The 1,023,672-nt window shown below is 40.3% G+C and overlaps 23 protein-coding genes and 5 long non-coding RNA genes across 38 annotated transcripts; 9 read left to right on the forward strand and 19 right to left on the reverse strand.

Annotated features, from left to right (window-relative positions):
- Positions 1 to 6,122: 6,122 nt before the first annotated feature.
- Positions 6,123 to 7,804, reverse strand: LOC122844093 (macrophage mannose receptor 1-like). The gene is made up of 4 exons (XM_044139286.1): positions 7,768 to 7,804; positions 7,288 to 7,668; positions 6,341 to 6,771; positions 6,123 to 6,250 (listed from the first exon to the last, which is right to left on the reverse strand). The coding sequence occupies exons 1-4, from the start codon at positions 7,802 to 7,804 to the stop codon at positions 6,149 to 6,151; spliced, it is 951 nt and encodes a 316-aa protein (XP_043995221.1). The 3' UTR covers positions 6,123 to 6,148.
- A 2,132-nt stretch (positions 7,805 to 9,936) lies between these two features.
- On the reverse strand, positions 9,937 to 11,594 carry LOC122843489 (C-type mannose receptor 2-like). The gene is made up of 2 exons (XM_044138272.1): positions 11,190 to 11,594; positions 9,937 to 10,363 (listed from the first exon to the last, which is right to left on the reverse strand). The coding sequence occupies exons 1-2, from the start codon at positions 11,580 to 11,582 to the stop codon at positions 10,262 to 10,264; spliced, it is 495 nt and encodes a 164-aa protein (XP_043994207.1). The 5' UTR covers positions 11,583 to 11,594; the 3' UTR covers positions 9,937 to 10,261.
- Positions 11,595 to 92,764: 81,170 nt separating this feature from the next.
- Positions 92,765 to 95,632, forward strand: marcksl1b (MARCKS-like 1b). The gene is made up of 2 exons (XM_044137985.1): positions 92,765 to 93,080; positions 94,106 to 95,632. The coding sequence occupies exons 1-2, from the start codon at positions 93,009 to 93,011 to the stop codon at positions 94,676 to 94,678; spliced, it is 645 nt and encodes a 214-aa protein (XP_043993920.1). The 5' UTR covers positions 92,765 to 93,008; the 3' UTR covers positions 94,679 to 95,632.
- Positions 95,633 to 100,600: 4,968 nt separating this feature from the next.
- On the forward strand, positions 100,601 to 108,756 carry LOC122843322 (probable histone deacetylase 1-B). Its single transcript, XM_044137986.1, has 12 exons — positions 100,601 to 100,705; positions 102,564 to 102,676; positions 104,050 to 104,167; positions 104,260 to 104,334; positions 104,472 to 104,610; positions 105,956 to 106,097; positions 106,184 to 106,276; positions 106,356 to 106,464; positions 106,543 to 106,923; positions 106,998 to 107,153; positions 107,605 to 107,650; positions 107,970 to 108,756. The coding sequence occupies exons 1-12, from the start codon at positions 100,657 to 100,659 to the stop codon at positions 107,995 to 107,997; spliced, it is 1,449 nt and encodes a 482-aa protein (XP_043993921.1). The 5' UTR covers positions 100,601 to 100,656; the 3' UTR covers positions 107,998 to 108,756.
- A 658-nt stretch (positions 108,757 to 109,414) lies between these two features.
- eif3i (eukaryotic translation initiation factor 3, subunit I) lies at positions 109,415 to 112,240 on the reverse strand. The gene is made up of 11 exons (XM_044137987.1): positions 112,098 to 112,240; positions 111,729 to 111,821; positions 111,556 to 111,643; positions 111,376 to 111,441; positions 111,063 to 111,212; positions 110,572 to 110,699; positions 110,267 to 110,377; positions 110,102 to 110,191; positions 109,951 to 110,024; positions 109,753 to 109,845; positions 109,415 to 109,670 (listed from the first exon to the last, which is right to left on the reverse strand). Exons 1-11 carry the CDS (start codon positions 112,098 to 112,100, stop codon positions 109,589 to 109,591), a joined length of 978 nt encoding a protein of 325 aa, XP_043993922.1. The 5' UTR covers positions 112,101 to 112,240; the 3' UTR covers positions 109,415 to 109,588.
- Positions 112,241 to 112,839: 599 nt separating this feature from the next.
- On the reverse strand, positions 112,840 to 124,846 carry txlna (taxilin alpha). 2 transcript variants are annotated; one of them, XM_044137988.1, is made up of 11 exons: positions 124,498 to 124,846; positions 123,881 to 124,081; positions 123,541 to 123,783; positions 123,360 to 123,451; positions 122,511 to 122,681; positions 121,459 to 121,653; positions 121,221 to 121,340; positions 121,060 to 121,134; positions 120,023 to 120,115; positions 119,846 to 119,941; positions 112,840 to 115,242 (listed from the first exon to the last, which is right to left on the reverse strand). In XM_044137988.1, exons 2-11 carry the CDS (start codon positions 124,077 to 124,079, stop codon positions 114,931 to 114,933), a joined length of 1,596 nt encoding a protein of 531 aa, XP_043993923.1. In that variant the 5' UTR covers positions 124,080 to 124,081; positions 124,498 to 124,846; the 3' UTR covers positions 112,840 to 114,930. The 2 variants fall into 2 exon arrangements, with proteins under 2 accessions (XP_043993923.1, XP_043993924.1); XM_044137989.1 differs by lacking the exon at positions 124,498 to 124,846 and adding an exon at positions 124,358 to 124,409.
- A 1,699-nt stretch (positions 124,847 to 126,545) lies between these two features.
- Positions 126,546 to 141,145, reverse strand: kpna6 (karyopherin alpha 6 (importin alpha 7)). Its single transcript, XM_044137990.1, has 14 exons — positions 141,011 to 141,145; positions 138,441 to 138,574; positions 138,268 to 138,360; positions 138,020 to 138,119; positions 137,551 to 137,645; positions 137,305 to 137,436; positions 137,121 to 137,209; positions 136,881 to 136,980; positions 136,237 to 136,400; positions 136,057 to 136,135; positions 135,414 to 135,539; positions 132,885 to 133,012; positions 132,621 to 132,805; positions 126,546 to 131,697 (listed from the first exon to the last, which is right to left on the reverse strand). Exons 1-14 carry the CDS (start codon positions 141,012 to 141,014, stop codon positions 131,510 to 131,512), a joined length of 1,617 nt encoding a protein of 538 aa, XP_043993925.1. The 5' UTR covers positions 141,015 to 141,145; the 3' UTR covers positions 126,546 to 131,509.
- Positions 141,146 to 188,697: 47,552 nt separating this feature from the next.
- Positions 188,698 to 189,673, reverse strand: LOC122843343. Its single transcript, XR_006372691.1, has 3 exons — positions 189,524 to 189,673; positions 188,985 to 189,069; positions 188,698 to 188,895 (listed from the first exon to the last, which is right to left on the reverse strand). It is a non-coding gene; the product is annotated as an uncharacterized LOC122843343 (long non-coding RNA).
- Positions 189,674 to 189,858: 185 nt separating this feature from the next.
- On the reverse strand, positions 189,859 to 894,860 carry LOC122843333. The gene is made up of 2 exons (XM_044138001.1): positions 894,562 to 894,860; positions 189,859 to 191,118 (listed from the first exon to the last, which is right to left on the reverse strand). The coding sequence occupies exons 1-2, from the start codon at positions 894,605 to 894,607 to the stop codon at positions 189,872 to 189,874; spliced, it is 1,293 nt and encodes a 430-aa protein (XP_043993936.1). The 5' UTR covers positions 894,608 to 894,860; the 3' UTR covers positions 189,859 to 189,871.
- On the reverse strand, positions 277,238 to 280,712 carry LOC122843346. Its single transcript, XR_006372694.1, has 3 exons — positions 280,624 to 280,712; positions 279,524 to 279,612; positions 277,238 to 277,325 (listed from the first exon to the last, which is right to left on the reverse strand). It is a non-coding gene; the product is annotated as an uncharacterized LOC122843346 (long non-coding RNA).
- LOC122843345 lies at positions 364,236 to 443,491 on the reverse strand. The gene is made up of 3 exons (XR_006372693.1): positions 443,111 to 443,491; positions 442,210 to 442,424; positions 364,236 to 365,082 (listed from the first exon to the last, which is right to left on the reverse strand). It is a non-coding gene; the product is annotated as an uncharacterized LOC122843345 (long non-coding RNA).
- Positions 444,903 to 466,712, reverse strand: khdrbs1b (KH domain containing, RNA binding, signal transduction associated 1b). Of its 4 annotated transcripts, XR_006372688.1 has the most exons (12): positions 466,284 to 466,622; positions 462,684 to 462,805; positions 460,355 to 460,471; positions 459,914 to 460,060; positions 456,424 to 456,557; positions 455,171 to 455,399; positions 454,901 to 454,968; positions 454,560 to 454,618; positions 454,249 to 454,278; positions 452,697 to 452,890; positions 450,429 to 450,490; positions 444,903 to 446,745 (listed from the first exon to the last, which is right to left on the reverse strand). XR_006372688.1 is itself a non-coding variant. In XM_044138003.1 (10 exons), exons 1-10 carry the CDS (start codon positions 466,375 to 466,377, stop codon positions 452,784 to 452,786), a joined length of 1,107 nt encoding a protein of 368 aa, XP_043993938.1. In that variant the 5' UTR covers positions 466,378 to 466,622; the 3' UTR covers positions 451,509 to 452,783. The 4 variants fall into 4 exon arrangements, 2 of the variants coding, with proteins under 2 accessions (XP_043993938.1, XP_043993939.1); XR_006372689.1 differs by lacking the exon at positions 454,249 to 454,278 and having other exon boundaries at positions 466,284 to 466,621; XM_044138003.1 differs by lacking the exons at positions 444,903 to 446,745; positions 450,429 to 450,490 and having other exon boundaries at positions 451,509 to 452,890.
- zgc:91944 (uncharacterized protein LOC436941 homolog) lies at positions 490,339 to 509,086 on the reverse strand. 2 transcript variants are annotated; one of them, XM_044137999.1, is made up of 10 exons: positions 508,307 to 509,086; positions 505,961 to 506,408; positions 505,683 to 505,768; positions 502,450 to 502,560; positions 501,052 to 501,282; positions 500,274 to 500,430; positions 497,839 to 497,921; positions 495,630 to 495,725; positions 494,460 to 494,578; positions 490,339 to 493,475 (listed from the first exon to the last, which is right to left on the reverse strand). In XM_044137999.1, exons 1-10 carry the CDS (start codon positions 508,386 to 508,388, stop codon positions 493,323 to 493,325), a joined length of 1,566 nt encoding a protein of 521 aa, XP_043993934.1. In that variant the 5' UTR covers positions 508,389 to 509,086; the 3' UTR covers positions 490,339 to 493,322. The 2 variants fall into 2 exon arrangements, with proteins under 2 accessions (XP_043993934.1, XP_043993935.1); XM_044138000.1 differs by lacking the exon at positions 501,052 to 501,282 and having other exon boundaries at positions 508,307 to 509,085.
- On the forward strand, positions 510,890 to 523,023 carry LOC122843336 (keratinocyte-associated protein 3-like). 2 transcript variants are annotated; one of them, XM_044138005.1, is made up of 6 exons: positions 510,890 to 511,115; positions 512,713 to 512,909; positions 513,184 to 513,243; positions 515,089 to 515,280; positions 520,202 to 520,351; positions 520,458 to 523,023. In XM_044138005.1, the coding sequence occupies exons 1-6, from the start codon at positions 511,103 to 511,105 to the stop codon at positions 520,920 to 520,922; spliced, it is 1,077 nt and encodes a 358-aa protein (XP_043993940.1). In that variant the 5' UTR covers positions 510,890 to 511,102; the 3' UTR covers positions 520,923 to 523,023. The 2 variants fall into 2 exon arrangements, with proteins under 2 accessions (XP_043993940.1, XP_043993941.1); XM_044138006.1 differs by lacking the exon at positions 513,184 to 513,243.
- Positions 523,272 to 577,631, reverse strand: LOC122843340 (hippocalcin-like protein 1). Of its 2 annotated transcripts, none has more exons than XM_044138012.1 (5): positions 577,075 to 577,631; positions 541,758 to 541,931; positions 531,675 to 531,956; positions 527,932 to 528,037; positions 523,272 to 526,725 (listed from the first exon to the last, which is right to left on the reverse strand). In XM_044138012.1, the coding sequence occupies exons 2-5, from the start codon at positions 541,851 to 541,853 to the stop codon at positions 526,628 to 526,630; spliced, it is 582 nt and encodes a 193-aa protein (XP_043993947.1). In that variant the 5' UTR covers positions 541,854 to 541,931; positions 577,075 to 577,631; the 3' UTR covers positions 523,272 to 526,627. The 2 variants fall into 2 exon arrangements, with proteins under 2 accessions (XP_043993947.1, XP_043993946.1); XM_044138011.1 differs by having other exon boundaries at positions 577,307 to 577,447.
- On the forward strand, positions 547,530 to 553,588 carry LOC122843342. The gene is made up of 3 exons (XR_006372690.1): positions 547,530 to 547,791; positions 547,952 to 548,071; positions 549,522 to 553,588. It is a non-coding gene; the product is annotated as an uncharacterized LOC122843342 (long non-coding RNA).
- LOC122843344 lies at positions 564,222 to 572,027 on the forward strand. The gene is made up of 3 exons (XR_006372692.1): positions 564,222 to 564,626; positions 570,483 to 570,617; positions 571,750 to 572,027. It is a non-coding gene; the product is annotated as an uncharacterized LOC122843344 (long non-coding RNA).
- Positions 565,343 to 568,157, forward strand: LOC122843338. The gene is made up of 2 exons (XM_044138007.1): positions 565,343 to 565,600; positions 565,974 to 568,157. Exons 1-2 carry the CDS (start codon positions 565,544 to 565,546, stop codon positions 566,895 to 566,897), a joined length of 981 nt encoding a protein of 326 aa, XP_043993942.1. The 5' UTR covers positions 565,343 to 565,543; the 3' UTR covers positions 566,898 to 568,157.
- Positions 622,188 to 643,542, reverse strand: nt5c1aa (5'-nucleotidase, cytosolic IAa). The gene is made up of 7 exons (XM_044138002.1): positions 642,922 to 643,542; positions 638,462 to 638,506; positions 634,359 to 634,526; positions 634,142 to 634,271; positions 629,057 to 629,179; positions 626,729 to 626,913; positions 622,188 to 625,676 (listed from the first exon to the last, which is right to left on the reverse strand). The coding sequence occupies exons 1-7, from the start codon at positions 643,075 to 643,077 to the stop codon at positions 625,320 to 625,322; spliced, it is 1,164 nt and encodes a 387-aa protein (XP_043993937.1). The 5' UTR covers positions 643,078 to 643,542; the 3' UTR covers positions 622,188 to 625,319.
- Positions 646,841 to 669,963, reverse strand: LOC122843341 (visinin-like protein 1). Its single transcript, XM_044138013.1, has 4 exons — positions 669,791 to 669,963; positions 653,652 to 653,827; positions 652,508 to 652,723; positions 646,841 to 652,420 (listed from the first exon to the last, which is right to left on the reverse strand). The coding sequence occupies exons 2-4, from the start codon at positions 653,811 to 653,813 to the stop codon at positions 652,223 to 652,225; spliced, it is 576 nt and encodes a 191-aa protein (XP_043993948.1). The 5' UTR covers positions 653,814 to 653,827; positions 669,791 to 669,963; the 3' UTR covers positions 646,841 to 652,222.
- LOC122843339 (solute carrier family 66 member 2) lies at positions 688,742 to 721,313 on the forward strand. 2 transcript variants are annotated; one of them, XM_044138008.1, is made up of 5 exons: positions 688,742 to 689,725; positions 690,657 to 690,790; positions 694,026 to 694,076; positions 701,907 to 702,123; positions 715,287 to 721,313. In XM_044138008.1, the coding sequence occupies exons 1-5, from the start codon at positions 689,523 to 689,525 to the stop codon at positions 715,495 to 715,497; spliced, it is 816 nt and encodes a 271-aa protein (XP_043993943.1). In that variant the 5' UTR covers positions 688,742 to 689,522; the 3' UTR covers positions 715,498 to 721,313. The 2 variants fall into 2 exon arrangements, with proteins under 2 accessions (XP_043993943.1, XP_043993945.1); XM_044138010.1 differs by lacking the exon at positions 694,026 to 694,076 and having other exon boundaries at positions 688,901 to 689,725; positions 715,287 to 721,312.
- On the reverse strand, positions 721,657 to 779,992 carry kcng2 (potassium voltage-gated channel, subfamily G, member 2). Of its 3 annotated transcripts, none has more exons than XM_044137997.1 (3): positions 779,855 to 779,992; positions 750,368 to 751,245; positions 721,657 to 727,733 (listed from the first exon to the last, which is right to left on the reverse strand). In XM_044137997.1, exons 2-3 carry the CDS (start codon positions 751,148 to 751,150, stop codon positions 726,906 to 726,908), a joined length of 1,611 nt encoding a protein of 536 aa, XP_043993932.1. In that variant the 5' UTR covers positions 751,151 to 751,245; positions 779,855 to 779,992; the 3' UTR covers positions 721,657 to 726,905. The 3 variants fall into 3 exon arrangements, with proteins under 3 accessions (XP_043993932.1, XP_043993931.1, XP_043993930.1); XM_044137996.1 differs by lacking the exon at positions 779,855 to 779,992 and adding an exon at positions 762,196 to 762,489; XM_044137995.1 differs by lacking the exon at positions 779,855 to 779,992 and adding an exon at positions 753,027 to 753,103.
- ctdp1 (CTD (carboxy-terminal domain, RNA polymerase II, polypeptide A) phosphatase, subunit 1) lies at positions 781,917 to 846,940 on the reverse strand. The gene is made up of 13 exons (XM_044137993.1): positions 846,356 to 846,940; positions 843,763 to 843,846; positions 842,557 to 842,650; positions 842,221 to 842,349; positions 841,991 to 842,141; positions 840,442 to 840,532; positions 839,741 to 839,907; positions 836,306 to 837,364; positions 834,843 to 834,984; positions 834,524 to 834,748; positions 831,828 to 831,981; positions 817,474 to 817,697; positions 781,917 to 784,462 (listed from the first exon to the last, which is right to left on the reverse strand). The coding sequence occupies exons 1-13, from the start codon at positions 846,652 to 846,654 to the stop codon at positions 784,276 to 784,278; spliced, it is 3,006 nt and encodes a 1,001-aa protein (XP_043993928.1). The 5' UTR covers positions 846,655 to 846,940; the 3' UTR covers positions 781,917 to 784,275.
- adck5 (aarF domain containing kinase 5) lies at positions 848,709 to 856,827 on the forward strand. The gene is made up of 15 exons (XM_044137994.1): positions 848,709 to 849,034; positions 849,998 to 850,080; positions 850,167 to 850,316; positions 850,872 to 850,947; positions 852,659 to 852,859; positions 852,929 to 853,069; positions 853,151 to 853,264; positions 853,339 to 853,470; positions 853,557 to 853,640; positions 853,720 to 853,801; positions 854,202 to 854,280; positions 854,348 to 854,439; positions 854,514 to 854,766; positions 854,890 to 855,006; positions 855,982 to 856,827. Exons 1-15 carry the CDS (start codon positions 849,011 to 849,013, stop codon positions 856,082 to 856,084), a joined length of 1,731 nt encoding a protein of 576 aa, XP_043993929.1. The 5' UTR covers positions 848,709 to 849,010; the 3' UTR covers positions 856,085 to 856,827.
- Positions 856,875 to 871,329, reverse strand: cpsf1 (cleavage and polyadenylation specific factor 1). Its single transcript, XM_044137991.1, has 38 exons — positions 871,166 to 871,329; positions 870,681 to 870,846; positions 870,561 to 870,588; positions 870,330 to 870,463; positions 870,168 to 870,248; positions 869,205 to 869,356; positions 868,973 to 869,119; positions 868,749 to 868,888; positions 868,496 to 868,606; positions 867,380 to 867,473; positions 867,220 to 867,307; positions 866,974 to 867,123; positions 866,843 to 866,894; positions 866,680 to 866,753; positions 866,108 to 866,182; positions 865,945 to 866,025; positions 865,594 to 865,689; positions 865,325 to 865,501; positions 864,879 to 865,020; positions 864,576 to 864,754; positions 864,292 to 864,431; positions 863,497 to 863,677; positions 863,186 to 863,392; positions 863,010 to 863,099; positions 862,789 to 862,935; positions 862,552 to 862,704; positions 860,904 to 861,020; positions 860,548 to 860,638; positions 860,299 to 860,383; positions 858,953 to 859,094; positions 858,720 to 858,872; positions 858,465 to 858,641; positions 857,959 to 858,025; positions 857,810 to 857,857; positions 857,578 to 857,733; positions 857,371 to 857,500; positions 857,150 to 857,288; positions 856,875 to 857,059 (listed from the first exon to the last, which is right to left on the reverse strand). The coding sequence occupies exons 2-38, from the start codon at positions 870,822 to 870,824 to the stop codon at positions 857,012 to 857,014; spliced, it is 4,416 nt and encodes a 1,471-aa protein (XP_043993926.1). The 5' UTR covers positions 870,825 to 870,846; positions 871,166 to 871,329; the 3' UTR covers positions 856,875 to 857,011.
- Positions 873,233 to 883,926, reverse strand: parp10 (poly(ADP-ribose) polymerase family member 10). The gene is made up of 11 exons (XM_044137992.1): positions 883,812 to 883,926; positions 881,977 to 882,152; positions 880,203 to 880,445; positions 879,816 to 880,046; positions 878,251 to 879,263; positions 877,954 to 878,166; positions 876,900 to 877,026; positions 875,830 to 876,828; positions 874,317 to 874,450; positions 874,068 to 874,242; positions 873,233 to 873,974 (listed from the first exon to the last, which is right to left on the reverse strand). The coding sequence occupies exons 2-11, from the start codon at positions 882,149 to 882,151 to the stop codon at positions 873,676 to 873,678; spliced, it is 3,609 nt and encodes a 1,202-aa protein (XP_043993927.1). The 5' UTR covers position 882,152; positions 883,812 to 883,926; the 3' UTR covers positions 873,233 to 873,675.
- Positions 894,861 to 895,615: 755 nt separating the features above from the next.
- On the reverse strand, positions 895,616 to 974,935 carry LOC122843348 (CMP-N-acetylneuraminate-beta-galactosamide-alpha-2,3-sialyltransferase 1-like). Its single transcript, XM_044138014.1, has 7 exons — positions 974,266 to 974,935; positions 922,943 to 923,538; positions 920,549 to 920,742; positions 902,580 to 902,759; positions 901,309 to 901,354; positions 901,088 to 901,207; positions 895,616 to 899,858 (listed from the first exon to the last, which is right to left on the reverse strand). The coding sequence occupies exons 2-7, from the start codon at positions 923,228 to 923,230 to the stop codon at positions 899,685 to 899,687; spliced, it is 1,002 nt and encodes a 333-aa protein (XP_043993949.1). The 5' UTR covers positions 923,231 to 923,538; positions 974,266 to 974,935; the 3' UTR covers positions 895,616 to 899,684.
- A 39,635-nt stretch (positions 974,936 to 1,014,570) lies between these two features.
- Positions 1,014,571 to 1,019,828, forward strand: LOC122843768 (CMP-N-acetylneuraminate-beta-galactosamide-alpha-2,3-sialyltransferase 1-like). Its single transcript, XM_044138801.1, has 7 exons — positions 1,014,571 to 1,014,632; positions 1,014,831 to 1,015,065; positions 1,015,143 to 1,015,339; positions 1,015,420 to 1,015,599; positions 1,017,114 to 1,017,159; positions 1,017,238 to 1,017,357; positions 1,018,459 to 1,019,828. The coding sequence occupies exons 1-7, from the start codon at positions 1,014,610 to 1,014,612 to the stop codon at positions 1,018,624 to 1,018,626; spliced, it is 969 nt and encodes a 322-aa protein (XP_043994736.1). The 5' UTR covers positions 1,014,571 to 1,014,609; the 3' UTR covers positions 1,018,627 to 1,019,828.
- Positions 1,019,829 to 1,023,672: the final 3,844 nt, after the last annotated feature.

Below are 1,023,672 nucleotides of genomic sequence, written 5' to 3' on the forward strand. Positions count from 1 at the left end.
GGTACAACATTATTATCTTTGGTGGCACTGATGGTTTTTCTCGAAAAGTGCAGTATCTTCTATAAATACATAAATGCAGAATTTTATAGGCGATGAAATTTACTGTTAAATTTTTCCTGTGTGTACAGATACTTGGTACAGCTCCCAACAATCTGGCATCTACCACACTGGCTTTCTTGGATGATCCGGATACTTTCCGCAGTGGCTGGGACAATCACCCACTTCGGACTGAAAGCAACATGACTCCTAACCAGCTCTTGGTTCTTAGTCATACACATTATCCAATTCCTAAATCCCACCGTGCCTTAACAGAGGTACATTTTAATTGGACAATTTAATGTGTAGCATGTATGCTAATATTCACTTAATTTGTAAAATAGTAATCTACAATGTCTTACTAAGTAAGTTTATAGTTCTCTTGATCACTTCTTTGTGTTTTCCAGGGTGTACAGATTCCCGAAATTGAATGGGAGGACAGCAGGCTTCCTATTCACGAAGAGTCCAAAATCACAGTACCAGCAATAGCAGCCTTAAGAAATGTATTAAACCCAAAAGCTACATCACTGTCTTCTGGATGTGACGTTTATATTGCTGCAGTTCAGTTATAAAATGCTGCCAAATGTCCCATTATAAATGCTGCCATTGCGTTCGCCTCCATGGTCGCCAGCCTCGGTGATGCTAGTATTTCTTCAATATGACGGTTGTGTCATGTGATTAGCTGGGTGTTGGAATCTGATATCCATTGCTAATGTCTGTGACCTGAAGTATCCTTGGCCAATATTACAAATTTTTAGACGTTGAATTTGAGCAAGTTGAATTGTAGGACACCGAAAATATTGCATATGAATTTTGAAAAGTTTAATTTTTTTTTATATGCTGAATTTTTTAACAATGAAAATTTAAACTGAAAAAATATATATATTGAAAATTTGATCATTTTGAAATAGAAATGTAAATTTTTTTAACAAATGAATATTGAAAGCATGTACAAATAATGACACTGAATTTATTTTCATTTACAAATAATGACACTGAATATTTTTAGGTTAAAAATATATTTTGAACTTATTTAACACTGAAAAAGTAAGCCTTAATATACAACATTCAAATTTCAGAGGCATTTATTATTCAAATCCTGATGGCACATATTTACTTCCAACAATACGTAGCATCAACATCTAACAAAATGACACTTTTGAGTAACCTGGTTGATTCACTTTGAACCAGTAGATGAAAACGCACTTAATTTGCATTTTTTTGTTTTTTTACTTTTTGAGAAATTTCTAAAGTTTGCTTGAAATTTGTGTGACAATTGAGTGAAAATATAACTAATGACGTCTTTCTTGCTGCTTCTGCATAAAGGCCAGAGTTGTATTGAAAGATTCGCCCAATGGAGCTATGGATCTCTGTTGCTGTGGTCTTCCTTGCAATCTAAGTTAGAACTCATGTTCTTCCTTGGCCTATTGATTGTGCCTAAATACCACACATTAGTAGGTTTGGAGTTGTCCTTTTGGCAGTTTTTGGACTGAGAAGTTCGCCATTAAATGCTCCAATCTTGGAATATTGTTTTAAAACTTTCTCTCTGACCTGTACGATCTTCCTCTTGGTCTTCTTGATGCTATTTGTTCACTAATATTCTCTAACAAACCTCTGAGGCATTAGTCATCTAAATTACGTACAGGTGAATGGTATAATAATTGGGTTGACGGACCTTTTCAGATTTACACTTCCAGATTTTTATTGTAAGAACTACTGAAATCCACGTATCATTCGCCTTCCACTTCACTATGCACTAGGACGAGTTATTCTGTCACATAGAGAGAAACGCTTAAAGAAGTTCAGAAAAAGACTTTTCATATCGATTTATTTCTGTTTTTTGGAAAATGTTAGCGAACGCCAGTCTATCTCTTAATCTAGTAAGTGTTTGGAATAACTTTGTCCCTTCACTCACATTATCTTGATCTTTTTCCTTTCCCAGTGTTTTTCAGATGAATGTACCTTTTAAATCTTCTCTAGACTCAAAGTGCAGAGAGTGCATTCGTTTGGCCGTTATTTTGTTCCACCGTTTTTATTTTTAGAGTGCATTTCCTCATGCAGCTCCTTTGTTTCATCATTATTTCACAATCGCCGACATTAACAGAGTTTGAGACGAGCAGTCTGAGTAACTGAGCCGTAAAATACAAATGTTTATGGATTTATTGATTTTGAAAAGAAACACTATGTCACGCTCCACTGAGTTCTATAAAATTTACTTGCATATGAAGCCATTTTCCAAATTTGTGCGCTTGGGTATAAGTAATGAGGATGTTTTTATTTTCTTTATTAGAACCACATAAGTAAGTGAGTCAAAGGGAAAAGATCTTTATTTCAGATTTCAGAAGAAAGGACACAAGGTGAAGTATCCTGTTATAGCCACACAATTATCACACATGTATCATAGCAACAAAGAACGTTGATCACTCAGCTGAAAGTACATTTGCCATAATTATCCTGTATAAAGATAAAACTCAAGACAAATTAAACAGGAAAAGCGTAAGATGTATATGATTTGATTTCTAAATGTTAGATATTCCACCAGTTTTCTGTTCCAAAGGCAGTTTGTGTTTTTTTTTTTTTTGAACCACCAGTGTAGTGTATCTTATGTATTTTGTCTATCTATGTCAAATTAATAGTAATATGCTGGGCATTGAAGAATTATTTCAGCAGGGCACTTTTTTTGTCTGGAGGAAAAATGGCATGTACTCTAGCGCCTCCTAGTGTCTATCTGTGAACGTCTCAGAAAAGGCGTGCAGACTTCAAGATTATGTCATGTAAAATAAAATGAACAAACATGGACAGACAACTCAATGTCCTTAAATTAATTACAGAATTATTTGTGACAGTATGACAACATCTCTTTATTTAAAATAACGTTTATTTGTTCATTTCTTCCCACATGGACATAATGTTCCCACATGTTTTTTTTTGCGAAATAAACCAATTTGTCAAATTTGGTATATTTCGCAAAACTGCGATGGAAACACTTTTGTCGCATCGCAAGTCACATGATCAACAACTGGATGTGGCTACTGGCGCAAACCATGAAGAAGATGATGACAGGAAGTAGTTTGAGAACGATGGCGTCATTTATTTAATGGACGTGCTTTAATTGCGTTATTTATTTAATGGACCATTTTTAACATTAGCTTAAATTGACACAGTCTTGCGCACCTTCGTAATGGAAACGCAGTTCATGTTGTTGCTAAGAGCCCTGTCTCTGAACAACTCTGCAGTTTACCGTAAGCGCGAAAGCTTTAATAATGAAGGAGAAGCTGAAGCTCACAAAAATGTGCATTTGGCTTTGTAGTTGACCTTAGTATTCAGCTAAGAGTACCTAGATATTGAAACAATAGTGTGTTACTTGCTTCCCATTGTTCTGACATCACATGTCTACAGTAAGTAACTACCACACCATAGGGGGTTTTCTCTTCCTTTGTTTCTAAAATCACCAGCATCTTTTCCATCAATGTATACATTTCTGTGAGAAGGTTGTTGTTTTTTTTGTCTTACAGATTTCTTCTGTTTTTGATTTATTTGTCACACTTAAATGTTTCACATCATCAGATGAAAAGGGGGAGAAAATCAATGCAAAGCACCCTGGCTCTGTGTGGAGAAAGTCATTGTTCACCTTCTTAACTCAAGAAACCCAAATCTTTCAGTTCAGTTTCATTACCAACAGTCAGGCCTTATTGCTGCCAGACTATTCCTGATAGATTCACCTGAAATAAAGTAGACTGAAAGGGATTAAAAAGCAACTTTCAAAGGGCTTTGAAACCAGTATCTATTGTTCACAGTGGGAACCTCCACTATTGGACAAATCCTAGAACACAAAAGCCCAGTTCTTTGTGGTAGCAGAAATGTATCATCAGCTGATGTATTGTTTTAGATGTTGTGGATAAAATCTGAGCCTTGAGCAACCCCACATTTATACTCAGTAAAAACTTTTTAAACTGTTTAATTTTTTTGAATAAATGACATTTTATGGACATAAGTCAAACTTGTATCTCTAAACTTCCCATAAGTCAAATTTATACATTATGTTTATGCAAGTTTAACATGTTTCTAAGTTATATTGTAGCTCGGTTTGTGAAAGAAACTTTCCTGGAAAAAAGAGAGCTCCATCTTAAAGAATATAGTTCAATTAAGTGAATCAAACCTAAATTATTTACATTTGTTTAACCTGACAACTTAATAAACGTAATATATTCGCTTGGATAAACTTAATTTGATTACTCGCAACAAATGAGCTCAGTGTTTTGATTTGAAGTTGAATCACCTGTTTTTGTTTTTTCAGTGCAAGGTTTTTTTTAATGAAATGGATTCATGGCTTTTGTAGGACCAGAACCAGCTCAGTTCTTCATCCTAAATCAACAAAGGGTAAAAAAATCGTTTTACATGAATTTGTCACAAATGTTTTACGAGCTCGTTAGTTAATCTGTAAAATGTGACGAGCAACTTTAGGTCGACATCTTACAGAAAGCACACGCCGACACAGGATGGGTTCACACTTATGTCTTCTTCTGCTCCATGTGAAAAGTGACTCCGTCTTTCTCGATCCAGCGCCGTTTAAACTCTGCCATCCCATCAGAGTTCAATTTTGCATGCAGCTAAAACAATGACAACACACAATGTCTAGTATGTTCATCTTTGGTTAAATACTCGAGACAAAATGACAGTGTTGTTGCGAGATGGGCGAGCTACGTTCAGAGGAAACGGATCCAGGCTTCATATACCTGCTGTGAAATCTGGTGCTGGGTGTCTGGGTCGGTCAGACAAATTTAAACAAATTTGTACTTGAAAAATGATTCATTATTAGAATGGAAATTGAGCTTGTGTTAAGCTATAATGTGATTAATTAATTATTTGCTTATCCCTATACTGATTATCTCTGAGTAAGCTAACCTAAGCAAAAATAGCAGTATATTAAGGATGGCACAATATGCTTACTAGCTTTAGCTTGAAAACGGCTCCAGATATCGTCACTGCCCTGACGGAAAATAAACCTCAGACCTACAGGAATGGCATTTGCCTGCCTTTTTTTTCTGTCACTCCACCTTCTTTTCTGCAGTTATGCAAACACGGTGAAGTAATTTGTCGCTGTCATTAGAACAGCATGCAAACACATACAATGAATCAAGTGAAATTAGGTGGCGTCCTTTAAAAAAAAAAAGTATCATTTTGAAAACATGCAATAGTAGTCGACAGTGTTGTTAGTCTGAATAAATTTATTGTTTTCTAGTTTTAAATCCAGCCGATAAAACATTTTAAACGTTTCTGACACAGAAATTTTAAACATTTCTCACACAGAAGTCTTTATACTACAATCACCTGAGACTCACTGCACCGGAGTGCAATGACTTAAATACATTACACTTAGTATTTGTATTAAAAACTCCTAAAAGTCTCGCAATTAACATTTTGCTGAAAAAATGACAAATTATGGCACTAACACACACCCATTTAATTACACGGTTTATTGCCAGTTTAAAATAATTTAATATAGTTTTACACTGACTAAATGAACAAAGTCACAAACATTTCCAATGATTTTAAAAGGCAAGTTTTCCGTTATTTTTTTATACGTTCAAACCACCCTTGCATTGTACAGCTGCACAGACGGATTTAAAAAAAATCCTTTTAACAACCAACAAATGAAAAAAGAAGTAATAATTGGGTATAAAAGTGAAGAAAAAGATCAGGTATAAAGTTTAAATGGTCCATAGAACATATAATGCCATGTACAGCACAAAAAATCATAAAAAGAGAGAAGCAAATAATTTGCACACTTCAAGTTTAGGAAACGCATATGGTATTACAGGTAGTCGTGTCATGTTTTTACCTTATTGAACAGTCAAATTGGACCTTACAAAATATTACCTGCATACAATGTGTACCTAGACATACAGTGTATATATATATATATATATATATATGGATCGACTTATTCCAGAAAGGATTACATAAGTTTAATAGTGTATTTATAAAGTAAATGGCTGTTAGGTTAGCAAAAAAATAGAAGTACTGAAAATGTCGTTGACTTACTAGACTATGGATGTGAATTTCTGTAGGTTATGCTTATGAATGGTGCATGAAAAAGGCTGAATGTTTCTCATGTTTTTTTCTTTGGTTCTTTGTGAAAAATTTGCCCATCCCTCTCCATCCAGCGAAGCTTGAAGTCTGTTAATCCATCAGCCTCCATTTTAGCATGCAGCTAAATGTCAGATAAAAACAAAACGTGTGTCGGGGTATTAAGAACTTTTGGAGGATTGATTGTTCTTAAAGAGACATTTGCAGTATTTACCTGCTGTAAAATCTGCTGCTGGGCGTCTGGGTCGGTCAGGTCGGCCTCAGACTGGAAGCGCAGCTCCAACCTCCTACTGGATGGAATCAGAGTCTGACAGATGAACTCGTGCTCTTCACTACAGTCAACATCCCACCACGTTCTGGTGCTCGTATCCACGGCAGCACAGGAAGTCATGTTGGTGCTGCCTTTGTTGTCGGGCTGGCCCGTCTCCCAGTTAGTGAAGGTCAGTGGGCTGTGGTCAGACCAGTTAGCCCACAGGTCTCTGTATAGGCCGATCCAGTGGTTCCTCTCAATGAGTGGGTGTATTTCATTGTTCTGAGACACGTTCCACACTCTGACCAGGTCCGTGTATTTGGAGCGACAGTAGTTCTTCGCATCTTCCCAAAACATGAATGTACTCACTACAACATATTTAGAAGGGCCGTGTTCTACAAGAAAAGAGATAGACAGCAAAAAATTAAACTTCACTTATATTCTCTTTTTTAACGCTCCTACAGTCGTAGAACGACGCTCAGGAGGAGCACCGAAAATGTTACGGTCAGACAGTGGGAAAGTGGGGGCTCGTCCGGTCACACTGTCAATTTCTGAAACCGCACAGAAAAAAAAACCTCATGAAAGCGAGGACCGATGTTGTTCTCCGATTTTTCTTGACCTCTGTCTGGCTTGGTAATCTTTTTTTTAAAAATGGTTTACGGCACTGTTGGCCTTTTTCACACAATAATTTGACAGGAACAGAGCAGAGAGAAGGGGGTATAGACAAGCAGCAGAGGAACTGAGGACAGGAGTCGAATTTGGGATAGATATGTCCAGGTCTCTAGCCTGTGAATGCAAAGCGCCTGCTTTAACCACTGCAGCATACAGCGCTGCAAAAATATTAACCTTTGATGGTTTGATTGATAGTAGATTTGTGAAGTGAATACTTGAGTTGTTTTTAAATTACTTACCATCAAAGCAGATAAAAGGGCGCTCTGTGTTGCAGATTTCATCCCGCCAACCTCCAGTTAAATTCATCACTATGCAGCTCTCCTTGCCGCCATAGTTATCAGGCTGATTTGGTTGCCAAGGCAGGAAACTGTTTTTGCCGACAAAGTCATCTTCTCCCATTGTCCACTTCCAGCCTGTTGTGTTGTCGTAAAGCCCGATCCAGGCAAACTGTCCGGATCCCTGCAGTTCAGGGAGCAGTCTGTCATTTTCCTCTGGGCTGTCCACGGTGGCCAGGTCGGCGTACGTCTCTCTGCAGTACCGCTGAGCTTCAGCCCACGTCTTGGGGCTGTTCACGTAGTGGTACTCACGAAACAAGTTGGTAGACAGAACATAAACCCCCGCTGGGTAAGGATGATAATAAAATAACTATGAGGCTTTTTTTTTCTTTTTTTAAGAAAATGGAAACATTGTTTTATTTTACCACCTGAAAGAAAACTCACCTGACAAGGTGAGAACAAGTAGCAGTGTCTTCCTCATCCTGTCAATTTAAACATTTTAAATGTTACAGTTTTTTAATAATGGGTAAAAAAAAATCATCCATATCACATCTCCTATTTTATATGATGAGAAAAGGCAAAAATCAAAACTTTATGAACATTTAGGATTGATCAATTGGTAAAATTTTGGACAATTTACATTTGAGATATCTTCTTCAAGTTTAAGACTCAATGAATGGTTTATGTCTACTTTGTTAATAAAAACAAAAAAGCATAATCAAATAAGGAATACACAATAGCCTTACTTGGATTTGAAGACAGCTCTGGTATCCAGCTTGGATCTTTGCTTTGATGAAAAGAATCTGCTTACCTTTATTCTACGTCTCCTCCTTTTATTCATTACTTAAACCCAATCTGAGTAATTTGCTGCTTTCATTAGAACAGGATGTAAAACAAATACAAATGAACTGTGTGAAATGAGGCGGCTAACCTGCGCCACTGTGCAGCCAGCACAAGGCATTATTTAAATATAAAAAGGAAGAAGTTTGACTCCTAGCAATGTACCGTATCTCTGTGTTTTTAAGCTGTTCACACCAAATTTAGCTAAATCCAACAGTTAGTTTCTGCTCTGTTTTGAATTCATTTTTAGTCATCAAAATACAATGTAATGTCAAAGACAAGCAGGAGTAGTACAACAAGCAGTTTTCAATATATTTTATTTATTTAAGGACAAAAGCTCTATACACCAAAAAGTAATTTTCCTTTTAAGCTAATAATCACGGTAGCAATGTCTACTAATCAGTGTTTTTCAATGCTATTGGGGTATTTTTATTTTATCTTGTGGCTCGTCTTTCTTCAGCCTCTTTGGAGGAATTTTGAGCCTTAAATCTGCCGTATGAAAAAAATAAATATTTTTCATATTTACTAAAACTATCACCATGTAGAGATAAGATCAGATGGTGAGATCAAGCTTCTCCACCTCCTCCTGCCGTCTGAAGGATTGCACCTCCCCCTGTCAGAAACAACCAATCAGAGCCAAGAGGAGGATCTTAGCGCTGTCAGTTAACCTCGTGAACGCGCTGCTAAATGTGTTAAAGGCAGAGAAACAACCAAAGGGCTTGTCTGTCGTCATACGTGGCCATGCTAACTAGCCTTAGCGTTCACTTCAGGCTCTGCTGATGGGGAGAAGTTGTATCGTAGCAGACAGAAAGGAGACTACGGGAACCAGAGCGCACGCGAGCATGATTGTCAACGCTAAGACCCTCCTCCTGGCTCTGATTGGTTGTCTCCAGTTACCACTGGGAGAAAACAGAGAAGCTTTCTATTTTTTTCCCAGAATACTTGTCTGGACATAATGACAGCTTCAACAAATATAACTTTTTTTTCTCTCTTTGTGAGAAGAATTGATTACATGAAATCCACATGCAAGTCTGTGTTGAAATGACAGAAATATACATTTCCCCCCCAGTGGTTCTTTAAATACCAGAAACCAGCAGATAAAACTAAAGAGGCTGGTCATGGTTGTAAGGCAACCCTAGTTTCATTACATTCTACATTATGCTACATAATATTTCTTTATATTATACACCTCTAATGCATTTAGTTGGCTTCCATTAAAATATATCTTTTCCTACTTTAATTCACAGTAAATTTAAACCTTACTTTTTAATCTGTGGTTGATTTTGGTAAAAACGCACAAGGTACCCTAATCGAAATTTATGAACATAGAATTCCTTGTCTTTTAAGGTCAAATTGATATTTTTTCATCCCAATAAGACTGAGAAAAGTATGTCATCTTGCATATTTTACTCCAAGTCTGCAATTAAATTTCTATTTCTTTTTTATCTTCTTTTGAAATAAATTAATCTGTTAGCAGCCTGTATTAACCTCACACAAAGGGTATTTGTGTAAAACAAAAACAAACTTAGTAAAAATCTCAATGTTAATGTTTTGCACCACAAATAACAAATAGTGATGTTAAATTCACACAGTTTATTGTTGGTTTAATCTGATTTATTACTCAAACATTTAGTGATCAAAGACAAACCGTAATTCAGACCACGCAAGTATGCCATATTTATTTCATTTTAAACTACAGACAAACTTTAGAAATGAATAAAATAAAATAAAATAAAATAAATTACAGGTAGCAAATCAGATCAATTAGTATAACAATATATATTCAGTTAAAGAATAAAGCAAACTATATGTATGATGTAACCCAATGTAAGAAAGACTATAGTACCAGTAATTATTCACAAAAAATTTTTCAAGACTTTTGAACCACAGTCTGTCAATTTTCCTACCTCATAAAACAAAGCAGAGCAAAAGAAACAACGTTACATGTTCACATAATGCATAGATAGAAAAAGTCTTCTGCTTCTTCCGTCTGAAACCCAAATAGATAACTGAATCAAAAAACATTTATATATCTTTTACTGACTGTTACAAATGATGCTGAAATAATAAGACTAAATTTTAAAGTGCTGAATTTTTCTTATGTTTTTTTCTTTGTGTCCTTGTGAAAGTTCTGCCCGTCTTTCTCAATCCAGCGGAGCTTGAAGTCTGTCAGTCCATCAGTCTCCAGTTTAGCATGGAGCTAAATGAAAGATAAAATTGATTAGTTTTATGGTAGATTGTTTAAGTGCTGTCCAGTTGACTTACTGACTTAATTTTCTGTAAATACATACATGATGGCTTATAGTTACATAATACGATCTTTATATCTACATGTAGTCAAACAAAGCAAAGGAGATATTCTAATTCCTAGTCTTTATAAATATTAAGTATCCATTTTGGCCTTTTCTGTGTATGATAAATCGTAATGTTGTACAATCTGTCATGTGAGTTTTTTGTACAATTAAGTAATTTTTCATTTGGTATAGAGCTGATTTCCTATAAGTTATTGTGCTAAAAATGGTTTACTTTTATTGATGAGTTTCTGCAGTGTCCAAGATATTATCTACAGTCTTACAATAGTCAACAAATAAGAATGTCATTGAAAAGTGTAACACATGAATTAATTACATAATAGATATGATAGTTTCCAAGCCTTTTGTTTCAGTTAATTGTGGTGAATTTCTGCTAACAGCTGATGGAAACGCAGAGGTAACTGAGATTTTACCTTTGAACAATAAAAACTATTATTGTATTATTGTTATGTGAATAATTGTTGTGTGAATTGGCTCACACAAATGTGAGCCAATTCAGAATGCATAGTCCAAATTATTGAGTAGTAGTAACTCTGTACATGCCAAAAATGATTCTTTGGAAACAAAGTTTGTTTTTCTTTGAATAAGCTGAGATACTTACTGCACAAACCTTTGCACCAGAAGCCTAAATTAACAAATTCTGCACTTTCCCTTCAGATTGGGTAATGTTATAGATTAAGTTATCAAAATAGAGAGGGAAGAGGCTTCCTGTACCTGCTGTAAAATCTGCTGCTGGGCGTCTGGGTCGGTCAGGTCGGCCTCAGACTGGAAGCGCAGCTCCAACCTCCTACTGGATGGAATCAGAGTCTGACAGATGAACTCGTGCTCTTCACTACAGTCAACATCCCACCACGTTCTGGTGCTCGTATCCACGGCAGCACAGGAAGTCATGTTGGTGCTGCCTTTGTTGTCGGGCTGGCCCGTCTCCCAGTTAGTGAAGGTCAGTGGGCTGTGGTCAGACCAGTTAGCCCACAGGTCTCTGTATAGGCCGATCCAGTGGTTCCTCTCAATGAGTGGGTGTATTTCATTGTTCTGAGACACGTTCCACACTCTGACCAGGTCCGTGTATTTGGAGCGACAGTAGTTCTTCGCATCTTCCCAAAACATGAATGTACTCACTACAACATATTTAGAAGGGCCGTGTTCTACAAGAAAAGAGATAGACAGCAAAAAAATAAACTTCACTTATATTCTCTTTTTAACGCTCCTACAGTCGTAGAACGACGCTCAGGAGGAGCACCGAAAATGTTACGGTCAGACAGTGGGAAAGTGGGGGCTCGTCCGGTCAGAAACTGCACAGAAAAAACAGACAAACCTCACTCATTCTCTTCTTTGAAATTACTGTAGATGTTTTTCTTCTACTGGTTTTAATCCGTACTATTGTCGGACCTAAATATATTCACTTATGATCGTTTTATTGTCTTATTTTTCATCTTTACCTCTAGATATAGAAAATGAAAAGTGGAGTTACCTACCATCAAAACAGATAAAAGGGCGATCTGTTTTGCAGATTTCATCCCGCCAGCCTCCTACCCAGTTCATCACTATGCAGCTCTGCTTGCCGTCATTGTTGTCAGGCTGATTTACTTCCCAAGGTGGGAAATTGTTGTTGCCGACAAAGTCATCTTCTCCCATTGTCCACTTCCAGCCTGTTATGTTGTCGTAAAGCCCGATCCAGGCAAACTGTCCGGATCCCTGCAGTTCAAGGAGCAGTCTGTCGTTTTCCTCTGGGCTGTCCACGGTGGCCAGGTCGGCGTATGTCTCTCTGCAGTACCGCTGAGCTTCAGCCCACGTCTTGGGGCTGCTCACATAGTGGTACTCACGAAACAAGTTGGTAGACAGAACATAAACCCCCGCTGGACAAGATCATTTAAAAAAAAATTACCTCATCTTATAACACATCTTCTGTAAACAATCAATATTCTATAAATGTAATCTAGATTTAAAGTATATGCTGTGAAACCCACAGTGGGAAATGAGCTCAAACATCAAAATGGACTATCCTTATCATACTGTTAGTTGCTGTAGTCCAGCAAATGCCACCAGTTAGCGTTTAATACTTTTTTTCAAAAGAACAATTTACAATATAACTGTCCATGTAAACAACAACTACAGCATTCATGGTAAGATTATAGTGGTCTGACAAGGTCGGAATCTCTTCACTTTCTACAAAATCTCTGCTGTATGACATCTGTCCACTGGAGGTACTGAAAATAACTTCAGAGAACTTATATCTGTATAAACATCAGACCTGTCCCTTTGAGTTTCACTCTTCTGCACAACTGACAGACTGACCTGAGAAGGCGAGGACGAGCAGGAGTGTCCGCTTCATCCTGAAAAATAAAGAAAGTGTGAAACACTGGAATAGCTGTACAAAATATTTTTGAAGAAATACAAATAAGCTGGATCAAAGATGGCACCAAATGATAATATCAGGCTTTTACTTTCCCAACTAAAAGAACAAGCAGTTATAAACAGGTGAATTTAAGCTCAAGTCGTTGAAAGTACTCCTGATTTCCCACGTCTGTGGTTCAAACAATAAAAATAAAATGTACAGATGAATCAGTGAACGTGTAAACGCACACATTAAATAATTTTATCTTCCAACAGGAAAAGAAGCTCCAGTTCTTGTGCCCTGCTGCTTGCTTGCTTTCTTTGGATTAGAAAACCCTCCTACCATTAAGAAGACTTTTCTTAGCTATGTTCCAGTTCTCCCCTCCTTTTCTTGGTTGCTATGCAAAGCCATTTTCCTTAATTGGATACTGCCAATAACATGCAAATCTAGTTGGTGAAATTGAGCTTTTGACTTTGACCAATAGCATAATCAAAGTTTGATAGATTGTCTTATCCATCATGGAGGCTAGCATACCCTTCAATGCTGAATTGCTTTAATTCAGCTGTATTGGTTGGTTTTCAAGCACGTAAAGTCTATTTAAGGTCATGCCAGAGCATCTCAGTCAGATTTGAATCTGTGCTCTGGGACTTTAACTTTAGGCCACAAACTGGTGGCTAAGCATACTATGTCTCCATCCAGTTGATGAAATTCATGGTTTCATCAACTACAGCAGGGCAGTCTGGTTCTGGAGCAGCCAGCAAAGCAACGCCAGGCCGTCCAACTAACAGCATCCTGTTTGACTGTATGTATCATGTAGTTGTTATTATGAAATTATGCTTCTTAAGTATCAAGATGTTTTTAGGTAGTGTGAGATTGGCATCTTTGTTGTTTTTGGTCATCGGTTGTTTTCACCTGGGAACTCTCCCATGAATGCAATTTCTGCTTGTTTCCTATTCATGTAGAATTTTGAACACTAATTTTAACTAAGGCAAGTTAGACCTGAAGAAATGGGAGGACTTCTCTACTCCCTTTTAGGGGAATTTGGTGGTTTGGTAACTACCAAGAAGGTTTACCAGTCCTTCATGTTTTCACTATTTATAGATAATGGGTCAAGATGAAGTTCACTGAAGTCCGAAAACCTTACAAATTGCTCCAGACTGATAAATGAGAATGACCTCATTGTTTCAGCTCACTTTATGTTGTCATGCATGTTGTAATTCTTCTTACAGGTCTGACAGCATTCAGTACTGAGAAATATAAATATGGACAGTTTCTATACATTTCATAAACGCGCCGTCTTCCCCCGAAATGAACCAATATGCTTTCAGAGTTCGGCTGATCGCTATAGATTAGAAATCTGAGATGAAACCACAACTTTGGTTGCTAGCATTTGAAGTATAATTAACAAGTATCGCTGATTTTCTGACTTGGAAGTGGGCAAAAGGTGATTTGAAATTAAAATTTAAAATTTGAGTCAAGTAACCCACATGCAGTAAGCATGTTTCAATAGTAAGGTGAAAAACTGGTGGAACTAGCTAGTTGTTGTACTTTGCTATGTTAGCTAATCAGCAGTCCTATATAACCATGTTTCCATCAATGTTTTATTCTGCTAGCATTTAGAAGTATTGCATTTGAAATGGTGATGAAAACAGGAAATGATTTCATCATCACATAAAGCTTAATTATGAATATGGCATTTTGGAAGTCACGTAGGATTTACCACCAGGACAGTTATCAGTAATACAATGGGATCACTTCACATTTTGCATTTAGGTGGACTTTATCCACCTCTTTCTATGTGACACAACATGACAGAAGTGTAAATAAATAATTTACTGCTGCAACTTGAAGTACTTTTTAATGTGCTCCAGATGACTTTTTTTCCCACTTAAAACTTGGAAAATCCTGGCTTCTGCGTTCAAATGACAACACCCAAGAGCGCGTCGTTTTTCATAAGGTAACCTGGATCTCATTTGTTTTTTGCCCGGCCTACGACTGCCCGTGATTTACGCGCGCTGTAATTATGTAAAATTCAGCTCCACCGCCTCATTGCTTGTGTGAAGAGAGCCCAGACTCTTATTTCCCTGCATCCATAAGGTGGTGAAATGAGGCGTGTGACCTTCCGCTCCAGGGTTGTTCAGGCCATTTGGTAAGCAAACTAAGGGTGGCAGACAGTTCACAACCGGAATTAGAGATTATTATCATTTAAATGGAGATGAGCAAAAAAAAAAAAAAGATTTTTATAAAAAAAATATTGTCTTTGAGCAGGACGGCGGATGAATCACACGTATGACTTTGAGTTGAACTGAACATCACTCAAGCAAAAGTTCTCCCAAAACATCCGACCACTGAGCGCTGCACGGCTCATTGCCTGGCACAGATTGTATCGACAGCGCTGACCTTCAATATTTGCACCTGAGCCAACAGAGATGGAGGTCTTTGCCGTGTGACCTTTGACCCTTTTGAGTCAGAGGCACCAGTTAAAGACAGTTTCGGTCTCAGTGCTGCACAGATGGACACAGATTGTCTCTCAGACATAGTTGGAATCTGACTGGAGGTGTAACAATGTTTTGTTCAAGGTGCCCTCTTGTGGCCATTTGTTGAATTTGCTCCCATCTTGTTCAGATATTTTAATGGCAACCAGTCGAGTTCATTTGTATCACACATTTCAGCAACAAGGCAACTCAAAGTGCTTTACATCATAAAAACATAAACATCAAAACCATCATGCGGTCAGTAAGAAACCAGTAACAAACATTACAATTTGTCAAGTGTCATCACCAAAATCTTCATTTCCAGACTCAAAAACATCATCTGAATTTTATGAGCCTTTGCATCAGATGATTATGTTGAAACCGTAGAACGGTTTTAGAAGTGATTGTATGCTTAGTTTACACATCAGGTTTGCTCTGGTTTTATTTAGATTGTCTCTCCAGGGAAATATCTTGTTGGAGCGGGGATTATGGGTTTCACGGCTGATCTTTCTCATGAAAACAGAGCTTTCTTCTGTGACTTAACCCATGAGGATGATGAAAGCTGGGGGAAAGAATCAAAAGGGCCAGAACTTTGACATGAAAACTGAGAGACGGCGATACACGTCCATTAAACGGAAGCTGCGGATATATATTTAATAAGTGTAAGTAATTGTTCTGAGCTGATTAGGAAAAAAAATACACATCAAATTTATTTTCCATTCCTTGGCAATCATTGAAACTGCCTTTTCTACGCCAAACATAGGAGCTAAAACAAGCTCAAACACCTGCTGAAAAGTTACTTGTAAGTTGGTTTTGTCTTACGTAAAATGTTTTGAGATATTTGTAGTAGAAACTAAACCAGAAGTACTTAATATTTTGTGTTTTTGCAGCAAAGAAAACCTAAGAACCAAACGCTTTGTTATTGCTAAAAATGAATCAAACCCATGAGTGGCATTTTGCCATGCTTTTTGCGTTTAAATCCACAAACTACACTACTTAGCATCATTAATCACTTTAGGGTTACTAATAACTTTTTTTCCCCTAATACTTTCAGTTCCGGCAGTTCAGCTTATCGTCTTATTTCTACAAGTAAAAGGCTGTAATTCTTTTCTTCTGACTCAGCTGCTTGAAATTCTGGGCAAGTTCTTGTTTTTGTGGGGGGGGGGGTTCTTTAAAACTTGAATTTTCATGCAGATTTCTGGTTTCAGACTGTGCCAAATTGTAAATGACAGCATAATGTCATTAAAAACAAGAGGAAAACATAGACGGCGTGTGTGATTAATGGAGAAAGATGGGTGTGTGTCTACCCTGAATTGTTGCCTCCGTCTGCTTGGTGACTCGCGCTCAGGTTGTCCGCCTCAATCTCGCGTGTGACCATCTGAAAGCAAAGCGCAGCTTAATGAGTTGCTAATCACATATTTTAAGTGGGGTGGATTTGTTCAGCAGAAGCGCCGTGTTTCTTCCCGACAGCAGATGGCGATGTTGCCTTCAAGTTTAGTGGAATTCCCAGTCGTCCTCTTCCTCCAGTTCGTCGCGGATCGCAACAGGATCTTTTTGCCATGCCGGTCACGCCCCGCGCAGATATCAGCCTGTTTCTCCGACACATGCAGTGTCACATCCCTAATAAAACGCACGTGCAGAAGCATCCAGGCTCGCTCACCGTCTGATGTTCTTTTTTTTTTTTTTTTTTTTTTTTTTTTTATTTATTTATTTTTTATTTTTTGAGACCCTCCACATCCCCACAAACTAAAATTCCACCTTCATCCCAGCTGTAATTCCTATACATGCTATTTTTAAACGAGCCTTTACAAATTAAACACCAAAATCTGCACCTCACGCAATTTGAACTCTTAATTACATTAATCAGCGCGTGAGAAAAGTGTGATGGCGGGAAACACAGGTGGAAAAACCGACTCGCGCACTGAAATTGATCTGGCGTTCCTGCAGTCCGGAGCGAGCTGGTTGGAATTAGTGGTTGTCTGGCTCTGGCAGCTGTGGCTGCGCCAACAGATTCTTATCTGTATTAATATTATTTTTAATTTCAAGGCAAAGATAAAAGATTCTTAATGGAACCCAGCAGCCACAGTTGTGGCATTGTTGCCATTTACACTTTAACTTAACGCTTCAAACAACAGGACTGGTAAAGAAAAGACACTTTTTTTTTTCTTTTTTTTTTAAACCAGTCGGCTTGTGTTGAATCACGATTCTGAAATCTGTGTTGACTGCAAACGCTGGAAGCATTTCAGGGTGCAGATTGGCACGGCTCATAGCTCTAGTTTTACCCTTTTAGCAATAAAATGGCCACCAAACAAACAAACAAACAAACAAACAGGTTTTTTTTTTCTTTTTTGAAAAAACAAACAAACCATTGCACACACAGATACACACACAGAGATACACACACACACATATTAAAGCACCATCTCCCTACATGTGGGAGACAGAGAGACCATCACCATGGAAACAAACGTCATGCAGCCCAGTCTCCCACCATCCGCCAGTACTACCACCGCCACCGCCCCTTCCCCAATATGAACTCACCCCCCCACTGCTCTCTCTGTTGCTGCATCCATTTCCTATTCTGAGCAACATCCATCTTCCCAAAAACAGCCACCCCTCTACTGACTCCACCCCTTCTTCCCTTTACCCCCCCACCCCCACTTTTTCCTACCTACATTGTTCCTCACTTAGATTGCAATAAATATTTCTACACCGTGTACACAACCCCCGACTGCTGTCGGACAAATTTATCTCTTCCCACCATAGCTGCCTGTGAATTTGGCTTGATGCACGTAGAAATGTGCTGAAGATGAGAGACATCAAGTAGGAGTCTGTGAGGTAGGATCGGTATGGGGGAAGGGGTACCAAGATGGGCCAATAGGATTGCACCAACTGGTGTAGAGAAGCCTCCTCTGCAGCTCTATAATCAACCTCCTCCTTTCTGTATCCATTTGCTATATCTGGATGAAGCAGTTTGACGATTCTGTATTTTTAGCAGGAATTAGCAGAAATATTGTATTTATTCTTGGGTGTATTGAATCAGTAGTTTTTGGGGTTTTTTGGGTTTTTTTCCCCAAACATCTCCTCCATCGCCTCATCCCAGTGTGACCATAGCATGCTGGGAGATGCAGTCATGCCACTGCCCTGCCCTCCGGTGACTCCTACTGAGAAGAGAATTACAGCTGAACCTCTCAAGTTCTCTCCTCTTTTGTTCAGATCTATTCTGTTCAGATGTGCTTCTCTCGCTGGCCCACTTTACATGAAATAAATGGAATCGATTTATTGGCAGAAACCCTGCTGGTGGAAATAAGTGGCGCCTGTCACAGATGTTAAAAATCACAATGACGCAAACATAGAAACGAGAAAAAACTTTAAGATAAATGAGTTTAAAAGCCTGTCGACATAAAAGTGTCTTTAACTGCTGCTTGGGGTGTTTTTACGCCGGTAGACTCGCTTCAATTGGAGACCAAAATTGTAATTTTCGTTACATTTTCAGCTGGTGAGGGTGAGTTTCATTCTGTCAAATGAACCAAACCCTTTGAAAAACCAGTTCTCCTCCTCGCCTGCGGTGGCGCTATGCCAAAAAAAAAATCACTGAAGGAAATTGCTTGAAATTGCACCTGAGAAGAACCATGAGCGCAACTTAATTCTTCACGTAATGCAAACAAAAATGAAGTAGCATCCTGTTTTAGCGGTTGTAGGATTTCTCTTTTGTCTTTGGTAAAAGACCACAACTCATTCCTCCTGCCCTCGTTTGACTCGCACGTTTGTTTTGCTTGTACTTACCAAGAATACTTTGCGCTGTAGTCCACTTCCTGCTTTTGGAGCGGTCTCTCTGGCCCTCTTGGCGTCCACATACGCATTCGAACCGCGGCAGAGTTTACTTCAACCGAACTGAGACCGAGGTTTGTAGCTGGACCAGAGTTAGTGTTTTGGTCGTCATCAGAGTTCGGCTGCCATTCACGAATGGAACAAGTTTGTTTAGAGGAACACATTTTCAAGATTTAAATAGTCTTAAGATGGAAAAAGTTGGGTTCAATATAATGTCCACATCTAATAATGAGATATTGAGTCCAGAGGTCGCGTTAGCAGAATATTTTCCGGGATGTGCTGTGGTGTCGCAGGGGTTAAGCACAACCCACATAAGGAGGCCCTAGTCCTCGACGTGGCCGTCGCAGGTTCGATTCCCGGCCTGGCGATCTTTGCTGCATGTCTTCCCCCTTCTCTCATTACCCACTTTCCTGTCAATTAACTATCAAATAAAGGCCACTAGAGCCAATAAAACCTTTAAAATAAACCAGAATATATTCCGTATTTGATCAGTTATTTTTTTAAAGGAGTTAAGGTCATTGAATGTTAATGACCTTAACGACATTAACATTCAAACCAAACCAGTTCTGTGATCACAATCATCCATGCTCCAACAATTGATCAGTAGGCCCATGAGGACGCTCGGCTAGACAGCAACAATAAGGAGTACGGGACAGAAAATGTTGTGGGGTAAATGGCGGAGCCCTTGACGGGTTGTAAAACTCTGCACACAACACCTGGGATGCATATTTTTCTTCTACCCAGCGCTGCACAACCAATGAGGACGCGGCTCCGCCTCTGCGAAGAATTAAACTTAACTCATCCAGCAGTTTTAACAAATGGAGCTGGAAGACGTTACCCTCCCGGCCCAGAAGGAGAGCTGCGCTCAGAGGCGCGGCAGACGTAACATCTGTCTGTTTCAGGGAAGCGAAACCACGCAAAAAAATCCCAGTCCCTCTGCTCGGACTGCACAGGGTAAAAAAAAAAAAGTTCAATTGATCGGGTTGGATCAGGCAGATCCAACTGACTGAGGAACCAGCGCAGATTTCTCTGCAGATGCGACCAGCAGGAATTAGTGAGGCTGTGTGTTCAGACCGCAGCGGGTGAAGTTCTGGTAATTTAAGTGGAGTTGTTTAATTAAATTTTCTATAAATTATTGGGGCCACAGTCAGTGGTTTGTGTCACTGTGGAGAAAAAGTTAGATGCGTTCATCTGCTTTATGTGTGACGGGATCTGGATTCACAGTTCAACTAGGTGAATATTAACTAAACCGCATAAAAATTGAGTTTGAGTACTTGGCGGAAATTTTACTACTCCCTTTTTCCATCTACCATGGCTGTAATTGTATGTTTGCATCCAAAACCGAATTCTTAGTTTTTATTTTTCCGGAAGTCTCCCCGTCTCCTCCTGACTTGCATCCAGCCCGGCTTTCTTTCTGTCCTGCGTTCCCTCACTTGCGCAGCCAAACCGTCATCGGTCTTCGCCAAACTTCCTGCAACCATTTCAACCAAGAATCCAAACCTTTCAGTCAACAGTCACACATATGGCTACACTGACTGTGCTGTATTTATTCAAATTCATAGGCAGTCAAAACAACACATAAAAGGTAGGGTCATGTGTGTGGAGATTGTTGCTGGTGGTACATGTGATCATTTTTCCCCCTGAGCATGCTAAATGGATTAGTTCATTAGGAATGCACCAGAGGACACACAAATGAACCAGAGATGGATTGATCCTGTCTGCATAGTGTAGCCTCAAGTCTTACACTTCATCTCTTTTCCAACTCTGGTTCTTTTGGTTCCCTGAAAATTGTTTTGATTTTTAGTTCATTGAAAAGTTTGATTGTGGAGAGTTCAGATGGCCAGAGAATCCTTAGACAGCAAAACAAGACGGATCGTTTCCAAATATACACATATGGTGCCTCGCAAAAGTGTTAATGTAATTTAAATGTAGTTCTTGCCGTATGGTTTTTGTGTCATTCTCATTTTTCCCTGACGTTCACCATGGACTAGTTCTAATTTATCTAGATCTCATTTAAAGGGCCAGTATTATGCGTTTTCCAGGGATATAATAACATTTTATAGCACAATCAAATAACCATCTTACCTTCACGTGTTCTGAAAATGTTACATACCAAGAATGACTTAAAAAAAATTTTGCTTTGTAATTTAACACCTTGAAATTGGCCCTCTGTTCTTTTTTAAAATCCCTTCTCTTTCTGAATCTCCACCTTCAGGACATCATCACGTCATATCATGGCTCCTTTATTAACCCTGTATCAGTGTTTCTTGTTTCTACCAGTGTAGCACTCAGAAGCAGCTCCTATAATGAGCTTGGCTAATGTGCAGTCACACCAGGTGTTGGCTAATTGCTGCTGGCTAGTCTGAAGGAGCTGAGTGGGAGAGTTAAAGGGGAGGTCTGAAGCTCGGAGGCTTGAAAACTGCAGCTCTGAGGAGGAGCTGTGCCACGAAGGCGGAGCTAGGTCCAACCAGGTGTTTTGCTCAGCTGAATGGTTGCCACTGGAGATTAAAGTATTATTCAAAAATGCATGAAAGAATCAAGGCAACTCCTGGTATGTTTTTGATGTAAAACTAAACAGAGTTGATTTTACATAATACTGCCCTTTTAAAGAAATGTCTAAACACCAGATTTGTCAACACCAGCTAATGACAGTATTGTATGTTACTAATAAACAATATAAATAAATGAAAGCTTAGAACTGGATTTTAATTTATTACTTGCTCTTGTCGGTTTCACCCAAGTAAGGTTTTAAATCTTGACACCTTAATATCTTGTGCGTACAGGGTTTGCTATATTGTGAGATGTTTTTTTCGTCGTTGTAATTTAGAGTGACTTTGGCGCTGGTCCAGTGACAACACATGACACGCTCTGGCACATTTACTTTAGTTGTTCTTCAGCATTGTTGCTCTAAAGGTGATGTTCTGCGTAGACGGTGATACTAAGCATTGAAGCGTTTTGCAGGTCCCGTTAATTCTGACAAGTTTTTCCCTTCCTGTTGAAGAATAACATCCCCACAGCATGATGCAGTCGGAACCATGTTTTATTGTGGCGATGATCTTTTCAGGGTTCCACGCATAGCATACTGCATGTAGGCAAAACAAAACATTCAATTCCTTTACCGTTTGACCAGGGATCATTCTTCCACATGTTTGCTGTGTGAAAGAAGAAAAAGATGCACAGATTCCTAACATATTCCATGGCAGGATTTTTCCAACATCAGTACGTTTCTCATTGAGTTTAATTCACTGCATTGCCATCACAAAACCGAACACAGGCAAGTCTTTTGGGGGTTTGGTTTGGAAAAGAAAAGGCTTTTAGGGCATAACAGAGGAGTGGATTTTCTACAGAAGCCATCATCAGCATCATATTGACCAACCGCTGGCCTAACAAACAAGCTAGTATAAATTTTCCAAAGCATGTTGGGACTAAAATTCATATGCTCATTGATCTGCTCTTCAGCTGACCTGTTGATTGCCAGCAGCCCGTCGCTGAGCAAGGAACATGACTGGGTCGCCAGTGGGGACGGTAGCTGTGTGTGTGTGTGTGTGAATGTGTGTGTGTGTGTATCGGGGGTAGGGGTCCGACTGTGGGAAATGTGACGTAACGTGAGTTTCGAGCTGATTTGGGTCAGCGAAAGAGCAAATGTGCATCGAATGTGGATCAGAGAGAGAGCGTTGTATACTTGTGTGTGTTTGTGTGTGCGAACCATCTGTCCTGACAAGATTACTGGAGTGAGACAAGAAGTCAGACCCAACTAGATTAGAGTATGAATATAGGGCAGGAGAAAGGGGGGAAAAAAAAGAAGGGGAGGAAAAACTGACAAATAAGTGGAGGAGATGAAGGATTACGAGCTGGAGTACAGCAGCAGACACGACGACTTTAGATTTTTATTTTTTCGACGCTCAGACGGTGTGTTGACTCTTGGACGGTCTGTGTTTATCGTCCAGGTAGCATTTGATGCCGATCGCGCCCAGGAGAGAAGAGCTCCTGATTGAAAGCCCATCGCGTCCCCATAGCAACCGGGCCCTACTTTGTCTTCCCCTCATTCAGTTCACGTCACTTTGACTGGCAGTGGGTTTTATGTGCAAAGCGCTCTTGCATACACATACAGTGATTCACGACTCTTGTTATGTTCATGCAATCATACATGGTCAGAAACACTCATTTGTGTTTCTGACCATGTCAGTACGTTTTTACTGACTGGTTTAAGTAACTCCATCTAAATGTTACTCTGACACAAAACCACGCCTAACCCTAATTCAAAACATAGCTCTAACTCTAAAAACTGGATTTAACACAATAGGACTGGGCTTTGGTTCCCTTCAGTCCGTTTGAAAATGTCTTAAATAGGCGACATAAGAAAGTACACATGTACGGATTGACTTTTAGGACAACATCTCAAGAAAGACATGCATGTGTGTTTGTAGTTTTCATTTATTTAAATATCTGCACTTGTTCTGCCTTCACTTCTTATTCACAAACTTATCCACTTGTTCCAGTCACCCACACTCTTCTTGCAGCACGCAGAGACATTTATGCAGCAAAAAATAAATATATTAATGATAATAATAATAATAATAATAATAGTAATAATAATAAAAAGCAAAAACAAACATACACTCATCATCCCTCATCCACTATTTTCTCCTGAGACGAGTGACGGGCTGGCAAAGAGTTCCCCAAGCTGTTGCCTTGGCAACTCCAAATCCTAGTCCTCAGTGGCCATGACAACCAGTGATGCACATCCGGTTGCGGTCCGTTGATTTTTATTTAGACTCCTGGCAGGAGGGCCGTCGCCTGTGTGTTGGCATTTCTCTCCTGATGGGTTTGTATGTTTAAATACATGTGGCTGTGTTCAACAGGTGAACAGTGAGGTGGTGTCGTGCGCGCGGGTGTGTGTGTGTGCGTGTGTGTGTGTGTGTGTAACTGTGTGTTGTGTTTTGTAAATATCATAAGAAATTTGGAAAAGGAGAAAGTGTTTTATTTTTCACAATGAAACATGAAGAGAAATTACTGAAGTTATTCTCTGGAGAAGAAATTGGTGCAAAACATTTGGTCTTGAAGACAGTCAGACACAGGGCCAGTCTGAGCAGTACAGGCAAATGCTCAGGGTGCTAGAGTCTAGGGGCGCCATGAAAAGGTCAAGAAAAACCCTTCTTTACCCTTCACATTTTTATTTAAAGCTAATAAGTAATCATACAACTTCTCAGGTAAGCCGCATCGCAAAAAAAGATACTAGTCCTAAAAATAATCATATTTTGCTTTGCTTGCCCCCCCCCCCTCTATTATTTGTTTGAGCAGGATCCTATGTTACTTTGTAGCACAAGTAACTTCAGAAAGTATTATGCCAAATGTCCTAAATTGTCTGGTGTCAAAAGAAAAAAGAAGACACAAAATCGTGACATAAACGGAGGTAAATGGAGTAAAACTAATGTAACAAATTTATTCGTTGTCTTAGTTCTTTAGCACAGTGTAAGTGTAGCAGCTAGGCTAGCTAGCCAAAAATGGAGCTAATCAATATGTACCCTAGCCAATTTTTCATGGTTGCTTGGTAGCTGCACTCATGGTCAGTGACACATTTTGTTAGCATTTGTTTGTAAATGTGCTAAAATCATTAAAATATGAATATGAGCGTAGACTACATTTTCATTAAACTCCTCTGAGTCGATTGTTTGTAGAACTAGATCTGCACAATTATAGACTGAAATGTTTGCTCATTCCTATTATGGGTTTGGGTCAGTTAATAATAACAACATATACATGAAAGTTTCTTCCACCATCATTATCGGTCATACTGTTTAGGGAACAGCACAGAGTCGTGCATTCTGTTATTTAGTTAGCTGAAAGAAAGATGTCGTTTTATTTGTGGACGTTAGCTAAACTAAACCATGAACGTGTAGAAACTGAAGGAGTTTAACCTTAATTTTCCAACAATAGACCATTTTACGTTTCTATTTTAAATCTTCATATTTATATTATGGATTGGTTTATCTTCCAATGAGACTGTCATATGGACCGTTGCGTAAACATTAGTAAATCAACACTGCGACAGAGAAACCTATGCCTGATCACTTTAAACAGGCTCATAAAATTAGCTCATGTTTCTGCACAGAATCCATGGGAATGAAAACACATCGCCGCGGCTTTTACTGAGGACCAAATTATATCAGTAAATCATTCTGCCCCTGTTAATTGTTCCAGCAGGACACCATGAGAGGCTGTTTATGTGAGAAAAAATCCATAGTGGCCTTTAGGGACGTAGACGCAGGTCAGTAACGGCTAACGGAAGAACGCGGGGCTAAATGAAAACCCCCAAATGACACTGTATCAGGCATGAGAAGTGGTAGCTTTAGGGGGAAGGAAGAAAGTGCTTCAGGGTGGAGAAGGTTGAGCTTCGAACCAACTCCAGAGTGTCTGAAGACCACAAGCCTCAACGGTGTAGAAATCCCTCAATGCTGATCGATGATCTGATCTTTAGAAAGTGTTGGCTTCAGGCGAAGGTATAGATTCCTGCTCAATTGCCCCTTCACCATGTCCCTCCATCTTTCCCCTCCAGCCGTCCATGTGAATCTCATGCTCTCTCACACATACACCCCCCACGTCCCTTTTCCTCCCACCTTCACCCGCCGCCTCGCAGTGTGTGACGCTGAGAGTCCCTGACAGCCATATAAATAATCAATAAGTCCAGACTCCCACTGATGCGCAGTTTCTTTTTCGCCAAAGACTCCTTTAATCGACCTTACGGGTGTCGAGCCGAAGCGTGTTTACGTCACACCCGGACACGTGTGTGTGTGTGTGTGTTCAGAGGACGTCAGACGAACATGAGGGGAAAGTAAGAAAGGTGTGTGAGTGAGGGAAGAGGAGCAGGGTCGCTTTTTTATATAAAAGTATAAATTCGGTGTATGAAGAAACGACAAAAACAACAAACCTCAACGGTAAAATTCTAGCTTACGGGAGTATGCTGCAAGAATATAGAATCAGAATCAGCATTTAAAACAAATGACATTTTACAGAAAGCACCATGAAATTTGTTTCAGTACATCCCATCCAAAGAACAAAAAAAAAAAAAAAAAAGAAAAAAGATAAAGCTAAGGCGACAGTAATCATGGGAGGTGCTGGCCTATAAAAAGACTGGATGAAATTATGGAAATCAAACGACGTAGAAAGCTTTTTAAAAAATGGTCGATGTGAGTTGACTGGGGTAGAAATGTTACCTGAAACGATCCCTCTGTCATTTAAATACGCTTTGCAGTTGTTCACCTGTTGATAACGTACTTTGCGTATGAAGGACACTTTAAATCTCACACCTTTTTGGCCTTCTTGGTGTCCCATACTCGAGGAAATCTTTTGTTTACAAAGATTCATATGCGATCACATCTGTGTCAATGCACACCAATTACTGACACAAAACTGCACGAAAAGTGTGGGTGTTAAAACACCTACATCCCCCACTGAAACGACGGCAACAAGTCAAAGATATTCAAACATCGATCTATTATGCTTTTATTTGTCTTCCTTATTTATTGTTGTAATATCTTTCCTATCTAGTGGCAATGCAATAAGGTTATATTGCCTGTCAGACTCTACTATCGACCACTGTGTAGCAGATCAATCCCCCTATCAATGCAAATGCTTTTTGTTGATTCCTGCTTTGCTTAAACCAGTTTGGTTGGTGGTAAGTGACGGGTTCTGAATTGCTTTAGCCCCCGCACTGCTTAGTTTTAAAATTTCCTGACATACCAGTGGGCAGCCTTTTACTGCCTTTAAGGTGTTCAGAAAAGGTCTTACAGTGGTTTTGCATTTGGAAAAAAAGAAAAATAAATAAATAAGCCTATCAGAAATTTCTGTGTGCAGTCACTAGGCAGAGTTTGTCTGCTTGGAGTGGAGTGGGAGAGTTCTGCTTCCTCCTCTGAATACCTTCCGCTTTACATTTGAATGCCTCGTGGATGCGATGTCTCCTTCGCAGGATTCTTTCTGCATGGCATGTTTATGTGTTTCTTCTACCTTCACTGCACAAATTAAATCAACTATGTTTGGTTAATTGGCCATTTCTGTCGCCCTTAGGTGTGACAGTGCTTATGTCCCTTTATTGGCCAGCTAACGAAATAGTGGCCTTTCCGAGATTTGCCTCAACACTCGTCTGTTCTGTTCAACATGTGAAAGATGTGGGCTTTGCACTTCGACTATGTTGTTTTCCCGTTGGACTAGACTAGATTTTCAGAGTTACAACTCAGGAAATACCAAGTAGAAAAATCCGACCCCCTGATATCGGATCTCGCCCAGCAGCCCAGAGCATGTAAACCAGCGGTGTCCAAAGTTGGTCCTGGAGGGCCGGCATCCTGCATGTTTTAGTTCTCTCCCTGGTTTAACTCACCTGGATCCAATGATGGCTCGTTAGAAAGCCTAAGAAGAACATTGACAAGTTGAGAAGGTTGTTGCTACCACGAGGGAGAGAACTAACACATGCAGGATGCCGGCTACTCCTGGTCCGACTTTGGGCACCCGTGATTTTTCCAACACTTCTCATGGTTTATTTGATATTAACCTGTTATCCATGACAGTTTGAACAAAACAGGAAGCAGAGCAGCTGCTCCCCTCACAGACGGTTTGATCCAGCTCCTCGCATGAGAGCGGCTTCTTCTCCACGTGAGCATTACAGCCACACAAAGATCACAGGTTACAACCACGTAGAGGAGAGGGAAAATGAACATCATCTCAATCAGCCTTGTAAATGTTGTAAAACTGCTGTTCACTTGCTATGAGTGAAAGGAAATATGCTAGGAATATGCAGGCAGCGCAAATCTGTGACCAATCTGCAACCAACAACACAGGCAGGTACAGGTCTCTGTTGCATCTCATAGAAACAGCATCCCAGACTGATTTCTTACTAAATCAGTGTGGACTATTACAGGAATCAATGTAATACACTTACACATCAGACAGAGTATTGTTTTCCTTTTGTTTAATGGGGGAAAACCATGTAGTTGTGAGTTGGGTGTGGAGCGATGGCCTGCTGGCCATTGGGAGTACCGGGACTTTTTCCGATGGGCCGGTGCGGCCGAAAAAAGAAAAAAACCTATGTAGTTGGACTCCATAGCAGTCAGTGGCACCACTGACTGGTTTTCGGGTAGCGGCTGCTTTTTATTTTACTTTTTATTTTCTCCCTCACTTCACGACACGATCTGATGCTCATGCTGATGTCCCCCATAATAATGTGTGTGTCACTTCTTTGTGTGAGCATTTCCCTTTTCTATTTGAAAGTAGTTGATGGTGTTTAGTGGCAAAACAAGCTATATACTAACCCAAAAATGAACTCCTAATAACGTGAGAAAGTCCTAAACCTCTAATCTGTTGGGAAGATTTATGCCCAAAAAACCAGTTCAGATACCCTGCAAACATCTCTCCCTACAAACCTTTTATTTAATTTTTTTTCCCTGACCTTTGCTGGCGCCTTTTCTCCAGGTCAAGTGAATTAATTGCAAGAGCGTTAATTGAGCCCGGTTGTTGAATTCTAATGTTTTCCTCTTCTGAGCCACTCTGAATGTACAAGAAGCAGTTTGCCGAGTGAGAATCTGGCCTTCTCTGTGGGAGAGTGGCTGCTGTGAGAACCTTTCAATTACAGCAGCTCGAAGGCCGGCGCCAAGTTTGTGCTCTTTCGCCGTGGAAAACCGTACGATCAGGGCAAGGCAGCGCAGATGAAGACGAAGGACGAAGGAAAAAAAGTCAGATCGAGTGAACGCTTGGCGCTCTGATTTCAATTGAAGATGGAGAGCTGTGGCGCTCGGAAGACACAAGTGTAGAAGGAGAGTCGGATAGATGGAGTGGCTCTCCGCTCGAGCAAGCGATCTATCGTTGCCATGGCAGCACCGTCTCTCCCGTCTCCGTGGGAACGACTGAATCCTGTTGCAGCTTGACTATGGCTCCAGGCAAAACGGGAGAGAGCGGGAGAATGAGAGGAAGAGTGGGGGGGGGGGGGAGAGGGAAGTAGAAAACAGCAACAGCACGGCGAGTTCAGCCCAGAGCGTTTAAGCTGACCTGGAAAAATGTTGGACTTGTGCTTATTCTCTCTCTATCTTTTATTCCCACTGCACATCCCGCCCGCCCCCCACCCTCCCATCCACCCTGTTCAGTAAATCCTCAGCAGCTTTATTTAACTTTTTTTTTTTTTTTTTTTTTTTTTCAGGTTGCTTCCCTTTAGTCGTGGCATTGCATTTCCAGCTACATGCTGCGGCACGTGACCACAGCAGCGCGCTTGTTTGTGTGTTTCTCAGTCCAGTAGTTTGTGACCCGGCTCCGGCCCATTCACACAGCATAAGTAGCCCTATTAGCGGGCCAACTAGCCAAGAAAACAGATGATCCCCTCTGACACAGCTCCTATTGTTAGGATCGGCCGCGAACAATGCAGCCCTGTCTACCGCAGCACAGTGGTCGATTCACGCCGGTGTTCAGCCGCCGGTCGCCACTCCATCAGCCGCGGCCTTGGGCGAGGCGGAGGACGCTCAGAAGCTTTATTGTAACGCGGTGGACGTGCGGAACGCCTTTCATTTCTGACAATGTTATTGCGTTGGGTTGCAGCACGTTCAAAGGCCGGCTTTCCTGGTGACTTATTAGTTCTTGTTCTTGTTATTGCGAAACTAAATATTACAATGGCTGTCATTTGTTTATTTTTTGTGGGGGTTTTTTTTTACTTCAAAAAATTAATAATGTGATATGCCTCCTCCAGGAAGTAAAATTTGTGCATTTTAATAGATGTGCATTTACCTAAAGAACATGGAAGACGGTAAAGATTTGACTGCAGATTCTTGAATATTTTCCTCGTTCGGATGCTCTAACAGCACCTGGTAGTGTGGCCTAGGGGCCATTTGTGGCCCTTGGAACAATTTTGCAAGGCCCCTGGCTGCAGTTCAAGAATGCAACTAATTCGGCACTTTTGTCTTTTTTTTTCACATAAGAATTTCAATTGAATTCTCCTTTTATCAAAATGTGTTGGGCACAAAGGATTTTCCTTTAATAGTGCTTTAATTTTAATTACATTTTTACTCAGAAAACAAAACCAAACAAACTAAATTATAGTAATAGAAGAGTTCTTTTTTTTCTTTTACAAAGAAATTCTCATTTTTTGTCACTGGAAATAGACTAAAGGATTTTCTAGATCAAATCATCTAAAAAAAAAACATTACATAAAAGTAGGAAATTGTTTCCCTGTTAAGACAAAACATGAGACTTTGTTTCATTAAAATATTGCATATTAATTTGTTAATGAGAAGAAAAATTTTAGCGTTGTTTGTTTATTTATTTCAGGTTTATATATATATATATATATATATATATATATATATATATATATATATATATATATATATATATATATATATATATATATATATATATATATATGGCGTTTTTATAGTTGGTGTTTAGGTATTGTTGATAATGTCTTCCAATAATACATAATTACTGATATTTTCAAATTTCCTGTCAACTTTAATGTTTTTTTTAAACTCAGAAACAGTAGGCTGCTGGATGTCTGCCCTTGTGCCCCTGCCACTGGGCTTGGCAAGGTTCCTGGGTTAAACCCTGCTACACCTGTTGATGGTTGGTTCCAGGGGGGCAATAGGCAGAAGACAACCAACCAATCACAGCTGTACAACTAAGGGCAACTCAGGATCTCCAATGAATCTGACTGATGTGTTTTTATCTTGTGGAAGGACATCTGAATACCAGAAGAGGAGGGAGAACATGTTAACTCCACATAGCAGAAGCCCCATAATTAAAAGGCAATCTTTATCTTAATTGTGTTAGTTCCAGCTGGGACTGGCGATGCTCAGCTCTGCTTGTAAACCATTCAGTAAGACAGAACCATTCCATACTCTTTTAATTACCACTGGAGTACTTACAGCCGGCCACACTAAAAACGCCGATGCTTTCCTGGCCAACCTCAGCTACCGCACTCCACACTACTCAGCAACCAGCCAACTGGAGCATTTCATGCTTTGTGGAACAAAAACAGCTACACCCCTTTTTCCACGTCGGGTTTCCCAACTGATCATAACAGCACATTGATCAGAAGAGTCCCCTTTGAGTTTCAAAACCACGTTGGCTTTAAATTAGTAGTATTTTCCAAGTCCTTCAACAATAGCAATAGTACTGACCTCTTCCTCTCTGAGCGACCTTCCAGCCCATGGACTTTCCAGTGTTGTTTATACTTGCCTGTAATTGTTTGAACAGATGAACGTAGCAACTTCTGAAAATTTAACACAAGGAGGAACCAGATTTCTGAATGTTACAGTCATCTTCCTGATACCCTGGCTGATTTCCTGTTGGTTTAATATGATGCTTCTTTATTTATTTATGGAATGCCCATAAGTTTCCACCGAAGTGATTACTGATCTTCCTGGGCTCTAGCTGATAAAACACAAAAATATTCATACAGCGGGCATTTGATGCCACACCAGCAAGCAATGTGTTCTCTATTTAATTGTTTGGGCACTTCACCAGCAGAAATAATTCAGGCTTTCTTGTCTAATGTGAAAAAGGGAAATTAGTGTTTCAGACGCAGGATGAAAATGTTACTTGGGATTTCTGTTTTTGAACTAAAAGAACAAATTGCTAACTCAAGCCTCCATGCAACACATTTATAGAAAAGAGACACGTAAGTCAATGTAAGTCCTACAAATGTACATTGAAAATTTGAGTAAAAGTCAATTTGATTCTCATTGGGTTGGTGAAATATGTTCACGCCACCACACTGAAGTGGCTGTGGATCGATGGGAAGAGAAGTTCTCTTGTAATTGGAAAGTCGCTGGTTTGGTTCCAGCTTTCTCGCGTGCCCTCTCGGGTCGGCCCGTTCCAAGTTGGATGTGGTCTTGTTTTGTGAAGACCGCTGCATTCTGAGCGCATCGGGGCCGACGTGACCTCCGCGTACAAGTTCCTTGAGTGATCGGCAGAAGCGAAGGAAACTCTAACGGATCCAAAAGGTTTCAAGAACGACTGCCAAGTTCTGTGTTTGAATAAGTAGGAACACCAAATCCAGGTTACCAAAAAAAAAAAAAAAAAAAAATAACCCACCCACGGAACCACCCACTGCTTCTACAATCCACCTCTATCCTGCTTTCAGCAAGTGTTCATTTGTACGGACACGGTCATGTGTGACAGTGGGTGCTGCACACATTCGTTGTAATCTGTTTGCTCTTCTGCTCCGGACACGTATGTCTCGTGTGCTGTAATGGTGAAGTCACAGGCATGAGTTCAGAGCCTGAGATCATCTGTTCAGGACGCCTCTGTGTGTAAACACACGTCACGTCAAATATTCATCCGCTGCTTCACACCTGTAGGAGAGTACTAAGGAGGCTATTTTTCAGTCCAAGGAATCCGAGGCTGTTTTCTACGTAGGAGAGAAAAACCAAGGAATAAAGCAGCTTTGTTTAATTTAGAAAGCAGAAAGTAATGGCTTACTGTAATAGGAGTGGCTACTAATGCATTCCCACTATGTAATAATTTCAGTTTATTTTACAATTATTGGATGAAGGTGAGTGTAACAGAACAAAATGTGAAAAGAGTTATTTCATTTCACACTTCCTTAACTCTAAAGATGCAAACATGGAAGTTTACATTTGCTAAATTTCTTCCAAATGTTTATTGCCACACAAACATTTTGTCTTTAAAGCGCCATTGTATAACTTTTATAAAAGAAATTTTTTTTTTTTACATCTTTAAACCAAACATGATGAACATCATGACAGTATAATACGAGACAGATAACCTGTGAAAAGATCAAACTCCTCTGCCTCCTCTCTGAACTACTGTTGGCGTCTGAAGAAACCCACAACCAAAAAAAACCCCAATCAGAGCCCGGAGGAGGGCCTTAGGGCTGTCAATCAACCTCCTGTACTCGCTGCTCAAAGTGCTAATGGCGGAGAAACAACTAACAGGAAATATTAATATTAATATTAAAAAATATTCTTTATAAAAGTCACATGCTGCAGCTGTAAGTGACACAGCTTGACTTGTGGGACTTAAAATGGACCAACTTTGCCAAAAAGAACTACAGCAGGTTGGAAACAAGACACTGAATAGCATTCCCTATTAAAAATAAGAGTTGCTATGCATGAGCTAGCATGTTGTGCTGCAATCTTCGCTGCATTGCACATGCTAATTGCAAAATACCTCAGGGCTCCTGTTCCTGTTCCTGCTGTGATGTGACTATAAGAATAGAAGAAGAGAAATGTTAGAAATAGAGTTTATCTAGATTCTAGAAATATATCGCCATACTTTTTTTTTTTACACAAAGAGAAGGGAATAAGAGAAAGCTACGGGCAGCAAGAACGAGAAAAATTACAGGCAGGAATTGGATAAGAAGTAAAACATATAGAGTCTGACAGCGAGCGACTTGCAAAATAGGCACAGACCGTCTACATGTGAACAAAGTTTAGGAGATAATGGAAAAACCAGAACAGAAATTAGTACAAGTTTCTCATTTTGTCACTAACTAACTCCGTCCCAATCTTGCAGATTCTCTGGGGAGCATTTATCTACGGCGTCTCTCTGTTCTGCTTACAATCCAGAAAAAAAATAAAATTAAATTAAACACTAATCTTGGTCACTTGTGAAAAGACGTAGAAGCAGTCGAACACTTGGCTTGACATCTGTGGACTAAAAAAAAAAAAAAAAAACCTCAACAAAACATCCTCAAAGCTTCGTGTGTATTGAAGAGACCACTTCAGCATCCGTTTTAAGGGCTGGAATCTGAATGTTTAATCATTTCCAGCTCTCTGCTGAGAAGACGCATGAATTTTTCACGTCGTTCGTCCGGCAGGGCGACGGGACGCCTGAGCCAAAACAACTCTCTACTCATGCTGTGAGCATGACACGCAGAAAACTAAAGAAATACACTGGAATGTACCGCCATAGGATAGCTGTCATAAGTAGATTTATGGGGATTTTTTTTAAAAATGTATACTTTAAAAAAAAAAATGTGTGGAAAACGGATCAGGTTTTATGTAATGTCATGTTATTTGTATCATATTTTGTTTAAATGTAAAATCAACATCTGTTGGGATGTCATTAATACTCCATAATTTCAGTATCTGCACTATAAGCTCTTATTTTGCTCTTGACTTTGTTTCTTTGAGTTTAAAACGTGACTGCGTACCTGAAAAATACAGTAACATCCCTGTCATGGTCATCGCTTGAAAAAAATTAGTTTTTTAAGCAAGTTTGTGCAAATAAACAAGAGATCTGACCTTGACTCCGTTTTTCTCTGAATATAGAAATGTTTCAAATATAAATGTATAAAGATTTGATGTTAAGTCATTAGAAGTGGTGTAAATATGCCTGGCATCTATCCAGGTGACATGGGATTGTTAAATGTTCATCAGAGTGTCAGCGGCTGCTTTTCCATTACAAATGTGCTCAAATTTTTGTGTAGTGTCGAAAAAAACACAATTATGCAATTTTCTTTAAATAAGAAATAAAAGCAAAATCACACGTGAGTAAGCTTGTTCACGCGAAAGGTCATTTAAAAACATGGCAGTGTCTGATGTAAACAGTTAAATGAGGTTTTCGTAATCCAGACGTAGCGTTATCGCTATCGCTCATCATTTATCAGCCATCAGAGTTCACGTGTCCATCTTATCTTATGTAAAAGCTATGGATTCATCACATTTCAATGACGCAACTTTGAATGAATTGTGCAACACGGTCAGAGTGAACATTGTCCAAAACGACTAAAAGACAAACCGTCGTCCTCCCACCACTTCCTGTCGTCTTCTTCGTCCTTTTTGCCAGTTATAATGTCCAATTGTTAATCACGTGACTTGTGATGTGAACAAAAGTGTTTCCATTAAGCAAATTTATTGCTGCTATTTCAATTTGCACATTTTTATGACTAATGGAAACGCAGCTACAATGAGGGAAGAAACTCTCTGTGGCAGCTCGTTTTTTTTTGTTTTTTTTTGTCTAAACAATGTGTGTCCGGAATATGTGGGGTCTGCAGAGAGGGTCATTTCCTAACACAAGTCCTGGATGGAAGGAAGTTCAGGTCTGATAATCAAGTTGCGAAACTGCAACTTGGTGGTTGCATTTTCTTCCAATTACTTTTAATCAAAACTAAAAAGCGGCAAATATTCCTACTAGAGCTAAATAAGATAAGTAGAAACCGATGCAGCGAAGTGTTATCTCTAATATTTCTTTATTGTTATTGTCATCTATGAAATTGTAGAAGAGAGACTTGAGAATTAGTTGCTGGCTTCAAGAATTTACGGAGCAGGAAATCACACGTTGCTAGAAGGCTCCAGTCAGCTCTACCCTTTTTTTTCTTTCTTTTTTTTAAAAGTGCATCTCAGATGTATCCACTCTTGTATACATATTAACAACTTTCATACAGTCAAGATGTTATCCTGTGAGAAATAATTGGCCATATCGATCATATCTTCACTGGGATATTAGAGAACAAACAAAGCACCCTCATAAATACACTCTGATTTTGAGTGACCTTTGTACCTTTGCTTATCTTTCTGCTCTGTATTCATTTGACCACATTAAATCCACAACTCTGTGCTAAAGACAGCAGCAGACAGCCAGAAGTGAAATGCTTTCATAGCAACAAAAAAACGTAAACCAAAATTACATTTTGTTAACAGCGGGGATCAACGACAGGCTTGGTTGCACAGAGATGCGTTGGTTAGTTTCTCTTCAGCCAGTTGACGGCAGAGTTTGCATTCTGACAGACTTCCTTCCTGGTTCATCTTATGCCCTGAACCCAGCCTGTGAACGAGGGTCCAACACACACAGCGTGTGTGCTTAGGCAAATGTAAGGCAAATGAAAAGCGCCATTTTTACATCCTAATGCGTAACCTAAAGGGAACTGTGAGAAGCTTAGGTTGATGCCTGCATCAAATCAACATCACAGTGTGTTTTATCAACTCATGGGCTTCACTGCGTGACTCAAGGTGACTTAAAGATTAAAATTTATATTTTATTGGGATGTCCAAATAGCTGTTTTTCTTTCCAATCTCGACTTTACTCATTTAAGACATTTGTCCATAGCAAATGTCCAACAAAATTATCCTCCAATACGTCATTAAAATTAATGCTGTGTTTCTTGTTAGTAGCTTTTAGAAGCTACTAAGAAATGTGCAGTAAAAAAAACACATTTCATTTTATCAGTCTAAATTATCGTCCTCATTTGGACGTGAGATGAAGTTGGAGGAGCAGCATGTTAACAAGAGAACATTTTATTTACAAAATTAAATAAATACCTCATTAAGTCATTAATTATATCTTGAAATAATTAAACATTTAATTAAAAGTTTATATATATTTTTTTACTGAAAAAGCTTATGAAAATATTTCTCTACAAGGGCCATAATTTTCAAAGAAAACAGATGAGATGTATCTCTCTCCAAAACATTCACCTTAAAATGTGCTTGACGTTTCAGTTAACTCAGTTTCTAATTAGTCTTCTGAGTTTTGTTTAATCAGTTTCATATTTCATATGTCAAGAGCATTTTTACAAAATGTCAAAACGTGGAACATGGGTCCACGCTCTTCTGTTTTCTCACCAGCAGCTGATGGAAAGCTTTGCAGATCTAAATAGGAGCGCTACACACTGACGCCCGAGCCGCAGTCTCCTCTTAAGTTTAGATGTTAATTAGTGACAAGCACGAGTAACACAGCAATCACACCCCTGCTGAGTGAGAACTCCATTACTGAAAATTGTGAAACATCTGCAGTGTAATAAGACAAGGCAATCATGAGCGGGAAAGTGGAAAAAAATGCTTTTATTTGCAATTTTTTTTCCTCATGTCTGACAACATTTTCAAAAGAAGGCCTTCAGAGATCTTTTGTATTTGTGTTTTACCGTCTTACTTGACACACTGAGACGCTGAGTAAACTAAAAAAGTGTCATCAGTTAGCATTTACTCATGTGTGTCATTAGGAGGATGTGTTCTTGATACAGATCCAGCAATTAGCTTTGCAAAGGTTTGGCTCCTAAGCAACAGGGGTTCTTACCTAATTTGTGCAAATCCTTTGTCAGCAGTGACGCCTCAAAATCCTCAATGACCCGATCAGCGTGGAAGTCAAACAGTCGACCCACGGTCACGGAAATAATGATTGAACAAGTTTGTGATGTCAGACACTGCAGATGGACAAGAAGGGTCTTCCTCCACACCCAATGTGACTCGTTTTTGTCTTTTTGGACCTTATGTTGTGTACTCTGTGTGTGCACTGCAGACATATTGGAGCAGTAAGACGCCACTGTCAAACTGTTCCTACAAGGATGGGAGAATGAAATTGTCCAAAAATGTTTTGCTATCTACCAAAGCACTGCCCCAGTCCAACTCTTGGGCAGTGCTTTCAGGCAACCATTGTCCTGGCAACTGGCAAACCCAGATTCCTCTACTGGAGTACCAGAAAGAGAGGCAATACTTATTATTCCAGAGAACTTGTCTCTACTGGCCTAGCGTCCAGTGGCAGTGGACTGTCCAGCACTGCAGACGACGCGTTGCATGGCACTTGACGCAAGACCTGGAAGCAGTTGCTTGGCAATGGAAACCATTCCATGGCGTACTCCATGAACGTTTCTTGAGTTAATCTAAAATCCACAAGACGATTGCAGAGCTGTAACTATTGACTCTACATCCCCAAACACAGGGATTAGATGTTTTTTTCTTCTTCACTACACCTGGCTCCAACAGCAGTTTTCTAGCAGAACTCTGAGATTTTCAGTGCATACTAGTGAGACAGTTTCCCCGTTTAATTCAAGTGTGGAGGACAAGGGTGGCATCTAAAAGTTGCAGGCCTCTGGTCCTTGAGGAATCCAGTTTGAGAGAACTCTCAAATCTCTCTCGGATGTTTTCATTCCTAATCAGTTCGTCTTTGTTTTGATGCCACTAAGAATTGACTTTGGAAAATTAGAATAATGTTGATGAAATGTAGCAACCATACATCATATCTGGGTACCAATCTGGAATTCACTGATACCTTTGAAGTGACTCATTCTTTAACAAATGTTTGTAAAGGCAGTCTGCATGTTTCAGTGGTACATTTTATACACTTGTGGTTTCAGCACCAAAATTAAGACTAATGTGAACCCAGATGTGGCAACGTCCTTGTCGCGGGAGGCTACATTCTTTCTGAAGCTAGCTACTGATCTGATCAGCGATATGCCGGCACCAGTAACAGTTTGGCTGGTGTTGGAAAATGAGAAAGAGACTACCTGCTTGTGTTAGCTTTGGAGAGGCTGGTGAGTGGCATACCTAGGCTGGACACCCACTGGATTGCCTTCACCTTCTGCTTGCCATTAGCATGGATAGGCTAGCATTAGCCTGTCCGTTACCAGCATGCATAGGCTGGTCACTTGTTACTCTATATTCTTCTTTCACGAAAACTTTACAAAGAAACTGTTTGGCATACAATATCTGTTAGCGATATACATTAGAGTCATTCGACAGATTCTACCATAATCCAACGTGACACCAAGCATCAATACGTTTAGCAGGCTGACAAGTGAGTTGGACAAAAACATTTTAGCTAGCACGTTTGTGTGTTTCTGTTTTCTCTTTGAGCTGCTCTTCTCCCCCTTCCCCGTTCATCCACACGCCCGTATACGCTTCACCTCTCACCTTGGCGAACAGCGTGCGAGAGAGATAGCGGGTCCTGCAGTTTCATTTGGTCGTATCTTGTTGACTTCTACCCTTCAGACTGCCCTCCTTCCTCCCTCTGGCTGTGTCACTCCCTCGTTCCCTCGTCTAATCTCGGTGGGAAGCCCTGGACTTAACCGCCACTTTCAATCAAGTCCAGCTAGATTCCCACTCCGCTGTGGCCAGTGACCTGCGTATTACGCGCACACACACGTCCACACACACACAAACTTAGCATGCCTCACTGTCGCTTAGTCAGAGAAGTGGGCATCGCTGTGTGACAACATTGGCCATGTCACACACTTTTCCATGACTAATGATGGGAGCAATTAGATTGTAGTCCCATGTTTGTCTGTCTGTCTGTACTTGTGTGCGTGTTAGCGTGCAGAAGATGTGTGTTTGTGTGCTTACTGGTGTGGCTGTTTAGCGACTATCTTTCTCCGCTGGAGATCAATTAAATGATAGACACGCTCACAGTTGGTCGTTTTACAGCCAACAGAGAGATGTATATCGCAAGCAGCTAAAGGGCAGATCAGATACAAGAACGGAGGCCCTTGGGATTAGCATTTATAATAAAGCTGTATTTATATTTTAACATTTTCTCAATTATTTTTTTCCCAAAATGGCTTTCGGAGGCTTGACTGATTTTATTTTTTTTCTTCTTCAAGGAAAAGTCAAATGAGTTCCAGACATAAATATTTGACCATGCCTCCTGGTGCATTGCTCTGCTACAGCGCTGATTAAAAGGAGACCCGTCAAAACGGATTCGACAGAAACTCTTAATACTCCAGCTTTCAGTCTGAAATACAGTTATATTCAATAAATTTATTTCCTGCCACGTGTCCTTCCTTCGCTCCGGGTTTCCTCCTTTTATCCTTTCTCGTGTCCTTTCCTGTGACCCATGATCCTTCCTTCGTCTTATCATTTTTTCCAATCTTCTATATTTGAAGCGCAAAGGGCTGTCAAACTAAACTTTACTGTTTTATATTTCTAAAATGAACAAATCTTGATCATTTCTCCTGGAATCTGGACATTTGATCATCTCTGTACATCATATATATTTTCATAGAATTCCATGTATTTCAATACATATCCTGTAAAACACATGACTCTCGTGTAAAACTGATTTTTTTTCTATTTCTTAATATCTGTAATGAGTAATTTAATAAAAACAAACAACCTCAGCAGCGCTGCTCATGAATACAACCATTGTCTTACCATAAACGGCGTTTCTGTCATGTACCCATAAACCAAGTTAATACATGACCACATCTAACTCAAGCTTGTCACAGTCGCTGTTATCCACTATTTAACTGTAGATTAGATAACCATAATTACGCCCCCAGGATTCAGCTTTTATGACTTCACCCCTCTGTTCACTATTGCACAGTAAACATGTCTCCGTGGCAGAGAGAGGCCTTAAAATGATCCCTCTCTCCCCAAAAATAAAGCTGTATTCCTTTATTCCCAGCACTCATTTGTAAATTGATCTGCGATCCTAATAGGATGACGACGGTGTGTTTTATTATCCAGCCGGGACGCTGCATGATGTTTTCCTGCTTATGACGGCGATTATACCGAGATGAGGAGGTGATAGCTCTGTCAACATGAGGGTTGCCATGGAGACGGTGGGGTTTCCACAGCCATGCTTTCTTTTCCCTGTGACCCAATTTCATCATCATGTCATTGAAGGCCTCCAACAGCACTTCAGTTCTCTGCTGTTTTGTTTTTTTTGTGTTTTTTTTTTTCATTAAGAGCTTGCCACTGAAATAAAGCTGATCAATGTATGATTTGACTAAGAAGCTTGAGCAAACAATGAAGCGAAGGAGCTTTGCAAGGAAAACAAGGACATTCTGCCAGCACCGTTTGGTTGGGCGCATTTGTGCTCCTTCTTATTTCAGGGTATCTGCAGTTTTCAGAAAGTTAAATGTAAGACTTCTTAAGATCTTTTTAAGGCCACTTTGAATCAAATTTAAGATAAAAAAAAAAAAAAAAAACTTGATTTGGGGATCCTGTTGCTCTTCAATCAAGCATGGTAAAAAAAAAAAAAAACAAAAAAAAAAAAAGCCAGTAGTGCCAAGCTTATTTTATTTATTTTTTTTTTATTTCACCTAGCCTCGTATCAGAAGTGAGCAGAAAGCAAACGTTATCCAGCCAATTGGCTGTAACTTTTCACTTACCATGATAGCTACCTTGCTAACTAGGTAGCTAGTTAGCAAGAGTATAATTATGCCTCCAGGTATAATTAGTTAGCAGCTAGTTAGCGGTAGCCTTGAGTCAGCGAAAGTGATGAACACGTCTGCGTGTGACTCAAACTTTTTCCAGACAGAACAGTCCTGCAAAGACAAAAACATATTAAATATAAATTACAGAAATCCTAAGGCTTTCATTTTAGATACATGAATTTAAGACTTTTTCAGGATGTGCGGACATGCTGTCTTAACTCAAGACTGACTGACTGACTGACTTATTTATTTAATCCAGTGATGGAGAAATTCATATCACAGCAGCAAAGAATATTAATAATCACAATAGGAAAGTAAAAATGTGGTTCTGAACAAATTCTGAGCTATAATTACCCTTTAAGAAAATATTGATTTTGATTTTTTATTTTTTTTTTCCTGTGTTCAACTAAATCAAATCCCATTGAGGTTTGACCAATTTAAATATGTAAGATTCTGAGCTAGAGAAGAAGCAGACTTCTTGGGGGAGGAGGCGGGAATTGTCTTAAATGGCATGTTCAGTGTCATCAGGCATGCATGAACTGATCTACACAAGAGGGAGGTAATTAAGCCATTTCATTCCAGTGTTTTGTACCTGTAGCACATCTAAAAACTGCAGGACTGCGGCCCTCGAGGACTGGAGTTTGAGACCCCTGCCATAAAGTTTAACTCTGCAACCGGTGGCTCTTATGAAACTAAATCGGATGTTTTTAACCATAAAGGCAACAACAGTGGATGATTTATGGAGTTAAATTTTTACGTGTTTTCACTTCATTTAATGCCCGCTTTGATCTGACATGTCCTGCTTTTCTTTTTCTTCTGGCATTTAAGGGGAATTCTTGACATTTTTCTCTTACGGTCAGCTTCCCCCAACAGTGGCCAGTGGTTTACTCTAAAAATGCAAAGTTACCAAAATCACATTCTTCACCGTATCTTGTCTGTCACTCCCTGTAACCTTCACACCAACACACACACAGTGTGCTGTCTGGGCTGCAGCAGGAGCGCTGTGGCTGCAGGTTTTGGCAGAACAAACCACTGGACAGACTCTGTTTTTGTTTGTTTTCATGCAACATCCCTACGGTGCGTGTGTGCGTGCGTGTGTGTGCGCGTGTGTGTGTGTGTGTGTGTGGCCTTCTCCTGAAAGGAAGTGGTGGGCGTAGGAGGGGAGAAAAAAAAAGCATAATTTAGATTCTTGCTCGCTGAAAATCTTCATAGTAGGGAGCATATTTTGTTTTTGTGCAGCTGTGATCTGCACGAGAGTGGGATCACGGTCGGCTACTGAATGAGGACACTCAGCTGCCACTCAGCTTCGCACGTCTGTGTCGGAACACAATTACTGCTATAATTGCGGCGGGCTTTTGCTAGTTGTGACATTTACACGTACTCACTGCTGTCCTCTTAAAGCTATTTTCATCTCTCTTAGCGGCACTGCGGCTGTCGGAATATTAGGACCGTAAGCATGAGAATAGAATGAAACAACACAAACAAACAAACAAAAAAAATCGTAGGATTAAAAACAAATTCATAGAATCGCAAACTCCCGAGGCGTCTTTCCTCTCGCAGATGGTGCTCACAACCTTCAGCTAGTATTTGCTTCAGGGACTTTCCACTGTCATCTGCCCCCTTCCTCTACATTCCTCCTCTAAAGGCATTTGAAAATAACTTCTTATCACAATAAATGTCACTGTGATTCAAATATGAACCGTGCTCACTGTTGCAGACTCAACAGGCCTTTTTTTTTTTTTTTTTTTTTTTTTTCCGGCATCCTCGTGTTCAAATAGAAGAAACTCTGTCGGCGCAGACTGGTTTGTTCTGAACATTGGTTAAAATGATTTCATAATGCAAAAGAACTATTAAAAAAAAAAAATCTAGATGATGCGTTGCCTAATGGCACAAAAATATTTTAGACAAAATTGCTCTCCGCGCACTGAATGAAACATGATGTAGCACTCCGCTGTAGCACTCAGCTGAGCTCTACATACATAAAAACACATCTACTCCTTAACTGATGATATCAACATATTTATCTTCCATGATATCAGTTATAAATAATAACCAAGGTTTTCAAACCAGCACTCAAAACAATATAGGAGTCATGATGATTTGACCGCAGCTAATGCTAGCATTACACAGAATGTCCTACTGTTGTTTATCTAGAACTTAAGAGGGAGCTAACTGCTAAGCTAGCAGCTAATGGCAGTTAGCTTCACATTTGATTTCCCTTCCCTTACAAAAAAATCCCACGAAAATCACGTGGATCACATGTGACTTTCACATGTGATCCACATGTGGTTCACACAAATTTTACATGTGAATCATGTGAATCACATGTGAAAGCACATGAATATGTGTGATTTTGGAACGTTTCGTGGTAAAATCACATGTGATTCACATGTGAATCACACATTTCCACATGTGATTCACACATTTCCACATGTGATCACATGTGAAAACATGTAATTTTCACATGTGAAAATCACATGTTTTCACATGTAATTTTCATGTGATCACATGTGGAAATGTGTGATTCACATGTGAATCACATGTGATTCACATGTGATTTTACCACGAAACGTTCCAAAATCACACGTATTCATGTGCTTTCACATGATTCACATGATTCACATGTAAAATTTGTGTGAACCACATGTGATTTTCGTGGGATTTTTTTGTAAGGGTTAACATGTTAACATCACTCTTCCTGTCATATTAGATGGGAAATACCTAACATTTTATATAATGCTACCTCATGCTAGCATTACACCTTTGTTTCTGTTACTCAAGAGGGAGCTAGCTGCTAAATCAGCAGCTAGTGCTGGTTAGCTTCACATTTAATTTCTCTTAAATGTTAGCATCACTTTCATGGTCATATTAGACGAGCAAAGAAAATGGCTCCAAGATTAAGAGAAACCTTTTGTCCCAGACGGGATTTTGTTTTACTGCCAGTACAGAACAAATGCAAAGAAAAGTACAGATATAATCTACAGAAAAATAAGCTTTCATGATACGAGTATAACAGAGGCTACCACAGTCTCAGTTTAGACCTACCAGGTCAAATGACAGACCCTTGTGTTTGTTGAAAAGGAAGTGCAATGAATAAAAAAAAAAAAGAGCAACAGATGGCTATGACTAAAAACAATTACCGTGATCTAAATTACACAGCAAATACATAACTAAGGATTATCCCCATTTTGCCCCAACTAATCAAATAATGAGTTGGTCCAGGCCCGGTGGGATGGGCGGGCATGCCACCGCCCTGATATAGGCTCCAGTCAGCCGTGGCCCCTATATCAATCTGATACAGTAGAGGCTTCCCCACTTCCCATTTCTGTGTCCTCTGTCAGTGTTTTCAGAAGTTAAAACAGTTTAATCCGCTGTTGTTAACACGTCGTTACCTGTTCTTCAGACCCGCCTTTAAACGCAACATGAGCGCTACGACACCCGTGCTGGGGGTACACCAGTGCTGCTCCCCAAACTGACCGACTGAGTCGAGTAATGCGGTTGGATGCAGGTAATGTTAGCTAAAAAATGACTAGCTAATAACAATACAGCACCTTAAGCTTGTTAACTAGTAGCCTGTAGACTACTGATGTTGTTGACTACGTTCAGCTACATAGATTCATTTTGCTCCCTCTGTTAAACTCGTCTGGAGCCGGAGCTGAGTTGGTCCAGAGTTATGGCTGTCTTTCTGAAATGTTTTTTTTTTATATATATATATCCTCTCATAATAATATCTACAAATTAAAGTTATTATGGCTTTTTTCCCCCCAAAATCTGCTAGAAATCTCAGGAATGTTTATCCAGCCTGAACAGGCACCAGAAAATAGTGCCAGTCCCCTTGTTCGCTGATCCCTGATCCTCATTGTTCCGACTCTCACCAGGCTTTCTAAGAGCAACTACACAGAAAACACAATAGAGGTTTTTCTGTGCTCTGCAGGACTAACTTGACAGAAAGAGACATAAACAAGTGCAGAGGGCCATAAACACGTAGATATGCTACTGGCCCACTGGCTTCTGTGCATTGCTGCACGCATGCGAATATTTACAAGTCTAAAATTAAAATTACGCGAGAAATTACATTCCTAAACAAGAGCCATGTGCACGTATTTTACAGTTATTTTGTTATCTCAGTCAGTTCTCTGACAGACTTTCGTTCTTGTTCTGCAAACGAGAACGAACCAGTTTTTTTTTTTCCTCTTTAAAAAAAACAACAACTGGATATTTTCTATCTACTCTTTCATGCAACATTCTTAAAGTGTTTGTTTCCTCCCATTTCTCCTGCGAGAGCCTTCCCGGGACGAATTCCACGAATTCCACCTTCGCTGTCTTGAAAACAAAAATAATTGTCTGTTTCCCCGATGAGGTTTGTTGACTTCTGCCCATGAAAAGTACACACTGGGCATTCCAGAGAAAGGGACCAGGAGGGAAATGCACCAATCATCCCACAAAATGGAACAAAAGAAACGCCTAAAACAGCCCTGGTATATAAAAAAATAAGAACAGTGCAAAAGTACTCACATTTTCTCTCTTTACAAACACAAACCTGAATGTATTTTGCTGTAATTTCAATGTGATTATAAGGCAACAGTCTAATGTAGTAGAACAATGACTAAATGTTTCAGTTTTGAGATGTGCAAAGCTAATAAAGGCGCAACCCAAAAGATACAGAGATATAAATACCCAGACAGTGAAGCGTGAATCTACAAATCCATGTTTCAGGGAGTCTGAATCCAGTTTCAAGCCGCATGTTTTTATCTTTATTGGTAAAAATGTAAACTAAAACTAAAAAAACCATATCATGTCATCTTCTACTTCACAAATAAGCACTCCTCTTACCCTTAAAATCACAATAACACGTTCGTAAAAATCAAATGAATACACATTAAGAAAAATTCATTCATCGCATTTATGTAATCAGGTTTACCCCACGCTGACTGGCTAAAATTAGCTGACTGCTTGCATTTTGACTGTTTCTATATTTCATTTTGATTTTTTTTTTTTCTAGGCTTGCAGCTTAGCTAGACAAAGCTGTGGCACAAACAGGTATGAAGGCTCCCGAGACGCCTGTTTCAAAACCCCAATTCTATTTTCTGGTGTGGCTCAGCAGGCAGCAGGGCTGTTCAATAACACTGAAAAGCAACAAAGAAGAAGAAAAAAGTCTTGGCTACAAATCTTGAGACCTGTGTGTGTGTGTGACACAGTTTCCTCTGCTGGACGGGGAGCGCGCTGACGAACACAGAATTTTGTGTTTCGTCTGAAATGTTCTTTAACGCAGCAATGCTTCGTCTTCCCCCCCCCCTCCCGTTTCTTTAGCTGCAATATCTTTGTAACACATCGAGTGTAAATTAATGTATTGTAACCTCTTAACCTATTATACTGTCACTGGGATAATAGGCCTCGCCATCGTTTATCATTTTCAGACTTTTTCTTTGCTTCCAGTGCTCCATTATTAACTCTTATTAGAGCAGACAGGCAGAATAAGAGCAAGCTTCTACCTGTTAATGTGGTGACAACATGATAGGCCTTCCTCAAACTGCCTCTGGACATTCGTGGATCACCGAGTGAAGCAAAGATGTGAGCCCTCATGAATGAATGCATCAAAGCGTTGGTGAATCGGATGTCTCCATTATGCCATTCTTATCATAATAACCGGCGCCGATTAACTCAGTGTTGTGATCTCGCGTGGTTCTTCTGAAATAATTTGCGACGACTGTTCTCTTTCGATGTCTGGCGTTTGGAAAGTCAGTCGTCACGACTTTGTCGCCATCTTCCTTAGAGGAACAGAGGAGTTGATTTTACAGATCCGTGGTTTGAAGACGTTTGAAATCTCACCTATAGGATTGGTTAACCAGAAACTAAAGAAGATCAGGTGTTCCTCAGAAGGGTTCACTTATTTTCCACAAGGAGTACTTGTAGTGCCAACAGGAAGCAACTACAAACACTTCAAAAAAACAAGACTTTTTGCTCTTGTTAACTTGGTGTGATTGGTCCTCAAACCATTGGCAAGAAATTAACAAAAGCACATCGGCCTACAGGGTTCCTACATATTTTAATATCACAATTTAATAAGTTTTCTACATCATATTTCAAAATGACACTCTCCTCCCTGCTTTTGAATGGACTATATATTAGGGAGGAATGCCGGAAAATTAATCTTTCTTTGATATTTTTCTCTGATGAAACTCAAGGAATCAGATTAAACATACCGATGGACGTGCCTCGTAATGCGTCTTAAGTTGTGATCTAATCTCAAAAAGCCATGACATGGGAGACAATCCAATTACATTGGTTAAAAAGTCTTGTTCGTGGTGCCATTAGTTTGCTGTTTGATTACATACTATCAGTATGGCAGGACGGTGGCAGCGTGGGGCTCACGCCGCTCACTCAGCTCGGGGATCTCCAGCAGGGGGCCCTTGGTGGGGTGGAACTCCGAGAGGGGAACCCGGCAGGGGACCTGCGGATAGCCCTGGAGGTCAACCCCCGGGTGGCCGACGCCCTGCTCCTAACCCGTTTAGACAAGAACATGGACCCGATCCTGAGTTTTGAGGAAGGTCAACAGGAATTTCCTGAAGACTTAGGGGGTGAGGGACCCGAGTACGACACAGACGGGAATGGTTTCTCATATACCTATGAGGAGTACCCGGGGGAGGAGGATGGAGGCGCCAACACCCGCACAGGTCCAGAGGACCATGCACCCGTACGTCGGTGGGGCCAGGCCGACAACGCCGAAGTCTTTGCTGCTCTTGTGCAAGGCGGTGGAGTGCTTCCGTGTATGTTCCCAAACCTTAACATGGAGCCGTTCACCTTAGAGGTAATGGGCGGCCAGGGTTTTGCGGTGGAGCATCTCGCCATGATAGGCGTGCTATGTGCCCTGAGAGTAGACAGAGACCAGCCAGCGTTGGTGCGACAACAAATCATCGCGGAAGCGATAGCGCCCAACCTCCCCGTGCGGCAGTTCCTGCCTGAACCCGAAGCTCGGGCAGAGCTAGAGAGGGTCCTGCAGGACACGCAACGGCTGCGCGACGCTGGCTGGTTCTCAGACGGCATAGCCAGGATGGCCGACCAGGACCTCGCGGGGATTTATGATAAAGCGGCCGGGGCATGGGACGCAAAGGCCACCCTAGAGGAGAAGCTCCAGCTCATCCGTCGCCTCATTTTACATCCAGAATGCCGGGAGCGCCAGCGGTGCTTGTATGGCATCTTCATTATGCTGATCGCCTTCGCCACACGAGGAACGATCAGTAACCGCAAAGCGGATCGAATGATGGGGGAGCTGCGCCAACTCATGCCAACAGTGGTTCAGATGTTCCAATTTTCTGATGTGGCCTTAACATATCAGAATTTTGGACATCTGATCCACGAGGAGAATGCGCACCTTATCATGGCCCGCTGGCTCCGCGAGGTCCCACAGGCGGCCATCCGGCTGCGAGTCCTGCTGGCCCAGGCGGCAGGGTCAGGGATTACAGCCCTTGACCTGGTGGCCCGCGCCATCCACGTCCACCCGAACTTTGAGTGGGTGGCAATCAGGCGCCTGTACCCTGACCAATGGGACAATGTCCAACAGGCATTTCGTGAAGTCGACGGTCGTATATACTACGGCTTCCGAAATGATCTTGGTGCGGTACGGGCGACTCGGTTCAGATCCATCACGTGGGTGGCGCACAGGCTGCTAGTCCAGCTTGGAGACCGGGACCTGGGTGGGTACCGGGGGATAACACCCGACTCTCGCCGAGAGGGACTTATCGATCGCTTGATTGCAGCCTATATAGCTGTAATGGAAAACGACGGTCATATTCATGGACCGATGACAGAGGAGGAGGAAGCCGCCTTCACTGAATTCCGAACAGCCGTAGCGAACCATCCAAGCATAGCGATTGAGGTCGCATCCTTGGAAGGGCATCAAGAGTCCCGGGTACCCGGATACAGTGCTGGGTTGTGAGCTCCAGCGGAGTAAACTGGAAGTTGTGTGTGGGGATGGGGGTGTGTATTGCTGCGTGTGTATTCTCAGTGTTGTTGATTGCCTGTTGTAAGGCTGTTGGTCCGCCTCAAGGATGGCGAGATGATGTTGCACTTTTGCACTGTGTGGTTTGGCCGCATGTTTGCACAGGTCTATCCAGCGAGAGCCGTGGGTCCAGGGCTGGAATGTTCGGCTGTGTTGTCGCCGTTGATCCCATTGTTTAAAAAAAAAAAAAAAAAAAAAAAAAAAAAAAAGCCATGACATCATCATCTACGCCTTCCCAGATTGTTGAAAGACACTGTGAAGCTCGAAGTAAAGAAATCTTCTTAAATTGGTGAAATTTTATAATCTCTTTCTCTCTTTCTACATTCTGATAAATAGAAATGATGACACAAAACGACCTAAAACAGGACAGGTTTAGTCTGACGTCAGAAATAGTGAGAAATGACGGCTACGTGTACACATCTTCTTTCAACTGCATGTCCGTTCGCGTGAGTCGTGACAAAATCCCGTGACTCTCGTTCCCAAACGAGTTTCAGAATTTCTCTGATTCCTTAAGAGCTGCTTTTGTAACTTTTCAGAACCTTCCAAAAGGTTCAAAATAAGAGCAGAGCCATGAACAAAAACAACAATGACGCAGCTATAAAATGATGATTGCTAGCCTCAAGCCAACAAGTTTAATGACAAAGATTGAACCTGGGGAGGGGGGAGAGGGAAGAATGAAATTACGTGCCGGCGAAGGTAATCTTTCTCTACCTTGTCGGGACCCTTCTAAGTTTAGATCTGCGAACGCTTTTCCCTCCAGCTCCTAAAAACACGTTCCATTTTAGTGTAGCAGTTGCTCACGAGGTCATTTGTCACTTGGTAATGACAAAGCAAACCCTGAGGTATTACGCTGACAAGTGTGTGTAGTTGTGTGTGCATGTGTGAGAAAACAAAAAAAAAAGAAAAAGGTGAGAGTGTAGTCACTGCATCCTTCTGAGTTTGTTTGTAGACGCGATTAACTGGTTATGTTACTGGACTTAAATAGGTTATAGCACTCTACTGCTTTGTGGAAAATTTTACATGTACACAGATATTAAAGAGGGTAGAATAATAACACGTGCTACTGTAATAACTTTCAGCTACTAAGGAAACAGAGACCTAAGACGGGGGCAGAAAAATAGCCAAAGAGCACAGTGATGCATTGAAATGGCGCATTTAAGTCTAAGCAAAAAAAATCTTCTAGGTACTGAGAGAGTTACACATCTCTTGTTGATGGATGTGATGACTCAAAGTTTTAAAATCGTCTCAAAATGTTTTGAAATGATCAATCTTCTATCGTTGTTACCCGCCACTCCCCAAAGCAATCTTCCTAACAGCTTGCATAACAACGGTGAGGAAGGAGAAAGCATATATTTAGAACGTAGGGCCTCCAACCTTCAAACTGGATCCCTTTGATTCCTTGAGCGCCCGATGTGGCTAAACAGCGTGTGAATTTGTGTGGGCGGGTGTTTGTGTACGACTATGAGTGAGCCTGTGAAAACAGCCGTGTACGAATCTCTGGAGTACGGATGAAAGGATCTTGAATGTGCCGAGGAGAGGGGGAAAAAAAGACATTTTGTGCACGCGTTTGTGCGAGTCTTTGAATGCTAATCCGCGCCAGACCTATTTGTTGACCTCGCTGGTAAGAAGGGGCATGTGGACAGTCGTTGGCAGGACTGGTACCGGGACAGATTACAGTAAAGCGGTGCGATTGCCACACGGTCTGAGCCGCTCTGAATATGGCCGCTGCTGGTAGGGAGAGTCCTACCTTGCCATATTCTTCTGCTCAGACCTCATCAGTTGCCGTCTTCCTTTCCCTTTTTATCTGGTCTCGGTTGAGTTTATTTCTCTGCTGCTTCTGGCCTTGACTGGCTTGCGGCTGGGTGGTGTGACTTTCACATCCTCCTCCTTCTTTCTTTCTGAAGTATCTACAACTGCTTCCTCTAAAGGCACCTGATTAAGATGGAAAGGTCTAAAGGCGTTAGAACACCTCACTCTGGGTGACTCACAACACAAAATTAAACCGCCACTTCAAATGTGTTTCCATTTTTACGTTATTAATCAGAAAGCCTTCATGCTAAAAATACAGCTGAAACTAGATGCTGTGGTGTATTTGCACACTATTTATTGTAAAACTGCTTCATCGATTTTTACACTGAAGCCCAAACGCTGATTTTGTGGCTGCGTAAACTTCAAAGAATTCAAAATGGAGGCACACGCGCAGATGTATTTTAAGGCAACATTGCCCCATTGCGTGACATCACGGGGGAAATCAAGAACAAAATGGGTTCTGTGTGTTTTGGTGCAAAATATCCTCATCAACCTAAAGCCAAAGACTGAAGACTGTAATGAATCTGTCCAAGTAATCTTGTCCCCCAACCTCCCTGAGCAGGATGCATCAACTTTGAAACGCTGTTTTTGTGCAACAAATAACTTTCTGTCAAGTCAAAAGAAAAAAAAACATTTTGGTGGTAGTTGTTTTTCTGTGATGCACTTCCTCATCTATCTGTAAACTGAATAAAGTAGGGAGGCACAATATTGGATTTTTGGTCGATATCTGGTATGCCGATATACCAACACTCACTTGGCCGATAATCGATATCAATACCGATATACTTTTTCTTATAGCTACACTATATGGCTTTCTCTACTGTAGAATTAAAATACTGCATTATCTTAGTCAGTTTAGCCTGCTACCAAATGCAAATGCTGAAAGGCTGAAAATGATGTAACTCTTTCAACTTGCATCATGTCAAGTTTACTCATGACATCTCCTCTCTCCAAGACGATGACGACCCTTAAACGATGCGTATTTCTAAATCTTCGCAAAACTAAACTCAACCTGTTCACAAGCAACAAGTGGAAACGCGTCACACATCAGTCGTGCATTAATACTTAACAGTTTGTTATGACGACGTGCTGTGCTGCAGGCATCATTGTCACTTGTTTGTCATATAAAAACGCCTTTTATATCTGTGAGTAATTTTGACGGAATGTCCGATATTAAATTTCACAGCTAATATCGGCCAATACCGATACCATGCCGATAATATTGTGCATCCCTTGAATAAAGCTCCATTGAACTTTACACCCACCACTTAAAACTTTTCTTTGTTGTCATCAGGCATCTCTAGCTACCCAAACTTTAACGCTCTCTGCATCTACTGACAGGAGAGTCTGTCTAGTGCCATATCATCTGAAACGTATCTCTGGGGTCTGAGGCAGACTTTCGACGACAAGGACATCGGTGGAGCACATCAGATGGCAGAGCCTCTATCTGTATCAGTTGTAGCAACAGGGATGTAGGAGTGTAAATGGTGGCAACTCCTACGATGTAGAGGAGCTGACAAATGCGAACAATGAGATGGGCACTGAGCTCTTCTTCGCAAGCTAGCAATCACAGGAAGACGTGCAACCGATTTAACAGAGGAGAATTTGAAGAGAAGCTGAAACAATTTCTATTTTAAGTCGTGGGAAGAGGTGGAATCTTATTTTTCCCTCTCAGAAGATTATTTTCAGTCAACATGAGATGCTTCAACCAACTTTAAGCCATAAAAGGAAACTGAATTTGTATTCTGCTGTTTCCCATTAGAAATCTATCAGACTTTAGTCTTTAGATACTTATCTTAAATATTGTACATTATATAATATTATCCTAGATATCAGATAATATTTTACAGTGCTGTGAAAAAGTATATGCTCTCTCGCAGATTTCTTCCGTTTCTATTTTCTTGTCCTATTGTACAGTTTCCGGTCATCCAACAGGTCTCGACATCAGAAAAGTAGAACATAGTTTTCGACATCTTTCACGTAAAATAAACAATTTCTCCCCCATGTTGACTAATGAGATAACCATGATTTACCATGAAAAGAAAATAAAGACTTGCCTCATTTTTACCATAAAACCTCTCAACAAACCTCAGGACTTTGGGCTAAGTGTTCTTTGGACTGACGAGAGAGAAGTTGAACATTTTGGAAGCTATGAAGGTTTGTGTAAAACCAATACAACATTTCGAATATGGTGGCCTGGGAGTGCTTTGGAACCTGAACAACTTGCTATTGTTGATGGAACCATGACTTTTGCTGTTGACAAGAAAATCCTAAAGGAGAATGATGAAGATGAAGGTTCTTAAAGCCTACATCTTAACAACACTGATTATGCACTAAAACGATAATCCATAGCACACCTTCAAGTCCACTTCCAAAGTTTAAATAAAATCTAATGAAGTTAATGCAGTGACCTATAGCCTGGTAGAAGAAAAAACAAACTAGCCTCTTGTTCTACGCTTTGCTTTGTCCAGAAGGTCTGAACCCTCGGCTATTGAGAAACGATTGATTGCTGGAGGGGTGGACTCTGCTGAAGTTTCAAACTCTTGGATCTGACTTTAGCCAATTGCTCATGTTTGACTGTGATGCATAATTTCTGCTCAGTGAACCTCAGCAGAAATTGCACGGGCTCCAAAAGTACACCTCCTCCTATGCCATTACTAAACTACAATTTGCAGACTACAAAACAAAGCAGGTGTAGGTTCCTAAATAATGAAGCCATAAGCTTGACGCTCTTTGTCTTTCTCTTTAGTCCACTTGATGACGACGACAAAACAACCAAAAAAAAAAGACTCGATCCTCTTAATATAGTTGAACGGTTTTTACTCCAGAAATAAAAAACGGTACAAAGGTTATCCTTTGTACCGTTCATATCCATGTAGCTTGCTCTTGAATTTTTTGCAAACTGTGAGGTTGTGGTGCTCTTCGCCACAATAAACACACGGTTTGGTGGTACTCTCCGCTCTTGTAGGTGGTGTTTTTGAAGATTCTTGTTTGTTATCTTCTGTCCTTTGGGGTACAACAGTTGTGGTAAACACCTTCTTTGGTTTGTATGTTTCCATGTATTGTTTTGGTTTTGGTTTAGTAGGTTCTTTCGTGGTTATGGTTGTGTCCTTTAAGTTTCCATATAGAGGGTGTAAAAGGTACTTAACCTGCTGATTCAAAAAGTTAACAAAGTCCTTAAACTTAGCTCTTTTCTTTGTCCTTTCTTGCAGGTCACAGGCAGATTTTCTCCATGATTCTTTGAGTTTGTATGGCAGTTTATTTGCTAAAGACTTTATATTAGCTGTATTGTCCAAGTCTTCCAGATAGCTAATATCCATCATTGTGTTGGAGCAGCCAGTGAGGAAAAGTGCAAAGGACTGAAGAGCATATCCATCTTCTGGTTTAATTGCTGGCCAATCCAAAGCCTCTTTAATGTAGGCCTCTGAGATCTTGAAGTCATCTCCAAAGAACTCCTTTAGCATCTGTTTAGCTTTAGTATATCCTGCTGAAGATTCCATATGAATGCAGCTCTTAACCAACTCATGTGGTTGTCCACTTGTGTATTGCAGCAAAAACTGAAGTCGATCACGATCGTTATCGGTACGACTCTCGATTCCATGTTCGATGGCCCCAATAAAAGACTTATATTCCAATGGTTCCCCATTAAATATTGGTATGGTGAGATCTGGAAGTAATGATGCCTTATGGTTTTTCACCAGGTACTCTGTTACATGGGCTTGTTGTGAGATAGCTTGACAAAGACCGTCCAGCACTGGCCCATGCTGATCTCTGGGTTCAACTTCTGATGCAGATGTAGCCATTTGAAGATGTGCATCTGGAGCAGCGTGCTTAAAGTTGGCTGATTTTAATGTGTTCTGTGATGGTAACTGCAATGTAGGTTTTATGTCTTCTTCACTGTCTTTTTGTTCAGCTTGAACAATGCTGTTGTCTTCTTGAACATTTTCATATTTCTGTAAAATCTCCATTTTAGCATTAGATTCTGCCAACGCTGTTTGCATTGCATGCATTTCTTTCCTTGCTCTTAAAGCAGTTTCAAAAATCTTTTGCTGAGCTTCAAACTCTGCTTCGTCCTTTTCAAGTTCTAGTTTTTCCTGTAAAGCAGCAGCCTTTGCCTTTAAAGCAGCCCGCTCTAATTCTGCTTTTAACCTCACTGATGAAGATGATGAGACTGAGCTTCCACATTGTGACGAGGAACTACTTTTAGATCTGCTTGTCCGCCTAGATGTCGTAGACCTACTATCTGCAGCTGTTATCTGTTTGTCACACTCCTCAGCCTGCTCAGCTCGATTCAAAACGTCTTTCATCCAGCCTTCACAACGCCAAAAGAAGTCATTCATAGCATCATGCTTCGGTTTGAACCAGTCTTTTTGATCTTTCGTGTATTCTCCTTCATCCATAACTTTCTGCAGACCATTGTTGAGCTCTTTAAACTCTTCTTGCAAGCCACTAAAATCCACACGAAGCTTATTTTTTACAGCATCCACATTTGCATCATTTTCCATTAACTGTTCAATTTGGGTTTTCAGGCTTGAAGCCTGGGCTAGCTTAGACCTGCGTGCCTGGATTAGCTTGGATTTATGTTCTTCTGCAGCTTTCTCGGTCATTTTTACCGTTCGTTTTTCACTGTCTCGTCTGTCCATAACGAGCAAACTTCTACGTCTTCTGAATAATAATGTCAATGGCAGATACGTTTCACTTCGTATTTCCACCGAGTCACAAAAAGCTTGCCTTTTTTTACTCACGTACTTCAGCTACCGCTGTCCACTTTCCACCGAATCTATTAACGAGCCGTCTCCTACTCGACGTGTCGCTCGTTATCCAATTTACTCCTTTTCCAAAGTCTCCGTGATAATTCCTTGTGAGTTGGGTTATTCCAAGTAGATATGGTCCACGTAGAGCGAGTTTTTTGACTAATGTAGGTTCCTAAATAATGAAGCCATAAGCTTGACGCTCTTCGTCTTTCTCTTTAGTCCACTTGATGACGACGACAAAACAACCAAAAAAAAAAGACTCGATCCTCTTAATATAGTTGAACGGTTTTTACTCCAGAAATAAAAAACGGTACAAAGGTTATCCTTCCACAAAAAATAAAGAAACAAGAAAATCTAAAAAGAAAGAGTGAGAAAGAGAGGTCAAAAAACTGTGTGGCTCCACTCCAACTGCCCAACTGCTTCTGGCTAGCCACACCCTAAAAATCCTTAACTCCAATTAGTTATGCAAATCTACAAAACTTTAGTGTAGTCAAATACAACAAATTACTATGCAATACAGATTTAACTAGTTATCATTTTTATCCAAATAAACAAATTATAATAAGAAATATGAACATAACTTATCCTAAAGTCTGAATGAACAAAAAACTGAATTTAGGCTTCTACAGCAGGTAATCGATGTCATTGTTCATAGTCCCTCCTTCTGTTTGCTGACTGGTCCAGTTGAAATTCAGCCAGAGAAATTGAACTCAGTGGGACAAATCCCAGGCAGAGCACTGAGGGGAAAGGAGAATCGAGTGGAACTGTGTAGGAAGACAATGGCCAGGCTAGCTGTGGCCTAGCTGATGTCCAAACTTACAGCTAATTCCGATGCTGTGGCGTGACCTAAAGACCCTCCAATGTAAAAATTTGTCAATGAAATGTAAATTTGACTAAGTCTATGATGTAAAAGACTCCTAAGTTAGAGGAAAAACTTGTTGCAACCATAATAAAGGGTCAAGTCAGTGTGGATAGCTTTTATGTGAGAGATTATCATTTGAAAGCTACATTTTATGTTTACTCATATTACCATTGTCTGATCTTAAAATACATAAAATACCAGCGTGTGACCAAAAAACAAAAGCATCAAAAATCTGTGGGGAGCTCTTGATCCATGATTAATATAACCGTTGATAGGGTGGCAACATTTATACGTCACATGCTTGTGGGAAAAAAAAATGGTCTTCCTGCTTTTGCACACAATGAAAACTGTTGACACGTCTCTCTGATCTGATCATAAATGGTTGTACAGACAAGCCTGCAAACACACACACAAAAAAAAAACACACTCCCCATTTGCACAAAGTGTATTAAAATGAAAAAATAAATAAATAAAAAAAGAAGGAAGTGTCTAAATCTATACCCAACTCCCCTCGAGAGTTTCATTCTCTGGATACATGAGCGCCATTTGAAGCGCTCTGCATCCACACAGGCTCACATCCGCCTGGCTACGTGAGCGCCATGTCGAATTCATGACGGTTGTCATGGCACCCACATAGCAACCGGCTATACATGTACCGACCGCTGCCTTCGGTCGACTCAGCAACAGAGGGGAAGAGGGGGGAGCAGAGAGACAGAGAGAGAGAGGAGACAAGAGGGGGGATAGAAGGGCAGAGTAGATGTGAGAGGTTGGGGAGCGGAGGGCTGGGAAACTGGCAGTGGTGGCGCATGTCAGGGTGTGTTTGCGCACATCTGTGTTGACGTGTGTTTTGCAAGTCAGTAAAGAAGAGGTTTAGAGACGAGAGAAAAAAAGTCTAGAGATAGATGAAGAAAAGGGCGTCAGCTGTTCAACGAACCTCAGAGATTGCAGGGATAAGAAAGTGAAGAAGAGCTTGAATTTACGGTTGACAGCTCTATGAAAGAGGCAGGGGACTCTTCACTGTGCTTTACGCACTATTGTTTTTGTCAAAAGACTGAATAAACGTGGTCGATTTGACTGTTTAAATATGTGCATTGAAAGTCTGAGACGACTTGAGACTGAATTTTCCTGAGGCTCATAATCTCTCCAACTCGCTGGCTCTCCGATGCAGATTCAGACCTAGTGAATACGAGACCATAAATGGATATTCTTTGGCTGCAGAATGCATCATATATCATTATGTTAAACAGCAGGCATGTTCTGCTAATTCCACCTTAGGTCGACCGTGAGAGCGTGTTCAGAGCGTTTCATGGGTAATTGATGTACCGGGTCTTATTTTAGGGAGCTGGAGTAAATGACAGAGCTCTTATGCATCACCTGGCACAAAAAAGGAAACTCAGCACATGTGCGGTAACTCGCCGAGCTGCACATTCCAACGTATAGCTCCGACGGCGCCGCTCCGTTTGATGTCACAAACGTGAATGGACGCGAGTACTGTAGTCAAACGGAGCAAGAAGTGGTACACGTGAAGTTGCCCGCGCACAGAGAAGCAGGCACATATACATGAATATTTCACCGGCTTCGAAACGTGCAAAACCAGCCATCGCCCATCCCCCTCCCCAACTACGACCAACCAACCATTCTCTGAAGCCTGAGCAGCAACTCAGGAACAGGCCGTGGATGATGGAGGAAGAGAGAGAAGCGGTTTTTATAGACTGGCATCACATATGGTGGAATGAGGAGAGAAGGGGGAAGAAGACACTGAGGAAATGTAGAGATCCAAAGGACTGACCCTGCTAGTTATTTCCTAAGAGCTTTGGGGAAAATAACACGTCCTGATTTCTTTTGCTGCCTCGGTTGTTGCAAAAATACAACCTTCCTTTGATGGAAGGTATCTTCTCATTTGTAGAAATTTTGCTTCTTCTTGACCATGCTGGGCTTATTTTCCTGCCAATCAAATTGTTTCTTTTTCTTCCCATTCAGTTGTTATATCCGCTTAAGGTGAGTCCCTGTTTGGGACAAAAGTCACATGTCAAGTTGACGATGTCGTGCACAGTGTGTTTCATAAATGAGGTGAGTTTTGGAGAACAACAGGAGCTGTGGAAGTCAACTGGGTCCATATGAATGATAATTGTGTCAGACATCTCGCATGACAAAAAGGGTTAAATATATTGGAAGTGTGCGACTCACATCAAAAGTGATGCAAATACTCAACCACGGGTACCGTGACCAACTTTTATCAAGTGCAGTACAGGAACCTTGCAGAACATAAACAGTCACAAGTCTGCATGAGAGCATCATAAGCAACTTTCACAAGTGTGCGTTCTGTACAAAAACACCTCCGTGCTCTGAACCCTAAATGAAACAGCACATGTTAATTTGGTGTTTATGCTAGCTCAACTGATTAGTAATTATTTGGTAACGCTTTATTTGAAGGGGTGTGCATAAACATGACATGACAGTGCCATAAACATGACATAAGCCCTGTCATGAACATGAAGGAGTCCTAATGAATGTCTATAACTGTTGTCATGAAGTGTCATTCGGTAAATAATGACACTTTTAATGCAAAGTTGTACTAAAAGTTGCACTAGACGTCCATTAAAATGGCCAACTTTTCATTTTTTGGTAAACAATACTTGTAATGTAAAGTTGTACTAAAAGTTGCATTAAAAGTCTATTAAAAGTGTCAAATATTTTGTTATTTGTTGACACTTCATGACATAGACATTCACAAAGACTCCTTCATGTCCATGACAGTGGTTATGTCGTGTTTATGACAGTAAACCCCTTCAAATAAAATGTTCCCAATTAGTCTTTGGAGATTAGATAAGCCATGGATAGATTAGATGTAGGTATATAATTAGATCAAATGATGAATGAAGAAGGTTTTTCTAAGCTTACTTCAGAAACCTCTTGATTTTAAATACAGTTATTTCACAGCTGAACAAACACCTTCCCTATACACAAATTCTTATTAGTAAAAACAACAAACCTGTTTTACAGTACCACAGACGGCAGTGGATAAACGCAGTAAATAAATGTGAACAAATGTGAGACTATGTTGAACATGTAATTTAGCAGGTATGACCTGAAAAGTCATGCATGAGGTCTGCAGTTAAACAGCAGCAGTAATGACTTAAACTGATTCCCAAACCTAAACTGAGCAAGTCAACAACCATGCAGCCAGGGCACAAACAACACACTTCTGGAAGGACTCCGTAGTCTGCAGCCTCTTTTAACTGGAATGTTTTGGATAATCAGGCTTTTACATTTCCTTCTTTTGAGGTGTAGAAGTGAAACATTCAGGCTAACGGGACGAGTCACTGAACTGAGCAGATTCAGAGAGACTTGTTGCGATCCAGGAAGGGTTGTGTGTATTTCCTGTGTTTTCTACTGCTGAGGTTGCTCTGCTGTGCTGCTGAATCATCCGAGTTCAGTCATCGTGTCAAGCCTCTTCTTAAGGGGACGTGCAGGACTCTCACTCCATGTCTGATTGTCAACATTAGCTGCAGTAATCGATGTCTCTTTTTGAACAGCTCCCAGTGCTTCCTCAGTGCTTATTGTATGTTCCAGAATGAAGTGAGAACTCCTCTGATCCTTTATCCGCTGTCAGTTCAGATCGACACATCCTACCTGGATGAATCACCTCAGTCCCCGAGAGTCCGCCTTCTTCACACTAGCCACGTTTCCAGTTTTTTATGCACGTTTTGAAGCACTGCGTTCGAAGAAGTTGATGAAAACGGCAAAATTCAAAATGCCTTCCTCAACTTTTCAGAGACGTTTCTACACTTGCTTCAGGTGTTTTTTTGTCTTTCCCAAGAAAGCGTTAATGCGCTAAAGGGGAGATGGAAACACAATTTGCCCAATACTTTCCGACATGGCGAATATTTTCCACGCATAACTGATCAGCTGTATCTGTTGTCGTTGTGCATTCGAATTGCATTTCTTTCTCCAATTCTCGTTGAGATTAAGGAACAATTACAACTTGTCCAGTAGCAACAAATTCCTGAAAACCTCTCCGTTTTTTTCTGAAATGTGTGATCTATGCTTGCAACCTCCACTTCCTGTTTATTTCAGCCATGCGTGACATCAACTACTGACAAACTTACACTTTGCATAGCATGTTTGATTCACTCCAAACCAGTAGATGGAAACACTTCTAATTCACATTTTCTTTACTTGTTTTTTCTTTCTTCGTGGCATTTTAAAGAGTTCCTCATAATTTGCCTGAGAATTGGATGGAAACATAGGTACTTTTTATTCTTCTCATAACTTACCCTGGCACCTACCCTAGTCGCCTTGGTTACGTCAACTCCTTCTGCCAACCTCCAGAAAATTGGATGGTAAAATTCAAATATTTGCCATTCTTCAAACGGAGATCTGAACGCACAACACTTGTGTGTCTAACAGACAAACAGCACTGCAAAGCACACCACTCAAACATTCATTATTCTCGCCACTCTTGTAATTAAGTCTTTCTAGCAACCTATATATTCTAAAAACCTGCCACTTAATGTCACAGTGGCATTGATATCGCTGTATATTTCTGGCATTGCGACAGGTTAAAAGGGCCTGGAGTGAAAGTGAACTTCTGGAAGGATTTGGGTGCTTGATTATAGATGCATTAGGACACATTAGTGAGAAACGCCTAATTTAATTTACCGGAATCCCGACGGTGTTATGTCGGAGACGAGCGTCTTCGCTTTCCTTCCCTGTTCCCAGCGAATTTTGACGTGTCTCTTTGAGACACAGCTCTGGCATGTGAGATGCTGCTGCGTTGGAAGAGGAGTGAGTGTGTAGGCTCACAGTGTGTGGGCGTTCATGATGCAAGCCTGTGAAAGAAACGTGGCTCTACGGGCTAAATGTTCAAACCGAGGAGGCTCTTCAGCCAGAAAAAGCTGCTGTAGTGGCGATTCAATGGCACAACTTCAAGTGAAACCGACCTAAGCGAGTCGGAGGCATGAATGGTGTGAGCGCTGATCAGATCACAACTGAGATTCAGAGAGAGCAAAACGTAAGGGGCGTGCAGAGTTAAGAAAGCAGGAAGTGCGAGTGCGCATACAAACACATGCACGCACTCATCCGCTCCCCCCGAGGGGGTCAGCGTGTCTTCCTGTGGGACGCTCAGCAGGCAGAGGAGGAGGTCAAAGGCCGAGGGGAAGTAGAGTTGCATACACAAACTAAGCCCTCTGTCTTTTCCTTACAGTACGGCTAGCAGACACCAAAACACAACTCATCCACATGTGCCGGTGAGCCTACAACACCTCATTCCCTGTCGCACCGTTGTTAATCTCTCGCTCCATTTGCACTCGTCAGGAGATAACAGCATCATTAGCACACATTAACATGTCTCTATTATCGTTCCCGGTGTCCCACAATCCCCATACTTGTGCGTGCGGGTGTGTGCAGATCTGTGGGGGTGTTTGCGTGTACATGTGGGAAAAGAAAAGAAGGAGCCGTGAATGAGGACGGGGTGTGATTTTTTTTTTTCCGACATCTCCCGTCTGTCACAGTCTGTAACAGAAAAGCTCAAGTGTAAGCCAACACATCCAATTACACATCAGCCAAGATATTCCACTGTAAGAACTGCTGGCTCATTATTTGAATTATGCCTGAGAAGCTCTTTGTTCCTATTTTACAATGTTGTTGTGGCACATACAGTTTTTTTTTTAATATCTAATGTGTTAAACAGTGGCGTACTAAAGTACTTACCCTACTGATTTACCCTCCATGGTTCTGTCATTTTGTCACTCTTAATTGAATCAGGTCAGCAAATGCGTAACCTGTAAAAGGTTGCAGAGTTGGTAGCACCGTTGTCTTGCATGAAGGTCCTGGGTTCCTGGAGTTGCACATGTTCTCCCTGTATATGTGCAGGTTCTCTTCAGGTCCAAAAACAAGACCGGTGATCTGTCCAGAACATACACCCAATGACCGATGGAGCTCCTAAGAACCCTGCAAAGGTTTAGTGGGTGGATGGATGGATGGATGGATGACATGAATAAATTCAAGATGCAGGTTTCAAGTGATGATTTCTTGTACTAAGGGAAATCCAAACCAACTTTAGACCTACATAGAAAACATGCTCACACAGCAGGTCTTGTTTCTCATTTTCAATTTTTTGCTAAAATTGACATTTTTTTTCATGGTCATTTATACTACTAATTAAACTTGAGTGCAGTGAGACTTTGGGGACATAAACCCTTCAGACAAAGTGACCCACATGCACAGAGGAAGAACATTGATGTTACACGTCAGCACACTGTTTACAGAAGTAATAATTTCAGTTTTTTGGGTGAAAAGACCGAAGTTTGACGGCTGAGACTGTGGTGAGAGTTGGATAATTTGGGTAGCTTTTGCCTGCTGTGTGAACGTGGATGATAATAACTAGCATTGAGTCAGTGTGGATGAATTTTTGACAACTCATTTGGTTATTTTCTGTGTTTTGTTTCTGTCTGTAATTGGTGAATTTAAAAAATATCTAAATTTGTCAGGGATGTGGCTAATTTTATGGTTATTTCTTCTCATGCAATAGTTCTGGCATGGTGGTCTAATATACGTGTAGCGAGACATTTGGAGGGAAGGATTGTTACTTGAATGAATTAAGAGAACCCGTAGTCTGCCTGGTTTTGCTTTGAGGCACACATCATAAAAACAAAAAGAATAAAATAAAAAATCTCAATTGGAATGTCAAAAGCATTAAGATGATAATCCCACCAGAAAGCAAGAACCTGAAGCCAGAATCTCTCAGCTGAACTAACTGGATCTTTAGTTCTCTACTTCCTGTCTCTTGAGATCTTAAGCTTTTCATGAAGCATCTGGGGCTAAGTCCACTGACAGGGAAACAAATAGATAAAAACACCCACATCCGGAAATCCAGCCGGATTACGTGCCCGGTCCAAAAGTAGTGTGTAGAGGAAAAAAGAGAGAGAATAACCACATGCCAGATAAAAGCTCAAACTAATTTATAGTAGGCGATAACTTTTAAAGTCTAGTACAGTCAGAGTCCCAAAAAGGGAAAAGTTTGTGCATTTCTCCTCTTTGCTTTCTTTACATTTTAAAGACAGGTAGTTAGCTAAAACAGAAACGGAGGGAGCATTTGCGTCGACTGAAATTAATTAAAACGGTCATTAATGAGGGAAAACTATAAGTAACTGGAGGTGTAACATGTTCTTGTAAAACTAAAACATTCACACCTTGCATGGTAAAACTCTATTTGAAAGGGTGTGAGTAAGACTGACATAAACATGACATAACAGCTGTCATGAACATGAAGAAGTCTTTGTGAATGTCTTTGATCTGCCAGTAAATAATGACACATTTAATGCAAAGTTGTACCAAAACTTACCTTAAACGTCCATTAAAAGTGTCAACTTTGCACTAAAAGTGTCATTATTTGCTGACTGGCAGTTCATGAGTCCAGTCAGACGTTCGTAAAGACTCCTTCATGTTCATAGCAGGTGTTGTGACATGTTTATGACTGCGTTGTCAGTCTTATGCACACCCCTTCGTAGAAAGGGTTACCAATAATAAAATATTCATCCAAAATGTACCTGATTCAAGATATGATCCACAGCTATTAGTGAGTGTGCATACAACTCTATCAAAACTATCAAATCTATCAAATTATCATGTAATTTGATTGATTTTCAAAGTGCTGGTAGAGTTCCTAGGGAGTATGAATGTTATGTATGAAACAATTGGAGTTTGTTTTTGTTTTTGTTTTTTGCCAGCTTTTGTCTGGAGTGGATTCATTGTAAACCCTAAACCTGCTGCGGGTTTTGTTCTGCCGGTGTGTCAGTCATTTTGATACATTTCTCACTTTCAACACCCACATGTGTCTTCCTGCAGTGAAATTCATGGGAAATCCATGTCGCAACAATAAAATACAAAAAATGGCATGAAAAAAACAAAACAAAACATGTTTTTATACTGTATAGGTGACTTATCTAAAAACAAAAAGTGAAAAACAAATTAAAACTTACAATTCAGTTCAATAAAACATGCAAAAAGTGATTTGCTTTCACATCATGAATGTATTTGGTTTCCTTGTGGGTTTTTTTAAAATGGTATTTCAGTGTGTGTGACGGGGTTAAGAATGCATGTGAAACATCAGGCATTCCTTTAGGTAAACAGTGGCCGCTTACTCTGTAACTACCGCGGCTCCCAAATGCCACTCAAAGGCAGCAATGTCAACATGTCGGCGGTCGGAGCCTCGTATTTTTTTAAGACGCCTCAGAGGATACGATGTCCATCCAGAACAGAGGCAGCAAACACAAGGCGACGTGGGTTTGCATTCCGAATAATCCGGGGTGTTTTTTATTTTCTAAATGCTGTTTTCTCTGTCCGTCCGCATATTTTCGCCGCGGCCCGGACGTTCCCGCAGTCGGGGTCACGTGCCCTGTCCTGGACGTCTGGTGAACCGCCATGAATAAGATCCATCTGGAGGCGTCGGGCGTGCGGTTTATGTTCTGGCGGTGCGTTGTCAATCTTCTGCGTCGGGATTCCAAATGAAAGCAGAGCCTCCTACAACAACACCTGTGATCCTGGACGACAAACGCGCTCGCAGGGAGGGGTCAGTGAACGGAGAAACGGAGGGGTTGAAATGTCAACGTGTTCTCTTCAAAGGGTACAAATGAAAAGCAGATGGCTGGCTTTCGTCATGATTTAAAATGTAAAATATATCGCTCAGAGAAAACTCAGTCTTTTTTTGTTGCTTTTGCTCAGCAAATATTTTCAGATGCCTTATGCCTCAACAGAAGATGTTTGCGACTGACGAAACCAGTAAGAAAAACATTACATTTTGTCAAGCGCCATCATCAAAAATCAACACATATGACATTTTCTTCTTTTTTCCTTTTCTAATTTAGTCAATCTTTTTTCTCCCTTGTATTTCATTAGTTTAATCTTGTCTCATTTCCGCCCGCGTTTGTAATGGCTGCTTCTTGATATGTCTGCGAAAGCGCTTGGAATCGTCTTGTACACAAAATGTGCTATACAAATACATTTCCCTTGCCTTATTGCGTTGTTTAACAAATCTGCTGACTTACATTTAAACAAATTACCACTTTGACGTACGAGAACGAGATCCAAATTCGTTTAAAAACCGCTTACACAAGGGACGTGGGATTGTTTTATGATGGCTACATTTGTTAATATCCCCTCTACATCCTGGGCATTTTGCAACACATTCCTCAAAAACCTCCGCCCTTGCTTCCTGGTGACCTTCCCAAGCCCACTGGGGTTTAAGTGTCCAAGCTCCCTCTCTCTGTCTGACCTCGCTCTCCCTGCCTGGCCAGGCCGTAATCCTGATCAAGCATGTCTAGACCTCTCATTACCAGCATGTAATCAAAAAGTTGGGCATGGGGAAATGGGCCAGGGTGGGGGTGGCAGAGCTGCAGGACCGGAGGGAAGTAAGTGGACCATAGGAGGAGCAAGGATGAAGAGACAGTGACCCTGACAGTGACCCTGACAGTGACCCGCACATTCATTTCACTGTTTGCCCTCTCTGTAAACAAGATGGGCTCCACAACGAGTCAATACGCAGAACGGAACAAGGACGGGGAGGAAGATATGAGGCAGATGGGGGAGAGAGTTGAAACTGGGGGGAAAAGGGTGGAAGGTTCCAGAAAGATTTGGAATCTTAAAGATATTCTGTCAGCTTCAAAGGCCAATAAACAACTTGCCCATGTTGCTGAAATAATGTATACAATGACACAATGTAAATTTTTTTTACATCGATTAATAAAAAAAATTTGCATCCAGATGACTGCAAAGCGCTGTAGTAGGTCCACCAGGCCAATCGATGGCGCTGTAACACCGCCAGGGAGCGACACACAAAACACAGAATGCCGGATGGAGCAATTAGGGTCATACCTACAAAAATAAAAGAATAAAATTATGAGAACAAACTCATAAAACTGCCTGAATAAAATCACATTATGAAAATAAAGTCGTATGAGATAACCTACTAGATGCCGTAGTTTCAAACTATGTTGAAGACAAAAAAGTTACTTTCTTCTTCCTTCTCTTCCATTGAGACTAACAGTTATCGAGTCAACAGATTTCCCCCAACGAAGCAGTCAGAGCTATTAGTTGCTTCTCTGAGCTTCCTATTCAATTGTGCTATATGGCCATGTCTTCGTTTGCTGAATTTGGGCCATACCTCTTTTCTATATTGGTTGCTGGGTTGAGCAGTGGTTTGTGTCGTGTTGAGGTGTATCTCGGGGTATTGTTTATTAACGTGCTTTGAAAATTTCTGCAGTTTTATCCCCCACCTAACTGCAGGTTTCCTTGGAGTTCATTGCCCAGTATTATGCAATTATTATGTAAAAGTAAACCCACTTGGTAGATTTGGCTGCACTTGATTTTATTTAAGGATGTCAGAATACATGTGGCTGAACGCAAATATATTTACATTTGGGAACCAAAAATAAAAATGGATTTTTCCACTTTCTTCTCAGTTCTGTGTCAGTCTGCCACATAAAATGCTTGTAAAATAAATTGAAGTTTGATTGTGGAAAGAGTCCAAAAGGTTCTCAGATATTGGTGTCGGACCAGGTCAAACGTTTAATTCTGGTTTTACTCGTGAGTTTCTGACCTTGCTCTGATTTTAATCTCCCAGGCAGATTGATTTGACCAAGAGACAGATGCAGATATACAACTCCATGCTCAAATTCTGTGAATTTCTACAGGCCGAAAACCTCATTGACTCCAATTAGCCCCCTTATCCTCGTCCACTTGAGTGTGTGATTTTCGGGATTTCGTCTCGCTCTCCTCCGAAAGGTAAAGGAGCAACAGAATCCCCGACTATCTGAAATATGACAAGGTCCTAATAAAAAGGACAAAGATGTTGTTCTGACCTGAATACAGCGGCGCTGGCAGCAGTAACATCCTCTCTGCAGGGTGCAAAGAGAGACACTTGAATCCACTAGTAGCCTCTTATCCACGGATCATGTCCATTGTCGAAATGGTCATATGCTCACAAACACCCCGAACCTCACGCTTGAAGGGAGCCTACGGTAATGAGGCTGACATTTCACAACACATCGCACAGCAAATGGAGCTCAGGCTAGCATTCATCATTCAGTTATAAAAAGATTTATATATAAATATATAAGGGCACCTACCTACGACGGAGTACAAGGGCGTGGCAGATAAAAGAAGTTATGTGGCCGTGGAAGAGTAGAAACCTCAAATCTTTAGATAAATTTCATACAGTTGCACAAAAAACAGGGGTACTCTCTGGTTCCTGAAATTTATAAGAAAAAATAATAATCTTCCATAATTAAAGGCATAAATGTGCTATGTTAGAACTAAGATATCCTCTGAAATTGTAAAGTCAGAAAACGTATAGTCAGACAAAAATGACAGGAACCATCCAAGATTGAAGTGGTAAATTGGATATCTGGATTTTTATCCTCAAAAACATCAGTAATTGTCAGTTTCTGGACTTCTCGTGCAGTCAGGAAGTAACACTATTCCCACAGTGCTTACGAATCTCCTACACCTTGTCCATCACTCTGCCACCAGCTCCTTTTTGTATTGTACAGATTACCATAAAAAAGAGCCATGACAATCACTTTTTTCGTTGCTTTTGTAGCTACGTTTGGTTGGCCGACCCAACAAGATGTGTTCCTTAGGGGGAACGCACAGCGACAGAGATCCAAAACAAGCCCATTTTGACCAATTATCCTGCAACAGGCTGGGTCGGCTGATGGAAAATTAAACATGGGGAAATATAATCAATGTGACTGGATTTACCACTGTGAACTCCATCCCATTACCACATGTTCTCAGTTTTATTGTAAGTCAAAGCTCCAGGCAAGTGTGACATGTTGAGATTACTGAACATGAGTAGATGTGATGAAGGGATAAACTGGTGAACTAATGCCATGATGGGCGTGACCAGCTGTTTGGGTATGGAATTGTCCAAACAGATGGGGAATCTTGCTGCAAGTGCTGAGGCATTCCATGGTTCAATCCTTGAGTCTGTGACACATGGATGAAAGTCTTAGAATCAGGGTCGGATTTACGAGGATGTGAGTTTGGTGTCCTATTCATTGAAGGAAAATTATTTTGCTAATGTTTAGTCGTAGTGGTATACATCGGTATGTAACTGTAGGATTGGTGCGTCGTCTAGCCATGTGGTAACTTCGTGTTGTTCCCAAAAAAAATCTATGGTAACTTTGCGATTTTTGAAATACGTGAATATTGTTTATATTAACAAAAATCTTAAAACAGTACAACTAATTAATTGGTCCTATGAGTTTTATACAAACTACATTGTTTGCAAAACATGTATTCATTAAAAAAGAGAAAAGAAAGAAAAAAATTTGCACCCATCCCCTAAAAAGTGTAGCCCTGGGCTACTGCCCTCATAAGCCGTTTCTAAAGTCTGGCCCAGGGTGTAGTACACCTCATCTTGTCCTTCTCTCTCTGCTTTCCCAGCATTAAAAGTCTATTTTCTTTTTCTTTATTTGCCATCTCTAACAGTCCTTGAGTGTTTTTGTTGTTGTTGTTTTTTTTTGTTGTTTTTTTGCGAATTCCTACTCTCATTTCCATACATTGGCTTAACAATGTAATAATTAATAATTGGCTGTCTAGTCTGTATTCAGAGTGCTAATAGCTTGTCTGTGAAAGTGTCCATGCATGGGATATCATCATGGAACTCGTTGTCAATCATTGCCATAGTCAAAAACAGCAATATGTTGTTAGAATAGAGCAGAAAATTGAACTTTGATTAGCTGCACGATGAGGCAGTTGCTAGTGCTGTTGCCTCACATCCAATAGGTTCTTGGTTCAAATCCCATCCTGAGGTCTTTCACCATAGAGTTTGCTTCTCTCCAGGTGCTCTGGCTTCAGCCCACAGTCTAAAACCATGATTGCTAGGTCTAGTTGGTTTCTCCGAATTGCCCTTTGGTGTGTGTGTTGTCTGTCCTGTCTGTCTCTGTGTTGCCCAGAGATGCATGTAACCAGCCTCTCACCCAATGACCACCGAAGACAGGCCAGGAGAAGAAGGTAAAGACAATGGATGGATGATCTCTGTTGATCCCTCAACAGTTAGTGTGATGTCACGGACATCTTCTTAGCCCCCGTTTCTACATAGCTCCTCTGCTTTGCTGTCACTTTTTTTTGTGATCTAGCCTCTCGTTTACACGACACCAGTGACCGACCGGCATCCTGTCACACGGGAAATTTTTGAAACCAGGTCTCAGAGTGAAACTTTTCTGTAACACGTCCTATGGAGTGGTGAAGTACTCTGCAAGTGTGAAAGTGCACATGCGCAGAACGTGCGGCAGATGACAAAAACAATGGCAGATATCATGGTGCTACACTGTGCTAACCTGAACATGTTTGCACAATTTCTGATAAGGAACATATGTGCTACATGATTATTTGGTTCATGGTAGGCAGAGATGGATTACTGCTACGATGAGGTGGAATCTAAGGCTCAAAAGCGCACGCATGTTTGATGACGTCTTAAAATCACAGCACCATCTAGTGGCTTGGCATGACATGCAAAGCTGAGTCAAGGAGTCTCGGCAGTCCCATCTGAACATGGAACTTGTGCTTCCCCCCCCAAGAGCTGCACTTCATGAACTGGTTATAAGATAAATCCATCCATCCATTTTCTGTTCACCCTTTGTCCCTAATGGGGTCGGGAGGGTTGCTGGTTCCTCTCCAGCTACGTTCCGGGCGAGAGGCGGGTTCACCCTGGACAGGTTGCCAGTCTGTCGCAGGGCAGCACAGAGACATACAACCATTCACACACACACTCACACCTAGGGAGAATTTAGAGAAACCAATTAACCTGACAGTCATGTTTTTGGACTGTGGGAGGAAACCAGAGAACCCAGAGAGAACCCACCATGCACACGGAGAACATGCAAACTCCATGCAGAAAGACCCCGGGCCGGGAATCGAACCCAGGACCTTCTTGCTGCAAGGCAACAGCTCTACCAACTGCGCCACTGTGCAGCCCTAAAAGATAAATAAAAAGATTATTTATTTATTTAATAAAATAAATAGAGAAATTTATTATATTAAATTTGGTTCCTCCAGACCAAGTAACCAAACTTTTCTAATAAGTAGAACCATGTTTAATCAAAGACCAAATCATCTTCTATATATATCCAAACCAGGAACAACTTTTTATTTCTATAGAGTAAATGTGCAACATCCTCTTTTAGTTTTGGAGCTACGATGAACATCACAAAAAACAATATAAAAGAAGGGGGAAAAGAAAATCGGACTACTTTATTTGCTTGATTTCAGTTTCATTTTTACTTTCTCGGCCCGCGTCTACTTCTGACTGGACAATTTTGGCCCACGTGACAAAAAGTTTGCGGGGGGTGGAATCATGCGCATCCTTTACTTGCATCCTCTTGCCTCGAAACCGTTGCCATCTTTTTCCGTAAAGCCCGGGCTGCGATTCCAGGAATGTTGATTCACAGCAGCCGCTCTGTGTGTGTGCGCTGCGATAATGGGGCTGAATCTATGCTGGGAGGCAAATTGTCCTGGTGAGCTGTTTACCTTGCAGTCCCCGACTCGAGGAAAAAATAAAAAAATAAAAAGGAGAGAGAGAAGCAAATCATTAAAATTCTCCTCATTGTTGATGAGAGTCGCTTCTCAGACGCGGTGCTGCATCTCAATTGCCTTTTCCTTTAGACAGTCAGTGAGTCAATTAGCTTATCTAGCTGTTGGCAATATCTGCTGCTGTTTCCCCCTCAGCCCCTGCACAAGGCGAGGAAAGGGCTTTTGTTCGGATGAATTCAGACCGGTCAGTTCACGTAGAGCCATGTTCATGTAGCAGCATGTCAAGAGATGATATCAATGTCTGCAATGCAACAGGACTTGGTAGTCCCGCCACCCCCACCGAACCTCTCCACTTCCCAACATAAATTCTCCTGGACGGTCAGCTAATAAACAAGGCGTATTGATACAGTGAAATTTGACGCTGCCACAGCTGTAAAGTGTTTGTGTGTAGGCAGGCAAGTTTGTCCGCTTCGTATAGTGAATGATGACACATTCACTACTATTCAGCCGTGCCAGGGGACTTTTAGCTGACTGGAAAGCAACACAACTCAGTGAGAGTCGAATGGTATCATAAAGAAACGGAAAGCGAAAGAGTGGGCCCTTAAAGTGCGGTGGTGAATGAGAAGGGGGAATGCGTTTGCGCTGGCTACTGTGAAAGGAGAAGTAAAAAACTGAGTAGCTCTTGTGTGTGTTTCTCCCGTAAATCCCGGCTCTCTGTGTAAAACTGCCAGGCGGTCAATGAACCATCAGAACTGCGCTTTACGACGGCTGATCAAAAGCGGGAATGGCGACTGGAAGAGGGGCAAAGTCGGTGACGTCTGGAGACGAATTCTTCTCATTCCGGAGTTTGACTGCAGATTAGATAACTAATCAAAAAATCAGCCGTCTGTCGATCGCAGACAGCAGATCAGATTCTGACGTTTGACTCTGACTTGGATGCTTTGAGGTTTTCAGAAGCAGCTGATGGTTTCGGCTTGACAGCGACGATGATCTTGACCAATGAGGAGCAGCTGTTGTGTACTGATATTTTGCATAACTTCATGTGACATCTGCAAATCTGACTCAGATATTACTAAAATCAGGACTATGGTTGAAACAAATAACCTGATTAGTTGTGACCAATCGATTATTGAAATAATCAACTAATTTAGTAACCGATTAATCATTAATTGGGCTATACGGACTCAAAAAATCTCTGTTACTGCATTTTGGGCAATAAAATCTTTATTTGCGTCTTTCGATGAATTTCTACTACTGCATAAAATAGACTTAAATAAAAACTCTGCAGAAAGTGCCTATTTTTTTATTTGGTCAATGGTCAAAATGACAGATTAATCGATATCTAAAATAATCGAGACAGAGAGGCCCACATAAAGATACTGGCACCTTTATACTAGTAATAAACCAACTTTATTGTTGCTTTCATGGAATCTAGCTAAAACATTGACCAATGCTGAAATCACCCAACAACGTTTTATTAGCAACACTTTATCAAGTTCAGCACTTTGAACGTTTTAGCATTTCATCACATTGCAACGATAAACGGCAATGTATTTGATCCGATTTTTAGTGCATTTGTGTTCAACCCCGGTTTATTTTTAACAAGTCAAGTCAGTGCAACAGGTTTCCATCAGAAACGATGCAACTGTTAAATATAACATACACACTTCATGGCAACTGCAGAAATCATCACTACATAAGTGGTAGTGGGAGATGAATTATGGAGTGGGAATCATGTTTGGGGATGCAGGCGGGGGTTCATCTTCTAAGAATGGTTCACATTAAAAGCATGTTTGTGTATTAGAATGTCCCAGTCAAAGTCTAGGTCTAAATCCAACTGAGAATCTGTAGGGGAAAATAAAAAAAACCCTTAAAAATTCCTATTGGTAAATGTTCTCACTTTAATCTGACTGAGCTGTTTTCCAAAGTAGAACAGAGCGCCGTTTCTGTCTCACCTCATTCTAGAGGTTACTTCAGGTCAAGTTGGTGTTTAGTTTTCACGATGCCGTCAGTTGAGTCAGCAGGTAGGGAGGTAGTCCTTCCTCATTAAGAGGCTTGCCATGTTAACTCTGAAACAAACAAAAAAACACAAAAAAAATCTGTCCAATATCTGATTTTTAACGTGAAAGTTTGCAAAATTTTACCAGCACCTACACCAGGTTTAAGACCATTTTATGCTTTTTTTTCTTATTAGACGTAGTTCTCTCACAATTATTATCTTTACAGACCAAAAGCAACCTTTGGTAACAGGAGGTATTATAAATGACATTACAAAGTCACTATCAAAGTCTGTAGGTGGGTAGGAATAGTTACATTTACTTGAGTAATATTTGCAAGAAGTAGAGCTAAACTTACTTGAATAAAACTTCTGTGAGTAACTTTACCGAATGAAGAAAGAAGTATATCTTTAAAAAAATAAATAAAGAATAATGCACACCCACAGTTTAAGTCAAAGTGAGACCTCTTGTTTGAGCAAAAGCTTTGTTGTTCTGTTACTTTCTATGCCAGCTGGTCCTGATGTGACATTTGGCATTAAAAGTACTTCCTACGGTGTTACCATCATTTTATGTACATGACCTACTGTAAGTATTAATTATATAGGTTTTGGGGATTTATTTATTTATTGAGTTTTAAGTAAATGTGTGAAAGAGGTGGGGCTCTTTTTCCAACAATCTTCAAGACTTCCATAAAATCTAAAATTCCTTCCCCCGAAAGGCCAAAATGTCCAGATGTTTGGTCCTCGACAGGCCGTCTAAGCCATTTAAAATAAAATAAAAAATACACGTCAAGAATGTCCTACAACACAAGAAGAGACGGGCTCTGAGGTCGGAGGCTCTGTCCCCCCAGTGGGGCTCAAAGAGCTGCTCTCCTGTCGTTTGACTCCGCTCTGCTCAACCTGGCAGGGTGAGACCGTGGTAATTGGTGCCACGTAGGATTCTGTCAACTATGACAGCAAGTAGCAGGAGAAGGAGGAAGACGAAGAGACGCGCAGACGGATGTGTACCAAAGATCTGCTCTGCGCAAGGCCACTCTGGTTGACTAAAACTACCAGAATAACCACTGAAATTGACTCAACATTTTCGTTGACTGAAATAAATAAAAACGGTAATTAATGGGGGAAAAACTGCGCATTTATAAAGCTAACAAACATATTGAAATTATTGTTTTCATGTTCAAACTGATGTGACTTTGATTTTTGTTGTTGTTGTTGTTTACGCCATCTATCAGCAAATTACTTCACTCCATAATCCTCCTGGTGGCATTTACAACGCAAAATGGCGTCGCTAGAGTCAGTTATTGTTCAATAATAATTGAATACATTTTTGGAAAATTGCATCTTCTGTTGCGTATTCATTACGCATATTCACAATGCAATACTTTGACGTTTTTTTTTTATTCGGCACCTAAAAATGAAAAGTGTGGACAAAAACGAAACTACTACTTCAACTAAAACCAGAGAAAATTCCACTAATAATAACTAATGAAGACTAGCGAACACACTCTAAAAACAGCTACAGCTAACACGTCACAAAGAAACTTCACCAAACTAAAATGACGTCTTTGTGGAAGGAAAAAAACAGATCTCCACGGTAACGTAAACAATTTTTTGTCTATATTAAAAATGTCCCATTAGTGTCCATTTTCTGCTTGTTATTAATATGTTTTTCAGCTTCTAAAGGGCTTTTTTTTTTTACCACTTCCTTTATTGTATAGCTTTCCTCCCATGAATCCATTTTTCCCCTTTATTCCACGATGCAGGACTGCCTCTCCTCCCCCATCAAGCAGAGCCGCGCATATTAAACAGCACGAGTTGAAAAAGAAAGAAAACATGTATAGATCCTGAACAGTATATTATATTTGTACACCGGGGCAAATTGCACGCTAGATTATGTTTACTCTACAAGCCCGTTTCAACCCGAGTCTCAGGCATCACAGTTTATGGCACCAACAATTGGACGCGGGCAGCCATTTGAGCAGAATTAGGTCAACACTTCTCCACACAACACCCCTCCTTCTCATCCTCTGTGTCTTTCCCTGATTACTAACGCATTTCTTCTTGAACCGTGTTATCGGCTCCGTGCACTGTGTCATTTAGAGCGGGGGTTAAAGTGCAACGACATGTAACGTAACGCTTATTGGAGTGTTTCAAACAGACTTCCAGTAATAATAGTAATCATCATCGAGAGCTTTTCCACTGAATTCCTCTACTGTAATTTATTTATTTATTATTTTACCTTTTTTGTTTTTTTGTAATGGAGTTTTCATAAAATGAAAACTGAGAATCCATGATTTGTGACGGAAGCGTTGGTTTTCCGTTGCACGGTAGTGATTGCAACAGGAACGCGGCAGGCAGAGTCGTGCAGCCATCTTACCATCCTTTGATCGCTCTGTGTTTTCAGTCTCATCCTTGGGCATGCTGCCTTCCCTCCCCCCACTGCTCCATGTGCCAGCCTGGAGGCTGTGCTGGGAGCGCAATGCCTGGATGTGTGTGTGTGTGTGTGTGTGCACTGATGCCAAAAGCTACTCGTCTACTGTAGCTCTTTAGGCTCTGCTGCATTATGTCAGAGCCGCTGACCTTTTCCTGTATATGCCGACCCTTTAATGTTCTGAATGTACTGTTATGCGGACTCTGCAATAAACGGTTCTGTAAGAATGACTGATGACACGACACTCCATACTGGTTCCATGAGACCGAGACAAACGAGATTTTAGCCACATTCCTGGGGAAATTAGGAATCTAATTTTTTTGCTTTCATACATAAAGGTTCCCCAATTTAGAATCTGTTTTTAAAAGATCAATCATCAGGTTTGACCTGCTTGTCTGATTAAAAAGTATAATAATATAATGTGTGTTGACGGATTGATGGCAGTTAGTAAAACGTAATGACTGCTGCTGGTTTTCAGCTGTTGACTGTGTGATGCGTTTGAGATGTTTTTCTGTTTTCATAATGGAAACCAGTTTGAATGGCCTGCTTGCTGAAATTTTCAATACAAATAAACTTGATTGATTAATTAAGAGAAAACGAACAACTAAATAATTGAACAAATAATTGTTTTCACAAACTAAATAAAAGCCGTTTTAACGCCAACATCTTTTTTGACATACAACGGTATGTAACATTTTTTACATTAAAGTTTTTACATTCTGGTTGGAACCTTCATATTTGTGTGTTTCTGGTACGCCAGTAAATGCGACGCACAACAACGATGGACGACAGAGTCGCTTTTCTTGGCCCACTGGGGATTACTTGTTTTGTTTACAAGAAGATCTGGAATAGACCGTCGTTGTGTGCTAGTTGTGCTAAAAGTAGCTAGCCTGTCACCAAAGCTTTAGCCTAAGGTAGTATCTCTGTGCTAAACATGTAGCAGCACCACAGACGTCCCCAACGCTAAGGAGGAGGGTCTTAGCGTTGTCAATCACTCTCATGCTAACACCCTCCCACTTGCTCTTTGCTAAGATACAGCAAGATGGCCATAGCATAGCCTGCCAACAATGCTAAGGCTAGCTAGCATAGCCACCACAAACGGTTTTCCCGTAACGGTAAGTTGTTTTTCCACCGTTAGCACACTGAGCAGCGAACAGGAGGATGATTGACAGCCCTAAAACCCTCCTCCTGGCTCTGATTGGTTGTGTTTGACCGGAAGCGGTGCATTTTTGCAGATAGCAGTGGTGGCTCTGGAAGAAGGTGGATGAACTGGATTTTTTATCTGTCTCATACTGGTGTGGTGACAGTTTTAATAAATATGAAAAAAACAACAACATCTTTTTGTAAAAGTTACAAACTGCATCTTTAATGCTGTAGACTTTATGTTTCCCTCTCCCTTGGGATATTGTTTTTCTATATTCTTTCATATTCTCTATATTTATCTGTTTATTTTCTAACCATCCATCCATGTAAAGGAGAAAGATTTTTACAAAATACAAAGTGTACAAGTACCGATCAGAAAATCAGATCATGACTGAGTTCAGTCCAATTTCTTTCGTTAAGAGATAATAAAATTAACGTTTTACATCCATCCGTTCATTTTCTTCACCTGCTTATACCTTGTTCAGCTACCACCAGAAGAAAGGTGCACCCTGGAGAACTAACCATGTCCATAACAAGGTTAACCAAGAGACACACAGGATGGACACCACACACACACACACACACACACACCTACACCAAAGCCCAATTTAGAGTGAACAGCTCATCAAATATGCATGTTTTGGAACTGTGGGGGGAAACTGCAATACCTGGAAAAAACATGCATGGGTGGGGAAAGTAGGAGAGCAGCAGAAAGAAAAGTTGACTTCACCGTTGCTCTGCAATCAGTTTTAGGTAAACAGGTGTTGTCAGACGCTATGTTGTAAAAATCTGACTATTGCCAACTCTGATCATGGAGGCAGGGTGTTGTTTAAAGATAACATTCATATTGATATTAAGGACAGGGCATAGGTCCTAAGATAAATCTCTAAACAAACCATTCCCCTGCATATAAAAGTCAAATATGCCCGGTGGAAGCACCGTCACCACGTCTCAACCATATTCAGACATCGATGGACATCCTTTATATGTCTTTATATGTCATCTTTTCTTTGTCGTTTCAGTATGACTTCTCTACGGAGGGTCATTTTCACAAACCTCCACTTTGGTCGCCGTTTTTAGACATGATCATTTTTAGCAATATTAAACAGTGTTTGCGTGGATGAAAGGCCAAAATAATTTACACTTTTAAAAAAATCTGTTTTCCCAAATATTCGGCTGCATTTGGACTAGGCCTAAGTTTTCTGTGCAAGACAGCCATCTTGGATTTTAAGTCTTTACCATTTGAAACCAGAAACTGTCAACTTCTGATTGAAAACAGAACAAAACAGAGATTAGACTGTTGGCTCCATGCAGGCTTGTTACTCGGGGCATCTTTAACACACTCACTGTGTGGTTTCTTGGATTTCTAACTGTTACCGTCATCCTAGGTCACAAAACGTGACTGAGGTTTGATGTTGAATGGGAATCAAAGTACAGAAAATGATTCCAGATCAGTTTCTTTTTTGTCTTTTTTTTAGTATCAGTGCTATGTGTTTAGGTCTACTTCTTATTATTTTATTATGAACATTTGAATTACTCATTTTCTCCTTTTACAGGCTTACAATTAAAAGTAAATCAGCTTACAACTGTGGGAACTCAATTTATTTCCATTTTTAATCAGAGTATTGAGTTGAGTTTTTTTGTTTTTTAAGCATTTTGTTACACAAGTGCATAAAACGTTCTCATTTAGAGCCTTGAAAATACAATGAAAGAATACAATGCAATTTTTATGTTAGAACAGCAATTATTTTTACTCTCAAACCTTAGCTGTTTGAAAAAGTCCCGTTATTGTCATTTTAGAAATGGCATTTTTGATGATTCTTCTGACCCACATCAGGTTTTTTTTCTGATGCTCGAGCTTTCCAGTCCCAACATGTACACAACACCTAATTTCGAAAGCAAGTGGGAGCAAAGGTTGTGAAACCTGGTATTTATGCACTGGCATTACGTCGCTTCCTCCACTGTAACGACCTTTACCAACACGCAGGAAATTAGAATAAAGAAGTGTGACAAAGTGTGGTTTCCAGGCTCCCCGACTGACTAAGAATGAAAATCATGTAATGTGTAAGTAACTCTTGCCTGTAAAAGGTCTCTCTATGTAGTGTAAGGCAGAAGTAAGTCCGGTGAGTAAAAGGAGGATGTATTAATTTGCATGTGTCAGTGTGAGAGGGCGTGTGTGTGGGTGTGTGTGTGTGTGTGTTTCAGTGGGCCCGTCAGAGCCACTGGCAGTATAGCTGCAACATTAGTGGGTCAGTGTGCCATCAGCCCATTCATCAGCACTTCTCCCTCTTTTCTCTCCGCCTGAGTCTCCCCTCTGACTCACCACACATCCATCCATCCATCCTTCACTACCTACAACTCCTTCCCTCCGTCCCTACCTCCCTCGCTCACTTGAGAGTTCAAAGTGTCCACAAGCGGAGTGTTTGAAAAGTTCTGAATGAATTCCTTCAAATTGCCGTCACCAAATGAGGTGAGGTAAATGCAAATGTTAGCGGCTTCCCCAGAAGGAGCTGATAAACATACAATAGCATCACCCAAGTCTTGAAGTTCTTCATTTACCATATCGTTCTATTCAGGAGGCTCTTGAAAGTGTCTTGCGCCACAACGCAGGGTTCTCCTGGGCACAAACATGGCTTTTGATGATGTATGATGTGTGGTTTCATGGAGACGTTAGAGTGGGCAACCGAGCTGAACCACTCCATCACTGCCTTCTGTTGCTAATTTGGTCTCTTGGACGAAAAGATGGATTACTTACCTCAGCTCTAACACAGGCCCAGATGTTTGAGTCCAGGTGGACGGACCAGCGCGTAGCTGGCAGCTTCACATCTTTCTGTTGAACAGATTCACCCAATGCCTTCGGTAAACCTACCCCCGCTTTTTGCCCGTGCTAAAGCTGGTTACCATGGAGACTGCACACAGACTGGTGGACGGACATTACTGCTGAGCAAGGAATTAGATTGACTTCTTAGCTTAACAACTCCTTGGTCCTTGGGTGTCATAATGGGTGATGTTCGCAAGTGTTTGTTGAAATCCTTCTCGTAAAAAAAAACTCTTTCAAACAACTGAAATACAGTTTATTGTGATTTTATACATATTATTGAAATAAAATGACAGTAAGTTATTTGCTGCTCATGTGACTACATAGAAAGATTTTGTGATTCTGGTTATAAAATTCAGGGACTTCAATAAGCTTTGAAAAACAGACGAGGCCAGAAGTTGGTCACTCTTAAGGAACGATCCCATCTGGTGCAGTTACTGATTTACAATAGGAACCATAAGAGATTTAGAGTTAAAGAATTGCCACATGTACAACCAGACACAATAAGCAGTGTGGATGATGTGCTGTCATCAGGGACCGTAGTCTGTAGTCATCTGGCAGGGTTGTATTTTGGTGGAACCGCTTCAGAGGTGTAAAGTCTGAATCTTAAATTCATCCTTTGCCTATTAATGTACCTATATCATCCATTCTTAGTTGCATTTTTAAGGGTAAACAAACAGTTTGTTCTTTTTTTGCATGAAACTAGTTACTAGTTTGCATTTTTTACTTGAAGTATCCGAGTAAGAAACAACCAAAACTGTGAAAGTATGAGATGGCAAAGTGGACAACATGAACAACTTCTCTCTTTTCTTTCATGAGGTGGAACCAAATAAGTATACAGGCCTGCAACAGCCAAAGCTCATTTCCAATCAAGATCTTCCTTTAAAAACACATTATTAACGACCTGTAGGGTGTTACATGGAGGCTTTGAATCAGTTTTATTTCCTCAGTTTTACTTGCTTCTAATAGTCCAAGTCTGGGCTTAATGTCCACGCTTTGATGAAAAATTAATAAACTTGCCTAATCATCCCAGAAACTCAAGCTTATCAAGAGCGTGCAGGGTAATGTAGTTAAAATCTCTCATGTTGGTGTAGCTAACAGACTTGTCCCCTGCGATTTGAGTTGTGTGGCGCTCTTGGGATGCTATAATACATTCTGAGAACAATTTGGCTTCAGTAGCTTTGTATGGGGCCCTCTGGACTCCAAATTACATCAATAAGTCCCTACAGTTTTTCACAAATCTGCAAGATTCCCACGTTTTTTGATTTTATTGAATTAGTCAAACATTGAGTTTAATTGACTGCCTCAACCTTCCTTGATGTCAAGTTACAGTCTGTGATCAATACATTTAGCATCACATTTAGCATCATACTTTAGTGCAAATATCATAAAAATTCCTTAGAAATTTTTCCAACTTCGCACCACAAAGTATGTGATTTTTGATTACAGAAAAAATAAAAAAATTCCTGGAGGGAATGCTTTTTATTAATATCTTAACAGCTTAATTGGTTTTATCAATACATTCTGGCTCAACCGGCCCTTTAAGAGCATTCAGATTTTTTTTATATGGCCTAAAATGAAACTGTGTTTGACACCCCGGTTTGCGTGATTGACAGCCAAGTGTTACTACTGCTAGAGACCGCGAAGAAGACGACGGAAACGGTCGGAGTATGATGACATGGCGTGTTTTTTAATGACTTTTCCTGTGAACAAATTTATTCATGGACGATTTTAGCTACGCTTTTTTTTTTTTTTTTTTATCTAATGGAAACATCGCGATTGCAAAATTGTTTCTTTTTCATTTTTAAATTTTTTATTTCATTTTTTTTTACATTAGCGCACATTAGCGCTAATTTCATTACATTACATTTGCAATGAAAACACAGCTTAACCCTGCGAAGATAAACCGGTTCAGACAGCGGATGGAAGATGTGCTACTGTTGTTCCAAAATGAGTGAAAATGGCATCCAAAAGAACCGGACACCTCGGCTGACCACTCACTCTCGTTTCCCTGTGGTTCTGATTCTGATGTGTCTCCTGCAGGATGGGCGCGGGAACGTGTGGCAGAGGGGAGCAGGAAGAGGAGGGGGAAAAAAATGGAGGGGGTGGATATGTTGTTCAGCTCCACTGAATGTGCTCACACGTATGAAAGAAGAAGCATTTATTTTAAGACTCTCGTGTGGGTGTACACAGATTTGAAACACACACGCACACACACACACACACACACACACACACACACGCACTCACACTGCAGAAGTGAGAGCTCACAAGCCCAGAGGTAGACCTGACCTACCTTCATATCAATCTTGTTTTGAAAGCTGCTGAAATGATGCTTTTCCTTCCAGCTCCAGGATTCTTTTTTTTTGTTTTGTTTTGTTTTGTTTTGTTTTTTTTCTCCATACCTTAGTTCGACAAAAGCACTACACATTTCCCAACACACACAAACAACCAGACAGATACAGGGAGAAAAGAAAAGAGGCTAACCACAAGAGGCAGGCAAAGGTAGGTTAAAAAAAAAAAAAGAAAATGTGAGAGATTCACTTCTGAGCATCACATCACACAATAAAAGTCTACTTTGTTGTGTCAGCAGTGCCACAGTTATTATCTGGTAGAAACTGTTGTCATGGTAATAAGGTCAACGCCGTGCTCATATGTCAAAAAGGATTTATACTGGCTGACACCATTTCCAGTGCTCCATGTGCCAGGAGTGTGTGTGGGCGTGTGTGTGTGTAAATGACATTAGGCAAAGAAAGTTTGAATGTTTTAGTTGATTTTGCTTAAATCTAAATTGCAACCCAAATGGAATTTTTACATTTAATAGTAATAACACATCAAATTAATATAACGCTTTTTAGGACACCCAGACGCTTTTCCAAAGGAAAAGATAAATCATTTCCATGTTGTTCAGCTCTGGAAATGTCAAAATACCGTTTCATTTAATGCAAAATCCTCTAAATTTCCTACCCTTCAAAAGTTTCATTTCAAAATAAAGGCATTTGTTTCAAAATAAAAGAAAAAAGAACTGGGAAGTTTCACTTCTTCTCTCATACTTTTTTGTGATGTTTACACTCTGATTAATGTGTACGGTACTATCAGGAAATCCCCCGAGAGCTAACCGCTGACCAGAAATCACCGCTGACCAGAAATCACCGCTGACCAGAAATCACCGCTGACCAGAAATCAGCGGTGACAGAGAAACGTGAGTGTACAGAAAGTGAAACTAAAAAAAATAATAATAATTTGCTGTGCCATGTGGAGCAATATTTGAAATGTTAGCGGAAAACCCCAAACACCACCCCTTCTGCTATACACTAAATGACATGTTAATGTGACCTACTTACATTTAGCGCAGCACCACACTCCACCTCCCCTGTTTCCTTATTTCTTTGTTGTTAGCCCCCTTCTCCCCCTACTCCCCTACTCCTGACCCCTCCGACACCCGGTCACAGAGAAAGCTCAGAACTACTCATGATTTTATTTTTACTTTCCACTCCTCTCTATTTGCTCAGCTTTGACGTCTGTCGGCTCAAATGGTAAACCATATGTTACCTATTGTCCACAAATCGGCGCAAGCAAGCAGTTTGGGATTCTTTCCGAAATGAAGGCTGGCTGTGATTAGACGTAAATGACAACAATCCAGAAAAGCTGTCTGTGTAAATTATTCGTTCTAAAAATTGACAATTTTAGAAAGTGATGCTTGCAAAAAGAAGTCTTTTATGGAAAGCTAGCTCCGCTTCTGCCTCCTCTTCTCCTTCCTCCACTGTCGCTATACCCACCAGTTCTGCTTCTTTCGTCCCTCCAGCCCGACTTGTGATGCTCATCCATAGGCAGAAAAATCTGAAAACAATGGAGCCTTTGGCAGACGGAGCTCAACCACGGCTCGGCATTCAACGCCACATAAAGCTTCATTGACTCTGGTTAGACAAAACGTGTAGTAGTGGTGAAACGGGAAAGGGGGGTGGGGTTGGTATCAAGCATAGCTGAGGAGAAGTAGCTGATGTGGAGAAAAAAAAAAGTATCAGCTACTACAGGACTGATGGCGTTGGTGACCTGGAGATCACCCGATCAAAGGGTGTTAGTGGGTCAGGTCAAAGGTCGGAGAGAACCTGGAGGATACCCAGAGGCAGAAATGTTTCTGTAGATGTGACTAGGAGAGAGCAGACAATGGAGACAGTAACACCATTCACAAAACACTTCAAGCCAGGATGGATATGTCTTCTGGACTCTGTTCCGGCTCTGATCCGCCACCTTGAGTAGAGACAAACGTTCAAGGCCTCTGCACACTGAGACCTACTACCCTTTGATTAGCTCCACGCATACGCAACAAGTCTGCGCAGAGGTACATGTTTACGACCGCGTACGCGTACTTGTGTTGCCCAGTAGACGGTGTTCACATCCAACTGTTTTTTAAGTAACACCAAGGTGATAAAACATGGCATGAGAGTTGGCTCAACCAGTCGCAAGAGTGCACATTAAAAGGATCCCAGTTGCTGCCCTGGTGGAGACGAAACGCGGTTAGGCCCCCAACTAGCTCGTCAAAGTTCCTAGTGTCCATTCAGACAATGCGTGGGACTCACAGAAGTATGGGGGAGCCTTCAGCCTGCTGTGGTGATGTGATCAGTATTGGCTGTCAGATTTAAGATGGAAACATATCCACGATGGCCATAATCAAGTCTGTCATTCAACCCTCCGTTGAGACGCATTTGACAGGCTGTAGTGAAACAGAACCAATCCCCAATGGTTTGTTTCTTCAGTCGGTGTAAAGCTTTAAAATCCAAGAAGGCCAGTGATGTTTAGAACGTGTGATGTTCCCAACAAATTTTATTCCCCGCTTTCATCATTGCCTCTTTTTTTTGTTGTTTTTGTTTTTCACGGGGGGGGGGGGTAAGGTTTTTTTAATGGCTCTAGTGGCCTTTATTTGATAGTGGTCAGACAGGAAAGTGGGTTGTGAGAGAGTTGGAAGGTTCACGGGCCGGGACTCGAACCTGTGATGTCCACGTCAAGGAAATGGGTCCTCCTGTGCCATCGCCACTCCCTTCATTGCATCTTTTAAGTTCAGTTTCACTCCAAGCGGACGTCAGGTATGAAAATCTGGCCAGTTTTGACTGCTGATCAAACGAACCAATTTTTTACATGAGCTGTCTTGTGAAATGAGTCTCTATCTTTTATTAGGAATCAAATAGTCTTTCATTGTAAACTCAAGCTGCCTACTTTACTCTAACATTTAATCGAAATGTTATTGTCACTTTTCAGTCTTAATTACAAATTATTGTATGCGCCCGAATGCAAAACAAGAGACCTAAGGAATTGGCAGGCAAATGAGTTTTTGTTGTTGTGGTGATTGCTTGCCTGTGTGAATGGAACGTCATAGTTTCACTTTCTCTACCTTCTTAATCATCGCATCACTGCTGGCTGGCTGGAAACTACCTTTCTGACATCACCACACCAGACCAATAAAAAAAAAATTAACAAATAAAGGCAGTGGCGAGTTAGGTGATTTCCCCTGAAAGGTCTGAGTGTGTCTGAATGTCCACGGGAAAACAAGGTGCATTACTGATGGCATCAGGAATCCCCCTTTTTCTGTTTCTGTTCTGGTTTAATCATTCCAGGTTGGACTGATTCCTACCTGCTTGACTTCATATGTCAAAGACCTTCAAGTGAACAAAGCAATACTCTTGTGTTGTTTTTTTTGTTCTATAAGGTTTGAAACAAATGTATGAACCTCAGCTGGGATTAACTTCACTTTAGCTGAGGTTTATGGTTTGGGGTCAGTTTGCCATTTCACTAATTTGTACATCAATTTTGATCCATCAGTTGATGTTTGCCCATTCTATCAACAAACCATTTACCTGATACTTGTGTACTTACACAGCATGCAAGTTTATCTCCTTGGTGAGTAGGCACGTTTAAGAAATTTGGACATAAAATCCTATACATTCTCAAATCTCAGCGTTTTTGTGAGTTCTATTGTCAAAAGACTACTGGTTGTGCTTCTGATCCCTGCTATCAACCCTGATCAAGCTAACATAAATCAGAGTGACCTCTCGTCAGTAAATAATGTTTACTTAAGTCGCATAACCTCTTTTTTTTTGTTTGTTTTTTAAAACAAACCATGCAGATTTTAGAAAATGATCTTAAATAATCCTGTGTAAAAGTCTCCCAACTATTGGTACAAACTCACACAAGGTCAGTGTCGCCATTGTGACCTTTAAAGGCTCTCCTGGGCGGTTGCACATGTCACCCATTTCAAAAAAACTACCACTGGAAGTACGTGAGATTTTGTGCTTATTTTCATAATTATTCATCCCCATGGTTGATGACAACACTGATCAGAAATGAAAAACAAAAATGCACTCCAGTGCAACAATTTTACTAGACTGGCTAGAAATGATTTGCTCATGCGTATGAAAAGGAAGTAGCACGTAATGAAATGAGGCCCTTCTTACACCAGATTATGAGTAGATTATTGAAACTGACTTTTACATCATCGCTCGTCAAAGAAGGTACAAAACCTCCACAGCAGCAATCGATTAAGTTAAGATCGGTTTGAAACTCAAGTAATCGGGGGCTGCATTCACAAATCTAAACCTCTGACTCAGAACTCTTTGCTTCTCATCCTGACCCATTTGTAACTTCTTTTTTTTCTTTTTTAGCCTTGCTATATGAATCGGAGAACCGTTACCCCCTAGAGTTAGAGTTGCTGCTATGTGGCAGGGAGAGGAGCTTAATGATAAGTCCAACCACACCTATTACTATTATTCACATGCCATCCTGAAACTCCCTCCACGTCTCCGACTCCATCGTCTATTCCTTTCTGTCTCAAGGGCTGTGGCTCTTTTAAACAATCGACCCCCTCCCTCCTGTCTCACTCCACTGCAAAAACACAAACGCTTACCAAGTAAATTCTAGTGCAAACCTCTCAGTACACTTGGAATAAGACGAAACTAACTTGCAAGTAACTTTTCAGCCAGATGTAGCACATCGATTTAAGTCATGAATCGAGCTCCTACACCTTGCTGAAAGTTTACTTGTAAGTTAGTTTTGTCTCATTTCAGGAGATGGGAGATGTTTGCACAAGAATCTAGACCAAAAACACACACACACATATATATATATATATATATATTTTTTTTGTAGTGCACCCTTCCTTTCCTGCATCTATATGAACTCTGGCACAGCTGACGCCCTTCAGCTTTGTGCAGGTTTGTGCCTCTGAATGATGTGTGACTATATATGAAGGAGTTCTTCTTTGTGCCTTTCACCCGCTCCAACTGCCCCCCCACCCTCTCACACTTACTGGTCCCATGACAATGCTTCCCTTAAGCACACAGACGCACATTACACTGAAGAAAAGTGTCAAGTGTGATGACAGGAGAAGAGAAGACGACGAGCCCCGCGCCCCGTCACCGTCCTCCGCACCGTCGTCATTAGCATCACACAGAGGCTCAAAGTTTCAGGGAAAAAGAAGAAAGGAGCACTTGATCCAAGTGTAAAAAAAAAATTACATAAAAAAAGAAGAAGAAGAAGTTAATCCTGATGGTGTCTCTCTAGCTGCTCCATAACGCCCCGCCCCCCTCAGGCCTGGGTTACCTCAGGCGTTGTGAAGAAGCCCATTCACCAGCAGAAGATGGCTTGAGGAGACGGGAGGGCACTGCGTGCCTGGCATTCCTGAGCGCACAGAAGACACATTATTATGACATTTACACGGCCAGCTCGATAGATACAGCGTGATTTCTGACTGAGCAAAGACGGTGTCTGCCATGTGACTGCAATGAGGTGAGGGTAAACCACAAGGAATCAGAGGAGGAGGAGAGATTAGAGGAAGACCATGTTTGAAGAACCCTGCATGCAACAACACTATCCCCCCACATGCACCCCAACATACGCTCATTAGCTAATGCGGGTGATTAGGAGGAGACTTTAGTAACTCTTCTTTTTTCGTCTTCTGTATCATCACATGACGGTGGCTCCTAAAGTGACTCATAACCCTCAAGTTCTTCTGGAGTTTGTCATTTGGAACCATGAACTTCTATGCATTCTTTTGAGGACTTTATGTAACACGAAAACACAAAGTAGTAGGTAATTGGGATGACATAAGTTTTCATTTTTATGCCACAGATTTTCTTTTGGATATAAATTCAGTTCTTGGTCTTGCCTGGCTAGTTCCGTCCTGCGCAATTCCGCTCGATTCTTATGCCCCTTCAGAGTTACACCTGGGATTTGTCCAATTGAGCTGGATTTCACCTGGGCCAATCAGTGAACAGAAGGAGGAGTTGTGAACAGTAATATTGAGTTTCTGAGCTGTTTTACAATTGTAATTATAGAGTTGACAGCGAAGGAAGTGAACGGAGCTATTCAGTCCGTGTTGGCCACACTTCCAAATATTTGCCAATTAAAGTCGAAACTAGGAGGATGCTTAAGATGTTTTAATCTACATAGTATTATTTATAGCATACACAATTTCCGGTTAGCTTCATAGCGTAGCTTCCTAAACAATCAAGCTAACGCGCCACATACATCACAACCAAATGTTAGCGGTTTGGTAAAATCATATCCAATTGATTAAAACTTTCACGGCTCCAGGAAGCAATCGTTTCTCCGGACCGTCTGTACGAAGCAAAGTGTAGAAAAAAGAACTGATTTTTTTTTTCCAAGCTAGTTTTGATCTGATTTCAACAGAGCACCTTGTTCAAGGTGTTGAACAAGGTGCTCTGTCGGACAGTAAGTTAATCTCTTACTTTGAGTAAGTAAGACAGTAAGTTACTCAAAGTTACTGTCATCTGCATTAACTTTGAAGAAAAACCGCAGGGTTTCTTTCAGCCTTAGCTTCTTCTCGGCTAATATTTAGCCTGTCAAGCATAGCTTCCACCTGAGCTACAGGTTTCTTGAGCTCCCCCAGAGTCACAATAGGCCTGATCTGACTGGTTCTCTTTTGCCCTGTCTGTCATCTGCATTAACACTGAAGTTTATAAATTACACACAGGTGGATTCCGTTTACTGGTTAGCCTGCAGGTGAAGGCAGTTTGGTCCAATGGTTTTTATCTAAGGCTAGCAGAGTAAAAGGGGTCAAACACAAACGCTAACCTCTCGCACAGAAGTTGAATTTTGTGCGCTGAAATGACAGAATGCACCAAAAGTTGACGCGGACGACAACTTCCCCTCGGAGTTCTGTCATCTGCCGCTTAATCACCAGAAACTGGAAGTCAGAAACTGAACCCAACCGAGAAATCCGTCCATTTATAGCCTGATGACCTCGATGATGATGTTACTCAGAGAAATCCCGGGGTTATGGGTTATGTTAGGTTGGTTCCAGTGTTATGCGACCAGGTGTGACCATAATCCTTTTTCTATTTTTCAAACAGCAGTAAGCATGACGGGGGAGTCTGGTGTGCTCAAATTCCAAAGTACCTACAGAATCTACATTTTGGTTTGTGACTTTGTGTGTGTCTGCGTATGCCATCATAGAACAGATTTGGAAAATGTATCAGTTCTACAACAAATCAATTTTTTTTTTCTTTGTAATGTTTTGGATATGCATGTCCACACTGGTCTGTGCACATTAACAAAGGTACCAAACAAATAAACTCTTACACAGAAAAGAGTTTTCTGATTGCAGAAGTCAGCTATGGTCACATGAACTTTTGCAATAATCTTGTACATACAGCAGTTCTAAAAGTGTGACTTGCCCTGCCTTGCATTTTTGACCTAACCACACTACAACCCAAATTTTTCTTTTTCTTTCCATTTTTTTTCATAATTGAGCTAAAGAACGGCACCTTTGTCTGTAATCTGCGTCGCATCAAGCTTGGGTTGCCACCTGGAAGCCGAGCGTTGGGACCGGCTGCTGAAACGGCACATTACTCCTCCACGGTCTCGCAAAATCAATTAGGCTGATTGGTTGCAGTGAAGATCAATTTGTGGCACTGAAACACTAAGGTCTTCTCCTGCAGTGAACGAAGGGGGGCTTTGGCGCCTTGGCGGGACGCGTTGAACGACATGTTTGGAAGAAAATGATCAGATGGAATGTGCGTGATCATCACATTGACATATTTTGCTGCTGGTATGTTGTTGACAAGCAGGAGACAAACAACACATCCAGTCATGGAGACACGGGGAGACAGTGTGACACGCTCTCGGCCCCAACGCGCAGCCTGAGCCTCCGTCGGACCTCGGACGTGTTCCCATACCCAGAGTCTGGACACAATACCGGACAATAGATGAGACTCTGTTCAGTTCCACCCTTTATTTAGAGTTCAACTCACAACAGGTAATCTAAAGAAGAAATAAAAATGTCATTTAAATCCTATCATACTTACATTCCAATTTGACCAAACAGTGCGTTACGTTCAGTTTTCAAATTAGGTTAAAAGGTTTTCTGTCTAAGACAGGGGTTTCCAAAGTGCAGTCAGGGGCCATTTGGGGCCCTCTGCGGGACGTTGGGCGGCTCCTCGACCTCATTTCTTGTTCTAGCATACTTTGTTGACAGAGATGTTCACTTTTTCCTCTATTAGGGCAAATTTTCTTCTTTTTTTTAATAGATGAACATTGTAGATAACAAACCTCCTCACTACTTCAGTCTTTTTCTCTCCACGGACGAAAGGAGGAAATAAACGACTTGCTCCGAAGTTTCAGCATATCCACTCGTCTGACAGCTTCAACTGGTTTTTTTTCTAAGAGACTTCGGTGAGTCTTTAAGTGCTGTACATGATGCGAGCTATGATGCTAGGGGGTTTAGATGTGTATGGTTGATTTATAAACATATATATATGTATATATATATATGTGAGTTTATTAGTGAATTTCATCTTAATTTTGGAAGCAACAATTATTGACCTGTTTTTGCTCAAAAGCAACTCTTGCAGCCCAAATAGCAAAATAATTAATTGCAAAAACATTAGAAACTGTGAGAATTACTTGTAATAATAATAATAATAAATTGTAATGAGAATTATATTAAAATATCACGAGAATAAAGTTGTTATAATGAGAATAAGGTCATAATATTTGGAGAATAAAGTCTTGCAACAATAAAATCTAAATTTTAACAGAATATAAAAGTCCTAATAATATGTCCTAATATGAATTTACTGAAAAAAAATGTTTTATGTAAAAATCTTTTTTTTTTTTATTATTACATTTTAGTTCATTATTGAACAGATACAATTTTAAAGGGTACAAAAAGTTTGTTTTCTAGGTGTTGTAAAACAATTTTTGTTGTGGTCCCATGTGCTTCCAACTTAACAATTTTGGTCCTCGCGGCAAAAACTTTGGACACCCCTGGCCTAAGCCAACCCAGCAACCCGCATTAGCTCGCTGACTTGTAGCATGTAGCATGTAGCATGTCCTGAATGAGTATGTAGCAACAGTGGACAATCTATCCACTGTACTGTTAGACAAACGGAGGTCAGTCTTGCAGTTTCATCTTGTCCTTCTGGTGGAGACAGAAACTCTGGTGGAGACAGTGTACTCCATTACCAAGTGTTTGGAGAGAAAATCCCTCTCTTCCAGTTGAACCTTTCACCTGAACACACAATTACAATCCATGTCATATGTCAGATGTTTCGCCCTCTGGTCTTATGGTGGATTTTCTTCACTTACAGTCGATGATCTCCATGCCATGCGATCTCGCTCTTTGCTCATGGTCATTCTGACTTGGTGTCGGACGCCTCGTGAGTCGTTGTTTGGCTGTCGTTGACTCTGACTGTAAGCGATTCAGCCTGGTGATGCTTCCGGAAACGCTTCGAGAGAGGATTTACTGAAATCCTCACAATCTGCTGAGTCAAACTGAAATTAAAGACGCGATCACGTTCAGTGATACCAAAACCAAAAGAGACAAAAACAGTTTCTTGCTTCTGGGTTAATGAAAAGAGAAACAGTTAAAGGGCTGTGTATTATGTAATACCTTTGAAAAAGAAAAAAGAAAGTCAGAAAGAAACTCATCACAGTGCAAGGAAGAAAAAAAAAAGTGTATTTAAAGGAATAGTTCATGGTTTTCTCACCTCATTAACTTAGCAGCTATTGGCTGCTAAGTTTACTGTTTCCTTCTCAAATATCTCCGTCTTAAAACATGTTATAGTACTCCGTTACAAAGTCACTTTGTGATCCTTTAACTCATTTTCAAGTTAGCATTGGGCAGTTAATTACACAGACACTGAAAATTGTTTATAGGAGAAATGGAGGTTTGAAGGTGGTGCACCACTAATTATATTCCTGTGTGGAACACTGAATGTGTCAAACGATTCCAGTCAGAATAACTATGGAAGGCGATGTGAAAAACATAGTGTTGACCTAAGCTACCTTTGAATTTTGCTGTTTCACTTTCTTTAAAATTAGGCAATTATTTTGATTGACAAAAAAATGTACATTTGCATTTTTAAGTGCATGTTTCACACAGTACGATCATTGGTGCCGCAACACCTCCAGCCTCTGTTTTTACTGTCAGTGATGAATAGCATTTGTGAAAATTACTTTATAAGGCAAATATGACAACAATTTAAAGGTTCAAACAGTTATTTCTGTATTCAAGGCACTTTTAAGAGTAACAATTATAGAAGTGCTAGTCCCTCTTGAAATAACTGTTGGCCTTAGCCCACGTGACCAACTGAAGTGGGTATAAATCAAGACAGAAATAAGTTATTTATTGCGAACAAGCTCATAGGTCATAATGACCTTTGAGCAGAAGCACTCTCAGTTAACCAGCGATGCAACCTCAACCAAAAATTTTAACTTAGACTACTCCCTTATGAAAAGTGCTGAATTTGCCTCCACTGACAGTAAATTGGTTATTTTTAGTTTTTTTGCTCACTGTGCACACACCAATTCTTTTTCTGTATGCTGTGTTTATTATACTGGTGGAGTGGAAAGCTTTGATATATGCATTAACATATTATAAACAACAATGATGATCAAGAAAAAAGAAAGTGAATCATGAAAGCCAAAGAAGGCAAGGGTAGCTTATTTATGTACCACCAGTCACATAAAGGGTTATTCAGTGTTTTACAGAAAAAATAACTGTTGGAAGGTGAAGAAAATTACATAAAAAACAACAAATAATTTAAAATACAGAAAAAAGTCAGATTCCTGTAAGAAAATCAAACAGCTGCTATCTAAAATGTAAGAAAACTAAAATTATGACAGTCATACAGCTTTCAGCATGTTATTTTTATTACATTTGTTTATTATTATTATTATTATTATTATTATTATTATTATTATTATTATTATTATTATTATTACTACTACTTGAGTAATAGTAATAATCAAAAAACACTAATTGATTTCATTGCTGGGGGTCCTGTAGCGGAGTGGGTAAAAAAAAATTAAACTAGTCTTCACTGATTGGTCAGGCTCTCTTGACGTCCCTCCTCACTAGAGCAGCGATTGGCTCGACTGGCGTTAAGCCTCGCCAAGGGCGGGGCGTGGTGCCTGTTGTATGTTGAACCGTCGCGTTCGGCGAGCTGTGAATTTAGAGGGTCTCTCTCCACCGGGGTGATAAGATAGCACTCTTCAACGACGGACGCTGATATTAAAAGAAGAAAGAAAAAAACAACCAACACTTTTCATCAACTAACCGCTGGATACATAAACTCGCCCTGGGGCTGGATTAATATTAAGTCGACTTTTTTAGTTTTTCTTTTTAATTTGCTTTAGAAGACACCCGAACTCATCGAAGACAATGGGATCCCAGACATCCACGGCCGCGGAGGCGAACGCTGCTGATGCTGCAGCTGTCAAAACCAACGGACAGGTAGCCACTCAGCTTACTACTATTCACTTCTCTTGCCTTTTTTCCCCAACGGGAAACATCTCTGCGCGTGGAAAGAAGTTTAATTTCTCTCATAAAATCACCTGTTTGTTATTTTTTTGTTTTGGTTTGTTGTTGTTTTTTTTTGTTTTGTTTTTTTATGGTCGAAGTTCTGTCGTTTTGGGCTGGACAGGTTGGGGGCGGGGAGCTTTTTGCTGTCTGGCACCTTCACCCCCAAAACTACCAAATTATTGTAAAATGTTTGCTCTTATGCTAGCAATAGCGTAGAGTTGACTGTTCGGGTTTTGAGGTTAGTCTGTGTTTATTTGTAAATGAAGAAAAATGCGACCCCCTATCTCCATTAACGTTTTGGATATAGTCAGTCAGGCTTAAAGGGGAGGGGGTGGGGGAGCCTGGGTGCACGTACACAGTCTACTACTCCTCCTTGGTAAAACCGAGCCGTCTATTTATTTGAATGGGACTTTCCTTGATATATTCAACCTATGAGTCACATTCGGTGTATCCTTTAACACTTCACTATAGTTATGACTTTATTATGAATGTTAATTAGACAGGTTCACCTGCTTAAATATTTTTTTTATTTTTTATTTTTATTGAGGCCACCAACGGTTCGGCCGACGTTTGGTTGGTTCTTTTATTTTTTTTAATTATTAATTTGATTTTATATACGATGAAATTATTTTTTTTTCTGGATAAAAATGAGCATAAAAGCGGTACATGTGTTTTCATATTTTCTCTGAGGAGACGCAGCCTTGTCTTTGTTGAGCCACTGTCTGTCTGTCTGGTACAGTCGACGATCTGGTTTGTGATGCGTTGCCGCCGCCTGTCGTCAGATTGGAGTACTGCAAGGCGTCGCCTCGCAGCCAGGCATGGTGGTTTATTAATGAGAGCAAAAAATATGACAAAGAGATAGTTTTTTTTAATTTTATTGTTTTCTTTCAAATTGAAAAGATATCAAAAAAAACATTTTCTGATTCCCCCCCTCTTTATCATCTTGTGATCGTTAGGAGAATGGACACGTGAAAACCAACGGTGATGTCTCCACTAAGCCTGACGGGGACGCCGCCGCCACTAACGGTTCGGCCGAGGCAGCCAAGGAGCCCGAAGCCGGGGCGGGAGGTGACGCCATCGAACCGGCGCCCGCCGCAGACGGGGAGGCCGCCAAGCCTCAAGGCGAGGCCGCCGCCAAGGAGACCCCCAAGAAGAAGAAGAAGAAGTTCTCCCTGAAGAAGTCCTTCCACATCAAGCTGAACCTGAAGAAGAGCAAGAAGAGCGAGGCTGTGAAGGAGGAGGCCGCAACCACCGACACCGCCGCCGCCGCTGCTCCGGCCGCCACCTCTGAGGAGAAGCCGGCTGAAAACGGAGCTGCTGCTGCCGCCGCTGCTCCTGCAGAGGAAAAGAAGGAGGAGGCGAAGGAGGAAGCTCCTGCTGCGGCCGAGGCTCCGAAGGCAGAGGAGGGGGCGGCCAAGGAGGAGGCACCCAAGGAGGAGGCCAAGGAGGCGGCCGCTCCGGCCCCTGAAGCCGCCAAACCCACGGAGGAGAGCAACTCGACCCCCGCCCCCTCTGAAAAGAAAGAGTGATTGTACATTGAGCTCACGATGAACTGGGTGAACTGTTTTTCCAAGAGAGAGAAAGAAAAATTTAAGAGTATATATATATATATATTTATATATATGTGTATATGTACACATATGTATATGGATATATGTATATGTAAATATATACACATGTATGTGAAAGACTCCTTCGACGTGCCACTTTTCGTCATGATAACAAGACGACAGACTAGATTCACTAGATCACCTCCCTGGTTACAGCTCGACATCTGGACGTTGGACTGGGTTGTTTCTGTTTTTTTAGGCAGCGGGTCGGTCACCGTGCGGAGAACTGGATTTAACCGGGCCGGAACGCGAAGCGGAGCCCCGATTGGGTGAATGAAGGACGGACGGACGGATGAATGAAGAAAGATGGAGCCGAGGCGTCTTTTCCTCAAATCAACCACAGCTGAAGATGCCTCCCAAGCTGAAGGAATGAAGCTAAATACGATACTAGGACACCACCACCACTTGAAATGACTGTTAAATAGAAGATAAGAAAAAAAACAAAACAAAAGGAAAAAAAAAAAAAGTGAAATCAGAAAATTAAAGAGACTCGTCAACTTTTTACATTCCTATATTTTAACCCAAATTTGAAGTATTTTGTGGTGTATTATAGAGAACCATCTTAAAGATTCAGAGAAGCTATGTCTCGTTTGTTAAAAAGAAAAGTAAATAGACAGTTTTGATTTTTACCGTACTATGAAAGAAGAAGAAGAAGAAAAAAAAAAAAAAAAAGAACACTTAAGCTTGCTATGTTCACTGTTGCGGTTTGATATGATGCAGAGTTGTTTATCTGTCGTGTGTGAGCCTGAATCTGCTTTGTCTCTGTAAATACGTTGGATTGATTTCTGTTCTTTATTTTGCTAATGTTGACAGATGTTACTGGTTTTATTGTAAAGTTGATAATGGTAAATAAATGTTGGGTACCTGCCTGTTCATGTGTCTGTACAGTTATTTTCACTATGCACTATGGTTCATATAGTCCCCACAATCTGACAGGATTGGGTTGCTGTCGATGTAGGATGTTCTAATTTCCCATCTTCTCTTTACCAGCATCATTTTCTACGATGAAGTTGAGACCAATTTGCTTGGAAGAAGTAGTATATAGTCATCTTTAGGACTGAAACGATGAATCTGATTAAGAATGATTAATCAGATGAATTGTGATTAATCGATTATCGAAATAATCGTCAACTACTTTAGTAATCCATCGATCATTAACAAAACAAAAGAGTCTCAAAAGAATGCCAGTTGCTGACCAAACAACGTCCTCACAGCAGTAATTGAACTGTGCAAAAACGTAAAAATGTTTAATTTAAGATTAAAACATACCATTCTTTGTATGTAAATATGTATGTAAATACATTCTAAACAGAACTCCTCAAGTGACACTGTTATAACTTCACCTGATTCACGTTCTGTCAAAACAAAATCTCCTACTAAGCAATCCTATTGGCATTGTTAAAGTCTGCAGAATTGGACATTTTTCATCCAATTAGTCAATTACTGGAATAATTGTTAATTCCAGCTCTAATTGTCTTGAAGCTCCTATCTAGAAACATGACCTCAACTTGGCTAAATTTGACCTCGGTTGCATGCTTTGACCAAAATTTAGCATTGAATATAGAGGCTACATTTATTGGAACCACTGAAAAAGATGTGTAAAAAAAAAAATCTTAAAATAAGTATATCTTGAGTGTAATCTCACACTGATATCCAAAAAAAAATCTTTTGTTTTTGGTGACATTTACTCAGTGTTGGAAGAAAAATCTCACTTCTTGAAATAATTGTTTTTCACAACAACACCAGTGCCAAGGTTTATAACTGAACTTTTTGTTGCCATATCTTTTTTTATTTTTATTTTTTATTGCTTTAATCTTGCTGAAAGACCAAATAATAACGTATATTTGAGTTTTACGGCTCTAGACCATATTTTCATTTCAAATGTTTTGAAATTTCAACCAAAACTTCAGAAGAGAAACAAGCCCACATCACCACAGATCCTCTACTGTGCATGGGGTTTGTTATCTATCTTTTGTTTTACACTGAACTGATCTTGAGCGTTTGTTGCCAAGATTAATCTCAATATTTGTCTTATTTTGTAATAGTAGGACAGAGTTTTTGGTTTTGTTTTGCTTGTATCCTATCATTGATATGGAGATTCGGTGGCCCCAACATGCCATTCTTTAAAGAGATTGTTAGGGCTGCCAACAGATTAGTCACCAGTGAGTTTAACAAAAACAAATATTTCTTAACATTTTTGACCAATAAATACTATTCTTGTCCCCCAAATAAAGGTTGGAGATTTTGAACATTTTCAGCACAGGTTTCTGTTTTGTTCTTGCCGCTAAGATGAACTTTCAGCAATCAGAGCAATATCTGACTTGTCCCCTTTGGTTTGGTTGGCAATAGGTCATTTTGCGTGTTTAAGCGAGTAACGCATGAACACAGCATATCTCCAAATGCACTTACAATCACGTGTTTTCATGTAGTTCTGTGTTTTTGATGCTAACAACAAAACCGTGCAGATCTAAATCTGCTTGCCAGTGGTGACTATGTATAAAAATAGCGTCCTGAAAGCAAAAGTTCTGCAACTCATCCCAAGAAACTGAAAAACATTTCTGCTCACATTAGTTTCTCCCATCATAGTCAGTCCTGGCATTGTTTTCTTATCTATTGAAGAACACAGTTGGGTAAATGATTCCTGAATGTGTTTTCATTTGATTTGGTTCGTCGGAACCAAATCCGAGGTAGCGACGAACATCTGAAGCACAGAATGGTTTACATCTGTGTGATTTCTGTGGTGTGAAAAATGTTTGACAGAGAACATAGAAATGGGATCTGACAAGAGATGCCTCACTTTGGGTCAGAGGAAGCTCTGTATTGTATTGTATTGTATTGTATTGTATTGTATTGTATTGTATTGTATTGTATTGTGTTGTGTTGTATTGTATTGTATTGTATGTAATTTGACAACTCAGACAATGTCTTGGTCTTACTGTATGTAAACAGATACTCTGTATGCATATGCTTTTTTTCCCTTTTTACCTACTAATGAGCATAATACGCCTTTTTTTATGACATGAAACAAAGTTAATAAGAAAAAAAGGGAAATGTTTGTCTAATTCTGTTATTCTCAAACAAGTACTTACTATTTAGGTAGCCTTTTTAGGAAATACTTTTTTTTTACTCTTCATGGCTACTTTTTACTTTTATTTGAGTAAAAACATGATGAAGTAAACTTATCCATCCGATCTTTGGTGACCTGTATAGGTCTCACAGGTCACATGTTGTGATGTCTCACAGGCTGAACAGACAAATAATGATGTGAATTTTGTGTTGCTTTAACATATTTGGTTCCATTTAACTTGCATTTATCTTTTTTCAAAGTGCATTTATTTGCTTGCAGTGAATAGTGAAGGCTTCACCACTGATGCTGTTAGCTCCACTGACCTCCTGACCCCCCTGTGTTTGTCCTCCCCTGCTCTGCGTTCAGCATCGCCTCCCTCCCCCCCACCGCCACGCCCCCCTCTTCACGTCGATGGTTTTCGGCCAGCAGCCTCCTGAAAACGGATAGCTGAGCGCGGCGCTCCGACTCCGGCTCAACTGACCTATTTCATGTTATATGATGTGCTGAGATCGCAGCCGCATTCAAATTCAGCCTCCATAATGAATGAAAGGAGGAATTTTAGAAGCTGGAGCTTCCTGTGTTTCTCACACTCAGATGAAAGAAAGTCTTTTTTTTTTCCTTTTTTTTTTATTAAAATCTTCAGGCAAATAACCGGCTGACTTAACCATCCATCTCTCTCTCTCTCTCTCTCTCTCTCTCTCTCTCTCTCTTTCTTCCTGCCTATCTCTCTCTTTCTCTCTCTCTCTCTCTCTCTCTCTGTAGGAGGCAGTGTGCTGTAAATAATTCATAGCTGCTCCAATCTGAGCCCGTTTACTGTGCTTTGTCTCATCTGCGCATAACTGTTTAATTTGCAGAGAGTGATCTGTGTGAGGCCATCACTTTGTCCGTGCTTTTTATTTCTCAGACAGCAGGGACGGTGTCGGCACACGTTTGGAAGTTGGGTCGTACACGCATGGGCCTGTACTGCCACCTATCGTCTGGAATATGTATCTGTACAAGGTTCTGTAACACAAGTTGGATTGGTTGTCATTTTCTTTTAAGGAATATACAGAAATATGATTAAGTCATCTCAATTGGATGGGAATTTTATGGGTAGAGGTGGCGTCTCCTGTTCCGGTTTTTGCCTCACCAAGCTGCCATTTTGATTTTTTGCTCAAGTTCTGCACCGGTGGCAACATGAGTCTGTTTGTGGTGACGTGGTTTCTGTTCCATACGACAGCGTGTTAGGGCCTTTCTAAATATTAAAAAAAAATCTCAAAAGTTTCCTCCAAAAATCAAAAAAATTTCTGAGTTTGAGAAGTCAAAATATCCCAGAAAGCAACTCCAAAAGTTTGCAAAAAAAAAAAAAACTCAAACTTTTTTCCCAGAAAATTTTTACTTTTCTGACTTAAGTTTTTTCTGGAAATCTTCTGAGATTTTTTGGCAGACATTTGCTCATCCTTTTTTTTTCGTTTTCTCTACCAAAAATGAGCCTAAGAGTACACTACCATAGTTCCAAGACTTTAGGCTGTACAGTTGACCTTTGTTTGTTAGCACTTCCCCTGTTTCATCTGAAAAGTCTGGTCTCTTTCAAAAATCCCTCTGAAAACTCTTCTGACTGAGGTGGAAAAGTGCAATTGTGCATAATTCTATTCGGACAAGATTTTGGGAACTTAAATAAGGCAAATTGAGCCTCCAATTTTTTAATTGAAATGAATCTTCTTTTCTCCCACAATATGCTTGAATAGTTTATTTAATTTTAAGGCCAAACAAGGATTCAAAGAAAAAAAAGTCTAAAAATTGTGTCATTCAACACCATTTGAATATGAAATTACTGTATTAGTTTAGTCGCTTTTTCTTTATTTTACTTTTTCTTTTTGTTTTATTTTGTCTTTGGCATTGCGTTTTTATTTCTGTTTTTTACTTGTGTACGGAAAGGTTAAAAATGACTATATATATATATATTCCACTAGTGTGAGAAGATGTAATCTGGGCTGGACTAACCTTCCAGGTTTTCAGGATCCTGACTATGTAACGATGTGTGGCTCCATTTAATAACTTAGATGCAGTTTTTCCATAAATTTTGCATTTGTAGTATACAAAAAACAAAAAAACAATGTTCAGAAATATTAGTCAAACTCTAAACCATGGGTGCCCAAAGTCAGTCCTCGAGGGCCGGCATCCTGCTTGTTTTAGTTCTCTCCCTGGTGGAAGTAACAACCTTTTCTTCTTTTTAGGCCATCTAAGGAGCCATCATTTGGTCCAGATGTGTTAAACCAGGGAGAGAACTAAAACATGCAGGAGTCAGCCCTCGAGGACCGACTTTGGGCACCACTGCTCTAAACATTTGACCTCTTTCTTGCAGGATTTCAGTCCTGGAAAAAAGGCCCTTGATGGACACCGGCAATTTAAAAACAACAGATTACTTCTGAAGGGAATTTGTTGCAGAAACAACAATGCACACTAAAGGTTTCTGATTTTTCTTTTTTTGCAAACTATTGCATTGCTCAGTGTTGGTCTGTAAAATAAAACCCTGATATAAAACCCTTATATCAAAGTTTGAAAAGGCTTAATAGGCATAAATATTTTTTCAAAATGACTGAGAACTGTAAAATGATATCAGTAAAAGATGGCTTACAGAATGCGTTTTGGAGAAATATTCAAGATCATTAAATGTGGAGACCCATTGTTTAGTCTGGAGCTGATTCCTCGGTGGTCCTCGGTTTGTATTCCGGCTCCGCCCAGTGAGGCGGGTGAGCTGCTGTGATTGGCTGAGAGGAGCTCCGCGCGACCTCCCCCCTGTAACTGAGAACCCGGCAAGCGGGCGAACCAGTGGGGTAACTGGTGTAAAATGGCGCTGTCTCAAGGAACAAAGAAAAAAGTTTGCTATTATTATGACGGTAAATACTTCACTTGGACCGTTTACTCGCTCTCATTTTCAAATGTCCTTTACGGCGTGTGAAACTTCGGGGTTTTATTTTTCCTGTGTCAGGTTTTTACGTGTTGCAGCGCGGTCCAGCTCCGATGCCGGTGTTGGGGAGCTAACGTTAGCTTGCTAACTAGCTTGTTTTAGCCGTGCTAGCTATTAGCCCGAATTCCGGACCCAGTACATTGTTGTCTCTTCGGCTTCATTTTTGGTCACTCAATATTAAAACAACTTTTCATAAATTATTAAAGCCTCTTATGAGAGTCGTATTCGTGCATTAGAACTATAATGATAAATGGGGACATGAAGCTATGCGGGGATAATCACACAGTGTTCCTCCAACTCGCTAACAACTTCCGAGAAGTGAGGAAGGATGCACTCTGCTGCTTTAATTCGCTTCATCTTCCGAAAGGATTTGGGGGAGGATTAAACCATATATTATATACTTTTACGTGGAATAAGTATCGTTTAAACACTGCCTGTCATTGTGCTATTGCGTATGCGCTATTTTAAACTGTAAACGAACCCCGCCAGCGTTACATTTGCGCTGACGACTGCATTTTTGTCCTGTTTATGATTGATCGTTTGAAGCCAGTTCTTTTTAAAAAAAAAAATTTAAAACAAGCGGAAAAGCCCTGTTTGTACCGAAACATCTGATCGTTACTTCCGTCTTCCCTTTGTGTCGCGTGAACTCATAATTCGGGACGCTCATGAATAATTAAAATGGATCTAATTTGAATGCGCATGTTAATACTCCTGTGCACGTAAGATACCCATTTCCTGTGTTATTCCAGATCTGCACGGTAAATCGAATCAGGATTGCGATATCGGTGTGTACAGTAGCCAGAATCCTCTTGGATTTGTTTCAAGAGGCGACATGCATTCATTATGCTTAGCTCGAAGGAATTTTGGACATCACAGAAATTTCACTAATGCAGGCAGCTTTGGTTTCCATACCTTTATTTTATGTTTTTTTTTGTGACTTGTAAAGAGTTATCTTTTTCAGCCAGCTGACTGAAGAAAGGTCAGCTGGCTGGCTTTTGGATTACTTTTATTCACAGCCTCAAAACAAAAAACAACAACAAAAGCAAACAAACCTGTTGTTCTATGTATTTTGGTATGTAATAAGGATTGTAATCACCAAAAGTGTGATGTAAAACTTTAGCTGGTTTGAAATCCTAAAACTTGGTATACGTTGATTTGGATACTTCGTGATGTTCAGTATCTAAGTTTCTTTAGAGTACAGTGAGTAGAATATAACATAAAACACCAACTCATTAAAGGTTATACAAAATGTCCATTAGGCAGATATGAATTGATTGATGGGTTTGTCTCTAACAAATTTTGCTAGACGATAAATTGTCCCCGGAATCATTGTGATAAACAATAATATTGTTGTTTTTGAGACCATTTTCAAGTAATATAATGGTAATAGCATAATGATGCAAAGATCAATAAACTTTAAATTCTAATGAACATTTAAAACTGGAACTGGAAGACATTTAAAATATCCAAAATAAATAAACACAACCTCAGAATCAACAAATAAAATGACTAATGAAACAATGTTTCATTAGTCATTTTCTCTGCAAGCAAAATTGTCCTTAAAAATGAAGCTATTGGTGAACAAAGAACTGGACTGAAGACTTTTTGTCATCCAGTTATTGGTAGAAACAGAGAAAGAAAGGAGAAAATGATAATTCAGTTTAATTTATCATTATTAGATTTATTGCGACAGGCTTAGTTGCCAAAAAAAAATAAAATGTGTGAAGCTTTTCTCTTAGCTTCAGAACATTGGATGCTGACCGACCTACCTGGTTTATCTCCTGCAGGTGACGTGGGGAACTATTACTACGGTCAAGGTCATCCCATGAAGCCCCACAGGATCCGCATGACTCACAACCTCCTCCTCAACTATGGACTCTACAGGAAAATGGAGATCTATGTGAGTCAAACAGAACAGAATCACCCCCAGTTTCATCACTCATCTGTACTGTACAACTAAAACTTGAAAGTTTTGATCAGAAAAATCTTTCTAAGATGCCTCTTCAGCAGCCATATTGGATTTGAGGAATTTCTTTTTTTTATTTTAGAGTACAAATGTAACGCTCCAGTAGGGCATACTTTCTTTTTCCTGCCAACTAGACATTTAACATAATTAATTAACTTATGCAATTAATTTGGTTTCTTAAAGCTCTTTACGAAGAGAAACGGCTGCTGGCGTCGTCCCCATTTTAGTTTTGGATCTATTACATTTGTCTTTTCTTTTACTAATTTGTTTTAGATTTATTTTGACACTTGATTAGCTGTCAATGTCCAATAAAAGGAATGCTTGGATGGAATATTTGGTTAAATAAAACATTGATATCTTTTTTTTTATTAAGACATAATAAAAAAAAAGATTTTATTTATTATAAAATAAATGATAAATATTTATTATTTATTATAATAAATATTTAATATATATATATAATAAATCTATATATTAAATTAATGTATAATTTAATATATTAAATAAAAATTTATTTAATATATTTTTAAATATTTTAAAAACTATTTAAAAATATTTTTTTTTAAATAGTTAAAAAACTATTTTTAACTAGTTTTCTTTTTTTATTATTTTTGGAGTCTTGCAACAAAATTTAGTCAATACATATACACTTTAAGTGTGCAGTTGAAAGACAACAAAGTTGATTTTCTCCATATTACGATTAAACACTGCCATCAATAATTTATTTGACTATTCTGTTAATTTTTTATTTCTTTTGTGCCCATTTCTGATACAGATTTAAGCTACTAAATGAAGGTGATATATGTTAAAGCTAAAGGAGGTAGTTGAGGTCTTTGATTTGATGGAAAAGTGAGGAGGATTGAAGTTAATTGGATTCTGTATCGTCAGTGTAATGTTAAATAAATACTACAGCCAGTAGTTTTTCACTGCTGATGAAAGAAGCAGGACTTGATTAACAAAGAACAGAAAACAATATTTGTTGTCATTGTAACTATGAAGTTTGGGCACAATTCCTTAGATACTTAAAAACTGATTTTAAAATAATCACTTACATTGCACTTGTCCCTTGATAAAAGTTAACATAAAGCTGTGCTAAATTATAGACATAAAACTAAGTCACTGCTTCAGGCTGCTCAAACATTTTCTGATACTAACTTAAGTCACAACCAAAACGTTCTGTGGTTTCTATCCGTCATGGTACTTACTTTATTTTTTATTTTTTTCCAACAGATACCTTCCATACATTTTCAGGACTGTATGTATCTTTACCTCAGTCCTAATTAAATCAGTTTTTATTTGTCTTTCAGAGGCCACACAAAGCCAGCGCTGAAGAGATGACCAAGTACCACAGCGACGACTACATCAAGTTCCTGAGGTCCATCCGTCCAGACAACATGTCTGAGTACAGCAAACAGATGCAGAGATGTGCGTCCGGTTTTCTTCTCCCCCGTCTCTTGCTGCTCGCCTCACGTTCACTCACAGCCAGATTCTCTGTTTTCTTCTTCTTGTTCGTACAGTTAATGTCGGAGAGGACTGTCCAGTTTTTGACGGTCTGTTTGAGTTTTGCCAGCTCTCGACAGGCGGCTCAGTCGGTAAGTTATCTATCTGACATGATCCATCTTCTGTAAAGCACAGAATAGTCTTAAGTATCATTTCTAGCTTGATTTGCAGATCACTATGCTGAGCGGAGGGAGGTTTTTACCTTAGATCTGGATCCAATTTGTTTCAGCTGGAGCAGTGAAGCTGAACAAGCAGCAGACGGACATCGCCATCAACTGGGCTGGCGGACTCCACCATGCCAAGAAGTCTGAGGCGTCCGGCTTCTGCTACGTCAACGACATCGTCCTCGCCATCCTGGAGCTGCTGAAGTAAGCCCAACACCGCACCGCAGCTTCTAGCCGCTCCTGTTTTTCATATTGTGTAGGACACCAGTCCAGAAACACAGCTGAATTAACTTACATTTATTTTCTTTTTTTTTTCTTCGAAGAGATTTTGCGGCGCTAGTGGCTTGTATTTTTGCGACAGTAGGCAGACAGGAATACTTTTCTTTTTTTAAATAAATGGACTGAATTACAAATTGATTTGATTACTCTGCACCAGCACAGCACTTAAATACACCAGTAACTTCACAACTTTGGTTAAACATGTATAAACAACTTTAATTAGTTCAGTCAGTTCAGTTAGGAGTAGAGCAGCCAGTGTAAACAAGTGTTCAGGTTCCTATTTGTGGTAGAAACCTGAAAACTTAAACACATAATGGTGGTGGCAGCATCATGACCATCATGATGGAAAGCAATGAGTTTTGACAAGAAGAAGCATGGAGCTAAAAACAATCCTGGAATAAAAACTGCTAGTTGCTGCAAAAAAAGTATTGAGACTATAATGGTTTGGGTCAAAGCATGTACATGTGTTAATGGCCCAGTCAAAGTCCAGACGTAAGTCCAATTGGGACTCTTTGGCAAGAGTTGAAGACTAAGGTTAAAAGTCATCAATTTGAGCTGCTTTGCAAACATAAATGTCAGTTTTGTGGCACTGCTGGTTTGTCAAACTCATGAAATCCCAATAAAATAAAGTTATTAGAGTTTCTGTCAGATTTGCGTTGTAATCTGACACTGTGAAACATTTGATTACTTGTTTTGGTGAGAAATGGAGGCCTGCAAGGACAATTCTACCTGGTGTTTGAAATTTCTTGAATTTAATTGAGATGTTTTCAAGGTTGGGAACGTCCTTGATTTCTGTATAAAGTCAGAGAAAGTGCTTGATATCTAAACTACACCGTTTTATCATAAAGTACAATCTAATGTTTAATTAAAAGAAGAAATTTGGAAAAGGTTATTTACAGTTGAAACTAATAAAAAGACAAAAAATGTTCTCACTATCTGGTGTTAAATCAGGCTAAACTTTTATTTTTTTAAGTCGGTTAAAATCACCAAAATTTTTTCTTATTGCTAAATGCCACTTTCTTTCTATATTGTGTTGAGTATAAAGGTAAATTACCTAAAAAGATTTTTTTGGATTATTTAAATATATCGAATAGTATTCATAATGGCTCAGTGCCTCACTGATAATCTTAGATTAAGACTTAAAAACTGTTTACACTCACCTCAAACCTACAAGCAGCAGGAAGGGTTTGAACTTTTACAAAGCTCCAGATTAGTCACTTCTTTGTGTGAAGTTGGAGCAGCATTTACCTGAACCCTGTACTCCCTCCAGATACCACCAGAGGGTGCTCTACATCGATATCGACATCCACCATGGCGACGGCGTGGAGGAGGCCTTCTACACCACAGACAGGGTCATGACCGTTTCCTTCCACAAATACGGGGAATATTTCCCCGGCACTGGAGATCTGAGGGTGAGTCTCAGAGTGTTTCTCCTGGAAAACATTTCAACACGTTAAAGACGTCATGAATATTAATCCAACCATTTCAACGTGTGCAGGACATCGGAGCAGGAAAAGGCAAGTACTACGCTGTAAACTACCCTCTAAGAGACGGCATCGACGATGAGTCTTACGAAGCCATCTTCAAACCTGTGAGTTGTTTTGTGTTTAATGCCTCTTAATTCCTCAAATCAAGTTCACATGTTTGATTAAACGTTGTTTTTGTGTTAGATTATGGCTAAAGTCATGGAGATGTACCAGCCCAGTGCTGTGGTTCTGCAGTGTGGCGCAGATTCTCTTTCTGGAGACCGACTGGGCTGCTTCAACCTCACCATCAAAGGTAAGACAACGTCTCAAAATCACGCTGACTTCCTTTAACACGTTAGAAATTCAACTATGTGTGCATCTCCTCTTGAAGGCCATGCCAAGTGTGTGGAGTACATCAAAAGCTTCAACCTACCTCTGCTGATGCTGGGCGGAGGCGGCTACACCATCCGCAACGTCGCCCGCTGCTGGACCTTCGAGACGGCCGTGGCCCTGGATTCGTCCATCCCCAACGAGTTGCCCTACAACGATTACTTTGAATACTTTGGGCCCGACTTCAAGCTGCACATCAGCCCCTCCAACATGACTAACCAGAACACCAACGAGTATCTGGAGAAGATCAAGCAGCGGCTCTTCGAGAACCTGCGCATGCTGCCTCACGCCCCCGGAGTCCAGATGCAGGCCATCCCCGAGGACGCCCCACACGCCGACAGCGGAGACGAGGACGAGGAGGACCCCGACAAACGCGTCTCCAGTAAGATATTTCACACACACACACACGCGTTGGATTAGTTCGTTAGGGGGCGCTGATGAGGATCTGTGTTGCAGTCCGGGCCCACGACAAGAGGATAGCCTGTGAGGAAGAGTTCTCAGACTCTGAGGACGAGGCCGAGGGGCAAGGCGGCGGCCGCAGGAACGCAGCCAATCACAAAAAGGCAAAGAGAGTGAAGAAGGAGGAAGAGAAGGAAGGAGAGGAAAAGAAAGGTAAGAGCAGTCCTGTTATCTTTCTGGTAATGCACGATATAAACAGTAGAACCAATAGAAATTTGTCCTGAAATAAAGACCTGTAGTTTAGCAGCTAACTGCAGCAATGATTGATGGTGATGTAACCGTGTGGAGAGTCAGACTGATGTGCTTTAAAGAACAGCAATGAACGTTTGGATAAAAACAAGCTAGTATGTAGGCTGCTTATTACAGTGATGAATATATATCACTATAGTAACTGGATAATGTTCGTCTTCACCACTGGCTTCTGTTTCCAATCCATATGATTCATTTATTTCCCATTTTCTTTAGTACATTTCTGTCATGATACAGATGTTAAACTCCATTGTCAATGGAGTTTAACATCTTAAATTTGAGTTGGTGAAACCTGCAGAAACTCTGGCAGTGGTTTTGGTCTGTCTTCTGAGATAACATTCTGTTTGTTTCCCAGAAGTGAAAGAGGAAGAGAAAGAGGAGGAGAAGATGGACACATCTGGGTAAGAACCAGAGTTAAAGTTTCTCCATATGGATGGCTTTACATGTTCCTGACAGAGACTTCATAATCCATTTCATTTATGATTTCAGTTGTGCGTGCTTTTTGTTTTCCTCTTATCATTTTTGGTTGAGTTTTATTTTAGATGTTATCTGATCATGTGCTGACATGGATGTATTTTTCAGTAGGTCACATTTCTGCAAAAAAAAAAAAAATTATTGCTTTCTTTGAACTAGCTGTAAGCCACAATTATGAAACTGAACCAAAGATAAACACATAACTATATCCCAATATGTGATGTCTGATCAATGTTTGTGTTTCAGACCAAAAGAGGAGATTAAGACAACTTGAAGTGATCCTGAAGGAGAAGTGTCCGTCCTGTTGTCCTCAGCCCAGATTCCTGTTTTCCTCCTGCAACCAGAGGATCTTTTTGTATTCCTGTTTCCCTTCGTTCCTGCAGTCAAACCTGCTTTCCATTGTTTACATGAGTTGAGCAGCAGGTGGATGGGATGGAGGTCAACCCCACCCACCTGCCACCCACTGTGTGAGATGTAAAATTCCCTCCAACCCCTGTGAGCTCTTTGTGGACATCAGGTTTGCTGTGATAAGAAAACTGTTTCCATGCTGGGATTTCTGATTAAAGCCTGTCTGTGGGGCCTTCCTGTTTGGTTTTTTTATTTGTAAGTATTTATGAAGCATCAAAAGCCCGCCCCAGGTAAGCAGTTCCACCTTACCATATACTCATCAGTGAATGCATGCATCATCTCACCTTCAGCATGTACATATTTCTTAGTCTCTGCCCTCCACCAGTCCTGACTCTCTGCTCATTAAGTTATTTTAAATCATGAATCCGGTCGGCTCATCCTCCCAGGAATATCTGCTCTGTGAACCCGTTTCCTTCCTGTGCTGTTTTTATGTTTGCGAGTGAGTGGGGTCCTCTCCAGAGGCTGATGTTGCTGAGCAAATGACTTTAGAGATTTTGTATCATTTTACAGAAACGTAGAGAAAGCCAGTGAGGGGCTTTCAAAGTGTGGCTGGTTGGGAGTTGTATCCTTGTGAAATGTGCATTATCATATCTTTGTCATACAAAAATAAAGAAAACTGATTCAATTGTTGTCTTGTGTATATGCTTACAATTACAAATATAGTAATAGTTTCCTAAGACTGTAAGAATACAGTGCCATGTGATGTCATGAAAGGCAGAAAATGTTATTTTTAGGAGTAAATGAAACCGAATGGGTGTAAACATCGGCTATATGCTACAAAAATTATTTCTGTATTTATTAGTTTTGCCACAAATTCAAACATCCTTTCTGGTTTCTCTCTTCAGTCCTTCAAACATTTACAGTTTTCATTTGCTTTGGTATTGTGCTGTGATTGTTATACTGGTCCCTGTAACAGCAATTTCCTGTTTCACAAGTGTCTTTTGCTCTGGGAGCTAAAAATGTTGACAAATTTTAAGAGTTGGGGCTTCAGTTACATTCGAGATAAAATCTTGTTCCATGTTTACTGTTTCCCCCTGACATGCTTCCCTAACTACTGGTTGTTAGGTTTAATTCTAATGCTGCCACATCCTAACAAACATGGCTCCTAGACCAGCTAATAGCTAAATAACCTCACAGGATTGGGGGGAAAAAACTGGATTACTAAACTGATTTACATTCTAATTTAATCTTCAGTTTTAAAGAAACCAAAATGGATGTTTATACATGTACCACTGGTGATGACAAAAACTGACACAAAACATTAAAAATCAACCAAACCATCCTTTCCTTGACCTTACTTTATTGAGAAGATTTGGAGTTTACAAGTTAAATGTGATTATCGCTGGTAAATGTTAAAAAGTTTATAATTATAGTTCAGTACAAAGCACCGGAGACGAGTGATGTTTTCCTTTGATGGATCTGGATTGAGTCTGATGTTAGCTGAATGGGTTGCTTGGTTACGCCTCCAGCTCAAAGTCAAAGTAGTGTGGGTCAAAGTAATGAATTCGTACGTATCCGTCTTCTCCTCCACTGCTGTAACTGTAGCAACAGGAACATCAAGCAGTTTGTTACTGGGTTGACTCTTCTTCTGTATTTTTAGAAAGAATTAGTCAAGTTGTACCTCTTGCCGTCCGGATGGAACGCCACACAATTGATGGGGCCAAAATGACCTTTGACCCTCCCAAACTCCTCCTCGTATGCAGCATGGAAAAACCTAAGTGCAGGAAATTACACATATAACCAATAACTCCTTCAAAAAAAACATTTTTTTTCCCCTTCTATCAACTTTAAACATGAAAACAACTCCAGACTCTCTCACCTCGCCTCAAACTTGCCGATCCTGGTGGAGGTTGTGGTGACGTCCATGGCTTCCTGCCCTCCTCCCATCACCACCTTCACAAAATGCTTAGTCAGACACATCGCCATGACAACAAGGAGATTGACGGTAGTCCATTAGAGTCATGTCTTACATGGTCCATTATAGGAGAGATGGCAGCAGAGTTTACAGGCCTGTCTGTCCTGAATGTCTTGATGTGATCCAGAGAATTGCAGTCAAACAGCTAACAGGACAACAGAGACTTAGTGTTTAAATGTACACTTATTAACGTGTTTAAACGTATTATTGAGAGTCTCACTTTAGAGGTGTTGTCCTTGGAGGCAGTGATCACCATGGTGAGATCGACGGATGTCTGGATGTCATTGATCTGCCTGGTGTGCTCCTTCGCCTTCTTCAGAATTTCACCAGACTGGAAAAGATCACAGCCCAGTCAGGACAAACCACATCTACACTAGTTATGTTTCCCCTTCTTTTATCTCTCTATTGTAAGTTTTATACCCTAAAACATATTGTGGTATACATCATTACTGCCACACATCACAGTAGATATTATGATATGACTTTTATGGCGCAGAGCCTGATGTAGCTGTAAAGGCGTCGGACCTTCGCACTGAACTGATTGATCTCTCCGTTCTCGTGGCCTGCGATGACGAACTCCCCCAGAGGCCCCCACACCGCGCTAGTTATCTTGCACTCACTGCAGGGAACGGACAGGTACGGATTGTTGTCCTCTGCAGACACACAAGTACAAATTGTGAATTATTTAAATGTTTATTAAAAGTCTGAATTCTTTCCCAACAGTAAATATGGGACAAAAACTTTTTTTTATTTTAAGCAACATCAGTCTGGGGGCTTGGTATAAAGCATTGATGCTCCGACAGGTTGTTTTTTGTTTTTGCTGGAAGAAACATAACAATGGAAAAACTGGCAAGGACTGAAAAACCTATCAGTTACAATATTTGACAAATTGAAAACAGCAAGGTTGAAATTACACAGAAAATTAAAAATCTCACAATGCTGTCTGCATCAAATAATTTCAGGAAAATAAGAAACAAAGTCAGGTAGCATTTAAATAAGACAAAATAAACATGTACCCATCTGCTGTGGATCTCTCAGGTCAAAGAAGTTCAGGAAGCACTGGTAGCCCATCTGCTTGTCTGTGGAGAACATGATGATGTTGCCGCTGAAGTCGAAGCCGCACGTCCTGACGGCGGAGTTGGTGTTGAGCAGAGCCAACTGTTTACCTGTGAGGAAACAGGCAGGGTGTTACAAAACCAAAAGTTACCACACTTTTACTTTTCCCTCATTTTTGGGGGGAGGAAAACCCAGAGAAGACGTCACACTCCTCTAGGGTTTCCTTGTGTTAGCTTTTAGCAGCCGGGAGGAAACCTAGCCTCGCTAGCTTACCGGTCTCACAATCCCACAGGCGACAACTGTTGTCTGCTGATCCCGTCAACACATTCTTGGTGTCCCCTGATGAAAGGTTAAGAAAGCAACACTAAACGTCACATCCTGCATACAGCCATAACATGATCCGTCTGAGCCCATATAGAGGCGTAGAAGTAGGTCCAGATGATGGAAGGATACAGTCGCAGTCAACACACCACACCGCTCCAGTGTGTCCATTATAGGTGCCGAGCCTTTCTCCGTTCACAGAGTACCAAACGTTGGCTACCTGGAGTGGAAAGTCACGTGAGATGAAGCAGCTGTATCCCAAAAGTTACGGAGGTTACACGAACTCAACACAGGTCTGGACTCACCGTGTCTTTGGCTACGGAGAACAGTAGGTCTCCTTCTCTGTTGTACTTTATCTGAGTGATGGACCTCTCATGGCCCTGCAGTAGAATGGGTTTCTGGGAACAGAGAACTCTCGGTTTAGCATAAGAGACAGCCTTTTACCACAGGGTGTTCAATTAAGCTAGATAAAGTTAATTTAGGTCAACAAAACCGCTAAGCTACAGCGCGATCTCCTATTGCCCAACTATAATTACTCCTACTAGCAGCTAATATCCTACGCAGCTAGCGTCAAAGCTAAGCTAATGCTAGGCGAACCAACGCTGGAAGATACAGAATGAGAAAATAAATAAGACACCAAGTGTCGGAATATGTTTCCTGGTAAACATACTCACCATTTTTGCCAGCTAAACGCTGTCAGTCTACTCGGTTTATTCACTACGCGTCACGTCAACAGAGAAAAGATGAACACTCGTGTTTGAGGCGCCGGAGCCGCGGCGGAAAAGGAAATAGACGTCACTCTTGTGTCAAAAAGCAACGTGGTGCGCCCCCTACCGTTAACACGTGTTAGCGCAACCCGGGGCACTAGGTGGATCACAGGGGGAGCAAGTGAACCAAACTCAGGCTTTAGACCTCGACGTAGCTGTCGCGGGTTCAGTTCCCATTTGCTCCATGTCCTTCCTATCAAGTTGGACGAATAAAGGCCAAAAAAAAATAGTGGCAAGAAAAATCTTTTTATATGTTGCACTGTTGTGTACTACTGCCATACATATTAATTATTGTGTGGAGATCTGGGGAATTTTTTACAAACCTGTCTACATGCTTCAGAGGAAAGCTGTAGGAATAAATGCATCCGATTACTGTCAAAACAAATGAAATGTTTGTTACATTCCATAGTTTAACATTTTATCATTTACTAGGGCTCAGAACTGCACTGTCAATTTACTGCTCTTACAATAAACTCCTTCCATATTGTGCACAAAAGCGGACAACAGGAAACTGATGGGGGTGTCCCGTCAGATTGTCAGTACCCAGAACCACAAAAAACAAACAAACAAACAAAAGAAGCTTGTAAAACTGAACGCAGGATTGGGAATTCCAATTCAGTCAGTTTTCAAAACATCAACCAGGCATTGATTAACTCAAACATACACTGCTCTTTTATTGAACAAGAAAAATATACAGGGTCAGATAAAAGTACTGCAAAAAAGACAAAAGGAAACATCTTTGGTTCCTTCTTATGCCCAAATGAAGTGGATAACAATGAACACGTCCTTGTGGGATGACGGTAGAAAGGAAGCTTAAACATTTCTGGTTTAGTTGTCACCACTTTACCGTAGCTACATATTCCTAATCATTAGTCATACAGATGAGAAATTGAGAAATGTTAGTGAGTGAACCATTTCAGAAGTAAAAATGAAAAAAAAAAACATTACTCCATTTTCCCCCATTTGCCTCAGTCAGTGCACCTTTCAAAAGCATCAGAAAGATGCGACGAATAACTCAAACCCAGGCGACGAGAGCAGCTCTATGTTAAGGGAGTAAATCTAGCTCTACCCCACAAGAAGGCCTTCTGCTATGAAGCATTTAGTCGAGTTTTAAAGAATATACATACATAAATGAATATACATTCAAGCTAAGTCCTCATCAGTTGAGACTGCCTTAGAATAAAACCAAGATGCAAGCGTTGCATAGAGGTACTTGAACATTCAACATCTGGATTGAAACCTGATTACAAGCTACTGTCATCATCAGAGTGTGGAACAGACAAACAGAACATGCATCCAAGACGCAGGACTGGCAAATTTAGTTAAATGGAGTCTAAAGGGATTTTCACATATTCAAAACGAACCTAAATAAAACTGACTTAAATCAGGAGAGAAGAGGGGGAGGGGATCATTGGGGATCACTTCAAAAAAATTAAGGAGTGGAAAATCAGATTTTTAAATTTAATGGGGCTAGAGAGAGAGAGAGAGAGAGAGAGAGAGAGAAAAAAAGAAATTATGTATAGTGTCATACAAAAAAATAAAATAAATACAAATCCACGGAGCCAGAAACAAAAGTAAAGATGCAGCAGCCAGGACAAAGGAAATGAGAAAAGAGCAAACAAAAAAAAAAGTAAAATGAAATCAAAACAAAAATAAAAAGTAAAATGAAGTCAGGAAAAAAGTGAAAATTAAATGGAAAAAGAACAAGCACAGATCTCTGGCACTAGCAAAATCTTAAATAATAAAAAATAGGAATGTGACAAAATTGGAAAACAGGGCGCAAGAAAAAAACCCAAGAGGAAGAAAAAGCAAAAGCAGGATTTAGCCATTAAGAAATATGAAAATTAAATAAAAAAATATGTAATAAAACAAAAAAATAAAAGGAATCCAATCAGAAAATTACAATGGAGTATTAGGGCCATACTAATGACAGAATAAAGTCATAATAATATGAGAATAAAGTTTAAAACATATCACAAAGTCATATTACAATTATATTCTCATAATTTGATTTATTATTATTTTTAAATTTTCTTAACGTGGCCCTAATACTCCGTCGTAAAAAAGAAAAGGGCCAGGGTAAAAAAAAGAAAAAAGAGAAAAAAAAAAGGAAAAGGAAAAATATGGCAGAAAACGAAATAAAAGTAAAGGAACAAAAAGTAAATGCAGCATTCAGAACTTTCCAGGAAGAAAAGTCAAAACAAAAAATATAAAATGTAAGTGGCCAGAAAGACAAAGAACCCCCCAAATTTCCCTTATTAATTCTATAGAACCTTCAGAATGTTCCAGAATGTTTTTGTGTTGTGGCGCACAAAAAAAAAAAAAAAAAAACAGCAAGTCAATGTGGCAACTGTCTTTTAGAACGAAACCCTTTCCATTGCACCATCACCAAGACAAAACCCTGAACACACACTCCACACAGCCTAACAACCTCTTCTCTCCAACAACCAGTTTGACTTGTGTCGACCCAAACGGCTCCTTAAGCCCTGCTCTAGTTGACCTATTAACACTAGCTGCACATGTTCACACCCTAAAGTTTGAAGTGAATCACGAGTTTCTACTGTCAAACCTCTCAGAGGAACTGCTGAGTCTAGAGAGTCGACACATCAGAGTGGAATGACACAAGCTAACCGCGCTGTTAGAAGCTAACTGTTGTCGTTCCAGGAGAGGAGCAGCTGCTTGCAGGCTGGTGGTTTGAACGTGGAGGGGGGAAGGAGGAAGCGGCGGGTGGCCCCGTGCTTCATTCCAGCACAGGAAGAGGCGGTGGGGGCCCCGCCTCTTCCTGCGGGGCGTCTGTGTCCGGCCGCGGGCCGCAGTGACAGGAAGTGGAGTCTGCGACGGGACAGCTGCTGGGCTCCGGCAGAAAATCTGTGGGTGGGGGGGAGGGTGAGTCGGCCCCGGGGTCAGGGGCCCCTACGGCGCCGCTGTCCCCATTCAGGTTCTGGACCTTCTTCTTCAGCTCGTTTCGTTCCACTTTGAGCGCCCGCCGCAGCTTGTCGAGCCGCTGGACTTTACCCTGAAGCGCCTCGAAGTCCCGGTCCCGCACGGCTTTCTGGAGACATTCACAGAACAATATCCGTCAACCGGGCAACAGTTAATGGCAACTTCTGGGTCTTCATTTTCACACAGATATTTTTGGAATCTGTCAAAATCAGGATTTTCATACATAAATTTTCTTGATGTAAATACTATTTCTGTAGCGCTGACTGTGTATTTTGGGTCATTATAGTGCTGAAAAATGATAATCAATTCAAATCTAACTGTGTTTTCACACCTGATAGTCTGGTACACTCTGTTCGCTTGGGGGAATAATACTGCAACATTTGTCACATTTTCAGCTGCACTGTGCTAAATGAACGAAACCCTTTGAAAAACCTGTTCCCCTCCTCGCCTGTGAGGGCGCTGCAACAATAAGCATTGAAGGAAATGACACAAAAACCCAGAAGACGACAATGAGCACCACTTCCTTCTTTACAAAATATAAATTTAAAAAAAATAGAGTGGCTTCAAGCATTAGCGGTTGTAGGATTTCTCTTTCATTGTTGGTAAAAGACCACAAGCCATTTCTCCTGCTAGCGCTAGACTTTCAGGTTTGTTTTGGTTGTATTTACCCAGAATGCCTTGCGCTATAGTTCGCTTCCTGCTTTTGGAGCGGTTTCCGGTCTGCTTGGCAGTCACATATGCATTCGAACCAGACCAGAGTTCACTTCAACCGAATCCAGATCTGTGTTTTTAGGTTTACCAGAGATGACTTTATTAGTCTGCGTCATTCAAATACCCATTCATGCCTCACCAAACCAACCAGACTTTCTACAGACTAGTTTGATTAAAACGGACTAAACAGGGCTGGTGTGAATGCGCCCTCAGTACCACCAACAATTTTCTGTATTGGGCTCCAATCAGACATTTTGGGATCACTGGCTTTCCATACAAACTCCCTCAAATCAGCATAAATTCAGAATTACAATTTAAGGGAGATCAATTCCAAAGACTTAGAGCTGCTTGTGCGTGAGCTTCATGATGCCCTAAAGTTATCCAGCTACACAGATAGCTTAGAATTTTTAAAAACTTCAAAAATGTGTTCCTATTTTCTTTACACTTTGTCATGATGTCATACTCTATCTCAATAAAATACAATAAAGTTTGTGTTTTTAACATGAGAGGATACATTTTATGTAGATAATCTAAACCAGGGGTCTCAAACTCAATTTCCCCGGGGGCCGCTGGAGGTAGAGTCTGGGTGAGGCTGGGCCGCATCGGGTTCTCCACAAGAAAAGCTCTTACAAAAACATTCCAATGTTATCAAATGTCTTTTTTATTTTTTAAACACAAAATAAGATGAAAAAATAAATAAATTAACAATTCAAAAGAAAAAAAATCAGTAATAAATAAATAAAATAATAATAACACAGCAGCTATAGAAGACTAGAGAAATGTAATTATTATAATTTAGATTCAAATGGCTGTATTAACAGTTCTTTAACCTTTAACTTTCTGAACATCAATGGAACATTGAACATAAGAGTTTATAAACTGTTTCTTCTGCCTACTTCTTACTGCTAGAGGTCTGGCAGCGTTTCCTCTCACATAGCCGAGCTACATTTGGCTTAAGGGAGGAGGCAGTTGAGAGCCTAAGTATAGCTTGAAGATGCTCGTCAGTAAGTCTGGACCTGTACTTGGACTTATTGAAGTTCAAAGTAGAGAAGAGCTTTTCGCACAAGTATGTGCTCCCAAAAAGACACATGGTCCGCTTGAACATTTGGGAAAGCTCAGGGAAGCTGGGTGGCAATTCTCTCAAAAATTGCCCAAGCTTGTCTGCTTTTCCACTCACCTCCCTGAACTTGGCTTTGAGTTCAGAGTTGCACTGCAGGTCAATGAGCTCCATTTGAAGCACAGGAGGGGCATCTTGCACATCAAAGGAGAAGGGGTCCGCAAAAATTTGAAATGTGGCTCTGTGCGTCTTGAAGTCTGCAAATCTGTGATCAAATTCATCCTGTAGCTTCAAAATGACATCCACATACTTCTCACCACTGAATGGTGTGCCTGCATCTATGAGTGCCTTGCATGCTGGGAAATGGCAAAGGTTTGTCTGAGAAAGCTGGGCTTTCCATAACATAAGTTTCGCAGAGAATGCTCTCACGTTGTCATAGGCAGCACTGACAAGTTGCCCCTGGCCTTGTAACTTCTTATTCAATACATTAAGCTCATGTGTAATATCAACAAGAAATGCTAAGTCCATGAGCCATTTGGGATCACTTAGCTCAGGAACAGCAACCCCATCTTTTTCCATGAAGGCTTTCACTTCCACTCTCAACTCAAAAAATCTCTTCAATATGTTTCCTCTACTGAGCCAACGTACCTCAGTGAAGTAGAGCACATCCCCATATTCTGACTCCATTTCCTCTAAAAAAGCACGGAACCTTCTGTGCTTTAAGCTTCTGGATCTGATTTGGTTGATGCATTTCACAACGACAGACATCACATTGTCAAACTTCAGGCATTTGCTGCAAAGGGCCTGCTGATGGATAATGCAGTGCAGAGCAATGGCCTCCTCCACACTCTCCTCTTCCATTTTTTTTTTAACAAGTGCCACCAGTCCATTTTTCCTCCCTGTCATTGATGGCGCTCCATCGGTTGTTATGCCAACAAACCTCTTCCATGGCAAACCGGCATTTTCAATGGCATCACACAGCTGGTGAAATATCTCCTGACCGGTGGTCTGGCCATGCATTGGAATTACTTTGAGCAACTCCTCTGTGACTTCAAAATTGTCATCAACACCACGGACATAGATTGCGAGCTGGGCAGTGTCGGTGATGTCTGTGGTCTCATCAAGAGCAACTGAGTACACACTGAAACACTTTGCTTTCTCAAACAGTTGATCATAAATGTCACTTGACAGGTCAGAAATACGCTCTGCCACAGTGTTGGCAGAAAGGCTGATGTTGCTAAACTGATCTTTCTTTTCTGGACAGACAATACTTGCAGCCTGTAATATGCACTTTTTAACAAATTCACCTTCTGTGAATGGCTTTCCTGCTTTAGCAATCATCTCACTAACCACGTAGCTAGCTTCGACTGCTGCATCACTCTCTTTGGTTGCTTTCTTAAAGAAATCTTGTTGCCTCAGTAGACATGTTTTAAGATTAACAGCCCGGTTGGCTCTCTCATCTCCCTGGTATTTTGCATACTCCTCAGCATGTCTAGTTGTGTAATGACGTTTCAAATTGTATTCTTTGTGCACTGCAACTTTCTCTGTGCAGATAAGACACGTCGGGATCCCCCTGTGCTCAACAAAGAAATATTGCACTTCCCACTTTTTCTGAAATTGTCTGTGCTCATCCTCAACCTTTCTCTTCACTGCAGGCTTTGAAAAAGACATGTTTGGGGCTGTAGTTAAAGTTTCAGTTTCAGTGTTTAGCCGATGCGTCTTTTCCGCTTCTTTTTCTGTCCCGCTGATGTAACCTACACAAAATAATCAACACGTATTTTATTTTGGCGGGTAAAACTGACGGCACACTTTGAGTTCCGGGTCAGAGGTGAACTCTGATCTCCTCCATTGCTGTTGCTGCTTTCGCTGTGGCTAGCTGCTTGTGTTGGCGTTTTCCTAAATCGATGAAGAACATTGCTGAATTGACCCAAATTAACATAGACGAAGGATTATTTTGGGTGTTTTTTGGTAACCACTCGATGATGAGTCGTTTATTTTATGTCCTTTGTTTTTTTTATACATATATAACAGAAGTGCGATTGTGACACGCCACTTAAAATCTATGTATTGGCGTCTTAAAATGGTCTTGTAGACTAAAAGATCACTCTCTTTTTGTTAATTTTGTAGCCGAATTGCAGATATGTCAGTTTAACCCTGTTTAAATGCAAATTTTTGTTTTTATTTATGACATTGTTTGGGTCAGGGCTTTTTTCCACCCCATTTCAACCCATGATGGCGAGCTACCGGATCACCGCAGCTTCGCGGTGCGACTTCGCGGTGAACCAAACTGCTTAATTTTTTTCGGACCTATTGCCCTGGATCGATCATGGACTAAAAACAGTCAGAATATTGATTGATGAAACATTAATCACCCTGCATAAAAAAGAACGGACTTGAAGAAGAGTACAAAAACTCTTGGGTGTTATCAAGGTTTACTTATTGTTTTGTTGTTGTCTTCCTGTTGTGTTTATTGTTTATACTTATAGGAAAATATAAATATTATTATTATTAAGTACCTTCCTAAATATATGCAAAAATATACATCTGAATACAATAACTTAAACTTACTGCCTGTCTGTTGGTGTTTTATTCACACACACGGGCTCCTCAGCCGAACCTTTCTGATTGCCTATTACCATATTTGGCCTAGTCAGGCGCCTACCCTTAAAAAGAAAATGCAAATACGCCTGGCCGATGTCCCGAGAGCAATATACTTCACTGTGATTGGTAAGTTTGTTCAGCTCCCCTCACAACACTGAAAAGTGCCAATCATATCAAACTCGCGGGCCACACTAACATTAAACTTTCATATTAAGGTGGGGGCCACAAACTATCGTCCCGCGGGCCGCAGTTGGCCCGCGGGCCGCGAGTCTGAGACCCCTGATCTAAACTAACAGCTGAGACATTTCTGAAAGGCAGCTTCCAGGGCAGCCAGTAGTTGTACCTCCTCAGCCATCTCCAGCAGAGCCTTGTTGCTGCTCTCCCATCTGGAGCGGTACATGGCCGTCTCCTTCTCCAGCTTTTTGATCTTTTTAGTCATCTGTGTGCAAGACAAACACAAAGAGTGATGTTAGAGAATAGTGAAAATAACTCCAGTAACATCTCTGCTGAGGTTCCACACCTTTTCCATCTCTTGCTTAAAGGTGGTGAAGACTTCGTTGCTCTTAGACAAGGTGGTCTGGAACTCCTCGAATTTTTCCGTATACAGCGACAGCTAAGAAGACACAGCAGCCATAGTTATAGAGCTGAATTCGGGGTTCGTACAGTTTTCCCACAGCAAAATTTAAGCGATTTTCAAAGTAAGTTCTAAAGTATGACGAAATACTTTATACACCTGACTGTTTGACAAAACATTAATTTTACACAAAAAAACCTCCCAATTTTAATACCATCATCACAACATCAGCTCGAATGATGAGCTCAGCCGATGAGCAGTTCCACCAGGTGTTTGCTAATTACTGCTGGCTAGTCTGAAGGAGCTGAGAAGGGGGATCACAGAAGCTCAGAAGATTGGAAATGGCAGCTCTGAGGAGGAGCTGCGTCTCGAAGGCGGAGCTAGGTTCACTCATACATTATGCACATCTGAATGGTTGCCATGAGAGAGTAAAGGATTTCTCAACGATGCACGAAATAATCGCACCAACACTACATGTATGTTTTTGATGAGGGAATAACATTATGATATGATGTGAAGCTCAAAGTTGGTTTTACACAATACTGTCTCACAAAGAAAAACAACAAAAAATGTATTGGTGTCAGCAATACAGGCCCTGTATTTACTTGGTATCTGAACGATATCTTTACTGTTTACAGCACATATGTCAGAGTCAAGGCCCGCGGGCCACATCCGGCCCGCGAGAAGATTTTCTACGGCCCCTGGGATGATCTTGATTTATTATTAGAACCGGCCCCCCGTTCGATCCTCCGCGTTCGATCCTCACAACGGCACCACCACCGGTCCGCAGTAAATTTACGAAGGCTTGGGCCGGTCCGCTGCACTAGACGAAATGCGTCATTTAAAAAAATCTCAATGAACATTCGATCAGTCCGGCCCTCGGCTTGTAGCTAAATTTTTAATTTGGCCCTCCGTCCATTTGACTTTGACACCCCTGGTTTACAGCAACCAGACAAGTTGGAGGTAGAAAGTTGAGGTCAAACCTGCTGTTTGAGGTGAACCTCTTGCTGCTTCATCAACTCGCATATCCTCTGAGACTCCACGGCTTCCTTCAGCAGCTGCACATGTAAAACAAATCGTCAACGCCGAGTTCTTTCAACACCATGAACAGACGCATATTTAGTCTTTCCAAAGCGGCGCTCACAAAGTCTTTCTCCCGGTCGTGGTGTTCCTCCGACTCCTTCAGCATCTCCTGCGCCTGGTGCAGCTTGGCGTCCACCAGCTGCTGCTGCAGGTCTTTGTGCTTCACCACTTTGTCTATGTGCTGTTTGTCAGGTCACAGACGTGTACACACACACACGCACACACACCCACACAGTTCTCCATTAATAAAGGGCGGTTTAAAAAAGCGGAACGCAGACGTGAAGAGTAGAGGTCCTCACTTCTTCCCGCAGCTTGTACTGCTCATAGAGCTTCTTGAGTTTCTCGGCCAGCTCGGCGTTCTCCTGCCGCAGGCTGGCGTTCCTCTCGTTGTGTTGCTCCATCTGAGCCTGGATGTCGTTCAGCGTCGCCTGGAAGTGGGACGTCACCTCCTTCCTCTTCTCCTCCTCCAGTCGGGTCCTCTGGATCCCTTCCTCCTGTGGGGGGAAAGAGAGTCGAAATTCATCAAATAATGAATTAAAATGAGCTTGATAAATTCTGTCCTCGTGATTTTTTTTCTTCATGATCCATTTTTGGTTTTGGTTCTGTGTGGGGTTTTTGTATTTCTGTTTTATTTATCATGTTGTTTTATTTTGGATATTTAAAATCTCTTCCAGGTCCAGTGTTAAAATGTTTTTCACAAAATTAGAGTATTTGATTTTATCAGTCTATAAAAAGGCAAACTTACCAAAAAAAACTCCAGCTCTCTGCGCCTACAAGGCAGAGCTAGGTCCACTCCGCCTGAGTTAATGGCAACCATTAATCAGCTGAATGGTTGCCATGGAGATTAAAGGATTTCTCAAACATGCATGAAGGAATCAAAGCAACACTCCACATATGTTTTTGATGAGGGAATAACATTATAAGATGATGCAAAGCTCAAAACAGTTGATATTAAATAACATTGCCTTTAAGGTTATGTTTAAAAAATATCGTTTTTAGGACACATGCAATTTTGTAAACATTTTAAAAGACACCATCACCTCAACATAGGCCTCTTACATTTTTATTTTTACTGTATTTCTTATTTTTTATTTACAAAATTGTGTTTGTTATTTTTGTATCTTCTTTGTTTTGTGGGACTACGGATGAAAATGAGCATTTTGACACCGTTGTGCGTTCATTAACAAGAACACACTGCCATTTAAATACAATTCTGCCATTATCAATATACTACTTGAAAATGGTCTCAAAACACCAATACTATCATTTATCACAATCATTTCAGGGGCAAGGTATTGTCACAGGTCTGGAATTATTCCTGCTGAGCTGATTTAAAGCGGTGGTTTGGCACCTTGAGCGTGCGGTTGTGCCTCTGCAGTTCCCTGCAGAGGCTCTCCAGTTTGCTGCGGGCCAGGATGGCCTTGCTGTGCTCATTCCTCAGGTTGTCCTTCTCCTGCACCAGCTGGCTCTGCTTCTTCTGCAGCGCCCTCATCTGTTTCTGGGTGGTACGATGCTCTTCCACCTAATAAGAGGGATTGAAATATATATATATAGTGTTACTTTATGTGGCAAATGTTTAAAAATATTGATAATATTTAATCAATTCCTCCAGGATATTCCGATTGTTTTTCTGATTTTACTTAAAGTCAAAATGACTGATTTTGTGGAGCTGCTTTAGAAATACTTGCTTGTCCAAGGAGGCCAGTGCCTACAAACAAGAGCATTGCTTGCTGTATGTAAACTGGTGTGAGGCGAAAAAGTGATTCACTAACATCGAAACCTCATCCTAGTGGACAAAAAGTTTGATTGAAACATGTGAGGTTTTTTGATATTGAGTGAATTTGTTTTTGTAATTCCAATCGGCGCAACATCACGTTCAACGGGAACACAGCTAGTACTGCCAAAGTACTGAGAAAAGGCTGTCAATGCTCTGTATACATGTGGTTGCTAATACAGATATTTTTATTCATTTTAAATATATTTGCAACAACCAAAAATAAACATTATTGGGAAAGTTTGTACACATTTTCAGGGAAAAGGTGATTTAACGTATTATAGAAAAAGGCAGACAGTGAAGTTCTCTCTGGATGTACTGTGTTAACAGCAGATTACACATCTACAAACAGAACCTGATGTTTATGTACATTTTTTTTTTAGTTTTAATATCAGGAGAGCACAGTTAAACAGTAGAGTCACTCACCAGGTCGGCATACTTTTTGCAGAGGCCTGCCAGTTTTTCATCCGGTGTGCTCAGAGTGTTCAGAGTCTGCATGAGGAGCGTGATCTCTTTGCCTGCATCACGCGAACATCAATTCAATTGAAACAAAAAATATTGACAAATCAAAGCTGAAAGAACTTTGTTTAAGCAGTCTGTCTCCTACCGAGACCCTTCACTTTCTTCTTCTCCTGAGTCTTCTTCTGCTCCTTCTCTGCTCCGTTGACCTTGCCCTCCTCTGATTTGTCATCTTCCTTCTCTCCAGTCAACCCGTTGAGCACCAGGCTGTGTGACTGGCCGTTGAGCAAGGCACCAGCGTCGTCCTGAAGGCTCTCCCGGCAGTAGGTGCTGAGGATGTCCTCCAGCTGCCGACTCAGCTCCTCTGCCATGTCGCACTGAGACTCGGCAACTGGACACAGCAAAGGGGGATTAAAAAAAAAGAAGCGTTTTTTAGTCAACCGGTAACTATGGCGACCTTTAACAATTTCTACATTAAAATTACTGACCTTCATTCCCACCCTCGTTGGTTTGTGGAGGGGCTTTTGCGCGTGGGCTCTGTGATTCGGCCCGGTTGGGGCTGTTGCTGTCCGAGCCGTCTGTAGTCGCGTGAGCCGCAGGTGGAGCAGCCTCGGAGACTTCACCTGTAGGTGGAGAATCCTCACTACCAGGACTGCTGGGAGACTCTTCCGTGTCTTGTTTTTTCATGTCTAAACCAAGAAAACAAAGCTGTAACAAAAAAAACCCCAAAAAACCCCGCAAACTTTTGAAGTACAGTCAGACTTATCGGTTAGAACATTTTGCCTCAAAGCTCGACTGCTTTGAAGCGAATAAATACAATTAACCGTTAAAAATGTCACATTTAACTTTGCATAAACTGTTAAGCATACATATTTTTTAACCAAGCTAAGAGAAATGTCCAACTAGGATTATTCCTCAGTAATTCCAAGCAAGAGCTTTCAGTTTCCATTTCAGCACAGGCTAACCCTGGTTAGCAGCTACATGAAGCTCAAACTGCAACCAGAGCAGCGTTAGCTTGAGACAGGAGCCAGAAACGTTTTAGAAACAACCACCATAAACATGGAGGACTTTATATACGTCTGCACTGTCATACACCGTGGCTTACTTGAAGACTCCAGAGAGAAACTGCTGTTATCTGTGAAGAACCAGGCTTCGTTACCAACGTGAGGTTTGTTGAAAAATCTAACTTCCGGTCATAACTTTGGATTTCTGTTCTTCGTCGTACAATAACAACGTGGTTCAAGGTTCAACGGGCTGCTTGGCGCCCTCTGCAGGGTTCATTGAGTTATGCTCTGAATAATTAATACCGTTAAAGAAGGTTAAAAAAATCCTCACTTACTCACTTGTTTATTTGAAAACAAGTTTCTGTAGTTTATGAAAATTAAATTTACAAAACCACCCCTCAATGATCAGAAACGTTTATTTAATGAAAGCAAAACTCTATAGTGAAGTACAGAAGTGTTAGTATCATGCTGAAAGAGTAGTTGTCATTAACAATGGTTCAAGGTTCTTATCTTTTCACAGTAGCTGTTCACAGCTTTGGTTGGATACGTTAAAGAACTGAGAAATGTTTTTAAATACAAAAGGTCAAGTTGTTACATGTTTCCAATGTTATATTTGCAGAAATAGCATACCATAAATTTTGCACCTTTTACTGAAGAAAATTGCTTCTTGTTCTAAAGCCTTAAAATTACATATAATTAAATTTAAAAATTTCTTATCAAGCCCGAAGGGAAGCTAAATGTTTTTGTAACTCACAGTTCTTCAAGGTTCTTCAAAAAGCCTATGGGAAGGAAAGATCTCCTGTAGCTGTCTGTACTTCAGCAAAAGATCTACTTGATGAATGAAAACAATGCCAATATCCGTGCCATAGGGCAGTGGTCCCCAACCTCCTGGCCGCGGACCGGTACCGGGCTGCACAAGAAATAATTAAATATTTCCGTTTTATGTATTATTTGAGTCTGGAGGATCTTTTATTTCTTAAAATCCTTTAGCCGGATTCTATCGGTTGTCTTGGCGCCAACATTGAGCCCACAAGCAGCAAAATGAGTCAGAAAGAGATCAGATGTTTTTTGGAAAGTTTCATTGCGAAGGGGAAAAAGCCCAGAGAAGAGACAGGAGAATGGCTGATTCCCACATTCCTCTGCATGATATGGTGACCGGCTCGTTAATGAGGCAATGAAGCTTCAAACTGCTTCCCCACATAGAGACCAAGTACCCTGAGCATCAGCAACATTTCTGGTGTCATCGTCTCTCATCTCTCCCAGATGGGACCGTCTGGTTGCAGAGAAACAAGCTCAGGGCTCTCATTAGTCGTTATCGTGAGATAAAATTTTCACGAAAGTAAAATGTTCGTTTTTGTGGCGCATCTATCTTATTTTGAAGGGATATGTAAACGTTACCATAGCGACCAGAGTCAGAGAGCATTAGAGCAGTGGTCCAGAGGAGTGGAGCTTGTGAGTTTTAGTTCTGGTTCACATCGGCGGGATTTAAGGATTGTCGGCCGATTTTCCAAACCTCTGTGACCACAGAGCCGATAAAAGTCCAACAGGTTCGAGTGTCCAGCTACACGGCAGGAGCAACACACCACATGAACCGATTCCACTCACAAACATCCCGATTCCAGAAGAAAATCCAGTAAAACCCCAAACATACCATAAATTAATTTAGAATAAACAAACAGTAGTGATAGTTTGTGGACTCAGACGAAACAAAAAGAAAAGGCGTTTGATAAAACATGGCGGGAGCAGCCGCTCTATTTGCTGCACTATGATTTGGAGGCGAGTTATTTTTTTGTAGTTAACATTTTTAACTGAGTAAACATCTATGTTTATTAAGCACATGACAGTTTCCACATATCTTCTGGGTTGCGCCATATCAGCTGTTTGGGATTCCTCTCCGTGCTTACGTCACCGCGTTTTCTGATTGGCTACCTGTCACACTCAACATTCAACAGGCTGCGTTAGGGAAACCAGGGGAAAAAATGTAAATTTGTGCCATGTGAACTAGGCTTTAGCTCACACACAAACATGTAGAAGCATTAGCTGACGATTCACAAAGGTTCTACTTGTCCAAAATGTAGTAGTAAGTCTCTCCGTGGATCCAGTTTCCCTTTCTGTCACAACTCGCACACAAGAACAAATTACATCCATGAAAGGGTTGAAACATAACTTTATTTGTTTTGTACAGTATTTCCTCTGAACAATGTTAAATTCAATACAGTTTCTTTACATTTCTAATATTGTTGCAGATTCCTGTATGCGCTGTTCGTTTTTTATTTATTCTTTTTCTCTGTCATGTTTATGTTTGTGTATCATGTTCAGCTGAAGTGTGGTTAGGTTCTCGTCACTCATTCATACCGTCGGTAAAGTCCAGTCGAGTCACAGTATACAACATGGTTAATTTGGAGCAAAAAAAGAAAAGTACTGACCGGAAAAAAAAAGAGGAAAATAAATAGAGACAGAAATGAGGGGACCGGAGCAGAGGATGCATCAGGACTGGTTAGTGATGGCATACAAATAGGATTTTACAAACGAGGAGTATTGTAAACATTTGTAGCATAGACGTCGAGCCGAGCCGCGGCGTTAGATTTTCATAAAGACACCAAAAGCGTCCAGGACGGAAGACAAGTTAAGATGTAAATTTTTTTTTTTTCAAAGAGGTTTTTCTATTATTTTAAACTCACTCCCATATTAAGTAACAGGTTTTGTGGTCGTGCAGCCCGACTGAAACAATCAAATATCCCAAAAATTGATAGAAATCACCACATCTAGACCAGGAAAAGAAGAGAAGCAGAAAGGCTTTTGGATACTCACCTCCTCTTCTTCTTCGTCTTTTTTTTATTTATTTATACTACGCTTAATTCATCCTGTTACAAGTTCTACTGAGGCTTTTTTTTCTCCACTTCTCAGAAGTGATCAGAATTGTATTTGAATCCCTGTCAATGTATCAGAACATACATAGTTTAAATTATAACACTTTAATGTAAATCGCTGCACTTAAATTTTTTTTCCTTAATCTCCACATTTTAATACTCAAGGAAAAAAAAAAACAACAAAACAACTAAACATCCAGAGTTTCCCTCTGACCTCAAGTCACATGAGATCAGGTTTGTATCTCGTCTCTGAGATTTAAATGCAGTCTTCGGAATTAGATTCAACTGAGCTTAAATTTGGGAGAAAAAAAGAAGAAAAGTAGAGCCTTTTCTCTCAGGGAGGGACTGAAAATGCCACGATGAGGATGACAAAACTTTGGTAAACTAACTGGCAGTGAGATTGGTGCCTGCATCAGTCTGCTATGACGGTCATTTCTCGGTACGAGTTTGCATCTAGTGCAGCTATTTTCTACTTTTCGTACGATGAACGGGGGCCTCGGCTTGAGCTAAATGCTAAAGGCTAAAGACCGGTCTCAACAGAAACTGGTGGTGCAATACCAAACAGCCGTGCAGCAGCTGAGCTTTGCGCAGCGAAAACCACAACAAGAGTCATAGAGAACATCCCGTCAATGAAAAACATCAGTTTTATAGTCAAGTCAGTCCCCCACCCAACCACCCACTCCCAAAACCCAACCTAGATAATTAGACATCATTGTTAAAGAACGCCACCTTAAGAAACAATGGCAAATAATGTAACTTGAAAGATAAGGAAAATAGAGCAGCAATGGTTTGCACAAAAAACATGTGCACATTCAAGTAAATAAAGATATAAAGAAATAATCTACAAGTCAAAGACAGAAACGCAGGATCCTCCAGTCTTTGTTGGTCGGATTGGCACTTTAGTGAGCAGGAGTGCATTTTGATTTTTAAGAAATATAAACTTTTTTTTTTTCCCTCTCTCTCACCTCTCTCCTTGATGCAATGATTTTTTCTTTAATATATTTATATATATTTATTTATATATATTGCAATTCTGGCATTATATTTGTAGGCCAAGCACAGAATTGGCCAGGAAACCAAAGACTCCAGGGTCTAAATGCTGCTCTACACTTCTGTCGGGTAGAGGTAAGATGTTGTTGCTTAATTCATGATTCGACTTCTCGCGTCGACCGGGAGCACTCGTATTCTTCGGATAAAACTCGGCGGAGTCATCCGTCAGATCATGTTTAACACATCTTGCAGAATGGTGCTTAATGTGCTAAGATGTGGCAGATGAGAAACGCCAGTCAGAGGTTTACTTTTAATAATTATGCACACAAACGTCACATTAATTTTGGGGTTTTAATGCCTTTGAAGGGATTGCTTGTCCAGGCTGGGATGATGATACAAACAACTTGGATTCATTTTAAGTTGGAATCGATTGTGGATTTTCTGTCCCGGCAGGTTCATAATTATACGTACCCCTTCCCAACGTTATACCTCTTTAAAAAGACCTCTGAACAAGATGAAAGTCAGATGACTCGTCTGGGCAGGGATAGTCGTTTTCAATGGCCGATGCTAATGTTTACACTGGCTAACCAAGAAAGATGCCAACCAAGAATGTTCCATCTAGCTTGAATTCCATCTTCAGTCTAGATGGAATTAGCTCACCTGGATGAGCAAATTCAGTGCCAGGAAAGCAGAGAAATTGGATAAAAAAGGGACCTTCAAATATTCTGTCAGTTATGCCAGAAGGTTGTTAATGGCAACAAAAGGCATGTAGTTTTTCTGCAGCTTGCTAAAGCCAAGTTAGCCAAGTCCAAAGGGGAGCAAAGGCAGAGAGGTATATGTATACATTTGAGCCTCCAGGTAAAATTCAGACTGCTTTGCTTACACAAGAACTTACAGTCGTTCCACAACTCAAAAGCATTAAAAAGCCCCAAATTAATATAACACATCCACAGTGAATGGATGAAAACCTCCAATTGCAACTATAGATGATACAAAAATTGTTTACTACTTTGGGGTTCCAAGAAAAGTCAGAATAATCCTCAGAAGATTGTTTTATTTGGTTACTTTAAAGAAACCTGATTGTGTTCATCTTCCATACATTTGAGTGCTTCAGTAATCCACAGAACAGCAGCGGTTCCCCTTTCCCGACTCTGATTAGGACATATTCTTGAGAGTCAATAGACCTACTCCCTCACACAGCGCCTGTCAGTCAAAACTCACACGAGCACACTTCTACTTCATCTACAGCGCCACAACACTGACCAGAGACCGGCCTGAACAGAAACACAGCCAATCCCTGGTCAGCGTCAACTCAGCTAATCTCAACCATCAGAAGTCCTGTGGCTAGAAACAACGACAAGTTTCCATAGCAATAAGCAACTCTGCATTTCACCAATTCCTTCAACAAAATATTTACTACAGTAGAACTGGGAGCTAAAGGAAATTTGTGCTCAAACGTGAACATTTTACTACTCCTTTTTTTGGAAGCTAGTTTTTGTTTCTAGTCACTCATCTGTGTTTCAGCTGGTGTTGTATGCAAGTGTGCATGAAGTGTACGCAAAGATATATTAATGCAAATACATCAAAATCCAAATATACTTCTATTTAGATACTTGAACTTTTGTTGCAGTTAGGCTTGTCACTTATCTTCAGAGCTATCTTCCAACCCTCCAGCTGTTATTAAACCCACACAGAAGCAGCAGAATTGTCCTGGCTGGGCAGAGGAAGAGGCTATTTACATGAACAAAACACCCACACGTAAGCACAACTGTCCCATGCAAAAAGTCGTTAGCGGTTGTCATCTCCATTCCTCAAAGATATAGTGATATCGAACGCCAGAGGCTATTAATCAACTCTACCACTAAAGAAAACACCACCGTGGTCACTAAACTATCACTATTCACACCACCTAAAGTTATCGTGTTAGAGTCCAGCTTCTTCTTTGAGCCCTGCGTGTTGTTTTACAAGGTACGTTTTGCCTCTACGTACCAACAGGTTTGCGCTTGGCGAGGAATCCTCCGTGGCTGCAGGCAGGGTGGTAGGATACCATGCAGAGACCCCCACCATAGGGCCCGACTGCAAAGCAGAAACCCATTTTACACAGCAGGGGGCCGGGAGGTGGGGTTCAGTTGAACCACTAAACTATGAAATTTTCTCTACTGCAGAAGGTTTTTCCACCTTCTTTCTAAATACAGCCAGACAGAAAAAGACGTTGAGTTTGCTGCCAGCGCAGCAGGCTCTGCTCCACCTTGACCCCCCTAAACTACGCCTTGTTTAATAGATCACTTCATAATTCAAATGTTATTAACACAGCAAACAATGAATATAAGGATATTTAAATATCCCGCCCTCGAAAACAAACCGAAAAAAAAAGTGGATTTTTTTTTTCATGGTTAAAATAAAAAACTCTTAACCTTCACCAAAATCCCAATCACAGTCCTTCCTAGTTTCAATTTACTCTGTTACATCTCATCTATTCCCTCCCACTACATCGTAAAAGTCGTCCCTTCGCTTGGGCGGCAGGTTTAGGCCAGCCCTAAGCCTAACAATTAGGGTATTTCTTTATAGAAAAGAAAACACAAAAGACTTTCCATTTACAGAAAAAGAAAAAACCTTTAAAGGAGAAGATAAATAAGGGTTAGAGGTAAATAATAAAAGCTAAAAAAGGAGGGGGAACAAAAAAAAGGTACGCCTATGTCGCATTGCACAAAATCAAACTGATGTCACAAACTGGACGCCCCCCTGTTTGTGGACTGCGAGGGGATGCATGGGTAATCCACAAAACAGGAATGTCCCCCTGGTGAAGAAATTTCGATAAAGGTCCTAACTGGTTGCTGCTGGCGACCGGAGCTAAGAGCTACAAAACGGCAGGAAGAACTCCTTGTGCACGTTTCGAACCGCTTCGGGTTTTCAGGTGATCAGTTCCCCCCAACTTGGTTACTAGTTTGTAAGAAATGCTCCCAATGGCCAAGAAAACAAACAAACAAAAAAAAAAAACAGGTCTGCCCTGTGAGCCATTTGTCCAACTGGTGGAAGAGCAGGTTGGAGAGGGAAGTTTTAGGGCTTAAGAGGGCGACAGTTTAAGCTTTCCTCCAAAGGGCGGGTTTGTGTGTGTGTGTGGGCGTGTGTGTGTGTGCTTGGAGAGATCAGGCGAGAGCACAGTGGCATGACTCAGGCATCATGGGGCCTTTCAAAGGGGGTGGAGGGTGAGTATACAGATGGGACAGTGGGTGAGTGGTGTACTTAAGAAATCTTAAAGCTGGAAGCCCTCCATTGGAGCTTCTTGCTGAGGGAATAGGAACTGCTGGTTGGCCTGGTCCACCTGCGGAGCTAGACTGCTGTCTTCATCCTCCACGCCAAAGTAGCGCTCGATCAGGTCAAATGCCTTCTGGTAGATCTCCTGGTTGTCATGGCTCTGGAGGAACTCGATCTTGTCTAGTCCTGCAAATGAATAAATATAAGGTAATTTTATTTATATGGTACATTTTCAGCTACTAGGAAATTCAAAGTGCCTAGTTGCTGATAAAAAGTCTCAGCAACTAGTGAAGTCCTCTGGATCTTTTTGCTCTAACTAATAGGTTTGATTCCTGTTCTGGGCTGATTGTCTAAAGTAATAAGTAAAAATAGGCAAATAATAATAGCGAAAAGCAGAAACTTTGCATTTAGTAAGAATTTAGGTAATTCTTAATTGGTTGAGATTTTAACTTAAAAATAAATAAAAAAAAAATCATAAAATCCTACAGATAAATTGAGAAATTATCTGCTTTTTAATATTGGGCAATTTTACAAAAGATCAACTCTGAGCAGGCAGAAAGATCTGACCATTCACAGATCTGATCTGAATGAATCATTCAGGACTTCTAACATTTTCAAGAGTTCACACGCCGACATTTTAATGTCAATTTCTGTCCTGATTTTCCCCTTCCAACAATCTTCAGTGCATTTCCTCAGGTCACATTGATATGTGGCAGGAGAAAATTACACCCTAATTTCCAGATCACAAGATAACAGCTAGTGCTCTATAAACAAGACTCTGAAATGCTCTCAAAATAGTATAGAGATTAGAAAAAATGATTTAAATCTGATCCATTTACTCAGACAACAACAGGATCTATAATTTCAGTCTACAGTTGCTTCTACAGGTTAATGTCTTATTGGTAATTGTCTATAACATTTAAGTGGAATATCTCTTAACTTTAGTCTGAAATCACTCTTATTGAAGCCAGTTGCTCTTTCATAACATGCCAGCAGACATTATGATATTCAGAGTTCAAAAAAAAAAAAGTAGCCATTAGCGAATGTCAGATTGCATAATAAACCTCCATTGTACAGATTCTGTGTGTTCGTGTGAGAGAGCGGCGTACCGTAGGCTTCTTCGATGAGGCTGCAGTAGGGATTGACGCCGGTGCCGTTGTTCTCCTGCTTGGCCTCCTGCTCGCCCAGCCTCAGGATGTTTTCCAGCCCGTTAAGCGCCACCTGAACAATCTTGGAGTCCATTACGGTGAGGAGATCACACAGGGGCTTGATGCAGCCCAGGTTCACCAGATACCTGAAAACAAACACAAATGGTTCGTATGTTGACATGGAGCAAGAATCCCATCACAGGGGAAACGGAAACTACAATGCACCTGATCTGCTCCGGTGTTCCTCCAGATGTAGCGTTGGTGATGGCCCAGGCTGCTTCTTTTCTGGTTCTGAACTCCGCTTTCTGCAAAATTTCAATTAGGACTGGAAAGATGTTGGCATCAATCACCGTCTGGAGAGAAACAGAAAATGAGAGCATCGTTATGAGGGATGGAGAAGAGCTGCAGCGTCTCAGACCAAGCACACTTCTTACAGCGATTGGTTATTTCCTGAAGTATATGATTGAGTAATATGATAATATTTGAGATTAATATATTAAATATTTATGGAGGCGTCGTATTACTGCTGTAACAGTAACAGGGATTTCCTTCGCAGTGAATAAAGCAGACCTGTCAATCACTGTGAGCTGGAGCTTAATGTGCTTGGAATGCAACGCTGCATTACAATTTATCTGCATAATAAACCCTTTTACATAATCATAATAATAATGGTAATGATAATCCAGAAGGGTTTGCATAATTCAAAGAAGGAAAAATGGGGGAAAACACCAAACCTTAAGCTTCAGAAAGGTTTTTACACCCGTTAAACATTTTACCATTTGCTCATGTCCCAGTCACATAATTCAATACATTTGGGGGGATTTTATGTGATTATTAACTCAAAACTGGGTATAATTATGAAGTAAAGAAACAAAAACTTGGTGTTTTCAGAATTATTTTCTAACCCTCCTCTGAAGGAAAGCTCAGCATGGTGCTGCCAACACAATCTTGCACAGTGGGTGTTGTTTTGTTCAGTATGAATTATGTTAGTTACTCTTATCGCATGTATAAAAATGTATATTTTTATATTATCTTATGTTTACGATTAGAAGACGGATTAGAGAGCCAAATACCAAACACATTTTCCAGATGGTTTTTTTGTAAAAACATAATAAAAGTTAAAACCAAATATTTTCCTTCCACTTCACATATTTGCACTACTTTGCGCTGTGTCTAAATAAAGCACATTTAAATCCATTATGATTTTAATTTCAAGTACGTGCAAAAGTAAAACGACAAAAACACAAAATCTTATTTTAAACTAAACCAAGTATTTTTGGTTTAGTTTCGACTACAAATATCTTTATACACTTGACATAAAACAGAAGTAACTTAAGCAACATACAAGAGCTTGATTTAAATTTCTTAACACTGATTTAAAAAAAAAGAAGCATTAGATCCACTGGCAGATTGTTTCACTTATGGCCAGACAGTTTCACCATAAGAGTAATAATCTCCCAGTGGATCTGGTACTTTTTCCATCATTAAGAAATTATTTACTTAAAACAAGCTTCTACACATTCCTGAAAAGTTACCTGTAAATTAGATTTGTCTTATTTCAAGAGTACCAAGATACTTTCAGTAGAAATTCTAAAAACATTCCTGGTAGGATTTTGTGTTTTTGCAGTGAAGGCAGAAACACAAAACTCCTTTTTTCTCAGCTCGTTTCTGTGTCAGTAATGTTGTAAAGGAATATTTTAGCAATCTATCGATTATTCCCTACGAGTAATCGGATAATAAAAGAAGATCAAGTAAAATATTGGTAAATCTGGCATAACACCAGTGTTACTATCACATATCAATATCAGTCCAATTTTTCATTTTTGAGCTTCTCTAACAGTTACTTTTCTGTAGTTTAGAAAACAAACCTGTAACAATAACAGCTCACTTTCTAAGTTAACCTGAAGGAAAATTATACAAAGATCTGAAATTCTATTCAATTTCATAATAAAGAAGCAGACTCAGAAATACGATTATAAAAAATGTCTTTGCTCCAGCTTTTGGTTTATGTATTCATCTTCAGTCAGTTTAATAGATGAACTCTCACCTTGCCCCATACCTGATCACGCTTTGGGTTTGAGAATACAGGAAATGTCTCTGGGTTGGGGGGCAGGCCAACGTAAGATGGGGGTGGAGGGGAGGAAACAGACCAGACCAGGGGACGAAAGTAAGAACGGGGGGAGCAGTGAGGGATATTTACAGCACCTTCGTTCATCACACTCAGAAACTCATCGACCAGCTATAAACCGCCACGATGTTCTCCACCACCCATGTGACATAAAATGTATTGTGCGGTTCGTCCATAAAGCTACACTTGCACTGTAACCATCAACTACTCAGCCGCCCGCCATGTTCAGTCTATCCGCTCACTTGTATAAATACTCCTGCAGCTCTCTTCCTGCCGTTCACTCTGAACCAGCAGCTCCCGGAGGAGAAAGGCTGCCGTACTCCAGGCATCGCGCCAGTCATTTTAAGGATGTCTATTGGTCCCCCAAAAGCGATGAAAACCCAGGCATTATCATCAAACAATAAAATCCCCACGGGCCGAACTTAATTTTCGTCAACAACTCAGAGGCGGAAGTCAGAGCTCCGCGCAACGCAAGTAACGTCCCGGCTGGAACGTGGTGCGCTAAATAATAAAACATAAATTAACGAAGCTTCGAGGCAGGTAAATTTTCCCCGAGGAATTTTAATAATCGAGGTAATCAAATAATTCGAGGAATCGTTTCAGCCCTAGTAATGTGTAAAGGTCACCTGTATTTGTGCTCGGTTTCCAGCTGTGATGTTGGAGATGGTCCAACAGGCTTCCTTACGAATCGACTCTTTAGGACTGCTGAGGAGGTGCAGCAGGCAAGGTAAAGCCGAGCAGTTCAACACCACCTAAACACAACAAATAACCAGACGAGTACATGTGGGTTATTGACCTCGTTAAGACCTCCTGGCTCTGATTGGCTGGTATTTTTTTCTCTCTCCACCAGGGGCTCTGGTGTCCCTTATAAGACAGTAGGCTGACAGGAAAGGGGGAAGAAGAGGGGAGAAGACATGCGGCAAATGTCGCTGGGTCTGGGAATCGAACCCACGACGGCTGCGTCAAGGACTCAAGGACTCCAAACGTGGGTCGTGCTACCCCCTACGCCACCACAGCACACCCCGGCTGGTTTTGTATTTCTTCAGACAACAACATTAGCTCAAGGAGGAGGTGGAGATCGATCTTTCCACAGATAATCTCTCATATTAGTCACAAAATAGTGACTTTTAAAACACATGTATAAAAATAAATAGTTTTTTTTAATTATTTAATAAGTTACATATTAGAGCCTTTTCATAAATGAATCATTAACACTACAAGTAAAACTCCATATTAATGTATTTCTCTGAGCTGATTTCTGAAACAAACCTGTGTCTGAATGTCGTCTCCAGTGACGATGTTTCCAACGGCCCTCAGAGCAGGAGAGGCCACCTTGTAGTCTGTGTGCCTGCAGAGAGGAGCGATAAGTAACAGCGATCATCAGGACCACGTTTTCACAGCTGTGATTTCAGCGTGACGGAACGGGTAAGGCGAGAAACCCAAACATACATGAGCAGCTCCACCAGCCTCCTGCAGACGCCTGAGTCGATGACAGCCTGGATCTTGTCGTTGGGGCCATCGGAGAGGTAGGAAAGAGCCCAGCAGGCGTCTGCCAGCAAGTCTGGGTCGCTGCTGAATAAGAGCCTGGACAGCACGGGCAGACAGGGAGACACCTGGACAGGACGAGTTTAAGGTTGGGATTATCATTAGGGGCAAATCTAACGGGAGACTGAACGTTTTACTGACGCAGCAAAAGATTATTTTAAATCTCTTCTAAAGTGTCTGGACACTGAGATCAAGCCTGATGGAAAGGCAACCAGACCGGCTTAAAGCGACAGCACTGGAGGACGACGACATGTGACTACTTTTAAAAACAAGTAACTGTTTGCCAACTGATTTTGCATGTCAAATAAAAAAACTTCTTCAACCACAAATTTTAGGATTACTCAAGAAAATTTTAAAACATTTTGGACATTTGAGGAACTTTTAAAGAATTGGGTTTGATGATCTCTATGTTCCACAAATAATCAAACGCCACAATGTCATATATTCAGCTCCCAATTCTGGGACATTTCCTTGCTTCTTTGGCCAAAGGACTGAGATCAACTCCAGGTCAGAATTCAGCAACAAGTGTGTTTATGTGTAAGTGTCACCTTTTCAAAAGCAGGTGGAGGATTTTTGCCTCTGCAGAGATTAGACAGAGCCCATACTGCATTCCTAGTCATCGTCAGTCTAGTAGATTTTGTCAAAAGCCTGAGAAAAACAAAAACAAAACACAAACTCAGACGATAACATCATGACAGAAATATGTCTCAGGCAGAGACTTGTTTGGGCTTGGTCATGGTGCAACAACACTGTAAAAAAACAACAAAAAAACCAACGTAAGAACTTACAACAGCAGCGGTGTTAGGATGTTGCAGTTCAGCACATAATCCCTGCATACCGCGCTGTCCCCGGCGATATTACCCAACGCCCACACTGCCTGGAGAACACACACAAACACGAGGGCCGCTTTATCGCACCGGGCAGCAAAACAACAACATCCTGTCTTAGAACTGAAACTGAAAAATGTGTTACTTGTTCTTGGACGTCCTCAAAGTCTGAGTTGAGGAGTTCGATGAAGATGGGCACGGCTCCGGCCTCGATGACTGTCTTCGTCTGCTGGGACGTTCCCGACGCGATGTTGGTCAGGGCCCAGGCAGCTTCGAACTGCAGCCGCGCACAAAAACAAGCAAACAAACAAACAAAAAAAAAAACAACTATTATGGTACAGATCAAGCTCTATATTTAAAATCTTAACATTCAGAGTTTTAATGAGCAGACCTGTAGTGTGCAGTTGGTGCTCTTCTGCAGAAACTCCACAAACCGCTCCACGACGCCGGCTGTGTTTATGACCTCATCGATCGGTGGGTTGGGCTCTGGAAATAAATATTAAAGTCAAAAATAATTATTAGAACAAAAGCAACAATTATTAGTTGCTTTTTCACATATATATAAAATGGCTCTGTGTGTCTGAAAAACACCTAATACTGCCCCTTTAAGAAGGTAGGGGCCTGCTTTGGTCTTGGTTCCACTAGAAGGTGCCATATGCTGGAGGTGAGGACCAACTAATCTGGATTTTTATACTTAATGAGGCCAAGAAAGTTACATACATTAGGCAAGAGTCACTGTTTACAGCTTTTTACCAGAATCTCACTTCAGTAGTCCTCAACTGTCTGCTTTATTCATGGTTCCATGCCAAGACGCAATACATTTCTGCTTGTACCACAAACACACTACGTTCTGTACAAACCTTTGGAAAGTAGTTTTCTGAACTTTTGTGTCGTTGCAAGCTGAAGCTCTGGGTCTTCTGAAAAAAGCATGTCCACCATGTCTCTGGTGATGACTCCCTCCTAGACGTGAACGAGCACAAAAACTCTGAGTGGCTGAGGCCCTCAGCATCGAAATCACTTCTAACATCAACACCAAATCGAACATTTTATGAAAAGCCTCAAATTGTTTCCGCTGCTCAAGGATCATTACGGAAAATGAGCCACTCACTGTTGCTGGAGAGTTGAGGTACGAGTCCACCAGCGGACTCTCGAACATGACCTCCTCCTCGTTGAGAACGTCCACGTTTCTCCTCTTGAAAAGCTGCAAACAACCATAGAGTCACAGAGTCATCCTGCTGAAGAAAGGTTAAACCAAAATAAAATCTGACGAGGGAGACACACCTGCTGTTCTCGTTTTTGTTTCCTGAGCTGGATGCCCTCCTCTTCCCTCCTGCGCCTCATCTCCTCTGGATTCAGTGCTTTGTTCTTGTAGCGGTTCATCCTGTAGTTGTCCTTGGCCGGACTGGCTGACGGTTCTGACGGCCCGGAAAGACACAGAAACGTGGTCAAGACGCCAGCTCGGAACTAGTATTGATCGCTCATCATTTATTGTGATACCTTTAATTTTGACAAGAATTTTGGTTTATCTTCGTCACAATAAACTCAAATTAATGATTTTTTTTAAAAACTGTCTTTGTTATCTGGTTTGATAGTTTAGCTATTTTCTCCAGTATTTGGTCAAAAGCGTCAATAAATATAAATAAATTTGGTTAGTTTAGTGATACAAATCACACCTATTTATGTCACTGCTGTCCTAGAGAAGAGCATTACATATGGGCTGCATTTGTGTTTTTAAACACAGTTACGGTCACATAGTTACCTAAAATAAATGTAAGAAATGGTTCTTATAATAATAATAACACTCACTTTAACTGTCATCACAATAGTACCGCAAAATATTGTGATAAAAGTCCACTGCCAAACTCCTAAAGAAAATAGATATTTTTTCCACAACATTTTTTTTTCTTTCGGTTTCCCCTTTTTTATTCGACTAGTGTTCAGAATGTACCTAGACTCTACAAATATGTATTCCCTGTCAAAAAAAGACATTTTTGAGAAACGTGCCAAAAAAGTCTCAAAAAGACCCGTCTCCCCGGCTACCAGCAGGGGGTCCTAAGGTTAAATATTCCAACAAGCTCTGTAAATTGAGGTCAAGTAGCCTTGTAAAAGGTGTGTAATGTGGGAAGCAGATGGTGGAGCCGCTGGGATTGACAAACACGTGTAACAGCTGGTTGCTCTCTTTTTTTTTTTTCTTCTTTTTTCTACAAAAAAGGTAGCTGGATTATATTCTTTGTGACAACTGCTTGGCCCACTTGGCTGTCAGGGCAAGGTGGAATAAAAATAGCCCTCTGGGAGTTGCTTGTCTGCACTGGAAATTCCCCGAGACCCCCACTGGCAAACAGGGACCCCTCTTGGGTACGCAAAGCAGAAAAGGGGAGGGGAACTGTTGTGCGTTTGTTTGCTTATAGCATCATCTAGCTAAACCGAGAAGGAAATGACGACCAAGAAGCTAGCAAAATCTCTGAAATGAATCAGAAGACGTACACATTGCAACAGAAAAGTTGACTCTCAGCTTGGGTGAAGCACTCTGTTGTAACTTTCTGGACTCAAATTTCCACAATATATGTACACTTGCATACTTTTTATGCAAGTGTACATGTACATTTTAAATTAATATGAATGTCTCCTGTGAATTCATAGCTGATCTGGAAGGCTTTAAATAGAGAAAAAAAAACATGAAAGGGGGTTAGGGGGTTGGACAAGTGGATAACTTGAAGGATGACAAAGGACAAAGAAAAATAAAAATATCTGGAAGCCTGAAAATACTAATATTTACGTTTACTAATACTTTTCAGATTGTGCGGGAATCCTGGCTGTTGTATAATTTAATGATGACATCATCAAATATTTATGTTAGATTACAATTGAAACACATCACGTCTTCAGATTACATTTAAACACCGACAAACTGAACCAGGCAGTTTTATCATCCTTATTAAGTATTTACCAGGAATTGTGCCCTGAGGTAAAAACACAAGCCGACGTTAGCTCTAGCCTTAACAAAGTACAACACAAAAATATGCCAGCAGCGTATTTCTGTGGGATTAAACATGATTATCTGAAGACGACTGAAAATCTTCCAGAAAGCACACGGTCTTATTATAACCCGACCCCCAATGTTGTGCAACTGTGCGGGGTCTCTAGAAAGAGGCTGCATGACAGAACTAAGGCACAGAAGCTAGCACACATGCTAACACAAATTTATACATTATTGTCCGAACTGTTGTACTACGCCAATTTATTTAAGAACGACGAGACATTTGGTGACTTTATTAGACTTAGTTGCTTAGTTAGCGCGGTGCATTCACGGGTTAAATAGCTTGTTTAAGTTGTAGATAACAGACTAAACAAATACATGTAAATAACTCGAAGCTTGCTTGTATATAAACATGGGAAAGTAGGACTCAGAAAATGTAGCTACAAAATTGGCGATAAGAAGAAAATATCTTCACGAAAATGGTAAGACCTTTGGTTAAAACCTACGTGGGTCATTGTAATGGTAAAGCGCGGTGCTAAAGTTGTTAGCACCTGGCCAAGTTTTCTCAAGTTAGCTTCTCAAGCTAGCACTCCCTTTTCGTCGTTGTTTAAATGAAACGTTTACAACTTGACTAATGCATCTTAACAAGTTTAAAAGTGTCACCGAACCGATAAATGGTCATTCACTTAACCCCAGGTTAAAACGCCAAAAACAATTTCCAACTGCGTGCTTACGCTACATTATTAGCTACAACAGCTAACGTGTTACCTAAGTAGCTACACTAAAGTCACAGAATTATTTTCTAATTACTACCTTCGACTACACAGAAAACGCTTCAGTCACCTGAACACTTTTAGATATAAAGACGACTTACCCATTATGGTGTTTATGTTTTAAGTATAGTAAGCCGTGAAGATGTATAACCAAGTTCAAATCCTTTTCCCCACTGCTAGCTTTCCAGAATTTGCTCCAGTAAGCAATATGTCCGCCGGAGACGGAAACACTAAAATATAGAGCGACTTCCTGCCACCAGAGGTCACCCTGGTACCACAGTACCACAAACGTGTTTGTCTCCAAAGTATGGTAACTATAAATGTAACCACCAAGTGACAAGCTTAAATGATAATTTCTTTAATTAAATAGGCACTTTAGTTGTCAGAAACACAATACACTAGCATTACATTGTTGTTATAAAATAAATAAATAAATAATGTTAAATAGATCTAAATTCTTTTATGTGTTTCAAATACATTTGCAATACAGCTAATTAAAAATGCAGTAAAATAAAATAAATGACCAAAAATAATGTGATTAAAATCAATAACATAAAAATATAAACAACATTTCTGAAGCAGATGATTTTTGTTAGGAAGTAGATACCTTAATGGACAGAGAGACAGATATTTTCACAATGAGAACTGGAATAGAGTCAGGAAATAGAAACACTTCCTCAAACAATCATTTATTTTTCATACCTGTCTAGATCTGTATACATAAATAAAATTCATAAACATTTCCAAACTTTTCTGAACTGCACAGGAACCCTGATGTTCCATCAACTCTTTGAGGTACAGTTGTTCAGCAAAAACATACTTACCATAAAACAAAAAAATGTATTTGAAAAAGTAAGGGTTACCATTAGATATAGCTCTTGAAATCAACCCCCATGCAGACATTTAATTTAGCAGGATGGACTGTCATAACAACGGTATCCTTTAAGGGACTTCATAGCATTCTGGTGACATCAAAACATTTTGGAGTCTCTAATTACTCTGAAATAGCTTTAGACAAGCAGAGATTGACAAGCTGTTTGCTAAATGTGTCCAACGTCTTGATGCAATATACAAATAACCATATTGGATATGTGGGGCCATACACTCCCCATTGTTTCTTTGTTGATGCAAATCCTGACATTTCTTAAAATTATTCATTGTTTTCTTGACTTTTTCTTTTGCCACTTCAAAGCACTTAAGTGTTAGAGAATAAGCGGTAGCTGAGGGGTTCAATTGTGGTCAAGGTTCCTATCATATCAGTGTTGGGAAAATGACAGACACATCCAGACCAAAATGGGCTCAGTCAGTGATGCTTACAGGCTTTTTGGCAGCACTTGCACAATCAGCAGACAGACTAAAGACGTATAATGTCCAACTACAGTAGCAGTGCCAAAATCCTGCTATAGGTCACCTTTCGCATTTTGGTTTGACAAACTTTAGCTGTCAGTTCCTCTGGGCTTGGTTTTTTCCAAGGCTGACAATAAGAAATGTTGCCTACTTACGTGACATCTTGTCCTTTTTGTGAAAACTGGCTTAGTGTTCAATAATGCTGACCGAGACTAGAAAGCGGGCCCACATCACATCTATTTAAAGTCTGCACACCGGGTGTCCGTGAGCTGCTGCTGAGGAAGAAAGCAGGTTCTGTGTAAGCAATTCAAGAACGAAAGAGAAAGATGTTGAGGAATGCTGGAGTGCTGGAAAAGCTGTTATAACAATGTCCCCATTCTCAGTAACATGATATCTGTATCGATATGGGCTGAAAGGGCACTCAGAGAGGAATAAGATAACACGCAAAAAGAGACATGCGAAGCAAAATTACAGTTTGTAAATGCTTTCAGGAACAAACACGTTGATTTTTATTTGATCTTATGCAAGTACAGTTGAAGTGTTTGACCATTACATGTGGAGGGGAGCTTGAATGAAAAGTGCAAGGGTGGCAACAGACTGTTGTGGGGTGTTATGAAGCTGGAGGGACTAGTGCACTTAACAAAAAAGATGGCATAGAAAAGAACAACGGAAAAGCCCTGGTTTCAGTCAAATGGTACAGCTGAAAAAGTGTCTGCAAGCCTGGCATCGTACAAACCTGATTCTGTAGGTTCAGAAAGCTAGTCATCATTTTCTTTCCATCTCATAATTATGCACTACTTTGTGTTGGTCTGTAACATAAAATTCTATTGAAACACATTGACGTTGGTGGTTGTAATGGGGGGGAAAAAGTACAAAGAACGTGAATATTTTTGCATCACATTTCATCAACAAAGTAAACCAAAACCACGACACTGCAATATGCATTTCTCTTTCTAATGCACAAGTTCCCAGAGGCATTATCATAATCAGTCAAACAATAACTGCTCTAAATGTTGCAACATTCTTAGAAGAGTCAAGATTCCTCACACCCTCCGTCCTGCTTCAGATGCCTCCGTTTCTGCTGTATCTCTATATTTCCTTTTGATTTCAAGATGCACTGTGAACAGCCACGGGTCCCCAGTGTTTGTTTTGTGTTTGTATTTTGTTTTTTTTTTCTTCTCAAATTGAAAGTGACAGAGTAATACAGGTGAGGTGCATCTATGGTCGATTTGCTGGGAGCAGGAGGTGGCAAATTAGCGCGCTACATTGTGATGCAGCAATGTCCTGTGACACGGGTCCCCAAGGAAGCCGGATGTGCGCCCGGAGAAAACTTTAGGGGGCAATGTTGCACAAATGAAAGAGAGAACGACTCGTGTCGGGCCGGATCTCTCCGACACTCCAAAGGGTGTGTGAGGTCAGATCAACTGTAGCATAAACTGAGATAGTTTCTTTGCAGCCTATCAAATAACTGATACACACCGGACCAATTTGTCCTCTGGAGTCAGCATTCAAATGCTTCTCAGATCCAGACCGTGGAGCCACAGCCGGGGCTTATCACCTCTGATTTCACCGGCTCTTTTAGGAGGCCCTATACCGTTTTTTTTTTAATTTAATTTTATTTCTAGGCCTGCTGAAGCACATCACACAACAGCCGACACTCTGCACGGAGATGCAAGGGCTCCCCCATTAGTCAATGCCACAGAGGAAAGGGTGCCTTTGTAATGAGATCACTGTAACAAAGCAGTGTGTATAACTGAAGGGTTTTAAACTGAAGCTCAGAGGGAAATGGTTTCTCTGGCAGCCAGTTACCGCTCATCATCATTCCTTAATGTACAGTAGATGTAATGAACAATACAATCAGTACCTTCTGTTTCCTTGGAAATTTAAAATACTGTAAATTAAACAATAATGATAAATTTTTAAAAAATCTACTGCAAGACTTCTCCTGCCATACTCATTAGTAGACATTAGCTGTTCAAGCTGAGCCCGCTATATTGATAAACTGCATTTTCATTCACTTCAAGCTGGTGCATATCGCTGCAACAGCACAAAAAGTTTAACAATGAAGTGTCAGTCAACGAAGGTTTAGTTACATACAAATGTGTATGTGTCTGGAAAGAAAATCTCAAGATGAGACAATTGTATTCAGTCCACAGTGGAGGGTGGAGAGGTGGTTAAATCTCGTGTTCAATGAGGCTTTGAGATATGTGTGGGGGGGGGGGGATAATGTGTGGCGGTGGTCTCCAAATAGATCAACACACTCATGTTCTTCTATCCACCCAACCAAAAATAGGTTGCACATCAGGTGCAGGAATTAAACGCAGGTAGCTCAGCTAGAGACACTATGCAGATCATTTTATGGGGTTTCCAAACTGTTCTCAGGTCAGAAATGATTCAATGAGTCCCTCCAGCAAACTGTGGATTTACCCTTGGAAAAGCTCTGACGGGAGGCGCCGTGATGACTTCCAGGTCACAAGTCAGAACTTTATCAACTGACTACTTTGTAAATAGAGAAGTGGAAGCTCTGCTTCCTGCTTCGCCCAAATGACCAATAGCCACCTGAGAGACGAAACTTATTTCAGTTTATTAAATTCAGAATCTTGTCATATTACCTGGTACCATCGACCTTTGCATAGATGCTGAAACTGAGTTGCTTTAAATCAGGGATAATAATCCACTTATTTAGAGCTTCCTGTGATTCCTAGTAACCGGATCACTGATCAACATTTCTGATGTGTGTTGGGCTGATGATGGCATTTGACAAAAATTTCATAGTTGGCAATGGGACGTTTTTATGATTTAAAGCATTTTGATCTGCCTCGTTGCTGAAATGTGTTATACAAATAAACTTCACTTGACTTACATACCCAAAGCAAGAGCTGTGTCTGCGCTGTGCGACTGGGACGAAGTTAAGATTGTTTCCAATCCCAGCTGGACTCAGCCACATATCTTGTTTGTGGTGTTCATGGCCAGAATGCTAAGATGTAGTCATAGAAATAGGTTGTCCGGTTTAAAAACATTTGCTCTTTGCTAATTATTGGGTCCCATTGGCATCTTCAAGCAATGATCTTCAGCATTTCAATCGGAACAAAGTGGACTTCTCTCTCCACTCAGTTTTCGCCTCAAGTGAAGCTTGGTTTCATCATTGGTTATTATATTTTTATAGTGTAAAGCACCTTGAACTGGCTTATTGTTGAAATGTGCTATACAAAGCAAGAGCCATGTCTGCATTGTACGACTGGTACAAAGTGAAGATTGTTTCCAGCCTCAGCTGAACTCTCCCACAGATGACTCTTGCCACATATCCTGTTTGTGGTGTTCATGGCCAGAAGGCTGAGACGTAGCCATGGAAATAGATTGTCTGCTATTAGCTTTTTGCAAATGATTGGATTCCATTGGCCTTTCCAAAGAACCTGGACTACTCTTTCCAGTCACCCTTTGCCCAAAGTGAGGATTAGCTACCTTGATTTCCTGTTTGTGAGTCATGGTAGGATGGATAGATGAGTTAGGGTCTTATCTACAGCAATGTAGTATACGCCTGTCCATCATTTTGAAGAAAGACCATTTTGAAACTCTTGTTTTGCCATCTTAGCTTGACTTGTCATGTAAGTTCACAAGATATGGAGACTCAACAGTAGAGACAATTTAGAGTAACCAATTTACCCATAATGCATGTCTTTTGATAACTGAGGGAAAAAAAATAAACCCAAGCATCCACAGGATGGACAGACCTGGACAGGTCAGTCACACAAGAAAAGATAACCTTGCACTCAGACACATATATACGTAAGGGCAATTTAATCTGACACTCACATGTTTGCATACTTGTTGAGGCAGCAGCTCCACCAGTGAGCAGCTCACATTTTAATCCCTACAGACAAATAAAAAAGTGATTGCACACTCACAGACTACGAATATTTGGCACAAAAAAAGAGAAGCTAATCACATCAAGGACTCCAAATTCAATTACGAGGCATCAAAAGCAGTTTACTTTTGATTGTGCTTATCTTGCAGCGCAAACATAGCCGATGTGACTGCTGCTTAATTCAATTACACCAAATATGATAATAAGGCCAGTCTGCTGAAATGTGAGAGAGTGGCTTTGGCCACCTCTCGGAGTGAGACAGCGAGAGAGAGAGAAAGAACATCTGCAAGGCTCTGTGCCGAACGCTGTGTGCGAGCGCAATAAAGAGTGAGAGAGATAACGCCGTGGGGAGGATAACGTGTGGAGACAGCAGTGTGTCAGTGCTTGTGGGGTGTGAATGGAAAAGAGGAGATATGTCTTCATAATATAGTGTTGAAAATCAATTCAGCCTCGTCTGTCCTATACTTTTTTTTTTTAATCTGGCGACTTGGGGAAGGGTGAGCAGGGGTCTTCTACCTTTCCCGTCTCTCGCTCACTTTCTGACATCTAGCAGGTGGCGGGGCCGATAAAGTAAGATGCTGAGTAGGTGAGTTTTGGACTATTCCTGCGGATCATTCCTTTTGTGCAAAGGGGGAGATTTGTGGAGAACTACTTGAATTCTAATGCATTATTTCCACCCAGCAGGATAAAAGACTCAAAAAGATAAATGTGTGCCTAACATAAGACAGGCAGATTCTGTAGGATATCTTAGCACATCTAAGCCTAACCCACTGTCTCCTGGTACAATAATCTATTTCTCTTAAACTTCAATCCACTTTCATCATTGCAGGTGCTTTTTCTTTTCTTTTTCTTTTTTTTTTTAAAAAAAAGCTCAGTGGAATCTTTTAGCAATATTTCATTCACACTGTGAAATACAATAAGAGACATACAATGCTTGGAATAAGTTAGAAAGACCTTCATGCCATGGACCTCAAAGGTATTTAACTATCATGTAGATAGTTAAATTTCTTAACTATCTAATTAAGAAATTTAACTACCATGTAGAGCTTCTTACCTTTTTACTTGGTCCCTAGCTTGTGATTTGATAGGAAGTCATCCTCACACCCAGTATGCTGCTATGTGGAGTTGAAAGTCAGATGCTCCAACTAATACGGCTCTCATGTTTTAGTGTCACAAGCTATGCTTCCGTCCTGTTGTCATACGGATTTTGAATTGTTGCAAAAAAGAAAAGAAAAAAAGAAGAAGAAAATTAGGCTTGGTTATATCTACAGGTATCAAGTGATGCATGGTTGAAACAAGCAGGAGGATGGAGGTTGCAGGCAGGCATGGAGAGACGTTTTTGGGCAAGTTGTGATTGTTCTGTCATGTCAATTGTGTCATTGTGTGTCATTCTCCGTTCTCGAAGGGACAGTATCAAGTTCAATCATGTTTTAATGTCATTCCCTAATCAAAAATATACCTAAAGTGTTGCTTTGATTCCTTCACGCATGTTTGAGAAATCCTTTATTCTCCAGTGGCAACCATTCAGCTGTGCAAAGCATCTTGGTGGACCTAGCTCCGCCTTTGTGGACGCAGCTCCTCCTCAGAGATGCTGTTTCCAAGCTTCCGCCTCACAGAGCAGCACTCCCCCTCTCAGATCCTTCAGACTAGCCAGCAGTAATTAAATTCAAACGTTTGGTGGAACTGAGCAGCTGCTGAGCTCATCAGAGGAGATAGTAAAGACGGCATTAAAGGGTTAACAGAGGAGTGATATTCTGATGATTTCCTGAAGGTGGGACGTCAGAAAGAGCAGGACTTTTTAAAGACACAGAGACCCAATTTCAAGGTGTTACAAAGTCAAGTTTCTTTTGAGTCACATAGGATTGAAGATAACATGGTTTAAAAGACATCATTTATCTTCTTTTGCTTTTATTCTTCTTATTTCAGATTCACACAAATGATATTAATATGGCAAGAACAGTTTCACCATGCTACAGATAAAGTGTAACCTTTGTAAGAGCTGGCCCTTGTCACCTGCCTGCTTGACTCTTTCTCAGCCTGAAATTCATACAAACGTTTGTGTGCTAATCCTGCCCCTTCAACGCAGACAGCAGAGCCTTGCACCAGGTGAAACCAACAGCGCTGTTGAATTAAAGAGATCGATACGCTACAATTATTGCACACGCGGTGTAATTGATGAGCATGTGGGCTGGGAGGACTTTCTCCCATCCTGACAAGCCAATTCCAAGCCGATCGAAGTGGCTCAATACGGCCTATTAACTCAAAGTGCCTTTATTTACCTGTGGTGCAGCTCGGCGTTGCTTTATTTCTCTTTATTTCTTTATTTCTAGGTGATCTAACACACCCACACACCAGCACCAGCAGCAGCCGAGAACTTTCAAAGGCCATGACAATCATCATGTCTGCTTATATTTTACTTTTTCCCGTTAATACAACACTTTCAGTGGATTCGTACAAAAGCGGAAGATGTGAATAAGCCTTGAAATTTCTGCCACTGTCAAAATAGAGCTTAAATTAGCCATTTACTGCGACCTGGTGAGGGATTCTCTGTTTGAACTTGATTGATGCGTGTTCTAAAAGAGTCACAACTGTACAAAGGCGTATCAGGATCATTGTAGATTATAAAAAAGGGAGGAAATATCAGCTGAAAAAATTTTCTAGAAAAAATAAGGAAATTTCTGAGCTCCAAAAGATGAAAATTTGTGGGGGGAAAAAACACAACTCAGAAATATTTGAAAAAGCTAAAAAAACAAAAAAAAAAACAAAAAAAAAAACTAAACATGGAAACTACTCAGTTCCAAAAGTAGACGATTTTCAATTTTTTCAACATTTTCTGAGTTTTCAAACAGGAATATTTTTCTTTACTTTTGATACTTAGTTTTCCTATTAAATTTCTGGGATTAATCTCAAAATTTTTGAATTTCTTGGCTGAAATTTACTCCCTTTTTTTCTCATCCACATTGACCTTATTTTACCGTTCAGTCGGGGCTCTTCTAGAACACACATCTAGATGAGCCCCAATTAGGGACTCAGAAATTTCCAAGTTTTTCTAGAACATTTCTGACATTGATCTCAAAATTTCTGAGTTTCTTGGCAGGAATTTACTCCTCCCTTTTTTATATCAAAGGCCCTAATACGGTCGGATGTGTGAGCATGTGAGGAAAGTAGTGACCATAAAGGTGACGTGTATAGATGTGGGTGTGCTGGAGCGCCAAACTACCACACAAAAGGGCTTTTACAGCCTCCACCCCTATGGCAGCAATAAATTCAGCCTGTGATTGGAGGGTGCCGAAGTAACGAGGGCCCGCCTGCGAGCTCTGTGACCACACACCATCAAGATGTCCCAGCACTCGGCCTCACGTCTCTTTAAATAACAACACGCGCGACCCTGACAGCCGTCTGATCATATCTGCGTGCCACCGTCACCTTCTCGCTGTAAATCTGTCCAATTAACTCCGCCTGCCGCAACCGACGAGCTTCTCCCCGAGTCCGGTCACTCGTGTCCGCGGCCGCACTAATGGCTTCTGACAGGACGCACATTTTAGAAGGTAAAATTAAAAGTCTCCTTGGTCTTTTTCGTGGTTATCAAAAAAAAAAAAAAAATGTTTTGGACGTACCGTATTGACGGCGGCGGAACGCAATTTTGGGTAAAGATGAACAAATGACTTTTGAGTTAGCTTCAAAAACAAGGGAATGCCCTTTGACAGCCCGTCACTTAACTGGACGCATTCCTGCGCGCCGCCATCGTGCCTCACTGCCTCCGCTTGGTTTTTTTCGAGCCGTCTATTATTGATGTTACAGGCAGATTGAGTGGAAAATGGGAAAAACACAGAGGAGTGATGATAAGTGGATTAGAAAATTGCCTCCGTGCCCTTTAGCGAGCCTTAAAAGAACCTTTCTGGTTCTTTACTTTTGACTCCGACCACAACAAGCTGAAACCCCCCTCCCCAGCTGACCTTTCGTGTGTAGCGTCTGAGTAATTGAACGAGAACCTGGATAAAGTTAATTGGCTGTTTTCTTATACTCTGAGAGCCGCTGATAATTAATCAGAGAGAACAAAAGCCACTACATCACCACCTAATTATGGGCAAGCTCTTGGCAGGCTCAACACCCAGCATCCTCATTGCCGTCATTTTCTCTTTTATCTCCGAGCAAGTCAGTGCGTGCGGGTTCTTGCTCGTGCATATCATGCAAGCGTTTATTACCTGCTGTTCCGCCTCATTACATTCTTAACAATGTGATATGATTACAGGAAGCCCAACACTCCTCTAGCACATTCCACATATTTGGAAGCATTTCTCAAAAACATAATTTACCTAGTAGTATTAATAGAGCATCGAGGAAACGAGCGGCGCAGCCTTTGCTTGGATTGAAAGCTTAATGGCTAGAATTTTCTGATTAGAGCGACAAGACAGTTAAAGGGCAAGACTTATCTCTCCCACAATGCAGGATTATGTGAACTACGTGAATTTAAGCCGTAGTCCAATGGGTGCCTCATTAGGTTGAAGAACCCTACAAATGCTATCACACACCATGAGCTTTTTCCACATTTTCTTTCTTCGTGTGAGTCGAAAACGGTAGTGCATTTTACTGGGATTTCAATAAAAACATTAGTGCACATTTTTGTAGCGGCAATTTCTGATGAAAGTTGGTAAATAGACTACTCAATATAGCTGTTCTGTGGAGACCTAAGAGGTCTGAGAATGTTAAAGGACAACCAAGGAACTCAGAAGAGAAGTTAGGTAGGTATGTTGTGGGAGAGCCCAGGTGAAAGAATCAGCCTGTTGAACAATTATTAGGTTTGGAATCCACAGCAAGAAGAAAAGCTAGAAGTACCATTTGCAGTTTGTCACGATGTAGAAAACAACATAGCAAGTATGAGGAAGAAGGTGATCTGGTCAGATGAGACCAAAATGTACGTCTTTGACCAACAGGTAAAATTCTGAGTAGCAAACAACTAACACGGCACATCATGCTGCACATAACAGACCCAAAACGCAGAGCTCAATCCAGAAGAGACGAAATGAGATTTTATTTACAGACAAACAAATGTGTAAGATGTACAGCAACTTTCTCTTTCAGGAAATCTGGAAAAGTGAGTGACTGGCTAGTCAACTTGGAAGTCTATTGAAAACATGAAGTAGTGGCTTTCCTTGAAAGTCCTCTTTGAAGACAGATTATTAGCATTATTATTAGCCTATTCTACCCTCAACAGATTTGAATCCCCTGGATTCCGTTCTCCAACATAGTAAAGAGAAAACTGAAACCCTTGTTTGCGACCAAGACAGATTGTTTCCTCAGGTGATGGAGTCTCTTGGTCTTCTTGATTCATACCTTTTCAGTTTGTTGTTCTGTATCACAAAAAGGGGAAAACAAAAGGAAATTTCTAAGTTTCAAGTAGGAAACTTCTTCTCTAAACCCAGTTTGAACTTTAAATATGAATTGCTAATTAACTTGCTAAATCCAGGAGTGGCATTTATTGTCCTTGGAACTAATTGGCTGTAACCCCAAAGAAGACAGTTGATGTTAGCTTCTGCTGGACCGCTAAAATGGCTTCCACTGTGTGTATTAATTCATAATTGCATTTGGTGATTGAACCATTAAAATAAGCAGTTCTAAGCATCTTTAGAGGGAATTTGGAGTATTTTGAAGATTTCAGCAATTTCCCGTATACCGAGGGTCCACTCAGTGTTCACCATAAACTCAGTTTGTCAGTCACAGTCCCTGATAGGAGGAATCAAATCTAACACTAAAGTTTACAATGCAATCTTTTTAATTAGGAACGCTTCAACCATAATCAGTTATTTAATCCCTCTCACCATCCGAGAGTTAATTTGAAGGTCACATGCTGTCATAAGATTGTTTTTGACTGTTAAATTAATTATAATAGATCTTCTCTATTATGTAGCTGATAGCAAAGTCATTTTAATAGCAGAAGAAATTTTCAGAGCGTAGCTGTTCCCCTCTCCTTTTTCCTTTTTTTTCATTCCCTGCCCAGACCTTGTCTGCCCGTGGCATCAGCCTTTTATTAAGGGATGCAATATCTACCACACCACAGGGCCAATATTCCTCAGAGTCTTCCTCTCCCCCATTCTCCGTTCCCCCTCTCCAGATTCCCCCCTCGGTCCCCCCACATCTCCCACAATCAAGTTGACATACCAACACACACATAGCATAGCGGGGAGCTCCATCTTTGAGAAAATGAGGGAAGCAGGGGAGCAATTAAATTCAGCAGGAGACATTTAATGTGAATCCCTTTTGAATGCAGTGCTGCTACTCTCTGGAGAAATCTTAAAGTCAAATATAGGATCTTTGATCATTTACTGCCATATGGTGAGGTGCGCGTTTTGGACCAACAAGGTGTGTGTGTGTGTGTGTGTGTCTGTGTGTATAACTGCAAGGTCAAATGATGCAAAATTAATTTGAGACAACACTTACTCCAGGATACACAGAGAAACATCATAAGTTAGGTCTAACTGTGAGGCAGACTGCTAAAATATTTGCAAAATAAACCACAATGGAGGTGAGGTACATAATTATGGTGAAAAATTATTTTGACCTGATGACCTTACAGCATGAAGGTCTAATCCCTGCCTGAACTGTTCCACTAAGTAGTCAGCATGTTCTCCCTGTGCATGCGTGGGTTCTCTTTGGGTACGTCGGCTTCCTCCCACAGTCCAAAAACATAAACGTTTGGCTAATTAGCTCTTCTAACATCACGTTTAGGTATGGCTGCGCATGGTTTTTTGTTATGTGTGTTTCTGGGGTGGCCTGTGATGGATTTGCGACCTGAACAGGGCTCTCAACCTGCAAGGATAAACATGTATGACCAATGGATTGGTAGATGGAGGTCAGCAAGGTTTGATTACGCAAGATGTGTTTAGAAAGTAAAACAAAGCAAATATAATGGTTAGCCGTTTGGCTAGCAGTTGGAGGAGCTCAGCAGTGGCAGAGTAACGTGTGACGGGGATCCTCTCCGATCCTGGAACAGGTGTCTTCTTGGGTGGGACATCTGACCAGCATGGGCGGAGCTGTAGGCCTTCTCCCTGGAAAGAATGACAACAGATTTGGTTTAGCAATGGCAAAATTCACAACGCAAGAAAGACAACATCTCTTTTGACGTTTGGGGAACGTGTAATTCAAATATTCCTTCTGCAGAATTGAGAAAGACGGGCTGAAGGCTTGTTCCACCAGCCAGAATGCAGACACTGATGTCAATAACAGTAGACTGAAGTTCATTTGGATCCATGGCTTGTTGGAGGACTAAGAAATTACTTATGGTCTTTCACCAAAGACAAAAGAGAAATGCTACAACCACTAAAATCTGATACCACTCCAGTTTTGGTTATATCTCGTGAAATAGGAAGTTGCGCTTATGTCTTCCTCAGATGTTTTTGAGTTGCTTTCTTTAGTGATTTTTGGTCCAGCGCCACCACAGGCGAGGGGAGGAACAGGTTTTTCAAAGGGTCTGGGTCATTTGACATAGTGCAGTTTGAAAGCAAACCACACCAACTGAAAATGTAACAAATGTTGTAATTTTGCTCCCAAATTGAACAAAGTCTACCAGACTGTCAGGTGTGAAAACCTAATAGTCCTAAAAGAGGGTTAATGCAGTGAATTGTGGGGTCCTTCATGCCTTTAGGCCCAACATGAGTTACTGAGTTGAATGAACTTGTCAATAATATTCTAATATGACTGCATATGCAATGGGTGAAAATCTTAGCTGCTAAATGTACTGCAGTTGTGCCTCCAACAATGTCCCACCCTAAATGCGACACCGTTACATTACAGCAGGCTCACAACTTTATGTCGCATTGTACTCCCGTTTAATAACCACAAGAGCAGCTAAGTAAAATAAATGAACTTTGCCTTTAAATGTTAATTACACTTATAATGTTCAGTGTTGCATACCTTTTTAATTGACCTGAAACAAGAGAGTGGTAGTTCATGAATTAAATTTCACCTCTCTTGACTTTATTTTAAATATGTGAGGAAACCAATTATTTTTTTTTCCACCTCTTTGACCCCAGCCGACCCACTGTTGCCAATGGCGACTTCAGACTTCTCTTCTGAGAGGGATGGTTGCGAGATGCTTTAGTGGCCCTTTTGTTATTAAGGTGGAACTTATTTTCTCTACATATATATAACTTTCTCGATCATTGCTTCCTTTAACTTCTGTGTACATTTTTCTAACAAACCCTGCAGAGACTGTAAAGGGTTTTGACGTGGTAATGGGTTATGTGACACTTGACAGGCCAGTTCGCAAAGTCATTTCTGGGCGCTACCAGTGTGCGAACCTCACTTCCTAATTGTTCTATTACACACAAAAAGGAAAATCTCAGTCAAATAGCCTCTCTCTGCACGGAAACTGTTTGTCTAAATTAAAAGTAAGGCATTATGTATGAATCCTACCCCTATTAATTTATGCTTATGACAAACTGACGAGTAGACAAAAGACAATTCAGCTCCATTCTGACAATTAAATTATGTATGTCCAGATCATAACAATAAGGATTAGTGAAACTTAATTTTTCTTCGGAAAACATCTTAAAACTTTGTTCGTCAAAGCCAGCCATTTAATTTTTCCGAAGGAAGATTATAAAGTAAATGAAAATAATGAAATAAAATAATCTTTTGTTTGAAGAAGACTCAATTTATCTGGTAGCCATTTCTATCTTTTACCCAGAGTGAAGATAACGTTAAATACATTTTAATTTAATTAGTTTTTTTTAAACTTTTTTTTCAAAAAAATATGTCATTTTAACCTTACCCAATTTCTTTGCAGGTTCACGGTTAAGCTGACTTAATTTGGTTAGTCAGATGAGAGTGACTGCGATGCAGGCAGTTTTTTTTCCTTTTAAAAACTCTTATATTAAAAAAGTGTAACATTTTTATATATGTACATTGTGCTATTAATTATTCATTTCTATTAAAATCTACGTTTGTGAACTTCTATCCTTTTGGTTTAACTACACTTTCTAAGTACTCCAAATAATGACCTTTGTTCTCAAAGACAAGGTTGCAAGTTTGAATTTCAGCAAAGATGTTATTTTATTTTGATTTTTTGGTGAATATTAATGTTGTCTTTGTTTGTGGACTGGAGATTTCTGAGGTGACCAAACTCTAGTGTGAACTAAAGCTATTAACATAACCCACAATTAATGTACAGGGACATTTTATTCTCTCGCCAATTCTTATTTCATCTTGTGCTCCTTTGCTGACCCAACAAACCGGGTCACCGTTTTTGACCCAATGCGAGGTCGAAACCTTCCAACCTCTGTCCTAACAGTACCAACCCGGTGTCTGGATCTAAAGAAACAAAAAGTGTGTTTTGGATTATGCGGTACGTTGACATCGGGTGCAGCATTTATTCACAATCTTACGAATAAATTGAACTTGATAAAAGAATCATATGCTCCCAAGAAAGACTTTGCTTTTTCGCTCCTGTATAAATTTTACCCGAGGTCTTGGCTGATCCCTTAACGGTGTAGCTTTGTTATTCCAGGCGAGTGCCGTAAAGGACTGGTGCTCTAAGAAAACTGCTGACTTGGTAGAATTTAAAGCACTGAAGAAAACAAGAAAGATCTTTGAAAAATACTCCACTCCACAGACTCTTAAATTAAATTTACTAACTCCAGATACACTGCTCCCTCAGGGAGAGAGGAAGACGGGAAAAGGAAGAGTGGGAAGAGAAACAAAGACATTGTAATCCTTCATGAAGGATAGCTCTATGTTACCATGGTTGTCAGTTGGGGTGTGTAGACTGAGTCTGCATAGCTCAGTGTAAAGATGGATCCATAAGATCATGTTTAAACCTCAGTCAAGTAGTTTGGTTTTCTTCTGACTGTTGAACTGAGAGTCAACACCATTATCAAAAGAGCTGAGCGAAACGTTTAAAAGGAAGATTGCAACAGCTTATGAGTCTGGTAAGCAATTTATAAGAGATCAATTCCACTGTCTGGAAAACATTCAAATTGACAGCAAGCGTGCCCAGGTCTGGCTATCTAAGCAAGTCTTCCTCAAGGCCTCCAAAACCTCCACAATGTTGTAAAGAGGTAAAGAGTCATTCACACCAGCTCTGTTTAGTCTGCTTTAATCAAAGCCTGGTTCATTTGCCTAGAAAGTGCGGGTCATTTGGGGGGATGCAAACTTTAATGTGGCGTTGTCGCCCATAAACATAAGTTTCGGTTTGGATGAAGTGAACCCTGGAGCGGTTTGAATGCATATTTGAACGCCAAGCGGACTGGAGACCGTTCCAAAGGCAGGAAGCGGACTATGGCGCAGGACATTCTGGGTCAATGCAACCAAAACAAACGTGCGTGTCTAGAGTTTTGGAAGAAATGTCTTGTGGTCTTTTTTCAAAGACAAATGAAAAATCCTACAACCGCTGAAATCTGACACCACTCCATTTTTGTTAACATTTTGTGAAGAAGGAAGATGTACTCCTGTCTTCTTCTGAGGTTTTTGTGTTGTTTCCTTCAGTAGTTCTGGGTGCAGCGCCCCCATGAACATATTGCTCAAAGGGTTTTGGTTGGTTTACAGCACACCAGCTAAAAATGTAACAAATACTGACATAGCTGTCCTACTGCTAAGCCTTAGCAACCAAAACGACAGCTATGTGCTCTCTGAAAAATACATACATTCAATCAGTATCAGGGATAATTATCCTTAAGACTGCACTGAAAAAAAGAGAATGGAAGCTTCGACTTAAAAAATATACTTCATTTGTTACATGTAGTCAAATTAAGGTTGCCAGACTTTATTTATTTATGCTTGTTTGCCAGGACAACTCAAACTTAACACATTTACTTGGATGAACATAATTTTATTATTTTATAAGAAATCAACGATTGTTTTTAAAAATTAGATCACGTGATTCTATTTTCAGTGTGTATGTTACATTCTTTTTTTTAGTTGTTGTAAGTAAATATCTGGTTCCAACTACATGCATAAGATGATGAGATAAAAGTGAATCAGACTACAAAGGACGTCCTTCTGAAAATTTATTCAATATTTTATGTTCCAAAGCTGTTAAAGTTTACTTCTGTAAAAAAAAAAAAAAACCCAAACAAACAGGTTTTACCTTCTAAAAAAAAAAGAAAAAAGAACATGAAACACCTGAATAACAATTTTTTTTAAACGTTTTCTACGTTGGGTCAATGACAAACTAGTATGCGGGGTAACATGAAATAAATCATGTGAGTAATGAGTAATTAGCTGCAGAGTGATTATTAATTAATTTTTTTAATTAGTCAGGTGTGGCTGGTAATTACATTCAAAGTAGATCATATTTGCATGCTCACCCACACACATACACAGAGACTTTGTATCTCTGAGCTGCAGGGCAAACTACGCCACTGGGAGACACGCGATGAACTTAAAGCACGGCAGCCTCTAGAAACAGTCGCTGCTGGAAAGCACTGAGACAAAAGCACAATAAATAAATAAATAACCCTGAGCCATTTCCCTGGAAACTCCACTGTTATTATCCCCACATTTTCTCCGAAATAGACGGCCATTTCTGCAGGGAAGGACCTCACAGAGAGGATGGAGGAGCCTCCACCCCCCACCACCACCTCACCCACCCAGTCGAAGGCTGGAAGGCCCACTCTGGTAAATCAAAGCACTGCAGAGGCCACACACATCAACACACACCGAAATAGTCTGCAGGTGAACGGCTTCATGCATGAGCTCCTCTCGCCCCTCTTACAGTAAAATATTGCTGAATGCTTCCCAGGAGGAAATAATCTGCTTTCTGGAGTTTATCGCCCAAATGGAGCTCACCCCACTTTTCTTTAGGCTTCCAAAGATTTCGCCAACACCCTCATCGTGAGACAACCAGGGAGTTCTAGGAGATTGGAGGCCTCAAAAAACTGGAGGGAAGATGAGGGGAAAAAAAAAAGGTAAAAATGTAATCTAAAACTTGATTAAATAAATTTTGTAAAATCTTATTTGTTTTTAAGAAAATACAAATTCAAACATTTTTTTAGAAGTTATTTGCCATGTCCACTCATCATTCATCTTTCAGATTAGCTGCGAGTCAAATTTATCAAGCTAGCATAGCATGGCTAACAAAAATAAGAAGAAATGAGGTCACATTTATGCTAAAGGAATCTAATAGTTACTAAGGAATAAAAGCTAAAAGAAACATTCTCAAAGTTTACTTTACATATTTTGTAGCATTGTGTGTGGGTTTGCTAATGGGGTTTCCACCTAAAAACTAATTCTGTTCGGTGAGGCATAGCATGGAAAACTCCTAGCTTAGGGCACAGGCTAACTTTTCTAGCCACATGATTAGCCTGTTTAGCTTAGCCTAGCTTAACCGCATAAACTTTACTTTTAGTACAGGTTTGCTAACTCTATTCAAATTATCAACTTAAAAGTCAAATTGATATCGTTATATCAATAATCGTTAACCGTTATTGAACCGTTAAAGGCTACAAATTGAAAATAACTGCTTGCTTACCCTCTTTTGTCCTTTATGAAGTAGTAGTAGTTATGCAGTAGTCTAAAGCTACTTTTTCTTCTTTTTTCATCATCTATATCATCCTACCACTGGGATTACAGATGGAAATTAGCCACTTGTCTATAACCTCATGTATTTACATTAAGTGTTAATCTGTAATGTCCCATTTTTAAAGAATAAACTTGAAATAATCAACAACAAAAAATTATTGATGGGTCGCGGGGCCATGCTAAGATAATAAAAATAATAAAGTTGTACGCGCATAAAGTTAATATGACAAGGAAGTCTTAGCACTACGAGGATAAAGTCGAAATAATATGAGGATAAAGTCATAGTTTTACGAGAATAAAGTCAGAATATTATTAGGATAAAATCATAGTATTACAAGAATTGAGATAAATTACAAGAATAGGATGATAGTATCACAAGAATAACGTCATAAGAGAATAAAGTTTAAATACAAGAAAAGTCAGTTTTACGAGAATAAAGTCATGATATTCTCATAACGCTGACTTTATTCTCGTAACATGGCTTTATTCGTTATTTTATTTATTATTATTATTTATTATACATGGAGTGTAGAAAAAACTAAGTACAATATGACATGAACAAACTGACCAACAGCTCTTGTGGGTGTTGACCAGACAGCGTAGCTCCTGACGATTACAGATTGGAGAGTTTCAACCTTTTCTCATATCATTATATCAATCCCTCCCGTTAAACCGCCTGACCCCGTCAACATCCCTGCCTTCTCACATCTTAATCCCACCTCACCCTAGTCTGACCCTCTTCCAGTTTTTCCCCTCCTTAAATTTTCCTCCATTCGCCTCCCCGGGTCCTCTTTGGCATTGCCCAATCTGATCGCTCCAAATCTCGTCCATCCGTTCGTCCGTGTGTGTGTGTGTGCGTGTGTGATCCAGGTGGCATTTCAACAGTCACGCCTGACACCTTTCTGGCAACATGGAGTTCGGATTGCCCTCGAGTGAAGATAAGTCCCAAAAACAGGTTGGGCTTTTAACGCTCATACAAATGGAGGGGGACTTCTCATTAACGTACAGACTTTTTTCTTCTTTCTTTGTTTTTGGTATTTGGACAGCACAGAGCAAGTGTGTGTTTCATTGAATATGCAGGAGCAGACTAGACAGAGAGAAAACGAGAATGAAAGAGCATCTAATTACATGACAGACTTGCCCTCTGAATCCCGGTGATTGAATAAAACGCCCTTTGCCGATATTACTTTCAGATTATTATTTTTTTTTTAAACCCTTCATATTCTGCTTGTGAAGCATGTGTGTGTATGTGTCCTTTGGGCCACTTTGGCCCCATCAGGACTGCCAACTCGGGGACACGCTCCTCTCTCTGGTCCCCAGCGTTCATCGGCCGCCTTGCTTGGGTTCAATTACTCCCAGATATATTGAACCGGTTTGTGCGAGTCCTCCGGGGAGATAACTAGGACGTTACACGCCCGCTGCTGTTCGTGCGCCGGTGGATCTTGCTCCTTTTTTCTTTTTTTGTATTCGGCCACTGGATAACAAGGTGGACTCCTCTTGCCGCAGGAAGTGCGAGCTTTCTGCTCCGTCTAACTAAACAGACAGCGGCTGCCTGGGCTGCGCCAGACTCCGTGGGTGTTCGGCTCCACTCCGCTGCTTCTCTCTAGAGAAATCCTTCAACGTGTCAGTGGATGGCCTGGTGGGTGTGAGCAACAAAAAAAAAAAAAAAAAAAAAAAAAAAGAAGAAAAACGGGCGTTTGCATACATATGCATGCAAGACTTCTTGGCCTCTAAGACGGTTATTAAAGTTCTAGCTTCAGGGATAGAGGGATTTTATATGGAGACAACGTTTGCCTGCGTAAAGTCATTATGTACTTTTATTGTTAACTTTCTCAAGCGATTCACTGGTGTAAAGGTATTTGCCACCTTATTTAGGCTAGGTTTTAGAAAGGGCTTGAAAGGGATTTTACTGCAAAAATGCAAAACCTTGCCAAGTATTTTTGGTTAAATTCAAAGGGAAATATCTTAGCACACTTGAAATAAGACTAAACTGACTTAAAAGTAGCTTCAGGAAAATATAGAAGCTTGTTTTAAGTTATTAATGTCTGAATATTGATGAGACAGTGCTAGTTCCATTGGCAGATTATTTCACCTATAATAAAACATTTTTCCCATAAGTGATATAACCTGCCAGTGGAACTGGTACTTTCTCCACAGGGGACGACGCGGTTCACGCTGAAAGACCAGCTATTCTGTAGGGCCCGAAGTTGACGGTGTGGAAACCGGACTTAATTTAATTTATTTGACTAGGACAATGCACATTCATCAACGTTGCCACAATTTATGGCAGCGTAAACACACAAGAATTAACACAATTGCTAAATGTAATCTTTTGTCCTGAGACAAGTAAGCACAAAAAACAAAAACCCCTCACAATAGTGCAACAGCTAACAAGGCTAAGATGTCTAAATAGCATCACAATAACACTTGTTGATGCCACATGAGCTGGTTAGTACCCTGTTTATTCCCTTGAATTTATAAATACCTTTTAGGTTTATTTCTTTAGCGTTGTTGGTCCTCTCCAGGGGTTAATACAGCTTGCTCTAATACCTGTTTACCTGTATTAGAGCACACGTTTCCAGGGATACTGGGATGAATGCATTTTCTTCAGTACAATTATTGACAAAAACAGAATAAAACCGGGGGATGGTGCAAAATAAAATGAGCCGAATTAGATGTTCATTTTATGTGGGTTTTACAAAACTGGATAAAAATTGATTTTAACACCAAACATGGTTAAGAACTGAAACCTCTTTGGTGGGAAAACCCTAATTATCCACAAACGCAATCTTCAAAGAACTCTAAACCCGGTAAAATCGATATTTGGGCTACTTCGCTTTCTGATGCCCAAACAGGCCATTGGAAGCCAAATTTAGCTAATTTTTTAGGTGAAACTGGTTCTTTTAAATGCTGACATATTTGCTGGGTAGGTTCACTCTCACGTATGCGTAGCATCAGAGTTCTATATAAACGCTGCTGAAATTTGACATTACAACGGGAACTTCTCGTTGTTGGCGATTCATCAGCCTTCATCCATCCATTTTCTAACACCCTTGTCCCTAATGGGGTCAGGAGGGTTGCTGGTTCCTCTCCAGCTGCGTTCCGGGCGAGAGGCGGGTTCACCCTGGACAGGTCGCCAGTCTGTCGCAGGGCAACACAGAAAACATACAGGACACACAACCATTCACACACACACTCACACCTAGGGAGAATTTAGAGAGACCAATTAACCTGACAGTCATGTTTTTGGACTGTGGGAGGAAACCAGAGAACCCGGAGAGAACCCACCATGCACAGGGAGAACATGCAAACTCCATGCAGAAAGAACCCGGACCGGGAATCGAACCCAGGACCTTCTTGCTACAAGGCAACAGCTCTACCAACTGCGCCACTGTGCAGCCCTCGTCAGCCTTCAACGTTAACGTTATCGTTCGTTTCTCTTCCTCTGCCGAAAAGCCGTGGTGTTTTCCAAACAGACAGACACATCATTTTCCGAACAGATTTTCATAAAACCTTGTGTGTCAGTCGCTGAGTGTGAAAGGCTGGAAACTGGCTAACCTTGTTGGCATGTTGCGGGATGTGACAACTGTCTCCAAGAGAGGACCTTCATATTCACGCCTAAGTACAAAGTTTTGCATATCACAAAGATCTCCGCACTGCATGGCCTCCCTGTGTTTTTCCTTTTCCTCTCTTTGGCTACCATTCCGTTTATTTATATTCCACTCCTTTTGACAGCCTTTTAATATGCTTGTCAAAGCAAACACAACAGGTCAGAGATGAACATGCATCTGCGATGCTTATGCGACAGCGACAAAACAAAAGTCTACTTTCGTCCTGAGAGGAGACGTCAGTTTTCCCTGGTATACTTACCGCTGCCGGATCCACGTGGAATGATGGCCAATCTGAAGCACGTCACACACACACACACACACCCACACACACACACTGTGAAGAGAAAAAAATTACAGTCTGTGTATTCATGCTCTGTTTTTCAATTCCAATACCTCTTATGGTGCAGGTGACAAAAACGTCACGCCCTGGAAGACGCCGTAATAGAGTTTTCCACATGGAGTTGAAAATACAGTAAAGATAGAGAATCATTTATATCAATAAAATTGCAAAATGCTGGAATTGCCTCTGCAAAGTATTTCTCTATCTGTATCCCTTGAACTTTTTTTTTACAAAAAAATGATTTCATTTTAAAAAAGGTTCTGATCTGGGCTGCACAGTGGAGTTAGTAGGACTGTTTCTTTGCAGCAAAAACAAGACAGTAAAGTAGGAGGAATAGGAGGGAATTTGTACATAACAGCGGACTACAACAAGCAAGTGACCAAGAGCCCTTGAGATATGATCCTTGTGGGTATGAAAGCTGGACAGATGCAGAAAACTGTGCCTCAGATTTGCTCTGTTCATAGGACTTTAGTGATAAAAACACATGCAATGCCTGATGAGAGATTTTCTTCTTGGCTTGTCAAGGCACAACTCTTTACTGAAGTCTTGAAGGCCAGCTCCAGGTGACGAGTCATGCAGTGGATCCCCAGGACATTACTGCCGTACTCTGACCACACCTCTCCGCTGGCCAGTAGCACATGCGACCAGTTTGTCCTGCCACTTATGATCTCTAAAGACTCATCAAAAACGAGCCGGTCAGAACTCGCCACCGTCCATTTTTCATACAAAAACATTTAAATTTCAGTTCTTCCCTCAAATCCTCTTGAGAAATATTTCTCTTGTCTACCACCCACTTAGATCCTGAAATGTACCGCCATTTCGTAGTAGTAACTCAGGCACATTGCTTCCCCCTACATGTCAGGAGTACAAACTGAAGGCATTTTTTTTCTGCTCAAATTTCCAACCTGCCACAGTGTTGGGATGCCAATTTCCACCTCAGTTCCTGACAGTATAGCCTGTTATGAATGCTGAGGCTAATTAGCATAGCCACCGTTTTGGTACGTTTGCCCACATGTTTGCTGTTCCTCCTACATGGCTTGTAGTAAACTTTAAATGGGACTTCTTTCAACAATGGCTTTCTTCTTGGTGCTCTATTAATGTGTTCTTCTATCAGTCATCCTGTGAACATTTAATCTCAACTAAGCAATGATTCGATTGAAAACATTTTCCTTCTGTTGCATAAATGTTCATAAATAAACGATTGGATTTTTCAACATTTTAAGGATTTTTACACACCATTAGTATCATAAATGTGCATTTACTTGTATGGAAATTGTTTGTGTCCGTACATCTGTATTTCTTTGTGTTTTACTTGTTTGAAAAGGAAGAAGAAAACACATTTGTCCTTGATGAGGCAAACGTTAGAAATATTTGTCAAATAAAAACCAGCGTTTTCATCCAGAAAATAATGAGTTTGAGACAACAGAGAGAGGGTGTAGCGATGTTTGTGTGCTTTTTGATGTGCACCTCTCATCATATTTTTTGATTGCAACAATCTGGATGATCTTTTATCATTCGTCATTTGACCCAGACAAAATAAAATCCGTGATGGAAGGCGATACCAACCGTCTCCTAATCCTTGGTCAGAAGAAGAAAAAAAAAGAAGAAAAAAGCACTTCAAATAGCAAGACCTAAACCTCTAAACCTTTCCCTGCAATTTCATCTGCATTGATTTCAGGCAGCGTGCAGATCTAATGTAGATAAAGGGTTATTGGGTGATTCGTTCGGTGTCTGATACGAAAACGTGCCGGGCTTTTTGGATGCTAACCTGCCCTTTCACATGACCGTGATGAGAACGGCAGATTTTATTTCAGCAAATGACCGAGTTGACCAGGACGTGCCAGGCGTAGGCTTAACAGATCTGGAACGAATGAGAGAAATGTCAAGTACAAACTGAGAATAGCAATGAGACTCCGAGTTCCTTTCACTCCAGACGCACACAGGCGGAGATGATGTAGGACGTTTCTTAGAAAACAAAGCTTTTACCTACTTTTGATGCTCATCACGGAGTTTAGTCATTATGTCAAGCCTTTTTTTTTTTTACAGTGTATTGCAAAAGTGCAACTGTTTTTTTCATGACCCACAGAATTGCGCAACATGAAATTACAAATATGGCAATTTTAAAAATAAAAAAAAGTTTTTTGATCAAAATGTGAGGTGGTTTTTCAAAATTCTTAGACGTATTTCGCAAAACTGCATGAATTTTTTTTTTTCACAACACACGAGTGAAGTGATCTAGAACCAAATGTTACCACTGGCGGAAATGAAGAATAAGACGGCAGGAAATAGTAAGAGAATGATGGTTTGTTTATGCCGATACCTTCACATTTAAGTTTGATATTTCATCAAAAGTCTGATCTTTATGTGTTTTTTTTTCTTCAATCATTTTGTTCAAACGTTGGACAGAATTTGGACAAAATAAAGTGTCTCCAAAATGCTTTAACAAGATATCAACAAAGGGTTGCCAACAAAACTAATTTGTGTTTTTTTTTCTCTCCCTAAAATAAAGCGCTAAGAAAAATATTAGAGAGCCATTCAAAAATAAAATATTTTTAGAGGTAGAGTTGAGAAACTAGGATACAAAAATAAAATTTCAAAAGGGAAGCTTTTGAAATCTATACCACACTAGTATAGATTTGATATTAATAGCGATTCAGTATCAATGTCAATATTTTAGATTGATCTGCCCATCGCTAATATTTATCTCTATTCTAAATCACGCAGACGTGCTTCTCTTTTACAAAAACATTATTAATGAAACGTTAATGCTTATGAATCATCGAGACGTTGTTCATGTTACCCCTTTTTGAGATAAGTCCAATCCAATGGATTTATCTTCCTTTTCTAAATGTTTTCAAAACTTCTTAAAATCACATAATGGTGAAATGACAGCTAATTATTATGCAGAATATCCAGTTATATAAAGTCACACGTTTCTTTCCCTTTCAGATCATAATCATGTGCTACTTTGTTCAGAGTTCTTACAAAATTTCATCAAAATACATTGAAGCTTGTGTTTGCAGTGTAATTTATTTAACGTCCATGAGGTGAATCGTATCACTTAACTCCACCCTAATGCTGTAGCCCAAGGACGGTGTGTTAGCGCGTCACTCGCAGTTCAACGGACCATTTATGGGAACGGCAACACTTAGAGAGCGTACGTTAGGAGACCAAACCGGTCGTCACACGAGCACTTGAGCGATGCGTTGTTTAAGGATCTGAGTGGAGAACAGGTAGAGAAGGGAAAAAGGAGACGCTCTTTGGTTTACTTCCTGTTTAGATGAGCACATGGGGGAAGGGCGGAGTTGGCGGTGAAATGTGCAGATGACGAGCCATCAGCGATGAGATACCGCAGATCAAAGGCGCTCGGCTTGCCGTGAGGTTTCGGAGAGCGTCCGTCGTCTCATTATGTTCACAACTTTCATGTGTGAGGTTGATGAAACGGAATGAGATAACCGAGCCTTTCCGTCAAGCACAGGGTACGGTTATTATAATTTGGCCTTTGAGTAACGATTCAGGTGGTCAGGAACGGCGCTCTGCAAGTACAGCTGTATCAATAACCTGAGTGACGTTGGCCTCCCCAACTTCTTCAAATCAGACAAAAATGGTGTCAAACGTTTGTGCAGCAACATTTTTAGTTTGTGCTGCTGTCATTTTAAAGATATTAATAAATGTTTCCAGAGGTCATTAAAGGTCAACCGCCCCTACCCCACCTTCTGCAAATCAGATAGAATTGGTGTCAATCAACTTGACTACATTTGTGCAGCAAAATTTTTTGTTTGTGCTGCTTTGGCTTTGAAGGTATAAATGAAAGTTTAAAGGTCAAAAGGTCAACCAGCCCCACCACTTTTACAAAATCAAAACAACCTTTATTATGTATTAGGCTGGCTGCAGCGCTCAGTTCACACTCACTGTCTGCCGTCCCTCAGTCAGCTGATGGAAACCTTTTCCCCCACCAGTCAATCCGTCCTCCCTTCTGTCACCCTGGATTCCTCTCCTCTGTCCAAACCTTTTAACATCCAAGTGACCACGACTTTGGACTCCCAGCTCCTGAACATCTTTAATTCACCAACTTTAAACTTGTTACCAATCGACTCCTCTGTCGTTACGCCTATGAGCTACTTGGGTTTTCTCATGTGAAGACAGAAATGGACTTCAAGGTAAATGACATAAACTATGAGGCAGAGTCTTTGAACTGAACTTCATTCGCTGTGGTTTTGTTTAGTTTCTTTTGAGAGTTTCCTCACCTGGAGTTGACTGAGCAGAAAAGACTTCTCTGAAGCTAGATTTCCAACAAAGGCCGCGTTTGTCCAGGCCTTGTTCCAATGGGAATGATTTTGGACGTAAGAGAGGTCACCTCTGCAGAGCCTCGGGGAAATTCAGCAGCTTCAGTAAATGGATCTAGCACCTCTTTCTTTGATGCTCTCCCCTTCTCTCTGACATGGATACTGTATTGACAATTAACACCCAACCTACCTTTTCCACGCCTTTAGAGAAGATAAAGACTTTCTTCTTTCCTTTTGTTTCATTTCAGTTAGTCGCCAGTCGGACTGTGAGTTCAGGACGCCGTTCTGAGCACAGATGAAAGGGAATATTGAAATGCAGTTTTCCACTTACAGACAGACGGATTCAGATGCGATCTGGATAAAAACCAAAAGTCTTTGATGGGATTTACGAAGCACCGCACATCTTGTTTACATCCAGCCCCCTCCAAAAATGTTTTTTTTTTTATTTTAGCGTTAGGCTAATTACAGCGCTTTGTCATGTTTAAAGCTCATATAATGTCTGAGAGTTTACAATATGGCCACTGAAGCTGGCTGGCACTGCATTCGTTTCTTTCTGCGGTGCATAATAGCGTGTCAGCAATCCCTTGTGTACCAAGGCCTCTCCCATACCATCATGACCAGGGTGTTTGAGTCCTGAGCTGTTAGCATGCCAGATGGTGCTGTTTATAAAAACAGTGCCACATGATGGCCTATGATCACTTCTGCTCTGCCCTGGTTTTCACCCTTTCCCTGCAGAGCTAAAGACAAACAATATCATAAACACACACACAGTTGGTTCACAGTTGCAAACTCAGATATATTTTGCTAAGGTTCATATGGATTCTTCTTTGAAAAGTTTTTAGTTTTTTTTTATTATTCTCCTCCCATGTTTGCTTTCCTGGCACAGGTGTTAGCACTGTTGCCTTGGTTGCCTAGGTCATAGGTTCAATTGAGAGAAAGTATGAAATTCAAATGTATAAGTACTGGTCTAAAGGACAAAAAAAAAAAAGTCCAAAGAAATGTAGTTATTTGCTAAATTGCAAACTTCTAAAAAGGTAGTGACAAACTCAGAAATGATGGGAATTAGAATTTTTGGGGATGAGGTTAAATGTATATGATATGATAAATGCCCACCCCTATTATATAGTAAAAGAATAACAGCAATATTTTTCATGTATGTTTGTCAGAAGGGAAACAAATTGAGTTATATATATATAATTTACCGCAGCTGCACAGTGGTGCAGTTGGTAGAGCTGTTGCCTTGTAGCAAGAAGGTCCTGGGTTCGATTCCCGGCCCGGGGATCTTTCTGCATGGAGTTTGCATGTTCTCCCTGTGCATGGTGGGTTCTCTCCGGGTTCTCCGGCTTCCTCCCACAGTCCAAAAACATGACTGTCAGGTTAATTGGTCTCTCTAAATTCTCCCTAGGTGTGAGTGTGTGAATGGTTGTGTGTCCTGTATGTCTTTGTGTTGCCCTGCGACAGACTGGCAACCTGTCCAGGGTGAACCCCGCCTCTCGCCTGGAACATAGCTGTAGAGGAACCAGCAACCCTCCCGACCCCATTAGGGACAAAGGGTGAACAGAAAATGGATGGATGGATGGATGGATATTTTTACCATGTTATTCATGCATTTTGTGATGGAGACCATGGGTTTCGTCACAAACAAAGTAGGATTCCTGGCATTATGTTGCGTTTAATTGATTCTTGCTTCAGTTGTGTTTTGACATTTGGTTGAATATTCTCGCAGGCTGGTGGGACTGGCCATCCTGCCTCTACAGGGAGAATGTGGGTTAAAAAAGAGTTTCTTAGAATTTTTGTTGGTTTAATTAGAGTGAGCGCCGGTGGGTCTCGTCAGCAGGGTGGAGGAAAAAGGCTCCAGGTGCTGCTTAACGCTCACGGAGCATATCGTGTCAACTAGGAGGGGTAAAGCTCTGAAGAGTTAAATTTATTCCTTTATTGATCTTAGATTAGTTTAGTTGTAATGATATGTATGTATAAATATTTATTGTCACCATTGTTTTGGTGTTAAGTTTGTATAAATAATGTTTTTTTCTTTTTCTTACATTACCTCTTTTCTTGATATGTCTGATGACATTTCTCCAGGTATAAAAGCTTCTCTCTGGTTCTGTGTAAGGATGTTGGTGCAGATGTGATCTGCAGCTCTTGATTGAATTCACCTCAACTTTATTTTGTTGTCACGTCTCGCCTTGAACAGTGAGCCTCTGCCTGGTAAAGTGAAACATTTATATATCATAGTTCCAAACTAAATGTTTGATTCACCAGCTAAATATGAATAAAAATGTTTATGTTTGAGCTATATACTTAATTTTAATCATAGCAGTGCATCTTTTCTTAAGTCAATTCAAAAACCACTAAATTCATAGTGGAATGAACACTAAGGGCGATAAAACAAGCTAACAGCAAGTGACTTTTTTTTTTTAAGAATGCGTTTAATAATTGTTAATATTCAGGAACCAACAGAAGAGACAAAGAGAGGGACGAACCTATAGCGTGAATCCCTATTATAACTGCCAGTTCAGTGTTTCATTTTGTCATTTAAATACAGGTAAACAGAAGGATTTTTTTTTTCTTTACTAATCTTACCATCAATGCACCTGCAGTAATCATGTTTGCATAGAAACACTCTTCTGTAGGGGCTAAAACTGACCTTGTTTTAATACTTAAAATTAAATGTGTTTTTTTTCCTCTTCTATGGGCCAGAGTGGTGAATGTTAAGAGATCAAAAAGTATTATTTTTTTCCCCCTAGTTTTTCCATTATTAAACGAAAAGAAACGCAATTTGAGATCACTCCACTCTCGACTCTATTCTAACAGCTGCGGAGTCCAAGGTAAGGCCACTGAACATCACCCCTCAGTGTTGATAATAAAAACACCTACAGAGAATCTCTCTCTCTCTCTCATTTTTTTTCTTTTTTCCATGTGTACCCAAGGTTCTTCTCTTCCAGATTTCACATTCAGCCATCCAGCCAGCCATCTATCTGCACGACCTCCGGTGAGGCCTGACCCTGTGGAAGGAATTACAGAGAAACTCTTCTGAGTGGTGATGAAAGGCGAAGCTGTATTTGAGGACGGCACATTAACGACGTGACGGGCACTAATTCATATGCGTCCATAGCGTCGAGGCTCCTGGGAGCGATGAATCTTGATTAGAAGTGTGTTGGGAGGGGCAAGGCAAAGTATAAGCATGCGGAGCAGAAGACAGAGTCGCTTAACCTGAATTTATCCGCCTGCTTTGAAAATTGCACTTTGCGGAACAAAGATCCTTCCACCCCCGCCCAGCATCGCCCTGGTTAATAGTTTGTAGAACCACCTTTTGCTGTAACTGTCCGTGTAAGGGTATGTCTAGACACGCCCCCCAGCTTCCTGCTGAAGGGCAAAAATTGCTCGCTGATGATGACTACCGTGACTTTTAGCTGTTAGCATAACGTGTTAAGTCTTAAGTGTACATGTGACGTATAAAAGGAAAAGGGACACAGTGCTTTGCTATTAACCGTCAACATTACAAAAACTAGATTTTACATTTCACAGGAAAAGAGTTTTCATAAAGTAGAAAGGGGGAGGGAAGTAGGTCAGTTACGCTAGCTTGACTTTGACCATCTCAACATGTAGACGTGCTGCTGAATTTAGTGAGCTTCAAACACTAACTCTCTGACAGATCACCAGAAGATCGGGTGTTCAAACTAGTTTATCTACCATCACAGTGTTCAGACCATTATTAATAATGATTGCAAAATAAACATCGAGCCTGAGAATGGTCTCTTGTCTGGCCTGTTAGTAGATAAATGGTGCATCTTCCTAGCTTTGATTTCGTGCCATACTTCCATTAGTGAGTAGACCAGAGCTCTGAGACATTCCAAGCTCAGGATATGGCTTTATGACATTACCCTCATTCAGGAGTTTCAGTAGATAATTACTTTTTCCTTTCGAGAATTAAGGCATCGTTGTATGTCACACACCATAACGAGAATAATGTCAGTTGTGAAAATAGACAATAATACAAGTAAGAATGAAGTGATATTCTTGTATTGCGACTGCATCGTTTTAATAGTCATAATAAAATGATTATTTTACGGCACTCTTCCAGTCTGTTTACTCTACTGTGGTCATGACTTTTTTGTTATAGAATTATTATTTATTATTCTCGTAATAAAAATAAGTCTTAGTAGTACCCTAATGGGACGTAAATGCCACAGGTTTCCAATATTTATTTCTTCAATGATTGAAAAATCTTTTGTTCTTAGCCTTTAACTTCACAATCCTGCTCTACGCTGCATTGGTCTACCACGTGAAAATCCATTGAAAAACACTCGAGTTTGCAGTTGTAACCTGACAAAATGTGAAAAACATCAAGGGGTATTCAAAATTTTGCAAACCACTGGAAGAGCGGGTACATTCGACTCCCTTCGCGCAAATCGTACTCAAGCAGACTACAAACTGAACATAATGATGGGTGCTGAGCCGAGTTTTGTCTCTTGCAACATCCCTCCCTCCTGCCTCCCAGTCTATTTCTGATCCCCACTTCATGGACTGACCTTGGACTGAGGAGAATGCTATATTTTTTCTTTTTTCTTTTTAAGTTTCATTTTGGCAACTGTCAGCATGTGTGCGTGCAGACAGGTGCCTGTGTGAGCATCCCCAGCTCCCACTTACGAAAGCCTGTTGTGGTTTCTGAGGGGGCGGAGGGTGGGGGGAGGAAAAAAAGGAAGAAAAAAGAAGAGAAGAAATAGAAACCCCTTAGAGCTTGGCTTTTTCGTGCACAGCGTTGGAAGCTCTCGCGCTTTGTCCTGTGACGCGCTCGGAGTCTGTCAATCAATAGCCTCCAATTACAAATATAATACACCCAATTGACTCGACGGGCGAGCAGCTAGATTGCAGCGTGGAAAGCTATTAAAGGCGCGCGGCGTGCCGTGCAGAGAGCTGAGCCCTTAGAGTTTAGTGTGTGTGTGTTGGTGTGAGTATGGGAAGAGCGGGTGGGGTGCAGACAGGGCTGAATGGAGGATGCTGTCAGGAACTAATAGCTTTGGGATGCAGTGCTGGGTTGTGTGTGTGCAGCAATCTCACCCTGTCTTTCACAGGAAGTGAGGTGGGCAGGAAGGGGAGGTGATGCTACACACGGGATGGCCTGGGATTTAAAACGAAAGATCGCCGAGTGTCATATGCATGTGTGTCTCATCACGTTTGTGAACGATCCAGCGTACGCCCACCACAACGGTACAGCTGGAGCACGCCGGCCTCGCAAAAGCAGCTGATATCCGCAGACGATCACTACATGATGCAGTGACTTTGTGGAGATTGAGAGCCACCTTTGCCGCAATACACCTCTGTCAGGTGGAAAACAGGTTGAGACGAGAAAAAAACGACTGGAGCAAGAATAGTGATAGACAGTGAGGGTGTCTGGGAGGAGGATAAAGAGGACTCTGGAGATAACAAAAGCATTTGAGAGACAGGTGCAATATACAGGAGGAAGAAGAGGGAACGAGGAGCGAGGAAGCAACGCACGGGGAACGATAGAAATGAAGGAAGACGGGATGAGGAAATGACAGAGAATGTGATGTAGAAACGGGGTATTGGGTAGCTATTTATTCTCGTATAAATATCCGCCAGCTTCTGGAGAATGATGTGAAGCCTTCCAAAACGGAGAAGGGTGGCTGGGGGGCGAGGGGGCTCGAGTACCCGCAAAGGAGGGGAAAACGGCGAGGCGCAGATGAAAGATAATGAGCCAAAAGTTGTTTGCGTTTCTGAAATTATTGGATTCTGCCTGTGTTTATTTTCTGTTAATATCCCAGGAGCCCTCACAATCTGAGGAATCGAGCGAAGAACGCACCGAGATGAATCCCCTCCTGGTTTAAATGCAATATTTGATATTGACAGATTTTTGTTTGAGTCTGGGATTTACAGCTGCAGTAGTGGGGCACCACTACAGCAGTCAAGTCATGCTCTGCCAAAATCAAGACCTGCTGTCGAGAGGCTTTACAGTCCTTAAGATGCAGAGCAGGTTCACTTCAATTAAAGATTGGTCAGCCTGAGAAAAATACCTTTGAGTGATGCTTAAAATGAACAATTTTTCTTAAATACGATAACGGAATATTTTCTGTATTTGACTGGTGATTTTTGTTGAATGACGGGAAAAGTTGAAGCCCGTCAGTCATTTGACAGGTTATGATATAATTCACACCCTTGACTGGTGCACACAGGCAAACATTATAGACTTTACGCAAAAGTTAATCGCAGAATCAATCAATAAAAAAAATCAGAGAAAACTAAAGAGGATGCAATGTTGAGCTGATCCATTTACAGTCTAAACGGAGGAGCCGGCAGTTTATCTTGAGGAAATAAATAAAGGTGCAGAAGATAATTAGATTGTAACATATGCAGTGCGCTGCGGCTGCACAACCCATGTGGGCGCGGCTCCACCTCTGCGAAGAATTAAACTTAACTCATCCAGCGCTTTTAACAAATGGAGCTGGATTTGACGGGTGAGAATAGTACATGACCGACTTTTTAAAATGCTGTCGGTCAAAACGACGGAGAACAAAAAAGTCTAGCGCGACCTCTGAACTGGATAGAAGTTTAACCAAAAACGTAAAAGACATTTCTAGTCACTGTATCCCTAAGACAAGACCAGTGTTGGTGTTTTCAGTTCTAGCTTGGATTTGACCAACGCAAAGGGCCGTTCACCAACAATCCTGTTTATGATGTTTGCAGGATCTCAATGTGTAATAGTAGAAAGGGGACCAAGGGGATCGGAAACTTGAGGTTCCAGCCCTCATGAGGCAGGAAACTGACGTGAAATATTGACCACTCAAAGCGCCTTACACTAGAGCCACATTCACCCATTCGGACACATTTTTACACGTCAATGTGCAGATCGGTACACAACTCGAGGTCGAGTGCCTTGCCAAGGGGCAAATTGACACTCGAATGCAGAATCAATCCCAGAAGCTTCAGACTGCAAGACGACTAAAATTCAGTGAATGTTCAAAAAGCAGTGATGCATTGAGAATCAAGAAGCGATAATGACGTGAGAACGCCTTTCTTTTGCAGGGGCAGGGAAGCTGATCAGTGGCGAATCTTTAAGGCCGTCCTTAAACACAGCCAGACCTTCCATTGGACAAATAACCCTAAACATACAGCCAGAGCTCCTGTGTAGCGGTTTAGCTCAAAGTGTACTTGTGTATTGTAATCCTCTGCTAAAGGCCCAGGCCAGAAAACTTAATTGGTATTTAAAAACTGATGTCGACGACACAGTTGACAGATGATCTCCACCCAGTCAGACTGAGCTTGATTTATTTGGTTAAGAATTGTATAGCACATTCATAAATGTGTAAAGTTGTTGGAGACATATCTCCAAAGAGTTGCAGCTGTAATTGCATGAAAAGGTGGCTTTACAAAGTGTTGACTCAGAGGAGCTCGACTCCAAATGAACGTCACACTTTTCAGATTTTTATGAAGAAGAAAAAAATAGGAAAACGTGTTCTTTCCTGACACTTTAAAATCATAACATGAAATCCAGATAAAATCCAAGAAATGTGACAAAAGGTAATAAAGTTTTTCCTTGAAACTTTATTATATCGTTACTTTTGCAAGCAGCGATACTGGTTTTCAATCAGATATGAGAATATTTGTCTGATAATGAAAACTAATATCAGCTGAAGGGAAATTCTAGATTGAACTAAAGGAGTTAAACTCTCTAAACACCTTTTATGGAGTGATAACAATGACCCCTGAAAGCTCCAGTGTTTTTCTGGATCTTATTGTTGTCTGAATTATGGGTCTTAAGACTTTTGACAAAGCATTTCAAGACTACTTCTTGTTTCATCAGAGATTGTATTTCATTCTTAAGAGAAAAAAAAATGCAAGAACTGACAATAAAACTCATTTAGCTAAACTACATAGACTTTATGCACATTTTGGTCTTCCCAACAAGCTCTCTTTTCATTCACCGAATTAAAAACATTGATCAGATAACCTGAACACACATTCATTAGTGTAGGGTTGTATGACAGACGTCAGGCTGCAGCACACACCAGAGACCTCCAGTAAACGTCAGTGGTGAACACACCGGGGCCCCTACAGTATAACCTCTTATATCGGATTTATTGTTCTGTGACAGCAGAACCAGAACATTTCCTCATATTTATCTTCAGTTGGTTCCCATCCCCATCACAGTATTATCTGCACTGTGCTTCAATTATGTAAGAAGATACACTACATTATGTAAACAGCACTCCAGCAGTGCCCTATGCATCTGATACTGTAGCACACACCATTTGATCTCCAGCTCAGCGAGGCTGTCACAGATTTTCTGGATATGTGCAAAAACTTCTGCCACTTGAGCGCAACAACTCTGTGACGGATCCCCTAAAGGTCACGTAACAAACTTTGCTTGCTGTCAGGGACTATTGCCTCAACACAACTTTTTGAAGTATCTGTTGAATAATAAGTTGTAGATGTAAGTTTTACCGTCTTCTGCAATAGCAGACATTGCTATGGAACCTGCTGAAAATGTGTAACTGTATGACGTAAAATGTTGGGGGTTTCATTGCCTTTACTTCTGTCCGGCTTTTAAACATTATCATTAAAATGTTATGCATCGACTTCTTGTTTTCCATTCTATGAATGTCATTATTAGCGTCAATCAGGGTTTCCTCCAGTGTATTATAAGCCTGGCGGGCCACCAGGCTTTGCCTTCCCACCAGTGTCGTTTGTTTATTTTAAATAGTTTTTTTTATATATACTAGAAACAATGACAGTAAAGACACTTGTAAGGTGTAAGGTTTACATTTGACACAATGAAATGGGTGCAAGGGTGTGCAGACCCTGCACCTCACACGCTGTTATTTACAAATTACAATTTCTGCTCATGCTCCTCCGATTTCTTGTAACTTTTTTCATTTCTTAACACAAAAACACAATGGGTCACTGGTGGACTGCCCTACTACTGGGCTTAGTAGGTTTTCTGGGGGAAACCCTGGTCCATCTTCACCACACATAAGTTTATCATTGTTATTTAGAACCCCTTACGTGCCACTTTGGGCAACTGAATTCTGTTTGGGGTTTTTTTGCTGTTGTTTTATCCCACCACATACGTTAAAAATATATTTTAGGGGTGTCCAATGTCTCAGAAAGTCATTACATTAGAAAAACATCCAGTGGCCCGAAGGTTCTTTACAAAACACACCTTTCAAAGAAGTTTCCACAAGAAATGTTTTGAAACACATTGGCGCAGAGCCTGCAGTGATGCAAGCGTTACACCGGTCTATTGTGGTAAAGAGCAAACTGAGCCAAAAGACAAACCTTTTGATTTACCTGTTCCCACCCTCGTCTATGGTCACGAGCTCTTGGTAGAGACCAAAAAAATGAGATTACGGATACAAGTGCTCGAAGCGAGTTTCATGCAATCAAATTTTATTTGTATAGCACACTTCAGCATCAAGGCATTTCAAAATGCTTCACATCAGGGGTGTCAAACTCCAGTGCTCAAGGGCCGCTGTCCTGCAACTGTTAGATGTGCCTCTGCTGCACCACACCTGAATACAATAATTAGGTCATTAAGGCTCTGGAGAACTGATCTACACAAGGAGGAGGTGATTAAGCCTTTTCATTCCAGTGTTTTGTACTTGTAGCACATCTAAAAACTGCAGGACGCCGGCCCTTGAAGACTGGAGTTTGACACCTGTGGTTTACATCACATCAAACACAGAAACACAATTCAACATAGAATCAACACTCAAAACTCGACATTAAGTCAAGTTCCGCCAATAAATTTGTGACTGATTACGTTTCAAATACAATCCTAAACAGGTTGGTTTTTAGTCGAGTTTGCATCCATGAAAGGTTTACCTGTTACACTCCTACTGTGTTATATGGAACAAAATACCTATTGGTGTTTTTATTCCCACTCACGCTCACAATCACGCAGTTTAAAACAATGTAAACAGCCCTTCAAAGGGCTTCCAGCACCAGGCTCCGAACACCTCTTTCACAGAATTTTCTCTCTGGGACTCCGTCGTCCCTCATGGATTTTTGTGCAATTCTATGGTACCTGTTAGTGTCTAGTGTCTTTCCTCCGCAGGGTGAGAATCTTGGTCGGCTGGGAGGGATCTGGTTAAGATGCCTTCTGGACACCTCCTTGGTGAGGTGTTCCGGGCACGTTCCACCTGGGGAAGGCCCAGGACTCACCCTCAGGACTATGTCTCCCTGCTGGTCTGGGAACACCTTGGGATTCCCCTGGCGATGTATTCCAAGTGGCTGGTGAGAGGAGAAGTCTGAAACCTCTCTACTTCGGCTGCTGTCCTTCAAACCGATCCTGGACTAAGCCGGAAGACAATGGATGGAAGGACAAAATATGCAGCTTGAAGACGCGTAGCGTTGTTCACGATCAATAAAACATTAATCGAGCACCACATCTTCTCTGATCTGGGGCATTTCATTTGTATTCTGAAAATGCAGCATGCTTCCAAGAGGAAACCTGTAAAAGTCAGCGTCTGTGCGCCTATCGACTCAAAGGGTCATGCTGAGTTTTGTGCTCCAGCATCCGTGCGCTGGACTGTGTGTGTGTTTATGTCTAGTCGAGTCAAGCCCTGTGGGGAAGAGATATACTCTGCGAGTGGATAGTGGGGGTATTGACAGAGGACTGCGTGAAACCCATGTAAAAGTCATTCCCTGCGTAGCCCTTACAAAAGAACCCTTGAGTGGTTACCGGCGAAAGACGGTGCTGATGCAATTATTGGAAAGCTCCCTGAAAAACAACGCTTGATGTTGAAGAAGAAAAAGAAGAGGAGCAAAGAAAAGGTTTTCCGAAATATTGATATTTTTCACTCCCCATCTTCTCTGAAAAGCAAAACACACCCATGCTGAGATGTACACTTTCCCATGGTGAGCTCGTCCACAGTTCTTGGCTGTAAAGAAAACACACACACAGTAGTTTTCACAGATCTGTTTCACTTTTCTATCAAGGTGAATGTAATTAGGAAAGGTGGTGATGGCTGCCAGAAACGGTAGATTAGAATATTCTGACAGACGCAGCCCAACAATTTCCAACAGAAATAAAATTTATGCTCCGTTTTTCTTGTTCGTACACGCACATCAGCAAAAATCTTTCATTTGTCTGTTTAATTTTAGTTTCATTTACTGAAGAAGGACATTGTGCCTCTTCAGTACATTTCGAATAACACAAATGTAACAGGATCCAATTACAGCCAGGGCTGATTTCCACTGCTTGTCATCCTGCCAGATGGTACAGCGTGAACATCCTAAAATTAATAAATTACACACAGAACCCCCATGAAAAACATGCACATCAAGACAAAAATGTATCATTTAAAAGTACACTATGAATAAAAGTCCAAATTCCATCTATAAACTTCATACACAACATCAAATTTATGGATAAAAGCCACACGTCTCTTAAGAAGACACATTGACACAGGTGCGCATCAATGCACATGTCCAGACACTTAGTCATATTGGAGAAATTAGAAAATGCATTCCAGTGCAGCTTGCTAGTTAGATTAAAAATACCTTCTAGCAGGGATTAAAAGAACCTTTCATTACGTCCACAAAGGATTTGTATAGAGCTGAAGTAAGATTTTAATCATAAATGCTGTGTTTTCATTAGATGAAAGCACACAAATCTTTATAACTAACAGGAATAAAGGTCTTAAAACAGAATGTGTGTTTACATAATCTATGTGAGGAGCCTTAGTGGGCGGCATGCAGAGGTGAAGGTTTCAAATCCAGACCAGTGACCATGTTCTCCCTATGCATATGGAAGTTCTCTTCAGGTATTATTATTGTGCTTCATGTAACATTAAGACTTCAGAAAAAAAAAAGGCTTCTTCACTGTTTTTACCTTTTGATGTGATGGTCAAATTAAAAACAAAACAAACAAACAAAAACAAACACAAGGTCACCAAAACTATACCAGTGTCCATGAATGTCTGGAGTTCTAAGTAGGGTCATAAATATTGTTTACTATTACTGCCTTTCTAATTGAATTGTTTGCAATTTAAATAATTTATGTTTAATTAAGCGGTTTTCCCAGCGGAACCGGATAATGAGTGGAACAGGAAAGTTCGGACACAGATCTACTCCGTTCACTTAATGGCACCGTACGGCTCCTCTGGGAGAATCAGACCAAATGCCACATCAACCTTAATTAGACCTCAGTGTGTCTATACACTGATGGTAAAGCTGTGAAGTGTCAGGTACATGATAACCGTGTCGCACCTTCTTGTTTTTTTTTTATTTTTACAAAAACTGAAAATCAAAGCAAATCAGAACTTTTTAAGAGGTTAAAATAATTTCCAAGTGTCAAACTCTCCACTGTAGTTCTGCCATCAACTTCACGCCCGCTAATAAGAAGACCACCAGCTACGTTGCCCTTACTTCTTGACCCTGAGAGGAGTTTTCCGACAGACTTGGCACAGACTCGGAGGGGCGATGACTCTGTCATATCATTAACTAAAAAGGCTAGTTTTGTCCCCCGTGGGGCTCATTTGATCGCGCCGCAAGTTGGAGACTTTTCAAATGAGATAACCTACCACGACTGCACCATGGAATTAAAAAGTGAAGGGAGAAGTCGAGGAAAAGCTTGGAAACAGCGCAATTAGGGAATCTTGCATCGGCTCGAAATTCACATGCTGTACCCGACTGTATGCACGCAAAATCAATGGAGCGATACCACTGCCACGGAACGTGCATCAAACAAATGTAATATAGGCTTCTCCATATTACTGACTCAGAGGGAGTGTGATTTTATTTATTAATACACAATGCATAAAAATGGAGAGAAAAAATATGGTCAAATTAAGTTCAAAATGATTTGCGGAGCATTACGGACTGAGCAAAACAACAATGTGATCGCATTACAATCCAATGCTACAACATTTTAGTCTACATTTTATGAAGCAGGAAGTTAGGCTGAATGTCTTCTTCAGATGTTTTTTTGTTGTTGTTTCCATCACTGGTTCTTGGTGCAGCACCACCACCAAGGCTTGTTTGACACGGCACAGCTGAAAACCAAACAAATGTTGCCGTTTTCGGACTTTCGGGTGTAAAACCTCCCTAAGGGGAGAGAGAGGTGACGTTAATAAGTCAGCCACGGTTCTACGTCGTAATGCACCCAACATGCTAATTCACCGGACCTCTTCCTTCTAAAGACTTTACCTTTTTGTAGCCTGTCTGATTGATACAGTACGAAAGTGAACTAGATGCTAGAACATGACTTTAGGTTTCTTTTTAAAGTGACCAGCGAACACCATGTGATCAATGTAATCTGACTTTACAACAACTCAGAACTTGTGAAGTGTGAACAAACAACAGCCCGCAAAGCAGCAAAAAATTTGATTAGAGTAGCAGCTCGTAAATAAGCCACCAAAATAAGAAGAGGGTGGGAGAGTTAATTCAGCCTGGGCCACTCTCCATCAATCACGCTATGCATTTTCTTAATTTAAGCAGTCTTTTCAATATTGCTAATTATAATTTATTGCACAGCCGGCGAAGAAATGGTAAAGGATGACAGCAAATACCATAAAATGGTTTGGATTTTTCTTAAATGGACGCTGTCAGCTCCTGATAGCAATTTTGTGAGTAATAAAGCCGGGAAGCAACATTTGCCAACTAGACTTCGTTCTCCGTCGCTGTGTATGTGTGAAAGACTTCACGACCAGCACAGCTTGTTGACCAATAAAGTAAAACAGTAAGTGAGAGAGAGAGAGAAGAAAGATGTATTGCTGTTGTCATAGCAAAATAGAGGATGAGACAAGAAAGTACAACTTTGTTAATTTTACGTGCTTATTGTAGCACAGGAGACTTTTCATTGCATAATATATTTTATAAACATTTTCATATTCCCAAATGGGTATTTTTCATAGGAGAAGCTCAAATAATGCTAAACTGCTGAATTAAAAAATGCTAAACAGAAAAGACAACAATGTTGTCATTATAATGCAAAACTATGCGAGGTTAAAGCAGGCTGTGAACTCTTCTATTCAACTATGAAGCAATAGAAACTAGAAAATGAAAGCTTTACTTCTCTTAGAACAAAAAAACTAATGTGAACTTATTCAAAAGAAGACCAAAATACAGCTCTTAAGAAAGAATTTAAAGAATATATTCTTATAAGCATGAAGAAAACAGAAAACGAGAAGCAGCGAGAGCCAACAACCACACATGCTATGACAGGGGAGTAGCAGCAGGTGGGTTAGTAAGAAGCATAAGGGGGTGAGATAACATCCTGAAAGATCAGGGAAGCTGAGACCAATAAAGAATCACCGCAGAGAGAATCTAATCCTACAAGAACAAAAAACAGAAAACATAGAAAACAAAACTTGCACGAAACAAAATAGAAAGCCTAATCCGACAATAAGAGAACTTAGAATCTCATACAGCTGGTCATTTTACTTTTCCACCGTTTTGTACCTTAGTAGTTTTGTCGGTTTCAAACCAGGGTTAAGAATGATAACCCTGGCTTGAAACCAGGGTTATCTGTTCATCTTTACCTTGGATATGTTTCTTATTCTTTGACAATCCGAAACTAGAAGAAGTACTGTATAATATGTGGATAGTCTATAAAAGGAAATATGACTTTCTTACTCTGATGAATATCGACAATTGGGAGTTTGCTCCAAGTAATTTTGATTTGACAAATGCAAATAGTAAGACTGATGTATTTTTCAGCCATTACAGATATAGCTTCGAACTTCTGAAAGATGGCAATTCATTGTTTTCCGCAAAATCCTGTCTTGTTAGACTCTTCCAGGTGTGTCGTCTCATCATCAGGCCCCTACCAGGAAGTCTTTGGTAGAATTTGCTGTCAGTGCCCAATAATGAGTCCGTTGATGCATCACAGGCTGTTCATAAAGAAAAAAACCCCCAACAAAATAAAATCTGCATAACTTAGAAGTGACTGTCTCAGTAGGGGGAGCGAGAGAGAGGATATGTTCCTCATAACATTTTCTGTTTGGCAATATTTCAAAACATTAGAATAGCCTGACAGTGAATGAAAGCGCAGCCGTTAAATTTTCTTCTCTCCGTGATTTTGGACGATGTTGTCATCCAAACTCACTCGGGATACAGCCTTTTCTTTATTTTTCAGCGTTACATTTTCAAAATGTGTCGTGGGATAATCCTTGTTAGGAAGTAGAGGGGTTTTTTTTCTGCTGTGTCAGCATATTTTGCCCTGATTTCACGGCTTTGTGCAGGAGAGATAGATTGAAGCTGTGGCAAAGTGTGAGTTCTGCTGATGTTTCTGATTCCCATCGATGCACTGGGGCACAGTGTTTAATTTAAAGCCTTGCAGTTTCTCGGATTTTTATTTTTGTTCAAAGTATGGGCCCACTTCCTGCACCAGGATCATTTCAGTAATTTGGTCCATTTCAACAGAGGGGAAGTCATTTCTCCATTGGGGAAATTACTTCCCCAATGGCTTTAATTCACCGGGATGAATTAAAGCCGGTGAGCTAGACTTTTCATCCTATAGCTTTAGACTTGAAAAACTCAGTCTCGCAATGACATTTCTAACTTTCCCAGCTGAGCCTTCCATATCCACACTTTGTTTTTTAATATTTAGAATTAAAATCAGCCTTCATTGTCATTTTACACAAGGACAATGAAATTTGTTCCACTGCAACTCATTCAAAGACCAAAAAAAAGACAAACTACATAAGATGTGGCTGGACGGGAGTCGGAGGCTGCAGCGATCACTGTTGTAATTAGAAACTTGGACAAAATAACCCAAATACAAAAGCATATCTTTTTGTATTAAAGTGCCAAATAAACACCAAAATTATTTATCTGATGTGCTGATGAATTTTATGTCACACCAATAAAAAGCAGTAACATAATCTCATTGTAAAAAATGTTGAAATCCAGCCTTTGAGTTGTGTATATTTGTTCAAGAGGGAAGGAATTACGTTAAGAAATAAGTAAATAAGTGTTTATTAATGAATCAATAGTGTCAAACTTACTTCTCCCTCGAACAAATGTTTACATATATTTTAACAATTTTTAAAAATTTCTGTTTTCAGTTTTAATTTCAGTTTTTTTGGAATGCATTTAACAATCTACAACTTCCTATTTCCCTGTAATAAAATATGACATTAGACAAAGGCCTGTTTTGTTTTTTTTCTTTTTAAATGTTTTTTTTTGCGACTAAAACAGTACCCTTGTTTTATATTTCCATTATTCATAGTGAGCGTCTGCGAAAGAAGATCACGTCTAGTTTTAAAGGCAGGGGGCAAAAGTAAACGAAGGAAGATTTGATGACAATTATCTGCGATTTATGGTGGCTTTTAAAGTACGCAGGACAAGCTAAAACACATACAATAAGTGTTTCATTGTGCCAGCGTACAAACTCTTCACGTGAATAACAATGTTCTGGTAACTGGCAGAGTAAGTATATGTAGTAACATACATGTAGGCTACATGTCTGTCATTAGCTAGAAGCTACATTACCTATGCTAATTTTGCTAGTTCTAAAGTAAATAGCAATATTTATCTTAGAATCTTACCAGAGATGGGTAGAGTTATATATATATATATATATATATATATATATATATATATATATATATATATATATATATATATATATATATATATATATATATATATATATATATATATATATATATATATATATATATATATATATATATTTATTTATATAGTTTACAGGGATATAAAGTAATCGGAGAAGATTCTTGACGTTTGTAATCAAGAAAACGTCCAGAATCTGATGTTTCCAAGCCAGACTGCGCTTTGCCGAACCGTCTGCATGTTTAGAACATCAGTCTGCCCGACATGAAATAACCATAAAAAATGTAATAAATATTCCTTGAAAGTCACATTCTACCGTGATTCTGACCTTCCAAGAGGGCCTTCAGCTTCAAAGTTGTGGAAGTGTTAAACTATGTACAAAAAGAAACACAATGCAAAGGTTCCAGGTGGAACTTATGTGTAGAAAAAAAGAAAATGCCATTAATCGTGCTAAAGATTTATTTAACAAATCTATGTAGTTAATCTAACACGTTTAAGTCCCGTCTTTTTTCCCCTACTACATCTAACCCCTGAACCATGAGTGCAACGACAACAGAAAAATGTTAAATACTTTAAAATGAGGACATGAAGTCAACACGTTTGCTCCTCCATTCCAATTTCATTTCCTACCTCCACCTCCCAGCGTGACTGTCCATCCCAGAAGAGCAGGAACGTGTGAAATGTGCGGCGAATGTAGATGGGCTGAGGAAACGAAGTGTTTCCCTGCCAGTCTGTGTGGCCTTGTCAGTCGGTGGCTGTGCCGAGCGGCTCTGACATGTCCTCTGGCCCGGCCCATCAATTATAGAGGAAAGCAGGTGCCGAAAGAGCGGAGCGGAGCCCCCGGCGAGCATCTAACAGCGCGTGGTGCTGGAGTTTGAATAAACAACGACCTCAACTTTTCGGAGCCGCTGGATGTTTCATGTTGACGTCATCGGTTAGGAAATCGGTCAGATGAAGAGTCGTCAGTGTCGTCATTTTCGTCAACGGCCCTTTACTCAGGGCTCTGCTGTTCCGGAAACCAAACCCGTCTTGAAAGTGGAATAAGAAGTTTGAGTGATATAGAGTGGGGAGAGTGGGGAGAAGAGCGCTGGCAATTGTCAAAGCATCAGTCAAATGCTTTCAAAACTGCGCGCAATTGTTCAGAGAGACTCATTAATCACAGAAGAGACTGCCTCGTGTCAGTTTTTTTTTTTTTTTTTTTAAACAGGCCCGTGGCGACGATGGGAAGCGTAAAACTTTTTCCTTTCCCTTGAGTTTGAGCTGTGAACAGAATGAAGGTGATTAACCTTCAGCGTGAGTGTTTGTGCGTCCGCGCGCCATTAAAGGAACGACTCCGTCGTAATAAACATCACATTAGCTTTAAAAGCCTCCTTCTCGCTCATCAGCATCGTTTTTATGGAGATGTGAACATTAGACACACCCAGGGAACTCACTGCAGCTGTGCATGTTTTGTTTTCCTCCTTTTATCCCCCAGCTGACAGTATATCGATCTGCCTCTTGTTATATTATAACATTTCTCACTGTGTTATTCACACCATTAGACAGAAAATAGCACCATTGTGAGTTCTGCATCATTTCTGAGCCTGGAGCGATAACAGCTGTCCAGATTTAGTTCTTAAAATGAACATTTTCAGCGGTTTCGTCGCATCAGTTTGTGGCGAAGACGACAGAGCGACAACCTGAACAACATAACTTTTAATTATTGTTTTAATAGTCGTCATACCAGAAGGTAGGCAGCGGGATCACAAAAGATAAAGCATTAAAAGCATTAGAGGCTTTATCCTCTTTAAAGGTCAAATTTGCTCAATTTTTCTGCACATTATATTCACACGTTAGCTGCTCCTTCTTTAGCAAACTAATAGAACAAACTGCAATTGTTTAAATCGTAATTTAAACTCCTTTTCAGAGTTCCAGAATGCATAAACCAAGCTCAGAGAAAGAGGGACGATTACGTCCTCTTCTCCTCACATGGACATGCAAGAAGACCTCACTGTTACAGTAAAAATGCAAGGTCAGCATGGCATTTTTAAATCAATAAGATGTATTTGATGCACAACTGCTCTATAAACGACACTGGAGTAATTAATCTCCTTAAATGTTTGAATTCAAACGGCAGTGACAGTTTTTCTTTTTTTTTGTGCTGCTTTGAGAATTTGTGCAGATTTCAGAAACCTTCTGCCTCAATGCTAAGGTTCGCATAATTAATACTTCACAAACAATAAATAAAAAAAAAGTATTCCACGACTTGCCTGATCTGTAGTTGGAAAGGTTATTCTATGTTCTACCTTTCACTTGTATTGAGGTCAGTGATGATGTGTTTAGATATTAAGTGGTAAATTAAATTATTTTCTAATACTTTTGATAATTTTATACCTTTAATTTATTAACGGGAGATTTTACACATGTATTTTATGATATGCTTGTCTATTTAATTTTGTCCCCCAAAACCATTCATACTCCCACAGGAGCTGTGAAATAAATACACTATGAAACAATTAAATATCTTTTTAAATAAGTTTTCTTTAAAAAGCACATCTTGTTATTTAAATTCATCAATCAAAGGTAGATTTAATTATTTCACGGGACATTTAATTATTTAATTGCATAATTTAGAATTTCATGACGTATTTAATTATTTAGGGGTAAATTAATTTTTTTAAACAATTTTTTTGATACATTTAAATAATTAATTGGCAGTTTACACATATGTATTTCATGGCATATATCAAATTTCTCATTTCCACAATAGAGAATGTATTGAGCAACATAACCTTTTCTGTATGTTGCTCAGATATTGCAACTCGGTTATGAACATAATACATTAAATCACTTGCAGGTTAAGAACCCAATGAGTGAGTGCACAATGCAATTAGTCTTTCACTGCGTTGGAAATAAAGGTCAATTTCTTGCCACGTCCTGCGAGATAAATGTGATCTCAACATTCAGCAGCTGGCTTTTTTTAAATACATTTTTTCATCAGGATAATAAACGGCGGAGACCACTCCCATCCAATGTTTTCTTCAGAACTTCTCTATTTTCTCAACTGCTTCAAGTATTTGCACAGTAATATTAAGAATTCGTGTACGTATACGGGATGGTCTAGGTATAAATGAACTCAGAAGTGTGCAAACCTTTCGCCAGGATGGCCAAAACTGTCCAGTTGAAAGTTCTGGAAGGCCACAAAAAATGCATACTTCCCCCCGTCCATCTTACATAAACTAAACAAGTAATATTTACACGAAATTAAAAGTTGGCCTGCCAAAGAAACGGGAGCTTTAAATCACGTTTACCTGAATATGCACATACAGTTTCCTAAATTTTAGGGATGGTTGTTTTCTACTATTGTCCAGGAAAAATGAATCTTGAAAATATATCAGGAACTGTATACAAGTCGCTCTTCATATGTACCTGTTGTTTTCAGCCAAGTTTAATTAATTGTTGTGTCTGTTCATGACATCGCTGAATGTTTGTGGTCCGATGTATTACAAAAGTAAAGCGGAAGAAAAATATGTGGTTAATTTAAGGAGAAATTTTTCGGATTTAAAGTTTGCTGATCTATAAGAATGTGTTCTGGCATTATTATTTTTGCCATTACCGTTATTTTACTTAAATATGGTCTCAAAACAGCAATATCATCGTTTATCGCAATAACTTCTGGAACAATTTATCGCCCAGCAAAATCTGTTATTGTGAGAGGGCTACTTACAGTAGTAGTTTTAGTATTTTCATACGTTGGTTAGGTGCAAAAACAGTGAAAAGTATTGTAATTATGTGTGCATCGATTGCTTAATGAATAATTAGCAGAAGATACCATTACAGAAAATTGATTCAATTATTGTTTAACAATTAACTGACTGGTATTTTATCCCAATCTTTGCTGTCGCCATTTCGTGAACTGGCGTAAGCGAACAGGAAGAGTGTGGCGTCCCGTAATTTGCTGACAGCTGACGTAAACTGCTTGTCTGTGTTTTTCCCCTTTAGTTTCTGTTTTTAATTCTTTCAGTTAACAGAAATGTTTTCTGAACTTCATTCTCATTCGTTTCGTCCGTTTTAGTTAACTCTAATAACCTTGCTTAGTGGTCATAACGTTACGCCTGGTTGATGCAAATTCTAATATTTCTTCCACTCATAAATAATGCCTGCTTTACATTTCCACTAGAGCTCATTATGCCATTTTAAGTCCACAAAGGTTGTTACAAGACCTGGAGAGTTCAGACTGTATTCAGAGAAAAAACAGCAACTTGTGATTCATCTTCTAACCGAGTCTGCATTAACGTGATTTTACTCTCACTGCATTATTTGTGCTTTGTGCTAGGCTTTCCGCTGCCGGTGTTATTGCAGCAGTAAGTGAAGGCTGGACGATAATTGTTGTGGACACGATGAAATGGACAACAGAGTGCTGAGTGGCTCTGAGCTTGTATAGACCTAAGTGGCTGTGGTGGCTCAGCGAAGTGCTTGTGGAAGCACAGGGGAACCGTACCCATCTCCAGTTTCCCCACCCGCCCCGCTCCTCGAACGCAGCACGGTTACTCTCCTTCATTAATTCACACAGACCGTCCGTCTCCCTCCCTCCACAAGCAATTTCCATTTACCATAAATTTCCCTTTTTGCCACATTCATTCCTTCTGCCTTTTATTTCCCTGCCTCCATTTTGCCACCGAAGGCATGCCTTTTTTTCCCCCGTAGAGACCTGATTCATTTTCTCCTCGTCCTTTTCGTGATCCGTCTTGGCCTCTTCACGACAAAGTGAAAGCAGCCCGCTGCTGCACCTTCTCCGCTCTTATCTCCTCGTTGTCCTATCAGTCTCCATCAGGGCCGACTGCTGCCACTTCAGACTCTTCTGTCCATGCCTCTCCTTTCTTCTTCTCCTTCCTGGACACAGTTCGCTCAGCCTTTCTTCCTATGCCTCTGTTCTGGTGAACAGGCTACGACGACAGAGGGGTCGGGGGTAAACACAGGTGAAGTGTGTGGCCCCCTGGAGTATTTTATTAGCCACGTATCAAAATTCAGTTTCCGAAGCTGGAGCGTTCAGCACCCTCTGCTGAAACCTCAATTTCTACCATTTTTTATAAAATATATTTACAAAAACATTAATTCAAACAATTTTATTTAAACAATTCATCTGTAGTATACATTAATGAGAAAAAGAGAAACAAACAACAATGATAATTAATTTCTCCAATTATGGTTGATGAAGTCATTTCAGAAATGTACACAGGAATAATGAGGGAATATGTTGATTTTAAAACACTGTAGAACAAAAGGACACCCAGTCCTGATGCATCAGATTTAAAAGTTCTTACTTTTTTCGTCAACTGGGTTCTCTTATCTTCCTCCACCTGACTGGTGGTGCTGAAGGTGGAGGATTCCAGGCTGATGAGGATCCACTTCACAAGATCTCTGTCTCTTTATTCTGCGTCCATCTTCAGCTGTTCCCCCTGATGCAGCAGGAAACTTCTCTTGATGATCAGCAGGATTTCTTGCAGAAAGTAGGAATCAGATTTGAGTATTGACCTGAACTTTATGCATATTGAAAACATTTTGTTGTGTAAAAGTAAATGTTCTTACTTTTTTCGTCAACTGGGTTCTCTTATCTTCCTCCACCTGACTGGTGGTGCTGAAGGTGGAGGATTGCAGGTTCAGGAGATCCAACCTGGGATGATCAGAACATCAGAGATCTGAGAAGTCTGGACCTGGGATCAGAGACTAGTGTCTGCATTTTTTAATGTCGATTCTCTTTTTGTGATCTTTCTGTGTTGCAACACATAAATATGGCCATATAAAATCAGATTAAAAGTTCATCTTTACTCCACATACTCTCCTGTTCTGTACTTTCCCTCTGGATAAAAGCTCTTAATTAAATCCCTCAATCATAAATTTTGTCTATGTTCTCCTCTGTCTTCTGATTTCTTAAATGCTTTAATTTGGTCTCTAATACTAAATTTTATCCGGTAAACTTTCCATACTTAATGTAAATTTTAACTCTATATAGATTAACACTTTCTACTAATAGTGAATTTCTTTCTATGTTTATTTAGCAAAGCTGATGGTCCCCAATGCCAGGAGGAGGCCAGCAGTATTATGTGTTGTGGAATACAAAAACTTACAAGCAGGAATCACGAGGACAGGAACCACATGGAGAACCAGGAAAGAATCCAGCGATGAGCAGCTAAAACCTGAAAGATTAAATCTGGGAGAGTGGATTAATGGAGGAACAGGCGGTGCTCTCTAATTACTATATTAGAGAGCACCGCGTGGGGAAGCACCGCGATTAGAATCCTGAACATCTAAAATGAAAAATCTAGCAGTGGGTAAAAGAAAAACCCCGGTCCAAGACGCTACTTCAGGATTCCTCAGTCCTGCTAGAAACCATTGGCTTTAACAAAACCAACAGAGAAATGATGATATCTTAAAAGGACTTTTCAGGAAGGTCTTCAGCGTTTCAAGATCCCAGTCTAATCAGAGTCACTTGACAAGTCGTAGTGAGGTCTAAACCACTCTTGTCTGGAAGTCACTCTTTCTCCAATTCTGTCAGATCCAATTCCAGATGTTGAAGGCCTTGGTTCCTCTTCTTTGTCCATTTGAGACTTCATCCACACACATATGCAAGGGAAGGACACACTTGGAATTTTGCAGTATGTGGATGGTGAAGGACTAACGACAGGGGAAGACACAATGGGATCTTCACACTCTGTGCTTCGTGGACGACTGAAGACAGGGGATGACAAAACAGAATCTTCACTGACTGGGGGACTGATGGCATGAACTGACACAATGGGACCTTCACGTGTCAATCTTGGTAAGGGACTAAAGACAGGGGAGGACAGAATGGGATCCTCAGATGTATTCTCAGGTGAAATGCTGAAGGGTGAATAAAAGTGATTCAGCCAGAATGTCATGGGCGAGGGATTGGAGACAGGAGATAACTGAAAAGAATCCTCGTGTACCGTCCCTTGTGAGGGACAGAGGACAGGTTCCTCTTCATCATCACAAGTCCAGGTCCTCTTGGAGGGGGACTCCTCTTCAGCATCTTCACTCTCTCTGGTCCTCTTGGCTGGGGGCTCCTCTTCAGCACCATCACTCTCCCTGGTCCTCTTGGAGGAGAGCTCCTCTTCAGCCACGGTGTCCCTGGTCTTCTTCGCAGGAGGCTCCTCTTCAGAGTCGCTGTCCTTTGTCCTCTTTCGGTTTAAGCTGGTCACAGATGTCACGTGAGTCACATCCCCTACCAAACCTACCTGATGACGTTGTGAGACACCAATAGGTCTTGAGTCATCTGGACTCGAAATGGGCTCTTCCTGCTTGTCAAGGCCATGCGTGGATTCAAGTGATGCCAATTGAGAAATGCCCTCTTGACACTTCTGAGCCACCTCAATGTCCCGTAGGTCTTCAAAATTTGGAGGAAGAACCTCAAGCAGCGGTGATGCAGCGTAAGTATGGTCCACTGTCGGACAGGAACTGGTAGTAGAATCATTACCTACCTCGTCCTCACTGGAGCTGCTGGTACACTTATTACCAACCTTATTTTGTCTGGAGCTACCACTGGAGCTGGAACTACACCTAGACTCCTCTCCATGACCTCCAGAAACCATGGTGTCAGACATCTGAGGGAAAACATCTGACCACACCTTACCAAAATCCTTACCGTCGTCTCGATGTTCCTCCAACGTTGGGGATCCATCTGCTGGGGGCGCTACACTATGAGCTGTGAAGTAAAACAAGAAAAAATCTATAGCTCAGTATGAAGACCTTTAGAAAAATCCAAAGCAATGTTTAAAGAGAACAATGAAATACCAAAATACATTAACCCAGGTTTGAAAATGTCTAAATATAAATGAAAGAAGTATGTGCTGTGTTGAGGACTTTTTAATAGCTAATAAAATACCTTTAATCTTACATTGTACCATTAGTGTGAATAAAAAAACACTGCAACAAGTTACTCAGTTTACCCTCCTATAACTCTCACAAATCTTTGACGCTGCTGAACAGGTACGTTTTATCTTCATAGCCAAAACAAGATACATGAGCCATTCATTACTATTAAACTTAGATTACTGCTTACATAAATTCAATACTACACAACAATTGAAAAATATTAATATATTTCCATTAGCAGTTTTAAATTACTAGATTGTTAACTGTAGTTAATTAAATTAAATTCCTCTGAGCTCCACAAAGTTTTAGAATCACAATCACAGCTACTCTGAGTTTACTCTATTTATTAATACAGTAAATCCTACAGTATTAATAAATACCCATATAACCCCACATATAACCAACAGCAGAAATGTACATCTGTAAAAATCAGAGTCTAAAGACTGAGGATCTAAATAATCAGAACAACACAAGTGGCCTTTACTCCAAATATGTTTGGGCATTTTTCAAAAAATATGGACAAAGAACCATCCAGTTTGCCAAGAATTGGACACCAAAGCCATAAAAGAGGATTTTCACAAAGGAATCATTATTTTCTATTTGAAAATCAGCTTTGATTGATGATCACTAAGACACACACACACACACACGATGCTTATAACTGGGGCGACAGTGGTAGAAGTTTGCCCTGCAATGGCCAGCCTCTGTCGTTGTGTCCTTGGTCAAGACTCTTCTCCCACCTTTCCTGCTGGTGTTGGTCAGAAGGGCCAATGACTTGATAACAGCTGTGGCTACAATCCATTAGCTTATCATCATCATCAGTGTGGGAACGTGAGTGTCTTAATAAACTTCTACAAGTATGATGTCATTGCCATGGAAACCAAATATGTTTTGGTAGGGCATTTTAAAAACAAACAACGGTCAAGAACAGTTTTCCGTTTCCGTTAGTTTTCCCGTTTTGTTTATTTTTAAAATCAGCATAACAATTTTTCTCAAACACTAGTGCTTTATCCACAAATTTCAATAAGCTAACACATAAGTCACAAAAAATCATTTAAATTAACTCACAAATTAGTTTCATCCCACATACGCAAAAGAAACCTATTAAAGTCATATATTTCAAAGAAGTCAACAAAATTCCAAAGTATTGGACTACAAAGTCATCAAACCTGATACTGTTAGATTAAATAGCACCGTTTTAGCTTTTTCCAATCAATTCAACCATGTTAGCATTCCTGGCTATGTTAAAAAACCAGATCAACATGTCCCTATCTTGAAAAACATAATCAAACTAAACTATTAAATCATAGACTGTCATAGGGAAAATACATTTTTAAAAAATGCTTTTAAAACTAATATTAAATATTCGATGCGTTTCATTCGGCGTATCCATGGATACCAAGTTTGTATCAAGGCATTTTTCAAAAGCCTAACAAGCTGTCTGAGCATCCTATGTGAAAAAATATTACATAATTAACAGACCTATTCTACCTCACATTCAGTGCTGACCTTACTAAACACCGGACTTTACAACAATTGCGTTGCGTGATAGATATCTAACTTATGGGTCCACTCACTGTACTTACAGCCGAGGTAGCGAAATAACTTCTAATGTCTGTCATCCTTTTCTTTTTTGGTGGCGACATGGTCTCGGAGACTCATAATGAATATCAAACTCAGAAGGAGACGCGTTCACTTTCAGCACCATGGACCAAGCTTCCGTTCCGCGTGTGGCCAGCTGGCCGCCGTCTGTTGCAGCCAATCAAAGAACGTAGATCCACGTTCTTTGAGCCAATAGCGGCATGGGTCGTCATAGTTCATAACAGCGAATTTTAAAATTAATGCTACCACTGCGTAGTATATTGAAATATTAAACTAATCAATGTAGATTTTCGTTTATTTATTCTGTTTTTGTTAAAAAATACATGTTTTTTTTATTTATTAATATGGCAAAAAATTGGTCTGGACTGTTTTATATCCCTTGAATATTGGTCGTGACATGTCACGACTGTCCATACCCAAACCTACGCCCATGCCTCAAATCAATTTGTCAAGACACATATTCAAAACTAAGGAAGAACTTTGTGTTTCCTGTAATTGAAAAAGCACGGACCCTGGAACAGAGTGAATTATTGACCACCAAAAAAATCTGAAAAATCTGAGGTAGTTCTTTGTGGAGACAGTGTGTGTACAGCCAAATACCATACACACACCTTTTTTATTGACTTTAAGGTAATTAACCGGACACAAGTTTCAAGCTTCAACGTAATGGAGATGAAAGGCTTTAAGGAGGCTCTCAACAACATAGAGGCAAATGGAGTGAAGGTCACGACTGTTTGCACAGACAGACCGACAGATAGACGGACAGACAACAAATTATTAAAGAAATGAGAATCAAAAATCATGAGACATGCCATAAATTTCATCCTTGACATGTGGCAAAAGGGGTGTCCAAAAACTGGCTGCTGCAGCAAAATGGAAGCCATGTGAAGACCTTGCAGAGTGGATTCATCCATCATAAACCATTTATGATGGAGTACACAGAGAAATGGCTGTCGATGATACACCACGTAACCAATCGACACGACTGGCCAGGGAACAAACACCATCATGAGTATGCTCTTTCTCTGGGTTGGCATCTCCAAGCAGCAGCCACACAAACACCATCATCATCCAACTCCGTCCTCTTCCTCCGTTACGTCCTCTTCATCTTCATTACCATACGAGTGGTACATTGACACCAATTTTAACGCGCTCCGGTTCAAACTGAGAAGGAGTAACGTTATTCGTAGCTGTTTTGGGGCTGGATAGACATAGAGCGATTCAATCGTCACACGTCGTTTACCCAGGATGCATTGCAGCGTAAGAAAAATGGTGATGTCTGTGTGATATTTTATTTAAATTTATAAAACCTAAACAGCCTACAATATTTCTAGTGTATTTTTTTTTTTTACGTGTAAAATAAATATTTCTCTTAACCCTCTATGGCATGAATTTTTATTTTATGAGGAAAAAAATATTTCACCCTAGTTTTGGGAGTTTGAGGGGGTCTTTATAAAATATCAATCAGAAAATGTGCTCCACCCTGCCCCCCCCACCAGATTTTGGTTTGTTGTCTCAGGGCAACAACATGCTATGAGGGTACTAAAACGCCAAGGTTTTCTTTAAGTGGAATGATGAACAAACAAGCAATAAACACATTAGAAGAAGTTTAATTTCAACAACAACAATTTCAACAAGTTTCCTTTCAACAAACAGCCACAAATGGTTTATCAATTAGTGCATTAGAAATTAGCTGCCTGTTGACTGATAGACTTTATTTCTCTTAAAGTCTACTGTTAGAACTAATCGTAGTTCCCTTTAATGAGGCTGCAGGATCAATACATTTGATACGGTAACATACGTAATTCAATCTGCACCATAGCCGAGCTGCAAAGTCTTTCTAGTGCAAAAAAAAAAGAAAATCCATTAAAAAAAAAATCACAAATGAAACTGATATCTTTGATAGTGATCTTTATAGTTTCAGTCGTTACATAATTAGCTTTGAGCTTTACAGCTGTCTACTTTCACGCAAAGTCGTTTATCTGCTTCCGATGATAATGCAAAGAACGTTGGGTACTTGTTGCATACATTGTATGATAAAATCTCCATTTGATGTAATGTTTTGGATGATGTATCATCCTTTGATTATTTATCTGAAGGGATTATGCGAGATGAAACTGAAAAATAAAAAGCATCTGGCTGCCATTTGTAAGGAGTAATTTAACGTAGAACATGTGTCCGATTTCTTAAGAATTACGTGTATAAAGTAGGTAAAGTACTTTATAACTTATGGGTCCATTTCCTTAATCACAAAACATGACAAGTCTAATCATTTCAAAGATCATGTAGTTTTGGACCTTCTGTTTCCAGAACGTAGCGTGCAAGCAAAGGATTTTCAAACAAGAGAGGAGAACAAAAGTTAAGCAGGAGAAATTCTTTTATATTTTTATCTCACCTACACTAGTAAGGTTTAATACTGAGGCTACAGTGCAAACGTGGTGAAGCACCTAGCAAAAAAAAATAAAAAATCTGTTCAAACTGGACTCAACCCCTGAACTTGTGTTCTGGAGAGAAACATCAAACTGAGTTTTTCAGGCTGTGAAAGTCCAGCTGGTTCCTAGAGGCCTTTTGAACTTAAAGTCATAAAGATCTTATTTTTTCTTTCAGATGTTAGCAAGTTTAACCAGTTTAACTAGTGACATTGAAAGGCCTAAAACCAAATTTTATTGGTTCAATGCTTCTTTTTTACACCAACCACTCCACTATTGTCCAATCTTTACCTCTTTAGTTTGTCTTTATATTTTTACTTTTATTCCCAAACAAATGTTTGCTAATTCAAAATTGTAATTAATCACGTTTCCCTCATTTGCATTGTTTTGTTTGAAGGAATTGTTTTAAAAATCAGCGTTATTCTGTTAAACCACACAGACGTATATAGTTTTTACACTTAAAATTGGCAAGACAATCTTTACACTTTTTCATAATTAGATCATTTAACTTGTACATTTGTCCCCCCATCACTGTAAATGGACACAAATACTGCTTCTCTGATTTATTGTCATCAGTTTTTTTTTCTGTTTTTTTTAATGAGACTTTGTTTTATCTGGTAACTGGGCTGCTGTGTTGACTCATATTCGCCAATACAAACATCCCAATGCACCTGTGCACATAAGCACATCCATATGCATGCAATGCAAATAGCTAATAAGTTATCTACATGTATATACATTAAACATGAGAATTATTAATTTGCATAGACATCTGTTAAGTTGTGAGTACAGATGTATTTCTGCATAATACTTTATTTTTCCCGGCCCAGTCTGAAGTGTGCGGTTGGATCCTTCTCCAGTCACTGATTCATTGATTTGTTTACATTATTATTTTTATTAAATAAGGGGCCTTTCTTGAATAAGTAATGGAAAATGGATTAGATTTATATTGAAATTGTTTAGCCTCACATTCAGTTTGTACACTGGTAGAATACACAAGTCTGATGTTGTGAGACACATTTTTGAAGTGACTTTTAGAAAATATAACTTAAAATAATTAAATGTAAAATTAAGCACTGGGGAAACTGCTTTTGTGTGCAAAAATGTAGATTTTTATTTTTATTTTTTTGGAGAAAACAGGCTTTACAAGCTCAAACTGTATTTTAACGAATCTTTTAACATTTGTAGAAATCATCCACTCCAGGTTTGATCTGTCTGTGTGTGTTTGTTTTGATACTTTTCACTATTCTAAGTTTGTCTTAAGTGATTCAGTTTGAAGTCTGGATGAATAAACTCAGATCAAAGTTTTTTTTTATTGATAAAAAAAAAAAAGCAGACTAAACTGTGAAATGACCCTTTGATTTAGCGTTGATTCCCAATTAATCAAGTCCCAACTTCAGCCTCTTTAGCTAGCGAAGGGTGTTTTCTGACCTAATGGAATTAGTTTGATTGGAGACTAGAACATTTGTCCCATTTTCTGCCACTGCGGTTTGCTTTTCCCACTGCGCTGTTGAACAAAACAAACCCTTCAAAAGACACGTTCCCCTCATCTCCTGTGGCGGCGCTGCACCAAGCTACCGCTGAACGACAACACAAAAACCTCCGAAAAAGACACTCATGAAGTGAAAACATTCCACACTTTAACGGTTGTAGGGTTTCTCTTCTGTCGCTGGCAAGAAACCATGAGCCAGGTTTTGTCTCTTGAGTAAAATCTTGTTCTAACATTTTTTGTTCCGTTTCTGCCCATACAATGACAGAAACTAAGAATTCAAACTACAGTGTTAATATAATATTTCTGTCAAGCATGTATGCACAGAATAATAAAAAAAAATTATGTAATGGGAAACAGGTGAGTGAAAAATACTAATCAAGGAAACGCCTAAAGAGGACATTATTCGTCATGAGGTAAAACACATTTGGCATGCAGGCGCAGGCGGACACGAGAGGGGAGGAATCGGTGAAATATGGAGCGTCAAGCTTTTGCTGCAGAGAGCTCATGGTATAAATCATGAATCATTTACAGTCTCTTTCCCTCAGGAGCCTGCGTTTAAATATTAATGCTCTCCATTCAGATCACAGCCACCCTGACCTGCATAGCTGGGTCTGTTCCCCAAGGACGGCAGGCGCGCATCCTTCCAAACTCTCACGCATTTCCATGGAGCGTCTGTGGGAGCTGACAGAAGATACCGGAGTGCCAAAACGGCGTACGGTTCCGTTTTGTGCTGCGCTCTTATGTGTGAACTCCCTCAACACGTTTGGTGTTGCACAAATTTGAGCAAACTCCAGAAATATTGTATTGTTGGGGGGGGGGAAGTGGTCCAAGTCAGTCCCTTTTTTTTGTCCAGTGGTGGTCTTTATTTAAAGGGACAGTTTTATGTATTTTCCAGTTACATAGTGGCATTTTATAATCCAACCGAGTAAGTGTGTAATCCTCAGTTGTTATACAAAAATACCAACTATGACTTAAAAGAAATTTCACTTTGCAATTCAATGCCTTGAAATTGGGTCTCTGTTTCTTTAAGAAACTCTTGTTCTTTCTGAAACTCCGCCTTGAGGAAGTCATCACAACATTAGTGTGTAGTAACTTTTTTCCCAGCTTTTCAGAGAAGTATAAATAAACTGAATTGAACCTTTATGAACTATATATTTTAATTAGCATCTCTGCATATGAAAACAGTTTTTTTTAAAAGAAGGACCATCCAAAGCACATCAAGAGTTTGCTAGTGAAGCTACTACCAGTCCTTTGAAAAGGATTTTAGTAACTAATAATAATAATTAAACATTTTAAAAAATCTAGGATGCCTGGGATCTGGGATACTGTCTTCAATTTAAGAAGTTACAACAGATATCAGAAAAATAAAACTAATGGTATTTAAAAAATAATAGCCAATTTTTACATATTTATTGCGACCGCATGAACCTTTTTTTTTTTAAGCTAGCTGTTTGGTTTCTTGATCTCCCCATATTAAGGTTAATATGTGGAGATTTAATTTATTCCAAATGAATCCTTTTCCAAGTGTAGAATTACCATCCCTCATAGATTAACATTCCTAGAAAGTTCTTCACAATTGTTTAAGAAAATTAAACAATTTCTAGTTCTTGACTTGCAAGTTAATCAATTGAGAAATGATTGTCTTTTATAAAAACTCATACAGATGGGTAATAAAAGCTGTCACCAGAGCAAGAGAGCAAGAAGCTTGTTCCCCTTCATGAAGAACCTTTCAAAAACCTGGCAGCAGGTTTGGGAAACGGGGCGTTAACTTGTGCATTCAAAGATTCCAGCCAGCACATGCCTAGAAATAATCAAAGTGCATGGCACAATGTCTCTTTTGGAGACAGGACCACTTCTGCTCCAGCAAAAAGCGCCTGTTTCATCAGTTCACACCTCTACGAAAAATCCATCTCCGGATATTCTTTGCTGAACCGCGACATGTCGCTTTCTCCACCTACTCAGTGCAGCTTAGAATTTCATCTCACATTAGTATTTCCACGTCTCAAAGGACATGAAGCACAGTTGTTAAAGGCAACCTCAGGTTTGACGGCATCCCTCAAACATAGCGGTTCTAGAGCATAACAGAACTTCTGTAGCTTCCCTTTGCAGGGGACGTATTATGAAAAATTCACATTTTGCACTGTTTTCTACTTTCATTTGTCTTTCTACTGCTTATAAAAACAATTCAAGTGCTTCAAATGTGCTAGGCGGTATGTTAACGTTTTATTAGTGTCTGGAAAGTGAGCCGTTTCAAAAACCTCCTGAATGTAAAGTCAAACATAAGCAGACACTGCCTGTCACCTCGCACCCCCAGCCTGGTCTAGCCTCCCCGTTACCTAGCAACCCAAGCGGAGCTCCAGCAAATTTGGTCAGCTGGTTTTACGACTGTACTCTCGGCACAATGGCTACTGGAAAGGAGAAGTGTTTTGTTGTTGACTTACCATCCAGTAACCATATATATATATATATATATATATATATATATATATATATATATATATATATATATATAGCCAAATGTGCTCAATCTGGGAACACTGATTCTTGTTGACTGTGCAGGAGGCTCCACTTCTGCTTTTCAAAGATGTATGGTTGTACAATTGCACATCTTTCAACATTGAGTTGGGATGAATTGTCTAAGAATGATTTCATGCTAAAACTGTAATGAACCTGTTTTGTACAGCATATAGATGTATCCTAACCTGTTCAAGGAAGCATAGCAGAGGAAATCTTCAATGTTTTCTTCAGTTTTCATTGGACATGCGAATGACGTGTAGGAATAAAAACTAAGGTATTGTAATAAAATTGGTCCAACTTCTCTTCATCTTCATTAAGGTACTACAAGATTTTAGGCGGGTTGCTAAACGGTTGCATTGAGCTAACAGCTGAACTTGTGTTCTAAATAAACTGTGAAGTCGGCCAGGTTGACAGGTAAAAGGAGGGCTGACTGGCAGACAGATAAGACGGGCTCACTGAGTTGACTGATTGGTGACAGACAGACAGGGCAGACAGATAAGTAAAGATGAATTTCCTGAAAATAGGAAGAGCAGGTTTAGTCAGACAGGACAAAGTCTGAAGTCTAGAGAAGCCATTCCTCCTTAGGATGAGGCCACATCCCACAAAAGCGTCACTAAACTGGCATTGACAAGATTCTGGGGTAAAAAAAAGAAAAAAAGACACAGATAAGCAGCAGGTTAATAAGCTAATGGAACTCAGCTGAGAAGGTGCACCTGCTACACAGCCGCTCACGAAGACAGTATGACAGGAAATCAGCACGTAATTGCATTTCAAGACCTCAGAGGTCGAACAAACAGCCTCATGAAGACCAAGGAAGACACCACGCAGGTCGGGGAGGAAGTTGTGGATTAGCTCAAGGTAAATATTTGTTCCAAAATAATATCATTGCAAGCTATGAATGTCTTGAAAATCTTATAAAAATATGTAAAAATGGAATGAGATAGATATTGATTCAAAAAAATGAAGCTCCTCTGCCTTCTCCCAGTGTTGATGAGAAACAAGCAGTCAGAGCCAGGAGGAGTGTCTAAGTGCTGTCAATCAAGCACGTGTACATGTTGTGTAAGTCATGCTATGACGGCAGATAAACAGTTTTCCTGGGCAACGTGTACATGATGCTTATTGACAACACTAAGACCTTCCTTCTGTCTGATTGGTTGTTTATTAAAACCAGGAACGATGTATTTTGACAAAACAGCAACAGTAGGCCTGCAGAGATTAATTTTCTGCAGATTATCGGTCTCATATTACACTGTCACAACAGTTTTGACAAATATTCTTATTTTTTAAGTAGTTTAAAGTACAATAAATGCAATCTGCCATTACTCTCAAGTTATACACAAACAGACTGAAATCACAAAGTGGTTGACTTCTGAATGAAATTGGTTGCTCTAAATTTTATTTACGGGTGTAAGAGTCACGTAGGATGAACACAACAGTGCCCCACGTTTGTATTCAGCTCATTTATCCTTCATATCCCACAATTATAAAAAAAAAAAAGGATCTGCAAAATACAAGTTAAAGATTGTAACAAGACGAAATGCGAGGAGGTTGGAGGTGTGTGAAAACATTCTGGAAAGGGAACGGGTCTGAAGAGGATATCTGCCAAGCTCTCACTTCGTCTCCTCACTCCACCTCTTCATCCATCTTCCTTTTGCGAACACTGAGAGCCGCGCGAAGAGAGCGAAGGTCCGACACCGAAACAAACACTCCTGACATCTCCCTGCCACAACAACGTGAACGTTTCCCCGATCCAGCGTCGCAGACGTCTACGGGAATCCACGTTGAGCTCCCCACCAGCAGCAGCACACCTTCCAATTAGTGTCACCCTGAGCGTGAAGCATCCCTCTCTCTCTGCCTCATGCTATCCTTCCACTTCTTTTGGTCTTCCTCTTTAATTCTCATCTTTCTTTTTTTCTAGCCCCAGGCACATTCCAGGTATCTGCTGTTGATCCCATTTTCTCCCCCCCCCCCCACCTCATCTTCAGCGTAGCTCTTTTTCTGTTTTTTAAGACTACGTGCTTCACTGGTTCACTTTCAGTGTTCTTTTAATATGGCTGCTGTTTAGATCAATCTTACCAAATCAATACTTAATATCAGACAGAGGCGCTGGCCTTTTATTGTATGTACTCTGGCGTATCGTCAAGACGCACTGACCATCGTCTCCATTCAACCTACTCACACCTAAAGTAATGAGATATTGAATTGGACTTGCGTGCACACACACACACTAATACTGTACCAACCGGAGCAGGAGCATTTTCTTTAAAAAATAAAAAACTTGTCTGGCAGTAAAGCATCTGATAATATCTGACATAAGAGCCTCATTTTTCTTCGTTTGTTCTTCTTTGAACAATTTCATGAGAAGACCCTACCAATTCTCCAGGAGTGTTGGGGGTCTGGGGAGAGAACGGTAAATTGACATTTTTCCGACATGATAAATGAATCCTGGGCTGCTGACCTCTACGAGCGAAAAGACACGACTTTTTTATTTATTTATTTTTAACCGCAAGTGCTTATTTTTCAGTTGCCTCTCCTTTCTCTCGCACTATTCCCAGTCGTCCCATTAACCATACATTACTGGCCTAAGTGTGTTGGCCGCGATGAGCGGGCAAGCCAGCTGAATGTAAGTATGTCTTCCAAGCCTTGTATAATTTATCATATTCGAGGACTTGGAGCTTTTTAATGGTCTCTGCTCTCATTATGCGCTCTTGTTGTTTCTTGCCGTGCCTTTTGAGAGATGTACCCCTCTACCCACCCTCCTAATGGAGGGACAAATAGATTCATATGAGATCATAATTACAGCGTTTTTTTTTGTAAGCAGTAAACACAACAATCAGATGCAGGTAAAGAGAAGGGAGAAGATACAGCCGTAACCGACGGAGGAAAAACCAGGAGGGCATCAGATTTCCCAATAGCCTCGTCTTGTCGTTCGCCTCCGCTTCCTGTTTCTGCTTCCTGTCGCCGTGGCGACTGACTGAGTCTTGGGAGGAGCCGAGCGTCACGTCGGAGTTGTCTGATTCTTTCGACGGCATTTCGCCTCGACTGAACGGGAACTGACAGGCATCCAGAGAGACCCTAATTGAACAGAGACCTTGAAACGGTCTTAAAACGATTTAACGTCGGCAAATCACGTAACTCCATGCTCCTTCTGGCCCACGCCTGCTAGCAACAAAATGACGACAGCTAAAGAGTCAGTTATTGTTCATCAATAATTGAGTACATTTTTTGAAAATGGTATCTTCTGTTGAGTACTGACTACCCAATTGATGTACACATAAACGCAATACAATACTTTGACCTTTTGGAATTCTGCACCTAAAAATATATCAAAGTATGAAAAAGCAAAAACTACTGTAGCTAATTAAAACTGAACTAAACTAAATGTAATTAATAGCTAATAAAAACTAGCAAACACACAACAAACTGACTAACTGTACTGGACACACCACATACTTCACACCAATAAAGAAAAATGTGGAAAATTACCATGGAAACCCTTTTTCCACATCGCGAGTTGTGATCAGCAACCGGATGTTACTACAGGCAGAAAACACGAAGACAACAACAGGAAGTGAGAGACGGATGATGTTTTTTAATGACTTATCACGTGAACAAATGTATTCACGTGTGATTTTAGAACCGCTGCAATTGCAAGATTGTGTTGTTTCTTTTTTAGACAGCAGAATATCAACAAAGTGTTGTTGTGCACATTTGTAATGGAAATTGAAAACTCAAAAACTTGAATGCTATCATACTTTCCATATAAGTATCTGGTTTGAACTGTATATCATGTACAAAGAGCCAGAGACTGAATGAGAGAAATTAGGAACAGAAGACCCCAGTGGTGAAGCAGAGCGATGCCATGTTTTGGCAGCATTTCTAAGAAGGGAAAGAAAAAAAACAACAATTTTTTTTCCCTCTCTCCACTCATACATGGTATGACATTATAGGAGACAGATCAACTGTCCCAGAAATGCAGCCGAGGACTGAGGGAAAAGCAGAGATGAGCAGGACACCAAACAACAATTTGGAGACTGACAGCTTCATACAGACAGATAGCTCACGTCAAAACTGATCTGGAAATAGCCCAGGTGTTGTCGAAGCTCTAGCGTTGCACATTCACTTCCCCTGTCCAAAAGGCAGGAGAGCTCATGCATAAACAATGCTGTCATATTTATACAGGAATTCCCGTGGAGTCCCGACCAGGACTGTGCTGTAATACTAACTACCGCCTCCCAGGGAACATGACAGCGTTGCAGCAACACATGTTGGGAAGTGATTAGGATTCATCCTCCCCTTGTGGGCCCTCTCTTATCAGTGAGTATTATTTTTTTTTTTTTGCGTTTCTCCGCCAAAGAGGGGGTCAATAGGGGCAGCTGTAAGAGGGAGATAAAAATTGTATTTTTCATTCCCATTGAATTGACAGTCTCGCGCCATTGGGAACGTTGCTGAGCCCGTCCTCTGGAGCGCTGCATAGATAACAACAGATTCCCTCTGTAGCACTTGAGTATTATTCTTTCTTCCTGCCCCCCCTCCTATCTGAGGCTTATTGTTGGAACACTGGGCGGGTATTGGGTTTTGTCTAAACAGACGAGGGATAAAATGAGAGATTGAGACAAGCTTCATGCCCCTGTTCTCTGCTCTGGTGTTGTGGAGCCAAGCTAACCGGTATACCGTGTCTTTCCGGAAAGTTCTCACTCCGTGTTCGGTGACGTTATAAGGATAATTGTGAAGTGGAAGGAAAACAAATACATGGTTTAAAGTTTTTGTTTTTTTTACGGCTCTAAATCTGAACACATCGTAGTATTTCGTCACCTTCCTGAAAAAATGGCCCAAGCCATTTTATTTTTTTTGCCTTTTTTTTTTTTTTCTTTTTTCGCTAAAACATCGTTTGGCAAAAATCACATCAACCATTATTTTAGGAAGGTGACAATTTACATTACCTCTTTACTCTGACAACCAAAATAAAATTTATTGAAACTAGGTGACTTCAGAGGTCAGCTACAATTTTAAAAGAGAAGCAGCCAATATCAACATCTCAGGGGTCAGAGTCCCTTGGCACAACCAGTGTACACTTTGCCACAAAACTATGATGTAGAATAAGTTCCCCTTCTTGGTCTTGTGAGACCAAATCAAACCTGTTGGTCTATCGAAATCAAATTAAAGTTTATTGTACTGTAAGTATATTGTTTGAGCAATTTTGGAAAACGTTCATTTCCCAAATGTGCAAAGCTGGCAGAGACGCACACCAAAACACTCTCAGCTGAACTGGCAGTGAAATGTAGATCTACAAAGTGAGAATTACATTTTTAGAGAATTAAAATTTTTTACCAGTAAAAATCTAGATTTCTACTAATGTAAAAAGGTTTTTAGTAGTGTAAAAAAAAAAAAAAACCTAATTCTGAAACCTGATAACTGAGGTAATTTCAAATATGGGTCTTGCATGACTGTTTGATACACTGAAATTGCAAAATCATTTAGATTCTCCCATTAGTGGAAAGATCATTGATGGAAAAGGTTTTAGCACCAGCAAAATTAAAAATGTGGTTGGTCCCATGCAATAAAATATATGGGAGAAAGAAACATCCTGTCCTGGAACAAATTAATGAACATAAAAGTTCTATTGTGAGGAAAGATTTAACCACTTCTGAGCGTTTTAAATGAGGAACATTGTGGCTCACCTTTACTCTGCATCACTTATTAAAACCATTAAGCCCCCATAAAGAGGTGTAACACAGAGAAGATGCATTGTGGGTATTTTATCTTATTTAAAAAGTTTATTTCCTACATGCATGGATGAGGACCAATCGGTTAACAAGCTCCTGTTTTGTTTTTGTGTTTTTAATTTGATTTTATAGCTACATCTTTTACATCGTTAAGTGATTTTCTCTAATTCCAGTTTTTTATTGTAGCATTCATGTGATTGCTACGAGCAATTTCAGCTACTTGTTGATACGGGAAATTTGCATATTTGTGCTAGAAGTGCAGAACAAAATTATTTCTTTATTATTATTTCAAAGAGAATTACAATTCCTAGTGCTGAATGTTCTGAATCGACTTTGCCGCTCCATTTTGCAGGTACATACCGCATTATGTGTCCACTCGCCCACTGTGTGTATTTAGAGTAATTATTCAATGCTTCTAATGTCAGAAAAGTCCAGGCAGCTAAGCTAAGATAATACTGGACAGATAATCTAAGTTATAAAAATTTTGCACAAATATAAACTGTTGGAATTTCATCACTTTCCTAAAATAATGTCTTACCTCTTTTTTTTTTTTTTTTTTTTTTTGTTGCCTAAAACATCTTCTGGAAACAAAGACATTGTGATTTTTGAATCACTTTTGTCAAAAAAAAAGAAACTTCTCTCATTATTTTAAGAAGGTGTGATGATTTGATACAGTATGGAAACGTATTATTTCAAATAAATGTTTAGTCTACAGTGTTTTCCTCTTGTCAGTCAAATAATTCAAACCGAATCTCTCGACTGTATGAAAAGAATACTTGGTTTGTGAAATAATAACAGTTTCTGAATCGAATTGTGATCCTAAAAAGAAATCTAATCGAACTGCTTGTCGCTGAAAGATTTGCATCTGTAATTTGTGGTGTGGTTGAACCGTTTGAATACGGATTGATGAGCCTGTTTCTGTGTGAATATAATGTATTATACTTTTCAAATTAAACACAAACTGTTCAGTGGTTCATGATGACCCATGAACCAAAACGCTTCAGCCTACAAATAAAGTTTTTTTCTCAGGTCTTCACCTCACCAGATCTTTGTCTCTCTCCGTAGAACCTCGAGGTTGGTGAAGTTGTGCCAGAAACTTTTGGATTTCAATAAAATAAAATAAAAAACATTTGCCATACAGAGCCTCTGTGAAAAACAACTTTGCGTTAACCGTTGAAGAAAGGTTGACGATTATGCAAGGCTCTCAAAGAAAGACTGCGTGGGTTGTTCTTAGTTCAGAATTTGAAAGACTATCATAGTTCAGATTTACTTTTCCCTCCGACTCACTTAAAGGTCAGATATTGATTTCAGACCACGCACTTTCAGATTTTATACGTTTCTCCGGAGACATTCCACAGATGATGCTTTCAAGAGAGACCGAGATCATTTGAAATTCATACGCCCGGCGATGGCGGTCGACCTTGTAAACTTCTCCAGCTCGAGCCGAGTAAAGTTTCACTTTTGCACCCCGCCTCGGCGATCTAATGAGGGTTTGCGGGAAGGGAGAGAGGGAGGGAGATGCGTCTGCTATCTGCGGGGCCTTGTTGTGAAATTAAAGGTCATTCTCACTGGATGAACAACCCTGATACCTCCTATCTCTCCCCTCACTGGCCAACGGGGAAATCAAACACTATTAGACTGGAGAAGCATCCTTTATCACCGCGGTCATTATCGTCAGAATCATCACCCCGGCCACGGAGCGTCATTTAGCCTACCCATTTAACTTCTCACCAGCCATGTGTCATAGATACCCACTGGTGACAATGTGTCCGGCAATATTGCTAGCTGGCGGGGAATTATTCAGAAAGGAAGGCAATTAACAGGCCACTAAAGGTTGGCGATCCACAGGCGGAGTACAGTGATAGAACATGGCGAGAAGGAAGGAAAAGGTAGAGAGCTGGATTACTTATTAATACCACTAATGAGGGCAAATGCAATGGGCTTAAGAGGGATCTGTGTAATGTGGCTGCTGCTGTATAATGGAGGTAAACGGTCCATGGTACGTACTCATGTAAGAGTACGCCCAGGAATGCAAAAACGGAGAGGCCTGAGCGCCTTACAGAAGATTTGAAAGTGCTACTTACTGCAAATTAAGGGATGGCAAAATAAAAGAGTTGAGCTGAAAGGTGGTTTGTTTGCTTGAAACCTGTGAGAATCTCTTGTAATGTTTTGCAGTTTGATTTCAAAGTTTGCTTAGTAAGACGGCACGCGGCAGGATGTATGGATGAGAACAGATCAATTCAACAAAACAGTAACAGTGGTTTTGATCAAAATGTCCAGTAGCGTCTCAGTGTTGGTGTGGATGTCAAAAATTTAATTATTTATCCAATCTCCAGACATGAGATTGTAGATGATCATATTTTGCATACCTTCTTTTGTCTTTGTCTGTGTGCGTAGCGGCGTTAAACATAGAGGAACTAAACCCCAATTCAGTGGGGGATTTTTGTAGATAAACTGTCTAAATTGGTTCTTCAAGGTGCTATCTTTTTGTTTCTGTGCAAATTTTTGAGTAAATTTGTTTAATTCCACAATAATTTGCCTAAATCCGTATCAGTCTTTGCCTCTCTGGGTGAAATGGCGACTAATGCAGTTGATTTTTCCCGTTGCCCACGATGGCACAGCTTGGTTGCTTTAATGTCACACGGCTTCCACTTTGGTGGAGTTTTTCAAAGAAATTGATGCAACATCAATTTAGTATTAGGGCTATGCTAAGAACAAATTCAAAATAAAAAGTAATTACAAGAATAAAGTTATCATATTGCTAGAATAGTTTTGCGAGAAAAAAGTCAAAATAATAAGGTCGATATTTTGACTTCTCATGTTATTACGAGAAGTCACGTGAAAATAAAATCGTACAAGAATAAAGCTGTATTATTACACCTTGATTGTTGCTTGATCTCTTGTATCTGTAAAAAAACCCACAAATTTTGGGTTTTCATTATCCATGAACCATTATCACAATTACAAGAAATAAAAGCTTAAAATATTTTTGCTGTACATGTAATTAATCTGTACATTTCACCGTCTAAAATGAGGAACAAAAAAAATATACAACTTTAGCACAATATTCAAATTTTTTAAGCTGTTCTTGTGTATTATTTATATGCCTGCACAACATCAAAAAGCAATTTTAAGCCCAAGCTGTCTTAATAAAAATATGAATAATTCATAAACACCACTTCCAAACTAAACTTAAATACAATATTCAATAAAAGTTTAGAGCATTCTCACATTCTAACTACGCAACTGGTGAATATGTAGATTTATTTTCTTAGGTTTTTTTTTTTTTTTTCTGTTCTTTGAACAAAAAATGACGGCTGGAGGTCTGGAAGACGAGAGCGAAGTCAACAGCGAGGAGCTTCTCTGCAGTTCAAGTGCGTCTTCCCCTCATTTATAAAGTAGCTTTGCCAAAGAGATTTGTGACACGTCTCATCTTTTTTCTTTTTTAATCGGTAGCTTAAAAAAAAAGAAGAGAAAAAAGCCTTGTGCTTTCTTCACAGCACGGCTGGCGCTAATTAGTTTTTGCACACATATTACTCGCGAGGTTCGCAAAACCCCTGCCTCTCTCCAACCCAGAGTTGACAAAAGATGAAACAAAAATGAATAAACCTTTATATATGTTGGAAGTGGAAGCAAAGGAAAAGATAGAAATAGCTACATCTAAGAAAATCACAATGCTTAGTAGAAACAGGTGCAAGAACTTTTCAGCTTGTTCGCATTTGTCTTGTGAAGAACTGCATCTACATTAGATTGTTGAAAATTTTAGCCCTATTGTTTGTTTATAGTTCAGATGAAAAAACTGAAATTTGCATCTTAGAAGCCAGAACCTTCCCTTACTTACCTACATTACAAATATGCACAAAACTTTGTCAATGTTCCACTAACATAGAAAAAACAATTTTGCAATTATGGTGTCTCCATTACACAATTAAAATTACATGTAAAAAAGTTTTCTCACGTGAGAAGTCCTTAAAAAACATGAGACTCCAACTACTCCATCGTCTTTTTCAGGGTCCTATGGCAACGTCCGGTTGTGTATGGAGGCTTTTACTGCCTTAAGTCGAGAGCACACATTTTCAGCTCGAAGCAGGACTTTGTGTTTTTGTTTTCAAAACTTGTAATGCTTGCACTCAAAACTGCTGCTCTCTTTAAAATATTCTCTGTGTTCTCTCAAATCTTTCTCCTCGCGTTCAAAACGTCTTTCGGCTCGGATAAAATGTCAGCTCGCAAATCTCCCTGCTTGCTTGCGAATTCTTTCCTGCTCTCTCTCTATGGTGGAAATTTTCAACCATAATCTAAGAGCACACCTTTTAAGTCCGAAAACAGGATTTCATATCTTTCTTCTCAAAACTTGTAATGCTTGAGCTCAAAACTTCTTGCGCTCAGACGTAGTTTCTGCTCGGATTCTGTGCCCGTTTATGAAACATTTTCTACTTGCTTCGTACGGAGAAACAACGGGAGCAGCTTTCTGCTCCTTCTGATATTAGGCAGGATTTTGTTCACCCAACTAACTCCCTACATCCAGTGGGTGGCGCAGGTTGCTACAATCAACAGTAGCCATACAGGCACATCCGCTAGAAGGAAGCAAACACACCCAGTAGAACACTTTCATTCTATTGGCTGAGAGGTTGCCAGGCGACTGTGTCAAAATGCAGTTCCAGAATGTTTCGTAAGCGAGCAGAGCGCTGCAAGGAGAAAGTTTTGAGTACAAACATTACAAGTTTTGAAAAGCAAGACATGATGTCCTGCTTGCAAAATTAAAATGTAAGGAAATATATTAAAAGTTTTGAGAACAATAGACATGTAATCCTGCTTTCAGATTGAAAATGTGTGCTCTCAATTTATGGCAGTAAAATTCCCCCAGAGTTGTTCATCATGTGATCGGCGTGATGCATTGCAGTTTTGTGAAATAAACAATTTTCAATATGGAAAAAAAAATGCCTCATCCTACCAGCAAATGTTTTTGCATACTTTTTTTTTTTTTTTTGATTACCATTAAGCAAACTTAATTGCTCAACGTCAGATTTTGCAATTGTACAGCCCATGGAAGTGCAACTATCTAAGCCAATTTTCTGTTTTTGACATGTAATGTTATCCTGAACATTTCAACGCTGACGCTTCTAAGGAGAAGAGACATCCTGGAGTCCATCTGATCTTCATCTTAAGTTCTAGCTGCCAGCTCCAATCGTCCAGGTTGGTATACACTAACATTCCTAACTTCTTTCTCAAATAAACATCAATTGCAATTTACCTTAGAGAAAATATGCCAACAGTGGTGGTGGGAGTTTGGACATGGAGGCAAATACAAAACAACTCCCTCTGAAATGCCAGAATCAATTAGAGTGTGCCCTGGATGTGAGTTAACAAGCTATCAAACATCAGACACCCTCAGCTGCTTGTGAAGCTGAGCTTAATAAAAACGATGGATGGAAAAGCAAAGGGTAGGGGTAGCTCAGGCGTTTTCAGGTCAGCTGGAGGAACAAGGCAGAGATGTAAGGGTCCGTTCGCAGCGGGAGGTTACTTCGTAATTGGGATAGAGAAATAGTTAAAGTGATGGGTCTCTTCGAACAGGGCGGCAGGGAAGAGAACGAAATTCACATTGAGGAGGGAGGGAAGAGGGAGGATTGTGGCACAGAGATGTGTGGGGATTGACCTGATAGAAAAATGAAGGTAAAAGGAGGTATGAGATTGTCCGCAAGAGGGGGAAGTTAAAGTGGAATGAGTCTGGAGGAGCAATTTCAATCCGGTGCCCTGTGATGAGAGAGCGGATAGCAGTTTTCCTCAAACTAAAGGCTTGTTGAGATGGGGATTGGGAATGATACCGGTGAAGGGAGATCTTCGAAGAGGTCAGGTATTTGAATAGTTAGGTTAGACAAAAATACCTGTTAGGCCATGGTTCAGGAAATAGGAGAAGGTAAGGAAGAGATCGATTGCAGAGGAGAAGAAAATTGCAGATTTCTGATGCAGGAAAGGCTGAGGCGGTGGCAAAAGGGATGCTGGATGAAGTGGAAGAGAGCTGATGGGAGACACTCAGAATGGTGTAAGATACTGGCAAGAGATGGATGTAGGTGTGAGAAATTTGGTTGCAAATGCAGAAATGATTAAAGGGGCGCCTAGAATTTGAAGTCTAAGTGTTTGAATTTTTCAGTATACGGCTGCGGTTGACATCAAGTACATCTTATATTACCATGTTCCATGTACTTTCCAATGATTTTCTAACTAAAAGTTCTTGTTTGTTGTGGTTAATTGGTTTTTTCTCTTTTTCAGCAGGTTTAGAGGCAGACTTGTGTCCTCTAGACTTCTTTCGCTCCTCTACTTCTATCTCCTTTTCCCACTTTTCTCCTTTCTTTGTCTCCATGTTCATTACGTTTGAGATAAACCCAAAGAAATATCTAATAAAGTTAGTATCATTGTGAAAGACATAATGCTCCGCTTGTGAGTGAATGTGTTTAGCACAACGGCTTACTGCCGCTGTTGTAGGCAGGAATAAGAAAAGAGTACATTTCCACCTAACAAAACTTTGAAATTTTGAGATTAACTTCAGAAATTTTGTAGACAAAAACTTGTACATTTATTAGCTTGAAAAATCGACAATCTTTGACCTTGGAAACTTTATAAGCTCAGAAAATCTTATAGTACTTTCTACTGTAGAAAGTATGTGAAATTAATCAAAAAATAAATGTCGCAAATAAACCTCAAAAAGTTTCTGACCTCAACTTTTTGAATCTGTAAGATTTATCTAAACATTTTTGAGTCTTTTGGCAGAAATATACTAACTTTTTTTGAATCATCAATGCCCCTAATATGCCGTCATAATTAGGCCTCACCTTGAAACTACCCTGACAGCAATTTTGAGTGCCACACTGCCAGAAAAAATGAATTAAAAAAATGTATGTTTCAGTGAGACAGAAATAATTTTTTTGACTAAGTAAGGAACAGATTAATGAGAGAAGAAAGGTACTTTTCTGGAGAATTGTTTTATTTATGCAAGCCAATGGAGGGAATGAAAAACTGGGAGTGAAAACAGGAAGTGGACAGGTGTTTGCAAAGGAATAGTTAGATTGGAAGGGATTTCCTGCTTGGCTGAAGTACAAGAAGTAAAGAAAGGAAAGAAGGACATGGATGAAGATTTTTGATTTCGGACAATGGAAAAGCGGATGCGGTTGTGAAAAGAATCCTTCTTGAATTGGATTCTAGTTGACGAGGGTATTTCCAGAATAGTGGAGGACAAGGGCAACAAATGACAGCTAGGTGGAGGTGGAAGAAAATTATACAGAAGGTTATACAAGCAGAAAAGGATTCAGGGACACTTGGAGACTTCAGATAAAAGCTGAGGAGGCAACACTCTTCCATCATTCATCATAAATCACAGGTGGATTTACATTTAAATAAGACATTCTTAAGAATGTCAGACGTCCTTGATCAGGGGGAACAATAATGTAAAGCACAGGCTTGTTAATTACGCCACGATTATCCGTTTAACAACACCTGCGGGTCACAGTGAGAACGCCGCCAGCACCACCTCCCCATTACGCCCTCACAAACCCAGCTGTTGATACTGTCCTCGCAAAGCCTATTACCTCTCCTTCACCAGAAGCTTATCCCTCAGTCATAGCAGGGAAGAACTTGGCAGAGCAAACTCTAATGCGTTCTTTGCTCTGGAAGACGAGTGACGCTAAAGCCGCAAAACCATAACCCAGTTCTTGCCTATTACACAATGGAAAGCCTCGGAGGAGATGCCTCTTAGCAGCTCGAGGAAGTTCCAACATCCCCCCACATCCCTCCTGCAGAAACTAATACTCTTGTGAGAGTATTTGCCTGACACGACAACAGCTAACACAGGTGATGGAAGGCGCATGGTTAGAGGGAGTTTCAACAGCTTTGACGGGAGATAATATTTTCATTTCTTGTACAAGAAAGGAGACAGATGTCTTTAGTTTTGTTTTGTTTTTATCTGCATGTAAAGCGAAAAAAGAAACTGAGCTCCAGAATAGCTGCTTTGTCAGTTTCAGAGGTGAACAGCGTGTCTGGTTTTGTATGTGTCTGTCTTTTTTTCTTTTCTTTTTTTTTTTTTTGTAATTCCTCCATGTCAGAGTTAGGATAGATGAGCTGCAGAAGCAAACATGCAAAATTCATCCACACAATGTCGCTGTAATAAGGATCAAAAACAGGAACCTGGTATGAACCAGAGCACTAAATAGCTTCATGTTTATCCCAAAAGAAGTCAAACCATTGTTGTTAAAAAACATTTTTAATACCATTGAAAGCAGTGAAATTTGAAATAAACTAATATATTTAATTTAAACGCAGTCAGAATAAGAAAACTCCTAACGAAGGAATTTCTCAGTCTGAACAAAATTATTCCCAGATGAGCAGCTACAAGCAGAGGCATTAGCAGATGGACACCAGGAGGCGCTGGAGGACCTGTCTTTTGTCCTCTGGACAAAAACAGTGCCATTCTGAAATATTTTGATTTTTTTTTTAAAGTGTAATGCCCAAGACAGCATTTCTGTCAATAAAACACCTTCAAGGTCGTTGGAGCAAATTGAATGACCAAACGGGGAAAACAACATGCATGCAGATGGAGGGTTTGAGAAAGACCTGGACCTCATAATGGAAACTCTTAACAATTACTTGCTTCAAGCCTAACCAAGTAGTTTTATTGACCAAAAAAAGCAACTGGAAGAGAAACTGACGAGTTTAAGCTGAGCTGAAGGTCTTTTGAGGAGAACTTGAGATTCTAAACCTTTTTTTAAAGTTGTCACTCCAAACATGATACCCCTGATTCTGATCCTTTCCACCCTGTCACATTACCCTACCTTAGGTAAGTAATACTGCAGGGTCACCTTCCTGTGCATCAAATACAGTGGCAGACAGAATTTGATCACCAGTTTTAGTTGGACATGTCAAAAAGAAATTCAGTATTTGAGAGCTGCAAATCAGACATTTCCCAGAAATACGGGAAATTTGCGTAACAAAATGAAAGTGATATTTAAACTTTGCAACAATGATGTAGTACAATTATTACTTAGGTTCTTGTTATTCAATCCAGGTTCTGCACCCACAAATGAAAATGAATTTGCAAAGTTTGCTGAACTCTTGGAGTGACTCCAGCTAACAGCAGCCTGACCTACTTTATGACACAATTAACCTGAACTATACTGAACAAGGAAGCATAAAATGTAGAGATGTACTGAGCTGCTATAAATATCCATGTTGGTCACAATATTGAAATAAATTATAGGTCAGGTGTCCCTGTCAATGTGAACAGATCTATTAAGTCTAATTTTATGCTTTCACTTCTGAGCAACGTCATTATTTACTATTTATTTTACATTATGTTTAAAATTTCTAAATGCACTTTCTGAACCATTTGAAAGGTTTGTTGCAGTTTATTTTTTACATGTTTGACCAAGACAGTCAAGGTATTGCTTTTGTCAGTCTGAATTTATTTATTATTTACTTCACATTGACAAAATACATACTCCGAATTGCACTGACTGAACAAATTAAAGTTGTGTTCTTACATGTTTGACCAAACTTGTGAATCTATTGGGATATTTAAGTATGCTGTACTGGTGCAAAGTTATTGGTTAAATTTGTAATTCAGTAGATTTATGTCTGTGTTTAAAAAAAGAAAGAAACACTAAGTAAAATCAGCGGCGATTTTCTGTATCAGATCGGTATTGGTTGATAATAAACCTTGAATATCTGTATCGCTATTGGAAGTTTTAAAAAGTGGATCGGTGCGTCCATAATAAAAAGCAAAGAAATCTTACAGGACTTGGGGCTTATGCAAAGATGTGCTTCACTTGCTCATGTTTAGACTCGCGTACAGTACAGCCATTGCTTGATACAACATAAATGCTAAGGCAGGAAACTGTTGGACTTCAGTTTCAGGGAACAAAATATGAAGTTGACAACTTTTGGAGCATGTAACTAGGACAGAAAAGTTGCTTTTCATGCAATTAAAATAGAGAAAACTAGTCGCTGGCACTAAAACCAAACTTTGCTCATCCCATCAGCATCACCGCGGAGGACAGAGGCTGTGAACAGAGTCATACTCCTTGATCTCCGCATGAGCCAAAACCCGGCTCCGTGAACACGACAGAGGCGGCCAAGAGACGGTCCTTGGAGGCTTAATTTCCTGAGGAGCCCGAAGAAAGCACAGCCCCTCGCAACAGCTGCCGAGCCCGTTTTACAGCTGTGCCGCGGAGCGCGTCGTCACTAACTGGCTCTGTGCCACTCTGGCTTCACCTCTGAGAGCAGGAAGGCTCTCCAGCGCATCATTAAAACGACTCAGAGGATGATGGGCTCGCAGCTGCAAAGTCACAAACATCTGCAAGAGTCGCATCCCACCCTGCACCCCCCGAAGCTTCAGTGTGTTCATCCTTCTGCTTCGTCTCGGCGAGAAGCGGCTTTCGCGCCACAGAAATCGCCACGGTGACTCGACCTGAGACGCAGCGCGGTAAATACACACTTAATACATGCTGACCTTTGGACTTCTCGTTGGCGGCTGCCCGCATTATATTTTAACCATTATGACTGGTTTTTATTACATGGCCTGGCCCACCTCAAGTGCAATAATTACATATCTGACACAGTGTGTGGTCCCTTTATTTATTATTCCCACCTCTCGAGTGCAATCATTTATAATTTATCTCTTGCCCTGAGCGCAATAATCTGTTTGTGCAATATCCCTCTTGTTCCCAGTAGACCGACAGTGCACTGAAAAACCAAAAATTCATATATCTATATTTTTTGTCCCGGATAGTTTTTTATGTTTATTTTGAGATATGAAATTTTAATGTGAACGTCCGCTCTGCTGTTCTGTATTTATTATTAAAAAAAACTCCACCTCTGGAGTAAATGCAGTTATTTTTCATTTTGATACACAGTGGGCATCCCCGTTTTCCCAACTTCTTAACAAAAAACAGAAAGGTTAGATAATTCAGCAAAAAAAGAGTTTGGTTGTAGCATTTAGTTGAGTGACTAAGGCCAAAATGTAATTTTGTGGTATTACCATTACTACAACTGGGATATAGTGTTTGGGTTTTTTTCCACGATATTCCCTCATGCAAATAGTTATAAATTTAGCTTCTTTTTCCATCCATTTTTTTTTTTTTTTTACTCATCTTGAGAAATAATAATAATGCAATAAAACAAAGCACATCAGCAGCATACATCAAGTGAGATTTTAGAATGGTAGTGTTAATACAAAATTTGTACTTGATAAATATGGCCCAATTAAAGCTAATTAACATGTTAATGATAGTAGTTTGCTTCATTTCATTTATTTCATTCAGTAATAATAAACCTGAATATTAAACAACTGAAATAAATCATGAATGAAAAGGAGCATAAAGAATTATAAAGTTACAATATCTGACACCTATTCACATTTTAAAATGTAGTCAACTCAGAAGACTATTACAGACATATTTCACAAAAAGTACACACAGAAAATTTGCTTATTCAATGCATCTGTTACTTTTAATACTTAGATAATTTAACCTCCAGCTACGTCAGGTTTCTAGATACAAACAATGCTAACACCAGCCTGTCCGCGCTAAAGGCCAGCAGAAGAATAGGCTCTCATGAGCGACCGGCCTAGGCTTGCTAATCATTAGCCTCTCCAAAGCTAACATAATTGAGTAGCCTCCTTCTCATTTGCTAGCACCAGTTGCTAAGTTACAGCTTTCAGGCAGTAGTTATTCAAATCTATAGCTAGCTTCAGAACTGAAGTAGCCACCACTGGTTGCGCAATAGCCTTTATTTTGGCACTGAAAACACACCTTAGACAATACAAATTAGTTGAAGTAGCAGTAAAATAAAATAGCGCAACGAACTTCCCTGTACCAAGCCGTACTGCTTTGTGTACACAAGTACAGAGAAGACTTGCACAGAAAATGTTACACCTGTCATCTCATGCCCTACGTAACAGAGGCGCAAAATGGGATTTATGCTAGCCCAGATTTCTTATTGTGAACATTTGAAAAGGCAGCATTAAGTAAAATCAACCTTTCTTAGCTTTAATATCATGTTATGTTATTCCCTGATCAAAAACATACCTGGAGTGTTGCCTTGATTCACTGTTGAGAAATCCTTTCATCTCCTGCAGCAACCATTCAGCTGTGCCAATTAGCAAACAGCTGGTCGACCGCCAGTCTGCTGAGCTCATTATAAGAGCTACTTCTCAGTGCAATGCTGGTTTATTCGCTCCCGTCACTTAAAGGGTTAACAGAGGAACCATGTTGTGATGACTTGCTGAAGGCGGTGTTTCAGAAAGAGCCATTTTTAAAGCGACAGATGTCCAACTTCAGGTCACTAAATTACAGAATAAAATTCCTTTTATGTTATATTTGATATATATAGCATTAAGTTCTAGTTACATAATTGTGCTATAACATGGCACTATATGCCTGATGTATACATAACACTGCTCAGTTAAACTGTACGATGGGAGGGGTGAATTAAAAATTAATAAAACAATCTTTATCCTACGTCAACAATCGTGAAAGACATGTATAGGTAATGTACTTAGTTTAATTGCCAATAGACAGTTTTAGTCTATGTACATTATGACCCGTTAAGAAATACTGAGTTAAAAATAACATATTTCAACTTCTTAACACGTGAACATCGAATGTAGCCATACTTATACCTGACATGCTTATACAGCTAAGTCAGGTTTACTTTTCAGCAAGAAAAAAAAAAAAAGCCGTGCTTTGGTTTCTCTTCCTCCTTGAAAACAGAATAACGTTCATCATCACGTCAAGGTTCTGTGCTCGTTCTAGCCTATTTCAGAGGGAGTAATTTTGGTTGCATCTATTTTTAAAGCAGCTGGCACCTTCTCAAACTCCCAAGGAAATCCTTAAAACATATCGAATCAAAGTGCTTCACAGGGAATGATGCGTGCAGTCATCTCCTCAGGCAGGCTCGTGTTGTTGTTGTTTGTCCCAGAAACCGAAATTCCCCCGCTCTCCCCCCCCCAAAAAAAAAAAAACAGCCTCCGCGCTAATAAACGTGTCGACGTGACTTACTTGGTCCTACATCCGGACAACTTCGTGAAGCACAGAAATAGCAGGTTTACTTGTGGGTTTGACAGCGTACAGTTGCATGCCTGTACGTTTGCCTGTTGCTGGATTGTGTTTGTTTTTCTCTTCCTCGTGAGTGAATTTCGCTTTCATTGTGTGTGTGTGTGTGTGTGTGTGTGTGTGTGTGTGTGTGTGTGTGTGTGTGTGTGTGTGTGTGTGTGCTCAGCTGAATGACTATGCATCTGTTCAGAAAGTAGCAGGGGGTGGTGGGCTGGTTTGGCTTTCATTCGGGGGCTTTTGCTTTGCGTTTGTGTTGAGGGAGAGAGTCTGGAAGGGATGTAGATGTGTGCTCGACTCGACAAACATCAATTATTAAGAATCGGCTCAGAATGCTGATTTACACAAGAGCGGTCAGCGCGTGTACGTGTGTGTACATTTGTGCTCGGATGCTGTGCCTTCGCTTTGAAGTTGTCTTATAAAGATGTGACGGTTCCCAGCTGGATTTATTCGCTCCCATCACTTAAAACTTAATTTCGCCGCTCACTGTCAGTCTTGTCAGTTTGTCAGCTCTCAGAACCGCTTTTATTTCCAATCGCATCAGCGCTGGAATTAACTCTAGGGAGCCAGCAGCCATAATCAATTCTTTGTTATAAATAATTAATCTGACGCGCGCTAAAGTATTCCGTATCAAGTGCAGAAGTCAAATGTAGTTTTCTAACAGAATCAAGGAAATCGAACTATATTTTTCTGTTTATTCTGCCCGTGGTTTGTCTTGAAAGCGTTGCGGCGGAGCCCCGTCCGCGTTGCAGGAGGCAGGAGAGGGGTCCAGGCTCGCTGTGTGCTCTGCGGGATTATGATCAATACCTTGTAAAGATTAAAAATAAGAATGCAGACAGAGCTGGAGAGGAGAAATGGGAGATTAAAAACGGTGGGGGAGATTGACCCAAGCACACACCTTCAGGCCAATAATCGTTTCACCGCATCGCTATGGACACGGGGGCTGCTTCTTAGCTTTGTACATGGCAAATTAACCTTTCACATATGGAATTTTGATGAATTTAGCTTTCTCCTTTATTGCCTTCAGTCATCTATACGCATAAGGAAAAAAAACTTTTCTTTACATGCATTTTTCAGTCTGTCTCCTCTCCTCATAGGTGGACAACTTGTGTTAGGACTTTAAAATAAGTAGGTGACAAATTAATGTAATACGGCTGCAATGTGACATTTATATCAAATGAAACATAACCTTTATTTTAATCTGCTGTCTGACGTTGAGATAGAAAGGTTGTAAGTCAAAAGGTACAGGAAATTAGTCATTTGCGTTAGCTTTGGAGAAACTAGTGACTAGCACGCCTGGGCTGCTCACCACTAGGTTGCCAAAAGGCCAAAGCTTAGACAGATATGCTAGCGTTAGCATTGGATTTACTGGAATTAGCCTTTGATAGGCTAACAACTAGCATGTCTAGGCTGGTCACCTGTTGGATTGCCCTCTTGTTCTGCTTTCCATTAGCATATATAGGTTTGTGTTAGCATTGGATTTGCTGGCTTTAGTCCTTGATAGGCTATCACCTAGCATGTCCAGCCTGGTCATGACCTCTGCTTTCCTCTTTAAAGAAAACTTTATCAAGAAAAATAGCTGCCATTCAGTATGTAAGTGACATACATTAGATGCACTGGCATGTGTTCATTTGACAGAGTTTACTGTAATCCAACGTGACACCAAGCATAGACATACTGTATTATAGGGAGCTGAAGTTGGCTTCTGTCTAGACTCATACTTTGGATCTCTGGTTGCAAGAGAACCATACTGACAACTGTGCAAAAATAAGGTATAATTTGACTTATCAAATTATACCTTATAAAGAAACATGTTTCTTATATTCATAAGAAAAAATTTTGTTGTATTAACCTGGATCTGTCATCTAAAACACAGATTCATATGCATGATGTCCATATGAATAGACATATCAATAATGGCAATTTTCTTCCGACATAAAAATATTATCTCAACATTTTAACAATCATGTTAGTCCATATTAATTAGCTCTTGTTAATATTCATTTTTTACTTGACTGGGCCTTATATGTCTCATATGTAGAAGGACTGGGAACATAATCACAAAATCGAAGAAATCTTTGTGACGTACCGTACATTGTTTGACCAGTAGGGGGTAGTATACAGCATGAGACACCGGATTCCCATGAACTGGCTTATTATGCATACATAATATCAACTCCCATGCATATAAGCTTTTAGGGCTTTTAAATAGCTGACCATTGCAGGGACCACTGTCACATTACAGGGCTGACAGTGACAAAGCAAGACTCTAGATTCATTTCCATCACTGAGAGAGCAACACTCAGAGAGAAGTGGCTGACCTTTTTTCTTCTTTCCCCAAAGTGTCTCTCTGATCGATGGCAGAAACAGAGGTGGGAGGGGGTTTTGAGGAGGGGTCTGAGACAGACGGGATCACCTTCATCAGGACAGCACACAGTGTCCACCTCCCGTAACCGGCCTCAAGGTTAAGACAGCTCGTTACCTTTTATGGTCCTCGTTAAAGACTCTCGGCGCTCTTGGGGCCAACGGGAATTTCAACGTTTTTCTTTCTTTCTTTCTGTCTTTCTTTGACCCAGAAAAAAAAGGGACCCTTTAAAGATCCCACATGGTCTTGTGATCAAACACACACACACTCTGCTCAAGGTGACTTCATTGAAAAATAATAATAAAAAACCCAACTTGTGAATTCACTCATTTTCTGCAAATGCTTAAGGAAAATAAATTATTTTCTATCTATTCCACCAAAAGAGAGTCTGTTGTAAATACAGGTCTGTTATTCTGTGTGATTCGTCTTTTCATGACTATTTCTCAAAATATTGTTAAGACTTGAATCCCCACCAGTGAATGACACTGAAATATAACCTCCCGAATGTGTTTTTGTTTACCTTTTCCTCGCTGAAGTGGATACGGCGCCGATTACTGTTATTGCGTGCAGGAAGATAGCGGCTCGAGTGTTCTCGCTCAATTTATTTTGCCTCCTCTTCTGGGTATTATTCATTACCACAGAGTGGTTCTTATTCAAGAGCGTTATTCAGAGATGAAAAGTTGCATGGATTTTATGCCAATTTGGACCTGCCAACAAAGGCTGACAATCACAGCAGCCAGTCACGGACTAGTTGCCGTCCTGTATTTGAAATGTAAACTTCTGTCCCACTTCACAAGACAGATAATTAAATGGGACTTTGCATTCATGCTTTATTGATGAAGACGGGTGCCAAAACAAAGCAACGTTTCAAATTACTAGAGGAATGCCGTATTAGGATGGATTCTGCTACTTTTGTTTGAAATAAATTTGAATAAACATCCACCTATAGTCTACTGACTGGTATTGAAGTGGAAGCCATCTGACACGAGACCAAATCAAGACTAGAGTATGATGAGACTGAAAAAAGACGGAGACTTGGTCTCACAAGACCAAGACACGTAGGGACCAAGACCAAATCAAGATCAAGACTTTTAGGATACAAGATTGAGACAAGACCAAGAGTTTTAGGATTAGAGACTTGAGTCAAAACCAAGACCAGTTCCCCAGACTACGTGACACAATGAAATGTGAAACGTGATCAAACTTGCTCCTTAAAAGGACCTGAAAGAGCCACACCGGATCATTGAACACTGTGAGCAGAATAAACGTAACCATCTTCATTTAATAATTCTGTATAACGTTCATCATTTATCACAGAATATAAAACAATTATTCATAGTTCATCATAATAATCTGTACTTTTCTCTGCCTTTCTTAAACAATGTGTAACGTTTTGTCGTTTTTAAACCAACGGCAATCTTTGTAAAAGATCCATGCCATTTCAAAACCACATCGCTGAATGTGTAAAACAGAAAAAGGCGCTGAACATCTTGCAGGGAATCTTTGTATTCCAATTAACGCAGCAAGTAGTACACTCAAAACCAATCATAAAGCAGTAGATACACACCTCTAAAGTTACACCGATGTAAATCCACTTAAGGTTTGGGTGCACTTTAGAAACATGAGCGACTGCAACATCCTGTCACCTAAACGTTGATAAATCCTCCTCTGATGAAAATTCTCTCCACTGGTGCAGACGAGGCCTGGAGTGGCTGCACATTCAATGCCAAACTGTGGAGTTGTGGAAATCTGAAATGGTTTTGGGCCTAAACGACAAGCGCGTTGTCAGTATCAGAGTCACGGAGAGCATCAAAGTATTTGCTTAGCTGTGTTGCAGTCCCAGCCTGGTAAAAATAAAAACAAACTCTAACAGCAAGAATGATCTCAAAAGATCTTTTAATGGATCCTGCTAGATTTATCTTAGGGCTATATCCCAGTGGTCCTAGATGCAACCAGAATGAACATATTTTAATAGATGTGCGTCTCTTGCATGCCAAAAAAAATCTATTGCACTCTTTTGGAAAAGAATGGAGAGCCCGAGTGTCCCATTTTGAATTAGACAAATGTTAGACACTTTCCCTTTGGAAAGAATAACATATACACAAAAAGGGAAGCAAGAAGAATTTGAGGTTTTATTGTCATTTTATTCTTTTGTTAAAAATGTAAAACTCGTAGATGAAGAAAATCAATATATGTAAAACCCTGGTAAATAAGATTAAAGAAAATAGTTGGTGTGTGGAAGTGTAATTGGATTCTATTGTATCTGTCTGACAGCCTTTATGTGTGTGTGTGCGTGTGTGTGTGCGTGGGTGTGTGTGTGTGTGTGTGTGTGTGTGTTTTCCTCAAGGTTGATTGTTTGTCTGGTTGGTCATTTGTTCCTGATCTAAATGTTTAAATTATATGTTTATTCATATACAAATACACATGTTACAGGAACCCATGCAGACTTGGACTACATATGTGTGAATTATATCTCTATGGTTATTGAGAATATAACAAATGTATGATTGGTTCCTATAAAAATTCAAATAAAAATAAAGTAAAAAAAAAACACAAACAAACAAACATTCTCCTGGTTGGGGATCACCAACTCTGGAGCCGCATGCGGCTCTTTAGCGCCTCCCTAGTGGCTCTCTGGAGCTTTTTCAAAAATGTTTGAAAATGGAAAAAGTTGGGGGAGGAAAATATATTGTTTTGTTTTAATATGGCTTCTGTAGAAGGACAAACATGACACAATCATTCTTAATGTTTTCCAATGCTATAGAAATGTGTAGAATAATTATTAAATTTCAACATTTCTGTTACGAAGATTTGCGGTATAGCCTGTGACGTTTCTTCCAGCTGGGGCAGGTGGCTGTTGTAAACAAACCGACGGTTTGTGGTGGTGAGCCACAGAGAGCAAAGAGGAAAATAACCGAGGAGAGATTCTACAATTCTTGGACCGAATCATTTGCATTCGTTGCCAATGTGGAAGAATTACCTGAATTTGCTCTGTAGCGAGAAGTTGTCAAATAACAAACCGTACTTTCCGGACTATAGAGCGCACCTTACTGTAAGCCGCACCTACAAAAAGAAAAAAGAAAAAAAAAAAGAAACTGGGAATGTATACATAAAAGCCACACCGGGCTATAAGCTGCATGGTTCAAAGAGTGGGGACAAAGTAGAGCCTGTGTGTATTCCTAGTCCAGGACAGATCACCATACCAACCGGTGACTGATTTCTCTCCTTCTCTCAGGTCTTTTTGCCTCAAAAAATGGGGCAAGAACTGCATTCAGTTCCTTCAGCTGGTTCCACTCGTGGGCTCAAACGCCACATCCCCATAAATCCTTGCTGCACATTTCGTTCAGGGCTTTGTGGTCCAGAGCAGGGAAGGCCTGTACATGTTGAAATGAGTCGTGTTTGCAGCTGGAACAATCCACCTAGTGCCAAACATTGCCTCAAAGTTCATCTGAGTTGTCAGCCGCTAACACAATAGAGTTGTGAACTGTGATGTTTTGGCTACGGTGTGGGAATTGTTCCTAAATTTCTTCAATCCGTCATTCCCAGCCTACCTGCAGAGAGTGTGAAAAGCAATAAAATTACAGCTGTAAGCTTTAAGTAATACTTGAAATGATGAAATAAGATATCTTGGTGGGCAGCTATATTAACATCCCTCAAGTGATGTGGGACTCTGTTGATATCTTATTAAAAGTTTGAGAGTCTTCGGTCTGAAGAATTTTTAATGGCACTGCGTTTGCATTTTCAGAAATAATTTTTCCCTTCATTATTAATGCTGACATGATATTGCTTTATCCACTTTCTCTCATTTATTTGAATTGATGAATAATTGTGTTTCCTCGCTAATTTCTTTGTACTGAACTCACTGTAAACCATTCTCTTACATAATACATAAGAACTGCTATAACACTGCGGGGATATTAATGATATTGCTTATCTACAACCATTTGCTCAACAGGTTTAGTTTTAGCAGCTCTGTGACCTAGATAAACAAAACAAAAATCAATAAATTAAATATTAAAATAAAGATGAACTATTTATGTAGTGTCATCATCTTTTATAAGATTATTAGTATTCCATCACATTCTGCACACATCTAGGATTTATTTATCAGAATGTAAGTTTGAAGGGAAAGATTTAGTGTAAAACTAAACATTTTAAAAGTACTATCAGCCTCTTGATAAAAAAAAATAGCAGCAAATAATTAATATATTGCCAAATTATCTGTTGCTTATTCACACTACGCTGTCATAAATTTTGAGTCCAAATGGAGTGATGTGAAAAAGTGTTTGTCCCCTTTACAGATGTCTAGTTTTTTCCACATTTAAACGTTTCAGATCATAAAACCGATTCGAAATTTCACAAATACAAAAAGCAGTTCTGAAATAATGATTTCATTTGGTAAGGTAACAAAGCCATCCAAAGTAACCTGACTCTAAACAAAAACTGAACTCCTGAATCCCAACAGTTGATTGTGCCTGTGGAGGCATTTCAAAATAGCCTGACATTTCTCTCTTCGCAGTGGAGGACAGCTGCTTCAAGGTCAGCTTCATATACACGTCACGACCAAACATTAGCAGTTGGGTAAAATGTAAAGCTGCAACAGAAGCCACGCCTCCAGGAAGTAATTGTTTTTCAATAGTGGAGAATCCAGACTGTTTGTATGAAGTGAAGCGTAGAACAAGGGACTTGTTTTTACCGGGCTAATTTGGACCCAAGTTCTTTTGGAGAACTGTTTAAATTCAGCCACGTTTGCTTCATTTTATGAAGTACAAAAGCTGTAGGTAAAGAAAACTGAATATAAGACTTGTATGATCCTGATAAATAAGTTTAAATAAAATTGTGATTGGTTTCTATCGTATGTGTCTCAGAGCTTTTTCTTTTCTTTTGGTCTCCCTGTGGTATGTTCCTTAAACTGTTTGGCCATTTGATCCAGAACTAAATGTTCAGATTATATGTTTATCGTGAATATATATGTGTAAATGGAATCCATACAAACTTTGTATTTCTACTATTACTGAGAACAAAATCTATGTATTAATGGTTTCTATGACAAATTCAAATAAAAATAATTGCATTTTGTATCTCTGCTTATTTTATCTTGGTCTGATATTAAAGTTAGCTTGACGATGTGAAACATTTAGAGGGAATAAAAGCCGTAAACATACGGTGCTACCAGAAAGCCACGGTAAACGTTCGGCGGCAGGATGAACAGGCAGAGTGATAAAGATGACAGCCATATGTTACTCAGTGCTTTTTGTGCAGCTGCATCTCTCTGAAGTAATACAGCAATTTTGTTAAAGGTAAACTAGCATCTGCACAGCGTTCCGAAAAGGATTACTCCAGTTGAGCAAATCTCCTCCAGTCTGTGCATTACCAATTGAAACAAAAAAAAAAAAAGGAAGGAACTGTAGATGGAAGACGGGTTTTCTGTTCTTGACTCGTTTGTCATTTTAAACCCTTTTCCATCTCCCTTATCTCCCTCCGGCTTTCAGCTGTTTGTCGGAGGGCTGGAGTCGTGCCAACCCCATTACTCCAGCGAGACTGTAAGTCGCAGCCTCATTGACAAGGATGTGACAACAAGCGTTTAGACAGAGGAGATCATTCATCATTAACCACGCAGCCATGGAGGAGGCAAACACGTCTGGTCTGACGACGAGGCTTAGCCGGTGCCCCGCTGCACCTGTTTCACATGAGTTCCTCACCTCTGCGTTGGGTTTGTGCTGGAGAATGTTAATTAGCAAGCGTCCTTGACAAAACCTTGCTTGGAATCTCCCCGGTGATCCGACAAAAAAGGGAGACATGCAGAGAGAAGAAGCACAAAGTGCTACAAAGAGGAGGGCACTGGTAAGACTTTTACAAAGAGCACTTAGATATTGCCCGATGTTTTGTATAAAACCTTCTTTCAAGAGCTTTCTCGAGAGATACTCTAAAAGCTTCCAGTAATCCTCCCCCCATCCCTCTGTCTGGGCCTGAATCAGCATCAGTCCTGCACTGGTAAGATGAGATAATCTCCTTGCACGTCTCTCTACCCCATCCCATTCTCTCAGAGACTTTACTTCAAAATACTCTCTAGATCCTCATTGCAGCAGGCGGACAAAACATTTGCATTCCTTTTGATTCCATCCATTGACACTTGCACTGCTAGCTGCCACTGCCTCAGGCCATTGATGGTATTAGCCCAGAATTGATGTCCATCAGTGGGGTGGCAGGGGGCCAAGGACTGCCTCATTCTAAGAGAAGAGACAGGAGTTTCTTATTGATCAAGAGGCTGAGATTGGCCAATCGTTAACGCATCAATCTTTGCTAAAAGCACAAAGACATGGTAATATTGTTATACTGAGAAACTTAATTTCACAGCATACAGATAAGAACCTCTCGCTGCATGACAGCAATGCCAATATCAGTGATACAAACATATATCGCTGTCTTTAGTCAGGATCCCATTTTACTAATTGAATCATTCTTTAGTCCATGCCTGAATAAGCACTTCTTGAAGAACTGTGAACTTGACAGTTTTGTTTTAACATGGCAGACTTGAACTGATCACAGCGCTATGGAATGACCCATAAAATGTAAATTGGTTTATTTCCAGGACAAACTATTGCTGCTTTGTGAAGATGTGATGTTTTTCCTTAAAGCAGTGTTTCCCAAACCTTTTCAGGTTGAGGGCCTCTTATTCCAATTAACAAGTACTCACAGACACCTTACTTCAAATTGCCCCCACGCAATAACACAACATCTTAATATATACAACCTGAATCAAAAAGATTAGCTTTTTTGTTTCATTGTCTTTGTTCCTCCTAATGTGAAGGGTGGCACGGTTTTGTAATGTGACTGGCCACAATAAAACCATGGAGAAGTCTGCTAGGGACATTTTGTTTCTATTTATGATTGAAAATACATCTAAAATGTTCTTTACTATAAGTGTTGCGTGCTCTCATAACATTTTAGGGCTAGTTGTAATTTATAAGCATAATAAAAATAAAGTAGACTTGAGATGCATTGGCAAAAACATTTTCTTTGAGTCAAGAGATAGCCCAGCGTAAATAATGTTATTTTATGTGTTAAGATGCAGTTAGTCAGCGTGGGGCGCAGCTCAGTTCACCGTCATATCACGTTCAGTACTGCTGTACACCTAGATCTGCACGAGCGTGGCGTGCTATGTATCTAATAGTGTTGAAAGACAAAAGTTCAACAACTCATCCTGAGAAACCTTCCACTTGTACCTTCAGACTCATTTTTTAGTGACCCGGTCTTAAACCACTTCTCCATTATTTTTGAACACAATTGTTTGGTAAGCTAACTGTTGTATCTCACTTTGAACTATAAATGGTTGTTTGCATGCAGTACCTCGCGGACCGCTAGGGGGCGGACGTGGACCACCAGTGTGAGAAAGACCGCTTTTAAGGTAAGAATGTGGTGTATGAGTGTCCGGGCGGGTTTCACGCTGTTGTGCATATCTGCTCATGTGGAAGTTTCTATTGATAACATACTTTTCCCTTCACTCTAAACTGTATGACAACACCTCCCTCTTCGCTTTAAGACGTAACATACAGTAAAGCCCAGAAGTTTACATACACCAAATAAAGAACCATACATCTCTTTTTCAATATGTGAAGATAAATCAGAGCACACATCCATTGTTGTAGGTCAGTTAGAATTACCACAAGTATCTCTATTTACTAAATGCCACAACATTGAAAAGAATTTATGTATTAATGTCTTCAAAATCAGAAGTTTACATACAGAATAACAGTGAACCCTCGCTATAACGCGGTTCACCTTTCACAGCCTCGCTGCTTTACGGAGGTTTTTTGTGCAGTTTTTTTTTTTTTTTTCACTGTGCCTTGTGTTCTGCGTCCTGATTGGCTGAACAGTCTCCGCGCTTCTTCTCTACCCCTGTGCCAATAAAGTTACGGTATTTAAATATACGTAATACAGCTTGGCAAATATCTTTGCCCAGAAGGAAAAAAGAACGACAACAGCTTCCGATAACAATGTTCTTCTCTCACAAAAACACACCTGCACCACAGGCTTCAGAAGCAAAAGACACTAGAGAGCGGAGTGAGGCTGCAGCGTCACAGTCAGAGGAACAGTGAAATACGCCAGTCACAATTTGTCCTACTGTACTTTGTATTGATGATTAAAATGATAATTTTACTGTAGCTATTTGTAAGAAAGTGTTATATTTGTTTTTAAAAAAAATTGCTTAGGCCTGAAAACATGTTTTTGTTCTTTGGTTTCAATGTAGAGTATTTAATTATGCTGTATAATAATTGTAAAAAGTAAAGCTAACTCCTTCACGGATTTCACCTATCAGGGGCTCCTTTCGGAACCTAACCCCCGCGAAAAACGAGGGTTCGCTGTGTTACTATTTCTTTAAACAATGCCGTGAAGTCCAGATGATGATGTCATGCTGTTAGAAACTTCTAATAGGTTAACACACGTTTGAGTTGAGGCAAATCTGTGGATGTATTTTAAGGCCACGCTTTAAACACATCACTTTGCTGAATGCTGAATCTTTTGTCTTTTGGGAACGGTTTCCAGATTCTTGAAGGTACTGTCATGTTCTTGATCTGCTTATCTGCATTGTGTATAAAACTTCATTTATAAAGTTTGAAACATGTCAAACTGGGTACGTGAGGTGAGTTTAGGTTCCTTACGAACTGAATTATGAACACAAATTGTTTCAGTTTCAACTCTATGAACTGAACTTAGAATTAGTAATATTGGATTTCCAAAAGTAAAGACGGAATCATAAACATTTTCTAAAATAGAAAGCTTTAAGTCTTTCTCACATGCACATTTTCCCGAAGAGGGATTTGGCTGCTCAACATAACTTATTGAAAGTAAAAGAGATTAAAACATTCCCCGATCACTGGAAGATGCAAATGAAGGAAATGTCTGAGCTGCCAGAACCTACAAAGCAAGTTTTTGGAAGAGTGTACTCTGCTGAGTTCTGCTCAAAGGACGCTAGTTTGCTCTATATAGAAAACAATCTTTAAAGTGGATATGGCAAACTTTAAAAAAGATTTAACCTCAGGCGAAATATGGGATTAAGTGGTTAGATATTCTTTCAGAAAAACAATATAAATAATAAACAATGAAATATTTCCTGACCAGAGCCTGTACCTGGAGGGAGTTTAACTGTGGGTTTCTTGATAGGTGGGGGTGGGGGGAGAAGAACCCAGTAAGGTGGTGAGAAAAACGTCCTGGACTCAAACCAGCTCCAGTGTCAGCCAAGAATCAAGACAGAAATCCCATATGAATTGTCATCAGCAGCTTAAAGGAAAATTTCTTAGGAATTTAATTTGTAAGCAAAACTGTACAGGTGAATCACAGTATTTGTGAACAGTACATTTTATGTTTAAGGTCATTTAGAATGATGAAAATAGTTTTTATTAGTTACTTCTAGAATAAAGACAGGTAAAAATGTTTTCTACATACACTGAACCTTACATACACAACAGTAGTCATTTACAACCTCTGAAGTAAACTGAGGCACACCTGATTTCACCTGAACTAAGCTGGTCGAGATTTTAATGCTATTGTTGAACTTAGCTTGGATTAACTCGGGCTAACTGTTTAGCAATTACAGTCGACCTTGATTAAGCAAACTCATTATCTAGTGTGAAGTAAAATCTGCGATAATGCCATTATACGCTTACAGTGTCAGTGTTTATTCCATCCTGTGGAAGAGGCTCATAAAGTTGTAGCCGAGTACAAAATGAGGTCCTATGGAAGCATGACGGGGTTCCTTCTTGTCCCTTCTTCAAACCAACAATTTCTGACCCAATGTTGGGATTACTTCCCAACCTCTGTCAGAGCAACCCAGACTCAGCTTCTTTTTTTTTTTTTTTTTTTTAAATAGTTTGTATGTGTTGTCTTCATATTTAATACAGACTACTTTGTGGAGATACGGTTGTAGCTTATACTCTCACAAAGGTGCCGACAGACTGTATTAACTTAGATTTATGCCACCAGAATCTTAATGCCTCGCCCTCCCTTGTCACTGGGTTTTATTCCATTGCCAATTTCTCAAACCACCTGCATGTATTTTTTTTTTTTTTTACATATCCAGTGAAATAAGCAGGCAGTGATTTGATCCCGTATATCCCTGTGAAGATTAGGCCAGTGTCAGTACAGGATTACTTTAGTAATTCATGTAATGCTGCTTCGACACAGTTAATTTCCCTGTGGATGAGTGGAGGGAGTTGAGTAATAGACCAGTGCCAGCTCCCCGAAATACAGCTTATCATTCTTCCACTGTTATCCATCTCCTCAATGCATTTGGTATGCAAAAGACATAGCTCCGTTTTTTTTTTTTTTTTTTTTGTCTTAATGGCCTTCTAAGGTAATTATTATGGGCATACGGCTTCAGTGATTGAGGTGTGGATCCTTATTTCCATTGAGTAACAAGTTGCAGAATACAAATAGGATATATAATCATTTGGGATTCATCGCGCAGACCGACTTCCAATCATCATTACTGGGCTGCGGTCTTACTTATGATGTTAGAAAGGGAAACGACAATGGACAGAGATTTATTGTTGTTTACTTTAGATAATTACAAAGGCAATTGAGGGTGAGACATAGACAGTTACACCTCTATGTCGCAGTGGAACTCAAGTTTCTTCTGTAAAGTCCAAAATTGGCTTTGTTCCTTCTCACTTAAAACTAAGTCTAGTCTGCGATAATGAAAGTTAACCAGAACATGGATGGTCTTTGCAGAGTCTTTGGAAGGTCCTCTGGGCTACATCAAGAGCATAGCATAGTGCAGCCCACATAATCGACAAAGCAGAAGACTTCCATGCTGCTTTGGGGATTCATTTGTGTGGTGAGATTGTGTCGGTCTTTCATCCTGGCGTTGGTATTGCTGGGTTCTGAGTGCTGCATGAACAGAGTGTAGAGTTTATGAAGACGATGAAAAGAACCTCTCTGTGACCTGCCAGACTGGTTAGCGATATACACAGTGTTAGTTTATTCGTGCACGATCCATTTTCTTTCTCTGAAGCTGGTCGGCTGGTAAAAATATTCACAGTGCTTCCTTCTCCACAGTAAGGCTGAAACTGGTGGTTGAGGTGCAGAAACCTACAGTTTGGGTTTTCCAAAGTTTCCACAATACAAAGTTCAGATGCTAATTAGAAAAAGATGGAATAAATGGTAATAGCTTCTCCCTCTTACGTCAGACTTTTGAGTTAAAACACAAAAACAATCAGGAGGGGCAGAACAAGCCACTCGCATATTTACCTGCTTTACAAGCAGTACTACGTCTTATTTTAGGAAAATACATGACATGAGAGGGTACAATAAGAGGTTCTCCTCAGAGACTAGCATTTCTCAGCTGTAAGTGAGAAAAACGACATGAAGAGGTGTGAGAAGTGTCTATAAAAGTAAATCTGATAAACCGCACATAAAAAGAATAATAAAAAAATGACCAATCTTGGCTGGAGAAACACCTTAATATAAACAATTGCCACTTTAACACTAGCCGCCCATGCACTTTGTCTGTGGTGTCTGGGTGAGGTGTTTTTCAGATAATGGCTTGAAAAGCTGGAGCAGCCCCATTAGTCCGAGAGTATTTTAATTGGCCTAAGCAAAGTGCTATTTTAAGAGGACTCAGCTCAAGTCCACTCTGTGGAAAAATGAAATCCTAATTTGGAGAAAGTGCTCCTTTTTTTCCAAGCAATGCACACACACACACACGCACACCCGCACACACACAGATACTGCGCACATTTAAATGCAACAAACCGACACAAGTGCACGCGAACACACACAACACACCCACATTTATATACTTACACAAACCTAGAAAAGGCTTACAGAGAATTCTTGCCCCAAGCACACATGATTCTCTGCTGATTACGCTGACTGTGGTTTAATGGAAGCCCCAATAACCCAGACTGCAGAACACCCCACCATCTCGCACTTGTACGCACACACACGCCATCACGCGCACACACAGTGAGAAGCTCGGGAGCACTGCTGTCAGAGAGAGACAGAAAGAGGACGGAGAGATTAAATTCTGCCAGGAGTTTTTTGTCTGTGAGATTGGTTCTTAACGTCCTCAGCACCCTTCACACTCCCTATTAGTGCAGTGAAGAAGCGAGAGGACAGAGGCAGGCCTGGTAAAAATAGGGAACGTCAGCAGAGACAATACTCTGAGGATACTTAACAATGTTATTAATCCATTAATCCTTGTTTGACATTTGCCAATGTATCACCCCCTGATTGCTCTTTCTTTTGGCGCTGCGGGCTTCCGTAGCTGCTCTGTATATGTGTCCCTTTGTTCGTTTTCTTTTTTTTCTCTCCTTGTTTTGTTTTTTTCTCCATTACTAGCTTTTCTTGTGTCCCCACAGGATGCTTGTTTAAGGCAGAGGCAGCAGCGCACTGAGAATTATGCCAACAAAAGGCTGCAAATTACACGTGGAAAAAAACCTGCATCTACAGCAGGTGACGCAAAATTTTATGTTTATTCTTTGAGGATAAATAATGAAGACAAAATTACCGTATATAGGTTTCCAGTCTCAACCCAGTTCTGGGTGGAATATGGATTGATAATGTGCATAATGTGAAATGAAACTTAATAAAGTCAGTAGATACATATATCTATTGTGTACTTTTCCATATTCCTCAAGAATGCATAGGAATATTTTAGTAGTTTATTTCTTCCATTACTTGTCCAACAAAAGGCACATAAATAATGCTATGATACATGTACCATAGCATTATTGTTATATTAGACTGCCCTCCCTTAGTAAGTTGGTAAGGTTTCTATTTACTTTCCAAATTAAAGTTGCTGTAACAGGTTGTGTAAATATTTGAGCACAAATGAAAAAAATAAAAAATGACTTCCCACAATTTTTGATTACTTTAAGTTATGCTAACAGTGCATTAGCGTGCTCCTGTTAAAGCGCACAAATCTTCTAAAAACACACCATAAGGCTACACTTGGAGTTGTGTCATTGGCCGCAAAAGTATTTTAAGTCCATTATTCACTCTCTTGAACTTCTTTTTATAGTTTCCATTGATTCCTGGGGGAAATGTCAGGTTCTTAAGAAGATAAATGCTGCTCCGCCGCTAAAAGTAGCTAACTTTGTCAATGTGACATTTGCTTCTGGTCAGGCAGCACAATGTAGGTTCAGCTTGGGGTTCTTTTTTTTTTTTCTGGCTGAAAACAGAAGGTCACTGGGAGCCGTCAATGTGAAGCAAGTCTAAAAGTATAGTGCTGCATGCGCTATAGCAGATTGTTTGCTGACATTTCTCCATTGAATGTTACGTCTTATTAATGCTCGGTGTTTGTTGCACACTGCTGTTGTAGCAGAGGTACAATAATATTCCATGTCAATTCATTGTACACAGTTAAATCTTATGCTTTTTGGTTAAATGTGTTGCTTTTTTAAGAAAAATGGCCCAAAAATTGTTTTGTTTAATCTAGATGAGATGAATATTCAAACAAAAAAACACATGTATGCTGGAAACATAGGCCAATCACCACCATGTTAATGTAGGTGATCAGGTTTGGCTTAGACATGAGGAAATGAAGCAGAATCAGTGAAACATCAAGTTCTGTGTTGACTTCTAAGTATGTGTTGCTCCTGATGAGCTTCCAAGTTGAATAGTGTACTGGGATCAAGGGTGTGGAATTCATAATATTCAAGTGGCATCATGACAGTAATATCACCAGCCATATTTAGGGATCAACTAACCATCTGGGAGCTACATGTCAATGGACCGTGAGTGAAGCCTACATGGTCAGACAGGCTTGTTTCAAGCTTCTGGCATGCCGATGTGAGAGAACCATGATCACATTACCAGACAGTGCACATACCCAAACAACATATTCTGAGGTTTTTTGGGTTAAAGTTTGTGTATTTTTGATTACTTTCTGGGTTGTTTTGTCTTTTAGATCAATCTTAGTTTCTTATTATTTTTACCACAAGCTATTTATTTAGGGAATATTTATTTGTCTTTATTTATTGTATTTCAGTATTCTTTATTATAGTTGGAATTATAATTTGCCAGTTCCCCTGTTAGGATTTCTGCACCTGCCTGGTAACATTTTGGCCCAAGTGGTCACAAAATTATTAGCCTTATTATTCAGAATGAAGGTCAGGTTGACAGTTTTGCTTTCTATTTCAAGCTTCTGGCATGCCGATGTGAGAGAACCATAATCACATCATTAGATCATTAGGCCGTGCTTTTGCATAATGTGAGGTGTGATTCAGACAGTAATGTTAATACTACTGTGTGTGGTGTCACTGAATGGAGTTATATATTTGTACAGTCATATTAAATAACATACAATGACATTGAAAAGTTCAGTTGTTTAAGTAATACAATTTGCAAATTGAAATACATTATGAAAGTTAATTCCTCATATATTGATGTTTTCTGCTAATAAATACACAATATTTAAGATAAGAACATCTTATCTTAAATATACAAAACAACAAAAAAAAAAAACATTTTAATACAGAAATTTTGATTTAGTGAAAACTTGAAGGAAATCTCAAGAAACAAAGTTTTTGGTGTTAGCTATTCATGTTACTGTTATACACACAAGAACTGCAGTTATTAAGTTTACATGAAAACCAACCTGACATTGATTGGGTGACTGTGAAAGAAAAAACTGTAAAATATCTAATGTCTAAACAACTTTATAATGTTGTTAAGACACATAATGTTGTCCAGGGTTTTCTTAGAAAAAAAGGATGGTTTAAATATTTTAGGATAATTTATATTTAAGCAAGAACAAGAGTTTCCTTCTACACTACAACTGAACCACGCAGGGGAAAACATACAAAGAGCTCCAAGTGAGACGCCTGAACATATACTTAGCGTTCTCTGTAAATACTTCCAGGGTTAGTTCTCAAAACTCCCAGCATGTCTGAGTAATTCGGCTAGACAACAGAAGCTATCAGTCGTTAGCATGTGGTCACAGTGCATTTCCCGTCTGTGTTTTCCCAGAATCCTGCAGGCATGCGGGATTGCACATTTGTTCGACATGTTTTTGTGTTGTTTTTTTTTTCTTCCTTGAAGCCCAGCATAATTTGTTTATCACTGTCACACAATGACTGTCACAGTCTGCAGTATTTTTAAAAAAATCACATCTCAAAAAATAAAACATACACAAAAAAAAACCCTAAAAAAAAAGAAATAATAAAGCCTCGCTGAATGAGAAAATATGAAATGCTGCTCTTCGAGGGCAAAGCATCATGTCTCATTGGTTGAGGGGTGTGTGTGTGCGTGTGTGTGTGTGTGTGTCTGCTTCTGTAGTGTACGCTCTGCATGAGCACAACTCTCACTTTGTTACAGTGGAAAATAATTGGCACTGTGTTGGTGGTGGTGATGCTGGATGTGTCGGGACCGGTGCTCCTTTGAAGAATTGAGGGAAAAAAAAGAAGAAGGAGAAGAAAAAAAAAAATCCCGGAAGCTTCGTTGTAGTTTCAAACCTCTCTATCCATGTCGAACTCCCCAACCACCACGCGCGCATGTTCTGACATACGCATCCGCAGCTCGGAGTTCACAACTCGCCTCGTTTCTCTCACTCGCCGCTCCCTAAATCCCCGCACTGTCATCGCGGAGCAACCGGTGCCAGCTCTAGCGATGGCGTTGGGTTTACTCGTCTGCGTCGTCTCTACAGCGGGATGAAAGTTCACGGGGGTTTGAATTCAAAAAGGCGGCGGTTCATTAGGAAGCCGAGTGCGCAGGGACTCGCCTGCGCTTGATCTTTGAGATTCCTCGTGTTCTGTGTTTGCGAAGCCCAGAGGCATCGGAGGAGAACAAACTGGGAGAGCAATGATTGTCATAGAAATAATTAACTTGTATGTTTAAGTGATAAGAAAAGGGCTTGGTTGAGGTTAAATCCATGGCTAGACAATGTGTGGATGCTGTTCCACAACCTTGAGCTGAAAAAGCTCAATCTCCTTAGAAAGGGCAGCGATATATATTTCCTGGGCACTTTTCCAGGTCATTATAAAGCACAAGCAAATAACTAGGTTAATCTCAAATATTATAAAATTAAATAAAACATGTAAAACATATTAAAAATGTATCATCACAACATTGCTTTTCTATTAACCCTTTAAATTCAATGTCCACCGCACAGCTTTCTGGGGGATGTAGGCAGAGAAAAGGTCTTTGCTGCTCATCCTTTCATGGCCAGCTATTCAAAGTTGGTGGCGTCAACTAACTCACTAGCTCTCTGGTTACCTAGCAACAACCTGTTTAGCAACTCACGCAGCAGCAGTTTCACGTTTCGCCGCCGTTCCTCAAAACTGATTAAAAATGAAAAGAACGACCTGGAGAGAAAGAAAAAGCTCAACAAACTGTGAGAAAAGCAGGAAAGGTTATGTCGACAGTCTGGCAGTATTTCAGATATCTCAACCCAACAAAAAGAAAAATCAATGGTTATCAATATCGGCTGATATGAAACCCTTATATCAGGATACTTTATTCAGCCATATGGTCCAGACCCAGATATACTAGGAATGCTTTTCTTCTGGGGTGATTCTTCGATGACCTACGCATGCAGAGACTGGTTTAGATCAAAGCACAGTACGTGTTAGAATGGCCTACTCAAAGTCCAGGCCAAATCCCAGTTGTTAAAACTCTTTGGCTGCCACCTCTTCAGGTGTAGACAGTGGACATATGTACCGTTTCTTTCATAGAATATAATTAACATACCTCTAGGTGTGCGGTTACGTGACAAACTTCCAAGTGCATGAATAATTCTGCGAGGTGTTTTATCAGTATTTTTATTGTATTCACAAATCTCTCTGTCGCACGCTCATTTAAAGGTCCCCCGTCTCCCACTCGGCTTTTGTTTGTTTATGATTTATTTAACTGCAATCAGCTTTTAAGGGGCAGGCACTGGTGGGCTTTTGACTCGCTTTGATCTCCACCATTAAAATCAGCCCATGCATTATGTAGAGCCTGCTTGGTGTGTAAACGATGTTTAAGAAAAGCTAATAATTGCTCTGTCTGTCTCATATTTCATCATTTATTCATTTCAGATCTGAGAATTCCAACTCCGACACAGGGGGCCCCTTTAGCTCCCCCCCCCTCTCTTTTGATTTATTAATCACCTAGATGAACCTAATTAGGGGAACTTTCTGGAAGAGTTGCGCGGCAAAACACAATTTCGACTTCTTGACTCCCGTTTCTGACGCTCGCACGCAGCTGGATTGAGCTCATTTGCGCCAATATCAGTCGGCGCGTCGTTGTGATCGGATGACGAGCTGTCGACCCGCAACGAGGCGAGGAGAAGCAAACAGCGACCCTGACTGTACGATGCTCGTCCAATTAGTTCCGATTATCACGCGGCGTCGAGCGTTTGTCTTCACCTCCGGGTTTCGATTCTGGGGGAAGCCGTTAAAAACGCCGGTGGACCGGTTGGAGATGTCGGAGCCTCGGCCTGGAGGTTTGGCCCGATGTGGCATTCCTGTTCTCAACATTTAAAATATGCACATTATGTTTCCAGCTGTTGGATGAAAACTGTTCAAAATCAGCACATTATTATGGCTTATATTTTATTTTGACTTTTAAAAAAAATAATAATTCAAACTTAATATGTTCAGCAAACTTACAAAATTACATTAAGCTTTATTTCATTTTTTTTTTAGATATTTGATTTTGAAGGTAAACAGTGAAATAATACGCTAGCTAATGAGTTAGTTTTTGTTTTTTACTTATGTTGCTCATGTCTGCTGTCTCCTGGGTGCAGGGTAACGTGCACACACACGCGCACACACACCATGCACATATTAACAAAAGGTAATGTGCTCAGTGGGGTACTCCACACATTACCCTTCAGCCGAAAAAATAACATTTTTATGCAAAACCTAAATACTTTTATTGCATTAGCATAATTTCACACTGAAAAATCTGCTTTGCCTCCATTACCATCCCCCTCACTGTATGTGAGTTAAACGTAGATCTTCGCGTGACCTTGTTTGTCACAGTTGTTTTGAGCTGTTGAGTTATTCCTCTGACCAGATTTGGACAAATTTAAGTAACTATTTATTCAGTTACTTAAGCTGAGCAGTTTTTTTCAGCTACACGGCAGTTGGAAAAAAAACATTACATTGCTGTGGTTAAAGTGTGTGCTGTGGTGGCGTAGGGGACAGCGTGACCCATGTTTGGAGGCCTTGAGTCCTCGACGCGGCTGTCGCGGGTTCGACTCCCGGACCTGACGATATTTGCCGCATGTCTTCCCCCCTTCCCCCCTCAGCCTACTTTTATATAAGGGACATTAGAGCCCACAAAAGACCCCCTGGAGGGGTTAAAAGAAAAAAAAAGTGCTAATAATTTCAGCTTTTATTTATTTAAATATTTTTAATGGCACCCAGGGCTCAAGCCTCCATGGGGCCCTGTAGTTCTGCTAACAATGTGGACTGGCTGCAGTCAGCAGTCCGATCATTTGATCATTCACACACCTGCTATAAACGTAATGCATCTCTGACAGTGCTGTTTACATTATATACATGTACAATATAGGACACATTTATGGGCCAACTGATTTATTGACCAGTTGATTTCTGGGCACCAATCTTCTTAAGTTTGGGAGATCGTGATTGGCCGATACTTACATATGAAGCCCATCTTATCCCCTAATCTTATCTTTGTCAGCAAAGGTTTATGAATCAGTCTCTGTCCTCTTCTGCTCTACAGTGAGAGGTTTGACTGACAGACTGACCCATCAAGTCAGGTCTGAACATTTACATTTAACGATATTCACCCCACTGTTGCCAACTCAGTGACTTTCTTGCTATATTTAGCAACATTTCAGACAAAAACTATTCTTATCAGCCAAAATCAAAATTGGCAGGTCAGGCTCTTTAAAGATCGGTAACCAGGGATCGGCCAAAAACTGCAATCAGTGCAGCTCTACACACATATTCATGACATTCTTTGAATAAATAAATGTCTCTTCAGCGTTTCTCCAATAGCTAAAAAAAAGTAATTTATACCAGGTGAGTCTTTCTCCCCTGAGGATGTGGACCGGTACCGGTACAGAACTGATTCTATGCATTCAAATGATTTTTAACAGAAGTTTCACATAACTTAGAAGTTGATGTAAAATAATGTTTGTTTTAGCCACAAATGATTCAGCAGCAAACAACATATCCCGCTATGTAGCCTGACGTAAAAACATTTTGCTAGACAATGTCAAACATTGAGAAGTTTAAATTATCGTCATCAAACAGCGTTTTGAAGCCAAAATACCACAGAAATATCCAGAGCCAACCATGAGAATCAACTCATTTAAAGTTTAAACTCAGTTTCACACAAACACAAAGACCCTAGCACAAATCTTTGGCTGTTGAACTGGAGCGTTCCAGGTCCCCATCAAGCTAATCTTCTATTAGCATCTTTACAAATCTTTTACATTACATTACATTACCAAGACACATTAAAACAAACCTTTATCTTTTTTTCTTGGCTTTTCTTCTATTCTTCCTCTTTCTTTTCTCCCTCCCTGAAGGGTAGGTCCGTTTTTGGAGACATTGTTTTGCTTATTTATCTTCTGACCAGAGCTTTGGACGTTTGGATGCTCTGCACGGCAGCTCATGTTACCGGGAAACCGTGCGCTACCTACCGTGACCACCATGGGGCCCCCAAGAGCAATTTTTTTTCCTTTTTTATCAATAAAATAATAATTTCTACATACATTATCAAATATATATTAAATGTAAAAACAAAAAACTTCATAGTGAAATTGTGTATTTTTAATATAATTATAATATAATTATTACTTAAAAAAATAAATAAATCAGCTCCACTGAGGGCGCCTCTTAGTGGCCTTGGGGCCCTAAGCGGCTGCTTAGTTTGCTTATCCCCTGGGCCGGCCCTGATGGCACCAGTGACATGAGATTCATAACAGATGTCTATAACAACCTAGTAACCACCACGTACATCAAGCTCTCTGCAAATTGTCACCAGATGAAGTTACGGGCATGACACATTGACCATATAATTGTACAATTCGACATAACTTTGCTCAATGGATACACGGCAGTTGAAAAAGACATTACATTTTTTAATTCCAAATTTTGGTGCTAGGAGGAGGTGTGTTTTTTTTTTTTTTTTTGGCGATATTGAAATTGGTTTATTACACAGAACTGCAATGGGAACACTTTTTTCACACAACACAAGTCACATGATCAACAGTCGGATGTGGCTACTGCCAAAACAACCAACACGGGTCACGTGACGAGCAACTGGATGTTGCCACTGGCACGAACCGTGAAGAAGAAATGATGTAGTTGGAGGAAGATGGTGCAGCGTGTTTTTGAATGAGTTATCACGTGAACGAACTTATTCATGTGTGATTTTAATCGCATTTCTTATTTAATGGAAGCACCGCAATCGTGTTTTTTTTTTTCAGAATCAGCGGAATACAAATAGAGTTTTGCGCACATTTGTAATGAAAATGCAGCTACTGACAAAAATGTAAGAAATGCTTTGTGGAAAAGCCTTTTTTCAAGACATCTTTTTTATGGAAATACAAGTTGCAAACGTTCCTGTGTATTGTAGCAACCTAAGCTAGTCTACATTTAGAAGTCCAAACTTTAAGTCCCTATCATTAATGTCCCAATGAATTTATATATATCTTTTTTTTTTTCAGTTTTTTGCTAGCTCATTTCGCAAGCTAGCTGTTTTTTGCCCTCCATCAGGGAGCTGTGGGCAACGTGTGTATAGAGTAAGACCTCCACAGCCATTTAATGTATTTTATCCCAGTTATTGCAAAAATCTGATGGCTTGTTGTGGATAAAAGCGGCACAAGCTGTTAAGTTTAAGAGGTAGTAACTTCTTCACGTATAGAGCAAGGTTGTTTTTTCCCCCCCTTAATAGATAAAAACATTATTGGATAAACGTCAAGCAATCTCAGGTTGTCTTTCTATGATTGCACCATTTATTTATAACTTCAAACATTGTGACAAAGAAGCAAGAACAGAAAAAAGAATCCCACAGCAAACTTTTCATGTACGTATTAAGCACATAGCAGAATCTATTTTGTTTAGAAAAAAAAAATCTGTTTCTCTTCAGCTTGAATTGCGCAAATTAATCTCGAAGGACACTTTACTTATTGTTGTTAGACGCACATTCAAAGAAAATTAACAGGTTTTCATGTTCCGACGGTCCGCGCTCCCCGCCGCCACCACACGCCGTTTTGACCTTGTCCTCCCTGCGAGCGTCTTCTCTGTAACGAGAGATTCTCCTTTTTTGGCAAATGCCAGTAATTACATGCGTGCACACACACTGCCTGCACGCGTGCGCGCCGTCAAAGTCGCCTCTTTAATTATTCAGAAGAAAATAACCAAAATAGCTTCGAGGATCAGGTGTCTATTTTTACTCAAAAGAAGGTTGATCTCTCTCCCTCTCTGAGCAATTTCAGACGCCGTGCAGAAATCTGTCATCATCCGCCGTCATTAAAGGGGCTGCTTCGGAGAGGCGGGTTTTTTGTTTTATGTCAGCGGATGTAAACATACCGCACACTGAGGGATTTATCTGATAACAATGTCAGAGTGTGTTGACAGAGCTTTTTGTTTCTCTCTGTCCCAACACGAAGCCTTTCGAAGCGGCGCTTCGGCGTGGGCACCGGTTCACGTTGCAGCCGCTGTTAGGCGCAACTTGTAGGCCTTTGTTTTCCGACAGCTGCAGCGGATGAAGAGGATCACTATCTGATTATATTGACAACCCAGAGGCGTCATTAAAGAGGGTGTCCTTTGTGTTGTAAATAAACACCTGGGAGAGAGACTGATCTCTGAGAACAGGATAAAGAGACAGGAAGCGTGGAGTTGACAGCTAAATGGTGGTAGAAAGCCGTCCGTTTCTTTTCTTTTTTTTTTTGTGGTGTGGCGTTTTCACCTGAGCAGAAATTTTGAGAGAAAAACCAATGATTAAAGGGGCCGTATTGGGTAAAATGTACTTTTTTGAGCTTTACATCATGTTGTAATACTATTCCCTCATATCTGGAGTGTTGCCTTGATTCTTTCATGCATGTGTGAGAAATCCTCTAATCACCCGTGGCAACCATAAAGGTAACACCTGGGCGGACCTAGTCCCGCCTTTGAGGACGAAGCTCCTCAGAACCGCAGATTCCAACTTTCTGACCTCATTATTCGACCTACGTTTCAGTGAAATGCTGGTAAAAATGTTGGCAAAAGGTTAATGTTGTGATGACTTCCTGAAGTCAGAGTTTCAGGAAGAGCAGGTTTTATAGCGACACAGGCCAAATTTCAAGGTGTTAAATTACAAAGTCAATTTTCTCTTTAACTTATATTATATGTAAAGGATTTTTATAACAACTTAAGGTAGGAGTTGCTTGACTGTGCTATAAAATGGCTCTGGAAAACACATATTACTGCCCCTTTAAAAGCCAGTGTTGTGGATGGAGGCTCCGTTCAGATCTGTGATTGTGCTTCATGCCGCTGTGGCATTAAGGCTTATGGAAACTCATCTCTGTGATTACAATCAAGAGCGGCCAGAATGCTCACATCCCTCCGACTGCCATGTTTCATACTGATAATGAACCATTCATTTACCCTAATTTGCTGTGGGACTCTAGTAATCTTCCCCTTGAGTTAAGATGGAAAATGAGCCGTCGTAATCTTCCCATTGTCTCCTCCGTGTTTGCCTGGGTGTTTGAGTTTGTGTGTGTGCAGAAAAATGGCAGGCAACACATTTGTCTCTCAGCTCAAGCTGCATTCCAGGCCTTGATCGTGTTTGTTTTTACCTGAAGAGGTTCTCTAGGGGATACAGCATTTGAATGTTTAATAAAAGGCTGCCACAAGCCTCAACCCCTCCCACCCCCAGACACTTCTGGTGCTTTGCTTAAGGTTGTTGAAGACAAACCTGTGGCTGGATGCAGAGAACTGCAGAACTGGACTGAAATAAAGGTGGAGTTGTATGTGTTTTCCAGCAACAGAGTGGCATTTTGTAGCACAACCAAGTAAAAATGCTGTTGCATTGTTGTAAAAATGCTGTATATATCAAATATCAATCACAGAGGAAGAGCTTCGTCGTCGAAGACGGCGCTAGGTCCAACCAGACGTTTTGCACAGTGGAATGGTTGCCACGGGAGATTAAAGGACTTCCCTAAACATGCAACACTCCTTTGTTGGGGACTTCAGGACCATGAGGTACCAGGTCCCTTCCCCGGATACGGGTCAGGGCTTACCGTCCCATATCAAGGATCGTTTCTGGTGAGAATTGGACTCTGATAAGGCAAGGGAGCCCTTTGTTACCAATTCTGTTCGTAATCTTTACAGACAGAATGTTTAAGTATAGTTAGGATTGAGGGGATTCGCTTTGGTGTCTGCCCTCTGCAGATGACGTGGTCCTGCTGTCTTCATCACACAGCGACCTCCAACTTTCACCAGAGCAAAAAATCAGCACTGTCATGGTTTGAGTTGGAAAAGGATAGAATGCACTCTTTGGATCCAGGGCAAGGTTTTGCCTCAAGTGGAGGAGTTTCAGTACCTTGGGATCTTCTTGACGATTGAGGGAAAAGTGGAGTGTGAGATCGATAAGCCGATTCAAGTGTTGTCTGGTCTGTTGTGATGAACCAAACAGCGAAAGCTCTGTACTGTAAGAATGAGATCTCACATACCAGCGACCAAAATGAGTTGCCCTGATTTTTTGGTAAAATTTTGCAGTGCTGGTGCTTGGTTATTTTCTACTTTTGACCAACCGTGAGTGCTTCTCAAGTTGCCCCCTTTGCAGACCTTGCAAAAGTCTTAAATTCATGTATCTACATGTAAAACCCATAAAACATGTTAAATTACTATTATTATTTAAAGTAAGTTGGCCTTAAATACAATAAAGCCGAATAGTCCCGCCTTGTTGTGGCAGGACTATTTAATTGCGTATATTTGTATATTTTCTCACAAAGCACGACTGTTAAAAACCAACAAAGTGCTAATATAGTTGCTGAAAGGTCTAAGCAGGGTTACGTGTTTTTCCTTCCACAAGCTGTAAAATTTGAAAATAGAACAGTGGCAAGAAGTGTCGGCTGAGCATCGGGGCTGTGGATTGATGCTGCGCATCCAACCACCAAAGGTGTGGGGCCATGCAATGCAAAAATGAAATTGAAGCCATACGTCATTGTAAGGGTAAAACACACCAACATCGGGCGTTTGCAATGTCAATGACAGCGAACAGTCTGATCATTCAGCATATATTTGTTGGTACAACAGCATTTGACATTATTTTGTAGTTCATACATACATTAGAGAACAATTGTTACCAAATTTCGTCATAAGTCTTCGGCTTGATTGACTTAAATGTACTTATTACTAGAGCTGAGACGGTGGGTGGTGATTTATACCCAGAAGTTTAAGGTTAGTTTGCAATCAGGTCAGAATCTTGGCGGATAAACAACGTCAACTGAATCCTGTACTCCTAAAAACCTATTATGGAGGTTGTATGTAACAAGAGAACACAATTAAGGATATTTTTCTAACCAGTAAGGGGCGTGGCAACAGGGGCAGCTGGGGGAGGGGCACAGGCTGCCCTTGAAATCTGATTGGCCAACCCCACCAGAGCTGTCAATCAGTTTGCTCACATCATACCAAATTGATGTTTTCCAGACTCCATCAGTAGATGACAAAAATATTCCCGAATAATTTCTTTTTTGTTCTAAGTTTATTCTTTAAAAATGGGAAACATACATATCTACATGGAAATACATGGGGTTATAGCGGAGTGCCTAATTTTCATCCCTAGTCTCACTGATAGGTTGATATATTATGTTTATTAATAATAACAATGAAAAAAATCATTAGATTATTTTACAAAAAAATCACAAAGAAGAAAGGGTGATAAGTGAATAGTTTTTCAATTTGTAATCTATAATTGTTCGATAATTTTCACTTTAATTTGACAAGGCGAATCGGGTTAGCATGACAGCGCTAACAATAGAGTTGAGCTTCGCTAAGCTAAACAGGCTAATTGTGTGACTAGAAAAGTTAGCGTGTTCCATAGGCTGCTGTGACAAACAAATGTACTGCATAGTTTTCCCACGCTAAACACATCCGTGTGTTTTACTTGGGTAAATGCATATTTGAGTTATTCAAGTTTTGGCTCCACTGTCGGAAGGTGGGTTGAGTTGTTCACTTCACAAGTGGACAAAATAAAACCGAAATCTGAGCTGAAGAGTTTGTTTATGCCCTTCAGGATAAAGACGGGCTGTTTAAGATGTGAAGCTGCTTAACAGGAACATGGATCATCATCATTAGTGGTTAGTTCAAAGCACCATCGTGCCAATTATGGCCTGAGATATCTGTCTGTGTGGCTTTAGACTCTTACACTTGTTTATTTTGGTTCCTTTTTCATTTTCTCTGAAGATTTTCAAACGTGAACTCGTTGTTCGTGTCATTGATTATCCATAATTAGGCTCAACTAAGGATCTCCAACTATTAATTTGATAAACAGGTTTTGGGTTATAAATAAGCTGTTTCAAGAATCAAAAGACTGAGAAAATGTGACTAATAACAAAAAAGATGTTGGGCTAAATTAAGCAAATTCTAACAAAAATGGAAGACTTATGGGGCTAAGATGAACTCATTTAGTTGTAATTGTCTCCGCCTAATGAATGCGTCAAATTTCACTTTGAAGTTTGGTTCTGATCATTAACCAACCGCGGCACCGAGAGCTGACAGCTTCGCCTCGCTGCTGAGCGTTATGAAACATGCAGAGCTCTTATGACACGCATCAATCATAATCCTGTCCAGCTTCCTCAAAGCCAACGCTTTGAGTCGCCTCTCATAGCTCACTACCTGTGCAAATCCAGATTCCCCCCAAATCTTCTGAGCTGTTCTTAGGTAGCATATGTTTGTTTTTGACAAGTGTGTTTTCTATCTTCATAAGCCGCTTTAACGCTGACCCTGTGAAACTTTTCAAACTCCATACTAGGATTTTTGGGAATATTTCGGGGGAAAATTGGAGCAAAGCGTCCACTGTGTTATGGGGAGTCTGTAATCAGAACAAGCATCAAGTTCAGGTTTGATTAGAATATATACTGAGTACAGTCATAAAAAAAAAAGACAAAATGAAAACACCTAATTTAATATTAAATTCTTTAAGAAGAAAGGTTGACATGTCAATGAAAAGTAAATAGAACAAAATAACAGAAATTGACATGGTTTTACTTAAGAAACAAAAGTTTGCAACTGCACAGTGGCGCAGTTGGTAGAGCTGTTGCCTTGCAGCAAGAAGGTCCTGGGTTCGATTCCCGGGGTCTTTCTGCATGGAGTTTGCATGTTCTCCCTGTGCATGGTGGGTTCTCTCCAGGTTCTCCGGCTTCCTCCCACAGTCCAAAAACATGACTGTCAGGTTAATTGGTCTCTCTAAATTCTCCCTAGGTGTGAGTGTGTGTGTGAATGGTTGTGTGTCCTGTATGTCTCTGTGTTGCCCTGCGACAAACTGGTGACCTGTCCAGGGTGAACCCGCCTCTCACCCAGAACGTAGCTGGAGATAGACACCAGCAACCCTCCTGACCCCATTAAACACAAAGGGTGAACAGAAAATGGATGGATGTTCGCAAAGTCTCTGCTTCATTAGTTAAGATTTGAGTTCTAAAAAAGTGTTTCTTATATATTTCTTAAAATTGTTTTGTGAGGCAGAAACTAATCCTCATAACACATTAGTGTTATGAGGATTAACATAACATAACATAACACATTATTGTATTGCCATGGTAATGAAGCGCACCTGATCCAAAACAACCAATCAGAGCCTGGAGGCTGTAAAGTGAGTTAATGACGGAGGATCGGCTCACATTGGCAGATTAGTTCACTTATAACAAGACATTTTCCCCATAAGTAAAATAATCTGATAATCTTTTTACTGACTTAATGCAAATTTGTATATCTTGGTGAAAAGTTACTTCTAAGTTACTTTTTGTCATATTTCAAGTTTACTAAGACGTTTGCTCTAGAAACTAGATAAAAAATTCTTGGTAGGATTTCAGATTTTTTGCAGTGTATAATTTATTGAGCTCTACTTGTGAACACAGTACGGCACCACGACTAATAACATCATTTACAGATATGATAGGAGTTGCTGTGTCATGAAAATGCATTTCTTTTCTTCATGCTAAAGCCCCATTAAAACACATTTTTAGATACATAAAAATGCATAAACTAAAAAAGTACACACTATAAAACGTAATACAATGACTGAAACACTTACTCTGTATGTTAACCCTAACTCTAAACGTTTGATGTGACTGTAGTCCTCTATAGTGTTTTGTTCCTAAACTCTTGCTGTCAGATTAAAACAATTTGGGCTTTTTGTTTTCCCTGCTGAAGTTTTTTAAAACCTCCCTTGCTTGTTTGTACACTGATGACTTTTCTTTCAGCGTTGCCAATGAACAGGACACATACATGTGTCTGGGTGTGTTCTCTCTCTCTCTCTCTCTCTCTCTCTCTTCTTTTTTTTTTTCCTGGCACTCAGTCGATTCAAGGTGTAAAACAAGAGATAATGGCAGCGTTTCATAAATAATGCAAAAGACAAATCTGCTTCCTGCGTGTAGTGTTTGTGTGTCCGCATCATGCAAGAGTGAGACCGCCCTGTCAGCACTCTGGCTTCTCTCCACTCCAGCACCTCCCTGACATCCAAGAGAGACCTCCCTCCCACCCACTCCTCTTACGCCACCCTGTAGGTGGAGGTTTAATCCGCTGCCTTCTCGCTCCCTTCTCGCTGTCTCCAAACAAACGCGGAACACACACTCCCGGTGTTCAGACACCCTCCATCAGGTTTTAATCTCAGAACGCAACGCTCCCCGCACCTTGCTCCTCCTTCCCCACGGGCTGACTAAGACGGAAAAATAAATAAATAAAAAATACAGAGAAGACAAATGACTCATTTTATGGTGCAAGAAAATTACTGCCTGGGAGATATTACAAGGTGTATGTATATATTTATTGTAGGAGGAGATGAGATTTAAGGCCTATTTTTCGCGAGAATTACAAATAATGGAGCAGGCTGGAGGAAATTGTGCATGTGCGGCCGGTTTGCAAATGAGAGCCTTGTCTGAGGAAGCGAGTTCTAATCGTACGCCGTGACATTCAGCGTATAGCCTGCTGTATATGCTACGCTATGCCTCTGGGATGAGTTCTAGCTCGAATCGATGATGGATAAAAGATTGTGGAGAGGAAAAAAAAGTCCACTGCAGTGCTCAGGATGTTTTCTCGTCCTATAAGAAAAATGCACTTTAGCAGATTTTTGTTTGTTTGCTGGATAGTTACCAGAATGTGTGGTGTTGTGGGTGGAGGGCATGTTAACCTGTAAAAGTGGCGCCTTGTATTCCGGCTGGATGATTGTTTGTGTTGCGCAACGCTCTCGTCTCAACGCCAATGAGTTGTTGTTGACGAACGCTAAGCGATATTGGCCTAACACAGGATGACCGAACGGCATCTTTTTCCTGGACATTTCCATTGTTCACATTCTGTCCGGCGGTTGTGACGTAACTTCAGTTTTGTTTCTGTTCAGCTGCACTAAGTGAAGGAACATCCAGGCATTGATTTGTTCCCAGCATCTGTTCAGAGTCACCTGGTGACATCGTGATGTAGGCCTGTGCATCATCAGTACAGTTACGATCGTTAGTGATTTGTTGTTATAACCTGAGGCAGTGGAAATAGTAGGACTGAACCTCAGGTTCCCCTCATGTGATGTTTCGTCCACTCTGATGAGAAGTTACTGATTGACACAAAGAAGTCCCTGTGATCAAACTCTAGTCCAGGGTTCCCTCTTATGAGCCTGGCAAGCCAACAGGCTTTACTTTCTCCCCCACCAGGCTAAGCAGTATTTGTTTACTTTAAATAAGATTTTTTTTTTAATACACCAATGATATCTACATTGAAGGTAGATAAGCTAGGTTGATAGCTGACTCTTTGAATTCTTCACCTGCTCATTGGCCTCACATGCTATTATTTTAAATTAAAGATTATTTCATTTATATTATATTATTTATAATATCTTATTTAAATATTATTCCAAATTATGATCCCTGCTTGTCCACCTCTGAATTTCTTTGTAGCTTCACATTTTAACACAAAAACATGGCAAAGGGCTTAGCAGGTTTTCTGGGGGAAATCCTGTCCGTCTGTTTGCCTAGAAAGTCCAGTTCATTTGGGGAGTGAACGGCTCCATCAAACGCTAATGCTCTGGTTCGTCCACAAACCCATGTTTTGGTTTTTTGGAGTCAACTCTGTTGCGGTTTGAAAGCCCACGTAGTTCCCTGTTTTTGTTCACTGTTGTTCTGGGTAAAAACAAGCAAAAACCGACGTGAGAAATTACGGCGAGGGTCTAACACCGCAGGCAGAAATTGTTTGTGATATTTTACCAAAGACAAAAGAGAAATCCCAGAACCGCTAAAATCTAACGCGACTCCATTTTTGTTTTGCCTTTTGTGAAGAAGGAAGATGGAGTCATGTCCTCTTTTTTTGTAAATTTATTTAGTTCTTCTTGGAAGGGAGCCCCTGCAGGTGAGGATGTGAAGAGGTTCTTTTTTTTTTTTTTTACTAGTTTGGATCGTTTGACACAGAGCGGTGTGAAAGGGAACCGCACCAGCTGAACATGCAACAAATGTTGCACTTTTGTTCCCCGATAAAACCGAGTCTACCAGACTATCAGGTGTGCAAACACCCTGACATGTCACGTTGGACTCGTAAAAAACAACAGCGTGGGGTGAAGTGCCCGCTTGACGGATGGGTCAATCTGTACATCTGAACGACAGGAACGCTGCTTATCATGTCCCTAATCGTCAGGCGACTGACATCTGTCACCTTCGGTCTCCCTTCTTCCAGAGTCTCTTCCCGGCCTCTGAACACACACCGATGGCGTCTCGCAAGCAGCTAAAAAAACACAAACACACACACACACTATTCTGCCGTAGTGCAGAGTCCCCGCTTTCCAAAGCATCTCTGCCACTTATCTCTGTCATCACTCAAACTGTTTGGCGTAGCACTCCTCCTTCCTCTGCGGCGCGCCGAAAAAGGAACAAGACGGACGGAAAGGGACAGGGGGAAGACAGAGCAGACGATTCATTCATTCGGGAGCGCTCATACGTTCTGAAAGGTGCTGCTTTGGCAGCGAAAACCTTCCTCTGACACGTGTCCGATTGATACGTCGAAGTGGCTGCCCACTCAGCAGAAGTGATGGAACAATTCCTCTCGTCTGCAGATTGGAAGATGAGAAACTAATGTTTGGGGCGGAGGGGGTAGAGAGAGAGAGAAATTGAAGTGCCACAACCGGCTGAGGATTCCAGCTATCACCTCCGGCACTCGCTGGGTCTTGTCTTATCGATTTTATTTATGTCCCGCACATCATTGCTTCCAACTCTTTTTATCGTCATCAGCTCCAAGAGCAGCGGTCATTACATCTAGTGGCTTTATGTCACTTCAGTCCATCCAACGGCGTAACAAGCAAACACTGTAATTATAACAGTCTTCTTGCAAGTATGAAGTAAGTATTTCACGTGTCGGACACTTTCACAGAAATAATAGCAGAGGCTATTATATGTAAAATGGCTAACATGTGAATGCAAAACGTGTAATTCAAGACACGCAATGACAGTTGGCGTAATAATGTACGTCAAATGTGGGCAAATACGTTTAGGAAAAATAATTACCCATTGAGTACATGACAGTGACAGCTATTCTGACGAGTTACATCTGTTTTCTTTACCTCCAGATTTGGAATTAAAACATTACAAGGTACAGTATCGGAGATGTAGAGAGGAAATGTGATTCATGGGATTAATACACATGGTGAAAATTGAGACGGTTATCATCAGTAGTTTGACTGGAGGCCCCAAATCTTCCCTAAAAACTCTCACTCAAGTATTACCCCACTTGACACAGAGATGTGCATGAAAAGAAATACACTCAAACTTTACTTGTATTTCTTTGAATACACTTTCAAATATTTTGTCAGTTGTGGATATTTGTGTCCATTCCTGCAATGTTTAGCAAAAACTGCAACCTACATTTTAACACAAAGTATGACATTGTTGTGAAGTACAAGGAAATCAAAACAAGAGCAAAGTTCAAGCTTATTAAATATGGTCAAATTCATAGGGTGCATTCACACCAGTCCCAGAAGGTCTAGAGTCTGGTTCGTCTGGGGATGTGTGAACGCAAACTCTGGTTTGCCTAAAAACCAATTTTTTTCTATTTTGTCAAAGTGAATTTTCATGTGGCTTGAATGCATAAATGTGAAGTGAATAGGAAAGCCACTCCAAAAGCAGGGAGTAGAGTATAGTGCAGTGCATTCTGGGTAAATACAACCAAAACAAATGCGAAAGTCTAAAGCTAGCGCGTATTTTTGGTTGCATTTTGTGAATGCAACCATCATGTCTTCTTCAGAGGGTTTTGTGTTATTTTCTCCATTAGTTCTTGCTGCGGCGCCACCACAGGCGAGGAGGTGGACGGGTTTTCCCAAATGGTTTGGTTCCTTTGACAAAGTACGGTGAGAAAGTGAACCGCAGCAGCTGAAATTGGAACAAATGTTGCAAGTTTGGTCCCCAATTAACCCACGTCAACTGGACTATCAGCTTTTTAAAACACCCTGCCAGGCAAAGACAGGATTACTCAGAGAAGCAGGAGAAATCTCCTCAGTAACTCTGGAGGAGCTACAGAGATCAACAGCCAAGTTATGGAACACGTCAAAAGATTAAAATCTGAGATGCCGTGGTGTGACTTTACACAGGCTGTTCATGCTCAAACTACGGTAGTTGTAGAAGAATCTATTTTCAATCGTTGTTTACGGAGCATAACCAGAACTTGCTGGAGATCCTTACTGGAGCCGGTTCTGCTCTGCTGGAGACAGCCACGCAGTCCTTTTCTCCAGCTTTAGGGTTTTAGCTGCCATCCTGTTTGTTGTTGGTTTTCCGTTCCTGCTGGAGAGCTTCAACATTTCTCTTTCCTCACGCTGTTTGTCTGTGCTCGGCAGGCGCCATGCGGCAGCCAGCTCTTCTTAGCACATGAAATAATGTTGCTGTTTTTCTCATGTTTATATCCACACAGCAGGCTGAAGTGATTTTTCTGCTGGAAACCTTTTTCCCCTCTGTAAGCAACGGAAGATTATGTGTTTTCTACTGTAAGTAGAAGAGATCTCACTTCCATTAGCACTTTGAGCTGCCTTATTGCTGAAAAGTCCTATATAAATGAAACTTCTTCCTGATTAAAGGGGCAGGCTTTTGTAAAATCAACCTTTTTTTTGACCTATACGTCATGTTATAAAGTCATTCCCTCATCAAAAAGATGCCAGGAATGTTGCTTTCATTCTTTATGCATGTTTGAGAAATCCTCTAATCTCCCGTAGCAACCAGTCAGCTGTCCAAAATGCCTGGTTCGACCTTCAAGGACGAAGCTGCAGTTTCCAGGCTTCTGCATTACAGAGCGACTTCCTAACTTAGCTCCTTCAGACTAGTCAGCAGCAATTAGCAAACACCTTATGGAACTGCACATCTGCTGAGCTCGTTATAGGAGCCACTTCTCAGTGAAACTCTGGTGAAAAGGTTGTTAAAGGGTTAATAAAAGAGCGAAGTTGTGATGACTTCCTGCAGGTGGAGTTTCAGAAAGAGCAGGAGTTTCTTAAAGAGACAGAGGCACAATTTCGAGGAGCTAAATTGCAAAGTCAAATATCTCATGTCTGTTACAAATGTGCGCAAAACTGTGTTGATATTCCGCTATTGTTGAAAAAACACAATTTTGCAAATGCAGTGTTTCAATTAAGTAAGAACCGCAATTGAAATGAGACATGAAGAAGTTTGTTCACGTGATAAGTAATTTTTAAAAAAACATGCTGTACCATCATCCTCTTACTACTTCCTGTCATCTTCTTTGTGTTTTCCGTCTGTAGTAACATCCAGTCGTCGATCACTTGTCTCGTGACACGACAAAGGATTTCCATTGCAGTTCTGTAAAAATGCGCTACTTTTGATCCGACTGGAAAACTACCTCATCGTAGTGCAAAAACCTGATCAAAAAACTTCAGGTTTTTTTTGGTTGTTTTTTTTTTTTTTTTTTTTTTGCCGTGTTTCCATTAAATGAAATTATATTTGTAATTCCAATTTTCACAATTATCTGGTCAATGTGAGGTATAAAATGCTACTTCGTGCCTGAAGAATTCATAATACTGCCCTTTTAAAGTCCAGCCAGGGGTTCTGCTGGGACTCTTAATTTATTTTTACTATAATAATAATTAATATCTCTGGCTCTGTCCATCCGTAGATAAATGACTTATCACTGGATAATGTACAGCATGTACATACAGGAGGGTTGCTCCCCGACTCTTTCACATCTGCACTCCCTTTGAATTGGCTCTCAGCGGCTCGGACCAACAAAAGCAATTCACTGTGAAGCTCGGCTCGCTGATTCACTTTCTGCTGGCGCCGTTGCTGAAAGTGGAATGCTGATATTACCAGTCAGAAAGGATTGCCTCCTGAGAATGTGCCCGACGCTGTTGCCTTTTCTCTGAGGAGAGCTTATAATGGCCTAGCCAACAGTGACATGTCATATGAGGAATTCTATAACGTCTCCGCCGTATACAGGAGGAGAGGGGGGTTTATTTTGGCTTACTACTGACTGAACGGCAGTGATGCTCCCACCGGCTTCCGGATGAGAAAACACAATGCATCTGAGCCAGACTTGCGCTCGTTACGTTCAAGACAAGAAACTGTCCATAATGATGCACTGAGCGCGTCTAGTTTCTGAGTGCCATCATTTCATTTGTTTCGGCTAAGCCTTTGCATGCGTTGCAGTGCAACCTGCCCTGATCACATCCGTAAACGCGGCTCAGTCTACAGCGCCCTGCAGAGAGAGCGATTTGATTTTGAGACTTCGGGTGAAGTATATTGGAGCCTTTAAACTCAAGACCGTGGTCCCGGATTTGGAGCTGCTTATGTTCATGCTGGCCACTTTAGAGTTAGCAGTAAACATCGTCTGCAGAAGTGGGAGACCCTAACCTGAGGTCCCCTGAAAAACTTTGCTGTGCTCAGAAATTCTGTACATGAAGATTACAAATAGAATCAGTGAAAAAGGTTAGCCTTGGCAGAGTCCAACCTTTAGCAGAAACCAGTTCGACTTAATGTGGGCAATGCAGACAAAGCTCCGACACTAGCGGTACATAGATCCAAAGACCAGTATGAATCTGAAGTACTCTCCATAGGACCCCCAGAGGGACACTGCAAAACCCATGTAGACTGGTTGGTTCAACATCCACCCTTCAAGGCTCTGCTAAGAGTTTAGAGCTGGTCCAGTGTTCCACAGCCAGGGAGAAAAACCACACTGTTCCTCCTGAATCTGAGACTCAACTACCCAATGGACCCTCCTCTCCAGAACACCTGTTAAGACTTTACCTGGGGAGCTTAGGATTGTGATCCCCCTGCAACCTCCCCGTTTAATAAGGGCGTCCACCATCCTGGTCTCTCAGCCGAGACGGACTCCCCCCGATGTCTACACAACGCTGCAGAGGGACGTCAACCAACACAACCCTACAACATGCAGAACCTCAAGGACCTCTGGATGCATCTCATCTACCAGTGAGGAGCTTTTTACTTTTATTCTCCAAAGTAAAAACAAGTGCAACCCATTGCCTTCTGAAGTCACCTCATTTGTAAATTCATCTTTATATGTGTAGGTAGTAATTTTAGTATTCATCTAGCTAGGATTGTTGTGAAGTTGGATGGTGGAACTAAATGCAGGGAAATCCTGAACTGAGGCACTGGAGGAAGTAGAGGTTCATCCTCATCTGTCTTTGTCACTACTCCTTTGTGTCCTTTTGGTGAGATCTGTTATTGGAAGTACAGGCCATTTGCCATTTTTATTTACCATGGAAGAAAACCTGATAGGAACTGCAGTTTGAGACCAAAGCATATTTATCTCTTAGAATGGCCTCCATTCATTCTGACAGAATGTGAGTGTTTTGCAAAGACAAATGGACAAAATGTTAGCGTCTCCATGTTGAAAAGTATTCTGGACAAACTGAATGCAAATGCTACAGTTTTGGGATTTTTGTAAAAATGGAAAACAAGTCATGTTTCATTTTCCTTTTGCTTAGTGTTGGCTTATAACACAAACCCCTTTAAAGCTTGTTGTTGTAGGATCATAAAATGTGAAACGGTTCAAGAGTTACAGACTCTGAAAAGTGTGGATTTACACCAAATTCTAGCTGCTCATTTAAATAAAAAATTTTCTAACAGGAGTCTAAGTGCTAAATAATACTTATTTAGCACTTAGGGAGCACAGGGGAGCAAGCATGCTCCCCTGTGCCACACAACAAATTCATTCCTTAGCATGTTATGATTTAGAGGTGGTGTTAATGCCTTGACTGCAGCGTGAAAACAGGAGGCTGACGCCACGGAGACGGGACTGAGCGCCAAGCTGCAACAACGGTGAGGTTTTGAGACCAGTCGGGAACAAAATGAGACACATTCACAATAAATGACTGCCGCTTAATCCGTTTACTGTCTCACACCAGAGTTATTGAACCTGTATTCCCCAGGCATTCAACTTATCACCACGGCTACAGTCACTGTTTTGCCCCACGAAGCCATCATTTACACAGCTTTGGAATATTTTGATCATTTTTGCTGCACCTCTTTTTTTTCCCACCCAATAACCTTTTCTAAATTTTTATGCTTTAGGTCATATTTATCCATTAAAAAGTTTGATTTGCAACAGTTGCATGACTTGACTTTAGCTTGAAAACGGGCGTGCAGCAGCGGTTTTTGATACTGGTGATATGGGAAAACTTGTGTTTTCACACAGCTCTTTTTCTGCACATAAGAGACTTAATTGTTATAAAGGTAAACTGTCCACAGCTGGTTATGTTCCACCAATGTGCCTCTGGTTTAGAAAAAGACACCTGGCCTAATCTAATTGAGACTGCAGCAGCAAAAGGACGCGCCAGAGTTGGTCGCCTGCCAAGGCAGAGAGGTTTTTATTCCTGGCCTGGAGATTCGTCATCCACTGTTAGCCGTCCCAGTTAGTTGTTGGGTTAGACTCCAGCTAACTGTATTATTTCCCACCACCTGTTAGTCACACATTTATCACTGTAAGCCAGCTGCCTTGGGAGATGTTCAAATGTCAGCGGCTTTAATCTTGTCCCCCCCCACCCCCTTTTTTTTTTAAGACTGGAAGTTTACAAGGTTTTTTTTCAGCAATGAGAATCCCCAGACATTATTTTCATCATTTTAATGCATGGAGAAATTTCCGTTTTGCTAAACCAACAGCATCATTAAACCTGATACCTGCCATTCCGAAACAGACTGAAGGTTTGCGTGTTGTTGTTTTTTTGCAGTTTTGTGAAATACGCTAATTTCAATATGGCCGAAACACCGTCTCATGCTAGCGCTAAAAACATTTTTAATTGAAAAATGTGACTATTTTTTTGAAATTGCCACGTTTCCTTTGAGCAAATTTATTTTCATAATTCCAATTCACATAATTATATGGTTAATGGAATACCTTTTTCAGTTTAACTTCCCCCAGCAGGCTTACTCTCTGCTCTTCTGCTAGCTAAATACCTAGCTTATCATAACTTGGCAAAAACAACAGTTGTTAAACAGAAATCCCACTGGCCCAAGGCATGTGTTCAGCTAAGTAAGCTACGGCGCTAACGGTGGCAGTTTGTAGCTGACGATCAAGCCTCCAGGGACTGATGAGACAGGCGAATGTCTCAGATTAAAGTCTGGAACAAAGACAAGAAGTGAAATTCACTGAAAAAGGATCGCTAATGTGGTGAATGTTTGAACCTTGTGGAAGTAGAACGCAGCGTCCAGCGGAGAAAAACACCCGGCGGAAAATGTCATCCTCATTTTGTGTCAGTGTGGAGAAACCCAGAGACTAAACGAGAGACACGGGAGCCAAAGAGATGCAGGAAGGAACAGGGGGGGGAAAAGTCTTCACAAGGTCAATCATGCACTTGGGGGACGCTCGACCTCTCGTCTATTTTCCCAAAAAACGACAAAGCGAGCTCGCCCTGGGACACACGAACGCCGCGGAGTGTTTGTGTCCGGTTAAATCTGAGCGTGCAGAGCTCCTTGGAAAAAAAATAAAAATAAAATCATAATAACAAACAGGATAAAATGGCTACGACTACAAAACTACTGTGTTCCAGAAGCACAAATACCACAGAGGTCTGTGACACCATCAGAGAAAAATATTGCGACATCCAGAAAGCACAGCAGAAAGGTCAGAATCCGCTTCCAGGTCCTGCTGCTGTCTGCAGAAACCTGTGAGCCATCTCATCAGGAAAACAGACTGCACGAATACAACACACCAGCTAAAAACAATACATATATATACATATATGTATATATACACGAGTGAATGAATCTATGTGGTGTGCTGAACCTTGTGGAAGTAGAATCTTGTGTGCTGATGTATTTGCCTTCTGTCAGTTGCATCCTCTCTCTCTCTCCCATCAGTTTGTCTAAAAATGTATCATCAGTAGCAGGAGTTGTGTTTAATATTGACTCCACGGTGGCATTTTACCAAACCATACCAACTTTATTTATGAAGCGCTTTATACACCAACAGGACCAAAGTGCTGCACACAATCATAAATACAATGCAATTATAAAAAGATCTAATAGAAACCTCTCAGATTGTGCCAAAAGCCAAAGAAAAAACATGACTGTAAATTTTGAGTCGTTAAGTTATGTAATCGAAAATTTTACTTTTTATAGTTATAAATAATAGAATAGAATAAGAATTTGTAACCAGAAACACCAGCAAGACAATCTGAATGTGTAAGAAATGACAACAATCAGGGGTGACGAAGCTTCTCACTGCATTCAGTCTTTCAATAATATTATTGAAAAGTCAATTTAGTTCAGGAACTTCAGCACTACATCAAACACATTATGCATTTTAATCACTCACAGATAAAAGTCTTTATTTCTGTCAGTTATGATTATTTTCCACTTGCAGTTAATAAAAACATGACATTTAAGTTTTAAATTTAAAAAAGTAATTTTGAATTTTTAAATTTGACTCATCCGGATGTATATGCTAACTCAGCAAATAACACTGCTGGTAAATAGACACAATAATGAACAGGTGGGTCAATAAATACAATAAAAATAAATTTTAGGGGCGTGCTCCGGTGGCGTAGAGGCTAGCGCGCCCCATGCCTGGAGGCCCTCAGTCCTCGACGCAGCAGTCGCGGGTTCGATTCCCGGACCCAACGACATTTGCCGCATGTCTTCCTCCCTCTCATTCCCCCTTTCCTGTCAGCCTACTATGAAAAAAGGGACACTAGAGCCCACAAAAAGGACCCCCTGGTGGGGAAAAAAAAATAATATATTATTTTTAAAATCTCCATTTTAAACAAATTTGAATTTAAAAGTCAAAACTAATTTCATTGGATTTTTATTTTATTTTTTTACGTGAAATTCCAATGAAAAACATTTATGTTAGTGGTTGTAATTGTGACAAAGTATGGAGAAGTTCCAGGGTTATGAATACATTTGCAAGTATTTGTAAAGGAAAACACAAAAGGGTTCAGTTTCATGTCGTCTGTTCCAGAGTTATTGAAGTCGAACTATTGAACTATCGAACTATTGAACAGTGTCGATATCCGACCCCGAAGCCTACAGATCCGACTGTCATCTCGTGACGGCGTCTGCGCTCAGGTCGCCGCGCCGGAGCGTGAACACTCGGCCGTCACAGAGACAATTCGCCGGGGCGCGCCGCCTTTTTCTCACAAACTCCTTCCGAAACGTCACGGGGAGTTGGGACTGTCAGCTCAGGTTCTGCCTGGAAACGGGAAGCTGCAAGCCACCTGCACTGACTGAAAGGAGCATCGGCACACAGTGAGTGTGGGCGTGTGTAGGTGTGTGTGTGTGTCCTCCTAACACAAACATGATGGGATCCGTTTGGCCATGGATCACTCAAGGTGACGGAATACCAATGACCCGACCTAACCTAACACGCACACTCCCAATCATCCAGAGGCGCCTTCCGTTTTAAACGGCACCAACACTTTGCACGCACGAGGTTCAAACGATGTTTTTTGGGAAAAGTGCATAAGTGTAGTACACACACACAAACACACAGAGGCTCCCGTATTGATTAATAGCATGTGAAGGCTCTCTCAAACACACTTTGCATGTAAGCTAAAAGGGTCATGGTGGACCCTGGAGAATCATCAGTCGTGCAGTCCTTTAACTCCTATCGACAAGTTCTCTAAACCCCCAGAAGGCTAACACTAGCATTAGCGCTAGCGGACACACCGGCTAGCTAACACACAAACAAAAAGGCAACTTTCACGCCACAAACATGGAACACAAAGCTTCTCTCTCTCTTCCTCCCTTCCTGTCGGAGCGGAGTCATTCCTCTTAAAGTGGAGCTTTTGTGACTGCGAAGAATTCATCTAAAGCCCCCATTTTGAAACGAGGAGAGCGCTAATACGAGACGCTGTGAATGACACAATTACACTTATCGCGCGGCTCTCGCACATTGCGTGGCACCGACAGCCTGATTAACACCGGCTCCCCGGTTCAGACCCGTCAGAGCGACGACTCCCACCATGCAACACTTCATCGCCAAAACAAGCTCAAAGTGAATGAGAATCGCAAAGGGTTGAAGAAACGGGGATCGTTTTGTAGCACAATTGCCCCACATGAGGTTTGTAGAACACATTAGGGGAGGGGGGAGCAACAAACTAAAAAGACACGCACACATGCACACACACAAGCAGGACAAGATTTATGTAAAATTGTGACAAACTCTTGATGCAAAACATCCACTTGGAAGTTTGTTTTCACGTGTATTCCCTGAAGTATCTTAATAATTTATTACCTTTTTATCATCAAAGAGATAAATCAGCTATGGGAGATAAACAGTAGAAGTGCTGATCCAAACATTTTTTAATTGACGCAAAATAAATGAAGAAAAGCACCTTTTTTTTGTGCCGGCTGTGCGTTTCTTTTTATAGAGCTGGGTTATTTTTTTGAACCAATAGAACAGAAAATACTTTGTTTTGAAAACAGTAAAGGAATGAGAGCAGACAGTCAGGTCTGAGGGGAGGATCATCGGGGCGGACCTCCCCCCCTATGCAGGACTTAAAGGGAAAACAGCAGATAACACGTCTGCAGACCCCACACAACCTGGACACAAGCGGTTTAAACGTGAGGTCAACGCTACGGGAAGTTTGTCACACAAACGAGCCATTAGAGGCAGTTTCTTCCCCCAGACTCTCTCTGTGATGAACCTTAACAGTCAAAGTGCTCAGATCGATACCAGACATATCAGGAGTATGGAACTTTTAAGAAAAATAGGTTTTTCACATATATGTTGAAACTATGATTATGTCGTAAAAGTACAGTAAGAGACAGAAAACCTATGGGGAAAAGAAATCTAGCTCCTCTGCCTGCTCCCAGTGCCAACTAGAAACAACCAATCAGAGCCAGGAGGCGGATCATAGCGCTGTCAATCACCCTTGATTATGCAGTTTCTCCCTGCTATGCTCCAGCTGGTTCGCCACACTTAAATGTGTCAGGAATGCTAATGCTAATTAGCATTGCCAACAGTGACGTTGGTTAAACAGTTTTTCTGGAATGGTAAGTTCTCTCTCCGCCATTAATGCATTTAGCAGCGCGTACATGTGGTTGATTCCTTGTCAATCTGCACAAACTTGGTGACTAAACCTGATTCTGTTATTATATTGTGTTTTTTGGACCACAAAGAGTACCAAGCTATTTTTTTGCACATTTTGCAACAGTTTTGAGTCTGATAAATAAATGATCAAAAGTATCCGTCCTAAAAGTTAGTCAGAAATTACCAAAAGGATTTGAAATATGTAAATCATTTTCGATGTCCCAGTGCTGTTAAAATAGAGATGAAAGAAGATAAATTATTTTCTTCAAAAGTGACTCCTCTTGAATGTTGCTTCGTTATCCTTTGGGAGACGTTTCTGTCATTTCAACCAAGACTCAGATTTCTTGGTTGAGTAAAAATAACTTGCATTAAATCTGCTAAAGAGAGCGTTACAGAGTGAAATCTGGAACTTGTGAACATTTCCCAATTCCGGTCATTTTTGACCCCAGACCTTCAGCCAGACCTCTGAAAATGAAGTGGGGGGTTTTATTTTTCTCCTGAACTCAGTCCAGGCATACGTTCGAAACGTATTGAAATTCCGGTGCATCGATCCTCAGAGCGATATGAATAATCTGCCACGCCGCAGATGTGTTTATCAGCCTTTCAGTAACTCTGCAGTAGGCAGGGAAACGCATTTTCTAGATTACGAATAATGAAAAATACGTTAGTCTTTTCCAAGAGGGGTGGATAAAGCAGCTCATGAATTCGGAAAGCATAAACCCGGCAACATTTACTGTGTGCAATAGCTAGTTCAGTTGTTTGAATATAATTCATAACATTAGAGTAGCTCAGCTGTGGGGGAGGGGGGTAGAGACAAAACGAAGGCAAAATATTATTTCTTCAGGAATATTATCTGATCCACATCATCAAACTGTACTATGGGGTCATAGAGGCTATATCAGTGTTTATTTTGTCTCCTTCTCACAATTTTCTTCCAAACTAATAAAAGTAAATACTGAAAAAAAAAAATATATATATATATATATTAGTGGTCTACGGCAGGAATGGGAACAGATGAATAAAGCACAGAGGAGCTTTTGCCTGAAAATTACTTAATTCTACATTAAATGAACTTGTGTAATTTTATTGAGCGTAACATAACTTAATAAACATCATTACTTAAACTGCACCCAAGCTTTATTTTTTTCTATAAAGATGTAAATAAACTCCAAGATTTTCTGAAGGCACTTCCCTTCTTTCCTTCCTTTTCAAACTTGAAACTACTTGAATAAAAATGACTTGATTGAAACGGTTCCTGGCTCCTGTTTTTTATTTGTTTCTCTACTCAAACTTTAACAGAAAATACAGACAGCGGTGATATTTTACCTTTTATGTCTTATTGGTAAAACACAATAATTTGCAAGACTTATTTTTAAAACGTTTTTATCTCAAATGCCCTCAACCTATTCAAATCAAGTGCTTAATTATAACTACATGAAAAAGGAGCCTTAAAAGGGCATTATTATGTGTTTTCCAGCCACATAATGCTATTTTATGGCACAATCAAGCAACCATCTCATCTTCAGTTGTTATAAAAAAAATGCTATGTCATATAATGACTTAAAAGGAATTTGAGTTTGTAATTTCACACCTTGAAATTGGACTTCTGTCGCTTTAAGCAGCTCTTGTTCTTTCTGAAACTCCGCCCCCAGGTAGTCATCACAAAATTGACCCTCTATTAATCCTTTCAAAAAAAATTTTCACTAAAACGTTTCCCCTATCATGAGCTCCGTATGCACAGTTCTACCAGGTGTTTGCTAATTGCTGCTAGCTAGTCTGAAGGAGCAGAGTGGGGGTGGAGAGTGTGCTCTGTGAGGCGGAACCTCAGAAACATGGGAGGAGCTTCGTCGCTGGCGGCGGAGCTCGGCCCCTGAAACGTTTTGCATGGATAAATGGTTGCCAAGAGAGATTTACAGATTTCTCCAACATGCAAGAAGGCAAGGTAAGTTTTTTGATGAGGGAATGACAATAAAACACGACGTAAAGCGCAGAAACGCAAATTTTATATAATACCGCCCACTTAAATTTACTTGTGAAATATTTCGGTGTGACAAAATGACAAAAACTAAAATCTTTACGGGGCAAACACACTAGAAAGTGTTTTGATGAACTTCATGAAGTGTTCGTGTGTATGCGTTTACTTCATTCATAAAAAAAACACAAAACATTCTGCTTGACTTCATTTGTCTTTACCACTGCATTACTAGACCCAGACGAGAGCGGCGCATAGATGTGATTACATCTGATAGCTTATGTAAATAGATCCACTGTTGCACTTGCATGGAGAAGACAAAGACGGATCTAGTCCAGACAAGCCTTCCGACATCTGAACACACACACACACACACGTTGACAGTTCCTCCAAAGGGACGGGATAATTAGCCGCTGATGGAGAGCCCCCTTCAGCTCCTCATTAGCAGCTGGATTTGTGTGCGCACGTTCGACCCCTCTTCATAGTGATGCGTTTGATCAAATTGTACGTCAAGTCGCACGAACGCACAACGATGAATCGTTGTCTTTGATGCTCTCCTACAGAACCGTGTTTTGCTGTAGCCTCTCTAATGCAAGAGTACAACTCTACAGGCACTGCAGTGTGTGTACGTCTCATTAACATTGCAGCAGACTTTTATCTGTCTAAGGCACAGGTGTCAAACTCCAGGCCTCAAGGGCCGCTGTACTGCAGTTTTTAGATGTGTCACAGGTACAAAACACTGGAATGAAATGGTTTAATTACCTCCTCCTTGTGTAGGTCAGTTCTCCAGAGCCTTGCTAATGACCTAGTTATTCTATTCAGGTGTGGTGCAGCAGAGGCACATCCTGCTTTAAGGGGAGATGATGCGAGGTGATGTTTACGTACTTCTGTTTAGAATATTTGACCAATCACTTGGCTTTGTTTGTTTTCTTAAACTCCTTTAAAAAAAAACCAAAACAGCTCCTCAACATACACAAATTCATCTTCCTCGCACCCATGCTGGACGAGAGGAAGCATGCTGGAACGCTGAAAGAAAAAGAAACTTGAAATCCTTGGGGGTTTTTTCTTCTTTTCAAAAAGTTAAGTACCAGGCAGATGGTGAGTTAATGTCAAGCGATCCGTCTTCCGCGTTCATTTTCCCCCCTATCTTCAGTTTCAAGAACAAAGCCGAGCTGAGCATAAATATTTAGCATTTAATACATTTGAACGCTTGAAAACAGTAGGAAGGAAAAGAATGGAGAAGAAGATAATGACCTTTGGGGGGAGCCATAAGCTGCTGATGCTGAAGCGGTGCCACTCTTGGGAGCGGCAGGGTTACCAGAAGCGGCAGGCTTTGTGCCAACAGCTATGGCAGATTGAATGGAGCCAAGGTGATGGCTCCATTCAATCTGCTCATTGATTCCTTGGCTTGGTTCTCCATCAAAGGCACCACGGGAGTTGTTAGTTATGTGTCAGACTGCATGCTGGATACGATTTATGAACTGGCGCCTCAGAATCACATACCGACACAAACGGCTGAATAAGGACAAAGATGTCCATGTAGAACCTGCAAGGGCGAAAAGCTTGGGATCAATCAGAGACGCATTGTAGGTTCTGTTTTATTAAGCACCGATAAATTTTGTTCAAACTTTCGCACCTTTCTGTGCTCTTAATAAAACAATTAAAAACAAGCATCTAAAGGGAACGTATTGCATTAAATTTACATTTTGCACATTTGTTGTGCTTCTATTTAGGTTTCTACTGCCTCTAAAAGTAGCCTAAGTGCTTGGGGAAAAAAAACCAAAACACCCAGACATTTTCTTTTGTTGCCTTTAAAAAAGCCTCCTAAATCAACAGCAGGAACTTCTCCTCGCCTACCAACCCCAGTGGAGCTCCAGTACATTTTGTCAGCAGATTTTACCACCTTGTGGGCTCTGCAACGGTTGTTGTCATCCAGAAACTACTTGCTGCATTGTTGTTGATTGTGCAGGAGGCTCCACTTCTGCTTTTCAAAGAAGTGGAGCCTCTTCTGTGAGGCAGAATGCACATCTGTTTTGCAGTCATTTTCATGTGCAAGTATAAATGCTGATTTGTGAAGCTAACTTGGATTTAAAGTGATGGAGCCCTAAAACAGCTCAATCTAAAAGGAGCTCAAATCAAGCAGAACTGACATGTCATTATCTATAAATGATTTTGTGTAAATAATAATAATAATAATATATATATATAATGAGAAAGCATAATAGGTCACCTTTAAAGTACTTAACTTCTTCTCTACATCATCTTCTAAGTAAATAAAAACTGTAACCTGTTGTGCCTTTTAATCTAGGAAACTACTCTGCAATAAAATGATAAAAGAAAAACATTTTCCTGCAATGTCATTTCAGTTGAATGAAAACATAAATGAAGCAGCAGGATTTTATTTTCTAAAACTAGCAGGATTTCCTTGATTTCACGGTGCTGTGCTGATCGTGTCATAGTTTAGTCACTACGTTTGGCAAGACACCAGCTAAGATCAAAAATTGTGCAGTGGAGTTGTCACAGCTGTGCTCAGTGAGGAACAGGTTGTTGCCTGGTATTCTTAACCCGCTTCACATCGTCGGAAGGCCTGCTCAGTTTCTTGTGGCATAAAAGAGAGAAAAAAGATGCGGAAAAGACAAAGGTGGTTGGATTTTGGTTGTGTAGTAGACTCAGACTACTACACAACCGTGTCTTCTTAATCTGATCACCACGTCCTGCGTCATGGTATAAAAGTTATATGACTGGAGAAAGGCGAGTCTATATCCATGACAGAGGTTGCTGTCCATCAAGGTGAAAGGTGAAAGTTTTGGACATTGAAGGGGAATATGTGGTTGACACACCTGTTAGGTTTCAAATAGGAGGCAGTGAGGAGACTTGTTCATTTGCAGGTGTTCCTGATTTACAGGAAAGATCATCCAGAGTATGTCTTCCAACTGTACAAAGCGTCACATCTGACCTTTTATAGAGAGAATATTGTCTGAGGTGCTGGATAGTGAGTTTCAATTGGTTGTTGAACCTCTGATTCATTGATAGTGGTGTGGCTTTCATCCTGGTCATGGATTAGTGGACGACGTCTTTGCCAAATTGCTAAGGAAATCCTGGGCTTTTGGTTGTATGGTGAACCATGTCCCCAAAAGCATCTACAAACCTAGATCTGTATTTGGTTCAAGTGAACTCTGGGGCAGTTCGAATGCATATGTGAACACCAACCAGATGAGAGAAGCAAGCTATAGCACAAGGCATTCTGGGTAAGTACAACCAGACTCATATGCTTAGCACCACTGGGAGAAATGCCTTGTGGTCTTTTACCAAAGACAAAAGAGAAATCTTACCATCCCTAAAATCCAATGCTACTCCATTTTTGTTTACATTTTGAGAAGAAGTAACGTCTTCAGATGTTTCCATGTCGTTTCGTTCAGTTGTCATGTCGTTTTGTTCAGATACGGGCCTGAACAACGTTTGACACAGTGGAATGAGAAAGTGAACCACACCAGCTGAAAATATTACAAATGTTGCAATTTTGGTCCCAAGTCAAACCCAGTCTATTGGACAAAATACCTCAAGTTTTCTCTGTAATTTTGCACTCTTTCATCCCAATGGGATCAGTTTATAAAACTCGATCATGTTAATCCTATTTAGTGAATGCTAATTATACGTTTACATTTATTAGAGCAAAAATGCATAAATATCCAATTAGCAAATTTTCTGACAGCAGAACAATTGCCCTTTACGGTTCATTTGCAAAATGCTGATGAGTTAAATAAGCTAAAAACCCAACTGCATAGCATTTATTTTGATAGAACTAGGCCGGGAAAAAGTGCTCTGAAGGTGCAATAAAGCTAAGAGGCATATTAAAGAGATATATTTTCAATACTAGACTAATATGTAAATAATGCATATGCACAAATACATCAAAAAATGAAAACAGGTGCTGTTTGTGATGGACAGCAGTAACGCAAGAGACGTGTTCAAATGAGGAACAAACTTCATGAAGATTTCAAGATTTCATTGTTGCACAGTGCAGTCATCTGAGGGATTGAGGTAAAGCAGTGAATTGTTTTTGTAAAATATTAATTAAAGTTGAGCTTAATTCTCATGCTGATGGAAAACTCCCATATTACATTTACATATTATCCATTAGCCAGATGTTTGCCTTTTTCCCAGGTGGAGTGATTCAGCATTAAAGGCTTCACAACAGTAAAGAAAGCCTGGCGTTTTGCAAAATAATAGTAGAGAAGGGAATAGTGAACGATAAGATAAATTTAATAAGGGAAGTTTTGATAATGGATAAATTCTTGGTGGTGTTTTCATTTTCCTCATCTTATTGTGATGAATTATAGTCAGTAAGCTAACATAGTGGAACATTTTGAGGCAGTTTTGTTTGGAAATTATTTTTTTTTAAAGAGTAAGCAGTAAAAAGCAATATATTCTTACTGCTTCACTCTCTTCTTTCAGAAGATTAGATATAGTTTACAGCAGACAGACGAGACAAGAAATCTTGGTAAACGAGCGTTGGTAAACATCTATCTTGCTTGTCTTTGGTGCTTGTAACGCACCATCAGCTGTAATGGACCTCGTCATTATTATCTCATATTTATACTGTCACAACATGTTCTACATTTTTTGATATGTAAAAAACTATATACATTGTTTTTGTTTTTAAGTTACATACTGTAGCGTTACAGAAAATGAAAATCCAGTTGAGTGACGAGAGCTAGAAGCTAAAGCTAGCTAGGTATTAGCACAATAATTAAAAGCTTAACAGCTACGAAACACATTTCTTGTGATTCTATTCTAACTTTTCATTAAATAGTAAGTGAATTTCATTTCAGAAGCAGACTTATTTTTGTAATACTTTTTTTTTTAAATCAGCATTTAAAAGAAAAAGAAAAAAGAAAAAAAGCCTAAAGCTGCTTTAGCGTCTCCAGACAACAAGGCTGCACTCACAAAAAGTCCCAATACAAAGAGCAGCCAGAGTCCTGCAGAACCCGAGCTGCTCTTCAGTGACCTGTTAGATTTATTTTAGCTCCAGCCTTTGACCAGAAAGGAACAGACAGTTTGTGCAGACACATCTCGCCGCAGCTCTTTTAGCCAACAAAAGGATAGAAAAGAGGCAGGGGTTAGTGTCTCTGTCAGATGTGACCCTGTACGCTGAGCTCCTCTAACACTCCATGACAAATGACAGTGTTTAGCGCTGGGCAAGACAGTCCCAGACAAGCAAGCAACACAAAAGGTACATTCACTGACGGTAAATATGATTTATGGCACTGTCCCATGACCAGATTATGAGGATATCCCTCGTATGCAGTTGTGCAACCTTCTCCTAGGGTAAACATTCTTTCGCATTCCTTCGCTGGCACTTACAAACCCTTAGAGGTCACATAGGTACGTCTGAAGCCACTTGGGTTCCACATTTTTTGTTTTTACCTCGCAAGATAACTACCCTTGACTCTGCAACAAAGCTCATTAGTATTCCCTGTGTGCGCCGCTAAAGATGCAGAGACACAATGTTTGCTGTTGTTAGGGGGAGTTAATCCTTGGCAGATATTTCTAAACCCGAATGACAAGGGGATATTAACGTATGCGCACTGAATCCCAAACACCAGGCACAAGATCTTTCCGCAGTGTGACTATTATTAGGCTTTCAAGCTCTGAATGTTTCACTCTGCCGACGTTGAGCGCTTTGCTAGCTGTAAGTCGACAACCGTAGAAAAGAAAAAGGAAATATTTGAAGTCACGTAACGCGAGAAGTTAAATGTTTTAGAGTTGCCAGGCAGTGCCTCTTGGTGTTTCCAGCCTAAGTACGATGAAAAAGGTATAAAGTTTGTGAAATGGACGCAGCACTCTGTAGTGTGTTGAGGAAGACTATTACTAAGTTAGCTTAATTTGGAAAAAGCTTGGCTCTCTTCCTTATGGTCCCGGTTACCTGGCTCTTCCGGCAGGGCAGCGTGTGGCAGCAAGAACAACGATGCGTGATGACGTCACAGAATTACAAAGTTTAATCTCACAACAAGCAACGTATGAGTTAACAAGAAAACTGCAGAGTTACAGAGACATACATTCTTTACCTGAGACAAAAGAATTAAAAGAATAATGGACAAAGAGGGACAAAGAGGGACAAAGACGGACAAAGACGCGTCTTTGGAGAAGGCTGATGCAAAACAGGACAGCTTTCTAAATTATTAACATTGTGGACTAACTTTTATAATGAAGGCGTTTCTCTCCTTGTTAATGTATTCATTAAGGCGTACCCCTGGTTCGACCAACCAGGAGCTCCCCTGGACACTCAGAGGAACTTAAACCTTCCCTTAATTTCACGCCAGAGATCAAAGGCCATTTGGTCTCTGGAAGAACAATGGAGCAAGCAGCTGCATCCTAGTCTTCTGGCTCTAACAGATACCTGTGAAATTCGGAGTGCCTCCCGGCCAAATCAAGTAATTTAGTTTAAGGAAAGATTATCTTCACAAACCTAATTCTGGTCTACTGCATTCAGCATTTTCCAAGATTTAAGTCCTTGCTTTATCACATAAAATCCTGAACAGTTTTCTAATACTAAACAACACATTTTCATTGAAACAATTTCCATTTGGTTCAGATATTATCATAGACAGTACAATTTTCAAATACATTCAGCATTCACCCTTCTAAACTTAGATAATGCACTTTCATTATAAACTTGCTATTAATACTTAGAAAACTGTTAGTGATCTCAACATTCTATGTTGCATTTTAGTTTAAACCCTGCCAGATGTGGTTCTAAAAAACCTTTGATGCTCTGTGAGCCATACAGGCTTCTGCCCTGCAATAGATGCTAATTTCGTGGCTTCCTGAGCCCTGATAACAATCCTAAAAGATCTCCTTTGATCTGCATCTAGTTCCTGACCTTTGACATTTACTCTGGTGGATAATTTAACTGTAAATTCTTCACACAATATCTGTTTAAAACAAATAAATTCATACAACATAGAATGTTCAAGATACCTTTTACACATGACATAAAATTAACTGTTTAAAGCATTAGAAATAATCATTTTTCTTAACAAGTGCCACAAATATCCCTGCCGAGAGCGTTATACTGCTGTTGTGAGCCCTGCAAAGGAGAAATAACTGTCACCAGCACCGGCTTTGATTCTTCCCCAGTGAAGTTTGTAACTCAAAAGGTGAAAGCGTTTATTGGCGCTGTGCGTTTAGCCTTCGGAATAAACCCAGTTCTACACATTGGTTTTATTGTCCCAGTGTATGAGAGAGTAACAGGAAAGCAGTCATGTAAAGGAAATATGGACACCCCTTTAAAGATCCTGCTCTTTAAAAAGAAAAGTTCATATTGATGGGATTTTTTTTTATTTTATTCTGTGATTTAGTCACAGGTAAACATGAAAGGAAAAATTAGGGGACCCTACTTCATATCCTATCCTAGAATACAGTCTGAAGCTGCGTTTCTATTGACCATATAATTGCGTAATTCAATGCTGCAATAATAAAATCAATTAAAGGAAAGACACTAATTTAAATTTTTTTTTGATAAAAAGTCTTGCCGCTATGATGAGGTGGGTTTCTTCTTTTTTTGGCTCTATTGAAATTGGTTTATCTGGCAAAACTGCAACGGAAACACTTTTTTCATGTCACACAAATTACGTGATCATCAACAGGAAGTTGCCACTGGTGCAAACCACAAAGACGATGACGACAGGAAGTAGTACGAGCTGACATGTTTTCTTTTAAAGACTTATCGTGTGAACAGACTTTTTCATGGGCGATTTTAATTGCATTTCTTATTTAACAGACACAGCAAATTGTGTTTTTTTTCTATACTAGTGAAAATATAGAAAAGTTTTTTAATGGAAACGCAGCATGAAAAATGTTTGTCCCTTTCCTCACGTTCAGCAGTGGGAAGTTTGACGAATTTCTTTGGCTGTACAACCCATTTCAAGTCACCTCACTGCATTTCAATAAAATCAAGGTCTGACTTTGGACCAGGAATTTCCATTTGTTTGTCTCTTGGTTTCCAGGAGATTTACTGGTGTATTTTTGGGTCATTTTCTGTTCCAGATAAATGTTTTCTTCACAGATGGCTGACTTTTCCTCACTTTCTCAAGCACCTTCCAATTAATAATTGGTAAAATTCACTTTGCGTTCCATGACGGCGAGCCAGCCAGGTGCTGCCATGACACTTCCAGTTCTATGCTTCATAGTTGCAACACAGTTCTTTTCCTGGCCACGTTTGGTTTATGCCTCGTCTGTTTGCTCTGATAAACCCATCGTGAATGGCTGTCTTTACCCACTAATCAATGTGTTTATGAAGATTTTTATTCACTCTCACCCACAATGAAATATTTACACAATATTTTAGTTGATGTTTATTCAGCCAAATGAGCAGAATGTGGTGTGGTAATGTGATCAAATTTAATGGTGTAGGCGGTCCAGTCAAGGTCAAGATGATCTTTATTACTCCTAAGGGTGTAATCTGCTACACAGAACAGCAGCAGTAAAATAATCCAGAATCAATGCAGAAACAATTCACACTAACAAACACGAAAAAAAAGAGAAGAAGAGATAATTGCAGTCTTACCGGTAAAGCTGCTTTACTAATTATGTTTATTTTATATTCAGATGCCGGGAAATACTTTTATACACATTTATCTTGAAAACAAAATGAGCTTCTCGACTGCTTTGCATTCCGGGAGAGCTACCATCAATGCTCATCTGTGAAATAAATCAGGAAAAATGCAAGGGTCAGCGTTTTTCAAATCAGATTAAAAGTTGCATATTGCCTGTTTAAATTAGCATATTTCACCTACAGAAAGGCTTCACAGTGAGCGAGCTACGAAAAAACCCTGAGAAGTTGCACAGCTGAACCTCCGAGGAAAAACGTATTTGCTGTATTTTATTATGCCATGTATGTTTGTGCATCAAAAATACTTATAATAAAAATAAAAAGGAAAGAAACAAACTGCTTTTTATGTGCCACCCATGTGACGTATAAAATCCAGCCCGTTGTCCTACGTTGTTTGCTTCGTGGGCTCTCGGCTGTTGAGAAACGATTGCTTCCTGGAGGCGTGGACTCTGCTGAAGTTTAATATTTTACCCTAACATCATAAGTTCAACGTTATGTAGCGTACCGTAAATTTCCAGCGCTGTAAACAACCGTCCTCCACTGCAAAGAGAGAAGTGGAGGTTCTTTGTTTGGTGGCCAACACGGATTGAACGGCTTCGTTCACTTCTCCTGCTGTCATTGCTAAAACTACAGGCAGACTACAATTCGAAATCGACGCATAAAAATTGAGATCATTATTCACAACTTCTCCTTCCCAGCAAAGGTGAAAAAAGCCCAGCCTGAGCAGAAAGGGAGACTTTTTTCGAGCGCAGTCGCAGAGGAAGAAAATGGCCAAGCTTCTTTTAGACCTAAAAGTAGAAATAAAAGGACTGTTCTTTAAAAATAACACATTTATTACATTAGATATTTATTAAAGATTATTATAATTCTTTTTTTTAAAAAAGGTCCTGTATCATTAGCAGCTCTGACCGAGTTTTAATAGCCGGACTCGTTGGATCATGAAGCCTCCCGGTAATATTTCCACTGAGTGATACGGCACTGGTAGGTGTGATTTGCTACGCTGTTTTATCTGTTTCTGATGTAAAAGTGGGTTATTCAACCAAATCCCAAGAAAAAACCCCAATTATAGCAAAATCTAGACTTACTTTATGTGACTGAGGTCAAACTATTGTACCGCACCATAACAGAGCCTCCTTCATAAAACGTTCACAAAACTTTGTTGATATTCCACTAATGTGAGTTTATTATGCTTATTAAACATAAACTCCTCACTTGTCCTCTAAGGCGTAGAGCAAACAGACAGAAATCAAATAGCACATCGTTAGACACACATTCGCACACAGTGGTCTCAGAGCCGTTTTATATTGATACCGACCTGTGAGCCCTCTCGCTGTACATTTATACGCTCACACACACGCTCACGCTGACACACAAGGACACGCAGATGCAGCAATTTGTCGTGACAAACTGCTGAGCGAAACTCTGGCGTGACTTCTGTTCACCTTTTCACATCTGAAGGCGCTATCTATTAGAACGGGGCTATCAAGGCATGCTGGGTAACTCGTACGCTTATTCAGAGCGCGCTCGCTCTCTCTCTGTACACACACACACACACACGCGCCCACACACACTGTTCAGTCAGATGAGAAGCTGCCCTGTTAGCGGCTTGAAATTCTGCCCGTTTTCTGACAGCAGTTAAATACCTGAAAGAGATTTTAACAATTACGCTCGACAGGAACCTCTCTCAGTCATTCAACAGGAGGTAGATTCATCCAGTATTGAATATTATACTGCATAAAAAAAACAGCGTGCCTTAATCAATCAATCAAGCAAACATTAATGATAGGGCGCTTTACATGCAGCAAGGTGTAACACAAAGTACTTTATGGAGGTGAAAAACGGAAGGTTTGACAGAATCATTAGAGACACTCAGTAAAATTATCCAAGTTCAGAAACAGGAAAGAGTGAAGACACAATAACCAAAGAGCATACAACGTAAACTTGCAAAAGCACAAAGAAGTAAACAGTAAAACCTAGACAATAACATAAAAAGAGATGACAGTGCCAGGCACGTCTCATTGTTTTGGAGCGTTTTTGTTCGGCCCATACAACCGACCCGTAACGAAGTGGGTGTGCTCATTTCATCTCTGGTCACTTGGCTACATCAATTCATCTACGTCTTAATACTTAAAGCTACAATATGCAACAGGAATAAACTTCTAGCCCAACCAGATTCAGGACGGGAAGCCATCTTCCCCGAATAACTGGAAACAGAGATGACAGGAAAGAGACTCTGGCCAAGTTTCCATTACAAGTTTTCAAAAAACTTTGGCAATGTCGAGAAAACACAATTTCAGCGTCTCCTTTAATTAGGGAACGTAAATAAAACCACACGATAAGTCATTACAAACACATGAGGTGTCATCATCCTCCACCCACTTCCTCCTGGCGTCTTCGGTTGTTGATGATCACATGACTCGTGTGACACGAAAAAAAAGTTGTCTCCATTGTAGTTGTGTGAAATAAACCAATTTTGACACAACCGGAAAAAAATTACGTGAAGCAAATTTACTTTTGAAACGTCAAATTGTGCAACTATATGATCAATGTGGACGCAGCTACAGAAACAAACACTGCAGAAAGTATTCCCTGTCATTGAAAAACAGAAATTTTACGTAACCTTATTTAACCAAAAAAAGAGAGAAAGTTAAGCAACACTAGCTGCAGATTGCCACCCAATTAGTCCACCCCACTTCTTATTCATCACGCAGAACCTATTTGATGTTCTTTTATTTTTCTTCTTCTTTTTTACGTTCCCACTCTGAATCTGAGTCATCTCCTTTCACACAGAAAGCAGCTCCTGCGGCGTGAAGCTGGCTGCTGGTGTCAGAGCGAGGGTGTGTTTGTTTAAAGCCTTGCATGGCGGGCTGAGAGGCTGTCGAGTCGACGCGGAGCAGAACACGGGACCGCAGAAGGCTGCAGCTGGAGGCGGCTCGCAGGTGTAAAATGATGCCGGACGCACTAATTATTTTAATTGTGCCCCTCGGCTATGGATTTTCTGAAAATACATAGGACTGAGTCAACAGCTGCAAAGCTAAATGCTTGCCATGAAGTGTTTAGGCGAGCGTGTATTCAGCGAATGTAAACCTCGCCATGAAATGGAAAGCATAAACTTAACTAAGTTTAAACAGAACGTATTGCTGTTTATTTGCAGCTTGGTTGCTCTATTCATGTTACAGAGTTAGACCACAAGCTACAGGAAGTCGTTATTTGCTTCACTTATGTATTTAGTGTTGTATGTTGACACCAGTTGCACGAAAGGAGAAGAACAAGCAGCTGATTTAAAACTGAGGAAGACAGATTAGGATAAGACTACTTTCTGGGAAATGACTTTCAGAGTTTGAGCTTCTAACGCAGAGGTGGAGGAGCACTAATCAGAATTTTGTTGCTAATTTTGTAAATGCTTTGACCTTCTCCTACTGACTTTAGGTCATTTTGATTGCCATCTGAGAAAATACAAGCAAATTATTCAAAATATTTTCCTTCCAGTATTCAGTAAGCACTTTAACGACGATTTAAGCCTTTCATGTGGGGGAGAAATAACGGCAAAACATGGTAATTTCATATTTTAAAACACTCTAAATCGGCGGTTTTCAAAGTGTGAGGCGCGCCTCCCTGGGGGGGCGCCAGAGCACTTTAGGGGAGGCGCGGTGCGAGGGAAAAAAATAAACCGGAAAAGCTATCTGCTTGCTGTCTACTGATGTGAGAGAAACGTCTTTTACGCACACAATCAACTCTGTGGATTTAGGAAAAAGTTGGTACTGTGGGGTGCGCGTGTGGAGCGGGGATCAGTGGAAATGTTTCCCACCTTAGAGGATGTTTTGGCCAGTGATGTCAGTAACGTTACTGACGTCGACCACTTTTTTCAGTAACAGTAATCTAACGCGTTGCTATTTCAAATCCAGTAGTCAGACTACAGTTACTTATAAAAAAATTTTTTGCGTTACTATCTTCTTTTGTTATTTAATCGTATTTCCTCTACTCGTCTTGTCGAGTGACCCGACGTCTCTATGAGACAGAAATGTAAACAATGGAGGGAGATGCGCGTTTTGTTGGTGGAAAAACTGGAACTATTTTCAGTTTCTGTCGCCAAGTCCGATTATTATAAGCGGCTTTGGGCTTCATTTTTTAAAAGTCGCTTGCAAATTTAATGAGCGACGGGTTGCGCATTTTTGGGCTCGTTTTTGAACGTGAAGTTGCTCATTTGGGCTTGGAAATAAGCAGAGACTCATAATAAATCCCAGAATTTGTCCGTCATTAAGGTAGTTTTACTCAGTCTCTCCCTGTTCATCATTTCTCGGATGATCCGTCCCGCTGTGTCTTTGTTAATGTCAACTTAATTTATTACCTCTGAATGACGTCGAGCTTCACGTTGCGCTCCAGAAAACTGCAAACATCGAGACCAATATGAACAGCGCAATAAACGTGAAAACAGCCACGAATAAACGTGTCCGTAGTTGGCAATAGTTATAATGGCAAGTTAGCACCGTTATAATTATTAATATTACGGTAAGTGTCGCAGCCATCGGAGCTGTGGAGCTGCAGGAGGAGCTCTGTGCGCTGCGACATCAAACTCAGGGGCGTAACGCAGAATCTGGAGGCTGGGGGGAGGGGGGCTTTAAAATTCTTCTTAGAGTTTTCCAGACAACAGTGGACCACACAAATTACTCATGTTTTTTATTTTTGTACAATCTCCTCTTCAGTTCAACCTTATCAGTGGAGACACATTGTTGATGTTACCATTATAAAATAACTTACAATTACATATTGGCAAAGCTCAATGTGATTTTCACAGGAGGCGGAGCGTTGTTGTTAGCAGCTGCTGAAAGTAACTAAAAAGTTACTTTTAATGTAACTTAGTTACTTTCCAAGTCAAGTAGTCAGTAATCTAACTAAGTTACTTTTTCAAGGAGTAATCAGTAGTCCGATTAAAGTTACTTTTCAAAGTAACTATGCCATCACTGGTTTTGGCCAGAGCGGGGCTGAAGGTGGAGTTTTTAGAACTCTGCCCCCCTCCGCGGGGGGGGGGGGGGGGCAGCAGGCATTGTGCTCCTTGGAGGGGGGCTCACCCTTTCATACTTTGAAAACCCCTGCTCTAAATGATTAAGAAGTTGGCATTTCAAATTAGCTTCTTGGCATCTTGTCTTAGGAGTATGACGCTAATGCTAATCTTAATTACTTATTGCAAAGGGAACTCTTAGATTTACGAAACGTCGCCAACAAATCCACTCTGTTTCATAAGAAAAACAAGTTGAAAACTTTCTGTTATCCGCGAAAAGTCTTGCTCTCTCTTGGTCTCAATGTATCGGAAAAATACGACTCCAATTCAAAATGTTTCCCGGCGTCTTCGTTTCTTCTGACTTTGTGTGAAATGGCTTACTTATCAGTATCACTCTTTAGTGTGAACTGTGTTGACCGTTTCACACTAAAGAGTGAAGCCGTGAACTTAGAATGATTGATTCATTGATTAGAAACATATCTGATTTTGTTTTGCCATTTAATCAAGACGGTCTCAGAAAACATTGCATAAAGTTGAGCTCTACATTTTTGTTTTTACACATCAACTTTTCTTTGTTCTCCTCTCTGTAAATCAGAAGATGCCTGGAGAAGAGGAAGAAGAACACATTAAATTTCAGCAGGATTTTAGAAGTGAAATGTTGTATAAGTCAGCCTATGAATAATATATGAACAACCTCCTCTGTAAGCAAATAACTACGGAATATAGATGGGAAATCAAACCGAAACGTCTGACGCGTGAAAGTGTCACGAAATGAGACGGAGTATGAGAGAATCATCAGACGTTCAAAGTGGAAACTATTATTTGCAGGTTATTTAACCCACATTTGGTTAGCAGTCATGTTTTATGAGCTTACTTAAGAATTCAGCGGCTTCTTGCGCCCACAAACAAATCAGTAAATAAACTTCTGCGACTTTAGCCAGTAGTTATATAACAATATAAATGAAGCCATGATTATAAACCAATTTGAATTTATCCAATACAAATGAGACCCTTTTATTACCAAAACACAAAAAAAAGTCACACTGGCTAAACTGTAAAACCCTTAACAAGGCACATCTTTGAATAGTGACTGGTTACAACACCGTATGTTTAACACCTGGTGATTTTTGATTGGGTGAAATCCCTTTTATGTTCTCCAGATTTGAAGGGTCACTTTGACCCCTCATTTAAAGTCACACGGCGCACATGCTGAGCCGTAGAAACAAAACCAATTCCTTTTGATTTCCTTTCTGTGGGAAAGACAAAAGGTGCTCTTACTCTGGCTAGATGTCGCACAGCAAACTTGAGAAACTTGGTTGCAAGGTCAATGCATAAATATTTATTAAAATGATGTTACTTTGTCCACAATACCCGTAGCAGTTTTGTTGTTTTCCAATACTCAATCTGGTCTTGGTTGTCTTACAGAACAATACGTATCGCTGTCATCCTTTTTCTTCTTATCAAAAACTTTTTTCCCCTGAAGAACGCTAGAAACATGTTGAATTTGATGTACTTTACCTCCTCAACCAACAAACTTTGTTTGTGTTGGATGAGCAAAGTAGCCTTCGTTGTCCTACTTGCACAAGAAAAAAAAGTTCTATTATTTCTAATATATTTTTGGATTTGTTTTTTCTTTTTTTATATATATACTACATGTACAAAATGCAACACAAATGTATACAAGCGTCGCAAAATAAAATTGCACACACGTTCTAATCATTGCAACCATCATCCAAAACAAGTTGAAATGATATTTTGCTTATTTACGTTTTGATTAATCTTGCTCAGTCAGCGTTTCTCAAAGGATTTCAGCTCTAATTGGTGTGAAAAAAAGAGGTGTTGTAATAAGAGTAATAGTAATAATAATAAAACACAGGGTTAAAAAAATAAATAATACATTTTCCAATTAATCTATTTTGCCAGTGTTAATGAGTGGGCGTGTCATTGTTGACAAAAGACAAACACTTTGTCTTGAATCTAATATTTCCCATTCAGGAGAGATTTTAATTTGTGCCACCACACACACACACACACACACAAAAAAAAGTGCATCTGCATTATTATTTGTCAGAGATTGTGGGCCAGATTTCAGCCAGTATTAAATTGCAGTTGCGAGACCTGAAATCTCAAGTCATAAAAATATGGCCTTATCCTAATTATCCTAATTATCTTTTAAGAGAAGTCAGTAATGACACCAGATAAAGGACCTTGGAGTAGAATGAAATGGGATACAACTGTTGCTGGAAATAGGATTTTTTTTTTTTTTTCTTTATATTCAGAAAGAGAGTCTAGCTCGTATCGCAACGATTCGGGACACGCCTACCTTTCTAGTAAAACGCAGGGGGAAAGGTCAGGTAGCAGCATAGTAACCTCAAAACCTAAATATTACAGATTAATAAATGAAACACTTTCTTAACTGGAGCACATTTTAACAGGAAGTAATGATGCATTTCTCAGTTAACCATCATCGACCACAGATGTACCCAAAAACGCCACCATTAGCATTAGCATTAGCAGCAGCTTCAGGTGGCCCGGGATCCTGCCGGCAGGACGCAAATCAACACGAGCGGCGCAACAGCTGACACACACATCATTAATGTTATCGGTGCCTGAAATAAACGAGTCAATACCTCGGCCTGTGGAATTGTTAGCATTCGTTACAGCAGGATAATGTCGAAAATCCAAATAAACGTAAATTATGCCTTTAATGAATGGTGTTTGTGTGGGGTTTTATGTGTGTATTGATTAATCCATAAGAGCATAAGTAAGCTTTGGAGCGGTCTGCCTGTCACGCACTTACTTGCATTGTGGGAGTGGAGCAGAGCGATGAGACGCTGCAGGCAGTGTGGGTGACGCAGGCAGTAGGCAGTGCTGCAGCTGCTTTCTCTGCTGGAAGACAGACAAATACAAACAAATTAATATCTCTGTAGGAAGAAAGGTGCATTGCAGAAAAAACATTTGTTTTGGGTATTTAAAACTCATTTGAACAGGTTTCGTCACAATTATTTCACAGTTTCAGATTGTCATCTTGTCAAGATGTTTGCCTCTGCAACATAAATGATATATTTCTGTTTTTGTTCATTCTTTAATTTTGTTTTTGTAAGTCCTGAGATAATTCCTGCAGCTGCAATGTGTGTCGTGTGCAGCTGTGTTATTAGGGCCTGTGCCGATAGGAAGAGAAGGAGTACATTTCTGCCAAAAATGCAGAAATTTTCTAAAACAATTTACATATCTCTTGAGTTTGAAAACTCAAAAAGTTTGCTAGAAATAAAATCAAAATTTGAAATCATTTTCTAGAATAAACTTGGACATTTCTGAGATTGAAAAGTCAAAAACATTTGAGAATAATCAGAAATTTTCTACAAGAAAATGTTGACTTTTGAAACACGGAAAATTTCTAAAAGCTGAAGTTTCAAAATTTTGCTAGAAAAACACTTGAAACTTTTGTAACACCTGAGTTTCAAAAGTTATACATTTTCAACTTTTGAGACTCAGAAATTGAGACTAATCAGACATTTTTGACTTTTAGAAATTTTCTGAGTGCCAAAAGTGAAATATCTTTGATTTTCCAAGCTAAAATTTTGGGATTTATCTCAAAATTTGAGATAATTTCTAGATAAAACTTTCAGAGTTTATAAAGTTGACCATTTTCTCACTTTGAGTTTCAAAACAAGAAGAAAAAAAAAAAAGACTCTTCAAATGCAGAAATTTCATTTTTTTCTCAAAAGTTTCTGTGATTATTCTCAAAATGTAGTTTTATTTGGTGTGAGTTTTATTTCCCCAATGCGCTCACCAGGTCGCGTGGTTGTGCACCATAAACTTGAGTAAAGGGTCTTTCTTTTCTGAAATCAGCTCTAGTTGCCTTTATTTGAGAGGGAAGACACGCGGCGGGACTCAAACCTGTGACGGCGGCGTCGAGGACCGAAGCCTCCAGGTATTTGTTGTGCGTCCGACCCGTACACCACTGCTGCGCCCATGAAGCGTCTTTCTATGCTTGATCGTCTTCGTTCCGTGTCAGAATCGCGTCGGTTGTGTCAGCAGAACTAATCCGTGTGGTCCACCAAACCTCTGGCGCTCTGACAATCCGTCACAGAGGCGTAGCTTAGCACTTCTCATTTCACCCCCGTGGTTTTAATATCCACCCAGGAGAATATGGCCTGACCAGTGAGGTTATTAAGATATGAACCATCAGCAGGTAATGTGTTGGGGAAATGGCTCATGACCTCCACCTTAGTGTTTAACATTTAAATGTACTTTATGACTTATGACAGCCATTTACAGAGAGAGAGAAATGGGGGGAATGAATGAAGGAAATGGGAGCCAAATGTCTTTTTGAATTACGGGTCGGATGGAGGTGAGTCAGGAGTTTCTTGGGCGAAATTAATTTTTAAAGCAGCGGCAGATTCGTCAGTTCATCGAGCAGAGTTACTTATTCAGGCTTTCATCTTCTTCAAATTGCTGTCAGGTGATTTCTAAGCAGGCAGCAAAACGTTGGCATGTTGAAAAATACGCTACGGAAGCGCAAGCTTGAGAAAATGAAGCGCACGTCGTGAAATATCAAGTTTAAGGGTTCTGGAATTTGTATTGCGTAACCATAGCAACAGGGTTTCATTTCCTTCCTTGAGTTGCTTTCGAACCAAAATAAATGAAACGCTGACCAAGAGATTTGATGTGTATCGATGATTTTGGTTGCAACACTCATCAAAATGTCACGTTTGTCTCTGGATGGTTTTTGTTTTTATGACGGTGTATTTTAGTGTTTTTATGATGTGAAACACTTTGAGCTGCCTCGTTGCTGTAATGTGCCACACAAATAAACTCGATTGATTGTTAAATTTTTTTTATTGATTTTCCATCTCAGTCTTACCAGATTGAATAGAGGATGAAATAATTACCTCTCTCCCTTATCTTAAAAGATAAGACGAATATTAAATATTTGTTTTAGTTTTCCATGACGTGATAATGTGATCCCCCCGTCCAAAATCCACTCATGATTCGGGTTCAAAGGGCTCAACTGAGTTAACCAGGTCTAACCTAAAATCAGCTGCCCTTCCAACTTCTTTACGCTCTAAAATGATCATAAACCAACATTTTTATCCAATGCAGATGCGTCGACGGTTAAAACAAATGCAATCATTTTTACCCACACATCTCACTTAGGTCTGCTTGAGCTCTTTGTGCTGCGCTACTTTGAGCAAAGTGACTGTACGTCGTTGCCGCTGCAAGCGGCTTTTAATAGATTGCTGGAGACTGCGAGGCTGTGATTTCAAAGACAAAGATGCTGTGGGAAGAGATATTCACAGCTCTTGATTGTTGCAAAAACATCTGTGGCTTTCGCCTTCTTTTTTTTCTTAAGAACAAAACGGCTCTATGAATAGTCGCACGGGCAAGAGGACTTCAAACGAGATTTAAAACGTGAGAACGATTCGAGCTTCTTAATGTATTCGGCATTTCAGCAAACAGTCTGCGTTTAGGGCGCTCTGTAGCTTCTTTGATGATGTTATTGACTGTTTTTCAGTCCTTAGAGGCTTCAAGTTGTTTTTTAGGGTATCTCCAAGTAAGTTGGGAGTGATTGGAGTAGACGCTCATTGGGAATTAAAATAAAAAAAAAGAAAATCCAGTTTTCCCTCCAGAACTACCTTAATTCTTACGACAGATTCAAGAAGGTGCTAGAACCGTTCCTCTGACATTTCTGGTCTGTCATGGCACAAGGGTGTCACGCTGTTTGTGTGGATTTGTCATTTGGACGTTTAGGAGGAGAAGATGAAGAGCTGGAGTTGTTGTCGGTCAGAGTGGTGACAGGAAGGTGAGTGAAAACTTTCAGACTTCATTACTTTCGTGTCAATTTACAACCTAATTTTGAGAAACAGAGTTTTGAAAGCATGTAGGTTTAAGAGCCGGGAGGCGTGGATTCTGTTGAAGGTTTACATTTTATCCAATAGCTAAGGTTTGGCTGTGATGTGAACGAAATCATGATATTACAAAGTCACAATAATATGAGAATAAAGTTGTAGTATTAAAAGACTAACGTCAAACTATTATGGCTTTATTCTGGTAGGACTTTATTAGCTTAACAAAATTGAAATAACATGAGAATAAATGATAAATTAATCGTATTACAAGATTAAAGTCATAGTGTTATGACTTTATTCCTGAAAAAGTGTTATTATATTATTATGACCATTCTTGATTTATTACACTTTTATTCCAGTATGACTTTATTTTTGTAATTTTATTACTTTGTCCTCTTAATATTATGTTTCACTTTTTCATTAGCATGGCTCTAATAATCGTAATCTCCAAAAACTGAAGGAGGCTCGGAGCAGAAAATTTGCACGTTGGTTCATTTCTTCCGATTCTTCTCTGAGCTTAATGTGATTTCTAATGATGGAGGAGCCGGGACGTTCTCCGTCAGGCCTGACCGGGAACAACGGCGCCTCCGGTCACAACTGTTTACCTTCCTGCTCAGCCGACGGACCTCTGAAGCGCCATTCCAACAACTAGCCCGAGCCCAGCTGCCTGTGTGTCTGTCTCAAACGCGTGAGAGAAATTTCTGAATGAGGAAACGCAAAGCTACGCCTCGATACGCAGCAAGAAAACTCCCTGCTGAATGCTGGAAGGCCACAGCTTTGCCTATCGCAGACACAAACACGCCTGTTGTACCAGCAGCGACAGACAGAACCGGAACATCGTCTTACCACAAAGCAGCCACAGAAGAGTTAAAGCTGTTACAGTAGTTTTATCTGAGAGACATTCAATTCAGATGTAAAAACAGTACAGAGAAAATACCGCCAGCTGTTACGTTAAAAAGTTAAAAGAAAACATTGTGGCCATGTTGTTTACGCTGCGATTCACTCTGGGTAGACAACATGAAAGACAGTGGAGAAATGGGAAAGGAAATGAAGATGAGGAGGACCAAATGGATGAAGAGGAGAGATTCGTCCAAAAAAAAAAAAAAAAAGCTGATTTTTGCATTAAACAGTTTCTAACTCTCAAACTGTTTACGGTTTTCACAATTGTTGACTACGATGTGTTTATGATGTTAAGCACTTTGCTGCTGGAATGACCTCTGCAAATTTTGTGGACTAATTTGGTGTGATTTCTTCCTATGTGTGGATAACCTGGGTTGTCAGAAACATTTAGTTTGAATTGCCTGAATTTTTTACAAACATATTTACAGAGAAAAATGTTCAATACCCAGTGCAAGTATCGGGGTCCAAACTGCCTCCACTGTCACTCGCAAACACACGTGCACTTTTTTTCCATTACTCTCCACCAGACAGAGGAGTAAAAACAAAGAGGAGGGAATCAGGAGGGAGAGGCCAGACAGGAAGTGTCCAACCGCACGCCGCCATCTACTGCTAAAATCCTCCCACTTTGCCAAAATATGAGTTTTCAGGCACTGGATTAATCCGTGATCTCCTTTCTGTCTCTCTCCCGAGATGCTAAGTGCTCATTATGGAGACGTGTCGGCGTCTCTGAGATCCAGAGATCACCCGTCAATCACGCAGCGTGCTCCCGCGTCTGATAAGAAAGTTTGGCTTTCCGTAGGCGGTGCTGCATTCTGTGTCTTCTTCTCATTCGTAGTGAGGGGGGGCTGCTGTCACCGCTCCTGTTAACTACCTGCTGCAGAAGCTGTGCAACTTTCACAACAATCTTGAGAGAAAACTGCATCAGGATTTCTGGGATATATATATATATATATATATATTTAAAAAAAAGAAACAAAAGAGCACATGCTGGGAGAAAGTTTTCTCCATATGAGCCAGATTTATATCACACAGTTGTGATTAGTTTCCTAGAAGTTTGCCAATAACTTTCCATCTCTCTATCCCTCTCAGGTGTCATTGCAGTCTACACTCGCTCCATTTCGTTTTCGTTCGGCCGACGTTTCGTCTCTCGGTCTGTACTCTGATCAAATGCGAAGCAGTAACTGAAGCTCGCAGTGGGCTTGTTGTCTTGGTTCCACTCAATCGGTTCTCCAGTTCCAAGCCAGGTGAAAGAAATATTTCATCTTTAAATTGTAGGGGATTTTGTTTTTTTTCATTTGACAATCTCTCACCCCACACTGCCAAGAAATCTGGTGGGAAAAAAAAACCCCATCAATGTTTGTATTTTTCTCAGCTTTTGCTACTGGCAGGTTATAAACAGTATGAAAAACTGAAACAATGTACATTTTTCTCTGCTCCACATTAAATATTCTGATGCCTTTAGGACACAAGTTGGTTTACATTTTACCCACAAACATACTTTGATAAATGCTTACAGAGTAATAATATTAAAATAAAGATACTCCCTCATTTACATAAACTAGAGTTCGACAGATCATTCATAAAAATAATAATAATACGTTTTAATTATAACCCATTTGACAGAAATCTCAATAAAAAAAAGTTAAATCTGAATTTTTGTATTTTTTAACCTGTTTATTATAGGTGAGCTTGTGGCATCATATTAAAAAAATAAATAACAATCAAGGCTGGAATTGTAAATAAATTCAGCTGTACCAAAAGTGGATCAACAGAGTTGGCTAACTTAGAAATTAAATATAAATATTCTTAATTTTTCTAAAAGTGGTGACATTCTGGAAGCATAAATCGGAATAAATGGAAGCATGTGGATTCAGGTTAAAGTAAGAAAAAAAACCATCAAAACAAAAAGTTAACAAGAGACTGGTAAGAGCAAATGTCCAACATTCGAAAAACAAGACATGGCATTTAGTAAAAACAGCATACTGTTTAAAAGAAATGTGCAACTGAGTAGGGAAATTTAAATGCCCTGCATATATTTTTGTGGGTGTTCTTTTTTTACACGAACCCTGTAAATACTGAGACAGCAGGGATGTCAACACTTATTCAGTGTGAGTTTGTTGAGAGCAGTCATGGTTCTGAAGGCTTGACAGCTGCTGGGAGGGAGGAAGGATCTGTGATGAGGTTCCACTGAGCACATCGGACGCAGCAGCTCCTAATTCACTGCGTCTCCAGTTAACTGTGTGGAGCCGTTAGTTACAGTAACAATGTTCACAAAATGAAACACTAAAACGTGTCAACAACCTAAATAAACCACTTCTATAATGCAGCAGAAGTGTTTTATTATGTGATGTTGTGTTATTGCCACACTAAGATGGAAAAAAAAAACTATAACAAGAACATAAACATTATATTACGACTTCATTCTTGTATCTCGACGACTTTATTCCTGTAATATTGACTTTATTCTAGTAATACTAATAAATATTTCAGTCTCATAATTCCCCTTTTTTCAGTGTGGCCCTAAGGCACATAAACATTGCTGTCGTGAAAAAAAAATTTAAACGAGACGCTTGTGCTGTTATTTTCTATTGCAGTACAACAGTGCTATTTTATTTTATTTTGCTGCTAAGAAATCTTCCTCGGTTAAGTAATGGAAATAAAATGGTGTTCTTCCAGACATGGGGGTCCTGTAGATTAAATGAACTGACTCCAGATGCCACAGCCATCCTAAAACTTTCTCCCCGGGGCCCCTAACGTTTGGTGGATAAAAATATTACTCCTGCCAAGCAGCGAGTATACTTTTTTATTTGGACTTTGTAGTCAATATCCAGCCCGCCCGTGTCTCTGACTTTCTGCAGACTCAGTGTTGAATGTGAGGCAACATCAATACCCCTCTTCTTCTTCGGCGCGGTGGAAGTCAGCAGGAAGTGGGTGAGCGGAGGCAGAGGTGGTGTCGGGCATATTCCGCAGGATTCTGCACTTGGATTTACTGCTAAAAATGTCCCCCGGGCAGAAATATGAGTTTTCAGGCACTGGATTATTGTGTTGCTTGTTTACTCCGGTGTCACAGTAGATTCCAGTCTCTCTGCTTTCTCTAAATCTCAGAAAATCTATTAGATCAGGGTCTAAATACAGTCGTATTTTTCTTCTTATGTTTTTTTTTTTTTTTAACCAATACATTTAGAGCCACAGCTAGCTCTGGACTGTCTCTGTTTCCCCATTTCAAACATTGACGTTAAGACAATGAAATCTGTAGGAGCCACTTTTTCACTGCAGGAAACACTTAGAACCTCGATATGGTGAACTGAAAGCCAAAGGTGCCAAGAGGGCCAACAGGGGGGATATACCAGCTTATCATTGGCAATTTATCTGGAAATAGATGAGCTTTTTAGTAAAGATCAATAGCACTCAGTGGAATAAATGGGGCCAGTAGAAAGCAATGTGTGAGGTGATGGAGCCCGGAGTTTGTAGCGGTAACAGGTGTTACGTCAAAGTCCATTCCTGGAACACATTTCTAGGGTTATGAAATGATTAAAGTTGGAATTTCTTTACAGTGAGGTTCAATAAAGTAATCCCCTGTCAGACTCTAACCATTACACAGCCAAAGAGGCATATCTGTACAACTAATGCCTGATGATGCATATTCTCCACATACCATGGGTCACACAGGAAGCACTAACATTGCTAATTTACATAGGAAATACCAAAAATGGGTCTCTATCGCAAATCTTTCCAACAGCAAAACTATATATTTTTTTATAGATTTGTAGCTGAATTCAGAGGTTTGTTGGGGGTTAGTAGCAGTGTTACTTAAAGTTAGTCTGCAATGTAGAAAGATTTCGTGTTGTTGCAAATCTGTAGAAAACAAGAAATGTTAGAGGTGAAAAGTTAGCTGCAGTCAAGTATGAGAGCCATACTAAGAAAACAAAAAAAAGAATTATGCTTTATGATAATAAAGTCATAGTATTATGAGAATAAAGTCATAGTATTATGAGAATAAAGTCATAGTATTATGAGAATAAAGTAAAAATAAAGAGACTAGAGTCATATTTCTAGAATTAAAACTATTTTACAAGAATAAAGTCAGATTACAAATATGAAGTCAAGTTAATGTGACAGTCCATATGAGAGTAAAGTCATAAAGTTGTAATATCAGGACTTTATTCTTGCAATATTTTCAGATTATTCTCAGTTCAGCTCAAGCTGAAAATACTTTTACGAGTTGGATGCTGTGAGCTACTTTCATTTCTGCTTTCGCTCCCAAACAAATTCCCTATCAACTAAAAATAAATTAAAGCTACCTGATTTTGTTGGGAGATATCTGTTACTTTCCAAGTGTGGCTGATTTACATTTACATTTACAAGGATGCAATTGTTAGTATTTGAGAGAAATTATTTTACTATTTCTCTTTAGATCGTTAGACAGTTTAGGACTCAGTTTATTTATTTTATTTTTATTCCAGAACGGGATAAAGGCGAAGTTTTGGGTTTTAAATCAAAACTGAGTTTCTCTAAATCGTGCTGGTATATTAGTCCTCTAAGCCTGGAAATGTTCTTCGGGCGGTAGAAGGCCAACTTTGTGACTATCTTTATATGACACTGAAAGTTCAGGTCTGATTTCATCAAAAGACAACGCGACTTATCACAGAATAGAAGTCCATTTCAGATTGTGTTTCAAACCTTGATCACGGTCACAGATCCTTATTCCTGATCAAAGTAATCATCAAGTCTGGTGAAGCCTTGGGATTAGATGAATCCACGTCTTACCAGTATAAAGACCAGTTTCTATCTGTTTCACTACCAATCCCACCATCATCCAGTTTACTCTGCTCTGCTTCCTGTGGAGATTTTCCTTTGTTGACCTCCATCATGATGATTATCTGCTGCCTGACTCCATTTCCTTCATATTTCATCCCCATTGTGTGCAGTTAGTTCTTGCTTAAATGTTTCATTCATGGCCCTGTCAACCAGTCACAGTTTATTTAAACAGATTAGCCTCACCGGTGGTGAGGCCAACAACCCAGATAGTTCTTTGGGGTTTTCTTCCTGTTGTAAAAATCTGGCTGACAAAATACTTTATGTTCGTGTCAAACATGCAGAGGAGCGAACAAAAGGGCCGCGTAGAGCCGGCCGCACGCAGCTGAGAAACTGCCCTTTAATACGCCCCGTGTCCTTCCCGGCAAACTCCCGACATGAGTGATCACTTACACATTACAGTTCAGGCCAAACTATTCATCACCGAGTCTCGGTGATGGATAAACCGGCCGAGGATCCGACGGTACGACGCTGCATTTGGGTCAGGATGAAATAAAGGCTCCCAGCCTCTGAGCGTTGCCTCCTGGTCTTTCTGCTTTTCATCAAGAAAATGTTGCAACTCAAACGCCGTCGCCTCCTGCTTTGGTCAGCCTTAATTCACGTTGCCACAACAGCGGCTTCCCAACAGGCAGAGCTCACTTTCGTTTATTAACGTGATAATATAAGTTACCCCCTAATCCTTTGAAAATTGCTTCTCAGGCTTGAGCAGCAATTGTCAATTCTCCCCTATAATAGCACATTTGCAGCTGATTAAATTTCACAATGGGCCAAGGAGCAGCGGATTTGGTCACACCGCGTAGGGGTTCTGGAGCAAATGGGTGGGGTGGGGGTTCTTGTCAAGGACTCAATAAAGAAAACTAATCAAAGGGGTGACGCAAAGATGTAGCTATTTATCCAAACGGCGGAGACGTTTCTAGACGGAAATTAAAAGCTGAAAATATTCTCTGAAGTCGGCACTAAACTCTTAACTCAATCAAGCAGCTGCCGCTTTCTGCTGCGGGGAGGAGACAGATTAAAACGGGGATGACAGGCAACACTGTGCTGTGGGCCTCAGAGGTACAAAGACAACTAAATCATTTAGCAGATTAAAAATGGAAAGTAGTCTTTAAACAATCGCAGCTAGTTTTTCTTTGTTTTGTTTTCCGACTGGAAATTGCTTCAGGAAGGAAAGTCGTTTATTAGGAAATAAAACATACAAAAAAGACGGGATGCTGCAGAAAGTGATGCTGCTTTAAGTGAATGATAGTTATTCGTTGTTGTTGTTGTTGTACCGTGACTCAGACTGATCATGTTTAAATAACCAAACAAGTAAACACAAGTTTTGTAAAACTATGAATTTGAAAACAAAAAACCAAGAACTGCCAGAAAACATCAAATCCGGGGTTGAGACTTTGTAACCTTTTAAATATGAAGTGTGGAGGCCTTAGTCCTCGACGCAGACGTCGGGGGTTCGATTCCCGGTCCCAACGACCCTTGCCGCATGTCTTCCCCCCTCTCCTCACCCTCCTTCCTGTCTGCCTACTGTCACAAAAATATGAGCCACTAGCGCCGCAAAAACTCTTCAAAAAAAAACTGTGTGTGTATCTGTCAGGGCCTTGGGTTGGTTTTGGTTTGTTTCTGGTTTAATAGTTTTAATTATTTGATTCCTGTATTTCGCCTTATAGTGCGTTCACACCAAGCGCATTGTGAGCGTCAGGCGCATCTGGTTTACATTCAAAATCTATGTGGGGGCGCGTAGAGGATCCCGGCGCAGCACGATTTGAGGCGCGTCCGACAAATCGGCCGGCAGCGATAAACAACGGCTGGAGTGATTTTGACGTGTCTAATATGCCCTTGATGCACCCCCACGTAGACTTTGAACGTAAACCAGACGCACCGGACGTGCTAAACATTAGGTGTGGAGCAAAAAAATCCAAGCGGCTGCATTCAAAGTGCACAAACCTCGAACTTGAAGAGTCGGGCGCATTTCTGAAGCGTGTTGGAGCCTCTTAAGAATTAGACTAATTTCTTTTTTGCTAAATTAATGTTACAGATCTAAGTTTATGTGAATGGTAGATCTGTTGTTGTTTATTCATTTATCTGTTTGTTTTGCTCAGACCCTCCTCCTTGTCAGTCTGCCTCCTGCTGTGATTAACAAGCAGAAGCAGCTGCTGTGGTTGATCTGATTGTTTGGTGAAGGAGTGAAGCGCTTTTTCTACCACCAATTAATGTGTACATTTAAACAAATGAAGAAAATCAAACGAAATTGATAGAATTTAATTGCGCTACGTTTGTGCAGCTACAACTTCAGTAGCACAGTTGATTGACACCAAGTTTGTTTGATGTTGTAAATGTGGGTACTAGTTGACCTTTGATGATCTCTAAAGGCATCTGGAAAAACGTATGAATGTCTTTAAAGTGCCAGCGGTATAAAATGAAAAATCTCTGCTGCACAAATGGAGCACCAAACGTTTGAAGCCAATTGCACTGAACTTGAAGAATCAGGTGGTCTAGACAATGGAGACTTAAAATCCCATCTCTTCGTGATCCCCTAACTCTACGAGGAGACCAAGGCGGCGGGATGACGGAAATCAGTTGAGACGGCTGAGACATATGGCACACCGTTACCATGGCATCGCACGCCACCATTTCTGATGGGCGGCAGCTAGCATGATGCGCACTTCAAAGGAGACAATAGAGAGTCAAAGAAGAGAAAGGAACGAGAAACGAAGTAAAAGTCTTGTTAAAGAATGTGGCACAGGATGGATAAGAAGGACAATGTTTTAGTTCAGAGTGCAGAGAGTCGGACTAGTTTTCTTGTAGATAACTGATTCAGTTCAGCATTTTTATGTTGGTGGTACATTTTTATTCTTTCGCGTGTCAAAATAAGAATCAACTTTGCTGGCCGGGATTCCATGGACAAACAATTTTTCTCACCATCTTTATTTGGGAGTGGTGCGTCTTTTCTTGGGGTTATTGTTGACTCTTGGTCGTGACACAAAAGAGAATGTTGGATTGTTTTTATGTTGATAATTGAAGATTTTTAGACATGGTTAAGTCAGAATTGCCTGTTTTTCCCCGTCTTATGAATTACACAATATAAAAATGTTCCAGCCTAAATATTTAGAATTTCCTTCTCACAATGTTGTTGAAGTCATGTCAGTAAACCATTTCCAACAGAAAGCTAAAATGAGAATCAGTAGTTTTTATCCAATTAATGCCACTAATTTATTTAGACCAGGTCTCAAATTGCAACACTGACAAAAATTCTTCAGAAGTTTTAAACCTAAGAAAACAAAGTCACGATTTAAATGATTCTACTCTATAGTTCACTTTCTTTTTTTTTTTTTACAGATTTGGACCGATCTAGTTTTATTACTTCAAGGTTTTGTGGCCTAAATGGAGCGGAGTTAGATTGAAGAGAGGCTAGAACAGCTTGTTCGACCCTTTGGCCTCAGTTCATCTGAAACTGACAAAGCAGAACTTCATCAGCTGGAAGAAACACACGAGGTTCATTTTAATTATCATTTTTAGTCTGTACAATGGGAAGTCTGCACAGCTGTCACCGACAACCATGGCAACCGTTAAAAAGGGGTTACTGCTTGAGCTTTTTTATTTTATTTTTACACGTTTCTGATAATACGACGTCAAACTTCATGGTGTTTTTTTCTTTCCCTTTTTGTTAGGACTTTGTGTGATAAACAAAAATTTTAGCATGATTTCTTATTATTTTCCCACCATGTGATGTGCTTTTTGGAGGCCTTAACATAATTTGAAACTCACCCAAAATTGCCCCCCGTGTGAACTTTTCGGGAAGAGACTTTTCCACTTTGTTAAAAAATTTACATTTACTTGCGTACTGTAACCAAGTCCATTTTTTGAATACCTTTACTTTAGGTGACTATTTAAGTTTTTGGGGAACTTATGACTTTCGACTCCACTACATATTTATGAACGTTGTCGTTACTCGTTCCTTTTGGCTCAGCAGAACTTTGTGGTCTGCTGTCCCAGTTTTCTCTACTATAATGCAATTGGCCACTTGGTATGCTCCACACTACAAGGGGAACCAATCACAGTCGCTCCTCAACACATGGGGATTTAGAGCGACGTCATCGTAAACGTCAAAGTAAACTTTGAGTTTACTCAGATAAACTGTGAGGAAACCAAGTTTTAATGGGTAATCTCAGGTTACCTTGACTCAAGTTAACTTGAACAAACTGTTGACTGAGTAACTTTTACTTGTATCTAATGAAAATTTGACCACCACTGGCTACGAGATCCAGAGGATCCAGAGATCTCCGATTTCAGTTTGTGTCGCAACACGATGAAGGAGGTGAAGAGGGAGAAAAAGAGGAGGTGACAGGAGGAAGAGATGGATGGCTCAGTGTGACGTCTCTCAGGGGCTGAAGGAAAGTGAGAACCAGAAAGAGGGGAAAAAACGACTGGGAAAAGGAGCGGGGGGAGGCTGCTTCAATGTCAGCTGCTGCTTGGAAGCAGAGAAAGGCCAGGCACATTTTGGCAATGAAGGCACCTGAAATCCATTCAAATTAAAACGTAGAGCTGACACAAACAACGGCGCGGGAATACAAAGGGTGACTTAGCGGTGTGTGTGTTTGCTAAGCCTGAGGAGGAAAGGAAAGAGGGGAGAGTTTCCTTTTGTAAGGCGCGGCCTGAGGATGCGAGTGTTTGTCTGGCAGTTTGCCTGCTGGTTGGAATAAAAGTCCTCCTGCTCAGCTGGGTGTGTGTGTGTGTGTTTGTACGGATGTCTGCGCCCAGACATTTGCTTTGCCCGCGTGTGAGAGCATGAGGCTGGAGGTAAGCGAGCATCAGGGAGCTGGGAGCTAAGAGAGTTTTGGGAAAGGTCGTGAGGCGCAGCGGCTTGGCATTGTGGCATATTTCATTTATAAGCTCGCTGGGGCAAAGCTGCGCTGCAGGCGAAATGAAGCCGTAGCTCCTCGGTTTGCACAAAAATGGCGCCGCGTGTTCCATTAGCGAGGTGAATCAAGGCCTCCCTCGGCCTGAGTGTTTAAAAAGTTGTGTTGTTCGGTGAGATTTTCACCAGGAAACACTTTGTTCCGCTTGTTTAACTCGTGTTTATAAGCTGGTTTGGAGGGGGGGACGAGATGAGGTTAAGAAAAAATAAAGGATAAGCAGAAAATGTAATGACAGCAGTGGCATGCTTTTGATTTTTACAGCTCAGTATTTGCCAAATATTGGGCTACACATACACATTTAATGAAGAAGTACAAATATACACTTGAAACATGTTAGCACTCACGCTAAACATAAAAACAACCATAAAATCACGTAAATTGGAATTATGGAAATAAATCTGCTTAGTGGAAACAGGGCAATTTATGTTTTTTGATAAAAAGTTTTACAGCTCTAGGAAGAGGGGGATTTTCCACTGTATCGAAGTCATTGCATTCCACCAAACTGCGACGGAAACAACAACATGGGTCACATGATCAACAGCTGGGCGTTACTACTGGCAGGAACGACAAAGAAGACGACAGGAAGTAGTTGTAGGATGATGATGTGGCATGTTTTCTGAAAGACTTACCGCGCAAACAAACTCGTTCATGTGTGATTTGAATTGCGTTTCTTGTTTAATGGACACAAGCAATTGGTTAACTGTGTGTGTGTGTTTAACATTAGCAGAATATCAACAACGTTTTGTGAACATTTGTAATGGAAGGAGAATATCATTAACATTCCCAAAACTAGAACACAGAGAACACAACTTAATTGTCTACCCATATTCCAATACAAACTGTAGCTCCATATAATATATCTTAAGGTTCTGTTAATCGTAACAGAACCTTAAGATTGTCTTCTAACAATCTTACAAGATCAACATTTGCAACATGTTGCATTTCTCTGGTAAACATAACCATGTTGTTCTTTTGGAACTTGGACTTTGTTCATACTGCGGTCACATGGGACACCAAATCAGATTTCCTTCTCTTTTCTTGCCCATACGTAACCCATGTTTAATTATCTGTAAAAAAAAATCAAAACCACACACACAAATGCATTTTTTACATATCTACAATAAAGCAAATTCACCATGAGCTAAGTCCTTAAGATAAGGTTAAAGATAAGTGATGAGGTAGGGTACAACCGTAGGAAATGGGATTCAAGTTTTAGTCTAATTTACTTCCTGTTCATCTGTTAGATATATTTTTACATAAACCTTGTTGTATAAATACTGTTGTTTTTTGTTTTTTTATCTTTTCAGTATGCACATCTTGCAGCATGCGAACAAACTCTCCCAGAGTCTTGCCTGCAAAACGTGGCTGCTTCTTCAGCGTGACCTTTGACCCCCTAAATTACTGCTCATTAATTGAGTTTTTCTGTGTGTCCATGGGATTGGGTCTCTGGCCTATCTTGGCACATGTGATGCAGTGCCTTGACCTTTGCATTTTCTAGGAACAGTGAACAGAGAATTACTCGCAGCGGCTCTTGGGACGTTCTGTCAAAAGAGATTTGGTGAAAGTTCCTCCATCCTTCCTTAAGTTTTAAAAAGAGGAGTAGCAGCAGGGTGCTGCACTCGATCATCATTAACATACTTGTAACCGCCTCTGGAAAACAAAATCAGACACTTTGGTGGTTTGTTGGTTGGGCAGTGTGTGTCGGAAGGAAAAGCCATTTGGATTGCACTCAGTGTAAATTTGGTAGCAGCCAGGGATGGCTCAGTGAAGGAACCTGGATCCATTCACTTCAAAGAGCCACACAAAGAATAAATGTTTGAAAATGAACATTTTTCTAATGACATTTTATCCGTGACCTAGTTTTATTTTGATTGTTTTTGTGGTTGAAGTTATTCTTACAGAAAGAAAACTCTGTAGGTTTCCATGAAACCTAAGATTTCAAAATATAAATGTCAAATTTATTTATATAGCACTTTTGTAAACCGATTTTAAAAAAACACTGACGTGCGCTACAAAAACGATAAGACAATGAAACAAGCTGATGAACGTCAGATACCCATGCGGTGTCGAAAACAGCGAGCACACGTCCAGGCCTTTCTTCCATTTTATTCAGCTGCCGAATAACTAAGTGTATTTTTAAATAAGTGGAATAACGGGAGCTACTGCAGTGTCCGCGGAGCATTGTTGTAAAAACAAAGAATGGCCACCACTACCCGACTCAGGGCCTACCGTTCATGGTAAAGTACGACAGGACTTTACCCACAGCTAAAGTCCTGTCACGTAGAACTAAAAAAACAGGTTTTCATAATTTTTAAATGTTTTTGGTTTTTTTACGCTTTACAAATCTGTTCTCCGTAAAAAATTAACAAATAAAGAACGGCTCTTACTAGCTTAGACTGAAGTCGTATCATTCAGGGTAAAACGAGTCCCATCGTTCGTAAACGTCACATCTCCAGAAGCAGTGTGTATCCTGGTCTGTGTGGTGTCCCGTTGTGTATAACAGAGCTAAAATAAACACCTGCAAGGATGGAGAATGATGACATGCATATAAAGATGGAGTTTAAATCTCAATGAAATGAAACGGTGGGGAAAAATGTTGGGACAGCTTATTTGAGAGACTGACAAAGTCGTAGAGAAAACAGCTGAAGATGGTTCTGTATTGAGTCATGGTGCGTCCTTTGACGCTTTTTCACCAATGTCATGACAGATGTGGGAACCTTTTCCCCCATGTCTGTATGTCTGGATTATTATTATTATTTAAATAAAGTTCTGAAACCATTCGGCTTTTGCTAAGGCATGATGCAAAAACAATAAAAATATTCCTCCTCTTCTTCTCCAACGGATCGGCTCTCCAAACTTTTCAATAAAGTTGTGGTGTCATCACCTTTACCCAGACAGGGTAGGCTGACAGAAATGTAAAAATGAGCATGACTTTCACCCCCACCCCCCACACCGTCGCACAGTCTGGGGAGGCAGAAGCTTGTCACTCTCTGAGACTCTGACACACCATCTCAACCCATTATCCACCTCCAGCGTGCAGCGCGCTGTCATTTGGCGCTCATTTCCCGTATTTCTGTCAGGCCGGCCGGTTGTGTGACAATAATGGCCCCAACACCTGAACAGTATACATGTCATTGCTTGTTAACCAGGTATGAGGAGCATTAATGAGATCTCACCCCGAGTCTTATTTCCGCCGGCTCCCAGACATCAGCAGAAAAGTTCATCTCGCTCAGCCTGAGCTCGGATGACAGAGGAACAGGACGCGCTCTCGTTTAACATATCTCACATTTCTTTCACCTTTAGCGCTGCTCAATACCGGTTGATGGCTGACCTTTAGCAGGAGAATGAGGAAGGCCTGCGACTGTAAGCACCACCCACACTCACACTCAAGCCGGGTGAAGCACACACACGCGCGCTTTTTCCTCTCAGGTTGTAGCCCGAGGAAGTCAATAAGAGCAGTGAGCTTTTGTGTTTGTCAATACTCCTCGGCAAACGCTTCCCGGTTGCTAGAGACAAACACGAGGAGGAGCCTCTCAAGCAAACTGGTGGCGCAGGAGCACACACACACACGCACGCACGCCTAGGACCGGACGGTGTCAGTTTTGACTTTAACATGAAAATATGCAGTGTTGCCTTTCCGCAGCCTCTGAGCGGAATGCTAGCATGATTTAGCGGGAGGCCTCTGACACAGAGCCGTTGTTGCGGCAGGTTAAACATTGAGTTTCGCCGGCGGGTAAACAAAGGGGAAAGCAGTCGCATCAACACACACACACACACACCCGCATATGGAGGGAGGAAAAAAATGCTCTCAGGGGCGCGTGCCACCCCAAAATCCTGCAGAGACGAACATTAAGTCATACAAACACCTTGAGTGTCAGCCTTGGCTGCAAAAGGCCGGGGAAGATGGATGGTCTCCAGCCCCGGCTGCTCAGGCAGTGATGAATGACCAGATAATTTCCAGGCCACACACACCCACACAAACCTGCACACGCACCTACATGGCATCACACACTCAGACATATCTATATGAACACCGACCTGATTGCAAAAAATAAAGAAAATACAATTGTAGTCAAGAAAAAGAATCTATATTTTCCACCTGTGGCCCTGCTGCGCCATACGGACGGAAAGGTATGCAACGTTTGAAATCATTTACAAATTCAAATTCCAAAATGCTTTATTGAACCCAAAGGGAAATTAAATGTTTTTGAAACTCATTTAATTAAAAGGGTTGTTGTAGGTGATGATGAAAAGGAAAGACCTCCAGCGCCCGTAGCCCAACGCTCAAGAGGAGCAAGGGAGACGTACCGTCAGACTGTCAGATCCCAAAACCACACACACACAAAAATTTTGTTAAAGCAAGCATGGGGTCAATGTGACCGTCTAACAAACCCTTTATGTTTCTTAGAAGAGCAGTGAACAGAGAAAAGGGTTAAGGTAAAGAAGCTGAAGGGAACTCTGGAGAAGCTGGAAATAGGCACAGCTTTGAGACTGGACCCCTGTTGGGGAAAAGAAGCCATTAAGAAAAACTGGCCACAGTTCAAAATTTACCAAAAAATATTTTAGGTGATACAGCAGAAAGTGGTGTAGTAAAAAAAAAAAAGAAGGAAACGCCTAAACTCAAACTTATTTAAAAAAACAATGTGTGTAGGAAAATAATAAATGTGCATCAGCCTTCATAAACCATCCCCACTGGAAAACATGGTGCTGCCAGCATCATGTTTTCTTTAGCAGATAATGGGAAGATGGATGAGGAAGAAAACCTCAGATTAGAGGCTGTGACAGCCAAACCACACAACCAGAAATGGTTAGAGACCTAACTATTTCTAGATAAATTCTTCACCTACAGTGTCGTATTGTCACCTTCATAAAACAATGGCCTCAGTCATTTTTTTGCCTAAGACGTCTACTGGGGAAAAAAAGAGGTGGAGCTAACATACATGGCTTCTCTCCGGATATCCCGTCCTTCACACACACACACACACACACACACACCCACTGGACCCATTAAATTACCTTCAAGTATGAATGTATTTAAATGTCTACTTCTCCCGAGGCTCTGGGTTTGCCTGTGGGGGCAAATACTTTGTATATGCACTGAAAAAATACACACACACATAAAGACAAGCATCAAATTCCTTCCCTGAGGAACGTTTGGGTTTTCAAAACATCCCAGCCAAGAAATAAATCTAAAACTTGTGGCTAATAACAATTTTAAAAAAAACTAACTGTATTGATAACCTACAAACTGTCACCTCCACAAATCATTCAAACACAATCAACATTTAAGCACACAACATAGAACCGCTGCCTTATCTGAGGTAATCACACTCTATGAGATGAAACCTTTGGCTGAGTCTTCAGGCAGCTGCGATTACCCATTCTGGGGTTATTTTATTTCCTGCTTCCTGTCTCCCTCGGCGTTATGGAATGACTTCTGATAAACGACATAATTAAAGCTCATGGTGTGCTGCTCCTTCACGTTTCCAATCATCCTGAGAAGTCACTTCTTCAGAGGGCCAGTGGGACTCCCCAGCTGTGCCAGATTGACAAATTTGGTCGCTCTAATCCGGACCCCCCTGGATGCTATGGCAACCAGTGACACCTGTGGGTGCTCTGCCCTTTGACTACAAATCCTTAAAGGGACAGCATTATGTAAAATTGACTCTTTTGAGCTTTTCATCATGTTATAGTTTTTACTCCCTCATCAAAGGCATACCTGGAGTTTTGTTATGATTATTTCAGGCATGTTAGACAAAATCTTTAATCTCCCATGGCAACCATTCAGGGGAGTGCCTAAACGCTTGCTTTTACCAAGCGCCATCTTCTCCACGTAGCTCCTCCTCTATTTCTAAGTCAAGTTTCCACCTCACAGAGCACCAATTCTTGACTCCTTCAGACTAGCCAGAAGCAATTAGCAAACAACTGTAGAACTGCTCATCTCATGAGCTCCTTACAAGAGCTACTTCTCGGTGAAAACGTTGATGAAAACGTTGGTAAAGGGTTAACAGAGGAGCCATGTTGTGATGACTTCCAGAGGCCGGAGTTTCAGAAAGAGCAGGAGCTTCTTAAAGAGACAAAGGCCCAATTTCAAGGCATTAAACTATGAAGTCAAAACTATTTTAAGCTATATTTGCATTTTGTAACAACTGAAGGCAACATAGTTGACTTGATTGTGGTATAAAATGAAACAATGTGTCGGGAAAATACACAGCACTGCCCCATTTAAAGATATCTCAAACTCTAGGAGGTTTAAGTATTTTCTCAATTTAGTTGAAACATTTTTAAAAAGCAGCTTCTGATGAACATTATGAATCTGTGTAATAATATATAAACCAGTTTCAGCCAGTAAGTCCTGCATTATTGGAAATCTTCATTTAGTGCACATACATATCCTCCTATGTCCTCTGCTCGCCGACTGCCAGCAACAACTACTAGATGAATTCGTCTTCAGTGGGAGTTAAAGGCAGGAACGCTCACCCTAACCAGACGGAACGGCTCGAAAAGTGAGCGCCAATCCTAAACGCTCTCGCTTTTCAGCAGTTTAATTGCAGAAAAAGAAGAATAGGAAGGAAAAAAAAAAAAAGGTGCGTTGCCATGGAAACTAAGACCTAGCACTCGTCCAGAGAGCAGAGCGAGGGGGGGGGGTAAAAAAATAATAAGAAAATAAAGATGCAGATAAAGTCAGAGGAAACGAGAGATGGGCAAGAAAAGCAGAAAGGAGAACGAAGCAAAACAAATGACAGAGCGACGCGTTTAATCAGGTCAAACTGGAAGTTGAAAGTCTAGATGGAGGCGTGAGACCTTCCTTTTACAAAAAAAATAAAAAATCTGCCTTTTTTATGATCATTTCTTGCTTCATCAAAATTCCTTTTTTCTCCCCTTCCTCTCCGTCTCAGATGAGGTTCTTTCAACGTGCAAAACAAAATTCACAGCAGCCGCAGCCTCAGCCTGTTCCCGGAGCACATGGAGGACTTAGCAGGATACTTGTGATTCTTTAATGAACCATCTGTCTCATCAGCTCAACATCACATTTTTTTTATTTTTTTTTTATTTTCTGAAGAGGTTTGACACTGACAGAGCTGGATATCTCCATATGTTAACACACGGGCTTTTTTCTTTCTTTCTTTTTTTTTTTTTTTTAAGTAGTGAGCGTACGTGTGACTTAAAAGTTTCTTTCAGTGAGATATGTGAGATATCAGGGAAGGGAAATAACAGGATGCACGATTATGGAATCATACGTGGAACATGAAAAAGACAAATTTGTTTCCATATGGAGGGAAGAACAATACAACCTGCAGTGTAATCCCATATGACTGTTGGATACAGAGGAGCACGACGATTTCTTTGACCCTTTGGACAAAAGGAAAAACGTTACCTCTAGTTCCTGTTTTTCTGTTGCCACTTCTGACATTGGATAAGTTTCCATTGACCATGAAATTGTTCAAATCGGAATTACAGAAATAATTGCTTATTGGAAACTATTTTGTTTTGTTTTTTGGCAAAATGTTTTAACGCTAGAATGAGGTGGTTTTTCGACCGCAACGAAATCACTATATTATGCAAAACACTTTCTTTCGCATCACACGAGTCATGCGATCCACAACCAGATGATACTACTGGGGGAAGTGACAAAGAGTACTACAGGAAGTGGATGGAGGATAATGTCGCGACATGTTGCTTAGTGACTTATCACTAAGCAACGTGATTTTAATTGCATTTCCTATTTAATAGAAAGGTGGTAATTGCAATTTTTTTTTCTTCCACTAGCGGAAAACCAACAATGTTTTGCGCTTATTTGTAACAGAAACACAGCTAGTGTTTGCCTAATTTTTGTTTCGAAGCTTGGGAAAACAGTTCTGTTTGCACAGTTATGGTCAAACAGCGATAAACCCGTAATGGACTTGTCCAAAATCTGAACTTCCTGTTTTGTTGCTTGTCACATTTAAACGATCCAGATTATAAGACCAATTTTAATATCAAAGGAAACTTGAGTAAATACAAAATGGAGAATAATTGTTTTAACTCAAAATGGAGGTTATAAGAGCAAGGATAGCTGTGTTACCACCAAAAATATATACAGTAGTTGTGCAAATTGGAATTACGGAAATAAAAAGTTTTTTTTTCCCAGCTGCATCGGAATTTGTGTATTTCATAAATCTGCAATGGAAACACTTTTTTTGCTTCACACATGTCATATAATCAACACTCAGCTGTTACTACTGGCAGAAACATCGAAGAAAATTACAGGAAGTGGTCGGAGTGGCCGCATGCTTTTTTATTGTGACTTACTGCATGAACAAACTTATTCCCACGTAGTTTTAATTGAGTTTCTTATTTAATGAAGTAGAAAAAATTGTGTGCTTTCGACATTAGCGGAACATCAAAGTTTTGAGCTGAATTTAAGTGAAGCTGCTCGTCATGCTACAGGATCTCATTTCGATTTATGTCTAGACTTCCGCATTGGATGACGCTCCAACAAGCCTGCATCCTAAATTCAAGGTATTAAATCCAGTTTAAATCATATATATATATATATATATATATATATATATATATAGTATTTTAATAAAAACTGAAAGTAACAGGTACATAATAGTGCCACAAAATGGCACTTTGTGCATGGAAAATACTGCCCTGTTAATTGAAGCGTTTTTACGTTTTCTGCAGAGATGGGAGAAAGAGCAACAAGAGTTCACTTTGGACAGAAAATTCCTGAAGCAATGCTTCATTTTCGCCAGCTGTTCAAGACGAGATCAAGGACAGACTCATGGCATCCAGAGGTTGTGGTTTGAGGAAAAACAGCCTCACTCACGTCCCTGTCACCGATCACCTGCCCTTGACCTCTCCGCATAAACAAGACCAAATAGCTGGGTCGGCTGCGCGACCCCACTGACCCCGACAGACAGCTCTTCGCCTACCAAACATGCAAATAAGCCCGGTGGCGCTGCCAGCATGTGTTTAGGTGGAAAATTCCAGTGACACCTCCATCTGTTTAGAACGGAGCGGCAGGAGAGCAGAGGGAGGTGTAAGGAGACCGAGGCTGGGGGCTGGAGAGGAAACAGGTGAAAGTTAGCCAGTGATGGGCGTCAGATCAGCTGTTGTACATGGAAAGAAAGAAAATGGCTTCAGAATGTAAAGGACGCACAGGTGGAGACGCAAGACATGTCGTGGTTTGGGAATCGAAAGCCCTATTCGCACAAGGCGCAACATTTTGCATCAACTTAACGTTAAAACTGCTTTTCACCAAAAGTAGTTTTAACTTTTGCTTGAGTTACTGCCAGCGCTAGCTAGCTGTATAACAAGGCTACGAACGGAGTGAAATGAGTTGTATCGCACGGTGGAACCCGTGAGGTGAGCCACCATTTGTATGTGATTTTGCTCAGTCTCTTCAGCCTTTATTTTCTGATGCTGTGCGTTGCGGGTCGATAGGGCTTGACCGGCCCGTAACCCAAAAGGTTTTCAATGCGCTCCAATGCAGACAAAAACAAATAAAAAAGAAATAACAAAAAAAAACCCCACCTAATTACATTTCTGATCCCACCTATTTCTGTCCAAATCACAGAGATGCCTATTGACATTGGATTAGTTTTTTCAAAGGACCTCGGAGTTCTGCTAAATACATTATTGTAGGTAATTTTCGCTTTACAAATTATTGACTTGGCTGATTTGCACAAGATTAACAACACAAACAATCTCCACAGTTATTACAAATAGCATGTGGTCGCAAGCTAAAACTAAGCTCCTGCGAATAGGGCTGTAGGAAGGAGGAAAAAGTATTTTAGTACATCAGAGGCCTCGTTATTGGTAGATGGGCTAAAATTAGACTTTCCTAGCTATACTAACCACTGACGCATCGGAGTCTTATTCTCTCAGTCACATTAGAAACACAAACAATTACATACACAGAAGGAAACCTGCAGTTGACTGCCTTGCACAGGGGCACGTGCAATATGTTAGGAGTTGCACACACTAGTCGACTAGTCCATTCTTTGCTCTGCTAGACTAGTAAAACAGATTATTCCAAGAAGGTGAAAGAAGAGGAGCTAGGTGGAATTGACTGATTGTAAAAAATATATACAGTAATATAGCTTGTGTAACGCCGCCGCAGTTAGGAGGCTGTAGACATAGATGCCGCTGTCCCGACTTCCACTCGTGTTCTTGGTTCCTTTTCACCCAACGGATCAGCGACACGCTGCATATGTTGAAGCTTCAGCAGAAAAGAAGATTCTGGAGTGGCCTAGTAGAAGTCTGAATCTAAAGACTTGATATGCTGCCCTTAAATGGGTCGTTTTGTTGCCACCAAGGGTGGCGCGGTCAGCTTTAGGATCCTTCACGAATTACTGTTACTGAATGAATGAGTTCATCATTTGAAAACCACCTTGTGCACTTAGTCACCTTTTCTTTATCCAATTTTATTCTGGAATGATTTGAAGCCATTTTGGTGGGACAAAAGCAAGGAAATCAGATCTCTGGAAGGGAACAAATACTGTTTCAGTTGTTTTTGCATTGCAAGTCTTGTTTTCTTTTTCGTATATATATATAAATATATATATATATATTTTAAACACTGTTTTTGGGCAATAATTTTACACCACTACCATAGCACTTGTATAAACTGGTTTGCAAAACTCATTATAAGGTGACAGTTGAACAGGTTTTTATGACATGAGAGCTTTTCCAACTCAACGCCACCTCTTTTTTTTCTTTTAAATGAACAACTTTCTGTTTTTAGGTGTGAAATCTAATTGAAAATGTAACTAAGATCCATGTACCAAGGAACCTGTCAGCTTTGGTTGTTACTGCAGCAAGTTCAATAAAGCAAAGACAATTTATTTCCTTCAACGTCAGATTCAGTGCAATTAGCTTTCCCGCTAATACAACCATACCAACGGACCTTATCGACACGCTGTAATGTGACGTCACGTTTGCAAGATCACGCAAAAAACTGCTCACCGAGTTTTGCGTGAGCAGAAAATTGGTGTGTCTTGACAGTAAAGTCAATGGTCAGTAGCCGACCATTGACTTTACTGTCAAGTTGTCAGGATAAATCAGCTAAATCTTAAATGAGCATCTGATATCTGAAAGAAAAAGGGACAAAGTGCTTTGCTACCAATTGTCAAGACTACAACGTCAGTGAAACATTTTAATTTTGAAAAATAGCAACAGAGACAGTAGGTCAATTAGGCTAGCCTGACTTTGACAACCTTAACATGTAGATGTGCTGCAGAATTTGATGCGTTTAAAAAGAAAATAAGGCGACCTACACATCAACTTAGCTAATCTACCACTGATGTGTGCAGATGATTATTTATTAATAATTGCAAAATAAACCTCAAGCCTGAAAACACATAATATTGTAACAGACTGAATGTTCTGTACTTTGTGTGGGAAATGTTTCTTGGTGTTAAATCCTGGCGTTAGTGCAGCTGTTGTCAGCCAGTTGCTATGGCAAAGGGTCTGTGTGTAGCCGACACAAAAATTGATAAAAAGGTGGGTTTGAGTTGTTCTTCCATGGTTTTCCGAATTATTTTCTCTTCGCTGTTATCCAATTTGTAAATTGAAAAAAACTAAATTGATAAAACTTACAACTTCGAGTTTCATTTTGCTGACCTGTCCTACCGCGGCAGCGCGGCTACGGATGGTACGTAAAAAAATTTTCTTTTTGCCCTCAAACGTTGAGAGAATATGCAAAGTTTCCGGACATAAACAATAACATGAAACAGCAGGAGAGACTTCAAAAAAAGGCCGAAAAGTTCCTGCTGTGTCACTGGAAACACTTTGACCCCATCGAATCAAGCATCTCTGCTGATCAGACAATCAGCCTCTCGGTTTCTCTGGGAAAGTTTCAGAGAGGAATCAGAGCACTTCCTGCTCCTGTGTCATTAATGATTGAAATCCAGAAATGGCTTTTTTCCAGCTCTCATGAATAACGATGAAAAACCTATCTCTGTGGCTTCAGTCTGAACATTCAGCCTAACAAGGCTCCCCTTTTGGATCTTATCTCAATGTGCAGATCTGCAGCTCAAACATGGCTGCTCTCTCCCTCGGTGATTTTTTTTTTCTTCTTATTTCTGGCCGATGTTCGCCTCCATCTAGGTCAGCAGCACCCCACTCTGTACAATCTGACAACCTGATAACGCGATCAGCCCATTAGCGCCGTGGGCTCGCGGCCCGGGGCGCAGCCAGCTCAGGCGTACCTGCTCCAGCCGCGGGGCCCCGAGTGCTCGTCTCTGGGAGATTAATGATCCACGCAGCCGCACGGAGCGGGCCACTCCTTGAGTGTGAAATACACCTCATGTGCCTGGCTGGAGCTCTGATTTATTCCTGCCTGCGTGCTTGTCCTCGATGTCTGCGGGGGGTGTGTGGAGTCTGGGGTTTGGCTTGTCTTTGTTTTATCGGCGGCGTGTAAATGAGCTCTCATTGTGCTTCGCTTGATTTTTTTATTTGTCCTGTTAATCGGAACAAAATCAAACCGATGTCGTGGTAAATTATGGAAATGCATTGCCGGCTTAATCAGGCGAGAGAGAGCGCATGCAGAATTATTTGCATCTGACGGGAAATATGAATAAACGAGCGGCAATGTCACGTTGATGCGGCTTTACACGTTTGTGTTAATTTCCTTGTCGTCGTAGCGATGTGTGAGAGTTGACCATTAGAATCTATTTGTTTGATTTCTTTTAACTATAGCCAATCACAGTTCAGCTTTGCAGGTGTTTGTTATGTGAAATAGACTTTTGCAAACTTCACGTCATTTATATTTTGTCATCCAAAACAAAGGAGCCATGTTGTGATGGCTTCCTGAAGGCGGAGTCTCAGAAAGAGCAGGAGTTTCTTAAAGAGACAGGGTCCCAATTTCAAGGCGCTAAATTACGACATATATTGACATAAACAGGATTTCTATAACAACTGAAGGAAAACTGCCTGGAAAATACATAATCCTGCACCACGCAAGTGTTGTTACAATTGTGAGTATTGCTTCCTGGTTTATATTCTTTATTTGAAGAACAGTTTTGTTCAATTGGAGCCGGTGATGGCGTTTTGGCATTTGAGTTTTTGGATTTCGGTGCCCCGTCTGCTGGGTGGGAGGGGGCTTTCAGTCGGTGTTGGTGGGGTGTGTGGTGTTTTGTGGAGTGGGGGTGTGTGGCCATGCTTGGGCACCTCCTGGTTTGCAGTGTGGGGTTGGTGGGGTTCCCAGTCATTGGGGCTCTCTATGTTGACCTTTCCTGCTTTTTCCTGAGGCTCCAGCCTCCGGCCTGCAGGGCGGTGGAGTGTTAGCTGCACATAACTGGATCGCTTTATACACAGGATTGTGAATGTCTGAAAAGCTGATTGTGCTTCTGTATATGAATGTTATCTGTTTGTATCGAGAAGTGCATATAGATGAGTTTTGTTGAGAATCATAGAGAAATAAATCTGACTAAAATGAAAGGAAAGGGGAAAAATACCAGTTAGTGGGATTAAAGGGTACAGGAGAGAAAATAAAGGAATGTAAATTAACTGGTTCTAAGTGTGAATTCAGGTAAAATGTCTACTAGTTGAGGAACTATGAATATCACTTTCATCCTGAGGGAAGTGACCTCAGTGCTACTTCCTGTTAAGAATAAGACTTCACAAGACAGATTGAAGTCTGACTGAAATCCTCCAGCTCCTTTTTGGAAGTGGTGACATGGTCTTTTAAGATTTCTCTATTCATATATTACTGGTGGGGGGGAAAAAAAAAAAAACTAACAAAACAAAAACACAGCATTCCTAAAAATGGAAGCCCATGAGGGGCGATTAGATGACAAAACGGGCCTCATTAACAAATTACTTTAGGCTGTTCTACATATCCACAAAATATGCAGCGTTCTTCAGGAACATCGCTTGAATTAAACATTATATTATCTTAAAAAGAATCATTGCTGGAAGACAATAAAGAGCTGAGGTGTCAGTTGCCAACTCCCTAATGTACATATTGACACATTTCAGCCTAAAACTTCATTCTGTTTGATTTGAATGGTGTGACAGACCAACAGTGTAAAGTAAAAGTGAGAATCTGTGTTCCTTGTGTTTAAATTCAACTCTTTATTGGGATGCCCATAAAAAGAAATCCTGTGTGACCAAAGAATGTCACCAGTATGAAACCAGCTGTTTTGTGAAGGCCCTCTATGTATGTCTCTGAATATTTTTGAGCAAACACCATCAAGAAGGCAAAGAGGCCCCGTCAATGCGAGGTTAGGACATCAAAAAATGTCAAAGTGTGCAAAGCTGGTAGGTTGATTGACAACCAGTTCAGACTTGTTTGTAACTGCAGTTTTGCAGAACTAGAGGGAGGGTACTTTTCTTTAATAAGACCTTGATTCTGTTTAAGAACATCAGCTAGCCAAATCTTGAATTATGTAAAATTGAAGAAAACATTTGTGTTATTTTGGCAACTTCTCAAAAAAAGTTCTCAAAAAGTGAGTTCCACTACTGAATGCCTTCATTTTTGGAGCAGTCCCTTATTCGCTTGCCGTTCACATATGCATTTGAACTTCGCTGGAGTTCCCTTCAACTAATTCGAGACCCTGGTTTGTAGGCAAACCAAAGTTCACACTTCCCCGGACGATCTAGAGTTCAATTAAAGCCGACTACAAAGGGCATGTGTACAACACAGCTTAAAGACCTCACCTCCATACATTCATAATGACAACTTGGAGGAATTTCAACAGACACAGTCACATACATCGGATTCACTTGGACCAGAAACATCTTACCGTTTCAACATCACACAATCTCTCGTACCATCTTCCTCCGCACCACATCTTTCCATCTTTGCTGTTATGCTTTTAATACAGCTGACCTCTTCTAAAAGGCAATGCAACAATCTTTACAGTTGCACTCTACAGCCATCACCCCCAGAGTGTCCTCTACAACTGCTTAGCACCCGTTTAAATCAATGGGCAGCAGCAACGCCTAGAAAGATGGATAGCGTTGCTTATCGGGGCTCTGTTGGCAGCTTGTCTGGGTTACAGGAAAGCAAAAAGGATAGCTGCTGCTAATGACCTTGGATGTACAAAAAAAAAAAACACAACAAAAAACCCAGTGTGATCTTGTACATCATTAGTTAGGGAGACATGCTTAACCGCACACGACTCCACCTGTGGTGGTGTGTGATGGCCGTACAGGAAGGCGGAGTGTGCAGTTCTCCGGACCCGGCTGCATGCAGGATGTAGCCGACCTCATCTTGTTCTCTCCCGCTCCGGATAAATGATGGGGAATCTGCAGGCAGGCCAACCACGCTGAGGTGATGCATGGAGCTGCCTTCACGACCTTTTGTTCAGGTACACAGCTGGACCCAATTAGGGGACGGGTCCATTCGTTCCCGTGATTTAACGCTAGACCTTTACTGCGTGTTTCTGTCAGTGTGAGGCAAATGTACAGATTCTCTAAAGACTTTCTAGTAGACATACTCTGTTTTTACCAGTTAAAGGTAGATTTTATAGTGTGGAGCAAATGCATACTTACACCAATTTTCCACATGGTGACCACCTCACACACAGTTCTGATTTTTTATTTCTGCATGGTCTTCCATGCTAGTAATTAAATGTGACCACAGTCAGACGTCTCTCAACGGTTTTTGACCCCAAAGTGTCCTGCATGCGCAGAAGAACAACAGCAGCTCTTTGTTTACAGTAACAATGGATAAAACGCCATGGATGGATGAATTTTAACGTTTATTCAGCAATGGTAGCCGACAGTATCGTCACATAATCATAACAAGATGAAGGAAGTTAATAGAAAGAAAGCACTTTTTTTTTAAATCTCCACCAGGAGGTCTTTTTGTGGGCTCTAGTGTCCCTTATACCACAGTAGGCTGACAGAAAAGGAGGAAGGAGAGGGGGGAAGACATGCGGCAAATGTCGGTCGGATCCGGGAATCGAACCTGCGACGGGGAACCTGCGTCGAGGACTCAAGGCCTCAAAATATGGGTTGCACTATCCCCTACGCCACCACAGCACACCCAGAAAGCACATTGACCTTTTGTTTTGAATGCATCTTCTGTGGAGAAGTGTGTTTGGACTTGTAGTCAGAGGTAAGAGTGGTGGGACAGTGATGTGATGCGCTTCAGTTGATTTCTTTCATAAGCTCATAGTTATAATTTTCAGACATGTTCTACATTAAAGTTTACAGCGTCTGAGTCTCCCGGTGCAGAATTACGACGCAGGTTTTCACGTCAATGAGATAAAAGTCGGATAAAACGAGATGTGTCCGTTCAGACTGCAGCCGCTTTGAGAACATTCAGACCAGATACGGAAGTGGCGAAAATCGGAAATGTTATTGTTATAAATGTTTTATTTCCCATGAGCATCAATTCATATCAGTATATTTGAATGATTGATTACTGACTGCATACAGTTACTGTGTAAATCACGCTGCTTTAAGTGAGTGTCGTCCTTAAGAAGCCAATTTCAAATGGGAATGTTTTTCAAGAGCAGCATTTGTGTCCATACAGTAACATTTACCCACAATCTTAATAGTTTTCCATCATCATTTTTAACGTTATCACAATAGTGTCACAAGACTTCCGGTGACGCCATGAAAGGAGAAGCAGCCTGATTACCTTACTCCGAGGAAAATCTCCTAAAAACTAGCCTATTTGACGATACAACATAAAATTTATAACAACTCGACGAATTACAAGAATGTCTACTCTCAGGAAAGAAGCGGATAAGAAAAATAAAACGACTGCGCGAAAAGAAACCTGCCAACTTCCAGAAACTACGATGGCCGTAAGTGAACAGAAAGACAACATGGAGACTGTGCTTGCAGAGCTAATACAACTGAGGAAGGAACACACGGATGCTTCGCACGATACTAAAGTCACTTTATCAAGGGTTGAAGCATCACTGAAAGACGTGCTTGAGCGAACGACAAAACTGGAGCAGCAAATTACAGACACCAACCAAAGAATGAGCGACGCTGAGGACCAGCTGCTCCGCCATGACCGCGTGCTACGCTACATGCTACAAAGAGAAGCTAATCTCTCAGCTAAGTGTGAAGACCTCGAGTCAAGAGAGAGACGCAATAATCTACGCATCTATGGGATACCTGAAGGAGAAGAAAAGAACGACATGATCTCCTTCGTGACTGATTTGATGCACACTTCACTCAAATTACCACAAGATATGAATCTTAATATAGAGAGGGCCCACCGGTCGCTTGTAAACCTATGGGCTCCGCTCCTCCACGATCAATCATCGCCAGGTTTTCTAACTACAGAGTGAAAGAAAAGTAATACAGACGGCATGGAGTAGACGTGATGTCACCCACCATGGCAAAAAGATATACTTCACCAAGATTACACCGCAAACATACAGAAAAAGCGCAAACAGGTCCGAGAAGTTATCAAGCAACTTAAAAATAAAAACGTGAGAGCGGTGTCACCTTTTCCTGCTCAGCTGAAAATACACTTGGATTCCGGTGTGAAGACCTTCGCTACACTTGCAAGAGCAGCCTCAACACTGGAGAAGATGGGAATTCATGTCAAGATAGATGAGCGTGAGAGATACCGAGAGGAACTGCTGGGTGGATCCTGGACCACAGTGCCCGGAAAAGCAGGAGAGGAGATGCTGAGGGTGGCGGACATGCGGGCGCTTTTACAAGGTGATAATTAAATCAAGGATTTGAGAGTGATATATGGACGATTAAATTTGATCTCAAAATTTCATATTTGAGATAAAATGACTTGAAAGAAGGCTAGTTTAGTGAAATATGATACTGTTCTGAATACCAGGGATTTTCCTCACCACGGAACGGTAGGATGATTTATTTGTTTTATTTTATTTTATGCACACTTGTTTTTGGAAAGGCAAGCCCGGGATCAGACTTTTGTTGTCGGACTGCTATAACACGGAGTGTCCAGACGAAGGGACGCTGTCACATTCCCTTCGTTGCCATGGAGACCGGTTTTAAGGTCGTATCGATATTTAGTTCAACGTTTGGAAGTCTGTTCACTATAAAGTTCGATTTTGTTCTAATGTTTGTAAACTTTATTTTGACAAATTTAACAAATGTGCAATCACATCGTATAAAATACATATTTCACAATAACATCGACACTTACAGGAATAGTAATATAAAAAAGATGCTCATAATTAAAAGGTACTTATGGAAAAATTAACAATCGTATCATATAATGTCCATGGCCTAAACCACCCAATAAAGAGGAAGAAAATTCTTAGTCAACTAAAAAAGATGCAATGTTCCATTGCCCTACTACAAGAAACCCATTTAAACGAGTTAGAACATAAAAAACTAAGACGGGACTGGGTAAATCAAACATATAGTGCGTCATATGGAAGCAGGAGAGGAGTCTCTATTTTATTTAACAGATCATTGGCCTTTTCCGCAGAAAAAGTCATTCAGGACAGGATGGGGAGATATGTCTTGGTGCGGGGTCAGATGTGGGAGGAGGAGATATCCGTTTTAAATCTTTATGCTCCTAATGAATGAATAATCCTTCTTTAAAGAAATTGCTAATATAATTGCAGAGAACGCTAAAGGTATAGTAATAGTTGGAGGAGACTTTAACGCAGTACAGGATGGCAAAATGGATAGGATACCAGCAGAAACGGGGGGACAAAGCAGGAAAACAAAAATACTCAAAAATATGATAACTGAACTGGGACTAGGGGATCCATGGAGATCTAAAAATCCAAGCAAAAAGGACTTTACTTTCTTCTCAAAAATTCATAATAGCTATTCAAGGATAGACTTCTTCTGCATACCTCAAAAATACTTTTATAAAGTAATTGACTGTAGTATTGAATCAATTACTCTGAGTGACCATGCTCCAGTTACCCTACAATTAAACTTAAGTAAAGATACCCCCTTTAGATACTGGAGACTAAATGTTTCATTGCTCACTAACACATCAGTGATTCAGGAACTGAAACAACATTTTATTGAATATTTAGAAATAAATGATAATGGATCAGTAACTCCACCTATGATGTGGAGTGGAGCTAAGGCAGTATTAAGAGGAAAAATGATACAGATATCTTCCAGACTTAAGAAACAACGCATGGAAGAGCAAACAAGACTTGAAAATAGAATAAAACAACTAGAAATTGAACATAAACATAAAGGAGGAGATGACATTCTAAAGGAACTAAAAGAGACTAGAAAAGAGCTTGATAAAATTCTTACATACAAAGCGGAGGGAGCATTGAGGTTCTCCAAACAAAAGTTCTATGAGATGGGAAATAGAGCCAGCAGATTGTTATCCTTCCAGCTTCAAAAAGTACAATCAGACAGAACAATACACAAAATAATGGATCCCTTACTTAAAACAACCTTATCACGCCCGATAGAAATTGCCAACGCCTTTGCATCCTTCTATAAAAACTTATACCAGGAACCAAACCAATTCAACAATGAAGTAGAACATCAAATTGTGATATATCTTACTAAGCTAACTCTTCCTGCTCTATCTGAAGAGGAAGCGGCTGATATGATTTCAGATATAAGAGAAACAGAAGTACAAGAAGCAATTAACAAATTGAAAAATAATAAATCTCCAGGGACTGATGGACTCCCGGGGGAATTCTATAAATGCTTCAAAAACATCCTATCACCAATACTAACAAAAATTTTTAACTATGCACTTAAAAAAGGTGAAATCCCAAATTCCTGGTCTGAGGCCATCATCTCAGTTATTCATAAGGAAGGGAAAGACGCAACAATTTGTGAGGGTTACAGACCAATTAGCCTGTTATGCACAGATCTAAAACTACTAACTAGTATTCTAAGTAAAAGGATACAGAAATATATTAAAAAACTAATCCACCCAGATCAGACGGGTTTCATTCCAAACCGACATAATGTTAATAACATAAGAAGAACCCTGAATATTATAACACAAACCAAAGAAACCAACCAAGAATCCATGCTAATTAGCTTTGATGCACAAAAAGCATTTGATACAGTTAACTGGCAATTCCTATATAACACATTGTTAATTATGGGTTTTCACCCACAATTCGTGGACTGGATTAAAATACTTTATACAAATCCTAAATCACGTGTTAGAGTTAATGGATTTTGTTCTGATTTTTTTATGCTTGAAAGAGGAGTTCGTCAAGGAGATTGCCTTAGTCCCCTACTCTTTGCACTAAATATTGAACCCCTGGCGGCAGCGATTAGAAGGAACAAGCTTATTAAAGGCATTAGAGATAAAAATAATACAGAACACAAGATTTCACTTTTTGCAGATGATATTTTGACCTACATAAGCGATCCGGCGAACTCTATACCCCCACTCATGGAGGTCATAGAAGAATATGGTAAACTTTCGGGTTACCAAATCAATCAATCCAAATCTGAAGCGATGGTATTACACGGTCAACTACCCGCAAATTTAACTGAGAGATTTAAACCTAAAATATCTAATCAGGGATTTAGATACTTAGGAATTTTCATAACTCCTCAAACTTCACAACTTTTTAAAACTAACTATGGTAAACTAATGGATGAGATCAAGACAGACCTTATGAGGTGGAACATTCTACCCCTTTCACTAGTAGGAAGGGTTGAAACCATTAGAATGAACATCCTCCCAAGACTCCTCTTCCTGTTTCAAACATTACCTATAAAAATACCCATGTCCATATTTAATACTCTGAATAAATGGCTCTCTAAATTTATCTGGCAAAACAAACGCCCCAGAATTAGATTGAAAACTCTTATGTGCTCTAAAGAACTCGGGGGACTAAACGTACCAAACCTTAAAAAATACTACTGACAAACTAGATCAATAATAACCTGGATATGCCAAGATGAAGATTCAATTTGGTATAAGATGGAACAAGGTGACTCCCAGGACTTGCTTCTTGATACTGTTCCATTTGTTAATCAAAACACATGGTCAAAAAATAAAATTAATAACGAATGGGTTAAGTTTACTCTATTGACATGGGCAAAGATTAAAAAGATACTAAATCTACCCAATTCCTTGTGTAGACTTATAAGGCTCGACCATAATTCTGAATTTCTTCCTACATCTGGACTACAAAATTGGGTTGAAAAAGGATTGATTCTAATTGTTACGACCCAGCTCAGCCAGGGGGAAGGAGAAGTAACATTAAAGAAACCTAGATGTTAAGGTTTTTCAGTTTAGGATTTATTGTTTGGGTTTAACAAAATAATAAGGTAGAAAAGAAACCTTTACAATCAAAAGTTTAGGTGTAATGACCAAAAACAAAACATTGAATAAAACAATGTCCACAAAACAACCAGAGTTGGAAACCTAAAGATCTTAACCAAACAAAACAGGACCAAAACCTAAGGTTAACAAACAACAAAACTCTAGTAGGCTACTATAAGCTTACATACAAAGTTCCTCACAGGGACTATCACAGGTAACAAGGATTTACAAAAGTTCACACAAAGACAATGCAGTATACCACAATCAAACACCCAGCAAAGTGGCAAGCTGTCTCAATAATGAATCAGCCGCGCCTTCTCCCAGGAAGTCTTGGGCTTAAAAAGGGAGGCCTCATCAAGGATTGGTGGAGCCGACAATTGGTGAGCCAATCAGCTCCGCTGTAGACCTCAGGGAGTGGCACAGGAGGATTAGGGCTGCAGCCAGTTCCCAATAGAGTTAATTTCATTAGAAAGCTGCAGATATACAAAAAAGAAAGAGACAAAAGAAACATACAAGGCCACCGGCCGTAACACCTCCCCCCTTAAGACCTAAACCAAAAGGTTAGGAATTAACCCAACCAACAAGGTGACTATACAAGATATAGTCTAGACAAAACATCTGCTCTAAAGTTGACTACACCCTTAGGTTTGATGGTAACACAAGAATCAAATCCTAGGTAGACCTCAAAGTGCTGAAGTGCTAGAAGCAAAGCCAGTGTTTCTCAGTGATAAAGTACCTGAGCTGATTCTTAGTAAATTTACAAGAAAGTAACAGACGGGATGATCAGCTCCGTTATCACCTTCCTGTAACATAGCTCCAGGTCCCAGAACATCCTCCACCTCAAGTTTGAATGCCCTAGACATGTCTGGAGAAGAAAGAATGGGTGGATGAGACAAAAGAGACCCAACAGAATGCTGACACTCAGGAGTCCAGTTAAGGGTGACTTTTAAGTTCAGCAGAGTAGTGAAAAGGAGGACTATAATTAAGAAGGTTCTACACAAGTTCCTGTAAGCACAATCAATCCCAAGGAAATGATGAAAGGCTTTTCTTTTGACTTCCCAGTCACATGCCTTATACATTTCTGGGTTTGGCTGCTGTTGACTTTGGTAATAAATGGTATGGTGAAGAACAGGAGGAATAACCTTGTCAGGCTTACCAGTTATCTGAGAGGTGCCATAGTTGTGGCAGTACAGAGCATAAAATGACACTGGTTCAACTCTGGCTTTGTCAGCACTTACCCCACTTGAGAAACACCTTTTTACAGCTGGATCCACCTTCTGGGTTGCACAAAACTGAGATTGTGTGACAGAGGAGGCGGGACCAACAGCGGTTTGCAACACATCTGGTTTCACCTGGTTGGCTGCAGGCACCTGTGAATTAACCTGCATTTTCTGAGAAGAAGTAGTGGCATTAGGTGGTGTGGGCTCTTCCTCCTTGGAAAGAGAGCAGGGGACATCCAACACTTCCAGTGCTGGAGTTACCTTACCACCAGCAATATCATTACCTAGCAGAAAGGAAATGCCCTTAATTGGTAATGCAGAACAAATAGCCACGGGAAAAGTGCCAGAAATCAGTTTTGATTGCAAGTGTACCAGATGTACAGGTCGGGGTACACAACCCATTTCAACTCCTTGCAGAGCAACATTGTAGCCACAAGAAGACAGCTCAGAGAAGGGTAAGGAGTCTACCAAGATAACAGATTGTGAGGCACCAGTATCACGCAAAATACGAACTGGATGTTGATCGGCAGGCTTTCCAGATAATGAAACAGATCCATCCAACAAAAAAGGTTCAAAACATGGATCAGGGGTGCAGTCAAGTTGAGCTTTTCCTAGACTATAAGTTTTGTTCTTAATTAAACCCACACCGTTTGGTTTGGTCTGCAAAGTGTTCTGTTCTTTTCGTTTCAAAGCTAAACAGTTTGCAATAAGATGACCTGTTTTGTGACAATAGAAACATTCTCTGTCATCTTTTTGTGGAGGTGACCTGGATTGTTCTGTAATTGTTTCAGCAGGCACACTTTCAATGAACACAGACTGAAAGGTAGACTTGTGTGTAAGAACATACTCATCTACTAACACAGCAGCAGAAGACAACGAGTTTACCTTTTGCTCATTTAAATGTACAACAACACACTCAGGTAGACAATTTTTGAACTCCTCTAATAGAACCATTTCTCTCAAAGAGCTCAAATTTGTCACCTCACTTGAAGCACACCATCGGTCAAAGAGACTTCCCTTCTCCCTGGCAAACTCTACATAGGTCTGAGTGGGGTTTTTCTTAAATGACCTAAATTTTTGCCGGTAAGCCTCAGGAACAAGCTCATAAGCTTTCAAGATGGCAGCTTTAACCACCTCATACTTAAGCGTGTCATGAAGAGGGAGGGCAGCTACAACTTTTTGAGCCTTACCATGAATTTTGCACTGTAATAATATTGACCAAACATCAGGTGGCCACTGTAAAGCCTGCGCTATCCGCTCAAAAGCAGAGAAATAAGAGTCAATTTCTGTCTCTCGAAACTCAGGTACTAAAGCCACATTTTTAGTAACATCAAAGGATCTAACTGAAAAGGCCCCCCCAAAACTACTACCAGGACTCTCACTGGTTGTTTGAACTGTGGACCTTGCTTGATACTCAAGCTCCAGCCTTCGAAGCTTTATAGCTTTTTCAGCCTCAATTTCCAACCGTTTAACTTCAAGCTGATATTGCCTGAGCTGTGCCTTCTCTTCAGCCTCAAATTGCAGTCTAGCAAGACGAACCTTCAAGCGAGCATCAACTTTGGACCCAACAGATCCAGGGGAAACTGAGAGGGGGTCAAACCGAGGAAGTGTGACAGGAGTAGCAATCCCACCAACAACCTCCATGTCCACCTCTGGGGTTAGCTCCTGAGGTTTCTTTGCAATATTAGAAGGGCCAGCAGATTCTGACTCTGCAGCAGGCACAGCACTGGTTGGCAGAGCACATGAGACAGAAATCTCAGAGGGCAAAGTCAACAAGTTCAGCTCAACCAGTTTGTTCACAATTAGATCCCGTAACTCCTTCTTAACCAGTTGCTTAGAATAAGAAATGGAAAAGCAACTAGCAATTTTAGCTAAGTCATCTTTACGACAACATGCAAGTTGCTCAAGAGAAGGCTGTTCCAAGAACTGGTCAATATTAAACTGAGCCATTTTGGACTAACAGCGCAAACTTTACAAAGGCACCTTCAAAACATGAAACCAAACAAATTTTCCTAAACTGTAGTCACAGGATTATTAAATAGATCCCGGACGAGCCCCCACTTAATGTTACGACCCAGCTCAGCCAGGGGGAAGGAGAAGTAACATTAAAGAAACCTAGATGTTAAGGTTTTTCAGTTTAGGATTTATTGTTTGGGTTTAACAAAATAATAAGGTAGAAAAGAAACCTTTACAATCAAAAGTTTAGGTGTAATGACCAAAAACAAAACATTGAATAAAACAATGTCCACAAAACAACCAGAGTTGGAAACCTAAAGATCTTAACCAAACAAAACAGGACCAAAACCTAAGGTTAACAAACAACAAAACTCTAGTAGGCTACTATAAGCTTACATACAAAGTTCCTCACAGGGACTATCACAGGTAACAAGGATTTACAAAAGTTCACACAAAGACAATGCAGTATACCACAATCAAACACCCAGCAAAGTGGCAAGCTGTCTCAATAATGAATCAGCCGCGCCTTCTCCCAGGAAGTCTTGGGCTTAAAAAGGGAGGCCTCATCAAGGATTGGTGGAGCCGACAATTGGTGAGCCAATCAGCTCCGCTGTAGACCTCAGGGAGTGGCACAGGAGGATTAGGGCTGCAGCCAGTTCCCAATAGAGTTAATTTCATTAGAAAGCTGCAGATATACAAAAAAGAAAGAGACAAAAGAAACATACAAGGCCACCGGCCGTAACACTAATAAATCAAATGTTCGAAGGTGGAAGTCTATTGTCCTTTCAGCAACTTCAACAAAAATATGATCTTCCAACCCATGACTTGTATAAATATTTACAAATGAGACACTACTTGCAAAAACATAAGGAATGGGAAAACATACAAATGCCCCCTTCAAATATAGAAAGTTTCTTTCTTTCTGTAATAAAAGGAAATATAACCACCAAATTCATATCCTATATTTATAAAATATTGCAAGAGGAAGTAATAACAGATACAAAAGATATCAAAGGGAAATGGGAACTGGAAATGAATACCATAATTAATGATGAGGATTGGGAAAAAATGTTTAAGGAAGGTCATAGAATATCAAATAGCCCAACGTTAAGAGAATTTGAATGGAAAATCAAAATGAGATTTTTTAGGACTCCTCTTCTTATATCTAGATTTAACAACACCTCTGATAAATGTTGGAGAGGTTGTGGACTAGTTGGAGACTTCACTCATATATTTTGGGACTGTCCAAAATTATCAACATATTGGAAAGGAATACAAAAGGAAATTAACAACTGCCTGGGCATTACAATCCCCCTAGAACCATCCTTTATAATACTAGGTATTTTCCAGAATAAAATCCAAGATCACAGTAAGATTTACATTCTAAAGATCTTACTTGTCCTCGCAAAGAAGATGATTACGGTCTCATGGCTGAAGCCTCAACCCCCAACGATTTCCCAATGGAAGAATAGAGTGAGGGAGGTGTACCATATGGAACAAATTACGGCAAAACTTCAGATGAAAAGTGACATCTTTATAGAAAAATGGTCTTCAATTCAAGCATTCATTTCAAACCCAACTGATGGAAATTACGATTAATGAATGGGAGATTCCTCTGTATTTTCATTTTATTTATTTTTTTTATTTACTTATTTTTTCTTTTCTCATATATTTATTTATTTATTTATTTTTTTGTTTTTTTTCTCTTGTTTTTTCTTTAAGACCCTGGACAAACAAAACCTTTTTAAAAAAAGATAACATGTATTTGTACATGTAACCTGTAAGACGTGTGAGATGTGACATGCACTGGAAAATCTGAATAAAAAAGTTCAAAAAAAAAAAACAAAAAAAAACAATAGTGTCACAAAACATTGTGATAAAACTTAAAGCCCACATCGTCCACCGCTACCTTTAGCTCAAAGCGTCATGATAAGTCATAGTGGCTCAGTCACTGTCACTGAGTCACTATGATGTTTCTGATTTGTATTTTTTAGAAAATGAAAACCACATATTCACCATTGTTGTGTTTTTCTCAGTAAATGCTGATAAAATACATAGTTTCTTGTAGCAATAATGCAAAAATGTGAAAAAAGGTTCGATGAAAGGTTTTTGTTATTTTTCCAAGGCAACATAAAGGTCAAACAGAACCCAAAAGTGAGTAAAGCGATCAGCGGCTCTGAAATCATGCTGATGTGTGACGAGACGCCCCTGCCTGGGGAGCCAGCTGTTTTCTCACCGCAGACCTGCTGGTCTTCTCCGCTTCCTGATTTATCCTTTAGGTGCCGAAGCAGAAAATATAGAAGCTCCAAAACTGCTGCTGGTTTCATAAACGGCAGCAATTAAAGTCAAAAAGGCAGGTGGCGTTTCAGCGAACAGGACTACGGTGCGGGGGAGCAGAAAGTGAGACCGACTGGGAAAATTAACCTCGGGACTCGAGGTTAAAAAAGCAAAAACAAAACTAAACACAGACGCATGATCAACAAAGAATAAGAAACTAACGAAGAAAGTGCAACGGTTTTGCAGCACAAACTCTTTCTGCCCCTAATCACACCAGGACATTTTCAGCACTCCTCTCTGCGACATTGATGTTTTCCTTCTGTCTTTCCAGCTTTTAGAAAATGGTGTCACTTTATTTCAAACGGCTGCACGGGGTTCTGGGATGAGCTTCAAAACTCATTAAGCAACCCAACAGCAGAATCAGTGGTGCAACCTGGGCAACGTTACTGAAGGTGAAGAGGCTTTCCCACTTTTTAAAATGAAGTTTAAAAAAAGAAAACAACACTGGAAATTACACATTTATTCTCGTTGCTGTTTTTTTTTTAAGTAGCAGACGAATATTTAATATTGGGAACAATCACTGAATTCCAAACTTGTCTTCCCTTTACCAGAATGGGAAAACGTAAATGTGTAAACATCCTAAAATGACGAATTGTTTTAGTCTAACCTTTAAAGGGGCAGTATTCAGGACTGTCATGGTAACAAATTTTGCTGGATGATAAATTGTCCCAGAAGTTATCGCGATAAACGATAATATTGTTGCTTTGAGATCTTTTTCAAGTACTTTATTTGCAATGACATAATAATCCAAGAAAACATTCTCAAATATCAATAAACTGTAAATGCTACTGAACATTTAACACAAGACATGGAAGACGTTTTAATGTCCAAAAATAAATAAATAACAGAAAACAACAAACAAAAATGAATTATGAAGTCTGCATAAACAAAATTGACCAAAGCAACAGACTGAAGACTTCTGTCATGCAATTTTTGGTAGAAAAACTGAGAGAAAAGAGAAAAATGACAAATTATGCAAATGGCAATGATTGAGTTTGTTGAGTTTCATGCGATTAATTGATTCATTGCTTATTGTGACAGGAAAAGTGATATGTATTTTCTAGACATAGACATATTGTGGTGTACTAATGGCACAATCAAGTAACTATGTTACCTTCAGTTGTTAAAAAAGTATTATAGCTATAAAATACAGCTCCTAGTCTTTCTTAAACTCAGGAAGTCATCACAACAAGACTCCCCTATTAACCCTTGAACAAAATTTTTACCAGCGTTTTCACTGAGAAGTAGCTTTGCTAACTGTTGCTAGCTGGATTGAAGGAGCCATGTTGTGACGCCTTCCTGAAGGCGGGGTTTCGGAAAAAGCAGAAGCTTTTTAAAGAGACAGAGGCAAATTGTCAAGGCGTTAAATTACCACGTCAAATTTCTTTTACGTCATATTTGATATGTAAATGACAACTGAAGTTTACAATGATCAAGCTATAAAATAAATATAAAATGTGGCTGTGAAACTTATAATATTGCCCCTTTAAAAACCTGTGAGTGACAGAAAAAGAAAAGCAAAAGAAATCTGTGATAGGGGGGCAAGTGTTTTTACATTGCACTGTAAATGATGACTAATCCTCCTCGTTTTTTATGCTGGTCTGATATTCCAGCCATTAGTAGCTTTCTCATTTCTGACCGCCCTGCCAGCTCAGTGTAACCTCTGCGAACCCCCCGCCTCTCCTTGCTCTCTTTATCCTCCTCCGCCCCCCGCGTGGAGCACAGCTGCCCTCCATCGCCTTTCCTGAGGCCAAGTCCACTCAGCGTCTCGTTCTCTCCATTATTCACTAATCCCGACCACGCTGTGCAGAGGCCACTGTACATTCTGATAAAAGCTCCCGCTGCCTGGAAACGACTAATCAATGGAAATATTCTGTCAAAAAGAAAGGGCCCTCCGCGGTGTGAGCAAACACTCTGAACGACCGTGTAAAGCAAACACACAAACAACACCTTCAATAAACACGTCTAAGGACTCCATCGTAATCGATATAATTATGCCTTGATTTGTTGTTGTCACGTTTTTCTCTCCCTCTCTGTTTGGGGTACAAAGCTGAATGCTTTGAGCTGATGCTGCCCCGGTTCAACAGGAAAACTTGCAAAGGGCAGAAATAAAATAGATAAATATAAAAGAGGTAAATTCACTCTGACATAATGGCGAGAATCAATATGACTTTTCCCTGCTAAATGGAAGATAATGGTATCACAATGGAGGCGTGTGGAGCTCGTCTGCTCGGCCGGCCCTGATTGATCTGTTACTGCAAGAGTCACTTTGGGACCCCGATGGTGTCTGGACACATTCGATACATGCCATGTGTTAGCTGGCACGTACACGCATGAACACTTTGGTTTCATTGTCTGTCTTAAAAAAATAATAATAATAATTGATGTCATTCTGTAGCTCACCTACATACCTGGGTATTCAGGTCTGTGAAAGCCAGCACTTAAAGGGGCAGCATTATGGGAAATCAACTTTTTTTAGCCTTACATCATGTTGTAATTATATTCCCTCATCTAAAGCATACCTGGAGTTGTGCTTTGATTCTTCCTTCCTTTCCTCGAATCTCCCATGGCAACCATTCAGCTGTACAAAATGCCTGGGTGGACATAGCTCCGCCTTCAATGACAAAGCTCCTCCCAATACTTGCAGTTTTGAAGCCTGGCTTCCGCTTTACAGTTTGCTAAATGTTGTGTCTCCCCCACTCAGCTCCTTCAGACTAGCCAGCAGCAATTAGCAACCACTTGGTGTAACTGGGCATCTGCTGATCTCATCATAGGAGCTACTGCTCAGTCCAGGGCTCCGACAAACGTTTGTAAATGCAAGTCCACCCTTTTTATCTTAAAGCTGCTGAAATGAACTTTAATCAAGTTCAGTTCAGTTTATCTGTACAGCTAATTCGAGCAAAAAAAGGTAGTTTAAAATACTTGACATCATGAAAACAGAAAGAGCTTTATGAAAAACATCAGCGTAACAAACGTTACATTTTATCAAGTACCATCATCAAAATCACCAATACACACTGAGGGTTCCATTTATTATGGTTCAAATGCAACTCTGTGGGGTTTCAGCTTTGATTTTGGAGGAACTCAGTGTTTGAGCTGTTTGTTCTAAATCTGTGACAAACATCCAGAAAACTTCCAAACTTCATATTAATAAACACGAGGAAAATGGATTTTGTGGAACATCAGCTCTACTTACATCTTGAAAGTGAGGATCACTTTCTCTGAATAGTGAATGTACACAGAGACCAATAGTGTCGCGTTCACAGTGTCCTGCATGCATCAGGTCCGGGCGTGGAACTGTATGGTTTCATTTTTCTGGAAACGAAATGAAGACGCAGGGCAGTGTGATGGCGGTCCTGGAAAGCATTGCTACCTTCTAGAAAACATACAGAGTTAAGCTAAGGGTCAGGGTGCTAACATTACACCGCCATCCAGTGGCGTGACTGTTACACTCGAAGTATGTTGGCGGTGCAGTCTAAACGTGGAACGTTTTCCCATCGAACATCTGAAGAAAAAAAATGTCAGTATCCAGGCAGCAGTCATGTGTAAATGTAGCCACATTTTCGGATTCTACATCATAGCCATTCCACTTTCTGTGTCACTTATCAATCTGTTGATTCTGCCAAGGTTGGCTAATGGAGAGCTCTGGAGAAAAAGCTGCAAGTGGGGAAAACAGAAGGGATGGACTGGGACCAAAAACATGGCCTTTTCCTCGTGGCCACCATGATTTTATATATATAAATATATTGTATATGTAAATATATTTATACATGATATGTAAAAGGAACATGACGCACCAGAGAATATATGTGCACCAGATGGTGAATGTAATTGCTAAAATGGTCAAAGGAAAAAAGTAAACTCATCACTGCAGTAAAAACGAGGCCTTGACATTTTTTCTCTGTTTATGGCCACATACCGTCAGCTGACTGCTTATAAGATTTGTTATTATTGTCACTAGGTAAGGTACCAAAGTACCTCATGACGACTCCGTGCTGAACAGTGAGTCGGCTTCAGGCAGTCTGTGCGTTTCCCTCTACGTGTCACCAAACTACCGAGGCCCCTGAGTTCATCGCAGTTGTCGCCCGCCCACGTTGTTTCTGGGAGCTTACAGGGATTCTTGCTTTGCGCGCGCTGACAAGTTGCTCTCATTAGAGGCAGAAATCCAATCAAGTGCGCATTCAGAGGCGCGCTCAGTCGCAGCGGCGTGTGTTCTCAGCGGTAAATTGTGCTTTATGACAAAAAAAAAAAAAAAGGTCTGCACTTTGCTTTTCTGCCTCAATGAAGTTACCATTAATAAAAGGCCATTTTCCCCCGTTCTGCTCATTCTTCAGCTTGATTGACACTTTTATTCTCTTTGCGGCTCGCCTTCGTAACGAATTGGGGGGACGTATTTATAGCTTCACAGGAGCTTGAATTTCTAGGTGGATTTTGATGTGAGGAGCCCGCTTGATATCACGCTGCGTAGAGGTAGAAACCTAATTAAAAAGTCGGGGAGGGGAAAAAAGTGGTACATGAATCCGACTTCAGACAGCCGGAGATATTAAGCGCCGGAGCGGAAGCGCGGCGGGTTTTCCTGAACCGGTTTTCCATCAACGAGACGCCGGTACTGTAGAGCCTGGATCACACGTCGACTTCTGTTACCTAACCAGAACGTTGTGTAAGCAAGATTCAGAGTCCCGAGTCCGAATCACAGCCACAAACTCCTGCAGGTTTTAATTGGACTATATGTGACAAACCAGCACAAAATGGTGCACAAATGTGAATTCAACAGGAAAATTATTCTAGTTTTTTTTTTTTTACATAAAAAATCTGAAGTGTCATGTGGATTTGTATTTACCCACCCATGGTTTTCTAAAACTATTTTTTTTACAGCTTAAAGAGATGATTGATGCTCCATTCTTTAATATTCTCTCCTTTCTTAGTGTTTTCCTCCTTAGAAACATAATAATGCCCATATATAACTAGGTTATTTATTATATTGTTTTATTTGATCATTTGATGTGATGAACAAAAACATTTTATGAATTTTTAACATATTATGGCACTGTTGGCTTTCCATACATGCTACTTGCTCTACATATTAGCTTACTACTACTAGAGACACAACATTTATTTAGATTAGCAGCTCCAAACATCATGGGCTGAGCCTGCCTTTAGCAGTTAAACTTCTATAGCAGTTCATAAATTTTAGATTATTTATAACCACGTATCCTTAAAGTTTGTGGTCGTAACTTGACAAGGTATGAAAACTTTTACAAAACACTGTAAAAACAAACAAACAAACAAACAAACAAAGGAGTCTCTAAAGATTGGGATCAAAATGTATATTTTCATTGAAAAGATTTTTAGAGCTTTCAGGGAAACGTGATTTTTTTTTTTGGAAACGTCCTTGTCTCCTGCGCGATAAACACACCCCGGGATAGTAAAGTCCTTTGCTATTTATTCATGCATTTGTCTCATTTCAAACGTGACCTGAACTGCGCTTCTGAGATCCAGAGGCAAAAAAAAAAGGTGGAGGACGACGTAATAACGGAAACAAAAAGTAGCGGCCTCGTCTCGGGTTACGGGACGGGCTTTGAAAAAGTCCCTCTCTTTTGTCTTCACCTTCATTAATTCACCAGCGCCGATAAGTGAAGGAAGGAGCAAAAACGAGAGAGGAAGGACATTGCTCAGAGAGAACAAAGGGGAGAAGCCCGTCGTCCGTCGCAAGAATAGGAGGTAAACAACTTTTCGACACATAAATATTTAAATGTTTCATTAGCGGCTGCCTCATGAGGAGGCTAAGGCGAGCTCGGGGATTTAGCTTCGGCAGCCGGCACAAAGTCAAACCCAGTCAAAGACAAATCCATTCTGTCAATAAGAACAAGCAGTCTGTGGAGCTGGTGAATAATAGATACGGATGTGTGAATAAATGATTCATGTTGAACTTAGAATAAAGGCGTCACGTCTTTTAGAATATGCTTGATTAACCCATTGAGGTCTGGAGTTCTGGGAAGTTCTAATGGAGTCCATTGACCGAACGTTTTGAGTCATGTACATGTTCTGGACATGTGGGGAAGTCTAGCATCTTTTAAACAGCGGAGTTGAACACGCATCACATCAACACGACAGTGTTATTCTAATATTTCTATTTCCATCGTGGCTTCTGATGAACGGATTAAAACCTCGACTTTTGTCGTGATGGCTACATGAGTGAGCAAGATTGCGAATTTTACAACTGAAATATGTGAAGCATACATAAAGTGCCATGAAAACGTATCCAAACTAAACTGAATGTAAACACATAATTATGTCTTTGAGAAGATAGTAATGCTATAACTAGCATAACTAGTGTTGCTTATCTAGGTTTTATCCAGGTTTGCACTTATACTCATGCACACTCATAAGTTTTCACACACATAGCATGTTTCATTTTTACACAGAGAGCTTTTTTGAGGGAAGAAGCTTGTGCTTGTATGTTTCATTTTCAAACAAAGAGCTGACGTCAGATATCAGGTGACTGCTGGGCATTGCTTAGGTGACGTAGCTTATCCAACGACCAATAAGGCATGTCTTGGGTGTAAGGAATGGATCATCCTGTTTTTTTAATCAGATGCTGTGTAGAACCCGGAGAGATTTCACATCACACATATTAGCCTGTGAGGGCAAGGCCTCTCTTTTAGCGCTAAAAAAGAAATAAAAAAAGTAAAGTCTATTTACTTTGTGTCTGACTGACTTCCTGCTCGTGTGCTCCCTCGGTTTTGGTCCGTTCCGGTTTGGAATATATACACTTTTCACAGCACTAGTTATTAGTTTCGGGGTATAATTAGTGTTTATGACCAGGGTTTGGATGTTTTTTTTCCCCCATTCAGTAAATGACTGGAGCTGAAGACCCACGACGCAGGAAAACGTTTCAAATGTGGAAAATTATAGAATACTGGGTTGTGTGCAGAGTTGGGTTGCAACTACTCACATTTACTTGAGGAACTTTTTTGAAAAAATATACTACGTTGTAGTAACTTTTGCTTAATAGTAATTTTATCATGACGTATGGCTGCTCTTATTTGAGTCAAATTTCTGCATTCTCTCCCCACTAAGTGACCAACAACAGACGTAAACAAGAGTTAACCAAACATTCACCAGACACAGACACACTCCTGCAGTTTGTGTTAAAGTTTCATATTGAAAACAACTGATTTGGAAAAAGTTTATGTTGCCCGATTTGATCATTTATATGGATTACTGTCATTTTCACTTTTACTTGAGTAAAAATATGTGGACGCAGTGCTACTCTTACACCTTAAAATTCAGTTTTGGTTTCCACAAGTGAAACACCAGAAGAGAAATCTGTTTGTTTTTTTGTGTTTCAGATCTAGGAACTTAGTTGTGCAACTTGTCAAACTCTCCCCCGAGGTAAAACATGTTTTTCACATGTTGCATATTCTAATATAATTAATTACTCCGGTGTTGTCATCTCATGTGCAACATTTAACAAAGAGTCTTTCCCATCTCGCTTCGTCTCCACATGTGATTTATTTTTCCACGAGTCGGAAATCCAATGACGTTAGAACCATCCGGTCCACATTTTGTGTTTGATAAGACTGAAATTTCTTTTTCTCATCAGTCCTTCATAATGAGAAATCAAAAAAAAAAAAAAAAAGTTGTGTGGCGACTTTCATAAATGACTTTAAATTAAAAATAGGGAAAGCTTTTTGGCGTTTGAATAGGCCTTCAGAGCTTTTTGTGGTGACACGCAGTGTTGAGCTCCGCTGAATCCTTCATCAATCAGTAGCCCTTGAACTGCTTCTGCAACTTGATTAGAGTCCGCATGTGCTGCACTGAATTAATTAGACGTAATTATGGAAGGCACAGGCTTGCCTTCGGAAGTTCTCGCTCATTATAGCGAGTGTCTGAATGACGGGCAAACGGGTGGAGAGAGGAACGTCTGAGACTTCGAGGTGGACTTTTGTTGAGTCCTGGATTTTGGATTGGAAAACCTGAGCCTGACGGATAATAAACACCCAAAAATGTGTTGGTCTGTATCGTTATCGTTCAACGACAGAAGAAGACTCAAACCTTTAAAGAATGGTTCGGTCAGACTGTGTGTCGTATTTTTAACGCTGTCAGGTTACACCGAGGGTTATGTTCTTTTGCTCTGTTTGTTTTATGGATTGGAAATGAGGATAAGCTGCGACGTCAGTAGTTGATTGTTACGTCAGTTGATGACTGTAGATTGCCCTTTAGGTGTAAGTCAGTGTGTGTGTGTGGTTGTTTATCATGTGTGTCTCTGTCTTACTCTGTGATGGACTGGCGACCTCCCCAGGGTGTATTCAGCCTCTCGCCCCGTTATCAGCCCCGTCCACCACCCTGCAAGGACAAGCAGGTACAGACAATGGATGGATCAATGGATCTTAAACAGAATCAGGGTTAAAGAGGAGCTCATGACCAGGATAATCCACAGGCGACCTGTGTTTATTTTGAGTTTGTGGTTGTAGAATCAAAAAAAAAAAATGTGTATGTGTAATTTTACCCAAGTTTTCGATTGTTCTGTAACATCTTAAAAATGGGGGCAAATCCCTTCGGCACTGACTTCTTTTTAAAATCTGGGTTAAAAGTGACCTTCATGGTAGTTTTCGGTCAATATCTCCATTTCTTTTGATTGAATTGTTGAGAACATTCCCATAGACGTCATTTTTTCCAAGTAAGAGTTTTTATTGTAGAATACTGAACAGTGATGAACCGTGTCCTTAACTGAGGCGAGTGTTGACGATGCTGTTCTGTTTTGATGTCTGGTTTGTTGAAGGAGTATAGGAGGGTTTACCACATCCTAGAAAGGCTCACCACAATTCAGGGTTTTCTCTGTTTGTGAATAATGCCTCTCACTGTGGTTCACTAGAGTCCCAAAATCTCTAGTGAGATTCACATCAGATAGTCCGGTAGACTCTGTTTCATTGGGGAACAAAATGGCAACATTTGTTACATTTCCAGCCAGTGCAGCTGGCTTTCACACTGCAGTCAAATGGACCAAATCCTTTGAAAAACATGTTCTCCTCCTCGCCTGAGGTGGCGCTGCAGCATTTGTAGTCCTGAGTACTGCAGGACTACTTCCTACAGTAGTCTACTTCCTGCTTTTGAAGCGGCCTTTTTTCATTCAGACACGTATTTGAACCGCACCAGAGTTCAATTCAACCAAAATAAAACCTAGGTTTGTAGACCTCATTGGTCTGCATCAGAGTGTGATTGCATGTTTACATCTCCCCAAACAAACCGGACTTTCTAGGCAAACAAACTAGAACGTGAACTAAACTGGGCTGGTGTGAACACACACTCAGAAATGTCTTTACAACCCTCTCAGCTCTGGTTGATGCCATTGCCGCAGCATGATGTCTTTGTCGGGATCATAATGGAAGCTTGATCCCCTAACGTGGAGTCAATCAGAAACTCGGGTATAAAATAAAAACCAGATGACAGTCGTGGCTTTGAAGGAGATTCAGAATAAGTAACTATAGCTCTCTACATAATCAGAACATAATTCTGTGGCAACATTTAGACCAGGGGTCTCAAACTCCAGTCCTCGAGGGCCGCAGTCCTGCAACTTTTAGATGTGCCTCTGCTGCACCACACCTGAATAGAATAATTAAGGCTCTGGAGAACTGGTCTACACAAGGTGGAGGTAATTAAGCCATTTCATTCCAGTGTTTTGTACCTGTGGCACATCTGAAAACTGCAGGACTGCGGCCCTCGAGGCCTGGAGTTTGAGACCCCTGATTTAGACCAAAGCCTAAATGTTGCCACGGTAATCAAACGACGCAACATTTGAGCTGTCATTCGGTGGCTTCTTTAAAAATGCAGCATACCATCACTGCCTTCCTCACGCGTTCACTAAGACGGAACGGCGCTGAGTGTCCCTCGCTGCTAATTCGCATGCAGATTAAACAGCGCTATCCAGAGTGATGAAACGGATCTTGACAACTTCACCGGCAACATAACAAGTCAATGCAGTCGGACCGACGGCGACGATGTGAGAGATGCAGATGCAGTGGTCATGAAAGATCCAAACACCGACTCACAAAGTGTTTGGAAATACAAAAGCTGTAAATCAGAGCGATTGAATGAAACTGACTATGTGAAGGTTTGCATTATACCAAGAACAAACATTACTGATCTAAGCTCATCTGCCAACAAATGAGTTCCTGCTTCATTCCTTTAAAGGGATCCCTGTTTTGTTCTCCAAATGAGATCGAACACAGTCGCTGCTGCGTCAGGACGTTGCTGCATAAATTTGAAATGAATCGGCTCAAAGTGCAGGATTTGCTGCTGCATATTGAATGCTAAAGATTATGGATCAGCCTCCCTGTCCGCAACATCCACAGCAGCCGGTTCGCCTGGACTGATCGCTCCTCTTGTTTCAAGGCTTCCGTCACAGTTTCTCAGAGTAAACAACGCATGTTGAAAGTGTCTCATTATCTGGTTGTTTGGCAGGAGAAGCGGTGCTAAAAACTAAAACCTCAAATTTGCGAGACGTTGCAGGACTGGAAGGCAAAGTTGTGAAATGAAATTTTCCTGCACTGTTTTCTTGTAAACGTCGACAAAAGGAAGGTTGGGACCAAAGCGCAGGTGGCTTATCTCACTAATTGGATTTCACAGCCAAAACTTTTATGATTGAAAGTCACTCAGAGACTCGCTGGGTTTAATGAAAAGAGAAAATTTTTATATAATTATTCATATTCAATAGAACAGAATATGCTTTTTGATTAGGCTCATTTGTCAGATTCAAAGTACGTTTTGAAAATTACAACCTTTCAGCTGATGTTGAGCATAATTTTCATTTCACCCGTGTTTCTGTATTAAAAAAAATAATTTTTTATTGGTCTGATGTTATATTGTAAAAGTGGAAAATTATAATCAACGGAAGTAAAAGGTCTAAAACGCCAGTCGGTGAGTAATAATCTATATGATGCCTCTCATTAAGCAATAAATATTCAAATTAAATTATGTATTTACCAGACCCATTAGTGTCATTTTATAGTACAATCAAGTAACCATGTTAACTTAAGTTGTTTTAAAATATACTACACATATTAAAGATGACTTAAAAGAAATCCGACTTTGTAATTTAACGCCTTGACACTCGGCCTCTGTCACAACATGACTCCTCTATTTACCCTTTAACAACGTTTTTACCAGCGTTTCGCTGAGAAACAGTGGTAAAGTAGATGCTCAGTTCCATCAGGTGTTTACTAATTACTGCTGGCTAGTCTGAAGGAGCTGAGTGGGGAAATCACAGGGGAGGACGCAAAACCGAAAGCTTGGAAACTTGGAAAGTGTAGCTCAGAGGAGGAGCTTCGTTCTCAAAGTCAGAGCTAGGTCGACCCAGATGTTTTGCACAGCTGACTGGTTGCCACGGGAGATGAAAGGATTTATCAAACACGCATGGGGAAAAAACCCCAAGGCAACAAACCAGGTTTGTTTTTGATGAGGGAATAACATAACATGATTTGAAGCTCAAAAAAGTCCCCTTTAGTATTCAAAATCAAAATAAAACAACCCCACCAACTTCTAATCAAATTATTACTTTCATTTTTTGCCAAATATACAAGTTCAAGTCATGAAGAAACCATCATCTGGTTTAAGTATCAGTTTCAGAGGTTCACAAAGTTTCACAAAGGAAAACTTTGTGTTTGAATTCAGCTTGTGTACAGACAGAATCTGAGCTTGTTTCAGGATGTGGGGGGGAAAAAAAGATAATTTGGAGAAGACAACATCCACCAGAAATTCACTGGTGAAAAGAAAACGACGCCAGGACTCCTTCAGTGATCGAAGGAATTTGTGTCTGCAGGAATACTTCTCAGTTTAGTGAATGTGAGAGGCTTGCAGTTCTGGGTGCAACAACATGGTTACCCAGCAGCACTGTGCACCGCACAGAGGAACTGCATCTAGTAGCTGTAGCACCCAAAGTAAAATAATTATAAACGTCGAATTTGTTTTCAGGCTGAAAGGAAACTTTGTCTAACATGTTATATTCATCACCATCGTCTGCTTGTCCGGGGGAATCCTGAGCCGTTTCCCGACCAGAAGCAAAGCCCCTACAGTGGTTCAATTCCACTAAAGTTCAGAGGTCACGTACATCTCCGTGACAGAAGCTCAGACAAGCCAAACAAAAGCTCACTCCCAGTTGTTCATGCCGTCGGATGGAGTTGCTATTCTCCCGCCACCAGCCTGGATGGACGATGAACTCTGCAGCATCAGAGACGCACTGAGAAGTGATGGTGAACCATTTACTGAGGGCTGTGTACTGTCATAGAGATGTAGATAAAAAAAAACACAAAAAAACCCAGCGTTCCAGAATAACTACTATCTCTGAGTTTTGTTCAAATTTGCCAGATGAGGATTTGAATTTCCAACCTCCATTATTCCATCGTTGGATTTTACTTTTTATTTCTGTACGGGGATGTCTGATTTTGTATTTAAACTTTGGAGGGCACTGCAATAAAAGTGACTGTGTATATGAACGGTAAGAAGAAGAAAAACAAATCAGAAGCCAAACTAATGCTGAGGTGGGACTGGAGCATCGTTAGCTGCCATTTAAAGCAAAGCGAACAGGAAAATTTTCCCTTCCTGAAAGGAAACTACCAGACTCTGTTGGCTCACAGTTTTCAGTGCGTCAGTTTCTCTCCCATCGTTCTTGGTTGCTAACGCTTCTCTCAGAGTAAATTACAGAATCAACCCGTCTATATGATAAATGATTGATCACGGTCATTAGCTAAGCTCTCCGCTGCACTCCAAGCTGATTGTGGCCTCCAGCTTCTCAGTGATTCAGGTGATCGTGCCGCACTTTCACTTTTCCTGCCGACTCTCAGAGCCGCTTGCTGAAATGACCCCGGCGTTCCAGGCTTCCCCCACGCCTCTAATAACAATCATTTGTTATCCTCCCCGAGCGAGACGAGAGGAGAGGAGAGATCGTCTCCGTCGGACATGAGTCGCCGCCGCGGCAATCACGATCCGGTCTTAATCCGAGTTCAAACACATGGAAGGAATCTAATTTACGGGGACAAAACGTCTTCGGATTGCTGGGACTATGGCTGAAAGCGTTTTGGCGGTGTTGTGTTGGGAGCGCGCTAATGTTCGCTGTTTTAGAGAAAATACAGAATCGCTAACATTTTACCTTCGTGTTGCTCCCAACATCCACTGTCGGCTTCGTTTAGTTTGGTTTACAGGAAATAAACCAATTTAGCTTTTTGTTTTCCAATTACTCTGTCATTTTTGTGTGTGTGTGTGTGAATGGAATTGAAAGATTATTGTGCCGTGAATAAAAAGCCGCAGTTTGATGTCATAAATGATGCTGAAGTTAAAGTCTGATCACACCAGCTCTGGAAAGGTGTCCTTAACTCGTGTTTTATGGTTTTTATTTCCTCCTTGACTTTATTTCTGAATGTTCCTAATAGGTCTGTCGCAATAAACGATAAATCAATTAATCGCACTATGAGTTAAAAGGAACTCAATAAAGTCCATTTCCATGACTTCACTTTTTTTTTTCCTTCTCTCTCGCTGGTGTTTTGGTCTCAACTAGCTCTTTCTTTTTTCTTTCTTTTGAAGGACAATTTTGTTTACAGAGACTTCATAATTCATCTTATTTGTCATTTCTATTGTTTTGTTTATTAATTTATTGGGTATTTAAAATGTCTTCCAGTACCAGTGGTTAAATGTTTGTTAGATTTCAACGCTTATTGATTGTTGAGAATATCGTCTTGTGTCATTACAGTGGTAGTATTATCGTTTATCACGATAACTTCCGGGGTAATTTATCGTTATCGTGACAGAACTAGAACTAAAAAGCTTAGATATAAGGTTTTAATAAGCTTTGATTAAATTTACATTTTACTGGGAAGAGCAGAAATGACTGTGAATCTATTTCTGCACTTCCCGAAATAAAACCCTAGCGAACAGTAGTCATGGTTTTATTAGACTCATAAAGCACATTTTGAAGGCCTGGTGTCAGAATACGATCTGTTTTTCTTCACACCATTTCCCTCCTGAAGGTTTCCGTGGTGACAGACGGCGGCACCATTGCAGATTTCATCTTCTGCTGTGTCCACTCTGATACGCTGCAGCTTCAGCATCACACCCTCGCAGGCGATGAAATGATTTGAAGTCGTCTTTCAGATCGGTGGTTTCCAGGCCTGTTCTCAGTCTTTTTTTTTTTTTGTTTGTTTGTTTTTGGTTGAGAGGGTCAGAGGTTCAGTCAAAAGATTAAATATCCACTGAAACTCTTCAGTCATGACTCAGGCTGCTGTACCATAAACAAGCCTTTTATATTCACTCTAAAATGTTAATTTGCCAAATTCAATAATCTAAATCTTTTATTCAAGTTGGAGTTTGAAACAAAGCAAAGATTTTATAATATTGTGATGTTACTGGTGCTCATATTCTACTTTTCTTATCAAGCTGTGTGTCAAAAGGACCAGCAGGAGTCTGAACTGGTCAGATCCAGCTCTCAGTGTCATAACTCTCCTCTTTCTATTATCCCTGTGACTCCGACTTATTATTCTTATGGGTCCTCACCAGGATTTTATTTAAGAATTTCTTCCAGTTTTTTTTTCTTGTTGCACTTAAAGGTTTCTATTGTCAAAAAGAAAAAGTTTTTTTTATATATTTTTTGGGAGTGTTTCTTTTTCTGAAATTTGAGAAAAGATGAGAAACAAAGTCACTGGCTGCGTTTTCTTTGACCATGTATTTGCACAATTTGACATTTCGAAAACACGGCGATTTGGAACAAAACCTTTTGTTCTTGACAAAACGTTTTGGCGCCACGTTGATTTTTAGGCCGAAATTGGTTAGTTTAGCAAAAACTTCAATGTAAACACTTTTTTCACATCAAATGAGTCACATGATCAACAGCTTGATGTTACTACTGGCAGAACTAGGAAGTAGTATGAGGATGACGACACGGCATGTTTTTTGACTTTTCACGTGAACAAATTAATTCACGTGTGACTTTAGTTGCGTTTCTTATTTAATGGAAACGCCACAAGGGCAAAATCACCAGTCTGGAAAGGTTAAAAAGCTCATTTTAAAGACGTGATTATCCCCCCAAGACTTTAAACAGTTCTATACCTGTGATACCATTGACCATAAAATTGCGGAAATTGAAATTACAAAAATACTTTTGCTAAATGGAAACACGGCAATTTCTAAAATCAAATTTTCTGACAAGCTTGGCATTAGCATGAGGTGCTTTTTCAGACGTACCTAATTTAGCATTTTATGAAAAACTGTAATGGAAACACTTTTTTTTCCATCACACAAGTCACATGATCAATAACAGGATGTCCCTACTGGTGCAAACCATAAAGAAGAAAACAACAGGAAGTAGAACATACACCAAGACAGCCTTTGCTTATTAGGTGTGGGCATTCACAGTGCCATAAACCTGTGTGTCGTATCAGTCCAGTGAACTGTACACACCTTTTTCTCTCCGGTCCTCGGGGGAAACCGTTGTGAAAGTTTTAAACGTGTTCCTGCTCCAACACACCTGAACGCAACAGCTGAATTACCTTCTCGGCCCTTCATCGAGTTATTGACCGATCCGTTTAAACCGGCTCTGCATTTAAAGTTTGGACAAACGCGGCTCCCAGAGGAACGGACTCGAGGACGGCCAGCAGCATGAAGAACGAGCTGAAACTCCGCCGTTCCAAAGCCGGCACAGGAACTCCACAAGGCCGCTCAGAACGGGGGCAGACACTCTGCAGGAGAAACGGATGTACGCCTCGTCTCATTGTCCAGCCACAGTACTGACCCCAAACTTTTCTGATTGCAGGGTTTTGCTGGGGTAATTGACATGACTTGTAGTTTTTTTTTGTTTTTTTTGGTTGGCCGATTCTCAGTTAGCGATCTTTAAAAAGCCCTGACATGCTGAATCTGACTTTGGTCTATAGCAGTTTCTTTTTTGTCTGAAACGTTGCTAAATATAACAAGAAAGTTGAGTTGGCATGAGTGATGTGACTATTGTTAACTGAAAATGTGCAGACGTGACCAGGTGGGTCGGTCTGTCAGTCAAACCGAGGAACAGAAGACAGCGGTTGAGTTTTATTATCGGGGGAGAAGATAGACTTTTACATGCAAGTATCGGCCGACCATCGATCTCACAAAATTATGGAAATCGTCGCTGATAAATCACATGTACAACTGACCCCAATCAACTTATTTTATTTTCAGAACCTCAAACTGGAGGGTATTTTATTAAGATTCTTGCAGTTGAACAACAGAAAGCAAAGTAAAGTTGCAATAAAGCATCAATTAATTGGTTGCTCAATAATAATTATAAATTGTATCGTTTCAATCAATGTTTCACAATGCAATACTTTCACCTATTTGAATTCTACACCTAAAAATGAACCAAAATGTGAACAAACTAGAGCTGCTGTAACTAATAAAAACTAAAACTAAATGATATCAAACTAATAATAGCAAATAAACACAAACGGAAGGAGACAAAGGAAAAGTTACTATGAAATAAAACTAAATTATAAAATGAAAACCTCAAAACTATTACCACCCTGAAGAGTACACACAAGCTAGGTAATGTAGCAAAATGAGAAAACGTTCAAGGCGTCTGGATATTTGCAAGGCGCCAGAATTAGATCTACTTGCTCAGGCACGCTTCCGTCAGAGAACAACGCGAGCAGCAAAAAAGTCGGAGAGAGAAACGTGCAAATGTGAAGATTAGGGCGCATAAAACGTGTTAATAGCCTCATTTGCAGCTGTTTGTATTCATGTAACCGATGAAACAAAAGCAGCCTTGTTTCCCCCAACAGGACAGGCATCTGAAATTCGCTGGCTGTCATGTGCGACCGTCAGTCGCCTGCCTCTTCCCCAGTGAGACGCGTCGCAAACGGGAGGAGACTTCTTCCCACTCTCTCATTCACAAAAACACAAAAAGTATTTTCGGTCCAGCTTCTAGTGCAAAGTACCTCAGCAAACATGAAACAAGAGGAAATAGCATCACTTCACAATAAGGCTCCCCTTATGGGTGGCTAATAAGTAGTTCATAAATGTTATTAACTCGTCTCTAAACACTTTCTAAGTCATTAATTAATGTTTATTTCGCATTAATTAAGGGTGAGAAGGAGACAAAATCTACTGGTTTCATGTAAAATGGTGTGTCAAATCTTTTCGCCAATGCATTTTGTCTACAGTTGTTATTCTAAGCATTTCATTTCAGACCACCATGTTCCACTGGGAAAAAAAACACTAAATTGAGTATTTTGGTCTAGATTCGACTGTAAAAGACCTTACACTTGAAATAAGACAAAAATAACTTACAATGTACTTTTCGGCAAAACACAAGTCAGTAATTCCTTGACTTTGATGAAAAAAGTACTAGATCAATTAGCAGGTAATTTCACTTATGGGAAAAATGTTTAGTTATAAGTGAGATAATCTGCCAATGGAACTAGCACTTCTTTTTCATCTATATCAAGGAATTATATACTTAAAACGATCTCCTGTATCTTGCTGAAAAGTTTTCTATGAGTTAGTTTTGTCTTATTTCAGTGTAATAAGATATTTGCACGGCAAACTAGACTGAAACTACTTGGTAAGACTTTGTGCTTTTGCAGTGTAAACACAATTAGCATTTGAAAGCTTAATTTGTTAGCATATTATTGCCTTCTCAGTCCTAATTAGTGTGTAACAAACAGTTATTAATGATTAAACATGTTTATGGATGACATACAGCATGTCTGTTGCTCCACTGGCAGATTATTTCACTTATAACGAGACATTTTCCAGATGCTGTAAGCAAAATAATCTACCAGGTGATCTGGTACTTTCTCATCAATGTTGAGCAGAGATGATTTGGTAAGATTTTTTAATTTTTTTTTTTTTCTTGGAGTGTGTCCCATGGAAACTCGACTGTGTCCACCGTTAGCAGAAACGCGCTCATGGCGGCGCGCCCACTTGCTAAAGATTGAAAACCCTTGATCGCTCAGGACCCCGTGGAGAGCTCTCAGCGCGGCGGATCTGCATACAGACGGTTCCCTTGCCAACCGTGACAAGCGCACACGCACACAAGCAAACATAGAGTGGTACCTAATAAATTGTGTTCAGCCACTGCCCTGCTGTGCCCTGTGGGTCAGTGTGTGGAGTAAAGAGCCATTAATCATATTGATGGGATGTGTGCGGCGCATTAGCGCGGTGAATGTGTGTGTAAATTTTGAAGTATTTGGGTAGGTGTGAGGTTTAGCGCGTCGTTAATGTGGGACATTAAGGTGCGGTATCTCCTGCTGTCTGTGTGTCTCTCCTCTGCGGTGGGTTTCATGTCTGTGGTAAACGCTGATGGACCTCTGCCTGCCCTCAGGCCTGCTGTGGCTCTTCACTACGGCTTTATTACTTTTTCCTCTCCAGCTTGGTTTCGACTTTTCTTTCTACTTTTATGACACTTTTTGTTCAAGTAATTCATTTCCCTCACTGATTCCCTCCCCGTAACCACTCCCCACTGGGTAGGTTTTTTTTTGTTTTTTTGTATTTTCATTTCCCCCGCCCGTTAATCTGGCTCTTCCTCCCCTCGTGTCATCTATGGGCTTGCGGCTCATCGGGTCGCCCGGCTCCTGAAACGGGAGACGGGCGGGCCGGATTGCACGGCGTCACGTTAATTTGCTGCGGCTAACTGTTGGCGCATCCGAGAAGAAATCGATACGCCGGCCTTGACCTCTGTCTCCACGGCGTTGTCTAAAAAAAAAGAAAAAAAGAAACACTGGTTGCCCTTTCATGGTTTCTTACGTCGACTTGGACATTTATGTCAGCTGAGGTATTTTGGGGTTTTTTCTTTCTTCCATCCATATAGAATTCAGCTTTAGAAAAAAAAAATTTAAAAGGATGAGCTTTGAATATTCAAAAACGTCCAGGTGGATGTCTGTGATCCTACTGCCATCTGCAGAAATGCACCACTGGTCAGGAACAATCAGAGCCATGAGGAGGCTGTTAGCGCCGTCAGTCATGCTCACGTACACCCAGTTCACAGTGTTAGCTCTTTGCTACGCTTCCCCGCGACAGAGCCTGCCTTCAGTGCTAGTTAGCTAGTTAGCATGGCCACTGAAGATGGCTGGCATACAGTATTTTCTCTATGACTGACTTTGTTTTAGCACGGCCAAAGCAAACCGGCATTCTTGAGCAGCGCATACATGGGTTTCATTGACAGCAGTAAGACTGCAAAGACACTAGACCCTCTAGTTTTTATTTAAAAATATCTTGAAATAATACAAAACCAACTTACAAGTAACTTTTCAGTAAGATATATTGATATTGATGAAAAATGACTGGATCCGCTGCCAGATTGCTTCATTTATCTCAAGACATTTTTTCCCAGGTTATTGGGAAAAGATGTCTAACAGGTTATTGTTTACTTCTCAAAATTCTGCCATGACAGAACACTGGAGGGCAAAAATTTGGTTCCTATATTGTCCATCCACAGCCGCGCTGCTACTGTGGAACAATTAAACTAGCAAAATGAAACCTTTCATCAGATGTAATTTAGTGAATGTCACAACAGAAGGAAAATAGTGCAGAGAATGTGTGGAAGAACAACTCAAAACCACTCGTATTCAAATTTTTTTCTCTCTGTCTGTGTTGGCTATGTTACACACAGATCAGTTGCCAAACAACTGACTGACAACCGCTCCACTAGTGGATCAGGATTCAACACCACAAAATACTCAAAAACATTTCCCACACATACAACAGAACATTTAGCTCATTACAGTTTTACGTTTTCAGGCTTGATGTTTATTTTGTGATTATTAATAAATGATCGCTGTGATAGATTAGCTACCGCTGTAGGGCTAATCTACCACAGCCGTGGCTGATTAGCTAATTTAAACGCCTGCTCTACTGATGATCTGTCAGTTGGTGTGTAGGTCAACTTTTTGGTTGTTTTTATGTTTTTATCTGAACCAAAACACAGAATTCTGGAGCACATCTACATGTGAAGGTTGTCAAAGTCAAGCTAGCATAGCTACTTCCCTCTACCTCACAATTTGTTTTGGAGTAAAACTTTTTCCTGACCTTGTTATGTAGTTGTTGTAGCCTTGACAATGTGTGACAACAACAAAACAGTGTGTCCATTTTTCTTTTATATATATCCCACGTAAATTAAAGATTTAGCTCGTGACATAGCGCCGTTTGCATCCAGCAGGGAGCTGTTGGGCATAATCTTGTGCACATTGCAAGGTGTCTATAAGTGCAATAATCTGCCAAAGGAATTACTACTTTTTCATTAAAATGAAAGAATTACTGACTTAAAACAAGCTCCTATATATTGTTGAAAAGTTACTTGTAAGTTAGCTTTGTCTTACTTAAAGTGTACTGAGATATCTGCTGTAGAAACTAGATCCAAAATATTCAGTAAAATTCATGTTTTGTGGTGTACAACCTACTGCAAGCTAGGTAGCACAAACACTAACCGGCTGCAGTCCCTGCTGTTGTTACCGCGTCCTTTATTTTTTATTTTTTAGACTACAAGGTTCCTCTGTTACACTGCAGCCTTTCTCTTATCAACATTTTTCCGCTCCATCTGAGATTTTTTTTTTCGCTCTCTCTCTTTCATTACGTGAAATCGTCAGACGCCGTCGCACCTTGGAGGACGGGAAAATGTAGTTTTCCTGCCCACGAATGATCAAGGGGAACCAAACGACGCCGACGTCCGACTTCCCTCTCATCTCGTCCCCATCGGTCGGAATCAAAGCGGCGAAACGCTCGCGCTGACAGACACTCATTATGCGGGGAAGAAAACCAGGAGAACCAGCCTCCATTGTGATCCTGACGGAGGAGTTTCTAAGCAGAATTGGGGGGGAAACGAGGGGGATAAAACTAATTATGATCCGAGATGAGGAACAAAAAAAAAAAAAAAAGAAGTATGATTTTGTCCCTGAGTCGATCTGTCACTGTGGGCTTTGTATCAGGAATCTTTGTCCTTCAGCAGAGGTCGCAAGTAGAAATGTTTTGATGAAGTAAGCGTCAAACGGCAACGCTGCCCTCATCAAGCGAGGCTCTTTGCCGAGCGTTTCCTCAGCGAGGCGTGGAGCTGGATGACAGGCCGGCGTGGCTTTTTGTTTGGTTTATCCCCCCATGTGGACGGAAGCGGAATGGAGGCAGATGCCAGCTGAGGACTTGAGCTCGCTTCCTAATGCCATTCTGTTTGAAGCAAATTAAAGCATTTCTTTTCAACATTTTTCATTTTAATGAAATATTTAAGGCAAACAAGACTGTGAGGAGAGTAATTAAAACGGAGCCTGGCACGCGGAATGGTTTTTTTTTTCTTCTTCTTCTTCTTCTATAACATCGCCTTTCGTCTCATTGTCTGATTAGGAATGTTCTCTTGCACTTCAAGAACTCGGGGAATGTTTTCGTCAGACTGGAAACTTGCAGAGGTGGATGCAGACATCCCGACTAATTAAAATATTGATTGGCATCAAAGCAGCTGGTGTTTGCTCAAAATCAGAATCGGGACAATTAGCACACACAGCCTCTGATTTGCCTTCTCAAGACGACATGAAGGGTGGCGAAGGTTTCTGAGTCCTGATCTATTTCTGTTACTGGATACATTTTACCACCACATTCCTGTTCACCTGAGTAGATAGTTTGACTGATGGTTTTAGTAATAATTTGTTTAAGTGCCAATGGTGGAAAAAGAAGGTACGTGTCTAACTGATGGTAACCATGGAAAAATATCCTACCATCTATTAGCCTAGCATGTACGAAAAGAACCAGTTAGCCTCTAGACTTTCATAAAACTTTTAAGTCTGCTTTGGTGTAAGTGGAAACTCTGTTTATGACATATGATATAAATCACGTGGTGTGAATTCAGGCAAAGTCGGCAATTTGATCAAGCAAACAGGATGGAGAACGTATGAGTCGGTCTCTAAGCTGGCCGTTTTAAACTTTTGTAAATATAGTAATTATTTAGCTGTCAGACTGGACCGCGCTGGCCCAGTCTAACTGGGTGTTAGACTGGGACATCTATGAGCAACAACTAGGTTTGCTACTTCCACAGACAGCTTAGCTCGACTTGGACAAGTAGATGGCTAAACTGGCGAAAACAATCTCAGTGGCTCCATTCAACACTCCCGTTGCTCATTTCTGGTGTCTGTCATGGCGCCTTGCATAATTAAGTGATTGCAGAATGCAGTTGCAAAAGATCAATACTTAAATTTCATAGCGTCTTGTGGTAAAGCTAATTATAGAGCCGCATGCCGTTAGCATGAAGTGGGGAAAATTCAGACAGATTAAGAAACGACTGTCTGCGTGAAGACTCAATGCTGCAGCGTAATGAGGCTTCCCTTCATATCGACGCTCTTCTTCAGTCTGGCTAGCGCACGTAAACACACACAAGCACACACACCCCTACACTCATGCATCAGCATGAAAAACAACAAGGTGTCGTCGTCTTACCGGGCGGGGGAGAAACAGAAGGGGGGCATTTGTAATTTCTTATCAGCCACTAATTACAGCAGTAACAAGACCCAGGAGAAGTGACGGCTCCTGGTTTAGACGTCTGCCAGCCTGACAGCAGGGTTAATTAACAGCCTTCCACTAAGATTAAGACGGGACAAGAACTAAATACATCAAGCTACATATACATGGTTTGCTGGGGCGTTCACTGAACAGACCTTCCATTAGGCGCTCAAATCAAGATAGCTGCACTGCCCCATCTATGTCAGCAGAAAATTAACCTCCTGTTCTGTCAGATGGTTTCAGCCAACCCACAGACATTTGCCTCACCTAATGTATTTATTTATACGGCGCCGTGACTTATTGATACTGGCATATTCGCAGGAGAACAATTTTGTATTTTTTTTTGCAGATGCTCCAAACACAGTTTAAAGCAGAGAAAGTCGATGGCAATAAGAGGTTTGCCTGGAAACCCTTCGGCACTTCATATTGTAATCCCTGCTGAGCGCGCACAATGCTCCCATCCATCTTCTTTTTGTGTAATGTCATCACTTGAGGATCTGGGTCTAAAAGATTTGTGTAAGGCCTGCTCTAATATGCCCCCCTCTTCTTCCTTACCCTGCCAGTTGGTGGGTGCATTTGTGGAGACATGGAGGCTTTCGCTGCCAGGTTAATGTGGCACCTCATCCATCGAGCCGCGCTGCCTCCCTCGCCAGCTGTCCACATGCAACCCCTTTTAGAGGCGCTGCGTACCAGCAGAGTGCTCGTATGAATAAAAGAAGGCGCCGTCCCGAATGTTTTCTCTCGTATACCCGACCTCCGCCCCCGTTTGCTTTCTTTGGGCCCCTCGGGGCGAGCGCGTGGCGGCGTGGAGATGTGCCAAAATGGGGGAAACGACGGCTGTTTGAATTAGTCAAAACAGATCAACATTTAAAGCTCCAATGTGTAACTTCAAACTAGTTTTTTTTTAATACTATGTCGTGACAGTATAGCATGAGACAGGTAATCTGTGAAAAAGAAAAAAAGAAAAGAAATCCAGCTCCTCTGCCTTCCTGTCATGGACCTGTCATCTCCAGAATACACCGCTGCATCAGAAGCAGCCAATCAAAGCCAGGAGGTGGGTCTTAGTGCTGTCAATCACCTCAAGTACAAGTTGATCATTCTCTCACCCTGTCTGTCTGCTACGCTACAGCTAGTTCACCACTGCTAACTGGACTTAGCATTCGCCACAAACGCTGAGGCTAGTTAGCGAAGCCACAGACGACAGCGGATAAACAGTTTTCCTAGAACAGTAAGTTGTTTCTCTGCCATTAGAACGTTTACAAGTGCGTACACAAGGTTGATTGACAGCGCTAAGACCCTCCTCCTGGCTCTGATTGGTTGGTTGTGAACAGGAGTGGGGTATTTTTTTCAAATGGAAATTGCGGCACTGTGAGGCGGTTGAATTTTTCACAGATTATCTCTCATATTATACTGTTATGACATGGTGACACTTTGAACAAATATGTGAAAACATATTTTTGTAAAAAATGACCCACTGCAGTTTTAAGGTTTTTCTTTGCTGTAGGATATCCATGTACCACCCATGTTGTTGACGGAGTAAGTGATAAAATGACAATATTCTCACACATGTGGTTTGTCACCCAAAGTATGTTCATTTTGATCCTTTTATGAGTCAACTGGTGAAAGCGGGGTCATTACTCCGGTAATGAAAACATTAATAATTCATGCGCACTGATTGATAACAGTGATTAAAAGTTGGAAATTGAGGTGTCTTCTTAAGTAACTTTAGACCAGGAAATGAAAGTACCTTTTTGAAAGCGGCTGTAATCTTACCTTGGCCGGCATTAAGCCTGAACGTCTCCACGTGAATCGATAACGTTTTCAGTGTGAGAGGGGTGGAGTGGTCTGGAGGGTTCTGTTCAACACCGACGGAGGTCAGAAGCGTCGGGTTCTTTGCCGTCATGTAGAGCAGTGGTTCTCCAAGTGTTGTACATGTCACCCTGCTTGTGGTAATTGGTCTACCTTTAGAGGTACTTAGCAGAGGTTTTTGTAACGCTTGTTTGCAAGGTAAGTGCAACCAACACAACAGTGGAGAAAAAAAACTAATAAACACAAAACAGCCAAAAAAAAATAAAAATAACCTGTTCAAGCTCATAATTCTTTGTTTCATCATAAACCTCTGATCTGAAAAGTGGAGCACTGTGAACCACATGAAAGAGCTGTTGGTTACTCATGCCTTGTCATTTACTGCAGAAGTTGGAATTTGGATTTGGGAATAGTATTACACCTAGCTTCATTATTTTCCTCATCCAAGTTTAGAAAACATTTGGATTTGCCGGTCAGTGTGCTCAGTGGCCTGTTGCATTCCTGTCTAAAATCTATCATAAGATTTAGTGGGACAACTGCAGGCTCTTGCCATGTATCTATTTGGGCGTAAATGTGTAGAAATGAGGGACCATCATGCCCTGTCATGTTTAATAACTAAAAATGTCACCAATTTATCCAAAAATATGTCAGTGCGTCTTTCCAGCCACTTCAAGCATTTCTTGATCCGGGGTAAATGAAACTTCTTTAGAGCAGACAGAGTGTCGGCATGGTTTAGCATGAGATTAAGTAGTGCAAATTTAAATATTATTATTATTATTATTATTATTATTATTATTATTATTATTATTATTGAGTCATCGTTGTTTAAAGTTTAAGCAGAAGATAAGTTCAGTAGAAGGGCTGAACTTCTACTGACAACTTTGATGCTTGTGCAGTTTTATGACATAAATAGAAAACATGCAACAGCCTGGATGGGCTGTTGATCAAATTGTGAATGCTATTACAAATTGCTAGATTGGGATCTAGCAGCTTTTGGATGCAGCTTTGCCCCAACACGCCTTAAACAAATGAAGGGTTAATGACCAAGCATTTGCAAAATTTGTTGACAAGTTAGGCAATGAGGTTAGCCGTCTGATTCAGGTGTATTGGAGTTTGGTTGTATCCAAAAGTTGCAAGGCATTGGTACTTAAGGACAGGAGTCGCAGGAAGGGGCTGGAAAGGGATTTACTTAAAGCTGGATGTCTTCAAACATCATTGAAACTCAAGAAAGGTATGGAGTAGTGGGACAGGTGTATTAGTATTCACCAATATTTACCCTTCATACAAAGACGGCTTGTCAAAGTGTGTCTACGGGGAAACAGAGGGAGGGAAGAAGGGATGTAGAGCAAAACTCAGCTAGGAAATAAGTGCAGTCACGTGTGTTTGGCATTGTACAGTAATTCCCATGTAGTGTGAAAACTTTCACAAAACGAATGTCCATGAGGGTGGAAGAATCCTACTGATTTGGGACCAGGAACCACGGAGAACAACAGTAAAAACCGGCAAGGAGCAGTTTGAAAAATGTGATAAATATTAATAAATGAAATAAATACAGAGGAGCAACGATTGGTAGAGCAAAGGACCATTGAGTCTTATTAGCAGAACAAGCAACAGAGGAGCTTGTTTAGAAAGAATAATTTCTTGAATGGTAAAAGTACAATTATAAGTGTAATATTCTACCAGTGGAGCTAGTACTTTTTCATCAATATTAAGGAATTATTGCCTTAAAACAAGCTCCAAATTTCTTGTGGAGAAGTGACTTCTAAGTTAGTTTTGCCTTATTTCAGTGTACTAAGATGTTTGAGCTAAAAACAAGAGCAAAAATACTTGGTAAGATTTTGTGTTTTTGCAGTCACTAACCGAAGAGGCTAACAAAACGTACAAAAACACATTAAATATGTGCAAGCACTGGGAATAAACAGAAATACAACTGAAAAAAGAGAGAACAGTTAAAGTCAATATCAGGTTGCATGTGGGGTAGGGTGACCAGATTTGGGTTTCTGAAAAGGAGGACACTTCTTTTTTTGTTAGGCGGGGTGGGGGTAGAATCGGCGGACACACATGTGCTACCGATTTCTTTGCCATACAAAGAAACCTGGAATGGAGTAGTGGAACGGAGTGGCAATGTAATCACAATGCACTGTAAGCTATGTAATGTGTTTCGAGGCAGTTGACCAAAATCCCGGACGATTTTTAAATTCCCCCGGACATTTTTTTAGGTCTGAAAAGTAGGACATGTCCGGGAAAAAGAGGACGTCTGGTCACCCTAATGTGGGGCCATGTTATTTTCTTTCGCCCCTACTGCGACCTTTTTGAGTGTTGAAAGGTATGGCAACTTTTTCTTAATGTTCAAAGGTAGTTGCTCTGAAGAGAAACCACAAATAGGGATCTCCGTATTTTCCATCACAACTGCAACATTGGGACCAGCTCTGTTGCTTTTCCCTGGCAACAAAACTTCCAGAAAAGGGGTCCACTAATGTCCCGCCATTTAGCCAATGATCCCAAACAGATTAGGCCTTTATCTCCACCGGAGACGCCTCGCGTCGGACAGAAACTGCAGAAGTTCTCTCCTGATTCATCGCCGCATAAATGATACTTTCTGCAATCTATAATGCAAACCCAGGGTTCATGCACAAAAGGGAAGAGACTGCCGGCCCCATTAGAGTGGGAAAAAAAGTTGCAGTGGCATGGCTGCAAACAGTTCCTCGCCCCCTAGAGAGTCGTGACTTAGCGAGAGTACTGTGCTCAGAAAAAGAATCCAGGGAAAGGAATCAGAGATGGAGGGAAGTAGAAGGATGGAACAGAAAGAAAGAGTGAGAGAGAGAGAGAGATGTCTGACCTTAATGTGAGAGGGGAAAAAATAGTGCAGAGGAAAAAGGAGCCTGAGGGAAGGAAGGGTGGTTAAATTAAAGAAGACGAGTTTGGGTGTTGGGAGCTGGTGAAGGGAACATGGACACTGCAGAAGAGACAAGAAAGAGCTAGTGGTAAGTAAAAGAGGAGAGCAGAAGGGGGGAAGAAGTTTTATAACGGCATCACAATGGGGGCACCACATCTCCCCTCCCGCCATCTGCGAAAGAGGAAATTCCTCTGGGGCAGCTGATGCAAGGCTTGTGTGCATTGGTGTGCAATGGGAGTTGGTGCGTTGTGGGGGACTGGAGGACAGGAAGTCTGTCTGGTCGGCCAGCTTGTTCTCAGTAATTCACATATCAACAGTGAATTCAGCGGGGAGACAGGAATGGAAGAAAAGCAGACAGAATGAGAAATAACCCATGTATCGCAGCTTTTACAGCATAATTCATGTCCCTAAGCTCTGCAATACATTTCGCCCTCTGAAAACTCTTTTCTTACTGCATGCTGTTATGAAGCAATCGCCTTGGTTCCCTTTGGTGTCCATCTTTATTTGCAGTCCTGCGCAGAAGTATTTACACCCCTTAGCTACCCTTTAGCAGTTTGCCACTCTGTAAGCACAAAAGGTGTGTTTTTACACCGGCTAATCCACCAACATTTGTTACAGTTTCATCTGGCAAGGTTCGATTTCATCCTGCACTGTCAAACAATCCAAACTAACCCAAAAACCTGTTCACATACTCGTCTGTATGTGATGCACCAAGAATTACTGAAGGAAACGACACAAAAACAACCGAAGAAGAGCAATGCAACTTCCTTCTTCACAAAATGTAAACAAAAATGGACTAGCATCAGATTTTAGTGATTGTATAAGTTCTACAATCACTCTGGTAAAAAACAATGAGCCATTTTTCCCTGTAGCTAGACTCGTTTACCCAGAATGCCCTGTTCTGTAGTCCACTGCCTGCTTTCGGATCAGTCTCCGGTCCACTTGGCGTTCACATATGCATTCAAACTGCACTAGAGTTCACTTCAACTGAACTGACACTAAGGTTTGTAGGCGGACCAGAGTTTAGACACCAATCAGAGTTTGATTGCGCATTCACACCTCCCCAACCGAACCGGACTTTCTAGGCTAATGAGTTAGAGTTTAATTAAAGTGGACAAAACTTGGCTGGTGTGAATGCACTTTAAATCTGGGGTTTTGGTACTAGATCACCACAAAGTAGGTGATCTAGTACCAAAGCTTGAATATAAAAAATCCCTACTTTAAGGTAGACGTGGTTTGCAGTGACTTTTATTTCTATAATCAAATCCATTTGCCAATTTGATTCCATAATTGGCAAATGGAATCAAAATAACTTTTTCTTATGTTTTCACATTTCAATTAGGCACTACTCTATATTGGTCTGTTATAGAAAATAATAATAATAAAAATGGGTCAGCGTTTCCCCTTAGACAAAAACAATTGTTGGTGGTAACACTTTGGTAAGACGAGTTATTTGTTTCCGCAATAAATTCAGTTGGGTTTTTTTTCCGGTTCTATTTAAACTGCGGGAAAGCCGAACAAGTAATGCCTGTGGTCTATTTGTTATTAATTGGCATGCTGCTGCCATAGATTACCGAACATGACAGTGTCTTTTTCTGAGAAATCTATCAGCTGTGACCTCTCCGCCGCGATTACAGCAAGGTCAGGAAACGCACAGGGAAACTAATCAATACAGTATTGAGTGCGAGAACGGCCCCCGAGTCTGATGCCGGGGTGGGGTGGGGGACTCAGGGGAGTGGGCGGACAGGAAGAGCGAAAAGAAAATAGGAAGCTTAGACACAAAGGAGTGCAGCGGGTGGGTCGTATGTGACGAAAAATGAACGACCGAGAAAGCAAAAGGGGGGTAAACATGTCAGAGACGGCGAGGCGTGGATGAAGAAGTGGGGAAAGAAAAGGTGGAAATGGAAGAGACTGGAGGAAGGCCCTGAAGGTGGCTTCAATCTTGCGGGTGGCAGCGGCATCAGTCTACAGTGGAGCCACAGGCACAAACACACACCGGTGGTTGACTGCAGCATTTAAGATGTGGTCAGTCGGGGAATATTATTCTACTGCCACGGGCAGAAACGCACGCTAACCGAGGGAGGTGTTTGATAACACAGCGCACTAACCATATGTATGAGTTATGGTTTACCACGCTGATTTACTGAGCGATTGGCGAAAGACTGGAAACTCACAGTTACTACAGCAGGAAAATACCAAGATGTCAGGCTAAAAACAGACAATTTGTGTAATTTGGGTCACCATACTGGATTCATATTTCAGCCTTAGATTCAATTTGTGCTTTGTGTTCCAATGGTACACAGACAAGCGACTTCAAAGAGGCTGTACCACATGTTTTGCAGGCATATAGTGATATTTTACAGCATAATCAAGTAATTATGTTGGCTTCAGTTGATTTAAAAATGTTCAAACATTCATCCAGTCTGAAAAGAAATCATCTGAAAAGCAGAGGGGGAAAATAATCATAGGTTTCCAGGCGATAAGCACAACCCACACAGAGGCCTCAGTCAGTCCTCAACTCGGCCGTCGCAGGTTCGACTCCCGGCCCGTTGACCTTTTCCGCATGGTTATTTTGCAGCCAAAAAAAATCCTTATAAAAACAGAACTATTTTCTTCAGAAGTCATAATTTTCCACATGCAAGGTAGCCATATTGGATTTGAAGGGCCATATTTTTTTAATTTTTCTTTTAAACATCCAGCAGTTCTAAATGTGGATTTTTTCCCCAACGTGAATGAAATTCCAGCTTGAATATAAAAAAATCCCTACTTTAAGGTAGAGCTGGTTTGCAGTGACTTTTATTTCTATAAACAAGGACGTTAGCCGCAGTTTTCCCACAACTTTGTGCAACCAGGTGTTAAAATCAGGCAGCCAGATGCGGGAGACGCAGCGTTTTGGCACTCTGACTCTGTCCTCCATTTTCTGGCTGACTGGAACCTGTTGTCACATGGCTGAGTGCTATATGTACCATGCAGTGGGTCTGTGCATGAATCTGTCTGCGGCGCACAGTGCAATCCCTTATATGCAAACAAGTGAAGCGCTTTGAGTCCATGTGTGCGTCGCCTCTGTCCTATTTTTTCATTTTTAGCAAAATCAAATCGAAAGCCAAGTGTTTATCATGTACACAAACGCTCCTCTGCCTTTATTCTGCTGCTTTACACTTTGAATCATCCCGATCTAGCTTGCACACGCACGATATGCGACCCCCACCCCGACTTCCCCTCCGTCAAAAACTCCCTGTTAACTAAAGCGGCGCTTCGGTTTCATTCGTCGCCGTTTTTGGCTTCTTTGCCGTTCGGAGGTCAGAAAACAGCTGTGGCTTTTCTCTGCGACTGCCTGTTCTCCCTTCGTGAAGCGATGAAGAGGAGCAAACAGAGAGGATCTGAATTTGGAACAAAGCAAACGGCGCACAGAGAGGAAGTTTGACCGGGGTTAGCAGGGACATTTGGAAGTGTGGAAGTTTTCAAGCAGCTGACAGACGAAGCAGAAATCGGATAAAAGCAGGAATAAAGACACTTGGAAGATTAAAAACCAGAAAGAAGAGAGAAGAGAACAAGATGATAAGAGAGGTTTGACATTTTAGGCTACAAAACAAAAAAAGAAGACAATGCTGGGGGTGTAATGGTACATCTAGACTACAAGATAAGATTACGAACATTTTGTCTAAAAGAATGAGAAGAAAAACAATTAATCTGCTATTAAGAAGTTTATATTCTGTGGTTGTAATGTATAATTTTAAGGTGACCTCATCCAAAGAGCCATTAGGGCCATTTCTGTTCACAAATACAGTTTTAATAAAGTTTTAAAGCCAGCCTGAAGGTTTGATCACGCTAAATATTTTACATTTTCTGTTAGAGATGGATAAATGGGGTCCTGCCTGCAGAAAAAGCTAAAACAGGACCTCAGTTTGCTACTGCTGACAAGTCACAAAGCTATATGCCGACTGTAGCGCTGCTAGCAGCTAACAGTTAGCCAGTCAGAAACTTCTGTTAGACTGGTTTCACAAGAAAAAAAAAATGCAAGAAAGGGTTGTAGTATTTTGAAGTCGCTCATATTTATAGATGACAGTGACTGCTATAACTTCATTTGGATGAAAATAGATAATTATGAGTATTTTGAAACTAGCTATTGTGTTGTTGTTCTCCTTGTCCTTGTGGCAGAGAAAATACATTTTCTGCAAGTGTTTACCTACAGCCCTCCTAAAAGGTTGAAGTTAGCCTTTAATCCGAAGCCTTCAGTTTAGTAGCTAAATAACGTAGATAACCTTTGAACGTTAGAGAAGCTACAAATTGAACACCAACTTCAGTTTCAGTTTGCTAATAGGATTTTTCTATCTGTATTTTAGGCTACAAATTCACTCTGTTTACAATCAGGTAAAGCTCTTCGAACTGCCTTGCTGCTGAAATGTGCTATGCAAAATAAATTCCCCTTGCCTCGCCTCAAACTCTTTGTAGTACATAATTAAAACGCAGAACAGAAAACATATAAAATTGAATAATTTAAACGTTTATGTATTTTGGGTTGGGTGAGTTTGGTGTTTCAGTTCATCACTTTAGGGGATCTGAAAACCTAATGAAATCTTCTTCTACAGAGCTCTGTGAGTGTTTGCCCCTTTGGATATTTTTGTTTGTTTGTTTTTGCTTTATTTGTGACATGGAGATGTTCAATAAGCAAATGTTATAATCATAGATAACCTAAGTAATACAAGAAGCAATTTTCACTGATGAGTTCATTTATTGAGGAGAAAAACCCTATAGATACCAACTAGACTGTATGTATGTCCTAATATCCTTGAAGTTTTCTTGTTAAGTCATGAATTGTGTATCTGTTCAGTTTCACAGGTTTGGTTGTGGCCAGATCTGAAGAAATCACTTAAGTAGAACCTGCCTGACAATATGAAGTAAGCTTGAAATAAAGCTGGCTTGTTTGGGATGCTATTTTCTCCACCATAAATGAAGTTTCCTAATGTTGCAACAATATTCATCCAGCTCTCTCTACACTCCAGGATACACTTTAAGAGCTCGGTTCTCACTAACAGGGCTTTGAATGATTAAGCACCAACATGCATCTCAGATATTTAGCATCTGTATGTCCTTAGCAAATCATTAAGGTCACATGATCATGGTCCAATGGTTGTGCCATTCAAGATAAGGTGATTGTTTCCACACTGTGCAACAAAGTGGTTCACCAGCTCTCTACTCAGCTTCTTGTCCATCTCTGATATCCCTGACAATTGCAGAGTCACCTGAGTATGAGTGAAAGGTAAGTGGTGCTCCTGTGCTGCCCACCACCTTGTTAGACACACAGTCCTTCAGTCTTACAAACTGTGGACTGTTTGTTAGCAGAACAATGATCCAGGCGATTGTTGAGGCCTGCAATAAAATTGAGTTTGTGGAGCTGAAATACCAAGATGCAATGACAGTCCTAAGAGCGCCTTTCGTATTCCTTGGCACTGATTGGCTGTAGTGCCAAGAGTAAAGCTAAGAAAAACTGTAGATACTAGCTTCTATGGTAAAGCTAAGATAGTTTCCAGTGTGCATTGATGCATATTAAGGTGTATTTGATGGTTCAACTACTAAAGACAGAAAGTTATAAGATTTCTGGTACTCAAGGATTTTGATTTTAGCTCTTTGCAGATAATTGTGGATCCTAACCCAGGGGCTGTGCAGCCCACTTTGTAATAATTTCAGTTGTAATTTCCATCACGGTTGAAGGTTTCTAAATGGTTATGTAACCTCGTCGAGATTTCTGGCCAGCCTGATGATTCCTTTACATCCACAAAACAAGGCAACAACTAAAGAACCCTTTCATTTTCTGCTTCAGAGTCATTCTTAAGCATAGACACAGGGTCAACTTCTCCAAACAAAGTTATATAATTACAACAACTAGATGATTCTACATGGAAAAGAGAAACTGGTACTGAAATATTATCCAGTTTTTATATCACGAGATCTCGTCACATCGCTAGAGAAGACAGGTCAGCGGAAGACTGAATACGAGCGTGTGCAGTACGTGAGTGGTGTGTGTTTGTTCTCATTAACTATCAATGCTATCAAGCAGCTATTCTGGTTTTGATCATGCCCTCCGCTCCTCCAGCGGATCAGTCAGTCGTGGTGTCACGAGCGGCAGAAATTGGTTCAGTTTCCCGGAATGAACCGAGGCTTTCGCCCGTCCGGCTGGGAGAGCTTTCCCTGATTATGATTCTGCACTCATTTCATTCTGTTCCATCCACTTTCTCCTCCACCCATGGCTTTTTCACCCTCATCCAACCAAAACACACACACGCCTACACACGCCCACACACAAACCAACCCCAATCCACACACCTATGTACACATGCACCTCTGGTCCGATGTTGAATATGTAAATCGACATCTGCTCCAGCACCCAATCTCCTGCTCTCACCATGTGTCTGATATGCTAATGCAGCCAACAGAGGGATTTTTTCTTCCTCTCTCTCTTTCTCTCCACATCTCCCCGTCCTCTCGCCTTCCCTCTTGCTTCCTCTCCTCAGCCCTGACATACCCCGGCCTGCCAACACGAGCAGATGAGGCAGAGGAGGGGCGGAGGGAGAGAGGAGAGGAGAAGAGGAGCTTCACACAAAACCTGATAATGATGTTGTTATGGATGGATGTTACACACACAAACAGGCATGTGAGCAACGGCGAGGAGCCGGGCTTATTAGAGAACAATGGTGTGGGAATCCAGCAGAGGGAGGCTGAGTGTGGGAGGAAGGACAAAGCTCCATCCTCTGGCGCCACTCAACCGCCGTCACCGTCCTCCGTCGTAATGAGCAAGAGGCGCGTTTTGCCGCCACCACGGGAGCACGCGCGCGCACGCTCAACTCGTATGTTTAAAGGCCCCGAACAAACACGGCTGCGGCGACGTGATGGATGGCGGCCCATTCCAGGGGAACATTGTACTCGTTCCAAGGCCTGGAGTGTGCTTTGATTTATAAAGGATGAAATGGGATGGGACCCGTTTCCTGAAGATCCCCACTTGGCCGCGCTCGCGGCTTTTTGCCGCTGTTGACAGGAGTTCTGAGCGAATACATGAATGCTAAAAGACGCTAGCGGTTGGCGGTGCGGTTTTTGCCGGCTCCTTGTGAGGTCAGAGACTCCCCGTGACTCGGAGTGGTACGGAACGATGGGGGCGGAGGGGAGAATCAGGGCGCGCGGCTCACACGCCAAATTGGTGTCACGCCATTTGGCTTTGTTTGTTTTCTCCCGATGAAAGCAGAAGAGGGCCACGCTTTAATGTTCTTATGAAACGGTTCAACATATTTTCATGTATATTCACAGGGAAGGCCATGTTTAATCTGTCAGCCAAAGCAGAAATGACAGAAAATCCATTTAACCGATTTCCTTCAGAAGTCGAGTCAGTATTAGCTAGAGTGTCATTTCACATCAGTATAAAGGAGAGAAGACCTTTAATCAGAGGCACACAGTCACTCTGGAGGAGATGCAGAGATCAACAGCTCAGGTAACTGGACAACTATTAGCTGTCTAAGTTGGTCCCCCCACCTTCTTCTAGTCAGTCAAAAATGTAGAGTGTAAATATGAACTCTCCTGCTGTGAAGACTGATTCACTTCAGGTGTTGCTCATGGTGCCTCACCGATGTTTATTTTCCTCTCGACATGTACGACATGTTAGCCTAAAACATAGAAGGAGCCATTTTAATGGCAACAGAAACATTTACCAATGATGGTGTCAACTCACCAGCAGGAGTTTTTATTTAGGTTCACAAGACCTGGCTTTTATTTTGACAGTCCGGTTATCGACATGTGAACTTGCCTATTAGCTAAAAACCAAATTCTGAGCTAAATATTTTGAATAGATCTAAATATTTAGCTTGCTAACTTCCAAGTAGTGTGCAGCTAAATATTTAGCTTGCTAGCTAAAAATGTAGCTTGGGGCTAAACATTTGTTTTGTAAGTTATTGCAAGCCATCTAGCTTTCTAATATTTAGTTTTGGACTGAGACATTTACAAATGAATGAATAAGATGGTTAAAATATGACTTTGAAAAATGAACCCCTGTTTTATTAACCCACTAAATGACCTCAACTATTGCTGCTCATTTTTGACTGTGCGACTTTAGAAGCAGCATAACTGAACTCCACTAATCCAGCCTTTATGGAAGAGTGGCAAAAAGAAAGTTCCTGCTGAAAGAAACTCCTGTTGTACTCCGACATAAAGAATGCAGAAGATCTGAAGCTCGGTTGGAACTGGGTCATGACTGAAAACACACACCGGCAAATGGACAGCAGAATCACTGGAAGAAGAGAAGAATCAATGAGTTTAATGGCCAAACGATGCCAAGATTTTATCTGAACTAAGATACTGATGGGACCAAAATTAAACTGGGTATAATTAAGTGCCGCAGACTTCAATTAACTGAAGCAACATTGAATAAGAGAGCCGCACAAAGCAGACAAAGTCAAATGAACGATTCCATCAAGGTAGGAATGCTAATGCTGGTTCAACTGGTAGCAGAAACATGAAGTTATTCTTTTTTTTTTACGGTAAAGTTCAGACAAGTTTTTGACAAATTAATAAGTATTTAGTTTGGAGAGTTCCTCTGCTGTAGCCGATGTGAGATTGCATTCGCCGCATTTAATTCTACAACTTTTATCTTGTCGTATAAAACTTTAAAAGCCTAAAAGAATTCAGTTCAGTCTCTTTTTTTTAGGTCAGCATTCCCAGAGAAAAAAAAAAAGAAGAAGAAAAAACAAGGCGGAGAATTTACCAGGCAAGATCTCGTTTAACAAGGACCAGCAAGAAGCATCTGGCTTGCAGAATGAAGCCAGATAATCCCCCCGTATATTCATCTATTTCATGTTTGCCGCATTTCAAGAACGAAATCTTACGCCAGATCGAAAGTTGTCACCAGGCGCGTCTGCAGCAACCAGCGGCGGAACGCTCCGTAAGCCACACGATGAAATCCGACTCTAAGACGTTCATTCAAACCGAATCTTCAGCTGTGACGGGTGCACTATTAAAAATAAATAAATAGATGTTTCCTTTAACTCATCCATGCTCGCATGTGTTTCCCCGAAGTCAAGTTCCGAAAGCATACCAGCTGACATCATTAACGGACAAAAGAAATCCGAGAAGATTCGAAGCATCAAATTAGTTCTGGTCAAAGCTAGACTGTCTTTGAATCACTGTGTGCTTCAAGCAATGGACAGAATAATAGGAACACTTCAAGAAAGACAAAAAAAAAAAAAAGAGGGGGCCAACTTTGATCTAAGCACATCACAGAGGAAACGCAAAACCAACTGAGCAGCAAGTTGCACGACTTCCAGAAACATCCATTTATTTGAATCTCCTGATTTTGGTGAAAACGGGACGAATGTTTGTTCTGTGTTGTTTGAAGAAGGCAGACATGCTCCCCCCCATTTTCTAATCTTTTGTTGTTTTTTTATTTTTTTTTTTGCCTTGATGCTCACGTCAACTTCTAGCCAGATCGCTGCACTGATCAGACGTTCGGTTACATTATTTAGGATGTTTATCTCTACTGTGCTCCCTGTGAAGGAACAACAACAAAAAAAAGTTAAAAAAAATATTCTTTTTTTTATTACTAATCATGTCACGTATTGAAACTGAATGGGATTAAATCAGACAGGGTTTCTGATGGATTGTATTTTTTGGCGATAGATGAAAGTTGACAGTTTGTTACACCCATGTGATGAGGACATCTCAACAAATTGACTTTTTTTTTCCCCATTTCGGATGCAATTTTGTCAAAATTTTGACCCGTAAAAAAACGTTATATTTCAGAAGAAAGTGGTTTTACTGGGAACTCGGTGATATTAAGTACACAGTGCTTGCTGAAGTGTTTCGACCCTTTGACTAACATTTATTCAAGCTTTTGTTTTTGTTAGCTTTTCATATTTTTTGAAGGGATTTTGCAACATAGTTGAGAAGAGTTGCAACTATGCATAGTTGCATAGTTGAATTTTGTCAAAACACATTTTATTTGAAGGGGTGTGCATAAGACTGACATGACACTGTCATAAACATAATGTAACACCTGTTATGAACATGAAGGAGTGTTTATGAATGGTTATGACTGTTGCCATGAAGTGTCAATTGGTAAATAATAACACTTTTAGTGCAAAGTTGGACATTTTAATGGACTTTTAATGCAAGTTTCAGTATAACTTTGCATTAAAGTGTCATTATTTACTGACAGTTGTAAACATTCGTGAACATTCATTTATGTTCATAATGGGTGTTATGTCCTATTTATGACAGTGTCATGTCAGTCTTATGCACAACCCTTCAAATGAAGTGTTATCACACATGCAGGTGCAGCTGCAGGGTGTTATTTAGTGAATCCATCGTGGATTTCCTTCGGCGGTTCTTGGTGCAGCACCACCACAGGTGAGGAGGGGAACAGGTCTTTTGTTTAGTTTTGACTCAGATTGTGAGAGCGAATATGCAGCAGCTGGAAACGTAACAAACGTTCCCAATCAGACCGAGTCTACCGGACTACTTAAGCTGACCTCACTCTGCTTTTCTTTCAGCTGTTTTCTTCTCATTAATCTTCTGAAAAGGCCAAATTTAGCATGCCTGACTAACGTCGCTCCAACTCTGACAATCAAAAGCGATCCAAAGCTTTTCGCCGTTTGTGTAACATTTTGAAAACCATCCATAATTTTTCTTCCACTTTTGTTCCAACATTGTTCTCATCGACTTCTCATTTACGCGTAAAATGGTTTCATAATTGTAAGTTCGCATTAATTAGTCCTTTCTTTCAGTGAATGAGTGAATGACATTTTGAAATCTATTAATTTAAAGAACCCTGGACATGAAGCTCAAGTGCTGTGGAAAAAAAACACCATGTTGAACACTGTTGCATTTTTATTAAGGTTTTCAGTAAAACATTATTGATTAGGTCTACAAAGCTAATGTGATTTTTCAATTGTAATTTTTTTGTCAACATTAGTCAATGAAACCATATTTTTTTCTAATCCGTAGACCATAGACCTGACTGGAGCACCACCCTTCTTACATTACAGCAACTTTATCCCTCTGAGCATTATGTGGAAGTCAACACAAGTAACGGGGTTTGTTCTAGTGAAAAAAAATAAAAAATTGACTTATAATGAGTAACAAACTAATCATGGAACAATAGACTGAACACACGTTTTGGTTTGAGTTTATGCTTTGCAATTTATTCTCTAATTTGTTCAAAGTCGCCTGTTGAAATTTGCGCCGCTTTTGCTTACAAGCAGTAAATATTTAGCTGCATTATGTATCAGTTGATTCTTTTTTAGGCAATGAGATAAAAATCAAAACATATCGTAAGCCTCTTCATGTCCTAACACAGAGGTTCGCAAACGTTCCCACGCCACGGCCCCCAAGCAGCATCAGCTCCTGGGTGGGGGCCACGTTTTCAAACTCAGACAATGCTATTATGTAAAAAACAAAAAACAAAAAAAAAAAACAGGCTTTTTTCAATCACTGGTTGATCATTGTCAAAACTGTTTAGCATAAAGGTTTCATCCATCATACTTTCTGATTTTAGTTGGCCATGAGTTCTCCAGTTTGTTCTTGTCAGAATTTCGTCCATTTGGTTCCTTTCATGTTCGCTACGCTAACTTGAGCAGCTAACCAGCTTGATAAATTTGACTGACAACCAATCAGAAAAGTGAGCAAGGCTAATTATTTTACCTAGCATTTTACAATAGTGAAAAAAACAGATTAGATTTTCTGATCAAATATGAATAAAAATGTGTAAATAATTTTTGTAGATATTTTTCTTGTCTTTCCTCCAGCTTTCTGAGCCCCTCCACTGTCCTCTGGTGGCCCTTCAGGGGGCCGCGCCCCCCACCTTGAAAACAAACGCTGACTGTATAAACTGATGATTGAACTAAAAGGTCCAGATCATGGAGTGGATCTGGACCTAAAGACACTCTAACCTTTGTCTATTACGACCATCATGTTGGTTGTTTATAGCAGTAAAAGTTTTTAAAATCAGTTTATTGAAATCCCTTGCTTTAGTTCAGGTTCTGTCCTTACTTTTTCCCCATTTTGATCATGTATATATATATATATATATATATATATATATATATATATATATATATATATATATATATATATATATATATATATATAGAGAGAGAGAGAGAGAGAGAGATATTCCTAAGTTGTATATAAATATACACACACACACACACGCACGCACACAGAGAGATACGTTTTTCTTGGTTCAAATCCTTGTTCTGATAAATTATAAATGTCAGCCTTAATGAGGCGCCGTGGCGTCCGAGCAGCACTGGGAGCTCCGACGTGAAGTAAAGCAGAGAATGGTGTGTGTGTGTGTGTAAATCCATGGCTTAAGGCAGCGCTAGAATTATTAAAACCAATATGTGCTTCGTAGGAAGCTAAAAGTGTAAAATGCTTTGGGTAAAACTGAGGATTTTTATCCAATATCAGATCATATGACATAGTGCCTGCAGTGAACTTTATGAAGGAAATACAGCAGAAACCCAACATTTACGCTGCACTGAAAAGAAAATGTAATTTACTGTTTTCGGTCATTTTGTGTTTACCAAGATTATTTTTGTTTGCTAAATTATGAGAGAGAGAGAATTTGTTAGAGAATCTTTTCTAACCTTTCCAATTCGAAGCTTTGACTGCATTTCAGGAATGATTTCTGCCTCAATTACGTCCGTTTCAGCTCTGGTCACACGGAGATCAGCTCGTTTTCAAAGCAAAGACCTTCTTTCCTTTAAGCTAGTTTTGATCTAATTTTAGGAGGTATGGGTCAAAGGGTCAAGACCCATCTTGACCCTTTGCTTCTGTCTTGAGTTTTTGCTTCAGTATTTGCAGCGTTCTTTCGCAATGATGCCAAGTGGGTCTATCTTCCTCTCAAATTCATCGAGACACGATAATTTTTTTTTTTCCTTTCCCCACCAGGGGGTCTCCTGTGGGCTCTAGTGTCCCTTATAAGACAGTAGGCTGACAGGAAAGGGGGATGGAGAGGGGGAGAGACATGTGGCAAATGTCGCCGGGTCCGGGAATCGAACGTCGAGGACTGAAGGCCTCCATATGTGGGTCGCGCTATCCCCTACGCCACCACAGCACACCCAAGACACGATAATTTTTTAATAAATGTTTAACAGAATCGTTTCCTGCGGCGATGCATCCCATCACGCGGATGCACACTTGTCTTAATTGTTCACAAAAAACATACCGTACTCGTCTCTGTATGTACAGAGACGAGTACGGTATGGAAATTTCCAAATGTGAAAAGAGCACTTAAAAAAAAAAAAAACAATCTCTCCCTTGTTACTGTGGCATTTAGCAAATAGAAATCATTTTGGTGATTCAAAGTGACCTAAACAAGGGAACTTTGAGTCTGGTTTAAGTGAGAAAGACAGTGAAACAATATCTGCTCTCATGGATGTGGGACGTCAAACGTTCACACATTCAAGAGGAGAAAGACATCACTGTGTACCATCTTGTTTCTGTTTAGTAAAGTATTTCCACCTTATCTGAACAGATATCTTGGGGAACAAAGGCAACCAAACAATCCTAAAGGGAAAAACACACCGTGCCTGTCATTGTTTGAGAGGAAGCAAGTGTCCCTCGGGGCTTTATACAGATGTAAAGAACTGGAACCTTTTGTAGTGATAGAAAATATGCTTAGCTTGTTCGATGCTGGCAGCTCCGAAACACAAGAAAAATGAAAATAAATAAATAAAGATCGTCTGTCACAAAGAAAGCCTACTTCTAACCCTGGCAGAACCTCACACTGGTAAGCTCACACTCTGTCCATCCAGTTATTGACCTTTTACACGTAAGGTCACGGCTCACTCCGCCATGATGGACAACAAAACATCTTACGCCCAACTCCTGTGAGAAAAACAGACATTGCTGGCCTAATATAGCTTTTATTTAGTTGATTTTACTTTAAAAATGGTCATAGGGTTCTTCGTTCCCAGGACCCAAACCAAACGTGTCATTTTACTGTGAAGCTGATACTGTAGCAATCATAACACCTGGCAGCGCTTGGTGCATTCGCAGATTTGCAGCAAATTTTTCTAAGGTAGGAAGATTAACGTTCATATACACTTTGTAAGTACATATAATCAGTAATACGCAGTGAAATATCAAATTGTGGAGACGGTATATGTCTAATCAGTCGTAGCCATGGAGAAAACGCCCCACAATCATGTAGCCTAGCATGTCCAGAAAACAAAAGTAAAAAACAAGTTAACATCTAGACTTTGTTACGATTTTATGTCTGTTCTAAGAGTAAACACCGTTTATGATATTGTGTTATAAATCACGTGGTGTGATTTCAGCTAAAGTCGATCATCTGCAACAGGAGGGAAAGGTATGTGTCGCTTTCTAAGTTAGCTATTTCCACCTTTTGGAAATCCCGCCATCTTTGAGCCCCAACTGGGTTTACTACTGCCACAGACAAATGAGCTCGACTTGAACAAGCCATATTAGCATGGCTAATATTGTTCAATTAGAACAATATTCAACATTAGCTACGCTATACTAGCATGGCTAATATAGCTTTGGAAAACATTTTGAAAATCTTTTTTTTTTTTTATCTCTTTTACTACACTATTTACTGGTGGCAAAATAAACTGAGTTTTCACACCTATAACCGATAGATATGAAAGGTGCTGCATGTGTGCTGGTCAAAATTTGAAACTGACAAAAATAAATAGATTCTATGCATGAATGTTGCATCCACCGGCTCATTTAAAATAAACACCTATTTAGTCTCTTTATTGTGTTTTAGCAGTGTGTGTACAAGGCTGTGCTGTTATTTACTCAGTGTCTGCTCAGGGCCTCATTTCTCTGAAGAAGGTCTATAAATCTTAAGCACTTCCATTCTAGTCACATGAAGTTTCTCATTTACCCTCAGAAAGTGACTTTACTGGAAGTTTTGTCTTTTTGTTTTTTTCTCTCTGCTGCACTGTTGCAAGGTTATTCATGAGAATCCATCTTTTATTTATTTATTTTTTATGACCTGAAAAATGGATTCTGCATAACATGGTGTATCAAATGCAGGTTCACACTCCCACTGTTGTTCCACGAGGAAATCTTTGAGATGCCATCTGAAAACCAGAAAGATCAACAAATCTGTGGTAAATGTTTGTAGAAAGCACAACGCGCTGCCTAAACCTAATGGTTACTTTAGCCTTTTTTTTTTCTTTTTTTTTTTTTACTGTTCATTTCATAATTTGTACTTAACTTTTAGAAAAATTTAATTTTTTTACAGATTTGCTAAAACTGTTAGTGCAAAAAGAGGTAAATGATTTGAGAAAAACTGAAGCTCCTCTTTGTGGTCCCACTGCTATCTGCAGAAATTAACTGCTCCCGGTCAGAAACAACCAATCAGAGCCTGGAGGAGGGTCTTAACGCTGTCAGTCATGTTTGTGTATGTGCTGCTCACACCCCCACCCTTGTTTGCTCTCTGATATGCTACAGCTTCATTCACAGCCACTGCCACGACCTGAGCAGTGGGACCCGCCAATGTAATATAGTTAGGATGAGGAAGGATTCCATCATTCAAGAGTGATTGACAGCGCTAAGACCCTCCTCCTGGCTCTGATTGGTTGTATTTCTGCAGGAGAGATTGATTTTTCACAGATTATCTGATGAACTGTCACAACATCAAGATAGTTTTAAGAAAAAAGTAAAAAACAAAACATTAAACTGTTTTATAAAAGTTATCTTCTGCAGCTTTAGATGGGATTTATTCTAATCTTCAGTTGTAGTTGGGCTCGTAGCTCATGAAAGGTGCATTCATTTCCATCCAACATAAAATATAGTTTGACTTTTTTTTTTTTTTTTTTTTTAAAGGAGAGAAACAGAGCCCAGAATGTATCTGAATGTTGCTGTAGAGTGAAACATCAAGTCCAGAAAATTAATAAATATTCAGTTTTTCCTAGAACCCAAAACAAAGTCCGACATCGTGACAGAAAAGCAGACAATTAAAATAAATCTCTAAATCCCGTTTCGTAGATATGAATAAAATCCTAATTTTAGTTGAGAAAAATGACATCTGCTTGCAAATTACAGACAAAACATTTGTGTTATTTGGCAATATTTACGTATGTGATAATGAGAAAGAATGGCTACAAGAAAGAGTGTTACGGAGTGAGGCTCAGAATCAGGTGACAGAAAAAACACCCAGAATCTATTTGCAGGCCTGGATGTGATGTTTTTTCCCATAACCTGTTTAAACAGCACAGTTGTTTTGCACTAAGAAGAAACCTGATGTCTCACCACTGGCAGGACAAGAAACTACAGGAAAACAAGCCCAGCAAACACTGCAGATCCAGACGACGTCACCATCCATTTATTCACGTCTCGCTTTTAACCGCAAAGTTTTCTTTTCTTTTTTTTTTTTTTTTTTTTATCTCGTCAGAAAACGCTTTCAAAATGACAAATCTCCCTTGAAATCAACGGAACGGTTATGGTTTTATTCAGTCAAATATTCAGCGTCTGTAGGTTTCATTCTTCCAAACATTTAACAGATCATCCTTCATCAATTGCTTCAGCATTCGCCAGGCTGGCTCTGTCACAATCTGCACTCACTCCCACTGAAAACCAGCGCAGCCATTGACTGTGTACAAGACTGTGCTGATAATATGAATACAAATAAGCACACAGCATGCCAAACCAAAGAAAGACACACACACACACATGCACACGCCTGCAATTGAAATGAAAAAAAAAAAATAATACTTTTAAAAGTGACTTCTGTTAAGATCCTCACTGGCAGCAAATGGATGGAAGCTGATATATTATACAGTTTATAGAGTATAGAAAACGTCGACCTCATGCCTACAGGCGTGTAAAGGTCGGCTACATTATGCATGTTGGTCACACATGGAAGGTTTTAGATACTCCATACGTTTTACTTCCTGTAAAAAGTTTGAAAAAAAAAAAACAAAAACGCCGCAGAAAGTTTAAACATTTCAATTATTTTTCTTTAAAGCCTTACAGCTCAGAATATGAGATCTGAAGGTATTTTAACAACGTGTGTTTTCATCTAGTGATGCTGGCGTCTGTGTCGTAATCTAAGGAGAGGTTTAGGTCTTACAGGACGGGACGTTTTGTGTCAGCCTGAGTTTGTATCGTCTAGTTTCTTTAGGTTGTGAGATGCCTCAGGGACGTATTCTAGGACTCTTTCTTTTTATCTTTATTTGCTGCTTTAGGGCTCAAGTTTAACTTCATTTAATTATGTTAATGACTATCCAGTCTACATCCCTTTGGAAAAAAACAAAACACAAAGCTCAAAGAATTTCAATGAATATGATGCATATTTTGGGTTTCAGTAACAAGAAGATTGAGATCATATTTTTCCACCCAGGTAGTCTTGGCGGGTTTTAATATCAAACTCAGTTTGTCTTGAAATTTCAGATCCGTTGTCACCAGTCACGGGGTAAAGATTAGATGATGAACTTAGATCTGGAGAAATCTAGACAACTGTGTGCATGTTGGAGTCTGGACAGATCATTCAAGCCTTTACTGCCACGCACCTTGAGCAGTGGGACCCGCTGTAATATAGGATGAGGAAGGATTCCTGCTGTCACCACGTCCCTCCTGATCCGGAGCTGAACTTCTTTTGCTGTTAAACGTCTTAATGACCTCGTTCCACCTTCACGGAGTCTAAGGTCTAAGCCGCTCTTATTCGTTCCAGAGACGACCTCTGCAGCGCACTGTGAAGGATTTTTGAAGAAAAAAAAAAGCGTGTGCGCGTGTCACACTTGAAGTGTTCAAGTGTGAACACGGGCAAATGTCACCACTTGAACATCTGCTTGTTTTGTCTGCTGCTGTGAGCTGCAGATGTGCTGCTCTCCTGGAGGACTGGCCCCCAGGGTCCGGCCGGCCCACTGGTCAGATGCCTGAACACCAAGCTTCTGTTTCCATAAAGAAACTCCCATTCAGAGTTTCTTTCTCCTGCCTCCTTTCTCTGAGTCGGTGTTCCAAATCCTCGTCAGGACTTCCCATCAACACCCTGTGGAGTAAGGAGGATTTGCCAGAATTAGCAATAAATGTAGATGGAAGAGGTTTGATCAAACAATATGCCAACAATTGCATTCAAAATTAATAAGAAAAATAAAACAGATTTTTTTTCTGGCATAAAAAGTGTATAGCTGACTCTAGTGAATTGCAGAGGGAACATCAAACGTCCAGTATAAAACCACCTGGAGTAAAGTCCAGGAGTAAAACCATCATGTGAGTAAAGCCGGACATTTGCAGTGAAGGAGAAGGATTGTCCAATCAAAATGGTTTGAGGGTGGAGTTGGAGCTCCACCTAAATCTGACAGGGGTATGAATAATTGCAGACTCAACTGCAAATGGTAAAACAGCTATAAATATATAAATATAAATATAAATATATATATATATATATATATATATATATATATATATATATAAATATAAATATAAATAAAACAGCAATTTATCACATATAAAAGTGTGAGAAAGCAGAATGTGAAAATATGGCTCACTTCACATGTGATCCTGCAGAAAGTAGACCCAAGTGACCTTTAGATAACAAATCTCTCAGAACATGACCCTAACCATGGCAACATAAACAGCATCATCAGGGCAACTTAACTGGTGGGGTTGGTATGTATAGAGCTGGAAATGACGGGTTCTTCCTTGCATTGTGTGGACATATGTCTTAATTTCATTATCTCATTAGATGCCGCAGGGGTTTTCACAGCTTTTCGTGACTCACACAGATGAAGCCAACTCCCTCATGACAGACGCCTCGGAGAGAAAGTACATGGCAAACCGAGTAACGCTCTGCGTCTGGAGGTGTATGGACGTAATTAGACTTTGAAAGGGAGGAGACGTCGGCAAGCCGTAGGAGAACGAGGTGTTGGCATGAATTAATAATCACGCCGTGCTCCGTACTGTCCACACTGGAATATGAATAGAATGTCTTACATTCAACTCATGAAAAAAAAAAAAACACAATGGCCGGCCGTCTTTTTCTGAATTGCGTCGAGTCGAGGCTTTGACGGATTGCTGTCTGTGAAAACTTTAACTAACGGCCGTGCTGCTGGGGTTCGCCTCTTTAAGCAGTTCTTGTTCTGGTGCTCTTCCTGTCCAAACTTAATGTCATCCACAGTGGAAAAATGCCTGGTTCCCCCCGCAGCCTCCCCATCGTCCGAATTAACACCTCTGAAGCTTTTTAGACAAAAACATTTGAACTTTTAATCCAAAGTTTTTCATATTTTCAGAGGCTTTTTGTCTGAAAGCGACTAGTTTCTAGTGGTAGATGTTGAGTAAAAAGATTACTAATGACTGCAGGATAATTACTATATTGTTTCTCATGTGGCTAATTGTGCAGTCTGCAGTTAATCCCTCTTGCTGTGAAATACCAGCACTGGCTCTTTACATATTTCAACACTGTCTGTAATATGTGTGAATTTCTGGGTTTTTATAACAACACCTAGTCTGGCTCCATCGTAGGTGGACAGCTCGTTGTCAAGCTCGGCATGCTATGCGAGCACACGCACACACACACACACACACACACACACACACACACACATTAGAGGCAGCCACACGGACAGCGCCATCGTTAGAGTTTGGAGAACAGGAACAGACGCATTGAGGGGCGGCGGAGTAGAAACGGACAGGAAAAGGTCGAGGCGAACGGAGATGGATTTAAGGAGGGTGATTTTAAGAGGGGAGAGCTCAAAGGAAAAGAAATCGACTAGATAAATCAGATAATTGTAGATTAACATAAAGGTCATTTCTACAGAACATGGTTTTGAAGGAGCTTACCATCTCTGTAAAGAGTAATGCTTAACAGGTAGAAGTGGATATTTTTAGGCACTTCACAATTCAATTACGATTCAGTAGGCTATGATGTGAATATAAACCCAGTGAGGTGACATCATCATCATCATAGTAATAATAATAATTAATAATAATAATAATAGTGGCTGACCAGTGGTGCATTTGCCCAATGTGACTCTTATTCACTGCTGCTTGTCAAAGTATCCAACGCATCAGATGCCACACATCTAGAAAGACAAAGTTACATGATTTTGATGATCCAAACACTTTGTCTGGTCTTGTGTTGCTGGTCCTATGAACTCCATAGCACCAAACCCTTGCTACCAAGGCTTGGCAGTACAAATTTCTCCGCCTTTTTCATAGTTAGAGGGGAACGGCAACATCACTCGCTCGATGTTCCTTTGGCTGACCATCCGCAGAAACAACCAGCTGTTTCCGTTGCTCATCAAGCCACTTGTTCCTCTATGAAGCATTCACCATAAACTGTCTGGTGGTCTCACTTTGGGAGATTCTTAGTGTTTGTTGTTGGATTTAGAATCTTGACGCATTGAAAAATGGTCGACTTAAAATCGGAAATGTACCCAACCAAAGGGAAAAGACTCCAACCGCATCGACTCTGACAGCTTAGTGAGCTCACTGACTAAAATCCACTTCCTTCCACACACACAGAGGAGCACTAACGTGTTCAGGACGTCAAAAACAGTCAATGGATTTGATGTTGAAGGCCATCACTTCAACATCAAGTCCAGACTGAAATCCTACAGGAAGTAGAAGGTTGGATTGCGTAGGTTCTTCCTTAGAATGTGCCGTCCAGTTATTTGGTGCATATGAGAAAATCTTTGTCTGTAGAACAACAGGAACGTGGCGTTATGAATCAGCAGGGAAGCATTTGTTTGGACTTGGTTATACCCAAGTAAAAAGGTTTAATCACATTTCTGCTTATGAACCACGACTAAAACGTAACAGGCTTGGTGATGATCTCTGTATTTTCAAGCATTTTGGAGCATGGCGTTACAAGGCAAAAGTATCAGCGCTTATATTACAAATGTGAGCAAAACCTTGTCCATGTTCCAATGTAAAAAAAACCGCAATTTCAGTGTTTCCATTAAATAAGAAATGTAATCAAAACTCACGTGAATAAGTTTACGTCATTTAAAAACATGCTGCACCATTTTCCTCCTACCACTTCCTGTCATTTTTCATGTTTTCCGCATGTAGTCACGTCTTTGTAAGTCTGAAACATTCGCAAATAAAGTCTTTGAGACAATATTTTTGCATATTTTTGAGTCAGAAATAACATAAGAACCTCCAATTATATATATATATAAAAAAATAATAATAATAATTATGTTTGCTCATTAAGCTTAAATGTCCGGATTACAACGGAGGTTTGAAATCACAGGCAGGAATAAAGGTGGAGTGTTCGGCGAGCACGAAGGGGAGTGTAGATGAAAAGAGCTTTATTCAAACATCAAAACTGAAAATAATACTGTCTTTGCCAAACAAAATCAAAGCCCAAAAGATGAGGAAAAACAACGAGGGACTGACAGAGAATAAAAGAAACCGAGTATTTATGGAGACTGACATGGTGCTGGTGATGTAATCCGAAACCAGGCGAGATCAGAAAGCAAGACTGACTGAAACAAACCAGGGAACAGAACGAAGCACAAAAGAAGAGAGGATGTGAATCAGAAGCAATAAAACTAAATCAATGTGAGCTTAACAGAACCAGACACAGGAGGACAACTCATTAAATCATTAAACCAGAGAGAAAATAGAACCAAAGGGCTGAAAAGTCATAAATCTACATCCGTAAATTCATTAAACCCAACATATTCTTCATCTCTATGCCGTTAATGGATGAACTAGAAGGTTCATTTTGGTCCAGCACATCACTCTCCCTTAAGATTTTCCTTTTTTTTCCCCCTGCTGGCCTTAAATAGCAGCAGTGCTCTGAGTGTGATTATCATTAATTCAGTTTAATTTCCTCTGCCATAATGAAACATTCATATCTGCACATGAATTATTGGGCTTGGGCATATCACAGGCCGCATCGCCAGAAAAGAAGCAGAAAATGGAGCTGAAGATTGAAGTGGTGCTCAATATTTGAATGGTGAGTTCCAGGAAGCCGGAGAGAAGTTGTATTGACTTCTGTCGATTGTGTTTCACTTTGTCTCTCAGAGAACATCGAGCACATTGGAGCTTCTCCGAGCTGTAAAGATGGTGCATGGAAAACAAAACGGGCAAACAAGACTGGAAATGATGAGAACACAAGAAAAAACCAAGGCTGCACCAGAGAAGAGCATTTTTAGGGGGCATGATACGGCTAAAGTCATCCTCTCTGTTGTTTCTCTGTGGTGTCTTCAAATGAATCTATTAGTTTTCTATGGTTTCTTGGGAGCTGTAATAGCTTTTTTTTTTTTTTTTTTTTGCCACACCAGTACTCAGAGTTCAAGTTTGCCGGCGCAAACCACAAAGAAAAAGAAGACAACAGGAAGTGGCCGGAGGATGATGGCGCAGCCTGTCTTATCGCGTGAACAAACGTATTCACGTGTGATTTTGAGTGCGTTTAATGGAAACGCTGCCACTTTTGAGTGATTGTTTTTATTGTGAACGGAGGGTGTGGTGCAACTGTTGCAGTTTGCTTTTAATTTTAGAATCAAAATCTCTGGATTTGATCTTTTTATTGGCATTCAGTTAGCTAGGTTACCATGTTTTTTTCTCTCAAAATTAAAAAAGTTCCATCTCCTTCCTAAATTTCAATTTACAAAATAATTTAAAATTGTCATTTTAACTTGACTCTCGTTCAGTCAGTCGTTGCCGTTTCTTCCTCAGTGATTACTTCCCAGCTTTGTTTTCATAATAACGGATTAAACTCACATCTGTGTATCACTTGTCCTTCATTTTACCTGACGTTAGTTCATAGAGGTAACAGGTTCGTACCAGAATAAGGAAAACCCATAAACGTCTCCTCTGAAGCTTTGGTTATATCTTTAGGCACCAAATGTATCAAGATGTGGAAAAACCGCATTTTAACTCTCATGTCTTTATTTAAAGGCCTTCTCTGTAGTTCTGATTTTACTGGTGGTTCTCGCTGCAGATCAAATCTGCCTCTACATCAGTAGAAAGTACAGGACTAATCAATAAAGTTGTAGCAATCCTGCTACAACTTTAACTAAAAATATTGACCTTACAAGCAGTGATCAATAAAGTTATGTTAACTTTCTATAAAACCTGTGATTACTAAAAACTGGCAGCGCAGATCATAGTGTGTTGCTGGTGACTTAAATTGTAAAAGCTTGTATCTGTTTTTTTGTTCTTTTAAATCTGTACAATATTCTGTAGTTTGCCTCATTGCTAAGCTTTCAAAATAAATCGTTCTCTCCCAATATTCTGCCCCCTGGTGGCAACCTGGGGTAAACCTACCATTTCATGTTCTGTGAAAACTAGAGCATTAGCTAGACTCAAAATGGGTTTCGTTGTTCAAAAATACACAAAATACTTCAAGGAATTTATGCTGGTGGAATTAGACAATTAACACACAGCTAACGTATTAATATAAGTACGACAGCTTAATGTACGATACACATGTAGAGCATTTCGAAGCCATAAGAAGTGGGAACGGGTAAAAGAACGGGAGAAGAAAAGAGGCCAAGGTGGGTAATTATATCCCAGAATTAACTGCTGCAACTGGAGAGAAAATTCTCTTTCAAAGCACTAAAATTGTTAAAAGTGTGTGTGTGTGTGTGTGTGTGTAAGGAAGCTGTCAACTTCTCCAGGCAAGAGAGTTCCAGCAGTGTGTCAACCTAATGGGCAGAAACTGGGGCATAGTGAATTATTCAGTAGCTTTTTTCAGGGGAAAGGAGATGCTTCCAGTATCTTCCCTTTGGAAAAAAAAAAAAAAAAAGAAAAAGAAAAAAAATAGAACCCTCAAACACAAATTTGAGCTGAACAACTATGTGATCAAATCAGTTCCAGCAAAACCAGCAGCACCAGGATGAACATTCCTGGATGGAAAGACGGACAGAGCCCAGCTGGCTCTAACCCACGGGGAAAAGATTTCAGGTTAGTTAACGGAGAATCATTATTACGTTTTATCCACTGGATAACTAATGTAACAGTACATCTGTCTAAAAGTGATAGTTTCCTCAACTGTAATTTAGTCTGAGAGGCAAGAGTGTTGACCTAGAGACGCACCGATCCGATATTAATATCTGTATCGGTCCCAATTTTGAAAAACAATTCCTGATCGGGTATCAGTGACGATGTGCCTGATAGATAAGGGCAGATCTATTCAGTTTAATTCTATGCTTTGTGCTCTGAGTAGCGTCATGCTTTGTTTATTTTACATTATATTTAGAATTCTTAAATTTACTTTCTGAACCATTTGAAAGGATAATGTCCAAAAAAACACAACAATTTTGCGATTGCAGGGTTTCCATCATTTGATCATGTGATAAGTCATTAAAAAATGTCTGTAAGTGGCAACATCCGGTTGTTGACCTTGTGACTCGTGTGAGGCAAAAAAAGTGTTTCCATCACGATTTTGTGAAATTGACCAATTTCAATACGGCCAAAAAAAACGACCACATCCTAGCACCAAAACTGCTTATCAAAAGTTGATTTTTTTCAAAAATGGGTGTGTTTCCATTAGGCAGGTTTATTTTCAAAATCTCAAGTTGTGCAATCACACGGTAAAAGGAAACGCAGGTAGTGCCAAGACCTCAAAATCGATGTTCCGTTCAGTGTAGCACAGCTTGATCAAAGAGGAATTCATTTGTATATCTTTTCGTCTCAAAGGTATCCAACGACATGCTTTCACACAAGTGCAACAGAAAAAGCAACAGGCCAAAGGAAGCTAACAGAACCTGAACAAATCATATGTCTCTAAAAGTTTCTTTCCTTTTAGTTCCTGCTTTCTAAGCTGCCAACAAGTCAGACCTTATGTAACACATGACATTTACAGCAAGGTCCATTCCCCGTCTACTTGTCTGTCTCGCTCACACTTTTTTTTTTTCCTTGTCTTTACCTCAGACTCTCTCCTCCCCTCTGCTTCTCCTTTTTTTTTTTGTTCAGACTGACTCGCTGACATTTAATTAGCCGCTGAGTGGAGGATGCCTCGCCGCATCAGCCCTGTAGTGTGGGTGACCTTTTCCGAGTGGGTCACTCATCTACCTTTAGCGCGCCGCCCTAGCATCGCCGATCGCACACGCACGGTCATTACTTGCTCGGCGTCAAAGAGCAAGCAACGCGGCGAGTTGAAACGAGCCGCCAAGCAAACGGCCGTTTGGCAGGAAGTTGGAGACGTCTTGTACAAAGTCCAGCTGACGCGAGAGGAAGTGTTTGACGGTCCGCGTGTTCCGACATCGCGATTCATTAACAGAGGTCTGATTTGTTGTTGTGACGACACTCTTTCAGTAGGTTGCATCACTTTCATCAGCCACCTGAAGAGGAGACCAACAACAGATATCCTTTCATCTTAAAATGCACATGAAAGCGCATACACCTGCATGTAAAGTCAAAGCCAATCAGAAGTGAACCCCCTCGCTGACCGTCAACGGCCCTCCCCCCCCGTGTCTGCCTCGGCTCCGGAGCAACTGTGTAAACCACAACCCAGTAACGTCAGCTGCCAGACACCTCCTATCAGGAGCGGTTTGGATGCTTTTTAATCCCTTCTCTAAAGAAGTCTTTTCTGTCAAAGCAGAGGAACGTGACCCCAATACTAAAAGTAGGAAAAAAACAGTAGTGTGAAAGCTACGGTGGACGGATCCAGCACGAGGGTCTGGCAGAGAGAGACAACCCAACTGGCCCCCGATGTCTGTGTTGGGCTGCAGCCCAGGCGGTCTGGGTTTTTTTCTCTCTCTGGACTTAGAGTTTGGAGGTGTGGCCTGCATAGAGACACATAATGGAGGATGAAAGGATTCGGATCGTTGATGTAACCATGGATCAGCACAAGCAGAAACATGGGACTGTTGTCTACTTACGAAAATGATGGCAACAAAAATGAAAATAGGCAACAAATTAACAAATGGATAGGTTATAAGAACTTCATCTTTAGGTAAAAATTTGTGATATAATTATGTTTGTGTTGCCAGTACAATCAAGGAGTTCCTTACTGACAGAATATAATCAAATTCTACTCAGTGACTTTGAGTTGATGGTATTTAAGATGCAGCTAATAAATACTCATAGTTTTATAAAATGAACATAACAATATATAATATACACAAAGTGTAATATTTATTTTGTAAATATTAATTTAGCTCAGTTAGACTTTTCAATGAGGATGAGTGGGTGAGATTCTCAGAGTGTATTGGCCTGAGATAATAAGGCCATTATTAACTTGTTATAATAATGGCCTTATAATTTTATAAAGCCATTATGACATAATGGCTTTATATAGGTTCGTGTCATGCCATTATATATATATGTACATATATATTTAAAATAAAAGGACAACAGTAATACATTTACATGTGGGTAAATGTATTAGTGGGTACAACATGTACTTATTTTAAATGAATGCATTTTAAATTCAGCTAGATTAAATTATTTTCACCTTCTCTAGATGGCAAGAAATACTGAGCTGCCGAAATGTGATTGGCTATATTGCTATTTGTTCAGGTGTATCTTATTGACTTCTCCACGAACCTCCATCAACCCTTTGACCAAAGTAGCTTTTAGAATACTTTCTTGGCAGAATATTTGGGTTGAAAGCCAAAAGCTAGTGTACGTCCTAACTCAGGCGTTAATTCAACAAATTCATGTCAATTCTACAAAGTTTTCCACAACAGAAAAGATAAGAGAGCTGGTCAAAGATGTCAAATTGATTAGAGCGGCTTTAAGCTCAACAACAAAGGCCACCGGTCTGATTGATTGTCTCGCATCAGCCACACAAACCAACAAGTGTCTCATCGGAAAACGCTGCCAGACATGTTCCTCTGTGGCCTCATGGCCCTGAAATGGAGAACAGAGTGCTGAGAGCCATCATTATTGTCCCTTCATCATTATGCCACCGGCATCATGAGGACCATATGTCATTTCACTCCTTAACTCTTCCAGGAGCCAGTGGAGCTCAGCCCAGAGCACTCCATCATCTTCTCTGATTCAGAATTGAATCCATTTTTCTAAAAACTCATCTGTGCGGCAGTAATCGTATCCAGCTTTGTTCAGTAGATGGTCTACACATCCTTATGCTACCAGTCAGAGAGTGGGATTAATCCAAGCCATCATTACTTCATTACCCATATAACCTTTCTCAATAGTGCAGCATGTCACTGTAAAAATATTTCAGGTGTGGATATAAGCTTAAAACTTAGCGTGCTCACCCCTCAGGTTGTTAGGATGACACATTTTCCAAGATGGCTGCCGTTTTTTGAGCGTTTTAAACCGGTTATTGCAGACTTTCATGACATGGATGAACTTCGTGTCACGTCACGTGTTTTCATCTTTGGTCCTTCTGGTCAGACAACAGACATCAAACTAATAATATGTAGCAAAATCAGAAACTGAGGACTTTGCTGTTCATGAGTCTCGCATCCGTTGTCAACTGGAAGGAAATGAGGCAAACTGAGACAGTCGTCTAAATGGTTAGCATTAGCTTTCACAAATATTTTGCGATTAATGGTTTAGAGTTAGCTTGCACTAATTTGTTGTGTGTTCAGAGTTAGCTTCTGCACATTTTATGTTTAACAGTTTAGGATTCATTTCTGCTAATTTTCTATGTGTTTAGTGGTTTAGTCTTAGCTTCTGCAGATGTTGTATATTTAGGGATTTAGTGTTAGGTTGATTTGACACCAAAAATTATTTTCCATGAACAAACAAAATCAAAAACCTCTCAGTAAATATGATTTCTATGGTAACAATTATGTATGAATTGATATCAAAGGTATTGAAATTTAGTAAAACAAACCAAAAAAAAGAATTTTTAAAAAAAAATGACTATGCCATCTTGATTCCTTTTCAGTGGCTAACAATTTTGTTGTTTTTTGTGTTTGTTTGTTTTTTACAAAAACGATCTTCCGACAACATCTGTACCAGGTTATGTTCTGGTATCCGCATATGAAAAGATTTTGCTGAAATATTCATTTATTGGCTACACTTCGAGTTTAACCCTCAGCCAGAAAACTGCAGTGAAGCCTGTATTTAAACACTCGAGACACTGTTGCTGCAGCCAAGCTGCCAGCTAATGATTGTAAACAGCTGCAGCAGCGAGGGCCATCACTGGCTTGTACTAGACTGTCTGCATCTCCTGTGGCGTCCGAAGCAGAAAAATGTGACCAGGGCAGCCGTGGACAACAGCTCAGCCATTTCTTTTTTCACAACAGATGACACCATTAGGTCAGAACAGATTGTCTTTCCATCACTTCTCCACTCGTCTTGGTTCAGTCGGTATCAGACCAGGCTGTTACACAGACGTGCCGCGGCCCCTCGGTGCCTCATTTAGCAGCTCGATTGAGGAGAGAGCTGGGTAAATGAACAATCTGTCACCATGGTAAATATACCATCATGTAAGGAAAAAAGGAACCGTTTACATTTAATTATTGAAACGCCACAGCGGTGGAAGACTTTTCCATTTTTGCAGCGAATACAGCGAGATGGGGAAGAAGCCGACATTACCGGAGTGCTGCTCTGGCAACTCTGAGGTGAATGAATATAACACGGTCAAATATAATTTACGCACTTTGCCCTACCAGTCATTCATTCATCAACCTATCTTTTTCACAGATTCTGACCAGATAGCCAACAATCTGCAGCCCCGAAACATGAACTGGAGACTTCAAGAGGCCAATTGTTTTTGTTTTGGCTCTAGAGGTGCACCGATCTGATTAATATCTGTATCGGTCCCGATATTGAAAAACATCCTAGATCGGATATCGGTGACAATGTGCCTGATCCGTCAGGGCGGATCTATTCAGTTTAATTCTACATTTTGTGCTCTGGGCGACATCATAACTTTATTATTAATTTTATATTATAGTTAGAATTCCTAACAATTCCAAACCATTTGAAGGAAGTTTTATTACATTTTATTTTTTTGTTTCAGTTTCTTTATTATAAATAATAAATATAAAATAAATAAATATGAATGTAATATAAATTTACATTACATTGGCTTATTATACCATCTAACTGTATTGAATGAAAAAATTAAAGTTGTTTTGTTTTTACATGTTGACCAGGCTTGTGAAGCTATTGGCGTATTTAAGTGTGCTGTACCGGTGCAGTTACAAAATATGTTTGAAATCCAGTACATTTGTGTTTTTGTTCAATAAAAGAAACATTTTAAGTCAATTCAGCTGGTTTTTTTGTATCGGATCGGTATCGGCCTCCGGTATATCGGTATCAGTATTGGCAGTGAAAAAAGTGAATCGATGCATCAATAGTCCTTTCTGAAGTGTACGCCATCTCTCACCTGCTCTGCTAATCTACTGCATCAACAGAGAGGAAATATGAACGCTAACGTTGCTTCATCTTTCAGATTCCTAAATATTCCCCTACGCATTTGCCTGTTCGTGTTCGTAGCCTCGTAAACACCACGCCTTCACGTTTAAAAGACGAACAGGGACAGCGCTGTAATGTGATGGTGCATTCCCTCGGCTGTTTTTCACGTCGAGCAATAACTGCGGTGACAGCAAACTGAGGGGAAGTATTCTCCCTTTTCCATCTAAAAGGACAGTTAGGCGTCCTGGTTAACGACACCGGGCGATCCCTTCGAGCTGAAGAGTTTCACTAACATCTCACAGGTCTGCACTCCTCAGGTGTCCTTGAGCCATTCAAGGAGATTTTGTGGGCTCCAGGGACCCTCCTATAAAGCAGACTCTGACCTCTAATCTCCAAGAGGTGGGAGGGAAACTGAAATTTCCCCAGGGATCAACAAAGAATTACATCCTCATTATTATTTCATCCAAAAAAAGAAAAAAAAACAAAATTGTGGATGAAGCCTGACATCGGAGGAAGTTTTAAACATTTCCCTATTTACCTTTAGCCAAATGCAAAAACAGCACAGCCTGAGGCATGACACAAACCTATTAAGAATTTAAAACCCTTGGAAATAATAATAGAGTAGGACAAAATTATAATCTGGTTCAAGATATTTTTCTCTTAGGAAAAAAAAAAGCACAACTGTCCTTGCGGACATGTTTTAATCTGCTTTGCTTCTGAATAAATAAGCACATATCACAAACGTTCTCTTACGTTTTCCTTTACTGCCAAAAAAAACTTTATATCTTAAGGTATATTGGCATATTATGCTTTGCTGTGTTTTTTTTTTCTTAGTACACAGGATTTCTCTGTGCTGTCCAAAACAACCCCTAAAAAACAAAGTGCTGCTCTTCTAAAACGAAGCTCAAGCCTCTCGCTATTGAAACAGCGGCCAAGTGGAGTCCATTGCAACTCAATTAGCATCAAGTTTGAACTGTCCATGGCAAACACAAATATGGTAACAGAAAATGGTGACTGCAGAGAAAACCAGTGACAACGCATCTCATTAAAAATGTTGGCTCTTAAATCAAATCTTTTTTTTTTTTTTTTTTGCTCTTGTTCACTCCATCGATTGTCCAAAAGAGTTTCAGCAGCTTTGTGCTTTTCTTTTCTTTTTCTTTTTAAATTTCTGGCGCTGGTTTTCGTTGCTGCATTAATTTAATCTTATTTAGCTTGTGTCTGCAAAGCTGCAGATTTGCTTTTGTGGCTATAAGTGAAAAAGAAAATTAATCACCCAATTTGGAGTTGTGCTTTGGATCTTATGCTCTGTGTTTTGGAATGTGCCAGCTCTCTCTATTCCAGCCACAAACGTCTCATGAAGCTTACTAGAGTTTTTTTTTTTTTTTCTGCTTCTTAATGCACTCTGCTGAAGGCTCTAGAAGTATGTGGTTACATCGAAATAAATGTTTTTATGGCTTAGTTTTACGCCCTGACATCTTCCAACATCAAATCAAATCTCTCTTCCACTGTGTGTTAGAACAAGATTTTGTCTGGTACATTTCAGTTTTTAATGAGTCCTGGACATGATGGCCAGTGCTTTAAAATTAATGTCCCATACATGTATTTTTAATGGTTTTATTTTGAAATAAGAAAGTTTTCGGTTTCTCTAGGTCTGTTAATAGCCAGACTCCTTAAGACAGATTCTGATGAATTTAATCTTGGTTAATCTGGATACTGACAACTTTCAGAGTGTCTTGAGCCATTTATTGTGATTTGGCTAGGGACCTCCAAACAGCAAAAGAATGAATTAATATAAACTGAAATTTCCCTCAGGGATTACATTTTGTTCTGAATTAAGTCCTCATTTTATATAAAGGTCCAAAATTCTTCTAGAACACAATTCATGTGCCCCAAAATGAAGCTGGAGTCTTAAAGGAACTGATTTCCAGTTTTCTTTAATGTTCACAATGCAATCAACACAGCTGGAAAAAGAATTTTTGCAGAATTAACAGATGTTAATATTGTAACAATGTGCAAAAGCAGAGTATCTAAACCTGGGTGAATACTTGGCAGTTCACCCTTAGCCATTTTTACGGGTTCAGATGTTTTACAGTAATGGCTCTACCAGCTTTGCATCTCAATAGGAACATTTATGCCTGTTCCTTTGGAGAGTAGTTGAAGCTCAGGCTAACTTGACGTAGAGCATTTGCGAACATCAACTTTCAACACATGAATTTCCTTTGATCCCAACCATGACATTGGAGTTGTGGCTTCACGTTTAGGGTTGTTGTTCTTCAAGAAGAAACATTCTCACTCCACCCCATTTATAAGTCTTTTATGCCTCTAACAGGGTTTTCCCGATGAATCCCCAAAATCCCCGCAGCATGATTCGGCCACTACCTTGTTTAATAGTGGGCATTCACCTCACAAGCTCACCTTCTATCACGTTTCTTGAGTTCCTACGCTGCAGTCCTGATTTGTCTCATTTGTGTAATTAACACTGTTGAGTGTTTATTTATTTCAGGTCAGATCATAAAACTACTCGTCTCCATTGTGAATTTAATGAGGACTCTGGGATTGGTAACACGTCGTCTCACCACAGTTCAGCTCACAGTGACACCAAGGCACCTGCAAGCGTCCGGAAGGGGAAGCAACAGTCAGGCAATGCAAACATGTTTTCTGTCTCTGACTGGTGTTTTCATTGTTTAGCTATTCTGGTAGTTTGTTGCCGTAATAAGGCATTGATATTCAACTCTAAACACTTTTAAAATCTTAACGGGACTCAGGTGTTTTTTGTCAGATGCACTCAGTTGGACTCAGTTACTAAATGCGTCATGTATTTCCATGTACCATGTGCTTTCCAATGATCTTACACCTGTTTTTATCATATATACATGTGTTGTTTCTTGTGGTTTCTCTGTTTTTCAGGCAGTCTTCCAGGGTGTCGACTTGTTTCCTCTCTATGCTTCTTCCTCTCCTCTGCTCCTCTCTTGTTCGTTCCCTCTAAGCATTTCCCGCCACCAGTTTCATATGAAAATATCCAGTAGAGCACAAAGTTGCAATGCTCCTCTTGTGAAAGTCAATCTGTTGACTTTCACCTTGGCACTCTGACAACAACTGAGAGAGCTGCGCTGCCGGACACGACGCGCCAAGAGAAAATGGATAAATATGTCTGGTCTAGGAATGCTCAGTAACAAAGACGCTGTGCTTCCCGTCTGGCCCAGATGGGTCGCTAAAGCTTCTGCTGGGTGTTTACGGGAAAAGCTGCCGAGCTCCCACAGCGTTTGGCCTTGGGGGCGATGGGGTCTGGGTCAGAGAACTCTCCCTCACAATGCAACTGGCTGCTGTTTTGGCCTTTTAAAACACCTCACTACAAGTTCCTGCACAACCTTCTGCCCCTTGTTAAAAGGCTTCCTTCCACCTATTCAATGCAAAACCACAAACTCTTACCAAACACTTTGCTCTAGTTTCTAGTGCAAATATCTTAGTACACTTGAAATGAGAAAGAAAAGAGAAAAAAAACAACAACTATCTGACAAGCAACTTTTCTGCAAGAAATCGAAGCATGTTTTAAGTCAATAATTCCTTAATATTGATTTAAAAAGGAACTAGTTCCACTGGCAGATTATTTCACTAATAACATGACCAACATGTCTTCTTCTAAGTGAAAATCTGGCAGTGGAACTATTGCCAGATTCCTACTATTATTACTAAAAGAAAAACTGCTACTTTTTCACCAGTATTGAATAAATATTGATTTAAAACAAGCTCAATATACTGTATGTTGCTGAAAGGTTCCCTGTAAGTTAGCACATTTGAAATGAGACGAAACTAAGATATTTGCACTAGAAACTAGAGCAAAACTACTTAAGATTTTGTGGTTATGCAGAGTGGGATGTGCTGTATTCAAATCAGAATATTTTTGTGCAACAAAAGCACAAATAATTTCGTTAAGTGTTTATTGAAATGGAGACACAAGATGAGACCAAACTCATGTTTCCCTCCTTTCGTACTCCAGACCTGGGAATCGCTTCAACCGAACTCCGTGCTTTAAGAACCCTGCAGGAGTCAGAGCTCTGACTATATGTGTTGCAGCTAGTCATGTCAGCTGCAGCGCTTCTGCTTGAAGGACATAAATTAGGTTCAAGAGTGAAAGACGAAGTCTGTTACAACTTTCGTCCCCATTACCAAACCCGACTACAGCTGCAGTATGGAACCCAGAGAGAAAGAGCTTAATTAGGCCGGAGCAGAAGTAGAAAGTGAACTAACCTCATGCAGGTATGTGCGTATGAGCAATTTCCCCCCGATCCCTCCTTACGCTCTCCAAGGAACACTCTCTGGTGATTCGCTGTTCCAAAGGAAGCCTCCAAAATGGTGGCTCAGGAGTCGCAGTTTCTCCCCCCCCCCTCCCCACACACACACACCCCCAGAGATCCGAGGTTCTCTCTAGACGGCATCGCCGAAAACAAGAGGAAGTTGTGTGTGTGGCGCCGCGCTCCCTTTATTTTCCTAGTTTTTTTTCCCCTCTCTGATCTGATCTGATGTGAAATCACAAATTGGCCCCTAGCCGCTGCCCCCAGAGTACATAACAGAACTCATTAAAGAAAGGAGGGTTATTAAAAAGTGATGGAGCGAGGGAGGACTCTGACAACAACAAAAAATAAATAAATAAAAAAATAAAACGGATTCGAGTTTATAAAAGGAGGCTGAGGAAGCTCCAGAGAGGAACTCACATCCGGGGGGAAAACAAAAAAAAAAAAAAAAAGTCGTTGAGAGAGCTGGTGACAAGAGGAGCTATTCCCTCTCAGGGAAACGACTTCTGCAGGCACACGAGAGTCGTACAGGTCTTACACGTGGGCCGATATTTACTTTTCCAACAGATTACAACATGGAATAGAACATCTTTCCCACCGGCTATGTTTACGTGCCCTACATATGAGGCTGTAGCACAGACAATACACCAAATGCACAGGAAGACAGTTGGGTGCAGAGTGAACTCCACGTCCTCCTTAAATCCCAACAATCTGCAGAGAGCCCCCTTAAGGTCTTGGCTAAAAATACAACATGCATTACTGCTCACTTTAGATAAAAGCATTTGTTAAATGACCGCACCATAATGACTCCACTCCTCAGGGGGAAGTCTCTTTGTGTGAAGCGGCAGCAGGAGATGGTTGGTACTCTGCTTCGACTCTGTTTATTTATAATTAATCTGCTGCGACTCCAAACGCATGAATAAAAATCGAGCGTCTCTCAGAGGGTTGAGAGCAAATGTCAACGTCAGAGGGGACGAGCGGAGGCTGAAGGAACGTCAGAGGGGACGAGCGGAGGCTGAAGGAATCCCACCGAGGTGCGAAGAATGGAGGCGTCTCGATCCTTCTTGACCGGGCAGAGACTTTTGTCCACACAGGTTTGAATATAAACCCTCTCCTTCCAGATTTATTCCAATTATTTCATTTATATTCTATTCTATTCTATTTTTTTTATCCAAGCCAACTTTACAATGACGAAAAATAATCGCAAACCACAGAGAAGACGACAACAGGAAGTAGTTGGAAGATGATGGGGCAGCTTCTTTGCTAATGACTGAACAAACATTTGCATGTGTGGTTTTTGGAAACGCATTGATGGCAAAATTGTCCTTTTTTTACATTAGCAGAATATTGACAACATTTTGTATACATTTGTAATATTTCTTTGTTCACCGTTCGTATGGCATACCACTGATTGGTGTGTCTTGTTAGTGTTGCCATATCTTTCTGTTGTCATTTCTGTATTATTGGAAAATTTGACAATAAAATGTTTAATAAAAGACTCCAAAATAATTGGAATACATCTGTAAGGAGACACAAACTCTGACTGTGGCTCAAAAAGTGAAGAATGCATAATTTGGACTGGCCTAATCAAAGACTTGACAAATCTCACTGGTGTGATGTGGCATGGCCTGAAACAGGCTGGTCATTAAGGTACAACAGTTTAGCAAAGAGTGGAGCAAACAAAGATCTGAAACACCATTTATCAGATGTTATCTGAAAACTACTTTTTGTACTCGATGGAGTTGTCTTTTATTTTTGTAACAGTCTGAAAGATTCATGTGTGACCCAATAAATCTGTAGGAAGCCGGATCCTTTTTCCTTCACCGCACTGCATCCACAAACAGACGAGATCAGCAACATGGCTGTGGGGTCGTCCGTGTAGGAAAAGGTGTGGCTGTCTGACACTTTATAGCTGGGTGTAAAAATGGAGCCAGTGACCTGAGGCAGCTGCAGACAAAAGAGGAGAAGAGGGGCCCTTCTTCCTCACTCCGTCTCCACGGACAAGTGAAATGGAGAAAATCACGACAGAGGGAGGATGGATGAGTCAGTGATGCCTGTTGGCATTTCTGTTCTCGAGCGAGTCATTGCGGAGAGCAACAGACAATATCTGGGGAGACAATAACCTGTGGCCCGCAGCAGCCCACCTGTGCGCCACAGCAGACACCGAACCACCACCTCTACTCCGCCGCTTCTTTATGAGCACCACATGCAAACTAAAAGCGGAAGCAAGGAAAACTCGGAAAACAAGAAAAAGAAGTCTAGCTCAGAAAAAGAAGGAAAACAACAGAAAAGTAGAGCTCTGCAGAAACTATTCATCAATCCAGCTGGAGCGTTTTAAATCATTAAAATGTATGGCACTTTAGGTGCTAAATTAGCCTGCTAAAAACCAGCCCCTTGTTCTACGCTTCACTACATACACAGGGTCTGGAACTTCGGCCATCGAGAAACAATTGCTTCCTGGAGGCGTTGAAGTTTTAAACTTTACCCAATAACTAATGTTGGTCCATTAGAAATTGAACAAACGTCTGATTGCAAGCGCTATGAAGCTTAGCAGAAATTTCCTGCGCTGTAAACAATCATCCTCCAGTGTGAAGAGAGAAGAGCTGATCTGAACAAGATGGTTGTTGATCTTAACTCCATATTTGGAGGCGTGGCCAACGCGGCCTGAACGACTCTGATCACTTCCTCCGCCTGTTAAGCCTACAGGCCAAACCTGAGGAACATTTTCTTCTACAAAGCAAAGCAATCTGCAAGCATCTTCCCTCTCATCTCTTTGCATAAAATAATATTATATATGACCTTTGATGGAAAGTACAACATCTGGCTCTCAACAAAAGCATTAGCTTGAATGCTATCATAACAAAATAACAGCAGAATTTCACACAAGGTGGGACTAGATTATAATGCATCGTCTCTCCCAGTGATGGAGGCCCAACGGTGTGGCAGATGATTTCTCATCAACATTGTGTCTATGATGCTTCTGTTACAGTTCTCTATTCAAGTCACAAACAAAATGACTGAGAAGCATTTATGACATACATCACCGTACATCCATAAATGAATAAAATGAGTCAAGTGAACTAAACCTATTGTCATGATGCAGTCTGGTTGGGTTGCAGTGTGAACCCTTTCCGTATAAGTTAGAAATTGGTACAAGAAAGAAGATATTTGCAAAAGAAAAGAATAAAATAACATGTATTATTTCTATTTTATTGTTTATCTGAGTCCAAACAATCTTTATGTTGAAAAATGACCAGATTCTTTCTGCCACGTCCATCTAAAACTAAATCCTGACTTATGTCAAGATGCTCATTTCTGTTGCTTTACCTTTTGATATTTTACTGCTTAAAAACTCCTCAGAAGGCAACAATGTGAGTAAAATGCAAGTGTCTCTCAAAAGTTCACTGGGAAAAGGGAAAAGACGGAAGGAGAGCCCACGGCTTCCAAGAAAAAGAAAAACGCATTAAACAGACAATATGAGGTGCCCTACAGAAAATATGGATTTAAAGCAACAGGTGATTTCAATACGCCAAGCCTGCGCTGAAAAATATGTTGCGACCGGCTTTCTAATGATGCAACGAAGCTTTCAAAACTGTTTGGTCACTCAAAGACCAATCACCCTGCCCTGAGAAAAAAGCCTTTTGAGTATTTGGAAAAAAAATTAAATAAAAAAGGCCGTGCTGAGGTGGCGTAGGGGGCCTTGAGTCCTCGATGTGGCCGTCGCGGGTTCGATTCCCGGACCCGACCGACATTTGCTGCATGTCTTCCCCCCTCTCCTTCCTGTCAGCCTACTGTCATATAAGGGACACTAGAGCCCACAGAAGACGCCCTGGTGGGGAGAAAATAAATAAAATAAAATAAATAAAAAAACAAAAAAAAAAATGTGTGAACAAGAAGGACAGAAGCAATTACTTCTGGAGAAGACATGACAGAAAACTCTGAGAATGCCACAGCAGCACTGAAAACATTTCTGACATGGTGTCTGTGTGAAGCGAGGTTGTCTGCAGTGACAGCAACTACGACAAAATCGCCGAGCAGACTGGACACGAGCAACACACTTCGGGTGTCAATGTCTCCCATTAGCCCCGGATGGGACAGTCTCGTTACACGACACAGGACTCCCACCGAACCACCGTTGTTATAGGGAGTTGTATTTGTCATGATGTAACTAACTTTAAAGTTCGGCTTAAACATCACAACATTTAACCAGATGCCTTTAGGGGGAAGAGAGTAGGTCACTCATGTTACGTTGTTGGCGCAATGTTACGAAGACGCCGATAGTAAAGTAATGAGTTCAGATCCGATTTACATTCGTTATTGCTGGTTGTGTAATTTTTGTTGTTGTTTTTTGGCCTTTCAACAGATTTGCACATTTCTTGGATACTCATCCATCCACCCATCCATCGTCTATATCTGCCTTTCCTTTATGTGTCACGGAAAAGCGGGTGACTATCTCCAACGATCATTGGAGTTCTCCTACAACTTATTGAGAGGCGGTTACGGGTTGCACCGTAGCAGCTGGTCTGTGAAAATATTGTCTCTTGGCAGAAGGTAAAGAGCATTTCATTAGTTTTTCATGTTACAACATACATCAAGTCTAAACTGCACTGATTTTGTCAGGAACGGATGTGGCTGTGTCTCACTACAGATAATTCAGAGACCAAATGTCAACACCTATCACACATTCAACAGCAACACGGAGAACTTGGCAAGAAAGTCGCTGATTCCCTGATAGCTACGTTTGGTAGCTATCTAGGTCAGTGTTCAGTCTCCATGGCAACCAACTGCTTTTCTGGCCTATGGGTGGTGGTAGTCTACACTGCTTCCATCACCAGTTTTAACTCAGCTGTCCACCAGAGCGTCAGGATATAAGTTTCACCCAACAGTGTCAAGTGGACAGAAGGACGCCATCGCTCATGCTAGCATCGCACGTCTCATGTCAGTCTGTATACACGGACCATGCTGTTGTTCAGGGGGATAAATATTCGAATAACAGGATCAATCAGCTCTTTTTTTTCTTTTTGGTTCCAACAGACTCCGCAGTAAGGCTTTGCCCCTGCACTCTGTTGATAGCAAAACAAAGAGCAAAGTCTTGTCATTTTTCACACCGCAAAACCCATAATTTCTCACTCTCACAAATGAGTGCCATGTAACTAGTTCATTAAAGCCAACCCTGTCTTAATCATCACTCCCTGTTCCCTGCCATGCTGAGCTCGGCGTCTCCACGGAGTGAAAAGCTCACTGCATAGACACCCGCATCAACACCAGACTAATTAACGAGCTGGCTAAGCAGACTGAATTAATGAAGATCTTGACACAGGGACTCCTCAAGACACACTCAGTATCAGGTAATAAAGCAGGACTAAAGAAAGTGCTCCGCTGTTATTCTGGAGCTGGTGCTCTCACTACTGGTAGGCCAGAGCTGATTTGTCTTTCTTAAATTTGTCTGTTAAACTTTTAGCAAGTGTAAATAAAAACACTGAAGGGTTTTGCTTTCCGTACATAGACAAAATATATTTTAACGTTTAATGAAGCAATGGGCGTCTGACGGATCTCTTCGTGGACGAGGATTTAAATGACCGTTTAAATGCCGCGTTTCCCCTCAGACGTGACTTCGCTGTTTGACAGCATTTAACAGCCTTTACAAATGTGTGCAAAACTTTGTCCATATTCTGCTGATGTCCAAAAAAACATGATTTCGCAATTGCGGTGTTTCCATTAAGTGAGAAGCGCAATTAAGGTGAATAAGTCACTAAAAAACATGCTGCACCATGGTTCTCCTACAACTTACCGGTATTGTGTTCTTCTTCGTGGTTTATGTCAGTGGCAACATCGTTGATCGTGCGACTCTTGTGATGCAACAAAGGTTTCCCTGTTGCAGTTTTGCTAATTAAACCAATGTTGATACAGCCAAAAAAGAAACAAAAAAAAACCTGATCCTAGCTCCAAAACTTTTACTTTTAAAATGTCAAATTCTGAAATTATGTGGCCAATGGAAATGCAACAATATTTTTGCCAGTGGTAGAGTTTCTTAACATTGGTTCTTTGGTTTTTAACAGCTACTGTTTTTATTTCCTTGCGCCAAATGAAAAAAAAACTTGCTGCTCCGTAAATATCCAAAGGAAATAGTTTAGTCTTCACAGTCCCTGCTGCAAATTTACAATAATGAGAAATTTAGGAGTGTCCGCTGCAAGTACTGCCAGTTTCAGACCCAGGTCACATCGGCTCAGAGCGCTTTGACTTGGTCAGTCCTCATAATCTTAAAAGCACCCTGGCTTAAACTTTACCTTTTAAACATTTACCCACATATTTCAGCAAATCTTTCAGATCTACCTCCATTTCTCCCAGAAATGTATGCGTAGCTGTGGGGGGCTTGGAACCCGCTGATAACTGCTGGCTGTTCTAGTCTGTAATATTTTTACACATGACAGACAGAGAACAACAGATACGGCAAGAGCTGCTGAACATACCGAACAAAGTTTCCAGATGTTCGATGTCACAAATAAACTCGTTCTTTTTCATTATTTTCCACTATTAGAGTGTTAATTTTTTGTTTATCATTGGGAAAGGATATAAACTAGTAGTAAAAAATAAATAAATTGAACTATATTGATCACTCTGCCCCTTTCTATATCATGATGTTGCAGCTTTCATCTGTTTGTACATTCTCAGGTAAAGGAGCGGTATGTCCATTTTTACCTGCCTTGAGGAGATTCGTATTCAACAAATGGTGATTGTAGATGATTGTCTGTCCTCTGTCTTGCACTAGTAGTAAATGTTACTTTGAACAGCCTTCTCCACACAAACTTCTTGCCTTCTCTGAGTGTTTTCTAAAAGGATGGAGTCAACACTATTGGCTATAGTGGACTCCCAGGCTTGATGCCACCATGTCAGCTGTCACAACCCACATGACAGCTGACTTCTATAATGGAATAGTAAAGCCCAAAATCATTGATACCGTCGGGAGATTTAGATTTAAAGTAAGTTTTCCGAGACTCAATAAAGAGTCCACAGATGGGTTTATATCATTATTTAATGGAATCAGGTCAATTTCAAAAATGAATTTTTTGAGAAAGTTTTGGCATTAGGATACGGTGGGGGTTTTGTTGGCCGTAATGAAATTGACTTATTTCACAAAACTCCAACAGGAGATGCTAATTTTTGCATCACTCGAGTCACATGGTCAGCAACCGGATGCTGCCACAAAGAAGAAGGAAGTAGATGGCGAGGAATGACATCATGTAGACAAACGTATTCACCCGTGATTTTAATTGCGCCTCTTATTTAATGGAAACACTGACCAAACTATTGACCACATTTTGAGCACATTTGTAATGGAAACGCAGCTCATGGCTCCTTTGGTTCCACTTAGCTTTCTGAAAGCTCACAGGCCAGGCGACATCCTCAACTTGACTTGTAATTCACTAACAACCATAGCAGACTTTTAGCAGGGCTTGTCTTTGCTGCTTCAAGGTAAGAATGTGTTGTGAAACTAACTACTATCTTCCTAATTTCTTCTGGCTTTATCAGGATTGGAGGATATGGTATTTTAGACTCATGCCTGGTCAACATGGCAAGATTTTAAAAATTTCAGCCGATTGTCAAAACCTGTGAGATCACAGGCAAAGATAAAGAATAATGAAATTATTGATACAGGTTTGATTTAAAGTAAGCAGGAGCAACCACAGGTTGGGAATTTAGAAATTCATTTCATTTATCATTTTTGAGACAAATTTTGCGTTAGAATTCTGATCTTTGTTGACTATAAAGTCCAGCGTTCACAAAACTCCAACAAGATGCTAATTTTGCATCACTTGTTAATGTTTGTTTGTTCAACGAGGACATCAATAAACACCAATAAATTTGAAAGCATGATTAAAATTATTGTCCAGTTTAGTGATAGAGATCACACTTCGTCACTTTTATCGATACCACAATAGCGCCACAAAATATTGATTAAAAGTTTAAGTCCATATCGCTCAAACCACACACCAACTGATTTCATCCACCAACACTGAAGGAAGGAATCTAGATGGCAAATGACATCTCGATGAGCGTGACTTCAGATTCACAAACATGATTTTACATGGGACATCTCAAAATGACAAGGACCAGCCCAAACTAGCAGGAACTAGCACATTTGTGTTTTCATTACAAAGCTTTGCTGGTGACCACTGACTGACTATCTGCTGATAAAAAAAGACTCAAGCAGGGATTGAGGAAATTCAAGCAGAATACTCATAAATTAATATGTAGGCTAATGTATTCTGGTCATCACACATGAATTAACAGTAATGAGCTAAATTCAGTTTTATTGCTGATTACAGTTTATGTTTCATCAGGGATGCTCAGAATATCCTGCCTACAGATACAGTGCCTTGCTATATATATATATATATATATATATATATATATATATATATATATATATATATATACTATCTTCCTAATTTCTTCTGGCTTTATCAGGATTGGAGGAGCCTAAACAGACCCAAAATTAATGTAAAAAGGATATGGTATTTTAGACTCATGCCTGGTCAACATGGCAAGATTTTAAAAATTTCAGCCGATTGTCAAAACCTGTGAGATCACAGGCAATGATAAAGAATAATAGGTATAACAGGTTTGGTTGCACGGCAGGAGCAACTACGGTTGGGAATTTAGCGTATCGTTTATCATTTATCATGATAAATTTCGTATAAGAATTCTGATCTACCATTACGACTATAAAGTCCAGCGTTTAAAATATCGCTCAAACCACACACCAACTGATTTCATCCACCAACACTGAAGGGGGAATCTCGCAAAATCTCTCGATGCCAAACGTGACTTCAGAGGAGACAAACATGGCCGACATGGGACATCTCAAAATGACAAAGGACCAGCCCAACTAGCAGGAACTAGCATAGTTGTGTTTTCATTGCAAAGCTTTGCTTGAGTGACCAGCTGACTGACTATCTGCTGATAGGGGGTAAAAAAAGACTACAAGCAGGGATTGAGGGAAATTCAAGCAGAATACTCTTCACATAAATTAATATGTAGGCTAATGTATTCTGGTCATCACACATGAATTAACAGTAATGAGCTAAATTCAGTTTTATTGCTGATTACAGTTTATGTTTCCCCATCAGGGATGCTCAGAATATCCTCCGCCTACAGATACAGTGCCTTGCGCTATATATATATATATATATATATATATATATATATATATATATATATATATATATATATATATATATATATATATATATATATATATGCTCTGTGATGGAGCAAAAACGGTAACTGCACACAACTAAAAGGAAAGAAAAATTAATGTTTTTTTTTTATGTTTTATAAATAAAAATGCATGGCATGCATTTGTCAGTATTTTGAAGGCGATAGTGTGATTTCCCTAAATGTTAAAATGTTGGCTACAATAGAAAGTGTGTGTCTTATAACAGACTCATATCATACCATCAGTTTTCCTGACAAATCAATTAAAAAGATTTTGATCCTTTTTATGTCTTAGATAATAAACAGTTACTTTTCTACCAAAATCAGATTACTTGGGGAAAGTAAATGTTGGAATAAAATAATGTTTTAGGTGAAGAAAAAGAAAAATAGAAGAAAAAAAAAAAGAAAGTCATGGTTCACATTTTTCGTTAGAAAGACAATTTCTAACTAGTTTAACCATCCTTACATCCTTCAATTGGCATTTCTGACTTTCCTTCAACAATTCTCCTATAATGGACATTTTCAGTGTACAACTCAGTTTTCTTATCAAGAAAAGTTTACAGCTTAGATACAGATCTCTTGGTCTACTTAGTGGCTCTGCTGTTATATCATATTTTCTTATCAGAACCTCCCTAAAGTGGTCATAATCATGATGGTAGTTCAGTAAAATAAAGCAAACACTAAAAGACTTTGAATACTTAAGCACACAACTAATTACTGATTTTTGCTTATAAAAGGAGATGTTCCGTTCTCTGATTCATGTTCTTTTTCTTGGATAATCCCCTTTTTTTCTCCCTAAAATTGAGCTACAAAATCTTTTCTTTTCTTTTCTGAAAGGAGAAAAAAAAGGTGTCATTTAATATCTGTTTTTCTTTAAAACATGCACTCCTGGTAGAAGTGTTTGGTCCCGTTCGGTGGATCCGGAGGGAAGAAGAGCTGCTTAGTCAGGCGTCGCCCTAAACAGGCATTGACAGAAGGACCCTGTGGACCGGGAAGCGATAGCGAGCTCTGACCGGGGAATGAACTTGGTCGCAGGTGCTCAACCGTTAACATCGACAGTCAATGAGCCACAGCGGGACAGCCGTCAAATAAATACAATTACTGCAAATTTGCAGTTGACAATTAGCAACCGCTACCTCAGCTAACCCTTGTGGATTCACGCCGTTTTGCTCCTACTTAGCGAAAATCTATTTTCCTCCCCTCTCCTTCTGTTCCTGATGGTTGTATTCCGTACACTTATCTTCAAAGCTTATGTCAGCTTGAGCCCGGGGTAAATATGACAGCAGAGGTTAAGTTGAGCACATGACAGGAGGGCAACGAGGAGAAACAAGACGAGAGGATTTGGGTTATCTTCCGGCCGCAGAAGACACCTCTGAGTCGGTCGATTTCCTGCTGTGTCCGTCCTCAGCTCACCTGCTACAGTTCACCTTAAGGAAGGCCTGCCTACTCGCATGTCAAGGACGACTTGATGTCTTTGTCCTGAGCTGGAGGAGGCTTCTGGGTAGGAGAGAATAGAAGCACTCGTTGGTTTAAGAGTGCGTCCTACGAAGACTAAGGCTATTTCCAGTTCTGTTCACCAAACTGGACCAGCATCAATTTTACAACTAGCAGCAAGCCGGGCTTTCAGCTTTGGAGTAGCTTTTAGCTTCCAGCTAAATGGTAATCCCTCCCTTTGAAGGCTGGCCAGCCCCAATCCCACAGCTGACATAGCCACAGAAAATAAGGGTTTTTCTTTTGTGACCTTTATGGTGCTCTGACTAATCTGTCCTCCGCAAGAGAGGGAAACTGGCAGGGCCTTTTATGACGGGCTTACCGCTCTACCTTCCTGCCCGTCCCTCTGGTGTCTCTTTCAGAAACCCTCGCAGTCCTTTTTCCACCCAAACACTATAACGCCGTTGTTACTTCCTTCAGAACAACAAGCACAAAGTCACGCTGCCATTTCAGTCGTTTGACATTTAGCAGATGCTCTTGTTTCTGCCTCCGGCCCCGTGTTCTCGGTGAGAAGGAGGGTCGCTCTCGCTCCCCCGGCGGCGTTTGGCACATTTACAAACGAGGCATCATTTAAGGCCGTTTCACACCTAGCTGGATCAAATCACTTACATCACTGGCTTCAGCTCTGATTTGGCTGCACGGGCCACTAAACATGCGAACTGGACTGCCTGGGGGGTTTTGAAGGGTCGTAGCATAGTTTGGATTGTGAAATTAATTAATGAATCATTTTCAGAACAGATAGGGAACTAAACAGAAAAGGTTCATCGCATTTAGCTATCACTCTCACAGTGACAGTAAAGCTGTTTTTTTCCATAGAGGATGGTAGAATGAATATCTGCTAATTCTACAAATACTTTTCAAGTATGCAGAGTGTTTGAAACGCATGTCGTTCTACTCTTCATCGAGTAAAAAAAAAAAAGAAACAGTAAACTGATATTATTAACAGCTGTTAAATGCTGGGCCATCTGCACATGTAACCATCTTGTCGTTGCCTGTTTAACAGACATGTGACTCTTGTACTTCTTCAGTTTGTGTTTTAAAACAGAAGCTTTACTGGGAGATAGTTACTAGCACTGTTGACCAGGTGTTGGTCGTGTTGACCAGGTGTTGGTCGTGTTGACCAGGTGTTGGTCGTGTTGACCAGGTGTTGGTCGTGTTGACCAGGTGTTGGTCGTGTTGATCAGCTGTTGGTCGTGTTGACCAGGTGTTGGTCGTGTTGACCAGGTGTTGGTCGTGTTGATCAGCTGTTGGTCGTGTTGACCAGGTGTTGGTCGTGTTGAACAGCTGTGTGTTGTTGACGTTGTTGTTGATCAGCTGTTGGTCGTGTTGATCAGGTGTTGGTCGTGTTGATCAGCTGTTGGTCGTGTTGATCAGCTGTTGGTCGTGTTGATCAGCTGTTGGTCGTGTTGATCAGCTGTTGGTCGTGTTGATCAGCTGTTGGTCGTGTTGATCAGCTGTTGGTCGTGTTGATCAGCTGTTGGTCGTGTTGATCAGCTGTTGGTCGTGTTGACCAGGTGTTGGTCGTGTTGACCAGGTGTTGGTCGTGTTGACCAGGTGTTGGTCGTGTTGATCAGTGTTGTGTTGATCAGCTGTTGGTCGTGTTGATCAGCTGTTGGTCGTGTTGACCAGGTGTTGGTCGTGTTGACCAGGTGTTGGTCGTGTTGACCAGGTGTTGGTCGTGTTGACCAGGTGTTGGTCGTGTTGATCAGCTGTTGGTCGTGTTGATCAGGTGTTGGTCGTGTTGATCAGCTGTTGGTCGTGTTGATCAGGTGTTGGTCGTGTTGATCAGGTGTTGGTCGTGTTGATCAGGTGTTGGTCGTGTTGATCAGGTGTTGGTCGTGTTGATCAGGTGTTGGTCGTGTTGATCAGCTGTTGGTCGTGTTGATCAGCTGTTGGTCGTGTTGACCAGCTGTTGGTCGTGTTGACCAGGTGTTGGTCGTGTTGACCAGCTGTTGGTCGTGTTGACCAGGTGTTGGTCGTGTTGACCAGGTGTTGGTCGTGTTGATCAGCTGTTGGTCGTGTTGATCAGCTGTTGGTCGTGTTGATCAGCTGTTGGTCGTGTTGATCAGGTGTTGGTCGTGTTGATCAGCTGTTGGTCGTGTTGATCAGCTGTTGGTCGTGTTGATCAGCTGTTGGTCGTGTTGACCAGCTGTTGGTCGTGTTGATCAGCTGTTGGTCGTGTTGATCAGGTGTTGGTCGTGTTGATCAGGTGTTGGTCGTGTTGATCAGCTGTTGGTCGTGTTGACCAGCTGTTGGTCGTGTTGACCAGCTGTTGGTCGTGTTGATCAGCTGTTGGTCGTGTTGATCAGCTGTTGGTCGTGTTGATCAGCTGTTGGTCGTGTTGATCAGCTGTTGGTCGTGTTGATCAGGTGTTGGTCGTGTTGATCAGGTGTTGGTCGTGTTGATCAGCTGTTGGTCGTGTTGATCAGCTGTTGGTCGTGTTGATCAGCTGTTGGTCGTGTTGATCAGCTGTTGGTCGTGTTGACCAGCTGTTGGTCGTGTTGATCAGCTGTTGGTCGTGTTGATCAGCTGTTGGTCGTGTTGATCAGCTGTTGGTCGTGTTGATCAGCTGTTGGTCGTGTTGATCAGCTGTTGGTCGTGTTGATCAGGTGTTGGTCGTGTTGATCAGCTGTTGGTCGTGTTGATCAGCTGTTGGTCGTGTTGATCAGCTGTTGGTCGTGTTGACCAGGTGTTGGTCGTGTTGACCAGGTGTTGGTCGTGTTGACCAGGTGTTGGTCGTGTTGACCAGGTGTTGGTCGTGTTGACCAGGTGTTGGTCGTGTTGATCAGCTGTTGGTCGTGTTGATCAGGTGTTGGTCGTGTTGATCAGGTGTTGGTCGTGTTGATCAGCTGTTGGTCGTGTTGATCAGGTGTTGGTCGTGTTGATCAGCTGTTGGTCGTGTTGATCAGGTGTTGGTCGTGTTGATCAGGTGTTGGTCGTGTTGATCAGCTGTTGGTCGTGTTGATCAGCTGTTGGTCGTGTTGATCAGGTGTTGGTCGTGTTGATCAGGTGTTGGTCGTGTTGACCAGCTGTTGGTCGTGTTGACCAGGTGTTGGTCGTGTTGACCAGGTGTTGGTCGTGTTGATCAGCTGTTGGTCGTGTTGATCAGCTGTTGGTCGTGTTGATCAGCTGTTGGTCGTGTTGATCAGGTGTTGGTCGTGTTGATCAGCTGTTGGTCGTGTTGATCAGCTGTTGGTCGTGTTGATCAGCTGTTGGTCGTGTTGACCAGCTGTTGGTCGTGTTGATCAGCTGTTGGTCGTGTTGATCAGCTGTTGGTCGTGTTGATCAGCTGTTGGTCGTGTTGATCAGCTGTTGGTCGTGTTGATCAGCTGTTGGTCGTGTTGATCAGGTGTTGGTCGTGTTGATCAGGTGTTGGTCGTGTTGACCAGGTGTTGGTCGTGTTGATCAGCTGTTGGTCGTGTTGATCAGCTGTTGGTCGTGTTGATCAGGTGTTGGTCGTGTTGACCAGGTGTTGGTCGTGTTGACCAGGTGTTGGTCGTGTTGATCAGGTGTTGGTCGTGTTGATCAGCTGTTGGTCGTGTTGACCAGGTGTTGGTCGTGTTGATCAGCTGTTGGTCGTGTTGATCAGCTGTTGGTCGTGTTGACCAGGTGTTGGTCGTGTTGACCAGGTGTTGGTCGTGTTGACCAGGTGTTGGTCGTGTTGACCAGGTGTTGGTCGTGTTGATCAGGTGTTGGTCGTGTTGATCAGGTGTTGGTCGTGTTGATCAGGTGTTGGTCGTGTTGATCAGCTGTTGGTCGTGTTGATCAGGTGTTGGTCGTGTTGATCAGCTGTTGGTCGTGTTGATCAGGTGTTGGTCGTGTTGATCAGGTGTTGGTCGTGTTGATCAGGTGTTGGTCGTGTTGATCAGCTGTTGGTCGTGTTGATCAGCTGTTGGTCGTGTTGAACAGGTGTTGGTCGTGTTGATCAGCTGTTGGTCGTGTTGACCAGCTGTTGGTCGTGTTGATCAGGTGTTGGTCGTGTTGACCAGCTGTTGGTCGTGTTGATCAGCTGTTGGTCGTGTTGATCAGCTGTTGGTCGTGTTGATCAGCTGTTGGTCGTGTTGACCAGGTGTTGGTCGTGTTGATCAGGTGTTGGTCGTGTGACTCGTGTGATGTGAAGAAATTGTTTTTCCATTGCAATTTTGTGAATTAAACCAACTTTGATATGACTAAAAAAACAAAAACACCTCATTCTGGAGGCAAAACTTTTCATCAACAAACCTGACCGTTTTTTTGTTTTTTTTAATTGGCCCATGTCCACTAAGCAAATTTATATTCCAAATGTCAAATTGTGCAACTATGTATAACATCAGCTGGAAAAGTTATTTGTGTTCCGAAATCTGAAATCATCCCTATTAGTGGACAAACCATTATTAAGGGTAATCTTGAAATGGCTGCTCTGCTGGACGGCATTTTTCTCGATTTATCAATTTTCGGTCGTCCAACCCGTTGTTATCTCTTCATCTCTTTTGCTCCTTCCACATCCGACCGAAACTCGGTGCAGCCTCGACATGAGCTCCAATTGACAGGTTGCCTCCGATCTCCAGCCGTTTTCCAGCATGCTACCAATCAACACTTTACTCCCACCCTGGAGAGATGGAATGCATGTGAGAAAAAGAGAAAGAAAAAAAGCCAGGGGCTGAGGAGGGGATGTGGTGTTCGGAAACAGAAATGGGGACAAGAGTAACAAGAAAGCAAGAAGGCAGCTTGTTGTCGAGCATCCCAATTTTACCCCAGATCTGAGATGCCTCGTCGTCTCCTGCTGTGCCTGCGTAAAAAGATCTGCGATTCAGCCGAGGCCTGACGTACGCGAGCGGTACAACCTCAACCGATCCACAACCACCACCAACCACTCATATTTAAACAGAAGCATGGAACCTAAGGGGAGAGATTTTCCCAGGCCTTTGCTGATATTTAAAAATAATGTGCTTGCTCTGAATATGAAAGAATCAGTCAAATCACACTGCTGCAGATATTAATCTTTCGTTTTCCCCAATAAGACCTTCTGTGCTTTCACATATTTCTGCAATTTATCATAGCGTGGCCTTGCTGCCTAACCCCTCGCCTCACAAGCGTACTATTGATCCGAGCTATTGCAAAGATAAATGCAGTCTTTTACCCAATGACCAGATTTTACAAATGAGAATATAAATGGCTTTGCACACATAGCCTTTATCTGCGGCTCGAGTCCGGAGACCTCGCCGGTATACCGTTTAGTTCCGATGTAAATTCACTTTGATGCGCGTTCGACACAAACCGATTGAGGCAGCGGCAGAAACGAAAATTATAAAGCTAATTACCGATCTGACCGTGAAGAAAGTGAAGAACAAGAAGGAAAAATAAAAAAAAGAATCAAGGTATAGTGGGATTGCTGATTGGACTGATTAGTGACAGATTGGTAGATTTTATTTTCAGACACTGGTAACATGATGAGATGAAGAATGCTCCCTGAGATTAAGCGCCCCCTACTAAAATATATTGTCTAGCAAAAAAATATATATGAACAACCCTTTAACATTTTTACATCTTCTCACTTTTTGACGTCATTGGGATTTTGCAACCAGCACAAAAGTCTGAAATGTTTGTCGAGCTTTTGTATTCAACCCGCTTTACTCTTATATCCTTAACAGCTGCCTTTAGAAGTCACCTAATTATTAAATGGTTTCAGTTATGATGGATCATCCAGACATGTCAGGACCTCTGCATTGTTGCCCAAAAACTGGGCAAGACTAACAGTGGACCAAGTATCAAGCCCTGTGGTGTTCCCAAAGTGGTTTCCAAAAACTATATCCATTTTATTCCTCCTCTTCAAAAGACACTTTGAAGGTATGATGCAAGCTAATCAATTGGTTGTTTTGAGTAATTAATAACAGGCTACGTAGACAGGAGAATGCTGTGGTTGATCGCATTCTCAGATCGAGGTCATCAACACTCACAGGCAGATCAGGCAACTGAAACCAGACAATCTATACGGCCGCACGAGAACCATCCATCCATCCATCCATCCATTTTCTATACACCCTTTGTCCCTAATGGGGTCGGGAGGGTTGCTGATTCCTATCCCAGCTAACGTTCCGGGCGAGAGGCGGGGTTCACCCTGGACAGGTCGCCAGTCTGTTGCAGGCACGAGAACCAAAGAACCCAATCAAACCATTAAACCCAACGCCCAGTCTCAGCCCACACCCCAACCAGACGACCCACCTCACCACCCCAAATGGAAAACACACAACAGTGATGGAGGGAGACCCCAATCCTCCCTCCACCTGCTAAAATGTGGTGTTGATATGTGTTGTTATAGAGTGCATTTAAAATAAGAAAGTGAATGGCATAACTTAGTCTAAAGTCATTGTTTTTAAACAAGGCCAATCATTTGTTACATTTCTCTCAACTACCTTTGAAAGGTAAAAGTACAATGGAAATAGGACAAAAGGCTGAAAGTTCTTTAATGAATATGCAAGAACAAAGTTGAATTAGAACAAGAATAAGTTCTCATAATAAATCATAGTGTTACGGCTTTATTCTGGTAATTTTAATGACTTTATTTTCATAATGTATATAGTATTTTTTTTTTTTTTTTTTTAGTATGACCCTAATACTCTGTCGCACACATGATTAAACTTAGTCTGCTTTGGGTTTTTAATGCTTTTACAAGGTACAGCAACTGCTTTCCATAAACAGAAACCTGCATAGAAGTGAATGCAGGCAGTTTTTGTTTAGCTGTGACAAAACGCAGAAATTAACTAAGACAAGTGCAATTAGTAAGTGAAGCAGACAGGAGGAAAAATAGACTTGCTGAGGTTAGCATTAAGTGAAAAAGTAGACACAGGAGGAGTGAAAAATAGAGAGAGGTGGCAAAACGGGCTGGGGCTAGTCGAACGTGAGGAGGGAGAGGAAGAGCTCAGGAGACACGGAACAAGAAAAGGCAGAGTGAAAAAAGCAGATATAAACCGCGGGCTGTTTGTGGCCGGGTCAAGAGCAGCGGTGGCCGGCGGTGACGGTACAGGAAATCCAAATGGGAGGCCAAGGAAGCGTTTGGTGATTTCACAGAGCGCCGTGGCCCGAGCAAAACAATGTTGAAGCAATCGGAGGGTAATTGCTCGCTAATGGGTCCCTTCCCTCTTGGCTTTTCTAATTGGCTGGAGCGCCATCTGCCCGCACTTGCGCGCCCAGCGTACACAAGCCGGCCGGCAAATAACACAAAGGTCTGGCAAATGAGGAAATAAGGCCTTATGAATCAGACAAGTGGAGCACAAAAGATTTTTCTTCCAGTAGTGGGTGACCCAGGGGGAGCGTTTACAGTTTATACTGCCGTTGAAACCTTCAGCAGGTTTGCATTGATTTCTTTTTTTTTTTTTTGCCCTTGCAGCAGAGTGGATTAAATAACTGTACAGACGTTTCCTTTAATAAATGGATCCTGGTTAACATGTCGAACGAGTTTGTGAATCCAACCACCAAGAGCCGCTGATGGAAGCGCCCTGCGACATCGGACGGAGTTTGGTGCACACTCACACCTTCTCTGCCAATCAACAGGCATCTCTGCAAGCACTCTGTGGAAATCTGTTTTGTCTGTGCGGAGCAAAGCATCCTGGCAAGGCACAGGCACAGGTGAAATGTCGTACGACTGGGAAAAGTGTTTTAGAGAGTAGCAGTTGCCACGGAAACCACCTTTACCCAGGCCCCCTCCCTCCTTTTTGTTTGTTATCCTTGCAGGATCTTACCTAATTGACAGATGCAGAAACTCTGATAAAGATGCTTCTGGAATTGACTAAATTCCCAGCCCAACTGGGGTTTTTTTTTGTTTTGTTTTGTTTTTTTGCACACTGGCTCTGTTCACCCCGTTTCCTATTTACTGAGACATTCTTCCACACTGCCATATGTTTGTTTTTCCTGTGTGGTGCATCATGCTTTCCAGAATACGAGCTAACAAGAATGTTCATCAGTTTTTCATATTGCACCTCGTTCCAACTACAAGTGTAAACGTACAATGCCCATAAACAGTATGTTTTGCCCTTTCATTGTTGTTACAAATCAATAGCTGCATTTCTATTACAAATATACAAAAATGTTCAGCTAATGTCAAAAAACACAATTTCGCAACTGTCTAAATAAATAAGAAATCCATTAAAAATTACATGTGAATAAGCGTGATAAGCCATTAAAAAGAACGCCATGCCATCATCCTCCAACTACTTCCTGTTTTCTTTGTGGTTTACGCCAGTGGTAACATCCGGTTGTTGGCCATGTGAATTGTGTTTTTCTAAATAAACCAATATTGATACGGCCAAAAATACATTTCATGCTTCAGAACATTTTCAAAATCAGCTTATTTCCATTGAGCGAATTTCTTTTCGAAATGTCAAATTGTGAAATGATGTGGTCGATGGAAACTAAGTACCAACAAAATGTGACCTTACCTAAAAATTTGCAAAACTCCCCTCACTACAAAAAAGACATTTAACGTCAAAGTGAAAACGAACTTTCACTAAGAAAAATTTACAATTAATAAAAGCAAACTGCTTAAATATTCACCTTCTTTAAAGTGACTGACCTAATTCAACGGAGGTCCAGCTGGTCGGTGCTGAATGGAATGAAGGTCACCAGAGATCAGTTAGTGTAACGGTTGCCATGACTACCGACGAGCCAGTGAACGGGCGATCCACTTGAAAAAGAGTCTACATCAGAACTCCAAATTAAATACAAATGCCATTCAATTACAGTTCTGGAGAAAAGGCATACATTTTAGATCCCTGTGAGGATTTCTAAAAAAAGATATTTTTTCAGCATTAAATGTATTTGGAGCTTCAAAAAAAACATACACTGCATTGAAATTGAACAAAACTGTTTTTTATGACTCAGATGACTTTACTGAGAGTGAGCTCTTTGTTTCATTAAAATATTGCATAATTAATTTAATGTTAAGCAGGTAAAATTAGTTTTTTTTTTTTTACTTGATTAGAAATATTGGCCCAAGTGGCAAAAAGTCTGGACACCAATTATTTAAATTTAAGGATATCTGTGCTCTTGTATGAGGATTCATATTTCATTTTCCAAAATAATTTTCCCATCATGCACTACTTTCAGTTATACAATGAAGGTTGGGTTCAAAGCATGACTATATATTACAAAGTATAAGACAGAAGGCGGAAGACATTTTGTCTCAATCATCCTCTTCACACAGCAGTTGTATGAACATTATGGGTTCACCGGGCTGAAACAGAGGAGTCAAGATACCGGCTCGGACAGCCAAGGACAGCTACACCTGGCTGAGATAAAAAAAAATAAATAAAAAAAAAGTGATTATATTCATCATACATAATAGATTTCGTTTTCTTTCATTACTCCGCTGCTCCTACAGTGATTGAGCTGGCCGCGGGTCTGTCTGAACGCTCGCCTTTCTTTGAATTCCTGCCTCCGTCCTTTTCGAGTCCGTCGCCACAGACACCACATTCATCTGAGCTGATGCAAACACGCGCAAGATAACCGAATTGGAATCGCTCCGTTGTTGTCAGCTCGGTAAAAACAAAGTCTTCAAACATCGGCTTGAAGAAACAAGCTCTTAGTGCTGAGCTTTTAATGTTGAGCTCTGTTGAGAGCGCCGCATTAAAAGGTGATGTGCTCTCATACGGAAAAGATCAGAGGCAAAAGCTTTTTTAATTTCAATCTGTCCGCCCCTGCTGGACGTTTTTCCAACCCAGGGCAACGTGAAGTTTGCTTTTATTATACATTTGTGTGATGCAATGGCTTTTTTCAGCCATGCTTTGAGACAGCTTCATTGGTTCTGCTGTTCTCAGATAATGGCTCTCAGATTTAGCTTTTATTCTGCCTTACGGTCTTTTTCAAACTTTGTATCTTCAGGTTTAGCTCTGGCTTTTCACATCATTGTTAGAATATTGTGCAGAGCGATCAGATTCGATTCAGTTTAGCTATGTGGCACTAATTCACATGACGCAACCTCTCAATCAATCCACGGGGTTTGTTAGCAACTGACTAATCGGCGGTTGTGATCTGTAAAATTCCAGTTACCTGGAGGAACTGAAGCTGCCTAACCTCCGACAAGGTGTCGGGGTCAAGAGAAGAGAACTGTACTGTACTGAGCACCGAACCCTGTGGTACTCCAAAAGTAACGCTGGAGTGTAAAGAGATGTCATTTACGAGAACAAACTGGAATCTGTCAAACAAAACAGCCTAGTGCTGGTCCTTTCATCCATAAGGACTCTTTGTTCCTTGACCAGTGCAAATGGAGACCAGAGGCCATGGGAATATCCCTAGTGACTTTCAGCGCTATGATGAACTCTGACTTGGCTGAAACTGTTAACTGGTCACTACTGTGCAAATGCTCATACATTATAGGTATCAAAGTAGCATCCATTAGGACAGAAGAATCCAATGTTTCCCAGCATAATATCTGAAAACATCATTCACCAAAGTTCAGTTCTGATACTCATGTCCATCGTTGGTGCTTTCAGCAGTGGACAGACCATATGAACCCAATGGATTGGTTGAGGCCCTGACAGATAAGTTGCAATGGACAATGTGTCCAGACATGTTGCTGTGAGAAGCAACAGACACTTCTTCAGAAAATTAAGCCACATGGAAAATTTAAGCTAGCTGCATTTGGAGTGAATCAACCAGGCTGCACAAAGTGTAACTTACTCAGATATTGATCCTAATAAACAGGAAGTAAAGGCTGCAAACTAGCATGGAGCACAAGCGTCAGAAAAAAAACAGAGGCTTTCAAGAATGCGATGCAATTCTGTCACGTCAACTAGTATTGGCAATGTTGCATACTGTCCAGAGACAGGAAAGCTAATGCACACAAGAAGCGGGAACAGCTGAAAACAGCTGGATGTTCACTACGTCAGAACTCATTCGGTAAATGCGCTTCCGTCTTTTTCGGACAAGCCAAAAATCCCCTCAAGCAAACTGAGAAAGTTATTTCAAATTTTGCCATTCCAATCAACCTTTTAAAATGGACAAAGACACACATCAAACGAAGCCCAACCCAAACCAACCCCAGACACAAACATATGAAGCGTGTACGGTAGAAGTTGTTTTCCCTCTCTCACCATGACTGTACTCGTGTGTGTGTGTGTGTGTGTGTGTGTGTGCTGTGAGTTGCAGCCCAGCACGCCACGGCGCTCTGCCACTCGTCCCCGAGTGTGACAGGAGCAGATGTTGAACTCGGCGCCAGCCACAGGGCTTTGAACACAACTCCCATCAAACAAAACCGACTCCCCCCGCCTTGTGGACAGTGGCTCTGCAGGCCACTTCAGCTCTTCACCCACCGTTCGCTCGTTTTTGTGTGTGTTCATCATCTGCTGATGATGCCTGAAGGAAATATATATATATAAATATATAATGAGGCAAATGTCATCCCACAAACCGAGACAGAAAGTTCCACTTAAATTAAAGCCCAGGCAAGTGTTTCGGAAATCTGTTTTCATTTTCCAACCTTGTGGCACTGATGTCACTGCGTTTAGACTGACTGAGATGTCAGAGTCTTTAAGTTACTGTATGAGGTTTGATGGACGGGGAAGTGCAGGGGATGATGGGTAAATCGAGCAGCACGGCGTGTAAAAAGGTCAGACAGGCTTGCTACGTGAGCAAATTAAAAGGGCTGAAACGATTAATTGGGTAAATGGCGATGAATTGATTCTTGAAATAACCAAAGTTAGCAATTGATTAATGGTTAAGTAGAGCATACAGACTCAAAAAAGGCCAATTGCTGAAAGAACAATATGCTAAGTAATTAAGCCAAAACTGTACAAAAAATATATAAACATTTTACCTTTAAGATAAACAAAACCTTTGTCTGTAACCCAGAGTTCCTAAAGTGGCATAGTTTCAGCTTCACCTTGTTTAAATTTTGTAAAAATAATTAAAAAAAACTCCTTAAGCACATTTTACAATCCAGCTCATAGCTTTATCCAAACAATAATCAACAGATCATCCCTACACTGAACTGATGTTAAGTTTAGCAGATGTTTTAGCTCTAGATTCATTCTTTGCAACAAATAATCAAGTGTCCAATAAAGAAATGCCATGTTATTGCACTTTGGGCAATAACATGTTTATTTTCTCATTTAAAAAAGGAACTGAATTGTCTTAGCATCTTTTAAAGATGGTTAAATGGAAAATCAGCAGAATGAGATTATTGTTTTCAACCAATTAATTGATTAATTGTCTGAATAATCAATAGAATAATCACTAGCTGGAGCCCTAAAAAGAACTAAAAGAGGAACAACGGGTGTTTGCACTTGTTTGCGTTTGGCTCCTGGGTGTTTCCAGCTCCTACTCTGTTACATCCTAACTTCTTCCTGGCGGTTCGCGGCAGACAGCAGGTCGGGGTTCTGAACTAGCAACCTGGTGGCCACTTTGAGTGGGAGCCGGTTCCCCTCAGAGGCGTGCCGGTTCACAGCTCCTGGCAGAGCCTTCTGACAGGGAGCAAACACATGTGGGAGTCGGCCCATCTGTCCCGGCTTCACCTGCAGCGGTTCACGTCTGCACACACTCGCGTACGCAACTCGGCCGGACAGCGAGACGCCAGAGCGTGTTGGCAGTGACAAACGATGTGAGCGGCGAGGGAGAACCAGCCAGGAGCTGAAGCGATCAGTGCATCAGGCAGACCAGACTTTACTCTTTTTTTTTCCTCCCCCCAAAACTTGTTCTTCTGATTTTTCTTCTTTTGCTCAACAAGATTCAGTTTGACGGATATAATACTGTTGATTTCCATTTGAAATGTGTGGGTTTTGCCAACTATATCGTTTGAGATAAGCAACACAAAGTCTGACTTTTTAAGAAATTAGATATGGGCTTTGACTGGGCCATTGTAACACCTGAATACGTTTTGATCGAAACCGTTCCATTGAGGCTTTGGTTGGGTTGTTAGGGTTGTTTCTTGCTGGATGGTGACCTCAACCACAGCGTCAAGCCTTTTGCAGCCTTTCTTCTAGAATTGCTCTGCATTCAACAGTAGCTGGGTTTCCAGTAAGTTGTCATCCGAATTTTGAGACAACTTTCAAAATGTCGCAAAAAAGGAAAAGAAGATGTGAATTTAAGCGCGTTCCCATTTACTGGTTTGGGGAGAATCAGACGTCGACGCGACGCATGGTTGTAATAAACACGATTTAGAGGTTCCAAAACAATAGAAAAACGGGGAGTCTACGCTCCAAAACTGTTTTTTCATGGATGCGAGTGTTCGCTACTTCAGAACTTATTTGGCGAATGTGTTTCCATCGCACCTTTACTGCTTTAGCTCTTTTGTTGTGAAAGCCAAAAACCACCTGAAACGAGAGTTAAAACCTTTTCTTTTGCTAAGCTGACAAAGTTGTTTTGAATTTTGATGTTTCTATCCACTGCTTTTAACCCGCATAAAAGAGGAGTTGAAGTAGGCGAAGGGTCATGTGGTTTATTAAATTTAGGGGTGACATAGCACAAGATAAACGAAAAAAAATCTCAAAAGACAAAACCGTTCATCACATGAACTCCCAATAAAACACATGGAATTTTGTGCTTGGACAAAACTAGGATTCAATTAAGGGACTTGAATACTTTTTATATTTTTTTTTATATTTATATTATAATTTTGTGAATGTATAATATATCTGAAACATATTTATTGATTAAATCTACCGTATTTTCTAGATTAAAAAAGTCACGTCAATCAAAAAATACGTCATGAAGAGAAAAGAAAAACAACAAACATAAATCACTTGATGAGCCAAACTAAGAAAAAAGTGACTTATATACTAACAATATACATCATAATAGACAGTTGATTAATATCAGTAGATAACACAGCTGGTAGAATTTTCATAAAGTCGCCAAACTCTGATCCAGAATTGCAAAGCACTCTGGGAGATGTAGGCAGAGGAAATGCTTTAGCTGCTCAATCCCTCACTGCCAGCTAAACTAGGATGATGGCATCAACTAACATTCACTTTTTGGTTACCTAGCAACAACCTGTTGAGCAACTTGCGCAGCAGCAGTTTCATGCTTCGTCACCCGTGAATGTTTAAGCATAACTGCTTAAACACTCTTAGAAAAAAAGGCAGCATGGAGTCAGAGCTGTGGATGAAACATTCGAGGTCATGTCACCAGTTTGTCAGTACTTCACATATTTAAAACAAAACAGAAAATTATCAACATTGATCGACACGATACGCTTACATTGTATTAGCCGTATTCTCCAGCCCTAGGGATTTTATAGTTTGGGAAATGTGGTGCAATTTGTTGTGAAGAATAATTTTGAGTAAGCATTTGTTGTCATGGTAATAAGGAGATGGAGGAATAACCAAAACATTTACCTAAATTTGACACAAATAAGCTGTTTACAGCAACTTTATGGTTTTTGTTTTGTTTTGTTTTTTTGCTGCTTAGTTTCTATTTGAACAACACAATTAGGACTTCATACATTTTATTATTGTTCATGTTTTTGCCATCCTGATTCCGGTTGAAGTAAGAGACTAATTTCTCTGACAACGGTCTGGGCTCTTTAATTCCTGTGGCGTTCGGCGGAGGGGACGGAGAGGTGGAAAGGTGTGTGACAACGAGAGAGGAGGGGTGAAGAAAGCAAGATAAAAAGAGAGAAGGACAGATTGTGAACGTGCAAAGGAAAGGTGGTGGCGGGTTCCACCTAAAGCGGGGATTCATTACCATGCATCTGTCAAAGCGCCGACAGAGGTCTTGTTGCCAATGGCAATGTGGAAAGGAGTTAAAGAGCACGAGCAACCCCCTCCCACCCGTTTTCTTTCTTTCTTTCATTCCCTCCTTCCCCTCTCTCTGAATGTCTCGCCTGTCTCACCGGCTCTCTCGCTCTGAGCCGGAGCGGTTAAACACATCAGCATGTCTGTCATTGCTCCGGCTTCGCCATCTGCAGAAGCCGACACTGTGCAGACAAGAAAAGTCCATTATCGCTTCCCTCACTGTGACTATTTATCTCTCTCACCATCTTTCCCTGTCACTTTCAAGCCCACCCACCTACCCCACCCTGCCTGCTCTGCTACCACCCACCCACGCGCGCACACATACACACACACGCCCACGCACGCACACACACACGACATTGACTGGGATTGTCACGGGCAAAACATTGCATCACTTGTCTTTCCATCTCTCTTCAGTGAAAGTGGCACCTAGCACACCTTTTTCTCCAAAAGGGAGGTGGATGTAAACAATGTGTTTGTTGGGAAGAATCTTTTATGATGTGTGCGTGCGTGTGTGTGTGTGCGAGTGTGTGTAGACTAACTGAATAATTCCCCAAACACCTATCGTCCATGTGTTCCCTCCACAAGACATTTAACCTCCAACTGCTCCTGTGGGGAGGCTCAAAGCCAACCCACTGGATCAGAACGTTTGGTTTTTCTAAAGCCGCCTGGGACCGAAGTCAAGGCTGGAAAAATTCACAGGAGGAAAACAAAGAATTTTCGAGAAGCTCCGATCTGATAATATCTGCATCGGTCCTGATATTGAAAAGAATTCTAGATCGAGTATCGTGACAATGTGCCAACTGACCAAAAGGTCAGATCTATTCAGTCAAATTCTATACTTTGTGCTCTGAGTGACATCAAGCTTTATTATTCACAGCTCTGGGAAAAATTACAAGACCACTTAAAATGATCAATTTCTCTGACTTTACTCTTTATAGGTATATGTTTGAAAATGAACATTATTCTTTTATTCTATCAACTACTGACATCATGTCTCCAACATTCCAAGCAGAAATTTTGTATTTTATTTGCAGAAAGTGAGAAATGGTCAAAAAAAAAAAAAAAAAAAGATGCAGTGCTTTCAGACCTCAAATAATGCAACAAAAACAAGTTTATATTCATTTAGAAACAACAACATGAATGTTTTAACTCAGGAAGAGATCCTAAATCAACATTTGGTGAAATTAACATGAGGTTTTCAGTGGGGAACAGTGCAGTGGTCTCTTATTTTTTCCAGAGCTGCATTTGACATTATATTTACAATTCCTAACTGCACTTTCTGAAACATTTGAAAGGTTTGTTGCAGTTTACATTGACATGTCTGACCAGGGTAGTAAACTTGTTGTTTTTATAAGTTTCAGTTTCAGTTTATTATTTGTTTTTACATTGGCTGTTCTACTCCTAATTACACTGACTGAACAAATAACATTTGCATGTTTACATGTTTGACCAAGCTTATGATGCTATTGGTGTATTTAAGTGTGCTGTGCTAATGCAGAGTTAGCAAAAGCTTGTGTAATTCTTTATATTTATGTCTGTCTTGAAGTCAATTCAACTGTTCTTCTTTATCGGTTTGCATCAACCAATACTAAACCTCAGATATCGGTATCGGAAACGCTTTCTGTGCATCGCTAACGAATTACTGCAACTGAATAAAGGTGATCTACCTTTAATAATAAAGCTAGCTGAACTGGGGTTAAGACATTTGTGGACCTTTAGGTCATTCGTGTAGTCCGCTTGATGCCCTTAGAAACTGCGTATCAAACTCCCCTCTTTCAACTCCTAATACAGAATACCTTAGAAAAACCCAGCACCAATCCGTTTTGCTTTCCCTGGACAATTTGGCATTTTGTGCTATCTGCGGAATTGCATTCGGGCAATGCGCTCCCCCACTGTGACCTTCATTTAAACTACAAAAACCCCCGATGAGTAACAAAGCGAGCCCTATTTCAGCTCACTGAAATCCCTGCCCACACACCCTCTGAGCACTCGCTATCTGAGCTGGGGGCGGCCAGTGTCTAGGTGAGAGAGGGATGGTCGGGGATGGAGAAGTGTCACGCGTGGCCTAACTGAATAGATAGGATCTCTATCAGCACTACAGAGACCTCATACCTTTCAAGCCTCCATGCACGCTAACAGAAAGCCGGGTGAGAGTCCTTCCATGTCCCGGATATCTTTGAAAGGAGAGATCAGCACAAGCTCACAAGTTATGACTCTGATGGGTCCCATGAGTTCTGGCAGAAGGTAAATGCTACTGATGTTCTGGTTCTTTGTATGTTTCAGACAAGGGACAAATGCTAAGGCTAACTAGCACATGCTGGCAAAGGAAAGGCTTCCCTCCTCTCTCCATTATACCTGTGATTGTACAAAGAGGCTCTTCCCATCGTGCATCTGTACACATTTTTGACGACTTTACTGGTTTATATCAAGTGTTTGACTTCAAAGTTCACAAGCGTCCAACTTGACGTATTGGGCGACCTTTTGACGCAAGAAAGGTGTGCAGTCTGAACACAGACTCTTTTAGCAAGATACTGACAGACAACAAAGAAGTCCTCAAGGTTTGACTACATTGAGTCATGATAAATGACTCAGTGACTCAACATTTACATTCAGTCATCTTAAACTGGGGATGCTGTCAAGGCTAAAGTGTGAAAACAAGACTCGTCTAACTTCTTGTTCTGTCTTAGCTTTTCTATTCTCCACACAAGGCCCTGCTAAACCAGCAGGCGCCGATGAGTCTGAAAGCTCTGCTTCATCCCCAGTAAATACATCGGATTCCAGTATGCTGGAGGAAAAGCGGTGACGACATCCCCGCCAATCCAGGCAACCGGTGATCCTTCTGTTGTTCTCTTCAACCAGCATTTACTCCCGTGTTTATCTACATCACCAGGCCCAGCTGCCGTCCGCTGATTGGTTTTGCCTGAGTAATGAGCGCGATCGACAGAGAGTACAATTTAATTAGGAGCCTCAAACAGCAACGCAGAGATGGAAGATACCGGAAAGGGACGGGCACGACGATTAATGAAACGACGCCTTCCCAACGTTCCATCATTCCGATCTGATTTATTAATTATCCGTGGCGGTATTCTTTTTGGTTTTTATCTTGCTTGTCATGCAAATTGGCAAAAGAGATGCACTAAAACGAGAACACACACAGACACAGACACACAGACAGAGGAATGCAACAACCGATATCATGGGGAGGCCTTCATTCGAGCCGCGTGATGCCGAGCTGAGCCTCACAGCAGGTGGATTTGAAGTTGTACATGAAATTTGGTTTGACTGGCAGTTTAGTAAAGTCACTACATGCAAACATGGCGAAACTTGGCTGAGCTCATCTATGCACCCATTATTTGATTTTTCTTCACAGGCACTGGGGTGGCATTTTGATTAAATGCTGCATGTTTGCTGCTGCTAAGACGATAGGTAGTGGAAAATAATAAGGAAAAAAAAACAAAAAAATGAAATCCCACTTTAATTTCCAGCTGCTGGCTGCCTCTGGCACGGATTAGGACCAGATTACGCTCGAGTGGGCTTTACGTCCTCTGTGGTGCCCTGTTGTTAACCAAACGCGATCAGACAGACGGTAATACAGAAAGTGCAGAATGGCAGACAGACGCAGTGTGAGTGTAAACAAGCAGGCTCTTGGTCTTTAAAAAAGCAAAGCTATGCTGTGATAAAGAGATGGGAATCTCAAACAGGAGAGCTCTGATTTTAACTTCAGTTTAAATTATTTTAAAATCTCTCTTAGTTTAAATTTACATGGTTTATCCTACATGCATGCAAACTAGCTAAAAAAAATCCACAATTATTTTGAACGAGGGTAGGATGTTGTTTTCCTGACACATTTTTGCGTTTCGTGTTTACATACCCTCATCACTGGGATGAATATCATAATTTATCACTTTAAAGACATTTCCGTCATTATTTCTAGGCTGGAAAGATACTACAACATACAACTTCAATAAACGAAGGAAAGAACACTTTTTCTCTCAAAGGTACGTCCAAATCTTTTGGCACAGAATTTGCCTATTTGTGGACTTTTTATTTTATTTTTGTTTGTCTATTTTGTGGACCACAGCTAAAATACCTGGGGAAAAAACATAGTTTGGTAGCTGAAATACTTTGGCCCAATGCTGCCTGTTGTGCTATTGACTGGAGTTTACAAACCAGTCAGTCCAGGAGTGCCATTCTTTATCCTTGGTACTGATTGACTGTATGACCAAAAGCGGAGACAAGGAAGACTGTAGATATTAGCTTAGTAGTAGAACGGTTTGTATGGCTTAATGGATATTAAGATATATTTGGTTTTTGAACTATTAAAATAGGCAGTTCTTGGCGTTTTTAGAGGGGATCTCAAGTTGAGGGCATTTGTGGGTGCTAACCCCTTTAAGTCCCCTGAAGGCTACGGTATTATGATTTTTCTCTAATTCACACAAGATCTTACTTCACATACAAGCACAACTATACAGATACACTTTCACTTGCAGCTGGATAAATGTCCTGTAGCAACACCCTTTCATAAGCACTCTTCTTATCATAAGAAGGTAGAGCTCATTAAAACCGATTGTCTTCCACAGATCTTGCTTTTAGGCCCAGTTCCTCCTTTTCAATAGAACTATTTCAGAAGACTAATGTTCATAATTGCACTGTATTTCCACAACCGAATGACACTGGACTGGATATTTTTTTCTTATTATAAACTGTTTTTATCATCATTTTCCACAAATATTCAATAGAAGATAATGTGTGCGTCCTCCTTAGCAAAGGTGTTATGTTTCCTTTTAAGAAAAGTTAGAAACTACAATAAAAATGAGGTTCTTTAAGAAGAAATGAGGTCAAACTTTCTGTAGTTGATATTTATCAAACTGTAAACCTTGTCGTTTTTCAGAAGGTCATGTAACATTAGCGGCTCTATGAGTTTTATTCTGGTGGACTTAGGGCAAAAAAGGCTTTTTGGATTGCAAAGGTCGCAGCTAAATGCTGCAACGTTTTGAGCAATGAGAAAGTTTACTTAAACTACAAAGTAATTTAGCAAGTGTTAATTCAAGATGTTTGCTCAAGTGTATATATAAACAACATATGCTTTTCTGTTTTAAGGGAAAAACATTTTATCAAGATATACATTTTTGATTAAAACATTTGAGTTAGCACAGCAGTATTTTTACTGAACGTTGATAAACCACTGGAATTACATGCATGCTTATGTATAGGAATAACATTAAAGTCCCTGACAGGCAAAGTGGATGGCATAAGACCATCTAGTGTTCTGCTGTTTTCAGGAGAGCAACTTTGCCTTTTGTGGGACTCTTCACGCCCTTCAACATGTAATTGGACGGTTCCCAACAGAGTGTAAAGTGACCAGGATGAGACATAGAACATCACCAAACGACACGATCCCGGATACTATAAAAGTGCCGTAATCGAGTTCAAAAGACGACAGCCAGAAGCTTTTGCATCCAGGGGAAAACTTGGAGTAGAGCAGCGTTTCTCAATTCCGGTCCTCAGGCCCCCCTGCCCTGCATGTTTTAGGTGTTTCCCTTCTGTCACACACCTGGATTTAATCTACAGGTGATTAACAGGCTTCTACAGCACTTGATGGTCATCCAATGATTAGAATCAGCTTTTCTGGAATAGAAACGCATCTAAAACATGCAGAGCAGGGTGGCCTGAGGACTGGAATTGAGAAGCGCTGGAGTAGAGAAACTGCTCGTATACATCAGAAGGAGTCACTTTGAGTAGTTTGAGCATCTGATCAGGATGCCTTTCTGGTCCCTCCTTTTGGAGGCTATTCTTGGCCCGTCCAACCAGGAGGAGTCTCAGGGGAAGATCCAAAACAAGCTGGCGGGAATTTGGAATATAATCTTTCAGGGATGGTAATACCTAGGAAAGTCTCATTGGGGATGACTAGGATATCGTTCCTGGATTTGTTACCCTCATAACCCGATCTTGGATATGAGGAAAATGCTGGATGAACAGAAAGTAAAATCCATTGGATTCCATTGAATGCTTCCTTGTGAAAATACTGACTGGGATGCCTCTTGGGCAACTCCCATTGGAGGCTATTCTTGGCACATCCCACGGAGAGGAAACTCTGGGGCAGATCCCAAAAAAGCAGGACAAACTGCGGAATGGAATTGTTTATGTCTTGGAAAGTGTCATTAGTGATGTCTAGGATATTGTTTCTGGACCTCTTACCCCCCCTAACCTGATCATTCATTCATTCATTCATGGATTGATGGATGGTGGAATGAATGGTAAAACCCAATGGATTCCAGTGGATGTTTTCTTGTGCAACCACTTCCACAAGACTTGATCAAACACACACCTTTTCTCTCTGAAAACAGCCTTCTGTGCCATTCCTCCTCCACATCTCAGCAAAAGACCTTGATATTGCTTTGAGTGTTTGCCACGGCACATTTCCACGGCAAATCTACCGTGATGTGCTTGTGCCAGTGTTGCCAAGTCCTCATCACTCATCGTGATGACTCACCAAGCAAGCCCGTAACACAGATGTATCTCAGCCATGGAACCCCAGGGAGTATTTTTGAAAATCCTCGTGCATTTGCATCAAACAAGTGTCCCATTTAACTCACGTGTGACGAGCAAACTAATTTCGATACCCTGGGAAATTAATTATCCTCCCTAGTTACTCATCAGCCTCCCTGTGGGTCATCCTCCCTGCTAAATCAGGCAAAACAAATTGAATCCTGAGTCAAATTGCACGGAAACATAATGTGATATGCGATACCAACCAACTTTCTTGCAAACTATAATCCTTCAAATTTTTAAATTCCCCCCTCAAGGTTAGTAGAATTAAAACGCGGCTCGTGCAAAATCAATGATCATTCGAGTTCACGGTACAAAAGGAGTCGGCTCTCATACTCAAACAGAACAGCAACAAGTCCTTGAGGCATGCCATCTTCCACCCACATGAAAAAGTGCTCTGTGGTCCCACATATGTAAGCATGGGCACCCGAACTTTTGCAAAGCAGCTAAAAAGAAAAAACCCCTCATCAAAATAGGAGGGAATGAATATGGAGTAACGCAAAATTCTAATCCTTTGACAGCAACTCAGTGGGGTCCCAGTGGCAGTGCAGCATCCGCCGGAGGGCACTGGTAAACGAATCTGTCTGCCGTCACGAAGGCAAATGAACACAGGGAGCTAAGTAAGGGAGCAGGCGGATGCGGCAGTTAATTTGTGAAATATATTAGGATTTATGAGGCAATGAAGTGTAAAGATGTTTTATTACTCTCCCACTGCCATCAGTCCACCAGGATGGCAGAAATGACACTCGGAGTGTTTCGGCTCCTTTTTTATTCGCTCCTCTCTGCTGGCAGGAAACAGGCATAATGTAGGAGAAAAAAGGGCGAACCGATTTTAAAAACATCTCATTTTTGTCACATTCCAGATATTTTTCCTCCTCTTAAACTAGAAAGCGTCATATTTTCTGGTTCGAGACGAGGCTCTTCTCCGGGTCAACCCGTCAGCCAGCCTGACAAAATACACCTGACGCTGTATTTGCAGAAACTTGTTTCCAATATATGCTCCACGAGTTGAAGCCACCATCAATATGCTACTCTGTGACCCCCGGCTGAACCAATCCATGGACCAAATGCTGCTGATCTCCACAAGCTATCTGGAACACAGCATAAAGGGGGGATCTGATGGGTGTGTGTGACTGTGGGGGTGCGCGCACGTCTGTGTGCGTGTGCCAGGGGACTGGAATGCGAAGAGAGGTTTTACTGGTTCAGTGCATCCTGGTAGAGATCAAAATCATCTTGAAGTTGTGTGAATGAGGTCACCAAGGAGGGTAATGAAGAAAATAAGTCATCTTGGTGGTTTGAGGGGGTATATGTGTATATGTCTCTGTGTGACTCCATCTTTAAAAAAAATGGTTATATTTCTATATAAATGGTTATATAGCTAGATTTGATCATTAGTTTGGTCAGTAATGGCTGACTTGGTCCCTCAGTGTGAATATTTTGGTGATGGATGAGTTGTTGTTTTTTTGCAAAATGCAGTAATATGTTTGGCAAGAGAAGCCAAATTTGTGGAAGACGGTTAACAGGAAGGACATAAAGTGCATCAGAACATGTCTAATTGTCTCATTAATCTGTTGGTTAGCCATGGGATTTACTGATGGAGCTCAGAAGGGTGTATGGTTATCCAGATGCTGTCTCTCAAGACTGCACTCTGATGGCCATATGTTTAATACTCACTAACCATCGTTCATATGTTTGAGACTTTTACTTAGTTATTGACACTTCTCTTTTTCAGGTTTTACACTCAAATATAAAAACTACATTCACATCCCATTCTTAATCTATTAGGTTTATCCAGTTATTGGCCCAAAGTTTACAGCTTTAAGAGCGTCAGCAGTTCTGGACAGGGTTTCCAAAAGGTTTAGGAGTGTGTTCATGAGAGTTTTATATCTTTCTTCCAGGTGTGCACTTGAGAGGTCAGACACGGCTGTTGGACAAGTTGGATTTTCTCAAGGTTAACACTAAGAGTGTTTTCACATCTGATAGTCCGGTAGACTAGGTTTGGCTGGGGACCAAAAACTACAACATTTGTTTAATTTTTTAGTTGGTGCGGTTCACTTTCACTCCATTGTGTGAAACAGACCAAACCCTTAGAAAAACCTGTTTACTCCCGCGCACGTGGTCGCACCAAGAACCACTGAGGAGAATGATGTGAAAACTTCAGAAGACACTGAACTCAACGGCCTTCTTTGCAAAACATAAACAAAAAGGTAGTGACAACAGACTTTAACAGTTGTAGCTATTATCTTAGACAAAAGATCATAAACCATTTCTCTCGCTAGTGCTAGACTAGCGCGTTTGTTTTGGTTGTATTTACGCAGAATGCCATGCGCTATAGTTCGCTTCCTACCTTTGGACTAGTCTCTAGGTTGCATATGCATTCGAACCGTGCCAGAGTTGCCTTCAACCAAACCAATTCCTAGCTTTTAAGGCGGACCAGAGTTCACATTTTTGGTTCGCATCAGAGTTTGATGCAAACGAACTAGAGTTTGATTATAGCGAAATAGTCGGGGCTGGTGTGAACGCAACCAACATCATTCCACAGGTATTCTACTGGAAATACTTTTTTGGATGACTGTTGATCAGTGGTAGTTGTTTTGCAATTGGAGGGTTATAGGTTCAATTCCACCTTATCCTCTGTCACATGTTTATGTTTTCCTCACCAAAGTGCTCAACCCAAAGTTGCCCATTTATCAGTGTATTTGTGAGTGTGAATGGGTGACTATGACTTTGAGTGGTTGGTAAGACTAGAAAAGTCCTTTTACTATAGTCCTATTACTGAGGGCCTGAGCCCAACTCCTAAACAAAAACCATAATCATCTCTTGACTCTTGACACAGAGCAGTCAGGTTCCTAGCAACTGCCAAATTAAAACTCACTTACGCTTGATGATGTAAAGTTTCTATTCAAGCTGTAGGGCCATTCTATGCGGTGTTCTTTAGCTAATCTGAAACCTGCTTTAAGCTAGGAGGCTATTCCAATTAACTCCACAGAAACTAGGTGATCTCTACCTGACCTCAATCGGGGATTTCAAGAGCCCTTCCAATCTGAGGCCAAGTTGATGCCATTCCCAATCGTTTCCACACAGTGAGCATTTTCTCTTCTTGTTGAGTGTAAGTCTAAACAATGCCTGAATGGCTCACAGGCATCCAGACTGTATTTGATAGGTATTTGATTCAAAAGTGAATGTTTTTTTTTTTTTTCATATCCTAGATGTTTATTAGAAGTCTAAATATAGACTTGTTTTTGTGAAGATTGACTAGCATGGAAGAAGAAAGAGGGGAACAATTCCCAGCCTAGAACTCCTGACAGCTACGTTACAGATCCTGAGTTTTTCCTAACAAAGATACCTGACAAGCTATGCGCCTCTGTACAAATAATAGCTTTCACAAAGGTGCAATTATTGTTATAATGTTTTGTAACAATTTTGCTTTTGTTGTGATGCATTAGTATTCACATTATCAGTTGCAAACGTTTTTACACAATGGTGGATATTTCTCTCGAGGCAAAAAACTGAAGCTTGTCTCATGATATTGTTCAAGTGTCTGTCATTGAACACCAATTAATTGTTTACCACCCTTTTTAAATTGAAATGAATGTTTCTGGGCTAGTGTCCGATGAAGCAGTCATTTTCTCACCCATAAATAAGAAAAACAATGTAGAGTATTAATATTACTACAGCAACATCACTGAAAAACAAATGAATTTAGCTAGGTATATTAAATGAAGCTGCTTACTTTCAACTTGGAATTAGAAATGCTACAAAGATAGTTAATGGAGGTAAGATACAGATTGTAAGATACGGATTGTTTATTATATCTCAATGGAATCTCATCTAAAAAAAAAAATAAATAATTTAATTAAATTTTAAAAAGTCCAAGCTATATCTTTGAGGTGCTGCCAGAACATTTCTCAACATTTCATTCTTTTCTTTTGATGAATAACTTTAGTTTAATGTATGAAATATTTTTTGTATGTGTAGCTAATTAGCATAGGTAGAAAAAACTACCTATGATGACATTTCTTCATGTTCTCTAATGTAAAAGCCAACAATGCATCTTTTAACCTCAACTGCAGGTGTTTGAAAGAGCAATATCTCTTAACTTTCAACTAATGCACTAGAAGTATGGTTATAAACTTACTGATCTAAGCTATGGCGAACAGAAAACCTAAAGAAAAATCAGCTTTGTAAATATTTTACATCCAGAGCATTTGCCAACCCCTGCAGCGCACATCTTTTTTCTTAGGAGAGCAACATTTAATATCAACCAAAACATTTTGCTTACAAGAAAAGTTAATGTGTTACCTTTGCATTTCCTGATATATGATACTAACTGTATACAGCAAAACTGAGCAAAAACAAGGATTTATGTTCCTCCCCTGCTGTGGCTCTTCCTTCCTTCCTCATACATTTCCCGTGGTCCCAAGATAGTTAGGAAGAACTTTTTCTGAGTTCACAACCAAGCAAACTTTAAGCAGTTCCTCCACTGTCTCACACTCAGGGCCTCACTGATCCTAACTGGATCACGAACTGAAAAAGGCATATATATATATATATATATATATATATATATATATATATATATATATATATATATATATATATATATATATATATATGTATATATATATATGTATATATATATATATGTATATATATACACACTACATCATGTTCCAAATTATTATGCACAGCAGATTTTCTAAACATTTTATGGATTATAAAGAACTGAAGACGGCCATTCTTTGAATGTGCAGCATTAAGTGTTCACATGTGCTAAAATCAAAAGCTATTTCAATCAAAAACATCTAAACAGAGCGAGTTACATGTTAACACAGAACCTTCTTTGATATCACCTGGTCAATTCTTGATCCATTGAACTTGTGAGTTTGTGGAAAGTTTCTGTTTGAATTTCTTTGCAGGATGTCAGAATATCTTCCCAGAGCTGCTGGTTTGATATGAACTGCATTAGACCCTCAGATCTTCTGCTTGAGGAAACTGCAAAGGTTCTCAATAGGGTTGAGGTCAGAGGAGGATGGTGACCACACCATGAGTTTCTCCCCTTTCATGCCCATAGCAGCCAATGACACAGTGGTATTCCTTGCAGCATGAGATGGTTCATTGTCATGCATGAATATGATTTTGCTACTGAAGGTTCAGCTCTTCTTGTTGAACCATGACAGAAAGTGATCAGTCAGAAAGTCCATCTACTTCACTGAGGTCATTTTCACACCTTCATGGACTCTGAAGGGGTCGACCAATGATTCTCTCCTTGTGATTTCAGCCCAAAGCATGACTCCACCTCCTCCTTGCTGACGTCACAGCCATGTTGGGACGTGGTGGCCGTCCACCAACAATCCACTACTGAGTCCATCTGGACCATCCAGGGTTGCACAGCAGTCATCAGCAAACAAGTCTGTTTGAAAATTAATCTTCATGTACGCCCCGGCCCACTGCCACTGTGAGCTCTGGTTAATGGTGGCCAAATAGCAGGTTGATGCACTACAAGCCTCTGGAGGATCCTCCACCTTGAGGCTCCAGAGGCACCAGCAGCTTCAAATAACTGTTTGCTGCTTTGTAAGAGCATTTTAACAGCTGCTCTCTTAATCCAATGAATTTGTCTAACGGAAACCTTCCTCATTATGCTTTTATCTGTACAAACCCATCTTTGTTCTGAATCAGCCACAAATCTCTTCACAGTACCATAACCCTTCAGTTTTCGCTAAATATCTAATGTTTTCATACCTTGTCATACAGCACTACACTATCTGATGATTTTCATCAGCAGAGATTCTTTCTCTTTCCCATTTGCTTGAATCCTGTGGCGTGCTTAATAATGTGGAACATCCTTCTTAAGTAGATTTACTTTAATTGAGCTCACCAAACAAACTAACCAACCAGCTCTCTGACATTAATTATAGTGATTCAAAGAGCCTTGACACACAATACCATCTACCAATTTAATAGCACAAGAAAACATTTTATCTTTATGACTCTTAAATCCAATTTGCATAATAATTTGGAACACAGTGTATTCTGCTTATTTCATTTTGGTTTTAAAGACAAAAACAGATACTTCTCTGTAGCAGGACGACTTTAATGTGAGCTTAGTTTGTGTTTTCTTGCACTGCTGACAGTTTATCTTCAATCTGTTAGTTTACAGGATGATGCTGTGTTTTGAGGTTTGAAGATTTGTGAAGAAATAACTCAATCCTATTTTTCATTGACCATAAAACTTGTCTTGTGTGGACATAATGAGGATAACAACAACTCTCTCAACAGGAATTCTGATGTTTCAGTAGTTCCCAGTTCAAGGGAACTGGATCCTAGATTGGTTAGGATCCTTCCCTAACCAATTTTCTCTCACTTGAAAGGTATTCAGCAGAAAAAAAAGAGATCCCAGATTCACATCACAAGCTGTTGGAATAATAAAAACAGACTATTTTTGAGCTTTCTGAATGACCTTCCTGAGCCCTGATTTCCACCCTGCTTAAAAATTCGTGGACTCCGCTTAAAAGCCGGGTCGATTGACAAGCAGATGAGTCAACTGTTAAGTCAGTGCGTAGACACGAGTGTCAGGGGTGATTCATGACAGCGGAAGGCAGCAGAAGCAAAAGTTTAACAAGATGCTAGTGAGACGTGCCGGTGCCAGGATCCGCGGTGCGAAGAAAGAGGCTCCGATTGGAGGTACAGCTGAAGGTGTCAGAGCCGAAGTTTGGGAAGATTTTTATAGAAAAGACCAAAATGGACAGAAATGAGTTTACTGACTGGCAGCTCAGGTTGACATGGAGTTAAAAAGACGAGGCTGGGATGGTTTGGACATGCGCTACCAGAGACAGTGGATATTTAGGATAAAGGGTGATGAATATGGAGCTGACAGGAAATGGAAAACCACAGGGAACGTTGCTGCCTAAGCTACATCAAGAGTGTTAGTGGAGGAAAATGTTTGGGGTGCATAAGGAGGGAGGAAATTGTAGAAGTAAATAAAACATAAACTTCATTTGTTTGCTAAACTGGCCTCATTTTCCAAATACCTCAAAATAAACCTGCTGGTTTCTCAACTTCCAGGTCATTTTTATTGGTTATTGATTCTATTCTTATTTCTTGAACGTTACCCATTTTACTTTTTTGGCAGTTTACTCTATTACATTTTCATTTTTCACTTAGGAATTTATTTCAGTGTTGGTAGCTTAGTGAGTTTGTGGATTAAGGAATTTTTAACAGGAAGGCTGAAACATTTAGTTGATAAATTTTTCTATTTTAAAGTGAGTTGTGTTTGTTCTATATTTATGCAGAACTATGCTGTTTGAGAATATCAGTGGTGAATTTAATCTTTCATCTATGATTATCTAACATCTGAGATTTATTAGGCACGTATTCATGACTAACAACAATTTGCTTTTATTTCCTGATAATCCACAACTTGGCTATTTTAATCTAAAAGTCATTCTCTTTGGCATGGATTATTGTTCATACCAAACTCATTGTTACATCGAACTTCTTGAGCTTTACATCACATTATAATGTTATTCTCTCATCGAAAACATATCTGTAGTGTTGCTTTGATTCTTTCATGCATGTTTAAGAAATCCATTACCGTGGCAACCATTCAGCTGTGCAAAACGGCTGGTTGTTCCTAGCCCCATCTTCGAGGTGCAGCTTCTCCTTAGAGCTCCTTCAGACTAGCCAGCAGCAATTAGCAAACACCTACTGGAACTGTGCATCGGTTGCATCTCATTTTACGAGCTACTTCTCAGAGCAACGCCTATTGAAAAATGTTTAGGCTGCATAATGAGCACCTAAAGGGTTAATAGAGGATTCATGTTGTGATGACTTCCTGAAGGTGGAGTTAGGAGTTTCTTAAGTAGACCGCGGACCAATTTCAAGGTGTTAAATTAAAAATACAAATTTCTTTTAAGTCATTTTCAGGTAGCAGGTTTTTAATTGTCCTATAAAATGGCATTCTGTGGCTGGAAAACACATAATACTGCCTCTTTAAAGGAAAATCTAAATCGATCAATATTTGTTAGTCATAAAAATCTAACATGTATACAACACATGTACCGTGCATATCTTTTCTGCTTGTGCAATGAGTGTTTACCAGATGTGTGCGTGTGGGTGTGTGTGTGTGTGTGTTCTCTACTGCCTTATAACTGCCGGCCCATCAGGCCTGCAAACTTCCCACCCAGTTCAGAGTATTTCATTAGCGGCCAGCGGGAGACGAAGGAGGGAAGGAACTGTACCTGACCCGAGGAAACGTCGCATCGACGATCATCCTCACCAGTCGGCTGGGCTGCTGTTGTTGCTCTCCAACACACCAGCGGTTCCAAGGAAGACGGAGCGGGGATGATTGTTCTCTTCGTTTATTAGGCCACCACTTAAAAACCGCACCTCTTCGACACGCTTGATCATCTAATGACACCTAATTATGAGGCTGGCTAATGACGGGTTCTTGGAGGTCAAGGCGTTGGCTGGCCGCCGTGCTGAGAAGGATTTTTTAGAAATACAGAGGTAATTATTGGCAAGAGCTCCCCTCTCATTAGAAACGGTCTGTATCTGAGCAGTGCACAGAGAGTGAGAGGAGAATCTAATTATCGTCCTCTTCTCACCAACCCCTCCGCGACATCAATACTCCATTACAGCACCTTGTCCCCGGAGCGCAGACAAACTCCCGACTCCCACGCACGCGCGGCGACCGTGTGCACGTGTAGCATGAAAGTCATTAAAATTACACGCTTTGCGGTATTTGCCGCATGTCGGCTCTGAGCGTTAGAATCTGAAAGTTGAAGCGACGTCTTCTCGACTTCACATGATGACAAATTTTTTGTGAGAATAAAAAAAAAAAAAAAAAAAAAAAAAACTTTGTTGAACTTGAAGACGTTCCCCAGAGACGAATTCCGTGGGAGTTTCCGTTTGGATTTGGATTATAACGAGGTGTTCTGCTGAAAACAAACGAAAGAGCCCTGACAGGATTTCATGCAGCTTCACTGGGCCAGATGGAGCTCGACGTGGAACAGCAGCTCTTCATAATTGTTGCCCCCCCCGAAATGACAAAAACAGACGTGCCTGATTTCAGGCCGAGTCTCCTGCAGAGTTCCAGAAAATCTACATTATCGCAAACATCTTTTAGGAGGATTGAGGAAGGTGTACTGCACTGTACAGGGAAATAAGTTTTAAAATGTTCACAAATTTCTATCTGCAAAAGAAGGACGTGCATTTGCACTCACACTACCTGAGTCGATGCTTTTCAGAGCCAGTTTCAATCAGAGCTGGAAGATTTTTGGGGGAATATCTCAAGTTTTGCACTTGTAATTTTGCTTCCCAGTCAGCTTTACAGAGTATCTCTGCCTCAGTCGGATTGGATGAAGAACACCAGTGAACATGAACTCAGTGGGAATGGTGTGTTTAGGGTGATGTGAGGTGTTAAAGTTGTGAATGTATGTCAAAACGCTCCTGTGTCTCCTTCATGACATTTTTCAGGATTTGGGGGCCCACCAATTCATGGGTTTTCCTATTAAATGAAACTTCTAGTTATTCACAGAAAATCTGTGTATTTGCAAATTTATTCGTAGATTATATCAAATATTCAAAAGCAAACGAAGCTCGGGAAAGTGGAACTAGGAGCTACATTTAGTTTCACGGTGTACGGTGATTGGCCGTACCTCCAAGAGCAGAAATAAGAAACAAAAAGATGTTAGCTTCTGCAGTGAAAGCCCCGTGAACACCATGGGCGCGCTGCACTTGGACCTTTTCTTCTTTTTCAAACTCAGTTTTATTAGTTTTGTGTTTTCACAATACGTTACGTCACACTGCACAAGTGGAAGAGAAGAAGGAGAAAAATAAAAAGTAAAATTGCCGCCGAACTGTGTCGCATCAGTCTGATGACTTACCTACTAAGTCATAATGGTCTCCAAACATTTACACACAAATTTGAAGCCAAACAACAAGACAAGCAAAGCTAGCAAGTATAGTGATAATAAAATGCATATTGACACAGGAGGAGGATGTTCTTTAGCTAGGACCTGGTGGAGATGGATCCCTTTGTTAGACTCTGTCAACTCATCACAAGTTGAATCAGTTCTTTAGGTAAATAGCTGAGTACATGATGAAATATTGCTAAATATCCCTAAGAACGTACATGGAGGAGGACCCTAAATAACCATTATATAGTGGTTTGTTTTCATCAAAATGCATTTCCTAGCCAATAATAATTTGTCACACAGTTTGAAGTGTGATTGAGTTAGAGCGATGAAGACCAAGGAGGAAGGAGTCCTGAGCCACTCCTTATCTCGATACAAAACACAATGTCCAACTTTTTAGAATTCGCATCCCAAAATCTTTTGATCCGTTTGCATTGTCAAAAATAGTGGTGAGAATAGGTTCTAATCTCTCTTCCACATTTACTGCATAGGGAAGAGGACTGACGATCCATCTTACTCAATATGAAAGGGGTTGTGTGCAGATGGTGTAATATTTTCTCTTGTCTCTTCAAAAGTCCAAGTAGTGAGAAGACTTTTTGCAAGGTACTATAATTCCCACCCAGCTGACCAAAGCACCTTTTCAACCCTCGGCCGTCTCAACATGAAGAATTTGCCACGCTCCATCTCTTGCAACATAATAGCTGACTGACTTGTAACAAGCATCCCTTAAAAAGCAGACATGGCTACAGAGGGTTGCATCAGTCTGTGTGAAGTTGACCTGCTGACTTGCAGCTGGCGGGCACGGATCTCTGCGATGGTTCAGCTTTGACGTAATTACTCGTGATCTTACAGAACGGTCTGGGAACAGCTAAAGCCAGGCTTTGTTGTGGACAAAAGTCAACTCTTGGACCAGCAGTCCAAAACTGTTGAGATAAATGACATATCTGTTGTTTCAGAGTCAGGACAGTGCATTTTACAGGACTCTACTTTTTGCTTGGAGGGGTGAGAATACGTTACGTTGTGTTGATGTTAGTACCTCACCACTCCAACCGATCAGCCATAAACTCAAATCAAGTGCAATACCATTTAGATATCCATAGTAGTCTTCAACAAAGGTTCAGACCAAACCTTAACTGCCTCCTAAATTTCTGTGAACATCGCTAAACTAGCATTTCCGTCACCCTGGCAGAAAGGTCGAGGCTAAGAATAATTTGAATCGTCTTAATTACAAGAGTAAAGTAATATTACGAGAAAAAAAGTTACGTGAGAATGAGGTCATAATAATATGACAAGTCTCAATAATCTGAGAATAAAGTCATAAGACAACAAAGTCAAAATGATACGAGAATAGTTGTGATAATCCAAGAATAAAGTCATGTTATGAGAAAAACAGTCGTTCCATTACGAGATACATCTACAACTGTTTTTTATCGTACGACAAAAAACAGTTGTAATATTACAAGGATAAAATCATAGTAATATGAGAATAAAGTCATAATGTTACCAGAATAAAAATCATTGTATTTGGGGAATGGAGTATTAACTTTATGGGAATATAACACAAAAAATTATTCAAAATAAAATGAGTAATGTTGAGCATCTTATGAATTTAGCTTTGAAGCGTTTTGTCTCATTAAAACAACTTTTTTCTAGTAATTGTGACCTTTTTTTTCCCTATTTTGCTAATGTTATGACTTTATTCTCATAATACTTTACTCCTATAATTAAATAAGGATAATTCCAAAATTAAAACACTGGTGGAAATTACAAGAAACGACCTGTGTTGCTTCCACAAGCGGGTGGTTATTGTGTATGTGCAATTCAAAAGGAACATTATTAGCTTCGCCCCGTTCCATCATGCAGCAGTGATAGAGACTCCAATCACTAGACAAATCAGGCAGAAGAAAGACTTGAAGGCTGAAAAATACCAAGACCTCAATCAGGAGGACGCTGTGAAACTGAGAAACCTCAGTGGAGCCTGCGGTCTCCTTCGCCACATGAGCAAACTTGAGATTGTGAAAATAATGAAACATTGACTTCTGCAGATTCCAGGAACAATCTCAGATTTCTCTCCAGTGGGAAACAGTACTAGGAACAGCGAAGGCACTGCGGAGGACCTTCAGTCGTCAGAAATTAATAACATTGTGAATTATAAGTTGTTAGATTCAATTTTTAACTATCAACAGCAGCGTTATTGGGTCTAGCTGTAACAATTCTGGCCGGGCATTCCGAGTTACGGACCCATACTACAAGAAGCTGGAATACACTGCAAAAACAGAACCAACTGAGGATGAAAAAGAAAAAACAGAGAGAGCAGCAAGAGCAGCTTTGACTAAACAAATAGCCATAATTCCTTATCTTTTTGTCTTTCTTTTGGCTTGTTGTTTCGTTTGCATTTCCTTCTAATTTATGTAAAGCACTGTGGACTGCATTGTTGCAGATACTGATCCCCACAAGCATCAGTATCATAAAGCAGCATTAGAACCTTTACCCAAAATAATGACATTAACAGCAAAGAGCCCAAGTCACAGGTGGGACGGAAAAACCAAATATCAGTCTACAGATTTTTTTTTTTTTTCATAATATTGGTTTTAATTGTGGGAGTTGAAAGCGACAAGCTATGTTGCTGTCATAAGCAGGCAATTATTGTCTACGTGTAACTCAAACATGAGCAAAAACAAGTTTATTTTACAAAAGCTTAGCCTGGCATGAGTCAGTAAACGGTAAACGTTCAGTGCAAGTTGCCTTGGGAACCTCCAGAGTCTGGATCCGGTCTCGTCTTTAAAGTTTCAAGCCTGCAGGTCAGAGTTCAGGAGGCCACGGAGGAGCTGAGATGCGTCTGCAGATGCACTTTGAGACCCCGTGCTTATTGTTTCACCACGGGCGCTTTGCCGCCACTCTAATATCCAACGTTGAACTTGGACGTCTGTAGGCGAAGGGCAAAGGCTTTCGGGAGGAATTGAGATAAGTTGGAGCGGAGTTTGTTTGGACTCTCCCACTCAGCACTCAAGCAGAACCATAGTAAGTGGGTGTTTTTTGTCTCCCTTCTTCTTCTTCTTTTCTCTGACAAAGAGATGGAAGGAGATGGAGCGCAGGTAAATGAGAGGGAGGGGTGACTGTGTGTTCCAGACAGCGTGTGGAGTGGAGAGAAAGGTTTGCGTAGGGAGGACATATCGCCTGCGGCTCCATCAGTGTGTGTAATGGGGTTGAAAGACTGCGCCCTGTGCTGCTGACCACCGTGATAGTAGAAGTTGAATTAAACGGTCCCTGCCGGGGAGCGCCAGTGTCATACGGAGATATCAAAAAAATGAGAAAAAAAAACCAAACAGTTCTTTTCATAGTCCGCCTGTCAGCACACATCAAACCGAGCCTTCTGGTTTGCTGCTCAACGCGAGATGAACTCGGTAATGAAGACTCTTCGTTAATTACCTTCTGTAGAGCGAATGAATTCGTGCTCGGCGCCGTGTGGGCCCAGGTAATTGAACGACACGTTACCAGAGGAGGGATAGTGGTAGTATGATAACTGTGAGATAATTGTGGAGTAGCAAAAAGGGGTTAAAAAGACATGTGAAGTGCCTTTTAAGTGAAAGATTATAGCTTTCAAAAACTCTAATCAGAGGTTTGTTTTTTTCCGCCAAACTAGTTCTAATGACTATGTCCAATTAAAACTAGTTTTTTTCTTTTTCTATTTTTTGTTGATAGCACCGACTCTTTTGTCAGTCAGATATCCACTTCAGCTGGTGTTTGAGGCCAGCAGCCATGTTCAAACTCCCACCACTTAGTAGGAAGATTTATTCCTGATTTATTCTTTCACATCTCACATTACAACACCAAACCTCAAGATATCTATCGGGAGTTCTTGTATCTGGACACTTAAAAAAAGCTTTCAAAAATTTTCGCAAACAAAAATCTGGAAATTGTGGCGTGCATTTCTATGCAACCCCTCTAATCGGATCCCCTTAAATAAAATTTTGTACAGCCAATACAGAAGCAAATAAAATCCTCTTGTGGATACTTAAACTTCTTCTTTCTTTTTTTTTTGAGAACATTAATGAGCAAACTGCACCATTAAGACTTAGAGAGACAAAATTGAACAGGTCAACACTCTCCTAAGTTCAATATTCAATTCCAAATGGGGCCATGAGAAGGAAATTCACACGAGACGTCGGAAACACCACAAGTAATCCACACGTGTAAAGAATCCATAATAATGGTCTGATCTGAATGCTAAGTTATAAATTTAGAGAACAAGTATTGAACACATTAAAAACACATGGAGAGCCAATAAACTGGTGGATGAAACCTGCATCAGAAAGCATTTCTACTGCTTTGTATGTATCACTATAGGCTGGCTGTACACATTTAACAAGCACACTTTTTAAATGAAAATAATTTTACCGTAAACCAGCCTTGCACATCGGCCCCTTGGAAAATTTCCTGCAGAAGGACAATGAAAAATACTGAAATGTATAAGGACCTTCAAAACCCCTAAAGACTGCCTGGATCATTAGCTTAATGCTTTAAGATTGATAGCAAAATAATTTCCAACACTGGAGAAGAAACAGCTGCATACATAAACTTCAAGTAAGTCTTATTATAAGACATAAAACCCCGTAATGATATGTCTGTAGAAAGGTATTTAAAACTATTACAATGTTGTCAAAGGAGTTGTCAAACCCAGGAGCACTCACAGAGCGCTTCAGACAGACCTGGACATAACAGATGCAGCATTTTCCATGAAAACAATAAGTAATCCACTGAATGGCAATGGCCTCTTTAACAAGTTGCCACACAAGACTCCACTGCGGAAGAAAAACCATGTTAAAACCTGCATAAAATTTGGACAGATATAGTATAGTCAGAGAAGTTCAAAGCTGAACTCTTTGGGTGTCATCTTTTGTTACAAAAGATGTCATGTGATATTTGGAAAATATGATAAACATCACGCCAAAAGTGCAAAACGTACAGTTGAGAACATGGTGGGGTGGGCTGTCTTGGAGCATTTAGTGCTGGCAAACTTCAACTAATCGAAGAGAGGTAACCAATCAGAAAGATTTACCAGGAATCTGAAGACAAAACAAGTGTGGAGTAAGACAATAAATAAATAAAAAATAAATAAATGCCAAACCAGGAAATTCTTAGCTACTTCCAGAGAAAGAAAGTTAAAAAGAAAGTCAGAAAGTCACATTAAATTACCTAGTGTAAAATCTAAAATAAAGAAAATAGTACTGGAAATAGTATAGTTATGTATTTCACAGTGACTCCCTTACCATGGAAAACTAAAATTGGAATTTTGTGTATTCCTTTTGGTGGAACCGTTTCAGCAGATGCCATTTAAAGTCATTAGCAGGGTGTCAAATCAAGAAGTGGCGTTTAGGCATTTATTGTAAAATAGTCCATGTTGCACGTCAGCACAAAACATTTTAGGTTTTGCACAAACAAAATGTGACGTAAAAAAAAAAAAAGTCCTTCATTTGGTGTCATGAGATATTGTGACAATACGGTATCAAGTCGTGTTAGATGCGATGCTGGATCATTTCCTGTCCCTGCATGTCAAACCAAGGACATCTGAGTTGGGATAAAATATAGACAAACACTAAACCCATACTTTGTTTTCTTAGCTGTTAAATTTGTACCAAATCCAGATTTTTTTTTTTTTCTTGCCTTCGCTGTCCAAACCTTAGTTACTGCACAGACCCTACGGCTGTCTAGGGTCATAGTGAATTATGGAAACCAAGAAGGCACACGGATCAATACAAGTTTTAAGTGCCGTAAGTCCAACCTGCACAGCATATTGATTAAACAGCAGGCCTTGTTGGTGGTGCATGAAATTCACTGTTACAGCAGGCCCTGTTTTTCCCAATAGCAGGGTCTTAAACTTTCCAGTTACTTTCCCTCTGTTTACCTTTAACCGAGGCAACTGAGGACACACAAGATCCGTCAAATTTCTATTGATCAGGTTAAGATTTAAGATTCTGGTGAAAGAACAAGAGAAGAAATAAAAGCGCTCCTCCTCCAGTTCACAGAGTGCAGGGGAATCTGAACAAGCATCAACACTGTGGTCGTCATGACCCAAATAAGTGACAGGAAACATCAAGGTGAGGGGTGTTAAGATGATTAGAATTTCATTTCAAAAGTGAATAACATAGATTTGCTATCAATCTTACAAAAGATTGAAAGTCTTGGTCATGAATTAATTACAAAGTAAAGAAATGGGTTGTGTTGACTATATATCCTTGGTTTATTGACTTCTGTCCAAGGTTTGCACACAGCAGATAGTGATCCTTAGCTTATCTGTTATTTTGTGCTGCAAACTTCACAAACTACTGCAATTATTTGCCAAACTGTAAACAAAATAAAAATAAAAAGAAAGACAGACGACCCCAACAAGCTGAAAGAAATGCAGCGGACCCTCTGGTCACGGTTCTGTAGTCGCAGATTTTTCTGTGCCTCTAAATGTTTTGCCGAAAACGTACCTACTGGTGGGAGCTTCTTCGGAGCAGATATCCAAAATATATGACAGAAAATTAAGGATCGGAAGCTGAAAAAGCGAGGCTCAGTGCCTCTTGTGAAGTTTATTGACTGACATTTTCAAAGAGGCCAATTCTGAAGCACCATTCATACTGTGCCAAGAAAATATCCATTACACCACCACATGTCAATACAAGGCATTATGGGTCCATTTGTTTTCACCAGATTCTGACACTACCACTAAGCAAACCATGCTACATTTTTCTAATCTCATATTGGTTTGATTAGGTCCAGACAACTGCAACCCTTCCGTTTTTTTAAATTTTATTGGACCGTCCTCTGTAATTCCGTGAGATTGTTGTTTGTGAGATATAGTAGATCAGCATCGTCTGAAATACTCTGACTAGCACATCTGGCGCTAACAACTGTGTCATATTCAGCATCACTTAAATCCCTTTTCTTTGCCATTTTGATGCTTGTTTTAAATTTCAGAAAGTTGGCTTAGCTAATTTTGGAAATACCTGAGACAACATCGACGAGCTGGCACTGCAGGGCATCAAGTTCTGGTCCAATGAATACTAAGGATTATGGTGGTATAGCAGACAGATCATTGTTTTGATTTTTCACTTTCATTGCCCTAATAGTTTGTGATAAACTTGAGATCCATTAAGTTTGAATCTCACCTCACACCTTGAGGTAGGCCATGTCTCCCAAATCCCTGGGAAGATTCTCCCTAACCTAGGGAAACTTTAAATTTATAATACATTTTAGAGCTGTAGTTGTAATACCGTGATATTTTTACCTAAGATTATCATCCTGGCATAATTTCATACCAGCCCATGCCTAGCTTCCTTGTACACGGTAACATACAGTACAGACCAAAAGTTTGAACACACAGTTGTGTCCAAACCTTTGGTCTGCACTGTATTTCCTTTACATATTATTATTAAAAAAATATTCCACTTAGAGAACTTTAGAGAGCAAACGAATGCAGAAAGTTCTGGTGAAAAGCTTTTGAGCAAGTTCCGTTTTCCAGCCCCCTAATGTATTCCAGCTCCAGATGGCTGCGTTGACATTTCCTCCACAGGCTTTTACAGGAGTTGTAAACAATTGATTTTTCCACCGGCTTTCTTCCAGCCCGGCAGGAATCTCTGAATGCAAAGTTGAGCAGAGGCGCAAACTTCCAGGCACATTAATTATTAAGCATTTAATTAGCGTAAGCATCCCCAAAACAATGCCCAATTATAATGACAAACATAATGGAATGTTTGCTCCATTTCAGCAGTGGACAATAAGCTCAGACTCGTGAGAGTTTGGACAAACGCGCAGACAAACGGAGGGAAAATACAAATGGAAGCAAAGAGGAAGATTTGGGGTGAAATGGAAGATCAGATGGGGGTAAAAAAAAAAAAAAAAAAAAAAAAAGGTAAATAGCGTGCCACTAAGTTGTCTTTGGCCTTGGCTTTTAATTTCCTCTCTCAATGTCTTCTCCCTTTCATACATCTGTCTTCTGAAGCCTGATTCCCTGCCTCCCCCCCCCACACACTTCCCCGGTTCTCAATGTCTTCCTCTTGTACTTCTTAACGCTGCACTGCTTGGTGAAGTGGGTATTATTTATTTATGGTCAGGCATTGTCTGTGTGCGTGGGCTTAAGTAATATTCTTCTAAGCTGTGCCACTATAATACAAAGCCTCGTTCCTTCTTATGTGCAAGGGATGAAAGACGGGCCTCGGAGCTTGCTACGGTCCCCAAGTCTGAATGGCGCCGATTCCAAGGCGGGAATGGAGGGAGGAAGAAGAGCAGGGAAGCTTTGCAGAGCAGCGTGCTTTCTTACAATCTACAAAGAGGACAAACTCACACTGTCTCTCTTTTACATCCATGGCTTTTTTATACATATAGAGCAGGGGGTGTGGGGTTGTTTTGTTTATCCCACCTCCTCATCTTTGCTTGTATGGCCCAGTTCTCTTTTCTAGTCCAGTACTGCAGGAAGGGTTTGCTGCTGAAAAAGTTTTGGTGCAGCGAAGCAGAAATAATTCATTCAATACAAGGTGTCTTACCTTATTAAATCTGGCTGGTGTTTCCACCTTTCAGAGAATAACTTGAGTTGGGGTTTTTTTTCTCTTCCACAGAAGGCATTTTTCCACCTAAAGTCGTTTTTTTGAAGCAAGTAACATTGTTTTGTACAAGAAGAAAAAGAGGAATTTTAAATTTTGCTAATTTGTTGTCATGCAAGTGCTGTTTGCTCTGCAACAGACTGGCGACCTGTCCAGGGTGAACCTGCCTCTCGCCCGGAACGTAGCTGGAGAGGCACCAGCAACCCTCCCGACCCCATTAGGGACAAGGGTGAACAGAAAATGGATGGATGGATGGATGGATGGATGGATGGCAAGTGCTGTTGTCAAATCAGAAGTTCAGTTTGAAAACGGAACCTGCTTCAGCCCATTAGTTAGTTTTCCATTGGCCACATAATTGAGCATATTGGAGTTACAAAAAGAAATTTGCTTAATGAGAACACCAATTAAAAAAAAAAAAAAGAAAACTTACCTTTAATGATAAAAGGTTGTGGTGCTAGGAATGAGTTGTTTAATGGATGTATCAAAACTGGTGTACTTCAAAAACTGTGTTGGAAATCCTTTGCTCACATCACACGAGTCACATGATCAAGAACCGGATGTGCGGATCCGGTCGTTGATCATGATCCTGTTGGTGGAAACAACAAAGACGACGGTAGGAGGATGATGAGGCAATGTGTTTTTAATAAATTATCGCATGATCTTACCTGAATTTCTAATTTAATGGAAACACCGCAATTGCGAAATTGAGTTTTTTAACATTAGCGTAACATCCACAAAGTTTTGCATACATTTGTAATAGAATACCTTTGACCTTGGCTTGCAGTGCCTTGAAAAATGATTCATACACCTTTGACTTTTTCTATATTTTGTCGCATTAGGAAAAAAACTTTTTCTTTAAATTTCCAGCAGAAACACCAAATTTTGGAGCCTCAAAGGTTTTTTTTTTCAGGATTTCCCTCTTTGTAGTTCTGTCCTTCTTTCCATAATCTCAAACTGACTTCCTCGTCCTTGCTAATAAAACGCGCGTCACCACACGTGATCTGAACTGAGAACCTTCTTTTATGTTTGCTGCGTCCAAATCTTTGAGGTGTCTTCAAGATTTGTTGGTCTACCAAATAAAAATCCAACAGAAGACACTGCGGTTCGTAGTTGTGACGTGACAAAGAAGGAAAAAAATCCTCAACTCGGATGAAAGCTTCTTCCAGGCTCTGTCTGACAGTAACGTTGTAAATAATAGCTGACTTCAGACAGCTTCTACAGTATTGATCTGTAGTTCTGACAACGCTGACATCGGCCGACCACTTACTCAATCATCCCAAACTTGACAGTTGGGACATTTCTCATCAAACATCTGTCAACCATCACCTCTCCATCAACTGTTTGGACCACTGAAGAACACGCCTTTTTTTTTTTTTTTGGGCTATTTTACAAAAACAAACAGAAACCAATCTCTAATGACTCAGGAATAAAAAAAAGAACGCAAGAAACAAATTATTTGAGGGATTTATGTATATGTATTTAACCTCTATTGCTCATTTCACTGCATTGTCCATCAGCTTCTCCTGAAACAAATAATAGGATGATGAGACAGACCAATGCATCAATAAATGCGGTCAACAAAACTCTCAAAAGACATTCCCAAATAGAACAAATGTACCATTGTCTTATTTAAACTTTATTAGAGTTGAACACACTTTTTCAATTGGTCTGAGTATTGGTGAATGCGATGATTGCCAACCAACCAACCTACCGGTCTTTGTCTCTTCTCAGTGAGACATGCCTAGAAAACCTTCAGGTGTGTTGGACCAACGTCTAAATGTTGCAGAACATCTGTTCAGACCTGTCCTCAAGAGAAAATGAAGGAGTGTTGTATCCAGGGTCTTATTTTTTTGGTTATCACACACATATATAGCTGAGGGTTGGATCATAGACAGACCAGTAACTCAACTGCTTCAGGTTTTGACTTGTGCCTTTCTTTTACCACGACAGACAGTAGCAGTGCCTCAAGAACTCCAGACCAGGTCTCCATCTGACCTGGTCTGGAGTCAGATGGACCTCCATCCTACTCTCCCCTCAGGAACTGGTTACAAAGGTATTTTAACTGTCCCAGTTGCAACTGAGACTGACCCAACAGATCCCTTATTCACATCTGCAAGAAACAAAGTTAAGACCCTCAGGCAGGCATGTCCAAAGTGTGGCCCGGGAACCATTTGTGACCCTCGGAGTAATTTCATGTGGCCCCTGGCCGCAGTTAAAGAATGGTAAAAAGCAAAGGGCTTTTTCAGTAGCAATTCACAAAATGAAACACAGACCATTAGACACAGATTGATGTTTTTAGCATTTAGCATTTATAATTGTTAATTCTGTTAGTGTTTTTCACTTACAACTAAAATATGACATTTAAGATTATAATGTCACATTTCGTTTGTTATTTTTGTATTCTAAATTTCGGCATGGAGTTGTACCCAATTAATCTACCTGTTGATGACCATTTGAATTTGAAGTTGGGGGTGATTATAATGAAACTTTCACATTCTATTCCAGTTTTTTCCATACTTGTTATTGTTGCTCTGTATAATTAGCAGGGGAACATTAAGTTCCAGTCTTCTTTAGGTGCATCCAATTGGCCCAAACTGGCATTTTGTTCCAACAAAAATGTGAGCTGTGGAACGTAGTTAGGAGCCCACAATCTGTTGCTAGAGCAATAGCAAGGCTGTGTGGGTGTGAGAGCAGAACAGAGCAGGGGAAGGAAAACTAAACTACCTAAACTTCCACTCTCATAATCAACCCCTCACTCTGAAAGCACAAGCTTCTCCTCGGAATTGCCTGAAATTTCCGTCTCTCCCCAAGCTTACGTCTTCATCCCGGTTTCTGCCACGCTAGGCCTAATGACTTCCCATGTGACAAGCGCCGCTTAACCAGTCGCCATTGACACTCGCAGGCGCGCAACACACACGCACACACAATGGACTACCCCTGTGTACAAACTGTACGTTCTCTTACATTGGTGGCCAGCAGCTGGCAGCTTTGCCAACTGTGTCCCCCTGAATTGAAGGAGATAGGGGCGGAGGGGAGCAGATGTGACTATTCTGCCTGACAGGTCTGCAGGAAGAAAACAAAAGCCAGCAGGCTGTTGAGGGTTTATGAAAAGGATAGAAGTGGCAAAACAAGTGGCTGACTCCAGCCTTTCCTCCAAGGAATCACATGGATTTATTTTTTGCCTGGCACGGCTGTGGTCACATTTTTAGCACATACTGAGCAGGTTGCATTCCATTACCTCAACAATGCCTCACCGATCCCCTCACTGCTACCTCTCCTCTTCTCTGCAGGCGTGGCCCCTGCCGTCAAGCCACAGGAGGAACTGCAGTGAGCTGCTTCTTTATACTCTTTGTTGGAGAAACAATGGAATTACCCTTTCTGGGAGCACATGCGATAGAACAACATAAAGGACTTCTTACTGTGAAGTAGAAGAAAAATTGATGGCTTGTTAAGTGCGGGGTACTTTTGTTTCCCTTTGAGCTACTGATACTTTGTGGAACTTAGAGGGATGCACGGTGATGCAATTGCTGGCAACATTGCTTTGATGCAAGAAGGTCCTAGGTTCAAGTCTCAGCCAGTCTTTCATCCCCCGTTTCATTATTGGGTTTCTTTACATCCAACGGTCCAATAAAAGAGGATGTTAGGTTGATTTGTCTCCTTTAATTGCCTTTAAGAGTCTTGTTTATCCTGTGGTTTATGGAATGGTAATATATACAGGGTGTACCTTGCCTCTCTCCTGATGATCACTGGATAAGCACAACTTCACTCCCAGGCCCTAAAAGCTGCAAACCTTAGGAGCTTCAATTTCTGCCTATTCCAATTGCAAAATTGCTTAAGGCCAGGCAGATATCATTTCAACTCTTGCCAATCTATATTTAAGACTTTAAGTCTTTGACTTGGCGCCCAAATTCATGAATGTGCCCTGATCTATAAAGCATTCCATTGTATCTCTGAATGTATGTGTTTTATTGATGTCCTGTTGGACGGGAAACTTTTGTCCATTTTCAAGTTTCAAGTTTCCTGCAGCATGTAGAGTGTTGTCTTCGAAAGCATTGACTTCTGTTATTTGACCATCACCTCTCACCAGTTTCCCTATCCTTGTCCACCACAATGGCCAGAATGAAACTGAGCTTCGGATCTCTGCAGCTCCCACAAAACTACCATCCATTTATTGTCTTCTTTGAATAATTCCTTTCCTTTTTGAAAGGTAATTTTGTCTACAACACAACAATTAAGCATATTTACAACGTTGTACTCTCATTAATATACACTGTCCCATTTAAATAAAACGCAAACTGAAATATGCCGTTATCAATACATTACTTGGAAATCGTCTCAAAACAACATTATCGTTTATTGCCGTAACTACTGGGAGAATTTATAGTCCAGCAAAATGTGTTAACTTGAAAGGCCTACAATTTCATACTACTTTGTGCTGAATACTGCCATTAATATCAGAGGCCTATATGCTAAGCCTATAAAATCCTGGATATTATTTAGCTTCAACAGTGCATTTCGCTGATGTTGGCGTTGATTTAAACAATAATACAAACCGAGCTCGTGGGAACTCTGCAACGCCTTGCAATACTCCCAGTTTGTTATGGAACTCATCCAATATATTACATTTTAACGGCATGTACCAGGAGGCAAAGTGTGCTGTAAAGCTTCATGATCCTTTGTCTTCCCCCGCCACTCATTTACAGCATCGCTGATCACGGATCGGGCTCCACGCCCGACAATACGCGACTCGTGCATCTCCTCGACGAGGCGGGCGCACAGATAAAGAGGCCTGGGTTTAAATTAAAGATGCGACTGTTTGTGCCTGCTCAGCTTGTGAATATTAAGCGTTCGAATCCAGTGCTGTGCGCGAGACATGGTGTGAGGGCACAAGTTTAGCTGAGCTACAGCGGTTTATAATGAATTCCCCCCAGGAGGCATGACGGCCAATAAACACACTGTACATGTAAATGCTAAATGATCAAGTGAGGGTATCTCTTAGTCCTTGTCATCATCCATCAATTCCTGTCACTGCGTTTTGTGTGTGTGTGTGTTTTTATAGCAGGGTAACACCAGAGTTTCCTCACCGTTTCATTAATCTTTAGGTGATGGTCTTATCTGCAAGCAGGCTCATTTCCTTTATATGGAGATTAAGGCAGAGTCATTAATCTCTTATCTCATCAGATGCGCTGCTCCGACTGCAATCCGACGCCGCACTGAAGTTGCAGCTACCATCCACAAAGCCACGCATGCACAAAGACGCTGACACACACGCGTATACTTGGCCGATTAATGGGTAATTTGCATTGTGTATGTGCTAATCTGCAACAAGGCTGTAATTACATCAAGTTGCAATGGCACAGCATAGTTATTAGACTACTCTTTACAAGAGAAAGCTTGAGGGGCTGTCAGCATCTGTAAATGGAGGAAAAATACTGATTTCTGCAGCAGTTTAAAGGGCCTTTTTTCGCTCATTATAACACAAGCTAACAGCTTATATTGGACTCCATGAGCAAAATCTGACTGCAGAAGTCATACATTACCCAACATCCACCAGCTCATTAATACCACAGCTTTTACAGTCTTCACGTTTAACTGTGTTGTACATGTAACACTTCTGAATTTCATAGTTTCCAGCTAAGCCATTAAAGTCACTACAAAGTGCCGTTATTTGCCCTGAAATTATTTGATGAAACATTATTTATCACAAAAGTGTCAGAAAATAAAATTTGATAACTTTATTTTCCTGACTTACTCATATGATGTTACGATAATGACCGGACAACAGAATGTCGATATGGACTCATGAGAGTCGGGGACAAGTTATTCAATTGTGTGTAAAGTTTTTTTTTTTGGCTTTTACAGGTTCATTAATTTGCTGCTACAGTGTGCATGAAATGTGACTACGGCAAGAAAAAAAGATACATAAAGAAAATTAAGTGGCAACTTTAAGTTATGATTAACATACAGTATTTTTAAAAGTACTAACCCTCTTTGATATTTTACCCTTTTATTGATGCTGCAAATCAGTCAGGATGACCTAAATTTGACTTTTTATGACAAAACATTTTTGACAAAGACAGCTAATTTCTAAAAAAATAATGAAAATGAATTACAATAATTAAAAAAACATATAACTGATTGCATAAATATTCACCCTATCTTATTATGCATTACTACACAGAGTGGAAAGCGTCCTAGTTCTACCACAGAAGAAGCCTTCCTGTGCAGTTTCGCATGATACACATACCTCTTTACTGCTCCCACACTGCTGCTATTGAATTAACATTAACAGTCTGGTTTGGTTGTTTACGGCGCAGGCAATTTCCAGTTAGCTTCGTAACGTTGAACTGGCACACAACATACGCCACGGCCAAACATTAGAGATTGGGTGAAATTTAAAACTTCAACACAGTCCGCGCTTCGAGGGAGCAATCGCTTCTCAGTAGCCGAGAGACCAGACCCTGTGGACAAAGCAAACACCATAGAACAAGGAGCTGGGTTTTACCACGCTACCACAGAAGCTAACATCTGCAGTCTTCTTTACTCATCACCAACGAAATGGATGTAGCTCGTATATTAGCTGCTTTGCAGATGCTAGCTAATACCAAGTCAACTGGCATTGCTCTCAGGTATTCCAGTTTCCCGAGCTGTTTAGAGTACTTTAGGTATGGGTTGATGATTATCTTCAGCAGTGGTTTGACGAAAGCAAGGGTATACCATATATCGGTCGTCAGTTTATCGCAGAGCTACACAAGCTGTGTTTTCACAGACTACATAATTACCATCAATTTCATATTTGCTTAATGGAAACACGGCAATTAAAAAAAAAAAGAAAAAAAAAAGTTCTTGCTCTTTGATAGAAAATTCTGAACCAAGGATGATGTTTTCTTTTTTTTTTTTTTTTTGACCGTTTTGAAATAGGTTTATGTGACAACACACAACTCGTGATCAACAACAGGATGTTGCCACTGGGGCAAAAAATAACAAAAGATGAAGACGACAGGAAGTGGTAGGAGGACGATGGCGCCGCATGTTTTTAATAAAATAGTAGGCAAACAAACTTATTCACATACGATTTTAATTACGTTTAATTAATGGAAACACCGCAATTTCAAAATTGTGTTTTATGACGTTAGCGGAATATTGACAAAGTTTTGCCTACATTTCAAATGGAAACGGCTAAACAGACACTGGACAACCAACCATCCACAGAGACAATTTAGACAGACCAGTTAACCAAACAATGTTTTTGGACTGCGGGAGGAAGCTGGAGTACCTCCCAACTCAGTCCCCTGGGCAGGATTCAAACTCAAGACTTTCTTGCTGCAAAGCAACAACTACTCCACTGTATAGCTGCCTGTAGCCTCAGTAAAAAATTTAATTAAATTCCTGATAAACAGACTGTTTAATATGCAGAAAGCAAACATCTTAACCACGACTGCACTGGTTTTCACCTCCTCTCTATAAAACACAACACTAACATTTATGCTCACACCTAATTCTGCCACAGTGAGCCCTTAATGTTATCTGAGGTCACCCTGGTTTTCTATTTTGGCACTATAATAGTTTAGTTTCAACCATCTAAATGACAGTTAATGACAGCAGATAGTTTGTGGCCTTACATCTTAAAAGAAAAGTAACAGACTTCCATTAAGATCCCATGGTTTCGCAGGAACAGGTTTTATAACACAGAGACTACATTTGAAGCAATACATCAGCTCCTAGCTAAAGGGCCAAACACACACACACACACATGCAAACAAATGCACACACACCACCTTGTCACAAGCCTTTTTAGAGCTCTAATCTGAAATGAGAACATGCCCTGGGTCACACTGGGGGAATGGAAGTCAAAATACAGAATAAAAAAAAAAAGAGGAAAGATGGAGAGGGGAATGAAATGAAAGAGAAAAGCCAAAGGGGAGAACACGGAGAGATAAAAGGCTGAACCAGCAGAGAGGGGGAGAGGGGAGACGGGGCGGAGGGGCAGTGGCAGCCAGAACAAAGCCGACAGGGACCGTGGATCACCCTGGAGGGTCAGAGGTGTGAAAGAGTTGTGGTTGGGTGTAATGCCTCACCCTAACCGAAGCAACCCCCTCCACCCACCTTCACTTTCCCTCCTGTCCCTCCCAGCAGCTATTTAACATAGAAATTGATTTAAACAGAGGGTGAGATATCCGCTGTGGGACCGGAGGACAGGTGCCTCCAGTCAGCAGAGGAGAAGCTAATGAGAGGTGAACGAACTGAGCGGCGCTAACAAGAACAGCAGAGGGAACAACGAGACGGGGCTGTGAGGGTGGAGGGGAAGAAGTAGGGCGCTGGAATTTTTAAAGTTTGTAGTTTTTGGAGAGTATTTATCAAAGAGTCGTCGAGTGGTCGGATGATGATGTAGACTGTGGGAATGGATGTTGGGTAGCAGTCAGCCTCTTGACCAAAGACAAGAGGTTGTATGACAATCATGACATGCTAACAGCTCAATATCCTGGCAGCAGAGAGAATATTTTATCATTGAAGTCAATGTAAGTTGTTGGTAAGCGCTGCTACTCCATCTAATTTGCTTTTGCTAAACTACTTTCTGGTCGAATGTCTAGAGGGCAAAGACGGAGTAGGGGATGCGATCATTGTCCGTTAGGATTGATGAAAGAGATAGTGCGAACATTTCTCCTCTCTGGTCTTTGTTGTAGCCCTTCAACTCTGGTAGACCAACATCTATCATGCTATATATGATAAGACATATATACCATGATATATCTTAAATCATGGTATAACATATATCATGATAGTGTCTATAACATATGCTATAGGCACTTCATGTCAGTCGATGCCAATGATTATTGATTAGTTTTTTTTTTTGTTTTAAATATCTGGCACACTGCCACACCACTCCTGTTTGAGAAGGAAGTGTGCGAACAACGACGTTCATTATCTGTGCCATTTTAGAATTGTATTCTGCCCAGATAGGGTTGAAGTTCAGCATCGGCAGCAGAGGAAGGGAACAAAGTCATTCAGTCGGTGTTGGCCGCTCTTTCAAATATTGAGCAATTAAGGTCGGACTAAGAGGAAGTTTTAAGACATTTCATTGTTGTTGTCGTAAAGATGTCATTCAGCTCAGCACTTTTTTTCTTCGCGGTGGAGGACGGTCCCCTACTGCGACCGTTTAAAGTGCACACAATTTTTGGTCAGGTTTATCAAGCTAGCATATTACAACACAGCCAAATGTTAGCGATTGGGTAAAATCAGATTCAATCGTTTACAACTTCAACTGAGTCCCTGCCTTCAGCCTTCCCTGCTGTTTCCCAACAGCCTCTGTATCACACAAAAATTACAAGGATTTGGTTTTTACCAGGCTATGATAAATGAAGAACAATAAACAATAAATCAGTGACTAAAATTTCTTGATTCGGATTAAAAATCAAGAACCCCAAAAGCACTAACTAGGTCTAATTTGCCTCCATATTTAGCAGTAGGAGGTTCCATAAAAACCCCCCAGCAAAATCTCCAGTGTGTATCAATGTTAGAATCACTCTGAACTCTTTTCCTGAACCATCGGTTCTTTGCCACCACGTATCTGCACACTCAGTGCCGCCGCGGCTGACATTAGAGTCAGCACCGTCAATATTTTTGACAGGTGAGACGCTGCAGAGGCACGAGGAGGATGAGCAGAGCCGGCTGGAGCGCCTCTCCTTGTTTCGACCGTCGCTCTGAAGCCGAGCCGTACGTTCATTAAGGGGAAGCTGGACTTCAGAAAAGGCGTGTGTCCTCATTGATCCCCTGCCTGTCACTCGAAGGACGGGAGAATTCGACACGCCGAGTTGACTCCCGTACGTGCCCGTTTGTGAATATCAACGGGATTAGTGAAAGGTCTGGCTGTCAGGAGAAGTCAGACTGGAACCTGCACCGAAGAACGGGCCGGGTTGCTCTTTAGGACTAATCTCACATTTTGATAAATGTTACTTAGGAAACACGACAGGTATGGCATTTTCTGGTTGGGTTTTCTAAGATCAAAAATCCTCCCCCAACCTCTCTGAATCCGATGCGTTTATGCATTTAGACTCTTTAGTTGCATCTTCTAACAACCCAAGATGGTCACACACATTACATACACGCTCCACAGTGTCCAGTGTTGCACTGCAGCATCTTGTACATACTCCATGGCAACCGTTTCAAAATGAAGATTCATCCACTTTATATAGTTGGCCTAGTTTGTGTACCGCAGCCCCCGCTGAGCACTGCCATCCAGGATGACGACTGGGCCCTTTGCAGACTACACTGAGAAGGTGTGTGTGTGTGTGTGTGCGTGTGTGTGTACGTCTGGTGGAGTGAAGGGGAGCAGGGGGGAGGGGAGTGGTGCAAAATCCCAATGCAAATGCCAACGTTTAGTCTTAAAAGTTATGTGTTCTACTTTGCGAAGCTTTCAAGAGACCCACATAAGAATTCATAGAGGCCTGATTTTAAGCTCTGGAGTTGCAGACTTCAACAGTAGATGAGGAAACAACTGAACATGCTACATTGCTCTAGTGAAACAGAATAATCGTGGTCCTTTTCTTTCCCAAAACCCCCATTTCTATATATAGGGAAACGGTTTAATTTCTCCTGAAAAGTGACTCGGATAATAACAGTTGTCCAATATATACTTGTATCCCTTTAGAACAGAACAAACATAGTTGTTCCATTATGGATGTAATTTTTAAAGGTGATATTTGTGGTAAATCTTTTTACGCCTAATTGATTTGGATCAAGACATTTTTACAATTAGCCACACCCCCTGCCTCATAGCTATATAAATAAATGCATAAATAAATGAGCCGGAAAATGGTAGAGTGCCTTCTCCCGGTTGGGTGGAATGTCCTGGCGCAAGTGGAGGAGTTTAACTATCTGGGGATCTTGCTCACAAATGAGGGAAAAATGGAGCGGGAGATCGACAGATGGATTGGCGCAGCGTCTGCAGTGAAGCGGGCGCTGTACCGGTTTGTCGTGGTGAGGAGAGAATTTAGTCACAAAGCAAAGCTCTCGATTTACGGGTCGATCTACCTGCCCTCATCTATGATCGTGAGCTTTGGGTCATGTCCGAAAGAAAGAGGTCATGGATACAAGAGACCTAAATTAGTGTTCCATACCGTGTCTGGGCTCTCCTTTAGAGAGAGAAGCTCAGTCATCCGGGAGGGACTAAGAGTAGAGCCGCTGCTCCTTCACGTCGAGAGGAGCCAGTTGAGGTGGCTTGGGAATCTGGTCAGGAGGCCCCAGGGAAGACCCAGGGCACGCTGGAGGGATGATGTTTCTTGACTGGCCTGGGAATGCCCTGTGGTTCCCACAGAGGAGCTGGCCCAAGCGGCTGGGCAGAGGGAAGTAACACTCACTCATGGAAGACTGCATTGTAAGTCGCTCATGCACCAACTTTTTACTGTTGACAGTAGTAACTTGACAGCTTATATTCCAAAAGATATATAGCTTACAAAGGTTTTTGATCCAAAATTTGCAACAATATTGCTTATATTTCTGCTTGTCAGAAGAGATGAAAAGTAAAGCGTCACAGTAAATAGGCGCCGTCTATTTCCTGGCCCTTTTCTGCGCGCTAGTTACTTGCTCGCAGCGGAGTGACAGGGCCAGACCAATAAGTTTTGTTTGTTTTTAATACGAGAATAAAGTCAGAATTTTATAAGAACTATACACCGAACTGCGTTACAATGAGAAATACTGAGCATCTTGTGGAGATCTGGCAGCTATCTTCCTTACAAATAAGGAGACGCTTAAAAACACATTAGCATCAAATTATCATCAGAGTAAGACTTTGTCTAGTTCAATGACATAACCACGGACTTACTGAGCAGGTCATGTCAGCTCTTAATAACTGCACTGAAGCCTTTTTTCCCCTTTAAAACAACTTTTTTCTCATAATTTTACACTTTGTTCCATCTTTAGTCTGTCAACTGTACAACTATTCTCATGATATGACTTGTCCTTGTATTTAAGAAAAATATATAAAGATTCTCGTATCTGCATGATACTTTCAATACTAACCTCTGCGGCCATTTTTCTTTTCTCTGTCACAATCTTTTCCAGCTCTCTTCTCTGGAGGTGGCTATGTTTCAAATAATTCGCGCTTGTGTCTTCCTTCGTCAGCTGTTTACGGCATTGTGTTGGTTGGTTCAGGCTACTCTTTCTGCTGGCATCAACAGGCAGCCTGTTGATTCATTCGAATACTGCTGCCACCTAGTGACCGGAGGTCTGTTTATCAGTCAAGCATGAATAGAGACAATAATAAAGTCCTGATTCTCGTGCCTCCTTACACTTCACCTATTGACTGTCATAACCCAAGCGCGCTTGAGCTTATGCCCAAACATTCTAATTTTTAAGGATGTTTTTTTTCAAAACGCTTGGTGACCTAGTCCTGGACGAGTCAACAATGCCTTCTTGGAGCAATTTTGATAGGCCAAGACTTTCTGGAAAGGTTCACCAGTTTCGTGTTTTCTCAATTTGTAGGCTGATATACGATTGACTGATAGGAGCCAGTGAGTTTGATTCTCATCTGTTCTTGAATTTGGATGCCTTGTGTGGTAGAGGAAATGCAATTCCAGGTTGATTAGCAACCCGGAGACTCAGTAGTGTTCTACTGTTGACAAGCCCCCCAAAAAGGGAGCATTTCCTTTGAACTGATAAGAGAAAACTTTTTTCCCAGTCCAGATAATTTCAGATTGTTTTGTTTACTTTGTTATTGGGGAAAGCTACTATTTGTATCTTGTATGTATATTAATAGAAGTGAACCAAGTTCTTCACAGTGAAAAGTGAGACTACCTGTTTTACCAATGAACAGCTATATGGTTCTAAATGTTGGATATCTTAAGGGATTATGGGAAAACGGACAACGGATGAAGCAACTGCTGTTGAACTTGGCTAAATATTAATTTAGTGCATATTGTCTTTGCAATTTTATATTTGTTTTTGAGGTGTATCCCAAATGTTTTATCATATTGTAGTACTGATTTTGCAATTTCCTTGCACATAACAGCTCAAAAAGCTGGAATAGGTTGTAAGAGTCAGCTAGCATGAAACGTTAGCAGATGTAAAATATTACACCCTAAACAATGGGGATCAAGCAAATTTTTATTTCAGACAGACTTCTTAAATACAAAATGAAAATCAGTCATTTACGTTACATCTTAGTCAGATTTAGGTCTGGACTTTTACTAGACCATTCCAATTAGCATGTATTGTGTGTTGCATACCTTATTGCAATTTCTTGTTTTACCTCATAAAGGTCTTTGAGGTAAAAGACCTGAGGATGGGATAATTTGGGGATATTAATTTTAGAATATTGAGCATAATTTGGATTAGAACTGGTCTTTGAGTTGGCCATTCTAACGCATGAATAATCATCTTTATTGTCCACAGATATGGAAATTTGCCTTTGGCTTTATATTGCGAGTTAAAAAGTTCTCACAATACACAAAAAAAATAAATAAAAATTACAAAGTCACAATCTTTCAAACCTACAGGTAAAACTTTACATCTGAGCAATGGTCAAGTTATTACACTTGGGATAAATAATTTCTTATAAATTTTCTCAGCTGTTCTATATCACTTTCTATAATTCTCCCAGCATCCTTTGCTTTGTGCTGACATCTTAAACTTCATCACTTCCTCTCCAACTTTTGTGCTGTGCTCTTTAGTTTCCATTTATTCTCTGATGTTCTCAAACAAACCTCTGAAATCAAACTGAAAAATACTCCTCCTGTAGAAGTCTGTATCACAAATAATCCAAAGAAGCCTCTGACTGATGTAAACAGCTGGATTAATGATTGGACTCCTGAAAGCTGCTTCAGAGCACCTTTATTTAGGTACATCACCAAACACAAAGCACTTTTGAGAGTTTTATTTGTAAAAGTATACAATTTTCATTCCTCTTAGTTTTACACTTTGTGTTTATTACATAAAATACAGACATTTGCCGCTGGAATTGGAAGAAAAAAAAAAAAAAACATAAGATTGCTATCCCAAATTGCAGGTTTGAATCTTGGTAGCACATTAAGACATGAAAATAAAATAACCTTATTTTTATTTATTAGAATTCACAATTAATAAAGCTGCTGACCTCCACCTTGTATCTTTGAGACTAGCATCCCCCCCCATACCTGGTGTAAACAGCGCGCGCGCATACACACACACACAGTATTTATTAATAGAATCCATCCATATAAATCTTCAGAGGTTTTCCTGCCGTTCCCCTGGACCATCAAGGACACCAGCCATGAGGCGGGCATACATTAAGTCCCCCTCCTACCTCCAGATTACCGCCCGTCCTGCTGCGTCTGAAAGAGAGCTTCTCTGTCACCTTTTTTTTTATTTTTTATATTTAACAGGCATCAGCATGCGATGTTCTTCTGATGGTGTGAATCCGTCAAGGCCAGGGGGAAGCGATCCAGCTGTCCACTCTGCATTTTAACACATCCCACCCTCAGCGAGGCGCCGCCGACCCGTCGGACGTGAACAGAGAGGAAAAGCGACGGATCCGCGGCCCGGCTCATATTCAAAAGTCTACCTTTCATTGATTGGCGCCCCGGTAACGTTTACTTTCCTCTCCGCCTTTATGCTTCCTGACAGTTTGTCGATTCCCAAACGAGACTGCTTCCACACCATCACTTATCTGGCATTAGATTATAGGAGACGTGGGGATCATTACTCGAGACGTAATAGCGAATAAAGACTGAAAAATGGTGTGTTTTGAATATGGCTCCATTGACGTTTCATCTCCAGTGATGTTTCTTTTCCCCCCCCATCTCTCCCAGTCCTGACGTCTATCGTTCAGCAGAGGCTTTTTCCAATAAGCCGAAAGGAGCTAATGCTGCCTCTGACCAGCGGCTCAGCGCCGGGAAATTTGTTTTTAATATGGGAAAGTAGAGTTTTGACCTCTGAGTGTAATTCGGCACCACGGGCTGCTGTAATGTCATGAGTGATAATGGCTGAAAACGGCAGATCGAATCAACAGAAACATGATGGAAGGATGGATGGATGGATGGATGGATGAGAGGAGGATGTTGGTGATGACTGTCTTTGTCTCCCCTCCCCACCTCCTCTTTCCCTCCCGCTCGGTCGTCTCGCTGAATTCTAACGATCTGGATGTGAAAGTGCTGAGAACAGGACAGCGTCTGGATGCGAAACATGCTTCTGCGTTGGCGTGGGACATCTCTGGATTCACGCGCTCCCTGTCTCAAACTGTTGAGTATCATTTCCTGCAACGATGAGGCATGAAATAAAAAAAAAAACGATTCCCCGATATTATTAAAGAAAAAAAAAAAAAAAAAAGCCAGTCAAAGCCAAAAGGGAAGCGTTTCAGGTCGGATACAGAGGGGTTAATGAAAATTAAAAACAATTTCACGGCGTTCTATATAAAGGAGCGCTCATTTTCTGCTGCATTAGGCGCCAGAGGAGGGAAATGTGAACGGAAGCATTCGAAAGTCTTCGAAGATAAGAAAATCATTAGACTAATTCACCAGTACGACTCAACAGTTCACAGAAGGTTCTTTGTGTTTCTGAGGGACAGCTTCTGCCTTTAGCCCCCGACTCGGCAGCCATCTTTGCGCTCTTCCCTCCCCGTCAGGATGCCCCAGACTTTCATCTGACCACCTTCTTCACGGCGACCTGCTCCACTTTCTCTGCTGAAAAGGAAAAAAAAAAAAAAAAAATGAAATAAAAAACAGGCGATTTAGAGATGGGAGGTACGAGATGCCAAGGAGAAGAAGGGAAAAAAAACAAACTTCCTTATAAGCTGCATTAATTAGAGGCGTTTTTCCTGCCAACCTGCACAGCTTTTCTACAGTAGCTAAGCAACATTTTTCTTAAGCAAGTTGTGATTATACGCAGGTCTTGGGAACGTCAAATAAACTACATTACTTTTTCAATTAACAGTAAATGTGTTTGCGATTCTTGGCTTTCGGAACGGCGGAGAGACAGAGTGCAAAACGCCAGACGTCGTCTAGTAAATCAAGGTTGTTGGACATATAGAACGCAAGACGGCTAACCCACCTGATATAATTTATTAACAACAAATAATTTTCTTAAAACATTAACCTGGTAGTCTCATTTTTGTGGCTTTTTTGCCACCAAAACAGTATTTAGAGCTACATCTCTCTGACAGGAAGACATCTATTGTTGATGTAACACATCAACTCAGGTACTTTACAAAAATAAAAAAAATAGTTGATTTGACCCAGTCTTACATTTTCCAATTGATTCTAGTAATAAAGCAGTGCACAGAGTCCAGTGCATACATTTGTTCAAGTTTTTAATCTAATGAAACCCAGCAGACTGCACTCGGCCGCTGAATTTGCAGCAATCCCCTCATAGGAAGCCTGAATGTAGCGACAGTAGCCATGTTACTATCATTTCCTGTGCATTTTGAAATATTGCATTAGAAAAGTATGATGGAAATGGCAAAATTCAAAATAACTTCTTCAATTTGGAAAAAAAAAAAAGCTTTTACGCTCGCAGGAAGTGGTTTTTTCTTTTCTGAAAATGTTAATGAACTCAAAGGGGGGGATGGAAACGCATTTGTCGAATAAGTTTTGACGTAGCAAACTTTCCCATCCACTGGTGGGTCTGCACCATGCAAAAGGCACGAAACTCAGAAAACTTCCAAAGTCCGGACCTCCAGCATGTAGGAGAGGACTCCATTTTTCTGCTAGCTTGCAACCTCTGCTTCCTGTTATTAGAGTAGCATTTACTCTGGGCAAAATTGCATTTTGCATAACCTGTTAGCTCAAAATCCTTATGACAACTAGATGAAAACATAGTTACTGTGAAGGAAAAATTCCCCTTTAACAGGAAGAAACCTCCAGCAGAAGCAATACCGGGCTCAGTGTGAGCGTCGTCCTGCTAAGACTTAATACAACGCATACAGTTGCACTAAAAAAAAAACAAAAAAAGCCAGATGAACTGATCCAGCCATATTTGAGGAAGTTAATGGCAGCCTGGTTAATATCAATAACAGCAACTTATTTATCTTCATAGTCTGAGCCAAGTCATTCTCAACCTGTAGGTCAAAATTTTAACATCTTTTCAAAGTGTAGCTGATGCTACACTAAGCATTAGCTTCAAGATTCAAGATGTTAGAAACAAACTACAAACACATTAATGTGCTTAGACTGCATCCTCAGATGAAGGCATCAATCGCCTTGTTACTGTGATGTCATGATGAGTAGGACATTGAACAACTATAAGAAGTGAGACTTTAGGCTTCTTCCATTCATTTCTACTAGGATTTAATGAGAGATATTCTGGTGGGATGTTTGTTGAAAAAAAAAAATGGAATTGATAAAGTCTGAACGCAGAACAGATAAAAATTTCAAGTATCCTCACCAAACACAATTTCATGTTTTGACCGAGCCATTGGCTACAGTGGAGTATAACTGGTAGTGTACTAGGCTGTTGAAGGGCAATGATTTCTTTTTTTTTTTTTTTTTTCCTGCCATATTTCTTATATCGGCCATTTTTGACAGAAATCATAACATTCCTGTGTTACAAGCCCAAACACAACTAAAAGCGAACACTGTAAAAACAATTCCAATTTACCCTTAAAGAAAACAAAACAAAAAAACAAAGGCATTCAATAACAAATCAAACTGTGAACATTGCTGCTGATGTCTCATCTTTACGCTCCGTTCAAGGTCCAGTCTGGACATCATGAGAAATCCCATTCCCTTTCTGGACTCAGTCCCCCCGTTCCTCCGTTTTCCCTGTGTTGACAAGCCTACATCTCCCACTCCTCTCATTAGTCACCTCCCCTCATGCCATGGTGACGCCGGCGTCGTGCTGCCCCCGCCTCGCTCAGGCTGGCTGAGGGGAGGAGAGCGCCCCGGCCACACAACGATTCACAGCCACTGTCAGAAGCAAGGCCACTTCCAGAAAGCTGGGCAATCATCGGAATCAGCCGAGCTTTGAAATGCTGTGAACGTGGGAGATGTGGAGTAACGTTACAGCGGCTAAAAAGCCTGCGGGCGTCGGGAGTACACTCTTTTACACGAGTCTTTAGGGGAAATGGAGATGTTAAAGGACTGCACTGGCGGTTCTGAATTATTTAAACCCTTAAATTGCAAATATTATGCTTTAGAGATTTAGATGGCCGACAGAAATAGGGGTTTTGGATCCACAAGGCTATTTCAAAAATGAATTTGCTATTTTAGCTGAGTGAGAGACGTAACAGAAGGCTAGTTCCTCCAGGGGATGAAGAGTAGATAGGACTGATTTTGTCATGTTTCAACTGAGGGTGATGCCTTTACTGCATCCTTTCTCATTTATTGTGAAAAACGTCTCGCTGTGTGAAGAAGTTTGACTGATTGTTGCCATTAACTTTAGATACTGAGAAAATCTGACTGAAATGTTAGTCTTACCATTTTCTGCCATGAAAAAGTGGGGTATAATGTCACAAAAAATTGACTGATGAACACAAAATCCCCCCCCCTTTTTTTTTTTACTTAAAAAAACAACTAACAAAAAAACATGCATCATTTCACTTAATATTTCACAACAACGCAATTTATGTGACTGCCATGTAAAATCCCCCCAAAAAATAGATTGAAGTTTGTGGTTGTGTGACAAAGTGGTGTAAATAAATCTGAAGGCCTGTGAATATATTTGCATGGCAGTCAATTTCTTGAGTGGGACCAGCGGAAATGATGAGGCTAAACATGCTAGCATGTGCTAAAACGTCAAACAGGCCCATGGGACATTTCACATACTCTGAAGGATATGGTGCTAATTTTATTAAAATGAGAAGAAGAAAAAAAAGGTTTCTCGTTTATCTACATTTACTTTAGATCAGTAGTACATATAGCCACATCTTTTCAGCTACGTTTGCTCAAAAGTGCACTTTGGTACTCTAACAGCAGGAAAACGTGACCTATGACCTATTCTTCTTTTCTGAATGATGCTAATGATATTGTTGTGGGCATTTTTAATACTCAGTGTTTAAATGCATTATTCTCAGGACACTCTTGTACAACAGACATTTAATCTCAAGTCGTTTAATCCTGGCTAAATAAAGGTTGAATGAATGCAGAGCAAAAACTACAAAAACAAAAAAAAAAAAATCAAGAAAATCTACACCATAAAAATAAATAAATTGTAGCCCTGTCTCATAATAATGCAATAAACGTTTTTTTCGTTATGATTTACATGTCCCTATACTTACAAACATCTGACTATTTTGCTCATTTCAATAAAATCTTCCATCTTTATGCTATTGATACATTTAAAAAACATGCATATACAAATACATATATACACACATATATATATTTATATATATTTTTTAACAGACAGAATGCGGTGGCAGCAGACTGACCTGAGGGCTCTTTGGTCTCCAGCAGACCGTCTCTCTGGATGCTCAGTGATCAGTAGCCGTCCCTGAAGGAAGGACAAAGCGCTAATCAGTACCTCGTCTAAAAATCGCTGGGAGAGAAATAATAACTTGAAACATATCATGCAATGTCTACAGGAAAAAATTAAATCATGCAACTCACTTCTTTTTTTTTGTTAAAGTTAACTCTACAGGTGAAACATTGTCAAAAAATTCCTACAGTAAACAACCTTTACGCAGCAAAGAAAAAGTAAACGGCAGAAGATCTGGACACAGATTTGGCTCTGTTCATTTTTAACACTACCCTGACATATTTTGATAGAAAAATTAAAAAATAAACAAATTATTTTTGTCCATTAAAAAAAGTGTATGATGTCGGAAGTTACTTTTTTTTTTCTCCTCTTTACTTTTGAACTGAATTTTTTTTTGTACTCATGATTGGAAGAATATTTTTTTTATGTCAAAAGGTTTATGTCAAAGGATAAAACACACTAAGAAATTAATAATTAAACATTTAGGGTTAGGTTACCTTTACAGTGGAGTTGTCTAGGTTATAAGCATCCTCTCCATTGCACTGCCATTACTCTCTACTAAAGTAGCCATCGCGCCAGCATCGTTCATGACAACGAGGCCTAGACCTGAATGGTGGTTTGAATTCAGTTAATTTTCAAGCGGCTATAAAAGCAAATTCTCATTGACGATTACGACCACAGGTATAAGGATTGAAAAAGTCTTATACATACCCAGGCATTCAATGCTTTAGAACTCTATACACATTAGGAAGCTATCCAGGTTATTTTAGAGGTCTTACCTCTGGCTCCTTTTTAAAAAGTATAGAAAGAGAGAGAGAGAATAAGTTGTGCTCTTTTGATAATCAGTCAAGACATCATTTAGTACGGTTAAAGCCTCCAGACGTCAATACATTCATTTAGATTTAAAAAGCGCTTTTGAAGAAGGAAACAAAAGGGGAAAACCAGCTACATCTGATTGCTCGTTTAAAACCATGTTGTTGTTGTTGTTGTTGTTTTTTTTTACAGGACAGGAGACAAATAAAGCCAGTTAAGGTTTCATAAAAAACAAAAAACTAAGCTTTATTGACAAACTGCTGCAAAAAACATCTTTTGGACAGATTTAGTAACCTATTTAGCCAAGCTTACACATGGAGCATAATGCATTTTTAATGGAGAGGGTACAGATACTAGTGGCAGAGTAAGTACAATTAGGATATTTTTAAAATATGTACAAGAGTTCGGATTGAGCTGCAGGATCCCTTCTCTACAGGAAGAGAAGACCCATGTGGAGATTTTTGTCCCAATCCTTTTTTTTTTTTTCTTCCCTTGTTTTTGGACTCTGTGCATGCAGTTTGTATAGAATCAAATCACAATGAAGACCTGAACTGTGTTTAAATTACCATTTACCAGCCAGATTCTCATTAAAAACAATTATTTTATGTATCTTTTTTAGATTTAAAAAAAAAAAAAAAAATGAGGATATGAGGACAGTCCATCTCAACAGTGTCTATTAGGGCTATATTTCAAAACTCTACGCACAATAACAAATATTGCTGCCTAAGGCTAATTGAACAATTGTTTTAGAACTATTTAAAAACAAACCATTATAGAGAATGAATTGCACCGATTCCATTAACTTTCTTTAGCCTTAAACTTAATTTAGGATATATATTTTTTTGGTTTTGGTTTAGATATTACAGGATTTAAAAGAAAGAAAGGGTTAAAAGGTCATTTAATAATGGGCTATATTTACAGAATTTTGAAATGTAGCCTAAGTGGGAATCTGCAACTGACCCTTAACAGGTGCTTTATATTTAAAACAATTAAAACTGATTCTTTAGACAATTAGTTCTTGAGCCACTAACTCTACGAGAACTAACTATTCCCAAACATTGAGAAACAGAAACAATGCAAAAAAGCCAAAGAGGGGGGAGAAAAAATATACAGCAGGAAGGAAAAAAAAAAAAAAAAGGAAAATAATCAAAATGGAAGCTTGACAAGGTGCCCACGAATCCTCTCTGACCAATCGAAAAGCCACTTTGGTTGGCTGGACAGGAAGTATGACAAAAAGAGGGTGGAGAGTAAAGGATGGGGTGGCGTTTGTGGTCAAATCTGGAAAAAAAAACAGTTCCAATTTCCAGTTCCCAATTGGCTCTGTCGGGTAGAAGTCCAGTGAAAGGGGGAAACCAAAAACAAAAAAACAAAAATAAAAAGACCAACCCAAAGACAAACGGACAATTACTTTTGTCAGGCTTGTTAAAGCGAGAGCTGCCGTGGTAACGGGCGATTTATCGGGGCAACACTAAGGGTGGAGAGGGTCCATTTCACTTCAGTACTGTCGGTAGGGGTGCTCCCGGTAAGCCGTGCTGCCGCCTCTAGAGGGGGGAGGCGCTTTCCCTGTAGCCGTCCGCTGGGTGCCATTCCAGTCGTCCTGGGCTGGACAAGGAAGTAGATGGAAAAGAAAGTCAACATCAAATGGTTCAAACACACAAATGGCCCTTTAACACCAGCGCAGCTCCACTCTACACGGCTACAAAGGGGTTTCTACTAGCAACAGCTACATGGTAACAGCTACTTTTTATGAATCCGAGAGTGCAGAGTTAGACATAAAACATCAGAGGACTATTGGTCAGTGGTTGGTAGTGGGTGGAGTCACTGTGGGTGATGCAACCAGTGAGTGATTCCCAAACAATTTCCAAAATCTAACTACTGAGCAAATCTGGAGTTTTTCAGCAGACTGAGCAGAACACCCGACAGTCATAACCCCCGCATGGTTCGTTATTGGGTTTTTCTATTTCAAAACAAAATCGCAAAAAGGAAGTAAGAGTTTTGTTAAGTTTCTTTTGTGTTTTTAAACCTAAATGAAAAAAATGTCCAGCTATCAAATATCTAAATCCAGCTATTCAAATCCAGCTGTGCTGTTTTAATATGTAGCGATCTTGGAAATGGCACAAGTACCAGAAGAAGAGTTTGTTCATGGTAAGATCATCAGATCTCAAAGACATAAAGTCTCTAAATAAGACACACATGTCAGTGGTGAGACTTGGGCCGTTTCTAAAGTGCCAAGTGAATACGTAACGCGCCCAGAGTTTGTGCCATAATTTCCAGTTCCAAAAGGTGCACTAACAAAACCTAAAGCAGGTCTTTGCTTGAACCATTAAATATACATAACGGGTAGTCTTTTTTTTTTTTTTTTTTGTAATATGTGCATTAATTTAGCTTAAGAAAAAAAAAAAAAGAACTACCTAATTTGTTTTTGTCAAATTAGGTAGTATGAACCATCCGTGTATGAACCATACCCGGATTCTCCAAGTCAATTGTTGTGCTGCGTTTGTCATTGCGCTACTTTTCAGATTCTGGTGGTTGCCCACAACAACAACCTCACTGACCAAAGCTGCTTGGTGGTCAACAGTAATGAAAAACCACCTGATCTGGGTGGAGTAGAGCCAAGTTGAGAAGGGCCAGAACAGGGAAAAAAAAACAACAACCCACCACCAAGTCAAGATTTACAGCATCAAATTTGTCCCACAAGAATTTTAGGTAAAGTTCAGAAGGAAGTTATGGAAGATTTTTATATAATGGGCAAATTTTCAAAGTTAAGTATTCAAACATTAACTGGAAGGAGGGCAAGGAATCCAGGAAAAAGACAAATGGATTGATGGACGGTTGCTTCTTTTATACTAATCCAGTCAAGAAAAATAGACACAAAATTCCAACCTGACACCAGACATTATTCACCATAATTCAAACAACAAGTCACCCACATATACAGCATTTTGTAAAAGTTTTCATACCCCAGGGGCTTTGCCACATTTCCTCATGTTCTATCCAAATACAAAGTAAACTAGAGTTAGAAGCTGCTGTGTTCACAAAAGACCAACATTAAACTCTTTGTATGGCAAAAATCAAACATCAACATGATACAGGATCTGCATTCTAGCATGCCACATTTCCATTTCTTAAAAACAAAACTGAGGATTTTCTTCCTACACTACTAGCACTATTGTTATGGTCTATTACATAAATTCCAAAATAAACCAGCTTAGATTTTTTCACTGGAACTAAATGACTAAAGCGATCTCAGCTCATAGAAGTCTGTTCTTACCGTAAGGCTCGTACGACTCGGTCGTCTCTCCGTGTCCGTAGTCGTAATATTCTGGTTCTCTGGTAGTTGCAAAAAGAGAAATGAAACAGTTGAGAAATGAATGTTTCATCTCTGCATAACATCACTAGCTGCTGACTGCAATAACCAGGGAGAAGATATTTGTCTTTTACAAATGAGCTCTAATCTCAGTGCTCCATTAGACAACATCTGAGCTCAATCAGATCTTCCTAAATTCCACATGAAGAACTGAAACTGTACTTCTGATGGTTCCCGGTGTGATGCAGAGCGAACGTGGTTGATGTGAAAAGCAGGTGAAAACCAGAGTCGTCTGATTCACTTACGCCTGCGGCTGGCTGTAATAGCTGTCGTAAGACTCGTAGGCTGTGTCTGTGTAGCTCTCGTCGTAACCCTGGAGACCAGAAGAAACAGAGAGAGATTTAAAGGGGACTTGTTCACCCATCCTGAATGTCAAGATGTCCCCTGGAAAACATCCTGACAGCAAAGCTGACACGATCCCTTATGCTCACATCTAGAACTGCTCACTAGCACGCCATTAACTTAAAGCCAGCTGTTGGAAAAAATTAGGAGTAGAAGGATTAGAAACAACTTACATATTCGTCGTAGTTCTCTGCGCCGGCTGTGTGCTGGTGAGCAGGGGCCATCCTCTGAGGCGGGCCGCCAGCCGGGGGTCTGGCGCGTGGTGCCACAGCCCCTCTGGCGGGGGCAGCAGGAGGTCCTCCTCTGCCTGCCGGGGCGCCCCTCACTGCTCCGCCCCTGGCTGGCCCTCCTCGAGTCACACCTCCTCTGGCCGCAGCACCGTGAGGAGGCATCCCTCTCCCCCTGGAGGGAAACGAGGGCAGAGTGAACACACATGGCTTTCTGCATGAGGGGAGAGCAACGGTTCAATCCAGCCAACATGTCACTCGGTTATCTGTTTAGAACCTTTAAAACTGACTACTTCATTTACTTCATAGAGAAAGCACGTTGTATAAAGTAGCATTATTGTTCACATGGTTTGGATTTTTAAACATCGGGGTAGCAGGATACAGATTAAAATCACAAATATTACTTCACATCAACTTTGCAATTCTAAGCGTTTTAAAGTATTAAAGTATTAAAGTATTAAGTACGTGGAGGAAGGAACTAGTAGCTTACTTGCTACTGTTAGCCACAGGTAAAATTAGCATACAAGCTAACATGAGCATTTACCATATTTCAGCTTTTATGCTGGAATCACAATCATATTTTTAACTTTGCAATAGACTGCTGTTTAGTTATTATTAGCCAACTTACTACTGTTAGCCACTATAACAAAAATTAACATTTTAGCAAATTTGTTTTTGCATTTTGAACAGAGTATATTGCGATCAAAACAATCAACATTTTTACCATGCTATCTTTGCAGAGTAGAGCTGCTTAAAGCATATATGGAGCAAGTTGTTGTTAGCCACCGTTGGTTTAAATTAGCATTTAAACTAACATTAGATTTAAAGCTTTTATGTTGTTTTTTTCATGGTGAGAGTGTATTACAGTATATACTGATTATATTACAATAACAATAATCAACTATTTATGTCACCTTTCCAATATAAAGTTGTTTAATGCTTTATACAGAGAGCAAATCCTTACTAGCTAACATGCTACTGATAGCCACTATAGTAAAATTAGCATTTAAGCTAACGTTGGCATTTCAGTGGATTTTAGCTTGTATAACGGCTTTTTCATAGTGAATGGAGTATACTACATTCAATCATAGTTTTATCATGTTAACTTTGCAATATAAAGCTACAGAGATGAGGGAAAATGCTGCTGTCCATATGCCCTGAACCTCATAATGAGTGTGTAAACATGGCTGCCCCTCTACCTGTGTGCTCCAGCAGGGGGGACACCACGGCCCCTGACAGGCATGCCCCCTCGGCCTCTGCCTCCGTGCTCCTGGCCCCCGTTCAGGTAGCTCATCTCCATGAACTGGCCCTGGCAGATATCATCCATCATATCCTGCAACAACACACACGCAGCAGAAAAACACAGAAAGAAACTGTTAGAGGCATCAGTACCGCACGTTGGAATGTGACTGTGCAAAAATCAGGAGGGGGGAAGAAAGGGGACTTAAAGCAAAACAAGAGGGAAAAAAAAATAGGATATACAAGAGCTTAGAGCAAGTGGGGGAAAAAAAGCCTCTGTGCTAGTGACTCAGACTGTTAAGGAGAGGAAGAACAGGGAGGTGGGGTGGGCTGGAAAGCTTCCATCCACACTCCATCCCTTCATTCCATCATGCAGAAAATGTAAATCTCATCTCTCTACGCTGCCTTGACAAGTCTAGTGTGACTGGATCAGCAGCTACCTTATTTTATCTGCAAAACAATAAGTTGGGCTGAATTAGTGAAACGGCGTGCCTGAGCAGCGATCCAGCGATGCGAGCTGCTGGGTTTTTTTCTCTCACTCTCTCTCTCTGTGACCCAATCAATTCTTGTTCATTCATCAACCCCAATGCAGCCTTGTTAAAGACGGATCTGTAGACATGTAGCGCTGTGGACAGGAACACTGCGGCAGTGATTGCTGTGGCATTTACAGCAGTAAAATATGAGGCTGCACAGATGCTAGAAGGATGTCAAATCCTCAGAATACCTGAACACAAATAATGGAAGTAAAGGACAAATTTTCTCCAACAACACAGCCTCACGTTTTCTATAACCGTTTCTCAAACTCCAGCTTTGTTCCACATGACAGCCCGACAGATTACAGGCTTTAATTGTTGTGACAGGTGCTGCCGGGGACAGCTCTTTACATGACAGCAATACTAACGCTGCAACTAGTTCTCTCGCTTATTCATCTTGGTTTTCTTCAGAATGAGTCTGTTGTGGCGCCCTCCACAATAAGAGCCGCCTTGTACAACGCCGGGGGCCCGTCAGCCCGACTCGCCCTCATTGGATTGTTACGATCCAGAGCCGAGCCCGACATGCAGACCCTCCCTGGCTCGACTGCAGCAGATAGAAACCAATAAAGCTGGTGTCAGCTCTGTGTGTGTGTCTGAGTTGGACATTTTCAGGCAGGGACTTTGTTGAACGTGCAGTGATGGACAGACATGCGGGCACCGTGCTGACACGCCGAACGCAGCCCCGGTTCCTCCTTTTGAAGCCGATTGCTTCACGCGTCTGGACTGTGCCGTGGATTGTGTTTGCTCAAGGTAAACACCCACTCCATTTCCCCCAGCCTGTCTTTTCTGGGCTCCCACCTAGAGCTCTTTCCATCTATAATGCAGCAAGTCGCCCTGGTGAGGCGCCGAAGCCCTGTACGAATCAGGTTTGCATTATATGAACAGCTTTTTCATATAATAAAAAGAAAATGTACATAATTCAATTGCTTTTAGTTCTATTAGAGAATCAGCAATTATTCCTACTGCTGATTATTAAAAAAAATGGCTGAATTTCCACATTTATAGCAACTGAAAATATTCGCCATCAGCTGAAGAATTACACTCTTCTTCCTGCCTATTAACAGGCAGTGCAGAGAGGCAGCAGGTGGGGGAGGGGCAGTATTCTGTAAAAATAGAAATAAAAACCTCCAGCTATTCTGTAATCTTCTCTGGCCCGTGATTAAACACGATACCTGCGGATTTCTGGACCTCATATTTAAGACTTAAGATATTCTTAATACCACCTTGAATCAAATTTATGACTGGAAAGAAAAAACTATAAATGTAGGGGATGTTTTAGAGGGACTCTTGATGCATTATAATCAAGCATAGCAAAACCTAAGAACCCAGCTTTGTGCCCATGATGAAGCCAAAAAAGCTTGCTAGCTAGTCACTGGTAGCCTCAACCGCCTCGAGTGACAGGATGCATTCAAGATGTTTACATGCGAGTCAAACTTTTGCCTGCCAGAAAACCCAATGAGAAAAACAAAAAACTACATCGAATACTCTAGATTACATGGTAATGCAACAACAAAATATAAGACCTCTGACATATTTAAGGTCAACTAGATTTTTATGAATTCACTCATCCTTAATTTTAGACAAGTTTAATACTTTAAAGGATGTGCAGATTAAAAATACCTCACGCAGTAGAAGCTGTGTTAGAACTGAGCAAAATATTGAACTGCAACACCATTGTGTCCAAAAACAAAAATTGCATATTAACAGCTAGGCCATTATTTATCAAGTGTGACACAATTAAGCTCTGCAAGGCAATTCTATCTGCAGCCAGTTGGATGAACTAACTTGGCTTGATGCCCATAACTTATACAGGACTTGGAGGCCAGGATGCTGGAGCTCGTTGAGAGTCTTAGGGACACTGAGATAGTGGCAAAGAGTGAGGAAAATGTGGGTTAATCACATCTGGCTATATTGCAACCACAACATTTTTGTATGCATTAATAGATTCTTAATTTCTAAAACTTCAAAACTGTAATCACTTGGGTCATATGCTTTGAATTTCAATGTCAATCTGGCCAGACATGTTGACTTCTTGATCTTTTTTGTGTCCATTGTCTACCAAATAATTTTAGACGCTGCAGTTTAAAAAAAAAAACAGTCCTGTTGATTGAGGAGCCCAGGTTGGTTACCAGTGCTAGCTTATTTAATACAGGTTAACTACAGAATAACCTGTGGTTTTGACATTCTTTAATGTCAAAACCATACAAATAGCAAGAGTGGCTTTCCTCCGCTGAATGAAGTAGTAACTCTACACCTCCAATAGGTTTTGAGCTACTACACTTTTCCTCCCCTCACAAAGACAAATTCTGGGATTTTGGACGCATCAAGAAGGACCAGCAAGATACGACTGGAATCTCTTGCTACATTTATGGTGTTTAATCTAAACATTTTGGTTTAGATGGAGCAGGAAGACGAAGAACATCAACCCAGACTTAAAGTCCTGTAGCTCAGAGAATAAACTTTAAAAACTTAGTTTATAAATCACTGAACAGCTTAGCACCACAATATGTTAAAGATCTGCTGTTGTATCAACCTTCCAGACTTCTCAGGTCTCCTGGTTCCGCTGTGCATCCCCAGAACCAAACAAGGAGAAGCAGCATTCAGCTTCTATGCACCACAATCTGGAACAAACTTCCAGAAAACTGGAAAACGATCAAAACACCAAGTTCCTTTAAATCAAGACTAAAACCCACCCGTTTAAAGCTGCCTTTAAGTCGAACTAACAGGAACATCAATCAACGTGTTTGATGTACATTTTCTAGATTGACAAAATGTAACATTTATTGGTTATTTTATTACTGCATGATGTTTTTAATGATGTAAAGCACTCTGAACTGCCTTGATGATAAATAAAATAAAATAAAAAGTCAGAGGACCGGTTAATGGAACGTTTGTAGTTTGGCAGGGAGAAACTTACAGGAAACAGGAACTTCTTGACCTCCTCCATGGCGTGCGCCATGCGCAGGTAACCATCCGGCACGGGGGCGAACACCTCAATAAAGACGTGCAGCTCCATGGACAGGTGGGCGTACTTGGGCTCGCCGCCTTTCCGCAGTTCCTCCTCCTGAGACGAGCAACATTAGAGCAGTGTCAGCGAGCCAGAGGGGGCGCAGCCTTACTCAAATATTACATGAATTATGCAAGCCGTTATCACATTTCATCCACCTCGGAGGCGGGAGAAGAGGTGTGATATTGCTGCTTTTAGAGAGCCTAATAATCACACCGAAGTAAACCAGATGTGCAGCATTCTCCTTTCCTCTGCCTTATATTTGGACTTCCTGCAGGTTAGCAACATCTGGCCTCCTCCTCGTGGGAAATCCAGATGTGTTGCCACGTCAGCTACGAGTGTGTGACGTACCTTGGCTTTGTCTCTCATGGACCCCTTGCCCAGCACAGAGATCTTGGCTCCGGTCTCCTCCTGCAGACGCTTGATCGTGTTGCCCTGCGGTCCCAGGATCTTCCCCACGAAATTGAACTAAACAGAGCAACAAAGCGGAGCAAAATTAGCCTGACAATCAAAGTGGGGGCCCCAGTTAAATACCAAGAGATTGAGGGAGCAATCACTGTCAGGGGGCTCTTTGCTAAGACACACACACACACACACTGCAGACAGAGTCGACATGATCCCCTGAGGGCTGGAGCGCTGTCAGCTGCTATCATCCATGCACTGAGCCAGACCCTGCTCCTGATCAAAAGCTGCAATCTTGGTCTGCTTGGGTCTGAACCGAGTCACGACTGTGGATTACAATTAGCTGTCGACCACAATCGTGCTTAGAGGTAACAGAAATGTATTTATTTATTTTTTTTAAAAGCAGCGCTGAAAGAAGGAAGCAGTCTCTGCTTTGATTTCTGAAGCAATTTTGGCAAATGAGCTCCGTCATCTTCAACAGTGGTACATTATGTACCGAATCGAACCATGTCTGGAAGATCAGACGGCCGACACTCCCACACAAGACACGCACAGGCTTCATGTTGATCCAACATCCAATGGAACAAATAAGGACAATAATATTGTTTCAAGGGCTGAAACAATTAATCGGATTTAATGTGATGAGTCGATTATTTGAATAATTGTCAACTATCGATTAATCTAGTCGATTAATCGTTATCTAAACTATAAAGACCAAAACAAGGGAATTTTGATGAAGCAGTCAGAACAGAAATTAAGCCAGAGCTGTACAAAAATACGTACATTTTTCATTTAAACAAAAATAGTTTCTAAGCTTTACCCTGAACTTCTTAAGAGGCACCGTTTTAGCTTCACATGGTTTAAATTCCATTAAAAAAAAACAAACAAAAAACACACACACAAAAAAACCCACTCCCAATAAGCAAAATCTGCAGAATGCACCATTTCTTCCCCAACTAATCATCTGAATAATCATCACCAGAAAAACGATCCTAATAATTTGATTACTAAAATAATTTAGTTGCAGCCCCAAATGTTTCTGCTGTCCTGTTTAAGGGTTAAGGCTAATAGCAATATTACTAACATTTCTGAAACAAAATCAGTACAGCCAACATTTAAACCATCCTTAGCATCTCATAATATAATATTACTAAATCATTCTGTTTTCTCTGGAGAATATAGATACTGAGCTGATCTCAGATTTTCAAAAGGCTAACACTGAAAGCTCAAAGAAATAACTAGAGCAGCTTTGCTGTAATATGTTCAGCCTTCCTGTTACTTCCTCTAAAGATCAGCTCTTGCTCAGTTTGATTTCTTTTGAAAAATTGAGACGTCTATTCATTCAGATTCTGAAAAAAAAAAAGAAAACCGTCTGAACTTATTTAACCACCTTATAAATACAAAACAATGCCGACCTTGAAGTCATTCTTCAGTACTTCTATTAACGTAAAGAGTTCTCATCCAATTCTGGCCAACAGTAAGAAATTTACTAACTAAAAAATGAGTTCTATCCAATGTTAAAAGAAATATTTACTTTTAGTGCTTAAAACTACATCAGAAATTTTTTTCCTGATGTAAAAAGAAATTTATCATCCAACTCTTGCTGGATGACAAATTGTCCCAGTAAGTGTTGCAATAAACGATAATATCGTTGTATTGAGATTTTCATGCAATATGTTGTTAATGGCATAATAATGAAAGTTTGCTTAAATATGAACAAACTTTAACTTTGTAAAAACTTAACACTGGAACCAGAAGACATTTAAAATAGTCAAAAACACAACTAAAAAAAAACAACAATAAAATGAAAATAAAAATCCCTCTTACAACCAAAACCATAATTATGACGTCTGAACAAAACTGCCCTTAAAAAAACTTGAATTAATTGTTTATTGAGACAGGCTTCTCCACAAGTAAAAATTTCACATCTGCTGAGGAGTTTCTGTACCTTTAGAGGGGAAGATGCTACACTTATGAGCCTCTTATTCTGAATCAGTGCAACAGTTTAAACACACCCACTGAACTGATAGACTAATCCACATGCAAGGCTCAACTTTCAAGGAATAGCAAGATCTGAACATGGAGCGAATCAAAATTAACCTTTTGGTCCATTTGTTGTTTGCTGTTATAGTCAGGAGTTTAGAAAGCGAAGATCCGCACCAAACTGGGAAGCTACTGAGTAACACATGACTTTGTGAAATTGAAGAATACAAAGCCACGGTGGTCAGCTGGTGAACGATCATTTGGAGGCAGTTCAAACAAGAGCAAAGTGTCTCACCTTTGGGTACTGTTTGACAGGTATGAGCACTCGCTCCTTGAGTTTGATGTTCTTTGTTGTGAAAAGGTCCAGGTAGGTCTCAGTCTCCTTCTTTGGCTCTCCTTTCTGCACTCTATCGATTTCTGGAGAGGGGAGGAAAACTTTTTTATGCAACCAAACCGTACTGTTTGTATCGAGAGGGAATTATGGACATAGAAAAAAAATTAAATAAGAGAGACATAAATTAGTTTAAAGATCAAACTTGAACCAGATAGTTGATAGTTTTACAAACTTTGGTCTAGAAATGTGTGAGAAATGAAGGCCATATTCAGAAATAAAAGCACTACTGGGGGATTTTGTAATATTCAGCCTTGTTTTAATAAAGAAATAAAATCCTGGGTTAATTTGCTGAGGCTTATAGAATAAGAAACATGCAATTATTTTATTGTTTAATGTTGTCATGACAACCCACATTTTTCTCATTACAGTGAAGCCCCTGTATTTGCATGGTTCAGGGACCAAGACCGCTTGCAAATAGCTAAACCTTTAAAAACTAATAACTGATTTTAATAGTTCAAACACTGAATAGAACTTAATATGCATTAATAAGCACAGTGGAAACCGTCTTAGTCTTCCTCATCACCACTCTTAGGGCTACAGCCAATCAACAACATGGATAGGCAAATGGCGCTTTGCAAACACTGGCCAATAGTGTGTCCAGTAGCATTGACTGGGTATTTCAGGTCCCAGAAGCATTTTTCTTTTGAATGTTTTAGAGAAAAATCCACAAATAGGTTAATTTTTCACAAATAGTTTGAAGTTCTACAAATAGGCGGACGTCCACTCTGTCTTTTGATGTTGTTGCTATGGTGCATTGGGACGTTTGCATGAAAGACAGTCAAAGTTCTTCCAAGTGATGTGGTACACATTTCTACACATTACTGACTTAAAAACCACCAACAAAATATTGCACCCAAGCAGTCCTTACACAAATTCATATTGCAGATTAATATATTGTTCCCGAGCCATTTGTTAATTTTATAGATAATTTAAAAACTTTAGCAGTGGGTCAGCAAAATTTTAAGAGCATTAGAGTATTTTTTACAGATTCTTCATCGAAGAGAAATGATACTTTTCTCTGAAAATGGCTTTTGGTCTGCTGGCATGGTGAAATACTTAAAAACAAACACTTAAAGATGTTTAAATAGTTTATGGACTCCTCATCCCACTTTTAAAGGAAATAAAGTAAATATTTAAAAAGTAAGATTTGAAAAAAAACCTCAAAGTAAATCACAACTAGCTTACTTTCCTTTCTTGACCCTCTTTCCTGCAACTAGTCTGGTCACCAAAACAACTTTAGCTGAAAGGTCAACCAATGCAAAATGTCTACCTATACAAGGACAATTAAAAAATATAGATTTTTAGACTTTAACTAAATAATTTCAAATATCCAAAATAAAAAACTTTAATTAAAATAGATTATAAAGTCTCTGTAAGAAAAATTGCATTTTAAAGAAATGCAATTTCTTTAAAATTGTATTTCAATTGTTGCACTGGCAAAAGTGGCAGATAGTGCATACTGTCAAATGTCTTTTCAACAATATTACAGGGGAGCATCTCCTTAACAACTGTTGTTCAAATGATTGCACTCAGTCTAATGTATGGTTCCCTTAATTGACTTAATGCTTACTGTGACAGACTTGCCTGCAACACAGCAAGAACAAAAAGTACCTCAAACCCCCATCCAATGCCTGCCACCCACCGGTATCACTTTCCCAGAACAGAGAAGAAGGGTGGATATTTTTCCTCCCTAATGTCGTTGGACAAAAGTGTCCCAACTAAATCATGTCCCATCTATACCCATCCCACTGTTGCCAATTCAGCAACTTTGTCGCTATGTTTAGCACTTTTCAGACAAAAAGAATCGCTATCAGCTAAAATTGGAAACGGCAGTCCAGGCTCTTTTAAAGAACGTGATCGGACAGAAACGTTGAAAGTTCAAAAGTAAGATTTAATTTTTTCCCACTTATCAAACATGACCAGATTTTTGTCTCAAGATTCCTTAATTAACAGAATGTACTTTAATAAACGTCTTTGATTCATTGATAGTCTCTCTTTGGGATATTCACTTGGATACAATAAGGATAATCCCATTATATTTTACATTCCTGACAGATTCAAAACTTATCATTTTTTCTGTGTCCTACCACTTTTATGGTCACTTGTAAAACCATCAGTAGTAAGCATATTTAAGTGATGTTTAGTAAAATAAGTGAGGTAGTGTAACAGGATAACTCACCCCTTCATTCCCACAAACCACCTCATGTCTGTGTAGTGAAATCATCCCTTATTAGTTTATTTCGCAATAACTGCTTTAACAAATCATAAGAGATAAGTGCTTGTTTGTATGTTATCTACATACAAGGTTTTCCTACAATCTATTCATTTAGTTCTGCTCCCGGTTTGGGCTGACTGACAGAAAACAGCCCTTACCAAAACACTGCTCAAATTTATATGCATCATAATCACATTTACTTAAAGTTAACTACAAGTAAATTAGAGAAAATATGAACTAAATATTCCACCTGGCACAGATCAGTTTGACACCCAAAAAAGTAAGGTGGAAAACGAAAGTAGTACAAAGAAACATAATGGGGAATATATATGGATTTATGTGAAAATATTTTTTATTTGATTAGAACTGCCTCTATCAAAGAACTTGCACACAAAAAAACATTCAGTGTCAAAGTTTGCGTGATCCAATTAATATAAAATTTGACCAGTGCATCTCTATTGAGATTAATATTTTTATTTTTAACAGTGTCACTGCTATGACCCTGCAGAACTTTATCATATTATATAATAATTTCAATGTACTAAGTTATGTTAGGGTACTAAGAGTTCATTTTCTTCACTTGAACAGAAGTTCAAACATTAAAAAGATATATATTTTTTCAAATACCACAACAAAATGAAGTTGCATAGAGACCAAAGTGAAATGGGCAGAGGGGGTGTTTCCACAACGCAGGAACGAGAACAGCAGTCCAGATCCGCCATGGCTGCCGTCTCTATACAGAACCGCGGCTCACACCGGGACCTCGAGCTCATCCACACCTTAAGAGAGGGCCGAATTTCGGATTTCAGATGTTGGGTTTAGCGCTATCCTGGATACTTCACTTATATCTGTACACTGCTATTCAACAAATCTGGCAGACACGTAGTGAAACCAACAGAAACACGACGACGAAGACAAAGGACGGTTTGTCCGGGAGCCATTAAAGTTTACAAGTTTAAACAGCACGAGCCTCCACTGTGACCGACATCAGTGACTACATGTCGCAGCTCCGCGAGGAGGAAACGGAAATCCTTCAGCTGACTACATGGAAGTGTGCGACGCTGCCCGAGGTCTAGGTTATTTTCTGTTTGAGTCATAAGTCATTAACCGCCATTTATCTTCACCACAGAGCTACAGGAGCCCTCCGCGTTAGCGCTGCAGTTTTTTGGGGGCATTCTAGGTCTTGTGCCAAAGCACACTGCGCTACAAGAGTGCAACTGTGTTCCTCTGCCCGCTCGCGCTGCTAGTCAAAGCACACGATAAAACACAATTTAGTAGTAGTCTACCTGCGCTTAAAAGTTTCGTGGCGTGCGTAAATGACGAGTCCAAGCTGTCCTTCTCCGCCAGCAGTTCGGGGAGATATTTATCGTCGTTCTCCATCTTGTTGAGTTCGCAGAGGCAGTCGGTATGGATGGTGGAAGATGAAAAAGCGTGGGAAAACTCCAACAAGAAGACAAAAAAGTAGTCCGTTTATGTTGCTATGTCGTGCCGAGTATCCAAAGAGTAGACGGGGCTTCGCATGTGGCTTACAGTCGGACGGCTCCGCGCTTTGCCTCGTATTGGTTCCCTTCGCAGACTGACCAACCTCTTCTCGGAAGCGCGGACTCGTTGGAAATGGGAGAACAAAAGCAGTGAAGGGTATACGGCTCCAAAAAGCGGAAGTGAGCTCAGAGGGACGTGGCTCTCTGGTCTGACACCGCCTACCGCGCGTTCACTGGATTACAAGAAAGTTGAATATGAAAACTGTCCAAGATGCTCTTAAGGCGGTAAAATCTACAAATACTTGATTCAGAGAGAAATGAATTATGAAAATCTGTATATAGATTCATATAGAAGTGGCCAATAGGGGCGCTTTCATAAAGCTTTGTACGGGTGGCCATAATCATGGAGGTAGGGAAGATTTTTAACTGTGTATTAATTTTCACTGGATTATTCAAAAATGCTTTATAGAAAAATAAACAGACTCATTAACTGGTTAATAATATTGGCTATAGTGAGTGTAAAGGACTACAGACATTCTGTGGCATAGAATTAAAAAGTTGTGTATCAGCATGTAGGGGTAAGGAATATTTTTAATATTCTACAGAGAAGCATCTACCTTGTAAATAGATCGGCGCCTTCAGTAGCTTCATATATGATTGATCTGACGTAAGAAAACAAATGCCACACCAAAAACCAAATTACAATTTTTGCAATTCTATTTAGGTATTTTGCTTTGGTAAAACTTCTAACCTTTGGCACAACAAAAAATGTGATGCAACATTTCTTTGTTGCTGTTTTTCAAACAACCTAACTGCGTTTTAAGAATTATATTTCAAAAATCAGTTTGCATATGCGTTTCTAACCCCCACAAACGTTTACATTGTTAGCTTTAAAATAGTGTAACTCTCTTAGCTTTTGACCTAGATTTTCATCATGCTGTCACTTCACATCTGATACAAGCTCTTCCAGATAACAAAATTTGTTCGGACATAAAACTGTTATGCTTTAAGGTACATTTTATGTGAAATATGATACAACCATATAAACAAAACAAAAACAACTGACATTCCAAAGCTCGTATTTTATCATGTGTCTTAAGTGTTGAACATATTTTTTTGGAAATTAATCTTTAAAAAAAGAGTTTAAGTTCATTCATAATTTTTACCCTTGACCAGCTTTGTTTTCACAATGAGCCATTTTCAGTATATGTCTTATAGCACAATAAAACAGTGTGAATCAACACATCAACGAAGTATAGATCAAAAAGTAGTTTTTTTCTTAGTATCTTTATTGATATGTGTTCCATAAATAAAATTACTTGAAAATATCATTGCAAGAAAAATATTTTCTAGTGTGATTAGTCGAAATAGATTTTCATACTCATTGAAGAACATGTATTGTTGTATGTGGCCTTTATAGGATTAAAGAAGTGTGAAAAACATGTCAAACACGCTATCGATTACTGAGTTTAACTCCAGATAACAGAATATATGGAATGTGCAGCACTTTTGACTGAGGCTCTCTACTGCCCCTTAGTGGTCGTCAGTGAGCACGACAAACAAAAAGGATGCAACCGAAGGTTCTCCCCCTAAGCAGAGGCAGTTCTTTTCTTAACCTAATCATCCATTTTCCTCTCCTCTCACCGTATTGATTAAAATATGCTTACCTGTGAGCAAAGAGCTTTTTGAGAAGAATTACTAGGAGAAGCATTTCAAGGATTGATTTCTTCCACTCAGGCACCTGTAATGAACCTGCCTTCCTGTTCAATGAAGCACACCGGGTCAGAGGTTGGATCTGGCCCGTGCATACAAAGCAAGAGAAAGTCTTCCCTCCATGTTGGGCCTCTGGTATAAACAGGGCTATGCATTAAGTGCAGATGGTTGCTCCCTGAACAAACAGCAGAAAGCCTGCAGGTCATTTGTCAGTCCGCTGCCAGAGTGAAAACTATTACAATCGACCGCAGGTGTACCAGGGCGTGCATCTGCTCGAAACAAATGAAGGCAAAAATTGTCTGCAATAAACACTTACAGGAGAGCGCAGACCTACTCTAACCATCAGTGCTCAGCTTGATCTATCTCTGACCATTACTGTGTTATTAGTGTTGGGGGGGGTTGCAAGGTTGTTCTAGCTCCTCTTGTCATTGACAGAACGAATTGCCTGTGAGCTGAATTTCAATTGGCTCATAAAACGAAGACTTACTTTTCTTGGCAGGTGCAAAGGTTCCAACCCGATAGCTTGCACTCTTGCCTTCTGCCTGTATGGATCTTTGCTGTCCCCCAACATACAGGTTCACAGTCTGGGGTAAACAGGGGCAGATGGAGGGAGCTAACCACTGGGGTTCCATTTGTAGGCAGCCGCCTCCACTCCAGATCTTTATTACCATTCCTCAAGCCCCATAGATTCCAACAAAAAGGCAAGAACTCAATGTGCCTATAGAGCTCGCCCCTCATTAGAGCGGCATTTGGAGCATCAAGGGAGTATGAAACTCCCTCTGAAGTACAAATAATAAAATCTTAATGGCTTCATATGGCATTTGTGACTGCCAGTTTTCACAAACTGCAAAAGTAGAGGACTTGAAGTCAAGAAACTGGAGGAGGATGTCTTTTTTGCACTGGCAAGTGAATGAGAGGTGTACCCACTCAATGGGCAGGTCATCAGTAATTCATATGGCAAAAGAAACAAAAACCCCATGCAGAGTACCTGGAGAAGACCCACCCATGTAAGTGCAAGGAGATCATGTAAACTATATTCAAGAAGGACCTGGCAAGGATTCAAAGCAACACTGCTTACAACTGTGCTACACAAAATATGCAATATTCAGAGGATGAAGTAGAGTCTTGCTTAAGATGTAAGAACATCGAACAGTACTTTTCTTAATGTAACAGGTGCTGGGACAGACGGAATAATCGGTATTCCGTACAATGTCTTTGTCAGCAATAATGCCCGTCCACCAGTCTCTTTTCTGTCTCCACAGACAGTGAGTAGTAGTTGCCATAACATCTGGACATGTGGCAACCGAACCACCACTTTGTAATGTTGACTGAAGAATGACAGCTGCCACTGCAAGGTTGGTTCGAAGTCCTGAAGCTAACAAATCCAGCCTTCCTGTCCAAGCAAACTGCATTACATGTCAGTAAGGCATGCCTACAACCAAGAACTTTCTGGAAAAAAATGCTTTATTTCCCTGTGGTCATATGCTCTTCACTTAAATCTTCAATGTCAGCGTTGTGTGACAAGTGCAGTGCCACATAAGTTGAGGCCGTTCTCTTGTTTTTTGACCACACTAAAAGAGTAATGTCTGTTTTTCCCCCAAATATCTTACCCTTATAATAACAACACCAACAATTATATATAGCCCCTGCTCCATACCAAGCCACTCATCATTTTATGTAAATCATCTAAGACTTTACCTTCTCTCTGATAAAGAAAGAAGGTAAGATAAAACTGCTCATTGCAGTCCAGCTTCGTTTAAGTGGAAAACAGAGATACTCAAAGAAGTTGGACTTTCTGTCTATCCAAGGTGACCCTTGGATGGAGCACACAACCCTTGTAAAGAGTCCTCAAAGCTGCGGTCACAGGTTTGAGTCCCAGTCTGTCAATTTTTGCCAGATTTCTTCCCTCTCTCTCACAACCCACTTCCCTGTCAATTTGCTGTCAAACAACGGCCACTAAAGCCAAATAACAAAGCAATAATGCCAGTGAAGTCAGAATTCTGACTAGCAGCTCAGAGTTCAGCATTCAATATTGCTATAAAGACAGCTTGAAGCTCGGAAAGCTGTTTATTAGCCTCTGTAACAGTTTACATTTCATTCTTAGTGTTTTAATCTATAAAACGGAGAGAATGATATCTTTATCCAGATGTATTGCCACTTACCGTTTGTGTCAAAACAGATAGAAAACTTCCCTTTCTGTTGGCCTGCATTTCCAGCTCCAAATTCCAAGAAAACGCTAATGTAAATCTTTAAATCAATTCATTTTAATTCAACCAATAATTTCTATGCTTTTCCCTGACGGTGAATATTTTGTGTCATAGGGGATAAAACTGCTTGTTATGTCTGATTTCATCTACAGCTAGCTGATCCAGTGAACATCTTCATGTTTCTTGTGCAAACCGTGTGCAACGTCTCGCAGCGGCACTAGAGAAAAAGACTAAACTAACAAAAAATTTTGCTTTAGTTTGACATTGAGATTGAAATGTTAAAGGTCGAAATGCTATAAGACAAGCGAAGGAACGTTCGCACAAAGTATTACAGTCTTTTCAATTTGACATGAACACGTTTGGGAAGCCGACAGTCAGCCGGTCAGCAGACAGGGACTTTGCTTGGCTCTCCCGAACATATATTGGCGTAACGTAACCCAAGAGGAAACAATGACACCTTTCATGATAGTCAACTTTAAAGAGAAGGCTTTTATCTCCTGCAGTATATTTCCCTCGGTCAACGGCAGCCTGGAAATAGAGATAAAGTGGAACCAGTGGTGGGACAAATAGAAGGAAAACAGGAATTTGTAAGCTTAAATTTTCTTTTCTACACTGTGTCAGCAGAGGCTTTTCCTTCGCCGGAGAGGTTTAGGCAAGAGGGCGAGAGAAAACGAGCAGGAGAGGGTGGCTGGGCTCTGTCTGAGGGTCACGCTCAGTTTAGCATTGCTACAAGACCAGGAAAACCTTTTATTCCCCTTGAAAGCTTTCAGAACTGTCACACCTGCTTAGGACTTGACCAGCACCCCCCCTTCCCCTTGGTCACCCACACCTCTCCTGTTCTCCCAACGCCTGGCTCAGCGCCTCACAGACCTTTTCACTTCTTGTCCTTTTGGGTGACCATTATGTTGACCGTCTGTGAGAAGACTCGGTACCGCAAAAATAGGAAGGCACAAAAACTGACGGGAGTTAAACTATCACTTCACCTCATTGCTAAATTAAGGATTACACTATTTTGCTTTCGGTGCCTATTACCTACAAAAAGTGCTCACCTTTTGCAATAATTTGTTAAATGTATATATATGAGAAACATAAGAAGTGACAAATGGACAATATTGTAGATCCAATCCTCTCTACTGGGACAAAGACTCAATTACAGCCCCAATCTGTGCAGATTCTGATAAAATACAAAATAGAATATGAAAGACCCAATATAAATATTCACTTGGAAGCAACACAACAAATCCCTTGAGCCTCTGGAAAAAAAAAAATCCATCTCAAACCTTATTTATAATTGAGCAGCATTACATTTAAACTGCATATATTCCAGAGTCTTAAAAAAACCAATCAACTTCATCTTCTGAAAGGAAGAGTAATAGCATTTGACTTAAGGTGTGTGTGAAGTTTTTTTTTGTACCCTCACTGTACCGTCTATACTTTTTGATGAACAATTTGGGAACGAAAAGCTCCAATATTTAATGCATTCTTACCTGACTGAGCCAGACTGTAAAACTACGGTTCACAAGTCGGATTTGCCCTGAAATACTTTGCCGTTTTTAGAAAGCAAGACTTCGTAATAACGCAAGTGAAAGCAGAAATTCCAGTCTAAAGAAAACTAGGAACCTGTCGGTGAGTTCATCAACAGTTTCCAGTTTCAGACTAGTCTGGTTTGGTTGCCTAAAAAGTTTAGTTCACTCATCTAAACCATCTGATGAGTGAACTAAACTCTTAGCAAACACCTTAGTTTGTTTGCTAAGGTGTGGATGCGCAATGGAACGGCTCCTAAAAATCTAGGTCTCGGTTTGGCTGATGTGAGTTCTGGTGCGGTTTGAACCTATGTGAGGATGGAAACTGCTCCACAAGCAGGAAACAAACTATTAGCCATCCTGGGTAAATACAACCAAAACATACACGAGAGACTAGCACTGAAGAGAAATCCTACATCCGGTAAAATCTGACGCCACTCCATTTTTGTTTACATTTCATGAAGAAGGTAGTTGCGCTCAGTGTCTAGTTTGGAGGTATTTTGTGTCACTTCCTTCAGTGATGTTTGGTACACTGCCCCCAACAGGTGAGGAGGGGAGCAGATTTGTCCGTTTGACACGGCAGCTAAAAATGTAACACATGTTGGAATTTTAGTCTGCATTCAAACAGAGTCTATCGGACCCTGAGTCTATCATACCTTACGCACAATAAGGTGTGAAAATATCCTATCTCGGAGAGTCGCAGCACCATTTCCACTCCTTTTCTTTCCTTTCATGCACGTTCGGTTTCCAACCCTCACCATCCCCACACTTCTAAATCAACCAATCAAAGTTGTGGCTCCTCTTTTGTCTTTCTCTTCTGTCCTCTGTGACAGGTGGTCCGTCACAGTCAGAGCTCATCTCCTCTGCTGTCTCTGTGATACGGCAACATCAAGCTCAGCTAGCAGCCCGTTTCGTTCGTCCATCTCTTGTCCCTCCAGTCGCTTTCCAGCCGAACGGCGCACAGATAGCACAAATCCTCGAAATAATCTCCCAAACCAAAGCAGGATTTAGCGTTCGCCTTTTGCCTTATAATAATCCGAATCGCATTTAGACCTTCAAAGGCTCTCTGCCGATTGAGACCGTTGGCCTTTCTTTACTTTCAAAGCTTCGAGGGAGAAAAAAAAAAAAATCGACAGCCGAGAGTTTTTTTCTTTCTCCTACCCAGTCCCCTTCACCTGATGTCTACCTTTAAGGCCACTTAGCTGAATAAAGTCATAATTCATCCAAAATTCACTTTTTAATGATCGGAAATGATCTGCCTCTCTTCACAGAGGCTTTTCAAAGCCTCTGTTCTTTAAAGGTAACCTGGATGGGGGTAAAAGAGGGGAGAAGAATACCCGCCTTTGAGCTGGTTTTCAGGGTCGCCTTTGATCGAGGGCGCGCGTCCAAACACACACATACATGTTCATCTGTGTGTGTGTGTGTGTGTGTGTGTGTGTGTGTGTGTGTGTGTGTGTGTCATAAAACATGCGCTTATATGCACAATAAGTAAAAACAGCATGTTCTTCAGAGGCCAAAGATTTGAGATCAAAAGCAGACCTCGGGATTGTGCGGGTGTGTGTGTGAAAATGACTAACTTTAGCTTTTCACTCCATCAGACAGAATTTGAAAGCAGACTTTCGGGGGTGGGGGTGGGAGGAAACCCGACCTACGCCCCCCCCATCTCATCCACTCCTGCTCCATTACCTTTCCTTCAGGTAACATACATTAAATGAAGACCGTTCCCGGTAACTGGTTCCCAGGATGTGGTACCCAGTCAGTTCCTGGTAACGGGTTCCCAGTTGGTTCCCAGTACCTGGTTCACGGTCACTGGTTAATCGCGATTAATCTGAAATAATTGTCAGCGAATTCTGTAATCGATAACAACATACTAAAAGCAGTAATTAAAAATTTTAGCTCAAATTTAATTAGAATTCTGTGAAATAAAAACATCTAATACTAAGCACTTTTTTCTATCCAATTACTAATCCGTTGATCCAAACTGTATTGACAAGTCACGCAGGAAGGGCTGAGCTTTTCAGATGTTGATGTTAGAAATTTTTTTTAGCTGCAGATGCATGTCTTGCTACGGATGATCAAACGTACCCCACAGGAATTCTACTGTGTTGGATTTTGTTAAATAAAATTGTCCTGGGGTGTGGTGGTGGAACCGGTGAGGCACAACGCAGCAGATCCAGATGAGATGAAAGATGATGAGTTTAATGGTGACAAATAACCAGAACAGTCCAAAAACCTGGCAGCACTGCTGAGCGGAGGCAAAGGCTCATCACAGGTAACAACAGGAAAGACGAATGGACAAAACTGACAAACGGCAGAACAGACGCCAAAATGAGACGTAAAGAGACGTAATCAGACGCAGGACCCGACACAGACACACACTAAACACACAGGAGGTAATCAGGGAACGAGACACACCTGGGAAGAAATCAAGGGGAGACAGGACAACACGGAGACTCAGACACACAGGAAACTCGAAATAAACACACAGAAAAACACGGAACATGACAAAAATGTTATTTTTCTCACGTGAAAAAGGAACCGAATTGTTAATTTACATCTTTTAATGTATTTCATATTTGTATAAAGTAATCTTAAGTGGGCAAATGAGAAGTCTGTGCCAAATTTTTCCATCCAATTAATCGATTGTCAGAATAGTTAATTGCTAAAATAATCATTAGTTGCAGCCATATCTAGACCCAGCTAATAAATAAGAGGCAGAAATCTGAATGCATATCTGTCTCTGCATTCGATGAGTACTTCTTAAAGTTAAATAATATTGGACATCTTTCCACAAAGCTGTAAAGTCGTATCGAACTTTGAAAACCAAGTATCGTCTTTCTGTATCGTCACCTGCTGCTTATTATTATTATTATTATTATTATTATTGCTGTTTGTGTTGCTTATTACCAACACAAACAACAACATCAAAACCTATCATAAAAGTCGGGGTGTTTTTCTGTCGTCTCGACCTCTCATGAACCACAAAGCTCCGCTCAGTGGGGTCAGGCTTCGACCCCCTCACCCGCTCACGTCAAGGTCACCGGCTCCTTCTTGGCTGTCGGGTCAGATTTGTCCAGTGTGACTTTTGTTGAAAGCCTCCACGCTCAAACATCCCAAACACTGCCCAAGAGAAGCCAAATTGAAAACGCGCTCAAACCCGAGCTGTGGGCGAAGCGCAGGGCGGGGGAGCCTCTCTCGACTCGAGCAACACCTGCATCCCGACAGCCGGCCTGATGAGGTGTGATGTGTGTCTGCATCGTCCATCCCATTACTCACCCACCTGAAGTGTAGCCTGCAGCACAGGGGTCAGGCTGCAGCGTCCGACCTCTGAAACCAAGCTGGACGTTCAGTAAAAAAAGAGAGAAAAGAAAAAGAAAGAAAAGAAAAGTGGTTTTTGCTACAATCGCCTCCCAGGGTTCTGATTTATTCTGGAATGAAAGCGTGATGAATTCGACTGGGCTGCTGGAAGTGACATAATGTGACCACGTCTCGTTCGGAACAGCAGCTGCATTTCCATTGGCCGTAGAAATGGGCAAATTGAAATTAAGAAAATAATTTTTCTCTAATTAGCTCAACGGAAACATGCCAAACTTGGAAAAACTCACCTTTTCCCAACAAAAAGTCTTTGCACCAGGATGAGGTGTTCATTTGGTCGTATCAAAACACTGTGCATCTCACGAGTCGTGTGATTAACAGCCGGTTGTTGCTACTCTCAAAAATGTCCAAAAAAAAAACAGATGATCAGTGATAGGAGGATGATGGTTTGATTTTGTGTTTTTCAGACAATATTCACAAAAAAAAAATTGTGCATCATTTCAATGTGTTGACTCCATAGCTCTTCTGCAAAATGGCTGACTACAATTTCCCCAGTACGCCGCATATGTATCGGGTCACAAGTACAAGCAGTTTGTCGCTGCAACGTCTGAATGAGACGCCGACGCTATGAATTCCTTTACCTTGAATGTTTCTCTGCCAGGGTTCACATTCTACATAACTTCTCTCAAGCTAATAAGTACTCAAGCATTCACATATGTCCATATTTAAAACACTCGTTGCATTCATTCGTCATTCAATTAGAGCCACTTTGTAGCAGAATCAAGGAGGAGCTGGGTCTCGAAGGCGGAGCTAGGTCCACCTAGGCGTTTCGCACAGTTGAATGGTTGCCATTGGAGACTAAAGGATTTCTTAAACATTCATGAAAGAATCAAAGCAACACTCCAAATATGTTTCTGATGAAGGAATAATAATATAACATGATGTAAAGCTCCAAAAAACACAACACCGCCCCATTAAATTCTGTAGTTTGCCAGTTTTTGGCAACTTCTGCTCTCCTCTCACCACCTTGTACGTCGCAGGTCATTTATAAGTTACCCTTTGGCAACTACACACACTTTATTACACCGATACTACTTCAGTAACCCACTGCTGCCAGGAACACGCCGCCACAAAGTCCATGAATTCAATCACCTTTTAACCTTCTTTTTCTCCCCTCCAGTTTCAACCATCAACCTTGTGAGCAAAAAAAAAAAAAGACTCAAAGTCCATTAAGGTATTCCACCCCTGCTGTTCTTCTCTCCTTGCAGTTCCGAGCACGATATGAGCTGAAGAGTTAATAAGCGTGTTAATTACCCGTGTGGAAGGCAAAACCAGCTCCCAGAGAGAACCAGGAGCTCGTTCTCCCTCCCACGCATCCCCATCATCAATGTGCCGTTTTAAAAGAGCCGCGATTCAACACCTCCACTCCCCTCCAGCCTCGTCCTCCAAGGTCAGCCGAGGTCTTTCTGTGAGCACACTACCTCCTGCTGGAAGTCACTAAAGGCTCTCCATAATGAGAATAATTAGAATATCGCAATGTCAGATAGGACGACTTGGGACGCGGAGAGTTGAATTTTCACAGGAAGTACGCTCGCTCCTCTGCTGTGTTCCTGGGGTTTTCAAATGAGGAAGTGTAAAAAAAATAAAAAATAAAAAAATAATATATATTTTTTTTTTTTGCGGGACCACATCTCGGGACACACATCTGTCAGTCACACCTCCACACGCCGTGCAATAATGCGATATCTTGGACACGTCTGGACGTGCGTGCGGCCGGCGCTCCGAACATGCCGGGGCAGAGGTGAATTTCAACAGAGAGCTCTCCGGCTGAGTCGACCGATGTCAGGAGAGAGAGAAGCGGTGGCTCGGTGCACGCGGTGTGAAGAAGAGGTCAACGCAGGCCAACTCACAGGAGCAGCCCAGAGCCAACAAACAAGTCAAGCAGTCGGCAGATTTTCTTTTTCTGCAGTACGGTCGTCTCATATAGATGCAGCCACGCTGCTGAGATCATTAAATTCTATAGGCTGTGTAACATTTAACCAATTATTTTTCCTTTACTAAATCATGTAAAGGAACCTGATCCTGTGTGTCGGATCAGGTTATCCAACACACAGGTTGGGAAGGAACTACGAATGCTAGCTACGTTAAGGAAGTGCTGGTCTCTTCTTTTGGAAAGTTTTGGTCATTGCATACTAAGTTTTATTATTTTCAATTAACAAGAATTATTTCATAGATATTCCATTGTTTCCACTTTGCTGTTTGGGTCCGTCTACTCTTAATTGTACTGACCAGACAAATGAAAGTAGTTGTTTTCACATGTCTGACCAAGCTCATGAAGCTGTTGGTGGATTTAAGTGAGCTGTACTGGTGCAGAGTTACCAAATCAATTTGTAATTCAGTACATTTATGCCTGTGTCTAAAAAAAAGAAACATTTTAAGTCAACTCAGCTGTTGTGTTTCGGATCGGTATCGACCGATACTAAGGCTCAGATATCGTTATCGAAAGTGAGAAGAGTGGATTGATGCACCGCGAGAAACCAGCCCCTTGTTCTGTGCTTTGGTTCCTACAGACGGTCTGGACTTTTGGCTATTGAGAAAAGGGATGCAAGCTGGAAGTAGTGAAGTTTTAAATTTTACCCAATCGCTAATGTTTGTCCGTGACGTAACGCGCGCCTGTTATGAAGCTTACCGGAAATCACTTGCGCTGTAAACAAGCATCCTCCACTGTAAAGAGAGGAAAACACTGAGCTGAACGAGGCGGCTGCTAATGTTAATTCAATATTTGGAAAACTGGCTAACACTCTCTACTATAAAGGAGAAAATTATTTTTAAAAATAATTTCTTTAGGATTAGAGGACAGACACGTTAAGAGCTTCGTCAGCTGCAGAAACGTCTATTCCCTAAAAGTTGTCTACAAGAGCCTTCCAGGTGGTTAGCTCTGTGGCAGCGTGGCTCTGTGTCGACACAATGTGTTCCGAGTTGACGTCTGGCTCGTAGTTTGTCCACCGGTTTATTTGATTTGGGATTGAGGCCACGCATGCTTTTCCCTCCTCTTCCCCCCTTCAGCACGCTCTCTGCCTCCCATCGATCCGGTTTTGGCCTCTGGCGAGAAAAAGGAGGAATTTAGCGCTTTCAGAGGAACATCCTGCACAAACATCGAGCGTCCAAGCAAGCCGCGTCGATCCCTCACGAAGCCACAAAGCGCCTGAGCTGCTCCAACTTTATCAAGCAAACAATGCGGACACAGAGGAATTAGTAGCAGGAAGGAGAAGCACGTGCCTGCCAGGATTTTTGGCTTTGAGTGTCTTTGCTCGGCCTTCTTTGGATCCTCCCGCTCTCATTTGCTTTCCTACGACTGAGCGGCGGTCATAAAATAAAATTTTTAAAAAAGACAGAATGTAATAGGCTTTTTATAGTAATAATGTACAGGGAGGAGGGGGTGGGGGGGATAATTATGTGATTGTCGGAAAGCACGTGATGGTAAAAGGCAAGGAGTTATGGTGGCTGCGTCTGCATGTGTGACGGCTCTTTCTGCACATCATCAGCGAACTGAGAGACAGAAATCTGGCATCTTTTACACACCAGTACACAGACTGAATAAATTCTCACACTAGACCACCCTTTCTTATCCTCGCACACACACACACACACACGCATACACACACACACGCCCCCCCCAACCCGCCCACACTCACACACACGTGTGTGTGTGTCCCCACAAAGATAGTTATCTTTGTGGGGACTTTCCATTGACTTCCATTCATTTCTACAACCTAAACCTTGCCCTTACCTTTACCCTAACCCTATCCATTACATACCTAACCCTAACCCAAACCAAAACTCAATTCACACCTTAGTCCTAAATCTGACCCCTGACCCTAAAACAGCAGTTGGTCCCCACAACGTAGTATATGTCAGGAAAATGGTCCCCACAAGGTATTAGAAACAAACGCGCACGCACACCCACACACACACGCACACACACTGCATTATAAAAGAAAGCACACAAACAGACATCAGACATGTGGAAGTTTGCTGAGAAGTGAAAGTCGCCTAAGCTCTTGATCCTGTTTGCTGCTTTGAAATTTACTGAGAAATCTTCCGTTTCAATCTTTTACACCCGGAGCTGAGCTCACGTCGAAGGACGCTGCAGGAAAGGGCGACTTATCTTTTTGTTGGCCAGAGAAGAGCCCTCTAAGGTGTCCTCATGCAGCTGATTTATTTTATGCGTACCCCGAGAGCAAGTAAATCCATAAAAAACAAAAGGAGGGGACCAGTAATCTCTGCATGTTCACAACGTATTTGAGGCTTTAAATTGTGATTAGTGAAAGTGCGACGTATGTTGGTTTTGTCTTCTTTTTTTTTTTCTCAAATGCAATTCTCGTTGAGCCTTTGATTAGGGTTCAGCTAGCATAATTGAACAGTGACACTAATTATTTTCAGAGTTGACCAGTTTGTCTGCTGGAGTTCTGCTCCTGGTTTCTGTGGTTTATGTGCCTCCAGGCTAACACAGAGCAAATTGGCAGTTGCATGTTATAAACTGATGCAAATATTTAAAATAATAATAATAATTAACAGATTGCCTCCAGTTTTCTTTCTCTCCTTTTACTCTTGAATAAAGCTCTAAATGAGCCAGATTACATTGGGGAACTGTTTGTTTTCAGTTGAATTTTAATTAGGTCTTCTGGTGTTTATTTGTCCTGTTGTCCATATATTTAATATTTCCAATATTTCTAATAATCCACCAATTAAAAAAAAATCTGCTTTAGACACTTTTGGATGTTCCTTAACATACAAACTAAACAACAGAGGACCGGACACACATCCTTGAGGTACTCCAAATTACCTATTTGTTAAGATTTTCACTCTAAGTGAGAATTTGTTTCCCCAATAACCTCAGCAGCATCCAAATGCTTGATCTGTTAGATATTTCTTGACTTTCTGTTCTTTACAGAATAACTGCAGAAGTCAAACCAGCTGATAATAAGTTGGATAAGTTAGCTAGTCTGAAGTCTTCTGCTAACCTAGGCATGCTAAGCGTAACCTATGTGATGAGGAGTACTCTTTCAGTTTGCCCACAGTTAACCGTCTGTCTTTTAAAACCCAGAAAAACATGTAGTGACCAAGAGAGTGCACTAAAAAACAAAAAAGGAAAGGTTCTCTTGCATCGCATTACAAGGATTTTGTAGCGTTGAAATGAGAAATTTCAACGGTTTCAAAGCTGTAACTGCTGGGAACCTCGGAAAACTTTAGTAGCATTGCTGTTTGGTTCCTCATACAGTAAATAACAGATCAAGATGCTTTTACTTCAAATGTCATTATAGAATAGAACTCTAAAAAAACTAAAAATCAGATGCTGAATAAAGGCTAGAAGCATAAATATTTTTGCATACCCTGTTTTACCGTTTTTCATCCTGAAATCATCCTTTCATACTTTCCGTACAGTACAACTGTCTGCAGAGTAACTGAGCTGTAATAGTAGTAGAAGGCCTTTTTTATTTCATACATGCAATGAAGACAAACATGAAGGGAGTCAAAACTTCCTCATCGAACCTGCAGAGCGTTGCGAGACGGAAAACTAACAAACCTGTTCTGGGTCATCAACTAACTCAAGGTCCAATTTTGACTCGTATTTCTAGTTGCTTTTCTCAAAAATGGTTATACTTTTCGTGTGCAGCGAAGAATGAAATGAAATGTGCTCCATTTTTGATTCGGTCCTCGTCATTCATTTGGAGGCGTCACAGGACGCGACGAAGGTGGAAGAACGGAGAAGGTGAAAAATACTTTGGTAACTCCCAAACCCAAAAAGGCAAGCACTGTTCGAGAAGGAAGAGCAACTAATGAAAGCAGAAATGATCAGTAAAACGGTACAAAAAGAACTTGTAAAGGCTTGACACCGCAAACTTCCAAAAATCTCTGGTTTCCATTTCAGAACCGAAGCCTCCGCTCAGGATCTGGGAGATCTTCCTTGAAAACAGCGAGCTTCGCCTTCCGACGTAAATGAGGACCTGGTGCAGTCGATGATAAATGAAGGGATTTGTGTTTTTTTTTTGTGTTTTTTTTTTGCATTACCAGTTCAACGAATCTGAATCATTCATCAAAACTGGGATGGGATTGGAAGGAAGAAGGGAAAAAGTGTCGGCACTTTCGAGAAATGGCTCTGCGTTTGATGGATGGCGGAGGGAATTCGGAATTTTTTTAGCTCATTTAAGCCCGGAAGAATCCAAGCAATTGAGGGGGACCTGGGGGGGGATTGTTTTCAGACTTGAAGAGGAGCTTCACAAATCTTTGAGTTTGATTAAATAGAGAAGCAGTTTGGACCGTTACACAAACCTACAAAGAAAGGCTATTTGTTTTACACATTACATATTAAAAGACGGGCTGCAAAAGATGAACTCGTATAATCAAAAGCCCTTAAGGAGAAACAAACCAAACAAAAATAGAATGTCAGATGAATTATGGCAGCATGTTCGACAGTCAGTATTTTTAGATCAGTTGAAATATTTGATGTGTGTAACGTGTCATTGTGAAGGTGCGGCGGAGGCTCGTTCTGCTCTGAGCCATCGCTCCGGTGTGATATTTGATTCCCTCTCCTCCTGTTCCGGTTCTGCTCTTCTTTTCGGAAGAAAACCGTGTCAAATATTTCACCCAACTAAAGCAGGAGCGGATCTATGAACGCTTTACGCAGGTTTAAGAGTTGCAAAGGGGAAATGTTTTTATATTTTCAGACCAGTTCGACTTTATTCTACATTTTCACAGCTTCGTTTAGGTTCTTTGTGTGTGAGAAACTCTTGATCACTTTTTTTTTTTAATAAATTGAATTCTGCTTTTGGTAACCATTTTTTCTGCTTTTGTACATCCATTTTGTCACTATGTTTCATTATTTTCTGTATTTACTTGTATTCATTGTCATGTTTTTTTTCTGGGGTTTTGTTTTGTTTTGTAGGAACTGAATGTTATACATTGAACATCCAAAACGTAAAATTTGGCACATTTGCTGTATTAAAAGAAAGTAATTCGACTGAACAATTATGAAAACAAAATTTGAGTCACGTTTAATAAATAAATTCTATAAAAGCTGATTTAGGTGCTGTAATGTTGACTTTTCATTAAAAGTCTTGAAATAAACTTGGCACTGTGAATACTTAATGTCGTACTTAACAGTTTCCACTGTAAGAAAATGACATTTGTAACCCTTATACTCAAATAAAAAGTTTTCATCTGCATCAACCACCTGTCCATGATGGGAAAAATTTGAATCAGTATTGAACTGCAGTTTGGGGGCCACACAAAAAATGGCCCCCAAGACTGAGTGTAAAATAAAAATGAATGTATTTTCCTTAAGACTCACATTTCTGTTTAAAATGTTATTTTTTTATAGACACATTGCATGCTATTGTTTACATCGGGAAATTTCTCACATGCGCTGGAGGTTAAAAAGACGACTCTTTTAGTAGCCATCCATAACCGGGCTGCCGCAGTCCAACCGTTCAGTTAACAAAATAAAAGCTGGAGATGTAAGTATTAGAACTAACTTAGTGCAGCGCGCCAAAACAAAGGGAAAGTAACGCAGGAAAACGTAGTGAACAACTCGTACTCTAGTTCTTTTTCTCCATCTGTGTCGGCTACGCTACACACAGACCCGCTGCCATAGCAACTGGCAGACAACAGTTCCACCAGTGTGTCAGGAAATGATTCAACAACAGACAGTTCCCACAGAAAGAACAGAGCACTCAATCTGTTACACAATTAGTTTTTCAGGCTTGATGTTTAATTTAAACTAATTTAGCTCATTTGAACACCTGCTGTATTGATGATCTGTCAGAGAGTCAGTGGGTGGATCATCTAATAATTTTTTTTTTAACTGAACCAAAACACACCGAATTCCACAGCACATCTAGATGTTAAGGTTGTCAAAGTCATGCTAGCATAGCTACCTCACTAGCCCGCACTATTGTTTTTTTTAACTAAAACTGTTTATGAACTATATGATACCCTTGTAGCTTGTTATCTAATTGTGGAGTTGACAATTGGTAACAAAGCACTGCGTCCCTTTTTCTTTTATATATTAAGCATAAATTTAAGATTTGGAACATTATGCTGACAACTGTACAGCTAATACCAATGGTAGTCATCGTCAGGGAGCAGTCTGTTGCTGGGGCGCAGCGCACGCGACGTCAAGTTTCAACCCCTCTATAGGTCCTATGTAAATATCTTGCTTTCTGAGACGTTTAATTTTGGAGTTTTCATTATCTGTAAGCCTAAAACAGCAACACACCCACACTGAAAAGACCAGAAAGCCCCTTTCTGCACAACATCCGTGTCTGCACAGGATGTGTTATGGTACAGTTTTGTGATCGCTGCCAAAAGACCCAATAAATAATAGACAACCAGCAGCAGATAAAGGTGGCGTTCTTCGGTCGATATCTCCAAACGGAAAGGAGTCGGAGAATGTTAAACCCAGCAGAAAGCGTAAAAGGGTTAATCCTGCTGTGGAGTGTGCGGAGAAGTTTTCTTTTTCACGGAAAAAAGGCCACGGTAAAAAAATAAATAAAAAAACCCCACAAAACGGAATGACAGCTGCTGGTTCGGTAACGTTGGGTTGGATGTCTTTCAACATGAAGGACTTTTTTCTTTCACTCCTTTCCTCCACTCCTATCCCTGCAGAGGAGCGGGACGATCGAAGCAGAAAGGAGCCTTACAGGAGCCGGCGAGGGAAGTGAAATTGCCAAACGCTCACAGTGGCACCTTAAATTATTCAACTCCAACTGCGGATGAGATTTACTGGTAAAAACATGAAGCATCTGTTCACAATGAACAAATCACAATTTGAATAGATCACCACAACAAAACTTTTTTTTTTTCAAATTCAATAAAAAATTAATGACTTTATGTGTTTTCCAGGCACACTGTGCCATTTTATAGCACAATCAAGTAACTGTGTTACCTTCAGTTCCTATAAAAATGCTGTAAATATCAAATATAACTTAAAAGAAATGAGACATAGTAATTTAGCTACTTCAAATTGGCAGTCTGTCTCTTTAAGAAGCTTCTGCTCTTTCTGAGACTTTGCCGTCATCACAACATGGCTCCTCTATTAACCTTTTAGCAACGTTTTTACCAGCGTTTCACTAAGAAGTAGCTCATACAATGAGCTCAGCAGATCCATAGCTCAACCAGGTGTTTGCTAATTGCTGCTGGCTAGTCTGAAGGAGCTGAGTGGGAGCGTTCCAGGAGAGGACTGCTCTGAGAAGCACAAGCTCGGATGCTTGGAAACAGCAGCTGTGAGGAGGCGACGCTTGGGCCCACCAAGCATTTGGCACAGCTGAATTGTTGCCATGGAAATTAAACTATTTCTCAAACATGGATGAAAGAATCAAAGCAACATTCCAGATATGTTTTTGATGAGGGAATAACGTATATAGCACGATTTAAAGCTAAAAAAGTTTATTTTTACATAATATTGCCCCTTAAAATTTCTGTGTTTTTGTGTATTTTTCAAATTCCACAAGAGTCAGGTCACTATAGCCATGTTTTCATCCAGTGGTCATGCAAATTTTAACCTGAATTTTGAAATACCGGAAAAAAAGGGGAGGGGAGATAAAATGCTAATCAGGTTTGTTGTCATCTGGAGGGAATTAACTTGGTAACTTAAGAACCAGCCCCATATTCTACGCTTCACTTTGTGCAGAAGGTCTGGACTCTGTGTTATTGAGACATGAGAGTTTTCTGGAGGCCCGGACTCTTAAAATATTAAATTTTACCCAGTCTCTAACATTTGATGCTATGAATATTACTGTAACCTTACAGCAACCTTAGCCTAATCCAGTACTATAAACCACCATCTTCCACTATGAGGAGAGAAAAATACCCAGCCGAACAGGATGACTGATAACATTAATCCAGTATTTGGAAGTGTGGCCAAATACGGACTGAACGGCTTTGTTCACTTCCTCTGCTGCCATTGCTGAAACTACAGGCAGACTACGATTCAAAAACAGCACAGAAAATCAACATTGTTCACAACTTTGCCGATTGGCTCAACACAAATTCTCTGGGAGGAATCAACTTCAATGGCAGAAAGCCCAGATTGAGCTGTGAAAGAAGATTAAAATCGCGCGTATTTGGGTAGGAACGGAACAGTCAGGCTAGCAGCACATCAACCAGGCTAAGCAAAACGTAATTTCATCAGACGTTGGCGTTGCAACAAGATACAAACTAGTGTGGTGCAACTAGGAAATCTTTGAGTGGGCGGAGCTAGAAACGCTCAATCAGGAGTGGCTAACAACCAATTAATGCCAGAGCAACTGAACGCAACATCGGCATTTTCAAAATGATTCACTAAAGACAAATAATACTTTATTTGACGCCTTGCTTTGATGATGAAAATAGAAGTACACTGATGATACCACTACTGCCACCACCTGTTTTGGAGGTGAACTGCTTGTTCCAGATGTGAGTTCTGCTGGTGAGTGATCGCCCCATGGGAACAACCAACCACACTTTTTGCAAAAGTATTCAAAGAAAATTATATTTAGTGTGTTGAAGTAATTAAAACTTAGCTTCACTGCTGAACCTGGATACAACAACAAAAAAAAATCCAGTGCTACGTCTCTGAACCTGCTTGTGTTTATTTGAGAAGAGCTCTAGACGGGAAAAAGTCAGCATGGGGAAAGAAAAAAAAAATTAAATTAAAAAAAGCAGCTCGGTGCGACTGTGACAAGACCTTTGAGGAATTCTTATCTGACTTGTGGAAGGGAAACCAGGGCCATGACAGATTCAGGGCACAGCATGACATTGTTTTCCTTTCATTTGTCCTGTGAAATAGGACATGGTATAAAAAAAAATAAAAAAGAAGAGGAAGAAAACCGAAGATTCCTCTTCATCTGCTCCTGTGTCGTTCCATAAAAAGGCCAAATAATGTGTTAGGGAGGGGGGCTTTATTTGATCAGACACCCTCCTGCAGCGTCGTGCTGCAGAAACAATCAGGAGTAACCGGGATTTTCCTCTCGGTCTGAAGGTAACCTTTCCCTTCGTCTCCTTTATCTTCATCTGTGTGGCCCCTCTCGTCTCTCTTCGTTCCTCTCACCTTCTTTCTTTTCGCCAAATAAAAGGACAGCAGGCTGAAAGGTGATGCCTGGCGACGAGATGAAATCTAATCAGACAAGACGGAGGGGCGGGGGGCGTTTAATGGCTTGCCGAGAGGAAAGAAGTAAACACTTTGGTTCTGCTTTTCTGTTGTTTTTTTTTTGTTTGTTTGTTTTTTTCCCTTGAGGAACAGGTCGGAGGCTTGACACAAAATGCCCACAATCAACACCTTTCTGGAAGCGTCTGCGCCGCACGGTAACGATTGCTGACAAATTGAGCCGCGTTCTCCTCGTGCCACTTGCGTCATCAAGTGTTTTGTGAGGCAGCTAAAATAGCTGGGCAGGTAGTGGGTGTGTGTGTGTGAGGGGGTGGGGGGCAGAGGATGCTGTGTGTTTAGTCAGCAAAAAAAAACCCAAAAAAAAAAAAAAAGGTGGCAGGTCATGAATTTTGTTTTGCAAGTGGCTGCTAAAAAAGACGAAGATGAAAAGCGCTTCTGATAGAAGAGCAATGATGGTGTTAAAGCCTGATGCTGCCGAAACACACCGCTGGATACCTGGTATGTGTGTGTGTGTTTGTTTCTAATACCTTGTGGGGACCATTTTCCTGACATATACTACGTTGAGGGGACCAAATGCTGTTTTTGGGTCAGGGGTCAGATTTAGGACCACGGTGTGAATTGAGTTTTGGTTAGTGTTAGGGTTAGGTATGTAATGGATAGGGTTAGGACAGCGCTTCTCAATTCCAGTCCTCAGGCCCCCCCTGCTCTGCATGTTTTAGATGTACCTCTATTCCAGAGCAGCTGATTCAAATGATTGCATGACCATCAAGTGCTGCAGAAGCCTGTTAATCACCTACAGATTCAATCCAGGTGTGTGGCAGAAGGAACACACCTAAAACATGCAGGGCAGGGGATGTGAGGACTGGAATTGAGAAACACTGGGTTAGGATAAGGGTTAGGGTAAGGTTTAGGCTGTAGAAATGAATGGAAGTCAATGGAAAGTCCCCGCAAAGATAGCTGGGCAAACATATGTGTGTGTGTGCGCGTGTGGAGCGGCTCTCATCACTGTCTGAACTAGTGGCAGGGGCGTGTCTAGCAAACTGTAGAAGGATGGAAAACTAAATTGGGAATTTCATCTAAATGCACTGCAGGCTTAGATTCCAATGACCAGTGAGGTCAAAACATGAACAACTATTTATTTGCCCAAACCAAACACACGGATCTGTTCAGCGTCTGAAAACTATGCAGCTATGCGGCGTACTATGTTTGGTACGGCGTCTTCTGCCACATGCTAACTTTTCTAGCTACACAATTAGCCTGTTTAGCTTAGCGTAGCTTAACCATGTATATACATACATCTCTCTTTCTAGTACTGTTATGCTAACTCTATTCAACTTTTCAAATGTAAATGAAAATTATTGAACCATTACAAATGGACCACACATTACAAACACCTATTTAATTACCCCCCTTTTCTCCATTATGAAGAGGGTTTTTTGTGTAGTAGCCTTATGACTCTCTTTCTTATCATTATTAAACATAATATGCATCAATGAGGCGAGAGAGGAATAATAGCAGCTCGCCTGTAATGTTGTGCATTTACATTTAAAAGCTTTTTAATGTGTGATGTAACATTTTGAAAATAAATAAATGTGAAACTATCAAGAACAAAAGTTGTGAACAAATCGTTTATCTTCGTACGGTATGAAATGAAGATTGGGCGTGGCCAATCAGATTTCAAGAATAACAGGCCACTGGCCACCTAGTGCAGATCTACGATGGCGCGCTAGTTCAATTGTAGATATACATAGAAAAAGAAAAAAATTCTGCCAGAAAACTCAAATTTTCAGAAATTTTCTATAAAGAAAGAGAGCTTGGTGATTTTTAACTCAAAATGCAGAAATTTTGACCGTTTTTCTTCTAAGTCTTCTGAGATTTCTTCTAGCAAACTCACAACTTTCAAAACAAATTTCCACCTTTTTTACTGGAAAATTTCTGAGATTAATCTCAAAATTTCAAATTCTTTTTTAGCAAATTTTTGAGTTTTCAAACTTGAAAATTGCCTTGTTTTTTTCTAGAAACTTTGAGATATTTTTTTGTGGAAATTTACAATGACCCCAATTCACTGTCATAACAGTCATCTTAATGCAGCTCTTTATTGGTTTTGATTTGTGTCTTTATGAATCTGGTCTGTATGGCAGTTTTTAACCTTTTTAAGGCGCTAATTAGCTTAATGAAATGAAGGAACAATGCAGAGAAAGCTTCTCACCGGTTTTCTCCAACTTAATTGCACATGGATGCAGAGGCTCCTCAGTCTGCTCCGGGTACCAGATGGTGAACCTGATGCGAGCTGATTATTCAGGAAATGCCAGAAAAACAGAGAAAAAAACCCCCAGAAGAACCTGCAAAAATTTTACTTGCAAATACATCAGTGACATTTATTATGTTTTATTCTGAAAAACCCTTTGGATTATTTAATGACTCTCCTTCAAGTTACTAAAAATAATTATTATTTCCATGTCATCTGTCAGCATAGCATGCAGAGTATTATTTTTTGCTTTTAATTTGCTTTAGATAAACACAAGTATCTCGTTCAAGACCTCACGAATCAACAGCAGACAATGTCTCCCTCTTGTGGTTTATAGCAGGAATGGCAGTTAAAGGGAGCGCATCACAGGTATCATTAGGCTTTTTTCTAACAATAAAACTTTTGAAACACTTAATTATATATGACCTTTTTTTAACCATTCTGCTCCAAGACACCATGTGTTCTGAATAAAATAAAATATTTAGTCATAACATCACACTTAAACCTTTTAGATAAAACAAAGTTTTAAGATCAGACAAATTTAAGTGGATACAAAATACCCTCCCCCCCCCCAAAAAAAAAGCAGTCTCAAGAGTAGATTAATAGACTGTGAGAACGCTTCAGTGTCAGGACACGTAGTAAAGCTCAAATGTTCTCCTGTCGAGACCCTCAAAAAACGTTCCACCTGCAGTAACTCAGTTATGTCTTTGATTTTCATCTTGCACTGCAACGCCCACTTAGTCGTCTCTATCATCTAAAGGCAACAGTCCAAAATCTCTGCAAGCAGATGACGACGACGACCTTACTTGTGCCATTACAATGCAAAGTGATGGTTCTTGCACACCTTTCCTTGAAGATAAACATATAATACAATACAATTGTGAAGCGTATAAATCAAGTTTTACGACATTAGCATAAAACTCATGTCAAAGTTTAGGGCTAGGCCGCACCCACTGGCCCGACCGCCAGGCGGGTTGCTGGGGTTAGGATTAGGGCCACTACAAAAACGGCAGCAGGAACGTTCTACAGACCTGTTCCACAACACATCAGGAAACATTCATGACCACTGGACACACTGAGCAGCAAGCTTGTCTTGAGAGTTTAATATTAAAGTTGAACAATTCATTAGTTCTGCCGATTTTGAGCTGTTTTATGGCCTCTTGTCATTTTAAATCCATACAAGCTGCTGCTGGCCAGGCCCCCCAACTCAACATTTACACTCGCATGTGAAACTGGTTGCATGCGCAATTATATACTTAGCAGAACAAACAAGAATGCAGCATGTGGTTTCTGGATGGTAAGTCAACAGTAAAACACTTGTATTTTCCGGCAGCCATTGTACAGAGCATACAGCGGTAAAACTAGCCAACCAAATGTGCTAGAACTCCACTTGGGTTGCTAGGTAACATTCTGGGCTTTGCTGGGACATTTGCTGTGACATTACATTCATAAAGTTTTTGAAACACTCACTTTCCAGACGCCAAGAAGCAGTAGAAACCCAAATGAAAGTACAAAAACGTGCGAAATGTAAATCTTGCACAATGCGTCCCCTTTAGCAGTAAAAAACGAATTAAATCGTCAACAGCTCAAATGAAAGATTTTGTAGGATCTGCCATTTATAGATTGTAATTACTTACCTGAATCATTCAAGCTCCTTCATCTTGGCCAAACCTTAAATTGCGAAAGAATGATCAAGAGAAACTCGACAAAGATTGTGTACACTTTTATTATCGTCTTCCCTCGTTAGATAAAAGCTTATGCAGAGGATCGCAGTAATAAGAAACTGCTGCAGCTTTGGGGGATTCCTGTCCAAAACTGGACAGCAGAACTGTCTGAGGAGGTGACTGGACACTGAGATCACAGGACGAAGCCCGATGCCGTAAATGCTACATGACACACAACACCGTTCAGAAGAGAAATAGTCCCATTCACCTGCTGCTGTCAGCCAGGAAATCCCTCCTAAAAACAGTCGTTGTGAGGTAAGCCTGAGGTGGCTAGTGTTGAACGGAGCAAATGAACCTACTCTCTGCTCTGGGCATTTGTAGATCAGCTCTATCTGGCATAGCTTTGGCATTAGGAGGCAACAATGGTGGCTTCCTTTGACAATAAAGTATTGATTGTTCATTTCATGAACAATTAGATTCGACTCCTGCAGCCTTGGGTATGGAAATATGACAGTATAACTAAAAGAATACACGCCCTCTGTGAGGTTTTGAGGGATTAGTTAGAGTGAGGTTCACTTTGAAGTGCAGCTTTGCACAAAAACGTACAGGAGCTTAGAAGCTTTAGCTTATCCCAGTAAGAGGAAAAGGTGCCTGAAGCCTTCCTGGAGACGCAACAAGCCAGTTTTAGAGTTTCTGAAACGATATAAATATTTGGATACATCAAAATAAGAACGATTACATTATTATGTAACCAAGCTAGCCTCTTTGGCTAGACTCTGTCATGAGATTAAACAGCACCAATGAGTTTAACAACAACAACAAAAAAAGAAACAGGTGGTGTCTAAGGCCTAGAGATGCACCCATCAACCCCATTAAATTACAGACATATGTATTCTGTCTCTGTGTGAAAGAACAGTTGTGTAAAACTCTTTCATTACAATAGCAGAAGTGGGAATTATCCCAAAGTTTACCTTTCTAAACTACCTGTAGCATCTTATATTAGCGGTAAGTTTCCTAGCATTACTGAAACAGCAGCCTGTGTGTTTTCCGTGATAAATAAATTATTACCTCAAAGGCTCTCTCACTCCACTCCTCACCCTGAGTTGAATAGTCGAGCGACGTCACATAGCTGCTGGACGTACGTATTCGCACACACCGGCGGACAACACTTACAGTATACGTCACGTCACAACCCGAAGCGTAACATAACGGTCACGGAGAGAACACCACACCTTCCCGTAAACAGACTCCTCTGTGTACATAGGCTTTGCAATTTCCATCTAGGAGTTTTTAGCCATTTCGCAAATTTAGAAGGTATTTTGTGAAGAATCGTAAATGCATACAAATCCTCACCACGTCTGATCAACAGTATCTATATCGCACGCGACTAGTGTTCCAGATAGTGGACGCGGACTAGCTGAAGCGAAATATGAGCATACTTCTACATAAAACATGCCTACAAACTTCGTACCAGTCACTCGGTGGTATGAAGGGAGGACGACGCCTCCTTGTGAATAAAATGACCTAATTTTCTTCACGCGTTTCCATCAAAGAGAAACAATTTCAGCGTTTCCGGTTAAGTGTGGGAGAGTCTTAATTGGTTACTCTCTAATTTATTCAACCTTCTTTAGTGTGTAAGAAGATGACAACTTGGCTTTAGGCGTTTTTCCCAAATGGTTTCTTCAGTTCCGAACAAAGAAAACCATACTGAACAAAGTTGGGAGTAACAAGTTTAAAAGAGGAACTTTGAACAAACACAACAGACTTCATTCATTCAAACTCATAAAACTAAAACAAGATGTAAGTAATGGGGCAGTTAGATAAGATAGAAAAGTCACCATCAATAGTCTCTATTCAGCTCAATATTTGGGTCATTATTGCTTGTGTCGCTTATGTCCCTAACAATCTAAGTAAGTTGTTTTGATCAAATAAAAGTTGAATTTCTATAAAGCTGACTTGGGAGACAAGACAGCAGGATGCCCAGGTGTTTGTTTGTTCTTTAGTTTTGGTGCACACCAGTCTATTCAGCCTTCCTGTTATCTGCTCAAAGTCTTGCTCTCTCATGCGGCCAGGTTGATATGCAGATACGTCTCAACATTTCATAGAAAACAATAACTTTATGACTAACACCGGAAATAATTAAGTGTTCTTCCCACAGTAACAACACCCACACAGAAGAGTGTGGCTGTATGCTCTACCTGCTATTGGTTGCAATGTACTGGTGGTTGTTTTGGAATGATTGTTGAAAATTGTCTGATTAGAGTCAGCTGTTGACTTCTCGGAGCATCTCTAGTCCGGGACACCATGAAATCAAAAACGGATAAATAACACTGTTTTCTTTAAGCACAATCTTGATAAAAAAAAATACACAGAGAATAAAAGGAAAGGTGGTGCAATTTGTCACTTTGGGATTACCTGAGTTATCCCTCCAGGTCGTACAGCTGTAGTGTCAACAACACGTGCTGAGTGATTAAAACCTATCGCTTTATAAACCAGGCAAAGACATCCCAGCAACAACAAGACGGCTTTTCTTTTTGTTTGTTTGTTTTTGTCTTTTCTGTTTCATCAAAAGACAGAAGCCGCATTCTTTACAACAGCCAATCAAAACCTGACCTGCAGGCTCAGCTTGTCCCACTCAGCAGCTGGAGTAAACCAAACATGTAGCAAAAGTAAAACAGGAAAAACAGCTTATGTTCAAATGGTGAGGCGTCCTTTACATAATGCTCCCCTCACAGGATTTAGGCATTTTGATACCATCTTGGAATGCACTATATATTGATTGATATACCATAGACCTTATATACCTATACGTAGACTGTATATTGCCATTATTATAAGCAGGATTACTGTTGATAAATGCTGTGGCCTCCTCACCTGAGGCACCTCAGAGGGCTTCAACCAAACCCCACCCCCATCCTTCCATTGGCCCAGAAGGTTCCACACGCAGGTGGAGCAGGAGCCATTTTACTGTTTTGTTTCAGACTGAATAATATTCAGGCATGACGATTGAAAGTCTAGCTGGGTTTAGTCACTCCTCGTCCACAGACTCCCTTTTTGAATCCCCGTCCTTCTGTTCCGCCCCCTGAGGGCCGGGGCTCAGCGGGGCCGCCGCCGCCGCCTCCCCGGTGATCAGCGCGGAGCCATCTTGTTGGTCAACGATTTTCTGGGAAGTGGCGTCCTCCTGCGAGAGGCAGAGGGGTAATGAGATGGCCGTTCTGCCTACACAGCAGCTCAGAAAGTTTCGGTCGGCTTGTTAAAGCCATCAAAGCGGCGGCTATAAGATTTCCAGAGTGTGTTTATGCGGCGCTGCCTGCTGTTAGCTCGTTCTGCTGCTGCTGCACATCGACTCCCACAGAGCAGTTCACTGCTAACACAAAGGGCAGTGAGGTCCAACAGCGTTAACATATGAGGGAGCTCAGGTGTAGTTCTAAAGATTTACACGGAACATCAGACAACACAATAGGAATCAACTTTCTTGCATTTTATGTGTCAAACAAAAACTTCAGTGGGTCATTTTGGCTGATTTTACGTGACAAACTCAAAGACCAACATAAATGACATGTGGAAGGAGGAGGAGACCTTATATTAAAACAATTTACAACCTAATTTAGCTCTGGACTTTGACTAGCCCATTCGAAAACATACATCTTAACTCTAGATGTATGATCAGGGTCATTGGTCTACTGGAAGGGGAAACTCCAATCCACGTTCAAGTCGAACCCATTTTCAGGTACTGTACTTGTAAATAGCTATAAGAAATTGGTTTTTTTTTCAGAATGGGGCCTTTCTATTTATAATATACATTTTTTAAATCGATTGTTCAATTGAAGTTAGTATTTCACTTTTCAGAAACACTGAATGTTTTGGCTGATTTATCTGTGAGCCATGAGCATCAAAAGTACAAGAAAAAAACCTTGAAATATTTCGACATACGTGTGATGGATCTACAAAATGTAAGAGCTTCATTTTCTGAAATCACTGAAAAAAATTTATTGAATCTGGCTAGAGACTAACCCAAATAAGGAACTAGTGTGTGGTTGTAAAAATGTAGGGAGGAAATTAGTAGTTTTGGATGACAGTGTAGGTAAAAGGCTATGCTGGTGATTCTGTTTGTGACCGTTCACTACACACTGTACACCAAGTGGCTCCACGTTCCTTCATGTACCTGCTCTGAGAACCGATGATTCACTTGATCCACAAACTCTTGCAGCTCTCCCTCTTCGCCGTTCGAGTGGCAGCTCGGACTTGGCACCTCGATCCCATGGCTTTCCAAGATGGCGGCTTCTGGTTGAGACAAAGCAGGACGGAGCAGAGATTGACCACTCATAACCCGTTTCCACTGAAGGAACGCTCGTTTTTGAACTGGTTCTGTTGCCTTCAAACTTCGGTGCCTTGTTGAGAGCCGACGCCGTTTCCACCAGTTCGTGGAGCCGAGCATGCGTTGAAAACAGCGGGCATTACACGACGCGGTAGGGGAGCGCAGTAGCAAGATGTCGGGTTCAATGGTTTTCATGGACTACAACAAGTAACGCAGTGAATAAAAACAGAGGAAGTTGAAGTCGGCTTGTAAAATAACATAGTCCATATTTAAGAGCTTAAGTAATGTAGTTTCTAAGCTTGAGCAAGTTTTAGACACTTAGTTTAGGAAAAACTAGGTTGAATTGTCGCTGTTTCCAAAAACAGCAAGTAGAGCAACAGAAAGTAGAGTTTAGATCAGGGGTGGGCAATCCTGGTCCTGGAGGGTCAGTGTCCTGCAACTCTTATGTCTCTCTGGTCCAACACACTTGAATCCAACAGCTGAATCACCTCCTAAATGCAGTCAGGTCCTCCAGAGTCCTGCTAATGACCTCATTATTTGACTCATTTGTGTTGAAGTAGAGACACATCTAGAAGTTTCAGGAGACCGGACCTCCAGGACCAGGAGATCTATAGGCTATAGATCTAAACCCCTGGTTTAGATCTATAGCCTGACCCAACATTTGGTTTTTTAAGGCCCCATCTAAACTCTACTTGAAAGCCACAAACGAAAGTCAACTTCAGTTCTTGAAAAGTAGTTCATCTACAAAAGAGACCAGCTTTTTTTTTTTTTGCTAATCCAACAATCCTTTGACCTTTCAATTGTAATCCTGCTGTTCAATCAGTAGAGTGTTCACTCTTGAACCACAGTTTCTGCTGCGGAGCCTCATTACTTTCTATGGAAACGCGCAACAACAATTTGAAAACAAATATGGGAACCCGAACGACGGCCTTGGGTGGAAAAGGCCTTGTATGCGTATGCGTATGTGTGTGTGTGTGCAAAGTGTTGGCCGGCTCTTGTCAGGTCAGCCGCTCTCACCTATGTTTGCTCTTCTCTTCATCTCCTTCCGACGGTTGGCGAACCAGTTGTACACCTTCAACGCCGTCACCCGCTCAAACTCTGACAGCTTACAGCCTGACGCAGGAGAGGAACGAGTAACACACTGGATCTGTTCAGACAGTACTGAAGCAGGATCAGTTTTATTCTATTTAATGCCAAAATTAACTTTTTATAATAATGAGGAACCTCAGTGAGAAACCTCTCGGTAAGAACATGAGGGTTGTTTTGTTTTTTAGGGATGAAGTGCCATCTAGTGGTCGACACTAACCTTCTCCTGTAAAACACACCCGTTTTTTTTTTTTCTTTTGGGTTATTTAGAAATCAAGACATAATAAAATGACCTAGCCTTTTATAGGGTGTAAAATTATTTCAATTTAAATGCATATCTTAAAAAAGAAATCCATCCAAACAAAATATTTCATCTCATTATTTACATGAAAGCCATAGGTTTCCATTTCTCACACGTTTATGGTTTTGTCCTTATTTCATAAATCGTGAATCTGAGGTGTCAGCTGTGGATACAAGCTTAAAAATGAGCATGCTCACCAGTCAGCTCGCATGTTTTTCATATTTCTCATTAGCCGCTTGGATTTCAGCATCATGACTCGCTGTTCAAGATGACTGTCAGCTAAAACAGTTCTTACCATAAAACGTTCCCCATTTTCGTGACTTAGATTAACTTTATGTCACATTACATGTTTTTGACTTTTGTTCTCTTATTCATACAACTTTCAAGCAGTAACATGCAGCAAAATCCGAAACCGAGGATGTTTGCGAGTCTCACACCAGCCGTAAACAGGAAGGAGATGATGTGTGACACAGACAGCTAACGTTAGCTTCTGCTAATTTTTTTTTATGTGTTTTTAATAGTTTTGTGTTAGCTTCAAAATTTGTGTGTTTAGCGTTAGATTCCACAAATTTTTTGTGTCCAGCAAAAAAAAAGTTTCTGCTAATTTTTTGTGTGTTTGGTGATTTAGCATTAGTGTCTGCAAAATTGTAAGTATTTAGCAATTTAGCGTTAGCAGAGTTACAATTGATTTAACACCAAACACACTCATCTAATTGGTAATTGTTGCGCAAACAATTATTTTTCTATAACAGCCATGGTGGCCATCTTTTATGAAAATGTCAATAAAGCACCATCCATCCATCCATCCCTCCATCCATCCATCCCTCCATCCATCCATCCATCCATCCATCTTCTTCTGGGGTCGGGTCGCGGGGGTCGCAGCATCAGAAGGGAGGCCCAAACTTCCCTCTCCCCAGCCACTTCCACCAGCTCCTACAGAGGAATCCCAAGGCGTTCCCAGGCCAGCCGAGAGACATAGTCCCTCCAGCGTGTCCTGGGTCTTCCTCCTCCCGGTGGGACTCCCGGAACACCTCACCAGGGAGGCGTCCAGGAGGCATCCTGACCAGATGCCCGAGCCACCTCAACTGGCCCCTCTCGACGTGAAGGAGCAGCGGCTCTACTCTGAGTCCCTCCCGGATGACTGAGCTTCTGATCCTATCTCTAAGGGAGAGCCCAGCCACCCTACGGAGAAAACCCATTTCGGCCGCTTGTATCCGCGATCCTGTTCTTTCGGTTTTCAATAAAGCATCATTTAATATGACTTCTATGGTTCCAATTATGTATGATTTGACACTAAAAGTGTTCATCCATGATAAATATCAGCATATCTAGAGCAACAATAAATTTTTCTTCACGACCACGGTGGTCATCTTGATTTTTTTCTGTGGTTAACAGTTTTTTTCCTCCCCCAAAAAATCCCTTGGGAACATCTGTACCAAGTTAAGGTCTTGTACCTGCATATGGAAGATTTTTCTGAAATATTATTATCTACTGCACTATAAACAATCTGGTGAAGACCAAGTTAATTTTAAGTCGTGATAAGCAAGTTATCACGAAAATGATGCTTGGAAAAGTACCTGAATCCCTTCCAGAGATTAAAGCAATTACAGACCAAAGTTATGAGGAGGAAGTGCATTTTCTATCCAATAAGAGGAAGCAAAAGTCTCTGTAGATAAAAGGGAAGAAAATCTAATCAAAGCAATGTTTGCGTTTATTCTCAGTAGCTCAATAATATGGTTGGAGGTGTGTGGATCTCCTGGTCTGTCGGATAAAGGGGGGAAGAAAAAAAAAAAATCTAAATGAGAAAATAATCTGGGTGAAAAATGACGGCCTTCCAACCTGGTTTCTGGATGACAGAGTTACAGGCGCTGGCGATCTCCTCCCGCTTCGCCTCATCTGGATACTGATTCTCCATGAAGAAGCTGTAAGAGAGCGTCACAGTGCTTCCAGAAATACTTTGCGATCATTCTGCATATTGCAGACACGACACCATTTCTGCCTGTTTGCGCTGCGTCACGTTTTCAGTCTACTTCCTGCACAGTGTGAACATAAGGAAGGCTACTCACTGGAAGACAATGCTTTTACAGCTGGATAACTTTACATTTCTGTTTATATATATATATATATATATATATATATATATATATATATATATATATATATATATATATATATAAATAAAAGCTGAACATTAAAGCTCAAAGTGTTCCTGTCTCTCTGAAGTCGTCCTTTTTTTGTCGCTGCATGGGCTAAATCATTCTCTCACGTTACAAAACACACCGGGATCAATTCCTCTACATCCTCCCTCACACACCCACACACACACACACACACACACACACATCATCTTCACCTCTGCTGTGTCGTCCTTGGGTCTAAACCAGCTCGTAAGGAGCAGCACTGCAGCAGAGTTGCGTAATCTGGAGGCGCTGCTGGCTGCTGAGACTTGTCTGTGTTGCTCTTATTACTGAGAGCCCAGACTGCACTACACTTACACCGACCGATGTAATAGAGGAATCAATTGAACACAGCGGGCGCTTTGCTCCTTTCTGTCAGCATCTGTGTGTGTGTGTGTGTGTGTGTGTGTGTGTGTGTGTGTGTGTGTGTGTTGGGCGAAGCAGGGTGAATGGATGTGTAATGGGACAGAGATGAAGGGAAGGAGCTGCTTTCCAGAGGGCAACGACATGCAGAAGTGAACAAACAGGGAACAATGTTTGATACTTATTAATGATGATGAGGATTATTATTTATTTATTATTAATAAATATCTCAGGTATACGTTTTGGTTTTAGAAGTATTAACGTTACGATATAAAACTTAGAAACACAATTCTGGCTTAAAATAAGGCATAGAAACTTTTCTCTGGCTTTACTCATCATCATCACAATGATTCATTTCAGGCAACTTATTATAATCTTGTGAGATGACGGTGATGTCCAAAACTGGCAAATTAAATTAAATTAAATATGCAAAAATCTGTATATATTGATATATATTTTTTTTAAGTTTTACTTCCTCAACAAAAAACAAAATTTTTTATGAAATCTGTAAATCATTTAAGATCCAAAACATAAAAAGGACTTTGGACCAGAGGTGGGCGCCAGAAACTTAAAATCTTATCGTAATATTTTGTGGTGCTACTATGGTAACACTAAAGATTATGATGATTAAAAAAACCTTGTTTTTAGGTATGCTGTGACTGCATGACTCAGCATTTATTTATTTATTGAGGCTATCGTGAAAAATACAAAATATTTCCAATAATGTGGTCAGTTTTGTTTTTTTATTTACCATCAATGACGGAAACTTAATGAGACAATGATACATCAGAACTCTTATAGGAAATCTTGCCCACCCGTACTTCGGACTGTTGACGTATTAGGAGAAAATCTGACGATTTCCAAGTTATTTGGGTAATTATTGTTTTGTAGTTTGCCAAATTCTTTACCATTCTTGACCTTTGATCAGGGGTCAAACAAAATCTTTTCAAGGGCCACAAATTCTGGGCCAGAATTCAAAGACTAGAGTTTTGGATGTTCCTACTGTTGCATTGTATCATTTATTATGCCTCCAACTCCATTCCTTCAAAGACCATTTTTATTTTACGGCGCCCATATTCATCGCATATATTTGTCTAGTGAACGACAGGAGGTTCACTGTGAGACTATGAGGTTCTTTTCTACAGGTTTTGAATATGGAAGCTGCAAAAAAAGATAAAAAGACCAAGAATGGCAGGGAGTTAGGACAGAGTAGAAGGAAGGAAACATGGAAAGATTTGAGACAGGAAGGAAGAATAGAAGAAAGAAAGAGAACGTAGAATGATTTGGGGTAGGAAATATGGAAGATAAGACACAAGGAACAGAGGACAGAAAAATGGAAGTAGCCAAGGAAAGATTTGGCCTAGAAAGACAGAAAGGAAGGAACAAAACTGGGAAGGATTTCATGTAGGAAGGAAGGAATGAAAGAATAGAGGGATGCATGAAGAAGGGTAGACGAATACAAGAGAAGAAGAAAAGACAGAAAGGAAATTTTGCAAAATAGAAGACTGGAAAACTCAAACTGACACAGGTTTGATTTCCAAAAGCCTCTGGGAGAATGGCAGCTCAATCCCTAATGCACACACCAGAACCAAGTTATCACAATTCCCATGCTCCATGATGAAAACCAAGCAAAAAAAAACATTCTCATTCTACTTGCACAATGTAATTTCTTTTCAAATGCGAACGCAGACAGTTCTGTATTAAAATAAGCTGTTGTCTTTAAAAGACGCTCACCTCTCCATGATGGACTGGCACTCCTTCCTCCAGGTGAACCTGCTGCCTCTGCGCAGCCTCAGAGGACAGCCTACGATCCCCGCTCTGTCGCTGGCGATGATACCCGTTCTCCAGTCGGGTTCCTCCTTCACCAAAGAGCGCATCGACAAGGTCGCACCTGAGGAACATAAGATCAAATTGAGGTGTGCAAAATGTAAGAGACCTGCCGGGGAAAGTCAGGTTTCGACCAGGTTTCAATTATTCTCCCAAAGGGCAGAAGTGAAACATTAACTTTAAATCAAGGGCCTGTCCATTGGCTTTATATTAATAAAGTTTTACCTCGCTATATCTTCTGACATCCCGTACTTTTTTACGTGGTAAAGATCATTGTCAAAAACTGGAATGTGGAAATGCTCCACGTCTACTCAGAGTTTAGAAAATTCCAGATTGCAATTTTGATTTCTAATTTTGTCGAATCAAATCTGATACGACAAAAATCTGATATTTTCTTTTCAGGCCATACTGCCCAACCCTATTTGAAATTTACGAAAGCCTCTCTACTGAATTTTTGTATATCACAGCAACAAAGATCCTAAAACTCGGAAGCAGTAAAGTATGAAAAAATAAAATAAAAATTCTCAACAACTGTATGGCCGCAGTCTACTCATAAAAAGAGTCAGAAGTATACGAATCCCGTTTTAACCATTTCCTGTCACAAACAACGACGGTACTTTTCAGGACTACAGCTGTCAGGGAGACGAAGGCGTCCTCCGCAGCTCGCCGCCGAGGCCGCGGTTACCTGGCTGGGCGGCAGCCGCTGCGGCGGCGGCTGTGTACCACGGCAGCAGGTGCACCAGCAGCTCTCTCTGCCTGCTCCAGGGCGGGTTGTGGTTGGGCATCAGGTTGGTGTTGGGGTTGGGGAAGATGTTGGGGAGGGTGCCGCTCGCCCCTGCTACCGTCCCATCTCTGTCCCCTGCCCTGGCCCTGGCCATGGGACTCACGCTGTGCTGGCTTTCACTCCACCTCAGGCCTTCATTGGGACAAAACCAATAAGTCATTGAGGCAGGCCGCAGGGTTGGCTTACACACCAGACTGTGGAGGCGGATTGGATGTTTTCTTTGGCACACTCCTGTAGACCTGCCGTAAGAGGTTCTGTATTGACTCTTTGCACAGACAAATGATCTCGACTTGGACAAGCAGAAGCCATAACGGCAAAAACAATGGCAGCCGTTTGTGCAAGCCTCCCATCCCTCACTTACGGACGTGGCGCCTCAACGTGACGTAGTTGCAAAGGGTCCACATATCTAAAATAAATACTCTTTGATCTGAAGTTTGGAGGGTTTTTCTTAACGACGGGCAGGTCAAAAGGAGTTTATGTGAGAAGCAAAAGGACAGCAGCCATATTCGGCTAGGAAACACGGCGGAATTTTTGTTAGTATTCCTGCTAAAGACCGTTAGCCATGTAGGGATGAAAACCAGCACCGGAGTACCTCCAGGATCAGGGCTGGGAACAGTGGAGGAGCTGAAGCAAAGCTTTGCTTGGGTGGTAAACGGAAAAAAAAAAAAAAGCAGTAACATGAAGTCTGACAGCAGATGCTGTGTCAGACAACTTGTTTCTACTTTTCAGTACTCAAATAAAAAAGTCACATAAATTACCATGGTAACATGCTGTTAAAACCCAACACAAAGAAGAGCCGGGAGCATCCTGAATGCAGATTTTATTTTTTTTTTCTGTGTCTGTCTGTGTGTGTTTAAGTAGCTGCTTTGTAGGACACAAAGAGGTCAGAACCGATTCAAGCTGTTACTGTAGCCGGCGCAGACAAAACCACCTTCACTTCCTAACTAGAGGGGGGTGGGGTGAGGTTTATCGATTAGAATCTCCTGTGACGGGACTACCTTTATCATTTTGTCTTCCCTCTGAAACCATAGATGTGTCCCGAGTCCTTCCTTGACCTCGCAGCCCTTGAGGAGCGGTTTGGGCGTTAGCAGAAAGGAATAGCCATGCAGGAGGGATGAGGAGAGGGAGCCATGTAGGGGTTTTGGGGTGGGGGGGAAAGTTGAGCAGGCGGTGGGTCAAAATTCACAAAAACACAATCAGTGTCATCATCCGTTTAATTTACCCCCGTTACCCTCAGGTTTGCTAGTTGGTCTGCGGCTGGCATTGATAGAACTCTCGTGTGGTTTTCCGTCTCCTCACCTGGGTTGTTCCTCTCCAGCAGGTACCAGCGGTAGAAAGCTCTGCGCTTGGAGTCGCTCATCTCCAGGCCTTGCTGCAGCAGCCACTGGGAGATGTAGCTCTGGCTGATGCCTGCGCAGCGGAGGTCAAACGAATCGTTTCAACAAATCATTCCCTTTGTCCGTTTTTATTACATCTGAGCGCAGATCAACGGTCTCCCTGTTAATTTAATGAAGGCGCCGGTGTTTTATTAAAGGACGGGTGTGGCCTCGTGAGGCGCGCGGCGCTCCGTTTTAATATGCCACAACGACACAAACAAGACTCGTCTTCTGCATTCTCACATCTATTATTAGGGTTCGTATTAATAGACTTAAAAAAAAAAAAACTGAGAGGTTGTTGTATGGAACATTATCAAAGCTAAAACACAGACAGACGTCACGGGAATGTTTTCTCACTTCGTCTGCCATCTTTTCTCTCTGGATGTTTTTTCTATTCTATTGAATGTCACCTAATATCCTACCAAACTACATTTACGAGGAATTATAAATATGGGAAATACAGCATTTTTTCCTTTGTAAAACACTTCAAACTTCCTCAATGTTTTGCAAGTCTCGCCACAGGATCTCAAATTAAGTGGGTCAGTTTCTAAAGCCACATATTTAGGTTCATCGTCAGGGTGTCAACCAGAGGATACTTAGTAACCCTGAACAGGAGCACCTAGTTTACATACTTTAGATCAACATTTGATTCTTTTTCTTCTTTTGCTCTTTGTTTTGGTTTGTTATTTTGTTTATATTTCCTTTTAACTCTGTAAGGCACTTTGTATTGCCTTGTTGATGAAAATGTGCTATATAAATAAAATTACCTTTACCTATCAAGTCAAATTTAAAGGGCCAGTATTGCGCGTTTTCAAGCCCAAGTGCCATTTTATAGCACAAACAGTTAGCTACGTTAACTCCAGTTGTTAAAAATATTCTACATATATCAAATATGACTTCAAAGAAATGTTACCTTTGTAATTTAATGTTTTGAAATTGGGCCTCTGTTTCTTTAAAATATCCTACTCTTCCTGGTCTTAAACTAAAAATATAGGGGACCCTTTACATAGTGCTAAGCTTAAAAAGCGTTTTGAACAGAATGCCTCATCTGGGTTGGCAACAAGAGTGAAAAAACAGACTAATAAATTTGTCCTTAAAGGGTTCTGCACAAGGGAGGCGACTGTCTCTTCATTCATGGAACTAACATGATGAGGCAACAATCTCTTGCCAAGCGATCGTCGACATTATGCTTGTGAAATTTTGAGCTCACAACAAGTAGGCGTGCACAGTCAGGGTGAAACCCAAAACACGGAGCACGACAGCAGCAGCAGGTGAATATTTTCCGACATCGTCTCGTATCGTTAGCCCGCGGGTGTGCCCCTACTTCTACGAACTCCAAACGTCACGTGATGCACACATTTCGCCGTCCGCTTGGCTGGAGGAGGGCAAGCGATTGTCGCCTCGTCGCACGAGTTCCACAGGAAATGATTAGAGAGGAAGTGATGTCGGAAGTGACGTTGATCCTTTGACGTGTGTTGAGCCCTTAAAGGATAAAAGTCAAACCATGGATCTTTTATCCTTTGACTTCACAATGAAGCATCATTGTCATCCCAATTAAATACAAAAACATGAAAAGATGTGAGAGTTTAAGTGGTATGAATACCTCTAAGTGCTATGAATAAGTAAGACAACTCTTATCTATGGAAAGCCTTACGTTCCACACACTAACAACCGAAGGACAAGGAGAGAAACGTCGTTGCTCGATCAGTCTGCAAACAGGCTTTATCTAATTGTACCAGCTATAATTTAGGCACAATGACAGCAGAAGGACAGACTGGACAGAACGTTTGGTGACAGGGGGTAAAGGGTTAAATTGTTCTTTATTTTCATCACCAACTTTGAATTCATGAGCTTTTTTTAAATTCAGATTTCGTCATGTTGGTCAGAATAAAGAAGGTGGAGAAGAGTTCATGAGACTCTGCCATAAGTTAGAGACCTGCTAGAAAACATCAAACCAGCTCCGACTGGAAATATTGAGCAGCTTCTCTGATATGCCAGTTGCAGCATAAATGGGTTTTGCTCCTGACTGCCGAGCAAAACACCCTGAGCCCTTTTCATCGCCATTAAAATAAGAGGCTTCCACCCAAAGCAGTTCAGTTTGGTTTTTGAAAGTCTGGAAAAGATTTGGCGTCATCCTGTTACATCTAAATGAATTATTTCAAGAGTTGATATTTGTTCCTCTGATTGTTTTGCAGACATTGTACTTTTTGTAAGAGTCGTAGCCCAAATCATGTGAATTGTAATAATGTTTTGTGATTTTTTTTTTATGAATATGAACAAAAGTTATGCATTTGAAAATTATGTAGTTATAGTAATTTTTTTGGGGGAAAGAACATGGAGTAACTGGGCATGGTGCGTATTAAAACCTACCATCATCAGTTGGTGAGAAGACGGCTGGAGATGCAGGATAGCTTTTTCCCATAAATGAATAAAATTGGTTTTTGAAAACTGCTTTCCGTGTTCCTGTGAGTTATCTTTATCCAAAATTGGCATAAGTTTGATTATCTGAAACGTTTAAGTGCGAGACGAAAGCAAAAAATGAGAAGAAATCTGTTGGGATTTATGTTTCACAGCACTGTACAGTGCAAGAAAATCAGGGGTTGCAAAAAAACACAGAGGTGGATCCAAAACATCTGGAGCTGAAATAGACTGCTTTAGATCAAAGTGGCCCAGTCAAAGTCAGAATCCAGTTGAAAACCTGTGGCAGAGCTTAAAAACATGTTCAGACAAGGAAAGCATCTGGTTATTATGACAACTAATTAATCTTATTTGAAAAAAACAACAACAAAAAAACACATTCTGCAGATTTTTCGTTCCCCTCAAACCTTTCTTATATTATATTTATTTTGTATTAAAGATGCAAAAGAAATCAAATAATTCAATTCCTTCTTTTAAAAAAAATACATAACCATTGTGTTACCTAAAATGTAACATAGTATTCCTTTAGTCAATTTGAATTGCCTGAAGCTAAAACATAATTACAGATAAAAACATGTTTATATTTTGTACAGTTGTTTTTTCACCCAGCAGAAGGTCTTTTTTGTTATGCTCCAGTTAACGATTAATCAACGGCTAAATTACTTGGTGAATACTTCGATGATCGATTTATCGCGACTAACACGATTAATCGTTTCAATGTGGATGATGGAGGAGTACCTGTGACCTGGCCTACGATGGCCTGAGAGATCCGCCGGTTGTTCAGGAACGTCTTGATCTCCTCTTTCACCAGGTTGCTGTCTCTTCTGCAAAAAAAAAAAAAAAGAAGATAAAAACTCATCAAGTTAACAGAAAAGGAAAAAAATCAATTACCCAGTGGGTAACTAACTTTCCTCGCTGAGGATTCGCTTTTCCCAGCCGTCCCTGAACGCCTGACCTGAATTAACTTGGATACAGCTTGTGGATAATGAGCCTGCGGCGGCCTGTCGTCCTCTCACCTCATGTACTCCTCCACCTTCTCCTCCAGGTCCCACTCCTCCTCGCCCATCATGTCGTAGCTGAACGCCCGCTGCACCACCACGCTGGCGGGGTACAGGGGCGGCGGCGAAGCCTCGTAGCTGTTGCTGGGCGACAGCGCCGCGCCCTCGAGGCCCGAGGTCTGGGTGGTGGCCGAGGCCAGAGAGAGCGAGGACGACGATGAGGAGGACGACGAGGACGGGGCGGGGGCAGGGGCGGTGGCGGGGGCGGGCGTGGCGTTGCTTGGCGGGGCCGGGTGGGAGTCGCAGCGTGGCGGCGGCGGGCGGTGGTCCGGGTCCAGCCTCTCCAGGGACTCCAGCGCGTGAAGGATCTGGGGCTTGGTCATGCCAGAGAGGCGCAGGCGCTGCAGGAGGTCGATCTGCTCGATGGTGTAGCGCGGCTCCACCTCGCACGCCTCCATCCTGGGGTCTGCAGACACAACGCGAGGCGTTCTCAATCGTTACCAACAGCACACGCCGCTATATTTATCCCCTCCACACTGATAATCGACCAAAGGATTATTAATAGATGAAACAGATAAGATAAGGCATGCTAATTTGAAATCAAACACCTCCCTGTCTTTGTGGGCGTCCAACTGTTTGTTTAAAAAGGAAAACAAGCATAAAAGTATTAAAATGGAATAGAATAGAATCAGACTATATAAAAGACTATAAGTGAAAATAGTGTGCCATCATTTGAAATAAAAATATCAGTTTTGCGATAAAGGTCCATAATCAGACATATATTCTCCTTATTTCACATTACAAATAGATGGTTCTAAATATTTTACTGGGACTTTATGTGAAACAGAAAAATAGTGCAGAACTATGAAACGCTGTGAAGTGGAACAAAATATCTTGTGGTGTTTGACTTCTTTTCTGTAAAAATCTGAAAACTTTGGGACGTATCTGCATTGAGCCTCTTTATCCCGACACGTCCAAATAAAATCCGTTCTAAGTAATTGCCTTCAGAGGGTCACTAATAAGTAAATAAAGAGTATTTGTGTGTTACTTAGAGCAGCTGCCTGCAACCTGCGGCTCTTTAAAACTCATCCTTAATATGATAAAGAATAAACTAATGCTTTAAACATAAATTTAATAACAAATGCCGTTTTTTATGGAACAAATAGATTTTTCATAAAGAGTTGCAATGAAAAATACCAGCGTAACTGTATCCAAACACTCCCACGTTTTAGATGGGATAAAGTTGTATCCCAGCTGTAATTAAGTTGGAAACTATTTCTTTTTCCATTTTTGCTTTTTCATTATCTATTAATTTCAACATAAATTTTCTGTTAAAGTTTTATGTTTGTCCTTATTTGAAAACCTAAAAACAGTTAGAAGATGGGGGGGGTCTTTAAAAATTACAACAATTTTTCTAAAGCAGATATTTATGAAAAATAGATAAATAAATACAGAAATAATGATAAGTTATGCAGAAAACAGGTGATCACAAACACTGTCCAGACTAGTTTGATTGAACTTGTGATACCACAGTATATATATTTTAGAATTGCTTCACTAATGGTGGATTTTTTTGTGTTCTTTCTTTCTTTCTTTCTTATTTAGGCATTGGATGTTTGCAGCTGGATCCAATTGAAATGCAGATTTGACAAAGAAGAGTTGGCCAATATTTTGGCCTGCAGGTATGAAAGCATGTAGAGACTACTCCTCATGCAGCAAAACGTGCTAAACGGTGGCTTTATCCCAGAAAACTTCAGTAAAAGTGCATTCAAGTTTGTGACTATGACATGACTACCAATGAGGGGTGGGGGAAAAAAGACACAGTTCAAAGGGCTGGAATATTTTTTTCCAGAGCTCTGGAGGTTGCGTTAGAGAACACTGGTTTATACAATTGCATAAAACACACTGCATTCACCTCTGTAGAACCAGTGGGTCACTCAAAGTTCTGGCAAGCTTTCAAACACTTGGCACAGACACTTGAGACTAACCTTGGTCAGTTTGCCCAGCGAAGAATTAAAGTAAAATCCTCCCAGCATGCATACATTAACATCCGCTTTCTTCAACATCATGGCCAGTCGTTTGTACTTCTGCCAGTCATTTGGAGTATAACAGGAAATTTGACACAGTCTCCTATTATTCATAACTAACTACATTTTTTTTTCCAAACAAGACCGCACTTTAGGATAAAAATATATATAAACTTTGTGAATAAACAAGGTAGCATTGGCCGACTGGTTATTATCAACGCATTACTCTGTAAATATGTTATTTCACTGGAAAACTGTAAGCGACTGTCTTGAGTTTTGGCTTTAAAAAAACACAACAACAGCCCCTCTCATCCTTCCCGATGTTTCCCCCACTTACCCGACGGAGGGGGTGACACGGACAGGCACCCCGGGAGTGGCTCAGCGCGAAGGGTCGCAGTGGGGACAGACCACTGTCGCATGGCTCGGCGGACTTCAGCTCGCCTGGAACCTCCACGGACTCAGACAGGAGAGACTCACTGCAGTGTGCTGCGGTTAAACTGTCCCCATTAGCATGCTGGCAAATCACTCGCTAGCAGGCTGGGTTAGCCAAGCTGGCGACATGAACTCTGGTTGGTTCCCCTGAGCGACAAAAACAATCCTGCTGTAGTTTGCCCTGCTGTCTTCTTAGAAATTTCGAGTTGTTAAAAAAAGAAAAAAAATTTTCAAGATGTAAAAAAAATAAATAAATAAAGCGAAAATGATACACGTCGTATCAGAAGATATAACTTTTAGATACGCATACAATTTGCGTTGCGTTTATATTGTTCCCAGCTTCGCGTTAACGCTGTGCAGCATTTTGTGGTCAAAACAGGAATGTTCTGATGGTATGCTTTTATTTTGTAGAGCAACGGAAATCTCAATTTGGTTTATGAACAGCTTGACGCTGACTTATTTCAGCTATCTTCCAAGACTTGCACCCTGTGGGTAAAGTAATAAAACAAACAATTTAGAAAATGTAATAGCAACAAATATCTACATTTTTATGCTTAGCTGTAAGCAACTATAGATTGTGTTTTACCGAAGAACTTAAACGCAGTCATTTTAGCGACTTAGCCTGCTAACTACTAGCAACGGGGACCGTAACTGCCCCACCAACACCACTGTCAAGACCCAACACCACTGCCAGGCCCCACAGTCCGAAAACCCTTTCCGGTTCATACAAGACGTTGTTGCAGATTGGCCAATACGCTCTGACGTAGATGCGCTCTGACGTTGGCGATGCGCACATGGAAGTAATATTCACATCTGCACATTGGATAATAAACAATAAAATTAAGTTGTAATGAATATATAAAAAAATTAATGTTTGGTTTATTATTTCTTTTTTATTATTTATTTCAAAACCTAAACTGCTATAAAGACTGTTTATTTTGTATAGATAAGGCTGATATCAGTAATTAGAACTCTTGTCTCTAAAGTCATTGAAGAGTAGATCGCCATTCAATTAATGGAGTATATTAATAAATGGCCAACATCCAATGCCGTTTGGGGGCTTGAGATACAGCACCCCTTGGGACTATATGTATAATTTTTCTATACATATTTCTGAGGTCCTCTACCTAACAAAGTTAGTTCTTTGAATAAAACCCTCTGTGTGAAATCTTATACAAGTATAAATATTACAGGTGGCCTGTGGCTACAATGAATGGCTAGAGTAAGTTTTTATAAAAACGTACAATACAAAACAAATTGATGTGTTAAGAAGTTTAGATGAAAACTTGCGGTGAAAATATGTGGATCAAATTTAATACTGCACCCATTCTGATGTTATCTGTGGGTCAATGTATCAGTTGTTAATGAAATTCCTGATTTAATTTTTCTACTTGATGTAAAACAAAAAATACATTTCTGACTTGGCTTGGAATTCACTCTTTTGCTTATTCTAGCAAATTAGAATAAATATATATAGCAGCATTTATAATTAATTTACTAGAATAAGCAGAAACGTGAATTCCAAACCAAGACAGAAATTATATATATATATATAATATATATATATATATATATATATATATATATATATATATATATATATATATATATATATATATATATATATATATATATATATATATATGCACACACACCCAAGGGAAACCAATTCACCTATTTGGACTGTAAATATTTAAATATAAATAAATATTTTCTGACTCTAATGATCTACTTCACTGTTTCTCTCATAGCATCATTTCTCCACTTGGTGGCAGAAATGTCATAAGTATTTGATTCTTGAGACGTATCAAACACAGTGTTCCTACACATACTGCAAAGCATTTATTCCAGTTGCCCTGGATTTGCAGTGTAAATTAGGTTTCGGGTTCCTTTTGGGAGAATTTGATTTTCTTTTAGAAACTAGACTGCTATATACAGTAAGAGGACTCTACCCAGGCTTTGACAGGTCTCAATTTGGAGGGCATCTATGAGCACTAATTTCCATCAAATGTCAAGGCCAAAAGGTTTAATTATTACCTTGTTTAACATTTTTCCTCATCCCCCCTCCGCCTATAAAATGGAACTATGTGCCTGGAAAACACATAATGCTGCCCCTTTAAATAAAATTATATTCATTTTTAGTTAGACTTAAACTAATTTTGTTGATCAAATATATTTATTTAGTACTCCTATTAAACCTGCAGAATTTATTTTAATTAAAATGAGCCAAAATGAAATTTATGTAACTTGTTTAATTTTCTTAAACTCCAACAGTTATTATCTTAGCAGCTGCATAAAGTTCGCTTCTGTGTACAAGAACAACTGCGATAAAAGGCCACACTAAACGATTTGAAAGTGTCGACACCATAACAAAAGCTGTCACAGAGGACTGTTAATTAGCAGACGGACTTTCAAAATAAGAGAGAGGCGTTTCGCAAAACAGCTCAGTCAACACTGAACGCGCCTTGAACTGAAACGCCGTCCCTACTTCCCCAATTTCCCACAACAACAACGTCACTCCGTCTCTCTTAGAGTGAGAAAACCTCAGCACTCCCATGGGTGTGTCTCTTATTTTGAAAAGCCAGAGATTCACAGGTGTCACTGCGGCTATCTGACCGGACTGAGGAGGAGCGGGACCACGCGCTGAGACCTGCCGGCACAGGACCCGCCGCCAGACACACCGCGTGGTGACCTAACAGAGATGGGCTTTGCAGGTAACTACAGCCTCACCTGTCCGCCTTCACCGTGTGCGGAACACTTTCACCGTGTTTGTTGAAGTGTTGGGGTTGGTACAAGGAGTTTATATTTTTTGATAAACCTCTTTCAAAAATACATCTTAACAATAATTATGACGCTTTTTTTTTTTTTTTTTTTAACAGCTGTTTTAACCATTTTTGCCTCCGTGCTGTTAGCCTTCGTTTCAAACTCTGACTTAGAAACGACAGGTCTGTTGGGAATCTGCAGCCTTATTAGTTAAATATCCTGTCGGACTGCTCTGCCAAAATCAGGTTGTTGCCTCGGGACATGAGATGTCTTAGGTCGTTACGGAATGCCAGTATGGGATTCCTCACATGTAAAGATTGGAACAGTATCCATGGTAAAGGATTAAATCAGACTGTGTTTGGTTTGGTTACACAGATAAAAGAAATGTAACCAATAAAACAGGTTTATCAATGTGCAAACACTTCATCTGAGCACTTGAAAAAGATATTAATCAATATATCTGAGTAGAATTTAGATAATCCTACAAGCAGGAAAACGTGGAAAGAAATTAAAATTCAAATAATGTTTTTTTTTTGTTTTTTTTTTTGCAACTTTATTTAGAAGTTCTCTTAAAAGTAGTACAGCAGTTCTGAAAGATATATTTCATATCCAAGAACAAGGGACACAAAGAAAAAAAAAACAGAACATAGAACCTAAAACTAAACAAATGACATAACAGAACTAAAGTTGTATGCATTACAGATACTTGTTGCTTTTATAACCTTCTTGTTGGAATCTGAGATTGTATGAATACAGTTTTTACATCTATTACAAACAGGGCAAAAAAAACAAAACAACCCCTTTTGTTCTACATTGTTTTACTTGTGTGAATATGAAACTTGGCAAGAAACACATGATTGATCAGAAATATGGCAGAAGAGTCTTCTGTCTTGAAATCTGTGATACCAAACAAAACACTTTCAATATAGAGTAGGAAATTATGTTTGGTATTAGTAGAAAACTGAATCTTCAGCTTGCCAACAAGTTTGACTTTACTATTATAGCTGTTGCTAGATGAGCTTAAACTGAGTATGAATTTAAATATATATATATATATTTTAAACTAAGCTGATCTGTTCATTCATAATTCAACCCAAAGGACATCGTACTCACCAAACATTATGAAAGAGTCTAAAAGTAGCCTGAACCAACAATTTCGGTCAAATGCACACTTAAATATTTAGGTAGGATTTCTTGCCAAACCCATTTACCATGACTGAACACTAAATGTTCAAATTAACATGTAATACATTTAGGTGCTTTCAGAACCTTCATAAGTGCCACCAGTGTGCACCAGTTTTCCGTGGTACAGACCAAAACGCGTTCCTTTAGGAAAGCTCATCACAGCGTTCTGTAGTCTGGTTTGGATCTGTCTCTGTGTGCACAAGCTGTACTGTAGTTATGTGCTCAGCAGCCAATCATTAACACAGGTGACATCCGCGGTGCGTTTGACCCATCTGCTGATCGATACGACAAGGTTTTTGCCTGACGTAACGTTGTCGGGGATTTCTGTGTCTCGGTGTGTAACGCCGAGCTCTCCACGTCCAGGCACGTGTTGCGACAACCTGGAGGAGCCGCTGGCCCTGATGAAGATGGGTCTGAACGTCATCCTCGTCGGTCACGTCAACTTCCTGCTGGGGGCGCTGGTGCACGGCATCGTGCTCCGGCAAATCAACCTGCACGAGAAGGCGCGAGGCATGGGCTACGCCATCTCCAACGTGGTCGCGCTCCTCTCCGGTGTGTTGGTGAGTGCTGGGCGGACTCTGTGGAGAAGCAGTGAATTATAATTTTATCCGTTTTTTTTTTTTTCTTTGTTTGTTGGTTAATAAATGTAATTAGGCTCGAATTTTCTGAACCAGAATTTTTTGCTTTTGCTTTCCTTATGAAGGAGAGCTGGAGCTTGAATTTGGGGATACATTAGCATCACTTCTGTTAAATGTGACAAATCCATCACTTGTCTTTGACAGACACGGCGCTCTTGGTAATTTTCTTTTAATCTCATCAGTCTGTTTCCTGCAGGGTGTCATCGTTGGGATTCTAGCTATTATCCTGTCGAAAAACAAGAAGAGCAAACGCCTGGTTCGTATTCCCTCAGCTTTTATTTGATCCTGCAGGCATGCTTTCACCCTTCCTGATGTTTTCATATCTCCTCTCCTGCTTTCTGCTCTGATTTACCTTTTATGAAAAATCTCATCTCTAATAGGGTGCTCGTGTCCTGCTGTGTGCATGAACAAATTGATATTTCATAGCACCGCTTTATTTTCTCAGATTTCCTCCCTTTATGACTTATAATTTAAAACAAGTTGTTTCAGTCTGGCCCTGCAGAGCTGGAAGAGTCTGTTTTTTTTCCCCCATCTCTCTCTCTCTCTCTGTGCAGGCAGCGCTTTTTGCTCTGTTTACTCAGTCAGCTGTCCGGCAGCTCAAACAAGCCTGACGAGCCAACCAGCTGAACAGAGTTGGCCTCAGCGTGATTAAACCACTCCCTGTTTCCTTTTGTTGACGAGAGCCGGCGTGAAGAGAGCGCTGCTAGGTTAGCACGCAGCCGTTTGGCTCCTCAGCCGTCTTATGTCAAGTAGTCATTAAGCGTCTCAAGAGCTGAATGAAAGTGCTCCTCTTACAGCTCTGTGGTTGCTTTAAAATATATGTTCCTCACTATAAATCATCTGATCTGTCGTTAACCTTTGACTTGACTGGTGAGTCATCTCAGTCATTCTTAAAGAGCTAATGGCTTCGTTTTTTTTCTTTATATAAAGAGTATGATCTCACCCAGGCAGTGTCATTTATTCTTATAGTCAATATTAGAACTCTCAAACTCTTAAATGTTGCATGAAAAACATCTGATTGTTCTTTAATTCATTGTTTTTTTTTTCTAAAACATCTTCGCGATTAAATAGAAACTTGTCCAACATTTCTAATTTAGAACTTTAAGTTGAAATTAGTTTGAAAACATCACACTTGGTTTAGAAAACCAACATCCTGGTAACCAAAGACTACACATTTTCCTTTAGAAATTGGCAATATGACGGTGGTTATGTGCATCTGTCTAGTTCTACTTGTTTTCTATTTAACAAAAGTCCAAACCATCGTTCCAAGCTCTGGCTGGTGCTTTCCTATTCTACCTACTGTTTTAATCTTACTGCATGTCTCGTTTATGCTGATTAGTAATGACTTAACACTGTCACTGGGAATAAAAGATGACGGATGATGATAGCACAGTTTCAGTTGGCCTTCAGAGAGCCACAATAGTGAGTCAGCATTGACAAGCCATCAATAACGCAACCAGTTTAATTTCCATGACATATCAACAGGTTTCCTGTAACCCGATGCAGCTTGTTGTAAAAATTAATAAAAAAATAATAGTACTTGAACTTTTCCCCATTTTGTCCTGCTACACCCACACTTTCCCATGTATTTTATTGGGATGTTATGTTGCAGACCAACACAAGGTTGTGCATAGGTGTGAAGTGGAAGAAGAAACAGACTCATTTGGTTTTGATTTATTCGATTTAACTTGTTTTAACCAATGAAAACCCTCATGATGTTTGACTCACTCAAGGGCTGAGATAATGTTTTATAACCTAACCCTGCTTTCTCCCTGGTCTGTCTGCTGTGTCCCTTAGTCTTCGAGTTGATGTTTGTTCTTGCATATTCTCTAACAAACTTCTGTCGTGTTCACACAACAACTGGATTTATACTGAGATTGCATAACAAACACAGACTCTGTATAAGCATTTAGGGGACCTTCAGATATCAGAATAAAGGGCTGTTCTATCGTTTTGGCATTCCTTGTCAGAATAGCATATCAGAGGTCTGCAGGCTATACTTTATCAAAACAGCATATCGATCTTTGTTGTGAAATTAATGTGAGATATAACACACAAAAACCTTGGATACTAGAGCTAAACCTCTGTTCTCCTTCCATAGACGTGGTCCTTATTCTCCATCAGTCTGGTTTCGTCGCTCATGGCAGGAGGTTCCACCATTGGGCTCTTCGTGTCTCTAGTGAAGACCATCGTCAACGGCGGGCGGGTACTCCTGACTCACTGCCGCTTACCCGATGCCATCGGCTTCTCCAGCGTTACCAACGAGTGTCCTTTTGACCCCACCCGTGTCTATGTGAGTGTGTTGCTCTGTCAGACTCAAGAGATTAAAGCAGCAGCTGGGCCATTGGTCAGAAGACCTTATGTAAGGTGTGGAAATGTACGGTGTCTGGAATGAAAAAGCATTTCAGTATTTTCAGACACTTAAATGCTTCAGATTATCAAACCCATTTTAAAATCAAACCACTGTATATAGGATGCAGTTTTCAAATAACTTTATTTATTTTGGGGGGTGGGGGGGGATGATCCAATCTTCTTACCTTGTATTTTCTGAAAAAGTAATTACCCTCCTGACTTAATAGATTCACACTTTGTCAATAACTATCAGAAGTTAACATAACTGGTCTTTTTTTTACATTGCTGTGGAGGAACTTATATCTCAGTAATTTAACCACTTTCTGAGGCTCTCTGTGCATGAACGGCCCGTTTAAGGTAACGGCAGGCCGTGCAGAAAAGGTTTAGAACTTAGATGGATCCAGTTGTGGTTTATTGGAACCCCAAAGCCTTTCGAGACTGATAGATTAGATGGTTTTGCACCTATCTTTAATTTCTTAAAGTAATTGGGGTGAAAGATTTTGCTTCTTGAGATCTCTTAGCCTACCTTATGTCATCAGGCAAGTTTGGGTTAAGTGTTCTGCTTCATTTCCTGGGTCTTGATTTTCATCTCCTTTTGGTGTTCTGTCTTCTATTTCTGTCATTGAGCTCGATTCAATGGCAGAATTTCAGTCAGGCCAGTCAGTGAACAGAACAAGCTGTTGTGAACGATGATGCCAATTATTTGCACTGGTTTTGAATTGCAGTCTACCTTTGTAGAGTTGTAGATTTTTCAATGGCGGCGGAGGAAGTGAACAACGTCATTCAGTCCGTGTTGGCCACACTTCCAAATATTGAGCAATTAAACTTCAAGAGTCGCCTTTAGCAAACAACTGTTTCTCAAAAGCTGAGGGTCCAGACCTTCTGTAGGAAGCAAAGCGTAGAACAAGAGGCTGGTTTCTACCAGTCTTGTAATACACATTAGTTCTGTCTTGTGAGACTGAAAAAAAGAAAATTCATCATTTAATGGAGAAGCAATTACAATTTTGGAGAGTCCTGTTTTCTAGAAACCAGACCACCAGCAGGAAAGTTAACACTGCTCTCTGTGTCCGAGTGCACTGGCCATGGAGTAGGAGGTTTGACGTCTATCCTCGCTGTCAGGAAGTCAGTCACGCTTTGCAGCTGATGGACTGGTGGCAGAAACGCTGACCTGACCCGGCCAGTGCTCTCCAGGCTGCTTCCTGTTCCTGTGTGCTACTGATGGACTGTCAACCCTGTTTAGCCTCATAGCTGCTGACACACATCAACAGCACTGGTGTTGAGTTGTTTTGTTTTCCCAGTATAGGACCTTTGTCTTCAGCTGGATTTATTCTTGGTGCTGGTGGTTAAACGCGTTCAGGATTTCGTGGCTCAGTCGGATTTCGGCTGCTAATCGCTCACAGCCAGAAACCGGACAGATGTACAATCCCTAAAGCCATTGTGTTTTTCTACTTTGAGTTGCTTTACTCATGTCAACACTGTATTTACTGTACAGCTGGCATTCATCGACCGGGTAGAGTAGAAATTTTAAGGTTGAGGTTAAGTGTATTCTCTTCAGTAATAGTGTGGAAGTGTATTCCTGGTAGTTTAAAGGTGGAGTGGTGTACAGATGTCTCCCACAGACCTAGTTTGGTTTTTTTTATGCTAAAACCTTTGAGCTTTAACTTTAAGCTACTATATAATGCTGTGAAAAAAGAATTTTCAACCTTACAGATTTCTTTCTCTCTTACCCTTTTGTCACACGTAAATGTTTCAGATCATCAAACAAATGTAACCAGAGTACATAAAAATTAAAAATTAATTTTATTTTCCTTTTATTAAAGAAAGAAGCTATCAAAACCATCTGGGTTGTATCTTAAATCTTATCCAGATTAATAGAAGTTGTTCTGCAGTTTGAGCTGAAAATCAATTAAGTTCTGACTGACTTCGGACCATCTAACTCCCCAGAGCATTAAATGAAAGCTTCACAGGCTCAGCGAACAGCAGTTCGTTTTTCATAGATTGGAGAAAGAAGCATCAACCTGTTGACTCTCGGTTGATATCCTGTTATAGTCACATTTCCTGTGCATCCTTTTGTGTACCTGATGTCGTTTGGTGTTTATTGGTGAGATACATGATGTTTAATATTTGGTTATGATATTCAGTGTTGCTTGTCTTTTCTTTTTTTTAATTTTTTTAATTCTTGCCTCACGTCAGATTTATGTTTCAGATTGTTCACACACTTTTTTTCAGAACAGATGAGCACTGATCAGTTCACTGCATTTTTGGTTTGAATGACATTTGGACTACACCACTGCTACTCAAATTTAAAACAATTGAATATTGAAGGGCCACTACCACACATACCTGGAAAAGTCACTATTTGTATGATTAAAGTCAAGATGCACCCAAATGAAAATATTGTCCAATAATCAATACTTACCGATATCAGTACATATATTTCACTACCTCCAGACATTTTGAAGAAAACAACCACACTGCTAACTTCACCTCTGCTACTCTGCTTCACTTCAACTCCCCACAATCCTTTGCTGCATCACTATCATTGTCACATGACCAAACCAATATTACATAATCGTCTTCCAGAAATAAATAGCAACAAGATGGAAAAATGTTACTATTGCCTTGATTTTTGTCATTGGTCCAAAATCAATATGTTAGAAATAACTAATATCAACCGATTGAATGTTGTTGAAAACACACTGTGCATTCCTACTTAAAAGATTAAGTCAAACATAATTTCTGCATACATGGTGCATATAATCCATAACACACTAACACTTTTGGTGTTTTTTTTGTCCTAAATTCTGAGGTCACTAAGGACCTTCAAGTACAATATTCAAAATGGCCACACCGTCACTAAAACACAGTAAAAGCTGAGATAGTCATCACCTATGACAGTTTATGTCTCATTAAACCATCTGCACAAACCGTGTGGTACGATTTGGTGTTGGCGACACGTTTCTTCAGTGTGAACGATGTAACAGCGGGTTTGGTTTGTGTTGCTGCCTGTAGTTGGCACCAAAGCCAAGAGGAAATCTCTCTGGCTTTTCAACCTAACTATTAATTCTCTCACCTTGGGTGTGTCATCGTTCCCAAATCCAAGCTTGTTCCTGTGAGACTAATGGGACACGCCATTTGTTTGCTGACATGGCATTTTAATTCAAACGTAAGAGGGTTAATGGCACACTAAGTCAACAAAGAAATAAAAATATAATGAGACATGTGCCGAGGCTTTTTGTGCAGCTAAACTATACAGACTCGTCATACATCCTGTGTTTAAAGAAAATAAATCTACGTGGTTAAGCAGGTTTGTACAAAAAAATCCCCCACCACAAATACAGTATTATTTTTGTTTTCTTTTCTTAAACTTCCAGTGAGTTTTAGAAAATATGTCCACCTCCAAATCTGTACTTTATTAAACTAGCTTAATTTTATTGCATTATTACTATTATTATTATTATTATTATTATTTATTATTTTCTTAAAACCAAACAATACCTATGCTAATATATGTTGGCTGCAGCTGGTACATTCAGTTTGATACATGATGAAAAACACAAAACGTCCCAAGTCCAAACCAAATCAACCAACTCCTCCTTTTTATAGGTTCTCACAAACCCTGACCTCAAAACCCAAGATGGCCTCGTTAGAGGTCTCATTAAATCTCATTAATGATCTCATTAAATTAGTGCCATGGATAATCAGTGGAATCAGTTTACCTAGTGACAGATCACGGAAATGTGCAAATTACACCCAGCAAGCTTTCCAACTTTCCACTGAAGGTCAGATGAGGTGCGTTGTATTGTAATCTAAAATCAAAATGAAGCGGGAAGCCCCTGGTAGTTGGGATTAGTTTGGTAACATGGAGGCTTCTCATGATCCCTGACCTCAAAGTCAGTACTGCTGCGGCTTGCATACAAGGTCGTGGAAGCCGCAGCTCTACCCAGAAAGTAAAGTTGGGTGTGACGTTACTCCAGTCCCGGATTCCAGTTTTGATCTCTGAGGTAAATGGAAAGAGCATGTCAAGAACGTGTCATGCTAGTTTAGCCTGGAACAGCAAACAGCAATACAATTTGATTTAAATAATGAAATATTACAGCCGATTGTTGTGGTTTCTACTTTTGGTTTTGTGTTTTTCGTCATACATCATAAATGAAACTACAAACCAAGATGGGAGAGAAATCATGTAGTAATAGCTCAAATTTATGACAGCCTTTGCATCTTTGTATTTCAACTTAAACTAAGACTTTCCTGAAATAATGCCTTAGTTGTACCGTTAATTGATTCTTTATTTTATGTCTTTGTATAAAATGTGACGTAAGCCGCCTTAAAAGTGACTAACCTTTTCTGTTGTCTGCTGAGTCTGCAGATTGTTGCCACCCATTACCACCTGTATGTCTTCCAGAGGGCATATTCTGTCTCAGAAAGTGTGTGTTGGGCTTTTTGTTTCTCATTCACACAGATTGCCAGATGTGATAGTCATGTAATGGTTTTCTCCATCTCCTGTATATTTCATTATGGATTTTTATAAAACCCTCCGGTCTCACAGATATAAACTTCTTATGTTTTTTATCGTTTACAAAGCAAGCTTAACAAAAGAAAGGCTGCTCTTACGCTTTCAATTCACTCGCTTTGGTTTTATGAAAATGCATTGTCTGGCGCATTTTTTTATTCACAATGCATACTTGCCTTTCCAAGCTCTTTACTCCCCTCGGCATCTAGCTCTGAATAATGTGATAACATTGTTTCATGCCATCATCCAAGCAGCATCCTCATTTATGTCGGACAGCTTTGCCCGTTCTTGCCTTGGATTTGGTCCAGATTGTGTTTTTCCAACCAATGTGTTTCCATTTTATCCCCAGAGTACCACTATTTTCCTCTGGGCTGGTCTGATTGTATCGTGTAGCATTCAGATGGTGTTTTCTGCTCGTTGCCTTGCTGCCTGTGTTTCCTTCTTGGGGCTGTCTGGTTGCCGGAAAAGCATGAGACATAAAAAAACCTATACCCGACCCGTAAGTCTTTAGCCATACTCGTTATTTTAATATGTGAACATCAAAGTTAATGTCATCCTTCTGTCGGCAGTATTGAAAATTACTGTCCTACCATTTGTTTGTTTAGATCAATGTGGCAAAGGAAACTTCTCAACCTTACTACACCGAGCCCCCAAGAAGGCAACACAACACTTCACAAGTCTACACCGAACCTCCTAGAGTCCATAATGTATCACCTAGACGTCACACAGAAAAACCAAGATACCACAAGGAACGTTCACAACTCCACACCAACCCTCCTGGAGACCACAGTAAACCAACTAGGCATCATAAAGACCCCCCAAGAAGCAACAACAAACCATCAAGGCATCCCACTGCGCCTCCAAGACTGGAGCGCCACACTCCTCAAAGGCCCCTTCCTTCCCACAATCAAAGTCTTCCCACCTCAGAGAGGCAGCCTCTTCGGCAATCTCACCGAGACCGGTCGGACGTAGAACGCCAAGAAATGAGGAGCTGCAGTCAACAAAGAGGGCAGGGGGAACACCACAACCTGAGGAGGGGTACGTCCGACAGGTCCAGCATTTGGATATAGTTGTGTTTCTGAAGCCAAATTGTCTTTAAATACACTTTACTTGTTGCTGCAGTAGTATTCAAGTGTCCAGCATCACACAGACAGAACTCCCTTTGTGTGTCTGGGATAAATCGGCTTACAAAAGCCGTATCCTTATTGAAAGGTGACATTTTTTTATTTTCATAGGGCATTTTCAGGAAGTTTGGGAAGGACAGGAAGTTTGTACAAGATGCAGCATACAAGATGTGTTATTGCTCATCTTTCTATTTATAATGGTTGTATAGAGAAAATGGTTGTATAGAGAAAACTGCACTTAATACTTTAAACTGAGAACATGCCAACATCCATGGAAGGGCTTGACGACATGAAGAACTGTTTTACTTTCAGCTGTGAACTGAAAGATTAAATGCTTTGCTGAAAAATAAGGTTAACCAAATTTGTCAGAGAGTCCGATCAGAGATAGCATAGCCTCTACGCTAACTTTAGCTGCTAGCAAGCTGGTTCTTTCACAAAAGAAGACCAGGACCAGCAATATATTTGTTTTTCATCATGGAAATATTTTTAGTTTTTTTATGCTTTCTTTGTTTGTTTTATTTTCTTCTTAAGTTGCTTAAGTTGTACCAAATGCTGCTAAGAAATGATGGCTGAGCTGGACTCAATTATGCTTAGCTAGACTTGATGCACCAAAAGCTAGTCAGGGTAAGGCCTGTACATATGCCACAAAAACAGAGTATATGGTTGTTTTCCTTAAGGTGGTTCTGTCTGATGAGGACATTGAATACTTCATAAGAACTCAAGTGGAAAACTCTTGGGGAATTTTCCAAAGGTCCCTCCCATTGCCACATGTGGCGTCGGTGTTGTGTCTTAACCCACTTCAGATTTCTAAGCAATCCTACGACACAAAAATCAAGTTTAGATCACGTTGTATGTCAAGGACAAATTGCAAGAACTCCCAAACCGTGTCTACAAGAACAGAATGTCAATTTATTATGGTAGCTGGGGAGGTGAAAGACATTTTCTGTCCAGGCAGAACATGTATAGGCCAAAACATGAAATGTCCCAGCAAGTCATTAAAGCACACTTATTGATAACCCAAAGCCAAAATGGCCAACTTGCTAAGTCTTCACAGACTAGACTTCTAATAAAAAGAGCTACATATTATTACAAATATCAATCTTAACACAAATTAAAAGGGAAAAAGTCTTGCTACGTGTCCACGGTAAACAAATTAAGCAAATCTTTTGCTGCAGATAAGTGAAAGGAGGCTTTATGAGATAATAAACACTCTGTGCTAGGTTTAGTTGTTAGCATGGTTAGCAAGAAAAGTCGTTACAATGCTCCACAAAAACACAAACTTGTTTGTTCACCCAGAGCTTCAGGAACTGTCCATCAATATTATTGTGTGGTGATGTGAGGAGTGGGAGTTGACAAATCGTATTGTGGGAGGGACATAAGAGGAATTACCAAGAGTTACGTTCTTGAATTCTTGTCAATGTCTTTACCAGAAAGAACTTTGTCTTTGTTCTTGTCACCTTGAGTAAAATAACTTTGTTTTAACTTGTGGAGTGTGTACATGTTTGTCAACCAGCAAAGTTATAAGTTTCTTTTTGTTTTTTTGTGTGTGTCGCCACAGAAGCATTATCTAGTGACATATTGTGTTTATTATTTTTGATACCTGACATATGATAGCTGAGCTGGACTCATCTTGGTTTAGCTTGACTGGATACTTTTGAACATTTGAGTGCTTTCTAGAATTTTACTACTGCTGTCACAATGTTTAAATTAGTGCTGTTCTCCCGTTTGGCTAACTCACCTGTCGTTCGACTGCCTTGTTGAGTGTAACGTGAACAGTTTTGATTTTCTCACCAACGTTCTCATCCCCAAAATGATGAATTATATCCTCCCACTCTCCCAACACCTGAGTTTGCAAACAAGTACTGAAGCGCTACATTCCTAATCTGTGAGTTCATTCAACCTTTAAACCCGAGGATTGTTTGTTTTTCACCGACTGTGAAACTTAAGTTACTGAATATTTTTACATTGAAAATGTAATTCTGTTACAGGCAATACGGAAAGTGTTTGATGTGTATTTCTTATTTAATTAAATCTTTTTGTATTCAGATACATCTTGCATGTGTTTATAGTCTGAATATTGTTTTCTTTCAGCGTGCCAGTGACCTGACAGGTACGTCTGTTTAGACTCCAGACGGGTAAAAAAAAACAAAAAACTGGCCAGTCGCCACGTTCAAACCTGTCTGGTGTGTCTTGATAAAGCCCTTTTAACAATTTTTGAAACGTGGGATGATGACGACATTCTTCCATGCGGAAGTGAGGATGCGGTCGACACATGCTGCTTGGAAACACACGGGGTATGTTTTGATATCTTTTTAATGTCAGGTTCAACAGAACAAACATTGCATCCTCATACGAGGTTTTCATGCAACAGAAAAGTAGTGCAGGAATAGGGGACGGATAAAAGAGGAGGAGGGGCTTATTTTATTTTTCTTCAAGACAAGATACCATTTCGTTAGAAGAGGCAGTGATAATAGAAAGTAAAAAAAAAAAAAAAAAGGAATAAACCTTGGTGGGTCAGGATATTCTGACTGTTGTTTCTTATCCTACCAGCAGAAGGCAGTGATACTTAAGGATCCCCAAAGCAGAGATGCTGCTGGATAGGCAGTTCCTGTTCAAAACATTTGGTACAAGCTGACTTTTTTTAGATCCGTGTCGGAGTAGTTGGACACGGTGGCGATCAATTAGATATCGGATAAAACTAAAACATTAAGATAAATTGATTTGACAGAGTAAAATACATTCTTTGCATTGAGAGGGCAGCAGTAATCTGGATATACTGAGACTTTTCAGAGTGGTTCCGGCACCGATGTCTTCTTAAAACTTTAACAATCCACATTTTGAGGTGTTTTTTTCTTGCTGTCAATTAGGTGCCCTAAACATGGACTTTAAAGTGCCAATGAAAACTGAATCACCCTTGAAATCCCCAGACGAGAACAAGCGTTCGGCCTCCTTTTTCTCCTGAAACGAGCCTTTTCGTCTGACTGCTTTGCAAGCAGACCAATCTGGGAGCTCGGAAAAGCGTTCAGCACAAGAGTGATGAACAAGCCCTTAGTGAGTTCTCTGTCTGTCAGAGGAAAAAAGAAGCAGATTTGATGGAGGGAGCAGAGGGTAGTGGGGGCTGCTCCACAGCTCAGAGGAATACTCATTTTTGAGAGCTGCAGAGCACCGAAAAGATATCACTCTGCGTAAACTGTGGTTGTGAAAGTCGCCCGTGTCTTGCTTGTGGGATCATGCATTATAGTAACGGGTTACAACTACCTTAAGTTCACTGCTCGATATTAAAGAATTCAAACATATTTAAAGTAACTTGCAAAATTGTTCGCACCTCATGAACATTTTTTTTGTAAAGATTTTGACACATTACAACCACAAACTGCGATGTACTTTATTGGGATTTTACGCGACAGATCAAGAGAAAAGTTGCGCATACTTGTGAAGTAGGAGAAAACTGTAGGACGGCAACAATTTCCTACCATCATCATCGTTGTGTTGGCTGTTTAAATCGAACGCTACGTCGTTTGCCTGTACAGCCTGGTTCGATTCAGGAGGAGTGAATGGGCAGTCGAACTCTACTCCGTCTAAAAACCTAGATATCGATTTGGTTGAAGTGAACTCTGGTGCGGTTCGAATGTGAACGGCAAGCAAACCAGAGACCACTACAACAGCAGGAAGCAGATTGTAGCGCCTGGCATCCTGGGTAAATACAACCTAACCAAACGCAAGAGTTGAACGCTAGCAGGAGAAATGGCCTTCGGTCTTTTACCAACAACCAAAGTGAAATTTTACAACCACTTAAATCAGATGCTAGGCTAATTTTGTTAACATTCTCTATAGTTGCACTCAAGACGATTTTGTTAGGTGGGGGAATTTATTAAAAATATTGATAATATTGATACCTGTGTCACATCGATGCTAGCGTGGCAAGTACTGTAGTTTAACAACCCCACTTGAAATGTTCTATTTTTAGTATTGTAGTTTCTCAACACTGCCTCAAAACAGATTTTGTTTCGATTTGTTTTCAAATGAGAATTTTTTTGCCCTTTGTTTAGTACAAAAAAAAAAAAAAGACTTGCCCAAATCCTGCCCAACCTTTTAGGAAACTAATTCAAAGGAAAAACTACAACATTTTCTTACAGTCAGAAGTTTGACAATGCTGAAAAAGGCAATATTCCTCACCTCTCGTTTTTGTGTGTTTCCGCCAGTGGTTCTTGGTGCAGCGCCACCCCAGGCGAGGAGGCGAACAGGTTTTTCAAAGCGTTTGGTTCCTTTGACGGTGCAGTATTAAAGCAAACGGAACCAGCTGAAAACGGAACAAACGTTCCCCACTCAGCTCGAGTACCACACTATGTAATTTTACTAACACATCACCTGAACTGACGGTTAAAAGAAGAGCATCGATCAAGAGAAGTAACTTTGGAGGAAATCTAGCCAGCAAGACTAGAGGAGCCTCCCCAAAAAACTTCCGTTTTTAGCTTATATATAAGTATTAAGCTTTTTTTCTTTCTTTTTTTTTTTAAATCTCCAAATTATGGATGGGCGCATCACGTAAAACACCAAGAAAATCCATGAAATTCTTTTGGGTTGTAACATGAGAAAATGTGAAAAGCTTCAAAGGGGTGCGAATATTTTCTTTTCTTGCAAGATACTGTATTAATAAGAAACAACACAACAAGGTAATACTGTAAAAGTCAGCCTCAAGCACACAGTTGGAATTCACACATGCACACACACACACACACACACACACACACACACATTCAGATTGAAAGCACAGCCGTACTCTGTAAATACATGGCGGTAAAACAACGACATGTGCTACTGGTGCTGTTGATCGGATGCATCATGAGATCCTCTTATTTCACTGGGAATTAGTATCCTTCATTTTGACCAAAATCCATTTAAAAAAAGAATTATTCGCCATCCACTCTCTCAGCCGTTGTAAACTGGAATACAGTCATCTCAAACAATATATTAAAGTAAAAGCACATTTAGAGTAAAAATTAATAAATAAAATCACATGAAAAAAGAAAAAAACATATGTACAAATGAAAGGGAGGGAAGTAAAATGGTAATTAAAAAAAACACACATCAGTCGATATTCACAAAAAAATAATCAAAAGGGATCTTAGGCCTTCTTTTTCACAGCGAAAGATCATACAGCGATAAAATCCCAGCAGCTCCCACTGAGATCGGAACAGGAAGCTACATAATACTGCCTTTCGTCGTATGTGCCACACAGTGAGTGAAGACAAACCGAATGCATCTTATGATACACATAGACATACAGTCATGTACATGATAATATACACGTGCGTCGGAGTGAACTCCAGAGCCTCTCTCTCTCCGTTCTCATCCTGATCCGGATGCAGGAACTCCGGCAGGCGCCTGCTGGACCCCGACACCGTTATGTGTGTAAGCATGTCCCTTCATCGCCGCCCCCACCCTCCAACCCCCTAAAAAATCCAAAAGTAAAATGAAATTCCTACTCTCTCCTCAGCCTCTCCGCTGGACAAGAACTAAACAGATATGAGAGATGTGAATCGTCATGCATTGATTTCAGGGACGCTCTGATCAGCAACAGAAATAGAGAAGAGGACGGCGGGGGGGGGAGGGGTAAAAACAAGCTCGCAGCAAGATGTGGGGGAGGGGCTTTAGAACTGGGAGGCGGAGCTGGGGTCGCACTGGAGTAGCCGGACAATGGAGGGGTCGCTTTTGGCACCTTTGATAAACTCCTCCAGGGACAATTTGCCTGCAAACAGAAGAGAAACAAAAAGACATTATTTTCCAGGATCTTGATAGGCTACTGCTGTTATGTGTAATTTACAATAAATAAAAAAAAAAAGGTCTATGCTGTTGGAATTGCTGGATTTACATCTGAGATTTAATAAAAAACAAAAACCAGCCCCTTGTGAAGCGTACGGTCTGTATGCTTTCACTTCGTTCAGATGGTCTGGGTTCTTAGGTGACTTCCAGGAGGCGCAGTCTCTGCTGGGGGTTGAATTTTACCCAATCGCTGACGTTTGTCCATGACGTATGTAAGGCGCCAGTTTGAGAAGCGAAGCGTGGCCAAAACGGACCGAACGGCTTCATTCACTCCCTCCGCTGCCTTTGCCAAAACTGCAGGCGGACTACAATTCTAAAACGGCACCAAAAATCGACGTCACCATTCACTACGTCTCCTTCTGTTTGTTGACTGGCTGACCTCTACTGGAGGAATCCAAGTGAATGGGAAAAGGCCCAAATTTAACGCTATGCAAGAGCCAAAAAAAAAAAGCAAGATTTTCTTTAGTCACAATATATTGAAACTACCATGAAAATTAGACACTGCTCATTGATTCAGTAGTGAGGAAATTTACAAAATCAGCAGAGGATTTACACTTTATCTCCCTACAGTACATTAACTATTTTGTATAAAAGCCAAAAGTAAGAAATGTCTCTAATTTTACAGCAAGCATTCACACGCAGAAAGACTTGAGAGTGCCAGGGTCATGTAAGGTCAGATCATTGACTTATAAAGAAAATCCTAGTTAAGTTCAATATTCGCATAACGTTTATTTAGAGAAACTCATTGACTCAGGCGTTTAAATGTGTTTAGGTAGGATTACAGTGGAATTTGTCTTTACTAAATTATTAAAACAGAAAGTCTTTATCTATGAAACAAAGTCTTTGAATTTAATCACAGACAGAAAATCATTACTAAACAAAAGCTGAAGAAAAAAAATTTTTTTCACCTTTTTTCTCCCAATTTGTTGCGCCTTTATCTATTCCAATAATTAGTTTATTATTACCTCTATTGGCTAGTGGACCAAAATCTAAAATCTACGCTGCTGCACGAGCTCATGCTCTAAATAAAATGAGCTAATTTCACAAACCAAATGAAAAAAAAACAAAAAACTCCCTCGTTGCTCATCTTTCATCCCTCGCTCCAGCCTCGGTGCCGTTCCCCCCGCCTCACCGTCGTTATTGAGATCCATTTGTCTGAAGATCTTATCCGTCCTCTTCTCTGGCGTGGACTCATCCTCTGGCATCTTCATCACGGATGACACCATCTTGTAGATGGCCTGAAAGTGCAGAACGAAAGTGGAGGAGAAGAAAGACAGAGGGGGCGGTGGCAAGAGAGGAGAAAACAGAGTGAATTTGAGCCAGCTGGGAGCCATTACGGAGACTTAGCCGAGGCAAAGCAGAGATGAAAAAACAGGGTCACTCTGGATCTCTGGGTGCTAATAAACCTCCTCTGACTGCTACATGCTTGCAACAACATTTGTAACTCCCGGGGCCTCGGCAACAATCAGGAGAATGCTTGTGCTGTCTTACCAGGAGGATTACATGAATCACATGTGCAAGTATGAAGCGCACGTCTGCGTCTGTGAAATGGCTGTGGGGGGGGGTTACCAGCAGAGCTTTAGAGGATTGATCTGATACATCTTTATCTGTTGACCGATACGAGCGCCTTGCCGTCCCCTGTTGGCATTAAATTAACCTCTGTACGGAAGCATGAAAGCCCAGAGTATAAGCCGGGCTCGCAAAAGGATTTAGAATCAGTTTATGTCGCCATTAATTCTCCACCTCTGGGAGGGTGGGGGTGTGAAACCGATTGTAGATCACATCTCACAGCGTTTTTCAGAGAGGAAGAAAACACATTTTTAAGTATGAGATTTCCAAAGAGAAAAATAAAAAAGTGAAAAATGATGCAGTGCCTAGAATCTGTAGGGTGTTTGCAGCCTTCGCCGGACTTTGATAAATACGTTGTGCGACGTTACAACCACAACCTTCAATGGGTTTGAAGGTTGTGGTTGCTCGAAACCACCAGCTTTTGCTCAAAAGAGAGAGAGCGATGATTTGTCTGGGGCGAGAGAAGATGTCGGCCACATCTACAGTACAATACAATTCAGCTACATAAATTATTAAGTATTTATTTGTAAAACAACATCGAGCAGAAAGCATACAGCTACTTCTAAATTCTACGGTGTTTACCCTTTCAGAGACGTTGGGGACTGCGTCAAAGTTTTATTGTCACTAGAAATGAAGCACAAAGGAAGGTAAGCAATGTGTAAATGTTAGCAAAGCTAGCTATATTAGTAACCTGCCAAAATTCTTTACCCAAGAAATTTGTCAGCGTACAAGATATACAGATGACGTTAGCTACTTGTGTACGGCCTATTCTGAATGTTTTATTAACTAGTTTTCGTTTCTTGTCAGCTGTTTGAGACCTAGCTTGGTCCGCAAGCTAACGTCACCTAAAATAGCATATCGAGGGTTGTGAGCAAATGCAGTGTTAACTTTGAGAGATTGAGGAGAGAAGAAATGTGGTGACAACTTGGTCTTAAGTTGATTATTTTCTCATAATAAACAATTATGAGACTGGCCACATGAAGCATAATTTTGAGGTACATCGACATTAGCTAATGTTAGCTTTGCCCAGTTCCTGACGTTAAAGCTACACACCGAGGTGGCTACGGCTATTTTGGCTCTGAGTGTTTAATATCTAGGTGTTTATATGGGAATGTGGATCTTTCAGATGAATTTGAGAAGAATTTTGATCATGATTTATATTTTATTGTGTCGTGTAATGCGAGTCTCGACTTGGTCTCCGCCCCTACAGGTCTTGGTTTAGGCTCTGTCTTGCCAGACTCTGGTTCTCTGGTTACGTAGTCTTGGCTACAATACTAATCAATCACGGCAGGACTGCTCCCAAAATGTGACTGATAATTATCCTAATAAATTCTCCACTGTCTCACAATTTGGGATTATAGCAGGGATTTATTCTTGCCACAACTCATGACAGACTATTCAGAAATGACTTTCCCTCCATCAGGATCTGATTGATGTTGTCAAGTAATAAACAGTAAGCAAGAATCAAAACATCCAGTCAAGGTCTTAACAATACTGCTTGTCTTGTGTGTAGAAAAGAGTCTTGGAAGAAAAATTATGTTCCTTTAATATTGTTTGGTTCATATTTCTGTGGATACTTCAGTTGACCACATTGTGTCAGGTTAGGATGTGTAAAGTTAGTCTGCTAAACAGATTTATGGGAGCATTTTCTCCTTCTGCTGGCACACAATTACACAATGGCCCCTCTTCTCTCCTCTATGTATAACATAACCTCTATGAGCTCAGGGATAATCCCTCTATTCTGCACACTCGGGGATAAACGCTGGTTAAATTTAACTTGCTAATCCAAGAGAACCATAAAACAGCCACACAGACTTACACACAGCAGTGATCCTCAGTGCATTGTCTCGATGCATATCACTGAGGAACCATGATGCTTCATGGTCTACCTGAAGGTTTCCTCTTTGCAATGAAGTACTTTAGTATGTAGGTTTAAAGAAATTAAAGCTGCAGCAACTAGTTAGAAAAATGGATTTAAAGCAAAGATTTGCAAAACTTAAGACTGCCACCCCAGCTGTGAAGAATGGGGATGGCAGTCTCATTTTATATTGGTGTTTAGCTGCAGGAGAGACTGGTGCAAGTAAATCATGGAAATATTGAAGCAAGATTTCAAGACTTCAGCCTGGGAGTAAAAACTTGGGTACAAATAGGTGTTCTAAATCAGTGGTCCCCAACCACCGGGCCGCGGACCGGTACCGGTCTGTGGACCAATTGGTACCGGGCTGCACAAGAAATTATTAAATATGTCGGTTCTATGTTTTGAGTCTGGAGGAGCTTTTATTTTAAAAATCCTAAACCGGATGCTGTCTGTTACGTCTTGCGCGCCAACATGCAGCAGAATGAGTAAGAACTAACTCCATCTCGATCCTCACAACGCGCATCCCCACCCCCGTCGTAAGAAGCAACGCACGTGCATCCCCCCTCCCCCCTGGCCATGGAGTTTGCATGTTCTCCCTGTGCATGGTGGGTTCTCTCCGGGTTCTCCGGCTTCCTCCCACAGTCCAAAAACATGACTGTCAGGTTAACTGGTCTCTCTAAATTCTCCCTAGGTGTGAGTGAATGTATGGATGATTGTTTGTCCTGTCTGTCTCTGTGTTGCCCTGCGATGGACTGGCGACCTGACCAGAGTGTACTCTGCCTCCCGGCCAAAACATTCGCTGGACCAGCACCTCCCGACCCCATCAGGGACAAGAGTGTAAGAAGATGGATGGATGGATATTATGAAAAGCTAGTGGAAGGAGACCCAAAAGGTTTAAGAGTTTAACTATCATGAGGACACCGGTGTCCTTGTGGACCCATTGACTTGGATTTAAGTGTTTTTTGTATGACAGCTGAGGGGTTTTGATCCAAGTTACAGAGTTGAAGTATTTCTGAAAAAAACTCTATTACTCCGACTGATAGAAATAATTTTTGTAATACAACCTAAAACAGGAAAAATACAAATTTGTTTTTAAATCTATATAGATAAAATTTTAGGTCTTTTTTGTAAATGTCTGGTTTCAACTGTATTGTTTTTGTATGTATTTTGAGAAAACGACAGAAAATAGCAAAAAATATCTGTAAAAATAATCTGTGATTTGTGGAGAGGCTCTCAGATATTACAGTGGTCTTTGCTTGGAAGCTCATATTTGCCAAAAGTGAACACCAAATGTAGAAAAGTAAAAAAAAAAAAGAAAAAAGAAATTAGTTAAGTCAGATAATGACTCTGGAAAAAATGTGCCTTGAAACCTTCTAGTGGCACAACTGGGGTAGCCCACAGCTGAGTGCATGAACCATGAATCACTCCTACTTCAAAACTTTGCTTACCTGAACAATCTCCAGCATCTCATCACGGCTGATGTATCCGTTTCCATCCAGGTCGTACATGCTGAAAGCCCATTTCAGCTTCTGCTCCAGCTTCCCCCGTGACGTGACGCTCAAGGCGATGATGAACTCCCGGAAGTCTATCGTCCCGTCGCCGTTGGTGTCGAAAGTCCGGAAGACGTGCTCGGCGAACTTGGAGGCATCTCCGTAGGGAAAGAAATTGGCATAGATCTTTTTGAACTCCTCCACATTCAATGTTCCGCTGGGGCAATCCTTCAAGAAACCCTGGAATGAAGAGATTAACACTTTATTTTAATACTTTTAACAGATATTCTACTGGATAGATAGACTAACGGCTAATATTCTAACTTTGAACAAGAACTCAAAAATGCTTTTTGGTGAAAGTAGCCTTCGAGCAGTAAAAGTTTTATGAAATGTGAACGGACTGCAGTAGATCTGTTGGAAAGGAGCTTGGTCTTTTACAGCTGAGGGCAAAAGCTATATCTTTTTTCAAAGACGTAGACACATTTAATAAAGCCTGATTGTGCTGTGGAAGCAAAGGGAAGTAAAAGTCCCATCAGTCTTAGGCTTTGTTAGAGATGTTCTTTTAAAAGACCTTGAAGGTAGAACCAAAGAGGTGACGAACTCGTTTCAATTTTGAAGCCAGGAATTAGGTTCTGGACATCATAAGAGAAATTCTGTCGCGTGAAGGCTGAGAGTTCCTGTGGCAGTGCAGTTAATCCATCTTTTTTATTGTCCCGTGTCTGGGAAATTTTTTGGGTCATAAAAGAACACGGTTGTTTGCCCGGGCTTCCGGCCACAGGCTCCGATTTACAGCCCAGGAGCTTCTCCTCCAAACGAATACGACCTGGACACTTATTCAGAAAAGTCAGAGTTCTTCAACATCCTGTTGAATAAGCAGTCATGTGAAAAAAGCTGGTCTCTCTAACACCTTTTGACACAGTGGTATTTAGTAGCAAGGTTTTTTTTATTATTATTTTTTTTTTAAGGTAGTGCTCAGACAGGAAAATGGGTTGTGAGAGAGAGGGAAGACATGCGGCAAAGGTCAACGGGCCGGGACTCAAGCCCAAAGAGCTGTCTGAGGCCTGCAGAAAGACGATTATAGCAGCTCATGAGTCTTGTCAGGGATTTCAAGAGGTCTACAAGAATTTCAAAACAACTGCCAACATTCCTTGGTCTGACAAGTTAACTCTGAAAGCAGACCACTAAATGTTTGAAGAAACCTCCAAGAAATAATCCAAATGGCTGTTTTTTCCTCTGGACCTTCTAGAGCTCACATGCTAGAAGTACTCTGATTAGCTGTTAGCTGACAGTTATTCAAACCAGCACTATGATACCATAGGAGTAAGTTAGTTTTACCCAAGGTTACTATTACCAACCCATCAACACTAATGATTGCTCCACCATAACCTCCTTCCAAAAAACAAAAACAAACCAATCTAATGAGCCTATAGCCCCTTCTCTACAGGCGTAGCTGTAACCAGTCCTTCCCCAGTCAGCCTCTGCCAGATTCATCTCCATTTGCGGTTCCTGCACGGTTCCTTCCTGAATTGTTGGAACCACCTCAGAGCTTGTACAAGCTGGGTATTGCGTGCGATCGACTTGTTTGGGAGCAAACTCCATTCATTAACTGGCGAGGGATCAATTGATGAGCGAAGGCGATACTTGCAAACTCCTCGAACAATAACAACAGCTCAAACACCATTTTCAGTCCGCAACGAGACCGTAGCAGTTAGTGATACGGGGAGCTACAAACGGATAATTCCACGGACAGACCTCCAGACCCAAACCCTTTTCATCAATTGCGATGGAAGAGTCCAAACAGCGTCAACTGGAATGGGAAAGATGCAGCCAACAAATACTGGCCCACCATCATCGTACCACAAATCCTGTGCGCTCACGTTCCCACATTCCCGCCCATGTATTTGCCCATATTCACGCCCAAACAGTAACATATACCCTGCAAATAGTTTTAGACAAGTTGGCTAAAACCGACCTGGCTAGACTGAGACTTGACACTGGAGAAGGGGCTTATGATTTAACTGATTTCTACTTTGCTATAACTTGATGATGATGATGTCCATCTAATAATATATAAAATTTTGATATATCTTTGTATATAATATGATAGCACCCTGAAATAATGTTTGAAAGGAAATCTAATGTGTGGATAAAAGGAGGTGACTGATGTGATCAACCTGGCTAGACTTGCACTTGGTCATTCCAAGGATAAATCTAGAGGATGCTGCTCTGCCACTGACAGAGACAAATAAGTCAAGGCTGCCGCCAGATCGCTGATGAAACATGGCTCTTCATAAAAAGCAAGGCCATCCAGGCAATCTCCCTGTAGAATACTTACTGCCTCTTCAACCATATATAATTTGTTACCAGGTCCATTCAGTTTCTGTACTTTCCATACGATTAACTTTTTAAAAGACCAAAATCACTTGGTTTCCTGCCATGCCTTTATTATTTGTACTGTTCCCCTCCCTCCTTCTCACTCTGAATAGAGCTGACCATGTGAGAGAAGAATAGTTAGTTTGGATTTTAGATGACAGAAATTAGAGTTTAATTCAAACTTGATTTATTCGTTTTGAGCAGTGCTGGCTCCCGCTCCGGAGATCCTGGAAAGAGAAAACGGAAACCAGACTCTGGAGGGTGACCTTAACTAGTTTTGAACAGAGCAGAGTATTTGTCATGAAATAATGCAGTTACTATACTGGGGTTTCCCATCCAACCAGTTCCAGTACTAACTGGTTGTTTCCCTTTTTCGCCAGTAAGGAATTAGGTTCCAGCATTGAAAAGACTCCAACTCAAAGGAAGAACTACTTTCATCAGGGGCTGGATATGAGCATATGGGGACCAACAACCGCTTCCAATTTTGGGAGTGTTGTTACGGAGTGAAGCTTCTTCTCAAACAAAACGGAGTCTCGTATTTCTTTTACTGAACCTTTCTGTTCAGTATTTATTGAAGAGAAAAAAAAAAAGAACGGCTTCAGCAGAAGAGCGATAAAAACAACAACGGAAAAACCAACCGTTCGTAACCAATAGCAATCAGAAGTCAACAAAACAAGATAGTGACAAAACAGTAACAGATCCTTAAGCATTTTTCAAATTAAAGGACTTCCTCTATTCATATAAATCATGTCTTGCACTTAAATATATTTCACTTCACCTTTGTAATTATATACAATCATGTTCAAAACAAATAATAATAATCATCATGTAAAATATGCTTAACATTTAAGTGTAAAAAAGTCACAACATCCTCCCGCCCGATGAACAACTGTTCATCTGTGTAGGATTTTCCTTTCATTTAAGATACCTCTAAAGGGTACAATAACTGAATGGGCCTGCGTAACAAGCCACCAGTCGAAGTACGAACATTGCATGAACGTATGAGACCATCCCTACCTGGAAAGACCTCTACAATTCTACCCATTTTCCATGTCTGTCTGGGTGTATTGTCCTCCCCCAAAAGAACTACATCTCCTACTTTAAGTACTGTTGGAGTAAGACTGTTCACCCTGTGGGCTGATTTCAAGTCCATCAAATAATCTCTGCGCCAGCGTTTGCAAAAGCCTATCAAAAGTTTCTGTTGGTATTTCCACCTTCTACCTAGCTGTTCGCAGTTTGCAGTGGGAACCTGATTTAGGTGAGGTGAAGGAATAATCCTTGGTGGCAAGGAAGTTAAGCGTTTACCAACTAGGAAATGAGAATGGAGTAAGTGGTTGGGGCTCTAATGCATCACTAGTTACATAGGACAGAGGCCTAGAGTTCAACACTGCCTCAACTTCAGTAAGAACAGTTGTGAGCTCCTCAAAACTCAAAGATGCTTTCCCCAGTACCTTTCTTAAGCATGTTTTTACAGATCTCACAAGCCTTTCCCAGAATCCCCCCCACCAAGCTGCTCGCTCAGCGATAAACTTCCACGTGATTCCCTTGTCGGTGAAAAACTCTGTGAGTGTCGATCCTAAGATATTTTGCCACAACTCTTTTAAATCTTTGTCAGCCCTTTTGAATGTTCTAGCATTGTCAGAGTAAATGACCCGACATAGACCTCGTCTTGCAGTGAATCTCTTTAAGGCCAATAAGAAATTCTCTGTAGTCTGATCTGAGACCAACTCTAAGTGTACTGTTTTGTCACTGCACATGTAAACAGTGCTATATATGATTTTACAGACCCGTCCTTAGTTTTAACATATAAGGGTCCAGCAAAATCTATCCCAGTAACTTCAAAAGGAGGTGATTCTGTTACTCTGTCTCGAGGTAAGGGAGCAGTAATCTGTTGTGCTGCCTTAACCTTTAGTTTTTGCAAATGTAACATTTTGAAACAATGTTTCTTACAAGCTGTCTGCCTCTCAAAATCCAATATTGTTCTCTAACTTGAGTTAATGTGTCTCTTACACCAGAATGCATCACTCTTTCGTGACATGACTGAACTATTAGTTCAGAATACTTGTGATTTGTCGGTAGTATCCAAGGGTGTTGTTCTCTGAAACTAAGATCTGAATTCTGCAGCCTTCCCCCAACACTTATTAGACCATTTTCATCTAAGAATGGTTTCAAATCTTTGATTTTAGAATCTACCTTTACATTTTGCTTTGACCTTAGCTGCGATATTTCAGAACTGAAACAACTCTCTTGTGTAGACTTAATCCAGTACATTTTAGCTGCACCAAGTTCTTCTGTACTTAACTCTCCCTGAACCTTCAAACAAGATCTTGTGTTACTAACAAACCGCTTTACCCATGCAGTGATTCTTAACATGGTCTTAAGCTTGCTGTACCTTTCTAAGTTTAACAGAGGTTCAGTTTGATCAGTGCCAGTGAGCTGCACGACAGTCTCATACCCAGACCTCAGCTCTGCATTCACTTCATCTACCACATAGTCACTACAAATGTTCAGTTCTTTCTCATCCGTAGACAGTGAAGTGGGTCCCTTCCACCACAGCTGGCTCTCAATAAGGCTCCGAGCATGATAACCCCGCGTAAGAAGGTCGGCAGGGTTCATTTTGCCAGCACAGTGGGACCAGAGTTCTGGATTTGTGAGCCCTTGTATTTCTGCCACTCTGTTGCTCACAAATGGTTTCCATCGACGTGATGAGCTGCGGATCCAGTGAAGCGTGATCATAGAGTCCGTCCACATGTTGAGCTGGTTTTTCTCCATGTTCAGTGGCTTAAGGAGGCCGTTACCTAATCTTGCTCCAATAAGTGCACCCATGAGCTCCAAGCGAGGTAATGTCATTTTCTTTAGCGGTGCTACTCGTGACTTGGAGGCCACAAAACTGGTAATAGTCTCTCCTAGGTTGTTTTGTCCTTGAAGATATGCCACAGCACCGTAAGCCTTTTCACTTGCATCACAGTAGACATGCAACTTTACAGTGTGTGACTCTTTGTTAATCTCAGTGTGGTACCACCTGGGAATGGACACCAGGTGTAACAGTGGTAACTCCACACACCACTGCTCCCACTTCTCTTCTAAATCAGTAGGTAATGGTTCATCCCAACTCAGTCCCTTTTCCCACATCTCTTGGAAAAGGCACTTTACTCGGACTGTAAAAGGAGTAAGAAACCCAATAGGGTCGAATATACGGGCTGATGTTCTTAGTACACTTCTTTTTGTATTTTCTCTGTCTTTCAAAATGTCCAGTAACCCCTTTTGATCAAACACAAAATCATCGTGTTCCGGTCTCCAAACCAATCCAAGTACTTTAAGCACATTTCCACTGGACTCTGTCTCACCAGTGAGCTCTACTCCATTCTTTTTCCACATGGCTTTCAGATCAGGTGAGTTGGTAACCCATTTGCAGAGGTTCATGCTTGCCTGAGAGAGAATGTTCTTTGCTGCAGTTGTCATGTGAAGAGCATCCTGCACAGTAGGTGAGCTTGAAATAAAGTCATCTACATACATAGAGTCTCTGAGAGCCTGTACTGCCCTTGGCTGTTTTCTTTCAAATTGTTTGAGATGTTTTCTGATGGTGGCAGCAAGCAAGAATGGGCTGGGAGTTACTCCAAAAACAACTCTTTTCATCCTCAGGACACGCACCTCATTTTTCCAGTCTTTAGCTAAAGGTCTGTGCATCCACAAGAACCTGACAGCATCTCTGTCCTTTTCTGCTAGTGAGATTTGAAGAAAAGCCTTAGTTATATCAGCAGTAAATGCTATCTTGTGCAATCTGAACTTTATGAGCACATCTAGCAGGTTTGGGTTCAGGTTAGGTCCAGTGTACAGACAGTCGTTGAGGGATGGACTGTTTGCCTCATGTGAGGATGCATCAAATACCACTCTAAGTTTGGTTGTGGCCTTTTCTTCTCTTATTACAGCATGATGAGGCATATAATATTTCACAGTCTGTTGATTCATTTCTGGTTTTCCATCTGCAACCTCCTCACATATGCCATTTTGAAGATAGTCTTCTATTACATCGTTGTATCTGGCAAATAAATTTACATCAGTCTTCAGCTTTCTCGTTAGATTCTCAAAGCGTTTCTTCGCTACCCTGAAGTTGTCTGGAAGCTGGTCTTTGTCACATTGCCAGGGTAACTCCACTTGGTACCTTCCGTCTTCAAATGTTGTTGTTTGTTCAAAACGTTGCATAATTTCTGAGTCCTCTGGGCTTTCTGACTGTTTATTTACAATACCCAGGGACTCCACTTCCCAGAATGCATGCAACTGCTTAGACAGCTGGGTGTCTTCGTTCAAACTAATGTGCATACATGTGGTGTCTGTAACACTGGAGGTAGTCACTGGTCCCTGTAAAGCCCATCCAAAGAGGGTTTCAACTGCCACTAATGAATCTGTAACCCTTTGGACCTTTCCAGTAACAGCCTGCCAGTAGTAATCTGCTCCAATTAACATCTGCAACTCTTGTTCATTAGCACCCTCTAGTGGAAAGTCTCCAAGCTGCAGTCCTCTTTTCTTAATCTCTGCTTGAATGGGCTCAGTTGGTACTTTTATTACAGCAGTGCACACCTCGGGGGTCTCTACAGCATCTATTTCGATTTTCCATTCAGTGTTCCACACATTTTCCAGTTGAACTCTCACTATGTTTCTCTACTACAGGACTGGTGGAACCAAAAACATGGAGGTTTAGTGTCTCTTGCCTCACAACTGGCAGTCCTAGGGCTCGGACAATGTCTCTGTGAACAAAACTACGCTGGCTACCTCCATCTAACAGACAGCGAGATATTTTTCTCTCTTTTGGTCCTACAGCCCATGCCTTAACCGTTTGGAGCAATACTGTGTTTTGAGTATTTGTCTTCACTTTGACTGAGCTGGTCAACGAAGACAACACAGCCTCTGCATTTTCACTATTGCTGGTACTGTCGACTTCTGGTTTAGCTTCAGATTGTTCACAAACTGACAAGTGGTGTTTTCGATTACACTGTCTGCACAAAATCTTCACTCTGCAGTATTTTGCAATATGTTTCGGGCCCAGGCAGACAAAACACCGTCCAAGCCTTTTCAGTTTCTCCCTGCGTGCACTTATTGTAAAACCAGGACAGTTCTCTGGTTTATGGTCATTACCGTCACAAAACACACAGGTTTGTGGCACAACGCTGGCTGTGTGCAAAGCAGTCGCTGATGGGATGCTCCACTTTCTAGGTTGATCACAGGCATAGGATGGCTTACCCACATGCTTTTGTTGTGGGCTCGGGCTCTTCAATGTGTGACCTGGTCTGGTCAGCAGAAGCGCCCGTTCTCTGCTTTGCACTTCATTTTGCAGAAACTGAATCAATTCTGGGACTTTCCATTCGTTAGTTGAGTTTTGTTGCCGTGTATAAGCAAGTGCTATGTCTTCTGGAATAAGCTGTAGCAACACTGGACATAGGAGACAGCCGTAAGTATCACTTTGCACTCCAAGAGACTCCAAGCTGCGTATCTGGATCTCACATTCATCATAAAGGTGCCTCAAAGCTGCAACATCAGATGATCTTCTCACAGGTGTCAAGTTCAGCAATTTAGACATATGAGCACTTATCACAATATCTTTCCTTCCAAAACGATTCTGGAGTAACTCTATTGCAGCATCATAGTTGACATCTGTCATTGTCAGTCCTGCAATAGTCCGAGCAGCTGCTCCAGTTAGGTAAGATCTCAGGTAAGTGAACTTGTCCGTCTTACATAGTCCATCATTTCTGTGAATGGCTGATTCATACTGTGACCAGAATTCCTGCCATTGGCTTATTTCTCCATCATACTTGATTATCGTTAGTTTGGGCAGTTTAACCGTCTGTTTGGATTGTGATGAAAATGAGCCGTTGTTTACGTCACTCACGCGCGCTCTCAGGGTGTCTGTAGCGGTCTCCTGCAATCCAATAACGTTGGTGGTGCGAACCTTCCAAATGAGAATCCGGTCCGTGTAATCCTGTGAGTTCGTTATTTCAGTGTCCAAGTCTTCAATTGACGTTTCATCTTCTATTCTCTTGTCCAAATCCAATAAAATTTCCTCCTTAGAAGACAAAACTGACAGGAACTCACGCAGTCTATCCATATCTGGACTCTCTTTGCCCACCTCATCTTCTAGTCGAGTTAACAGCTTCGTCGTTGCTGTTCGGATAGTCGACCGTTTCCTCTTCAATCGCTCCAGTCCTTCCGTCATGTTGGCTGCTAAACTAAGCCTTAGCTTCACTTCGTTCAGAAAATTCAAAAAATTATTCTTATTCCCGGGTTTCGGCACCAAAATGTTACGGAGTGAAGCTTCTTCTCAAACAAAACGGAGTCTCGTATTTCTTTTACTGAACCTTTCTGTTCAGTATTTATTGAAGAGAAAAAAAAGAACGGCTTCAGCAGAAGAGCGATAAAAACAACAACGGAAAAAACCAACCGTTCGTAACCAATAGCAATCAGAAGTCAACAAAACAAGATAGTGACAAAACAGTAACAGATCCTTAAGCATTTTTCAAATTAAAGGACTTCCTCTATTCATATAAATCATGTCTTGCACTTAAATATATTTCACTTCACCTTTGTAATTATATACAATCATGTTCAAAACAAATAATAATAATCATCATGTAAAATATGCTTAACATTTAAGTGTAAAAAAGTCACAACAAGTGTCATTTTTAAACCTTTTAGGTTTTACACCTTTTAGGTTTTACAGAGAAAAACAATCATCTTTAGAGCTTTAGTGCTGGACTAACTTCAGCAGTCTTTTATCCTGGTACATGGTAAATGTAGGTCAGAGCACCGCTTGAAGCTGCACTCACAATCACTATTTTAAGCTGAGTCTATAAGCAGCATTTTGGGCCCATGTTCATAAACACCGGCAGGTCTTCTGGTATCACCATAGCGGTGATAATAAACCATGTTTTAAACCGCCTGGAACTCCTGTTTGCTAAAGAAACCAGAATCTACAGAGCCATCATCAAAAACACAGCTTTGCTTGAATAGTGCTATAAAAGAAGGTAAAGGTGATAGTAAGACAAAAAGGCAAATCCATTTAGATAAACTGTTTCCATATGCAGAAATTCCAAATACATCAGAGCCAGACTCAAACATTTAGTGAAAAAGAGTTTCAAGTCTCCAATTCGACTACGATACTTCAAACATCACTATAACGCATAAATTCATTGCAAGGGTCTTTGTAATTACTATTATTTTAAGATATTACAGCACCAGTGGCCTTTATTGACAATAATCAAACAGGAGATGGTCAGAGATAGAAGGGCAGGAGTCAAGCAACTACGGTCCCAAGGTTGGGAATAGAACCCCAGACAACGACTCTGACTTAAAGTTTCTGTATATAGTGCACTCACTCTACAGCGAGACAATTCACAGACATGATGCCATCATTAGTCCAGGGAGTGCAAGACGTTGCCACCATGATTTTAAACTTTCTTTCATGTACAAAATGGGAGGTTTGTACATATCTGCCATAGTTTAGATGGTACACATGGTGGTGGTATCATCATCATGGTGGATGATGCTTTTCTTTAGCAGGGACATGACTGATTAGAAAAACAGGAAATGATCTCAGTACAGAACAGTCCAAGAAGAAAACTAAACCAAACCTGCAGCAGCTGCCTGCTGGTGACCCAGCGTCATGGCCATGCGTACCTTGTACCACTCCTGCAGCTCGTGGTCGGAGAACTCCGTGTTCTCCCGGAGGTCCTGCAGCATCTCGGGCCGCAGCTTGCTGTTCTGTTTCCCCATGGCAACGGGACAGTTTTTGTTGTCCTTTCACTTGACGACAACGCTGTCTTGTCGCAGAAGCCAGGCCGTGTCCCACACCTGCTGGGCAGAAGTGGGGAAACAGGAGGTCAGGCGTCGCAAACACGAGGAACAGACGAAAAGATTTGTGTGATAAATGAGTAAACAAGCATAGTTGGAGATGGTTTTAACTCTCTCGCGAATTTAACACAGTGGCAAAGGCGTACGTGGGGTCACGGCTGCCCGGGCTAGTGGGGTCAAATGAAACCCATCACTCAAGACCGGAGGAGGGTTAAAAATAGGCTCTTGCAGATTAAGGATGAAAGAAAATATGTATTTCTGCTCCATTAAGGCATAGTCACGAATCAAACACTGCCATTCTTTCTACTGTAATGAAATCTAAGCAAGCCTTGTCGCAGGAAAATGTCCCAATCCTCCATGACACACGATATTATGCAAGTCAGCAAGTGTTGAGGCACTGCCTGGCCGGCACAAAACATTAAATAATCCTGCAGCCGCTGACGTCAGGCACAAGCCTGCTGATCACATTTGGACAGGGTTTATCCGGCCAGCTGAGTTTGGGAAATCAGCTGTTTGCAGCGAGCGCTGCTGTGTTCACGTCTCTTAATCCTTATCTCAGCACAACCTGTCGGACAAAATGCGATTTCAGTGATTTAATTATGCAATGACACCGCTAAACATAATGTCTTTTTGTTTTTTGTTGTTTTGGGGTTTTTTTCTCTCATGATGACGGAGTGAAAATTTCAGATGTATTTCATTGCGAATGCAGTTCTGGGTTTATTTTAATCAGAGTTCAATGAGGGATGTCTGACAAACCCAAATCAAGTTGTTTCGGTTGAATCCGTGAAAGAGTCAGAACAGAAAGTGTTTTTTTTGTTGTTTTTTTTTTATGTAAACCTTTTACACTTTTCCTTGTGAGAATTTCCATAAATGTCATCTACTTGAGAACAATGGTGCAAACACTATAAATTCTCTGTGAGTTTACTGCATATCTGCTAACAGAGGATAGGATTCAAATGAGGAGCAAAAACCAGAGTAGGGATGGATGGATGGATGGCGAATACATTGTGGTAAAAAAAAGTCTGCTCTAATTTTCCTCCACACGTTTGAACCAATGGAAATGATTCCAGACTTCTCCAGACTGCACAGGGTCCCTGGGTGTTGGAAGAAGAGTCAAAGAGCATGTGTAACACATGAGGGCTGCAGTGTGGGCGGGAACAGTGTTTACTGATGCCTGGCGAGCGCTTCATGTGCACAAAGAAACAAAACCCACACGTCCCTCGCCTCTTCGCTCGGCTAATAAAATTAGACTCATATTAAATGGCTCATCCCGGAGGCATTACAGTTAAACTCAGGTGCACTGACAGGACTGCCAGCAGCCCGTTTCTAGGCTGTTGCAGGCAGAACTGTCAGCAACTGTTGGATCCAACCCTTCTAAACTGCTTTAATTCTTAACGGCTTGGAAACAACAAGTTGGTGTTAGAAACAATACTCAAGAGATTTTGGTCTAGTCTAATCATTGGTGGAACCTACAGATGAATAGAAAGTAATGCCAATTTACAACCTGCTGCTCTCAGAATGGGCAAGGGCAATAAAGTTACTGCCTTTCCTTTGATGATATAACTGGACAATTTGACATTTGAGAAAAAAATTTGCTTAATGGAAACACGGCAATTTCAAAATAACTCGTTTTTTTTTTTGACAAAACGTTTTGGCGCTAGATTGAGGTGTTTTATTTTTTTTGCTGTATCGAAATTGGTTTATTTCTCAAAACTGCAATGGAAAAACTTTTTTCACACGAGTCACATGACCAACAATCAAAGGTTTTCCACTGGTGCAAACCACGAAGAAGAAAACTGGAAGTAGCAGCATCATGATTCTTAATGACTTATTGCATGAACAAATTTATTCATGTGTGATTTTAATTGCGTTTCTTAGTTAGCAGAAATGCCACAGTTGCAAAATTGTGTTTTTCCAACATTGGCATGGTATTGACAAAGTTTTGTGCACATTTGTAATGAAAATGCAGCTAGTGGCAAGATTATACGTAACTTGATTCACAAGATAACTTTATTAATCTACTCAACATTTTTGTTGCTAGCAGACAATAGAAAGGCTAGAGTGATATCCTGTCACAAAAATGTTTAAAAGGTTAAGAAAGATCTGAAACTTTTTTGTTTTCCTGTAATTATAAGTTGTTTCTCCACCGCAGGCACATTTAGCAGCACATACATGAGCACGATTGACATCTTTTCTGGCTCTGATTGGTTGTTTCTGAACAAGATGTGTATTTCTGTTGATGACAGCAGAACCAGAGGAAGGAAGCAGAAGAAGTTGATGTTTTCACAGATTGTCTCTTATATTGTACTGTTACAACATAGTGATAGTTTTAAGAAATATGCAAAAAACAAAACAAAACAAAGAACATACTGTTTATAAAAGTTACATATTGCCTCTTTAAGAAACTGTAAAAACGTGTCACTGTACTTGTACTGAAATTTACAGTGTTAAAAAGACATTTTAGCATGTCAGGTTGTAGAATCAACAAACGCATCAAGTGACCATAGAGTTAGCCTAGGATAATATAAAATAGTGATCAAGCTTTCATCTAGAAAAATCAAGTATGAAGTCTTGCATAGGATAATGCTTAGAGATGCATCAATTAATCAGCAATTCATTGATTGAAAACATTTTAATATATTTTTAATCGGAACTTTCACAGCGTTTAATATTCAATACACTTATTGAATAGCTCATTCAATACACTTCTTCAATCTTTACGTCTAAAATCGCCTTTTGTTTGCTTCTCATGTCCATGTCATCTTTTTAAATAGACTCTCTCTCTCCAAAACCCCTGTAACAGGTTTAACGGAGCTCAAAAGACAGATTTTCAGAAAGAAACAAAGTGTAAAGTGACGGGCAGACTGCCAGAGGTTAAAACTACACAACAACATCCTGGTCAAACACAGCGACCTTTTCAATGGACTCGCCACTACCTCCCTGTTTTGATATTGTTTAGTTTTTTTTATTTTTTTATCTTTCTTAAACTAGCTTTGACCTACTCAGAATCTGGCAATCACAGCACGCCCTCCGCAGCATCCTGTGGCATAAAACATTAATCCATCTTTCCCCGCCTGAGCGCCCTGTTGTTGGTGTTCCGTCCTGCTGTAAGTCGACCCAAAAGCAGACGCCACGAACATCTGTCATGATGTTCCACAGCTGCTGCTAAGCAGGTCGGCGACCTCTCGGCTGACGACTCTCGCGCAGAGGAGAAAAAAGGAGAAAGAGACGGAAAAGAGGGGAGAAACCGGACGAGCGGATGGACGACGCGAGAACAAAAGACCGTGGAACGGGTGAGGACAGTAAAGGTGGGAGTAAATCATTTCCACCAGAGAGAAATGGTGCAAAATTGCAGTTTAGCTTGGACATTTTAAAACCATCGTGACATGGCTTTTCAAGTACGGTAGCAAGTTTTCATTTCAGTTCTAAAACAGTCAGCTGGAATTGCAGCATTCGTCCCCTTTGACCTCTCCAACATTCTTTTATGTCGCAACAACAGATTTGTAAGTATCTTAATCAGAATATCATGTAATAAACCATAGAGAGCTATGTACAATAGTACAGTGAAAGGATATTTTTCTTCATGGTGCCAGGGGCGCTAGTGGAGCCTCAAAAATGTGAACAGATATATATTTTTTAATTATAAGTTTTAAATTACATTTTTTAAAGAAAGCCTCATCTGTTTTCCAGTCACAATTATACAACACAAGTTAAAATAACTTATTGAAATGTCAGTCACCATGCTCATCTTTCTGATTGGCTGCCTGTCGAATTTATGACACTGCAGTGCTTCTTAAGCTAGCTAGCTAGCACAGCAAGTGCAAAATTAACAAAATTGACAAGTTTCTTGCAAGAAAAAAAATCATATGAACCATTGAGATGATAAAGTAATATATTATAGACATCAGATTAATAAAGTCATAATATTAATCTTATGTCTACTTTTTAAAAATAAATTTTATATTGCCAATGGTTATAGTTGTATTTGCTAATATTTAACAAATAGCTTATTCAACAGATAAGCTATTTCCCCTTGGGGATCAATGAAGCAAATTCTATTACGAGAGGCGGGTTCACCCTGGACAGGTCACCAGTCTGTCGCAGGGCAACACAGAGACAGACAGGACACACAACCATTCACACACTCACTCACACCTACGGAGAATTTAGAGAGACCAATTAACCAGACAGTCATGTTTTTGGACTGTGGGAGGAAGCCGGAGAACCCAGAGAGAACCCACCATGCACAGGGAGAACATGCAAACTCCATGCAGAAAGACTCTCACTCTCAGTACTGGATCTAACTTCTCTTCTCCAATTTTGAAAAGTTTTTAATATATAGAAGAAACTGACTTATTACCTAAGGAAACTAAGATGAGTTTAAACATGTATGTATAGGCTACCTTTTCTTGAATCACAATAGCACATAATCCAATGGATGTTTACAGTCTGGACCTTTTTCTGTAATTGTCTCCATTTGTCTACCAAGATAGGGGAACCACGTTAAAAATGTGAAAAATATTTAGGTTAAATAATTACGCATAATTATTTAGCTTTACATTTCACCAATTAAAGGTGAGATTCAGGATAACTAACATGATAAGTAATAGTAAATCTTATTACATTGACAAAAAAAACTTTTACCAATTTACTTTTTTACTTTCACTTCAAGTCGCTGTGGTACTTTATCACCAACTTTATAATTAGATTTCACTTTATTTTTTGGATGAAACCACTTTATTGCCCGGGAAACCTCCAGAGATGCATAAAGCCCGACAGTGGACACGGAAAGTAATTTAGTTCCTGGAGTTGTATAAGCTGCTCCTTAAGGAGGACTGAAGCAGGTTTCATTGAAAGTCATTCAGGCCGCTGAGTGAAATCCTCCCACATTCAGCTGAAGTCATTTTTCTGGGCCGCGCTGTGAAATAGAATAACATTAAGCATATTGACTAACTGTGAAGAGAGCGGTACTGCCATTGTTGAAGAAGTGGATGACTGTGGCTGGGCCAATATCAGATTTTTAATAAAAAAAGAAGAAAAAATGTCTGCTATGGAGCATCATTCCAGCTTAGGTTGTAATATCTTGGAGAAAGAAAGCTACACCGTAAAACAAAATATTTTTTTCAAATAAATGACTTCAAGTGAACAGAACTTCTCATCAACCTGTTGTTTGTACTCATCTAAAACAAGCAGTGTGAACTTTTGAATAATAATTAAAAAAATGCTTGATAAGTATATTTATTTAAGTTGAGGAACTGTTTAAATCAAGCAATTTTATTTTTACATTAGTAGTTTCGAGTTTTAAAAAATTGCGTTGGAGATTTTCTACACATACAAAGAAAATGAGTGTGGCTCTGTCTAAAATCTTAATTTCAGACTAACGTGGGTAAAATATTATTCACGTCAATAAACATATTAAAGGCAAAAATAATTGCTGTAACTTGCATTAAAAACACAATAAAATCTATTCATTAATTAGTTAATAGTTATTCATAAATAATTTAAATTGATTAAAAGTTTTGCCATTTATTTTAGGTAAAAATACTGTTTATTTTCCACACGTTTGTTTGAAACGTACATCTAAAAAATAAAAATATAAATAATAATTTCACAACCTACACTGTTGTGCTGTCAATCTTGTATATTCTTTTATTTCATTTGTTGAAACCGATTGTCCAATCATATGTGTGAGGGCGGGACCTAAGTGAGGCAGGTGAAAGGTCAGGTTAGCCTGCGGGGTTCGGCTGCTAGTTTTGCTGTGCTAGAAGGTTGCTGAAAGAGCTAAGCTAAAGAGAAACGTTGATAAATATACGTGCGGATGCAGAGTCTACTTTATTGTTTTGGACTGTTGAACCTCCGGGTGAGTGAGTACTTGCTGTAAATGGTTTCTGCGGGTAAATATATGACGCTAATGACGAGTTAGCATTTAGCATTAGTCCGCAAAACTATAGGTAACTGTATGAGAGTATATTATCCTTAGCCAGATATAAGAAACTTAACAAGAGACTTTTATCGCACAGTGTACCTGGACTCTTCCGACGTTGAGTTTTGCCAGTGTTTTCCATGTAGCCGGCGCTGTGAGGCTCTCAGCTGTTCAGTGGTACCCCTTGGTCACGGACAAGCCCTCATCCATGGCCTCTGTGAGTAAACTATAGCGGGCATGTTTATTTTCCGCTTGGTTTCAAGTGAAGCTACCATTTGTGTTGTTTTTTTTGTTGTTTTTTTTTGGTCCCAACTAACACCAGTTGCGGCTCAGACCTGCAATGGGGTTTCTTTTTTTCAGTTAGAATTCATTATTCGAATAGTTAAGTTCTGAACTGAACTTAAAGGGGAACCATTTTATCAGACTGTGGTATTCTGTGTTTTTTATTTAATTAGTTTGGATCAATATTCTGCCTGTGTTGGAACACATCCTAATTTCGATTAATTTTTATCCTATGCCCTAGTGATTTTTTTTATGTTCTAAATTCTTATTTTGACATTAAACTCTTTGAGTTGTGTCCTAATTTTGTTACTACATATATTTTGATTTAAAAGAGACAATTCATCACTCTTAGTGAGTTCAAAATAAACCAGCTCAAATTTTTCTTGTTCCTTGGAGGCACCGCCATAATGAAAAATCTTAAATAGGTATGAAAGGTAAAAACTGATTAGTATTTGTTTCTCCTGTTTACCAGTAATTGTTTGTTAGTGAGGCACTCGCGTTACCACTGTACTGCCATCACCATCTACATAAGCTTTTGATGTCTGAAATAATTACAACATCTTCAAATTTATTAAGTTTACTGAAGTTACGCTCATTAAAATTACACAAATATTTTTAGTTTAAACAACTTTAAACTTGTGTTTTTTTCAGTAAGGAGAACAAATTAGGTTTTACAGTAGAGTTATGTATATTATGTCATTACAACTGACTCAAAACTACCAAGCTTGTTGAGTTGTTTAAACTTGTGATGTACAGCTTTTGAAAACTTTCTTTTGTTTTTTTTGAGGCAATGAGTTTGAATGTTTTTGGGGTTTTTTTTAGAAAAAAGTCAACTTATTGCGTTTTGCAGCGTACAGAACTGGGGATTGAAGAGGGGAGGCAGGACTATAAAAAGTGGTAGAAGAGATTAACTCAAAAGTCCAGTTTAAGACTTTGGAAAGCCGCTCCCGATCAGCTGTTTAATGTGCTCATAGGAGGATAAAACGCTGCATTCACTTCTCCTGCCAGCAGCTCAGGCACAACGGAGAAGCAGAGACAAAAAGAAGGGAAAGAGAAAGCTGAAAAAGAGCGGAGAAAAGACGGACAGCAGTGGGAGGGGGTCTGGACGCGGTACGCCTGGCTGGAGCAAAGCAGCAAGCACTCGTCCAAGCGAACTAACAGGAGCTATCGATCCTTTTTTTTGTTGAGTGTTTTCAACCTGTTGTCTCCCATCGCTCTGTAAGGCCGGCGTTTTGAGAGCCCACCTGAGACCAAGGGCAGCTCATGAGTTTCATCCCTTTTTATTTCTATTTCTTTCCTCCACCCTCCTTTCTCTCTCCCTCACAGTTTCCTGTCTTTTTTTTTTTTTTTTTTTGGCCAAAGATTTGCTTTTGTTCCCTTCCTAGCTTCCTGATGACCTGCTGATTGTCCCCGTCAAGCGGGACAGAACGGATGGCTGCTGGTTGTCTGCCTTGTCTCACTCTGAGTGCACTCGGAGAGGATTTGTTGAAGATTTCGTGACCTTTTCAGGTCCTCTTCTGCGTAACTGGCCCCATTTTGCGGCTCGCTGATACTCTTGTTATGGCCACCTCTGCGGTTAGATTAAATCTTCCTCTGCTTTGTTCCGTTACACTCTCACCGACTGGGTCACACAAAGAAGCCTTCGTGAAGGAGAAAGCAATGGCGCTGGAGCCAACAGACTTCACAGTCAGGTCGCTACACGGTGCCAGGTGATGATTTTTCTACGTTTACCTTCAACAAAAAATAGATCATAAATGTAACATTTTGTAAATAAATTTTCTTAATGGAAACCTCCCAATTTCTAAATTCCAAGAGTTTGAAAGGTGTTTTTTTTTTTTTTTTTTTTGCAAAGCTGTTATGGGTACACCTTTTTTTTTTTTTGGGTTACACAAGTCACGTGATTAACAACCGGATGTTGCCACTTGCGCAGACCGCGAAGAAGACAACAGGAAGTAGTTGGAAGATCATGGTGCTGCGTGTTTTAAATTGTCTTGTAGGGCAGTGGCTTAAATATTTAAATATGTCAGCAGAAAGATGTCATAATTGTTCTTTGGGTTGCAGCAGTTGAAGTAGTAGTTTGTCTTTTAATGAACACCGTACTTTGGCTTCTGCTACAATTTGTTCACTTCTGCTACGTGAACAAATTTATTCACATGGGATTTTAATTGCCTGCGAAGGACTGGCGACCCGTTCAGGGTGTACCCTGCCTCTCACCCGTTGACAGCTGGATATAGGCACCAGCACCCCTCCCGACCCCAACGGGGTAAAGGTGTATGAAAATGGATGGCTGGATTGTAATTGCATTTCTTATTGAATGGAAATCCTGCAGTTGTGGGAACGCAGGTACTGTCCTGCTCTGTAATCCAATTGTGTTTGAGCTTAAAGCCAGACCTTTTCCTGAAGGACTGTCACACAGAGAGCAGAGTTTGTGATTCAGTCAGTTATGACAAATCATAAAGCAGCCCCAGACAACCGACCGGTGGACATCACCAGCTGCCTTAGGGCAAGAGACGGGTCGCCAGGGGCAAAACAGAAACACACAGGACAAACAACCAGGCACACACACTCTCATACCTCCAGGCATTTCAGAGAGGCTAATTAAGTTAACAGTCATGTTTCTGGATAGTGGGAGGTAGACAGAGAACCCAGAGAGAACATGCTAACTGCATGCAGAAAAACCGCAATCTGGGATTCGAACGCAGGATTTTCCTGAAATCATGATCTGGAAAATTGCGTAGATTGTTTGTTTTTTTTAACGTTTCTGCAGCACATTTTTGTCTAATATAAAAATTAGATTGGTCTAAAAAATGTTTTGGGAGGCAACTACTTGTCCACCCTTAGTTAGTTTCAGCTATTTAAGCTAAGGGCTCTGCTTTCCCAGACAAATATCTAATCAAATCAAAATGTATTGCATTTACAGCAATCTCATCTGACCACATTGCTTCACAATAATTACAGCATCATAGATGTTTGATAAAATCAGAAATAAATTAAGTTTGATTAATGAATTTATAGTAAAATAATATGAATCAAATCAGACACACACTTAAATTCAGCTGCAGCAATTTCCCAAAAACTAGAATCAATTACTATTTTTTTTTTTTATTCTAATCTGTTTAATAAGATGATTAAGAGCAGTAAGGTTGACCCAAAACAGTGTACTGTTGGTAGTAGAAAAAAAAAAAAGATATAAAAAATCTTTAACCTCATTCAGACAGTTGCCACAAAAACTGACCAGGGATTAACCATTCAGACAGTGGTCAGAATGTTTCAAATCTCAGGTTAGATTATAATCTTTTAGATGTCAGACTCTACACAAACTGTTAAAATCAGTGGAATTTGAAGTGAATACCTTTATGATGCTTAATTAAAAATACCCATATGCTTTGTTGATAACACCAGCTAGCAGAGGCAGTCTGAATGATCTTTACCAAGAAACTGCACAAATAATTAAAGAAAAAAAGGATGACAGTGCCTACTGAACTTTGATTTCCCATCTAAATAGAATCTGCATTCACTGTGACACAATTAGGACGTTCTTTTAGGTGGAGACTCTATTCTGTAAATGGGACACAGCATGATGGAGAACAAATACCAGTTAGCTGGGGGTTTTTTGTTTGTTTTTTTTTACTTTAAAATGAAAAAGCTAAAGTATTTTACTGCTAAAACACATCAGCTTTTTCTTTCCTGTTTCCGGGATGTAAAAACTGTCAGAACTGCCGGCGTTTTGTGCATTTTGCCATAGGAAATGGAAAAGGAATAAATGTGAAGGAGTAAAAACTTTTGTAAAAAGGTCTGATTTGCTCTTTTCACAACCAATCAGCAATGAAGCTGTTTGCTGTAGGCAATAAAAGGACAAATGTCATTCTCAAAACCTCGTTAGTCTTGCTTGTTAAATTCCAGTTTGAAGTTTGTAATGTCCATTATTGATTTTCACAACTGTTGACCGTACAATGCGTTTGGTTTTTTTAGAAATGTTTTTACAATGCAAAGCACTTTTATAAACTTGATTGATTGACTGCCAAAGTAAAGACCACTGCAAGGCAGCATGGAGGTACTAATTAATTTTAGATCTGAAGCTTAAGCACATGTAGTAATGAAGCAGGACGATGATCCAAAGCGCACCACCAAGGTCATATTTAAAGAACTTTTCAGAGTGGTCACTGAACAAACTCAAACACCCTACAATATGGCCTGGAGCAAAAGAAGGGTGGACCAGAAAGGACTCACTGTCAGTTATTGCTGAAGGTCGATGACTTTTGCAATAACTGTGTGTTGATCAGCACAGCCTTTCCAACAAGTTTCAGTCTAGGTGGTAATTCCTTTTTCACACATAGAAAAATTTCCTTTAGTCTTTTTTAGTATTGACACAAATGATGTTAATTAGATTTTTTTTTTTTAGCTAGCAAACTAATTTATTTTTCTTACAGAAAATGTAGCCTTAGGAGAAATTGTTATTTTTTTTTTTTACATTCTCGATTCGTCCTTCCTGGTCAATAAGAATCGAGTCATCAACGGAAAATGATGAAGAACCGTGACTGAGAAAACACAAGGAAATGAAGGACGGAGACAGGAGGGAAGACAGATGAAGGCGAGAGAGTTAGCGAAAGAAAAGACATTAATGGCGGGGATAAAAATAAGAACAAGGGCGGGTCCTTAGTGTGGCGCTCTCCTCTAGTGCACAGAGGGTCTTTGGAGCAAATCTAAATCCTGATAGTAACTTAAATAGCTATTAAATAAAAAGCCATTTATTACCCCTCGCATAAATCTGTGCAAGCACAGTCTGTTTGATGTGCAATCTTCTTTCTTGCAGTCAAAGTAGTGAACATAAAAAAAAAAAAAAGAGGAAAATAATATTATGGGGGAACATTTAAGGTCACGGAAGTAGAGGTATGAAAACAATCTGTGGAAGTTACTTATGGCACAGAAAGGAAAGCATCTATACTCTGTTCATCATTACATGAATGATGCAGGCTAAAAAAAAGTCACAAGGGTCATTTATCTCTTGAGGAAGGAATACACCACAAGAACTTGCAAACCAATTCTGCCAGAAACCTGCTTAGCAGTCGGGAGAAGGACTAGTTTACGATGAACGATGTCTGCTTTGGTAGAAATCTGATAAGTTTCCATGGTAAAAGCCCAGGATCATCATTTTCCTTGTCATTCCACTGCATGGCTTTGCTAAAGAGAATATTTAGCCCTTGAGAAAAACGTTTATACTATTGCTTTTTGTTAGGTTGTGAAGGCAGGGATCAGCATTCATGGCACCCAAACATTGGCATTTGAAACTGGCTTCTTTGTGACGGCAGTTAATTAAAAAAAGTGTGATTTATATCACTAAGCCCCACACAGTAACAGCATTTAATCATTTCAGATTTACTGAAACGGTGGAGGAAGTAGTAAAAAGTACATTTTTTATAATTCTGTCAGTTTTGTTTCATTTTTTAAAAAAAATTATTAGAATTCATCAAGACAAAAAGACAGCATTCTTACCAGGATTAGATATTTTCCCCCCCCCATAATAAGTGATAAATGACACCATAAGTGCTCAAATCTAATTTCAGATAAGACAATAAAGTGATGGCTGGATGGTGACCGACAAGTCAGTGCCCCAAAAATTACAATAATAATAAAAAAAAACACCATTTGTTAAGGTTTAGCTAACGTTGATTTGTGCGGCTGTCTGGTGACAATAAAGGTCTATTAGAATACACATCAAAGCTATTTCCATTCCATTTATATGGAGCTAACAGCATGCACTGTGACCGTTTTTAATGTACATTTATGGACTAGCCTTTCAACTGTTTAATTTTCTGTTGGATTTACAACTAATACAGAACATTGTGTTTTCTTACAGTACCGAGAATGAAAAATTGGAACTGGTCAAAACTGGAATTAGCAGGTCAGACCTCAAAGAAAATTGGAAATTGGTTCAGTATATCTCTAAACGTAAAAAGAGATGCTGCTTGATGTTGGCTTGTTTTGGTTTAAAAAAATAAATAAAAAATCTCTTTTGAGGCCTATTTTTTACACATAAAAATTTCATGAAGACCTCTTTTTGAGATGAGGTCAGACTTTGCAAACAGCGCATTCATTTTTGGACAATTCTGTTTCCATAAAGGACCCAGCAGCCAAAACATAAATGTCCTCCGCTGAGGAGCCTCGAAGATTTCAAGCACCGCATTTTCACTCATTCTTTTTGATCTGCAGCAACCCTCCGCTGATCAGTGTTTTGCTTGGAACTCATCAGGATGCATGAGGACCTTTTGCTATGAGCAAAGCAAAAAAAAAAAAAGCAAGCTGAGGAACACAAGGTTTCTTTGTTACATAAACACAGCAAAGCTATCCAAACTGGAGCAGCACGCAGCTTTCAGATGAAGAAAATCTCTAACCTTTCCCATCTCGTAGTGATGATGTAGATTTTAGCTAAATCATAAAATAAACCAAATGTGCACAGGACTGCAAATTGTACTGTGGAAAGGAAGCAGTGGTCTCACAGATGGCTGGACATGGTCCTTCATAATTTTCTGCTAAAGAGCAGAAATATTGGATTTATCAATTATAAAAAAAAAAAAAAAAAATCACCATGAGGAAGCAAAGCAGCCTCAGATCGACTCATTAAAACAACCACGTTTTAATGTTAGTATAAGGTTGTTTTTCTCAGGTGCTCTATATAGCCATATTTATATGGTCCCCATTTATATATATGCATAGTTAAAAATTTAGGTTCATTTCAAATTGGAAGACAGCAAGAAAAAGGGAAATAAAAACAGAGAGAAGGATAAAGAGCATACAAGATAACACCTAGAAATCTGCTTCTACACCTGCAGAAAGGGAGAAATAAAACGGAGCTGAGAGACCATATCATATGTAATTGTTGCTAATTCAAGATACATTGAGTGACAACTGCAGCCCAATTATATGTATATATAGTGTGTATCTGTTTGCACCTGAATCCAAACACCTGTGGGTGAGCATGCTTGTGTATATAAGGTTTCTTCCAGCCAACAGGCATCGGGAGTGAGCACCAAACCCTGGAATCCGAGAACCACCATTGCTTTGGCATGTGGGCAGAGGCACAAGCGACTGACAGGGAGTTTGACGGGGGGAAAATAGGCCCCGCATTTGGTGGGAGGCCTGAGATGCTCCAGGAGGGGGGGGGGAAGCCCAAGACCTAAATAGGCACACACAATCACATGTTACTACACTCCTGCGCACATGGACACTCACACCCGTAAACCTGGCATAAATACACGAAAATGGACCGCCTACACACAATCGCACTCCCTGTATACACTTTACTCCCAGGTCCAAGAAGCCCAACCTCTGGATCCAGTAGGTGATCCCTGACGTAACCTTGACCCCCCCGCCCCCATAGACCAGCGACCCCGGACCTGGACAAATAGTCCAAACAAGCCAGCCAACTAGAGTTACCACCGGAACATAACAGTCTCAACCTCTCAATAAACTCCAATCCCAACTCCATGAACTTCCCACCCCACATAATTTCCCCTAATCAGTCACCCCAACCATGACACCAGCTCCCGCTTCCCCAACACACTGTGGACCACCACAAGCACCACACACAGAGATCATTGTTTCGTAGGAAACCTGAGACAGCCCTTTGTGTTCTTCATGGTTTTCACCTTGGCACTCTTCCACAGACGTCATTTTTTGCCCAGTCTCTTTTTTTAAATTATTCCTTGGACCATGATCTCTAATCTTAAGTGAGGCAGTTCTTTAGATGTTATGGGTTGTTTCCAGACCTCCTGCATGGGAAATCGATGTGCTCTTGGACTAATTTTAGTAGGTCGGTCACTGCTGGAAGGGTCCACCGCTGTTTCCCTGTGTTAATCATTTGTGATTAATGCGTCTTGCTGTGGTTTACTGGAGTCTTAAAGCCTTATAAAAGGGTGGTAACTCTCTACAGACATACAGATCTCAATCTCGGTCACCTATCCACAAATGTCTTTACATCAGAGCATGGTGTGTATGAAAAATTGACCAACATATTCGACATGTATTGATTATCTTGATGATGGCACTCATCAAAATGCAATGTTTGTCACTCAATTGTTGGCTGTATGTTTTTATGATATATATAGCACTTGCGTTTGCCTTGGTGCTGAAATGTGCTATACAAATAACATTGATTGATTGCCTATAGATTAGTTAGCCTACTTCCTGATTACAGACAGGTTTTGTTTTAATGAGTAATTGATTCTACAGGTCTAGCTGTAACTATGCCAGAAACGTGTTAAATCAGTCATTCATGATTTAACAAGCGCACAAATATGTTTTCATATACGACTAGGATGGCTTGATTAGCCTTCCTAGTCCCCCCCCTAAATGAATGAAATCAATGCTTGATGTGCACTTTTTGTTTACTGACACTGCCGTTGTCGGACATTAAAAGTTGCTGAATGATGTAAAACAACAGAAGCAGAAGAAATGTGGGAAAAATATCTTTTCACAGCCCTGTCTTTGTCACGATTCGAGAATGAACGATCATTCTTTCCTTGCATGCCAGATATGAGCACAGGGGGATATCTTGTATATAATATTCATCTAACAGTTTTAAAGAGGCGGACTTGTGGAAAGCCTTCTTTGAACTGCATCTCATGAAATATTTACAGTGGGAAGCTCATCTCCCTGGTCGGTAACACCAAATTCAGTGTGCTGTGGCAGGCGCGCATTCGTTAACCGGTTGTAGCTGCTCCTCTCTCTGTGTGCCGGAGACGCCGTATGCAAATGCTGAACTACACAGGACATTTGCATGTAGTATTGGAACAAGAATTCAAGATGTGAGGGATATGAATCACAAAAGAAAAGTCATGTAGGACCAAGTCTGGAAATGCTCTACTGTTCCTTCTTCCGACACCAAACAAGACCCAAAAAGTCCTCTGAATGCATCCCCTCGCTGTTTACGCCAGCAATTTGTGAAAGAGCGGCGTAATAGAGCACGATGAGTGCTCACAAACAGGAAAGTGCGGGAAGCTTTAATAGCCTTATGGCTTTTTTTATTTATTTATTTATTTTTTGTATTGTTTAGATATCAGCCGCATTATAACTCAAATTGTTCTTAATGAGTGCAGGGATCCAAGCATTTGGTTAAGTGCTGCACGCTCTCTCTGAGCTCCTGGTTTCGGAAAAACCGGCGTTCGGCTCAAGTTCTGTTCGCTCGCACCAGGGGAGGAAGGGCGCTCCAGCGAGCATCTTGACTGTAGCGCACCATGTGTCTGTGTGGGAAGAGACTCGAGGAGTCCAGGAACCGATTCCCTCCAAAGGGAATTAAAACCTGATGCGGATTGCAATATTTGCTGGGTTATAGTTTGGGCCATAAATGCAGAGGATTTTGGGAAAGGAGGTGCGTTAAACCAGAGATTAAGCAAAACTAGAGAAGCATTGATGGATAATTAATGCCACTTTTTCCTCTTCCTCCCTCCTCGCCCTTTCCCCCTCCCTCTGTGTTTGTTTCAGTATCTGCTCTGTGCAGCTCTATGACCTTTAGCGAGTGTGTAATTCTAGCACATAGAGGATAATGGTATATGAAAATCCATAGGGTTTGCTGCATGCTGTGCAAACTGCAGACACGAGGCTCAGCTGCTGCTGCTGCTGACAGGCTGAATCGTGACCCCCCCTCATCACCCGTCCTGCCGGAGACACTATTATATCGGCATCAGCCACGCTCCTGTGAGAAGTCCATACAGCCACAGGTTTGCTCATCTTTCTGCTGGAGATAGATTAACCTCGGCAGCTAAGCCTAGCCCTGTGGAATATTTAAGACATTACTCCATTATAAGTGGGCTCATTGTCAAGAAGACTGGCCTTTATTAAAAATCCTTCCCCGAGCAAAGCTCGCACGTTCAGAATGGAAGGAGGCCTTGCAAAAGAATGTTCACATTTCAGTCAATGTCTGTTTTTTTTATTGGGGTTTTATGTGACAGATATTCGCATCTTAACCACATTGAGATTATAGCAGTTCTGCGAAGGCCTCAGAGGTTTGTGGGGAAGCAAACATCAATGTAAAGGCCAAATAGAGCAGAAAGATCAGGCAGGAAGCAGAGTTGGGTTAACAACCCTGCTGTTTTTTTAACAACCAGATTTTCAGACACCCAGACATCTGAAAATGGTAAGAATATGGCACAATGGGTAACCTACCAAATGTAGTTTTCAACCTAAACTAACGGTCCATGCATTGAGAACGTTATTCAGAGAAGTACCTAAAAGGTTCATGGTGGCTCTGGAGGAGCTGGTGACCTCATTTATTCTTGCACTCCACAAATTTTATATTAATTTGAGTTTTATATAAGAGGAGTGTTAGTTCTCTGTAGCCACTGGTTCTTGCAGAGTCATGGGGTTGCTGGTGCCTATCTGAAGCGGTGAGTGGGTAAGAAGTGGGGTACGCCCTGAGTAGGTTGCCTGTAGTGATGGCATAGTTACCTTGAAAAAGTAACTTAGTTAGATTACTGACTGCTTGATTCGGAAAGTAACTAAGTTACATTAAAAGTAACTTTTTTCAGCAGCAGAAAACAACGCTCTGCCACATGTGAAAATCACATTGATCTTTACCAATACTGAATTGTAAGCTGTTTTGTAATGGTAACATCAATAATGTGTCTCCACTTATAAGGTTGAACTGAAGAGGAGATTGTTTAATGGTTACAACAGTACAAAAAAAAAACTTTAGTAATTTGTGCGTGTTTTTGTGTGTTCCAGTATTGTCTAGAAAACTCTAAGAAGGCCCCCATTACTCCCCCCAGCCTCCAGGTTGTGCGTTACGGCCCTGCGTTTGGTGTCACAGCTCACAGAGCTCCTCCTGCTCTGTGCAGCTGAGTTTAGGTTCTGAGTTTAGAACCTAAACTCAGATGGCTGCACAGATTTGTGACTTATCTTAATATTAATAACTATAATGGCGTTTAGTTGCACAACCTTACGAACTCGTTCACTGGTGGCTGTTTTCGCGTTTATTGCGCTGTTCATATTGGTCTCGATGTTTGCAGTTTTCTGGAGCGCAACGTGAAGCTCGACGTCATTCAGAGGTAATATATTAACTTGACATTAACAAAGACACAGCGGGACGGATCATCCGGGAAATGATGGACAGGGAGAGTCTGACTAAAACTAACTGGAAGTCAGACACATTCTGGGTTTTAGGTCTGCTTATTTGCAAGCCCAAAAAGCGCAACCCACGACTCATTAAATCTGCAAGCGACTTTAGAAAAAAAACAAGCCCAAAGCTGCTTAGAATAATTGAACTTGGCGACAGAAACTAAAAATAGTTCCCGATTTGCCAGCAACAAAATGCGCATTCCCCTCTTCCCTCCATTGTTTACGTTTCTGTCGCTGCTGATACTGTCGCATAGAAACGGCGATCACTCCCCAAGACATGTAGAGGAAATAAAATTAAATTACAAAAGAACATAGTAACGCAAAGTGATTTCGATAAGTAACCCTAACCCTAAGTCTGACTACTGGATCTGAAATAGCAACGCGTTACTCATTACTGAAAAAAGTGGTCTGACGTCAGTACCGCGTTACTGACATCACTGGTCGCCTGTTAATCACAGTTCAACACAGGGATAGACGAACATACACACAAACTCAGACCTTGTGAAAACTTAGAGAGGTAGCTGACCTAACTGTCATGGTTTTGGAATGTCGGAGGTAATCGGAGAGACAATGCCGATGCCCAAGGAGAACATGGCAAACTCCATGGAGAAAGACCCCTGACCTGGATGCTACTGCCAACCACGCCACTGTTCAGGCTTTGTCTCCTTCTTTAGAACCTAAACTACCGGACACCTTTGTCAATGAAATTACAGAATGTGATTACCCCTGTGGCAGGGTATTCATGCAGACTCATTAAAGACGCAGTAAGCCTAACACTACTGGAAACTGCAGTTTTAAAAACAGCATTCTAAGATTTCTTTAAAACACAATGGCTACTGCGTCAGTGACACTGTCGTTCAGGCAAATCTATGATTCCCCATGGGGGTCTCAACAGCAGCTATTTCTGCCGCGGAGGTGAAGGAGAATACTGATACAGTTTCTATACTTTGCAGCCATCGATCTGCTGACACACAACACCCGTTTTCCCAATCCTGTCATTAACCCTGCTTTTTCCCCCCTTCCTCCCGTCTCTATCCATCCGTCCACCTTCCTTCCTCCCTGAACCAGTCCCAATGTCGATTTGTCATTTCTAAAAGCCACTGATCTTTGCTAAATGCCTTGGGCCAAACTCGCTGCTGCCTGCGCTCCCTTGGTATCGCTGTTCTAGATCTTTTCGTCCTGCTCGCATCAGCCAGACCACCAGAACGCCGGCGCGTGGCCTTTCCAGTACCATTTTTTCACTCCATAGAAGTGGGCTTATATGCTCTATGTTGTGTCGGGGAGAAGTTGCGGACCCTTGTTTCACTATTGTCAAAAGTGAGCAAGGACATTTAAAACTGCTTTAAATTTAGATTCCAAACACAAACGTTTCTGCATTGAGACAAACGTCTATGACAGAAAAGCTCAGAAGTGTAAGTGATATTACAAGGGCAAGTTAAAGAGGACACTCAATCAAACCTCTCTCCTTTCAGCCTGCTGCCAGTGTCACATTGCACGGGAAGTGAATTATCCCACAGGCCCGGAGAACTGAAAGGGTTACTGCACTCCATTTCAGTTCTGCAAGGGCTCTCAAAAAGGGGGACATCCCTTTACTGAACGAGGCCTCCTGAGTGAAGGGCTTTCTAGGCACCAGAGCAAATTTTAGCTTGTGTCCCAGAACAGCAAACGGCACGAGGGGGGCAAGAACCCCAAAGACACGGTCGCAGCCATGTGCAGAACTCGCTACTCAAAATGAAGATGGTAATTATGCTCTCAGCATCAACTTCCTTCTCTTGTTGCTGGAGGCAATTAGTGGCTTATTTAGGTCAAGGATTGTTCTGTGATAGGAGCGGAGAAAAGAAAGACAGCGGCTCATGTGGATGTCGCAGCATTCGGCAAGACGTGGCACTTCCCGTGTTGTACTTTGAAATGAATCTAATTTGGGCTGAACGATAATATCCCAGATTCTGTAGACACGGCTACCAACATTTGTACTTGACAGTGTCAGAAAGAATCTTTGTTTTCTACTCTGCTTTCAGATTTCTAACAATAAGGATTTATCAACAATATCATATGAAGACATATGAGAAAATTAATCTGGATAAGAATTATATTGCTAAAATTCAACACGTTGTAAAAATTGTTGCATATAGGCCTTATGTCGTTTGGTGTGATGTACCACGGGGGTCTGTGTTCGGACCACAACAATTTATTATTTACAGTGCATTAATGTTAAATGGACTTCACATTTGGTTAATTTGAAGATAAAAACAAATATCTTTGACTTCAGTAAGAAAACTATTTCAGAAATAAGGACAAAATGGAATTTAAAAAAGGAAAACTAATTGTATTTGGTATGGGAACCCACCCAAAAGGAAGCCACTAGGGGGAAACGTGCATACAATTAACATGACAGTTTGGCAGCAGCTGAAAACATTTGCTGTATATTTCATATTCATCATCTTTAAGAGCTACATTAAGTTTAAATTTGCAGCGTATGCAGACAACCAGAAGAAGTCTGTTTTCTTCTTCCCATTGTGAATCCTTTCCACAATGTGAAGTTTTGGTAAAGGAGGAATTAAAACAAAACTCCAGATCGCTGACACTGACGTTAATCAGTCAGGAAGGAGACACAAAGCCATTTCTAGGCATAAGTATTATTATTATTATTTATTTATTATTTTAAATCTTTCCAATGAGTTTGCAACAAAACAATTATCCACAAGTAAGCCAAAGGGTACAGGGTGGCCTCCGTGCCGCCCCGTGTTTGAAATATGCACAAAGTGATCCATAGTAGAAGTAGAAAGTGACTGACTGGGCGGCGCCGATGAGTGGGAGGCAGATGGGTGAGGCAGAAGCATCCTCGTTTTCCAGCTGCTTGCTGGCACAAACACTAACACAAGGTTATGACTCCTCTTCCAGTTATTATCCTTGCCCTCATGCTTTTCCGCTTCATTTCCCCCACTCATTATTTGCATCTCGCGTCTTTTTGGGATTTTTTTTTTTTGCTAATGATCCATCAAAAGCAAACCAAGCACCCCTGGCTGTCGATCTCATTTTCCCTGCTGCCATGTACGTCTTGGCTGTATTCCACCCTGCCCCCGACATATGGTGATCACACCTCCTTCTGAAATGTGCGACACATAAAAGAGAAGGCAACGACTGAATCAAATGGAGAAATCTCTCTCTGCTTCTGGCAGTTCCTAGACTCGCAGCGCGTGTGCCGTATTGCCTCGTTTCATCTAAAGATACAGCGCTTTACAGTCGTTAGCATGTAGCTTGTGCCTTATATTTTGTCGTGTTGCACGCAGAGGTTTTTATGAATTTTATTCAGATTGTATGTCATAGACTAAAAGGAAAGAGGTGCGTTTCTGGAATATAAAAGAGTTAGAAGATAGTTTGCATTTTTAAGAAACTTTGTCAGATTTCTTAAGACTAGAAATCTAAAAAGTTAGCTTCACATTGTTAGTAAATTCCTTTTTTGTCTTGTCACTCTGATGTGCTAAACTAATATTAGTCATATTAAACAAATTTGAACATGCATTCCGATGAGTCTTATTTGTCAGATTAAAAGTACCTTTTGAAAATTGAGAACCTTTAAGCAGGTATTAAGCTTACTTATTAAACCCACATTTCTATATAATTTTTTATTCTTCTGGTGTAATATAATTTTCACGTCTTCATGAACTATATGCAGAAAATCATCATAGTTGACAGAAATAAAGGCTTTCAAACATCCATCTGTGTATAATTACTCTATCATGTGTTTCACAGTGATAAAGCTCCTGGAATAAATGGACTTTTCAATAATAATCCCATTTATTTAATGGGTCTGTACATTCTCCCACATAAGACGAAAATATAAGTAGCTCCTCCACCATGGGTCACTTGGCTACATTTCTGATTAAAGGGGCATTATTAGGTATTTTCCAGACACTTGGCCATTTTAAAGTTACAATGAAGTAATTGTCACCTTCAGTTGTTGTAAAACATAGAGTATATTTTTAAAAATGACTTCAGATTGGGTCTCTGCCTTTAAAAACTCCTGCTCGTTCTGAAACTCCACTTTCAGGAAGTTATCACAACATCATTCCTCTGTCAAGGGTTTAACAATGTTTTTACCACTGACGAGCAGCTCCTATAATGAGCACAGCAGATGGTGCCATTCCACTGGGTGTTTGCTAATTGCTTCTGGCTAGTTTGAAGGAGCTGAGTGGGAGAATCACTCTGGGTGCTGTTCTGAGGCGGAAGCGCAGAAGCTTGAAAAGTGGACCTCAAAGGTCCACCCAGATGCTTTGCTCAGTGCAATGGTTGCCACGGGAGACTCAAGGATTTCTCAAACATGCCTCAAAAAATTAAGGCAACAGTCCAGGTATTGTTTTGATGAGGAGATAACACACCATGATGTTGTTTTTACATAATACTGCCCCTTTAATGCTTTTAGTAGGCCAGTAGATTTGTAAATGTATGATTGATTCTATTTTAAATTGAGGGATGGAACAATCAAACCTTGGAATACTGTTTAGAGCTGATTCTAACGAAGTTACTTAGGGGTCTGAATCACTTTTCTAATTTTTATTTGTAAAGTATTTGATCAAAACAAGGCTTTCCTTTCCCTCTACTTTACACTTAAGTGCTAGTCTGTTTTATTTTCTCACATGTAGTCCTAATAAAATACCTTCTTTGGTTGTAAGGTTAAAAAAAAACATCTGTATGAATACTGTTTCACTGTGCGCACTGCTCTCTGCGTGTCTTTAGATCAGATCTTGTTATCGTTACAAAATGCAAAGCTGCCCCGAGCAGCAGATCCACAAATCCCTTCAGCGTGTCACACTTGGCGATTACGTCGATTTGGACTCTAGAGCTGCATTCCCGCGTCGCAGGAATGCCGTGTGTTCAGAAGGGGCGGGGTGAGGAGAAAGCTGCCGTCAGAAAGTCATGATTTCGAAATAAAGCTAAGAACATTGCTTACATAAAGAGGATTTAGCCTCATCTTCGTGTTCTCACAAGCCGGATCGCCACTGCTTGTTCCCGCAGAACCTCTCCGGATCAGTGCATGTGCACATGTGTGCTTCCTCGGCTCAGACGAAGAAGCTTCAAATGATGAACAGTGAAACTACCCCCTGGCTTTTGTCACGGAGACTCAGCCAACTCAGCCAGAATTTCCCCTTCACCATCTCCCCGTGTTGAGCTGACGGAGGAGCGATGGAGATCTCCCACAATGCAGCGCTGTGGCTTGCATCGTGGTGGAAGATTTTACTCTGGGGCTCTGATGCAGAGATCACACACTCGAGCAGCTCTTTGCTTTTTGCTCTCAGGCTCTCTTGTTCTGCCACTTGACGTTATTGCTGTTCACACATCAGTCCGCTGTTACAGAGCATAACGTCACCTCCTCACAGGTTAGCACCTACTCTTACTCTCCTGTTTTCACCGTGAGGGCATTTCCACTGAGTGTTTGATAAAAGTATGGCGTCTTGGTATGAAGGTCTTTATGACCAAAACCTCTGCTATATGAACCTAAACTTATATGATCATAGTCTAAACCCCTTAAGCTTGGTTTGTGCTTGATGCATGTATATTTTAAATACAACATTTGCAGCACTTACACCAGTGACATGTGGTGAGGGTCGTAGCTGGTGAGGCACTGACTTAATCATAATCAGATTTACAAAGATAGACCCCCGGCATGTGGACAACGCTGGAGGGCAAAAAGACAATTCTTCTACATGTCATGCAGAGCCGCGCGGTTGCCGTAGAATAATTCCGTTACCGCAATCAAACTAGGACGTGTAGATATTATTAATTTCGTTCTGAGCTCCGCAGCAAAGGGAGAAACCGTTAAAGTACAACTCAAAACCACTTCTTTCTCGCTCTCGCTCATCAGCGCAGCTATGGCAGACTCGTTGCCATAGCAACTGACAACAACGCCACTAAAAAGAAAAACACTCAGATATTTCCCACACAAAGAAATATCTGTTGCAGTAGTATGGTTTTAGCCTTAATGGTTATTTTGGGATTATTAATAAGTGATTGCTGTGGTAAGAGGAGAAAACCATATGTAACCCAGTCAAAAGGCTGTCACCAAAAGTCAAAACCCAGTCATCAAAAGGCTCTCACGGTTGCTAAGATTTTAGTGGAGAAATATTTTGTGCATTATGGACTTCCCACACGTATTCACTCCGATCAAGGGAGGGACTTTGAGTCTCGACTAATCAAAGAACTGTTGACGTTATTGGGCATTAAAAAATCTCGGACAACCCCATACCACCCACAAGGTGATCCGCAGCCAGAGAGATTTAATAGGACTTTGCTATCCATGCTGGGAACGTTGAATCAAGAAAAGAAAAGACAATGGAGCCAGTATGTTGTTCACTTAGTGCAGGGGTGTCAAAGTCAAATGGACGGAGGGCCAAATAAAAAATTTAGCTACAAGCCGAGGGCCGGACTCGAATATTCATTGAAATTTTTTTAAATGACGCATATAGTCTAGTGCAGCGTAAATTTCAAGATCGAACGGTGCGTGCGTCGCGTTGTGAAGGTCGAGCAGAAGTGCGGCGCGTTGTGAAGATCGAGCAGGCGAAGTGCGTCGGCGTTGTGAGGATGCGCTGCATCTCGCATTTTTTCAGACGGGGTGCCGGCTTGCTGCGGGCCGGTTCTAATGATACATCAAGATCATCCCAGGGGCCGTAGAAAATCTTCTCGCGGGCCGGATGTGGCCCGCGGGCCTTGACTCTGACATATGTGACTTAGTGCACGCTTATAACAGCACCAAATGTGATGCAACTGGATTTTCTCCATATTTTCTCATGTTTGGGCGAGAAGCAAAACTCCCAGTGGATGTGTGCTTTGGGACACCCCTGGATGAAGAGGGAGACCGTCGGCATTCCTCTTATGTTGCAAAGTTAAAAGATAACCTGCAAAGAGCTTATGAGATGGCAACTGAAGCAGCCAACAAACTGCATCTGCGTAACAAAAAAGCATATGACAGAAGAGTTGGGTTTCATCATTTGGAACCTGGTGACAAAGTTTTGATGAAAAATCTTGGATTAAAAGGGAAACACAAGCTTGAGAACCGCTGGTGTGATATTCCCTATGTGGTTGTGGAGAAGATGCCAAACCTGCCTGTGTATAAAGTGAAACCACAGAATGGAAAAGGGAAGTTCAAAACTATGCACAGAGACAACCTCTTGCCCATAGGAGACTATGTGCGTATGCCCATGGTGGATAATCTTCCAGAAGTTCACCCAAACTTACCAACAAGAGCACAAAGACGAACTACATATAAGAGACACAACAACGATCATTCAGTACAGGTGGCACCCGAGGAATCAACTGAGTCATCTGACTTTGAGTGGGAGTTACCACACCGACCATACCGGACTTATCTGGAGGGAATACTCCAGGAACACAACAATAGACGTGCACCACAAGAGCCTACTGTTCACGAGTCAGAGTCAGAGTCAGAGTTGGAGTCAGAACCTGAACCTGTCTCTAGTGAAGATGACCGGCCATGTCCAAGTAGTTCTAACAGCAGAATGAGTCATGCACATTCAAGACCAAAACGCACCATTAAACCAGTAGTGAGACTTACTTATGATGAACCTGGCAAAGCTAGTGATCAACCCCTCACTATCGTTCATAGGGGTGTTGTCATAAAAATACAGAGCTAAAAAGTGGTTAAAACTGCCCTTCCCATTGTTGAGTTATCCAAATGTTCATAAAGTCTGTTGGGGACACCAGACATTTAGAGGGGGGAAGGTGTAACCCAGTCCAAAATAAGAGTATTTTGTATTGAGTTAAGTTCATGGAAGGAATAATAATTTAGAATGTGTTAAGCATGTTTGCTTAAATATGTTAAAATTGTTATAAATATGTGTTAGCAAAAAGAAATGTATTTAAAACCGTTTTATAGGAAAGTAATCTTCACCATATTTTATTTTGAAGGGCTTATGTTTGTAAGAGGAAGTGGGGTAGAACAAAGCAATTTCATTGGTCCATGGTTGGCTGAGGGTCAGCAGGAAAAGAAAACAGAGGGAAAAACAAGAGAAGAGAGATAGAAAACCGCGCTGGAAAATGTGGCAGAGTTAATGAGAAACGAGTGTTTTTGTAGCTATTTAGGTTCTCAACTCGACAGTCTATTTATAAATATCAACTCTACACTTTTGTTTGTAGCTACTGTGATCATTCCAAACCGGAATTCGCTGTACAGTAGGTGCAAGTAATATGTAATGCTCGCTAGCGCATTAGCCTAATAGCATTCATTAGCACAATGAATGGACACTGAGTACTGTGAGCTAACTCGGCTAACAGAAGACTAATGTTTCCGTCATGGGAGCGTTACAGAACTGAGCCTAGTGCAAAGAGATGAGCTTACATTGAGTCTGTGACTGTGCTGGAGGACTGTGTCTGCGCTGGATTTTCTTCCTGTTTTCCTGAATCCTGTGAAGGAGCTGAAGACATCTTGCCAACCGGACTAAGGACAAGTTTAATTTCAAGAAGGTTCAAGGTTTTCTCTGGAGTAAGGTACCAAATTCCACGCTTCATCATCACATCAGGCCTGCAACGGGTTTATTTTTTTGGGACTATATTTCAGTTAATTATTGCCGGCTTAGGTGAACATTTAAGTGTGGGCCCACATTGAAAACAGGTTTGAAACCAAAAGTGTTTTTTTGTGAACTTATTATTGTGTTCAATATATGTTCAAAATCTCATACAGGTGTGTGTTTGATTTATTGTAGAATAGTATTTGAAGTTTATTATTTTTGGTCAAAGCTATATTATTGAGTGACGAGAATAGAAAAGTACTGGAGTATTATTATCCTAAAGTGAAACTTAAACAAAGGTTTAAACACGAGAGTGTTATTATTTATAAGTTAATGGGTTTAATGAACTCAGGGGCCCTTACCCACTTCATTGCGGTATAATTGGGCTACACATAAACATATCGCTGCACTTGACTTCACTGTGTGGCTAGCTCGCTGCTACTGTCTCTTACTCTGCGGTTGTGGAGTCACAATGTTTGGGATCATGAGCGCCCCCTGCCATGAGGTAGGAGAACTGCCTGCCTCACCTCGAATCTGTTCTCTGCTGTTTCTGATCGCTCCTCAGCACACGAAACACGTTACACACACAGTTGGTGTCAAAAAAACACTGTACATTGTATTATATAAGCTAAATTATGGAAAATCAGTTACTACATTAAATGTTTTTTAACCATTTTATTGGCGACGTACATGAAAGGAGGATCATGCTCTCATAGAGTGGCAGCCAATGCGGTTAGTGAGAGGTTGATCAATCCCAGGTGAGGTTCAGCTCGCTGCTGCCTTCTTCCAAGCATTTGAATGGGAAAATGCGAAAATTCAGTGATTTTGAAGAAAAAATTATCAAAATCGGTTAAGCTAAATGAAACATAGGTACTTTATAGTACAAACCACAGGGTGAAAATAGCAATATAAATTACTTTATCATTATATATTATTTTGTCATGATGGCAGGTGAGGCTATGGTACGTCACAAAAACAGAACGCAGTCATTAATCACATCCCACTGATGAGGCTCTCAGTCAGGACGCATGAAAGAAGCTGGAGAGCCGTATTTACAGTTTCGCTTTCAATCAGAGAAAGAAAGAGAAAAAAAAAAAATCTCTTTCACAAGCAAGGCCAAAGCGCAGAAGCGTTATTGCACTTCACGTTACAAGAGCGTCACGCTGCGACCTGAGAGGCAGACACGAGAATGAGAGGCACATTCACTGCAACTGGGGAAACTCCGCTGCTCTTTTTGCTCGTGGCTCGGCCAGGGGGAAGAAAAAAAAGAAGGCTGCGCCGTGCGATTGCAGCAGCGGCCCGGAGAAATGAGTCTGCAGTCATTAAGGCTGCTTGTAAATGCATCCGAGCCAGCCGGCGCCAGATCGATTTTGCTATTTCTGATTGGCCCTCTGTTATTACCCTTAGAGGGTGACAGCGCGGGGAGTGGCTGGGAGGAGCGGGGAGGCAAAACGGACTCTAATTGATGCTGTCACTGGTTTAATTTTTGTTTCTTCCACCTGGAACATTCTGTCTGGTCTTTCTCAATCTTGAGATGGATACAGACATAAAGAAATGGGAAATGTGAGGTCAGCATCCACCTGGGATGTCTATGTCACAGCTGGTGAATATTTATCATGCACATTGGCAAAGTTGAAGGATACTGATTGGTGGAGGAGGAAAGTATAATGTTCATTTTTATCACCCTCTTCCCCTTTACCTTTATATGTCTTAAGAAAATCCATCCTAACTACCCTTGAGCTGTCTGGTAGACTCAGTTTGATTCAAGACCAAAGTTTCAAACGATCCAAACTCTTTGAAAAACCTGTTCCCCTCCTCACTTGTGGCGAAGGAAATGACCCAAAAACCTCTGAAAAAGCGACGAGCGCAACTTCCTTCTTTGCAAAAATGTCAACAAAAATGGAGTGGCATTGGATTTTAGCGGTTGTAGGATTTCTCTTTTGTCATTGGCTAAAGATAACGAACCATTTATTCCTCTAGCTAGCGCTACACAAAATTTTAATTTTAAGTTAACTTTTATCATGTTGGAGGGGAGAGAGAAAGAAAATGCAAATTAGCTGTGTTTCTGATTATATAATCAGTAAAATTCCCAAATTTCCAGTGATATATATGTATATAAGTGATGGAGTGTCAATAGTTTCTCCAGGAATCTGAGAATTTCTTGCATACTCTTTAGGAGTGTGAGAGAGATCTGGATCAAGAGAAATCTTCCTGAGTAGTAAAGTGTCAGTGGGACAGGAGATGCTTTTATATCTAAAGGAACAGAACTAAATGAGCCCCTTTTTTCTTTCTGAAACTGCCTCAAAGACCAAGTGAGAGAGAAAAACAGAAGAAAGCCACCATTTAGAGGTATGGGAAGACGTGAGGATCAAGTGCTAGAGGTACAGGAGAATTATGATCTCAGCAGAGGTGTTGGTCGAAGTGTATTCTCAGCCACTCCCTTTGTAACCAATGCAGAGGTGTGTTCAATAACAGAACACACACACACACACGCATACACCTTCTCCCCCCCCCCTCGGCATCATTAACCACAGAGCATGCAGAGCTCTGGGAGTAATTGGCTGCCCTCTCAGCCTCCTAATGGCTGCGGGAGGAGAAGATCGGCGGCTAGCTAGCGCGATTACTGTTACTTATTAAATCTTCGGCTCCAAACTTCTCATTACCTCCTTTCTTTTTGATTTCCCCTCATTCCCTTCTGTTTCAAACATCCAGGTCTGTGCTGCTCAACCTCCATGTCTCGTTTGCTTCGCGGAACAGCAGACAGCTGCAGTCTGATGGTGAACTGGGAACTGAATGATAATACCTGGTTTTTGTCAGGATGATTCACTCAAGAGCAAATTCTCTGTGGTAATGCATTTCCACTCTCAAGTTTCTTCTGCTTTTCCTGTTTTTTTTTTTTTGGTTTTTTTTTTGGTTTTTTTAGCACTTAATGCTTTCAGAGCATCAAAGAGAGTTGAATATCAAACCAAGGTTACTTGGCCACAAGTGGAAAAAATAATTAGCCTGTTTGTACCACACTTGGTATCAAAAACAACAGAGTGTCATTTATTCACAGTGTTATGGAGGAAATGTGGCCCCTTAATTTCTTGCAGGACAGTTTAATTCAGCTGCACTGGAAGGAATTTAAGAATGAACTCCATTTAAGGACATTCCACTGCATCTCAATTACTGTGGACTTTAACTAGGCCTTACAAGGGCGCCAATTTTGAAGCAGCATTCAGCTTCTACGCACCAAAACCACGTAGACGTTTTGCCGTTTTCTGAAAGAAACTTCCAGAAAACGGCAAACCTTCCAAAACACTGAGTTCCTTTAAATCAAGGCTAAACCCCCACCTGCTTAGAGTTGCCTTTGATTCAGAACTACAATATTGATCAGTATATTTCATGTATAATTGATTGATGCTATGTGACACATTGGTTAGTGTTATGTTTTAGGGATGTAAAGCACTTTGAACTGCCTCATTGCTGAAATGTGCTTAACAAATAAACCTGTCTAACTCGACTCAATTTGTATTATTATTTTCAATCATTCAGAGTCGGAGTTGCAAAAATATCACCTCTCTCAAATAGGAAAGGCGGTAACAGTAAAAAAGCAACTTATCTTGGAATTTTTAAACTATAAGAAACGGAGTCATGAGGAGAGTTATAGCAATGCCTTTTTAACAAGTCATTACGTTTCTCGTTCAAGAGATATACTTTCTTGTCATGCCATAGAAAACTAGTCTTGTTTTATTGAGAAATGAGTTTTATATCTCGCTACAATGAGAAACTTTCTCTTAATGAATTTTGCATCTTGTTGAAACGTAAAACTTTCTCCTTATGGGATTCTGCTTCTGAATTTAGCTCCAATCTGTGACAGTTAAACACTTTAGTGCAAAGGCCAATCAAGCTTACTTGTATGGCACATTTTGGCAGCAAGGCAATCCAAAGTGCTTTACGCCATAAAAACGCAAAAATTTCATGGTTAAATCCATTACAGGAAGTTGTCCAAGCAAAGCGACTCCAAACCATGATGCAAGCACCACCATGTTTGACTGGTCATGTTCTTATTCCGAAGCTCCAACAAATAAATCTACTTTTGCCTCATTAGTCCTCGCAACCTTTTTTAAAAAATTTCAATTCTTGAGGTTTTTCCCAAACCTGAGATAGACAGTCTTTTGATTCTCTTACAGCTTCCCCCCCAAATAAAAACTCTGTGTCTGATATAACAATTTGTCTCATGATCTAAATGTTAATTTAAGCTTGATTAAGAAAAAATAAATAGAAAAGCAAATTCTGTGGAGGGTAAATGCTTTTTACTGCCCCGTAAATTCTCCGCTGGCTCCAAGCTAATCCTAATCCAAGCCTCGCCTCGGGCTGATTGGAAGAATTTGGGATTGGGAGTGTTCTTTTCTGCTCTGAATCATCCAGCCCCTGCAGAGCTTTCACTCTCTCAGTCTAACACCGGGATGGCCGGGCGTCTGACAGGGCAGGAGTTGCCCCCTGACAGGGAGGGTCAGACCGGATTACTGCGAAACACAGACCTCAGATGAACTCCTGATAGCCACACGCCACTCATTTCAACGTGTGTGAAAATACAATATTTCTGATAACCAGACCTGTCACGATAACACATTTCGCTGGATGATAAATTGCTTGAGTATTTATTGCGATAAACAATAATATTGTCGTTTCTAAATCATTTTCAAGTGATACATCGACAACAGCATAATAACACAAATTTGGCCTCTGACGGTTCAATAAACTTTAATTTTGTAAAGAGCACTGGAACTGGAAGACATTTTAAATATTGAAAATAAAACACAACAGCCAAACAAACAAGAAAAAGACACAGCTGAAACAGTGATAAAGTATATTATTGTTAAGTGTCGGTAAACAAAATTGCCCTTTTTTAGTAAAGATTTTATGATGTGGTACACAAACCACCATACTGAGATTGATCATTTTGGTTGTATTAATATAAATATGAATGCTTTCCATTTCAGTCGCTTTGAGCAACATTTTGAGCTTTAACCAACTGCGATTATAAACGGAATTTGATTGCGTTTTATCATACAAGATCAAATTAGAATCTATGCAGTAAAATTTGAATCGGCAAATTTGACTGGATTGATGTGATTATGTAAATCAAATGCTGCGACCGAACACAATTTGAGCGTCGGGGCATCTGGTTTAGATTTTATGTGGAGGCGCGTCTGGGGCATGTCAAAGTCTCGTGGCTCATTTCGCGTTTGAAGCGAAATGGTTTGGAGCATTCGACGCGTGTCCAACCTGGCCGACGCCAGAGTTGGAAAATCTGAACTTTTGCTAGCTACCAAACTCACATCAGTTTCAAATTATATGGCGAATTCAAGCATGTGTAGAGGTGCCTGACGACATCCTCTTGCTTTTAGTAATTTAGTAATACACTCTCAATATTTCAATCGGCATTATTCAAGACCAAAATGTCAATCGTTTGACTTCAAAGTGCACAATTAAAGTCTTTTACCAGTTTGGCTTAACTTTCAAGGATCCATGACAGGACAAACTGTGTCATCTGTCTCTCAGTTTTACATACAAACATATCAAGTGAAGTGAAGTGAAGTGAAAGAGGCATAGGATGTGAACGGGACTGCAAATACTGGATATTGGCAGGAAATGGGAAGCAAACCACAGCATCACTTTGATGAGAATGTGACTACTCACTGTTTGCTAATTGACAAGTGATATAACTCAGCGGAAAAAGAAAAGCTTCCATTTCCCCTCTGTTCTGTGCTGCCATTGGTCCAAACATCTGCTGCACTTTGCAGAGTCGTTTGTACACCTTACACCTTTATGCATTTTTCTTATAGTCTGTTTTATTGGATCTTTATGCATAAAGACAAAACGGTGCATACTGATGAACTAAAAGGGAAAATGTTAAAATGGACTGAGTTCATAGTCATACTGACCATTCTCTGTTTGTGCTCACACAGTCATAGACCATAACTTGGGGCTAAGTGCCTTGCCCAGGGGCACATCAATGGATGGATGGGATGTAGGAGCTGGAATTGCACCCACAGTCTCCCAATTGCAAGATGACCACTTTACTCACTGAACCACAGTTATAAATAAAATCTGAAACATATGGCATGCAAATTTTATATTCTGCCCCCTTGACTTTGATACTCCCAACAATTAGCCACACTAATAGTTGACTCAAAAGTCTGACTTGTATGCTAAGAGTGTCAGGAATAAGTTTAATGTTAAAAGAAAGCCATAGAAAGTGATTTTACCGTGTAATAACTATGCAGGACTACATTCAAGCGCATGCCATAATTGTCACTTTTGTTGTAGAAAAGCTCTGAAAGCCATGCACCCTTTTCCTTCTACCGTTATGCGTTACTTTGTGTTGGTCAATCACATCAAATCCCAATAAAATTCATTTCAGGGTAAGATTTTATTCCATTGCACCGTTGTTGCCAGTGTTTAATGCTTTTCCAATTAAAACAGCTTCAGAGTTATCACTGGAGAAGACTTGGCCCTTATGTTGTTTCTGAACTCCTGAAAATATGGAAAAACAAAGATTTTCACAATCATAGCAACAATCTTATCCCCTGTGCAAATCAACAGCAGTATAATGTAGGTTAGAAAAAGGAGCTCTGAGATGTTGTGCCTCTGTCTGTGGTCACGTGACAAGAATGAATCCTGGTTTCAAAGTCACTTTGGTACTTATGTATTCAACGCATGCTAGTAGACGGGGCAGCGTGTCAAGATTTCTGGCAGCGTCATATGAAACCAAGGTCGCTTATATGAGAAGAGCTGCATTGGTCATGTTAATGTGACAGCGTAGAGAACGGGACACAGATAGAAAGGCATTGTACACACAGCAGAAAAGCCAAACTGAGTCCCTCATTGACGCACCTTAACCACGACATCTGTTGTGTTTGTGGGGTATGATGCCTCCTTGTTGAAATCTCCTCTGGTGTGTAGCATACAAGCAGAAGGAAGGCTTTGCGTGCGTACGCGCTTATGAGTCTAAGTGACACAGAGAGTAGTGCTCCAGCGCACATTTATCCTCTTATGTAACAACTAGACAAGCATAAGCACATGCGGCCTGAACGACGCCTCAACCCAACGAAGCATAGGCGGGGTTTACTTTACAGAGTCCTGCCTGATTTGAACGTGTTTGAGCATCTCTCTGCAGCGCGCTACGTCAGTTTTGTGAGAGGAAGGCCCCACGCCTTGACGTTCCCATTAACCCGGAGTCAAACGAGTTGGCTGCTCACTTCACCATCACCCTGCTGTAGCGATTGAGACTCTGACTCCTCTTTAAAACGACTAAACAGATGACTTTCAGCGCTAATTCCACTTGCCTGTGCATGACGCAAAACCTGACAGAAACTTGTTCAATCCCAGAGGATTATACACGGAAGGCGTGCAACAGCTGGGTGGCATTTAGGAGAAGAAGATGTTCAGGGCAAATGTATCGCGCTATCAACGCAGCGTGGCAGACGTAGAGTCAGGCTTGTTAAGTTGCAGGTCGTGAGCGCTTCCCTGGCAGCTGATAATCTAAAGATGCACTGTTGTATGTCTCAGATGAGGTGGGGAGTATGGGACTCCTGACTCTTATCTTGTTTCCCTAGCTCTTAAACCTGCTGTCAATCACTAGGAGAGTCTCATTTTTCTTATCTATGACGAGGATAAAATGACTCAGGAGAACATCTATGAGTATCGATGCGTCAATATGAAAATTTGGGCTGATATCAAAGCCTCTATTACCATTACTGAAATAACTGATACTGATATTGGCTACATATTTCTTACTCTTTTGACATCATGAAAAAATCACACCATTGACATTGCTTTTCTTCTCCAGTTAACCCTCCCAATCCAGCACTGCATCACTATCACTGCATTAAAGCCAAACAAATACCACAAAAAACATATTCCTTGAAACACAACATGATGGATGTAAGCATCAGTTGTTTTTGTGATTTTGGGATCTGATGGTGGAGAAACCACCACCGTTTCTCCACTGTCTGACCGTGATATCTGCTGTGCTCCTTCTGAGTGTTGTGCTAAGGAGGGTTAAATAGGTTTTTGTATAGCAAAGATAGGTTAAAAAGCATTTTTTGTGAAACAATTGAAACCACACTGGTGATATATTATGGGTTGTATGTGAAAACAATGGTAGTCTGAGCTCAGGTGTCTCTTTTTCTTTTCTTTTTTTTTTATCACAGAACTCCATAACCTCTCTGTATCTGCCTACAGGTATAGAAACAACTAGAAACTTCATAAAACAAGTCACAAATAAGTGATAAAAAAATGTTGGACAATTTATTTTTATGAATTCAACTGAGGGGAATTGAGCTTCAACGAGCCGATATTCATAAGCCTAGCAGTGGCTACATGAGGCAGAATGCTAGCTAGCACGAATAGCTGTAAGAGCAACCTTCTGCATAAGACAATAATTTGTATCGACAACATGAGTGACACTAATATGAGCACACATGTCTGTCAATGAAGAATAGTGTATGGCTTGTGGTTTACAACTTTACATATAAGGGAGCCACACCATCAGCCAATCACAGTCACGCCATTTTCGTCCAATCAGAGCATTACTTGCAAATACTGGCTAAATAACAACCAATCAGAACCAGCAGATCAAACAACTTAATGGCAGAGATTAGTAAACAAATGTTAAGATATTTAGGAAAACAGAAAAAAACTTAATACAAGCCATATATATATATAATTAATTTAATTTTTTAGAATAGGGCACCAAAACTGGCACTAGCCCTGTGGCCCTCATCCTTTTAAATCCGGCCCTGTATATAACCACATAGCTTATATATATTTGAACTTGCATAAATACATATATTTTTATTTTGTAACAAAGTCATGCTGTCTATTTCTCTCTGTTAAGATGAAGTAGAATTCAGCTCTAGAGTAGAAAGGTGGCAGATCCGCAGCATCTTGTCCCATGTTCAGATCATTCATAAAAAACTGCAGGCCCACTCTGCTCCCGTGTTATTGTCTCTGCCAAATGAAGGAGTTGTCCGCACTTAACACTAAGCCGCACTGAAACACGAAGCACGTGTTTTAATATGGTGAGGTGACCCCGAGAGGCAGCACGGGACTGTTTTTTTTTATCCCCCCCCACCCCCCATTTTTTTCTTTTCCTCTTTTTGTCGTTACGCAGCCCGGGGACGCACATTTCTTCCCCCTCCGCGGGTAAACAAAAGCGTCTCCGTTTCCACTCTCCGATCTCCTTCTGTCCCGGTAACCGGTGTTATTACTATTGCAAAAACGGAACAGATTAACGTTGAGCGCTTTTCCTTACCGGTTGTTGCGACGGGGCTCTGGAGCGGGAGGGTCTCCCCTGCTGCGTGGAGGGATGCTCGGCTCGCACCGGACGCTTTCCTCCGGGACCGAATAATAGTAATAAAAACCAGATCTCCTTATCGCTCACACACACACACTCACAGACGTACTGCAACACACGTCCCAGTAGCTATATAGGGTGTGTATATGTCTGTGGAGCTACAGCAGCCGAAGCCTGCAGAGCATGTTACCGTGCAGGCAGCCGTGATGGTGCTGCTGTAGCTGCTGGGGCGCTCGCTCTCCTCCAGAGGCAGAGACCGGGACAACAGCGCGGAGGAGCGGGACGTGGAGGACAGCAGCACTGTTGGTTGGAGTGATGTGCGCCGTCGGAGTGGATTTAAAATGAGGGGAGGAGGATGGTGGGGTGGAGACTGTGTGGCCGGGATTGCGTGGTAGGGGTTTAATTAGATAGCGCTGCGCCTATTGGCACCGACGATGCGCAAAGCCCTCCTTCTCCTCCTCCTCCTCCTCCCACCCGCGTCTCCTTTTCCAGATGGGTGTGTGGCACCGGCGCACAGTGATAGTAAGCCACGCTGGGTCTGTTATACTGTTATTTACTACATCTGTCTCTCGTCGCTGATTGGGGATCAGATGTTAAAATAGCGCCCCTGCTCTATAAAGTCTATTATTGCCAGATGAGTCTGGGTTGCGGTGACGCGTTAGTCAGGTAGGATCAGTGGAGAAGAATTCATAGCTATTAAAAAGCGAATTTCGTAGAAAGAGTAATTGTAGATGGGAGATAAGAAGGGGGTGGGTTAAAATGTAAATCTTTGCTAAAAAACATAATAATAATAAAAGATAATGACATTTTGCTTTATAATTCAAAAATTTGCTAAAGAAATGCTGGTATTTTGATTCATCTCAGAAATTTTCTAGAAATAAAAGGGAAATTTCTGAGACTCAGAAACTCACTTTTCTTTTTCTCAAAAGAGGAAAAGAAAAAAAAAGGTGTTTTTTTGGGTGAAAACTTACTCCTGTCACAATGTCCCTATTATGCTGTTGTGAATTTCTTAGTATTTTTATTAGGATTTTTATGACAGTCCAAGTTAAAATAATCCAAACTGGTGACCCTTTAGCAGTGTTTTTACCAGCATTGAACTAAAGAGGAGGAGCAGAGGAGGAGCTTTGTCATGGAAGGCGGGGCTACATCCACCCAGGCCTTTTTCACAGCTAAATGATTGCCATGGGAGATTAAAGGATTTCTCAAACATGCATGAAAGAATCAAAGCAGCACCATGGGTATGTAATTGATGAGGGAATAACATGACGTGATGTAAAGCCCAACATATTACTGCCCTTTTAATAACTGCATCATGCATTTGCATTCACTCCTACCCAAGTCTCTATTTTCAGTCTCTAAAATCCGTTCTTCCAGCATTGCCCTGCATTATGCTTCATCTGTCTTCCTATCAACTCTGACCTGATTCCCCACCGCATGATGCTGCCACCATTATGTTAGGATGATGCACTTAGAGTGATGCATTTGGATTTTTTCACTAAAAGTTTAGCTTCTCCAGAATGTGTGTTGTTTAAGTTGCAGTCAAGTCTAAAAGAACTTTGTGATCATTGTTTTGTCTGAAAACAACAATGTTTTCACAGGAGAGCAGATTGGTTCCCTTTTTCAATGGTTACTGGCAAAAGTAAAAAAAAAAAAAAACTGCAATATTTATGTAAGCTATAATGTATAAACAAAAAATTAAAAAAACTGTAGAAACTTATTGACTGATATTTTTAAATTTTTTTTGCCTCTATCACTCCAGGAAACACATTTCTTCTTACTGTCAAGAAGTTTAAGGAACCAAAACTTTCATTTAAAAACACTGAGTCCTGAATCCATTTTTCCCTGAAGCACAACTTGCTGGTGTTTCCACTCCTGAGAAGATTGTGAATCTTTCCCCGTTGAAAGTCTACTTTATAAATACCCATAACACTTCCCTGAATGATTGACCGCACTAATTGGTTATCTCATATCACCCTGATACCCTTCCTCCTTGACGTCGCGTTGGCTCCAAAGATGAATCCTCCAGACCTGTGAACTGTCAAAAACGTCTGCTTTTGTAGGAGTTCACATCTACTGAACACCAGGTAATTAAGTTCTTTTCGTTAGCAGCACGGGGATAACTTTAACATTTTCCTGTATTTTGAGTGACTAAAAATGACAGGATGGAGTATTTCCGAGGTTGTACTCACAGATCTCCGAGTTGAAACTTTGGCCTTGAAAAGATTGTGAAAGTGCATAACACAGAAATGAGCTTTAGTGTGTAGTTATATATTTCAGTTGTCCTGTTGCAATCTTGAGTTTCCTTATGTGGTTCTAAACATATTAGAGTGAAGATCTCACTACAGACATTTTCACTGTTGGCCCTCCGTACACAAAACATTGAAAGTATAGCATATGTTCAGCAATAAATATAAAAAAATTTGATTTAGTCCTGATTATTGCAAATGGTAAAATTCTCAGATACATGAATAAAATATGTAGTTATATGTGTATAAAATGTTTCCAAAACATTAAATTAGCCTCATTAGTTAAGCTAAAGCTGGTTTAACATGTTTGTGTGCTAGCTAGCTACTCAAATCTCAGCTTGTTGTTGGTTAGTACAGCTGAAACTAGTTATTTACTTAGGTTGCATATAAACACACATTATCTACAGACTATACACTTTATTTTAGATCAGTTAGAATGACCAAAATAATCTCTATTTACTAAATGTGAGAATAATTATTCGGGTCATTATGGCCAAACATTTCAATATTTGTTACATTAGACTAAAGGACATATCTTAAATAAAAAAATAGATAAATAAATAAGGTTGGTTTTCCTGACTGCATCATTTTAATGTTGATTACAGCCCATGTCAGTAGGGTTTCACAGTGGGACTCTGGCCAGTTTCAGTCAGTATCCTCAAGACAAAACATGTTTATTTGTTGAGTAGAAATCCTGTATTGGAACTGAACGGTATCATGGCTGAACATTGCCATGATGTTTATACTGGCATGTAATTCTGTGAACAGATTAACACCTCGGCGCATGTGGAAATCGTATCCTATGATGAACCAGACTTGCCAAGAATTTTACATAATGTCTACATTTAGGCTTTCCCAAATTACTTGAAGCTGCAGTGTGTCACTTTTATAGTAGCCAGGAGGAGGGTCTTAGCGCTGTCAATCAAACTCATGTACTCGCAGCTAATGGAGAAGAAACAGCTCATTGTTATAGGAAAACAATTTGCCTGGCATCATCAATGGCCATGCTAACTACCCTTAGCATTCACAATAGGTGCTGCTAGCTGCAGCATAGCAGAGAGCAAGCGGAGGAGTGGGAGCAGCTCCATGCTTAGGGGTAATTGACAGCGCTAAGACCCTCCTCCTGAAACCTCCTTCTGACTCTGATTGATTATTTCTAGTTAGGACTGGCAGAAGGCAGAGGAACTCAATTTATTTTTACAGATTATCAGTCTCATACTGTACTGTTATGACAAAATAAAAAAAATTTTCTATGAAAGTTGCATACTGCAGCTCCACGAGCAGAGTAATTTAAATATGTGAAAGCTTATACATTTTTGAGAACATTAATCAGAAATGTTCTAAAACAGAATCTCAGGGCGTCTCTTCTCTGTTTAACAAACTGACCTATAATATTTAATCTGCGCTAATGGTGAGCTAGCTATGGTGTAAAGCACTTTGAACTGCCTTGTTCCTGAAATGTGCCATCAAAATAAACTTGACTTGATGTCGAACACTACAGGTTTTTATCATTCCTAATCGTTTGTAGCTGTAACATAAAAAGGGAAAAGAATACATTTAGCACGCGCACGTTAACAAGCTTGTTTTGCCAGCACCCCAAACATGGCCTTTCTCGGGTTCCTTCTTGGAGTTTATATTCTCTGTTGTCACTATTTTTATTGCTGCCAGTAAAACGAAACATTTTGCAGTTTCTGAAGACATTTTATTACATTTCTAATGTCTATGTTGAAAGTTGAAAACTCATGACAGATGGGCTGTAAACACATTGCCAGCTGTATAACTACTTTTTTTTAATGGGTCCCACACAAACCCATTCGCATGATGCACATTCTGAGGTACGGCGTCGGATCCAGATATCAGGGGCACTTTGTCAAACCTCACAGAGCATCAGAGAGCTGGAGGAAAGTTTTATGAACTCCAGTGGTTAGTGATGAGTCACAGTCGGCGGTATTGGCGGAAATATTTGGTTGCTCATTGAAGATACAGCTGCCTTGTATAACGAGCGCTATCTTTGCAGGGGGGAAAAAGAAAAACCCTCACACATTCCTGAAATAAGCATGTCAGAAATTGGGAGCAACAAAGACGGACTGAAACTGCATGAGGAGAGCTTTGAGAATGGAAAGCTTAATAAAACAGTAATTAATATGCTTATAAAGTCTTCACCTGGTTTCAGTTTGATCACGGATCATCAAAGATTGATCAATCAGATGTGAAAACGTAAAGGCAAGGAACAAAAAATGCAAACAAGTCAAGTAATTTGCAGACGAATACTTGACTTGTAGATCACACATGGTGATCTACATGTGTTCATACTGTACACAAAAAGTAGAAGTTTAGTCAGTGGATGTGGTTTAGTCCGCTTTAACCAAACTCTAGCTTGTTTGGCTAGAAAGTGAAAGTATGAATGTGTAATCAAGCTCCGATGAGGAAAAGAAAAGCTACCTCTTGCCCGCCAAACATACGTAGGTCTTGGTTCGGTTTAAGTGAACTCTGGTGTGGTTCGAATGCATGTATCAGGCAGATGCTGCCCAAAAAACAGGAAGCAGACAATAGCGTTGAGCATTCTGGGTAGATACAACCAAAACAAATGCGAAAAACAGCTTGTGGTCTTTTGACAATAGAGAAATACTATAACCCCTAAAGTCTGATGCCACTCCATTGATGTTTACCTCCTGTGAAGACGGATGTTGCGCCCATGTCGTCTTCGTTGGTTTTCTTGTCGTTTCTTGGTGCAGTGGCACCACTGGCAAGCTGGGATATAGGTTTATGTAAAGGGTTGGGCTCATTTCACACAGTGCTGTGAGAAAGCGAGACAAATGTGGCCATTTTGGTCCCTAATTGAACTGAGCCTACCGGACTATTAGGTGTGAAAATACCCTCAAAAAGGAGAGATGGGAGCATCACAGGCTGCAGAATCTCATCTTCATAACTCTTGGCCTTGAGATCACCTCTTTACCCCACAACTCTAAAAAATGCAGTTTCCTAGCAAATCTTGCACCATCTGTGCTGAAATAAACTTTTCAACAATATAAGATGCATTACCATGCATTCTTACAATAAAAACAAAAAACTATAGTTGAACCAATATTGTGGGCCAAGTTTAGTTAAGCAATGATGGAGGCAGATCAGAACAGGTAAACAATAATCAGAAATTCATTTTCTTTTTTCCCCCCTCTTTTTTGCCCTTATCTAGTGGCTACTTGCTAAGCTAATACGAAACCCCTGCATCAGATTAACCAAGATACTTTTTTCAGGCTATTTTTATCTTTTCACGGAAACTGAGATGAATGATTTATTTTGCCCTGCCCCTGACCTCTTAACCTATAAAACCCAAAGAAGGTCTGCAGGACGGTTCTCGGCGCTGGTCTCACCTCTGTTCCACTCCCTGCGGTTTCCCCTCGGTGGGAGAACGAGGCAAACATCTGACTCAGCTTTTTGCTTATTTCATTAGTTCTTCTTAACTCTGACGCTCTGTCCTGTAAATGAGGACACTGATGTGATTGAATTACCCCGCCACCACCTCCTCCGCCTTCTATTCTCCCCTTCAACCCGCATATTTTACCATTTGCACTTTCCCTACCCTGAGCCAGGTTGCAGTGCTGTTGTTGCACTTTCTCCGGCCTTGCGTAACGGCGCAGCGGTCGTGTTGCATTGCATCCTCCATCTCCTCTTCCTTCCCCTGGCGGGATGGGCACTGAGGGAAACGGCGGCCCAGAAATCCGACCTTCATATTCCAGGATTGTAGCAAAACAGCTCAGCTCCCAACAGGAGAGCACCATCGGACCTGTTTGACCTTCAGCCGAAGTAGGATAAAGTGCCGGGTCCTCGCTTTTGACAAAGACCAGTGCTCTTGAATGACTCTGGCCACAATGAGTTTATTGCATCATTTATTGATGGGTGTTTCAGCTTTCTGCTGTTCTCTCACTGTCTTTCGCCACAGAGAGCCATGCAGGTACTTAAATACAGCAACTGAAAGGATGAAAAGAAGGCTATTTTTTCCCCACAGCTGGATCCAATCAACACACCCACAGAATGAAAAGTACAGCTTGTCATCATCTGAAGACGTCTAAGAACGTATATTCATTCTTTAGCATGCATAAATAATTCATAAGAGGATTATACCAGCATGAAACAAAAAACCCACGGCCCTTATTCTATAGATTCATGAACTGAATTATTAAAGTGGAACACATTTTACACATCCAGGTTTGTTTACTGCGGCCCTGCTACTTGTAATTAAAAAAAAAAAAACAAGGAAAAATCTACTGAATTACCTCAAGATGTTGCTGGAAGTTAGGTGTAACACCACAAGGTAAATAAAACTGACTTCATAATGCCACCTCAACACAAGCGAACAAACATTTATCCTGAAAGGTAATGTGTTAAAAGCAGAAAACAAGACAGGTAAAGGAATGAGTAAGTTTTAAAACATAACAAAAAAAAAAGTGAAGTCTCGACGACTGGGTCAGAGTATCTCCAAAACTGGAGCTCCTTGTGGGGCATTTCCAGTCCGCAGAGGTCTCAAAAGTGGTCCAAGGACAGATAATGACAAGTAAAAACTTGTGGCTACGGGTCCTGGACGTGCACAGAAAATGTTAGAAAGTGTGACCTGATTTAATCAAAAAGTTGTTGCTCAGATTGCTGAAGGAGTTATTGCTGAATTTGTGAGAAAGGTATTGGAATACCTAGTTGTATACGGTGGACCCTGGTATTCGTAATGGTTAGGGCACCAAAACCATCCATGAGTATTTAAAATCTAGGAATAATTTCAACCCCTTTATAAAAAAGGCTTATGACCACTGATTTGTAGCTTTTATACCTTATTGTGTACATGTAACTCACGGTACAAACAGCCTTGGGCGTACCGCAGAAGCTAGCATCTGCTGTTTCTCTTTTCTCTGTGTTGGTGGTATGGCCAATCAGCACCAGTGAAAATGAATTGCCAATAGCTTGTGAAGTAGAATTGTGCTGAGGTACCTCATCTTCCCAAGTTGCGCTTTATTTTGAATATTTTAGATATGTTCCACGAAAACAATCCATAAGGCAGATTTTCAATGAATAACTGAAGTTGAGATCCCACAGCAAAATTTGAAAATAGGTGAAAGTGCCAATACTGAACTGGGAATAGATGGGGGTCCACTGTATGGGGTAGCACAGCCTCAGAGCAGTGAGATTGTCCATACTTCCCATTTGTCAATGATCAAAAGCAATCAGTGAACATCAGAACCTGGTCAGGCGCAATGGAAGTCAGTGGTGTGTTCTAATGAATCATGTTTTCTTTTACGTTGCACCATTGTCGTGATGTGCTTGGACAACATTTGGATGCCAACTTTGGTTCTTGGCATGATGTGGATGTTAACTTAGTACTCATGTACTCAGGTGTAGTACCACCTACCTAAGTACTGCTGATGATTGTCGCCTGTTTTTTTGTAAGCTAATGCACCTTGCCACTAAGGACAATAGTTCAAGCATGGTTTTAAAAAGCAACGCTCCATATTTTCTTGATCTGAATCCAGTTTAGCATCTATGGGATGTGCTGGATAAGTTAATTGGACCAATGGAGGCCTTACCTTACAACTCAAAGGACTTATGGGATTGGCTGCTAACATCTTGGTGCTATAAAACACAATCTTGAGTCAGGATGTTTTTGATAGAAATGATAGAAATATTTGGATAATATGGATTTGGTAACCCCAATTCTGAATATGCATGGGATATTGGGATTATCCTTACTGCCTGGAGCCAAATTAACAACAAAACCATGACTATTGTTTTGAATGATGACATTTGTTTAAAGCGCTATTAGCAACACCAGGGCCAGTTAAACACATTTAGAATGACTAGCACGTTGCTAGAATTTAAAAACGACAATTGAGGAGACTCTGCTCAGAAAAGTCGTGTGGAGAGTGACATTTTCACTTGCCCCACAAGGATAGGAAATGGTCTGCAGCCATAGCGACTGTAAACAAAGATAGTACAAACTCTTGCCTTAAAATATGCTACAATAAGAGCAAAATGTCAACTATTAAAAAAGTCAACTGTAAAAAGACCCAAAAGAGCTTGGCCATCGATCAGAGTACTGTCAGGCACAGGGTAATAACGCCTAAATCAATACTCTTCCTTTGTATTTCTCTCCTTTGGTCTAAAAAGGCTCTCTGGTAAGATAATGGCCTAAAAACCACAGGAGATTTCAAAAGTCACCAGAAAACCTTACGAACAGAGGTTTTGCCTTCCATCTCAGAAAGGAAGGCAAATTAATCCAACATGCATGTATTTGGAGTTGGTAAGAAAGCCACAGATCCAAAGGGAAAACATCCTGGAACTCAAACTATGGACCAATAAGAATACAATAAAACCCATTTTTTGTCTACTTTAAAGGGGCAGTATTATGTAAAACATTAACTCCTTTGAGGCTTTACATCATGTTATAATGTTTTTCCCGCATCAAAGTGTTGCTTTGATCTTTCCATGCATACTTAAGAAATCCTGTAATCTCTCGTGGCAACCATTCAACTGAGCAAAACACCTGGGTGGACCTAACTCCACCTTTGAGGATGAAGCTCCTCCTATGAGCTGCAGTTTCCCAGCTTCCGCTTCACAAAGCTGCCCTGTCCCACAACTCCTCCACTCAGTTCCTTCAGACTAGCCAGCAGCAATTAGCAAACACCTGGTGGAACTGCTCATCTGCTGAGCTCAATGAAGGAGCTACGTCTCGGTGAACACTAGTAAAAGCATTCTTAAATAGAAGAACCATGTTGTGATGACTTCCTGAGAACAGAGTTTCACAAAGAGCAGCAGTTTTAAAGGAGACGGACTCCCAATTTCAAGGCGTTAGATCAAGAAGTCAAATTTCTTTTAAGTCACATTTGATATATTCAGTATCTTTATAACTGAAATTGACATAGTTATTTGGTTTTGCTGTGAAATGGCCCTATATGTCTGGAAAACACACAATACTGCCTCTTTAAAAGAAAACTCTGGGTCTTTTCTAGTGTTTTCTAGTGGAATATGAATTATTTGGAATATAGAAAATGATTGGAACTGCACTGTAACAACCGAGATAAAAAAAAAACCCCAGATGATCATGCTAAAAAGGCAAGAACAAACAAAACTTATTTTATTCTGTCAAAGTGAATGTTGACAATAGCAGTACCTGCAAACACAACACACCAAGCATTGTGGCAATTTTAACAAGATGGTAAACGAGCCAAAATCTATTATTTTCTTCAATTTGAAGATGTGCATTTCTATTATTAGCTGTTCCCTGGATAAAATCCCCACATCACACATCCTGCTGTGAAATTGTGTCAAGAAGAGTTCTAAAAGTGTTGCAGATGAAATGTGTTTCTTTTTATTATTATTATTCTGTCTGGTCTTTAATTATTTAAATAGTCAGCCCTGCAAGAATCAAACTTTTATCACAGCGCTGCTGTTGTCTTCAGCGAACCCCTACGCCAAGCAAACCCAACGACTCTGCATCCAGGTTACAGACCTCGGGTTACGGCAACCACGTTGCTAGGTAACGGCTTGGGGTTCACTGCTACGTGCTTTTATTACTGACAAAAAGGCAACAGGAGACAAACAAAACACTATCAGGCAGTGACCATTATTCTTCTACAAGAGGTGGGAGTATTAAAAAGACATTAGTGTTACGGGTTAAAGCATTTTCCATGGTTTCGTTTGACCCAGGAGCCACGAAGTGGAAAATTCAGCATCCAGCTGGACATGTAATGGGATATTTGTCTTTTCAGAAATCACAATAGCTGCATCTCCAGTGTGGCTGCAGCTCCGCTTCGATCCCTGCCTTCCAACAGCAAGCCTTTATTAATACACAGTTTTTCAAAAATATAAAAACGAAAATTGTTTTGGACAACTTTGACTGTGCGGCATAAGATTTAACCAGTTTGTGTAAATTTGAATTATTCTCAAATTGTTTTTCCTCAAGTCCGTCCTCAAATTTTAAGCTAATGTGTATGTGTCAGTTTAGCATTTTTTTGTAGCATTCACTTGCGTTCGGAAGGCACTGCTTAAGTACATTGTTACTGTAATTGGAGAAGATATGATTTTATGCACTGAAAATATATAATAGCACACATATGGGATGGTTAAAAAAAAAACAGTTTCTTGATTAAAAACTGTGTTGATTTTTGCATAAAAAGTACATCTTTATCAGAATATAAAAATTTTTTTATCACTCCAAGAAAAATAAGCTCTATAAAGTCCAATGGACGTCTGTGGGATGGTGAAAAAAAAGATAAACTTCACAGCTTGAAACGGTTTTTGACCGAGTTCAAACGTGAGGAATGCTTTCCGAGTCCTGATGATGGAAAAGTTAAGTCGGATCAGTCTTTTATTCAGTTCACTTGGTATGTCACTGGAGTGATGCAACAGAAGGAAACAGCTGCACCTGTAGGAGGTGTCTGTAGCAGCTGTGACTCTACAGCAAGCTTATTAAAAACATAAATTCATTTGAGGTTTGAAAACTTCTTTCATTAGTCTCACACTTTTATTGGAAAGATTCAGTGAGTAATGAAAACACTGATCAACTGTTATACATAATTTAACATTTTTCCTTGTTTCTTTTACTTAATGATACATATTGATACATATTACAGTAGAGACTATTTTTTCTGGGGTTCACACCACAAAGATTAGAATAAAATCATACTTTTACAAATATTACATTAAAACGACATTAAGACACAAAACTAAGGGTGCACCAATTGGAGTTTTCTGGCCAATTTCTGATAAAGCCTAACCTTCCGATTCCAATTTTGGCCGAAACTAATTTCTTTTGTCTGAAATGTTGCTCAAAATAGCTAGAAAGTTGCTGAACTGGCAACAGAGGGATAACGATTAACTGTAAACGTCCCTTTCTCACGGGACAGCAGAGGACAGCGTTTGATTTTTAGACCTTCTCCGAGGTATAAAAGATCGGTGGGTAAGGTTGGCTTCAGGTGTAAAAATCGGTCGATCACTGATCTCCTGAAATTAAGGAAATTGGTACAGCTAAATCATCTGACTGATAAATCAGCGCACCCCTTCACAAAACCCAAAGATTCGAAGCAACCGCCTCAACAACATTCCAGAAGGACATCACTAAATACCTTAAAACACACAAACGTAAAAGAGAAAATGTCAGCAATTTCAAAACTAGATTAAAAACCAAAAGTAAAAACACTATAACAATCTCATACTATTATAGGTAATGCAAGCAGGTACAAATAAAGCAACACCTGCAAGATATTTTCAGGCAGTCTGCATGTGCTACTGCGATCTGTTTTCTCTTCAGGTACAATTTGAAACATACCCTTCCAGTCTGGTTGGTTTCCTGCCTTACTTTACCTTTCAACATCAATGGGAGCGCAGTAATGCTAAAGAAGCTAAGGTTAGAAATCGTCTCATCGCTTCATGATGAAGGAGTGTGGCTGTTGAACTGAAGGCAGATTGTTCAGTAAATGTGTACATTTACACATTTATACAGCTTTCTTGCGTGTTTCTCAAGGCAAATGGTTTTGTCAGATCAATAGATCTGAATGTGGAGAAAAGCTTTGGCATCACCCAGCTGCTGTACGTGTATCATGAATTTCCTGTAGCGCCACATCCCAACGGTCCTCTACTGGACTATGATCTGGAGGCTCTGGACCTACTGACCTATGCATTGCTGTGTTCAAACATTTCCTGTAAACCCTGAAGACACTTATGAGCAGTTACTAAAATACTCAGACCGGTATGTTTGACACCAGCAACCGTGCATCAAGTCACTTGAATCCCGGTTTGAGCTTCTTCGAATCGTCTTCACCACGTCCAGATCCCTAAAGGCATTGGCTGATTCACTGTCTGTGCTAACAAGAAATTGCAGAGTCCCTAACCTAATGAAGTGGCCTGCAAGTGTATTTCTTTAAAAGCCATCAGTAAGAGAAATCAGGGGATGGGGGAACTAAAGTAAGAATACCAAGAAGAAGTTTAGTCAAAACGCAACAGCCAGTTGGGAGTTGCGTCGACTCCATAATGCCTGATGGACTGACACGTGATTTAAACCAGCCCTGGTTCAGTGATGCATAACACTTCTGGCTTTGCTTTCACAGACTTAAACATTCAGAAAGAGCAAAAGAGAGAGAGAGAGAGGGCTAGTTTTAATGCATGCCTCTCTAATGCACTATAATTCCTCCCCTTAATCTCCTCTGGGTGTGAGGAGAGGATGTTCTCAAGATCAGAGGACTTAATGAGTGCAGACAAGAGGGCAGGGAGCTGTGACAGAAATGACAATGATGAATGGCTGTCCTCACTAAGCTCTTCAGGTGCGGAGATATGCAGTTTGTACATTTAAATGTACGAGAAAACTCCACTTCCTGTTGAGGCGCACTATCTTCAGCCCAGTCCTGGCAGCTGCAGAGCTGTTGCAGAGATCGGATTCTGAAAAACAGAATCTGACTTCAAGCTGATCCTTCTTCTTAATCACAACCAGCTCAGAAAACAGACAGTCCAAGATTTCCCATGTCGAGGTGTAGACCCGAAACATTTAGCTTTCTGCTGATGAAACAGAAAGGCGGAGGTGACAGAGTGGCATCTTTCAGATGAAAGGCAGTGACTGTTTGTGAAGCTGTAAATAGGGCTGAATTGACACAGAAATCCCAACGGTTGCCTGTTGTAGCAAAGCTTTTCTTTTTTTTTCCTTTGGTACTCAGACATGAAAGGAAGTGACTTTCTACTGAAGACGGCACATCTCTCTACGCTCGTATTTTTTACTGGTGTCTGTCAAGATCTATGTTTCAACTCCTACCTGAGCTGCAGGGAACGACCCAACAAATAGGATTGCATATATAGATATAAATTCTTCTTGAAACGCTTACTCAATTGTTCTCCATGGTGACTGCCATACTAAAAAAATACAGATATTTACACACAATGTAAGATGGGAAAAAAACTTAGTCTGAAGTGGTTCAGTTAGAACAACTAAGCTCACTAGATTGTTGTCAGAACAAGACAATTTCAGGAGTTTAGTAAAACCTTATAAGTGTTTGACATTATTGTTTAGTTTTTTTTAAATGTATAACTTGAGTTAAGTCATACATTAAGTCACACATACTTTACCTCTGAGTGTAATGCTAGTAGAAACATTAAAGGGTTAATTAATAGAGAAGCCATGTTGTGATGACTTCCTGAAGGCAGAGTTTCAGAAGAGCAGGAGCTTCTTAAAGAGACAGATGCCCAATTTCAAGGCATTAAGTTAGAAAGTCGAATTTTGTTTAAGTCATATTTGATGTATATACCATTTTTATAACAACTGAAGTTAACATAGTTACTTGTAGGGATGTTGCAAACAAATAATTTAGTAATAGAGTAGTCAATTATTCTTACAATTAATCAAGTATTGGATTTAAAAAAGTTATAAAATAACAGGCATAACACCAGTGTTACTATCACATATCAATATCAGTCCAATTTTTCATTTTTGAGCTTCTCTAACAGTTACTTTTCTGTAGTTTAGAAAACAAACCTGTAACAATAACAGCTCACTTTCTAAGTTAACCTGAAGGAAAATTATACAAAGATCTGAAATTCTATTCAATTTCATAATAAAGAAGCAGACTCAGAAATACGATTATAAAAAATGTCTTTGCTCCAGCTTTTGGTTTATGTATTCATCTTCAGTCAGTTTAATAGATGAACTCTCACCTTGCCCCATACCTGATCACGCTTTGGGTTTGAGAATACAGGAAATGTCTCAGGGTTGGGGGGCAGGCCAACGTAAGATGGGGGTGGAGGGGAGGAAACAGACCAGACCAGGGGACAGATGAACTGTGTTCTGTTTGTTTGTGTTCTGTTCTGTCTGTGCTACCTGTGTTTTATTTCATCGAAGATTATGGTAAGATTTATTGAATTTATTTTATACATGGCTTTCATTTAGCTGCTGTATTACTTCGTGTTTTTAGTTTAGATGACAGGCAGCTTATAAATGGCTTTAGTTTGCCGTCTGCAAAGTCGTTACTACTGCATACAAAGTCGTTGTTTGGCGGTGAATCAGGACAAAATGCGCTGTTTGGTGGGCTATTTTGTCCCCTTATTTTAAAAATATTTTAGTTTAATTAGAAAAGCTGCGAGGCAGGTACATTTTCCTCGAGAAATTTTAATAATCAAGGTACTCGAATCATTCGAGGAATCGTTTCAGCCCTAGTTACTTAATTGTTATATAAAATGACACTATGTGCCAGGAAAATACTTTACACTGCCCCTTTAATTTTTGTAGGTCCAGCTGTTCTTTCTGCCGCTAAAATACTTCATATATAAATATTGAAGCAAGAAGTGAAACAAATCCACAAATCAATGTGCTGAAGCAGTGAAGGGCAGATAGAAGCATACTATGAATATTATACCCTTCACAGTCTGTATTCATAATGCATGAGGAGGACTGTGATGTGATGGAATGAACTTGATCCATCTGTTGCTTACCTCCCAGCTTTGACAGCAGCACTCACCGTACAAAACGGTGAGACCCGGCTAAAGGCCCGAGGCCAGCAGCCAGAGGAGAAACCGTCATGGCAACCCATACAAACACACCTGTCACATTACCAACGCTCGACCTTAACTGCTCAAAAACTATTGCTCAGTCCCTGAAACCAATACCCAGCAGCCCAGGTGATCAATTTTAATGTCTTGCTGCTGGATTGAAGTGGTTTTCAGAGAATCGTCCCCACCCTGACGTCCAAGGAAAAACGACGCAGGATCAATGTCTGGTAACCACCACACCGTCCTAAAACCTCGACTTCGAATCCCCAAACAAGGAAGTAAATAAAGAGGTAAAGCAGCAAACACTAAAATCCCAAATAATTCATTTAATCACGGCAAGCAAAATCAATCAGCGTTCTCAGTTTTCATCACTGCTTTGTGGAATACGTCCTACGTGAGGATTTGCCGCACTAAATGAATATGAAACGCATTCGTCCGGGGAGGTCGGCCTCAACGCCAGCCTCCTGGACTCATCCGAACCGGGGCGAGGTGAGGCAAGACAGGCGGAGAAATCTGAAAAATAAAAAGTTAAATTAGTAATGCGGCCTGGGCCTGCTGGCGAGAAGATGGGGAGGCCTTGTAATATTGATGTGTAGAGAATGAGTCATCCAGAGCAGAGAGGGGGGAGAAAAGAGAGAGAGCATGCATAAAAAACCCCCATCAGAACAAGTTGAGTCTTATTTTTTAGTTCTGAACACCAGAACTTCAAATTGTTGCACAAGGATATTTACTGAACGGCTGGGGATTGCAGAGATACTCACTCTTTCTTGTCTTACCAATCAGAAGCTGCGTTTCCATTACAAATGTGTACAAATCCTTTGTCTGTGTCCTGCTAATGTCGAAAAAACACAATTTCACAGTTGCAATGTTTCCATTAAATAGGAAAATAAATTAAAATCACACAATAAATCATTAAAGTCATCAAACAAGCTTATCCACATGATTTTACAAACGTCACTTCTTATTTAATTGGAGCCCTTCAATTGCAAAATTTTTTTATTTTTCGGACATTTGCAGAAAATTGTCAAAGATTTCCACACATTTATAGCCTGAGCGCAGCCAGTGATTTTCTAAATCCCATGAAAGGATCCGCAGCCTGTGCTCAAACACATTCTCAGACATCGTTTCATTGTCGCCCATAGTGACCACTGACCAGTCCTGCATGACCGACACCACAGACCTACTGTATCACTGAATTAATCGAGGCAGCCTATGAGTCATTGCTGCCGGGATCATTTATTAGATTCCTTGGATTGGGGCAGAGGGGAGCTCAGGAAGAGAAAACACCATCCGGCCCAAACCGAGCTTCAGGCAAACTCTGTTTAAATAACGTCAGTTGTGATTGGTGACTCCCTGTCACGTATGTGGAATAAAGTTGTTTTTTGTTCTTCTGAGAGAAGCACAGCTGGTCAGATGACAGGCCTCAGCTTCTTGTCACATCTCCGCCTTGCTGTTGCTTTAAATTAATACGGAGACGAACGGCGCCAGCTGTTGCCAAGCTACGGAGACTACCGACACAAAGTTCCCGAGGAAGTTGCTCCAAATTGTGGATAAAATCGATGATTGATGACGATTGCTGCTAATTTGAATCTCTTATCAGGGGACAATTGCCTTTGCTCACTGTAACAACATCACTGTTCCAATCCCATGAATAGCAATGTACTGGAATGACCCCGGTGACCTTCTCTCAACCCCCCGACGTGCTGAGAAAAAGCTTCATGCGTATTTTATATGCCGAGTTATTTCTCTGCTGCAGAGACGGCGCCTAAACCATAAAATGGGAATTGCTTGGATGATTATCATCATCCGTTGAATTTGTCAACATCCATTTGTCTTCTGTCACTTCCTGTTGGTTTCTATGCTCCTCTGATGTCCCAGGGCGGGCCATAAAATGAAGCATGCTAATGAGTTGAGCATTCAATATTTCAAGATCCGCTGCCGAGGCCTCCAGAGGTTACGGCTTGTTAGCTTGGCAGCAGCAGAGTTACATGTTTGAAATGATGGAACGTCAAACCACAACAGCAGAAAGACGCAGTGAGGTTTCAGTTTTTGTCTTCCAATGTCATTCTGGACTATATTTACGTAAAGTTATCTGTGTTCACACAGCAGGTATTGATGCAAAATTCAAATTTTTGGCTGAAATATCTTTTCTTTTCTTTCTTTGGGTTCATTCCCAACGTAAAAAAAAAAAGTTTGAACAAAGAAAGATCAGAACCACTGGTGTATTTTATTCAGTGAGTAAATTGTCTCAAATTGTTTTGCAGCACTAACAATTCTTTTTACAAATCCCCAACGTTTAACTGGAAGAAATCTTTTGTGAAAAAGCTTAACAGAGATCCACACGTCAGTTTGTTTGCAGAATAAAAGACAATTTTATGCTTCTCTTGCATCCATTTAGTTGGACCCATTGACCAAAGACACTCTTAACTCAGGCCAACTATATGACTGGCTGTGGCTGTTCTGCTGTATCCCTGTGTAATAATAACCTCTACAGCAAACCAATCGTGCTTTGTAAAAAAAATCAAAATAAGAACGATGATGAAATCCGCATGTAATCCTAGAGGGCCAGAAGGGCATGCTGGCTCATTTCATATGTTAACAAATCCCTTTTTTTGTTTGCTTTGTCTCAGTTAAGCTAACTTTCAATCAATTAGCTTCCACAAACTTGATGTGTGTCTCTTTCAAAAACAACTAATGCTTATAATTTCAGGGAAGAATCTGTAAAATCCATATTCCTGCTGCATGATGGTACAGAAAATGGTCCCTCACACGTCTATGCTAAGCTAACCTTAGGAATGAAAGTAAGTAATAACCTTAACCATAAGGAATTTTTCATCTCCAAAGGATATTGGGATCCTAAGATACTTACACACACACACTAGAGTGATGAGCCTCTTTTTATGACACAGCTCCTATTTTCTGCTCCTCCTGCTTATATCTTAATTTAATATGTTGGTGAGAAAATCAAAATTAAAATTAACAGCATGCACTTAGTTTTAGTTCAGAAGAAAGAAAAAAAAGCTAAAGTATTTCTCCAGTGTGTGAGGAGGAAACCTGAACTCAACACTAGAGTGACACTTAAACATTAGACATGAGTAAAGAGAAGTATGTGCTCAAAAATGAAGACGGTGCCATCACACTGGATAGTCATGTATGTCTGATTTCTCGTTTACAAATATGTTACCTATGAGTAACCGTAAAGAAATTGGGTATATATAGTGGAAGATCAGGTTCTGCGACATCCTGGGTGCCGTTCTTTTGTACTCCTTTTCAGCATAGTGCATGCTAACTGGGAAAAAGAGTGTGGCGTTCACAGTGTTCTGCTTACACCCTGGTCCATTAACTTTCCTTGACTCTTATGTCTCTTTTTTTTTGTTAAATTTATATTAAATGAGCCTTCGGGAAATACATTTCAAAACTCTTTTGCGCCCCCAAGTGGTGAGATAAGACAGAGACATAAAATTTAAGATTCAGTCGTCCTGAACCTGAAGATGTGAGAACTTGACAGAACAGCATATCGTGATATTATCTAATAATGTTATTGCATCATCCTGCTCGTCAGTGTGTTTGTTGCTTGAAACATCTCAGATTCAGAAGTTATGGAAAGCAGCACGCCGTGATAATCAATATTCAATCAGATTCATCAAAATTTATCTTGTTCCTGAAGATTGTGATTTTGAACAACCCTGTTTGTTTTCACACTGTTTAATTTTAAATGATGAAGTCGGTAAAAGCATTTAATTGGCTAATTCAAACCAGATGATTATGAACATGTCTGGTGTGCTAACGTCATCAATGCTGTAGCTCAGGGTTTCTGCACGTTTTCTGTTGAAGGAGTCAAAACTTTACTGAACACTAGAGCAGCAAAGACGTGTCCCTGGTTGGGTGGGAACAGCATTTTCCCCAAAAGAGTTTAGATTATCATAGTTTACAGTTATCGTTAGCCAAACCATCATCTTGGTTCTGCAGCGTGCTAACATTTACAATTCTGGGTTTGTTTATGTTTAGCATTTTTACATTTCATTTTGTGTAACACCTTGAAAGTTAACATCACAACCTCCACCGCATATTGTGTACAAGTTCAAGATTGGTTTGCTGCAGCTGAGCTAATAACGGATAAACAAACTAATAATACAGGAAAGCTGTTTATGCACAGTCATCAGTGGCTATGCTAACTAGCCTTAGCATTCACTGCAGGCTCTGCTGTGATGAGGAGCTGTGGCATAGTAGAGAGCAAGGGGGAGCAGCTCGTACATGAATGTGATTGACAGCGCTAAGACTCTCCTCCTGGCTCTGATTGGTTGTTTCTGACTGGGAGCGTTGTATTTCTTCAAGTAGCAGTAGGACCGCAAGGAGAAGTCAGAGGGGCTTGATTTTATTTTTTTATTTATTTATCTTCACGGATTATCTGTCTCATGTTATATTGTCAGAACGTAGTGACAGATTTAACAAATATGTGAAAACATTATCATCTTGTAAAAGTTACCTACTGCAGCTTTAAGTTCAGATAACTGGTCTTCCCGCAGATCTGCAGTTTGCTTATATGTAGGTCATCTCACTCAAAAACGTAACTTTTTCAGCCCACTTTCTTGTTTTCATTTTTATCTTTAAACAAATATCCTAGAAAAGAAAAATTAAAAATTAAAGTTATGTTTGGTTTTCATGATAATTTGAACAGATTTCAGTGGAAGCTGTAAAACCGAAACACTGACGGGTTCTGACAAAACGCAATTCAAATAGAGAAAGTGGAAACTGGGTGCAGTAAAACGTCTTCCAAAGAAAACACTACTGACTGCATACATTTTCTATTTTTACAAATAAAAATATGGTCACACCAAACGGTGACAGAGGCGGAGACAAAACGGATTGTTGAAAGGTAGAAAATGGAAAGTGGGAAGGGATGAAATGAGAAGAGGCGGGTAAGGAAATGGGGTCACAAGTTGGAAATGGGGTCACAACTTGGTCAAGGTAAACGGACCGGGCCAGACCTGTTACAGAAAGCTGAACTTCAGACTTCTTGTATCATCTCAAAAACAGGAGGAGGAAACATCCCTTATTTAACTTCTTGTAAATGAAAAATAAAAAATTAAAGCTGGATTGAAATCTGCAAATATTCAGACGGAAACGTCTCCCTTCACTGTACCTATGTGCATTGTGTGTGTGTGTGTGAGTGTGTGTGGCCCTTCAGGAGGATGCATTCGTTTCAGTCGGAAGCATTCTGCGTATCCCTTTACACAGCCGTCCCAGCCAGAGCTCTGTGTGGTGGACGTGACACATTAATTATACATGGGCAGTAATGCACACTTTTCCTGAGTGTGTTGGCCAGCGGAGCCATTAAACGTGAAAATATTCCAGGCTCCGTTTTATTATTTACTTTTTTTTTTTTTTTTGCAACATCAATTAATCACTGTGTCATCCTCGTGAAATGTCGATCCTTCTCCCTGAAGTCTGACTTCACTGTGAGGCGCATGAGGTGGAAGATGCTCACAATGTGCAAATCCAGCCAGGAGAAGAAATGATGGTGCAGATTTTTATCCAACTACCGAAATCATTTTCAGCTGCAGATCTACTTGACCTGCAGCTGATCTGATCACTTTGAGTCTTTGGTCTCCTCGTCTTTCATCTCTTCCCTCTGACAGCATGTTGCGGCCACTGTGGACGCAAGAAGGAGGAGGAGTTCGTTTCCACTCCCAAAATTTTTCAATTCATTCACAAGGATGTTTCTGACTTTGAAAAGGTGAAGACTTGCTAGAAAAATCTCAGAAATTTTCAAGACAAAAAAACAAACAAAACAAAAAAACCAGAGACGTTTTTGACTTTTGAATCTCAAATTTCTAGAAAATGTCTGCGGTTACCTGAAAGCTTTTTTTTTTTCTAGAAAGTTTTGGACTTTAAAAACCCAAAATTCCTCGATTTTTCTAGAAAATTTCATAACTATTTTAGTGGGAATTTACTCCTTTTTTTTGTTCTGTCTACAATGGCCGTCGTACTTCCCTCATTTTCTTTTACAGTGAAACATTTCTGTTCTCTCTTCCAATTCCTTTTCCAGTCTTTCCAGGGATTCAGCTCTTCTTTGTGTTTTCTGTTCCACATTTTAATTTTCAACTCAACTCAGAGTGTTTTCATAATCTTCAGTTCTTCTTGCGTTTGCTTGCTGATTGAAATTATAACACTTGAAAATGCAGATGTGCGGGGCTTGCAGCTGGGTTCCTCCAGATCTGGTTCCTTTGCCCCTTCCAGCTGTGACGTGGTCACAAAGTTGATTACGGCTGATTTTGATGTAAGGTGGAAGACAGACTGATGGGAAATCTGGCTCATTTGTAAAGCAAAAAAAAAAAAAGCCCATATAATATATATGTATTTAAACAAGACAATTACTTGCATAAGAAGTTACATATGAAACTGGAGGAAACTTTATATGTGTCAGACCGGCTCCAAAACTTTCTCAGTTGGGTGTGTGATCCAAATTACGGCTGGCTGTGCAAACCATTTGAAAACGACGTGTAAGAGCATGTTGCAGAGCAACAAGGACAGTCAGATGTTGGGCTGTCATCAGACCACATGTTGTAAGACAGGGGTCCCCAAACTCAGTCCTCGAGGGCCGGCATCCAGCACGTTTTAGTTCTCTCCCTGGTGGCACCAACAACCTTTTCAGCATGTCAATCGTCTTCTTAGGCCTTCTAACGAGCCATCATCTGATTAAGGTGCGTTAAACCAAGGAGAGAACTAAAACATGCAGGAGGCCGGCCCTCGAGGACGGAGTTTGGGGACCCCTGTTGTAAGTGATAAACCTGTCTCGGTCCTGGTGTTGTACTGTGTTGTACAGGAAAACGCAAAATGCCTGGGTGGACTTAGCCCCGCCTTCGAGGTGCAGCTCCTCCTCAGAGCTGCAGTTTCCAAGCTTTTGAGCTGTGACCTCACAGAGCAGCCACTCAGTTCCTTCAGACTAGCCACCAGCAATTAGCAAACACCTGGTTGAACTGCAGATCTGCTGAGTACATTATAGGAGCCACTTGTCAGCGAATCGTTAGTAAAAAAGTTATTAAAGGGTTAATAGAGGAGCCATGTTGTGATGACTTCCTGAAGGCGGAGCTTTAAAAACAGCAGATTTTAAAGAGACAGAGACCCAATTTCAAGGCGGTAAATTTTTAAAAATCCAATTTCTTTTTAGTCATATATCTCACATTTTTAAACATAAAATAATATTATTTCAATCTCTTTTTCTGTAAAGTATATGTACACCCTCCAAGAATGGTGCTTCCACGTTTTTATTCGCATAACGTGATTGTGTTGAACAGCCAGGCCTTTCTTATAAAATGAAAACATAAAAAAAAAAGAAATCTGTTTCCTCTTCATAGAAAACAGATTACTCAATATCTCTGATAATAGAGGGAGGAAGGGTGCTGTTTTTTTTATTAATATTATTATTTTTGTTCCCACAGCTTCTCCTGCTGAGGCAATCGTCGCGTTTTTCTTCTTTTGTTTTTGTTTCTCTCTTTTTTTTCCTTTTTCTGTTGCTGTTATTCAGTTTTTCAAACCTCCATGAACAACCATCCGCTGCTGGCTTTTCATTAATATTTGAAATCAAAATCTTTTTTTTTTTTTAAACACTAAAAAGCAGTCATTTGATTTCTTACACACTTTCACTCCTTTTGTTTTTTGTTTTGTTTTTTTCTTTAATTCACCTCCCGCTTCAATTAGGTGTTATTTAAGACGATAACCTTTGAGTGGATAAGCTGGTTTGATGCCTTCTGTAGCTAATTCTCTCTCTATTATGCATTTGCACAGACCTGGTAGGTAGCGTGAGCCACACAGGATGGCTCAGTGTGTCGCAGATCGCCTCTCCGGTGTCCAGTGCTGCTGAACAGAAGATTGCTTTGGCCTTTCGGTGATTACCATCTCCTCATTTGGCGAGGCTCTGATGAAACAAGACAGGCTTTCACAGATGATCAGCTTAGAAGATGCACACTCACATGCACAAAGGAGAGTAATTAAATACAAGACAGGATGTGTCATTAGCGCATGTCAATACTACGGAGTTTTACTATGGTTACCGTTTTAAAGCACTGCCCTGAAAAGCGTCTGCGGTATGTTGTGAATTAAACTGAAGTAAATTTTTTATGGTAAATTAAGAAACTAGAAATAAATTTAGAGAGTTATTTATGTTAAAATGATGAAATAACTCTTCGAAACACAGAGTGCGGTACCTGTCCAGGTCTCCGACAGGCGTCTTGAGATTTCTCGATGTTGCTCGAAAATAAGATCTTTTGCGTCTCCCAGGAACCACCTGCAATAGATGAGGCCCAGATCTGAGGCGAGGTGCCAGCAGGGGAGACGTGTTAATGAATTAATATGCATTGTCCCAATTAGCCTCTGCACTGCAATAATTATCGCGCGCACACGTTTCATGTGCTGGAAATCGGGGACATCCCATTGCGCAAAGCCTCGGCTACCCAGAAGGCTCGCGGTGACTTATTTTTACTCCAGATGAGGTCAAACGTTTCCGTTTTGTTCTCGCCGCGCGATAATTAGACGGAATTCGCTTGCAGAAAGAACGGAACGTGTGACAGATGAGCGGACCGATTCCTCCAAACTCACCTCCGGGGGGATTAGGGAGTTTTTTTAGAAAGCGGACCGTGTTTGTGTGCTACATGCGATTACCATAATCAGCTTACGTCCGCGCTCAAAGGGCGAGCTAACGAGAGGGCTTTTTTTCTCTTTTGTTTTTCTGAATTTTCTAATTATTTGAATAATATTGGGAACATTTGGTAAAGAGCTGCTGAGAAGAGAGGGACAGAACGGCAACGGTGGAAGCTGTCATGTCAGGGCAAGATAATGTTTAGTCAGGTTTATTTGTATTGGACAGTTCAAAGTGCTTTACAGTATGAAGACATAAATACATCATACAGTCAACAATTGTGAAAACCAGTAACAAACATTACGAGACATTGTTAAAATTATCAATACACCTCAAATATGTTGGCCAGTTTTCCTTTTATTATTGTCTGAACAAACACAGAGGGGTGTTTTTCTTCCCTTTTTTCATTTTAAGGGTTTAATCCGATCAATTAAATAAAAGATAACATTTCGCTAAGCTTTTTTCTTGTAGAAGACCACAGAGATATGTTGTTTTTTTGCTATTATCTAGAAACTACCAAGAGTAGCGCAAACCTACCAAAACGTGGCCGATCTACATAAACCAGCAGTTTCCAGACTTTTTGCCACTTTGACCAAAACTGTTGATGTGAAATTAATTGTTGGGCACAATTTTTTTAAATTAGATATTAATTTTATTGAGAATTTTCATGTTAATCTTTTTATGAACAAGACATGTAATATTTTTAATAAAATGAACAAGTGGTGCGACTTTCTTTATTTTCCCAAGTTTCTGAAAGTCTACTTATGATTTAAAAGTTTCCCCGTCTGTCTACCGCCTGTGCTGCCATTTTTGAAGTGTTGCCGAGGGCCACGCAAAAATCATTCTGAGGTCCGTAAATGGCCCGTGAGCCAGACTTTGGGACAGTTTTGGAGGAGTCGCAAGAATCCACCGCTCAAGTGGGAAGAACCTGTTTATGAAGCAACTTCACACAAAACAGACACAAAAATAGTTTATTTGTGGAAAAAGTGGCTGGGCTCTTTTCCGTTGGATTGTTGCAGCACTTGTATTTTGGACCCTTTTGCATACTTTACAAGAAGCAGAACACAATTTGCTTCTTCAAAAACCAATTCAACAGAAAGCATCAAACAAACAAACAAAAGCTAGCGTCTCCCACGATGGCACGCTAGAGTTTTGAGCGGTCAGAAACAGATATGTTGCCTTGGAGCTTTTCTAGATGAGAATAAAATCTAAGGCTGAGTAAAATGCCGGACATGCATCCATTTTGTAGCTAAATGAGGCGCGGCTGAAAATGACATATAATTTTGCCTTTAGCCTGCCGACCGTGCAGCAGAGAGAGCAGGAAGCCACTGGTTCGGCTGCTTCACCCTCGGCCCTCATCGTTTTCATTTTTAGCTGCAGATCACCGCGTGTAAACCCCCCTCAACACAACACATCATTTTTCTACCAGAGGGCCGCTTTAAGTGCCATTTAAAGCCTCCTCTCATCTGCATAATTCAGCAGTGATATTGGTTCTCTATCATTACCTGAGGAGAAATATGACTCTTGTGAAGCACCGTGTCAGATTTTTATCCTGTCACCAGGATTTTGTCTATTCTTGGTCACAAAATAGCTCAAGCGCCATCGAACTGGAATGTGGTTATTTATCTAGCTGTCTGTAACCACAGAGTCTGAATTGGATTTCAAGCTCGGCTTTAACTGGGCCGTTCCAACATACATATCAGTTTCAGTTCTGGCTGAAGATTCGGGGTCCTGCTGAAACGTCTTCCACCCCAGTGTTAAAGGGGCAGCATCATGTTAAATTGACTTTTTTTCTTTTGGCTTTACATCATGTTATAATATTATTCCCTCATCAAAAACACACCTAGAGTGTTGCTTTGATTCTTTCAAGCATGTTTGAGAAGTCCTTTAATCTCCCACGGCAACCATTGAGCTGAGCAAAACACCTGGGTGGACTTAGCCCCGCCTTCGAGGACGAAGCTCCTCCTCTGAGATGCAGATTCCAAGCTTCTGAGTTTCCACCTCACAGAGCAGCCCTCTTGCCTCCCACTCAGCTCCTTCAGACTAGCTAGCAGCAATTAGCAAACACCTGGTGAGCTCATTATGCGTTGCTAAAGTGTAGGAGGTTCCTTAAAGAGACAGAGGCCCAATTTTAAGGTGTTAAATTACAAAGTAAAAATTCTTTTAAGTTATATTTGATATAAAAAATCAATTTTTATAACAACTGAAAGTAACATAGTTACTTAATTGTGCTATAAAATTGCACTATGTTGCCTGAAAAACACATAACACTGCCCCTTTAATAATAAAAAGAATCAAATAAATTGTCAATAAAGCACCAAATGTCCTAAAATATCTGCTGGAGTTGGAAATCAACATATTAAGAAAGAAAACCAAACTGTAGTTGTTTTGAGATGAGCTGTCAATAGGGAGAGATGAAGGCCAGAATGCAGACTGTGGTAGGAGGAGGGAACAGAGACGTCTCTTTGAGTCAAAGCAAACATGACAGGATGGAGTCTGAGGCTGAAAACCAGAACGGCTGACTGGCCTTTGACATCTCACACTTTAATTAAAACCGATCGGTGATGGAGAAAGAAGGGCTAAAGGGGGATTAAAGGAGGGGACAAGATGCAGCCAAACCTAAGAGAAAAGGATTCCAAACTAGATTTAAATATTTTTTTTAATGACCTTAAGCTACTTTACAGATTCTCAGGAAGGAGACAGTAGTACTAAAACAACCATTTATGTGTGAGTGTGTTTGTTTACATGTCTCAGATTGTTACTATCGCAGCTCCGCTCTTCTGTCGGGGAGAAATGTGCGTCGTGTTGGTGTAATTTGGCAGCTGATGCAGATGATCGCGGTGTCTAGCTGAGGCTCCTCGCCCCCCGTGGAGCCTTGAAGTGAGGCTGAGACTAGTTCATCACTCTCACAGGATGGGGGTGATTACTGGGAGACTGTATTCTGGGTACTGGATCTAAATATAGCGGCACCGTTCGGCAGGCGGGTGATGAAGGCATGCGGTCATTGATTTAGCGGGATTAACATTTTTACAGAGGACGGATCGCAGTCAGAGTTAAAAAGAGGAAAGCGACACGGATGAGTAAATTACAGTTTTCCGTCAACTACTGAGACGTACGATTTAAACTTTACTAGCAAGATGCCCTGTTTGCGAACAATCGTACCGAATCCAATAGTGGAACACAATTCTAGAAAGAATTCATAGCTTTTAGGGGTGCTAGTGCGTTATCCAGCTCACAAAATGGAACTATAAAGGATTTTGGGTTCATGAAAGAGAAAAAACTAAAGTAAAGGTTTCATTTGTCACACAGTGTGTTCTGCAAACGTAGAACATGGAAAAAACTACAAAACACAAACTACTTCTTGTTGTCTTCTTTGTGGCTTTCGCTGTAGTAACGTCCTGGTGTTGATCACATGACTCGTGCGATGTGAAAACAGTGTCTCCATTAGAGTTAAAAAAAAAAAAACACCTCATCACAAGTGGCAAAGCTTTTTATTGAAAAACATGAGTTTTTTTCTTGTTTTGTTTTTTGTTTTTTTGCAAAAGCTGTTGTGTGTCCTTTAAGCAAATTTATTTTGGTCATTTCAATTTGTGTAGTTCTATGGTTAATGGAGGCGCAGCTTGTGTGACATTTTTCCAGAACCTCCCGGTCAGAATGGTGCTCTGTGCGCTACTTAACCTGTTCAAGTGTTACACGAGCACTTGGTTCATCAAAGTCGGGTTACTGTTTTCTAAATGAGGCGGAAGCTGAGGCTAAGATCACAGTGCCATCTAGTGGCCTGGCATGGTGACTGCAGTCATTCCAGGCCTGTATTCAAGGTGTCGTAAATACGTAAAGTTTCATATTATTTATTCATAAACTAAGAAAATGTGTTCCTAAGTAAAGGTTGGTGAGTACTGTGTGTTTTCTTTTTAAAGGTGAGGTGAACTCGTCCCCTTCACACACATAATTATTGTGACGGCCCTGGCTAACACGGCTAGGCTCAGCTTATATTGGTTGTATATTCAACCTATGATAGTAGTTGGATTTGAAGCTTTTGTCAAATGTTACTTTTAGGTTGGAATATTTATTTGCCGCAGCAACTTTTAGCACACGATTTAACATCAACAGTAATTGTCAAATGCTGACGAGGGCGTCAGTAAAGAGGCTGATAGAAACCGTTCACTCATAAGCACAATCTGATTATGAGCTGCTCCCCCTTCAGGCAACTGTTTTTCCTTACGGGCTTAATTTGCTGAGTTTCACTCCCGAGGGACACTTTCATTTTGTACTTTAAATCATCTTTCCAAAACGTGTTTCACCCGTCAGTATGTACTTCCTGTTCTGAGCCTGACAGTTTGTTCCCAGTGCTGATTCCTCAGTGCTGCTGTTTGAAGAACCGTCTCTGCTATGGGAAAAGCAAAAAGCCCTGAGCTGTTGAAATGTTGATGATTTGGACTGCGCTGTGGTTCAGATCGGCTTAATAAAATGGACGAAATAACTTGACAACACCTACAGAGGTACTCTGGCCGGTTCGCCAAGCTGCTCTGCCAAAACATTCTCCCACACGGCTACAATTTGTAGCTCCACTGTTTCTGTGATCTGGCATTTCATTGTGAATCGTGAGAAGAAAAAAAGAGCCATTCCCTTTATATAATCTGGATGTTAAGAAGTCAAGCCAGACATTGTTTGATCCTACAAAAATCACTTTTTTTCTGCAGGTATAGAGGCAGACTTCAGGGTTCTTCTTTCACTCCTCTATTCCTATATTTGTCTTTCCCTTTAAAGCTTTTTCCACTTTCATATATGCATACATCAAGTGGAGGATGATGGCAAAAGCTGTAAGGCTCCCTCCAGTTAAACGTCCAGTAGCAGGTAAAATAATCGGTCAGAATTGAAAATTCTCTCTGACAGAACGTGAACCGTTTTATCACTAAAAACCTGCAGAGAAAATGCAGGATACAAACAGGTTGGACATTACTGATTTTTATTTTCATTTTTTTTTTTTTTTTTTTTTTTTTACTTCAGAGTCTCTTTTTCTAAGCACTTCACAGTTTTGCACTACGTTGTCTCATTTTAAATAAGAAATGCGATATAATGAGACGAGCCAGGCCGGATCGAAAAGGATGTTTGGTGGCCTGACCACAAAAAAAAAATAATAAAATTTACTAATGCAAATTACAGAACATGAACCTGTAAAAACTGAGTATGAACCGATGATGCCAAATGATGATGCAAAGTTTCCCTCAGAAAACCTGCTAAGCCCGGCGCTCAGGGGTTTAGGGCAGCCATTCATCCGCCATGTTTTTGACGTAAAACATTTTTTTTATAGTTGACTTGATATTTCTGCGTTGTTGGAAGACTGGAAGGTCAATACCTAAACACCAACTATAAAGTTTTTTGTTTTTTAAAAAAAAAGCAATCATAAAAAAAAAAAAAAAAAGCTAAAATAAATGAACAATGCTAAGCCTGATGGGGGGACAGGTAAAGCCTGGTGGCCCGGCAGGCTTATAACACACCGAGGGAAACCCTGTGATGGTAGGTTTAACGCATCCCTGGGCCAGTAGTACTATAACTTCATCATTTTCAAATATTTGAGTAGTTTATATTTATAGACATCACAAACATATGAGTCAACAACTCTTATGTTAAGTGCAATGTCTGCAAAACAAAACGGTATTTAAAAAAAAATCAAAATGGAAACATTAGTGGCTAGTAGCCCTGGGTGCTGCCCCTGTAAGCCCTTTTAAAGTCTGGCCCAGGTGATGATGTTATGAGTATGATAGGTATGAGTAGTTTTGCAAGGCAGTGTGCTCATTTTAAAATCTTCTTTCAGTTTGTGGCTGGTGTATTAAAAATACCACGTGATTTATGTCGCCTTTACTCCAGGAGAATCTTTCAGCTCTCTCTTGAACAAAAACAACTAAATAAACAGCCAGCCAGCAGCGCTGGAGAGTGCGGAACAAACACAGTTTTACGCAGCGATAAGTGAGATGACATTTCACTGGCTGGAGACGCAGCTGACGGGCGTTTGTTTTCAATTACCGACAGTGCGGCTCTTTTGAAACCACTCTGACGGCCAACCAGCGATTATCAGCAGGCAGCTGAGAGAAGCGCTCAGATTTTTGAAGAGCAGTTGGGGGCGAGGTAAAAAAAAACAAAACAAAAAAAAACAAAAAACAAGAAGAAAAGAAGTAGGCTACTAAATTGTGCTGCCGCAGCTGAGGGCGGAGGAAGCTGGACGGTCCGGGTTTGTTGCCGGGTGGCCTTGGAGCAACATGTCTGGTATGTTCTCCTCCGGGGCCGTCGGCGTGTCTTGTGGGAGTGAAGCTCTGCAAACTGCCTCTGCTACAGCTCCGCACGACGCTCTGGCTGTCAAAGGAGGTTTTTGTCTTCACCATAAGTTTGCTCTTTTTTTTTTTTTTTTTTTGTCTCACTGCAAAGACTTTCAACTCCTTCGGCCTACTTTGACCACTTGTAGCCGATATCCTGGGTGTCTGTAAGCAAAAGCAGTCAAAAATACATATCGGAAGTGTTTTCTGTTCTAATATTGTTTACGTCAAGGAAATTTCACGCATGCGTACAATGTCAGAGGGCAAAAAGGTGATTCTTTTACCACTTGGCTGTGGATCAAACTTGGATGATTTAGTGCATGTGCCATAGGAAAGGTAAAAATAACAGAAACCCTGTTGGAAAAACTCAAAACCACTCTTTTTTTTCTGACGCTCTCTGTGTCAGCTATGCTACATGCTGACCTGTTGCCATAGCAACTGACAACAGCTCCGCGAGTGTATCAGGATTAAACACTAATAAACACGCAAAGAACAAAACATTCAGTCTGTTACGGTATTGGTTTTCAGGCATGGTGTTTATTTTGTAATTACGGTATTAATAATGGACCGAACACAGCGCCTGTAGATTAGCTAATTTAAACACCTGCTCTGTTGATAATCTGTCAGAGTTGGTGTGTGGGTCGCCATTTTGTTTTTAAACTGAGCCGAAACACACCGAATTCTGCAGCTCGTCTAAGGTTGTCAAAGTCAAGCTAGCATAGCTACTTCCCTCTCCCTCGCCATTTTTGTTTTTAAATTAGAACTTTTTCCTGACTTTATCCAGTTGTCGTTTTGTTGACAATTAGTTGCAAAGCACAGTGCTTCTTCTTCTTTTATATACCACATGTACGGTTAAGATTTAGGGTGTTGTGTTGACAACAATGGGGACTGGCAGGTTTTTTGGGGGGGTCAGGATCTTGTGCGCTTGACGTCGCATTACATCGTGTGTATAAACAGTCATTGGAATGTAATGTTGTTTTGCTTCACAGACAGAAAAGAGAAATGTATGCAATATAAATGTAAAACACTGCTTTGATATGAAGCTCTTTGTTGTGTGTGCCCAGATTATATCTTTCCAGTCAGTCTGCCAAGATTTTGATTTCCTCTCCTTCGAATCTACATGGAGCAATACAAACAGAGATGTCAATAAAGAAAAGTCTTCAACCCGAAGACATTCAGCAAAGTGGGCAAGAAAGCCAAAAACATTAGAAAGATAGCTTTTGTTCTTGTTTTTATGTGGGGAGTCTTTTTTTTTTTTAAATCTATTCCAGTTCTTTTGCTTGTTTAATTCTGACTCCCATTTTATGTTATCACAGTGAGCAAATATATAACTGCAGTGACCACCACTGTTAGATTAATTTCTGTATTTGCAAAACTGAATTATTGAACAGTGTGTTGACTCAGTCGCGTGTTTAGTTTTCCACCGTTGAACTGAAATCTTTGGTTGCCGACGGCAGCCTTTCGTTACTGTTTGCCTTCATTCTGTCAGCACAGTTTTGCTTCCAAAACCCGACTGACTCCATTTCCTGTTGCCTTTCAGCTGCTCTCTGTTAGTCATTGTGTGTATGTCAACCGGCTGTTTGTCTGGCCACCTTGCCAGATTATTGTCTCACTCCGGTTCGCCGTGCTGCCAGCCAATTGGACTTGTGCGGTGTATTTCTTACACCGCCTGCCAGTTCCTGCCTGGAACGCGTTGGGATTGTTTTGTAATTATGCTTTTCGGTTAAAGTCATTTTACTTCTCTTACCTGCCCGTCCGCTAAGGGGTGTGTGCATTCGGGTGCTCTCTCACATGCTATGCAAGAGAAATAATAATGACCCAGCACATTTTATTTGACATGCTGGTGAAATATCTCCCTTTTTAGACTTTTCCACATTTTGTCACGTTTCAACCACAGACTGGGTATATATATATTGGATTTGGGTTTCATATAAAAGACCAACTCAGAGGCTTGTTACAGAACAGTGGACATCATGAAGACCAAGGAGGCCATCAGAATTGTCACACATGAATACGTTTGCGGTAGGTTGGACCTACAGTCTTTCACCACAGCAGAGAAAACAGACTTTCATCAGTTTTACCATCAGTCTTTGCTTGAAGGAGCAGAATTATGTAAAGTCGACTAGTTTTGAGCTTTACACCATGTTGTAATGGTTTCCCCTCCTCAAACACAAACCTGGAGTGATGTGTTGATTCTTTCGTGCAAGTTTGAGAAATCCTTTAATCTCCCGTGGCAAACAGTCAGCTGTCCAAAATGCCTGGGTGGGACGTAGCACCGCCTTCAAGGCCCAAGCTCCTCCTTAGCTTCCAAACTTCTGCCTCACAGAGTACTCAACTCCTTCAGACTAGCCAGCAGCAATTAGCAAACACCTGGTGAAACTGCGGATCTGCTGAGCTCATTATGGGAGCTACATCTCAGTTCAGTGTTGGTGAAAACATTGTTAAAGGGTTAATATGTGTGATGACTTCCTGAAGGCGGAGATTCAGAAGCGTCAGGAGTTTCTTAAAGAGACAGAGGCCCAATTTCAAGGCGTTAAATCAGGAAGTAAAATTTTCTTTTCAGTCATATTTGATATATGGAGCATTTTTATAGCAACTGAAGTTAACATCGTTACTTGATTGTGCTATAAAATGGCTCTGTGTCCGGAAAAAATAATAATACAGCACCTTTAAACACACTTTAACCATGGCAGCTAAAATCTACCTTCAGAAATTCAAACGTCAAAGTTTCAAAGACAACATGGCCTGCTCACTAAAACCCCAGTTATTAGACCTGATCTGTGTCACACCACACGAGACCTCTCGTATATTGTCTTTCGGCGTTCACACCAGCCACTTTCCAGAGTAGGTTTAACTAGAGAAAACCCCTGCATATCGATGCGTTTACTGTGTCTGCCCCTGAGTGTGTAGCAGTGATTACCGAAGTGTTCAGCCACCCGGATAGAGAGATCAAACATCAACATGGATTCCTTTTCTTGCCAGAAGAGGAGTTCGATATCAAAGGCTCAGGTCACTTTAATACCGACGCTCAGTCAACTCTTGTTTGAGGTCTCTAACGGCGAAGTTAGAAAAGATAATCAGAAAGATTTGTTCACCTTCTTAAAAAAATTAAGTTTACCCCCTTTTAACGTTAACTTATCCACATTCAGTCCGTGTAGATTGGAGCTACCTCTAGAGTAAAAATCCAACTCGTTGTTTCTGCCTTTGTCGACCAGACTCAGTGAAACAACTCGACAACAATCTCCTGGCAGTGATTAACAGCCAACCAGCTGCTGAATGCTCCACTCTACTTCCACTTCCTGCACCAGCTGACCTCTGTGGCCGCCTGCGTGCGGTCAGACGGCGCGCAGGTGGAGAGCAGAAATCAGCCGCCTTCTGGAGGGACAAAACCATGCAGTTACAGCTGTGAAGGTTTCAAAAGCTGCAGAAAACCCAACAATTGGCTTCCTTCAGAGGAGTGAATTTATGTCGTAAAATAAGCTGCAGAGCTCTTCTTTTGTTATTTTTTTCACTTTACAATAACTTTAACAAAAAAAAGACTTTTATTAGCCTGTGGAGCTACCATCATGCCCTGTTTGGCTTACAGAGTACTCTCCGTGTACCTCTTCCTGGAGGTTAGCTGGACTGCTAGTTACTTTTTTTAGTATATTTTTATTTTCGTTCATTATTTATTTGTTGTTATTGTATTTTGGAGTTGTTACTTGTTCCTCAAAACATTCACATTAAAATTAATGTTCCATAAACATTTTTCTTCTCAACATAATTGCATCCTGGTACATGTAAAAACCTTGTATGCAAAAATATCAATGAGAAGAAATTCCAGAAGACACACACGTTGAGGTAAAACCTCAGCCCCCGGTTCAGTCATGCAGTCCATTTCCACCTCAGCCCTCACACACACACACCCTGTCTGACCTCATTAAGGCAAGAGGTGAGTGTGTGCGTGTGTGTGCGGACCCATGGCTTTGCTCGTTTGCGGCGCGTGTCGGCATGCGACCGCCAGACCATCAGTCATGATTGTACCCCGGGTCCGCTGTGGCTCAGAGCCTTCATTTCCAGGTGACCCTCTGGGAAGAAGCATGGCAGTGATGGAGTGAGGGGTGCTCAACGACATGCGTATGTGTGTGTGTGTGCGTGTGTGGGTGTGTGGGCGTGGGTGTGCGTGTGTGTGTATAAAAAAATGAAAGACTGCTCATTGAAGGGGTCATTGTTGCGGGTGACAGCTGGCGGCAACATCTGCTCAGCCGGAATAAAAAAGTCAACCACAGCAGACATGAGGCAAATTCCCAAATGAGACTTTTCAAAAAAATGTTTTGCATTAAGTTAATTTTACAGTGGCTCTCAAAAATCTATATGCCGCTGTATTTCTCTACAGATTTTTGTGATGTACAAATTTTTGGATTATAATAAATGGGTTAAAAATATGTCTTTGTGGATTTCAACTGAGAGAGAAAAAAACAACTAGCACTACAAGCAGTTATGAACGTGTTCTAAGCCCCACCCACCGAGTCCGTCCATTTGCCCCGCTGCGTTTCCACCATAAATGTCCACAAAACTTTGTAGCTATTCGGCTAATGTCTCAGTAACACGTTTTTGCAATTATATTGTTTCAGTTAAATAAGAGACACAATTAAAATGACACATGAACAAGTTTGAACAAGTCATTAAGAAAATATGCCACACCCTCATCCTGCTACCACTTCCTGTTGTCATCTTTGTCATTTCTGTCAGTAGCAACCTCCGGTTGTTGATCACATGAATTGTGTGATGCGGAAATGATAGTTTTGTGAAATGCATCAATTTCTGTTCAGTCAAAATATCACCTCATCCTAACAGAAAAGCTTTTAATCAAAAATAATTTTTGTTAGTTTTGTTGGATTTAGTGTTTTTTTCCATTAAGTGAACTTTTTCTCATAATTATGCAATTTTTTGGTCAATTGAAAACAGCTACTTTGTCTCTTAGACTGAGTTGGAAGTAGCCAGGACATTTCTTATTCCTTAAAGGTTGTTGTCATTAAAACAAAAGCCCCGCATAGCATTTTTTGCAGAAGCCACTCTGTTAAGGCAGCCTTCAGTTCAATTTAAACACTCAGTTTTTTGGATTTAAAAAAAAATTTTTTTGGTAGGAGTCAATCAACACTCCACATCTTGACTTGGTAACATTTGCTCACTCTGCCTTGCAAAAGATCTCCAGGTCGCTCAGACTGTTAGAACGTTTCTTCTACCTGAACCCCTTCAGGTGTTCTGTCAATTTTAGATGTGAATTTTGTCAACATTTTCTCTGTCATTATGAAAGATTCTTGCAGCTCTTCTCTTTAGCCCAGTGTCAGTTTTTGTTGGAAATTCCTGCAGCTCCACCATCAGTGTTGCTGTTGGACTCTCTGTAGCTTATTTGGAAATGTCCCAAAAGTGTCACATTTTCCAGTTTAGCGGTGACATGCTATCGATATGCAACACTGTGTTTTTCGGTAACGTTTTAATCAGATACATCTTCGTACTTGAGATTACTTTTATCCCTTACAATCTCTGGAGACTTTGGCTTTAGCAAAAGGTTGCCAATGAGAAAACAGTATGAAAATTTGCTCATCTCTTTCTTGAGTTTTCTCAAGAAATGTTAGCTGCTTTTTTAAAAAAAAAATATTTTCTCTATTGACTTCTTTTTGTATTTCACTTTAATTGCACTACATAAAAAAAATTCTTATGAAATGTTTTATATTACAAAAGAAGGTACAGTACAGACCAAACATTTGGTCTGTACTGTATATATAAAATTGTGAAACTTTTATTGCTGTATTACTGGAAATGCTTCTATTTACATAGTTTTGTGTTGTATAGCATCACTGTAATCACCAGCTGCTCAGTGACTCATTCTACCGTGTGTGTGTGTGTGTGTGTGTCATCTTACAGTTTTAAAGAAACAAATGACTTTCACTGTAATTGTAAAATGAGAAGAACATCCTCTAATGGGCCTGGTTAGAGGTTATGTTTGCTGTATGACTGAGAGTTTTATTGTGTTTACATCCAGAATTAAAGACTGAATTTCTCTGCCACATTCTCACAATCCACTCATTCCAATCTCTACATTTCTTTGCATTCCATGTGGGAATTTATTTTTTTCTTTTTGGTGTCACCTCAGGATCCACACACACACACACACACACACACACACACACACACACACACAGTTACTTCCTCATGTTTGAATTCTTGCACCCTTGGCAACACGAACATCACCGAAACATGAAGTGTGAGTCGAATACGGCCACATTCATGTCCAAATGGATCATCAAATCTGGACACCATGGAAGAACCATTCCTGACAGGAACCCTTCATTCTGATGACTCGTTAACTGGCTTTGCGGCGATAACCAACCAAAAATTCCTACAAGTTCAACAACTGAACTTTTTGTTAATAAGTAAAGCAGCGGAAGTTGCCGAAAGCTTTCAGATAACAACCGGCTAAGTTTTGACTCGTGTCTCTTGTCTTGCAGTGGGGAGGTTTGTTTCAGTGCACTCAGGCTGTAGTTCCTCCAAAAATAAACACAGTTTCAAACATCCAAAGAGGTCTTCTGCATAAAAGGTAAAAGGCTACAACAAAGGTAATTTCTGACTCATGGAAAATTGAGACTTTGAGGTTTTACATTGCTATGTATACAAATTAGCAAATTGGGAGAGTTTAAACCTCAGAAGAAGAAAAAAAATCTATTAAAACGTGTCAGACGAGAGGATTTTTACTAACTTTTGGCTTCAATTTCTTGTTGAAATGGTTAACATGTGGTGGCTCTCAAAAGAGACCCCAAATCATACAGTTCAAAAGGAGATGTATGTAAACTTCTGACTTTAAAGTGAGTCAGCAGTAACATAAATAACAACAGGCAGATGTTACTACTGGACGAAACAACGAAGAATATGACAGGAAGTGGTAGGAGGATGATGGCGCAGTTTTTTTTTTTTTTTTTAACATCATCACATGAACATTCTTATCCAAATGCAACTTTAATTGCTTTGCTTATTTTATAAAAGCACTGCAGTGATGAAATTGGTGTTTTTTTTTATATCGACAGAGTTTTGGGCACATTTGTAACGGAAATGCAGTTAGACAAACATTGCCTCGAAAGTAAATCTTACAATCATACATGAATGAGTTTGTTCTCGTGATAAGTCAATAAAAACCCATTCTATAATCTTTCAGCTACTTCCTGTTTGTTGTGCCAGTGGCCAACATCTGGTTGTTGATCATGTGACTCATACGATGTGGAAAAAGGGTTTCCATTGCAGCTTTGCCAAATGAACCAATTTTGATACTGTCAAAAACAAACAAACAAACAAAAAACCCACCATCTCATTCTAAACAAATTCTTTCAAAATTGGCTTGTTTCCATGAAGCAAATTTATTTTCAAAAAGTCTGACGTTATATGGGCAATGAAAACGGTTAATATCAATAAAATATTATCTCCAGAATGTGAATCCAACAATTAATCCAGGACTGTGCTGTGACTATTTTTCTGTAAATATGGTCACTTTTGCACAAATAAAGGATCTTGATCCAATCATAGTTGGACCCACCAAGGGGTCGAACAACAGTGGGAGGGTGTGGGTGTGTGTGTGTGTGTCTGTGTGAGCTGAGTGTGTGCATGTGACCGACTGTGCCTTGTTGGTCAAACAGGAAATCCATTACACCAGCCTCCGCAGATCAAGTTGCACACAGACACAGATTAATGTGGCTAATGTGTACACATTAGGGCCATTACTGGAAATGTTATCGTTTTCATCCGCGGCAGTTCCAGATGCCTTGCGCTCGGGCTGCTGCGACGCCTCGTTTTGAAAAAAATCCGGAGTGCTTTAAATCATCCGAGGGCGGCTGGGACTTTCCAGCAGAACCGGAGCAAAACAACCCCCCCCGAAAAAAAAAAACAACCCCCCACACCCCCCACCCCTGAAAAAAAAAAAAAACTTCATCCACGGCGGTAAGAGAGGAGAGAGAGAGTCAATGCTGCCCAAAACTCACTCTGAAGTTGAAAAGCGAAAGCGTCTAATTGGCTTGAGTTGCTCATCAACGTGAGAGTAGACAACACCAGATGGTATGTTTCTCTTTTCTTTCTTTTTTTTTTCTAAGTTAAAAGGTGTTAATTGACTCCATGCTGATTGGAGTTGTCTCTCGCGTTTTCTTTATTTAGAAGCTCAAACATGCCATCAGAGCTACAACACAAAATACTGGATTGTTTTTTTGGTTGTTGTTTTTTTATTATTATTATTATAACCTCAGGTTCCCAAGTTAACAGTTTTCGCTTCACATGAAGCGGAAGCATCTGTTTGTTCTGCCGAGAGACGACCGTCACAAACACGAGTAATGATCAGTAGATTAAAAAGGTTTTTAGAATCAAGTCTCTGGTCATTTATTAATACATGTAAATCACAATAAAGTCCGTATTTGATGTCAGCTTCGTAAAATATATTTTTTAAAAAGTTCCACAGTCATCGTCATGGCTGATTCCTGAGGGGGAAAAAAAAGAATTAGGAACTGTGAAGAAAAGTGCAGATCCTCTCAGCTACCTCGCTGGTTTCTGTTGCTCAGTCAAGTGATTGTAAAATCCAGTCTGATGTCACAGACTTTACCACAGAAACTAATGTTCAAATAAGACGTAGTATGAAAACACTGAGGTGCGAACAGAAGCCAGTCCTCACCGGCTCAGTAGAAGAACCAGAACTGAGAACAAAAATGCTTTGACTGCAGCTCTCTGCTGTGGCTGGAGCTGTGAGGAAAAACTTGTCACATGTTCAATTCCTTTAGATTTTCTCTTTATTATTGCTTGGACGGGCCGTGCAGACTGAGATGGAAAACAAGAACTAAGAGGGACTCAGTTCCTACGCTCCACCTCTAAAGAATCGACCTACTGCACTGATTCTGCTTTCAGCTGCTGATTTGTGTGTTAAATGACAAAGGGAAGGAAGCCAGGTAAGCAATCCAGGGTGGATTAACGTTTGGATATTCAAATGGATTCCTCCCATTGCAGAACTTGTCAAATTCGCCTGCAGTTTGTGTGAATATCCCAGTCATTTCCTGTTGTTGTGCCGTGTCTTAAAGAGTGTTGAGTTAAAAACTGATACAATTTGTGTTGGTTTGCTTGTAATATGTTGCTATTTTGACTCACTGAACCGTGTGTGGTGTCCCTCTGGGGTCAGTCCTCGGTCCCACTCAGTTTACCCTGAACGTTCTCTCTATTGAGAACATATTAAATCTCTACAGGGTTTCCTTTCACTGCTATGTAGACGACATTCACCTTCACACTGGAGTAGAACCCATCTTGCCATTGACTCATCATCCTCACTCTTCACTCTCACCACTTGCCTCGAGGAGATTGGATGAACGCTAATCTTCTCGAATGAAATCCCTCAAAACCAGAACCTTCCACATCAGATCCACTCATCACTTTCCACCAGGACGTTCTCTGACCACAGCGTTCCTCCTTTTCCTCCACAGTAAAAAGTCTTGGTGTAAGATTTCGTTCTCTCAGATTTGAAACTTACTTAAAATCCCTCTACCATCTGAAGAACGTCTCTAAATTCTGTCCATCACTTTCCTTTTCAGACGTTGGTCAGTTTGGCTAGAATAGCCTTTTGTTCCACCTTAATAAATAAAATCAGCATCTGAAAACAATTTTTTGTATTTTTTCAGGTCAACTTTGTTGGGAAATTTAATTCTGTTTGTCTGAAACATTAAAGTCCAAACAAATGAGCAAAAAAAAAAAAAAAAAAAAAACTATCTGTAAAAGAGAAAATGCTTTTTCATGGTACTGTCGTTAGCATTAGCTTATACTTATTTAGTAGGTAACAAACCACTTCCATTTTAAGCCAGCGCACTTGACTTCTAGTTTAAACCGAAGTCGTTAACAACCCGTTGACTTTGTTACACATGATTTTCATTTTACCGGTTCTTCTTTCATCCGGTGGATGAGGCTCAGAACCGTCTTATCGAACCGCTGTATGGATAAAACATCCGTCTGTAAAGTCATTTTCCATCTAGTCTCACCCATCACTATTGGTCATAGTTTTTTTTACCCATTGTTTGGTTGAAATGACCCAACTTCAGTTCCAACCACACGAACCCAATAACAATTCCATGTGTGATAATTCAGTTTTCTTTCTTCACGTCAGACGAAACAAAAGATTTGCTTCAAAATGCCAAATCTTAAGTGCCATTTTGATGCTTTTTATTTCCTTCTGTTTATTGTTGTGCTCTGCCCTTTGTTGTGTGCCCCGTTTTGAATTTTGAAAAATAGTTTGACATTTTCAGTAGATATACTTTTTCTGGGCCCACGAGTCCATTTGCTTGGAGTGACAATCGGAGCAAAACAGGGAATTAAGTGAACAATCATGTTGACTGTTTAAATCAGAGGAAAACTTCAGGTTTCTACCAAGATACACACCAAAAATCTTCTGTTGCTATTTTGACTTTATTTGCCACTTTTTAAACAGTAAAACATTCTTATCCGAAGGGTTTGTTCCTTTGGGTTTGTGAATGTACATTCGATTGATGGATGGCGTGCAGGGAATGTCTTGGACTGAAAACTATTTTTATTTCAAAATGGCTAATCCAAAAGCCCTTCACATTGCAGTTTCATTGACCAGAAATTTTTAGTTCAAAAACTTTGGGTTTTAACCGTTTTTTTTCCAAAACAATGTTGGGAGTACAGCAAAACGCTCAGAGCAGGTTCTTGGAACCGACGACGATGTAATGCAGAGCGGACATGGCGGCTCGGCTCAGCTCCTGCTCTACATCAGAACCAGAATCCAGTCATGTCGTGAGGTAAAACATCTCCAACCATCTTCCACCCGTCATCTCATCAGAAATAAAATGTATTTCTCACTCTTCTATCCCTTTTCATCCCCAGGTTCTTTCCCACACACTCATTGAAGCACCAGAGACTTGTGTGTGTCAAAGTACTATTCATGTTACACACATCTTCTACACGATCACGAGAGCGTTTTTCGATTTACCTCTCTCAGAAACTCGAGTATGGTTCAGATTAATTTAAAATGACTTAAAACATTAATATTTGCATACATTTCTTCAGCTTGATACAAGATTTCATCGACTTCTTGGAATACCAGCCTGCAGAATGAGTCTTTGTATGGCAGCCTTTTGCAGTACTGCTGCCAATACTGCGTGCCAACCTTCAGCACATCCACCTCAACTATGACAGTGATTGTATCTAGTCACATGCTGGTTATTTTGTTGAATATAAGGCCAAAGGCCTGACAGTGGCAGTCATATCAAACACGGCTCCATCCTGACTGTGCTGGTTCTGAAAAGGTCAACTCGTAATACCTGCCATGTCCGTTCTAGATTTCATAGTCTTTAAATAAACGTTGCTGAGAAGCCAGTGGCAGCACTGACCTGTAGTTGTTCTGTTTTCACGTTACCTTCACTAGAAGAACTCTGGTCTAATGGAGAGAAAGTAAAACGTGATTCCAGTAGTCAGCAGCCCATTGTCTTAATGGGAGTGGAGTTTCCCCACAGTAGTAGTCGAGATAACCTAATCTCGAGACCAAACCAGTGACAGGTGATTTTCAAAACCAGCAATGTAATCATAAAAATGTAGAGAACTGAAATTTTTAACGTTTTCAAAGTTAAAAGTGTGATTGCATTGAATGCAGACAGGAATTTCACACAGTAGCTGCTGACGCAACTTTTTTGTTCTTCCATAGTGTGTAGAGTTCACTCTGGTTCCAGCAGGTTTCTGTTCACACACGTAACAACTGCATCCACTGCAAACAACACACAATCTTACCAAGGATTTTTTGCTTAGTTTCTAGTGCAAAATTTTTACTACACTTGAAATAAGACAAAACTAACTTACAAATAACTTGTCAGCAAGACATAGGAGCTGGTTTTCAGTCAATAATTTCTTAATATTGATGAAAAAGCCCTAGATGCACTGGCAGATTATTTCAGTTATAACAGTGTGAAATATCCTAGTACTTTTTAGTCAATATTGGGACTTTAATCACTTCAAACAATGTATGTTGCTGAGAAGCAGCTTCTAAGACTATTTTGTCATATTTCAAGTGTACTAAGAATTTTGCACTAGAAACTAAACTAAAAAATGACTTTGTAAGATTTTAAGTTTTTGTAGACTCTACTGAGGAATCACTGACTATATCAGGATTATCAAACTCAAGGCCCAGATTCAGCCCGACGTATCCAAACTGCAGCTCTGTTGACTCTAGAGGCACAAAGACAGAACTGTAAGGTAACCCTTGTGAGCTTAAACTTTATTTTATTAGTCAAATCAAATTAGCTTTTATTCATATAGTGCCAAGTTACATCAATGTGAAAAGATTTTAGAAATTACTTAACTTTAAGAGGTACTCAGTGGATGCAGAAAAACTGTAATTTGTTTTAACAGAGTGTTAATGTGTAGTTTTATCAATACATTCCACCACAGCTGGCCCTTTAAATGAAGGATTTCCCAGCCAGTTATTAGGTTTGAGAGGAAATCACGTTTTCTCACAGGTTACGTTTAGGGTTGGATTTTCTTTTCTACATTACTAACACCATTTTAAAAAGACTACATTTTGTGTTTACAAGTGTTGACTTTGCCTAATATTTAAATTGGTTTGATATCTTGACATTCTGAGACACTGAAGAGTGACAAACATGCAAAATATAGGAAATCAGAAGCCTGCAAACCCTTTTACACACCACTGTAGTCAGTAGGACTGTCAATAAAGCTTAGACTTTCATATCACTCACAACAAACTGAGCACTGTTAGTGATGCTGTGGGGCTGGTGGGCTTCACAGGAAGTGGGGCCCAATTTAAATTCTGTTCAGGGCCATGTGCAATCTTGCTCCGGCTCTGTTATTTATCAAACTGACTGAAGTCCAAACCTCTAAACCCAAAACAGTGCTGGCGGTCACACATTAGAGCTATGACTATCTGAAAAATAAACTTCAGACCTGATGTGAACCCCAGAACCTTTAGACTGCAGTTCTACCTATTGGGAACTGGAAGAGCAGAAAAGCAAACTGGAACATATCAGACATGCTGTCGGCCGTAAACTGGCCTCATGCTGCTTCCATCTTCCGCCGGACCGCTGTGAGTCACCCATCTTTTCCCTCCATGGGTGGCGCTCTGCTTTGTTAGCTAGCAGAAGGAAAACAACAGTCTTTGTATCTGATTTCCCCTCCGTCTGTCCCAACTGTTCTCTCTCATCTTTATTTTCCACTTCTCTCTCTCTCGCTCTCTCAAAGTTGTTCTTTATTGTTTTTCATCCCTGATAGACACTGACTGAACTCATTCTCCCCACTGTAGGTCACATCTGGCTGCAAGACAGCTTACATTTGGGCTTATGGTCCATTATGTTCCACATCTGGCCACCCAGTGCACTCAGTGGAACAACATAAAAAAAAAAAAGCAGCCTACTGTGCTCTGATTATTTCTCCCGCTAACATATTGTTCCAAATGCATTAGAGGGGCAGTGGTATGTGTTTTCCAGGCACATGGTGCTATTTAGTAGCACAATGAGGTGACGGTGTTAACTTGTTTTAAAAAATGCTATACTAATCAAACGTGACTGAAAATGAATTCAACACTTTGAAATTTAGCATCTGTCTCTTTAAAAACTCCTGCTCTTTCTGAAACTCCACCTTCAGAAAGTCATCAAAACATGGCTCTTCCATTAACCTTTTAACCACATTTTTATAAGAGAAGTAGCTCTTATAATGAGCTCAGCAGATGTGCAGTTCCGTCAGGTGTTTGCTAATTGCTGCTGGCTAGTCTGAAGGAGCTGTGGGAGTTCTGCTCTTCTGTGAGGTGGAAGCTCAGAAACTTAGAAAATGCAGCTCCACGGAGGAGCTTCGTCCTCGAAGGCGGAGCTATGTCTACCCATGTTTTTTGCACAGCTGGATGGTTGCTATGGGAGATTAAATGATTTCTCAAGCACACAGGAAAGATTCAAAGCAACATTCCCGGTATGTTTTTGATGAGCATTGCGACATAATGTAAAGCTAAAAAAAAAAAAAAAAAAAGTCAATTTTACAATATACTGCCTCTCCAACATCCTTCCCATCATAACTTAAAGCTCTCCGTTTTCTGCACCGCTGAGCAGCTCCGATTGAAATCCTCTCCCCAGCAGTTTCTCCTCCGTCTTCACACAGGCACCATCCAGCAGTTCTCAACTGACTGTAATTCCTGTCCCCAGGCGTACGCGATCTGGCACGGCGGAGCACTTAAGCTATCCATTTTCCCACTTTTTTTCATTTCACGCCGGTAGCTATTGCCTGTTTATAGACGCTCCTGGCAGGCTGAACATGTGTGGCTCTGTGAACTCTGGATAGGCGCTGCAGAGTTTGCCAGCTGGCCTGTATCTTATCTGTCTGCTGCTGCTGCGGTAGGTTAGCGGCGACGTCATGAAGCTGCTATTTTCAGTCCAGGAAAACATCCACGTCAGTGTCAGTGCATTAGCCCTCAGTGACCGGGGCCCGGGGCACCGCCGGTAGAATGGAGCCAGGAGTATTTATTATGTTTATCATCATATTTATCATAGAAACGTGTATTTCAGAGGTGACAATTCTAAGGAAGGGCATATTTAATAGAAATGAGTCAATCAAGGATAGAGTAAATACATAGTAAACAGATAAAAGTGTCAAAATCTGTCTCAACGTATGACGTTCTAATGTTTACTCGATGAACTGTGGATTTTTTTCCACTCGTGTTTCTTGTCCAGTGTGAGTTTTAGTTGGTGTGGCATTCAGTTCTTTGTCGTTCCAATGCTGCCACTCCATGGCGAACTGAAGAACTGCAGGCACTTTTCCAACTACTTCCTTTGCACATCATATTCAGTAGGACGGCTTGAAAAAACTCCTCCAACACATGACTTCTAGAGGTTTTTTAAAGTTCTTTGTGTTCATAACACTTTTAACGTTTTCATATTTTTATAAGCTGCAACCGTAAACCTTAAGACATGAAAGGGAGTATTTATGTGATAGATCAAAAGATATTTTTAAATATGTCTGCAAGTGAAAATCTGCATACTGTTAAAAGCATGTATTCATACACTATTTTTTTTCTTACTAGGACATAATTAATAGTTTTAATTTCCACTTATCAGAATAACTTTGGTATTTATCATCTAGAGCATTTAGCCCCATTGCTTTTATCCTTCAACACAACTCTGTTCATCAATAGCTACTATCCTGCAATTTTTAGAACTAATTATGAACGACTCATTGCCAAGCCTCTGCTCTGCTGCATCAGTAAAAGCTGATGAGGGAATCCGGTCATTTGCTTCAGGTGTGTTCGCAGGTCAGTTCCACATGTGGTCATGCTGAAGGACAGAACATTGCTTCTACCAGTGGCAATGAGATGCGTTTTTGAAATTTATTGAAATGCAACAAAATACAAGTAAGATCTTTCGCACATTTGGATAAAACAAATAACATTTAAGTGCTTTGTTGCACTCGCCCATTTAATGCTGCAGAAAGTTTTATCGCTTTTATACCGAGCTATGTTCAGGGGACAAAACGAGTGTGACGGTTCCCATTTACCATGGAAGTCAGAGGTCAGATCTCAGAAAGCTGCTACGCTCAGGATAACCTTGTTCTGGATGGACGGTGGAAAACCAGCAGGAAATGCTGGTTGTTTTGTTCTTACTTGGACAATAACTAAAAAAGCTACAAATATGTGGTTAAACTTTAACTACAGACTGATTTTTAAAACCTTCCAATGTCCCGATTTCAAAGTTAGGGGTGAATCAAGTTGATTTTCTTGATTACGAAACTCAAACTGACTTCCAATAGCAAATGAGAGGTGATTACATAATGACAAACAGCTTCGCTCAAGTAATTCAGCCTAATCATGACAACAGTCCTATTTATCTTCAGTTGTATCTTAGCCCTAGCTTGGCTTTAGACGTGAAAAGAGGATGCTAGCTTGGTAAGCGTTACCATGCTAATGACTGGATCGTGTTTACGTTTGCTTAGAAATGATACGACAGGACTTAAAGTCTGGGTGGGAAAAGTTTGTGCATTGTTTGAAACTAAAGGCACTCAGAAAAAAAAAGACCTTTTGGAAAATCTTGACAATCTTAAGGATGTTAGCGGCCTGTAGCTAAGGCTAAAGGCTACCAACAAATTACCTTTTTTCTAAGCAGGCTAGCTTAAAAAATCTGGAGCATTGTACGGCCTTTTTCCACTAGCACCTAGCAAAGCAGCTCAGCGTGGCTAAACAGCACATAGTTCACTTGTAGTGGATGGTCGTCATATTCAGTCCCACAGACTGAAAACTCCTGATCTGTGCAGAAGAAAAACACAACAATGGAAACTGTTGAACATTTCTGCTAAGTCTGCCATTGTCCTTGAAACTCCTAATACACTCGGTTGATGTTTTGAGTTTTCACAAAACAGCCATATTGGCAGGAATATTGTATGGGAGTCACAACCAGTGACTCTACCCCCTAGCCAGTGAGTAAGCGACGTTGTTCTAACGTTGCGACTCCGTGCTCTTCCATTCCCACGTAAAACATTAGTCGTGGAAAATGTCGCAGAACCGAGTCGAACCGTGCTGAGTGGATATTAGTGGAAAAGGGCCAATAATGTACATTTTCAGAGCAATACATTCCATCATATCACAGTGATGTCCATCAGGATTCACAGCCTTCCAACATCTTCGCATTTTGTGACATCGCAACCACAAACAACAAAGGGGAAAAGAAAATCTGAGGTTTCAACAAATAAAAACCTTAAAATTGAGTAATATATATAGCCATGTGTCAATACCTGTAGGACCTCCTTTCATTGAAAGCTGTATGTATTTACCAGCTTCACACAGCTGGAGACTGACGTTTTTGCTCACCTGTCTTTGAAAAACAACAACGAGGTTGGATGGAGGGATCACTGACAACAGGTTTTAAGATTCTCAATCATAACCTGCTTCCTCGTTCCTGCTAAAAGAGCGGTGATCTCTACAGCATGATGCTGCCACCACCAAGATTCACACATACCGTCTGATTATCACATTTGGTTCATCTGACCAGAGCGCACTTTTCAAAGTTTCTGTCAGTCGACATGGCTTGTTGGAAACTTTTAACAACTTTAATCGTAGCTTTCTTTCATCAGTGGCTGCCTTCTTTTCATTCCTCTGTAAAAGGCAGATGCCTGGAGCGAATGACGAATTCTCCAAACTGAGCAGTGAATCTCTGCAGCTCCTCCATTTCTGTCATGGGCCTCTTGGCTGGTTCTCTGATTAATGCGTTCCTTGAAATTAGTGGTTGTAATGTGAGAAAATGTGAAAGAGTTCAAGGATTAGGAGTACTGTTGCATTAAATAATACTTAATACATTATACATTACATATGAAACAGGGTTGGTTAATAATAACTGCCATTCATAAGGCACAATCTGAGACTTATGGCTTTCTACAGTTGTTTTGGACTCACACCAGAGAAGTTGCATTCAGTTGACAGCATGTTAGAGCCATTGTAGACAAAAAAAAGAAAAAAGAAATGGAGTAAATTTTTGCCAAAAAATCTCAAATTTTTAGCAAAAGTTTGAAAAGTAAAATATTGCCTCAAAAATCTCAGAAATTTGAGAAAAAATCTTTTTGGGGAAATTTCACCGACTTGCTAGAAAAAACGTTTGAGATTGATCTCACACATTTTCTGGAAAAATCTTGGAGGACGTTTGAGTTCCAAAACCTGAAAATTTTTTATTTTTAAAACGCAGATATTTTGATGTCTTTTTTTTCTCAAACATTTCTGAGAAAATGTTGCGAGCAAATTTTCTGCTTTTCCCAGAAGATTTCTGTGCTTAACCCCAGAATTTCTGAGCGATTTCTGGCGATTTTCTTTTTTTTTTTTTTTGACTTTCAAAGACAGTAAATTTTGAGATTGATCTCAATATTTCTGTTTTTTGGTGAAAATGTACTACTTGTTTTTTTTTTTTTCTTTTCTATCTACAGTGGTCCCAACACGTCATTGTAGTTTACAAATATATATATATACATTTTACATTTCTCTGAAATCAAAATTACAAAATGATTTCCAGCATTCTATATTACTACTAATTTGTTCTATATTTACCCTGGATGTAATCTAACAGTCTCTGCTTTGTGCTTGTAGCTCAGTAACATTCGGTGGAAGGGTTTACGTACAGTGATGCTTTGCATCTTTGTAGAGGTGGGTTTTGTTTTCTTAGCAAGTCAAGGAGGAGAGTGAAAAATAGTGCATTTATAGTGGCAGTGAAACACCTGCTGTCTTATGCAGGGCAACATTTCCTAAATCTCCCCAGCAGACGGCTCACTAAGGCGTTGGCTTCTACAGGGGACATTCATGTTGGCTTCCTGGTCACCTCGGGTTCCAGACCTCTCCTTGACCTTAGTGCATTTTGCAAACATTTAACAGTATAAGTTAAGCTTCTCTTCCACTCCAGGATATCTCCCCCCACCCCCCAACACCCACCCCCCCACCGTCTTTGTTGCTGTCGAGTTTTTCTTTTTTTACTTTCCTGAGCTCATCTTCTGCTGGCTGTTATATTTCTGTGCAATCCCATAAGGAACGTGCGCGGCGGCGGTGCCCATCTCCGCCGCTCCCTCCACGTGAAACATCTGGTCGTCGAAGTAGATGTGTGGCCGGATCTTCTCCAGCATGGGGCCCTTGGGGGCGCCGGCGAGGAACAGCGCCTCGTCGATCTCCAGCCCCCAGGCCCTGAGCGTCTTCAGTGCCCGGATCCCTGAGCTGGCCGCGCTCCGAGCCGTGACCAGGTATGTGCGGATGGGACAGTCCAGGCGTTGGCCTTTGGCGTAGAATTTCTTCTGCAGCTTCCCCAGAACCTCCAGGAAACCCTTCAGGGGACCCTGCAGAGCAGTAGGAAAGATGAGAACTTGTTGCATCTTGTGTATTCTTTTAGGGTGCATTCACTCCAGCCTTGTTTATTCCACTTTAATCAAACTCTGCCTAGAATGTCCAGTTCACTTGGGGAGGTGGGATCACGCAAGCTAACAGTAGATATTCTGCTAGCATCGATAAAACTCAATTTCGCAATTGCGGCATTTCCAATACATCCGAAATGCAATTAAAATCGCACATGAATGGGCTTCTCCTCACGATAGTCATTAGAAATTATGGATGTAAATACTTGTTGGAGTCGGCCATTTTACAAAAGAGCTATGGACTCAACACATTCGAACCACAAACTCAACTTCTGATTAACTGTGTGATGCGGTGAGTGTTTACAAATAACCATGTTGCTGCTGTTAACAAAGTGCCATGATGCAAAAAAATAAAAAATAGCGTTTCCATTGCAGTTTTGCGAAATACACACATTTTCATATGGCTGAAAAACCACGTTTTATTTCAAAACCACTCCAAAAGCAGGAAGTGGGCTACACCAAAGGCATTCTGGGGAATTACGACTAAAACAAGCCTGAGAGTCTAGTGCTAGCAGCGGAAATGGCTCATGGTCTTTTGCCAAAGGAAAAAAAAAGAAATGCTACATCCGCTAAAATCTGACGCTACTCCATTTTTGTTTACGAGAAGGAAGTTGTGCTTGGTGTCTTCTGAGGTTTTTGTGTCGTTACTGTAGGTCTTGGTGCAGCGCCACCACAGGCCCGGAGGGGAAGAGGTTTTTCAAACCATTTGGATAATTTGACACAGTGTGAAAGTGAACCCCAGCAGCTGAAAATGTAACGAATGTTGTAGCTTTGGTCCTCAATCAAACCGAGTCTACAGTCAAGCACAATGTTTACACACAAGATAAACAATCTCAATAATCTATTATATTATTCTATGAAAATAATACATAAAAAAGCAGCAATCTTTTCTTTATTCTTTTTTTTTTTTGAGATTAACATTGCTGCAGAGGGAACCTGATGTTAGAGACGGAAACTGTAGAGAAAGTTTTACAAACGTGATCCAGGAGTCTGTCCTCGTTTTCCTTCTCGTGCTCGAAGAACTTGTCCAGTCCGTGGGTCTTGAAGATGCACTCAGACTCGTCAGAGAACAGGACGGCGTCGCCGTCGAACGCCACTCTCAGCTGAGACTCCGACACCTCGGTCAGCTTCTCCGGCATGAACATGGTTGCTGCTGCGATGCCTGAGCGCCGACACAGAGAGAGACGGGACAGACTGGGCACGCACTCGGTTGAAGGAAGTTAAATCAGTTTGCGGTGCGTTAGAGAAATAGAACAGAAACTTTTAGGAATTGACGACATTTAAAAAAAAAAAAAAAAGCATAACTATTGTAAACAAAAAGGTCTTTTGCAAATATTACTGAAACTATTTTTCCGTATGAATTAACTCTCTAAACCAGGGGTTTTCAAAGTATGAAAGGGTGAGCCCCCCTCCAAAGAGCACAATGCCTGCTGCGCCCCGTCCCCCCCCCCCAAAACTCCACCCAGTGATAGCATAGTTACTTTGAAAAAGTAACTTTAATCGGACTACTGATTACTCTGTTGTCTGGAAAACTCTAAGAAGGATTTTAAAGTCCCCCCTCCCCCCAGCCTCCAGGTTCTGCGTTACGGCCCTGCGTTTGGTGTCAGCGCAGCGCACAGAGCTCCTCCTGCAGCTCCACAGCTCAGATGGTTGCACAGATTTGTGACACTTACAGTAATATTAATAATTATAACGGTGCTAACTTGCCATTATAACTATTTCCAACTCCGGACACGTTCATTCGTGGTTGTTTTCACGTTTATTGCGCTGTTCATATTAGTCTCGATGTTTGCAGTTTTCTGGAGCGCAACGCGAAGCTCGACGTCATTCAGAGGTAATATATTAACTTGACATTAAAAACACAGCGGGACGGATCATCCTGGAAATGATGGACAGGGAGAGACTGAGTAAGACTACATTAATGACGGACAAATTCTGGGATTTATTATGAGTCTCTGCTTATTTCCAAACCCAAATGAGCAACTTCACGTTCAAAAACGAGCCCAAAAAGGCGCAACCAGCAACTCGTAAAATTTTCAAGCGACTTTAAAAAAAATGAAGCCCAAAGCCGCTTATAATAATCGGACTTGTCGACAGAAACTCAAAATAGTTCCATTTTTCACCAACAAAATGCGCATCTCCCTCCATTGTTTATATTTCTGTCTCATAGAGACGTCGGTCACTCGACAAGACGCGTCGAGGAAATACGATTAAATAACAAAAGAAGATAGTAACGCAAAAATGATTTTGATAAGTAACTGTAGTCTGACTACTGGATTTGAAATAGCAACGCGTTATATTACTCATTACTGAAAAAAGTGGTCCGACGTCAGTAACGTTACTGACATCACTGGCCAAAACATCCTCTAAGGGGGGAAACATTTCCACTGATCCCCGCTCCACGCGCACCCACAGTACCAACTTTTTCCTAAAACCACAGAGATGATCGTGTGCGTAAAAGACGTTTCTCTCACATCAGTAGACGGCAAGCAGATCGCTTTTCCGGTTTATTTTTTTCCCTCGCACCGCGCCTCCCCTAAAGTGCTCTGGCGCCCCCCAGGGGAGGCGCGCCTCACACTTTGAAAACCGCCGCTCTAAACCAAACAGAATACTACGGAAGCCCTGGAAGGCAATGGGCAAACTTCTTATTGATCGGCCATTTTCTAAATCGGGCCAAATTCTTCTTTTTGTCAGGACTTTAGTAGGCATTTAAAAGAAAGAAAATAAAAAACAATAATAAAATATTGTCAGAATCACTTGGCATTTTTTCACTTGCCCTTCAGAATCTAAGTGGGAAGAAAAGCAAAACGTAAAAGCAAAAAAAAAAAAATTTAATTATATTTTCCACTTTGTCGGTTGTTGAAATGGAAGAAATATATTTGTTATAGTCAGAAATACTAGAAAAACACTCATTTTTAAAATTTTGCACATCATAATCCTCGTTTTAATTTTGTATTCTCTGTTTTAGGGGGAACAATGTTCCACAAGGAGAGAAAAACTGCTTTAAAAATATTTTCATCTTGATCTTTTTCTTTTTTCTTGCTCATGACTTTTAAAGTCAAGACAAAAAGAACATTTGGTCAGACTATATTACTCCTGATTTCAGAGCTCTGGTAGAATACAGACCTACAGCAGACAAGTAACTTAAAATGCAGCTTTCCTCGAATCTTTTACATTAAATGGACAACAATTTGAATTATTTTCTGGAAAGCAAAGTTTCCCATGTCTCTTCCAAACATCATACCATCAACCTAACAGACTAAATGGCCGTCAGAACCTCGTTGTGTGCAGTGGTGTGTTCTTACCTTCAGCCAGCGCCTCCCTGACTTTCTCAGCGTCTGCAGACAGGTAGAGGTTGGTGTGCCAGGCCTTCAGGTAGCCAATCGGACTGCTTCCTCCGGTCATACAGAACCTCTCGATAAATAAGTCTGGGAACGAGACCAACAGACGGCAGCAAGGTTTTTTATTTCACTGCATGCCGTAGAGTTGAATGTCAGCATTCCTTAAAGGGGCAGTGTTATGTTTAAGGGCCATTTTATAGCATAGTTAAGTAACTGTGTTACCTTATGTTTAAAAACTTCTATAAATATCAAATATGATATAAGAGAGTTTTTATTTCCTGATTCAACGTCTTCAAATTGGGTCTCTGTCTCTTTAAAAGCTCCTGCTCTTTCTGAAACTTCAGGAAGTCATCACAACATCGCTCCTGTATTAACCCTTTAAGAACCTTTGAACCAGCGCTTCACTGACAAGTAGGTCATATAAGGAGCAGAGCGAAGACTCGGTTCCACCAATTTGGTGTTTGCTAATTGCTCCTGGCTAGTCTGGAGGAACTGAGTGGGTGGGTTGAACGCTCAGAAGTTTGGAAACTGCAGCTCTGACAGCCAGGCGTTTTGCTCAGCTGAATGGTTGCCATGGGAGATTAAATGATTTGTAAAACATTCGTGAAAGAATCAAAGCAACACTCCATTTACATTTTAGATGAGGGAATAACATTATAACAAGATGTGAAGCTCAAAAAGTCGATTTTACAGAATACAGTCTCTTTAAATGAGCAGTTTATAAACTTAATTACGTTTTAATAACAATAAGTTTAGGATTATTGGTTGTTAATATGAAATGCTGCTGAACAACAGGGCTGTAAGGACTGAGTCTGTGTTTGGGACAGAAGCTGAAATGGAAATAAGTCATCTCAGGAGACATGGATCAACTTACAAACGCTTAAAAGATGGACAGTGTCCAAAGTGTCTGTTTGCATTTATTTTGATTGATTGATTGATTGATTGATTGATTTAGTCTTGCAGGGACTTAACTCGCTGCTGCGGTTCGATGGAAAGAGCAGAGCAGACACGGCATGTGGAGAACGACGGGAGAACACTGATAGGGAGTAACTAGATCCACGATTCTAGATCCTATCTGCTCTCCCCGGTGGAATGAGAGGATATTCGCGAGAGCAGAGTGGGAGAGATGGACAGGAAGGTCAGGAGGAATGTTTTAGAAGACGTTAGGAGGAGCAGAAGGTTCAGAAAGAGGCAGAAAGCAGAGAAATGTTACGTAATGTGACAGAAGGTCAATGAGGGTGGAGATATGACTGGATATGGTCATAATCACAGTGCATTGATAAAGAATATTATATCCTGTAACTTTAAGCTCTCTCAGAGTGGATAGCATTAGCCATGCATTCTCAATAAGATTTAGGTCTGGACTTTGACTAGGCCATGTGAACACAGTTCTGATATTACCCCTCAGGTTAGAGAAGTGTATTTGTACTAAATCATAAACTGGCTTTTTGAGTTTGAAAAAAATTTGCAAAAACACCTTTAGAAATACAAAACATGACATGTTAAATACGCCATCCAAACTTCAGAAATAATAAATATACATGTAGAAAAGTTGCTGAAGTGTAAAAAAAAAACAAACAAAAAAAAAACTCCAAAAGCAAATCTTACTCTCGTGGATTATTTTCAATAAAACACCAAATAAATACCGTTTAATCTTATAATCCTCCCTAAATAAATGACAGAAAAACATTCACGCATTTGTGACGAAACCACTTTGGAAATTAGATACTTTGTAACTGCGCTGTAATCTGTCTACTGCTTTTACATTTATATTTAATTTAGATCTAAAAAAAAATAATAATAATAATAATACATATCCCCGGAAACCCCTTTATTTTGTTTTAGTCTATCACCACAGAACTTCTCATGTTTTTAAATCTCGAGCGCGAGTCAAACGTTTTCATGTCGCAGGCTGTAGAAACAACCTTGAAGATCACAGGCGCTGCTGAAACATGATTCTATCAACCAAATCAGCTGTTTCATCTGCATGGTGCCGAAACATACATCAATGTAAGAAGATATTTAAAAATGTGTAACTTCAAGAGGTTTAAATGCAGACAGAGCTATTTGTTCATATTTTAACAGTTTAATAGGAAGATTTTTTCACTACTTCCTGCCTCAACTGCTCCACAATGGTTACGTTTGAAGAAAAGTGTCCAACCTCTTTCACCTTGGCCCTGCATGCAGGATAACAGCTCTCTGGTTTTGTGGTTGTATAATAATAATATCAATGATAAAAACCTAAAAAAAAAAACATTCATAAAATTAAGCATTACTAAAAAGATTAAATAAATATAGAATCTAAGTCATTACAGCCAGTTTATTTCATCACAGAGCGGTGGACTCAAAGGAGTTATTATTATTTTTTTGTTTCCTGGCTGCATGAATGTTTTCAGATCATTCATCTTGGATTCATTTTTCTGGCTCAGAGGATCTAAAACATTATCATATCAAAGCAGGAAATGAGCAGGACAACAAAGACACACTGTGGCCTTAATGAAGACCAACTTTTAGATGTTTATGTTCGTCTCTCACAGGATCCGTTCCGTGGTTCCACGTGTAGGTTTTCTTGGGAAACGCTTACATAAATCCCACATTTATGCTCTTCCAAACCACATGAAATCTTTACTGCAAGCAGATTATGCATCACGTTCTCCTGGAGGTTTGGATTCATTTCAGGATTAAGAGAAGAAACTGTTGCTAAGGGAAGGTCAGAGGTCATTGCATTGATGCATGCGCTTCTTCGCAAAGGGAGCCACCAGAAGGACATCAAACGTGAAAACGTTCGCGAAGCCGTGCGTTGCTTTTGCTCGTTGCTGTTTGTCTTTCGGGCCTCTTGGATTATTCTTCCATCCCGCGGGACGTAATCCTGAAGTCGACCCGGCCTGAAGGTCCGCGGATCTGAAAACATTAGAGGAGCTGAACAGGAAGTGGTCTGAGCGGAGAGTGTCACCAGAAGGTCTGAGATTTTCCCTGGGAAGGATCCAGTCACTCAGCTGTCCATACACTCCGCTGTTTATCTCTGAGCACAACTTGCGTCAGCTTCAGTACTCAACCTTTGGATCATCTGAAATGTACCCAACATAGTGTTTGTGCCCCTTGGAATCTGTCACATACTTAACTTGTATATTTCCAGGATGGTAAGTGACAGAGCTCCTCCTCATCTAGAATTGTGAAGATATGAGGATTGAGATATTTTTGACAACTGGAAACGGAAACATGTGGTGGTCCATGTTCTCTTTAACAGGGACAGAGAAACTGGTCGAAGTTGACGGGAAGACAGATGGCTCTAAATTCAGGTTGCCGCGGTCAAGAAAGCCTCGGCTGTAGCGTGAGGACTTTTCATGTTCTCCCTGTGGATTTGATTCAAGTTCCTCTAGTTTTCTCCCACAGTCCAGAGAAAAAAGTACGTTCCATTGATCGTTGTGTGTGCAATGTTCAGATCTGGTATCCGGATCCATCCCAGCAGAGCAGCACAGCTGGTTGCCCTGTTGCCTTGCAGCATGAAGTTCCTGGGATAAAAACCTGACCTAGCATCTTTTTCGCACAGAGTTTGTTCTCCGTCTGCATGCCTGGGTTCTCACCAGGTATCAAGCTCTTTCACACAGTCCAAACATATATGCATGTGAGGTTTAATGAACCTCTAACACTTGATTGATTGGCCTGTCTGTCTATGAGTTGACCTGTGATGGACTGGGTCTAACCCCACTCTGTGCCCAAAGAGTCCTCAATCAAGTGGGAAAAGACGAGGGATGGACTGATGGATGGACACAGTGGAAACAGGACAAATCCAGTCCATGTTCACAGGCCCTCACCACTCTTAGACCTTGATTTGATTTCCTTTCTGGCTCCTCCACATCTAGAGGATTCAGTTGAGATGACCCGGGCATCTGGTTCGGCATCTTCATCCAGGAAGAGACCCAAAGGAAAACCCGGGACCGGCTGGAGGGAATATGTTGCTCTCCTGGTTGGGATATTCCTTGGAATTCCCTCTGAGGAAGTGAGCCGAGTGGCTGGGGAGAGAGACGTCTGGGTCTGTCTGCCATGATTGGCAGATAACAGATTAAACGGAAGATAACGAATGGATAATGACCCTAAGACCCAAACCTAATCTTAACCCCTAACCCTTAATCACAAACTACATTGAGAGAGTTGCACAGCAGATCAATCCCAGGTGAGGTTCAGCTCACTGCTGTCTCACCGGCTTTTGCTTCCGAGCATTTGAATTGGCTAAACTAAATGAAAAATAGGTACTTTATAGTACAAACCACACGGTGAAAATAGCAATATAAATAATTTTATCATTAAATATTATTTTTCCATACTAATAGGTGAGGCTCTGCCTCCCCTGACTGCATGTCACTGATCACAGCATAGCATGAGAAAACTTTGTGTCCAGCTCACCTTCAGCAGCATCCTCCTACTCCTGAGGAAGTTATTGCTCTGAAACGTGTTTTTCCTACTCTCAGCTATGTATTTTTTTGGTTTCCTGCCTCTGCTGCTTTTTCTTTTTTTAATTTAGCTTTTTGGCAAGAAGAATGTGTTTGTTGTTCCTGATCCATGGCTTCCTTTGTGCTAACCTGCTTTTGGGCCCTTCCCATATTCCCAGTGTAACAACATTTCCTGTTATCTACTATGTGTTTGAAATAGTAAGAAAGACACTCCCTTGTTCACAAGAAAGGCAGTTCCTCCATTTCCAGCTCCAAGATTTCCAAACTCCACCTAGCTTGAAAGTAAATAACTCTTTTGACAAAAGCAGAAACAGAGTGTAACCTCTTATTTGCAATAAGATAAATGCATATGGAAACTTTTATAGTTATCTGCTGCTGTAGTGACCAGAAGATCAGAAAATGTGATCATTTTTTTCCTATATTTAAAAAGTAGGATGCGACATGCGCAGTGAGATGATTAGCTAACTGTTGTCACTAAACAGTAAAAGCTACTATGTTGATTATGGTTTGTCAAATAATAATAATAATAATAATAATAATAATAATAATAATAATAAATAAAAAACCTCAAATTAATGTTCATCTTTGTGGAACTTACTGTGGTGATTGATGGTGTTGATGAGCCGGATCCCAACATGAGCGTGGTTGTACGTCACCAAGACGATGTCAAACAGTTCTTCACTCTCGGGGTAAAGCTCCCTCAGGCGAGCGTTGACCACCTCCAGAGCCTGTCAGAGGGGCGTTGGAAACAGTCACCCTGGAAGAAGTTCAACTCAAACACCATCACACCACACAGATCCGTGCAGATCTTTAACCTTGACGAAAGGAAAAGCGGGTCCCGGCGCGAAGGGCTCGTTCTCGTGCTCGATCTGGTATCTCAGGTATTCCTCCACGCCTTTCTGCTCGAACACCTTCTGCTCCCGCTCGGTCCGAAACAAGACCCGGGAAGAGACGGCCACCGTCACGGCGTTCTCTGGCTTTGGCTGAAGGAAAACAGAGACCTGGGTTGAGAGTGGAGTGAATTTGAGAATCGACCTAAAAGGAGAAGAACAAAATCAATCCATCAATTTTATAATACATGGCAGAAGAAATTAGGGGAAATTTTACATCCTTATGAACCCTTTCTAGACCAAATTATCTGAAGACAGAAACTTATTTTGGTTGATTGTATCTTCAATCCTGTTCATTCGGTTGTTAGCCAAACCTTGTGACCGTGATGATATGAATGTAGATCAACCAGTGAATCAAACGTTTTGCCTTTCGATTCAGTCAAAAATCTCCTGCCATCTGTCTCTTGCTCCAGGACCAGGCGTGGCAAAACGTTGCTATGAGCAGTAAAATGTGACTGTTACTATGTCAAAAATGTTTTAATTATTCCAAGAATGATAATGTGTAAAGTTAAACCTGCATGACAAAAACTATTTATTATTGGAGGAACAAAATAAAAGTAGAACTCATGCAAATGTCTAAATTTTACAAACAAACAAACAAACAAAAAAAAAAGAAAAAGTGAAGTTTTTCTTTGTTAAAACTTGGAAGCACAATTTGGGTGGCATGTAGAGAAAATTAGAATTTTAAAAAAATGCCACATATAGAAGGAACACACAGATCTGATGATCCCTCTGGAGACACCTGGATCGTTTTAAATGTGCAGTTGTGTCAAAATCCGGCTGCACATCTCTGTATGTTTTTGTAAACCTACAATCGCCACCAAGTAAGCGTTTCATTTGCGTTTATCTCGAATAATCTTCCTAAATCCCTGTCCTTCCATGGACTCTGGAGGAAAGATCAGGACGCCGTTCTGTCCTGGTGTTACCTGATGAGTGTGTTTACGCTGCTGTTTGGAGGGTGAGAGCAACATTCCTGCCAGGGCAGCAGGCATTAGTGCCCACAGCTGCACCCACTGGGTGAACACTGGTGGTGGTGCTTGTTTGACTTTGCCTCACAGTGTGTGTGTGTGTGTGTATGTGTGTGTGTGTGCGTGTGTGTGTGTGTGTGTTGTCAACGGTTCACACGTCCAATCTGTTACGTCAGAGGAAAGCTGTAACATCTTTTCTTTCACTTGGAAAATGGTGCTACACTTCCAGTGGGCAACCCACTGGAGCAACCATTATGTGTAAACATCCTTTATTATTATTATTATTATTTTTATTATTTTTTAAGGAGGAGGTATTATTATAAATAAAGCGCAGTGAGAAAGATAACTTCAGTAAATACAAGTTTTCAAATATTATAATTTACTGGAGATTAGCCAGATTTTACTGGACAATTGAGCTAAAGGCTTATGAGTGGCCTCGTCCAAGGCAGAACTAAAATTCAATTAAAATGCCGTGAGATTAATTTTAAACAGGCTGTTCATGCTGGAAAACCTCCAAAGTGGCTGAATTAAACCAAATCTACAATTAGCCCCAATACTCAACGTCAGCTTGGTCTTATTACGATTCAAAGATTTTTACTTTTGCATATAAAGCCAGTTTGGAATGGACAAATTTTTTTCCCCCCATTAATAAATTAAATCATCATAAACCCTACTGTTTTTATCATTTTCCTGTTGATTTAAGATCAACAAAAGAAAAAAAAAAGGAATCAGAAGTTAACAAAAAACTTGAGGTAGCTGTTCTCATTTTAATATACTTGTTACCAACAGCTATGTTGTAAAGCTGAATTTCAGCCGTCTTCCTGTGGCTACTACTTGGGTTTCATCCTAACAGGAAGCAGAAAACTGCACTGCTCTGATCTACTTGTCGGTAAACAGCAGAGTGTTGCCATAGTGAGGAGAGGGACTCTGTGTGGAGGCATCTGCACGCTTGTGTTTCAGCGCGATCCGGGGAGAGCGCTGAGCTGCTGCTGATGCATTTAGCTATGATCCGTCGCCGCGCGGCCGCCGCTGACATGTTGCCCACATACCTGGCAACACACAGACGAGGCCTCGACAGGACACATCTGAGCAAAACCTAAACATAAACTGTAAGGTGCAAAACGCTCCATTTTAAGGAATAACAGGTGAATATGAAAACCAATTTATTTACCTGTTATAAGAGCCGTTAGTCTTTGTAAAATGTCACTAATTTTCCTTAATGCCAGCATAGCCAGGTGTCTGCTGCAGTGAGTGACTATAGAGAGCTTCTGATTGTTTCTCTACGTTTTGCAGAGCTGGCCGGTTTGAGTTTCACCTGTCCGACAGATTACAGTTTGTTCATCTGAACTCTAGATCTTCATTACTTGTGGAGTTCCACAGAGTTGTGTGTTTGGCCCAATTGCTTTCACATCTGGTTCCAGGTTCTGCTGCAAGTTTCAGGTGATTTCCTGCTGTCGCTTTCTGCTGGTCCATCGGGAGTGACGGCTGCAAGTCACTCCCTGCTATAACCTGCTGGGTTTCCTGAGATGGAAACTTTTTAAACTACTCTATTTGAGTAATCATCTGAGCTTGCTGCACCGTTTTATCACTAGGGTCAATTGGAATGTATGTATGAAAAAATTTGAATGATTTTTTTTTTTTTTTTTTTTTTTGCAAAGTACCTCTTCGAGACATTTGTTGTGAATTGGAGCTACATGAATAAAACTGAATTGCTGCAAAACAATCTTTCGAAAGACGTCGTCACCGGATTCACCAACACCAAATTAATGTAGCATCGCAATAAAGGTCGCTACTCTGATGTATGTATTTTCTACCTCTGGTCTCAAACAGAAAAAACAGACAAAACTGCTGCTAAATAAAAAGTCACTCCAGAGACACTCCATTTAAATAACTCAGCTACTCATGCTACAGGCTTTGGTACAAGAACATGCGCCTGGCAAGGGACTGATGTAAAAGTTCACTCCTCCTTACACTAAGGAAACAGCAAGAGAGGGATCAGTCTAGATGGAGAAAACTGTCGCAAGCATGCAAATGAAGATTATGAAGCCTGCTGCGACTCATCATGCAATTATCTGATTCATTACAGTGGTGGTCAAACCTGTTGTCAGCTGGGCCAAAAACAAACAAACAAACAAAAAAAAGCTCAAACATACATGGATACGGAGGGCAAAACAATATAAATATTTTAAAACTACAATCACCAAAAACGTTACCCTTTATTTATAGCAACTCAACAATAAAACAAGCACGAACTATTAGAATCAGATTTATTTTTGTAGGAACTTCAAATTATTTTTTGCACATTTTCCTTGTCAAATGAAAGGCCTCGAGTGTGATCTTATTTTGGGCTCAATTATATATATATATACAGTCTATTTTCAGCAATAAAAAGAGGATCTAGGTGAGTCTTAATTTGAAAACACTTGCTGTATTTAGCCAAGTTTTACTACAGCTAATTAAAAGCGTTTTTGGGTACAACAAAGTGTTTAGAGCAAAAATCAGTGAGCAGTTGTGATTCTGTTTACCGTGAAAAGAGAAATATAAACAGTTTGGGGTGAATCTAACATTTTGTAAGTAGATTTTATTGCTTATTGTGACAGAATTATGCATGGTATGTTTCTTAATATTCTGTAACGACCCACTGAGGCCATCACAGAACAGCTGTAGTTTTAATTCTCAAAGACGGGTCATATTTACTGATAGTCATTTTTGTATTAGCAGCTTTCAGATCAAATCACGCCTCATTTTTGTTCATCCATAAATTTACCTAAATAATTGAGGTTTTTTCTTTGAAAGCCAATGCATGTGCTCCATTGTTGCCATTTTGACAGGCGTCCACCCATAATGACACACAGGCACACACACACACATTCCAGGCTTCATTAGCTCAGAGTGTGACATCAGCACAACACACGTGACGATGAATCGGGTCAAGTGGTCGGTTAGTAGCAAGGGTTCGTGTGCGATCATGCAGCCGTCACACAGGAGGTTAAACACGCAGGGGTGAAAGGTCGTCACGGATGCTCGCTCAGACACAGCGTGATGACGGGACATACTTACGAAGAACACGGCTCCCTCCACCTTCCGGGCCCGTCTGCCTGTCACCTTAGCAGAACGACAGTTTGTTTTTATTCAGCAGAAGGAAGCTTGCACATTTATTATTGCTTTTATTATTAGAAGATGTCTGGATGTTTACTTTTCGCTATTTCCTGCAGATAACTCCAGCTTTTAGAGTGAGAGGAGGTGAAGTCACCCTCAGAGATGACACTGTGGTTTGCGACTGATTAGCGGGACGTAGGAATCCTTTGGTGCAGTTTATCTGCCAGAGTCGGTTGGCTCTATGAATAACATGTCACACAGTCTGGGAGTGACGGCCGAGCCGGAGTCCGGTTCTTTGCTGTGATTTGATACTGGAAGTGTTAACTGCCTGCCCTCTCCCCCAGCGGGGCTCCTCTACCCCAGAGGGAATTCATCAGCCGTGGGACTCTTCTTCACAGAAACCCACTCTGACTTCAATGCTAGCTGACAATCCCTGATAGAGGGTGACTATATGTGCAAATTGGGAACATTTTTTTGTTTGCTTTTTAGTCTTTTTCCCAACAGTTAAAGCCAACCCTGTTCTCATGATATGAAACCTCTCAGATCTTTTGTGACATCTGTGTTTAATCCATCCTGGTCATTGACTCATCTTTTTTTCTTCTTCTTCTTCTTCTTTTTGCATACCAAAGACACAAACTTCCAGAAAGATTCTGGAGTGTAGAAGGGGAGTGAAAAGGTGAGAGTATGAGCAGAAAGTAGCCGGGTGAGTGCAGACTGCGGTTATTTATAGATAAGGTAAAGGCCAGTGATGGTGCAGCCTGTCCAAGTCTTGGCAGACATGGCAACGCTGGCGTGTGACTGCACACACTGCCACTAAACAGCGATGTCGCTCTGAAATCTGACCCGAGTTGTGTTGTTCTTTGAAAAAAATCAAAACAAAAACATCTTGTTGGCCAATGAATGACAGAAATCCTACAGTAAACAGTGTTAGACCACTGATAAATGTCGGATCTAAACTGGGACGCCTGGCAGTGTGATCCTTTTACTGATTATAGCGTACCTTGCTTTGGAAGTGTTTTATTCATAGACCACCGTAACATGACTCTGTGCCCAGAAGGCAAGAGGTTTATCATAAAGGAAAACTGTCCCCAGAGATAACAGCAAGCAGCGTAGCTTCCATTGATACAGCTCATATGGAGACATAATAATTTCCTAATTACAGGGAACATTTAAAATCAAAGCCAAAAAGACTCAGAGGTAACAATATCAACTGCGTAATGCAAAGCTAACACTGGGCTAGCAAGGCTCAAGTCAGGTATCTGCCTAAAGTAAAGTAACTGAAGGAGTGTGGACAACAATAGATCCAAATTTAGTGTTTTCTGTAAGCAAAAAAGACATCTGTTTGCATATTGGTTTGACACACAAAGGAGGTATAACATTATGAGCTGCTATTTCATAATAGCAACACTTTGAGTTTATTTGTCTATAGGACTGTTACATAAGAGAAGAGTTATAAACCTAGCTAAAACTGAATCTCAGTCTGTTGTTTCTGCTACCTGCTTGTTTACTAGCTAGCACTGGTGCTACAGTACATCTAACTGTTGAAGAAAATTAGAAAACTACCTTTTAAGAGTTTCCATTAGTTAGTGCTTTAAATGTTTCGTTGAATTTAAGGCTTTGGGTGTTCTGGGAAGTCAGCTTAGTGAAAATACTAAACTTTGTAGACATAAGAGCTTGTTGGTTTTTAAATGTACCTACAGTCTCACCCATAAAACCTATTTTACTGCTGTGCCTTTGAAGAAGCTCTTCAAAATATAATGAAACAAACTATTACCCTCTGAGCAGTGTATATTCAAACTGTTGAGCCATTAGTTTATTTATGTTGTCTTTTTGTTGTTGTTTTGATGTGCCTGTCGCAATTATTTACATGCAAGATAGGTTAGATGCGAGTACCTATGTAACATTTTTGGAAATTTAAGATATTTAATTCTGTTTATGTAATACAATCTGAAATTGAGCTTTTTGTTAGGTATCTGATGCTGTTATGTATACACTGTATGACAGAGTGGCATTAATATATCTGTGCTGCTGCTGCTGTGAATTTGAAAGTGGTGTTATACAATAATATCTTGTTTTATATTTTAGCACAATCATCAGTGGGCCTACATGTTGATCTGAAAATACACTAATCCTCACCCAGCAGAGATTACTCAGCATTTAGTTTCTTTTAGCTTCACTTTGCATTTTATTGTCTACACTTATTTGTTATTCTTCTGCTTCATGCTTATGAAACCAGCAACAGGACTGCAGTGAATCCCTGTCAGAGTCGCCCAGAGGCGACTTAGAGGTTTATTCCCTTGGACTCAAAAAGTGCTACAGACTACAGTACATCCTGTTCAGTATGTTGATATCTTTCAAAGCCAAAAACAGCCCTAAGCCCTTGGCTGTGACACTTCAGCTCCCCGTGCTAACCTGTGGGTAGCAGCTTCACTTCCCTGAAGGTTCTCAGGACTGTGACTGAAGCTTCCTCTAGTTCACAGCTTCCACCAAAGACAGCTTTTCAAAAAATCAAAAATCATCTTTATATTTTCTCACTAAGTGGCTCTACAAGTAAAATTACTGCTAAAAATTTGGGTGGTAACCATTTTGAAAGTTAGCAAAGACAGTTAGCATGATGACAGACATGTGGGAGAGACCTGACCTGACCTGGTCATAATAATTACACCATATTGACAATAATGTGCTGAATATATAGAATAGCTGAACGTCTTTCTGTAAGTTTTGTCTACAAGCTGGAAGTTACAAAGGAAACATTTTACAAGTCAAAGAATTAAGTGATCAAAAGAGAGAAACAAGCTAACGTTAGCCTAGCATCTTAGTAAACATCTTTCTGTTTAAGGACCTTTAACCGAGCAAGAAACATGCTTATTAAATACCTTTTGGTTGATTTGTGTGCCCAGTCAGAAATTAATGAAAGAACTATTCTTCTTCTACTGTTGAATATTATTACAGCTTTGCAAAAATCCTGATTTGGAGCTAACTGCTGTTAGCTTGACAACAGTTTGTGGAAATAAGCCTGCTCTGAAGTCCTGGGGGAAATGATAAAGAATCTGTAAAATGATTGTTGGTGAGAGAGTTAGGCAGAACTCAATCACAACACTACAGCAGACCACTTAATACTGTTGAAATAAAGTTTGTATATTTAGTTGATATTATATAGTAGCTCAAAGAATAGACTTTAAAATACTGTTGTTAGTTTATAAATCACTGAATGGTTTAGCACCACAATACATTAAAGATCTGCTGCTGTTGTATCAACCTTCCAGAACTCTCAGGTCTTCTGGTTCTGGTCTGCTCTGCATCCCCAGAACCAGAACCAAACGAGGAGAAGCGGCATTTAGCATCTATGCACCAAAAATCTGGAACAAACTTCCAGAAAACTGTAAAACAGCTGAAACACTGACTTCCTTTAAATCTCAACTAAAAACCCACTTGTTTAGAGTTGTATTCGAAACGTAATCAATTGCAAATTTATTGATGTTGTGTTTTTATTGTTGATTCTATGTTGCATTGTATTTTGTGTTTGATTTGATGTAAAGCACTTTGAAATGCCTTGCTGCTGAAATGTGCTATACAAATAAAGTTTGATTGATTGATTGATATAACTGAGAAGGTTTTCCTTTTTAACTAAAAATAATTTCTTTTTCACATTCATAAAAAATTATACAACTGTCAGGTAGCTGTTTAGGAGATTTACAATAAATTCTAACTAATCTGTCTATTTCCTTTTGAATTGTTAAAATTGCATTGCATAAATTAACCATTATATTTAAAAATAATTGAGGTTAGCATTGTGTTTACCTTTATTTTGTAAAACATAAAAGCCTACAAATGGGAAAAATATTTCAGAATAAAATGAAACAATTAAAGAACTTTAGATTGAATCAGTTCATTGAAGGGAGACAGGGTATTTTATTAGTTAATATTTACATAGATTCATTTTATTCTTGTGAGAAGGAAACACATATTTGTTGAGGTATGAAAAGTAATGAAGTCATCAAATTTAATTTCAACTTCCTTAGTGCTCTTTACCAAAAATCATTTAAGGCTATAAGTGTTATAAAGTGGGGGAAAAAATGCAACAAATTTGCTGATTGCAGACCTGAACCTGTAAACGTGACGTTTGAGAAGCCCAACAACTGGTCACGCGTTAACGTAAACGTCTGAATGTGCCCGTCTGAAATTCCACTGGCGGTGGGTTTGTAACGGAGTAGGAGGCCGTCACTGACACCTGCACATTCACTGATACACAATGTGCCGATTCCCGGCCTTAACATCCAACCGCCGCCATTTAAGACAAACCATGATGGCAGGTGTACATGTGCGTTCAAACCGTTACCTGCAGAAAGTAGCGCTTCAGAGTTCTGATCGTCTCAGAACAGGATCCAATCCGAACTGCGACCGCGGTATGTGACACTCACCGGCTTCGGTTTGGTGGTCAGCTCCAGCTGGTTGGGGTCGAACTCCTCTTTGCCCTCCCAGGAGCCTCTGGCGTCTCCGTTGGACGAAGGGGAAACTTTGAGCTCCTTCACCTGTCCGCTCATCACCTGTACGGCGTCCAGACTCATCTTCACCATAGACGGTCCCTCAGCTATCAACCCTTACACTCCTTTGGAAAGAAAACCCCAAAAAACAGGACACTTTGTTCCTCTCAAACAAGACGAAGAAGAAGAAAAAAAGACAAACAGGAAGAAGGTGAAACTAAATAAACAAAAATGTCCTTCTGTCGCTCACATACGACAGGACCAAAACTTCATGTGTGCACCAGAGATCTGCTTGCACCTGCCCTTCAATCACACTGAAGAGTTCCCTCTTCTTCCTCGTGCTCTCTGCCCCGTACCCAGCCTCTTTTTCTCTCTCTTTTCCCCTCCCGAGAGGATTACTGCTCTCAGCATCCAATCCAGAGGACATGAAAGACGCTTCACAGTTATTATCCCACACTCAGTCCCTCCTGGATGTGAGTTTGACCGCAGGCAGACGCAGGCAGACGTACATTCTGCCTGTCCCTGGTCAAAGTGTTTCAGGCTGTGCAGCGCTCCATCTGCTGCCACCTCTCTCTCTTTTATTGCCCCCCCCCTCACACTCCCTTCACTACCCTTCAGCCCCCAACCATTTCACTCCAACCCCTTCCCATCTTGTAACTCTCTGTCCCATTCAATCACTCTCTCTCTCCCTCTTTCTCTGCTCCCTGGTTTGATTTGTTCCCCTCCTCTGCTGACCAATCAGAGGCCCGCTTCCTTATTCAGCGTGACCCCGCCTCCATTGACCTCATGTTGACGGTGCAGTTTATCCTAAGAGGCTCATGGGAAGTTCAGGCGCAATGAAAATAGCCGTGACGTAGCTCAAGAAATAAGAGGATTATTTGGTTTGCTTTTATGATTTTAACATCTAATATTTCTTTTACTTTTTTTTTTCAGTTTGTTTGTTTGTTTGTTTGTTTACTTGGATTCCCCCCATTAGCCGTTGCCGTGACAATGGCTGCTCCTCCTGTGGTCCACATCATTAAAAACAACAATTTATTACAAAAACATAGCATCTTGAGTCATAAATATGCAGCTATCGCACTTCATACGCTAAAATGAGTAAGCAAGGCTCTTTTAAAAGTTCCATCATTTGTTACATTTATAACAGAGGAAGTGAGTTTCATGTTTTTATTCCTGTCAAAGTAACACCTTGTAGTGCCTCATTCCTTATGCAGAGTAAAACAACCTGCTTTGTTTTATTATTTGTGTGTAACCTTTGGCTAAATAAAAGTTGATTATATAAAACTTTTGGTATCTTAGATACTACAATAAGTGTACATCCTGTTCTCTTCTACTGTACTGATTTTGTTTTGTTGGGCTTAATGCAAGTCTCACCTCCAGCATAGTTTGTGCTGGTCAAAAGTGGACATATTTCATCATGTATGATTATTTATTCAATAGAGGGATACAATACTGTGTGTTTTTGTATTGACCTTATACCAAGTAAATACAAGGCAGGTATCGCTGATACTGATATGTAGTATTCTATATTCTATATTGATATTGATCCATACGATCAGTATCGATATAGAATATTGGTATTGATAGAATACCAATACTTTTTATTAAGTTTAATGCATCACTGAACTTCTAATCTTTTCTGTGTTTTTGTGGTTTTTCCTTTTAATTTGTTTTGTTAAAAACCTGTGATAGAATTTGGACTAAGTTTGTAGGTGTCTCCAAAATGCCTTAAACAGAATAAACAGGGAAAAAAATTGAAAAATAAAACAGATTTATGTGCATATTTTCCACTTATAAATAGTGTAAAAAAAATATCAGCACTTGACAGCAAATAAAAAAAATCTTCTTTGCGGGAGACTTGAAAAACTACACAACAAAAGTAAAATTTCAAGAGGGATTTTGAAACTAAAGTATGGATCTTACCATGCTAGTATCGATCCGATACTGGTATCAACTTAGTATCGATATTATTGATATTTTGTAACTCTAACATTTAAACTCAATTGGAATCTGCCTCGATTGACAAGTGAGATGTTTTCTGGAGAAAAGCTCCTGGTATGTCCACATCTCTGAAGAATATTTGTCAATTATTCAATTCAATAAAAAAACAAAACAAAAAAAAAAACACCTTTATTATTATCTTTAAAAGTCAAACCCAAAATAACACAGAGCAAAACTTGGTTATGGAAAAAAGATGCTCTTCTGGTGAGTATGAAAGCCAGTGAGGGAGGGGCAGATCAGGGATTGGGAATAAATTAGCCTAAAGGTGGTAGATAATGGATGTACCCTTCATTAAAAAAAGGTTGTACTTAGAGCCATTAGCCATGCATGCTGAATTCTGCTACAGATGTGTGCCTCAGTGGTTTGCACTCCTGTTTTATTTTTAACGTGACTTTGCATTTTTCCCAGTGGTTTAGTGAGGTCTTTCCACTCAGTTAGATCTCGTATCTGCTTTACTTGCAGAGGAAGATCAATAGTAACACAATCAGGTCCACGTTTATGCTGAAATGATGCTGGATTTTTCTTTAGCTGTTGTCATTACGTCTTATATACTGAGAAGAATTGACCAAAAAAATTTAATTGTAGGGAAGTTCTGTTGCCCGTGTGTTGTATCCATAAAGGCTATTCATCAAATCAAGTCAATAAAAGGGAGACCGTGGATGTTAGCTTCTGCGCCAGCTTCAAAACAGCTTTGCGTATTAAAACAGGCAGTCTGTCTTTGTTTTATTTACAGATTTCAGCTCTTTATGAGAAACTCTGGACTCAAATTCTATTGAAAATCTGTGCTGCTTTAGGTCTACTTTGATTTTTTTTTTACTGTAACATTCACTTCCTCTGTGTTCAGTGTCCTCATATCTTTCTCTCTCTGTTTGCTTAGCTTGTTATGTGAATATGAAACTGCCATGAGGGAACTGAACACCTGACCTTTACATGGTTTCTTTTTTGCAGCCGTTGTGATAAAAATGCCACAGACAAGTTGTTGTTCTGGTGGACAAGGAGGCAGGTAGAGGAGGGGGCGCATTGGGTATGCAGCGCCCCCCTGTGGCCACTGCGCGCGCTGCACCCTTTTGCTGCTCTGGCTCTTCATGGATTCCATCTGCTTGTAGCCACACTGTGTGCTTTTGTGGTGTTTGGTTTTCCACTGAGCTGAAAAGCCCGATGCGGCGAGGCTCAGAATAGATTTTTATTGATCCGTGATGGAGGGCTTAGGGAATGTGCAATGGAAAAAGAGAGGGGAAAAATGGCGGGTTGGGAAGTTGTATAAAGAAGAAGCTGCAATAATTGAGCCCTATGTTGGATTTCTTGAGGTATATGCTCATTTTTACACCTTTATAAATCCAACTAAAGTGATTTATTAAGTCACTTCTGATGAGTCATCTCTCTGTTTCGTTGCTCCTCCGCTTCTGTCTAGTTAATGAGAGTCAACCATCACCGGAGGGATGATTACCTTTCACATTACATCTCACCGCTCCTTCCGCTTCCACCTAAATATGTGCAGCAAACACGGTTTGTGTGGCTCAGTGGCCCCAGCACGGTTACCATGAGAACAGCATTTAGGGGTGACATCACTGCAGCAGTGTGGCATCATCACTGAGATGACTCATCCTTGCTTTCTTTTTCTTTCTTTCTTTTTTTTTTAAGCCGGCGAATAGCTTTTCAGAAAGAGGGTAGAAGGACGGGAGAAGACATGCAGTAAAGGTACCGAGGCCGGGAGTCGAACCCGTCCGGGACTAAAGCCTCCGCACACGCGGCGCTACGCCACGCGACGCCACGGTGACTCATGCTAGCTCTGAGTCGGGTCTTGTGCGCGTGCCTCGGAGCGGTCTCCGACGCACCGACATTCAACGAGAGGAAAACACACGTCACTCTTGACATTTATGTTTTATTCTATGTAACAAAAATAATTACAATGTTTTGCTGTTGTTGTTGTTCTAGGACTCTAATAAGATTTCAAAATGAAAGTAAAAAGGACACAGACAGATTTACATAAACATCATAGAGAGCGGTTGAAGAGTATAGTTATATTGAACAACAGAGTGGACATGATTGCCTGTTAAGAAGAAAAGTTTGAAAAAAACAACCTATGTTGGTATTCATGTCACAGAGGTCAAGGTGCCTGTTTAGAACCGCATCACATGTAACAAGTACATCAGCAATTCACAATGAGCTCCACACAGTCGGTCAATCCCATTCCCATCCTTGGCACACAAGAGATGGACTTTTCTCACCAACATTCTGAACCAGATCATGAACGTTAGTCAAATAAAACCTGCCATATGATCTGCAGCTGTGTGGGGGTGTGTGTACAGGAATCTTAATTAGAATGGATGAAGTCCAATCAACACAACAGAGCGAAGACAGAAACATTGTGGATCTACTGCGTGAGCCAATCTGTTCCAATCAGAGCGTTTTACAGCAAACCGGCACATGTGAAATTGGATGACTAACCGTGTCTGTGGCAATGATGTAGGGAGTCAAAACAGCACAAAGGGAGGCAGCAAGGCAGAGAGACGGGCAAATAATAACACCACCTCTGTCGCTGAGTTCATCTTAGTTTGTCTGCCAGATCGATTTCCTATATTTAATGTAAATTATACAAACGAATAATACAGGCAGGTGTATTAACAGCAGACAAAAGCTAAAGGAGCAATTATTTCATGCTTTGAGGGACACTTTGATTCTACTGACATGCTCGTGTTTAGTATTAACAGAGGCTTTAAACTATCTTCATGTTTGACTTTTGATTACAGAAGCAATTATTATTTAATGGAAAATGGAGCTGGTAGAGACAGTGCGCCATCAGTTATCTTTCTTTATTTAATTCTTGCTAGCATTTTCGGACAGAATAACTTTCTGATATAAAAGTAAAGCAACAAAATGCTAAATATTACAATAGTAGCTGATACTATTTTATTTATTTTTTATTACTGACTGGAAATGAATATCTTCTGTTCTCAGTATATGTTTCACCACGTTAGATTATTGGTGGCGCACAGCCTCCAACCTCCGCTTTCTATACAAACGATCATAAATTTTTTTTGTAAATACCTGTTAAAGCAAACCTGTTGATAATTTAAAGGTTCGTAAAAAGCATTCACATAAACATCCTTGATGTTTTTGAGACTGGAGTTTTATCTAGAAGGTAAAAGTCAGCTTTGGACTTGGCCCCTCTCAGATTAGCCCATTAACGTTAGCCTCAGGGCCAGCTAATCTGGATTTGAACTGAAGTACAACACAAATAGAGTAATCTACTGCAGGCAAGATACTGACTGCTTCTAATAAATCCCTTATAACTGTACTGTAAATTTGCAGTGCTGGTTTTCTTTGAAAACAGTGTCTGTCACACAGCTACAGTCCTCAAAACCGTCTTGAAAATTTGAATATGCGACTCAGCTGATCTAAACAGGGATTTAAAATTTTAGTGAGAGAAAACTAAGTAGGATAATAAATCAAGCAGTAGGATTTTTAAAGAAATATTTATCTAAATACCTAATAACCATAAAAACTGTTTTTCTTTCCTAGAATGATTTCGGCATATGTTGTTCTTAAGAAGTCCCTCGCAAACACGGCATAATTTCCAGAAGTGTCTTTTTTTTTCCTCTGTGTGTGAATAACGAATAATCCTAAATGTTGTAGTTCTATAGATAACCAGCACTACATGTGGTGCTGCCACAAAAAATACACAAAGCAGAGAGGAATAAGACTGGATGGGAATGTGAGGTAATTGCTTTAAAAAAACACTAAAAAAAAAACCACAAAGGGGCAAAAAACTGCATACTGATCTACAAATGGTTCTAAAGTGGGAAAACCTTTGTGTAAACAACTAAAAGCATCCTGGTGTAAATCGCACCCAGCTAAATACCAGGAAATAAAACGTGTCTTAAGTAAACTTTTAGCTTACCAAGTAAGTAAATTTAAAACCCATCTGAAGATGCTTTCAGTCCAACCTCCTAAAACACTTTTAAATGCATTAAGCCAACAGTTTTATTCTGTTTGGATAATTAGAAGCATTGCCTGCTGTTGACAGATGCTTTCTGTAACAGCTAAAACCACAATAAAGCCTTAAAACAGTCGTAACATTAAAAGGGGTTGTAGTTTAATTGACAAAGATTTCTCTGAGTCGCTTTTTCTTCATTTGATTAGAAGGTAATGCTGAAAAATTGGCCAGTAAGTCTGACTTTTTTCCAGCCTTTTTTGTACAAATATTAAGTCATTTTCATTTTTTTTTCCAAATACATAACTTTACATTGGGTTTTATTTTACCAACATTAACCATGTAAAGGTTCATACTGTAATTTTGAGGGGAATAAATTTGGCTGTTAGTTATATAAGACAATCTCTTGTAATGGAGGATGCTCCTCACTTTGATCTCCAAGGCGGTTTATCATGTACTGAAACAAGGAATATGCAGCAAGTGAACTGTTTTCAGAAGTGACAACTCTCTTCCGACCACTAGGTGGCACTGTGACACAGCGTTGCTTCTTTATCACCTCCATCTCCTCAAAGCTAGATAACAAACCGTCAGCTCTGCTGTTTGGGGCAAGCTAACCATCGTATAGGCTTAGCACTTGTAGCATTGCGACAGTAGGCTGTTTCATGGGGCAGATTGTACATCATGTATACCAGCAGATCACAAAAGCAAACATGTTAGGGTAATAATACTCAGTGCTTCAGAGTGGAGGTCACATTCACATTGTTACAAAGTGAAACTAGACTGAGGCATCTCTTGTTACGCAAATGATACAAATACAAAACACTGAACACTCAAACAGTAACCCCCTAAATACGCACACACACACACGCACGCACACACACGCACGCAGAGCTCTGATCTCAGTTCAGTATTACTCAGACACACACAGATGCACTCTTTCTCTCTCAATAGCAGTTTGGTAAAATGAAATCAGGTCTACACTATCTGAACATTTACATGTTATATTTGTTTATATTCATAAATACGATTACACTCGTATTATAATAATGTACATGTAGAGGCTCTTTCTGAACGACCAGGGAGGGAGAGTCTGCAGTGGAGGAGAAGATCATCGTCTTTACTTTGGACACAAATGCAACGTTTACCACGGATATCTCTGGGACATTCTCGCTGACATAATCAAGTTTTTACGTTACTTACAGACGACTGTAATTCCCAGTCTCAAGACAAAGCAATGAGGAAGAGTCAACTTGCTTGACTCTTAGTGGCATTTTAAAATAACTGGTGTGGGACTATGATGAAACTCAACTTCCTCATGTCTTTTATTGGTGCTGTGTGTGTGATTGTGCCCCCAACTGTGTGGACAAGCCAAGTTTATGCTTTCATTTTATTATGATGTTGATAGAGCAAGAACTTTAAAGAATGCCATGCCTTCTCGCCTGGTGGTGTTATGTAGGGGAGTCTGGCACTGCTTCAAACAGAATGCTTCCAATTAGAACAAGAGAACTGAAACTGTATGACTCAAGTCAGGTATATCTTCAGGAACAAAAGTGTGTCTATCTGGGACAACCTATCAGTCGCAGTCCAGATACTGCAGCATCCAAAATGTCATTGGTGAGTGACATTTAGACACTTGGAGGGGTCTGGACCCTTGGCTATTGACAAACAATTTCTTTCTGCAGGTGTGGATTCAGTTGATGTTTTAAACAACTGGATCCAATTTTACCCAATCGCTAATGTTTGGACATGGCGTACGTAATGCGCCAGTTCGATGAAGCGAACTGGAAGTTGCATGCTCTGTAAGCAACTCCATGAGGAGTAGGACCAAGACATTGTTGTCAGCAATAAAATGTCTTAAACATCCTTGTTGCTCTGCTTCAGCTCTGATGCTGTGTCAATTGTTCAATATGTGGAAGCATGGCAAACACTGACTGAACGACTTTGTTTACTTCCTCCGATGCCATTGCTAAAACTGTAATCTGAGTAGGAAGGCTAACTTTAAAGTAGTATCAGATTGGTATAATTATAAATCTCTGAGATTGCCTATTCTAAGTTGATGTGGATCTTGGCAAAACGGTCACCAGTTGTTTTTGTGTATTCCTGGGTGTTTAATGCAAATATGTAGATAAACCATCCAGTTTTTTTCTTTCATCTAGCTTACCACAGGTGACACACAACGCCTGAGCTACCTCTTCAACTCTTTGCTCCGTTTCTCATCGATTGTAGATCTGAGCAAAGTTCCTCTCCCTTTACCTATTATCAAAGCGCTTCCTCTCTGACATTTAGCGAGGAAGAAAGAAAAAAACGGGCAGCAGCAGGATGCAGGCAGAGGAAGAGGAGAGACGGCTATTTAATGTGAAACAACGGTGAATCATCGTAGCAGGTTTGGCCTTTCTCAGAAATACCATTCTGTCATAAGATCTATAATTACGGCTGTGATTATCCCTGCGCCGAGATGGTCAAGTGCCTCCTCTTGTTGCTCAAACAAGTGGTTTTACTGACGAAAGACTGCGGGGTTTGCAGGATTCGACATACATTTTGCAGATCAGAGAGTTTGAAGAACAAAAGCTCGGGTTGCGTCACAAGTAGAACAAGTATCGGTATTAACCAGATTACAAACTCCTTTGACAAATTATTGATTTTTGTTATCAAAGCTGTGGACGCAGCTAAGAAGTGACTTAGGAGCACATCAGTATGCCTGGCCATGCCGCTGGAGGCAGCTGGGTGACACGTCTCATCAGCTGCCAGCCTAGTGTTTAGCTGGTGGACACTCAGCCATAATCTGCCACAAAAACGCTCCCTGGAAGCAGCTGGGAACTTGGCTAGGGAAGAATCTAAACCAGTGCAGCCATGGTCTGATCAAAACAGTGTGTATACTGTACCTCCTGTCCCCAGTACTGAAGGCAATAATAAGATGAAATGTCTGGTATTGCATGAATATAAAATAGCACTCTCCGTCAGATAGCTGATCTCAACACTGCTGTTACCCCACAGCCTTGTGATCTCACGTCCAATACAGTGTGAAAGCACGAGTAACACCATGCTGCTCTGCTATGCACCAAATGCAGCAGGAGGGAATTCCACTTTTCACAGACCATCTGACTGAATTTGTCAAGCCTCGCATCTAGAGCAAAGCAGAGTGGGTAATAAACAGAATGGCGTCAATCAATCGTCAATGCCTCTTCCTCCTCCTCCTGTAGGACTGCATCCCTCCCTGTCTTTTCTCAACCTCCTAACTTCCCTAGCTTCAGTTCACCCCCTCATCCCTTCCCTCCCTTCTTTTCTTGCCCTTCCCCTCCCCTTCTACTTCTGCATGTCACACTGCAGCAGTAAGACGATGGAAGGGTCGGACTTGGCCGCCTCTTTGAACTCCTCCAGGGTGATCTCGTCGTTGTGGTCCTTGTCCATCTTGGAGAAGATCTTGTCGACGCGCTGCTGAGGCGTCAGCCCGTCCTCGTTCATGCGCATCATGATCACCGTGCCGACCATCTTGTAGATGGCCTGCAGCACAGAGTAAAAGGGAAGAAGCTTTTTTTTTAGAAGCAACCCTAAGCTCTCTTTTTAGGTCGCCCACATACAATCACACACCTCGATGATCTCCAGCATCTCCATGCGTGTGATCTTTCCGTCTCCGTCCAGGTCGTACATGTTGAAGGCCCAGTTGAGTTTCTGCTCAAAGCTTCCCCTGGAGGTGATGGACAGAGCGCAGATGAACTCCCTGAAGTCGATGGTTCCGTCGCCGTTCTTGTCAAACGTGCGGAAGGCGTGCTGGGCGAATTTTGATGCGTCGCCGTACGGGAAAAACTGAAGAAAGAAAGCAAGGAGAAAAGCAGAACGACAAATTCTAACAATTGTACTGCGAAGAACCTTGATGCTGCCTTTGGCCATGACATGTGTTGGTCAAAGATGTCTGTAAATCTTTATTAGATGGCAAATTCTGTCACACAGAAAACAACCCTTTATATGCAGGGATATATTGATTCAACATCAGAAAAGTAAGTTTAAACGTGTGACGCATAGAAAGAGAACATGGAGTTATTGGCAGAAATATCTCTGGCAAAAACCTCTTAAGCCACATTGTCATTGATTTTGCTACGATTAACTGTAACACACTAGGATCCCCCAACCATTCCCAATATTTATATTTATTTAAATATTTGGCCTTAAATTGAGTTCAGTGTAACCTGCAGATACCCTGAGTAACATGACCACTGGGTTTTTCAGACACTGAGATGGGGGACTGTTTGCTAAATGAGCTGAAAGCTAGTGAGGTGAAAGCCAAGGGTCAAAAGTATGTCCACGTTTTGATGACATGCTAAGATTACAGTGCCACATAGTGGCCTGTCATGACAACTACAGCACATCAAAGGTGTCTTGGAACTTTTCCCCAACGAGCATCGAAAATGCAAGCAGTTTCCAGTTTCTAGTGTAAAGTAATAGCTAGCTACGTTAGCTAGTCCTGGTGGCTAGCTAATTTAGTGGCTAGCTGATTCACTTAACTTGCATGAAAAACAGATCTGCAAATTGTTTAATTCCAATAACAGAAGAGGTATACAATGAAAACAATAACTCAGTAGTCATAAATCTATTGCAATCAACTAAGAGAACAAAAGTGATTAGCACTAAGAGTGCTATCGGTTAGAGTTCCAGTGAAACCCAGCCGTCCTTATTAGGGCAGAATCAATTTGCACGTCTTCTTCTCCTTTGCCTCATGTTTTCTTCCGGCTCTCACCTTAACGTAGAGCTGTTGGAACTCATCCAGGTTGAGAATGCCCGAGGGGCAGTCTTTGAGGAAGCCTTTGTACCACTGCTTGAGCTCTGCCTCGTTGAACTCCGTGCTCTTGGTCAGGTCGTCCAGGACCTCCGGGGCCAGTTTGCTGTTGTGTTTCCCCATGATGCCTCACCTCTCTGGGCGGGAAAGCAGAAACAGAGCGAGGCCGGTTGAGCATGCAGGTGAGGGGCTGCTAGACAAAACAACAGCAACAGCAGCAGCAGCAGCAGCAACAGCAGCAGCAGCGGCCCTGTGTTGTTGAACTGCACAGGCCTCATGAGGATGACGAACATAACGAGAACATAATTACTTGTGAACAGATGCAGCCAGAGCAGGTCTGCAACATTTTCATCAGGCTGTGGGTGTCTGAATATTTGCCGACTTTCATCCTCCAAGTGGATTTTAGTCTAATTATGACTTTAAAATAAGATATTTCGTCTCTTTATTAATGACTAAAAGGACTGAACATCTAAAAAAATTTGCAGTTTGGCAACACAGAAACATTGACAACATAACCCTGAGTAACATCAGACACATGCAAAAGTAAAAGTAGAAAGTTAGCAAGTCAAAGCTGGAAGACGGAGGGCTTCGAAATCTCCAGCGACTGTCCGTTCCTCACGACTCTGACCTCTCGCTGTGTTGGCAAGGCCTGTGATGTCATCGCTTCAGCTTAACCCATAAAACGGCCCATTAGCCACCGACACCACACACATAACCCCACATGCTGATGGCCACTGCAGCACCTTTGTGACGCCATCCGTGACTCATGGAGCCGTTTTTGCACTCTGACACAGGACACAGCCGACGGCGCAGTGCCGGGCGGCTACAAGTCCTGATGGTGTCAGGGCAGTTTTCTGGCGGAAGCATCATCCTGTCGCACTAAACGTGGAATGAGTAATGGACAGGGAGGCAGCTGAGCCCTAAATCCCTTTGAACTGTGCTATTATTTTTGAAGAGTTGCATTCCCGAAACAAGTCAAACACACTTGGGGGGCGCATTAGCTTAGAAGCAGAGTCATAAAAGATATTGATAGGAGGAATATTAGCAGTAAAAGGGTAAAAGCTGTTGGAGAAAAGAAAAATGTGGCAAAGGTCAGTTCTGATTTTTTCCAAGTGTGTGTCTGTATTTCAAGTCAGAAGCTTACCAAGGGCGTTACATACACACACTATTTCAAGAAACAAGCAATAAAATAAATTAACTCAGGTCATAAACGTCCACTGCTGAACTCCTAATGAGTCTCTGAATTCAAAGTTTAACTGGTGCTTTCATAGATTTGCACATGTAAATGCATGTGCAGGGCAGAAGTCCACCATAAACGCACTGACTTGTTCCTTAGGTTAGTGTTGTCTCACTCACACACACACATCATATTCACCTTAATTCTTCTCGTATTTTGGTTTGTTAAAGCCACTAATTCTGTGGCTCCTAAAGACAGGAGTAGGAGTAGGAACAGGCTTTTTTTTGATTTTGCATTATTTATTATTATAATAAACATTTCTGATAATAATTTTGAACTATCTTGATGATTTCCAATTATTGATGCCTAAAAAACTGAATAATTTGTCACTACTTTGTGGATCCATCTTTCATCTCTAGAAACCAAATATTTTGTCTAGTTTGCAAAAAAGCTTAAGCTCAATCAGAGTTTTGACAGGAGTGTTTTTTGAACAGTGGTTTTCAAGTCTTGTCAAAGACTCTCACTTAGATTTGAGGTCTGGACTTTGACTGGACCATTCTAACACATAAATAAGCTCTGGTCTAAACCAATCTGCTGTTGCTCTGGATAGTTTATGATTGTCCTTACCTATAATCTTCCTACCAAGATTTCAGACAAAAGAAAATTGGTACCAGTCACACTTGGAATTGGTAAGTCAGGCTTTTTAAAGATCTGTGAAAGGCCACCAAATTACATTCGGTGCACCCCTACTAAATACAAATGCACAACAAATAATATGTTTAGATTTTTATTTGTAAAAGAAATGAGTCATTTATCTTTAAGATAGACCCCATAAAACGCCAAATAAATACAGTTTGTGTGTTTTCACACCTGATAATCCAGTAGATTCGGTTCAATTGGGGACCAACATTTGTTACATTCTCAGTTGGTGCGATTCACTTTCACTCTGTGTGTCCAATGAGTCAGTCCTGTGACTGAAGCAGTTCTGTTCCCCTTTTCGCCTGTTGTGGCGCTACACCAAGAACTACTGAAGCAAACAACACGTAAACATCAGAAGAAGACTGAGTGCAACTTCCTTCTTCACAAAATGCAAACAAAAATGGAGAGGCATCAGATTTCAGTGATTGTAGGATTTCTCTTTTGTCTTTTGCAAAAGACCAAGACCAGGCAAATGAATTACAGTTGGGTTAAATCGGGTGTGAATGCACTAAAGCTTCACTAAAGCTGGTGAAGTATAAACACTTCTACATTGGTTTTAACCCTCTATCCTTTTGTTGCAAAATTGTTCGTCTCTATTTGTGGAAAAAAAATGGAAATAGAACTTTTTCAGGATGTAAAGCCCATTATATCAGACCAATTATACCAAACACTGGAAAGTCATTCTGAAGGATTGTTCTCATTAGGAGAACAAGCAACCTTTTAATCCACTAAACTCCTTCCCCAATAGAGTTGTCGACTTTCTGACAGGTCGTCTTAGAGATGCCTGACTCTCTGGTGTCAGGGTTTATGCAGAGATAACCATCATGGCCCGATCTCATTGGGCCAGCTGAGGTGAAGCTTTGACAACCAAGATGAACAGCCTTCTTCAGCATATCGCTTCGGCTGCCCTGGAGGAGCTAGAGCTTATCAGAGTGCAAACAAAAAGGTGAAGGTGTGCACATGGAGAGCATGCCGAGCAGTGAGGGGGGGGAAAGGCACAGAAAAACTTGGATGCAGACTCTAACCTTAACTATTCAGAGTCTATCGTTCAATTATATGTCAGCTGTATTTCCTTCTGCTGGATTCCGTCTTCTGGATCTTCAACACACACGACCGTCTCATTGTACCCTGTTATTCACTGATTTTAACATAATAAGCACTTACAAATAACATGAAAATGATGGAGCCCCATGACTCTCTGTGAGAGCACTGCTCAACAAAACCATCGATTGACTTGACAGCATGCTGTTGTTGCTGTGAGCAATGACGTCTTTGTCCATGCCGTTCATGTCAAAAACACCTACACACACACAGACACACACTAGTTATGATGCTCGCTGTAACTACTTCAGGAAACAATAAAGGGTAAGGTGCAGGTTTTGTGTTATGGAAACAGAAGATGCTAGCTCAGTCCGGCTTGGCACTGCCGAAGGAGAAGACCAGTTTCTTATTGAGTGTGAAGGGAGCTTAATGCACGGTCATTCCAGTCGTCACACTGATAGTGAAACTCTGGGTGGAAAGCTGAGCTGTAAATGCGTGGAGGAGACTTCATGTGTGTCACCACGCATGTGTTTGTCAGGCCAGCTTGACGGAAACGAAGCTGACGGGGCGAGAGGCTGAAGCATGTTGGAATGCCTGCACCGTGGATTACTTAAGGATGCGTTTAGAGGAAGACAAGTGGAAATCAAAATGTTGAATACCATGACAGCTGCTCTGCAATTGTCCAATACTTTTATTTCTGCATCGGATGGCTGCAATGGATTAGACAACAAACTTGGGACTTGAAATGAATGACCAAAGCCACATGGTAAAAAGAAAATGTTAGGTTTTTAAACACTAAAATGTTCACAACTCATAAGTAGGCAAAATGCCAGATTTCTAGCCTACTAATGTCACTTTTATATGGAGCCCCCTGGGGGACATGGGAAATTATTTTTTCTTTTGCGTTCCCTCGCAATAATGTACTGATTAGTTCATTTGGCACAATTGAATACTGTAAGCCTTTCTTACGGTGGCCGCCGTACTTTCTGCTATTATAGAAAGTTTTCGTAAGGCTTTTCCACATGTTAATATCTCTGTAAAATATCTGAAGTTTTATATATTTTTCTTTAGGATATTAATGCACCATAAACCTTTATATATATATATAAACAGAAACTTTCTGTAAGTAGGGAAGAAGGAAAAATATTTCCAAACTATTTGGACTATTTCTTAGTTATTATCGTGGGGTAATAAGTCATCTGACAGTTTTGATTGTGTCTCTTTTCTGTTGGTAGTCAGTTTTTTGCATCAGAGTTAAGAATAAACACTGAGGCTCTTTAAATGTGCATACGTTTGAAATTTTAAATTGACATTTGTGACTGTATACAAAATAGACCAGCAAATATTGCAGTAAGCATATTGCGAGGCAACGCAAAAGAAAACTTTTCTCCCTTCCCCCCTAGAAGGGTCCGTACTTTTACAAACATCTACAGTAGTTAATTGTAGACAGTATGTCGGTATTAACAATACAATATGATGTCAAGTCGGTACGTCTAGATGACTAGGTTTGGTTGGGGAACAAAGTTGGAGCATTTATGACATTTTCAGCTGGTGCAGTTTTCAGCCAATCCTTTGAGCAACTTCTTTACACTCTTTCGTTGCCTGTGGTGGCATTGCTCCAAGAACCACTGGTAAAAACAACACTGAAACCTCCACCATTCATTTCTCCTGCTAGCGCTAGACTCAAGCATTTGTTTTAGTTGTATTTACCCAGAATGCCGTTCGCCATTGTCCTCTTCCTGCTTTATATGAGTGCCTGGCATACATACGTTGGCAATAAATCCTGGTTTGGTCCACTTTTCTTTCTCCACTACAGCTGCATGAGAAATCTTAATATTCCCAAACAGTTTAGTGATAGCTTGGAGTCCTTTCTGCTTTGCTTCTTTGTCACTTTTTAAAGTTGAGGAATGTTTCATTGTACAGTCAGTTATAGGAAGCCTTCTGCAAGTGTTAAAAGTATAAAACAGCGCTACATTTGTTTGGTACGTCTACATCCCAAAGCAACAGATTTCTACCGGATATTTTCAAATACGTCCACCGTTGTGGTACATATATTTGGTAACACGTGCTCTCTGAAAATGTTTGTGTTTTTTGTCAAATATTTTATCGCATGTACATGTCATTAAATAAAGTTCTGATCTGGGACTTGGTTTCTGGAATGTCCCAATCTTGAGTTACTCAGACTGGTATCAAACATATTTCTCGGCACACCTGGGTATTTCCAATCACTGTGCACTGTACGAAACAAATCGTTATTCCAAATCCTCCGTCTTAGTCAATATCACCTCCATCACATTCTCAATTACATTTACACCTCGGTAATAGATCTTTTTCTGGATGCCTGTTCACATTTCTCTTTCCAACTCCATTTAAATGCTGTTTAGACAGAAGGCAGCGTCATCTTTCCTGTCTTTTCAACAAACTTTTACTCAGACGGATGGTCTGGACAGAAGGCTGAGTTTGTTCTGTGGCAGTTCTGGGAGTGAAACCTTTAATCAGTGTCATGGTGCTCTGATCTAATGTGTGCTGATGTGTCTGTTCACACCGGAGTGTCTCCCTTGACGGAGAGACAGTGATCAGAAATGTTCTGTTGATTTCCAGATTGTACTGTAGTCTAATGACAACAGTACAAAACTGGAGACTTGCATTTTGGATGCACAGATGTTTCATCTAAAGGAATCACACGCTGCACATGTCAATGTCGCTTCTAGATAAAGTATACACAGACGCAAACGGAAATGTAAAGACAGGAAATCCAGTTTTGCTCTCCGCTTAGGTTATGTAAGGAGAATATGTAATGTCTTTTTTTTTTACAACTGTCTAGAAAAATCTATTGAAAATCTCCTTAAACAACTTTGACTTGATCAAGTAGCCTGTTAAATACAGTTTTTATGAAATGAAAAGTTCACAGTCTGTAAGGTGTTGACAGGTACTCCCTTAGAAGATGATAAATTTGTTCAGAATTTTCCACATTTCCCTCTTCCAAGTTTTGAAACTAGCCGTGTTCAGCACTGCAAAAGAAAAACTGCTCTTCATCTGAAATATCTCGTTTAATTCCTTAATACTGTGTAAAAGTCTCTGCAAATTGGCAAAATAACCCAACATAACACGACCCAACTGATTAAAATGTTCATTGGTTATGTCATGGTTCACCTAGTTTCTCCCAGCTAACCATTGCAAAGCAGTAGTGACTGAGTATTGTTCTTGACATTCAATTTTGTGGTTGGCTGAACTGTTAGTAGTTCCCCCTTTTGAGGTTTACCTAGAATTTCCTCCAAAAAAAAATCATGTATATTGTTTTTATTTTTCTGTAAAACGGTGGGTATGTGTAAAGTAGCAGTCCAACATTGAGGACGACACAGGTTTGAGCACCAACGCTTAAAAATCTCCTTGTGTCACTTCTTAGATGACACGATGAGCCTGTAAATTTCAAATAAGGCAGCACTTATATTTCTGATAGGCCGTGTGGGCTGAAATTATGACAACTGATAATGACATCCATTTGTTTGCTTCTTTCTATAGATTTTACACTTGATGCTCCAAACGTTGATATGGTCTACTGGTTCTACAGTCTGATAGAAAGGATATTAGTGTTCCTTAACTTTCTACCAAACTAATTATCCTTTCACATTGTACCACCGGATTAAAGTCACTCAGCTGTCTACTTGACTTTTAAGACTGCTCAATCCTTTGACGAACCTACAATGTTACTACTTATCAACAGGCTTTTCCAATGTTTTGTTTTCATTCACCCAAATGCAAGTTTGGACGTTTTCTCACAACTAATGAAACTTTTCATTCTTTCTGCACCTCCATCAGTTTCAGTGTTGTTGTGGAGAACCAAACACCATCAGGAGCTTTTTTGCAGGTGATAAAATGATGGTGGGATGCAGGCGGAGGACTCTGTCGAACTCAAAATCCATGTTTTTCACTGGTCACACCAGTTAACCACGCAAGTTCCAAGTTAAACTCTTCCACTGAGTCAAAGAAAGATGAGCAAATTCTGGGTTTGAGAATGTACTAAAACTAATGCAGCAGAAAAAGACGACATGGAAAAGAATCCATGACTTGAAAGGGATTGTTGAATAATAAAACATGGTATTAATAATTCAAATGCGTGTACTTTAATTATTCAGCTTTAAAAAAATGATTCTCTTTTTTTATGCAAGTACAAAATTATTCATTACCACAAAGTTTTATTTTACTTTCCTGTTTGTTTTGTCTGCGTGGAAGGAGACCTGCCAGTCCCAACTTGAAATTGATAGAAAATCGGTGAAGTGAGTTAAACATTAGGGTATTAGTAAGGAGGCTTCCCAGCCCCAAAAAGCTAGAGCTCACCATTAGAGATAAACTATCATCAGTGGAAACGTAAGAAGAAAACATAAAGCTGGGCAGCAATTATAAGAAACCAACAAGGTTTTATTGCCACTGGTTTTTAAGAAAGTTTGGCTCCTTCTGCATAATTTTGTTATGATCTTAAAACTATTCTGACAGAAAAAATCTAAATGAAAGGATAAATCATTAAATATGAAACATTTCAGATTAGAACACTGCATTGTAATGTTTTACAAAGATCTTCTCCCAGCTTCCAATCGTTCTGCTGTAATTCCTCTACATCACTTCAGTCAAAGAGCTTTACGCAGTGAAAAATCAGAGGCAATCAACATTTTAAAAAATCCTCTTTGAGAATCACAAAATGGTTGAAATGCTTCAACTGTAATCTCACACAGTCCAGCGTGTGGACTTGTTAATTTCCACTATATGGAGGAACAAAATGTTGAGCACACTATTACGACGATGGGAGCTCTCACTGCGCGGCTTTGGCTGAACGTGTCCCAGAGGGAGAAACGTGTTGCTGTAAACTGATTGCTGGCAAAAGCTGTAATTGAGTTGGAAAGAGCGCAAAAATGGGAAGCGGGGCGTCCCGTAGAGCTGGTGACTGTGCAGGGCGGAGTTTGTGTCGTCTCTTCAGAGTGGAAAAAGGACAACAGACGTGATATGGGGACAATCGATAACACACTAGTCCAATACCAGCTCTGCTATCTACTACCCTGTGAAGTGGGGTGTGTGTGTGTGTGTGTGCGTGTGTGTGTGTGTGTGAAGGTTTGTGAAACAGAGGGTAAAAGAAGTAATGAAAACCTAAAACAGGGCCTGCTTATTGTTATGTGAATAAGCAATAAGCTAAAACATTATTGGGGCAGCTCGGCGAACTGACAGAAACGAACCACCATCTGTCAGAGACCGAGGCTCACGGCCAACAACGAGCCGAGTTCAAACCAAAATACTGATAACTAAAGGGAAAGTAAGTTTACAGGGCTCCGCTGCTTCACGCCGAGAGCTCTGCACTTGTGATTTAAAAGGTGTAAACCTTGAATCAAACTTGACAAACTGAAAACTGTTTGCAACACGAAGCGCATCTAAAAATGTTTAGAAAACTAGAAATATTACAACAACATTTACTGAAGGATCAGGTCTTTCCAGATATGATGCTGCTTTTTATCTCATTGTACCAAACTTGAACATTTATTTTAATAAAATACCTACCAAAACGTAATGAAGTCTTAAATAAAGCCATATGAAGGGCTTGCATATGTTTGAGAAATGATGTAGAGAGTAGGAAACTACAGTGGAAAGCAGGGGAGGGGGATTAGTACATGACCTTAAGAAGATCAGACAGCCCAGCATGAGAACCTGTCATGTCCTGTGATTAATACAGGCTCCTGGGATCAGAAGGAGCTTGGAGAACAATACAGAGGAATTTACAATCACAAACGTTTACATGCACTTCATGTCTCGTTGTCTGCCATTGGTTCCAGGGTTTCCTTGATTGGATTTTGCTTGACAAACCTTCTTGCTGGTTCACCTTTTCCAACTACATTTGTTTCTTCAACTCAACTTTCTATGATTATGCTTGAACACAGCACTTTGTGAACAATCAGGGTTTTCCTTTAGCAGTGACCCTTGTGGAGGGTGTCAAGGTCTACATTCACACCGCAGGTCTTGATGCTCAATATCAATGCCTTTTGCTGAAATGAAATTTTTTTTCTTTTGTGGTCGTTTTAGTTGCCAGTTAAACCGGACTGCAGTGAGACTTCTGTGTGAACAGCGAAGGACGACGTCTCACAGCAGCGCACTGTTCGCCGAAGTAATAATGGACGCCATGTATTACAAATGTGCGCAAAACTTGTCGATATTCCGCTAAGGTCGAAAAAACACAATTTCACTTTTGCGGTATTAATTTAAAAAAAAATCGAATAATGATTCAACTGAATGATAAATCTTTTTTTCCTAAGATGCTGCAAGACGATTTAGAATTTCAGTCCTAATATTTGTGGACAGTTTTGATTCGTATGTAAAGGGTGAGCAAGTATTAAACCAATGTCCTCAATTTTAATCTTCTGAATGAAGGAAGGATTTTCTAAACTGGTGTTAGTGTATGACTAGCTCTAGAGTGTGACAATAACACAGCACCAGTGGAGCAGTTAGGCGTTAATGGAAACCAGTGCTCCTGTGTTGGGCTGACAGTGAGAGAGCAGCAGACTGCTGGTCTGAAGTCAAGCTGTGCCAAGTTGTGTAACAACTGGAGTGGACGGCACTGCAGGCATCAGCCTCGACTCAAATGAATATCTAAATAGATCGAAAGGTTTTGTGTTGATTATTATGTGACTATTGATTCGTTTTGACAACCCCAGTTGCCAGGGGAGTGACGATGCATCCAGCTCACAAGAAAGGAGGATACTGGATGTCAGGGTTCATGAGAATGAGGTGAGGCCATAAGAGAATTTCATAGTATTTAGATATTGAATTTATTTTCTACAGAGTAAGGATCAGCGCAGAACAATCGAAACCACATATTGTGTGTTTTGTGCCTGTTTTTACCCTATGGTGGTTTTAATGCCGTAAAAGCAACACAATGTTTCCTTTTTGTAATTCCACAACTAGGACAAATACTTCAAAAATGGGAAAGTGTGTTTTAACAAATCTCTGTTCAGTATAGAATTTCTCAGTTCAGGCTTGTAAACATTGTGAATTTCAATGCAGTCCACAGTCCTTAAAAAGGCTTGTGAAACAACCATTGAGTTTAGCACAGAGAGTTAAAACAAACATGATGTAAACATTAACCTTCTCTAAAGAGAAACTCCCACAAAGGACCCAAACCACTGCCTGCTCAAAATTACTTTCAAAACTGTTCTTTTCTAGAGCATTTTGCCTTTTGATGTAGTTTTTGTCACAATAGTAGCCCTTATTTATCTATGAAAACAGCAAACATCATTTATTAAGGGTAAAGTTTTGGGGACTCTGCTGCCAACTGGTGGTTAAATATGTAATTTCATAAAAGAAAAAAAATCATTGCAGAGGCTTCGTATTTCCTAAAAACCAGTAATATACTGGGATCTCGTGTTTCCAGCTGTAAATGTCTGATCGTAAGTACGGAGGCCGTTTTTAATTTTGATCCAAGGAATTAACTTTTGGAAAATATTGTCCCGTTAGCATTAACACAGGCAAAATTTTTGACTAAAAGCTTAAAAAGTGGCTAATAGGACTCAACAAGCTAGCTAGCTAATAGCTACCATGACTAGCCTATCATTAGCCACTTGTAATAGGTTTGTATCTTAGCTGTTAAGACAGGGGCGCCCAAAGTGGGTCCTGGAGGGCCGGCATCCTGCACGTTTTAGTTCTCTCCCTGGTGGTAATAACAAGCTTCTCAGCTTGTCAATGTTCTTCTTAGGCCTTCTAACAAGTCATCATCTGATCCAGGTGAGCTAAACCAGGGAGAGAACTAAATTATGCAGGATGCCGGCCCTCCAGGACCCACTTTGGGGACCATTGATCTAAGAGATGAGACGAAGTTTTGAGTCAAAATGTAAAAAAGATCATTTGAAGAACAACAACACAAACGGGCGGTGAGGTATCATCATTTCCCTGAATCACATGTTTCTTTGGCTTTTCTTTAAAAGCTATGATGTCAACCAGTTAAAGTCACAGCCTAATTTTAGTACACGAAGCAATCCTGCCAACTAGACAAGCAAGACCTTTTAGTGTTTATGCCAACTGTAATTTAGTGCAGAAACAGCAGATAAGCTGCACTGGAATGAGTGGAAATCCGTAGAAAATAAGGGATGAAGTGTTAGCATGATTCTTGTTAGTTTTTATGTCACGTTAATCTGCATACACCTCCCAGCAGACTCATTCAGGACAGATGCATCGCTATAGAAACACTGCTCCCCCCGGTGCAGTTCGAATGCTCACTTAAGATGAAGCAGCATGTTGAGCCAGGGGAGAAACAAGGGGCACAAAACGGCAACGTGTCCTCATGAGTCAGTCTCCTGGAGACATTAGGTCTAAAATATCACTGGTTCACCTCAGGGTTTTATTCACTGGTGTTACTGTAGCAGATTCCCTTTCTGGCAGCAGAGCCTGTTAAAATCTGCAAATATCTGTTCCTAAAACACACTGAAGTTCACTGGAGCCAAATTGTCTCCTAGATTACCTACGCTCAAGAAAATGTATTAACTCCAAGTACCGTTTTGGGAAAACAGGGTATATGCAGGTTTTATTAAGTCAAATCTAAGACTTTTTAAGACAATTTTAATGCTATCTTGAATTAAATCGAAGAGCAAAAAAATGTATACCTGTCCACACATGTGGTCAATTGTAAATAAATTCAGTCTGGACTTCGACTGGTCCATTTTAGCACATCCATTTCTTTGTCTACAAACTATTTCTGTGTAGCTTTGAGGTCGTAAGCATTTAAGGTTTCAGAAAATAACTGGTTTTAAAATTAAAATAGACCAGAAGACTTTTATACTGTGTAGCCAGGCAGAAATTTTGCAGACTAAATTCAATCATTTGTCTAGAGGTCTAGACAAAGCAATTTTGTTCATGTGTGTTTTCACACCTAATAATCCTGTAGACTCGGTTCAATCGGGAACAAAACTGCAACATTTGTTGCATTTTCAGGTAGTGTGGTGCTTTCATATTGTGCTGCACTTTGTAAAACCCATTCACCTCCTCACTCATGGTGGCACTGCACCAAGAACTACTGAAGGAAACAACACATGAGTGCACATTTCTTTTACACAAAATGCAACAAACCACGAGCCATTTCTCTCTAGATTCTGATTTATTTAACCTGTAACAGCAGAACAAAGGAGACAGTGGTTGGTTTCCAGACCTTGATGGAGGTAGACAATGTTGGTTGATAAGATTGATTTCTCATGTAATTATCGGCCAATCGCTGATCTCCTAAAATTAAATAAATTGCGTCCCATTTCTCTTACTTTTGGGATATCTCCAATCTGTAGGGCATATCTTTCTAATGTTTTAGAAAGATATGCCAACAGTGGCATCATTCAGCCACAAATATTTCCACATACACTGTAAATTTGAGGAAAAAGCTCGTTAACCATCCTTCTACCACAGTTTCTGATTGGTGGGAATCTTCAGCTGAATGAAGGACCTTGAGTTTTAACATCTGTAAGCGTTCATTAGTTACCCACCAGTGATCCAACAAAACTCCCTCACTCTGGATTATATTATTGGTGCTCAACCACAATCAGCCAGTTTGCAAACACACACACACACACATGCACGCACACGCGCACACACACACACACACACACACCCAACAACCACACATCTCTATATTCAATCATCTCTCTTCCTGGGTAATAAAGCATGTGACAAGAATGGATGAATCAATCAGTCAAGAGGTGTGTGTGCATCATGAAAGCTGCCCTGCTTCAAACACAAAAGACGTAAAGCGGACAATGTGCACACACACTGAGCCGGTGATGCATGAGACAGATGAGCAGTACACCTGGCCACATGGCTTATTACCAAAATGGAAATGATGAATGGGGAGAGGAAAAAAACAAAACGCTGCGTATGAGTGTGTTATAGGAACACAGCATCCTTCATGTGAGGCTGTAAAACACTTGAAAAACCCATCCATACACACACACGCCAGACACACACGCACACACGCCACACGCAGGAATAGCAGTAGCAGTTAACATGTTGCTTTACGTTGGTATTATTGCACTGTGCGTGGATCAATAAGTCTTTCCAGCTTCCCAGGATGTGGATACAGTAACATTCACTGACCTGCTGCTGGGTCAGCTGCAGCTTCTTTCCACACGCTGTTGGACATAGCAATGGAGCTATGAGAACATCTCTGAACACTGGAGTGATTAGGTGATTAAAGTCTTTCTTGTTTGATCATTTATTCAACAGTGTTTTCACACCTGATAGTCTGGCAGACTTGGTTTTATTGGGGACCAAAATTGCAACATCTGGTTGCCATACTGCACTGTGTCAAATGATCCAAACTAATATAAAAACCTATTCAAACCCTCGGCTGTTGTGGCGCTGCATCAAGAGCTACTGCAGGAAACGACACAAAAACCTCAGAAGAAGACATTAAAACAACTTCTTTCTTCGCAAAATGTAATCAAAACTGAAGTAGTGTTGGATATTAGCAGTTGTGGGATTTCTCTTTTGTCTTTGGTAAAAGACCACGAGCCGTTTCTCAAGCCTAGACTCTTGCGTTTGTATTGGTTCTATTTACCCAGAATGCTCTGCTCAATAGTTCACTTCCTGCATTTGGAGCAGTCTCCAGTCTGCTTGCATCCACATATGAAATTCAAACCACACCAGAGTTCACTTTATTCCAACTCAAGTTGTTAAGCAGACTAGTGTTCACTTCATTGGTCCGCATCAGAATTCGACTGCGCTTTCACACCTCCCCAAACAAACCGCGCTTTCTAGGCAAACGAACCAGAGTTTAATTAAAGCGAACTAAACAGTGCTGGTATGAATGCGCCAATAGATAATACACTATAGACAACAAATACCGTGTAGTCTTTGACTATTGCAATAACTTTAACTGGTCAAGAGTGCTGGGTCCTATCTTCTTCTCAACACACGGTTCCTGGAGTTTTAATATAGGATTTAATATAAATCTGGGGACAGTGAAGGTCTAAGAAGAAAGTGAATTTTGCCTCAAATAATTTTTGTGTTGATATTTCTTAAACATTATCCTGCTGAAATACCCAATTAGAACCTACTTTCAGTTTTCTGACAAAGCCCATCATGTTGTCATGTAAAATGTCCTGCTATTTTTTTATTATGTACTCTGACACGGTTCGGCCAGACCTTCAAATGTGGCCGCTCACACCATCAGAGAAGTTTACATTGAATGAACTCACACAAATACACCGCTGATGGTTGCTTTAAAGATGCCAAACCCATAGGAGGCTGTGTAGCGCAAAGCTACAACCTATGTTAGCCAATCAGATTGCTTCAAAACAACCACGACTTCCTGTCAGGAATTAAACTTGGCGCCAGGAGGTTCATTTGTAGCCTGAACTACCTTTAAATATCTTATTAGGACATGAAATTACTAAAGCACAAGACGATGCCGTTTGGGAATCGTGCCAAAGGAAATATATGAACATATTGATGAATTGTCACTAACTGTAATGCGTTAAATCTCTGTTCTTTGGTCTGAGTTTTTATAAATATTAGTTCTAAGTGACACTAGAGTTTTTCGTGTGGATAAAAGCAAGGCTAAAATGCATAAAAGTATATTTGTTTTCCTGTATCTATGATAGTTACGTGTAGCTGTGTGTGGACTAGGCCTCTTGCTCATCTGACAAAAGCAAAAGGTTCCAGTAAAAGTCCTACAGTCTAAAAAAAAGCTCTATATGTTTACATTTGTGATGGTACAACAAAGATCAAGTCTGGATGTTTTTTGGCATCAAAACAACCAGACGCCTCATAGATGGCGTCAAGTGGTCATCTTAAACACTTGGCACTCTGTTGATGGACGCAAATTTCTTTGAGCTTTTGGCTAATGAGCTGGACACCAATGTCAAAAAGTGTATTTATTTATTGCATTTGTTATTTATTTCTTTAAAAATTATTTTAATATTTCACTAGCAAAATAAAATACCCCCATTGAACAAATGTATTGAAATTAAAGGTTGAGGTTTTTTATGTCAAACCTGTGCATTATGAAATTAATTTATTTATGCAGGTCACAAAATATAGACTGCACAGACTTTTGCTGATGAAAAGCATGTGGTAAAAAATAAATACATAAATTGGTCATGATTACTGTGCTAGCCCTCTTAGCACAAAGCTGTGGCCCCAAAATGAATGAGCGGTACCCAGGCGTCCGTCGGTTCAAAAATGCAGGACTCTAATTGCTCAGCAGCACTTGAGAAAAGGCTTAGTAGAAAACAGAGAATAACAACCATAAAGCAGCTGCAGTGTTGTCCTACATACCGTATCAGACAAAAGTTAGAACAGACCTACTTCCACAAACTCAGTACTGGCAATTGCTACGCATGCTAAGAGAATTTGTGATTTAAGGTAAGAAAAACACACAAAAAAAAAAACAACAGAGGAAGCCACTGAGATCCCACATTAATATGTATATAATACATCACTATCCTTTCCTGCTCCACTTTGTTACATAAAATCCCAATAAAAACACAGTCAAGCTTTTAGTTGTAGCGTGACATGGCTGCGAAAAAAAAAAAAAGAGAAATTTAAAAGGCACAATCGTCAGGATTTACAACCGCAGACTGCAGGACGTGCACCCTGATTCCTGCTGCAGCTGTTATGTTAAGATAACCAACTCATGCATCCATTTACATCCTCGTATCATATTTATCTTCTGCACGAGCAGATTAGATTCAGACGTGCGCCTCTTCTCCTCCTGTTTATTATTTTATTCCTCCCACAGCATGAAGGACATCTTGCATTTAGCAAAACAAATGCTTCTTCTTAAATTAATACAAATAAAAAAAAAAAAAAAGTCACCAGGTCTCCAGAATACCTTTTTTTTTTATTTTTTTTTTTTATGAAAGCAGATGTGCTCACCAAAATGTGAGTTCAAAGTGCCCTCCAGGAAAACACTGAGCTCACCTGCTCAACAAGTACAGCTGAGACACCAACTGACTCATATGCAGTGCTACGTAATGTAACAGAAGACTGTTCTTTTTTTGTTTGTTTAGGAAAACAATTCCTCTTTCACCACTTATTCTGTCAGCTAACAAATAAAAGGTAATTTGGTTTATTTTTTCCCCCTCCCCGCATGCAGTGGCTTCACAATAACGGTGCAATGAAAGCAGACCATGAGAACAGAGGATGGAGGGAAATGACCTCCACTTACCCTGTTATCTTTGAGGGTAAATTCAGCTCCTTCTGACGAGGAAAGTGCTTCCCGGCTTGATGTCACGGCAGTATTTTCCTCCCAAACGGTTCGTCCCTCATGTAAAGCAGACTCCGGAGTTCACTCACCTCTTTCTTTCCCTCTCTCTCTCTCTCTGTGGAAGAAGATGAATGAACCGCTGGGTCTCCCTTGCCAACACATTTGCATAAGCCCCGCCTTCCGCGCTCGCTGGTTAGCTGGCGCGCCGCTGAAAGGAGGCTCCCTTTCACTTGATTGGACGAAGCGGCTTATCAATCAGGAAGCAAGCTGTGCGCGCGACTGTATCGTTGACCGTGAGCCAGTGCGACCGAAAAGAGAGCGAGAAGAAGAAAGCTCCAACTGCGGAAAGAACCAGAAGGCGTACTATGTAGTGGTAAGAAAATGTTGCGACTTTTAATTTGCTTCTTATTTGAGTCTGACACACGTGAATGTTCAAATAATTAAGGAAGTTGTAAAATCAGACAAATATAACCTGAGAAAATATTTTAAAAATATTTTTATTTATTAAATTGGGGAGGAAAGCGGTTTAAACCAACCTGACTCCGTGTGAAAGAGTAAATACACCTCAAAACATATAATTGTTTGTGCAAAGAACGGCTGCAACCAAGTACCAATAACTGCTTATCAGGGCCTAAAATCGCTGTGGAAAGATTTATGTCCACTTTTCTTGTAGAATTGATCAAATTAGCAATCTTGGACGGTTTTTTGCACTAACGCATGTTCACTAGAGAATGGACGTCACCTTCAACAAAATGACTGGCAGCCCAATGAGATGTAAGTTCTGACATGGAAGACAAGACCGCTGGAAACAGGTGGACTTGTATGGGGTTTCATTGTTGCCAAAAATATGCTTATTTGTCTACGCAAGGTGTGTATGCAGCATGCTTATGTAATGTAACGTGTTTATGTGCAGATGTAAGATGTAAGTATATTGTGGGCTTATCTCCATGTGTACACTGAAAAAAAGAATGGAGCTCCTGCTTAAAAAAATAGTTAATTTGCTATATGTAATCAAATAAAAATTGTCAACTTAATTTATTTACATTTGTTTAGCATTACAACTCAACAAGCTTGATATATTTACTTGGATGAAATTAATTTGATTACCTGTAGCAAATAAATGAAACCATAGTACTCAGGCTATTTTGTCTTTTATTAAAATTGATTTGATGACTTTAGACATTTAAATGTAACTAAGCAGAAAAAGCAAAAATCAATTTACAAAGTATTACAAGTCATATTTTTTACAGCTTTCTTTATTCTTATACAGTAATATTATTTTACTAGAGCATATTCCTGATCTTGAAGTGACATGCACATAGCATTTGTAAGAGAAGGCAACTGTTTTCCATGCCGTCATTCATATGCAATCTCATTCGAAGGGCAGAAAGAAGGATATTGAAGACGAGATGTTTAAAAGTGATTTACATCTTTACATGCATATATACAAAGAGACAAAGTAATAAATTGCATATTTAAAACACATTAACAGCTAATAGTATCTAATAGGAGTCTGGTTATCTGAGGGTTACCCAACGTGGTTCATATCTGACAAGACTTTCAGTTTCTCAGATGTCGAATGGTTTTTTCTTGTAGTTCGAACTATGTTTAGCATTTCTGACTTTAAAAAGTGTTCTTCTCGTATTTGCAACTGGAAAATCCGACAGTAGCGAGAGCATTTTTGGATTTCCTGAAGTCTTGTTGACCCAGCCAACCTAAAGCGCAAAAACAAAAACACAAAGGAGTTTTGTTTGCATGAAGTGTAATAAAATATCCGACATCTTTCACTAGACAGATGCCCGTATCTTCCATTTTTGAATTCAAACATCCATATCAGATTTGATTCGAAACATATTTTGGCGCTAAGGTAAACAGGAAATACACAAGAGGAAATCTACAAGTCTTGATGCTTGACATTAGAAGAAATGTACGGAAGAAAAACTGGGCCACTGGCTGGCACCAGGCCAAGATTAGTAAAAGCTACTCGTTGGGAATGGTGCAACCTTCAGCACAAGGTTAATGCCCATCACGCTTCAGCAGCACTGGTAGCGTGTATCCTTCGGTCCAAGGTAAGCAACAAATCCCTCTGCAACAGAGTCTGATGATCAGCCACAGCAAACAGTCCCACTAATATGAAATATCTGATTGTAGAAATTAAAAGGACGGTGAACAATATGGAAATATGTGACTTTTTTTGTTTGCATGTGTGCGCAGTTATATGAATAAGAGGGACTAGTCATTTATCAGCGTATGTTTGTAATAAAAACATTGTCCTTAAGAGGAATATAATAAATATGCAGGAATGAGTTACAACTGAGTGTGTAAATATTGAATACTGTAAAGCAAAGGAAGTCCAGCTCAGCTTTACTTTAGATTTGTTCAAATCTGAATGCAGATCAGATTTCTTACGTTTTTTTTCCTTAATTTATTAGTTTTTTTCAGGACAGGATACAAGTTTCTTTAAAGTGTAACTAACACAGTAACGCCCCTGTTAAAGTCTAACCCTCACCCCTGAGAAATGTTGAAAAATTCCAGCAAAGTGGGCAGAACAAAGAGACGCAACGAGGCGTGGCTTTACATGGGGCTGAACAGAGGAGGTAAGCTTTGAAACTTTGTAGCTATGTTTATAAACATTTTATCAAAAAACTTACAAGTGACAAATCTAGCATCTCGTCACCTAGCAACCCAAGCAAAGCTCCAGCAGCTGGTATTAGTGCTGTATGTGCTGTACAATGGCTGCTGAAAAAAACAAATATTTTGTTGTTGACTTACCATCCTGCAACAGATTGGCGACCTGTCCAGGGTGACCCCGCCTCTTGCCCGAAACGTTAGCTGTAGATAGACACCAGACATTTACCTGACCCCAATAGGGACAAGGGTGTCCAGGAACCACTTTCTGCACTCTTGTTGGTTGTGCAGGAGGCTCCACTTCTGCTTTTCAAAGACATCTAATTGCGCCTCCAGTTGCAGTCGATTTCACGTGCGAGTGGCAATTTTGAATAGGGGGCGTGGCCACCAGCAGCTTACCTGGATTTAAAGTGACAAGAGGCCCTGAGATGGCTCAAAACAGGCAGAACTGACCAGACTAACATCTCATCATCTAAGAATGATGTTGTGTAAAAAAATAAAAATAAAAAATAACAGATGTGTTTGGCATAATAGGTCACCTTTAAACACATTGGAGAATTCAACTGCTTTGGCACAATTTGAGCTGCATTGAGATGGCTTTAGGCAAAATAATGTGTAATTAAACAAATTTGCACAAAAATGTCAAAATTCGCACAGAAACATAAAGAAGCATCCCAAAATGACCCATTAATTCAGTTTATCAGAAAAAAAAAAGTTTATTTTGGGGGTTAGTTAAACTTTAACAACGTGTGCTCCTTTAGCTGTACCTTTATATTTAGTACATCAACACTGAAACAAATGGCAACATTTTATTCACTAACAGAAAGCAAATTAGAATAATTCCAAATCCTTCTGGATATCCAGATATGCAGAGGGAACTCTGGTTCATAAAGCCAGAGCTCTGGCCTTTCAAACTCTGGCAAGAAACTTTTTTTTCCTTTTTTTTTTTTTTTTGCAGATATTCCAGAAACCAATCCTTCCTGCTCAATTAGTCTCCGCCTGTCTGCCTTTCCCTCCCTCTAATTCAAATATCTATTATTGAAACCCCAGTAATTTATAAAAAAATAACCCTCTCTGTCTCTCTTTTTCTCTCTCTCTTCGTTTAATTAAAATATGCTTCATTGGAAATGGCATGAATATGGCATAGGCCTCTCCCTCTTTTCCTCGTATGAATATTTATGGTATTCAGCAACAGACGGTTACCATGGGAGACAACCCCACTGAGCATGTGCTCGTCCTCTCATCCCTCTGTTCTCTCTTTCATCTCCGCTGTCCTCGGTCACCATCCCGCCATTGATCTCTTCACTTTGGCAGAGCCCAGCGTTGGTTGGAGTCCCGTTTTATTTATTTTTTTCCCTCCCTCTCTGCTGTTGACGCATGAAAAGTAGAATACTTCGGTTTTTGGGTTGTTGCTTTTTTTGTGTGAACAAAATGAGGCTGATATCGTCTCACTCGCGCAAACCGACGGGCAGGTTGGCAGCCGAATAATGAAATCCAAGCCTCCATTTGCGTACCAGACTGTGTGTGTGAGTGGAGTGTGCGATTGTGTTCGGCGGCGGCAGCGGCCTGTAAACTGTCTAATTGACCTTTCCGCGCTCCACAAAGGACAACTACGCCGCCCGTCTCCGTCCGTCCGCCATTCCCCCCATCTCTCCTGTCCTCCATCATTCTGCCCCCGTTCCACCCTGACACTTCTAATCTTGTCCTCCGGTTCTTCTCACCAGTTGTTGCCATTCCTCGTTAGTCATTTATTTGCACTTCTGAAGGTTGGATGTGTAGCGTTGCATTTTAAACCAGATGTTAAGTCTTCACAGTGCTTCTCCTTTACCACATTTTGCTGCGGAGACATTTTTTTTATTTTGTCAAAAGTCGAAACACAACACCTTGTGATATCAGTGGGAATATTTCTGCGTCCCCAGAACCAAAAGCTGAGAAGCAAAATTCTGTTTTTAATGCTCAACAAATCTGGAATAAACTTCCATAAAACTACAAAATTGCTGAAGCATTGACTTCATTTAAGTCAAGGTTAAATGATATCTTTGATTAATAACAATTCAATCAATGCATCTCCCTGTTGATTTTTGAGGACAGCATTTGACAAAGTCTGATTTATATTGCTTGTTTCATAACTGTTGACTGTATTATGACTGCAAAAACACAAAATTTTACCAAGTATTTTGGTCTAGTTTGTAGTGTAAATACTTTAATGCACCTGAAATGAGACAAAACTAACTCATAAGTAACTTTTCACAAAGATGTATGAACTTTTTTAAGTCAACAGTTCCTTAATGTTGATTTTTTAAAAGCACTAGGTCCCACTGGCAGATTATTTAACTTTTAACAAAACATTTTTTCCCACATTACAGGTGAAATAATCGGCCAGTGGAACTAGTACTTTTCAAGATCTATATTTTAAGTTTGTGTTTTTGCAGTGATATTTTTTATGGTGTGTAGCACATTTTAAACCTTCTGAGACATTTAATTAAACATGTTCACTGAAATTACAAGTAATTAAGGCTTAAAATATTTCACTCTGTGGGCAATGAATCAATACAAGTTTCACTTTCTGAAACAAGAGACAGAAATGTTTACTTTTTCACAAAATTCATACTTTATGAGCTCTATTTGTAGGTGTAATGACATTAAAATGTGTTTTTCCAACAGAGCCTCTCCAGGGCAGGTCAACATCTGGTTTGAAAGTGTGACTGTGGACAGGCCATTAGTCTGTCTTCAGAGTATGAGACCTGCTGATAAACCTAAACGCATTACGTGTAAAAGGAACGTTTAATGGATAGAGAATGTTAGAGCTGAGTGGGAAAACTGTTCTTCATGCCAGAAGATCCCATTATTCTGATTGAGTTCAGCCACCTTGTTCAGAACGGGAGGGAGCCATTTTTAATTAGCCGACTGGATGAAGAGTTAATCATCCTTCTGAAGGGACAAACTCAGTCTGTGTGAAATTTGAAAGCGTTTATAATGTCTAGCTCACCTTTATGTTCTCCCCGTGACATCCAGAGTGGTCTCAGAGAAACCATGGAAATGCTGTATCAGCATTCTTACAAAGAAGCCAGTCACCAGTGATGCATTTGATGGCAAAATAATACACCAGGACGTACAGTTGGGACGAGTTTTTATGGGCAGCTTTTATGCTGACGTTTGAAGGGGCAGTTTTATGTGAAATTTACTTTTTTTTTTTTTTAGCTTTACATCATGTTATAATGATGTTATTCTCTCATCAAAAACATGCCTGGAGTGTTGATTTGATTCTTTCCTCCATGTTTGAGAAATCATTTAATCTTGTGTATAGCAACCATCCAGCTGTGTAAAACACCTGGATGGACGTAGCTCCGCCTTCGAGCATGAAGCTCCTCCTCAGAGATGCAGTTTCAAGCTTCCTATTCACAGAGCGGATCTCCCCCAACTTTACCTTCTGCTTCTACACTTGGCCCTGGCTTCCACGTTTAACCATGACTCTCTCCTAGACAAAACTATTGGCTGAGCTTTTGCTGGAACTAAATGTGTTCTCTTTCATCCTTTAAACTTGAAAACCTGCCCAGAGCTTGTTTGTTAAAGGGACATCAAAAGACATTTGACTTTGTAATTTAACACCTTGAACACCTTGGGCATCTGTCTCTTTAAGAAACTGCTGCTCTTTCTGAAACTCCACCTTCAGAAAATCATCATATCACCTCCCCTTTATTTAACAACTTTTTTACCTGTGTAGCACTGAGAAGTAGCTCCTATAATGAGCTCAGCAGATGCTCAGTTCCACCAGGTGTTTGCTAATTGCTGCTGGCTAGTCTGAAGGAGCTGAGTGGGGAGGGCCTCTCTGTGAGGCAGAAGCTTGGAAACTGCAGCTCCAAGAGGAGCTTTGTTCTCGAAGGCGGGGCTAGGTCCAAGCAGGTGTTTTGCATAGCTGAATGGTTGCCACGGGAGATTAAAGGATTTCTCAAACATGCATGAAAAAAATCAAAGCTTTGTTTTCGATGAGGGGATAAGATTATGGCATGATGTAGAGCTCAAAACAAGTTAATTTTACATAATACTGCTTCTTTAAGTCAAACCACGCCTATGGAGGAAGTAGGTAAAGCAGCAACCACTGCTATTGCTTCTTACTTTTCTCCAATGTAGAAAGTATTCCTGGGTCAGTACTTCTGTTTGTTTTTTGCATGTACACTCTGTATTCTCAAACCCCCAGCCAGTCGTGACAGATGAACACTCACACTGAGCCAGGTTGTGGTTCTGCTGGAGGTTTTTTTCCTGTTAACGGGAACTTTTCCTATTTACAAAAAAAGGCTTTTGAAATGTTATTGGATTTGATTTTTTTGCTTGTGGACGTGAACGTAAACACCATGGACCCCCATGGCTCCCCTACCAACCTGAACACACGTTTCTGAGCATAGCAACCATTTCGGATGGGAACACACACACACGCACGCACACGCACACACCTGTCGCAGGTGAACGCTAGTGTTTCACTGTCGTGGCTAGCGTTAAGCCAGCCCAGTTTCCATAGCGACAGAGACCAGGCCTGTTGCTGTCTGCCAATCCCCAGGGCGTGCTTGAGTCTCCCCTGACGGGTAGAGAGGAGAGGGCACATGCAGCGAGTAGGAGGAGGTGAGGAGAGCAGGAGGACAGAGGGAAAACACGACAAAACACCAACAGGTTTTATTATCCAGGGGCAGAAAGAACAAAGAGAATTTAAATAACTCACTGATTTTATAAGGTTCTTACTTTTTTCGTCCAAAAGTTTGAAGTGACCTCTCTTCACCACAGAACTCATTTCTCCGGTATATCTGTTCCCACTATTTCCAATCTTTGCTTCATGTTTTCTACCTCCAGTGTGTGTTCCCCCTCCTTTCCTGCAATCTGCTTTGACCTAGATGTTGGTTCACCTGGGTCTCCCAGTCCCCGTCTGCAGGAAAGAAAAAAGAAAAAAAAAAAAAAACAATTTCAGACTCCATTTCCTTCACTAATTTTACCCACAGACCTGGCACCTTGTTGTGTTCTGCATCTATGTAACGATATCTACATCTTGCTAAATAGCAACACTCCAAACTTACTGTGTGAAAAAACTTGTTCCCTTGTGATTTTGATTGTGAAATTGTGGTTTTTGACATTGGCAGAATATGGGCCAAGTTTTGCACATATTTATAATGGAAACGCAGCTAGTCTTAATTGAATTAATGACGTAAGTCTGACGTAAGTGTGGAAAAATGCCTCGTGGTCTTTTGCCAAAGACAAAATATAAATCCTACATTTGCTAAACTCTGATGCTATTACATTTTAATTTGTATTTTGTGAAGAAGGAAGTTGTGCTCAGTGTCTTCCTCTGAGAGGTTTGTGTTGTTTTCTTCAGTGGTTCTTGGTGCAGCGCCACCACAGGCGAGGAGGTGAACAGCTTCATCAAAGGTTTTGGTTTGTTTGACACAGAGCAATGTGAAAGCAAACCCCACCAGCAGAAAATATATTGTAACTCTGTTTTCCAATCAAACCAACACCACCACCATCAGTTCTTCTGGCGCCTTGTACAGTCATTCTAAAAGATCCATGGAGAAATTTCTGAATATGAAGATTTCAGCCCAAACAGTAGCGTCTTCAGTCTCCCCAGATCCAAAACGGCTCTTGCAGCCGCCCAAAGTTGGACGTCTGTTTCTATTTCTGTAGATATAAATGTTTCAGAGCAGACAGAGGCTGATATATGTTACAATTGGGCTGCTGGGATAAATTTAGGCCCCGGCTTGCCTCTGGCGCTGTAAAGTAGAACAGAGTTTATGGATGAGTTTGGTTCTGAGGAGAGCTGGAATTGCTACTGTAAATCTAACAGGTGGTCAGTGGTGTTTTGTGGTTCGTGTTGACACCTGAAGGCGAGAGTGTGTGTGTGTTTGTAGGGTGAGTTATTGAGATGGAGAGGCGAAAGTGACACAGATTTTCACTTCAAAGGTGGGCCAGAGCAGAGCTCAGATTAAAGCCCGCCAGGAATCAAAGAGCTGCAGGCCGTAGGCAGCACACAGGTGTCTCCTGTATGCGCATGTTTGGGTGAGTGTGAGTGTGAGTGTGCCCACTCTCATTTCTTCTTGTTTTGTTATATAACAGAGGCCTCACGTCTATTTTTACCCACCAGCTCTCATGGGAACTCTCTAGTCTAGGGTTTTTCTTTACTTTTAATTTTTTTGCAGCCTTTGGTTTGTCTGTGGAGTTCAGGTCTCCAAGATAAGGTCTCTCCAGATGTGGGAAGTCTGGTGTGAAGTTTGACAGAATCCTACTTATTGCTCAAAGCCTCTCCTCGCTCCCTCACGGTCTTATTCAGACGATAAGAGGTGTTGTCTAACCCTGACGTCAGCTCACCCACCTCCTCCTCGGTGAAATCCAGAGGACAGGCCAGGAAACGAAAGCTGTAAACAAAATCTCTGACAGAGCCGACACCAACGTCACGGCCAATGAAACAGACTCATGTTCATTGTTTCGTCTGGACTTGGAGAGCGGTGCCAGAAAGATGCGGTGTGGCAGTGTACAATCACCGGATCACACTTGCAGTCGGAGGTATAACTGGGAGCCTGCGTTCAGAGCTATCAGAAAGTTTCGTCTTTGCTCATCGAATACTTGTCAGACTTAAATGTTTCAGATAATTGGCCAGATTTTAATGTCAGACAAATATAACCTATCCAAACCAAATCCCACTAAAGTACAATTCAGTTTGAAAAATACTTCTTCTTTTTTTTCAAAGGGAAATTAAAAGTTGTTGTTACTATCGCTAAGTGTCTTAAAAGAGTCGTTGTAATAAACTATGTTGCCCTAAAAGTGTCTATCAAATCATCCAGCTGTGCTTGGGGTCCAGATTTGCTCCCAATTCCCCCACTAGGCTCCTTCAGACTAGCCAGAAGCAATTAGCAAACACCTGGTGGAACTGTACATCTGCTGAGGTCATTATAAGTGCTACTTCTCAGTGCTATGCTGGTAAAAATGTGAAAGGGTTAAAAGAGGAGCAGTGTTGTGATAACTAAAGTTCTTCCACTGGCTCCCTGTAGCTCAGAGAATAGAGTTTAAGATACTATTGTTAGTTTATAAATCACAGCTTAGCACCACAATAGATTAAAGGCCTGCTATTGTTGTATCAACCTTCCAGACCTCTCAGGTCTTCTGGTTCTGCTCTGCATTCCCAAAGCCAGAACCAAATGAGGAGAAGCAGCATTCAGCTGCTATGCACCACAAATCTGGAACAAACTTCCAGAAAACTGCAAAACAACTGAAACACTGACTTCCTTTATATCTAGACTGTTTAGAGTTGCTTTTGAACCACAATGAATTAATCACTAACCAACATTTTGAGGTGTGATGACAGCACTTGGAAAAATGTAATGTTTCGATTATTGATTTTTTGTGTGTGTGTTTTAATAATGCCTCCTAAGATACTTTAAGGTACCTTTTCAGAATGAGCGTGAGTTTCTTAAAGAGACAGAGGCCCAATCTCATCCATCCATCCATTTTCTGTTCACCCTTGTCCTTTAGAGGGGTCAGGAGGTGCTGGTTTCTATCTCCAGCTACGTTCTGGGTGAGAGGCGGGGTTCACCCTGGACAGGTCGCCAGTCTGTCGCAGGGCAACACAGAGACATACAGGACAAACAACCATTCACACACACACTCACACCTAGGGAGAATTTAGAGAGACCAATTAACCTGACAGTCATGTTTTTGGACTGTGGGAGGAAGCCGGAGAACCCAGAGAGAACCCACCATGCACAGGGAGAACATGCAAACTCCATGCAGAAAGATCCCCGGGAATCGAACCCAGGACCTTCTTGCTGCAAGGCAACAGCTCTACCAACTGTGCCACTGTGCAGCCCAGGTCAATCTCAAGGTGTTAAATTACAAAGCAAACATTTCTTTTAAGACATATTTGATATATACAGCATTTTCTTGACTGTGTTATAAAATTGAACTACGTGCCTGGAAAACACATAACACTGCTCCTTCAAAAGCAAATCCGACACATGTATAGGTGTCTACCACTGAGTTGGAGAAGCCACTTTACAGTGTTGGCATTTTGCTTGTGTTTCACCTTTAAAGTGAAGTGTTTCAAAGCATCAGGATGGAGAAGAGGGGTGGGTAGAGGACACAGTGCTTGAAGTGTGTCCTCTGCCCACGGGTGAGGTTCCTCCTCACCGCCACCCCCGATCCAGTGCGGAGTCCCTATGGATGCAGACAAGCCACTAAAACACCCAGCTTCCATCCCAACGTGGGCCGCAGAGCTGAACCTCTCTAGCTCACCTCGCCACCGGCCACGGCTCTCCACACGCCCACTCAACACTCCACGGTGAGGGAAAGGAGGGGCCGGGGTGGGTGCGTGTGTGTGTGTGTGCGTGTGTGTGAACTCTCTCATTTGCCGCCCTGACTTCTAACGAAGCATCACGTAACGCTGCAACGGCGCCTCGCGCGCCGCTCATCATCATCATCATCATCATCATCATCATCATCATCATCATCATCATCATCCTCTCTCACCCCACCCGCGTGTCTGCTTTTTGCCAACCCGGCGAAGACACACGTGGCTCTCGGTGCACATACATGCAAAACCACGGTACGCCGGTACGCTGTTGCTGGTTGCCATAGCAACACGGTCAGCGGCGTTCATGCTCTTTTGGCTTTACCCGAGCATCACAGTGGGGCCAGGTGGTATTTGAAGTGCGCCGAAGCACACAGAGCTCAGCTCACGCGGTGCGGCCACACAGACTGAAGCAAACACGAAGCCAAGGCTGCTGTGTGTGTGTGCGTGGGGATGTGTGTGTGTGGGTGTGTGTGTGTGTCTGTGTTTCACTCTGTCACGTTAAAATATTCCTTACAGGTGATAGAAAGCCAGTTAGAGAGCAGAGGTGACGAGAATAAAAGTTTGATAAATAGTGCCATCTAAAGGACAAATTACGCAAGTGCACCAACAAAGAAACTTTTTTTGTTTTTTGTTTTTTTTATTACTGCTTTCTTTTTACATCACATGGATAATAGAAAAGTATTGATAACACTTATTTTGTAACACATACTAAGTTATAGCTGTATTCATTTTTTCCAACATAAAACTTTAACTGGGGCTTGCCATAGCAATGCACAGGAGAGCATTGAAATGCCTTGCAAAGCAGCTTCTGGTAACCAAGTGCCACCAAGTAAACGTCTGATTTTTTAGCAATAGTAAAAATCAGAAGATAGTGCATTAACATTAACACAAACATTAGCAGTAACTACTGCCCACATTAGCAGCAGCCTTTTTCCTAAAATACACTTTTTAGCTATTTTATTTATTAGCCATGTTTTGCACTGAATGGAGGAATTCAATGTAAGACAACGTGCTAGTTATACCCCACTCCACTGGCAGCATTAGGATAACATTAGCATTTTTTTGCTAATTTTAGCTTATACACTCATTTTAATATACTGAATGGAGTAGGTCCATGTTGCTCAACATGTTTGAGCAACATGCTCAGGATGTTACTTACTTACTTACTTTAGCATTGATGCTAATTTTTAGCCTCAGAACGCTGGGTTCCAACCGACGGGCACACTTTGGCTTTCCCCATTCAAATTTCTTCCAAAATGTTCTAGTTCTATAATTTAAAGACTTCAGCACCATGGTCAGAGTCAAACCTGTAGTGACAGGATGTGACCACTAGAGGGAGGTATTGTACTCTAAGAAGCAATCCATTAATTTGGGCACTTAGTTATTTTGACTTTAATGTCTTTCCATCACTTACAGTCTAACCTTCATGTGCTGAATATTTGATTTAGCCCTACCAGGAATCGATTCTCCGCCGGTAACTTGCTTCATAGTTTGTTGCATGTATTAGTTGTTGTTTTTTTTTAATCCCTCTACATAAAACTAGCATCACTTTTTCATGAAGATCAACATGCCGTGGCAGATGACACATTCATTTTTAATAAACATTACTGAAATTAGCACCATAAAAAATGCATTATTTCACAGAGCACAGTTGCTTAAGCAATGAGAAGGTAATTTAAAGAAAAAAGGAAGTAGGTAGATTGGGGTATCAAATGATGTTTGGATGTAAATGGATTTGTTTTGGGGGGGTTGTGACAATGCATTCACAAACTGAGGAAAACATTCCAATAACTGAGGCTGTGTGAAACACTGGCAACAAAAAAAAAATACCTTAACACACTAAGCAGAACGGAGTAGATTAAATGATGGACCCACATTTTGTTAGGTTCTCTGCACAATCAACATTTTAGACTCCAAAAAGTGTCATATAAACTTTATTTCACTTAGTAAAGAAAATAATATAGCAATATACAAGAAAATGCATTCAACATATCTTAAAATATATCCAAATAAAGTGGAAGCAGTGAAAACAAGAACCCTCTTAATGAAAGTCCATTCAAAGCAGGACTGATAGAAAGCACCAATGTTAGCGGAGGTTGGATCAAAAATATTGAAGCTGATGAATCTCCTAACTACATCTAGACACAGGAACTTGAAACAGTAATGGTACACGGCTGGTACATAAACATATACAGAAGAATATATACTTCTGGTTAGTCTAACACATATAGATTTGATGCCATATCAGCTAGCAGCTTTAGTTCATTATGAACTACTGATTCTGATAAATCTCCACAATGTTCTTTGGTTTCTCATTTAGCTACAATCTGATTGCAGTGCCTCAAAAAACAACGGTATAGCTGGTTCAACCTCAAAGGAGGCTTGAAACAGGTCAAGTCACATGGGATGGTCTAAGAGCCTGATTCTGGATCTTCAACATCACCAGTAAAATGTTGTTAGAAGTTTGTAAAAGGCTACGTAGGGAAACACAGCAAACATGAGGAACAATGTCGTCTGGTCAGATGAGAACAACCTACGACCAAAACCCTGTAGGGTGAAAAACAAACGTCATCCCCACTGTGGCACAATGTGGAATGTCGGGATGCTTTTCTTCTTCGGGGATATGGAAGTTGGCAGAGTTCAATTGGAACCATTGGAAGATGGTTGAAAAACAGCCTGGAAGAAAGCCTAGGAGCAGAGGTTCACCTTCCAGCACAGCAATGACTTTAAATGTCCAGCCCGGCTAGAGTCACTTTGGACTGGCTTTGTCCTCTATGCCAGCTTTAGTCATCAGCTCAGTTACGTTTTTCTCCAGGTCGTCGATGCGAGTTCCCATCTGAGCCAGTGCAAGAGTTAAAGACATCTGCAAACCTTTATCAGCTGAATGTTACAACAAATCAGTTCTCAAGAGAATTCGATTAGAAAGTCTTGAATGACATGATCTGATAAATAATTACCCGTAATAAAGGTTTGTACCTACATTAGTTACAAACATAGTAGTTTGGATGTAAACTAGTTACAAACACAGTAGTTTGTAACTAGTAGAAGTTTTTGGGGGGAGTTCTGCAGCCTAAAATTACACCTGATTTCCTCCGAGCAGTGCTGTCAGTCCTCTTATGGTTGGTCAAAGCCCAACCAAAATGTTGTCACAGTTCATCTTCAATTCTTAGGAAATAGATGGAAGCTGATCCACAATTGCAGGAACAACCCGTTTTGCTTTGGGTGTGTGTTGTTCCACACACCATGGTAATAGAGCCGAGTTCTGTCTGGTTAATGCTTGACTCGTCTGCGAGGTCTCTGCGGCACCACAAGGTCAAGTTACGGCATTTCAGCAACCACGTCCCTCTGTGTGACTAAATTTTCCAAGCTGCGCACCTCTAAAATGTCATAACTACATGGAGAGTTCAGTGAGAAAAAAAAACATGGCGGACGAGCAAAAGCTCTTCTTGGTGCATTTTTGCAAAGAGAGATATTTTCCCCCCTAGAAAATATCCAGAATATGCGCTTCAGGGCGGACGAACTGCATAGAGCAGGGGTTTTCAAAGTATGAAAGGGTGAGCCCCCCTTCAAGGAGCTTAAGGCCTGCTGCGCCCCCCTCCCCCCCCCCGGGGGGGAGGAGGGGGGTGGAGTTCTAAAAACTCCACCTTCAGCCCCGCTCTGGCCAAAACCAGTGATGTCATAGTTACTTTGAAAAAGTAACTTTAATCGGACTACTGATTACTCCTTGAAAAAGTAACTTAGTTATATTACTGACTACTTGACTGACCAAGTTACTTTCCAAGTCAAGTAGTAACTAACTGCAGGAAAGTAACTTTTTAGTTACTTTCAGCAGCTGCTAACAACAACGCTCTGCCTCCTGTGAAAATCACATTGAGCTTTGCCAATACTTAATTGTAAGTTATTTTATAATGGTAACATCAACAATGTGTCTCCACTGATAAGGTTGAACTGAAAAGGAGATTGTACAAAAAATAAAAAACATGAGTAATTTGTGTGGTCCACTGTTGTCTGGAAAACTCTAAGAAGGATCAAGCCCCTCCAGGATTCTGGGATGCCTTCTTGATATGATATGGCGCACAGAGCTCCTCCTGCAGCTCCACAGCTCCGATGGCTGCGACACTTATCGTAATATTAATAATTATAACGATGCTAGTCAGCACTTGCCATTATAACTATTGCCAACTACGGACACGTTCATTCGTGGCTGTTTTCACGTTTATTGCGCTGTTTATATTGGTCTCGATGTTTGCAGTTTCGATGTCATTGAGAGGTAATAAATTAAGTTGACATTTACAAAGACACAGCGGGACGGATCATCCGGGAAATGATGAACAGGGAGAGACGGAGTAAAACTACCTTAATGACGGACAAATTCTGGAATTTATTGTGAGTCTCTGCTTATTTCCAAGCCCAAATGAGCAACTTCACGTTCAAAAACGAGCCCAAACCCGCAACCCGCCGCTCATTAAATCTGCAAGCGACTTTAAAAAAATGAAGCCCAAAGCCGCTTATAATAATCGGACTTGTCGACAGAAACTCAAAATAGTTCCAGTTTTTCCACCAACAAAACGCGCATCTCCCTCCATTGTTTACATTTCTGTCGCATAGAGACGTCGGTCACTCGACAAGACGCGTAGAGGAAATACGATTAAATAACAAAAGAAGAAAGTAACGCACAGTAACGCAAAAATGATTTTGATAAGTAACTGTAGTCTGACTACTGGATTTGAAATAGCAACGCGTTAGATTACTCATTACTGAAAAAAGTGGTCCGACGTCAGTAACGTTACTGACATCACTGGCCATAACATCCTCTATGGGGGGGAAACATTTCCTCTGATCCCCGCTCCACACGCACCCACAGTACCAACTTTTCCTAAATCCACAGAGTTGATCGTGCGTAAAAGACGTTTCTCTCACATCAGTAGACAGCAAGCAGATAGCTTTTCCGGTTTATTTTCCCCTAGAAAATATCCAGGCGCCAGGGAGGCGCCTCCACACTGAACCGCATAGAGTATAAATGTTGCAAAAGTTCTGTCAGCCTGGTTCCTCACATCTATTTTCCACTTCAATTGTTTTCACCACAAAGGCCATCTATATTTATGAACCCTTTGTAAAATGGATATAAAATTTAAAAGGAAAAAAAAGCTAATGCAACATCTTTATTAGATTGTATAAATCATCTTAGCTCAAAATGTTAAATTATTTTTCATTGAAACCACACTTATGGGCACCACTGAAAATTCTGTTTATTTCCTTTTTGCTGGTCAAACACTGCTGTGGGATGGCATCCCGTTCTTCCACTATGACAGGTTGCAAATCAGACAATGAGGTTGTGTTGGCACAAACAGCAAGCCCCACAACTCACCTCCACCTTTAGCAAGCTTGTTACGCATCCAACACAAACCTGCGTCTTCCCTACCGATGCAGGCTTAGGTGCTAATTATTTAAAACAATGAATGATTTTAAATATTTTCTGGTCATAATGGTAAAAAGAATGTTTTGGTTTTTTTTATTGTTTTTTTTTTTTTTAAGTGTGACTGCCCTCTGGTGGTCATCAAACTTCCTTGACGAAACACGTTCTTTATTAGTAAATAATTTCAAGTGTTCCAGATGAGTGAAAACAACAAGCTGTGTCACCACAACTTTAAAGAAGGAAAACAAAAGGGGGGGCAAACGAAGGATATTTCTTGACTCCAGCTGTCCAGATATAGCCAGAAACCTCTCCTGAAGGTGCTGCATCGTAGTTTCCATCTGAGAAGACAGACGAAAACAACTGCCCTTGAAATACAAAGTTAAACACGTTTAACTGAAACTGAAGTTAAGGAATGTTTTCAGAAGAGTTATGAGTTCCGGTGAGCAAACTTACCGCCTCTGTCATCTCTTGTGCAGCTTTACAGTCTGTTTTGGACATTTTATTTTCTCCAAGCCGCACGGTCGCGTTATTCCTCAACTGAAATATATCCCAAACGAGTCAATGTATAAGTATTTAGCTAAACGGAGAGGTTAGCGCACCCTTAGAAATGGGTTTCGCCTCTGTAAGGTTGGCAGTGACTCCCTTAACTTTGCGGCATATCAGCTGGAGCGACGAAAACTCTGACTTCCGTTTTTTGCTATCACTACTTCAAAATAAAAGTTGTTCCCTTATAGAAATCATTTGTTTAACCGAAAGCGGGTTCCATTAATGGTTCCAGCTCAACGGACGGATATTAGACAACAGGAAGGAAAGCTACTACTATTACTTACTATTACTACTCGCTAGTCGCTACTAAAGAGCTATTACTAAAGACTACTAGCTCTTTAGTAGCTAGTAGTCTTTCTCCACTTTTTTTTACGACGTCGTTTTAGGGCCATTTCAAAAATAAAAACACCCATTTGTGAGGACGAAAATCCCTAGTTGAAATCGGAAGGTCAAATGAGATGATAAAGAAAACAGTATAAGACAAATCTCCGTGTTTCTACTTTTGTAATGTCTGCAAAGTTGTATGGGGTTCTAAAAGGTTTTAGAATATAGTGTTGTACTTTTAATGTGATGTTAACACTGGAAAGTTTTAAACGGTAATTTGAACAAATAATCATTTTTCGCCTTTATTTTGAAGTTAGATGTTCTCTCATTTCCTGTTTCATATAGTTTGAGTCTTCCTGGTTTGACTTTGACATCCACAGTGATTTGTGTACATGGGGGACAAAAAACAGAGCATTTTATTAACTGTTTGTCAACCAATCCAGTGAGATAGGTCAGGTCAAGGGGGCTTTTTTAAAAATGTATTTATTTGTCTTGATCCATCAGAGCTGTAAAAATTGCTCCTCTCTGTCACTTTGGTTTTTATATAAGACTTTGCCTTTCTTACTCTCATAGATCAAATGTAGTGAACAGACTGCAAACAGGGTTATGTAATTTTCGTAAACCCTGTAAAGCTTCATAATCCAGACTTTGCGTGTCTTTCATCTCCGTTGCTCAATGGGATGAATTTATAATGAGAACCTAAAATAGAAAGAGCAGTGGAAGTGTACTGGAGCACTGAGTATGACTCGAGACGACATGATATGACATAGAACTACAAAGGAACTAAAATAATCCCAGGAAGATGAATTATTGATGTTACCTCTGCGTTCCATGCTCTTCAATAAAATATTTCTGGTTCTGGTGAAGGGCTGCATAAAAGGTTTCAGGAGACCCAGGGTGAAATCAGGGGTCCTACCTAAATATTTGGTTTCCTTGACGTCAAAATTTGTGCCTATAAGTAACACCACCAATATTTAACCATTTTTTTTTATTATTACTATTGATTAAAATAAACGGAAATCTCTTTTTAAGAAATGTAAGTTTTCAGGTTTTAAGAGAAGCATCTGCTTGAAAGACCCGTCCATCCATCCATTATCTGAACACCCTTCTTCCCTAATGGGGTCGGGAGGGTTGCTGGTGCCTATCTCCAGCTGCATCCCGGGCGAGAGGCGGGGTCACCCTGGACAGGTCGCCAGTCTGTCGCAGGGAAACACAAAGACATACAAGACAAACAACACACTCACACCTAGGGAGAATTTAGAGAAACCAATTAACCTTTTTGGTCTGTGGGAGGAAGCCGGAGAACCCGGAGAGAACCCACCATGCACAGGGAGAACATACAAACTCCATGCAGAAAGATTGGCCGGCCGGGAATCGAACCCAGGACCTTCTTGCTGCAAGGCAAGCCCCGCTTGAAAGATCCGGTGGATAACAAATCAAACTAGCGTGTTATGGATTTCAGAGTTTCTACGTGCCAGCAAATCGTCAGGTGTCTTAATTTATTCCTCACTAGAAACTGTATTCTTTTTACTACATTTGACTTTGTGGTGCCATCAGACTTCTTTTATGTTGTTGTCTGTTGGAGAAAGTGAGGTGCACAAAGGAGCATTACCATAGATTCTAGGATGTTGTTTTTTTCTTATGTTGTAATAAATTTGCCCTTGCTGTACACTTGAATTTCCCCAATCTGGGACAAATTTCTTAGCTTTAAGACACACCGTTGCTTTTAAGACTTTTACATAGCATAGAAACACACTGAAGAAAAACACAAAACATAGGCGACATTGTCTTCGGTGGTAATGCTTACCTAAGCTTTTTTTTGCCAATCGCCAAAAAAAATTAAAGAAGAAGACCGTTTCCTGCATTTTTATAATGAGATAGAAGTTCTTTTCTTATCACAGCGAGAAAAGCGCTTAATCAATTTGGCGGGTGAAGCATCTTGACTGAGTTCACTATCTTCGTTCGAGTCTGTGACGTTTCAGGAAGTGCAGAAAAAAGGAATAAACTGACTAACCGGTTGCGCTGCACAGCGAAGGAATGCTCGCTATGTCAATGCAGTTCTTTTCTCTTTTTTACAGTCAATTTTTAAGATTATTTCACTGAGTTTCAAAAACCTAGGTTTATCATCATAATTATTTAAATACCCTAACTCTGGCTGACCTCTTGCTAGCATCAACACGACAACAAATCACTCCGCTAATCAGATCCTTGCTGATTTCCAATGCTGTAACAGAACCTTCCGGTTTTTCGTATCGATGTCGTGGCGGTAGTTGGTTCCATTGTTTGTACATCCTGTGCGAAAGAGCAACCACAACACGGATGTTACTCCTCGCGCACACTCCGAGGCATCATCGTCATCATCATCACCACCACCACCATCATCATCACCAACAACTGTCAGCCCCTAGGAGCTTTGCCAGCCGGCTGTCTTCACTTCAGAACCGCAGCTGAACATGGAGGATGAGGCGTTCCAGCATGTTGTGTCCGTGTTCAGCTCGCTGGTGTCGTGGGTCGCCGCGGGTGCCATCATGTTCGGCGGGGTGGTGCCCTACATCCCGCAGTACAGAGACATCCACCGGACCCAGAACGCGGAGGGCTTCTCCACCTACGTGTGCCTGGTGCTGCTGGTGGCCAACATCCTGAGAATCCTGTTCAGGTACGGCTGGGTCCTCCTCAGATCTGCGGTCATGTTTTCTGCCTGTTGAACCTTTTTTACTCTCAAAACTTCAGTATCAAATAGAAGAGAATTATTATTATTATTATTATTATTATTATTATTATTATTATTATTATTATTATTATTATTATTATTATTGGCTGCACAGTGGCGCAGTTGGTAGAGCTGTTGCCTTGCAGCAAGAAGGTCCTGGGTTCGATTCCCGGCCGGGGATCTTTCTGCATGGAGTTTGCATGTTCTCCCTGTGCATGGTGGGTTCTCTCCGGGTTCTCCGGTTTCCTCCCACAGTCCAAAAACATGACTGTCAGGTTAATTGGTTTCTCTAAATTCTCCCTAGGTGTGAGTGTGTGTGTGCATGGTTGTTTGTCTTGTATGTCTTTGTGTTGCCCTGCGACAGACTGGCGACCTGTCCAGGGGGAACCCCGCCTCTCGCCCGGGACGCAGCTGGAGATAGGCACCAGCAACCCTCCCGACCCCATTTAGGGAAGAAGGGTGTAAAGAAAATGGATGGATGGATGGATTATTATTATTGTTTTAGAAATTTGTTTACATTTGTGTTTTTCTATTTTCATTTAAAAAAGTTTTAATGTCGCCTATTTTATTTTCAATAATTTAATTTCATGCATTTAAGTTTGGCCCAAAATCTGAAAAGTGTGGCGTGCATTTATGGTTAATTCAAACTCTGAAAAGAGCAGACAGAACACCAGGTGTCCCCTACAAGGGGAACGGTTTAGATCAAGGCATACATGTGTACTAGAATGGCCCAGTCAAAGTCTAGACCTAAATCCAGTTGATCATACAATACCCTAAAACAATACACAGAAATGCGAGGCTGTAATGTGACAAAATGTAAGAGACAAATTTAGGTCACTGTGTGCTTCATCTTCTCTTCTCCATTTTTCCTTTCCAGATTGGGCCGCTATTACGACGATGCGCTGCTGTGGCAGAGCATCATCATGATCTGCACCATGCTGGTCATGCTCAACCTGTGCACCAACGTCCGCATGGCCGCCGATCTCAGCACCAAGAGGCGCTCTTTCTTAGGTCAGAGGCATTTAGATAACTCAAATGCTGTGTGTGTGAAAGAGAAAAAGAAGCTGGAACCCAAAGAGAAGGTTCTTCAAATGCATTATTGGCATTCAGAGGGGAAACAAACCTTTATAACAAACCTCAATGCCAAGCATTAAACAGGCGCTATTAAAGTTCTGCAACAACCAGTCGACATTTAATCCTCCATGTTGTCCCAATGTCCTCAAGGTGTGTGAAAGTTATGGCTGCATATTAGACATTGTATGTAGTACGGGGCTGGGGGGAGTAAATTTCCACCAAAAAAAAAAGAAGTTGAAAAGTCAAAAAGTTGCTAGAACAAAACCAGAAATTTTCTTGAAAAAAATGTAGAAATTCCTGAGGTTTAGAAGTCAAAAACTTTCAAATTTGGGAAACTCAACCTTTGAGTTTCTAAGGTTGAAAATTTCAGATTTTGTTTTTGTAAATTTCTGAGAGTAATCTCAAAATTTCTAAGATTTTTCTAGAAAATTTCTGAGATTAATATAAGTTTCTGAGTTTTCTTGGTGGAAATGTACTCTTTTTTTTTTTTTGCTGTCTACAATTGTCCTAGTCGCTGTCGTAGACAGTTACTCAAGACGTATAGAAAACAGAATTTCATAATTTGCTCCTTTTCAACCACAAATTCCAGAGTCTTTAGTTCTGTTTGTGCTGAATTTTGTCTAATAACAATAATCCCTAAATTCCCTTCAGCAGTGATCAACTTCACTATTTCTGCTCAAGAAAAGCATCGCCACACTACACTGTGATACACTGCCACGTTTCACCATGTGTGAAGTTTTCAGGCTGATGTTCGGTGTTGGGTCCCCACCATACATCACTTTTACCATTTTTAGGGATTAAAAAAACTTTCACTTTGTTGCGTTTGCTATCCCTACCTGGCTAACTGCTAGCAACAGCTCACATAGCTTTCTTCTTCACACTCTACCATTAAGGCCGTAGAAACGTTCCCTTAAATTTGTGGTTTAAAGGCAGCAAAATGCGGGTAAGTTCAAAGAGAATTAAAAGCCATTCTGAAGTAAAAAATGACTTGGTGACAAAATAACTACAGGTGCTCTGTCTTTGTCCTTGTAAATGGAGATAAGAGGCCATAAATCTCCCAGTTGTAACAGGACATCCTAGGAGCCGCCTTGAGTTTGTCTGATAAGAACTGCCGCTTATTTACATTCAACCTCTCTCATGAATATTACATTCAATATGTGTCTTATACTAACTTTACTTTTAGCTGCCTTTCGAAGGGCCTCTCGGTGACACACACAACTTAAAGATCTTGGACATGCGTCCACCATTAGAAAATCTTTAAATTGACGGCGTTAGTCTGCTCTTCTAGAACCATAATCACTTCAGATCAGTTATAAACGGGCAGCTTATCAGAGCAGCTTCACAGCGTCTGGATATGATTTACAATTTCAGGGTGAAACAGTATTTTTAACTTTTTAACAGTCTTGGTCATATGTCTGTAAAAAGGTCACATTTCGGAGCCTTTTTGTTCCTACAGAAGTTCAGATAAACAGTTTATGGCTACATCTAACTGTGTATTTTACACATTTGACAGCCTTGTTGGTTTGTGCTGTGAAACTTCTAGATTTTTTTTTTATTGATACCTCCAACTTCATCGTGTGTTCCGGTTGGTTTCTTCAAGTTGGGTCCATTACACCAACGGACAAATGGTCCCCTCGATTCAACGTGGCTCAGATGAACCTGAAATAATAATAATAATGTAATAACAAAAATGCTAGCTTTTCTATGCTCAGATAAATCTATTTTCATAAATGGCCAGTGCATAAAATTAAAAATATTTTATTTCAAGGCAGTTTGATGGTCCAGACCAGACCATCACACTGCCAAAACAATTGCTTCCACGCAAGTAGTCACACTTGCTCAATAAATCAAGTGTTGTAATTAGTAGCTCCTAGTTGGTAACTAAAGTCACCCTTAAGGAATGGCAATTTTTCTTACCTGTGATCCTTTAGAGTTGTACTTTTCTACAGAGAGAGATCTTTGTTTGTTCTTGAGTGTGTGCTCCAGTTGATTTCTCCAACGTCTTACCAGCTCCTAGCAGTGTGGCTGGACTCGGCTCTGCTCTACGCAGTTTGGGCGGTTTTCCGTTAGAGTTGAGTAACAGCTCCCGTGGGTGTTGTCGTCCTTCAGTAGGCGGCGAAACGTAGCTCAACGTGGTCCATACACAACAAAAACATAAAAAAACAACGGCGGGAGCTATGAGGAAAACTTCTGCTCAGTCTGAGGCTTTTTGCCGCTTTTGGAAGTGGTCGGATTACTGCATCTTTTACAACATTTCTAAAATATGCTTAATGTTTAGGTTCATTTCTGAACCTGAAGGCCCCAGACTTGCATATTTGTGACTCCATGTGGGTCGCTGACCCCAACTTCTGATCTAGACTGATTCAATGATTATTTGTTTATTTGGAAAAAGACATTGGTCATTAATTAGGAACACTAACCTTCACCCTGTGTGTACACAGAGTTCACAAAGTTACGTACTTGGAGAACCAGTTCAGCACAAATGTTGCAGGCATTGTATGGCTTCTGTCTTTCTTAAATCCTCTGAAAGCAACAAGAGTGTCCTTTGCTTTTCTGTTGGTTCCTCATCTTTGCTTTAAAAATAGTGACAATGTGGCATGTTTGATGGCTTTATACTTGTAAGGTTGTGTTTAAAAATTTAAGTAAGGTGTTCTTTATTCTTTTTTTAACGTATGAGTTTCTGATTTAGTAAAGAAAAATTTTTTTTCCTTTTTTTCTCTAACACATCATCATTATAATTAATGCTACTTGTTTTTAATTCCAGGAAGTTACAGTTAACAAAAAAAACACTGATAAAATCTCATGTCAAAATTTGCGTACAAGACCGACTGCATTGAGTTTACAGCATTGACACAATGTCTTAAAAAAAGAGTCATATAAGCAGGAAAGGCTGGCCCGATTGGTTAGGCTGCAAATAATAGCTGGATGTCGCATTTTCAATTTAATGAAACAAAACGAAACCAAATACGTTTTAACTTTGCTTTGTGAAACTTAGCATCAAGGCCCCAAAATGCTACAACATCGTATCCGGATCGGACTCCACTCGCTAAGGGGCTAAAACGTAGTCGAGTAGCCGGGCGCTCCGCTGGCCATCTGTTAGTGTTGATGTAAAGACACGCAGAAAACCAAGCTGTTTCTTCTTCTTGTCCCTCTCTTTCCGTTTCGCCCGTAGCGACAGACAGTAAGGACGAGGAGGTCAGAATCCCTAAGAGGCTCTTTCTGGGTACGTACCTTGAAACGTCCATTGTAGTTCATCCACCTCCGCTCTGTCTCCAACCCCCCGCTCCTCCACCTCCATGTTTCTCATGCATGACGCCAACCCGGCTAACACTCACCGCTCCACTTCCCCTTAACTAACAGCAACTCTCTCACCTGCTTGGAGTTGCGTTTGTTTCCTACGAAGGCGTATTATGGCCATTGTAGATAAAAAAAAAAAACACAAAAAAAACCACAGAATAAATTTTCGCCCAAAAAGGTTTGAGATTAACCTCTGAAGTTTTCTAGAAAAGATGAGGAAAATCTCAGTTTGAAAATTTGCTAGAAAAATAACTCAGAGATTTTCAGATTAATCTCACAACAAAAAACTTTGAAAATATTTGACTATTTGGGAACTTTCAGAGTTTCAAAAGTTGAAAATTTGGGAGATTTCTTGCTGGAAATTTGCTCCTTATTTTTGTTTTTCTTCCTATCTGCAATGGCCCTAACACGCTGTCGTAGCTTCCAGCTTTGAACGGTGGAAGTTGCTCACGCATGTCCACCACTACGCCTTCGTTGCAGTGAAATTATTCCTAAACCAGCTGTGTGGGATTTGCATGTTCTGTTCATGTCAGTATTTCACATAAATTCTCAATAGAATTTGACGCAGAAACGCAAAAGTAGACTGTAGAGTTTGCTGCATGTTTATTTTGTCATGATCCGCTAGGTGAATGCGACGCACGTTCTTTCTAAAAACTGTTGTGTTTTTTTGTAAGCTTAACTTCTGACATGCTTTGAACTACACAAAGTTTCGGCGGAAGCAGTCTGTGGGACGGGATTTAAAACATTTTGCCTGCCCTGAAAGAAATGCAATGAAATCTATAGATCTATGAGATTAGAGGGTGATTTTGTGAATAAAGTACAGATATGTCTCTACAGAGTCTTAGGAAGTATTTGTACCTCTATCTTTTTCCACATTAAGTTTTTTGCAATTAGCAGGAATTGACCATTTGTTTCATCCTAATGCATAATTGTGAGTGTATTGGAAATTTCCCACGAAAATGGTCGAAAACATTGGGGTTAAGTGACTGTCACCTAAATGTGGCGGTACGTATATTTATTAATCGGTTAATCCAAAAAGAATCCAAAAATCAACAGATCGGCCCTATGCTGTATTAATTTTTAGCTCAAGCAGGAAGAGCTGAGCTTTTATAAACAGTGAAGTTTTCACTAACGGAATGCTGTTATTGAATATTTTCTTATTGTATTTTATTTGCATTTTTCTACTATGCTTTTGATATTGTATAAACGTTAGGTGGTGATATGAAAAGATTGCAGGATGTGCCAATTTTTAAAATTAGATTAATCATCAAAATAATCAATAGAATAATCGACTATCCAAATAATAGGTCAAGAATAGCTGCAGCCCTAATCACCATCACTACTGGGAAATCAAAGTCTGATCATGCAGAACATATATCCCCAAAAGCACATAAATTTAATAAAACTGATCACTAAGGAAGGAAAAGTTTAAGGTTTCATGTGTTGGGCTGGGGCCTTTCAAGCATTTGATCTGCAGTCTAGCAATTTCTTCTTGTTTGTTTGCTTATTATTATTATTATTATTATTATTATTATTATTATTATTATTATTATTATTATTATTATTATTATTATTATTATTATTATTAATTATTAGATTAACCAATTATTAGATTAAAAGATGAGACTGTTGTGCAGCTTCTGAGCTGTGCTCCCAGATATGAACACTAGATGGCGGTAGGAAACGGTAAACAGACAGATCCCACACCCAGAAAAGTCCCAGCGCTCAGTGAACCCTGGCGTAAAAACAAGCAGATTTGGTGTCACAGCTGTTTTATACTCCTTCCGTTGGATTTTATTTTATTTTTTTTTATGTAAATCAGGAAAAACAGCAGAGTTTTTTCATCTCTGCTGTAATTCAGTGCCCTGGTGTGGTCCTGCTTGCTTAGTCTGCCTTCACATCAGGGGTAGCGTTGCTTGGCCGGTGGTTTCAGCCATCGATTAGCTTGCTTTGCCAAGCATTATTAGATCTGCTGGACATTATGTACTTGGAGCACAACGTTGCGCCTGTCCATTGAACTACTCTCACGCAGAGAAATCAAGCTTTAGAGACCATGAATTGATGGCATAAAGTTCAAAAGGAAGGTCTGCGCTAAACGAGCCAGCTCTGGTTTCCTGCGGTCTTGTTGATGATGTTGCCATCTTTGATCTCCAAACCTCACTTGTTTGTTCTCATAACAGCGTCATTGTCACACCGGGTCGCTCCATCTAACAGCTGGACATTTGTACTTTGAGAGAAAAACACAATCACAAACAATTTGACTTCTTCAGACGGCCAAAAAAGCGTCTTTATAAGAGATACGACTGACTGAACGACTTTCTCAAGAGAGCCAGCGGTGTTTTGGTGTTTGGTCTCTCCTCTCGTCCGAGAGGAAACGCTCCGACAACGGCTCGGTTCGGTTGGATTTATGTGGAAAACCGCCTGCTGCAATCTTTTATAAGCAGATTAAAAGATGTGATCGTTCAGCGGTGTCGGAAACGGCAGCGTTGGTGATCAGTCACGTGCAGGTAAAGGGATTTAGGGGGGAAAAGATGAGATGAAATATCTCTTTGGGGAAAAAAAGTTATAAAATTGTCACAGGAAAACTCTCCAGTTGTTTGAGTGGTGAAAAGTTAGGACCTTAAGGCAAAAAGTGATTGGATTTTTTTTCCCAGGATCTCCAGCTGTATAAAAAATGAATTAGTGTCAGCGAGCAAACCATAAGGCAAGGCTGCACTGTGGAAACTATAGTGGCTCTGCATTGTTTTTCCATATTGTCCCACTGAGCTGCAACTCAAATATTTCTAAAGCTCATTCTTATTGGTTTTTTTTTTAGATTGCTGTGATAGATATTACCTTGTTTTTGTGGATTGGATCACTATGAATCCGTCTGAAGAGAAAGTATATTTCATTAAGTCACCTCAAAAGGTGAAACTCATATTTAGATTGATTATATGCTATACAGATTCATATTTTGGATGTTTATTTCCACTATCGTTGATAAAAATCCAAACTTTAAATTAAACTCAAATTAAAACAATTCTGGATGTGTTCCAAAAGGAAACAAAATTAAATATTCAGCTTAAATTCAGATCCTTTGGTAATTGTAAAGAAATAAATAATAACAAGTGAATACATTTTTTATTATAAATACATTAGAAATAATATTCCACTCATCCAAAATCAGGTCATGGGTCTGACTCCGGTCACTTTATACGAACAAATTTTATTTCGGGACCGTTTGTCTCTGGGATCTCCTTTTTTCGGCCATGAAATGAAATCACATTTAAATAGCCCTTTTCAACCCTCTAAGTGTGGTTTGCTGCTGGATTGCAGCCACAGTTGATTTTCAGTTAAATATTTTTTGTTGCGATCCAGCTGCGCCTTTAAGCTGGTTTTATAGTTGAACCGGGTGCAAGAGGGCACGTGCCAAACACGACGCAGGTTCACCTGCACTGCCATTTATATAAACCCTCTACTAGTCTATTTCTAACCCTAACCCTTAATCAAAACTTAATTCGCACCGTACCTCTACACTGTAACTAGTAGAGCGCAGTGGACATTCATAAAAAGAAGTGGGGACTGGGAATAGGTCCACAAATGACCTCAATTTATTAGTAAAAACTGTGAAAGTGGTTCTCAATATGTAGTTTACACAAGTACACGCACACAAATTAGAGCAAAAATAGTCCCTGCTGTGTTTCTATCAACATATAGTACATCGTTCCAGTTGAGTCGAACTTTAACACACAACATCCCAGCTGAGGCCTGTAGAGTCTACAGTTGATCTCTCAGGCTTTGGTCGGACCTTTTCCAATTACCAGTTTGCTGAATGATAGTTTTTCTTTCACACTCTGGATTTGGTATTTTTGCTTTACCTTTTACCTTGTTTTTTTTGTTTTTTTTGTTTGGTCTGCCATCAAACCTTTCCTGATTGTATCCTCACTAGTATGACATAAACCTTCACCGAATCCTATCGAATAAAGATGTAAAGACGCAGCTCTTAGATTTTTACACAGATTTACCATGAAAAGCATCAAGCTAATGACATCACAGTGGCACAAGACATGGGGAGACTTTCATTACCTTTAGTCTGGGGGAAAAAAAATGTCTGGGCTCATTTTTTCCCCACATGGTTCTGCTACAGTCACACCTTAGCGGCTGAGAATAGGTCACCTCACTCTATAGGTGCAGTTATTCTCTCATTAAAGGGCTGGTGGGGATCTAACTTTGCCACAGACCTGAGGATTATTATACATAGGAGTTGCACTCATTTGAGCTGTTCCAACAGTCTCTCATAGTAATCTTCTGGCTTTTACGTTTCCTCTTGAATGACGGGAAGCCATCATTTGAACCCACCAGAGGCTAGCTGAGAAACAAGTAACTGAAATCCCGAACTTGGAGCTAGCTGACACAACTCTCACAGCCGCGTGGGACTTTAAACGTCTGAAGTTGACCAAGGGAGGCGGTCACTGTTCCGCTCCGTTGCCGTAGATGCCGTTACCGTGCAGCGCAAGGACAAAAGAAGAGGAGCGTCAATATGGACACTCTGGTGCACAGCAAGAGAGGCTGTGATAAACATCAATTAGGAGTCAGTGTGAAATAATGACACACTGTTTTAGTCAAGAAGCTTTTTAGTTTAGCTTGTGTCCAGTTCTCAAAACTGACATGTTGCTACATATGAGCCATGCTTTTTTCCACTAGTGTTTTTCAGCATTGTCAGATAAAGTTGCAACATGAAGGAAAACGTGCTGCACAGTAGCTATGTTCTTTTTATTAGTTATATCTGGGGGAGTACAAAGGAAAGCACTACAGATAAAACTTGTGTGGTCTGTAATTAGTTCTCGCATAAAGAGGAGCTAGAAATGTAATTAAAAAGCTGAGTGAATGATTTCCCAAAATCCTCTGGTGAATGTAATGGGAAAACTTAGGTGATGATAAACAATAATCAGTTCATTTTAACAAGACGGGACAAGGTTTTACAAATTACAAATCGTGTTTCACAAATATCTGTATTCAGTATGAAATATTCTAGTTCATAATTATGTTTTTGGTGTCCTTGGTGTCTAGTTCTTGGATTGTCCTGGTGAAAAAACAGCATTAAAATGATTCTTTTTTGTGTTTTCACAAATGTAATTAAAGTTCCATGAATCTCATGCTGTTTTTAAAGATGTTGTTCTGGGTTTGTAGAACAGTCCAGTTCAGGTTTTAGCTACCTTAGCACTGTTAGCAGTTAGCAGCTTCTCTAAATTGTTTGTATTTTGTCTTGTGTGTCTGGTTGCAAAAAAATACAATCTGTCTTGTTGGGGAAACAAAAACAGTTTTGACGCACCTCCTGTTGTACCTGGTTGACTTGCTAACATTGCTATTCAAGCCAATGAGCAAGTTAGCAAAGCCAATTGAAGTCAGTGTTTTGACACGTTCTGGCTAAGTAAATATAAAACTACACATTATGTGGCAGAATATCGCATGGCATACCTCTGCTACTTTTTAGCAGAGTTGCTAGCTTTAACTCACAATTTTATTTTTAATACATCAAGCTAGTTTTATGGCTAGTTTGTTGGTGATGAATAAGCTGGGGGGGGTTTTATAGTATGACTCAATTCTTCCACAACTGCTGTTAGCTTACTTGCTAAGATGCTAACAAAGCAAAACAATACAAACATCTAAGTGGAGTTTTTTCCCCCACTGCAGCTGTAAAGTATACATGTGCCACAGTATGATCTGACTTGAAGGTCCTAAATGATGTATTATCTTTTGTCAGTAGGATGTTTCAGAATGCCTTTAGCGGCCAGATTGGCTCTAAACACAACTCAATGATGGCCCCCCACTGTGCTGGACTGTTATCAGGCTGCACCAGCATAGTGATAAGCTGGCTTACTCTGTCGTTCTCTGGCTCTGCCGCAAACATGGCTCCACGACCACGTCAAGCATGTGTACCTGCAGGATAAACAGTGGTTAGCATTCATTATACAGCCCACAGAGGATTTTTCATGGCGTTTCAAACAGTTACTGTCCCCAGTGCCCCCTCATTCAACTGCCTGTTGTTCTCCGTGTTTGCCTTATGTTGCATATTTCATTTGCTTGTAAGATTTTGCTTTGTGAATAGCATGTGGCAGCTTGACAGAAGGATGTGACCTGGTTTGGAGGGCTCCTTGAGATTCATTCGATTAAATTTATGGGATTTGTTTAGCCCGTCTTTCATAGAGGAACAATATGATTGGCTCAGTTTTTGTAAGGCCACTTTTTGCTTCCGCACATGCATGGCTTCCATGCGTGTTCATTTAGAAATGCCACCTAAGTGTCAAAATCACTCAGCAATAATTCTTGAAAGAAACAAGAAAGATTTCCCTCCTCATGTCCTCAAGTGTTGGAAACATTTGTTGGGTGGGGTTTATTTGATTTTATTAGGATTTGATTGATAGGTTTATTCCATTGAAGCATTTTATTTTAGTAGATACGCTAAGACAAGCAGCAGCTGCTGTTCTGCTGTTTTCATTGTGTTTTTATTGGATGTACAGCAAGCCTGTATGGCGCGCTTTCTGCAGAGGTTTCTTTTACTGGCTAAGATAAACTTCATTTAAACTTTTACTAGTTGCTTCTTCTCTATTATGCTTGTGGACTAAACAAATTCTTTGAAATACATTCGGTGCAGCAGTGATCTTTTGCTGACAGCCATCATTTCATTTTTAGCGTTAACCTTATTGACTCTTGCTAACGTAAAGCCAGCCTTCACAGTCTTCCAGCGTAAGCCGCGTCTGCTTTTGTGTGAAGACAACGCACCCAAGAAACGATGAGTCAGATAAGAGACAATGCGCTCCCACAAATGTTTTTACATTTAAGCTTCCTTAAAACCACTGGAAAAGAAACACTGCTGTCCAAAAAGAACGTTAAAAGGAACAACAAAGATTTGCGGCGGTGACATATTGTTTGTGTGTTGAGTATAGAAAGAGGTTTGTGGGAGTCATGTGAAAATTCTCAGCTCGGTTGTGAATAATGGGTAACAGTCTAAGGAAAATTGGAGCATTCATCTGATTAAATGACTTGCTTTTACAACAACTATTCCTGTGTCAGTGTTAACCTACCACCCTGACAGGTAACGCCACACTTCTGCTTGAAGCTGACTGCTAGTTCAACTGCAATGCTTTACTGCTATAATTCCTTAAAACCAAGGTACACTTGTCAAAATATTTGGAGCACAGATATCTACAATTAATTAATCTCAATTTTTTTGTAACATTAAGGGAATAATGTCTTCTCTAGTGGCTACATTCGAGATAGGAGTCGTCTTATTTCAAAAAAGGTTTTTTTTTAACCGTATTTATTAAAGCAGTCGCCATGTTGTGACGGTAAAGCATGCAGTAGATAGATTAGGATTAAAGAGCAAGTGGGAAAGGGTGAGCACAAGAGTGATTGACGGCGCTAAAACCCTCCTCCTCGATCTGATTGGTCGTTTCTGACTGAATGTTGTATTTCTGCAGTTGGTACTGGGAGAAGGCGAAGGAGCTTGATTTTTATTTCTTTATTATTATTTTTTTTTTGTTTTTCACAGATTATACTCTCAGGACATAATGTTAATTTTAACAAATATGTAAAAAAAAAAACACATTTCTTTTAAAAATAAAAGTTAAATACTGCAGCTTTAATAAGGCAATAAAACCATGATAGCTAATTGGTCAAAGAGTTTTTACCATAACCTTGCTTAACGATACCAAGTTATCTTTTTTTTTTTCTTTTGCTCTCCCTCTTGACTTTCTGACTGTCTGTGTGTGCGCAGACTTTGACTGGACCTACTTCTGGTCCTGGAGTCGCTTTGTGGACTACCTTCAGTGTGTTCTGGCCTTCACGCTGGTGGCGGCCTACACCGCCTACCTCCTCCTGGACTCGGTGCTGTTCGTGGAGACCCTCGGCTTCCTGGCGGTGTTCACCGAGGCAATGCTGGGAACGCCGCAGCTCTACTGCAACTACCAGAACAAATCCACAGAAGGCATGAGGTAGGGACTCAAAAACAAAAAAAAAAGAAAAATCAATACACAACTCAGTTTTGAAACGTAGGATAGGAAATAAAAGCTGTATGTCGTGGAGAAAAATGGAAAGCATTTCCATGTCACATGGCTTGTTACATTTCTACAATGTAAGTGTTTTTTCCCTTTTTTTTGTTGGAATTTTTTTATGATGAGCTGAAACTGTGGGCATTTCGGTGCAAAAAGAAGTCATCTTGGAAGAAGAAACATAGCTTGAGGGATAACCATCTTCCTGTGCCGATGTAAGGGAAACGCAAACATTTCCTGGTGAATAAATTTGTGTCCGCGTTTAGTTTGAGGCGCCTCAGATTGTTGGAGGCTGATTTCTTGTTCCCGTTTGAAAGATTTACTTCATCAGAATCCCAAAACCCCGCACTGGGAAGTCAGAGCACCAAACGTGAACAGTGAGATTCAAACCTTTGCTTTTTCTTCCCATGTTTTGGCAGATATTTGTTGTTGTGTGGACTAAATCCTCCTCAGCATTGCTTATAACCAGTTTTTTGCTAATCCGTGGAGAGATGGAAGTATGGACGGACGAAGAGATGCTTTTTTTTTCTGCTGGAGGTGTTCTGCTGATCCGCAGTTCTTTTTAAAGCGTCCCTAAGGTGGTTATTAGATTTCTGTCTGGCAATATGCGGGCGGCTTTTGTAGGGTAGAAATTTTTCTGATGGCGGTCACCAGCCAAACTTGTTTAAACAAACGCTCAGGCGTCTTTCTCGATTCTCTAATTCAAAGTAGTTAAAACTTTGGGACAAAATGATCAAAACAGGCAAAAAAATAAACTTAAATCATGAAAAAAACTACAATGTCTTACCTGTTCAATGATAAACCAGACATGTAGTGTTTTAGTTTAAGAAGTAATGCAGTATATGTATATACTTCACTGCCCCTTTGACACCTCAAAAAACAAACACACCGCTGACTTCAACACTGCTTCTGAACTTCTATTATAAACCATCACTGTCACATGACCAACCTCTTAAACATCAAACATACGCTTGATGTGGCTTCACAATGAGCCAAGGATCAAAAATAACACCAAGACTGGTGATCACTAGACAGAGGAACACAGACATTGTTGCTGCTTCCATGCCTTTATCTCCCATAAACTGTAAGAGGAGAGAATAATGAGGTCTCAGATACAATGCTACCCCAACAGCTGAGTATCATCAGCCTAGCATTGAAATTACGTCCCATAGCTGCTTATAAAGGTGCCATATATAAATGAAAAAGAAGCAGTATCAGAACTGGTCCTTGGGGCACTCCACAGGAGACAAAATGGGTCAGTGATCTGGCATGTTCACATCTGATCATCAGGTATGACTGGAACCCAATAGGGAAGTGAATTTTGTCAAATTGCAACTAATCTTTTTTTTATTTTTTTACTTTAACTACAAATAACTCCATTGGCTTCAAAAAACATATCTAGTACTGTATCCAGTATTTTTCTTAGTATCAAGTTTGAATTTTTAGCATTGTGACAACCCTGGTAGAAAATAATTTGCGATGATTACAGGTCTTGATTTCTTGACAGGCACGCGACAGAAGACTATTGGACTGTCGTTGGGTCTTTCTTCCAATGTTCAGAGTTGCAGGCCAATCTGAGGCAAAACTAAACAACATCAGCTCTGTCTGTGATTACTGATGAAGTCATCCTGCTGATGAGAAAATGTTTTATTTATGAAATCCGGCAGCTCTTTGGGGTTTTGTGCTGTCACTCCCACTGAGCAGTGCCTTGCTAATGAGTATATTGTCTTTCAATTGATCATTAACACCGACGTGCGTTTTAGTGGAGCCTGGTGATCTAGAAGTAAGACAGCGAACCCTTCCAGTTTGACAGGCTTGTGTAAATTGGACCTGTTAATAGTATTTCCTAAGACTAATGGTTCATTTAGGCTTCTTAAGTTTCAGGCTGTAATTAGCTGCTTTAATTTACCGTTGATTTTATTTATTATTTTTAAAAGCATGTGGGTATATTTGTACAATCTACAGTAATAACTCCTGGAGACGTTTGAAACTTTGAATGTGGCGCACTTTCAAATCATCGGTGAAAACTCATCATAATTGTTCTTATTATCTGATTTAAATGTTGAATTTGTTTAAATGAAATTGACTTGATCAAAGAGACGATGTTGGAACTTCACTATGAGCCCACGGCCCTGATGAAAAGCTTTCTTTTTTTTTCTTTTTTTTGCGCTACATGAACGCCTCGCGCTCTTTTCCCGCCTCTCTGCTGGTTGGCTTTCAGGATCAGACAAATTACTGGGCTCCAGCAGGGCTGCCTGTCCACTTAATGGGCCACGACGGCTCCCACGCTGGGCCTATCCATGCTCTCTCTGTCCTCAGCCTGATTTTTCGTCTTGCATCTACAGCGCCCAGCAAAGCCCTCTGAAATCTGCTCATCCTCGGTTTCTCAAACTCAGAAAACTGCATCTGTTATATACAATCTGAAATGAAAATATTGGTGTCTTAGCTCGTTTATAGCACACAGTACAGCCGCAGCCCCAGGCCTGGCAGACCTAGATCTGGGTGCCGGTGGCACCGTAACAGTGTTCTAAAAACAAAGGTTCTGCGACTCACCCTGAGAAATTGGAAACTATTCCTGCAGACATGAATTCATCTGATCATGTAAGTAGTCCTGGCGTTGTGGTCTTTACATCGGTATCTTCAGCTTTTCTTTTGAGGGACCCGTAAGCCATTTATCCGTTATAATTTCTAAACACACTTACGGCCAACATCAGAACAAGAATCCAGAGAAACCCCTACTTGCTTATAAATTACCGACTATTTATTCTTATTAAAGATGGGGGACCAATGTGTAGTTTTTACCGTTTTGCCTTTCTTTTTTTTTTTTTTGTTTTGTTTGTATTTCTTTCTAAATCACGTAAACTGCCTTGCTGTTGAAAGTGTGTTGCATAAATAAAATGACCTCTCCTACCTTACCTTTGAATGATTTGCAAATGGAGACGATTTTTAAATTTTAAATATGAGATTCTAACTAGATGCCTCTCCGATGCAAATGTGTGCAAAGCTTTGTCGATGTCCCACTAAATAAATAAAAAAAACTACAGACAAAATATTTAGCAATTACAATGTTTCCATTAAGTAAGAAATGCAGTTAAAATCATGTCAGTAAGTCATTAAGAAACATTCCACGCCATGATCTGCCGACCACTTCCTGTTGTCTTTGTTGCCGCTAGCAACATCCAGCATCTAACCGCATGCAACATTTTTCTTCTCATACTTTCTCAGTTACAAAATTGACTTTGTAATGTTTTTTTATCTTTTCTGTTTTGAAATAAACACATCACAATTTACTATTTCAATCAACTGTTAAGCCTTCCAGGCATGAAAAGCCCATCTAAAAAGAAAAAAGAAAAACATCATCAATGAGATGATCCAAATCTCACACAAAAACCTCAAACATTACTTAGGTTAATTAAAAGGGCTTTTTTATATCGAACAAATGGTTGAAATGAAAGCAATCAAACAAAACAAATAATCTCTCTGGTACATTGGGACTTGAAAGCCATTGTTGTGTTGAAAGGGTAAGCATACAATCATTTGTACAATTCATCATTTCAACTGTTTATGTAAAAATTATATTGATTTGAGAAGTCTTTTTATTTTTATTGTTCTTGTTAAAGTAGGATTTAGTAAAGGGGAAAATAATATGCAGAAAGTTTCTGAATTGTGGTGTCACACACTGAGTACCGAATCCAGACAACTTTATGAGCCAAAAAGAAGCCAATGTTGGCGATTCATTCTGATTTTATAAGGTCAATATTTTTAATGAATTGTTCAGCAAGGAGGTAGAAGTCAGGAGAAAGGTGAATCGAGACCTAAAAGGACTGACTTTATCAAAGTATGTAAGAAGAGTGTGTGGTCGTCCTTCAATTAGATTTTGATTGACAGGAAATTTTCAAATATCGCTTGATGATGCAATATTGAAAGACTGAAAGATTAGTACCTGAACACCAACTGTAAAGTCTTTAAAAAATGCAAACATTTTAAAAAGACTTAAATAATTAAGCAACGCTAAGCCTGGTGGGAGCACCTGATGGAGGCTTATCATACAAACCCTGGACTTCAACCTGTTCAATCAGAAAACTTCTGATGTGATTTATCGGTTTCAAATCGCCAATGTTTTTAGCATTCCTATTTTTTAAAAATAGGATAATATTTACTCTTTAAGCATTAATGCATTATTGCTATGTCGTCGTTATGTTCTGCATGGCCCAATTCAAGACGACTTAAAATGATCCTGTGAAAGCCGCCCAGTTAGAGGCCTGAAGTTGAGTGCTGGTTTATGCTCTGTTCCCCACTGTTCTCTCCTTCAGCCATCAGCTGCTGCGCCACACAAGGCGTCCTGCAGGACACTGTCATTTCCACTTCTGTTTGTTGTGTGTGTCCTCTCCTCCCCGGGCGCGCAACCTGTTGAGTCTGACAGGCTGTTGCTAGGTTACTTTACCTTGCCGCTCTGTTCCAAGCGTCTGAGAAAGAATGTGAAAAACCTACAAAGCCAGGATGTTTTTACCTTCGTGTTACATATTTTTTTATTATTATTTAAAGGTTAGAGCATTAGTTTGGAGTTAAGACTGGGCTTGTTTTGTGTTCCAGCTACAATGAAGGTAGATTAGTTCAAAGAAAAAGGTGATTTTCAAAGAAATAATAAGCAGGTTGTGCAGAAGCAAAAGAGAAATGTCAGGAAAGCAAAAGATAAAAATGACGAGATTAAATCATTTTTCTCTTCGCTGAGAAAAATGTCTGTATGTAGGAAATGAATGATATAAGTAAGCTTCAATATGTCACTTGCTTAGTAAAAACTGATGGACAGTTCTAAAAATAAGATTGGTTTGGTTTCATATCCAAGTATCGGACAATCACCCCAAATTAAGAAAATTGGGGCTGGTTCCTAACTGCAAGATCAGACTGTTGTCACGGTTTAATCTGTGGGATGAGAGATTGTTTTGGGTGAACTCGTTGTAATGACAAAGGCATTTTAGAAATGTGTCACACGAGTGTGCATATGCAAGCGAATGTCAGATTTGGGAGGTTTGATGTTGCTACCCTGGAGAGACATTTCTCGTGTTCATCATCGTTCCAGTGTTTGTATCTTTTTGGAAGCTTTTCCACTTACCCAGTGGCAGGGAATGAAGTCCAGGGAGGACAGGAGTAAGAATGACTTATGCTGGACGTCGGCAGTGTGCACACGCTCCGGTGCTTTGCCATAACACCTTGTCAGACAGTCGACAAGCAGAGCCGTTTTTAATCATGAAATATGAGCTTGTTTCACGTGGGAGGGTGATGTGTCCTGCTCTGTCCCTGGAGCTCGGCGCCGGAGGCATTTGGTATTTATCTGAAATTAATTCACAAGCCACAGGTTCTCTGTTCTTCTCAATGGTGCCGTTTGACAACGGTGACTTCTCTGTTACCGTAACGGGTCCTTAGAGGTTTGAAGGGATGCCACTCATGCATTGTGTACGTGGGGACAGCATCAATACTCTGGTAACCCCCAGGGTTGTTACCCTTGTCTCCTTTCATTGTTTGGATGGTTCTGTTTGTCTCAGTCCAGTCTCCTGCTGAATAAGACTGAGGTAGACTTCAACTACAGTCTGGATCTTTCTACCTGCGCAGTCTGTGCTTAGTGCTATGTGTTTCTAATTTGGTCTTTACTGGCCTTTCTTAGCTAAAGCTAACTTTCAACTGATCACAGTTTGACATACATATAGAATTGAAATATATGTCTTGTTAGCTGGCAGAATGCATGGAATGTTTGCTGAGTTCACTGAATAACCTCAACGTCTCACTATGATAATGGTGCAGAACACATCTAAGCAGAATGGTGTTTAGCTAGTTAGCTAGTCTCTACATATTTGTTAAAACTGTCACCGTGTCGTGACAGTATGTTATGAGAGATGATCTATGGAAACATGGATCTCCTGCAAACTTCTCCCCGAGCTGCTATTGCCGTCTGGAGAAATGCACCGACCAGAATCAACCAATCAGAGCCAGGAGGAGGGTCTTAGAGCTGTCAATCAACCTCATGTAACTGCTGCTAAATGTACTAATGGCAGAGAAACAACTCACTGTTTATCTGTCATCATCAGTGGCCATGCTAAGTACTCAACAAGATCTGCTAGCTGCAGCGTAGCAGAAGGAATGGGGGGGAGGTGGAGGGGAGTGGGGATGAGCAGCACCACATGAGATTGTGACTGACAGCGCTAAGACCCACCTCTGAGCTCTGATTGGTTGTTACATAATGCTGTTAGAGCTGCATTATGTAACATTTCTGACCTTTTTCTTTTTGTACGTGTTAGTTATCATTGTGTTGTGACAGTATAACACAAGATTGATAATCGGCGCATACATGGGTTTGATTGACAGCGCTAAGACCCGCCTCCTGGCTCTGATTGGTTGTTTTTGACCAAGAGCGGTGCATTTCTTCATGGCAATAGAAGCTCAAGGAGATAAAAATGTTTTCAAAGACTATTTGTCTCCTAGTATAATATCTCTACATGGTGGTAGTTTTAACAAATAAGGAAGAAAAAAAAACACATTTGTGTAAAAGTTACATCCTGCAGCTTTAATCAGTTTTCAGAGTATTTAATGCATGAATTACTCTCTCTTTGCCTGACTCTTTATCCCTTGTTACTCAATTATAAGAAATCCTTTCTGACCGAGTTGGAGAACTTAATGATCATACATCATTCAACAAAGTAAAATACAATATAAGAGCTCAGTGGTGCCATTCGGCTTCTTTGTAACATGCTCCTTTGCTTACAACAATTAGCAAAATCTTAATTGGCAATTAATTTGGAGCTCCCTAATAAGTTCCCTTTAGACCGCGGCCAAACACTGGCTTTTTTTGTCATGAGGGACGAGCAGCATTGAGGAGTTGTCATCAGTCTCTTGAAGCTGAGGAGTGCACATAAAACCAAAGTGAGCCGATCTGAGCCGGCGCTCCAGTAAATATTTGTGAAGGTTGATGTTTTATGGGCGACATTAGGTCAGATGGAGGGTTGTTTGTACAGCTTCACTGGGATGTGGTCATGTTTTCAAGCTGCTGCTATAATTACCTGGTCCCGACACACCGAGACGGGCCATAAATAAAACACGGCCCACACTCGCACACGAACGCAACACGGAGAGCCAGCCGGGACGTCCGGCGAGCCAGCCGCTGCCTTATAAGGACCGCGGTGTTGAGACGCATCCTGGTTTACCAGATAACAGAGCCTTATTTAGGCCCGCAGGCTGCTCTCCTCCACATGCAGCAATGTGCTGCAATAGATGTGAATTGACTGGCGTTGCTGTCGGCCAGTAGCTCCCACTCACTGCTTTCCAACCAAATGACCTGGTCTGCGGCGAAGCCCTGCAGTTCTCCACGGAGAAACTCTTCAGATCATCTATCCAACACATCATCTCTCCATCTGTTCTGATCACTCATGGCTCTGACGGATGAAAGGGAAAGTTGCTTCTGTTCCTTCGGGGGTGAAAGTCCAGCTGGGCGAAGCAGCAACAAAGACCAAAGTCATTTGCAAGGGAAGGTCTTGGGCTGTCGTGTAGCGTGCAGTTCTTCCTCTAAACGGGGAAAACACAGCCATGTGATAACAAGTCGCAGCTGTGATTGTTTCATATTTTAGAACAAAAATTAATCTCATAACTCAACTAAATTATTAAAGATTGGCGGAAAATATTACGGTCTTTTTTCTAGCAGCCTGTTTCCTGTTTAATGTGCACAAGAAAAAAAAAGCTCCAATGTGCTGGAACTGTTGCTGCTGCTGCTCCAGAGGACTAGGATGAAAGGATGTCACTTAAACTATACAACTGGAAATGATCACAATTAAGAAATGGGATTCGTCAGCAATTTGCTACTTCTTCAGCCAACATATTTTGCTTAAAGGGTCAGTATGATGTATTTTCCTGGCATATTGTGCCATTTTATCAAATAATTAAGTAACTATGTTAATGTCAGATGTTGTAAAAATGTTGTATGCATTAATATGACTTAAAAGAAATGTCACTTCCTGATTAACACCTTGAAATTGGGCCTCTGCTTCTTTAAGAAACTCCTGCTCTTTCTGAAACTCCACCTTCAGGAAATCATCACAACACCTCCCCTCGATTAGGCATTTAACAGCGTTTTTACCTGTGTAGCACTGAGAAGTAGCTCCTATAATGAGATCAGCAGATGCTCAGTTCCACCAGCTGTTTGCTAATTGTTCCTGGCTAGTCTGAAGGAGCTGAGTGGGAAAATCATGGGGGAGGGCTCTTCTGTGAAACTGCAGCTCAGAGGAAGAGCTATGCCTCAAAGGCAACGCTTAGTCCCACGCAGGCGTTTTGCACAACTGAATGGTTGCCATGGAGATTAAAGGATTTCTCAAACATGCATGAAAGAATCAAAGCAACACTCCAGGTGTGTTTTTGATGAGGGGATAACATTATAACATGATGGAAAGCTCGAATACATTATATTGCCCCTTTAAAAAGTTACCTGACACCCTTTACATATCAAAAAGTTCAATAAATCTAATCCCAATACAAAAGTTATTCATTTTAATCCATAATGCAGAAAACATGTAACACCATTGATTGAGATAGCAACAAAAAGTAACTATAGAAGTCTTTGGTTTTACAGTGTGTGGTGTTGAGCCACCCAGCAATGACAACACACCACTCAAAACAGATTTCACTCACCAGATGTCAGACGGAAAACCGCGCAAAACCTCTCAAGACCAAACAAACATGGCCGACGAGGAAGAAGAAACGATGATGGTTTGTGGACTATTTTTCACCTGAGAAAAAAAAACAAAAACGTCACCGGCGTTCGCCGAGCTTCCTGGTGCACCGTGACTGTTGGTTTGTCTTCTGTATTTCTGTCTCCTGTCTTTCCGACAGGCTACACTTCACATTGAACGGGCTGCGTTCTCTTTTGTTTTTCGGAAAGACCACACACACTGCAATTTTGAGGAAGACAACTCACCAAACATTAGATCAGACCAGTTCCGATGTGCTTCTGAGAAGACTATATCACTCTTAGCACACCACACACAGAAGATCTCATAAGATTATCTTTAGAGCCACCGCAATAATTGGAGGGAGAAGGGAAAATTGCTTCAAAAATCGACATAAATATCTTGATGTGTGAATTAGACATAAGTCGGCCTCTGAGCATAATCCAGAGCATAATGTGGCAAATAAGTAGCCAGACATGAATTGATCGAATGCCAAACCAAACAGCAGGTACACGACGCCATAACTGAGAGAGCAGGGCAAAGGGAGCAGTGGGTGGGGGGATGTAGTTGCTGTTTCCACGGAGCTAACAAGCTCCATGCCGAGAGACGGGAGCATGAGGGAGGTAGGTTAGGTAGGCAGAGGGAAAGAAAGAAGAAAAAGCAAGCAGGAATGAAGAGGCGGGGTGAATGGATGGAAGGGAAGGGAGACATGCTGTGGAGAGTAGGCTCATGATGAAAGGCCAGGCAAAAAAAAACAACAAAAAAAAAACGGCAGGATAGATTGCCAGTGGGAAAAGAGTTGGAGAGAAATGAGTGAGTCTGAAGAAAGTGGCAAGATTGGCAGAGGCAGACGGTTGGGGTTACAGTCAGTCCAACTGTGAGGAGAGACGCTAGATTACTTCTTATCCCTCCTCCGGATATGCTAAGAAGCTTATAGGATGGCAGGAAATTTTCTGACACAAAGCTTACCTTTTTTATTATTATTATTATTATCAGTGACTATTGGGATCAGAACTTCCCTCCTGACTTATTTATTTCAGGGCTTTCTGTTAGACTATTAAAGGAAATCAGGGCAACACAGACATTTAGTGACTTTGTGTACAATTCAATCAAAGGTTCTGACCTTACTACAGGATTTTAGTGTTCATCTGCAACATTCAAAAAACAGCTGAAGAAAAGCCCCTGCTGGCTGACCACATGAGTTTTCACAGGAGTTTCTAGGCCAACGTACTAAATTTTGAATAAAGCGGACGAAACAACAGTGGTGTGAATGCATCTCAAAATTGATCAACTAGGGTGGATTCACGCCAGCCCTGTTTAGTCTGCTTCAATCAAGCTAGTTTATTTGTCTAGAACAGTGGTGGGGAATCCCAGTCCTCGTGGTCCAGTGTCCTGGATCTCTTAGAGTCTCCCTGGTCCAACACACTTCAAGCAAATGGCTGAATCACCTCCTAAGAGAAGTCGAAGTTCTTCCAGAGTCCTGCTAATGACCTCATTGTTTGAGTCAAGTGTGTTGAAATAGAGACACAACTAAAAGTTGCAGAACACTGCCTCTCGAGGCCTGGAGTTGCCCAACCCTGATCCGGAACAGAAAAGTCAAACTCTCGTCTGCCTCCTAAGCAGAAATCCACCTGATTTGACAGACTTTCTGGAAATGCGAATCATAAAGGTCTACGGATACATTAAGTTTGCGAGACGAGAGAACACAGAATGTTGGGTTCAAAATAAAGTTACGGGACGGCATTTTAGAGATATGTTTGCAAAACTTTGTCAAGTAATCATAAAATACTCCAGTCCAGGTTCTTCTAAAACAAAAAACAAAACTGTGAAATGGCTCTTTATTGCAGCTCAAAATGAAACTGTAAAACAAATGCCAACAAGATGCCTGTGACAACAGTCTCAGGGTAACTCGGGAACTTCTGCCTTTTTGTACAGCAATATCTGAGCTCAACCCCAGCAGGATCTATTGACGTTTTCTTTGGATTTGGTCAACATAATCTCCATTTATCTGCCTGATGGTTCTTTAAGTAAGTTTCTGCAGGTTGGAAAGCGACAGGAGCTTAAGAATTGTGGAGTCAGGTAATTGTTTAAACCTTAAATCGGTGCTGGTACTGAGAGGGGATCTGTCAGGCTCTGTCTGATTCAACTCAGTAGGGGACATTGATTGAGCGACCACGCTCTGCGCTCGCTCCGCAGTAATCACCCGCCGCAATTTGTAGCCTCAAGAAAGTGAGATGCTACAAGCAGGTAAGAGAGGAGACAAACGACACAATCAGCCGCGGGGAGGTGCTGAGCTGGAGGACCGATAGCGAGGCTAAATTAGGTTTCTAATCACCGGACACGAGTTTTAGCCAAGACTATACGTCAAGTTGTGGTTTAGTCACAGCTCTCTCTACGGGTCTATCCAGGCTCTCCGGAGACTCAGGAGTCTGAGGCAGATATCTTTGGATCTGAGCAAATATAGCTGGATCACGGGGGATAAACCAAGCCATTAAGTTCCAACTCTGTGATACAAAGAAGTGTCCCTGCAAAGCTCATTCAAATAGCGCTGACCAAGCAAAGCGACGAGCTTTGAAATGCCTCAGCGTGCGTTCATATTGTCACAGGCAGGTTGCTTTAGGAAACACATCTGAGGACTGCAGACAATGATGACTTGGTCCTGCCTTTGTCAGCACGCAGCCGTGACTCAAACTGAAGTGTCTTTTCAAAGTACTTCAGACAAACACAAGTGAGTTCAGCAAAACTTCAAATTGGTTCTGCAACATCTAGAGCTCACTTCCACAGAAGGTCCGTTAAATGTGTCCTTCTGTCGGCACAATATGGTGACGTTTAGATTAAATGTCCAAAATACTTTTGTTCAAATACAATCACATTGCAGCACCAGAGCTCTTTTGTCTTTAAAGAGAATTATAAGTGACTGTATTCACCCGATCCTCAGTGTCCAGTTTATCTCTCAAGTCCTACAGTCATGTTCAAACAAGTTTAGTTTTACAAAACTAGATATTGCAGTACTTTTGTAGTTTCTGCGTTACATAAGGGAACCACTAAAACAGGGCGTACTGAAGAATAAAAATGTAATGTCGCAGTGGAGTCTGGTCGCCGTTTATACTGTCAATGATGTAGACACCGGCATTTTTACTCTTCTTCACTGGCTCCATTTCTCTTTCCGCATCAATAGGCCCCATTGCATTTCTGATGGGGAATAATAGATGCTTGGATGAACTCTGTCCCACCAAATTACACGACTGTTCTGTTCTTCTGTAACAGTAAAAGTTTGTATTTTACCTATAAACATGACCTCCAGTTGCGTACATGGTGTGTCCTGGAAGCTCATTTATGGGTTTTATAGTCACAAATGTGCCACAGGATGTGGAGCTAATAGCCAACCAGAGCTCTGAGTATTACAATCATTATTTCAATTTCCTATTGTTTTTACTCTGCTCCAGTTGCTATTTCCTTAATATCTTTCCTCTGACCACCCATTCCCACTGTGATAAGTATTCATTCTCTGTTACTAAATTGAACTTGGGCAAAACGAATCGAATGCCGTAGAAAACCAGAACAGGAAAATAAACTCAGCTAGGCTTTCATTCTTAAGCAAAATGGAAAAAGGATATTTTGCGGGTGAAATGAAAACTGTTTTACCAAACATTTTTGTTCACAAGTCAAACGCAAATATTTGCGTGGGAACTACTTGGTGAATAATTTTATATTACACAATGCATGGTTAAAAAATTTTCATAGTTCAGAGTTTTAAACTGTGCATGACTATGAAGTGGAAAGAAAAAAATTTAACATTTTAGCTAGTGAGAGTTTCTGCTTTAATTATTAATTTTTTGTAAGTTCTTTCACATTTTAGAACAGGAAGTTAAGAGGCGAAACAACTTTTAGCACATCCTGCAGGCTATTCATAGTCAGTAGATTAAAACCCTGCTTTTAAAGGGGCAGTATTACATTAAAACATTTTTTTTAGCTTTCCATTATGTTATAATGTTATTCACTCTTGAATAACTTACCTGGAGTGTTGCTTTGATTATTTTATGCATGTTTAAGAAATCCTTTAATCTCCATTCAGTTGTGGAACTGCTGATTAAACGAGCTACTTCTCAGTGTAACGCGGGTAAAAACATTGTTAAACGTCGCTAAACAAAGAGGAGAGATATTGTGATGACTTCCTGAAGGCGGAGTTTCAGAAAGAGCATGAGCTTCTTAAAGAGACAGATTAAAGAGTCAAACTTTTTTTAAGTAATATTTGATATATACAGCAACTGAAGGTACTTGATTGTGCTATAAAATGGAAAACACATTACACCGCTCCTTTTAGCTCTTTTAGATGAAGGAGTTCTACTACAATACTTGCCATATTTGATCATACCTTCTTTTTGTCCTCCCTTTAAGCATCAAGATGGTGCTGATGTGGACCAGCGGCGACACCTTCAAAACAGGCTACTTCCTGCTCACGGAGGCCCCCATGCAGTTCTGGACGTGCGGCCTGCTGCAGGTGTTTGTGGACGTGGCCATCCTGTTCCAGGTCTACTACTACAGCCGCTACCCGCAGAAACCCGTGTCCCACACCGTCTCCCACACCACCAGTGCCAAAGCTCTCTGAGGTGTTCCACGTGTCCCGAGGAAACTCCGAAAGGAGAGTGGCGAGGAGGGGGAGGTGGGGGGTTGGGGACGCCCAAACACATGCGCCAAAGGAGTTGCTGCTTCTGCACCTCGGCACTCGCAGCAAAACCTTGAGGAACGCTCAGCGATCATGAAGACTTCTTTCTTTCCCGGCGCTGAAAATGCACGCATCATGCAATTGCACCCCACTCAACAAATCAGCATGTGCATGTGGAGGATTTTTTTATTTTTTTTTAAGTTTATTCTATATGCGTATATATTTTTTGTTGCAAGAGCGAAAACGCAACATATGAGAAGTATAGATATGTTGGGAGCTCAGAGGAAGGCGGATGAGTTTTTGCCGTCCACACATCCTGATGAATGTTGCACGGAACCTCTGCCTTAAGACTCGTAACCAAACACGGCTCAACGCATTACCAGCCATCCGAGTGGTGTGTTCAAAACCCGTAGGAGATCCACGTTACTGAATGTACAAACAGGCATGTCTGGTCTAGTTGGACAGAAGTTCAAAATTATTGTTTTGTTTTCTTTTGGGTTTTTTTAAGATAAGACCAAATCAGGAAGGAATTCTCTGAGAGTTTTTTCTCTGACTCTCGAGGAAGTTACACTGGCCTGAAACTGCATCACTTAGAAAAAAAAACAACAAATGAGTGGCCTTGAGACAGAGATAAGAAACTGAAGCTCCCTATGGCAGCAACATATGTTTTCTATCTGCCGTTGATTACATTTTTTTATATGATTGTTATTTTTATTATTACTCTGATGCCACAGATTTCAGCCTCAGCTTTAGTTTTTTGTTTCCACTCGACTTCTGGGTTGTGACATCAGAAGCTGGGCTGATTCATGGAAGCACATGGGTTTTAGAATTTGGGTTACTGATATTGTGTTCATTGTTGATGCTAAAAAGTGTCTCGTATCTGTAAAAAATTAAATAAAATTAAAAAGAAAATACAGTGCAGTTTAAGGATGCCCTCCTAACGGAGCTGGTCAGATTTTCTGCATATTCAGACTTTGTTCCTGATTCATTGCTGTGGACAGATTGCATAAATTTAATCAAATTAATGTATTATTTAATAATCCACAAATGACATCGTCCATATTTTCTGAGTGAGAAAATATGTTTCTTCTGCTCTATTTCTTCCCCTGAAACTTAAATCTTTCAAATCGTTAAACAGATTTTAAAACAAAACTTTCAAGATTTCATTTATGAAAAGGACGAAAAGTGACCAGACCAGCCTGGTTCTATGTGAAAATGACATGGACACCAGCCGGCCCCATCCCATGTCCGATTGGTTCTTATGTAGAACCTGCTTGACCGCATGAAGTAGGCTAAAAGATCTCAAGAAGCTACACATCATGTTTGAAATCATATCGGAATAAATGCAATTATATTTATCAGGTTGGAAACAAACCCCTTTAGAAGTTTGTTTTCAGATTTTACACTAGAGTACACAAGTACAAAACACAAGTCCACCTCTGACAGGTTTTAAGGTGGTCTAGTCAAAGTCTTGACTTTGAGATGCCATTATATGACAGGCCTTCCTAAGTGACTGTATTGATTGTACAAAGAGAGGGTTAAAAATTCTCTGCAGTAAAATCCTTATTTCCAGTTACTGGTTGTTTACATTTTCACATGGGGTCAGTTTGGTTTGGGTATCATTTTTCGTTGTTGTCGCCTTTTGCATTCATTTTTATATTGTTGTGTTTTGTTGCGTGTTTGATCAACTGAAACAAAAGCCAAAAACAGAAGGAATCTGTAAAAGGTCAAATCCTTAATGCCACAGACTGTTTATTTTTTGAAGTATTGCGAAAATTCATTTGCACTGAATACTTTAATCCAGTCCAGGTCTTTCTTAACATTCAGTTACCCTGAGAATTTAGACTAACAAATCTTAAACGGACAAAACCACTTTTGTCAATTTAAGAACTGTTGTTCTTATCTTCCGTGGATTCATTTGTAATTTCTCTTTTACAAACTTTGCGTTCTGTATTACTCTGTCCTAAAAGCCATGTAACAGACTGAAAGTGCTTTGTTTTGAAAACAGCGAGTCTGAATGTGAGAAAACGAATCACATATTTTATGCTGCCATGTTGTGTACAAACCAGGTCCAGTCAAATGAAAGATACAAAATTCAAACTGTGCTACTGTGTCAGAATGGGGTATGTTACTCCGGCCATTGTCTCACTGTCTTTTTTTTCTTTTTTAACTTCTTTCCCCAATGTTATTATATTATCAACCAGTTAATCCTGAGATCCTTAAGAGATCCAACTGTGTTTTCTGCCAGTTAATTAGAGAAGTAGGTTCGGCTGCTGTCAGTTGAGTCGCTCCATGTATTTTGTATTAAAACCTGAGGGAATCTTCATTGGCGCAGACAGAGAACCTGCATAAAGTCTCATGAGATTAGGTAATGTTAATGTTAGGTCATTGGTGCAGTTTGTGATTTTACAACTCGTCCTCTTTCATTTCTGTTGCTCACAGCATCAACAACTAAGGCAAAATTAGAACTACATTTTCTCACCCAGCAGTTAGCCATTGCTTGTGCGTCAGCGCCCAAAACATCTCCTAGCCTTTAAGAGTAATGGCTAGCTCACCTCTAAGCAAGTATAACATGGATGTTGGGGTGATGTCACATTGTTTTATGTTGTAATTTTGAAAGCCAATTGGATTTGCCAAGTTTAAAAAAAAAGTTTTACACAGCCTAGTGACCAACCCTGCTGCTTTAGCCAATGCAAGTTGAAAATGGTGTGTTTGTCAGCATTTTCTACATTTAATGAGATTCAAACAATCAGCGGTTAAAAAAAGCATTTTGTTACCAAAGCTTTTTGTATGATATGATGTTGGATTTTGAAGTTGGGGCTTGTTGGAAAACTTTGACTCCCCACACTCATGACTTGAAGAAACATTCCAGTTGATATTCTACAACCTGGAACCTGGAAATTCAAAATCTGCCAACTTATTGGACGGGTTTGACATCCCAAAGGTAATAGAACCACGAGTAAAAATACCACAATCTCAGTAATAACCCAAATCTAAAGCAACAATGTGTAGAAAGATTTAACTGCTGTTATTAAGACAGTCTGCCAACAAGCTCAAAATTTGCCAACTGTAGTTTTAAAATGCCATCGTCTTACCAAAGTGTGTTTTTCTTTGCAATTTGAAATACTTCCTAAGAGTTTTTTGTTGTTTGGTTTGTAAATGAATTAAGTTCAGCGTAGAAAACCATTTTCCCAGTTGGCTGGCCAACAATGCTTAGCAACAGGTCAGTACTGCATTACTACTGTATGTTCCACTTTTTGTGGCATTTCATGGACAATAAACAGCAGAAATAACAATAAGAAAAATGTGGTTGATTTCAACATCGTTTTTTTACTGGACAAAATCTTCCAGTAAAGAGATTATGTAGCTGTTTCTCTAACTAGCTAGCAACATATTGGCTACTTTCTGTCTTACAGTTCTGTCTTTGTGCTCTGAAGTTGGATTTTTTTTTTCTTTTTCTTTTTGAGGTACAAGGCAGAAATACAATCAGAATTAAAACTGAAAAAAGCTTGACTAGCAGCTTTAACTTTACAACATAGCTGTGTGTATACAAAATGCAGTGAAGATTGCTGATGCTAAGCTATTCATTAGCACATCTGTTCCTTATGTGTTTAAACTCTCAAATAAAGAGACAAACATTATTCATCACCTTACAGCTAGTAGTAGTTTTCAATACAACAATTAGCACATCCCTTGTTGTATTACTAGCTAGAAGCTAGTTAGAAAACTAGCTTTTCTAATGAGAAAAACTAGTTTTCTAGCAGAAGCTAGCTTCTAGCCTTAGGAGCTAGGAGTAAGAAAACAAGGGAATACTTCTAACTTGGGAAACATATCTAATCAAGCTAACGTCTTAGCTAGAAAATTAGCATCTGCTTTGTAGCTCTGTTAGCATAATTACATTTTAGTAACCTGCTGTAAAGATTGATGACTTTGTCCTTTTTTGATGTTGACACACATTACATCTTAACAGATGTTGTAGAAGATGACTTTATTCGTAGCATAAATTTCACAGGAATAAAAAAAGAAATTATTGAAAAGCAAAGTGGCTAGAATCATAATTATATAAACAGTAGTATGAAAAGAAGAACTCTTGTGGATTAAAAAGCGTATTAATAAAAAAATAATATGGCCTGTTGGTAGATTGGACCTACCACTCTCCAGCTTTATAGTGACATGTTAATGATTATAAGGGCAGAAATGAGTACGACTCCTGTAATACTGCTTGTCAATGATAAATAACATCATATTGGTCATGTTAGGCTACAGAGATTCAGCTTCCATGTTTTAAAAATACAATTATTTATGAGAAATGATTACCAAAGCTTGAGTTGTTAAAAAATGTAACTATTTTTGTATTAATGTCGACCTTCAATATGTTCAGCAAAAACTACACGTTTTCCTCTGTCAGTGGCATCATTTGATATCCTCCTCCATGGCTCCATGTTGCAGCATATTGATCTGGTCAGGCTGTGCTCATTGTCGGCTAAATGAAAAATAATTTCCTTCTTAGGGAGGAACTGGAGAGCACTGGTTTTAAGTTTCTTCACTGTTTTAGGTTTCTTCTCTGTTTGTGTTTTGGAGGAGGAGCACAGGCTGTCAGCCCTTCAGCGAGACCTGATTCTGTCCTGTTTCGCAGCAGAAACTTCTCTTTGTTTCCACACGGACCGGCAAAACGCTGCTCTGAATATTTTTAGGAGGTAGAAGAAGAGAAGAGGAAAAATAGATCCTCCTTGAGTGACTCTGTGGCAGGAGTTGAAGTGTACATTTCGTTTACAACTATTTTATTACCTGCTTTTCGTGCTATCTTTTAATGCCAAAGTAAAGCGGTGGACAGCTGTTATTTAAAGTCTGTCGTCTGGTTCAGATCAAGTTGAGCTCAGAGTGGAACTGCTTTTGACCGTTTCAATGCATCACTTTTTTTTTCCTGTTTTCTCTTTAAACCTAGAAACCATTGGCTTTTCTCCTTTTTCTTTTTGTATGTACCAAAAATACCAGTACCAACTGTTTGTTTTTATTGATCCTCCTACTGTTGCTTCATTTTTCTATAAAACTCTTGGTCCAGTTCGACGGCTCACAGACACTCTGGGCTGTTTACACAGTCTTATCAAATGTACTGTGGCATTACCACCCAATAAAGAAGACACTGCTGAACCTTGACTTTTATTTTTCCCCCTCAACATGACGGAGATGCTTTTATTGTTTGTTTGTTTGTTTTCTACCAGACATGCACAGTTACTCTGGGAACCATCAGCTGTCGGCGGTGGAAGGAGCCACCAGCTGTGGTCCTTCTTTGGGCATCTGAAGCAGAAGCACAGAAATTAAAACCAACACAGCGGAGACGATAACAGGAAAATAGCAGCGGAGTCACCGGACATGAAAGGGGTTTGAAAGGACGTTTTCCAAATAGAGGGACAATTTTTTAAATATATTGAATTCTTTTCAAAACTTTCAGGGCTGCAATTACCAAGATGCATTGGCTCTCTATGCGAGCACACGTTAACTTCTCAGTCTGAGTTGGTTGTTGACTCCATTATTCTGTCAGTTATTTAATGTAAAAAAAATACAAAAAAACTCAGTCAAAAACTGTCTATGACTGACATAAAAGTGGAGAAACTAAATTACAAGCTGAGAGGGTAAAATTTATTTAAAAAAAAAATAGTTTCTACTCTATCTGCTCTTCAGTTTCATGTTTGTGATAAAAAAAAACGTCAGGTTTGCTTTTTCTGTCTCATTACTAATTTGTAGAGCTGAAACGATTAAGCCAACTAATCTGATTAATTGCTAAAATTCGATTATTGAATTAATTGTCAACTAATACAATCGATTAATCGTTTGTGACAAAGTGTTTTTTTGCCTTATTTAAAACAGAAATTGAGTTATTTATTGGTATTATTTAATTTATTTCTAGTGTTGCTTAAAAAAGTTGAGTGGTTAATTGAAAAATCAGTAGAAGGTCAAAAGACATTATTTGATTAATTGATTAATCGATTAAAGAATGAATTGTCAAAAAACACATTAGCTACAGTTCTATTGTTTTTTCTTCTTTTTTTTGCTCCCTGATTCTTAAAAGGATGCTTTGTTTTTTGGAGACTGTTTTTTGGGGGGTTTTTATCGGTTTTCTCTCAGGCTGTCAGCCGTCTCCTGCTGGCAGCTTTTATTTATTGAAGTCATAAAATCACTATTTCTTACAGTGGAGGCGAGTAGGAGACAGAAATTACTTTAAATCTCCGTCTGTCAGAGCAGCAGGTACGAACTGGAGCTGCACACGGTCGGTATAAACGGTCTCCTGACGTTTGGCTCTTTCTTTCTCAATCAGTTACAAAATGACCTGGACCCCTTTGTGAGGGGACAGGTGGTTGGGATGTTTACTTTGACTTTGCTTGCTTCAAATATTTAAGACTCAGCCTGGGTCCGTGTGGTTGAATCATTTAGAAAGGTTTGCTCTGATGTTCATCCTGCCAGGAGAAAATGAACATCGTCCAAGACGGAACCCCATCCTGAGCAATCCTGGAAGAACTCAAAATGTTCTTATTTGCCATTTTAATAAGTACAATTCATTATTCTCCTTCCACTTCAACCACTTTGTGTTGGTCTGTCATAAAATCCTAATCGAATTTATTGACTTTTGTATGAAGTAAGGGTGCACTGATCGCAGTTTTCTGGGAAACTGCTGATTACCAATCTTAAAAAAAAAAAAAAAAAAAACTTGACCTGCTGGTACCACTTTTTGTCTGAAATGTTGCTAAATATATAAAGAAAGCCGCTGAGTGGTTATTGTTAACAGCTCATGTCCAGACATGAGCTGGTGGGCCGGTCTGTCAGTCAAACCTCTCTCACTGGAGAGAAGAAGACAGTGGCTGATTTTTAGACCTTTGCTGAGGTAGAAAAGATCGGCTTCACATGTGAGTATCTGATCTCCCAAAGTTAGGTAAATTGGCCCCGATAAATTGTCTGGCTGATAAATCGATGCGCTCCTCGTATGAAGACCTTCATGGGACAGGACCGACAAGAAAATGTGTTTAATAAACTGGATGCTCTGAAAACGTCTTCAGACGACTCGGACCACGAAGCCCCGTGTTCATGTAGCTTAATAAAATAAAAACTTTTTATCTGCTGCATCTGTGGTGCAACTCTCCACATGAAACGCTGCGACTGCAGAGACTCTTTGTGAGACGATTTGCTGGCAGCAAATGAGAGGAATTCACTGGACCCCGTTCGGTGCCCTGGTGAACTCCTCGTCCTCCTCGTCCTCTGAACTGTTGAGACGTTTCTGACTCAACGCGGAGGTCTCACTCTGGTCGGAAAGTCGTGCAATAATCCTGCCGCTGTTTTTTTTTTTATGACTTATAAAAATCCAGGAGACAGAATCTATTCATTATTGATGACGTTCGCTTTAAAAGAAGCATGAAGCTTGTGCCGATTTCAGAAGCTCATAATGGAGAAGTATCTCCTGACAGTTTGAGAGCATCCTTGTGTATAATACATTGTTAAATCAAAGCCCCATTCACACAGGAATGTGTTTATTATAGTCTTTATTACATTTTCCAATAGAAAAAAAAAAAACGCACACAACTGTTCCTCAGGCTGTGGATTTATGATGCAAAGTGCAAATTCATTTCAGTTTAATGTTCGTTCCAACACCTCCTCATCCCGGCTTAAAACGTTTCATGTTGTACAGAACCGTTTCTGGAGGGGAATGTGTTCAAGCTATTTTCTTTTTGGTCCTGCATTTAATCCAGAGATTCAGTCTGCAAGTCAAACATGTTGTTTTTTACAGCCGCTTGCAAAGCAAAACATTTACAAGTCAGTGTGGTTGTCTGATTTTATGTCATTTATGTACTAATATAGATAAAACCTCACCTATAAAATGGTTCAAAACATAAATAAAGAAAAGTTTCCATAATAGAAAAGCTATATTATTATTATTATTATTATTATTATTATTATTATTATTATTATTATTATTATTATTATTATTATTATTATTATTATTATTATCGAGGGAGGAAAGAATCAAAGATTTAGACAAATGAGTTTTCTGGTATCAACCAGGAAAGAGCTCCCCTGGTGGGCAGGACAGTTACTGCAAGACAAGAGGTCAAGTTTTGTTTTGTTTTTTTTAAATGGGGTTGTCAGCAGATCAGCAGTAGTCAGTATGTCACTCTATCACCACAATAACTTTGATAAAATCCAATTAATTTTCTGTCTTTTCTATGTGAATGCCAATGTTTTCCACTGATGTCACTGTTGGACTAAATCATTTTGTTGTGGTCTGTTGTCTCACGGCAAGCAAGTCTGAATTATGTCTGGTGTCCCAAGTTGAGTTTGCGTGATCCACCTGATCAGGTGTGGGTTTAAATAAACAAATAAATAAATTTTATAAACGGATCTGTAAGTCATTGCTGTTCAAATTCAAGTAAATCTTTAAGAGAATAATTTATACTTATTTTTGGTTAACTTTAACATTTTCTATGTATCCCATCTGAATTGGACAAAGGATCAAAGAAAGTCGTAGCTGATAATATCATGTCTTCTTGTCTAAAAACGAGTTACCAGGCAGAATCTGTTGAGAGATCTTTGCTTCCTTTCTGTAAAAATGTCTGCATCATAACAGGTTGTCTAGTCCACCGCTCTGTTTTATTTTCAAATAGTAAAATGAGTAAAAATTGTACAAAATAAAAACCTATTGGTGAGCATTCCCAAAATTAGCTGTTTATATTACACGTTAGCATGTTGTTAAAGGGTATTGCATTCTTAAAATATTTATGCTGCTGCTTTTTTAAAATAAAGGAGGATACCTCTACTTTTATTTATCACTATCCCATAATTTCTAGTGCTCTACTTGTCATCTGCTGGACCGCGACATAAAAACTGTAATGAGAACCGTCTGGACTTTGTTCATCCAAGTGCAGCCCAGACTTTTGGTCACAAGATGGTGGCTGTGTATTAGCAGGGACAATGTTACTCCGAGTCAACAGGTGGCGCCAAACAAACAGCAGTTACAGCAAAAAAAAAAAAAAGAAAAAAAAAAAAGGGTCAGATCAAAACATCAATCAACTTTGTTACATTTTTGCCCCGAAGAAGCCGTGTTGAAAACGTAACACGTTTGAGCAGAACGGGGTAAAAACAGTAGCTGGGGCGTGCTGTGGTGGCGCAGGGGGTTAGCATGTCCCACATTTGGAGGCCTTAGTCCTCGACGCGGACGTTGCGGGTTCAATTCCCGGTCCCGACGACCCTTGCCGCATGTCCTCTCCTCACCCTCCTTCCTGTCTGCCTACTGTCACAAAAATATGAGCCACTAGTGCCGCAAAAACTCTTTGAAGAAAAAAGATATGTCCAATATTAATCCTTTAAACTCTTTTCTTCATGTTTGAGATCTGATTATGCTAGATTAAAAAGTAGCAGGTGGGTTTATACTAATGTCTTTAAAAAATGTTTGTGCTCTTAGTGCAAACAGTCTAAACTTTTATTCTATTAAGTTTGATCTTCCGTCAGCCATACTCTAATTTGTTTAGACGTCAAACTTTAAAGCCATTCTGGAAGATGCTAACAGCTCCTCTTATATTTAGCTAAGTGCCACCATGCTATGAAATATTTTGTTGTGAATTTTGTTCTAGTAGAGGAAACTAGTTAGTCGTTAGGTCAGAGCTCAGTGCAGTTTTCTCCACACGGAAAACAATATCGTACCAAGAAGGTTTGACATGCCATAGAGAGGCAACGTGGCTAATCAATGTTAGCATAAATATTCTCAGGGTTTAGTGAAACATGAAATAGGCACAAGTTGATTAAGAGGAAATGTGCTGTTTCCTACTTTCTAGATGTAAATTGCGTTTCTTTATTTTAAGTGCGCATGAATTATTCCAACCTCGCCTCTAACAATTGGTTTAGTCAAAGACCAAAATGAAAATGTGAAGTCGAAACCAGATATTTACATGACATCAAATCAAACCAAAAATATTTCTATTTTCTCTTTGCCAGAATTACGAGAGGATTGTTTTAGACAATCATTTTCTGTAAAGCTGCCTCTGCATACTTCATATTTGGTGTAATTTGTTTCTTGAAAGCTTCCCTCCTTTTCCCTCCAAATGTTCTCAATACGGCCAAACATGCAGAAAATTTAAGACGAAATTGGAACGTGTCTCCAAATACGAAGGTTTATGTCAATTTTATTGCATTTGTAGACTTTTTTCTTTTTTTTGGCTTCTTCCATGTCAACTGAATCTTTCCTTTTGCCTTTGTTGTTCGTACACATTTTGCAGCAAAACACATAAATCTCTAGTACACAACCATCCATAAGTGTGTATCCAGGTAACTCAAATGGGTTACAATCAGATGACATCATCATCTAAAGTTTTCTAAAACTGTTCAAAGGATGTTAGTGGAGATTTCAGTAATTCTAACTCAGAGGTTCCCAAACTTTTCCTTAACAGGGCCCCAAACAGCGTTAGCTTCTAGATGGTGAACCTCTATAAGCTAACGCTACAGGAAATGCTACAAAATATTTAAAGAAGCATCAACTTTTAGAATGTTTTTTCTCACATTTATTCTTCATAACAGAGTGTTTCTATTGTCTTGGTTTTATCAGAATCTTGTCCATTTTGCTTTGCTAGCAAAGCCTTGCTAGCTTAAGCTTTGCTAGCTATGCTAGCTTTAAGAAATTTGTCAAGCTTAAAGCTAGCATAGCGTTTGACAAATTTGACTGCAAGTAAATCAGAAAGACACACGTGGAAAATAAAATTTCAATAAAATATTTAGATTTATATTTTATAACAAAAAGATATTTTAGGATTAAAAGAAATTATAAAAAAGTTTATTTAAAAAGAATTATTCAAATTTATTTTATTCTTTTTTTTCAGTTTTGGTTTTCTGAAGATCCCCAGGCGCCACCTGGTGGCCCCCCACTGCCAACTGACTTAGAACTGGAAATGTTTGTCTGAGAAATAGATGTATGTACATATCTGGTTTCTGCTGTATGTATCTTCACATAATGCACGACTGACAAATGAGCAAACATCTTCATTCCAGAATAAAAAACCCTGTGGGTTTCCGTCCAGGTTCTGAAGAACAGAATGTGATGCTGTGGTGTTAGATTTCCTTTTCACAAGCTTCCCGGCCATCAGTCTTATGTTGCTAAAGGTGTTTCATCTAGAATATTGTGCTGTTTCTGAAATGTTGAAGAAAGATTTGTGCAAAGAAAAGAAAAGATTTCTGCTGCTCCTTTGTAAACCTGGCGACCCGCAGATATAATCTGATGCACAGGGACGTCCTGCAGTCAAAGCAGGGAAATCTCCCCCTTGTTGTCTTTGAATTCTCGTGACGGGTGTCACAGCTTCCCCAGAAAGTCACTCAACCTAAGGGTTCATGGACGCTCTAATCTCGGCCGCCCTCTGAGCAGCCATGGACTTCCTCCTCTGCGCCGCCGCCGCAGTGGCCTCCGCCACGCCGCGGTAGCTGTCCGTCTCCTGCGAGTCCTCGCTGTTCTGCGACTTGGTGCTGTCCTGCGAGTCGGGCTTCTGCCTCAGCGCCCGGTTCTGCTCCTCCTTCAGCTCCACGTAGGAGCGGGAGAAGGTGTGAAAGATGGAGGTGACGGGGAAGGCCATGAGCAGGATGCCGCTCAGGATGCTGCTGAGCGCCACCACCTGCCCCGGGATGCTCCTGGGGACCATGTCTCCGTAGCCGACAGTGGTCATGGAGATGACGGCCCACCAGTAGCTGCCGGGGATGCTGGTGAACTCCTGCTTGGCGCCCAACTCGCTCTCGGCGAGGAACACCAGCGGCGCGAAGAGGGCCATGGCCACGCAGAGGAAGAGCAGCAGCAGGCCGAACTCGCGCGTGCACCTCTTCACCGTCAGGCCCAGCGTCTGCAGGCCCAGCGAGTGGCGGGCCAGCCTCATCACGTAGAAGATCCGCAGGGCCCGCAGGACCCGGAGGACCAAGCCCACCTTCTCCAGGTAGTTGTTCCCTGAGCCCGCGGGCTTGCCCCCCACAGACAGAGAGTCCACGATCAGGGTGATGTAGTAGGGGAGGATGGCCACCACGTCGATGACGTTGAGCGGCGTGCGCAGGAACGTGCACTTGCTCTGAGTCTGAATGAAGCGCAGCAGGAACTCCAGGGAGAACCAGGCGACGCAGACCGTTTCCAGAACGAAGATGTTGTAGCACCTCTGGGAGCACTCACCCTGCAGACGGAGAGAGCAAAGGAAGACCAAGGTTAGGGTTCGACGTACGGACATACATCGCTTTGCTAAAGTAGGCGCTAAACAGAAGGAAATAAGCTGGTCCAAGAACAGATTAATGGTAAATGGGCACTTTATCAAATCCAGAGGACTCCAAAGCACTTCACTCATTCATGCACACAGGCACATGCAGATGGTTGTTAGCTACCATAAATAACACATTTCCTAAAGCAGACATTATTCAAAAAATGAGAAGTTGTATTTTTCAAAAGAAAAGAGTTTTGTTCATTGTTTTAGCTGAAATGAAGGGAAAATGTCTCTTTGGACTGTAACAGTTCAACACCCTTGACATAACTTGATATAATGTTTTACTATATTATTTGCTTCTAAACTCACCAACAAGTGGTACAACAATAAATTCTTTCCTTTGTCTTCTGCAAAGGACAAATTTGGAGAATGCAACATATTTCATACCAGCAGCCAGATTTAAACACCTCCACAGTTTTATGCTGGTGTTCATGATGCTGTTTGTTCACTAATGTGCTCTAACAACCTGTGAGGCCTTCACAGTACAGATGGATTTGTTCTTTACTTATTAAGAAAGTGACTTCTAAAAACAAGCTGCTAAACTGGAACATGCCACATTTTTTTTATTTTCCTTTAGAAAAGCCTGACCATGTATATTCCTTTGCCCTCTATCAATCAATCAATCAAATTTTATTTGTATAGTACATTTCAGCAGCAACACATATCACATAATCCACATCAGATACACTTCCCAGTTGCAACGTGACAAATGGGGGATAAAGGAACCACAAGGCGTTTCCAAGCTTTTGATCCGATTCTTGAATTCACTTCTAGACAAAGAAGATTAGACGTCGCAACAGAGACGGGGAGCCGGTTCCCTCGCACAACAAAACGCGACGCAGACGGTGCTGAAAGATTCATGAAATGTAAAGCAAAAGGCTTTGATTGCCGAGTCTTGAAACCCGGCCTGACTCACACATCAAAAGCCGGGTGATCAAGAGGTGAGAGCTGGGAAAGGTGTAAGATGTGCAGATGTTGGAAGTTAAGTGTCAAATGAGGCCAAGCAGCCCTTTCTTTTCCTTCTCTCCCCCCATTTATCGCTCTCTGCTCTTTGCGGCGACTGACACGACGTTCATAAATATTTGAGTTTATGATCATAAGGGATTTATTGTGCATTACGTAAAACTCACACTGCAGATTTCTTTTTGTCTCAATTATTAATCATATTAAAGGCTAAAGTAAATTTTTTTCCCGTTAATATTAATGGACAGGACTAAGATTTGTGGAACCCGATGAGCCAATGAAACTTCCTGAGATTTTGAAACGTTAATTTTGCAAATAGATGGAGTTGTGACTCATACAGCTGCTTCTACAACAGTTTTATGCTAATTTGTTTAATCCAAGAAGATTTCAAAACATTTGTACAAGGTCAGTGGGGCACCAGCCTGAAATTTGGACCAATGTTGATTTCTGATATTAATATTGCTGCTGTGGCCGAAAACCAATGGTGACTATTTTTCTTGATACCTTAGGGGGAAAAAACGACCAGAAACAGACGGAAACAAGATGGAAACACAGTTCAGTTATTGATTTCTGTCCACTTTTATCTTTCAGGCCGATACCAATATATTAAAAGAATGACTAATATCGGCCGATAGCGATATATTGTGCATCCATAGAGCCTATGATGTGGTTTTAGAGCTATGCTGAGAAAAATAAAACATAGAAAAAATTAGAAGAATAAAGTCTACTACTTTATTCTCTAAATATTCTGACTTTATTCACATATTAGTTTGAGTTTATTCTCATAATTTTGTTTTCTGTGGCATCTATGAAGCAACAGATGCTTCCAGGGACTTACTTTTTTTTTGGGGTGGACAAAAACCCAACAAAAAACGTTAGCCACTGACAAACTCAAGATGGTCGTCCAGTAAAGTGTATTTTTGCACAAAATTGGCAAATGTTTATCACAGCTGACTCTTTCTAGTGTCAAATCATACATAATTGGAACCACATAAATCATATTCACTAATAAGTCTTTGATTCCTCTAGATGGCGACTGTGGTTGTCATGGACAATTTATTTTTTCAGCTAGATGAACCGGTGGTGTTTGCCGTAGAAATCACATAGATTCTCTTCATCTTGTGCTTCCCTTCTTGGTGGACTTTTTTTTTATTTTTATTTTTTATAAATGGCCGCCATTGCTGTAACGGAGACTCTATGTTTGCAGTAAAATCGGCTGTGTTTGCTGCTGGTGCTGGGCACAGAATAGTTGGTGTGGCTAAAAGGAAGGAGGTCAACTCAAGTTAAAAAAGAGAAAGAAACAAAAATACTAACCTTCCGAAAAATGAGTACTTTAAACAAAACCAGTGGCACCTACTCCCATTTATGTTCTATCACTGAAATATTTAATTATCTGCTGCACTATACTGGTTTAAACAAACACATCAACGCAGTTGGTTTGAACACACAGCGCACCGACATCAATTCTTGCACATAAACCGTTTTCTCATGCACTTGCTCAGTCAGCCTCCTGCGGTTTTCAGAAGCACACACTCAGCTCAGCATATGGCATGTGTTCCTTTTTCTTTTTTTGCCCCCAGAGACCTGAAGCCTGCAAAACCCATTAAGGAGCATGTAAATGACTGATGGGCAGAGCCAGAGCTGCAGTTTTCTCCTGCAGTCACGGCGGCGGCAATAAACCACTTTAAGTGACAGTTCACACCCAAAGTAAGACGAGGCAGTAATTGAGTTGAATTTGGAGAAACGAGGGAGTAGCAGCTCTAATAAAACGCGGCACAGGCTAATTTATCAAACGGCGGATATTCAGCCTCAACCGAAAACGTCCAGGTTTCAATATTTGGATGGATATTCGTTGGAATCGTCCGACTGGAGGAGGTAATTTCACGCCCTCACTTCAGGGAGCGCTTGTAGTCTTAGGAAGGCTGCCTAATGTTGCTTCTGACACAAGATGGACGAAAACACAATAAAATGTGGCACTTTTCATTCGGCCTGGATACATTAGCATCACAGTTTCACTTTTCTTTGAGAACTTAATGGCCTTTCAAGCCAAAACTGTCGACGGCAGGCGCAGAAATAACATATTTAATTGAGATCTGCATCGCATTAAGTTTTGGAAATTGAATCGCGGCTGTCACGCAGAACAGCGGCAGTAAACGCCTTCTGCTTTTCCTGTCGACATTGTTCAGGTGTCAAACGAAGCAGCCCTGATTATATGGAGCATCCGTCTTTGTGTTTTCTACACCCGTCAACAGTCTGAATCCTGTCCCAGCCCTGGACAGGCCGTCAGTCCATCACAATGCTAACACAAACCCCTCACTGGTCAGGGCAATCAGGAGGAAGCAACCAGGCCAACAGGCAACAAGAATCCCTGGACGAAAGTCACTAATGTAGCGATCAAGCAGAGAGACTTTGGCAGAGATCTGAACCCTTGACCCTCAGCAGACTTCACAGAGAAAGATGCAATGCCAAGAAGTCAGTACCTGGTGAAAACGAAGAAATGTTAGAAACATGAAAGGCCTTGCACCGTGTTAGCCACGTGGTTCTGTGGGTGGCAGAAAAATTTCAAAAGAAATCCTTCAACTGTACAATTACATAAAAATACTTATTTTCTCTCACTGGCTGACAAATTTGATCTTCTAAGTGCCAGGAAGATGAAAGAGAGAAAGATAAGATGATGTTTTTTATTTTTTTATTTTCCCTTTAGAGTTTATTTGTTTCCAGATCCTCTCCATTTAAAAAAATAACCAAAAATAAAACGTATCTCTAAACGCCATTAATTCAACGATTGACAGTCGTTCAGCCGTCACCAATTTCAATCAATTGTGCACAACCTGCTGTCTCTACAGATCCAGTCACATCACATGCAGCTCCAGCCAGTAGTATCAGAATTAGCACCGGCTACTTAGCTCTGATGCTAATTCTGGCACTACAGGAGTGTGGTCAATGACATTCCTGTCCTAACAATATTTACTTTTGTTTCATCGCTGTGGAAATCGGATTAAATGTGACATGGCAGGTATGTGTCTGATTTGAGTGGCACAGATCTGATATTTTCTTTAGGTGAAAATATCAGAATCAGGTCGTTCAGTCGGCCGTGAAAAACTTGGATTTGGCCCACATTTTATGAAATTTTTCATACAAAAAAAATGTCATTCAAACAAACAAACAAACAAACAAACAAAAAAACAACCAAAACATTTTTGCAATCCCAATGAAATATAGCAACTTTTTTTTGTTTTTTCTTTTTGTAATGTGGTAAATAGAGGAAAAGCCTCGGCTTTCTATCTTTCTACCTTGTGAAGACTTTCACAAGTCGCTGTATGCCGTCAGCGTTTGCCTCCCTTCGCTGCACAGCGCACACAAAAGAACCAGCGACTTCTGCAGATGGATGTTCCTGAATAAATGCACACTGTTGAGTCATAAACACGGGTTGCACAGAGGAGTCAAGGTGCAGGCTTTTAAACGTCTGAGCTGGTGATGAAACGTCCCCACTGTGGCTGTGAAGGTTGCACGAAGGCTGAAAAACAACTTTAGCAATACATGGAAATCCTTCTCTCCAGATGTAGACCCTACATTACAGCTAAAAGATGTGCAAACCCTGAACTTGGAAAACAGATTTGACGGGAATTCAAGCGACAAACTCTCACGTGAAAAGTCAACAGACAAAGTTGCCTCTGAGGCCTGAGAGACTATATTTGGATGCTTGACTGTAAATCAGAAAGGTCCTGCACTGTGCACAGTGACACCACATCACAGGAGGCAGATTTACCACCAACTATCTACTGGCCAAAATCCACACTTAAGTTAAAATGACCAGTCCTGTGCAGCTGCAGGCTCGGCTCTCTTGTGTACAAATGTGGGGAAGCTCTGATACTACGAGGTTAAAAGCAAACAATCTGCTTTATTCGGAGGGAACGTTCTGCCAAATTGGATCAGAAATTTCAAAACAAAAGCTCAGTTCGTGTTCCCGCTACTGAGAAACATTTGGACACGTTACAAGATCCAAAAACTCAAGCAATATAAATACAGTCTCTCTCTCCAAAAAAAGTTAAACACCCAGAAGGACGCGTGTAATTTGGATATTATTTGGTGAAAAACATGCAGGAATTCAGACATGACCAAGCAATCAGAATCAATCTTCTTCCTCAGAAAACAGAAACAATCAGCATGAGACGAGTCGACAGGTTCCTCTCTTCATCTCACCACACAGGTTCACTATCGACTTTAGGTCTGGTGGTTGAATGTTTGAATGTTTGTTTGCTGAATCATTTCCGTGTTGAAATATACAATCAGACTAAAAGAGCCACTTTTGAATGTTGCTTCCTGAGCCCTCTGCAGCACAGATCCACCTCCATCCATGACAGAGTCCTTCTTCATTTGTTCATCCTTTGTGTCACACCAAATCACAGAAATCTCAGTCCCACATAAAACACAAAGGGGCTGATCTGCTGTTCCCTGACCGAAGTTAAACTGAAGGTCGAGCAAAATTATGCAAAGAAAGACTTTTGCCCTAGTTAAAGTCCGAATCCAAATCACGTTGAGATGTTGTTGCGTGACCTTAGTCAAAACGATTCTTGCTCGAAAAGCTTTCAGGGTGGCTGATTAAAAGTGACGGATTTAAATAAATTTGATGATGAGAGACATATGAGTGTGACAAACATGGAAATACATAAGAAGTCACAACATATCAGGTTTTATTAGTGGGACGTAAATATCACAAAGAAGTGCTCAGATTGCAATAAATACCCGATTATTATGTAAATGATATGCTGTATGAGTTCTATGACTACAATAAACCCAAAGAAGACCGACAGTAACACTGTTAGTCGAACTGTTTGCTGAGGGATTTTTTAATCGTATTTTTATCATTTATTGTGTACATTCTTATGATAAGAGTTTTGATTTATTCGTCACAAAAAATTCCAATAAAATACGGTTACCATGGGTACCAGTGGTACCAGTCTGCCTTCGACAAACATTCCAGTTATTTGTGTCTGTGGGGCTAGAATTGCTGTTCCACAGTCACAGTCATAAACTTACCTAAAAATATTTGTTATCGTCGCATTTATCGTTATCACAACAGTGTTGTCAAATATTGTGATACAACTTGAAGTCCATATCCCTCATCCCTACTGTTTTCCTATTAATTTCAAGTCATGCTGTTAATGAGAAACATCCATCAACGACCTCACAAAATATGCCAGAAAATATCCCCTTTCTGGAATATTTTCCAAGTGTAGGCAAACATTTGCACCTTTTCCATCCACTGCCTGCAAATGTCGACTAGTGGGCCATTTAAATAACATTCCAGTAGCTCCATGTGGCGTTTAAAGCTAAATAATTCAAATTTTAGATCCACCCTCTAACCACATGCTGCCACTTCAGATCCAAAATAATACGAGTCTGGCGCCGAAACAAGTCCAAGTTCTGAACAAATTCCCCGGTCTTCACACTCCGAGCCGTATGCTTCACACTTCCTCCGTTACCGGCCGTCCTCCAGGGAATCTGTCTGTTTGTAACACAAACGCAACTCGTAGCGTCTCCGCTTTTCCTCCACTCTGACCGCAGTATTTGTTTCTTTGTTTGTTTTCTGGCTGAGTGCTTCTCTCCTCTCCGCTCCCTCCTGCTGCCTCTAGTACGCACAAGTACCACAGAGGATCAAATTAAAAACGTGCAATTATCCATCTGAGTGATGGAGGGACTCTGACCCCGTCACGATGGAAGACAAGCGTGGAAAACAAACAGTCCAGGAAGGGAAACGCCCCTTTCTCCGATTCAACGAGTGGCGAGCTGCTTTTAAAGGATCTTTATGTTTATTCACCCCATTGAGCCTCGCTGAGTGTGTGTGTGTGTGTGTGTGTGTGTGTGTGTGTGTGTGTATTTGCTCAGCCCATCGTATTGAGTTTTCACTTTCCACTGCTCTTCCAGGAAATGTCTTAATAATCTTTTTCACAAATCAAATCTCAGGCCAGAAGGATTTTATGACTGCGTCCAAAAAAACAAACAAACAAAAAACAACCAAAACATTTTTGGCTGCTTGTTTTTTCTCCTTCTATGACAAACAACCAAAGCTCAGAGCAACACTGGTAGGGAGGATAATTTGCTGGTTATTTTTCATTCAACCGATTAATAATTAGACAGCATTACATGGTTAATAAGGAGATTTTTTAAAATGACATTTGAACCAGGTGAAATGAAACCTACACCACTTGAAGAGCTCTGGGTAGAACAAGTTCAGAGAAGAAAACACTTTACATTTGTTTATCTCAAATGCAAAATGTTTACTTCTTTGTACAGTTTTAGCTTAATTGCTGCTCTGTGTTGTTCTTTCTGGCCTCTTTTTTGAAGTCTGTATAATCAAAATAATGATTAATCGGTTGCTTAATTAGTTGTCGATTATTTCAGTAATTGATTAATCACAATTAATCATTCAAGCCCTGCTTTCAACTTAACCCTTGAAAACGGCCAACTGGACCACCGTGCAGAACCCTGTTCTGAACCAGCTGGATGTTTATTGGGCATCAAAACCAAACATAGCATTCAGCATTCAGATTCCATGCACCACAAATCTGGAACAAACTTCCAGAAAACTGCAAAGCAGCTGAAACACTGAGTGTCTTTAAATCTAGACAACAACGCCGCCTGTTTAGAGCTTCTTCTGAAACGTAATCATCAGTCTGATGTCTTTGTGTTTTTATGATGTAAAGCATCTTGAAATGCCTTCTTGCTGAAAGTTGCTATACAAATAAACTTTGATCTGATTTTGATTTTGAATCAAAGAACTCAAACCCATACATCACAAATACGGTATATGAGGTTTCTTCTACGAAAACCTTCTCCAGAAACCATCTGGTCCAGCCATGTGGGGTCAGGAGGTTTGCGCCTCAGCAGTCTGTAAAATTGTATCAAAAATGTTTTTCATTTCTTGTTTTGTGAATCCCTTCCCCCACCCTGATTCAAATGTGTCACTAAATTAAGAAAATACTGTAATCTAACTGGTACTATTATGGTTTACAGCAAAAACCAAGAGAAGGACCTTCTAACTCCTGTTTTTCCTTTCCGATGTCTAACTCTTAAACCGGTTTTCATTCAGATTTCCCAGTTTAAAATCTGATCTCAAACTCATCACTGCTGCCGGCGCGTCAGGGAACAAACACTGCATATTCATTCCCTTCGTAAGCTGAGCTGTGGAGGCTCACGGACCATTTCCAGTCCGGGTGGGACGTGAACAACATGACACGAAGAGTGGAATATTTTCATTTGTCTATTTTTAGTTTTGACTGACAACCTGACCAACTGCACTTGCAGTGTGTTCTGGCGAGAGGCCCTGCCGTGCTGCACTTGGAAAATGTGTCACCGTGTAACAAGCATCAGCGCTCATTTAATCTGCTACATCTCCGCGACACAGAAGTCATCTGTATACTGTGACAGTCGGCTGTGAGGATACGGTTTTGTTTTTGTTTTTTTTGTTTTACCTCATCTCTATTCCTCCGCAACCTATAAACAACTTTCATGTCACAGAGTGCACAGTTTGAGATTATTGCTGGTAACCAGGCTGGCTGAAGAGCTGCAGGCAGAACCTGAGAAGCTGGATGATGTGAAAGCTCCTGCTCTCACTGCAGAAACACGACGTCTTACCAAGAGTTTTTGGTTTCTAGTTTCTAGTGCAAATATCTTGAATAGACTTGAAATCAGACAAAACTAACTTACAAGCAACTTTTCGGGACAACAAAGGAGCTTGTTTATGGCAATAATTTCTTTAAGGGGCAGTATTATGTGTTTTCCAGGTACAATCAAGTGACCGTTACCTTCAGTTGTTATATAAAAATCTATATGACATATATATATAAAATATGACTTAAAAGAAATTTGACTTTGTAATGTAACACTTTGAAATTGGGTCACTGTCTCTTTAAGAAGCTTCTGCTCATTCTGAAACTCCTGATAACTTCAGGAAGTCATCACAACATGGTTTCTTTGTTCTTGTGATGTTCTGCATACACTGTAGTCCCTATTATTTTATTTAATAATAAAAAATATAAATTAATTTAATTGGCGAATAAACAAAACAAGAACGTAAGAACGCAGAGGATGCTCATTGCTCTTTGATTGTTGTCACCTGTCATGGCGGCAGACAGTCATGATGCTCCTTCTGCTTGGTCACTTCTTGCTTGTTGCTCCTTGCTCAGTGTTCATAGTTGAGCGTTGTTTATCGTTAATGCATTGTCTTAATTGTTGTTTAATAATGCAGACAGTTGTGGTTTCTGACGTGGGCATTATGGGCAGCCGCCCAGGGCGTTATCTTTTTAGGGATGGCAGATTGTGGCACAGAGATGAAAACAAAGCAGAATGAAGAAGAGTTTGAATTGATAATGATGCTGGTTAAAGTTATCTCAGCTCTAAGTATTTAATATCTTCGTGTTTTTATGGGAATGTGGATTTTTCAAATCAATTTGAGAAGCAATTTTGATCATATTCCACATTTTATTGTGTGATGTAGCGCAAGGTGCTGGTCTTGGTCTTGGGTTAGGTGGTCTTGACTACAACACTGCTACCTGGCTGTCCTAATGCCTCTTCCTTGGTTGCATGTCCTCCCGCTCCCTTCATTCCCTTTCTGTTGGATTCCTTTCAAAATAAAGGCCATTAGTGGCAAAAAAATTAAGTTCATGTTATGTTAGGACAGGAGACGAGATGTTTCCATCCCTGAAATTATGATGCATAGAATCACAAATCTAAATCTAAACTGTCACAGAGAGTAAACACAATAAAAACATTCTTTATCTGTGGTATTGTTCATTAATAATGTATTAAAATTAAATACAAGAGGTACACTTAATGATATTGTATTAGAGATTAAGTAATGCATTCAGCAAGTACTTTTACTTTTAATACTTCAGTATTTCTAAATTTTTACTTTTACTCAAGTAAAAATTTTACTTGAGTAAAATATTTGAGTATATTTTTGTCTGTGTATTTGTACTTTTACTTAAGTACATTCAGTAAATTCTCCACCACTGCTGACTAGTCTGGTGGAGCTGATTGAGGGAGTCAAAGGAGAGAATGAAAGAATTCAAAACAACAGTCCAGGTATGTTTCTGACAAGCAAATAACATAACATGATACAAAAATCCAAAATGTTAATTTTACATAATACTGCCCCTTTAAAATTGATGGAAAGGTTCTCGATAAAAGTGAATTAATCTGTCCATGGAACAAGATGTTTAAACTTACATGGGGGAAAAGTCTTGTCACTTGGACAGATTATTGTACTTATAAGTCGTAGGTAATTATTTAGTTAAAGAAGCTTCTATATTTTGCTGAAAAGTTGCTTGTAAGACACTTCTCTTATTTTAAGTGTATTCATAATATCTCCAATAGAAACTAGACCAAAAATACTTGGTAAAACTTTATGTTTTTGCAACACAACACTCTTATTGCAATAAGTAAATTTACATCTACCGTGTTTCCCCAAGTATTAACCTCGTGTATGTTTAATATGATCTCACACTGACTAAATATTAATGTGCCGTCTGTCATTTCCGCTCTTCTGCCCCCACAAGGCTCCGTCTGATACGTTTTGGTTTGGCTCAGCTCCTCGATTGTTTTCATTTTCAATTTGCAAAGCAATTACTCAGACTGAACTCATATCCAATAATAACAGAATTTGCATTACATTGCCATGATCGTTTTTCAATGTTTTTAAATGTGTGGAACCAGGCCCAGCGACATCACAAGAGAATTAGTTTTTCATCGCCTGAAACAGTAAAAATCATGTATTAGCTTTGCATTGCAAAGCGAACGCTGCCACTTTTCTAATAGGATGTAAATCTCACTTGATATTTATGGGAGTTGATTCTGTCCTAGAACAAATGAAAACTTGATTAAAATTATATTAATGTCCGCTTTACACCCTGAATAATGGCTCACTTTATGTTAGTTTTAAGCTAATTACATCCCCTGTAATATCACTTACTTGGAACTACAGGGTAAATGATATGCACTTCAGGTTTTATCACAACAGTTATTATGATAAGGAGAAAAGCGATGAAAGCCGCTATGTATTTCTTATTTTTTAGGTTTTGCTGTGACTGAATGACGCACCGATCCCACAAACACAAATCCTGCTCTTGAAAAACATTTGTAATACGGTTCTTTAGCTCTACAGTTACATAAAGAAGTGTGATTTGTGTCACTAAGCTGCACACGGTAACTGTATTTATTTATTCATATTTTCAAATTCAATGACATGTATTCATACTTTTATTGAATAAACGGTGAATGAAAACAGTAAAGCCAACAATCCCGACAATGCAGACAGTTATAAAAGATTTTAAACATCATTAATTGAAATTTATTGTGACAATAGTAAACGAAAAATTCTTATGATAAATTTATCACAATATGATAAATGCCCAACTGTGCAGTAAACACTTTATACATTTAAACCAAATCTGTCCATATTGGGTATTCTCTTCTGCTAAGGAAAAGCTAATTAAGTCCATAAAAGTGGAACATAACAAAAGGTGATTGGTGTATTTACTCTGTGCAGCTAATGCTAGCAGCCAGCAGTAAGTCTTTGCACTTGCACACATCAAACCCCTCGTTCTTATTTACATCAGCTTAAGGGTTAGCTAAAAGGCTATCAATCTGTTTCAGTCTGCAGCAATATGTGGACCGTGTCTGCACACTGCATGCACTTGGACTGTTATTTATATGTTCCTCTGCTGCTGGAACAAACTTCATTCCCTATGAGGGTCGTTATGGTTACATCTAATCAACCCTAACCTGATGGAGGTTGCCAATCAAACGCTCCACCATCACTGACGGGCTAAAAACACAGGAAATCAAGCAATAAAACTTTACTTTATTATATTTTGAAAGTTGTGCACCTTTTTTTTTCTTTTTTTTTACATACTTTACTTAGATATTGTAATTAATTACATCTCTGTACTACTTTATTATAGGTATTGGGTTTTGCAATGGAAGATTATGGCTATAAACTCGTCTTAGTGACGTAACTAATGGTTTTTCTGTTCAGAGATTTCAGCTCTGCACTAGAGGTATAAGGACAATGACATTCAGATGAGAAGTGGGGAACTGGAACAAGGTTGAAGCAGATGGTTTTTAAACTGTTGGTAAGTTGCAAAGCCACCAAGCCCAACAAAAATGGCAAAGGATAGAAGATATGGGACTTTTGGAAGCTTCAAAACTTCCAGACTCAATGCGAATATGAGAAAGTCTGCTGAGGTGTAAGAACCAGTCACCTACCAGGAAAAACAAAGATCCTGGAGTACCTCAAAAAGATGGCCGCCAGCAACCAAATGTACAAGAAAGAAAGGACCAAGGGCCATCATGAAAAGAAAAGCCCATACCAGGGTTGTCATTAAAATAGCACAATTTGTGTCAATAAGCTTAAAGAATGTATTCATTTATTGTTTTGCATAAATTTGACCAAAACATAAATTATTTTTGACAAAGCAGGACCCGTCTTGGAAAAGACTAAGTACCTGGCTAATGCTAAGTAGGTCTAATAGGAGGGCTGTTATGTTATGTTATGTAATGGTGGTGGTGGAGGATGACATGCCAAAGATCCCGGAGAACCAAACCGATAGAAAGTACATGACTAACCAACCAGACACTGTGGTTTTGGACAAACTCCAATTGGCAGAAGTAATACAGATAATGATCCCAACTCTTAAAACCAACTTAAAAAGACGGAAGTAGACGGAAAAGTAAAGAAATTCCAAGGGATAAAAGAGGAAATGTAGAAATCCCGGAAAATCTAGGCAAACACTTTGGACTGTGACAGGAATAAAACTGAAATATAAGAAAACACCAATTTCAGCAGCATAAAACATTGATGGTGTTATTTTCTTACACTGCCTACAGCAGTAATCTCAAACTGCATTCCTCAAGATCCAGAGTCCTTCAACTTTTAGATGTGTCCCTTGTCCCACACGATTGATCAGATAGCAAAACTGCCTCACCAGCAAACAGTCAAGCTCTACCGAGCTCTGCTAATGAGCTAATAAAAGAGCCAGGTGAGATGAAGCAGACGAGCATCTAAAGCCCTTGAGGGCTGCATTTTGAGACCACTGGCCTACACTGTGCAGCGGAATGGGATTCAACTCCCTTCTGACCAGACTTAAGAATATACAGAGAGATAAAAAGTCTTGTTGGGTTACAGCTGAACATTTTTCTTTCAACACTTGTGCCAAACCTCGGAAGTATGGAGTCCTGGGCAAAGAGCCATATCACATTGTCCACCACCTACAGTTGGCTTACACAATAATGAAAACGCCTTACAGTTAAATTAAGATTTTTTTTTAAAAAAAAGACTTGTTTCATATACAAATTGTATTCAAGTTGTATTTCAATTGAGACAATCATGTGAACATCAGGTGAATCCATGATCTGTGACACAGCCTGGATATCACACACTGGAATAATCAGTCAATGGCCAGGCAGCAAAGAGTTTCCTTTATGGGAAACAGCAGATAAGACCACTCTACCTGAAAGTGTTTACAAAAGCTTCTATGGTAACAGCAGAAGCATTTTGACAACACTTAACAAAGTCAATGGCTTTTCTGGCACAAGCGTGGAGAGAGACTGTTCATGCTTGAAGCTCCGCAGGGAAGAGCAATTAAAGAGACGAGCTGCTGGAGCATTCGCATAGCAAAAAGTAACCAAAGGAGAAGATAACTATATTTTTTTCTTTCCTTCTGTTTGGTCCTGTTGCTTCCCGAATTCAAATGACGAATGCCCGGTTGGATGAAGGTGTGGACTGTTTTTAGGTTACAAATAATAAGAGATGCTTGCTTACCCAGCTAAAACAGTCTGACGAAGCTCCTTGGTGGAGTGAGACTCACCAGGCGCAGAGGGTGAAAAGAGTGGAGCGCCCCCTTGATTAAAATGCTTATTTTAACCAACACGGTCAATAAAACCCATCATGAAAAATACAGGGAGTTTACCAGATCCTAGCATGACTCCTGAACACAAAGATACATGCAATGATCCTGCATAACATTATGACCACCAGTCTGAGTGTCTGTCCCCCTTTTGCAGCCAAACCAGCAATGACACACCCAGGCATAAACTTCCACCAAACCACTGAAGATATGCAGAGGTACAAGAAATTACAGATCCTCTAAGTTCGTGTTGATTTTTATTTATTTTATTTTTTTTGCACCAAGGGCCAAAATCCCAAAGTTGAATCCCCAAAATGCCAAAATGTGCTTTTCTTCCCCGATTAAAAATACAGAAATGTAATTATTGTGATTTCTTCCTACTTTAGCTGCAACACAAAATGGATAATATTATAATGTTTGCCTCTATTTTTAGCTATTTAACTTTTTGTGCCAATTCTTTTCTTTTTTGTTAACCTACAAAATGGTTTTAGTTCATTTCCAGGTCCCAAAAACCCCCAAAAAATAACTTCTAAAACCTTCGCTATGTTTGGCCAAGTATAATGGATAGGTGTGGCCAAGTGTGTTTCTGAGTAAATATATCTGTGGCATGATTCACTTTGAAATGACATTCAGCAAATATTAGTAAAAAAAAAACACACAAAAAAGTCTGAAAAAAGAACATTTCTGTTTGTTTTTTAACATTTACTCTTTAAGAAAACGTTAACGAAACCAACTTGAAACTACAAAAAATACATCCGAGTGCCTGGTGATACACAAGTAAAAAACGGGCATCCGCCTGACCTTCACCTGATGTCAAAGAAAATGTGAGTACTCAATGTTGTTGCTTTAGCTGTCAGACGGGTCAGAGTCTGAACTCTCCTCAGTTACCCAGCAGATTCAGATCATAACATTATACCTGATTTGTGTATAATAATAATAAAGCTGCATCTGATCACAACATTCTGCAGCCCACGGTGGCATGATTTGCAGAAGAAAGTTATTTTTAAAAAATTACTTTTCAGTTAAGCAATGACGGATCGTACTTTTCTCCAAGCCGGAACAGCAGTACGTCTAACTCACAGTCAGCAGGAATGAGTAATGCCTTCCTAAAGCTAAAGAAGAAAAAGAAAAAAAAGAAATCTGTTTTCCTGCAGCAGATCCACACATTCCCACTCCATGCAGTCCAACCGTGAGCTAATATGTGGCCCTGGTTAGAGTGCGCTTTAAAGTGCCTCAGATTTACATCACAATGAGGGCTGAGGGGCATGAGAGGAGGAACTGAAAGGTAAGATTCACGGCCAGGACTCTCACTGGAGAAACTGGTGTTTTTAAAGATGCTTTGTGAGAATAGAGTCAGCAGTTCTGAATGTCTGAGAAGGAAAAACTGAAGGAAAAATCTTTTTGTGTGATGGTTCAAACACAATCCATCGGCTACTGATGTCCTAATCCAATCCCAGCCGTCTACAGTGGTAAAATTCATTTCCAAAAATGTGCTCAATTTGTAGGTGATAGAAAGATTAAACTGTATTTTGCAGGGATGATTTTGGATCATTTTAGGCAAAAATAACTGCAACAATTTTCTATTAAGGAGAGCTTAATGACTGTGTGTGTGTGTGCGTGTGCGTGTGTGTGTGCGTGTGTGCGTGTGTGTGTGGGTGTGTTCTGGTTTTCACACAGTCTTAGGAACATCAATCAGCTTACACACTCATGTCATGAGGACCTCTTGTGTGTGTGTGTGTGTGTGTGTGTGTGTGTATTTGGCTCAGCTGTGACAAACACACACACTTTTCCAGCTTTGTGTGAATCTGATGTTGATTCTTATTCCCTCACTTTAAACAAAACAAATCCTTAAACTGGGCTGCACAGTGGTGCAGTTGGTAGAGCTGTTGCCTTGCAGCAAGAAGGTCCTGGGTTCGATTCCCGGCCCGGGGTCTTTCTGCATGGAGTTTGCATGTTCTCCCTGTGCATGGTGGGTTCTCTACAGGTTCTCCAGCTTCCTCCCACAGTCCAAAAACATGACTGTCAGGTTAATTGGTCTAGGTGTGAATGTGTGTGTGAATGGTTGTGTTGCCCTGCGACAGACTGGCGACCTGTCCAGGGTGAACCCCACCTCTCACCCGGAACGTTAGCTGGAGAGGAACCAGCAACCCTCCTGACCCCATTAGGGACGAAGGGTGAACAGAAAATGGATGGATGGATATTTATAGCTATCGAGTTGACATAGTTACTTGATTGTGATATAAAATGGCACAATGTGCCTGGAACACACACACAATACTGCCTCTTTAAGGAGCTGGGAAATGCACTGCAGCAAAAACGTCTCTTAGTGAGACGATTGTGTTCATGCTCACAGCTTCCACATATAAAAAGAAAATGTTGACCTAAACACATTTTGGTGGTAGAAGGAGTGGGGAAGAAGTAAATGTGTGACTTTTGAAGCTAACAAACACAAGGAGTCTGTGTCACAGATTACATTAGCAGATGAAACATGCTTAGCAAAAAACAACGGACCGAGTCATTAGAACTCGTTGAAAAATACTTAGTGAGTGAATACTTCCTTTACTGTTGCTGTGAATAAAAATGAAGTGGGAACAAACACACTGAATAATGACGGACACACAGGTCGGTTTGAAACTTTTACAAACAACAAAGGTCTGTTTGATGTCCTCATTTCTGTGTTATAGGTCATTTATTTAATATCGTGGTCACCATCAGATGTGTGTAGCCCAACAAAGGTCATTGGACATCAGCTCAATTCAAATCACTGTTGTTACTTATCACTGCCACAACGTAGCAGCGGGTTCTGAAGGTTTTCAATGCTTGCCTGGTTCAATAACCCTGAATCAAATTAAAGTGTAATTACCAGACCTGCGAGGTTGATCACAACATTGGGTAATCCAACCATTAATTCAGTTTTAATTTGTTCTACAACTCTGGTGTAGATAATTCATCCATATTTTTAAAGCCAAGACGGTAGAAGTTTGAGTCAGGCACCAAGGCTACATAGTCATTCTCCCCAACGTTTCATGAAGTCATGAGCTCATCTCTAACCCTGAGCATGTCTTCCACATGTCAGGAACTGAGGAGAGGGTCTCTGACCTGGGAGTCCACGGGGGAGGACGGGGTGCCAGGAGAGAACAAAACAGAAGCTGGAAGCACCGCCAGGACAATCACATGGAAATAAGTTTGAACAAGTTTGTTTTCATGCGCGTAATACATGCTTCCATTCAACTCCTCTTCTGCTGCCTTCACTATTGTTAAGTAGGATTGCTTTCTCGATACATACATCTTGAGTCTAATTAAGTGACTATAATATCTATGGGAGCATTCAAACCAGCCCTGTTTAGTCCACTTTAATCCAGTTCATTTGTATAGAAAGTCCAGTTCGTTTGGGGAGGTGTGAATGCACAACCAAACTGTGATCCGAACCAAAAAAGCAAACGTAAAATCTAAAAACATCAAAAAAACGTAAAATTGGGTTTTATTGACGTGAACTCTGGATATGCAAACGCCGAGAGGACTGGAGGCCGCTCCTAAAGCAGGAAGTGGATTACAGCGCAGGGCATTCTGGGTAAATACAACCAAAACAAACACACGGGTCTAGCGCTAGCGGGAGAAATGGCTCGTCGTCTTTTAACAAAGACAAAAGAGAAGCTCAGTGTCTTCGTGTCGTTTCCTTTAACGGTTCCCGATCCACCTCAAACAAAGGGTAACCAGGTCATTCAAAGGGTTCGCTTCGTTTGACACAGAGCAGTGTGAAAGCAAACCGCACCGGATGAAAATGTAACAAATGTTAGAATTTGGATCCCCACTCGAACCGAGTCTACTGGACTATTTCCCAGCCACTCTTCCATGTTGATGCTATAATTTGCCACTGCTCTAAAGCGCCACAGTGTTCGAACAACAACCTGAATATTTTTGGTGAAAATGAAAGGAAGTTGATTTAATTGACAAGTATATGCTGTTGGATTTACAGCCCTTGCAAAGTGAAGAGCAGAAGGAAACGGTTTTACATAAAAACACAGCAAACATAAACGGGAAGCAGCTGGCAGAAGGACAAAGAACAAGAATGACTAGATGTTGGTGAGTGTAAGTGTACTATCACTTTATGACTTTCTTTTTTTCAGTGCTTATCTATGTAGCTATTATTCTTTATTTTCTAAAAAAAGTAGTTGCTAATTTGGTTTTTAGTCTAAGAAAGTAATATTAAAAATTCATCAAAAGCCTTAAAATAAAACATCGCAGCCTTTATTAGGAGGAATGGAACAGAAAGCCTTAAGGATGTTAAAACAGACGTGGCAAAACTCGATTAATAACTCGAAAGGTTGTGATTTCAATATTTTCTAGTGTCTTTAACGGCTACAAATACGTGAAAAGATGGCCACCTCATTATTCTGCTAACACTTTCGTTTTTGGTTTGATTCCCACCTCTGGTTTTCAGTCCTAATGACCTGCTGTCATAATTCACACAGAGGAAGATCTGCAGCTCTCACCGACCTCTGGGAGGCTAATTGGCACTTCAGTGAAATAAGACTAGCCGTCTTTGCATTTGAAACGTGGATTTTCCAAATGAAATATTGCTATCTTTGGATGGGTCGTTGCTGCCACATTGGGAGAGGTAACGTTTAGTTGTAGGGAGGACAGAAAACATCTTCATCACTGTCTGTATTTTTATTTCCTCCCCCGACTTCATTGATTTCTCTTTTTTGAAGCTAACACTCTTCAAGCTCACTGATGAAAACCGTAGCTTTGACAGAGGGAGGAACTGCAGGGCTCTGCTGTCATTATACTCCACTGATGCCAATCAAAAGATGAATTAGTGTGATACATGCACACCCTGCAGCCAGATCTCCGAGGCTTTCTGAAGCCTTGTGGGCCGAACATGAAAAGTCTCAGGAATGAGACATTCCAAGCTTTAATGTGCCTTTTTGCTGTTCTTCTTGTCATGGGAAATCGCAACACGACTAGTTAGTTGGAACAAAAACCTGAGGCTGCAATGCTTCTCATTCTGCGAGATGAAAATCAAACTCGGCAACAAGTGGATGTGGCTCTGCTTTGACTTTCAGGCCTAATTAAAGAGCAGAGTCTGGTCAGTGTGAGCGTCACGAAACCTGAGCCCGGCAGAATCCAACCTTTGATTAATACCAGCTGAGGACAAGATTTTCCTAATTACCTTTTAGATGTCACAGAAGAACCAACAGATTATGGGATCACTCTGAAAGTAGACCTTTCTGCAATTTGAATTGTTGAAACCTTTGTCGTAAAATGAATAAGAAATGAAGAGATGGGCTGTGGTTCTTTGGCATACTACACAAATACATTGCAATATACTATGTAAGGTTGAATGGTTCATTAGAAAGCTAATTCAGAAAACTGGCTCAGTACAAAAACAAGTTGCCAGTTAGAGCCAGAGTTCAGAACAATAGATCCAGAAGTAGAGGATGTGAATATGAATGCTTGAATGCTTAATAAATAAAGCTGTTCTTGAATTGTTGTTTTGTGTTGCTTAAGAAAAAGCTAATTTGCAAGTACTATACGTTTCTATATTCTTAAGGTAAAAAAAAAATCCCTTTATTTTTAAGTTTTCTTGTGTTTCACTGTTTTATTTAGCAATGTCTGCCGCTTAGCGCAACATTTTGATTTGCTGGTTATGATCGGTTGTCTAGTTGTGTGATTGGATGAAGAAGAGCTGTCTGTGATTGGTTTTGGTGTGGCTCACTGACCAAGTCTGGCAAACACAGAATGAAAAGTTTGCCTGAACGCACAGCGAGCGATCGTGTGTGAGATGGAAAAGGACACGCCAGATATTCTTCTTTGTGCAGGATATATGCGCTCAGATCAGTCCCATTGAACGCCAACCTTCTGTGTACATAACGGCATACACAGAAAGTTGCTTTTACAACGTTCTCTAGCTTTATCTTTTATCGTCCCTTTATTTGATGACGGCGTTAGGTAGAGACAGACAGAGGTTATGGATTTTCGGTAACCAACAATAACAAAAAACACCAGACCTCATACTCTTTATCCCTGGCCTGGCAGCCTGCCAGGCTAATAATGTGCTGAGGGAAACCCTGCTGGTGTCTTAATAATCCCTTCAAGGGTTATTAAGAGGAACATTAACCTCATTGTGCTGTCAAAGTGATCCTGATTACAAACATAACCTTCATAAACTGCTTTTTAGTGTAAGAGCAAACTGTGTCTCCAAGTGCCTGCAATGAAAGCAGCTTTTTTTAGGGCTCTATGGCCGTATGACATGCAGTTTATGTGAGCAAAGAGAAAAGAAGAGAATTAAAGATGATACAGCGCAATGACATCCTTGACATGCTAATTGATGAGTGACATCATGACCCATAAGTTGATGAATTAATGAGATGTCGGAGCTCAGAACTTCATCTTGAACGTTTGGGTAGTGAACCATGAACATAAATTATTTCCACTGAAGATGGATGGACTGAATTTAGAAGTAGTGAACTGGCACAGCAACAGGTAAATATGGGCAATATATAGATTTGGATCCTCTGGCATCCCTGGAGATTAGGTTATTTATGATAAAGGTTAAAGTTCACAACATAACGACGGTGGCTTATTGTTCATCCAAGGCATTTTTTTACATGACTGATGTCAATCATGATCGATTGATAGCTTGATGTGGGCATTAGTGTGGAAGTCCCAAAGCAATTAATTAAGAAGTATTTACTCATAGCTTCATTTTTAGTGCTTTTGGGAGGATTTGCATAAACAAGCTTTTACATGGTTATAATTTTTATAATCACACAGTTACATAATTATAATGAGCTCACTCTTTATTTCATCCCAGCTTTTATTATTTTCATTTATGAAAGCAGGTCAAGTAAAATGTACGGCATGTGAAACGTATCTGAGGCTTTTTTTGCAAAGACAGCGTACAAAACCAATTGCACCTGCCGTTTAAAGCTGCGGGGAAAACATAGCTGCTGTTTGCTGTCCTCAATCTCATGTATGGAGGAAGAAGCAAAAACAAAGAAAGTTGGAATTTGTGTTCGCTGCAGAAGACAGTCTGCAGAAACAGGAGGAAGTGTGGCACAATAATCTGGCATGCAAGTGAAGGGTGAGTTGTTCCTGAGCCGTCGCCTTGGTTTACTTCACAGTGATTTACAATAAAGCCCGGAAAGTCTCTGTATGTGGGCCGCTGCATCAACATATTGTGAATGCCCACTGTAGATGCTCCACTGCACACACCGCCCAAAGGCGATGAGAAAACAACGAAAAACAGAAGGAGGTCTGAGAACGGATTCCCTGTCCCCTCTGAAAGTCTGTTTTGTATTTAACTCTTCAAATACACAAGTGAGGCCATTTATAAGACGCAATGCTGTTTTTCGTGCACAAAAAATAATAGGAGTCTCCACAAAATGGGATTACTGTCTGCTTTCATACTTCACTGAAATTAGAAAATCAATCTAATTTCTATTTGAGAAATCTCAGGTTGTGGTGAAACGCCAGGGGCTCAGGGAAGAAGAAGGTTATTTTAAATAACTGTATGCATGGGAAGCATAAAAGAAGCTTAAATCTTCTGAGGAAAACTTCAGTAACATAGAGCGCCTCATAAAAGTACTTATACTTTGAAGTTTTGCTTATCTTGTTACACCACGACCACAGTCTTAGAAGTATTCAAATTGGATTTGGTGTGATACGCCAACACAAAACAGAGAACGTTGGTGAAGTGAAATGAAGAGAAATGGTTTTCAAAACAGTTCTGAAAATATGAAAAGTATGAGTTGTATCTGTATGAGTCAACTTTTGTTGTAATTTCAGAAGCAAATCTTTTTTTATGTCTCAGCTGCTGCGATTCACTTTCACACTGAACTGTGTCAAACGAAGCAAACACTTTAAAAAACCTGTTCCCCTCCTCACCTGTGGTGGCGCCACAAATCACTGCAGGAAACAACAGAAACATCAGAAGAAAACGCTCCAGATGTTTCTTCAGGAAAATGTTAACTAAAATGGAGTAGAATCAGATTTTAGAGGTTGTAGGATTTCCTCTTTTGTCTTTGGTAAAAGAATACGAGCCATTTCTCCTGTTAGAATTAGACAAGCCTTTGGTTAGGTCGGATTTACCCACAATGCCCTACTCTATAATCTGGTTTCCTGCAGATAGACTTTGCGTTCACATATTCAATCAAACTGCATCGGAGTTTGCTTTAACCAAACTGAGACCAAGTGTATGTTTGTAGGAGGACCAGAGTTCACGTTTTTGTTCTGCATCAGAGTTAAATTGCATGTTCACACTCCTTCAAATGAACCAGACTGTCAGGGCAAATCAACAAGAGTTTGATGAAAGCAGACTAAACAGGGTTAGTGTGAATGCACTGAAAGACATTTGCACCTATCCTGCCAGAGACAGGTAGCATCTCTGAACATCCACTTTCAACAGGTTCTCAGTTGGATTCAGGTCTGAACTTTTGCTGGGTCACCTCTTAAATGGTGGTTCTATAGGTTTATGGCTGAACCTCTGCCCTAGTCTCTAATCGTTTGCAGCCTCTAACATATTTCTTCCAGGACTTGCTCTGTGTTTAACGCCATCGATCTAAGTCTGAATGAATCTATACGGAACCAGTTCTTTTCTTGTTGTGTCTCACAGGTGCTAAATTAATTTAGAACTAGAATCTGTGGGGAAAAAAATCGGTGTGGAAGTGAACTCACCCTCTCCTCCTCCTCTCTGAGGTCCGGCATGGTGCTGACGCACAGCGTCACCGCGGTGATGGCTACAAACAGCACAGACAGGCAAGCGAAGATCTTGCCGGGAAGGCCTGAGTGCGGGTTCTCCACCATGTCCCTGAGCCTCCGCATGCAGCCCCCCGAGAGGGTCTCCTCCGGCCCGCCCGGAGGCTGCTGGCTCTCCTCGCAGGACTGCGGGGAGGTGAGCTCGGCCTCCTCCTCCTCCAGCCTCTGCAGCTCCTTGTACTCCTCCTGCCTGAGGCGCAGCTTGCGGAGGCAGCACCACTCCAGGTTGTTATCCTCCAGGCCCCAGTAGAGCAGCTCCTCCTGGAAGGAAAGGGCGCACATCTCCCTCAGCAGCCTCAGCTTCCCCGCCGCCAGGAAGGTCACTATGATGCGGAAGGCAGATGGGTTCCGGTCGAAAAAGTACTCGTTGCGGCTGACGTCGTAGTCGTCGCACACGTCCATGATCTCGGCCTCGTTGCTGCAGCTGCGCAGCTTGCCCAGTCGGGTCAGCGGGAACTCATCCAGCGTGGACCAGGGGATGCGATACTTGATCCCCCCGACGTTGATAATGGCAGCCCGGTCGGCCAGGCCCGCCTCGTCTCCGTCCTGCTGGTTCGGCTGAGGCTGGAGCAGAACCTGGGCTCTCTTGTAGAACAAGCCCTTCTTGGATGTGACTTCCTGTGGATTTTCCACGCGGTTGAAGCGGAAAGGGGTGAACTGGTGGTCAGTGTTGCCTGCCAAGAAGGCCACCTCCTGGTACATCACTGCGACCCGGCTGGGGGAACCTGTCCTGCACAATGCGTTGAGTGTATGAAGCGAGTGGAAGCTCGTCACCCATTCAGCAACAAAGACAGCATCTGTAGAATAATAATAATAAAACAAAACAATGTAACTAGTTTTCTTTAAACAAACTCATCTAAAAAATATGTTTATGCAATCCCCTTAAAATGTTTGCTATTGCTAATCTTTAAACCCAAAACCAAGACTAAATATTTAAATAAAAAGCACAACCGGTCCAAGAACGGAACCCTGGGGAACTCCACCAGAGATAAGGGCAAAAAAGGATACAGAAGTAAGGAAAGCAACAAAGCGATAACCCTCTCAAGGTCTTAACCAACGGGGTCGCACTGACCCAGCGTGCACTTTTACGGGGGTTTTGTGTGTGTGTGTGTGTGTGTGTGTGTGTGTGTGTGTGTGTGTGTGTGTTTGCAGTTTGATGGTCTGATGGGACAGCCACATCGCTTCCCCAATGTCCGACCGTGACGTCTGACGCACTTCTCCTGAGCATCGTGCTAAGACCATGAGAGGGTTAAAGCTTCTCTTAAAGCGTTAAGGTCTGAATTGCCCTGTTGACGAGCTTAGAATATCCACACTGATGGGCAATCAGAATATTGTGGTCTACAGTATAAAAAGAGGTCAAAAATCACTAAGAATGACAGAATATGAAGCTAAAACCATATCATTCTTTCTAGGGGTTTTTTATGTGACCAAGAACTTTACAACCAGACTGAAAGACGATTTATAGACTTAAAAATTAAAATGTTAACTAACAAAGGATTGGAAATTTACCATTCTAATATTTAAAGTTTTAAAATACACCATTGGTACGAACCAAACACAGCCTTTTTTCTAATTGAATTTACATATGAGGAGGTAATAAAAATGATTTGTTCTTTGTATCAAGTTCTCAAATTATTCCAATCTGACTTCAAATGTACATAAACAAACACATTGTTGTCGTCTATCAACGCATAAATGGTTATCAGAAAAACACTGCCAGCTTTCACAGGAATGGAAATCCAAGCAAATTCAACACAACTTTCAATATTGATAATATTAATGATATTGAAAAGCTCCATGGTTCTTCTTCATCAGAGGAGTGAAGTGAACAGACATGAGAGCCAAGGTCAGACTGAATATTCCTGTCATAACTTGCTGTAAAAAAAAACCATCCAGTTAGCACTTTAACTGATGGTTGATGAGCTGAAAGCAGACATGTTTACCCACAATCCACAGCAAATTAAAACCCATAATGTCAGTGCAATCATCCATCACTAATCGCCGAACACAATCATACGATGGTAGAGTGATGATTTGTGCTTTTATTGTTGCAGCTATTCCATAAGCTTCTGATTTATAGCTTGTACTTAGTTATTTTACTCTTTTTTTTGTGCCTGATTTGTGTTCATTCAACAATGACACATTGCCTCTTATTGTTTCTTGATGCAAGACCTTAAAAAGCTTTTTTTTTAAGAAAAGTTGGACCAACTTGTGCTATTTTGAAAAGCCATTTGATCTGAACTTATGTAAGACATAGTCTGACTCATCAGCTGACATGTATATTTCAGACTCTGAATGTCTGACTCCCCCCCCATGCTGTGACAGGAAAGTGAATAATCGGACTACGATTCTTTCTCGACAGGAAAAAAAAGAAGAGCAAAGTTTTGTTTTAAGAAGACGCCGAGGCACGATGGCTTTTCTTTTTACATCCAAAAAGCATGCTTCCTGCGCTTAAATTGCAACAACGCCTCAAAGCGCAGCATGCGGACGCCATGCTGCGCTTTGAACTCACTCAGCTTTAATTAAATCTGTTGCTTTTCCATTTTACCGCATCGACGGCCTGTTCTGTTGAACATACCGCAGGAAATGCACTTCATCACTCCGACCTCGCCGCCGCACACCGAGGCGAATGTGAAAACAAAAGAGCCTCCGCTGCCGCATTTCACAAACAACGCTTGAACACTGGATGCTCAACGTTTAATCTTGTGCAGCAGGGGTTTATGCATTTTTTTTTTTAGAATTACTCCGACGCACAATCTTATGATTTGATGCCAACTTTTTTCTGTGATTAGCAATAACTTGTGTAGATGCGGTTTTTCTGAAATGACGTAGGCATTTCACAAGGTATAAACAATGTAAGTTTATAATGACACGTTGATCTGGGAGCCATATCCTTATCTGATACCTGGAAAAAAAAAAAGGATGGAAATTTTGTTTCAAATCGTAAAAAGAGTTTTAGCCACAAAAGGAACTTGGCGGGAAAAAAAGTAAGAAATAGAAGAAATAACATAAAATCACAAACCGGCTCTTCAAAATGATTTTCCCCCCAATATACATTTAAAGAGAGTGGCAGGAGTATTTTTTTTTCATGGACACACAAAATGAGTTGTCTTTTTGAGTGGAAAATTACTTTTGATCTTCCAAAACATTTGTAAGAAAGGCAGATTCTATTTTGAAAGTCTATTTTGCAGTGCTTTAATTGAGAAGTGTTGACGTGTTTTCCACACACATATTGCCCTTTAGTAGCAAAATCATGTGTGTGTCACTTTCAGAAACTTGGCTTAAAAGAAACTTTACTTTGTGTTTTAATGCTTTAAAAGATATCAAAAAAAAAAGAAGTAAGAAGTAAAAGAATTAATGGCACAAAATCACAGTAACACAAACCAGAGCAAGCCTCTTTTTAAAAATGATTTTCCCTAACATATATCTCATGTATATTTAAAAGCAGAGCCAGGGCTATTTTGTTCATGAGTAACAGAATGAATTGTTTCACTGAATCTCACTGTTGGCATCTATCGCTGATTACATGCTGCACATCTTACCTCCTCAAAAAGAATCCTTTAGAATCTAATTAAACATTTTGGAGGACGCCAGCACACTTTTTGTGTGTGTGTGTGTGTAATCTTTACAAGTCGTACCAGAATCTAGATTAGATCAGCGAAAAGGCTGAAGGACTGGGTGTTAGCCTGAGGCAGCGGAGGGTTGGGCGGACGGATTTAACGAGGCTCCACTCATCATCACAACAAATGAAGACAGCAGAAACCTCCTCCTCCGGACCCAGAGCCGTCCTCAGAGTTTGCTCCTCTGTCATGAGGCCCATCGTTTGGAAACGGCTAGTTTTGCTCCGGGGCAGAAGGTCAGAGAGCGCCACCTTTACAGCAAGTCTGCAAAGTGCTTCTGACAGGAGCGGCTTATTGAGGATGACGCGCAGCACTGGGGTGGGAATAAACTGAATCGAACCCACAACAGAGAAATGAAGAGTCATGGAGGGCTAGTGAGGAAGGGAATATCTGTGTTTTCAAATGACTTGGAGTGTTTATAGAAAGATTAGGTTTTATCTTCAGTTACATCCAAAATGAATGACAGGTTTACATTTATTGTTTACATTTATCACCCAAGAAACTTGTTACTGGAAACAAGAGAAAGTTTTGTTGTGAAAAATGAGTAATGATTTTTTATTTGTTTTATTTGTCTTTGTGTATTTAGTGGCCTTTTTTTTCATCATTCACCACTTAGTGCATTCAAAACAAACAATGCAGACAGGAATCGATCTACAAAATAACCAACTTGATAAGCAAAGAGGACAAACAACAATAATAGAGTATTCATTTTTTGAACAGGTTTATTTTTGGAGTAAATAATTCCTTAATGTGGATTAAAAAAATCCTACTTCTATTGGTCGATTATTTCACTTATAACATGGGAAAAGGGTCATTGACATGTAAGGATTTCAACCAGGCTAAATTTAAAATTAAAAAAATATGTACATCTATTGCAATTATTAAAACATTTGAAATGTTGTGCAAACAAAAATCATAATTTAAATTTAAAATGAGACGTTTTCAGAAGTTTTTCATGAAAATGTGTGGGTGTGGTCTTAACAAAAGCCATCTGGTGTGACTGTGATTTATCTTAAAATAAGGTATTTCCCATGATGTACTAAATATTATTGTCATAAGTTTTCCCTTTATTTATTTTTCCATTTATTTAGTGTGTTTAGAAGTTTTAAAATTTGTTTGTATCTGTCTGACAAATATGATCCAGTTCCATTTATAATTGTCTTGTATTTTTCTTCACCATTAACCAGTCACCAGTGTCTAGGTATTGTTTAGAATGTCTTCCAATAACACATAATTACCTAGTCAAAGTTTTACATTTAATGTAATTTTTTTAATGTCAAAAAATGCTAGATGTGTCTTTTTAACATGCAAGCTGCTTCTGATTATAGAAATTTGCACAAGTTGCCTATAAGTTACATAGCTACTCTTTGTTTTTTTGTTTGGTTTATGTGGACCAACGTGACGACAGAGTCAGATAGAATATAAAACCCAAAGTTTCCCTCTTTTTCTTTTTCTCTACTTTATTAAACATGACCCTGTACCTGCAGCTCAGGGGACACTTTCAATTGTTCTTTTGCCACCAGTTGCTCATGCAAACCAAATTTGCATGACTCTTTGCATAAATCAGCAATCTGCAAACCACTGATGCCCTCCCACATCCACTCCATCTTCATCTCTGCAAGAGGCCTGAAGGACTCACAACGAGAGCTTAAATGACACTGAACTATTACCTTTCTGACTGGTCTCTTCAGACTGTTTCTTTTTATTCACACTCCACTCCACATATACTAGGGCATTTAAGTCCTTTGCCTTCAAAACCATGGCAGGAAATGAGACAATACAAATGTGTCTCGTAATCTAGACAGATTGAAAATGTCATAGTATGAATTAACAGAGTATAATACAGCATAATGATGCTTAATATGTACGGTTTATCCACATTGGGAAACGACATAATGAGTCACACTGATGGTTATGTTCAGAAAGTAGCTCGATTATTGATTCGACGTCCGATGTTCGTAGCTGGAAATGGAAAAGCAGCCGGCTTCTCTCGTATGAATTATAAATGTGCCGAATGGGTTGACGGTCTTTAACCCAAAGCTGGTTGTTAATGGACTCTGAAAGCCCAACAAAGCGGCAGCACCTCTGTGCAGAGTGGAGCCTTTGAACAGAGTGCAGACCCGTCCAGCCATGTGTCCAAGCGGGACGGCTTTCTGCAGGAACAAAGAGCCTGGAGAGGATGAGGAGTTTCAGTAATATGTGTGGCTACTTTCACAAAGGAGCTGTAAGACCAGGGACGTTTCACAGGACGAGCTCCAAGGCTGATGTGCAGTTTCTCTTCTCTTTCGGTGTCTTCACACCTGATTGTCCAGTAGACTCGGCTGGATTGGGGACCAAAATTGCAACATCCATTATATTTTCAGCTGATGCCGCTCACTTTCCCACTGCTCTGTGTCAAACAAACCAAAACCTTTGACAAAGTTGTTTACCTCCTCGCCTGTGGGGGCGCTGCGCCAAGAACCACTGAAGAAAACGACACAAAAACCTCTGAAGAAGACATGAAAGCAAAGGAATGTAAGCAAAAATGGGTGCAGCGTCAGATCATAGGATTTCTCTTTTGTCTTTTTTGAATTTCTACTACTAGCACTAGACTCACATTTGTCTTGGTTGCAGAGCATCCACATATGCATTCACACCACACAAGAGTTCACTTCAACAGTACCAAGAGCTTTGTTTTTAAGCGTACCAGAGTTCACTTTTTTGGTCCGCATCAAAGTTTGATTATGTATTCACACCTCCCCAAACCAACCGGACTTTCTAGGCAAACAGACTAGAGAAGTGTGGACTCGAGTCACATGACTTGGAATCGAGATTAAACGACTTTACACTCAATCCGACTCATGACCTCACTTCGACTTTGACTTCTATCTTACACCAAAAATAAAGTGTGTGACAGCAGAACCGTGCCTGCTGAACAATCCGGCCCACTGGGTGCCTCTGGCTATTTGCCAATGTTTCCTCCTCATGTTGCTGGAACAAGCACAATGACTCTCCCGTGTTGTTTACCTGCTTTTTCTTCTGCTTCCTCCAACAAAAGCAAAAAATAGCCGACAGAGGAGGAGGGGAGCTGTCATCTGCTGCCATCAGAAAGGAGCACAAAGTTGAGAAAAGAAGGAAGAAAGCCGTGCCTGGTATCACCCAGGATACAACGCAACATCAGCCTGATCAACTGTAACGGTAAGACACTGTTAGGAACATTTCCAATCCAGCAAGTGAGTGTCTCAGGATGGATTCTTAATTGCGAGACTGGAGACATGTTGGCTGAACCGCAATCTACCAGACTTTAAACTCGGATGGCAACATTGCCAGTATTTCAAGTATCCAGATTGGAAGATAACCTCTTATTATGGATTCACAGCAGATCTCTGTGTTTTCTGAACCTCAAGCCAAGTCATTTCATCCAAGCTGGCCGACAGCAGAACCATGTTCAACAAAGCAATTTAATTAGAAAGTTCACTTTTATACAGTTGTTTGTTTGTTTTTTATATATTACTGTAAAAAAAAAAGTTGCTTAGAATGAAAATAACAAGATCCGTCTATCACCTCATCGTACGCCTCCTTCTATCTGACGGGGTTCGAGCACCAGAGTTTTATTTGTCAAATTCAAATAACAACTACTTTCTCTCTGTGTTAGTCTTTCCAAGTTGAAATGCAGTTATTTTACAGTTATATTTGTAACCTGGATTAGTTTGTTCATTCTCGTTTGCAGACGCTGGCGGCGTTTTGGTCATTTATGAAAAATTAAGCTAAAGTGATTCCTCTCTCTCTCTCACACGGCTCTCCTCAAGTAACATTTACTCAAATCTATACCAAAATCAGAAATAATGATAGAACAATGTTTTTTGCGCATCGACTATAATATTTTGTGTCTCCAATGCCATTGAGGTTTAGTGACAGAAACGCACCAGGGAGGAAATCAGTCAGTTTATCTGCACTGGAATCGTCAACTTGCTCATTCACTCAGCTAGTCGGAAGATTGACATAGCTTCACTGTAAGTATTTTTTGATATTTTGTTTGTTGCTAACCGCTTTTATCTTTTCACTTCATGCTACTTCATGTGTGAACAGTGATATTATTTATTTTTCCATCATTCTGATTACATAAATTGGATGACTGACGTTCCCTCTAACGGGTTTGCAAAGTTTCAAGCAGCACTGAATCCACTCGATCTGATTTCAGAGTTTTCCGGTTTATGCTGAAGTAAAGGATAAAACTGTCCTGATTTTGTCACAAATGAACTAGGTTAGTAAAATAATAATAATGCATAGGCAGGTTTCTGCATACAACCTGCACACTCAGGTTTTTAATAACAGCATCATGCTGCTGAGTCATGCGTAAAGGTGATGCTCCATGTTTTGAGCAGCTTTAGAGGCATTTTGCGCTGTGTGCTCTATTATTCCTGCGTTGGATGCAACTCCAGCCCTCTTTCTGCTTTGACTTCTCAGTCTCAGATTTTGTCTAATCTGAGACAAAATGTGCAACATTTGTGTAATATTTGTTATTTTCCTTCAGGCCAAGGCTCCTGGGAAACAACTCTGCATGAACTGAGCCATTTGCTTTTTTTTTTTTTTTTTTCAGTGCATTTATGCCACTATATATGTCCTTCACTTTATGGCTCTCTGTGTCTGACTCTTTCTCTACAGGCGTGTTTGCATCCAAGGCTGTCTGTCTCAGTCCTGCTGTTGATCATCTCACCAACCTGTTTGTGTTTTTCATTCCCTTCCTGTTTCCCAGGTCGTTTTAGAGAGGCACCAATCAGAATGTTTTTGTTTTTATCAATTTCAGATTTACAATTTTTGCAATCCCCTGCTCTGCCAATATTGATTATAGCCAATTCTCTTTAAGAATCGCCAATAAAAGAATTCAAAATGGATTGTAGCTTTGCTGCGTTTGGGGTCAGTGGGAGCAGAGGCGACGTCACACTGTGTGTGACAGAACAGAAAAGCTCAGAATTGAAAGACTACATTTTAATGTTCTGAATAAAAAGAAACAAATCATTGCAGTGACACTTTAAACATTAGCATAGTTAGCATTCCTAACTGTAAACAGAAGTGTCTGTATAAACAGTAGAGAATGTAGATCCTAACCTAAAGCCCCATATTTCTCTGCATGTTCTGTTACTAACAAGTGAAACAATAATTTTTGCGGTAACAGTTCAACCTGCCTGTTATTTCCTGCAGCATGAAGCATTTAAATAGCATTTTGCACATTTTATGTGTAAGAAATGTTTGCAGTAACACTAAAAGCCAATCTGGAATCATCTTTCCTCAGTAACCACGGCCACACTGAAGAGTGTTGCAGTTAGCGCTCTCTGATAGCACTAAAGATGGGGAAGGGGTTTGATGTTTGAGTTTCTGACCCACCGGTCCCCGGTAAGGACTGGTCAGACTGGTTAAAAGTTTCAGGTTCTAAATTGACCGCTGCATTTCTTCTTTCTTTAAGGACAAAGGCAGCTTACCCGATCGATCGATTGATCGGATGAAAAAAAATCTCCCCCGTTCTCCGGATTCTTTTCATTTAACAACTTAAGATTTTTTCATATAATGTTAGAAATACATTAAAAGATGGAAATCAATTATTCAGTCCCGTTCTTAAACAATAAAATAAACATTTTATTGTTTAAAATGCAGTAACACAGCATCCCTTTAGTGAGAGCTTGGTCATTTGAATCTGGAGTTAAAAAAAAAAATCCTTCTGACATCAACATGTGAAGAACTCAGCTCTTTCTGCTTAACTGAGCCTCAGTGTGGGGTAGGGAAGAGTTGCTGACTATTAATAACTGAATAGCAAAAGGTGCTTAATAGGAGCTTTCCTCTTCTTTTAACAGAATTTGAACCAGGTGGAGCTAAATTAAGGCAACTTTATGAGTTTGGGTAACATATTTACAGAAAAAGAAGGCTTTTCATCATGTAAAATGTGTAAATTATTTGCACAACGCTATCTTAATGACTGTTTGCTCCAGTTAATTCATATGCGACTAAACTAATTGCTGTTTAAGTCACTAATCGATTCACCGTGATCAATCGTTTCAGTCCCACTTTCGTCACGCTGCGGCTTCGTTCTGTAATGCGACACTGTGGAAAAATACAACATTCAGAAATAAACTCACTCGACTTCCCTAACTTCCTATTTTAGCAGTTCCACCATAAACTCATCGTGAACTTTTTAGAGTAACAGCTTCCACACAAAGTCAGCCCACTCCCCCGAGGAAAAGACTTTCTTAACTTCACCCTCTGTCTCTCTCAGCGCCTCGCGTCATTAGGGCTCTTCTGAAGTTTGCTGAGCTCTATGACAATCCGTAATTGAAAATTAAACCTGCACTCCGACGTGTCAATCAGACAGCAGAGAGGGAGCCAGGCAGGAGGAGGAAATGGACCGAATAAAATGCCTGTTTAATGTCAGAACTGGGGGAGGATGGACTTAATTGAGCAGTAATGTAGGAGTGATAGATAGCGTTACGGAGGAGAGTTTTAGAAAGCACTTTACGTTTAAAACCGCATCCGAATACAAGCGTACATTTTGTTCACGCTTGGGTTCGCTTGGGTTCACAGGATTTCTGAAGCCTCCTTTAGATTTTTTTAAAACCCTACAGAACTCACAATGTGAGGTAGTAAAGCTAAACATCTCAAATCTAAACAGACCAAGACTACAGAGACGCATTATGAGTCTCCAAAAAATGCAGGAAAACAAACCAGATTTGTTCCTTGTCTCCTTCCACTAAAGGCTTCCAAATACTCACTAAACGAGCAACAAAGTTGCTAAGCAGGCAGCAGTGTGCAACATTCACACTCTGCCCAGCAACTGGTCCAAAAGACAACATTTTCAATAGATATAATATATTGTATTTATTTAAATGTTTCCTTGCAAATTCACTTCCAGTATCTGTTCCCCAAACTTTAGGTTCTTTGATTCATTTGCATTTCTAACAGTTTTAATATTTGTTATTTTCTCCATCGAGTTGCTGAATGGACAAGAAGTCCATGATTCATCTTTGTGTATTTGACTTATGTTCATAGTGATTGTATTGGTTCAGCTTTTTAATGTCTTTATGCTGTTCATATCTGTCTGTGCTGTTTCTTCACTTAATTTCACTTTTTTTTGTTTGTTTTATTCTGGATATTAATCTGAGCATTTGGCCTCATACTTGTTCAATTTTTTTGTCAGTTCACTGCCTTCTATAAAGCATAAAAGAACAAAGAATAAAACTGTGTATTGGATTTGAAAGTCTGGAAAATGATCTATTAATAGAAGTTATATTTCAGATTGATATAGACAGCAAGTCATACAGTGTTATGAATTGAATCTGATTGAGGTTTGTTGTATTTTCAAATCATTTTTGAAGTAGAATTAAACACAAAATGAAAATTATTCAGCAGTTTTTGTTCTCAAATATTGATAGTTTAGTTCTTTTCTTCCCTCTTTGGTTTTCTTACCAATAGCCATTAAATACTTCAACCATTTTTTGGGGGGAGAGTTAAAAACCTAACGGACTCAAAACTCAACTCTGCCCATTTCTGCCTGTAGTTCAGCTTAATAAAACTCATGCAGAGCTGAAAATGTTTCCTTTTGAACAAACGACAACTTAGAATTTTTGATTATAATTTTTGAAATGGAGAATTTGCTGTCTTTTTTTTTTTTTTAAAGAAGCACAATATTATTTCTTTCTCAATTTTAGGTTTGAAAATAAAGCAAAAATAGAAAACTTTAGCATTTTTCTTTTATTTATGGCATGTACATATTTCAGGAAGCTCGTGAAACACGCGCAGTTTCCAACCTAATGACGAGAAAACTCGACCAAAAATATTTTATTGTTATTCTGTAATAGAATTTCTATTCTTTGAAAAACGGTTTATTATTTTAGACCAACAAGAGCCAAAGGTTGCAAACCTCTGCTCTAGTGGAACATATACGGCAAAACAAAAAGAAGAGAAACAATGTAAGAATTTTTGACAAAGCACTAAATGGACAGACGGACACAACAGAGAGGAAGGTGGCTGTTACAGAGAGCGGCACCTCTGGAAACTTTTTGTCATTTTGCGAACAATAACTCTATATTCAAATATAGACTAGCTTATGACTCCAAACTCTTTCGACTGTTCGGCTGGGTCTCCGCCAACAAGACTCACCAGGTGTGCTGCGGGGCGGGAGTCCATCTGCTCCGGCTTGCTCCCACGAACGCGTCCCTCGCCACGCAGCATGCCTTCAAGTTTTCCACGCAGACGTTGCGGGACATCGTAGCGAAGATTTCAAGCGGAGCTCCCCGGACTTCCTGTTCGTCCCGAAAAGTACCGCTTTCAGCAGGAGGCGCGTGAGGAAAAGATTGATCGTCTGGAAGTCCGCATCAGCGACGACCCGCCGGGGGGGGGTTCGGCCCCTCTCTCCATCGGAGGCGACGTGGCAGATGTTCCACGAGAGTGGGTGTGTGAGAGAGGTAGCAAGAGAGAGAGAGAGACCGTCGTGGTGGTCGCACTGCTCCGCGCGGACAGCTCAGGTGCGTCCGGAGCTGCGCGCGCTCCGCTGCGCTCTGACAAATAGGCTGATCTCAGAGCAGTTTGAGCGCGTCAGAAGGAGGGTCTGTCATCCGCATGCTGCACGCCGAGCTGCGACCTTTGATTCTGACTGAGTGGACCTTTGATGGATGCACGGATGAGGATTAGGACCGCTCAGAGAGAAAAAGAGAAAGAATTCTGACTTTTTTTTCCTCAGAATTTTGGCTTTAAACTTAAAAGTCAGGATGCTGACAAAAAGTCAAAATTATGAGGATAAAGTCAAAATTCTGAGTATTTGTTTTCTTTTCAGTGGACCTAATCCTATCACCTTGCAGTGGTAAGCCAAAAATATTTACACCAATTTAACTTTTCTGCCTTTCATCACTTCACATACACAAATAAAATTTGAAAGGTGTCAGATGCAAAGTTACTTGTATTTTATGTTAGCAGCATTGACTGTGTGTGCCTGATAAATACACTATATCAAACCTTTCATGGGTACATAATGACTGGATAGGCAACAAATTCATTTCGGGGCATTCATTTCTCTCGTCATTTTTGAAATCATTCCTCTTAAAACCTTGGAAACCCTTTATGGAGCGACCAGCAGTGTGTGCGCCGTCATATTTGCGTTGCGGTTGAGCTTCTCATTAGGCAACAGACACACCCAGTCACCACAGAAAGAATCCATCCGCCAGCTCAGACTCACAGCTAGTTGGGGGTTTTGTCATCTGAGACAACAACCTCCAGATGCTGATGAATCCTAAAGTGAAACCAGTGATGATGGCAGCAAAAGCATCCACCATGCCTTGTTAAACACCCGCTAGCAGCGCAGGAATAAAACTACTGATACAACAACGAGTTCCACCAAGAACCACGCTGAAGGAAAAGATACAAAAACCTCCTAACGAGACACAGAGTGCAACTCCCTCCTTCACAAAATGTAAACAAATGCAATAGCATCAGCTTTTAGCGGTTGTTGTAAAAATCCTACAAAGACCGCGAGTCATTTCGACTGCCAGCGCCAGACACAAGGGTTTGTTTTGGTTGTATTCACCCAGAATGCCCTGCGTTGGAGTCCGCTTCCTGCTTTTTGAGTGGTCTCTGGTCCACTCTGCGTCCACGTAGGTATTAGAAACACACCAGAGTTCACTTCATCCAAACCGAACCGCGGCGGACCAGATAACACCGTGGAGCAATTCAAACCTTGCCAAAGTCTGAACCGTTCCTGCATTACACCAATGTGCTTCCGAGGTTTGATGAGGTCAGAGTCAACTGATTGTGTGTTTCGTCTTGTAAAACCACCTATTACCTATAATGGAGAAAGAACAGATGACATGACAAAGATCTGACAGCAGCCAGCCTGCTGACCCTCACTGATGCCATAAGTCTGTTTTTGATGCCTCATCTGTTTCCTTCCTTGGTTGTCACTCTCAGTACATCTCAGTGTCATCTTTATACTCTGCCTCTGGTATTTCTATTTATTCAGTCTAACGGCTTCAGGTTGTAAATTTCATTCAGTAGTTGTTGTATTCTGTTAATGACTCTAGAGTCTAGAGGTTTTCTCTTTGTAGGGCTGGGAGGTGTGGAAATGATAAATACGAAATTTTTGCCTCCCTGGAAAAAAGGGACAACCAAACAGTTGAGAATAAATTGAGAGATAAAATAACAGCGGCAACAAAAATTGCCTGGAATAGTCTGTCATTGATCTGTCAGCCAGGCAATGCATTCAATTTTACAATTTTAGCAGCTATTATTTGAGCTGTCCATCACAATCAATGTTTCAGCTTTGATTCTTTTGAGACCATTTCAATTTATTTTATGACAAAAAGACAAATTTTGGTTTTAGCTCATTTGTAAAAGCTTATTTAACTGATTCAAATTTCTTATTTGTGTTGTTACTGTGTTGTATTTTATTTATTTATTATTATTATTATTATTATTATTATGCTGCACAGTGGCGCAGTTGTTAGAGCTGTTCCCTTGCAGCAAGAAGGTCCTGGGTTCGATTCCCGGCCCGGGGTCTTTCTGCATGGAGTTTGCATGTTCTCCCTGTGCATGGTGGGTTCTCTCCGGGTTCTCCGGCTTCCTCCCACAGTCCAAAAACATGACTGTCAGGTTAATTGGTCTCTCTAAATTCTCCCTAGGTGTGAGTGTGTGTGTGAATGGTTGTGTGTCCTGTATGTCTCTGTGTTGCCCTGCGACAGACTGGCGACCTGTCCAGGGTGACCCCGCCTCTCGCCCAGAACGTAGCTGGAGATAGAAACCAGCAACCCTCCTGACCCCATTAGGGACAAAGGGTGAACAGAAAATGGATGGATGGATGGATTATTATTATTTGGTTTTGTTTAAACGGGTTACTTCTGTAAATTAAATGAAAACTGCACTTCCCTGTGGAGTACCTCAGAGTTCTATCCTCGGTCCTAATTTGATTTCGTTGTAAAAATGCTACGGCTTGGTCTATTCATCATATTACAAAAACAGTTTTTCATTTGCATGATTATCTCCCCGTATGATTTTATGAAAAACAAATCAGATAGCCAAAGTAATCCAGGAATTTTGTTGTCAGTGATCCTGGATCCATAGATGAACCAGACTAACATTTTGGATTGGTTGTGTAGTTTTGTAAGTGCCCATGTTAAAAAAAAATTCTGCAAAGCACATTTGATTCTGCCGTTTGGCTGTTTGAAATCTTCTCTTTGTTTTAGTTGTTTTGAGGTGATACTGTCAACAAAATATTGATTGCCAGACTTTAAAGAAGAGTTTAGCTATTGCAATGGAGTTGCTTGAGGAAAACAATTTATTGGGTCTTGGGCAACTTCTACCACATCTTAGCACAAACACCCATCAACTAAACTATAACCATCTGCTAAGCCAGAATTTTTACAGTGTGAAGCGGAAATATATACTCAGAAATAATGAGATCAAACAATTTTATAGTCACATAATTGTGTGACAGAACGTAATATTGGCCTTTAAAAAGCTTCTTACCTATTCAGTGTTCTGCGACATGCAATGAAATGCAACATCATGTAACAGCTTCCACCCTGCACCTTCCCTGCTGAATAATTCACTGCCCAGCAAATCCAGCATCTCTAAGTCGTGTTTTGAGAAGCAGCATTCCGATTTTCATATGCAGTCAAAACTTGTAGTGGGCTGACGCCAAACTATTAAAATTCATGAGGAGCTCCACAGATTTTACAGCCTGGCCTCCATGTTGGCGCAGCTGCTTAATTCAATTCAAAAAGGCTTTATTTATCCCATAGGAACAGTGAATGTTGTCGTAACTCATATTATAAAAGTTTGTTCAAAGAGTTGTTACGGATGCTGACGTGTATGGGCTATTTTAGTGGTTTTTAAAACTAATAGCGTTGTTATACGAGGGATGCTGAGGGTTTTTAATTATGTTGATTGTTTTATGAATCTCCAGGTGTTCCAGACAGGTCTCCGGATCAGAACCAGCCTTCTTTATCAGGTTGTTTAGCTTTTTAAAGTCAGTTAGAGAAGATCTGCCACATCTTGCTTCAAACACTGAAAGACCTGCAGAGTATTTCTGTACATGCAGACGTCTGTATTGGGCCGGAAGTTATAGGAATACAGAATGAAATAAATTGGTGCGAATACAGTAACCACAGGGTAATGTATTTGAGCAGTATACAGTGATACACTGATTAGACACACAGTCCTTCAGTCTCACTAACAAAAGTCTGTTTGACAGGCAGTCATTGATTCAGGTGACTGTCGACTGTCTTCTGGTGTTTCTGGCATTAATAAATCAACCTGAATTGTGTAAAATGTACCGGAGAAATCAAAGAACATGACGCTCACAGAGCTTCCATTATGGGCTAAAAATGTGTGATGAGACATGATGTTACATGGATTAAATCAAGTTAACAGCGACAATCAACACTTATACTGATGAGCTCTTGCTTTTCTGACATTTCCTCTCAATCTCAGTCAGATTAGAAAGATTTTTTTAACTCTTTCTCTGGAATATCGACCTGATTTTGGGATTTTTAAGGTTCCTCTGGAAGGTAAAGCTCTAGCAACTAGCATTTTTGTCCTCCATATTTACTTAGATACAGGTTTCCAATTGAATTATGATACTGCAGTTGGCCGGTTTGCAGTAAAAATGGTATGTGCAGTAAATACGGTGGTGTACAGTATCCACCACACATTCAATTTTGGCCTTATTTGACCTGAATGTCCAATTTTTTCTTTAGTTTGTTTTTTTTTTGTTTTTTTTTAAGCTTGTATTTACTCAAGTTGTCTTAGTCTGACATTTTGAACTCGGTATCTTGTGGCTGGCACTATGTGAACTCCTTGATGTTCAAACACATTTTTAATTGCTGTGAGTTTATGTTTAGACGGGGAAGCCTTCTGATTTGCTTTGCTCTTAGGAAAAATAACAAGGTTTACTTTAAAGTGAACTCATTAAAGCAACTGCGTTAACCTTTGAGGTCAAGAGCTTTTCTCTAATCTTCTGTTGTTTTGCCACTTTTCTAAGCTCATGCCACTTGTAAGCTAGCTTGAGCATAAAATAATTTACAGTGGAGTAATAATAAAAAAACTCAACTCTGCAAACAGAGTGCTAACTTAGAAAGTGATTTTAGATATGATGGACATTCATACCTGCAGATTTATCCAAATTATGTCACTGAATGGGGCACATACTGGTGGATTTGGTTCTACAACTTAAACAGCAAATGACAGCAAAGTAAAAATAATTGTCGGGAGGAGTTGAATCTACAGTGGGCCCTAATAATACTAAATCATGTATCTCTAATCTCTTCCTGCTCCCTCTATGGGAGGATGAAGTGACTTTGCTAGAAATGGCAAGCTGTTAAACCTGTAATTATAGTCCCAAAATGTTTCCTTGGTGGTATTCTCAACATGAAAGGAGCAGAGAGAACACAAAGCCTCGTTTACTCCTGATAAAGTGAGAAAAATATATATACTTGCACTGAATTGATGGGAATTTGTTTCATTTCTTGAAAGGCCAAAGCTGTACCAGGATGTACTCCCACTGAAGATGCTGCTGAAGCTGACAGGACGGAGTCATCCTCCCCATGGGAAGCATCCTGGACCGACATGGTGCTGAAAAGCATTTCAGCGAGGAGTAAGCCACTACTCCAGAAGAACAAACCCACAACGGGACAAAGAACTTCATTGTTGGAGATGAAACCAAAGCGGAACTGTCTGGAACATAATGACCACCGATACAGGAGGAATGGACCGAAATTCCAGCAATCTCTGGAATGTAGAATGATGATTCCCAAAATGTTTGGTCCAAAGGTAATGCTACAAAGTACTGAGGAAATGTATGTAAACGTCTGACTGTGAAGACATTAATCAATCATCTATGACAGACTATTTTTTATTATTGTGGCTTTTAGCAAATGAAATACATTTAGATCTTCTAACTGAACTAAAACGTAAGAAGTTTGCTCTGATTTAACTTAATTTAAATGCAAGTAAACTTCTGGATTCATCTGCATCTAACGACAGCATCTAAACATTTTATCTTATTTTTTTTCCAATTAAGAATTTATTCAACGGTAAATCACGGTCATCCTGGAGTCGTTGATTCATTTCTTCACAGTGAGCGTATGCAGCCTCCAACAATGTAAATTATGAATCAGATAACACCAGTTTGGCCTTGAGATTATGCCCTGCTGACAAAACGCGATGCTCACCTTCTGCAAGACGCCGCCGTGATGCAAGACCTGCACAGGGTTTCAATATTAATGACACACACACACACAAGCTGATGTGTTTCATCCCATCGGCCCACTGGGGCTCAGCATGCAGCTGCTCCTCACGTGTGATCAAACCTCCTATCAGATGTTACTTCTGCTTCAATGGAAACACTTTGAAGTAATGCTACTCTTACTTTAGTGCAGTTTTTTTCGGGGGTGGAGGCTGCTCTAGTCAACTTGACTGATTTCACCAAATCAAGAACAAGCTCATTTTTATGGGGGAATTTTTCTGCCATAATTCGAGAGCACATATTTTCAGTCTGAAAGCAGGATTTCATCACCTCCATGGGAACTGTCCTGGACCGACATGGTTGTTCTCAAAGCTTTTAATACTTGTGCTGACATTTTGAGTTTGAAAGCAGGACTTTGTGTCTTTCTTTTGAAAATTGAAATAATGATCGTACTCAAAATTTCTGCTCTCTTTTAAACATCGTCCAAATGTGGCACAAAGGTTGCCAGGCGACTGCACTTTTTTGTTCCAAGCACAAAATGATTCACAAGCGAGCAGAGTGGTTAGCAAGTGGAGATTTGATCCGGGCAGGGACAAGTTATGAGTGCGAGGAGAAAGGTTTGAGAAAGCACAGTGAATATTTAAAAGACACCAGAAGTTTTGAATACAAGCATTACAAGCTCTGAGGAGAAAGACATGAAGTCCTACTTTCAAACTCAAAATGTGTGCTCTCGAATTATGGCAGAAAAATTCCCCCATATTTTAACTCTTGACTTTAATATGTGAAACAAAGGAAGCACTTAAGATACAAAGGAAGTCTTTAATTATATCAAATTGATGTTTTTAGATTATATTAAAATGAGTTGAAGCAAAAACATGTCTAAGAGTTGCAGGATACCAGGTCTTGTGTCCTGGTATCCTGCAATGAACTACCATTGCAGATACCAGTGAACTATCAAGTGAATGATCGTTCACTGGTATCCTTGTGAATGATACAAATGAATGATAGATCACTGGTATCATTCACACTGGCACTGGCAGATACCATTACACTGGTATCTGCAATGGTAGGTCATTGCAGGTACCAGTGAACTATCATTCACTGGTATCATTCACAAGGATACCAATGAATGATCATTCACTTGATTGATCATTCACTGATCAATCAAGTGAATGATCAGTGAATCATTCATTTGATTCACTGATCAAGTGAATGAAAAACATCATGGAAGTCAAGAAAGAGAATAAAACTATTTCCTGATATTAAATCTGAGTAGTAGGACAAGTGTTATACTATCAATTATATGGCTTCCAACTGTAAAATCATGTTGAGTTTTTTGAAAAACACCATCAAGCTCTGCAAAATGGAGGAAGAGGAAGTTTAGCTATGAAATTATATTCACCTCTCCTTTGTTGTTGGTGGTCAATTTAAAGTTAATACAATTGCTTTATGGTCTGTTAAGGGTGTTGGCATAATTTCTGTTTGGCAATGCTCTGATTGTCCAAAACCTGCAGCCACGGATCAGATGAGACCACAAAAAAACTGCAGCCTGGGGTCCTGTTGTCAAGAGCACATATGACATCATGTTCAACCCTTATGATTGAACATGATGTTACGGATAATTAATGACGAGCACAGAAGTCCAGAACACCACTTGGGTTTAAATCGTCCCTTCATCCTTCCATCCCTTCATCCTTTCATCCCCTTCTAACATGACAAACAACCATGCACAAACACTCACACACACCGACCTAAGGAGAATTTAGAGACCAATTAACCTGACACTCATGGTTTTGGACTGTGGGGGGAAGCCGGAGAACCCGGAGAGAACCCACACCTGCACAGGGAGAACATGCAAACTCCATGCAGAAAAAAGGCCTGGAATTGAACCCAGAACCTTCTTTCTGCAAGGCAACAGTTCTACCAACTGCGCCACTGTGCATCATGCCTTCTTTTCTAAATCTTTAAACTTATATCTTCGTGTTGTGGTCTGTCTTGAAATGAAATCAATATGTTAACTTAAGTTCAGGAGGAGGGTCACATCCAGACCACACCTCTAATTCTCCAATCAGTTCTTGACTCACTCTTTCTTCTCAATCCGTTACGTTTCGTCAACCTTCTACCTCTTTACTCCTTTTGCTGCAGGTTTCGTCTGGGGGTCCTATGTGGACTCAGGAAGATAAAGTGGAGTGATTCTCCCAAAGACCAAACCCCTACAGTCTTCACCTCTTCACCTCCCTTCATCCCTTCATTCCCTCCTGATCCAATCATATTCACATTACAGTGATCCCTCGCCACTTCGCGGTTCACTTATCGCGGATTCGCTATTTCGCGGATTTTCATAATGCTTTTTTTTTTTTTTTTTTTTTTGGTGGATTGTGCTATGAATTCTGATTCGCTAAAACTCACTCCGCTTCTTGTATCAAAACATGCTACAATTGTGCTATCATTTGTCGTCTCGTGCAGTTAATGCATTACATAAAACAACTTGGCAAATTAACATTAAGTTGGCCAAATTATCTTGTAATTTGAAGAGAACACTGCAGAGCGCAGTCAGGATGCAGCAGTCTGAAGAGCAGTGAAACGGCCTACGTGAGTCACTGTATTTGTATACAGTACATGTAATAGTTGCTAATTGTAAAAAAAAGTTTTCTATTTCTTCACTTATCAGGTTTTCTCAACCCCAGAGCGATAAGCGAGAAACTGTATACACACATAACTGTGTTTATGATTGTTTATCTCTGTGATGGACTGGCGACCTGTCCAGGATGTACACTGAGTCTTCACCTCCCTCCATTCCTCCATCCCTTCTTCAATAAATCTTTAAACTTCTAACTTTATGAGGTTAGAAGTTTAACCTCATACTTCTAACCTCAGAAGTAGGTCACACTTGGTAATTTGTAGTGAAATCCAAATCTTTATCCTTCCATTATTTTGAGAACCCTGATGGTTTTGACCCATAATGTGAACAGTGTTACACATTTTCTTCAGAAGCCTTCTGTCTCTTCCATCTTTCAGGTTTTCTCAACCCCAGAGCATGGCGAAACTTTTTCATCAATGATTTCTTCACTGGAGGGGGAGCCTTTGCTTCTGCAATCTCCTGATCTTTCAGTTTTAGCTCCTCAGAGATCTTACGATTTTGTGCAAGTTGCCGTTCAATTTCAGCAGTCAATGCATCCAGTTGTTCTTTAAACTTTATCTCGTTTAAGAAGAGCTTTCGTTTCACTTCATCCAGTTCTTTCTGCAGCAAGTTCTTTTCTGCATGGAGGAATTTTGCTCTCTTCCCGTTCCGTATTTCAACCTCCGCATGCCGATATCTCTCATCTCTATGTTCTTTCTCCATTATTTGTATTTCCTCCCTCAGGGCCAAAATGTCAATTTCATATTTTTGGACCATTTCTAGAGTGGCATCTTTAACTTGGTCCAGCTCTTTCTGGATGCATCTCTCCGCCTCTTGGGAAGCATCTTGCTCTGAAGCCATTTTTTGAAGAAGTGTTTCGTTCTCTGTTTGTAATTCTGCATAAAGCAGTTTGTTAATTTTTGCCATCTCAGCATGAGCTTCTTCGTTGTCCTTCAGCTCCCGCTCCAGTGAACATACCCGTTTTTTAAGTGTTAAGACCTCGGTATTGAATTTTTTGGTCATTTCCAGGTTTTCCTCTTTCAGTTTGTCCACTTCTCTCTGGAGACATGTCTCTTTTTCTCTGGTGGCGTTTTGTAGAGATAATTGTCCACGAATAATTGTCTGAGAGTTTGCAGTTTTTTCCATCTCCAGCTCTTCCTGTAACGTTTCCACCTGTTCTGCTAGATTAATCATGTCCGTTTGAAACTTGGCGAGAACTTCTTGGAGGGCTTTATTTTCCATCAGAAGTTCATTCATTCCTTTGTTTGCCTCACTGCATCCATCAACGTTGTTTACATTAAACCTGCATTTTTCCAGCATCAGTTTTACGCTGTGCAGTTCCTTTTCCAAATCATTTGCTCTCTGGTGTTCCTCGTTAAATTTGGCTCTTTCCGCATCCAAGAGAGTTTTTAGTCTGTTCACTTCCTCCTCCAAAGAATTACCGGCATCCTGATTTTGACTGTCCTTCAGTCCATCTTCCTGGCAATGAGTCTCCTCTTCAAAGAATTTCTTCATCTCAGTCTCCATTTCTCAAAAATTGTTTTGAAAATATGCTGCAAATGATCCATAAATGAACAGTGATAACAATGATTTCAACCGCTTTCGCTGCTCAGTCAGGACAGACATTAAAGTCTCCTTCAACACATAATATAATGCTGAAAGTGCACACACGGTACGTGTTCTATATGTCCGTAGTTGGTGTTGATCATAACAGTTGCGATGTCAGTTGTTAGAGGTTGCTATGACAACATAAACAAATCAGAAGTTTAGAGCCGACTCTTGCCTCACTCTCTAACCATGTTTTGCAAAATACAACTACATTATATAACGCAGAATAAGAGTCGCTAAATTTATATCTAGTTAATCTTTTGAAAAAAAAAAAAAAAAGTTAAAGGAGTCTGAAAAATCTCCTTTGAGCAACAAAATGGTTAGTAAGATGATCTACTGGTCTGGGTTGGTGGGATGTTCAAATTTGAACATTCGCTGCTGTGATCATGAGACACTCAAACCCTTCCACCACGCTGACAGCCTGTGGAGTTGGAAATGATGACGAGTAGATCGATTGATGATGCATCTGCGGCGATGTAAGTGCTGCACCGGTCCATCATGACAACGAGAGAGCTGAGCTGAAAAACAAAGTTATTGATTTACCAGTTGATCTACATTCCTCCGATCATTTATGGACATGAGCTCTGGGTTTTGACCAAAAAACATGATTACGGATCCTAGAGACCAAAGTGAGTCTTGTACGTAGGGTGTCTGGACTCTCCCTTAACGTTTCCCACATTCTCAGGCGTGTTGTCCATATTCTGTGAGACACAAGGACTCAGCACACACTATCCTCAGATGGTTGAGAGTACATAGCTGAGTGTACCGATTGCCTATATTTCTTAGATGCTAGTTGGGCGCCTAGTGCCGTTATCTCTCCATCCGCACACAACCTTAATGCACTCTTGAATAAAATTCCATCCTAACTTCAGTAGGTCTGAAGATCATGGCCTCTGGAAAAAAAAAAATCCTCATTGTACTTAATATCTCTGACTCAATCAGCAACTGAGTCATTTAGATCGGTACAATGCAGCACAGGAGGAAACAAACACTCCCGTAGTCATGCAGATATAATATTTCAGACATAATAAAACTGTTTTGTTCTGACATGTTTTCTTTTAGGAAGCCGTGATGAGGCACGGAGGTGATATTTAAGGGGTAAAAAAAAGAGGTAAGTGAACTCTCAGCGGAGCTCATTTTCAGTCGTCTTCCAGCCCACATTCCACGTAATATGGACCGAACGGTCCCTCAGACGTCCACCTCGCCGACATCCTGTCATCGTTCCGAGCTAATGAGGCCTAATGGTCAAATCAGCAGAACAAGAAAAAGCACTTTAGAGCTGAAACTATTACATAAATGCATTTCTTTCTTTTTTTTTTTTACCAGTTTTTCATTTCAGATCTTAAATGTCACTTGGCTGTCACAGCAGGTAGGAGCGAGAAGTACTAATCAACAGCAGACGTAATGGCAGAGAGAACACTGAAAGTCCACAGCCGCACATTTCATGGTGGTTGTTATCAGCTTTTATATTCAAACTATTTAAAGCTGCAACAATCAATATTCAGATTTCAGGTCAAACTGTTTGGTGCCACAATAAAAAACAATCAAATATGCACAATTTCTAATGATCAGAGGATTTCATACACCTTTTTAATTTTTCTTTTGAAGTCTCAGCGCTGTTACCATGAGCTTGTTTTCTACCTGTGGTTGTTGGTGTGCGTTTCTCTCAGCAGCAGTACCGGCCACAGCTGTCTCCACTCTCCTTTGCCTCTCAGGTGCAGAGTATGAGCTGAGCGATTACCTGAAAGCAGCATCATTTGGCAGCAAAGATGCATCTGATTTCCACCCCCCCGATGTTACCTTCTCTGTGCAACGTTCCAACGATTTACAGAGGATGTTTACCACTGACAGATGATGTCATCTAGGACACTGAGGAATATCATCTCTGCTGGTGGTTGATGCAGATGGAGATCTTTGTGTTGTTGTTTTATTGACAAATTAAAACCTTCCTAAAACGGAAAACATTAGGTACAACAGAAAGTACTCATCCTTTAACAACCACTAGTGCAACTTTCTTCTGTCTTTTAACTCATAAGTAAACAGGGCTACAAACATCCAGTGTCTTTTCCTCGCAAACAGACATGGGCGCACACAAATCGGCAGGCTGGTCCATATCTCCATCTGTCATTGGGCGAGAAGTGGGGGCACACACCCTGGATGGGTTACTAGCATACCTATCAAATTTTGGACTTGAGAATATGCGAAATGTCGCCGTCCGGTGTTACTGTACCGTACTGATTCTAGGTACAGTACAAAAGTTTGGACACACCTTCTAATTGAATTCAATTAGAAAGTGTGTCCAAAGTGTGTATATACTACCATAAGAGCGGGGGGGGGGGGGGGGGGTGACAAAGGGGAGGAACGGGGGTACAATACGGGATATTTACGGGAAAAATGATAATATGGGAGCATGGCGGGAGAGAGGGGTTGAAAACTAGTAGTCTCCCACCCCGGGAGATTTGTCAGGTATGGTCGCCAGGTCATCTCAGTCCGACATGGAGACACACAAAACAAGCAAGCATTGTTACACACTCCAATCAAAGAGACTAATTAACCTAAAAGTTATTTTTTCAAACTGTGGGAGGAATTTGCTGTACCTGGAAGGGCAGCAAGAAAATCCCCAGCTTTTATTTTTCAGCTATGATAAAATAAAATCAAAACATTTTTTACATGTCGTCACCTTTGGTTGCTGTTACTTAAACTGTAACTGTTTCAATATGAGATTTGTTGTTTGAAAGTGGAAAAAGTTTGGATTCACTTGGAAGGCTACATTTTTCGGGGGGGATTGTTTCACTTCAGAGCTGCCAGAACATCTGTTCTCAGTCTCCTCCTCGCTGGCACACCAGCGCTGCCACACACAAGCAGCAGCAGCAGCAGCAGCGTGCCGGACAGATTCATGGGATGGCACTTCCTGCCACATTTGTTACTCCTGTCACCAGCAGCAGGAGACATTCCCATGATAGGAGTGGGCTGTGGTTGTCAGAGGACGCGTGTCTTGTCAAACAGTGATATTCAGGAGGGCAGAGGGGGGAGGAGAGGGTCTGCTGGTGCCAACACCCACTTGCATTCCTCCTATCTACACTGATTCTTTCACTACTTAGCGGTGGCACTAAACAGCAATAAGTCCAACAAGATCATTTAGAAATTCTTTTTTAGCTCTAGTGGCCTTTATTTGAAAGTGCTAAGACAGGAAAGAAGGTAAAGAGGGAGAGAGAAGACATGTGCCAAAGATCATCAGGCCAGGAATCAAACCTACAACAGCAGCATCAAAGACTGAGGCCTGCTTATGTGGGTTGTGCTAAACCGCTACACCACCACACCACCCCAGAAATTCTGAAGGGTAAACAAAAGTTTCCACACTCCTTCTGCTTTTCCTTAAACTTCAGAGTACTTTAGAGGATTTTGTGTGACAGAACAACACGAAATACCGCATAATGGTGAAGCTGAAGGAAAAAACAAAACATTCAAAAGTCTGCACAAGTAAATGTCCAGAAAGCCCTAAATAAAATACAGAGCAACTAAAAGTCTTCAGAGGGAAAGAAGTGAAGGAACATGGCAGAGAAAGAAGAGACATTTAAAGCAGGGTCCGTGATAAAACAATAAAAAAGCCTCTAGTTTCTCATGGAGAAGTGTCCAATAAAAGAGCAGGATGTACCTGCACATTCCTACACTGCAAAAACACAGAATCTGACAAAGCAGCTTCTACTGCAAATATCCTAGTACACTTAAAGTAAGAAAATAATAACTTCTAAGTAAGTTTTCAAACCCTCCCGACCCCATTAGGGAAGAAGGGTGTTCAGATAATGGATGGATGGATGGATGGTAAGTTTTCAGCAAGATATAGGAGCTTGTTATAATACTGATATAATAAAAGTTTCACTGACAGATTATTTCATTTTTAACACGAGAAAATGTCTTGGAATAAGTGGAACTGGTACTTTTTAAAATTATTAATATTTTTTTTAACTTAAAACAAAGTCCTATATCTTGTCTTGTTTCAAATGTACTAAGAGATTTGAACTATAAACAAGATTTTAAAAAAAACTTGGTAAGATTTTGTGTTTTTGCAGTGCACCAAGACATGGCCATCTTTCTAAAGGAGACAGAGATCCACTGCTCAGGTAGGACAGTCTATTATATTTACTCTTCCCAAATCACATCCAAATAAATCAAAATGTTTCTCAAACAAGTAACTCAATACAATCATATGTTAGCGTCTGGTATTGTACTATTCAGCCGGCAAGAGGAAAAACATGCTAATTTGACATTGGCTGTGGCTCAGCAGACAGATGTCGTCGTTAATGACGATGACTTAGATGAACACCGACTTCCTCTGGACTCTTCAGAATCCACACAAAGCACGTTCCAACTCCACGCGACACTCCTCCTCTACCCCTTTATACAGCTGAGGATTTTTCAACTTCCGTCTTTGTCGGCTCTTTCAGGAAGCCGTTCGTCACCTTTTGGGGGAAACCGCGACCGTTGAACAGCACCCACCTTACACCTGTGTGACTCCCGGTGGTGATGTCACCAATCAGACTGAATACTTTCCAAACGCACAGTGGCTAAATGTGTTTTCAGAAAGAGACACAAAATAAGAAAAAAAAGCTCATCGAGACAACTTATGTGTGATGAGTCCGAGTTTTCGTCTGGACGGTCTGTTGAAGCTGCTTTAACTAGATGTAAAATGCTCTTCCACAGCAAACCAATAACCCCTGCCGGCGCTGAAGCAACCGGGTTTAAGCACCGGGCATGACTTGAATTGATGAAGCAATCATAACCTTGTAAAGATCTGCTTCGACTCTGATAAACACACTTCTAAATTCATTAATCCCAGCCTCTGTAGCTTTCTATATTTGGCCGCGATGCAGGGTGGCCTCTGCGTGGCTCCCTCTGAAGCCCATGGCCGCCGCTTTTTATTAGCTCTGTAAATCAAAGTGGCGCGGGGACTGCATCGGAGAGAGCCAAGAATTACAAGTTTTCATTAATGTAGCAGAAGAAAAGAACGAATCCCCACTGCAAGAGAGCAATGAATAGCGCTTAAAATTCACTAATGGTAATGATGCAAATAATACAATTAGCCCCGTAATCAAGGTTGGCAACCCAGCTGCAGTCTGAAATTACGATTTGCATTTTCTATACTCCCTCCAATATAATTATCTCATTAAGTACAAGCTAAATAATCAAGTAATAATGCTCGTGTTGTCATGGGAAGAATGGTTAACTAGTAAACATAAAAATAAAAAGTTCTTATGTAAATCTAAGTTCTGTTGTCCTTATTGCGAGTCTTTCGGTTGTAGCTTTCGCTTACATTCTTTATTTGAGAAATCAGTGTGGACGTTTGGTTTATTGGAGTGGATATCACCCAGAAGACTGCTGACACCTGTAATGAAAGTTTTGGACCTAAAGGTCACAAGGAAACATTGTGTAGAGGGCTGAGATGATACGGGATGAGTCTCATATCCGCTCGACAACAAGATCAAGGGGAGATAACGCCGCGCTCGTCATAAAGCTGCTAACAGAGCGCTTTGACATTTCACCGCCAGACACACATCCCATGAAACATCCTGCACCCAGCACTTCCATTTGGCTGAATGGGTTTAGAAGTGTTGTGCTCGGCTCCGTCTGCTGCAGAAAAAATCAAGATGGGGATGATGTGGAATGTGTACAGTTCGCCATTGCAAAACTGCCGGGTCAGTTCTTCATGCTTTTGCCACAGAAGCTGACCAATCATTGGGTCGCAAAATCGTGTCCCAGTTTGTTTGGGGAGAGAAAGCGGCACCGTAATTCTTCATAAATCATCAGATTGAAATGCATAACACCCTGATCTTCACAGAACTTCTTCCAAATGGTGAGATGGTGAATGTTTGTGGAGAATAACAAGCCAGAGCCAAACCTGATCAATGGCCGTAACTAGTTTCTCTTTGCATGAAACATTTAGAGAGTTTCATGCAAACTTCATCTTTACTCAGAATCCTCCTCCTCACACTCTCAAGAACAAGAGAGAGACATCTTTTGAGTAAAATAAATAACTGGTTCATCTCAGGACAAACAGTCGAGCTGATGTGGATGTTTTTGCTCTGTAAGCGGTTTATTTCAGGTGTGGGCTAAACTCTGGTAATCTCTCATAAACCCTACTTATAGAGAAAAAAAGATGGAAAAGGGATTAGCTAAAGGTTCTGCTGTTCTGAAGTGAGTAGTTGTTAAAAACACCTTTTAAAGACGAACTGCATCATAAAGACACGTAGATTTAGAAGGAATTCACCCAAAAAGATGTCCAAATCAGCATGTTACGGACAATGTTGGAAAACTTGAGAGGGCACAACAGACTTGGCCTAGAATAGAGCCGTACCCCACTGAGAGCTACGAGGGCATTTCAGGAACAACGAGTTAGTTTCCTCACACCGGAGTGGAAACATTCAAAACGGGGGAAATTCTCTACAGTTCTTCAACAAAATGAAGCTTCCTACTGTTTTCATGAACATGAATGTTTGAACGTCTCGGTCGTGTTGGGAAACAAACCTCAACGTTCCACCTGAAGGTCTCCTTTCTGTTTGGTGCAGGACCAATCAGGCAGGGATTGTGATTCTTATCCAGACAAATCTGTTGTCCCACAAAAGCAGCGCCGTATTGTTTTTTTCAGTAATGATTTACAAGATCAATAAAACTCTCAAGGAGAAAATGTGAAGCTGGTACATCCAGTCAAGCATGAAAATTAGCAATCTGGCATATTGATTAGCTTCCCTTATGCCCATTTTTTATAGAAATCTCAAATTTATGTCTTTTCTGATTAATACTTCTTATGTTTGTCACTGATGATAAATAAATCATTTTCTGTAGAGATGTGGATTTTTTTTTTTTTTGCTGCTTCTACATTTTCCCTGATCTTGTCTTTCCTTTATTATTATTACTACAGCCTGACCCTGTAGAGGTTACCTCTGACCCACGACTCCAACACCGTTTACCTCTCATATATGAATGTCACATTTCAGATGTGAACCTAAATTAACCTCTTTGCGTTTTATGCATTTCATCTAATAATGTGTCATTTAAATGTCTGACCCCTTAACACCGAGACCTGTCAAGAAAGCTCATAACATCCATTAGCCATGATTTCACTTCCTGTCTTGTGAGGTAAAATGTACGATCCAGTTTTTTTATTTTCAGATTAAGTTTGTTTCACATTTCTCTAAAATGTTTGACCTATCACTGTCCGTTTTTCTGATCCTCGTGATCAGGAAACCGATCACGATGGTTTTCAAGGGAGAAAAAAACCCCCATCGAAGTCCATCAGGAAGCATGTGCTTTGACTAGACTTTCCATCTGTCATTTTTCCTGCCACGTAACCAACATCTCACCTGAGGATCCGTTACCTCGGCTGGATGACGAGACGACAGAGTAATGTCACCGACGGCTCTGTGGCCTCCAGTAGAGCCCGCAAGGAAGACGTTTCGGGAACGGTTTGCTTTCCTGCACCAGCGACTCCATCGCTCCTCTCCGCAAATTGAGGAGTTCTGAAGCAATAACCAGGGCAACATTAGGGAAACTGGTAGAGGACACAACCTAACCAAACATGGATGAAGCCTAAGGGAAGGTGGCCTCATACGCATCGGGATTTTACTGCCTGAAGCTGAAATCTATTTTGTCAGAATGATTTTGTAGGTTTTGCAGCCTACAAAATCTTTGCAATCTCAGACTCTTTCCTAATCCTAATATTGTATTGAAATGAGCTGTTGGTGTAGCAACTAATAACCAAACACCTGTTTTAAACTTCTCTGATTTGTATGCACTGTTCTTTGATCATTGTGACGGAAATCGGTCCCAGTCCATTTTATTTTTAAGTGTCCAAGTAAAGGGGGGTGGGGGGAGTTGAGTAAAAATACACACCAAAACTTTTCAGGCAGTACTTTGTGTTGGTCTGTTTCATAAAACCCCAATAAAACCTTGTACAGGGCATACGGTCAGAAGGAGATGCTACGACACATTCGGCAGATCCCACACATCCTGGACACAGACAGTTTAAATCCTTACCTTTGGGTCAGTGCTCCAGACAGTTTCTTCCCCCCCAGGTTGTCTCTCTGATGGGCACAATGGACACTTTCCAGCTAAAATAGTCAACTACTTCCCTGTGAAACAAAAGCATATGTGCACAGTCACATTTTTTCTTTCTTTTTACAAGATTCCATAAGTGAAATAATCTGCCAAAGGAGCTGGTACTTTTTCATAAATATTAACAAATCATTGACTTAAAACAAGCTCCTATATCTGGCTGAAAATGCACTTGTGTACTAAGACATTTGCACAAGAAACCCTCCCAGCTCACCCCCAACAAAAAATGCTTGATAAGGTTTAGTGGTTTTACAGAGTATGCTTGAAAACTAAATTCCTTGTTGGCGCTCAGAATAAAGCGGATTCAGATCCTGAAAATACACGGAAGTCTATGCGAGTCAGTTTAAAACAAAGGCAAATACATTCCTTCAGAAATATCTTTATTTAATGAAAGCATCTCTTTCAAGTAGGAAATAGACTTTACAAGTATCTTACATGATATCTGTTTGATGTGGTGAAAACCTATTGATAAAAACCAGAAGCAGAGAGCACAGAAACACAGTGAAAGAGGAAATAAAAGGAGAACGCGTGGGAGTTAGCAGGGGAGGGAAAAAAAAAAAAGAATCTGATGGCAAAACAGTCACTGAACACAAATCACGCTGAGACATCAGCCTTCAGACAATAATTACAGTGATTTAGCTCCGCAGCTCAAACAGAAAAGATGCCGAGTTCAAGACGAGAATTAAAAGGAACAGAGGAGGAATAGCAGAGCTGTGGGTTTCAGTATGAGCAGACGGAACCAGAGGTAAACATTAGCCACCGTTAGCTCTTTGCGTCACGGATGAAATCCGCAGCAGCAAAGCTGGGTGACGCCACGACAGGCGAAGAAGTGCTGGTGAAATCCTCTGCTCAGTTCTGGGAACTCACGTTTAAAGATCCTGCTCCTTTTAGAGCTTGGGAAAAACTTAAAAACTGGATTTGATAAGCAAAAATCCGTTTTTTTGTAGAAATATCGCAACGATGCAAATTCAAGTATTTCGCCAAGAGCTCTGAGGTTACTTCCCCCCCATCCAAGATAATACAAACACAACACAAGTGTAGAATAAAACATGACTAACCGAACTGTTTCCTTGAAATGACATTAATCCAACCAGTCAGGAGGGAGACCTGAGACGCTCTAGTTTCATATCTGAAGCTTGTGGAGAGGAAGCGGCCGCGAAGACACGGCGCAGTCTTAATGGCTGAGGCTAAAAGCCCCCGTTCTGCGGGGAGTGGACGTTCCAGGTGAACTATTCCAGCTCTCCGTTAATCGTCTGCAGACGGTTTCTCTTTTCACCAAGAAAATTCAAAATCAATCCACTTTTTTTTTATATATGTTTTTTACCCCGAGAAATGCTGTGCTAATCCCTAGCATAGCGGCTAGCTAGTTAGCTTAGCACGAAGACTGTAAACGGGGCCAGATTTGGTTTGGTGAACATTAGTGGAAGAAAACCCTTCAAGCAGCAGTGTATTAAGTCGTTCTATATGCAGAAAGAGGATCCACTTGCTGGCATTCTGAAATAGGGACACACCACATATTGGGTGATATTAGTCTTTTTTTTTTTTTTTTTTTTTTTTTTAACATATTAGTATCGGCCCCATACATAAAAATGGGCAGATATTAACAACCGATAAATTTTCCATATCCCATCCTAAAATCTCAGTATAATAAAATCTGAGTTCACTCAAAAATAATAGTAATAAAATGTTGAAAAAATATAGAGTCTGCAAAATATCAAAAAGTTAAAAAAAGAAACAACAACAAAAAAAACACTATAAAAATAAATATTTGTGATTTTGTGTCTAAAATTTTTTTATCCAACACAAACAAGTATGCAACATGGTGCAGTTTTAAAGAAGCTGTACTGTACAGGTTTTTTGACCATCAAAACAGTAGAGAAAAAAAATGATATCGGCAAATATTGGTTATCGACCAGAACAGCGATATTAATATCGGATGTCAATATTGGCCTTGAATTTCATATTGTTGCATCCCTACTTTCAAACAAAAAAATGTCCCAGGGCTGCTTCGATTGGTCGTCGTTCGCTACAAGTTGGCAAAAATGAAATTTGACAATTTTACTTCAAATTGACATTTTCTTTGCATGTCCCTCTAGCTTTAATCCTAGATAAGAAAGCAACATATATAGAATAGTGAGATATAAAATATTAAGCTGCTCTGAAATCTGAAGGGCACAGAACTGGCAAAAGACAGTTTGACTCTTTAGATGAAAACTGCAAATTTAAAACACAAACCATAAAAATGAAAGAGATTTTGCCTAAAGACTCACCAGTCAGTCAGTCAGGCAGATTGAAATCAGCCAATATTCCTTCTGATCAGCTCTGATTGAGATGTGGGACACACTCTGAAAATCTTTTTTTTTCCTGCACTCATCAAAACTTAAGATTCCCACCAGTTTTGATTTATAAATGCATCAACCAACACATACTTTCCTACTTTTTTTTATTTCATTAGAAAAATTTACCCAGTTAATCCAGAAATGTTTTCATCAATTTGATGTGATACATTTTTATCTTCTGTATGATGGCGTTCTGAGCAAAAAAAACAAACAAAAACAAAAACCCCATCAAAATGGAGATTGGTATTGTCCAGAAATTGTGCATTTGTAGCTAAAAACAAAGGAATTGCTTGTGAAAAATGTCTGTGCCTTGCTTTTACTCATCATAGTTCCCCGATCAGTTCCAGATTATAAGAGAAATTGGTGGGTTGGTTGGTAAAATGTTTTGTTTGAAGTTGCAATGATCTAAAGAATCGTTCAGCAATGTGTAAACCGCAGCACAGGCGAAACAAAATTCAACAACTAACACGAGCGACTTTCCCATTAGTTCGAATCAGATAGCGGTTTTGGACAATCTTATAATCCCTTTATTTTCAGTTGAACTCAAAATGTCTGCCCCCATAAAATCCGTTTCCTTTCCTGTGTTCTGATTCCCGCCAACAGGAAGTCATCATTGGCAGAGTCAGATCCGCTTCCTGTTACTGGGATGTTATCTTTTATTCGTCATTAACAAAAGATCTTCTGTTAGCACACAAAATGTTTACAAAATATACAAATAACAAAAAAACTAATGGAAGAAACACATTCAAATGTCTGGATAAACTAATTGACCCTAACAACCTGCTGCGATCAAAGAATAATTATAACAATAATTTAAAAAAAATCTTAGAAAGTGGAAGTTGAGATTAATTTTTTTTTTTTTTTTTTTTTTAGCTGCACAACTTGGCAAACCTATTTCAAAACTCTTTGGCAAGAACCATCAGTAAAATATACACTTATGTTTTTTTTTTTTATTCATCTTTTCAACAATATAAAAATCCAAATAGAAAAACAACAGAAGTATCAAATTTCATAAGTCCTAGAGCTTACCTCGCAATAAAATGTTAACGTCAAAGGATTTATGCCACCAAAAGGCGATTTATATTTATATCTATTTATATTCATATATATATATTTATGTATAGCAGTGCTACAAAAGTCCAAGCCTTCATTTCCGCAGAAAGGCGCTGGTTCTGTACAGGACATTCAGGTTTTTATTACGACACACATTCATCGCTCCCCACGTCGTAACCACGGCGACTCCGGATTACGGGAGGGAGTGGGAGAGCGATGTGTGGGTACCGTGTGTGACGTCGGTAAGGACTGGCTTTCAGTCAGTTTTCCCCCCCCTCTCACATAAAGTCGTTTAGCTCCGCCTCCAGGGCGGCGACCATCTCGTCTGCCTCCGAGCTGCTGCCCTCCTCTTCCTCGTTGGAGTCTTTAGACGACTCGTCGGCGGAGTCCCGCCTTGCCTGCTTGCTCTCCACGTCAGCACCCTCCTCATCCTCTCCGGCGTCATCGTGCTTCCGTTTCTGACACCTGGACGAAAAAAACACAACAGAACAGAACTTGAAGATTGCTTTCCATATGCTAAATCGAAAGAGTCTTAAGGTTTTCAGCTTGCTGATTGGACAGCAAACTGCAGTCCAGCAGGTTTTCTGTTTTTAGCTCCGCCATCTTCCTTCGTCCTCATTTCCCCAAGAAGTGGACGGATTGGTCGAGTCTATTCAAGCATCTTCAAGGTACGTTTTCAAACTTTTCCATCGTCACACTTTGGAGATTAAAAACAATACAAATGAACTAAAGAGGAAGTTTCAATTCACAGTTTTATTTAATTTATTGCTGTTATCAATTTTATGCAGAACAGGTACACAAAAATATTATATAATGTCTATAACCGTTTCCCTAACACACCCTGAATGGTCCAGGAAAGTGAAAAAAAAAGAAGAAAATTTCACCGTAAGAGCTGCGGTTTGTCGTATAAAATAACACCTTTTATATCGTGAGTTACTTTGACGGAACGGCCAATTTCTGTTTATTCAAAACATCTGAATCGGGTATAAAATAAAATATTTCCATACTTAAAAAAAAGTTCAACTGAGGTTTGACGTCAACGTAAAACTAAACCATGACATATGAGAATGATTTTCATTTTGTTGTGTTTAAAATAAACCTGAAAGCCCAAATTTAAGGCAAAAATGTTAATATTTAGAGTTTTAGAAATAAACTATTTTCCAAATTCTCTCTTCACTTTTCAGCTGTACTCATCAGAAAAAGGGGAAATGACAACTTCTGGTTTTATTAAACATAACTGAAGGGAAAAAAAAAACCTTTCAATAAAGTGTAAGTTGGATAAACAGAGAATGAATCATGAGGATATTAGCTTCATGTCGAGTTGGCAGCCAGAGAGACACCTACACTGTAATGAGTGGAGACAAATATTTAACAGTTTATGTCCATAAAAGATTTTAATTCCCGAGATCTGAACATATTATTTTTGAGATCTCATCAACTCCATGTTTGAGTAGAAATAGGCTAATAATTTGATAAAGTTCACATATAATGGGGTTTATATTGGGAAGAGTTGCTCTTATGCTAACTACACTGATACAACCAGAAACAAGGATTTTATGACACTGAGAAACATTTAAAAGAAGCTATGAGCGATGTAGCTAATTCTTGCTAAAACCTTTACAGACTTCAGGATGATTTCCTCTAAGAACCTTTTTTTGCTTTGAGTTTTTCCTGCTTTGTGAAGACAAAACATCCATCGTTGGTATTAGTAAATCAAAAAAGCTTTCAGATAACCTGGAAAACTATTGATTGAGACCAAATTAACAGTTTACAATAAAATCTGACACCTTAATCTAGCTAAGTAGCTTAGCACAAAGGAAAATATGAAGTCCAGAAACTGGAGACTGGAGCTATAATCACAAAGTGCTAATTTATTAAATACAACCCATTTCTACAGCAGTGAGATTTAAGTTGTAGTTACAATATCTGGGCATTCAGACACTGAAAGTCTGAACTAAAACTTCCACATGCTTTAGAAACCCTGAAAACAAAACCATGTCTTCAAAATGCTTTTGTGGGCATGGATACGACAATGTGGCAAAGACATTTACAAATATGTACATTATTTAAAAACGTACATGAGGCGAACATATTGTACAACAAAAACAAGCAATGCCAGCTGTGTTGCTGCAAACCAGCCACTTATGGATAATGATGAAGCTGGAAGAGAGGAGGAAACAACAAAAAAGGAAAACACACATTTGTAGGTGGTTGGAGAATCCTTTTGATGTGAACATGCCATCTCTCGCTCCACTCCAGCTTTCTCCGTGACATCCTCTGCCGAGCGGCTTGTTAGCGTCATGCTAATGAGGGTTTGCGTGGTTATTGTGGAGGTCAGACACAGAGCCCACCCACTCCCCCATCCCTCTCTTTCTCTCTCTCATTAGGCCTTGCTAACCTCTAGCGGCGGCGGCTAGGCTCCGGGTCTCCGTTCGTTAAAGGTCAGATGTCGGCTAATATGAGCGAAGAGGGCAGGTGACATGCCGGTTCCAGGTTAGCGTGGGAGGAAAAGCTCAGCAGAAGAGCTACGCTGATCCTTCAAGCTAACGAGTTTTCATTTCTGAGGCCGAGCGGCTGCTGTGAGACTTCCAAACAATTTTATTTAATTTTTTATTTTATTTTTTTTGCAACCTGAGTTGGTTGGAGAGGCTGCTTGAGTGTGTACGCACATAACTCCATTCTTCTTCTTCTTCTTCTGTTTGCAAATGTTAATAGTGGAGACAGCGGGGGTTTAGGGGTGAGTTCCCTCCTGCTGCTTTTAGCTTTGGATCATTACATCCAATCTCTGTCCTCTGCTATTAATCCGACCCCCCACCGATACACACACACACACACACACACGCACACACACACACACACACTCCAGACACTTCCCCGTGTTCATTCATGTCAACTGCTAACCAAGTTTCAGATGCAATCTACTTCAATGTGATTTCTGCTCTCTATTTCAGCTGTTCTCACTACATTGTAATAAAGGTGGAATGTTGCCGTTTACAAAATTATTCAAATTTTAGGCATTTTACAAACATGAGACTCCCAGAGTGAGCTGCAAGTGAAGGGCTAATCAGACGATTTGCTGCATTAAATGTTTTTTGTTGCCAGATGAAAATAAATAATGTTGAGGGAAATCAATCTTAAGCTTTTTTTAATGCAAGTTTTACACAAGACATTTAGTAAGAAAACTAATGGTTATATTTTAGCAACAAGCTCCTGCTCCTGGCATACAAACTGATGATTCAGTAGCAGCAATTACACTTTATAACTTAGAAATTGTCACTAGAAAACACTCTGAAAAGTTGTAACTGTTTCAAATTATGCTAACTTAAAAAAGAAAACAAAGAAAAGTTGTTTTTTTTACACGATTACATTTAAACCAGAATGGGAGTTGCATATTACTAAACTATTACTTTCATTCTAAAGAAGTTGGTACTTATTAAAGGTACCAACCAAGCATTCAACAAAAAAAAATTTGGCAAAATGGTGGGCGTCAACATGAAGCCAAAGTTTACTGGATGCTGCTGCTTCTTTTCTTGTTTGACTGAATTCTGCAACCATTTCAGCTTCTATGCACCTCAAATCTGCAACTTCCAGGAAACTGCAAACCAGTTTTTTAGTTTCCAGTTCCGTTAGCAGGAAAACCTACTAAAGAGAAATCTTGTTTTAAACTATTTGTAACATATATGCCACAAAAAAAAAAAAAAGAAAGAAAAAAAAGTCAACACTCGGAACAGAGTCTTTTCAGGCAGTTCAGATGGAAAAGTCAAAAAGAGTCTGGTATTAAATGAAGAGTTTTAGACAGCGAGCTGAACCAGAAAGAATCTGTCAGCCTGAGACGTAATGACAAGAGCTGTGGAAGGAGGTGTGCTTGGTGATGGAAAGGTAGCTCATTATTAGGTGTTAGATCTTAAAAAGTTAGCAAGAGTTCAGACTGTTTCATCTTTGGATGCCACCCCCTAAATCTCCTCGTTACTGGATCCGTATGCCGCTGACCAGTGGAGTGAAAGGCCACCAACTTCTTAAAACTCTTGTCGGCAATTAACTGAAGATATCCGAGTACTTGGTGTGTCCATAAAAATCTCCATAAAATCTCCATAAAAATACATTTAACTGAAGGATTTTTGTAATTCAGAATACTTAATTTAAACAAGAGTTCTTACTATTTAGTTTAAGAGTAAGTATAACGATATAGGAAGTGAGAAAACCTCTGAGGCTAACCGTTAGGTTTCCGAGTTAGTGGGACAGATTGCTGGAATAATCTTTCACTCTGTGATACAAGCATCATATTTGGCATACAGAAATAGCTTTCTCATAAAAGTATGTCATCCTCTTGAAAACACAAAATGGCCACCTTCTGTCAAGATGGCTGCCATCCAAAGCGGTTTGAAACAGTGTTCGAACAATAATCTGATTAAATAATCCTATTTTGATGGCCTATGCATCAAAAATATGTTTTTGAATCTGAGAAATCCAATTCTGTATTCTAAAAAATAAAATTGACTTAATGTTATGATACAATGGTCATTACACTTAGTTGATAATCAGGGTCGTGTTAAATTTGATTTAGTTTTTTAAAATGTAACAACTTTGAGTATATTCTGAACAATAGCCTAAAAATCAGTTGGCAAATGTAAAAGGGAATGTAGCAAGAATATAATTTGCCTAAGTAATCAAATGTGGAAACTACAAAATTTAAAAAATAATAGAAGAATGCTCATTTTGAGTCACTTAATGGCCGCCATCTTGAAAACAGGTGGCCATATTGGAATTCAACAAACACCATTTAACTTTCCCAGTCAGAATGCACTCAGTTTAACATGAATTTACACATTTATGTTTATTCAGGTTCTACTACAAAAACCATTTCTTTGGATTTGACGAGGCAGCCATCTTGAACACTTGTGTCCATCTTGGATTATGTACTTTTCTTAAAAGGCACGTTGTAAAAATCACGCGGGCCCAATTTGTTGTTTTGCATCACGACGTGAAAATTTCTTCTCCTCAAAAGTCAATAATAAATAAATACATTTAATATAAGAGATTTCACACATCTTTACAAAAGGAAACCAATTAATGCAGAGGTTTATGTAAATGTGAAAAAAAAAATAAAATTAATTAACTGAGTTCTGATTTATTCATTTATTTTTTTAAAGGTTTTATTGGCTCTAGTGGCCTTTATTAGACAGTTAATTGACAGGAAAGTGGGTAATGAGAGAAAGGGGAAGACATGCAGCAAAGGTCGCCAGGCCGGGAATCGAACCTGCGACAGCTGCGTCGAGGACTAAGACCTCCTTATGTGGGTTGTGCTTAACCCCTGCGCCACCACAGCACATCCCATGAGTTCTGATTTTAATGCCATAATTTGGATCATAATTTGAAAGTGTGCAAAGTAAAAGTAAAGACATTTTTTACAAACCTGACCTATGAATGGAACAAAAACAGTTGTGCATTCTCTTCAAATATGTCAGACTTTACAGTTAGGAGGGTCCAACAAGTAACTGGGTGCGGTGTGCTGCTCCTCAGACAGATGTCGAAGCCATTACTCTGCAATATCATTATGTGTACATATTGTGGGAGTCTGATTGCATTAGGGGTGTCAGGAGAATGTACTACGGAGTGTCTGCTGGTAAACAAACAGCCTGCAGCTTCACAAGCCTCAGCACATCATTAGAGCTGCATTAGGGACCCGCAATGACTGATATAGGACAGAAAAAAAGCATCTACTCCAAACTCAGACAGCAGGAATGTCGCCTAGGGGGAGCGTTGAGAGGGGCATGGACTGGGAACGACTTCACAGACAGGGTGCAAGAACTAATTGTCCTCATATCTGGGTCCAACACAACCAAAGCATCCGTTTGTAAAAATCCCTTCAAATGGTTTTCACAGCTCTGATCTGTGGGAGTAGAACAGATGAGGGGTGGCCACCCCCACTAGAGCAGTCAGTTTGGTCATATCATACCACACAGAGATGAACTACCATTAATAACTTTTTGTTGTTGATTGTTAATTAATTAATTAACATTTACATGAAAGTACTTGAGATTATAAACAAGTGGCCAACTTCAACCTGTCGTCCTATTGACAAGTTGATGTATATCATGTAGTGTGAACTAAGGAAATGAGGAAGGGAGGAGTTAGCAGAGAGCACCGGAGTTGAGCCTTTTTTCATCCAGCGTCATCAATAGAAAGAGAAAAAGGCCGGAAGAAACAACAAAGCCGATGAATTAAAATGAGGTGGATAACTTTCATTTATGGGCGATTAATTGATTTATTGTTTATTGCGACAATCCTAATAACAGAGTTATATAACTATGTTATGTAACTGTGTTATACAGAGGTATATACAGTTAAGCTAGCATGGTTTTCCCACTCTGAATGGATCCATGTGTTTTGTTTGATCAAATAAAAATTCTAGACACGATCCTGAGAGGTGGAAGAGGCAAGCAAATTTTAAAAAATATATAAAGGAAAGGAGACTGATGCCAAAAGCAGGATAAAGTAATTAACTTTAATATTCACGCAACGTCTGTGTCTGAAACCAGTCCTGACAAGTTTCTTTAAGCAAAGAGTTAGATAAGACTTAAAACAAACTTGAACAAAGACAGGGAGAACTAAAGATCAAGATACCGTCTTTCCTTGAACTCCAATCGCTTTGCTTTTTTCTTTTACTCAAACGGGCCGTTTGCAGGAGCTACAAAGGCTTCTTCAGCCTTCATTTAGTTACCATGACGCACACAACACAACAGACCTTCAATGTTAACAAGTCCCCGAAGGAGTCCAGCGAGGGCAGGAGGGATAGTAGTCAGTCGTTTTGCTTCCCCTTCCTCCATTAATCCCCATATCATCTACTGCATCCATGTTAACTACAGAGGCCCTTATAGATTCCCCTCCTGCCTCGCAAGCTGAGAGCTGATAGGCTGGAGGTAGACCCCCGTTTTCAGTTCAGAAGCAATGCGTCAGCTTTGTTTGGGTTTAATTGAAGAACAATGGCGCATGAAGGCAGTGGTGCGATGAAAAGAGAAATCCACTGGAAGAATAATGGCCCAACAACAAGCACTCAGAGTGACTGAGTCATCTCTGAAACCACAAGCTTCTAAGCAACCCACTTGTGAAATATACATGGTGACAAGGATCGAGAGCAGGGCGCTCACTGTAGAGGAGTTCAGTATGCTTGGAGGCAGTTGTCAATCAACAAAGCAGAAATCTGTTAGTTCTCCTCTTTCTCAAGGGGTGTCAGGAAGGTTCAGACAACAGGATGGCAGATCTGCCTTTCAGTGCATGTTGTAGCTGTTTTTATTGGCATTGGTAGAACTGTATGAAAGAGGTGGCTTGATGTTTGGATTTATCTAGAAGAAGAATCTGCTTTTAGAAGTCAAATTGCTTTTTTATACCAAGATGATTATTGGCTGTCAGGAAAGCCTGACTGACATCTCTAACTGTTTTAACTCTTTTAAAATCCAGTTCCGAGTAAATTCACCCATTCATTAACTGTGATCTTGGTTTTCTACCCATATACAAATCATTTCAAACTCATGAAGCTACCGACTGTTTGTAATTCTCATAGAAAAAAAGAATACTTTTTATGAATTATGAAGACAAGTAGTCAAAATGTTCAAACAGGTAAAATACATTATTGAAATGGGAAGTGTGAAAAGCGTTTAAGCTTCTCTTTGAGGTTCCAATTTAATATTTGGTGCGGTTTTGAATGAAATGAAGCATGGCACACCGGGAATGTCCCAAAGTGGGCTATGAATTATGCACAGTTGGTATGAAACGTTCCCAAGAACTGTATGAAATGTCGACAAAGGAAGGAGGAATTAAGCAACGGTTGGTTTGAAATATCCACAAACAGCATAAGAATTAACACAAGGTCGGTACAAACATCCTTAAAGTGGGAAACAAATTGGGTATAAATTGAGAAATGTTCAGTACACACACGTTCCCAAGGGGTTTACAAATTGACATAAAGTTGGTATGGAGGGACCTGAAGGAAAGATTGCATTAAGGCATCGTTGATACAGGAAGTAGTGCGGTTTGAATTGAGGCATGGTTGGTATAGAAAGTCTCTGGGGGGGTTAAACTATGATGTGGAAGTCAGTAAAGGTCTCTATGGAGGTAGGAATGGTTGGTACGAGAAGACCTCGAGGGAGTACAAATTCATACAGGGTTAGTATGAAATATTCCCTAAGGCCATATGAGTTGACCCACGGTCTGTATGAAATGTTCCCAAGGTGACTCATATATGGTGGGTACAATTTATGTTCCTTTAAGACAGGGTACTCTATCTGTCAGCATTGACATTGGGATGTAAACTGTACCAAATGTTTAAGTGTGATGTTTTCTTCCATCTTTTTTCCCCCCCATTAGATTCTGACAGTTGTAACTTCTAGTCACAATAAATTGAACTCAGTTTTCATTCTGAATTTGGGTTTCTTCCCAACAGCAAACCAGAGATGAAGACAATAACCACAAACTGCTTTCTCTCTCTGTGAGAACATATCTGAGGTTTAAATTAACTTTCTCTCTTGGAGTTACACACAAAATAGGTTTATAACTAACCCGCCCTCTCCTTCTTCAAACCATCCTGGTTTGTGTTGTCATCCCTCTGGTGTTGCTCGAAGCAACAACACCATCTGTCTGGACACAAACGAGGAATTTTTTCGGGTAAGGTTGACTTACTTCAACAGATTACAATAAACGTAATTTGCCAAGCAAACAAACTTTTTAAAATTTGCCTAAGCAAATTCTAAAAAAAAAAGCCCCATTAAATTGTGTACATGTTTTGCAACAAGAGAAAAGCAACTGTTTTTTTTTTGTTTTTTTTAAATCAAACTTGTGATACTAACTTCTTTTTATTTGAGCTGCATGGTGTGGCCCAAAAACAAGCAACAGGGGAATCTCTCATGCAACTTTAATCACCACAGCTATTTCTCTACACAGGCTTCACGCTTCTAGACTTTTATTGAACGTAATCAGTGGAACCTCACTACCTTTGGCCTTCTGTTTCTTGGTACAGACTGTGCTTTCAAACACGCCTGTCAAGAACTCTTAATGCACGGCTCCCTTGACTCGTGTTTTTCTACACTTTGTGACCTTGATAAATTAATACTGAAAATGAAAAGTGGAGAATTGATAGTTTTGTGCTCAAGGCAAAAACTTGTTGAAATATTATTAATGGTCGTGTACTTTCTTAAAATTGTACAGCTCCCTCTGGGTTGGTGGTCAGATTCTGCTTCAGGTAAAAGGAGTTCAAGTATCTTTATGCCTCGTTTATGGTAGAGAGAGATATCTGGGCCTACGGAGGCACTGCTCTATCCTATCATGGTAGGAAAAAAGGCTAAACACAAAATGTAAAGCTCTTGATTTACTGATGTATTATTCTTGAACCCAATCAGACTATCATCAAGACTCAACCGGTCAAAACTGAAATAATGAGATTATTCCAGAGAATGTAGCCTTCTCTAAGGTTGTTGGACTTTTTTGAGATGCTGCTCCTGTGAGTCTGAAGGAATTTGCTGAGATGGATAGGGTATCTGAAGAAAGACCCCAAGAAAGTTGAGGATGGACCAAGCATCCCCTTTGGCCAGGGAAGTACTTGGCATCCTGCAGAAACGAGATCTATAATAATAGGGTCTAAATATCTCATCGATAATCCAGAGTTAAACCTAGTTAAGTTACTAAGTGTGGTGTTGGAAAGTGATTTATCATGAAAAGAGCATATTGATAAATTGGTGAGCCAATTGGGTAGAAGTATGGCTGTGATAAAAGAGATGTTTGAAGTTTTGACAAAGAATAGTTTAAATTTAATTAAATCTCTTGCTTTGTCTCAGATTATTGTTCATTGGCACAGAAACTACAAACAGTTCAAAATAAAGCAGCTCAGTTTGCACTTGGCTGTGTTTTCAATATGTCTGCCTTCTTTAGCAATATGTTAAAAAAAATACATTGGAGATACATCAGAAGAATCAATTTCAAACAACTTTAATATATCGAAATGGTTGTCCTTTGGTAGAATAATTTTCATAATAAAAATGACTTGTTTTGATCTTTGGTCTTTGCATTTGGATACTTTTTTTAGGCCTTTTCAGGTCTCCAAATAAAAGAAAAAAAGAAATGAAGTTGTGTGTTGCTGTAGACACGGATGACCGTTTCACTCATGAACCAGTTATCACAAAACCCAGATCTCAGAAATATAGTTCCACTTTCTAACGATATTAAAGAAAACCACTGGCATTCTCCCTCAGAAAAACATCTCTCGACCCGACCAAAGGAAGTCTGACTGTAATGTCTAACTGTAACAAGTTTGACGGAGGTATGACTCCAGGAGTCAACTGTGCAATTCACTGACACTTATTTCACTGTCATTTATATCTCCCCAGTCACCGATGTCTGCATCACATCATCTTTCTCTCTGGCACAGCTACAGGCAGTGGAATCAGATTTAAGCCCTCGGGCATCTTTTCAGAAGTATTACTCTCCCCCCTCCTCTCAGCCTGACTGCTGCTGCTAAAGCTTTTGACAAGACTGCAAAGATCTTTTCACAGGAGCCTGAGATGGATTATCCTGCCCCTCGTTGGGAGGCGGATAGGGGCAAGCAGGTAAACATATGTGGGGAAAAATAGAAGCTTCGGGTTCAACGCTGTTCTTTATACATTTGTTGTTTTTCTAGCAGTGACTGTGTTTCACTTCGGTATGTTTAAAAGCATTTGACTGTATAAGAAGGAAACATTCAGACTTTATTATTATGCTTACATATCTGACTTTTCTCAAAACGCAAAGTTCCTCCCCTAGAGATGACTTTATGACAAATAGAGATGTGTTTTAAAGGGGCAGTGTTGCCTAAAATCATTTTTTTGAGATTTGGATTACATTATAAAGTTATTCCCTCATCAAAAACATACCTGGAGTGTTGCTTTCCTTCTTTCATGCATGTTTGAGAAAGCCATTAATCTCCTATGGCAACCATTCAGCTGAATAAAACACCTGGTTGGACCTAGCTCCGCCTTCAAGGACGAAGCTCCTCCTCTAAGCTGCAGATTCCAAGCTTTTGCCTCACAGAGCAGCTTTCCCCTGCGGCTCTGCCACTCAGCTCCTTCAGACTAGCCAACAGTAATTAGCAAACCCCTGGTGGAACTGCACATCTGCTGAATTCATTAGCTCATTCAGTGACAAACTGATAGAAATGTTTTTAAAGGGTTAATAGAAGAGCAATGTTGTGATGACTCCCTGAAGATGACGTCAGAACAAAACTCCACCTTTGAAATTCTACTGTTAATTTACTAAGTGAATTTTTTTAAGTGGTGTTTATATATATATATATATATATATATATATATATATATATATATATATTGTTATAACAATTGAAGTTGACAGTTACTTGATTGTGCTATAAAATGGCACCATTTGCCAGAAAACACTCAATGCTGCCCCTTTAAGGCGAATCATGATAGTTTTCTGGACGAGATGAAGACAAAAACAGCATAGAATGATTTCGTATACAATATATGAGCTTAGTTAGTTTAAAAAAAAAATATAATGTAAGTTTGCAAACAAACCTTCAGAACCCTTTACAGCTCTCAGTTCAAGCTGAAAATGACAACAACTACAAAAACTCTAGACTTCTTCAAAAGACGTCAGAACTGCGCCGATCTGTTGGGTGTTTTGATCGCTCTGTAAAAAAGTTTTTGCAAGTCGTGCATAAGCTTTTCTTTAACTTCCTTGTAGAATGTCATCAAAAGGTTACATTAGTATTCTAAGAGAAGCATTGTGACTCAATATGAGAGAATTGTTTACCTGATCCGTGTTCTGTTTTAGGGAGGACATATGACCTGGAACACAAATGTGGAAACAACCGAGGGAAAACCTCGAGTTTGTGTAAAACATGAAAAAAGAAAAACCCAACAAAACAAGAACAATAACAAAAAAATATATATTTTAGACAAAACTAAAAGCTGCAAGAATTTGGTTGCAAGTTTCATTAGACATAAACAGTTGTATTATTAGGAATAGCATATTTAGAGGTACAATCTAAACGGGAAGTTGATCCAAATGAGGGCAAACGGCAGAATCACTGAATGAGGTCAGCGACAAGAACCAAACATTACTGTCAAAGCACAACAAATGTGTTTTCATTTAGTGTTTTTAATTTTTTTTCCAGACAAACTAATAATTGAATCTATGCAACCAGATTAAGTGAAAAACAAAAATACCTATCTATCTTTAGCAGATTCTGTTGTACAACTTGTTCATAAGAATATGGTAGATGAGAAAATAATGGAGGCTTCCTATGAAGCTCAGGTCCATAAAATAGTTAAAATGAGATGAAAACATTTTTATTTTCAACACGGAGCTCCAATGAAAAATGTGGCACGAAAACAAGAGAAAGACTCAAGAGATGTAAGAGCTTATAGAGGCTCACATCTTCCTGAGCCTTCTGCTGTCACCTCTTGCTTCCAGAGATGTGATGCTTAGATGAAATTATTTTAACGCCATCATGTGTAGCGTTAATATGAATAAAAACAAAGAAATGCGCTCTACAGCTGTAAAAAAAAAAAAAGTATCCTATTCCTCCTTAGGATTTAAAATCTAACTTGTTGAAAGGATGCAGTTTGATCACTTGCTCTGTTTTTTTTATTGTTTTTGTTGGACAGGCATGCAAGTGTTACTAGAGCAGTTCTCCATGTTATAAAAAATATTCTGCGTATGGCAATTTTCTTTACCGTTAGCATGTTAACATATCGTACATTAGAATTGCTATAACTCTGACAGATGAGTTTACGCACAGCAAAGCTCAACTTTCTGCTACAGTGCCTTTTATTTTATTTTATGAAAAGAGACAAAATTATGCTACCAACAGTAATTTATGAAAAAAAAACCTCCTATAAACTCCAGGTACATCAGTCAACTCTGTGTGTCTTTAGTGAAACCGTCTTTAACTTTAACACCGTAATTTTGTTTGGAACTCTGAAGAAAATCCACAGCAGTCCTCTCCACAAAGTTATCAAACTGTGTAGCAAAGCCAGTGGTTTATCCTTGGATCCACTTGCTGGTATCGACAACAAATGACCCAGCAGAGAGAAAAGACTTCAGACAGCGTCTGATCCCACGTAGATAAACTCAACACTACAAGCTTCTTCCCTCTGGCTGCTACTGATCATCAGCATTCAGGATGATTGAAGTTTTGTTTACACCTCCATGAGCCTTGCTAACACTAGAGTAAATTACTGATGGCTCAATCATTATAATTGTATTTATATTATTGTAATTTACCAGTTTTATCTCGGGATTTTCGTAATCGTTTTAGCCTTCTGGGCTGACTTTCATTTGCTACTTTTTGCTTCAGTTTCAATCTCGTGTACTTGTTTGAATCTCTGTGATGTAAAATGAGGCTCGTAATTTTAAGATTAGGTCCCTCTGACCACCTGCTTTCACATTTTTACAGTCTTCCCAACACGGCTTGTGGCAAACTGCGAGCAGAGCTTATTTTTAGGGCTGAACGGAAGGCAGTTTTCTGGCCGATCACTGATCTTTAAAAATACAATTTTTCACTACTGCAGAATTTTTTTGTCTGAAAAGTCAAAGTCGCAACAATGGGGTGTCTATTGTTAACCGTGCATGTGTGGTTGACAAAAAGGGGACAGTGGCTGACTTTCAGACCTTTGCTGAGGTTCATAAGATCGGTTTCTCATGCAAGTATCGGCCGATCACCGATCTCCCAAAATGAAGGCCGATTTATCAGTGCATCCCTACTTCTTATGGCTTTCTTTCAACAATGGCTTCCTACGTCGCCCAGATATGTGGATGCACCGATCCACTTCCGATATCTGAGGATTAGTATCAACCGATACCGATACGATACAGAAAACAGCTGAACTGGCTGAAAATATTTAATCATTTTTAAACAGACATAAATGTACTGAATTACATACTAATTTGATAACTCTGCACCTGTATAGCACACTTGAATACACCAGTAGCTTCTCAAGGCTGGTCAAACGTGTTAAAACAACTTTAATTTGTCTAGTTGGTTCAATTACAATTAAAACAGCCGATGTCAAATTAATAATAAAGAAACTGAAACTGATACACTTGTACTGTAAATTCAATGAACAACTGATTTCTGAATGTGTGTGTGTTGGGTTATGATAAATAACGGATATCGCAACGCAAACCGCTACCTCAGAAACAGATCTTTGCCGAGTAGTGAAACCATTCTACAGCAAAAGCACACACACACAAAAAAAAACACTTCCTGCCCCATCAGCAACCAATAAAGAAACCGGGTCAGATTATATTCTCTTTTTTCCCCCTCCGTCTTCCTCTTCTCATATGTGTGAAAAGCCTGAGTCAGCACTCATATTCCTCGCGGCCTGCCGCCTCCTCTCACCCAGCTGAACACGAGGATCACGGCGCCGTTTCTCATCGCCGCTGCGCCAACAGCACACACACTGACGAGTTAGTCGGACTCCAGAGGGGTGGAACGCCAACGGGGCTCTTTAAATCTGCATCATAATAATAATCGTAATGTGGAAAATGCAAACATAAATCTTAAACCTAATGATAAACATGAAAAAGAAGCAAAAATTTAGGGTTGGAGCATCCACCGCCATAAAAGACGACGTCGTCTACCGTTTCTGGAATCAGGAATATAAATCTCAAAGATGGCGGGGGTTTGCTGAGTAGTTTATTGAGATGTAGTTTGTGGGAAATTACTCGATCCCTCGGTACATCCGTCTTTATCCTCCTGCAAATCCCGATTAAACGGAAGCGAAATGTCAATGTTTAATCACCATCTCAGCAGAAGGCGCCGCTGGAGCACGTCGCGTTTGTGAGTCTCAGTGGGAGCCTTTGGAGAATACGAGCAGCGCTTTCTATCCGTCCCAAACCGCGTCTGTTGCTTTTTTTCTGATGGTTCATCAGCAAAACAATAACATTTTTATCTGAATCCAATTACGGACCAGGATAGTGGCCGTATCCGGTGCCCCCTCAATATTAGTACACCATCGTTCATTTTGTCATCATAATTAAAGTCAAGCTGTTATTCAGACAAAAGAGGCATTTTAGGAAGGTTTAGAGAGGCAAGCAAAATGTTAAAAGTAATAAAAAGACATAAAAGAGAGGGATATGGCACATGAAGGGTTTCTGTACGTTGGACCAACTCAAATTTAAAACTTTTTAAGACCAAATGCAAATGGAATTGAAGACCTGTAACACGACAGCATTGTACCCAAAAAATTAATTTCATGATTTGACAGCAGCAATGAGACAATGGTGAGAACAAACATCAGAATTGGAGGAAATTTTATCTGATGAAAGTTTGTCATATTTGTGGATACCAAAGGGAGAATTATGTAATATTTTCTGTTGGACAAAAGAAAAAAACAGCCTGCAGCCCATTTTTGCTTCTATGATTCATGTTTGTGGCATTTAAATTTTCAATGTAAATGTTCACACATGGGTTTGTATGCATTATAGTGCATGAGCTGATGGATGTTTTATAAATCAAAAAGGAGAACGTCTTTAAAAACACTCACATAGCGGTGCATTATGCAGTCAAACCCAATCAAAATGTATGATGTTTCACCTTTCATTTCATACAGCAAATGCAGTAGAGCGCTACCTTCAGAATCGACCTTTTCCTGGAGATATGAGGCATACATTTAGAGGAAGAATTCTGCCTCGAAAATAGCTTTTAGGAGGTCATTGTCTTCTTAGAAGTAAGCAATCCAGCTGAGGATTTATGGGGAAAGTCAGAATCTAAGAATGCAGAAAAGAGACGATCACATTATTAGCTTTTCTTGCTAACTGCTCTTAAATATAAAAGGGATTTTTGTAGTATTAAAGTGGTTTAAAAAAAAAAAAAAAAGTATTGATGCCCCTTGACATTTGGGCTGCAAAAAATCAACACAAAGGAGAACGATGTCCAATTGAAACCTACAGTTTATGTTCACTGAACTATTTTTCTTCCCTGTCTGAAGTTAAATTAGGCCAAACTTTTCTTGTTTTTTAATGACCAGTTTTGGTCATTACAAAACATATTTGACATAATTCAAATATAGATCACCCTTTTTCAGATTTATAGCATCCATTTTCTTACACTTCACAATTAGGGATGCACCGATCTAAAAATCTGGGCCGATATCTGATATTAATTTAGCCGATAGTGGGAGATAACCGATATATACCTTATTAAGACCTTGAAAAAAAAAAAATCAGTTGTTAATATCGGCTCAGTTTGCACTTTTATCTATCGGACGATGGACATTGAATTTTATTGCAATATTGTGCGGTAACGTGATAACGATACAAATTAAGATCAGAAAAAACTATGAATTACTTATTTTTTTAAGTAACTGTATGGCAATGAATGCATGGTTCTTCATTTATAGCGTCACAAACACTACACATTGAGGTTTGTATTTTTAACATTGAGGATTTGCACTTTTTGTTACAAATCTGTAATGTGTCATGCAAACAGAGACATTAAATCTCTCAGCTGCCCTCATGGCAACTGTAGCAAACTCCTTCACCTTTCTAACAGTGGCAGGAAAATAAAGCATTGTTCACTCAAACAAAGAGTGTTTGGATTCATTTGTTTGTATCTGACAGATCGTATTACCCCGGTCTCATCAAACGGAAGGGACTCCGACCGCAAGCAAAAGCAAAAAAACAGTCCGCTTTGTGGAGCTGTGAAAAGAGCGAAACGGTTTGACGGAGAAAAGGCCGACTCCAGTAAGGCTGTTTATGTGTTTGTTTGGCCCTGAATGGCAGAAAGCTACACACGCGTTGCAGAGGTTTAATTAATCTGCAGCAGTGGATAGCATCCTCATCGGAGGAAAAGAGCGGGACGAGTACAACAACAAAGCCGGGTCTGTCATCTCAGAGGGAACATGCTCAGAGAACCGACAGTAATCTGAGCCCCGCGCTGGAGAAACACAGCGCCATTACTGTAGTCTTTGGGGTATCGGCCGATCCTTGAAAACAATTGTCCTCAATGGAACCCCCGGGGCTGAGACTTTCTAATTGGAAAGCACTTTGAGCCAAACTTTCTATAAACGCGAGCAGATAACGGCCTTATCTTCCACGTAACTTTCCCTTCATTAGGAAATCGGGACTGAGCTGCTCAAACAGCAGCCAGTCAGACTGGAAGGAGACGACTCCACTCCCCCTCATTCTTTTACAGCAATGCCTGGACGTTTACTCACGTTAACGGGGCGGATGTGCTGAACTGCTACACAGCAGTTCTGCTAGATTAAATAGTGAACTGCTGACTTAAAGTAAACAATAAAAACAGGACTGTTGTACCTGCAGCTGGTCTCAGTTTTATGGGCTGTTAAACGGTAATTTGGGCATCTAAGAAAGAACAGAAGAATTTGGAAATGTATTTATTTCATCTGTGAAGATCAAATACTTTAATTAAAGTAAAATTCATTTCTTGTACCTTTTTCTTTATTTCCTTAGTAAGATTTTGGTTAAAAAATGATCCAAAATTATGGCAGATTCAAAAACCCGAAAAGGCCCTAACACGGTTGAGTAATTAGAAAGTTGGCATACAGTTTACACATTTTTGATCAGCCTCTGTCTGTTAAGGAACATGACGGATTTAGAAATGTTGACATTTTGTAAATCTGACTTAAGGAAAGGACTTGCATGGGTAGAATATAAAGACAATTTCAGCACCGACATTAAGGCTATTGCACACCCAGTGTTGTTTACTTCTATACTGCAGGAGGCTAAATTTATTCTGAATTTGCTAGTGATGCGATTATCAGCAGGCTGGTACCAGTAACTGAGTAATCGGAGCTGCTACGGGGACTATTGACCCGTTGGTTTTACAGAGGCTGTGGCTGACCATCCTACCACATGTAGGATGGTCAGCCCTCTCATACATTAGATGTATTAGCGTGTTCTTTTGTCTTCTTCATCTGCGTGGATAGGCTAGTGACACCTTTGGATTTGCTAGCGTTAGCCTTGGAGACAGAAGAACCTAGCATGCCTAGGACGGCCACCTACTGGACTGCCTTTTTCCTCTGGGGGTTATTAGCATAGATAGGCTAGTGTTAGCTGGCTTTAACCTTGGATAGGCTGGCAACTAACTGATCACCTTGCACTTTCTTTAACATTATCAAGAAAAATGGTAGGCATACAATATCTGTAAGCTACGTAAGCTGCATAAACGTGTTCTTTCGACAGAGTTTATTGTAATCCAACTTCATACCACGTATAACCATTATACAGAGCTGAAGTTGGCTTCTGACTGAAGTTTCCAATTCAGCAGATACCTAAGTATTATAATTACCTTAACTTTACGTTCCCCTATTACAGCTCTTAAAAAGAAATAAATTACCTCAAAGCTATGAATGGCAGTCCACAGCTTTACAAACACTGTGGGTTGAAACTGGGCCAGACTATTCTGATAGGTACGACTAAAAAGCATCATATCCGAACTTCTAAAAGTAGTTGCTGCTACATGTCTTCCGTTATTATGTTCGCCAAATTAAGCCGGTTAGGACAGCGGTAAACAAGAGGAGCTGTAATTACATAATGACTCAGAAGGGATCAAGATTCACACTGAATTACCATTCAGAAACATGGAAGACCATACCGCTGCTTAGAATCTGCGGCTCTCATTCAGTCAGGCGGAACAAACAGACCCAAATCACACAGAACCACAGCCTGGAGAAGAGGCGCAAAACAAGGTAGAGAGGTGGGAGAGAAGGCAAGGCAAGACGGAGAGTTAGAGGAAGAAGAAGCCCAGTTAGGCCAATTCACCGGATGCCAAGAAATCCACTTTCATCTCCACTGAAGCAAACAGTGAACAAAAACACATGAGACCCACCAGCCTGACTGGGCTGTTTGTGGTTTTCTCCTATTTGAAGAGGAGGAAGATGACAGAATCGGCTTTGTCTCCAATGTAACATATTTATTCTAGACGAACACAGCAGGAGGGCCTTTTAAGGACAAGGACAACTTCCTGTTAAATATGTGATGGGATCAGGCAGAGATGTATAACCCACCGCTCCGCTGTAATTATGAACGTCTGAGTGCGTACAGGAAGGGAAAATATGCCTTTCTGAGATGGATTCTCAAATAATGAATCTTGGCCTCCGAGTGCGGATTGCTCATTTAATCTTATGTACAAGTAGCACTTATGTACAGCCCACAACCAGAATCAGCCCCAGCAGTGGGCTTTGAGCTGTGAGGGGGCAGCTGCTCTGCAATTTGACGAGGTGATGAATGTCAAGTATGGTAATTTGGTCTGGCTGCACAATCTGTTTATTGAAGGAAAAGGAGCGCCGGTGAGCGACGGCACCGGCTAAAGCAGCTGTTATTTATGCAGGGAGGTTTGCGTTCTGGTGGGTGGTCACGCTCCGTGCCCAACGACAAACACGCCGTCGTTGACGGACAGTTGGTGGGAACAACAACGTCGCTTGGAAGAGCTGACATCGGGTCGCTGACCCGACGCAGCGGACGGTTTATCTACACCCAGCCTGATGGGCAGACGGCCAGGATCCTTGAATTATTAGGCACCGTCATCTGTCCAGAAGGTCCATTTGACTAATTCTGACAAAAAGCTTACAGAGAGGGGCAGAGCGGTGCTAATGAGTGCTAACCTACTCCAATGTATTATAAATCACTGCTTAATGTTGCTTATTTAAAGCTGGTTCCTACATAATTCAGATGGGGAAATTTTTTTGAGTTTCTAAAGATGTAAATTTGCAGTCGTCACTTCTTTACATTCAGTTTTACAATGTAAAATAAAAACTTCAGTTTACTGTGAATTTAAGACATTCTAGAGTGGATTGGTGTCAAATATCCTGGAAACAATATGAAGTGGAAGACTGGGGGGAGAGAGAGACAAATGAGGAGAGAAAGGAAGAAATAAAACTGACAGAGGGATGAGAGAGCAAGAAAGAGTGAAAGAACACAAAGTCTGGATATAATGGCATTTTCAAAATATTTAATATATTAGAAAACAGTAGACCAGAGCTTACTGTGAATGGCTGAAATCAGCAAATACTTGAGACTGGATGTCTAGTCTAAAAGCACATGTATCCGTCCATTTTAATAGTTCAAATATGCCATAACATGCATTGATACACATAGTGGAAACCTTCTTGATGTGAAGGTGGAAGCTAACATCTACAGCAGGGGTCTCAGGCCGCTGTCCTGCAACGTTTAGATGTGCCTCTACTGAACAGAATAATTAGGTCATTGAGGCTCTGGAGAACTGGTCTACACAAGGAGGAGGTGATTAAACCATTTCATTCCAGTGTTTTGTACCTGTGGCACATCTAAAAACTGCAGGACAGCCACCCTCCAGGACTGGAGTTTGAGACCCCTGTGAGTTACATTCTTCCTCATCTACTCTGTTGAGGGTACAGCCAATCAGAACCAAGGGAAATAAATGACCCTCCTGGATTAGCTGCTTAGGAAACACCAGCTGACAGCGTGTCGAGCATCGCGCCGAGGTATTTCAGCTTCCCAAACTGTATTTAAATATATGCAATGGGAAAATCTGCAAATAGGCAAACTTAATTTGCAAATATATTCCACAAAAAGAGAAAAAAACATCAATAAACCCTGAGCTGTGACTAGGAGGGAGTTTATTGGTTCCAATGAAGCTCTTTGTCAAATTCAAAGTACCTTTTTAAAATAACCTTAAAGAAGGTATTAAATGCACTGTTGATTAAGTGTTCATTTCTGTATTGAAATGTTGTTGTTTTTTCATTAATCTGATGTAATCTCATCTTAAATGTTGTGTTTTCATCATAATTAACAGGAATGAAGGCCTGATGTTACGTTTTTACCTTAGTGCACAAAATGACTGAAATGTCAGTAAATTCTCCTTAATCTGATACGTTTTTTTTTTTTTTTGTTGTTGTACAGGTATACACTTTTTTTCATACTTAAATCAAGTCCAGTACTTTTCCAGAATGCGTAGGATCCCTTTAAAAGAGAGAGTTCAGAACTTTTCAAGTGAGACTCTGTTAATGAACAAACAAGAATTAAATTTTCTTAATAATGAGAGAGAGACAGAGAGAGAGAGAGAGAGAGAGAGAGAGAGAGATACTCGGATGTTTCAGACGTGAACTCTAACAGTGTGGACTTCATCTTTCTAACTGTGACAAACTGTCCAACATTAGCAGCAGTTTTAGACCAATGAATTCTACCTGTGAAGAAATGGAGACCGCACTGAACGCTGCTGGAAAGAATGGGGGCGGGGGGGTGACAAATGCATCTTGGGAAGAGGAAGAGAGCGGTTATTCTGGTTAAAGTCAGAGCAGAAATATTACTTCCACACTGTGTGCCGTTCATCAAGGTGAGCTGCGTTCCTCGCCATCATCTCCGTTTTCTCACTTCCACTGCAGTTTATTTATAAACCCAACGAAGTGCAAGCGTTGCACTTCTACCCAGAGTCCTGCTACGATATAAAGCTTACGGAGCGGGTTTTATATAGGCCACAGTCCAGCGTTTATGACACTTTCCAAACATCACAGCCTAAATGATTCATGCCATCGAGAAGCTACAGACTGCAATGATTTAGCGGAATTGGCAGTTTAATAAAGGGATTTCTAAAACAAAGCTGACGACATCTGGAAAAACAACAACAACAAAAAAAAGACGTGGCGCTTAGTTTTTACTAAAACACTAAATGCTAAAACAACTGAAAATGTATGAGTTCCACAAATGACACTATTAATCTGTTATGGTATTTATTATCCCAAATAAAAAAATGTTGGGGAAACATTGGCCATTGTTTTCTTGCTTTCATTTGCTGTCATCATAAGAAGAAAATCAAACATCCAGTGGATAAAGAATTAATAGACTAACACTTTTTGGACCAACAAAATGGAAAACATTCCAGCCTAAATGTTACAAATGTGTTGTTAAAGCAGCAGTATGAAACTTTAGAAAACATATTTTTTATACATTTCCTAAATCTAGAGATTCAAAGCTAATGCCTGTAGCATTAGCCCTTAGGATCCACTTTCTAAAGACATTTACTCAAAGATGGCAACCTAATTATACAGAGCAGAATAAAAATATTAATAATGACCATCATTAAGAACATAATCCAAACAAGATAGAAGCTAATGGCTGTAGCATTAGCTTCATATTAGCATTAGCTGAAACAGCTGCAACAGTCAAAATGATGTACAAATGTTGCAATTGCGCTAATTCACCGTTCACACTATATCTTGTACATAGAAACTGGTTTAAAAAAGAGATTTAAAAAAGCTTTTAAATCTTAAAAAGTTTTCCTTTAAAAATCTGAATCTTCTCCCAAGTTATGGTAGCTGAGCTGAACTGAAGGAGAGACATGTTTGAGTGGAGGAGGAAACCAGAAACAAATGACTCAGTATATGATTACAATCATCTACGTCAAGTAGACTTCAATTAGATGATCGTAATCACAGAAAACATTATGCAGGGGCCTTAAAAATGCATCTAGACACAACTTATCCAGAACTTAAATAGTGACTTTACTGCATTTGTAACACCACGTTCAGATCGACTCGTGTTAATGTAGCCACGCAGATCGATGGTCGTTCAAGTCTTCCGCAAAGAAAAACGGGCTTCCATAATAACGCGAGACTTCCAGAGCGGCTCTCACTGACGCAGTACTTATGATCTGCTTCCTAAAGAAATTTACTCAAAGACACAGCACCAACCTAAGTTTACAGAGCAGAATTAAATATTAATAATGGCCATTACTGGGAAATAACTTCTCCGTTATAATCCAAACACGTTGGAAAGGAGGATGTAAAAGCTACATGAAGGACGTTGTGCTGAAACTCTTCATTGTTACATAAGGGACAGTGAATGGCTGACGGGTTGAAATGTATTACAAATGTCTCCTCTCATCTGCCACCACAGGTGACATACTGTACTATGTCGGGCCAAAATATACAATAAATATAACTTTGTCAATGTTTGGCTAATGTCAAAGGAACCCCACTATTTTGGATTTGCTCCATTAAACAAGAAAGTTTGAACAAGTTTATTCAAGCAATACATCATTTAAAAAGGCTGTCGTCGTACCTCTTCCTGTCGTCTTCTTTGTCGTTTCTGCCAGCGGTAGCAGAAACGACAAAAGTGCTTCCGTCAGTTCTGTGGAACACACTGTTTTCTACACGGCCAAGAAAATCCCACACATCATCCCAGCGCCAAAACATTTTAGCGAAAATGCTGTGTTTCCATTAAGCTAATTTATATTCATATTTCCTATCTGCACAATTATATGGTCAGATAGTGAGAACATCAGCAGAAGCAAGCAAACCGCAGAGTCATTGTGCTTTTCTAAAGCAGAGAATGCATGTTTAATTATAGGAGGCCTTCGAAAAGAACTATGGCTTCGAGTAATGTATCTGGATGAAGTCTGATTTTCCCGGAAAATTACCTTTCTCTCAACTACTGAATGTTTTTGAATTGACACTGTAACACACATATAATATATGACTGTACCCTGGGTATTGGGGGGCGGGGGGTGGTGCACCAGCCTTTTTTGTTTTGTATTTGTGTTTTATGTGAGATAATATTCAGAAAATCAATAAAAATTTGAATTACAAAAAAACAAAATTATACGAGGCCTTCAAAGAGGCTTAGCAAACATCCTGAAGGTTCATCCTTGTGTTTGTAATAATCCACAGCTGAAATTATTCACTATAATAGAATTTTAGCATCAGATTTACTACCAGATAAGTGGTGCAATGCTGATTCCAATACCTTCAAGCTAACATGAGAGCAAACAGAGGTCAGGAGGTGTTAAATAAGCTTTAAAGTGTAAGAAAAGTAAGCTCCTTTGAGCCTCTTATCTCTCAAAGGAGTCAAAACTCATTTCAGAAGACTTATCATCCACTGAGACACAGCGAGATGAAATGTTTGATAAGAGATAAAGCACACAGATTGGAGGGCGACACATCGCGAGGGAAAACGAACTTCATTCTTTGGTCTGAGGCAGTTCTTTTTTAAACTTCTGTGTTTCATTCATGTTTAATCAGCTTTCCGACTGTAGCGACCCTCTGAAATCAGACAATGTGTGCAGCCAGAGGGAAGACATGTCTTAATGCTCCGCTGCACCTCTGCAGATCTGAGCTGTGATTAACGACGCCGGACGCCGTTTAACCACTAAAGTATCAATCAATATCCCCAGAGGACAATGTGGCAAAAAAGGCCAGAACAGGTGAGATGTGCAACCCTTCAAAAACCTGATACAGCAACAACAAATAAAGCCAGCAGCCGAGGGGAAACGAGGTCCGGAAGAGTTTCCAAATATTAGCTCCTCCGAAGACGAAACGCATTTCGAATTTCACGCTTTGCTGTCTGACAACCTTAATGGAAAACTTTACAACCCGCTTGCCTCCGTCCGTCTCCTCCGTCCTGACGACATTGTAATAACATGCTCACTTGAGCCGGCAAGTTTCACACTTTCATTTTCACGCGGAGAAAAAAAAAAAAAAGAAGCTCTCTGGAGGAACACGGTACGGGGAGAGGAAAGGGGAGAGGCTGGGCGCATGAGTGATTCTACAACACCTAAAGAGACAGGAAATTAAAAGCGAGGAGGACTGATAGCACACGTGTGGAAGTGCAGCAAACTGATCTGCGTGTTGCCAACGTTGGGACTGAAAAAACAGAAAGATGACAGAAAACATTCAGCAGTCAACGGAGGAAGCACTTGATGAAAAAAAATAAAAAATTACAAATATTTTACCATCTTACACATCTGGTTCAAATCCCATCTTGTGAACACAATCTTACCTCGTTGTTGGAAAACAATCATACTTCCTTATGGGGCCACAAACCCGACTAATATGAAAGATTGCTGCGAAGCGAACGGCCTAATCCAATCCCACTGTCCAATCAGGCGATCTGCTTGTTAGGAGTGCTTGATTTCATTGAACAAATAACTGCACTATTAGACATGTCAAAAACTAACCCACTTCATGGAAACACGCCAAATTTTTAAAAAAGAAAAAAAAAACTTTAGCTGTGGTTGGTTTATTTTGCCAAACAGCGGGAAAAGAAAATCTGGAATATTTTACGTTTACACTGAAATCAGTGAAAATATCGCATGAACATTTATTCCCTCCAGCCCTCCAAAAAAAAAAAAGAAAAAAAAAATCATCTGGCTCCTTATTCCTTATTTTTAAACGGGCATATATAATGGCATTGCCTTCCTTCAACCTTCTCCGGTCTCACGCTGACGCCAATTTTCACACTGCGCTGCTAAAAATCAGCAGAGAAAACAACGTCTTCTGAGATCGTGTGCCTGAATCCCAGGATGGGCTGCAGGATGAATCTAATGATGGGGGCCGCAGTGGCTTTGGTGAAAAACAGGATGTAATTTCAGCCATGATAAGCAGTCAGGAGCGCTTGAAAAATGATTCACCTATAACGTCGGGCTTAAAAAAACCCGGTGACCGGGGGGAGCTAATATTAAAAAATTTCCTCATCTCCTTTTAATAAAATCTAATATGACAGGGTCCACGGAGAGAAGGGAAAAAAAGATCTATCTCTCAACTAGTTGGCTGAGTAAACTCCAAAAGCAGACTGGAGAACTCATGAGATTGGTCTAATTTGTTGGCGAAGTTGCAAGAGATGAGACTCTCCACTATAAAACCCGGCCTGGCAACAGTCTGCAATGTTCTAATATCCTCTAGTCTAGATAGATCTAAAATTGCAACCTATGTAATTTTAGATCTACCTTAAATTAAGTAAAGCCGCAGAGAAAAAACGCGAGCAATCCCATGTTTATGTCGGGGAAAAACACAGATTTATCCAAGACCAGTTCCCTGGAGACATCTGAAAACACTAATGTCATCAGTTGAGCTAAATGCTGAAATTAATCCAAGTAAAAAAAAATAAATAAAAAATCTGAATAAAACTGTCAGGATAGGATTTTGGCTCCCATGTAAGCAGCTTGGAGCCTTCAGGCTCTGCAACACCAATGTCTGAAGCTGCTGCTGCCCTCTGAAGACCTGGCATGGTGATGTTTCAAAAGCAACAAAAATATTCCCCCCGGTGCCATTTAAAAGGTCTGTAAAGTAACGATCAGCAAAAAAACAGAAATGTGTTAAAAGATCAAACATTTTCGTCTTACAAGTGTATTGATCCAAATGCTCAACCAAAGTCTGCGTGTTAGCAACAGGTTGAAGGAAACCAATTATGCAACTTATGAACTTCTTCATTTTTCATCACCTTAGGTCGGTCTCTCTCAAACTGTGGTCCATGGGCGCCCCCTAGTGGTCCAAGAGGTACTGCATGTAAACAACCGTTTATTTGACGTTACGCGAGCAAAACGTACGACGCTACAGTTAGCTTACCAGAGGATTGTGTTAAAAATGATGATAATGATGGAAAACTGGCTTAAAGTCAGGTCACTCAAAAGAAAAGCTGCAGATACCGGTGGCAAGGAAACTATTCCAGGATGTAATCAGAGGAAGCTAAGTTAGCTGCTACAGCTACAATTATGGCGATTGGATTCCTTTGAACGGCTCACAAGTCCCAACAGCATAAACTGTGTAAAAGTTTCATCAAGCTAAGAGTAAAAAAAAAGAAAGAAGAAAAAATAAATCTTTGGAGAATTGTGTCCATCTAAGCAAACATGCAGCACAGAACGGAAAGAGAGAAGCATCTCACCAGCTTGTGAACAAATTTAAGCAGCTGAGTTCCAACCAAATGCCTCAGCAGTCGGTGCTCAGCTCATGATACAACAAAGTAGGATGATGAAACTGAAGTGAAATGGTGGCTCCAATGAGTGCAGTTTTACTTCATGTGCCCCGTAATGTGCGAGCATTCAGCCCATTTAATAAAAGTCCTGTCAGGTTTGAATGAGGGGGGGAAAAAATGAGTGTGAATATAAATGGCAGTTGAGTAAAGATTAAGGAGTTTTTTTAAATCCCCTCCTTTTTAAGCAGAGGGCTGAAGCCTGCTGAAAATGTAACAAACTCTATGGAAACGATTTGAACTAAATATGTTTTCATGGTATTTGTCTACCAAACCTGTATCTGCCATGAAGGTTTTAAGAGAAACAAGCCAGCCATGCCCTCACTGTTACAGTTCCAACATTTGATTTGAAGAATGACCGAGGTCTAAATGAAACCCACAACGTTAAAAACACAATGTCTTTTGATCTAGATATTCAATATTTGGACAAGTTTATAACTGAATGACATAGAATCAGCTTGTTTCCTTGTCCCTATTTTGTACATATGCATTGGATTTTAGCGTTTTAGTGCAACAATTATAAAAAGCTTCACCTGCCAATTCTGATTTTGGCCAAAGCAGGTTATTGTTTATCAGAAAAGCTGCGAAAAATAGCAACAAAAGTTGCTATGTTGGAAACAGTGGGGGTGACTATTAACTGCGCATGTACAGATACGACCTGGTGGGCAGGTTTGTCAGGGAGATTTCCGTCATGGCAGAGTAAAATGTGACAGTGGATTTTCTGACCAGAATAAGAATGGTTTGACATGTATCGGCTGATTATCGAGCTCAAAAAAATGAAAGAAACTGTAAGATTTACAACACGAACTAACCATGTTGAAGGAGTTCACATTTCATTGTTGTTATTGGAGTAACAAAATCACATTTCTTTATGGTAGACAATTGGTAAAACAATCAAACAAACCCTTAAAATAATAAATTGTCAAAGTTGGTACAACATTTCTCCCTGCTGAACAAAGTCTCACAGCAGAGGGAAGCAGTTTATGTATGAAGGAACCAAACTGTCAGGGTAAGAAATGACAAAATGAACAGGTAGCCATAGAAAAACAAAGTCATGAAATACTAGTCAAAAGTTTCTAGGCCCTATGAGGACTAATGAGTAAAGACAATGGATGGATGGGTAGAAGTTTGGCCAACCAACAATTTTACCAATGGTCATCTTAAATCTGCAACTGAATATACAGCATCACACTCTAATTCGATGTGTCATTTCTCTAAATATTTCAGCGTGAGCTTATGAAGATGAATTCTTCTTGCAGCGTCTCACACATCATTAACCACAGGTGCCAATAAATGTGGAGGATTCCACATCCACTGTTTTAAAGACACAGACAGACCTGAGAATGAAGACAGGAAGTTCAAGGCAGCCCAGGTTGAGCCTGTTCAAGTTTAGCTTTGATTGGGGAAAAAAGTTGGACAGACTTGGCGTTCTTTGCACAGCATTTAATTACAGGAGACAGTAATGGAAGTGTTTATGCTCGAAGCACATTAGCTGCGACTCTGCCATGCATCATAGTGAATTCCTAAATGCACTCAGTGTGTTTGGAAGTCATTCAGAGACTTGTCTCTGGCAGCAGCACGCAGGACAAGTACAGGATGCACTTTAAAAGCACTTTATGCTTGACTTTAGATTATGCCTTAACTGTTTATTAGGAGAAATATAAAGTGTATTAGCGGTGAACCCACTTAAACGTTGTCACTGTTCTGCAGAGGCAATGGACAACAGCTTAATACATGTTAATGCAAACGGATCCATTCAGCGCTTTAGCGGCAGACTCTCACGTAAAACCAGACGTTGTTGCTAACAGTGCTGGGCTTCCTGCTCCACAAAAAGCACAAACAGGGCTGGACATTTATCTCTGAGTTCACTGTTAACATTTTAGAGGAAATCTGACATTTCACTCACTTAAAAAGTAACATCCATTTAACCCAGTGATTCTGTGCTGTTTAAAGAAAGGCTAAAGAGAGAAAAGCTACATTGAGATGATCACAGTTCTGGTTTTGTTTTTTTTTTGCTTTTCGGTAGAATGGAGAGCTTTGTTATCAGATTCAATTAAGGTTGTAGATTTTCCCTCAATTGGTTAACACAAACTGCCAGACAGTGTTAACAACACTTTGGTGTGGAAGTTACTACAAAAAGAAGCTTAGATGTTTTTAGCATGTATTGCAGCACTTCTGTTACAATTTTGCACCAATCTTTGTTGGAAAAAACAAAATCTTGCAATATTGTGGTGTTTCCATTATATAAGAAACGCAATTTAAATCGCATGTGAATAAGTTTGTTCACGTGATAAGCCATTAAAAAAAACATGCCGCATCATCCTCCTCCTACCACTTCCCGTCATCTGCTTTGTCTTTTTGGCAGAAGTGACAATGAGTCGCTGCTCATGCGACTCGTGTGATGCGGAGAAAAAGTGGTTTCATTGCAGTTTTGCGAAATTCACCAATATCGAATCAGTCGAAAAACCACATCATCCTAGCGCCAAAACCTACTGGGAAACGTTAGTCAGAAATCGCTGTGTTTCCATTAAGCAAATTTACTTCCCTAATTTCAGTTTGTGTGATTTTACGGTCAATGGAAACTCAGCTTATGAGGCGTTGAAACCTGAAGTCAGAGAAAGCATCAAATATGTAGGTGCTTTGACTTCTGTCTCCTTCAGTAAACTCTGCTTTTCCTGTTGAAGAGTCCCATGATGTCTGTCAAGGAACATGATGGATCAGGTAATATTGACAGTATTACCTTCTTCCTCCTAAGGTACAAATCTTCTTACTCCACAGGGGGAAAAAAACACTAAGAAACTGATAGGTTTAGCAATGCTAACCTCTAATATTGGACGTTACAACTGATTAAAATGTCAACTTCATAATAATGTCACCCTTCCTTTAAAAAAAACATCAAATCTCTAAACATGCATTACGTCATTTACAGTTCTTAAAGAGAAATAGTAAGTAGGTTGAAGACTTTCTTCCACTGTAGCACTAAATTTCTCATCAGTGAGACGCATTTACAAAGTGAATTTAATGCTGGACATTGGCGTCGTTTTGCCATTAGCAGCGTAAACCGAATGCCTCCGGCGTGTTGGCAGTTGGACGGGCGGCGGTGAGAAAAGAGCAGTGGAAACCAGCGCTCCGTTTTCCCCTGCGGCTGGCCCCGGCAGAACCTGAATGGTGCCGAGAACAAAACGGAGACATTCACATCGCCGCGGTCTCTTAGCAACAGATGTGAGCTCTGTTTTGTAGCAAATAAAAGGAAGCGATCGAGCCGGGCATGGAGACTGACAGAATGGCGACCATTAGGGCCGGCTGGAGGTCTGAGGCAGAAAGGAGCCGAATGTGGATGCATGGCGAGACGTTCGATTGAGATGTGACCGGGACCACGGTACTGCTCCGTGTGTCAGAGAGTCCATTTAAATTAACGACTTCTGGGAGTTTATTTTGCTTCTGGTTTAAGGTCAAAATTTTGTTTAGCCAGCAGGAAACAAAGTATTTTTTGGCATTCAGAGAGACTGTCAGATGAAAGTTTAAGTGTTTTATTTGACAATAACATAATGAAGACATGACACTGGCCAGCAACGGTATGTAAGCCTTTAGCAATAATCAATTAATCAAATAATCAATTAAAATGATCATGACAATTTCCAATCTGCCGTTTAATATTTTTTGAAGGGCAGGTTTGTTTACAGAGACCTCATAATCCATTTGGTTTATGGTTTTGGTTATGTGTTGTTCTTGATTCCGTTTTGTTTACTGTTTTTGTGTTTTTATTTTGGATATTAAGTGTTCTACACAACAGAGAACTTTGTTAATCTTAAAGTGAACTCGCATATTCCACTATCAATACATTCTTGAAAATGGTCTCAACAGTGAGGGTGCCTATCAGCAAGAAGGTCCTGGGTTCGATTCCCGGCCCGGGGTCTTTCTGCATGGAGTTTGCATGTTCTCCCTGTGCATGGTGGGTTCTCTCCGGGTTCTCCGGCTTCCTCCCACAGTCCAAAAACATGACTGTCAGGTTAAGTGGTTTCTCTAAATTCTCCCTAGGTGTGAGTGTGTGTGTGAATGGTTGTGTGTCTTGTATGTCTTTGTGTTGCCCTGCGACAGACTGGTGACCTGTCCAGGGTGATCCTGCCTCTCGCCCGGGACGCAGCTGGAGATAGAAACCAGCAACCCTCCTGACCTCATTAGGGTCAAGGGTGAACAGATAATGGATGGATGGATGGTCTCAAAATGACAATATTATTGTTCATTGCAATAATTGTTGGAACAATTTATCATCCAGCAAAATTTATAACGTGACAAACTTATACTTAGATTGAAAGTAAATCATTATGATCTAACTTCAGCTGGTGTTTATTGACAGCTGAATTTATATTGCGTAATCCAAACCTTACAACAATTTTGGAAAGTTATTGTCTAAACATCAAGTTTCTACAATCAGTACATTGCAGGCTTAGCAGGGGGTTTGCTCTGGTCCATATGATGAGCCCATGACACCGCTGTATTTCTATACAGAACTCAAACACCCACCTGCCAATTTGTGTCCACACCGCTCTCCCCAAATCAGATTCACACCTCTCCCCCGGTGTGTCAGGGCGTTTAATCAAGAACTACTCCTCTCTGTCTCTGAGCAGTCCGGAGGCGGACTTCCAGAGAGTTCAAACAGCATGTAAACAACACTGGACTCAGGCCTGACTCATTAGCCACAGCCAAAGGTGCCAGACCAGGTGATGGATGGCGTGACGTGTCTGAACTACCTTGGATACTGAACCACAGCCAGCAGACAGAGTTCTCAGTGTCAATGTGAGGAAAGAAAGAAAGGAGAAAAAAAAAAGAACAGTTGCATTTGAGGCTTTGTTAGTTCAGGCCGGTGAAGCTGAAACTCGGGAGTCACTAGTTGAAAAAGGTGTGATGTGAAGACTAACCTCTACTCTTCTTCAATCTCCAGTTGGAGATTGCTTGCGGTATGCAGTTGTAACAGCGACGCACAAATGCCTAACGAAAAATTTTTTGCGCAGCGCTGGTACGCACAAATACTGCAACAAAGCAAACAGACTCCCAGCGATCACTGAAGTCTGTCATTTAAGAAAAGCCAAGGACTCTTACTTTAATTAGAGAGGTAGGAGTTTGCCCGTTTTAGGTTTTTTATTTATTTATTTTTTTATTTTTTTTTAGGGGTGTTGCGAAATGTCACACCAGAAAATTTTAAAACGCCTTGAACAGTCTTGGACCAGTTTTATATTCTCACTGAATGATCAGCTTGTGTGTTACCATGGTAAAGATTAAAATCATCCAATCTAGTTTGTTAAAGGTAAAACTAACAAACTAACAAAAACTGAAATTTCTTTAACTTAAATAAATAAAAATTGTAATTAATAGGGAAAAACTATAACTAACAGGAACAATCTAAAACATGTAGATATAGATATATCCCTTGTTTACATGTCAGTGTTTCTATTAGCCTTTCAAACTGATGTGAAATTGATTTCCCCTCTCACACACAAGCACTTTATGGCATTTCATGCAGGTTGAATGCGACTACAGGCATTTGGAGTAGGACCTTCGCTAATTTCTTTCCAGTACCAGCTGTGTTTCCAATTGACTTTAAGTTGTTTACAGTGAGTAATTAAGTTAAATGTTGGAAAAAAATACTGGCAAACCTTTAGTTCTGTAATTTTTCACTCCATCGTCACTGTCGCTCAGTTAGAGCAGGACAGCTTTACAAAAACCATCCAGCGCTGTCCGCCGTCGAGGAGTTTTTAAATTTAAAAGATCTCTCTCTTGCTCAGAACGCAGCAGAGACGGCAAAAATCATCTGCTGTGGCAGACTGACGGCCTGGCCTGTCCTTCAGCAACAGGAGATTCTCATAATTAGGTTCTGAAATCTTCAAATGCCTGCTGTCTGTTTGGAATTAGTCTCCATGGCAACGGACCAGACCGTCTGGCTGTGGCACAGACACGCTGATGAAGTGGTGCGTTATAATTGTCACTTACCGAGACGCTGGACCTGGAAACATGCAGCGGATTTGGAAGGTGGGAACACAATGAGCCGTGTTTCACCCCCCTGTCCACCGCCCAGCGGGGGGCCTGCGGTGAGCGTCAACATCAGCTACGACAACGTGTGACCGGAAGCTACTGATTGATTTTGTTCCAGGGTTTCTGCAGGTTTCGCCAACTCAAATTTAAGACTATTAAAGACCTTTCTAAAAAATAATTAGGAATGAAATTTAAGAGCTGCAGCACGACAGAAATGTACAAAAGAAAATCGTATATCTGCGACAGATTGGCGACCTGTCCAGGGTGACCCCGCCTCTCGCCTGGAACATTAGATGGAGATGGGCATCAGCACCCCTCCTGACCCCACTAGGGACAAGAGTGAGCAGAAAATGGATGGATGGATGAAAATCGCATATTTTATACAGTGGAAGTGCAAAGCTTCTTTGCATGCTTGGTCTTTTACCTGACAGGAAAGTCCCACGGAAAAATAAACTATATAGTGTTAAATAGTCCAGCCATAACAAAATTTAAAACCTGTGATTAACATATTTCAGGCAAACTAACATATTTTCATATGAATTTTTAAGACATTTTAAGGCCTTGGCTTTAGATACATGAATTTAAGACTTTTTAAGGATGCCTGAACACCCTGCATTCTTTCTCTGAACATGTTTGACTGGATAACAACTGTTGGTTTAAGACACTATAAGATCCAGTTTGGCAAGGACAACTGGCACATAACATTTGTTCCTCACCTTGGGGCAATCTCTGACAAACTGGAGTCACTGGGAGGTGTGGTCTGAAGTCTTTCCTCCACTCCGTCTGGCTTACAGGGGGGCCCTGATGTCGACTCTCCAGCTTCTGGCTGCTGCTGCTGTTGCTCCTCCTCCTCTTCCTCGGCAATATCCTCGTTGCCCGGCTTCTCCTTCCCTCGCCCCTCGCTCTCGTTGTCGCTCTCCTCTCCTAAAATGTCGTCCACCTGAATTGAGTTTGGTTTTGGATGGGGAGCTTTTGTTTAGTTTGGGTTTTTTCGCAGATATTAATAACACCAGCATCAACACATTGAACACAAATCTCCACTCTGTCTTCTGTCTTCTACAACCCAGATGTAACTAAATTACTCAACTAGTCTGAGATGCGTCTCGTGAACTCTTGAAGGGTAAATAAGTGTGTCATTTCTTTTTGGAATGATGCTCACATATCCAGTAAATCCGCAGTACAAAAGGTGTGTGTAGGTTATTTGGCGGGATTAACGAGAGCAAAGAAGATTTACGTTGGACCACCACTTATGGACAATTCAGAATTTGTGAATTTGTCTGTGGAGCCCAACTCCAAACTGTTGGAAAAAAACTTTTTCCATTCACCTAATTTTTCGTAGGGCACATCTGAAATACACTTTCCAGCTTGGAAAGTTGAGAAACTTCAACACACCATGTTGGGTGGCGTTTGCAAAGTGGCCAATCCAGGTCAGCGTTGAATTTCCAGCGGGAAATCTGCTGATGCTAGCTTCTGTGGTTGTGCCAAGATGGTTTCCACTGTGTGTAAACCTTGATATATATTAAGGTATATTTGATATTTGAACTATTAAACTAGGCAGTTATAGTCACTTTTTAGAAGGGTCTCTTGGACTCTTTTGCTTCGTACATTGTGTCAGGACAGAAGAAACATCCGATTCTTTTAGGGCTGGGGTCTTAACTTTTAGCTTTTTTTATGCAATTAATTGCATTATATTATATATATATACACACACACAAAAAAGTTTCCGGTACACTTGTAAATCTGAAGCATAAATGATATCTGCAAACAGCAATGAATGACAAAGCCTCCTCTCCTTCTTGCTTCAAAAGGCGATCTGGTTGGACGCTGGAAAATACTATTGTTGTGTTCAAGTAGAGCCTAAAGGAGTTAGCCTATCTATCAGTGAAGCTATTTAAGCATAAAATAGCGTCTCAATGATGTTGCAGGAGAACAGAGGTCAACACTAATGTCCACCTCCACATTTTTAACAGACGCTCCTGGAAAGATCCAGGGTTCCTAAAACACTGGAAAGCTAAGTAGGTAAAGTAACAATTTGCACCAATCTGATGGTTGAATAACCTAAATAACAGATTAAAGCAAATATCTCCATTGTTGAACTGATGTATAGCCACTAATTTAGCAACAAAGGGTTTTAAATTGAGAATGTTGCTTAGTTTGTCTATGTATGGTTTTTGATTAAAATGTGTAATTAATTACAGAGCCGGTAATTAACCCGATTAAAAATTGTAATCGAGTCCCACCACTAAATATCCTCCAAAAGTCATTTGTGCTACAATAAATAAATAAATAAATAAATAATAATGATCTGCACAGAACACAGTTAATCAACTCGAAAGGAAAAATCTAGACAATTGAAGATGCGGAGCACCTGGCAGCCAGTCATTTCTAAAGCTGATGATTGTTGACCCGTTCAAACTGTTAGCCTCTTGACAGCTTTCGGATCGGTATCAACAGGTATAACCCACTGCTTTTTAAATATCGACTCGTTTCAATCACTTTGTCTTTGGTCAAAACAGAGATGAATGAAGAGGGACGAACGTTTCTGGCTGGTTTCACGGCCACACGCTGCCGCGGCGATGATAGGAGGGAGGCAGCGTAAGCTAATCCATACAGCAACACGGGAGAAAATAAAAAACACTTGTCTTTGTTCTCTTCTCCAGCTTTGCCAGGATTTGATTGAGGCCGACCTTGTAGGCGTCTATCACGTTACAGGCTACAGATCCAAACAAAAGAGGAAAATGAGTTTGGTTTGTTTCCAGAATAATATCAATTCACCATTTCATTTTCTCGTCTTTTTGTCAGGCTGAAACGGAAAAGGAGTCAGAGACGTAACCTCAGTTGCTCTTGCGCTTATTGACCCACTTTTTGCCATGACCGGGTTCAGACACACACCCTGACATTGCATAAATTTTTTATTTTTTTACTTTCTGGGCCACAAAAATGGGTCTAATTCACAATAGAACCAGCACTGAATCCCACACATTGGATATATTTTCTAAAGCGTGGGAATGACTGACTGACTGAATGTGTTGTGAAGCTCTTCAGGGTCCTCTGGACTTGATAAAACGCTGTACAAATACATTCAGAATTGGGTTTGTCAAATAATCAACAAAACATTCTTCTGAATATCCGCGTAGCTTTTTTTTTTTCTTTCTTTTTATCAAACTGCAGACAGGCAGTTTTAATTTGGCTGGCAAACAAGGTCTTTCTTCTCACAGTTGTGTCATAAATACGTTGTTTTCAGTGCCGACTTGATGATGTGTCCTGAAAACCCGTAGTAGTCAAAGACGGAAAAGCTTTTAGCAGCTAGAAAGTTCCCCCAAGTCTCTGCCTTGCATTTGAAAAGGTCTATAGAGATGCTTAAGACCAGCACTTATTTCCTTGCACCATTACAGTAAACATTATCTCTACCCACAATACCAACAAACACAATGTAACGTCTGTAGAGATCTTTTAACAGAAAACAGTCAAAGTCGTTAAGGCAGTGAAATTGGGATTGGCAATCTGGTTTTGGAACCAGACGTTACGGGAAATCGGCTTGGGGTGGACAAAGTTTGGTCAAGGACCAGCGTTGACGTTGCTTAAAGCAATAACAATGTTCAACAGTTCTTTCATGCACCGTCTTTGTTGGTTTGACTGAACCTGAACTTGCATGTGATAAAAGCGTAACGCGACCTTTCACGTGTCATTATTTGCACATTTCATACAAGTCGACGTTTTACTATGGGTCTCTGATGCTCTGACTCTCGTACTTTAAGTTGCTCAGTGGCTGTGTTTCCATTGCAAATGTATATATATTCCGCTAATGTTGAAAAAACCCAACTTTACTATTGTGTTTCCATTAATTAAGAAATTAAATTAAAATCGCACATGGAAAAGTTTGTTAATGCTTTAAGTCATTCAAAAACATGATGATTCAACTACTTCCTGTTGTCTTCTTCATGGTTTGCGCCTATGGCAACATGAAGAAGACTTCATGGGGGCCATGTGACTCTTGTGATGCTAAAAAAGTTTCCATTGCAGTTTACAAACATCCAAAAAACTAAACAAAAAAAACAAAAACAACCTTAATCTTACTTTTTTAGAGAAAAAAAAAAGTTTTTTCAAAATTGGCTTATTCCCATTGAGCAAATTTTTTTTTCTCCGAAATGCTAAATTCAACAGTTATATTGTCAATGGAAATGCAGCTGGAGATGGTTGAGGTCTGATCAAAAAATAAACACGCTGTTTCGAAGAGAGCAGCAGACTAATGGTGCATAATGTTTATTCAGCAACGTAGGAACACTGAAATCAATTCTTTTCTTAAGGTCGTTTGGGGTATGTCTCTTCTGACTCTGATGAAAACACAGACGGTGTTGAAAAGTTTGCACAACAAAAGTTGAAAAGTGATCAGTGAGCTCCAGCCCCTTCTGTCTTTACCAGATTCGCACATCTAGAGTTTAAAAGCTTCTGCTGTTCTTTGGAAAGCGTTGGTGGATAACAATTTCGAGATGCGCTACAAATGATCAATTTTGTGCCCTTTCTAATGCAACACTCCCCATTTATCTTGGCTTTGGACAAACTCCAACAGTGACCTGGCATCTAGTCCTTAAGTATTCATGTTCTTTGAGGATAAAACCCAAATTTAAATGCAACAAAAAAGAAAAAAAAGAAAAAGAAAAAATAAATAAAACTCTATTAAGCTGATAGTCCACACATTCAGAAAAGAGCGTTTCTCTTACAGGTTCCTTCAAGACAACATAATTAACTACACAGCTGGTGAAGCATACTCTGTCTGATTACTAGCCTTTAAAAACAAATTAATCTATTAATCTCCACAAACAACGAAGCAAACTTCCAGCAGAATCATTTGTCCTTGCTACAATTAAATGCCAAACACAAGAGAGCCTAAAACTTGTTAAAGCAAAAGTATGTCATGCCCTCAAAGCAGCCTGAAGGCAGTCTTTTCATCTCGAGACTGAAAGCTCTGATGTCAGGAGAGATTCCAGGGCACAGACGCTACTTTAGGCTCTCAGACTGCTGAACGATTGTGGCAGAGATCTTTTCTAAACTACCCGGTGGCTCACTGAGTCTATCTACAGGTGGGGAGCAGAGTGAAAGATGAAACTGATATTTGTTTGCGGTCAGAAGGTCCATCGCCACCTTTGAGTTTGAGCCAAGAAGCTTTGCGATGCAGACGAGGCTGAACGGCTGTTGTCTGACTCAATCGGGTCTTTGATTTCGATATTTCCTCGAGTGCCTTACAGCCTGGACATTTCATATGAGAAACCCAAGTTCACCCAGCCAGATTGGTAATGTATATAAAGTTATGTGACTCTAGTTTGCGATTTTGTTTCCATGTCTTATGGCTTTTATTTTTGTTAAGATAAAAACCCACTGAGAACAAAACCTCTTCACCGAGGGTGACCTGGCCAAGAAAGACAGCAGTAGACAGCATCATAGACAAATACAGATATAACAAAAACTGAGATTATAAATATATAAAACACACTTAATTTGGCAGTAAAGTGCAGTAGTTCATACAGTAATAACCTTAGAAAAACGGTAGCAATTTAAGACACAAGCACTGTTGACAGAACATCCATTGTCGTTTTTCGTTTTTTTATTTTTTTATTTTGCGTAAAGCCTTCAATGAAAATTGTTCTGACAGTTTTTGTTCAGCTTGCAAGGCGCTCCAAGAAAAGAAGCAAAAAAAACAGCAATTTAAGGTCTGGTACAAGGTATTCTCGGTTCCCAATTTAAGTCAAGACACCTTAAAGATCTAACATTTCAGTTCAATCTTGTGAAGACTCTCATCTCGTGAATTCATCGCCCATCTCTCTGTGTGTGTGTGTGTGTGTGTGTGTGTGTGTGTGTGTGTGTGCCTATCCTGGCTCTTGATAGGTAACGTAAAGCAGGACGGACAGGAAGCAGCGTCAAAACCTGATGAAATCAGATCCTCACCGATAATCTTTGCAAGCCCGGTGTTTAAAATGTGTGCATGAAATTCAGCTGGAGGTGGAAACTGTGGCAGGCAGAGATTCATCTACTGGGAAAGTAGATGACAGTCAATTACTTTGGAATGAAAGCCGGCAATTAGGAGTAGCTGGAACAGTCAGAGGAGTGAGCGGCTGTTGCCCAGAGCAAAAGTGTTCAGAGCTGAGCATGGGCCAACTTGAAAGAAATTACTGGCCAACGCTGAACTTTGAATAAGTTTCTGTTCTTCTGTGTTACTTTTCTACTTAATATCTTTTGGTATTGCTGGCCAGGCTGCAGTCTGGTGAAATTAATGTAGTCGAGATGCTTTTCCATTCGTCTTCGTGAGTCGTGATAACGTATTAACCTATGTAGGCACGCAGCTAAGCTACATTATTAATTAACGGGTTTCATAATCCAGGCGCACATTCTGAGGACGCTATGCAACGATGGGAAAGTGTTGTCATTCGGTTTTGCCGTTAGCTCACACCGACTGAGGCGGAAAAAGAGAAGCGGTAAAAAAAATAATAATAATAAAATAGTGCGACATTTCTACCAAACTGATTCATCTCACCTGCGACCAAAGCAAGTTGCGTGTAACCTGAAGGTGATTTTATTAGCCGAGGTCTGACTGTTAATGAAAACACGAGGGTTTCTGCAACGGGAGGCAGGAATAATAAATCTGGATTAATGTCCTGCGGCAGAGCAGACGAGGCAGGAAATCTCAGCGAGAGCCTCTTTATAAATCCAATTTGTGTTTATTGTTCAAACCCCTGACTCCTGCTTTTGTACATAATGCTTTTACAGTTCCATGAAAATGCTTAAAACCTCTTGAACTTCTCCAACATGTATCAAACTTCGAAACACAAACGAAAGTCGAAAAGTCACAATCAGTGCCGTTTTGTGGAAATGTCCTGGTCGGCTGTGTTACAGAAGAGCCGTGGATTCAACACGTCTGAATGAGAAAACTCGACTTCAGATGAACCGTGTGAGGCCGCGGGTCCTGCGGTGAAGAAAGCCGCGCGTTGTTCAAGAACGCCAAGGCCCACAACTGAACACCTTGTAGGATACAAACTCGCAGGATGGGGAAAAAACATGTTTCCATTCCAGTTTGGTGAAATACACAAATTTCGACCACCTGATCTTACCGCAAAAACTTTTCATCGAAAATGATGAGTTACCATCATCGAGCCAATTTGTTTGAGATTCCAATTTGCACCAATCTATGAACAACAAAAACGTAACTAGTTAGGTGGAATCTCAGCAATCTTTCGAAGTGTCAAATTAGAAAAAGCAGAGGGAAATGTCAAAATTTGAAATAACTTCCGCATTTTTCACAAAAACAAAATAAAAAAATTAACAATCCACTAACGGGGAAATGGAAACATTTGCAGAGTAAGTCCTGACTTGACTAACTTTCCCATCCACTGGTGTGTCAATGTCTTACCAGAGGCACGTAACTCTGGAAAATTTCTGCATCCACACCTCCAGGTTGTTGGAGGTTGTGTTTTTTCTGATGTGTGTGGTCCATGCTTGTTTGCGAACTCTACTCCCTGTTTGTTACAGCCATGGTGTAGCGTCAAAATCTGACGAAACTACGCAGGAGATAGGCCCAGAGACAACACAAAGTGGGAGCAAAAGGACTTTGCTTCGTCGAAGCAAAAAGGTCGCTGGAGATCCTGATGGGAAAGGAAATGAGCTTAAATCCACCTGAGCTGCTTCGCTGGCTCACAGGCCAAATCCACATCCTAATGGAAGGCCAGTCTGCCGGGAACAATCCCAGCTCCGATTCACATTTTCCCTCCGCCCGCTTCCTCCTACGTGCAGAAAAAGCTCCCGAGCTCAGACGTGGAGAACGCTCCGATTCTGTTTCAGAATGAGACTTCTTAAGACGATCTGCAAACAGGATACCAGCTTTTTTTTCTTCTTCTTCTTCTCAACACCAGTAAAAAGAGACTTGCAGCTGAGAAGGAGAAAGATAGAGAGAACAGCCTTGGGTGAAAAATCAGATTCCAGAGAGTTCTTAGATGAGTAAAAACTGCGTAGTTTGAAAATGTTTCTGAACAAATTAATTAGAAGGGTTGCTAATTTCTCTGAACTGGGAATGGAATCAGGAAAAAGAATTAGCAGAGGACAGCAGGTGTCTACCTGGCTGTAAACATCCCTCTGGGGGGATTAACTTGATGTTGTGGGTCTTGGAAGGATATTACATCTCGTCAACATGGCGTCTCTTTATATAAGACAGCCTTGCTTTGCTTTTCAAATACGGTGTAAAGCTCGAGCAACCACATGAGGCATTTAATTTCATTTAATTTTTTGCAAGTAACCATTTTCCCCAAGAGTTTCTCTTACTTCTAGGAATGAGCAGCAGCGCCTCAAAGGAGAGGCAATGAGAAGAACCAGATGGAGATTTAATGATAATAATGATAATAATGATAATAATGATAATAATAATAATAATAATAATAATAATAATAATAATAATAATAATAATAATAATAATAAAAAAGACAATATTTCAGAATCTGAACTTGAAGCTAAATTTCCAAAGCCAAAGGTCACTTTGTCATCTGTACAACTGTTCTTGCGAGAGTAAGAATCAGCCAAAAAACATGTTGGCAACTTATTTCATTTAAGGCTGAGTTATACTATAGTCACACTTTTAGAGGTTTGCTTTTATACTCGGTGGGGTATTTTATAGAAAACGAGCCCTCATGGGCGGATAGCGGTAGAGGTGAACCTGTTCTGCAAGAGCATCTTCTGAATCGTCCATTTTGAGTGAAAGGTGGTGCGGACGATCCGCGCCCAATTACAAACATTTGTTGAAGCACGACCAAGTCCCGTAACACTGAGGCAGGCAAACCGGGGTGGAGTACGGAGCAAATGCTGATGCGTTTAGTCGATCAGTACATCAACCTTACAGCTAGATTTAGGTTAGCTTTAAGCTAAAGCTAACCTTTAGGCTGACCTAAAGGTTGCTTACGTTCTAACCGAGCATCTGAACCGAGCGGAAACAATGACTTTGAATGTGACGGGGTTCTTGGTTCCACAAAGTCCGGTCTGAGTTAGGCATGTCACAGTAACAAATTTTGCAGGACAATCGGTTGTTCCAGAAATTACCATTACATTTTTAAGTAATATAATGGTAATGGTAAAGCAATAATGAAAGAACACATTCTAAAAGAGCACTAAACTTAAACATTTAGTGAGCATTTAAGAGTGGAACTAAAAGACATTTTAAATATCCAAAATAAATAAATAAAAAAATATAAAATAAAACAAATTTTGAAGTCTTTCTAAATAAAATTGTCTGTCATAAAAAGTGCTAGTTGTGACCAAAGCACCAAACTGAAGACTTTAATCATCCAGTTTTTGGTAGAAAGAGAGAAAAAGACACACAATAAATCATGCCAATGGAAATGACTGAGTCTGTCTTAATTTATCATGAAATTAATTGATTGATTTATTATTGTGACATCCCTAGTTTAAAGGTTTCAGAAACTAACCGAAAAGTGTCGTCGTTAGCTTGAGTTACGGTGAGAAGACAAGTAAAAAAAAAACGATCAAATATTTGAGTTTGATTGGTTGAATTTCTCAATTTGGACCAAATGGACAAATTTTCATCACATTTCCACAAGAAATCCATCATTGCGATGATCTCTATTCGTCGCTCTTCTGAACAGATATTGATGCAGTGTCACTATAGACAAGTTTACTTTCAACAAAAAGTATGTCGAGCGCGCCACCAGAACAGACAATACAGACTTCATGGCTGAAATAAGAAAAAAAAATAAAATAAACGTTTGTCATTATAAACACATTCCTAGAAAATTAATTTACTGCAAATTCATGCAGAAACTCTTGGCTCCCAGTAACACCAAAAAGCTCGTACATCTCACAAAGGAGGTAAGAGATCAATATCTGCAGGCCACTAAGTTCGGACCGTGATCATGGTGACAGAGGGCCGTGTAAAAACCTCCTATGATCCAACACTTACTGAGTTTTGTCTCTAATGGCCTCCATGTCAAACTGCACAGTCCAAACCTTAATGATGGGCCTTTATCACCAGTTCCTTATTTCAGTTTGTTCTGTATTTAGCTGCCACATTTGACTTTTTCAGGAAGAATTTAATAAAGTTTGAGAATTGACCAAATGCTGTCGAGGCATTTGATTCAGAAATGAAGAGGTAAAAGTAATCAGTTTTATTTTCTTTTTTTAAATCCTCTTTCAACGTCAAGTTTCACCTTTCAGGAAAGTCGGTTTGTCTGAACAGCAATGAAGCGACTGCGTGAAAAAGTGTAACCTTCTTAACATGGAGAGGGTTAAAAAAAAAACAACCTCTCCTTCAGGATCCTCTCCATCACAGCAAAACTGAACGATCCGACAGACTCGCTAGATTAATTTAATTGTGCCATTCCGACATCATAACTTGTGTTTACGCTCCTGCGAATAAGTCATGAGCGAGTCGATGATAAGTAAGGAGAGGCCCATAAAACCCTGACAGATCCGCTTGGCGAGCTACAGGATGACTCATCAGCTTTGCTGACACAGTACAGTAGAGGTGTGAAAACTTCTCACTGCAAAGACGCATCGCTTTGCAAACGATGCACAACTCCAAACAGAGCGTGGCTTGGGGTTGTTTTCCACTCGCAGAAAACTGGATTTTGGAAAACAGACGGGAGATCTGCAGTATTAATAGCTCTTGTAAGGTTTTTCTGGGGGGCCGTGGGGGTATTTCCTCACTTTATGACCTCAAACTTTAATCTGTTTCTGAAGGAAATTTTCAGTGATCACGCAAGTCGATGTGTGGCGATGAGGGGGCTGTTTGCGGTTTCAGATCATGAAGCTCTGGGGCGTTTTTGGAAAAGATTGCATCTCCAGCAACTCAGTACTCACTTATGCAGCATGTATGTGTGAAGGATTAGTAACTTACAGAGATTCTGCAACTTTTTGGTTTTGTATCATTTCACATTTTCACCTTTCTTCTGGAACCCCATGTTTAGTTCATCAAAATATGAGAGAATTTTAGCCTACAGTCGTAAAAGGGACTCTAGAGCCCACAAAAAGACCCCCTAGTGGGGGGGAAAAAACATAAAAATATGAGAGAATTTCAACCAAATTTGCCTTTTTATAATTTAACGATATTTGTTTCACTTGCTGCCATGAGCATCTAAAATATTCACCTATTCACTCATCCTGCTTTGTCAAAAAGCTCAAACTTAGTCTGACTGGGATGTAGAGCGCCTGAGAACAGCGATGTGGTCAAGAAAAATGGTCAAAGTGTAACTTAATGTAGCAGGTGTAGGGCTGAAACGATTAATCAGATTAATCGTAGCTAATCGACAAAATAATCAACTAGTTTAGAGAGTGATTAATTACTAACTTAAGTTTGCAGACTCACTGTTGATGACTTAGTGATACATCACTAAATTTCAGCCTTAAGGGTGAGAGGCTGAAATGATTATTCATATTAATCGATAACTGAAATAATCGTCAATTGATGTAGTAATCAAATAATTGTTAACCTTAGTTTGATGACGAAGAAAAAGTCATTTGGGTAAAAAAAAATAGATATTAAAAAAAACATTCAGAAAAGTAATTAAGCCAAAACTGCACCACAAATACATGTATATTTTTCATGTAAATATGTTTAGGCTTCACACAGTTCAGATGTACTAAAGGATGCTATTGCATTTTAGGCAATACATTGTTTATGTTGTTACTTAATAAATGAGTTATATTGTTTGTTTAATTGCATTTTTTAATTTACTTCTAATACTGCACACAAAGGTTTAAGTGGTTAAATGAAAAGATTGGGGAATATGCCAATTTTTGTATCTGATTAATCGATTAATCGTGAGAATAATTGATTGATTAATCAATTACCAAAATAATCGTTGGTTGCAGCCCTAAACAGGCGGCATAAACCCCCCCAAAAAACCAGTGAGACCAGTTTGACAAAGACTGTTACGACTCGAGCTCTGAGAGTAAAAGTTTATTGACCTTGCATTTAACTATCAAAGAAACGCGCGACTTCGCCCACTCAGCTTCTGTCTGACAGAGTCAGCTTCCTGGACTTATGCAGGCGCATGTTCATGTTCCTCACACATGCAGAAACTCTGCTTTATTCACAACTCCGAGGAGAATTCTGTGTTCCTGTTTAGAGGTCTGTGAGGAAAGAAAAAAAAAAAAAAAACACTTCAACCAATTCACAAGTGGGTATAGTAACCCGGCTTTTACTCACAACAGAATCCCTTTAGCACAGTTTGTTTTTTTAAGCATATAGTTCTCATTTAAAGGCATTTTAATCATGTGCAATCTATTAGGATGTTACAGTTTTAATCTTAGACTGCTGTTATTGTTTTTGATGCCGGCGTATGGAGAAAGATGTGAACAGGAACCGAATGGGGGTTTCTGTGGAGCATATTTGATGTATGCGCAGACTGTGAGGCTCTTCTGTTCTGAAGAAGACAAGTGGTTTAGGATTAAAGGTGTCAAATTCACACAGATTTGATAAGTCAGTTTTAGGGCTGCAACTAAATAATTTTAGTTATTTATTCATCTCAATTATTTTGACGATTAATCCGATAAAAAGAAAATTACCCAATTCAGACTTTTTGTGCAATGTTGGAAATACATTAAAATATGCAAATAAATAATTCAATGCCTTTTCTAAGTAAGAAAAATGTTCTGTAGCCTAAAACGCAATAAAACGGCATTTATTTAGTGTACATTTGATCATTTGTAGCAAAGAATAAAAAAATATTTCTAACATTAACAAGTGAAGAGCTCAGCCCTTTCTGCCTGACTTAACATTAATACAATGTGATACAATCTGTTGATTGTATCACATCAACAGATTGTATCAGATTTTGCCATCCATTAAAAACTGGATGGCAAAATGAAAAAAGGATTTCTTATTTTGTAAAGAATCGGAATCAGGTGAAGCTAAAACTTCCACTTGAGTTTTAGGTAAAACATAATCACAATTTTATATATATAAATATAAAAAACGCAAAATGTATATATTTTTTGTACAGTTTTGGCTTAGTTACTGCTCTGACAATTAATCGATTACTATATTAGCTGACAACTATTTCAATAATCAAGTAATCACAATTAATCCAATTAATTACCACTAACCTGATTAATCACAATTAATATGTTTCATTCTTTTTGGCCGAATTGTTACTCTTTACCATTCACAACCTTTAAGAGCAGTTTTTAAATGGCTCTGCTTAAATGTCAGAGATGTCTCAGTAAGAAGAAATTGTCAAACAAATCTCCCTGTTGCTCTTGTTCTGCAGCGGCCTAATGTCTTTCTGAGATCCGCTGATTCCAGAAGCTGATTGCATCCTGGTGAAACTGCAGGCGTAGTTAAAAATAGGTCCATCTGACACACTCAGGTCATGTCGTCCTGGTGTTATTCAGTGAAGTAAAAAGATGATCTGACTTTAATGCGAGTGGCAGATGAGTACGCTCAGTTCTGGTAATGGGCCTCGGTGTCTAGATTTGACAGCGGTAGATGGGGAAATTACAGATAGATTTGGGGATGTTTCCTCTTTTCATGGGAAGCAGCCTTCAAAACAGAGACGCACCGATCCACTTTTTTCACTTCCTGTTCCGATATCTGAGGTTTTGGTCAATACTGATCCGATTTTTTTTGGTGATTACTTCAAATCAGTGCTAAAATACGAAAAACTGAAATCGAAGTAGAATTTGCTCCCAGATATGCGCCTTAAAGCAAACAACCGCACTCGACTGAATACTGATGTATTGAACAAAAAACGGACACACACTCTCCAAGTCATCAAATGGCCAACAAGGCTTCAGGAAAAGGTCGCCCAGCCGGTACGCTGCTGCTTTTCTCCGCCCCGCCGTTCTTTGCACATGTTGCTCCAGATAAACCAACGGAGCGTCGTGTAACCGTCGGTGACATTTAAATGCGAGGCTGTCCACCTGACTCAGAAGCTCTGCCTCACTCTGGCCAATTAAGCGTGCCACTGTCCCCCCAGTGGCCCTGAAGATCTACAGCGTTTAAGAATGTCAAAGACTGCCCTTTAGCCGAGGCGTACGCCAGGAACATGGCATTTGAAACTGTGTTGGAAGAGGTATTCTGCTTTTGAGTCAGTTTATGTTTTGTAAAAAAACAAAAAAAAAACAAACGATGTTAAAGAGGGATTTAGCTGTGCTAAGAGGAGCAAATGGTTGCCCAAAGGAAACACCGACTGCAGCGTATTCACCACCAGGAAGTTGTGATCGCAGCAACTAATTAATTCATTCATTCATATGTTTGAAAATTTTGTGCACCTTTCCAATTTTTACTGGACATTGTAACTTTCCCACAATGCGGATCAATCACTTCAACGTTTTTCTGCATTTCCTTCTTGTCTGACCAATCGCAGCAACTCTGATGAACTTTGACCTTTCCCATTTATTGTCTGCACAAAAGATTCTGGATTTAAGGTGAAAAACGTTGTTCTTCACCTCAAGCAGCAGTTTTAGCCTCATCTGCTTACCATGTATGAACTTTAAGCAATAAAACAATTTAGTTTTATTCTTTAAAATAGGAAGTTAATCACTTATTCATTTATTTACTTGTGAATTTCTAATATTGTATAAATTAAGTTTAAGCGGCTAACAGAAAAATCTGCAGAATGTGGCAAAAACATTTTAACCAAATAATTGTCAGAATAACCGATTACTACGATAATCTGTAGCTGCAGCCCTGCATCCAAAATACTTCTACAGAAACTAAAGTTTCTTTTCAAGTACCGGTAACTTCTTATAGACTGGAAAAAAAAAAAAAAAAAAAGATTGGACTTTGGGAGTTCCAACCAAGCAGGATGGGGAATGTAAATGTGCTTGTTTCACCAGCAGATTTAGAAAGCAAAGTTGTTCATGTAGATAAGGGGGGGAGACTGTTTAGCTTTGGGAAGCTGAACAAGCTGCAGGTGGACGCACTTCCAACCACCTGCGAGGTGATGATGTTAAAACATATCCAGAAAGCGGCTGAGTCACTGTGTTATGTGCTGTGTGTGCATTCACAGTAAAAACCAGAACGATTTTCTGCACTCTTTACTCTACCCAGGCCCCAGGCGGCGGTGGTCCTCACCTCTCTGTCCATGCTGTCCAGGTCCTCCTTGCAGAGCGTGTACAGCGGCATCGTTTCCGACATGCTCGGCTGCCGCTCCCGGCGGGAAGGCCCCGGCTGCTCGTCGTCCTGGCTGGACCCGGCCGCCTCGTTCTGCTGACCCTGTGCGGCTCCCCTGAGGCGCAGGAGCAGAGGAGAATGAGAAAACCAGTCTGAATGGTGGAACCGGTTGGAAAATGGGGTTTTTACACATTCACATCTCAGGTAGCTCATACTTTTCTAGGAACCCTGGGGAAAAAAAAGCATAGATGCACCGATTCAATATTGATATCTGTATCAGTCCTGATACTTTAAAACATCTAGATCGGTGACAATGTGGCCAGTCTACTCAGTCCAAGTCTGTTTTGTGCTCTGATGCTTTATCATTTTACATTTAGAATTCCTTATTGCACTTTTTGACCCATTTGAAAGAAGGTTTGCTGCTGTTTGTTTTTACGTTTGTTCAACCTTCAACGTTTGTTCAAGTTTCAGTTTCTTTATTATTTATTTTATATGGGCTGTTTTGACATATTTGACCCAGCTTGTGTATTTACATGTGCTGTGCTGGTGCAGCTTTATCAAATACATTTACAATTCAGTGCATTTACGTCTGTGTATGAAAAAAGAAACGTTTTAAGTCAATTCAGCTGTTTTTCTGTATCGTATTGTATTGGCCGATACCAAACCTCCGATACTGGTATCGGTATCAGAAGTGAAAACAGCGGATAGGTGCGTGGATCCCTGGAAAAAAAAAATCCATTTCAAATTCGACTTTCTGCTTTTAAGCTCATTTTAAGACACATTAAAATTAAGTTTTCTACATTTAAGTGAATCTATCAGAACATCAGAAGTATCAATTTCTGTCGCTTTTTACTTTTATATATTTTTTCCTTTCTTTCTTTGTGTCACTCAGATCTCTGTGGGCCTCGCCGGGGAGCAAAACTCATTTGCAAAAACTCAAAACACTATCAGCTTTTAACCGTCCAGCGCGAAAAAAGCAGGGAGGTTAAAGCAGTCGAGCGACAGTGGGAAGGACTAGAAAAAGCCTAATGGATGTATATGCAAATGCGAACGGAACGGCTTCTCTGTTTCCTCCGGGCGCTGCTTAATTGAACGGATCTCCTTTGATGATTCTCTTCATTTTAAAGCAACTCGCTGAAAACTTAATTGTGCCTCTAATCCATGAATAAAATAGGGCAATTTTCCACTTCAGATGATTAATCACAGAGCATCGTCAGAGATCAGCTCAATTTGAGGATGTTTTAATGACGGAGGGCGGCCATCTGGGGTGAATCGGGAGCGACAAAAGCAACAAAAGACGCCACGAAAAGCGACGCTCTTATTTTGTTTAAGGGAAACTTGGAAGTCATTCAAAAATAAAAACATTTTAACCATCATCATTCTTTATTGGCGTTTTGCAAATAGAAATCATTTTGGTGCAGTACAGAAAAGACTCACAGTCCTTCAAGCCAGTTGGTGATAGTCTTTTTAATATATATATACATATATGTTTAATTTAGATTTGTACTCGATTAAATAATGTCTAATATCTTTTCACATTGATGTACTTTAAACAGAAGAAAAAAATGACTTGATTTGACTATTTAGATAATATTTCAGCACACATCTATTATCTTGAAGTTCTATTTCGTTGGCCCTCTAACGGAGACAAGTGATCAATATGAAAAGAAAATAAATCTGACAGAATTTTCAATAATTTCACTGAACTCCAGTAGAGGAATTGCACAGTATTCTGGGAGATGTAGGCAGCAGAAAGGTAAGCTAGGTTGGTGGTATCAACTCTCTCTCTCGCTCTTTGGTTACCTAGCAACAACCTGTTGAGTGACTTGCGCAGCAGCAGTTTCATGTTTAGCCTCAGTTCCACATAACCGTGTAAAAATAAACAACATTGGTGTGGAGTGAAAAATGTGGATAAAACTGGGAAGGTCACAATTTGGCACTATTTCAGATATTTAAGACAAAAAACTAATCAGTAATTATCGATAGACTGAAAAGAAACACTCGTATCAGGGGTGCCCAAAGTCAGTCCTGGAGGCATGGCATCCTGCATGTTTTAGTTCTCTCCCTGGTGGTAGCAACAACCTTTTCAGCATATCAATGTTCTACTTAGGCCTTCTAACGAGCCATCATTTGGTCCAGGTGGGTTAAACCAGGGAGAGAATGAAAACATGCAGGATGCCGGCCCTCCAGGACCCACTTTGGGTACCACTTGGCTTATATCACGATATACTTTTCACCCGTATCGTCCAGCCACTAGAAGATGTTGTAACTTGAAGAAATCTGAGGATAACATTAACAGCCAAAGGCAACTCTACCGTCAGTGCTCAACAAAAACATCTGCATCCAAACCTCTGGTCGGATTTCTACCAACCCTAAGGCTGTTTCAGGTTCGTCTCATGTTTTACAATGAAACCAAGTGAGAACGGGACAGGAAGTCACCCAGACTGATGGGTGACTCACTGATGGGACTGTTCTGGTGAATCATTCAAACAAAAAGCTCGGCTATCGGGAGCTTTTCTGAGTTTGGCGGTGTCCTCTGGTGAAACCAAAGGGAACGGTAAGAAACCGATCGAGTGGTGAATTGGGTGACAAAAGGATTATTACTACATTTTATGATTATCCATGTTCAGAGTGATATAACGGGTTGTGTGCAGTACCTGAGACCAGACTGATCCATGCGGTCGGAGAGGGGTCCCGACACTTGGAGGTAGGCTGACGGACGCCCTGCCTGAGGGCCCCTGCGGATTAGCTTCCCTGTGACCGAGTCATAGGTCCGAGCCTCTGAAAAAACCCCTTGGGGTCTGGGGTGGACGGGAGCTGGTTGGAAGACGGCCTTCTGCAGGCAGCCCTGATTGTCAAGAAAGGCGGCTGGGCTGTTGCTCCTTCAAGAGACGGAACTGGGAGTTTAACTCCGTACTTGGGCTCGTACATGTTTAGCTGCTAATAGATTAGCCTGGGAGATCATGATTATGGTACCGTGGGGTCCTGGAGTAGTCCTCCTTCAGAGGGTACAACTGCTCCTCCACCCGCTCCCAGCGCTCCAGGCAGCTCCACAGCCAGTCGGGGTTGACCACATGGAGGTGCTTGCAGCCCTGCGCCTGCCGTACCTTCTCGGTTCCTGCGAGAACCGCAGTTGTAAGCGGTTTGGTGAAACATTAGCTCACAATAATCCATTCTATGTTTGACATGTCGGTCTACAGTGGTGGACACTGCTAACTAAAAGTCAGTTGTGTTAACTACTCAACCAGAACTACTCAAAAACATTAGTTACGTTAATGCTAAAGCTCTACACAAACAAGGTACTTTCCCAAAGCTAATGGTAAAGTGCTAAACAACAGTATTTAAATAATGCTGAAGTGCTACAAAAGATTGTATTTAGCTACAACACGACAAAAACATGTTATGTGTTTAGCTTAAGCTAATGCTAAACCACTGCACATGGTTTTTTGTTAAAGCTAACGCTAATGCGCCACCCCAATGTGGTAATTAGAGAAAGCTAATGGTAAAGTGCTCCACAACATTGCATATAGATAAAGCTAATGTGCTACACAACATGATATTAGCTAAAGCTAAATCACTATACCAACATTGCATTTAGCTAAACCTAATGCTAAAGCGCTACACCAAAATGGTATTTAGATCATGTTACAGAACTACACTGACATGTAATTTAGCTAAAGTGCCAATCATATCTGCCCTTGAAAGACCACAAGCACTAATTTAATTGACATAATTTATATGTTCTTTATTTTGCACATTCTTTATTTTGTTTCTGTACGTTTCTTATTTGAAATAAAGTTACTGGGGGAAAAAAAAGAGAAAAATTTAGGAGAGGAAACAGAACTGCTGTGTAAACAGTCATCACTTACTTCAAAGTGTTCAAAGTGTTTCCACATAAATGATTAGACGTTACGTCTTTAGCTTGGTAAACGCTACTGCAGCAGTGGATGCTGGTCATTGTCCGACTTTCTCAGCTATAAAATGCTAATGTAAGGTAAAATCATCAGTTAAATAACTTTTACTCCATTTAGTACAATATTATTAACTTTTTTTTTTCTCCCCATCAGGGGGTCTTTTTTTGGGGCTCTAGTGTCCTTTATATGTCCGTAGGCCGACAGGAACGGAGGAGAGAGGGGGGAAGACATGCGGCAAATGTCACCGGTTCCGGGAATCGAACCCGCGATGGCCGCGTCGAGAACTCAAGGCCTCAAATGTGGGTCGCGTTATCCCCTACAGCACGCCCCATTTACTACAGTATTAACCAGTACAATTGGTTGTTGTTGTTGGATAGTGACTAAAAAACTTCAATTTGGGGCAAAATAAATGCAACTTATTCCTGACAACCAGAGTCCGTGAGCTTCATAAAAACATAAAAGGAACGTGAATCTAACTGGACGACACACAACTGTGCTCCGTTTGTATCATTCATGTCTACGTACCTGCTCTCGCTGCAACTAGGTGTGTCGTCCGGTTGGGGTCCTGCGAGTTGAGGATCAGACTCTTGCCGATTTTGGCCCCCAGGGCTTTGGCGTGGTAGAACTCCCTTGTCCTCTCCATGGGGTAGTTAGTGGGGTAGAGTCCGCTGAACACGACCGTCGTGCCCTCCAGAGTCTTACTCTTCAACTCTGGAACGATCCTGCGGATGTCTGGCGTCTCCGATGCCTCCTTCCTCAGGTAGGTCTCGTAACGGGCAAAGTACTCTGCGTGGATCCGTTCCAGCACCTCCTCCAGGTAGATGAGGTGATCGTCCTGGTCGTTGTCAGTCTCTTCCTCTTCCTCCTCGTCTTCCATGCTCTGATCCAGCAGTTCCTCTCCCATCGTGACTCCGGACTGTTCGCTGTTCTGGGACTCGGTTTCCGGTTCTCTCCTCTCTAAGCAGCCGTTCCCCAGCTCGGGGTCGGGCAGGACGACGCCCGGGTGTTCTGCCGAGTCCGAGCTGTTCTCGACTTCGCAAGAACCTTTGCTGTCCCCGTCCTTCGTCACGTCCTCATCAAAGGGCTCGTGTCCATCTCCTTCCTGTTCAGACTCCTTTGTTGCGCGAGTCCTACTTTGACTTCCGCCGTCTGGCGAGGCGGGCTTTCCTGTACCCGATTCACTGTCGCTGTCACTAGAAAGGTCAAAATCCAAGTTATTGGAGTCGTGGCTCGGTGCTGAGGAGTTGGCACCTCCCTGTGCCTCTTCTGTCCTGTTGCCACCATCCTCTTTAACATCTTTATTATCCTCCACCTGAGTGTCCTTTGGTTTCTGCCCAGACTCTGTAACCTTTTGACCAGCGTCTGACCCTCGACTCCGTCCTGCCTCTTCCTGCTCCTCCTCCTCACCCCCCTGTGTCCTTTCAACGACAGCTCCTTCCTGAGAAGACCGAGGTAATGAAAGTTCTTCCTTTCCTGAAACGCCTGGCTCCTTTGACCGTTTCCTGAGGCCATTATTTTGCTCATCAGCACCAGTCGCTTCCACTTGTTCTGTGCTCTCTGTCGGCCGACTCGAAGGGCCTCCAGCTGCAAGACATGAAAATCCGATCACAAAAACAAACAAACACGATGTGAGGGTGAAGTAAGACTTGCTGATGAACTCGGCGGTACCTCATTGTGTGACGGAAAGAAAATCAAACACGGTTTTTTCACACTTTTTAGAAAAAGCTCAGAAATGTGGCCTTTATAGAGGAAGCTCAATAGAAAGTCACTGTTTAAAGTAACATAAAAAGTCCCTGTTGCAGTTTGAAGGACGCTGTGAGGGCTAGGGTACAGCGGAGCTGGTCCAAGCTGATAGTAAGATATGTGAAACTAAATCCTAAAAAAAAAAAAAACAGTAGAGGCTGCAAAAGACTTGAGGCGGTTCTCACCTCAGCAGGATAACCACCCTAAACACACATCCAGAGCTGCAATAAATTTTTAATCAAAGCACGTTCCGTGTTTGAATGGTCCAATCAACCCCAGCACATAAATCCGACCGTCAAAATGTTAAAGTTGCTGTTCTCAGGTGCAGCGTTTCCCCCAGAAAGCTTGCTAAGGGGGTGGTAGTGCTGCTGAGGCAGTCCACCACCAACCCACCCATTATTTATGTTAAAAAAAGTTAAAAGTTGACAGGAAATTTGAAAATATGCCAATATGTTATTGGAAGATATTATTGACAACCAAATATGGAATCTTAAAGAAGCAAACTCAAACAATTACAATTCATTTAAATCCTCAATGGACCTTAAAACAGGACATTCTGATTAAAAAGTAAAATGAGTTAAAAGAAATATTACCTAAATTGGAAAAGGGTGAGTAAATATCCACATGATTAACTTAATACTCTTATGATACAAAATTAAAAATTCAAATATTTTCTGTTAAGTTTTCTTTTTTTTTCTGCATTTTGATTTGCTGGCTGTTGTTTTTGTTTTTTTATCCGGGATTTGCAGGGAATACTCTGATTGGATGAAAAAGACATGTTTGTGATTGGCTGGTGGTGTGGCTCATTGACATACACTTTTTCTAGCTGCAAGCACAGACACAGAGCTAAGTGTGTGTGAGATGTAAACACACACGACAAACATTATTCTTTGTTCACAAAGATATACACGCTCACATCAGCCTTTCAGAGGTTTGTGTTCAGTGAACTGTGATGTTTTATACTTGACATGTAAGTTAGTTCTTTGGAGGGATGACATAAACGCTGGTACAGGTGAGCCTGCTCTGCAAGATCACCTTCCAAATATACGCTTTTTAATAAAACGTGGCGCACACGATCCTGTGTTTGCTAATGGTGTGTAAGAAAAACATATTAATTTGATATTAAAAAACTAGATTTAGCCTGGCAGGGGTTGCAAGTAAAGCCTGGTGGCCCGCCAGGCTTATGTTACGCTGCGGAAACCTGCAGATGCTCTCCATCCAACCTGAGGAAAGAAATCAGGAAAGACATCCAGTCTCTAGATGTGGAAAACTGGTAGGAAAATATCCAGAAAGACTTGCAGCTTTACCTGTAGCGAAAGGCGATTCGGCAACGTGTTGACTCAGGGAAGCTCAAAATACATTTTTCCGATTTTGATTTGGAAAAACAGTTAATAATTTTAATTTTTCTCCCACTAAACAAGTATGCACTGCTTTGTGTTCGTTCATCATAAAAATCTTATTGAACTATATTAAGGTTATAACAAGAGAAAACATGAAGGTACAGGAGTACCCTCGGCAGCTGAATGTCTTGCGATAACAGAAACCCGACAGTCTGACTGCAGACCTATTAGGAAACTTGTCTCCAAGTAGATCAATCAGCTGCCTAGTTGCCCAAAGTTGCCTGAAGGTCTCCTCTAATACGCTCCGCAAAGAGAACTGCTTAGATTTCAGCACAGCAAGTGCAGCTCTGACTTCGCCCCGTGTTGGCAAACACTTCTTGGAGGAGAGCACTCCTGCGAGGCAAATCCGATTCCTCTGGGAACGCTGAGTCACTCGGCAGCCAGCGACTCTGTTTGAGCGTGAAATATGTGAGGAGATAACCTGTCAACAAGGCAGGCTAAGAAAAAAAAAAAGAATACATAAATAAAAGTTGTCTTGTTCAAAGTAAGTATACAGTATCTTTTGAAACCACTGGGCTGAATGGACAAGATATGGAGGCGTAATAATCGGAGGAGACAGGGCACGCTGCAGCAGTTTGGGGTTTGTACCGGCTCTAAGAACACGAAAGCAGTAAATTAAACGGCTTGCATGAACGAAGGCAGAGTTTCTGTCCAATAAAATCTCTGCAATTACTTTTTATAGTCAACCAGAGAAAGGCAATAAATCCACCAAATCTAACCAGGCATGGTCTAACAATATCATTTCAAGGGGTAGTTGTTTTTTTCCCCCCGGTGTTTCAGAAAAGAAAAAGGAAAAAAATAAAAAACGTTCTTGCACCTTTTTTGGCCATCTGAGCTTCCCGTGATCCTGGCGGAGCGTTGATGTCTCCGATGCCCTGGAAGTAGATGTACTTCTTCACAGTGATGAGGTTCGGTGCAAACTTCCAGACGTCTTCACGGTCGTCGATGATGCAGACCATGGAGTCGCCGCAGGGGAACAGGTTCCTGTAGAAGGGGGGAAAAAAAATTATGCTTTATGAAATACGAAGTAAATATCTTCTGCTGTTGAAATCTGATATTTTTACACGCTTGTTTTCATGTTTGACACTAAATCGCACTGACGCATTCTTGTTTCAGCTCAGTTAGCATTTTTACAATTATTTACGTTTGCCAAGCGACAGAATAATAAGATTTTTTTTGATAATTTTTTGTCAGGAGCAGCGGTCACAATTCCAGCAAACTACGCTGAGATGTTTGTTGATACATAACTAGAGACTTTGGCCTGGGTCATACATTTTAAGACAGTTCTACCAAACAGGAAAGAAAAGTAGACATCTAAACTTAAAGAGAAGCATTTACCAATCAAACCTAATGTTGGTAATTCTCCTAAAACAAGAAAATTTTGTCTGATTTCATGCCAGGCAGAGGGACAAACGTGGATGTAAATATCTCATTTAAACTGTATCTGTTTTTTTAAACAACAGCTCAGAAGCATCATCATGTGTGCTGATGCGTAAACAGACAGAGTGCATCTCTCACCTAAGATTCCCCGTCTTGGAGAACGGATCTATGCATTCGTCTCTAGAAAGGATTCTGTGGGAGAAAAGTTTCTTTTCGGGATCCAAGAAGCCTAGAGAGGAAGAAGAAGAGATGTTTGATTTCTGTTCCGTCTGAATTATATTATCCGTTTGTAGGTTCTCGCAGAGTAGATGGATTTCAACAGAAACTTCATTTTGAATGCAATCTAACATTTGCTGGGTTTCTGAAACAAAATATGCTGCGCGTTATGAAAAATAAAATAAAAACTCCACAACTGCTGCTGATAATAACAGCTTTGAAACAAGCTGAACTCTCTGCAATGAGGTCAGCAGCAGAATCCAATTCAACCCGCATTAAACATTCATCGTGGAGGCAGAAACAAGCACTGGGCCGGGGCTGCTCTTATTATTTATACCACAACGACAGACAGCAGCATGAATACCAAAAAGATGCTGCATAAAAGATCCGTCTAAAACCTGATAAACAGCAGCAAAATGTTTATACTAAGAAGAAAAGCATCCCAAAAAATAAACAATAGGAAAAGAATCTGCTGGAAATCATTTGTAGAAACTTTGCCCTCCCCAGAAAGAACCAAAGCTGAGCTTGACTATAGAGCGTGAGCAGACACCGCCCTCTGGTGGACGCTAGCAGGAAGCGCAACCTGACGTCCAATATCGAAAATTATACAGTTTTTTTTTCCATCAGTATTTTTTTTACATGAACGTCTAAAAAATATATAGTGTGCATTTGCATTAAACCCCCTTTATTCTGAAACCCCTAAATAAAATCCAGTGCAAGTCACCTCAAAAATGTAGTGACTGCGATTCCTTCATACTGTATAGTTTGCTTGTTTTGCAATTTTTTATTTTTTTGCCTTATTTGTGATTTGCAGTTATTTATCTAAGCAAAAGAGAATTTGCAAAAAATACTCCGGACCAAAAATACCAGTATGTGATTGGCTGATTGTGTTGTAGATTTATATCAACTTTATAAAGCTGTAAGTGCAGGCACAGATCAAAACGCGTGCCAGTATGTGCATTGAGTACTTAGTATTCAAACTTGTTCTTTGTCCACAATGACATATGCGCGTTGAATATAAACCTCTAAAAGCGTGACTGTGCCTCAGACTTTATGGTTGCATTTTTATGGGTTTGTGTTAATTGTGCGCGAGCCGAGCAAGTGGTGATGCTTTTAAACTTGACGTGTACGTAATCCAAACAAAGACCTAGACTTACAATACAAATGCCGGTAGAGGTGAACCTCCTCTGCAAGATCACCGTCCTAATAAACCATTTTCAGTTCATTGCATCAATTAAAGACGTAGCTTTACTATCACGGTTACAGGTGTATATAAAAAACAATTGAAGTAAGTAAGCAAACGATGTTTGGCCTGGCAGAGGGGCAAGTTATGACACACCAGGGGAAACCCCGTTCACTGAATTCTGCAACGTGATAAAACATGGAAAAAGTTCCTGGAGTGTTGAAACTACTGCAAGTTACAGCAGATGCTATAGTTTTAGTTGTGAGAAAACGACAATGAGTCCATTACCAGCAATGGTGTGTGCATATAGACGGCTCCCGAATGTGAAGACGTGCAGCTCGTAGAGTTTGGCGATTTTCTCCAGGAATTCCTTGCAGTGCGGCCGTAACCGCGTGTGGAGCATGGGCTCCCCCCGACCCAGCTGGAAGTGGAAGATCCCCTGAAGGAAACATTTATTTTTTTGTTTTTTAAATGGTCGCCACGAGATTTAGCAGTGAGGCAGTAGGTGGGAGCGGTACCTTGTTGGACATGCGCTGGCAGTGCTGCTCAGTGGTGTGGATCAGCGTCTGGTCCAGGTCCACCATGAGGACCAGCTTTTTGTTACGGTGCAGCCTCTGCTGGTCTTCTTGGGCCAGCTGTTTGGCTTGCTGTTGTGGGGAGAGAAACGACAAACTCTCACAGCGGTTTCCTTCACGTTTTTCTTCTGGTTTATTCAGTGAACTTCTTCATCCGGTGCAACTAGGACCTGGGAGTTTCTCAAACAATCCGCTTGTGGCAAACAGGCGCACAGAAACACAACGAAACTTTACAGTAGAGCGGTTGTTCGTTCAAGGTATCGCCGTCATATGACTCACCTCCGAGCTGACCATCAGTTCAGGGACACTGTGCACCATGGAGACTGTTGCTTTGGAGATGGGACTTTGCTGGTTCCCATTAGTCCCCTGCAGCCTTAAAGGGAAATAATAGGAGCAGGAGTTCTGAGTTTGTGCATTTCTAATGTCCTTGAACATACTGTGACTGGCTGGATACATCATCAACAGTTGCTATTCCAAGAACTCATCTCCTGCAGCGGTTCACTTGGGACTGTTTGTAGCTACTTGTTACTTTATTTTTGTGTCCTGCAAGAACACAAAACATCTAAAACCTCAAAGGTAATAGTCATGCAGCAGAGAGGATGACTCATGAGCAAACGTGAGAAACTAAAAAATTCAACATGGTCGCCAAGGAAAGACTATTTTTGAACTGATATTGAAAATATTTTCCACAGATTAATGCTTTTAATGTGTGAAAAGATTAAAAGTATTAATCTTATGTCAAATTATACATAACAGATACCATCAAAATCTAATTTACTGACAGGTTATTCATTTTTCAAGATGGCCACCATGGTTGTCATGGTTTTGCGCTAAAATCGCCAACTGTGCATGTGTTTGGTGTCAAATGAAGGACTTCATATTTTTTGAGCCATAAAACCTACATATATTTTCTTGATCTTGTGCTTCCTTTTTCTGGTGGACATTTTTCAAAATGGCCACCACGGCTATAATGAAGAACATTTGTTGGCACTAACGTAGCCAGTAGTTATTGCCAGTGGTGGACACAGCTAGCCAAAAAGTTAGTTCCACTAGCTACTAATTTGCTAAAGAATCTTAGCCCTGCTAACAGTAAACACAGAGAAATTAGCAGATGTTTTAAACTACACATAAAACAAATGATTGAAAGCTAGTGCTACACCACAAAAAACAAACAAAACAAATAGCAGAAGCTAACGCTGAACTGCTATACATGTAATAATCAGCGGAAGCTAATGCCAAACCACTAAGCACATAAAAATAATTACGACCTGATGAGGAGTATAAGTTTTAAAATCTTACAGTAATATGCTGCAATACAGCTTATTTCCGGATAACTAACTCTACTGTGATGTCTGACGTCACTTCGTGGCATTATGTGACACAATCCACTCCGAAGCCTAGGAAGCTAGCCGAGCGTCATCTGAAATGCTCCACTGCTGTAGAACCAGCAACCAGTTTCTCCTTAAATGAAGAAAAGAACCTTACTGAGTCAGATCCTGGCCGCATTCGGCGCACAGACCCTTCATCACTATTGGATGGCTGCACTCTTCGATTCTGACGATGACGCCCCTAGAGACAGGAAAAAACAAATGTGCAAAATTTGTTCAATCTAGATTAAAACAGCTACATTTTTGTTGCATAAACACTGGAAAGCTCTGGGTATTTCCTTTTGTCTGGCTTTATTTGCCAGTTAAACTTTTGAATATTTCTTTGATCAGACCAATCCTCAACGGTTAAGACACAGATGGCTCAAAATATTTGGAAAGGATGTACTTACATTTTTGTATTTTATTTTTTTTATTTGACTTTATCAACTTTGTTTCAAAAATAGAAGTCTTAGCGTTTCACTTGAGTTTGTGTGAAAAACAGACTCATAGGAGCCCCAAACTGAGCTTTGTTGCAAAGTGTAAAATAAAGAAAAAGGAATCTCATCATCCACAACAAACTGACTGCAACACAAAATAATGGAAAAAATGCAAAGTCCAGACCTCAATCTGACTCAAACTCTGTGCTGGTAGTAAAACGGAGCTTTGCATCAGCAAAGGTCTGCGAACCTCGATGAACCCAAACGACCTCGTAAAGATGAATGAGGCCAAATTCCTCCACAACAATGGAAGAGACTGATAAAGAAAAACCCTGCTGCTGAAGGTGGCGCTCCACCGGGGGTGTACTTACTTTATCCACACCGGACTTTTGCTTTTTCACTTCATCTTTGTTAATGACTAACAACCCTGTCAAATCTGCTGTGGGCTTTCGGACGGCTCCTGTTCGTTTTAAAGAAACGTGAGTTCTATAATATTATGTAAATAATGTACAGCTAATGTTTCAAAATGCATTAAATTAATAAATTATTTTAGTTTTTTAAGAAATAGGTTATTTTTGCATATTGTGGACTTCTAAAATACAGATTAAGTTACAATATCTTCAAAAAGTTTATTTATTTCAATTTTTCACGCAAGAAAAACATGGAACTCACATATTTTAATTAAATATATTGCTAAATTTTTATTACAGTTTAGCTTCTCAGAAGGTTTGAATATTACATAAGGCCTTACAAGCTTTGTTTCGATTACGAATGTGCACAAGACTTTGTCAATATTCCTCTAATGTCCCAACAAAATGCAATTTTGCAATATCCGTGTTTCCATTAAATAGGAAATGAAATTAAAATCACCGGTGAATAAATCTGTTCACTAAAAGACATGCCACGCCATCATCCTCCTACCACTTCCTGTCGTCATCTTCGTCTTTTCCACCAGTAGTAAAAATCCGGTTGTTTATCACTCGTGTGAAGTGTTTCCACTGTAGTTTTACGGAGTGCGATACAGTGGAGTTACTGTCCTTTAGCTCAAACTGAGCTATCAGTTCCGAATACTAGAAACTTTTGGTCCAAAGTATCCAAAACTGCTAAAGAAAGCTGGACATAAGAGGGATTTCAATGCTCCAACTTCACTTATAATGGATAAGTTGATTCATGAGACTATCAAACAGCAACAGTCTTCAGTCAGAGGCTTCGTCAGATTAGTTGGAAGACTGACTACTACTGAGCATCCTTCCTGCCCAGGTAATCGTTCTAAGCGACTTTTTGATGACAAATGATATGAGTTATAACAAACTGTAATTTACCTTTGGAATACTTAACAGTATTTTGTTTTATTTAAATTAATAATATCACTAAAGTATCATTAAAGTTTTCAAATGGCTTGGAGAATTGAAGAAATTTCGCAAGGTAGAGTGTGTGAAGTATTTCCAACTCAAAATGTGAGATACTGACACATGTAGTAAACAGTTTGGAAATTATTTATTATGAATTACCTTATTTACTTGACGCAACCTTAAATTTTAGCATGGATGTATATACTTTTGATAAAGTAAAACTTTGAGGGGCGTACTTCTTGGTCCTCCTCATGTAAAGGAGTAAAAAGCATTACTACTGCTATTTATTTACAAACAATTTTTTTCCCCAAATCTCAATACTGGAACCTCATCCCGTAATAATTTTCCAGAGGTATTTTAGGCAGACGGTGTTAAATTGTGAAGAATTTTGTAACATAAAAAACGGCGGGAAACGTCCGTTCTGAGCCCAGTCGGTTAGACTTAAGCTTGCCTTCCACCTGTCAACCTCCTCAGCTCCTACACGCTCCCCGGTTGTCAGGTCAAGCCATAACAACGCGACACAGCGCTACATCTGGTTTGCTTTTCACAATAAAAGCGAACACTTAGATTCTAGTAGAATTAATTTATACCAACAAGTGTCAACGCAGTCGTTTGTTTACTTGTGTATATTCTACTTAAACTGTATCATCTCTAATATAATAGTTATAAAGGTCCAGTAAGGCTGTGTGAATTTTTACTCAAATACAATGCTTTTACTTTGAAGGTTCTAGTTAAAAGGCTCTTCATTTGTACCACCTTGACAGTAGAAGATGGGCTAAAATCAAGTTAGCATTGTTAGCTTCTAAGCTAACAGCCGTGTTTAACAGGGTGTTGTCGGGAGATGCAGCTGACATACTGCCCGTAGCCTTTCCATGCAGGTCAACTAACATGATCTAAAATTAGCAGGTAGTCAGTAACTCACCCGGGAGGAATTATTTGTCCTGGCTGACAGCAGAGCTCCTTCACCACTCCAGCACGGTCCGATTTCACCTTCTTCTCTGGCAGCCTAGCAGCAGCCTCCGTCTCCTTATTCTGAGCTATGAGAGCACATAAGGCAAGAACCGAGTCCACGTTCACGAGAGACCCTGGCTTGACCTTCCACTCCAGGAGCCGGAGCGGAAGAGCTCCGGTTGGCCAGCGCATGTCAGCCACCTGCACCGTGGGGCCCTCCGCTGCACCACAGCCGTCGCCGCCGCTAGGATCTGCTGGAGGATCCTCCATCTGTCCCACTCCGCTCCAAAAACACCTCTTGTTTTCACCAGCGCTCCGCCTACAACGTATCTAAACTCCTGATAGTGCCAAGTGGCTCATTAAAACGTGTAGACTGCCGCTCTCGAAGACAGCTAAAAACAAATGTGCAGGCGATAATAAACCCCTAAAAGTGTACACGGTGATGCTCCGTTCGCTCTTCCCGCTCGTAAACAGGAAAGCGCAACGCTGCAGCGACACGGGTCGCAGAGCTTCCGGTGGGCAGGCGGCATAAACAAGACACTACACTTTAAAATAAAAGCACATATGAATGCATGTATTATTGGTTTCGTTTAAACTATTTTTCATAAACCACTCCTCTGATCAGTATTTAACTCTAAATACTGTTATTGACAAAAAAATCATAAATTAACAAATGCATGCAAACAGTTTTACCGGGTTTTTAATGTTTTTATTATTATCATTTTATTTGGAAGCTACATAAATATATTTGCAATCTTTAAATTCTCTAATTTCCACCACCATGAGGTCTGTTGCTCAAAAGTTTTGTTTTGCTGTCATAGGCTTAGTTCAATACAAATAATGTGCAAATTACTTGTCACGATGAGGTTGGAGCGGATTACTGATATACTGCAATTATTATTATTATTTAAGGTAATGATAACCTTCAATAAATTTGATTTTGCGAAGAAAAGGAGAGGGAGACATAAACCTTAGGTAATCGCAGTGTCGGGAAAAGGGCACATGCCCTCACACACCTCCGTTTAATGACGTTTTATTGTGAAATCTCCCACCAAAGAGTAGGTTTTCAAGATAGTTCGCTTGAACTATCTTGAAAGCGCGTTCTGCTTTCAAGACAACGTCAAACTTTGGGCTGTAATTACTTACTGTGGCGTTCAGTATTAAACACACAATGGAAATTAGTTTATTTACATGGTGAAAACAAATGTTATCTGAAGGCTCTTTAGGAGGAAAAAATACACAATTTGTTTCCAGGTGCACAGAAACAGAATAGAATGGAATAGAATAGATAATAACATAATATTAATATTAAATATTATTAGATATTAGTGAATTGAATTCTATTGAATTGAATGTACAATGGTCATCCCAACAGAAAGAATGTATTGGTGGATAGGTGGCGCTACTGTTGTTCTCATGATGTTTTCTGAGCCATACAGAGATAAAAGGTGAACGCCATACAATGTCACTGTTCTATCATATGAATCACCTACTGTTAGTATTGATTTTATAAGTTTTATATCGAAAAAAAAATGATTTGAAAAACGGTTTAAGTTTCCTAAATTTGCTATTTTGTAATTTTATCATTTATTTGTATGGTATTTTTTAAATTTATTTAAATCATTGAAACACCAGAATTTGTACTAAATTTGTACTAACTCTTACATTTTAGTCTGTCTGATGACATCATTTTAAAATGATCAATCAAATGTTCTGATCAGTTACTGAGTACTTATGTAGCCTTTTTACGAAACATTATTTTACTCCCACTTGAGTAATGTCTTGGACGCCTTCTTTTTACATGAGTAAAAAATAAGTTAATAAGTGAGTATAACATTATTCTTCGATATCCACCTCTGCATTTAAGATAACTGGAACGTTCATTTTAGATTACAAGAATGCTATTAGAGATGTCTCAAATGTACATTTTTACTCAGAAGAATTGATTTATAAGAGATCTGGGATACATGTCCTGTTATTAAATGTTAAAATGGCTTTCCATACAGTTGGATTGAACTGCTTGACTTTCAACTTTGACGGAACTACTTTTTTTTTCTTAAAAAAACGTTCTTTTTTTCGATTATTATTTATTTAAAAATATGCAAAAGTACACTCAAATACATATAATAAAGTATGTTACAACAGCGAAAAGGAAAAAATTAATTATGGCAAAGGGATCCGCTTATGAGATAAAGGTAAGTTTCTTAAGAAGAGCTATTGTTTTTACATGTTTCTGATTATTTCAATTAATTTTTTCTACAAAGGCAACTTGTCTTTAAGTCGGTTTCTTCACAGTTGTGACGTGAGTTGACGGAACTACCTACTTGGAATCCAAGAGCACTTGGACGGAATTATCTAGCGCGAGCGTCTTCGGATAGCGGAAATACGTCAGCAACACCTAGAACCTAGAGTCTCACAGGAGAGAAGCTTGACGCTACTTGACTTCTCTCGAGCAGCTCTCTGTAGTAAACTGAGACGGAAGTAGACGGGCGAACTTCATCTTGGACTCCCGCAGAGGATACTCTTTGAGTGACCAATATGCTAGTAGCCAAATGAGGTACTGCGGCTGGCTGGAGGGCAATCCTGTGGCCGCTACTCGTCTCTGCTGTAATCACTGTGGGGAGCCATGACAGGGGAAACATCGAGAGTGGTAAATAAAGCATACTTTTAGTCCATTCGCACAGTCCGATAGGGTTATTTCTTGAGGTCAGCTAGTTGACTAACAGCTAATTATTACTCATCGTCATGTGTTTTTCTCTTATGACAGCTTTTTCATTCATATCACTGGAGAATATTAATGCGGCAAAGCTTTTCATATGCACAAATTCGAGTGGTTTTCTAGTCTTCCCGTCAGTTTGGCAGATGGCTGAAGCAGCAAAAGGGTTTGATAGTTAACGCCCGACTTGTCCTCTGCGTGTTGGTCGCGATCCTCCTTCAGAATCGCTCTCCTTGCTGTCTAAAGTTGGGGAAGGAACCCTGTTGCATTAATGTCCGTGCTCAGGTCATTGACATCCCCGTTATCTGGGTATCAATTTGTCAGCGGTAGAGACATTTTGTCCCTCACATGCAGACAGCGAACAAAAACAACAGTTCTGGCCTTGGTAGGAGTCTCCCCCCTTGCATCCTTCCCAGCATGCAAACAACTGGAATGCATGCAAACACCCAGCCTCCCACACCTCGGTGTGGGAGGCTGGGTCCGCTCAGATAGATCCTTCTCAGGGTCCACAGTTCACTTTCAGTTGCCAGCCATCAACCACACGCACACACGCACGCACGCGCACACACATACACACACACACACACAAACAGGCCTGGTTAATAACCAGTTAATATGTATGCTACTAGGATTGGTAGGGTTGGTAATATGGCTTAAAAATAAAATCTCCGACACAACGACATCCAATTTTTTTTTCTTTTACTTTTCTAAAAAAAAATAAATAAATTACAAATGACAGCAAAAAAATTTTCTAAAAGTGTGTGTGTGTGTGGGGAGGGGGTTGGATTCACATTTTCCGAAAATTAAATCTTCAAAACCAAAAATTCAATCAATTGGTCACAACAATTTATCAACCAACCCTAGTTATAAGATAAAAATTATTTGTTTTTACTGTAGCTTAGATTATGCAATCATCATCTGGCTCTCCTGCGAAGACATCCACATAATGCCCGAACAACCAGATCCCTCAGCGTCGTCAGGTACTGCTTCAAGTCCTACTTATGCAATCTGGACGTCCGTCCATGATGGATATCCTTCTCCTTGATTAAGTCTGTTCTGTTTCCAGGCCGGGGAAGCGAAGGGGGCTGCTCTGGAAGACCCTTCTCGGTCTCTCTGTGGGTTTTCCCCTGGCAGTAGGCGTGAAGTACGCCGCTGCAGAGCCGAGGCAGAGAAGGAGGATGAGGATTGTGGTCGAGGGATTTGGTCGTTTCTGCAGGTTTGTTGCGTGCATGCAGGGTTCCTCCTACTCGGTCTTAAAAAGTACGGAATACATTTAGTTACTATCTTCCGGGTCTGAATTAGCACGGAACAATCTCCACGTTTCTGAACTTTAGTTTATTTGTGAATCAAGTTTCAGCAACGAGGCGGTTCAAAGTGCTTTACAACACAAAAACCTAATTATGAAACAGGCAATAAACGTTACATTTTGTAAAATGGCGTCATCAAAATCATCAAGTGAATATACATCGAATATGATAATCTACTTATCAAAGGCAACTCTAACCGGGTGTGTTTTTAGCTTTGATTCAATTCAAAGGAAGAAAGAAAATTTAACCAGATCATAATCTTCTGCTTAACATAATATTCAGCGGGCCCAAACAGGTTTTAGAACCAGCAGCAGAATTATGGTTTATGGATCCTTTAGGGAAAATAAAACTACACTTGTGACCCAGCGAGGTAATCCAGAAGCAGTTATCGCTATCTCTTTTTTGTTTTGTTTTAATATTTCCACGTCCAAATTACAAGCGCCGTCTGATGTGTGTTCCTCCAGGTCTCTCTCTGTAGGGATCTTCATCTCTATGGATTACTGGTGGACCACCAACGTGGCTCTGCGTGGGATGGACGAGGTAAGACCCGTGTGGAGATTATTGTTATTCAAATCTATGGACTGTGGGATCTTGAGATCCTCAATCGAAATCATGCGATATAATAACTGGCCAGACACGGCTTTTCAAATGTGCTCAAGTGTTTGTATTTGGGGACATCTAGTGGCCAAAAATGTGAAGCGCAGCTTCACTCCACGAGCCTGTAGGGTAGGCATCTTCAGCTTCACTTCTAGGGTGACCATACGTCCGTATTTGCCGGGACATGTCCGTATTTCACGTCCTGTCCCGGGCGTCCCGGGATATTTTTAGAAAGTGAGGAAATGTCCTGTTTTTTGCAGGACCCGGTCCAACGTGTCTCGGGCGCTATTTTGGAGCACTATCACGTTTTAACGTGATAATTATTTTGAACATGTATAGATACTTAGCAGCTTATATTTATTGTGTAATTAAGAATTTTATTGACTTTTTTTCTATTGTTTTAGAAGGATAGAAAAATAACGCATAAGACATTAGGGGAATACTTTAAACAAGTTTCTTCTCCACAAGTCTAACCAGCGATTCACTTCTACATAAGCCATTGCATCAGGTACTGAACCATTGAAACATAACAAAGCTGCCTGTTTGACACAGGTTTCATTGTATCAAACCTTGACACAGCAGTCCTGCTCCTGACCATCACTAATTTCAGTTATGACTCCAGTTCTAGCTAGCCTGACCATAGCTATGCAATTCCACTCGATTCTCCTCTCCCTTGCGCTCAGTCGGGGCTTTCTCCCTTTGACTGAGATTTCTCCAGTAGAATTCCATACGGGCCAATCGGCAAATGGTAGGAGAAGTAAATTGTGAACGAGGACGTTTATGTTCTGCAGTGTTTTAGAATTGCAGTCTGCTTGTAGTTTTATCAATGGCAGCGGAGGAAGGGAACGAAGCCGTTCAGTCCATGTTGGCAGCACTTCTCTCTTCACAGAGGAGGAATTTCACAGGAAATGTCCGGTAAACTTCATAACGTCAAACTGGTGCATTGCATATGTGTCACGGACAAATGTTAGCTACCGAGTAAAGTTGAAAATTTCAATAGAGTCCATGCCTCCAGTAAGTAGGCTGTTCTCAATGGCCAAGGGTCCAGACCCTCTGTATGAAATTAAACCAGGGGCTGGTTTTTACCAGGCCATGTGTTACCATGTATTTAGCTCCATCAATTTCACATAAAGTTTGATAGAAAGGGCCGTATCCACAGTACGATCCACCACCGCTATGTTTCACCATCAGGACGGTCTATTAGTCTTCCATCAAAACAGGAGAACTCTATTTTCTCATTGACTCCTGAAGACAACTGGTTGCATTTAATTTTTAATTTTTATTGTGGCTGTTGATGGCAATGATGTGAGGTGGAAGCAATGAATCTGAAGAAGTCTCAGTTTAACAACTTGGCAGCAGAGATAATATTCCACAGTCACATGTCCAGGTTGACAGCATTGGCAATCCACCTCATTTACTTCTGCCACCGATCTCTGTCTGTCCGTATTGTTAGAAAGCCAGGCAGAGAAGAGTTGGAGTTGGAGTAAACTCTACTTTGGTTTGGTGTGTCGCAGATCCGAATGATTCTTGCGTTGCAATATGATAATGTGAAAAGGTTCAAGAGTCTTTATTCAGAGGCCAAGGGTCACTGACAGTTGAAGAGATGAAGAGGCACAAACAATCATGTGCGACTTCCGTCCTGCCCCCCTGCCAGAGCAGCCCATCCTACTTGTCCGAGATGTCAGCCTGCCACCAGAGGGCAGCAGACTACATGGTGGAAGGAGCCCTAAGGAACGGAGGGCTGTACATCAAGCTGGGGCAAGGACTTTGTGCCTTCAACCACCTGCTGCCCCCCGAATACATCCGCACGCTGCAGGTCTTGGAGGACCAAGCCTTAAACCGGAGGTACAAGGAGGTGAGTTCTGGAGCACAAACAGGACAGCCAGTTCTGCAGGAGAGGGTTTAATGTGTACGACTGGAACAGGTGGACGCTCTCTTCCTGGAGGACTTCAACAAAACCCCCGAGCAGCTTTTCAAGACCTTCGACTACGAGCCCATCGCAGCGGCCAGCTTGGCTCAGGTTCACAAGGCGGAGCTCTACGACGGGACTCCTGTGGCGGTGAAGGTGAGCTGCACGAACACTGTGGGTCATCTGTCTGTCAGCTTTCTGACCCGACCTCTTGCGCCGCCCATTACCCTCCCGCAGGTGCAGTACATTGACCTCAGGGACAGGTTCGACGGGGATATCAGAACTTTGGAGATCCTGCTGGATATAATCAAATTCATGCATCCCAGCTTTGGATTCCGATGGGTCCTTAAGGTCTGGAGATGGTTGAGTTTCTCTGAGATCTGCTGCTTCTGTCTGTTGACCAGTTCTCACTTTGGTTTCTGCAGGACTTGAAGGGAACTCTGGCTCAGGAGCTGGACTTTGAAAACGAAGCTAGAAACTCAGAAAGGTGCGCCGAGGAGCTGAAGCATTTTCACTTTGTAGTTGTTCCCAAAGTCTTCTGGGAGCAAACCAGTAAAGTAAGCTTTTTAATCAAACATAAAGAAAACAAAACCCACCTTCATCACCGGTTTTATTTATTTATTTTATTTTTGTCCTGGAATAGAGGGTGTTGACGGCTGAGTTTTGCATCGGATGCAAAATCAACAATGTGAAAGAAATCAAGCAGCAAGGAATAAGTCTGAAAGATGTGAGCTGATCTCTCGATACTGTTTATAGAAGTTCTTGACGTCAATCGTAACTGAGACGTTGATGTGTTTGTGTTCCAGACTGCTGACAAACTGATCCGAATATTTGCAGAGCAGATATTCTACACCGGCTTTATCCACGCCGACCCTCATCCTGGAAATGGTTGGTATATCCCGATGGTTGCTGATTGAACGGTTCATCACTTCTGACATAATGAAACCCATGACTGGGATTGTGGTACCGACAAGATGTGTCCAGACATAAATATCCAGAACAAACTCCTTCTTGGGGTGATTCAATTTCAGATATGTTTTGGAAAAAGGTTTCCAGCAGTCTGGAAAAGTTTGGATTGGAGTTATTGTGTAGGTAGGAACCCTGGAACAAGTTGAGTCGTCGTTACTCTTAGAGTCAGGTTACCTGGGTATTTTACAGGATCAAATTCATAAAACTTATATCCATAAATTGAAAACCTGGCTTTGAAAAAAAAAAAAATCTAATTTTCTTTGATGTCAAAAAAAGCTAACTAAGGTAGCGGTCTGAGCGTTTGATTTCCCTCTGGCAGTTCTGGTGAGGCAAGGTCCAGATAAGAAGGCCGAGCTGGTGCTGTTGGACCACGGCTTGTACGAATTCCTCAGCGAAAAGTAAGGCCTGTTTCACTGATGCTTTTGATAAAGCACATGTGGCTCTAACTGTGACCTTTGACCTCAGAAACAGAGAGGCTCTGTGTAAACTGTGGCGGGCTATTGTCCTGAGAGACAAGGAGGGCATGAAGACGTACTCCGATGCTCTGGGGGTCAAAGGTAACTAAGGATACTGTTCTCAGTTCTTATGGCGCTTAAACCGAAGCTAGAAAATAACTTGAGAGTGTTTGCAGAGTACTTCCTGTTCTGCGAGATGCTGCTGCAGCGCCCCATCAACATGCGGACGCTAGCCCTGTCCAACATCCTGAGCCGGGAGGAGACGGCCTACATGCGACAAATGGCCGTCAACCGCTTCGAGAGCATCATGCAGGTGCTGAAGTCCATGCCCCGGCCCATGTTGCTGGTGTTCCGGAACATCAACACGGTCCGGAGCATCAACATCACTCTGGGGGCCCCGGTGGACCGCTACTTTGTCATGGCCAAAAGGTAAGAGTTAGGGGATTGTACAAGTTCCTCTTCTTGGGATGATGTGCTAGCTAAAAACACATGGCTTCATTTTAAGCTTACCTTTCAAAGATTCCCTTTGTGGCTTTTTACTTTACTTCTAAGCGCGGTGCGAGGCTGGGGGAAGATTCAGGCGGAGAAGACAGGAATCCTGCCCAGGTTACGGGTCATCAGCTGGTACAGGACGGCATGGGAGAGCCTCAAGTTTCAAGTGGCTTTAAGGTGAGCATGTTTTTGTTCTCATCAAGAACAAGACTTGGGTCACTCATCCTTTAAAATCACTTGTTGGGTGATTTTAATAATAAAATTAATAATAATAATTTAAAAACCAATGAATAGTCTGTCTGCCTACGTTCCGACCCCCACCTGAGGTTGTGAGGCATTTCTGAACAAAGAGAAAGCAAGCCTGATAATTAAAACTGTTTGTGTTGTTCCCAACATTTACAGTGGGGACACCTCTGGTTTAGATCATAGCATTCAGAATTGCATAGTCAAAGTCCAGACCTAAATTCATCCAACCATGGTAAATCTTCAGCAACAGTAGAAAGTTGCTGTTCACATGCGCATCCAACAGCGTGTCTGCACATCCTAATAAAGTCTTAAGTATATTATAGAAGTGTAAGTTGACCTTTAATATGTTAAATCTCACAGATCTTACATTTTGTGGCTTTAGGACCATTTAATGTCGCGTATCATGTATTAAAAACGATATATATGGTATGTCAATTTTTTTTTCTTTTCTGTCAGGCAAATGTTTGAGTCGCGCACAGACATCTTCATCACGTTCCGACTCCAGACGGTCGATGTGACTCGTGGGCAAAATTAATGTCAGTTGTCTGGACGACGTTCATTTTCACCATTGACTCACTTTTGTTGCTAACCCTTACGAGACTATGAGCAGTCCGTGCAAAAAAAAAAAAAAAAAAAAAAAGCTTTTAAGCTAGGCACTTCGTGTTAAGACTGTAGAGAGCCACAAGCAACATGAGGGGGGGAAAAAACTGCTGCCAAGAACCGCAAATAAATCCTGAAGTTTTTGTTAAGCTTATTATAATGCCGCAAGATCAACCAATCATCTCTTACTTTTATAGTTTGTATTGTCCTGAGTTTAATTCACGCTGGCATTAAAAGGGTCATTAAAAACTATTACATTTTATTCGCCTGTCCAGACTTTAGCGTAAGCCGTTTGTCTTCCTTCAGGTCTGAGATGGCCATCATGAGACTGACCCGCACCTGCCTGAGGCTGCTGGAGATCTTCGGCTTCGTTACTCTGGACGCCGAAGTCTACAGTTACTTGACGTAGTTACTGACATTCAACAGCAGGTGGAGCCGTTCCAAATACGAGTGAATACAGCTCACTGAAGGGACCCTCCCTTTCAGGGTCTCCTCAGCAATCAGGGTATAAATCACTGCCGGAGATGCTGCTGATTTCACATTTTTAGTCAAATCACATTCATTGTCAGGATGGGTGAGAATCTGAAGAAGCTCTGTGTGACGAGTGAAGCACTGAGCCCAGCTCCAGCACGATGGAATATGACAGCCAGTGATAATGATCTCAGTGCATTTAAGGCTAATTTTATTTTTCGTCCATTTGTGTTTAGAGGAACAGTACAGTGACATTTTTTTTAAAAAGCTGTACGTTGCAGTCTGAAAAGGTTTTGGGGTGCACCGTTTCTGGCTGAGCTTTAAAATCTTATTTTTAGCTGATCATTTTTTTATTTTTTCTGAAAAGTGTCTTAAGTTGACAATAGTTGTGTGAGTATTGTTAATCGCACACGTCCAGACGCGACCTGGATGATTTTCATTTTCGGCCGATCACCGATCTCCCAAAATGAAGGAAATCTGGGCCGACTTACCGGTTGGCCTCTGGTCATCTAGTCAAACTCAATCTTTGCATTTAAAACTGATTTGTCTGTGAGCTGAAGACGTGTGAAACTCTACCGATTAGAGAGAGCCAACAGATCTCTCGATGAAGGTTAAAGTAACAAGCCACTAAATAGAATAATTGTTTTTTTTTACATGACAATAAAATGTTCTACCTCTCCATTGTGTTGTCTTTGATCAATAATGAGAACGACTCAAACAAAATGTTATCTTCTCCTTTTTTTTAATACAAAATATTCTAAGAAAACAAGATGGACTTCTGAATAACAAAAAAAAAAACACAAAAGATGGCGTCCGCACCGAGGACACGGCAAGCATTTAGGAACCGACGGGAATGTGAGAACGCTCAGAAATGAGCGGTTACTCGGTCGATTTCCAGAAGATCGTCCATGATCTGCAGAAAGAGACGAAATGAACACGTGAAACAAAAAGACAGAAAAACCTCCCGTTTGAGGAGAAGCGATCAGAAGTCGGGCGCACTCACGATGTCCTGCGTGGTGCCGATCTTCTTGGCCAGCTCGCTGCGCTCCATGGTGCTGAGGTACACGTACTTGCTGAGGAGCTCTCCGTCCAGGACGTTCCGCACGGCGTTCTGAAGACTCCGTCTGTCGCAGTGCATCATTCTAAACAACGGCAGGACAAGGAAAGTGACGTGTGCTGAAACCTTTTTGTTATAGAACGCTAAAGATTACAAGAAAAACAAACCTGAAGGCTTTTGGGTTGAGACCGGCATGATGAGGCAGCAAAGTATTGAGGGCGTTCTGCAACATCAGCAGGCGGCGGTATGTCTTCTCCGGCATGGGGAGCAGCAGGCCGATCCCTCCGTCCAGCGTCGCTGCAGGAACCGATGTTTTCATGTCAGCAAAAGAGCAGGTGAGATACAAAAACCTTGCAGCATGATTTGAGTCTTACCGAACCACGAGATCTGCTTGTTGTCCCAGGTGAGGGCCTTCTTGCTGCCGGGGTCCAGCGATCCGCGACACGGCATCCGCCACAACGTGTTGACGTGCGCGCCGGCGTTGAAGTCGGCTCGCCTCAGCAGGCGCATTCCTCCGAAGCTTTCTTTGGCTGCGAACACACGGCACAACTTAACGCTTTTATTCACCCAGGTGCTGGCGTTTCAGATCAGACTGCACCGACCCACCTTCAGGCAAATACATGTACACGAACAGGTTCTTGTCTCGATCAGACACTGTAAAAACGGGGAAGAGAAAAAAATTAATAAAAAAATCAAAGGTCTGCAACACGGAACATTTGAGGGTTCTGTTATCTAAATGTCGTAAGGAATTTTACCCAGGAATCCAAGCTGGTTGTTATCCACCATGAATTCAATGCTGTAGACTTCTAAAGGCTTCGCGTCCTGTTCAGACAAAATGAAACGGGTTCAATTTAACAAAGCAACAGAATCATTCTCTACTGTTCCAGCTGATCCCAACAGTTCCACTGAAGCCGAACTCTCCAAGCAGACAGACTCAGGCTTTACTTCATCAGGTTGAGCTGCAGACCCTCTACTAAATAATGTTCTCTACAAAGCCCTTAGATCTTTGTCTGGTTTGCCAAAGCAGAGTCCCGACACATTTCTCATCTCTGAATTGTATGTTATTTCAGATCTGAAGATCCAGGGTTCTCAATCATACTCGGAAGTAGAAAAAGAAAAGTTGATGAGGAATTTAGAAAATTCTACACAAGGCTTTGAAGTTCAAACATCACAGCAGGTCCAAAGGACAGACATACAGCTCTGGAACCCGTCGTCTTTGTGTCTTTATTCAGCGGAGCTGTGAGGAAGAGTCTCGGCTCACCCTGCTGACGAGCGACAGCGTCTTGCTCTCCTCCTGGTAGCGCAGCAGAGAGATGCTCTTCATCAGATCCGCTGCCAGGATGAAGTTCTTGATGCTGATCATCTGGTGGATGTAGAGCTGCGTGTCGATGAAGGCCATGCCTGTCAGGTCGTTGTCCTTCAGGACCCACAGGAAGATCTACAGGGAACACGGACGTCATTGTCACCCAGCTGTTTGAAACTCTACAGTTCTTGCTTCTCTGTGTGTCTTTGTGACCTTTTGGCCAATGGCTGACACCAGGTACCCATGGCAGTGGCACAGGGCCGTCACCGGTCCCTTCTGCTCCTTCTCATATAGCATTTTAAACTTGTTCTTGGTGAGGGGCTGGCCTGGCTCTGGGACCACCTCTATCACATCCAGGATCAGGATCTGGACACAAACAGACGCTGTGAGAGAAACAAAAGCCATGCGGCATCAAAGTTGAGCCTGCAGAGGTCTGACCCGCTCACCCTGCCCCTGCAGGTGACCTCCTCCCCCTGCATCACGCAGGTTCCCGCTGCGATGTAGCCTTTCAGTCCCGACACCGTCTCCTGACTCCTCAAGGCCACCGTCTTCATGCAGGTCACATGCTCCCACTCCTCCAGGTCGATCCTGGAGGAGATGAGAAGGTAAAAGTGATCGGAATGCCTTTCAATTCTGAATGTCGTATCTCAAAGATGAATTTTAATGCTGGTTTTTTTGAGAATAAGTTCAGAGGAGATGGGGCCGGACATCTGGGACGGCGATCTGACTAGGATCAACCATAGTCCCTGTGTCAGACAGGCCATTGTGCTGTTGAAGGTCTTCCATCATCCAGCTACTGTACTATATCGCATACTGCAGTGTAAACATTAATATGGTGTAGTAGTTGTCAAAAACATAAAGCATACGGTTAAGGAACAGACACAGGATTATAATTTCATTCGCATTGCTAGCTGGAAGAAGAACCCTGGACGTCAATACAGTCTTTAAGAGGCTCTGCTGGAGGCTGGCACAGAGCATCCCGATCTGTAACAGTCACCTCCTTCACTACGCCCTGGCTGGGCATGAGAGCAGCTGAGCCAGGATGTAGTTTTGGTTGTTTATCCTTACAGCCATCAGAATACACAACTCCAACTGTCCGTAACTAATGAACTGCACCATCTGTGGCAGATTGCACATCTGCCTCTTTGGCTAACTCAGCGCTTCTCAATTCCACTCCTCAGGCCCCCCCTGCTCTGCATGTTTTAGATGTACCTCTATTCCAGAGCAGCTGATTCAAATGACTGCCTAACCATCAAGAGCTGGGAAAAGCGGCGACTTTGTTTTGTATTTCTGCTTTACCTGTGAACATCGTTACAGATGTTAAAAAAAAAAAGAGGAAGAAATCATTAAGCAAAAGTAATTCAAAACCACTCCAATCTTTCATTCTGCTTTAAAAGTCTCAGATGTTTTATCACGAGATGGATTTGTGTCTAGAGCGTAGGAGAATTGTTTAGGGCCAACATGACCTACAGGTGACAAGTTCAGTCACTTAGCAAACAAACAACAATAAAAAATTTCTAAGGAAAAAATTCTGGAGAAATAAATGTGTGACTTCACCTCCTTTTTGCACAGGAGAGTGTGAATGCACAGCAAATCAATGGAACTTCATTAACCTTGAGGTGAAGCAGTCACGGTTTTAATTACTGTTGGCAGAGTTTCTAAACGAGCCGAGACCAGAATAAACTACTTCCTGGTTCCAGCTGCCCTGACTGAAATAAAGACAAGCAACCAAGTGAGACTGAATTAATTGTCCTCTGCCTGGCTGAAGCAGATGCTGCGGAGATGTTTTTACCTTGTGTTGGGAATGGTCTCCCAGCTAACAGGAGAGATGAGCTGGATGGAGAACTTCTCCTGCTGAGGGTTAATATGGCGCTCGTCTGCAGAGAGGATGAGGAGAAACGGCAGGAGACGCATCAACACGCTGATTTCTACCCAACATTCCAGACGTTCCTCCTCTGTTTTTAACACCAGCTCACACGAGCTTAAAGCTTTAAAGCTCACTGGATGACTAAACCAACAGAAAGTGTGTGTTTTCTCCGACCTCTCTCTATGGTTTCAAACTCCTTCTCCTCTCCCGTCATTCTGGGGATGCGAGTGCACAGCTCTTTCACACTTGTGCACACAGCGTACACCTGAAATCCAACAGAAGGGAAGAAGAAAAAAAGAAAACTGTAGCATCAAAGAATAATCCCTTCAGAGTCGCTCGCATTGATTTTTTTTCCTTCTTCCTCCCTTTTTGCTTTAAGAAAACTTCAAGGCCAGAAGCCTTTCATGTCGAACTTTTCGAAGCGGCTCGCCTCGCGTGGTTTTTATCCTGCCTCGTGTTACCGAGGCGGAGGCGTGAAAGACCGGGGAGGGTTTTATGAGCTGAATTCGCTCGACGCTGAGGAGCCTTACCTTGCTTTCCACGTGGTAGGAGACATAATGCACCGTGCACCTCAGGGGGATCTTCCTGACGGGCCAGGGGGCGTCGTAGGAGAGGTAGGTGGGGAGGACGCTGATCCTCAGCTCGCCCTGTGGGAGAAACGGAGGAACGTGATGCGTTTGAACGCAGAACGGTTGGAAAACCGACAACTTTTCATTGGTAAAAGTACATAATTAAATGCACAAGTTGGAATTTACATTGGATTTTCTCTTAACATGCACAACCACAGGCTGCAAGATACACACACACACACCAGCTATAACTGGTTAAATCACACACTCATGTCAGAATCAATAAGCTGCTGGCATTTCTTACTCCTCATCTCAGCAGAATAAAAACTGGTTGGTTTCCTGGAACAGTCCTGGCTTTGATGTACATTTCTTCAAATTTTAATAGTGCTGAAGTGGAGTTTATTCTGTTAGCCAGTTTTATTCACTCCAAACTACGTTTTCATATTCATTTGTGCTATAAACTGTTTCTATCAGAACTGCCATGTAAAATACACACATTTTAAACATGTTTTTTCAATGTGACATTTTTACTAAAAGCAGGATTTATTTGGGATCATTTTCCTGCTGAAACACTCCATTTCAACTATTTGAAGGAACGTTTCTGAGAATGTTCAGGAACCATCAAAGCTAAAGTAAATCATGAACTGCATGGTGCTGGATCACCAGTACCAGGACTGTCAAATACCATTTGTTCAGCGGTGAGCACCGCTAACTTAAACGTTAGTTATGCTAGCCCGAAAGCACTAATAATAATAATAAACATTAATAACTTCCACTGACACTAAAGCACGACTACACCAACATGGTATTTAACTGAAGCTAATGCTAAAGTGCTACACCAACACATATCTAGCAAAAACTAATGCAGAACACCAAGATAGCATTTGGTGGAAAGCACCGCAAGGTCATAATATTTAGCAGCCACTAATGCTAAAACGCTACACCACCACAGTATTTAGTGGAAGCTATTGCTAAAACACTATACCAACATATTTATTTAGCCAAAGCTTATGCTAACTACTGTGTTGGTATAGAGCTTTAGCATTAGCTTCTGCTAACATAGTACACCAATATAGTATTTAGCATTAGCTAATGCTAAATACATAATATTTAGAAGAAGAAATGCTAAAGTGCAAAATCCCAATTGAAATTAGCAGAGGCTAAACCTAAAGACCAACACCACCACTGTAGTTAGTCAAAGCTAATGGTAAAATGCTAAATCAAGAAGGTATTTAGCTGAAGCTAATGCTAAAGTGCTAACTTCAATTCAAATTACATCTGCCCTTGAAAGGCCTGTCCTCATACACCAATTTAATTTTGACAGTTTACATGTTCAACAACGCCCTGAGGTATTGCATTAATGTTTACATCTTGTCCTCTACTATCCATGTTTTACTTTGTTCCTGTATGTTTCATTTGAAATAAAGACATTATGCAAAGTATATAATGCTTCAAAATAAGATGCTTTTTATCTGACATCTTACAATTCTGCTAGATTCAATACAAAGTTACCCAAATAACAAACAGAACATACATTTAGATTTCATAGGTAAATAAACTGACCGATTAGCCTTTGAGATTTAGCTGAATTAAAGTGTAATCTCTTTACCTGCTTGTTGAAGTACAGGAAACCTTTCGGACAGTTGATGTTGTGGAAGGGAGAGAAGGACTCGATGGGTCCGTCGATACTCATGGGATGGAGCCTCAGTGCTCCTCGTGAGGTGACGAGCATCCAGTGGGGAGACGGGCCGCAGATGAAAACCTGTCCCAACCAGGATGGCGAAAAGTTAAGTCTTCACACCATGAAGTGAGGTTCCTAAATATTCTTCACGTATCCGACTCCTACCCCCGAATAACCGGAGATGTCCTCGAAGTATCTAAACCTAGAAATGCGACTTTTCACCGCCAGGTTCTCCTCCGTACCGCCGCTCTCCGTCTTCTTGTCTTTCTTCAGCTTGGATTTCTTTTCTCGGAAGTTGATGTTGTGGTGAACCTGCTCAGACGGACACAGTCGCTGTTAACGCTGACTTCTACAGAGACAACATGGTCGCTGCGTGTAGCTCGTACTTTTTTGAAGCGAACTTTCAGGTTGTTTTGTGGTTGCTGCTGGTCGTATGGGAACGCCTCATAAATCAGAAGCTCGTTCTCCACGTAGACCTAAAAAACCAAAAATCGAAGGAGGCTGAAGTTATTCTTTTAGTCTAGAAATTAAAAATGGAGTGCTATCAAAGTTAGGAACTCGCCAGCAAGTATGGTCTGCTGCGATTGTTGCCCAGTGAAACCAAAGCGACTTCTTTGATCAGTGGGAACTCTCCCTGTCGAGCCACTTCCTCCTTTTTACCGTCTCCCTGAGTAGCCGATTGGCCGGAGGAACTGTCCACCAGTACTCTCTGCCCTACTGGGAAGTTCTTTACCAAGAAGACCAAACGCCAGTCTGGTAGCTGGAAAATCTGTTTTTGGAAAGACCACAGAAGGGTCAAAAAGGTCAGACCTACATGCCTGAAGCATTCTGGAATATCCTTTCCCTCAGTCAACTGGAAGAAAACCAGCATACCTCCATCACGCCGTTGTCCCTGATGATCACAGACCAGTGGGATGGCTCTGTTTTGCTTGGGGTTCCATCACTAGTACCAGGTGCGGATCCGCCGGAGCCGCGGCTCATTTCCTCTTTAGCAGGTGCAGCGTTGGTGCCGGACTCTCCGTACAGCATTTCCTCCTCATCATCCACAGTGTTGCTGCGCAAACACGAATGATATTGAACAGGGCTTCTGCAGGTTTGGCTGACTTACATTTAAGACTTTTTAAGGCCACTGTGAATGGAATTTAAGACATTCAGCATGACAGAAATGTAGCGAGAAGAAAGAAAAACGCAAATAAATACATCGTATTTATTGCTGGGAATAGAAGTGGGCCAATGGCGAAGTCGAACATCGTCCAGCCAACTGGCAACAAATTGGCATTTACCCATGATGGATGTAAAAAAAAAAAAAAAAGCTGCTCAGGATTTCTATGGGGCTTCAACACTTCAAATTTAAGACTTTTAAAGACCATTCTAAATTTAAATTAAGACCTGTAACATGACAAATATGCAAAAAATAATGCAAATAAATAAATTGTATGGGTTGGCAACAGAAGCGAGCCAATGGTGAAGAAAAATATCGTCCAGCCAACTGGCGATTTGCACATTCCCACAACGGATGTAAAATAACTAACCAGCTAGCTAGCTAGTTGCTGGTTCTGACATGTCCCAATAATGGTATATATAGATGACTTTAAAACCTGTAGAGACTTTTTAAGGATGTGCAGACAGCCTGTTAAACCAGGAGTGTTGAGTGATGGGAGTTTCTACCTGAGGTCCTGGTAAACCGTCTCTGTCTCTGAATGACTCCTGGTGATGAAGTCTTCTTTGGTGGAGGAGCTCGTTTTGTTTTCTGTGGTGAACATGCCGCTGACATCTCGGTACGCGCACAGTGCGATCACGCGGGATTGCTTTGGAATAGAAACAGACATTTCGATATGACAGCGTTATAGGGCTTTTAGGGCTCTAGAAGAAGTCTGCAATTCTGATGCAACTTTTAAAAATCTGATACTTCTAAGCTATAACCTTCTGAAAAGAGAGAATGCTTCACTCACGGTGGAAATCTGAGGTTTCTGCAGGGCCAGTCGGTGGGTTTTCCCCATGTAGGTGTCGCTCTTCAGCACAAACATGGTGACCACGCCCTCGGCCGTCATGATGACCACGTAGGGGTCCGCCACGGAGCAATGCACGATGGGGGAGCCCAGGTCCACTGGGATGAAGTGGAGCTGTTTCACTGAAAGCAAAGTAGGTCGGAAACCAGTAAGCAGGAGAAAAACCTTTTTACTGGAAGGATTAAGGTCCGAAGTTTGTTAAGATCTGCCATTCACGACTGGAGTCTTTACACGTGGAGATTTTACCTCCTTCCAGAAGCCGAAGGCCCATGGGTGAGACCTGGATGATGTACTGGTCGTCGCCGATGTTTCCAGCAAACACCGTCGGGCCTTGAGTGGCAAACCCGCTGGTGTCCAGCTCCATGATTTCTTGACCCGTTTGAAGGATCTACAAGCAAGCATTGGAGGTCAGATACCACCTGATTACTGGGCTTGTCTCAAAAACAAGTTCTGCTGGATGATAAATCGTCCCAGCAATTATTGTGATAAACGATAATATTGTTGTTTTGAGAGCATTTTCAAGTTATATATTGTCACTTTCCTAAAATAGTGGCATAAGCCATTATGGCAGGAAGGTGACAACATATTGCTTGAAAATTATCTCAAAGAAGTAGAACCGAACATAACTTGAAAAAGGCGCCTCCGCTTTATTGGTTTGTCTGTACAAAAGAAGTGTTTGTCTGCGTTCCTACCATGGTGGAATCCTCTCTACTCAGGATGAGGAAGCCGTGTTTTTTGGCATCGTCCTCCATGGGAGGCTCCGTCTTCTCCTCCTCTTTCTCCGGCTCCTCTTTGTCCTTCTCGACCTCTTCACCCTCCTCTTTTCCTTCGGCCTTTCCTCCGTCCTCTGACTCATCGCTTTTTGAGGTCTGGAAATCGACACAATGCGGCAAGGAAAAGTGAGGACAACCCTGAATGTAACATGGCAGAAAACCTCGGTCCCTTCTGAAACGACTCCTACTTTCTTGTCTTCCTTGACCTCACTTGAGACAACAGTCCACATGTCTTGACAGCCTGGCAGCTCAAAAGTAGTGACCACCTGAGGTCGAATGCTCCTCTACGGAGAGAACGGAAACAAAAGGAAAGGGACGATTGAAGCAGGTTTAACAAACAGCAGACGGATGCTGTATCTGGGGTGTTTACAGGCTACTCCATGGATCTCTGAGGCAGCCCTGGTAAACCCAGACTTCCCTTTAGCACCGTTGCAGGACCTGCGGCAGACGGCCCTCGCCACCGCAGGTCTTAGGACGGCGCGGCAACGCTAGCCTGGTACACGACGACGATGCCGTGACGCGGAGACAAAGGGTTTTACCTGGAGGACGGACAGCGCGCCGTTTTTACCGTAACCGGAGCACACGACGACCTCCAGGTCAGGTTCAGGGTTACTCTGAAACTGTAGGGGAAAAAAAATAGAGTCAATTACGAAGAAGCCTGAGTACGAAGTTTGACGTAAGGATTAGGAAGTGTGAGTTTACCTCCTCCGACAGGAAGGCAGGCTCGCCCATGGAGGCATTCGCACAAGGCCCGATGTTGAGGATGCTATCACACACCTGCGGGAAAATACACACATGTTCCCTGTAAACGGTCCAACTTAAACAGAAAGTGACTTTTCAGGTGGTTCTATTTTGCACTTCCTTCTGCCTTTTCTATCGTTTTGCAAATTGAAATCATGCTGATTAGTAATCTTCTTCCACATGTTTGCCTTGCTTTTGCAATAATTAGGTGTTGTTTTGTTTTAATAACTTAAAAGAACAATTTAATTAAAAAAAATATCCCATCTTTTTTTGTTTCCCACCAGGGGGTCTTTTGTGGGCTCTAGTGTCCCTTATTTGAAAGTAGGCTGACAGGAAAGAGGGGAAGACATGCGGCAAACGTCGGCCGGGTCCGGGAATCGAACCCGCGACCGCTGCGTCGAGGACTGAAGGCCTCCAAATGTGGGTCGCGCTATCCCCTCTACGCCGCCACAGCACGGCCAAAAAATATCCCATCTTTTATCTTGTTTAAATCTGCATCGACTGAAACAAAAAAAAAAAAGTTTGCTTTTCACCTCAAACGAGTAGGTGGCCAGCTGGGTGCCTGACTGGGCCTCACTTCCGTACACCTCGATCTCATCCACTTCATCTGAAAACCGCAAAGACGTCAGCCGTAGAGCTGATCAGCTCGTACAGTGCGCAGTGCTACGACGTCACATGAGGCGACAGTGGCTTTACCTGTCCAGTTGGCGGAAGACTCCACACGCTTCTTTTTGATTGGTGGTTCCTCCTGGAAGTCATCAGCAGCCAAGTGTTAAAGTCAGGATGGAAGCTGTGAAGTGGTGGTGTATCACAGAAGCCTTACTCGCCTGCTTTTCTGCCTCTTTCTCCATCTCTTTGTCCTGCTTGTCTTTGCCGTCCTCCGCCGGCGTCTCCTGCAGCTTCTCCGTGTACTTCAGCAGCAGCGAGTTTCCGAGGCGGGAGCCGAGAAAGAGGTAGCCGGGCTCCATGGTAACCATCTGAGCGGGGGAAAGAACGCAGTGACGCCGAACCTTTTCTTTCAGAAAGAGCGGAAGAGAACCAGCGCTGCTAAGCATTTAAACCGGAGAACCTACGCATGTCGTGAGGACGCTGGCTGCTGCTTTGTCAAAGTGGAAAGCCCTCACGCTTCGCATGCCGTCCGTTATGAGCGTCAACACGTAGCTGCAACGAGACCACAGTCGGTGAAGTCTTTAGAAAGTGGCGTACTTTCTAAAGACGTCTACGGGAACTCACATTTCCCCTCCTCTCAGTGAGATCACCATCTTGTCATAGGCGATAAAGTCAGACTGAGAACAGTCCAGGGCGATCTTTACTTCTTCTTGGACACCTGTGAGTAACGAACACATTGTTTAGAGACCATCACTGAATATATTAAGGTAGATTTACTTATACTACTCATGTTAAAGCTAAAATTATTCAGGTTTTCAATTGATTTTGGAAAAAAAATCTATACTTCCATGCAAAAATACCTAGAGAGAACATTACAGTGATCTTTGAGTCAATGGTTGATACAAGGATTATAGATGAGAAGTTATAAGAAATATGTCTTTGTTTCTCCGGCTCAGTTAAAGGGATTTTAACCCGCCTGCAGCTACAGAAAGAAGAAAACGAGGAGGAGGAATTTCAGCTGACAAGATAACATAAACAGAAAATTATTAAGTTATAAAGAAAACACTATGAAGTCAACGATTGAACAACTGAGTCCCAAATATTCAATTGTTGAATTGAACAATTTAACTTCAGTTCAATAATTGAAGCTAAATTCAATTGTTGAATTCAATTGTTGTATTTAGCTTCATTTAACAGAATTAGGCTCTGTTAAATAACTTATTGGCGTAGCGCTTTAGCTTCTGCTAACTATCATGTTGGTTAACAATTTAGAATTAGCTTCTGTTAGATAACGTATTGTTGCTAAACACTGTGTTGGTGTAGTGCTTTAGCATTAGCAGAACCAATGCTTATGATTACTGCTTTAGGGATAAGGCAACTAAGTTTTTACTTAGCGGTGCCGCTACTACATCTTAAGTTACTTGTGTGTGTGTGTGTGTGTGTGTGTGTGTGTGTGTGTGTGAGAGTATTTCAAGGTTTTCCATAAGAGAGATGCTAATGGCTAAAATCTCAACCTTCCAGCTTGATGTAGCAGGTTAGCTAGAAGATGTCATTAACTTCGTCCATCAGTACTCAACTTATTTCAAACTTTTTTTAATTACTATATTTATTTTCTAGAAAGCATAACAGAGAGTAGAATTTTTTATTTTTTTTCCACTCTTGTTGTTTTTGTTTCCCCCCCATTTAAAAGTATTCCATATTTTACAAGACTACATTGCCGGCTTGGTTGATTTTGCTCACGTAGAGGGAAGGATGTGGTCCCATTGGTGAGAGAATTCAGTGAGACTCCGTAAGGTGGGACGCTCTGGTTCAGATACAGCAGTGAATTCACAGCAAACACAACCACACCACCTAAGAAGATGTGACAGGATCAGAACACAGAGAGGCGACAATAACTTTACCGACAACATCCACGTGTTAATTCAGATCCTACACCCACAAAGGTAATGATCTTCACAACAAACTGTTAGCCGAGTGAAAAGAAAAGGCTCACCGATGGGTTTGGGAACAGCCATGACTTGTGTGCAGTCAAAGGGCAGGTTGCTAAGAGACCAGATGACAGGATGGACCTTCTGCATGATGTTGAGGGAGATGGCCACAATGCTGCACGTGTCCTGACGAACAGCCACGCGCCTGGGAGAGGGATCACATCACAGGAAGTGAACGCTGCGCAGAAACAGATTCTAAACACGTCCAGGAGTCACAGCGCCGACTCACCCCGGCCACGTCTGGTTGGGCTCATACAGAATGAGCAGCGTCGGCTCGTAGTAACCGTGAAGGAACTTCATGTCGACAATGTTGAGCAGCTTCTCGTCTAGCTCGCGAACGTCGATGATGTAACTGGGCAGGAAGCTGGATTTGGGTCTGCAGACGGTTCGCACAACCAATTCCAACCAATGAGAACAACCGTTGACGTGGAGGGGGAATTCTGCTGGAAGTTCAGTCCTACCCTTCTCCTACTCCGTTCTCCTGCTCGTCGGTGAGCGTGTCCTTCCGGAACGGTAGCACCACCAGCTTGGTGCCGTAGACGAGCATGACGGCGCAGCGGTTCTCTGGGTCGACGCGGACAATCGGGATGTGGACGTTCTGCACAAAGCCGTCCTGAAAAGGCAAACCAACGGGACGAAATGAACATAAAACCCATCACCTTGTGTACAACTGGCAATTTACGAGACCAACCAACCACAAACTGGTGAGAAAATTGTGCACAGTTTTCATTTCTTTCTGAAAGTATGGCTTCATCCTCCTTGAGTCAATACTTTGTAGAATCACCTTCCAACACAATTTCAGCTGCAAGGCTATAGAGGGGTATGTCTACCAGCTTTGTATATGTAGAGACTTAATTGTCTTCTAAAATAGCTTAAGTTCTTCAAGACTGGATGGTTAGCACATGTCAATATCAGCTACTGGCAAAGTCTATCCACAGACTCTGTCCTATTCTGACACCTTTATAATTAAAGGAGCCATTTTGGACTCAGTCCAGCTAAGAAAAACTTGCTTGCAAATGTTACATGATATTTTGAAAAAAAGATGGCTTTTAATTTATCTACCAAATGTATCTGCCAAATGAAATGATGGTGTAAAAGCCATGATGTCATTTCTGTTTTTAGATGATAAAATAAAGAAATACGCAACCTATATGCAATCAAGTGGATGGGTATGTTTTCTTCTATGGGATGTTGATATTTGTGGAAAATGCAATGAAATATTCTTCACTTTAAATTGTTTGGGCACACCATTTTGCTCTGTATCAAAGTCTTAAACTAAAAGTTGTCCACTCAACAGCTTTTCCCACCTGAGCTGTGAGTCTCTGCAAAAGGAAATCTATGTTGGTCTAAATCCCATTAAAATACACTGATATTTATTGTTGCTCTGTGACAAACTGTGGATTTAGGCGAGGTGTTGTGCTTACTCTCAGTTCTGGCTCCTCAAAGAAATGCAGTGAGAGAGTTTTGAGGTCATGAGTCCCGGGGTCGTACTCCACTACAGCCAGCTGGAAAGAGAACATGCACACACCACTGAAACCGAGCTGCTCACAGTTTGTTTGAGCCTCACTAGCTTAGACAGTGGATACCTTTGCATCTTTAAAACTGAGAAGGAGCGCATCTTTGTTGGCACCTATTAGCTGCACGCTGGCCATGGACATGATGTTGCCGAAGAGGGAAAAGGATGCCACCTGCTCCAGCTTCTCCTTACGAGTTTTAGCATCTGCAACACATTCAGAAAGTCATTGTACTTATTTTCTGTAATTACTGCTATCCATTCATAAAACCTGTATTGTTGAGTGTCAGACGCGCGGACGTACCGGATGGCTTGTCAGTCTTGGACGTGCTCTGCAATAATCACACACACAGAAAAGAAAAAGTAAAGACATAGAACAACCCCTTTCAATAGACATTCACAAACAGGTCGAGCTGACAGCTACCTCCACATCATGGATGATCCTGTAGACGAAAAGCTGCGACGTTCCGGCGATGACCAGGTTTTTCTCCTTACTGGATATAAAGTTGCAGTAGACGGAAAACTCCACAGCGGTGGGGGTGTGGGCCTGTCTGTACACGGCATACATCCTGAGAGGTTCCCTTCAGCATCTGACAGGAGACAGCAAATGTGTCAACGACTCTGCAGCCCTTTTCCCGCTGTTCGATTTAAATTGTTCTTCTCTTAGCATATTTACAGCCAGACAATGAGCTACATCAGGAGCGCGTGCAAGGAAGTTGAAAGAGTAGATAATGGGTTATTGGTCATTTTTTAATATAATTACACGCTTAGTATGTCTGTAACACAAATAAAGCAAGTAACATCTTCAGCCGGTTCAGCTAGCATCATGCTCGTGTAGCTCAGTAGCTAGCATGTTCAGCCCTACGTCCAGGTTATCTAAGAAATTCTGAATTGAACTTATTAACATACCTATATCCGATAAGTTATCTAAGCTTGACGCTTTATTAACTGCCTTTTAATATACATTCAATGAGTCATATTTCTGTGTAAAAATGACTGTCAGCGCTCCTGCTAATTGCCAGGTAACCTGGCAGTTAGCTTTGTTGTGTTGCTCCCAGAGTTCTTGTTCGGCGAAGAAAGCAAAGGCACGCAGTGGTGCTGCTGCCCCCTACAGTTTAACATTTTAGAGTTAAACTGTAAAATGTTACAGATCTGTAACAAGTCCGAGATCTGACATCTAGCCACAATTTACACTATTTTCAAGAGAACAAGCAAAAAAGCTATAAACACATATGAATGTTGTAGATTATTGAGCATTTTTTATTTGTCATCGGTAATATCTGCTTTCTTACTTTTGTACCAATGTACGTACAATAGAACCCTGCAGCCCTAACATACTTCTTAATATCCTGTGTTCTGTTCCTTCGTTTTCTGAATAATGACATAACAAAAAAATAATAATCTAGCCACGATTACAGATGATTGGCAGTTCATCTAACATCATATTCACGAAGGTGGATTTGTGAATATGATCTTCACCTTTTTCCCCTCCAGCTTTGGTGAAAATCAAGCTATACTGGTCCAATATTTCTAAGTGTACAACCAAAAATGTTTAAGAATTTCTTCAAAGAAAAATATTTAAACATTAATTAGCTATGCCTTTGAGCTGATTGTTTTTGGTTACATGTTTCTTTAAATCCAAATTAATTGAAATAAATTATTTTTATTTATTTTTTTGTTGTAAAAAAAGATAAATGATGTTCCCAGGTTTACATGTCCTCCTTTTTCCTCCAAATATACTGAACATAACTATGGCAAAATTGTGTAGATTTTGGCATGATAATGCTGCTACACTGCGGGATCAAGTGGACCAAGTGGAGGCTTTTTACCCTGTTTGGAGCCCCGGCAGGGTTGCAATAACCACTCATGAGCTTTTAGTGGGGATTTTTTATAGTTTCGGGAACTGATGGACTGACCTGATACCCCCCATCATTGTCTGACCGTGAAATCTGCCTCAGTATTCCTGTGCTTCGACTGCAACCGTGGGAGGGTTAAAGCAATGATTCTGTATCTAAATCTCTGACATAAGAGCATAAATATCTGACATTCTCTCATGATTGTGACATTAGAAATATTTGTGATCATTCTGACGTAAAACAAAAGCTGGATGTCTTTTCCTAGATTTCCACATGTATGCACAAAACGTTCTACGTTCTAATATAGTTTTTTACACTTTATTAGACACTAGTTTATAACTATTACTGTATGAAAACTTAGCATCTTCAATTATTTAAGACTTCCTTTGCAAATGAGATGCTCAAGAAAAGTCAAACAGCGCTGAAAAAAAGTCCTCAGTAGATTCCAATTTTAAGATTTTTATTAAAAATCAAGAGCTCTACAGGGACAAAAAAAAAATCTTCACTTGAATATTTTAAAAGTACAACTGAAAATCCGATGTAAAATAAAATAAAATAAAAAAAATCAGCAGTCAGGGCATTCATCAAGAACAGTTAAAAACCTTAAACAGGCACTTTGCACATTGTAATAATCATGCAGACAGTGCTACAGTCAGAACTGCAAAGTGGCCAACAGGAAGATTCACGGTACTGCTAATTTCACAAAAAAATAAAAAATAAAAAAAACAATTTAAAAAAAGCACAGCTCGACGGACTTTGTTGTATTAAAATCAAGATCTTTCAGATCGCAGGTGAAAGATGCAAGAGCTCAGAAAGTTAAAACAGAACAGAATCCATCCCGTAAAACTGCTGAAAAGCAAAAACGAGTGTCTTTATGACAAAGATTCATCCTGACTGTGCTTGGCCTTAAACTTTCAGCCATTCGGTTAACATTGCCATCTCAACTTTTGGATTTTCTTTATGCTCAGTAGAATTGTGCTCAGAGCTGCAAAAACAGATAAAAAAAAGAAGAGCAAATTACTTAAAAAGTAGTATTTTAAGACACTCAAACACCTGCACCAATTGAGCCCATTTCCCCCCAAATGGACCTCCTACAAAGAGAAGCAAGTTCTTTCTTGGATTTCAGTTTGGGTTCATTTATTTTCAGAACAGTCATTGTTTTACTTTCATGCTCGTAGCACAAAATGCGAGTAATGAATGACCCTGCTTTAAGGAAACCCGTTTCCTCAGGTGAGCTATGTCGGCATTGTCAGTTGAACAGTTCCCATAGAAACGGACTGAAATAAGTGCAAGGTTGCATTAAAGATCAGACAATAATAAGCCACAGTGTGCAGAGGGGACATGTCCAGTATTGCATTACTACAAGTCTTTCAGTTTCAGCGACTTGTTTTTTTTTTTCTTTTTAAATCAAACATCGCTGAAACAGTGAAGGCAAAAACAAAACGGGTTTCAGACTTGATAAAGGGTTGATTGTCACTGATTAAGCTGTTCACCTCCAAAACTAAGGCTGTTTAAACATTAAAATGCGCTTCTGAAATCATGGTCAACAAAAACCCCCTCTGCTCAGCGGTAGATTCTCTGGCACGTGATGAGGTATTCTGGGAACGCCTGCGTGTCGTTGAAGATGACGAACATGGTGGGCTTGGTGATGTCGTCGGTCACGCTGTCGTATCGGAGGGGAATATTTCCCGTCTCCTTCAGCGGTGCGGTCTTCATCGAGTGGCAGCCTTTGGTGAAGTCTCCGGTTAGAACCTTGGAGGCGAATATAAACTTGTATCCGTCGGCGTTCGGGGGCGAGTACTGATCCTGGACGGACAGAGCCGAGTTGACGGCGAAGTACACTCCCTGACCGTAAACCGTGGCTGTGCGGGGGGGAAGAGAAGACGATAAAAATACACGACATGTGCGAAACTTCAGGAACAGACATGCATCGCCAGAAAGGTTTGAAATGTTACCGTTCTTCCCGCAGAAGCTTCTGTTAAACCCATGAACGCAGATCTCCTTCACGCTCCCCTCACTCGTCCCGTGGTACAGAACCCGTTCGACTACCGGCTGAGTGGAGTGCTGCAGTACGCTCGCCTTCTTCAGCTTGTACTGATTGTACAGCAGTCGGTTCATGAGTTTTTCCACCTGGACGACCAAAAATCAACCTCTTTATTCCAGAAACGTCATATAAATTTGCCACAAGGTGTCGTCTTCGTCACCTGTATGATTCGGATTTTGCTGTGGTACTCCTGTATGGTGCTGTAGAAATTCTTCACCACCTCCTGGAACTCCTCGGACTCTTCGTCGATTTTGGTTGCGTCGGGCAGGTGGGACAGGAGAGAATATTCCTCCTCTGTTACAAAAAGATTTAGGATGATAATCAATCACCGTCATCACTTTGCATCAAGGACAAAAAGCTGGAAAAACTGACAAAAGGCAGGCAAGGACAACCACATGGGTGTTACCGTCAGCAATATAGCAGATAAAATAAAAGCTATTAAAGTAATTATACGTCTGTGTTTTTATTAGATTACTTAAACTGCTTTAGTTACGTTGTTTCGTCACTTTGTTCAAGTAGCAGTACCAGTCTTCCTTTCATCACTCACTTTAACAACATTTTTATATTTTTTTGAATGCAAAGTATTTTTTTTAAAACTTATTTTCTCAAAGGAACAGATTTCAAATCCCCAACATCAATCCAGAATTATTTAAAAAAAAGCCCATAACATGCAAGTCAATCCATCTACCAATAAACTGTTTTGAATAGAGAGAGACATAAAAACATCCCACTGTTTTCCAATCACTAAACTGAGAACAGTCAAGAGTTAAGAGACCGTGCTGATAACCCTCTTCAGTATAGACAACACTATGGAGTGTGGAAGACAACGTACCCTTTTTCAGTTTCTGTAAGGTGTTTAAAAATGAAATCAGGAGAAGAACATGCAGCTACAGTGGATCCTGTCTATTCAGTATTCGCAGCCATTTCAGTGGAACGTAATCACAATTTGATACTGATGTATCCAGCCAATCCAGGATTATTCTTTATTTTCCTTAGCACTGAGCAGAGACCAGGAAGACTGTAGATATAAGCTTCTGTGGTAGTGCCAAGATGGCTGTTATATTAATGCATATTAAGGTATATTTGGTGTTTGAACGATTAGACAACCATAAGCACTCGGAGGGGGTGTCAAGTATTCATGGATGTCAGCTATTCACAGGAGGCTCTGAACCCTAAACCCCGTGAATACCGAGGGTCCACAAAAGAAAACTGTCTTTACTATGACACGTCGACAAGATGTCTGCAGTACATTCAGGCAGCAGGACAGCGAGAAAGAGCAAGACATTCAGAAGAAATGAGGCAGGTGGGAAGTTTTGCTTGGGTCAGACTACCCCAGGCCAGCTGCAGCTACAATGCAGTAGTTTGGCATCAGTGTCTGAATGTATGTGTGCGAATGACTGAATAAAATGTGAAGTATGTTGGGGTCCTCTGAACTTGACAGGGAGATATTAAAGGCAGGTATTATATCATTATTACCATATTTTATTGGGGTTACACAGACTAAAACTGCTGTTTTAGTAATGCTAACTATGCTAACTTAGCTAATCACCAATATAAAATGCTAATACCAGTTTAAAAGGGCAACTCTCTAATCTCTCTTGACTCAGAGAAATGTTATATTTATGTTTCGGGTGTTGACTTGTCCTGACACCGCAGCAAGAGCACACAGCTACCTGGTACATCCTGGGTCACGTCCCCCAACTCCAGCAGCTTCCTGGAAATTTTCACCGACTTCCCAGAAGCGATGTTATATTCCTGCATCTTCTCAAAGTTGATAATGTGGGGTTGATTGTTGAACAAAATGTCAACTTTCTTAAGCTTCATCCTCCAGGCGTTCTCAATAAATACTATAGCGTCCGTAGAGTAAGCTTTTGCCTTGGAGGTGGTCGGGTTGTGATGAACCCACTGAACAGTCTTCAGGATTTCTTTGTCCGATACGGCGTTAGAGATGTTCTCCAGCAGCAGCTTCACGTCAGTAATCGCTGCGGTCACGTAATCCTTAAACCCAGAAACGGCAATGATGGTTCCCTGAACCTGAACGTCCACCGCGTGCTTCCGCTTGATCACCTCCAAACACTTTGCGTGGAAATCTGTCATGTTTTTGACGGTCCTGTGCTCCACCTTCTCCTCGACCTGCCTCTGGTTCACCTTCTTGTTGAAAGCGATGTCGACCCGAATTAGGTCGCAGCTGTACCCGGCAAACACGTGGAGCTGAAGGGTGTTGGCCGCCTTCAGCGCGTTCTCGAAGGACAGATCTGCGCTCTGCTGCCGAGCTACCTGCTGGCTGTTGCCTGAAGTACTATTGGAGTGTTCTTCTTGAATCACTTTCTTGGAGAGCTCCAAGGCTTTTTTAAGCTGTTCCTCTTCGTCCTGCAGGGACCACTGGTTCACCTCCATAGAGTACTGGATGGCTAAAGAGAGCTGGGCCTCCTCCTCCAGGCTGCTGCCTAGAGCTCCCTGAGGCAGAAACGCACTCGGCACATTTTGATCAGATAAAGGCTGGGGGCTTTGGACGTCTGTCACATCAGAGTCCTGATCCGCTAGCGCGCTCGGTTCCTCGGCGGAGTACAGATCTAAACTGTCCATGTCATCGAACTGGTCTGGAGAGGGCATCCCGTCTTCCTGGCGTTTATCGACGGTTGAGACGATTCTCTTGGCCTCCTCCAGAAGACCTGAAAGGAGGTCGACGGATTCAGTGACACCGTGGTGAAAGAAATGAGCTTTTGAGGAAGGAAGCTAGTACCTGTGTTTGTGGCTCCATTAGAGTCTGTCTGCATTGAGTCTGCCTTCAGCTCCGGGGCAGAGCCGTTCACACACCCCTTCTGAATGTTTTTCTGAGACAACATCTTCCATGCACTTTCAAAAATGTCCTGCAACATAAAGGGAAACATCAGTTCATTTTCTCCTTCGTCTTCCTTAGTAGAATTTGATTCAGTCTGGATATCTATGGAATAATCCGACTGTATGAATTGGATACAGTCACATCAGAGTCAATGTGAAGCTATTAAAAAAGCCAGAGTAGAAACTGCTGTTTTGGGTCTGAACATCTTGGTTGTGATTTCCATGTTCAGTCAGCCTCACTTTGATTTATGGCACAAAAACAGGACTGTCAAGGCTGCACCACGTGTGTATGTTGGCATTCATTCAAAGTGAAATCTTGAATAAAGTGAAATTATTCAAGACCTCTGGATTATTACAAACTTCTGAATTAGAACTTGCTTAAACTGGTGATATGATTTTATTATTGTATTACTGTGACTTTACTGTCAAATGATTGAGTTTTTACAATTTTATTCTTGTTATCAAGAAAAGAAATATTCCATCAAAGGGTTGACTTCACTCTGAACCATGTAAAGCCAAGGAGTCCACTGGTGGGGGGAAAAAAATATCCAAATTTAAAAAAGAATTGTCTTCAAAAACCTAAAATTTAAATTAATCAATAAAATCAATTGACTTCCCAGCCCCAGTTTGTGGTATTTAAAAAAATAGTCAATATTCAACTCAAGTTAAAAGAGGCGAAGTTTCAAAGTTTCTAATTTGCACTGAAAAAAAAACAAAAAAACAACACACTAAGCTGAAGGTGAGACTCCTTCAGAAAACTGAGCAGCCTCTTCATTCTGTATGCTGGAAGATGTTGCCTCAGGCTGTAATGTGAAAAAAAAAAAAAAAAAGAAAAGACAGCAGGCTCGTTAGAATGGATGAGAACCAGTAGAACCAGCCAGCTGAGGGGGGGAAGCTTGGAGCTGCATAACTTGAAAAGCACGACAGTTCAAAACGTTTTGGCTTCATGGCGTTACCTGGTGTGGCAGCGGCTCCCAGGGGACGTACTTCAGGCTGATGAACACCTGAAACTTCGTCTCCATCTCGTTCAGAATGCTCCTGCACTCCTTCTCCTCCAAAAAGCGAACCACGCCCGGGACGTTCACAGTGATGATTCTGGTGCAGATTGACGACACCACGCCCTGCAGGACCTCCTCCGCCATTTGGCACGCAACCACTTGACCGTGGATCTGGCGAATTCGTCAAAAACGGAAATGAAATATGAAACCTTCTTTTTTTTTCTAATGTACTAACATTCTTGCTCCCCAACGCACCTTTAGCCCACAGTTCTCTTCACCCTCCAGTGGAAAAATGGAGACCTGATCCATGTCGGCCAGCAGCTGGTGACAGTGAATCTGGACGTACTTGAGCATGCCAGGCTCCATGGTGAGGAGCGCCTCCCTTTCTATGGGTGTGGTCAGAAACTGCACAATGGCAGCCTGCTTGTCGTTCTCCATGCCTTTCAGGGTCAGGACGTCTATACTGCCGGGGTGCTGCGACGACTTCGTCGATGTGAAGCCCAGTGTTTGCAGGAAGTCGGACCACTCCTTGCAGCACAGCAGCGCCTCCTGCTCCGACTCCAGAGGAACGCTGAACTCACACACCTGGGATTTTAAAAAGACACTCGCCTGGTCGGCGACCTTTTGGCTCAGGGAGGTTACGGACACGGTCGAATCGGACACGACAAACAAAGCGGGCAGTCGCCTTTGAGTCAACGCTTGTAGTAAATGGTTCTTCACGTCTTCTCTCTCGAGGAACAGAGCCACCTCCCGACCCACGGTAAAACGAGACTCTGCTATGCTCCCGAAAAAGCGCGAGACCGAGTGTTTTATCTGCTCTAGTTCCAGTTTGTTCGGTCCTGAAACGTGAACGCCGTCGTCTTTGATTTGGAGGCTAAAACTCGGATGAGCCGTTTGCACATCCAGTTGAATGCTGTTCTTTTGATACCAAGCAAGTTTTATTCGGTCTGTGACGGGGATATGGCACGAGTGCGTTTCTATTTTCACAGTTTGATCCTCCATGAGTGCCTCCTCCACTTCCACCACGCTGGCAGCAGGTGGCTCCTGACTGCTCTGTGGCGTCCCAGCAGGGGGCGACGGCTCTGAGTCGACTGGGAGCGAATGGGTCTGCATCTCCACATTCTCCACTTCCACCGAGTCGGTGTCTGTGACATCCAGGCTCTCAGTTACAGAGTCTTGTGTCGCAGGTTGAAGGAAGTCAAAGCAGGCCTTCACTACGAGTTCGGTGTCATTCACTTTGTGTTGAAGACGTAGGACGAGGTCCACAGCTGATGAGAGAACACAGTAATTACATTTATACATCGAGTTACAGAGCTACTCATTCCACTTTAGTCTCTTCACTTTCTCCCATCTCATTCGAGGTTTCTGCATGTCTTACAAACTCAAATTTAAGACAATTTTAAACAACATTAAGAATGGAATTTAAGACCTGCGTTGCGAAAGAAATGTACAAAATGAAATCATAAATAATTAAATCGTATGGGTTGGTAACAGAAGTCAGCCAATGGTCATGACGAATATCATCCAGTCAACTTTTGAGACATTTCTACTGACCCATGATGAGCTTTCAAAAAAAAAAAAAGCTAGCTAACTTTACCCCCGCTAACCATACAGCCAGCTAGCTGTCAAGCAGGTAAGAGTGAAACTGGCTAAATTTACCCCTGCTAGATAGATAATTAGCTGTAAAGCCAACCATGGCTAGGTAGCTAGCTAGGATATTATACCAGCTAGTTATCACACAATTCAATCTGTTGCCTGACAGAATAGTTTTGTGAGAAAAAAAATCTAGTCATCAGAAGGTGACGCAGCGTCCAACTTACACTCGTAATATGCAAAGGTCACCTTGGCCGTTCCCTCAGAGAGCATGGTGACCTCCTTCACCCGCTGGTTCCCGCCCCGCTCGCTCTCAAAGTACAACCTGAGCAGATCTGGTGAGGTACCCGGGTGCATGTTCTCCAACAACACTGAGTCCGTTTGCTCAATCTGTTCCAGAGTCACCTCTGACCCATCCAGGTTTCTCTTGGAGATCCTGTTCTTTAGAGTCTGGAAATCTAAAAATAACAACAACAATAATAAAAAATAAAAATAAAAAAAATCAAAAGTAGATTTAGTCACCCATGAATAAACAAAACAAAACAAAATGCCAGCTGCAGATTAGTTATTTGTATGCATCATCTCTGAACAGAGGTAAAATACTCTCATTTGACCTTTAGACAAGGGCTGGCTGAGATGGATGAGGATGAAGTCTTTTTCTGGAGACGGGATCAGAGTGTAGTCCGTGATGTTCAGGTCCATCATGTTTTCCACATAGAGCTCTATCATCTCGGTGCTGGTGTAGGGACTGACCCCCCGCAGCAGAAGCCTGCACCGGTCCTTCGACGGAGGCTTCCTTACGATTAGCTCAGAGTTGAGCACTACGTGATGCCTTTTTGACAGAACGCTGGCTGCAGCTGTCGACGGGATGAAAGCAGAAAGAAAAGAAATTAGCATACAGTAAATGAGTAGCTAATGTAGACGCTGCTTAAAGTCAAGTGGTTCTAGACGCTTGGACTGCTAATGTTTAATGCTAATGAACGTATTAGAGAGAAAACCACTTATTTTTGCAAGTACAGTAGCAACTGGATGTTGCCACTGGCACAAACCACGAAGAAGACGACAACAGGAAGTAGTTGGAGGATAATGGCGCTGCATGCTTTTTAGTGACTTATGGTGTGTGATTTTATTTGCGCTTCTTATTTAATTGATACATCGTGCAATTGCAAAATTGTGTGTGTGCTTTTTTACATTAGAGGAATAATGACAAAGCTATTGTGAAACTACTGGCATCAACTGACTGGACCTCTGTTGAAATAGTCTTTCTATAAAGCAGGTGGATGTTTAGCCAATTATTTATTCCATGTTACAAATTTTTATTTGTCATTATTTAGTAACCAACTGTAGAAATCAGTTTTCACTTTGATTTTGAAAGGTTTATTTGTCTTTTATTCTTGCAAAGACATTTTTCTCGTAATTTTTCATTTGTAAAGCAATAAAAAGAATAAAATATCCACGGACGTGAATACTATCTATATTTAATATAATCGCTTTCTCTTAGAGTCACAGTTATTCTTTAAAAAGACAGCAAAGAAGTAAATGGTTCTTAATCATCACTTTTATCATCATCACAAAATGTTGTCATAAAATTTTAAGTTCATTAATTTACATTTATTGTAAATAAATGTTTTGTGCAGCTCTAATTAAGAGGATTCCAATGGAAAAGACCAATCCTCTGGAGAATCCAATTATGACCGTCACACGTTCGGTTTTACATCACAAAGGTTGCATTATGTAAAAACTAAAGCTGCTGCCTAGTGTCTTTTTAAGGTGCAGAGTGATTAATATAGAAATATAGTAATTTTTATATAGCATAAAAATATAATATAAAAATGTACAGTACAGACCAAAAGTTTGGACACACCTTCTAATTGAACTCAATTAGAAGGCGTGTCCAAACTTTTGGTCTGTACTGTATAATATGAAAATATAAAAAATATTTATATTTGATTAATATAAAAATATATTAATTTGGGGCGTGCTCCGGTGGCATAGAGGTTAGCGCGCCCCACATTTGGAGGCCCTCAGTCCTCGACACAGCCGTCGCGGGTTCGATTCCCAGACCTGACGACATTTGCCGCATGTCTTCCCCCCTCTCCCTCCCCCTCTCCCTCCCCCTCTCTTGTCAGCCTACCATGATAAAAGGGACACTAGAGCCCACAAAAAGGACCCCCTGGTGGGGAAAAAATATATATATTAATTTGGAAAATCTTCTATCAAGATCTGTCATTAAGTGTTTCAAGAACAAAGTAAAATTGCACAAGAAAAGGAACATTTAAATGAGTGGTTCATGAATTTTGCACAGAATTTTTTATTGTTTTTTTACACAGTTCTAGTGCAGTTGCCATTTTCCGATTTCAGGCAGGTTTTCCAGGAAACATTACTTGCCTTCTGCATCTTCGAAACACAACACTGCGCGGTTCTGCTTGATCTCCACGGACTCGAGCGGACCTCCTCCAGAGCGACGCTTGTTCTCAAAGTAGAGGGAGAGCAGCTCCTCGTCTACGTTTTCAGGAAGCTCCAACACCTCCACCGTCCTGCACTCTGGGTTGTTGCCAGACATACTAAAAAATAAAAAATAAAAACAAAGAAACTGACAGTGTTTCCTTTCTGCATATTTGACATCAGAATTGTATATCGATACACACAGGTTCATGTTGTTACAAGCACTTCATTTTCATTTCATTTTTTCCCATTTATAAACTTCATTTTCATTGAAGTTTCTGGGTGCATTTCTCAGAATTATCTTCACCACCAAAATGACATAAGGTTAAGCATGTTGAAGGCTTTAAGACCTGTTGTCCTGGTAACCAACACTTACATTAAACAAACTAAAAAAACACCCTGGATTTTATTCTTTAAAACTTTAGACACACTTAAACAGTTCTCGTACAATTGATTTATCACTTATTGAACGGTAATCATGATTTCCATTTCTCGTTGTTTTAAAGGTCACAGCTGTAAATGCGTCAAATAATCATTTCGCAAAATCCGTGTGTGCAAAATTGCAGTTGAAAGATGCCACACATTAAGTTTCGTTTTTAAATTAATATATTTGGCCACAAGGATGGACTTTGACAATATTATTTATACCCACATTTGATATTGATCTGATTGAGTACATTGTTATGGTGAAATAGAAAGAGGCTGGAGATGAAAATGTGGGATAATCAAAAAATATGCTGTTGCCATGGAGAAGTACATCCCCTTCTCTCCAGCCAGGAAAACATTTTATGTTAATTCCACATATTTAAAATTAAAAACGTGAAAATTGCCTTAAGTCAAAAAAGGTAATGATTGTGCCAGGGAAACACAAGGTGATTTTCCATAATTTATTTGGCAGAAAATTACTCCTCAAAGGTAATTATATTCTAATCCTACATCACATCTTGCCTGACTTAATTTCATGTACAGACTTTTTATAGTCTGTCGTGACTAAATAAATGTGTTTATGAAGGTGACAGGAGTTTTTTGGGTAAATAAATGTTTTTATGCTACATAATTGTGACTGCTTGTTAATAACTGAACTGATTGGATTTTCGCACATATCTTACTGTTCAAACCACCAGAACACTGACTGCAGGTTGACAGTGAAAAATTTGCTCAAATCTGGTGTGACGCATATGTTGCCTGTGTTTCACATTATACTTTACATTGTCACGGATTAAATATCTGTATTAACCATCACTGATTACAATCATGGAATGATGAGACGGGATTAAAAATGCTAAGAACCTTCAGAAAATGTTCCACCGCACTTTCTACTCCACACGTTAAGTAACTGGGAAGATGTTTTCATTTATCTGAAATATTTCGCTTCTTTACTTTTAGTTTTCCTTCCGGCCGCCAGTAATAAAAGCAGCCAGGGCCTACACACTGCAGCAGGTTACTCAGCCTGACACTTACAGGAAGTCTTATCAGGAACATTGTTTCAGAGCCAAAATGCCACACTACCACATTAGCTTGATATGCCACCGCTGACAGCGCTAAAGTGACGCACTTTTTAATTTAAATTGTAGTTTACCAAACGTGCATACATTATGGCTTAGCGGCGTCGTGTTACAAGCTTTAAAGTGAAAGCTGGAGCTATTGTAGCTTCTACAAACTAGCTTGAAGGCACTATAAAAGACTGCGTGTTGCACTTTTTTTCATAAAACGGCTACAAAATAAGACAAAGTCATTTTCCAAAGGCGATTAAGCGAACATTTTGGAGACTTTCTTACCTGTGCTACAAAGAAAACATTGACTTTCTTCGGACAGTGGTGCGCTTCCTTGTTTTGCTGCTTGTTGAACTGATGGCGTCATCAGTCCGGCGCTGCGTAATATAGGAGCGCCGCCAGTTTCTGAACTGCGATGTTCAGACCTGAAGCTCTGATAAATGGATGAACTTACCCTAAAACTATGAACTTCACGAAGTTTGACTTAATTTAAAGGTGCTTATTTATAAGACTATTTACCCACCCACCCCTCACACCCAGAAAAGTCTTAGTTTAAAATACAAGACATAAAGGTTAATTTTACATGTTCATATTGATAAATTAGCATTAAAAAGTTCATTTATTTCAGTAATTTCAGAATTTTAGGAATTGAATTCAGAAGCTTGAAAATATATTTTAACTCCACACACAAAGATATATTCCTATGCTGTAAATGTTGATTTTTATGACTTAGCTACAGGTAAGCTCACACGTTCTTACGAAAATAAAAATGTTACACAAGATCAAAAAAGGGGCTTTATAACAAAAATGGCAGCCAAGTGAAAATTGTCTGTACAATTGTGCACTCTATACTCTTACATGAACTTTTGCATCAAACTCAGATGTGTTTCTATATCCTACTTGCTTTTTTTAAAATCTTAATTTCTGTTTCCAGTTTTTCATGTCTTGTTAATTCTTGTTATTGTTATAATTTTTTGAGGACATTTAGGAAATGTTCCCCAAAGGTTCCAATGAACTTAGTATTTGCTTATTTTTAATTGTTCCTGTAATTTAAAATATATAATCTGATGTTATATTTTAAACATCAGATTATATGTTTAAAATATATAAACATATATATGTTTGAAATGAGACAGTGTGGCCGAGTGTTTGTTGTAAATTACATCCTAAGAAATTCCAATCTCAAACTGTTTTTATTGACTTTGATAGTATAATTTTTTTTGCTGTATATGATATATGCTATATTATGCTAATACAGCATATAGTAATCTTTTGTGCCTTTGCCTGAATAAGTTTGCTACTGCTTGTATGTGTGTGAATTGGAGTTAGTTTCCTTTGCTTACTGCAAAGTAAGGCAACACAACGCAACTTAAAACATGCTAAGCTTAAACTACAAAATATTAGTTGTATTAGCAACACAACAATATAACATTTGAGTTAGATCAGTGTTTCCCAACCCTGGTCCTCAAGGCACACTGCCCTGCATGTTTTAGGTATTTCCTTGATTCAGCTGATTTCAATTGATGACTGATTAACAGGCGTTTGTTGAACTGCAACCAGTTGAATCAGGCACATTAAAGCACGGAAACCTCTAAAACATGTAGGACAGTGTGCCTTGAGGACCGGGGTTGGGAAACACTGAGTTAGATTGTGCAATTGAAAATGTATGACAAATGGGTTTCATTCTATGTGGAAACTTTCATCCAAAAATGTCAATTTGTCAAATTATATCCAACTACATTTATGTAAAAAAATAAAAATAAAAATTACATCACAGATAATTGGCTTGGATGAATCTTGCAAATAATTAATACCAACGTTTAAAAAAGGAACGACTAAGGAATCTGCATTTGTACCAGCTGTACAGCCAAAAAGGAAATCGAATATATTTTAAGTAGGGATACACTGAGAGAGAAATTGTGAAAGAGTTTGGATTTATTTCCTAAAACGACACCTTATGGCCAACATTTATAGCATTTCAAATGAGTAGAAAGCATTTGGTGACAAAACTACTCATTAAAAACAGAAAGCTCAGCACCAACGTGAATGTTCTGTGCTGTATTTATTCTCTCTGGGGCCATTAGGAGGGTTGTGAAATGTTTATCAGGGGCATAATAATTGGGCAGAATGAGACTCTTAACACTTGGTGCATTTTATAACCTTTGTAAAAGTTTACTGCACCGGAGGGGCATATTGGCATTTTAAACACTGTCTTGTTTAGTTCAGGAGACCGCATTGCATTTAAAACACTAACGCATTAAAAAATACAGAAAAGACCCTCCTGGCCTTAAACACAGGGAGATACCTTCACACCTAATGGACACCTCCGCGGTTTATTCAGTTCAGGGTAAAAGTTCTACTTCTTACGTGTTAGATAAGCACTCCGAGAACGGAACATTACTTTCTAAGAGTAGCAATTTTTCCAATCTCAAACTAAAGTGGTGATGCTTTCAGGATTACCCTTCATGCCCATGGCTTTCATACGCCGTTGCGTGGGCTGTATGTAGGACACATACAGCCCACTCTGCTTGAATCAAACTGTAGACACTGCAGTTATGCGATTCTAAAGATACCAATGCACCTGTTCCAAGCCTCTTACAGAGGATGCTCCTCTGTGGATTCATCCCGTCTCATTGTCTTTTTTCTCCTCTGTGACTTCCCATCAAAGCTATAATACCGTATGCTGTGAGGCTGTTTGTTCTGTAGCTGGGAATGGCTTTTTGATCAGGCGTGTTGCTATGGCATTTGGCATGTTGCACTGTCAAAAAAAAAAAGAGAGAAGAAAAAACACGTACAAGATCGTAAATAAATTCATGCAAAGTTATATTTTGAAATAATCTGCCAGTGGAACTACTACTTTTTCCATCAATATTGACTTAAAACTATCTACTGCATCTTGTTGAAAAGTTACTTGTAAATGAGTTGTACTAAGATATTTGCACTAGAAACTAGATCAAAAGTACTTTGTAAGATTTTGTGTTTTTGCAGCCTCCACTGATATCGTCACCAGAATTAGTTTTTCTAGAGAATCTATGGATGTGTGTACTGATTGTACATAATGTCTGTTGTTTTATGTCTTTACAATCGTGAAAAGCATGCAAGAAAAGCATGTGGACGATGTATGGCTTGCTAATTACACCATATGAAAACACAAAACCATAACAAATGTTTAGAAAACCAGAACTCAAAGAAAAGAGACGGAAAAAACGTTAAAAATGCAGCTGTAAGTTGTGGTAGTTAGTCATGCTGTCTCGGTCCAGGAGATTTCTTTTTGTCAGATCATTGGTTGCATCTATTCCCGTCTCTGGTCTTCACGTAGTTTTTCATTTTTTCAAAGACAAATAAAAGACTGCACTCAATATACGAGGATAGTAGAAAATACGTAATACTGCACCTTCAGTAAATATCTGATTTATCCTGCAATATAGAATCATCTTATAAACACAAAACACAAATGGTTTCAGTGTTAAATTAAACTACGGAGCAACACACTTCTCACTTGACCAGTCAACGTGTCACTTGAGAAAATGGAGGAAACATATTTTTGGCTTCAGTGACGGTATAAGCAAGCTCAGTTTGGAAATATAAAAAGATCTTTTTGTTCACTTTTTCTGCGCCGTTTCACTGTTTGCTGCACGTTTGCACTTGTTGGCCACCGTATCTGATCAAGTCATCATCAAGGCATCACCTCGCCACAATTTGTCACAACCAGTAGATCAGCAGCTCAAATCGTGTGACATAAGTTGACAGAGAAATGAAATGCAGAGAAAAGAAAACAGGGTTAAACAAAGAGAATATACATGGACAGAATAAATGTATATTCTTCTGTCATTTAGGTTACTGTCAGTCATGAAAGTGATCTCAATTTTATCCATATTTTAAATGGTTAGTTGGGTAAAAATATATTTTCTTTCTTTTTTTGTCAACTGGGTTCTCTTATCTTCCTCCACCTGACTGGTGGTGCTGAAGGTGAAGGATTGCAGGTTCAGGAGATCCAACCTGGGATGATCAGAGACATTATTGATTCAGTTAAGAAAAAGGCTCATTAACTAAGAAAGATCTACGCTAGCAAGAAAGCTACTTGTCTTTTTTTGTACAGCAGGCGGTATTTCTTTAAAAAAATGCACACAAACACAAAATAAACTAAACAATTCATTATTATTTTAGTAATAACTTGTTTTTGCTTATTAAAAATAGTAGAAGAACGATATTAACCTTCCAGCTGATCATCCTTCTGGTCCTTCTCCTGGCCAGGATCCATTTTTCGCCGGTTCTGGGTGTAACCTGGTTTTATGTTATAATTACACAAAATGTCTTTTTTTGGTTGTTTGTATTGTTCTCTACCTGACCGAAAAGCTGTCATTGTTTTGAACGTGTTACTTTAAGAACGGTAGCCCCTCCTTTTTATTTCTTCTTCTATGGTTTTGTCTTTAAAAGGTTTGCGTCCCTTAGGCCCTCCCCTTTTGTCATGTTGTCCTGCGGGAGAGGTGTGTCCTATTTATTTTCTATCTAAATGCATCCAGTTTATTTATAGATTTATTAAGTTAATTTCTGTTATGTATTTTTGCTTGTGTGGGACTTGGAGCGGGCAGCTTGTAACACGATTGTTTTTCTGTTTAATATTTTCGTCAGGTATGTTGTGTAAAAAAGGTTTATTTTGTTTAATGTTGTTAGACATTATCCCGCCCTTTTGTCATGTCCTGCGGGAGAGGACTTGGAGCGGGCAGCTTGTAACACGATTGTTTTTCTGTTTAATATTTTCGTCAGAATAAATCGATACAAGACAAATCGAGTCACGGCCTGACTAACAACTAATAATATGCACAACGCAGAAGGGATCCGGTTCTGGGCTTCTTCAGCAAGTGCGTATTTCAGCAAGTGCTTCTTCCGCAAGTTTTGCAAAGTAGACTTCTCAACAGGTTCAAACCTTCCGAGGCGTTTTGCTCCTTCAGGCGTCTCCTTCAAAAGTCCCGTAGCAAAGGGGAAGAATTCAGAAGGCCAGCGTCATTTATAGGGTTGCCGACGCCAACATCGTTTCCATGACTTTTATTGACGAAGGCTCAATGACGAATGCTGGTGCGTCAGAGAAATTGGACTACAGAAGTTGCAAACTGCACCAGCTAAATAGTAAAAGATTCATGCAGGGCACCTTGTGTTGTAGTACATAGTTCAGTCACAAATCACTCTTACGATGCAAAAAATATAAAAATATATATAATTAAAACATATGTTAATATTGTAATGATGAATTGTTATCTTAATATAAGTTATTGTAGCTTCCGTTCAAATTAACATTATAACATGTATTTTTGTTGTTGTTGTTTTTTCCCCTCCAGGGGGCTCTTGTGGACTCTAGTGTCCCTTATATGACAGTAGGAAGGAGAGGAAGACATGCGGCAAATGTCGACGGATCCGGGAACCGAACCCGCGACAGCCGCGTCGAGAACTCAAGGCCTCTAAACGTGGGTCGCGCTATCCGCTACGCAACCACAGCACGCCCAATTATAACATGTGATAATATTTTAATGTTGAAATGTTATCTTGATAGAAGTCATTGTAAGGTGTTATAATTGTAGCTTCCGTTCTTTGGTGCCACAGAAACATTGCCACATCTAAGATCTAGTAATGCCCAGCAAAAGCCTATACAGCCCACCTCCGAAGAAACAGATGTCAACTAAGAGAAACTACGTGTTTGTTTTTCTAAATTAAGTCCTTCATGTTTTAATGGTACATCCATGTACCTTCAGAACACTAGTAAACCTGGTGGTTTACTAGTGTTCCCGGCTTTTCCTCGCTGATTATATGCAAAAGAAGTACATTGTCATTTCCAACTTTCTGATTTTTTATTTATGCATTACATCGTTCATAATACTTGACTATCAACTTTTACTTATTAAATCGAAATAAATAAACACCCTATCTTCGGGGCGTGTGGAGCTGAAGGATTGCCATGTCTAGGTTCAGGAGATCCAACCTGATGATCAGAGACATTATTGATCTGCACAATCTGAATCTGGGATCAGAAACTAGTGCTGGGTTTTCTATGTTTCTACATAATCAGACACACATTCAGTCTAAATAACAGATGATTGAAGGAGACTTTTTGATCAAGTCATCATCAGGTCCTCACCTTTTCCACAATCTGTTACAACCAGTAGAACAGCAGGTGGAGCAGGTCTTCTGCTTTAATTATTAATTATCATGTGACTCATGTCACATGACTCAAGTCATGTGACATGAGTTGACGGAGAAATGAAATAAAGAGAAAAGACAACAGAGTTAAAGAGGAAAGTAATCATGGACAGCAGACAGAACCAGATTCTAATTATCAACTCAACTTTATGCAGCTCCATCTGAAATGTTTAGTTATGTTGTGTAGATAGAAATGTTCTTACTTTTTTCGTCAACTGGGTTCTCTTATCTTCCTCCACCTGACTGGTGGTGCTGAAGGTGGAGGATTGCAGGTTCACGAGATCCAACCTGGGATGATCAGAACATCAGAGATCTGAGAAGTCTGGACCTGGGATCAGAGACTAGTGTCTGCATTTTTTAATGTCGATTCTCTTTTTGTGATCTTTCTGTGTTGCAACACATAAATATGGCCATATAAAATCAGATTAAAAGTTCATCTTTACTCCACATACTCTCCTGTTCTGTACTTTCCCTCTGGATAAAAGCTCTTAATTAAATCCCTCAATCATAAATTTTGTCTATGTTCTCCTCTCTCTTCTGATTTCTTAAATGCTTTAATTTGGTCTCTAATACTAAATTTTATCCGGTAAACTTTCCATACTTAATGTAAATTTTAACTCTATATAGATTAACACTTTCTACTAATAGTGAATTTCTTTCTATGTTTATTTAGCAAAGCTGATGGTCCCCAATGCCAGGAGGAGGCCAGCAGTATTATGTGTTGTGGAATACAAAAACTTACAAGCAGGAATCACGAGGACAGGAACCACATGGAGAACCAGGAAAGAATCCAGCGATGAGCAGCTAAAACCTGAAAGATTAAATCTGGGAGAGTGGATTAATGGAGGAACAGGCGGTGCTCTCTAATTACTATATTAGAGAGCACCGCGATTAGAATCCTGAACATCTAAAATGAAAAATCTAGCAGTGGGTAAAAGAAAAACCCCGGTCCAAGACGCTACCTCAGGATTCCTCAGTCCTGCTAGAAACCATTGGCTTTAACAAAACCAACAGAGAAATTATGATATCTTAACAGGACTTCTCAGGAAGGTCTTCAGCGTTTCAAGACCCCAGTCTAATCAGAGTCACTTGACAAGTCGTAGTGAGGTCTAAACCACTCTTGTCTGGAAGTCACTCTTTCTCTAAATCTGTCAGATCCAATTCCAGATGTTGAAGGCCTTGGTTCCTCTTCTTTGTCCATTTGAGACTTCATCCACACACATATGCAAGGGAAGGACACACTTGGAATTTTGCAGTATGTGGATGGTGAAGGACTAACGACAGGGGAAGACACAATGGGATCTTCACACTCTGTGCTTCGTGGACGACTGAAGACAGGGGATGACAAAACAGAATCTTCACTGACTGGGGGACTGATGGCATGAACTGACACAATGGGACCTTCACGTGTCAATCTTGGTAAGGGACTAAAGACAGGGGAGGACAGAATGGGATCCTCAGATGTATTCTCAGGTGAAATGCTGAAGGGTGAATAAAAGTGATTCAGCCAGAATGTCATGGGCGAGGGATTGGAGACAGGAGATAACTGAAAAGAATCCTCATGTACCGTCCCTTGTGAGGGACAGAGGACAGGTTCCTCTTCATCATCGCAAGTCCAGGTCCTCTTGGCTGGGGGCTCCTCTTCAGCACCATCATTCTCACTGTACAGATGTACATTTCTCACAGCAGAAATGTACATCTGTAAAAATCAGAGTCTAAAGACTGAGGATCTAAATAATCAGAACGACACAAGTGGCCTTTACTCCAAATATGTTTGGGCATTTTTCAAAAAATATGGACAAAGAACCATCCAGTTTGCCAAGAATTGAACACTAAAGCCATAAAAGAGGATTTTCACAAAGGAATCATTATTTTCTATTTGAAAATCAGCTTTGATTGATGATCACTACGACACACACACACACACACACACACACACACACACATGATGCTTATAACTGGGGCGACAGTGGTAGAAGTTTGCCCTGCAATGGCCAGCCTCTGTCGTTGTGTCCTTGGTCAAGACTCTTCTCCCACCTTTCCTGCTGGTGTTGGTCAGAAGGGCCAATGACTTGATAACAGCTGTGGCTACAATCCATTAGCTTATCATCATCATCAGTGTGAGAACATGAGTGTCTTAATAAACTTCTACAAGTATGCTGTCATTGCCATGGAAACCAAATATGTTTTGGTAGGGCATTTTAAAAACAAACAACGGTCAAGAACAGTTTTCCGTTTCCGTTAGTTTTCCCGTTTTGTCAGTATTGTATAAAGTACTAAAAAAATGTACTTAAGTAAAAGTACATTTACATGGACAAAAATGTACTCTAGTAAAAGTAAAAGTACCACATTAACACTTTTACTTGAGTAAAAGTAAAAAAGTACTGGCTTTTAAAAATACTTAAGTATTAAAAGTAAAAGTACTTCCTGAATGCATTACTTAATCTCGAATACAATATCATTAAGCGTACCTATCATATTTAATTTTAATACATGAAATATGTGCCATTTTAATTAACAATACCACAGATAAAGCATGTTTTTAGTGTGTTTACTCTCTGTGACAGTTTAGATTTAGATTTGTGATTCTATGCATCATAATTTCAGGGATGGAAACATCTTAAATCCACATTCCCATAAAAACACCTAGATATTAAATACTGAGAGCTGAAATAAATTTAACCAGTATCATTATCAATTCAAACTCTTCTTCATTCTGCTTTGCTTCCATCTCTGTGGCACAATCCGAGGAGGTCTCCTACCATCCCTAAAAGATACCGCCCTGGATGTTCGCCCATATCACCCAAGTCAGAAACCACAACTGTCTGCTCCATTAAACATAGAAATTAAGGCAATGCCCCAATGGTAAACAACACTCAACTATGAGTACTGTCCAAGGTGCAAGAAGTAACCAGGCAGAAGGACAATGACTGTTCTCACCCTGTCTGCCACCATGACAGGTTACCAACACAATCAAAGAGCAATGAGCAGCTCTGCTACACGTTCTTGTTTTGTTTATTGGCCAATTAAATAAATCTATCTATTTTTTAATTAAATAAAATAATAATAGCTACTGCAGTGTGTGCAGAGCGTCACAAGAACAAAGAACGGCTCTCAGTGAGGCTTCAGTCCTGTAGGACTTAGTAAAAATCCGTCCAGAAGAATCAGATGTTCATCACTATCACTATATAGCAGATTTTGGTCACAGCGTTGTCCCATATATGCGACACCTAAAACAACACTTCCACACAATAATTAAACGCATGACTGACAACGTTTTGTCATCGCAGAAGCACCATGTGTCTCTGTACAGCTAGTTTTGCTAACATCACGTCCACATAGCTTACCTTCCTTTAAGCTTCCTTTCCAAGTGACGCTAAAAGTCGGACGAAGTTTCCACTGTCTGTGAAAGTGAAGCGCTGCTGATTTTACATGTCGCCAAATCTTATGATTTATGTAGCGAAATTCTATTACTGACGATTAGACACAATCATCTCCCGCTTAGTGGAAACTACTGCGCATGTCTGGGAGCTCATGCGACTGAAAGGAGGAGGCGATGGGTGACTTACAAAGTACAGATACTTACTGTAAAAATGTAGTGGAGTAAAAAGTCGAAAGTATCCATTATTAAATATACTTAAGTAAAGTACAGATACACGAAGATTGTACTTTGTTTATTTTTAAAATCAGCATAACAATTTTTCTCAAACACTAGTGCTTTATCCACAAATTTCAATAAGCTAACACATAAGTCACAAAAAATCATTTAAATTAACTCACAAATTAGTTTCATCCCACAAACGCAAAAGAAACCTATTAAAGTCATATATTTCAAAGAAGTCAACAAAATTCCAAAGTATTGGACTACAAAGTCATCAAACCTGATACTGTTAGATTAAATAGCATCGTTTTAGCTTTTTCAAATCAATTCAACCATGTTAGCATTCCTGGCTATGTTAAAAAACCAGATCAACATGTCCCTATCTTGAAAAACATAATCAAACTAAACTATTAAATGATAGACTGTCATAGGGAAAATACATTTTTAAAAAATGCTTTTAAAAGTAATATTAAATATTCAATGCGTTTCATTCGGCGTATCCATGGATACCAAGTTTGTATCAAAGCATTTTTCAAAACAAAACGGTCAAAAACAAGCTAATTTTTCAACAACTGGACAGAAATTTTACTTCTTTCTTCTCTCTCTTGAAATCAGAGTAACAGTTATTCTCGAACACTAGCGTCAATAAAGCATGAAAGTCATTAAACCTGATACTCTCAGTGCAGCACCTTTGTTTCAATCAATTTGCAGATTTTAGCATATGACAAAAAAACAAAACAGGTCTACATGTTCCTTTCTTAAAAATAACAAAACTAAACTAAACAATTAAATTACAGGCTATTAAAGGGGAAAATACACGTTGTTAAATGTTTTTTAAAGTAACATTAAATTGTTAAAGTATTTTATTTAGCGTATCCATGGAAACTGAGTGTTTATCAGAGCATTTTTCAAAAAATAACGGTCACGAACAAGATAATTTTTCAAGAATTTAACAATAATTCCATGAACTTTACTATAATTAACTAAAATACATATATTTCTTAAATCTCTACACCACAGTTTAACATTCCTGACATTTCCTGGAAATTCAGTTAAGAAAAAGGCTCATTAGTTAAGAAAGATCTATGCTAGCAAGAAAGCTACTTGTCTTTTTTTGTACAACAGGCGGTGTTTCTTTAAAAAAAAAAATGCACACAAACACAAAATAAACTAAACAATTCGTTATTATTTTAGTAATAACTTGTTTTTGTTTATTAAAAATAGTAGAAGAACGATATTAACCTTCCAGCTGATCATCCTGCTGGTCCTTCTCCTGGCCAGGATCCATCTTTCGCAGGTTCTGGGCTTCTTCAGCAAGTGCTTCTTCCGCAAGTTTTGCAAAGTAGACTTCTCAACAGGTTCAAACCTTCCGAGGCGTTTTGCTCCTTCAGGCGTCTCCTTCAAAAGTCCCGTAGCAAAGGGGAAGAATTCAGAAGGCCAGCGTCATTTATAGGGTTGCCGACGCCAACATCGTTTCCATGACTTTTATTGACGAAGGCTCAATGACGAATGCTGGTGCGTCAGAGAAATTGGACTACAGAAGTTGCAAACTGCACCAGCTAAATAGTAAAAGATTCATGCAGGGCACCTTGTGTTGTAGTACATAGTTCAGTCACAAATCACTCTTACGATGCAAAAAATATATAAATATATATAATTAAAACATATGTTAATATTTTAATGATGAATTGTTATCTTGATATAAGTCATTGTAAGTGTAGCTTCCGTTCAAATTAACATATGTTAATTATAACATGTATTTTTGTTGTTGTTGTTGTTATTTTTTTTTTTCCTTCAGTGGGTCTTTTGTGGGCCCTAGTGTCCCTTAAATGAAAGTAGGAAGGAGAGGAAGACATGCGGCAAATGTCGTGGGATCCGGGAATCGAACCCGGGACAGCGCGTCGAGGACTCGAGGCCTCTAAACGTGGGTCGCGCTATCCCCTAGTAATGCCCAGCAAAAGCCTATACAGCCCACCTCCGAAGAAACGGATGTCAACTAAGAGAAACTACGTGTTTGTTTTTCCAAATTAAGTCCTTCATGTTTTAATGGTACAGCCCTGTACCTTCAGAACACTAGTAAACCTGGTGGAGCTGCTCCCGGCTTTTCCTCGCTGATTATATGCAAAAGAAGTACATTGTCATTTCCAATTTTCTGATTTTTTATTCTTATTTTTCATTTATGCATTACATCGTTCATAATACTTGACTATCAACTTTTACTCATTAAATCGAAATAAATAAATAAACAAATAAATAAACACCCTATCTTCGGGGCGTGGGGAGCTGAAGGATTGCCATGTCTAATCCAGAGGGCGCTATAGCACCCCCTACCGTCCGCCCTCTGCTGAAACCTCTATTTCTACCATTTTTTATAAAATATATTTACAAAAACATTAATTCAAACAATTTTATTTAAACAATTCATCTGTAGTATACATTAATGACAAAAAGAGAAACGAACAATGATAATTAATTTCTCCAATTATGGTTGATGAAGTCATTTCAGAAATGTACACAGGAATGAGGGAATATGTTGATTTTAAAACACTGTAGAACAAAAGGACACCCAGTCAAAGTTCTCACCATAATATCTAAAATACTGATTTTTATTTATAAGCAATTATCTGTCTTTTGAATGACATATGAATAATTTACTCCCCTCCCTCCACACACGTCTTTCAAAGCAATTTATAGATTTCCTGGGCATCCACAGATCGCTGAATAACTAAATTATTTAAATTTTAATCATGTGTTTGTCCCACTCGGGTCAACCTCAGTGAACCTTCTCAGGCCAGTAGAGTTGACATGTTGCTTCATCCATGAACTTCAAACACTCAAAAATATTATTTAAAAGTTGGACAATGAAATATGAAGAGCTTACAGTTAGTTTGTATTGCATCACGTCTATTAGGGTTAATAGACGTGATGCTTGTCCACTAGATGACAGTGTTCCCTGTAGAACAAATAAACAGCAACAGCCTTCAGACGACTCTACAGATTTGCGAAGACATGTAAAGCAGGTCACAATGTAAAGTTTGGTTTCAAGGCACATGGAGCAAATTTTAACCAATCAGGAGATGGCACCCAACCTTAGTGCCTGAAAAGTCTGTTGAAAAAAAAAACCCACTGTGGATGCTTTCATTCCCCTCAACCGCAGAGAAATGAACATTTAAATGCATACAGTAGCTTAGCAAGTAGATTTTCGTTTCAAACCTCCACTACATGGAGTGATGCTGAACATGTCGACATCTTAACTGTAACTTTTAGATTGTTATACGGCATATACCATTTGAATTAGAACAGACAGTAACATAGACATTACAAATTTGTAAATATCAGAACACAGCTGAATTTGATGGTAAAATAAATGTCAAAAACTGTCCATGAAGGCACTTACATCTACTTTTCATTCCAAATGTGTCACTATGTACATAAAAATTGCACTCTCTCTCTCTGTATATATTTATTAATAATAAGGCATATTTTTGTAGGCTATATGACATGAAACCCAATCATAATGATTCTTATCCTTAAGGCCCAAACACTAAGTAGATGCATACATTGGAGAAATAGCTTCTGGGTGAGTAATTTAGCTGTTCCAGAAAGTGCATCAAGTATTTTTAAACATGGTGACTTTAGGAGAGTAGCTAAGCCAAAGCTAAGGGTATGGAGCTAAATTAGGGCCAAAAAATTAAACTGAAAAGATCTGAAACAGAAAAAAAATGTTTTTGAAACGGAAAAAAAAGTTCAAAAGTACTTTTGAGATTCCAATTTTTTTTTGTTTTTCAGTTTATTTTTTTCATTTGAACTTACTTTATGGCCCCAATTGAGCTCCATATAAATGTTTGTTCTGTTTACCTTAGAAGCTGGAATGACATCTTGACCCAGTAAACCTTGCTCCAGTTCCAAGTTAAACTGTCAGTGGGATCAGCTATTTGTATAATGTTAGCAACACAGGCCACCAGCAACGTATTGCTTTGCATTTTTATTTACCAAAGGAACATGTTGGTAAACACAGGTAAGCCCAAAACTATTCATACCCCTGGTACAATGAGACTTAACATTCATTCAAATAAGAAGATAATTTCTGATAGGGAAGGAGAGATATATTTATTCAAAGGAGAAATAAAAAACTGAAAGAAGTATAAATATCTTATAAAATGTCTTTTCAATTAGTTTGAATTAAAAATATGCCTTGCTGAAAATTACTTACACCTTTCTCAATAATTCATGGAAGACTGTTGTCTTTGCAGCGAATGCTTATTATAATTGTATTCCAGTTTTTATTTTTGCATGTTTTATGACGATATAAGCTCCATGTCTGCTGGAGCTTATATTTAAGGTTGGAAAAACCTCTTTTCCATCACCCTAATCATTAACTCCCTCCACACATTCTTTGTCAGATTCAAGTTGGGAGACGAGCATGGCTTCTCCAGTGCGTCTATGCTAATTATAATCAGAAGAAAGTAAGATTAAGAGTACTTTATACCTAAATATGCCAGGGGTATGAATAGTTCTGATCTATGTCATTCAGAATGTCACTGAATGACATATAAATGGTCAGAAGTGCCATAAACAATAGGGAAATTACTTTCGGTATTACATGAAGCATCTTTAGAAAGTGTGGCAGCCATGTTGGATTTTGAGATCGGGGCTTGGTGAGAAATCTCTGACTTTCCAAGTCAAAATTAAAATTTTCCGGTGTGTTCTACACTTTTTATCCCCCCGACCCCCAACATGGCTATTCTGACTTCCAAGCAGCAGGTTAAAATTTTCACTCAGTTTAATGCATTTTTAAGTGTTCTCTAGCTCTGTTTAACATGCTAGCATGCTAACATTACTATTCCTTTTGGATTATTCCATTATTCCTAGTTGGAATTTCAACTTCAATAAATCTTCTAGGTCATTCCCCTCCAGGGGGTCTTTTGTGGTCTCTTGTGTCCCTTACTCGAAAGTAGACTGACAGGAAGGGGGGAAGACATGCGTCAAACATCAGCCGGGTCTGGGAATCGAACCCGCAACCGCCGCGTCGAGGACTGAAGGCCTCCAAATGTGGGTCACGCTATCCCCTACGCCACCACAGCACGCCCCTAGTTCATATTTTTAAACTTAAATCTGACATCCAAGAGTCATGGAAATACCAAAACATCAACAGGCTAACGTTTGTTTGGAAGAGCTAAAGGCTAAGCCCAGACAGGATCCAAGAGCAGTTAAAACCAAATCAACGTCAATATTGAAGTTCAACTCACATCTTCATGGTAGTAAGCGACTAATCACTGAAAAATGTCTGATTAATAAAAGTTTAAGCCAATCAAACAACCAACAGGACAAATGACTTTTCTATGTATGTAAATGCATTTCTTTTTAGATTGTATTTTAAAATTGGAAAACATTTTTTTGGAAAAAAAAAAATATATATATATATATGTTTGTTTGATGGAAGTGTTCCCAGTTTGGATAACAATATGTTTGAAGGCTAACAACATCATTTATTCTTGAAGGCTGGCTGCAGCCCAGTGGGTGTTTTATGTATAAATATATATTTTATGAATGTCATATTGTAATAAAATGCGGTCCTTGGGGGTTAAGTTTAAGAATGATCTTCGATCGTCAAACGTCTGCAAGGACACGAGCAAGGAGCAACGTGATGGAAATGAGTAATGCAAGAATTGATCGGCGCAATAAAAACAACCCAGACTTTGTCATGATGGCCATTAAACCAAGACGCCTCGACTCTCACATTGTGTCGATTTATGAATAAGATTTACACCTTAGTCAATAGGGTTCTGACACTAGTTTTAAACGCAGGGCTTAGCAGCTTCAAAAAATGGGCTTTTTTTTTTTTTTAGCAATTCAGGCCTCCGTACGCATACATCAGGAGTATAATGCAGCACTTTGTCTTTCTGCTGCTGACCGAACGACTTTGTTCTTTTCAATTTCATTAACACAAGGGCTTAAGAACTCCAGAGAAAGTCAGACAGAAAGAACAAAACATTAAAGTTGGTTAGGAAAAAACAAAAAGAAAACAGAGGGAAACGTTTAATCGTGTGACATTGGCATTTTAATATGGCATGCATCTTTACTTCCCTCCTGGCTGCTCAGTCTGCGGTGGAACGGAGCTTCTGGAAAGCGGCAGTGTTGCTTTTTGTCTCCTCAATGAAACGTCCGTTTGACAGAAAGCTTGATTGGTTTCTAATTACCGTGACAGCAGCTCCAGCTAATAAGAAACAACCGGCCAGTATAAAAGAGGTCAAGCAGACATATTTGCAGACACAATAAAATTAGTATTTTATTTGTTTGCTTGTTTTTTTTTTTATCATTTAAAGCTCGGTGACGTCCATTCGCTGGTCATCCCATGATTGGTATCATCTGCCAGTGAACATTCGGATTTTGTGCTTGTCCGCCAGCAGCAAGGTGACATTATATTCATAATCTCCGTCATGGACTCCAGTGTGTCTGAAAGCTCCGGCCAAATGGTTCTCCTCCCAATAGTGGTGCCAGTTTCCGTACCGGTCGGCGCCAAATCCGAACACGCTGACCTGAAACAGAAAAGGCAATCCCAATGAAAGGTAAAATCTTCAATAATAGCCCTCAGCTATTGCAAGAAAACATGCAACTATGACACGATGACTTGAAATTACATTAAAGGTTCAGTTTTTTGACTCCTCTTATGTTCAACCTCACAAAGTCAACGCCATCAAAATATCGGCAACGCTTTCCCTGATCGTTAGCCTCTCAGCAATCAAAGATTTGAATCAGGTTTGGATATTTTTCATTTCCATCAATTTTGTTAACATGTCGCACTGTAGTTTGGTCATTGCCTTTCTACGCAATTCAACTCGATTCTCATCTCCCTTCACAGCTCCATCTGGCCTTTCTCTCATTGACCTGGATTTCTACCAAAGAATTTCAGCAGCGCCAATCAGCGAACAGAAGAAGAAGTTGTGAATGACAGCATTGAGTTTCTGCGCTGCTTTAGAATTGAAGCAATGACAGCAGAGGAAGTGAACGAAGTCATTCAGTCCGTGTTGGCCATGCTACCAAATATTGAGTGTTGGCCATTTCTGCTAAGTTTCTTAGCATTAAACTGGAGCATTACATACGTCACAGCTAAATGGTAGCGATTGGGTAAAATTTCCAACCTTAACAGAGTCCACGCCTCCAAGAAGTAATCGTTTCTCAATAGTTAAGACTCCAGACTCCCGTTGCGACGTGAAACATAGAACAAGGGGCTGGTTTTTACCAGGGTATGTTGAAGAAGAAACAAATTTATTGCAGTGCATTGATAAATCAATGTTTTTTACCCACCTCTATTCCTGAACATGAACTTGGGTATTGCTCAAGTTCCTGGTCAGAGTTATCGAATGTTTGCTAGCACTAGATTACTATATGCTAGCAACCAACACTGCCTTCTTTCCGCTCACTTCTACAATCACAACAAATGTTTAAGTTGTTCCACACCCCGTTTCCTTGACAAAGTATGCTGGAACGTCGTCGTCTTCCAAAGTCACACGCATTTCAAATGTTACTGTTTGTCCCAACAGCTGTGCAACTAGCCTGCTAGCAAAAATTAAAGAGCAAACGTGACGTCATTCGCAGTCGGTGCCATTACTGAGGTCCAAGCGGTACAAATACTTTTGGAAAGCAGTGTAGCTCAGTCCAGATCCATATTATTTTAGCTACCTTTGTTGGACAAAAAAAAATGAATTATGTGAGAACAGCACTGTACAGACAGATGATGCTGCTGGACTGGAGAAGTGGAGCTCACCTCGTCACATATGTGGAGAGCAAGCAGCAGGCTGAGGAAGCCAGTCGACGGATATCGACCGTGACCTTCGAGCCACGACTCGTGGACGTATTTGAAAAAAGTTGGACTATAAATTAACACCTGAAATAAAACAAAAAAATAAAAATAAAGCAGAAACAAAGACTCAGTTATATTGCGTTTTTAATCAAGAAAACACGTTTAATAAGAATATTTAAGCTCACCTTATCTTTGTTCGCCTTTATCCTGGACCTAACTGGTAAATATGTGCTGCAAGAGACATACATACACACAAAGTCATATTCCTCTTTTTGAGCAAGAGCTCCAGAATAATAACACATCTAAATGGCTTCATTCAAAAGTGACAGATGGTGAATAAAATGAACGTCCACTGTCTTTCTTCATTAAGCGAATGTAGTAGCTAATTAAATCCAGATACCAAAGTAAAGCTCATTCTTTCGTCTTTTCTGTTTTTTTTTACACGAGAGCATCTGGTGTGACGCTCCAAATGTAGACACTAAATATTTAAATAGAAAGGTGTGTGTGCGGCACCTGCTGCTGAGCCCATGTTTAGTTAGCATGAAAAATGTCTTCTCGGTATGCAAATGTGGACAAATAGTCCTGCGTCCTTCGACACGCGGAGCCCAGCTTCACTGAAAACGCGGCAAAACTCGCAGCGACCCGAAGGCCGCCGGACTGAAGCCGACATCTCTGCCGGCGGAGTTCAAATTTAATGATGCAGACGGATTACTCTGGCAGCGGCGCAACTCTGCAGTTATGAGCCACGTTTGCTCGGAAACTCCCACCATCTAACATCTAACATGATGGATTCTGTTTTGTTCCTGTGTGTCCGGCAGTTAAGCTAATGATTGCGGGTAAGTGAGAGAGAAGCGGCTAAAGGTGAAATGTACAGGAAAAGAAGAAGAAGAAGACGGCAAAATAATACGGTAATCAAAGTGATTATTCTTGTTGTGGCAAAGAGACGGATAGGAAAAGCAGGAGAGTGTGACTGGATGGCAATCTGGTGTTAGAGGAGTGGAAATGATTCTGGGAGTGAGACACATGCAGCATGCATGATAATGCCTCTGCAGCTCGGCAGAGAGACAGAGGGTAATGAAAACTAGTTGGTTTTTTTAACCCGAGAGAGAAAAACAAACATTTTTGTTTTACTTAATGACTACCTGTAAAATATTCAATATAACAAAAACTTGAAACAAAGCAAAAATAAAGAAATTTAAAAAAATGTAGGATGAATAAACCTACTCAATTTTTGCTGATCATGTTGTTACACATGTTGCCTTATTGCTTTTCCAGTGATGACACCAAACACAGACGCATAGAAACTGATTCCAACCTGATTTCTAATCTGTTGACGCTGAATTTAGCTGATGCCAATTTCCTGGGTTTGACTTTCACGCCACACTTTTATCTTTTGCTCATATTTGAAAACCAACTCGTAGCTCAGTGGAGCGTTAGCTTCTCCCACAGCTCTTACTGTGTGATGGTGCCAGTGGTCAGAGCACTGATGACCCACTGCAGGTCCAGAGTCTTGAACGGGATCAGAACCAGGCTGGTGTTGTTGTCCAGGTCTACGGCGCTCTCTGGGTACATGACATGGTGAGTGGTGCGCGTTCCGACATCCTCCTCGAATCCACTGGTGGGAGCCTGGTTCATCCTGGAGGGACAGACAAAAACAAAACATCCTTCATGTAAGAGCCGTTTCTCTCACATCTCGCTCCTTTATTCCCCCCCCCCACATTTATGGATCCAGTTTGTCATCTTCCTGTGTCCCTGGACAATTCAGCGAGTCTTTAACTATCAAAGATGGGAAATAAATACACAAGCAGGCCTCAGAAAAAGAGTTTGTGTCTTACTTAATAAGATTCCCTCCAACTTGCTTAAATTACTTAAAGAGATATGAAACACAGCAGAATGTTCCCCTTGGGCGTTTTCATTTTTTTCTTAACATTTTCTTGCGTTATAACCCCAATCTTTAATCTTGCTTGCAGTTTGATGTGAGATGCCAACACAAAATAGGAGATTTTTACCGTTTTTTTACCCCATAAAATCTGGAAATAGAGTTCCATCCCTTTTTTTTTCTTCTCTCCAACACCTTGCAGAACTACCTTTCGCTGCAGCTGTAAACTGACGTGATGCGAAGGAAGTGTTTTTATTGCAGCTTTGCAAAAATACACACATTTCCCGGCGCAAAAGCTTTTGATTGGAAAAGACTTGAGGTTTTTCAAAATTGGTGCACTTCCATTAAACAAATGTATTTTCGTAACTCCAATTTGCACAGTTTTATGGTCAATGGAAATGCAGCCGCAGACAAAATGGTCTGAGAGCATTTCAGAGTTGCAGTTAGCATTTAGTTCTTGAGAACTCAAAACATATACGCAATTATATAGTCAAAGGAAACACAGCAACTGTGGAGAGTCTAGTTTGTCCTTTTCAGAATTGGTATTGCGTAATTTAACTCTTTCAAAGTTATTTCAACAAGAGATTGGTTTTATTTGAACCCTTTCGAGTGCTAAACTTACTCAGCACAGTGTTGATTTAACTCTGCCAAATTTGCTGCGTGCCGTTAAGAGACTGTGCCAGAAGTGGATTGTGATAAAGATGGTTGAACACAGAAGCAGACAACATTTCTCTTTTTAACAAAAGTTTGCAACCATGTACAGAAGATATGATACATGCATTATTCTCCTTCACAATTGTGCGCTACTTTTTGTAGTTCCAGCACATAAAATCTCTGAAAACCTTGTGGTTGTCGCATAGTAAAATGTAGAAAAGTTACACTGGTGTGATACTTCTAATATAAGCAGAGCCACAGATTTGAGATAAAAAAAAATAAAAAAAATACAAGACAGAAAAGAGAAAAATGCTTAAATTGCCCTTCATCACCTTGTCCCACCACCCCAAAAAGCAACTCTGTACAATCCAGCGTCCGTATGGAGCCAGGCAATTACCTCAGCCGAGGCGTCCCTATCATTGTCCAACAATTTTCTCTCAAACTGGGACAGTAATTGGCGGGAATACAGTTTGACAATGGCAGCTGGCTTCGGTCACAAGTAGGAAGTGACACACAAAGCCCGAAACACGAGTCTGACCCGCCTGGTGTGACTAGCGTTACCTATTTGGGAGCTCTGGCCTGAGTGGTATCATCTCCCTCATTACCGAGTCCGAGACGACAGCTATATAACAACCTGACATTTTCAGCCTGTGCCTGTCAGAACAACCGCTGGTGAGAGGCATCATTGGCCAAGGCTATTTATTGTTGATGACAAGTTCAATATGTCACATTCCTCCAACCATTCTTGCGTTCAAAGGATATGGTTGTATCCGCGCAACAGACTTGGTGCTGTCAAAAGAGGTATAAAGCCAGAGGTGGAGAGTTATTGCAGCAAACCTCGACGAGGTAGCAAAATGAACATCAGCAGGACTGGGAACATGGAACATCAAAGATGGGAGAAATGTAATTAAACACAAAGCTTAGGAATGCCACTTTAGCAAGATTACAAAACTTCATTTTGGAGATTTTAACAGCAATTTTGGGCTTTCTTGATGATTTAACTTTTGTCTCTGAACACACAGACGCATCACAAACGACAGTTTGCAAGAGCAGCCAAAGATCTGGTGGAGCATGAAGGCAAAGACACGGCAGTCCTAACTGGACTTGTATAGCGCTTTTCATTTTGACCGTCCACCAGCAGTAGGGCGGTCAGTAATGACTGACCAACCGCTGCTGGGTTCACGCCTCGGCGTAGTTTTTGCCTGTGTAAAAGAGTGAAGTGATGGCGCCAAGGCAGGGGCGTGAAACTCAGTTTCACTTTGGGCCACATCAAAAATCGGAATGTTCTTGAAGGACTGGTTGTACCAGAATATATTGATAAAACCAATTAAATTGTTAAAATATTAAATTATCAATAAATAGCTATTCCTCCAGGATTTTGTGATTGTTTTAATGTTTCTCGTTTTTTTGCAATCAAATTTGCAGATTTCCTAGTGCCAATTTGGAAATATCTATGATGAATTTTTACCATATTTGCGCCAATGTATGATGTTAAATGTGGCTTTTTATTACTCACATTATCAATTCGAACCTGACATCCAGTAAGGCTGAGGCAGCCGTCACTTCAACTCAATGCTTTTGAGCAATTAAAAAAAAAAAAAAAAAAGTGCAGTAAAATTAAAGAACAAAAATGTGGAGACTTGTTGATTTTGTGTGAATTTTTGCAGATTTGTGAAAAACCGGAAGGACTTATTGGTGTAATTAGGAGTTTAAAGGGCCACATAAAAAGCTGCTACGGGCCAGATTTGGCCCCCGGGGCCTCGAGTTTGACATGTTCACTAAGCTTTTTCAGAGAACTTAAGGTGCGTCAACCTCTGCTGACGGAACAAGTTGAAAACTAAGGAATTTTAGTTGTGTAATTGCAAATCTCTGCCAGCCATGAAATGCAAAAGAAAACAATCTGTGTTTTTCTTTCAAAAACCTTCACTGTGAGTCGGTGTCGAGCCTTCTTTGTTAAATCTTTCCATTATTCTCGTCTCAGAGCCACTGAAATGTTACTCATTTGAAGCTGACGGATGGAAATTACCGAGAATTTTTCTTCACCTTCCTGCTTTTAGAGCTCCGTCGAAGAACACGCGCATCCTTCTGCTTCCTGCCAGAGGGGTCAATGCAAGAATAACTCCCGTCTCTGAGGGCACTAAGAGATGTGGACTTGTGTTGATAAGTGGACTCTGTGGAATGCTTATTCACTTAATTGCGTCTGTGTGTGTGTGTGTTTCGACTGCTTTAAGGAGGCAGATATTTTAAATTGGTTCAATCAATATTCAACTACATCACCTCGGCCGTCTGCTTCTCTGCCCCGGCTCGAGAAAAATACTCACGGCAGACGGACTTGAAACTAAATAAATGGATGTTCTGGCCCTTCGGAGCTAATAAATTGGATTTCTTATGCACTGGAAACAGAGATTTTCAACCCACAAAACGGCAACAAAAAAAAATTCAGGGAACATAAATGCCTCTGAAATAGAGAGATGTGATTTGGAAGGGTTCTCTTTGTGCGATTCCAGCTTTAGCTGCGGTGAAAGCGTTGATGTAGCCGTTTGCACAGTAGATTTATGGAATCATAAAGTTCAGAGGGTTGAAAGAACAAAACCAGGGCTGGTAGGGGTTTTATTCCTCCCTCAGCAGAGACATGGGTCCAGAGAAATGATTGGGTTTGCTGGCGGTTTGTTGTGAAAGTATATGGAAGTTATCAAGAGTCAAATGCAGGTGTTTGCAACCTGTACAATCCAGAGGAAGAAATAATAAAGATGGAAATCTCTGAGCTCAAAAAGTCAAAAACCTGCTAGAAAAAAAACTCAGAAATTTAGAAACTACTCAGAGATTTTCTAGAAAAAAAAAAAGTCAAAAGTTGAAACTTTCCAAAAGTCAAAAATGTTCAAGGTTTGAAATTTTCATGCTTTCTCTCTTTTTTTTTTAAATAAGATTTTCAACTTTACAAGCACAGAAATGTCCACTATTTTTGTAGAAACCTTCTAAGATTAATCTCAAAATTCCTGGGATTTTTTTTTGTTTTTTTGTTGCAAAAACGTATTTTCTCCCCCCGCCCCATCTACACCGGCTCACATCATACTCATCTGATGACAAACAAATTGGATTTAAAAAAAACAACAAAAAAACATTGCTGTGTTCACTTTAGAGGAAAAAAACACAACAACAAACATCACTACAACAACTCTGACGCACAAACCTGCGTCAGTTTGTTCACCTTTCTTTGTTGATGAATAATTTGTCCTGTATTTTATTTAAGGCCCAAACGGCTAAATTGAGTCTTTAAACTGCAGCCCAGCTGCCTGGCTAACGTGTTAGCCGCTCGTTCGTTCAGCCGTCACCCTCACAGATGATTCCTGTCTCTTGTTTGGAGTCGCACATTATGTCTCCTTCTGATGACTGCCGAGTTTGTTGTCAGTTACTGTTAATGAATATTCCTGTGAGACAAGGGTCACGCTCATGACTAAACACCAAATTGAATTTTAATAAAATGATTAATCTATTGTGCAGCGCGACAGCTCAGTAGGCAGGTTAAAGCTGAAAACACAAAGAGACGGAAAGGGACTGCTGTGGTGTAGCAAACAACGAGTCGGTGAAGAAAAGAAACAAAACAACAACAACACTAATAGCTAACTGTGATGTGACAGTGAGACGTGGATATTTTTGACGAGCGCAAGAGGAAAGTTGTTGCTGAAAGGTAGCAATTTAAATATCGGCCACAAGTTTTCACACTTCACGTGGGGGGGGAATAAAAATATCAGTTTAAACTTTTCAGATAGAGACAAAAAGCTCTGTGAAGAGGAAAACTAATGAAGCACATCGTCCTGTGATCATTGCAACCTAAAATGACTGGTATTAGCGGAACTTTTTCCAAAAAGCTTTTCAAGCGACAGTTCTGACTCTTTGTTCCGTAGTGACAGGAAAGATTTCTGTTGGTTAAGCGGAAAGAAACAGTAGCTGCGTTTCCATTAAATAAGACGCGCAGTTCAAACCACACCTAGATGAGTTTGTTCATTGAAAAACATGCGGCGCCATGTTTGTCACCGACATGGCGCTGCCAACTACTTCCTGTCGTCGTCTTCTTCACGGTTTCCGACAGCGCCAACATGCGACTCTTGTGATGCAAAATGTTTTTCCATTTCAGTTTTGTGAAATAAACCAGTTTTGATACAGACAGAAGAACATCTCATCCTAGCGCCGAAACATTTTATTGACAAATGAGTTTTTTTCCACCATTGCCATGTTTCCATTAAGCAAATTTATTTTCGAAATGTCAACGGCGCAATTATATGGTCAATGGAAACAAAACTGAAAAAGAACTGGGTTTATTTATGAAAAGTGAGTAACAGCAATATTAATATTCTTGTTACCAAGTTTAATATGTTACACTGACATGGGTTGACTAAATATTATTTAGTTAATCCAAATGATTAACTTAAATGTTGCATGCAGCAGCTTTACTCAGCTTACAAGGCTAATTTAGACAAAACTGCAAAATTTTTCAGCCAGAGCCAAAAAGACCAAAAATCCAAAACATTTTTGCCATTTTAGACAAATGTGGGATTTGCACATATCTGATATACAAGTTCTACATCACATCTCAAAATGGTTTTTGGACAAAAAAAAAAAAAGATAAGAAGGATAAATGTTACCATTTAGCATCACGCATGCTTTCATTCGGTTCGGCTTTCAACAGATACCGTGAAACAGGAAGTTGAATTAAGAAGGGACTAACTGAAACTGGTGATTTTGACCAATTTCAGAGGAGTTGCAGTGATTGGTCAGAAAAGAGGAGAATGCAGAAAAGTCGGTCACAATGTGATGTGGTCAGATTTGTGGAAAAGTTGCGATTACTGGAGAAAGTCAGCAAACAATGATTGTAACTGCAGTAAAAGTTGGTCCCACACTTTGTGTGTACCGAACTTGTTCAAGGACAAACTGAAGGCTCGTCTATTCAGGGTAATTTTTTATTTATTTTTTGATTGCATCATTTTAAATTATTGTGGATTTTAGATTTTTTTTTCCCCCACCATGTCAGATATCACTATATATTATTACTCTGTTAATTTGACTTAGATTTTTATCTTGAAAGCCTCTTGAATTTACTTGTTTACATTCAGATTTTTATTTATAACCATTCTGAAAGCCTGTTTTCCATTTCGCGTTGATCCGTCTGTGAAAAAGGCAGATCATCAACTCACCGATGCTCAGCGGTGCTTGCCTGGCAGCAGACTGTGCCGTGTTGGTCACCATTCATCACAGACATGCATCTGAACATGGTGAACCATCTCCACTAATGGTCAGCACCTGCGCAGACGGTCCTGGCGTTGAAAAACGGCCGTCTGGAAGCTCTGAAGACGCAGGCGGGATAAATTAGCAGCAGGAAGATGCTGACGCGGTTCTTTTTCAGACTATCCTCATTGCAGAAAGGAAAGAATTGATCTGATGCTTGTTCTCTATGTTGGAGTTTTAGTAAAAAAAAGAAAAAATCTCATCAGAGCAAGTCGCTGCTACGCTTACTAGGCTTACTACTTCCTGTTTTAATAGTGTTCACTACAGTGGCTAATGATGTTGGAAAAAGGGTTTGTGTGCAACACAAACTAAATAGGTCACAGAGGTGTATGTGAACTTTACATACCACACCGCCAATTGATTCATGATTTTGGTGGACTTCAGTAGTAATTTTGGGACATGGATTAAGATGGTAAAAAAAAGAAATAAATAAAAAAAACTCCCCAAGATCTTAAAGGGGCGGTGTTTTGTAAAATTAACTTTTGAATTCAAATGTCAGGATTCAGCAATTTAGACGATCGAGTGCCACGAATTCTAGTTTACTTCAGTCTGGACTATTTTTAGGAGGCAGAACTTTGCGTTTTCCAGGCACAAAGTTCCAGTTTATAGCACAATCAAGTAACTGTGTTATAAAAATACTATATATAGTAAATATGAGTTAAAAGAAATTTTAATTTGTCAGTTAACTCCTTGTGCCTCCGTCTCTTTAAAAGTTTCTGCCCTTTCAGAAACTGAAACATGGTTAAAGGGTTAATAGAGGAGCGACATTGTGATGACTTCCTGAAGGCGGAGCTTTAGAACGAGCAGGAGCTTCTTAAAGAGACAGAAGCCCAATTTCAAACTGTTAACTTACAAAGTAAAATTTCTTTAAGTTGTACTTGATATATACAGAATTCTGATAACTGAAGTTAGTAGTTACTTGATTGTGATGTGAAATGGCACAATGTGCCTGGAAAACACATAATACTGAAATAATACATTTCAATACTTGGAAATATTTGCATTGTACATTTATTTCTCAAAACAAACATTATATTTCAAGGTGCTAAATTTTGCTGGTGGTCTGCTTCAGGACTCCTGAATTGACAGGACGTGCATCGCTACCCCAGAGGTAGAACTGACTCATCCTTATAGTGTTGAGAAATGTTTAGAGGGGAGCAGACAGACGGTCTGTCTGCAGTCAGGATTGAACTGGGTCGTTTTTGAAGTGAGGAACGACGACGGCGTGGTGCCATGGCGACCAGTAACAGACAGCAGCTTTAATGTCATGGCTGTTTGTTATCCAGCAGCCTCTCGGATACTGTTGGCCTAATTAATATTCATTTCCACTTTAAATGTCCGGTGTCAAGAATCTCTGCGTTGTATGACATGGCCGAACAATTGAAGGTGCAGCTGGATCGCACAGCATGTAATAGGTAGCACTTTAAAGGTCAGCGGCGTTTCAGCTTCCACATTCTCAGTCTGCTGTTGTTACTGCAGGTGGTCTTTACAATCCTGACTGGGTAACGTTCAGAGAAGCCTGCGCGCTTTCAGCTGGGTAATAATTCTATAAAACACTGAGCATCATATCTTGTACAGTATTTAAGATGTTCTTGTATCAAAATAGATTCTTTTACATAGAGATATTTAGTAAAGCAGACCTTTTACATGTCTAATCTTATACTACCATCAAACCCTAAAATTCATTCTGGTGTTAAACATCAACTCTCTGTTACAGTCACTCTGTCAAACAAAACAGAGGTGGAGTTCAAGGTCAGCGAACGAGGCTGATGTAGATCACACGGTCCTATAAGCTCATCCTTAAAGTGTCTGCAGAAAGCCGGCCGCTTTGAGTCATTTAAGAATGCTGATGGAAAAATCCCTGCTATCTTCCCCTTTTGTTTAACTAAGCCATTTTCATTGTAGACGTGCTGAATTATTCACTGATGAAATGTAAACAATGCCTGTCGGTGTTCTCCGTTAGCATTAGGACAACATGTCTCTCTGCAACCAACACGAGTCCTTGGGTTAGCGTGTACACAGAGCTGTGTTTAACACTACACCGCACGTGGAAAGCATCTGCATCCACCTTCAGGTTCTGCCGTGTTTACACTGTTTATTTTTTTATTTATTTTTTTATGCACTGTTGCAGCCCAAACAGCAATCAATCCGTTGACCTGCGTTTTTCTTTGATTTACAATGAGGTCCACTGGGCAAAGAAAAAGCCCTGATTGCAGAGTGGATTGAGTGCCCATAAAAAAGAAAAACCTAAATAGAATTTTTAGGGACACATTAATAACAATAAAGAGGAGGAGGAATAATTGGACACAAGCTTTTAAAGCTTCAGGGTGTTGCTTGCTGGTTATCGGCTCTCCGACAACCAGCTTTTGATGTGTAGGAGGCGCTTGCAAAAGAAAAAAAACAAAACAACAACAACATTCTGGCCATTTGTCGCCTCGCAGGAACGTCTCATTACGGTAATAACGCTCTCACAAAGGAGGGAAAAACCTTCATGTTTGCATAGATTCATCGCTGGCTGAGATGAGTCGAGAGGGGAATTTAAACTTTCACGGTTTAAGATCCATCTTAATGAAAGTCTCTGCCAAAGCATACATCATCTTGTAGAATTTAAGCCTCACTGATGCTCAATTCAGCTGAGTAAATATGAATAATGAGACGATGAGACATGCAAGACAGCCTCACTTTTCTAAGATAAAAGACGCTCTGATGTGACGAGGGAACATACAGAAGAACAGCAATAATGTGGCGGTTCAACAATAAAGTAACTGTTACGTTCTTTGAAAAATAAAAATGTGAATATGTTTTAGAGGAGAACAGTTCTGACGTAGCTGTTGTGTAGTGCGTTTAAGTATTTGCATTGTAAAAAGCGCTACATGGAGACGATACTGGAATCGCAAAGAACTGCTGGCCAACAGTGACTGGCATTGGTTTTAGCTGTCAAGTTGTAGAAATAAAATGCTAATTCTTAAATGTAAATGTGATTATATATATATATATATATATAAAAATATATATATATATATACACATATATATATATATACACATATATAAATAAAAGAAAAGGGGATGCAGCTACCATTTGTCGACACTACAACAACTAGATAAGAAAGTTAGGAAAAGTTTTAACAAAAAGAAAATGGCAAGGAAGAGAGAAGATGGTCAGTTATGCCAGCTTGACTTTGACAACCTTCACATGTAGCTGTGCTGCAGAATTTGGTGAGTTTCGGTTCAGCTAAAAAAGAAAAGGCGACCCACACACCAACTCTCTAACAGATCATCAGTAGAGCAGGTGTTCAGATTAGCTCATCAACCATCATCGGTTGATGTGAAAACATCCTGATTCCAACCAACCAGCAGCTCCGTCGGCAGGTTGCTCCCCTCGACTCGCTCCTCTAGTTTTGCATAAAACAAAAAGGCTGAAACAATCAAAACCTCCTGCATATTCACGCACACCTATTCTCATGCAGACACTTGTCACGTTCTTGACATTTAAAAGCAGATCAAATAGTTTTTTTTTTTTTGTGTGTGTGTGTGTGTGTGCAGTCCACCATCCTGCATCGACCGAGTCCCGTTCAGTACTACTGTGGTCTTCATGCATTGATTTATTTGCCGTTCCATCTCTTTATCCTTGTGTTGCACTTTCCATTCACGCCTAATTGTTTGTGTTCCCGAGGCGAGCATTTAGCAGGCCAGTTGTGTTTATTGTTTTGCTCTCATTTGTCTCCCTTATCTCTGCTGCGCCGCGCGTTTCGGGTGCCACAAAGGAGATGTAGTGCGATTCCGCTATCTCAATTTTAGCTCGATAAAGTCAGCTGCGTTTTCACATTTTAAAGATAAAAGCTCTTTCTTTGAGTGGGAAATGTAAGTCTTATCCCTGTACAGCCATAAAGAGAGCCAGAGTCGGTGTAAGCATCCAAAATATAACATTTATAATAATAATAATAATTAAAACAAACAAACAAAAAAAAACAACAACTAACATTTCTGTGACATCTTATGCTTTTACTTATTGATGTTCATGTCTTGGAACTGGGAAAAAAAACAAACAAACCTCATTTCAAATTTAAATCGAACAACCTCAGTGGCTTATCAGCGCTTCAAAAAGCCTATACATGAAAACATTTAATTATTCAAAAGCTACACAGCTTGCACTTGTCAATCAGAGGAAGATGAAAAAAAAAAATGAAAAAAAAAAAAGGCTCTTGTGATGACAGTTGATTTTGGTGCCGCAAATGGCTGAATAAACAACAGGCTTTTAGCCAATAAGCCAATGCTATTCAGCAATCTCAGGAGTCTTTGATTAAGGCTTTACAGGATTTGGTTGCATTGTGATGTGAATTCGTTGCCCCACAGAAATGTTCATGCTCACTGTTCCACATCTTGTCACATTCAATGTTTTCTGCCAGGATGTTACAAGACAAGAAAACTGAATGTTGTGCTTAAAGGGGGAGAGTCATGTAAAAATCAACTTTTTCTTTTGATTTATACCATTTTATAACATTATTCCCTTGTCAAAAACATACATGGAGTGTCGCCTTGATTCTTTTATGCATGTTTGAGAAATCTTTTAATCACCCGTGGCAACCATTCAGCTGTACAAAACGCCTGGGAGGACCTAGCCCCGCCTTTGAGGACAAAGCTCCTCCTCGGAGCTGCAGCTTCCAAATTTCAAAGCTTACACCTCTCGGTGAACCTCCACACTCGGCTCCTACAGACTAGCCAGCAGCAATTAGCAAACACCCGATGGAACCGAATGTCAGCTGAACTCATTAAATGAGCTACGTCTCAGTGCTACGCTGGTAAAACCGTTGGTGAAAGGCTAAGAGAGGAGCCATGTTGTGATGACTTCCTGAAGAAGGAGTTTCAGAAACAGCAGGCGGTTCTTAAAGAGACATTTTTTACAACATTTTAATACAAACTGAAGTTAAAGTTACTTGATTAAGCTATAAAATGGCACTAAGCTTTTGTTACCAAATTAAATTCATTGATGTTCTCATTAAATAAACACTGGAGGAAACGGTAAAAAAAAAAAGAAGAAAAGAATTACAATCCCGATAATACGGACAATTTTGGGTTTTCTTGAACATTAATAGGAAATTATTGTGGCAACTGTAATCAAAATTCTTAAAATAATTTATTCATAACAGTAAATGATACAATAAACTCTGAAAATACAAATAGTAGTAATAAAGAACAGCAAACCTACTGAGACATCGCCATCCGCCTATACCAGTGGTGGGCAATCCTGGTCCTGGAGGGTCAGTGTCCTGCAACTCTTATGTCTCTCTGGTCCAACACACTTGAATCCAACAGCTGAATCACCTCCTCAGTGCAGTCAGGTTCTCCAGAGTCCTGCTAATGACCTCATTATTTGAATCAGGTGTGTTGAAGTAGAGACACATCTAAAAGTTTCAGGAGACCGGACCTCCAGGACCCGGAGCGCCCACCACTGGTCTAAACTGACAGGTAACAATCCCTGTGGTTTATTTATGTTTTAAAGGTCTTGCCATACTCTGCTCATTTCTCTGTCTTCCTTATTGCTAGTGCGGTGTTGCCATATCCGTTCATTCCTCCCTGTTGAGCTTCTTCATTTGTTCTGTTGCTTCTACATTTGAACAGATTTTCTTTCCATTTAGACTTTTTAATTTTAGAGATCGTTTGTGTTTTAGTTCAACTCCCTCAAAAATGCACAAAAACCCACCTTGAACATCCTTACGCATACACAGAAATGATCATTTCACTTTTCTGACCCAGACTGTTGGGGAGAAAAAAAAAAAAAAAAGTCTCCCATGTTCACTATGTGCACAGTATTTATGTTGAAAATTCTTTCCTTATTTTAGTATTTCTTCAGTTTTTAAATATTCCATCTTTGCGTTAACCTACTTGCTTTGATTGCCTGTCACTATGCTGAATTTCCCCTCCGTGGAACAATTCTGATCCATTCTAATTTCTTATTTAGAACAACGAGGCTGTTATGATAAAATATTTAAAATATTTTGTAAAAATGCTAATGCACATGAATACATCTCTTATGGTCTTATTCTGTCATTTTCTCCTCTTCCAGCAGGGCCCAGACCTCGACTTAGAAACACTTTTCAGGACAGTAGAGTTGTTATCTATGCGTTGTTTCAGGATATTCTGTCCCCTTGTAAACCGTGGCTATGGTGACCCAAAAGACACTCTGACCTCTGTGTGTGAGAGGACGTTCAGCTAAAACTAGTCTGAGCATTCCCTTTAAGTGGTTAGACTTCACGGCTTTTTGTCTTCTCCACTCAACAACTAAAACATGTTAGGGCGATTAACGCTTCATGTTTGCTCTATAAGTACGTGTCGTTATTGGAATCCGGAGAATAGATATAGTTTTGCAGTGAATTGCCGTCTTTTGTTTCATTATGTGTGAAACCACGGCTTTCTGATCGTCATTACTGACCATAAATTTAGGAGCGATAAAAATATTCTACTTAAAGAGACTCGTACATCCTGAGTGAGATATAATCCTGTTCATTCACAGCGATGTGATTAAAAAGTAGAAAAACCGTGGACACAAACCGAACAATGACGCTGAAATGCTTTCCTATGAAAGCAGAGGTGAACCTCTCCACTGACTAATTTGCATGTTGCGCCTCTGCACCCGTCAGTTCAGTGAACCACAGTCTCATCAGAAGCATGTGTACTCCACACCTTCCCGTCACCCAGCCTGTTCCTGCTGCTCAGGTAAACCTTCCAGCTTTTCAGCCCGGCTGCCTCTAACCGAGCGTGGGCTCCGGGTCGGACTCCGCTCGGATGAGTAAATAAAAAATAAATAAAAAAATAAAAACACCACAATCCCATGTCAAGGATTAGATTTTTTTTTTTGTTTGCTTTTTTTTTGTCCGCTAATGGCAAAGCAATAACTCTCATCTTGCTGTTGTCCCCGTCATGCCGTAATTGAATCTGTGGAGAACAGCACGCTGCTGTCGCAGGGTGGGGGGTGGAGACAGGAGCTGTGATGTGGCTCTATTTAGAGAGGCGACGTGTGGCGACGGCCCGTCAAAGCCACGCAGCGGAGAACGATGAGGCGCGCCACGATGCGGGGGGAAATTTGCTCTTGGAGATTTGAGCTGCGCTGCGGTCACGTCGACGGTGGAATCTGCGTGTTTAGTGGAAACTTTGCTACGAACTCGATTTCTGTAGATCCGAACGGAACGTCTGAGGTGTCAGACGATGGTTTTAATTAGTTTTTTCTGCATTTCCTATTTTCATGCAGGAAACTGTATGAACGTTTGTATCTTGAATCTTGAATTTGCATTCTGCTAAATTCTGTGTATTTACGACAACATTGAACATCTATTAATAAGCAGTAGGGCTGCACCGATTGTAGATTTCTAGCCGATCGCTGATCTGTAAAAAGTCTGACCTGCCGATTCTGATTTTAGCTGATGCCAGTATTTTTGTGCGAAGTGTCGCTAAACAAAGCCAGAAAGTCACTGAGTTGGCAGCAGTGGGGTGACTATTGTTGACTGCAAGCTTACAGACATGACCTGGTGGGCGGGGTCAAAGGTCAAGGAGGACATTGGCTGATTCTTAGACCTTAGCCGAAGTAGATAACATCTGCTTAACATCTACAGTCTTCCTCATATTCAGTCTCTGGGGAAACAGCCAATCAGAGTCAAGGAAAAAGAAAGCCGCTCGAGCATTGGTTGTTTCGCAAAAGCTAGCCAATAGCTAAACCCACTTGTTTAGAGTTGTATTTGAAACGTAATCAATTACAAATTTATTGTTGTGTTTTGATTGTTGATTCTATGTTGCATTGTGTTTTGGTGTTTGATTTGATGTAAAGCACTTTGAAATGCCTTGCTGCTGAAATGTGCTATACAAATAAAATTTGATTGATTGATTGATTGATTGATAGCATCATGTAGCATTGCGTTGAGGTTCTTCAGCGTCCCAAGCTGCATTTTCTTTTATATGTCAGAATGCTCTACGAAAAAAATCTACAATATGTAAACTTTTTTAAGAATAATTTTGATAATTTATGTTCCACAAAAAGTATCAGGTAGATGGACACTGAACTCCAAATTTCAACCAGAAACAGGTGAAATTTGTGGTCGATGACATTGGATTGCTCACATTTTGAAAACAAATGTACAATCCAACTGATCGTCAACTTCTGGCTTCATTTAAAGCAGCTTTCTTTCAGCCTTCGTCTCCCAACAGAAACAGAAAAATATACCAACAACTGTTGTTTTCTTAGGAATCGGGCCTCATTAAAATATTTATGTGAGCAAAGAGAGCAGGAGAGAATCAAATGGATGTGAATAAGCTGGTGGAGAGCAGACTGCAAACGCTAGTGATGACTTAATTAACATGCTAATTGATGCATGACATTGTCTTCCTGCTGCAACTCGTTGTTCTGGAAGACTGTATTATAAAAAAAAAAGAAGAAAAAGCCAAAGGATGAAAGTGTGAAATAGTTCATATTGGGTCTGAATTTAACTCAGAATCAACAGATACTTTCCTATAGACACACACATAGTTCTGGTAGACGGTGAACTTGTGAAGCGCCGTTTGATCTGTTGAAAACTAAAATTATCTTTTATAAAATATGGGTGGTGTTTAAGAAATACAGTAGCGTGAAAAAATTAGGACCCCTTATTAAACATTCAGTTCCTTAATGTTCAAATATTAATGCCAAATCTACTCTTTTTTTCCCTCTGTGGTTAAGATTGGATTTCACTTAAAAATAAAAAAGTAATAATTTTTTAAAGTTAAAGAAAATATATTTAAATGCATTGTGTAGCCGAGGAAAAGGCTAAAAGTATTAGCTACTCTTAGCTACTCTGGCTAACGTAACTTCAGTGAGACATCTACCATCCGACATCAGGCCGAGGAAAGTCGACACCACTCCTTTCTCCCAGCTGTGAGATGTTTGAGCGCTCTTTTGCACGGACGGCTCATTTAAAGTTACCCCCACAGCATCTCAGTGAGATTGAAAGTCCAGGCTTTGACTAGGCCCAGAACTCGGATCGCTGTCATCTTGCGGCGCTCATTTCCGTTTCAGAGAAATTACTCTGGAAGTCTTTAGTAGGGATGCACCGATCTACTGTTTTCAGTTACGACACCGATATCTGAGGCTTAGCATCCTTCAAACTGCTGAGTAATGACGTCTTGTGTGCAAATTTAATCGTTTTATGTTGGAACCAATAAAGGGGCATTCTGAATTATTCCTTTCCAGAAACAGTTTTTGTTGTCGTTACATTTTCAAAGGACATTTTTGAAGGTATTTTCTGTTTTACAGTTTTTTTTTTCTATTATTTAAGGCCAAAACGATTAATTGGATTTATCACAATGACTCGATTGTTGAAATAATCGACTACTTTAGTAATCGATTGATACATTCTGTATTGTTGACATTTATATTAAACATCAATATGTCAAAATACGTAGAGAATAAAGTGTCCAGTTGTCAAATGTTTTTTTTTTTTTTTTTAAACACTTCTGTTGCATTTTTCTTTGACTGTGATCAAAGGCAGTTTTTCTTGTTTAGTTTTTCGTTTTTAACCACTTTAAGCTTTTGCTTGTTGGGTCCAGTGTGGCTCTTTATCTCCCCAATGCCACCATATAAAAGAGATAAAAGGGAGATTTAATCTCCCTCATTTACACAACAATATACTCATCTGCATCTTCATTTTGTGGCTTAAAACGCTTCATCTGGAAACTGAAAGAGGGCGGAAGTTGTCTAGAGAAAAACTTTAACAACTATGATCGTAGCAACACACGAGCGCACAAGGTGCAATTTAATTTTAATAGTTGGTGTGACTTATTCATGCTTCAGAAGTACATTTTTAATTAAACATAATTCAAAAGCCTCGGAAGATACTTTTGTCTGTTGGAGTCGGACACAAAGGCTCATTTCAACACTTTCATCTGCCGAACAAAAACTGGAAAGCAAAGGTTCTGTTTGTTTCAGAACATCGTCTGTTCAAGAAGAAAAAACAACTAGGCTAAATTTTTGTCACAAATTAATACTTAGTCAAGGTCCTGCAACATTTCTGGTTAAAAAAAAACAAATACATAAATCAACAAGCTTTTATTGCTGTTGTTCAAAAGAATAGCGTTATCATCTGAAGAGAACTCACTCTGGCGCAGAAACCCTCTTAGGCCGCAGAATGAAACTTGATTTCTCAGATTCATAATAAATACGTTGGAGGCAGATTTGAACAGATTTTAAAGTTGCAGCCAAATGAGGGATGTGAATGTGTCGACGTATTAACTCTACAGCTTTTACACATGGACACAGCCAGCAGTTTCCACAGAGTCTCACTGGGGATGGTGTTCAAGCCTCTTAGCATCTAAATTAGCTGTGATTATAAAGCCAGCCGTACATTTTAACACGATACGATACAGACCCAGAATCCATCTGGGGAGAAGAGCCTCCTGCTGTTCTGTCACGCTTCAGTTCATGTGACAGATAACCGGGAGCCCCAGCTTGTGAGGGGTTTTTTGTTTTTAACGTTACAATATTCAAATGTTGCTCTTTATATCTCTTACTTTAATTCCACAATGAAACAAACTTCATCCCAAATGCAAATTTTAGAACTAGTTTTAAAATGTAAAAATAACTGGCTAGTGAAGAGCAATCACAGTGCATCTAAATCCCATGAATTTTACTCCAATACAGAAATTAATTACCGGTATTGTGTGTATGTAGAGAAACTCATCCATGCGATTATCTTTAGTCACACTGATTACTGCAGCAGTATCTTCACAGGTCAATCAAACAGCTGCAGCTGACCCAGAACAGTGCTGCTGGCGTTCTCACTAAAACCACGAAGATGGAGTACATCACACCAAGTTTTAAAGTCCCTACACTGGCTCCCTGGAGCTCAGAGAATAGACTTTAAAATGCTGCTGTTAGTTTATAGATCACTGAACGGCTTAGCATCACAATGCATTAAAGATCTGCTATTATTGTATCGACCTTCCAGAACCTCTCAGGTCTTTTCGTTCTGGTCTCAGTCCCCAGAACTAAATGAGGAGAAGCAGCATTCAGCTTCTATGTACCACAAATCTGGAACAAGCTTCCAGAAAACTGCAAAACTGCTGAAACAGAGTTGCCTTTAAAACTAGACTAAAACCCACCTGTTTAGAGTTGCTTTTGAAACAATCAATCAAGAATTTAATGATGGCATCTGACTTAATGTCATGTTTTGATTGTTTATTCTATGTAGGATGACTTTGTGTTTTTATGATGTAAAGCACTTTGAAATCCCTTGCTGCTCAAGTGTGGTATACAAATAAAATTTGATTTATTGAATTTGATTTCTCCCCATGTACTTTACCCACATACTAAAAGAACAACAGTAAAACACAACAATATTATTTTGTACAACGTTTTTCTCTTCTTCTTTATAACCTGAAACAGTATTAGCTAATACATTTGGATGTTGTTGAACACAACATGTTTGGGGGAAGAATGGTTTGCCAAATGCAAAAAGTGAACTTTGTATGCGGGAACATGTTGGTTTGAGCTGTCTAACATTATGTCTTTATGCATTTGAAGTAAGGATGATTGGAGAAGCGTACCAGGACACCGTTGATGTAACTCCGTGTGAAGGTTTAGCCTACCTTATGATGAAATCGTAGGCGTCAATGAGGCCACCATAGCGGGACCGCTTCAGGTTCCCGGAGTTCCCCACCACGGCGCAGCTCCGGCAGCGCTCGGGGCTGGCGTCCACGTAGAGGATGTCGTCGGGGATGACTTGGAACAGCTCCTCCACCACCTCGGAGAAATTGGCCGGGTGCCTTTCTGACTGCAACCACTGGTGACGACAAAACAAAAGCCTTTCAGTCAGGGGCGAGACCCACGGGGCGAGGGTCACTTTAAGTAGAAACGACTTAAACGAGGACGGCCGAGCTGCAGACGCGGAATTCATTAAAGACATAACCTCGGGGGAGAAGTTAGCTTTTCTGCAAGGCCACATTAGATTTCCTTAAAGGCTTCCTTCACAGTAATGCGTGCAGGATTACATAATTTGACAAAGAAGCTTAATATTATTTTTAAACACATTCCACCAGTTTAACAGGACTAGCTGGTATGTTAGCGCTTCACGTTCTGATCTTAAAAGGGCTTTTAAGCAAATCAAATGACGTATATCAGATAGAGCCCCAAACTGTTTTCACCCTGTCACAGTGTTGGCAAGTTCGCATGTTAAATTACCTTACATATATCACAGAGCCTCAGACCGTTTATACCCTCTGTCAGGGTGTTAGCAAGTTAAATTACCTTATCACATCGAGCCTCACACTATTCACTCCCTTTGTCATAGTGTTAGCATGTTAGCATGTTCAATGTTAGCTCAGTGGAGAAAGGGTCCCAGGGAGAACCGCCTGGCGGCGCTGCTGCCGAAATGTGACGCTTCCCCCGGGTCCAACTCTCCAGGTCGACACATCCTCTGGAATGAGTAGTGACAGGAGGCAACTTTGTCTTCAATTTCTTTCTTTTTTTCCCCTTCTTCTTCTTCTTCTTCTTCTTCTTCTTCTTGATTTTATTGGCGGTTGGCAACTAACTTTAAGTAGCATTACCGCCACTTACTGGTATGGAGTGTGGTTCGAGATGGACTATCAATTTATATAAATACTTGTATACTCCTACACATACCATTAATAGATAAATTAAATAAATACTTTTTTTGTTTTTTTCCCCCTTACCCTGGCATCTAATTAAGTATAGTACTAGGTGAATGTGAGAACACGTAAGGCTGCGAGCAGGGGCGGTCCTAGCCTGTTTGGTGCCCTGGGCCGACCTTTAGATGATCAAGTACCACTATAGGCACACTCGAAATTTGTTTTTATATTTTATTTGGAAAAAAAAAGTGAAAGTAACTGGAATAATGCTATATACACTTTGGTTTTAGCTGTTATCAATATAAATAGCTAAATCTTAAATTTATGCCAGTTATATAAAAGAAAAAGTATGCAGTGCTTTACTACTAATTGTCAACATTAAGACAACTAGGTAAGAATGTCAAGAAAAAGTTTTAATTAAGAAAAAAAAGGTAGCGAGGGAGAAAGAAGTAGCTATGCTAGCTTGACTTTGACAACCTTAGCATGATGTGGAATTCGGTGCGTTTTGGTTCAGCTACAAAATTTTAAGAAAGGCAACCGACAAACCAACTTTGACAGATCCTCAATTGAGCAGGTGCTTACATGGATGGCAAGTAAAATTATGGTCTTTTTGCCCTCCAGTGTTAGAGGGCAAAATTTCTGCATGTAAACAATAACATGCAAGGAGTCCATAGTCAAACAATTACAAAATTATATGCATTACAGTTGCATTTTTATTAAAACCCAAATTTCACTGGAGTCCTTGGGTGTAGTTGCTTAAGTTCTAGTTTTTCTATTTTTCATCACAAAAACCAGGTATTTCAAAAAAGGTGTGTGTTCGCTTTTTATACCCTCTCTACTTTTGACGTGCTACTGTAGGATCGCAAAAGATCTTGATAATTTGGCTCTGCAGTCAGACGGACAAAGGTGTTACTAGTCAGCAGGATTGTTGCTGTACTTTCATGGCTTTGCTGTTGGCGTTTCCAGCGCTAAAGGCCGCTGCACTTTCTGATGAAAATTTTAAGAGAATGAAATGTCACGGCGTTATCCAAGACTCTGAGTTATGGTTGAAAACATAGCTGTGCTTATCTAAAGATAAACAGGAGGAAAGGCGGTGAGAGAAATACAGTTTTTTTTTTTCTCCCCCATTGTATTCATTAAATGCATACAAATGGTGTGTGGGAGTTTGCTTTGCAGTCTGATCCTGGTAAAGATCCCCTGGATTTGGAAACAATCAATGAGGCGTAAACAAACACCTTCTTGGAAGCGTCACAGCAGTGCATGGGTTCCCTTTATCTGCGTTCTTTCCGAATCTCCAGCTCGCCTGTTTCCAGAACCAGATCCCCTCCCTGCTTCTCCAGCTTTCATAAGACGGCAACAAGAGAATATCACAAGCGCAAAGCTTCCAGATCTCACCTGCCACCATTTAAAGGTCTCATCAGAGAGGAAGCTGTTCTCCCTGGTCATCAAAGGATGGATGGAGAGGTTGAAGTGCTCGGCGAACCACTGGTCGCCTTCCAGCTCGGCGACGCACTGCCGACAGGAACACGGCCCCTTGGAGAAGAAGCTGTCCGAGAGCCTGAAGTACTTGAAGAAGTAGAGCGATGGGTCCCGGAAAGTGTAGCTGAACAGGAGTGTGGTGAAGGTAATAACGCACAGCAGGACAGCAAAAGTCCTGAACTTTCTCCATTTGGCCAAAGACATTTTGTCATAAAGTCACTTGGCTGAAAACTCGGAGAGTGCAGTGAAGGGAAACAGCATTGTGGCGAGTTTAGATCCACAAATATTTCAGTCACATGGTATAATGTGGAAAACTCCGGCGTCCTTGCTATGCAGAGAGATGAGGATTTAGCTCGTAAACGTCCTCAGTCAAAGGCGTCCGTATTGTTGTTTTGAAAAGATCTTGAAATCCACCAGAGGACGGAGTGTGTTCTGTGTGACCGCTTTTACCAATCAGGTGTTTACACTGCAGGGTCAGCGACTGCTGCGTCTTTCACTCTTCTCTTATCAACCTGAAACACAAACAAAGAGGAAAAAAATTTTATCCAGAGAAAGCAACATACGGGCTTTAAAGGGATAGTTCAAAACTTCCAAAGTAAGGCTCAAGTGAAAATGACATGCACAGAAAGTGGCCTAGTAAGACAATGGCATGCCTTACTAGACCAACAATTGAGCAAAATCATTCTTATTCTTATTACTGGGTTTTCAGTCATGTTAGATGCCTTTATTTTTAATATTTTAGACAGGAAACGAATAAAGACACAATAGGAGAAGACATGCAGCAAAGGCCTTTTGGTCAGGAATCAAACCACAGAAAGTTAAATCAAGGACCAATAGTCTCTGTATATGGGGCTCTTGCTCTGCCTCTAAAGCTGTGTTCCCCAAACTTTTTCCGGCTGACTTAACCCATTTAACAAACACTCACGGACTACCTAACTTGAAACTGGCATCTCAAGAACACGACATCTTAATATATACAACCTGAAATAAAAGAAATATTAGTCTGGTATCTCACTTATGTTGTCTTCTTTGTTCATCCTGATGACAAGATTGGCACCGTTTTGTAAATGTGACAGATCACGACAACACAAGGAACCAGTCTACTCGGGGGCGATTTGAATTATTTACAGAAAATGTGATTTCTTAGCTTTTCAATTATGTCAAACACATGAAAATAAAAAAAAAAAGAGTGTTGTGTGTTTTATGACATTCAAGGGCTACTTGTAATTTAGAAGCATAGTAAAAGGAAAAACAGACTTGAGTTGCTTTGGCAGAAACAAATATTACTTTTTAAGTTCCAAGAAAGCCTGACGTGAATATTTTATTTAGGCATTAAGATGCAGTTAGTCAGCGTGGGGCGCAGTGCTGCTCACCGCCATTTCACACTCAGTGCAGTTGGGCTGAGTTAGGTTTGTGTGCCAGTGGCATGATATGTATTGTAAGGATGACTTCTGCAAGTCACCCTGAGGAAGTGAAAAATATTCCTGCTCATATGAACTCCTCCTGTCATTTACGTAGACTGACATTGTGTTCTGTCCACTGCCATCTTCAGCTTTTTGTACCATATAAACACATTCATATTTCTATTTCAAGCTGAGAAAGCTAAGCACAGTGATAAATCATGATTAATCACAGTGCCAAAGTTTGATTAATCCGAATATATTTTTTTAATTAATTGACAGCACTAGTTTTAACACATGTCAATTTAAAGGACTGGGAAATATCCCTTTAATATTTTTTGCTAGTACGCTAGAATGCTTAATATCATTAATTTCTTAAGCGCGACACTCCTACAGATAAACTGATGGAACATAATCAGCTTAAGTGTTCAGTGGAAAGCACTACATGCTTCATCAGATGTGTGAAAAATATTTTTGCCCCACAAAGATTTTTATTTTCCCCATAATGAATGAAATCATCATTTAAAAACTGCACTTAAGATTTTTCTCGGATATTTTTGTCTAATGTTAAAATTTAACTAATGGTATGAAACATTTCAATGCGACAAGAAAAAGAAAAAAAAAAAAGAAGGAAAAAAACAGAAGAATCTCTGAGGGGGCAACACCATTTTCACAGTGGTGCCACATTACACAAGCTCTTAAAAAGATTATTGCGGACTGTCTTTAGTGAAAATGCAACCAACCTGGAGCAAAACAGATTTGATTATCTGGCCCCTGCTCACCCAGTGCAGAGAAAATGTTGCTGTCTGGATAGTGTGACATCCAGAGATCACTGATTGACCAGACAAAGAGCAAAACCTAAGGAAATAGTTTTATGAGGGCTATTTCCAGTGGCCATTGGACAAGATCTTCCAAAAAAATAAAAGAAAAATTTCTTATCGAGTTCAGACAATTCAGGTGTTCAAACAGTGATTCTGCCCTTTGTTTTTCTTGCTATTTTACAGCACAATCAAGTAGCTTGTCAACTTCAGTAAGTCATTATAAATAAATGCTATATATACATATATCAAATATGACTTAAAAGGAATCCAACTTTGGAATGTTGGAATTGGGCCTCTGTCTCTTTAAAAATTCTAGCTCTTTCTGAGACTCCGCCTTCAGGAAGTCATCACAACACGTCTGCTCCACTAAACCTTTAGCAATGTTTTTACCAGCGCTTCACTGACAAGTAGCTCCTACAATGAACTCAGATGTGCAGTTCCACCAGGTGTTTGCTAATTGCTGCTGGCTAGTCTGAAGGAGCTGAGTGGAGGAGTCGTGGAGGAGGAGGTGCTGTGTGAAACTAAAGGATTTCTGATCTTCCTCAAATTTCAATTGTCCAATCTAATAAACAATGTCAAAGCATGGAGAAATGGCAGAATAAGCTCAGTTTGGCACTAGCATAAAGGATTTAGCAAGATTTTAATGGCTGCAACATTATGAAACCTGCGAATGCAGTTTTTGTATGAATGTGGCACTACTTAGAAGGAAATATGCAGATTTTCCAATAGTAACTGATTTATAGCAAAGGGAAATTGCTCAGTTTGAAGGTAAAAGCAGGATTTTGGGTGGAAATAAAGGAATAAAAGAACAAATGAGTGAGGGGGTTAATAAAAATGTAATTATTATGGGTGTGTAAACTTACTAGTAGCTGCAATAATCTTAGAAACTGCCAAGAAACACAGAATAATTAACCAAAATAAAAGCTCTTAAAAAAAAAAGAGGTAGAAAAAGTGCATCCTGAATATTTATACGTAGCTAAATCTCAGAGCAACCACTCAGAGATTTAAATGCTGTATTGGGATATAAATGCTCACTACAGTGTTGTAGGAGTTAGTAGTTTATCACCCGCTGGGAGTTCCTCTTTGAAACATTTGGGGGAAAAAAAAATAGGTAGAGCTGCCGCAATTTATTCCAGCAGCTGAAATGTCATCTGCTGTAAAAAGAAGAAGGTTTAAAGCTCCACTCCGGTGTCCTGAGGACCACAAAACAAACGGTGCGGTCAAAATAGTATTGATGAAAGTGCACTTTTCATACCGTTCCCAGCAAAAGTTTTTAAACAACCTGCTTTTTTATTGCTCTGCTTTCAAGAAGGGAGACTTTGTTGTCCTCCGTTGAAGTGGTTTTCATCAATAGTTTGAGTGTTTAGGAAATTCTTTCAAAGTTTTGCCTTGTTTGCTTTTTGAGTTAAATATGACCTAAAACAAACAAACATAAGAATAAAACCATCAAGAAATGTTGAAACAGACCTCAAAACTGCAGAGTTATACTAGTTTGTAATAATTAGTGACAAACAGTAAGTAGGTTAAACGTAATGCTTATGCAACCATACTACAGTCAGAAAGTATTTAAATATGATTTCAGTTTTACCACTTCCTGTTGTCTTCTTTGTCGTTTCCGTCAGCAGTAACAACTGGTTGTTGATCATGTGACTCATGTGATTTAAAAAGGCGTTTTCACTGCAGTTTTTGCAACATACATCTATTCTGATAAGGCCTAAAAACACCACCTCATCCAAGAGCTAAAATCTTTCATCAAAAAACGTGATTTTTTTTTTCTTCTAAATTTGCAGTGTTTCAATTAAGCTAAATTTATTTATGTTTAACTGAAACGTAACCAGGAAGTGCAGAGACTGAAGATGGTACTTAAAAGAAAACTGTATTTACAAGATGTTGAACATATCTGTGCTTTGGCTAATCTGCAAAAGAGGAAATGGAGAGCAAGATTTAAAGTTAGCCTCTTTTAACTTAGAATAGAAATATATTTTATTGTCCTCGCATGCCAACATGGAGCTTTGGCACCTTTTGTCAATCTTGGAGTTCTGATAGGAGCCTATATTTTAGAGCAGGTACACCCAGAGACAGAGCTTTACAATGCTAACTGTGGAATATAAGTTGATAAAGACAGATAAAAACATCCCTGCTCCTAAAAAATGAACAACTAATAACCAGAAGAAACCTAAATGTGTTTCAAGCTAAAATCTGTATCTGTAGGCCAAAGAATTAGTAAATTAAAGATGGAAAACTGGCCACAAACTCTGATTTGTACATCAGTATAAACTGGATTTAATAATTTTTCTAACACACGCCAGTATTTGACACACACTCGGGGCAGAAACACCTGGAATTAAGTAAAGTTTCATTTTTCAGACCGTGACTTTTTCCTGGGGTTTCATTTCCAACATGAAAAGGCCACCTCCGCCTTTGTACGGGGGACCAGCTATCCCTCTGATGTGCAGCTGCGTGTTGGGACTCCAGCGATAACTCTATATTTAGGTAACAGCGGATTCGCACTGCAGATTAAACGCCATCATCACCTCGCAGAGCGAGAAATGGGTTTGAAGAAGCGAGCCGCGGGAATCCAACACACCTCAACTCCCGCCTCCCTTTGGCTCCTTAACATTTTGTAAGAGTTTGTAGAAAAGATTTGTGGTGAATTCCATTTCTTTAGAACAGGTCTGCAGTTTTTCTTTTTGCTGATTAGAAATTGATCAGTTCGTTCAAATTCCACCCTAAGGGGCAGAAAGCAAATTGGCTGAGAAAGACTCTATGGCTCGTGTGCCGATTTCATTTTCGCTAGGGGAGCAGAAAACAAACGGCACGGCCGTTCATCAGCTGCACCGACACAAAGCGATGCTCAAGCAATCCTGGCCTCTGTGGGTAAATACAGATTTGCCGACACCCCAAAGGGCGAGCGCTGTCTAAGAGATCAACCTTAACAGCTTTACCAAGGGGACGCATCAACAACAAACAGGCTGCAGCCGCCTCTCGGTTTGAGGTCTTTTGGTGGTTAGGTGGCAGAGCGAACAGCATTTTTCTCAAACAGGTGCCGACCGTCACATTGTTTCCCCCGACCTTGTCCGAGAGACTCGGGCGCTGATCAAAGGTTGCCGAGCTGAGACAGCAAAGCGTCTGTTCACACTTCAGAGAGCGGGGAGGAGAGGGCGAGGAGAAGATGAAGACGAAGAAGAAGTGCACACAAGCTTTGACTTTTTTTTTTTTTTTCCAGCCTAATCTTTCCTTTTGAGGAGTCAACAACTTTTCTGGGGCTGTAGTTGCTGTAAAGTGATGTCGGTTTCGCGGTTTGTGGAAATTGCCTTTCGCCGTGTCTTACTGCTGCTTCTTGCACTCGTGTCCCTGTTCAGGAAATCTAAGCTGGGCTGTTTTGAAGACGTTTAAGCATACCTGAGAGCGGTTTTGTCTGCCGGACTGAGAGTGGGGCCAGAAGAGTCGAACGTTTACTCCTGACTTTAGTACATCAGCGACTAGACCATGTCAGTTTTACATGTGGACAAACATGCTTAAGTTGGCTTTATTCCGACAGTTTCTCAGTGGATGAAAGTTATATTAGTAGCATAAAAAAATTTACATACCACTCGCCGTAATAACAGTACATGTTAAAAACTATTATACTGCATATTACCCCCAATATTGGAAGTGCCATTAATGTGTTGGATCCAATAGAAATTCTATGGAGGGAATTAATGATTAGGGCGATGGCAAAGAGACCTTACAGCCTCACCAGAGGCCAGAGGAAGCGCATGAAAAACTACTCTGTACAAATATTAGGATCAAACTGAAGTCACTTTCAATCAAAATCAGCTAATGGTATCAACAGGTGCAAATGAACAGGAAACGGCAAAACGTCCTGCAAACACATGGATGATGCTCACAAATATAACACAAGTGCAACAGAAAAATGCTGAAAATAAAAAATGTGACAGCTACAGAAGTCGGACGCATAAACCTGCAATTAACAAAAAACAAAAAAGGCTGCGACCACAGCAAAGAGAAGCAAAGGGCAAAAATACAGCAAATGGCAAGAAAGGAGTGCAAACGGAATGCTCCAGACCACTAGGGGGAGTGTGGAGTGGGTAAAAATCCCGATGTTCAGTGACACTGAAGAGCACTGCTGTTCAAAAAAGACATGAACCACCACCACTGCCTGTTCCTTCCTCCAGTAACAGGAAGTGGAAATATGATGAGTTTTTTTTTAAAGATTTAAAACAAAGTCATTCACGTGAGACTGCAACTGAACTTGTTACTTAATGGAAACACCGCAATTGTAAAATTGCGTTTTTTTCTACATTAGTGGTATATGAACAAAGTTTTGTGCACATTTGTAATGGAAATGCAGCTTGTGTGACTGGGCTGAAGCCATTTTCCACAAAAACAATGGTCATCAAATTCAGTCCCTATTTAGGTAAAGTTAGTAGAGACACACATTCAAAAGATTTACAGTTTTAACTGAAGTGAATGTATCTTCTGTCAAATAATGTCCCAGTGATGCTCGATACAAATGCATGCCACAGATTATTCAGATTTTATTTGTACAAACAAAAGTCTGGGTCATCCGTGGGAAGAATTTCCAGCTGCTTGAAGGCACCACGTTCATTTGGACGTGTCCACATGATGGGAACGTCCAGTCATTGCACCACTCCGTTAACTTCTGAAGTTAACGGAGTTTGGTTCAAAATGTGCAAATTTTTCCCAAACCAAAAGCCAAACACTTTGTGAAAAAGAAAAAAAAAAAAAAAGGTTGAATGTGGTGAGACAAAGTTATTATGCACCTTGAAACGTGACGGACGTGGGCTGAAAGTCCGCTCACCAAGGAGGACGACACGACTCCAAAAGAAAAGTAAAAATTAACACAGGGACAAAGTCCTTCACTTTTGGGGACATGCCTTGTGGTTGGCTGAGACTAAAATGGAACGGTTTGTCACATTTGGAGGAAAAAGCAGGATGCTGGTAAGAATAGGAGCACACTAAACCAACTATGAAGTATGGGAGTAGCAGCATTATGCGTTTAGTGGCTGTTTCGCTGCAGGAGAAACTGGTGGCGTCACGAGGAACAAAAATGATGTGGAATTATCTGAAGAATTCCAACACGCTACTTCTGAACAGCTTGTGGAAGGACGCACAAAACATTTAGCCAAAATATTACAGTTCAAAGGCAGTGCAACCAAACAGTGTGGAAATGCATGTAATCTTCTGAGTTTGAAGACACTAATAAGTAAATCTGTCAAACTGCCTCGTTGTGGCATTTTGCAAATGGAAATATTTTAGTCATTCAAGCTGAACTAAAACAAGAGAAGCTCTTGATTTAATGTCAAGAAATGGGAAGAAAAAAAATCATTTTACTCTGTGTATGTATGCCTCTGTTTTCACCTATATCATTGCTTCATATTGGCCTATTCTTTTATAGAAAACCCAATAAGACCCAATAAAAAAATGATTCATGGCAGGAATGTGTGATGAACAGTGTGTAGCAGATTTCAGGCATTGAACGGCTTCTGAGGCTTGGGCATTAATTTCAGATTTGCTGCTTCTCTCCTCTGTTTAATGCAGCTAATTCAAACACCTTTACAAGAGTTATTGCACCTGATCATGAGTTCTGCATTTTTTGCACTCCTTCCCGATGCAACTACACACTCAGGCCGTTTCTCAGAACCTCAGCCCTTCACTTGCCACAAAAACTCTCTTTTTTTTTGCTGACTGACACTATTTCCCGCGTTTTTCATTGTTAGAGATCCACTGGAAGCAGAGTCGCCACTTGAGATGAGTGATGGCACTGTGTTTAGTTTATGCTGAGTTTCAGTTGATAGAAATAAAGGAGGAGGAGGCGGGGAGCCCGAAATGTTTTCTGTGCGACGTGCTGGTCCGTCTCATAGCTCAACTCCTCGGCATGAACGACACAATGCTGGTACTACAAGTGAGAATCCCCTAATCTTTCCTGTCATTCTCATTCAGTGTCTGCAGCCGTACCTGACAGAATTAATAATGAATGAGAAAACTCAGGGATGGTAAAGGCAGCCGAGATGAAATCCAGAGGGATCTTCTATGAAATCTCTGCTCCGTAACTAATAATATCATCAGAGAGCTCCGGATGTTACATCTGATGGCATCACGTATAAAAGTCCTGCAAGTGTAGAGAGGAGAAATTCATTTGAGCAAATACTGACTCGTAGCTTGGTTCTTATCGAAAAGGAGAAAAGCCATTAGTAACGTTTCCCGCTCGAGCACAAAGGAGATGAATCACAGGGCGCTGATGGATTTACAAGTGTTCTCACAAGATCTTAAAGAGACAGTTCAGGATTTTTAAAGTGAGATTCTGCTAAATGGTCGTAAGGAGCTATAGAATAGAATAGAATTCAACTTTATTGTCATTGCACTGTCACAAGTACAAGCAACGAAATGTAGTTTGCATCTATCCAGAAGTGCTATACAGGATATAAATATTTACTTACTGGTGTACAAGACAAATATAAACATAAATATGGGAGCTACATGCACAGATTATACAGATTACACAGAATATACAAGAATGTTAGGAAATGGATTATATATGTATTAGTAGGTTTATAATACAAGAAAAATAATGGCAGATAAGATTTACAAATTGCATATGTGTGTGAGGATATAGTATATATACCTGATATAGATAGTACCTTAGCCAACGATGGAGGGCCCCTGGGCCCCTGTACGGTTATTTTCTCGCTCTGGAAAGAACCGGTCCTGACTTCACATCCAATATACAAATCTTTATTACCCTATTTTTATTTATCATACAACTATTGTGCACTGTAAGCTAAATGAATTCAGTTCAGTTATTGTGTAGCGATTTGTGGCTGCATTTAATAACAAGCCTAAATTATTATGTCAGTTCTTGATTCAATAACAAGTAGTAGTTTTGGTTTTAAATTTTGCATTTCATGGTGAACAAACAAACCCCGCTGCCCCCAATGTCCTGAAGTTTTCGCCAAACTCTAAATGTTTGGCCTCAGTCTTGGTCTTGGAGGGTCTTGTCTTCAGACTTCAAACTTCAGTTGAAATTCAGAAGTATTTTATTGATCACAAAAGGAAATTTAAGGTTACGAAATTAATTAAAAATATTAATTAGTCTTGAGAGGTCTGGTCTAATCTTGATCCTGGGCTGCGTGCCATTGGGTCTTGGAAGGTCTGATCTTAGCGTTGGTCTTGCGGTGCGGTGTGCCACCAGTGAAACACAAACTTAGAACAGAAATTATAAAGCAGTACCAGCCAAAATCTATAGAATTATCTAAAAACATTATCCATCCAGTTTCTTCTGCTAATCCACAGTCAGGTCGTGGGGGTAGCAGACTAAGTAAGGAGGCCCAGACTTCCCTTTCCTCAGGTACTTGGGCCAGCACCTCCGGCTGAATCCCAAGCCTTAAAATACTAGATTTCTGATTTTTCCTCTGTTAGAAATTGACTTTGACTGGGAACTGCCTACAGACTCCATTTTTGACACTACTTGCAAACCTCATTTCCAGTCTTGTACTTGCATCCAATTAGCGCCAAGATTGGAGTACAAGTGGCCAATGTAGGAATACACTGGCCACTCTGCAAATGTCCGCCAATAGCAAACCAAGTAGAAGTGTGCCTAGGTATTTTTCACCCTCCCAAGATGCATTTTTAAAAATATTCCCAATATGAAAACATCAGCAAGTGATTTAGGGTCATGTTCCACAAAATAAAATCTGCAAGTAAACTATGAATATGTGGGGGTCCAATATATATTATAAGACAGCAACAAACTCAGCAGCCTCCGTTGAAAGTGTAGATGGTGTTCACTGGTGTAGTGCTGCATTCCTGATACTCTCTTTGTTAGACTTCCATTGTTACCTTGATGACTTACTTCTATGTTCTTCAGCAAAGCCACTGCATTATACAGATCTTCACGAGAAAGAGAAAAAATTCAGACTATCCCTTTAAAACTCTGTTTTGCTTCTGGAGCTAGGCGTAATGTGAAAAAGCACCAATCAGACTTAAGTACAGTAGGAGACCTGAGGACATGACGTGTAAATCAGAGCTTCAGGGCAGACTGGGTGTTGTTTGTGATGACTCAGTGTATTTTAGGCGGGCTGTTGGCCAGTCCTAAAGGCTCAACAAGCAAATTCAGGAGCGTCGGGCTACAAGCACACACTTGCTCAAAAATACCCTCAACCTAAATTGGCAGATACTCTATTTCCATCTTCGCCCGCCGTCCTTGTACATGTAAATCACATCTCCGGTAAACCTTCCCTCATGTGTCCTGCAGTTTCTGTATCTAATTTCATAATGAAAGAATTAGATTAGCCGCTCATTTAGAGAGTCTCTCGTGAGCCGACTACGGCAGACTCATGAGTCACGTCCTTCACGACCCGTCCATGTACCTGCTGCAGCTGCCTGAAGCAATGAACTTCCTCTGGAGTGTCGGGTCCCTGTGAGGCTGCCTTGTTGGGTTTAGGCTGCTGTCACTGTGTGCAGCACAAAGCACTGCGGCTTGAGAGAAACTCCTAGCACAGAGCAATATCCTCACCTCTACCATGATAAAGTGGGTGTTTATTTAAGCAATCTTCAGCCAGACGACGCATCGCCCTGTTGTAGCTTAATTTAAAAGGTTTCCTTTTTTTGTTTTAAGAATAAAATATTCAAAGCTTCTTAAAAGCACACTGAGACTTAGAAATGAATGACAGACTTTAGTATTCATGTGAAAGCTTGAGCACCCCGCTAGCTTGTGCACCCCCCTTTGGCGTGTTTTTCTTTTTCAGAAGCATCACACCTCGAGCTTTAAATGGATATGGTTGATTTTTTTCTTCTTTTTTTTTTATTCAAAATTGACCTTCACATCATCTATATCGGTGGAGTGAAATTAAAAGAAAACAAATCGGAAAGCGGAGCTTGGAAATGTATTCTCTCTTATGCCCCCCTCCACCTTAGTAGGATGTGGAGCTTGACTGACGCAAAGGTAACTGCGCTAAGTGCTCGATGAATTCCAGAAATCTTCAAAGCTTTATTGTTTTTGTTTTTCCCTTTTGGAAGGAAGCAGCATAGGGATTTTCAACAATTGATTGCAGAAAACGGCACCAACAGTGAAGGTTATATATTTTCTGGCAGTATTTCTACCATAAATCCTTAAGAATTGATTCCTTAAACATGTGCCAGTTTTCACCAGGGTCATAGTAAAATACTTAAAAGTGAGGGTTTTATTTTAGCTCTGTAGCCTCTACCTAATAAATAATTCTATTCTAAAACATTTACAACAGGTATGCATCTCTGAAACAAAAAGTTGTAATCGATTTGTTTTGGGTTACATTGGAGTCTGGCCAATTCACAAATTTGATCGCTTGCGTATTTTTCGCATGATGTACTCTGAATTATCCACGAAAAACCCGTCTATTCACGTATGTTATCGTGGAAAATATCTGAATTATTCAAAAGAAAAAGCAGCATGGGAAGCTGAAGTTGCTTAACGATAATGCTACTTGACACACTATTGGCTGATGTTTTCAAACCGGCCAATCCAGGAGCATCGTTTCTTTTCCTTGGCACAAAGAGTTTAAATAAGGAAGACTGTTGCTCTGCGAGAGGAAGAGACCTCATTGTATTCTCACTATTAGAAATTATATGGTGGTGCCATTTTCATCTTAATGAGAACACATCAGTTGTAATAGTTATGTTTTAAATCTGTGTATTTTCTCAAGATGCAAAAAATACAATACCTTAGCAGTGTGAACTACAGGACACATTGTTAAAGATATTGCCTCTGTTGTCTGATGTTATGAGCACAATAAACACAGAACATAAATCATCAAAAACAAAATTCAACCCTGCGTTAATCCGACATAAATATGGAAATTAAGCCGACAGAACAAGTTCAATCCACTCATGAAATGCGGTACAAGGTCCAGTTTGTGTTATTTTAGGACAGTGGATTCTTTTGTGACTAAAATTAAAAAAATATTAAAAAAGCATCAGGTAGAGCAAAAGTTTCTCCCCCTCCCATTCTGAAAGCTTTCCCCCATGTACCTTGATATTTCTGAACTATCAAGGAGAATAAAAATAAAATCAGGCGCCGTTGTGGACGTGTCTGGTCACATTTATCCTACGTACTGGAACGATTCGCATTAATCACTGACAAAGCCGAGGATGACGGATGGTCCTGACGGAGTAAAACAGGACGGAGAGCTTCCATCACAGACTACATGTTCGCGTGGCGCCGGGGAGGTCTGCCGTTTTTATCTCCATTTTTGATGAGGCTACTTTACATGCAGACAAATGTTTTCCGGGGCCGTCACCGATGCAGCCTCGAAGAGAATACAAAACAGACCTTGGGTTTAATGCGCCCGGTGGACGAAGTCCTCCGTTGTGAACGCAAAGTCGGCCCCATTAATCATGATCGGCGGAAGAGGTGCGGGAGGCCTCGAGTGAAATGAACCGCTGCATTTGCATTTTTTTGTCAGCATAAAAATCTCTGTCATGATGGTGATAATTCTCTGGGCTTTAGTGCTGTGGATGGCAGCAGACCTTTCCACTCCTGCTTTAAACCGGAGGCATACATTGTCAACCTTCAATGCTCGTCTCAGATCCAGTAGGTTGACTTCACAACAGACACGTTCAGGTTCATTAGCCAGTGTCCAAATTCAGGGGCTGCAACCTTCGAAGGAAGGTTGGATTTGTGGACCGCTTACATCACGGGGTGGTGAAGAGGCTTGTCCGAATTCAAAGGCTCCTTCAAATGCAGCCTTCGTTTCCCCAGATTTGAAGGATGGGTCTGGTGTATCCTTCACGGCCCCCCAAGTCCCATAATTCATTGCGGGTCCAGTCCGGGTGTTCAGACAATGCAGCAATGGCGGTGGAGAGGGGGAAATAATTTATTTGCTATTTTGGACTTTCAGTGACAACATGATTCTTTTTCAACGTTTTCATCAAAACATCACCTAATTGCAATATTGCTCCAACATTTTTGGAGACGTCAGCTCCCCGCTGCATTATTGGTGTAAAATGTTTCGTCTAGAGTATTTAGTTTATTCCTCAGCAAATCAGTTTGACTGATCAAAGTTCAGGCTTCCAACATGTTAGTTTTATTTAACTATAATGTCTTATGTTAGATTTGGAGAGTATTATATCTGTAAACGAATAATTTGCTTATATTCATTCCTTGGGGCTGCTCAGTGGCGCAGTTGGTAGAGCTGTTGCCTTGCAGCAAGAAGGTCCTGGGTTCGATTCCCGGCCTGGGGTCTTTCTGCATGGAGTTTGCATGTTCTCCCTGTGCATGGTGGGTTCTCTCCAGGTTCTCCGGTTTCCTCCCACAGTCCAAAAACATGACTGTCAGGTTAATTGGTCTCTCTAAATTCTCCCTAGGTGTGAGTGAGTGTGTGAATGGTTGTGTGTCCTGTATGTTTTCTGTGTTGCCCAGCGACAGACTGGCGACCTGTCCAGGGTGAACCCGCCTCTCGCCCGGAGAGGAACCAGCAACCCTCCTGACCCCATTAGGGACAAGGGTGAACAGAAAATGGATGGATGGATTCATTCCTTGTAAAATGCGCTGCATGTTTGAACATTTTAGAATCAAACTGATTTCTCTTTTTTTACAATAGAACAACCTCTAGTACAAAATGTGAAGAATAATAGATATCAGGAGTAATACAACCTCCTCACATAAACAAGATTCTGAATTTATTTCCAGGCTCTACCAGCTAAAGACTTCTGTACTTTCGTCGTGGTTCAGTGTGTGTAAAAACACGAGACGCTGGAGTGTTAAATGCATCAGAGGCTTTCAAAAGCTTTGATGGAAAACCAAACAATAGCAGCATAGCCGAAGCTAAAGGCTTAATGAGAGTTTCTTTTACAAAGTCACGGATATATTGTCAGAGCCTCGAGACGTTTCTTGGATTCAACAGACAAGGAAACAGAAAAGGTCAAGCCAAGATTGTGGATCTAGGATGACAGAAAATATTTCTACATCAGGTAAATTATACCTCCCACCTTTCTGAGAAGTGCTTATGGGTGAGGAACTCATTTCTGCTGCTGTTGTGCTTAAGTAGCTTGGCAGACATCCATGCTCTGGTCTCTTTTATTGTTGGCCACTGATTGCTGGGGCAGTTTGCTCAATGATTTGATACTGATGTAGATTTTTATGTCATCACCAAAGAAATGAAATTGCAGACCATGACCGAAAACAATTTGACCAAGGGTGTGATTTTAAAAGGGATAGAAAGTGGATGTGTCAGTGTAGAGCCTCGAGATCCTGCTTGATTGCATTGGAGAAAATCACTCTCTTTTAGGGCGAATACATACATTTCAAGCAACTTGACTGTCCACTCAAGCATCAGGCTTCATCGCTGATAGTATTTCTCTTTTCACTTGTGGACAAGCAAAAGTTTTTTGTGACGATCAAAAAGGGAAGACAAACTGAAATCACAAGTAGAGGAAGAAAAAAATAAGAAAGTTTGAAGACGGTATATGAGAAGACGTGTTGCTAACAAATGGATCATTTCTCCCTTGTGGATGACAATATTGCATAAACTGTATTTTTTGTTTCTTTTCTTCTTAGAACTGCAGCGTAGTGTTCTGTGTGCGTGTGAGAAGAATTTGTTACTTTACTGTCTTTTAATAAAGGTCCAACCAAAGACTGGGTTTGCAAATTAGCCAGTGGCTAGAAAACCTATACACAAAACAACAGCTGCTCTATTTCTCACATGTAACATTGCTTTACGTGGAGTTATTTAATGTGAAATAAATTTTAACTGAACTGAAAGAAATTCCTGGAATAAAATCTTCTAAATGAAGATTCGAAGATTGTGTTTCTCTTTAGGATAAACAACTGAAAACAACAGAACAAAAACATCTGAACGTCTCAAGCCGTAGCAAAATTATAAACCAACTGCGTTTCCATTAAATTAGAAACACAATTAAAATAGGTTTGTTCACACAATAAGTAATTTACAAAAAACATGCGGCGACATCATTCTGCTAGCAATTTCTGTCATCGTCTTCTTCGTGGTTTGAGCCAGTGGTAACAGTCAATAGTTGATCCTGTGACGCCTGTAGTGCGAAAAGAAAAAGTGCTTCCATTGCAGTTTACTGCCAAAGTTGATTTGGCAATATCAAAGTTTAGCTGATAAAACTTTGATATTGCCAAACACACACACACACACACACGCACACACACACAAAGAAAAAAAGTAATGAGCTATGTCAAAATTGCCATTTTTCTATTAAGCAAACTTATTTTCGAAATGTCAAGTTGCGCAATTTATGTAGTCAACGGAAAGACACCGTTGTCCTGAGACCACTCCACATGGTTCAACTGGATCAGATACACTTGAATTCGCTTTAATGAAAATGAAAAGAAGTGCCGGAATACAGCTGAGTGAAGACGTTTAAACTGTGTAACACAGAAAAGGCCAGAAGATAAGATAGGGTCATTAACTCATTACCCTTCATTATTTAATTTAAAGTTCAAGTAACCATAGGCAATGCAACCAAGCATGGGAAGTTGCTGAGCATGAAAACACCAAGGTTAGCTCCAGGGTTTTATTTTTCTCTTAAAGCTTGTTCCTTTTTACTATAGTCGCTCATGTTAGAAAATTACACAATAAAATAAACACAGTTTGGAATCTAATTTTATTTTTAAAGTTTACATATAGTGAATAAAAAAATACTTTCCTCTCCTGCATCTCAAGGTGCATTAAATCAGATGACAACTTTGGTTACTGTGGTTAATAATTAAGAAATCAATGTATTAATCACAATCGACTGTCCAAAATTTTATTGAATTCTAATTCCACAAATGACTTAATGAAACATTACTTTCTCAAAATAATATTTTCATCTTCACTTCTGCTTTATGCTGTGAACTGATTGTTTGAACACAGCAAATGTCAATCTTAAACTAATTCTAATTAGTTAAAAGCTTATTTGGCCTCGTTTCAAAATTCTGCAAAATAAATCTGGTTTCTCAGAATTCAGTCATACTGAACTGTGACATTGTATCATTTTCTTTTTGTTTTTATTATTATTTCTTCATTTTTGATGTTTTACTAGGGTAGTTTATTAGTTTTCATTAAACAAAAACTAGTTTAATGAACTAGTTTATTAGCTGTGCTACATAAGCTAGCACCGCTCATCTAGCTTAGTGAGTTAGCTCATTAAACTTTTAGCTGGAAAGTTGAATTATTTTTGTTAAATTCATATTTTGGATGCAAGTCAGCTATGCACAGATCCCATGTAGTAAGCAGTAGCTAATACTGTTGTGTGTTTGTAAGGACACACAAGCATTATATAACTTATTATAATTAGTCCTCAAAAATAAAAGTTCAGTACTAATGTTCAAGACTTTCATTTGCAAAGTTTTTCAGGAAGTTGCTTCAATTTGTATTTTCTATTAATGTTAACAGAATAAAGACTGTTTTGTCTTCTTTTAGTAAAGAAAGAAACTACTACGATTCTCTAGACTGTATACATCAGGCTAACAGCTAACTAACTTAGCATCAGGTGCTAGCTCCAAGTAACCGTGGAACTTATGTTAACTCCTGTCTCTCCTTCCTGCATCGAGTCCCATACAGAGAAAACATCTCCAAAATGTTTTCTATGCAAGGTTTTAAAATCCAAGAAGACCTGCTGCTGTTTTCATCTGAGAAACATCCAATACTTTTTCTCCACCTTTTGCCTTTGTTGCTAAACATGCTTCTGTTTTACATTGGAGCCGTTTAAAGGTAATGTCTTCTCAAAATGCTTGGAAATGTTATCACCGTTGCCATAAAAACGGCCAACAGTTTCATCCCTATATGCACACGGTTATAACAAACCACATCAATACAACAACGGACTGCTTAGACAGCAAGAAATGGGAGGCAATGATGCTTCCAGGTGCCATCCGTTCTCACTCTGCAAGCTAATAGCATACAAAAAACTCACTATCCCAGATGCTCACACCAAAAGGTGATAGAGATTGAGGCATTACAGGAATCAGGGTTGTGGCAGAGGGGGGAAAAAAAGGAAAATGTGATATTTGTTTTCCATGTTACAGTCACAAACTGAAGAGTTTTACTTTTTTCTTTTCTTGGAATATCGCACATCAGTACTATTCTTTGCTTTGGTATCCCAAAACTCATCCCAGTTTATACACTGGGATGAAACACCACCATCTTGTCTTATTAAGAAATGTAGATAACCCTTTATTTTAAGAGGTGTTAGTAAGACTGACATTACAATGTCATAAACACCTGAAACACATGAAATTTCATTCAGTAAATACCGACTCTTTTAGTGCAAAGTTAACTCTTAATTGACTTTCAATGTACGTTTTAATGACACTTTGCATAAAAATAGAGTTATTTACCAAATAATGCCAAGTTAACACTTTTAATGCATATTTACATTAAAGGTGTCATTATTTACCAAATAACACTTCATGACAACAGTCAAACATTCATGAACACTCCTTCATGATCATGGCAGGCGTTATGTCATCTTTGACAGTGTATGGCAAGCCGTTTTAACATAAATTTGGTTTGGTTTGACTATCCGTAGTTACATTCTAGATATCTTATTAGTTTTCATTATTTACTGAGTAATCTAGATGAGCGGTGCTAGCTTAGTGAGTTTGCTCATTAAACTTTTAGCTGAAAAGTTGAATTATGCATTTTGACTAGACAAAACTACATTTTCACTATCCCGAATGGTAATTTAAGATTTCTGCATTTACATTCTGACTAGTAAAAATAATAATTCAAGATATCTTCAATTACATTTTGACGAGTCGAAATTCCTTTCAAGAAATCTCAAATTACTACGACTCTGAATCTGTCATTTGACGGGACACATATCTGTAATTACGATTTAAGATATCTTGAACATAATGATCACTAGTCAAAATTACAATTCAAGATATCTTTAATTCAGTTTTGTCTAGTCATTATTTCCTTTTAAGATATCTATAATTTAGTTTTCACTAGTCAAAACTATATTTCTCCTATCTAGAAATAAATTTAAGATATCTTGAATTATGGAGTCATTCGAGATATCTTTAGTTAGAATTATGACTAGTCAAAACTACAATCGAGATATCTTGAATTTACTTTATGACTAGTCGTAATTTAATTGTAGATATTTGAAATGTGGATTTCAAATATCCACATTAATCACAATAGCTGACTTTTTCCAGTAATACATTACAGACCTCAAGTTTGTTTCTCCCAAATCCCCAGTGAGTAATTATAGGTATCCCCAAAAGGATACTGTAAAATTATAGATCAATACTGTCAGCATCATGATTGTTTGACGAAGTACAACTCCCTTCTGGAACAAAACCTTCTGTGTTGTTCCCTCAGGATCCTTTCCTTGTTCTATAGAAACACTGAACCAGCACTTCAATACCGCTCAATAAATGTCCACTTCAATGCACTTCAGAGCAGCTTTCAAAGCAAAAATTGGTTCTGGAATGGTTTGTTTGAGTTGCACAACAAAAAAAGTCTGAGGTGCTGACTTGGCAAATTCGCCACATCTCCATCCAATCAAGCCTCTGTTGGATGTACTGGACAAAGATGTCCGGTCCACCTTACAGTCTTTGTGCCCGATACCACAGCACATCTTCAGCTGTCCAGTGGAGTCTCTGCACTGATGATTGACCAACACACCATCAGATAGATTGTCACAGGGCACGTATAATGTGTAGTAGTTTTATTGAATGAAACTAAGAACAGATTACAGATCTGAAAACAAAAAAATCAATGTCGTCGTTCATAACTTCTCCTTTTGTTCGCTGATTGGCCCCATTGAAATTCTACCAGAGAAATCCAGCTCAATGAGAGAAATCCCAAATGGAGTACTGAAGGGAGATGAGAACCGAGCAGAATTGTGTAGGAATTCCTAACACAATTCCTGATTTCTGACCCTGAGAACTTTGGTGCACGCCTTCCTCCCACCTTCTCCCATCACCCATATCCTGTCTGATGACGGTCACTAAAGACTGGAAAAAATAATAATAATTCCTACAACCTGTTGTACAAATGGTTAAAGTCAAGGAAAGGGCGACCAAAGGTACAATTCAGGGCGACAAAAGGCATTCAGTGATGACCGTCACATATTGTAACACAGAGAGAAATAATCTGTTTTCGGCAGACGTGTTGTGGTACACTAGCTCTAAAAGCTTTTAGCCCCAAATGCAAATGGAATAATAAAAAAAAACCAAAAACGTTTGCAGCAATTTTTATGCTGCTCACTAGAGCTTCTAATAGGATCTTTGTTATGGAGTGGCCTCTTCTCTGTTAGAAAGTTTCACGTGGAGTGGGAGGAGGAGGAGGGAGTAAAAGAGAAAGTAGTGTAGGAGGAGATTGTTTTAAGGTTGTTGTGACCATTTTCTCTAGTCCCTCAAAACAATTTGATTAATTCTATTTTCCTTGGGAAAATATGGTCTGAACAAGAAATCTGGCTGTTGAAATGGTGATAAGGGTTATAAAACTCATTTAAGAATGTAAATCAACGGGCGTGCTGCGGTGGCGTAGTGGATAGCGCGACCCACATTTGGAGACCTTCAGTCCTCGACGCGGCGGTCGCGGGTTCGATTCCTGGACCCGGCCGACGTTTGCCGCATGTCTTCCCCTCTCTCCTTCCCCCTTTCCTGTCAGCCTACTGTCAAATAAGGGACACAAGGGCCCACAAAAGACCCCCTGGTGGAGAGAAAAAAAAAAATCAAAAAACAAAAAAACAAAAGAATGTAAATCGACAAATGTCGTGGAAATATTCAATAATGGGCAGAAACAAGAGCCGAGTAGGAAGTGGGGCTTGAGTCTAGAAAAGACATTTTAGAGTCATCCCTAGCACCAGAGAAGAAGAAAATAACCGTACCAAAGAGAAGCAGCTATGGATGATTGGATGAAAGTGGGAATCAGAGGTGAATTCTAAGTCTGGCTTTTCCTATACGATAAAGCTCAAATGTTTATTTGGTGAATGAAACATATGGAGATGACTGATTTCCACAGTCACTGATGACATGGAGTAGAGAAGATGATGATAGTGATGTGTCAAGACGAACTTAATAAAATTCTCCTTTGTAAAAGCCAGATCAACACGGCTGTTAAACTCAGTCCCAATAAACTTGTTTAGTGGATGCTGGGTAAAAAAAAGAAAAAGAAAAAAGGTCGCAGTAAGACTCCATCTACAAAACATGACCCATCAGCTGCTAGATGCAATAAAACTATTAGAAATCTGGAAAAGTCCAAGGAGGAGCTACAACATATGAAGACATTTCTTTGGTTTATGATTTTTTTTCTTATTTAAAGTGCCTAGACATGACATTTGTTGTGAAATGGTGCTATACAAATAAACTAAATTGAATTTCTATTTTCTTGCTTTTGTACTACGTCTGAAAAACATATTAGAAATGCACTGATCCGATATTGTCTGTATCGGTCCCGATATTGAAAAATATTCTAGATCTGGTATCAGTAGCTGTCCATAAGGGCAGATCTATTGAATATAATTCTATGCTTTGGCTTTTTAAACCATTTGAAAGAAGATTTGTCAGTTTTTCCTTAGGTTTTCATTTTACATTGACTGTTATACTCATAATTGTATTGCCTGAACAAATTAAAGTAAAAGCTATTGGTGCATTTAAGTGTGCTGTACTGGTGCAGAATTATGAAATACATTTGTAAATTAGTACATTTATGGATGTATATATAAAAAAAAAAACATTAAGTCAATTCAGCTCTTTTTCTGTATCGGTATTGGCCGACACTAAACCTCAGTATCGGAATCTGAATTGAACAATGTGGGATGCATACAATATTATGTATCCCTGAAATACGTACATAATATTGTTTTGAGGTATATTTTAGAAACACACAGTGTTCTGCTGTTGAATAGTCATACCTTTAAACTTTAGACAGAACGTGAAAAGGCCGACAGAGGATCCAGAGTTTCAAGTTCTGTGATCGCGTATTTACTGCCGGAGGTGTGCAGTAGCCGCGTCTCAATAAAAAAAATAAAAAAAAGGTGATAATCTCCAAAATAAACAAAGAACATGATGTGAAAACCTCGTTCAGTGTTCCACTAGTCATCAGAAAACCCCACGCTGTTTAAAATATTAATCAAATTGACAGACTGGAGATGCCTACACACCAGGAACAGATGGGACTATTTCTGGCAGTAGCAGTGTGTGGGATTAAGACAGGCTATATTAAATAACCTGACCTTCCACAGAAATAACAGCCATCTCTGCTCTGTCTAATCTATTGCCACAGTGTTATCGGACCACTGCAGGTTCTTAATAATGGAAGCGTCGCTCTGGCTCCTGCCACCCCTCCTCCCTTCAGCTGTCAGGGCCGGCGCTGCCATGTGGCGTGTTGGATGAACTCTGAGCCTTCTGGTTGCAACACCAGGTTTGTTTCTGCTCCTGATGCGAGACTGTTGTAAATTCAACTTGTTCCAGTTAAGCCATGAACACCGAGATCTACGATATTGGCTGCTGTGGACCGTACATGTAAAACTACCAAAGAGTTAAGTAAATGCTGGTGTCCTGGTGAGACTAAATGAATTTGAAGACATGAGGAATCTGGACGAAATAAATTGTGCAACATGAATCACTGGAAATACAGCAGAGTAGTCTCCCTGCAGCAGATTTAGGTATCTGCTCAATGTTTAATAGAATCCTGGTAAGTATATTTTCACTGGAAGCTATAGAGCTATAAAATTTGGTCAAGAGGAACAAAATGAGAAATTAAATTTTAGGAGAAATAATAGTTTGTTTTTTTTTAAAAAAAAAAAAGCTAGCATAACGTTGCAATGATCCCTATAATCATGTTTTCTCCATTAGGTTTAGACAACTGTTCACTTCCCAACCACATTTTCATCCTGTTGCCTTTTCATTTCACAAAAGCATATTTCTGCAGAAAGATGGAAAGTTAGTCGTGTAAAACGTGGTGAACGGAAAAAAAGTATGCAACATCAACTAGTGAATGCAACAACGTTTTTTCATATAGTTGCACTCCCAGAAAAGTTAGTCGTTTCTGATGAGAAACTGGTATTACAGCTGACATCATAAAAACCATCCAAAGCTAACTGGCAAGCTGCTTTGTGTACAACAAATTTTTGGCAGAAAAGATGATCCGAAAGAGTGAAAAGTCTTATGAATTGTGTTTTGTTCTTCTAGCTCTAATGCCGTGCAAAAAAAAAAAAAAAAAGGAGACGTTAACTGCAGCTAATTACTGCTGGTAAAGCCGTGAACAATGAGGGTTTGAACGGCGCCGTCGTTTCATTTATAAATAACACGATCTGTTCAGCTCCTCTAAGAAAGCGAAAAAAAATAAAATAAATAAACAAATAAAATAAAAAAAATATCCAGCTTCTGTATGTGAAACTTTTTTTAGAACATTTTTTTTTTGGAAGAATTCGTTTCCACTTTGATGCTTTGCTTGGGAATGTACAGTTTTTCAGAAAAACACTAAATGCAAATTATTATTAGCATAGAAAACCTTCATATTTGGCAAGTTTAGCTAAAACAAGAGGCTGCAGATGATAACACATTAACAGCTGTTTGAAGAGCCGGCTCTCTGAAAGCAGCCGAACGTCCCATCGCTACCGTTCGCAGAAACCATTTTGAGAATCCCCCAAATGCTCCAACGTGAGATAAGTTTCAGGTCCCCCTTTGACCAACACACCAACCTCCAACATCGTTTTCATACGTCCCTCTGAATCGTTCGCACCGGAAAAATACGGCCTTAGCCTGCTGTTTCGGCGACGTCAACAACTTGCGAAAACTAATTGAGTGCACAAAGATGTGCAACAGTGACAGAAAAGCTGCTCGTTCGACTGAGGATTAACAGGATGCTGTGAGCTCGGCTTCCTGCCGTTTTCTTCCTGAATTTTTATACTCATTGTTTGGATTAAAAGAAAGAAGAAGAAGCAAAAAACAACAACAACAAAAAAAAACAACAATCTAAGTTAGCTCCTCATAATATTTTAACAAGATCTGAATGGAGGCAAAATGAAGGAGTTTAACTGTTAAAACCTCATGCTAATACATAAAGAGCTCTCTTATTGTTAAAGTTGGGGGATGTGCTGAAGCTAAAAAAAACCCCCAACAACCTCTAAATGAAAGATGACAGCGCAGCACACTGAGCCGCCCGCTGGACCTTTGTCAGCTGCGGTCTCGTGGCAACACGCCACAGGGGCATCCACCTGCATCGCCCACGCCTCGTCCCCCTATGTCGCGTCAGCGGGCTTTCTGCAAAGGCAGACAAAAGGAAGGAAGAGAGTCATCCGAACGAGGGGAAAGAAAGAGCAGCTGGGCCTTGGCACCGTCGCCGCAGGAGGGTCAACCTTGACGGCAGTCAATTTTCACTCAGTCAATAGTAACCCGATAAAAGCACCAGAGTATCATCGTCTAAATATCTTTATCCGATTAGCTCGGATATGAAAAAGGGAAGAGTACAACTCGGTTTGTTGTAGTCTTTAAATATGCGATGGAGCAGGAATGTAGTTATTTACATAATTGTATATGAGCAAAAAACTCAATGCTTTTATTCGTTCAGCTCTATGAATAGTGCATGGATCCATTAGGAAACGAAGATAATGGAATAGAAATTACGTTGGATCTTAGTGCAGCGCCATATTTGCACAGAACAAGTTGTACTTGTGTGACAGAAAAAAAACCCAACACATTTATACTGAAACCTTTACCATGATAAACTCCTGTTTTTTGCCCATAGCATTACTAGATTAAAATAGAAATCAGTTATTTAAAAAAAGAGTTAACAGTAGCTAGGGGTCGGAGTTTATTGTTTATTAAAAAAAAAAAAAATCTGAAATCCTGAATTATTTTTGTAAGTATAAATTCCATTGATTTAAATATTAATAACATTATTTCTAAGCAGCTGAGTCAAAGTGTCAGAAAATAATGTTTTTCCTCAAGCATCTTCCAGATAAAGGCGTTGATCCAGGAAGTCAATAGAGCAAAGGGCTAATGCAAATATCTGCTATTTTATATTTATTGCTCATTAAAAAAAACCCAACAAACATTTCATTAGTCTTTGTTTTGCCATAATCCTTCTGAAAATGTGCAATCTTCATACATTGCAATTTAGCAGCATGAAATGCTCTGAGGCACATTGCATAGACCATTACTGATGGATTTATTTTAGGCTTAGAGGTATCCAGTGTGGCAAATAGTATCTGCTAAGCTTTAATGAAGCTTATCGTGGCATTATTAGTAGATATTGGACAGATAGAGGGTTTTAGATGTGCCCTAGTTTGATTGTCTGATTAAGTGTATATAAGAACTGGACCATGAAGGATATGTTAACCAAGTAATTGAGGTGTTGATGAATGAAGTCGCAGCAAGTGAACTTAACACACATCGCTGAATTGGTGAGTTTTTGTAATAATAATACAAAATGTAACATTTTGAAAGCATTAAGTGGGTTTGTTTTTGATGAACTGGTTTGAAGAGAACATAACTCTTTAAATGAAGCTTTGGAAAAGCTTAATTTAGTCATGTCAACGCAGACGATTTAGTGTACGATTTGACTTGAATGCACCACAAAGTTAACATGATAAAAGTGTATGTAGAAGTACAGGCGGTGAAGAGGTGCATTTTACTGGAACTCCAGATTCCACACTTTTCCTTGATTGGTTGATTGGCCTCACCTGTTTTTGCTTTGACTAGCTGAGCGTTAGCGTTCAAAATTTAAATCATAGTGGTATCTTTCTCTGCTTGACTTTAGCATTCAAGTCAGTAGACAACCTTGATGTTATTTAGACACGTTTGTTTCAGATAACAAAATTAGCAATGCTTAGGATTGCATACAGTTTTTCTTTTAGAAAGAGTTGTTAGCTTAGCGCTAACTAGGGACTAAGATTTGAAGGTAAGACTGTTTTTCTGTTAGCATCCACAAACAAAATAAAACAGCCATTTACTAATAACTATTTACATGGAATAAGTCTTAAAATATACAAGTGTTTATTATTTGTATGGTCAACCTTGGAAATATAGTGTCAAATACAGAGTTTGCACGTGTATTCATTCTACATGTATATAGTGATAAATTAAATTCGACTTAAATTAAATGAAACCAAATGCATCAGAATCTACCAATCTTCTTATTTTTTAATTAAAAAATCCTATTTATTCTCAGCAACAAGGATGTGGAGTCACTGGATGAAAACATTCACTATTTTTATCCAAGTTTAATAAGTTGATAAAAGGCTCATTTGGGTTCATTCGAGTCTGATTTTGTGTAAATATTACTTAACATTTGTGTTGATTTTTCATTATGAAATCTTAAAGACAAGAAGTGATCATCAAAGGATTAATATTGTGCGTTTTCCTTAACATTTTCTGTCTGTTCCTATAGGGGGTGCTATTCTACATAAAGCTTTGATAATTTACCTCGGAGCTAAAAGGAGAAGTTTCTTGGGATTTTCTCTCTGCGACTAATATCAGCTCCGAGTGCAGATATTCTCCTCCTGAGAAAGCCATTTTAATATTAAACAGGAAATGTATTTTTCTATTTTCTGTCAGGCAATATCTGCTTGGCACGCCAAACCTTCCTGGAGCTCATTTAACTCTAAATAAAGTAGCAGTGGCTTTAAATGAGGGGTAGCAGCAGGAGTCCTAAAGCTGTCCTCCAGTTGTTTTGAAAAAATAAAATAAAAAATAAAATTCTGCTCATCTTGAACGCAGCTCGATACAGTTCAATATTCCTCACCTGTCAGGTTGGGGATTTTTTTTAAAACTGAGTTTTTAAGAACAATCAGCTTATTTGTTGCAGAAGCAACCAAGGATAAACTGAAGAGACTGTGAAAGTGTTTGTTTTTCAATCTAAACAAATAATAAAAAAAATACTCAAATGGGATTTTATATTGTGAATCAGCATCAAAACCTGAACCAATAGGGTTCCAGACATAAAATACTCACTTAAAGCTGCAGTGTGCAACTTATGAACAGGAAAACATTTATTGTTTGAAATTACTTTCTTCTCCAGTGATAAAAAAAAGAAGCATACTTACAAATTGATATGTGACCACATCTTAAAGTATCAGAATAACAAGAATAAATATTTTCTGTAATAAAATGAGGTGTTGAGGCAAGGGTGTAACTTTGTGTTGCAAGTTGGTGGGGACGAAGAGGAACGGGAGAAAAAATAAATAAATACACCTACAGTTACTGGAAGACCTTTTCTTTAGTGCTAAGAAAAAGTCCAAAACTTCCACGTGAATGTCACACAGCCTTATTCAATAAATTAAGATATACGTCCTGATCAGGCTGGTCAGATTAACAGTACCCTTCGAAAACAATCTTTTAGGAGGTATTAAACATCCTACGAAATATTAATATGCTAAAACATACGTACTCTAAGTAATCTATATAATTATAATTATAATTCCACTTGCTGATGGAATTACTCACAAAGTGACTTTTCAGTCATATTCTAATTTATGGAATCAGCCTGTATTTGCTCAATGCTTCCCTACAGTTGACAACAGTTTCACAACTTGGTAATGTTTTCTGTGAAGAATTATCACATAGTTGCCTTTTATTGTCTGATTTTATCAAAAATGTCTTTTTTAAGGGTTTCTTAAAGAAACCATAAAGATTTCTGGTGCAATTAAGAGTGTTTTCACAGCTGAGGTTTTCAGTCCCTTCCGGTTTTCTCTGTGTGGAAATACATAAATAAATCAGAAGCACTGGAAAAGGCTTCACGTTAACAAGCTAATAGAACTGATCCAAACCAAAGTAAACAAACTCCAGGTGTGAAAATGTTCTTTTGTAAGCAGAGCAGAAACTTATTCTGCAGCCATACGGTTCCTATGCCAACGATTAATACCAGCTCAGTGAAACTGAAAACTGTTTTGGACAGATTTTAATCACGGTGCAATATGGTGGATGAATCATGTGTCTACAATCTTAACTTGCCAAGTGCTACTGTAATCAGTTCTGTGAAATTCTCTGTACTGATCATCTTAAAATCAAAGATGAAGAGGCTGAAACTTGATTACGATTGCTTCTGTCTTGTATAAACATGCAACATCTCAGTGTTGATTGACTGATTAGAGACACTTTGTGGGAAATCTGTTTAAATAAGCATATTAAAACATAACAAGATCTCTAATTGCTAGTGAAAGTGGGATAAATGAGTACCAGCGTGCTAAACATAAAACTCCTTCAAAGCCTGAACAGATATAGTCAATTGCTTTTAGGACGAATGGGGTAAATTGTAAAAGAAATGATAAAAAACGTGCATCATTGAACTAATTTGGCATGTGTGATATAATTAATAGATTGGATTTTTAAACAGCAGTACCATGATTCTAGGTGATGAATGGTTTTTACAGTAATCAATTGAATAAACGATTCCAGACCCGAGAACAACAGTAGTTTGTTTTCCATTATTCACAAGAAAGTCCTTCTGTTTCTGCCACACTGAAACTATAGCAACTCCAACCAACTCTTACCAATGCCAACCAATTTGTCCCAATGGCAAAAAGTCTGTTTTTTTTATATTTATTTATTTTTGTTAAATGATGTTTCTGAAAGCTTGAAACACACAGACCTGGTTACTGCCAGACCTGTGCGATCAGGAAAACGTTTAAACACAACCCGTTCGACAAGAGGCAGGCTGACGGATTTCCAAAAGCAACACATCATGCGAAAGGAATTCAAGAGCAGATCACAACCTAGTTATTGTGCTCCCATCTTAGTTTGTGATTGCAAATGAGTCTTCAACGTCACTGTGGAGGAAGTCGACTCACTCCTCAGAATAAAGCCACACCAGATGATCTTCAAGCCATAATGGATTGTTGTGTTGTTTTGTTTGATCAAACTTTTGTGTTGCGATGAGCCAGTGTGTCAATCCGACGCTATGAAGCTTATCAGACAGCCTGCTTTTTAATCAACAGTCCTCCATGTTGGCCACGCTTCCAAATATTTTATTGTTTAAGCAGCTGAAGGTCCAGACCCTCTGGGCGAAGTGAAGCGTAGAACAAGCGGCTGGCTTCTACCAGGCAAGAATGATGGTGAATTAGCTTGAAACTATTAAGAACAACAGTGTTCAAACAATGCAAAGCAGAAGGAATATAAAACTTTATTTCATAAGATAATGTTTCAAATATCATTATTACTCTTAATACAGTATTTTCTAGAGAAAAGTCATCCAAATTCCACCTTTAATGAAAATTGTTGATTTTGTGTTTTGACGTAATGTGCGACCTTACACCAAAAATGAACATGAATAGGGCCGCTGTGTTTTTAAATGTCAAAACTTGGTGTATCCATGGACACATGGCAGAACATAATGAACCAGCAGAAGAGGCACAAATGCAACACCTGTGGCAAAAAGGACAGAAAAAACAAGATGGTGCTCAATCAGAGCATCAGGTTGCCTTGAATAAGGGAAAAATTTAAAAGATGCTCCTGACAAACAGTGTGACAACAGCAGTTTGTTTGCTGCATTGCTAGAACTTTAACACCACCTTTCATTTATCCACATGCAAAGTCCATCCATCCATCCATTTTCTATACACCCTTTGTCCCTAATGGGGTCAGGAGGGTTGCTGGTGCCAATCCCCAGCTAACGTTCTGGGCGAGAGGCGGGGTCACCCTGCCAATCTGTCACAGGGCAACAGAGAAAACAGACAAGACAAACAACCATGCACACACACACTCACACCTAGGGAGAATTTAGAGAGACCAATTAACCTGACAGTCATGTTTTTGGACTGTGGGAGAAAACCGGAGAACCCGGAGAGAACCCACCATGCACAGGGAGAACATGCAAACTCCATGCAGAAAGATCCCCGGACCGGGAATCGAACCCAGGACCTTCTTGCTGCAGGGCAACAGCTCTACCAACTGCGCCACTGTGCAGCCCGTCCACACGCAAAGTGAAACGTATAATCCTTTTGACGGTTCTACTCCATTTCAGTGGCAAAAGAAAAAAAACATTAATGGCAGTCTGACAGGGCTATACCTTCCATGCGCATTTATGCAACACTAATTCTGTGAGCGCCACAGTTGTTATGATATATTGTGAAGAGCGGTTCAACCCTCGGGTCATGTAATAATGGGAAACATCTTCATGAAAGTGAAATGGGAATAACTAGGCTGCGTATTTGAGGAGGGCTCAACCGAATAAGGCAAGCAGGAATTTGCCTGTTTTAATGACATGTACTCTTGGTGATGACTAAAGAAAAAAAAACAAAAAAAACAATCAATGACTGCATATTCTTTTCATGCACACCAGAGCCACTGAGTGCAATATAAATTAACTCTAATTTGCAGATATAGAGGGGAACTGTTGGAGAAGGAAGGAGAATATCACAAAACACTTCAGATACAGAGAAGCTCAATGCAGGTGGCATTGTCCTTAAAGCTGATTACTAGCTCTTTTGAGATGGACTGGGCTAATCTGACGTCTATGTACATATATAGTGTGTTTACTTGGATGATGAGATAGTTATCGGTGTGATTCGGCTCTTAGCCAGATCCAGCGAAGCGGGAACTTTTCTAAGGCCATTTGATTAGATGGAGGTGAGGATCCGACTGATTCATTTCCAGCACCTCGTGTTTTTATCGACAGCTTTGATCGCAACGTCTGTGACGCGAACTTCACAGGAGGCGTTAGCTGTTGGATCGATGACAACTAAGAAGAAAAAGGAGCTACGTGGCCAGAGAGACGGCGCAGGCTTAAACCTCCCCAATGTGAGAAAGAAGATGAAGTCGGTCAAGTTGGGAACCTCGGCGGGCGAGCCGGGGCACCATGGAGGAAAGAAAACATCAACTGCAAATTAACCTCTTGACACGCAGGACGCCCATTTTATGGTGGAAAACAAACCTGAGCCATTGTTGTTGACGAACCCTGTCCCACCCAGAAACAACATTTGATACAATGCAATTTTAATCTCATCAAAAGTTTGGAAAAGTTTTTAAAAAGATCTCCAAAAAATTCTGATGCTACATTTATGGATATTGTCCAGCAGTGACAGAGGTGATTTTTAGAAAAAAAAAAAGAAAAAAAAGGGATCTCTGTATAGGATATGTATTTACGTCTCTCTAGGACTGTCACTATAAATTCTGCTGGTGGATGTCCCAGAAATTATTGCGATAAACGATAACACTTTCGTTTTCAGACCCTTTTCAAGCAATATGTTGATATTGGCTTAATAATACAAGTTTCACTCTCAAAGTCAACGAAACTTTAATTTAGTAAAAAAACAACAACAAACAAACAAAAAAAAACACTCAGGACTGGAACTGGAAGCCATCCAAAAGATAATAAACACACAAACAATAAATAAAACAAATTAAAACTACACACAACCAAAACGACAAAATGGATTGCAAACAAAATTGCTCTACAAATAATATCATGACAAAAATTATCAAGCTCATTTTAATTGATCATGCAATTAATTGATTTGTGTTTTTATTGAGTCACTCCCACAATACTCTAAAAACTGAAGTTTTACTTCCACCGTCCTCCTCCTGTCTGATTGGTAAACAGCATAATGGCTACATTTTGCATTTAAATCACAGGCTGAAAAACGTCCTTCCATCTCCCATGAATAAGTTCTCACTGCTGCCCGCACCTCCAGATTAGCTGCCACGATCTCACCCCAGAAGCGTTGTGCATGCTGAAACAGTTGCTGAACTCCCACTCTCTGTCATAATAAAGACGAGTGCATTGCTTTCCTGCTGTCCCCCATAAAACCTCTCCAACAACCGGCAAAGACGAGGCCTCTCCAATTCATTGGCAAAATACCAGCAATGAAGTTCCCTAAAGGCAAACATTACAATGGCCTATGAGACTCTGTTTGTTCCTCCCCTTCTTTCAATTTTTAGTATTCAGGCGGCTGCTTCAAAATAGTAATAAGTCTTGACCCCGGGTCACGACACTGCCGAGGCAGAGGGTGCAGGAAGATTCATAATAAAACCAGAAATGCTGAACTGCACCGGACAACATGACATAACACCTGTTATGAACATGAAGAAGTCCTCATGAATGGTTATGACTGTTAATGAGAATCATTTGGTAAATGTTGACACTTTAATACAACTTTATATGTGTACCTTTATACATAGAGGGGAACGTCAGAGCCTCAACTGGACAAAGTTTTAGGGTAAGTTTGCTGGGGTGTGAATCATTTGGGTTAATATAACAAACCAAAATTTATTAATTTGGTTTACAAATTTGCTACGAGAAAAAAAAAAAAAAACTGGTTTGCCAGACATCCATGACCTTGTTTAGCATTTTCACAGCAAACAGTGTGGCATAATGATCCAAAAGACAAAACAAGAAATAGAGAAAACTGAAAAATAAAGATATATACACTCCAGGAGAGACTAAATTAAACTTTTCCCTCCTCCTACAGTCCAAGTGTACAACAAAATGTATTTAAGGGCTAAAACAAACTGGATTTCCACCCCCTTTAAAATTATATTAGATTTTTAAAAATAAGATAAAGCTTAGTCTTCAAATTTCTCAATCTCCCATGATGCACCAAAATAACAGCAGCATTTATCCAACACCAATATCCCTAAATTCTCTGATCAACGTAACGATTCACACATCTCGAATATGATCCGTTTTTAAAAGCCCCTGATGAAAAATAAATAAATAAAAGATTCCCATTAGTGAAAACCTAAACACAATTAATAAACATAATCAGACTGCTGGTTATACAGCAGCAGAATTTTATCCAAGTCAGGAGAATCCTTTGAGACCGACTAAGGCTGCAAGAAAATAAAATTTAAAAAAAGGCGAATCCAGGAGGTCAGCAGCAATATTAACTGCACTGTAGTGTGAGCTGGGATCCCAAACTCATTTGCATATTCTCAAGGTTTCTGGCCTGTGCAGTCAAGTGGCAAGACAGACACCACTTCCCCCTAAAAATAACACACAGTCCGTGTTAATTATGTACGCTCTCTCCACATCGTCTGCGAAGGTCAAGCGGGGTGAGAAAGTTTGAGTCTTGGCTTTCTGGTCTTAATTCCCAAAGGTTACATCCAGAGTCAGATGTGGCCGTTTCAACTCAATTCTCAGGCCGACTCAGGATCGTTTCCACACCTTCAGCACAGCTGCAGAAAACCGAGGAGTTCTGTTGCAAACAGCAGCTCAGGATCCAATGTAGATTTTTGTTTTAAATGGTTTTATGCAAAAACAACAAAGCTTTTATGAGGACTATCACTATCAGAGGAATATTTAGGAATAAATGTTCTTGGTGTCTGTCAAGGATTTTTGTTTTTAATTAATATTGCCATCTGTTTCCATGAAGAACTTAACCCAGATGTACTGTATTTTTCGGACTATAAGACGCAGTATCAGCGAAACAAAATACGGTAGTCGGATAGGTCAGACTTTATTCAAATCATCAACAATAACTGTCAATATTACACAAAAAAGTACACTCACTTTTTCAATCATTCATCTTCTACGAATCCATCAAATTCCTGAGTCTTTGGTGTTTAACAGTTGGGCGATAGCGGCATCAAGCAAGCCAGGATCCCTCTCGTCGTCATCCGATTCAGTCTCATTGCTGTTCATTGGTGATTCCGGCCTTCGTGAAAGTTCAGACGACTGTTGAAAAGTGGTTCGCCACCCCAACACAAGCCTGTCTAGACAGCATAGAAAGCTGACTCCATGAGGTTTCTGACCAGCAGCAATTATGCTTCGACAATCAAAAGGAGTGGCTTCGTCGCTTACCAAAGTCCTAATAAAACATACAATACATTGTTCATATATAATGCGCACCAGAATATAAGGCGCATTGCCGATTTTTTATGCAAATATAGGGATGTTATGTGCGCCTTAATCTCAGATACAGAATGGCTATTGACATTTCCAAAGTGTACTTTTTTCCATTTTTCAGCCACACAGATTCCTTTCATGGCACAATCAAGTATCCATGTCGCCTTCAGTTCTTATAAAAATGCCATGTATAAAATTGGATGTAAATTAAATTTGACTTCCTGATTCAACACCTTGAAATCGGGTCTCTGTCTCTTTAAGAAGCTCCTGCTCTTTCTGAAACTCTGCCTTCATATGTAAAAGTCATCGCAATATGGCTCCTCGATCAACCCTTTAACAAGGTTTTTACCAGTGTTACACTGACAAGCAGTTCCACCAGCCGTTTGCTAATTGCCACTGGCTAGTTTGAAGGAGCTGAGTGGAGTGAGGCTTGCTCTGTGAAGCAGAAGCTCAGAAGAAACTACAGCCCTGGGGAGGAGCAGCCCTTTGAAGATGGCGCTATATCCTCCCAATTTCAGCAATTTAAAAAAATAAAATAAAAAAAGTTCACTTTTTGCTAAAAAGATTATGTGCTAGGATAAGTTATTTTTTCTTTGTTGGCTCTATCCAAATTTCTGTATTTCGCAAAACTGCAATGGAAAATTTTTTTCCACATCACACGAGTCATGTGATTAACATCCAGATATTACTACAGGCGGAAAAGATGAAGACGACAACAGGAAGTAGTAGGAGGATGATGCTCTTTAATAGCTTGCCATATGAACAAACATTCTTGTGTGATTTTAATTGCGTTTCTTATTCAATGGGAACTCTGCAAATGCAAAAATTGTCCCCCGCCCCAACATTAGCGGAATTTCTGCAAAATTTTGCACACATTTGCAATGGAACCACAGCCAGTGTCTCCTTACTCTCTCAAAATTCTCCAATCACTAGTTCTTGCTTTTACCACCCCTACAAGCTGCTGTTCCTTCTGGCCATTCAGAGCAGGCGATGCTTTTCAAAGCCACTCATGAGTCCCCGGAGCCTCCAACAAGTTCCTGGGCTCCTGCTGCCTCAGGCATCAATGACCTCAATGACACTTTGACAGTGAGACCTATTTGGAAGGATGCCCATCATTATGTTACATATGTTATAAAACTGTCCATATAATTTTTAATTTGACATAGACTTCACAATATGCAATCTGTTAGGCACACAGTAAAAAGAAACAATGGACTTTGCGCATCTATTACTTAAAAAGGCGCCAAGGGGAAGAATGGACCAAACTCCCACACACTGTTAAATTCGCAATATTTAATATTCAACATTTCTTCATAGAGCAAACACATTCAAAAAATTTTACAGAGCAGATGCAGAAGTGACAAAGAAAAATGATTTGAGAGATGTACAGGGCCCAACAGGCACTCATCACCAAGGTAAAAACATCCGTCTGCATGAGGAAGCAAACCGTACCAGGACGGTACTCCAGGGTTAATAAATGAGATGAATGGTTCTGATGCACAGTCAGAAACAATTAAGATGGAGCGCTTACGGCAGAGACAAAAAGCGAGATTAAAACGTTGAATACATTAAACTCTCAGGGACACACCGACCACGCTTGCCCTGGTCGATACTGATCTCTGGTGAGCCTCGATGTCTGGTCTAGACCTGCGATGATCTTTTTGTTCCAGGACTAGAACACATAAAAACCAGAGAATGTGTTGCAGTCTTTTTTTTTTCTTTTTTTTTCTGCAGAGGTAGTAGCTCTGCAATAAAGTGGCTAGAATGACGATATCGGCTGATATTAGTCACTTTTTGACAGACAGGTATGGGCCTGATGACCAGTGTTTATTTCCATTTTGCTGCCGTTTATTTCTGCAGGTAAACTGGAGGAGATTGGTCATGTGGTATTTGTTTGGTCATGTGACAACAGCTACTTTTCCATTGATCATATAATTGCGCAATTTGACATTTTGAAAATAAACTTGTTTCAAAAAACCTGTTCTTCAATTTAAAAAAAAAAATGCTAGGATGAGGTGGTTTTTTTTAGTCGCATCAAAACTGGTTAATTTTTCAAAATTGCAATGGAAGCACATTTTTTTCTCCCGTCACATGATCAACATTCGGACGTCACCACCGGCGCAAACCACGAAGAAGACAACAGGAAGTAGTCGTAGGATGAAGGCGCAAGATTAAATTGCTTTTTGCATGAACAAACGTATTCACGTGTGATTTTAATAAGGTTTCCTACTTAGTGTAAATGTTAAATTGAAAAAATGTGTTTTTTCAACTTCAGCAGGACACTGACAAAGTTCTGTGCACATTTGTAATGAAAAAGCAGCTGTTGAGTAATGCAGCAAAGGATTGTGAGGAATTTCACTGAAGCAGAGAAGCAGTGGTGAAGTCAGCGCTGCGGCTCCCCCCTCACCCCTAAGGTGACCAAAAGGTAGTGAAATATTTACAATACATGTAAAACATTGGATATCAATATCAGCTCAAATTTTCTTATCCGTACTCTCTACTAAGAACTTTCTAGATCTGAAGACTGATCGATGTAAGGAAGCTATTTTCATATTACACACATCTGGGAAATGTATTCAATCCATCATTCTATTTTATAAGACATAGTTGATTTATTGAACATAACCATTTCAGACTTTTCTGCGTGTGTGGATTACTTGGATAGTTACAGACCTCTGATGTTGATGTCAAAAGCCCCATCTATCAGAAACAAGTTGACTGAAAGAAACATTGACATGTTGGGAGATTATATTTCCCCTGGTGAATAAGAGCGGTACTGTCTGGGCTATAATAAGAACAGTGTAGCTCTGTTTCAGGGTCACATGTACAAGTGTAGCTGTATAGCATTTTCTTTCCCCCCTTGTTGAATATAACGACTATTAGATGCAGCCATTTAAACACGTCTAGGTGGAAGTCTGTTGTTCAGAGTCTAAAAACAAACACGCCGTCTTACGGGAAGCTTTGATGTTTCCAATTAGCTGCTGCATGGTCACCAACACCCCATCTAAAATACCATGCAAAATGGAGAAATGCTAAACAGGCAATCACTTTGAACAGTTCGGTAGTGCTGCAAATAGACACCCAGAGCTAATGGCCCTGGCTCATAGTGTGTAATCTGTGCACATTGTAACCCTCCATAATGAGCCCCAAGACACTCATGGTACAGCAACTGGATAAACGCGAGAGAAAATCAATGATTACAACCAGAACAGCTCGTAGAGCGCAGTCATTTAGATTTAGCGCGTGCTGCTAAATGACTGGCGCTACGCAACATCGCCAGTAATTAGTCTGTTAGTATCAGGAATGTCTATGTGCAGATGGGTGGCTCCGAGTGTTGAGATGTTTCCATTACCCTCTTCAGCGAAAACAATCAAAAATGATTGAATCTTTCATCCTGGATTTAAAGAAAGAAAAATCAAACCAGCTGAGACGTAAATTCTATGCATCCAAAGAAGAGTGGATGGAGAAACCCTTTGATACAGAAGATAAAAAAAATACATAAAATAAAATATGAGAGACAGTTTTTGCATTTGGTTGAGAGAAAGAGAGATCTTCACACTGGCATTAAGAAACCATAAAACGAATGTTTTTCACCATTACCGGGTCACAGTTTTTTCATTTTTCTTCATAAACAAAAGAAGAAAAAACATTTTTTATATATTTCTATATATCACCAAATTAAATGGGTTTTTGGTTCAGCCTTCATGGCAATAACTTAGAAATTAGAAAGCAGGCTGTGCACGTCTGATATCCCTGCTGTATCCGGCCGAGCCTGGCCACATGCACTCGCAGGACTGATTGCACAATTGAATTGATGAAAGTAATTATTCATAGGCGTTGTGGAGACCGATTAGGATGTGTGCGGTGTGCTCCTAAAGACCTGTGCCAAGTCTGATTTGTTTCAAGGACTACGGAGAAAAAGGACACTAGACTGCAAAAGGAAACAGAAAAGTTATAATAGTTATATGGAGTCTAGAGGATGGCTGCGGCTCTGGGATGGGATATATTTTCACCAGTGTGGGATCATTTTATAGGGTAAGACTTTTCACAAGTACCTATGAAGATTATAATGATTATTCTTCTAATGATCAATGGATAGTAGGACTTTGTCTTCAGCTTCTACCTTTAACATCTGGTAGAAACAGATTTTTTAGACAATAGCCTCAGTAAAAAACGTAGCAGGTTTCAGCAAGTCAAATTTAAGACTTTTTAAAACCGTTTATATGCCACTTTTAATCAAATTTAAGGCTGACCATTTCCAATAGGAGTATTGGAAATCATTGGAATATCTTACCCCATTACAATAAAGCATACTAAACGCTGTAAAATTTCACTGTGGTTCTTGGCAGTAGCATGTGGTTCTCTACAGTTTTTTTTTTCTTTTCTCCCCTCCAGGGGGTCTTTTGTGGGCTCTAGTGTCCCTTATATGAAAGTAGTCTGACAGGAAAGGAGGAAGGACAGAAGAGAAGACATGCGGCAAGTATCGTCTGGTCCTGGAGTCGAACCCGCGACAGCAACGTCGAGGACTCCAAATATGGGTCGCGCTATCCCCTACGCCACCACGGCGCCCGATTCTCCACAGTCTTGACCCCCATAGTGCCTAGCTTAAAGGTTATTTTAAGTGTGCCACTTAAAACACAAACAGTTCTGGACTAGATTTGGATGAGTTTGCAACAAAAATAAGCCAAAGCTAAATTAATTTGTGACAGATGCAGAAAAGAAAAATAGACGGCTAGCAAGGATATGTTAGCAGCTAGTTAGCGGTAGCCTCAACCGCCTCCAGTCACAGAAGATGTCAGCCTGCGACTCAAACCTGACAAATAAATAAATAAATACATTTAGAAAAAATAAATACATATACCAGAATATACAAAATTAAATAGTCTTGCCACAACAACATTTAAGACCTGGCATTAACATATTTAGGACCAACTTGCAATTTTTCATGAATCTAAGACATGCCAAGGCTTAATTTCAGATACAGGAATTTAAGACTTTGTCATCCTTTTAAGGATCCTTAAAAGTCTGGATCCTGTTCCTAATCAAATGAGCATCCAGCCCATCTGTACATACATGGGTTGAGACGGTAAGCTCAGACATTCTTCTCCTCAGTGACACTCTCCAGCTAATTTAGAGATATCAAGCGGTTCCCATGCATGTTCTGGGTTTGTCCCAGGGTCTACCCCAATGGATTATGTTAGAAAATTTCAAAAGGCTGGCAGCATCTTGATCAGATGTTCTAAACACTCTGAACCATCTACTTTGGGTGTAGTTCCACCTCAAACTTTGCCTGGATCGAGCTCTTCACGCTGTATCTAAGGCCGTCAGTTCCCACAGAGGAAGATCATTGAAGCAGCTGGTTTTCTCGATGTATGCATGGCCATAAGTGTTGACAGAGTTTTCCCGTTTGCCTCAGCCTCTGATGTGCTTGGGGAACAACGCTCCAAATACAACAATCTAAGGACTCATGAGCAAGACCCCGAGACATTCGAGTTCCTTCACCAATCCAGCAATATAGCCTTTTCCGATTGAGAACCACGACTTGAAACGTAAAAGAGGAGACTCTCAGCCTGGATGGATCAAACTCGACTATGAACCGTTCCAGTATATCCTGGGGGTCATAAACTGAAGATGTTAAAGGAACCACAAGAAATAATGGTGACATTTCCTTTTTCTAAGCACACCTTGAAATGATCTGATTAAGTCTTCTGACACTGGGTGGTTACTCTTCCTGAACAGTCCTTCTGTGATTGTCTGCCCACTGCCACCACTATATGTAACTACAGCAAATGTTCAATTAGCTGCACCAATCCCGACTGTTGAATACAAGCAGTAGAGAGGAAATGAGTTGGAGACGGGGACAGACTGCTTTAACGTACATCTCAGAACATCCAAACAGTGAAGTAATGGTTTTTACCATCAGCCTCCAATGGAGGCCTGCGTTTGATTTAATTCATTTAATTAATATTTCCAGCTGATTTTTAAAAAATTATATTTAATAGGGAACGCTGTGAACGTCTGATCCTCAACACGAGCGACTGAGATTGAATATTGTGTTGGCAAACAAAAATACAAATTACTTCTGGCTTATAATAATAAAAGAAATAAAAGACATGAACGGTACAGAGGCTTACACAGGGAGGTGATGAAAAACAGAGAATATTTAGTGCTCAGTAAACACACAATTAAAACTCCACTCTACCTTTGGCACTTTTTTTCCTCCCATGTAACAAAAGTACATATCACCGAAATAATTGAAAATTGGTGAAAGCGTAACCAACAGTTATTATTCTTAGAGGGACCGGTACTTGTGACATCTAGCTCATACTGACAAATTTAATCAGAAATTGTTTTTTTCAGAAGTGTAGAAAAATGCTGAATTTCTGTTTAAACCCAACACTGTTTAAAAGCAACAAGCATTAATGTTTCTCAGCCGTTTAATCTGCTTTCAGTTGGTTGACATGGACGAACAAGCAAGAGCTCTAGTTTTTCTCCAGGTGAATCGGCAGCTATCCTCGCTAGCCGCTAGCGTTAGCTTGTCAGGTTCCAAATTTTACAAACAGCTAAAGCGTGGAAATATGATAAGTGCAAACAGCAAATACTTCAGACGCACTTAAATTTTGTGCGTTTTTTTCCATCATTTTATATCTTATTTTGGTTAATAACCTTAGTTTGAGTAGTTTACTACTTAGCATAATAAGCTTTAATAGTAGGAGTAGAAGAAAACAAGCCTGGTCAAATGAGTCCAGACCCAAAACTTGCTGTATAACAACCGATTAGAAAGCATCTTAGAAACGTTTCCTAAACTGTAAAATATAAGCAAGTTGATTTCTTGGTGTTCAGTTTTTATGCTACAGTAAGCCCTTCTCATCCTTCCACCAGCTCAGCATTAAGAAAAAGGTTTAGGTCAGCTGTCTCATTTACCACAAAATAAAATAAATTATGTCTTATTTTCATCAAAGCAAGATACATAAATCAAATTAAATACTAAAATGAATTCATACGCTCATAAAAAAACATAAAATGTGATAATGGAGCATAATGACATAACACTTAAAGCTTTTTGTTGTTTCGTTGCTCATTAGGAACCTGATTTTTAGGTTTATCCTGTTTCAGGTATTCTAAGTGAAGAGAAGAACCGTTGAGCAAAATTAGTATTTACATTTTTTCTTGCTCATTATTCCTGATCTGGCCCTCAGAACAAAATGAAGCTGCACTCTGTAACTGTGTGTCCAGTCAAGGAGAAACTTTCACTGAGCAGAACTGCTGCTTTCTGCACCATGTTTGATTAATGGAGTGTTATTAAAACTGGTTGCAGTGGGGTATTAGCGGAAGTAATAATTGGCTCGTTTATTGTGATGAGGCTGTGAATGCCAGTTCTGTTTTCCGCCTGTATTAACCTGCTATGAAACTCTGCAAATTATAGAGTCGTGCAAGATATTTGCTGTCCATTTTCTCTTTTGTCACTACTAACATATCCCTGCTAGGAAGCTGGCTTTTTCCCCGTCTTCATTGGGTACATGCAAATTTGTCACATTAACCCAGAACTGAATGAAGTTTGCACATTTCTGTGGAGTTCATGACCATCTTAAAATGTCTTAAATGTGAGTTGGTGAAACCTGGGGAAAGGTCATCTACACCTGGCGTTGTGTGAAAAAAAGGTTATAGTTATAAATTTACTGACCCGAATTGAATTTCACTAGCTATTCCAAGCCCTGATTACTGCCAGCAAAAAAGAGTTGAGAAATCACTGAAATAGAACCCGTTTGGCAACATGAAGTAGACTACAAGCATCTCAAATACAAACCTAGCATACTTTGATCTAATGAAATTTAAGAAAGGATGAAGGAAAGTTATTGTCATCTGTTTTTCTTGACAGAGTTCTGGTGTCGTTGCTAGTAAAGAGGAGAACCATGATTCACAAATGGAGAAAACACAAAAGACATCCAGGAGGCAACAAAAAGACCCAGAACAACATGTAAGCACTGCAGGCCTCAGTTGGCTTAGCGCCAATTGACTGATTAAACAAAGGTGGAACGTTTTGGAAGGTGTATAACCTGTTGCATATGAAAATGAAAAATGAAAATGAAGTTTTATTTGTGTAGCACATTTCAGCAACAAGGCAGTTCAAAGTGCTTTATGTCATACAAACACAAAAATAGAATTGAAACGTTACATTTTGCTGTGCTACGTATGGTTGTAACATACGTGGTAGAGCACAAAATCTGAGAAAAGTAGTCCAACATGGTAGTGTGATGGTCTGGGACTGCTTTGCTATTCTGAGAACTGGACAACGTGATGAACTGATCGAATCGTGAATTTGGATCTCAACCAGAAAATGCTAAATAAGAATTTCCGACAAACAGTTTGTAACCTTAACCCAGTGTTTCTCAACTCCGGTCCTCAGGCCCCCCTGCCCTGCATGTTTTAGGTGTTTCCCTTCTGCCACACACCTGGATTGAATCTGTAGGTGATTAACAGGCTCCTGCAGCACTTGATGGTCATGCAATCATTTGAATCAGCTGCTCTGGTGTAGAGGTACATCTAAAACATGCAGAGCAGGGGGGGCCTGAGGACTGGAATTGAGAAGCACCGCCTTAACCTCAAGCACACTTGGGTTATGCAGTCCATTTCCTAAAAAAATGATCTATATGGTTAGAATGATCAATCCTAAAAAGACGAGCGGGCCAAAGTTCCTCCAATGTGAAAGAGGACTAATAAATGGCACTTTTCCTTTGCAAGAGTGGCACAGCGAGTCTTGAGGTTTAGGAGACAATCACTATAGGTAGGCATGGATTGCTTTTTTCTCACCTACCGAATTTAATCAAGTTTGATTTGTCCGATTAAACATTTTGTTTTGTCATCAGAAACATGTAGGCGAGACAAAATACTAAATTTAGAAAGCGGCAAATGTTTTGTAGACTGTATTAATTCTGGCTGATTTTGAACCGGTTGTCAAATGCAGAACACAATAAAAGTATCATTTACGCTTTAAGAGTGCACCGAACATACTGTGTGACAGGCTAAAACACACGTAGCACAAGCTCAGAGTCTGAGCGCCACAGAAAAACAAAAACCACACAACCAACAAATCAGACAAACCCACACCGTCCTCTGCTCCACTGTTTGCTAACGCTGCTATCATAAAACTGTTAGGAAGCAATTTACAGATTTGTCTCCATTCAGCCCACCCATCTAGAAACGGTACTGATCTGATTTACATGTTCAACTCCTATCGTGATGAAAGAACAATAAGGAGACGTCACATTTTGGGAATCGGTGCGAAGTTCAGAGGCAGAGGCGCCGGGACCAAACAAAGCCGTTGACTTTTCTGGATCCAGAAAGACAAAACCCTTTTTGTTCTACAGCAGCACAGAGATGCACAGCGCAGTTTATCAGAGATTTTCCCCGTGTCATCCTCGACTCACTCCTGTCTGCCTCTCTGAACGGCCGACAGATTGTGATATCCAATAAATCAAGATTTACTACGGCCACAGGTGAATAATGATGATAAAAAGTGACACAAGTCCTAATAATACGTGGGCGAGTCAAGTCTCTATTCAGCTGGAGCTCTTGGTGTGAGTTTTCCAATTCAGCGTGTAAACAAGCTGCACTATCTCTTGATTAAATCGCTTCCTCAGCACAGCTTCCAGCGAGGCTCTGCAAATGCAACTGCGATTCACCGAATTCTGCGTAAACCTTAAGCTAGAACTGCTTTTAAATGTTATTTGTCCTCGTCTAAAATTTCAACTAATCTCATTCCTTTTTTTACCCCCCCCCTTTAGCTCTGAACAGATCGAATTAAAAAGCTGCCAGTTGCAGGTTATTCCACAGGTTTAACGTCGTTTTAATTCACAGCACAGGTAAACAAACCTTGGGAGGCTGAACAGGGTGTCAGTGAGCTGTCACCTCCGATCCCCGGGGTCGTTAGAAACCTGCAGCGGAGGAGGAGTGTGCCTGTCCTGGTGTGTGTGCGAGTATTAAAAGATTACACTAATTTCTGTGGAACCTTGCGTTACGCTGACTTCAAAAGGCGTGCTTCAAGCCTCAAACGGCTTCGGTTCACCTGCTTGATTGAAGCCAATCTGTCCAGGATGCCGCAGTAAGAACCGATGCTCAAACTTTGACTCGTCATCTCCCAAAGACTCTCTGCTCTTCTACTTACTTCAGCTGGGCAGCAAAACTCTGAACTCGTCAAGAAAAACAAACTACGTGTCTCAAAGCAGTAAGCTAGCTCAAGAGGGCTAACCGTTTTATTCGTTCTAATAAGTAGCTTATAGTTGATTATGATGATGTTTGTTGCTAATTTTCCACTGTAAGACTGCAGAAAATCTCCTAGATATATGGTAAATGCAACGTCAAGGTGTCTTTCAAAAGACTAAGCGAGTCTAGTTCAGCTAGCTCAAAAAGGCTAACCAGTTTTTTCATTGTAATCCAAGTAGTTTATGAATTGTTTTCATATAATCTATAAAAAGAAATAAAAAATTAAAAAAATCAGCAAATAGGCAAATTTTCCACAAGTGAGTTGGAGTTAAACAAATTTATGTTTGCTGGCTAAAATATTAAAAACCTCAGGAATGAGCACTCTGGATGTCAATAAGGTATAATTAGTCAGAGTCCTGTAGTATCCTTGATGTAAATTTTGCAGCAATTAGTTAAGAAGCAAAAGGAGAAAAATATGGATTTATCCCTGATATCATTACAGAAACGTTGCCATAGCATTAATCTTTTGTTGTTGTTTTTTTTTTGTCCCAATGCATCTCTTGGCAAAAATGTTAAAAATAAATAAATAAAAAATGACTTGAGCCATTATGGAAAGTGACACTATGCAGACTGACAGATGGAGATGCTGCATGCTGCTGATGTGAATGCAGATGGTTTCTCTCTGTTTGACAAAAGGATAAAATTGGTTTCATTTTTTTTTCTTCTCCTAACCTCTCCTTCCTCAGAATTAAGTCCTAATGGTGTGAATTAATCCATAGAAAACGTTCTTCTTACTCCCGACATCTGAGGCTCGAGCTGATTTTTAATCAGCTTCTGTCTCAATTATAATCAACAAATAATGTGCACCTTAGAAGTTTGTCATTCATGTAACAGTTTCTGTGAATACCCATCCTCTATCAAATTATTTGTCTAAAACCTCTTAGCCTTTCTATGTTTTCTCTGTCGATAAACAAAAATTATTTAAAGAGGCTCATAGCGGCTGCAGCCCAATGCGCCTCTCTGTCACTTCTTTGTCCTTTTCCTCTTTGTGTTTCTCCCTCTTTGCTGCGTTTCGTCTTTTGAGAGGGCGTCCCTGCGTGAGGCCGATGCCGTCGCTTTCGCCGGCAGCGCTTGTCGGGTTGAAGGCACGGGCCAGGTGGTACGCAGCTTCGACTGCCAATTAGAGCGGTGACCATGTGAGAAGCGGCCCGAGATAACTTCTAATTACCAATGGACCTCGGAGGCATAACAATTAGCTTCGCCTTTAAATCAACCCAACAACAGGAAACCCATGAAGCCCGCTGCCAAAGTCTGTTTCAGTCTGCAGATATAACCCTGCAGAGAACCTTACGTGGCCTTGCTGAGCGTCTGAAGTGGTGCACATACGATGGAGTCCCTATTTGAGTGCATTTATTTTCTTCCCCTGACAAGGTCACCGAGACTGCCAGCCTCTCAAGATCACAGTGATGAGAATAACTAGCATGGAAGACGTTTTGCAGTCATGGCGACACTCGGTTCAGAGTGCAGAGACCCGTGAAAAGTATTCACACCCCATGTGTCACATCACAGCCACAGACGACAGGGTTATGTTTGAAGCTACAACACATAGTAGTGCGCATTTGGGAGGAAGAAAACTTTTAACATACAAAAACACAACGTTAAAAAAAAAAATAAAAAAAAATCATGCAGTTTGTGTTCACAGCCCACTTTACTCTAACACCCCTAAATAACAACCAGAGGACCAATCTATAAATGGCTCTGTGGTGACACACTTCGTACTTATTTACTGTAAAAATTTTATCATATTGATCTGTGGTTGAAATGTGTCCAATGGTGTCGGGTGCAAAACCAGATGTGCGTCAGACTTCTTCTTCTTATGCACGCTGATGCTTGAGATGGAAAGTTCTTTAAGGGAAGTGTGAATTTGTGTACGTGACAAGATGTACAAAAAAAGTGACATATACACACGTTTCTTCATTCTCGTCTTTTCTCAACGGTCTAAGCTTTGTTGACCCTTGAATAAAATATCTTAAAGACAAATGCGCATTTCTCTGTGCAACTGATTCAGTGTTTCTACCTTTCAATAAGAGGATTTTCACGACAGCTTCATCTAGAGCACAAAATATGGCGGACACATCAAAGCAGCGTCAGGTTGTGAGACAATATCCCAAGCTTGTTCAGACTGCCGTCTGAAAATGGAAAGAGTATTTTGAGAAGTACTAACCTAACAAGACATGTCAAACTAATTCATTTGCCCATGAAGTCAGGTTCATTTGCAACAGTATGAATGCGCAATCGAACTCTGATGCAAACCAAAACAAGCGAACTCTGGTCCACATAAAAACCTGGGCCTCTGTTTGGTTGAAGTCAACTCTGGCATCGTTTGGATACATTTTTGAACTCAAAGTGGATCTGAGACATCTCCAAAAGCAGAAAGCAGACTATAGTTCTAGAGGGAGAGATGGCTTGTCCTGAGCCAGTTGTGGATGAAAGATAAAAGCCAATTCCTGCAACTGCTAAAATCTGATGCCACTCCATTTTTGTTTATATTTTGTGAAGAAGGTAGTTGTGCTCAGCGTCTTCTTCTATGGTTTTCATGTTGCTTCCTTTCAGTGATACTTGGGGCAGTTCATTTAACAGTCCGGTGTGAAAGTGAACCACGCTACCTGAAACTGTAAAATGTTGCAACTTTGGTCCCCAACTGAACACAGTCCACTGAACAGACACCTAAACAAGCGTGAAAAATCAGACATTCAACCAAGACTTCCACACTTACTTAATTTACTACAAAGATTGACCATCCACATGAGAGGAAATCAAGTTAGGACAATTATTAGTCACGCAATTCTACGTGGAAGAGTCTTGAGAAAACGCCAATGTTCAAAGAAAGACATAAGAAGTCTTGTTTGCAATTTGCCAACAAGTCATCAAGGAAACTAAGCAAATGAGAACAAAATTGAGCTCTTTGGCACGAGGGAGGATTAGTTCTGCCAAAAACTAACCCTATCCTCACACCTTCCTCATTCCACCATTAATTGTGGTAGCATCGTGTTGAGGGTTTTCTTTCCTTCAGTAGAGAGGGGGTTGTTTGTCAGAGTCGACGGGACGATGGACTGACATAAAACAGACCAATCCTGGAAGACAACCTGTTATAGAAACTACAAAGGTCTTGAGAATAGGGTGGACATTCATATTCTAGCACAACAATAAATATGGAGCCAGAGGTACAATATAGATTAAAGAATAAAATACAAGATTTTGACTGGAGATCATGCCAGCAGCTTTTAAATTTGTGTCATCGTATTGCAGAACACCTGACATCGAGATGTAAATACTTTTAGTTACTGCAAGTGCCTTGGCCAAATAATAATCAGCTCAGCAAATTAAGGAGTTGCTCAACAAAGATCTGATCAAAATTCAAATTGAGGAAAAGAATATCTCTGGTTATGGTGCCAAGAGGGGTATAACATGGTTTTTACATACAGCGGAAGCTGGCAATAGTCATACTGTCCTCCACCAAAAGGCACCTGCCAATAAGCATCACCATACGAGCCACCGCCGCCGCCAATAAATCGCCACACTTTCATCTGGCGAGCCTAATTGCAGGACCGACGTGTTGTCTCAACACGGCTGATTACGCTCGGGAAAGATTAAGGCGGCAATTGTGGGGATTCTCTACAGGCGGAGGACGACGGACTTTAATTGTCATTTAGCAATCATCTGCGATAACTTCACGACTGAGGAAAAATGTGGCTGAGGACGTTTTTCTTTTCTTGTGAATGCTCACACAAAGGAAATGCCATGCATTCCCCGCAGAGTTTGTGCAGTCTGCTCAGGTTTTCAGAAAGGATAAAAAATAAAAAATAAAAGAAGAAGACTATTGCTGAGGTGTTTCTTGGAAAACAGCCAGGACTGTTAAGTGGAAACAGAGGGCAAATCAAAAAGGCAGAGAGATGTCCGAAGGGAATACTCTGAAGGAAGAAAAGACGGTTTGTGACTGAGCCAAGAGGCCCCAGTTGGTGAAGTATACTTGTACAAGCTGCAGAGGCTTGCCGACCACCAAATCCCCCCTGGAGCCTGGAAACATTTTTCTGCTGCAGCCTCGGTCGAAGACCTACAACTGTAAAGCCGCGCACTTAAAAGGCTGATTGGGTGTGTGGTGAGCCGCGGGGATTCCTCTGTCTGAGACTGAACGGCAGAACTGAATAACTGATTACAGCAAAGCCAGCGCTGACTTGGACTCAACCTTCACGCTACGGCAGCCGAGGACCAAAGGAAGATACCTTACAGGAAAGCTCTTAAAGCAGGAAGTCGGATCGTTATGAGAAACCCGCGGAAACTTTGGAATGAGCCGTTGGGCACTCGCGTGTGGAATACTTTCCGTTCAGCACCGGCGCGCTTTGAAGTGGAAACGACGGCGTCGCCGCTAGAGCGGTTTCATCAGGCCTTGCCTCGCAATGCGTCTTCATCTGGCTGGCAGCTGGTGAAAGTTGCCATGATTCACTGTGACACGCGGTAAAAGAGCTTGAGAAAAGGATCGCCATTCAGAGGAATTACATTCCCCTCTGGATTGAAATCTTTAGAGCACTCAGGAAAGACAGAGCTATGTCTGGCTGAGGCGGCAATTATCAGCAGAGCCTTCCTCTTAAAATAGTTTCCCCCATCGCATGTCACGTAACCAATTGCGATTGCTAATTGCTAACAAACATGCATCCAAAATTTGGTTCCATCAGTTGCAGCAACCCCAGGGATCACCCTATAGTTTTCACAATTAGCACCAATTATGAAATTGTGAAACGCTTGTTAATTTTGGGTATTTGTCGATTCCGTACTCCATAACTCTACTGATGTTAAGTTCTCAGCCTTAGAAGTTCAAACTTTAGCAAAAAAACAAAAACCTTGTCAAAGAGTACAATTATATGAATCCCATGGAGTGACTCACGGATGAAGCAGCACAAATTCAGTTGTAAAGATTGTAATTTTCAAACTCTACACTGTTTTTCTTATTACAGTAACATTTTTCAAAGGCACATGCTCTCTTTCTTTTTAGGCAAGAAAAAAAAATATATATAAATAATCTTAGTATCCAGAAAACTCGGTGCTGGGGGCGCGAGGGCAGTCCACCTGCAGCCCATCGTCGATTTGTGATAAATGTTAAGTTGCAAAAATGTGGAGTTGCACGAACAGGCATCATAATTCTAAAATAATAATGTGTAAGACCAATGGGCAGGTGTAGGGACCGTGCCCAGTTCAATGCGTATTTGTTCCATATGTGCAGTATATTATTCTGTGTTTATTTTTCAATCCTAGTTTGAATACAAATGATTCGATTAACCTTTAACTTGCCTGATTTTCCCCAACGGTGGAACGATAGTGATAATTTTATTGTACTCTACTGTCCTTCATCAAAGTGTGTCCCTCTGAGTCAGTTGTGCAATTGTTTTACTTTATTATGGCTGCTTTATTTTATGTGTGCTTCCATTTGTCTGTGAACTTGCTATTGATGACAACGAAACGTCATGTTGAGGCAAAATTAAAAAGATCCTTCTATAATAAAATAGAATAAATAAGCTTCCTTTATAAAAGTCTGAAGAAGAAGAAATACAAAAATTTGGCCAAAAGTGAATGAGTCACTGGATCGATTTGATGCAAATTAATATCTTTAAATAGTTCCTTTTAATAGTAATAGTAAATCCAGATAATTATTTCTGAGAACCCAGGGGCTGACTCTATTAGTTTCTATCTGTAAAGGAAAAATATGGTTGTACAAGTTGAATTTTGCACCAATCTTAAACGAGGGGCAGAGGTAGCAGGAAGCCCCCCCCAAATCAAATTCTGCCGTACAACTCTGCCCCCCGGCTGCTCTAAACACTGCAGCTCAGCTACCCAAGGTCATCCCATCCAGTCAGATTAAAGAACTGATGAGCCAGGGCCTCTGCGCCTTTATTCCACCGGCTTGTTGTTCATAAAAGAAAAAGAAAAAAACAACAACTAGGCAACAAGCTGCGGACGCCTTCATTAGGAAATGACATCTCTGGGATCACAACAAAACTCCAAGCCCATAAACTTGGAATTTATCAACACATGGGACACTGCAGGCCATGAAAGCAAGACTGATTAATGTTTATGACATATTAAGAGAATATATCAAAGGAAATCTTTTTGTTGCTCTTAATGAGCCTCCTGCCAGGGGCCTATCCAGCTCCTCTAAAGTGTTTAGTGCAGAGAAATCTCTCTTCTGAGCTCACAGTGTGCTGTAAATTCAACAGTTGCACCGACGTAAACCAAAGGAAACACAGCGAACACTGAAGTCTGAGGTAAGGTTTTGTCTAGTTAGACAGAGGCACTCAGGGTTCCCATGCAGTTTGGAACTGGGAAGGTATTTTCCAGGTTTATACGAGTAAGAAAATGTAGAAAAACCTGCATTTCCAGATGCAAATGCTATAAAGTTCTCACTTTTTCTATTATCAATGCATTTTTTTCCCCCCTGCATATCTGAGATCACGTCAAGAAGGTAACAGGTGTAGAAGGACACCAAGGGCGCATTCACACCAGCTCTGATTAGTCTGCTTTAATCGAACTCCAGTTTGGTTGCCATGAACGTCCGGCTCATTTGGGGAGATGTAAATGCGCAATCAAAACTCTCATGCGGGCCAAATAATAAGCAAACTCTGGCCCTTCAACCAAACTCAGGTTTGGTTGAAGTGAATTGTGGTGCGATTCGAATGCACATGTGAATGCCAAGTGAACCGGAGACTCCTCCAAAAGCAGGAAACAAACTACAGGGGAGGGCATTCAGGTTAAATACAACCAAAACAAAGTTGTGGCAGTAGTGCTAGCAGGAGAATTAGCTTGTGGTGTTTGTGATGCAAATCCATTCTTCTTGTTACATTTTGTGAAGGAGGAAGTTCCGCCCAGTGTCCTTGGTGCAGTGCCACCACAGAGGAAGGGCAACAGGTTTTTCAATGTGGTATGTACGCAGAAAAACTCTTAAGGTCCAAGACATCCTGATCACATGACACAACCACCACAACTAATTTCTTGGATGATTACTTTTTACCTTTACCTGATGCTGAAGAATTGCTACTTGTATTTGAGTACAGTTGTTGGGTACTCTACCCACCTCTGCATCCAACAGAAGAAAAGCATTGGCATCAATTTATTCATCTGTCTGTTTGTCCCTCTATTATTCCATCAGTGTGTCCATTCGTCCATCCAATAGTCCGTCATATATCTTGTCATCCATCCTGCCTTCCTTCCTGTTTACCTTCTAGTTTTTGATGTTTCCAGCTGCCTTAACATAAAGCCTGAACAATTTAGATTCCAACAGTAAACTTTTGCATTTGTGTTTTTACATTAAGCATAAAAGGATTGAGACAAATGTCCACTTGAGAATGGGAAAGAAAAAACTTGATAGAGGCATGAAGTGCTGCATATTTTGATATCAATCCGAAACCAAGAGGTATTGCAGATACTCGTATTACCAATAATTATTTAAATATGATATCTCATCAAACTTCTAGGACAGAATTTAGATAAAGTTTATAGATAATCTACAAAATATTTTGACAACATTTTTACGATAAACAGAAAAAATTAAAAAATGATTGGTGTGCATTGTTTTCCAAGTAAACAAAAGATTTTTTTTTTTAAATCATGGTTTTTTTTGGAGCCACCGACCTCTAGGTTTTGATATGAAAAGTGTAGGTAAACCGGAATGATTTGGTTTTCTTTAAAATAACTTCATGTGCCTATAAGTATACGAGTAATTAAAATAATAAGCACATGTTCAATGCAGGCTAAACACAGGTGGTAAAAAAAAAAAAAAGAAAAGCACAAGGCAAACATGCAGACAGGAAGGCAGCTGCCGCACTGGGTGTTTAAAATTGCTCATCTGCTCAGATCAGTCAGGAAAGTTACGGTTCAACACCTGGTCATCCTCACTAAGACTTTAATCCCGCGTGTTCACCTCTCAGTTTAACGCAGCCAGATTAGAAACTATAATTAGAAAAGAAGGTGATGCTATAAAGTGTCAAAGCACGCGTTCTGGTTTCGGTACTGACCTGAAGTCGCTCCGGAGCGGCGAGCGGTGTCCCGGTACTTGTCGGCGCGCCGTAGCCGCCGGAGGCTCCGCGTGGAGCGGACTGGAGGCGCGAGTCAGCCCGAGCGAGAGCACGCGCTCCGAACCGCCTGTTTGAATGCAAGTTCACTCCCTCCCCTCGCGAGGCAGGAGCAGAAGCAGGCTGCGCCTCCTCTCCTGTTATCCGCGAAGGTGGAGGACGGCAGAGAGCGGTGAAGAGCGGCGCTGCTGTTCCCTCCGCGCCCAGGCAGTGAGTGGCGGGCGGGTTAGTTCCTGAAGGCTGACCATGAGGGGCACGACGCCGCTACGCCCCTCAGCATCCTCACCATTCACTCACATCTGATCATTCAGTCAGAAATCCGCCTATTCAGATCACTGAAAAAACAAACCCACCCGGTCTACGTCACCCGCAGCTGATTTCTAACTGAATTTGCTTCATTGGTGATAGTTTAGTTTAGTGACAGTAACCTAAAGAATGATCTGTCTTTACTTGCAGTGACCTCCCTCCTTCCACCTTCACGCTATCGCTGCAGCTGTTTTCCATCAGTGCAGCTGACTAATAGGATAACAGAGGTGACTGGTGGATTAAAGGCAGCCAGTGTAAGCAGGGTAAACTCCACCAAGCTAATGACACTCAGTCATAGCAGACTGAGGCCCTGCAGGAGACGGACCTGTTGGGCTGGCCGGTGCCCCCAGCAATATCAATTTTATTTATTTATTTATTTATTTATTTATTTATTTATTTATTTATTTATTTATTTATTTATTTATGTTCCTTTATGTCCTGAAGCTATGAGGGGAAAACTTATTTTTCTTAACAGGTGCTACTGAATTAATCATATCAGATTTCATCTGTCTGGAGTGTAAAACTTGCAACTTCAAGGTTTCGGAGGAGAATATCTGAGATGTTGTCAAAGAAAAACCGAGACTTGTGCTCTGGCAAAGTGGGCATTGCCTGAGAACTTTTTCCACTTTTTCTATAGCTATACAGCCACAAACCTTACTGTATTTACTGGAATTTTATTTAAAAATTCTGAAGATGGCAAAAAAAAAAAATTATATATAAATTAAAATCTGAAAAGTGTGGCGTGCATTTGTCTTCAACCCCTGCAAGGTGGTAGGTTACTCTTTCAAAGTACTGTATGTTTGTTTTCCAAAAAGGTGAAGAAAATATAAGTTAGCTTTAATTTCAAGGTGAGAAAAATCATAAGATATATATATATATATTTTAAATAATAAAGTTAATGGATAAAGTTCAAAAAGGTCACACGATTTTGTCAAGGATGACACTCGTGTCAAATTTTCTTTTAAATATACGAGCAACATTTCTCCAGCAGCCTGTACAACACCCTGTTTGCATGTAGATAAGTTCCCCACCATTTCCTGTGTGGTTTCGGCTGCTGAACCGTCTTAAGTTCAGCAGACGGGTTGGCGCTTTGGCTGCACAGGTCCTTAACAAGTCAGCTGAGCGTGCACGTCGGAGCACCGCTTGCGCTGGTGCCACATCTGCATCGGGGAAAGTGGGGAACGCAGCGCGTCTTTGCTGCGTGGGAAAACGGAGACAGGCCGGGGAAAATGGGAGCCGGGAAGCAGAAGCGGAGCTTGTATGCAGAATCTTGTTTTCTTCTCGTGCTTTTGGCCACAATGTGCCGTTGTGCTGCCAGATATGGTAATGTTTGTTGCCATGGTGTTTGGCACCAATTGTGAACCCAGGATGATTACTGCTGTTAAAGGGAGAAATGGATTTATTGCAGATCTCTTTAACCCCCTCAGTACTTTCAGAGTCATCAGGTAAATAGAAATAAAATCAGCTATATTTGAACTAATGCTGTCCTTTTGTATGTAGGATTAATTTACAGAAAGATAGCTTTTTTTGAGTCAAGGCCAGTGTACAGGCAGTTTGCAACTTTTGATTATATATCTATATATATATATGTTGTTACAGTATGGTTTGAGAGAGATAACCTGTGAAAATAAAATGATGTCCTCTGCCTTCTTCTAGTGCTAACTAGAAACAACCAATCAGAGCCAGGGGGCGGTTCTTAGCGCTGTCAATCCCGGTGTTGTTGTGAAAGCTATGGTTAGTTAGCATGACCAACCAATGACGGCAGATGGACGGTTATCCTGTAATATTAAGTTGTTTCCCCTCCGTTAACACATTTAGCGCTGCGTACATGAGATTGATTGACAGCACTAAGACCCGCCTCCTGGCTTTGATGGGTTGTATCTGTCAGGGAATGGTGCATTTCTTCAGACAGAAATAGGAGCTCAGGGAGGAGCTGGATCTTTTCATAGATTATCTGTCACAACATGGTGATCTTTTAACAAATATGAAAAAGATTTTTTTATGATCATCACGTAACGCACCTTCAAAGGGAGTACAACAAAATTTTTTCGATAGTCACTATTTGGTAAAATTCAGTTGTCCCTTTGGCATTAAAGTTTTTTTTGTGTTAATTTCTCAAAAAGAAAAAAAAAAGCAATTTTTTTGTTGCTCATGATCGCTATGTAAAAGCCATAAAAACAGTAAAACATCCAAGTGTGTGAATAGTTTTAAAAATATAATTACATAACTTTTTTTATTTTTTGCTGCTTTGTGGGATGGAGCACATGAACGCAACCTGGCTATGCTTGCCTCCTTCGACCTGACGCTCTGTAAACAGATGCCTCAGCTTTGTGCGGTCCAAGCCTTTTAATCCGCTGTTTGTTTCTCAGCTTGTTCACCTCTTTTCAAGCATGGCTGCTGAACCAGAAACGGAGCGACGTGATAAACACAACTTGCTTCACTCGTACCGCCCTTTGACAAAAAAAAAACGCGTTAGCGAGATTCACCTCGATGTCGGCTTAAAATGATGTTTAAGTCAGACAGGCGTGCTGTTGATAACGACTGATTGGGCTGAGAAAATCAATCTCATTCCTCTCTGACATTGATTGTAGCGAAGGCATCGTCAGACAGAAGCTCCAAGTGGAGAGAAATGAGTCGACAGCTCTGTTGTCAGACAAACCCTGAGAGCGCGGACGCTTCTAAAATCCCCGTTGGGAAAAACAGCTTCCATTGGTTTAAGAAAATGAGTAACTCGTCTCTTTATGTTGGCGTAATAAAGCTTGTTTCATTGCGAGTGAACTTGAGTTTTACTCTAAAAACAAGAAACCTTCTTTTCTCTAGAAGCAAAGTTTGGACATTTTATTCATCACAAGAAAACCAAACCAGTTTTCTTGGCTATTTTTGTCAAAACAAAAAGAGAGAGAAAAAGATGGAATGATGAGAAATAGCTACGTGTTTCTCAAGGCTACAAATGTTGTAATAAATCCCCAAAACGTAGTCAGGGCTCTTGAAATATTTTTACACTTTATCTTGTTGCAATCTGACATACTAGGTTGTGTTGTATTGCAGTTTTATTTTATTTCTTTCTTTTTTTTTTTTTTTTTTTTTTACAGAGAAACAGTAAGCCATGGCTGATTTTAAATTACAAATAGATAGATGGTTACATGTATGGTTTTCACAAATTACAATCAGAAAAGTGTGATGCGCGCCTCTATTCAGCCTTTGTAATGAACAAAAGCAACAAAATTTAAGGCTTGAGGACACTAGTAACTTTTGAGAAATGTGGGTTTTATTTACCTAAAAATAAAACATGAAGAAATTGAGAAATGTCACAGGTCCTTAAAAGAGAACATATGAACAGGACAAACTTTGACAAATTACTAAACAAAAAGAAAGAGCAAGACAGGTCATTATAATGGTCACTACAATGACTGTAGCTAGTCATTACGGTGACCAATAATGAAACGTAAGCATCAAGTAAATTAATAAAATGTTATTTAATTATTTATTCTGTGTTTTAGTATTTGAGTTTTTGTGTAAGTGTTTTTATTGCGCGTCACTTTGCTGCTGTTGCACAGAAATGTCCTCCTTGTGGGACGATAACGGATGTTTCTATGCTTCTATTCTCAAAGAAATTACACAACATTTGAACCAACTGGCCATTCTGTCCTCCCCATCACGAAGCTAAACTTGGTGGTGCTTAATTAGCACCTCCTAAAAATAAACCTGCTGCATGGCAGGGCACATCTTTTCATTTCCTGAAGTGCAGAGGATCCCTGAGGACAGGAAAAATAAGAAAAGAAAACCAAAACGTGAGCCTGAACTTTTCTTTCCTACGCAATTCCGTTCAACTCTCATCGCGATTCAGTGATCCGTCTGGGATTTCTCCCATTGAGTCGGATTTCTCAGGACACATTTCCACCGGGCCAATCAGCAAACAGAAGGAGGAGCCGTGAACGATGAGCCTGAGTAGCTGCACAGTTTTAGAATTGTAGTCTGCTTGTGGTTGAAAGTCGGCAATGTTGTTGGCCACATTTCCAACTATTGAGCAACTAAAGTCAGTGCGAGGCAAATGTTTAAAGGGACAGTAAACTTTTTTGAGCTTTACATCATGTTATAATGTTATTCCCTCATCAAAAACATTGCTTTGATTCTTCCATGCATGTTTGAGAAATTTGTTAATCTCTCGTAGCAACCAAACAGCTGTGCAAAACACCCCCGGAACTAGCCCCGCCTTCAAGGACGAAGCTCCTCGTTTGAGCTGCAGTTTCCAGGCTTACAAGCTTTTAGGACTCCCCCACTCAGCTCCTTCAGACTAGCCAGTAGCAATTAGCAAACAGCTGGTGGAACTGAGCATGTTCTGAGCTCATTATAGGAGCTACGTCTCGGTGAAAAGCTAATAAAAACGTTGTGAAAGGGTTAATAGAGGAACTATGTTGCACTGATTTCCTGAAAATGTAATTTTTTAAAGAGACAGAGACCACATTTACTGGTGGAATTGCATCAGAAGATGAAGCACAAAATAAACACAGAAGACAGAGAACTTTCTGCGTATTTAAAAGTGAGAATAAATGGCCATTTAGTCGGAGTTTATATCACACTGGCTGCAGTATCAGATAAGAACAAATGAGATGCTGGAGAATTATTTGCCTAGTAGTATTAAAATGCAAAGCAGATAGATAACAGATGAGATATTAACCTGTATTACGAGGTTCTGAAACTGTCACGGCTGAAGTCGACTCACGGCAACTGCACGGCAAACTTTCAATTGAAGTTATCGTTCTATCGGCTGTTTGGCAGCTGAGCCTCGTCTACTTTTCAGTGGCGTACCTTTGTCCTCGGGTCATGAATTCTTTATGCAGGAGTGGAGGTGATGTCTGGTTGTAATTACAAAAAGGACGGCGAGGTGGAATTTGTGCTCTTTCTGCAGCGTTGCCACAGTTCCCCTCAAGGCCCGACGCAGGTCAATCAATACTGCAGGCTAGAACAATTCCTCCCCACTGTTAGTCCAGACAAGTTCAATTAACGATGAATGGGAGATAGATTTCCAGGTCTCCGACTTTGACGAGATTTGTATCTTCATGAGAGCTTCGTTTTGCATTCTGTCTCAGCTGTTGTGAATCGGTTCGGGGGACTTCTATATTATCAGCATTATTTTGTCATCTTTGATTATTTAAAACGGTTGACATTAGAGATTTACATACACAGAAATTAGCCTTTTTTCCCCTCACTTCCCAAAAACAAAACAGGGCACATTTCCCCACTTATCCCCCCCCCCACATCCACCCTCTTTTAAGGTTAAATAGCATAATCAAAATTATTTATATTTAGTAATTTACTATATTTAGTAATTTATATTCATGATGGACTGAATATTGAAATAATCATACAGCTAATTTAGTAATGGTTAAACTGGAATATACAGACTCAAAAAAAAGAAAAAGAATTTCCTGAAGCAATAGTCAGGGCAGTAATTAAGTTAAACTGTACATAATATAAATACATTTTGTATGTAAAATCTACAAAAAGACCTTTGTTAATATCTTCTATACTAAAATCCTCAGGTGGCATTTTCTTTTTTTAGTTCAGGTTTGTCTTGTCTTGGTTCAGGTTTTGTAAAAGAAAGAAAAACTTATTCAGCACCTTTTGTTTTTTGGATTAATCAATTAATAACTGGACAGCCATCATGGAATCAGCTCTACGCTGTACTGAAGTCAAGAAGAAAGGTCTGAGATTTTCATCTTGATGTTAGAAGTTAGTATTTCTTGCATGTTGCAGTGGCTCGGTTATGTTCCGACTTGTTCTTTCTCTTGACTTCTGTTCATAATTTTCATATTTTTGTTTCATTTTTAATTTGTAGCACAATTCAGTAACTGTGTTATGTTCAGTTGTTAGAAAAATCCTTTACTTGAAGGAAATTTTACTTTGTAATTTATCGCCCTGAAATTGGGCCTCTGTCTCTTTAAGAATCTCCTGCTCTTTCTGAAGCTCCACTTCCAACACAACATGGTTCCTCTATTAACCCTTTCACAACTTTTTTTTACCAGCTTTTCACTGAGACGTAGCTCCTACAATGAGCTCAGCAGATGCTCAGTTCCATCAGGTGTTTTGCTAACTGCTGCTGGCTAGTCTGAAGGAGCTGAGCGGGGGAGTCCCTGAAGCTCAGAGGCTTGGAAACTGCAGCTCAGAGGAGGAGCTTAGTCCTCGAAGGCGGGGCTAGGTCTACAGAGGCGTTTTCCACAGCTGAATGGTTGCCATGGCAATTAAAAGATTTCTCAAACCTGCATGAACGAAACAAGGCAACACTCCTGGTTTGTTTTTGATGAGGGAATAATATCAGAACATGATGTAAAGCTAAAATAAGTCGATTTTTCATAATAATAGCCATTTGAATGGAACTGTAGAGCTGCTATATGACTAAGATGGAGGGAAAGTGGACATCTAGATAATCATAGAAATAGAAAATAAAAGACTTTGAATCATTGTACCAACTCTCCAATTGTTGTGTGTCTGATTTTGCGGCAGTGTGTGTGCGTGTGTGTCACACAGCAATGAAGTAAAAGTTAATTAATTTTATCAAAGCTCTCATAGCTCGGCTAACATCAGATATTGTGTCTCTAAGTCTTTCCAGCCTCAACTGCGAGAATCGGGGAAAAAAAATTCTCCTTTCTGTTGTTGCTAATAGAAACGAAGATCTGATTGGCTCCCTATCCAGCCAGAGAGCCACAGGGACGTTCTTCCTGCGATCCGCGCCGGAGCCAAGCCGTGTTGTTTCCCAGCAGGATGTGTGCGTCCCTCTGGCATCATCCTTCCCACATGAAGCCAAGGTCACTTAGCGGGATGCAGCATCTCATCTCAGTACAATGGGATTACCACTTCGCCGGGGCCGCTCTCCAGAGGGGCCAGAATCCGTACAAGCACTTTCTTTTCCCCTCAACAAATCCTCAACTTTCGAGCGCGGCCCAATTTGTATGCGTTTCCCCCTTTTGTTATTCAGAGCGTAAATCAACTCTTATTCTCTGTGCGTTCTAAATTTATTAGCCACCTGGAACAATAGAGCAGAGCTCTTTTGAACATTTCCCATATCCAGGAATGGATTTCTAATTATTATTTTCTTTTTTGTGCCTTGTTCTTCTTCTCTTCTCCAAAGTGACCTCACGTATTTCATTCATTTCTTTCATCTTTCCTCCTGATAGATCATCAGGTAAAGATCCTGCATGTTTAAGGTGAAATGAGAAACACAAATGTGTAGACTCATTCAGTAAATTAGAATGATAGAAACTCAGTTCACCAAGTGAATCACATTGTATAGAGTGATCACCTGCAGGCTTTTCAAGCCTGTTAATTATGATAATTTCCTCCATACTGCTGAAGAAGACTTGACCTTTCAGTTTAGAATATTACATCAGACTAATTAAAAATCAAACAAACATTTTAATGTATAAATGTGGGCTTAATGAAAAATATGTTTATTACTTTCTTGAGATAATTTTCAAAACAGGCATCACTGGAAGACATGTTCTGATTTACTCAACGTTCCTGTGTATCCCTGAATCTTTATCACATTTTGCCACATTAAGCTCAGTAACAAGGTAGTTCAAAGTGCTTCAGGTAATAAAAATATAACACAATCACCAATTATCAAAGGCCATCATCAAAATCATCAAGGATAATCAACAAGACATTACATTAATTGACGCTCCAGTTGATTTTTTGGAGCATAAAGACAGAATGCATCACAATCAAAAACTTTAATGTTTGAGCAATGGGTTTTTAAAAAAATATATACAAGAAATGTCAGTAAGTGGTTTTTAAGGTGCTTATTGTGTAAACCCTGGTCAGTCCGCTTTAATACAACTTCTCTTTGTTTGTCTAGAAAGTGCGGTTTGTTTCGGGAGGTGTGAATGTGTAATCAAACTCTGATGCGGGCCTAAAACGCAAATTCTGATCCGCCTACAAACCTGTTCGATTGAAGCGAACTCTGGTTTTGTTCAAATTCATGTGTTAACCAAGAAGACCGGAGGCTGCTCCAAAATCAGGAAGTGGACGATAACACAGAGCATTCTGGGTAAATGCAACCAAAACAAACGTGTAAGTCTAGTGCTGGCAGGAGAAATGGAAAGAAGAAAGAGAAATCCTACAACTGCTAAAATTTAACGCCACTATATTTGTTTACCTTTTGTGAATAAGGACGCTGGGCTCAGTGTTTTCTTCAAAGATTTTTGTGTCGTCTCCATCAGTGGATTTTGGTGCAGCGCCACCACGGGCGAGGAGGGGAACTGGTTTTTCAATGGGTTTGGTTTTTTGATATATCCCAATCAAACTGGAGCTCCTGGAGTAGCATGTGTAAACTCAGAATAGATTTGTGTCTTCTACCTGTAGGTGGGAATCCATGAAGAGTTGACTGGAAAGAACTTGTGAGGACCTGAGGATGATAATTAGACTGAAAGAACGTTTCTTGTCTTACTTTGTCTGGGAAATTTGGGTGGAAATTCTGTAAATCTGGGTGACATGCGAAATTTGTTTTTGTTGTGTTCACGTTCTGTGTATGCATGAAGGGAGCTGAAGCAGTGACAGACGGGCACAGAACGTCTGGGTGAGTGATTGTTGAGTAGGCAGTCGGAGAAGCAGCTAAAGATTGAGCAGAAATTCAGAGACAAACAAGGAAAGGAGAGCAAGACATGAAAATCTTCCAGGAGTTCTTTTCTTGTCTTAACTTAAAAAAAAAGTTTTTTAAAAATGTAACCCTTCTTTCCTATTTCACAATTATACACTACTTTTTGTTGGTGCGCTATGTAAAGTCCCAATAAAATACGTCAAACTTTGTGGTTGTGGCGGTACAAAAAGCCAGACGGTGCAATGGGTTCGAACAGTTTTGCAAGTGACCGTTTCTCTTGCTTCCCCGGGCAGATTGTCAGTTAAAATCCTTCGTGAATGAGACGAGACGAGAAAAATCGCCTCAGATGAGACAGATCCACATAAGCCTTCCCGAGAACCAAGAATACTTCGGCTGCCAAGACGAAGCCTCATCACATCCTTCAGGAAGATGCTCCAAATCGACCTTAAAGCAAAAACCCGTCAATGATTTATAGACGTAATAACGGCCAATAGAAGTGCATTGTTGCCATGTTACTGTTTTGTAGAGGTGCAGTTAGGATTAGATGAAGACGTGCAATGTAGGGAATTGATTGTTGTGACCCTGAGTGCTGCCCCGGCCGTTCGGCAGCAGCACCACTTGAGCAGGAACCACAGGAGTGTTTTTTTACAGAGTGATTTATCAATTCCCACCTGCTAGGAGGGGGAAAAAAAAACAAAAAAAACTTCTCTCCTGGGAAGCACTGTTACTTCAAATCTTCGTCCAATTTTTGCTACGCCTGCCCGACGTTGTGTGAACAGGTTTGTGTGGGTGCAGGTTGATTGGGCAGGCTAAAGCATGTCATGTTGTGAGGAAATGAATGAAAGACGTGTTTGCAGCTGGAGAGCTGCAGAGCTACGTGGCGGCTAAGGAAAGCTGACAAATGGTCTCAAAGGAGGAATTTAAAATCCATTTTTTTTCTGATGGAGAGTCATAATCAAAAAAAAAAACATCAAATGGATTGGAGAGAGAAAATTGTTGTCCCCTTCCTCCATCTGCCAGGGCGTGTCGTGCCTTGTCTCACTTTTGATCTCCAAGTATATTTTCTTCCTGAAGTCGTCTGGTGTTGATCTGGGCGAGTGTCTCTGCGCTGCAGCGCCCTGTGGCCATCAGCTGTGTAATAATATTCTATTTAGTTTATCGAGTCTGAACTGGACGAGATGACCATCAATTTAATGTTTTAATTCTTACATATAGCTGTTTAGCATGAATGGGAGCAGGAAATGCAGCTCATGTATCAGTGAATGGGACGAACGAGAGAAAAGGCAAAATGAGTGACTAATCCAATTTGTTTTTCACGCCGAGCTTCTCTTTGTTAAAAGTCGCAAAGAAACAGATGTCCCATTGTCTGGTGATGCTTTTCTCCAATTTTCCTTCTTTTTGTCTCCCATTATTTTACATTTTTTCCCCCCCATCTGGCTCTTTGTGTTTTCTGCCTGAACGTGTCTGGCTCAAGCTGAATTAATGGCACATGATCTTTCTTTCTGTTTGAGTAGCAGTGAAGTCTCCACTTGCCAACTGTTTACCATATGTATAGGTGTTGGAAATGTTCTGCACCAGATTCACGAAGCAGAATGAACCAAGTAGATAGGGGAGCTTTTCCACACCAGTCCGGCCGAGCTGAACTTGATATCTCGTCAGTTACGAACCCAACAGAGAACAAAGCAATTCGACCAATTCTCAGTGGAAGAATTTGTCCACTGAGAACGATAGATCTATGATCTATCGTTCATAGATCTTTCTAGATCTACGATGCTGCAGGTAGAAGAGAGGGGAAGGATGCATCTGTTTAACAGAGTTATTTGGTGATGAAACAGAACACTGAAAAAAATTAGCAGGAAGTAAAATGCAATTTTTAGATGATCAAAAATCTAAAAAACGTTAATAACGTATAATTATGTCATAATGAAAAAACACCTGTGTGCTATTTCATCTTGTTCATTTCTACCACATATATCAATTTTTGTTTTTTTGGTCACACTTCAATGTTTTATTGGGAGATGTGAAAGCACCATCAATCTCTGGTATGGGCCAAAAAGGTGAACAGAGGCTTTAAATTACAAAGTAAAGTCATATTGGATTGTATGTAGCATTGTTATAACAACTGAAATTTAACAAAAGTTAGTGCAACAAAATGGCCACAAAATGGCACTGTGTGCCTGGAAAACACAACACTGTCCCTTTAAAACAGAACGGCCTCCATTTGGCTAAAACTGAAGACCAACTCCAACGCGGAATCAATTTCACCATTTCCCACCCTACACCCTTCCTCCCCATCCTGCCTAGTGGGAATCTTGCGGTCTTTTTTCTTTTCCCTCTGACGTTTTACACCATTGGGGGTTGCAGCGGCGTTGCGCAGCTCCCAACAAGCACTTTTACCAGATCGCTGAAAAACTTCAAAGTTTGTTTGACGTTGTGCTCTCGGGGAGGCCCACCCTGGGAGCCGGGAGAGTCTCCTGCCGAGACGGTACAACGGCTCTCTAAAGCACCGTGTATATCTACAGTATTAACATTCAGAGGCTCCCTTCCTGGGCCGTCTCTTGCGTAGGGAGCTCTTTTGAATTAAATATGTCATCTTTGTCACACGGCGGTAATGCACTGTGGCTTACACAGCGGCCGGCGCGAGGTTTAAACAACCGTTTGATTGCCAGCAAATCAATTAAAAGACTCTCTCTGGTCTTTTGTTTGACGTTTGACGCACACGAGGCACCTCGGCGTCCCGTGTTTATGCCAGCATGTTCCCCCCCATTACCTGCTGGGAGAGGCTTTCAGAGAGCATGCTCTAGATTTTCCTGCCCCTAAATGTTTGATGGATGAATGCGTTAGCGGTGTTTAATTGAGAATGTCCGCCATGGAACATGATGCGTCTCTCCGAGCGTTTCATCACGTTAAACCGGAGCTGAGCTCTTCCCGTCTTGTCTTTTTATGCTTGCAGCTGCCACTCTGACGAATCACGGCTTTTAATTTGCAGCAATGCTCTGAAGAGATTTAAAATAGCGTGAGACAAGAGAAGTGGGTTGATAGTGACAGACAGCATGACGCTCGAGGCCCACTGAGCCCTGCCTGCGCAAAAATGTTTAAAAAATTTTTGAAAAATTCTGGTTCAACAAATCTTTGCCATCGTTATGGGTGTTAAAAATCATTTAAAAAACAAAACACAACAAGAAGATAACCCAAATCTATAAACTGTTAGTTTGATTTCTTGTTATTAATGACCTGAAATAACGGTGGAAGTCAATTAAAAATTTTTATCAAGTTAAATGTAAAATGTGCGACTTCCACTGACAGATTAGAATTCACTAGAAGTTTTACTTGTGTTATAAGTGAAATACTCCAGCCGTGGTGTTAGTACTTTTTCATTAATATTAAGGAATTACTGACTTAAAGCGGGCTCCTGTATCTTGGTGAAAAGTTGCTTGTAAATTAGTTTTGTCTTGTTTGTTGTGTACCAAGATATTTGGATCGGAAACTGGACAAAAAGTAAAACTTGGTAAGACTTTGTGTTTTTGCTGAACTTCTGGAGTTTTCCTGACCAAAAGTCAAAGGAAAAATTTTGGAAAAATTCTCAGGTCAATAAATATTTGCTAATATTATGGGTATGAACAAAATACGCAAAAAATAATATGACCTAAATATGTGAAACTGTTTGGTTGATTTTTTGATTTCACTGACCAGAATCAGTTTTGGGACTCAATTAAAATTTTTAATCAAGTTAATTGTAAAAAATGTTCTACTTCCAGGGAAATTTTTTCCACTTATTACCTGGAAAAATGTCTTGAGTATAAAATTTAAGCTCCTGTATCCTGCTGAAAGGTTACTTGTAAATCAGTCTTCTCTTACTTCCAATGTATTAGGAATTGGACAAAAAAAAAAAAAAAAAATCAGATTTTGTGTTTTTTTTGCAGTGTTACCTTCAGAATATGGTGGAATCACATCATGGTTCTGCAGCCGACAAATCCGCCGTACCTGTGTGATGTCATCGTCTCAATCTGGACCAAAATCTTTTACACCTCGGTAAATCTGGCATTTCATAGAAAAACAACTTCTGGCTAATTTTATTTTACAAAACAAATGTCGTTCATCTGCACATTTAAAATGTACATACCGAACAACGTTTTGCTACACGGCTCTGATAGTAACAAGATAAAATAAATTATAAAAAGTATCTATGAAAGAGTAAATGGGAGTTTAGTTGTGCATGCTCGTGAGCTTATTATACTCATGTTTTTGTATTTTTTGCTGTATTACATAGTTTTGTCGATATTGAAACATTGGAAAAATACAAATGGATTATTTTGTACAAACAAAAACAAATAACAAATGTCAATAAACTGAGATAAATTGTAACCTGTCCGGGTCTCAAAGGTGAAATAAGGACTCCGGTTATCTTTTGCCAGCCTCCCCTGGCATGCACAGGAACTCGATCAAATCACTTACCGGTGAACATCAGAGATGACCTTCTGTTCCGTACGGATGATTGTTTTCCACATTTTAGCTCGTGGTGAGAGACGCTCTTTCATCCAGCAGCAGCAGGACTTTGCTAAGAGGCAGAAACAGTCGATGACAGCAAGGAGTCTTGACAGCATCCACTTTTCACCTACTGCATGAACATGCTCCAGTTCCGCCTCCTGAACCAACGGCGCTTTATTTTTAGTGAGCTGGCTGAAGAGAAAGGGGATGTTCTGGTGCCACCTACTTGCTGGTTTATACTCTAATAGAAATCACTGAGAAGGACAAAATGATGTCCTCAGGGTGGGGGGGGTGAAACGTTTCTGGTCCTGTTTCCATCAGCATCTCTTACCGTCAATGCATCGCCTCGCTATGAATAAATCACACATTTTGCAAATGGTCTTAAATTTTACATATCACTGACACTGACAAGTCCTGAGGATCTTACTGAGGGTCGGATGTTTTAAGGACTCTGTGGCTCCGAGGGAAGCCAGTCAACGTAAGACACTTTCAGTCATCTCGGAAATAAAGGCTGCATGTCAGCTTTAGATAAATGTTCAATGCAAAGGCTAAAATGACTGTAGAAATGCAGAGGGCTGGTATGACTTGATTTTTTTTGTTTTTTGTGAATGTGTCCCTGACACAACCCACTCATCGGAGCCCTTTTCTACTTCTTGTGTGAGGTGGTACTTTCTCAGGCAGAGAATATCTGATGCTGGAGAGCAAATATGACAGAAGAAAATAAACAACATTGTGCTGCATGCTGAAAAGAACGATATTTGCTTTTCTATTAAAGTGACCAACACAATATAGCGATAATGTATGGAATAAAAGAAAGGAATGTACAGTGTTCAATTGTATTTTTACTTGGGCTGGGACTTTAACAGGTCAATCTTGATTAATTGGTTGCATAGATTTTATCATTACAAATTCAAACACAATCAATCGCATTATATTCCCCACCGGAACTGTTGTATTGGAGCGTTTCTAGTACACCCATGAATCTGCCGCAAAAGCAACACCCACGAACAGCGATGGAGGATAAAGCCGCTTCTCTTGGCCCACTGTGGCGACGGGACGCTGAAACACACTGTTGTTGTGTTAACTCTGTAAAAAGAAGCTGGCCTTCCTTGTCGCTACACGATCTCTACCGTTAGCTCATTAGCGCATGCGCTGAAGGAAAAACTTCTGGATCATTCTTAAAATCTACATCAATAAAGCGTGACATTTATTTATTTTAGTTAACAAACAATGTTAATGCTTTTAGTAAATAACTTAGTTATCAGATTATAATTTAGTAGAAAACTGTGTATTGGACTCACGGAACCGTAAGCTATTTATTCAATGCGCCCTCTAGTGGACTCATCAAAAGGAGACCATCATTTTTTAGAACAGTCCCACCTTGTACAAGATTAACTAAAGGTGTTACCGGATGGTATCCCATTAGGAAACACTAACTTATTACTTTACATTTACATATTTATTTTTTTCAGAGAACAGCAGCCAAAGAAATTCAGAAAAATGTGATTAAACGGCTTTTATTGTTATTTTCTATTAATTACGTACTATTCTTACGATCACAATGAAATACAAGAAGATAAAAGAAATAAAATGACGCTCCTGGAAGCATTTCTTTTAGCACATGCACAAATGGTGCTTCCATATTCAAGCCTAACTTAGCATCTGAATGCGGAACGTCTGCAGCGCTAATGTCAGCGCCCACGGTCCACATTTCTAACAAACTGTTTTCCATGAATGATCAGGGGTTTCTAAAACACTGGAAAGCTGAGTGGATATTATAACCTGATGGTGGAATAACTAATATCAGATTACCTCCAATAAATATCTTTGTTGTTGAGCTCATGACTATTTATTCAGTAATTCAGAAGTTAAAATGGGTTTCTGGACTTAAAATGTTACTTACTTTGTCAAAATATAGTTTTAGATTAACATGTGACTAGATGATTACATCTAAGTGGAGTCAGGCTCTAAAACAAAAAAAACAACAACAACAACAAAAACAGGTTTAAAACATGAGGGCCAAGGCTTGAGGGCCAAAGATGCAGGGGACAACTCTGATTAGATGAGACCGCAACAAAAGTTTTTGGCCTACATGCAAAAATACCAGACAAAAAGCACACCACCCCCACAGTGACACATGCTGTTGCATGATGGGAAGTTTCTGGATAAAAAAAAACTTGTTGGAGGCTGAAAAACATGTTCACTGTTCATAAGGGCGACAGCACTGAGTACACAGCCAGAACTACAAAGTCTAGTCAAAGTCTGGTTAGCAATAAGTGAACGTAAAAGTTGAAAGATGAACAGAAACCCTCCGTTAAATTTAACCAAACTTGTGCAATTTTGCAGGAAGAAAGGACAAACATTTTATTCTGGCTCAGAAAAGAGCCATTTTGCTCTGACTCCAGCTAAGTAAAACTTGATTAGGGCCACAAATGTGATCAGTCCTTTTTTTAAAAAAAAAAAAAAAATAAAATAAAAATAAATATATTTTTTTATAAATATCTCCTCTAGAAAATGTGTTGTCACATATATTTCTATTAGGTTTTAAAGCAAAGATGCAACATTTTTGCAACTAAATTAATGGATATACACGGGAATGTATCCACCAAGCATTGTGGAAAATACTGTAAAAAATACTTTCTTTTCTCTTAAGTTTTATTCATTTTGATCAAACGTCATGGTTTAAAAGCCCAAACATGAGCTTAACGTTCTTGTTTGGGCGCACAGTCTTAGCTTATGTAGCTGCCTCTGATTCTGAAAAAGCATAAATAGTTTCCGAAACAACAACAAAAAAATTATACTGGTTGTTTTGGAGGAATTCTTTTTCGAATAACAAGTGGAATTAGGAAATCAAAAAAGAAAAAAAGATTCCAGAAAATCCGCTAAAACCTGCATTTTTAAAAAATCTTAATATCTTAATGTTGGTGCAATGATAGAAGCCCCTGCAGAACGTCCAGAGAGCCTGAACCTCCTGAACCGCGGGTTGTAGTCCTCTGCTCTAGATGCACAAATAAATGAATCAAGAGATTCATGTTGCATAATCATAAAAACTGAACATTTGTTCAGGGCACAACTAACAAAATAAGCCATTTCTACTTTTTATCAAGTCCACCCACCGAATTCCAGGCACCCTGGGCAACCACCCACATGACCCAGTTCAAGAACCTGCAGTGGTTGGAAATTTAATTAGTTTTAAATTATTCATTGAATACAAATGAGGTTTTGCTTGTTTTATTGTAGTCATATTTAAAATGTTGAAATAATTTTCAACAGGACTTATGAGATTTTTAATCTGAATGATATATATGTATATATATATATATATATATATATATATATATATATATATATATATATATATATATATATATATATATATATATATATATATATATATATATATAAATAAACGTTACAAACAAATAATGGTTATTAATAATTATGGTCTACTTTGTGTTGCTCTCATACAGAATCACAAAGCAACAGGACAAAATGTGAGAAGGTTCAAAGACTGCAGATACTTTTGCGCGCTCACTGTATGGGACGGATAAAGAGAACAATTTAAAACCTAAAAAAATAAAACAATAATAAGCAGGACCCAAACCCATCATCCATACATGTTGTGCTGCCACTGTTAATGAGGCTCCCAGCATGCATGGAGGCAAACTGGAAAGATCTCTAAGCACCAAAACAGGGAAGTTTGAGTTTGGGGACATGGTCCAGCTCCACCTGTCCTCTCTTCCTGCAGAGTCACAGCAGCATTGCAGCTAATGGACTATACACCTTACCCTGAGCACCTCATGCTGGCCTAATGGCGCCGCTGAGTGGGTTTGAGCCACCTGGTCGGTGGCTGCTGAACACCAGGGGCAGATAGAATCAGACTGCAGCTAATAAGCTGCCAACAAGCAGCAGTCTCTCAACATGTGGGGCGATCACACAAAGAAAATGCATTCTTGATTTGCCATGTGGGTCAATAAAGTAAACACACTTTAATATTTGCTGCCCTGATGATGCATAAATATGGTGGCAGGTTATTTTCATAAGCTGCAGCTGGTGGCAAAACATCATTTGACATAAAAAGCATAAAAAGCTTGATAAAAAAAAAATATTTGACTTGATCTGACATTAGAAGTTCTGTAGATACATTTAATGCAGTCGTATTCAATAAATTAGGATATGTGTTCAGATGAGGCCTGTTTGTCAGATTAAAATTACCTTTTGAAAATAACTCTAAATTAGGTGGTAAACACACCTTTCTTTATTTTAAAATGCTTTTATTTATTGGTCTGATAAAATATTCAGATTTTTAAATGTCATGTTTTTATTAGCTGTAAGTAGAAAATCATCATCATCATCAGAAATAAAGGCTCTCAAAAATCCATCTCTGTCTAACTAATGTACATAATCTGTTTCACTTTTAAAACATTCCAAATATGTCAATATTACCAAAAATCATCAGAAGTGCAGGTTTGTTAACTTGGTGAGATGGGCAGTTGCCCAGGGCGGCACGAATAGGGGGCGCACAAGGACCGAATAAAAATTTGAAATAATTTAATTTGAAACTTTGAAATAATTTTTGTCAGTTACAGCCTGAACTGCTTTTCTGATACTTTCATTAATAAGTAGTCAATGGGAAATTGACTAACTGCACTCTTAATAATACATTTCCTGTCTCCTTGTCAGATTTACATCGCCTTGTTGCAAAAAAAAAAAAACCATAAAAAATTACTACATCCCAACTTCTGTTATAACAAAATAACACAGATACAACATAGGAGAATTTTCATTATATATATATATATATATATATATATATATATATATATATATATATATATATATATATATATATATATATATATATATATATATATATACCTCTCTGTGTGTTTCCTAAGGACTATTATCAGAATGTAACATATCTTTGGTTTTGGGCGCGTTCCACCATATGAACCTACATGATTCTTAAGTATTTGGGCTTTGGTTTTGTGATAATTCTATTATTTTTAAGTTGTTTATTATTGTTAATAAAGTATTTCCATATCGGTTAGTTGAATTTCTCATTTATTGTGTTCTCTGTACATTTCAATCTTATTTTAAGTTTGGCCTGCAGACAGAGAAGGCAGAAACATTGATCAGATGAGGCATATTTTGAGTTTTTAACAAATGTTTTAATTTCTGGACAACTGCGGTGTGAAGATTATAAAGAAATGAAGTTCTTTGATTTTAAAAATCTTTTTCTCACGGACATTAACAATCATGATAATTAGAAACTGAATGTTTTATGCTGATCAAGATAAACACAATCTTACTAATTAGTAAGGCACCATGGTGACAACGTTTGTCTGGGAAGTGAATTCTGGTGTCAGGGAAATACAAAGCAGTCGCGATGCTACAAAGGGATTGTGATGAGACACAGTAATTATAAACATTTCCTTTTTTCTCACCTGTAATCCTCTTTTTTTCCCTTTATCTCACCTTGTAAGGATCTTGTTGGGAACACAGCTACAGCATGATAACAATTAAAGCTGGATTCGAGGCACTTCCTGTTTAAACGCTTTGATTCCAGCCATGTCAATTAGAGCTAACTGGATTATTTCTCCCCCATTTATCTTCTAATTCTTCACATCAGTAGAATATTCCCTCAGAGGGATCTTATCCCATTCTGCCGGCTCTCTGGGGGCCCAGGACACGACTAGAAGCACCATGAAGGACAACAACAACAGCAAACAACTTCGTCCTTTGATGCGTTTTGACTGAAGGGGGTGGCGGGGTAATTATTCTCTAGAAATCTGGTGCTGACAAACCTGGTGCAGAGATTGTGCCTGTTAGAAAATGTGTGTGTTGGGGTGTTTTCACACCGGTAGTGTTAATTTGATTGGGAAACAAAGTCGTGACTTTTGCTACATTTTCAGCTGCTGCGGTTCTCTTTCACACTGTACTGTGTTATATCAGCTAAGCCCTTTGTAAGACATGTTCCCCTCCTCTCCTGTGGTGGCGCTGTAGCAAGAACCATTGAATGAAATGACACAACACCTCTGAAGACACTCAGCACAACTTCCTTCTATAAACGAATGAAGTGGTGTCAGATTTTAGTGGATGTAGGATTTCTCTTTTGTCTTTGGTAAAAGGCTTTGAATCATTTGACCTGATAGCACAAGGCTAGTGCTTTGGTTGTATTTACCCAGAATGCCCCACGCTGTAGTTCATTTCCTGCCTGTGGAGAGATCTCCAGCGGCAGGAAATGAACATATGCATTCGAAGAGATCACTTCAACCAAACTGAACCCAAAAACATGACTCATTAAGGATGCATTATCTGCTCTCTCAAGTGTGAGTATGTACGTGTGGTTGTTTGTACCTTGTGTCTCTGTCCTGCACTGTTGACCTATTCTGGGTGTACAAAGCCTTTTGTTCATTGACTGATTTCTACATGTTACTGGAAATACTTCGTTTTCATCTATAGTGATGATGGAGAACATCTAAACTTTGGTAAAAATGCATCCAGCGACGTGTGAAGATGTAAAGGTGATAACAGAGACAGAGCTGTTCCAACGGCAGGTTCTGCTCCTCTGTCTTGATTGATTTGGCTATATACACAAGGGGGAAGTGAAAATCAAGCAAGTTTATATCAAGTGGATGACGTAGTATAGTGAGCAGCATGACAAAAAGCTGTTAATGATCACAATGTTTGGGATGTAAATTAAACCGCGATCAAAGGCTGATGTGATTCAATTGATTTAATTTTGCAGGTTTTCATTATTTCATTATCATGACACATTTTCCTTAATCCAGTCTAGACTCTATGATTGACTGGTTAATCCCCAGTAACCAGTTTTTGTTATTAACTGGTTACTGGAAATGTAGTTGTTTTTAATAAGAAGTTAAAGACGGCATAAGAGGGATGTTTAAGACATTTTACTGCTGGCGAATATGCTATGGCCCTGGGATGGTTGTGTACAGCACACGCAATTTCTGGCAAGCTTCATAGCGCAGCTTCTTTCAAAAACAAGCTAACGCATTACACACGTCACGGCCAAACATGGGCAATCGGGGAAAATCAGTATCCGATTGATTAAAATTTCCAGGAAGTTCTGCCTGGACCCTTGGCTTTCTCAATAGCCAGGGGTCCAGAAGCTCTGGACGAAGCAAAGCGTATGACAAGGGGCTGGTTTTTACCAGATTACGGTTATATTTAAAATGTACTGAGATGGTACATGTTGTGGAAAGTTTGAGAATCGCTGGCTCAGAGGGTCTGTGTGGGCGGACTTCATTTTGAGGACTTAAAAGCATTCCCATTTAAATCACAAGCCTGAACCTGTAAATGTTGAACTCCAGCCGTTGTTTATCTGATTGAGAGTAACCCGACTTTAAGGTTACGTTTCCATGGTACAGATATGACTCCAGCAGCTCAATAATGTATAAATTATGCAACAACACTGTCTGAGACTATTGATCTAATACGCCGAAACAGTCTCAGTTTAAAAAATAGCAAGAAATCAACCTTTACTTACTCCTTTCCAGGTGCCTTCCTTTAGCAGAGAGTGTTAAAGGAAGGTTTCTCCAGTTTAACCTGTAGCGTTGTGCACACACCTGTGCATATTTAGGATCCAAGTCTATTCCGACAAGTCATCACCTGGAACCACTTAATTTTCTTCTTCTTCTTTTCTATTATGGCGGATCGCAAGCATCCACTTCATTTTGTTTAAAGTTCCTCCTTTTTTTAAATTTTTCTTACTACGGAGGAGATTAAAACGAGACTGTGGCTTCAGAATTAGCCGTATAGCTTCCAGACTCCGAACATGAACGGCCCAAAATCTGCAGGAAACATTTACTTTCCTTAGTTTTACGTTATGTGCCTTGTCAAAGGCCTCGTCCTCCGGTGCGTTCAATGACGGTGTTTAATTATTGCTATTGTCGATGACAACCCCCTTCGTTAAAAATAATGATTTGCATTTACAACATTGTCATGTTTGACAACTAATTCTTTTTTCTCCAAAAGTTATTTATTTTTTAACGTGAGGTACAAGATAAAAGCAGTATAATAGTGACATAGACAGAGAACCATTAACATTAACCCAATTATACAGACAAACATGAAATGGATCAAGTCAAAATGACTTTACTATGGTAGCGGACAGAAACAGAGATGCATCAAAAAATAGCGAACTTAAAAGAGGGGAAAAAAAGTCAGGTTTCAAGGGATTCTTCTGTCAATAAAAAATATGAAGATAGAAAAAGAAATATTGATAAGAATGATAATCACCAGCAACATATGTACACCTTTTCAGTCTGGGATACCAAGGAAATTGATCTTTCTGAGATCCACAATCCGAAAAATTCAGTTGAAGAGCCTCTTAAAGTAAAAAGAATATTTTCCAGTTTAATGAAATACAGCGTGTCTTGAAACCAATGGGCATGTGGAGATTGAGGATACGTCCATTTCATTATAATCACTCTCTGTGCCAAAAAATGTCAAGAAAGCTAAACAGGATTTTTGAACAGAAGACAAGATGGCCCGTGGAGGCGCAACTCCAAACAAAGCAGTCAGGCGGTTCGGCTCCAATTCCTTGTCAAAAATATCTAACAGAAACCCTTTTTTTAATTCTAAAGATCCAGACTTTTTTCCCCCGTCAAGGTGTGAAAGCCATAACAGATCCAGCGCTCCGTGCGGGTTGCTGACAGTGAAACAGGGGAGACTCCAAGGTTACATGCATCATCAAGAGTGACAAAGAAGCGTGATGGGGCCCTCTTATATCTGCTGATTTTGTTCCCTTTCAACCTTGGCAGGCCTTGAAGTGCTATCCCTGCATGACTGGCAGCAAGAAAAATAGTCTTTGGTTAGGAATGACGAGCTCAAAGAGGTTAGAAAGTGGGTGTTTTTTCCCCCCCCTCTGGGTCCTTTTTTTTTCTTCTTTTTTGCATAGGGATGTAAAACCTCTTGAAAGCAAAGCTACAGTTTGTTCCAGAGGAAACAGAATCCATATTCACTAGATTTTATGTCTTTCTTTTCCCAAGTCATTGGGAACAAAAAAAAAAATCAATGAAGAAGAAAATCTAGATGTGATTTAAGGTGTGTGTTGTCTGAGGTAAATTATCTAGGTTTTACTGAACAACCTATGATTTCTAACCTAATAATAATGATATTGTAACAGAGAGACAGAGAGAGAGATTTTTTTATATATATAAAAAAATATTTTTTACATATATATTGAAACTGTCACCATGTTGTGAAAGTTTAGTGTGAAAAAAATTGAGCTCTTTTACCTTTTCCCAGTGCTAACTAGAAACAACCAATCAGAGCCAGGAGGTGGGTCTTAACGCTGTCAATCATGTGTGTGTAGGTGCGGCTCAACGTGTTCACGGCGGAGAAGCAACTCAGCATTCCAGGAGAAACATTTTTCCGCCATCACCAGTGGCCATGCTAACTAGCCTTAGCGTCCATGACAGACTCCATTATCTGGAAGTCACTAAGGATGATTAACAGCACTAAGACCCACCTCCTGGCGCTGATTGGTTGTTTCTAGTTAGCACTGGGAGAATGCAGAGGAGCTCTTTTTTTTTTTTTTTTTGCACAGACAGACTTTCACGACAGAGTGACAGTTCCAACAAATATGTAAAAATAAAATACGACTAAAAAGAAAAAAGAAGTTAAAAGCGAGTTTTGTGTTGAAACAGCAATTTAAGAGTATCCCTGCCAAGACAAAATATTGGCTGCCAAAAGAAAAACTGAATAGAAGAGACTGCAGTAATGATAGAGTTAAGTACTTAAAAAAAACCCCAACTAAATCACAATTCTGGTGTAAATCGTGTTGTACCGGTTGGTGTAGTTTTTTGCTTTCCTACATGACGTTGACTTTAAAGTGTTGGACACACTCAGTTAACCCCAGTGTAATGTCTTTGTCCCTTTTTACTACTCACACCACTGTGGGTTCAGCAAGTCAACTGATTGCATAAATGACCTTTCCTGCAGTAACAAGGTCATTGGCACTGTCTTGGTCAACAGAGCTGTGAAGTGAGGCCTCCATTTCTTCTTTTCCTGTCTTTATTTGGTGCAGTTGTCAGCGTCTCTGCTCCCCCCCAAACATCCTCTGTGGGTCCTGCCTGGTGAACAGCAGCTGATTGGCCAGCTGTCTCCTCTCTTCTCAACTGGCCCCCGTGTGCAGTTTGTCCTCCGTCACACTCCTGCAGCGAATCACACACTCCAAAAGCCGCCGGATTAAAAGAAACAACTCGGTTTGGGTTATTTTGGGTTGCGGTCTGATGCCACGTTCTGCCAAAATGCAGTCAAGTGGGAGAGTTTGAACAGCTTCCACAATGTACGCAGATTTTTGAAAAGACTTGGGAGTTCACACTGAGCAGGTTCCAAGAGATTTTAGTTTCGCACCTGAAAGACTGTTTTACCGAGTCCACCTTTCAGGGGATCACAGACTGTTTATTGGACCGACTAAAGGCAAACGGATTGAGAGAATTTGATCCAAAGTGTGACAGTACAAAACAAGCAAACGAGAAATAAATACAGTAGGTGGCGGTAATATGAGATATTCTCAGGATTTAGAAGTGAAGTTAAGGTTGACAGAGAGGCTGTTCAGAAAGCCCAACAGAGCAAGTACATTTCTCAAATAAAACTTTGGTTCGGATAGTGTTGGCAGTATTTTTGGGGGATTTTTTTTTTCATGTGAGAAATTTAGTAAGTTCTGGAATCATTTCTGATGTTGGCTTTCATATTATTAGTTATATTTTTGGACTTAATTCCACTCACAAAAATGTAGAATAATTTGTATTACATCAACATGCAAGTCAATCCAAAGATTTGCACGTTTATGATTTGCATTACACTGCAAAGAAATAAAAATCAACCAAAACTAGCCAGAAAATAATATTTCTATGTTGCCTAAATCTATATAGTTCAGACTTGTATATCTAAATATACTGGCACCATGTTTCTTTCCCAAAAGGAAACTTAATTGTTTTGATGCAAACTGATTGGCTGACATGAGTTTCAGCTTTGCGCTACACTGCCCCCTGTGGGTGTGGCATACAACACTACTTACAAAGTACTTACAAATATTATTGAAATGTAATTATTTTTGAGATTTACAAAAATATACACAGAGCCTATTTGGAAATATTACCCGAAGTACAACTTCAGAACAGCATTGTTTATATGTATTTGTAATATATATTAAAAATTAACATTTAAAATAGACATTTAAACATGCAAAGTGTATCTTTTAAGGAATTAACCAAAGTAGAATTTTAGTAATAAATTTAATAAGAATTTAAAGTATATTTTAGAAAAAAAACTTTGAGGAAGTGTATCAAACTAAATTTTTTTAAATGTATTTATTTTCCATTTTTAATATTATCTTAATAAGTATATCCACTTGATAACATGCAAAAGATATTTCAGAAAAATAGAGCATATTTAAAATGTTTTTTTTTTCTCTTACAGATTTACCGGTTTCCATTTTCTGCTCTCAAGTTTTTGCCAAAACTCATCACAGATCAGAATAACCAGCAGGAAAACACACAGACTACAGATGCTGTGGTGTGTGACAGCCGCTAACCATCCCAGGATTTCCCATCAGCCTCGGCGGCGCCTCCAGGATCTCCGATCCAAAGAGTAGTTTTTAGTTTCCCGTCTCTCTTTATGACATGAATTTCACAAACAGTGAGCACCACCAACTGTATTTCACTTTTTATTGCGACACCAAGTCATTGTTTGCATGCCTGCAAATGGACGTGCTGGAGAGCCACACGACGAGATCCGAGGAGGAAACATGGAAGTCATGATGAGAAGATAAAGGTTAGCAGAATCCTTGGATGCAAATAAAAACAAGGATTATTTTTCTCTTATTTTGCTTCGGTGTTGAGATCTGCATACTTGAGTCTTGAATTTTAACTCCAGCTAGTAAATGTTATTAGATGCGTGATGTTTATTAATTACAGGTGACATATCCTGAAGCTCAGATGGGGGGAAAAAAAACACAATTTGCTGCTCCACGGGACACAACATTCATCCTTATGCATTCCACTTCCCGCCATGTTTGCTAATTCAGAGTGTTCCCCTTCTGTCTTGAAGAGGAGGAGAAAAAAAAAGAAGAAAAAACAGGAAATAGGATCTGGACTTCAATTTGCAGGCGAGCTAGGAAGCCAACCCAGGTGTGAGAAGTGAAAAATACATCCAACTGACAAGTTTTCCCCACAGAGGCCTCTGTCCCTGCTGCCGCGGTCCAGCGTCTTGTTGAAGCATTAATAACCCAAACGTTGGTCATTTTTTGTCACATTACAGTCACAAGCTTTAATTTATTTAATTTGATTTTGTCATTATTTTAAAGTGAAAGGACAGGTTGTTTGCAAAAAAAAAAAAAAAAAAAAAAAAAATGCAGAAAAACATTGAGACCTTTTAGACATTTTAGATTACTATTTGTAAAAAAAATATTAACTGACCTTTTTGAGCTTCAGATCATGTTATAATGTTTTTTCATCAGAAATACACCTGGACTGTTGCTCTGACTCTGTCATTTATGTTTGAGTCTCCCGGGGCAACCATTCTGGAGTGCCTAAACACTTGCTTATCCAAAGCACCGCCTACTTACCCAAAGCTCCGCCTTATATCATCAGCCTAACTGAGTGTCCTCCTCACAGAGCAGCCCTCCTCTGCGACTCCCCCACTCAGCTCCTCCAGACTAGCAGCAGCAGCAGTTAGCGGATCTGCAGGTCTGCTGAGCTTGGCGTATGAACTACTTATAAGATCAACGCTCGGAAGAACGATTGTAAATGGGATCACGGAGAAGCATTGTTGTGATAACTTGAAGGCAGAGTGTCGGAGAGAGCAGGAGCTTCTTAAAGAGACAGAGACCCAATTTGAAGGCATTCTCGATTAATCTTCTCGATTAAACGTTTTAGGACGTGGTTTTTATGGCTGTATCAAAATTAGTTAATCTCGCAAAACTGCAGTGGAAACATTTTTTTCACAAGCCACTAAGAAGACGACGATCACGACAGAAAGTGGTTGGAGCATGTTTTCTAAACGAATGAACTTATTCACATGCGATTTTAATTGCCTTTCATATTTAATGTAAACACCGCAATTGCGAAATAGTGGCATGATTTTTTTTGACACATGAATACTTCCACGACAAACCGTGTCTTAACGGAGGCAGCTGGTGAATGTGTGTTAACTGTACAACGGGCTGGACGATCAGGAGTAATAATTAATGCGCGGTCTGGGCAATATTTTTTTTTTTTTTTTTTTTTTTTACAGCCGTCGTGATCAAAAGCGGTCTGAGCGGTCCCAGCGCTCCGTCAGGGAACATCTGTTCCACCCCGGCTCTCTGACTGACTGACGGACTAACGGAGGTCTGGAGACACTGCCGGGAATTCTCCGGTATTCCTGGATGCTGCATAATCAGGGATGTGGTTCAGGAGGAAATAAAGGCCCGGGCTTCGCTAAAAAAATTAAATAAAATAAAGAAACAAGTAATCTAGAAATCAAACAAGCAATACTCCCCATCAAGGTTTGTTTGTATTCAATCTCTCTCTCTCTGTTATCCATCACCTTTTAAAATCTCTCCAGTCCATGTGGAGGTGCTGCATGTGTTCCAGACTTAATAACTCATTCGCTCGCCGGGGAATACAATGGAGTGGCAGGAAGCAGCTGCAGGTAATACATAAAGATGAAGCAGAGAGAGAGAGAGAGAGAGAGAAAGAGAGAGAGAGAGAGAGAGAGAGAGAGAGAGAGACCGGCTTTTGAAGACAAAACCAATTACTGCAGAAAGTTTCTGAGTCAGACGGAGCGCAGAAGTCATTTCATATAATTTCACACCACATTTCAAGAAAATATACCTTGTAATACTTTCACGTGTTTAATGTAGATCTCTTCTGAGCGCGAGCCCTCCTCAAACGGGAGAGACCAAAGGCGAAGCGGGAAAATAAGGATAGAGTGAAATATGCTGGGTTAAAAACTCTGTGTCTTACTTAGACGTTGCTCGAAAAGAAGCGATCCGCGCCTGGGTTAATTCAGGACGACAGAGTTGGGTTACGGGCTTAACGATCTGACACAAACTAACAGGTTTTCAACGCAAAGTAAATTTAAAAAAAGTAAGAGATTAAGGTCTTCTAGACTAAGTTAAATTACTAAAACAAACAAACAAAAACTCTGCCCCATCGCATCCTTGTGCAGATCTACAGTTTTATTCCCCTTTGTTGTCCTTTGATGGCTCTTTGGTCGTATCTGTACTAATATAACAACAGGGAGGCGACGGAGAAATCCAGCAGTGAGCCACAGAAAGAGAGGAACTTAAATACTGGGAAGCTTGATTACTAGACAAGTGACAAATGGTTGATTGGGAACAGGTTGCTCCTATAGGAGGAGATGAAACAGGCAAGCTAAGGAAAGGAGACTAAAGGATACGAGAGAAGACATAAAAAGAGAAACACTAATCGAAGGAACGGCACATAGAATAAAATGTGGGCATAAATTAAGAAACTCAATACAAAGGAATGCATTAAAAAGGCAAAAAATGAATAGCATCAACAAAATAATCCAAATATGAACACAAAAAACCAAAATTCAAACACTCAAGGAATATGACAATGGCTGTTTCCGTTGACAATATAATTGCACAATGCAACACTTCATAAAGTAATTTTGCTTAATGTAAATACGGCAGCGTGAAAAAAAACAACTACATTTTTGATAAAAGGTTTCATCAATGAGGTGCGTCTTTTTGGTCGTATCAAAATTGGTTTCCACTTGTTTTTTTGGTTGTTTTTTTTTCTTTGCATCACAAGTCAGATGATCAACAACCAAAATGTTGTTGCAGACTCAAAACACGAAGACGAAGAAGACAGGAAGCGGTAGAAGGATGATGCCTCAGCATGTTTTTTTTAATGAACAAGGTTATTCAGCTGTGGTTTTAAATGCATTTGTTATTCTATGGAAGCATAAATTTAAAAAAAATTGTTTTTTTGACATTAATGGCATATCAACGCAGCTTTTAGCACATTTGAAATGGAAGCGCAGCTCTAATGGTCCTTCAAGGAAAAGGCTAATCCTGTTTGCACTAGGGAACATTTGTGTGATAATTCTATAGTACCCACAGTATGGGCCTTTGGTTTTCCCCTTGACTGTCTTAAATGATAGAGTCAGTAAGTAGACAACTGCATTGTGGGAAACAAAGTCAGAGGATCATTAATCATCTATCGGAGGCTCTTATAACCTTCACCTCCGAATGTCAGAACTAGCCTGCTCACCTCTGCAGGAGGAAAACACTTCACAGCTTCTGTAGTCAGGATCATTTAGAATGGTTGAATATTTCTCTTCCAACTCAAATGTTGGGTAAAAATAAAGAACATTCCACCAATTAAAACACGTTCTAAACGTGTTTCAGAGAATGTTATTCATATATTTTTGTGGAATCAACAGGAAAAGTGTCCTTAGGGGAGGATTAAATTACATTAGACCTCCTACCATAAAATTCAGTATATGTAATGTTGCAGGATAAGTGATTGTTCACTCAGTACAATTATAAATAATGAGGGAGACTGACCCTGAAACACACACACACACACACACACGCGCACGCACACACACACACACACACGTGCGCGTGCCTCAAGCCGATATGAAATGTTCTGTCTTAATAACCCGATGATTAACACATCCACAGGCCCAGCAGCCGTTTGGCTTATTCATAAAACGTGATTTATGACTCCCGCCCGCGATAGTAGAAATGAAATGATCGCTTGTGACAGACAATGGACCAACATGTCAAAAATGCCGGTGAAAGGCTAAAGGTCCGTCTGTCAATCTGTTATTCTAACAGAAAAATAAAAAGAAAGCTACACCTTAAAATGAAATGTTTCTGGGTGGAGGAAATCTCTCCAGCTCTCACCTGCTTCTCCTCTCTTCATGCTTTTTTTTTTGTATTTTTGTATTTTTTTTCCAGTCAAAAAGGTATTTTGGGTTTGCTGCAATAAAGTGGTACTCCAAGGTTTTATTAAGCTGTTAATTTGAGACTTCCACTTTGTAAAAGATCTAAAGTCAAACATCCACCTCAGGACTTTTACCAGTTTTATTGTTTTTGCCTCAGTTGTTTGCCATGAGCCAGGCATGTTCAAATGCTTTCCTTTAGAATCAGAAGGTGATAAAAAAAACAACAACAAACTGTTGCTCTATAGCTGCATCAGTCTCTTCATATGACTTAACATAAAGTTTGCATCCACTCATCATTTGCTTGAGTGTCATAGTGATCACTCAACAACTTTAGCCAACATCATAATCACAAACTGGTTTCACTCCGAAATTTTTTTTGGATGGTTTCTAATCCATATAGGGACAGAATTATACATATAAACCCCCAATTATATACATGTTTAATGTCCCTTCGGAAGTTTCACTTAAGGAATCCACTTTCTGTAGCAATCAGCAAACTTCTGGCAAATGTCCTCCTGGCTCTTCTCTTGTAGAGTTGATAAAGTTTGTTTAAACCAGTTGATTTAATCTGACCCAACCCTGTCCTGCACATTGTTTTTGCAAAGCAGGTGTTTTCAAAAACAGTTTTTCTGAGTGTTGAGGATCATTGGCCTGTTGGAGCACAATGGGCAAAAAAAAAAACTGTCCAACATAATGTTGAAGCATAAAAAAGAAATACAGCAAACCCTGCTCTACAAACCTCTGTCTAGGTTCAATTGAAGTGAACTCTGGAGCGGATCGAATGTAAATGTGAACTCCAAGCGGACCGGAGAATACTCCAAAAGCAGGAAGTGGACTAAAGTGCAGGGAATTCTGGGTAAATTCAATCAAAACAAACGCTTAAGTCTAACGCTAGCGGGAGAAATGGCTCATGGATCCGACAACCAGAGCAATCTGATGGCACTCCATTTTGCTTACAATTTATGAAGAAGGAAGATGCGCTCAGTGTCTTCTTCACAGGTTTTATTTTGTAGTTCTTGGTCCAGTCAAATGAACCAAATACCTTAAGCTCCTGAAACTTTCACGAGGAAGTGACTTTCTCGCCGATGGACTGAGAAGGGGGTCGACCAGGAATGAAGGCGCCCCACTCCGAAACACACACTTCACTCAGAAACTGCCTGTCAGACCAAGTCGAAGGAAGACAAATATCACTGCAACCAAGTGATATTGTTCCATTGCACAAAGAGGGTGGAAGTGCTACCTTGTGACTTTGTCCTCAAATACAGCTAGCTAGCATGAACTTTGAACACAACTGGATAAACAAGGATCGTTCTTTCCCTCAACCCTCCAAACACGTGCCAGGACTTATGGGCAGCGGGAAGGAGACCCAGTCATCCCTTTAAGAAAATGATAATATTTAACATTTTCTAAGATATTCCAAGATATTCCAAGATATTCCTCAGACTGAAGGAATTTTAGCTCTGGGTTTGCCCCATGTCTTCCCCAAGTGTCACAAGCCCTAAGGGGCAAAAGGAGGTATACAAGGACGCATCCTGATCGGATTCCAGAGCAATTTCAGCTGATTTTTTTGAGTGCACCTTTGCTGAAAATGAATGTGTTGTCCCTTGAAAGGCGGGATCACGCCAGAAAACCAATCAACTTGAATGAGTTCAGAGAAGAGTGATCACACGTCTGCCCAGAATGAAGCCAGAAGCTTGCTGATGATTGCAAAAAAAAAAAGAAAAAAAAAAAAGACGGAGATGAAGTGCAACATTTAGAAGTATTAACTTTGAGCCGGTATTTATCATTTTGACCTTCTGGAGATTAGAAAAATTCTACTATGTGTTCAAAGATCTGTGTTTGCTTTTAAAAATCCCTGAAACTGCACGGTTTAAAATTGGTCCGCCCTGGAAAAAAAAATCTGATTAGAAATATGCTAAAAGCTGAAGAGTGCATGTAAATTTCTGACAGGAGCTGTGAGAGTGCAATGAAATGAATGGTGGCCGAACTGAATATGAATATGTCGGTGAAAAGGCAGCAATAGGAATTGTAAACTTTAGATGATTTTTGCTGCCGTCAACAGTTTCAGTTTTGTCCTTGGCTCTCTGCATACAATTCAAATATATTGTAGAATACTAAACATGCGAAAATACTCAGTTTTATTAAACGGCTTGAGAATATGTTGTGTTGTACAGAATCAGTCTAGAATTACTCGCTCTGGCTACAAAGCAGGCAGGGTTTTTAACTCTCGGGAGCCCCCTGCTGGCGCGGGGTTTTCATTCTGTGATTTAATCTTCCAACTCCGATTTCAATCCAAGTTATTACAATTCAGTTTTGTTTGGTCATTTAAATATTTTAGCCTTCTAGCAAATTTGTCTAATTCATGTTTTAACCTTTTGGGAAAACAAGAAAAGTCATGAATAAAATCTGAAATAATCATAATAATACTATGGGGAAAACATGAGTTCTGGATTGAGGTCATAGGCAGATAGGCAGAGTGATACAAATATTAATAATATTTTTAAGTGTGGACAGAATTTCAGTTTAGACTTATAAACAACTTTTTAAGTTTATGTCTCTTCCAGCTTTGCGTTCTGAGTGCAAAAGACCTTAAACTGAGTCGTACTGGATTCATCTGAAGACATCGATTTCAACCTTTACTGGATTGAAATCAGATTTAAGGCTGAAATCTGATTAGGTATTTCTAATAAATGTATGCATTTTGATCTTGAGCCACTTATGAGAATCAGAGATGCCAGACAGGAACAAAAGCAATGAAGAAGAAGAAAAGAAAACCAACATGGAGGACACACATATGCAACACAAACACAAATATATGGCTGCTTTTCAAATAAAACAGGAAGTGAAAGTGTTACAGTGCAGAAAACCCCCCAAAACAAAGTTAAACCAAAAGCACATAAAACCTCTGACACAGCAACAAATCCACTCTGCAGTAACTTTTTGGTCTTTGGCTCCTCCTTCTGTAGTGAGATGGAAAAGCCCTGTTTACACTTCAGTCTGGTGTCTTGTGTCTTTTAAAAGATAAAAAAAAAAGTATTAACTTAAAAAATAGAACGCAATTAAAACAAATGACATGTCAATTATTTTTACACTTGCCAGTAAACAATGAGATAAAAAACTGTTTCCACTGGGATTATGGGAATTTTATCTTTGGTGACAAGCTCCACGTTTTTACGGTTGGAAGGTCTTCTTGCCATCATCCTAATCTCTAGCTACTTCCACAGATACTGCATCAGGTTTCAGTTGGGACAAGAAGAAGATAACAGGAAGTGCTTGGAGCTGCATTTTTATTTATTTATTTATTTTTATCGCATGGACAGGAAATTGTGTTTTTTTTTTCGACATTATCAGGATATTAAAGTTTTGCTCACAGTTATAATGGAAACGCAGCTAGTAACGCATTAGCAAGATTAGTTTAGAGTTTCCTAGCTGTCCGCCGCCGGTGTCTGTAACCGGCTCTGTAAATGGATAATTTGCGTTAGTCGTATTTGTTTCACTTATTTTATTTATTCACTTTTATTTGATACACACCCACAGGGAATAACCAAACTCTTGGAATTAATTTGTTTGTGGGAGAAATGTCACAAATGCGTGGGCATCCAAGGTTCACTAGTTTAAAAACAATCTAAGATTGTTCAGAAGACAAAAATAAACGGAAAGCAGTTTTTATTTACAGAGTGCTTTTGTAAAAATTACAGGACGTGGAGGATGTTTCAGCTTGTAGTTTTTACAAACCACCACCAGGGAGCAGTGCAGGCAAACACAAACATTCCCTCTAGAGCAGAGATGTCAAAGTCAAATAAAACCGAGGGCCACAAAACCAAATTTGGTTCAATGTTTATTAAAACATATTGAAATGATTGCACATAGCCTATTGAACCACGACCTAACGCAGTGTATATTATTTCATAATATAAAGATAAACACATAAATTAAAGCGCATGCATTATAAACTGAAAATGCATTATTGTGTTGCTCTATGTTCTTACCAATCACTGCTTTCAAAAAGTAAAGTAAGAAAATGTAAAAAAAATAAATAAATCAAAACAGTTGTTTTCTTTCTCATGGTTCTTATCTGCAATTTTCCCTGAGTCCATTCAACTGAAAAATAAATATGAATAAATAAAATAAAATACAAAAATGTATGGGACACAAACAAAACAATACTTCCTTCAAAGAAAAATTACGTCTTGTACAAACAAATGTAAAAATTTCCCTGAATTAAAAACTAAAATACGTCAGTGCTCTGTGATGCTCGCTTGTCTGAGGCTGAGCCTGATTCTTGGTGGTGCCTCTACAAGCTCATCGATGTTCGGGGTTAGACTCTGAGCTGAGGAAATCCTCAGGACGGAGTGAAGGTGATTATCAGTAAGACGGCTCCTGTGGGATGTTTTGTTTAACGTCATTAAAGAGAAAAGTTGTTCACACAGGTATGTGCTGCCAAACAGAGAGAGCGTCCGAGCAGCTTGGATGCGCGACATTGAGTCGGGGATGAAACGTGGAAACTCAGCAGCACCCACTCTGTCACAGTTTTCTTCAGTGTGTCACTGCACTGGAGCTCAATTAACTCCATTTGTAGATTTGGTGGTGTGCTTTCTACATCAACTGCAAAAGGATTGCTGAGCAGTTCAAACCTGCTTTTTTGGGCTTCAAAGTCAGCAAATCAGTGTCGGAAGTCGGCGGTAAATATGTTGAGTTTATCAGCAAACGGTGGACTCGGGAACACAGCGGTAGAGAGTTTCTCTTTCAAGGTCTGGCAGCTGGAAAAGTGGCCTAATTTCCTTTCCTCATCTGCATCTCCCACAGACTCAGCTTGGTTTCAAAGGCCTTCACTGTACTGGACATGTCAGACATGACACGTCCCCGTCCCTGCAGCTGCAGATTCATCACATTCAGGCGGCTCGTCATGTCGCAGAGAAACGCCGTTTCACACAGGAACGTTTCATCTCGGAGCTCTGTCGTGACTTTCCCCTTGCTTTCCATGAACAGACAGATCTCCTCACGCAGCTCAAAACATCTTCGCAGCACCTTCCCCTGGCTTAGCCATCACACCTCTGTGTGACACGGTAAGTCACCACACTCTGTATCTAACTCACCCAGAAATGCCTTGAACTGGCGGTGATTTAAACCTTTGGCTCTGATGATGCTAAGGGCTCATCAAATTTTAACACTAAACAAAGTTAGAGTAAGTACAAAAAATGCTGTTTTAGAGAATTGACTCATTTAAAATAATAAAAAAAAAAATCAATGACATCTATCAGTTTGGAAAAAGTTTCAGAGATTTCTGAAGGCTTCGGTCTCCAGAGAACGACAGCGACAGTCACAATGCACAAATGAAGAAAACATGGCTGAAAGGTACACCAGGACTTGTCATTGTTGATGACAAACATTTGACTACAGATATAAACCCAATACAATACCCTTTAAAAACGTCGATTAGTGTTTACGGTCATCCACTGTATGAATTGCTCTCCAGCTCTAGAGCTAGCGTGTAACAACAGCTGGGAATTCTTCCCGGTAGGACGCTGAAATGTTCCTTGCCTCACCAGATATTTCTGATTCTACCTTAGATAACCTGGCATGTCACACAAGCTCTTCTTTTGTCATTTCAGAGGTCCCGTTTTGGTATGCCTGACTCATTTTGTTGTAATCTGCCTCCAGTGGGACATTTTTTGTGTCTGCATGTTTTGAAGTCCATCTACCAAAGCCCTCAACGGATTTCACCTGGGGGACAAAAGAGGATATCTTATAATCGACGACAGCTACACTCTATCTACATAAATACAGAGCCAGGAGGAGGGTCTTGACACTGTCAATCATCCCCATGTACGTGCTGATCACCCCGTTCCCGCTTGTGAACGCTCATTCTAGTTAGCATAGCCACCGATGATGACGGATAAAGTTTTCCTGCGTGTACACGAGCATAATTGACAACACTAAAACCTTTCTGATTGCTTGTTTTTGACTGGTTTAATCCTACCAAGGAAATATTTTCCATTCCACCACCACAGCGACAACGTGCCTGACCCGTCTAAAGGTGGGATGGACACTTTCTAGCTGGTTATAGTCCAGTTTTAGCTAGTCCTAGTGAACTGTAGCCTCAGTTTCCTTAGCCAGAAAGCATTTGTTTTATCTTAAATTTTACTATAGCTTGCGTCCTGAATAGAAAACTATTTTAGCAAAGACTAGCATGTCTCTTCATCACTAGTTCATCTTATGCCTCTGGCGCAAAGTGAGACCAAGTTTTCTCTGTAACCTATAGACACGAACACGGGGTTTCTATCGATCGGTGTGAATAGTTGACCTATATTGGACCTGAATCCAGCGCCCTACTCAACATTAACGTACAACTCCAGCATGAATTTGGGTTTACAGAAGCTAAATAAATGATTTACCAGGAGGTCCAAGCTAATAACATGGGACAGTTGTTATCAGAGATAGGGATCTCCCCCTTCACTCCCTTGTGAAGAACCCGCAGGTGTACCTGAGCCACCTACTATGTTCATGTTTTTTCTTGTTCTTCCCAGACTGAAGCCCACAGACCGGGAGCTGTCCATCCATCATGACATGTAAATTGAAGTTGATGATTTTCCTGTTTTCCACGGTCACTGTACTCTGGAGTTCAGGTTTCAGTCACAAGCTCCAGCTCCAGCTTAAGAACCGCAGCACGTGTCCAACGACATGCTGCTCAGAAAACACGAGACGATCTATTGAACTGTTTTTGTCCGCCAACACCAAGCTGTCTGAAGAAGATGTTCAGTGGCGGAAGGATCTTTGTAGGAACGAGACAAAACTGCCTCATCCTTTTCACTTAGGTAAAATTATAAAACTGAACACAAAAGCGACTCTCTGCTCAACTAGCTGAAGCTCTCACGTTCATATCAAATCATTTTCCCTGATTATGGCTGCGTGATTTTCACCCTGTAAGCAACTCATTTGTAAGTCAAATTTCAGACAGGCAAGACCATTGCATGAAATAAAGGTGTATTAGTGCTGGCTTTATCTTTTTAAAAAAAGTAGGAAGTAGGTACTGTAAGGAATATTTCGCTTCAGAAATCAGTTTTTCTCCAAATATGTGGACAATTATCAGATTAAGCTGGTTGCTGGTCATTTAGTATCATCATTTCTAGACATTAAAATTAGATTTATGAAATTAAAATTTGGCTGAAGCTGTGATGTCACGTTAGTGTTGGGTGGACTGAGGCGCAGGATGTGGACGGAGCGTCACCGGACCAGAGCAGGGGAAGGACGTGACTGAACAGGTTGCTCCTGGTGAACTCGTGATACTCGTGAACTGGTTTCGGACCACAATGGAAACTGGAGCCACTACTTTGAAGCGCTGAGAAACAACTAGTTGAGAACGGGACAGCATCCTGGACGACACGAATATAACATCATGAAGCAGTTGGCTAAAGAAAAAACAATCAATTTCTATAGAAAACTCAGTTGTTGGCTTTGAAATCACCCAGGACTACCTAGAGTAACATTTTCAAACTAAACCGAAAAAGAGAATAGAAAAACAAGGATCTCGTTTTTTCATCTATTTGAACTAAATATTTTTGTAAAAGAAAAAAAAGGGGGGCATTTTTAAGATTAAATAATGTTTTATAGATTTATCTATCTGATCCCACAGAGCCCGTCTGGTTACATGGGAATCGGCCTTGTGTCCATGACTTCTTTTATTAAGATGTTTCCAACAAAATAAGTAAATAAATAGATATTAAGTCATGGCCTCAAATTTTTATTAACGGGGCTTCACACATCCTCCCTAATATTTGATGCTGTATAAAAATTAAAACCACCAAAAAACTGATTTTTGATTCAAGTTTCCTCCCCCCAAGTGTAAAGAGTTGTGGCATTAATATTAGTAAATAAAGTAGAATAGTTGCAAAAAATATGCTAGCAAATTTTTTTTTTTCGTTTGTTGGAGCCTTGTGATTAATATTTGTGATATTTCACACACACACACACACGCACGCACACGCACACACACACACACACACACACACGCACACACACACACACACACACACGCCCACGCACACACACACACACACGCACACACACACGCCCACACACAACTGATTTTGTAAATATTTAAAACAAAATTATAACAAAAAAAAGTTAACATAGGTGGATAAAATTGACATAAAGTGAATATTTTAATTAGCTAATGCTTGAAAGTTGGCGGTTAAAACAACAAACATAACATTTGTGGTTGTTGTTTGTACCTATAGTTTTGTACGGGATCATCAGGCATATTCAGTCTTTCCATTTGCACACAAAGGGTTACTATGAGGAAATATTGTGTTTATAGCAGATACCCAAACGTTATCTTTCCATAAAAGATGAAGGATCATCTGTCGTAGGAGGCAGCGCTACACACAAAACGCTCAACAGTCAGATGTTTGCAAAATCGATCTTTTCAGCGCCACATGATGCATTTTATCTTTTGACATCTTGCTGGACTTCATTCTCTGAGAAATATTCACCTGGAAGATATGGGAGAGCCACACAGCCACAAAGCAACAAAAATGAGAGCAAAAGTTTAATGACACCAGTTTTAAAGTCCCTCCACTGGCTCCCTGTCGCTCAAAGAATAGACTTTAAAATACTGTTGCTAGTTTATAAATCACTGAATGGTTTAGCACCACAAAGACCTGCTGTTATTGTACCAACCTTCCAGAACCTCTCAGGTTCTGGTTCTGGTTCTGCTCTGCATCCAAGGAACCAGAACCAAATGAGGAGAAACAGCATTCAGCATCTATGCACCACAAATCTGGAACAAACCTCCAGAAAACTGTAAAACAGCTGAAACACTGACTTCCTTTAAATCTCGACTAAAAACCCACTTGTTTAGAGTTGTATTGGAAACGTAATCAGTTACAAATTTACTGATGGTATTTGACTTAATGTCATGTTTTTATTGTTGATTCTATGTTGCATTGTGTTTTTATGTTTGATTTGATGTAAAGCACTTTGAAATGCCTTGCTGCTGAAATGTGCTACACAAATAAAATTTGATTTGATTTTTTTGATTTGAATGACTGTCGTACATGTTTGCACAATTAAAGGGGTGGAATTTAGGTTAATCCATTTAATCCATTTAATCTAAGCAGCGTTTCTCCTCGGTCTGGAGGTCAGTCAGTTTGAGTTAGGAACTCTGCTGAGTTGGGCCCAAATTTGTTATGAAGTTATTTTGCATTGGAATTTGACCAGTTAACAATTTTTTGACATGATTAAATTGAATCCCCCCTCCCACAGTTTTTGAAGATCTCTTGTTCTGGTCCATGTTTGGTCCCTTACACTCATCTTGCTGTTCAGAAAACACCAGTTCGATTGATGCCTTCATCTATTATTTTGAATCCTAAACCTCAGCAGATATTTCCAAATCATAAGTGAGGCTGAACTATTTAGCAATTTTCTTGATAAGGAGAGTGGCTCCCCGGTTTGGTAATTTTGATATAAATTGCTAGTTTGATTAATTATGGTCTTAAGCTATTATTATAATTGTTCAGAGCCAAACTCTACTCCTGTTAAAATAAAACAGGTACCAGTACAAAAATCTCAATTTACAAAAATACATCTTAAAGACAATTAAAGATGGCCGCCTACATCATGTGCCCCAAATAAATAGAAAAAAAAGAGACCCCAACACGGTTTCCTGGTTTTAATTCATTAGCTGTCCTCTGGGAGTCTATTAGAAACAGACGTTGCCTTTATTTGAATTATGTAAGCGGTTTTGAGAGAAGTGGGAACAGAACAGGTTCATCCTCTCACGTGAGAGGATGAACCTGTTCTGAGAGCCTTTTGTCAACATCACGGTTTAATCCAGACATTTTTCTTCCTTGGAGTGTTTCTCCATCAAACCGGTCCGGTTACTGAGCCTGTGCTGCACAGGACAATCAGCACATTGTTCTTACCGTTTCCGGTGCCAAAACTAAAATCCTTTTTGCCAGAGGAGCAAACGGTTTTTGTCTGGGGCTGACAGTGGCTTCATGAAATCAGGACATAAAGAAAAATAATTAGAGGAAGATATTGAAAATGTTGAGTCCATTTCACAATAGTTTCGCATAACTGCTGACAAAAAACAAGAAAAGAACACTTTGATCCTGCTTGAGGCTTGTGTAACTTTCATTACTCACCGATCTTTTGTGGCAGTCGGGGTTGATGATGTTGTCCTGATGACGTCTTTAAGCTTCTTGGAACACAAATCTAATGGAATTTTATCACTGATTTCGTAAAACTTTGTTCCTCTGGTTTTTTTTTTTTTTTTTTTGAAGAAGCTGTTGCTTCTTTTTTGCTTTTCCATAAAGATAGACAATTTATATAGTAAAGTTTTTTTCTTTAGTAGTTTATTTTAAGTCTATGTTGACATTTTATGCAGCAAAATCCTAGAATAAGGAACAGATGTTAATTCTAAATAATATTAATAGTTGAGGTTTTGCTGCGTTGATATTAAACAAACAGAACAAGCCGGGGATGGGTGTGCTGTGGCGGTGTAGAGGACAGCGCGACCCACATTTGGAGGACTTCAGTCCTTGTTGCGAAGGTCGCAGGTTCGATTCCTGGACCTGGCTGACGTTTGCTGCATGTCTTCCCCTCTCTCCTTTCCTGTCAGCCTACTTTCAAATAAGGGACAAAAGACCCCCTGGTGGGAAAAAATAAATAAATAAGAACATGCTAGGGATCACAGTTAAATGAAATGTTCACCTTTTTGCATGGAAAATCAAATCCCATCAATGGCTTCTACTTCTGCTGCTCAGCATCCTCTCTACTGTTGTCCTGTTGTAATCTCTGAGCCAATCTGCATGTTTGTGATGCGTTCCCAGAGCACCCGCCCTCTGTAAACCACGCCCCTTCATGCTTGCTCACCAGAGGAACTCAATCCTTTTCTCTCCCAGAAACCAGAACATCAGCAGAGAGTTGTGTTTGAATTTCCAGCCTTCCCAAAGATGAGTGTGGTTGCAGGAGAAAGGCAAGTTAATACAATTCCATTTGCTAAACGCAGGAATTATGGAGTAAAACTGCTGCTCATGTCACTAAAAATCGATTTAATGTGTTCTGATGACTTCAACAGAAAATCTTTCAATTGTAATAGGACGAATAAGTTAAATCTAAGTGGAATTGGAGGAGCTTAAAAAGGCTGAACTCAACTCTTCATTTCTCTCTGCAGGTCAAGGATGTCATTCAAACTGAAGCTGCTGGCATTGCAGCTGTCTGCTACAGTCGGTTTGCTTTTGGTGTTACAATTCAACGAATTGTCTCAACTTCAGTTCCAGGACCTGTGTGCCTGTGACAGCTGCGTGTCTGAAAACAAAGGGTCACTTAGCGGCCGGCTGAACCGTTCTGTTGAACCCGTTTTGTCTTGGACAACAGACCTCTCAGAGGAAGCCTTCAGTTGGTGGAAGGTAAGCTGTCTCTTCCCAATGGGGCTCCAGCAAATTTAGATGACTGACCTGACAGCGATGCTTGTTCCACGTGGCAGAGTTTGCAGAATGAACGCCGGGACTTCAGGTTCTTCAAAAAAACGGTCCACAAGCTCTTTCAGATCTTCCCCCGCAGAACCGAGCTCAGGAAACAGAACTCTGGCACCTGCAGGACTTGTGCAGTTGTTGGAAATTCTGTAAATTTGAAAGGATCACATTATGGACCTCTGATAGATTACCAAGACGTCGTTATGAGGTAAGGGATCAGCTCCTAGTAAAAGGAAACATATAGAACACATAAGGCTCTAAATTAATGTGTCATGTCATGCTGCTTAGAATGAACATTGCTAAAACAAACGGCTATGAGGAAGACGTCGGGACCAGGACCACTTATCATGTCATGTACCCAGAGAGCGCCACGGATTTACACAACTCCACTCATCTCGTCTTCTTTCCATTCAAGATTATGGATCTTGAATGGCTCATCAAGGCTTTTACGACAGGATTCTATGGAAGGTGAGTTGCTTCTTGTTAATCCTATCTTCATGATTTTGACCCTTTGCAACTCCGTCACCTAATCTCTGGAGGCACCATGGCGGACGCAGTGAGTGAGGCACGGGGAAATTGAACAGAGTCGTTTTCTCAAGTTGTTTGTTGTCCATTTATTCTTGGCTTCTACTTGTTCGAGACAAATGAATTTGTCTCTGAACGTAACACACCTGGTTGGGGCTCAGAGGCAGCATATTTACAAAACTCTGAAAGCGTTACCTGAGAAACCGACCCGTACCTCCTGATGTGTTCAGCAAATTACTGACTTTGCCTAAATTAACACCTCATGATTCTTGTCACTATAAAAGGGTAAACATTGTTTCCCCTTACAGCAGAGAAACATTAAAAAACCGTACAAAAAGACAAATCAGTAACCAGTTTTTTCTCCATACATGTTAGACTACATTATGGTGGGATCTTGTCTCCAAGGTAACTAATGGTTAGACGGGTACCTTCTCCTAACGCCATATTTGATATCTTTCTAATCACACTAAATGGGTGTAAGTGATGGACATGAAGGGTGCATCATGTCCACCATCATGTATTCATAAAGTGTGACACATTAGACACTTTGTGAGGACAGAGAGCAGAAGGAAGGCTAAGGACAGATTAACAGGAGAGAGTTTTAACAAGCATGTAAAACACCGTATTGTTTGTAAAAGTTACAAACTTTTCTTGTTTCAGTTTAATTAGAATTACCAAAATTATTTCTATTGGCTAAATGCCAGAACATTTTTTAAGAAACCCAAAAGGTTTGACCCAAATCATGCAGTTCAAAGGACAGCTATTCTGAGATATTGACCAAATGTTTTTCATTTAGAGAACATTTTGTTCTATGATTTATGATTGATGTCCATATACACTGGGACTTTAGGCTTTCAGCTATTTGGAAAATCCCAGATGATGATGAAATGCTTTGTCACCATATGACGGGTTATTTCAGAACACCATAGTAAATGGGGTAAAAAAACCACACCTATGAGGAAATGTTTATTTCCTCTGTGTGACATCATTGTAAAATCTCAAAGGATGTTGGTGGAATTACTCAGCAAACTGGAATGATGGAGAACAAATGTGTCCATTTATGAAATATGACTCAGGAGAAATTGGTCAACAGAGAAGAACAGGAATAAAAACATAAGCATAGTTTTAAAAATCAGGGTTAAGTGACGTTAACACACGACTCGGTGACCAACTGAACCGAGTCCACCGGACGACCAGGTGTGAAAACTAACTAAGATTCAGAAGCAAGAGAATAACACAAGTTCACTTTATTAAATAAAACATCACAAATAACTTAAATGTGCTTCACAATCATTCACAAAAAAAATAAAACAAGTCATGAATTCATATCCTAGATGTCTCAGAGTCACTGTTCTGGGTACAACAACTTTGATGTGTGTTTTGGGTTGTTCATATTTTCTCTGTGAACCTACTTTCTTTTGGGAGTCGAGGTTTTTCAGTCATGTTGTCTTTGACAGGTCCTACGCGCCCATAAAGACCAGAATTAGAGCCAACAAGGATTTGGTGAGTACGCTTTGAAAGTCTTTTCCCAACTTGCACTGGAGACGGTTCTGGACTCGTTAGCTTGTCTCTTTGTAACAGGTGATGGTGATCAGCCCAGAGTTCATGAAGTATTCTCATGAGAAGTGGCTGGAGAAGAAAGGAGTGTATCCATCCACCGGCTTCATGACTTTAATTTTCGCCCTACACGTTTGTGATGAGGTAAATATGTCTGACCAGCCAAATTAGAAAACACTCCTGGCTTTTCAGTACAACCAAATCTGTATGTCAATTTTTTAAATTATTGGGGTAAATGAGATATCCAAAGAACAGTGATTCTCAATTTTTGTTAAGTCATATACCACTTTGTTAAATATACACTTTTACAACTACCGCCATACTAAGACTTTGAAACAATTTGACTTTTTCAGTCCGTTTTGTAATGATATGAAAAAATTAAATGAAAGGAAATGAGTGTCTCTCACTAATCCTGACTGAAAATCCTGATGTGACCAACCTGATTATAACACTTGGCAATTAGTTGCAGTCAAAATCTTTGTTCTTGATTTTTTTTCCAGACCAGTTCATGACATGTTGTTGTTTTTTTTGTCACACCGATTCTGTTTAAGTAAAATCTTGTTCCACAGGTCTGGTGGTCAGCACACCTGGGCGTGGCCACTGAAGTCAAACTCAGCTATCCCAAAAAAAAAAAAAAAAAAACAACAACAAAAACACCCATTAGCTGAATGATTGAAGCTAATGGTTCAACAAGTGGTGGTTTATAATTATTTACCTTAACATGAAATTAGAATTCACCAAACCACATTTTGTATTTGCTTCCATCTCACCATCATTGTCCAGCTCATGAATAGCAGCAGTGTGTAAACTCCATCCTGCAGGCTACAAACTGCGGCACAAACATTTACAGCTGCCATGACCTCATATTGGCATACACTGTTTGAAAAGACAACTTGTCTTTCCCACACTGCCTGATGTTAAAATAGGTTAAACACGTCGTGTTTGATTAGGTGAGGAATACAGAGGTTATTTCTATTAGCTCAATCTCAGAGTAATTATTTGCTGATTTGATACTTTTTTTCCCCCCCAAGCCAGCTGTATGAGTGTGTCTATGTATAAACTGGGAAGGACTTTGTAAGCTTCCATTCCAAAATTTAAGTCAAACAGATGTGTACTTACGGATGTATTTCAAAGCAGCTGTTACACAATCAATGTTTTCCAACAGAATTTTCTTCTCTCTTGAGGAAACACCGGCTGCTTGGGTTGTGTGATTTTCACTCGGGTCTTTTCTGTTCACGTTCCTAGATCCATGTCTTTGGCTTTGGAGCAGACAGCGATGGAAACTGGAGCCATTACTTCGAAGAGCTGGCCGACAAAACACTGAAAACTGGAGGGCACCCTGGAAACCGTGAATATGAGATCATCCAGGAGCTAGCTAAGGAGAAAACTGTGAAATTTTACAAAGGGTCGTGATAGTGCCCTTATTTCATGCAAACAAAAATTAATACAAAATATGTCAGATTACCTGAAGTAGTGTGCGTATTTTACCTTTATTAATCCGGTGTTATTTTGATTTTTCTGAACAAAAGTCCAGCTACGTCACAAAGACTTTTGGAATATTTTAATTTTCCAAATGTCACTGAGAAGGTTTTTTTTTTTTTTTTTTGGTTTAACACAAATATTTGTATTATTTAATCATTTTTGTGGTAGTTTGCTTTCTGCTTCGTCACAACATTTTATTGTATATTTATTTATTTTTTTTCTTTTTAATTTATTGGTTTAAATTTATGTTTTAAACACTCTAGAAACTGGATTATCATATCTGGAGTTATTTTTTTATTATTATTATTTATTTATTTATTATTTACCAAATATTAGATCTGTTTTATTACCCAGTTTGTTGGACTGAGGAATTGAGTATTAGGAATAGCTTTATAAGAGTATTAGACTTTATGTATTATACCAGACTTTAGTGGACCTTTTTCACTAAATGAAGCCCTATAGTAACTTCAGCAGCAAGGCAGTTCAAAGTGTTTTACATCATAAGAACACACGCAAAAATAGAGCCATAGAAAACAGTCAATCATTTAGACATAACGTTTTGTCTTGTTGCAGCATTACATACCATTTACACACCATGCTGCTGTCTCATCCCAGCACTGCCTGCTAAAAGTTATTCCATGTCCAGTTTTTAGAATTTTGTAACTTTTATAATTTCAGGTCTTAATAATTTTTATAACTACTCCTTCCCTGACGATGTCATAAATGGTAACAGTTCCCTCACATCAGTCAGTTCATGTTTATCTAGAATAGCATCGCTCATGTTAGCGGCATGTTGGAGTAGCTTTGTTATGCTAGTTTTAATTTGTTCTTTTTCAGAATTTGTTTTGGTTGAGCAAATAGCTAGCCTGAGCTAAATATCTAGTTTGAGCTAAGTAGCTAGCCTGAGCTAAATAGCTAGTCTGAGCTAAGTAGCTAGCCGGAGCTACCTATTTGCTACATAGCTGCTGAGCTACATAGCTAGCTCAGAAACAGAAAAAAACAGAACTAGCTCAGGCTAGCTTCATGTAACGTTCATTGTTTAACCAATGCATTGGTGAACATATATTCTGCAGTCCTCTACACTGAGTGTACATTTTGTTTTTAATGTTTTTTAAAATAAAAGCCTGAATAGAGTTTGTGTTTTGTTGTTGTTTTGTTTTACATTTCTTCATGTAGTTGAGGTGACCCTGCAGTTTGGTTGCTGCACAGCAGGGAAACTTGGAGGGTCAAGGTTCTTAAATTATTCATCTTAATTTTACACCATAAAAAGGTTGCAAATAGAATAAACAGAAGTGATTGTATTCATTCCTAACAGGAATTCACCCGCCCAGCCCTCGTTACAAACCCTTGGAGATCTGGAACCTCAACTCAAGCAGCTGGTTACAAACCTCGGTGTAATCCTGGATTTGGGTTTTCAGGTCAAACAGGTCGGCAGGAATGTTTTTATCAGCTATGTTGGGTTGCCATTCTAAAATCAGTTTTGTCAAAGCACAAATTGGAGATAGTGATTTGTGTTCTTCCCTTTATGCTGTGACCAGGCAGACCTGTTTTACACGACTTCATCTGGTTCAGAATGCGGCTGCACAGCATTCAACCGGGACATGCAAACATGAACATGTCTCACTCGTTTAGTTATTCCTTCATTATCAACAAAGAATGTATTTTAAAATTCCTTCGTTAATATCTTTGGGTATTAAGCTTCTGAATTGGAGTGACAACACCATCTACAAAAAAAACAACATGTCATGAACTGGTCTGGAAAAAAATCAAGAACAAAGATTTTGACTGCAACTAATTGCTAAGTGTTATAATCAGGTTGGTCACATCAGGATTTTCAGTCAGGATTAGTGAGAGACACTCATTTCCTTTCATTTAATTTTTTCATATTATTACAAAACGGACTGAAAAAGTCAAATTGTTTCAAAGTCTTAGTATGGCGGTAGTTGTAAAAGTGTATATTTGACAAAGTGGTATATGACATAACAAAAATTGAGAATCACTGTTCTTTGGATATCTCATTTACCCCAATAATTAAAAAATTGACATACAGATTTGGTTGTACTGAAAAGCCAGGAGTGTTTTCTAATTTGGCTGGTCAGACATATTTACCTCATCACAAACGTGTAGGGCGAAAATTAAAGTCATGAAGCCGGTGGATGGATACACTCCTTTCTTCTCCAGCCACTTCTCATGAGAATACTTCATGAACTCTGGGTTGATCACCATCACCTGTTACAAAGAGACAAACTAACGAGTCCAGAACCGTCTCAGTGCAAGCTGGGAAAAGACTTTCAAAGCGTACTCACCAAATCCTTGTTGGCTCTTATTCTGGTCTTTATGGGCGCGTAGGACCTGTCAAAGACAACATGACTGAAAAACCTCGACTCCCAAAAGAAAGTAGGTTCACAGAGAAAATATGAACAACCCAAAACACACATCAAAGTTGTTGTACCCAGAACAGTGACTCTGAGACATCTAGGATATGAATTCATGACTTGTTTTATTTTTTTTGTGAATGATTGTGAAGCACATTTAAGTTATTTGTGATGTTTTATTTAATAAAGTGAACTTGTGTTATTCTCTTGCTTCTGAATCTTAGTGAGTTTTCACACCTGGTCGTCCGGTGGACTCGGTTCAGTTGGTAACTGAGTCGTGTGTTAACGTCACTTAACCCTGATTTTTAAAACTATGCTTATGTTTTTATTCCTGTTCTTCTCTGTTAACCAATTTCTCCTGAGTCATATTTCATAAATGGACACATTTGTTCTCCATCGTTCCAGTTTGCTGATCAATTCCACCAACATCCTTTGAGATTTTCCAATGATGTCACACAGAGGAAATAAACATTTCCTCATAGGTGTGGTTTTTTTACCCCATTTACTATGGTGTTCTGAAATAACCCGTCATATGGTGACAAAGCATTTCATCATCATCTGGGATTTTCCAAATAGCTGAAAGCCTAAAGTCCCAGTGTATATGGACATCAATCATAAATCATAGAACAAAATGTTCTCTAAATGAAAAACATTTGGTCAATATGTCAGAATAGCTGTCCTTTGAACTGCATGATTTGGGTCAAACCTTTTGGGTTTCTTAAAAAATGTTCTGGCATTTAGCAAATAGAAATAATTTTGGTAATTCTAATTAAGCTGAAACAAGAAAAGTTTGTAACTTTTACAAACAATACGGTGTTTTACATGCTTGTTAAAACTCTCTCCTGTTAATCTGTCCTTAGCCTTCCTTCTACTCTCTGTCCTCAAAAGTGTCTAATGTGTCACACTTTATGAATACATGATGGTGGACATGATGCACCCTTCATGTCCATCACTTACACCCATTTAGTGTGATTAGAAAGATATCAAATATGGTGTTAGGAGAAGGTACCCGTCTAACCATTAGTTACCTTGGAGACAAGATCCCACCATAATGTAGTCTAACATGTATGGAGAAAAAACTTGTTACCGATTTGTCTTTTGTACGGTTTTTAATGTTGTATTTTTAATTCAAACACAAAGATTACGCCATATTGTAGCCATGGTAACACAACAATCAAACTATCAAGATGATTCGTTAAACTTCTACAAAGTAAACGTCCTAATTAAATCCTAAATGTATTTATTTTTTTCTCAGCTGAATGCATTAAATAACATTTTATAACATTCTCTATAAATGATGCTACAGGTTTAGATCTCTGGTCTGTGTTACAATTAATCCACTTCTAGGGGTCCCTGAATGTTTGGAAGCCCCTGAATGGCCCCTACCAGCAGCTACTGAGTTTTCTTTGCCTTGATATCTCACTGTCTCAGAGTTGCTAACATCAAACCCCTTTGAGCTTTTTTGATCTATGAATCAGTCTGCAGCCAAGTTGTTGTAGAGGTTAAATAGATATTATTAGGGCTTAATTAGTAAAATGGCAGCAAATTAGCTTACTTCATAACTTCATAACCTTTGACCTTCTGTCCTCTGGTCTGTTTAACAGCTACAGTCTCAGATCAATTCAGTCCTCCAGGACTGTCAGCAGCAGAAATAGAAACTTTACCTGTTGGGGAAAATCGACTACATTTGCTTTTCATTGTCCCCTCATGACAGTAATGATGTAGTATGATCCAATTAGACTCTTGATCAATATGGGTTGTTGTTATGTTGTTGAACGGTGTTTTAAGATCTTGTTCAATGTGCCCTTTTTTAACTTTGAGCTCCTCCAAAGGTCTCTGTATGGTCCTGAGTTCAACCAGTTCGTTGCAGCGACTAAACCCTTGAGCTGCATATATACAGGTATTTTAAAATTATGAATCGCGTTTCTGGTTTATGATCGACTCGTGACTGACAGCGTGGTATCCGCAAAGAAATTCTGCTTGGTGGTTCTGGGGAAGGCCGCAGTGAGCTTCCTCAGAGGAGTCCGCGTCGGTTTCAAGGTTTACCAGTGGAATCAGGAAGTGGAAGGCCGCATGCGGGCGTGTGGCTGAAACCCAGATTAAGAACAAAAACAGAGGTTGTATGCAGTGACGTGCGGTGAGGTTCATAGCTGGTGAGGCACTGACGTCATCAGAATCAGATTTGCAAATAGATGCATAGATTGACAGCAGTTTACAGGTTATGTTTCATTTCTGCATCCTTACATATACAAACTGTAGCTCACAAAACACACATTTCCTTAAAAAACAAAACAAAAAATCACTATCTCTATTATAATCTATCGCTGCACTTGACTTTCTTCCCGAATCGTTTAGCCTAGCTCGCTGTCACTTACTCGGCAGTTGAGGAGTGAACAAGACGAACGTCTGGGATCTTGAGCGCCCCCTGCCATGAGGCAAGAGAACTGCCTGCCTCACCTCGAACCTGTTCTCTGCCGTTTATAATCGCTCATTACACGAAACACGTTACACAAACACAGTTGGTGACAAAAAGCACTGTACATTATATACATAAGCTAAATTATTGGAAATAAGTTCACATATTAAATTTGTTTAAACCATT

This window comes from Gambusia affinis, linkage group LG14 (genome assembly GCF_019740435.1).
Source record: "Gambusia affinis linkage group LG14, SWU_Gaff_1.0, whole genome shotgun sequence".
In the NCBI taxonomy this organism is placed as follows: domain Eukaryota; kingdom Metazoa; phylum Chordata; class Actinopteri; order Cyprinodontiformes; family Poeciliidae; genus Gambusia; species Gambusia affinis.

What these genes read in the sequence shown, in the direction of transcription:
- LOC122844093 (XM_044139286.1), bottom strand. Translation starts at nt 7,804, where the DNA reads ATGAGGAAGACACTGCTACTTGTTCTCACCTTGTCAG. An exon ending in CCCTTTTATCTGCTTTGATG is followed by an intron (nt 6,772 to 7,287) that starts GTAAGTAATTTA and finishes CTTTTCTTGTAG; the next exon opens with AACACGGCCCTTCTAAATAT. An exon ending in AGCAGCAGATTTTACAGCAG is followed by an intron (nt 6,251 to 6,340) that starts GTAAATACTGCA and finishes TCTGACATTTAG; the next exon opens with CTGCATGCTAAAATGGAGGC.
- LOC122843489 (XM_044138272.1), bottom strand. Translation starts at nt 11,582, where the DNA reads ATGTTTTGGGAAGATGCGAAGAACTACTGTCGCTCCAAATACACGGAC. An exon ending in AGCAGCAGATTTTACAGCAG is followed by an intron (nt 10,364 to 11,189) that starts GTACAGGAAGCC and finishes TCTTTCATTTAG; the next exon opens with CTCCATGCTAAACTGGAGAC.
- marcksl1b (XM_044137985.1), top strand. Translation starts at nt 93,009, where the DNA reads ATGGGATCCCAGACATCCACGGCCGCGGAGGCGAACGCTGCTGATGCT. An exon ending in CTGTCAAAACCAACGGACAG is followed by an intron (nt 93,081 to 94,105) that starts GTAGCCACTCAG and finishes TGTGATCGTTAG; the next exon opens with GAGAATGGACACGTGAAAAC.
- LOC122843322 (XM_044137986.1), top strand. Translation starts at nt 100,657, where the DNA reads ATGGCGCTGTCTCAAGGAACAAAGAAAAAAGTTTGCTATTATTATGAC. An exon ending in ACAGGAAAATGGAGATCTAT is followed by an intron (nt 102,677 to 104,049) that starts GTGAGTCAAACA and finishes TTTGTCTTTCAG; the next exon opens with AGGCCACACAAAGCCAGCGC. An exon ending in GGAAGGAGAGGAAAAGAAAG is followed by an intron (nt 107,154 to 107,604) that starts GTAAGAGCAGTC and finishes TTTGTTTCCCAG; the next exon opens with AAGTGAAAGAGGAAGAGAAA.
- eif3i (XM_044137987.1), bottom strand. An exon ending in CCAAGGACAACACCTCTAAA is followed by an intron (nt 110,192 to 110,266) that starts GTGAGACTCTCA and finishes TTGTCCTGTTAG; the next exon opens with CTGTTTGACTGCAATTCTCT. An exon ending in TTCCATCCGGACGGCAAGAG is followed by an intron (nt 109,671 to 109,752) that starts GTACAACTTGAC and finishes CTGTTGCTACAG; the next exon opens with TTACAGCAGTGGAGGAGAAG.
- txlna (XM_044137988.1), bottom strand. Translation starts at nt 124,079, where the DNA reads ATGAAAAAACAAGACACGGAAGAGTCTCCCAGCAGTCCTGGTAGTGAG. An exon ending in ACGACCGGGAGAAAGACTTT is followed by an intron (nt 121,135 to 121,220) that starts GTGAGCGCCGCT and finishes TTACATGTGCAG; the next exon opens with CTGCTGAAGGAAGCCGTGGA. An exon ending in TTAAGCAAGAGATGGAAAAG is followed by an intron (nt 119,942 to 120,022) that starts GTGTGGAACCTC and finishes TCTTGCACACAG; the next exon opens with ATGACTAAAAAGATCAAAAA.
- kpna6 (XM_044137990.1), bottom strand. An exon ending in GAGACGACATTCAGACACAG is followed by an intron (nt 135,540 to 136,056) that starts GTTTGTTTCAGA and finishes TGTTGTGTTTAG; the next exon opens with GTGGTGTTGAACTGCTCGGC. An exon ending in GAAACCGAGCACAAATACAG is followed by an intron (nt 133,013 to 135,413) that starts GTGACCTTTACA and finishes GTTTCTCTCCAG; the next exon opens with ACGGTGATTGATGCCAACAT.
- khdrbs1b (XM_044138003.1), bottom strand. Translation starts at nt 466,377, where the DNA reads ATGGAGAACGACGATAAATATCTCCCCGAACTGCTGGCGGAGAAGGAC. An exon ending in CCCCCTGCTGGAGCACACAG is followed by an intron (nt 455,400 to 456,423) that starts GTAGAGGGGCAG and finishes GTTTCCCTCCAG; the next exon opens with GGGGAGAGGGATGCCTCCTC. An exon ending in CGAGTCGTACGAGCCTTACG is followed by an intron (nt 454,279 to 454,559) that starts GTAAGAACAGAC and finishes GTATTTGGATAG; the next exon opens with AACATGAGGAAATGTGGCAA.
- zgc:91944 (XM_044137999.1), bottom strand. Translation starts at nt 508,388, where the DNA reads ATGCGACAGTGGTCTGTCCCCACTGCGACCCTTCGCGCTGAGCCACTC. An exon ending in CATCGTAGGCCAGGTCACAG is followed by an intron (nt 502,561 to 505,682) that starts GTACTCCTCCAT and finishes TCCGCTGCGCAG; the next exon opens with GCATCAGCCAGAGCTACATC. An exon ending in CTCTGTCATCCAGAAACCAG is followed by an intron (nt 495,726 to 497,838) that starts GTTGGAAGGCCG and finishes CTCCTGCGTCAG; the next exon opens with GCTGTAAGCTGTCAGAGTTT.
- LOC122843336 (XM_044138005.1), top strand. An exon ending in ACAAGAAGAGCAAACGCCTG is followed by an intron (nt 513,244 to 515,088) that starts GTTCGTATTCCC and finishes CTCCTTCCATAG; the next exon opens with ACGTGGTCCTTATTCTCCAT. An exon ending in TTGACCCCACCCGTGTCTAT is followed by an intron (nt 515,281 to 520,201) that starts GTGAGTGTGTTG and finishes TTTTATCCCCAG; the next exon opens with AGTACCACTATTTTCCTCTG.
- LOC122843340 (XM_044138012.1), bottom strand. Translation starts at nt 541,853, where the DNA reads ATGGGGAAACAGAACAGCAAGCTGCGGCCCGAGATGCTGCAGGACCTC. An exon ending in AGCTGCAGGAGTGGTACAAG is followed by an intron (nt 531,957 to 541,757) that starts GTACGCATGGCC and finishes TCTTCATTCCAG; the next exon opens with GGTTTCTTGAAGGATTGCCC. An exon ending in AATGGATCTCAATAACGACG is followed by an intron (nt 526,726 to 527,931) that starts GTGAGGCGGGGG and finishes TTCTGTTTGCAG; the next exon opens with GCAAATTGTCCCTGGAGGAG.
- LOC122843338 (XM_044138007.1), top strand. Translation starts at nt 565,544, where the DNA reads ATGCTGGGAACGTTGAATCAAGAAAAGAAAAGACAATGGAGCCAGTAT. An exon ending in GGAGCCAGTATGTTGTTCAC is followed by an intron (nt 565,601 to 565,973) that starts TTAGTGCAGGGG and finishes GACATATGTGAC; the next exon opens with TTAGTGCACGCTTATAACAG.
- nt5c1aa (XM_044138002.1), bottom strand. Translation starts at nt 643,077, where the DNA reads ATGGTGAAGATGAGTCTGGACGCCGTACAGGTGATGAGCGGACAGGTG. An exon ending in TGGAGGGAGCCGTGTTCTTC is followed by an intron (nt 634,527 to 638,461) that starts GTAAGTATGTCC and finishes GTTTTCCTTCAG; the next exon opens with CCAAAGCCAGAGAACGCCGT. An exon ending in AGGACAGACTCCTGGATCAC is followed by an intron (nt 625,677 to 626,728) that starts GTTTGTAAAACT and finishes ACTGCTCTGCAG; the next exon opens with GGTCCCCTGAAGGGTTTCCT.
- LOC122843341 (XM_044138013.1), bottom strand. Translation starts at nt 653,813, where the DNA reads ATGGGGAAACACAACAGCAAACTGGCCCCGGAGGTCCTGGACGACCTG. An exon ending in TCCAACAGCTCTACGTTAAG is followed by an intron (nt 652,724 to 653,651) that starts GTGAGAGCCGGA and finishes TTCTTTCTTCAG; the next exon opens with TTTTTCCCGTACGGCGACGC. An exon ending in AGATGCTGGAGATCATCGAG is followed by an intron (nt 652,421 to 652,507) that starts GTGTGTGATTGT and finishes TCTGTGCTGCAG; the next exon opens with GCCATCTACAAGATGGTCGG.
- LOC122843339 (XM_044138008.1), top strand. Translation starts at nt 689,523, where the DNA reads ATGGAGGATGAGGCGTTCCAGCATGTTGTGTCCGTGTTCAGCTCGCTG. An exon ending in CAAGAGGCGCTCTTTCTTAG is followed by an intron (nt 690,791 to 694,025) that starts GTCAGAGGCATT and finishes TTTCGCCCGTAG; the next exon opens with CGACAGACAGTAAGGACGAG. An exon ending in CCCTAAGAGGCTCTTTCTGG is followed by an intron (nt 694,077 to 701,906) that starts GTACGTACCTTG and finishes GTGTGTGCGCAG; the next exon opens with ACTTTGACTGGACCTACTTC.
- kcng2 (XM_044137995.1), bottom strand. An exon ending in TCAGAGAGGAGGAGGAGAGG is followed by an intron (nt 727,734 to 750,367) that starts GTGAGTTCACTT and finishes CTCCGTCTGCAG; the next exon opens with GGTGAGTGCTCCCAGAGGTG.
- ctdp1 (XM_044137993.1), bottom strand. Translation starts at nt 846,654, where the DNA reads ATGGAGGATCCTCCAGCAGATCCTAGCGGCGGCGACGGCTGTGGTGCA. An exon ending in TCCAAGACGGGGAATCTTAG is followed by an intron (nt 839,908 to 840,441) that starts GTGAGAGATGCA and finishes CCCCTTCTACAG; the next exon opens with GAACCTGTTCCCCTGCGGCG. An exon ending in CCTAGTTGCAGCGAGAGCAG is followed by an intron (nt 834,985 to 836,305) that starts GTACGTAGACAT and finishes CGGTTCTCGCAG; the next exon opens with GAACCGAGAAGGTACGGCAG.
- adck5 (XM_044137994.1), top strand. Translation starts at nt 849,011, where the DNA reads ATGACAGGGGAAACATCGAGAGTG. An exon ending in GATTCCGATGGGTCCTTAAG is followed by an intron (nt 853,265 to 853,338) that starts GTCTGGAGATGG and finishes TGGTTTCTGCAG; the next exon opens with GACTTGAAGGGAACTCTGGC. An exon ending in AAGGAATAAGTCTGAAAGAT is followed by an intron (nt 853,641 to 853,719) that starts GTGAGCTGATCT and finishes TTTGTGTTCCAG; the next exon opens with ACTGCTGACAAACTGATCCG.
- cpsf1 (XM_044137991.1), bottom strand. Translation starts at nt 870,824, where the DNA reads ATGTATGCCGTGTACAGACAGGCCCACACCCCCACCGCTGTGGAGTTT. An exon ending in TGAAAGTTCGCTTCAAAAAA is followed by an intron (nt 862,936 to 863,009) that starts GTACGAGCTACA and finishes CCGTCTGAGCAG; the next exon opens with GTTCACCACAACATCAACTT. An exon ending in GTACATGTATTTGCCTGAAG is followed by an intron (nt 857,734 to 857,809) that starts GTGGGTCGGTGC and finishes GTGTGTTCGCAG; the next exon opens with CCAAAGAAAGCTTCGGAGGA.
- parp10 (XM_044137992.1), bottom strand. Translation starts at nt 882,151, where the DNA reads ATGTCTGGCAACAACCCAGAGTGCAGGACGGTGGAGGTGTTGGAGCTT. An exon ending in TAATGGAGCCACAAACACAG is followed by an intron (nt 876,829 to 876,899) that starts GTACTAGCTTCC and finishes ACCTCCTTTCAG; the next exon opens with GTCTTCTGGAGGAGGCCAAG. An exon ending in AAGCTTCTGCGGGAAGAACG is followed by an intron (nt 873,975 to 874,067) that starts GTAACATTTCAA and finishes CCCCCCGCACAG; the next exon opens with CCACGGTTTACGGTCAGGGA.
- LOC122843333 (XM_044138001.1), bottom strand. Translation starts at nt 894,607, where the DNA reads ATGGATCCTGGCCAGGAGAAGGACCAGCAGGATGATCAGCTGGAAG. An exon ending in GCAGGATGATCAGCTGGAAG is followed by an intron (nt 191,119 to 894,561) that starts GTTAATATCGTT and finishes TTTACTTCACAG; the next exon opens with CTCATAGTGTAGCGCCCCCA.
- LOC122843348 (XM_044138014.1), bottom strand. Translation starts at nt 923,230, where the DNA reads ATGTCTTTGGCCAAATGGAGAAAGTTCAGGACTTTTGCTGTCCTGCTG. An exon ending in ACCACTGGCACCATCACACA is followed by an intron (nt 901,355 to 902,579) that starts GTAAGAGCTGTG and finishes TGTCTCTTGCAG; the next exon opens with CACATATTTACCAGTTAGGT. An exon ending in TAAAGGCGAACAAAGATAAG is followed by an intron (nt 901,208 to 901,308) that starts GTGAGCTTAAAT and finishes GTTTTATTTCAG; the next exon opens with GTGTTAATTTATAGTCCAAC.
- LOC122843768 (XM_044138801.1), top strand. Translation starts at nt 1,014,610, where the DNA reads ATGAGTGTGGTTGCAGGAGAAAG. An exon ending in AAGCCTTCAGTTGGTGGAAG is followed by an intron (nt 1,015,066 to 1,015,142) that starts GTAAGCTGTCTC and finishes TCCACGTGGCAG; the next exon opens with AGTTTGCAGAATGAACGCCG. An exon ending in TACCAAGACGTCGTTATGAG is followed by an intron (nt 1,015,340 to 1,015,419) that starts GTAAGGGATCAG and finishes CATGCTGCTTAG; the next exon opens with AATGAACATTGCTAAAACAA.